Raw genomic sequence first — 1,153,433 nt, forward strand, 5'->3', positions numbered from 1 at the left:
TGCCCTGGGGTTGAAGGGTTCTGAGGCATTCTTCCTCCAGGTGTTGGGTGGTGAGGTTGTGTCAGTGGAGGAGGCCCAGAACCTGCATGTCCTCAGCAGAGTGGGAGAGGGAGTTGAAATGTTGGGCCACAGGGCAGTGGGGTTGATTGGTGCGGGTGTTCCGGAGATGTTCCCTGAAGCGCTCTGCAAGAAGGCGTCCAGTCTCCTCAATGTAAAGGAGATCGCATCGAGAGCAACAGATACAATAAATGACATTGGTGGATGTGCAGGTAATGCTTTGATGGGTGTGGAAGGCTCATTTGGGGCTTTGGATGGAGGTGGGTGGGGGGGGGGGAGGTGTGGGCACAGGTTTTGCAATTCCTGCGGTGGCAAGGGAAGGTACTGGGAGGGGAGGGTGGGTTGTTGGGGGAGCGTGGACCTGACCAGGTAGTCACAGAGGGAATGGTCTTTGTGGAAAGTGGATAGGGGTGGGGATGGAAATATATCCCTGGTGGTGAGGTCTGTTTAAAGGTGGCAGAAATGTTGGCGGATGATGCGATATATGCGGAGGGTGGTGAGGTGGAAGGTGAAGACCGGGGGGTTCTGTCCTTGTTACAGTTGGAAGAATCTGTTTCCATGCTGTATGACTCTCTGACTCTAGCAAACCTGATTAGGCAGGCAATCGGGAGTCAATTCAAAAGGGGTTTAACTTAAAAGGTCATTTTTTTGAGGTTGTTATTGTCATGTGTAAGTCCTTGGTAGAAAGTTAAAAACCACTTAACACCAGATTATAGTCCAACAGGGTTTCTTTGGAAGCACTAGCTTTCGCAGCGCTGCTCCTTTATCAGGTGGTTCGGGAGTATGAGATTGTAAGACACAGAATTTATAGCAGAGGTTTACAGTGTGATGTAAATTAAATATTCTATTGAAAAAGACCCAGATTGTTTGTTAAGTCTCTCATCTTTTAGAATGACCATTTTGGTTCCAGTTCTTTCACATGTAAACTCCAGAACTTTTTTAAACTTAGATTCTCAAGTGAACTTTAACAATAAGTGCCACGTTGACCCAGATAATGCATTGAAGGTGTGAGGTGACCTGTGTGAGACTGTCTGTGCCCCAATGTTCAGACTGATTCTAACCTAAAAAAGGGATTTACAGAATCTTACATGGATTCATGGAGTTTTTGAGCAAAATAAAATGTAAATCTGCAAATACAAATTCACCCCACAAACTTATATATTTGTGTGTGCATGTAGGTGTGTGTGCAGGTGGGGTATGAGTGTCTATGAGAGTGTACGTGTATGTGTGTGAGTGCGAGTATAAAGGGGTATAAGTTTGTGAGAGGGTGTGTGTGTGTGCATGGGAGTGTATGTGTGAGCGTATGAGAGAGAGGTTGTGTATGAGAGAGGGTCTGTTTGAATGTATGGGTCTGTAGGAGTGTCTGTGTATGTGTGTGTGTGTAGTGGGGTCACCTGTAGTGTGACATGAACCCAAGGTCCTGGTTGAGGCCATCCCCATGGGTATCGAAATTGGCTGTCAGCCTCTGCTCAGCCACTTTGCGTTGTTGCCTGTCCTGAAGTCCGCCTTGGAGGATGGTCACCCGAAGGTCTGAGGTCGAATATCCCGGACTACTGATGTGTTCTGCGATGGGAGGGAATGCTCCTGTCTCTTGATTGTTGTGCTGTGTCCATTGATCCATTGCCATAGCCTCTGCTTGTCACGTGATATGCACTTCGAAATACTCAAGGATGCCCTCATAAGACCAGGGTACAATGCTGAACTCATCGACCGCCAGTTCCGACGTCCCACAGAGAGAGACTGTCATGACCTCCTCCGGAGACAGATATGAGCTGTAACAGACAGGGTCCCCTCCGCTGTCCAGTACTTCCCAGGAGCCGGGAAACTACGCCATGTTCTTCGCAGCCTGTAACACATTATCAATGAGGATGAGCACCTCGCCAAGACCTTCCCCATGCCTCCACCTCTCACCTTTAAATAACCATCAAACCTCAAACAGATCATTGTTCGCAGCAAACTGCCTGGCTTTCCGGACAATACCATATAACTTTGTCACAGTAGACGCTGCAAAACCTGTCAGAATGTCAACACAGATACCACCATTACACATGGGGACACCTCCCACCATATGCATGGCAGGTACTCATGTGACTCAGCCAACATTGTCTATCTCATACGCTGCAGGCAAGGATGCCCTGAGGCATGGTACATTGGCAAGACCGAGCAGAGGCTACGGCAAAAGATGAATGGACACGGCACAATAATCAACAGACAGGAGTATTCCCTCCCAGTCGGAGAACACTTCAGTGGTCTGGTACATTCGACCTCGGACCTTCAGATGACTATCCTCCAAGGCAGACGGCGGGATAGGCAACAACACAAAGTGGCCAAGCAGAGGTTGATAACCAAGTTCGGTACCCATGGGGATGGCCTCAACTGGGACCTTGTGTTCATGTCACACTACAGGTGACCCCACTACACACACACATGCGCACAAACAGACAAACAGAGGCACACAGACACACAGACACACACACCTACAGACACACACACATATACTCACACACTCCTACAGACCCACACACTCACACAGACCCTCTCTCATACACAAGGTCTCTCTCATACCCTCACATGTACACACCCATACTTTCACACACACCCTCTCACAGACTTATATCTCTTTACACTCACACTCACACACATACACATACACAGTCTCTCACAGACACTCATATACTCCCCCCTCCCGCATGCATGCACACACACACACGTTTGTGGGGTGAATTTGTACTTGCAGAATTATATTTTGTTTTGCTCAAAAGCTGCATTTATCCATGTAAGATTCTGTAAATCCCTTTCTTAGATTAGACTCAGTCTGAACATTGGGGCCTCACACAGCGGCACCGCACACCTTCAATGCATTATCAGGGCCAACATGGCACCTATTGTTAAAGTTCATTATTAGTAGATTAGATTACTTACAGTGTGGAAACAGGCCCTTCGGCCCAAAAAGTCCACACCGACCCTCTGAAGAGCAATCCACCAGACCCATTCCCCTACATTTACCCCTTCACCTAACACTATGGGCAATTTAGCATGGCCAATTCACTTGAGAATGTAACTTTAAAAAAGTTCTGGAATTTACATATAAAAGAACTGAAACTAAAATGGTAACTCTAAAAGATGAGAGACTTAACAAAAAATCCAGGTCTTTTTCAATATATAATTTCAGTTACATCACAGTAAACCTTTGCTATAAATTCTGTGTCTTACGATCTTATACTCCACAACCAACCAATGAAGGAGCAGTGCTCCAAAAGCTAGTACTTCCAAATAAACCGGTTGGACTATAACCTGGTGTTGGGCAATTTTGAACTTTGTACATGCCAGTCCAACACCAGCACCTTCAAACCATGACTTTGCTATAAAGCTATCTTTTTTTTTAACCTATATGCGCGGCAGTCAGAAACAACAACCTAACTATTCTAATCCCATTTTCTAGCGCTTCCCACATAGCCTTGTATGATTGGGCATCACAATTGTACATCGAAATACATTGTGAATGTTAAAAGGACTTCTGCCTGTATCACCCTTACAGGCAATCAGTTTCATATTTTCACCACCCGCTGGGTGATAAACATAGAACATAGAGCAATACAGCGCAGAACAGGCCCTTCGGCTCTCGATGTTGCGCCGACCTGTGAACTATTCTCAGCTCATCCCCCTACACTATCCCAAAATCATCCAAGTGCTTATCTAAGGATTGTTTAAATCTCCCTAATGTGACTGAGTTGACATTAGCAGGTAGGGCATTCCCTGCCCTTACCACTCTCTGCGTAAAGAACCTGCCTCTGACATCTGTCTTAAATCTATCACCCCTCAATTTGTAGTTATGCCCCCTCGTACACGTCATCATCCTAGGAAAAGACTTTCACTGTTTACCCTCTCTAATCCTCTGATCATCTTGTATGTCTCTATCAAATCCCCTCTTCATCTTCTTCTCTCCAATGAGAACAGGTTCAAGTCTCTCAGCCTTTCCTCATAAGACCTTCCCTCCAGACCAGGCAACATCTTGGTAAATCTCCTCTGCACCTTTTCCAATGCTTCCACATCCTTCCCGAAACTGTACTCAATATTCCAAGTGTGGTCGCACCAGCGTTTTGTATAGTTATGCCAGTGTTTTGTATAGTTGCACCAGCATTCCATCCCTTACATCTCTTCTAAATGTTCAGACCCATATGTTCAATCGATGCCCCCTGGATATTGAGTCCCCCACCAAGGGGAAAGTTTCTTCCTGTTGAACCTATCTCTGCACCTCATAATCTTATACATCTTAATCATGGACCTTCTCAATCCCCTCTGCTCCAAGGAAAATAACTTCAGTCTTTCCAATCTCTCTTCATAACTGAAACTCTTCAGTACAGGCAATATCCAGGTATATCTTCTTTGCACCCTCTCCAGTATGATCACATCCCTGCTTTAATGTGGATTCCAGAATTGCACAGTGTACTCTAGCTGTGGCCTAATCAACATTTTATATAGTTCAGCATCCCTCATGCTCTTAAGCTCGACTCCTTGACTAATAAAAGTAGGTGTACCATATGTTTTCTTAACCACTTTATTCACCTGTCCTGATGCCTTAAGGGACCAGAATACATGTGTACCAAGTTCCCTTTGATACTCAGTGCTTTGCAGGCACATGTCTAAGGAAATTGGTTAAACAATCATGGTGGCTCAATGGATGGCACTGCTGCCTCACAGCACCAGGGACCTGGGTTCAATTCCTGCCTCCAGTGTGACTGTCTGTTTGGAGTTTGCATATTGTCCTTTGTGTCTGTATTGGTTTCCTCCCACAGTCCAAAGATGTGCAGGTTAGGTGAATTAGCAATGCTAAATTGCCCATAGTTTCAAGAATGTGTAGGTTAGATGCATTAGTCAGGGGCAATGTACAGTAATAGGATATGAAAATGGGTTTGGGTGGGTTACTCTTTGGAGGTTCAGTATGGACTTGTTGCACCAAGTGGCCTGTTTCCACACAACAGGGATTCTCTGATAAGCAGAAGTTGCCTGAGGAATTTTCTTTGCACAGTGAGTTGTCATCAGGAACATATAGCCTGAAAAGACAATTCAGTAACAGCTTTCAGAAAGGTTTTAGAAGCAAACTTGGAGGGGTAAATGTGGCTGGCTATAAGGGAAGAGTGGCAGGGTGGAATAAATTGTTCTGTTTCTAGGTGACAGAGTGTGTTTTTGTGAAAGGCAAGATGGATCTGAACAAACTGGCCTGTAGGATTTCAGGGTCATTTAAGCTCAAGAGTCTCTGACACATAGGACTGTAGAAGATTGGAACAAGCCATTCAGCCCATTAAGCCTGTCCTATCTTTCAATCAGATGATGTCTGATCTGTGGCCTGACTCCATATTCCTATCTTTGGTCCAACATAATTGTTTTATTGAGAATACAGTCACACCGAGAGCAAAACACTGGAAAGAAAGAGTGTCAATGAGGAGGATTCTGCTGACAGGGAATTAAAAGAGGTTGAGAGTAGAGGTCCTGCAGTCAGTTGTCTTGGCCAACAGGTACAATGTACAAGATAGCTAAAAGACAAAGAGAAAGACTGTCGGGAGGAAGCCACATGTAGAGTAAGACATCATTGCTCAGAGGATGGGTGCAGGTTGGGTAGTGACAGTAGACAGTACACTATAGGGGAATAGATAACATCCTCTGAAGTAAAGAATGAGAATCCCAATGAGTGTATCTCTAAATGAATACTCTATGCATTGTGTCTTAGCTTGTTAAATTGATAACAAAGGAATAGATAGAGTAAAAGATTTTAAATTTAAGTGGATGGCTAATGTGAGGAAATTCTATTAAACATGGGATAAGATGTCTGTGAAGCGAAGTATTACAGTGTCTGCAATGATGCAAGGATGTTGGGGGCAATCAAGCATTCAGAGGAAATTGATGGACTTGGAATTACTGAGACATTACTGGCGAGGTAACCATTAAAGAGATAGATGGCAGAGAAGTATAGGCTGAAAGAGAATGTGAAGAGGTTGTGCGAGAAGTCAGAAGAGAAATAATGAAGGTAAAGAGGAACTATTACCAAGAATATAAAACAAAATAGAGAAATATTTTATAGGACATAGATAAGAAAATAAGCTTTTGGTGGGATTAGAATCATTAAGGGACAGACAGGACAATACCATACGTAACAATGATTCATTTCAGCATTTATTAAGAAGTTACAACAGACAGATAAGACATTAATTGATGAGATGAGCAATGAGATAAAGGTGATTAAAATAGAAAAGTCCACATATTAACAAGGTAAACAAAGGAAAAGAAATTAAACTCAGATGTTTACCTATGTATCGCATCCATGCATTTGAAAATAATCTGAGGATCATTGAGCAGATATATTTCTACACATTTTTAATAATCCATTATAAAAAGATTTAGTTTCTGAGGGCTGGTGGATAGCAAATATTATTCCTATATTTAAGAAGGGAGCTGAAAATGCATAGTGGAGAATGTCACTCCACCAGTAATCGAGATTTCCTAACGTCCTGAGGACATGAGTTCCAGTCCCACAATGGCACATGGTGAAATCTGAATTCATTGAAATTTTGAAAGTAAATGTTGGCTCAATGGTGGCAATGTGACCACAATAATTGTTATTTTAAAAATCCACGTTTATATATGTCCTTTAGGGATCCGAATCTTACCTGTGCAGCTGAAGTGTGACAGAAGAGCCAATGTTCTTAAGCCAAGTGACAATGTTCTTAACTATCATCTGAAATGGCCCATCAAGGCACTGAATTCGAGAGCAAAAAAGGATGGGTAATAAATGCTTGTCCAGTCATTGAGGCCCACATCCATGAATTAATAAAAAACATTTATAGATCGGCTGATCCAGCATCGGTGTTTGAAAAATCATGGAATCCATACTAGAGGAGAAAATAGAAGAACATCTATAATAGAGAAAAAAGATAATAAGTAAATTGCTTGGACTTTAAAAGTAAACTTTTTCACTTTTTGGGGGAAGTGACAGACAACACAATGATAATATAATTTAACTTGGATAAAGTGTCCATAAAACTAATAGAGTCAGAGGACAAGGGACTAAATAAATTGTTTATTGGTTTTGAGACAGAAAACAGAGAATGGAAATAAAGGGTGAGTTATTCAGAGTGGCAGGAGGTAGGAAATGGTGCTCCACAAGGGTCAATGTTGGGCCACTGCTGTTTACAACTTACATTAACCATGTGGACTTTGGAATCAAACTATGCAATTTCCATTTAGAAATGTCGGCAAATTTGGGGGGGGGAAGTCAATGCTGAGCAGAACTGCAACAAGTAACAGGAAGATATTAATGAACTTGCAGAACATACAAATTTGACAAATAAATTTATATATGGAAAAATGTGATGTCCTACCTTTTGCTGGGAAGGAAGTGGATGTCACGTCACTTGGAAGCATAGGTAACGTTGAGAACAAATGGCATTTGGACAAATATACCAATTAATAAAAGTTGTGTCATGATTAGAAAGGCCATAAGAAAGCAATCAAAGCTCTGGGTTGTGATGATAAAGTTGACAGTTAGGAAAGTTATACTGAACCTGCTTTAAACCTTGCTTCAAGTACATGCACCTCTGATCACCATTTCATTGAAGGGGTACCGAGGCATACTCAAGAAGATTTACTTGGACAATACCAAAGATGTGCAGATTTGGCCTTGCTAAATTGGCTATATTGTCCAGGGATATGCAGGGTAGGTGAATTAGCTTTGGGAAATGCAGGATTACAGAGTCGGAATGCTGGTCGGGGAGTCGGTGTGGATTCAATGGGTTGAGTGGCCTTTTTCCACACTGTAGGGATATTAAGATTCTACAAAAAGCAACAGATGATTTTAATATGAAACTCTAGATGAGAAAAGATAGGAGAAAGTTCAACTGGCGCATAAACTGGCTTGCTCAAATTACCTATTTAGTCATGCATCTCCTGTGATTTCTTTCCTTGTTATCTTGATTGCACTTGCTCACTTCAAATCCATTGAGACCATTCTAGAATCCACAACTTCTCAAGACAATCATCAATGGCCTAAAAATTTGGACTCGTCAGTAATGCCCACAGTGTGCAAAGAAAATTTTTTTAAATTACCTTATGATTCTGTAATAAGGATGCAGCGAAAGAAAAGCAGAGACTGGAGAAAGCAGCACAGCTCTGAAAGGCTATGACTGAGGATATGTTCCTCTGATGGCTGCCTACCAGATTAATTCGATGTTCTTTTCCTGTTTTTTAACTAAAGTATCATAACACTACTTCAATCATAATTAAAAATGATGCAGGTGTAAGGTTTAAGCTATGACGTTATGCAGAATGAGAGAATATGTTTATTGCGATAGAAATCTGTACTTCCCACTTGTGTGACATTCGTCTAGCCCTGTAATCCTTCTATTGTACACCAGAGTGAGGTATTGTTAGAAGAAATCGCTGCACAGACTTTCTGAAAAGAAGCTGCTTGTGATTTCTTTGACCATCTTGCAGTGCCAGACTGTCATGATTGTGTGCCAGGAGTTGCCTGCTTTTTTATTCTATTGAGAAATTCACTTGCTTTGTGTAGAGGAGGGTTTCCCTGTCACTGAGCCAGAGACACATTTCCAAAGGACTGACAGGGATTTGAACCATCTGCTTGTTCCTGTGCTTTTGCAGACACCGCATCGTTGGTGAAAAATATCCCAATAATGGCATCAAGTCTGCATTTTCTGAATGTCTCCACAATATTCCCTTTTAGACGTCACAAGTTTTTTGCAACAATATCCGGGATGGTTTTCCCTGCAAATTATACAGTAACCTTGCTGAACAGTAATTAGATCTTATCGCTTTTTATCATCAAGTACATTTATAGTAATGATTGTTTCAGAAGATAGAGACAAACAAAAAGGTCGGGAGAATAAACATACCTATAGACATAAAGAACCAAAATGCAGACACTGCAGCTGTGTAGCCTCAAGTCTTGAGCTGGTAATTCCAAATTCCACTTGAGAGATGTGAACATGTCCTCAGATGCTACAGAGGGAATGCTACTCTATCAGAGCCACCATCTTTTAACTTAAATGATAAGGGAAGGCTCCACCTGCTCTCTGCGCTGAGTATAATAAAGAATGGGAGTAGGAGTAGGCCTTTCGTGCAGGCTCCAATGAATTTTGACATCAGCTCCGTATTTCAGTATATTCTTTGATTCTCTTATTGACTGGAAAAGTCTATCAATTTCCACCTTGAATATAGTTATTGACTGTGCGCCACAACAGTTTAGGGAAATAATTCCAAATATTCATAATCATCTGAGTGAGGAAATTTATTCTAATTTCAACTCTAATCACCAATCCATTGACCATAGTCTATGCTATTCATTTAAAATTCCCCAGATGGTGACTGGAAGAATGGTGTTTGGGGATAGTCTCTCAGCACTTAACTTGTCAAGCCCTCTAACATCTTTATATGTTTCACTGAAGTTGTCTCTTTTAAACACTCAACTCCCTCTGAAAATAGTTGTTCAAGCCAACAGTTCTGAAAGAGTGAATGCCAATCTCTGTCAGGCCTACTGATGTAATGATAACCGATTGAGGAATGCCATGATAACAATGATTGACAAGCCTCACAGCATCAAGACCAGAATTCACAGTTAACAAGCCCCCAGGCTAAAGGTCTACCAATCTTACAATCCAAAGAGAACATGCTCTGGAAGAATTATGAAAGCCACCAATGTTATGGACCAGGCCAGACCTGCTCAAAACATTTTAAGGTAGATCAGACCCTAACATTTTATAATTTTTAGGCAGATATAAAGTGGATATTCCAGGAGTAATACAACTGGTCAATTCACTCAGATTTAAGCAAAACAGAATTTAGGTGGCGCAATTGCTCAGTGGTTAGCACTACTGCCTCATAGTACCAGGGACCTGGGTTCAACCCTAGCCTTTGGAGATTCTGTGTGGAGTTTGCACATTCTACATGGGTTTCCTCTGGCACATGGGTTTCCTCTGGGTGCTCTGGTTTACACCACAGTCCAAAGATATACAGGTTGGGTGAATTGGTCATGTTAAATTGTCCATAGTGTTCTGGGATGTGTAAGATAGGTGTACTAGTTATGGGAAGTGTAGAGTAAGAGGTTTGGTGGGGGTGGGGGTCGATGTTGACTTTTTGGGCCAATGGCCTGTTTCCACACCGTGGGGATTCTATGATTCTGTGTGTGGCCTGTTTCCACACTATTGGGATTCTACGATTCCGTGTGTGGCCTGTTCACACGCTGTGGGGATTCTATGATTCCGTGTGTGGCCTGTTTCCACGCTGTGGGGATTCTATGATTCCGTGTGTGGCTTGTTTCCACACCATGGGGATTCTATGATTCTGTGTGTGGCCTGTTTCCACACTATTGGGATTCTACGATTCCGTGTGTCGCCTGTTCACACGCTGTGGGGATTCTATGATTCCATGTGTGGCCTGTTTCCACGCTGTGAGGATTCTATGATTCCATGTGTGGCTTGTTTCCACACTGTGGGGATTCTATGATTCCATTTGTGGCCTGTTTCAATACTGTGGGGATTATATGATTCCGTGTGTGGCCTGTTTCCACGCTATGAGGATTCTATGATTCCGTGTGCGGCCTGTTTCCACGCTGTGAGGATTCTATGATTCCGTGTGTGGCTTGTTTCCACACTGTGGGGATTCTATGATTCCGTGTGTGGCCTGTTTCCACACTGTGGGGATTCTATGATTCCATGGCTACGGATGAAACACAAACAAAAGAAAACAGAATTTAGAATAGTTTAACTTACTTGATATTCTAACCAAATTGAAATCGCAGCTTAAAGAAGCTGTTCGAATTCCTGCAACAGCTCAAAAACACTCCCCTTGGAAAAACAAAACTTCAAACATGGGTTCTTACAGGCAAGAGAGATTTCAGAGAGAAGTTCAGGCAAGAAACATCTGTTAAACCATGGAACCTTTTTTTCACTGTAGCTGCATCTCTGCTACCAGCAGTTTTCTGATTCCCTGCTAAAACTAAACCAAACTAGAATAAACCTGAACTGGAAGAACTGTCCACTCTCCTTTCGTTGTGCAACTGTATTTAAAAAAAAGAATGACCTCTTCTGATTGTTGATGTAAGCACTGTAAATTCAGCACCACTGAATTTACAACCCCTCTTAAAAAAAAACAAGGATAATAAAACCATGTTAAAGGGATAGCATCATCACACAGGCCACCTGAATTTGTGAAATCAGAAACTTGGGGAGAAGTGGGAGTGTTCACTGTTATGATATACATGAATGTGTAAATATTAACTACGGGAAAACAGCTTGAGTGGTGGAGGGTGGATGGTATTCTATTTTACTCACTCATGGGTTCGCAGGTTGGCCAGCATTTATTATTCATCTGTAATTGTCCTTGAGAAAGTGTTTTCTTGAACTGCTTAGTCGACTGCTGTAGGTTGATCCACAATGTCCTTAGGGAGGGAATGCCAGGGGTTTGACCCAGCAAGAGTGAAGGACATATTTCCAAGTCAGGATGGTGGGAATTTGCAGGTGATAGTGTTCCCATGAATCTGCTGCATTTATCCTTCCACATTGAAGTGGTTGTGGGTTTGGAAAGTACTGTTTCTGGATCCTTGGTGAACCTATACAGTTCACCTTGGAGATGGCACACACTGCTGTTATTAACTGTTGGTGGTGGAGGGAGTGAATGCTTTTAAATACAGTGCTAATCAAGAGGATTGCTTTGTTCTGAAAGGTGTCAAGCTTCTTGAGTGTTGTTGGAGCTGTGCCCATGCAGGCAGATAAAGAGTATTCCATCACATTTCTTATTTGTAAATGATGGACAGACTTTAGAGAGTGCAGAGTTGAAGAAGTGAAGGGCTTGGAGGCCTTGCCATGGTGGATGGACGTGTACAGGGACTGGCTGTCCATGGTGAAGATGAGGCATTGGGGTCCAGGGAACCAAATATTGTGGAGGAGATGGAGGGTGTGAGTGTGCCCTGAATGCATTCGGGGAGTTCCTGGATCGAGAGGGAACAGGACTGTGTCAATATATGAGGAAATACATTCAATGGGGCAGGAGCAGTTGGAGAAAATAGATCGACCTGAGTAGTCAGTTTCATGGATTTTGGGTAAGAGGTAGAACTGGATGGTGTGGGGTTCGGAACCATGAGGTTTAGAGGCTGTGGATGGGAGATTCCCTCAGGTGATGAGGGTGTGGATGGTCTGGGAGATGATAGTTTGGTGATGGGAGGTGAGTTTGTTGTTGAGGGGTCAGTAGGAGGTGGTGTCCATGAGTTGGCGACTGGCTTCAGTGGTGTAGAGGTCAGTGCGCCACACTACCACTGCACCCCTCTCATCTGCTGGTTTGATGGTGAGGTTGGGGTTGGAGCAGAGGGAGTGGAGGGCTGTTCGTTGTGAGGGTGAGAGGTTGGACTGTGTGAGAGGAGTGGACAGGTTGAGGTGGTCAATGTTACAGTGGCAGTTGGAGATGAAGAGATTGAGGGTAGGTAACAGGGGTGTTCAAGTGGATGGAGTGTGCTTGAGGTGAGAGAAGGGGTCCTCGAGGGTGGGTAGGAATCGTGACAGAAAAAGTAAATATGAAGGTGGATGCGGCTGAAGAAAAGTTCGATGTCACAATGTGTATGGAATTCATTGATACAGGAGTGTCTTGGGATGAAGGTGAGACCTTTACTGAGGACTGATCATTAATGCTCAGTGAGGGGGAGGTCTGGGGAGATGGTAAGTACATGGCAGGGCTGGGGACTGGACCTAGTCTGGAGATGAGAGTGGGGACACTGTCTCTGAAGAGGGGGTGGTCATGTGGTGATGTCAGTGGTGATGTCACTGGAGGAAGTGATGCAAACAGCAGTATTCGGGGTGGAGAAGCAGTGATCTCGGTGACATCAGCAGGAGCAGGATGTCATTCTGGGGGTCACTCGCAGAGGAGGTGTCTTCGATGACATTCTCAGCAGAGATTGTAAGACATCAAGGTTAACTGTGCTTCGGTGAATGATGTCAGCGGGGACAGAAGTGGCATGTTCAGCAGCAACCGCAGGAGTGGTGGTGGCGTCTAAGACAGCAGAAGCAGAAGTGGTGCTTTTGGTTGCACGTGCAGGTCAGCATAATCCACGGCGGTGATCGTGGACACGGTGTTCCTGATGGTGATCGTGGAGACAGTGTTCCTGGTGGTGATCGTGGAGACGGTGTTCCTGGTGGTGATCGCGGAGACAGTGTTCCTGGCAGTGATCGCAGAGACGGTGTTCCTGCTGGTGATCATGGAGGTGGTGTTCCTGGCGGTGATTGTGGAGATGGTGTTCCTGGCGGTGATTTTGGAGACAGTGTTCCTGGCGGTGATCGCGGAGACTGTGTTCCTGGCGGTGATTTTGGAGACAGTGTTCCTGGCGGTGATCGCAGAGATGGTGTTCCTGGTGGTGATCATGGATGCGGTGTTCCTGGCGGTGATTGTGGAGACGGTGTTCCTGGCGGTGATTTTGGAGACAGTGTTCCTGGCGGTGATCGCGGAGACGGTGTTCCTGGCAGTGATCGCAGAGACAGTGTTCCTGGCGGTGATCGCAGAGATTGTGTTCCTGGTGGTGATCACAGAGACGGTGTTCCTGGTGGTGATCACAGAGACGGTGTTCCTGGCGGTGACCGTGGAGACGGTGTTCCTGGTGGTGATCATGGAGATGGTGTTCCTGGCGGTGATCATGGAGACAGTGTTCCTGGTGGTGATCATGGACACGGTGTTCCTGGCGGTGATCATGGAGACGGTGTTCCTTGCGGTAATCGTGGACACAGTGTTTTTGGCGGTCATTGTAGAGACTGTGTTCCTGGTGGTGATCGCAGAGACTTTGTTCCTGGTGGTGATCGTGGAGACAATGTTCCTGGTTGTGATCGTGGAGACAGTGTTCCTGGCGGTGACCATGGAGACAGTGTTCCTGGCGGTTATCGTGGAGACAGTGTTCCTGGTGGTGATCACAGAGACAGTGTTCCTGGTGGTGATCGCGGAGACAGTGTTCCTGGTGGTGATCGCGGAGACAGTGTTCCTGGTGGTGATCACAGAGACTATGTTCCTGGTGGTGATCGCGGAGACAGTGTTCCTGACGGTGACCATGGAGACAGTGTTCCTGGTTGTGAACGTGGAGACAGTGTTCTTGGCGGTGAGCACAGAGACTGTGTTCCTGGTGGTGATCACAGAGACTGTGTTCCTGGCGGTGATCGCGGAGACGGTGTTCCTGGCGGTGATCGCAGAGACAGTGTTCCTGGTGGTGATCACAGAGACTGTGTTCCTGGTGGTGATCACAGAGACGGTGTTCCTGGCGGTGACCGTGGAGACGGTGTTCCTGGTGGTGATCGTGGAGATGGTGTTCCTGGCGGTGATCATGGAGACAGTGTTCCTGGTGGTGATCATGGACACGGTGTTCCTGGTGGTGATCATGGAGACGGTGTTCCTTGCGGTAATCGTGGACACGGTGTTTTTGGCGGTCATTGCAGAGACTGTGTTCCTGGTGGTGATCGCAGAGACTTTGTTCCTGGTGGTGATCGTGGAGACAATGTTCCTGGTTGTGATCGTGGAGACAGTGTTCCTGGCGGTGACCATGGAGACAGTGTTCCTGGCGGTTATCGTGGAGACAGTGTTCCTGGTGGTGATCACAGAGACAGTGTTCCTGGTGGTGATCGCGGAGACAGTGTTCCTGGTGGTGATCACAGAGACTATGTTCCTGGTGGTGATCGCGGAGACAGTGTTCCTGACGGTGACCATGGAGACAGTGTTCCTGGTTGTGACCGTGGAGACAGTGTTCTTGGCAGTGAGCACAGAGACTGTGTTCCTGGTGGTGATCACAGAGACTGTGTTCCTGGTGGTGATCGCGGAGACGGTGTTCCTGGCGGTGATCACGGAGACAGTGTTCCTGGTGGTGATCATGGAGACTGTGTTCCTGGCGATGATCGTTGAGACAGTGTTCCTGGCGGTGATCGTAGAGGCAGTGTTCCTGGCGGTGATCATCGAGACAGTGTTCCTGGCGGTGATCGTAGAGGCGGTGTTCCTGGCAGTGATCGTGGAGACGGTGTTCCTGGCCGTGATCTTAGAGGCGGTGTTCCTGGTGATGATCGCAGAGACGGTGTTCTGTCGGTGATTGTGGAGACAGTGTCCCTGGCGGTGATCATGGAGGCGGTGTTCCTGGTGGTGATCGTGGAGACAGTGTTCCTGGTGGTGACCGTGGAGACAGTGTTCCTGGCGGTGATCATGGAGGCAGTGTTCCTGGCAGTGATCGCAGAGACAATGTTCCTGGCGGTGATCGCAGAGACCGTGTTCCTGGCGGTGATCATGGAGAGAGTGTTCTGGCAGTGATCGTGGAGATGGTGTTCCTGGTGGTAATCGTGGAGAGAGTGTTCTGGCGGTGATCATGGAGACGGTGTTCCTGGTGGTGATCGTGGAGACAGTGGTCCTGGCGGTGATCGTGGAGACGGTGTTCCTGGCAGTGATCACAGAGACAGTGTTCCTGGTGGTGATTGTGGGGATGTTGTTCCTGGTGGTGATCGTGGAGGTGGTGTTCCTGGTGGTGATCGTGGAGACGGTATTCCTGGTGGTGATCGTGGAGACGGTATTCCTGGTGGTGATCGTGAAAACGGTGTTCGTGGAGGTGCTTGTGGAAACAGTGTTCCTGGTGGTGATCGTGGAAACAGTGTTCCTGGTGGTGATCGCGGAAACAGTGTTCCTGGTGGTGATCGCGGAAACAGTGTTCCTGGTGGTGATCGTGGAGGCGGTATTCCTGGTGGTGATCGTGGAGACAGTGCTCCTGGCAGTGATCGTGGAGGCGATATTCCTGGCAGTGATCGTGGAGACATGGCTCCTGGTGATGACTGTGGAGACGTCATTCTTAGCGGTGATTGCAGTGGCGGTGTTCCTGGCAGTGATCATGGTGACGGTGTTCTTGGTGGTGATTGTGGAGACAGTGTTCCTGGCGGTGATCATGGAGACAGCGTTCCTGGTGGTCAATGCGGAGACAGTTTTCCTGGCGGTGATCGTGGGGTCTCTAATAAATAGTGTAAATAATTGAGCCCCTGACAAAAATTCCTCATGGGCAGCACTGATCGAATCCTGCCAATTTTGAGTACCTACCCATTATCCTTACTGTCTGTCACCGGCTCTCAATTTCCCAGCCATGTCTGTAATTTACCCTCAATGCTATGGGCTTCTCCCTTAGTTAACAGTCTCTTATGTGGGACTTCACCAAATGCCTTCTGTAAGTCCAATAAACATAGAACATAGAACAATACAGCACAGAACAGGCCCTTCGGCCCATGATGTTGTGCTGAACATTTGTCCTAGCTTAAGCACCCATCCATGCACCTATCCAATTGCCGCTTAAAGGTCGCCAATGATTCTGACTCTACCACTCCCACAGGCAGTGCATTCCATGCCCCCACCACTCTCTGGGTAAAGAACCTACCCCTGACATCCCCCCTATACCTTCCACCCTTCACCTTAAATTTATGTCCCCTTGTAAGACTCTGTTGTACCCGGAAAAAAAGTCTCTGACTGTCTACTCTATCTATTGCCCTGATCATCTTATAAACCTCTGTCAAGTCACCCCTCATCCTTTGCCGTTCCAATGAGAAAAGGCCTAGCACTCTCAACCTATCCTCATATGACCTATTCTCCATTCCAGGCAACATCCTGGTAAATCTCCTCTGCACCCTCTCCAAAGCTTCCACATCTTTCCTAAAATGAGGCGACCAGAACTGCACACAGTACTCCAAATGTGGCCTAACCAAGGTCCTGTACAGCTGCAACATCACTTCACGACTCTTGAATTCAATCCCTCTGCTAATGAACGCTAATACACCATCGGCCTTCTTACAAGCTCTATCCACCTGAGTGGCAACTTTCAAAGATCTATGAACATAGACCCCAAGATCCCTCTGTTCCTCCACCTTACTAAGAACCCTACCGTTAACCCTGTATTCCGCATTCTTATTTGTCCTTCCAAAATGGACAACCTCACACTTGACAGAGTTGAACTCCATCTGCCACTCCTCAGCCCAGCTCTGCATCATATCAAAGTCCCTTTGCAGCCGACAACAGCCCTCCTCACTATCCACAACTCCACCAATCTTCGTATCATCTGCAAATTTACTGACCCACCCTTCGACTCCCTCTTCCAAGTCATTAACAAAAATTACAAACAGCAGAGGACCCAGAACTGATCCCTGTGAACTCCACTTGTAACTGGGCTCCAGCCTGAATATTTACCATCTACCACTGCTCTCTGACTTTGACCGGTTAGCCAGTTTTCTATCCAACTGGCCAAATTTCCCTCTATCCCATGCCTCCTGACTTTCCGCATAAGCCTACCATGGGGAACCTTATCAAATGCCTTACTAAAATCCATGTACACTACATCCACTGCTCTACCCTCATCCACATGCTTGGCCACCTCCTCAAGGAATTCAATAAGACTTGTAAGGCAAGACCTACCCCTCACAAATCCGTGCTGGCTGTCCCTAATCAAGCAGTGTCTTTCCACATACTCGTAAATCCTATCCCTCAGTACCCTTTCCATTACTTTGCCTACCACCGAAGTAAGACTAACTGGCCTGTCATTCCCAGGGTTATCCCTATTCCCTTTTTTGAACAGGGGCACAACATTCGCCACTCTCCAGTCCCCTGGTACCACCCCCGTTGACAGTGAAGACGAAAAGATCATTGCCAACGGTTCTGCAATTTCCTCTCTTGCTTCCCACATAATCCTAGTATATATCCCGTCAGGCCCGGGGGACTTGTCTGTGCTCAAGTTTTTCAAAATGCCCAACACATCTTCCTTCCTAACAACTATCTCCTCTAGCTTACTAGTCCATTTCATACTCTCCTCTTCAACAATACGGTCCCTCTCATTTATAAATACGGTCCCTCTCACTTGTAAAAACAACATCCATAGACATTCCCCTGGCCATTACTTTAGTCACCACTTCATAAAATTCAGTGAAGATAACCAGGCATGATCAACCTGCCATGTAACCATGTTGACTGTCCTTAATTGTCTGGATATGTTCAAGGTGTTCAATTATCCCATTTTTGAATATAGACTCCAAGAATTTCCCCACCACAGATGTTAGGCTGGTCAGTACTCCGGGTACCTCTTCCCTTCAAGGAAAGAGACATGTCAGGAATAGGAATGGCTCAGACATCCCTCAAAAGTCTACACATGAGACACTGCTGACTACTGAGTCCTCCACCTCCACATTGACTGTCTTGCACCAACACATAGGTGGCATGGTGGCACAATGTATAATACTGTTGCCTCACAATGCTAGGGTTCTGGGCCTGACTACACCCTATGGGCAATTGTCTGTGTGGAGTTTGCACATTTTCCCCATGGGTTTCCTCTGGGTGCTCTGGTTTCCTCCAACAGTCAAAATGTGCAGGTTATGTGGATTGGCCAAACTAAATTGCTATATCCACATATGCTCAGGCTTAGCGAGATTTATTGGATGACAGGGATAACAGGGTGGGGTGGATCTGGTTGGGATACTCTTCAGAGGGTCAGTGTGGACTTAATGGGCCAAATGGCCTGCTTCCACACTGTGGGAATTCTATGACATTTAACTTGGATATGGATTTGATAAGATAGGAAGCTGAATATTTGTGAAGTGAAGCAAGGTGATTAACAAGCAATAGGCCCCTTTAATTTGCAACTTGCCTCACCACCCCATAAAAGCCTTTCAAAAAAGAAGACAAAAAGACACTATTTTTAAAGGATTGTTTTTGTTTCGCAGCAGGAAGAGCAGGAGCGATGACCGGAGGCTGCCAGGTAGGTAAATGACTGCTTCAAAAACTTATCTCAAGAATAGGCTGAGCACATGCTGAGCAGGAGCAGACTTGGGACTGCTGAGTAAGTGAAGTAATATATTTGGGTGGGTGTGTTAACAGAAACACTGCTGAGGTAGTGTCTCCCACCCATCCTCCTCCTCTAACCACTAAAAGGAGTTTGGTGCGCCAAATTGGCAAGGTAACTAGTTTTTTTGTCTTTTTTAAATTTTTCAATAGTCTCTTTGGGAATTTAGAAAAGTGGGGATGGCGGTTTGAGCAGTTGAATGTTCCTCTTGCAGAATGTGGGAGGTAAGGGTCACCACTAGTGCCCCTACTGACTTCATCTGCGGGAAGTGCACCCAACTCTAGCTCCTCGAAAACCGCATTAGGGAACTGGACCTGGAGCTGGATGAACTTCAGATCATTTGGGAGGTGGAGGGGTTATTGAGAGAAGTTACAGGGAGGTAGTCACACCTCAGGTGCAAGAAAGAGGCAGATGGGTTACAGTCAGGGGACGGAAATGGAACCAGCAGACAGTGCAGGGATCCCCTCTGGCCATTCCCCTTAACAACAACTATAGTATTTTGGATGCTGTTATGGGAATGACTTACCAGGTGTAAACCATGGGGTACAGATCTCTGGTACGGAGTTTGTCCCTGTTGCTCAGAAGGGAAGGGGGAGAGGAGCAAAGCATTAATCAGTGGGGACTCCAGAGCGAGGGCAACAGATAGGAGGTTCTGTGGGAATGAGAGAGACTCACGGCTCATGTGTTGCCTCCCAGGTGTCAGGGATCGTGATGTCTCGGATCATATTTCTAGGATCCTGGAGGGGGGAAGGGAGCAGCCCAAAATCATGGTCCGCACAGACACTAACAGCATAGATAGGAAAAGGGATGGGGACTTAAGGCAGAAATTCAGGGAGCTAGGGTGGAAGCTTAGATCTAGAACAAACAGAGCTGTTATCTCTGGTTTGTTGCCCATGCCACATGCTAGTGAAGTGAGGAATAGGGAGAGAGAGAGGAGTTGAATACGTGGCTACTGGGATGGTGCGGGTGGGAGGGTTTGGGATACCTGGATAATTGGGGCTCATTCTGGAGTAGGTGGGACCTCTACAAACAGGATGGTCGACACCTGAACCAGAAGGGTACCAATATCCTGGGGGGGATATTTACTAATGCTCTTCTGGAGGGTTTAAACTAATTCATCAGGGGAAGGGAACCAAAATTGTAGTTCCAGTGTCCAGGAGGTTGAGAGTAGTGAGGTTAAAAATGAGGTTTCCAGGTCGCAAGAGTTCATTGGCAAGCAGAGAAGTGGTTTGAAGAGTGTCTACTTCAACACCAGCAGCATCCGGAATAAGGTGGGTGAACTTGCAGCATGGGTTTGTACCTGGGACTTTGATGTTGTGGCCATTTCAGAGAAATGGATAGTGCAGGGACAGGAATGGTTGTTGCAGGTTCTGGGATTTAGATGTTTTCAGTAAGAACAGAGAAGGTGGTAAAAGAAGGAAAGGTGTGGCATTGTTAGTCAAGGACAGTATTACAGTAGCAGAAAGGACATTTGAGGACTGGTCTACTGAGGTAGTATGGGCTGAGAAACAGGAAAGGAGAGATCACCCTATTGGGAGTTTTCTTTAGGCTTCTGAATAGTTCCAGAGATGTAGAGGAAAGGATAGCAAAGATAATTCTGGGTAGGAGTGAGAGTAACAGGGTAGTTGTTATGGGGGACTTTAACTTCCCAAATATTGACTGGAAGTACTTTAGATGGGTCAGTTTTTGTCCAGTGTGTGCAGGAGAGTTTCCTGACGCAGTATGTAGACAGGCCAACAAGGGGCGAGGCCACATTGGATTTGGTACTGGGGAATGAACCCAGCCAGACGTTAGATTTGGAGGTAGGTGAGCACTTTGGTGATAGTGACCACAATTCAGTTATGTTTACTTTTGTGATGGAAAGGGATAGGTATATACTGCAGGGCAGGAGTTATAGCTGGGGGAAAGACAATTGTGATGCGATTAGGCAAGATTTAGGATGCAAAGGATGGGAAGGAAACTGCAGGGGATGGGCACAATCAAAATGTGGAGCTTATTCAAGGAACATCTACTGCATGTCCTTGATAAGAATGTGCCTGTCAGGCAGGGAGGCAGTTGTTGAGTGAGGGAGTCGTGGTTTACTAAAGAAGTTAAATTACATCAAGAGGAAGAAGAAGGCTTATGTTAGAATGAGATGTGATAGCTCAGTTAGGGCACTTGAAAGTTACAAATTAGCCAGGAAGGACCTAAAGACAGAGCTAAGAAGAGCCAGGAGGGGACATGAGAAGTCATTGACAAATACGATCAAGAAAAACCCTAAACCTTTCTATAGATATATCAGGAATAAAAGAATGACTAGAGTAAGATTAGGGCCAATCAAGGACAGTAGTGGGAATTATGCATGGAATCCGAGGAAATAAAGGAATGGCTAAATGAATATTTTTCATCAGTATTCACACTGTGTGGGAGAATTGTTTGATTTGTGACAGCCATTTTGTCACATACTAAAAGCCTGGAAACCATTTTGAAACTCATCTTAGTGCCTGCTTGCTAAAAGCCTCTTTCCCATACCCAGCTGAGACGGTTAGCCTTGCAGCTGTGCTGATACCTGATAAACAAATTATTTCCTTGCATGGGGCTATTCTTCTCTTTGCAAGGACCTATTGCATACTAATACATGCTTATCAGTTACTAACTGACACTGTCCAGACATTACATGACTGAAGCTAATGACTGGGCAAGGTGCCGAGCTTGCTCATTATCCTGCCGACTATGCCAACTATTGGGGATGGAAGAAAACTATGCAGTGGGTGACTTGCTTGTAGCAGTTCAACTTAGAAGTGAAGCGCCACACACAAGCCTTGAGTATTGACAGGTTTATTCGTGAGCTCGGGGAGAGTGACTTGTGGGGGAAAAGACAATGTTAATGAGGAGAATACTGAGATACAGGCTACTAGACTAGATGGGATTGAGGTTCACAAGGAGGAGCTGTTAGCAATTCTGGAAAGTGTGAAAATTGCTAAATCTGCTGGGCTGGATGTGATTTATCCTAGGATTCTCTGGGAGGCCAGGGAGGAGATTGCAGAGCCTTTGGCTTTGATCTTTATGCCATCATTGTCTACAGGAATAGTGCCAGAAGACTGCAGGATAGCAAATGTTGTCCCCTTGTTCAAGAAGAGGAGTGGAGACAACCCTGGTAATTATAGGCCAGTGAGCCTTACTTCGGTTGTGGGTAAAGTGTTGGAAAAGGTTATAAGAGATAGGATTTATAATCATCTAGAAAAGAGTAAGTTAATTAGAGATCATCAACACGGTTTTGTGAAGGATAGGTCATGCCTCACAAATCTTCTTGGGTTCTTTGAGAAGGTGTCCAAACAGATGGATGAGAGTAAAGCGGTTGATGTGATATATATGTATTTCAGTAAAGTTCCTCTATACAACATTTAAACAATGGGTATATGGATAGGGAGGGTTTCAAGGGATATGGGCCAAATGCTGGCAAATGGGACTAGAATAATTTTGGTTATCTGGTCACATGGACAAGTTGTACTGAAGGGTCTGTTTCTCTGCTGTACATCTCTATGACAATTTAGCCCAAGGTGCTGAGGCTTCCTGTAAGAGTAGAGAATGTTTTCCTGAAGAAGGGCATATGCCCAAAACGTCGATTCTCCTGCTCCTTGGATGCTGCCTGACCTGCTGCGCTTTTCCAGCAAAACATTTTCAGCTCTGATCTCCAGCATCTGCAGTCCTCACTTTCTTCCTGTAAGAATACTCCCATAATACTGTTTGAGCAGGTACTTAGAACAGAAGGGCTCTCACTCTTCTTGGGGACTTCATAGCCTAGTAACTTCATCAAAGGACTATTAATCCAGAGACCCATGTAATATTCTAGGGACCTATGTTCAAATCCTGCTATGGCAGATAGTAGAATTTGAATTCAACAAAAATCTGGGATTAAGAGTCTAATGATGACCACAAATTCATTGGCAGGAAAAACCCATCTGGTTCAATAATACACTTTAGGGTAGGAAACTGGTTTGGCCTACCTGTGACTTCAGACCCATGTCCAGGTGTATTGATTCTTAATTGCCCTCGGGGCAATAAATGTGGCCTAGTCACTCATACCCTCACTCTGTGAATTAACTTTTATAAAAAAATGACTCTGAAGGCATGCCCAAAGACTCCCTCCTCTGACCCCTTTAAAGTATTTAATGGACTCTGGCAACTTTGAGGCACCATATGTTTATTATCTAATCCATGTTCCCTCACCCACATGTCTTCAATTTTCTTTCCTTTCCATTCACTCTGGTCAAGACAAATTGGATATAACGCGTTTGACGAATTGTGGACAATGTTTGGATAATGTGAACTTTTTACTGAATGGGTTCAATGATCCTCTACATTGCAATTTTCTAACGTGGTTTTCCATAAAGTGATTTTCCATAGCACGAGGGTGCAGAGGAATGTGACCATCACGGTATAGCAGAACGCTCTGGAACACCATCTCGACTCGAAGAGAAAATTCATAAATTTAACGAGAAGTTTGCTTGTTTTCTCTCACTCAAATTCTCTGTGTTCTGAATTGCAAAAAGAAAATTGAATCCTAGGCCCCTTTGCATTAACTTTCTATTTGCTCTTTGGTCCTAATCGTTTTAACTCTAAACTCACTTTCACAACACTCTCCCATCTATTTTAATCTTAAAGGGATATTGTGTAACAAGAAAATGAACATTTCCCAAAGCATATGGGTCATCAAAACCATCCATATTACCTATAATTTACAAATGACTGCAGTGGCATTGCCTATTCTGTACCAGATTACCAGGCCACCCTCAATCCCATCAATTCTGCACACAGGAAATACCTTGTCCCTGAATATTGATAAAATGTATTCATGTAACCATCCAGATGTCTCTTAAAGTTTGCCAATGTGCCTGCTTCCCCCACCTCTATTTCAAGAGGCTCTGAAACATGTTCCCATACATTAGATTAAATTACTTACAGTGTAGAAACAGGCCCTTCGGCCCAACAAGTCCACACCGACCCTCCGAAGAGCAATCCACCCAGACCCATTCCCCTACACCTAACACTATGGACAATTTAGCATGGCCAATTCACCTAACCTGCACATCTTTGGATTGTGGGAGGAAACCAGAGCACCCGGAGGAAACCCATGCAGACACGGGGAGAATGTGCAAACTCCAAACAGACAGTCGCCTGAGGTGGGAATTGAACCTGGGTCTCTGATGCTGTGAGGCAGCAGTGCTAACTACTCAGCCACTGCCTCCAACCACCACCATTGATGAGGAGATCCAATATCAGTTGCACCTGTTCAACTTTCTACAAATGATTGCAGCAAGTATGTGACAACAAAGATCTCTGCAAGCCAAAAGTAGTAGCGAATACAACAGTTGGTGTCATACAATTTGGCGAGATCAAGACATAAGAGCACTGGAAAATTTCCATCAACAATATATTTTCCACACCCTCTGATTCAATGGAAGGGCTAATGAACAAACATGATTGTCCTTCTTGAACTCAGACATATATTTAGGTCAAACTCCTGCAAAACCAAGTCTGATGGAATGGACTGGGTGGCTGAAATGTATCTCTCCTATCAGTTCCTGTTTTCTCAAATCTGAACAGACAATATACCAGGAGGACAAAGGAAAGGCTACAATGACAGTCCAAAGCATTCCTTGAAGCTCAGCAATATTGACATTAATTACTGAAAGGAACTTGCAATCAATTGTTCAGAATTGTCAATCAACCTGTCCATCAAGATGCTTTGAGTTCCAACATCTTAATGATGAGGTAGAGCAGAAGCACGAATGGAATCCAGTTCTCCAGCTCACACTGCCACGTTCTGCTCCTTTGGCCCAAGATCTGTGGGTCAACAATCAAACATGGCAGAAACTCACAACCCCAAGGAAATGCGATTCTTGAATCGAGTAAAAGCTGACAACAATTGTTGGAGTTGACCATGGGTGAAGAAAGCTGTTTCCAAAGCCAGAATCATGCCTTCATGCTCATGGCAACCAGATACATTAATGAAGTCTCATAGAAATCTTGGAGGGAAAGGGAAAATTTGTTATTTCGTAAAGTTTAGAAGGGAAAGTCTAATCCCACCATATTTAAAGCCTTTTTAAGTGATTGCCATTATGTTATACATAGAAGTACACTGAAATTATAAGTTCAACAAACTAACAGACAAACATAAAGGAATTCAAACAAATGGCTGTAGATAGAGAGAAAGCCCCCATCCCATCATCAGGAGCATTGAAGGACAGATAGTATAAACATAAAGAACCAAATGAAGCACAATGAAGGGTATGAACAGATAACTTTGTGAAAGTTCACAAGAAAACAGATAGCATTGTAAGAGGGCAATTCTACCTGGACCAGTTGCAAAAGAAGGTTAATTGTGAGAGATTGAGGCAGGATGGGAGGATAGAGATGATGCAAGCCATAACTAACCTCTCGAAACACTTCATAATTCTGGAGGTTAGAACTACCGGGTAGTAGTCATTCAGGCATGCTGCATAAGTCATTTCTTTAGTATCTTTTTCTCTCATCAGCAAATCTAGCTTAACTCTTAAATGCATTTATATGATTCATCTTAACTACTTCTTCTGGTAACATCTTCATATTCCCTCCACATCCTTATTAGAGATGTTTCCTCTGAGGTCCTGAAGTCTAATGTGAATAAAAAGAAGGAAGTGGGAGGAGGAGTTGAAATGACTGGCAACTGGAAGGTGATGTTGATTGGAGCGTAGAGAGTGCAGATGTTCTACGAACTGGTCCCCGAGTCTGCGCTTGGTCTCTCCAACATCCTCCCACTCCCCTGGTAACATGTCCATCTTGAGCCTCATCCACTATCAAAATAAGGCCACACACAAACCTGAGGAACCATACCTTATATTCCGGCTCGGGAGCTTACAGCCCAATGGCCTCAACATAGATTTCACCAGCTTCAAAATCTTCCCGCCTTCAACCTCATTCCACGTCCAGCCCTCTTTCTCCTCTTAACCTCCCTTACCTGAGCTAACCTGTCCAATTTCCTTCTCACCTATCTCTTCCTCCCTTCCCACTGACTAATCACAACAACTCCTTACTTGCATTCACCTATCACATCCCACCTACCTTTCCCCCAGCCCCACACCCCCTCTTTGTTTATTTCTGAGCTCCCTTCCCCCTCCACAGTCGTGATGAAGGATTCCTCTGGTTCGTATGTGGCCTCATTTTGACAGTGGAGGAGGCCCAAGATGGACATGTTACCAGGGGAGAGGGAGGAGGAGACAAAATGACTGGCAACTGGAAGGTGATGTTGATTGGAGCGTACCGACTGCAGATGCTCTACGAACCAGTCCCCGAGTCTGCACTTGGTCTCTCCAGCATCAAGGAGATCATATCAGGAGCAGCAGATGCATTAGAACAGATTAGAAGAAGTGCAGGTGATCTCTGCCAGATTTGGAATGATTGTTTGGAGCTGAGGAAAGAGGTGAGGGAGAGGTGTAGGGGCAGGTGTTGCAGATCCTGTGCTTTCAGAGAAAGAGGCCAGGCATGGAGGAGAGGTCAGTGGGGAGTGTGAAAATGAAGAGGAGGTCATGGAGTGAACAGTCCCTATGAAAAGCAAATGGGGTGGGGAAGGAAATATCTTTTTGGTGGTGGGGTATAACTGCAGATGGCAAGAATGGCAGAGGATGATGCATTGGATTTGGAGATGGGTGGGGTGGTATGTGAAGACCGGGGGAATCTTTATTGTGGTTGCAGGGAGGGGATTTGAGGGCAGAAGTGTGGGAAATCGGGGAGATGAGTTTGAGAGCATTATTGATCATGGGAGAGGGGAAATTACAGTCCTTGGGATGTCCTGGAGTGGAATCGACATCCTGGGAGTAGATACAATGGGAGTAGATGCGATGGGAGTAGATGCAATGGGAAGTGGGAGTATACGATCGCATTTTTGCAGGAGGCCAGGTGAGAGGAGGTGTAGTCAAGGTAGCTGTGGGAGTCAGTGAGCTTGAAATGGATGTCGGTGCTAAGTCAGTTACCAGAGATGGAGATGGAAAGGCCCAGAAAGGGGAGGGAGATGTCAGAGATGGTCCACGTGAATTTGAGATCGGGATGGAAAGTGTGGGTGAAGTTAATGAACTATATGAGCTCCTTGTGGGAGCACAAGGCAGCACCAATATAGTCATCAATGTAGTGGAGTAAAAGTTAAGGGATGGTGCCAGAAATTGGCAGTGCTGCTCTTGACCGAGTATGAAGTTAGAGTGGCTGATGGGTCAAGTGCCAAGGAGCTAGAGGGGTAGGATACCAGAGCATGAGGTTAGAAGGGGCCCAAATAAGTGATGGCATGCTTAGTTTAGATTAGGAGGGAGGGAGATACTGAGTTTCAGAGAGTTGTTAGGTGCTGGAAAGTGCAATGGGTGTTAGGTTCTAGTAGGAGGGCCTGTTTTAGGTCTGGTAGTGGTGTTGTAAAGGATTGTGTTTGATGGTGTTGGGAGTTGGGTTGGGATCGGGATCCGAAGCGGTAGGGCAGAAGTATCTGGTCCAAAACAGAGACCTGGCAGTGGAACATAGTCCATATCCCAGGGAGGAAGAAGGTGGTGATAGTTCTGGAGTGGGCAAAGTGGGGATAGGTTTTGATGGCAGGGGAAGGGTGGGGGTGTCATGTCTGAAGCTCGGGATCAAATCCAGTGGCAGAACAGAAAGAGTTTTGTCGGGCACTTGGGGGAGGGATGTTGCAGGATCAGGGTCTCAGTTGTATTGGTGTCTGGGGCAGGTATAGTATGAGGTAAGTATGAATTTAATTACCGGTTACTCAGGTTAAACCTAACTTTTCTTAGTAATACTTATATATTTTCAACAGAACCTTCTGAATTCTTCAGTTTAAAAGGACACTTTTGATGGATTCCAGGTGTAGAGGAATTTCTCAAGGGAATCATTAATTTCCCAGGAAAATCCATCAAAGTTTGTTACAGTGGAAATTCTGCTGGGTACCCTGTGCTCTTAGCTCCACCTCTTCAAAGAATTCAATCAGACAAGTCAAATAAGGATTTCCCTTTTGAAATCTGTATTGACTATTTGTTACTGGATTTTCAATTCTCTCCTCTATTCCATTATATTACCCTACACCAGTGGTAGGCTAGCTGATCCAGAGCTCCTTAGACATGGTGACATAGGGGTGTAACACTGCACTAGGTATTCCTGAGGTCAAGATTCAATTTAATTAATAAACTGGGAATATAAAACTCATCTGGACAGCACACAACCAGACTATTACTGTAGGAAACCAACAGCTAGACCAGGGGAGTTTAAACATGCTGTGGAAGGATTCCATTTAAATGGAAACATAAGAGATTTTTACTTATTTTACTGTAGATCAGATGTGCCCTTCTCAGCCCTCCCTCCTCCAAGTGCATTCCCTTTGGGCTCTAGGACATACTATCCAATGGCAGATTACATGGAATGCCCTGCCAGTAGCAGTGGTGGACTCTCCCTCTTTATGGGCATTTAAACGGGCATTGGATAGGCATATGGAGGATAGTGGGCTAGTGTAGGTTAGGTGGGCTTCTATGTTCTATGTTCTATGTACATCAGTTTTTCACTGTCCTGACACTAAGTTCATTGGAGTGTAATCCACATTCTAAAGCTATAGTTTCAGCAATTTAGTTAACTAAAATAAGTGTTGGATAATTCCAGACTGTGTTCGATTTAAAGAACTATCAGTTCAGCTCAATAAGATATGGTATTAATGAATATAAGTGAACTAGTTACACACTTTGGTTTTGTTTGAAGTGTTTGGCTTGCTTTTCCTTTTGCACATTGCTCCGAGTTTATCAAAAATATTGCTGCAACTTTTACAGGATCAGCCATGAGGGTCCATTTGAAGAAAAATAAAAAACTAATTTATGCCACAAAGAAGTATTCTAAGAATGGATCTGGACATCAAACTCCCAGATTATAAGACTTCTCTCTTAATGAGAAGGAAACGTTTATAAGGACTGAGGGGACAAAAATGTAGAAGGATTATCAGCAAGTTTGCAGATGTAATGATAATTGTTGGGGCAGTAAATATCGAGGAGGATAGCCTTAAGAGCAACGAAAAAGGTTACCTCAGATTACACGGGATCTTGATCAGATGGGCCAGTGGGCTGAGGAGAGGCAGATGAAATTGAATTTAAATAAATGTGAGGTCTGCATTTTGAAAAGGCAACTCAGGGCAGGACTTCACTTAATGGTAAGGTCCTGGGGAGTGTTGCTGACCAAAGAGACCTTGACGTGTAGGTTCATAGCTCCTTGAAAGTGGAATCCCAGGAAGTAAATTTCCTCTGAATCCTTTCCAAAGCTTCCACATCCTTCCTATAATGTGGCGACCAGACTGCACACAATACTTGAAGTGCGGCTGCACCGGAGTTTTGTACAGCTGCAGCATGATCTCATCGTTCTGAAATTCGATCCCTCTACCAATAAAAGCTAACACCTTTTTAACAGCCCTACCAACCTGGGTGGCAACTTCGAGGGATCTATGTACATGGACACTGACATCTCTCTGTTCATCTACACTGCCAAGACTCTGACCATTTGCCCAGTACTCTGCATTCCTTTTACTCCTTCCAAAGTGAATCAGCTCACACTTTTCTGCATTAAATTCCATTTGCCACCTCTCAGCCCAGCTCTGCAGTTTATCTGTGTCTCTCTGTAACCTACAACATTCTTCAGCACTATCTACAACTGTACCGACCTCCATGCTGTCTGCACATTTACTAACCCATCCTTCTACACCCTCATCTAATTCATTTATAAAAATGACAAACAGCAGTGGACCCAAAATAGATCATTGTAGCACATCATTAGTAGCTGAGCTCCAGAAAGAACATTTCCCATCAACCACCACCCGCTGTCTTCTTTCAGCTCGCCAATTTCTGATCAAAACTGCTAAATCACCCTTAGTTCCATGCCTCCATATTTTGTGCAGTAGCCTACTGTGAGGAACCTTATCAAATGCCTTACTGAAATCCATATACACCACATCAACCGCTTTACCCTCATCCACCTATTTGGTCACCTTACAAGGTTTGTGAGGCATGACCTACCCTTCACAAAACCATGCTGACTATCTCTAATCAACATATTCCTATCGAAATGATTAGAAATCCTATCTGTTGTGACCTTTTGCAAAACTTTACCCACATCTGAAGTAAGGCTCACTGGTCTATAATTACCAGGATTGTCTCTACTCCCCTTCTTGAACAAGGGAACATTTGCTCTACTCCAATCTTCTGGTACTATTCCTGTAGATAATAACAACATAAAGATAAAAGCCAAAGGCTCAGCAATCTCCTCCCTGGCTTTCCAGAGAATCCTAGGATAAATCTAATCTGGCCCAGGGGACTTATCTATTTTCACACTTCCCAGAATTGCTAACACCTCCTCCTTGTGAACCTCAATCCCATTTAGCCCATTCCTGAAGAAGGGCTTATACCCGAAACATCGATTCTCCTGTTCCTTGGATGCTGCCTGATCTGCTGCGCTTTTCCAGCAACACATTTTCAGCTCAATCCCATTTAGTCTAGTCGCCTGTATCTCAGTATTCTCCTTGACAACATTGTCTTTTTCCAATGTGAATACTGACGAAAAACATTCTTTTAGCATTGCCCCCATCTCCTCTGACTCCACGCACAACTTCCCATTACTGTCCTTGAATGGTCCTAATCTACTCTAGTCATTCTTTTATTTCTTATATACCTACAGAAAGCTTTAGGGATTTCCCTGATCCTATCCACCAAGAACATCTCATGTCCCCTCCTCACTCATCTTCGCTCTCTCTCTTTAGGTCTAGTAGAGACAGAAACCCTCATAGCACTTATGAAATATTCAGATGTGCGCTTGTGATGCCAAGGACCATGTGCTAGAAAATGAGACGAGAACAATTAGGTGGTTGTTTTTGACTAGTGCAGACCTGCAGGGTTGAAGGGACTATTTCTGTGCTGTCAATCTCTTTGGCTCCAAAGCCAAAAAAATGATCCAGGTACAGTGTAAAAGGCTGGTCTTCATACTGATTGCCAATTTTACTGCTGTCCACACAGCAACTCTATGTCAGAGGTTTAATGAGCTCAACAGCAAACCAAGCAAGAATCAAAGTTCACATCAATACATTCTGATATATTTAATGTTGACTGGCACATTGGCTTTCACCCAATTGAAGGAGAAGCAACAACATATTTTATACCCTCTTCATTCACCAACAAGTAAGTACCTTTCCACTCACATCCTATCTCACACCACACCAGTAAGCAAACACAAAATGAGAAATTTCTAGAAAACCTCAGCAGGTCTGGAGTGTCTGTGCAGAAAAAGAAGAATTAACATCTCAGGTCCAGTGACCCTTCTTCAGAACAGAAAGCAGAATATTTTCAATGTACTTCCATGTGATAGTAAAATTGATGAAAAAATATGGCTCTCGAAGGGGAATCAAGAATTATAATCTAAAAATTAAGATTGAGTTACAAAGGATTAGGGAAACTTAAATGCACTTCTATAAACAACAGTTGATGCTAGATTAATTGTTAATGCCGAACATGAGATGAATGTTCAACAAAGGGATGAAAGGTTATGGGAGTTATAAGATTTTGAGTCACAGATCAGTCATGAACACGTTGAATGATGAAACAGGCTTGAGGGTTTGTTTATTTGCATCTGAATTGTATTACATTATTGAGGCAAACACAAAACATTCACAAAGTCTGTTTCGAAAAGGAAAAGTTCTTTCATAATCAACAATGGAGAAGGGAGAGAGTCTGAGGAATATCACTCAACTGCCAACCTGGCCCGAGTGAGGAAGAATACCTGCAAATAGGAAATAATAGGAAATCTGGACAGCCACGGTGTGGATTACCTTCCCACAGCTCCAGCAGCTCACAGCACATTTTGACAATAACTTAATGAACCTTTCTATCATTCTGTGCACTTGAAGTTTTCTGGATACTGTTGCTATGTGCAATTCATTACAGTAAAGCAAAAAACAGTTAGTAACTCCAGAATAATTGACTGCAGCAACCTTTCCCCCATGTGAAGTCTCAAGTCACGATGTAGCCTTTGGCTTAAAGGCTAGAATTGCTGCTATCAAGATTGCGTATATGGTAGAGTGAAGAATTAAATCTTTTCCACTTTACATAGTGACTGAAATATCAGCAAGTGTCTCTCATAGAACATACAACAACAACATAGAACAATCAGCCGTCTATGTTGTGCAGACCTTTTATCCTAGTCTAAAAACAAATTAATTGACATACCCTTCATTCTACTATCAACCATGTGCCTATCCAGGAGTCACTTTAATGTCCCTAATGCATCTGACTCTCCAACCACCTACCACTCTCTGTGTAAAGAACCTACCTCTGACATCTCCATGAAACCTTCCTCCAATCACCTTAAAATTATGCCCCCTTATGATAGCCATTTCTGCCCTGGGAAAAAGTCTCAGGCTATCCACTCTATCTGTGCCTCTCAACATCTTTCACCTATCGAACCACGTTGAGGGCATTCAACCCTCCAGCCTGTTCATCATCTAATTAGCTCATCGCTGATTTGTAGCTGAGCTTTCTTTATCCAACTTGCTACATATCCCTCAGTACATTTGCATAGGAACATATCAATTGGAAGAGACTATTCGACCCGTCAAGCCACTTCACCATTTGTTTCTAATCTGTAACTTAGCATTACGTATCTGTCTGTACCATATATCCTATCTCTTAGTGCTTTCGGTTAACAATAGTATACCAATCTCAGATATAAAGTTAACATCCCAGAAGGATAAGCCAACAAAACTTGAAAATGACAAATATTGGTTTGTCCTCAAAGTGGAGTTTCAGTATGACCATTTTCAAGTATTATTGTCTTTCTTTACTGGCTTTTCCTTCCGATTTTGCAAACTATTATTTATGGAAGTCAATTCAAAATCACTGTCATCCTTTGGGTGCAAATTATTTCCTAACTTCACTTCTGGAAGGTTTGCTTCTTAGTTATAAACTTGCACCTAATGCTAGACACCAAATGTAGATATTTTATCTCCAACTGGCCTTAAACCACTGCAAACATTGTTCAAATTGTGAATACAATATTAATTTATGGAATCTATCTTTATAATTTATCCTTGGAGTCCAGGTATTATTGGAATAAATGTGGGCTGTGCTCCCTCAAAGGGTACAGAGGCTTCCCAGGTCCTGAGACCCAGGACTGAACACTATACCCCCAGTAAAGTTGAAGCAGAGCTTTCTACAGTTAAAGTATGTCTTCTACCATTTGTACTGCTAAACGCCATACAGAAAGGCCCACATTCAATTCATCTTTATGGTTATGTTGTGTGTCTCTTCATGATATGTTATTGAATTTTGTTCCATGTCCCCCAAATCAGTTTGGACTTCAAATATTTTTGGCTGCATCATTTAGAAAGCCCCTTGTTCTATCCTTCATAGGTTCAAGTGAATGAAATAGAAATCCATTTAGCAGTTTCACCTGTTCAGTTAAATGACCAATATCCCTTTGTAAGTTTATGTCTCCATCTCCACTGCTTAAATGCTGTGTTTCCTTATATCATCAGCAAATGTGGTTGTATGACTTACTATTTCATTAGCTAAAGCATTGTCAACACAAATCTTTGTTGGGGACCAATAGTCACATCCTGTCACTTGGAATATTTGTCAATTGTAGAATTGACCTCACACATTTTTCCACCTACTTCAGCATAATTTGCTAATTAATCTTTAGTATTTTCTATCCCTGCACCCTATAAGTCTGCAAGTAGTTGGGGCCCAAGGACCGACCCCTGTAGCACCTGACTGGTTACATCTTGCTAACGCAGATATCCCAACTCACTGCTCTCTGTTGGTTAGCCAACCTCTGTCCAAGCTAATAAATTACCCATTACTCCATGTGATCTTAACTTGTGTATTAACCTTTTGTGTGGCTCCTTATCTAATGCCTTCTGGAAGTCCAAATGTACAACATCCACAGGACACCCATTATACACATTGCTTGTTACATCTTTGAAGAATTCTAACAAATTTGTCAAACATGATTTACCCTTCATAAAACCTCATTCTGATTCTGATGGATTGTGTTTTGACTTTCCAAATGTCTAGTTATTACTTTCTCAAAAAATAATTCTCACAATTTCCCAACATCCCATGTTAAATTAGCTGGTCAAGAATTTCCTATTTTCTGCCTCCCTCCCTTTGTGAATATTAGCCTTTCTCAAATTCACTGGAATCTTTCCCATGTCCAAACAATTTTGGACAATTATAGCCAATGGACTCACTATCTCAACTGCCCATTCCTTTCTTTTTTTCTCTTCCACTCCTTGATTCCAAAGCTGAGGTGGACAGAACCAGCTCAGCAGTGGAACCCTTTGGCTCTTGATGTTTGATCAGGTGACCCCAGGGGGTCTTGTGTCTGGATGGCACTGATATGTTGAGGGTCTTCTTGTCTGAAGACAATGAACCTTCCTTCGTTTTAACTTCCAATGGTCAGATGTGGGCAGGCAGACAGGGAAGTGATGGGTGTCGCACTCACCTCAGGAGTGTCTTGAGAGGAGAATTCTGTGGCTGTATGTTGTTCCACCTCCTTACATCACTCTGTCTCCACATGAGGAACCTGGATTGCATGCCAAGTTCCTTTATCCTTGTTACATTGTTGTTGCATGACTGAAGAGTCAAAGCAGGGCAATGGAGTGCATGAGTTTATGTCTCTCCAGCAGATCTGACGGTGATTAACTTGGCTCTCCATGGCAGTTGCCAAACTGTCATGGAGGCAGCCAGAAGGCTACATGCTTGAATCAGATTGAACCTCATAGGATAGCTGCATTCCTGCAGTGAGAAGAAGAATGTATTATAGAGTAGCTGAAAAGACTGCCCTGGCTGGAATGGTAATCATGGACGAGACCACCAGAGTTTGGTGCTGTGGTCTCCTCTGCTGGTTCTCCAGGAAGAAACACCTATTGTCCGCACCACTCCCTCCCATGGTCGCTGCCAGATCCCTGTTAGAGAATGGCTGGCCGAAAGAAGACAGCGAGTGGTAATAGATGGAAAGAATTCCACCTAAAGGTTGGTGACCAGTAGTAACCCGCCAGGGTCTGTTCTTGGGCCTCTGCTCTTTGTAGTTTTTATAAATGACTTGGATGAAGATGTGGGAGGGTGGGTTAGTAATTTTGCCAATGACATAAAGGTCCATGGTGTTGTAGATAATGTTGAGGGCTGTTGCAGGCTACAACAAGACATTGACAGGATGCAGAGCTGGGCTGAGAATTGGCAGCTGGGGGTCAACCTGGATAAATGTGGAGTGATTCATTCCGGAAAGTCAAATTTGAATGCAGAATACAAGGTTAAAGACAGAAGTGAAGGAACAGTAGGATCTTGGGATCCATGTCCATTGATCCCTCAAAGTTGCCACCCAAGTTGATAGGGCTGTTAAGAAGACATATGGTGTTTTGGCTTTCATTAACAGGGTGATTGAGTTCAAGAGTTGTGAGGTTTGCTACAGCTCTATAAAACCCTGGTTAGATCACACTTGGAATATTGTGTCCAGTTCTGGTCATCTCATTATAAGGATGTAGATACTTTTGAGAGGGTACAGAGGAGATTTACCTGGATGCTGCTGCCTGGATTGGAGGGTTTGTCTTATGAAGAGAGGTTGAGGGAGCTCTGGCTTTTCACACCGGAGAGAAGAAGAAAGAGGTGTCACTTGATAGAGGTGTACAAGGTAATGAGAGGCAGAGAGAGAGGAGATAGCCAGAGACATTTCCCCAGGGCAGGAAGGGCTGTCATGAGAGGTTGTAATTTTAAGGTGATTGTAGGAAGGTGTAGGGTAGATGCAGAGAGTGGTGGGTGCATGGAATGCACTGCATCAGTGGTAGTAGAGTCAAAGACATTAGTGACATTTAAGTGACTGCTGGACAAGCACATGGATGGCAATAAATTGAGGGGTTTGTAGGTTAGGTTGATCTTAGATAAAGAAAAATGCTTGACGCAACATTGTGTGCTGAAGGGCCTGTACTGTGCTGTACTGTTCTATGTTCTATGTATGGTAAAATAGGGCAAAGTCAGCATGCTTTCATCAAGCAGAGATCACACTTGGCAAATCTGCTAAAATTCTTTGAGCAAGTTGAGACTAAGGAGAGTCAATGGATGTTATTGACCTGGACTTCAAGAAGGCCTTTGATAAGGTGCTGCATAGGAAGCTACTGACTTAGATAAGGGCCCATGGTGTTACAAGCAAGATACTAAATTGGATAGAAGATTGGCTGTCTGGCAGAAAGCAGACAGTGGGGATAAAGGTTCATTCTTGGGGTGGCAGCCGGTGATAAATGGTACTCCAGCAATGCATGACGATGTTGCTCCTTTAAAAAGGTTAGGTTGTCTTGGTTTTATTTCCAGAGAGGTCTCAAAAGACACAGATTCTGAAAAGTCTAAGTTTGAAGGGGTTTAGGGGCAGTTTGATTATAGCTAAGAGATACAGTCTCAGGCTTTCAAGTTTTTAGAAAAAAATACTTGCACAATAAAAGGGGAGTGGCCAGTTCTCCCATCTCAGCTTTCCTCTGGTTTAATTTTTGTTTTGACAGTCTGACTGTTCACTGAAAGCAGTCAGGCAGTTTGAAGCTTCTGAACCCAAAGTAGCAGGTCCATGCTGGTCCTCCCTCTCTGACAGCTCTCCTGTAAAATCCTGGGTTCAATTTCACCTTTTTGTGCCAAGGGGTGTTTACGGGATTGTTGCAAATATTGGGAACAGTATCATTAAGTTGGGATTATATATTGGGTTTTCGGATCGGTTAAATTATTCTGTGTTTTGTTCTCCTTTGTTTGTGCTTCATTCGGTCATCTTGTAAATAAATTGTTTTGTTTAAAACTAAGTGATTTGACCAGCTGCATCCCTTCTGGAATATCCATGTTACACCTACTTAAAACAACTAGCAAATTTAGGATATGGGCTACTTTCTTGGAATGTTTTGAAGGGGTCCTGCCTAGTTCATAACAGTTGGGACCAGAACTTTTCACTTGATACATTACAAGCTAGGTGAAGGAACTGAGGGCATTCTGGCTGGGTTTGCAGATGATACCAAGATAGGTACAGGGTCAGGTAGCACTGAGGAGGTGGGGAGGCTCCAGAAGAATTTGGACAGGTCAGGAGAGTGGGCGAAGAAGTGGCAGATGGAGTACGACACGGGAAAGAGTGAGGTCATGTACTTTGGTAGGAAGGATAGAGACTATTTTCTAACTGGAGAGAAAATTCAGAGTTCTGAAGTGCAAGGTAACTTGAGAGTTCTAGTTCAAGATTCTCTCAAGGAAAATTTGCAGGTTGAGTCAGTAGTTGAGAAGGCAAATGCAATGGTGGTGTTTATTTTGAGAGGACTTTAATATAAATGCAGAGATGTACTTCTGAGGCTCTACAAGGCTCTGGTCAGACCACATTTGGAGTATTGTGTGCAGTTTTGGGCCCCATATCTCAGGAAGGATGTACTGACCCGGGAGCGTGTTCAGATGAGGTTCATGAGGATGGTCCCAGGAATGAAAAGTTTACCATATGAGGAACGTCTGAGGAATCTGGGCCGATACTTGATGGAGGTTAGAAGGATGAGAGATGATCAGATTGAAACTTACAGAATATTGGATGACCTGGACAGAGTAAATGTTGGGAAGATGTTTCCATTGGTAGGAGAGACTTCGACCCAAGAGTACAGCCTTAGACTAAAGGTAAGACATTTTAGAATGGAGATAAGGAGAAACTTTTTCAGCCAGACAGTGGTGAATTGATAGAATTCATTGCCACAGAAAGCTGTGGAGGCCAGGTCATTGGGTATACTTAAGAATGAAATAGATAGGTTCTTGAGTATGAAGGGGATCAAGGGTTACTGGGAGGAAGTTGGAGAATGGTGTTGAGAAATTTATCAGCCATTATTGAACAGCCTAATGTCTGCTCCTATTGTCTTGTGGTTTTCTGGTCTTTGTGGGCGGCATGGTGGCACAGTGGTTAGCACTGCTGCCTCACAGCGCCAGAGACCCGGGTTCAATTCCCGCCTCAGGCGACTCTCTGTGTGGAGTTTGCACAATCTCCCTGTGTCTGCATGGGTTTCCTCCGGGTGCTCTGGTTTCCTCCCACACTCCAAAGATGTGCAGGTCAGGTGAATTGGCCATGCTAAATTGCCCGTAGTGTTAGGTAAGGGGTAAATGTAGGGGTATGGGTGGGTTGCGCTTCGGCAGGGCGGTGTGGACTTGTTGGGCCGAAGGGCCTGTTTCCACACTGTAAGTAATCTAATCTAATGACAAAAAGATCAAAAGTAAAACAAGGACAAACTTTCCTATGTAGTGACTATTTCAGATATGAAATGTACTTCCTGAAAAATGTGATGGAAGCAGGGTGTTAACAAGGAATTAGATTATTGTTTGACTAAAAAAGATTTGCAGGGCTACAATGAAAATACAAGACACAGGAACTGGCATTGACACAATGAGTCAAATGGTCTCGTAAGGTAAGCATTCCATGAATTAATGTTAAGTATAACCTTCACAAATCTGACACATGCTTAGTTACCAAAGTCTTGTTTCCATGGGTTAGTTTTTATTGTTAAAGAACTTAAATATAATAAAACAGTTGGTAAAATATGAAAAAATAAAAATCATGCACTTTCCTCAAAGGAAGTTGCCTGTGATCTTATATTTGCTACTTTGTTGTGGTCAGAAGAATATTTTCTGGGGTGAGCACTAACTAGATTTGTCAAGCAGCTCAGTCACTGTGAAATACCAGCATTAGCCAATTAACTGGGGATTGGCATTTGTCGGTGTTAGTTGGAGCAGTGAAAAGTTGCATTTTAATTTTAGAATTGCCATCAAAGTTTCAGTATTTAAGATTGGTCATAGTGTCCCACTGAGATGTCAGTTTAAGCCTATCAACTTATTTGTGGGTGACTTGTAGCATTATTGTCTGAAATGCAGAAAGCTGTTTTCTGTTTGTTTAACCATTCGTGATTGAGGTTCCTTCATCTATATTGAGTAACCAGGGTGAGAGCCACATTGTTTGTGTAGCAGCATTGAACCAAAAATGGAATCTCTTGCTCACAGCATCAGCTCCCTTCTTTCAAAACTTCTAAACCCACCAGTGGTGCAAACTCTACTATTGTGTTCATTTGGGCTTTTGCCCTGCAATAAACTTGACTGAATGCTGCTATTACAAAATGATATCTTCACAAATCATCTAATTCTGGGTTATTTTAACACAGATATTTCAGATCATTGGTGAGTGCCATCTTCCCTACAAGCATTTATTTATGCATGTGGATAGGCTTATGTAACTGGGAACTACAAAAGAACTGTCTGGATCTTTCCAAAAAATGATCTTCTCTTTAATAATTTTGATCTTCTTTTGAGATAGGAAATTTTGAGACGTTATGGGAAAGTTAGGTGCTGAAAATCCACATTAACCCCAGATTGCCTCCAATAGCCTCATTAAGTCCAAAGGATTGGGTATTGGACGGAACAAAAGGATGACAACACCTTAATTTCTACAGTTCTTGTGTATTAAATACTTCAGTTCAGGAGAAAGAGTTCTTCTGGGAAAATATAGAGTTATGCAGCACAGAAACAGACCCTTAAGTCGAACTCATCCTTGCCGATCAGGCATCCCAAACTGATCTCGACCCATTTGCCTGTTGGATATGATTTGATTCTATCCTGATTTCAACATCTGAAAATTTTAATATTTGTGTTGATCCCTCTAAGCCTGTTGTAATACACTGTACAATTATATCAACTGGATTATGGATGTTTGGCTGAGGTTTGAGGTGATAGCTACAGAAATAACATTGAACAAAAATAAATTGTTGCTTTGTTGCTGTAATTAGTTTTAGTATTGAGATGTTTTTTTCTAATAAAGCTTCATTATATCTCCCATATCTCCTTGGTTTAGATTCTCTGATTGGAATTTTGTCAAATATACACTGGGTTTCATGGAAACATAGAAACTAGGTACTTGACGAGGCTATTCAGCCCTATCATTCAATACAAGCTTGGCTAATGCCTCTCAGATTTCTATATACTTCTATCAGATTGCCTCTCAACCTCCAACACACTAGCAAAAATGTTCCAAGTTTGTCGAACCACTCCAATCCAGGCAACATCCTGGTAAACCACTTCTGCATCTTCTCCAAAGTCTCCACATTCTTCCCATAGTGCAGTGACCAGAATCTTACACAGGGCTCCAAATGTGGCCTGACTAAAGTCTTATACAGTTGTAAATGACTTGCTAACTTTTATACCCAGTGCCTCAACCAAATGAAGGCAAGCATGCTGCATTTGTGTTACTAGTTCTAGGGAGCTATGGACTTCGATGCCAAGTATGTCAATGCTCCTAAGGGCCCTGCCATTTACTGTTTACTTTCCACTTGTATTTGACCTCCCAAAATGTATTACCTCACATTTGTCCAAATTAAAATTGATCTGCCATTTCTCCACCCATCTTTACAATAGAACTGCATCCTGCTGTATTCTTTAATACCGTTCCTCACTATGCAAACTCCACCAATTTTTATTTCAGCTACAAATTTACTAATCAGACCACCTTTTTAAAATCTAAATCAGTTATACATTTTACAAACAAGAAAAGTTGCAGCACTGATCCTTATGGAACACCACTGATCGCAGAGTTCCAGTTAGTAAAACAAATCACTGTTTTCTATGGCCAAGCCAATTAACTTGTCAACTCATCATGGATTCTATGCAATTTGATCTTCTCGACTAGTGTACCATGAGAGATATTGCCAAATGGTTTTTTAAAGTGTATGTAGGCAACATCCACTGCCTTACCTTCATCAGTCACCTTAATCACTTCGTCAAAAGAACTCAATTAAATTTGTGAAACAAGCCTGTTCCTGCATAAAGCCATGCTGTCCATCCATACTAAGATCATTCTTCTCCAAATGCAAGTAAATTCTGTCCCTAAGAAACTTCTCCAATAATCTCCAAATATGTGAGACTCACCATTCGAGAATTTCCTGAATTATCCCTTTTGTTTTTCTTGAACAAAGGAACAACATTGTCTATTCTTCAGTCTTCTGGGACCTCACTTGTAGCTAAACAGGATACAGAGATATCTCTCAAGACTCACACAATTTTCTCTTTTGCCTTATATCCTAGAATAGATTTCATTAGGTCCAGGCAATTTATCTGCTTTAATGTTTTTCAAGATACCCAACCCCTCCTTCTTAATATCGACTTGCCTTAGAATATCAACAAACAGCTTCTCTAAACCTGCTGTCATCCATGTCTTTTTCTTTGGTAAATATCAATGCAAAATACTCACTAAGGACCTCACCCCCTTCCTCAGTCTCTCCTTTATCCTTGAGTGGACCTATCTTTTCCTTCATTACCCTTTTGTTCCGAATACATAAGATGTTTCATGGCATCATCTATTCCTCCTAATTTATTTTTAAGTTGTTTTCTGCGTTCCTTCATACTCATCAAGGGCTTTGTTTTATTTTTGCTTCCTGAACCTTATAGAAGCTTCTTTCTTTCTTTCTAACTAAACTTCACATCTCTTGTCAACTTATGTTCCCAAATTTTGCCATCCTTGTCTTTTATCCTCACAAGAACTCTAGTCAACTGGTTTTTAAAAGACTCACACAGGTCACACATGAATTCACCTTCAAACAGCTACCCTTGATATATTCTTTCCAGTTCCTACCTAATACTGCTGAAATTAACCTTCCCTCAGTTTAGAACTTGCACCTAAGGGCCAATTTAATCTTTTTCCATAACTACCTTAAAACTTAAAGAATTATGAACACTGTTCCCAAAATGCTCCCACATTGAAAATTTGATCACCTTGCCAGGCACATTCCACAATTCAAGGTTTAATATGACTGCTTCCCTAGATGGGCTGTCCACACATTGTTTCAAGAATCCCTCTTGGATGTGCTTAACAAATTCTGTCCCGACTGAACCCCTGGCATAAGGAAGTCCTAGTCAACTTTGGAGAAACTAAACTCAGTCACTACAACAATCCTATGTTCTGGATCACCATGTGAAAAACTCAGCAGTCCTTTGCACTGGTGGGAGGTTGACTGGAAATTTAAATATAGCTGCCTGCTCCTTTTAACTGGCATCATTACAAATAATTTGACACAATTTCTCATCTTGGCGAGAGTGCCATGGCCATTCTGTACATCATCAGCTTGCAGCGCTTGTCTCAGGCAGATCCGAGCAACAAAAAACATTGAACATGGTACCCATATGGACAATAAGTGGGACTACCTAACCACCAGGCACAGCCATCAAAAAGTCTGCCAACAACTCATCTGAAAGGAGACCCTTTTGTGAATTCCAGCCTTGGGTGGCTGTCTATGTGGAGTTTACACATTCTATCTGCATCTGCACGGGTTTCCTTTGGGTGTTCTGGTTTCCTCCCACAATCTAAGGATGTGTGGGTTTGATGAATTAGATTACATTACAGTGTGGAAACAGGCCCTTCAGCCCAACAAGTCCACACTGACCCGCCGAAGCGGTTCTTGTCAACATGACTCCACCTCTGCTGTACATGCTGTGTTGCAGATTTGCACCTCCTACTGATCATAGAATCCCTACAGTGTGGAAGCAGGCCCTTCAGCCCAACAAGGCCACACCAACCTCCAAAAAGTAATCCATCCAGACCCTTCCCCTGCCCAATATTTACCCCTGACTAATACAACTAACCTACACATCCCTGAAAACTTTGGGCAATTTAGCATGGCCAATTCGTAGGCGGCACAGTGGCACAGTGGTTAGCACTGCTGCCTCACAGCGCCAGAGACCCGGGTTCAATACCCGCCTCAGGCGACTGACTGTGTGGAGTTTGCACGTTCTCCCCGTGTCTGCGTGGGTTTCCTCCGGGTGCTCCGGTTTCCTCCCACAGTCCAAAGATGTGCAGGTCAGGTGAATTGGCCATGCTAAATTGCCCGTAGTGTTAGGTAAGGGGTAAATGTAGGGGTATGGGTGGGTTGCGCTTCGGCGGGTCAGTGTGGACTTGTTGGGCTGAAGGGCCTGTTTCCACACTGTAATGTAATCTAATTCATCAAACCCACACATCCTTAGATTGTGGGAGGAAACCAGAACACCCAAAGGAAACCCGTGCAGATGCAGATAGAATGTGTAAACTCCACATAGACAGCCACCCAAGGCTGGAATTGAACCTGGGTCCCTGGCAATGTGAGGCAACAGTGCTAAACACTGAGCCACCCTCCCTCTATGTGCATCTATTAGTGTCCATGTCCTTCTGCAACTTTCCTGTCTGCTCATTGCTGAGCTGTCCCACAGGTCTATGGCTAGTACTCTGCCAATACAGATATTGTCACATTACCTCTTTTATGAGTTCCAATCCAAGCCTGACATGTTTGAGAAAGCCTGCAGAGAAAAAAGTAAACATTCAACCAAATGCCACAGAGTGAATTCTTTCCCACTCACAAGTACACTTGTAGGAGTTGTAAGAACAGAATATTCATTGCAGTATTTTCATGAGATTAATTCAGTCATCCAATCCCAGTGTCTACAAAGTTTGTTTTCATTGAAGCCTGGGAAAGGCAGGTTAATAATTTGTGTAAATATTGCCCTAATTGAGTGATGGATATTTTAAGTGGCCTCTATTGTGCATTTTATGTGCAAGCAGCTTGATACACTGCAATGAAACAGCATCTGCTTGAACCAGCATTTTTAATACACTTCCAATTTCTCTGACTTGATACACTACCTACAATCAAGCCATGCACTCCATTACATTGAAGCATAGTCTATGAATTGTTTATCACTCAACAGATTCTGCTCGATCTGTTGGGTGTCTCCAACTCAACTTGAGATGTATGTTGTTGTAAAAACAATTAGATTAGATTAGATTTCACAGTGTGGAAACAGGCTCTTCAGCCCAACCAGTCCACACCGACTCTCCAAAGAGACCCCCGTGACTAATGCACCTAACACTATGGGCAATTTAACATGGCCAACTCACCTGACCTGCACATCTTGGGAGGAAACCAGAACAAGCCCACTCAGACAGGATGAGAATGTGCAAACTCCACACACTACAATAGGCTTATGATTACTTTGTAACCACAGTTAGGAGGCAATCTCAATAAGTGGTGTAAAGTTCCGAAGGGGCATAACAGGTTTGAACTTGAGAGACTATTTCTGCTGATTGGTGAATCTAAAACATAGTTTTAGATTCAGGATAAAGGAGCCTATCTGATGGAGAGAAATGTTTTCATTCGAAGGATTGTAAGTCTTACAAATCCTTTACTCTAATGGGTTGCAGACGCGCTATCATTGAACATATTTTAAGGCTTGGGTAATTCAATCTCTTTGGTGTCTCAGGGAATCAAGGGATATGAGGAGTACATGGGAAAACGGAGCTGAAGCTCAAGGTTAGCCACCATCGTATTGAATGGTAGAGCAGGTTTGAAGGGTCAGGTTGTTTATATTTGCTCTTATATTTTGGGTTCATATTCAATTCCCCATCTCTGGGGCAATTCCTGCAGATCTTCATGCTACTGTTACCCAATCAGCAAGGCTGCACTTTAGTTGTTTCCTGAACTATTTCCAATTCTCCATTCTTTGAAGTACTGTTTCTATATCCCCCGCATTGCCAAAGTTCCTAACCATCACAAAGAATTCTGACCATCCCAGTCTGACACCTGAGAAACCTAAGGAATCAATCATTCTGAAGTTGCTTTAGCTCAAGCCCAGCTTTATTTACAATGTTAGCTTTTTTCCTTTCTGTTGTTTAATCTCACCTCTAAGCACTGGTTTTTAATCATTTTTCAGAGGTGGCATCACTGGCAAAGCGATTATTTATTGCCCATCTCCTGTACAGTCTTTTTTAGAAAGTGGTACATCAGAATGTAGTTAAGAATAAACACTTTGATATGATGCTGGAATATCAGATAAGCCCACACTGTATCCATCTTTTCCATTATACCTGATTGAGCCATGGTAATGTCTTCATGACGGTATTCATGGGCAAGTTCACCCCATACATCCCACGAGCACTGTGCTCCCCAAATCTGGTGATTCAAAATCCAAAATTAGCCCAATGAAGCCTTTGAATGGCTCCAAAACCTGCTTAAGAGGCATTTCATTGGTGGCATATTCCAGAAACCACCCACTGGCACCCATCCGTACATCTTGTCAAGTCTCCTGCCTAGGAGGATAGGACTAAACTAGTTGGGTTTTTATGATAGTTCGACAACTGTTACTGGTGATACCAGCATTTATTTTTGGCTTCATAAACCTAAATTCATATTACATGGCGATGGTAGGATTTGAGCTTCTACTATTTGACTAATGTCTAAAAATATCGAACTATATAAGAATGATACCAAAACAAAAAGCTGAAGAAGTTGGTCCTGTTTTCCTTCCAAGGAAATGCCATGGAGGTCCCTATGGAAGTGTTTGATCGGGAGAGGAAATGGGGTGCATTTGTAATTTCTACTGGAGGTGAGAACAGGCATTTCGATGTACTTTAAAATTCAGGTTCCCAGAGGATCCTGATCCTTACACTTTTAAATCATGTTACACTTTTCACTGGGCAGATTCCAGTGGGCGGTTCCAGGAAGGTGCCACCAATGAAGTGTCCTTAAGCAGGTTTTGGAGCCATTAGAAGGCCTCACAGGCCCAATTTTGGATTTTTAATCACTGAGTTTGGGAACCGTTGTGCTCCTGAGATGTGTAGGGGTGAACATCCCAATGAATACAGTCATCAGCACTTCATCACAGGCAACATTTAAAAGATGGACAGTCACACTTAGCTGCTAAACCAATGGCCCGAATTACAATGGCTGGTGCTTTAAGGCTTGCATTTCTCACAAAATAATGGAGGAGATGGTGGTGGCTGGCAGGTGCGGCAGTATCAGGCTTGGACTTGACCAGGAACCACATCGATAGGTTCCACATGGTAAGCTGCTGTGGAAGGTTAGATCGCATGGAATTGAGGGGGAGCTGGCCAATTGGATACACAATTAGCTTGTCGAAGGACAAGGGCAACAGATTCATAGGAACACCATCACCTTCAGGTTGCCCTCCAAGCCACTCACCATCCTGACTTGGAAGTATATTGTCGTTCCTTCACTGTTTCTGGATAAAAATCATGGAATTCCCTCCCTAATGGCATGTGGGATCAATGCACAGCAGAGCATAGAGTCATAGGGCACAGAAACGGTCCCTTTGATTCAACCAAACATAATCCTAAACTAAACTGGTCCTACCTGCCTGCCCGTGACCCGTGTCCCTCGAAACCCTTCCTATCCATGTGCTTATCTAAGTGTCTTCAAAATGTTGTAACTGTGCCCGCATCCATCACTTCCTCAGGAAATTCATTTCACATGTGAACCACCCTCTGCAAAAAATTGCCCCCATGTCCTTTTTAAATCTTTCTCATCTCACCTTAAAAATGTACCCCCTAGTCTTGAATTCCCCCTATCCATTAACCCTATCCATACCCCTCATGATTTTATAACCTCTGTAAGTTCACTTCTTAACCTCTTATGCTCCAGTGGAAAACAGTCTATTAAGCTTTTCTTTATAACCCAAAACTTCCATACTCAGCAACATCCTGGTAGACCTCTTCTGAACCCTCTCCAGCTTGGACACAGTACTCCAGAAGAGGCCTCACCGATGTCCTGTGCAACCTCAACATGACTTCCAAAGGACTGAGAATGGAGGCATGAGTGCTAAACACCTTTTAACCACCTTGTCCATATGTGATGCAAACTTCAAAGGATTATGTCCCTGAACCCCTAGGTCCCTCTATTCTGCAATACTATCCAAGGCCCTCCCATTAATTGCATGAACCCTACCCATTTGATCAAGATCCTTTTGTAATCATAGAAAACGTTTTTCACTGTCTGCTATGTCACAAATTTTCGTGTTGGCCTCAAACTTACTAAACGTGTCTTCTATATTCTCCTCCAAATCATTTATATAAATGACAACAAAGCAGGACCCAGAACTAATCCCTGTGACACACCTCCAATCCAAAAACCTTCTACTAACATTCTCTGCCTCCTGCTGTTAAACCAATTATGTATCCAATTGGCAAGCTCACACTAAATCTCATGTGACCTAACTTTACTGATTAGTTTATTATACTGAACCTTGTCAAAGGCTTTACTGAAGTCCAAGTGACCACCACCCTGCTCTGCTCTGCCCTTATCAATCTTTTTGGTAAGATCAAAAACTCAATTAGGTTCTTGAGACATGATTTTCCTCTCACAAAATCATGCTAACTATCCAGTATCAATGTTTGCATCTCGAAATGTTAATAAATCCTATCTTTTAGAATCACCTCCAAAAGGCAACTCACCACCACCTTCTGAAGGGTAACTTGGAACAGCAATAAATGCTGGCCAGTCAGCGACGCCATAGCTAAACACATCAAATGAGAGTGCAGATTTCCTTCAATGAAAGACATTCGACAGCTAGATGGATTTTTCCCAACAATCAACAACAATTTCTCAATCATCACTTGACACTTAATTCCAGATATATTATTGAATTAAAATTCCAATATCTGTCATGGGGAGATTCAAACCTGGGCCTCAAGAAGGTCACCTGAATTTCTGGATTAATAGCGCAATGCTAATACTACTAGAAAATCGCCTGACTTAATTTGAACATGCAATTTTCTGACCTAGAGGCAGACTCACAACCATTGCATCTCTGCGCCTCTTGATGTCAGAGTGAAAGAGCAATTGAAGAAACATCTCAAGATTGTATCTCTTGAGTAAGCTGTGGCTGCAGAGACAACCACATACAGTGAAAGACTTGACCATGCATCAATACATAAGATTCTGGAACAGTCTACACTAACATTTTGTCTTCAAGACCAGAACTTTGGCTAATATGTTCCTTTATTCAAAAAGCCACACTCTGCAGAGAAGTGGTTTTTCTCTTTTTTCTTGAAGAATGAATGCTGTTTTGGAGATGTTTAGGTGGATTAGCATTCACTGTGTTTCTATATTTCTGACTGTGTATGTTCACCACATTCACTGTATAAGTTTTCTTTTGATAATAAACCAATCATTGTATTTATTAAGAATTATGAATGTTGTTTAAAATCTAATATGGATAAAGAATGTAATTGGTCATCTTGGTAACTCACAAAAATGTTTTTATATGATATCACCCATGGAATACTGAGACAGGAAAAATGGTGCACTCCGCCAGTCTCAGTCATTTGAGGATTGAAAGTCCTATCCTTACTGTATTACCCTTGTTGCATACACCTCTAATGTCCTGATGTGCACTGCAATTTACATTATTACTGCTGCTTGATAGCCAATAAACAATTCTGATAAAATTTTCCTGCCCCTTGCTGTTTCTAAGTTCTAGCCAAACAGTGTCTACACCTTGAGTTTTAAAACTAAGATCATATCTCATTATATTAGCAATGTGCTCATGAATTAATAGAGCTAGCTTTTCCCAGCTTTCAGTCATTTCTGAATATGTCCTTGGATATGTTGGCTTGGGGTTTTTTTTACAGAGGATTTCTATGTAATGGCTACATTATGGAGACACATTTCTATTTGAGTTGACTATTCATTGTCATTTTGTAACATGAATAGTCATATTGTAACATTGTGAATCTTGTCGCACAGAGCCCGTAATTCAATATATTTTAATTATTTTTAGAAACTCTGTCCCAATCTGCTGGCACACTCTGAAATGTTCAGTTGCTGTCTTTTCTGACCATACTCTGATCTTCATTAGCTTTATTACCAACTTGATACAGTAGACCATAGTTTTTTTGATTACTCCATCTTCCTCTATGTGATCCCATCCACTCTCTACTTAGCTTAAAGGCACAGACATTGGAGAATCCAATTCCTAATCTTCCACTCTCCATCATGGATCATGGAGGCCTATGCTGTGTCCCTAGTGACTGTGGTGATGCTTCCCTGCTGCCTCTGTCATTCTACTGCCCAACTTTGTTTTCCATATACAACAAATGGAAGTCTGGCTGAGTGAATACAAGGCCAAGACTCTGCACAGTGGATGGAAGAATCCTGTTGGAATCACAACTTAAACACAAAGCATCAACCTACACATGTCTATGAGAGCCTTCGCTTACAGCAGGGCACTACCATCTTCTAATGTTCATTTATATACCAGGATGGGTCTGGCATTACCCTGCTCCTAAGTTGAAGCAACATGCTGCACAGAATGGCTACAAACTGACCTCCACACAGTTGCCCTGCAATTGACAAATGCTTTCGGTGATGGATATTGAAATCTCCCAACAAGAGTATATTTTTCACCCTTGCCACTCTCAATGCATCCTCCAAGTGTTGTTCAACAATCATTAGTTGAGAGAGGAAGTTATGTGGTAATCAGCAGGAGGTTTCCTTGCTCATGAGACTTCATGGGGTCTGGAATCAATGTTGGGGATTCCCAGGGCAACTCTCTCCAAAATGTATCCCTCTATGCTGCGACTTCTGTTGGGTCTGTCCTACTAATGGGACAGGACATATCCAGGGATAGTGATGGTGGTGACTGGGAAATTGTCTGTCAGATATGATTCCATGAGTATGACAATGTCGGCCAATGCTTGACTCGTCTATGAGACAGCTCTCCCAATTTTGGCTCTGGCCTCCAGATGTGAGTCAGGACGCTTCGCAGAGCTGTTAATGCTACTTTCTTTTCTGGTGCCTCGGTTGATTCTGGGTGATCCATCCAGTTTTATTTCTTAGTTAACACTTTCTAGTGATTGATACAACTGAGTGACGTGCTCGGCCATTTCAGAGGGCAGTTGACAGTCAACCAATTTTCTGTGGTCGGAGTCACATGCAGGTGAGACTAGGTGAGGATGGCAGATTTCGTTCACTGCAAGACATTGGGTGAGAGCTTTCAGTATGGTAAGGAGGAGGGCATATTGAAAAAAAAGGCTGGTGTGGCATTGAGTTTGTGTCAGTGGGAGTTACCAGGCACTATCTGAATGCACCTGATAAAAGCAGCAATCAATGATTTAGCCGGTTTCTGTTTCCAATTCCATCTAACCACATTTTCTGATAAACTTCAATTGCCCGACCTAATATTTCAGCATTAAAGATTTTAAGCAGAATTCTGCTTTTACTGTTTTACAGTAGGCCTTCCACATTATTTCTCTCCTCAGCCTGAGCCCTCAGTGGTTCCCAATGTACTCCTTTGAATGCCCTGATGTGGTGCTTCCCTAAATGCCTGGTCCATGGGAAAAAGCAATGATTGTGGCTCAGTCAATACCTCATAAGAAGTTCCTAATTAGCAAGGAGCAAATGGGTAAGCTGGCACATGAAACACCTCACATGTAATTCCTGAGGACCGAGCTAGGTAGGCCGAGATGTTGCTCCAGTTTATTCAGGGTTTGCAGGAAATTGAAAAGGACATGTGTATTGTGTAATCCAACTATAGAAACAGGACCATGATACTGTTGTAAGGTATTGTGGAGAAGGGGAATTTCAGCGAGATCCGGATGCTTTCAAAACTCCCATAGAAATATAATGTTTCTGGTATTGACATCGAAAGGGTTACTGGGGTAGACTGCATTAATGTTTGAAAGTCCAAAATAGGAGCAAAAATAGACCATTCTTGCCCTCAAACCTGCACCACTGATCAATAGGGTTATGACTGATCTATTTGTATTTCAAATTCCACATTCCCATCTATCCTGAGTAACTTTTTATTCTACTGTCTAACAAGAATTCATCTAACGCATCTTAAAATCAGCACCCCTTTTGAATTGCCAATCCACCACTGATGGTGCACACTCTGTCTCTGGTCAGATGCGTCATCCTGGCTCCTCATTGTCTTATTTATTCTAATTAGCCAATGAAAATTGCACATATTGTTATCTTGCAATAAGCTACATTTTGATGTTATAACAAGAGCTTCTCTCATTAAGACTCAATAGTGGTTCATCATCTAACACAATAAAACAAATTGGCCCTCAGACCCAGCAGAGAATTTGTTGGCAGCACTGTACCCCAACCATGAACTGATAATGGTTGGTTCTGATACAAGTAACATTTGCAGCCCACAAGTACCAGGCAATGATCATTTCAACAATAAAGTATGTAGCCATTCTCACTGATATTTAATGGCACTGAGTCCTGCATTGTTAACATCCGGGGGATTACCATTGACCAGAAACAACGCCGAAACATCCATATAAGTACTGTGGTGATAAGAATAGGTCAGAGGCTAGGAAACCTGCAGCAGGTAACTCACCTCCTGACTCTCCCAAGCTTGTCTACCATCTACAAAGCCAAAGTCAGGAGTGTGATGGATAATATTTGCCAGTTGTTTGGATGAGTACAGCTCCAACAACAGTCAAGAGGCTTGACACCATCCTGGACAAAGCAGCCTGCTTAACTGTCACTGAATTCATAAATATCCACTTCCTCCACCTCCCAATGCTCAGTAACAGCAGTGTATACTATCTGCACTGCAGAAATTCAACATGGCTCCTTATACAGCCTCTTCCAAACCCAAAACCATTAATATCTAGAAGAACAAGGCAACAGATATTTGGAAACACCTCCATTTGCAAGTTCCCCTCCAAACCATTCACCATCCTGACTTGGAAATATATCACTGTTTCTTCAGGTCTAAGATTCTATAACTCTATGACTCCAGTATCACTGGTTAAACTCTTGGAACCACCTCCTTAATGGTATTGTTTGCCTACCAACAGCACATGGTCTGCAGCAGCTAATGAAGGCAGCTCACGAACACCTTCTGAAGGGCAACTAGGGATGAAAAGTAACTGCTGGCCCAGCCAGTATCTCCTCATCTCATAAATAAAACAAATTCAGATAACATGCTAATGAAGTGTACTGAGGGAAGAAAGTAGGTCATTTTCAAATTAGATTGTTAGCAGATCTAAGTAAGTAGGTGGACCACATAAGAAGAGAAGGCACTGAGCATGAACATAATCAGCATTAGCCACAGGATCTGCCGAAAGTGCAGAAAGAAAATACCAAGCTAAACACTGCCTCAGATCTCTCATATCCTGTCCATTGCCCTGCAGGCTCCCACATTTCCCTCAGCACCATCAATCCTTTCCATCCCTTCTCACTGTGTGTGAAAGTCTAACAGAAGCCTATGCCATATCTCTTTTCTGTTTAGTCCAAAATCCACTCCTCTCTTAACAATGATTTCTCCTTCTTAGACTCGCTGCTGCTCATTCAAGTCAAAGGACATATTGTGGTAATCTGGTTCATCTATGTCAAAGGTTGTACATTTGTCCAGGGAACACATTAACCCATTGCAGCTTTTCAGGTCAAGATGGTACACTTACAGGAGAGAGACTACCCGCTCAGGGTAATGTCCAAATACACGACAAAGATCAATTCCCTGGAGGAGACTGCCATTCTCACCAAACAAAGATGCATGGGCCTCAACACAGCAGCTGGTGAGGCTTGAGGCCTAGCAGAGTAGGGAATGTTGGAATCATCCCTTTCTCTTCACTTCCTCCTTGAACTTTTCATTCACACTCTACTTACACTATGATCATGATCACCTGATTGTGCACTTCACTGCATTCATCCACTGGCACTTGTGCTTTCTTTTTGATCTTAACCCCTGCCCCTCTCCCCTTTAATCAGACATCAGAAGACTTGGATTCACATGCCAGACAGTTGATAACAAAGGCATTAAGACATTAGACTGTTAGACTCCAACCCTGTCAATTACTGGCCAGAGAAATTCAACATGTTGAGCTTCAATTGATTGGGAGGGGTCACTGAATATGAGAGAGAGTGAGAGAGGTGGAAGTGCCAGGGGAAGGCCATCGGAATGTCTAATTAGTAACTGGCTCACTCCTAGCTCAGCTGAACAGGACAGAGATGCAAATGTCAGAGGCCACCAATCAGCCACAAAATTGATTACAGTGTTCCCACAATTGCTGAAAATATTGGACTGCCTGGCATATGTTCGAGAGGATTATATCATTGATAATCCACTGGAGTCAGACTATCACAAATGGCATCAAAATTTAGCATTCAACTACACAAAGTGTCACCACATTGGAATTAAAGTTGAATGTCCACTTACTGGAGATAAATCAGTAATGACATCGAGAATATAGAACTGTACACAGGAATGAATCCTTTGGCACACAATGTTATGCTGAGCATGATGCCAAAGTAAACTAATCCCTTCTACCTGCCCTTGGTCCATATACCTCCATTCCTTGCACTCATGTGCTTATCTAAAAGTCCCTTAAATGCCCCAAATGTAAATCCCTCCACCACCACCCTAGTAATACATTTCAGACTCCTAACACTCTCTGTAAAAAAATCAGCCCCTCACAACTCCTTTAAACTTTCCCCCCTCTCCTTAAATGCATGCCCCTAGTATTAGACATTTTAGCTCTGAGAAAAATATTCTGACCATTAAGCCTATCTATGTATCTCGTAATTTTATAGACTTCTATCAAGTCTCCCCTCAGGCTATATGCTCCAGAGAAAACAACTCAAGTTTTTCCAGCCTCTCCTTATCGCTCATATCCTCTAATCCAGGCAGCGTCTTGGTAAACCCCTTCAAAACTGTCTCTAAAGCTTCCATATCCTTTCTGTACTGTTGTGACCAGAGTTGAATGCAATGCTCTAAGTGTGACCTAACCAAAGTCTTACAAAACTGCAACATAACATCTTGATCTTATATTCAATTCTATGACTAATAAAGGCAAGTATGCCATATGCCTTCTTTACCACCCTATCTACTTGCATAGCCACTTTCAGGGAGCTTTGGACTTGAACCCCAAGATTCATCAATACTGTTCAGGGTCCTGCCATTATCACCCAGGCCTTGAAGTCTTGGGTCTCGATCAATATATCTCTGATGGAAAGGCTGGGAAGTGCTGAACTATAGCTTGATACTAAATCATACAAAGGAATCAGACATCTTGCCTTAATGATGTTATGGCTGTGGTTGAGCAACTCCCTGAACCAATGCTGCCATCACGCGACAAAACAGCTGGGCCTGACTATGGTGAGCTATTGAAATTTGAGCCTGTCTCTCTCAGGTGTAAGTACCTAATGGTCATCAATTACATGCATCTGATCAGTTGTTGAATGAGTCACAATAAACACCCTCTTCACATATTGCAGCATCTCAGAACAAGCAAAAGCGCACTTCAGAGAATTTAGTGACAGTCCCAACGGATAATGACTATACCTTTATATAAGCCTCTTAAAATCTCAATGCTGTTGGAATATTTATGTACAGAAGATATTTCTGCAGTGATGGGGTAATTTTCAATGTGTGTATTTGGGGAGACATCTGTTGTGGGATCAATGGGGCATGGGGAGCATGGAGGAAGAATTGGGGAAGATATTGGACATGTCAGTGAAGGAGAGCAGGGAAAAAATTAACTGGATCTCTCTTCCAAGAGCTTTTGCTGACTTGGAGCGTTTGCAGACCATGATTTGATATTTCCCACTTCTTCACTGTTCTCCCTATTATCAGTGTCATCTCCTTCATCACTCTGAAAGACCTTGTGATCCCAGTGAATGACAGTATTATAGAACACACATCAATGCACAGTGAAAGCTAGGATCACTTTGCATGGTCCGTTTTGCTGGAATCCATACTGACCCATACTACATTTTCATGTCTTCTGGACTAAAAGGACCTGCTCAATGAGAAAGATGCTACAATAGGATCAGAAGTAGGTTACTAAGTGTTTCAAGCCTGTTTCACCACTCAATCAGATTGTCACTCGTCTGCACCCTGACTGGTGGAATGGTCTGGCACTTGACATGATAATCTCAACCAATACAGGACCTGAACCCAAGCTGTTTGCATCACTCTGCAACACAAATTCATCATTCTGTACCAACCAAACACCTTGATCTTAAATAATAGAATTACATAGCCAGAAGAGATCCTTTGGTCCATTGAGTCTGCACCAACAAAGCTACTTTCCCACTTTCCAGCATTTTGCCCATAGCCTTAGAACATAGAACATAGAAAAATACAGCGCAGTACAGGCCCTTTGGCCCTCGATGTTGCGCCGACCGAAGCCTACCTAACCTACACTAGCCCAATAACCTCCATATGCTTGTCCAATGCCCGCTTAAATGACCATAAAGAGGGAGAGTCCACCACTGCTGTTGGCAGGGCATTCCATGAACTCACAACCCACTGAGTAAAAAAATCTACCCCTAACATCTGTCCTATACCTACCACCCCTTAATTTAAAGCTGTGTCCCCTAGTAACAGCTAACTCCATACGTGGAAAAAGGTTCTCACTGTCAACCCTACCTAAATCCCTAATCATCTTGTACACCTCTATCAAATCTCCCCTAAACCTTCTTTTCTCCAATGAGAAAAGTCCCAAGTGCCTCAGCCTTTCCTCATACGATCTTCCTACCATGCCAGGCAACATCCTGGTAAACCTCCTCTGCACTTGTTCCAATGCCTCCACATCCTTCCTATAGTATGGCGACCAAAACTGCACACAATACTCCAGATGAGGCCGCACCAGAGTCTTATACAACTGCAACATGACCTCAGGACTCCGGAACTCAATTCCTCTACCAATAAAGCCCAGTACACCATATGCCTTCTTCACAGCATTATGTATTATGACATTTCAAGTGCTCATTTTTAAAGGTTGTGAGGTTTCTCACTTCAACTACCTTCCCAAGCAGTGCACATCAGACTCCCACCATCATTGGGTGAAAACCATTTTCCTCTAAGCTTTCCACCTTTCATCTTAAAATTATGCCCCTTCCAACAAAGGGAACAGCTGTTTTCTGTCCATCCTGGCTCTGCCCCTCATGATCTTATACACCTCTATTGGGTAACCCCTCAACATTCTCTACTTCAATAAGAACAACCCATGCTGATGCAGCCTCTCATCTTTACTGAAATACTCCATCCTCAGTAAATCTCCTCTGCATCCCCTCCAGAGCAATCACATTCTTCCTAATAGTGAGGTGACCAGAATTGCACACTGTACTCCAATTGTGGTCCAACAAAAGTTCTCTAAAGCTCCTGTATAACCTCCTTGTTCTTACAATCCATGTCACAACTGATAAAGGCAACTGTGCCTTCTTAGATGCCCTATTAAATTATCCTTCCACTTACAAGGATCTGTGGATAAATGTTTCAATCAAGTCACCCCTTACTCTTTTAAACTCCAACAAATGCAAACCTAGCCTGTCCAAAATTTCCTCACATTTCTTCATACCAACACCTTCCAAATATTAATTTGGTAAACCTTATTTGAACTAATTCCAATGCATTTATATCTTTCCTTAAGGAAGGTGATCAATACTATACACAGTAATCCAGATGCAGTCTCTCCAGCGTCCTGTATAAATGAAGCATAACCTCCTTACTTTTGTATTCAATTCCCCTTGCAATAACCAATTACACTCCATTAGGTTTCCCAATTACATGCCATACATGTAATTAAATGTTAATCTTCTTGATTCATCCTCAAAGACACCCAGATCCATCTGCCCTCAGAGCTCTGCATTCTTGTTTATTTATTGTTCCTACCAAAATGGACAATTTTGCATTCTCCCACATTAAACCTCCATTGTCAATTTTTTGACTATTCACCTAACTTATCTATATCCTTATATAACTTCCTTGCAACTTACACAACTTAATTATTGCAAATCTAGAAACCCAACCAGTTCTTTCATCCGAAGTTTTAAGATTAGATTCCCTACAGTGTGGAAACAGGCCCTTCAGCTCAACAATGCACACCGACCCTCCGAAGAGTAACCCACCCAGACCCATTTCCCTCTGACCTATGCACCTAACACTATGGGCATAGCCAATTCACCTGACCTGCACATCTTTGGACTGTGGGAGGAAACCCATGCAGACACAATATGCAAACTCCATACAGATAGTTGCCTGAAGCTGGAATTGAACCTTGGAACCTGAGGCGTCAGTGCTAACCACTGAGCCACCATAGGCCCCAGCAGTGATTATCATGCTCTCTGCATGATGATGATGATGTTGTATCTGTGACAACATTGCTGTTCTCTATTAGGGATTGTCTCAATAGTCCAGTTTCATAAGATCTCCTCGTGGGTCTGCTCCTGGGCCTGGCCAAACTGGCCATAAATATGTCCAGGCAGCGGGCCGTGGAGGGGGTCGTTAGGGCCGACTTCCTGCCCCTCTTCCGCGGTTACATTGAAGCCCAGGTGTCTCTGGAAAAGGAGCACGTGGTGTCCACCAACACCCTGGAGTTGTTCAGGGAGAGGTGGGTGCCGCGGGGAGTGGAGTGCATTATATTCCCCTCCAACTCTATTTTGATTTAATCCCTGCCCTCCCCTTCACTGTTTGATCACACAGCATTGCCCTTTGATGTGAAGGGTATGGCTTGTCACTGGCCACTCGGGTGTTTCCTTTCTTCCTGGTGGTGGAAATTTGAATCAAGATTCGTGCACATTGCGTCTTTCACTGTGTCTCAAAAGAAAATAGTCCAGTTTCAATCTTCAAGATCCCGACTGGAGATAGGGTCCAGGATGGAACTTCAGGCTACAAGCCAGTCAAAACCTTATAATCTGTTCACAGAATTTTTACTTTTCAAAATTAAAATCAAAAACAAAATTCCATCTGGGTTTCGAATTCACTTTACCAAATAAATTAAAATCCATTGCAATATAAATCTCACCTCTTCTCAAATTATTTATCAAGGTTTGATTGGCAGATCTCTTGGATAAAATCATGAATATTTGACAGTGATTTTCCTGTTAACTTTGGTTGATTTCTGTTTGTTGTGGTTTAAAGATTAGTTTTAATTGCCGGGTGAGGCATCACTGTAATATACCTGCCTCTAAGAATATTAGCTAATTCTCTCTAAACAAAAGCTTCCTGACGGCTGCCTAACTGAAGAAAAGGAAAGTCATTCTGGAAAAGTAGCTCCATTTAACCATTTACACCAGTCACCTGGGTGGGATTTTTAAGTATTGTCCCTTTGGATGACTTACAACTGGAAAATGAGCGTTAGCCTGGATGCTCTCTATTTCATACAATGATGTCAGTGATTTTTCTGCCAAAGGATGTAGATGGAACATCCCTTTCTTTCTTAAAGATTGCTGACATCTTAAAGCACAATGGTGCTATACTGTACCACTTTGAATAATCCTACAGCAAACATCAGAGACCTTTCTCGGGCCAGTCCGTGTTCATATTTGTGCATTGGTATGACCAATCTGTCACATTGCCCACAGCAGGGAGATTGAGACCTTGTTGGCCCACCCCTATGATGTTGACTGTTTACGTTATGTGGATATGTGTGTGCGTATGTGAGAGGGACAAAGAGCGAGGAATATATAATACCGACTCGTTTGCCCAAGTTTGAATTTAAAGGAAATGTTTTTCTTCACTGCGATGTCAATAGTAATTTTGAATTTAAAAGGATGCAGCTCTGAAACCTCTCTCCTGCTCTCTCAATGTTCGCCAATGCAAACTGTAGGAAGGGGATATTTGCCCGTGGAACAGCTGAGCCCGGAGCTTTCCCCCATGGGGTTGAGGCAGAGCCGGGGCCAGATGACCCGCAGAGCCGCGGATCTCCCTCTGGGCACCGGGCATTTGCTGCAGACTCTCACCGCCAGATGGTGGTGTTCACTAGTCCCCTCCGTCAGCATCAGGTTCGGATTCTCTTTGTCCCCTTGCTCTCGCTCGCCTCGCAGGAATCCTCCACGAAGCTGTCAGCACCGATCTTATCATGGTCGATAATTTCTATCCAAGTCCCTTCGATACCTGGCCCATCACGTGTCGATCCAGCCAAACACCACTGGATCCCACAGCCAAGAACTGGGAAAGGCACAGGGTGGAGGAAGAGGAGAGAGAGGAAATGAAAAGGAATAGCTAGAGGAAGAAATGAAGAATAAAGGATGTGAGCAGAAGGGGGGGGGGGGTTGTGAGAGAGGGAGATGAAGAGGGGAAGGATGAAGGGAACTGGGCAGAGTGAGAAGTCAGAGCGGCAAAAATAAGGAGAAAAAGGGGCAGATGAAGTGTTGTTGGAGAAAGGAGAGGAAGGGGCGGGGTGGGGTATTTGGAGAAATGGAGGGATGTTTGGGAGATAGGGTGGGGGTATCTCGAGAGGAGACGGGCATTGGGCAGGGAGTGGTGGGGAAGGATATTTGGGGATGAGATGTGGGAGGGTATTCCGGGACAGAAGATGGGGAAACAATTGGGGAGGAAGAGATTGGACTATTTGAGTGTAGGAGATGTTTGGAGTGGAAGATGACGGGGGCATTCGGGAGTAGAGACGGAGAATGCGTTTGGGAAAGGGATGGAGAGTTGTTTGCGGGTTGGGATTCGGGAATCTCCTCTTGACAGTTTCTTCAGTGAGATGAGTTTGAAATGATTATTGTTTTGTTTGGAAGCTGAAGCCAAACCTAAAACGATTTCCCACATTTTCCGAGTTTGAGACTGCAATCTCCTCTAACTATTTAAATGCCGGACGAGCTTCTCCAGCCTTCCCTCAGTCACAGGGATCCGGTGAGCTCTCCCAGCAGAGGCTGGCGGGGAAGTAATCCCGACTACCTGACTCCGAGATCACCGCCTTCAGTGCAGTAACCCCCCACCCACCCCGCACCAGCCCCAGCCCCCAGCCCCCAGCCCATTCCTGGCCAGGAGAGACTCCGGGCTCCCAGCGCACAGAGCCGGCTGATTGACACCTCCGGCCAGGACTACTCTGTCGGAGGGGGGGAATAGACTAAAATTTTGCAATAAAATCTTCAACTGTTGCTTTTCGTTTGTCTGTTTAAATATATAAACCTATAGTACTAGTGATACGGCATGTTTGTTGTTCTTGGTTGGGGGTGGTATTTCGTGGAAATTTGAAGTTGTGTTGATTGTGGACCCTGAGACACCCCCACCCCTTTCATATGGCTGAGTCTGGCTGCTGCCTCTGTCTCCGGGATGGTTCACGCAGCTCCAGCGCCTGCACCTCTCTGTTCACAGCTCCCAACATGGGCATCTGCTGGATATTGTGGATATTGCCTGCTGTTTCTGCCCTGGAAGGTACTGTCCCGGCCGGGGAGGGGGTGGGGGCTGTTGTTTATTTGTGGAGTGAAACTTTGTGTATTTCGCTGTGTGCTGACGGTGGAGTTTGTGCGTTAGCATCATGCATGAGAATGATGGAGGCGACCCGTTTGCTGCCACTTCAGGCACAGCTTGCATTTTTCGGAGAAAGCACTTCGTCTCTTCTTCTCAAAAACAGCCTCTTGAGAGTGTATTTCAGCTATAAAGTTGTGTTGTTGAGGTATACCTATTATGTGAACTGATTAATTGTGTGTCTCCTCTGAGTGAAGTATTTACAACGATTGAGTTTAACTCGTGGTATTAGAAAGCTGGACGGTTATCTCGCCAGAGGTATCTACATCTTGATTTGCGGTGAGGTGGCTTGGCGCTCATTCTGTAGTTCTCATCATCATTTAACTCACTGGGTTAGCGTGGATCCCTGTCAGTCACTCGAGTCCCATGGCAATACATCACCGAGAGGATTAGGAGAGAAGTTGAGTGAATAACTTGAGTGAAGAGAGAGTGAATGAGGAATTGGAGAAAGAGCGAGGAATTGGAGGATAAAAGGAATTGGAGTGAGGGAGTGAATAAAGAATTGCTGAGAGAGCAGAATTGGAGAGAGAGTGAGTGGGGAATTGGAAAAAGAGGATTTGAGGGGGAGAGAAGCTGGAGACAGTGAATGAAGAATTGAAGATTGAGAAAAATTGGAGAGAGATGGGGATTTGGGAAGAAGGAATGAGGAGTTGGAGAGAGTAAGTGAGGAATTGGAAAAAGAGTGAATGAGGAACTTGATTGATCAAGAATTGGTTAGAGGTACTTGGGGAATTGGAGAAAGATTGGGAGGAACGTAAGAGAAGTGAAAAATTGGAGGGAAACTGAGTGGGGTTTTGGAGAATATAGCTCAAGGAACTGGAGGGAGACTGAGAGGAGTTGGAGACAGATTTTGTGAAGGGTAAAGAAGTAAACAGAAGGTCAGTCATGATGGGATTGAATGGCAGAGCTGGCTCAAAGTGTTACATTTCTTACTGACAGGCCAGAGATGCTGGATTCCTCAAAGACCCCAGCTGACATCTGCCATGGCATTATTCATGTGATTTGACTCTGTCTGTTCCTCCTGTGTCTGCTCTGCTCATTATGCTGTCAAAGTCAAAGGTTGGGAAGGCAGTGGAGTGGGTTGAGTTTGGGAACTGATAATTGGAGTAAAGGGACCAAGCACTTTGAGGCAAACAGCTGGATGGTATGATATCAGCTAGCTTTTGCCAAAACAAGGAATAGTAGCTGATATTTTATATTGAACATTAATTTATTCTTTGTGACAAAGATGCACTGGTTTCTCTCTGTTTCCTCCATCTAGCTGTAATTTACTCAACACTATCATTGTGTCTCTGTATTCCTCGAATAGCTTCTTCTTCTTCATGCACTTACCAAGCAGCTGCTTCAATGATTCAATGCTCTCTGCTTCAACCACCCAATAGACAGTGAGTTTTACATTCTTACCAGTCTGTGTGTGGGTAATTTCTCCTGAGTTTGACATTTGATCTATTAACATCTATCTCACAATTCTTCTCAGTGTCCCACACATGCTGTGTTGGTCAGTAGATGAGTTGAGCTTGGTAGTGCCGCACAAAGATTGGTACAAGGGTTTGCAGCTTTCAGTTCCACTCCTAGGTTCTGGTTAGTAACATGTAGATGTTTAAAATGTTTTTTATCCTTTTTCCATTTTAGGTTTTTACAGAAATTGTGTTTACACCTTTGTTAAATCAAACATGTTGTGGGTCTATTAGCTATGTTCCAGGATTAGTATCTCATTAACCTGGAATGTATTCCAGAGAATGTGAGTTGAAATTTCACCATGGCAGTTTGTGAATTTTAATAATTAAATTTAAAATAAAAATGTCCCTAAGAGTAAAAACCCAACTAGCTTATCACCTTGTGGAGACATTGCCATTTTGGAATTTACTCCTGCTTCCCCCCCACCCCGGCTGCACCATTTTCCTATTCCACCTCCCCTAATCTCACATGAATTACAATGCAGCGCTACATTAATGTCTTGTCTGTTAAGAGCTCTCTGATATGATCAAATACCTGTATCAAACCACAGCACAAACAATTGAGAGCTAACTGAACAATGGGTGTCCTTTCACAAAGAGTGCTGTAGCTGTTTGAGAAGACACCCGTTATTGTAAAATGTGCAGTTATGTAAAGAGCAACAAATGTTCTTGGATTAAAAGTGAACAAAAAATAAAAACATAGTACAAGATTGCAGTTCTAAATGCCCAATCTCAAACACGGCCCCTGAGAACCCAAGGTTTTGTATTATAAGGAACTACCTGGCCAACTCAATGCCTGACAGCTAACTTCATTATCACTGAGGCACACAAGACCAGGAAAGATCCCAAAGTGAGTCCTGGTGTGTGATGAGCTAATTGATCTCAATTGATTGCCGGACAGCGAGATTAAAGATGTCCTTGCTTCTAAATCAGTCACCTCTCTGGGGATCTCAAAAATTTAAAGGTAGTTACAATTAAAATGAATAAGGAATTTCAGAGAAACATCTTTACTCAGAGAGAGTTGAGCTTGTGGAAATATTGTCACATGAAGTGGCTGTGAGCCAAGTAGCACTCGATGCACTTAAATCGAACCTACATAAGTACATGAGGTGGAATGAATTGGAAGAGGATATTTAAATGATAAGATGAGGAGTGATGAAGGAAACTTGAATGAGCATAAGCACCCGTGTAGAGCAGTGGGTCTGAATAATTTGTTCCACTGATGTAAAGTTCTCTATTGAATTGCAAATGTTAAAAAAAGGATGCCAAGATAAACCACATAACTATAGGTCAGTCAGCGTGACCTTGATGGCAAGAAGCCTTTTAGAAATTATAATCCAGGATAAAATTAAAACTCACTTGCACAAGTGCGGATTAAGCAAGGTCAGCCAGCACAAATTGCTGAAAGCCAATCATATTCAACCGATTTGATTGCAAATTTTGATGAGGGCAGTGTGATGTATAAGGACTTCTGAAAGTGTTCAAACTATAGTGAGCAAATTGCAGCCCATTGTCTAGAAGGAACATTAGCACTAAATTGGCTGAGTGACAGAAAACAGACAGTGGTGGTGAACAGTTGCTTCTCAGTCTGGACGATTACATTGGGTGCCGGTGCTATACTGGGTCATTGATTATCATAGCATAAATTAAAACCTAGACTTGAATGTACAGAGAACAAATTTAAAACTTTGTAGATGACACAGAACTTTCAAGCTTGATGAACTGTGAGAGTGATCATATTAAACTTGAAAAGGACATAGACAGGCTGATGGAATGGGCAGACATGAAGCAGGTGAAATTTCATGCAGAAAAGAGTGAAATGATAAAGTTTACAGGAAGGATGAGGAGAGGTAATTTAACATAAAGGGTAAAATTCTGTAGAAGAATAATTGCAGAGGGACCTGGGGATCTTGAAACGCAAAGCATTAAAGGTGGCAAGACAGCTTGAGAAAGTATTTAAAGAGTCATGTGGAATTCTGATTTGGTATCAGTTGATGCATTGTATCAGATTTTGGGCACTGTAAAATCAGAGATCACTCATTTATGGTAATTTACAGAGAAAGCAAAGGAAACAACAGGAAATACAGTACTTTGTAATGCCATGAGTCATGAGTAGTCAGGGTCTGTGCACTGGCTATGATTACACTGGAGACAGATTCAGCTCTCCTGTAACCTCAAGTGATAAAGAAAAGGGACGAAGGCAAAGTTGAATTGATGTAATGGAGAACCAGTGCAGGCACAGTGGGCTGAATGGCCTCTGTTTTGTAAGCTTCTACAATTCTATGAAATCTATTTATTCAGAGAGTCATTATATCCAAGAGGGTTTATGTTGTAAGTCCAGAAGTTACATCTGGTATGGATTTCCATTGTAACTTCATGGAACTCTGCTATTGTGCTTTCAATGCACAGGTTTCAAAGTGATGCCCACTCCAGTTGTGATGTTTAGTACTCTGGAGACCTGCTCGTAAAACTTGTAATTTCACTGGCTGCGGAAAGTGACAGCAGTCAGATTCAGTGGTTTGTACAGACAGCGAGTCAAGATGGTTTTCTCTACACTAGTCCTGAAGTATATTTCCTGCTTTATGCAGTCATTGGCTACCATCGCATTTTGTTCCCGATTCAATTATATCAGGGATTAGAGACAGCTGCAGACATTTACACTGAGCTGACACAAACTCAAAAAGAAATTATAACTTGAATATGTGTGAGAAAATTGAACGTTTTGAAGAGAAGTGACAATGCAGATTGACAGATAAGTGAGGCATCAAAATGAGCTGGGTTTCATTGAATACTGAGCCTTTAGAAAATGGAAACAATGGAGGTAGCAATGCTTACACAGGGTAGGAATGGAAAATGCGAATAGCAATTAGGTTTGGAATTTGGAGCGAATTATTGGAATTGTTGCTCATCTGAAAATTTGAGGGACAGAATTACATCTTTGTTTTTTGTTATTTTAAATATTCTTCCGTTTGCTGATTTCTTTATTATCTTTTACATGATATTCTACATTGATGCATGTACCATTCCACAAGGGTTTCACTGTCATTGCTAATATCGGTCTGCTCCCGATGCCCTTCGCTCCTTTTGTTTCTCTTTGCTCCACCCGACAAATTCCCTTTCAAAGTACAAAGATGTCTGTTGCAGCAAAGTGGCTGGGTTGTAAATTGCAATTGACAAATTAACTAAAGGGATAGAAAAATACAGCAATTGCACTTGCCCATGAAAAAGGTATAGGTTTATGTTATTCAGCATGTGATCCTGAAAGGTAGGCTATCATGCCATCTTGCGATGTAAATCAATATGAATTGTTACATATCTTTTTATGGCATGATTAGTTTTTAAAATTCCAACAATGTCAGTGTTATCTGTGAGGCATTCTTGAACATTTGAAGTGCGGACTGTAAACTGCCTACAGCTGATGGTTAATCCGAGCCTTACTTAATCTGGCCCTTCCATACTTTTATTGAAATACAAATCAGGACGCAGGTCAGTAAGCAAATAGACAATGTCGACAATGCAAATCAAGAAAAGATTCTATGATCATAGAATCTCATCGTGCATATATAAAACTAAAAAAGGACAACAAGATAAACAAAATGGGAATTATTTTTCCAATGTAGGAATAGATTCCATGGAAGACGGAGTAATTAAACATGTTAAACATCCATGCAGTTTTGTCATGAATGGGATGGATGGTAAGTATTAGTGTCGTATGAGATCATAAGACATAGAAGCAGAATTCAGTGCATTGAGTCTGCTCCAACATTCAATCATGATAGACAGGCAGGAGGCTGGAAGAACACAGCAAGTCAGACAGCACCCGGAGGTGGAGAAGTCAATGTTCAGGTGTTGTCTGGCTTGCTGTGTTCTTACAGCCTCTTGCTTGTCTACCTTGGATTCCAGTATCTGTAGTTTTTCTTGTCTCGAACCAACATTCAGGCATTGCCAATATGTTTCTCAACCCTATTCATCTGCCTTTTCCATAACCTTTGATCCCCTTTCTAATCAAGGGCCTATCTATTTCTGTCTTAAATACACATAATGATTTAGTATCCACAGCCCTCTGATGGCAATGTGTTGTATGGATTCACCACCCTCTGGTTGAAGAAATTCCTCCTCATCTCAGTTCCAAAGGGTCATCTCTTCACTCTGAGGCTGTGTCCTCAGATCCTAGTCTCTCCTATGAGTGGAAATCTCTGTATTCAGTCTATTCAGGCCTCTCAGCATTTTGTGAGTTTCAATGAGATCCCCCTCATCCTTTGAAACTTCATGGAGTACAGGCCCAGAGTCCTCAACTGCTCCTCGTATGATAGGCCTTTCATTTGCATTCCTGTAAATTTAATCTGGAGATTCTCCAAGTCCAGCAGATCCTTCCTTAGATATGGGGCTCTCAATATTCCAAATGTGCTCTGACCAGAGACTTATACAGCCTCAGCAGTACATCTCTGCTCTTGTATTCCCATCCCTTTGAAGTTAATGCACACGTTGCATTTGCCATCCTGTATCTGGTCATTAGAGCATGAGCATCTGCATATGTAAAGTGGAACTCAAAAGATTAATCAGGATTTGTAAATGACTGCATAAAGTCCTCTGCTCTTCTTTGAAATAGATCCATGGTATATTTATAGGACTTCAGTGTCTTGCTATTCTGAAAGACAGCTCATCCAACAGCGTAATACTCCTTCAGTATTGCATTGGAATGATTGCCTTGATTTTTGGACTGAACCAACAATCTCTGGGTTCGTAGGCAAGTGTGCTCTGGACTGGGTCACTTCTGAGAAGTTCTTGACATTCCTTGTCCTGAACTTGTGATGGGACCCTGAACCTCTTGTGCCCACGGGAAAAGCATATTCATTCATTGCAAAGAAGGCTAAGGCACCATAGTTTGAATGGTTGCATTGTACAGGGCAACCACAATTATCTGAACGTCAATTATCCAAATTTCGGATTATCCGAAGACGATCTCAAGGTAAACTCAAGGGATTCTTGGGTAAACTGTGTTATTCGAATATTTGATTATCCGACCGAAACACTGTCTACCCATGTCTTTCGGATAATCAAGGTTACCCTGCATACAAAAGTCAAATTGATTTTCTTCTTGTGACTCACTCTGTATTGAGCTCACCCTGCTGTTTCACTCCCCTGCTAGTCTCACTTTGATTTGCACACTGCCTTTCACGCCTTGTTAATTTGCTAGCTATCGTACCCTGTTATTCACCCTGCTAGCCACTGTTTGGTATTCAATCCTTGCTCAACACACTGTGCCGTTCATGTGTAATTGAAACCTCGTTATTCACACCCTGCTATTCAGGCCCTGCTAGCCACAGCTGAAAATGTGTTGCTGGAAAAGCGCAGCAGGTCAGGCAGCATCCAAGGAGCAGGAGAATCGACGTTTCGGGCATGAGCCTTTCTTCAGGAATGAGGAAAGTGTGCCAAGCGGGCTAAGATAAAAAGTAGGGAGGAGGGAAACTGGAGAAATCTGAGTTCATCCCTTGTGGTTGGAGGGTTCCTAGACGGAAGATGAGGCGCTCTTCCTCCAACATCGTGTTGCAATGGTCTGGCGATGGAGGAGTCCAAGGACCTGCATGTACTTGGTGGATTGGGAGGGGGAGTTGAAGTGTTGAGCCTCGGGGTGGTTGGGTTGGTTGGTCCGGGTGTCCCAGAGGTGTTCTCTGAAACCTTCCGCAAGTAGGCGGCCTGTCTCCCCAAAATAGAGGAGGCCACATCGGGTGCAGCGGATGCAGTAAATGGTGTGTGTTGAGATGCAGATGAATATCTGGTGGATATGGAAGGATCCCTTGGGGCCTTGGAGGGAAGTAAGGGGGGAGGTGTGGGTGCAAGTTTTGCATTTCTTGCGGTTGCAGGGGAAGGTGCCGGGAGTGGAGGTTGGGTTGGTGGAGGTTGTGGACTTGACGAGGGTGTCATGGAGGGAGTGGTCTTTTTGGAACACTGATAGGGGAGAGGAGGGAAATATATCCCTGGTGGTGGGGTCCGTTTGGAGGTGGCGGAAATGACGACGGATGATATGATGTATATGGAGGTTGGTGGGGTGGTAGGTGAGGACCAGTGAGGTTCTGTCCTGGTGGCGATTAGAGGGGCGGGGCTCAAGGGGGGAGGAGCGGGAAGTGGAGGATGGCCTCCAGATGGCCTCCTTCTTCAAAGACCGCAATCTCCCCCCAGATATGAAGGACCAGTTCCAATACCGAACAACCCAGATGGCCTCCTTCTTCAAAGACCGCAATTTCCCCCCAGACGTGACTCCATCGCATCTCCTCCACTTCCCGCTCCTCTGCCCTTGAACCCTGCCCCCCCCAATCGCCACCAGGACAGAACCCCACTGGTCCTCACCTACCACCCCACTAACCTCCATATACATTGTATCATCCGTCGTCATTTCTGCCACCTCCAAACGGACCCCACTACCAGGGATATATATCCCTCCCCTCCCCTATCAGCGTTCCGAAAAGACCACTCCCTCCATGACTCCCTCGTCAGGTCCACACCCCCCACCAACCCAACCTCCACTCCCAGCACCTTCCCCTGCAACTGCAAGAAATGAAAAACTTCCCTCCAAGGCCCCAAGGGACCCTTCCATATCCACCACAAATTCACCTGCACCTCAACACACAAACTTTACTGCATCCATTGCACCCGATGTGGCCTCCTCTATATTGGGGAGACATGCCGCCTACTTGCGGAACGTTTCAGAGAACACCTCTGGGACACCCAGACCAACAAACCCAACCACCCTGAGGCTCAACACTTCAACTCCCCCTCCCAATCCACCAGGGACATGCAGGTCCTTGGACTCCTCCATTGCCAGACTATAGCAACACGATGGCTGGAGGAAGAGCGCCTCATCTTCCGCCTGGGAACCCTCCAACCACAAGGGATGAACTCAGATTTCTCCAGTTTCCCTCCTGCCTACCTTTTATCTTAGCCTGCTTGGCACACTTTCCTCATTCCTGAAGAAGGGCTCATGCCCGAAACATCGATTCTCCTGCTCCTTGGATGCTGCCTGACCTGCTGCGCTTTTCCAGCAACACATTTTCAGCTCTGATCTCCAGCATCTGCTGGCCTCACTTTCTCCCTGCTAGTCACACCCTGATACTCCCTCCCTGCTGTTCCTGCCCTGCTATCCACACTGCACATACCTTAATATTCACGATACTATCAACCTATTCACACCCTGTCATTTATTCCCTGCTTTTAACATTCACCCTGCTAATCCCTCCCTGATATCCACTGTCTGCTAATCCCTCCCCTATTCACAGTCTGCTCTTACAACCTACTATTCACACCCATCTAATCTTACTGCTGTACATCATTTGCTATTGGTGTCCTGCTCATCACATTCTGCTATTCTCTCCCTTTTCAAAGTCTGCACATTACTCTGCTTTTTATTTCCTGTCATTCATGCTCTCTTATTCAACCTAATAATTGACTCACTGTTATTTACTCCTTGCTATTGAACACAGATAATCAAGCCCTTATATTTGCAACTCATCTTTCATATCCTGCTCACATCTTGCTAGTCACACCCTGCTTCTCATCCTGTTATTCAAACGCTAGTATTTGCACTGTTATATTCCCACTCTGTGGATGTCCAGTATTCACACACTCCTAATCATACAGCTATTTGCTCCCTCCTATTCACTCCCTGCTTTATTCCCTTTTCATTCTCAACCTGATAGTCATATACTGTATAGCTATTCACAACAACTACCCTCCATGTAATTCAAACCATGATATCTATCCCTGCTATCACATCCCACTATTCTCTTCCTGCTATTTACATCCTGACATTGACCCTATATTATTCACACTCTGCTATTCCTATTATTCACAAGCTACGAGTCTACCCCTGCTTTTCACAGCCTGTTCTTACCCCTTCACCCTTTTACAGTATACAGTGGCTAATCAACCTATTATGCACACTTTGCCATTCACACCTTTTTATTCACAGCATGTTATTCACTTCCTGTTATTCTCCCTGCAGTTCACTCCTTGCTATTCACACTCAGCTTTTCACACCCTGTTACTCACTTGCTCCTTTGAACACTGCAACTTTTGTCCTGTTGTTCAAATGCTGATATTCACCCTGTTCTTCACAACACTGTTGACATCCTGTTTATCACTCTGCTAATCACACACTGGTGTTCAACCTTGCCACTCATCCTGATAATTAGTTGCTGCTGTTAATCATGGCTGTTAACACCACTGTTCACATCCTTCGAATCACAGTGCCAGTCACACCTTCCGATTCAAACCTTGCTATTCACAAGCTGATATTCTCCCCCTGCTGTTCACACCCTATTATTCACTCCTTGCTGATCACTGTTATTTATGTTATGCTATTTGTTCCTGATATCACACCTTGCTCTGCACACCCACCCCTTTGCCGCACTCTACATATCCTGCTATTTAAACCCTGCTATTCACACTTAGCTAATCACTCTATTATTCACATTCTGTTATTCACACTCTGCTATTCTCACCTGTAATTCACATACTGCTATTCATTCTGCTATTTATATCCTGCTGTCCTGACAGTTGCACCCCACCATTCACTCTCTTCTAATCATCCTGTTATTCACTCTCTGCTATTTGTGTCCTGCTGCATGTTCTCTGATTTCATGCTTACCTCATTAAAATTATTTTACACGCCCTGCTATTCACTCCCAACATTTAACCTGCTCTTCCCACTCAGCTAATGCTGTTCATATTCTGCTGTTCCCACCCTGTTTTCTGTGTATTGCTATTTGTTGTCTTCGAATCATCCTGCTATTCACTCTTTGCTATACATGTTCTGCAATTTGTGCTCTGATTTTACCCCTTGCTATGTACACACTCTCCTTCACCCCACTGTACATACCCTACTAAATCCACCTGCTGTTCTCACTGCTGTACACTCCTTGCTATCCTCTTACTTTTAATCATCCTGGTATGCACATACTCTTCATTATCCACAGTCTTACCTTTGTTCCCTGCGAATCTGCTGTTCACTCCCTGCTATTCACTCCCTGTAAGCCTTGTGCTGCTATTCATACCATGCTATTCAGTCCCTGCTATACACTCTCTGCTATTCACGTCCTATTTATTGTATGTTGCTATTCACTCCATGCCACTCTCTCCATGTTTATTGTGTTTTGCGATTCCCACCATGTTACTCATGCCCAACTATTCTCTCTCTGCTTTCCACTCCCTGCTCATCAGCTGTTTTTATGTATGCCATGCCACTGATCTTCTTCTGTTTGCATCCTGCTATTCCTAGCCGGCTGTACACTCCGGCTTTTTGCATCCTGCTATCCTCTCCCTTTGCTTCACATCCTACTACTCATTCCTGCATACTGCTGTTCACACCCGACTATTCACTCCCTGTTTCTTGTGTTGTTAATCACACCATGCTAATCACTCCTTGCTATTCATGCCCAGCCGATCATAATCTTAAAGTATTCATGCCCTGCCATTCTCCCTCTTCTAATCACATCTTGCTCAGCATGCACTGCTGTTTGCCTCATGCTCTCCGCCTCCTGCTCTTCGCCCAGCATCCCCCCCCCCCCGCCCCGGTCTTCACCCCTCCGGTCTTTGCCCCCCCCCCGGTCTTTGCTCCCCCGGTCTTTGCCCTCCCTAGTCTTTGCCCCCTGGTCTTCGCCCCCTCATCTTCGCCCCCTGGTCTTAATATTTTGTTCTTTATGCCCTGCTCTTCACCCCCGTCATTCATTCTTTACTGTCCATTCTTGACTTTGCTGTCTGATTGAGGAGACTGTCACAGCTATACTTAGAGTGGACATTTTGAGGGCTCATAGGAATAAGAAAGGTACAGTTGCTATGATGGGTTTTCTTTATACCTCCTAACAGCCGGGGGGAGATGTTGTAGGAGATATGTAGGCAGATCATGGAAAGATATAAAAACAACAGCATTGTTGAAATGGGTGGTTTTAACTCCCAAAACATTGACTGGGACTCCCTCGCTGTCAGGGTGATTGGATGAGGCAGAATTTAGGTGCATCCAGGAGGGCTTCTTAAAACAATATGCAGATATTCCAACTAAGGAAGGAGCCATACAAGACCTTGACATGACAAGACATGACCCTGGCCAGATGATCAAAAGTTTCAGTGGGGGACCATTTTGGAAACTTGGTAAGTTTTAAGGTAGTTATAGATAAGGTTAAGATTTCTTCTCAGGAGAAAATGCTAAATTGGCAGAAAACTAATTACAATAGTATTAGGCAGGATCTGGGGAAAGTAGATAGGGAGTAGCTGTTTGAAGGTAAATCCACATCTGATCTGTGGGAGATTTTAAAAGTCAGTTGGTCGTAGTTCAAGGCCACCATGTTCCTGTGAGGATGAAAAATAAGAATGGCAAGATTCAGGAACCCTGGATGACAAGAGAAACTGAAAGTTTAGTTAAAAAGGAAAAGGAAGCATACACAAAGTTTTGAAAATTGAAATCTGACAAGGCCTTTGAGGAATATAAAGATTGCAGGAAAGAACCTAAACCAGGAATAAAGTTTAGAAGGGGCCATGAAATGTCCTCGGCATGTAAGATTGAGGAGAATTCTAAAGACCTTTATTCACGGGAGCAAGAAGGTAACTAGGGAAAGGGTATGTCCGCTCAAGGACATGGGACAGAACTGGTGTTTCGAACCAGAGAAAGTGGGTGAGGTCCTTGATGCTTACTTTGAATTGATATTCACTGAGGAGAAGGAGATGAAGATAGTAAGATTAGAGAGGGGTATGTTGACATTCGAGGGCATGTTGATATTAAGAAAGAGGTGTTGGGTGACTTGACAAACATGACAATAGATAAGTCCCCAGAGCCTGATGGGATCTGTTCCAGGACGCTGAAGGTGACAAGGAAGGATATTGGTGGGGCTTTCACAGAGATCTTTATCCTCACTTTAGCTCCAGGTGAGATCCCAGAAGACTGGAGAATGGTCAATGTAGTTGACATTGAATGGTCAATGTACTTTCTTTGTTTAAAAAGGGCAACAGGGATAATCCAGAAAATTATAGACTGACGACCCATATGTCAACGTTAGAAAAATGATTGGAGATGTTTATCAAGAGGACTTACTCACACTTGAAAAGAATGGACTTAATTGGGATTGTCAACATGGGGGGGAGGTCTTGTTTTACAAATTTGAGTTTTTTTGAGGAAGTGACAAAGGTGATTGAGGTGAGGACTGTGGATGTAATCTGCATAGACTTTGTGAGGATTTGTCAAGGTGCCTTATGGTAGGCTGGTCTAGAAAACTAAGGCCCATGTGATCCGGGGTGAGTTGGTAAATTGGATATAAAATTGGCTTGGTCATAGAAGACAGATGCAAGTTGTGGAGGGGTATTTTCCTGACTGGAAGTCTACTAATGGTATTCCATAAGATCAGTTATTTGTCATGGATATAAATGATTTGGATGAAAATATAGGTGGTCTGATTAGTAAGCTTGCAGGTGACACAACAGTTGCTGGAGTTTTGGATGGTGAGGAAGGTTATCAAAAGATGCAACAGGATCTAGATCAGTTTCAGAGAAAAGGCAGATGAAATCTAATCTGGATAAAGTGTGAGGTGATGAGGTGCAAATCCTTAGCTCCCTGAAAGTGGCAACGCAAGTTGATAAGGTGGTAAAGAAGGCGTACTGTTGCCTTCATCTGTCAGAACATTGAGTATAAAAGTTGGCAAGTCATGTTGCAGCTGTATAAGATTTTAGTTACGCCACATTTGGAATATTGTGTGCACGAGGAAGGATGTGGAAGCTTTGGAGAAGGTGAAAAAGAGGATGTTGCCTGGATTGGAGTGTGATAGCTACCAGCAGAGATTGGACAAACTTGATTGTTTCTGTTGGAGTGTTGAAGGCTGAGGGATGACCTGAGAGAAGCATATAAAATTCTGAAAGGCATGGATAGGGTGGATGGTTGGAGTCTTTTACTCAGGGTGGAAATATCAAATACCCGGGGGCATAGGGTTAAGATGAAAGGGGTAAAGTTTAAAAGAGATATGCAAGGCAAGATTTTCATACAGCGGGTGGTAGGTGCCCAAAACACACTGCCAGGGGAGGTGGCAGAAGCAGGTATGATCATTATGTTTAAGATGCATTTAGATAGACACATAAAAAGGCAGGGGATGCTAACCATGTGCAGGCAGAGGAGATTCGTTTTGTTTGAAATCATGGTTGGCAAAAGGGCTGTTCCTGTGCTGTACTGTTCTCTATTCATTACCCATCCTGTTATATAAACTCTGCCAGGCAAAAGTGAGGACTGCAGATGCTGGAAACCAGAGTTTAAATCAGAGTGGTGCTGGAAAAGCACAGCAGTTCAGGCAACATCTGAGGAGCAGGAAAATCGATGTTTTGGGCAAAAGCCCTTCATCAAGATTAGAGGCAGGAAGCCTCCAGGGTGGAGAGATAAACGGGGGGAGGTGGTGGGGGGTGGGGTTGGGGAGAAGGTAGCAAAGAGTACAATGGGTGAATGGGGTTGGGGATGGAAGGGGAGCTTCCAGCTCAGCACTGTCCTCATGACCTGCCAATCTCCTTTCCCATGTATCCGCTCCACCCTCCTCTCTGACCTATCACCTCTATCCCCACCCCCATTCACCTATTGTACTCTTTGCTACCTTCTCCCCAGCCCCACCCCCCTCTCATTTATCTCTCCACCCTGGAGGCTCCCTGCCTGTATTCCCGATGAAGGGCTTTTGACCAAAACGTCGATTTTCCTGCTCCTCAGATGCTGCCTGATCTGCTGTGCTTTTCCAGCACTACTCTGATATAAACTCTGCCATTCACGCCCTGCTCTTCACATCCTGCGGTTCACTCCCTTCTATTTATTCCCTGCTATTCACAGTCTGCTGCTATTCATTCTTGCAGCATCCACCTGTATATTCCTGTTATTCATGCCCTCCTCGTTACTCCCTGCTCCTCACCCCCTGCTTTTCACATGCTGCTGTTTCCTTCCTTCTATTCACACTCTGTTTTTCATTTCCTGCTATTCAATCCCTTCTATTTACTCCCTCCTATTCCCATGTTGCTAATTCCACCCTGCTCTTCACTCCCTGTTGTCACATCCTGCTATTCACAGTTTACTAGCCACACTGCCGTTTCCATGCAGCCGTTCCACATCCCCCCCCACGGACAATTTATTCATTCTTTGTTCTTCACACACTGCAATTCACTTCCTATATTTCATGCCTTGCTGTTCACTCCCTGGTATTCGTGCCCTGCTATTCTCCCTGCTGCATGCTACTCACCGCTTGCTACTTGCCCCCTGCTATTTAGATGGAATGCCAGCCAGTTTCAGTCCTAATGTCTACATCATCGTTCATACTGCAATGTTGGAATGTTTGTGGAATATTCAGTCTTCCCTTTTGGTATTTCTGCTGTTTGGAACAAAGTTTAGACACAATGGAACTACATGTCTGTTTAAACAGAGACACAGATACAACGAAAAGAAGAACTATGAATGCTGGAAGTAGTTCTGAAGAAGGATCACAGGAGTCGAAACATTAATTCTGCTTTCTGTCCACTGATGCTGCCCAGACCTGCTGAGTTTCTACAGCAATTTCTGTCTTTGACCCAGAATATATAGTGACTTGCCAAGCATGATTTATTTTTATGTTCCATGCAGCATTCTCCGCAACTGAGAGAGGATCCAGGGAGGTTTTACAAAATGATGTTCAAAATCATGAAGATTTTTGGTGGAGTTTTAAGGTAGAAAGTTTTCCCCATGGTAGTTGCATCTTGGTGAGGCAATGGCCTTGTGGTAGTATAACTGGACTGTTAATCCAAAAACCCAGGGAATGTTCTAGGGAGCCAGGTTTGAATCCCATCATAGGTAAAAACAAGGACTGCAGATGCTGGAAACCAGAGTCTAGATTAGAGTGGTGCTGGAAAAGCACAGCAGGTCAGGCAGCATCTGACCAGCTCCTCGGATGCTGCCTGACCTGCTGTGCTTTTCCAGCACCACTCTAATCTAGACTCTTGAATCCCATCATGGCAGATGGTGGAATTTGAACTCAATAACAATCTGGAATTAAGAGTCTAATGCTGACCACATGTCAATTGTCAGGAAAAAAAGACATTTGGTTGACTAATGTCTTTTCAGGGAGGAAACTATCATCCTTGGCTTGTCTGGTCCACATATGACTCTAGATTCACAGCAAAATGGTTGACTCTTCACTGCCCTCTGGGTGGAAAATAAACAATGGCTGAGTTGGCAATGCTCTCATTCTGTGAATGTGTAGACATGAGCAGGCCCGAAAGATGTTTCACTCAGATAATTCTTATGATTCTCTTACTGAGGTATTTGTATCATCGATATCCACAGGTGAGGTGCTGGAAGACTGGGTGGTGGCTAATGGGGTGCCACTATTTAAGAAAGCTGGTGGGAAAAGGCAGAGAATTATAGACTGGTGAGCCTTATGTCAGTGTTGTTCGAGGTAAGTTGTTGGAGGCGATTCTGAGAGACAGGATTGACATATATTTGGAAAGGCAGTGACAGGTTAGGGATAGTCAACAAGGCTTTGTGCATGGGAAATCATGTCTCACGAACATGATTCAGTTTTGAAAAAGTGACAAAGAAGATTGATGAAAGCAGAGCAGTAGACATTTCTATTTGCACTTCAGTAAGGTGTTTGACAAGATTCCATGTGGTAGACTGGTTAGCAAGGTTGGATCACATGGGGTGCAGGGAGAGCTAGCCATTTGTTTACAAAATTGGCTTGGTAGTAGGAGACAGAGAGTTGTGGTGGATGGTTGTTTTTTGGACTGAAGGCCTGTGACCGATGGTGTGCTGCAAGGATTGGTGGTGGGTTGACTGCTTTCTATCATTTATATAAATGATCTGAATGTGAATACAGGAGGAATAGTTAGTAAGTTTGCAGATTGCACCAAAATTGGTGGTGTAGTAGAAGTGAAGAAAGTTATCTCAGAGTACAATGGGAATTGAACAAATGTTAAATCTGTGGACAGCGAAGAAGGTTTCCTCAGATTACATGGGCTCTTGATCAGATGGGCCACTGGGCTGAGGTGTGGCAGATCGAGTTTAATTTAGATAAATGCGAGGTGCTGCATTTTGGAAAAACAAATCTTAGCAGGTAAGGTCCTAGGGAGTGTTGCTGAACAAACAGACCTTGGTGTGCAGGTTCATAATTCCTTGAAAGTGGAGTCACAGGTAGATAGGATAGTGAAGAAGGCATTTGGTATGCTTTCCTTTATTGGTCAGAACATTGAGTATAGGAGTTGGGAGGTCATGATGTGGCTGTACAGGACATTAGTTTTGGAATATTGCGTGCAATTCTAGAAACTTGAAAAGCTTCAGAAATAATTTATAAGGATGTTGCCGGGGTTGGAGAATTTGAGCTATGGGGAGAGGTTGAATAGGCTGGGGCTGTTTTCCCTGGAGTATCGGAGTCTGAGGGGTGCAATTATGAAGGTTTATAAAATCACGAGGGGCTTAGATATGGTAAATAGACTAGGTCATTTCCTTGGGATGGGGGAATCCAGAACTAGAGGGCACAGGTTTATCGTGAGAGGGGAAAGATATAAAAGAGACCTAAGGGACAACTTTTTCGCGCAGAGGGTGCATAGAATGAGCTGCCAGAGGAAGTGGTGGAGGCTAGTACAATTAAAGCATTTAAAAGGCACCTAGATTGGTAAATGAATAGGAAGGGTTTCGAGGGATATGGGCCAAGTGCTGGCAAGTGGGTTAGGATATCTGATCGGCGTGGGCAAGTTGGACCAAGAGGTCAGTTTCTGTGGGGTGCATCTCTATGACTCTATGATCTTTCTTTCTCTGCACCTTCTCTATGGTGTAACACTATATTCTGAACTCTGTTCTGCTATCCTGATGTACTTTGTATGGTACGATCTGCCTGTCACACATACAACAACTTTTCACTGTATTTCAGTACATATAACAACAATAAATCAGTCAGTCAATTAACTAGATGGGCCGATGGGCCGAGAAGCAGCAGGTGGAGTTTTACTTAGGTCAGGGGTGGGGAACCTTTTTAAATTGGAAAGCCACATTTTATTTAACCAAGATCCTATTCGGTCACGTGCTGAGAATTTAACATATACAGCTAAATGTCATATTTGTGTTAACATATTTACTAATTTTAATTAAAGCCTGCTATTATTTGAGGACTTTAAAGAAACTAAAAAAATTGGTGAAGACATTTATTTGTTTGGTAAAATTGACAAAGAACTAATAATAACTGAAAAACTTAGGCAACACACCATTTAATGATTTTTTGTGATAGCGTATTGTGAGATAGGAATTGGATATTTGGTTCCAACATTGTTGACTGTAGCTTTAATTGGCCCTCCAGGTGAATGTCTGTCAGGCTTGTGGTGGCAGCACGGTGGCACAGTGGTTAGCACTGCTGCCTCGCAGCGTCAGAGACCTGGGTTCAATTCCTGCCTCAGGCGACTGACTGTGTGGAGTTTGCACATTCTCCCCGTGTCTGCGTGGGTTTCCTCTGGGTGCTCCGGTTTCCTCCCACAGTCCAAAGATGTGCAGGTCAGGTGAATTGGCCATGCTAAATTGTCCTTAGTGTTAGATAAGGGGTAAATGTAGGGGTATGGGTGGCTTGTGCTTCGGCGGGTCGGTGTGGACTTGTTGGGCTGAAGGGCCTGTTTCCACACTGTAAAGTAATCTAATCTAATCAAAAGGTGGTATGTTCAAATCATGTCAGGTTCACTGCAGCTCAATTTCTGGGCTCTCCTTTGATAGCTCAGCTGGTAGAGTGGAAGACTGTAGTGTACTGCCTGCCGGATTTCCCTGGGGCAGGCTACTTTGATGTGACCTTCAGAAGCGTGAAGCAGTGCGAACAGCTCCTGAAGGTCTTCAAGGAGAAGGAAGGGGAGCCGCTGTTTTCCATCTTGTCAGCGACCCCATTGTGTGTGCTTCCTGCACAGAGGAATCAGGTTGTTACAATCCATATGTACAACCCCTATGTTCCAGCGGCTGATGTCCTGACCTTCCTGGGAAGGTACGTCCAAGTTGAGGGAGAAGCCACTGATGTGATCGACCCCTTTGGGATCTGGACCAGTAAGTGGCAGGTCAGGGTAACTCTGAGGGCCGATGATAGTGGGAACATCCTCCACCCACCCTCGAGCTTCGCAATTGGAGGGAGCAGAGGCTACCTGACATATGCAGGGCAGCCGAAAGTGTGCCGAACCTGCGGGAAGTCGGGACACGTGGCGGCGGATTGCAAATTGACCATCTGCAGGAACTGCAAACAGGAGGGTCACTTGACTAAGGACTGTCAGGAAGAAAAGAGCTGCAACCTATACAGAGAGGCGGGCCACATGTATAAGACCTGCCCAAGACGGGGGGGCCCCACTTAACGCACAGATGGCTGGAGGTGGCAATGTGAGCCGTGGACCCCCAAAGACCAGTAAGGTCCACCCAGACAGCAGGGAAACGGAGTCTGGTGACACCCAGAAAGAAGAACAGGCTGGAGTGGAGGAGGCGGCAGCCAGGGGGGAGACACAGCAGCTGATCCTAGCTCTAGCCGAGCAGATGGAAGAAATGGAGGAGGAGGTAATCAAGCAGGCAGAGGAGTGGATACCTGTTAAAAACAGGAAGAGGAAATCTTGCCAGGCCCCCAAAGCCTCCCAGCAAAAGAGGAAAAGACAGCTGCACGAGGGAGGGACGGCCAGCTCTTCGGAGGGGGAAGATAGTCACAAAGAAGGCCATCACCACCAGAAGAAGAGACAGAGCGCCGTCGGTAAAGAGGAGGGCATTTCCTCCCAACCAGGAAATGACGGACCCCCCGAAATCCACCCTCCACCCAGTGAGAACCAGAGGGTACCCACTGCCCCACAACTACAGGCAACCGAGAGCTGTGATCCTCTGACAGTCCCATTGTCAGACACAGAACTGGACAGGGAGGACCCTTGCCTTGGCTCAATGACACCAGAGCGGGCAAATGACCCCAGTGAGGAGCTGGATAGCTACCTCAGCCCAGCGAAGGCCCAGCAGTTCGTGCTTACCTTGGGGATGTAGACAGCCACCCCAGAGACAGGACAGTCAAATGGACAATGGTAACCCCATAAACTGGGGGTTAAAGAAGTTTCATCTGCTTTCATATAACAGGGGACCCACTCAGTAGGTGGGTTCCGCTGAAGCCACAGCCAAATACCAAGAGACTGGATAGTTAATAAAGGTAACTGTTAATAGGATAACTGTGAATTCGATTAATTTAATTTGTTCTTTGTAATGTTAAGACATGCAATGTATATAACTATGAACGACATGGAAAATTGTACAAGTACCAGAGATTTATTTACATGAATAAAGTATATTTTGAAATAAAAAAAAAGACTGTAGTGTGTCGCAAGTCTGTCATCCTTAGGTTGCTGTTTCAATTCCATCTTGCAGGAGTTTGAGCAGCGTGGTGGCTCAGTGATTAGCACTGCTGCCTCACAGCACCAGGGTCCCGGGTTCAATTCCAGCCTTGGGCTATATGAAGGTTGCACGTTCTCCCCCTGTCTGTGTGGATTTCCACCCACAGTCCAAAGATGTGCAGGCCAAATGAATTGGCCATGCTAAATTACCAATAGTATTAGGTGCATTAGTCAGAGGGAGGTGGGACTGGGTGGGTTGTTGTTTGGAGGGTTGGGCTGAAGGGCCTGTTTCCACACTGTAGGTAATCTAATCTTCAAAGTTTGTGAGAAGATTTGTAGCTCGGGTGCTCGTTGTTGTGGTTCTGTTCGCCGAGCTGGGAATTTGTGTTGCAGACGTTTCGTCCCCTGTCTAGGTGACATCCTCAGTGCTTGGGAGCCTCCTGTGAAGCGCTTCTGTGATCTTTCCTCCGGCATTTATAGTAGATTTTGTAATTAATCTATTCAAAACCTGAGATCTCGCGCGCTTTAATTTATGTCACATATGAAAATAGTAATTCACAACATTAGGTTCAAAACAAAACAGCGTTTGACAAACACGTTTGCGTAGATGTGGGTATTCAATGACCCTTTTCCATATTTCAATGGGACCAAATAGAGACTTCAGAATATTACCTTCTGAGAGCACAATCAATTCCATCTGTAAGTCATCAGGTACTTTGGAGGCATCAGCGAGGTTTGGTTGAAAAGTTAGTTTCAGTATGAGATCATGTTTCTCAAAATCTGCAAACCTTTCATTGTATTCTTCAATCAGGCAGTCTAGAACAGCTGTGTATTCTTTCACGTCACATTTCCTTAATGATTTGTTTGTATCCTGTTCATTAATTACCTTTGCCAGTTCAGGAAAATGTTCAGCTGAAAGTTCCAATTGGGTAAGGAGAGTTTTGAAAAAGGTCAGCTTTTTCCAAAATGGAGTGTACATAGATTTAGTTTTGCCTTTAAGATAATATTCAGATCATTTTGCTTTGACGTTATATCACACAAAAATGCAGCATTCCTGCAGAAATCCTCTTTTGACAATTCACATGGTTCATTCAGCTTTTCATAAAATCTGATGATTTGTTCTCACAAAAATAAAAGTTTTGCAAATATTTGTCCTCGTGACAACCAGCGTACTTTAGAATGATATGGCAGATCAACACAATGTTTCATCATCAAGTTGAAACATGTTGCCAAGTTGGCCGTGATGCATTTGCTTGACTGTAGTTCACAATACCCATATCTGTCTTTAATGTGTCACTTGAAACAGTAGATTTGGCACAGAGATTCTGTTGATGCAAAAGACAATTCAAAAGTATCTGGATCTGGCAATTCTTTTAGTAGTAACGTAACAGTTTCCTCTTGTGGAAGGTGCACCGTCTATGCATATACTTATTGAGTTACATAAGTTCAGATTAGATTACTTACAGTGTGGAAACAGGCCCTTCGGCCCAACCAGTCCACACCAACCCGCTGAAGCGCAACCCACCCATTCCCCTATATTTACCCCTTTACCTAACACTACGGGCAATTCAGCATGGCCAATTCACCTGACCTGCGCATCTTTGGACTGTGGGAGGAAACCGGAGCACCCGGAGGAAACCCACGCAGGCACGGGGAGAATGTGCAAACTCCACACAGTCGGTTGCCTGAGTCAGGAATTGAACCTGGGTCTCTGGCGCTGTGAGGCAGCAGTGCTAACCACTGTGCCACCGTGCCGCCCATCAGTTTTGCTTCATGGCATTTTTTTTTGAAGGTAGTGAAGATGTCAATTCTACTTGTCCTTGCCGTAAGATTATCCAAAGCCACTAATTCCTCATGACAAAGAAAATCCACAGTTATAACACAAGTGAAAAAAAACCCACCTGCACTGAGTCAGTAATATTCATCCAAGGCAATTGAATAATAAATGTCTTCACTTTGGCATATTGCATGAAGTTGTTCTGTTACAACGAGTGCTAATTCATATCGCTGAACAGTTATGGTGCCTCTTGAAAGACGTGGTTGTCTTACTTATTCACTTTATCTGAATCTAAACATTCTACACCTTCAACAGTGCATCATTTCGAATTTCCACATTAGTAAATGGCTTACCTCTCCTTCCAAGTATATATGCCACTTTATAAGTTGCTTCAGTGATATCAGTCCCTTGACCTGACACCATTTTAAATACTTGTGCTGGTCATGTTGCGGCTGTACAGGACATTGGTTCAGCCACTTTTGGACTCCTGCGTTCAGTTTTGGTCTCCCAGCTATAGGAATGATGTTGTTAAACTTGAAAGTGTGCAGAAAAGATTTACAAGAATGTTGCTGGGGTTGGAGGGTTTAAGCTATGGGGAGAGGCTGAACAGGTTGGGGCTGGTTTTCCTGAAGTGCCAGAGGCTGAGGGGTGACCTTATAGAGGTTTTTAAAATTATGAGGAGCATGGATAGTGTAAATAGACAAGTCCTTTTCCCTGGGTAGGGAAGCCCAAAACTCGAGGGTATAGGTTTAAGGTGAGAGGGGAAAGATTTAAAAGGAGCACCTTTTTCATGCAGAGGTTTGTGCAGATATGGAATGAGCTGCCAGAGGAAGTCGTGGAGGTTGGTACAATTACAACATTGAAAAGGCATCTGGATGGGTATATGAACAGAGGGACATGGGTCAAATGCAGGCAAATAGGACTCAATTAATCTAAGAAATCTGGTCAGCATGGACCAGTAGGACCAAAGTATTTCTGTGCAGCACAACTCTATGCTGTTATTTTTATACACAGCTTAAAAGGGTGGTGAAAATACATTCAGCCTTAATATGCAAAAGTGAAGTGGATAAATACTTGAAGGAAAATGTTTTCAGGGCTATGGGGAAAGAACAGGAGAGGAGCATAAATTGGATAATTCTTTCCGGGAGTGACTCAAGCTTGATGGGCTGCATGGCTTTTTTCTGTTCTGTGTAATTCGGTAATCCTGCATCTTCCACAAGCTCATAATTTTGTGGATAACACCATGGCTTGTGTTTCCCCAGTGCAATCACTGAATCAGTCAAACCTTGAAGATACCATGCAAACTCAGTCAATTGCTAATTATCAAGCAAAAGATTAATTGAAAGGAAGGCTGTGTTAGCGAGTTTTGAGAAGATTTGTGTATTTACATGTGTCACACTTATTTATCCATATCAGTACTTTTATGACAGGGCAAAGTGACAGCTTTGATAAAGCGATTGCAAATGGTTGTAAACACATATTAAACATAAACATAACTAGCATTCAATACCTCTGAGGATTTCATCCCTCTGGTTGTATAAAATTCAGTTCTGTATATTTGCTGTTTTGAAAATCCAATGTTCTGCTTCTGTTCAGGGTTTTTTTCATTTTAAACATATTTTTATTCTATTTATTTCTTAAGAACAGTTCTGTTTGACAAACCAGACATGTAGTGTCTTTAATGCACCTTCCTCCACCATTCTTGACCAAAGTGAATGATAAACTGGTAGCAAATCTCCACCAGCACCACCCTGAACATGTATAGGCACAAATGTGGAGTACTGTGTCTTTTTCCATCTCACTAAGTATAATTGTCAATTTCTCTGTGTGGGAAATCATTGACACTCAGCGATATACCATTACTAAGTGGTGCTCAGCTTGTACTGCATGTCACCCAACCTGCACATTGTCTGAACCCGTTGTGGCTGTAGTCCAGTCAAGAAGTCTAGCCAACTTTCAAAGTCAGAAATATTTATGGAAGAAATAAACTAACCACAAGTGGAGTGGCCAGGTTAAGCAGACTGAATCTATCCAACTAAATGCTGAAGCCCAAATTTCTATGTGGTTTACATTCATGATGAGTATTCGTTAAGCTGAAATCCTATTATTTATAATATCCTTCCAGAAGTGACAGTTCAGCTGGCAGCCCTTGCAAATACTTGGAACGAACAATGAGTTGCACCAGTGCAATATTTGATGAAATTGAGGTCGGTCGACTCATTCTATAATTTGACACAGTGCCTTTACTGACAGCATTGGCAATCACATGGCATCTAATGAAGTGCAGTGTTTGTATTTCTGTTGAAGAGATTTCTTTGGTTCCTTCACATTAAATCCTCAGTTACGGTAACAGAATTTGTATTCTTATCGATATTATTAGTCAGCTAAACGTTGTACGAATAGTCAAGCAAATTGAGGTCGACATTAAAATTATTATATAAAATGAGTCATTCATATTCAATGCCTTGTGGCTGAACACTTTAACTCCTCCTCCCACTCCGTCAAGAACGTGCAGGGCCTGGGCCTCCTCCATCACCACACCTTAACCACCCGAAGCCTGGAGGAAGAACGCCTCATCTTCTGTGTTGGTTATTAGCTTTCTCCTGTGAAACCTGCTACCTACGAGATGTACTGCAGGTCACCAAGGCTTGAACCACCCAAAAAGCCAAAGACAGTCAGATATTTGGGAGCACCACTTGCAAGTTCCATCGAAGCCACTTGCCACCTCGACTTGGACTTTATCATTATTCTTTCACTGTTTCCAGTCAAATTGGTGGAACACCTTCGAGAACAAAACTACGGGTGTTCTTACGCCAAGTAGACTGCAACAGTTCAAGAAAGTGACTCACCCAACCTTCCCTACAGTAATTAGGGACTGGCAATAAAAAAATAGGCCCAGTGTTGTTCTCAGCCTGTGAACAAATCATATTTAAAATCATCTGTAAAACAATCTATTGCTGACATTGTGCACTAACCAGAAGAAGAGGACACCAGATGATTAGCTAGAAACAGGAGCAGACAGAAACAGATGAATGATGTCAAAACCTTTGGCACAAAGCCATTTTCATACCTATCTGTACAAACATAATTATGATATGCATTTTGCGGACAGCAACTGTTCTACTTACTTCACACCATCGTATTTATCAGTTTTACTGTATTGATTTTCTGTCCTGTTAATACAATCAGGCTTTGCCAAACAGTCTTTAGCTTTCAGTATTGCTGCTGAGGTTTCACCTCATCGAGAGACCAAAACAAGTGCTGTTATCTGTCTCAGTGAAGGTAAATGGGAAAGCTGAAACAGAACTATGGAACCTATCATATTACCTGTACTATATCCAATTGTACATTCAGAAGCAAGAACAAAACATTGCCTGATAAACTTTTCAAATCCCATCCATTAGATGAATGTCAGAATACATTTTAACCCAGTTATGAACATAGAACAATACAGCACAGAACAGGCCCTTCGGCCCACGATGTTGTGCTGAACACTTGTCCTAGCTTAAGCACCTATCCATGTACCTATCCAATTGCCACTTAAGAGTCACCAATGATGCTGACTCTGTCACTCCCACAGGCAGCGCATTCCATGCCCCTACCACTCTCTGGGTAAAGAACCTACCCCTGACATCCCTCCTGTACCTTCCACCCTTCATCTTAAATTTATGTCTCCTTGTAACACTCTGTTGTACCCAGGGAAAAAGTCTCTGACTGTCTACTCTATCTATTGCCCTGATCTTCTTATAAACCTCTATCAAGTCACCCCTCATCCTTCGCCATTCCAATGAGAAAAGGCCGAGAACTCTCAACCTATCCTCGTACGACCTATTCTCCATTCCAGGCAACATCCTGGTAAATCTCCTCTGCAACCTCTCCAAAGCTTCCACATCTTTCCTAAAATGAGGCGACCAGAACTGCACACAGTACTCCAAATGTGGCCTAACCAAGGTCCTGTACAGCTGCAACATCACCTCACAACTCTTGAATTCAATCCTTCTGCTAATGAACGCTAATACACCATAGGCCTTCTTACAAGCTGTATCCACCTGAGTGGCAACTTTCAAAGATCTATGAACATAGACCTCAAGATCCCTCTGCTCCTCCACCTTACTAAGAACCCTACCGTTAACCCTGTATTCCGCATTCTTATTTGTCCTTCCAAAATGGACAACCTCACACTTGACAGAGTTGAACTCCATCTGCCACTCCTCAGCCCAGCTCTGCATCATATCTAAGTCCCTTTACAGCCGACAACAGCCCTCCTCACTATCCACAAAACCACCAATCTTCGTATCGTCTGCAAATTTACTGACCCACCCTTCGACTCCATCTTCCAAGTCATTAATAAAAATTACAAACAGCAGAGGACCCAGAACTGATCCCTGCGGAACTCCACTTGTAACTGGGCTCCAGGCTGAATATTTACCATCTACCACCACTCTCTGACTTCGACCGGTTAGCCAGTTCTCTATCCAACTGGCCAAACTTCCCACTATCCCATGCCTCCTGACTTTCCACATAAGCCTACCATGGGGAACCTTATCAAATGCCTTACTAAAATCCATGTACACTACATCGACTGCTCTGCCCTCATCCACATGCTTGGTCACCTCCTCAAAGAATTCAATAAGACTTGTAAGGCAAGACCTACCCCTCTCAAATCCGTGCTGGCTGTCCCTAATCAAGCAGTGTCTTTCCACATACTCATAAATCCTATCCCTCAGTACCCTTTCCATTACTTTGCCTACCACCGAAGTAAGACTAATTGGCCTGTAATTTCCGTGGTTATCCCTATTCCCTTTTTTGAACAGGGCACAACATTCGCCACTCTCCAGTCCCCTGGCACCTCCCCCATTGACAGTGAAGACGAAAAGATCATTGCCAACGGTTCTGCATTTTCCTCTCTTGCTTCCCACATAATCCTAGGATATATCCCATCAGGCTTGGGGGACTTGTCTAACCTCAAGTTTTTCAAAATGCCCAACACATCTTCCTTCCTAACAAGTATCTCTTCTAGCTTACCAGTCCATTTCATACTCTCCTCTTCAACAATACGGTCCCTCTCATTTGTAAATACTGAAGAAAAGTACTCATTCAAGACCTCTCCTATCTCTTCCGACTCAATACACAGTCTCCCACTACTGTCCTTGATCGGACCTACCCTCGTTCTCGTCATTCTCATGTTTCTCACATACGCATAAAAGGCCTTGTGGTTATCCTTGATCCTACCCGCCAAAAGATTTTTCATGCCCTCTCTTAGCTCTCCTAATCCCTTTCTTCAGCTCCCTCCTGGCGATCCTGTATCCCTCCAATGCTCTGTCTGAGCCTTGTTTCCTCAACCTTATGTAAGCCTCCTTCTTCCTCCTTACAAGACATTCAACCTCCCTCGTCAACCAAGGTTCCCTCACACGACCATCTCTTTCCTGCCTGACAGGTACATACATATCAAGGACACATCATATCTGTTCCTTGAAAAAGTTCCACATTTCAACGACATCCTTCCCTGACAGCCTATGCTCCCAATTTATGCTCCTCAGATCCTGTCTTGCAGCATCGTATTTACCCTTCCCCCAATTGTAAAACCTGCCCTGTTGCACACACCTATCTCTCTCCATAACCAAGGTGAAAGTCACAGAATTGTGATCACCATCACCAAAATGCTCACCCACTAACAAGCCCATCACTTGTCCTGGTTTGTTACCAAGTACCAAATCCAATATGGCCTCCCCTCTGGTCGGACAATCTACATACTGAGTTAGAAAAGCTTCCTGGACACACTGCATAAACACCGCCACGTCCAATCTGCTTGATCTAAAGAGCTTCCAATCAATATTTGGGAAGTTGAAATTGCCCATGACTACTACCCTGTGGCTTCTGCACCTTTCCAAAATCTGTTTCCCAATCTGTTTCTCCACATCTCTGCTGCTATTGGGGGGCCTATAGTAAACACCCAACAAGGTGACTGCTCCTTTCCTATTTCTGACTTCAGCCCATACTATCTCCAAAGGCAGATCCCCCTCGAACTGTCTTTCTGCAGCCGTTATACCATTTCTAATTAGCAATGCCACCCCCCCTCCTTTTTTACCACCCTCCCTAATCTTACTGAAACATCTGTACCCAGGAACCTCCAACAACCATTCCTGTCCCTCTTCTATCCACGTTTCCGAGATGACCACAACATCGTAGTCCCAGGTACCGATCCACGCCTTAAGTTCACCCACCTTATTTCTGATACTCCTTGCGTTGAAGTATACGCACTTGAGCCCATCTCTGTGTCCGCAAGTATTCCCTGTCAGTGCTACCTTCTCCACAGCTTCCCTACATTCTTGGACATCAAGAAAAACAGCTAACCTACATGCTGGACTACAAGTTCGGATCCCATCCCCCTGCCAAATTAGTTTAAATCCCCCCGAAGAGTGCTAGCAAACCTACCTCCCAGGATATTCGTGTCCTTCTGGTTCAGGTGCAACCCGTTCTGCAGGGGTTCCCCACCTTCCCCAGAGCGCAGTCCAATTGTCCGAATACCTGAAGCCCTCCCTCTTACACCATCCTTGCAGCCATGTGTCCAACTGCACTCTCTCCCTATTCCTTGCCTCACTGTCACGTGGCACCAGCAACAACCCAGAGATGATGACTCTGTCCGTCCTAGCTTTTAGCTTCCAGCCTAACTCCCTGAGCTCCTGAATGACCTCCCCACCCCTCTTCCTACCTGCTAATGTGCACCACGGCTTCTGGCTGCACACCCTCCCCATTAAGGATTCTGAAGACACGGTCCGAGACGTCTCGGACCCTGGCACCTGGGAGGCAACAAACCATCCGAGAATCTCGCCCATGTCCACAGAACCACCTGTCTGTCCCTCTAATGTGATCATCCTATAACTAGCGTTCTCTACCTCTCCCCCTTTCCCTTCTGGGACTCAGAGCCGGACCTCGTGCCAGAGACCCGGTCACTGCAGCTTACCCCTGATGGGCCGTCCCCCCCAACAGTATCCAAAGCAGTATACTTATTGTTGAGGGGAACAACCACAGGGGATCCCTGCACTGCCTGCTTCCTCCCCTTCCCACCTCTAACTGTTACCCAGCTACCTCTGTTCTCTGGTGTAACTATGTCCCTGTAGCTTCTATCAATCACCCTCTCAGCCTCTCGAATAATCCTCAGTTCATCCAACTCCAGCTCCAGTTCCCTAACGCTGTCTGTGAGGAGCTGGAGCTGGCTGCACTTCCTGCAGGTGAAGTCGGCAGGAGTATCGGTGGTCACTCCTACCTGAAACATCCTGCAGGTGGAACAGCCATAACTCTACACTTAGTCTCCAAAACAAGAACTCTAAGTAGCTTACCTGTTCAGCCAACTGAGTCCTTGTTTTTTTAGGTTAAAGGAGGATGGAGGGTGGGAGACACTACACGTGTAGTGTCTCGGGTTCCTCTTCCACTCAAACTTCTTACCTTCCCAGAAGCCTCTGTTGACGACTTCTGGCTATTGAGGGAGTGCAGCGTAGGTTCACGAGGTCAATTCCTGGAATGGCAGGATTGCCTTACACGGAAAGACTGAAGCGACTGGGCTTGTATACCCTTGAGTTTAGAAGACTGAGAGGGGATCTGATTGAAACGTATAGGCTTATGAAAGGACTGGACACTCTGGCAGGAGGGAACATATTTCCGTTGATGGGGGAGTGCCGAACCAGAGGACACAACTTAAAAATACGGGGTAGACCATTTAGGACAGAGATGAGGAGAAACTACTTCACCCAGAGAGTGGTGGCTGTGTGGAATGCTCTGCCCCAGAGGGCAGTGGAGGCCCAGTCTCTGGATTCTTTTAAGAAAAAATTGGATAGAGCTCTTAAAGATAGTGGAGTCAAGGGGTATGGAGATAAGGCTGGAACAGGATACTAATTAGGAATGATCAGCCATGATCATATTGAATGGCGGTGCAGGCTCGAAGGGCAGAATGGCCTACTCCTGCATCTATTGTCTATTGTCTATTGTCTATTGACTTCTGGGTTCCTGCTCCGAGTTGAAAAAAAAACACAGACTGCGAAAAGAAAAACGTTAATTTAAACTGGTCTCCGCTTACCTTCCGGCTCCCCTCTCTGTGTGCCCGCTGTAGCACTCAAATGATGTGCAAATCATTTCAGATCACGGAGTGTTCACATTGGATTCATATTTCTTGAGAATGAAAACAATTCCGTTAACCACTTTGATTCACGAGTAAAATCTGGGTTTAGTCCCAACGTAGCGTTTTCTTACAGGAATCCCGTACCGGATTCTACAGCAGACACCATTTAGACGCTTCAGATAACAACTGCTAAGAGGCAGAATGGAGGTCACATCTGCCTTGACATCAGGGCTACAGTCCCCTCAAGGCACAAATAGACAGAAGAGAAAGAGAAACAGTAACTGTGGGGGAAAATTGCAACTCGTGCCTCAGCATGTAACTAAGTCGAAGTGACAACACTTAATGATGCTAACACATTCCTTTCATGAGTGCTTGTTAACGTCTGTCTGATGATGGACTAGATTCATTCTGTTGATCAATGAAAAGATGAATCATTTAAAAGTAGCAGCATTTCTTCACTTGGAAATGTAAGGATTGCGAATATTACCTGATCAGTGCAGCAATCTATCACATGATTAAAAATAAGTGCTCAAACTGAGTGTTCAAATAAAATTACCAATAAAGTACTGGGTTAGTAGCACAAACTTGCTAGGAAATGTCCTGAGATGGTCAGCAAGGAAAATCGCGAAGGCAAGAAATTACAAGCTGAAACACACCATCGTTGTCATCTTGGCTGCCATTGTGCCAATTATCTGAAGGAATAAACCCATCTCTACTATAATGTTTGAAATGTTTCTTATTTAAAAGTTAAACTGCTTACCATCAATGTGTTGCTTGAAAAGCACAGCCAGTCGGGCAGCATCCAAAGAGCAGGAAAGTCAACATTTTGGGCAAAAGCCCTTCATTAGGAATGAGGCTTGTGGGTTAAGGGGGCTGGGTCTGGGGATTGTAGCTTGGAAGGCGATAGGTAGATGTAGATGAGGGATGATGGTGATAGGTCGGAGAGGCGGGTTGAGCAGATAGGGAAGGAAGATGGACAGGTCATGAGGGTGGTGCCAAGTTGGAAGGGTAGATCTGGGATAAGGTGAGGGGAGGGGAGATGAGGAAACTGGTGAAATCAACATTGATTCTGTGTGGTTGGAGAGTCCCAAGGCAGAAGATGAGGCATTCTTCCTCCAGGCGTTGGTGACTTGCACTTGGCGGCGGAGGATGCCCAGGAATTACATGTCCTTGACAGAGTGGGACGGGCTATTGAAGTGGTCAGTTCTTGTGTGTGTCCTGGAGGCGTTCCGCAAGTTGAAGTCCTGTCTCCCCTATGTGGAGGCCACATCAAGAGGAACGGACACAGTAGATGAGGTGTGTGGAGGTGCAGGAAAATCCCTGCCGGATGTGGAAGGATCCTTTGGGGCCTTGAATGGGGATGAGGGGGGAAGTGTGCACGTAGGTTTTACACTTCTAGTGGTGGTAAGGGAAGGTGCTGGAAGTGGAAGGTGTGTTGGTGGGAGGACATGGACCTAACGAGGGACTCACGGAGGAAATGGTCTCTGCGGAATGCTGATAGGAGTGGGGAGGGAAATATATCTCTGGTGGTGGGGTCTGACTGTAGGTGGTGGAAATGACGGAGGATGATGCAATGTATGCAGAGGTTGGTGAGGTGAAAGCTGAGGAGCGGGGGGGGGGGGGGGTTGTTACCATCTTGTGGTTGGAGGAATGGGGTTCAAGGGCGGAGTTGGAAGTAGAGGAGATGCACTGGAAGGCATTGTTGACCATGTGGGAGGGGAAATTGTGGTCCTTTAAGTAGAGGCCATCTGGGATGTTCTGGAGTTGAATTGCTCCTCCTGGGAGCAGATGTACAAGATGATTAGGGGGTTAGATAGGGTTGACAGTGAGAACCTTTTTCCACGTATGGAGTCAGCTATTACAAGGGGGCATAGCTTTAAATTAAGGGGGGGTAGATATAGGACTGATGTTAGGGGTAGGTTCTTCACTCAGCGAGTCGTAAGTTCATGGAATGCCCTGCCAGTAGCAGTGGTGGACTCTCCCTCTTTATGGGTATTTAAGCGGGCATTGGATAGGTATATGGAGGATAGTGGGTTAGTGTAGGTTAGGTGGGCTTTGATCGGCGCAACATCGAGGGCTGAAGGGCCTGTACTGCGCTGTATTCTTCTATGATCTATGTGCCAGAGGCGGAGGAATTAGGAATAAGGGATAGTGATTTTACAGGAAGGGGGTGTGGGAGTCAGTGGGTTTGAAGTCGATATCTGTGTTGAGTCGGTTGCCGAAATGGAAGTGGAGATGGAGAGGTCCAGGAAATGGAGGGGGGTATCCGAGATGGTCCAGGTGAATTTGAGGTCAGAGTAGAAGGTGTTGGTGAAGTTGATGAACTGTTCAACTTCCTTGTGGGAGCACGAGATGGGTGCGGATACAGTCATCAATGTAGCAGAGGAAAAGGTGGGGAGTGTTGCCAGTGTAACTACGGAAGGTGGACTGTTTCACCTACCTGACGAAGAGGCAGGCATAGCTGGGATGCATGCGGGTTCCCATGGTTACCCTTTTGGTCTGGAGGAAGTGTGAAGATTAGAAGGAGAAGTTGTTGAGAGTGAGGACCAGTTCAGTCAATCAAGTGTGGAGGGGTATTGGTTGGGTCAGTGGGAGAGGAAGAAATGGAGGGCTTGGAGGCCTTTGTCACAGTGGATGGATGTCAGTGGTGAAGATGAGCCATTGGTGGACGGGGAACCGAATGTCATGGAGAAGGTGGAGGGTATGGGTGGTGTCCTGAATGTTTGTGAGGAGTTCATGGACCAAGGAGGGATAGGACTTTGTCAAAATATGAGAAGATAAGTTCGGTGGGGTCGGGGCAGGTGGAGACGATGGGTTGGCCGGGGCAGTCAGGTTTATGAATTTTGAGTAAGAGGTGGAACCGGGCAGTGTGGGGTTCCCAGACTATGGAACAGACAGAAGTTGGAATCTGGGGGTGGGAGATCCCCTCAGGTGATGAGGTTGTGTACAGTTTGGGAGATGATGGTTTGGTCATGGGGGATGAGGTTGTGGTCAGGGGGGCACTAGGAGGAGGTGTCCGTGAGTTGACATCTGGCTTCAGCAATGTAGAGGTCAATGCACCAAACTACCACTGTGCCCCCTCTTGTCCGCTGGTTCGATGGTGAGGTTGGGGTTGGGGCAGAGGGTATGGAGGATTGCACGTTGCAGGATGAAAAGTTTGTGTGGATGAGAGAGGTGGACATGTTGAGACAGTCAATGTCACGGTAGCAGTTGGAGATGAAGAGGTCGAAGGCGGGTAACAGACCAACACAGGGTGTCCAGGTGAATGGAGTATGTTGGAGGGGTCCTCAGAGTTCTGATTGAAAAAGGAAGCATGGAGGTGGAGGCGGTAGAAGAAAAATTTGATGACGCGATGTGTGTTGAATTCGTTGATCCGAGAGCGTAGTGGAATGAAAGTGAGATCTTTGCTGAGGACTGAGTTCATCCTCAGTGAGGGGGAGTCTGGAAGGACGGTAGAAGCATGGCAGGACTGGGGGCTAGGACCTGGTGTAGGGCTGGAGCTGGGAGTGGGGGCGGAAACTGCCTCGAGTCAGTGTGGTCATCGTATCATGAGTGATATCACCAAGGAAGTGATGCACACTGTGGGGGCAACGGGGCAGAAGCAGTATATTCATTGGCATCCAAAGAACAAAGAACAAAGAAAATTTAGAGCCCAGTAACAGGTCTTTTGGCCCTTCAAGCCTGAGCCGACCCAAATCTACTGTCTAAACCTGTCGCTCAATTCCTAAGCATTTGTAACTCTCTGCTCCCTACCTACTCATGCATCTGTCCGGACGCATCTTATATAAATCTACTGTGCCTGCCTCTACCACCTCTACTGGCAAAGCGTTCCAGATGCCCACCACCCTCTGTGTGAAGTACTTGCCGCGTGTATCCCCCTTAAACTTTTCACCTCTCACCTTGAAAGCGTGACCTCTTGTTACTGAATCCTTCACCCTGGGAAAAAGCTTGTCTATATCCACCCTGTCTATACCCTTCATGATTTTGACAATGTCAATCAGGTCCCCCTCAATCTCCTTTTTTCTACTCAACCTCTCTTCATAGCACCTTCCATAGCAACATCCTTGTAAACCTTCTCTGCACCCTCTCCAAAGCGTCCACATCCTTTTGGTAATGTGGCGACCAGAACTGTACACAGTATTCTAAATGCAGCCGAACCATTGTCTTGTACAATTTTTAACATGACCTGCCAGCTCTTATACCCAATAACCAGTCCGATGAAGGCAAGCATACTATATGCCTTCTTGACCACTCTATCCACCTGTGCAGCAATTTTCAGGGTACAATTGGGTGGCACGGTGGCACAGTGGTTAGCACTGCTGTCTCGCAGCGCCAGAGACACGGGTTCAATTCCCACCTCAGGCGTCTGACTGTGTGGAGTTTGCACGTTTTCCCCGTGTCTGCGTGGGTTTCCTCCGGGTGCTCCGGTTTCCTCCCACAGTCCAAAGATGTGCAGGTCAGGTGAATTGGCCATGCTAAATTGCCCATAGTGTTAGGTAAGGGGTAGGTGTAGATGTAGATGTAGGGGTATGGGTGGGTTACGCTTCGGCGGGGCGGTGAGGACTTGTTGGGCGGAAGGGCCTGTTTCCACACTGTAAGTAATCTAATCTAATCTAAAAAAAAATGGACCTGCCAGATCTCTCTGCCTATCAACTTTTCCCAAGGCTCTTCCGTTTATTGTATAATTCACTCTAGAATTAGTCTTGCCTAAATGCATTACCTCAAAATTTTTTGGATTAAAATCTATCTGTCACTTTTCGGCCCAACTCTCCAGACTGTCTGTATCCTCCTGTATTCTTTGACAGTCCCTTATGCTTTCTGCTATTCCACCAATCTTTGTGTTATCTGCAAACTTGCTGATCAGACCAACAGTGCCTTCTTCCAGATCATTTCTGTATATCACAAACAACAGTGGCCCCAACACTGACCCCTGTAGAACACCATTGGTTACCTTTCTCCATTTCGAGAAACTCCCTTCAACTGCAATTCTCTGTTTCCTTTTGTTCAACCAGTTCTTTATACACCTAGCTAGAACACCCTGCACACCATGTGGCTTCACTTTCTCCAATAGTCTACCATGGAGAACCTTATCAAACACCTTACTAAAGTCTATATATATGACATCAACAGCCCTTCCTTCATCTATCGACTTCGTCACTTCCTCAAAGAACTCTATTAAGGTGGTAAGGCACGATCTCCCCTGCACAAAACCATGTTGCCTATCTCTGATAAGCCCATTCTTTTCTAAATATAAATAGATCCTATCCTTCAGTACACTCTCTAGCAACTTTCCCACTACCAACGTCAGGCTCATTGGTCTGTAGTTACCTGGAATATCCCTATTACCCTTCTTGTAAAGGGGGACATCATGAGCAACCTTCCAGTCCTCCGGTATTTAAGGATGCCACAAAGATATCTGTCAGGCCCCCCAGCTATTTCCTCTTTCACCTCCCTCAGCAACCTGGGATAGATCCCATCCGGTCCTGGGAATTTGTCCACCTTAATAATCTCTAGCCTAACCAACACATCTTCCCTACATATGTCAACATAATCCAGACTAATTAAACATCTATCTCTAATCTCCTTTCCTCAATGAACACTGATTCAGAATCTCATCCATTCTCTCAGGTTCGGCAAACAGCCTTCCTTCACTATCCTTTAGTGGACCAATCCTTTCTCTAGTTACCTGCTTGCTTCTTATGTAAGAATAAAATGTTTTGGATTCTCCTCAATTCTACTCGCGAAACCTACTTCATGACCCTTTTTAGCCGCTTGATTCCTCGTTTAAGGCTTGTCCTACTCTTCCAATATTCTTCCAGGGCCCGTTCTGTTCTTAGCTGCCTTGACCTTATTACACTTCCCTTTTCCTCTTGGCTAGTCGTACAATTTCTCCTGTCATCCACAGTTCAGGAATCTTCCTATCCTTTGCCTTCAACGGGAAATGCCTATCCTGCACTATCTTTAATCTATCTTTGAAAGCCTCCCACATATCAATGTGGACTTCTCTTCAAATAGCTGTATCCAATCCACATTTCCGAGTTCTTGCCTAATTATGATATAATTGGCCTTGGCCCAGTCTAGTACTCTTCTCTTAGGACCACTCTATTCTTTATCTATGAGTGTTCTAAAACTTACAGAATTGTCACTGTTCCCAAAGAAATCCCCCACTGTAACATCCACCAACTGTCCTGGCTTGTTCCCCAGTACCAGGTCCAATATGGCCCCTTCCCTCAACGAACTCTAGAAAACTCTCCTGGACGCTTCTTACAAATTCTACCCCATCCAGACCTCTGATGCTGAGTGTATCCCAGTCAATGTTGGGAAAATTAAAATCACCATGACCCTACTGCCTTGATATCATTTCATAATCTGTTTACCTATTTGTTCATCTACCTCACGCTTACTGTTGGGAGGTCTGTAATACAGCCCCAACAATGTAACTGCACCCTTCTTATTTCTCAGCTCCACCCAGAATGCCTCACTACCCAAGACCTCCATAGTGTCCTCCTTTAGCACAGCCGTGATATCATCTCTGACCAACAATGCAACTCCACACCCCCCCCCCCCCCCCCACCTTTTACTTCCCTCCCTGTCCTGTCTGAAGCATCTATATCCTGGAACATTTAGTTGCCAATCATCATGCCCTTCCTTCAACCAAGTCTCTGTGATTGCAATAACGTCATACTCCCAGGCACCAATCCAAGCCCTAAGTCCATCTGCCTTACTCACTATACTCCTTGCATTAAAGTAGATGCATTTCAGACCACCAGTTCTTTTGCGCTCACCTGCTCTCTGCCCACTCTTCCCTTTGTTAATGCTATCTTCATAATTCTTACAGTCTCCAGTCTCCACCTCACTGCCTACTTGTTTTCTCTTCTGGTTCCCAGTCCCCTGGCACATTAGTTTAAAACCTCCCCAACAGCAGTAGCAAAAACTCCCCCAAGGACATTGGTTCTGGTCTGGTTCAGATGGAGACCGTCCATTTTGTAATACTCCCACCTTCCCCAGAGCCGGTCTCAATGACCAACAAATCTGAACCCCTCCCTCTTACACCATCCCTCAAGCCACGTGTTCATCCTGCCTATTTTTTTCATTTCTACCCTGGCTAGCAGGTGGCACTGGTAGTAATCCCGAGATCACTACCTTTGAGGTCCTCCTCTTTAACTTCTCTCCTAGCTCCCTGAATTCTTATCTGAAAATGTGTTGCTGAAAAAGTGCAGCAGGTCAGGCAGCATCCAAGGAGCAGCAGAATTGACGTTTCGAGCATGAGTACTTTTCCAGCAACACATTTTCAGCTCTGACCTCCAGCATCTGCAGTCCTCACTTTCTCCCTGAATTCTTATGTCAGGACCTCATCTCATTTCCTACTTATATCGTTGGTGCCTAAATGCACCAAGACAACTGGCTGTTCACCCTCCCCTTTTAGAATCCTCTGCAGCTGATCGGTGACATCCCTGACCCGAGCACCTGGGAGGCAACATACCATCCAGGAGTCCCATTTTCAGCCATAGAACCGCCTACCTACTCCCCTCACAGTAGAATCCCCTCTGACTATAGCCCAACATGTTTTTTTCCCGCCCTTCTGAACAGCAGTGCCCACCACAGTGCCATGATCTTGACAACTGCTGCCCTCCCCTGGTGAACCATCTCCCCCAACAGTATCCAAAACAGTATAGCTGTTTTGGAGGGGGATGAGCTCAGGGGACACCTGCACTGCCTTCCTACTCTTTTTCTGCCATTTGGTCACCCATTCACTGTCTCCCTCAGCAATTCTAACCTGCGGTGTGACCAGTTCACTAAACGTGCTATCCACAACCTCCTCAGTGTCGCGGATGCTCCACAGTGAGTCCATCCACAGCTGCAGAGCTGTCACGTGATCAAACAAGAGCTGCAGCTGGACACACTTCTTGCAAGTGTAAGAGTCAGAAATGTCAGACACATTCCTAAGCTCCCACGTCAAGCAAGAGGCACATGCCACGGGTCTGAGGTCCCCTGCCATTGCAAGCTTAGCTTCATATGAACTAACTAAAACCAAACAATGCACTTAAATATATAAAAAAGAAAGATAAAGAAAATAAAGCCTTACCTTATAGAGTCTTTTTCTTCTGGTTAGAGGAGGGGGGCATGAGGGAGTGTAGAACATAGAAAAATACAGCGCAGTACAGGCCCTTCGGCCCTCGATGTTGCGCCAACCGAAGCCTACCTAACCTACACTAGCCCAATAACCTCCATATGCTTGTCCAATGCCCGCTTAAATGACCATAAAGAGGGAGAGTCCACCACTGCTACTGGCAGGGCATTCCATGAACTCACAACCCGCTGAGTAAAAACTCTACCCCTAACATCTGTCCTATACCTACCACCCCTTAATTTAAAGCTGTGTCCCCTAGTAACAGCTGGCTCCATATGCGGAAAAAGGTTCTCACTGTCAACCCTACTTAAACCCCTAATCATCTTGTACACCTCTATCAAATCTCCCCTAAACCTCCTTTTCTCCTTTTCTCCTCAGCCTTTCCTCATACGATCTTCCTACCATACCAGGCAACATCCTGGTAAACCTCCTCTGCACTCGTTCCAATGCCTCCACATGTAGTATCTCGGGTTTAGCCTCTGCCCAAATATAAATTAAGCTCTTACCTTCCTGGCAGCTCTCGCTTCACCTCACCTTCTCTCCTCGCCGCTTTGTCAAAATGGAGGCCCAACCCCCGAGATAAATTCCTTTTTAATAGGGAAAACGTACACTTCCCAACAGCCCTCGCTTCAACTCACCTTCTGTCCTCGATGCTTTGTCAAAATGGATCCATGGCAGCAGAAGTCACGTTGTGTATGATGTTCGCGGTGTCTTTGGCAGCAGCCGCATGTTTGTCAGCGGTGTTGCAGTGAGTGATGTTGGTTGGGGACGGAAGTGGCTAAGGTGGCAGCAACTGTGGGGGTGGAAGTGACGGTCTGGTAGTTTTGGCAGTGATTTCAGCAGCGGTGGACCTGTATCATTCATATATCTGTCCAGAAACATCTTAAATGATGCTGTCATGCTCATGTCTACCACCTCCGCTGGCAACGCGTTCCAGGCACCCAACACCCTCTGCATGAAGAACTTTCCATGTATATCTACCTTAAATTTTTCCCCTCTCATCTTGACAAGTAACCCCGAGTAATTGAGTCCCTCACTCTGGGGAAAAAAGTTTCTTGTTATCCACCCTGTCTATACATCTCATGATTTTGTAGACCTCAGTCAGGCCACCCCCCCCCCCCCCCCCCCCCCGTCTTTCCAATGAAAAGAATCCTAATCTACTCAACCTCTCCTCATTGCTAGCACTGTTCATACCAGGCAGCATCCCAATGAGCCTCCTCTGCGCTCTCCAAAATCCTCTCCCAAAGGCATTTTCCTCATACGTGAGGAATAAGAGAATGATCAGGGAGAAGGTAGGGTTAATCAGGGATAGCGGAGGGAACTTGTGCGTGGAGTCTGAGCAGATAGGGGAAGCCCTAAATGAGTTTTTTGCTTCTGTTTTAATCAAGGAAAGGGAATTTGTTGTGAATGAAAACTTTGAGGATCTGGGATACAGTCTTGACCAGATCAAGATTGATGAAGTTGATGTGCTGGAAATTTTGGAAAACATTAAGATTGATAAATGCCCAGGGGCAGACCAGATTTATCCTGGGCTGCTCCGGGAAGTGAGAAAGGAGATTGCAATGCCGCTGGCGAGAATATTTGCCTCCTCACTCTCCACGGGAGTCGTACCGGAAGATTGGAAGGAGGCGAATGTTGTTCCTCTTTTCAAGAAGTGTAATAGGGAAATCCCTGGCAATTACAGACTGGTGAGTCTTACGTCTGTGGTCAGCAAAGTTTTGGAAAGAATTCTGAGGGATAGGATTTATGACTATTTGGCAAAGCATAGTGTGATTAAAGGCAGTCAGCATGGCTTTGTGAGGGGTAGGCTATGCCTCACAAATCTTATTGAGTTCCTTGAGGAGGTGACAAGACAGGTTGATGAAGATCGAGCAGTGGATGTGGTGTATATGGATTTCAGCAAGGCATTTGATAAGGTTCCCCATGGTAGGCTCATTCATTAAGTCAGGAAGTATAGGATACCGGGAGATTTGGCTATCTGGATTCAGTATTGACTGGCTGACAGAAAGCAGAGAGTGGTTGTAGATGGAAAGTATTCTGCCTGGAGGACAGTGTTGAGTTGTGTCCCGCAGGGCTCTGTTCTTGGGCCTCTGCTCTTTGTAGTTTTTATAAATGACTTGGATGAGGAGGTTGAGGGTTGGGTTAGCAAATTTGCAGATGTCACAAAGGTTGGAGGTATCGTTGATAGTATAGAGAGCTATTGCAGGCTGCAGCTCGACATATACAGGATACAGAGCTGGGCTGAGAAATGGCAGATGGAGTTCAACCTGGATAATTGCGAAGTGATGCATTTTGGAAGGTCGAACTTGAATACTGAATACAGGATTAAAGACAGGATTCTTGGCAGAGTGGAGGAACAGAGGGATCTGAGTGTGCAAGTACATAGATCCCTCAAAGTTGCTACCCAAGTGGATAGGGTTGTTAAGAAAGCAAATGGTGTTTTGGCTTTCATTAACAGGGGGATTGAGTTTAAGAGCCGCGAGGTTTTGCTACAGTTCTACAAGTCCCTGGTGAGACCATACTTGGAATATTGTGTCCAGTTCTGGTTGCCCTACTACAGGAAAGATACAGAGGCTTTGGAGAGGGTGTAAAGAAGGTTTACTAGGATGCTGCCTGGACTGGAGGGCTTGCCTTATGAAGAAAGGTTGAATAAGCTCGGACCTTTCTCCCTGAAGAGAAGGAGAATGAGAGGAGACCTGATCGAGATATACAAGATAATGAGTGGAATAGATAGAGTCAATAGCCAGAGACTTTTCCCCAGGGCAGGATTGACTGGTACGAGGGGTCATAGTTTGAAGATATTAGGAGGAAGGTATAAAGGAGAATGTTCTTTACGCAGAGAGTTGTGAATGCATGGAATGCATTGCCACCTGAGGTGGTGGAGGCAGAGTTATTAGGGACATTTAAACAACTGCTGGACATGCACATGGATAGCAGTGAGTTGAGGGGTGTGTAGGTTAAATTATTATATTTGATATTAGGATTAAATATTGGCACAACATTGTTGGCCAAAGGGCCTGTTCTGTGCTGTACTTTTCTATGTCTTATGATTTTAAAAAAGCCAAGAAAAAAAGCACTAAGAGGAAGAAAAAGGGGAGAAAAAGAAGAAAAGAAGAAGAAGAATAGGAGGAGCGGATGAGTGCCGGCTGGAAAGATGAATGCAATATTGAGAGTAGCCAGTTATGAGTCTTGATGGAGATAAATACAATGATAAAGTTAGAATGAGTGTGCGTTGAAGTGTGAGGATTACGGTATTTACCCTCATTGAATGCAGAAGATATTTGTCCAGACAATGGACCTTGCATTGACCCAGCTGCCTACTTTAGATCAGGCTGGCACTAGTTGACGTAATAAGCATGACATTTAACTATGGCCCCCAGGGCATGATCATTGGAAGGTTCTGGCACCAATGAGAATTTTGTTCCTGCTGAATACGAGAAAGTGTGAGAGAGGGGAACATGGAGGCATGAAGCCTTCTTAATGAGCTGAAAAGCACAAAACTACAATGGATAACTCACCAGAGCTCATAGAGAAACACTTCATGAGACTCTCCAAAACTGGCATTGAGCCAATTTGGTAAAATGTTGTCCATTGTTTTACACAATCATTTTCTTTCAATTTCAATTCTGTTCTTTCTCCCCTTGCCTTGTCTCTTCTAACCTACATCAATGGCTCTCCCAGCATCCTTCATCATGGATGGCACAGCAGTTCAGGGGTTAGCACTGCTGTGTCACAGCACCAGGGACCCAGGTTTGAATCCAGCCTTGGGTGGCTGTATGTGTGGAGTTTGCATGTTCTCCCTGTGTCTATGTGGATTTCCACTGCATGCTCTGCTTTCATCCTACAATCCAAAGATGTGCAGGTTAGGTGACTTGCCCAGCGTTCAGGGATGTGTAGGTTAGGTACCCCTATTAATTAGGGGTAAGTATAAGGTAGGGCTATGGGTGGGTTACTCTTCAGAGGGTTGGTGTGGACTTGTTGGGATGAAGGACCTGTTTCCACACTGTAGGGATTCTATGGAACAAAGTATTCACATACTGATTATTGTGGTGACCAGAACTGTATGCAGTATTCCAAATGTGGCCGAATCAAATTCCTATACAACTGTGACATGACCTGCCAAATCTTGTACTCAATGCCCTGTCCATTGAAGGAATGCATGCAGATGATGTCTTGACCACTCTGTTGACCTGCATTTCCACCTTCAATGTACAATGGACCTAGGTCTCTCTGTACATCAATCTTCTTCATTTACCATGAGGTTTGCTCTTGAATTGGATCTTCCAAAATGCATCACCTTGCATTTGCCCGGATTGAACTCTATCTGTCATTTCTCTGCCCAACTCTCCAATTTATCTGCAGTATATTCTGCTGCATTCTCTGATCATCCCCTTCATTATCTGCTACTCCACCAATCTTAGTTTCATCTGCAAACTTGCTAATCAGACCACCTATACCTTCCTCCTGATCATTAATGTATATCACAAACAACAGTGGTCCCATCATGGATTCCTGTGGGACACCACTGGTCACAGGTCTCCATTTTGAGAAAAGTGTTTTGAGAAGAGGATGTGACACTCTTTACTGCACCCAACCCCGCAGCCACTTTGAGGGCAGTGTATTGTGGCACAGACTGTATGGCTATACATATTTATGGCATATATCTCACAGGTAGTGCCCTTCCCACTACTACCCAAGTGATATCTTGGTGCTTGTCAGAAAGTTCTGGTAATAAAAGGCAGGAACTGAATGAAATCAGTATTAAGAAGGAAATGGTGTTGTGGAAATTGATGGGATTCTCCTGTTCCTTGGATGCTGCCTGACCTGCTGCGCTTTTCCAGCAACACATTTTCAGTATTGCATAATAACAATCAGGCACAACTGACATCAGATAATAAGACTATGAGAAGAATATAGGTATTCATTCGAAACATCATGCCTTTTCCTCAGTCTATATGACATCATCAGATTTGATGAAGCTGTGATTGCAGCTCCAACGCCAACCCTTTCAGAATCATTTCAAGTCACAAAATGATACATGTTCCATCAATCCTGAAAAAGTCAGAGTAGAAGACTACAGCAAAGCAGATGTTACCAAGATTAACAGCAGTGAAAGTTTTTTTTAAAAAAGAGATTATAAAGATAATTCGACAAAAGAAGAGTCACATAAGACTCACATTAACTTCCAGACCTGCTGCATTTTACAAGCATTTTCTGTTTATAACTCAGACCTCTGGCATCCATAGTACTTTGCTTTTATTACAAAAACACAGAATAGATTAATATCATTATAAATAGAAACAACTTTTAGGAGCTTGGATAAATATATAGGTTGGGAACATACTAAAAGACGACTGAGTCATTGGGATCATAAAAATAATGGAAAAGGATATAAAGGTTAAGACTGGAATAAGAGAAACTAAGAACAGATATGATGAAAACATTTTAAATAAGGTAGAGAGACAGTAAAGGACATTTCAAGTTCTATTACTTCAGAATTAGTGGGAGAATAGAAAACTGCATTTAAAATAGTTTCAGATGAAGAAAAATAGAGTGTCACAGATAAGGGCTTTTTTTCTGAGCATGAGGAATGATATCACACAGGGTTCAGGTATGAGGCCATTTCTGTTCACTGTGTGCGTTAATGATGTGGATAGCACACCAGAGGGAGTGTTGCTGAAATTTGTATTGATACAAAAATATGAGGTATAGTTAATCTTCCGAAGACCAAAGCATACTGAAAAGAGATATTGATAGGGCAGAGAAAAAGTTGTAAGGGAAATTCTTCAGCATGAAGTGTGATGTGACCCATGTTGATATTATGAGTTGACTTAAGGCAGCGGAAATGAGGTGGGTTTTGCAGAAAGATTTCACAAAATATTAAAGATAGACTGTCAGGTTGTTAAAAATAAATAACTCATGAAATTTTAGAATTTGTCATGTGTATAGAATATAAAAGCTATGACAAAAAACATGAAAAGCCAATTGAAAATAACATGAAAAAGACAAGCCTTAAGCCTTTGTGCCTCAATACATACAACATTCACAATAAAGTGGGTGAATTAATTATACAACTAAACGAACACAGGTATAATATAGCCAGCATTACAGAGGGATGGTTGCAGGGTAACCAGGGATGAGTCTAGGGTTCTGAATTTAAATAGCCGAAACTGTGATGATGAGATGCAAGTTAGCTATGATGATTTGGCGAACATTACCTAAAGAGTATGTGGGTGAACTGCAACAATTGTCGATTCCTGAGAAATTCCAGGTCTGGCAGAATCTGTGAAGAGAAATCAGAGTTAATATTTCAAATCCGGTGACCCTTCTGAGGAAACTGAAATGTTAATTCTGATTTCTCTTCACTGATGCTGCCAGACCTGCTGAGCTTTTCCAGCAACTTCTGGTTTTGTTTCTGATTTACAGCATCTGCAGTTCTTTCAATTTTTAATTGTTCATTCCTGTCTGACACTAATGAAAAATGGGGAAGGTGGTCAGACCATGGCTTATAAGGGAAATTAGAGATTGTATGAGATCCAAAGAAAAAGCATACAAATTGGTCACAATAAACAATAGGCCTCAGGAGTAGCAGCAGTTTAAGCTTACAGAGAACATAAAAAACTGACTGTAAAAGGTTTCTATAGGTATATTAATAGAAAAAAAAACATGAAGACAAATGTAGGTCCCTTACAGTTAGAAACATGGGAATTTATATTGGGGAACAAAGAATTGGCTAACTAAATGAAATATATACTTTGGTTCTGTGTTCACAAAGGAGGACACAAAGAACATACCAGCAATGATGGGGAACATAGGGTCTAATAAAAGGCAGGAACTGAATGAAATCAGTATTAAGAAGGAAATGGCGTTGAGGAAATTGATGGGATTGAAGATAGATAAATCTCCAGTCCCTAGTAATTTACATGTTGAGTATTTAAGAAAGTGGCTCCACAAACAGTTGATGCGTTGGTGGTTATCTTCAATAATTCGATGGACTCTGGAACAGTTCCTACAGATTGGAGGGTAACCAAGCTAACCCCTCTTAAAAATGGAGGTTGGAAGAAAACCAGGAATTATAAACCAGTCAGTGTGATGTTGGAAGTGGTCAAAGTGCTAGAGCCCATTGTAAAACATTTAATAGGCTAACTAAATGAAATATATACTTTGGTTCTGTGTTCACAAAGGAGGACACAAAGAACATACCAGAAATGATGGGGAACATAGGGTCTAGTAAAAGGCTGATGCCCGAAACGTCGATTCTCCTGCTCTTTGGATGCTGCCTGACCTGCTGCGCTTTTCCAGCAGCACATTTTCAGCTCTGATCTCCAGCATCTGCAGTCCTCACTTTCTCCTGTTATAATGCAATAAACCACATTGTGTTTAAGGCAGGAGCCTCAAATTAAGACTCACTCACGGTTGATCCTTTATCGCTCAAAACTGAGGAGGTACTGCAATTCACTCAAGAAAAGGGCATGGTGGCATCAAACGACCCAAGTATAATCAGATTGAAATTGGGTTTGGGTGCACCGCGCAATGCAGTAACAATGGCAAGAATTCCAGGAAACCCCAAAGAACTTCCCATTTTCCATTTCAAGAATTACTCTTACATCCAGTTGGTGGCTACAGCAGCTGAACAGTCAAATAGCCTGCAGAAAAGCTCATGGAAAGATCAACAAAGGACAAACAGCATTAAACACTAAAACCTTTTACTTCAGATCTGGTAAGCACAAAAGCAAATGTGAGCTGGAAGCTAACACACCTGGCAGTCACAGATCCTATTGGCAAGAAAGGATCTGTAGGAGCCATTGCAATTAGAAGTGCAACTGGGAAGCAAACAGGCATTTAAAAAATCTGTTAGTAAAGCTAAAAACATTAGTCTAGATGGGGGGGGGGGGATTTTAAATTAATAACACAGAATGGGTAAGAATTCAGGAAATTATAAATGATTACAAGAAGCTGATAATGAATGTTGCCACTACAATGGGCAGATAGCATGGGGCAAGACAGTAGAAGGGAAATCAAGGGCCAAAAAGTAATTTAAACCAAGGTCACAATGTTAGTAACATCATGAAGCCAGAATTAAGGCAACAGAAGGTAACATAAAAGCCTAAATACAGAGAGTCTAACAAAAGAAGATGGTAAGGAAATAATTGAAGCTGCGTTAAGGAAGTGAGAGCCATAATTCAAACTGTGATCAGGGTGGGGAGAATTTATGAAGGGTCCAAGAGCCAGGCTATATTTAGGAAAAGGACCGGCATTACTTAATAGTTTGTGAAAGGGCTGTATCATCCAACAAAGTGGGACCACTCCATTTTGCCTACATTAAATTGCACAAATGCAGGAAAATTCTCAAAAATTGCAACTGCTACATTGCAGAACTTAAAAACCTTAAAGACAAAGAAAATAATGGAGCAAGTTTCTGTTAGTGTCCAAACCATACAGTTAAGTCATTCTGTCCTATTTAAACAGTTCATTTCCTAGTTTACGTGCTTCAGTCTGTTCTTTTCACTTTGCTTCTACTGTCTGCATCTCACTCCACTCACAATCTCATTTTACCATCCCCTCACTTCATCGTTCCTCACTCCACCATCCCCTTAATCCACCATCCCCTTAATGCACCATACCCTTAATCCACCGTTCCCTCACTGTATCGTCCCTCACTACACCGTCCCCTCACTCCACCATCTCTTCACTCCACCGACCCTCACTCCACCGTCACCTCACTGCACCATCCCTCACTCCACCGTCTCCTCACTCCACGGACCCTCACTCGACCATTCCTCACTCCACCGTCCCCTCACTCCACCGTCCCCTCACTGCATCGTCTCCTCACTCCACCATCCCTCACTCCACCGTCCCCTCACTGCATCGTCCCCTCACTGCATCGTCCCCTCACTCCACCGTCCCCTCACTCCACCGTCCCCTCACTGCATCGTCCCCTCACTCCACCGTCCCCGCACTCCACAATCCCCTCACTCCACCGTCCCCTCACTCCACCATCCCCTCACTCCACCATCCTCTCACTGCATCGTCCCCTCACTCCACCGTCCCCTCGATCCATCGTCCCCTCGATCCACCATCCCCTCACTCCACTATCCTCTCGATCAACCGTCCCCTCAACCCACTGTCTGTCACTCCATCCTCAACCTTACTTCACACTCAACATCACATCGCTATCACTTCACAGTCTCCTCTCTTCACTCACCCCTCACTCCATTGTCATCTCAATGCATTCTCCCCTTTCTGCATCTTGCACTCACTCCATTTTGTCCTTATTTCATTCCCATCTCAGTCTCCCCAATGTCACTTCTATGCCGTTCTCTCGTCACAACTGCTAGTTCACATAATCACAATGATTGTAGTGCAGAATGAGGCAATTGAGCAGATTGTGCTAGTGTCATTTTTCTGCTGGAGTGATTTACTAAATGCCATGATCGTTTTCTCCTCAAAATCCTGCACATTTGCCCTACTCAAATAATTGTCTAACTCTCTTTTGAATACCTCAATTGAACCTGCTGCCACCAGACTTTTATGCACAGCTTCCTTCCCACCTATCTGTTCCACCCTCCTGTCTGACCTTTCACCTTCATCCCCACCTCCATTCAACTGTCGCACTCTTAGCTACCTTCCCCCAGCCCCACCCCCTCCCATTTATCTCTCCACCCCTGAGGCTCCCAGCCTCATTCCTGATGAAGGGCTTTTGCCAGGAATACCGATTTTCCTGATCCCTGGATGCTACCTGACCTGCTGTGCTTTTCCAGCACCACACTTTTGACTCTAATCTCTAGCATCTGCAGTACTCACTTTCGTCTACTATAATCCAGATCCCAACCACTCACTGTTTAAAGACTTGGCTTTTTTCATCAATTATTTCTGCACTCTTTTCAATCCTTCCACCAATGAGAACAGTTTCTTCCTTTCTACTCTGTTCAGACTCCTTTGTGATTCTGAAAACGAGTGTCAAATTTCCTCTCAGCTTTCTCGTCTCTAAGATAAAACACCATGTAACTAAGGTTCCTCGTCCCTGAAACCCTTCACTCTGCTCTACCATTCAAAAAAAATCTTGGCTAATCAAATTGTGACCTCAAATCCAGATTCTCACTGCCCTCTTAACCTTTCACCTTATTGCTTAGCGAGAACCTCACAACCTTTGTTTCAAAATGTTCAAGGACTTCACTTACACAAATTTTCTCGGAAGAAAGTTCCAAGTCACCTCTTATTTGCTTAAGCTTTAGCAGATATAATCTTAACCTACTCAACTTTGCCTCAACAGACAACCCTGTAATCCTTGGCATTAATATAGCCTTTTAGTTATTAGTGCACTAATTATTCTATCCAATTTCTTAGTGATTTGATGCACCTGCATAATAACTTTTTGCAATTCAAGCACGAGGACAACTCTGCACCTCGGATCTCTGCAATCTCTTATTTAGAGAATGTTTTATTCTTCCTGCCAAAATGAATAATTATGCATTTTCCCACATTATACTCCATACTCAGTTAAGTTTACTTTGGCGATGGAAAGGGATAGCTATATACCACAGGGCAAGAGTTATAGCTGGGGGAAAGGCAATTATGATGCAGTTAGGCAAGATTTAGGATGGGGAAGCAAACTGCAGGGAATGGGCACGAGTGAAAATGTGGAGCAAATTCAAGGAACAGTTATTACGTGTCCTTGATAAGTATGTGCCTGTCAGGCAGGGAAGAAGTGGTTGAGCGAAGGAGCCATGGTTTACTAAAGAAGTTGAATCTCTTGTCAAAAGAAAGAAGAAGGCTTATGTTAGGATGAGACATGAAGGCTCAGCTAGGGCACTTGAATTTTACAAATTAGCCAGGAAGGAACAAAAGAGAGAACTAAGAAGAGCCAGGAGGGGACATGAGAAGTCATTGGCAGGTAGGATCAAGGAAAACCCTGAAGCTTTCTATAGATATATCAGGAATAAAAGAATGGTTAGAGCAAGATAGGGCCTCTCAGGGACAGTAGTGGGAAGTTTTGCATGGAGTCCGAAGAGATAGGAGAGGCGCTAAATGAATAATATTCATCAGTATTCACACAGGATAAAGACAGAGTTGTTAAGGAGAATACTGCGTTACAGGCTATTAGACTAGACTGGATTGATGTTCATAAGGAAGGCGGTGTTAGCAATTCTAGAAAGTATGAAAATAGATAAGTCCCCTGGCCTGGATGTGATATATCCTAGGATTCTCTGGGAAGCCAGGGACGAGATTGCAGAGCCTTTGCCTTTGATCTTTATGTCATCATTGTCTATAGGAATAGTACCAGAAGACTGGACAATAGCAAATATTGTTCCCTTATTCAAGAGGCAGAGTAGAGACAACCCTGGTAATTATAGATCAGTGAACCTTACTTAGTTTGTGGGTAAAGTTTTGGAAAAGGGTATAATCATCTAGAGAGGAATTATTTGATTAGCGATAGGCAACATGGTTTTGTGAAGAGTAGGTCATGCTCACAAACCTTATTGGGTTCTTTGAGAAGGTGACCAAACAGATAGATGAGGGTAAAGTGGTTGATGTGGTGTATATGGATTTCAGTAAGGTACTTGATGAGATTCCCCACATTGGGCCATTGCAGAAAATACAGAGATATGGGATTGCGGGTGTTTTAGCAGTTTGGATCAGAAATTGGCTACCTGAAAGAAGACCGAGGGTGGTGGTTGATGGGAAATGTTCATGCTGGAGTTCAGTTACTAGTGGTGTACTCTAAAGATCAATTTTGGGACTACTGCTCTTTGTCATCTTTATAAATGACCTGGATGAGGGCATAGAAGGATGGGTTAGTAAATATGCGGATGCTACTAAGGTTGGTGGAGTTGTAGACAGTGTGGAAGGATGGTGCATTTTACAGAGGGACATAGATAAGCTGCAGAACTGGGCTGAGAGGTGGCAAATAGAGCTTAATACATCCCTGAAAGTTGCCACCCAGGTTGATAGGGTTGTTAAGAGGGCATATGGTTTTTATTGGTAAAGGGATTGAGTTTCAGAGTTACAACTGTACAAAACTCTGGTGTGGCCGCACTTGGAGTATTGTGTACAGTTCTGGTCACTGCATTATAGGAAGGATGTGGAAGCTTTGGAAAGGGTGCAATTAGAATGTTACCTGATATGGAGGGAAGGTCTTATGAAGAAAGGCTGAGCGACTTGAAGCTGTTTTCATTCGAGAGAAGAAGAGTAAGAGGTGACTTAATAGAGACATCCAAGATGATCAGAGGGTGGACAGTGAAAGCCTTTATCCTCAGATGGTGATGGCTAGCACAAGGGGATATAGCTCTCAATGGAGGGGTGATAGGTATAGGATGGATATCAGAGATAGTTTCTTTACTCAGAGAGTAGTAGGGGCGTGGAATGCCCTGCCTGAAACAGTAGTAGACCTGCCAACTTTAAGGGCATTTAAATGATCATTAGATAATTATATGGATGAAAATGGAATGGTGTTGGTTAGATGCGTTTCAGATTGGTTTCACAGCTCAGCGCAACATTGAGGGCCAAAGGGCCTGTATTGCGCTGTAATGTTCTATTTGTCAGATCTTTGGTCATTCATCTAAACTATCAACATAATTTTGGTGTCGGTGTTATTAAGGAGGGTGTTAAGGATTTTGTTCCTTGACCGTACCTGGATCAAAGTGCAGGAATTTCCTCCGTGATAGCATTGTGGGTCTACCTGCAGTACATGAATTTCAACAATTCAAGAAGACAGTTCAGTACCATCTTTTCAAGGCTGACTAAGGCTAGGTAAAAACACTGATCAAGCCAGCAATGCCCAGAACCTGATTAGGCCAAGAGTAAGTGTGTCTTGTGTGAAAAATAGAAACAGATAACCAGTGTACAATATAGCTCATCAATACTTGTTCTTAAGTTTGAGTTCTTATTTGCATTTTTGAAGGTATAATTTGTAAGATACCTTGAAGTGCAGCAAGTTTATTTGTGTGGTGAGGTAGTGCTGAAAAAAAATCTGTCCAGATGCTGAGAGACAAACTGTCTCCAAAATAGAAGTAAAAATTAAAATGTAGAAAGTGCTTGGTCCACAATATTTTGTACTCTAGATAGGTGAGCTTTTTGAGAGACCCCAGTTATTGGTATTAGTGGGTGAGTATTTGACACATCACCCTCTGTCTGGTTTAAAGTGGAGCCATTAACTGATTGAATTCAATGCCAGCTCGGTCAATAGTAATTTCAAGAGTCAACTGTGGATGAAATAAGCTTATTTCCCAGATTTGTCATTAAAAGCTACTTTTAGATCAATATCATCTTGGTCTTTGGAACATGTGTGGGGAAGGAGTTCAAGGACTGCTGATACTTATAAATATTAATCCCTAGCACTGGCACGACTGCCAATGGGCATTAAGGCATAACCCTGAATCCGAAGTTTTGTTTATTCATTCACACGATGAGGGTGTCACTGGCCATACCAACATTTATGGCTTATCCCTAACTGTCGAGAGGGCAGTTAACAGTCAGCCACATTGCTATGGATCTAGAGTCATCTGTTGGCCAGACCAGGTAAGGACAGCAGTTTCTTTCCCGAAAGGACATCAGTAAATGTGAAGCTTTAAGCATATTTTCTGGGCTAACACTTCAGTGAGCCTCTGCATTATCTAGTGACATGTTAAAATGGAGCTCCATTAACCCCATTTAGGGTTGTAAAACATATCTTTTGCTGTTGAAATGTGTGCAGGGCTGTCTGCTTACGTCTGTCTTTCAACAAATAGATGTTCTGGTCATTTGTTGCTACTTGAGGGATCTTGCAGTGTGGAGTGAAGCTGAATCATCTGAAAGCTGTATTTCTCTAGAAAACAGGGGCTTCACTTCAAAAGTACACCTTTGGCTGTGAAACACAGTGGAACTCTAATGCTATAAAAGATATCAGTTAGCTATAAGTTCAGTTCTGATATTGGCCTGTTGCTTTGAGAATCAGATTTGTACCTGATAAGGTCAGGAGCACCAATGTCTTGTGTGCAGATTGGAAAGAGATAATAGTGTGGGGTACTGTGTAGGTTTCATCGGTCACCAGTTCCGACATGCCACAGTGAGAAACTGTAATGACCTGCTCAGGAGACAATGCAGGATGCAACCAATAGGGTACCCTTCATTGTCCAGTACTTTGTGGGAGCAGAGAAACTACACCATATTCTTCACAGCCTGCAACTCATTAATGATGAGGATGGGCACTTCGCCAAGACCTTCTGTACGCCTCCAATTCTCGCCTTTAAACAACCATGACATCTTAAATAGACCATTGTTCGGAGGAAACTGTACGGCCTTCAGGACAATATTGACCACAACACCATACAACCCAATCACGGCAAACACTGCAATACGTGTCAGAGTGTCGAAACGGATACCACCATTACACATGGGGATACCACCCACCATATACTCGGCCAGTGTTGTCTATCTCATACACTGCAGGCAAGGATGCCCCGAGGCATGGTACATTAGCGAGACCAAGCAGACGCTACGACAACGGATGAATGGACACCGTGCAACAATCACCTGACAGGGATGTTCCCACCCAGTGAGGGAACACTTCAGTGGTCAGGGACATTCAGCCTCGGATCTTCAGGTGACTGTCCTTCAAGGCAGACTTCAGGAAATGCAACAACACAGTGTGGCTGAGCAGAAGCTGATAACCACGTTTGGTATCCATGAGGATGGCTTCAACTGGGATGTTGGGTTCATGTCACAGTACAGGCGACCCACCGTACTGCATGCATAGACACACACACACACATTCAATACTCACACACGCTCTCTCTCATACTCACACGCATACACCCCACAGTCACACCCACACATACACCCTCTCACAGGTTTATACTGCACCACAATCACACACACAACCTACCAAGCACGCCCACTCGCAACACACACTCACATGCATGCACTCACTCTCTTATGCACACACACAAATATAAATCTATGGGGTGAATTTGCATTTGCAGAGTTGTATTTGTCAATACATTCTATTTTGCTCAAAAAACACACAGTCTGCAGGCAGTCAATCCATATAACATTATATAAATTCCCATTATGGAAATGGAACCAGTCTGACTCAAGACTGGGATACAGGCAGACTCGAACCTCATACCTTTAATGCATTGGCTGAGCTGAGATGACACTTTCTAAAAATAAAATCTTAAGTTATCTCAATTTGCAGGTGCTAGTGTTGGACTAGGATGGACAAGGTTAACAATCACACAACACCAGGTTATAGTCCAACAGGTTTAATTGGAAGTACTAGCTTTCGGAGCGCTGCTCCTTCATCAGGTGGTTGTGGAACAGAATCCTGAAGGAGCAGCATTACGAAGGCTAGTGCTCCCAAATCAACCTGTTGGACTATAACCTGGTGTTGTGTGATTTTTAACTTGTTATCTCGAGAACGTGACTTAAAAGAAGTTCTGGGATTTACATATTAATGAACCAAAATCTGCAAAGCATTCTAAAAGATGAAAGACTTAACAATAAACTAGGTTTGTTCAATATATTGTTTCAGTTGCATGACACTGTAATGTTTTGCTAAAGATTCTGTGTCCTATGATCGTGCTCCACAGCTACCTGATGAAGGAGCAGCGCTCCGAAAGCTAGTACTTCCAAATAAACCTGTTGGACCTGATGTTATGTGGTTTCTAACTTTGAGAATTGGTTGAGTTTCTAGCTTGAAAGGTTTTAGTGCTGTAATCTTAATAATGGGAAGGCAGTTTATGTAAAATCAAAACGTTCTCAGTGCCACATTGCATATTCTGAGTGTGCAGGTATTGATTACACGTCAATCAGCCAGACTGACAGCCCATGATACAATGTGCAAGGGGAGTTTCTCAAAAGAACTTTAAATAAGGGGAGGGCTTTATACCCTGGGGGCACAAAGCCTTCCAAGGTTAGGCAGCATCTGGAAGAGAAGCAGTTAACGTATCAGCACAATGAGCTTCCTTCCGAACAGTGTGATCCTCAGCCAACGAAGATGGCTTCCTTCTTCACCGTGCCTGTACTGCTATATTAATACCCAAATTTGATCATTTGTATCTATTTTTAATGGTTTCAGTTTCCCCAGGCATAGAAGTTTCCAATCTCATTTCAGTCTTAGTTTTCTTAAACATTGGAAATATCAGTTTCTTTTTCAATTTCCTTTTTCAATTAGGATTTTGTCTCAAAAAATATAAGCTTTGAAACCTCAAACTCACAATAGTGTTATTCAAAGTCTGTCGACTATCTACAAAATACAAGTAAAGGAAGTGTTGAAACACTCTTTGGATAGAGTGCAGTTCCCAAACCACTGAATGATGCTAGGAATGTGTTATTTGAAATAATAATTTACAAAATCATTGACTGGACATGTATGTGTATCATGGACTTATTGGAAAGAATACTTTGCAAAGCGGAGATGCAACTGGGAAAATATTGTAGTTGTAACAAAAAAGGCTGCTTCATTGGAGTCATTGGGCAGAACTTTCCATGCTTGACCAGGGATTTTAGAAGGTGGGGGAACTTAACTGAATGGGAATTGATGACAGTTTAAAGTTTGCATGTTAAGTTCTCAGAACCTTTCAGGTAGATTGGCTTTCTGACCTTCATAGGCAGGAACTTATTTTGCATTCCTTCACACCTGAGACTGCTGTAGTTTAATTCATGGGTCCAGTCATTTGAACCAAAAGGGAAATATGTGTATTCACAAACTGACTCTAAACATGAGGCATGAATCTAGCAGTAACCGTGCAGTGCCACTAGTGTTACATTGGTAGCTGCAATTAAGTAACAGACTGTGATTGTGCTAGTTGGAGTCAAACCTTAACTCCAGCACATCTCCGCAGGAGTTCCTCAGACTAGATATTTTTTAATCAACCTGTTCAGAGATGTTAATGCACATATCTGGTGCAGATTAGTGGGCGGCATGGTGGCGCAGTGGTTAGCACTGCTGCCTCACAGCGCCAGAGACCCGGGTTCAATTCCCGCCTCAGGCGACTGACTGTGTGGAGTTTGCACATTCTCCCCGTGTCTGCGTGGGTTTCCTCCGGGTGCTCCTCCCACAGTCCAAAAAATGTGCAGGTCAGGTGAATTGGCCATGCTAAATTGCCCGTAGTAAATGTAGGGGTATGGGTGGGTTGCGCTTCGGCGGGGCGGTGTGGACTTGTTGGGCCAATCTAATCTAATTAGACATGAACCTGGAGTCTGGTTGAAAGGTAAGGAAATTAGCACTGCACCACCAAGCCATGCTCAAGTTTCTCAGGTTAGTGTCCTCAGCCCAACTATCCTCAGTCATGATTTGGACAGTGTTGGACTGGGGTGTACAAAGTTAAAAATCACACAACAGCAGGTTAGGGGCGGCACGGTGGCACAGTGATTAGCACTGCTGCCTCACAGCACCAAAGACCTGGGTTCATTTCCCGCCTCAGGCAACTATCTGTGTGGAGTTTGCACATTCTCCCCGTGTCTGCGTGGGTTTCCTCTCACAGGACCAAAAATGTGCAGGTTAGGTGAATTGGCCATGCTAACTTGCCCATAGTGTTAGGTGTAGGGGAATGGGGTGGGTTGCTCTTCGGAGAGTCAGTGTGGATTTGTTGGGCCGAAGGGCCTGTTTCCACACTGTAAGTAATCTAACCTTATAGTCCAACAAGTTTAATTGGTTGTGAACCACCTGATGAAGGAGCAGCGCTCCAAAAGCTAGTGCTTCCCATTAAACCTGTTGGACTATAACCTGGTGTGTGATTTTTAACTATCTTCAGTCAATTCAACAATGACATTTCCTCCATCATAAGGTCAGAAGTGGGGCTGTTTGCTCATGATTACTAAAAGCACAGCATTATTCATGGCTCCTCCAAATGCTGAAACAGTGCATACCCAAATACAGCAAGACCTAGGCAATATCCAGTTGTAAGCTGACAAGTACCAAGTGCCATATATTGACCATCTCCAACAAGAGAGAATCTTACCATCATCCCCTGACATTCAGTGGTATTACCAATGCTAACCCCTCACTATAAATATTCTCAGGTGTTACCACAGACTGGAAACTGAAGTGGACTAGCCATTCAAATGCAGAGGCTAAGAATCCTGCAGGGAGTAACTCAATTCCTAACTCGCTAAACCTGTTCATCATCTACTCATCAGGAATGTGATGGATTATATCCTACTTTTCTGAATGAGTGCACCTAGCTCCGACAACACTCCAGAAGCATAACGTCATCCAGGACAAAGCAGACCGAACATCCAGGAACGTGCACTCCCCCTACCACTGAGGATAGAGTGTGTACTATCTACAAAGATGCACTGGGTCCTTAGGTAGCACCTCCAAGTCCGACAACCACTTTCATCAAATAGGTAAAGGGCACCAGATACCTGGAACACAACCACTTGCAAATTACCCTCCAAGCCACTCGCTTTCCTGACTTGGAAATATATATTACTGCTCCGTCACTGTCGCTAGTGAAAATTCGTGGAATTCCCTGTTTAAGGGCATTGCGGGTGCATCTACACTAGATAGACCACAGAGGTTCTGGAGACATCTCAGCACCACTTTCTTAAGGGCCACTAGGGATGGGCAATAAACGCTGGGCTAGCCGGTAACACTCGCATCCTATGAGTGAATAAAAAGAATGAGGCACCAGATGGAAATGGATGGTACAATGTACAATGGCCCCTTACCATATTCACTCATACTAAGAGGAACATGAGGCATTGAGTAGACAATAGTATATACCCCAGCAGAGAACAGCAGATCATTCAGCATCTTGTGGCACTGGAGCCAGGTAACCATGCAGCAAACCATGAGGAACACAAGTAGTAAATTGGCTTTTATAGCAAGGGGTTTTGAGTATAAGATTAAGAAAATCTTACTGCATTATAACTTCTAAGATAACAGCTGGAGTGCTGGGCATGGTTTGGCTCTGTGCACCTTAGTTGAGAGTGTGGTGCTGGAAAAGCACATCAGGTCAGGCAGCATCCGAGGGGCAAGAGAATCAACGTTTCAGGCATAAGCCCTTCATCAGGAATGACTCTCTATACGTTAGGAAAGGATATCTGTTTGAATGTCAATCATGATTTGTTTGATGTGGATGAAGGGATTGATTTATAAGATGTGATTATGTGTAATGTGTGTATCGATTGGGAGCTGATGTGGTTGCTGATTTTAGGATTCTGAAATGAGTTTTTAATATCAACTACATCTAACTGGTTCACTTTGTCCCGGAAGGGGGGATGTGATTTGCACTTATTGTGATGTAAATATTGCAGGTAGATTGAGGTTAACCTTCCTGTTGGGAACTAATTGGATCCGATGCAATGCTGGTTTTATACACATCTGCTTCATGTTCTTGTGTTGAAATCAGCAGTTGGGAATTTCACATGGGACAATAAACTGGAATTTGACTCAAACAAGGCGATTTCCATCCAGTATGTGAGGTTAAAGTTCTTTTATTCACTAAGAATTTATGCAAAAAAGACTTCCAAGCAATAAAGCACAATTGTTGTTAATTCATTCGAATGCAAATTAGATTGTTTCCTTTCAGAAAATATTGGCCCAGGATTCACTAGGAAAATGATAACAGTGGATGCATTAAATTAATTGTCAATGTGTCAAAAATAGCAACTGTGGTGAGGAAGTGATACATTGAGTTGCAAAATTCCACAAATTGTTGGGTGATTCATGAAAAGAGCAACTCACTTTCATTCTCATCCAGAATTTGAAGGAACTGTTACATTATTGTTGTAAATGCTAATTCAACTTGCTGTAAAGTTAACAGTTTAAGGAGCCTTTTTTATAGTCGTAGAGATGGACAGCACGGAAACAGACCCTTCGGTCCAACTCTTTCAATGAAATCATTTAAATTCTTGTTTTGCTACTTTACCTTGATGGTCCAGGAAGGTAGGAAAGTAGCAATTTATTCCAGAATGTTTAAAAATCTGCATTTTTAAAATTTTTCTTTGCTGCTTTATTTTCTCCCTTTTAAAATTTGACCTGTTTTTCCTTCTGACTTCTCTTTTCGCACCTGATTTGAGTACAGTGTAGTTTATTTAACTGTATTTCTCTCTCTGTTGTTCCTTTATGTTCTTTCTCAATCTATGAGTTGAGGAGATGAGCTAGGTTGGAGTCATCACCAAGATATCTGTTGTCCTCACCATGTCATTATCAGTTTGTACATCTCCAGTGCGAAACAGGTTTGAGTTAAAGGGGAAGGGGAAGGAAATCAAATCAAGACTCATGAAAGATTCATGAGAATGATGCAAAAATGAGGGACTTCAGTGAAGAGGCTATATTAAAGAAGTTGGAGCTGATTTCCTTGGAGAAGGGATGGTTGGCAAGGGTTTTGAAAGAGCTGGTCAGAATCATGAGGGGTTTGAAAGAAATGCTAGAGAAAAAATGTTTGCATAGGTAGGCATGTCAAGAACTCTAAAGACACAAATTTAAAGAAACAAAGGGGACATGAGGAAAGCTTTTTAGTGCAGCGAATGGTTAGGATCTGGAATGTACTACCCTACAGTGGGTCAAGGTGGGCTCACTCATGGCTGTCGGAAGGGTTATTGGATGAGGACCAGAAGGGAAAAGTTTACTGTTTTACAGAAAAAAGCTGAAGGCATGGGAAATCTGCATGGCTCTTCCAGAGATCTGTCATACGATCAATAGACTTCATAGCCTCTTTCTGTGCATGTATATACAGGTTGTTCTGCTACAACGCATGCTTCGTTAATGCAAATTCACTATAACATAATGATGAATTGGGGATACTTTAAAGCACAAACTTTTAAAGTGTGCATTGGTCATAATGTGATTGCAGCCCCATTAGTTCAAATGGTGCTGCTATAAAACAATTGTCTTAGAACACTGGTTACAGGAGAATGGAACTACTATGTTATAGCAGAACCAACTTTATTCAATGAGATGCCCCAATGCAGGACATCCTGAATTACTATACCAGATCACAGTATATGAATCACTTTCAGCATGACATGCAGTGAGTGGAAAAATAGGTATCCAAAAGTCTCCAGTTTCCGTCATTTTGTGTCTGGTGCTGTTGATAATCTAATTGATAAGTTGTAGTGATTCATCAATAGCTCCGAGTATTATAGCATTATGCAGCTGACAAGATAGTAAAGTACTGGGAAGGTTGTAGTTTTAGGATAAGGGATGGCAGATTTAAAACAGAGATGAAGAGGAATTGTTTCTCTTAAAAGGTTGTGAATTTGCGGAATGTGCTACCCCAGAGTGTGGTGGATGCTGGGACACTAAATAAATTTAAAAAGATATAAATATTTTTAATTAGTAAGGGGTTAAAATGTTATGGGGACCGGGCAGGAAAGTGGAGTTGAGGCCAAGATAAGGTCAGCAATGGTGGAGCAGGCTTGAGGGGCAGAATTGCCTACTCCTGCTGCTAGTTCCTACACTCTTATATAAAAGATAAACTAGATAGATCCTTGTCTGATTTCTTCAAAAATTCTGATGCTCCTATGATTAGGATTCTTTTGATGATTACTTAAGTTTGTGATATTTTTGGTCTCAAATTTTGCTATCAGAAAGTTCTGTAATATACTTGACTGAACCAATGCGCAGCTTGGCATGGATAACAGTAAATATTGTGGAATGTGTACTTTGTGTTTATTGATTTAAGAGCTGTGTTGCTTTATGAGTTGGATATGCTGTTCATGAATCCTGGCCCACAAAACCCTTACCAATACAGAAAATCAGCACGTTCTTCATTTTCCAAACTGTTGCTGATGATAATTGAGAAACAATATAATGAAATGACGTATCTTTTATGCTAAAGCTCATATTGTCATTTCAGAGCTCTAGAGATATGATAGAGGCACCAAGGGATTAACCATCTTTTTAGGCACCTGGTTAGCTGGCAGATGGAAAGACATTTTTAGGTAGCTTATCTTGAATACTGAGTTGCCTTATGCTCGAGGTATAAGGTAGATGATAAATGCGCTAATCAGACCTTCAAATTTATCATGACTAGTTATGCAAGTTAATCTGACAAAACTGAACCTCAGCAAACATCTTTTGAGTGGTTGTGGTTGTTGAAAGCTTGCAGTAATGACCAGAAAGAGAGGATTACCAGGAGTTTGTAGAATCTTGCAGATTCGATACAGTTTTAGTTATTGTAACTGGCATGTTCTACTTTAGAAAACAGATCATTTAATAGGAGATATTAATATCCCAAACATATAAAACCAAAAAAAAGCACTAATATAGTACTTTTAATCTAAAATGGAATATCCTAAGGTGCTTCACGGGAGAGATCAGTTTCACTGAGCCAAATAAAGAACTATTGAGACAGGTCTCCAAAACTTTAATTTGAGAGAGGTAGACTCAAGGACGAAAGAGAGGTGGAGAGGTTTGGGAAAGAAATTTTAGATATTAGTTTGTGGGTGGCTAAAAACATGGAAACCTAAGTGGAACCATGGTGATCAAGGGATGCTGAAGAGGGAAGAATAGAAAGACAGCAGAAATATCAGAGGGTGTTAGAGCTGGAAGAGGTTACAGAGATAAGAAGCAAGTCCAGTGAGCAGCATGAATGCTCTGACGAAAATTTAAAACTTGTGTTGTTCCCTGGCTGAGAACCACTGTAGGTCAGAGAGCATTGCTGAGCGACTATGGGTAAATGGGACTTGCTGTGGGTTCGGTCATGGCTGGAAGAGATATGGATGAGCTAAAGATCAGCTCGGAATAATTGCGTCCAGAGTCCACAAAGACATGGAAAAGTGTTTAAGCAGCAAGTGGATTGATGTAGAGCAATCTAAATGATAGAAGAGACATTGGTTTGAAACAAAACCTCAGGGTCAAATAGGAACCAAGGCTGCAAACAGCTTCTGGCAGTTGCCAAGTTGGCTGATGAATCTCTCCTTTAGTGAGGTCCCGCATTTAGCATTGTGATCCAGATGGAGCTCTGAACTCCTCGGTCAGCAGTCACCAAGCTGCCCACTCCCTAATGAGTTCTCAGCACATACACAACTCAATCCCATCACATTTGAGACATACTCTCTCTCTCTCTGTCTCTCTCTGTCTCTGGCACACTCACTCACACACTCTACGCACACAGATACACTATATACACACCACGCATACAGCTACCCTACACACCCCACGAAGACAAACATACTACACACCCCACGCACACAGACACATTACACGCTCCACTCACACAGACACACTACACGCCCCATGCACACAGACACACTACACGCCCCACGCACAGACACACTACACACACCACACCACACAGACATACGAAATCCCAAATACACCACCACACACCCCACATCCCAAACCCAAACACACCACACACCGCACAAAAACAGCACACAGACACACACACACACCACAGATATTCTCACACACCATGCAAGCACAAACCACGCACACGCACCCTGCACCACACAGACACGTGAACACCAGTCAGACATACGCACATCATGCATACCATAGACACACACACACACACACACACACACCATGTGGACACACGCACACCGTATGGACACACGCACACTGTATGGATACATGTACACCGTATGGATACAAGCCCACCGTACACATATATGTACATTGTATGGACATACAAATCACACATACACACACACACACACACCACACGGACACATGCACACGCTACCGATACATGCACACAGTACAGATGCATGCACACCACACGGATACACACACACCAAACATACCTCAAGGCACAAGTACACCATAAGGACACATGTACGAGCACACGTGCACATAAGAACATACGGACACATGGACACATACACCCACACACACCATGCAGAGACACGTACACTAGGCACATCGTACAGACACACGCACACAGCACACACACACCGCACACCATATACTGCGCACACCAGACACCACACACACCACAGGTGACCTGTTAAACAGGGATAGTTTGCACCTGAACTGGAGCAGAAGCAATGTCTTGGCCAGGTTTGCTAGTGCTGCAAGGGAGGGTTTAAACTAAATTGGAACGGGTTTGGGATCCTCAACAGCAGAGAGACAACTACAAGGTCGAAAGGAGAGATAGTAATCAGAAATAGTAAAGTGAAGAGACAGGTCTGGCTGGAATAAAAGGCAGCAAGGAATGCCTTTTGGATAAAATTGCATATTTCAATGCAAGAGGGCTGACAAGTAGGGCTGATGGAATCAGAGCGTGGATAGGTTCATGAGACTGGGATATCAATAGCCATTACAGAAATGGACAGGACTGGCAGCTTAATGTGCCAAGGAGCAGGTGCTTTAGGTGGGACAGAGATGGTGGAAAGAGGGGAGGGGGAGTTGCATTTTTGATTAAGGTGAGTATCACAGCAGTACTCAGAGATGAAATAACTGAAGGATCATCCAGTGAGGCTTTGTGAGTGGAGCTAAGAAATAAGAAGGGATGGTGAAATTATTGGGGTTGTACTGTAGGCCCAGAAATAGTCAATGGAAAGTAGTGGAGCAAATACACAGGGAGACTGATTGACATGCATGAGCAATGGGGTTGTCATAGTAGGGTATTTAATTTTCCTAAAATTGATTGGGACTGCCATAGGGTGAAGGGCTTAGATGGTGTGGAATTGCATTCAGGAAAGTTTCCTCAATCAGTCCATAGAGGGTCTTACTTGGGAAGGAGCAAAACCCAAACTACTCTTGGGAGTATGGGGCAGGACAGGTGATGGAGGTGACAGCACTTTGGGACCAGTGACCATAGTTCTATTAATTTTAAAATAGTTATGGAGACGGACAAAACTGATCCAGAGGTTCAAGTTCTAAATTGGGAGAAGGTGAATTTGGAAGGAATTAGATAGGAGTTTGTAGGGGTTCATTGGAGTGGTTTGGAGGCAAAGGGATCTCTGGCAAATGGGAGGCCTTTAAAAGTGAGTTCAAGGTCTATATATTCCTGTGAGGATGAAGGGCAACATTGGCAGGAATAGGGAACCCTGGATGACAAGAGATATTGATGCTTTGACGAGAAAAAAGAAGGAGGCATGGTTCAGGAACAGGCAGCTGGGATCAAAGGAATCCCTGGAGTATGTAGGGGATTACAGGAGTTTACTGAAGAAGGAAATCACGAGGGTGAAAATGGAGCATGAGATATCCTTGACTGAGAAGATTACAGTGAATCCAAAGAGGTTCTTTAAGTATTTTAAAAGAAAAATAATAACCAGAGAGACAATAGGATCCCTCAAGAACCAACAGTGGATATGTATGTGTAGAACCGCAGGAGATGGACCAGGTCATCAATGCATTTACCATGGAGAAAGCCATGAAGACTTGGAAAATTAATGGTGATATCTTGGGGACAGCCCATATCACTGTAGAGGACACTGCAAGAGGCTGGAGAAGGAATCGTGGGGGCCCTGTCTGAGATTTTTACATCATGGTTAGCCACGGGTGAGGTCCTGGAAGGCTGGAGGGTAGTGAATGTTGTGCCCTTATTTTAGAAGGGCTGCAAAGAAAAACCTGGGAACTTTTGGGCGGCACAGTGGCACAGTGGTTAGCACTGCTGCCTCACAGCGCCAGAGACCTGGGTTCAATCCCCGACTCAGGCGACTGACTGTGTGGAGTTTGCACGTTCTCCCCGTGTCTGCGTGGGTTTCCTCCAGATGCTCCGGTTTCCTCCCACAGTCCAAAAATGTGCAGGTTAGGTGAATTGGCCATGCTAAATTGCCCGTAGTGTTAGGTGTAGGGGAATGGGTCTGGGTGGGTGCGCTTCAGCGGGTTGGTGTGGACTTGTTGGGCCGAAGGGCCTGTTTCCACACTGTAAATAATCTAATCTAAAAAAAACTATAGACCCAGTAAACCTAACATCTGTGATAGATAAGATACTTGAGCAGATTCTGAGGGATATACATGCATTTGAAAAGTCAGGGTTTGATTAGGAATAGTCAGCATGGCTTTGTGAGTGGGAGATCATACCTTACAAATTTGTTAGAGTTCTTTGATGAAGTGAGCAGGAAGGTTGATGAGGGCAGGGCAGAGGACGCAGCCTATATGGATTTCAGTAAGGCCTTTGATAAGGTTCCACATGATAGGCTGCTCTGGGAAGTTAGATTACATGAAATCCAGAGGGAGCTGGCAAATTGGATACACAATTAGCTTGATGGTAGGAATCAGAGGGTAATAGTGGAAGGATGCTTGACGGACTGGAGGCCAGTGACTAGTGGAGTGCCTCGGGGTTCAGTCTTGGGCCCATTACTGTTTGTTATCTATATCAATGATTTGGATGAGAAAGTACAAAGCATGATTAGTAAATTTGCAGATGACACTAAAATCATGGATAGTGAGGAAAGTTATCAGAAATTGCAGCAGGACATTGATCAGCTGAGGAAGTGGGCCGAGAAATAGCTCATAGATTTTAATACAGGTAAGTGTGAGGTCTTGTATTTTGGAAAGGTCGGAGTATCATGGTGAATGGTAGGGCCTTAAGGAGTGTTGTGGAATAGAAGGACCTTGGGGTGCAGGCTCACGGTTCTCTGAAAGTGGAGTCACAGGTAGACAGGACAGTGAAGAAGGCTTCTGGCACATTGGCCTTCATCAGTCAGAGCACTGAGTGTAGAAGTTGGGAGGTTATGTTGCAGTTGTACAGGATGTTGGTGAGGCTGCACTTGGAGTATTGTGTCCAGTATGGGTAACCTTGCTCTAAGAAGGATGTTATTAAACTGGAAAGAGTACAGAAAAAAAATTACAAGGATGTTGCCAGGACTCAATGGTGTGAGTTATAGGGAGAGATTGGACAAGCCAGAACTTTTTTTCTTTAGAACATAGGAGATTGTGGGGAGGGGGGAATGGGGGCGAAGGGATCATATAGAAGTGTATAATATCATGAGAGACATGGAGAGGGTGAATATCCTCAATCTTTTCCCAAGGTTGGGGTATTGAGGACGAGAGGGCATCAGTTTAATGTTGGAGAAGGCAAGAATAAAAGGGAACCTGAGGGGCAACCTATTTTGCACAGAGGGTCGTACACATATGGAATGAGCTGCCAGTGGAAATGTTTGGCTACATTAACAATATTTAAAAGGCTTTTGAACAACTGCATGGATAGGAAAGATTTAGAAGGGTATGAGCTAAGTGGAGGGAAATGGGGTTAGAGTGGATGGACATTTTGGTCGGCATGAACCAGTTTGGGCTGAAGGGCCTGTCTCTGTGCTGTAGGACTCTATGGCTCTGACACATGCACACACATCAGACATGCACCCAAACCACACACAACAAACATGCAACACACATAAACACAACAGACATGCACCCCAGATATACCACACACGCAGACCACATGCCACATGCAGGCCATACATGCATGCTGCACGTGCACACCTCACACATGAGATAGCTTTGGCAAATAGAATTAAGGAGAATCCAAAGGGTTTTTACAAAGATATTAAGGACAAAAGGGGAACTAGGGAGAGAATAGGGCCCCTCAAAGATCAGCAAGGCAGCCTTTGTGTGGAGCCTCAGAAAATGGGGGAGATACTAAATGAATATTTTTCATCAGTATTTACTGTGGAAAAGGATATGGAAGATATAGACTGTAGGGAAGTAGATGGTGACATCTTGCAAAGTGTCCTGATTACAGAGGAGGAAGTGCTGGATGTCTTGAAATGGTAAAAGGTGGATAAATCCCCAGGCCCTGATCAGGTGTACCCGAGAACTCTGTGGGAAGCTAGAGAGGTGATTGCTGGGCCTCTTGCTGAGATATTTGCATCATCAATAGTCACAGGTGAGGTGCCGGAAGACTAGAGGTTGGCAAATGTGGTGCCACTGTTTAAGAAGGGCGGTAAAGACAAGCCAGCGAACTATAGACCGGTGAGCCTGACCTCGGTGGTGGGCAAGTTGTTGGAGAGAATCCTGAGGGACAGGATGCACATGAAGGAAAGGCAAGGACTGATTCGGGATAGTCAACATGGCTTTGTACGTGGGAAATCATGTCTCACAAACTTGATTGAGTTTTTTGAAGTAACAAAGAAAATTGATGAGGACAGAGCAATAGATGTGATCTATATGGACTTCTGTAAGGCGTTCGACAAAGTTTGCCATGGGAGACTGATTAGCAAGGTTAGATCTCATGGAATACAGGGAGAACTAGCCATTTGGATACAGAACTGGCTCAAAGGTAGAAGACAGAGTGTGGTGGTGGAGGGTTGTTTTTCAGACTGGAGGCCTGTGACCAGTGGAGTGACACAAGGATCGATGCTGGGCCCTCTACTTTTTGTCATTTACATAAATGATTTGGATGTGAACATTTGGATGCGAAATGATTTGGATGGGAGGTCGTGTTGTGGCTGTACAGGACATTGGTTCGGCCACTGTTGGAATATTGCGTGCAATTCTGGTCTCCTTCTATAGGAAAGATATTGTGAAACTTGAAAGGGTTCAGAAAAGATTTACAAGGATGTTGCCAGGGTTAGTGGATCTAAGCTACAGGGAGAGGCTGAACATGCTGTGGCTGTTTTCCCTGGAGCGTCGGAGGCTGTGGGGTGACCTTATGGAGGTTTACAAAATTATGAGGGGCATGGATAGGATAAATAGACAAAGTCCTTTTCCTGGCGTAGGGGAGTCCAGAACTAGAGGGCATAGGTTTAGGGTGAGAGGGCACAGATATAAAAGAGACCTAAGGGGCAACATTTTTACGCAGAGGGTGGTACGTGTATTGAATGAGCTGCCAGAGGATGTGGAGGAGGCTGGTACAATTGCAACATTTAAGAGGCATTTGGATGGGTATATGAATAGGAAGGGTTTGGAGGGATATGGGCCGGGTGCTGGTAGGTGGGACTAGATTGAGTTGGGATATCTGGTCAGCATGGACGGGTTGGACCGAAGGGTCTGCTTCCATGCTGCACATCTCTATGACTCTATGACTTCCAAGTACTCCACAACCTCATCCTTAATAATGGACTCTAAAAATGTCACCACTGACTTCATTCAGGCGTTCGACAAGGTTCCCCATGGGAGATTCGTTAGAAAGGTTAGATTGCATGGAAAACAGGGAGAACTAGCCATTTAGATACAGAACTGGCTCAAAAGGTAAGAAGACAGAGGGTGGTGGTGGAGGGTTGCTTTTCAGACTGGAGGCATTTGACTAGTGGTGTGCCACAAGGATCAGTGCTGGGTCCATTACTTTTCATCATTTACATAAATCAGTTGGATATGAGTGTAAGAGGTAAGAACCCAGAGGGTGGTATGCATATGGAATGAGATGCCTAAGGAAGTGTGGAGGGTAGTACAATTGCAACATTTAAAAGGTATTTGGATGGGTGTATGAATAGGAAGGTTTTGGGGAGATATGGGCCAGGTGCTGGCAGGTGGGACTAGATTGGATTGGGATATCTGGTCGGCATGGACGGGTTGGACCGAAGGGTCTGTTTCCATGCTGTACATTTCTATGACTCTATGACATTGCACACACCTCACATACTGTGCACAACTCACACACAGCACACACCACACACACTGCGCGCAACACACACACTGTGCACATCAGAAGAACATCAATTCCACAACCCACCACACATGCACGCACATCACATATACCTAGATACCACACATGCACACTACACACAAACATACTGCATACACACATTTGCACAGCACACAAGCACACCACGCACCCTCAGACTGCACACTAGACAGGCCACGCACCTACATACACACAATTCACCTACACACACGCAACATGTACCTGAATACACACAGAACATGTCACTACACTCACATACACACACCATGCACCTACACACCCCACACATGCTCACTCCACACCACCCTACACACACTCTCGCCATATACTACATTAACCACACACTACACTAAACAGACTGCACACATACCTCCACAGACAACACACCCAACAAGCACACTACACGTACACACTACGTATACACGCCACACATACTACACACAAACTATATGCACACTACACACACGCATATAGCACACGAGTGCACACAGTGCTCATGTGCACACAGCACACACAGACCACGCGCACATAGACCATACACATACACACCCCACACAGATGCTCATCCCACACACGCTCACCACACGCCACATTACACATACACGCACCACACTACACACACTATACACACCTGTACACTTTGCACTGATAGCACACTATACATACACACTACCTGATCATAAACAACACACAAACTACACATACACACTACACATACACAGCACACACCAAACACAGACTACATTAAAACTCACTGAACACACTACACACACCCATTCACACCCTCACAGACAACACACACACTACACGTATACACTACACATGCACATTACACGTGCTACTCACACACTGCACAGGCAACACAGAAACCACACATATGCACCACACTTATATACCACATTACACACGTATACAGTATGTGTACACACCTCACACAGTACACACACATCACGCACCCCACACACTCATGCACCATGCCTACACACCACATGCACACCACATGTCATGCGTGCATCACACACCACACATACACATGCGTCATGCACGTGCACATATGATACACACCATGCACACCCACACCGCACATTCATTCTTGCAAAGACACTACATGTACATACCGCGCATTCATGCACCAGCTCCCACACACTACACACCCCACACACACTGCACACATCATACAATACGTGCGCACACACTACACATACATGCATATACCATGTGCACTCCACCCACACATCATACCATACATACCACACATGCACACATGATCACCACACATGCCACATGAACACACCACAAGCACCACACAAACACAAACTCACTGCGCACCACATACATTGTGCACACCCACATTGCGCACTAATACACTGCATGTGCACCCCACACATGCACACAAAAGTACTACACGTGCACACACCACATGGACGCCACACACACTACACACGCACATGCCACACACTGCACACAAACCACATGCACACCACACACCACGCGTACACCACAACATACATACCACACACACATGGGCGGCACGGTAGCACAGTGGTTAGCACTGCTGCCTCACAGCGCTAGAGACCCGGATTCAATTCCCGCCTCAGGCGACTCTCTGTGTGGAGTTTGCACGTTCTCCCCGTGTCTGCGTGGGTTTCCTCCGGGTGCTCCGGTTTCCTCCCACACTCCAAAAATGTGCAGGTTAGGTGAATTGGCCATGCTAAATTGCCCGTAGTGTTAGATGAAGGGGTAAATGTAGGGGAATGGGTCTGGGTGGGTTACGCTTTGGCGGGTCGGTGTGGACTTGTTGGGCCGAAGGACCTGTTTCCACACTGTAAGTAATCTAATCTTGGTAACACTGAGTTGTTGACAGTGTGGAGGGCTGTTGGAGGTTGCAAGTTGATAGGATGATGAGCTGGGCTGATAATTGGCAGATGGTGTTCAATATGGAAAAGTGTGAGGTGGTTTACTTTGGAAGGTCGAACTTGAATGCAGAATACGGGGATAAAGACAGGAATCTTGGTGGTGTGAAGGAACAGAGGGATCTTGTGGTCCATGTTCATGTCCATAGATCCATCAAAGTTGCCATCTAAGTCGATAGGGATGTTAAGAAGGCGCATGGTGTGTTGGCTTTCATTAGCAGGGGGATTGTGTTTAAGAGCTGTGAGGTTATCCTGGTTAGACCACACTTGGAATATTGTGTTCAGTCTGGACATCTCATTAGGAAGGAATTGGAAGCTTTAAAGAAGGTTCAGATGAGATATCCCAGGATGCTGCCTGGACTGGAGGGCATGTCTTATGAAGAAGGGTTAGATTAGATTCCCTACAGTGTGGAAACAGGCCCTTTGGCCCAACAAGTCCACACCGACCCTCTGAAGAGCAACCCACCCAGACCCATTCCCCTACATTTACCCCTGACTAATGCACCTAACACTATGGGCAATTGTAGCATGGCCAATTCACCTAATCTTCACATCTTTGGACTGTGGGAGGAAACCAGAGCACCCGGAGGAAACCCACGCAGACACGGGGAGAATGTGCAAACTCCACACAGACAGTTGCCCGAGGTGAGAATCGAACCTGGGTCCCTGATGCTGTGAGGCAGCAGTGCTAACCACTGAGCCGCCGTGTCACCCAGGTTGAGGGAGCCAGGGCATTTTTCATTGTAGCGAAGGATGATAAAGGTGGACAAGATGTTGAGAGGTGTAGATAGAGTGGATGGCCAGAGACTTTTTCCCATGGTGGAACTGTCTATCACGAGGGGGCATAATCTTAAGGTGATTGGAGAAAGCTTGTGGGGAGCTTTCAGAGGTGGGTGCATGGTAGTAGAGTCAGATATATTAGGGACATTTAAACAACTCTCTGATAGGCACATGGAAGGTAGTAAAATGAAGCGTATGTAAGTTTGTCTGATTTTAAAGTAGGATAAAAGGTTAGCATAAGATCGAGGGCCGAAGGGCCTGTACTGTACTGTTCTATGTTCTGTGTACATGCACTGCACACGTACACTGAACATGCACTGCACACCACACCCACTTGCACGCTCACCACTCGCACATGCACCACATGTTCCATACACTACACACCACACGCACCCCACATGTATACACACCACATGCACACATTGTATGCACACCACACTCAGACCATCCACACAGGCCACCCTCCCGGACCACCCATACAGACATAGCACATGCACACTACACACACAGTGCACATGTACCACACACAGACCACCCTCACAGACCACCTATACACCACACATGCACACACCACACATGTACACATGCTACACACAAACCACGTACACACCACACCATATATACTGCACATATATGTACACCACGCACACACTGGACATAAAGACACTACAAACAGCACAAACAGACACCACACATGCACACCACATGCCCATTCATGCAAAGACATTACACACACGCAAATCATGCATACACACCAGAAACAGATTGTGCATGCCACACACACGCACACACCATGTACCCCACCACATACACTACACACCACACACATCCGACACATCGCAAACACCACACACCCCTGATACACCACTCACCTCCCACACAACACACACCTCCCACTCACCCCACACCCCGCACATGCTCACCCTACACACAAAACGTGCACACCATGAACACACATACACACCACACAGACACCACTCACACACACCTGCCCCTCACACTCGCCCCACGCATGCACCCCATCCATGCACCACAGACCATACATACCGCACATACATACACATCAACCACGCACCACACACACACATCAAAAACACACATTAAACACATGCATCGCACATGCACACCACACACCCTCACACAAACACACTGCACATACACAAACACACCACAAACATGCAACATGCAAGTAACACCCAAATGCCACACATGTAGCACATACACACATTCACCACATACACACTCCACACCCCCCACACACAGCACAGACACAATCATACAAATACACCACACATACACACACTACACATACACGTGCACACTACATGCACGTACTACACTCCTCACACAGTTTCTCCAGCAACACAAGCTCTAACCTGATCATTTAACCAAAGATAATACTTTTTATCAAAATTTGAAGTTGTTAAAAAGAAAAGGATGTTCACTTGAACAGTTCTTTGCAGCTTTTGATCACAGTGAATAGAAAAAATTGCATTTCCAAAACCTCACAATGTGAGGAAGTTCCAAAGCATTTCACAGGAATAAAGCAGATTCACGGAGGTGATTGCTGTGAAGTCATTATGTGGAATGACAGGCCAGTTATCAGTGTGATAGTGCAGTGTCCTAGCCTTTCTCTCAGGCTTTGCAGAAATTGAATTAGTTTGAGTTACAGCATTAAATGCCAGAAACTTCTGCCTGAACTCAGTCAGAGTTCCAAGCTTGAACCATTCTGAAGGTGATAGAACAATTCCTTAATGGATATGTCAGTGGGTGAGTGAAGGTCTCAGGGGCTGAATAGAAATTGCAAAAGGACAAGGTCAGTGGACAGGCACTAGAATTGTCAGATTCGAGAATTAGATTAATGTCGAATCAGAAAGGAGCTGGAAAGAGACGGGTGACACTGATACAGCCATGGCTCCCTGAGAGGGAGCAGGCTCAGGGTCAGGGTCAGGTGCAGTACTGGGAAATGAAACAGAAGGTGCTCTGGAGAAAAGAGCTGTCAACCATGGTGGGTGTCTGAAGGCACTTGTTAGTTACCTGCGGTTAGATTCATTTTTACATGTTCAGAAAAAACTTAAAGTATCTCTCATCACATCCTTTCACTGATTTGGATTAGAATTTGATAATCTCGAGGGTAAGCAAGCTCTCTGCTTTACACAAGAGAAGTCATCTTCCATCTGCTGTACTCCTTCTGCCTCTCTCAGGCTGCAGCCAATTTTGAGACAGCTACCACCCAGATAAGGCACTTCACATGACGTTCTTTACTTCACTGGCTCTGGGAATCCTGGTGGCACTATGCCTGATCTTCACCTATTTACAGGGGTAGGTGAAAACGCAGCTAGTGAGAAGTTCCAGAACATCTGAACAGGGAATCTACTGTGAAGAGGATAAAGCCTGTGCTTTTCAACTCTGTGTGCGGCTGTGCTGCTGTGTGTGCTGTTGTGTGTGCTGTGTGTGTCTGCTCTGTGTGTGTGTGTGTTGTGTATGTGTGTTGCTGTGTGGCTGTACTGTGCTGTGTGTGGCTGTGCTGTGTGTGCTGTTGTGTGTGTGTGTGTGTGGCTGTGCTGTGTGTGTGGCTGTGCTGTGTGTGTGTGTCTGCTCTGCATGTGTGTGTGAGTGCTGTGCCTGTGTGCTGCTGTGTTGCTGTACTGTGCTGCTGTGTGTGTGTCTGTGTGAGTGCTGTGCATGTGTGTGCTGCTGTGTGTGTGTGGCTGTGCTGCTGTGTGTGTGCGCTGTGTAACTATGTGACTGTGCTGTTGTGCGTATGTGCTGCTGTATGTGTGTGTGCTGTGTGGCTGTGCATTGTGTGTGTGTCCTGTGTGGCTATGTGGCTGTGCTACTGTGTGTGTGTGTGCGCGCGCGCTATGTGGCTGTGCTGCTCTGTGCGTGTGTGTTTGTGTGTGTGCGCACGCTGTTTGGGTGTGCTGTGTGTGTGTGGCTGTGCTGCATGTGTGTGTGGTTGTGCTGCATGTGTCTGTGGCTGTGCTGTGTGTGTGTGCGCTATGCTGCGTGTGTGTGTGCGCTGTGCTGCGTGTGTGTGTGTGGCTGTGCTGCGTGTGTGTGTGCGCTGTGCTGTGTGTGTGTGGCTGTGCTGCGTGTGTGTGTCTGTGCTGTGTGTGTGTGGCTGTGCTGCGTGTGTGTGTGTGTGGCTATGCTGCATGTGTGTGTGGCTGTGCTGCGTGTGTGTGTGGCTGTGCTGCGTGTGTGTGCTGTGCTGCGTGTGTGTGCACTGTGCTGTGTGTGTGTGTGCTGTGCTGCGTGTGTGTGTCTGTGCTGTGTGTGTGTGTGGCTGTGCTGCGTGTGTGTGTGTGGCTGTGCTGCGTGTGTGTGTGGCTGTGCTGCGTGTGTGTGTGGCTGTGCTGCGCGTGTGTGTGCTGTGCTGTGTGTGTGCTGTGCTGCGTGTATGTGTGCTGTACTGTGTGTGTGTGCTGTGCTGCATGTGTGTGTGCGCTGTGTGGCTGTGCTGCTCTGTGCGTGTGTGTGCGCACGCTGTGTGGCTGTGCTGTGTGTGTGTGTCTGTGCTGCGTGTGTGTGTGCTGTGCTGCGTGTGTGTGTACGCTTGTGTGGCTGTGCTGCTCTGTGCGCGCGTGTGTGTGTGCGCACGCACACTGTGTGGCTGTGCTGCGTGTGTGTGTGGTTGTGCTGCGTGTGTGTGTGGCTGTGCTGCGTGTGTGTGTGTGTGTGTGTGTCCCAGCACCAGTCCAGCTGACTAAATGAATAGATGGGTATGAGTTTGCCTTATTCATAACCCTCATATGCTTACTCAGTAACAATTAAAATCAAAAGTGAAGAGGGCACTCAGCAGATTGACTGCAGACTAGGGTGACTGTGTGAAGTTTACACCTTTTTCTTGTGTATGGATTCTATCCGGGTGCTCAGGTTTCTTCCCACAGTCCAAAGGTATGCAGGCTAGGTGGGTTGGCCTTGGGAAATGCAGGGTTACAGGGATAGGGAAGGGGGTTGTTCTGGGTGAGGTGTACCTTGGAGGGGCGGTGTGGATATGAGGGGCCAAATGGCCAGTTTATACACTGTAGGGATTATTTGTAAAAGAAAATACCTCCATCTTGTCTTACCTAATCATTATTACAATTGTCCAAACTTTCCTTTCAGCTTTTACTTGCCTGTTTGATGCTCAGTAACTGTAAAGTTAAAAGTGGATTTTTTTTTTGTTATTTTTGAGTGTCAACATTATTGAGACTTCAAGTCAATTAACATCCAAGAACCTGCAGTAAAATCTCTGCCCACATTTTGATAGTCGTGACAAATTGTGCAAAAGCAGTTGAGGCAATCCATAATCATCTTAAAAAAATGCTAAAAGGACGGAAAAGGTTGAAGCTTTTTGTCTAACAATTGTCAGGATTAAAACCCAAGAAACGGTTTTCGAGAAAAGGCAAACCCATTTCTGCCAGCAGCAGAAGAGAGATTTGGGCCCTGCATGGTGATGCAGCAAGAACAGTTCATTGTCAGGCCAGGTAGGTGGACTCTGGTCAGGGTGTTCCCATGATAAGGCAGCAGAGATTGGCAGTCTCCAGGAGTTTTTGTTTTCTCCATGAGAAAGGTGCAATGGGAGTACAGGTCGCTTTGCAATAACCCGACTGTTGTGTTCCTTTGCAACTTGGTGCTATAGAAAATCATGTGATGGAAAACCACTATAGAAAATTGCACTGTAGGAGATCGCTAATAGAAAATCACTATATCTATTCAGTAGAAAGTTTGTGTTATCCAAACAATGTCTGCAATTTATCAATTGCGTTATAACCAATTTGTGCTGATGAAGCACGCAAAACGACCTATTATCATTGCTTTTGCCTATGTGTAACAGGTTCCCATGTATCCCATTATATGTATCTGACAGCATGTGCAGGTGCATCACACTGCGAGCCTGATTGGATCTTTACTTGGATTCCTGCTTGGTATTTAGTACAATGGTGGATCTATTGTTCTGAGGTTTGCAAGTGCGGACTTATGAACACAATCAGCCAACTTCCCACTGCAAATAGTCAAAGGGATGTGTCGATTAAGGATATAAGAATGTAAGAATTAGGAGGAGACCATTCAGCCCCTCAAATCTGTCCTGTCGTTTCACAAGAACATGGCTAATCTGCTGCAGACCTCAATGTCTTTTGTGCCAGCTAGCCCCTCATAGCCCTCGACTTGACAATGTTTCAGAAGTCTATCTACCTTCTCATCGATTTCTGTGAGTGATCTCACCTGCGCAGTTGCTTGAGGGCTGTTGAGGTTGTGTCATAGAGATGTACAGTACGGAAACAGACCCTGTGGTCCATGCTGACCAGATATCCTAAATTAATCTAGTCTCATTTGCCAGCACTTGGCCCATATCCCTCTCAAGCAGTCTTATTCATGTACCCATCCAGATGCTTTTGAACTGTTGCAATTGTAGCAGCCTCCACCACTTCCTCTGGAAGTTCATTCCATATGCGCAGCACCCTCTGTGTGAAAAAGTTGCCCCTTAGGTCCCTTTTATATCTTTTCCCTCTCACCCTTTGTTAAAGACTTCCCCAACCCAGGGAAAAGACCTTGACTATTTAACCTATCCATGCCCCTCATGATTTTATAAACCTCTAAAAAGTCGCCCCTCAGTCTCTGACCCTCATAAAGTATATCTAAGTGTAAGTTTAATCAGTGAGGAAATCAAGGGTTATAGGGCAAAGGCAGGAAAATGGAGCTGAGGATTATCAGATCAGCCATGATCTCAGCGGTGGAGTAGCAGATTCGATGGGCCAAATGGCCTATATCTGCTCTTACATTTTATGGTTTTAATAATGAACTCTAGCAATTTTTCCAATGATAGACGTTAGGTAAACTGGTCTATACTTTCCTGCTGTCTATCTCTCTCACTTCTTAAATAGGGCCAACATATTGGCAGTTTTCTAATCTGCTGGAATCCAATGAGTTTAGGAATATTTTGACTGATGCTTCCACGATCTCTGCAACCATTACTCATTACATTACTCATCAGTCGAATCGGTCAAATCTTGTTTTGGTTTTGTGACAGCATCCTGTTAGTAGAGAAATCTAGTCAGAGTAGGAGAATGAGGCAGCTAGCTTAACCTGTTCTTCAGATGTTTCAGACACATTCCTCTTCCAGGGTAATCTGAGGTGTAGTGGGCACCATTCAGTGCCAAAAAATAATTTGCTGAAAATGTGTTGCTGGAAAAGCGCAGCAGGTCAGGCAGCATCCAAGGAGCAGGAGAATCGATGTTTCGGGCATAAGCCCTTCTTCAGGCAAAACTTAATTTGCTCTATCTCCCAACGTTAACTGATCTGGATCCTCCTCAAAGCTGTAGACTTCTTCCTTGGGTCATACCCTATCTGTTGATGAAGTTTCATTGGTATTTATCAATTTTTTCAAGACCTATTTTATATCTGCAAACAGACTTACAAACTGAAGTGTGTTTATTTCGATGCAAAGAGTATTCGAGGTAGGCAGATGAGTGCAGAGCCTGGATCAGTACATGGGACTATGATATGGTGGCCATTATAGAGACTTGACTAAGAGAGGGACAGGACTGGCTGCAACGCATTCCAGAGTTTGGTTGTTTTCGATGAGGTAGACAGGAAGGTAAAACTGGTGGAGGAGTTGCATTACTAATCTGGGAGACTGTCACATTTGCACTCAGAGAGAACTTAGTGGAGGGCTTATCCACTGAGGAAATATGGGTAGAGCTCAAAAGTAAGATGGGTCCAATCACTCTGATGGGATTATACTACAGGCACCCCCAACAGACACCAAGACATTGAGAAACAAATGTGGAGGCAGATTATAGAAAGATGCAATAAAAAGAGTTGTCATAGTAGATGACTTTAACTTCCCCAATATTGACTGGGACTGTCTTAAAGCAAGAGGCTTAGATGGGGCAGAATTTGTGAAGTGCATCCCAAGAGGATTTCTTGAAGCAGTATGGGGATAGATAAATGAGAGGAGATGCCCTACTGAACCTTTTATTGGCTAATGAGTCTGCCCAGGTGACTGACCTTTCAGTGGGAAAGCATTTTGGAAACAGTGACTACTGAACATAGAATATTACAGCCATTCGGCCTTCGATGTTGTGCTGACCTGTGGAACCAATCTGAAGCCTATCTATCCTACACTATCCTATAGGCATTTTCATCCATATGCCTATCCAATGACCATTTAAATGCCCTTAGAGTTGGCATGTCTACTACTGTTGCAAGCAGGGCATTCCTTGCCCTGACTACTCTCTGAGTAAAGAAACTACCTCTGACATCCGTCCTATATCTATCAGCCCTCAATTTAAAGCTATGTCCCCTCATACCAGCCATCACAATCAGAGGAAAAAGGCTCTCACTGTCCACCCTATCTGACCCTCTGATTATCTTATGTGTCTCATTTAAGTCACCTCTCAACCCTCTCTCTAATGAAAACAGCCTCAAGCCCCTCAGCCTTTCCTCGGAAGACCTTCCCTCCATACCAGGCAACACCCTAGTAAATCTCCTCTGAACCCTTTCTAAAGATTCCACATCCTTCCTATAATGTGGTGACCAGAACTGTACGCAATACTCCAAATGCGGCCGCACCAGAGGTTTGCACAGCAGCAGCATGACCGCGTGGCTCCCTCTACCAATCAAAGCTAAGACACCATATGCCTTCTTAACAACCCTATCAACCTGGGTGGCAACTTTCAAGGATCTGTGTACCTGGACACCGAGATCTCTCTGCTCACCTACACTACCAAGAATCTTACCATTAGCCCAGTACTCTTTATTCCTGTTGCTCATTCCAAAGTGAATCACCTCACACTTTTCCGTATTAAACTCCATTTGCCAGTTCTCAGCTCACCTCTGCAGCTTATCTGTGTCCCTCTGTAACATGCAACATCCTTCAGCACTATCCACAACTCCACCGACCTTAATGTCATCCGCAACCCATCCTTCTCCACCCTTATCCAGGTTGTTTATAAAAATGACAAACAGTAGTGGACCCAAAACAGATCCTTGCGGTATCCCCACTAGTAATTGAACTCCAGTATGAACATTTCTCATCAACCACCGCCCTCTTTCTTCTTTCAGCTAGCCAATATTTCATCCAAACTGCTAAATCACCCTCAATCCCATTCCTCCGTATTTTCTGCAATAGCCAACCGCGGGAACTCTTATCAAATGCCTTACTGAAATCCATATACAGCACATCAACTGCTTTATCCTCATCCACCTGTTTGGTCACCATCTCAAAGAACTCAAGAAGGTTTGTGAGGAATGACCGACCCTTCACAAAAGTGTGTTAACTATCACTAATTAACTTACTCCTCTCTAGGTGATTATAAATCTTATCTCTTATAACCTTTTCCAAAACCAAAGTAAGACTCACTAGTCTATAATTACTAGGGTTGGCTCTACTCCCCTTCTTGAACGAGGAACAACATTTGCTATCCCCTGTCTTCTGCCACTATTCCTGTAGACATTGATGACATAAAAATCAAAGCCAAAGGCTCTGCAATCTCCTCTCTGGCTTCCCAGAGAATCCTAGGATAAATCCCAATCCCGCCCTGGATAATTTTCACACTTTCCAGATTTGCTAATATCTCCTCCTTGTGAACCTCAATCCTGTATAGTCTAGTCGCCTGTATCTCAGTATTCTCCTGTGCTTTTCCAAAGTGAGTACTGATGAAAAATATTCGTTTTGCATTTCCCCTATCTCCTCTGACTCCACGCACAACTTCTCTCTACTGTCCTTGATTGGCCTTAATCTTTCTCTCATCATTCTTTTATTCCTGATGTACCTGAAGAAAGCTTTAGGGCTTTCGATCTGATCTCCCAATGACTTCTCATGTCCCTTCCTGGCTCTTGTCAGTTCTCTCTTTAGGTCTTGCCTCACTAACTTCTAACTCTCGAGCACCTCAACTGAGCCTTCATGTCTCATCCTAACATTAGCCTTCTTCTTCCTTTTGACAAGAGATTCGACTTCTTTAGTAAACCACGGCTCTCTCACTTGACCATTTCCTCCCTGCCTGACAGGTGCATCCTTATCAAGGACATGCAGTAGATGTGCCTTGAATAAGCTCCACATTTGAATTTCCCATCCCCTGCAGTTTCCTTTCTCATTCTATGGATCCTAAATCTTGCTTAACTGCATCATAATTACCTTTCCTCCAGCAATAACTCTTGCCCTGCAGTATATACCTATCCCTTTCCATCGCTAAAGTAAACATAACCGAATTATGGTCACTATCACCAAAGTGCTCACTTACCTCCAAATGTAAAACACCTGGCCGGGGTCATTACCCAGTGCCAAATCCAATGTGGCCTTGCCTGTTGGCCTGTCTACATACTGTGTCAGGAATCTCTCCTGTACACATTGGACAAAAACTGACCCACTTAAAGTACTCGAACTATAGTATTTCCAGTCAATATTTCGAAAGTTAAGACCCCATAACAACTGCCCTGTTACTAAAACTCTTATCCAGAAACGTCTTTGCAATCCTTTCCTCTACATCTCTGGAATTATTTGAAGGCCTGTAGAAAACTCCAACAGGGTGACCCCTCCTTTCCTGTTTCTAACCTCAGCCCCTATGACCTCAGTAGACAAGTCCTCAAACATCCTTTCTGCCACTGTAATACCGTCCTTGACTAACAATGCCAACCCTCTCCCTTTTTTACCATCTTCTCTGTTCTTACTCAAACACCTAAATTCCAGAACCTGCAATAACCATTCCTGTCCTTACATTATCCATTTCTCCGAAATGGCCACAACATTGAACTCCCAGGTACCACACCATGCTGCATGTTCACCCACCTTATTCTGGATGCTCCCGGCATTGAAACAGACACACTTCAAACCACCTTCCTACTTGGCCCGTGCATTCTTGCGACCTTGAAACCTTATTTCTGACCTCACTATTCTTAACCTCCTGGACACTGGAGCTAAAATTTAGGTTCCCATCCTCCCTGTTGAATTAGTTTAAACCCTCCCACAGAGCATTTGCAAATTTCCCCCCAGGATATCGGTACCCTCTGGTTCAGGTGAAGACCATCCTATTTGTAGAAGTCTCACCTACCCCAGAATGAGGCCCAATTACCCAGGAATCCAAAACACTCCCTCCTGCAACATACCTATAGCCACGTGTTCAACTCCTCTTTCTCCCTATTCCTTGCCTTTCTAGCACGTGGCACGGGCAACAAACCAGAGATAACAACTGTTAGTTCTAGCACTAAGCTTCCACCCTAGCTCCCTGAATTTCTGCCTTAAATTCCCATCCCTCTTCCTACCTATGTTGTTTGTGCCTATGTGGACCACAACTTGGGGTTCCTCCACTTCCCCCTCAAGGATCCCGAAAACACAACCTGAGACATCACAAAGCTGGAAACTGGGAGGAAACACACCAACCGTGAGTCTCTCTCGAACTCACAGAACCTTCTATCTGTCCCCATAACTATAGAGTCCCTAGTGTTCTGCTCCTCCCCCCCCTTCCCTTCTGAGCAACAGGGACAGACTCTGTATCAGAGACCTGTACCCCATGGCTTACCCCTGGTAAGTCATTCCCACTCCAACAGCATCCATAATAATATACTTGTTATGGAGGGTAACAGCCACATGGGATCCCTGCACTGTCTGCCGGTTCCCTTTCCATCCCCTGACTGTAACCCATCTGCCTTTTTCTTGTACCTGAGTAGCTCCCTGTAACTCCTGTCAACAACCCCCTCCGCCTGCCGAACAATCCGAACTTCATCCAGCTCCAGCTCCAGTTCCCTAACGTGGTTTTCGAGGAGCTGGAGTTGGGTGCACTTCCCGTGGATGAAGTCAACAGGGACTCTAGTGGTGACCCTTACCGCCCACATTCTGCAAGAGGAACAGTCAACTGATCACAATTCCTTAAGTTTTAAGAAAGCTATGAATAAGTATAAGTCAGTCCCTTGCCGAAATGTACTAAACTGGGGAAGGACAAATTATGTCAGTATTAGGCAGGGGCTGCGGAGTATTAATTGGGAGGAGCTGTTATCGGGCAAGTCCACATTTGATGTGTGGGAGTTGTTTAAAGACCTGCTGATGAGAGTTCAGGACCAGCAGTTTCCAATGAGAATAAGGACAAGGATGGCAAGGTAAAGGACACTTGGATAATGAGGGAGGTTGTGAATTTAGTTAAAAGGAAGAGGATCTATGTAAGATTTAGAAAGCTAAAATCGGTTAGGACCCGTGGGGAATATAAAGAAAGCAGGAAAGAACTCAAGAGGAAATTAGGAGAGGAAGAAGGGGCCATGAAATTACCTTGGCAAGTCGCTTTAATGAGAATCCCAAGGCACTCTGCACATACATTAAAAACAAAGGAATAACTAGGGAGAAGGTAGGACCACTCAAGGATAAACGAGGGAACTTGTGCTTGGAGGCAGAAGTGGGCGAGATCCTAAATGAGAACTTTGTATCAGTATTCACCCAGCAGAAGAATATAGAGATTACTGAGATATATGTGGAGCATGCTAATATGCTCGGGCATTTTGAGATCATGAAAGCAGTGGTGTTGGTGTCTTAAAGAGCATTAAGATGGATAAGTCTCCAGGGCCCAATGGTATTTACCTCAGGGTGTTTGGAGAGAGGCAAGAGAGGAGATTGCTGGGGCCTTGACAAAGATCTTTGTCTTCTCATCCTGGAGAGGTCCTAGAGGACTGGCAAATAGTTAATGTTGTTCCTCTGTTCAAAAAGGGAAATAGGGATAATGAAGGAAACTGTAGATCAGTGAGTCTCAACAGTGGTTGGAAAGCTATTGGAGATAATTCTTAGGGATCGGATTTATGTGCATTTGGAAGAGCATGGCCAAATAAGGGACAGTCAGCATGGTTCTGTGCAAATCAGGTCGTATCAACTTGATTGAATTTTTTGAGGAGGTGATGAAGGTGATTGTTGAGGGCGGAAGAGTGGATGTTTTCTTCGTGGATTTTAGTAAGGCTTTTGACAAAGTCCCCCATGGTAGGCTTATTCAGAAGATTAAGAAGTGTGGGATCCACAGTGATTTGGCTGCTTGCATTCAGAATTAGCTCACCCATAAAAGGCAGAGGGTAGGGGTGCAAGGGTATTTTTCTGGCGGTCTATGAATAGTGGTGTTTTGCAGGAATCTGTACTGGGACCTGTGCTGTTTGTGATTTATATAAATGGATGAAAATGTAGATGGGTGGGTTAGTAAGTTTGCAGACGATACAAAGATCGGTGGAGTTGTGGATAGTATAGAAGGTTGTCAAATGAAACGGTGGGATAGTGATCAGTTGCAGATATGGATGGAGAAATGGCAGATGGGGTTTAATCCAGGTAAGTGTAAGATGCTGCGCTTTGGGAATTTAAGGAAAATTATATAGTTAATGGCAGGACCCTGAACATCATTGGTGTGCTAAGGGATCTTGGGGGTTCAAGTTCAAGTTCATAGCTCCCTGAAAGTGGCCATGTAAGTACCTAGATTAGATTAGATTAGATTACTTACAGTGTGGAAACAGGCCCTTCGGCCCAACAAGTCCACACCGACCTTCCGAAGAGCAACCCACCCAGACCCATTCCCCTACATTTACCCCTTCGTCTAACACTATGGGCAATTTAGCATGGCCAATTCACCTAAACTGCACATTTTTGGTCTGTGGGAGGAAACCGGAGCACCCGGAGGAAACCCATTCAGACACGGGGAGAATGTGCAAACTCCACATAGACAATTGCCCGAGGCGAGAATTGAACCCGGGTCCCTGGCGCTATGAGGCAGCAGTGCTAACCACTGTGGGTGATAAAGAAGGCGTATGGCATGCTTGCCTTTATTGAACAGGGAATTGAGTGCAAGAGTCAGGATGCCATATTGCAGCTTTGTCTGCAAAGTTAGGCCACATCTAGAGTATTGCGTTCAGTTCTGTTCACCACATTACAGCAAAGATGTGGAGGCTTTGGAGAGGGTGCAGAAGAGGTTTACCAGGATGCTGCCTGTATGAACTGTAAGGAGAGGCTAGAAAAACAGCCCAGGTTGTTTTCTCTGGAGCAGTAGAGGCTGAGGGGTGTCTTGGTATTTTTATTAAATAGGATTGATGGTCAGAATCTTTTTCCCAGAGTTGAAATGTTTAATATGAAGAGGTGAGAGGGGAAATGTTCAAAGGAGATGTGAAGTGCAAGTTTACACAGAGAGTGGTAGGAGTCTGAAGTGTATTACTGGGATGGTGGTGGAGGGATTTACAATTGGGCCGTTCAAGGAAGTTTTAGATAAGCACATGTAAATGCAAAGATTGGAGGGATATGGGTCAAGGGCAGACAGAAGGAATTTAGTTTAAATTGGCATCATGTTCAGCACAACATGGTGGGTTGAAGGGCCTGTTCCTGTGCTGTACTGTTTAGTTCTATATTCTAAATTTTAACTCCACTCACCATCACTGTTGATTCATTTACGGGATGAGGGCGTGGCTGGCTCAGTCTGCATTTATTGCCCATCCCTAATTGCCCAGATGGCAGCTAAGAGTCACCCACATTGCTGTGAGACTGGAGCCACATATCGGCTAGACCAGGTAAGAATGGCCTTCCCTGAAAGACATTAGTGAACTCGATAGGTTTTTCTGACAATTGACAAAGGATTCAATAGTCATCATTAGACTCTTAATTCTACCATCTGCTGTGCAGGAATCATATCCAGGACCCCAGGGCATTCCCTGGTCCCTGGATTAACAGTTCAGCAATAATGCGACTGGGCCATCACCTCCCCACCTGATGAAGGAACTGCGCTCCGAAAGCTTGTGATTTCAAATAAACTTGTTGGACTATTACGTGGTGTCATGTAATTTCTGACTTTGTCCACCCCAGTGCAACACTGGTACCACCAAATTCTCACTTGCAGTGGTCATACTAATTGTGTCTAAATGTAAAAGTTGCCCCAGCACAATGAGAGGGAATGTAATTGCCTACATGATTTGACAGTGTAACACTTAGTTTTAGAAATGACATGGTTTTGTTTACTCTGTGTTTGTAGATTGGAAGATTCTCCCAGAAAATTGCACAGATATGTTAATAATCATTTTCCCAGTGGGAGTGAGCAGAGGTTATCTAATACACCCAAACTGAGTAACCAATACTAAGGTCCAGATGGGCTAGGTATAGTGTATCATGAAGATCAGTGCTGTCATTGGAAAGCTCATTAATGGGGCAGCTTTAATTGCCATTATTCATTGAATGTACAAAAAAAATCCTTTATTATTCTCATGCCTCAGGCACAGACAGTGAGTAATGACCAAAGTATAAGGTTATTTGTGTTCTGATGTGAAAGCTATAAGGAGCTTCCTCAATCAGATCTGTCAAGGGGGAATTCTGGCAGCAATAACCCGGAATCACATTCTGCCACCGACAAAATCAAAAGCAGTCATTCAATCTACCTGCCCAATGAAAGACTTCCTGAATAGAAACAGCTTTCAAATTCATCACATGGCCAAGGCTTGAACTTGGTGACAGAGGTCTGATGGAGGTCAGACAGATTCTGTCTCCATTGTTCAATACTTGTGACCTAACCGTCAATCACTGAGATTATAATTTGAGCTATAAGGAGAGGCTGAATAGGCTGGGGCTGTTTTTCTTGGAGTGTCGGAGGCTGAGGAGTGACCTTATAGAGGTTTATAAAATCATGAGGGGCATGGATAGGGTAAAGAGACAAGGTGTTTTCTCTGTAGTGGGGGAGTGCAAAACGAGAGGACATAGGTTTAGGGTGAGAGGGGAAGATATAAAAGGGGCCTAAAGAGCATCTTTTTCATGCATAAGATGGTGCATGTATGGAATGGTTAGCACTCCTGCCTCACAGTGTCAAGGACCTGGGTTCAATTCCAGCCTCTGGTGACTGTGTGGAGTTTGCACATTCTCCCTGTGTCTGCGTAGATTTCCCCGGACTGGTCCAGTTTCCTCCCACAATCCAAAGATGAATTAGGTGAATTGGCTCTATAGTGTTCATGGATGTGTAAGTTAGATGCATTAGTCAGGGGTAAATGTAGGGGAATAGATCTGGGTGGGGTACTCTTCGAAGTTTGGTGTGGACTTGCTGGGCTGAAGGGCCTGTTTCTACACTGAAGAGATTCTAATTTTAGCCGAATTCACCCATCAGGAAACTGATGTGATCCAGTGCAACACGTGTTTTACAAACCTGCCTAATCTTACATTCTACTTCTTTACAGGAAGTTTTCACACAATTTCAAAAGCTAAAAAGTGCATCGAAACTCATGTATCCAACTAAAATTAATATTGGAGTCTTTTTTTAAAATGTTAGAGCCAGATTCTAATCAATGCAAGAAGGTTGGTTTTAGTTGGATTTAAATTAGCACCAGGTGCACGAGTAGGTGGGGAGCAGAGGGATACAGATGCTTAGGAATTGACCGAGAGGTTTAGATAGTACATTCAGATCGGCTCAGGCTTGGAGGGCCGAAGGGCCTGTTCCTGGGTTTCTTTGTTCTTTGAGAATGAGAAAGAGTGTGTGTGAGAAACTCATTGTTGTTATAAATTTAATGTTCAGCAAACTTCAGGTTCTTAACAAACTGGAGGAGAGAGAGGATATGAAATGATCTAGGGCCAGGGAGTGAGGGAGAGACTGGGGTCAGATTGTGAATAAGACTGGGGTCAGGGAGAGTGAGACTACAAACCTAGGGAGAGAGATTGCAGCCCCAGTGAGAGGAAGAGAGATTGCGATCCCAGTGAGAGGGAGAGATATTGCAATCCCAGTGAGAGAGAGAGAGATTATGATCCCAGTGAGAGAGGGAGAGAGATTGTGATCCCCATGAGAGAGGGAGAGAGATTGTGATCCCCGTGAGAGAAGGAGAGAGATTGCGATCCCAGGGAGAGAGGGAGAGAGATTGTGATCCCCGTGAGAGAAGGAGAGAGATTGTGATCTCTGTGAGAGAGGGAGAGAGATTGCAATCCCAGTGAGAGGGAAACATGGATCACGTTGAGTGAATCTCCTCTGCACCCTCTCCAAAGCATCCACATCCTTTTGGTAATGTGATGACCAGAACTGTACACAGTATTCCAGGTGTGTCTGAACCAAAGTCCTATACAAGTGAGAGACTGCAATTAAAGCAAGAGAGTGTCTGAGATCACAGTGAAAAAGAGAGAGACTGAGATCAGAGCGAGAGAGAGATACTGGGATCACAGGGAGAGAGAGAGAGAGAGAGAGAGACCGAGGTCACAGTGAGAGAGAGAGACCGAGGTCACAGTGAGAGAAAGACTGAGATCCCGGTTAGAGAGAGAGAGAGAGAGAGAGAAAGAGGCCGACACCATGGACAGACACCGACATCAGACAGAAAGAGACTGAGATCATAAGACCATAAGACATAGGAGTGGAAGTAAGGCCATTCAGCCCATCGAGTCCACTCTGCCATTCAATCATGGATGATGGGCATTTCAACTCCACTTACCCACATTCTCCCCATAGCCCTTAGTTCCTTGTGACATCAAGAATTTATCAATCTCTGCCTTGAAGACATTTAGCATCCTGGCCTCCACTGCACTCTGCGGCAATGAATTCCACTCTCAACCAACGCCTCCGCTATTTCCTCAGCCACCTCCCTCAGAACTCTAGGATGTAGCCCATCGGGGCCAGGAGATTTATCAATTTTAAGACCTTTTAGCTTTTCCAGCACTTCCTCTTTTGTAATGGCAACCATACTCAATTCAGCCCCCTGAATCCCTTTAATTGTTGGGATATTACTCATGTCTTCCACTGTGAAGACTGATGCAAAGTACTTATTAAGTTCTCCTGCTATTTCCTTATCTCCCATCACTAGGCGTCCAGCATCAGTTTGAAGTGGCCCAATGTCTACTTTCGCCTGTCGTTTGTTTCTTATGTATTGAAAGAAACTTTTACTATCATTTCTAATATTACTGGCTAGCCTACCTTCATATTTGATCCTCTCCTTCCATATTACTCTCTTTGTTATCCTCTGTTTGTTTTTGTAGCCTTCCCAATCTTCTGATTTCCCAGTGCTCTTGGCCATTTTATAGGATCTCTCTTTTTCTTTAATGCATTTCCTGACTTACTTTGTCAGCCATGGTTTTCTAATCCCTCCCCGGGGTAATCTTTCTTTTCTTGGGGATGAACCTCTGTACAGTGTCCTCAATTATTCCCACAAACTCCTTCCATTTTTGCTCTACTGTCTTCCCCGCTAGGCTCTGCTTCCAGTTTATTTTTGTCAGTTCCTCTCTCATGCCCTCATAATTACCTTTATTTAACTGTAACACCATTACATCCGATTTTGCCTTCTCTCTTTCAAACTGCAGACTGAACTCTACCATATTATGATCGCTGCTTCCTAAGTGTTCCCTTACTTTAAGAGAGAGGAAGAGGGAGAAAGAGAGGGAGAGGCAGAGATATTGAGAGACCGAGATCACGGTTGGAGAGAGAAAGAGAGAGAGAGAGAGAGAGAGAGAGAGGCCACGATCATGGATCAACACCAAGATCAGACAGAGAGAGACCGAGATCAGAGAGACAGAGACAGACAGAGAGATAGAGAACCGAGGAGTTGTAGATAGTGAGGAAGGATATGGCAGGTTACAGCGGGATATAGAGAAGCTGCAGAGCTGGGCAGAAAGGTGGCAAATGGAGTTCAATGTAGCTAAGTGTGAAGTGATTCACTTTGGTAAGAGTAATAAAAAGATGGATTACTGGGCTAATGGTAGACTACTTGGTAGTGTGGAAGAGCAGAGGGATCTTGGTGTCCATGTACACAGATCTCTGAAAGTTGCCACCCAGGTAAATAGTGCAGTGAAGAAGGCATATGGCGTACTGGCTTTTATTGGTAGAGGAATTGAGTTCCGGAGTCCTGAGGTCATGCTGCAGTTGTATAAGACTCTGGTGCGGCCGCATCTGGAATATTGTGTGCAGTTTTGGTCGCCATACTATAGGAAGGATGTGGAGGCACTGGAACGGGTGCAGAGGAAGTTTACCAGGATGTTGCCTGGTATGGTAGGAAAATCCTATGAGGAAAGGCTGAGGCACTTGGGGTTGTTTTCATTGGAGAAAAGAAGGTTTAGGGGTGATTTGATAGAGGTGTACAAGATGATTAGGGGGTTAGATAGGGTTGACAGTGAGAACCTTTTTCCACGTATGGAGTCAGCTATTACAAGGGGGCATAGCTTTAAATTAAGGGGGGGTAGATATAGGACTGAGGTTAGGGGTAGGTTCTTCACTCAGCGAGTCGTAAGTTCATGGAATGCCCTGCCAGTAGCAGTAGTGGACTCTCCCTCTTTATGGGTATTTAAGCGGGCATTGGATAGGTATATGGAGGATAGTGGGTTAGTGTAGGTTAGGTGGGCTTTGATCGGCGCAACATCGAGGGCTGAAGGGCCTGTACTGCGCTGTATTCTTCTATGTTCTATGTTCTATCACAGAGATGTAGAGAGACTGAGATCACAGAGAGAGAGAAAGACTGAGATCACTGGGAGAGAGAGAGAAAGAAAGAGCAAACAGAGAACAAAAAAAATTACAGCACATGAACAGGCCCTTTAGCCCTCCAAGCCTGCGCTGATAAAGATGCTGTATCTAAACCTGTCAGCTATGTTCTAAGGATCTGTATCCTTTTGCTCCCTGCCCATTCACATATCTATCTGGATACATCTTAACTGATGCTATTGTGCCCGCTCCACCACCTCCGCTCGCAAGGCATCCCAGGTACCCACCACCCTCTATGTAAAGAACTTTCCACGCATATCTCCCTTAAACTTTTCTCCTCTCACCTTGAACTCATGACCCCTAGTGTTTCAGTCCCCCACTCTAGGAAAAAAGTTTCTTGCTATCCACCCTGTCTGTACCTCTCATGATTTTGTAGACCTCAATCAGGTTCCTGTCAACCTCCACCATTCTAATGAAAATAATCCTCATCTACTCAACCTCTCTTCATAGCTAGTGCCATCCATACCAGGCAACATCCTGGTGAACCTTCTCTACACCCTCTCCAAAGCATCCATATTCTTTTGGTAATGTGACGACCAGAACTATACACAGTATTCCAAAGTATGGCCAAACAAAGTCATATGCAACTGTAACATGACCTGCCATCTCCTGTATTCAATACCCCATCCAATGAAGGAAAGCATGCCGTATGCCGCCTTGACCACTCCATTGACCTGCATTGCCACTTTCAGGGAACAATGGGTCTGAACACCCAGATCTCTCTGAACATCAATTTTCCCTAGGGCTTTTTCATTCATCGTATGGTTTGCTCTTGAATTGGATCTTCCAAAATTCATTGCATCGTATTTGCCTGGATTGAACTCCATCTGTCATTTCTCTGCCCAACTCTCCAATCTACCTATATTCTCCTGTTGCCCAGTCAGATCTCTGTCCATCTAGCTAGTACACCCTGGACCCCATGTGACTTCACTTACTCCATCAGCCTACTGTAGGGAGCCTTATCAAATGCCTTACTGGTCTATGTGTATGACATCTACATTCCTTCCCTCATCAATCAACTGTCACCTCTTCGAAGAATTAAGTTGGTAAGACATTACCTTCCCTGCACAAAACCATGCTGCCTATCACTGATAAGCCCATTTTCTCCCAAATGGGAATAGATCCTATCCCTCAGTATCTTCTCTAGCAGCTTCCCACCACTGATCTATCAGCACGTTCTATCATTACCTGGATTATCCCTGCTACCCTTCTTAAACAAGGGGACAACATTAGCAATTCTCCAGTCCTCTGCGAACTCACCTGAGTTCAAGGATGCTGCAAAGGTATATATTAAGACCCCAGCTATTCCCTGTCTCGCGGGGATTATAGAGAGAGAACGGGATCACAGTCAGAGAGAGACTGAGATCACAATGAGAGAGCAACTGAGATCATAGACAGAGACTGAGGTCAGAGAGAGTCACTGACATCACAGGAGAGAGTGACTAACATCACAATGAGAGAGAGAGAGGCTGAGGTAACAGCGAGAGAGAGTGACTGAGATCTATACGTTTATTTATCTATTAATCTATTTATATTTGGAAAAGAATGGGCTTATCAGTGATAGGCAACATGGTTTTGTGCAGGGGACATCGTGCCTTACCAACTTTAATAGAGTTCTTTGAGGAAGTGACCAAGTTGATAGGTGAAGGAAGGGCTGATGATGTCATATACATGGACTTTAGCAAGGCGTTTGATAAGGTTCCTCATGGTAGACTAATGGAGAAAGTGAAGTCACATGGTGTGCAGTGTGTTCTAGCTAGATGGATGAAGAACTGGTTGAGAACAGGAGACAGAGAGTAGTAGTTGAAGGGAGTTTCTTGAAACGGAGAAAGGTGGTGACCAGTGGTGTTCCACAGGGGTCAGTGTTGGGGCCACTGTCATTTATTATACACATAAACGATCTGGAAGAGGGCACTGTTGGTATGATCAGTAAGTTTGCAGATGATATGAAGATTGGTGGAGTAGCAGAAAACATAGAGGACTGTCAGTGAATACAGGAGGATATAGATAGACTGGAGAGTTGGGCGGAGAAGTGGCAGATGGAGTTGAATCCAGGCAAATGTCAGGTGATGCATTTTGGGAAGTCTAATTTTAGAGTGAATTATACAATAAATGGTAGAGCCTTGAGAAAAGTTGATGAGGAGAGAGATCTGGGCATTCAGGTCCATTGTACCCTGAAGGTTGCTACATAGGTGGATAGAGTGGTCAAGAAGGCATATAGTATGCTTGCCTCATCGGACGGGGTATTGAGTATAAGAGCTGGCAAGTCATGTTAACGTTGTACAAGACGTTGGTTCGGGTGCATTTAGAATACCGTGTACAGTTCTGGTTGCCACATTACCAAAAGGATGTGGACGCTTTGGAGAGGGTGCAGAGAAGGTTTACGAGGATGTTGCCTGGTATGGAAGGTGCTAGCTATGAAGAAAGGTTAAGTAGGTTAGGTTTGTTTTCATTAGAAAAAAAGAGATTGTGGGGGGACTTGAGTGAGGTCTACACAATCTTGAAGGGTATAGACAGGGTAGGTAGAGATAAGTTTTTTCTCAGGGTGAATGATTCAATAATGAAAGGTCACACTGTCAAGTTGAGAGGTGAAAAGTTTAAGGGGGATACATGCAGCAAGTACTTTACACAGAGGGTGGTGGGTGTCTGGAATGTGTAGCCAGCAGAGGTGGTAGAGGCAGGCATGGTAGATTCAAGATACATCTGGACAGATACATGGGTGGGTGGGGTACGAGGGATACAGATGCTTAGGAATTAGACGACAAGTTTAGATAGTACATTAGGATCGGCTCAGGCTTTGTGGGCCGAAGGGCCTGTTCGTGGGCTGTAAATTTTCTTTGTTCTTTGTTCTTTTCTTAGAGACTGAAATCATGGTGTGAGAGAGACAGAGAGAGAAAGAGAGAGACACGGAGATCACAGAGAGAGAGAGAGAGAGAGAGAGAGATAGACGAAGATCACAGAGAGAGGGGGAGAGATTGAGATCAGAGTGAGGGAAAGCGACTGACGTCACAGTGAGAGAGAGAGACTGAGATCACAGTGAGAGTGAAACTGAGATCACTGAGAGAGAGACTGAGATCACAGAGAGAGAGAGACTGTGATTACAGAGAGAGAGAGAGAGATCAGAGAGAGAGAGACTGAGATGACAGAGAGCAAGAGAGAGAGTGAGATCACAGAGAGAGAGAGAGAGAGAGAGAGACTGCGATTACAGAGAGAGAGAGACTGAGATCACAGAGAGAGACTGAGATAACAGAGAGCAAACGAGAGTGAGATCACAGAGAGAGAGCAAGAGACAGACAGACTGAGATCACAGTGAGAGAGGGAAGGAAAGAGACTGAGATCACAGTAAGTGAGTATGACTGAGACCTCAGCATGTGTGTGTGTGTGTGTGTGTGAGAGAGAGAGAGAGAGAGAGAGAGAGAGAGAGAGACTGAGATCACGGTGAGTGAGAGAGAAACAGACAGCCTGAGATCACAGTGAGAGAGAGAGAGAGACTGAGATCACAGTAAGTGTGTATGAATGAGACCTCAGTGAGAGAGAGAGAGACAGTCTGAGATCGCGGTGAGAGAGAGAGAGACTGTCTGAGATTGCAGTGAGAGAGGGAGATGGTCTGAAATCACAGTGAGGGAGGGAGATGGTCTGAGATCGCAGTGAGGGAGGGAGACGGTCTGAGATCGCAGTGAGAGAGGGAGATGACCTGAGATTGCAGTGAGAGAGGGAATTGGTCTGAGATCGCAGTGAGAGAGGGAGATGGCCTGAGATCGCAGTGAGAGAGGGAATTGGTCTGAGATCGCAGTGAGGGAGGGAGACGGTCTGAGATCGCAGTGAGAGAGGGAGATGACCTGAGATTGCAGTGAGAGAGGGAATTGGTCTGAGATCGCAGTGAGAGAGGGAAATGGTCTGAGATTGCAGTGAGGGAGGGAGACGGTCTGAGATCGCAGTGAGGGAGGGAGACGGTCTGAGATCACAGTGCGAGAGGGAGACGGTCTGAGATCGCAGTGAGAGAGGGAAATGGTCTGAGATCGCAGTGAGGGAGGGAGACGGTCTGAGATCGCAGTGAGAGAGGGAGACGGTCTGAGATCACAGTGCGAGAGGGAGACGGTCTGAGATCGCAGTGAGAGAGGGAATTGGTCTGAGATCGCAGTGAGGGAGGGAGACGGTCTGAGATCGCAGTGAGAGAGGGAGATGACCTGAGATTGCAGTGAGAGAGGAAATTGGTCTGAGATCGCAGTGAGAGAGGGAAATGGTCTGAGATTGCAGTGAGAGAGGGAGATGACCTGAGATTGCAGTGAGAGAGGGAATTGGTCTGAGATCGCAGTGAGAGAGGGAAATGGTCTGAGATTGCAGTGAGGGAGGGAGACGGTCTGAGATCGCAGTGAGGGAGGGAGACGGTCTGAGATCACAGTTGGGAAATGGGAAGCCTTCAAAAATGAGATAACGAGAATCCAGAGACAGTATATTCCTGTCAGGGTGAGAGGAAAGGCTGGTAGTTATAGACAATGCTGGATGACTAAAGAAATTGAAGTTTTTGTTCAGAAGGAGAAGAAAGCATGTGTCAGGTATAGACAGCAGAGATTGAGTGAATGCTTAGAAAAGTAGAAAGGCAGTAGGAGTATACTTATAAGGGAAATCAGCGCCTGAGACCCGGGTTCAATTCCCGCCTCAGGCGACTGACTGTGTGGAGTTTGCACGTTCTCCCCGTGTCTGCGTGGGTTTCCTCCGGGTGCTCCGGTTTCCTCCCACAGTCCAAAGATGTGCAGGTCAGGTGAATTGGCCATGCTAAATTGCCCGTAGTGTTAGGTAAGGGGTAGATGTAGATGTAGGGGTAGGGGTATGGGTGGGTTACGCTTCGGCGGGGCGGTGTGGACTTGTTGGGCCGAAGGGCCTGTTTCCACACTGTAAGTAATCTAATCTAATCTAATCTAATCTAATCTAATCTAACAGTAAGTGTGTATGAATGAGACCTCAGTGAGAGAGAGAGAGAGAGAGAGAGAAAGAAAGAGAGAGAGAGACAGTCTGAGATTGCAGTGAGAGAGAGAGACCGTCTAAGATTGCAGTGAGAGGGAGATGGTCTGAGATCGCAGTGAGAGAGGGAGACGGTCTGAGATCGCAGTGAGGGAGGGAGACAGTTTGAGATCGCACTGAGGGAGGGAGACAGTGTGAGATCGCACGGATAGAGAGAGACAGTCTGAGATCGCAGTGAGGGAGGGATATGGTCTGAGATCACAGTGAGGGACGGAAACGGTCTGAGATTACAGTGAGGGAGGGAGACGGTCTGAGATTGCAGTGAGGAAGGGAGACGGTCTGAGATCACAGTGAGGGAGGGAGACGGTCTGAGATCACAGTGAGGGAGGGAGACGTTCTGAGATTGCAGTGAGAGAGGGAGACGGTCTGAGATCACAGTGAGGGAGGGAGACGTTCTGAGATCGCAGTGAGAGAGGGAGACGGTCTGAGATCACAGTGAGGGAGGGAGACGGTCTGAGATCGCAGTGAGAGAGGGAGACGGTCTGAGATCACAGTGAGTGAAGCAGGGAAAGAGACTGAGATCACGATGGAGGGGAGAGAGAGAGTGACTGAGATCACAGTTTGAGAAAGAGTGAGAAAGAGACTGAAATTACAGTGAGTGAGAGAGAAATTGAGATCATAGTGTGAGAGAGACTGATATTACAGTGTGAGAAAGGGAGTGAGAAAGACTGAAATTACAGTGAGTGAGAGAGAAATTGAGATCAGTGAGAAAGAGACTGCGATCACAGAGAGAGAGAGAGACTGAGATTACCGTGGAAAGAGACAGATTGCAGTGAGAGAGGGAGACTGTGATCACAGTGAGTGAGTGAGAGAGAAACAGAGTGAGTTTGCAGTGAGGGAGAGAGACAGAGTGAATTCGCAGTGAGAGAGGGTTTTCCCATGCAGGAATCCAAATAGGAATGTGGGGAGCTCACACTCAACATTGAAAAGTTAAAATTGGTGGGTGGTTAACACAGCCTGGAAGCTTTACCTGGTTTTAGAGACAAAAAAAAACTGCAGAAGCTGGAATCCAAAGTATGACAGGCAGGAGGCTGGAAGAACACAGCAAGCCAGGCAGCATCAGGAGGTGGAGAAGTTGACGTTTCGGGTACAGGCCTTTTTCAGGACTGGGCGTGAGTGTAGGGGTGGCTGCAGATAAAGGGGGTGGTGAGGGCAGGGTGGTGAAGTGGGGATGGGTGAAGACAGGTAGAGGGTCTGACCTGGTTTGTCAATGGGAGGAATGATTCCAGTTGTTGGCAGGGAGGACTCAACATTAAGTTCTCCAATTTCAAATAGCCTCCTTTCCCACCCCCTGACTCCTTTCCCAGCCCCTCCCCCTCCCTTCTCCTTGTCCCTGCCACCAACCAGCTTGTACGTACGTCAATTGTGATTCTTTGTTTGGACTATAAGTGAGAAGGGGATGTGCCATTCTTTGCTTCAGTGGATGATCCATTTTGACCTCCTGAGCTACCCAGCATCATGAATGCCAATCTTCAGCCAATTCAATTTATTCCACATGCTATTAAGAAATGACTAAACATACCGGATAGTGCAATAGGCTTTGTGCCCTGACAGTGTTCCAGTAACCGTACTGAGGATTTGTGCCCCAGAACTTGCCACACCCCTAGCCAAGCTGTTTGAGAATAGCTGCCACCATAGCATCTATCCGACGATGGGGAAAATTGACCAGGTATGTCCTGTGCTCAGACACCAGGACAAATTCAATTCAACCAATTACTGCCCTATCTGTATATGCTCAATCATCATAAAGTGACAGAAGATGTCATTGACAGTGCTATCAAGTACCTCTACAGGGAGGCAATGACCTGGTGGTATTATTGCTAGAGTAGTAATCCTAATGTTCTGGTGTCCCACCACACCAGATGATAGAATTTCATTTCAATAAATAATACTTGGACTTAAGAATCTATGGGATGTGAGGGAATGTAGGGCAAGAGAGGAAGAGGAGTGGCATTTTTGATAAGGGATAACATTATGGCTGTCATTAGGGAGGATATTCAGGGAATACATCCAGGGAAGTTATTTGGGTGGAACTGAGAAATAAGAAAGGGATTGTATTATAGACCCCTTAATCTTCACAGGGAAGTTGAGAAACAAATTTGTAAGGAGAACTCGGTTATCTTTAAGAATAATAGGGTGGTATGGTGGGGGATTTTAACTTTCCAAACATAGATTGGGACTGCCATAGTATTGAGAGTTCAGTTGGAGTGGAATTTGTTAAGTGTGTACAAGAAAACTTTCTGATTCAGTATGTGTGTGTACCTACTAGAGAAGGTGCAAAATTTGTTCAGCCCGTGGGAAATAAAGCAGGGAAAGTGACTGAGGTGTCAGTGGAGGAGCACTTGGCAGCCTGCGACTATTAGTTTTAAAATAGTGTTGGAAAAGGGTAGACAGGATCGAAATGTTCAGTTATAAATTGGAGGAAGGACAATTTTGATGGTATTAGGCAAGAACTTTCTAAAGGTGATTGGGAGCAGATGTTTGGAGGTAAAGGGGTGTTGGGAAATGGGAAGCCTTCAAAAATGAGATAACGAGAATCCAGAGACAGTATATTCCTGTCAGGGTGAGAGGAAAGACTGGTAGGTATAGACAATGCTGGATGACTAAAGAAATTGAAGTTTTTGTTCAGAAGGAGAAGAAAGCATGTGTCAGGTATAGACAGCAGAGATTGAGTGAATGCTTAGAAAAGTAGAAAGGCAGTAGGAGTATACTTATAAGGGAAATCAGGATACCTCGAATATCCAAATACCAATTATCCAAAAATCGGATTATGCGAAGGAGATCTCGAAGTCCCGATAGAAACATTACATCAAAGACGTGTTTCCAACACTGATTGCGTCTTTTGTTTACAGTGATTAAATAGGCAGCATCTTGAAATGACTGATCTCCCACGCTTTCTCTCTCCTCACACTTTCCCTGGAATTCTACATGGAGTGTACCCTAACCCCCCCTTTCACAGATAATCTAACCAACATTGTCCTGTACAGGGCAGAGGTGGAACCTGTCAAAACGCTGCAGTAAGAAGTTGTGCATTTGGCTGTGTGCAAGAGTGCTATTTGGAGACTTATCCCACAAAAACAGCAGCAGCAGTCTTATTGTTAGTATCCAATCCAGCTGCCCTGGAGAGGGGCGGGGGCACTGCAGGACGGGGTTGGGGGGCAGAGGGCAGTACTCAACGGGGTAGGGGGGCAGGGGCAGTGTTGGACAGGGTTGGGGGCAGGGGCGGTGTTGGACGGGATTGGGGGGCAGGGGCAGTGTTGGACGGGGTGGGGGGGCGGGGAGTGGTGTTGGACGGGGTTAGGGGCAGGGGGCGGTGTTGGGGGTTTTGGGAGTGGGGGGGGGTTGCGAGGCCTCACGTGATGTGTGCTTCTGCAGTCTCCTGAATAGGGAGCAGACTTAAAAACTCTGAGCCCCAGAGGAAAGGCATTTAATCGATTAACCGAATAATCGATTGTCCGAGTGAAATAGGGCCTCCCCATTACATTCTGATAATCGAGGTTCCCCTGTAATGAAGAATAATTAAGAAGTGGCTCACCTGTTTTTATATTTATGTCTTTTGAACACTTTCTATACTGTCGTTGAGCAATCCCAAGTGTCAAAGACGTTTATTGAAATGAATTATTTGCCTGTTTGAGTCGAGTATTGCCTTAGCTCCGATTGTTGGAAAGAATTGCCTGTCTTCCTTGCATTTCCAAATTACTGTCAGAACATTCAGTTTCCACTTTCTTATTTAAGACATTTAGTTTGTAACTTTTGCTATATCTGGATGATAATTTATATGTGTTAGAATAAAGCTTTTAAAATATAGAAAGTAATGGTTTAACTGTCGACTGTGGGAGTATTTGTTTGAGAAACTGGTAAAAACAACTCTGATGTAAAAGTAACTCAAACAACCTGGGTTTCATTATAATTTGACAATGGCATGTGTCTTGTGTTGCAAGGTCAAAGTTGATGGTTAAAAAACCTGAACAGTGACTGATTGATCCTTAAGCTTGGGGCAGCCTGGTTGCTCAGTGGTTAGCACTGCTGCCTCACAGCACCAAGGTCCCAGGTTCAGCCTTGGGTGACTGTGTGGATTTTGCACATTCCCCCTGTGTCTGCGAGGGTTTCAAACATGCGTAGGTCAGGTGAATTGGCCATGCCAAGTTGCCCATAGTGTTCGTTGCATTAGTCAGAGCGAAATGGGTCTGGGTGGGTTACTCTTCGGAGGGTCGGTGTGGACTTGTTGGGCCGAAGGGCCTGTTTCCATATTGTAGGGCATCAGATCTAATAGAGTTCAGGAGTCTGGAGAGTAGGTAGTCACATCCATAGATATATAAACAATTGCTGTGGGTTACAGGATCAAAAAGTTGCTTTGAAGGTAAAATCATTCATTTGTATTTCTCTTTGAATCATGTGGAACATGCCATATTGCCACAGACATTTGTGCTTCAGAGTAGAGCCTTGGTTAAATCATAAATCAGTGTCAAATCCAAACTGATCCTCTAGAGACCAGCCCACTCAGGCCCACACCCTCCACCCTATTCCTGTAACCCTGCATTTCCCATTGCTAATCCACCTAGCCTGCACATCCCTGGATACTATGGGCAATTTAGCATGGCCAATCTACCTAATAAAATATTTTTAATGTTTGTGTGTACTTGCTGACAGAAGAAGACAGTTCAGTTTGGATTTCATGACAGGAAAAGAATTGGAAGATTGGGTCTAACTTGCAGCTAGTGGAATAAATCATAAGTGGTCCTAATAGAGCCTTCTGGCATAGAACAGTCAATTTAAATAGTTAATTTACAGAGAGCCACACTGAAGCTGTGAGAACATCCTGAGGAAAAGCAAAGTTATGTACTTCTTTAGCTGTGAACTAAGGACTAAAGCATAATTTCTCCATTGACGTTCTATGGGTTCTGGAATACAAATGCATGAGATGTAAAAGATATTGAGGCAATTGGATTAAATGCAGTTCCAAGATACTTGTGAAGTCTGCCATTGTATTTTTCAATATGCATTAATTCCATGAATGTGGAAGTTCTGGATATAATTTAAATACCCTTAGATCAACATTATACTTGAAAACAGTGAGGTCGACTTCAGGATGACATGGTTTGGTGGGATGGGCCGACAGATGCAGATGCGACCATTTGTCCATCAAATTAACATGGAAGTAGTTTTGGCAGGAAGAATGATGATAAAATGATACCATTTTAAAACAGTGGTGGAACAGCTGAGATCCTGTTGGGAAATCATATGGGAATCCTTGACTGTGTTCAAAAAGGAATGGAGTACAAAAGCAAAGACATTTCTCAAAATTTTTATCAAATTCTGTTCGATCCTCAATTGAAATCTTGTGTTCACACAGGGCAGCATGACTTTTGCAGAGACAAAATGTGTGGCACTGGAAAAACACATTCGGTCAGGCAGCATCCAAGGAGCAGGAGAGTTGACTTTTTGAGCATAAGCCCTTCATCATGAATGTGTAGGCAGGCCCAAGGGGGCTGAAATATAATTGGGAGGGGGTCTGTGCTGTGGGGAAGGTAGCTGGGAATGCGATAGGTAGGTGAAGGTGGGAGATGATGTGCTGGGTTGGAGTGGCAGGAGGAATGGATAGGTATGGACAGTTCAAGAGGGTGGTGCTGAGTTGGAGGGGAAATGAGGAAACTGGTGAAGTCATTAGACTATCTGGTCGGCATGGATAAGTTGGACTGAAGGGTCTGTTTCCGTGCTGTAGTCCTCTATGACTCTATGATATTGATTCCCTGTGATTGGTGGGCCCCAAGGCAGAAATGAGGCATTCTTCCTCCAGTCGTTGGGTGAGTAGGATTTGGTGGTGGAGGAGGCCCAGGACTTGCATATCTTTGGTGGAATGGGAGGGGGAGTTGAAGTGGTCGGCCACTGTGGTGGGGTTGTTTAGTGCATTAGTTCCGGAGATGTTCTTGAGAACTTTTGACTCTGATCTCCAGCATCTGCAGTTTTCACTTTTTCATAGCTTTTACAGAGAGTTGTGTTAGTGTAGAATATATTGCCTGAAATGGTGGTGGAAATGGATCCTATAATAGGTTTGAAATAGAATTAGATGTATATTTGAAGGTTAATGGGACTAACTGGATACGAAAGAGCTAGTGGAGGTCCGATAGGCTGAGCAAACTAGTTGTTACGCTTCACTGAAAAGTTAACTTCAACCTGAGAGACAATGATCTTTTCATTCTTTCCCTCCACAAATGAAATGGCCAAAAGATGTTTAGAGTTATTTAAAGGGACATAGTTGAAAAATGAATCTGCAGTTGTGCTGACTAATAGCCGAGTTCACCTGATGCCCTATTACCTTAAAATTGTGGTGTACCTAACAACCTGCTCCTCTCATTGATGACTGATGAGCAACAGAAAATAAGGCATTGGAAGGAATTGTAAAAACGTTAAGAAAGCAAAGGACATTTTTCTGTGTGGGTGGAAAATCTCAATGCTGTAAGGTGGGCCTTTTGGATGTAAATAAATCTTGACTATTGTCAGCACTTGGTAAAACTGGGTTTTGGGCTAAGCATTGAATTTCTACTGGATCTCACGCCCCACATACGTTTATAGAGAAATCTTTCTGCACACTATAAGAACAGACGAGCATGGTGGCTCAGTGCACCAGGGTCCCAGGTTCGATTCCAACCTTGGGTGACTGTCTGTGTGGAGTTTGCGTATTCTCCCCGTGTCTGTGTGGGTTTCCTCTGGGTGCTCCGGTTTCCTCCCACAGTCCAAAGATGTGCAGGTCAGGTGAATTAGCCATGCTAAATTGCCTGTAGTGTTAGGTGCATTAGTCAGAGGGAAATGGGTCTGGGTGGGTTACTTTTCGGAGGGTCCATGTGGACTTGTTGGTCTGAAGGGCCTGTTTCCACACTGTAGGGAATCTAATCTAATCTAATATACTATCAAATCTAGTTATGTGATTCTAATCAAGAGTTTGTACAATTGCCCATTAACTAAAGCACAGATTTAGAATTATTCAGAGAAACATTTGAAACTCTCAGAATTCCTGCTAACTCTCATCATATCAAAGGTTAGTATACTCTTGGACAAGCAGCTCTGAAAAGCTCAAGGAAGGAATGTCAATTGTAATTTCTTTTGTCCAAAACTAGTGGAAAATCCTTTTACATACTTTGAAACTTTTAATCTATAATTCTTCCAGTTTCTGTTTCTCATTTCTTTCCACAAGTCTAGAGAAGTTCTCCCGAAAGTAGGATCACTGTCTCTAATCAATTCACCAACAAGACATGTGCTTTTGATTAGATTTTCAGAGAGGCAGAGAGGTTTTACCCACCATCATCCCTACACCGCACTTCAACTGCCAAAAATATCCTCCAGAAACTGACCGAGCTGACAATAAATCAGAACTATGTGAACCTTGTCTTATCAATAAGCAGCATTCTGCTCATCCATTATGGAATTAACTAATGGTCTCCACATATCCCAGCCAAATATTGAGCAACATATTTCCATTAATTTTTGTTGTGCAGTTATTTATTGTCATCCTTTCTGTTTTAATGGCTTCAAAGAGTGTTCTCCAGTTTCAGTGAGCAGGAAGTTAGTCTGCACAGCAGCTCAGGAAAATGATCGCCTTCGTTGTGCAGAACTTGAATCTTGCTGAAGAGAGAGAGAGAGAGAGAGAGAGAGGGATGTGGTGCCAAAGCTTTTCATCAGGACAACTGCAAGGTGCCAAATGTCAACCAGTTGCAACAATTACAAGAGAAAAGGCTGATAAGCGGTTGACAACTCTGGTTGTGGCATTGCCATGGGAATGCACTAGAATCACAGAATTTTAACAGAACAGGAGGAGACTATTCGGCCCATCATTCTTACACTGATTTTATTACCTCATGCCTTTTCCCATATCCCTGAACACTATTTCTATCCAAGTAAGCATCCAATGAATGCTGTCTTGAATGTGTGAATTTAACCTGTGTCCACCACTTTTCAGGCAGAGCATTACATCCCTAACTATTCACTGAGTGAATAAGTTTTTTGTCACATCACTCTTGCCTCATTTGCATGTCACTTTAAATCTTTGCCCTCTGTCTGTTCTTTTATGAGTGGGACAGGTTTGTATTTATTTGTGCTCTACCTAGCCCACTCATGATTTTGAAAACCTGTATCAAGTCTTCTGTCAGCGTTCTTCTCTCCAAGAGAGAACAGTCCAACTTCACTCTAACTTCATAACTGGAGTTTTTCATTCCTGGAATCATTCTTGTAAATCACGTCTGCACTCTTTCCAATGCAATCACATCATTCCAATAATGTGGCTCTGAGAACAATACACATATTCCAGCTGAGCTATAAGAAGTGTCTTGCATAAATTCAACGTCACATCCTTGTTCTTGTACTCTGTACCCGTATTAATGAAACCTTAGACCGTCGTATGCTTTATTAACTGCTTTCTCCACCTTTCCTGCCACCTTCGATGGTCTATGCATTTATACACCCAGTTCCTTCTCCATGTACACCCCTTTTAGGATCATACTGCCTATTTTCTATTGTCTTTCAATGCCTTCGACCAAATTATATGATGTATACTTCTTTGCTTTGAACCTCACTTGTCACCTATCTGCCCACTCCACAAATCTGTCAATGTCCTTTTAGAAACAAAAACAGAGGTTGCAAGAAAAGCTCAGCAGATCTGGCAGCACCTGTGAGGAGAAATTAGAGTTCTGAGGAAGTGTCACTGGACCCAAAATGTTAACTGTGATTTCTCTTCATGGATGCTGTCAGACCTTCTGTTTCTCCTTCCAAATCTGACAGAAATTTACCAGTACTTTCACACACATCATCTACTGCATCTGATGCACCTATGTGGTCTCTTGTACATTGGGGAGATAGGACGCCAACTTGTGGACCATTTCCGAGAGCATCTCTAGGATACCCGCACCAACCAACTCCACCTGAAGTGGCTGAACACTTCAACTTCCCTCCCACTTTGCCAAGGACATGCAGGGCCTGGGCCTTCTCCATCGCCGAACCCTAATCACCTGATGCCTGGAAGAAGAATGCCTTATCTTCTACCTTGGGACCCTCCAACCCCATGGGATCAATGTTGATTTCACCAGTTTCCCCATTTTCCTTCCCCCCACCTTATCCCAGATCCAACCCTCCAACTCAGCACTGCCCTCTTGAATGGTTCTACCTGTCCATCTTCCTTCCCACCTATCTGCTCCACCCTCCTCTCCAACCTATCACCTTCACCCCCACCTCCATCTACCTATCCCATTTCCAGTTACCTGAACCCCCTACCCCGTCCCCTCCCTTTTATCTTTCAGTCCCCTTGGCCCCCAGATCTCATTCCTGATGAAGGGCTTATGCTCAAAATGTCGATTCACCTGCTCCCTGGATGCTGCCTAACCTGCTGTGCTTTTCCAGCAACACACTCTTCGACTCTGATCTCCAACATCTGTAGTCCTCAGTTTCTGTGGAGTTCTACACAGTCCTCTTCACACTTTACAATTCTTCTAAGTTTAGCATCACCTGCAAACTTTGAAATTGTTTCCTGCACACTAAGATTTAAATTATTAATATATATCAGGAAAAGCAAGGGTCCCAAGCCAACCCTCAGGACCCTCCACTACAAACTTTGTTCCTGCCCAAAACTATCCATTGACCATTATTCTTTCCTATCACTCAGCCAATTTTGTATCTATCTTGCTATGTCCCTTTTATACTGTGACGTAAACTTTCCGCACAAGTCCCAAGTGTGGCACTGTATTAAATGCCGTTTGGAAATCCACGTATATCACATCAGTAACATTTTCTGCTTTGGCTGTTTTTGTTACCTCATCAAAATTTTTCAGTAAATTAGTTAATCACAATTTCCCCTTTAGAAATCCGTACTGATTCTTCATAATCAACACTCTTTTGTCATGTAACTACTAATTTCAAACCAAGTAATTGTTTTCGAAGTTTTACCACCACTATGTTAAACTGCCTGGTCAGTAATTGCTGGGATTGTCATAGAGTCCCGACTGTGCAGAAAGAGGCCATTTGACATATTGAGTCTGCACTGACCTCACTGATGAGCATTCCATCCTGACCCAGCCCCCACAGTATCCCATAATTTTGCATTTTAGCAAGGCCAATCCACTTAACTTGCACATTCCTAGTCATTTGGAATGATTTAGCACTGCCAATCCAGCTAACCTTCATGCCTTTGGAGTTTGGGAGGAAATCAGAGCACCTGGAGGAAGCCTATGCTGACACAGGGAGAACGTGCAACTCCACACAGACAATTGCCCAAATTTGGAATTAAATCTTGGTTTCTGGTGCTGCAAGGTGGCAGTGCTAACCATTTAACCCAAGCCCCCCTAGTTATCCCTACAAACATTGATGAACAAAGGCATAATTAGATTAGATTACTTACAGTGTGGAAACAGGCCCTTTGGCCCAACAAGTCGACACCGACCCGCCGAAGCTCAACCCACCCACACCCATTCCCCTACATTTATCCCTTCGCCTAACGCTACGAGCAATTTAGCATGGCCAATTCACCTAACCTGCACATCTTTGGACTGTGGGAGGAAACCCACGCAGACATGGGGGAGAATGTGCAAACACAGTCAGTCACCTGAGGCAGGAATTGAACCTGGGTCTCTGGTGCTGTGAGGCAGCAGTGCTAAATACTGTGTCACCATGCCGCCCATGTTTGCAATTCTCCAACCTTCTGGCACTGAGTCTTGGGAAGACTGCAAGATTATAGCCAGTGTCTTGTCAAATTTAAGTTACAACAATATGTCCAAGACTTCTTCCTTATTAATTTTGGATCCATTTAGTGACAGAGATTCCACCTCTGTCAGTATGGCCTGGGGAGCAAGTTCTTTTTTGAAAAATAAATGTAAAATTTTAATTTAACACTTCAGCCATGCCCCCTGTTTCCAACTCTAAATCCCCTTTTTGATTCTGATTGGATCTACTCCTCCTTTTAACCATTCTCTTACTGTTTATTTGCCTGCAGAAGATTTGAAACTTCCCTTATGTTGCTACTCTTTTCGTGTAATTCCTCTTTAATTCTCTTAAATGCTTCATCACTTCCTCCCTAAACCCTTTGCTATTCCTGTTGATTCTCAATTGTATTTTCTGTCTGACTGCTGTCATAAACACACATTTTCTTTCTGATGTTAAATTGTACCTCCTTTCTCATCGAAATTCTAGATATGTTTGTCCTACCTTTTGTATTGGAGGGAATATACCTCCACTGTATCCGAACCATCTACCCTTTGAAGCGAACCTATTGTACAATAAATCTTCTTCCTGTCAAATTCTTATGCCAATCCATCCTACTGAGTGCTGCTGTTGCCACATTAATGACAGCTCTCTGCCAATTGATTTTTCTTACTCTGGATTGCTGCATGTCATTATCTAACACCATCCTGAGTCTCATGATAAAATGATCACCGTCTCCTAAATTTTCTACCACTCATACTTGATCCGACTTTATTTCCAATGACAATTATTATGCATCTTTCTTTGTTGGATTGGACTCATACTACTGTAGAAAATACTCCAGAACACAATCTAGGAGCAATTGTCCATATCTGTCCCTCACATGAACAAATTCACAGTCGATATTTGGGTAATCAAAGTTTTCCATTGCAGTTACTCTAAAATTTCACCAGGGAACAGTTCAAGGCCTTTGTATCTCTGAGAAAGGAACATACTGTTGGCCCTTTTAATCTTGCATTCATCAGGACAAAATTGTAAGGATATCCAATCTTAAAGGTAGTCATGATTTGGAAATGCTGGTGTTGGACTGGGGTGGACAAAGTTAAAAATCACAACACCAAGGTTATAGTCCAACAGATTTATTTGGAAGCACTAGCTTTTGGAGCACTGCTCCTTCATCAGGTGGAGGAGTAGCACTTTGAAAGCTAGTGCTTCCAAATAAACCTGTTGGACTATAACCTGGTGTTTGATTTTTAACTTTGTAAAATCTTAAGGGAAACAACAAATTATAGAGCATGAGAAGAGAATGCTGATTGGCTGGCAGGTGGACTCTAATTGATAAAGGTATTGTCAGGCTTTTGTTTAATTTCAAATCGGATAAAAGTATTTGTTCAGTTCAAAAAGAGACCACATGTCTGTTTTCAAAACAGAAATGAGCATAAATGAGCCCAACTGACAATCTTAAAATGGTCATTAGTCTAATTCTTAGTACATTGGGCATTTACCAAGTCTTGTCAAATTGCAGAAACACAAATAATGTTTGTCACTCTGTTTTAAGTGTTGCAAGTATAGGCTGGTTGAGTACAGTCAGTACTATGTCTGTTACAAACAGCCAAAGTGATGTCTTATTTTGTTCAATCCATCAGTCAATGGGATGGAAGGTCAAGAAACCTAATATCACCTAGGTACTGAAATTCAAATTGCATTACCCATTTTTTTGTGATAGAAGTTTTGTTTGACTTGGTGGAAGCATCTGGTTCATGGAGAATCCCCCTTGTCATGGTGTTGTGTAGCAGCAGCATAAAACGGCTCGCTTCACCTGTTGTTCAAATGTTTGAAGTACATCTGATTACCTAAGAAAGGTAGGAACAAAGAACAAAGAAAATTTACAGCCCAGGAACAGGCCCTTCGGCCCTCCAAACCTGAGCCGATCCAAGTCTACTGTCTAAATCTGTCGGTCAACTCCTAAGCATCTGAATCCCTCTGCTCCCCACCTACTCATGCATCTGCTCGTACGCATCTGAAATGAATCTACTGTGCCTGACTCTATCACCTCTGCTGGCAACGTGATCCAGATGCCCACCGCCCTCTGTGTGAAGTACTTGCCGTGTGTATCCCCCTTAGACTTTCCACCTCTCATCTTGAAAGTGTGACCTCTCGTTATGGAATCCTTCAGCCTGGGAAAAAGCTTGTCTCTATTCACCCTGTCTATACCCTTCATGACTTTGTAAACCTCAATCAGGTCCCCCTCAATCTCCTTTTTTCTAAAGAAAATAAACCTAACCTACTCAACCTCTCTCCATAGCTCGCACCTTCTATACCAGGCAACATCCTCGTAAACCTTCTCTGCACCCTCTCCAAAGCGTCCACATCCTTTTGGTAATGTGGTGACCAGAACTGTACACAGTATTCCAAATGTGGCCGAACCAACGTCCTGAACAATGTTAACATGACTTGCCAGCTCTTATACTCAACACCCTGTCCAGTGAAGGCAAGCATACCATATGCCTTCTTGACCACTCTATCCACCTGTGCAGCAACCTTCAGGGTATAATGGACCTGCACTCCCAGATCTCTCTGCCCATCAACTGCTCCCAGGGCTCTTCCGTTCATTGTATAATGCGCTCTAGAAATAGTCTTGCCTAAACGCATCGCCTCACATTCGTCTGGATTGAAATCCATCTGCCACATTTCTGCCCAACTCTCCATCTATTTGTATTCTCCTGTATTCCTTGACAGTCCCCTATGATTTCTGCTACTCCACCGATCTTTGTGTGATTTGCAAACTTGCTGATCATACCAACAGTGCCCTCTTCCAGATCATTTATGTACATCACAAACAACAGTGGCCCCAGCACTGATCCTGCGGAACACCACTGGTCACCTTCCTCCATTTCGAGAAACTCCCTTCAACTACTACTCTCTGTCCTCTGTTGCTCAACCAGTTCTTTATCCACCTAGCTAGAACACCCTGCACACCATGTAACTTTACTTTCTCCATTAATCTACCATGGGGAACCTTATCAAATGCCTTACTGAAGACCATGTATATGACATCAACAGCCCTTTCTTCATCTATCAACTTGGTCACTTCCTCAAAGAACTCTATTAAGTTGGTAAGGCACAATCTCCCCCACTCCCCCTCCCCCCCCATAAAACCTTGTTGCCTATCACTGATAAGTCAATTCTTTTCTAAATATAAATCGATCCTATCCCTCAGTACCCTCTCCAGCAATTTTCCCACCACCGACATCAGGCTCACTGGTCTGTAGTTACCCGGGATATCCCTACTACCCTTCTTGTACAGGGAGACATCATGAGCAACCTTCCAGTCCTCTGGCACCTCATCTGTATTTAAGGATGCCACAAAGATATCTGTCAGGCCCTAGCTATTTCCTCTCTCGCCTCCCTCAGCAACCTGGGATAGATCCCATCTGGTCCTGGGGACTTGTCCACCTTAATAACCTCTAACCTACACAACACATCTTCTCTACTTATGCCAAAGTGATCCAGACTAATCAAACGTCAATCTCTATTCTCAAGAGTCATCATGTTCCTCTCCTCAGCGAACACTGATGCAAAGTAATCATTCAGAATCTCACCCATTCTTTCAGGTTCGACACACAGCCTTCCTTCATTATCCTTTAGTGGACCAATCCTTTCTTGAGTTACCCACTTGCTTCTTATATAAGAATAAAATGCTTTGGGATTCTCCTTAATTCTGCTAGCTAAAGCTATTTCATGACCCCTTTTAGCCCACTTGATTCCTTGTTTAAGACTTGTCCTACTCCTCTGATATTCTTCCAGGGCCCGTTCTGTTCTCAGCTGCCTAGACCTAATGTACGCTTCCCTTTTCCTCTTGGCTAGTCGAACAATTTCTCCTGTCATCCACGGTTTACGAATCTTGCCCTTCCTATCTTTTGCCTTCAACGGGACATCCCTATTCTACACTATCTTTAACCTATCTTTGAAAGCCTCCACATCTCAAATGTGGACTTCTCTTCAAATAGCTGTGTCCAATCCACATTTCTGAGCTCCTGCCTAATTTTGATATAATTGGCCTTGGTCCAGTTTAGTACTCTTCCCTTAGGACCACTCTCATCTTTATCTACGAGTATTCTAAAACTTACAGAATTGTGGTCACTGTTCCCAAAGAAATCCCCTACCACAACTTCTACCACCTGTCCTGGCTCGTTCCCCAGTACCAGGTCCAATATGGCCCCTTCCCTCGTCTGACTATTGACATACTGCTCTAGAAAACTCTCCTGGACACTTTTTACAAATTCTACCCCATCCAGACCTCTGATGCTAAGTGTATCCCAGTCAATGTTGGGAAAATAAAATCTCCCATCACTACTACCCTATTGTTTCTACATCTTTCCATAATCTGTTTACCTATTTGTTCTTCTACCTCACGCTTACTGTTGGGAGGTCTGTAATACAGCCCCAACAATGTAACTGCACCCTTCTTATTTCTCAGCTCCACCCAGGATGCCTCACTACCCAAGACCTCCATAGTGTCCTCCTTTAGCACAGCCGTGATATCATCTCTGACCAGCAATGCAACTCCAACACCCCCCCCCCCGCCCACCTTTTACTTCCCTCCCTATCCTGTCTGTATCCTGGAACATTTAGTTGCCAATCATCATGCCCTTCCTTCAACCAAGTCTCTGTGATTGCAATAACGTCATACTCCCAGGCACCAATCCAAGCCCTAAGTCCATCTGCCTTACTCACTATACTCCTTGCATTAAAGTAGATGCATTTCAGACCACCAGTTCTTTTGCGCTCACCTGCTCTCTGCCCACTCTTCCCTTTGTTAATGTTATCTTCATAATTCTTACAATCTCCAGTCTCCACCTCACTGCCTACTTGTTTTCTCTTCTGGTTCCCAGTCCCCTGGCACATTAGTTTAAAACCTCCCCAACAGCAGTAGCAAAAACTCCCCCAAGGACATTGGTTCTGGTCTGGTTCAGATGTAGACTGTCCATTTTGTAATAGTCCCACCTTCCCCAGAACCGGTCCCAATGTCTAACAAATCTGAACCCCTCCCTCCTACATCATCCCTCAAGCCACGTGTTCATCCTGCCTATTTTTTCATTTCTATGCTGGCTAGCACGTGGCACTGGTAGTAATCCCGAGATCACTATCTTTGAGGTCCTCCTCTTTAACTTCTCTCCTAGCTCCCTGTGTTCTTCTTTCAGGACCTCATCTCGTTTTCTACTTACATCGCTGGTGCCTGTATGCACCAGGACAACTGGCTGTTCACCCTCCCCTTTTAGAATGCTCTGCAGCTGATTGGTGACATCCCTGACCCGAGCACCTGGGAGGCAACATACCATCCAGGAGTCCCATTTTCAGCCACAGAACCGTCTATCTACTCCCCTCACAGTAGAATCCCCTCTGACTATGGCCCTACAAGTCTTTTTCTCGCCCTTCTGAACAGCAGTGCCCACCACAGTGCCATGACCTTGACAACTGCTGCCCTCCCCTGGTGAACCATCTCTCCCAACAGTATCCAAAATGGTATAGCTGTTATGGAGGGGAATGACCGCAGGGGACACCTACTCTTTTTCTGTCTTTTAGTCACCCATTCACTGTCTCCCTCAGCAATTCTAACCTGCGGTGTGACCAGTTCACTAAACGTGCTATCCACGACCTCTTCAGCGTCGCGGATGCTCCACAGTGAGTCCATCCGTCGCTCCAGAGCTGTCTTGTGGTCAAACAAGAGCTGCAGCTGGACACACTTCTTGCAGGTGTAAGAGTCAGGGATGTCAGACATGGGTCTGAGGTCCCCTGCTATTGTAAGCTTAGCTTTATATGAACTAACTAAAATCAAATAAAAATATGAATAACAGGTAAAGGAGGTCATTTCACCCTGCTAATATGCAGTTTATTGCACAAGTGGTATTTTCCATTTAACAGTTTACGAAGATGATCAGCCAGCCTCAGAATTGAACAACTTCATTGATGATTGTCAGTGTTAGTGTAATGCCAGGTAAAGAGGCCAGACATTTCTGTGATTTGGCTTTGGTTGTTTATGATAGAGTAAAGACTGTACTCACCCAGCTTATGCTTCCAAAACACCCCCAAAAAAACCTCTTATTGATGTCACTCTACATGAGCAGCCACTTGAAGATGATTAGTGTCACTTAAAGCATTTTCCCTCAGTGGAAATGGCATATATTGATGTGCAGCGGCCCACGCTTTGCCGTCAGTGCTATGCCCTTGTATTTTTAAATGAATTGGGAGCTCAGGGAGGCTGTAGTTGTTCTTTCTTTTGTAATATGAATTGTTGTGATCATTTTAAATTTGGCGTTCTTGCATTTGTCCTGGATAGTGCAAGAGGAAAAGCTTCAGCATTTCTCTGTCGAGGAGCCCCTTTGTAGTTGTTGCACCTCAGTGGCTCAGGAGCTGAGGAGTGGATGCCATCCTGCTATTTATTTCCATGTTATAGAATCAGAGAGGTGGACAGTGCAGAAAAAGACCTTACATACTGCTCTGGTCAAACACAACCACCAAACTGTTCTAATGCCATTTTCCAGCACTTGGCCCCATAGCCTTGTATGCCTTGGCATTGCTAGTGTACATCTAAATACTAGTTAAATGTTATGAGGGTTTCTGCCTCTACCATGCAGTGCATTTCAGATTCCTACCACCGTCTGGCTGAAAATGCTTTTCACCACCTTTCTCTAAACCTCTGGTCCCTTGCCTTAAATCTATAGACCCTGGTCATTAGTCCCTGCATCAAGAGAAACATTTCTTCCTGTCTACCTTGACTATGCCTCTCATAATTTTTAACATCTCACTCATGTGCCCCCTCATTCTTTCCAGCCGCAAGTTTAAAACAAAACAGTCTGTCCAATCTCTCTTCAGAACTAATATTATTCAGCCCAGGCAGCACCCTGGTAAATCTCCTCTGCACTCTCTCCAGTGCAGTTACATTTATTGTATAATGTGCATTCCAGAAATACTCTAAACCAACTTTATATACAGTTCTGGCATAACTTCCACACTCTTAAATTCTGTGCCTCAAATAATAACGACAAGTTTCCCATATGCCTTCTTAACCATTTATCGACCTGTCCCATTACTTTAAGGGAGTGGTATACATACACACTAAAGTCATTTTAATCCTTGGTGCTTTCCAGTGTCCCAGCATTCTGGATTGAATTGTATTTGTCACTGATTAGCCCAGCTGACCAGTCCATCTATACCGTCTTGTAACCTAAGATTATCCTCCTCACTATTTATCACTCCCCAATTTTCTTCTCATTTATGAAAATACTGTGAATCCTCCTGTATTCAAGTCTAAATCATTTAGAGAAAGCACAAACAGCAAGGGCCATTGATTTCTTCCAGGCTATGGTTATGGAAGATATAGACTGTAGGGAAATAGATGGTGACATCTTACAAAATGTCCAGATTACAGAGGAGGAAGTGCTGGATGTCTTGAAATAGTTAAATGTGGAGAAATGCCCAGGACCTGGTCAGGTGTAACCGAGAACTCTGTGGGAAGCTAGCGAAGTGATTGCTGGGCCTCTTGCTGAGATATTTGTATCATCGATAGCCACAGGTGAGGTGCCGGAAGACTGGAGGTTTGCAAACGTGATGTCACTGTTTAAGAAGGGTGGTAAAGACAAGGAACTATAGGCCGGTGAGCCTGACCTCAGTGGTGGGCAAGTTGTTGGAGGGAATCCTGAGGGACAAGATGTGCATGTATTTAGAAAGGCAAGGACTGATTTGGGATAGTCAACATGGCTTTGTGCGTGGGAAATCATGTCTCACAAACTTGATTGAGTTTTTTGAAGAAGTAACAAAGAAAATTGATGAGGGCGGAGCAGTAGATGTGATCTTTATGGATTTCAGTAAGGCGTTCGACAAGGTTCCCCATGGGAGACTGACTAGCAAGGTTAGATCTCATGGAATACAGGGAGAACTAGCCATTTGGATACAGAACTGGCTCAAAGGTAGAAGACAGAGGATGGTGGTGGAAGGTTGTTTTTCAGACTGGAGGCCTGTGACCCGGAGAGTGCCACCCTTATAGAGGGTGCTGGGTCCTCTACTTTTTGTCATTTACATAAATGATTTGGATGCGAGTGTAAGAGGTACAGTTAGTAAGTTTGCAGATGACACCAAAATTGGAGGTGTAGTGGACAGCAAAGAGGGTTACCTCAGATTACAACAGGATCTTGACCAGATGGACCAATGGGCTGAGAAGTAGCAGATGGAGTTTAACTCCGATAAATGCGAGGTGCTGCATTTTGGGAAAGCCAATCTTAGCAGGACATATACACTTAATGGTAAGGTCCTAGGAAGTGTTGCTGAACAAAGAGACCTTGGAGTGCAGGTCCATAGCTCCTTGAAAGTGGAGTTACAGGTAGATAGGATAGTGAAGAAGGCGTTTGGTATGCTTTCCTTTATTGGCCAGAGTATTGAGTACAAGAATTGGGAGGTCATATTGCTGCTGTATAGGACATTTGTTAGGCCACTGTTGGAATATTGCATGCAATTCTGGTCTCCTTCCTATCAGAAAGATGTTGTGAAATTTGAAAGTGTTCAGAATAGATTTACAAGGATGTTGCCAGGGTTGGAGGATTTGAGCTATAGGAAGATGCTGAACAGGCTGGGGCTGTTTTCCCTGGAGTGTTGGAGGCTGAGGGGTGACCTTATAGAGGTTTACAAAATTATGGGGAACATGGATAGGATAAATAGACAAAGTCTTTTCCCTAGGGTTGGGGAGTCCTGAACTAGAGGGCATAGGTTTAGGGTGAGAGGGGAAAGATATAAAAGAGACAGAAGGGGAAACCTTTTCACACAGAGGGTGGTACGTGTATGGAATGAGCTGCCAGAGGATATAGTGGAGGCTGGTATAATTGCAAAATTTAAGAGGCATGTGGATGGGTATATGAATAGGAAGGATTTGGAGGGATATGGGCCAGGTGCTGGCAGGTGGGACTAGATTGGGTTGGGATATCTGGTCAGCATGGACAGATTGGACCGAAGGGTCTGTTTCCATGCTGTACATCTCTATGACTCTATGACTCCCTTCTTGAATAATGTTATAACATTGGCTGTCTTCCAGTGACACAAACGTGCTTTCCGTCTCTCACCCCCCACCCCACACGCACACACACACAAATCTATGGGGTGAATTTGTATTTACAGATACATTCAGTTTTGTTCAAAAAGCACACAATCTGTAGGTAGTCAGTTCATGTGACATTTTATAAACTCCTACTGTGGAAATAAAACAGTCTGACCCAAGGTTGTCTGAGCTGAGATGTCAAATTTATTTTCTACTGATAACACCTTAAGTTACCTTGGAGCTGTGACTTAAAAGAAATTCTGGGATTTACATATTAATCAATCAAAATCTGCACCCCAATTTTAAGTGATTGAAGATTTAACAACAATCTAGGTTTGTTCAGTACATTGCATCAGTTGCATGTCACTTTGATCTTTTACTATAAATTCTGTGTCCTATGATCCTGCCCCACTAGCTACCTGACGAAGGAGCAGCGCTCCGAAAGCTTATAGTTCCAAATAAACCTGTTGGACTGTAACCTGGTCTTGTGTGATTTTCAGTTTTGTCCACCCCAGTCCATCATCAGCTCCTCCACATCATCACTTCTCCCGTGGCCAGGGAGGAAGAAAGTTCTTACCAATCATCCTATTTCCTCCCTTGCCTTACTCAACAATGTGCAGTATTTAGTTTGCTGGTGGATTATTCAGGGCAGGTTCCACTGCTCGTCGGTATTAAAGAAAGGACCGGTGAGTGTTCCTGGCCACCATGAGTGTTCACCAGATTCTGCTGAAACCATGCGCCTGTCTGTGAATTTTGAATGAGATTATGAATAAACTGCATCATTAACAGTGCTTCACATTGTTAGACGTGGGTGTGGAAACAGTCTGAATGAAAGTAAATGGGAGCAAGCGAGGATACAGTTGGGTGATATTTGGTTGCTTTCCACCAAAGGGCTCAGCTCAAATTTGAAGTTTATCAAGATTTCACAACAGTCCTGACAAATAGTAATGGATGCTGTATCCTTCAATGTCTCTGTGGAGGATGCAGGCCTCTGCAGTAGCTACAGACCCAGTGAGATACTTACACTGACACCTAAAAGCAAGTCCCACAGTATCTAATGCCAGTCAGACATTGGTATGGCCCCACTGGCAGGCCTGGGTCCGGAATTGCAACTATGGAAATAGCTGCAACTATGGGAATTGCAGCTATGGAGAGTTGCTGGGTAATCTGATGCCGCACCTTGGAGGAGGCCATGTTTGCTGCTGGAAAGAGGAACAGAGTGAAATGGTAGCAATTTATTGGGGTGGGGTGGGGCATATCTGGGGCTATGGATTACTGAGAGAAGTGGATAGAGGAAGATCAAAGCAGACATTTGATCAGGCACTGATTGACTTTGATCAAGGGACTCTTCCCCAGCCAACTCCCAAAGGGAGGCGCTGGCCACAAAGTTTGACTTGTCATACTGCCCGATTCCAGCTCCTTAATTGGTCATTTATGGATGGCAGTCAGTAGTGACACAGGGAGCTTGACCATGCACCTTCTCACTAGAACCTCATTTTGGTGTGTGCCTGAAGACAGTGGGGCTGGGAACACCAGCACTTTACCTCCAAACCCAGCATTTCTGGGAGCAGATGATTCCGCCCAGTATTTTAACAGATGCTGAGAAGAGAGCTTTGCAGATATCTATCCTTTATCGATATTATCCATATTATACTATTTATATTATTTACCTATCCTTTCTTTATATTATCACTATATTAAGTAAGAGAACTTGAAGCTTTGAATGACCTCCATGTTGGAGACCAAGCTCCAACATTCTATAGTGCACTCCATGAGCACTAGCCACACATATCTCACGGCCACTAACATTGGCATTCAACCTCTAAGAACCCAACATCACTGATTCAACTTACACCTTGCCTGAGCACTGCAGTGTTGCACATTGAGCTGTACTGACAGCAAGGACACTATGCACATGTATCTCACTAATTCTACTTACCCGTGAGAGACCATTTAGCTGGACTTATTTCATCCATTTTCACAACAGAGTCAATGCTAAACCTTGTCTGATCAGAAGTGAACCCAGTACTAGAGTTGACCTGGCCAGTGCTGGAGCTGGGTTGACCAGAGCTGGAACTGATCTAAATGTTGGCCCACTGGTAGTCCAAGCAGACTCAGACTAGGGTGTTCTTCAAGAAGAGAAGCATGCAATGAGATTTTAAATCCTGAGAGATCTGGACAGAGTTGATCAGGAGAAACTGTTCCCATTGGTGGAATAATTGAAAACCAGATGACACAGATTTAAGATAGAACATAGAACATAGAACAATACAACACAGAACAGGCCATTCAGCCCACGATGTTGTGCCAAACATTTGTCCTAGCTTAAGCACCTATCCATGTACCTATCCAATTGCCGCAGAAAGGTCACCAATGATTCCGACTCTGCCACTCCCACAGGCAGCGCATTCCGTGCCCCCACCACTCTCTGGGTAAAGAACCTACCCCTGACATCCCCCCTATACCTTCCATCCTTCACCTTAAATTTATGTCCCCTTGTCAAAAATTTATGTCCCCTTGTCAAGATCAAAAATAAGACCCAAAGGTGATATGAGGGAAAAGCATTTTTATGCAATGAGTGGTTTGAATCTGGAATGTGCTGCCTTAAGAAGTGTTGAAGGCAGATTCAAACTTGGCTTTTAAAAGATTATTGAATGCTTAGCTGAAGATTAAAAAGAAATGCAGGAATCTGGGAAGAGGACAGTGGAGTGGCATATGTGAATTATTCCTGCAGAAAGCTGACATGGACTGGATAGACCAAATGGACTCCTTGTGTACTGTATAACCAATCTGTGATCTATCACAAGAGCTGATCAAGATGGACTGACATAACTAAATGTACACCTTGGGTATCATCCCCTCAGCATTTTACTCAACTGTTTATGAAAATCGCTTTCACAGCTTCATGTGTAGATTAACTAATATAAATGGAAGGTCTTTATATTCAGTATTCTTGGTATACTTTGTGCTAAACCCAGATTAATCTGTCAGTAGAACTGGGTTTCTGTGAGCCCCTGCTTTTGACAGACCTCCTTCTGTGAGCTTATCCTGCTGAATGCAGTATCACTGAGGGATAAACATTTCTTTATATTTTCTAAACCTAAAAGTAATCCGTAGCATGATTTGTAATAGAAATACCAAGCAATCCAGTAAAGAAAGCATAAATAGTGAGCTTAGGTTGTCAGTTGCTGTCCTGTATATTTTTCAATGTGCTGGTTCTTGCAGAAAGAAACATAAATAGTGCAGTTGGAGCAGGAGGATGCTTCTAAATTTACAATTAAAATGAACCTCTCTGTTCTCATTCCCAATTCTCTTGATGTACTGTGAGATTTCTTGGTGTTTTCGTCAATGCTGCTTTCCCAGCTGATGAGGTTCTGTTGTGAGCAAACTGTTAGCAGGTGCAAGAGAGCCCACAACGATACTTACTAATTCCACTCCCTGCTTAGTTGAGACTGTGAATCACTTTTGCCAATCCTACAGGCAGCTGAATGTGTGCATTTGTGCTAACTAACTGAATAACTGGAAGGGTAAGAATTTGAACTGGTTGGCACTTGTTCCAATCACTAGCATATTCATGCCAACATGGATTTCAACAATGATGAGATTTACGTTACATTTCTAAGTCAGATGCTAACACAATCAAACCAAGGCTGTCCACTCTGGACAGTATGTGTTCTCAGCTCCCTTTGATGATCGCTTGTTAATCTTCATAAAATAAATGTGGTGCTGAGAGGTGACGCACATGGAGTCATTTCTGGAATACTTGTCCTTGCATGTGGAGCCTTTACTGACATGGTGATGTCAGGATTCTCAGCCTTTTGTCACTGTTCCTGGAGTTACCCTGAAAACACTGTGGAATGCATGCTGGTCACGCATGCTTGTTTTTTGAAACCAGTGACGTTTCTCAAAAAATTAGAGGTAAAGCACAGAAGTCATGGTAAAAACAGAAACACTCAGTGAATTGTTCACAACAGGAGGTTTCACATTGATTTCAGCTCAGACAACAGTGCAGCTGGAATATGGGTCAGTCTCCGATTGTTAATCTGCTGCATCCTTCCTAACATCACTGTTTCAATGGATCCTAGTCACTTTCAGATTGAACTCCAAAGTATATTTGATGGCAGGATTTTGAATTTGTTCTGAGGAACTGCACAGCAGCTATTGAACCACATTTCACTGCAGGATCTGTCAATGTTAGGTTCAGGAATCACCTGTGTTAGAGAAATAATCATTAATAGCCTGTGAAGATTAACGGTGTCTGTACACCAAGCAATAAGGTTGACGTCATTTATTTCAGATATGGTGAATTTGAAGTTCATTAAGGACTTTATATTTAAATATAAAAGTCTATTGTGTTTTGTGTTGTTACTTCTCAGCAAGATGTTATCTTTGTAGCTACTCGACTCCTCAGTTTCCTTCTTTCAGTCCCAATACATAGCTTGCTGATCAGCTGATGGTTCAAAGAATTATTTTTTCTCTCTGTATAATTCATTCAAAGTAACTGAGCACACAGCACTCTTTAAACATGAAGTTAATTAAACATAAGAAGAAAAATACTTTTATTTTGATCATTTGGGTTTTGAATACAAGACTTAAGGTCGTCATCAGTACTAATAGTTACATTCTTAAAAAGCCAGTTATATTAAAAACATGGCACGGTGGCTCAATGGTTAGCTCTGCTGCCTCACAGCATCAGGGACCCGAGTTGGATTCCATCCTTGGGCGACAGGCTGTGTGAAGTTTGCAAGTTCTCCCTGTGTCTCTGTGGGATACGGTGAGGTGCTTCAGTTTCCTCCCACAATCCAAAGATGTGCAGATTAAGTGGATTGGCCATACTTAATTACCCACAGATGTGTAGGTTAGGTACGTTAGCCATTGGCAATGCAGGGATAGGATGGGGAAAGGGGTAATTGGAATGGTCTTCAGAAGTTTGGTCTGCCCAGGTCTCCAGTCTATCTATATTCTGCTGTATCCTCTGACTATCACAGCTTCCCCAATCTTTCTGTCATCAGCAAACTTATTAATTAGGCTACCTACATTTTTTCTCCAAACCGTTTATGTATATTATACATAACAAAACAAAATATATAGCAATAGAGGTCCCAAGACTGATCCCTGCGGAACACTACTGGTCACAGATCTCCAATCTGAAAAACACCTTTCCACTGCTACTCTGTGTTCTGTGCCTAAGCCAGATATGTATCCATCATACCAGCTTGTCACCAATTCCATATGACTTTATCTTTTGTATTAGCAAGTCCTTGTCAGAGGCCATGCTAAAGTCCATATAGATGACATCTATCACCCTGCCATCATAAATCATCTTTGTCACTTCCTAATAAAACTCAATCAAGTTTGTGTGACACAACCTTCCCTGTACAAAGCCACACTGCCTATTGCTAATAAATCCATATTTTATAAATGTGAGTAAATCCTATTAAGAACAAAGAACATTTAAGCACAGGAACAGGCCCTTTGGTTCTCCAAACCTGCACCGATCCATATCATCTGTCTAAATCTGCCATCTATTTTCGAAGGATGTGTATCCCTCTGCTCCCTGCCCACTTATGTATCTCATACATCTTAAATTATGCCATCATGCGTGCCCCTACCACCTCCACTGGCAACGCATTCCGGGCACCCACCCTCTGTGTAAAGAACTTTCCATGTATATCTCCCGTAACCATTTTCGTTCTCACTTTGAACTCATGACCTTGAGTAATTGAGTCCTCCACTCTGGGGAAGAAGTTTCCTGCTATCCGCCCTGTCCACACCTCTCATGATTTTGTAGGCCTCAATCAGGTCCCCCTCAACTGCCTTCTTTCTAATGAAAATAATCCTAATCTACTCAATCTCTCCTCATAGATAGCATCCTCCAGACCAGGCAACATCCTGGTGAACTTCTTCTGCATTCTCTCCAAAGCATCCACATCCTTTAGATAATGTGGCAACCAGGACTGTACGCAGTATTCCAAATGTGGCCGATCCAAAGTTTATACAGTTGTGACATGACCTGCCATCTCTTGTACTCAATACTCCGTCCAATGAAGGAAAGCATGTCGTATGCCTTCTTGATCAGTCTACTGACCTGCATGGCCACCTTCAGGGAACAATGGACCTGAACACCAGATCTCTTTGTACATCACTTTTCCCCAGGACTTTCCTATTTACTGTATAGTTCATGCTGGAATTGCATCTTAAAAAATGCATCACCTCACATTTGTCTGGCTTGAACTTCATCTGCTATTTCTCTGCCCAACTCTCCAATCTATCTATATTCTGCTGTATTCTCTGACAGTCCCCTTTACTATCCTTTCCTCCACCAATCTTAATGTCATCTGCAAACTTGCTAATGAGGCAACCTACACCTTCCTCCAGATCCTTTATGTAGATCACAAACAACAGTGGTCCTAGCACGGATCTTGTGGGACACCACTGGTCACAGGTCTCCATTTTAAGGAACTCCCTTCCACTACTACTCTCTGTCTCTTGTTGCCCAACCAGTTCTCTATCCATCTAGCTAGAACAGCCTGGACCCAATGTCACTTCACCTTCTTCATCAGCCTACCACGGGGAACCTTATCAAATGCCTTACTGGTCTATGTATATGACATCTACATCCCTTCTCTCATCAATCAATTTTGTCACCTCTTCAAAGAATTCTATTAGGATTGAAAGACATGACCTTCCCAGCACAAAACCATGCTGCTTATCACTGATAAGCTCAATTTCTTCCCAATGGGTATGTATGCTATCCCTTAGTATCTTCTCCAGTAGCTTCCCTACCACTGATGTCAGGCTCACAGGTCTGTAATTACCTCAATTATCCTGCTAACCTTCTTAAACAAGGGGACAACATTAGCAATTTTCCAGTCCTCTGGGACCTCCCCCATTTTCAAGGATGCTGCAAAGGTATCTGTTAAAGCCCCAGCTATTTCCTCTGTCATTTCCCTCCATAACCTGGGATAGATCCCATCTGGTCCTGGGGACTTGTCCACCTTAATGCCTTTTATAACTTCCTCCCTCCTTATGCCGACTTGACCGAGAATAATCAAAGGTCTATCCCTAACTTCAACATCCGTCATGTCTCTCTCCTCGGTGAATGCCGATGCAAAATACTCTTTAAGAATCTCACCCGTTTTCTCTGACTCCACGCATAGCTTTCCTGCTTTGTCCTTGAGTGGACCAATTAGCCTCTTGCTCCTTATACATGAATAAAAGGGTTTGGGGTTTTCCTTAACCCTGCTCGCTAAGGATATTTCATGACCTCCTTGAGCCCTCTTAATTCCCAATTTCAGATTGGTTCTACATTCCCGATATTCTTCCAAAGCTTCGTCTGATTTCACTTGCTTAGACCTTATGTGCGCATCCTTTTTCCTCTTCACTAATCTCACAATTTCACCTGTCATCCATAGTTCCCTAATCTTGTCATTTCTAACCCTCATTTTCACAAGGAACATATCTCTCCTGAACTCTAATCAACCTCTCTTTAAACGCCTCCCACATTTTGGGCGGCACGGTGGCACAGTGGTTAGCACTGCTGCCTCACAGCGCCAGAGACCCGGGTTCAATTCCCGCCTCAGGCGACTGACTGTGTGGAGTTTGCACGTTCTCCCCGTGTCTGCGTGGGTTTCCTCCGGGTGCTCCGGTTTCCTCCCACAGTCCAAAGATGTGCTGGTCAGGTGAATTGGCCATGCTAAATTGCCCGTAGTGTTAGGTAAGGGGTAGATGTAGATGTAGATGTAGGGGTATGGGTGGGTTACGCTTCGGCGGGGCGGTGTGGAATTGTTGGGCCGAAGGGCCTGTTTCCATACTGTAAGTAATCTAATCTAACTTTGAATATTGAATGTGGATTTCCCTTCAAACAGCTGCTCCCAATCCGCATTCCCCAATTCCTGCTGAATTTTGTTATTGTTGGCCTTCCCCCAGTTTAGCACTCTTCCTTTAGGGCCACTCTCGTTTTTGTCCATGAGTATCCTAAAACTTATGGAATTGTGATCACTATTCTCAAAGTAATCCCCCACTGAAACTTCATCAGGCTCATTTCCTAACACCGGGTCCAGTCTGGCCCCTTCATGAGTTGGACTATTTACATACTGCTCTAGAGAACCCTCCTGGATGCTCATTACAAATTCTGCTCCGTCTAATTCTCTAACACGAAGTGAATCCCAGTCAATGTTGGGAAAATTAAAATCTCCTATTACCACCACCCTGTTGCTCCTACATCTTTCTATGATCTCTCTACATATTTGTACCTCTATCTCACATTCACTGTTGGGAGGCCTGTAGTACAACCCCAACATTGTTACCGTATCCTTCCTATTACTGAGCTCTGCCCATATTGCCTCACTGCTCAAGTTGTCCATAGGCCCTCATTCAGCACAGCTGTGATATCCTCTTTGACCAGTAATGTAACTCCTCCACCCCTTTTACCTCCCTCTCTGTCCCGCCTGAAGCATCAATATCCTGGGGTATTTAATATTCTGAAGCATCTTCTCCAATAATTTCCTACTATTGATGTAAGGCTATTTGGACTGTCATTTCCCAGATTATTCCTGTTGCCCTTCTTTAACAAAAGAATGACATTGGCTGTTCTGCAGTCATCTGTGATTAAAGAAAATACAAATTTTCTTTTTCCAAGGCCCCTCCAGATATCTCACCTGCCTCCCTCAGCAGGCACAAAGAACCATTTTTTTCTGAGGATGTGAGCCTTTGCAATTCTCTATCTCAGAGCTCTATGAAGGCTCAGTCTTTAAGTATGTTTAAGGTAGATTTTGGTGGTTTACAGGATTTTGGGAGTGGGTGAGTAAAAGGAGTTGAAGTGTTTGATCAGTAATGATTGTATTGAATAGTGGCGATGCTCAATGGGCTGAATGGCCTATTCATGTTCCTATGCTGATATTTTCAATTGAACTTCATAATTCAGCATTTCTTCTACATCCATTTGACTGATGGCACATTAAACCCAGCACAGTTACTTGTCTAAAATAGGAGCATTAGCCATTTGTTTAGAGTACTACTTCGAAAACTCATACAGTGATTGAGATTTCTTGGGCCTTCCATTTCCTTGCAGCAAGAGTTTCTCTTCCAATTTCCTCCAAGTTAGCCAGGAATGAGCAATTTACTCTTCAAACACCCATGTCATAGACTGAGTAAAGGGAAAGAACTGAGCTGTGTCTCATGTCTTGCAACAGATCAGGCTCCCAACTCAATAATTGAGAAAGGAAGGGAATAAAAATGGAAATAGAGAGAACAAAATAAAATCATCTGATTAGGCCCTTAGTCTAACTGGGCTACTGTCTATTATTCAGTAGGTTTTGCAGAACTGACATGCAGACTATCTACCAGTTAAGAACTGTAGCTTGAAAATGCAGACAAGCTCAGGTGTCAATTGAATCTTTGCCATGTTTAGTCTGTAGCAAACTGGAGGCGATTGTAGTCTGAGATGGCTTTTGTCAATGCGTGTCATATTCGTGAACAGGGAAATACCCATATTCACTTTCCACCCAATCATGCAGCTAACTCTTATGGATGTGTCGTGCCATTTTCAGTCACTGGTGCAATACTATATCTCACAAGCTCGGCCTTGGTGCTGACAGGTTCCATTTCTTGTTGTTTCAAAGCACTGTTTCTCCAAGGGAAAGATGCCAAATGCAATGACAAGGATATACGCATGGAGAAGGTGTTATGAAATATGCTTTCAGGCATCTTCAAACTCCTCTGGCTTTGAGGGTGTGAGGTTATTATGGAATGTGTTTACTTTTACCATGGAAACAAGATTTACTTCTTTTGATATTTCAAACAGGGATTAAAATATCAACCGAGTGCATCCAGCCAATTAGATGTCTGATGGTGTACTATGAGAATGACCTCTACTTACCACAGGATCTGATGTCTCAATGATTGGAAACTTGCTTAGGGTGTTAGTCTGGGCTTGCCACAAAGCCAGATTTTACTTTTAAACTCTAAAACCGTTCCAGAAATTAAAGCACAAGATGTCTGTTAATATTTCAGTCCAGTGGTTAGGGAAAGGTTAGATAAGTCCTTAAAGTGAGATGATTAGGTGGCATGGTAGCTCAGTGGTTAGCACTACTGTCTCATAGCACCAGGGACACAGGTTCAACTCCAGCCTCAGGTAACTGTCTGTGTAGAGTTTTCACATTCTCCCTGTGTCTGTGTGGGTGTCCCTGAGTGTTCTGGTCTCCTCCCACAGTCCAAAGATGTGCAGATTAGGTGAATTGGCCTTGCTAAATTGCCTATAGTGCACAGGGATGTGTAGGTTAGGTGCTTTTGTCAGGGATAAATATAGGGTGGGGAATGGGTCTGGGTGGGTTAATCTTCAGATGGTTGGTGTGGACTTGTTGGGCTGATGGGCCCGTTTCCACACTGTAAGGATTCTGTGATTAGGTATTCAAAGCAGAGCAGGAAACTTCTTTATGTCCTAAACAATATTCACAACATCCACAACCACCTGATGAAGGAGCACCGCTCCGAAAGCTAGTGTGCTTCCAAATAAACCTGTTGGACTATAACCTGGTATTATGTGATTTTTAACTTTGTCCATCCCAGTCTAGCACCTCCAAGACACGAACAATATTAATAATTTAACCGTTCAGACAATATTGTTAAAGTCAGATTATTTGGTCATTTACAACACTGCTGTTTGTGTGACCTTGCACTTAGAAACATGTGAACAGGAGGCTCATCAGCCCCTTCAAACCTGTTCCATCTTTCGCCAAGATCAAGGCAGATCTGTGCCCTGACACTGTAAGGCCCCCTGTGCTCTGTCATTTACTATATTTGAATAACAATAATCTATCAGTTTCCAATATAAAATTCACAATTGATAGAATTTTTTTGATGAAAGGTGAAAATTAACTTATTAAAGAGAGTTCCAAAACTCTGTGACTCATCTTGTGTGAACTTCTTTCCTAATTTTACTCTTGAAAGGTCTGGCTCTACTATGTAAGCTATCTCCCTAGGTCCTAGGTCACCTAACCAGCTGAAAGCAGCTCTCTAACTACTCCATCTGTTCTTGTGATATCATGCAAACTGATCAAATGATCCCTTTACCTTTTAGATGTTGGAGAATACAAGCTGAGTTTATGTAATCTTTCCTCTTCATTTAACAAGTGGAGTTAAGTATTGTTCTGGTAAAGTATTTCTACACTCCCTTGAAGACCAATCTATGCGTTTTTGGGTGGAGGTGCTAAGAACCTGCTCACAGTAACTCCAAGGTTTTGTATGACTGAAGCATGCCTTCCATGTTCCTGTATTCTGGGTTTTCTGTTGTAATAACGAAATATCACAACAGAGAAGTAGACTATTCAGCCCTTTGAGCCTGCGACAGGTTGATTAAGGGACTCTCAAATGTTCACTGCCCTGCACTTCTCTAGATCTATCTAAATTTAGACAGGGTCATTTGACATTATGTCAGGCCAAATCAGTAGCTGATGTTATGTTTGATTGATGACGGGGTAGCATTCCAAGGGAAACTCTGAAAATGAATCAAGTTGTTATTCTTGTATCTGATGCACTCTGCAGATACCTTACTGGACAACGATTGACAGTGTCTCAATTAGAGTAGTGCTGGAAAAGCACAGCAGGTCAGGCAGCATCCGTGGAGCAGGAGCTGCCTGACCTGCTGTGCTTTTGCAGCACTACTCTAATCTTGACTTTGATCTCCAGCATCTGTAGTCCTCACTTTTGCCTAAGGATTGGCAATGGGCTTCCTACTTGTCAGTGGAAAAAGATCTCCATTAGAATAAAAACCAAAAGAACTGTGGATGCTGGAAATCTCAAACAAAAACAGAAATTGCTGGAAAAAATTATCTGGTCTGGCAAAATCTGTGGAAAGAAGTTAGAGTTAGCATTTTGGGTGTCTTTTCTTCACAAGCAATGGTAGCTAAGATAAGGATGGTTTTTAGGAAGGTGATAGGGTAAGGAGAGGAGGAGTAAACAATAGGTGGAACTAGAGATCAAAGAGAGAGAAGAACAGTTGAACAGACAGTGGAGTGAACAAAGACCAGCCTTGGAGAATGAATAGCTGCTAATTGAGACTATCAGAAGCTGACAATAGGTTGGTGATGACAAGGTCTGGTTTGAAGGGTGGTAAAAAGCATGGGGGAAGGTGCTCAAGCCCAAAAATTGACCTCAATATTAAGTCGAGAAGGCTGCAGAGTTTCCAAATTGAAAATGAGTTGTTCTTCCAGCTTGTGCTGAGCTTCGCTGGAGCACTGCAGCGTGCCTGGGACAGAGATGTTTGACAAGGAACAGGGTGGTGTGTTGAAGAGGCATGCAACTTCATCAGGAGATGCGCATGTTGTGAGACATAGCCATGCCTCGTTGTGAATTTACTCAGACTGCTTGCAGGTGTTTGTGGGTTTTGTGATGTATCTATAGAGACCAGTTTCTTGGGCTGAACCACTTTGAGCAGTGCTGGGGAACAGAATGTAATTTATGGCCTGCAGTTACAGGACAGTTGTAATCTAATGCCAGTGAGATAATATGAAGAAAGGTTATTGAGATGTCAGAACTTATTTCGTACTTTGTGCACAATATTATTCACATTGAGTGTTCAGACATAATTAAATATAGAGGCCTTGCCTTTTATCCAGCACTCGCTCGAACCCTGGCCTGAATTTTTCTGGCCTGGATTTGAACGGAGGGCCAGGAAAAGGTCAATGCATTCTTACCTTCAGCAATGAGGAAGGCTGGGTATGGGGTCAGGAGATGGAGCTGGGACCATTTTACACATGGTGACAGAATCATTCCAGTGTCAACCTTACAGACCTCACACTCTATGTGTGCAGCCGACCAGCTCTCTGGAAACAGCCTCCTAACAACAGGTCAAAACTCCTGGTCCAGTGAAGATGCTGCCAAGAATAAAGGCTGTGTCTGTAACTAAAAGTGTTTCAATGGAGGGGTCTCCCTTCCATACGTTCCAATGGACTCTTCACTCTAGCTTTTGCCTTGGAGATCATGAGTATATACCTGCTGATATGCCCCCCCCCACCCCCATATTTTACCTACCTCAGAAGCACCTTGTGTGTTTGCTGGTCAGATTTTGCTGTGGGTCCTCTTATCAGATATGCTGCTTGTGTGGCCTGCCTGTTATTCTTGGCTGAAGGGAGCTTCCAGACTATTTTATCCTGGCCACTTTGGGGTACTCTAACAGGAATCGAAGCAAATATCGGGATACAACCTAACCAATAAAATCTAACTCTTTGTGTCACTAAATGGCATGAATGGTCATTCATAACATATTCACTCATTATGAAACCTAACTCAAAGAACAGTGGTAACAGTTGCCCTACATTATCACAGCTTGATACCCTAATATCCAAACTATTGACCCAGACTTCAGAGGAGCAGTGCACTGTACGACCTAGGCTGTTTGTTAGACTTGTTTACTCATTTAACTTTTCAAATATTTTACCCAAAATGTTGCTGGAAGTGTGAGTGGGCAATGATGTAGTGAGTCAAGATTAGAGTGGTGCTGAAAAAGCACAGCAGGTCAGGCAGCATCCGAGGAGCAGGAAAAATCGATGTTTCAGGCAAAAGCCCTTCATCAGAAATCATAATGTAGTGAGGGCAACAGGATAATCAGGAATCTTGATGGACAACAATGTCAAAAGGTAATTAATGAGATGAAAGGACTGAATAATAAACAGAGAAAAGACTGAGAATGAGAGGAGTAATTTCATTGACCAATCAGATACAGAAAGATAAACAAAATGGATTATGAGAGATTAAAAAGAGACAGAAAGGAGGAGTCAGAAGAAAAGTTCTAACTTGGAAGTGACATTTAAAAAAAACTTGATGAATCAATGAATGACTATAGGAGAGACAGTCCACACACAATGGTTCACTTTTTGTCTTAGAGATGTCCAGATGGAGCTTATCTGATTTACCATTCAATATAAACATCTGTTTACATTACTAGTAAAGATAAAGTAATAAAGATTGTCCTGAATATAAGAATGATGGAATAAATTAGGAAATTAAGAGAGATACAATAAAAGATTGTATAAAATTTGTGTAACAAGATGAATGAGAATGATTGGATGTGGATCTATGTGTCATGTACCTTTTAATTGAGACCCATTCTTGAAAAAGTGATTCATCGCTTCTAAAGATGGAGATGTGTAAAGATTACGTTACTTTTGGAACTGTTAATGAAAAAACTTGGTGCAAATATTTTTGGAATATAAATTAGACCGGTAGAATCAGGGAAGATGTAATCAAATGTCCACAGTTGCGACGACTTTGGAAATATGGGCTTGATTTTCAGCACTAAATCTCACTGAGAAATTATAAAGCTCATCTGGGAGTTGAGATCTGGTGCACCTGACCATGACAGTATTATTTGGATTGAGCATCCCACATTCCTTGTGAATATAAAGTTGTGGCTTCACACTGATGATGGTCTATCACTATGCTAAATGGGATAGACTTCAAACAGATCTATCAGCTCAAGACTGGGCATCCATGAGGCACTGTGGGTCATGAGCAGCTTAGAATTGTGTTCAACCACAATTGATAACCCATGGCTCAGCACATTTCCCATGGGCACAGAATGTCCTCTGAGTGGGGGACTTAAGTAACTATCACAAAGAGTGGCTCGGCAGCAGCACATTAGCTGGTTGAATCCCAAAGGACATTGTGGCTAAACTGAGAGTGCAACAGCTGATGAGGTAAACAACATGAAGATAAAACCAACTTAATCTCATTCTTGTCAGTTCATCTGATGGCCATGCATCTGTCCCTGACATTATTCGTAAGAATGACAACAGCACAGTCTTTGTGCATAGCCTCCATGGTGTTGTAGGACATTGTCTCTATGCTAAATGGGATAAGCTTCAAACAGATGTAGGAACTCAAGATTGGACATGCATGAGCCATTAGTAGCAGTGGAGTTATTCTCCAACACACAATCTGCGACCTGATGGCCCAGCTCTACTCTTCACATCAAGCCAGGGAACTAGCTTTGCTCAATGAAGAGTGCAGGAGGTCATGCCAGGATCAGCAGCACTTAAACCAAAAAAACAAACTGTCAACCTAATTAATCTATAACGCAGTCAATAAATCAAATCAAATGTCCACACTCCTGCAAGATCAGCCGTGAAGACAATTGAAAAACTAACAGATGGAGGAGGCTCCACTATCCTCAATGATGCTGAAACCTAACATATGAAGGCAAAAAGATAAGGTTGAAACATTCTCAACATCTTCTGCCAGAAGTGCTAGCAGATGATCTATCTCTGTTTCAGAGAATCCTTTCTGGGATACATGGTCTTCAGCAACACTGTGCTGTATTAAGAAATGGCTCAACACAGTGGATGCAGCAAAGGCTCTGGGCCATGACAACCTCCTGGTTGCCAAATACCAAAATAATTTGCACCACTTGCCAAACTATTCCAGTATAGCTACAACACTGGCATCTATTGACAATGTCGAACATTGCAAGTATGCACTGTTTCCAAAAAAGGATAGACCCCCATCTGGCTGATTACCTACCCTGTTAGCCCATTCTCAATTCTGATTGGAAGATGTGATATTATTCTTTTCTGAATGATTTTAATGTAAGTGAACTGTCCTCTAGGATAGTTCAGAATGCCTCAAACCACTGTGCTATTGGTCTGAAATCATATCGCATTTCTTCACTGAAAACCAGTACTGAACGAAGTAGATTTTTACAACAATCACAGGGTTTCATCGTTACTGTTAACAATATCAGTTTCTTATTATTGGCTAACAGTCTCTTAGAGAGGGACATCATCAGATGCCTTCAGGAAGCTCCAACAACATTCATAATTAATCCTCTGTTCACTGCTTTAGTCACCGCTTCAAAAGTGAAGTTCATCAGACAGTATGGGCAGTTGTAAATCTGTGATTTGTTGGTTACCCAACCTTAATTATAAACTCCAGTAATATAGATACAGCAGGTGCCGACTAACTGCTGTATAATTTCCTGGTTTCCCTCTCATACCAATATAATAACAGAGGGATATAAATATAATTGAAATACCTTTACAACATTCTAATTAAGGCATTTGCAATGTTCTTATCTATGCACTAACTTATAAATTCTGGAATAAAAACCATTTATTTTGAAGGACTTTTCCCAATTAACAGTATCGTTGTCTTCATTACTGTTCCTTTGAATGACAGATTCACTGAATTATTATGGTACAGAAGGACGATATTCAATCCATCATTGCTTATGTTAATTTCACTGATTCCTTGTCTTGATTGAATTTCAGCCTTAGTGGGATGCTTCAAATGTTGATCTTTTCTATTGTAAATACCAGCATAAAGTAACTGTTCAGCATGTTGGCCTTTTCTTTAATAATGTTGAACATATCACCCAGAGCAGTTTTGATAGAGGCGACATTGCTCATGACCATCTTTTTTCGGACGATAATTGGAAAATATTTGAGTTAATGTTGATATCCCCTGCAGCTTTTCTTTTTTGCACTCGTACAATCTGTTTTGCCATCACTACTGAAAAAGGCACCTCCCTCAGTGCAACACTAAAGCATCACATTAGATACTGTGCTCAAGTGTCTGACTGGGACTAAGCCTCCTGCTTTAATGACAATATAATGATTGCAGGTTACTGTGGCTGGGCCAATTGTTCTTTGATAAGAATCTCTGGCAATCTGGATTAGTAATGTCACTGAAGGATAATCAGCACTGAGCAAGCTACCCCATAATGAGGAATCAACACTGACACACTAGCAGTGCAGAAACCAAATGGAGAAAGCCAGAGAGAGGGACACTGGATTGTGGTATCAATAGAGCACAGAAACAGGGCTTTTGGCCCAACTCATCCATACCGACCACATACTCCAAATAAATCTATGCATTTGCCAGCATTTGGCCCATAATCCCTTTCAACCCTTCCTGTTCATATACCAATCCAGATGTCTTTTAAATGTTGTAATTGTACTATCCTTCACCACTTCTTCTGGTACCCATTCCATGCATGCACCACCTCTGCATGAAAAAGTTGCCCCAAGGTCTCTTTTTATATCTTGCCCCTCTCACCCTAAACCTATGCCGTCTAGTTCTGGACTCCCCCACCCCCAGGGAAAAGACCTTGTCTATTTATCCTTTCCATGCCCTTCATGATTTTATAAACCTCTATAAGATCACCCCTCAGCCTCTGATGTTTCAGGAAAAATAGCCCCACCTTATTCAGCCTTTCCCTTTCGATCAAACTCTCCAACCCTGGCAACATCCTTGTAAATCTTTTCTGAACACTTTTAAGTTTCACAACATCCTTCCTATAGCAGGGAGACCAGAATTGCACACAATTCCAACAGTGGCCCAATTAATGTCCTGTACAGTTGCAACATGACCTCCCAATTCCTGTACTCATTGCACTGATCAATTGGCAAGCGCCAATTGATCAAACATCAAACATCAAACAGCGCCATCACTGTACTATCTACTTGCATCTTAAGTTTCAAGGAACTATAAACCTGCACTCCAAGGTTTCTTTGTTCTGCAACACTGCCCAGGATCTCACTGTTAAGTGTATAAGTCCTGACCTAATTTGCCTTTCCAAATGCATCACCTCACATTTATCTAGATTAAATTCCATCTACCACTCCCATTGACTTATCTTTGACTTATCTGATCAAGATCTTGTTGTACTCTGAGGTAACCTTCTTCACTGTCCACTACACCTCCAATTTTGGTGTCATCTGCAAATGTACTAACCATACCTCCTATGTTCACATCCAAATTATTTATGTAAATGATGAAAAGCAGTAGACTCGGCACTGATCCTTGTATCAAATCAATGGTCACAGGCCTCCAGTCTGAAAAACAAACCTCCACCACCACCCTCTATCTTCTACCTTTGAGCCAGTTCTTTATCCAAATGGCTTGTTCTCCCTGTATTCTGTGTGATATAACCTTGCTAACCAGTCTCTCATGGGGAACATTGTTCAACACCTTACTGAAATCTATATAGACCATGTCCACCACTCTGCCCTCATCAGTCCTCTTCGTTACTTCTTCAAAAAACTCAACCAAATTTGTGAGACATGATTTCCCACACACAAGCCACATTGACTATCGCTAATCAGTCCTTGCCTTTAGAGACAGTTTCAGTTCCATCTTTGAGTTCTACTGAATCATAGAATATATGCACACAACGTATTTAGCAGTTTTATTTCTCTAGTAGTAAATGCACAGAGAGCTGGTTGTTCACTGGTCTGGCTGGCATCCAAGTATGATACAGCTTGAAACTGTGCAGGAACCAAAATCCATCATTCAAAACTGCATCCTAAATTTAATCTGCGAAGAGAAATCAGACATAACATTTCGGTTTCAGTGACCCTTCTTTAGAACTGTTCAGAAATGTCAACTCTGATTTCTGTCCACAGATGCTGCCAGACCTGCTGAGGACCAAGGATTGGATCGCTCCTTGATTCCGTTAGGTTCTTTGTTGTGATTTGTTGAGAAATGGTGCAATACGTATGGAATTTAAAGTGCCAATTATGTTTCATATATATTGAGTTCTTGTGTTTTTTTTGCTCGTTTATAAGTTGTGCTCTTGGAGGGAGTGGATTCTTATGGGTATGTTGCCAGTCAAGTGGGCTGCTTTGTCCTGGATGGTGTCAAGCTTCTTGAATGTTGTTGGAACTGCACCCATCCAGGCATGTGGGGAGTATTCAATTGCATCCCTGGCTTGCGCCTTGTCAATGATGGACAAGCTTGGGGATTAGGAGGTGAGGTATTCACTGCTGTATTCCTAGCCTCAGACCTACTCTAGTAGTCATTGTATTTATGTGGTGAGACCAGTTGAGTTTCTGCTCAATGGTAACCACATGGATGCTGATAATGGGAGTTGATGACCGTGTGGTATTATTCTGGGTACCTGGGTTTGAATCCCGTCACAGCTGGTGGTTGTTTTTGAATTCAATAGTAATATAAAGTTGAGAATCTAAATATAACCATTGTCAAGTGCCAGGAAAACCCAATCTGGTTCACTAATGTCCTTAAGGGGCGGATATATGTATCCTTATCTGGTCTGGCCTACATGTGACTCCTGGTCCACAGCAATGTGGTTGACTCTTAACTGCCCTCTGGGCAATTAAGGAACAGCAATAAATGCTGGCCAGGCCAGTGATACCCCCATCCTCTGGCTGAATAAAAAATAAAAATCAATGATAGTAACAACATTGAATGTAAAAGGCCGGTGATTAGATTGTTTTGTCTGTTTTTGGAGATGGTCATTGTCTGGAATTTGTGTGACCCAAATGTTGCTTGCTCTTTGTCAGCCTAAGTTTCGATATTGTCCATATCTTGCTGCATTTGAACATGGATGGCTTCAGTGTCTGAGGAGTCGTGAATGGTACAGCCATCGGTGAACATCCTCACTTATGATGGATGGAAGCTCATTGAGAAAGCAACTGAAGATGATTGGGTTTAGGATACTATGTTAAAGAATGTCTGTAGAGATGTGCTTCAGCTGAGATGACTGACCTCCAGTAAGCACAACCATCTTTTTTATGTGCCAGGTATGACTCCAACTAATGGAGTTTCTCCCTGTATACCCATTGTTTGTAGTTCTGGCGGGGTTCCTTGATGCCAGTCTCAGTTGAAATCAAGGACCATCACTCTCACCTTACTTCTGGAATTCAGTCTGTGCTTGAACCAAGAATGTAATGATTTCAGAAGCTGAGTGGCCTTGTTGGGATCTAAACTCCCCATTTGTGAGCAGGTTATTGCTGAGCAGATGCTGCTTGATAGCACTGTTGATGACCCCTTCCATCACTTTACTGTAATCAAGAGCAGACTGATGGGGCAGAGGTTGGCCAGCTAGGATTTGGCCTGCCTTTTATGTACAGGACACACCTGGGCCAATTTCCATGTTATCAGTTAGATGCAAGTGCCGTTACTGGACTGGAAGAGCTTGGCAAGGGAAGTAGTCTTCAAGACTACTGTTGGAATGTTGGCAAGGCCCATAGCCTTTGCAGCATCTAGTGCCTCCAACACTTCCTTGATATCATATAAAGTGAATCAAATGGGCTGAAGATCGGTATCTGTGATGCTGGGGACTACTGGAGGAGGCTGAGATGGATCATCCACTTGGGACTTCTGGCTGAATTGTTGCGAATGTTTTAGCCTTTTTTTTTGCACTTATCTGTGGGTTCTTCCATCATTGAGGGTAGGGATATTTGTGGAGCCTTCTCCTCCAATGAGTTGTTTAATTACTTACCACCATTTACACCTTCTTGTGGCAGGCTTGCAGAGCTTAGACCTGATCCATTGGTTGTGGGATCACTTAGCTCTGTCTATCACTGCTGCTTATGCTGTTTGGCATGCAAGTAGCCATGTTTGATGCTGCTCATGTCAAACCCTCCAGTACTGCCCATTGAATCAGGGTTGATCACCTGGCTCCCCAGGACCTTACTCAAGATTGTGCTGGAGTACAATTCTGCTGCTGTTGATGGCCCACAGCATCACATTGAACCCCAGTCTTGAGTTGCTAAATCTGTTTGAAGTCTGTCCAATTTAGCACTTGACAGTGTCACACAATACAATGCAGGGTATTCTCAATGTGAAGGCCAGACTTTATCTTTACAATGATGGAGAGGTTGTCACTTTTACTGAGACTAAAATGGTCAGATGCATTTGTAGCCTGCAGATTGGGAAAGCGGGTGGAAAGGGCTGCATCTTTGCTTTGACTTCCTCCATTGTAAATATATCTTACAGTCACACGTATGTCCTTTCCTTACCAGATCCACCTCTCACCTGAAGGCTCATGAGAAAGAAAGATAAAACTAGAAGAGGAAAGCAGCAAAAAGCAGAGTTCGGAAGAGATGCACAGTAGAGAGAAGGAAGTATTACATGAATAGTGGAGATAACAAAGAGACTAACATTATAACAAAGAGAAAAGATGGAGAAGAGCAAGCCTTGTTTCAGTCATAATTATTCTCTGAGTCAGATGCTTTAGATTCATGCCACGTCTCCGAGATCGAGGCGAATGATCCAGGCTGACACTCCCAGAGCAGTGTTCAGAGTGAGCTCTGCTGTCAAAATACTCATTAAACCACCATCCCATTTTCCCTCTTTGATGAACATAAAATACCTCATGGCTCTGTTCAAAAGAAAGTGAAATTATCTGCAGTGTGTTGCCAAATATTCATTCTTCAACTAATCCTGTTAAAAATTATTTCAAGTGATGTGTTCATCAATGACTAGGCCAGCATTTCTTACCCGTTGCCTTGAGAAGATAGAGGTGCACTGCCTTCTGAGCCGTTGCAGTTATAGAATAGTTTATTTGGTAGGAGAAAGTGAGGACTGCAGATGCTGGAGATCAGAGCTGAAAATGTGTTGCTAGAAAAGCGCAGCAGGGCAGGCAGCATCCAAGGAGCAGGAGAATCGATGTCTCGGGCATGAGCCCTTCCTGAAGAAGGGCTCATGCCCAAAACGTCGATTCTCCTGCTTCTTAGTTTATTTGGTAGTAATGCTCACGTGCTTTGTGGTAACTTGTTGCATGTAAATTGCCTGTTATACTTCAAAAGTATTTTCTTGGCTCTCCAGTGCAGTACTGAGGGAATGTTGCACTGTCAGAAACAGTTTTTTTAAAATGAGATGTTACCTGAAGCTTCTTCTTCCCTCTTAGGTGAGTGTAAAACATCTCATACCACCGTTTCAAAGACCAGGGGAGTTATTCCTGGTGTCCAGACAGATATTTACTCCTGAATGTATGTCACAAAAGCCGATAATTATCCATTGTTGTTTTTGGGTGTTTGCTGCATTTGTAATGGTTACCTGTCTCCAACATGACAACTGTGACTAACTTTAGATATACTGACTATCATGACATGTGAGATAACATTATAACAAAGAAAAAAGCTGGAGAAGAGAGAGCCTTGGCTCAGTCATAATTATGACCTATGAAGGCATATTTGAAACCATCTGGGCCTCTCTGGACCAATGTCAAATGGATAAACTTCCCTTCACTCACAGAAACTCTATTTATGTTTATTTGTGATGACAATGTCATTGGAAACTGCAACGACTGCATGTGTGTGAATGAATAGTGAGAGCAGTGCACCCTGGTGTACCATGTGGTACACCAATGTGGTAGAATGCATGGATGAATCACCAATAATGGAAGGACAAACAACAAAGCCTGCAGCTCCACTGGTATTCCAGCCAAGGCCTTCAAAGCTGCTGGGATTCTGCTTACATAAGGGAAGATGACCTAGTTGTATTATCATCTTACTATTAATGCAGAAACTCAACTAATTTTCTGGGGACCTGGGTTCAAACCCTGCCACATTAATTCAATGAAAACAATCTACTGATGACCATGAAACCATTGCCAATAGTTAGAAAAACCCACCTGGCTCACTAATGTCCTTCAGGCAAGGACATCTGCTATCCCCACCTGGTCTGGCCTGCTTGTGATCCAAAGCAATGTGGTTGATTCTCAACAGACCTCTGAAATGGCTTAGTAAACCACTTGGTTTAAGGGCAGGTGGGATGGGCAGTAAATGCTGGCCAGCCAACATTGTCCACGATTAAATTTTAAAAGTGATTTTGTGCTTTTATGCATTGTTTGTTATTCCGATGTAGCACAAACACTGATTAAATTATTTATTTTTGGTGATAGACTGCAAGATATTACCCATAAATATGTCAATAAATATTTGTTAAGAATTTTTAAAAATAATTATAATGTAAAATGCTGCTTGATTGTGTTGGTTCACTTTAGATTTTGCAATTGGCTGGATATGAATAATTTGAGCAGTGACTCGAAATGAAAAAAGACTTCTTAAAAGAATGCAAATTTTTGCATTCGAAGCAGAAAAGTCTGCTGTAAATTGTCAGTGCCACATCCATTAGAATTGAACCATTTTCCTCCTTTGAACTAACACTTTTCAGATCCAGTTTTTAAACTTTCTGAAATGTGCAGTCAGACTGTTCTGAGGAGTTATATCAGCCTCAAAAATATAACTCAGTTTCTTTCTCCACATATACTGCAAGTTCTGCTGTGTGTTTCACCACCATTCTCTGTTTGTTTCGCATATCTCATTGTGTTTAAATGTCCAGTCTTTCATCTTGTTCTTCTGTGCAATCATCTCACTCAATGAAAATGTATTTTTTCTCATGTAATGTCTCAAGAACAGGGAATTGGAATCATTTGTTGTAGAATCTTATATGTATCCTCTACTATTTTTGCTTGAAATGCTACCATTTTCTAAGGGTTTCTGTCGCTTCACCACACACACACAAAGTCACCATAGCCCCAGAGGACCATCAAGTTGCTCATTCATTAAAGAGAGACAACTAGTGGTTGTTTAACCTGAGTGTCACCATGCCTCAAGTGAGGGGAGAACTGGACAATAACCGTTCTTCATGGTAACCCCAGCTGGAGCAGAAATTGAATCCACACTGTTGACATCACTTTACATTGCAAACCAGCTATCCAGCCAACAGGGCTACCCAATCCCCACATAGATACATGTGCACACGTACACAGATAAACAGGCACAGCTGTCCTCAGACACACACACACACACACACATACACATATAAGTTTGTGGAGTGAATTTGTACTTGCAGAGTTACATTATAGTTTGCTCAAAAACTGCATGAATCCATGTAAGATTCTGTAAATTCATTTTTTAGATTAGAATCAGTCTAAATATTATGGCACAGGTAGCAGCACACAGGGGGCTAACACCTTCAATACCTTATCTGGGCTGACAGACAGCAATTGTTAAAGTTCACTTGAGAATGTAACTTCTTAAAAAATGCTTTGTAAGTTACTTATGAAAGAAGTCGTTCGAACGGATAAGAGACTTAACAAACAATCAAGGTATTTTTCATTGTATAATTTCAGTTACATCACACTGTAAACTTTTGCTATAAATTCTGTGTCTTACAATCATGTACTCCACAACCACCTGATGAAGGAGCAGTGCTCTGAAAGTTAGTGCTTCCAATTAAACCTGTTGGACCTAGTATTGTGAGATTTTTAACAATGTGCTGTAAGGTTTTCTTTCACCACACCTCCTTGTCAGCGATTTAAGACTTACCAATTTTATGCTTCATGGTGAGGGCAACTGCTGAAGGGATTAGTCTGCTGCTCAGTTAAATTGAATCTTTCCAAGGTTTGTGCTTGGGTACTGAGCCTGAAACATCTCAGCAGACTCACAGCTATACCAGAATGATTGTATAATCAGAGATCGATAGCTGCTTTGGTGAAAAGAATTAAAACAAAACCTTCAGGAACACATTTAATCCTTGAGTATCCAAACCTTTCAGAATTCAGATCCCTGAAATTTCAGTTGCAAGGTTAAAACATTGTGAAAAGCTCATATCTTTAAAGAAAATAATTCTGTTCAACATGTTGATAGTTTTCTCTGTTTGTGTGGTGTTGGAATGCTCATTAGGGTTTGTTTGCACAGCCTCAGTTCTGGCAGCCATGAGGCATGGTGCAGTTACTTGGATTTGAGGTGAGCTTATTTGAGGTGAACTGTATTTTTCCCCAGAAAGTGACAGATTCATAGAGTCATAGGGTCAAGACGCATAGAAAGAGGGTCTTCAACCCAATATATCTATGCCAACAAACAGAAAAACCAGACTAAGCCAATCTCCTTACCTGAACTTGCTCCATGGTCTACTATGCCCTGGTGCTTCATAAATGTTGCGAGAGTACCTGCCTTTATGACCCCTTCAGACAGCTCATTCCATATTTCGTCCACCCTCTTGGTGAAAGCAATTTCCTCAGATGCCCCTAACCTATTTACTCTTCACCTTAAACTTATGCCGTCTGATGTTAGACATGTCTGCCACAGGCCACAAGATTCTCCCAATCCACCCTGCCTGTATCTTTTATAATTTTACCTCAATCAGCTTCCACTTCAGCTTCCTCTGCTCCAGGGCATACAAACCCAACCTATCCAGTCTCTCCTCACTAATGAGATTTTCCATCTGAGGCAACATCCTGGTTAATCCTCTCTACATTCTCTCCAGCACAATTTCATCTTTCTGATAATTTGGCCGAGAATTGCATGCAGTATTCCATCTGCAGCATAACCAAAGTTGCAACAAGTATTTCTTACTCCTATATATTCTCCGCTTTGGCTAATAAGGGCGAACATCCTGTATGCTTTTCTCGCCATCCTTTCTACATTTATGTCACCTTCAGGATATATGGACTTGTACACAAAGATCCCTTTGTTCCTCAGTAGTTTCCTTGGAACCTACCATTCATTTTGTATATCTCTCCCGTATTGGACCTCCAAAAATACACCACCATCACACTTATCAAGATTAAATTTGATCTGCCATTGCTCTGCCTTGTTTCTCAGCTGATCAGTATCAGACTGTAGCCTGAGACCATTCTCCTCATTAGCCACAACAGTGACATCTGCGGACTTACTAATTTTACCTTATGCAATCACATCCAAGTTGTTAATGTAAATAATGAACAGCAAGTGTCCCAGCAGTGATCCCTGTGACATAACAATAGTCACAGGATTCCAATCACAAAAATGTCATGGATTCATCTGGAAACTCACTGGCATTATACATTAGAGCCAAGTTAAATGGGCATAGAAGCCAAAATGCAGCTTAATGAGGGAGCAGGATTTCTTCGATGACTAGTATGGTTGAGTTTTCACAAGGGAGTGGGATAAAAATAGGAGACGTGTAGATACAATAAACTGGTGGTATGTATGTATGGACTTTCCAAGGCATTTGGTAAAATAACAGATACTAGACTTGTCAGCAAAAATAAATACACATGGGGTTAAAGGACAGCTTGGATGCAAAACTGGCAGAGAGACTGGCTGAAGAGAAGAGTGGTGTAAAGATGACTTTCAGACCACAATATAATTTCCTGCAACATCCTTCGAGTTCGATCGTCAAATCAAGGCCTTTTGTTAAATCATCTGGACTTGGGTCAGAAATATAGTAAGCAATGAGGAGGATAATAACAAACTTCAGGTGAGTGGGCAGAGTGGAGAAATTGGAAGATATGCTTCAGATGGAGAAGTGAAGTTAACTGTTTTGGTGGGGAATGAGCAGAATTAGAAGGTAGTTTGAGTGAGGACTTGGGTCTAATGCCTTTCAAAATCATTTAAACAGTTAGATGTAGAAATTTAAAGAAAGACAACTTGATAAAGTTGTTTATAAAGCATCTTGGAACCTTGGCAAACTCGATGTGAATTTTCACTCCTGGGTTAAGAGTGCGTAGCTGGTGCAATGCTTGGCTCCACAATGTCTATTTGCAGGGTTAGGAGTGCATGGATTTTTATTCCAAGGGGAGCAATAGGAATTATGGTCAGTGATCCTGAACATAGAACAGAGACTGTTGGGGGCAGAGATTACAGAAGATGGAAGTTGCTGGGCTGGGAGATTACTGAGTGAGTTGGCTACTGCGTGAGGTGGATGTCATGTGAAAAGATTACTAGGGAGAACACGGAACAGTTAAGACAGAAGCAGTCCCTTTGGCTCACTGTGTTTGCACGAACCATGATACTATTCTAACTTAATCCCATCTGCCTGCATATGGTCTGGATTCCTTGCCTGTCTGTGTATCTGTCTAAATGCCTCTTAAACGTTGCTATCATATCCGCTTCTATCACCTCACCTGGTAACATGTTCCAGGCACCTACCACCCTCCATGTAAAAACTCGTCTTGCACTTCTCCTTTAAATTTTTCTCTTCTCACCTTAATTTGCCCTCTATAATTGACATTTCCACCCTGGGAAAAAGTGTTAAATGCTGGACAGACTCAATAACAGTGCATATATTGATACTGGAAAATGCTAATGGCTGTGTGTATAATAATTACTGGACAGAGTTAGTTGCTGGGCAGTTAGTGACGGTGTACGTAATATTAACTGGACAGACATAACGCCAGTGTATACAATAAATACTGGACAGAGTTAATGCAGTGTGTATTATTGAAACTGAATGGCGTTAATAGCAGTGAATATAATAGATACCAAACAGCAATATTGGTATGGATTAACTCTGAACAGAGTTAATGACAGGATGTATAATAGTGGACAGAGATATAACAGGGTGTATAATAGATGCTGACTAGAGTGGCAGTGTGTATAACAGATACTGGACAGAGTTAGATACTGGGCAGAGTTAATAGCACTGTGTATAATGGATACTGGGCAGAGTTAGATACTGGACAGAGTTAATAGCACTGTGTATAATGGAGACTGGGCAGAGTTAATAGCATTGTGCACAAGAGATACTGAACAGAGATAATGAAGTGGTGTGTAATAGGTACTGTACAGAGATGCTGACAGGGTTACTGGATAAGGTTGATACAGTGTCTGTAATCAGTATTGAACAGAGTTAATGGCAGTGTAAATAATAGATGCTAGAACAGTGTTAATGGTAGTTCCTTTAATAGATTCTGGCCAGAATTCATGGCATTGTATTTAACAGATACTAGACAGAGTTAATGGAAGACAATATAGCGGGCAGACATAATGACAGGGTATCTCATAAACACTGGTCAGAGTTAACGACTGTGTGTACAAGACATACTGGACATAATTAATCATAGAATTCTTACAGTGTGAAAGCAGGCCATTCAGCCCATTGAGTTTACACTGACTGTCTGAAGAGCACCCCACCCAGAACCACTCTTTCCCTGTCACCCTGCATTTCCCATGGCTAATCCATCTAGCTTGTACTTCCCAGGACAATATGGGCAATTTAGCATGGCCACTCGACATACACTGCACATCTTTGGACTGGAGGAAACCAGAGCACCCGGAGAAAACCTATACCAGCATGATGAAAATATTTAGACTCCATACAGATAATTACCCCAGGGTGAATTGAATCTGGGTCCCTGGCACTGTGAGGCAGCAGTGCTAACCACTGTGCATCACTGGAAATGTAAAATATATACTGTTAAAAATTACGCAGCATTAGGTTATAGTCCAACAGGTTTATTTGGAAGTACAAACTTTTGGAGCATTGCTTCTTCATCAGGGTCATATAAAGAGTTTTGGCAAGGGTATTGTAGATCCTGGATGGCAATAATGGCATGTAGGTGTATCATAGATCCCGGATAGCAATAATAGCACGTGTGTAGTAAATGCTCGATAGAGTTAATAACAAATTAACTCCAGTACAGTAGATACTGGACCACAATAATGATATGGTCCCTAAAAATTACTGAGTTAATGGTAGGATGTTTAATAGATACTACACAGAATTAATGGCAGTGAACATCATCAATACTGGACTGTTAATCGTAGGGTGTATAATAGCTGGATAGAATTAATGGCAGTGTGATTAATAGACATTAAACACATTCAAAGGCAAGGTATCTAATAGATAGAGGATATAGTTAATGGCAGTGTGTATAATAAATATTGGGCAGAGATAATGGCTGTGTTTATAACTTACTGGAAAGAGTTAATGGCAGGGTGTTTAATGGACACTGGGCAAAGGTAATAGAAGCATGTACAATATATACTGGACTGTGACAATGATATGGTCTATAGTAAATGCTGGTTAGAATTAATGGCAAGATGTATGGACAGCGCTAATGGCAGTGTGTATAATCAATACTGGATTGTCTTAATGGCATTATGTTGAATAGATGCTGAACATTGTTAATGGCAGACTGTAATAATTAATACTGGACAGAGTTCATTTTGCTGAATAGATACTGGATAGAGTGAATGGCAGGATGTGCCATAGATTGTGAACAGAGATAATGGCAAGGTGTCCAATAAATACAGAACAGAGCTAATGGCAATGTGTCTAATAGTGCTGTACAGAGTGAGTGGCAGTATGTCTAGCAGAGACTGAACGCACTTGATGGTAGTGTGTGTTATAGATTGTGGACAGACTTAATGGCTGGATGTATTATAGACAGTGCGCAGAGACATGGCAGGGTGTAGAATTGATGCTGTACAGAATTAATGGCAGAATCTATAACAGAGACTGGACATATGTAATGGCAGTCTCTATACACATGGACAGAGTTGCTACAGTGTCTATTGTAGACTTTGGACAAAGTAAATGGCAGTATGTATAATTAGTACTCATCTGTGTGAATAGCAGGGTGTACAATGAATGGTGGATAGAGTTAATGGCAGTGTATATAATAGATACTGGACAGAGTTAATGGCGGGATGTAAACGAAATGCTGGACAGAGTTAATAGCAGTGTGTCTAATAGATACTTGATAGAGTTAATTGCTGTGTTGAAAGGTACTTGACAATGTTAATGGCAGGATGTGTCATAGATAGTAGATAGAGATGTTGGCAGTGTGTATAACTGATGCTGGACAGTGGTAGTAGTAGTCTGCATAATAGACGCTGGACAGAATTTGTGCGGTGTGTATTGTAAACACTGCACAGAATTAGTGGCAGTATGTATAATCAATACTAGAGAGCGTTAATGAAAGAGTGTATAGTAGATACCAGCCAGAATTAATAGTGGTGTGTAAAATTTACATGGGACAGAATAAATAGCAGGTAAATAGCAGACACAAGACAGTGTTAGTGGCAGAATGTATAATAGATAACGGACAGCGTGAATGATATTATGTATAATAATTACCAGATAGAGTTGATGCAGGATGCATAATAGATGGTGGCCAGAGAAAATTGAAGTGTGTGTAATTGATGCTGAACAGGGTGAGTGGCAGCATGTAGAGTAGACTTTGGACAGAATTAATGACAGTTTGTGTAATAGATGCTGGAAAGAGTTAATAGCAGAGTGTATAGTATAGACTTGACCACAATAATGGTATGGACTATAATAGATACTGGTCAGAGTTAATGGCGATGTGTGAAATATACACACTCTGCTATTAATTCTGTCCTGTGTTATGGAGATGGGACCACAATAGTGATGCGGTCTATAATAGATACTGATCAGAGTTAACGGTGGGATATGCAATATACACTGGAAAGAGTTAATAGTGGGGTGTCTAATAAAATCTGGATAGAGTTAATGACTGTGTGTATAATAGATATTGGACAGCAATAATGAGATAGTGCCTAATAGATAGTGGACAGGGATAATGACAGGATTCATAAGAGATGATGCCCAGAGATAATGGAAGTATGTATGATCAATGCTGCACAGAATAAATTATAGTTTGAATAGTAAAGACTGGACAGAAATAGTGGCAATGTATGTAATAGATACTGGACAGAGTTAATGGCAGGCTGAATAATACATAGTGGAGCGATACATGCACACAACATGGATGCTGGGGAGAAATAAGCACTACTGCTGTTTAGCAGTAATGTGGCGGTAAACAAAAAAACGTAGAGAGAGATATTGGCAGGGTCTATAATTGATGCTGGGCAGTGATAATTACATGGTCTACGATAGATACTGGTTAGAATTAATGGAAGGATGTAAAATAGATAATGGACAGACATAATGGCAGTGTCTATAATTGCTGCTGGACAGAGTAGTGGCTGTGAGTATAATAAATATTGAACAGAATTAATGGTAGTGTGTTTAATCAATACTGAACTGTGTTAATGGCAGTGTGTTGAATAGATGCTGAACAGAGTTAATGGCAGGCTGCAATAACTGATACTGGACAAAGTTCATGGTATTTTGTTGAACAGATATTGGATAGATTGAATGGCATGTACCATATATCATGGACAAAGATAATGGCAGGGTGTTCAGTAAACACTGGACAGAGTTAGTGATTGTGTGTATAATAGATAATGGCTGTTTCCACAGTAAATGCTGCACATAATCAGTGGCAGTGTGTCTATCTATTTTAGATGGAATTAATGGCAGAACGAATAATAAATCCTAGCTTTAATGACATTACGCATCAAACATCGTGACAGAGATAAAGGTAGTGTGTATAATCAAAATTGAACATTTTTAACAGCAGTGTCTATAATAGATTAATTGGCTGTGTGGTGTGAAATAGATACTGGATAGGGTTAACCGCAGTGTGTATAATCAGTACTGGACAGAGGTATTGACAATGTATATCGTAGAGTCAAAGGTAATGTATCTAATAACTACTGGATGGAGTTAATGGCAGCATCTATAACAGATACTGGATGGAGTTAATGACGTGTACAATAGACACTGGACAGAGTTAAAGGTAATGTATAGAGTAGATATTACACAGAGTCAATGGCAATGTGTCTGATAGAAAATTGGCTTGATGGTAAGCAACGCTTAGCTCAAACAGTCAAAGCATTGAGTACAGATGTTGAGATGTTATGTTACAGCTTTACAAGACATTGGTAAAGTTACATCTGACGTACTGCATACAATTTTGGTTACCCTGCTATAGGAAAGATGCTATTAAACTGGAAAGGGTGCAAAAAAGATTTAAAATGATGTTACCGAGGCTGGAAGGAGAGGCTGGATAGGCTGGGACTTCCCTGGAGTGTAGGAGCTGAGGAGTGACCTTAAAGAGGTTTATAAAATCATGAGGGGCTTAGATAAGGTGAATAGCTGAGGTCTGCTTCCCAGAGAAGAGAGCATAGATTTATGGTGAGAAGGGAAAGATTTATAATGGATCTGAGGGGAACCTTTTTATGCAGAGTATGCTGCGTTTATGGAATGAGCTGCCAGAGGAAATGGTAGAAGCACCTACAATTACAACATTTGAAAGACATTTGGATAGTTACATTGATAAGAAAGGCTTAGAGGTATATGGGCCGAACACAAGCAAATGAAACTAGTTCAATTTAGGAAACCTGGTTAGCATGGATAAGTTGGGCCAAAAGGCCTGTTTATATGCTCTATGACTCAATGATTCCAGTTACTGGAAAAGATTAATAACAGGGTGTCGAATAGATGGTGGCCAGAGATAATGGAAATGTGTATGATCGATCCAGTACAGTTTGTATCATAAACACTGGACAGAAATAATAGCAATGTGTATAATCAATACTGGACTGGGTTAATAGCAGCATGTATAATCAATACTGGACTGGGTTAATAGCAGCATGTATAATCAATACTGGACTGGGTTAATAGCAGCATGTATAATCAATACTGGACAGAGTTAATAGCAGCATGTATAATCAATACTGGACTGGGTTAATAGCAGCATGTATAATCAATACTGGACTGGGTTAATAGCAGCATGTATAATCAATACTGGACAGAGTTCATGCCATTGTGTTTAATACATACTGAATAATGTTCATGGCAGAGGGTCTCATAGACAATGCACCTAGAAATTGGCAAGGTGTCTAATAAATGGTGGATAAATATAATGGCGAGGTGTACAATAGCTATTGGACTGAGTCAATGGATACGCTTCTAGTAGATGCTTGACAAGGAGTGTTAATGGCAAACTGGACAGCAAAAAGAACATGGTGTTTAATGGATACTGGACTGAGTTGACTGTGGGATGCAGTAGGGTGTAATATTAGGTGGCCAGAGATAATGGAAGTTCTGTTATAACGCGGTAGTTCTGGTCTTGTGCGATCCTATGTTATAAGAAAATCATGTAATTACAGCACCATTTAAACAAATGGGGCCAGAATCATGTTATAACCAATACATGTTGTAATAGTTTAGGGTTTAGAAACAGTGACCCTAATTTGTCAATCGCATTATAGTGAATTCACATGAACAAAATGTGCATAAAAGCAGCACGACCTGTAATTGATCCCGGACAGAGTGAATGGCAGTGGACAGATACTGGAAAGTTTAATAGCCATTTGTGTACACAATACTAAACAGAGTTAATGGCAATATTATAATACAGGACATTCTGCTTTAATGCACATTTCGTCAGCGCAAATTGGCTATAATGTGATTGACAAATTGTGAATGTTGTTTGGATAATGCAAACTTTTTGCTGAATGTGTATAGTGATTTTCTATTAGCAATCTTTTACAGTGCGATGTTCTATAGCGTGAGGTTGCAGGGAAAGACAACTGAGATGTTATAGCAGAACAACCTGTAGATGATGGTAAAGGTTCATCTACTAGTGGTTACTAGCGGTGTTCCACAAGAATCTGTTTTGGGACCATTGAACATAGAACAATACAGCACAGAACAGGCCCTTCGGCCCACGATGTTGTGCCGAACTTCTAACCTAGATTAAGCACCCATCCATGTACCTATCCAAATGCCGCTTAAAGGTCGATTGCTGTTTATCATTTTTATAAATGACCTGGAGGAGGGGCTAGAAGGTTGGGTGAGCAAGTTTGCGGATGATATGAAAGTCAGTGGAGTTGTTGACAGTGAGGAAGGATGTGGCAAGTTACAGTGGGATATAGATAAGCTGCAGAGCTGGGCAGAAAGGTGGCAACTGGAGTTCAATGTAGGTAAGTGTGAGGTGATTCACTTTGGTAATAGTAACAAAAAGATTGGGTACTGGGCTAATGGTCGGATACTTGGTAGTGTGGATGAGCAGAGGGATCTTGGTGTCCATGTACACAGATCTCTGAAAGTTGCCACCCAGGTAAATAGTGCAGTGAAGAAGGCGTATGGCGTACTGACTTTCATTGGTAGAGGAATTGAGTTCCGGAGTCCTGAGATCATGTTGCAGTTGTATAAGACTCTGGTGCGGCCGCATCTGGAGTACTGTGTGCAGTTTTGGTCGCCATACTATAGGAAGGATGTGGAGGCACTGGAACGGGTGCAGAGGAGGTTTACCAGGATGTTGCCTGGTATGGTAGGAAGATCGTATGAGGAAAGGCTGAGGCACTTGGGGCTGTTTTCATTGGAGAAAAGAAGGTTTATGGGTGACTTGATAGAGATGTACAAGATGATTAGGGGATTTAGATAGGGTTGACCATGAGAACCTTTTTCCGTGAATGGAGTCAGCTATTACAAGGGGGCATAGCTTTAAATTAAGGGGTGGTAGGTATAGGACAGATGTTAGGGGTAGATTCTTTACTCAGCGAGTCGTGAGTTCATGGAATGCCCTGCCAGTAGCAGTGGTGGACTCTCCCTCTTTATGGGCATTTAAATGGGCATTGGATAGGCATATGGAGGATAGTGGGCTAGTGTAGGTTAGGTGGGCTTGGATCGGCGCAACATCGAGGGCCAAAGGGCCTGTACTGCGCTGTATTTTCTATGTTCTATGTTCTATATGGGACAGAATTAATGGAAGTATGGATAATAGATACTAGATAGAATTAGTGACATCATATGAATTGAGAGTGTGGTGCTGGAAAAGCACAGAAGGTCAGGCAGCATCCGAGGAACAGGGGAGTCAAAATTTTGGGGTAGGAGCTCTTCCTCAGGACACTTGCCCGAAACGTCGCTTCTCCTGCTCCTCGGATGCTGCCTGACGTGCTGCGCTTTTCCAGCTCCACATTCTCGACTCTCATCCCCAGCATCTGCAAACCTCATTTTCTCTGACATGATATGAATGACAAGCTGCATAATAGATACAGGAATTTTTGTAAATGACAGTGTTTTACAGTTATAAAGTGTGTTTATGTGATGTAACTCTAGGTGTTGTACAGGATCTTCATGGCAGGGTGTATAATGAAAACCGTACTACTGTGTGCAATGAATACTGTACAATGTATTAATGTCATGGCATATGATAAATACTTAGTGTGGGAATGACAATGATCATACCAGAATTTGTAGTGACTTAATGCCAAAGTGTCCAATAGATACTGTACAAAGTGTTAATGTCAGCATGTATAATAGATGTACTGTATGTTAATATGATGTAGACAAATGCTATTGTATGGGGTTTTAGTAGCAGTGTTTTCAGTAGATATTCCAGAGGGTGACTTTGAGGCCATGTGTCATTTGATACTATACAGAGTGTTAATTATAGGGTGTAGAATAGACAATGTACAAAGTCAATAACAGTGCATAATGGCAATGTGCAATAGATATTGTGCAGAGTATAATGTTTACGATAGACATTGCACAGGTTGTTAATGACAATATGTATAACAGATATTGTTCAGATTGCTAGAAACAAGATGTGTGAGGCAGTTTGTTAATTGTGTTTGTAATAGATACTATTCACTTAAATGACAGTGTAAGGTACTGTAATGGTGCAAATGGCAGAGTATGTAAAACATATTCTGTTAATAACAGGAAATATAACATATTTCACAGGGTGTTAGGAAGTGTTTATAATAGATGTTGCACTGGGTAATAATGACTTTGTGTTTGATAGATACTGTGAAAAGTGTGAATGACTGCCTGTATTATAAGTATTACACAAGGTATATAATGTCAGTGCGCACTTTAGATATTGTACAACGTTCATTGTGTAAATTAGGTAGGGTACAGGGAGAATAATAGATATGTCCAGGATATGAATTACAAGGTTACAACAGATATTCCAAAGGGGTTTGAATTGGTCTACATGACTGTCATATTATGCTTAGTTTGTGGTTGATGTGAGTTAATATATCAATAGTCTGTGTGGAGTTTGCACATTCTCCCCTTGTCTGCGTGGGTTTCCTCCAGGTGCTTCGGTTTCCTCCCACATTCCAAAGATGTGCAGGTCGGGTGAATTGGCCATGCTAAATTGCCCGTAGTGTTAGGTGCACTAGTCAGAAGGAAATGGGACTGGGTGGGTTGCTCTTTGGAGGGTTGGTGTTATTGCTCTTTCCACACTGTTGGGAATCTAATCTAATCAATAGTTTTATTGGGCCCTGCTGATATTTGTGAAAGGTAAGGAGGGTCTTATCAAGAATCTCGATAGTAATCCTGGTTTCTGTTAGTTCAGGATGTATTCAGGATGATACAATATGATCTCAGTCCTTTGCAGTGCTGTTAATGTAAGAGATAGACTGACTTGTCAGAGGAAAATGCATCTGGGTCTCCTCATCTCTCTGCTAAAATGACAGAGAGGATTATCAAATGTCATTCTTTTAAGTATTTCTTTGCAGTTCTGTCTCTTGAATTGATCTAGGTTTGCTGTTTGATTTAGTTCACGCTGAAACTGGGAGTAGAGGTGACTTGTCAAGTCCTGATTGCTCCAGTGGGAATTCTCTGAGAGAAGCATTGCTGAAGATGATTGGGATTTTATTAATTTGACCAAGCTAGGTTTGTTACTCTGATAATCTGACACACAGTTTCTACCAGAATATTGGTGTGTTACATTATTCAGTGCTGTCTCTCTATCTCTTTCTGAGGCTCCTGTAGAAACTACCATTTTTCGAGGGAGCATGGGGAAGAATAGCTTCCAGAAATGGTCTGTCTCAAAGTGTCTACATTGGCATCCTTTTCTTCATTCTCTTCACTGACTCTTCCATTTCTCTTCTCACAATGAAAAATTGCTAATGCCATAATGTATAACTGAAATGCAAGGGACCAGTTAACTGGGGTATGCATGTATAGATAATCCCTCACCTACCAAAGGAGGGCAGTAAATGGGGACATGTCCAATGTTCACTGAGATTATTTGTATGCTTTCCAACAAAGTAACAACACACGTCTTCCACCTTAGAATCAAGTTTCTTAAAAATAAAAATCTCAATTTGAGGAGAGCAACTTTTGTGACAATGAGACTTGGAAATTGCACTGTCAATTTGAGAATCACAGGGGTTAACTGCTAAAAGATTTCAGCTATAGGCATTGCTGACGACTGGTATTATTAACATTGGCTGTGCCTTCATATTTGTGCCAAATGCAGAGAAAAATCTCAGAAGGAAGGATTCAATCCAATGGGACATCAGCTGTCTTCAATTGGTCTCGGTTTCCTTGAACTTTATTGAGTTCCTGCAGGTGTATGAAGTAATACTGTGCTCCATCCTACAACGGCTGTTTAGTGAAGCAACAGCTTGGGCATTTGTCTTCTGTTGAAACATTTGAAATGTGACAGGTTTCCTCTGAATGTAAACAACAGGTTGAGTTAACTACGTATTTTGTTGCACTTTTCAATTTCAGGAAATATTTAAGCTTTGAAAAGAAGAGGCAGACAAAAATTCACCATTCAATTACATGTGTACAGCACTTACACCTGCTGGAGAATTATGAAGTGTGTTATGACAGAATTATAAATTTGTCACCTTTGGAGGATCACAAGATTTTTGTGAATTTTTAAAATTCACTTGTGAGACATGTCTGTGACATTTATTCCCTGTCCCTAGTTGTCCTTGAGAAGGTGGTGGCCATTTGGCTTGCTGAACCATTGTAGTCGCTGTGCTGTAAGTAGATCCATAATGCCATGAGGGAGATGTACAGAATTTTGACCAAGTGACACTGAAAAAAAAGTTATGTACTTTCAAGTCGGGATAGTAAGTGCCTTGGAGAAGAACACGTGGTGTTTCCATTTATCTGTTACCCTTGTCTTTCTAATTGGAAATGGTTGAGGGTTTGGAAGGCCCTGTCTCAGATGCTTTAACGAATGTCTGCAGAGGTGTGTTAGTTATTTTACTTTGTCAGTTTCCAAATTCGGAATAGCAACTTGGTGGTCACATTGGAAATTGCAGCAACAGCTGGAGTGGAATGAAAATTCCTCTGGATCGATGGTGTCAACTGTGACAGTGACTTTTCATCTATCCCCAAAGGATAGGGAGTCTCTGGATCCAATAATTTCCATTGGGTGACTATCTCAATGAAAATGCTGGGCTCTGCACTTAGGCAATGTCTGCTCTGGCATTGGGAAGATCCCAGAGGTTTCCCAACCCCTTTCCCATTGGATACTTTTTTGGCCTCCCACTTCTACCAGGCAGGTGGCCGCTGTCACTTTGATCCTGTATCCAACAGGATCTCCCAATTTTGAGCAGAAAATGTTTGCCCGAGTGAAGTTCTAATGAAATACCTGGAAGATTTTCAGGAATCTGGAACTATTAAGCCTAGGAACTATTAAGGGAGCCAAAGCTACCCGACACATTGTCTAGCAAGCAATTCCAGGATTCTGCACTGCCCACCCAGTGCCACTTGTTTTATAAGCAGAAATAGAGTAGAGTAGCTTTTTATTTGTCATTTCTACCATATACAACTGATACAGTGAAAAAGAGACAGCATTCCTCCAGGACCGTGGATTATACATGGACAGCACAAACTACACAATCATTTGCTGAGAGGTGCGAGGGAGGAATGATGGACTTCTGGGAAGGTTTTTAAGTGGGTGAGAAGATGGGAAATAAAAAAGCGCTAGTGGTAGGGGACTCAATAGTCAGACGGATTGACAGGAGATTTTGTTGTCTGGAACGGGACTCCCGGAAGGTATGTTGCCTCCCTGGTGCCAGGGTCCAGGGTTTACAGGATTCTGAAGGGGGAGGTGAGCAGCCAGAAATTGTGGTACATAATGGCACCAATGATATAGCCAGGAAAGGGATTGAGGATCTGAAAAGTGACTACAGAGAGTTAGGTTGGAAGCTGAAGAGCAGGACGAGTAGAGTAGTGATCTCCGGTTTGCTACTGGTGCCACGAGATAGTGAGATGAGGAACAGTCAGTGAATGCAGCTTAACACGTGGCTGCGAGGCTGGTGCAGGAGGGAGGGCTTCAGATACCTAGACCATTGGGATACATTCTGGGGAAGGTGGGACCTGTACATGAAGGACAGGTTGCACCTGAACTGGAGGGGCACAAATGTCCTGGGTGGGAGATTTGCTCATGTGATTAGGGAGGGTTTAAACTAGTTTGGCAGGGGGGTGGGAATCAGAGCCACATGTCTGAGAGGGGGGTAGTTGCAGACGTGACAGTGACAGGATATATTGAATCTAAAAGGAAGGTTTCTCACGCGATGAAACAAAGGGATCGGTTAACGTGTGTATGCTTTAATGCAAGGAGTGTCCGAAATAAGAGTAAGGAACTTAGAGCATGGATCAGCACTTGGGACTACGATGTTGTGGCCATAATGGAGATGTGGGTTTCACTGGGGCAGGAATGGTTGCTTGATGTTCCAGGGTTTCGAACAGGGAGGATGGAAAAAGAGGAGCGGGTGCAGCATTGCTAATCAGAGAATGCATCACAGCTACAGAAACGAAGGTTGTTGAGGAAGGTTTGTCTACTGAGTCAGTTTGGGTGGAAGTTAAGAACAGCAAAGGAACAGCCACCGCAATGTGGGTTTTCTACAGACCCCTAATAGCAGTAGAGAGATTGAAGGTCTCATAGGCGGGCAGATTCTGGAAAAATGCAAAAGTAGCAGGGTTGTTATGGGTGATTTCAACTTTCCCAATATCGACTGGAACCTCCTAAGTGTAGATGGTTTGGATGGAGCCAATTTTGTCATGTGTGTTCAGGAGGGTTTCCTTACTCAGTATGTGGACAGGCCAACGAGGGGAGAGGCCATTTTGGGTTTGGTGATCACAACTACCTCACATTTAGCATAGCCTGGGAGAGGGAAAAGAGCAGTTACCAAGGGATGATATTTAATTGGGGAAAATGAAATTATGACACTATCAGACAGGAGTTGGGAAGTATCGACTGGGAGCAATTGTTCCACAGAAAGGGCACAACAGACATGTGGAGACTAGTTAAGGAGCAGTTGTTGCGAGTGATGCACAAATTTGTTCCTCTGAGACAGGTAAGAAGGGGTAGGATTAACGAAATTGGATGACGAGAACAGAGGAACTTCTCGTCAAAAGGAAGCAGGCAGCTTATGTAAGGTGGAGGAAGCAAGGATCTAGCACAGCTTTAGAGGAGTACAGGCTTGCTAGAAAGGAGCTCAGCGTAGGGCAACGTTTTCATGCAGAGGGTGGTACGTGTATTGAATGAGCTGCCAGAGGATGTGGTGGAGGCTGGTACAATTGCAACATTTAAGAGGCATTTGGATGGGTATATGAATAGGAAGGATGTGGGCGGGTGCTGGCAGGTGGGACTAGATTGGGTTGGGATATCTGGTTGGCGTGGACGGGTTGGACCGAAGGGTCTATTTCCATGCTGTACATCTCTATGACTCTATGACAGTGTTGAGTGGGGTCCTGCAGGGCTCTGTAGTTGGGCCTCTGCTCTTTGGAGTTTTTATAAATGACTTGGATGAGGAGGTTGAGGGGTGAGTTAGTAAATTTGCAGATGACACAAAGGTTGGAGGTGTCGTCAATACTGCAGGCTGCAGCTCGACATAAGACAGGATACAGAGCTGGGCTGAGAAATAGCAGATGGAGTTCAACCGAGATAAATGCAAAGTGATGCATTTTGGAAGGTCGAACTTGAATGCTGAATATAGGATGAAAGACAGGATTCTTGGCAATGTGGAGGAACAGAGGGATCTGGGTGTTCAAGTACATATATCCCTCAAAGTTGCCACCCAAGTGGATAGGGTTATTAAGAAAGCATATGGTATTTTGGCTTTCGTCAACAGGGGGTTAGAGTCTAAGAGCCGTGAGGTTTTGCTGCAACTCTACAAGTCCCTGGTGAGGCCACACATGGAATATTGTGTCCAGTTCTGGTCGCCCTACTATAGGAAAGATATAGAGGCTTTGGAGAGGGTGTAAAGAAGGTTTTCCAGGATGCTGCCTGGACTGGAGGGCTTGCCTTATGAAGAAAGGTTGAATAGGCTTGGACTTTTCTCTCTGGAGAGAAGGAGGAAGAGAGGAGACCTGATTGAAGCATACAAGATAATGAGAGAAATAAGTAGAGTCAATGGCCAAAGACTTTTCCCCAGGGCAGGATTGACTAGTACGAGGAGTCAGAGTTTGAAGATATTAGGAGGAAGGTACAAAGGAGACGTCAGAGGTAGGTTTTTTACGCAGAGAGTTGTGAATGCATGGAATGCTTTACCAGTGGTGGTGGAAGCAGAGTCATTGGGGACATTTTCGCGACTGCTGGACATGCACATGGATAGCAGTGGGTTGAGAGGTGCATAGGCTGGTACTATATGTTACATTAGGATTAAATATTGGCACAACATCGTGGGCCACAGGGCCTGTTCTGTGCTGTACTTTTCTATGTTCTATGTTTTATCGTACACAATCGTAAAGTACATAAAAAGTACAATGCACATAAATTACAGTGTAACAGAAGAATGATGAAAATAGACATTCTTCTAGTGGTAATACGAAAGAATTCTAGATGGGAAAGAGTCTGATCATACAGTGTTAAGGAGCCTGATGGCTTGGAGGAAGAAACTGTTGCACAGTCTGGCTGTGAGTGACCGAATGCTCTGGTATCTTCTACCAGATGGCAGTAGGGAGAAGAGTTTGAGTGAGGGGTGTATGGGGTCTTCCACAATACTCTTGGCCTTTCAGATGCAACGTGTGGTGTAAATGTCAGTAATGGAGGGAAGAGAGATCCCGATGATCCTCTCAGCTGTCCTCACCATCTGTTGGAGGGTCTTATGATCTGAAACCGTACAATTCCTGAACCAGGCAGTGATGCAGCAGTTCAGGGCACTCTCAATGAGCCCTCAGTAGAATGTGGTGAGGATGTGGGGTGGGAGGTGGGCTTTCCTCAGCCTGTGCAGAAAGTAGAGACACTGCTGGACTTTCTTGGCTGTGGAGCTGGTGTTGACAGTCCTGGTGAGATTTTCCATCAGGTGTACGCCAAGAAATTTGGCACTCTTCGCAATCTCCACAGGGGAGCCATCAATGTCCAGTGGAGACTGGTCCCTCTGTGTCCTCCTGAAGTCAATAACCATCTCTTTGGTCTTGTCCACATTCAGAGACGGTTGTTGCCTCTGGACCAGTCCGTTTAACTGCTGCACCTCCTCCATGTATGCTGTCAAAAGCAGAGGCAGATATCAGAAGGCTGGAAAGTGAAGAAATTATCAAACCAGTTCAGTTTGCAAAATGGTCAGCATCGGTCATCCCGATTGTGATGCCAATGGATCAGTTTGCCTTTGTGGGGATACTAAACAAATGGATAAATGCCCAATCCTTCACTTACAGGCAAAACTGGGGGGGCAGGTTGCTGTCTTTCATAAAGCTGGACATGTGCCACAGTTACTTGCAATTGCGCTTAGATGAGGATTCCAGAAGTATGCTACACTTAATACCCATAAGGTTTTGTACCAATTCATGGACTGCCATGTCGGGGTATCGTCAGCCTGTGCAATTTTTCGGTGGATGATGGAAATAATTTTATAAGATCTACCTAGGTATTTATTGAAATTATTTATTAATAACAGGGAAGACCAATAAGTAACACTCAGAGAACTTGGGCATTATCTTTGGATGTTTCTCCCAGGCAGGCTTAGAAAGGAAAATGTATGTTCCAGTCAACCTTCTTTGCTTACAGAATCGATAGGACGGTGTTACACCCATTGGAAGGTAAAATCAGGACGATCAAAGGTGCCCTGGCTCTCACATCTGTACTCACTTAGGCCTTTCTTTGGGCTAGTAAATTATAACAAAACATTCAGACATAACCTGGCCTTCATCTGGAAAGTTTGTATTAGCTCTTAAAAAAGGACCAGCCTTGGAAGTTGTCGTGTAGTTTGCCATAGCTTTCAGAGAAGTAAAGAAGGAGCTAGCACCTCCTCAGGTGTTGACACACTTTGATCCAAAGTGAGATCTGGTACTGATGTGCAAGGCTTCCCTGTAAGACATTGGGATGTTTCAGCTCATAAGAGGCTCAGTGGAGAGGAATACCTAATAGCTTATACATCTAGGACTTCGGCTAATGCAGAGCATGAATATACCCAGATAGACAAAGAAGGTTTGACAGTCATATTTGAATTAGATGCATACATAGCCGCGTTGGTGGCGACTGCCTGGAGTACGAACAAGGTCAAAAATTACCATCACCAGCTCCCCTTGATTTAGAATCATAGAGTCATAGAGATGTACAGCATGGAAACAGACCCTTTGGTCCAACCCGTCCATACCGACCAGATATCCCAATCCAATCTAGTCCCATCTGCCAGCACTTGGCCCATATCCCTCCAAACCCTTCCTATTCATATACCCATCCAAATGCCTCTTAAATGTTGCAATTGCGTAAGCCTCTACCGCATCCTCTGGCAGCACATTCCATACACGTACCACCCTCTGTGTGAAAAAGTTGCCCCTTAGGTCTCTTTTATACCTTTCCCCTCTCACACTAAACCTATGCCCTCTAGTTCTGGACTACCCGACCCCAGGAAAAGAGTTTGCCTATTTATCCGATCCATGCCCCCCATAATTTTGTAAACCTCTATAAGGTCACCCCTCAGCCTTTGATGCTTCGGGGAAAACAGCCCCAGCCTGTTCAGCCTCTCCCTGTAGCTCAGATCCTCCAACCCTGGCAACATCCTTGTAGATCTTTTCTGAACCCTTTCAAGTTTCACAACATCTTTCCAATAGGAAGGAGACCAGAATTGCATGCAATATTCCAACAGTGGCCTCACCAATGTCCTGTACAGCCGCAACATGACCTTCCAACTCCTGTACTCAATACTCTGACCAATAAAAGAAAGCATACCAAACGCCTTCTTCACTATCCTATCTACCAGTGACTCAACTTTCAAGAAGCTATGAATCTGCACTCCAAGGTCTCTTTGTTCAGCAACACTCCCTAGGACCTTATCATTAAATGTATAAGTCCTGTTAAGATTTGCTTTCCCAAAATGCAGCACCTTGTATTTATCTGAATTAAACTCCATCTGCCACTTCTCAGCCCATTGGTCCATCTGGTCAAGATCCTGTTGTAATCTGAGGTAACCTTCTTCACTGCCCACTACACCTCAAAGCTTGGTGTCATCTGCAAATTTACTAACTGTACCTCTTATACTCACATCCAAATCATTTATGTACCTGACAAAAAGTAGTGGACCCAGCACCGATCCTTGTGGCACTCCACTAGTCACAGGCCTTCAGTCTGAAAAACAACCACCACCTTCTACCATCTACCTTTGAGCCAGTTCTGTATCCAAATGGCTAGTTCTCCCTGTATTCCATGAGATCTAATCTTGCTAAATCAGTCTCCCATGGGGAACCTTGTTGAATGCCTTACTGAAATCCATATAGATCACATCTACTGCTCTGCCCTCATCAATTTTCTTTGTTACTTCATCAAAAAAACTCAATCAAGGTTGTGAGACATGATTTCCCACGCACAAAGCCATGTTGACTATCCCGAATCAGTCCTTGCCTTTCCAAATACATGTACATCCTGTCCCTCAGGATTTCCTCCAACAATTTGCCCACCATCGAGGTTAGGCTCACCGGTCTATAGTTCCCTGGCTTGTCCTGACCACCCTTCTTCAACAGTGGCACTACGTTTGCCAACCTCCAGCTTTCTGGCACCTCACCTGTGACTATCGATTATACAAATATCTCAGCAAGAGGCCCAGCAATCACCTCTCTAGCTTCCCATAGAGTTCTAGGGTACACTGATCAGGTCCTGGGGATTTATCCACTTTATGCGTTTCAAGACATCAAGCACTTCATCCTCTGTAATATTGACATTTTGCAAGGTGTCACCATCTATTTCCTTACATTCTATATCTTCCATATCCTTTTCCCAGTAAATACTGATGCAAAATACTCATTTAGTATCTCCCCCATTTTCTGCAGTTCCCCACAAAGGCCGTCTTGCTGATCTTTGAGGGGCCCTATTCTCTACTTGTTACCTTTTTGTCCTTAATGTATTTGTAAAATCCCTTTGGATTCTCTTAGTGCTACTTGCCAAAGCTATCTCATGTCCCCTTTATGTCGTTCTGATTTCCCTCTTAAGTATACTTCTTTATTCTCTTCTAAGGATTCATTCGATCTGTCCTGTCTATACCTTACGTATGCTTCCTTCTTTTTCTTAACCAAACCCTCAATTTCTTTAGTCATCTTGCATTCCCTATACCTATCAGCCTTTCCTTTCACCCTAACAGGAAGATACTTTCTCTGGATTCTCATTATCTCACTTTTGAATGCTTCCCATTTTCCAGCCGTCCCTTTACCTGTGAACATCTGCCCCCAATCAGCTTTTGAAAGTTCTTGCCGAATGCCGTCAAAATTGGCCTTTCTCCAATTCAGAACTTCAACTTTTAGATCTGGTCTATCCTTTTCCATCACTATTTTAAATCCAATGGAATTATGGTCGCTGGCCCCAAAGTGATGTCCCACTGACACCTCAGTCACTTGCCCTGCCTTATTTCCCAAGAGCAGGTAATGTTTTGCACCTTCTGATCCACAAACTGAATCAGAAAATTTTCTTGTACACACTTAACAAATTCCTCTCCATCTAAACCCTTAACACTATGGCAGTCTCAGTTAAAATCCCCTACCATAACCACCCTATTATTCTTACAGATAGCTGAGATCTCCTTACAAATTTCCCTCTGACTATTAGGGGGTCAATAATATAATCCCAATAAGGTGATCATCCCTTTCTTATTTCTCAGTTCCACCCAAATAACTTCCCTGGGTGTATTTTCAGGAATATCCTCCGTCAGCATATTTGTGGGAATGCTGAATAAATTCTGGACTCAGTTACATGTCAACTATGCATGTCCTTTCGTGGGCTCAATGTTCTTCATCATCAAATTGAATGGACATGCAGAGAGTTCATTTGTCAAACATGCGGACAATAAAAAAAATTGTGTGCATCTTTTGGAAAACATGAACTGCCAGAAGTGTTGGTCACAGATAATGGGCCATTGGTTACCAACAAGGAGTTTGAGTATTTCCTAAAGTTGAATGGTATTTGACATACGAGAGCAGCTCATACCATTCACCATCCAATTGTCTGGTAGATAGAGCAATCCAAAATTTGAAGGCAGGCTTAAAGAAATGGCCTACAGCTTTGCTACAAACTGAAATGCACCAATTCCTATTTGATTATAGGACCAACCATTATGCAACTATAGGGATAGCTCCAGCAGAGTTGCTAATGGGAAGAAGACTCCACACCAGGTTAAATCTGATCTTCCCAGATTTGTGTGGGGAGGTGAAATGGCATCAGGAACGCCAATGGCATGCACAAGACTCTGCTAAGTGAGAGAAAGTGTACTTCAGGGAATGAAGTTTAGTGTAGGAATTACAAGAATGGCCCTGCATAGGTAAGAGGCGTGGTCCATGCGAGGTCGAGCCCAGTGACACATAAAGTTCAGGTAGGTATGACAGTCCTGAAAAAGCACGTGGAGCTGAAAAATTGCAAACAGTGTGGGACCAAATCATGCCTGGCTCCTTGACAGCCTTTTTGATTGTTCTGGAAACTGTTGGTTCTCCCTCCCCATCAAGTGTTGAAGATATTTCGGAATCTGAGATGGACGCAGCGAATGTTGCCTTTGTCGACACCTTTGCCACCTGAAGAATGGAATGAATATCTTCCAAGATGTTCCAGGTGCAAGAGGTGAGCTACTGTGTGTCACACACCACCCGTATCAGAGGCAGAGTTAGAGGAACCTGACCCAGTGCTAAAGTGCCACTGGAAGAGCTGTGAGAAAAAGAAATGGCCTTTGTCCTAAGACTCAGAGGGGGAAGGTTATAGTGACTGTAATGAGGTCAGCCAGGTGGACCTCCACAGAATATGAGTTCCTCAATTGGGGTTATTTATCTAGTCCAAATCAGGGAAACCTGGCTGTCAGGAACAGGAGTGTACACTCTGAGAGTTGAAACTGAGGGAGCTGGATTCTAGAATCATGGAATCCCTACAACACAGAAGCAGGCCATTCAGTTCATTGAATCCACACTGACCCTGTGAAGAGTATCGCACACAACCTGCCTTCTTAAACAGGGGTGTTACGTTAGCCATTCTCTATGTCTCAGGAACCATCCCTGACTCCAGTGATTCCTAAAAGATCACAAACAATGTCTTTACAATCTCCTTAGCTATCTCCTTCAGAACTCTGGTATATAATCCACTTCGTCCCCGTGATTTATCCACCTTCAGACCTTTCAGCTTCCCCAGCACCTTCTCCTTAATGATGGACACCACACTCACTTGTGCTCCCTGACTGTCTTGAAGTTCTGGTTTGCTGCTGGTGTCTTCTATTATGAAAACTGACACAAAGTACCTGTTCAGTTCCTCTACCATTTTCTTCTTCACCATTACAATTTCTGCAGCCTTATTTTCCAGTGGTCCAATGTTCACTCTTGCAATTCTCTTACCTTTTAAATATCAAATAAAATTCTTCGACTCTTCTTGTATATTACTCACTAGCTTAGACTCCCAGTCATAGAGTCATCAGCACAGAAACAGACTCTTTAGTCCAACCATTCCATGCTGAGCTAAACTACTTCCACCTGTCTGTTCCTGGCCTATATCCCTCCAAATGTTTCCTGTCCATGAACTTATACAAATGCCTTTTAAACATTAGAATTGTACCCACATTCACCACTTTGTCAGGAAATTCATTCCACATGCGAACCACGCACTGTAAATAATTTGCCTCTTTGTTTTAAATCTCTCTCCTCTCACCTTAAAAATGTGCCTAATAGTCTTGAAATACCTCATCCTAGGCAAAAGACAGCTACCATTAACTCTATCTATACCCTTCATTATTTTATAAACTTCTATAAGGTCACCTCTCAGTCTCCTATACGCCAATGAAAAAAGTCCCAGCCTATCAAGCCTTTCTTCTTAACTCAAACATTCCATACCTGGCAACATCCTGGTAAATCTCTTCTCAACCCTCCCAGCTTAATAATATCCTTTCTATAACTGGATGACCAGAACTAGACACAGTACTCCAGAAGAACGCTCACCAATGTCCTATACAATCACAACATGACTTCCCAACTCCTGTACTCAAAGGACTAGCACTGAAGGCAACCATGCCAACTGCCTTTTAAATCACCCTGTCTATATGTGACGCAAACTTCAATGAATTATGTACTTAAGTTATATTTCATCTTCTCCCCCATTATTGCTTTTCAGTTAACCTCTGCTCGTTTTTAAAAGCTTCCCAATAATCTTCACGACATTGTAAGCATTTTCTTTTTCTTTTATATTGTCCCCGACTTCCCTTGTCAGCCATGATTGTCTCATCCTGCTCTTCATGTGTTTGTTTGTCTTTGGAATGATTTTCTGTTGTGCCTCCTGATTTACCTCAGAAATTCCTGTCATTGTTACTCCATTGTCATCCTTGCTCAGCTCCCCTTCCAATCAACTCTGGCCAGTTCCTTCCTCAGGCCTTTTTAGTTATCATTACTGAATGTCATCCAGTTAAATTAGATTCCATCTCTCTCTCAAACTGTAGGGTGAATTCTATCATATTATGATCACTGTCCCCTCGGGATTCCTTTGCCTTAAGCTCCTTAATTGAGTTTGCCTCATTAAACATTACCAAATCTAGAACTGCCTGTTCCCTAGTGGGCTCTATCACAAGCTGCTCCAAAAAAAAACCATCTGGTAGACATTCCACAAATTCCTTTTCTTGGCATTCACTGCCAATTTGATTTTCCCAGTCCACCTGCTTGTTGGAGTCCTCCTGATTATTGTAATTGCAACTTTCTACATGTCTTTTCTATCTCTTGATTTATGGTCTCCACATCCTGACTACTGCTTAGAGACCTATATTTAACTGCCATCAGGGTCTTTATCCTTTGTAATTCCTCAAATTCAATCTAACAGATTCTATGCCTTCCACCTCCATATCATTACATGTTATCGATTTCATTTTATTTCTTGCAAACAAGGTACCCCTCTCCCTCTGCCCATCTGCCTGCCCCTTTGATAGCGCACACATCTTCAGATTGTAAAGTGTGGTGCTGTAAAAGCACAGCAGGTCAGGGAGTATCTGAGGAGCAGGAGAGTTGATGTTTGAGGCATTAGTCCTTCATCAGGAATGTGGAGGGAGAAGGGGGCTGACAGATAAATAGGAGGTGGGGCTGGGAGGAAAGTAGCTGGAAGACAATAGGTGGGGGGGGGGTGGGATAATAGTGATAGATCGGTGGGGAGGGTGGCTTGGTTCTAAGCCCTGATCACCTTACAGCCAGAGTCTTTGTGTTACCCACAAGATTGTACCTGCCAATTTCAGTCTGCATTACAACCTCTTGTATACTGTGTGTGTTTAAGTACAACACCCTTAGTCCTGCATTGACTGCCTCCCATTCCTCATCATTGTCTATTGTGCCTGAAGTTAGATTGCTGACCCTTTCCATAGTCTCTGACCTATTACTTGCTCTGAAAAATTCAATTAACTCTGGTGATCTCTCCCCCATTTAGCTTTATCCATAGTTTCTGTGCAACTGGAATCCACTTCCCTCACCTACTATATATTTTGTTTGAGGCGCTATCCACAGCTCACGTTATGCGATTCTGGTGCTACATGGAGCCCATCCCATTGGAACAGCTCCCTCCTTCCCCAATACTACAGCCAATGTCCCATGAGTTCAAACCTGTTTGTCCCAAAGAATCCTCAAGCAATGCATTTATCTCTTTAATCTTGTCAACCTTGTGCAAATTTACTTGTGGCTCAGATAGTAAGAGGTTTTGGTTCTGGTTTTAATTTTGCCCCAGGCTGCTCAGATTCCCTCAACAGAACCTCCTTCCGCCTATATCATTGGTACCTACAGAGATCATGACAACTAGAACTTTCCTCTTCCACTCCTCTGCATCCCAGATGAAATATCCTGATCCCAGACACCACTCTTCATCCTGGCCATAGCCAACAATGTCTAGTCTCCTAACTATATTATCCCCAATTACAAATATGTTTCTGTTTTCTTCCCTGTACCATGGTGCCAAGATCAGTTTGTTAATTCTCCCTGTAGTCACTGTTCCTTCGGCACTACCTTCGAGGTCACTCTCCCTCACACCCTCCTGTCCCTGACCACTGACTGACTTCCAGGGGTGTGACTACCTCCTAAAACACAACATCCAGGTAACTCTCCCCTCCATGATGTGTCACAGCATTTGAAACTCAGACTCCAGCTCATCAGCTCTGAACCAGAATTCCTCAAGGAACCAATGCTTGCTCACATCATTCTCAATTTGATTTTTAAAAATTTTCTGCTTTTTTTTAGTTTGTAACCTGTAAATATCTTTTCTCTATTTATCTTCAGTCTGTAGATAGCTTACAATTGATAGTCAAATTCATTGCGATCATTAACCAATAAACTTATGGTTTTTCTGTGATAAAATGCAGAACGCAAGTCTGGTGCATTCAGGTATAAGTGAACTTTTAACTACATGATAAGTAATAATTTCTGTTAAACAGCCTCTTTAGCCCTAAAAGTTTAATTTCGTGAATGTGGAGTTTCATTCCTTCAGAACGTTGTCACATTGGACTAAGTTTTTGTCATTTCTCCCATTCCATCTTTCTTTCCAAGTCTTTACCTTGCAGTCTCTGCATGATGTCAATCTAATCTAACTTCCTTGGTTGAGCTCTGCATTTCTCAGTGAGGGTATTTCAGTTTAGTTGTTTGAAGAGTAATACTGTTCCTTGACAACTGATAGAAAGAATCCCTGGCTTCCTTCCAATTGATTGATTCATTCATTGATTTACTGTTGTCACATGTACCAGGATACAGTGAAAAGTGTTGTTTTGGGTGCTATGCAAACAGATTGAACTATACAAAAGTGCATCAGGGTGGCAGAACAGAGTGCAGGATACAGTGTTACAGCCACAGAGAAGGTGCAGAGAGAGAGAGAGAGAGAGAGAGATAGAGTAGAATTTACATTTGAAAGGTCCATTCAAAAGTCTGATAACAAAGGGGAAGAACCTGTTCTTGAATCTGTTTGCATTTGTACTCAAACTTTTATATCTTCTGCTCAATGGAAGATGGTAGAAGAGAATATAACCAGTGTTGCTTTCTGAAGGCAGTGGAAAAGTATAGATGGAGTTAGTTGTACTGGATCAGGTGCCTGATGACAAAATAGCTCCATTAAAATCCCACAATCAGCTCATTCCTTCACTTCTGACGCTAATGTGTAAGGCACTGATCATTTACCTGGCGATGGCATTTTAAGAGGCATCATGACAGATACATGAGTAGCTAATGCCCTCCTGGCTGAGATCAGCTTTCACCATTTAACAAAGGACAAAAAATTTCCCAAACACCATTTTCACATCATGCATGAGGCTTTGCAATTCTATTAAAATCATGCCAAATTTGAAAGTTCATAAGGAAAATGGAAAATTTTTGGAAGAAGTAGAACATTCTCAGAATGAATGATATATGAATAAGCAGGGAATAAAAGGACATGGACTACATAGAGGCACGGGGCGGCACGGTGGCACAGTGGTTAGCACTGCTGCCTCACAGCACCAGAGACCCGGGTTCAATTCCCGCCTCAGGCGACTGACTGTGTGGAGTTTGCACATTCTCCCCGTGTCTGCGTGGGTTTCCTCCGGGTGCTCCGGTTTCCTCCCACAGTCCAAAGATGTGCAGGTCAGGTGAATTGGCTATCCTAAATTGCCCGTAGTGTAGGTAAGGGGTAGATGTAGGGGTATGGGTGGGTTGCGCTTCGGCGGGGTGGTGTGGACTTGTTGGGCCGAAGGGCCTGTTTCCACACTGTAAGTAATCTAATCTAAAAAAACCTGTTTAGGTATCATGTGTCGGTGCAGTTTGTGGGCTGAGGAACCTATTCCTGTGCTGCACTGTTCTTTGTTCTTTGGTTTTGTCCTGAGTGAGAATGCTTTGAGTTTTATTGAACATAAATCACAGAAACACAGAAATCAACTGACCCAGAAATTCTATCTAGGCTTTTATATTTCATTTGCTGGTGCAGGGTTTGCAGTGCAGTTTGCATGACACAATGAACTACTTGGGAAACATGGGTGCAGAGGCAAAGGGGTAAAAACAATGACTGCAGATGCTGGAAACCAGAGTCTCGATTAGAGTGGTGCTGGAAAAGCACAGCAGTTCAGGCAGCATCCGTGGAGCAGTAAAATCGATGTTTCGGGCAAAAGCCCTTCATCAGGAATACAGCTTTTGAGAAGAGGAAAACTTCTTCAAGGCAGGCATCCTTGCAAGAGGACTCGCAGTAAGGTTAAGATCAACTAGGTAAAAATAATGACTGCATTCCTGATGAAGGGCTTTTGCCCAAAATGTCGATTTTACTGCTCCTCGGATGCTGCCTGAACTGTTGTGCTTTTCCAGCACCACTCTAATCTAGACCCATGGGTGCAGAGGCAGCCTAGTTAGAGGGCTTGTCTCAGTTCTGTGACACTTTGATTCAGAAAGTAAGGAGTCATGGGATATAGGGAAATCTGGGTACAGAATTGGCTCACCCACAGAAGACAGAGGGTGGTGGTAGATGGAAAGTATTCAGCCTAGAGCACAGTAACTAATGTTCTGCAGGATCGGATCTGGGGCATCTGCTCTTTGTGATTTTTATAAATGACTTGGATGAGGAAGTGGAAGGATGTGTTAGTAAGTTTGCTAATGACACAAAAGATTAGTGGAGTTGTGGATAATGTGGAGGGCTGTTGTCTGTTGGAATGGGACATTGGCAGGTTGTAGAGCTGGGCTGATAAGTGGCAGATGGAATTCAACCTGGAAAAATGTGAAGTGATTCACTTTGGAAGGTCAAACTTGAATGCAGATTGCAGAGTTAAAGGCAAAATGCTTGGCAGTATGGAGAGACAGACGGATCTTGGGGTCCATATCATAGATTCCTCAAAGTTGTCACCCAAGTTGATAGGGTTGTTGAGAAGACGTGTGGTGTGTTGGTTTTCATTAGCAGGGGGATTGCGTTTAAGAGCCATCCAAGTAACTCTCCCCTCCCTGATGAGTCACAGTGTTTGAAACTCAGACTCCAGCTCATCAGCTCTGAACCAGAAATCGTCGAGAACCAATGCTTGCAGCTCTATAAAGCCCTAGTTAGACCACACTTGGAATATTGTGTTCAGTTCTGGTTGCCCCATTATAGGTATGATGTAGAAGCTTTCGAGAGGGTGCAGAGGAGATTTAGCAGGATGCTGCCTGGACTGGAGGGTATGTCTTATAAAGAAAGGTTGAGGGAGCTAGGGCTTTTCATGTTGGAGCGAAGAAGGAGGAGAGGTGACTTGTTAGATGTCTACAAGATGTTCAGAGGAATAGATGGAATGGATAGTCAGAGATGTTTTCCCAGGATGGAAATGGCTATCACAAAGGGGCATAATTTTAAGGTGATTGGAGGGAGGTTTTGGGAAATGTCAGAGGTAGGTTCTTTACATAGAGAGGAGAAAGTGAGGACTGCAGGTGCTGGAGATCAGAGTCGACAGTGTGGTGCTGGAAAAGCACAGCAGCTCAGGCAGCATCAGAGGAGGAGAATCGACTTTTCAGGCAAAAGCCGTTCATCAGGAGTGAGGCTTGTGAACCGAAGGGGTGGAGAGATAAATGGGAGGGGTGTGGGGCTGGGGGGAAGGTAGTTGAGAGTGTGATAGGTGAATAGAGGTGGGTGTAATGGTGATAGGCTGGAGAGGAGGGTGGAGCAGATAGGTGAGAAGGAAGATGGACAGGTAGGACAGGTCATGAGGACAATGCTGAGCTAGAATGTTGGATCTGGGATAAGGTGGGTGGAGGGGAAATGAGGAAACAGATGAAATCCACATTGATGCTGTGTGGTTGGACAGTCCAAAGGCAGAAGGTCAGGCGTTGTTCTTCCAGGTAAAAACAATGACTGCAGATGCTGAAAATCAAATACTGGATTAGTGGTGCTGGAAGAGCACAGCAGTTCAGGCAGCATCCAACGAGCAGCGAAATCAACGTTTCGGGCAAAAGCCCTGATGAAGGGCTTTTGCCCGAAACGTTGATTTCGCTGCTCGTTGGATGCTGCCTGAACTGCTGTGCTCTTCCAGCACCACTAATCCAGTAGTTGTTCTTCCAGGTGTCGTGTGGTTGGGGTTTGGTGATGGAGGAGCCCGAGGACCTGCACATCCTTGGCGGAGTGGGATGGGGAGTTGAAGTGTTCTGGTACGGGCGGTGGGGTTGATTGGTGCAGGTGAGCCAGAGATGTTCTACAAGTAGGCATCCTGTCTCTCCAGTGTAGAGGAGACTGCATCGGGAGCAACAGATACAGTAAATGACATGTGTGACAGTGCACGTAAAACCTTATTGGATGTGAAAGGTGTGGGGGGAGATGTGGGTGCAGATTTTGCAATTCCTGCAGTGGCAGGGGAAGGTGCTGGGAGGGAAGGTGGGTTGGCGGGGGACATGGATCTGACAAGGGAGTCACGGAGAGAATGGTCTATACGGAAAGCGGGTAGGGGTGGGAGGGAAATATAGATGTAGTCCAGCTAGCTGTGGGAGTCGGTGAGTTTGTAGAAGATGTCTGTGTTGACTCGGTCACTGTTGATGGAGATGGAGAGATCCAGGAAGGGAAGGGCAGTGTCTGAGATGGTCCAGATGAATTTAAGGTCGGGGTGGAATGTGCTGGTGAAGTTAATTAGATTTGAACTGTTCAACCTCTTTGCGGGAGCACGAATATGCACCGATACAGTCATCAATGTAGTGGAGGAAAAGGTGGGGAATGGTGCCGGTGTAACTGTGGAAGATGGACTTTCCCACGTAACCGACAGAGAGATGGGCATATGGCTACCCTTTTCGTCTGGATGAAGTGGGAGGATTCAAGGAGAAATTATTGAGGGGGAAGATATAAAAGAGACCTAAGGGGCAACTTTTTCATGCAGCGGGTGGGACGTGTATGGAATGAGCTGCCAGAGGATGTGGTAGAGGCTGGTACAATTACAACATTTAAGAGGCATTTGGAAGGGTGTATGAATAGAAAGGGTTTGGAGGGATATGGGCGGGTGCTGGCAGGTGGGACTAGATTGGGTTGGGATATCTGGTCGGCATGGACGGGTTGGACCGAAGGGTCTGTTTCCATGCTGTACATCTCTATGAATCTATGACTCTATATAGCCCACGAAAAGACCCATCAGCCCACGATGTTGTACCGATGTTGATGCCAAATTAAACTAATCCCTTCTGCCTGTCCATCATCCATATCCCTCCAATCCTTTCGTATTCATGTGCTTATCGAAAGGTCCCTTAAACACCCCAATTGTAAATGCCTCCACCACCACCCCAGCAGCACATTCCAGACTCTTACCACTCTCTGGATAAAAAACTTGCCCCTCACCTCTCCTTTGAACTTTCTCCCTCTCACCTTAAATGCATGCTCCCTAGTTTTAGATATTTCAATTCTGGCAAAAGGTACAGACTGTCAACCCTATCAATGCATCTTAATTTTATATACTTCTATCAAGTCTCCTCTCAGCCTGCATAGGTCCAGAGAAAACAACCCAAGATTTTCTAGCCTGTCGCTATAGCTCATACCTTCTAATCCAGGCAGCATCCTGGTAAACCTTTCTGTATCCTCTTCAAAGCCTCCACATCCTTCCTGTAATGTGATGACCAGAATTAAACATAATACTCTAAGTGTGGCTGAACCAAGGTCTTATAAAGCTGCAACATCTTGACTCTTGTAGTCAGTTCCCTGACCAATAAAGGCAACCATGCCATACACCTTCTTTACTACCCTATCTACTTCCTTGGCCACTTTCAGAGAACTATGGAGTTTAACCCCAAGATCCCTCTGTACAACAATATTTTTCAGGTTCCTGCCAGTAATTGTAAACTTTTCCTTAACATTTGATGTCACAAAGTGCAGCACCTCACACTTCTCTGGATTACACTCCATCTGCCATTTTTCCACCCATATCTGCAACTGATCTATATCATTTGAAAACTTTCTACACGAACCACTGATCTTTGCATTATCGGCAAACTTACTAACCCACCTATCTACGTTTTCATCCATGTCATTTATACATATCACAAACAGCAGACGTCCCAGATCAGATCTCTGCAGGACATCACTAATCACGGACCTCCAGCCAGCAAAACACCCTTCCACCTTTACTTTCTGCCTTCTGTTGGCAAGCCAATTCTGAATCCACGTGGTCAAGTCACCGTGGATCCCATAAACCTTAATCTTCAGGATGAAACTACCATGAGGGATCTTGTCAAAAGCCTTCCTAAAATCCACATAGACAACATCCACTGCCCCACCCTCATCAATCACCTTCATCACCTCCTTGAAAAATTCAATCAAGTTGGTAAGACAAGACCTGCCCTGCACATATCCATGCTGATTGTCCCTAATTAGATTGTGGTTTTCCAAATGCGTGTAAATCCTATTCCTAAGAATTCTCTTCAATAACTTCCCAATTACTGATGCGAGTCTCACCAATCTGTAGTTTCCTGGATTGTCCCTATTTTCCTCCTTGTATAGAGGAACAACATTCGCCTCTCTCCAGTACTCCGGGACCTCTCTCTTGACTGGAGAGGATACAAAGGTCTTGGTCAAGGTTGCAACAATCGCCTCTCTTGCCTCTCTCAGTAACCTGAGGTAGATATCATTGGTGCCATGGGGACTTAATACTCTTCCAAAGATAAAACACCACTTCTTTCTTGATCTCAAAATGCTTTCGGATATTAACATGCTTCGCACAAGTTGTATTATTCTCCAAATCCTTTTCCTGGGTGAATATATAAAAAGCATCGTTTTATTGATACTGAGAAAAAAAGCACTCTTGCATGTGAAAGAAACCTTGTGATATTTGTAACCCTATAAGGTTATGTTGGCAAACCAGAAACCACAACAAAGGCACAAGTTGCTTTCCAACTTCTTGAAATTATCATTCATTCATTTCTACAAATTTAGCTGAAATTCATTGAAACTCAGTGAAGCATTGCCCATGGCCACAGTTGTACAAATAGACTGCAGTCTGACAGGGAAAGAACATGTGCTTATATCAATCTATGTCAGAAAGCACATGGTTTGACATTTTTCAAGTGTCAAAAATTGGCTTTTTAAATCAATTAAAGCAGAGTAGAAAAAGATAGTAGCAGAAGCTGACACATCATTTGATACATGATTTCACTGCATTAAGATGTTTTCTTTGAAAAGGCACTGCAATGCAATGTAAACAAATGCAAGAGGTTGATCAGTCTGAAGTTCAACTCACCTGTAAAAGATAATCCATTAGATGAATTATTAACACATCTACATTATAATAGAGCACTTAATAATGAAGTTGAAGATGTGAAGAAACTAAGCACATTACTGTTAAAATGTTCCACTGCTTCAGGAGGCTTTCCGTTTGCTTCAGGAGGCTTTCTGTTTTCCTCATCAGCTTCCAAACTTGGCACGACTTTGATGGATTTGCAAAATCTCATCCACTAGACAGAAATGGCGCTTGGGATCTTTTTGATTCCTTGTGAAATGGTGAAAGCTGACCTCAGCAGGGAGTTCATTAAAAATCAAACAACACCAGGTTTGATTTTTAACTTTGTCTCCCCCAGTCCAACACTGGCTCCTCCACATCTCAGCAGGGAGGGCATGAGTTATTCCTGGTCCATTAATAGGCCAGAGGAAAATTTCTTTCAAGTAAATCCTTGAGTGTGGCCATTTATGGACTGAAAGGCATCTCCAAACTTTGACAAAAATTCAGCCCCGGCATAGACTAATGATCTACATCATTTTTAAATAACTTTGTGATATTGGCAAAGTTATAACTCTTAGTAAATGCTGAAATGTGATTTGAATTAACCGTACATTCCCAGTTCACTTTCTGTTGAGTCTTGAAATGCACAAATACAGACACTGCTTGGCTCGAGTGGAAGTGAAAGATTGTAGCTGCGATTTTGACCTTTTTCATTTAGCTTTCATGCAGGATGCCACCAACATTGACATCTGCATTCAATCCAGCATTAATAGAGGAGGCATTTTGAAGAACATGCAATTAAATATTTTATTTAAACAAAAACTGCAGTATGAGATTTAACCATTTGGCAGTTTAGACCCTATGGCTATACAGGCCCACAATGAAACTATTGTCTCTATAAATTATTCCATAGCATTTAGACTGATTTTTCAGCTTTAATTCAATGCTTATGTAAACTCAGAGATTTAATTGAACATTTGAAACTGGTAGAACCGTGCTAATGAACACGAAAAGCCCTGTCATTCTGTTCTGTTCCTTCTATCCTTTTGTTTCATTCCTTTCTGTATTCTGCTTCTATACTGTCATAGACCTGATCCAGACTGAAAAAAAAATTGGACTGGATTCTATTTTCAAGCAACACTTTGAATTTTATCAACCTTGCATTATAAAGCCTGATGATTGTAAAAAAATGAAGTGAAATCAACAGTAGTGTTTCCTGCAGAGATTTCCACCTTTAAAGTGAAATGCAGAAAATAGAATCCAACTTTAATTAAGCAGAAAATCCCTGACACTTAGCAGAATAATTGAACTGACAAACCTGGCCCTGAGATGTTCAAGCACACTGACATAGAGTCGGATTGCATTGTAGCTTATTTTGATTATGAAACCTCATGCAACATTTTAAAAGAAAATGTTTTTTTAATATCTTAACCATCTAGTATCCTTAGCTTAGGTTTAAAATGTTGCATTGATGTGCCAAAGGTTAGTAATCTGGCCCTATATGCACTGTTCTTTAATGTAACTATGGTAAATCCATAAGAGCTTAATATCGGATTTCTTCTACAAATTACAAACTATGATGAGTCAACCATGAAATGGCTGGTTCACTCGCAGAGTGTTAAATAATATTTTTTAAGACTTTGATCGCAGTTGACAGTTTGCCCGTCAGTTGTTTAGAGTCTGTCATTTGATGCTGTGAAACTCAGCCATTACCTTCAGGATGATTCATGCTTAGTCCACAATCTGAAATGTTACCGTACAGGACAGTGAACTGGTCACTGGGAAATACGGTGATATGATAATGTCACTGAATTGGCCATTCAGAAGCCCAGGTTAGTATTTTAGATCATGGGTTCAACCCCACTATACAGCAGCTTGTGGAATTTAAATTAAATTAATAAAGCAATGGAAAATAAAACAATGGTGACCATGACACTATCATCAATTTTTGTAAATACCCATCTGGTTCACGAATGTTTTTAAGAAAAAGAAATTTGCCTTCTTTACCTGATCTGGCCTGCATGTGACTTCAGACTCTCAGCAATGTAGTTGATTCTGAACAGCCCTCTGAAATCACCAAGCAAATCATTCAGCTCAAGCACAGTTTGAGATGGGCAATAAATGGTGATCTTGCCAGTGATGCTCACTTTCAAAAGTAAAATAAAATTACACAGACTACTTTATTTAGAATTGCTGAGCCTAGACGGGGAGAAACCAATAGCTCTGGACAGTGATTGAGAATCTTCATTGCTGTGCAGCTGAAGAACAGCCATTTAGTTGAGCTGTTGTTGAGCTGACCACGGCTGGTATTTCTGATTCCCAGGAAGTACCGTTTGGACAGAAGGGCCTGTTTTAAAGATTGCTGATCCTCCATAAGATGAAGTAGTGAAATACCCATTTTAGGTCAGGCTTTAGTTTATATACCTCTTTCCATATTAAATAATGTTTAATACATCTCTCTCTTGATAGGATTCAGCATTTTTGTGCTGTTTGTTGTGTTAATTAACCAACATTGTATCCAATTAGCAGATGATCAGAAATTCAAACTAAGATGACAATAAGCATCATATCAAACATAAACTTGCTTTCTGGAATCACATCTTCATTGATTCAGACTGGTTGTATTCTGTAGTTAATGTTTTCCATCAATGAAGGCTCATTGGTCAGAGTTGTAATCCTATTAATGCAGGCTGGGAGTCAAATATAAAGAAAATCCACCAAATGAAAGACAAGCAAATCCGTAGTTCCGGTCTGTGAATCCACTGAATATTATGCTTCATTTCTGACACACACAGTCTCTGGATTTTATGTACAGGTAGTTCTTCTGGAATGCAAAGGTTGTGTTCTTGTGCAACCCCATGTTATAGAAGAATTGTGCTTTAGAAGCAGCATTTAAAGTGTTGGGATATAATCATTATTACAGCCAACATATGTTTTAAAAGTTGGTGCTTTATAAACAGTGTCCCCAATTTGTCAATCACATTATAGCAAATTTGCGGTAATGAAACCGTGTTATAGCAGAATGATCTGTACATCAATACCCACGGAGAATGGCCTTCTGCTTGTGTGAAACCATAGATGTTTCAAATTGGTTTGATCCAAAGACAGATTCTAATAATGTGTTTATGTACAGGTAGCATTTCCTATCCCATGCAAACGAGGAAATGTGAACCAAAGATATTTGTTGCCATGCACAACTAACAGGGTATAGTTCTTCTCTAAACAAAAAAAAGTTGTTGGAAAAGCTCAACTGGTCTGGCAGCATCTGTGAAAAGAAATCAGAATTAACACTTCAGGTCTGGTGACCCTGCCTCAAAAGCATCTTTTAATTTGTGCACTGACAGGTCACAAGCCTCATTTATGATTGATAAGCAGAGACTCTAAAGGGGGTATGTTTAACGCTAGAAGATTACGTTTTGTTAAACAATAGAAGCTCACTGGAAAAGATTAATCAATTCTGAAAAGATGCACTTTGCGTTTGTGTTTCTGCTGATATATTTGCTTAATGTTCTCTCTTACTGGGTGTTTAATGTCAAATTACCCCCTCAGTGAGAAAAGTAAATTTCCACTCATTTGGTATCATTAAGCAAATCTCTCCATTCCTGAAGATATCAATTGTTTGCAAAGAATTAGAGCGGTGGAGTGACCTCAGGGTCAACTGTAGCTGTAGAGATGATTAGGACTTTGTCATAAGGAACACATTCTCCCAATTTATTTTCAACACTTTGTTAGGAGGTTCCATGAACGATAAAAGGTTGTCTGTAAAAGACTCCAGGAGCAAATGGAGGGTTAGTGGGATTGGCAGATACAAATTAATATGGAACAATGAGAGTGGTTATATCATGGGAGGGAGGAAAGAGGAACAGGAGGCTTCATTTGATGGCAGGCACTGGAGGGTCAGTGAATGGGAAAGCTTGGGGTCTTTCAGTCCCTGAACGTATTCATTCTACAGCGATTGTGGGGTTGGAATTTGTATCAGGAGTGGGTTTTATATCAGATTCACCTGGTAGAAACCTGACAGATGTTGATGCTTTTTGCGTGTTTTACACCAACTTAAAGTGCAGTGAAATCAAGCAAGATTGATGCTCGCACACCCCAGCAAATTCCCACTCGCCAAGAATCTTTTGTAAAACATTTGACCACTTCCACAGCAAACACTGAAGGCTGATTTTTCAGAAAGAAACTCCAAGTATAAAATTATGTGAGGCATGGACAGTCAGGATATTTTTCCTTGGGTGGAAATGCAAATACTAGGAGGCATAGGTTTAAGGTGAGAGGGAAAAGTGCGAGGAAAATCTTTTGACACATTGTGATAGGTGCCTGGAACATGCTGCCAAGGGAAGCTGTAGAAACAGATACATCAACAATGTTTTAAGAGGCATTAGACAGACAGATTAACAGGCAAGGAATAAAGGGATATGGACCATGTGCAGGCAGATGGGATTAGTTTAGAATGGCAACAATGGTTGGTTCAAAAATGGTGGGCCGAATTGCCTGTTCCTGTGCTTACTATTCTATGTTGTAAAGGGAGGTTGAGGGGTGATCAGAAATAGATACTTAAAATTATTACATGTTTTGATAGAATACGGTGAGACTGCTTTTCCTTGTGGGGAACTGCACATCTCGAGGTCATCAATAAAAAATAGTTATGAAGAAATCAATAAGGAATTCAAATGGAACTTCTTCACATACAGTACAATATTTGGATTTCCAGCAGGCATTTGATAAAGTACCACACATTAGACTGTTTAATAAAAGCTCATGTGTTGGGTGTTAAAAAATTGGCTAACTAACAGAAGACAGAGAATTGGGATTATGGGAAGGCATTTTCAGGATGGCAACCTGTAACTAGTGGAGTGTCACAAAGATTAATGCTGGGGCCACAAGTCGTTCAATACATGCTAATGAGCTGTGCTTTAGCCAAGTTTGCAGATGACACAATAATAGATGGGAAAGCAAATGGTAAGGCCAAAGTATCTACAGAGGAATACAGACAGATTAAGTGAGTGAGCAAAAGCTTGGCAAACCACCACTTCCACCCCCACCAACGCCACTCACCTGCATTCTGCTGACACGGCCCCCACAGACCCCACTGTCACTATACCCACACCCCAGAACCCCGAGGGCAACATTACCCCTGCTCATGCCTCCACCCCCATTCCCCCCACCATCACACCCACTCCAGGTACTGGCTCCGACCCCACTCCCAGCTCCACACCCACACCAGATCCCAGCTCCCGGCCCTGCCGAGTTTTCACCATCCCTCCAGACCTCCCACTCACTGAGGACGAACGATCAGTCCTCAGCAAAGGACTCACCTTCATCCCCCCCCCCCCCCCCCCCCCCCCCACCCGCTCATGCATTAATGAATTTAATACACGACGTGACATCGAACAATTCTTCCGTCGCCTCCGCCTCCGAGCTTACTTTCACAATCAGGACTCCCGCCCACCTTCCGAGGACCCCTTCGCCCACTTCGAACACACTGCATCCACCTGGACACCCCGCGCTGGCCTATTACCTGCCCTCGACCTCTTCATTTCCAACTGCCGCCGGGACATTAACCGCCTCAACCTGTCGTCCCCCCTCCCCCATTCCAACCTCTCACCCTCACAACGCGCAGCGCTCCAATCCCTCTGCTCCAATCCCAACCTCACCATCAAGCCAGCGGATAAAGGGGGCGCAGTGGTAGTCTGGCGCACTGACCTCTACACCGCTGAAGCCAAACGGCAACTCGAGGACACCTCTTCCTACTGCTCCCTCGACCATGACCCCACCCCCATCACCAAACCATCATCTCCCAGACCATACAGAACCTCATCACCTCAGGAGATCTCCCACCCACAGCTTCCAACCTCATAGTCCGGGAACCCCGCACTGCCCGGTTCTACCTCCTTCCCAAGATCCACAAGCCTGACCACCCTGGCCGACCCATTGTCTCAGCATGCTCCTGCCCCACTGAACTCATCTCTACCTACCTTGACACTGTCCTATCCCCCCTAGTCCAGGAACTCCCCACATACGTTCGAGACACCACCCACGCCCTCCTCTTCCTCCAAGACTTCCGTTTCCCTGGCCCCCAACGCTTTATCTTTACCATGGATATCCAATCCCTCTACACCTCCATTCGCCATGACCAGGGCCTCCAAGCCCTCCGTTTTTTCCTCTCCAGACGTCCCCAACAGTACCCTTCCACTGACACTCTCATTCATTTGGCCGAACTGGTCCTCACCCTTAACAATTTCTCCTTTGAATCCTCCCACTTCCTCCAGACCAAAGGCGTAGCCATGGGCACACGTATGGGCCCCAGCTATGCCTGTCTCTTTGTTGGCTATGTAGAACAGTTGATCTTCCGTAATTACACCGGCACCACTCCCCACCTCTTCCTCCGCTACATTGATGACTGCATTGGCGCCACCTCGTGCTCCCGCGAGGAGGTTGAGCAATTCATCAACTTCACCAACACATTCCACCCTGACCTTAAATTTACCTGGACTATCTCTGACACCTCGCTCCCCTTCCTGGACCTCTCCATCTCCATTAATGACGACCGACTTGACACTGACATTTTTTACAAACCCACTGACTCCCATAGCTACCTGGATTACACCTCTTCCCACCCTATCTCTTGCAAAAATGCCATCCCGTATTCCCAATTTCTCCGCCTCCACCGTATCTGCTCCCAAGAGGACCAGTTCCACCATAGGACACACCAGATGGCCTCCTTCTTTAGAGACCGCAATTTCCCTTCCCACATGGTTAAAGATGCCCTCCAACGCATCTCGTCCACATCCCGCACCTCCGCCCTCAGACCCCACCCCTCCAACCGTAACAAGGACAGAACGCCCCTGGTGCTCACCTTCCACCCGACAAACCTTCGCATCAACCAAATCATCCGCCGACATTTCCGCCACCTCCAAAAAGACCCCACCACCAGGGATATATTTCCCTCCCCACCCCTTTCCGCCTTCCGCAAAGACCGTTCCCTCCGTGACTACCTGGTCAGGTCCACACCCCCCTACGACCCACCCTCCCATTCTGGCACTTTCCCCTGCCACCGCAGGAACTGTAAAACCTGTGCCCACACCTCCTCCCTCACCTCTATCCAAGGCCCTAAAGGAGCCTTCCACATCCATCAAAGTTTCACCTGCACATCCACCAATATCATTTATTGTATCCGTTGCTCCCGATGTGGTCTCCTCTACATTGGGGGGACTGGGCGCCTCCTAGCAGAGCGCTTTAGGGAACATCTCCGAGACACCCGTACCAATCAACCAAACCGCCCCGTGGCCCAACATTTCAACTCCCCCTCCCACTCTGCCGAGGACATGGAGGTCCTGGGCCTCCTTCACCGCCGCTCCCTCACCACCAGACGCCTGGAGGAAGAACGCCTCATCTTCCGCCTCGGAACACTTCAACCCCAGGGCATCAATGTGGACTTCAACAGCTTCCTCATTTCCCCTTCCCCCAACTCATCCTAGTTTCAAACTTCCAGCTCAGTTACTGTCTCCTTGACTTGTCCGACCTGCCTATCTTCTTTTCCACCTATCCACTCCACCCTCTCCTCCTTGACCTATCACCTTCATCTCCTCCCCCACTCACCCATTGTACTCTATGCTACTCTCTCCCCACCCCCACCCTCCTCTAGCTTATCTCTCCATGCTTCAGGCTCACTGCCTTTATTCCTGATGAAGGGCTTTTGCCCGAAACGTTGATTTCGCTGCTCGTTGGATGCTGCCTGAACTGCTGTGCTCTTCCAGCACCACTAATCCAGTATTTGATTTTCAGCATCTGCAGTCATTGTTTTTACCAAATGGATTATCATGCAGACAGTGAGATTATGCAATTTGGAGGAAGCATAGAGGAGTTGAATGGTATTTAAATGGCAACAGACTACAGATGGCTACAGAGCAGAGGGATTTGGGAGTCCTTCTGCATAAATCACAAAAAGTTAGCATTCAAGTTCAACAGATATGATGTTTAATGGTTTATCTCAGGGATGAAGGGACTGTCTTATGAGGAGAGGTTGAAGAGGTTGAGCCTGTCCTCGGAATATAGACAATTGAGAAGTGACATTATCGAAACATTCAACATTCTCAGAAGACTTGACAAAATAGATGCAGTAAGGTTGTTTCTCCTTGTGGGAGGTTGTGATCTCAGAGCAGGAGATTGCCCATTTAAGACAAAGATGAGGAGGAATTTCTTCTCTGAGAATTCTTTACTGGAAAGGGCTGTTGAGGCTGACTCATTAAGTATATTCAAGGCTGAGTTCGCAGATTTTTAATTGGTGAAGGAATCAAGGGAATAGGCAGAAAAATTCAGTTCAAGATGATCAGATCAAACATTATCTCATTAAAGGTAGAGCTGACTCGATGGGTTGAGTGACATACTTCTGTTCACATGTCTCCTGTTATGTGGAAAGTGGTGAAAATGTAGAAATCACTACCAGTTGAAACAAATAATACAGATGCATTTAAGGTGATTCTGACCAGGTAGGTGAAGGAGATGAAAATAGAGCATCGTGTTTATGGATTTAGGAGATGTAAGTGGTAAGATTAGATTACTTACAGTGTGGAAACAGGCCCTTCGGCCCAACAAGTCCACACCGCCCCGCCGAAGCGCAACCCACCCATACCCCTACATCTACCCCTTACCTAACACTACGGGCAATTTAGCATGGCCAATTCACCTGACCTGTACATCTTTGGACTGTGGGAGGAAACCCATGTAGACACGGGGAGAATGTGCAAACTCCACACAGAGAGTCGCCTGAGGCGGGAATTGAACCTGGGTCTCTGGCGTTGTGAGGCAGCAGTGCTAACTGCTGTGCCACTGTGCTGCCCACAAACCAATTTAGCTGTTAGTTAACCCATTTAGTCTATGCTACCTCTCTGTGGAGCAATGCCATTTGTTCTTTTCAACTATTTTATCCCCCTTTTGTCTTTCTCTAGCACCATAATATCTTCCCTAACCAGTACTGCCCCCACCTCCCTTGTTTCCATCCCTGTATATTGAGAATGCTTTGTAGTACATTGTTGGGCAATGTTTCCATTCCTGAAGAAGGGCTCATGCCCGAAACGTCGATTCTCCTGCTCCTTGGATGCTGCCTGACCTGCTGCGCTTTTCCAGCAACACATTTTCAGCTCTGATCTCCAGCATCTGCAGTCCTCACTTTCTCCTATGTTTCCATTAGTATGGCTACGTCATATTCTCCACGGCTGCATGTGTTTGTATTCACCAATCTCACTTCACAGAATTGATGCATTAATACAAACTGTCAATGTAATCTCACAATTCTCCTTAGTCTGCTCCAGTCTAATATGGTCAACATCCCTGTATAGTACTACCAAATACCCTTGCTTCTTTATGCATTTTGTTTGTCTTTACGACTTCAATTTAAATTGAAATTTAAAAGAATGAGAAGTGATATAATTGATATATCAGTGGGCGCTTGACAGGGTCACTGCTTGAAGAATGTTTCCCCTTGTGAGAATATCTCGAACTTGGTGTACAATTTAGAACTAGGGATCTCCCATTTCAGACTGAGACAAGAGGAATTAATTCTCTCATGAGGGTGGCTAGCCTTTGGAATATCCATCCATAGTAAGCAGAGGAAGCTAGCCCATTGAATATGTGCAAGACTGAGTAGATTTTAAATCATCAAGTGAGTCAGTGATATGAGGCAGTAAAAATCATGGAAATAAGACAATTATCTTAATCATGATTTTACTGACTAGAAGTTCAGGCTCAGTGGACCGAATGGCTGACATCTCCTGTTTCTTATGATCTTGTGATCTATGTAGAACATAGAATATAGAACATAGAACAATACAGCACAGAACAGGCCCTTCGGCCCACGATGTTGTGCCAAACTTCTAACCTAGATTAAGCACCCATCCATGTACCTATCCAAATGCCGCTTAAAGGTCGCCAATGATTCTGACTCTACCACTCCCACGGGCAGCGCATTCCATGCCCCCACCACTCTCTGGGTAAAGAACCCACCCCTGACATCTCCCCTATATCTTCCACCCTTCACCTTAAATTTATGTCCCCTTGTAACACTCTATTGTACCCGGGGAAAAAGTTTCTGACTGTCTACTCTATCTATTCCTCTGATTATCTTATAAACCTCTATCAAGTCACCCCTCATCCTTCGCCGTTCCAACGAGAAAAGGCCGAGAACTCTAAACCTATCCTCGTACGACCTACTCTCCATTCCAGGCAACATCCTGGTAAATCTTCTCTGCACCCTCTCCAAAGCTTCCACATCTTTCCTAAAGTGAGGCGACCAGAACTGCACACAGTACTCCAACTGTGACCTAACCAAACTCCTGTACAGCTGCAACATCACTTCACGACTCTTGAATTCAATCCCTCTGCTAATGAACGATAATACTCCATAGGCCTTCTTACAAACTCTATCCACCTGAGTGGCAACCTTCAAAGATCTATGTACATCGACCCCAAGATCCCTCTGTTCCTCCACCTGACTAAGAACCCTACCATTAACCCTGTATTCCGCATTCTTATTTGTTCTTCCAAAATGGACAACCTCATACTTGGCAGGGTTGAACTCCATCTGCCACTCCTCAGCCCAGCTCTGCATCATATCTAAGTCCCTCTGCAGCAGACAACAGCCCTCCTCACTGTCCACAACTCCACCTATCTTCGTATCATCTGCAAATTTACTGACCCACCCTTCGACTCCCTCATCTAAGTCATTAATAAAAATTACAAACAGCAGAGGACCCAGAACTGATCCCTGCGGAACTCCACTTGTAACTGGGCTCCAGGCTGAATATTTACCATCTACCACCACTCTCTGCCTTCGACCGGTTAGCCAGTTTTCTATCCAATTGGCCAAATTTCCCTCTATCCCATGCCTCCTGACTTTCCGCATAAGCCTACCATGGGGAACCTTACCAAATGCCTTACTAAAATCCATGTACACTACATCCACTGCTCTACCCTCATCCACATGTTTGGTCACCTCCTCGAAGAATTCAATAAGACTTGTAAGGCAAGACCTACCCTTCACAAATCCGTGCTGGCTGTCCCTAATCAAGCAGTGTCTTTCCAGATACTCGTAAATCCTATCCCTCAGTACCCTTTCCATTACTTTGCCTACCACAGAAGTAAGACTAACTGGCCTGTAATTCCTGGGGTTATCCCTATTCCCATTTTTGAACAGGGGCACAACATTCGCTACTCTCCAGTCCCCTGGTACCACCCCCGTTGCCAGTGAAGACGAGAAGATCATTGCCAACGGTACTGCAATTTCCTCTCTTGCTTCCCACATAATCCTAGGATATATCCCGTCAGGCCCGGGGGAATTGTCTATCCTCAAGTTGTTCAAAATGTCCAAAACATCTTCCTTCCTAACAGGTATCTCTTCTAGCTTAACAGTCCGTTTCACACTCTCCTCTTCAACAATACGGTCCCTCTCGTTCATAAATACTAAAGAGAAGTACTCATTCAAGACCTCTCCTATCTCTTCCGACTCAATACACAGTCTCCCACTCCTGTCCTTGATCGGACCTACCCTCGTTCTCGTCATTCTCAGGTTTCTCACATACGCATAAAATGCCTTGGGGTTATCCTTGATCCTATCCGCCAAGGATTTTTCATGCCCTCTCTTAGCTCTCCTAATCCCTTTCTTCAGGTCCCTTCTGGCTATCCTGTATCCCTCCACTGCTCTGTCTGAACCTTGTTTCCTCAACCTTATGTAAGCCTCCTTCTTCCTCTTTACTAGACATTCAACCTCCCTCGTCAACCAAGGCTCCCTCACACGACCATTTCTTTCCTGCCTGATCGGTACATACATATCACGACATACGTCATATCTGCTCTTTGAAAAAGTTCCACATTTCCACCACATCCCTCCCTGACAGCCTATGCTCCTAACGTATGCTCCTCAAATCCTGTCTTACAGCATCGTAATTTCCCTTCCCCCAATTGTAAAATCTACCTTGTTGTGCGCACCTATCTCTCTCCATAACCAAGGTGAAAGTCACAGAATTGTGGTCACCATCACCAAAATGTTCACCCACTAACAAGCCCACCACTTGTCCCGGTTCATTACCGAGTACCAAATCCAATATGGCCTCCCCTCTGGTTGGACAATCTACATACTGCGTTAGAAAAGCTTCCTGGACACACTGCACAAACACCGCCCCATCCAATCTACTTGATCTAAAGAGCTTCCAATCAATATTTGGGAAGTTGAAGTCGCCCATGACTACGACCCTGTGGCTTCTGCACCTTTTCAAAATCTGTTTCCCAATCTGTTTCTCCACATCTCTGCTGCTATTGGGGGGCCTATAGTAAACACCCAACAAGGTGACTGCACCTTTCCTATTTCTGACTTCAGCCAATACTACCTCCAGAGGCAGATCCCCCTCAAACTTCCTTTCTGCAGCCGTTATACCATTTCTAATTAGCAATGCCACCCCCCCTCCTTTTTTACCACCCTCCCTAATCTTACTGAAACATCTGTAACCAGGAACCTCCAACAGCCATTCCTGACCCTCATCCATCCATGTTTCCGTGATGGCCACAACATCGTAGTCCCAGGTACCGATCCACGCCTTAAGTTCACCCACCTTATTTCTGATACTCCTTGCGTTTAAATATACGTACTTGAGCCCATCTCTGTGTCCGCAAGTAGTCCCTGTCAGTGCTACCTTCTCCACAGCCTCCCTACAGTCTTGGGCATCCTGAAACACAGCTAGCTTACTTGCTGGACTACAAGTCCGGATCCCATCCCCCTGCCAAATTAGTTTAAACCCCCCCTGAAGAGTGCTAGCAAACCTACCCCCCAGGATATTGGTGCCCTTCTGGTTCAGGTGCAACCCGTCCTGTTTGTACAGGTCCCACCTTCCCCAGAATGCAGTCCAATTGTCCAAATATCTGAAGCCCTCCCTCCTACACCATCCTTGCAGCCACGTGTTCAACTGCACTCTCTCCCTATTCTTTGCCTCACTGTCACGTGGCACCGGCAACAACCCAGAGATGACGACTCTGTCTGTCCTAGCTTTTAGCTTCCAGCCTAACTCCTTGAGCTCTTGAATGACCTCCCCATTCCTCTTCCTACCTATGTCGTTGGTGCCAATGTGTACCACGACTTCTGGCTGCACACCCTCCCCCTTAAGGATTCTGAAGACACGGTCCGAGACGTCTCGGACCCTAGCACCCGGGAGGCAACAAACCATCCGAGAGTCTCGCCCATGTCCACAGAACCGCCTGTCCGTCCCTCTAACTAGAGAGTCCCCTATAACTAGCGCTCTCCTCCTCTCCCCCTTTCCCATCTGAGTCTCAGAGCCAGACCTCACACCCCAGACCCCTTCACTGCAGCTTACTCCTGCAAGGCTGTCCCCCCCCAACAGTTTCCAAAGCTGTATACTTATTTTTTAGGGGAACGACCACAGGGGAACCCTGCACTGCCTGCTTCTTCCCCTTCCCACCTCTAACTGTTACCCAGCTACCTCTGTTCTCCGGCGTAACTATGTCCCTGTAGCTTCTATCAATCACCCTCTCAGCCTCTCGAATAATCCTCAGTTCATCCAACTCCAGTTTGGTACTAATATTCCTGCCAATTTTGTTTAAATTCTTCTGAACTACATGCATAGACCTCATTGCAAAGACACTGGTTCTGGTCCGTTTGAGGCCCAACTCATGCCTTTTGAATAAGTGTCTCTTCCCCTGGATGTGGTCTGTCTTACCCACCACCGGTGTTCGGCTTACTGGTCTGTCGTTTCCAACTTTTCGTTTGCAGCCTTTATTCAATAATGGCACAATTTTACTATCCTCCAGTCTTCTGGCACCTTGCCCTAGAAATATCTCTGCTTGGGTCCCTGCAATTTGTTTCTTAGCTTCCCACAATGTCCTGGGATACACCTGACCAGGTTCCGGGCCCTACTTCTGCAGTCCCTTGCCCATTGGTGACATGGTCTGGACTCCACTCCTCAAAGGTGTTAGCATCTCAGGTGCTGAAAACTGGCTTGAGAGTTTTGCATATTAAAACAGTGATTGCACTTCCAAATTAATTCATCTTTTTTGTGACAAATCATTCATTGGCTGTAATAAACTTTGGGATATACTGTGATTGAGGCCAGTGTTGTTAATGCCAGTGTTTTCAGTTTGCTGATCTATCATTACCCCATTGACCACAGGAATTTCACACCATGTTGATCACTGAGCCATGGACTAAATGCTCACTTATTACTCCCACCTATTACATACCTAGAAGTTTATTACCCAAAAAATAAAATTGAGTAAACCAAATTTTTTACAGATAACATAATTTAGAGATTCAAAATGCACAGCAAAACTACAGTCCTATTTATCTCAACTCCAACATCCATTATCGTACTCACATGAGAGAGCATGCCCTTTGCTAGCCCACACAAGGGTTAACTTCACTGTGGCTTCAAGTCCTGGTCATCAGAATCTGATATCCTTTTCTTTGATTCATTCTTTCACTGCGTTTTGATTTTCTCAGCTTCACATTACCCCTTCAGTGTTTCAGCCAAACATTCCTGCTGTTGAAGTTTTAAAATAAACTCATTACTCTGAGGAATTCTAAGCTAACTTTTCTCTTTCTCAGCAGCAATTTTTTGCACATCCAGCTTCAGCTAAGGACCCAGCAGAACTGCCCAAATGAAAAGGAAATCTTATTTTTCTCTCTCGCTATGGATGTTTGCCCTACGCCCCAAAATATTCCAAAAGCTTAATCTGCTACTCTTTGCTTTGTTTGCTTATAAATTCTGTCGATGTAAACAGATTCCTATTAGCCTCTAAAACTATCTCTCTCAGACTGTTTGTTGTAAATGATATCACATGGCCACAGAAATACATACAAGTTAGTCATTAAAGTACATACCAAGTGATTAACAAGTTGAAGGAAGAATATTACTGACATGGAGGGAGATATAAAAATAGCTAACTGTCACTCACTGTAATGATCAATCTAACTCGCTGCTTCAATTCTGCTGTTTGTTTCAAGGTTCTCACACAACTTGCTGAGCATGTTCGTTAGGCAGACTGACATCCACAGGGAGAGATGTGATCCGTCAATGGTAGACAAGCAGGAGACTCTAATGTAATTGGTTAATTGCTGGCTGTTTCTATTGTTCTGTTCAGTGAGAAATAGTCTCAAAATGTTCCTCACTTAATTTAGAAACTTTTATACTGTTGAAGGTTCTCCGTCAGTATATGTTGTTATTCAGTATATCAAAGACATGGATGGCCTCGCCTCTTGAAGTGAAGTAACTCTTTTCCTTCTTGTATCATTTAAAACTGGCATTCAATCAGAGATAATTACTTAAATACTTTAGGAAACACCCCTGTTTAGATAAGTGAATAATTTGGATAACTCATTAACATTAATCTCAATGACTTATTTTGTTAAATAAACTAATTTTGCCTGGAATTGATGTGCACTATGATGAGCTAATTATACACATTGGGCATCGTGGGAGGCATTCTGCTCCATATCATTTATCACAATTTTAACCTAAAAGTTAAGAGCTTGCTTTCCAGCTTGTATTGTATCATCCTTTGGGGAAATGTGCTATCATATTGAAACCTGTGTCATCTTTTAGCAAACCATTTTCCCTTGTTGGGAGTAATGTTCTGCAAAATGCTGTGACAAGGTAAGGCATTGTCATGCCACCAGTGGGTTATGATTATGCTGCAGCATTGACAGGGTGATTTGTGGCTCACAGCGATGATGTTTTCAGTGCAGTCTTTCAAGGTTGAAGACAGCAGTTTGGAACTAATCCTTGCATCTGCGAAGTGTCTGTCTAAGCTTTTTATTGAAGAGGATTTATATCTAATGTGACGAGAACTGTGAGGCCAGGCTGTATGTCAAGGCTGAGTTGTCACATCACCAAATGTTTAGTACAAAAAATAGCTGAGCAACTATTATTATATATATCGTACAGCATTGGATGTTGATCTGCCCATCAGGATTGTCAGACATGGCTAGTTTATCTCACCCTTCCATTGGTTACCATTGTGTAGGGAGGATATGATTGTACTGGAAGAGATACAGTGGAAATTCACTGGCGAGTTGCCTGGGATGAAGCATTTTAGCTTTGAAGAGAGGTGGATAAACTTGGATGTTTTCTTTGGAACAGAGTAGGGGGACCTGTTAGAGGTACATAAGATTATAGAACATAGAACATAGAACAATACAGCACAGAACAGGCCCTTCGGCCCACGATGTTGTGCCGAACTTCTATCCTAGATTAAGCACCCATCCATGTACCTATCCAAATGCCGCTTAAAGGTCGCCAATGAATCTGACTCTACCACTCCCACGGGCAGCGCATTCCATGCCCCCACCACTCTCTGGGTGAAGAACCCACCCCTGACATCTCCCCTATACCTTCCACCCTTCACCTTAAATTTATGTCCCCTTGTAACACTCTGTTGTACCCGGGGAAAAAGTTTCTGACTGTCTACTCTATCTATTCCTCTGATCATCTTATAAACCTCTATCAAGTCACCCCTCATCCTTCGCCGTTCCAACGAGAAAAGGCCGAGAACTCTCAACCTATCCTCGTACGACCTACTCTCCATTCCAGGCAACATCCTGGTAAATCTTCTCTGCACCCTCTCCAAAGCTTCCACATCTTTCCTAAAGTGAGGCGACCAGAACTGCACACAGTACTCCAACTGTGGCCTAACCAAAGTCCTGTACAGCTGCAACATCACTTCACGACTCTTGAATTCAATCCCTCTGCTAATGAACGATAATACTCCATAGGCCTTCTTACAAACTCTATCCACCTGAGTGGCAACCTTCAAAGATCTATGTACATAGACCCCAAGATCCCTCTGTTCCTCCACCTGACCAAGAACCCTACCATTAACCCTGTATTCCGCATTCTTATTTGTTCTTCCAAAATGGACAACCTCACACTTGGCAGGGTTGAACTCCATCTGCCACTCCTCAGCCCAGCTCTGCATCATATCTAAGTCCCTCTGCAGCCAACAACAGCCCTCCTCACTGTCCACAACTCCACCTATCTTCGTATCATCTGCAAATTTACTGACCCACCCTTCGACTCCCTCATCTAAGTCATTAATAAAAATTACAAACAGCAGAGGACCCAGAACTGATCCCTGCGGAACTCCACTTGTAACTGGACTCCATGCTGAATATTTACCATCTACTACCACTCTCTGACTTCGACCGGTTAGCCAGTTTTCTATCCAATTGGCCAAATTTCCCTCTATCCCATGCCTCCTGACTTTCCGCATAAGCCTTCCATGGGGAACCTTATCAAATGCCTTACTAAAATCCATGTACACTACATCCACTGCTCTACCCTCATCCACATGCTTGGTCACCTCCTCGAAGAATTCAATAAGACTTGTAAGGCAAGACCTACCCTTCACAAATCCGTGCTGGCTGTCCCTAATCAAGCAGTGCCGTTCCAGATACTCGTAAATCCTATCCCTCAGTACCCTGGGCACCATGGGCAGGATGGAGAGAAAACAGCAGTTCTCCTTTGTTCATCTTAAAGTGAAAGGCTTAGTAGGGAAATGTTCCTTCACCCAGGTGATGGTGAGGGTCTAGAAGGCATTGCCTAAGAGAGTCGTTGAGGCAACCTTTAAAAATGTAGTTGGATGAGCAGTTGAAGTGTCATAACATTCAAGACTATGACCTTGATGCAGGGAAGTGAGGCTAATGTGATAATGGTGTACTTTTTTATCCAAACTTGAGGGCCAAAGGGCTGTACTGTTTAATTCTATGATTCTATGATAAATTTGACTCCTGTTGCTATTCTCAGCTATCATTTCTGATCCCAACAGCATTGGCTTCTTTTGACACGTGCAGAAGTGCTAAATGTCAAATCATCACACTTGATGTGAGTTTGCCTCAAGCAGTATATTTTTACCTAATACAGAAATGGTTATGTTATCCCTCATAACATGTTAAACTGGATGTTGACATTGTGATATTGAAGAATCTTAACATTTATGCCAGAACTATTATGTAAAAACTTTACATTCCCATCTGGGAGAGCATCAAGCTATTAATTAATGAGGAATACTTTTTCGCAGTAGGTTGTCATGCTTCAGGTGGTCTGAGGCCAGATGGAGTGTGAAATCTTTTGTCAGCTCATATGCCATGCAGACATCTCTTAAAGGCATACTGACATGAGACAGAACACACCAGCAACAATTGCTAGACAGAACTACTGATTGATTGACATGTCAACTCTGATTGGACATTAATTGTATTGCTATAGAGAAAGAAAAGTGAAACTGTAGACTTCCCAGCCTCTTAGGAAATTCAGAATAATCCTTTATTTTTATGAAAAAGTTTAGGAATGTTACTTCCAGCAAGTGTAACATTCAGAGTTAACATTGACAGCAGGCAAGAACTCTCTGGGAAAATTAAATGGGTGACCTTAACTTGGTATTCCATGGAAAGAGAAATCTTGTTTGGAGACACAGATGCTATTACATGGATCAAAAGATAAAACTTGAATTGCCAAACACTCCTCACATGGAATTGTATTGGTGGTAAGACTTCATTTATGAACTCCAAACAGGAAACCTTCTACCAAACTATATCCAAAACAGAACTACAGTTGTTTTAGTCTCAGCCTTGTAAGTTCAGCAACAACACAGACTCATGACCACTGAAGCATTGCATGCACGCTTACAAAAAGTTAAATAAAATACAAACCTATATTGCACCTTTCATGATCTTAAATTATTTTATATAGAGATACCTTTAGAAAGCATTATTGTTGTAATTTAGGAAACAGTTTGAACTGTTGAGCCCTTTTAAATGCCAACACATTTTCTTAGAACCTTATCTTACCAAGTTGTGCAATTGCTATAAAATGCATTAAATCAGCTTAACTGAAGATTATCGACCTGTGTTTATGGATTAATCTTGAAATAATCACTGAGGTAAAATAAGAAATGGTTTGAAAGCCAATGTACAGCTGTTAGGAAAGGGAAAATAGGAAAGAGTCTGGAGTGAGATTACAAACTGTGGATTGAGTGGCCTTTAATTGATGGGATTCTAGCTGCTTCATGCTAAGTATGGGTTCACCAATAGAACTCACTGCTCCTTTGAGAAGGTCATAGATTTAATGCAAGCCCCATTCCATAGACGTGGGACAGAATCAATTACCTTAAGTTTTATTCTGCTATTGAGACCAAAATCTGGGTCCTGATCTGAGCTTTGTCTTTGATCACACAATGTTGTGATCTTCCAGGAAGTGGCGTATCAAGATACTGTCAAGTTCAGGGCTGGGGAAGGAGGCTGACCTTTCCTCCAAGAGAGGTGGGTGCTGCTGAGAAGACTGTATCTTCCATTCCTTGCTCAAACCATTGCCTCTAGCTGAGTACATCCTCAAATATTACAGTCATAAATGGATCCTTTATCAGAGAGCTACTGTAGACTTTTCCTGTGTATTCAACTGTCCTAGAAGCACTGAGGTTCGCAGCAGAGAAAGAAGCCATTCACTTTTGTGTACTACATCCATAACTCCACCTTTTAATACGGGCTGTACCCTATCCAACGTCTCACTCACATAGATGTGTCCATCCAACAGCTTACCCTCTGACCCAAAAAAGGATTTGATCTCAAGTACCATTGACTGTGCATCATTCTACGAGTAAAACTTTCAGTCGAAGACCATCTTTGCTATGCTGCCCCATATATAACTTTGAGGAGAAATGAAAAATGGCATCCCATATTCCCAATTCCTTCATCTCCGCCGCATCTGCTCCCAGGAGGACCAGTTCAAATACCGTACAACCCAGATGGCCTCCTTCTTCAAAGACCGCAATTTCCCCCCAGACGTGATCGACGATGCCCTCCTCCGCATCTCCTCCACTTCCCGCTCCTCTGCCCTTGAGCCCCGCCCCTCCAACTGCCACCAGGACAGAACCCCACTGGTCCTCACCTACCACCCCACCAACCTCAATATACAGTGTATCATCCGCTGTCATTTCTGCCACCTCCAAACAGACCCCGCCACCAGGGATATATTTCCCTCCCCTCCCCTATCAGCATTCTGAAAAGACCATTCCCTCTGTGACTCCCTCGTCAGGTCCACACCCCCCACCAACCCAACCTCCACTCCCGGCACCTTCCCCTGCAACTGCAAGAAATACAAAACTTGCGCCCACACCTCCCCCCTCACTTCCCTCCAAGGCCCCAAGGGATCCTTTCATATCCACCACAAATTCACATACACCTCCACACACATCATTTATTGCATCCGCTGCACCCGATGTGGCCGCCTCTGTATTGGGGAGACAGGCCGCCTAATTGCGGAACGTTTCAGAGAACACCTCTGGGACACCCGGACCAACCAACCAACCCAACCACCCCGTGGCTCAACACTTCAACTCCCCCTCCCACTCCACCAAGGACATGCAGGTCCTTGGACTCCTCCATCGCCAGACAATAGCAACATGACGATTGGAGGAAGAATGCCTTATCTTCCGCCTAGGAACCCTCCAACCACAAGGGATGAACTCAGACTTCTCCAGTTTCCTCATTTCCCCTCCCCCCCACCTTGTCTCAGTTCCAACCCTCGAACTCAGCACCACCTTCCTAACCTGCAATCTTCTTCCTGACCTCTCCTCCCCCACCCCACTCCGGCCTATCACCCTCACCTTGACCTCCTTCCACCTATTGCATTTCCAACGCCCTCCCCCAAGTCCCTCCTCCCTACCTTTTATCTTAGCCTGCTGGACACACTTTCCTCATTCCTGAAGAAGGGCTCATGCCCGAAACGTCGATTCTCCTGCTCCTTGGATGCTGCCTGACCTGCTGCGCTTTTCCAGCAACACATTTTCAGCCCCATATATAGCTGCCTTGTCAACTTTCATGTAGAGAAGACTGGGTTAATAGAATTCAATTGTACCTTGTCCATGCCCCAAGTGTTTCATAGGAATATTGGAACTGGAGTTGGTCATCATGCCCCCTCAGGGTGTCCTTAACTCAGATAGCCACTGCTTAAATAGTGTCCCATTTAGTTAGTTGGCGTCTCAGTGTATTCCAACATTGCTGATATGAAGCAGCAATTTTAACCCAACTGACAGTGCCAGAGGCTGCAATCTAACCTGATTTGAAGCTTGTCTGCCAACCCATTACTGTATAAGCCAGGATGGTCATCAGGGTTTGGTCCACACAGAATAACAATACAATTATCAGCCTGGCTTGAGCCTGAAATATGCAGTGGAGTAGTGAAATTATTTGTCCCTTTTCAATGTCTGCTGGAACTGACCACTTTTTCAACAGCTTTTTTTGCATTCAAGATGACTCTATCAATGTTAAAGTAATTGAAAACAAGCTTTCTTTCAAATGGAGCCATTTAGGTGTATGCACTCCATCCAATTTCTTAGCCAATCACTCTGTCCTTCCGAATCTTTGTTCCATTGAGCGTTAAGGATTGACCCTGTGATAACTTGTTCTTGATTTGATCGTTAAGGACTGAGTATTTCAGGTAATCACATCAACTCCAAGAACTCTATCCCTGTGTGATGGGAGAGGGAGCAAAGTGGGAGCACTGAGGTTTGCCATGAGCATGACCGGCTTTGACAGCTTTGTTAAATTTATTTCATGGATTGAGCAGGGAGGTAAGCAGGAAACTGGGAGAATTCCCTGGTTATGCACTTGCAAAATGATTAGTTGATGAGAACTTGATCAACTGGGATCTGTTCTCTTCCCAAATACTAAGAGCAGAATCTTACTGGGATCTGAGCAGTGTGGGCTCTGGTGAGATTTGCAGTAGAATTAGTTGAGAATTCCCGTGAGGCCCATTTTGATGTTGGTCCAGCTTTAAGTTTTTTCCCAAGCAGTGAGGTGAGTTTCTCACTCAGCAGCAGTGATACGCCAGTTAAGAGGAATTATTGCCTGTTAACTGCCTTATTGTTATATATATTAACGCTCCTTAACACTCAACGGAACAAAGAGATGGAAGGACAGAGTGATTGGCTAAGAAATTGGATGGAGTGCATACACCAACATGGCTCCATTTGAAAGAAAGCTTGTTTTCAATTACTTTAATATATATAACTATATATATATATATATTAACTGCAACTCAGTTTGGCACCGTCAGCTTGCCACTGACTAGAAAAGCCTTTATGTTGGACACTGGGCAGCAACATCTTGGCACACTGTATGGGCACTGACTGCACATATTTCATGGGTACTGCTGGCCACACACACCTCTCATCTATGCACATTGACATCTAACATCCAGCCCCTATGAACTCACTTCAGTGCTGCACCGTTAACTCTCATTGTAATGCTTCAGCAGGACCAGGCTGCATCTCCAACTCTTCACTCACTGTCATAGGCACTCATTCTAGACCGAGTAGGTGCTCACAGCATCCCAGTCTTACAATGCAATTTGTGTTCTCAGCCAGAGGTACCAGTCTCTTTTTGCTTATGTCATGGAATGGTTTGAGTCATACCTGGCATGTCAGAGGATAGTCGGAATTGTTGGAGGTCAATCATCTCAGCTCCAAACGTCTCTGCAGAGATTCCGCGGAATAGTGTCCTAGGCCAACCATCTTCAGATGCTTCATCAATAATCTTCCCCCCATAAGGTCAGAATTGGGGATGTTTACTGACAATTGTACAATGTTCAGCACCATCCACAACTCCTGAGATACTGAAGCAGTCTATGTTCAAAAACAACGAGGTCTGGACAATATCCACTCTTCAGCTGACAAGTGGCAAGTAACATTTATGCCACAGAAATGCCAGACAATGACCATCCACAATAAGAGGCAGTCTGACCACCACCCCTTGGCATTCAATAATATTACCATCAATGAATCCCCCAGTAACACATACTGGGAGTTACCATTGACTAGAAACTCTTACGGACTTGCCATTATAGATATAGTGACTACAAGAGTAGGTTAGGGGCTAAGAATATTGCAGCAAGTAATTCACCTCCTGATTCCCCAAAGTCTATCCATTATCTGGAAGGTTTGCTTGTGCTACAAGGGAGGGTTTAAACTAGATTGGCAGGGAGTTGGGATCCTCAACAGCAGTGTAAGGCTAGAAGGAAATACAGTAATCAGAAATAGTAAAGTGAAGAGACAGATCGGGCTGTAAAACAACAGGGACAAGGAATGCCTGTTGGATTAAATTGCATCTATTTCAATAGAAGAGAGCTGATAGGTAAGGCTGATGAACTCAGGGTGTGGATATTATAGCCATTACAGAAACATGGCTAAGGGAGGGACTAGCAGCTTAATGTGCCAGGGTACAGGTGCTTTAGGTGGGACAGAGGAGGTGGAAGGAGGGGAGGGGGAGTTACATTTTTGAATAAGGCGAGTATCACAGCAGTAACCAGAGATGAAAAAACTGTGGGATCATCTGGTGAGGCTTTGTGGGTGGAACAAAGAAATAGGAAGGGGATGGTGACGTTATTGGGGTTGTACTATAGGACCCCAAATAGTCTACGGGAATTAGTGGAACAAATATGCAAGGAGACTGGGGGAGACTTGAAGGAGCAAAAGGGTTGGCATAGTAGGGCATTTTAATTCTCCTAACATAGACTGGGAATGCCATAGTGTTAAGGTCTTAGATGGGGGTCAAACTTGCTCAGTGCATTCAGGAAAGTTTCCTCAAGCAGCACATCAAGGATCCTACTTGGGAAGGGGCAAAACTCGACCTACTCTTGGGAAATAGGACAGGACAGGTGATGGAGGTGACAGTGGGGGAGCACTTTGGGACCAATGACCATAGTTCTGTTAATTTTAAAATAATTATGGAAAGGGACAAAACTGGTCCATGGGTTCAAGTTCTAAATTGGAACAAGGTGAGTTTTGATGGAATTAGACAGGAGCTTGCAGGGATTGATTGGAGTAGTTTGTTTATAGGCAAAGGAACCTCCAGCAAGTGGGAGGCCTTTGAAAGTGAGGGTGAGGGTGAAAGGCAAGGTTGGCAGGAAGAGGGAACACTGGATGACTGGGGATATTGAAGCTTTGACCAGACAAAAAGGAGGAGGCATGGCTCAGGTACAGGCAGATGGGACAAAGGGAATCCCTAGAGATATATAGGGGATACAGGAATTTACTGAAGAAGGAAATCAGGAGGGTGAAAAAGGGGCATGAGAACATTGACTGAGAGGATTAGGATGAATCCAAAGTGGTTCTTTAAATATATTAAAGAAAAAAGAATAACAAGAGAGTAAGACTCCTCAAGGACCAAGTAGACAAGTATTTGTGGAACTGCAGGAGATAGGCGAGGTCTTCAGTGAATATTTCTCCTCGTGTTTACTGTGAAGAAAGACATGAAGACTTGGGAACTTGGGGAAGTTAGTGATGACATCTTGGGGACAGTCCATATCACAGTAGAGCAGGTATGAAGTTGGATAAATCTCCTGGTCCTGACTAGATATATCAAAGAATGCTGCAAGAGGCTTGAGAAGAAATTGTGGGGGCCCTGGCTAATATATTTGCATCATTGTTAGCCACGGGTGAAGTCCCAGAAGGCCGGAGGGTAATGAATGTTGTGCCCATCTTAAAGAAGGGCTGCAAAGAAAAACCTGGGAACCATAGATCAGTAAGGTTAAAATCTTTGGTGGGTAAGCTACTTCAGAAGATTCTGAGATAAGATATCCATGCATTTGGAAAGTCAGGGTTTGATTAGGAATAGTCAGCATGGCTTTGTGCATGGGAGATCATATCTCACAAATTTATTAGAGTTCTTTGATAAAGTGACCAGGAAGGTTGATGTAGTTTATATGAAGTTAAGTACGGCCTTCAATAAAGTTCCACATAGGAGGCTGTTTGAGAAGGTTAGATTGCATGAAATCCAGGGAGAGCTGGCAAATTGGATACACAGTTGGTTTGATGGTAGGAAGCAGGTAATAGTGGAAGAATGCTTGTCAAACTGGAGGCCTGTGACCAGTGGAGTGCCTCAAGGGCCGGCGCAGGGCCTGTTATTGTTTGTTATCGATATCAATGATTTTGATGAGAATGTACAAGAAATGATTAGTAAGTTTGCAGATGACACTAAAATGGGTGGTATCATGAACAATGAAGAAAATTATCAGAAATTGCAGCAAAACCTTGATCAGCTGGTGAAGTGGGCCAAGAAATGGCAAATGCAATTTAATATAGATAAGTGTGCGGTCTTGCATCTAGGAAAGTCAAATCAAGGTAGGAGTTTCATGGTGAATGGGAGGACCTTAAGGAGTGTAGTGGAACAGAGGAAACTTAGAGTTCAGTGCTCGGTTCTCCGAAGATAGAGTTACAGGTAGGCAGGGCGGTGAAGAAGACTTTTGGCACACTGGCCTTCAACAGTCAGGGCTTTGAGTATAGAAGTTGGGAAGTTATGTTGCAGTTGTACAGGACATTGATGAGGCTGCACTTGGAGCACTGTGTTCAATTTTGGTCACCTTGTTGGAGGAAGGATGTTATTAAACTGGAAAGCCTACAGAAGAAATTTACAAGGATGTTGCCAGCACTCAACAATCTGAATTACAGGGAGAGGTTGGACAAGCTAGTAGTTTTTTCTTTAGAGTGTAGGAGACTGAGGGGGAATCTTATAGAAGAGTATTAGATCACGAGAGGCATGGATAGGGTGAATACACTCTGTCTTTTTCCCAAGGTTGGGGAATCAAGCACCAGAAAGCATCAGTTTCAGGTTAGAGGGGAAAGGATAAAAGGGAACCTAAGGAGCCCAATTTTACACAAAGGGTGGTACGTATGTGAAGTGAGCTGCCAGTGGAAATGGTTGAGGCAGGTACATTAACAACATGTAATTGGCATTTGGACAAATACATGGATAGGGAATGTTTAGAAGGATATAGGCCAAGTGCAGAGAAATGGCTGGACATTTTGGTTGGATTGGATCAGTTTGGGCTGATGGGCCTGTCTCTGTGCTGTCGGACTCTATGACTGTATCACAAGGTGTAAGTCAGGAATGTGATGGAATACTCCCCACTTACCTGATTGAATGCAGATCCAAAAACACTCAAGCTTGATACCATCCAGGAGAAGTAGCTCACTTGTTTGGCACCAGATTTCACTCAAGAAATTCACCAAAGAAATTCACTCATCGCCTTCCAAACCTACAACGTCTTCCATTTAGAACGACAAACCGCCACCACCTCTAAATTCCCCCCTCCAAGCTGTTCACCATCCTGACTTGGGCATATCTCACCAATCCTTCAGTGTTGCTGGATCAAAATCTTAGAATTTCCTCCTTAAGGACAGTGTTGGTCTATCTACTGCATGGGTACTGCAGCAGTTCAAGAAGGCAGCTCACCACCAACTGCTCAAGGACAACTAGATACAGGCAATAAACAATAGCCAGTCATAACACCCATGTCCCAGGAGTGAATTTTAAAAGTGCTGCTTGGTTGGGGCACAAAGTAAAGAAAGTTGGTATGGTTGTCAGCAGACCCCAATCAAGTCAAGAGGGATAGCCTTTGGGCTCCTGGTACAATCAGTCAAGGACAGCCTTCATTACTCGTCCAGGGACTTGGACACCAAGTGTCAGCCATTCAGGACAGTCAGATTTAGGATGCTGTCCACATAAGGTTTGAAGAGGCCGATGTAAGTCAGCACACCTCGTGCCATAACTCTTTCTACCCATTTAAGGGTTGTTTTGCACCTGGACTGTGTGTGAGGTGGTATTACGGGTGATAAAAGTGGGTGGCACAGCTATTACTCTGGTGCAGTAGGAAAGGTGTCTTGAGTAAATGAGTAGGCAGTGCAGAGGGCATTCAGGGATTAGTACTCACAGGGGTTGGGCACTGCACTGGGCAAGATGATAACTTCAATCCAGGCCTGGGTATGGCCTCCAATACTAATCCTGAGAGAACAGGAAGTCCCACATCGTTACCAACCATCCAGCAGGATATCCAGGTCTGCAGACAGTTCTAAAATGACAATTCTTGGCTAGGCATAACAGCTTTTTAAAGAGTATAGTAAGTGGATCAGAGATGTGTCAATGTTAATAGATGTTGATATATATTGGATGCCAATGTTCATAGATTCACAGAATTCCTACAGTGTGGAAACAGGCCATTCAGCCCAATACATCCGCACTGACTCTGTGAAGAGCATCACATGGAGACACCCATTTCCCCCCCCCAAACTCTATCTCTGTCACCCTGCATTTCTTATGGCTAATTTAGCCACCCTATACATCCCTGGACACTATTGGCAAATTAGCATGGCCAGTCCACCAAACCTGCACATCTTTAGACAGTGGGAGGAATCTGGAGGATCTGGAGGAAACCGATGCAGACACAGGGAGAATGTGCAAACTCCACAGACAGTCACCTGAGGGCGGAATGGAACCCGGGTTCCTGGAGCTATGAGGCAACAATGCTAACTATTCAACCACCGTGCCACCCCACATGTCTTTTTATGGGAAATGTGTGGCCAGTGCCCATGCAGTGGGCTTTGAGAAGTTGGCGTGCAGTGTCCAACAGGAAGACTTATGCATCCAGTGGCAATCTGGGGTTGTCAGGGAAGTCAGTCTTTTGGTGGGCATTCACTGAGAGGCAATCTGTTCTGGGAAAGACATGTGGTAAGATAGCGATAGAATCAGGGGAAACAATATAGGGTTAGGGGAAATGGTTAAAGAGGTGCATTTGCTAAGGCTCAGCCTTCTTGTGAGAATTGCTCCAAAATACTCAACATAATTGGCCAAAAGGCATCAAATTCATCCCCAAGTTTCTCCTGCCCAGAGACACACACAACCTTCATTCTGATAACTGTCCCTCATTGTTTTTGACAGTAGGGTATTGCTGTGTTAGCAAAACATATTTGATGTGTGAGCTGAAGTGATATCTAACTGACACGAATAACCTGAGATCATTCTTTCCAGTCATATTTGTACATCTGTTTTTGTTAAGACTGGTATGTGTCTGATGAAATTCTTTCTGCTGCAAACTGTAGACATTTTGTAGCATCATCTCACACCCCATGGATAATGTTTCACCCATTTAGTGTGATGTACACATATCAGATTAACATTAAAGATAATAATCAAATTGGCCAAACCTGTTATTGGTTAAGATAGATATCGTAAGGACATTAGATTGAGTTTTAACTGGGATCAGGTTCTGCTGGGAGACAATCTAAGGCTATGGTGATTTAACTGTGGCAGCAACTTTAACAGTTGCTGGTTCAGTCCCCTTTTGTAATAGGCAGTAGCTGCTGTTGACTCCCTTCGTATGACTTAAGAATGGGAGCCAGCATAGTGTAAGGATATTATCCAAGTTACGTTTGTTTCTATTCAATCAGAGGATGTAAGCCAAAAGAGAAAATGCTGGAAAATCTCAGCAGGTCTGGCAGCATCTGTAAGGAGAGAAAAGAGCTGACGTTTCGAGTCTAACTGACCCTTTGTCAAAGCTACAAAAAGGGGAGATATAGGGAGGTATTTATACTAGGCTGAGAGAAGGTGAGCCATGGCTCCAGAAGCAAAGGTAGCAATAGGGGGGTGTAAATGCTGTTGGCTTGGTCTTAACTTTTTACTCATCTGCAGTTGCTCTTGAGAATGTGGTGGAGAGTTGCATTCTTTAAGCACTACAGTCTAGTTGGTTGCCCATAATGTTTTTAGGAGAGAATTTGAGGATTTTGACTAAGCAACACAGAAAGAATGGTAATATGTTTCCAAGTCAGCATGGTGATTGGCTTGGAGGGGCACTTGCAGGGGGGGGTGTTGTTCCCATGTAACTGCTGCCTTTGTCTTTCTAAGTAGAAGTGATTGAGAATTTGGAAGGTTCTGTCTAAAGACGGTATGTGAATTTCTGCTGCTACTGACTTGAATTGAATTAGCTTTATTGTCTTGTGCTCAGATAAATACAGTGAAAAATTTACAAATCACCAGTAACGGCACCATCTTCGGTACATGAGCGACAATGGTGGAGGGAGTGAATTTTTGAAAAAGTGGTGCCAAACAGGCTGCTTTGGCCTGATTGGTGTTCAGCTTCTTCACTGCTGTTGGAGCTGCACTCATCCAAGCAAATGGGACATATTCCATCACATTAAACTGGGGAGTTAGGAGGTGAGTTACTTACTATAAGATTCAAAGCTGCTGACCTACTCTTGCATCCACTGTATTTATATCGCAAGTTCAATTCAATTTCTGGTAAATGGTAACCCTGAGGATGTTGATAGTAGGACATTGTGATGAAAATGACATAGAATGTCAAGGGGCAATAATTAGATTATCTCTTGTTGGTGAATTCATATGGTGTGAATGTTTTGTGCCACCTGTCAGCCTGGTGTTGCTGTATTTGGGCATGGATTGTTTCAATATCTGAGGAGTTACGAATGGTACTGAACATTGCACAATAAACGGCAAACAGCTCATATCTGAACTTTTAGATTAGATTACTTACAGTGTGGAAACAGGCCCTTCGGCCCAACAAGTCCACACCGCCCCGCCGAAGCGCAACCCCCCCATACCCCTACATCTACCCCTTACCTAACACTACGGGCAATTTAGCATGGCCAATTCACCTGACCTGCACATCTTTGTACTGTGGGAGGAAACCGGAGCACCCGGAGGAAACCCACACAAACACGGGGAGAATGTGCAAATTCCTGAGGCAGGAATTGAACCCGGGTCTCTGGCGCTCTGAGGCAGCAGTGCTAACCACTGTGCCACCGTGCCGCCCACTACCACCGTGCCGCCCATTGATAGAATGTTTTTGATGAAGCAATTAAATATTTAGTGCCTCCAGCATTGCTCATTATCATGTGGAGTGAATAAAATTGATTAAAGACTTGACATCAGTGATGCTTGGGGACCTTAGGGGAGGCTGAGATGGACCTTCCACTTGGCACTTCTGGTTGAAGATTACTACGAATACTTATCTTTATAGTCTTGTGCTGGGCTCCCCTATCACTGAGGATGGGGATGTTTATGGAGCCTCCTCTTCCAGTAAGTTATTTTATTGTCCGCTGCAACTTGTGGCTGGATGTAGCAGGACTGCAGATTTAGATCTGCTCCTGCTGCCTGTTAAAATTACTTAGCTCTTTCCATCACTTGTTGCTTATGCTGTTTGGTACACAATGAGTCTTGGGTTTTGTAGCTTCACCAGGTTTACACCTCATTTTTAGATATGCTTGCTGATAATCCTCGTGTGCCCTCCTGCACACACCATTGAACTAACATTGACCCCTTGGCTTGATGGTTGAGTGAGGGTTATGCTGGACCATGAGGTTGCAGATTGTGTTGGAGTACAGTTCTGTTACTGTTAATGGCTCAAAGCACCTCATGGATGCCCAGTCGTGAGTTATTAGATCTGTTCAAAGTCCATTTTATTTATCATGTTCATAATGCCACTCAGCACAATAAAGAGTATTCTCAATGTGAAGGAAGAACTTGTCTCCCCAGTACTGTGCTGTATTCTTGCTGTCATGGGCAGATGCATCTGCATCAAGTGGATGGTGATGATGAGTTCAAGTTAGTTTTACCCTGACGTTGGTTCTTTAATCAACTGCTAAAGACCCAGTCTAGCACCAATGTTCTTTGGAACTCGACTAGCTCAATAACTGGTGCTGCTGTTGAGCCATTCTTGGTGATAGACATTGAAGACCCCCACCTCAAAGCACATTCTGTGCCATTGCCATCATCAGTGCTTCTTCAAGTGTTGTTCAACATGGAGAAGTATTCATTCATTAAGCTGTGGCAGGATAGTACATGGTAATAGTAGGAGTATTGCTTGCCCATGTTTGACCTGATGCCATATGACTCATTGTGTCCAGAGTTAATGTTGAGGATTCCCAGGACAGCTCCCTCCCGACTGTATACCACTGTGCTGCCACTTTTGTTGGGTCTGTTCTGCCAGTGAGACAGGGATGGTGATGATGTTGTTATGATTCTGTGAGGATGACTATGTCAAGCTTGACCAGTCTGTGAGTCAGCCCTCCCACCAAACCCCAGATGTTACTAAGGAGGATTTTGCATGATTGGCAGGGCTGTGTTTGCCACTACTGTTCCTGGTGCCTTAGTCAATACCAGATGGCTTGCCGAGTTTCATTCCTTTTTTTCCTTTCTAGCGATTGTCACAAACAAGAGACTTACAAGGACATTTCAGAGGGCAGTTGAGAGTCAACGACATTGCTGTGAGAGAGGGATGTACTTAGGTAGGTTAGTGCTGATGGGCTGAATGTTGGTATCTGGAAGTATTCTGTGGTTAAATGACTCATAATTCTGAAGAGAAATTGCACAAGGTTTTGGATGAATCAGCGAGTGAAAGAAAAGAAGAAATGGCTGAGTGTAAATTGTGAGAAAACAGAATGTTTCATAAGGTCCAAAAGAACATCATGTAGAATGTAAGATCACAGTGAAGAATGTAAAGATCAAATGGGTAAACAAATTTTGTTGCCTAGGAAGTATGTTAACATTGGACAGAAAGTGCAGCCAAGACGGTCTGGAAGAGATTTTGAAATGAAAGAGAATTGATAAATGAAAGGGATCATTTAAAAATTGACAGAGATTATGAAAAATGTCTAATTAACCATGAAAAAAGCTAAGAATCCTGGTATGCTCTAACATAATTTTCCATGAAAGTGAATTAGATCATCAGTGAAGCAGTGCATAGAAGAATTGAGGCTGTCGAACTCTCATTTTTGTTGTGAATAAGACAATTCAAATTAACTGTGAAAAGAATATGAGACACAAGTACTTTGCTGACTAAGATCAGGAAGAGACAGCTGGAATTGTTTGGGTATTTAATAAAAATTCATGATTGAAAGAGTCTGACGCTGGTGGGAACTATCGATGTTTAAAAAAAATGAAGAAACATAAAGAAAGACAAGATAAAGATATACAAGATAAAGATCCTTGAAAACTACATGATTGTCCACCAGGAAAGATGATCCATTCCTCTGGTGCAAACTTAAATGGACATCCATGGTCATTAATGTCCTCCTACCTGAAGAGCCAGAGTGCAAATTATCTGAGGTAACAGTGGCTGAAGGACCTGAACTTAAGGGAATTTATATTTGCCAGGATTTGGTGTTGGAGAGACTGTTAGGTCTGAAGGTTGATAAGTCTCCGGGACCTGATGGCCTGCATCCCAGGGTACTGAAGGAGGTGGCTCGGGAAATCGTGGATGCGCTGGTGATTATTTTCCAGAGTTCAATAGAATCGGGGTCGGCTCCTGAGGATTGGAGGGCGGCTAATGTTGTGCCACTTTTTAAGAAGGGTGGGCGGGAGAAAGCAGGAAATTATAGACCGGTTAGTCTGACCTCAGTGGTGGGAAAGATGCTGGAGTCTATTATAAAGGATGAAATTACGGCACATCTGGATAATAGTAACAGGATAGGACAGAGTCAGCATGGATTTATGAAGGGGAAATCATGCTTGACTAATCTTCTTGAATTTTTTGAGGATGTAACTCTGAAGATGGACGAGGAAGATCCAGTGGATGTAGTGTACCTGGACTTTCAGAAAGCTTTTGATAAAGTCCCACACAAGAGGTTAGTGAGTAAAATTAGGGCGCACGGTATTGGGGGCAAAGTACTAGATTGGATAGAGAATTGGTTGGCTGATAGGAAACAAAGGGTAGTGATTAACGGCTCCATTTCGGAATGGCAGGCAGTGACCAGTGGGGTACCGCAGGGATCCGTGCTGGGTCCGCAGCTTTTTACAATATATGTTAATGATATAGAAGATGGTATCAGCAATAACATTAGCAAATTTGCTGATGATACAAAGCTGGGTGGTAGGGTGAAATGTGATGAGGATGTTAGGAGATTACAGGGTGACCTGGACAAGTTAGGTGAGTGGGCAGATGCATGGCAGATGCAGTTTAATGTGGATAAATCTCTGGTTATCCACTTTGGTGGCAAGAACAGGAAGGCAGATTACTACCTCAATGGTATCAAATTAGGTAAAGGGGCTGTTCAGAGAGATCTGGGTGTTCTTGTCCACCAGTCAATGAAGGCAAGCATGCAGGTAGAGCAGGTCGTGAAGAAGGCTAATAGCTTGCTGGCCCTCATAACAAGAGGAATTGAGTATAGAAGCAAAGAGGTGCTTCTGCAGCTCTACAGGGCCCTGGTGAGACCACACCTGGAGTACTGTGTACAGTTCTGGTCTCCAAATTTGAGGAAAGACATTCTGGCTATTGAGGGAGTGCAGCGTAGGTTCACGAGGTCAATTCCTGGAATGGTAGGATTGCCTTACACGGAAAGACTGAAGCGACTGGGCTTGTATACCCTTGAGTTTAGAAGACTGAGAGGGGATCTGATTGAAACGTATTGGATTATGAAAGGATTGGACACTCTGGCAGTAGGAAACATGTTTCCGCTGATGGGGGAGTGCCGAACCAGAGGACACAACTTAAAAATACGGGGTAGACCATTTAGGACAGAGATGAGGAGAAACCTCTTCACCCAGAGAGTGGTGGCTGTGTGGCATGCTCTGCCCCAGAGGGCAGTGGAGGCCCAGTCTCTGGATTCATTTAAGAAAGAATTGGATAGAGCTCTTAAAGATAGTGGAGTCAAGGGTTATGGAGATAAGGCTGGAACAGGATACTGATTGGGAATGATCAGCCATGATCATATTGAATGGCGGTGCAGGCTCGAAGGGCTGAATGGCCTACTCCTGCATCTATTGTCTATTGTCTATTGTCTATAATAATACTAAAAAATTGAAATAAAATCCATTTAAAGGTAGTGTGTAAAGTCATTGTCAATTGGTGTGAATTGAATGATCATGAAATGCTTGTTAAATTAAAGTCAGGGCATGTCAAGTCAGGAACTCGTCAAACTTGCTGTTAAACAAAATGCAGAGTGAGGTTATGGGCAGTTATTCAACTTTCTGGGAAATGGTCTTCTCGAAGGTTCAGTGCTGGGGCTACAGTTGTTCACTGTTGGGACCATCTGGAGAATCAGAAGCATGCCATCATCTTTTGTGGATCTCACCATATTGGGGATTTTAGTTAATACTAAGGGAGAGAAGCAATTACAAGGTTATAGTAATAACCATGCAGAATGGCCTGTAAATAATGCATTCATATCAATATTGATGCATGTGAGTTGGTAAATTTTGTTAGGAAGTATCTAAAGGGGATAGAGGTACAATGGGACCCAGGGTAATAATTGTGCAAGTTATTTCCAGGTAGTAATGCAGATTAACAAAATGATAAGTGCAAACAAAATATGGTTTAATTCCTATAGGAACAGATTTCAAAATCAGAAAAGCTATTTCAAATTTATATGAAACCTTGGCGAGAACACCCAAAATATTCTACATGGTTCTGGTGTTCATATTACTGAAATGATTAGATAAAATGCAAGTAAGGTGTAGTGGGATGGTACCAGAATTGAGAATGTAGACAATTAGTGGAGTGAAGAGGCAGAAGATCTTTTATCTGGAAAATTTACTGAGAGATTGCGTCATTGTGGAAAATCCATTTTTGCAGAGTTTCATTGGGGATGTTTACTATTATGGAGAGCCCAAAGCTCGAGATATTCAATATAAGTTCGAGATATATAAACCTAATGAAGGAATCAAGTGAGGCTTCCTTTCACAGAAAATGGTTAAAATGCGGAATATAATTGATGTGGAAACATGAGTTGAAGCAGAAAATTTTGGAATTACTCAGTTGGTAGCAGAGGCACAGAATGTACTCTGGAACTGCATTGCCCATTATCCTGGGTGGCTCCAGTAGTGATTGAGCTAGCTGAGTCCAAAAGGCAGATTGGGTCTGTGACAGGTAGTGAGAGAGCCAATGAGAGGGAAGAAACCTCCTTCATCCAATCCTCACCAATCACGATTACATCTACCCAAAGCAGAATGACAGGAGTGAGCGCCACACAGTCTCCTTGGAACCAAAATCTCATCTCCACCATTCAGCGATGCACATTCTTTATCATCCGACTTTATGCCCTGTTCCAATTTTTCCCCATACCCTTTAATCCCCTTAGCTCTAAAACTATGTAAACTCTTTAAAAATATTTAATGCTTTGGTCTCAACTGTTTTCTGTTGCAGCACTTTCCACAAGCATCTGTGGTGACTGGGAGGGGCAGAGAAAACAGGACAGGACCTGTGAAAGGGGATTGGAGAGAGGGAGGAGTTTTGTGAATGTTGGGGGCAAGGAAGAGGTGGAGTGGGCCTTTCATCCCTTCCTCCACCCCGACATCCTCAGTGCTGAATCCTGTTTCAATATTGCGCTGCTTCTCTGCACATGTACAATGCAGCCTTTGTGAATGATGTCATCAAAAGTTGAACTAGAGTACTTGTGCAGTTTCTTGCAGGTTCAGGTATCAGCAGGCACTGCCACATATGATCAAGCTTTTCAGGCAGAGTAATATACATAAATTATCTGGAAGAGGGCATTGTTGGTATGATCAGCAAGTTTGCAGATGGCGAGAAGTTTGGTGGAGTAGCAGAAAGCATAGGGCACTGTCAGAGAATACAAGAGAATATAGATAGATTGGAGAGTTAGGCAGAGAAGTGGCAGATGGAGTTCAATCCAGGCAAATGTGAGGTGGTGCATTTTGGCAAGTCTAATTCTAGAGCGAATTATACAGTAAACTAAAGAGCCTTGGGAAAAGTTGATGAGCAGAGAGACCTGGGATTTCAAGTCCATTCTTTCCTGAAGGTTGCTGCACAGGTGATAGAGTATTCAAGAAAACATATAGTATGCTTGCCATCATCAGACAGGTTATTGAGTATAAGAGCTGGAAGGTCATGTTGGAATTGTACAAGAGTTTGGTTCGGCTGCATTTAGAATGCTGTGTACAGTTCTGGTTGCCACATTACCAAAAGGATGTGGACGCTTTGGAGAGAGTGCAGAGAAGGTTTACGAGGATGTTGTGTGGTATGGAAGGTGTGAGCTATGAAGAGAGGTTGAGTAGGTTAGGATTGTTTTTATTAGAAAAAAGGAGATTGGGGGGGACCTGATTGAGGTCTACAAAATCATGAAAGGTATAGACTGGATAGGTGGGGATAAGCTTTTTCCCAGGGTGAAGGATTCATTAACAAGAGGTCACACATTCAAGGTGAGAGGTGAAAAGTTTAAGGGGGATACATGCGACAAGTACTTTACACAGAGAGGTAGGTGCCTGGAACGCGTTGCCAGCAGAGGTGGTAGAGGCAGGCACGGGAGATTCATTTAAGATGAGTCTGGACAGATGCTTGAGTAGGCGGGGAGCAGAGGGATACAGATGCTTGGGAATTGGGTGGCAGGTTTAGACAGTAGATTTGGATCAGCTCAGGCTTGGAGGGCTGAAGGGTCTGTTCGTTGGCTGTAAATTTTCTTTGCTCTTTGTTTTTTTTTGTATGACCACTGTGCCACAAGAGCCCTGTTGCAGCATCGTTTCTCATTGTTGTGAGATTCTCACTAGGCAGTGATGTGTTCCCATTTGGTGCTCATTATTGCTTATTAACCATATTATTAACAGTCCAAGTCACTACAGGTTTCGATCTTACCAACCTCAACATTCAAACTATCCATCGAAGGAACTCAGCATAGAAACCCAGAGCGGTTCAACTTGCAGCTTGCTCTTTGTTGGATGTTGAGCATCAGCATCTTGGATACACGTGATAGTCACTGGCCACATGCAGCTTACATCCATGTGCAATGACATCCAACATGTGCCATCCTCAATGGACCCCCATGATACATCTTCGATCCACTGACAGTGCACTTCTGCACTTCACTGCTGCATCTTGGGCTGCACCAGCGACTGTCTTCGTAATGGAAGGACACTGTGTGCTCAGGGGCATGCACCCGGACTGAACCAGGCTGAGGTTTCTGGGCTCTTCACTCACTGTCAGAAAGATCACTCACTCTGAGCTGGTTGATCACAGCATCCCTGCCTTGCCTTTTTGCATGTCTTCTCCTCAGCCAGAGATATCAGGTTTACATTACTGCTGTGATGCCATGCTGTTTAGCACAGACACAAAGCCAGGGAGATTGCCACAGTTGTCCACAAGCTTCAGTCTGTCAAGGGGCATAGCCTTCATTCAGGAGATCCCAGACGTTGAGTCAGGGCAGCATTTAATACTAATCCAGCTCCTGCTTCAGATGGTCAGTCAGGAGCCTCTGCTTATGAGGAGTGAGGAGATGAATGGCAGCCTGTACATCACCCATCTTGACTGTTTTGTGCCCTACTCTGGGCTGTTTTATTCCTGGAACAAGAGAGAAGCAGGTGTTAGGCATGATGAGAGCCATAGCTAATACAGTTACTATAGATAGGAAGGCGTCTTAAGTGAATGAGGAGGCTGCACAGAAAACATAGAATGAATTACGCATGAATTACAGTTAAAAGCAATGCAATAAATTATAATCAAACAGAATGTATTGGGCAATCAAATGCAGTAATAAAGAATTGTAATCAAATACACTGCATTATTGTTAAATATACAGCAAGAATCAATTAAATAGTGAGATTAATTGCAATTCATTGCAAAGATATTTAATCGAATATGTTGAAGTATAATTAGATATAGTGAATGAATAAAAGTTAAAGTACATTACAACAAATTATCAAACACAGTGTAATTTTGTTTTAAACAATTAATACAATTTCGTACCAAGTTGGGAAAGAATTGAAGCATATTAATTTATAACTTTGGAAAATAAATTTAATTAATATTAGAAGAAAAACTGTTATGTAAAGGAAAAGGAGCAATTGACTAGATCATTGAAAAAGCAGACAAAATTGATTGACTGAATATCTCCTTCTTTTCTCCATTTTTCTGTGATACATTTATTGTGGGTGGCACGGTGGCACAGTGGTTAGCACTGCTGCCTCACAGTGCCAGAGACCCGGGTTCAATTCCTGCCTCAGGCGACTGACTGTGTGGAGTTTGCACGTTCTCCCCGTGTCTGCGTGGGTTTCCTCCGGGTGCTCCGGTTTCCTCCCACAGTCCCAAAGATGTGCAGGTCAGGTGAATTGGCCATTGCTAAATTACCCGTAGTGTTAGGTAAGGGGTAGGGGTAGGGGTAGGGGTATGGGTGGGTTACGCTTCGGCGGGGCGGTGTGGACTTGTTGGGCCGAAGGGCCTGTTTCCACACTGTAAGTAATCTAATCTAATCATTAACATGAGCCAAACAAACTGACTTCATAGAATCCTGACAGTGTGCAAGCAGGCCATTCGGTCCACTGAGTCCACACTGACCCTTGAAAAGCGTCCCACCCAGCCCTTTCTCTATCCCAGTAACCCTATATTTCTCATGGCTAATCCACCTAGCCTGCACATCCCTGGGTACTATGGACAATTTAACATGGCAAATTCACCTCATCTGCACATCTTTGGACTATGGGAGGAAACCTGAGCACCTGGAGGAAACCCATACAGACATGAGGAAAATGTGCAAACTCCACACAGTCCCCCGAGGCTGGAATCAAATCGGGGTCCCTGGTGCTATGAGGCAGCAGTGCGACTCACTGAGCCATTGTACCACCCTTCTTCCTCAGGTAGAAATTTGGTTCATCAGTGATTTTTCTAACTATTTAAATAAACATCCTGCAAAACTCTCATTCTCTTCCCGAACATGAATGGAGCAGTTTCTAGGATCTGTACTTTATTTCCCATTCTCTAAAGTCATTGGTTGAAACCCAACCAGTGCTTGGACTAACAATCCATTCCTGGGCGACAGCTAAATCTGAGCAGTTCCAAAATCTGACACAAACACGGATAGTTGTTTCTGATACTTGTGTAGAAGATGCATTTGTATGTTTCCATAGTCATGTGACCCTTCTGCAACTTGTTTTCTTTTTAGAATATGTAGGCATTCAGACGCATTATATGAAAGGTGACGTCAGAAATAGCCAGCTGAAATTGGATGAAGTTTTAGAGCTCTCAGAGAGGTAGCTATAATTAGAAGCAGTCAAGAAGATTCATCAATATTGAATGACTAGGTACGTCAGAAGAGCTGTGAATTTTTCAGTCCCCAAAGTTGTGGAAATGAAAGGAAATATGACTCAGAACTCCAATTTTTTTCCACTCTGGGTGGTGAAACTATGAGGTAGCAACAGAACTGAACAAGAAACATGAATACAACAATAACAAGTTTACGATCAGTGCTAGAGAAAGAGTGCTGTATGACCTGTATTGCAGCTTGGATCTTACAGAGAGGCAGCAAAGGCAAACTGCAAAATTGTTGAATGCCTTGAAAACACATTTTGAAGACTATTATATTGTGGTCAAATCAGAGTTTAGGGCAGATGGAGAATATTGACCAATATATGATGCCATTGATAATCTACAAAACACGTGATTTTGAATATTTGAAAGGTGGTCTCATCAGAAAGAAGATTCTCTTAGACATAAATAATCCCACCATTATCTGCTGCAAAATGAGAAACTTACACATGAGAAAGCTACTGACATGTCCAGAAGTTCTGAATCTCCCAATCATCGGCTAGAGAATATCAATGGGAGAACACTTATGTTGTACTGAGAGATATTCATTGTTAAGCAAGGAAAACATATTGGAAATAAGAGAAGAACTATTTGCAGGAGGGGCTGCAGAAAGACTCAGGCTAGAGGATAAGTTGTAACTATTATGTAGGATGTCAAACAAAATAAAAGAAAGCATTCCCATCATCGGAAAAGCACTGCTCTAAATGCACCCCGCTGAAACACTCTCCATGCAAGTGTTTAACAAGGAAGAAGCAAAACAAGCCGATAACAATGGCTATGGGAAATTCTTCACATAGATTCACACAGCATGGAAAAGGTCCTTTGGCTTGTCGGATCTCCACCAACATGACTACCCCTAAGTGTACTAATCCCAATTTCCTGCATTTGTCCTAATCTGTGAATATTATAATGTTTGAAGTATTCCTCCAAATATTTTTTAATGTTTGTCAGATTTCCATCCTCCACTAGCTTCCCAGGCAGCACATTCCAGATTCCCAACACCTACTGAGTAAAAATGTTTTTTCCCAAATGCCCCCTGGATCTCCTGCCCCTTATCTTAAACTATACCCTCTCGTCATTGATCCCTTAATCAAGGGGAACAGTTGCTCCCTATTAATCCTATCCATGCCCCTCGTAATCTTATACACCGCAATCAAGTTCCCCCTTAGTCTTCTCTGTTCCAAAGAAAAGAATCCAAATCCATCTACTCTCTCCTTATAGCTCTATTTCAACATCCTGATGAACCTCCTCTGTATCCCTCTAGTGCAATCACATGCTTCCTATAGTGAGGTGACCAGAACTGTACTCAATTGCCCCAACTGTGCTCCAATTGTGGCCTGACCAATGGAACTCCAAAATTACCTCCTTGCAGTTATATCCCATGCCATGAGTGATGAAAGCAAGTATCGCATTAACCTTCTTAACCATCCGACTGTTGTGCTCTGCTCACTTCAGGGATCTGTCAATAATTACCCTAAGATCCATCCGTTCCACTATGCTACCCAGTGTCCTGCCATTCATTAAGTACTCCCTCATCTTGGTTCTTCTGCATTTATCAGGGTTAATTATTACCTGCTACTGGTCTGCCCATCTGACCAACCCATCTATATCTTCCTGTAACCTACAATTATCTCCTTCGCTATTAACCATTCTACTGAACTTGGAGTTGTCTGCAAATTTGATTAACATTCCCCTCACATTTTCATCCATATTATTTACAGAAAAAACAAACAATAAGGGTCCCAGTACTCACCCTTGTGGTACACCACTGGACACTGGCCTCTAGTCACTCAAACAGCTTTCTTCCAGTAACCTTTGGGTCCTGATGGTAAGCTGCTTTCTGATCCATCTCATCAGATTTCCCTCAATTCCATGTGCTTTAACCTTCTCAATCAAACTCTCATGTGGGACCATGTCAAAAGCTTTGCTAAAATTCATATAAACTACACAAACCGAATTTCCCTCATCCACAGACTTGATCATATTTTCACAGAATTCTAACAAATCTGTGAGATGTGACCTCCCTCTGACAAAGCCATGCTGGCTATCCTTAATTAACCTATGCCTTTCCAAGTGGTATTAATTCGCTCCTTCAGAACTTTCTCCAATAGTTTCCTTGCCACTGGTGTGAGACTCATGGGTTTGTAATTCCCTGGTTCATCCCTTTTAAAATGTGGAACCATATTAGCCAGTCTCCAGTCCTCTGGCACTTCTCCTATGGCCAACAAGGCATTAAAAAATCGTAGGAGAAAGTGAGGACTGCAGATGCTGGAGATCAGAGCTGAAAATGTGTTGCTGGAAAAGTGCAGCAGGTCAGGCAGCATCCAAGGAACAGGAGAATCGACGTTTCGGGCATAATCCCTTCTTCAGGAATGAGGAAAGTGTGTCCAGCAGGCTAAGATAAAAGGTAGGGAGGAGGGACTTGGGGGAGGGGCGTTGGAAATGTAATAGATGGAAGGAGGTCAAGGTGAGGGTGATAGGCCGGAGTGGGGTGGGGGCGGAGAGGTCAGGAAGGAGATTGCCGGTTAGGAAGGCGGTGCTGAGTTCGAGGGATTTGACTGAGACAAGGTGGGGGGAGGGGAAATGAGGAAACTGGAGAAATCTGAGTTCATCCCTTGTGGTTGGAGGGTTCCTAGGCAGAAGATGAGGCGCTCTTCCTCCAGCCATCGTGTTGCTATGGTCTGGCGATGGAGGAGTCGAAGGACCTGCATGTCCTTGGTGGAGTGGGAGGGGGAGTTGAAGTGTTGAGCTACGGGGTGGTTGGGTTGGTTGGTCCGGGTGTCCCAGAGGTGTTCTCTGAAACGTTCCGCAAGTAAGCGGCCTGTCTCCCCAATATAGAGGAAGCCACATTGGGTGCAGTGGATGCAATAGATGATGTGTGTGGAGGTGCAGGTGAATTTGTGGCGGATATGGAAGTATCCCTTGGGGCCTTGGAGGGAAGTAAGGGGGGAGGTGTGGGCGCAAGTTTTGCATTTCTTGCGGTTGCAGGGGAAGGTGCCGGGAGTGGAGGTTGGGTTGGTTGGGGGTGTGAACCTGATGAGGGGGGTCACGGAGGGAGTGGTCTTTTCGGAATGCTGATAGGGGAGGGGAGGGAAATATATCCCTGGTGGTGGGTCTGTTTGGAGGTGGCGGAAATGACGGCGGATGATAGGCTGTACATGGAGGTTGGCGGGGTGGTAGGTGAGTACCAGTGGGGTTGTGTCCTGGTGGCGGTTGGAGGGGCGGGGCTCAAGGGCAGAGGGGCGGGAAGTGGAAGAGATGCGGTGGAGGGCATCGTCGACCATGTCTGGGGGGAAATTGCGGTCCTTGAAGAAGGAGGCCATCTGGGTTGTACGGTTTTGGAACTGGTCCTCCTGGGAATAGATGCGGCAGAGATGAAGGAATTGGGAAAAAGGGATGGCGTTTTTACAGGGGGCAGGGTGGGAAGAGGTGTAGTCTAGGTAGCTGTGGGAGTCGGTCGGTTTATAGTAAATGTCGGTGTTGATTCGGTCGCTCGAGATAGAAATGGAAAGGTCTAGGAAGGGGAGGGAGGAGTCTGAGATGGTCCAGGTAAATTTGAGGTCGGGGTGGAAGGTGTTGATAAAGTGGATGAACTGTTCAACCTCCTCGTGGGAGCACGAGGCAGCGCCGATACAGTCATCGATGTAGCGGAGGAAAAGGTGGGGGGTGGTGCCAGTGTAGCTGCGGAAGATGGATTGTTCCACATATCCTACGAAGAGGCAGGCATATGGCTACTCTTTTGGTTTGGAGGAAGTGGGAGGATTGGAAAGAGAAGTTGTTCAGGGTGAGGACCAGTTCAGTCAGTCGAAGGAGGGTGTCAGTGGAAGGGTACTGGTTGGTACGGTGGGAAAGGAAGAAGCGGAGGGCTTTGAGTCCTTCGTGATGGGGGATGGAGGTGTACAGGGACTGGATGTCCATGGTGCAGATAAGGCGTTGGGGGCCGGGGAAGTGAAAATCATGGAGGAGGTGGAGGGCATGGGTGGTGTCCCGAACGTAGGTGGGGAGTTCTTGGACTAAGGGGGACAGGACCGTGTCGAGTTATGCAGAAATGAGTTCGGTGGGGCAGGAGCAGGCTGAGACAATGGGTCGGCCGGGGTAGTCAGGTTTGTGGATTTTGGGCAGGAGGTAGAAACGGGCGGTACGGGCTTGTGGGACTATGAGGTTGGAGGCGATGGATGAGAGATCCCCTGAGGTGATGAGGTTATGGGTGGTCTGGGAGACGATGGTTTGGTGGTGGGATGTGGGGTCATGGTCAAGGGGGGCAGTAGGAGAAGGTGTCCGCGAGCTGGCGTTTAGCCTCAGCGGTGTAAAGGTCGGTGCGCCAAACTACTACCGCGCCTCCCTTGTCTGCCGGTTTGATAGTGAGGTTGGGGTTGGAACAGAGGGAGTGGAGGGCTGCACGTTCCGAGGGTGAGAGGTTGGAGTGGGTGAGAGGGTGGAGAAGTTGAGGCGGTTAATGTCGCGGCGGCAGTTGGCTATGAAGAGATGGAGGGCGGGTAAGAGGCCAGCACGGCGTGTCCAGGTGGATGGGGTGTGTAGGAGGTGGGAGAAGAGGTCATCAGAGGGTGGGCGAGAGTCTTGGTTGAAGAAGTATCAGAGCCCCTGAGATTCCCAGCCTCACATCCCACAGCAACCTGTGCTGTAATTTATCCAGGCCAGAGCATTTGTCTGTTTTCAAGCTCTACAAAGCCTCCAATACCTCCCCAATTCCTGTCAAACTGTGTGAGTTCCTCACAGTCCCTTTTCCTGAATTCCATACCTTTTTCAGAATATCCTTCCAATATCCTGTCGCTTTCCTCACAGGTTGCCCTCTTGATTCCTAACAGGCCCTGTTCTTTCCCTGGTTAACCTTTACCTTTAATCTCTTTATAAAATAATTTCGGGTTCTCCCAAATTCTGGTTGCAAGCCCTTTCTCGTGTCCCCTTTTTACTCTTCTAATTGGTTTATTAAGTTCCATCCTGCACTTCCTGTATTCACCTCGGGCCACAGCTGAGTTGTTCTGTTTGGACTTGCTAAACACTGTGCTCTTCTTTATCCAGTCCTGAATTGTTCTAAACATTCAGGGTTCTCTGAACTTCTTGCTCCTACATTTCCCTCTCAAGGGTACATGTTGAACCTGTAGCTCTCCAGCTCCTTTTTGATTGCCCCTTATTGCTCCAGTGTAGTCTTACCTGCATGGAGCTGTCCCAAGAGAAAGTGAGCAGTTGGTTCCGTCGGTAGGTGCTGAGGAAGGCGATGTGGCTGTAGTAGCAGGTCTGCTTCAGGACGTGGCTGAAGAGCTTCAGGGCAGAGGAAACAACCTGGGGGGGTGCAGTGAGAGAGAAACTGACTGAGATCCTTGTGAAGGGAGGAGGAGAACTTCTTCAAGGTAGGCATCCTTGGAAGAGGCTTCACAGTGAGGTTAAAATCAACTCGGAGAAAGTGAGGAGTGCAAGTGAGAACGTGAGTCTAATGTGACCAGATCCTGCTTTATTCTAATAAAACCTGTCTTCTCCCAATCCAAAGCTGTCTTTTGCAGGCCATCCTTTTGTTGTCCAATACAAATTTTAACTGTACCATGTTATGGTTGCTACCGCTAAACTGTTCCCCCATTGCCATATCAAACATTTATCCATCCAGAACAAGATCCAGTTCTGCTCTGACCTTGTTGGGCCTTCTATGCATTGATACAAAAAAAGACTCCTGGATACATTTCAAGAAATCCACCTGTCTCAATCCTTAACACTATGACTATCCTAATTTATGTTTGGGAAGTTAAAATCCCCTCGTATATTTACCTGATTATTACTCTTACACACCTCTGTGAACATATTAGCTGCTCTATTTCCCACTGACTCTTTGGGGACCTGTAACACCCAGTAAAATGGCCGTCCCCTTCACTTACCTAAGTTCTGCCCAAAACGCCTCATTTGAGGACCTTCCAAGACATCATCTCTCCTTAATTGCAGTAATTGATTCCTTAATTAATAGTGCTATACCACGACTCCCTTTTACACCCTTTTCTGTCTCACCTAATGGTCCTTCTACCACCTTCCACCCTTTCACCAACTATGTTCTGTGATTGCAACAATACACTGTTGGTATGATCAGAAGTTTGCAGATGACACGAAGATTGGTGGAGTAGCAGAAAGCATAAGGGACTGTCAAAGAATACAGAAATATATAGGTAGATTGGAGAGTTGGGCGGAAAAGTGGCAGATGGAGTTCAACCCAGGCAAATGTGAGGTGATGCATTTTGGAAAGTCTAATTCTAGAGCGAATTATACAGTAAACAGCAGAGCCTTGGGAAAGGTTGATGAGCAGAGAGACCTGGGAGTTCAGGTCCATTGTACCCTGAAGGTTGTTGCACAGGTGGATAGAGTCATCAAGAAGGCAAATGGTATGCTTGCCTTCATCAGACGTGGTATTGAGTATAAGAGCTGGCAGGTCACATTAAAATTGTACACGATGTTGGTTCAGCCACATTTAGAATACTGTGTACATTTCTGATTGCCACATTACCAAGGGGATGTGGTCGCTTTGGAGAAGGTGCAGACAAGGTTTACGAGGATGTTGCGTGGTATGGAAGGTGCTAGCTATGGAGAGATGCTGAATAGGTTATGTTTGTTCTCATTAGAAAAAAGGAGATTGAGAGGGGACCTGATTGAGGTCTACAAAATCATGAAGGGTATAGACAGGGTGGATAGCGATAAGCTTTTTCCCAGGGTGAAGGATTCAATAACAAGAGGTCACACTTTCAAGGTGAGAGGTTTGAGGGGGATACACACTGAAAGTACTTTGCATGAGTGTGGTAGATGCCTGGAATGCGTTGCCAGCAAAGGTGGTAGAGGCAGGCACGGTAGATACATTTAAGATGTGTCTGGAGAGATGCATGAGTAGGTGGGGAGCAGAGGGATACAGATCCTTAGGAATTGGGCGATAGGTTTAGAGAGTAGATTTGGATCGGCTCAGGCTTGGAGGGCTGAAGGGCCTGCTCTTGGGTTGTAAATTTTCTTTGTTCTTTGTTCTATCATATTTCCATACTTCCATGCCATTAGCTCATCAGTCTTAACTATTACACTGCTAACATTAAAGACCGTCTAGCCTTGCCATACTGTCTTGACAGTCAACACAGCTAAACTCTCTGTGACTTGTTTCCTTCACGGTAGCATGACTGTTTCATCAATATTTTGTGTTCCCTCCCCCTGCCAGACTCGTTTAAACTCCTCCCAACAAACCAACCTGCAAGATGTTGGTCCCAATGTGGTACAGATGTAGACTGTCTCCTTTGTACATGTCTCACCTTCCACAGAACTAGTCCCAATGATTCAGGAATCTAAAATCCTCCGTCTTGGACCTTCTCTTAGCCACACATTTATCTCTCCTATTTTCATATTTCTAAACTCGCTAGTACATAGTGTTGGGAGTTATCCAGAGATTATAAACATTGAGGTCCTGCTTTTTAATCTACAGCCTAGCTACTGGAATTCTTCGTGCAAGAGCTCATTCCTCACTTTGCCCATATCATAGCCATCAGCATGTACCACAATCTCTAGCTCATCACCCTCGCTTATCAGGATGCAGCTGTTCAGTGGCATTTCTGACCGCCGACCAGGAAGGCAACCCGCCATTCTGGCTTACAACTTCCGCCACAGAAACACCCATCTGCACCGCTGACCAAATAACCCCCTATCACTATTCCTCTTCCTTTCTTCTTTCTTCCCTCCCCCTACAATCAAGCTGCTTCTGGTGCCAGCAGCTTGGCTCTGACTGCATTCCTCTGAAATACCAGGACCCTCATCACCTTTTAAAATGGAATATCACAGAGTGAGTGGGACCCAGAAGATTCTTGCACTTACCTGCCTGTTCTTCCTGGACCTGCTTGTGGTCACCCATTCCCTTCCTTCCTCTAGCCCTCGATTTGCGGTGTGATCACCTGTCTCCAAACATGCTCTCCACAGAACTCCCAGCTTCGCTTATGCACCACAGTGTCTCCAACTGCTGTTCAGGCTCCGAGACCCAGAACTCCAGCTTCTGCAGCTGGGAGCATTTCCTGCATATGGTCAGCTACGATGCTGGCTGTGTCCAGGACTCCCCACATATAACAAAGTGTACACTCCACTCATCTGGCCTCTCCTGACATCTCTTAAATTTACAATTAATGCTTCCTAGTTAGACTAGAATTATTGGTCTAATTTTGTTAAACTTTCTACTCTTAATCTGTAGAATAAGAAAGGGTTAACCACTGATTGTCAGGTGCCCAGGACTCTCCAATCCATAGCCTTTCTGACTGCTAAGTCATGACTTACAGGAGCAACACTGAAGAATCTTGCAGTGTTTCTGCTTTATCCGTATAATGCTAGATTTTAGATTTACTCCCCACTTCCTGGCTGCTGTTGTGGGATTTCCTGACTACTGCTCTAGGAAGGGGTGGGGGATATCCACTGATATCATTTATTGTATCCGTTGCTGCTGATGCAGTCTCCTCTACATTGGGGAGACTGGGCGCCTCCCAGCAGAATGCTTTAGGGAACATCTCCGGGATACCCGCACCAATCAACCACACCGCCCTGTGGCCCAACATTTCAACTCCCCCTCCCACTCTGCTGAGGACATGGAGGTCCTGGGTCTCCTTCACCGCCGCTCCCTCACCACCAGACGCCTGGAGGAAGAACGCCTCATCTTCCACCTTGGAACACTTCAACCCCAAGGCATCAATGTGGACTTCAACAGTTTCCTCATTTCCCCTTCCACCACCTCACCCGCAGTTCCAAACTTCCAGCTCAGCACTGTCCCCATGACCTGTCCTACCTGCCTAACTTCTTTTCCACCTATCCACTCCCCCCTTCCCCCCCCCCTCACCGATCTAACATCTTCATCCCCTCCCCCACTCAACTATTGTACTCTATGCTACTTTCTCCCCACCCCCACCCTCCTCTCATTTATCTCTCCACCCTTCAGGCGCTCTGCCTGTACTCCTGATGAAGGGCTTTTGCCCGAAACATCGATTTTACTGCTCCTCGGATACTGCCTGAACTGCTGTGCTTTTCCAGCACCACTGTAATCTAGACTCTGTTTTCCAGCATCTGCAGTCATTGTTTTTACCGCATGGGCGATAGTAATGCCTTGCACCCACAGCATGTGCCAGTTGCCTTCATTGCAAACATACTGCAGGTTCATTCAACCAAATGGTTGTGTCAGAAAGTGAGTGAAGAATAGAGGTGGCTCCATTGTAGACCCTGGTGTCGACAGTCAAGGGCTTTGCCATGGTCACTTGTCAACATGGGAACCTCACTGTCAGGAGATCCCTCTTACTGCAGTCCAGGGAATAGGCAGTTATCAGGCCTTTAGAGTCAGTCCCTGTAGTCAGAGGAATTGTGTGTGGTGATTTGAGAAGCTACAAAAGCAGAGATTGGGGTCTGATGAGCCACATCCAGGTGTTGCTTGCCGTCCCCTTTCTGTCAATAAAACCTTATGTTTTGGAATTGTCAAATAGCTGGCCTGTATTTGGTGTTCCCTGGATAATGACAACATGCAGGTCTACAGTGGGCAATGCGTACAGACTGGCAATGATTTCAAGGGTGTTCAGACAGGATGGAGGTTTGGGAAATCAATGTGTGGTACGAGGAAAGGCATGTTGTATCATGGAGCTGAAATCAGATTTTATGCTATGGATGAAGTACCTGTGCACAGGAGGACAAAATTAACAAACAGTTTTTGTCCTGGAATTATAATTTTCATTATTGTCCATGTTTACTTGGTAAGGTATAACAGCAAACAATTGCATAGGCAAACATATGACAAGGTGGGTGTTTAGAAAAATGCATTATTTTTTACAAGATGATGGGAGGCATTGATAGAGTGGATAGCCAGAGACTTTTTCCCAGGGCAGAAATGGCTATCATGAGGGGGGCATAATTTTAAGATGATTAGAGGAAGGTTCAGGGGAGATGTTCTTTACACAGAGAGTGGGGGTGCGCAGAATGCACTGCCAGCAGTGGTAGTAGAGTTTGATACATTAGGGACATTTAAGTGACTCTTGGATAGGCACATGGATGGTAGAATATGTAGATTAGTTGATCTTCGAGTTGGATAAAAGTTTGGCAAAACTTCAAGGGCTGAAGGCCCTGCACTGTGCTGCATTGTTCTATGTTCTCTGTTCTACATTATACACTTGTGGCTCACCAGAGTCATGTGAGTGCTGCTGTAATTTGCATCTGCTCAAGAAGGAGTAGCTATTAAAACACATTTTCTTAAACAATTCCTTTCCATTTCTTGAAAATGAACCTTTATTATCACTGTTATGTAACTCTTCTGGGAATAATCCACGTCTGTGTTAAATTTGTGTTTACTCATGTTAACAGTTAGAATTGATTCAGATCAATATCTGACTTGCACTTGCCCTGTGTTTGAGATTAAAAAGCTTTGTCTATGGTTGATTGTAGTCTTCACCCACATCAATGGTAATCCCTCTCTGAGCAATTGTAATCTTGTCCTAAGTAATTGTAATCTTGACCAGAATGGTTGTCATCCTGGCCTTGAATGAGTGTAATCCCAACCTGATCAATTGTAATCTTGTACTGAACGATCGTAATACTGGCCCTGGTCAATTGTAATCCTGCCCTGACTGATTGTAATCTCACCCTGACCATTGCAATCCACATTTGACCATTTGTAATCCTGACTGATCGTATTCTTGGAGAAAGTGAGGACCGCAGATGCTGGAGATTAGTCACAAAGCTCCTCGGATATTGCCTGAATGGCTGCGCCTTTCCAGCGTCACACTTTTTGACTCTGGTCGTAGTCTTGCCCTGATTGACTGTAATCACAGGAGAAAGTGAGAACTGCTGATATTGGAGAGTCAGAGTCAAAAAGTGCAGCTCTGGAAAAGCACAGCAGGTCAGGCAGTCTCCTTCATCACAGTTTATGCCTGAAACATTGACTCTCCTGCTCCTCGGATGCTACCTGACCTGCTGTGCGTTTCCAGTGCCACACTTTTCCTCTGATTATAATCCCAGCCCTGACTGATTGATTGTACTCCAGGTTTATTTTAAACAGGTTGTGATCATTAGCATGTTTTTTCCAGTCTCCTGTGGATTTCTCAGGCTCCTCACATTGTTAGTTTTATTAAAGTCTGAAATATTATTCGGCATTTCGCATTGCTCCCTTTGAAGCACAAGTTTGAATGTAATCACATTATGATGGCTGTTAGGTAAATGTTTATTCATGCACTGTTTCCTAAGTCTCATGCCTCATTACGAACTCTGAGATGGGCTGCTCTGTAGTCAGCTCTGGGACGTGGGCTGTGGTACTCCTATTTTTAGATAGTGTTTGGAGGCTGCCTTGTTATGTGGCGTCTAATTAGGAGCTGATAAACAGAGCATTGGTGACTTTCTCATCATATACAAGCCTCAACACTGGCATCCCTTGCCAGAAGCTGCTGACCCATAAGAGGCCAATAGCTTCAGAGACCTAAAGACTGCCAGCTAAGGCTTACTCCTCAGGGGGCTGAGCAGCAAGCTGGAAGTGTAAATCATCTTGTTGCAGAGTGGGTTTTAATGGGAAAAGGAAGTCAGGGCTATTGACAATGCCTTTCAGAGGGCACCATTTTGCAGCCTTCCCCCGCCCCAACCATGCAATCAGTTTCCCTCTGGTTGGGGCAAATAGAGGTAGCCCTGGAGTCCCAACAGAGCAGTTGCCCTCGTTTACCAATGGGGAAGCTGACCACCTCTCTCTCCTATCAGGAAGGCAAATGATTGTGGAGATGGTGAGTTGAGGCCCTTAAGTGGCTATTAAATCACCATGGGGAGAAAGTGAGGACTGCAGATGCTGGAGATCAGAGCTGAAAATGTGTTGCTGGAAAAGCGCAGCAGGTCAGGCAGCATCCAAGGAACAGGAGAATCGATGTTTCGGGCATCAGCCCTTCTTCAGGAATGAGGAAAGTGTGTCCAGCAGGCTAAGATAAAAGGTAGGGAGGAGGGACTTGGGGTAGGGGCGTTGTTTATGCGATTGGTGGAGGCAGGTCAAGGTAAGGGTGATAGGCCAGAGTGGGGTGGGGGCGGAGAGGTCAGGAAGAAGATTGCAGATTAGGAAGGCAGTGCTGAGTTCGAGGGATTTGACTGAGAGAAGGTGGGGGGAGGGGAAATGAGGAAACTGGAGAAATCTGAGTTTTTCCCTTGTGGTTGGAGGGTTCCCAGGCGGAAGATGAGGTGCTCTTCCTCCAACCGTCATCATGGCCTGAATGTAACGCAGGTTAGGAAAGTCCCCATTGGACCTTCCTATCCAGATCTTAACAAGTGAGGGGATGAAAAGCAGTGTGTTTCTGTCCGGGGTCAATGATTACTTACCAGTTTTGCCACCTCAAGGGATGGGAACAAATTTTCAATACTATTATTAAAAAAAGTGCTGGACACAACCAAAAGCTGTTCTTGATTTGAAATGTGTGATTCTGCTTTTTTCAATTAAATGGAAGTTATTAAAACCAATCTGCCTTTGCTGTGTTTTTTACTGCATTTTGAATTAAGTAATAGACCAATTATAATTCTATTGAACAGGCTCATAATCTTTCTTTCTATTCCTGTTCCCTTTCCATTTCACTCCATGATCCTCCGACCATTGTCATCGCCACCTCATCCTCAAACCCCATTCCACCCTCACCTCCAAAACCCCTCTCCACCTCACCCCACACCACCTCACCCCTAAAGTCCCTCTTCACCTCACCTCCATACCCCACACTCCACCTCCCTGTCTCCAAACTCCATCCAAGCCACCCCCCCACCACCTTACTATGAATCCTGTCCACTTCATTTTCCATAATCCTTTCTGCTCTTCACCCGACACTCCATCCACCTCACCCTAACTCCTCTCCACTTCAGCCCCACACCCCTTTCTCCACCAATCCGTCTCTGCCTCAAGTTCTAAATCTCCCTCTATTGCGAATTCTGCTTCTGAGAGTTGTCTTGGGGCATTTTTCTGCTTGAAAGGTTTGGTTTAAAAACTAGTCATTAGTAATTTGACTGATAGCAATCCCATTTGGGATGTACTTTCAGTGTATTAATTCAAAAATTCCTTTCAAATACCACTAACAGGGAAAAAAGGACTTGGGTTAGTGCTGCAGGTAATTATTCTGATGGATGGTGATGTATTTGTTTCTATAAGCTGTAAATCACCAGGCTGTGTCTCCACACTGAGCCCATGTCTGACAGGACCCTGAGGAGATAGTCACTCACGTGGTGTCTGCCAGCGCTCAGTTTCATGTTCAGTAACATCTACATTGTACAGCAAATTTGGCTTTACTGTTTCTGAGACTATTTGAACTGTTTGATGGAATTACTACAACACAGCAATCAGTCCTGCGATTTGACCCTTTGACAGAACCCCTCAGCCCTTAGCAATAGGATAACTGTATCCTAATTTTAGTCCTTATTTTGTATTTATTGTAGGAAACTTGTTGTAATGCTTCAACCTCTGCAAAAAAAAAATCCATTGATCAGCCATTTAAATTGTGTTAAAAATTATGTCTGCAGAGTTTAATATTTGTTTTTCGGGAACATGGTAAAAAGAAAGCTATTTGCAAACACACCTGATTTACATTCATTTTGGGTAACAGGTACATGACATGATACAGACTCTTTTTGCTCAAGTTTGTTTTGTGAGTCTAAGTTTATTTGGAGCAGTAAAGTTGCTGCTCATTTACGACATTTTAAATGGCAGATCAATGTGTTATTTCTGAATGAAACCTTTTAGAAACACAGTCAGAAGTTAGCTTTCATTCCAGGAACACTGAGTTATTGTTTTTTGCAGTGCTAAAGCACGACTGCCAGGTTGTGCTGGCAGCACTGGTATTAGAGTGTGCAGAAGCTGTCACTTCCACATTGCCCTCTGCCCTCTTATACACAGTAGGGAAAAGCTCAGTGGTCAGTGCAGAGACCTGGAAGCATGATTAAAGCAAGTGCTGCTGAATGTTGACAGCACACTGCAATTAAAGACTGCGTGGTCCATTTTCTCCTGAATAAAGTGCTTACTAAGAAACTATTACTGGAGAGAGACTATGTGTACATCAATGTGTTTGCACTGTGCCTGACAGATGTTTGTAACATCTGGCTCTCATCAGTCACCATTTGCAATGGGCAGTATGATAATAGCAATTTATATCAGGTCATGCTGTCAAATCCTGCCATTTTAAAGCAAGGTGAATAAGATTTATAAATATATCTCCTGCTCTCAACATCTGCAGAATTTGAGGTGGTTAAAGATGGTGTTGTATTACTGGCACTAAATTAGTAATCCAAAACCCAGGTGTTCTGAGAAGCAGATTTCAAAATAATCTGGGATTAAAAATCTAAATGTGACATTTGTGAATTGTTGTAAAAAGTACACCTGGTTTATTCATGAACTTTAGGAAAGGAAATCTGACATCCTGACTGGGTCTGGGTTACTGATGTGCAACAATGGGATTGGTTCTTCACCGACTTCAGAATTGACCTTACAGAGCAACACAAAATAAAAACGAAAAACAATTGAGGATGCTGTAAATCAGAAACAAAAACAGAAAGTGCTGGAAGAGCACAGCAGGTCTGAAAGCACCTGTGGAGAGAAATCAGAGTTAATGTTTTGGGATGAGTGAACTTTGGGAACTTTCACAGACTTCCACAGGCTCACCATCCTCCTTTTCTCCTCACCTCCATCCAAATTGGCTTACCTTATATCCTGAGACTGTGGCCCTTGTTCTCGGCCCTCTGGCCAGGGGAAACTTTGTCTCCACACACAATCTGTCCGGCTCTGTCTGTTGCCTCCTAGGTGAAAGGGTTCAGGGCATATTAGAATGGCTGGATACACTTCTGGAAAGAGAGGGTAAACAGCCAATGGTAGTGGTTCTTGTGAGAACCAACAACATAGGCAGGCATAGCATGGTGCTCTTGTAGGATCAGTTACAGGGGTTAGGGAGTAGGTTGAAAAGCAAGACCTCCAGGGCAGTCATTTGAAATAGTACCTGTGCTATGAGCTTCACAACTGAAGCATAGGAGATCAGGGAAGTAAATGTGTGGCTTGAGGGGTGATGTTGAAGGGAGGGGTTTAGACTTTTGGGACTGGCATCACTTTTGGGAACTGAGATAGCTGTTCAGAAGAGATGAGCTTCACCTGAGCCGGTAGTGGCTCAGTGGTTAGCACTGTTGTCTCACAGCACCAGGGACCTGGGTTCGATTCCAGCCTTGGGTAACTGTCTGCGTGGAGTTTGCACATTCTCCCCGTGTCTGCGTGGGTTTCCTCACACAATCCAAAGATGTGCAGGTCAGGTGAATTGGCCTGGCTAAGTTGTCCATCGTGTTAGGTGCATTAGTCAGGGGTAAATATAGGGTAGGGGAATGGGCCTGGGTGGGTTACTCTCCGGAGGGTTGATATGGACTTGTTGGACCAAAGGGCCTGTTTCCATATTGTAGGGAATCTAATCTCATCTAATCAAAATGGAACTAATCTCCTGGCTGAGTGAGTAAATAGTATAGTAGAGGTGGGTTGACTAATATGCCCAGTTTTGAAAGTATCAGTGAAGAGAACAGAGAGAATTTAGAAAACGGGGAAAAGAAAGTGAGAGAAGGCTTAAATATTGGCAGTAAACAAAGGAATGGCCGTCATCCAGTTGGCAAGAAAGAGATAAGGGCAGGGTTAAATTGCGTGTATGTAAATGCAAGCAGTATAGTGAACAAAATTGGGGAAGCTGGAAGCAGAAATTGCACTGGGGGACTTGACATAGTAGCATTGACAGAAATGTAGCTGTACCCAGAATATGAGTGGATACTTAACATTTCAGATTAAGAGGTTTTTAGTAGAAACAGGCTGGGTAAAAAGGGAGAAGGTCAAAAGCTAGTATCATAGACCCTGAATGAGATGCAGTTCCTGACTGGAATCTGTCTGGTTGGAGTTAAGAAACAGGAAGTGAGCACTGACCTTGTTGAGTATCTGTTCTAGATTTCCAAATATTGGGAAGTAGAAGAGAGCATCTGCAGGCAAATTATGGAAACCTGCAGGACAAATAAGGTGTGACAGTTGGTGATTTCAGTTAACCTAGGCAAGGCTGGCAAAAAAAGATGAATTTGGGGCACAGAAGGAGAAAAAAATCCAGCAATGCCTGCGGGAGAACTTCCTGGAACAGCGCATTTTCAGTTCTACCAGGAAGGAAGCCGTGCTGAATCTGGTCCGAGGAAATGAAGCAGGGCAGAATGTCAAAGTGACGCACCACTTGGGAAATAGTGATCACAATATAACAAGGTTCAATATTAAGTTGGAAAAGGATAAAAGTTAGTCTAGGATTAAGATATTAAAAGTTTAAAAATTGTACTAGAGCAGGTTGGTTAGAAATACATTTTGGCTGATAAAAACAATGAATAGAAATTTGGAGACTTTCGAAAGAGAGGTGTAAGCTAGGTAGATGTCTATAGGAAATAAATACAGGTCATCCAACGTTAAAGTACCCTGGATGACTGAGCATATTGATAAGAAAATAAGACAGTAAAAAAGAGACAGATAATGCATACCAGAATAATAATAGTAACAGAATTGTGGAAGAGTATTTCAAATGTAGGAGAAAGGCTATGGCTGGAATAAGAAAGGGTAAGAGGAAGCATAAAGAAAGGAAGGCAGGCTGAATTAAAACAAAATGTAAAACTTTTTTTAACACATTAATAGTGAAAGATTAATAAAGGGTATAGTGGGCCTAAAAGAAACAAGCTGGGTAATCTGTTCACTGAAGCAAAGGGCATGGCTTTCATCGTTATCAAACTAAAAAATGGTGACCATGGCCTAGATGTTTGAGCAACTGAGCAGTATAGCCATTGATAAAGAAGAGGTGCTAAAAAGGCTGGCAGCACTCCAGGTAGAGAAATTGCCAGGCTTGTATGAGCTGCATCCTAGATTGGTGAGAGAGGTAAGGGAGCAAATTATGGAGCCATGGTAAAGACTTTTGATAGGCCTCTCTGAATAAAAGATTAGCCCCGGGAGCTGGAGGATTGCTAGTATGTTTCAGAAAGGCACAAAGAATAACACCAGAAATTACAAACCTGTCAGTTTGATATCAATAGTGGGAAAACTTATGGCTGTCATAATACAGGATAAATATACACTTAGAGAAAAAATATTAGTTAATACCAGACAGTCAACATGGTTTTGGCAGGTAATGGGGCAAAATCTCTGAATTTGCAGATGATACTAAGCTCGGGAGAATAGTGAATTGTGAGGATGATGTGGAGTGACTGGAACAGAAGGACCTCTGGGGTTAAGTGCATAATTCTCTGAAGGTAGACAGGTTAAAATAGCCTTGGCTTTATAAATAGAGGCATAGAGTATGAAAGGAAGGAAGTGATGCTACACCTCTACAGTCATTAGTTGGACCATATTTGGGCCACCTTATTTGAGGAAGGATGTTAAAGCCCTGGAGAGAGTTCAAAGGAGATTTAATGGAACGATACCAGGACTTTGGATACAGGGAAGGATTTGAGAAATTGGGCTTATCATCCTTGGAGCAGATTAAGAAGTGACCTTATTGGGGCATTCAAAATTATGAATAATTTTGACAGGGGAAAGAAGGATATTCTGTTTCCATCACTGGTGTGTTAGTAACTCAGGATCATAATTTCAAGGGGACCAAAAGAATTGCAGATTCTGGAAAGCAGAAACAGAAACAGAAAATGCTCGAAAATCTCAGCTGGTCTGGCAGTGCCTATGGAGAGAAATCAGAGATAATATTTTGGGTAAGGTGATCCTTCCCCAGTTCTGAGGGATGGTCACTGGATTGGAACATTAAATCTCATTTCTAGCCACAAATGGTGCTGAGATTTTCCAGCTGTTTCTATGTTTGTGTCATAACTCCAAGATTGTCAGCAAAAGCACAGATAGTGAAATATGGAGAAATTTTGTTACTCAGAGGGTTGTTAGGATTTGGAATGTACTGCCTAGGAGAGTGGTGCAGTTAGATTCACGAGGAGCCTTCAAAAGAGAGCTGGATATATATTTGAACGTGATGAGTTTAAAGGACTACAGAGATTTGGCTAGAGAATGGGACTAGCTGGGTAGCCCTTTCGGGAGCTGATAGCTACACGATGGGCTGAATGACCTCCTTTTGTACTGTAAGATTCTATGATTCTATCTCATTCTTCTAAACTCAAGTAATTACAGGTTCATTTGATCCAATCGCTCCCTGTATATCAAACCTGCCAATCCAGGAATCAGTGTGATGAACCTTTGCTGCCCTCTCTCCTTCTTAGGTAAGGAGACTAAAACTGCACAAAGTACTCCAGTTATGGTCTCACCAAGGCCCTGTATAATTGCAGCAAGCTCTACTTGCAAAACCTGTACAGTACTCAAACCTCAACAGTAATGTAATAAGCCTAATTACTGCTTTTAAACATACTGGAAATATTTGTTGAATCATGGAGTAAAACAATAGCAGGAGGTTTAGTGAAAAAAAAACAAATTCAAGATTTCTGCCTGTATCTTGCCAAACTGAGTCTGAAAAACAACAAGCAGCAGGAAGGACCATGGTTGCAAGACTGGCTGTGACTGCCAGTCACTGGGCACCAAGCTGCGTCAGCATTCGATCTATTCCACATGATCATATATATGTAAATAAACCCAAAAGGTTTTCCTCCCTTGCTGAAGTATTAGTTCAGTTATGGATAGAACACTTTAGGAAGAATGGCATTGGCGAGGCTGGAGACCACAGCCTAGAACATGCCAGAACTTTAGTTTTGTGGAGAAACGGCAATTGTTCTTTTTAAAGCAGCAACGGTTAAGATGGGACTGAACAGCAGAGTTCAGAATTCTGAATGGTTTCAGTGGAGTGAATAAGGAGAAATGGTTTCCAGTGGGAGTGGCAGGAGAATCATTGACCACAGGCACACAGATAGAAACTAAAATAACCATTGGGAGCGGGGGAAGAATAATTTTACATTGGAAGTTGATGTGATCTTGGAATACATTGAAAGGGTTGGGGAAGCAGGTTCAATGGTGACTTACAAAATGGAATTGTTAAATGCTGGATGATGACCTGTGGGCAAGGAGCAGGGACTGGGATTGTTTTTAATGAGCCAGCACACATACAATGGACCTAATGACTGTACTGTGATTCAATGAATCTTTCCATTGTCTGTTAAAAAAAACAGGACTTTTTTGTGACTGTTGAACAATGTCAAAAGGCTGCATTGCTGGGATTGAGGGCAGTAGCTGAGGAAAGCACAAACTAGGTTTCAGACAAACATAGGAAATTGGAGAAGGAGTTAACCAATGGCTGCTCAAACACATTTCATTGTTTAAGACAATTTTTAAAAATTCCTTCATGGGTTAAGGGCATCAGTGGCTTGGCCAGCATTTATGCCCATCCCTTAGTACCCTGGAGAAGGTGGGAATGAGGTCCTTTTTGAATGACTGAAGTCTATGGAATGTAGAGTAATAGAATCATTCAGCAAAAAAGCAGGTCCTTTAGCCTACCATGTCTGTACTGACATAAAAATAAACTAATCCCATTTTCCTCAAGGTGAACACAGCCTGGCATTTTAAGTGCTTGTCCAGATGTTTTTTAAATGTTGGTTCTGCAGTTCTGTTAGGGAGGGATTTTGATTCGGTTACAGTGAGGTAACGGTGAAATATTTCCACGTCAGGAGGGTGAATGGCATTTACAACTGCTGGTGTTTCTGCTTCTGTTTGAGGTATGAGGGCAGGTTGGTTGGTTGGGGGTCAGTGGATTTGATAGGTCAGATAGGTACCTTTACTGCAGATTATATCTGGAATGGTTTGGGCCCAGGGACAATCCTTTTTTTTTAATAAACAGACATGCAACAGGAAGGCTTCTGAAGGCTCAGTTTGAACAGTCTGTCATCATTATATTCTGGTGAATGGCCACTGAATTAGTAAATCATGTCCAGCATATCCAGGATTATTGATAAAGAAATGTAAAATGTTGAAATATTGCATCTTTTCTCTCTTTGGCCTCAGCACAGCTGTTCATGTTAGCTGAACACATTAGTCACTCGTGGTGTGTCAAAACGGGCTAAACTGGCAGGTGTGTTGGGTTAGGGTGGGAGTGTCTGCTTGTCACATTTTTGTCTGTGTAAAATCAAATGGTAGGCATGGTAAAAAGATAAGGATCTCTTCTTTGTTGATATAACCTTTCCCCAGGTCATTCATTCCTGTTCCATTGGTATGCTCTCCCCTGCCCAGTGACACGAACAGACTGCCAATGTTCTTCCGATGTTGCTTTGTATGAAGATCATTCTTAATGAATGACCATTGACTGTCATTGTTCTCAAATCGAGCCCCCTGTATCCCACTGTATTACTGAAATAACAATGGCATTCACAGACATCACATTTGGTAATAAAATTAATTGTGCCTTTATCTGAAAGAGAGTATATTAGTAGATGTGCAAGAATAAACTTTTTAAAAAACACCAGACAGTGATTTTCACCAAGTGTTTTAGGCAGTGAGGAATCTCTGAGGTGCCTAGCTGAAACAGCAGAGTGTAAGCAGTGTTCAAGAGCTGTGATTGTCTGGCGGAGGGGTAGATGTGATAGACTATCTTGGATAGCCTTGCATGTGTGTCCTGTAAATATTTATCTTAACTGACATATTTAAGTCTTTATTCCATTGTTGAGCTCAATTCTCATGCAAAACTCTGAATTTGCTTCTGTTGTTAAATAAAATTGCATTGACCACTTTAAGATTCCTGTTTGGAGCTATTGACATGGTGATATAATGCAAATTAAGAGCAAACAGTGTTTGTAATTGATATTGGATATCCCATTGTTGTTCACTTACTTAATACAAAATCAGTAAACTCTAACTGTCCAGCTTTGCAAAGGTCTCAAGGGGATACTGATAAGCTGGAGTCGGTTTTACACCATTGAGCTGTGGTGACAGTAATTTCTGTGTCCACTGTACACTGTGCAATGTACCTGCTCCATTCTTTAGCATGAATAGCTCACATCTGACCTGTGGGTAGTGACAATGAGAGCACTAATGCCAACTATTTATTTGAGATGAGTGATGGATTCTGACACTGCTGGTGGCTTTTTCTCACCATACTTCACTCTGCGTGTAAAAATGGTCATGACCAGCCTCTTTGCTAAATGAGGTAAAAACAATGACTGCAGATGCTGAAAACCAAATACTGGATTAGTGGTGCTGGAAGAGCACAGCAGTTCAGGCAGCATCCAATGAGCAGCGAAATCGACGTTTCGGGCAAAAGCCCTTCATCAGGAATAAAGGCAGTGAGCCTGAAGCGTGAAGAGATAAACTAGAGGAGGGTGGGGGTGGGGAGAAAGTAGCATAGAGTACAATGGGTGAGTGGGGGAGGAGATGAAGGTGATAGGTCAAGGAGGAGAGGGTGGAGTGGATAGGTGGAAAAGAAGATAGGCAGGTCATTGCTAAATGAGGTCACATATACTGAGAGTTACCAGAGACCCTGGTCCTGTGAGGCAGTAGTGCTAACCACTGAGCCACCATGCCGCACGGAGGAGTAAGATGTTTTTCACCATTTTCTCCTACTTTCTTGAGTATATACTTTTCACAAAATATAGAGAAAGTGAGGACTGCCAATGCTGGAGATTAGAGTCAAGAGTGTGGTGCTGCTGTGCTTTTCCAGCACCACATTCTTGACAGTTTTCATAAAATGTGTCAAGTGATATATGTGAGCAACCTTATAAAAGTGGCTCAGTCATTAATATGTGACACAACGGGATTTGGTATTCACTTGAAGTGTTTATTTTTCATTAATATGCATTGCTACAGCATTTTGAATCAATTTGAAACATTGGTGCAAAGGCAAACACTGATAATGGTTCACAGTTTAGTCTCTAGAAGGATTACTCATTTTGTGGATGAATGAAGGAAATATTCCCAAACTGTGAGAAGGAATATTGTGAAGAAAATATTCCAGAATTGTGTGAAAAAGCTATTCTGGGAATAGTTCACATCTTTTTTAACATCTGAATTACTCAGGACAGCCACCCTGGATTGTTCACTTCAAAAAAAAGTTGTAAACAATATTCTTCATAACAAATGTTTATGCATTATTTTGAGAATTAGAAAATAAAAATAAATCTTACAGCATATATAATATTTTGTATCATAGGGTGGTGTATCATTAATATTCTAAGTAAACATCAATTTCAAACTCATTTAAATGTTCAACTCATAAGTATTCATTTGAAAATGTTTTAAACAAATCAATGTTTAGTACTGGGATCAGTTCCAAAGTCAGCAGCTACAACATTCACATTTATTTTATTTCTTCAGCTGGTATATTTACAAGTACTTAGGTTTGGAACTTAGTACTTAGGTTTGGAACTTAGTACTTAGGTTTGGAGCTTAGTACTTAGGTTTGGAACCTTTTCTCTATTGGTTAGAGTACATCCATAGATGAATGTAAGCTGACACTGGTATTGCTGTGCTCCAGTCGAGCACTAAAACACATCACAGAAATGGAAAGCAGAGTGATCAACAATGATCAGGATGTCTTGTGGCTCCTGTCAGAGCATTGAAGTGGATCAATAAAGTATCGCACACACCGTAAACATTACCCAGAAGCTGAATGGCTTGATATCAACTTCTTAAGCTCACATCCACATAATAAGCACACGGTAAATTTAGTCCATTCCAAGGTTCAATCATTACTCAAAATGATGCAACATTTTATAGATTTCCACCATCTATTGCCATAAGAAATTGGAGTAGGAGGAGATCATTCCGCCCCTTGAGTCTGCACTGCCACTGACTGCAATCGTGGCTGATTCGGTAGGATAACGGTTGGTCCTGGTTCAAAAGATCGTAGTTTCCCTTTGGAACTTTAGGTGTACCCCATTAGTGTGTCTAGTGCAAGCAGTAAAAACAAAAGAGCAAGGCATACCAAAGGACCCTCAAAACTATTGAACTACTCACAATTATTTTTACTGAATTGAAGTTTTGGCTCAACCCTGCCTTCCATTCTATCTCCATTTTCATTCCTCATATTAATGTGGAAAATATATTGATCTCAATCTTAAAAATGCTCAAATGCCGAACACCCACAATACTTCTGATTCAAAGGTTCAAAAGATTCAGAATTCTCTTGTATCAAGGTTACGGTGGGAGATGAGGGAGGAAATAACAGGAATTCAAAGACAAATGTTTAATTCCTCTCTGGCTACATGACAGGTGCCAGAGGAATTAAGGACATCAAATGTGGTTCCACTTTTCAAGAAGGGTTGTAGAAAGGGAACTACAGACCAGTAAGTCTCGCGTCAATGGTCAGGGAATTATTGGAGAAAGTTCTGAAGGATGGAATTAATCTCCATTTACAGAGACATGGTTTGATCAGGAATAGTCACCATAGCTTTGTCAGAAGGAAGTCATGCCTAGTAAATTTGATAGAACTTTTCAAGGAGGTAACTGGATGTGTACATGAGGGTTGATGTACTTCATATGGATCTCAGCAAATCCTTTAACACTTTAGCTATGAGGAGAGGCTTGATAAGTTTGGGTTGTTTCTCGAGAAAGTTGAGGGAGTTCCTGATAGAGGTGTATGAGATTATGAGAGGCGTGGACAGAGTGAATAGAAGCAGCCAGCCTTCTTAGTTGAAGGCTCAATAACAAGGCCACATAATTTTAAGGTGAAAGGCAGTACATTTAGAAGGGGTTTCAGAAAAAATCTTTTCACCCATGGGATGATGAAAATCTGGAATACACTGCCTGGAAGAATAGTTGAGGTGAAAACCTTTCAACTTTTAAAAAGTGCTTGAATGAGTATTTGATATATCATAACATACAAGGCAATGACCTGAAGGGCCTCTTCTGTATTGTATGATTCTCTAAGAGTATTCAGTTCTCAAATGTAGGAATAAGAGCAAGTAATTTCATTTCAAACCTTAAATGAAATCATGATTAATCAGTGACTGAAGCTGAAAATGTGTTGCTGGAAAAGCGCAGCAGGTCAGGCAGCATCCAAGGAACAGGAGAATCGACGTTTCGGGCATAAGCCCTTCTTCAGGAATCTATTTGAGAACGTGGCTGAAGAGCTTCTGAGCAGAGGAGATGACCCGGGGTGTGCAGTGAGAGAGGGACTCACAGAAATCCTTGTAGAGGGAGGAAGAGAGCTTCTTCAAGGAAGGCATCCTTGTAAGAGGATTCACAGTAGGTTAAACTCTTCGAGGAGAAAGTGAGGACTGCAGATGCTGGAGATCAGAGCTGAAAATGTGTTGCTGGAAAAGCGCAGCAGATCAGGCAGCATCCAAGGAACAGGAGAATTGACGCTTCAGGCATAAGCCCAATTCTCCTGTTCCTTGGATGCTGCCTGACCTGCTGCGCTTTTCCAGCAACGCATTTTCAGCCCTAATCAGTGACTGAATTCAACATATCACCTTTGCCTCCTATCCATCAATACTTTTGGAATAAAAACACAAAGGGTAATTTAAATTCAACAATTGATCGACTATCAATTACAGTTCATGGCAAAGTGATTCAAATTTCATACAAGAACACAATGGGTACATGATTAGACCATGGCGTCGGTCTCAACATTCAATGCAATCTTCAGTCTCAGGTCTAATTTCCTGCTCACACCTCATGTCCCTTTTTCCCTGGGAGATCAACATTTTGTCCATCTCAGCTTCAACTATATTCAACATTTGAACAACCCAGAGTATAGAATTGCAAAGATTTATAAACTCACAAAACTGGAAGGCTGTTTCCAACCGGGGTTCTGCAGAGCTCAGTTCATTTGCTCTTCCTGATGATGATTTGGTCTTAAATGTAAGGGGTATGATCAGGAAGTCACAGATGGCAAACAACCCTCAATATTGTCTTGTCATTTTTGTATCATTTTGTTTTTTAATCCACCTGTTCAGGAATGTCATTACATACCTGTGGAGCAGGTGGGACTGGAACCCAAGCCTCTGGCATAAGGTGAGGGGCATTACCACTGTGCCACATAACGCCACTCTTTTTCATTTTGTAGCTTTTTTCTAATCAACCTGTTCAGAAATGTTATGACACACTTCGGGAGCAAGTGGAACTTGTTGGCCCAGAGTTAAGGACATTACAAGAGCCTATTTTTCATGTTCTATAAAAATGTTCTTGATTATTGCTGACATTAGCTGTTGATTTTTGAAGCTAATTGAGAACAGATGGTCTGGATTAGAAACAAGCACTGTGAGTATTAAACAGACAAATTAGTTGAAAGATCTTGAAGTGGAGTTCAGTGTTCAGACAAAGCATTCAGTGGTGTGATTCCAGCTGTCACAATACTGCATTCACAAATTGTGTGACAGTGACAGAGTGACACCAGCAACTGAATTACTTTCAACCAGTTGGTCATGCAATGTCTACTGTAATTTAGTACAAAATTCTTTTCAGAATTTGAATGATACCACTCAAGTAAAATACACAAGTAAAGTCCACTATTCCAATCGTCCAGTTTGTGATTTATTTGAACTGGAGAACGTCAGCTTTTTCTATTGAAAAGCACTGCACAGCCTGACAACTGTAACATGGTCCACACAGTTCAGCAACAGTAACACTACACTGCTTGGCAAGTGTAACACAGTCAGTGATAGCCAGCAACATTAGCACAGTCTACACTGCCTGGAAAGTGTAACACAGTCTATGATAGCCACCAATTATAACATATTCTGTGTTGACTAGCAACTATAACACAGTCTATACTGCCTTGTGCTTACCTAGCCACTGTGAAATCTTACTAATGACCAAGGTCAGGCTAATCAGGTAATAATGTCCTGTCTTCTGTCTCCCTCCCTACTTCAGGAGTGTTATGGTCGCCATTTTCCAGTCCTCTGGGACTTCCTGACACCAGTGATCCCTGAAAGATCACTGCCAATGCTTCGACAATCTCCTCAGCTATCTTCTTCAGAATTCTGGGGGGGGCGTTGCCAATTTGGTGCGGCTGATTTATCCACCTGCAAACCTTTCAGCTTTTCCTTGACTATCTTTAAGTTCTGGTATGCTAATAGCATCTTCCGCCATGAAGACTGATGCTATTTTTTTGTCCCCCATTACTACTTCTCCAACAAAAAACATAAATTACTGGAAAAACGTAGCAGGTCTGACAGCATCTGTGGATAAACATTTGAGTTAATGTTTCAGGTCCAATGACTCTTCTTTAGAACTACTTTTCCAACCTCATTTTCCAATGGTCCAATGTCTGCTCTTGTCTCCTTCTTAACTTTTACATGTATAAAAAACCTCTTGCCATCTTTAATTTGCTAGCCAGCTTATCCTCAGGGTGGCTCAGTGGTTAGCACTGCTGCCTCACAGTGCTAGGGACTCAGGTTCAATCCCAAGCTTGGGTGACTATGTGGAGTTTACATGTTCTCCTCATGTCTCAGTGGGTTTCCTCTGGGTGCTCTGGTTTCCTCCCACAGTTCAAAGCAAGTTAGGTGGATTGGCTATGGGAAATGCAGTGCTACAGGGATGGGATAGATCTGGGTAGGATGCTCTTCAGAGGGTTAATATGTGTTCAGTTGGCTGAATGGCCTGCTTTCACATTATAGAGATTCTATGATTCTAATATACAGACCATGAACCTCACCAGCAGATCTATGACAAACTATGTCTGAGTGAAAACTATATTAACAAACAAGGCTGTGTCATTTCATTAATCATCTTCTAATGACCTCGCTGCACTAGTATTATTTGAGGAAGGATTGGAGGTTGTTTAGAAAAGATTGATTAGGTTGTTACCTGGAATTAGTGTGTAGTCTTATGAGGACAGATGGGTTTGTTTCTTTTGAGCTTAGATATCTGGGAGGTGTCTTGATTGAAGTTTTTAGGATCTTTAATGGTCTTGACAAGGTGGATGTAGTGAGGATGTTAGTCTTTGGGTGACACCAGAAAAAAAGAGTACTATTTGAAAATTAGGGGTCACCCTTTTAGAACAGAGATGAGGAGAATTTTATTTCTCTTAGTGATTTCTGGAACTTTAGGATTCTCTGCCTCAGATAGTGATAGAAGAGGGGTCATTAAATCTTTTTAAGGTCAGATAGATCCCTTTGCGGTAGGGGGATCACAGGCTATTCTTCTTGGTAGATGAGGATTGTGAAATTTAAAACACAAACAAACCACCACGATCTTGTTGAATTGCAGAGCAGACATAAGGAGCAGATGGTTTATTCCTGCTCCTACTTTGCATGTTTGAAAGTTCATATGTTCAGTACTGCTTTGCACCTCTAGCGCATTACCCACAGGGGTGAATAACACTAATGAAATAGGAAGGAAATGTTCAACCAATGCTGCCTCTAATCCAAAACCAAAATTGCTCCAACCTTTGTCAGTGTGTAAATGACACAGAAATGAAGCCCCAGTCATTGTCAACTTCTCTTCTGAAGAAAATGAAAAAAATGTTTTGCTGAATGTATGGAAAACGAAAGCCCTCTTTCATTCAATCAATGTGAGACCCTGGAAAATCTGGACCATATCCCATACCCTGGGAGCTTCCTCTCAATGAAAGCAAATGTACTCATAAAGTTCATCATTTTCTTTAATTTGTCAGCTCAAACTTTGGCCACCTGAGGAAGGAGCATTTGGAGAACAGTGTGTCAAACCTGAAAATAAGGCGATCATTTATCAGGCAGTAGTATTCCACTGGACAATTTACAGCAGGTACCTCAAAGCATTGAGATTAGATGAGATTAGATTCCCTACAGTATGGAAACAGGCCTTCGGCCCAACAAGTCCATACCGACCCTCCGAAGACCAACCCACCCAGACCCCATTTCCCTCTGACTACTGCACCTAACACTATGGGCAATTTAACATGACCAATTCACCTGATGTGCCACCAACAGTAACATCATCCAAATATATTGGATTGCAGAAAAGATGGCCGAATCCCACAAAAGGAGGTCTCCTGGATGAGGTATGTCGGTCATCTGCCTGACAGCAGGCTCACAAAGCAGCTATTCGACTTAGTTGCAGCAGGAAACTTCCAAGTGAAGAATGGAAATGCTTTCGAGATGTCCTCAAAGCACCCCGAAGCAATTGAACATCCTCACTGATCCATGGGCTGAGCCTGAGCAAATTGCCAAAGATATTAAATTCACAATGCATTGATTTCTGTACTTTATGTACTCATGAGCATCTGGTAAATCAATTAATTATTTAAGGGTCTATGTATGTAACAAGATAATTTTCCTTTATTCACTCGCCAGCATTTATTGCCTGTCCCGAGGTGGTGGTGAGCTGCCTTCTTGACCCCCAGTGCTCTGTCGAAGGATCTTGGGTGATTTTTTTTGTATTGCATCTTGTAAATAGTATACACACATCTCCTTCTGAGTGTTTTTGGCAGAGTGAGTTGATGCTTGTGGATATCGTGCCAATGAAGTGTTCAAGCTTCTTGAGTGTTGTTGGAGCTTCACTCATCCAGGCTAGTGAGGAGTATTCCATCACACTCCTGACTTATGCTTTGTAGATGCTAGACAGGCTTTGGGGAGTCAGGAGGTGATTTACTCATCACAGTATTCCAAGCTTCTGATCTGCTCTTGCAGCCACTGTGTTCACATGGCAAGTCTGGTTGAGTTTCTGCTTCATGCTAATCCCAAGGCTATTGATTGTGAGGAATCAATGATTGGGCACTGGTTAGATTGGTTCTTACTGGAGATGACCGTTGCCTGGCATATCTATGATCAGAATGTTCCTTGCCACTTAGAACATAGAACATTACAGCGCAGTCCAGGCCCTTCAGCCCTCGATGTTGCACCGACATGTGGAACCAATCTGAAGCCAATCTAAGCCTACACTCTTCTATTTTCATCCACATGCCTCTCCAATGACCATTTAAATGCCCTGAAAGTTGGAGAGTCCGTTACTGTTGCAGGCAGTGCATTCCACGCGCCTATTACTCTCTGAGTAAAGAAACTACCTTTGACATCTCTCCTGTATCTATCATCCCTCAATTTAAAGCTATGTATCCTCATGCTAGCCATTACCATCTGAGGAAAGATGCTCTCACTCTCCATCCTATCCAATCCTCTGATTATTTTATATGTCTCTATTAAGTCACCTCTCAACCTTCTTCTCTCTAACAAAAACAGCCTCAAGTCCCTCAGCCTTTCCTCATAAGACCTTCCCTCCATACCAGGCAACATCCTGGTAAGTCTCCTCTGAATCTTTTCCAAAGCCTCCACATCCTCTCTATAATGCGGTGACCAGAACTGTACACAATACTCCAAATACGGTCGAACCAGAGTTTTGTACAGCTGCAACATGAACTCATGGCTCTGAAACTCAGTCCCTCTGCCAATAAAAATTAACATATCGTACACCTTCTTAACAACCTTATCAACCTGGGTGGCAACTAACAAAATGAGATGCCACTTACTCTAGTCATTCTTTTATTCCTGATATACCTTGAAAGTTTTAGGGCTTTCCTTGATCCTATCTGCAACGACTACTCACTTCCCATCCTACTGTTCTCAGCTCTCTCTCTCTCGATCGTTGCTGGCTAACTTGTAACTCTGAAGTGCCCGAAATGACCAGTCACATCTCACCCTATAATAAGCCTTCTTCCTCTTGACAAGAAATTCAACTTCTTTTAGCACACCACGGTCCCCTCACTTGACCACTTCCTCCCTACCTGACAAGTTCATATTTATTAAGGACATGCAGTAGATGTTCCTTGAATAAGTTCGACATTTCAATTATGCCCAATCCCTGCAGTTTCCTTCCCCATCCTATGCATCCTAAATCTTGCCTAATTGCATCATAATTGCCTTTCCCCCAGCTATAACTCCTGCCTGCGGTATATATCTATCTGCTTGCATTGTGAAAGCGAACATAACTGAATTGTAGTCACTATCACCAAAGTGCTCACCTACCTCCAAATCTAACACAAGGCCGGGTTCATTACCCAGTACCAAATCTAATGTGGCCTTACCCTTTGTTGGCCTGTCGACATACTGTGTCAGGAAACTGTCCTGCACACACTGGACAAAAACGGACCCATCTAAAGTACTCAAATTACAGTATAACCAATCAATATTTGGAAAGTTAAAGCCCCCATAACAACTACCCTGTTACTCTCACTCCTATCCAGAATTATTTTTGCTATTCTTTTCAGTAGATGAGTCCTCAAATGTCGTTTTTGCCACCGTAATACTGTCCTTGACTAACAATAACATACCTCCCCGTCTTTTACCATCTTTTCTGTTCTTACTGAAATATCTAAATCCTGGAACTTGCAATAACCATTCCTGTTCTATCCATGTCTCCAAAATGGTCACACCATCGAAGTCCCAGGTACCAACTTATGCTGCAAGTTCACCCACCTTATTCTGAATGCTCCTGGCATTGAAGTAGACACACTTCAAACTACCTTCCTGCTTGTCAGTGAACTCTGGTGACCTTGAAACCATATTTCTGACCTGACTACTCTCAACCTCCTGGACACTGGAGCTACAATTTAGGTTCCCATCCCCCTACTGAATTAGTTTAAACCCTCCCGAAGAGCATTAGCAAATCTCCGCCCCAGAGTATCGGTATCCCTCTGGTTCAGGTGCACACCTTCCTGTTGTACAGGTCCCACCTACCCCAGAATGAGCCCCAATTATTCAGGTATCTGAAACCCTCCCTCTTGTACCACATGTAGCTACATGTTCAATTCCTCTCTCTCCCTATTACTTGCCTTGATAGGACATGGTATAGGAAACAAACCAGAGGTAACAACTCTGTTGTTCTAGCACTAAGCTTCCACCCTACCTCCCTGAATTTCTGCCTCAAATCCCCATCCCTTTTCCTACTTATGTCATTAGTACCAATGCGAACCATGACTTGGAGCTGATACCCCTCTTCCTCAAGGATTCTGAAAGCACAATTCGAAACATCGTGAACCCTGGCACCTGGGAGGCAACACACCAACTGTGAGTGTCTCTTGTTCCCACAGAATCTCCGATCTGTCCCCCTAACTATGGAGTCCCCAATGACTACAGCTCTGCTCCTCTTCCCCCTTCCCTTCTGATCAGCAGGGACAGACTCTGTGCCAGAGACCTGTACCCCATGGCTTATCCCTAGTAAGTCGATCCCTCGCAACAGTATCCAAAACGGTATACTTGTTATTGAGGGGAATGGCCACAGCGTTTCCCTGCACTGTCTGCCGGTTCCCTTTCCATCCCCTGACTGTAACCCATCTAACCTTTCTACTACCTGAGGTGTGGCTCCCCTCCCCCCCGCCGTGTAATTCCTCTCAATAACCCCGTCAGCCTCCCGAATGATCCAAAGTTCCTCCAGCTCCAGCTCCAGTTCCCTAATGTGGTTTTTGAGGAGCTGGAGTTGGGTGCACATTTTGCAGATGAAGTCAGCAGTTACACTCGTGGTGACCCTTACCTCCCACATTCTGCAAGAGGAACACTCAACTGCCCTCACCGCCATCCCCAGTGTTCTAAATTCCCAAAGAGACTATTGAAGAATAGAGAAAAAAAACACTAGTTACCTTACAAATCTGGTGCACGGACCTCTTTTTTTGGTTAGAGGAGAAGGATGGATGGGAGACACTACCCTAGGAAGTGTTTTGATTAATGCAACCATCCAACTGTATTACTTCACTTACTCAGCAGTCCCATGTCGGCTTCTGGTCATCACATGCTCCACTTATTCACAAGGTAAGGTTTTGAAACAAACCCCCAGTTTGTTGCTTCCGCTCTTCCTGCTGCTAAACAAAATCTGGACAACTTGAACTAAGCTTTCTATTTTATTACTGAGTGGATGTTCAGATAAGTGGGGTATGGATGCTAGGGCAGTTGCTTGCTCCTCCTGCAGAATGTGGCAGGTGAGAGACATGACACACGTCTCCGCTGGCTGCATCTGCGGGAAGTGCACCCAACTCCAGCTCCTTGGAAACCGTGTTAGGGAATTGGAGCTGGAGCTGGATGAACTATGGATCATTTGGTAGGCTGAGGGGGTAATTGAGAGGAGTTACCGGGAGTTGGTCACTCCTGAAGCTCAGGATAAGGATAGATGGGTTACAGTCAGGGGGAGGAAAGGGGACAGACAGACAGACAGTGCAGAGATCCCCTGTGGACATTCCCCTCAGCAATAAGTATATCGTTTTCGATACTGCTGGGGGGGATGACCTACCAGAGGAAAGCCATAGTGGTCAGTTCTCTGGCACTGAGCCTGACACTGCGGCAAAGAAGGGAAGGGGGCAGAATAGAAAAGTACTCATGGTAGAGGACTTGATTGTTAGGGGAATTTGACAGGAGATTTTGTGGTCAGGATCGGGATTCCCGGAAGGTTTGTTGCCTCCCTGGTGCCAGGGTCCGGGACATCTTCGATCGGGTGTATAAGGTTCTAAAAGGTGAGGGCGAACAGCTAGAAATCTTGTTACATATTGGCACTAATGATATAGCCAGGAAAAGGATCGAAGATATAAAAAGTGATTTCAAGGAGTTAGGATGGAAGCTGCAAAGCAGGACGAAAAGAGTAGTGTTCTCGGATTTACTACCGGTGCCACGAGATAGCGAGGCGAGAAACAGGGAGCGGGCGCAGCTGGTGTAGGAGGGAGGGCTTCAGATATGTCGATAATTGGGATGCCTTCTGGGGAAGGTGGGACCTGTACAAGAAGGACGGGTTGCACCTAAATTGGAAGGGGACCAATATCCTGGGTGGAAGGTTTGCTCGACTAGTTCGAGAGGGTTTAAAATAGTATGGCAGGGGGGTGGGAACCTGAGTTGTATACCGGAGATGAGAGTTGATGCAGATGAGGCAATAGCAAGAGGTAGACCAGCTAGTGGGAAGGATTTTCCTGGCAAGGAACCAAGGTATCAGTTAAATTGTGTTTGCTTTAACGCAAGGAGTATCAGGAATAAAAGTGACGAACTTAGAGCATGGATCAGTACCTGGTGCTATGATGTTGTGGCCATAACAGAGACATGGGTTTCTCAGGGGCAGGAATGGTTGCTGGATGTTCCAGGGTTTAGAGCATTTAAAAAGAATAGGGAGGGGGGAAAAGAGGAGGGGGTGTAGCACTGCTAATCAGAGAGGGTATCACAGCTACAGAAGTTACCATTGTTGAGGAGGGTCTGCCTACCGAGTCAGTATGGGTGGAAATTAGGAACAGTAAGGGAGCAGTTATCCTTCCTTTTTGCTGCATTCCCAGTCTGTCTCAAGTTTAAATCCACCTGCACATATGCTATCCTGCTGCTTATCTTTCCATTTAACTCCATACTCCCTGTCGCTTTCACTTTCCCTTCCCCCCAACTCAGAACTGAAAGGTTTGCAGCAAAAAAACCTGCAACATTATTATACAGAGTTTAAATGTTTGAAGAGATTTTAAGACAAGAGAAGTAAAACCAAATGATTGAATGGAAGAGTACAAGCTTTAAAACAATCAACATTTATCTTCTACAGACTCTTTAATCTCTGAGGAAAATAGAGCAAACAACATTGAGATACAACAGATTTCTAACAGCCCTAAGTAAAGAGAATAAGTAATCACATTAAGAAGAAATCCTAGGATTATGTGGGAAGCAAGAGAGGAAATTGCAGTACCGTTGGCAATGATCTTCTCGTCTTCACTGTCAACCAGGGGACTGGAGAGTAGCGAATGTTGTGCCCCTGTTCAAAAAAGGGACCCTTCCCTTCAAAAAACTTCCCTTTTAGTGAAGAAGTTGGAAATGTGAGTAGTTGATGATCTGAATACACGCTTTCTCTGCTTCATAATTCTATGTTTCATGAAACTCTTTGAACTAAAGGGAAACTTGCTAATCATCTGTCAAATAAGTGATAATGGTCTAGTTATCAGTCATTCATCAGAGTTTGACTAAATCAGTGACTATTTTGAAAAACATAATTTGATTAATGATAGTCAGCATGGCTTTGTGAGGGGCAGTTCCTGCCTCACAAACCTTATTGAGTTCTTTGACGACGTGATGAGACAAGTTGAAAAAGGTCGAGCAGTGGACGTGGTGTATATGGATTTCAGTAAGGCATTTGATAAGATTCCCCTCAGTAGGCTCATTCAGAAAGTTAGGAGGTATGGGATACAGGGAAATTTGGCTGTCTGGATACAGAATTGGCTGTCCAAATGAAAACAGCAAGACTTAATGGATGGAAAATATTCCACATTGAGGTCAGTGACAAGTGGTGTTCCACAGCGATCTGTTCTTGGGCCTCTGCTCTTTGTAGTTTTTATAAATGGCTTGGATGAAGAAGTGGAAGGGTAGGTTAGTAAGTTTGCCAATGACACAAAGGTGATGTAGATAGTGTGAAGGGCTGTTGCAAACTGCAACATGACATGGACGGGGTGTAGATAAGAAGTGCTAAGTAGTGGCAGATGGAGTTCAACCTGAAGTGATTCATTTTGGAAGATTGAACTTGAATACTGAATACAGGGTTAAAGTCTGGATTCTTGGCAATGTAGAGGAAGAGTGGGATATTGGGTTCTATGTACATAGATCCATCAGCTTGCCACCCAAGTTGATAGGGTTGTTAAAAAGGCATATGGTATTTTGTCTTTCATTAACAGAGGGATTGAGTTTAAGAGCCGCAAGGTTTTGCTGCAGCTCTATAAAACCCTGGTTTGACCACACTTGAAATATTATGTCCAGTTCTGGTCGTCTCATTATAGGAAGGAGGTACATGATTTAGAGAGGAGATTTACTACGATGCTGCCTGGATTGGAGGGCTTGTCAGAGGTTGAGTGAGCTCGGGCTTTTCACACTGGAGAGGAGGAGAAGTGACTTGATAGAGGTGTACAAGGTAATGAGAGTCATAGATAGAATAGATAGTCAGAGACTTTTCCCCAGGGCAGAAATGGCTGTACGAGGGGTCATAATTTTAAGGTGATTGGAGGAAGGTTTAGGGGAGATGTCAGAGGTAGGTTCTTTCCTCAGAGTGCGGTGGGTGCGTGGATTGTACTGCCAGCAGTGGTAGTAGAGTCAGGTACATTAGGTACATTTAAGTGACTGATGGACAAGCACATGGAAGGCAGTAAATTGAGGGGTGTGGAGGTTAGGTTGATCTTAGATTAAGATAAATGGATGTAGGTTTGGTCGCTGAGCTGGAAAGTTCATTTTGTAGCAAACCTACATCCAGAACCTAAACCTAAGCTACAAATCTTATCAAAACTCTTTACGATAAAATACTTGGCATAACATCATGGGCCGAAGTACCTGCACTGTGCTGTACTGTTCTATGTTCTACGATGCCCAGTTTGGCTTCCGCCAAGGCCACTCAGTTCCTGACCTTGTCACACACTTGATTCACAAACTGAGAAGCAGCTGAATTACGAGGTGAAGGTGACAGCCCAGTCCCACACCAAAACCACTTCAGTGACATCATCCAACTCCACCCTAGTCTCAGCTCCTTTGCTGAATCTCTCAAGCATTCCTGTGTTACCTCTAGACTTAATTATCCAAATATTCTCCTGGCCAGCCTCCCAAGTTCAATCTCCCTGTAATCTCAAGAATATCTAAAACTCTGCTACCCAAGTACTCATTTGTACCAAAACTTGTTCATCCACCAAAAGGCTATTATCTATAAACAACATTTTAAAATTTGCAACATTGATTTACTTCCTGGCTGTGATTATCTCCATCTCTCCGCATTACACAACCTTTGAGACCTCGACAAATCATTTCATTTTAGCCTCCAACAATGCATTAATTCATTCCTTCACCTATGTGGCTACTTCAACAGTTGCCAAGGCAACATGGTCTGGAATTCCCATCCTCAACCTCTCAGGTCTGCTTTCCTCCTTTAAGATATTCCTGAAAACCTGCTTATTTGACAATACTTTTGGTCACTTAACCAAATATCTCCATCTGTGGCCTTATGTCAAAAATTCTCAATGATATTTTTGTGAAATTATAAACATGATAAAAATCCAAACAATTGTTGATTTGGACAGATATCTTCAACACTACTTTCTGGAGTCTGTAATTGTGAAGGAGCAAAGATGACCTTTAGTCAACCAATACAGGACATTGGTTAGACCACTTTTGGAATATTGTATGCAATTCTAGTCTCCCTCCTATCGAAAAGATGTTGTGAAACATGATCGATTTCAGAAAAGATTCGCAAGGATGTCACAAGGGTTGGAGGATTTGAGCTACAGGGAGAGGAGGAATAGGCTGGGGCTGTTTTCCCTGGAGCGTGAGAGCCTGGGGGGGTGACCTTATAGAGGTTTATAAAATCATGAGGGGCATGGAAAGGGTAAATAGATAAAATATCTTCCCTGGAGTAGGGGAGTCCAGAACTAGAGGGCATAGGTTTAGGGTGAGAGGGGAAAGATATAAAAGGGGCCTAAGGGTCAAAGTTTTCAAGCGTTTGTGGTACGTGTATGGAATGAGCTGCCAGGGGAAGTGGTACAATTGCAACATTTAAAAGGCATCTGGATGGGTATATGAATAGGAAGGGTTTAGAGGGATGTGGGCCAAGTGCTGGCAAATGGGACTAGATGAGGTTAGAATATCTGCTCGGCATGGATGGGTTGGACCAAAGGGTCTGTTTCCGTGGTGTACATCTCTATGATTCTCTGACTCTTACGATAATCTGGTGGAAATCAATGTAAACTAAGGCTAACCGTCGTGACAGGTGTCAGCTATAATGGCATGTGGTAAATTGTTCGTTTGGGAGACAGTGAAGAAAGGACTGGTTAAAGGACACCCCCGCTCTGCACACCCCAGGGCAGAATTGAAAAGTTCTAGAACTTGGAGAACATCCGGATAATAGTAATCATAATATACTTAATGTATTTTAAAATAACATTAGAAAAAAGTATAATTAGAATTGAGATTGAAATGTGGTTGTTGTAACTTGCGCAGATTGGATAGGGCAAAGAACCTCCTTTTGTGCTGTACCATTCTGTCTCTGATGAAAATGGAGTTATTAGTTTGGAGAAGAGCTAACTTCAAGGGGTGAGAGTAGAATTTGTGAACATAAAATGTCCAACAATATTGGCAAACCACGATGTCGAACAGCAATGCCTGTTATTAAAAGCAGTATTGAAGAAAAGAACAAACACCAGTGAGTAAAGAGATAAGGAACAACTGAGTATTAGGAAAGAGGCAAACATTCAATACATAAATAGGAAGGCAGAGTCAGAAATATGAAGAGATCTGAAGAGAACTAAAAGAAACCAGGAAAGCAAAGAGGAATTCAAACATTAAACTTTCAAGAGATTATCAATATAGTAAAATGTTTTACAGATTCATTGATAAATCTATGACATGAATAGGATTATTAAGCGATGGACAGAATAATACCACAGAACGCAATAGTAAATTGGCAGAATTGTTAAATATTTGATAATTATTGAATAACAAAATAATGTGATATTCTATTATATGTAATAGAATTATTTATAAATATTTGCTTTGCTAGTTACCAGGAAGAGAGAACAGGTGGATGTGACATTGAAAAATGATCTAGGCATTGGGGATATATTGAACAATCTGAAAGAAGTTGAAGCATCTGATCTCAATGGATTGAATCTCCAAAGTCTAAAAGAATGTAGGAAATGGAAGGTGAAGGCATTTCTCTTCATATTTAATAATTCATTAGAAAAATGGCCTCATGTCACAAAACTTTCAAATGTTGCTTGACCAACCTTTACTGAATTTTGGAGCAAGTGACAGAGAGGATAGACATTGATAATAGCAAAGGCATGTAATTTATATAGATTTTCAAATGGCCTTCAGTAAAATGCCTCATAATAGATGATAGAATAAGGTCTGAGAATGTAGAGAAAGAGACAAATGGCTGAATGGATTGCAAGTCAGGAAGGTAGAGTAATAAAGAGTGAAATACTTAGAGTCCACACACAGAAGATTAGGCGAAAGGTGTGAGCAATGCCATTTTAAAAAAAAACAGCCGCACAGGAGGATTTGTTGATACAGAATTTAATGTAGAATTAAAAAGTAGATACTAATTGAAAATTATTGTTCAGATTAGTGGAGTGATCATCCGTTTTTCATCTCTTCGGTTACCCTGACAAGATGTGCTTTAAAGAGGTGTTTTATTCCTTGAATGCTATGACTCAAAAACAAACACATGACACAAAACTTTCTCTGTTTAAAAGAAATATCTGTTTCTTAACACCTGAACATATTTGCAACAGCACCCAATCACAATGTACATGCAGCAAGTTATTTGTGTATTTCATGATTAAAGCTTTTGGTTCATTGAAACTTGGAGCTTTCTGATGACAAATTCCCCATTGCTTACTACTTGCAATAGCTGCTTTCTGGCTTTGCTCCTGGCCCTGATTGTGTAAATCTGTAAGTGAAAGACCAGCCACATTTCCCTCCTTGTTAGTGAATTCTTAGTAGGGTTCTCCTTTGCTGGGTAAGGCATCTTCTCTCCAAGGTCTCCACGCCTCCAAGACTGACTAATGTCAGGCTGCTCTCAAAAGTACCTGAATAAAGCACTCCGTATTACAAACTACTTTCTGTCAGGTCACTATAGCATTGGTTTTCTAATTATCCATATAAATGATTCCCGATGGCATTAGAATTGATGCACAATACAATTTGAATCCCAGCCATTTGCAAGTCCGGAATGGTTTCTTCTGACATGCAATCTATGGAATTTCATTATGCAGACATATGCTTTGGGGTGATTGTGTATGAGTTTTTGCAGGCATTTGAATAATAGCAGCTGTTAAATCCACAGGAGAGCTCTGATGCACTCTTACTGTGGAAGCTGATGCCAGGGCACATCTTCAGGTCATACGGACAAAAGAAATAGGAGCAGGGATTGGCTACTTGGCCCATTGAGCCTGCTCCGGCTTTCAATAAGATCATGGCTGATCCTTTCGTAAACTCATCTCCACTTACCATAACCCTTAATTCCTTCATTGTTCAAAAATCTACCTTTGTCTTAAAAATATTCAATGAGGTAGCTTCAGCTCCTTTGTTTGGCAAGAATTCTACAGGTTCTTGGGTATTTGGGTGAAGAAGTTCCTCATCAACTTAGACTTATATCTGCTCCTCCTTATTTTGAGGCTGTGCCCCCTAGTTCTAGTTTTACCTACCAGTGTAAGAATAGGAGAGAAGTAGAGGTTTGTGCATGGCCTGAAAAACATTTCAACATCTTGACTGCATTCTGAACCACAAAAAAATAGTGTTTGAAATTCCTCCAGAGCTTGAGTTTACAGGTCTGTCATAGATATTGGGACCATAATGTTATTTTCTGGATGTGACTACTTTCGGGAAGAGGCTGTTTTCGCTAGAGAGAAGAAGGTTGAGAGGTGACTTAATTGAGACATATAAGATAATCAGAGGGTTCAATGGGGTGGACAGTGAGAGCCTTTTTCTTCGGATGGTGATGGCTAGCATGAGGGGACATAGCTTTAAATTGAGGGGTGTTAGATATGGGACAGATGGCCGAGATAGTTTCTTTACTCAGAGAGTTGTAGGGGCATGGAATGCACTGCCTGCAACAGTAGTAGACTCGCTAACTTTAAGGGCATTTCGATGATCATTGGATAAACATATGGAAGGTTGGTACAACAATGAAGGCCGAAGGGCCTGTACTGCGCTGTAATGTTCCATGTTCTATGTTCTATCAGTTCCAAGTCCACCATGATAACTTGAGAAATTGAATTCAATATTTAAAAATATGGAAGTAATAAACAGACACCAGTAGAAGTGATCTTGAATAGTTGGGCCGGTATAAAAATCTAAGTGTTCCAACAGTGTTTTTAGGAAGGGCCCTCACCCACTATACACCCCCTTCCCCCCTCCCCCCTTACTTAAATCAGCCTACTCCAATTCCACAATGATATGCGTAATTTCAAGTTACTTACCACCACTTGTCAGTGCATTAAGCAATGGCAATAAATATGGCTTTGCCAGAGACACCCACCTATCTGTTAATATTTCAGTTCACTACTGTGAAATAATAGGTCGGGTAATTTACTGCATGAGTATTCAACAAGCCAGATGTTGGGCCAATTTGTATTAGCAGTGAAATTGAAATTGATCACATCACGGAGTCCACTTGTGATCAGGTGACAGGGATCTGTGTTTGCACTAATTGTTTTCTCTGATTTCCTGAGTTCATTAATTGTTCTGTCATTTAGAGTGGAAAGAGACACACTACAGGAAAATGCAAGAAAAGAAATTTTGCTTCTAAGAAATATATCAAATAATTTATTTCTAAACAATGTGAATGCAGCTTTGCAGTGTAAATTGTAATGAAATAGCAATGTGACAATTGTGTCAATTTTATCCTTACCATCTTTCCTTTTGACCTGTTTTGATGCATTGCCATGGGCAGTGAAAACCATCTGTACATAGTAAGATGCGAATGGAACACAATTTAGTTCAGTGGCAACAATTTTTGTATTACTCTGACATTGTAGTCCTGTGGTGATACTCTAAAGACCAGATAACAAGAATCACTTTTATAGACAAGGCCTCTTTGTCAGCTGTACTTACACAAGAGCAAGCAGATTGTTTATACTATATTCAGATACTGAAAATGCTGAAGAGATTTGGCTGTATGCACAATCCCAATGATACAAAAATCTAATCATCCTCTGCCATTTCCAATACTTCCAGTGTAATGCCACCACAAACACAATTGTTCTTCTCTCCTAGCACTGAATAGGTGTTGTTCCTATTTGTGACACGTCCGTCTACTCTTCAATTACCCCCAACAACCTGTTATAGTGATGATGATAAAGCTTGAGCACCTTAAGTAGAACGCTGCCACCAACCCTGCTTTGTAGTCAAGGTGCTTTGGAGAAGTTTGTGGAGAAGGGTGAACCATTTATAGGTCTAATTAGTAAAAAAAAGCTGTTATGTTAGGTAACAAAAGAATAGGGTAGTCAAGAAGGCATACAGGACATTTGCCTTTATCAGCCAAGACATGGATTATAGGAGCAGAGAGATTATATTGGAGTTTTGATTAGGCCACAGCTGAAGTACATATATGGTTCTGGTCAGCAGACTAGAGGAAGGAAATAATTGCACTGGAGAGAGTACAAAGGAAATTCACTAAAATTTTGCCTTTGATGGAGCATTTTCGCTTTGAAGAGAGGCTGGATAAGCTTGGGTTGTTTTCTTTGGAGCAGAGAAGATTGCAAGAGGATGTGGTTGAGGTGTATAAGATCATGAGGGGTATGGACAGGGTGAATTGAAAATAGCTGTTCTTCTTAGTTGAAGGGTCAGGAAGAACGGGGCATCACTGAAAGCAGGATGCTTCGAGGAGATTTGACCCAGACGGTGATGGCTGTCTGGAATGCACTGTGTGAGAGAGTACTTGAAGCAGGAAACCTCCCAACTTTCAAAAGGTACTTAGATGAGCACTTGAAGCATCATAGCACATAAGGCTTTGAGCTGGAAAATGGGACTAATATATACTTAGTGTAGCTTTGTTGGTAGAGATTTGATGGGCAGAAGAGTCTCCTCTGTATGTATGGTTCTATAATGTTCATTACATCTTAGTACTATATACATGTTGCCGAACATTAGTGGTCACAGGAGTAGAAGACATGACTGTTTTCAACGACAACTGCCCATGACTCTGCAACATGGATGTCTGTGTCATATATCAAAACAGTAGAGCTTTGATTAACCCTTGAGAAAATGTTGCCTTGCACAATGCATTCCATTCATTTCCCACCTTTCATGCAAGCATTGGAGATGTAACACTTTTCTTTTAGCTCCAGCCCTCTCACCATCCAAGGTCCCAAGTATTGCTTCCAAGTAAAACAATGATGTACTTCCCCATTTTGGGGAACACTTTTGCTTGGATGCAAGCATGACCCTGAGGTTTTGGTCATCTGTCATTTTGACTGTCCACCTTAATCTCACACTGACATCCCTAGCCTGAGCCTCTTGTCCTGTCTCAATGAGTGTCTATTTAATCTTGAGGAGCAGCACCTTGTCTTTCAATTAGATACTTCACACCCTTCTGTACTCAACATTTCAATTTCAGACAATAATCTCTGTGCCTTTTTTTTAACCCCTTCACCTTTGTGGCTTTAGTTTTACTTCGTTTTTTTTCACTTCTAGCTTTCGGTGTACCACCTTTCCATTCCCACTCCTTCTGCATTCATATTTTGTTTCTTTACTCAGCCATTTCCTCCTCCTTTTGGCCTTGCTTCTCTTGTCTTTAAATAAAAGAGATATTACTCTTTTTCTCACCTACCCTCTTTAATTGCTTAAAATCTGCTTCATTCAAATGTAACCAACAAATGGTCATTGACCTACACATTTTGCTGTATAGATGCTGCCTGATTTTCTTTTCTTTGTTACAAAAAGTACACATTACTGCAATTTGGTCAATCTATAAAGTATGTTATCAGTAAGAATGTTATGTCCTCACTAATGTGATTGAGATCTTGTATGAACAAGATCATAAAATGTAAAAGCAGAAATTGGTCATTTGGTCCATCAAGACTACTATACCATGCCATCATTTGATAACCTACTACAGTTTCCTGCCTGTAACCATAACCCATGATTCCTTTATTGAAAATCTCTCTCTCTCAATCTTAAATATATTTAATAACCCTCAACAGCCCTCTGCAGTTGAATTGACTACCTTCTGAGAAGAGATCCGTCCTCATCTCTGTCTTAAATATGCAACCATTTTCTCTGAGGTTATGCCATCTGCTCCCAGACCTTGCCATAAGGTGTTAAATCCCCAAAAATCTTTATGTTTCAAGAAGATCTTCTTAACTGGCACAGTGGTTAGCACTGCTGCCTCACAGCGCCGGAGACCCGGGTTCAATTCCCGCCTCAGGTGACTGACTGTGTGGAGTTTGCACGTTCTCCCCGTGTCTGCATAGGTTTCCTCCCACAGTCACAAAGATGTGCAAGTCAGGTGAATTGGCCATGCTAAATTGCCCGTAGTGTTAGGTGAGGGATAAATGTAGGGGTATGGGTGGGTTCCGCTTCGGCGGGTTGGTGTGGACTTGTTGGTCTGAGGGGCCTGTTTCCACACTGTAATCTAATCTAATTGTGGGCGGCACGGTGGCACAGTGGTTAGCACTGCTGCCTCACAGCGCCAGAGACCCGGGTTCAATTCCCGCCTCAGGCGACTCTCTGTGTGGAGTTTGCACATTCTCCCCGTGTCTGCGTGGGTTTCCTCCGGGTGCTCCGTGCTAAATTGCCCGTAGTGTTAGGTAAGGGGTAGATGTAGGGGTATGGGTGGGTTGCGCTTCGTCGGGACGGTGTGGACTTGTTGGGCCGAAGGGCCTGTTTCCACACTGTAAGTAATCTAATCTAATCTAAAGATTGCCTCTCATTCTTCTAAACTCCAGTGAGAACAGGCCCAACCTACTCAACCTCTCCTCATAACAATATCTCTCCATATCCAAGATCAACCCCATGAGCCTTCTCTGGACAATGCCAGTATATCATTCATTAGACAAGGAACCCTAAACCTTTTGCTATATTCCAGCTGTGTTCTGACTAGTGTCTTGCATAGTTTTAGTAAAACTTGCCTATTTTTTACTGCATTCCCTTTGAAATAAAGGCTAACATTGCATTTGTCTCCTCAATTACATGCTGAACTTGAACGGCTCTCCTTTATCAATCCTGTTTATTATGTCCTCAAAGAAATCTAATAAATTTGTCAAGCATGATTATTGTTTTATGAAGCAATGATTATTCTGCTTGATTATATCATGTATTCCCATATGTTCTGTTATTACATTCTTGAGAATAGACTTTAACATTGTCCCAATAACAGACATTAAACTAACTGACATATAGTTATCATGTTTTGTCTCCTTCCTTTTTTAAATAAAAATGCTAGATTGACAGTTTTACAGTCCTGTAACTATTTCCTTTAATACCCAAGTATAAAATTCATCCGGTCCAGGAGGCAAATGGGTTTGTAGTCCAAATAGTTTCCCAACAGTTTTTCTGTCATAATAGTTATGCGTTATTTTCTTTTCACCTTTTCCTCTTAATTTTTCAGCATTTTTGGAGGGCTGATCGTGTCTACTATCCCAAAGACTGGGTCAGCTCCTCGGCCTTTCCTGGTTCCTCATTTGACAAAGCAGATGATTACATGCAACTACTGAAATTTTAGTTTTTTTGAGGGAACACAAGTGTCTCCTTCCCAAAGGAGTGTGGACTAGAAATTTACCTTGGAGAATGGGTTCAAGGATTTGTTTCTGTTTAGACTTTCATGGAGAATGAGTGTAGATAGTAAGGTCACCATTTGTTGCTGTCTCCAATTGCCCTAAAACAGAGTGGCTTTATGCACCCTTTCAGAGGTCATTTGAGAGCCAATGACATTGCTGTGGATTTGGATTCCTGTGTAGGCCAGAGCAGATTTGCTTCCCTAAAGGACATTAACAATACAATTTGGTTCTTGGAGGTTGAGGGGTGAATTTATAGAAGTTTATAAAATCACGAGGAGCTTAGATAAGGTGAATAGCAAAGGTTTTTTCCCTGCTAAGGTTGGGGAAATTAAGACCAGGAAGCATATTTTTAAAGTGGGAGGAGTAAGATTTAAAAAGGACACGAAGGACAATTTTTTTACACAGAGGATGGTTAGCGTGTGGAATGAACTGCCAGAGGCAGTGATGGATGCAGGTACAGTTACAACATTTAAAAGACATTTGAATAAGTACATGGACAGGAAAGGTTTGGAGCCATATGGGCCAAATGCAGGCAAACTTTGGTTTGGAAATATGGTCAGTGTGGGCTAGTTAGACTGAAGGGTCTGTTCCCACACTGTATGATTCTGCAATTAGTGATAGTCTCATGGCCACCATCACTGAGAGTAGACTCAGAGTCACACGGCACCAAAACAGGGCCCCTGACACACCAGTTTTTTGATGACCAACAAACACCAAGCTATTCTAATCCCATTTACCCACACTTGGTCCATACCTTAAAATGCCTTGGATTTTAAGTACTTGTCCACATGCTGCTTAAATGTTGCAAGGGTACCTGCTTCTATTACCTTCTCAAACACCCTCTGGGTAAAAAAATGTTTCCTCAGATCACCTCTAATCCACTTACTCCTCACCTTCAACTTATATCTTCTGGTCTTAGATAGGTCTGCCATGGGGAAGAGATTCTGATGATCTACCTTGTCTCTGCCCCTTATAATTTTGTGGACCTTAACCAGATCCCCTTTTCTGCTCCAGGGAAACAAAGCCAGCCTATCCAGTCTCTCCTCATAACTGAGACTTTGCATCCAGGCAACAACTGGTGAATCTCATCTGCATTGTCCTCAGTACAATCACATCCTTACAATAGTGTGGCACCTGAACTATATACAGTATAACATCTGTGGCCTAACCAATATTTTATAAAGTTATAACAAGACTTCCTTCCATATTTTCTGCCCTGGCTAATGAAAGCAAGAATCCTTTTTGCCATCTACACCACCCTATCTACCTGTACTGACACCTTCTGTGATTTATGGACTTGTAAACCATGGTCCCTTTGTTCTTCAGTACTCCCAAGGGACCTACCATTCATTGTATATCTCCTTCCCTTATTAAATCTCCCAAAATGCACCATTCACACTTAACAGAATTAAATTCCTTCTGTCCAATTTACCAATTGATTAATATCAGACTGTAGCCTGAGACCATTTCCTTACTATCAACAAAGCCACCAATTTTTGTCATCTGCAAACTTGCTAATTATATTTTCTCTATTCACGTCAATTCTTCAATGTCCATAACAAAATGCAAAGGTCCCTGAGGTACAAATCCTGTCACAGGCCTACAATCACAAAAACAGCCCTCCACCATCACCCTTTCCCTCCTATTTGTGAGCCAGTTTTGGATTCAGTTTGCCAACTTGTTTTGGATCCCATGGGCTCTTACCTTTTGGACCAGCTTTCCATCTGGGACCTTGTCAAAGACCTTACAGAGGTCCATATAAACCACATCAATTGTACTACCCTCATTGATATATTTAGTCACCTTTTCAAAACAATTCAATTAAATTAGACAGGATCTGCCTGCAACAAGACCTGATCAATCCCTGCCTTTCCAAGTGTTGATTAATCCCAACCCTTAGAATTTTTTCCAATACTTGCCCTACCACTGACATCAGACTAACTGGTCTATAATTCCCTGGCCTATCCCTGCTGCCGTTATTGAACACAGCAACCACATTAACTATCCTCCAATCATCTGGCATTTCACCTGCAGCGAGCAAAGTATTAAGTATCTCCACCAGGAGCTCAGCAGTGTCCTCCTTTGCCTCCCATTGGGATACAACTCATCAGGCCTTGGGGGTTTATGTACCTTTATACCTACTAAAACATATAATATCTTTTCCTTATTAATCTTAACATGCTTGAGAACCTCGCCATGCCAACTGAAGCTTTATGGTCCCAAATGTACTAATTGAATCTGAATTCCACCAGTTGGCACCTATAATAAACAGCTGGTGATCTTTCATTTCACTGGGAGATGATGTGTAGGCCGGGGGCAGCCAGTCCTGTTAGCACCATTTTCTGCCACCATCCAAGACAAATTTCTGACCCTGTTCATCCATTTCAGGTTAATTTTGAATCAATCCTGAATGCTGTACCTGAGCCAAGGAGAGTTTGTTGAAGAGAAAGTATGGAATGAGTACTAAAGTGGGGATGAATCAAAATACTTGTACACCTGACTAATTGTAATGGCCAGATTTCATTCTGATAAATCCTCTCTAGCTCCCACCATTCAAAGTCATGGCATTGCAAGTGCTTTGCAGTAGGAATCCAGGAATAAGAGACTGCAGTTGTCATAAGGGGCATGAATTTAGGAAGTTTTGCTAAACTATACAGGAGGTTCCGTACTTGGCTTACTGTGCACCATTTTGGTCTCCTTACTGAAGTAGAAATATACTGCACTGGAAACAGTTCAGAAAAGATTAACTCGATTGGTTCTGAGAAGATGAAGAGGTTGTCTAATGAAAAAAAGTTAAACAGCTTGGACTTATCCTCAGTAAAGTTAGATAACATTCCCTACAATATAGAAACATGTCCTTTGGCCCAACAAGTCCACAGTGATCCTCAGAAGAGTAACCCATCCAGACCCATTCCCCTACCTTTTATTTACCCCTGACTAATGCATCTATCACTATTGGCAATTTAGCATGACCAGTTCACCGGACCTGTACAGGAAACTGGAGCACCCGGAGCAAACCCCACAGATATGGGGAGAATGTGCAAACTCCAGATAGACAGTTGCCCGAGGGGGAAGTTGGACCTGGATCCCTGGCTCTGTGAGGCAGCAGTGTTAACCACTGAGAGAAGGTTTAGAAGAATGGGAGGTGATCTTTTTGAAACATGTGAAGTTTTGACAGATTAGTTGCTGAGAAAATGTTGAGGTAATCTAGAATAAGGAGCATATTTTAAAAGTAAGGGTCTTCATTTTAATAAGGAGAAATCTTTCCTTGCAGTGGAGATTGGGTAATTTGTTCATTGGATCTGGGTGTTGCTAGAAAGGCCAGCATTTATTGAACATCTCTAATTGCCCAGAAACCCATTAAGAGCCAATCACATTGCTGTGGGTTTACAGTCACATGTTGGTCAGACCAGGTAAGGATGACAGATTTCCTTCCCTAAAAAGGTATAAGTGATGCAGACAGCTTTTTAACTGAAATGGTTAAATAGTTACCATTAAACTACTTTTTACTGAATTTGACCATTCTGTGATGGGGCGATTTGAACCGATGTTTCCAGAGTATCAGTCTAGAGAATGAGAGCCTAGTGACATTACTACTGCACCACAGTTTCTCCGACGTGAGGCTGTTCAATAAAATCAGCCATGATCATAAAGGGACAGACTTGACATGCTCAATGTTCTGCTCCTGCTCCTACTTCTCATATACTTACAAAGTCCATCCTGAGCCTGGGAACTCAACCACAATGAATTCTGAAAGATCTAACAGTTTTTTAAACGTATTCGTCGGGTCTGTTCTGGTCCAATATTTCCCTCACCAGCAGGTGTGGTCGGAGTGTAACAGGGTCTTATACTCTCACTCACCTCACTTATTTCTCTGATTCTCCTCCTCCCCCACGTCTCTCTTCTCATTCCACCAACAAATGTGTTGGTAACCATTTGGTTCAAACATTGACAAAAGAGCAGAATTCCAGAAGTGAGGTGAGAGTTAGAGCCCTTGATAGTAAGCTGCATTCAACCGAGTGTGGCATCAAGGAACACTGGTAAATTGGAATCAATGGGTATCGGGGGCAAACTCTTCAGTGGTTGGAGTCATACCTGACACATAGGAAGATGGTCATGGTGTTGGATGTGAATCATCTCGGCTCCATGACGTCATTGCAAGATTCCCTCAGGGGAGTGTCCGAAGCCCAAACATCTTCAGCTGCTTCATTAATGACCTTGCCTCCATTAGAAGGTCAGAACTGGGAATGTTTGCCGATGATTGCACAATGTTCAGCACCATTCACATCTCCTTAGATACGTGTTGAAATGCAACAAGATGTGGACAATATCCAAATGGCACGTAACATTTTCACTACAAATATGCCAGGTAAGAGACGATCCAACCACTGCCCTTTGCTATCACTGAATCCTGGGAGTTATCATTGACCAGAAACTCAACTGGAGTCACCACAAAATCACAGTGGCTACATTAGCAGGTCAGAGGCTAGGAAGACTGTGGCAAGTAATGCAACTTCTGACTTCCAAAAGCCTGTCCACCATCTACAAGGCAGAAGTCAGGACGGTGATAGAATACTCCATAGTTGCCTGGATGAATACAGCCATAACAACACTCAAGAAGCTTGACACCAATAAGGACAATCAGCGCACTTGATTGCCATTTCATCCACAAGCACCCAGACCTCCAACACTGATGCTTAGTAGCGACAATGTGTACCATTTACAAGATGCACTGCAGACACACCTTCCAAACTCAGCACTTCCATGTATAAGGACAGGGGCAGCAGATATATGGTAACTCCACCACCTGCAAGTTCCCTGCCAAGCCACTCACCATCCTGATTTGGAAACATGTTGCTGATCCTTCACTATTTCTGGGTCAAAATACTGGAATTCCCTCCCTAATGGCATTGAGGGTCAACCCACAGCAGGTAGACTGCAACAGTAAGAACATAAAACATGACAGCGCAGTACAGGTCTTTAGCCCTTGATGTTGTGCCGACCTGTGAAACCAGTCTGAAGCCCGTCTAACCTACACTATTCCATTTTCATACATATGTTTATCCAATGACCATTTAGATGCCTTTAATGTCTACCACTGTTGCAGGCAGGGCATTCCACGCTCCTACTACTCTCTGAGTAAAGAAACTACTTCTGATATCTGTACTATATCTATCTACCCTCATGCTAGCCATCACCATCCGAGGAAAAAGGCTCTCACTGTTCACCGTGTCTAACCCTCTGATTGTCTTCTGTGTCTTAATTAAGTCACCTCTCAACCTTCTATCTAACGAAGACAGCCTCAAGTCCCTCAGCCTTTCCTCATAAGACCTTCCCTCCATACCAGACAAATCCTAGTAAATCTCCTCCGAACCCTCTCCAAAGCTTCCACTTCCTTCCTATAATGCGGTGACCAGAACTGTACGCAATACTACAAGTGCGGCCACACCAGAGTTTTTTACAGCCGCAATATGACCTCATGGCTCCGAAACTCGATCCCTGTACCAATAAAAACTAGAACAAGAAGGCAGCTCATCATCACCTTCTCAATGTTAACTAGGGCATGGCAATAAATGCTGACAAGCCAGCTATACCCACATCCCACAAAAAATTTTTTTTTATACATCAGAGGGGACAATCATAAGGTAAATAATCAAAGGTTAGGGAAATATATTCACGCTGATTAGCTGGAATGCACAGCTTGAAAGGATGGTACAAGCAGAATCAATATCTTTCCAAAGTGAAATGGTTACATTTGTAAAAAGTTATCAGTTGCAGGACTATGGAGAAAGAACAGAGAGTGGGAATAAATAGGTCACACTTTCAAAGACCTGACAAAGCTACAATGGGTTCAACAGCCGCCTGTGTGTTTTCTGTTCTCTGAATGTAAGTGCTGGCCTACAGCAGTTTCTGTTGCTTATGCTACTGAGCCCTCAGATCTGGTTTGTGTTTTGACTCCTGCTGAGGGCACCAGGAGACTTGCAAAGATAATAATTCAGTGAGCGATTGCAAAGTAATTAAGTCATCTTATGCTTTCCTTTCTATTGTGAGAATAGATGCAAGATAAATTCTGGTTTGTAAGTGGAGGCAGACTATGAGAAGGTCAATGTGCCATGTGCTCAAGTCAGAGTTTTGATTGAACAAGAAGACCGTTTTTATTTTGTGGAACCTCAAAACATTGAAAGGTCCCAAAATAATCCAAGGTCAAGACCTTTACATTACCATTTCATGCTTCAGTGTATTTGTAAATAGGCATATTATGTCAGACCAAGCTGTTCATTTCAGTAAGAGATTATTGCTATTTTATTGTCTGCTCTCATCTCTGTTACTGTGGGTAAGTGATGCTGTGTGTTTTATCAGAGAAGAACATGCAGGTGTTTGTATATGTAAAATCTGTTTGTACTCATCGGTTTGCTCTTTAATCCACAGGTTTAAACAGAATGAATTTGTTTAAATACAAGTTTTAATTCATCAGGATTTCATGGATATTAGTAATGCCAGTATAATAAACTGCACTGGTAGCACAATTATTGAACTGGCACTCCACACACTAACATAGAATATAGAAAATTACAGCGCAGTACAGGCCTTTCGCCTGTCAATGTTGTGCTGACCTGTGAAACCAGTCTGGAGCCCGTCTAACCTACACTATTCGATTTTCATTCATATGTTTATCCAATGACTATTTGAATGCCCTTAAAGTTGGCGTGTCTACTACTGTTGCAGGCAGGGTGTTCCACACCCCATTACTCTGTGAGTAAAGAAACTACCTCTGCCATCTGTCCTATATCTATCACCCCCTCAGTTGAAAAATATGTCCCTTCATGCTAGCCATCACCATCCGAGGAAAAAGGCTCTCACTGTCCACTCTGTCTAACCCTCTGATTATCTTATACGCCTCAATTAAGCCACTTCTCAACTTTCTTCCCTTTAATGGAAACAGCCTCAAGTCTCTCAGCCTTTCTTCATAAGACCTTCCCTCCATATAAGGCAACATCCTGGTAAATCTCCTCTGCACCCTTTCCAAAACTTCCATGTCCTTCCTATAATGTGGTGACCAGAACTGTACACAATACTCTAAGTGCAGCCGTACCAGAGTTTTGTACATGACCTCGTGGCTCTGAAACTCAGTCCCTCTATCAATAAAAGCTAACACACCGTACACCTTCTTAGTAACCTTATCAACCTGCGTGACAACTAAAAAATGAGTTGCCACAGAAATGCCCATTGCCATTCTGACAATAGCTTATTCCCAGCTACACCATTCCTCAGTCCTTCAACACATCCATCAATTAGATGTTACGGTAACAGAGTGTTTCCCTTTGATCCTGGCTCAACTCCGTGCCTCCATTGGAGTTGGCACTACAGAAGCAAGAATCCCCATTCCATAACGTATACTTTAACCTTTTCAACTAAGGTCTTAGGAGAGCCCTTATCCAAAGCCATCTGAAAATCCAAACATACCACATCCACTGGCTCTCCCTTATCTATTGTATCAGTTACATCCTTAAAAATACTCCAGAAATTTTTTGAAGAATGATTTTCCTTTAAAAACCCATGCTAGCGTTGTCCAATCCCACTCATTCTTTACAAATATTCTGTTATCACTTGTTTTGTAATAAACAAGCACTTCCCCCACCACTGATGTTAGGCTAACTGGTCTGCAACTGTCTATTACTTCTTTTCCTCCATTTCTAAATATTGGAGTTACATTCACCACCCTCCCATTTGTAGGAACTGCTGTAAATGTCTATGAGGCTATGAAAAATTATATATTACAGGAGAAGCATGGCTAGGATGTGGTTCAAGCAGTTGGTACGCATAAGGAGCAGAATGTAAGGTGAGGAATAGGGCAAGAAGAGGATTGAAGATAATCAAAGGTAACAGATGGAAACAAAGAAAACAAAGCCAGGAAGGATTTGCAGCTGTATATAGGATAATATTTTCAAAAAACTTTCAATCAGGACATTCAAAATGAGTAGATGGGATAATTAAAACCAGGTTAATTTTTCAGGGTTGTGCAGGATAAGTATCTGGTAGCCATAGTGAATTAGTACTTGGTGCCAGTTTGCACAGCAAAGCAGGAGGATACAATACTAGTAACTGAGAGAAGTCAAGAGATTATTGATAGGGAGATCTTTGCAGTCAGGAGTTTAATTGGAAAAACTATGATGGACCAATTTGCAAGTGATCTAAATAATGGCCCTCATCACTTCTGCCTTAGGGAACTAAAAATAAACTTGAGCAAAGTGGAATTCATTAATTCTGATCTTTCAAAGCTTGCTAGCTTCTAAGAGAGAATCAGAATTAAAAGGAGGCAGATGTCAAAAAATGAACATTTCAAATATATACCAGGCAGTGAGTTTAATGTGGGAAGCTACTGGTTTTCATTATGAGTTAGTAGATATTCAGAAAAATATAAATTTGTTCTAGTGAAACAGCATGGCTAATGTAGTACACCTGGAAAAGGTGAGAGGTTGCATATTTCTCTGTTGTATTCCTGTAAACAGTACAATATTACATGACACTTTGTGAGGTTAAGTAAGTTAAAAGTCATGATGGCAAAATTAAAGGTTACAATGGCACCAGTATGTAGAAGTAGTAAAAAAGCAGCAATGTTTATAAAGTTGGATTGGATTAAGGAAGAAAGTAAAACCATTTCAGACAGAAGCAGAATAACAAGGACTAGGATAAATACAAAGACAGGTTTAGAATTCTGTATGCAAATGAACAAAATATAGTGAGTATAATCACCAACAGCTGTGTGGGAATACGACATAGTGGCAATAATGAAAATGTGTTTTTTTTTAAATGGTGATGATTGTGGGCCTATTGTTCAATGGTGCAAAGTGTTCAGGAAGGAAAAAGGAGCATTGACGGCGGGGTCACAATACTGATTTGGGGATGATTCAGAGATGCCGGTGTTGGACTGGGGTGTACAAAGTTAAAAATCACACAACACCAGGTTATAGTCCAACAGGAAGCACACTAGCTTTCGGAGCGACGCTCCTTCATTAGGTGATTTGGGGAGATGTCCTTGAGAGGGCAGGAACAGAATTCCTTTAATTAAAATTGAGAAGCCGGCAAGGTATGATCACACTACTGGCGTATTTAATACACCTCCATAAATCAAAAGAGAGAGCGTGAGATTGAGAAGAAAATTTTCAGGAAATTAGAGAGATGTGCAAGAATGATTGAATGGTGATGTTGTGGGTCTTCGATAATGAGAATCAAGAGCAAGGAGGTGGAGAAATTTTTATGAATGACAAACTATTATCAAGGAAAAATATCAATGGGCTCTAGGTGTTATATCAAGTATGATCATCAAACATTAAGAAAGGTTCTTTCGGGGTGCACAGGAAATTTATCAGAACAGTTCCAGTGACTGCGGCGGTTTTAGCTACCACGTGAGATGGGGAAAGCTCAGGGGTTATCCTCCATGGAATAAGGGAGATCGAGGCCAATTTGATGGAGGTGTACAAGCTTTGATAAAGTAGAGAAAGTAGACTTCTCATTTGTTGATGAGACAAGGTGTAGGGGACAAAGATTCATAATTTTGGGAAAAGGCACAGGGATAAATATGAGGGATATTGCAAGCGAACTCTAATAGCCCGGAACTTGCTGTTTTTGAGGGTTGTGGAAAGGGTGAATAGTTTCAAAAAGAAATTGAACAGCTACTTGAGAGAAATAAACCTGCAGGGAATTAGGGATATGCCAGGGGATGAGGCTCATTGGAGTAGCCTACAGAGAACGAGCATGAACGTGATAGGCTGAATGGTCTCCTTCTATGCTATTATAATTTAATGTCAATATTATCATCACACCACTATTCAGAAACTCAAAATAAAATTGCAGTTCATAACAAAAAAAAATTAAATGTCCTCAGGTACACAAATGAGATACAGCATCGATCGTAGTAGAATTGACACTACTTTTGAGAAGGTCTTTCCCAAATACCAAAGTATTTTACTGCACTAAATAACTGATTACATCTAGAGAAATAAAAGTAAAAATGTAACAGGTGACCTTTCTGAAACAGAAATGATGTTTTCTGCCCACAGATTCTGCCAGACCAAATGAGCATTTCCAGCATCTTTGGACTTTATTTCAAATTTTCAGCTTCCACAGTTTTGTATTTCTGATTAAGTGTACTAATGTGCTAGACTTTGCCATACATTAAAATGTCTGTCCGATTGTGATATTCTTTTTCAAATTTTTTTTTGGAAGAGATGAAAGAAACTTAATGGCAGTGGGAGTTCGGAATGCAATTTTTTTGAATAATCTGGTATGATTAAAAGGGGGCAGCCTCTTCTTATGTTTAGTCACAAGAGATCACAGTCCAATCTGTTTGAAGTTTTCTTTCAGATTTTAGGTGTTAGAATCTGATGGAATATGTCTCTAGACAGTCACTTAATTTATATCTGCAGTCTTTTGTCAGTAGAGTATCAGCTCTCGACTAAAAAGCACATTTTGAAATTGATGTCTAAGAGTTCTTGTAGTATTTGAGGGTTCTGACCTGTCATTGTAACAATGGACAAAATTGGAAGTTGATGATTATGTCAAGAACAGAAACTTTTCACAGAATTCCTACAGTGTGGAAGCAGGCCATTCAGTCTGTTGAGTCCACACTGACCCTCTGAAAAGCATTCCACCCTGACCTATTCCCCTACCCTATGGCTAATTCACCTAGCCTACACATCGCTGATCACTATGGACAATTTAGCATGACCAATCCACCTAATCTGCATATCTTTGGATTGTGGTAGGAAACCAGAGCATCCAGAAGAACCCACACAGACACAGGGAGAATGTTCAAACTCCATACAGTCACCTGAAATTAGGATCAAACCTGGGCTCCTGGCACTGTGAGGCAGCTGTGCTAACCATTGAGCCACTGTGCCACCCATGTTTTGATAAAACATTTTCTTCAAAACCCATGTGCATGGTTTATGCAGCAACAAAAACTAACTACAAATCAAAAGGCAGAGAAAAAAAAAGGTCTTTGCATAATAGTCTGAGTTTATTCAATGGGAATGCATTTGTTGGAAGTATGTATGTGCTGCTTGCAATTTCTTGATAATTTTTCAGGGGCGAATGCTGGGTGGATGGGGTTATGGAGAATTGGATTCAAAGAGGTGCATCTATAATGTTAGTGAGGAATGATGTAATGAAGTGTACTTGAGAAGGCAAACTGAGTTGATGGTGTATTATACAAAGCAGGATTTAGGTGAATGTTGTACTATCCTCATATTTTCTGTCCTTGTTAGTTCATGAAGCTGCTTTATGCACTGGCTCCAGGAATATGCCACTACATTCTACTACTGATTGCCTCAGTATCCTCCAAGTTTGACTTGTTTTTTGCAACAGCAGCATTCTCTCTTCAGTTACCGGTGAGGAATTTCCCTCCCTGTTCTTCATAGCCCCAACAATGCACTCAAGTAATGTCATGAAGTGGAGCACAGATTTTAGATAGCTGAACAATTTCAGTTCTCTGACAGCCTCAACTTGCATGGTTAGATTGTCCTTTTCAATATTGAAGTTGAAATTACACTGTGTGAGTGTTTATCATGGCCAGCGCACTGATTAGATGGAAAATCAAAAGAGAAAATAATAACAAAGTGGTGAGCTTGAAAGCCACTGACAAAAGTATTTAATATATTTCTTTGTTCCTCATGCACTATTGGGTCTTCACTGTCCCAATGCATTAAAACCCAGCCCTTTATTTGAGCAATATCAATTTCACTTGTTATTACTTTGTTATTCTAAGAAAATATTTTTATTAATCAAGCTTTATTCCCATTTTATAAGCTTTCTTCCCCTACTCTAAAGATGTGTAGGTTACATGGATTGGCCATACTAAATTGCCGATAATGTCCAGGGATGTGCATGCTGGGTGAGTTAGCAATGGGAATCATAGAATTATAGAATTCCTACAGTATGGAAACAGGCCATTATTAACACCAACCCTCTGAAGAGTATCTGAAGAGTAACCCACCCAGACCCATTACCCTACCCTTTTACTCTACATTTCCCCTTATTAATGCATCTAACCTACACATCCATGAACATTATGGCAATTTATCATGGCCAATTCACCTAACCTGCACATCTTTGGACTGTTGGACGAAACCTGAGCACACGGAGGAAACCCATGCCTAAATGCGGGGCAGTTGGTCTGGGTATGATACTCTTCAGAGGGTTGGTATGGACTCAATGGGCCTAATGACCTGTTTCCACACTGTAGGGCGTCTGATACAATTTAGTGCTGAATTACCTACTCATCACCTTAATTTGAATCTTGAGATTCATGGAAATGTGGTGGAGACAGGTTCAATTGAGTTATTCTAAGGTTAAACATTTGGCTAAAAATAATGTGCAAGGTTATGGTGGGAAAAGCAGGAGCTTGGTACTGGGTAATGGTGCTGACTTAAAAAGCCAGTGGACCAAGTGGCTTTCTTCTTTATTGTAACAATGCTGTACTTCTGTTAGGAAGTTTCCAAAGCCTACCAAGCTTTGGCCAATTTAAATGACTCTCTGATCAATTCTATTAGTTGGTAACAGCAAAATGACTTCAAGTTTTATGGCTCGTATTTCTATTATCTGCAGTACATATTAGATTCCCTAAATACTTAAGACCATGGCAGTTATCTATTGTAGGGTTCTTGTGATGCAATGGTAGTGTCCTTACCTCCGGGATATGACTACTGTGCCAGAATGGCTGGGTTCAAATCCCACCTACTCCAGAGGAGCGTGTCATAAACATGTCTAGATTAGTTTGATTAAAATATTTAGAGCTACCATCGAGTATAGTACCAGCTATTGCTCAGGAAAATGTTACACGGTGACATCTTGTCCTAAATTCTCCCATAAGATAGGTACCCTTTCTGCATCTACCCTGTCAAGTCTGTCAGGATCTTATATGCCTCAATCAAGTCACCTCTTACTCTTCCAGCAGATAAAAGCACAGCCTGTCCAACCTGTCCTCACAAGGCAGCCCATCCATTCCAGGTATTCATCTAGTAAACCACTTCTGAGATTCTACCAGTGTATTACATCCTTCTTTAAAAAAGACAACAGTAATGTGTGCAGTAATCAAGATACAATCTCACTGGTGTCCTGTTAACTGAAGCATAACTTACCTACTTTTCTATTCATTGCATCTCACAATAAACTATAACATTCTATTGATTTTTGTCATTACTTGTTGTGCCTGCCTACTCAGATGTTTTGCGATTCATACACTAGGTCACCCTATGAATCTCAAGAGTGCTGCAGTCTCTCAGCATTTAGATAAAATGCTTCTGTTTTTATTCTTCCTGCCAAAATGGACAATCTCACATTTTCCCATCTTATATTCCATTTGCCAAATCTTTTCCCAAAGACTTAATTTATTTACATCTCAGTGCAGCATCCTTATGTTCTCTTTATAACCTAATCTCCCATCTACTTTTGTGTCAGCAGCAAATTTGGTAATCATAATTTAGGTCTCCTCTTCCAAGCTCTCTATATATAGTAAATAACTGAGGTGCCAGCACTGAACCCTGTGGCACACCCATTATCACACCCTGGCAACATGAAAAGAATTCCATTTATGTCTTATATCTGCTTCCTGTCAGCCAGCCAATATTTTATCCATGCCAGTGTGCTAGCACCTATGTCTCAATCTTTCATTTTGTGCAATAACCTTTAATGTGCTACTTCTTCCAACACCTTCTGTACAACACATCCACTGGTTCCAAGTTATCCGTTTATCATGTTTCAGTCAAGTTTCAATCATGATTACTTATCATGTGATATCTCCTCAAAGAACACCAATAAACTCATCAGTCATGATTTCACTTTCACAAAGTGGTGTTGACTCTGTTTGGTTACCTTGAATTTATCTATGTGCCCTGTTACAACACCTTTAAGAATATGTTCTAACATTTTCCTTGTGACAGTTGTTAAGCTAACTGACTGGTGGTTTTTGGCTTTCTGCCTCCCTGAATTGAATTGAATTTATTGTCACGTGTACTGAGGCACAGGGAAAAGCTTTGTCTTGTGAGCAGTACAGGCAGATCACATTGCTAAGTCAGTCAATAATAGGCAAACAGTGGCAAAAACAAAAGCACAGGTACACTGTACAGGTGAATGTTAAGAGTTTGTGAGTCCATTCAGTATTCTAACAGTATGGTAGAAACTGTTACGAAACCGGCTGGTGTGTGTGTTCAGACGTCTGTACCTTCTCCCTCATGGAGAGGTTGTAGAAAAACATAGCCAGGGTGGGATGGATCTTGAGAATGCTGGCGGCCTTTCCTTGACAGTGGGCCTGGTAGATGGATTCTATAGATGGGAGGTTGGCCTTTGTGATTGTCTGGGCTGAGTTCACCATTCTCTGTAACCATTTCCAATCTTGAATGGTACAGTTGCCATACCAGGTAATGATACATCCAGACAGAATGCTCTCATTGGTGCACCTATAACAATTGGCAAGGGTATTCTCCGTCATGCCAAATTTCCTCAGCTGCCTGAGGAAGAAGAGAAGTTGTTGGGCCTTTGTAACCAGTGTGCCCACATGAAGAGTCCAAGAAAGCTTGTTGTGGATGACCACTCCCAGGAGCTTGACACTCTCAACTCATTCCACCGCTGTGCTGTTAATGTGTAGGGGAGCATGCGTAACATCCCGCCAAAAGTCAATAATGAGTTTTGCTGGCATTGAGAGTTAGGTTGTTCTCAGTGCACCATTTTTCCAGGTCTTCCACCTCCCATCTGCAGTCTATTTCATCTCCACCTCAGATTCAACTGACTATGGTGTGTCCCTTTTTGAATAAAGAAGTTACATTGGCTATCTTCCAATCCACCTTCCCTGAATCAAGTGAGTTTTGGAAGATGATAATCAATGCATCAACTGTCTCACGAGCGACGACCTTTAAGATCTGAGGATGAAGTCCATTTCGGACTATGCTTGTCAACCAGCTCACAGCTCCAACCATTTACCGAGTATCACTTCTCTGGAAATTGTGATTTCACTGAATTCCTCCTTTCTTCCAGTCTCTTATTTATATCTTCTCCAGTCTCATTTTCTATCGGATTCTGTTCTTATTACATTTTTGATCAATCTTAGCTGTTTTGAATGTTACGTTCAATCTCCTTACTTCCCACCTGTCTTTATAGAATTATATGTTTTCTTTAGATTTGATACTATCTTTAACCTTTTTAGTTAACTGTGAATGGTGAATCCAACCCTTGTAATTTTACTTATTCGTTGGGATATATATATTCTATGTATTTTGAAATATTCCCTCAAATGTTTGTGTTGCATCTTGACTGACCTATACATTGCCAGTTCAGCTTTCATACCCTTGCAACTGCCCTTAAATAAATTGTTTTTAAAAATAGTCTCAGACCCACTCCTCTCTTTCTCCCAAACTGATTGTAAAATTCAATCATATCATGCTCAGTGCTACCTTGAGACATCTTCACTAAGAAGTCATTAATTGATCCCATCTCATTTCATAATAGTGGGTCTAGCATACCCTACTCATTCAGCCTAGGGTAGTGTTATTTCATACTACTGAGGGTAGTGGTATTGCATACTGCCCTTCCTGTAGACATATTTTGGATGCTCTTTTTTTTAAGTACGAGTTTCTTGCTTTGCTTCTTTCTTTTCACTGACTCTTTCCATTATGTCCATCATTGACAAAACCTGAGTCAGAAATGTGATACTCTTCACTTGCCTGGATGAGTACAGTTCCAACAACATTCAAAAAACACAATTCAGAACAAAGTAGCCCACTTGTTTGGTACTCCGCCTTTACTATTCTCCCCCATCATCACTGGTGCACAGTACCAGCAGTGAGTAGCATCTACAAGGTGCACTGCGACAATTTACCACCTTAGAAGCCACTTTCCATACCCACAATACCTAGAAGGACAAATGCAGCAGATACATGGCAAACCACCACCTGTTAATCAAGTATTCTGGGTAATCGAAGGTGGAGGATGGGAAAAATTTGTAAGAGCTGCTCCTTTTTGAGGTATTTTAGGTGTTGGACATGATTTCCTTGAATTCCAGGAGCAGCAATTACTGTTTTATAAGCTGTTGTATTGTTTTGGAACTTTGGGGGGGAAAAAGGTCAAAACAATGGCACTTTAAAAAAGGAGGAAGACAGATAAGGACAGGGACCACATGGTCAGAGAAAGAAACATGTACTCCTGTCTGACACAGCTGTGAATTTGCACAGCTACTGCCTTTGCTGTTTGAGTTCAAACATCTCTGGACATCGGAGTGCGTCTAGGAAAAGTTAACAAACAGTGAAATTTACAGCTAACCTTGGATGAACCTATGTGGGAGAGCCCACAGCACAGGATCAGATAAGTGCACAGCTTTTGAAGGTAACCTTGCTGTAAATGGAGAACAGTGAGTAGAGTGGGTTCTTTCTTGATGAGATCTGTCTATTGATTCAGTTTAAAAAAATATAAATCATAGTACTAAGTTAGCCTGGAGCAGTTTTTTTTTAGAACAATGAGACGTTGCTATTTTCTGTGTCGGTAGATTGTGAAGGAGCAAAGATGACCTTTAGTAGAGTGATGTGCTCTTTCTGTTGGAAGTGGGAGCTTAGGGAGAGTTTCCATGTCAGATGAATGTCAGTTATAGGAAGAGAGAAAAGCCGCATAAAGTCAGGTCAATGAATTACCGCCAGCAAAGGCCGGAGACGGAGACAGGTGGTGCAGGAGTCTCCTGTGGCTATTCCCATTTCAAACAAGTATGGTGTTTTGGAAAATGTAAGAGGTTCTAATGTAACGAAGGGTACGTTGGGTTCAAGTAACTGATTGTGATAGGGGACTTTCTAGTCAGAGGCACAGACAAACATTTCTGCTGCTGACAGCGAAAAATCAGAATGGTGTGTTGCCTCCCTCATGTCAGGATCAAGGATATCTCGGAGAGAATTCAGAATATTCTCAAAGGGGAGTGGGACCAGTAGGAGGTTGTTGTACACATTGGAACTAATGATATAGGAAGGGAAAAGGATGAGATTCTGAAGGGAGAATATAGACAGTTAGGCAGGAACTTGAAAAGAAGATCCTTGAGGGTAGTAATATCTGAATTACTCCTGGTGCTACGAACAAGTGAGGGTAGGAAAAGGAGGATAGAGCAGATGAATGGCTGAGGAGCTGGTGCAGGAGAGAAGGGTTCAAGTTTTTGGATCATTGGGATCTCTTCTGGGAAAGACGTGACCTGTACAAGAAGGAAGGATTGCACCTGAATTGGAAGGGGGATTTGCTAGAGTTGTTTGGGAGGATTTAATCCAGTAAGGTGGGGGGTGGGAACCAGGGAAATATATCTGAAACTGGTACGGTTGGGAAAAGGAGCAAGTCAAACAGTCAGGGTAGGCAAAGATAGCAGAGAACAAGGTACAACTGATAAATTAAACTGCACTTATTTCAATGCAAGACGCCTAACAGAATAGGCAGATGGACACTGGGCATGGTTGGAAACATGAGTTTGGGATATCATGGCAATTACAGAGACATGGCTTAGGGACAGACAGTACTAGCAGCTTAATGTTCCAGTACACAGATGCTATAGGAATGATAGAAAGGGAGGCAAGAGAGGAGGGGGAGTAGCGTTTTTGATAATGGATAGCATTATGGCTGTACTTAGAGAGGATATTCCTGGGAATATATCCAGGGAAGTTATTTAGGTGGAACTGAGAAATAACAAAGGGATTAACAATTGAGAAATAACAAATAACCTTATTGGGATTTTATTATAGACCCCCTAATAAGTCAGCAGGAAATTGAGAAACAAATTTGTAAGGAGATCTCAGTTATTTGAAAGAATAATAAGGTGGTTATGGTAGGGGATTTTAACTTTCCAAACAAAGACTGGAAATGCCATAGTGTTAAGGGTTTAGATGAAGAGGAATTTATTAAGGTTGTGCAAGAAAATTTTCTGATTAAATGTACATACTAGAGAAAGTGCAAAAATTGATCTCCTCTTGGGAAATAAGGCAGGGCAGATGACTGAGGTGTCGGTGGGGAAAGATTTTGGGGCCAGCAACCATAATTGTATTAGTTTTAAAATACTGATGGAAAAGGATAGACCAGATCTAAAAGTTGAAGTTCTAAATTGGAGGAAGGACAATTTTGACGGTATGAGGCAAGAACTTTCAAAAGTTCACTGGGGGCAGATGTTTGCGGGTAGAGAGGCGGCTAGAAAATGGGGAGCCTTCAGAAATGAGATAACGAGTGTCCAGAGAGTGTATATTCCTGTTAGGATGATAGGCAAGGCTGATAGGTGTAGGGAATGCTGGATGACTAGAGAAATTGAGATTTTCATTAAGAAAAAGAAGGAATCACATGTCAGGTATAGACCGCAGAGATTGAGTGAATCCTTAGAAGAGTAGAAAGGCAGTAGGAGTAATCAGGAGGGCGAAAAGGGGACATGAGATAGCTTTGACGAATTGGGTTAAGGAGAATCCAAAGGGATTTTATAAATATATTCAAGAAAAAATGGTAACTAGGGAGAGAAGAGGGCACCGCAAAGAACAACAAGGTAGCCTATGTGTGGAACTACAGGAGGTGGGGGAGGTAGTAAATGAGGGTTTTGCATCAGTCTTTCCTGTGGTGAAGGACATGAAAGATGTAGAATATATGAGGAAATAGATGGTGACATCTTGAAAAAATGTCCTTATTACAGAGGAGGTGGTGCTGGATGTCTTAAAACGCATAAAAGGAGATATATAATCCCAGGACCTGATCAGGTGTACCCGAGAACTCTGTGAGCAGCTGGAGAAGTGATTGCTGGGCCCCTTGCTGAGATATTTGCGTCATTGATAGTCACAGATGAGGTGCCAGAAGACTGGAGGTTGACTAATATGGCACCACTATTTAAGAAATGTGGTAAGGACAAGCCAGGGAACTATAGATTGGTGAGCCTGACATCGGTGGTGGGCAAGGTGTTTGAGGGAATCCCGAGGGACAGGATTTGCATGCATTTGGAAAGGCAAGGACTGATTAGGGATAGTCAACATGGCTTTGAACATGGGAAATCGTCTCACGAATTTGATTTTTTTTCTTGAAATAACAAAGCGGATTGATGAGGGTAGAGCAGTGGATATGATTTATATGGAATTCAGTAAAGCATTCAACAAGGTTCCCCATGATAGACTGGTTAGAAAGGTTAGATCTCATGAAATATAGGGAGAACTGGCCATTTGGACACAGTGTACCTGTTGTTTTTCAGACTGGAGGCCTGTGATCAGTGGTGTGCCACAAGGGTCAGTGCTGGGTCCACTACTTTTCATCATTTGTATGAATGATTTGGATGTGAGGTATAGTTAGTAAGTTTGCAGATGACACCAAAATTGAAGGTGTAGTGGACAGTGAAGAAGGTTACCTCCGATTATAATGGGATCTTGGTCAGTTGGGCCAATGGGCTGAGGAGTGGCAGATGGGGTTTAATTTAGATAAAATGTGTGGTGCTGCATTTTGGAAAGGTAAATCAAAGCAACACTGACACACTTAGTGGTAATGTCCTCAGGTATATTGCTGAACAAAGAGAACTTGGAGTGCAAGTTCACAGTTCCTGGCAAATGAAGTCTCAAGTAGATAGGATAGTGAATAAGACATTTGGTATGCTTTCCTTTTTTGGACGGAGCAGTGAGTATTGGAGTAGGGAGGTCATGTTGCGGCTGTACAACACATTCGTTAGGCCACTTTTGAAATATTGTGTGAATATCTAGTCTCCCTCCTATGGGAAGGATGTTGTGAAACTTGAAAGGGTTCAGAAAGGATTTACAAGAATGTTGCCAGAATTGGAGAATTTGAGCTACAGGGCGAGGCAGAATAGGCTGGGGGCTGTTTTCCCTGGAGCGTCGGAGGCCAAGGGACGACCTTATTGAGGTTTATAAAATCATGAGCGGCATGGGTAGGGTAAATAAACAAGGTCATTTCCCTGGGGTGGGGAAGTCCAGAGCTAGAGGGCATAGGTTTAGAGTAGAGGGGAGAGATAAGAAAGACCGAAGGGGCAACTTTTTTGTGCAGAGGGTGGTGCTTGTATGGACTGAGCTGCCAGAGGAAGTGGTGGAGACTGGTACAATTACAACATTTAAAAGGCAACTGGATGGGTGTATGAATAGGAATGGTTTAGAGGGATATATGTCAAATGTGGCACGGTGGCTCAGTGATTAGCAGGAAAATTGACATTCCGGGCAAAGCCCTTCATCAGGACGGTATTCCTGATGAAGGGCTTTTGCCTGAAATGTCGATTTTCCTGCTCCTTGGATGCTGTCTGAACTGCTGTGCTTTTTCAGCACCACTCTAATCCAGAATCTGGTTTTCAGCATACCCAGTGGTTAGCACTACTGCCTCACAGCACCAGGGTCCCAGTTTCGATTCCAGCCTTGGGTGACTGTCTGTGTGGAGTTTGCACATTCTCCCAGTGTCTGCGTGGGTTTCCTCTGGGTGCTCCGGTTTCCTCCCACAGTCCAAAGATGTCCAGGTCAGGTGAATTGGCCATGCTAAATTGCCCATAGTGTGAGGTGCATTAGTCAGAGGGAAATGGGTCTGGGTGGGTTACTTTTCGGAGGATCGGTGTGGACTTGTTGGGCTGAAGAGCCTGTTTCCACACTGTAGGGAATCTAATATACTATCAAATCTAGTTACGTGATTCTAATCAAGAGTTTGTACAATTGCCCATCAACTAAAGCACAGATTTAGAATTATTCAGAGATACATTTGAAACTCTCAGAATTCCTGCTAACTCTCATCATATCAAAGGTTAATATCTTGGACAAGCAGCTAAGATGCAATAGGTTGGCCAAGCGAATGAACCTGATTCTCTGAAAAGCTCAAGGAAAGAATGTCAATTGTAATTTCTTTTGTCCAAAACTAGTGGAAAATCCTTTAACATACTTGGGTGACTGTGTGGAGTTTGCACATTGTCCCTGTGTTTGTGTGGGTTTCCTCCCACAGTCCAAAGATGTGCAGGCCAGGTGAATTGGCCATGCTAAATTGTCCATCGTGTTAGGTGCATTAGTCAGAGGGGAAATGGGTCTGGGTGAGTTACTCTTCGGAGGGTCGGTGTGGACTGATTGGGCCGAAGGTCCTGTTTCCACAATGTAGGGAGTCTAATCTAAAAAAAGGCATCTGGATGGGTATATGAATAGGAAGGGTTTAGAGGAACGTGGGCGAAGTGCTGGCAGGTAGGACTAGATTAGGTTGGGATATCTAGTCAACATGAACGGGTTGGACCGAAGGGTCTATTTCCATTCTGGCTATTGAGGGAGTGCAGCGTAGGTTCACGAGGTCAATTCCTGGAATGGCAGGATTGCCTTACACGGAAAGACTGAAGCGACTGGGCTTGTATACCCTTGAGTTTAGAAGACTGAGAGGGGATCTGATTGAAACGTATAGGCTTATGAAAGGACTGGACACTCTGGCAGGAGGGAACATATTTCTGTTGATGGGGGAGTGCCGAACCAGAGGACACAACTTAAAAATACGGGGTAGACCATTTAGGACCGAGATGAGGAGAAACTACTTCACCCAGAGAGTGGTGGCTGTGTGGAATGCTCTGCCCCAGAGGGCAGTGGAGGCCCAGTCTCTGGATTCTTTTAAGAAAGAATTGGATAGAGCTCTTAAAGATAGTGGAGTCAAGGGGTATGGAGATAAGGCTGGAACAGGATACTGATTAGGAATGATCAGCCATGATCATATTGAATGGCGGTGCAGGCTCGAAGGGCAGAATGGCCTACTCCTGCATCTATTGTCTATTATCTATTGTCCATGTTGTTCATCTTTCTAAGTTCAGCTTCAAGTCACGTTCCATCCTGACTTGGAAATGTATCACCCATTCTTCACTGCTACTGTGTAAACATTCGGAAGTTCCCTTCCTAACAGTATTGTGGTTGTCCCTACACTCTATGAACTGCAATGGTAAAAAAGAAAAAATGGTTCATTACCATCTTCTCCAGGATAGTTCGGGATGGATGCTGGCTTAGCCAGAGATGCCTAGTATTTCCCGATGATCTCTTTATATCGAGTTGTTTCTTGTATTCTCAAGCTGGCATTTGTCATACATATTTTTCTGCTTTTTTAAAAATCTCAATTTTATTTCATTTTCAAAGAACGCAGACTGTGATTACCCTACCTTTCCAACTCATCTCCTATGTTACAGTTATGTGTCAGTTTACCAGGGGCAGATCTGTTCTCTCCCCCACTAAATACACCCTACTCCAATTTGCTATTTTTACCTGCAATTGCTTCTTGTCCTTCTCCATTGTTATTTGAAACATTTTGATTATATGACACTGGTCCTTGTGTCTTCTCCTACCAAGACCTGTTTCACTAATTCCATCTCATTCTTCCAAAGCAGACTTAGGAATGCCTTCTTCCTCATCAAGCTTACAGACTGAGTAATTTACTTAGGGTCTTCACCCCACTTTACCCTTTACACTATGTATGTTCCAGCGTATATTTGGTTAAAAATCACTCCTCACTATCACTGCTCTGTAGATTTTGCAATTCTCTACAAATCCTGACAAATTTGCTCCTCTCTATCAGAGCCTTGAATCACCAACTTTATGGGTAAAGTATTCCCCTATCGCATTAAGTGCTTGTCAAGAAATTTCCAGCAACAAACCAGGTCCTGTTAAGAACCAGGACTTTGTGATAGCTACTGCACATACAAAGGTCACAGACTGAGAAAAGGAATTGTATTCAGACTGTTGAATTTAAATTTATGCCTTTCTGCTGATTGGAGTGACCAACTGCTTGTTAAAGAAATATTGCAGGAACGGTCCAGAAAATAAATTGTATTTATTTATGCATTTTAAGGCAATTAGAATCCTATTGGTTCGGAACACAAGCACAGTGAGGATACAGCTGCTCCAATCCGACAGAGGAATGTACTGTGCTTGAAACAGATTTAAGTATAACCTTTAAACTGTGTATGTTCAGCTTATACTCTCAAACCTGTGGCATTTATTTACCTTCCAGCTACAATTGTAAACATCAATGAACCTGACTTTGTGGAACAAGCTGACCTACAAAGACTCTGACAGTGGAAAGCCCCAAAGCAGCACACAGTGAACTCACAGAGTGCTCATCTTTCTCAAGCTTAATGAGTTGGCAACCCAGAACATAGGAGACAGCCAAACTTCAGTTTCACTCGATATCTTCTGGATACCAGAATTTCATTTGATACATTTTTCTTTTGGGTTCCAACAACTGCTAATGATTGATTGACTATATTCTTCTTATTTGTGTACAAGTGTACAACTCAATGGCCATGAGTTAGGCAGGACTAGCTATGTTTGAGATTATAGTCGGCGTGGACTGATTCAACCAAAGGGTCTGTTCCATGCATCACTCTTATTCAGTGATGGAGGGAGACAGTGTTTTCAAACAGCAGTAACCGATCAATAATCTGATGTCCAGTTTAGGTTTCACCTGACCTCATTACAGCCTGGATCCAAACATGGATCTGAATTCCAGAGGTGAGGTGTGTGAGCGTGCAATTGACACCAAAGCAGCACTCATTGAGTGTGACATCAAGGACCCCTAGCAAAACCAGAATCAATGGGAATAAGAGGGAAAGCTCTCCGCTAGCTGGAATCATACTGATCACACAGAGAGATATATATGAATGTAGAGGCAAAGTTTCTCAGCCTCAGCACATCTCTGCATGTGTTCTTCAGGGTAGTGTGATCTAAAATTTAAAAATGCCTTCTAAGAAACCTCTAATTAATTTTGTAAAGGTGCTGTTGTCGTGTGAAGGTGCTGTGCAAAGACACCTTGGGATTGCTTTCCTATTAAGATCTTAGTATTAGATTTACCATACAAATGGTTTGCATTTCCAGATAATTAAAGCCAAAAAGGTGACAAAATTCAGATCATTTTTAGAAAGTTACCTTGTAATAAAAACGGTTTCTGTACAGCTAATGTCCCAGTGCCTGTCATTTATGTTTTCAATACGACATTGCAATTTGAATATGGGTCAGTGACTACAGCAGTCAAATGAAGTTCCCTGATTTTAGCAATGGCTGTTTCAAAGAACATGTCCAGTCAAAGAGACAGACTGTGAGGGAAGTTTGGGACCTTAAAAAGGGACCAGGATGGAAAAAGCAGGGTGTGTAAGAAAGCATGGAAATGGGAGAGTCACTCAATAGACAAACAAGTTCTGAAAAAGGGACCTGTTTGTCCCCCCACCACTTCATCTCCCTTGCCCAGCAACTTGTCTGCTAGGTTTTACCAGAGAGGTCAGACACTTGGTGCTGCCCCTCTTTGCAACAGGAGATGGCTAGGTGTCTGGAGACATGTTAAAGTCTCAATGGCAGTTGGTTGAATTTCAATTCCTGATTCAGCCATAGATTCGAAACCTAGACTCCATAATGGTGACTATTTTTGAATTTTGTAAGTACCCATCTGGTTTAGAGAAGCTTACTTGGTCTGGCCTACATTTGACTCCAGACCCACGATGAGGTGGTCAACTCTTAATTTCCCCTCTGAAATTCTGTTAAATCATTCAATTCCAGGCATTCAGGGATTAGCAACATATGCTGGCCTAGGCAGCAATACTGACATCCTATGAAAAAATAAAGAAGCATTGTTTTCCAGAATTATACAGCTTCACATGTAGAGCAGAATGTAACCATGATGTGCTGTTCCCAATGGCAAAACAAGTCTGTTTTTGACAAGCCCATTAATATTTAGTGTATTGCTTATGCAATTACTCAATGAGGGATGATTTTCATTGGATTTCACCAATGTAGCTGACAATGCTGAATCTACCTGTGACTTGTTTAAAAAAAAACACAAGTTATCAAACAAGGAAGTTCTGATTGTGATAGAGAATCAGAGAGGTGACTCACCTCCTGATTGACAATAAGTGGACAAGGAGGCAGATATTTCTTTGTTGCAGAAGGAACCACGTTGTGTTTTTGCATTTACTCTTTACTGAACGTTTGTGTTGCTATCTTGTTGTTTTCTAAGACACTGAGCTCAGAGGCTTAGCTAGCCCTTCCTGCTAGGTTGTAAAGCAGTTTGAGATCACAGTCAGTGGGCATAATTAAAGTTAAAAAAAATAGGAACAGGAGTAGACCATTCAACAATTCGAGCAGGCTTTGCTATTCAATAGGGTCATATTCCACATGTCCACTTTTCTGCCCTGCAAGGACCAGTCAACACCCTGAGATGGACATACTGATAACCCTGTTTAGATCGCTCATTTTCTTAACTTGAGATGCCAGTTGCAACAACCGTCATTTACCCTAACCACACTCAGGACACCCAATCTTGTCCACTTCTCTCTAACCCAGTCAACATCCCTTCCACCTTTACCACTGCCTCATGCCTGCCTGTCCCCAAGCCCCTGCATGTTGCTATTCTCCTGTCTCCTACCTTGTTCCACTGAGTCTCCAAAGGAAAACTACTGACTTCAAACACCACTACACAAAATTAACTGTTCACACAACCTTCAAACACATGAATAGGTGCCACAACATTCTCAAGTGCTGTCACTTTACCTTGAAGTTAGGACAACTTCTGAGTATTCATATCATTCAAGAATTAACTCCACCAAGTCACCTTTTATTCACGTGTGCATAGAATATAACACTGACCCAGTTAGCTCAGAGCTGACTTCTGGAGCAGAGAGAGTTCCTGACACCTATTTTATTAAACAATTACAAAAGAGTTTACAGAAAAGCCATTAACATTTACAACTGTATACAACAGCAATTTTACAAGGGAGAGGAGCAGCAAGCCAGGCCCCAAACCCTACCAACTCTACCCAAACCAGTTTACAGGGATTGAGGACAAACCTCAAATCCCAGTTTCAAATATGAAAAGACAACAATGACATTTGTACATGAGACAATCCTGTTATATAGGAAAGTACAGGCAATACAGACCCAGCAAGTCCCCGTCCCTCCCACCTTCTGGCCACTCTAAGGCAGCCCACTCCTACGCACCTTCTCGTGCTGAGTCCACCCATGCCCCTTCCAGTGCTCGGTCTGCCCTGACACCTTTCGCCCACCTCTAGGGTTGTTGTTTCACTGGCTGGTTACAGCCAGTGTTTTACTTTATCCTTTTCTCAAAAGTAAAGAACATTGTTAATTTTGTGGTAGGGCTTAGCCCTTGGACTCTAGTTTCTGTTTTTTGTATGTGTCTTTACTGTTTTTGGTGTTTGGATTGAGCCCTTGTGGAAGACATTTTACCAGAGGAGCTGTTCCTGTGGAGAGGCCTAGCCCTGGGACTGGGCCTCTGTGTGTTGGGAGGTGAGCACTTGCTGTATCTTGGAGTTTGGAAGAAGACCTTTCCTTCAGGAGTGGACCAAACCCCTGTGAGTTAACTGCACCTGTACTATGTTCCTGTGTGTGGGCCTGGTTTTCCAAGGCTGGGCCAGGACTCCAGAGACTGAACACCTGTATGCTGTGCATTTGCTGCCTTCAGGCATTTGGTACCTGTCCACAGTGACAGCACTGAGGACAGCTACCTGCCTTCTGGCTCTGTCTGCCCCTACATACCATTGGGCTCTCACCCACCCCAATGCGCCATCCAGCCAGCGGGCTACCCTGACAGCCTCTGGCCATCTATCTCTAAGAAAGCTTGTCCCCTTCCCCAGGGACAACAGCATGCAGGGTAGCCCACAAGCCTTCCAGATCTCAGCATGCCCCATGTGCCTTCTGGCTCTCAGCTGCTCTGACACCTTCTGATCACCTCCAGGACAGCCGATTCCAATCACCTTCCTGGAACGACAACACTCAGAACAGCCTACCCACCATCTGGCTCTCAGGGCAACTGAGATCAGGGTGGCCTACCCACCATCTGACTTTTGGGAGGGTCTACCAACCTTCAGGCTCACAGGATGGCCTACCCACCCTCTGGCTCTCAGGGTGACAGCTTTCAGGACGACCCATGAGGCTCCCAGCTCACAATAAGACCTACCAGATCCAGGGACACGAGTGCAGGTGATAGACCCAACAAACACCACAATATAGTTAATTACTGAAAAAAAAGGAGTCCTTTCTGGTGCAGAGTCAAAATATAGAGTCTTCAAAATATAGAGTCCATTCCCAGGAATGGAGTCCACTCCTGTTTATGAGGTGCATTGTCCAAAATGGAGTCCACTGCTAAAAAACAGGGTCCCCAGCAAGCAGAGTCTCTCCTGAAGGCAGCAAATGCACAGCATACAGGTGTTCAGTCTCTGGAGTCCTGGCCCAGCCTTGGAAAACCAGGCCCACACACAGGAACATAGTACAGGTGCAGTTAACTCACAGGGGTTTGGTCCACTCCTGAAGGAAAGGTCTTCTCCCAAACTCCAGGACACAGCAAGTGCTCACCTCCCAGCACGCACACAGGTGTTCAATCTTCAGGAGGCCCAGTCCCAGGGCTAGGCCTCCCCACAGGAACAGTTCCTCTGGTAAAATGTATGTCTTCCACAAGGACTCAGTTCAACCACCAATAAAAAGTGAAGATACATACAAAAAAAAGAGTCCAAGGACTAAGCCCTACCACAAAATTAACATTGTCCTTTTCTCAGAGTGAAAAGAGAAAAGAGCCAGCCAGTGAAACAACAATCTCCTAATGAGAACTGAGTTACACCTGAAACACATTAACTGCATCAGGAGTTTAACAATCAGTCCTCACGAAAAGGAATGCCAGTTAACAAACTAGCTAAATAATTCAGCAGAATCAGGTCCCCTTTTTTCCCTCCAAGAAAAGGGGAAGCAGAAACTAACTGTAACACCAGTCAGTCCCCTAAACTGAGGAGACACTGAATCTCCTGTTCATATCACTCAGCCAGGACTTTCCTGATTGGACCAGGTTAACAACCCCAATCAGGGAACTCATATTCTATGAGGATGACCTGGCTGACCTCGTTCCAATCACTACAATACAGTCCTGTTCACAGACACACATACACAATCACTCCCACACATGTGCATGCCCACTTACGGACTCTTTGGGCTGAACCTTATTTCTTCTTCTTGCCAAGTGTTCATTTTATTGAGTTCCATGAAGGGTTTCCCTCCACAAGGCCTAGCAAGATCTCCTGCTTTATGTTAACAAACTTATCTCTTTAACACCATACCCCATAGCTATTCTTTTGCCTGAAACCTGCCCTATCATACTACTCACTGTTACTTGAAAAACACACCACTCAGTGATAGTGTTCCCTCGAATTCTCTTTCTAGCTGCAAGGGCCTCCCAGGTCTGTGCATGGCAGTATGCGCCAACATTGATCACATGTCAATGCTTATGTTCCCCATTACGTTTTTGCAAGGGGGTAAAGGGGACCTTCTGCCTCTATACCCTCTCCCCTCCTCTCCTAGCGATGTGATGGGTTCTATAGTGCCGAGTGTCTTCATTGTAGATGTCTCCTCTCTGGCCACATCTACTGAATTATTCAGGTCAGTGGCATAGGAACTGTGAAGTATCTGTCCACCCCAAAATCATGAACTGTCAGGTGGTTGTGTTTCTGTATTTTTAATGGCAGACTGTACTAGGAAAAGGACTGTTGTAAAAAGCAAAGACTGTTGAAGGGATTGCTGTACTGACATGCTCCTTACATGGCTGTTTGTGCAAGCACTGGGGCAAGACGAGTTACTGATGAGGTGGAGCCAGAACCTTATGTACAAATAGAGATTTGGTTGGCAACTAATAGCTAATGTGTCAGTGGACCAGCCACCAGTAATAATGATTTGATTGGCTGCCAGGTAGCTAAACAGTTTGGGGTTGTGAATGTTTAAGCAGAAGCAATTGGTTTCTGGGAGGACGGAGCTAGTAAAAAGCATATCAGGCCTGAGAAAAGCCAATTTGTTTCTCCTCATTGGTTACTGTAAATTGTGACTTGTGATTAAGAAGAGACCTTTTTAAGTAGTAACTATGTGCCTACTGCAAACAAGTGAAAGAGTCTGAACAAGGAAGATCGAGAAACAGTCGACAGGGACCATTGAACTGCTTTCCTAGTTTTTCCTTTCATTCAGAACACCGATTTCTTTGTGTCTGTCTGTATGTGTGTGTAAAGGGGGAGTTTTAAATGGAGGTTACAGTGTTAACTAGTAGAGTTAGATGTTGATGGTTCATTATTGTTTATCTGCAGTTAGAATCCACTTATTTGTCATAATTTGGAACAACATGGGTAAGCTGGGATCTTGCAATTTTTAAGAGTCTTTAACTTTTGTGACATATCCTGGAATGGCAGCATTTGATTTCCATTGTATTATCCCAGTGAGGGATTATGGTCAATATTTAGAAGCAAATTGGAGGTTACTGAGACAAGGCATGTACTTCAAGGTATCTAAAACATATATGTAAAGTTACTGAGCAAGGCTAGAACACTTAGTGAGTATTTTGTATCAGTGTTTACTAAAGTTGAAGATATAGCATTGGAAGGGGTGGAAATAGTGGACGAATAGCTGTGGTTAAAACTGAAAAACAATGTATTGGAAAGACTGACTGCTTCAAAAGGAGATCCAACAAGAATTTGTAGAAGACAGATCATGCCTGACTAATCTAGTTGAATGAGTCAAATAATATGTAGCTCTGAAAAAAGCAGCAGACCAGGCCGCATCTTAGGAGCAAGAAACATCAACTGTCTTGCTCCTCAGATGCTGCCTGATCTGCTGTGCTTTTTTTAGTACCACACAATATCAACTCTGACTTCTCCAGCATCTGCAGCCCTCACTATCTCCTAACCTAATTGAATGTTTTCTTGAAGTGACAGAGAAACGTGGTGAATGGCATCAAAATGGATTTTTAAAAAAGGTGCTCGATAAAATACAATTATAGCTGGTTAACAGAATGAGTCTCATGGAATAAGTGGGCCAGGACCAATTTGATTAAAAAATTGGCTCAAGAACAGAAAATCACCATGATAAATAGTTTTCTTTTAGACTGGAGAGTTGTGGAGTGAGTGGTGACCACAAGAGTCAGTGCTGAAACCAAAGCTTTCTTTTTGATTATATAAAGGAGTTACATTTGAAAAATGTTTGATGATTTGCACTGAAGATGATACCAATAATCTGCAATACACACAGATCGGATTGCAAGATGGGCAGATGGAGTTTAATACAGAGAAGTAATAAGTTCGGTGGAAGGGATGGAAGAGGCAATATTGAGTTAATCCGGCTTTAAACTGTATAACGGGACAAAGTTGACTTGGACTTCAAATACAAAGTCCAAATAATTGCAGGATATATTGAGACACAATGTTCGCAAAACATATGGGATCTCAAGTATTATAAAGAGTCGGTGGGAACAAAAGCAGGGAGGCTACACTGATCTTTTATAAAGCTCTGGTTAGACACAACCAAGTATTGCATCCAGTTCAAGTAACTGTGTTTTCAGAAGGGTATAAGGAGCCTTGAAAAGTTGCAGAAGTGACTTGGCAGCATGGCTCCAGGGATGAAGGATCTTAGTGACAAGGTTTGGTTGGAGAAGCTGGACTTGTTCTCTTTGGATCGAAAGAGGCTCAGGAGAGATTTAAGTGAGGTTTTGATACAATAGACAAAAAACCTTTAGATTGTGAGACAAGTATTAGTGGACAGAGACTTTAGACACATGATGCTTGGAAATGTGAGGAAGACACTTCTTGTGCGGTGATTGGTAATGTCCTGGCAGCTGGTGGAAGCAAAGATGTGAATGATTTTGAAATGAAATTAGTTTTGACACTTGAAGATGTGGGGATAGAGCCCCGGGAATGGGATTGACTGGATTACTCTGCAGATAACAAGCATGAAGTCAGTGGGCTGAATGGCCTCCTCTTGTACCTCAATAACTCGAGACCTTTCAATTTTCAGCTGCCCTTTGAATTTCACACAGGGAACTAGTGAGCAACTTGTCACAAGGACTTAAGTAATGCCCATGTGGTAAAGTCCCAGGAACTCAATTGTAGGTCAGCACATAGGATTCCAGCTACGCAATTACACAAATCAGGGCCAGCTACGCAATTACACAAATCAGGGCCATGGTCTTAGTTCAGAAGTATCTCCAGCATTTGCTCTTAAACGTGGAATCTTGTGATTAATGGACTGCAGCAGTTCATTAACACCACTCACCATCAGGCAATAAGTTCTGGCCCAGCAGCGATACCCCTATCCTGTGAAAGAAGAGATCAAAAAATGTTGTCAATTTGAACTTTTTTTATGAAAGAACATCTTCCATAAATGTGAAACTTGATAATATGGCTGTCTGTTATTTGCATGTTCATCTTCTGTAAAAGAAAACATTTAAATATATTTGACCTAAGATGGAGTCAAGTTAGATGTGATACTGCTTTCAAGACAGGAAGTGTAATTTTATGAGGAAAGAAATTAATGTAGTGATCAGACTGGGTATTTATTTCATGAACATGTAACCCAGATGCTTGTACAGATTTAAAGGTATGATAAGCACTGTCAAAGATATGTGGAACTGTGAATCCTGCATGAAAATAACAGAGTAGAAGAGTCCAAAATAATCTCCTGAAAGACCCCAAAATGGAACACCTATCATTGGTAAAGAGTATAAACCCTAAGTTCTGTACAGACAAGTTTAAATCCTTTGGGGATGCTTTCGGACTAAATATTCATGGGGCAAAAATATTCCTATTTTTGTTTGACGAATGGGGGCGAATGTGTTTCATAGAGACTAACCCACTACCTCTACTGCTGAGCAAAAGTACACAGTCATCCACCAATCAGCTTATGTGCTTATAGAGGGGCATCAGTGGGTTTCTTAGTGGCCAGGACACTAAAAACTGCTGGTTTTTCAGACAAAGTCTGCTTATGAAACCTACACTTTGGGAGGTTCAGCAGAAAGTAAATAAGTATTCTTTACTTTTTTTGAGAAGACGGGAGGCGTCAGGGTGGGTAAGACAAAGGCAGGGAGATGTCTCTCAGAGACCATATACTTGCCCACCATCCATGCCTCCAGTTGCCCCCAGCTTGAGGCAATTGTAAGCCCCATCCTTTCCCACCCACAACCCAGCATACAGGTTGCCATCAAGGATCTCGGAGAGGTATCTGAATTAACTCCTGTGATGCCTGTTTCCCATTACCAAATCACCCTTTATTTACATGAGAACAGAGCTAGATGCTGGTCCAGCTCCCTCAGAGCCAGCTGTCAGTGTCAGAATGTCTGACATGCCTCTTTTTATCTGTCAGCTATGGCTCTCTAAATGGAATAGATTAATAGCTTCAATCAGAGAAATCATATTCCATGAGGTCCTCCTGGCTGACCTTGTCACAATCACCACAGTATTTGACCTCTGGGCCAGAAGGTCACGTCCCACATGCTCCAGAGGTGAGTCATTACTTGTATGAATAGGCTGATTGTTGCCGTGATTTCAGATCAGCTTGGGGGACTGAATACTCTTGTTCCTATTTCTTATGCTCTCTGGTTTCCTAGTCAGGAAGCTGGTCACCTCTCTCACCTGTCAGGAACGCTGGTGACTGGGGAGGTTGGACATTGAGAACCTTAAGTGGCAATTAATTAACCAATTAATTAGTGGTATATTGACTTTCTTGTCCAGAACTTAATGAGTATAACAGTGAGGAGAGGGTGATTTTTTTTCCCCAGGGCTAAACCTTCCATTATTTCCCATTCTTGCCCTTTCTGGGAGAGAGATGGTGGTTTGTGTCCATGGAGAAATATAAATTAGGTGACACTCAGTGAAATCTCTAACAGACATGGATTTCCATCCATGAAAGTTGTAATCGCTACATATTAGCCAGCTGAAATAGCTCAGTTGGGTGAGTGTTAGATTAAAAATCTAAAGGTCCCTGTTTCAATTCTGAGTTTCGGCAAAAAGAATATTCCCTGACCACTCCAACCTTTAATATGGACGACATAGTGGTTCAGTGGTTAGCACTGATGCCTCACAGCTCCAGGGGCCCAGGTTCAATTCCAGCCTCAGGTGGCTGTCTGGGTGCACTTTGCACATTGTCCCTGTGTCTGTGTGGGTTTCCCCTGGGTGTTCCAGTTTCCTTCCAGCTTGGGTGAATTGGACATACTAAATTGCCCATAGGGATGTATAAGTTAGGTGGGGTATGGGAATGGGTCTGGTGAATTGCTGTTTCGAGAGTCGGTGTTGATGTGTTGGGCTAAATGGCCTGTTTCCACACTGGAGGGACGTAGGTATTTGAGCAGAGTTGCAGACATAATGACATTCTGAATCCTAACCTATCATGATTCAAGTCAACCAGATGGACATTTTTCCACAATTCTAAGGATTTACAATTTGTTATATAAGCTTCTGAAGACCTGATATTCTCATAAAATAAGTATTATATCTTTCCCTTACAATGCCTCCTATGCATATGCTGCTGTTATTGATGTCACAGTCATTGTTGGTGTATCTCTTGACATTGCCTGGTGATATGTAATATCTTTATCATTGGAAGAAATCGTTGTTGGCACAATGTAAGAGAACTTTACCTTGTAATAATAATTCACCAATCCTGATTGGGATAGTCAATGTGCTAATGTCTCCACATGCTGTTTGGATGCTCAGAGAATATTAGAATTGTGGAACCCATCTGAACTGTGACTGTTCGTTTAAAAATTAAAATTAGGAAATCGTAAAAACTAGGCTAGAAAGCTCTTCATCTGCTGCGGGTGTCTCCCGAGTCCTACCTCTTAGCTACATCCAGATAACACAATTACTGGTAATCAGTTGTCAATCACTGTTAAACCTCAATATAATTACTTTTGAAAGAACCGCAGAGGGTCATCAATTGATTAAGGGATTATATTTGGCAGACTGCATCCGCTCTTGTGTATTGAAAAATAATGGTGATTTTAGTAATTTTTGAAATTCATTTTTACTTATAATTGCAGAACAGATATCTTGGGATAAAATATTTTTTTCCATTTGTGCATTCAATGAATTAGTATCAAGGACTGTTTGATCAGGTTATTGATTTGCTATGCTATCTTAACAAATCCAAACCTAAGTTTAGTCAAACATCTCAATTTCTGACACCCCCAAACCCTATATATTCACAAAGGCCAAAGTAAATTTCCTCAATGTTGTGCTTACTAGCAACAATTTGTCATATTCTAATAAAGAAATTTGAAAAAGGAAACATGTTTTCAATGCTTTTTAATTGCTCACATCAGGACAGCTGTAAGAACACCAAAGGGAACAGCAATTTATACTGCAAGGCAAGATGGTGTTTGTTTTCCCTCAAAACTCCTGCCATAGAGCAGTTATGTTCATATGGTTGTGCGGGTCCATGATACAGTGAAAAACATGAAGTGAAAATAACTTTATTAACATTCCATCACCAGAAAAAACACCCTTGCAAGAAGAGGGTGTTGATTGGTTGAGTTGTATCATGACATAGTCGTTCCCCAAGTTTAGTAGTTAAATTCCCTGTTGCATTCTCTGTAGCAATGACACAACCAACCAGAGTCCACATTTTAATCAATGAGCATTCTCTTCTCATGCTTTTCTCATTGTTATTCCCTTTGAGTTTTTGTATTTCTGTGAATCTATTCCAATCAGTTCAAGACAAAAAAACTCCAAGAGCACCTCTATTTTTACCACCAATACTCAAGCACCAATTTGGGCAATCATTATTGCATCTTTAATGGATTTTGTTTGATTGTTAGATCATGAATGGGACTGTTTCCTGGTGGTAGGTTTTATTCAGTTCCATTCACAATTGTGCAAGAAATAACTAGCCCTTTGGAGATCACAGCTGAACCTGAATATCATGCAGGTCTGTACTAACAAATGGCATTCATTTAAGTGCTGAGTAATGACTACCTCCATCTACCTCCTCCCCACTGACCAGGACGTTGGTGAGTCCAGTACATTGGCTACAAGAATAAAATCAGACTTGAATTTGTGAAGCGTAGCTCACCTTCAAGGTCTTCATCAGTTATTCAAATAAGCTCATGAATGTCACGAAATGTTTACCATTTTTCTGAAATAAAAACACAAAACATTGGAAATTCTAAACAGGTCTAGCAGCACCTGTAGAAAGAGAAAGATAATATTTTGAGTCCAGAATGACTTCTGAATTTCTGTGTCATGAAGAGGTGTCATACTGGACTTCAAACATTAACACTCCTCCCTGCACAGATACTGTCAGGCCTGCTGAGTTTCTCCAGCATTCTATGTGTTTGTTTCAGATTTCCAGCATTCACAATATTTTTCCTTTTTGTGTGTTAATATTGTTGCTTTTAGATATGCTTAGGGTATAAAAAGATGGAAAGAATTATCTTGAGATAATGTTTTTCCACATTTCACAAATTGTCATGCTGAGCCAGTAAACCAAATGAATATGCAGTGCATGTATGATTCCACATGAGTTACTTTGTTGCTGCAAGCTATTTCAGCATCACATCACAACATAACATGGATAGAACTGACAGCAGAATAGTTCATGTGAAATAATGTGTGTGCTAAAAGCATGACATTAAAGCTGTGTGCATGGGTCTGCCCTAAAAGTGATGATATTTAAAATACCCATTTATTTTTAATGGGAATGATTTGCTTGTAGAGTTAAAGCTGAAGCTGTTGCATTTCTGTTTTTGGAACATAAGAATCACTCAGAGAAAATAGATTGAGTCCACTTAGTTCGCATTCTACCAATTTGGTAATATAAAACAAGGATGAGGGAGTTACGACCAAACAGAGACATCTAACAGTCTATAGCAGGCTAACACAATGATCAGAAACAAAAAACAGAAGGTGCTGGAAAATCTCAGCAGGTCAAGCAGCATCTCTGAAGAGAAATCAGAGTTAACATTTCAGGTCTGGTGACACTTCCTCAGAACTGAGGAACTCAGAGCAGTGATCAGAAAGCTCAGTTTGGGTGAGTATTCAAAATTCACAACTCCTAAATACTCTCCACTTATCACATAAGCTCCTCACATGAGTGACAAACTGTGAAGGTGATCTCTTCTAAATCCATGTCACACACCAGTAGGCTCATTTGCAGGCCATGTTGGGCTCCTTTCCCACTATATTGCCAATCTCCTTCCCCCACCTTCCAATTCAGTGGAAAAAACCAGCCCAATTCTGCAGATACATTTGAATTTATTACTTCTTAAAGTTCAGGCTTTGTGCTCAGTTTTCTAGTGTTCTGAACAGATTGGAATGATCAACATTATCCCATTTCTTCAGTCTCCAAAATAATAGTGTCATATTACCTCTCAGCCTTCTCTAGCAATAAAAGCATTACTTAATTTACAGAATCAATCCGCACAATCCAATATTTCTGTGGCTTAAATTTTTCAGGTTCTCTTCAATGTTGTTTCACTAGCAGTGGGAAATATTTCTTATCAGAATAACATTGAAGACAATTGTGCTCACTGCTTTGTCTCCACAATGGGTGAAGCAGATCCAGGAAAGCTTTACAACTAAACTGAAAATTCGGAAAGTGGCTGTTAACATTTTGTGGCTAGTTTGTGATCTGCCACAAAATGTGTTTAATGGTGTGAGATTACTGTATATCTGTGTGGATATGAAGTAAACTCACCAATAGAAAGTAAAGCCCTGCACATTTCAATCTAAGAATCCTTCTCACAAGTGTAAAATGTAGTTAGCCTCGGTACGACTGCATATTATGTAAGTATAAGGTCTCATTTACTCAAGCCAAAATTGTTGTTGGAAATTTGGAAAAACTAACAAGTTACTTCTCTTTCTTTTTCACTCTCTGAAATTCAATCATTGAACCTTTTTAGATTTTCTAAACTGACCCAGATCTGATATTTCGTCATTGTGAAGTTACTGATTCACACTTTCAGTAATTTGCTGTGCAAAATGATAGTCTGAACATGAAAATCCAAGTATAAGTAACACCATTAGATGTAAACTCAGAGCAGATTATGTATCATTATCCTTCTATTGTACTGCAATGCCCAGCAATGCACACAGGATTCAATGTTTATAAAGTGGCAGGATTACCTAATTATTTCAGGTCAATGTTGATCTTTGCTTTACTCACTGCCACCAAATATTGTTAGTGATATTTCAATTATTTGTCAATTTGGGCCCCTAGATCTCTTCATTTTCCAGCCACATTTTAAGTATTAATCTCTTCCTGAATTGTTTATCTCCATCTCAAAACTATTTGCAAAACCTGTTCACCTTTGGGGTCTTTTAGTTTTTTTTAAAAAACTACACATTTAACCATTGTATTGCATGTGATTAAGAACCCTTGTGGTACAATGGTGGTGTCCGCATCTGTAAGCCAGGAGGCCTGGGTTCAAATTCCAACTGCTGCAGAGGTATATAATGAGCCACTGAACAGATTGATTAGGACAAAAGTGACAAACATAAATGAAAAATTACATCAGCCTCGAAAAATTGATTTGTAAAGGATAGGTCACTATCTTACATAGTAGGCTAGAAAAATAGGGCTGTATATTACGCCAGGGACTAATAATTAATGTGAATGTTTCACAAGGGGAGACACATTTCACAGCACCACCCGAAAATGAGTGTAACAGAACCGATCTGAACTGAGCCTTGCCTTTCTTGAAGTGGGATCATTCAAACATCTGGGCTGTTCAGTTAGCATTCTTGGTCAGTGAGCATTCTTGGTCATGCCAGTCCATTGCTTTTGGAAAGGTGCTGCTGAACCACCACTTTTAATTTACTGAGAGATATTGCTTGAGTATGTGAATGCATGAAACAGAGCCAGATGAATTTCAAAAGAGTAAGGTCATTCAGTTTATGACCAAAAATGAAAAAAAGTCTGTTATTTAAAGAGTGGAATCAGTGGAATCATATAGGAACACTGGGAATTCAACAAGATTTAGAAGACCATGTTCGTTAATCTCTCCATGTGCAAAATAAAGTCAAACTTCATGGAATGTTAGTCTGCAGAAACCTAGAATAGACAGCAGAAACAAAAACAGAAACTGCTGGGAAGGCTCAACATATCTGGCAGCATCTGGGGAGAGAAATCAAGAGTTAACGGTTCCAGTTCAATAAACCTGACTCAGCACTGAGTTCAGATGCTGCCAGACTTGTTGGACCTTTCCAGTAATATCTGTTTTTGTTCCTGATTTCCAGCATCTGCAGTTCGTTTGGTTTTTATTCGGAAGTTTGAGCTGCTCTGCCATTCAATAGGTTCATGGCTAATCATCCGACTCAGTACCTGGTTCCTGCTTTCTCCCCATCTACTTGTTTCCTTTCACTCCAAGAACAAAAACTAATGGGTGGCACGGTGGCTCGGTGGTTAGCATTGCTGCCTCACAGCATCAGGGACCGAGGTTCGATCCTGGCCTTGGGCAACTGTCTGTGTGGAGTTTGCACATTCTCCCCGTGTCTGTGTGGGTTTCCTCCGGTTTCCTCCCACAGTCCAAAGATGTGCAGGCCAGGCAAATTAGCCATTCTAAATTTCTAATCTAATTAAAATGTTCAATATTTTGGCATCAACTGCCTTCTGTAGGAGAGAATTCCACAGGCTTATTGGGGAAGAAATTCCTCTTCATTTCTGTCCTCAATGATCTACCCTATATTTCTTGAAATTTCTTGACATGTATCCAGGAAGGTTTATTTTGTATCAATATGTAGAAAGCTCAATAAGGGATGGCACAGTGGTTCTAGGGAAAGAATCCGGACATGTGTTCAATGTATCAGTGAGGATATACTTTAGTGATAGCGAACACGACGTTGTATGGTTACAATTTGTTCTGGACAAGGAAAAAGATGGTCTGCAAAAGATAGCTTTGGATTGGGGGAAAATAAATTTTATTAAATTAAGGCAAGATCTGGCCGCAGTAGACCTTAAGGTAAGTCATGTGGGATTGGGTTTAAATAATGACCAAAATCAATGAGTGGCACAAATAGCAACCACACTATCACAAGTTTAAGGTGTGATCGGATCCCGAAATCCAGTTCTTACAATAGCTTTTTTTTACATAGTTCTTACATATATTAAAATTCTATCACTGTGCTGTGATATTGATTTATCTATTGTACACAAAGGTTTGGGTGACTTCTGTCCTGGGGAAACAGAAGATGGTTTGAACGTTTGTTAAATGATGTCTGCTACTCCTGATAGGATTAAGAGTGTCTGTCTGGTCTACTGGCAGAATTCTTTTATCCTTGAAGTTAGTAAATGTAGGATATGTGGAACAGTCCATCTTCCGCAGCTACACTGGCACCACCCCCCACCTTTTCCTCCACTACATCGATGACTGTATCAGCGCTGCCTCGTGCTCCCACGAGGAGGTTGAACAGTTCATCCATTTTACCAACACCTTCCACCCCGACCTCAAATTCACCTGGACCGTCTCAGACTCCTCCCTCCCCATCCTAGACCTTTCCATTTCTATCTCGGGCGACCGAATCAACACGGACTATAAACCGACCAACTTCCACAGCTACCTAGACTACACCTCCTCCTACCCTGCCCCCTGTAAAAACGCCATCCCATATTCCCAATTCCTTCGTCTCCGCCGCATCTGCTCTCAGGAGGACCAGTTCCAATACTGAACAACCCAGATGGCCTCCTTCTTCAAAGACCGTAATTTCCCCCAAGACGTGATCGACGATGCCCTCCACCACATCTCCTCCACTTCCCACTCCTCCGCCCTTGAGCCCCGCCCCTCCAATCGCCACCAGGATAGAACCCCACTGGTCCTCACCTACCACCCCACCAACCTCCATATACATTGTATCATCCGCCGTCATTTCCGCCACCTCCAAATGGACCCCGCCACCAAGGATATATTTCCCTCCCCTCCCCTATCAGCATTCCAAAAAGACCACTCCCTCCGTGACTTTCTCATCAGGTCCACACCCCCCACCAATCCAACCTCCACTCCCCGCACCTTCCCCTGCAACCGCAAGAAATGCAAAACGTTCGCCCACACCTCACCCCTTACTTCCCTCCAAGGCCCCAAGGGATCCTTCTATATCCACCACAAATTCACCTGCACCTCCACACACATAATTTACTGCATCCGCTGCACTCGATGTGGCCTCCTCTATATTGGGGAGACAGGCCGCCTACTTGCAGAACGTTTCAGAGAACACCTCTGGGACACCCGGACCAACCAACCCAACCACCCCGTGGCTCAACACTTCAACTCCCCCTCCCACTCCACCAAGGACATGCAGGTCCTTGGACTCCTCCATCGCCAGACCATAGCAACATGACGGTTGGAGGAAGAGCGCCTCATCTTCTGCCTAGGAACCCTCCAACCACAAGGGATGAACTCAGATTTCTCCAGTTTCCTCATTTCCCTCCCCCCACCTTGTCTCAGTCAAATCCCTCGAACTTAGCACCACCTTCCTAACCGGCAATCTTCTTCCTGACCTCTCCGCCCCCACCCCCACTCCGGCCTATCACCCTCACCTTGACCTCCTTCCACCTATCACATTTCCAACGCCCCTCCCCCAAGTCCCTCCTCCCTACCTTTTATCTTAGCCTACTGGACACACTTTCCTCATTCCTGAAGAATGGCTCATGCCTGAAATGTCGATTCTCCTGCTCCTTGGATGCTGCCTGACCTGCTGTGCTTTTCCAGCAACACATTTTCAGCAGTTTATAAATGTTAGTAAAGTCCTAGGCCTGCATGTTGTAAAGAAGTTAGAAATTATACCTGTACTTAATAACAGAATAAAGGATATTAAATTGATTAACACAGCTAGGTCATGAGGTTTCTTTACTGTTTACTTCATTCTTCCATGCATGCAATTTCACCGAGCGCTGTTTTGAAAGGAAAGGAAACAGCGGCCCTGTTTAATGTATTTACGAGTTGGGGAAACTAGTCAATGTCTAATCTGTACGGTCCTGAGAGATGGTTGGTAAGGGCTGATTAATATAATCTTTCCATAGTTTTGGGTGGGTCGTGGACACACAGTGTCAGGAGGGTATTGGTTTGAATACATTACTATATTGACATTTATTCAGGAGTAGCGTTTGATGTTGAAAGTGACCTAAACACTGCTTGTACGAGAGCAGATAAGGAATGAAGGTGTGAAAAAGCAGTGATGGGTTGAAAGGGGTGTTTTACTTTAGTCAACCTTGTATTAGTAAAATATACTACAAAAACGTGGTTTTATAAATGAATGAATGGGAATGTGGTATTAATTAATACAGCAAACCTATAACACAATATCTAGTGTCCAGCGGAGGACCGAGTTGGCATTCAAAAAGGAGCTGGGGAGAGATACAGGTCCGACATGTACACGTTAGAGGGAAATGTTGGAGCAATAAGTTCAGAGAACTCTGGAAGTTCAGGACAACTCAGGATTTTAGCAAGTCCAAAGGCTGCCACCTGAGAGAAATACAGAAAGTACAAGAGGGAACTTTTTTAGATTCCTTTAGAAGCAGAATGAGTATTAGATTCCCTCAGTGTGGAACCAGGCCCTTCGGCCCAACAAGTCCACACCGACCCTCCGAAGAGTAACCCACCCGGTCCCATTTCCCTCTGATTAATGCATCTAACACTATGGGCCATTTTGGCATGGCCAATTCACCTGACCTACACATCTTTGGGAGGAAACCAAAGGAAACCCACACAGACACGGGGAGAATGTGCAAACTCCACACAGACAGTCACCCAAGGTTGGAATTGAACCTGGGTCCCTGGTACTGTAAGGCAGCAGTGCTAACCACTGAGCCACCGTGCCGCTTAAGAATGCAATTAGAAGAGCACAAAGGGGACATGAAAAAGGACTTGCAAACAGGATTAGGAAGAATCCTAAAATAATCTATAAATTCATGAAAGAGAAGAGGTTAACCAGGGGAAGAGTAAGGCCCATTAGGGAACAAGGCGGCAATCTGTGTGTGAAGCTGCAGGAGATTGAACAATGAACAGCACGGCATAGTATAGGCCCTTCAGTCCTCAATGTTGTGCCGACCTTTTATCCTAATCTAAAATCAACCTAACCTACATACCCTTCATTTTACTAACATCCATGTGCCTATCCAAGAGTTGCGTAAATGTCCCAAATGTCTCTGACTCTACTCCCACTGCTGGCAGTGCATTCCACACACCCACCGCCCTCTGTGTAAAGAACCTACCTCCGACATCTCCCCAAACCTTCCTCCAATCACCTTAACCCTCACAATAGCCATTTCCATCCTGGAAAAAAAGTCTCTGGCTATCCACTCTATCTATGCCTCTCAATATTTTGTACAACACTCTCAAGTCTCCGCTCATCCTTCTTCACTCCAATGAGAAAAGCCCTAGCTCCTCATCCTTTCTTCATCAGACATGCCCTCCAGTCCAGGCAACATCCTGGTAAATCTCCTCTGCACCCTCTCCAGAGTTTCCACATCGTTCCTCTCATGAGGTGACCGGAACTGAACACAATATTCCGAGTGTGGTTGAACTAGGGCTTTATAGAGCTGCAGCGTAACCTCATGGCTTTTAAACTTAATCCCCCGATAATGAAAGCCAACACACCATATGCTTTCTTCACGACTCTATCAACTTGGGTGGCAACCTTGAGGGATCAATGGACATTAATACCAAGATCCCTCTGTTCCTCCACACTGTCTAGAATCCTGTCTTTAACACTGTTTTCTGCATTCAAATTCAACCTTCCAAAATGAATCACTTCACAGTTTTCCAGGTTGAACTCCATCTGCCATTTCTCAGTCCAGCTCTGCATCCTGTCAATGTCCCATTGAAACCTATAACAGGTCTCCACACTATCCACAACTCCACCAACCTTCATGTCATCAAACGTACTAACTCACCCGTCCACTATCTCTTCCAAGTCATTTATAAAAATCACAAAGAGTAGAGGTCCCAGAAGAGATCCCTGCAGAACATCACTGGTCACCAAGTTCCAGGCTGAATACTTTCCATCAACTGCCATCCTCTGTCATCTATGGGCCAGTCAATTCTGTATCCAGACAGTCAAACTCCCCTGTATCCCATGCCTTCTTAATTTCTGAATGAGCCTACCATGGGGAATGTTATCAAACCCCTTGCTAAAATCTATGTACACCTTCATGTGCTACCTTCATCAATGTGTTTTACATCCTCAAAGAATTCAATAAGACTTGTGGGGCATGACCTGCCCCTCACCAAGCCATGTTGACTATCTCTAATCAAACTATGCTTTTCCAAATAATCATAAAACCTCTCTCTAAAAATCCTCTCCAAAAGTTTGCCCACCATAGACGTAAGACTGACTGGTCTGTAATTCTCAGGGTATCCCTATTTACTTTCTTAAACAAGGGAATAATCTTTGCCACCCTCCAATCATCTAGTAGTATTCCAGTGAACAGTGAGGCTGTAAAGATCATCACCAAAGGCACAGCAATCTCTTTCCTCACTAATAACCTAGGGTGTATCCCATCTGGCCCAGGGAACTTACCAATCCTCATGTTTTTTAGAATTTCCAGCACATGCTCTTTTTTAACATCAAGCTGTTTCAGCATATCAGCCTGTTTCATGCTGTCCTCATAAATAACAGGGTCCCTCTCAATAGTGAATATTGAAGCAAAGTATTTATTGAGGACATCACCTATCTCCTCCAACTCCAGGCACAAGTTCCCTCCGCTATCCCTGATCAGTCCTACCCTCACTCTGGCCATCCTCTTGTTCCTTATATAGATATAGAACACCTTGGGGCTTTTCTTAATTCTACCTGCCAAACCTTTTACATGTCCCCTTCTAACTCTTTTAAGTCTATTTTCCAGTTCCTTCCTGGCTATCTTATAACCGTCTAGACCCTGTCTGCTCCTTGCCTTCTCAACCTTAAGTAAATTTCCTTCTTCCTCTTGACTAGAGTTCCACATCCCTTGTTACCCAAGGTTCCTTCACCCTACCATCCCTTCCTTGCCTCAGCGGGACAAATCTACCCAGCACTATCAGCAACTGCTCCCTAAACAACCTCCACATTTCTCCCGTGCATTTCCCTGAGAACATCTGTTCCAAATTAATCCTCCACAGTTCCTGTCTAATAGCTTTGCAATTCCCCTCCCCCAATGAAATACTTTCCCACACTGTCTGCTTCTATCCCTCTCCATGATTGTAGTAGAGGTCAGAGAGTTGTGATCACTATCACCGAAATGCTTTCCCACCGAGAAATCTGACACCTGACCTGGTTTGTTGCCAAACACCAAATCTAATATGGCCTCCCCTCTAGTCGGCCTATCCACATTTTGCACCAAGAATCCTTCCTGGACATACCTGACAAAGTCTGCTGCATCCAGTATATTTGCACTAGGCAGGTTCCAATCAATATTAGGGAAGTTAAAGTCACCCATGATGACAACTGTGTTACTTCTGCATCTTTCCAAAATCTGCCTCCCAACCTGCTCCTCTGTGTCTGTGTTGCTAATGGGTGGCCTGTAGAAAACTCCCATAAAGTGACTGCTCTTTTCCAGTTTCTGAATTACACCCATACTGACTCTGTCGACAAATGCTCCTCGATGACCTCCCTTTTAGCAGTTGTCATACTATCCCTGATCAGCAATGCCACTCCCCACCTCTGTTACCTCCTTCCCTATTCCTTTTGAAATATCTAAAGTCCAGAATATCCAACAACCATTCCTGCCCCTGTGATATCCAAGTCTCCACAAAGGCCACAACATCATAGCTACAAGTACTGATCCATACTCTAAGTTTATCACTGTTATTCTTGACACGTTTACATTACAATAGACTCACTTCAACCCATCACACTGACTGCACCTTTGCCCTGTCAGCTGTCGATGCTTCCTCACAGACTTCCTACATGCTATATCTGCCTGTTCACCAGCTACTGCATCCTCTGGTCCGTAGCTCCAGTTCCCAGCTCCAAGCCAAACTGGTTTAAACCCTCCTGAAGAGCTCTAACAGACCTCCTGCCCAGGATATTGGTACCCCTCCAGTTCAGGTGCAACCCGTCTTCCTTTATAAGGTCCCACTTTCCCCAGAAGGTATCCCAATGATCCAAGTATCTGAAGCCCTCCTCCTGTACCAGCCCTGCAGCCATGTATTCAGCTCTGTTCCTAGTTTTCACGAGCCCATGGCACCGGTAGCAATCCTAAGACTTAAGGGCAGCATGGTGGCACAGTGGTTAGCACTGCTGCCTCACAGCATCAGAGACCCAGGTTCAATTCCCACCTCAAGCAGCTGTCTGTGTGGAGTTTGCACATTCTCCCTGTGTCTGCGTGGGTTTCCCCTGGGTGTTCTGGTTTCCTTAGTCCAAAAATGTGCAGGTTAGGTGAATTGGCCATGCTAAATTGCCTGTAGTGTTAGGTGAAGGGGTAAATATAGGGGAATGGGTCTGGGTGGGTTGCTCTTCGGAGGGTTGGTGTGGACTTGTTGGTCTGAAGGGCCTGTTTCCACACTGTAAGTAATCTAATCTAATTATTACTACTCTGTTCGTCCTGCCTTTTAGATTCCAACCTAACTGCCTATATTCACCTTGCAGGTCCTCAGCCCTTTTCCTATCTATGTTATTGGTACTGATGTGTACTTTCACTTCTAGCTGCTCACTCTCCTCCTTAAGAATCCTGTACACGTGATCTGAGACATCCCTGAGCCTGGCACGGGAGGCAGCATACCATCTGGGAGTCTCGTTAGTGACCACAGGATCTCTTAGCTGTTCCTCTAACCATTGAATCTGCTATCACTATTGTTCTCGTATTCGCCCCACTTTCCTTCTGAGCCACAGAGCTAGGCTGAGTGCCAAAGACCTGCTACAGAGGATGTTACCTGGGATGGGGAAATTGAGCTGTAATAAGGGACTAGACAGGCTTGGATTAGAATCATAGAATCGCTAGAATCTATGATTTCCTTGGAGCAGAGAAGACTGATGGGGGTCATGATTGAGGTGTACAAGATTATGAGGAGCATGGACGGCATGGATGGAGAGCAGCTGTTCCCCTTGGTTGAGGGGGTCAATGACAAGAGATCATAGTTTTAGGGTAAGGGGCAGGAGATCCAGAGGGGATTTGGAAAACACATTTTTACTCAGCAGGTATTGGGAATCTGGAATGCACTGCCTGATCAGGTAGTGGAGGATGGAAATCTTACAAACTTTAAAAAAATATTTGGAAGAGTACTTCAAAATACAGAATATTCAGGTTTATGGGGCAAATGCAGGAAACTGGGTTTAGCACACTTTTAGCAACAGTTATATTAATGCAGACTCGATGGGTCAAAGGTGACCCCTGGTTCTAGACTCCCTGATCATTGCAAACATTTTACTATGACTATACAAATGTTTGGTTTGACCATAAGTATTAGCACTGCACATCTCTGATCAACACACTATAGAAACAAAATATTGACCCTGAAAGAATCACAGCGTGCATTCACCAGAACGTGATTTGGGCTTTGAGGATAAAATTATGAGGAAAGATTCTACAAATTGGACATATATTCATACAATAGACAAGCTAAAGGGGTGGTTGGTTTAAGGATTTTAGAACTTTGGAATAATTGATCAGATAGAGAGCGAGAAACCTGTTTTACTGATGGGTACAAAATAAGACTAGATTACTTATAGTGTGGAAACAGGCCCTTCGGCCCAACAAGTCCACACCGACCCAGACCCATTCACCCCACACTATGGGCAATTTAGCATGGCCATTTTACCAAGCCTGCACATTTTTGGACTGTGGGAGGAAACTAGAGTGAACCCACACAGACACAGGGAGAATGTGCAAACTCCACGCAGTCAGTTGCCTGTGGTGGGAATTGAACCTGGGTCTCTGGTGGTGTAAGGCAGCAGTGCTAACCACTGTGCCACCATGAGTCATAGAGTTATACAGCTCGGAAACAGACCCTTCAGTCTAACTTGTCATGCTGACCAGATATCCTAAATTAATCTAGTTCCATTTGCCAGCACTTGGCCCGTATCCGTCTAAACCCTTCCTATTCACGTACCCATCCAGATACCTTTTAAATATTGTAATTGTTGCAACCTGACCACTTCCTTTGACAGCTCATTCCAGACATGCACTACCCTCTGCATGAAAACATTGCCCCTTAGGTCTCCTTTATATTTTGTCTCTCTTACTTTAAATCTATGCTGTCTAGTTTTGGATACCCCTACCCTAGGAAATAAGACCTTCACTATTGGTGTACAAGATGATTAGGGGTTTAGATAGGGTTGACCATGAGAGCCTTTTTTCACATATGGAGTCAGCTATTACGAGGGGGCATAGCTTTAAATTAAGGGGTGGTAGGTATAGGACAGATGTTAGAGGTAGATTCTTTACTCAGCGAGTCGTGAGTTCAAGGAATGCCCTGCCAGTAGCAGTGGTGGACTCTCCCTCTTTATGGGCATTTAAACGGGCATTGGATAGGCATATGGAGGATAGTGGGCTAGTGTAGATTAGGTGGGCTTGGATCGGCGCAACATCGAGGGCCAAAGGGCCTGTACTCCGCTGTATTGTTCTATATTCTATTCCCCCTATCGAGCCCTCGTGATTTTATAAACTTTATAAGTCCATTCCTGACTCCAATGCAAAGTAAATAGTCCCAGCCTATTCAGCTTCTCCCTACAGCTCAAACCCTCTGATCCCAGCAACATTCTTGTAAATCTTTTCTGCACCTTTCAAGGATTCTGGGTAATCCAAGATGGAGGTTTAGGAAAACTTTTGGCTGTAACAGGCTTCTTCTATTTTGAGGTAATTTAGGTGTTGGTAGTGATTCCCTCAAATTCCAGGTGCATTTTTTTTTACTTTTGGAGAAAAAAAAGACAAAACTGCACTTTTAAAAGTGAGAGGGACATACAAAGACATGGTGAAGTCAGTGCAGGAGAGAGAGTGAAAGAAAGAAACCCATGCTACTAACTGACACAGCAGTGAACCTGCACAGTTACTGCCTTTGCTGTTGGAATTCATATGTTGCTGGACATTGGAGTGCATCCGTGAAAGTTAACAAACAGTGAAATTCACAACTGATCTTGGAGGAACCTGTTTGGGAGAGGTCACAGCACAGAAACAGATAAGTGAATATTTTTATGTGTGGCCTACAAAAAATCTGTAGTAGTGAGTTGAGTCACTTTTTTCTTGATTATATGTTTTATTGAGATATGTCTCTTAATTAAACTTGAAAATATAAGCCAAACATAATAAGTTAGCTTGGAGCAGCGTTTTGTAGTGGAATAAGACAGTGCTATTTTCTGAGTATGCAGACTGGAAGAAGCAGAAATGGTCTTTAGTATAGTGATATGCTCTTCTTGTTGGATGTGGGAGTTTAGGGACAGTTTATGTTTTACTGAGGATTATATCGGCAATAAATGCCATTGGTTGTGAATCCTATCAGATTGAATGGATTAATTGGAGAGACAGTTAGAGGCAATGAGGAATTTACAAGAGCAAGGAAATGTGATGGATGGCAGTTATGGGAAGGAAAAAAAATAGGCAGGTAGTGCAGGAGTCTTCTGTGGCTGTCCCCATTTCAAACAAAAATGCTGTTTTGGAAAATGTAAGGAGTGATGGATTCTCAGGGGAATGTAGCATGAACAGCCAAGTTTCTGGTATTGAGTCTGGCTGTAATGCAATGAGGGGTACATCAGGTTCCAAGAGTTCAGTTGTGTTCGGGGACTCTCTAGTCTGAGGCACAGACAGATGTTACTGTGGCCAGCAGCGAAAATCAGAATGGTGCGTTGCCTCCCTAGTGTCAGGATCAAGGATGTCTCAAAGAGGGTGCAGAATGTTCTCAAGGGGGAGAGGGACCAGCAGGTCATTGTGCACATTGGAACCAATGACATTGGAAGGCAAAAAGGTGAGATTCTGAAAGGAGAATCTTGAGAGTTAGGCAAGAATCTAAAAAGGAGCTCCTCAAGAGTAGTAACATCTGGATTACTCCTGATGCTGCGTGCTCGTGAGGGTAAGAATAGAAGGATAGAGCAGATGAATGCTGAGGAGTTGGTGTATGGGAGAAGGGTCCACGTTTTTGGATCTTTGGAATCTCTTCTGGGGTAGAAGTGACCGATACAAGAAAGACGGATTGCACCTGAATTGGAAGGGGACTAAAATACTTGCAGGGAGATTTGCTGGAGCTGTTCATGAGGATTTAAAGTATTAAGGTGACTGGAGTGGCACCCAAGGAGATAGTGAGGAAAGAGATCAATCTGAGACTGGTACAGTTGAGAACAGAAGTGAGTTAGGCAGTAGGAGCATACTTAAGAGGGAAATCAGGAGGGCAAAAAGGGAACATGAGATAGCTTTGGAAAATAAAGTTGAAGAGAATCCAAAGGGTTTTTACAAATATATTAAGGACAAAAGTGTAACTAGGGAGAGAATAAGGCCCCTCAAAGATCAGCAAGACAGCCTTTGTGTGGAGCCGCAGAAGATGGGGGAGATACTAAACGAGCATCTTGCATCAGTGTTTATTGTGGAAAAGGACATGGAAGGTATAGACTGTAGGGAAATAGATGGTGATATCTTGAAAACTGTCCATATTACAGAGGACGAAGTGCTGGATATCTTGAAATGTATAAAAGTGGATAAATCCCCAGGACATGATCAGGTGTACCCTATAACTCTGTGAGAATCTAGGGAAGTGATTGCCATGCCCCATGCTGAAATATTTGTATAATCGATAATCACAGGTGAGGTGCCAGAAGACTGGAGGTTGGCTAATGTGGTGCCACTGTTGAAGAAAGGTGGTAACAACAAGTTGGGGAACTATAGACCAGTGAGCTTGATGTCAGTGGTGGGCAAGTTGTTGGAGGGAATCCTGAGGGACAGGATGTATGTTTATTTTGGAAAGGCAAGAACTGATTAGGGACAGTCAACATGGCTTTGTGAGTGGGAAATCATGTTTCACAAACTTGATTAAGTTTTTTGAAGAAATAACAGAGGATTGATGAGGGCAGAGCAGTGGATATGATCTACGTGGACTTCAGTAAGGTGTTCAACAAGATTCCTCGTGGTAGACTGGTTAACAAGGTTAGATCTCCCAGAATACAGGGAGAACTAGTCATTTGGATACAGTACTGGCTCAAAGGTAGAAGACAGAGGGTGGTGGTGGAGGGTTGTTTTCTTCAGACTTGAGGCCTGTGGCCAGTGGAGTGCCACAAGGATCGGTGCTTTTCATTATTTATATAAATGGTTTGGATGTGAGCATGCAGGGTACAGTTAGTAAGTTTGCAGATGACACCAAAATTGGAGGTGTAGTGGACAGCAAAGAAGGTTACCTCAGATTACAACAGGATCTCGATCAGATCTGCCAATAGGCTGAGATGTGGCAGATGGAGTTTCATTTAGATAAATGTGTGGTGCTGCATTTTGTGAAAGCAAATTTTGGCAGGACTTATACATTTAATAGTAAGGTCCTGTAGAGTGTTGCTGAACAAAGAGACCTTGGAGTAAAGGTTCATAGCTTCTTGAAAGTGAAGTTGCAGGTAGATAGAATAGTGAAGAAGGTGTTTGGTATGCTTTCCTTTGTTGATCAGAGAATTGAGAACAGGAGTTGGGAGGTCATGTTGCAGCTGTACAAGATATTGGTTAGGCCACTTTTGGAATATTGTGTGTAAATCTGGTCTCCTTCATGTCAGAAGGATATTGTGAAATTTGAAAGTGTTGAGAAAATATTTACAAGGATATTGCCAGGGTTGGAGGATTTGAGCTACAGGGAGAGGTTGAATAGGCTGTAGTGTTGGAGACTGAGGGGTGACTTTATAGAAGTTTGTAAAATCATGAGGGACATGGATAGGATAAATAGACAAAGTCTTTTCCCTGGTGTGGGGAAGTCCAGAACTAGAGGGCATAGGTTTAGGCTGAAAGGGGAAAGATAAAGAAGACACCTGAGGGGCAATTTTTTCATGCAGAGCATGGTATGTGTATGGAATGAGCTGCCAGAGGAAGTTGTAGAAGCTAGTACAATTGCAACATTTAAAAGGCTTCTGTAAGGGTATATGAATAGGAAGGGTTTGGAGGGATATGGGCCAGGTGCTGGCAGGTGGGACTAGATTGGTTTGGGATAGCTGGTAGGCATGGATGAGTTGGACTGAAGGGTCTGTTTCTGTGCTGTATATCTCTGTGACTCTATGACTACTTATAATAAAATCTTTCCTGTAGCAGAGAGACCAGAAGTGAATGCAGTATTCCAAAAGTTGCTAACCCAACCTTTACAGTGCAACATGACATCCCAACTCCTATACTCAATGCAGCGACCAACAAAGGCCATTGTATCAAATGTCTTCATCACAACTCTGTCTACCTTCAGGTGGGGAATGAGCCAGGACAGGTGGTAGAAGTTGCAGTGGGGGATTTCTTTGGGAACAGTGACCACAATTCTGTAAGTTTTATAATACTCGTAGATAAAGGAGAGAGTGGTCCTAAGGGAAGAGTGCTAAATTGAGCCAAGGCCAATTATGTCAAAATTAGGCAGGAGCTGGGAAATGTGGATTGGACACAGTTATTTGAAGAGAAGTCCACATTTGAGATTTGGGAGGCTTTCAAAGACAGGTTAAAGATAGTGTAGGATAGGTATGTCCTGTTGAAGGCAAAGAATAGGAAGGGATTCGTAAACCATGGATGACAGGAGAAATTGTTCGACTAGCCAAGAGGAAAAGGGAAGCGTACATTAGGTCTAGGCAGCTGAGAACAGAACGGGCCCTGGAAGAATATCAAGAGTAGGACAAGTCTTAAACAAGGAATCAAGCGGGCTAAAAGGGGTCATGAAATAGCTTTAGCTAGCAGAATTAAGGAGATTCCCAAAGCATTTTATTCTTATATATAAAGCAAGCAGGTAACTAGAGAAAGGATTGGTCCACTAAAGGATAATGAAGGAAGGCTGTGTGCCGAACCTGAGAGAATGGGTGAGATTCTGAATGATTACTTTGCATCAGTGTTCACTGAGGAGAGGAACATGATGAATCTTAAGATTAGAGATAGAAGTTTGATTAGTCTGGAACACGTTGACATAAGTAGGGAAGATGTGTTGGATATGCTAGAGGTTATTAAGGTGGACAAATCCCCAGGCCCAGATGGGATCTAGCACAAGTTGCTGAGGGAGGCAAGAGGGGAAAAGCTGGGGCCCTTTGTGGCATCCTTAAATACAGGTGAGGTGCCAGAGGACTGGAAAGTTGCTCATGTTGTCCCCCTGCACAAGGGGGGTAGTAGGGAAATTCCGGGTAACTACAGACCAGTGAGCCTGACATCGGTGATGGGGAAGTTGCTGGAGAGGGTACTAGGAGAGAGGATCTATTTATATTTGGAAAGGGATGAGCTTATCGGTGATGGGCAACATGGTTTTGTGTGGGGAAGATTGTACCTTACCAACTTGAGTTCTTTGAGGAAGTGACCAAGTTGTTAGATGAATGGAGGGCTGTTGATGCCATGTACATGGACTTTAGTAAGGCGTTTGATAAGGTTCCCCATTGTAGACTAATGGAGAAAGTGAAGTCACATGGTGTGCAGGGTGTTCTAGCTAGGTGGATAAAGAACTGGTTGAGCAACAGGATACAGAGAATAGTAGTTGAAGGGAGTTTCTCGAAATGAGAAAGGTGACCAGTGGTGTTCCACAGGGGTCAGTGTTGGGGACACTGTTGTTTGTAATATACATAAATGATCTGGAAGAGGGCAATGTTGGTCTGATCAGCAAGTTTGCAGATGACACAAAGATTGGTGGAGTGGCAGAAAGCATAAGGGACTGTCAGAGACTACAGGAGGACATAGATAGACTGGAGAGTTGGGCAGAAAAGTGGCAGATGGCTTTCAATCCAGACAAATGTGAGGTGATACATTTAGGCAAGTCTAATTCTAGAGCGAATTATACAATGAATGGAAGCGACTTGGGAAAACTTGATGGGCAGAGAGATCTGGGAGTGCAGGTCCATTGTATCCTGAATGTTACTGCACAGGTGGATAGAGTGGCCAAGAACGCATAATGTATGCTTGCCTTCATCGGATGGGGTATTGAGTATAAGAGCTGGCAAGTCATGTTAAAATTGTACAAGAGATTGGTTTGGCCGCATTTATAATACTGTGTACAGTTCTGGGCGCCACATTACCAAAAGGATGTGGATGCTTTGGAGAGGGTGCAGAGAAGGTTTACAAGGATGTTGCCTGGTATGGAAGGTGCTAGCTATGAAGAGGGGTTGAGTAAAAGGGTGTAGACAGGGTGGATAGAGACAAGCTTTTTCCCAGGGTGAAGGGTTCAATAACAAGAGGTCATGCTTTCAAAGTGAGAGGTGGAAAGTTTAAGGGGGATACACGCGGTAAGTACTTCACACAGAGGGTGGTGGGCGTTTGGAACGCGTTGCCAGCAGAGGTAGTAGAGGCAGGCACGGTAGATTCATTTAAGATGTTTCTGGACAGATGCATGAGTAGGTAGGGAGCAGAGGGATACAGTTCCTTAGGAACTGACCAACAGATTTAGACAGTACATTTGGATCAGCTCAGGCTTGGAGGGCTGAAGAGCCTGTTCCTGGGCTGTAAATTTTCTTCGTTCTTTCTTCTTTGTTCTACTATGAACCTTCATTCCAAGGTCTCTTTGTTTGGCAACACTCGGCAGAATCCTATCATTAAGTCTATAAGTTCTGCTCTGCTTGGCCTTACCAAAATGTAAAACCTCACATTTATCTGAAGTAAACTTCATCTACCACTGAGTGGGAGTAAAGGTTTAATGCCCCAGGCAAACCTGGCAAGTTTACTGGAAGGTGTCCTGGCATGGCAATGCTCCTGGTTGAATATCAATGGTATCATATGAAGCTCTTTGAATTGCAGACCTTGATCACACTAGGATGAAATGAGGCCGTAATCCACCCAGTAACTTCCCACTTGATCAAAGAGTCCCCCTTGCCTCCAATCTGCCTCTGTGTTTAGGGCTGAGATTTATATGTCTCTGATTCAACTTATGGGGTGTCATAGATTCATACTGCATAGAAATAGACCCTTTGGCCCACAATATCTATATTGGTTAACAAACGCCAAACCATATGAATCCCATTTACTTGGTCCTTAGCTTATTATACCAAGGCATTTAAGTGCTCATCCAGATGCTTCCTAAATGTTGTAAGAGCACTTGACTCCACCAACCTCTCAGACAGTACATTCCATATTACTACCATCCTCTGAGTGAGAAAATGATTCCTCAGATCTCCTCTAATCCACTTAGTTCTCACCTTAAACTAATGCCCCCTGGTCTTAGAGATGCCTGCCATGGGGAGAGATTCTCGTGGTCCACGCTATCTATGTCTCTCATAATTTTGTATATGTCAAGCAGATTCTCCTCAGCATCCGCTGCTCCAAGGAAAACAAACCTAATCTATCCAATCTCTCATCAGAACTGAAATCTTCCATCCCAGACAACATCCTGGTTAGTGCTCTTTGCACCCTCTCCAGTGTAATCACATCCTTCTGATTGTGTGGTGATCAGAACTGCACAGTATTCCTTCTGTGGCCTAACCATTGCTCCATAAAATTGCAACTAGACTTCTATGCTTCTTTATCCCATGCCCCAGTTAATAAAGTCAAGCATCCCATATGGCTTCTTCACCATCTTTTCATTGGTACTGACACCTTCAGCAATCTATAAACATGTACACTAGGGTCCCTTTATTCCTCAGTTCTCCCAAGGGTTCATCGTGTATATATTTTCCTTATTACATCTCCAAAATTCACTACATCACATTTATCAGGATTAAATTCCACCCGCCATTGCCCTGCCCAATTTACAAGCTAATCTATATTAGACTGTGGCCTGAGACGATCCTCCTCACGATCAACAACATCATCAATTTTGTGTCATCTACAAACTTACTAATTATTCCTTCTACATTCACATTCAAGATCCAAGTCATTAATGTACATATCAAAAAGTAAGATTACCAGCACTAGACCCTGTGTTATACCACTGGTCACAGGCTTTCAATCACAAAAGCAACCTTCCACCATCAACCTTTGCCTCCTGTTTGAAACTACTTTTGGATCTAGTTTACCAAATTGCCTTGGATTCCATGCACTCTTAGCTTTTGGACCAGCTTTACACATGGCACTTTGTCAAAAATTTTACTGAGTCCTTGTTAACCACATCAACTGCATCACCCTCATAATATATTGAATCATGTTTTCACAAACTCAATTGAATTGGTCAGGCAGGATATCTCCTCAACAAACTTATGCTGACTATCCCTGATCAATCCCTGCCTTTCAAAGTATTGATTAATCCTATTGCTCGGAATATTATCCAATTATTTCCCTTCCATTAATATCAGAGTAACCCATCTATAATTACTTGCCGTATCCTTGCTGTTCTTCTTGATCAAAAAAACACACATTAAGTACCCTCAAGAGAAAAAAGTTATGAGAGACAGTGAATCTTGTACTGTACAATGGGTTACTAGTTAGCAAGTTGTGGGTGACTGAAGTGTTGGTGAGCAGATCATGGGTGGATAGGTTTTCACTTGGTAAGTTATTAATAATGTGAGCAACTTATGATGACCAAGTTATTTAACAGCAATGATATGTTCTGGATGAGTAGCCTATGGTGAGCCAGTAACTGATGAACGGGTTCTTGATGCTAGCACCCCATTGAGAAGATTCAGCTCAAGAAGCAGCCTAAAGAGGCAACCAGCCCCTTTCTAGCCTCATCTGGTCTGTTGCCCGTCATGTATCTGCACTCCCACTTCATACCCCCAAACTACCAGTCACACACTGTCCTATTCTCACCCTTCCTATCCCTGGTATCACTGATATCTAGGTATTATTACTCCTACACTAGTATCACCTGTTCTGCTGTGATCACCCCTCTCTGGCTCCTGCTATTATTCTGCCACTGCTATCACCACTCGTCCCTACCTAGCCCTGACATTCTGGTACATAAACACAACCCTCTCCACAATACCACCTCTACCCCTCCCACTCCGTACCTTACCCATCAACTAAAGCATGTTCTATCACAGCTTGTAACATTCATCTTTGATCTGCTACATTACAAATTGACTTGCAGTAGTCTGTCACTGTGATTTCTGAGCTGTTACTGCACTTCCAAATGGGCGTAATAGTTGGTCAGAAGTTAGGTGATAGAACTAAAATGCTTTTACATTTCACTCATTTTTAAGCAGACTGTCTTCCCAAAAAATAAATTGTACAAAATATCTTGGATGGAGATTATTCTGGGAATGTTATCTACCATCTTTGTGAAGGCTGAGTTCAGAATTGAGGAATATTGCAGTAAATACCAAACATGGGTTGTTTACATGCCCTCACACTTCGAGTGACAGTGTTTAATGTATTTAACATATTGTATGACACTTTATTGGACTACTGTGAAAGGCAGACACCATTAGGGCTGATCTCATGGAAATATCTTTCCATATAACATCACTGAGAAATTTTACCAGAACAGATTTTATACCTAGTCTTCTGCCCAGTGAAGGACAAATAGTTCATCATCTCTTGCTGAAAATTTAGATAGAAATGAGATTTTCCCTGATTCCTGACTCACCTTTATCACCTTTATGTGAAATATCAAAGAACTTCACAAAATTGTCAAACAGTGTCAAAGCAGGATGATGATGTCCAGATTTGAGTGTGTGGAATAGGAGGTGTTGTGAACTGTCTCAGTGAGAGTGAGGGAGCGGTTTCAATGATAAAGGAAGGTTGGGGATGTCCTTTGTGTAAATTGGACAGTTTAGTGCTGTATTTCAAAGTTACGATTGACTTGAAGGAAATTTGTTGTTGTAAATCAGATGGTCATGTGGTGAAGGAAAGAACTGAACAAGAATTCAGATATTCTCGAATCAACTTGTTCAGAGATGCAGGTGGGATTTGAACTTAGACCTTCCAGAATGCATCATTTATCAGGATTACATTCCATTTCCCAATTTACCAGCTGATCAATATCAGATTACAGCCTGAGATCATCCCCCTCACTATCAACACCATCAATTTTCATGTCATCTGCAAACATACTAATTATACCTTCTGCATTCACGTTCAAGTCGTTAATGTAAATAACAAACAGTAGTATACCACTGTTCACAGGCTTCCAATTACAAAGAAAAGGCTACCATCACGCCTTGCCTTCTACTTATAAGCCATTTTTGGATCCAATTTGCTTGGATCCTATATGGGCATTACCAGACCAGATCTTTCTGAAAATGTGGGATGCTGTGAATCAGCTGTCTGAGGAAGTGGGCCCTGTGTTACCCAATATGCTTCTGTGGACAAGGGAACAAGCGATCCATGCAACACTAATAATAACATCCCTATCCCCCAACAAGAGCAGGTAGGTACTCTGAATTGGGCGGCACGGTGGCACAGTGGTTAGCACTGCTGCCTCATAGCGCCAGAGACCCAGGTTCAATTCCCGCCTCAGGCGACTGTGTGGAGTTTGCACGTTCTCTCCGTGTCTGCGTGGATTTCCTCCGGGTGCTCCGGTTTCCTCCCACAGTCCAAAGATGTGCAGGTCAGGTGAATTGGCCATGCTAAATTGCCTGTAGTGTTAGGTAAGGGGTAAATGTAGGGGTATGGGTGGGTTGTGCTTTGGCGGGTCGGTGTGGACTTGTTGGGCCGAAGGGCCTGTTTGTAATGTAATCTAATCTAATCTAAAAAAAAATGAATTAGCCAGCAATCCCAAAGGAAGGACACAATGTGATTATAGGCTGATTTCTTGAACTGAAGAAGTGCACTTTCTTGTTGGTTGTGTTATATAGATATGATATTGTGAACATCTGCAATAAGGGATGTGATATCTCAGAACTGTGTGATATGGGGTATGATGTCGAAAACACTGTAGAATGTAATATAGAAAACACTGTGGTATGTGATATTGGTGAATACCAAGGTGCGGAGTGTGATATTGTGGGAGCTGTGGCATGGGTTGTGATATATAGAACACTGGTATGGAGTGTGGTACTGTGAACACAGGTGTAGAATGTGCTATTGTGAGAACTGTGATGTGATATTGTCAGCACTGTAGTGTGTTGTGTGATATCATGAGTGCTGGTTTGGGATATGTTGTAGGGATTTAATCTGTCTGAGATGGACTTGTAATGAGATAAGGATGCCGTGGTAACTATGTCAGTGTGAAACTGAAGTGGACAATGAGTCTTTAGTTGAATGGGAACTTCACAATTAATAGGAATCTTAATTGAACTACCATTAAACTTCTGAATTTTAGATTCAATTCATTGTTTAAATTGGTTGTGATTTAGTTCAGGATTTAACATGGGAATTGGATTCTCAATGGCATCTGCCAGAAATTTGAAATTATGGTGTCATTTACTGCTTTTGTAAATTAACATTTAAAAAGAATTGATGTCAATGTTTTTCAATGATTCACTCTTGGCAATGTTGTATTTTCTTTCCTGTAGTTGTAAAATACAGAATGTAAAGTGTGATAAATGCAGTGTTTACTGTCTTCTCGTTTCTCTTTCTTAGCCTAAGCCAACATATTCCTGAAATTGACCACTGACAGGTTTGACTAAATAGTGAAATGAGTGGTTGAATCTGATAGGGGTGTGTGCAATGGGGACTATGAGGGCAATGTGTGGCACAATCAGATAATATCTGAGGCGAAGCTCAACTTGACATCAAGATCACCTTGCTCCATCTTTTATGGTTTTCTTGAGCAGCATGTGGAGATTCTCACCAGGCAGCGGCAAGTTGCCAATTGATGGTGATTATTGCTGCTAAATACCTTGTTAATGCCCTAATTTGCCTCATTAATATTCAGGCTCCCATCTTGCCAATCTCTCCAAATAAACTGGTCATGAGGAAAACTCAACAAGGAAACCAGCGTGTACTTGGTAGATTCAGTTTGCTGCTTCTTCTGAACAACCTGAGTTGTACATAGAGCAAACACATCTCGACATGGTCCAGGGGCACCAGCCAAATGAGCTCCTCAATGGACATTGGCATCCAGAACCCGCTGATCATGGCCATCCTGGAACTTCTGTTATTCAGAAAGCATTGTATGCCAATAGCTAATATTGAAAGGCTGTAGCAGGCAGACTGCACACAGGTTAAAGAATTCAACATGTAGACCAGATAGGGCTGCATTTCAGGGATGCTGTCTTAGCATTTGTTTACGTAACTCCTATTTGCGTGCTGACAATATCTCTGCCTTGCCTTGTCGTGCCAATTAATGCAAAAACACAACCTGGTAGCTTACCTTGCTGCTAAACAATCCTCAGAGGGCATGCATTGTGCTCTATGGCAGTGTGCTTTGCCAATTATGAACTATGTGCCAGCAGCTTACATGGCAAACACACAGCATGCACAGTAAACATGCAGCCCATGTCTCAAAGTCTAAGAGTGTAGTCCTCACTGAAGACCGTGGAGGGACTTTCCAAGTACACTGAGCCAAGGGCAGTATCTCTATCATTCCAGTAATTGTCCACAGTCAGGCTGGGGTGTTCCTAACCTGAGGGTCCATGCCTCTTCTTTCCAAACCACAGTCTGTCTTTTAGCTCTGTAATGGCACATCTCGGAATAGGGCTAACACAGTCAGAGAGATTTATAGGCAAGCAGCCCAGGGTTTAGGAGTGTCTTGCATAGGTCTGCCCAGCCATGTTGGTCAAGAGATGGGCACTGTCAGTTTGTTGGATCCATCCATAGATATTTTAACGTGAAGCTGGGGTGTGGAATGGGGGTGTAGTGAGATGGGGGGAGGGGTAGTTGACAATGGGAAGAATGACCATAACTCAGCGGAAAATCACTCGGTTTGTAGGCTCTGGTGAAAGGTATAGTACAGTTGTCAAGGGGGAGGCAGAAGAATTTATAAAGGGATGCACGTTGCTAGGAATGGTATAAAATTGACTCTGCCCACCATTTTCCAGTTATAGTTAGCATCTACTGAATGGCAAATAATGGCCTGAATGCAGCTCATGGTGATCACCATCAGCAATGGGCTCCATCTGGTCACCAGATAATTTCTGAGACCCTCTATGTTCCCTTGCACAACACCATCATCTCCCATGGAGACCTATCACAATAACTTCACCTCTACCTCCTTGTTCCTCGAGCCCTAATATTACACTTTGTAGTGCCCACACTCCCCCATCAATGCCACTGTAATGGTTGCTGCACTTCCCATACGTATCATGACCTTCAATACTGTTCCACATTCCTCCCAAAATCTTGCCTCTCCCCTCCACCTTATTTGTCCCTAACGTAAAACATGCTTCTCCTTTCCATCCCAGCCTTGACTGCCACGCCCTGTTTTGCCAATAGCCTCCCTTTGCCCTTACAGCTCCTCCCCTCTCCCTTCCTGAACATCAGTGCAGACCTCCCCAGGACTGGATATACCCCAGAACTCTGACTGATTTTGAACAGGTCCTAAATCCCAGACTTTTGCATTTATAGCTCCCCAGCTGACAGTACACAGTTTGCATTAAAAACAGTATTAATGTTTTGAGTGCAGTGACGTTCTTCATAACAGGTTCTGAAACATTAACACTGTTTTCTCTTCACAGATGCTGCCAGACCTGCTGCGTTTCTCTAGCAGTTTCTGAATTCAGACATACCCACTGACTGTTAGTAACTCAAAAGGATAACTGACCATAGTCAAGCCCCTGGACTGTGAATATGACTGATAGTACCAGAACCCCCTGACCAATGCAGACCCCTTGATTAGATTGAGGACTAGCTCCCATCTAGTTTCTGACATAAGGAATGTGTCTGCCATGCAGGCAGCTGCCACACGCTGTAGATGTTCGAATGGCATCTTGGTGTGCCACACAGCAATATGTTCCCCTTAAACGCTCAGCCAGACCCCTATTGACAAGTAACCTGTCTGTGCATGTCAGTCGGACAGGACTGAGAACCTTGGCTCTGGTTGAAATGCCAATTGCTAATAGGCAAGGCAAGGCAAAGCAGGAATGCTGCGAGAGTGCAGATAGATGCTAAGAGAGCAAGTCATCAGCCCCAAGATGGAGCCTGGCCCACACGGGGAGCTGGAAGCCTGTCTTCATATAAATTGTCCTTGTAATGTTAGAGGTTGGTGCATCCTGCAGTGTAGGCATGTTACTAAGTACCCTGCAAGTGAATCAGAGATGTCCCATGAGTATCTTGAGGGGCTGGAAATTATTGAATGCTAATGTCCATTGAAGTGGGGTGATTGTAGGTGGTGCCCATAAATTGTGCCCTGAGATGTTGTTGCAGAAGAACATGGAGAAGAACGTGGAGGACCTTCACAGCCACCAATAGGCTTAAGAGACAAAAAAAAAACTGCAGATGCTGGAATCCAAAGTAGACAGATAGGAGGCTGGAAGAACACAGCAAATCAGATAGCATCAGAAGGTGGAGAAGTTGACGTTTTTGGTGTAGCCCTTCTTCAGGTATCTGCTCTGACTTCCATTTCGACAATTTGCAGCATCTAGTTTGCTCACTGAGGCTGGTAGGATACAAAGCTGCATATTAATGAGGAGAGATGTGCAGTCAGTGAGGTCATTAACAATGATGGCTGCCTAATGAGAATCTCATCTCGGCACCTAGAATTTATCGCATTGAGTTGTTCCTGAGAATGAGATAGGCCTCACTGGACTTCTGGCACATTTCTTGTCACAGCCCATATTAATCAGACCTACAAAAAATCTACAGCATGGAAAAAATGCCCTTCAGTCATTTTGTCCATGATGATCATCAAGCACCTATCTCCCTTAATCTCATTTCCCAGCACTTGTCCTATTTGTTGTGGTGCATTAATTATTCATCTAAATTCTTCCTTAAATCCCCTCTAAACTTTCTGTTCCTTACCTTAAATCAATGTACTCTAGTAATTGATCCCTATATTCAGGGAAACATTTATTCCTATTGTTTCTGTCTGTGCCACTTATAATTTTGTAGGCCTCGATTGGTTCTCCTCAGCATTTTCTACTCTGATGAAAACAATCCCAACCTATCTAGTTTCTCTTCACAGATGAATTGCTCCATTCCAGGCAACATGCTGGTGAATGTGCGGCGAAAAGTGTGGGTCTGTAAAAGCACAGCAGTTCAGGCAGCATTTGGGGAGCAGGAGAATCGATATTTCGAGCATAAGCTCTCCATCCCTTATGCTCAAAATGACAATTCTCCTGCTCCACGGATACTGTCTGACCTGCTGTGGTTTTCCAGAGACACAATTTTGAGTCTGATCTCCAGCATCTGCCGTCCTCACTTTCTCCCAATCTGCTTGTGAATCTCCTGTACGCCCTCTCTGGTGCAATTACATCATTATCATGTGGCAACCAGAACTATAGCCTGACCAATGTCTGGGCAAGACTTCAGGATCTCAATTTAATGTTCAATTCAAAAGTCAGCATCTCTAATAAAAGTAGAATTCCTTTGGAGCAGCATTAGAACTGTTTTCTTTTATGACAAATAATTTTGTCTCAGTCACTGAAGTAGCACTGACAATTGCAGATCAAATGATTTTCTAGGGTTTTGCAGCAGGAAATAAGTGATAAGGAGCAATGGTTATTTGCTAAAGGGACTGATAAAGCCAATTTCATTCTCCTGCTGAACACATTGACAGAAAGATTGCCTCTACTCCTGCAATTTCTGTTGGAATAATTTAACCAACTCACCTGGGTCTATTTACACTCAAAATTATTGACATTTGTAACCTGGGCTGGCACCAGTGGTGAGACAGAGTTTCCATTGGAATGTTTGCCTTCACATTAATTAATATGCATAATTAAACACAATGTCTACAGCTTGCACTCTGTACTTACTTACTCCAGAGTGTCTAGTGGAATGGCTAATTAACATATAGCAATGAAAGCAGAAAATACATCTGATTTCTAACGCAGAAACGAGCAGAAATTTTTCCACAACATGAAGTCTCCTTTCACTGGTTTGTTTTGTGAGATCCATAGGCATTTCAGCCCTTTCACTTTCAATTTCAACATTTTCCCTTCTTTTCCTGCAAACCATATTTAACAAGTGATGAGGTGGATTTGTAGATGATGTAAGTCACTTTAAGGCATGCCACACAAATCTGTTAGCTTCATTGCTTGTGAGACTTGTAAAAATTGTTCATGAAGATGTAGAGAGTACAGCAGAATACCCAGAGAGCTGATAAATATAGCTTAATGAGGAGAATTAATTCATTGGTGGTAAAGTGCTTTGGGGCATCCTATGGTTGTGAAGGTACTATATATAGGAAAGATGTGAATGCATTGGAGGAAGTGCAGAAGCAGGTTACAAGAATGGTCCAGGGATAAGGAACCTCAGTTATGAAGGTCAGTTGAAGAAGTTGGTACTGTTCTCCTTGGAGAGAGAACAATGAAGAGGAGAGTGGAAAAAAAAGTTCCTTATTGAATAAAAAGAAAGACAATTGATTTAAAGTAATGTGTAAATGAAGCAAGGGTGATGTGAAAAAAAACTTTCACATAGGAAATAGTTAGAATATGGAATATCTGGAAATATGGTAGAGGCAGGTTCAACTGAGGCTTTAAAGGGGACATTGGATGATTATGTGGATAGAAATAGTACAGATGGGTCTGGGGAAAAAGCAGGACATTGGCAGTAGGAAACGGGTGATGGGTGAAATGTACCCCGGAACAATTTTGTGATTCTGTAATAATGAAAGCAAAGAAGATGAGTGTGAAAGCTTTCCACTTATTAGAGTCATGGCACAAAGGAAGATGGTTGTTGGAGGTTAATAATCTCAGCTCCAGGTCATCTCTGAAGAAGTTCCTCAGGGTAGTGTCCTAGACTCAACCATTTTCAGCTGCTACATCAGTGACCGTCACAAGGTTGGAAGTGAAGACATTTGTTGATGAGTGCACAATGTTTGTCACCATTCATGACTCCTCAGGTACTGTATGCAACAAAACCTGGACAACATCCAGGTTTGGACTAATAAATGACAAGTAACATTTGTACCACACAACTGTTAGACAATGACCGTTTTCATCCAACAAGAGAGAATCTAACCATCACCCTTTGATGCTTATATGACCACTACCGAATCCTCCACTGGCAACATTTTTGGGGTTATCATAAACTGGAATTGTTAAGGTATATTCCTTTAAATTGGAAAAGTGGTAGCTGCTCAGAATGCAGTCTCCCCTACAATGGGGAGATGCAATGCAGCCTAAGTGACGTGCTTTATCAAACACCTACATTTGGTCTCAGGCCTACAGCAGTGACCTAGTGAAGCTCAACACGGGCTGGAAGAATAGTATCTCATCTGCTTGGGGACTATCTTCTTCCATGTCTCCTACCTAACCCCCAAATCTTAGGTCCTGTCATGAAATAGGTTGCTTTCATCACAATCAATGAATTTCCAACTGTTTATAGTCCTTATTATCAACTAACTAGCTTCTCATCTTCCCTGGTTTATGATCAATCTTTTTTTCCTGTGCGTCATTGGGATCTGTCTCCACGTATAAACACACTCCTTTTCCCCCTACCCCCATCATCAGCACAATGCCATGTTTTCCCAGCTGCTATCAGTACTGGAGAAGGGTCCCTGGACTGGAAACATTACCTGTCTTTTCTTTCCACAGATGCTGCCAGACTTGTTGGGTTTCTCAAACAATTTCTGTGTTTCTTTGTGCAGCATCTGCAGTTTTTTTGTCTCATTAAAATGAAACAAACTAATCCAGATCTCCCTAGAAGACGGGCGGCACGGTGGCACAGTGGTTAGCACTGCTGCCTCACAGCGCCAGAGACCTGGGTTCAATTCCCGCCTCAGGCAACTGACTGTGTGGAGTTTGCACATTCTCCTCATGTCTGCGTGGGTTTCCTCCGGGTGCTCCGGTTTCCTCCCACACTCCAAAGATGTGCAGGTCAGGTGAATTGGCCATGCTAAATTGCCCGTAGTGTTAGGTGAAGAGGTAAATGTAGGGGAATGGGTATGGGTGGGTTGCGCTTCGGCGGGTCGGTGTGGACTTGTTGGGCCGAAGGGCCTGTTTCCACACTGTAAGTAATCTAATCTAAACAAAAGAGCTAGAAATTAAGATGAAGAAGAAAAAGCGTACTTATGACAAGTATCAGGTAGAAAATAAAATTGAGAATCAACAAAAATATCAAAGATTCAGAAGGGAAGTGAGAAAGAAAATTAGAGAAGCAAAGAGAAATAATGAGAAAAGAGTATAACGTTATCGTGAAGAAGCGTCTCAAAGTCTTTTTTATAAATAGTAAGACTTTTACTGCTATGTGCAGGAGAGTTAATTAGGGACAAGCAAGAAGACTTATACCTGGTAGCAGGAGGCATGGCTGAGGTGGTAGATGAATACTTGGCACTGGTCTTTACCAAAAAAGAGTGATGCTACCCAGGCCGTGGTGATAGGGGAGGGAACTCAGTCAGTAGAAGGGTCCTGGATGGTATGTTGCCTCCTGGGTGCAAGGGCCAGGGATGTCTTGGATCAGGTCAAAGGAGGAGGGTGAGCAGCAAGAAAATGTGGTCCACATTGGAACCAAAGACATTGGTAGGGAAAGGGATGAGGACTTGAAAAGAGAACATAGGGAGTTAGATTGGAAGCTAGAAGGATTGCTACCAGTGCCATATGCTAGTAAGGCAAGGAATAGAGAGCAAGTGCGGATGAACAGTGAGGATGCAAAGATCATCGTCAAAGTTGATGGCTGCAGGGCTGATGTAGAAGGGAAGGTTTCAGATATGTGGATCAGTGGGATACCTTCTGGGGAAAGTGGAACCTGAACTGGAGGGGCACCAATATGCTAAGCAGGAGGCTTGCTAGAACTCTTCGGGGGGGTTCAAACTAGGCTGGCGGGGGGTGGGAACCAGAGCTACAGATCAGAGGATGGAATAGGTAGTGAACAGCCAGATATAGCGTGCAGAGGGATCAGCACTTGATAGGGCAAAGATACAGTCAGTGTGATGGGTTGACGTGTGTCTATTTGAGCGCTAAAAATGTCAGGGATAAGGGTGATGAACTTAGAGCACGGATGCTACTTGGAGCTACTTGGAGCTATGATCTTGTGGCCATTATAGAGACTTGGCTATCACTGGGGCAGGAATGTTGTTGGATATCTGGGGTTTAGATGTTTTATTAGGAATAGTGAGGGGAGGTAAAGGAAGTGGGGGGCTGGTATTGATAATCAGGGATAGTATCACAGCTGCAGAAAGGTAGGTTGTCAAGGAGAGTTTGACTACTGAGACAGTATGGTTGGAAGTCAGAACAGAAAAGGAGCAGTCACTATATTGGGAATTTTCTGGGCGGCACGGTGGCATAGTGGTTAGCACTGCTGCCTCACAGTGCCTGAGACGCGGGTTCAATTCCCACCTCGAGCGACTGACTGTGTGGAGTTTGCACATTCTCCCAGTGTCTGCGCGGGTTTCCTCCGGGTGCTCCGGTTTCCTCCCACAGTCCAAAGATGTGCAGGTCAGGTGAATTGGCCATGCTAAATTGCCCGTAGTGTTAGGTAAGGGGTAAATGTAGGGGCATGGGTGGGTTGCGCTTCGGCGGGTCGGTGTGGACTTGTTTGCCCGAAGGGCCTATTTCCACGCTGTAATGTAATCTAATCTAACCCCCCCCCCCAATAGCAACAGAGAGATGGAGGAGCAGATTGGGAAACAGATTTTGGAAAGGTGCAGAAGTAAGAGGGTTGTTGTCATGGGTGACTTCAACTTTCTTAACATTGATGGAACGTCCTTAGTGCAAATAGTTTGAATGAAGCAGTTTTTGTCAGGTGTGTCCAGAAAGGGTTCCTGACTCCATATGTAGATAGTCTGACAAAAGTGGAGGCCATATTGGATTTGGTGCTTGGCAACAAACCAGGTCAGGTGTCAGATCTCTTGGTGGGAGACCATTTTGGTGATAGTGATCACAACTCCCTGACCTTTAGTATAGTCATGGAGAGGGATAGGAACAGATGGTATGGGGAAAGTAAGGAGGATTATAATCTTATCAGGCAGGAGCTGGGCATCTAAATTAGGAATAGTTGTTCTCAGGGAAATGCACGACAGAAATGTGGAGGTTGTTTAGCGAACACTTGTTGATAGTGCTGGCCAGGTTTGTCCCACTGAGGCAAGGAAGGGATGGTAGGGTGAAGGAATCCTGGCTGGAAAGGGATATGGAACATCTAGGCAAGAGGAAGAAGGAAGCTTACTTCAGGTGGAGGAGGCAAGGATCAGGCAGGTCTTCAGAAGGTTACAAGGTAGCCAGGAAGGAACTGAAGAATAGACTTGGGAGAGATAGAAGTGAGAATGAAAAAGCTTTTGCAGGTAGGATTGAGGAAAATACTAAGGCATTCTACATTTATGTGAGGAACAAGAGGAAGGCGAGACTGAGGGTAGGACCGATCAGGGATAGTGCTGGGAACTTATGCCTGTAGTCAGAGGAAGTAGTGGGTGGTCCTTAATGAATTCTTTGCTTCAGTATTCACGAGTGAGAGGGACCTTGTCATTTCTGAGGACAGCGTGAAACAGACTGATATGCTTGAACATTTTGATGTCAAGGAGGAGGATGTGATGAAATTTTGAAAATCATGAAGATAGATAAAACCCCTGGGCCAGACAAGGTATACCCAAGGTTACTACAGAAGTAAGGGAAGTGATTGCTGCGGCTTTGGTAATGATCTTCACATCCTCCCTCTCCACTGGAGTAGTGCCAGATGACTGGAGGGTGGCAAATGTTATTCCTGTGTTCAAGAAAGGGAATAGGGATAATCAATAGACAATAGACAATAGGTACAGGAGAAGGCCATTCAGCCCTTCGAGCCTGCACCGCCATTCAATATGATCATGGCTGATCATTCCTAATCAGTATCCTCTTCCTGCCTTATCTCCATAACCCTTGATTCCACTATCTTTGAGAGCTCTATCCAAATCTTTCTTAAATGAATCCAGAGACTGGGCCTCCACTGCCCTCTGGGGCAGAGCATTCCACACAGCCACCACTCTCTGGGTGAAGAGGTTTCTCCTCATCTCTGTCCTAAATGGTCTACCCCGTATTTTTAAGCTGTGTCCTCTGGTTCGGCACTCACCCATCAGCGGAAACATGTTTTCTGCTGCCAGAGTGTCCAATCCTTTCATAATCCTATATGTCTCAATCAGATCCCCTCTCAGTCTTCTAAACTCAAGGGTATACAAGCCCAGTCACTTCAGTCTTTCAGTGTAAGTTAATCCTGCCATTCCAGGAATTGACCTCGTGAACCTATGCTGCACTCCTTCAATAGGCAGAATGTCTTTCCTCAAATTTGGAGACCAGAACTGCACACAGTACTTCAGGTGTGGTCTCACCAGGGCCCTGTACAGCTGCAGAAGCACCTCTTTGCTTCTATACTCAATTCCTCTTGTTATGAAGGCCAGCATGCTATTAGCCTTCTTCACTACGTGCTGTACCTGCAGGCTTGCCTTCATTGACTGGTGTACAAGAGCACCCAGATCTCTCTGTACTGCCCCTTTACCTAAATTGATTCCATTGAGGTAGTAATCTGCCTTCCTGTTCTTGCCACCAAAGTGGATAACCAGACATTTATCCACATTAAATTGCATCTGCCATGCATCTGCACATTCACCCAACTTGTCCAGGTCACCCTGTAATCTCCTAACATCCTCATCACATTTCACCCTGCCACCCAGCTTTGTATCATCAGCAAATTTGCTAATGTTATTGCTGATACCATCTTCTATATCATTAACATATATTGTAAAAAGCTGCAGTCCCAGCACAGATCCCTGCGGTACCCCACTCTTCACTGCCTGCCATTCCGAAATGGAGCCGTTTATCACTACCCTTTGTTTCCTATCAGCCAACCAATTTTCAATCCAATCTAGTACTTTGCCCCAATACCATGCGCCCTAATTTTACTCACTAACTTCCTGTGTGGGACTTTGTCAAAAGCTTTCTGAAAGTCCAGGTACACTACATCTACTGGATCTCCCTCGTCCATCTTCAGAGTTACATATTCAAAAATTTCCAGAAGATTAGTCAAGCATGATTTCCCCTTCATAAATCCATGCTGACTCTGACCTATCCTGTTACTATTATCCAGATGTGCCGTAATTTCATCCTTTATAATAGACTCCAGCATCTTTCCCACCACTGAGGTCAGACTAACTGGTCTATAATTTCCTGCTTTCTCTCTCCCACCTTTCTTAAAAAGTGGTATAACATTAGCCACGCTCCAATCCTCAGGAACCGACCCCAAATGTATCGAACCCTGGAAAATAATCACCAACGCATCCACAATTTCCCGAGCCACTTCCTTCAGTACCCTGGGATGTAGACCATCAGGCCCCGGAGACTTATCAACCTTCAGACCTTCAACCTTCAGTCTCTCCAACACCAAATCCTGGCAAATATAAATTCCCGTAAATTCAGGTCCTTCAGCCACTGTTACCTGGGAATTACAGACCAGTCAGTCACATGTCTGTGGTAGGGAAAGTATTGGAGAGGGTTCTGAGAGCCATGAGTTATGATTATTCGGAAAACCATAGTTTCATTAGTGATAGTCAGCATGACTTTGTTAGGGGCATGTCGAGCCACACAAACCTTATTGAATTCTTTGATGATGTGACCAAACACAGTTATGAAGGCAGAGCAGTGGATGTGATGTACATGGATTTTAATAAAGCATTTTGTAAATTTCCCCATTGTAAGCTCATTCAGAAAGTAAAGAGGTATGGGATTCAAGGAAATCTGGCTGTCTGGATACAGAATTGTCTGGCCCATAGAAGACAAAGGGTGGTGGTTGATGGAAAGTATTTAGCCTGGAGCGTGGTGACAAGTGGTATTCTGCGGGGATTTATTCTGGGACCTCTGCTCTTTGTGATTTTTATAAAGGACTTGGATGAAGAAATGGAAGAGTCTGTTTATAAGTTTGCCGATGACACGAAGTTTGGTGGAGTGCTAGATAGTGTGGAGGGCTGTTGTTGGTTGCAATGGGATATTGACAAAACCGGGCTGAGAAGTGGCAGATGGAGTTCAGCCTGGAAAAGTGTGAAGTGACTCAGTTTGGAAGGTGGAATTTTAATGCACTATAAAGGGTTAAAGGCAGGTTCTTGGCAATGTGGAGGAACAGGGGAATTTGGGGTCCATGTCCATAGATCCCTCGAAGCTTCCACCCAAGTTGATAGGTTTGTTCAGAAGGGGTATGGTGTGTTGGCTTTCATTAGCAGGAGGATTAAGTGTAAGAGCTGTGAGGTTATGCTGCAGATCTGTAGAGTCCTGGTTAGACCACACATGGAATATTATGTTCAGTTCTGGTCACGTAATTGTCGGAAGTTATGTTGTAACTTTAGAGATGGTGCAGAGAAGATTTAGCAGGATGCTGCCTGGACTGGAGGACATGTCTTATGTGCAAAGGTTGAGGGAGCAAGGGCTTTTCTCATTGAAGTGAAGGAAGTTGAGAGTGACTTGATAGACGTGTACAAAATGATGAGAGACACAAATAGTCAGAGACTTTTTCCTAGAGTGGAAATGGCAATCACAAAGGGGCATCAATTTAAGGTGATTGGAGGAAAGTTTAGGGGAGATGTCAGAGATAGGTTCTTTCGTCAGAGAGTGGTGGGTGCATGGAATGCACTGCCAGCAGTGGCAGTAGAGTCATGTACCTTAGGGACATTTAAGCAACTCTTGGAAAGGCACATGGAAGATTGTACAATGAAGGGTATGTAGGTTAGTCTGATCTTAAAGTAGGATAAAAGGCCGGCACAACATTGAGGGGTGAAGGGCCTGTAATGTGCTGTACTGTTCTGTATTCTTAAGCATTCCAAAATATATAGTGTTAGATAGAGTGGTGATACTTGAAGTTGACAAGGCACTGGGACCAGATGAGACGCATCCAATAATTTTGAAAAAGGTGAGAGTGTAAACTGCCAGGCACTGGTCACAATTTTTCAATCTTCCCAAGACTTGGGGTAGATGCCAGAAAGCTAGAGAATTAATTAATTATCTTCTAGACACCTCTTTCTGAAGATTATACCATGGATGTTAATTTAGATAAATGTGAGGTACTGCGTTTTGGAAAGACAAATCAGGGCAGAATTTATACAAGTCTTGGGGAGATTGAAAAATTGTGACCAGTGCCTGGCAGTTTACACTCTCACCTTTCTCAAAGTTCTTGAATGCATCTCATCTGGTCCCAGTGCCTTGACAACTTCAAGAATCACCACTGTATACAACACTATATATTTTGAATGTTTAAGAATACAGAACAGGTAAGGTTCTGGGGATGTTGCTGAACAAAGAGACCTTGGAGCTCAGGTTCATAATTCCTTGAAATTGGAGTTGCAGGTAGACAAGATAAAGAAAGCATTTGGTATGCTTGCCTTTATTAGTTAGTGCATTGAATATTGGGGTTGGGAGGTCATGTAGAGGACATTGGTTTGGCCACTTTTGGAATACTGTGTTTACTCCTGGTCTCCCTGCTATAGGAAAGATGTTGTGAAACTTGAAAGGGTTCAAAAAGGATTTACAAAGATGCTGCCACGTTTGGAGATTTTGGGCTATAAGGAGAGCCTGAATAGGCTGGGGATGTTTTCCCTGGAGCATTGAAGGCTGAAAGCTGACTTTACAGAGGTTTATAAAATGATGAGGGCATAAGTGGGTGAATCGGCAAGGTCTTTTCTGCAGGGTAGGGGAGTCCAAAACTGGAGGGCATAGGTTTAAAGTGAGAGGGTCAAGATATAAAAGGGACTTAAGGGGCAATTTTTTTCGGGCAGAGGGTGGTGCAGATATGGAATGAGCTGCCAGAGGAAGTGATGGAGGCTGGGACAATTACAGCATTTAACAGGCATCTGGATGTGTATATGAATAGGAAGGGTTTTGAGGGATATGGACCAAATGCTGGCAAATGGGACGAGATCAATTTACAATATCTGGTCGGTATGGACAAGTTTGACTGAAGGGTCTGTTTCCATGCTATACATCTCTACGACTCTATGACTCAAACATTACATCCTTATTCAGAAAAGTTAAAAATCACACAACACCAGGTTATAGTCCAACAGGTTTAATTGGAAGCACAGTAACTTTCGGAGCACCGCTGGTTCCACAACCACCTGATGAAAGAGCGTCGCTCCGAAAGCTAGTGTCCTACCAATTCAACCTGTTGGACTATAACCTGGTGTTGTGTGATTTTTAACTTTGTACACCCCAGTCCAACACCGGCATCTCCAAATCTTGTTCAGAAAATGTTGTTAGGATAATCCCATCAATTACAGACCAGTCTGTTTAACTTTTGTGGTGGTGAAGTTTCTCGAAACAAAAACAGAAATTGCTGTGGAGACCTAGCATGTTTGGCATTATCTGTGGAAGAAAGTCTGGAGCTGGAAAAGCACAGCAGATCAGGCAGCATCTGAGGAGTAGAAGAGTCGACGTTTTGGGCACAAGCCCTTCATTAGGAGCTGCTGTGCTTTTCCAGCACCACACTCTTGACTCTGATCTCCAGAATTTCTCCTCTGTGGAAAGAAAGTGGAGTTAATGTTTTGAGTCGAATAACTCTTCTTCAGAACTGATAGTAGTTAGGAAAATGTTGTATTTTAGCTGATGGCATAGAGTGTGGATGGTGGAGGGACAGTGTGTGTACAGGTTGGGATCATGGAGAGGAATGAATGCCAGGAGATTGATGCCAGAGGGAAAGAGAGAGAATGAAAATTAGGCAAACAAAGGCCTAAAACAAAGGCAAACAAACTTCAACACGCCATCATGTTCCCTGGTCAACATGCCTGTCTAGGAGTGTTGCAGTGCTCCAGCGAGACTCAGCTCAAGCTGGAAGAATAGCATCTCACTTTCCGCTTGGGGGCCCTACAGCCTCTGGACTCAATATGAAGTTCAATATTTTGAACACTCCTTCCATGTCAAATAACTACCCCACACTCCAGGCCATGTCACGATATGGGCTGTTTGATAATGGAGACAATGTTGTGGTTCTGTTCGCCGAGCTGGGAATTTGTGTTGTAGACATTTCGTCCCCTGTCTAGGTGACATCCTCAGTGCTTGGGAGCCTCCTGTGAAGCGCTTCTGTGATCTTTCCTCTGGCATTTATAGTGGTTTGTCTCTGCCGCTTCCGGTTGTCAGTTCCAGCTGTCCGTTGCAGTGGTCGGTATATTGGGTCCAGGTCGATGTGCTTATTGATTGAATCTGTGGATGAGTGCCATGCCTCTAGGAATTCCCTGGCTGTTCTCTGTTTGGCTTGTCCTATGATAGTAGTGTTGTCCCAGTTGAATTCATGTTGCTTGTCATCTGCGTGTGTGGCTACTAAGGATAGCTGGTTGTGTTGTTTCATGGCTAGTTGGTGTTCATGGATGCGGATCGTTAGCTGTCTTCCTGTTTGTCCTATGTAGTGTTTTGTGCAGTCCTTGCATGGGATTTTGTACACTACATTGGTTTTGCTCATGCTGGGTATCGGGTCCTTCGTTCTGGTGAGTTGTTGTCTGAGAGTGGCTGTTGGTTTGTGTGCTGTGATTAGTCCTAGTGGTCGCAGTAGTCTGGCTGTCAGTTCGGAAATGCTCTTGATGTATGGTAGTGTGGATAGTCCTTTGGGTTATGGCATGTCCTCGTTCCATTGTCTTTCCCTTAGACATCTGTTGATGAAATTGCGAGGGTATCCGTTTTTGGCGAATACATTGTATAGCTGTTCGTCTTCCTCTTTTTGCAGTTCTGGTGTACTGCAGTGTGTTGTGTCCCTTTTGAACAGTGTCTTGATGCAATTTCTTTTGTGTGTGTTGGGGTGGTTGCGTTTGTAGACCATAATTCGGTGAAATGGAGACAATAATTAGGTGAAAATGTATTGGTTGTGCTGAAAGTAGCCAATACCATGACAGGGCACGGAGCGTGGGAAGATGGAAATTGATGTTCAGGTCCTGATATTATTGAACTCTCATTATCCCGTGGCAATTTCCCATGCACTCTAGAAGGTCTAATATTTGCCCTTTACCTCCTCCTTCCTCAGTATCTCAGACTCCATATACCTTTCACACAAATCAGCGATTTACCTCCACTTTGTCAATCTAATCTACTGGTATTCGCTGCTCAAAATGTGGTATCCTCTACATTTGGGAAATGAAACACAGATTGGGCAACTGTTTTGCAGAATACCTACATTTATTGGCTGCAAAAATGCCCCGAGGTTTCCAGTTGCCTGCCACTTCAATACGTCTTCATGTTCCCTGGTCAACATGCCTGTCTAGGAGTGTTGCAGTGCTCCAGCGAGACTCAGCTCAAGCTGGAAGAATAGCATCTCACTTTCCACTTGGGGGCCCTGCAGCCTCTGGACTCAACATGAAGCTCAGTAATTTGAACATTCCTTCCATGTCCAGTTACACTCCAGGCCCTGTCACGATATGAGCTGCTTTCAGCACAGGCAACTAATTTTGACCTACTCCTTATCTCCATTCTCAGCTTTTCTTCTTCCCTTGTTTATTATAAACCATCCCTTTCTCTGGGTTCTGAGGAAGGGTCACCAGACCCAAAATATTAACTCTGATTTCTCTTCAAAGTTGCTGCCAGACCTGCTGAGCTTTTCCAGCAAATTCATTTTTATCTTTCTTGACCTAACTTGAAAAATATATCTGATTCACATGTGACTCCAGGCCTACCCATTGGTGTTTACTATTTTGACCAGTCTGCTAAGTGGGATCTTGTCAAGTGCCTTACTAAAATTCATGCAGAAAACATCTACTGCGCTGCCCTCATCAATTCTCCTTGTCACTTCCTCAAAAAATTCAAACAAATTTGTAAGCCATGACCATCTCTTCACAAATCTATGCTGTCCATCCCTAACTAGTGCATGCCTTTGTTAACGATAGTTTATCCAATGTCTCGGGATGGATTCTAACAATTTGCCCATCACTGAAGTAAGAATAACAGGCATACAATTGTTTGACATTTTCTTTGTACCCTTTTTACACAACTAACTATGTTTGCATTCTTCCAATCCTTTGGCACTTTACATGTGTCGAGTGAAGATTGGAAAATAATCCTCAGAGGATCTGCTATTTCCTCCCTGACCTCCTTCGCCATCCTAGGGAACAACCCATCTGGCCCTGGTGACTTATCCATTTTCAAGGATTCTAACGCTTCGAACACATCCTTTCTCATTATGATTATTTTGTCCAATATGTCACACCGCTCCTCTTGAACTACTATGTTCACATCATTCCTTTTCTTTGTGAATGCAGAGACAAAAAAATATTAAAATCTTTCTTTAACCTGTGCATCTTCACACAAGTTCTCTTCTCTGATAGGTCTCCCTTTTCCTTAACTATCCTTTTTCTCTTTCTATATTAGTAAAACATTTTTGGGTTTTCCTTCATCTTGGTTGCTAAAATGTTTCAAGACCTTTCTTTAATCTCCTTATTTTTACTTGATCTTTGTACTTTCTATTATCCTCTAGGCTATCAGCAGTATTGATTTTTTGTGATTATCATATACTTTCATTTTCTATTTAATTCCCCCCTCCCCCCTGTATTTTTGTAGACAAACATGGGGGTCTAGATTTGGCAAAACCATTTTTATTTTTGGACAGGACATGTTGGTTTGGGCCCTGAGGATCTCACTTTTTGGTGCTCCATTGGTTTACCACTGATTTATCCTTCAGCTGCCCCCGTTCAGTCTACCTCAGCTCAATCACTTCTCTGTTTTCTAAAATTTGTCTTCCCTCAGTTAAAACCTTTTTACTGCCAATTTATCTTGGTTCTTTTCCATAATAATACTAAATCTAACACTAAATTGTGGTCATTATCCCAATATGGTCACTCACTGTCACTTTACATACTTGCCTATCTTCATTTTCCAAAACAAAATCCAGAATTGTATCTCCTCTTTTTCAGCTTGTCACATATTCTTAAAGCAAACCTTTGGAGATTGAACATGAATTTTGACCATCAATGCCCCCTATACTTTTTGAAACCCAGTTGATATTGAGATTGTTAAAGTGTCCAATGATTATTGCCTTCTTATTACATTCAGAAAGTTGTTTATCACTTCTCACAATTGTAGTTGATTCTTCAAACCAATACTGCTACTCTCCTCCCTCCTTTTTTGTCACTCACTCTACCCTGCCTGAAAACTCTATATCCAGGGATATTGAGCTGTCTCTTCCACCTCTCCTTTAGCCAAGTTTCCTTTATAGCAATCACATCACCATTTCTCTACCTGCACCCTCAATTCACTTCTCTTGTTTGTAATAACCCCATTAAATTCCTTTCTGGATATATTTTAATCCTTGTTTCGTTAATCTTTGAATGCTGTCTACATCACTAACTAATGTTTAGCATAGATTACTTACAGTGTGGAAACAGGCCCTTCGGCCCAACAAGTCCACACTGACCCTCCAAAGAGCAACCCGCCCGGACCCATTCCTCTACCTTTACCCCTTCACCTAACACTATGGGCAGTTTAGCATGGCCAACTTACCTAACCTGCACATTTTTGGACTGTGGGAGGAAACCGGAGCACCCGGAGGAAACCCATGCAGACACGGGGAGAATGTGCAAATTCCACCCAGACAGTTGCCTGAGGCGGGAATTGAACCCGGGTCTCTGGTGCTGTGAGGCAACAGTGCTAACCACTGTGCCACCATGCCACCAATTTCCTGATCTAAATCTGACTCATTTAAGTCTACATTTCAGTTCACTTGCCTGAGGTATGGTGACCATCAGGTTAAACTCACCACCAGTCGTCTCTCTGTAATGAGAACGAACAGTCTTATACCCCCCTGGGATTATGGTGACTTTATCTTTATCTATGTTAGTTTTAAAATAGTGATGGAAAAGGATAGACCAGATCTAAAAGTTGAAGTTCTAAGTTGGAGAAAGGCCAATTTTGACGGTATTTTGCAAGAACTTTGAAAGTCTGATTGTGGGCAATGTTCGCAAGTAAAGGGACAGTTGGAAAATGGGAAGCCTTCAGAAATGAGATAACGAGAGTCCAGAGAAAGTATATTCCTGTTCGGGTGAAAGGAAAGGCTGGTAGGTATAGGAAATGCGCGATGTCTAAAGAAATTGAGGGGTTGGTTAAGAAAAACAAGGAAGGTATAGACAGGATAGATCGAATGAATCTTTAGAAGAGTATAAAAGCTGTAGGAGTTTAATTAAGAGGGAAATCAGGAGGGCAAAAAGGGGACATGAGATAGCTTTGGAAAATAGTGTTGAAGAGAATCCAAAGGGTTTTTAAAAATACATTAAGGACAAAAGGGTCACAAGGGAGAGAATAAGGCCCCTCAAAGATCAGCAAGGCGGACTTTTTGTGGAGCCGCAGGAGATGAGGGAGATACTAAATGAATATTTTGCATCAGTATTTACTGAAGAAAATGACACAGAAGATAAAGAATGTAGGGAAATAGGTGGTGATATCTTGCAAAATGTCCATATTACAGAGGAGGAAGTGCTGGATGTCTTGAAACACTTAAAAGTGGATAAATCCCCAGGACCTGATCAGGTGTACCCTAGAACTCTGTAGGATGTGGTTGCTGGGCCTCTTACTGAAACATTTGTATCATCGATAGTCACAGGTGAGGTGCCGGAAGACTGGAGGTTGGCTAACGTGGTGGCTCTGTTTAAGAAAGGTGGTAACGACAAGTCAGGGAACTATAGACCAGTGAGCCTGACATCGGTGGTGGGCAAGTTTTTTTTTAGATTACTTAGATTAAATTAGATTACTTACAGTGTGGAAACAGGCCCTTCGGCCCAACAAGCCCACACCGGCCCTCTGAAGAGCAACCCACCCAGACCCATTCCCCAAAATCTAACACTACGGGCAATTTAGCATGGCCAATTCACCTAACCTGCACATTTTTGGACTGTGGGAGGAAACCGGAGCACCCTGAGGAAACCCACGCAGACAATGGGAGAATGTGCAAATTCCACACAGCGTTGTTGGAGGGAATCCTGAGGGACAGGATGTACATGTATTTTGGAAAGGCAAGGACATGGCTTTGTGTATGGGAAGTCATGTCTCACAAACTTGATTGAGTTTTTTGAAGAAGTAACAAAGAGGATTGATGAGGGCAGAGCAGCGGATGTGATCCATATGGACTTCAGTAAGGCATTCGACATGGTTAGCAAGGTTAGATCTCATGGAATACAGGGAGAACTAGCCATTTGGATATGGAAATTGCTCAAAGGTAGAAGCCAGAGGATGGTGGTGGAGGGTTGTTTTTCAGACTGGCGGCCTGTGACCAGTGGAGTGCGACAAGGATCGGTGCTGGGTCCACAACTTTTCGTCATTTATATAAATTATTTGGATGTGAACATAAGAGGTACAGTTAGTACGTTTGCAGATGACACCAAAATTGGAGGTGTAGTGGACAGCAAAGAAGGTCACTTCAGATTACAACGGGATCTTGAACAGATGGCCAATGGGTCGAGTGCTGCATTTTGGGAAAGCAAATCTTAGCAGGACTTATACACTTAATGATAGGGTCCTAGGGAGTTTTGCTGAACAAAGAGACCTTGGAGTGCAGGTTCATAGCTCCTTGAAATTGGAGTCGCTGGTAGATAGGATAGTGAAGAAGGCATTTAGTATGCTTTCCTTTATTGGTCAGGTATTGAGTACAGGAGTTGGGAGGTCATGTTGCGGCTGTACAGGACATTGATTAGGCCACTGTTGGAATATTGCGTGCAATTCTGGTCTTCTTTGTACTGGAATGATGTTGTGAAACTTGAAAGGGTTTACAAGGATGTTGCCAGGGTTGGAGGATATGAGCTATAGGGAGAGGCACAACAGACTGGGGCTGTTTTCTCTGGAGGATCGGAGGCTGAAGGATGACCTTACAGAGATTTAAAAAATCATGAGGGGCATGGATAGGATAAATAGACAAAGTCTTTTCCCTGGGGTGGGGGAGTCCAGAACTAGAGGGCATAGGTTTAGGGTGAGAGGGGAAAGATATAAAAGAGACCTAAGGGGCAACTTTTTCACGCAGAGAGTGGCACATGTATGGAATGAGCTGCCAGAGGAAGTGATGGAGGCTCGTACATTTGCAACATTTAAAAGGCATTTGGATGGGTGTGTGAAAAGGAAGGGTTTGGAGGGATATGGGCTGGGTGCTGGCAGGTGGGACTAGATTGGGTTGAGATGTCTAGTCGGCATGGACGAGTTGGACCAAAGGGTCTGTTTCTGTCCTGAACATCTCTATGACTCTATGTTACTTCTGTTGTAAGCAACGCTTACAAAAAAGCCATGCCTTTAGTGGAACAAAAAAGTATATGTTTAGAAAAATATCAATTTATAATAGCCTTTCATTACTACTATGGCTCACCAAATATGCTTTCCACAAAATGAATCATTTTATTGTGTTGTAACTACCTGTGTTTCAACAGGCCAAGAAATGCTGATGTGAATGCATTCTGCCGAATGATTAGATCATCATGACACACATCGATTATTTATAAACACATTACATAACATCAGCTCCTTCAATGAAGCGCCAATCTATTCCAGCAATTAGCATTTTGTACAACACCTAATGTATCTCATTATTGGTATAATTATAGTTCTGTAACAGACTGCACATTACAGGGTGTTGTTTACTGCAGCCGAGACAGAGATTAATAACTATTTTGCTAAATTTCTGGTTTGTTATTTCCTTCATGTCAAGTTATAAGTACACAGAATTTACGATAGCATCAGCTCACAGGCCTGTTGACACGCAAACATGCAGGCTCCCTGAGTGGAACAATTTGTGCTGAGGTGTATTTCCCCTTGTTCACTGTTATATGATTCATGTGGTCATAGAGGTGTTTGTGATCTTCATGGATATAAACTGAGTTGTATAGATTTAGTTAGCTGTAAGTCTGCACAATTGCCAAAGCTGCAAAGGTAAACGTTCCTCGGGCACTGCTCCCTATGTGTTGTCTAATGGTTTGAGTAAATGCATTTCAGATATATTTAGTTCAGGGCTACATTTGCTCTTGGACCTCTTCTATTGATCCTGAAGCAAGTGACAGGCTTCCCAGTCCCCACAAACAAGGTAAACAACCATTCAGATTTCACAACACACTCACATTTTGCAATCAGCCTTACAATACCTAAGCTTCAATTATAACTTATTGGAGCTGGGCAAGAAACCAAACAAGGCATTCTATAGAATAATATTAAACAATGACCTGCTGAACCTGAAAGAGAGATTGTGGCCTTTGCATTTCCTGGATTTTAAGAGATCTGCTGAAATGAGCACTATTATTACAATTTACAGAAATCACTCAGATCATGTGGTAGCTAAATTTACTAATGACATAAAAATAGACATGACAGTAAGTGGTGAAGAGTATATAAGGAGACTACAAACAGATGTGGATGGATGAAGTGAGTGAGCAAAGATCTGGAGTAAAATGTGGGCAAGTGTGAAATTGTCCAATTTGGCAGGAAGAATAAGAACATACGAACATACGAACATAAAAAAATCAGACCAGGAGTGGGCTATCTGGGCTTACTAGGTCATTCAACAAGATCATAGCTGATCTTTTTGTGGGCTCAACTCCACTTACCCGCTTGCTGACCATAACCACAAATTCCTTTACTGTTTAAAGATCTATGTTTGCCTTAAAAACATTCACCGAGGTAGATTGCCTGTACCTGTGTTTTGGTTTTTTTGCCACTGTTTACTCATTATTTACTTGTCTATGCTGTTTAACTATGTGATTGCCTGTATTGCTCACAAGACAAAGCTTTTCACTGTGCCTCGGTACACATGACAATAAATTCAATTCAATTCAATTCAATTCTCAATTGCTTCACTGGGCAAGGAATTCTACAGTTTCCATCCTTTGGGAGAAGAGGTTCCTCCTCAACTCAGTCCTAAACTGCTCTCCCTTATTTTGAGGCTATGCCTCTGAGTTCTAGTTTCACCCACCAGTGGAAACAATCTCCCTGCTTCTATCTTATCCATTCCCTTCATAATTTTATTATGTTTCTATAAGATCTCCTACCCCATTTTTCCAAATTCCAATAAGTATATTCCCAGTCGACTCAATCTCTCCTCGTAAGCAAACTATGGAATCAGACGAAAGTGGGGACTGCGGATGCTGGAGACCAGAGTGGAAAAGTGTGGTGCTAGAAAACCACAGCAGTTCAGGAAGCATCCGAGGAGCAGGAGATTCGACGTTTTAGGCATAAGCTGTTCATCAGGAATGATGCTTCCTGATCCGAAACATTGATTTTCCTGCTCCTCAGATGCAAGCTGACCTACTGTGCTTTTCCAGCTCCACATCTTTTAAAACTATGGAATCAACCTAGTGAACCTCCTCTGTACCCCTTCTAGTGCCAGTATGTCATTTCTCAAGTAAGGAGACCAAAACTGCACACAGTACTCCAGGTATGACTTCACCAGCACCCTATACAGCTGCAGTATAACCTCCCTGTTTATAAAGTCCATCTCTCTGGTGGTGGAGGGTTGCTTTTCAGACTGGAGGCCTGTGACGAGTGGTGTGCCACAAGGATTGGTGCTGGGTCCACTACTTTTTGTCATTTACATAAATGATTTGGATGTGAACATAGCATGTAAAGTTGGTAAGTTTGGAGTTGACACTAAAATTGGAGGTGTAGTGGGCAGCGAAGAAGGTTATCTCAGAGTACAGCAGGGTCTTTATCAAATGGGCCAATGGGTTGACGAGTGGCAGATGGAGTTTAATTTAGATAAATTTGAGGTGCTGCATTTTGGAAAAGCAAATCAGAGCAGGGTTTATACACTTAATGGTAAGGTCCTGGAGAATGTTGGTGAAAAGAGACCTTGGAGTACAGGGTTATTGTTCCTTGAAAGTGGAGTCACAGGTGGATAGGATAATGAAGAAGGCATTTGGTATGCTTTCCTTTATTGGTCAGACCATTGAGTACAGGAGTTGGGAGGTCATTTTACAGCTGTATAGGCCACTTTTGAAATATTGTATGCAATTCTGGTCTCCCTCCTATTGGAAGGGTGTTGTGAAACTTGAAATGGTTTAGAAAAGGGTATACAAGGATGTTGCCAGGGTTGGAGGCTTTGAGCTATAGGGAGAGGCTGAATAGGCTGGAATGGATTTCCTTGGAGTATTGGAGGCTGTGGGGTGACTTTAAAGAGGTTTACAATTCATGAGATGCATGGATATAGTAAGTAGACAAAATCTTTTTCCTGGGGGTCGGGGAGTCCAGAACTAGAGGGCATATGTTTAGGGTGAGAGAGAAAGATATAAAAGGGACCTAAGGGGCAACTTTTTACACAGAGGGTGGTGCATGTATGGAATGAGCTGCCAGAGGAAGTAGTGGAGGTTGGTACAATTACAACATTTAAAAGGCATCTGGATGGATATATGAACAGGAATGGTTTAGAGGGATATTGGTAATGTGCTGGCAAATAGGACTAGATTAGGTTAGGATATCTGGTCAGCATGGAAAAGGTAGATTGAAGGGGCTGTTTCCGTGTTGTATATCTCTATGATTTTGAGACTAACAATATTCCATTTGCCTTCTTAATTGTCTGCTGCTCCTGCAAACCAACATTTTATGATTCATGCACAAGATAACCCAGGCTCCTCTGCACAGTAGCATGCTGCAATTTTTCACCATTTAAACAATAGTACATTTTGCTGTTATTAGTACCAAAATGGATGACCTCAAATTTACTAACATTATACTCCATCTGCCAGACCCTTGCCCACTCACTTAACCGATCTACATCCCTCTGTAAACTTCGCTCTGCTGCTCATTTTAGTGTCATGTGCAAACTTTAACACACTACACTTGGTCCCCAACACCAAATTGTAAACAATAGTGATCCTAACATTGATCCCTAATCAGAAAAATATCCATCTATCCCCATTTTTGCTTTCTGTTAGTTAACCAATTCTCTATCCGTGCTAATACATAACCCGTAATGCCATGCATCTTTACCTTATGCAGTCGCCTTTTGTGCAGCACTTTGCAGATTGCCTTCTGCAAATCTGAATACACTGCATCCACTGCTTCCCCATTGTCCACTGCACCTGTAATGTTGTCAAAAAATTTGCGTAAATTAGTTAAGTTCCAGTTGATTCATACAAAGTAAACATTTCCTCTAAATGGTGAGAGGTTGCAGAGGAACTTGGGTGTTCTTGTGCATGAACCACCAAAGGTATAGCAAGTAATCAGGAAAGCTAATAGAATGTTATGTTTTGCTGTGGAGGGCTTAAAATGCAAGAGAATGGAATTTATGCTTCAACTGTACAGAGCACTGGTAAGACAGTATCTGGAGTCCTGTGTTCAGAAGGATGTTACTTCATTGGAAGCAGTTATAGAGTCATAGAGATGTATGACACAGAAATGTTCAGTCCAACTCGTCCATGCCGACCAGATATCCTCAATATGTCTAGTCCCATTTGCCAGCAATTGGCCCATATCCCTCTAAACCCTTCCTATTCATATACTAATCCAGATGCCTTTTAAAGTTTGTAATTGTACCAGCCTCCACCACTTCCTCTGGCAGCTCATTCTATACACGCACAAAAAAAATTGCCCCTTTTATATCTTTCCCCTCCCACCTTAAACCTGTGCCCTCTAGTTTTGGACTCGCCTACCCTGAGAGAAAGACCTTGGCTAACCATGCCTCTCATGATTTTATAAACCTCGATGTGGTCACCCTTCAGCTCTGGATTAACGGTCCCCCAACGATAATACCACTAAGCAATTGCCTCCCCTACAGTGTCCGGTGTAAGCCAATGCTATTTGACCCCTCTGGTTTTATTTTGATTACACCTTTCTTCTTTCTGTTTTGTGTAAGTGAGTAGCTATTTCAAAGAGCAGATTAGCCTGAGACACATATTTGTGGATCTGGAATCACATGTAGGCCAGTCCAGGGAAGCATGGAATGGCATGGCACATTTCCTTCCCTAAAGGCCATTACTGAACGAGGTGGGTTTATAAAGCAATCTGGCTATCTCATGAGAACTATTACTTTTTTTCAACTGTTTGTTGTGATTTTAACACTTGTCTCTGGATCATTTGACCAGGTCACTGGTTTACTTGTTAGGGACCATACCCAATATACAGTAATACCACACCATATCCCCACCATACCACAGGCAAAAGCTAACGCATTGATTAGGGTAGCCATCCATTGGAGATCATTGAATTGTTCTTGCTGACAGATGGTGTAATTGGTTCTCTAATGCATAACTGAGTGATCATATCATTTTAAAATAATTTTTCAAACACACTTATGATCTGCATGATTATTCGAGGTGCCTTCACTTCAGTCTATTGAACAAGCGTATATTTTAAAAGGGAAACTTGGTTCTCGGGGTGAAGTAAGCACTGAAATCATCTCCCTGTCTTCAGTGCTGTTTTCTTTGCTGTCTTTCAATCATGTGAAAACCTTACCCACAAAATTTCATGAGTCAGACAGAACATCTGCTACAAACCTTGCACAGTACCTTAACCTTCTCAGAGCAATCACAGGAAACATTTCTGGATGAATATCATTTCCAAGTTACGGACTTGGTGAATGGTTTCTGCTCCATTCTCTATTTCTTTGTTTACACTATTTCCATATCCTTTCTACATTTTCTCTGGAATTGTTGATGTGGATCAGCAATGGTGTATTCATGCTCAAAATAGAAGCATGTGTTTTCAAAAACACACTTGACTGCGTAATTCAGACTGAGACTCAGCCAACTGCAGTACAAAGGGAGCATAATGCTTTGCAAGGAGCCATCTTTCAAATGAGATATAAAACCAAAACCCTGTGTTCTGTTTTAGGTGGACATAACAGACCCCACAGCCAGTATTTGAAGAAGACCATGAGAAATCCCCCAATGTTCAAGTTAATACTTGTTCTTCAGTCACTCAAATTCATTATCTTATTACCATGTACATATTTCTACATGACAAAGTGAATATATTTTAAACTGACATGTTAGCTGCTGTTTTAATTTTTCCTGCTTTGAGAGGTTGAGAACAAAATATTGGGGAGACTTCTGATTCAAATATCTTTCAAACCAGGTTACAGTCACAGAACTCACATTGGTGGGTATATGTCAGGGGAGTTGTTGAGTGTGAAGATATGTCTTGTGAAAGATCATTAATCCCACGTAAGGATGTAAAAAGTTGACCATGAAGGAAGCATTTTTGTGACCAGCATTTTGCTGCAATTTAATAATTGACCAACCAATCATGGTCAAATGTCTCCAAGGAGGTCATATTTTAGAGACTATGCAGTATATAAGAGTCCAGTAAATATTCACCGTCACCGAGTTCGGTCACCGAGGGGAGGTTCAACAGGTTTAGTTTGGTCCTAACATTCTTGGAGAAAGTGAGGACTGTAGATGCTAGAGATCAAAGTTGAATTGTGTGGTGCTGGAAAAGCACAGCAGGTCAGGCAGCATCCAGGCACAACCCTCACTCCTGATGAAGGGCTAATACCCAAAACATCAATTCCCCTGCTCTTCGGATGCTGCCTGACCTGCCGTGGTAACGTTCTCGGGCAGGGGACTGCACTAATGTAGACAGAATATCTGGCACTGTTCGACGAACTTAAAAATCACACATCAGGTTATAGTTCAGCAGGTTTATTTGGAAGTACAACTTTCAAAGCGCTGCTCCTTCGTCACTAGATACATCTTTCGGCAATGGGCTGAACTTGAAGATGTAGCTTTGATTTAGCAGAGGAATAGGCTGGTAACTACTTTTGTCAACTGGCTGCCAGCTTCTGATTGTCATTTCAGTCATCACAGAGAAGCGAGGTAGTTGTACCTCTTCTTTAAGGGCAGTGTTAGAGAAACCATTTGTGAATTGTAAAGCATTCGATAAGTGTAAGCAAACTGTTCTGAATATGATTTTTTGAGATTTATGTTGCAAAATAAACTTGTCTGCTGGTCAGATTCTCACTTGACTACAACAAATGTCCTTATTGCTACTGAAGATGAGATTCCAGAACTGCATTTTCCACTCTGCCAGCATACCCACTCCAGTGGCTTCAGTTTTTTCTGGATCTCTCTATATTTACCTTGATACATGGCCTATGTCTGACTGCAATTCTAGAGAACCTGTACTCTGCTTATGGGATTGGCCAGATATATAGCCACAAGAGCATGTAAAGAATCTGAAAACCGAAACAACTGATGTCAGTGCTGGGATAAGTGACACAGCCATTCAGGCTACTGTGGCCATATGTAATCTATTAAGTACCCGGAGAGAATAATTCTTGCTCAAACAAACACTGCTGATTGAAAGAATTTGTATCACTGTATAACATCATGATATTGTGAATATAAATTTCTTGATTTGGACAGCTGCCCAAAATCCAGCTTCCAGAATGGCAAACTATGAACTCATTACACTTGGTGCTATTTTCACTTGTAACATTCACAGATCACAGTGGTTTCGGGCCTTTGACCCACTGCCCAGTGATTATATGGTTGAATACTATTCTTCAGATATCACGAGAGAAATGAATTCACCTAACAAAATAAAAGAACTACAGCTGCTGGAAATCTGAAATAAAACCTGATATTGCTGGAGAAACTCAGCAGATCATTGCAAGAAGAGTTACTGGACCCAAAATGTTGGCTATGTTTTCTTTCCACAGACATGCCAGACCTGCTGAGTTTATCCAGAAATTTCTGTTTTTGTTTTGAATTAAGTCATCACTTGGATACATTGAGTTTTGTTAGTTTATCTCCGTGTTTAATATACTGTACTAAGTATTGTCTGATATTTACTATCATCTCAATGTCTGGTGTTCAAATGTATCAAGTCACAATAGAAATAAATGGTTAAAAGGACAAGACTTTCAAAGGGACATGACTGGATAAGATCTTTCAAAATGCCTTAAATTCAGTTTTGTTATTCACTCATGGGACATGGATGTCACTGTCTAGGCCAGCATTTATTCCCATCTTGTGTTGGTGAGCTGCCTTTGTACACTTAATAATATATTATAAATTTATTATTCATTCTTCCATTTACTGGTGACTGTGAGTGTGAGTGTGAGTGGGGAGAAACTTTAACTCCTGAAATAAGGCCAGTTTGAGTCAGGGAGTTTACTGAGTTCAAAATCGGAATCCAGATCCTGACTTGCCTTCCACCTAACCACTTTTGGTTTGAAAGGGAACCTGTCAGCTTTAGGAAACATTTTAGGACTCATTTTTATTGCTATTCTGAACTCAGATTAGGGGAACATTGTCAGATTAAGGAGGTAATCTTTCTTTCCACTAACTAGGGGATGTCCTAGTGGTATTATCTAGATTATTAATCTGGAGACCCAGATAATGTTCTGGGGACCCAGGTTGAAATCACGCCACGGCAGATGGTGGAATTTGACTTCAATTAAAAAAAACGTCTGGCATTAAGAATCTACTGATGTTAATGAAATCATTGTCAATTGTTGGAAAAACCTATCTGTTTCACTAATGTCCTTCAGGGAAGGAACTATGCCATCCTTATCTGGTCTGCCCTACATGTGACTCCAGATCCACAGCAATGTGGTTGATTCTCAGTTGCCCTCTGAAATGGCCGAACAAACCGTTCAGTTGTACCATTGTTACAAAATCTCAAAGAAATAAAACCGGATAGATCACCAGGCATTGACCTAGGTACCAGAAAATTCAATGGCAGAAACAGCCTGGTCGACCCTGCAAAGTCCTCCTCAATAGCATTGGGGGAGGGTTCCAAAATTGGGAGAGCTGTCAAACAGACTAGACAAGCAACAGCCTGTCACAGTCATGGAGTCAATATCTTACAGACAACGTCCCAGACATCTCCATCCCTGGATTTGTGCTGTCTCACTGGCAGGACAGACCAGCAGGAGGGATGGCACAGTGGGATACAGTCAGGACGGTATTCTGTAGGAGTTCTCAATGTTGACTTCAGATCCCATGAAGTGTCATGACTTCAGGTTAAACATGGGCAAGGAAACCTCCTGTTGATTACCATGTACTGTCCTCCCTTGGCTGATGAATCGGTACTCCTCCATGTTGAACAACACTTACCAGAATGACTGAGGATGGCAAGGGCACCAAATGTACTCTGTGTGGGGGATTTCAAGGTCATCCACCAAGAATGAGTCGGCAGCAGTACTGCTCGTTGTGAGGGAATCGACAAGTGGGAAAATCAGGTTTGGCCTCATTCTTACCAATCTGCCAGCTGCAGTCCATGACAGTGCCAATAAGAGTGACCTCATTGTGGAGGTGAAGTCCTGCCTTCATATTGAGAATAACCTGCATTGTGCTGGCTCTGTGCCAAATGGGGTAGACTTTGAATAGATCTAGCAATAGGTCTGCGTGGGTTTCCTCCGGGTGCTCCGGTTTCCTCCCACAGTCCAAAGATGTGCAGGTCAGGTGAATTGGCCATGCTAAATTGCCCGTAGTGTTAGGTAAGGGGTAGATGTAGATGTAGATGTAGATGTAGGGGTATGGGTGGGTTACGCTGCGGCGGGGCGGTGTGGACTTGTTGGGCCGAAGGGCCTGTTTCCACACTGTAAGTAATCTAATCTAATCAAGATTGGGTATCCATGAGTACTGCGGGGCATTAATAGCAGGAGAATTGTACTCCAGCATAATCTGCAACCTCATGGCCTGGCAAACCCCCATTCAATCATTACCCTCAACCCTGGTTCAATGGAACATGCAGAAGGGCATGGCAGAAGCAGCACCAGGCAGACCTAAAAATCATGTGTGAACCTGTTAAAGGCATCAAGCAAAATTACTTACTTACCAAACAGCATGAGCAGCAAGTGATAGGCAGAGTTAAGCAATCCCACAATGAAGAAGATCAGATCTAAGCTCTGCAGTCCTTCCACATCCAATTGTGAATGGTGGTGGACCATTAAACAACTCACAGGAGGAGGAGTCTCCACAAATATCTCCATCCTCAATGATAGAGGAGCCGAGCATATCAGTGCAAAAGATAAGGCTGAAACTTTCGCAGCAATCTTCTGCCAGTAGTGCTGAGTGAATAATCCATCTCAGCATCTGCCAGTGGTTCCCAACATGACAGATACAAGCCATCAGCCAATTCAATATCATGAAACAGCTGGAGACACTGGATACTGCAAAGGCTATGGGCCCTGACAAAGTACCAGCAATAGTACTGAAGACCTGTGCTCCAGAACTTGCTGCTCCCCTAGGCAAGCTTTTCCAGCACAGTTACAACACTGGCATTTACCTGACAATGCGGAAAATTTCCCAAGTATGCCCCGTGCATAAAAAGCAGGACAAATCGGGAAGGTGTTATCAATAGTGCAATCAGCAGATCCTGCTCAGCAACAACCTGCTCAGTGATGCCCTGCTTGGGTTCCACCAGGACTACTCAGCTCCTGACTTCATTGCAGCCTTGGTTCAAATATGGACAAAAGAGCTGAATTCCAGAGATGAGGTGAGAGTGACAGCATAGAGAGAGTCATAGAGTCCTGCAGCACAGAGACAAGTCCTTTGGTCCAGACTGGTCCATGCCAACCAAAATGTCCATCAATACTAACCCCATTTTCCTGCACTTGGCCCGTATACTGCCAAACCTTTCCTATCCATGTATTTGTCCAAATGCCTTTTAAATGTTGCTAATGTACATGCCTCAACCACTTCCTCTAGCAGCTTATTCCATATGTATACCACGCTCTTTTATTCTTTTTCCCTCTTATCTTTGATTCCCCAACCCTCTCATGATTTTATCAGATCTCCTCTTAGTTTTCTACACGCTAATGAAAAAAGTCTTAGTTTGTCCAACTCAGACATTTGAAACATGGCAATATCCTTGTAAATTTCTTCTGTGCTCTTTGCAGTTTAATAACATCCTTCCGCTAGCAAGGTGACTAAAACTGAACACAGTGCTCCAAATGTGGCCTCACCAACGTCCTGTACAACTGCAACATAACTTCCCAACTTCTATACTCAGTACACTGACTGTTGAAGGCCAGTGTGCCAACAATCTTCTTCACTGTCCTGTCTGCCTGTGACTCTACTTTCAAAGAACTGTGCACCTGAAGTCTAAGGTCCCTCCATTCCACTACACTCCTTAAGACCCTACCATTCGCCATGAAACTCCTACCTTGATTTGACTTTCCCAAATGCAAGATGTTACACTTACCTTTATTGAACTCCATTTGCCATTCCTCAGCCCACTTCCCCAGCTGATCGAGGCCCTCCTGCAATTTCTGATAAGCCATTGACTTCAAGGTTGCATTTGACCAAGTGTGGCATCAAGGAGCCCGAGCAAAATTGGAATTAATGGGTACCAGAGGCAAACTCTCTTGTGGTTAGAGTCATACCTGGCACATAGGAAGATGGTCGTGGTTGTTGGAGGTCAGTCATCTCAGCTCTAGGAATCTCTGCAGGAGTTCCTCAAGTCGTGTCCTAGGCCCAACCATCTTCAGCTGCTTCATCAATGACCTTCCCTCTATTGAAAGCCCGAAGTGGGGATGTTTGCTGATGATAGCATTATATTCAGCACCAATTGCCGCTCTTCAGAAACATGGAGCAGTCCGTATCCAAATGCAACAAGATCTGGTCAATTTTTAGGCTTGGGCTGACAAATGCCAAGTAACATTCATACCACACAAATGCTAGGCTATGACCATCATCAATAAGAGACAATCTAGCCATCACCTCTTGACATTCACTCAATCCTCCACTATCAACATCCTGGGAGTTATCATTGATCAGATACTCAACTGGACTCGCCACATAAACACAGTGTCTACAAGAGTAGGTCAGAGGTTAGGAATACTACAGTGAGTAACTCACCTCCTGACTCGCCAAAGCCAGTCCATTGTCTACAAGGTACAAGTCAGGAATGTGATGGAATATTCCCCACTTGCCTGGATGGGTGCTGCTCCAACAACACTCAAGAAGCTTGACACCATCCAGGACAAAGCAGCCTGCTTGATTGGCTCTGTATCCACAAGCATCCACTTCCTCCACCACGAACGCTCAGTAGCAGCAATGTGTGTTATCTACAAGGTGTACTGCAGAAATTCACCAAACAACCTCAGACAACACCTTCCAAACCCACAACAGGTTCCATTTGGAAGGACAAGGGCAGCAGATTTATGGGAACACCAACTACCACCTTCAAGTTCCCCTCCAAGCACTCATCATCCTGATTTGGAAATGTATCCCCATTCCTTCACTGTCACTGGGTCAAACTCCTAAAGTTCCCTCCCTACTGGCATTGCTAGTCAACCCACAACAGGTGGACTGCAGCGGTTCTAGAAGGCAGCTCACCACCACCTTCTCAAGGGCAACCAGGGATAGGCTACCAATGCTGGCCAGCCAGTGATGCCCATGTCCCACAAAATGAATAAATTAAAAAAAAACTTCTGCAAGGATGTACCTGCCCAGACATCCCCCACAATCCCACTCCTAATCTCTCTGGCCCTACAACCTTGTCCCCTTTTTTGCCAAGGTGTGTTTATGGGGATTGTTGCAGGAATTTGGAACATCATCATTAAGTTGAGATAATCTGTTGGGCTTTCAGATAGAATAGATTATTTGGTATTCTGTTGTCTTTTGTTTGCGTTTTATTCCGTAATCTTGTAAATGAATTGTGTTTCGTTTAAAACTACGTGGTTTGACCAGCTGTATCTCTCCTGGAATATCCACGTTACACCTGCTTAAAACAACTCGCAAAGTTAGAGGCTGGGCTACTTTCTTGAAATATTTTTGAGGGGTCTGGCCTGGTCCATAACACAGACAAGAGATTAAATGGACAAACAATTAAATAGACTTTAAACTATAACATGGCAAAACATAGTGTGAGTATTACATTGTAATCGCCGGGATGTTTAGAAAAAAAAAGTCTTGCTGGGTGAGATAAGAGATTAACTAATATATGTAACTGATGAGGTATTAAGGAAAGTATCACATTGCACTATATGAGAGATTAGGGACAATGTTATAGTTTAGTTTGGGGAGAGTACTGTAGTTGATAGTTGAGAGATTAGGTAGATGCAAAATTGAGAGTTTTGTGATGTAATAGATGAAAGATTAGGGATGGTATCACACTGTAAATGAGCGATTGGAGAGAGAATTACATTGTAATTGATCAGATATTATGGGAATATTACAAGAAAATGTGTGATATTAGGGCTAGTATTACACTGCAATACTGATTATTGAATGTTATATATGAGAGATTAGGGAGAGTCCATGGTGATCATTACTGGCCCTGGCCATTAATGTAATGCAACAGATAACACATGTGACTAAAGATCAAGAGATTGTAGTTTCGACTCCTACCTGGCATGAGTGCAATTGGGAGTGCATAGTGGCTCAGCGGTTAGCACGGCTGCCACACAGAGCCACAGACCTGGGTTTGACTCCACCCTGTGTGGAGTTTGGACATTCTCGTGTCAACATGGGTTTTTTCTGGGTGCTCTGGTTTACACCCACAATCCACAGATACGCAGGCCATGTTAAATTAGATTAGATTAGATTACTTAGTGTGGAAACAGGCCCTTCCGCCCAACAAGTCCACACCGATCCGCCGAAGCGCAACCCACCCAGACCCATTCCCCTGCATTCACCCCTTCACCTAACACTACAGGCAATTTAGCATGGCCAATTCACCTAACCTGCACATTTTTAGACTGTGGGAGGAAACTGGTGCACCTGGAGGAAACTCCACAGTCAGTCGTCTGAGGCGGGAATTGAACCCGGGTCTCTGGCGCTGTGAGGCAGCAGTGCTAACCACTGTGCCACCCAAATGAACAGTCAACTTGAAACAACAGACAGGGCCAGACCCCCTCCCTGTCATTCAACCAAATGAATGCATTGTAAGGGTAACCGAATCAATCTTTGCACAAAGCTCAAGTTTCAAAAGGAAAATCGAATGAAAGCAGTACCTTGTTGATTCACTGAGATTTTGTCCTTCTAATTCAGTCCTTGTTTGGTCAACACTGTCAGCCATTAGAAGTGGACTACAGCTTGGTGCTTATGGTGAAATATGTTAGAAAAAGCTAGTAATTAAATTAAATTGTCCATAGTGTTCAAGAATGTGTGGGTGAGGTGGGTTAGCCATGGCAAATACAGCGTTACAGGGATAGGACACTGTGGGGGAGTGGGGTCTGGGGGGTGGTGGGGTGGGTCTAGGTGGGATGCTCTTCAGAAGGTCAGTGTGGACTTGATGGGCTGAGTGGCCTGCTGCTACACTGTAGGGATTGTATGAATGTATGAGCAATTGTGGACATTATAACACTGCAATAGCTAAGAGGTCAGGGACAGTATTTCTGTAACAGCTGAGAGATTATGAAAAATATTATACTGTAATTTGAGAGATTAGGGAGAATACCTCACTTTAATAAATGATTTATTATTGTTACATGTAACAAGTTACAGTGAAGAGTATTGTTTTGTATACCAGAGAAATACTGAGAGATTATGCCAAATAGTACAGTAATTTGTGAGAGATTAGGGAGTGAAATAGGTGAGAGGTTAGGGTGAGTATCTCACTAATAGATGAGAGATTATGATGAATATTGCACTGTAGTAGGCATAAGATTAGGGGGAAGTAGTTGAAAAGGGAACGTTTGCTGGTTTGCTGAGAGTGATGGAAGCTGCAGCCAAGCTCCCAACAAGTCTTCGTTGACACTGATTAAATAAAATATAACATTCCAAGTCTGTCATAAGTATAATTTTTATCACTGTGAATGCTGCAAGACTGTATACAAAAGCCAGCTGCCCAGTTACTCAAGTTAAGTGGGTTTCCTCTTTTTGCACAGAAACCCTGATGGATTCGACAACAGCAACAGCAGAGTTGGGTTGGACAGCACACCCTCCTTCTGGAGTGAGTATCCTCTTCATATTACAGTTTTGTTTGGAAAGCAAGAACGTAGTGATTTTGAAGAGCTGTATTTAGCATCAGGAGTAATAAAAACAAAAAACGCTGGAGAAGCTCAACAGGTTTGGCAGCATTTTGGAGAGGTTTCCAAAGAGGAGTCCGATCAGACAGCAAATATGAACTCTTGTTTCTTCTGCCACAGATACTACTTTATTTCATATCTCCAGCATCCACTGTGATTTGCTTTTATTTCAAAATTGTGGAACTGATTATAGGTTACAGTAAAGAGGGCTGTATAATAAGCTGAAAAGAATAGATAGTGGGAAAAAAAAATTCAGACCATGTTAGCAAGGGCTGATATGATATTCAGCTTCTTAAAATTTGGTGATGCACAATCTCCAGATGTTCACAAATGTCCTCATTCTGGATCTCCCCATGGTACAGGAGGGTGGAGGTAAGCAGTGCAGGTGGTAGCTAAGAGCTTCTGTAAAATAATGAGTGAGAATAGGGGAAGGGTGGAGAGAATGTAAAGGGAGAGATAGTTGAGGGACGAGAAGGAATGGCAGGGATTGTTGACCGTGATAAAATTGACCTGTCAGCTATAGTTCAGTTTTGCCAGCCCTTTCACTCTGTGCTTCACTTTCAGAAATTTTTGGAGAGCCATCAAAAATATATTATGTATCCTTACAGATACTTACAGCTGAGACCTTCTCATCGAGTTGGTGATGCTGTTTGCACACTGCTTTTGAAGCTTACTTATGTTGTAATTGCAATTATGCCGGGACTAAAATGTTTACTTTGCACGGAACCTTTTGTCTGTAATTATTCACATTGTAGGTTAACGGGAAAAGATGCTTTCCTTACAGAATAGGAATACTGCTGATGTTGTAAATCTGAAATAAAAACAGAAAATGGTGGAAATATTTGGCAGATCAGGCAATGCCTATGGAGAGAGAAACGATGTTTCAAGTGAATGACCATTCATCGGGTACTTTTCTTGTTGACCATCTCTCTCCATATAATTATCCCCGTTCCTTGTGATCACAAAATAAGTTTGCCTGTTCTTTCAGAGGTGTTTGGAACAGGCCATTTCCCATATTCAGTGCTTTGGGGTCAGTGTCTTTAGCTCAGGATCAAAGTGTCACAAAGTGCAGTCAGGATGAAAACTGCCCAATCCTGTTAATTAGGATTTCTGGTTGCCACTGTCAGTGCTGATTAAAGTGTGTCTTCTTTATTTAGGATTAACACCTTGATGGCTGTCTATTATATTTTCATCTGATGTAAGTCAATGTTCATTAAAATGACTGTCTAGAAATTCAAACGTCTCTACTCAGGTCACTCAAAGGTCTCATTTTATTACAACTTTTAAACAAGGTGGGTTTTGATGAACATGTCCACACAACTCCAAATTCCTGATGTCACACAACAGCCTGATCATTGACGTTAGAACAGATCGATTATAATATCGCAGACGAATGACTCACTTTGTGTGTTTATTGCTTTCTAAGAATATTTAAAGGGACTGCACATGAAAAGGAATTGCCCGTGACTTGAAGGAAATGATTACTGGATACTTTGAAACTTATGTACTCTGGCTCACACTTTGATTTGAATTCTGGGTGTGGAGGGGTGTTGCACACCAGTCACTGCTTTAGAAATTAGCCTTGGGCTATTTAAAATTCTAGACCTCATTTAATCCGTCAACTAAAATCCTGCATGTTCAGTCCAATGTTGAACAGTATTGTTTCTCTGGGACACATCAGAAATGTCAAACATTACCTGTTGGGCCACTTCTGGCTCTGACTAGCCTCTCTGTACTCATCTGGTGAAAAAAAACAGCTGGATTACGAGGAGGTGGTCCAAGACCCAAAGGTGATCCAGGACCACATGAAAAAGTAACTGGACAATTTTAATCTGGACACAAGTTTAATGTGGGAAGGTACACAGAATTAAATGTTGAGGGAACATGGAAACATAGAACATTACAACGTAGTAATGAGCCCTTCAGCTCTCAATGTTGTGCCGACCTGTGAAACAAATCTGAAGCATATCTATCCTACACTATTCCATTTTCATCTATTTGTTTATCCAATTACCATTTTAATGCCCTTAAAGTTAGCAGGTTTAATACTGTTGCAGGCAGTGTGTTCGACAGCTCTACTACTCTCTGAGTAAAGAAACTACCTCTGACATCTGTCCTCTATCTATCGCCCCTCAATCTAAAGCTTTATCTCCTCATGCTTGCCATCACCATCCAAGGAAAAAGACTGTCACTTTCCACCCTACCTAACCCTTTGATAATCTTATGATATTTTCAAGTTTGAAGCAGAATTCAAACTATGGACCTTAATGACAAGGGCTGTCAGCAGTTATAACTTTCAAACATGCCTACATGATCTGCAAATCATCCCATTGGCTCCTGTGAATGGTTGTTCTGATGTAGATGTAACTATACTCAGTTTTCAATGAGGAGTTTGGGAATGTTCATGAATCTCTTCAATAAAGAGATGTTCTGATGGAAAAAGGAGACATTTTCAGACACAGTTCTGAAGTAGGTAGAATTTGAATCTCTGGCCTAGAGGTAGGAACATTACCATTATGTCACAAGAACCTTTAAAATGTGTCTGCTGCATTCAGTTGGTACCATACTTTTCTATTTGACTCAAAACTTCCATGTGCTAGGCATGCTGTGACACACATCTGGGATAGCTGGCACTCAAACATGGGATCTTCTGGCCCAGAGTTAGGAACACTACACTGCACCATTAGTTGCCCCTTTTCATCAATGTGTAATGCTGTTCTTTAGTTATATTTAATGACTCAGTAATACAAACCCAAGAAACTGCAAATACCCAACAGTCAGTCAACGTCAGTGAAGTGAATGGCCATTACCAAAAACAGAAGTTGCTGGAAAAACTCAGTAGGTCTGGCAGCACCTTTGAAGAGAAATCAGAATTAACGTTTTAGGTGTGGTGACCTTTCCTCAGAGCTTTCTTTGCTTCTGTGGAAAGTTCACAGGACCTGAAACATTAACCTTGATTTCTCCTCATAGATACTGCCAGACCTGCTGAACTTTTCCAGCAACTTCTGTTTTTGTTTCTGATTAGCAGCACTGCCAGTTCTTTCAGTTTTTATTAGAGAGAATGGCCATGTTGTGAATGCAGGTATGTCATCAGAATGGTTTTTATGAAAGTATGGTTTCTGAAATACTATCTTATCCCTTTTCCCCACAGTTCCACTCTGACCTGCCAGCTGCTTCCAACATTTTCTAGTTTTGATTTGGATCATGTGAAATATTCTGTTTGCTTTAAGCAACTTCCTCAGTAACAAATCCTCCCAACCACTTCCTCTAATAATTCCAATATCACTTTAAAAATGTTCCACATTAAAAAATCACTGGTATATTCTTTTGATTAATGCCTGAATGTTGAGCCTCAGGGAGAACTGAAATGTGGACAGCCAATCATTCTTCATGAATCAAATAAATAAATAACTGTCTGCTACAGACTCCTTAAAGTCTCCACTTAATTTAAAGTTCCTTACCAATTACTGTGCTTTGCCAAACTTTTACAGACAGATAACAGCAATCTGCTCTGACATGTGCAGTTCTGTGAAATGGAACTCAGATTAAAAAGCTCAGAGCAGCAGGGGGATGTGTGGCTTGAGAAATGATTTCCCACAGCCCCCAACAGCCTTAATTAAATCAGAATGGATTTTGGAACTGCAAGCACTTACTGCATTTTCATTAACTAATCCATATCTATGGTTAACATTAACCTATATTTAATATTTGCTGCTGCTTAAATATTATTGAATTGTTGATAATACGATTGCATCTGCATGATAACTTACTGGTTACATCAGCTTTCATCATGTCCATCTTGTATAGTAGGGAACCTACTATATAAGGAATGTGCAACCTTGAATATACATGACCACAGATTGGAGGCTAAGTCATCAGAACTAGTAATATCCTCAGGAGCTTAAATAGACAGGAACTGAGAAGAGGTCACCTGCTATCTTCCATCTAATTCTTGGGTTGTTCTGCCTGTACTCTGTCTCCCAACAAACACACAACATGAAGCAAGAGAAGTTCAAACACAAAAGAGACTGTGGTGGAAAAAGCCACAGCCATCATAGCTAACATATTAAGGTTCCTGACATAAATTAACACCCAGATTCCAGATTCTTTAGCTATTAACACTGGAAACCAGTGTTGCATCTTATAAAGCTGAACATACAGGATAATTACATGCCTGTGATTAATAATTAGCACTCATTACTCTAAACTGATTAACAAGGCAATCTAAAGTGAGATACGGATTTTAAAAAAAAACTCCGCAGGGTGAAAAAAAGAATCTCACAATTTTGAGAAGACCTGTCTAGCTGATCTCCCATGATGTTGCATTTGGGGAATTGAAAGCAAACATAGTTTATTAAGAAGAGTTTAGATATGATATGTAGATACAATTCAGAATTATCAGTTCGAAGTCTTATATTCTGTTCTTGTTTTTATGTAACGTTTCATTTTTATGTTATTAAATAAACTTAAATAGCAAACCAAGGGATATAGAGATGTAGAAGTGATTGGTGTTAAGGAGATTTTATGCAGAGTAAGTTTACACGACAATAGGAGAAGTGGAACAAAATGAAGATCAAGCTATCTGTCAAAGAGCGGGCAGAGACTTGGTGACTTTCTCTTGTATTATCAGTTGTTTGGACTGAATTTTTATATCGATCCAGAGTTAGCTTCCAGTCTGGCAATGTCATAATTTTAAAATTCTCATGCATGTTTTATTATCTCTGTCTTCCAAACTTCTAAAACCTTCTCCAATCCTACTATCCTCTGAGATCTTTTTGATGTGCAGTTTTGGCTATTTGTCATCTGCACTTCACTCGGCCCTCTGTGATCATGGCTTGAAACACCAGGATGTAAGCTCTGGAATTGCCTTCATACACTTCGCACATCACAAGGAAATCCAGCAGGAATCTCCCATCACTGGGAATACCAGCATGAACTTTCTTTTACTGGGGATCCCAGCAGAAAATTCCCATCACTGGGAAGCCCAGCCAGAATCTCTCATCGTTGCAAATCCCAACAGGAATTTCCTATCATAAGGAAATCCAGTAGGAAATTCCCATCTCTGGGAATCCAAGCAGGACTGAACCCATCACTACAATCCCAACAGTAATTCCCCATCACTTAGAATCCCATCAGGAAACTGCCATCACTTGGAATTCCAGCAGAAATCTCCCATCACTAAACATTCCAGCAGGAAGCTCCTATTACTGTCAATTCCATCACTGTGCATTCCAGAAGGAATGTCCCATTACTGGGAAGCAAAGCAGGAAAGTCCCATCACTTGTAATCACAAATGTAAATTTTCATCACTAGGAATCCCAACAGGAAAGTCCCATCACTGGGAATTGCAGCAGGAATCTCCCTTAACTGGGAATATTAACAAGAAATTCCCATAAAAGGAATCCAAGCAGGAAATTTCTATCACTGGGAATTCCAGCAGAAATTTCCCACCACTGGGAATCCCAGAAGGAGTCTTCCATCATTTAGAATCCCAGCAGGAAAGCTAATGACAGAGTTATATTTACACATTCTCAGACATATTTGAGAATCTCCAAATCCAAACAACTGAAGTGTTTGGGAACTCTTCCCTGGGTCTTCCCTCAATCGTTTCTGATCCATTTCCAGGTGAAGAAGACAGCTCCATGCAAGGACTGCCCTCTGACCCTGAGGTATTTTGTAGTGGAACCTATTAGTGAACCAGATGGGTTTTTCCTAACAATTGACAATGGATTCACAGTCATCATTGGACTCTTAATTCTAGACTTTTCTTGAATTCAAATTTCACCATCTGCCATGGTGGGATTCAAACCTGAGACTCTAGAATATTACATGGGTCTCTGGAGTAACAGTTCAATGATAATACCATTAAATCATTGCCTCTGCTTGTCCTGAGAATGTTCACTAGTCTGATACCAGGTATGGAGGGACTGTCTTATGGCAGGTTGATTAGGCTGAGCCTGTACTCATTGACATATAGAAGAAAGAGAGATGACTTCATTGAAACATATAAGTGTCTTATCAAGGTAGATGTGGAAAGGCTGTTTTCCCGTGTAAGACAGTCCAGGACCAGTGGGGCATCATGTCAGAGTAAAAGTCATGATAGACAGGGGAACGTAGAACCACTATCACATTTTTGGATAAGTCAAATGAAGTGAAATGACAATTAATTTAGACTCCTTATCAGGGAAGAAAAAAAAGGATGAGAAAAGAAAATGTTGCAGTAAACCTCACTTTTATTTTTCAGACAGATGAGAAGGGGTAAGATTAAGAAACCTTAGATGACGAGAACAGAGGAGCTTCTTGTCAAAAGGAAGAAGGCATCTTACATAAGGTGGACGAAGCAAGGGTCTTGCACAGCTTTAGAGGATTACACGCTTACTAGAAAGGAGCTCAGAAATGGACTGAGGAGAGCCAGGAGGGGGCACGATAAAGGCTTGACAAGAAGGATTAGGGAGAACCCAAAGGCATTTTAATCACACGTGAGGAATAAGAGAATGATCAGGGAGAAGGTAGGGTCGATCAGGGATAGCGGAGGGAACTTGTGCGTGGAGTCTGAGCAGATAGGGGAAGCTCTAAATGAGTTTTTTGCTTTGGTTTTCACCAAGGAAAAGGACCTTGTGAATGAGAACTTTGAGGATCTGGGATACAGTCTTGACCAGATCAAGATTGATGAAGTTGATGTGCTGGAAATTTTGGAAAACATTAAGATTGGTAAGTTCCCAGGGCCAGACCAGATTTATCCTAGGCTGCTCCGGGAAGTGAGAAAGTGATTGTGTTGGTGTGTGGGAACGTTGGGGAGTGACAGTGTGTGACTGTGCAGGCGAGTGTGTGTGATGTTGGAACAGTGTACGGGGGAGTGAGCATGATGTAGGGAGAGTGTGAGGGTGACAGTGCATGACTGTGCTTGAGTGTACTGAGGATTGAACGTGTAGTGAGGGAGCGAGTTCGACCGTGGAGAAGCATGCAGTGGAATGAGGGTGACAATGTGAGAGTGTGTGAGGCAGTGAGCATGACGGTGCGGGAGTGTATGGTGGAGTGAGTGCGATGGTGTGGGATTTTGCGATGGAGTGAGTGTAACAGTATGTGAGTATGCAGGCCAGTAAGTGTGATGGTGGAGTATGTGCAGGGGAGTAAGCTTGATGCTCTGGATGTGTTTGGGGCAATGTGGGGGTGAGAATAACAGTGTGGGGGAGCGTGTTAGAGTGATCATGCCATTGCCTATGTTATGGCACTTGAACAGTTAACCGATCTCGCCTCCCTTTCCCTATATTCAGAACACAGATAATCTAAAATATTCACTCACTATCAAAATTGCCCCAAAGTTTCCTTAGCAGACTTTACAAATGGCAGATATCTGACGCCAGGTTTATACATAAGTATTAATTAACAATTCATTATTAATACTATAACTTTAATACAGCAAAGATAGACAGACACAGTTAATGGACAAATCAGAATAAAAATAGAAGAGATGTAACCTGACCAGTTGGCTTAAGAAGTTTCCAGATGCCGAAGAATCACAGATACATGAGATTGCAACTTGCTTTATTTCTGAAGACCCCAGTCAATGTAAATAGCTTCCAAACACCACTGGGCAAACTGTCCAATTCAACCTCAGAGAGATACCAGCGAGTGGGTTAACTCTGCAGGGAGGAAACAGATTTTCTAGTGGAGATCAAAAACAATGACTCTGGCCTTCTCAGTGTTAAGTTGGAGAAAATTTCTTGCCACTATTGCAGCTATCAGACAAACTGATAATAATAGTAGGTGAGGTAGAGTTTGATGCCATCAGTGTGAATGTGAATCCTGAGGCTGTCATTGTCTTAACTCTGTGATGTACGCTCTACAGTCAAAGCTGTGGACATACAGTCTAACCCAGTCTATAACCGGCTGATTTCCCTAATCCATGCATTAATCAATTCAGGTAATTAATTAAGTGAACAAAGCTTGGCCACTTTAATTGTGAATTGACTTCTCACATTGCAAATAACCTTTCAAAACCGGAATAATCTAACAAATTAGTTTGACAGTGAAGTGAAGAGTGAACAGCTGGCTGGGATAATCTGTCACAATGCGAGAGCATGTTGAGTTAAATGTGGTCAGACCAGAAGATGCTCAAACACTGTCAGCACAGTTCTGAAAAGCAAAATCTGTCTCTCTTATTGCTAATTGGAAATATCATATGACTTGCAAGGTGAAGTTTGATTGACTTCCTAATTGAAATGTTTTGAGCTCAATGAATCAGTGATCAAACTCTGTCACCATCTGCATTGGCTTTCAATTTGTTCAACGCAGTAAAATTGGGGTATTAATGACTATTAATTGGGGTATTAATAACATAATTAATGTTAATTATGGCCCATTTCCCCGATTTCTAGCATTACATTACTGAATTGTTGATCCCCTTGCTCCACCACAAACCATTATAGCTTCCTATCCCAGTTACCAAACAAATCAGGCTCACATGGGGGATCCATGATCTTCTGACAGATGACACTGAGATTCAATGACCTTCTAATGTGCAGTAGAGGGAACCTGGAACCCTCTAACAGGCAAAACCGGGAGTCTACGATAATCTGACAGGCAACAGTAGCGGCCCAGAACTCTTGCACGGGCAGCACTAGGTATCCAGGACCCGCTGACAGACAGCACTGGGAGTCCACAACCCTCTGCCAGGCAGCATTCGGTGTCCGAAATCCTTTGAGAAACAGCACTGGGTGTGCACAACCCTATACCAGACAGGACTGGGTATCTGAGATCCTTTGAAAGGCAGTACTGGGAGTCCATCACCCTCTGCCAAGCAGCACTGACACATGGCCGACCGCTCTTGATGGTCCTGTTTCTTCCCAACCTTTTTTTTATTGATCTGTCTGCAAAGTATTTTGCCAGTTTTTTTCATACCCTTTATAACATAATTTCATAATTCCACTTTTTCTTTTTGACTTATCTCCTAATCTCTTTGGATTTTGTCTCTGTTCATATACTCTCTATTGTCTTTGTATTTAATATTTGCCAGTTCCCTGATCCTTAATTGTTCCTTTGTGACTTTGTTCATTTGTGGAGTTACTAATGTTTAGTTTGGTTTGTTTAATTCCTTTTACTGGATTACATTATTGAGTCCTCTGTCCTGCACTCTTTTAAATACCTTGTGTATCCCTTAAGTATTTTGTAACTTTCAATGAGATGACCCCTTATTCTTTGAAATGCTAGAGAATATTGGAACAAGTCTGGTGCTCCTTTGTTGCACTTCCTCTGTGGCAATACTATATTCACTGAGATAAGGAGACAAAATAGCACACAGTGCTTCTGGTGCAGTCCAACCAAGCTCCTATATAACTGAAGCAAAACTTCACTATACCTGTACTCAAACCCGCTCTTAATAAAGACTAACATTCCATTAGCCTTGCTGCACCTTGCTTTGAATGATTTATTGGTCCTTTTGGACATTCAGACTTTCCAACTGTTTCCAGATTAAAAATACTTTGTACAGTTGTTTCTCTGACCAAAGTGAATTTCCTCCCATTTTACACAGTATATTTATTTACCGCATTCTTGCCCATACACTAAGCTTGTCCAAATCCTCCTGAAGCCATTTTACAACATCCTCACAACACACATTCCCACTTACCTTTGCATCATTCACAAATTTGGAAATATTACCTTTGGTCTCCAACTCCAAGTTGTAAATATATATTCTGAATAGTCATAGTGCAAGTGCTGATCCTTGCAGTATTGTATTAGCCACGATCTGCCAATGTGAGAATGACCCATTCAAAGTCATAGCGTCATTCCAACAGGATGGAAACAGGCCCTTTGATCCAATTTGCCCATGCCACCCAGTTTTCACTATTGAAACTAGACCCATTTGCCGATATATAGTCCATATCCCACCATACTGATCCTATTCACATACCTGTCTAAATGTTTCTTGAAAGACAAAATTATGATCATTTCCACCACTACCTCTGGCAACTGGTTCAAGACACTCACCACCACTTTGTATGAAACAAAATTACCCCACTCAACCCTTCTATATCTCTCCCCTCTCACCCTCAATCTATGCCCTCTAATTTTAGACTTCTCTATCATTTGGAAAAACTGTCAGCTATCTACCTTATCTATGCCCCTCATGATTTTATAGACCTCTATAAGGTCGCCTTCAGTCTCCTACACTCCAGGGAAAAAAATCCCAGCCTATTCAACCTCTCATTATAGTTCAAAACTTCCAGTCCAGATAGCATCCTGGTAAGTCTTTTCAGCACTCTTTCTGGTTTAATAAAAGCAGGTCAGTGGTAGGGTGATCAGAAACGCACACAGTACTCCAAATGTGACCTCAGCAATGTCTTGTAACACTGTAACAAGATGTCACAACTCCTACACTCAATCCTTTGACTGATGAAAGCAAGCGTTCTGAAAGCCTTCTTCACCACCTTGTCTACCTGTGACTCCGTTTTCAAGGAGCGATGAACTTGCACCCCTAGATCTCTTTGTTCTATAACAGTCCTCAAGACCTTACCATTGACCGTGTAAGTCTTGCCCTGATTTGCTTTACCAAAATGCAACACCTTGCATTTATTTAAATTAAACTCTATATTGACTGTTTTCTGCCTGTTAGCCAATCATTAATCCATGCCAGTACATTACCTCTGATCCAATGTGCTTTTTTTTACTAACCAGCCTTTTTTTATCAAAAGCTTTCTAAAAATCTAAATATACTACACCCATGGGCTCTCCTTTCTTAATCATGTTAATAACATCTTCAACAAATTCCAGCAACACTATGGATTCTGGGTAATCCAAGATGGAGGACAGGAAAATATTTCTGGCTGTAACAGCTGCACCTATTGAGGTATTTTAGGTGTTGGAGGTGATTTCCTCAAATTCCAGGAGCATAATTACTATTTTATATGCTGTTGCATTGTTTTGGAACTTTGGAAAAAAAAGTCAAAACAACAGCAGTTTTAAAAGGGACAAGAACAGACAAAGAAGCACATGGTGAGGTCAGTGCAGGAGTGAGAGAGAAAGAAACTGACACAGCAGTGAACCGGCACAGATACTGCCTTTGCTGTTGGAATTCATGTGTTGCTGGACATTGGAGTGCATCTGGGAAAATTAACAAACAGTGAAATTCACAACTGATCTTGGAGGAAATGTTTGGGTGAGGTTCACAGCACAGAAGCAGATAAATGTATTGTTTTTAAGTGTGACCTACAGAAAGTCTGCAGTAGTGAGTAGAGTTGGTTCTTTCTTGAGTATATGTTTCTTGAGATATGTCTCTTGATTAAACTTAAAATATAAGCCATAACGATTAATTTAACCTGGGGCAGTGTTTTGTAGAGGAATAAGATGGCGTTATTTTCTGAGTCTGTAAATTGTGAAGGAGCAAAAATGACCTCTGGTAGAGTGATATGTGCTTCTTGTCAGATGTGGGAGTTTAAAGAGAGTTTAAGGGTTACTGCAGATTATATCTGCAATAAATGAGTTGGTTGCAAATCTTATCAGATCGAATGGATCGGTGGGAGAGACAGTTAGAAACAATGAGGATTTTGCAATAGCAACAGTGTGTGATGGATGACAGTTATAGGAAGGGGGTGAAAGTCTCAGATACAGTTACATAGATGGGATAACTCCAGGAACGGTAAGAAAGGTAGGCAGCTAGTGTAGGAACCTTTTGTGGCTATCCCCATTTCAAACAAGTATGCTGTTTTGGAAAATGTAGGGGTGATGGATTCTCAGGGGAACGTAGCACGCACAGCCAAGTTTCTGGTATTGAGCCTGGCTGTAATGCAATGAGGGGTACTTTGGGTCCCAAGAGATCAATAGTGTTAGGGGACTCTCCAGTCTGAGGTACAGACAGACATTTCTGTGGCCAGCAGTGAAAAATCAGAATGGTGTGTTGCTTTCCTGGTGCCAGGATCAAAGATGTCTCAGAGAGGGTACAGAATGTTCTCAAGGGAGAGAGAGGCCAGCAAGAGGTCATTGTCCACATTGGAACCAATGACATAGGAAGGTTGAATTTCTGAAGGGAGTTAGGCAGGAATTTAAAAAGGAGGTCCTCGAGAGTAGTAATATCTGGATTACTCCCATTGCTATGAGCTAGTGAGGGCAGGAATAGGAGGATAGAGCAGATGAATGCATGGCTGAGGAGCTGGTGTTTGGGAGAAGGATTCACATTTTTGGATCATTGGAATCTCTTTTGGTGTAGAAGTGACCTGCACAAGAAGGACAGATTGCACCTAAATTGAAAGGGGACTAATATACTGGCAGGGAAATTTGGTAGAACTGCTAAGAAGGATTTAAACTAGTATGGTGGGGGTGAGGTGGGGGGGGAGGGTACCCAGGGAGATAGTGAGGGAAGAGATAAATCTGAGACTGGTACGGTTGAGAACAGACATGAGTCAAACAGTCAGGGCAGGCAGGGACAAGGTAGGACTAATAAATGAAACTGCATTTATTTCAATGCAAGGGGCCTAACAGGGAAGGCAGATGAACTTGGGGCTTGGTTAGGAACATTGGACTGGGATATCATAACAATTACAGAGAAATGGCTCAGGGATGGGCAGGACTGGCAGCTTAATGTTCCAGGATACAAATGTTACAGGAAGGATAGAAGGGGAGGCAAAAGAGGAGGGGGAGTGGCGATTTTGATAAGTAATAGCATTACATCTGTACTGAGGGAGGATATTCCTGGAAATACATCCAGGGAAGTTATTTGGGTGGAATGAGAAATAAGAAAGGGATGATCACCTTATTGGGATTGTATTATAGACCCCCCAATAGTCAGAGGGAAATTGAGAAACAAACTTGTGAGGAGATCTCAGCTATCTGTAAGAATAATAGGGTGGTTATGGTCAGGGATTTTAACTTTCCAAACGTAGACTGGGACTGCCGTAGTGTTAAGGGTTTAGATGGAAAGGAATTTGTTAAGTGTGTACAAGAAAATTTTCTGATTCAATATGTGGAAGTACCTCCGAGAGAAGGTGGAAAACTTGACCTACTCTTGGGAAATAAGGCAGGGCAGGTGAGGTGTCAGTGGGGGAGCACTTTGGGGCCAGCGACCATAATTCCATTAGATTTAAAATAGTGATGGAAGAGGATGGACCAGATCTAAAAGTTGAAGTTCTAAATTGGAGAAAGGTCAATTTTGACGGCATTAGGCAAGAACTTTCAAAAGCTGATTGGGGGCAGATGTTTGCAGGTAAAGGGACGGCTGGAAAATGGGAAGCCTTCAGGAATGAGATAACGAGAATCCAGAGAAAGTATATTCCTGTTAGGGTGAAAGGAAAGGCTGGTAGGTATAGGGAATGCTGGATGACTAAAGAAACTGAGGGTTTGGTTAAGAAAAAGAAGGAAACGTATGGCATATGTAAGGTATAGACAGGATGGATCAAGCGAATCCTTAGAAGAGTATAAAGGCAGTAGGAGTATACTTAAGAGGGAAATCAGGAGGGCAAAAAGGGGACATGAAATATCTTTGGCAAATAGAATTAAGGAGAATCCAAAGGGCTTTTACATATGTTAGCAGCACGGTGGCACAGTGGTTAGCACTGCTGCCTCACAGCGCTAGAGACCTGGGTTCAATTCCCGCCTCAGGCAAATGTCTGTGTGGACTTGGCATATACTCCCCATGTCTGCTCCGGTTTCCTCCCACAATCCACAAATATGCAGGTTGGGTGAATTGGCCACAGTGTTAGGTGAAGGGGTAAATGTAGAGGTCTGGGTGGGTTGCTCTTTGGAGGGTCAGTGTGGACTTTTTGTGCCGAACGGCCTGTTTCCACACTGTAAGTAATCTAATCAAATACATTAAGGACAAAAGGGTAACTATGGAGAGAATAGGGCCCCTCAAAGATCAGCAAGGCGGTCTTTGTGTGGAGTCGCAGAAAATGGGGGAGATACTAAGCTAGTATTTTGCAGCAGTATTTACTGTGGAAAAGGATATGGAAGATATAGAAAGTAGGGAAATAGATGGTGACACCTTGCAAAATGTCCATATTACAGAGGAGGAAGTGCTGGGTGTCTTCAAATGCATAAATCCCCAGGACCTGATCAGGTGTACCCGAGAACTCTGTGGGAAGCTAGAGAAGTGATTGCTGGGCCTCTTGCTGAGATATTTGTGTCATCGATAGTCACAGGTGAGGTGCTAGAAGACTGGAGGTTGGCTAATGTGGTGCCACTCTTTAAGAAGGGTAGTAAGGACAAGCCAGGGAATTATAGACCAGTGAGCCTGACATTGTTGGTGGGTACATTGTTGGAGGGAATCCTGAGGGACAGGATGTACATGTATTTGGAAAGACAAGGACTGATTAGGGATAGTCAACATGGCTTTGTGCGTGGGAAATCATGTCTCACAAACCTTATTGAGTTTTTTAAAGAAGCAACAAAGAGGATTGATGAGGACAGAGCGGTAGATGTGATCTATATTGACTTCAGTAAGGCATTCGACAAGGTTCCCCATGGGAGATTGGTGAGCAAGGTTAGATCTCACGGAATGCAGGGCGAGAGCGGCGGGAGCTGGGTGTAAGTTCAGGCGGAGCGCAAAGCCGGTCGAGAAGGTAAGCGATTGCTATTAGAGTGGGTGTGTTCTAAACCCCAGGTCCTACAAGGTAGGGTCTCCCTCCCTCCCTCCTCCTCTAACCTAAATTAAGAGTCCACAGACTTGCCACAAGAAGAGGGTCTAAGGAAGTTTGGATCGAAGAGTGAGGCTTCAGCTCAGGAGTCTTTGACAAGGAGGTCGAGTGAAGTGATTACACCACAGTTGAATAGGGTGAAGACATGACTGCCCAGCTGATTCAGTGCGCTACGTGCTTGATGTGGGAGGTCAACGACTCTGGTGTGTCTGGCTCGTATATGTGTGGAAAGTGTGTGCACGTTCAGCTATTGACCGAGCATATTGCAGCGCTGATGAAAGAACTCGAGGACCATAGGCTCATCCGAGAGACGAGATCTTTCTGGACAAGACCTTCAGCGAGGTTATTACACCAATCATGCCAGAAGAGACCAGACGATGAGGAAGGCAGAGAGGAGACAGGTGCAAGAGACCCCGGGAGAAGTACCTGTCAGGAACAAGTTGAAGCTTTTGGAAACAGGGAAGACTGATGACACTGCCAGTTCACAAGGCGGCCAGGTCTGTTAATCAAAAGTTGGCGCAGAGGCAGAGCGGAAGAGTCAGACATCGCACAGAGCCGTGGTAATAGGGGACTCCATCGTGAGAGGAACTGACCGGGGTTTTTGTGGCAGCAGACGGGATTTAAGGATGGTGTGTTGCCTTCCTGGTGCCAGGGTGAAAGACATCGCGGACAGAGTGCAGGAAATCCTCAAGAACGAGGGTGAAGAGCCAGAGGTGGTGGTACATGTCGGCACAATTGATGTCGGGAAGAAGAGGAGGAATATACTACAGCGGGATTTCGGAGAACTAGGAAGAAGGCTGAAAAGCAGGACGTCCAAGGTGGTTATCTCCGGTTTGCTTCCAGTTCCTCAGGCTGGTGTGGCCAGAAACAGGGAGATAATGGACTTGAACGTGTGGTTGGGGAACTGGTGCAGGAAGCAAGGATTTAAGTTCTTGGATCACTGGGATATACTTTGTGGCAAGCAAAAATTCTACAAGAGAGATGGTTTGCACCTTAATAGGTTAGGGGCCAGCATTCTGGCAGGCAGGTTTTTTACTGCAACACAGCTCCATTTAAACTAAGTAGCGGGGGTGGGGGAGGGGACAAACTGGATGTTTAAAAAGGAAATTGAAGGGAAACTTACAACAAGAGAAGTCAAGAAAGACAACTGTATCAATGAGGCAGAAAACTTGGAAAGGGATCATGCTGTAAGATTGAGTGAAATAGGGGTTGATGGGAAGGGTGAGGGCAGTAACCAATTAAAAATACTGTAAATGAATGCACAAAGCATTAGACATAAGATGGATGAGCTTGAGGCTCTTTTGGAAATTGGCAGGCACGATATTGTGGGGATAACTGAGACGTGGCTTCAAGTGGACAGGGCCTGGGAAATGAATATTCAAGGCTAAACATGCTATCGTAAGGACAGACTAACGGGCAGAGGGGGTGGGTGGCCTTGTTGGTAAGGGAGGATATTCAGTCCCTTGCGCGGGGGGACCTAGAATCAAGGGATGTAGAGTCAGTGTGGATAGAGCTGCGAAATACTAAGGGTAAAAAGACCCTCTTGGGAGTCATCTACAGGCCCCCAAACATTAGTCTGGATGTCAGATGTAAGTTGAATCAGGAGCTGAAATTGGCCTGTCGCAAAGATGTTACTACAGTTGTTATGGGGGATTTTAACATGCAGGTAGACTGGGAGAATCAGGATGGTAATGGACCTCAAGAAAGAGACTTTGTGGAGTGCCTCAGAGATGGATTCTTAGAGCAGCTGGTGCTGGAGCCTACCAGGGAGAAGGCAATTCTGGATCTGGTATTGTGTAACAAACCAGAATTGGTCAGAGACCTCGAAGTGAAGGAGCCATTGGGAAGTAGTGATCATAATACATTAAGCTTCAATCTGCAATTTGAGAGGGAGAGGGTACAGTTGGACGTGACAGTACTTCTGTTGAATAAAGGGAACTATGGAGCTGTGAGGGAGGAGCTGGCCAAAGTTCAATGACCGTGGAGGAACAATGGTGGATATTTCTTTGTATAATGCAGAAGTTGCAGGATCAGTTCATTCCTAAAAGGAAGAAAGATCCCAGGAGGAGGCATGGGCAGCCATGGCTGACGAGGGAAGTTAAGAAACATATAAAGTTAAAAGAGAAAAAGTATAACATAGCAAAGATAAGTGGGAAAACTGAGGACTGGGAAGCTTTTAAAGAGCAACAGAGGATTACTAAGAAGGAAATACGCAGAGGAAAAATGAGGTACGAAGGTAAACTGGCCAATGATATAAAAGAAGATAGTAAAAGCTTTTTTAGGTATGTGCAAGGCAAAAAAATGGTTAGGACTAAAATTGGGCCGTTGAAGACAGAAACAGGGGAATATATTACGGGGAACAAAGAAATGGCAGAAGAATTAAATGGGTACTTCAGATCTGTGTTCACTGGGGAAGACACAAGCAATCTCCCTGAGGTAACAGTGGCTGAAGGACCTGAACTTACGGGAATTTATATTTGCCAGGATTTGGTGTTGGAGAGACTGAAGGTTGAAGGTCTGAAGGTTGATAAGTCTCCGGGGCCTGATGGTCTACATCCCAGGGTACTGAAGGAGGTGGCTCGGGAAATTGTGGATGCGTTGGTGATTATTTTCCAGGGTTCGATACATTTGGGGTCGGTTCCTGAGGATTGGAGCGTGGCTAATGTTATACCACTTTTTAAGAAAGGTGGGAGAGAGAAAGCAGGAAATTATAGACCAGTTAGTCTGACCTCAGTGGTGGGAAAGATGCTGGAGTCTATTATAAAGGATGAAATTACGGCACATCTGGATAGTAGTAACAGGATAGGTCAGAGTCAGCATGGATTTATGAAGGGGAAATCATGCTTGACTAATCTTCTGGAAATTTTTGAATATGTAACTCTGAAGATGGACGAGGGAGATCCAGTAGATGTAGTGTACCTGGACTTTCAGAAAGCTTTTGATAAAGTCCCACACGGGAGGTTAGTGAGTAAAATTAGGGCGCATGGTATTGGGGGCAAAGTACTAGATTGGATTGAAAATTGGTTGGCTGATAGGAAACAAAGGGTAGTGATAAATGGCTCCATTTCGGAATGGCAGGCAGTGACCAGTGGGGTACCGCAGGGATCCGTGCTGGGACTGCAGCTTTTTACAATATATGTTAATGATATAGAAGATGGTATCAGCAATAACATTAGCAAATTTGCTGATGATACAAAGCTAGGTGGCAAGGTGAAATGTGATGAGGATGTTAGGAGATTACAGGGTGACCTGGATAAGTTAGATGAGTGGGCAGATGCATGGCAGATGCAGTTTAATGTGGATAAATGTCTGGTTATCCACTTTGGTGGCAAGAACAAGAAGGCAGATTACTACCTCAATGGAATCAATTTAGGTAAAGGGGCAGTACAGAGAGATCTGGGTGTTCTTGTACACCAGTCAATGAAGGCAAGCATGCAAGTACAGCAGGTAGTGAAGAAGGCTAATAGCTTGCTGGCCTTCATCACAAGAGGAATTGAGTATAGAAGCAAAGAGGTGCTTCTGCAGCTGTACAGGGCCCTGGTGAGACCACTCCTGGAGTACGGTGTGCAGTTCTGGTCTCCAAATTTGAGGAAAGACACTCTGGCTATTGAGGGAGTGCAGCGTAGGTTCACGAGGTCAATTCCTGGAATGGCGGGATTACCTTACACTGAAAGACTGAAGCGACTGGGGTTGTATACCCTTGAGTTTAGAAGACTGAGAGGGGATCTGATTGAGACATATAAGATTATGAAAGGATTGGACACTCTGGCAGCAGTTGGTGATTATTTTTCCGCTGGTTATAGACCAGTTAGTCTGACCTCAGTCCGCATGTTTCCACTGATGGGTGAGTGCCAAACCAGAGGACACAGCTTAAAAATACGGGGTAGACCATTTAGGACAGAGATGAGGAGAAACTTCTTCACCCAGAGATTGGTAGCTGTGTGGAATGCTCTGCCCCAGAGAGTAGTGGAGGCCCAGTCTCTGGATTCATTTAAGAAAGGGTTGGATAGAGCTCTCAAAGATAGTGGAATCAAGGGTTATGGAGATAAAGCAGGTAGAGGATACTGATTAGGAATGATCAGCCATGATCATATTGAATGGCGGTGCAGGCTCGAAGGGCTGAATGGCCTTCTCCTGCACCTATTGTCTATTGTCTATTGTCTAACTAGCCATTGGGATACAGAACTGGCTCAAAGGTAGAAGACAGAGGGTGGTGGTGGAGGGCTGTTTTTTAGACTGGAGGTCTGTGATCAGTGAAGTTCCACAAGGCTCAGTGCTGGTCCTCTACTTTTTGTCATTTATATAAGTGATTTGGTTCCGGGCATAAGAGGTATAGTTAGTAGGTTTGCAGATGACACCAAAATTTGAGGGGTCATGGACAGCGAATAAGGTTACCTCAGATTACAACAGGATCTTGATCAGATGGGCCAATGAGCCGAGAAGTGGCAGATGGAGTTTATTTCAGATAAATGCGAGTCCTGCATTTTGGAAAAGCAAATCTTAGCAGGACTTATACACTTAATGGTAAGGTCCTAGAGAGTGTTGCTGAACAAAGAGACCTTGAAGTGCAAGTTCATAGCTCCTTGAAAGTAGAGTTACAGGTAGATAGGATAGTGAAGAAGGCGTTTGATATGCTTTCTTTTATTGGTCGGAGTATTGAGTACAGGAGCTGGGATGTCATGTTGCGGCTGTACAGGACATTGGTTAGGCCACTGTTGAAATACTGCATGCAATTCTGGACTCCTTCCTATCGGAAAGATGTTGTGAAAATTGAAAAGGTTCAGAAAAGACTTACAAGGATGTTGCCAGGATTGGAGGATCTGAGCTACAGGGAGAGGCTGAGCAGGCTGGGGCTGTTTTCCCTGGAGTGTCGAAGGCTGAGGGGTGACATTATAGAGGTTTCCAAAATTATGAGGGGCATGTATAGGATAAATAGACAAAGTCTTTTTCCTGGGAAGGGGAGTCCAGAACTAGGGGGCATAGGTTTAGGGTGAGAGGGCAAAGATATAAAAGGGACCAAAGGGGCAACTTTTTCATGCAGAGGTTGGTACGTGTAGGGGATGAGCTGCCAGAGGAAATGGTGGTACAATTTCTAGTAACTATAGGCCGGTGAGCCTCACTTCTGTTGTGGGCAAAGTCTTAGAGAGAATTGTAAGGGATAGGATTTATGAACATCTGGATAGGAATAATGTGATCAAGGATAGTCAGCATGGTTTTGTGAAGGGCAGATCGTGCCTCACAAACCTTATTGAATTCTTTGAGAAGGTGACTAAGGAGGTGGACGAGGGTAAAGTGGTAGATGTGGTGTATATGGATTTTAGTAAGGCATTTGATAAGGTTCCCCATGGTAGGCTACTGCAAAAAATACAGAGGTATGGCATTGAGGGTGAGTTGGAGGTTTGGATTAGGAATTGGCTGGCTGGAAGAAGACAGAGGGTAGTAGTTGATGGTAAAGGTTCATCTTGGAGTGCAGTTACTAGCGGTGTTCCGCAAGGATCTGTTTTGGGACCATTGCTGTTTGTCATTTTTATAAATGACCTGGAGGAGGGGCTAGAAGGTTGTGTAAGCAAGTTTGCGGATGATACAAAAGTTGGTGAATTTGTTGATAGTGAGGAAGGATGTGTCAGGTTACAGCGGGATATAGATAAACTGCAGAGCTGGGCAGAAAGGTGGCAAATGGAGTTCAATGTGGGTAAGTGTGAGGTGATTCACTTTGGTATGAGTAACAAAAAGATGGGGTACTGGGCTAATGGTCGGATACTTGGTAGTGTGGATGAGCAGAGGGATCTTGGTGTCCATGTACACAGGTCTCTGAAAGTTGCCACCCAGGTAAATAGTGCCGTGAAGAAGGCATATGGCATACTGGCTTTTATTGGTAGAGGAATTGAGTTCCGGAGTCCTGAGATCATGTTGCAGTTGTATAAGACTCTGGTGCGGCAGCATCTGGAGTATTGTGTGCAGTTTTGGTCACCATACTATAGGAAGGATGTGGAGGCACTGGAACGGGTACAGAAGAGATTTACCAGGATGTTGCCTGGTATGGTAGGAAGGTCGTATGAGGAAAGGCTGAGGCACTTGGGGCTGTTTTCATTGGAGAAAAGAAGGTTTAGGGGTGACTTGATAGAGGTGTACAAGTGATTAGGGATTTAGATATGGAGTCAGCTATTACGAGGGGACGTAGCTTTAAATTAAGGGGTGGTAGGTGTAGGACAGATGTTAGGGGTAGATTCTTTACTCAGCAAGTCGTGAGTTCATGGAATGCCCTGCCAGTAGCAGTGGTGGACTCTCCCTCTTTATGGGCATTTAAACGGGCATTGGATAGGCATATGGAGGATGGTGGGCTAGTGTAGGTTAGGTGGGCTTGGATCGGCGCAACATCGAGGGCCAAAGGGCCTGTACTGTGCTGTATTTTTCTATGTTCTATGTTCTATGTTCTAATTGTAACAGTTAAAAGGCATTTGGATGGGTATATGATTAAGAAGGGTTTGGAGAGATATGGGCTGCGTGCTGGCAGGTGGGAAGAGATTGTGTTGGGATATCTGGTCGGCATGAACAGGTTGGACTGAAGGGTCTGTTTCCATACTGCACATCTCTATGACTCTATTTCTCTGAGTTAATCAAATGTGATTTGCCATTCTGTCTGTGACCAATCAAGTAATTATGAACTAAGTGTCCACTTATTCAATCCTTTATAATAGTTTCTAGTTTTTCCTCATCACTGATGTAAAGCTCACTAATCTGCAATGCCCTGGTTTCTCTCTTGCTCCCTTCTTAAATAGTAGGGTGGCATTTGCTGCCTTCGAATCCACAGGTATTGTTTCAGAATCTATAGTACTTTAGGAATAATCGTCAAATCATTGACTATTTCTACAGCTACTTGCTTCAACATTCTGGGATGTATAATCTAAGGTCCTGGATATTGGTCACCTCTCAGCCCCATACTCATTTACATTAGATTCCCGACAGTGTGGAAACAGGCTCTTCAGCCCAACCAGTCCACACCGACCCTCCGAAGAGTAACCCACCCAGACCCATTTCACTCTAACCAATGTACCTAACACTATGGGCAATTTACCATGGCTAATTCACCTGACCTGCACATTTTTGGAATGTGGGAGGAAACCAGAGCACACCCACACAGACACAGGAAGAATGTGTAAACTCCACTCAGACAGTCACCCGAGGCCAGAATCGAACCTGGGACCCTGGTGCTGTGAGGCAGCAGTGCTAACCACTGAACCACCATGCTTGCCTGTTCTTATGGTGTGTAGAAAGATTTCTCTATAAACATATGTAGGGCATGAGATCCAGTAGAAATACTAATTTCCTTCAAGTCCTCATTCTTTATGGCCACTTGAATCTTTAATTCTGGGAGATCTCTTGTGTCTTCGTCAATGAAAACAAAGTAATTATTTAGCTTCTCCATTTCTCTCCTCCCCATTGTAAATTATCCTAATTGTCTATCATGGACCCACTTTCGTTTTATTCACATATTTCCATTTTATATACTTAAAGAAGCATTTACAATCCAGTTTTTAGTTTTTTTTTGCTTGATTGCATTTATATTGTAAAACCTTTTTCTTTGGTTTCTCAGTTTCTTGGTCCTCGCTTCTTATTCTTTAAAGCTCCCTATCCTCAGAATTTTTGCTACTTCTGGCAACTTCCCAGGCCTTCTATAGAACATATAACAGAGAACATTACAGCACAGTGCAGGCCCTTGGGCCCTCGATGTTGTGCTGACATATGGGACCAATCTGAAGCCCATCTCTCTTACACTATTCCATTTCCATCCATACGCCTATCCAATGACCATGCAAATGCCCTTAAAGTTGGCGAGTCTATTACTGTTGCAGGCAGTGCGTTCCACAACCCTACTACTACTACCACTACTACTACTACTACTACTACTGGGCGGCACGGTGGCACAGTGGTTAGCACTGCTGCCTCACAGCGCCAGAGACCCGGGTTCAATTCCCACCTCAGGCGACTGACTGTGTGGAGTTTGCACGTTCTCCCCGTGTCTGCGTGGGTTTCCTCCGGGTGCTCCGGTTTCCTCCCACAGTCCAAAGATGTGCAGGTCAGGTGAATTGGCCATGCTAAATTGCCCGTAGTGTTAGGTAAGGGGTAGATATAGATGTAGGGGTATGAGTGGGTTACGCTTCGGCGGGGCGGTGTGGACTTGTTGGGCCGAAGGGCCTGTTTCCACACTGTAAGTAATCTAATCTAATCTACTCCGAGTAAAGAAACTACCTCTGACATCTGTCCTATATCAGTCACCCCTTAATTTAAAGTTATGTCCCTTTGTGCTAGCTATCGCCATCTAAGGAAAAAGGCTCTCACTGCCCAACCTATCTAACCCTCTGATTATCTTATACGTCTCAATGCTGCAGCATGACCTCATGTTTCCGAAATGCAATCCCCTTACCAATGAAAGCTAACATACCGTATGCTTCTAACAACTCTGTCAAACTGGGTAGCAACTTTCAAGGATCTATGTACCTGGACACTGAGATCTCTCTGCTCATCTACACTATCAGGAATCTTACCATTAGCCCAGTCCTCTGCATTTCTGTTACTCTTTTCAAAACGAATCACCTCATACCTTTCCGCATTAAACTCCATTTGCCATCTCTCAGCCCAACTCTGCAGCTTATCTATGTTCCTCTGTAACCTACAACATCCTTTATCATTATCCACAACTCTACCAACCTTAGTGTCATCTGCAAATTTACTGACCTATCCTTCTGTGCCCTCTTCCAGGTCATTTATAAAAATGACAAACAACAGTGCACCCAAAACAGTTCCTTGCAGTACACCACTAGTAACTGAACTCCAGGATGAATATTTCCCACCAACCACCACCCTCTGTTTTTTTTTCAGCTAGCCAATTTCTGATCCAAACCGTTAATCACCTTCAATCCCATGCCTCCGTATTTTGTGCAATAACCTACTGTGGGAATTCTTATCAAATGCCTAACATATACACCACATCAACCGCTTTACCCTCATCTACCTGTTTGGTCACCTTCTCAAAGAACTCAATAAGGTTTATGAGGCACGACCTACCCTTCACAAAACGGAATTGACTATCCCTAATCAACTTATTCCTTTCTAGATGATTAAAGATCCTATCTCTTATAAGCCTTTCCAACAGTTTACTCACAACCAAAGTCTATAATTTCTGGGGTTATCTTTACGTCCCTCCTTAAACATTTGCTATCCTCCAGTCTTCTGGCACTATTCCTGTAGACGATGACATAATGATCAAAGCCAAAGGCTCTGCAATCTCTTCCCTGGCTTCCTAGAGAATCCTAGGATAAATCCCATCCGGCCAGGGGACTTATCTATTTCCATGCTTTCCAGAATTGCTGACACCTACTCAGTGTGAACCTCAATCCCATTTAGTCTCATAATCTGTATCTCAGTATTCTCCTTGACCACAGTGTCTTTTTCTAGTGTAAACACTAACGAAAAGTATTCATTTAGCACTTGTCCTATCTCCTCTGACACCACACACAACCTCTCACTAAAATCCTTGATTGGCCCTAATCTTTCTCTAGTTGTTCTTTTATTCCTGATGCACCTTTAGAAAGCCTTAGGGTTTTCCTTGATCTGCCAGCAACTTATTATGTCCCCTCCTGGCTCTTCTTCGCTTTCTGTTTAGGTCTTTCCTGGATAACTTGGAACTCTTAAGTGCCCTAACTGAGCCTTTGCATCTCATCCTCATAACAGCCTTCTTCTTCCTCTTGACAAGAGATTCACTTCCTTAGTAAACCACTGCTCCCGCACTCGAGCACTTCCTCCCTGTCTGACAGTACATACTTATCATGGACCCGCAGTAGCTGGTCCTTGAATAAGCTCCATATTTCAATTCTCTTTTAATCTTAAACTCAAAACAGAAAATTGTGGTTGCTGGAAATCTAAAAACAAAAATCTAAATCAGAAACAGAAAGAGCTGCAGGTCAGGCAGTATTGTGGAAAGAAAGCATACTTCAGGCCCAGTGAAGAGCTGCTTCAGAATTAAATGCATACTTTGGCGCTGTCTTCACAGGTGACATCCCAAAAATGTTCGGGAGCATGGTCTAGTAAGAGGGAGAAACTGAAGGAAATTGGTATTAGTTGGGAAATTGAGGGAAAAGGGCCACCAAATTACCAGAACCCAATAATCTACATCCCAGAGTACATAAAGAAGTGACCGGAGAAATACTACATGCATTGGTGGTCATCTTTCATGACAATAGACTCAGGAACAGCTCCTGTAGATTGCAGAATAAATGACAAAAAGGGGGGAATGTAATGGAAAATTAACATTTATTGTGAAATCTATAAAAGCATGGTTGAAACAAAGAAGTAAGGGCCTGACTTTGCAAAGCATTGCAGACAGAAAAAATGTTAAGTTAAAACTGACAGTAGGGAATTACAAAGACAGTAAACTATTATATCAACACTCAAGGAATGAGAAAAACAACTCCATATGTGGAAAGGAACTCGAATGTTCCAGGCTCCTGGCCTTGAGATGTTGATAAGGAGAAGAGAAGTATAGTATAAAGGGAATATGTGAAAGCCGTCAGGCGCCCCTTACATGAGACGTCTTGCCAATGTATTGGGTCAACTCTGCAGAGTCCAAAAATCAACTTTTTCTTTGCTCTTACTAGCATTTGAGTCGAGTCGATTTAATTTCCATGGCACTAATGTGATTCCACCATTTAAGAAAGGAGGTAGAGAGAAAACATGGAATTATAGGTTGCTTTCGCCTGACATCGGTATTGAGGAAAATGCTAGAGTTATAGTTTGTTATAAAATATTGAATAGCAGAACATTTGGAAAAGTACGGCAGGATCACACAGAGTCAGCACAGATCACACAGAATTGACAAAAAGGAAACCATGCTTGACAAACCTACTGAAATACTTTGAGGATGTAACTATCAGAGTTGAGAGGGGGCGCCAGTGTATGTGGTTCTTTTGGACTTTCAGAAGGCTTTCAAATCAATTATTAGCCCGAAGATCTGAATGACCTACTTCTATTCTAGTTTCAATGTTTCTATTAGCCTGCTAAATGACATACTTTGAACAGATCCAGGAACTCAAAACTGGGCATCCATAAGATATTGTAGCAGCAGAATTGTACTCCAACATAATCTGCAACCTCATGGCCTGGGCCATATCTCCCACTCTACCTTTCCCATCAATCAGTTCTGGTTCAATGAAGAGTTCAGGCAGCACAGGCAAACCTGAAAATGGGATGCCAGACAAAACAGGACCATGGGTATGCCATTCAGCATTAGCAACAAGTAATAGACAGAACTAACCAATTCTACAACCAACAGAATAGATCTAAGCTCTGCAGTCCTGCCATAGCCATCACCTTCTTGAGCACAGGTTGGGTCAAATAATAACAATAATTGGTCCAGCTAGCAATGCCCACATCCCACAAATGAATTTAAAAAAAAATCTGTTTTAAGTGTGGCTCAAGCTTGCCCTGAGATGTTGGTGCCCATCGTCCAACATGAAGCAAGCTACAGGCTAACTTCACCAGATAACTGCTCTGATCTCTGTGACCAGTTTTCTCGATGTACAGCTTCTTTGGTCCATTTGATAAGATGGAAGGCTGAATAGTGAGGAGGCCAACACACCATTTCCTTGTGGGTAATTCACCTCACTGCTCAACAAAATTGTAAAGGAAGTTATGACAGCACCTAATTTCAGTATTAGCTCATTAATGTATGAGTATGATTTTCATTTTCGGATGATTTGTAGAATGATATACAAAGATCACGAGTTCAATTTTCAGATGAATCTTCATTAACTGTCAGTAGGGCTGCTGTGTGCAGTGATAGTATCAATATCTCTGGGCCAGTAGCGCTAGGTTCAAGTCCCACCTGCTTTAGTGCAGTGTAATAACATCTCTGGACAGGTAGATAAGGAAATATCTAAAAGTTGCGGTGAGATGTCAAGATGGGCCTCGCTGGACTTTGCGGCAATTTTACCACATGTCTCACCATACCTCATGTCATTCATTCATTCCCAATAAGGTTCTGGGCACTGTAATCAAAAGAATCCATACCCCCCCAAATATTTGCATGTTCAATTGAGGTATGTTTGTAAAGAGTTCTTTTGCAACAGAAGTTAGAAGCCATTAAACTTGAAAAGTAACAATTTGAGAAGAGGACAAAGTTTTCAGAGTAGTGTTAGACATTATATCCCCTCAAAACTCTGCAGTCAGTAAAATGATGACTGCTTCAATCTTGGCCTCAAATCCATTTTTCAGCCTGACTGGTGTCCATCTCAGTCTTGAATTCAAGTTCAATTACCTAACCCCCACTAGTCTCTGCAGCAATTCCTCTTCATTTCTGCATTAAATTTAACATTGCAATATAACAATCAAAGATACCTATTGCTCCATCCACTGTCCATATTTTAGAAAATCAGATCATAACCCCTTCTCTTTGCTTACAAACAGAAATTGAATTCAGTACAGAAACTAGTGCAGTGTTGGTCTGAGGCAATGGGAAGGATTCTACAGGACTGCTTCAAGCCAGTTGATTGCTCCATATTCAAGGATTCAGTAGCCAACCTAAACAAGTATGCCACTGCCATTACAGATTTCATTAGTAAGCATGTAGAAGACTGCATGCTGAAGAAGTTGGTGGGAATATTTTCAGACATCTTTAGCTTCTCTTTACAACATGTGAAGTCTCCACCTGCTTCAAGAAGAACATCATCATTCTATTGGCAAAGAAAAGTCATGCAGCGTGCCTCAATGATTACCACCCGGTGGCTCTGGCCTCCATAATTATGATGTGTTTCAAGAGGTTAGTCATGGCATGTATCAACTCTAACTTACCAAACTGCCTTGATCCTTTGCAATTTTCCAACTGGTGCAACAGGTCCACAGCAGATGCCAATCTCACTGACTCTTCCCTGGAACATCTAGATAACAAGGATACCTATATCACTTTCTTCAGGAAGTGGAGTGGAGAGCATGCCCTGTCTCCTTCAGTGCTGAGGTGGTGATGGTCTGACATGGTATGGCAACTGCTCTTTCGAAGACCTCAAGAAGCTACATAGAGTCATGAAGATAGCCCAGTCCATCACACAAACCGTTCATTGATTCCATCTATACTTCCTGCTGTATTGTAAAAGGAACCAACATAGTTAAAGACCCCTCCCAGACTGATTATACTCTCTTCTATCCTCTGATGTCAAGTGGAAGATGTAAAAGTTTGAATACTCATAAGAGCAGATTCAGTTTCTTCCCAGTTGTTCTCAGATTTTTGAATGGACCTCTCAAATGTTAATTCTGATCTCTCTTTCTCTGCTTATGTATCACTGTATTCTTCATTCTGTTCTGCTACATTGATGTACTTTGCATGGTATGATCTACCTGTACAGCACACAAAACAACACTTTTCACTCTAACTCAGTGCATAAAACAGCACAGCACCGTACAGGCCCTTTGGCTCTTAATGTTGCACCAATCTTTCATCCCAGTCTACCACCAGACTAACCTACATAGCCTTCATTGTACCATCTTCCATGTGCCTATCCAAGAGTCGCTTAAATGTCTCGAATGTACCTGACTCTACTACCACTGCTAGCAATGCATTCCACACACCCACCACTCTCTGACTAAATAACCTACCTCTGACATCTCCCCTAAACCTTCCTCCAATCACCTTAAAATTATGCCCCTTTGTGACAGCCATTTCTGCCCTGGGAAAAGTCTCTGGCTATCCACTCTATCATTTAGTACACCTCTATCAAGTCACTTCTCATTTTTCTTCGCTCCAATGAGAAAAGTCCTAACTCCCTTAACCTTTCTTCACAAGACATGCCCTTCAGTCCAGGCAGCATCCTGGTAAATCTCCTCTATACCATCTCTAAATCTTCTACATCCTTGCCATAATGAGTCAACCAGAACTGAACACAATACTCCAGTTGTGGTCTAATCAGCGCTGTACAGAGCTGAAGCATATCCTCGAGCTCTTACATTCAGTCCCCCTGCTAATGAAAGACAACACACCATATGCCTTCTTAACAACCCGATGAACTTGGGTGGCAACTTTGAGGGATCTATGGACATGACCCCAAGATCCCTCTGTTTTTCCACACTAACAAGAATCCTGCCTTTAGCACTGTATTTTGTATTCAAATTCGACATTCCAAAATGAATCATTTCACACTTTTCCACGTTGAACTCCATCTGCCACTTACGAGCCCAGTTTTGCATCCTGTCAACATCCCAGTACAACCTACAACAGCCTTCCACACTATCCACAACTCCACCAACCTTCGTGTCTTCGGCAAACTTACTAACCCACCCTTTCACTTTCTCATCCAAATAATTTTGAAAAATCGTAAAGAGTAGAGGTCTCAGAAGTGATCCCAATGGAACACCATGTGTAACAACAAATCAATCAATCAATGAGGGTGGCACAGTGGCTCAGTGGTTAGTACTGCTGTCTCACTGTCCCAGAGGCCCAGGTTCGATTCCAGCCTCGGGCAACTGTCTTTGTGGAGATTGCCTGTTCTCCCTGTGTCTGGGTGTTCCGGTTTCCTCCCATAGTTCAAAGATGTGCAGGTTAGATGAATTGGCCATGCTAAATTACCCGTAGTGTTCAGGGCTGACTGGGATGGGGCATTAGTCAGGAGTAGATGTAGAGCAATTGGGTAGCAGAATGGGTCTGGGTGTGATACTGTTTGGAGGCTTGGTGTGGATTTCTTGGACCAAATGGCCTGTTTCCACACTGTAGGGATTCTATCACTGAGATTGTGGAATATGATCTTTCACGCATGTATGTATTTTTTTCATAATACTTTTCACATCTCAGTTTACCTGCTATATATATAAAATGCTTCAAACACAAATAAAAGTAGCCATTAAACTCTGTTGATGAGGCATCACTTGTCAGCCTTTTTGACAAATATTTCATGTGTAGTCTGTGGATTGTTGGCAAAAATATTATGAGGCAAAGTGAACGGTCACCTTTTCACAAAAATGCACAGTACAAAATCATGTTCATTACCATTTTTGATCAGTGATTTTATGAAGATTTGTGCTAGATTATTAATCAAATATAGAGAAAATCTGTTCCATGATATAAATGAGAACTGACAAAAATTTGCTTTTGGTATTGACATGACCCACACAACACATCACAACCAAGTGAGAACTTTACAAAGATTCACATTGCTCTTACCCCTGAATTTACAACGCGTCGTGTTAAGTTGGGAGTGACTGGTTGGATGTGATCACATGGGGAAATACACATCACTGTCCATGTTGAATACAAGTGAGCAGTTCTGACAATATCATAGACCAAGGTTCATGGTCACTAATATAATTGTGCAGTTGTGTGAAGGTCATTTCAAGGTGTTTTGTTATTTGTTAGTCTATATGCCTTAAGGTCAGCCTGGACAGTGTGTTCTATTGGAAGGCTGGGCACACTACCATCAGCACAGATTTTTTCTGTTGGTGTTTCTGTTTGTTTGGATGGCTGAGTATACCTGGGAACCCTTGAGGGATAGTGTTCACATGTGGAATGATGTGTGTGAAGATTTGCAGGATAGTGGAGCATTCTGGAAGTTGGGCTACACTCAGTTGCTACTTATTTAAATGTGGAGGATTTCCTTCCAGCTGAATTGGGGGTGTAAACTTACAGAATTTATCTTTCTTTCTCAGCCAATTGAATAGTGCAACACCTAGGCTGCATGGAGTGGCAGAGCAAAGATCAGGAATTGACTATTGGGACTTGTAGATAATAATTCAGAAAATGTTGGGAATATGCTAATGATTATTAGTTTGCAAAGATCCACCAATTTGTGGTAAGTGAGTTGTATAATGAGTTTTAATTCTGCAGAAATTGCTGGACGGTCTGCTGTGCACTCCCATTTGCCGTGACTAAACTGAAAAGGTTGTTGTAAGCCTCCCTATTAACATTAATTGCCTATTATTAAATTGTTGGATTTGCCCTGTTAACACAAATGAATCTCATCACAGCCACTTAGACTTAATTTGTGTTATAACAATACTTATAATGATATTCTGAAATGTTGCTCAGCTTTGCAAACCCAGAAACAAAGATGGGAAGTTGTGGAGTCTCATTCCTGTAGATTGTAAATTGTTTCTTGATGTTGTTTTCCATTTTATACACTCATGGATGTGGGTGTCACTGTCAAAGCTGGTATTTTGTTACCCTTGAACTGTGTGTCTTGCTTGATCATTGCAAAGGCAGTTCAGGGTCAGCCACAACGCGATGGGCCTGGAGTCACTTGGAGTCCAGATCAGATAATGATGGCAGGTTGCCTTCTTTGAAGGACGTAGTGAAATAGATGGGTTTTTACAAATAATGGATTCATAGCAACGATTACTGAGACTGTTTTTTTTATTTCTATAAACATTAATTGATTTTGAATTCCAACAATTTCTATGGTGGAATATGAACCCACCCATGAATCCAGAACATTAATCTGGGCCTCTGGATTATTAGTGAAAAAGTGTGACGCTGGAAAAGCAGAGCAGGTCAGGCAGCATTCCAAGGAGCAGGAGAGTCAACATTTTGGGCCTGCGCCCTTCATCAGGAATGTGGGGAGGGAGGAGGAGACCTTCTCAAGGTGTGCATCTTTGGAAGAGGCTTTGCAATAAGGTAATAACGACCAAGAGAAAGTGAGGACTTCAGATGCTGGAGATCTGATTCAAAAAGTGAGGCACTAGAAAAGCTTTTGATCTCTGATCTCCAGCATCTGCAGTCCTCACTTTCTCCTCTGGATTATTAGTCTAGTGACATTACCACAAAGTCACCAATGTCCTTTGGTGTACTTATTTGCCAAGCTGGTGGAGAGAAAAGATTGTTCAGGAACTCAGGATGCGAGGCAGGTTGTGATGAGTAATAGACAGTTATCTTCAAGCTGATGAGGGGAGTGATGTGGGCTATTGTAGGTCCTCAGGTTTCTCTGGGTGGATTGGCTTAACAGTTAATGGCCGACAGATAGTAGATTGGAGCCTAGTTTCTAGTAGGTTGCTTGGGGTGATATCTGGCTGTCTAGTGTGGCCTCAGAGGGAGGAGAAGCCTGAGATGAGAAGCCCTAGAAACTGACAATAAAAGTCAGAAACAGCCACATAAAAGGACAATAAATGTCAATAAAAATACCTTGAAGACTCTGTGTATCAATATGAGGAGCATTTGTAATAATGTGGATGAATTAACAGTACAGATAGTTATTAATGGATATAATGTCATTGGGATCATTGAGATCTGTTTCCAGGGTGTCCAAGGATGGGAATTCAACATCTAGGGGTATTAAATTTTCAGGAAATATAGATAGGAAGGAAAGCGATGTGGGATAGCGATGCTAGTTAAGAAGGAGATTAACAGCAAAAAGGAGATTAACTTGGTCAATGTGAAATCTGTGTGAGTGGAGCTGTAGAATACCAAAGTGAAAAAAACCATTTGTGGGAGTTGTGTACAGACCACCAAACAGTAGTTGTGAGGTTAGGTATAGCATCAAACAAGAAATTAGAGTTGTGTGTAGTCAGGGAACAGCAGTTATTATGGATGACTTCCATTTGCATGTTGATTGAACCAAACAGACTGATAGCAATGTGATGGAGGAGGATTTCCTGGAATGTATGAAGGATAGTTTCTTTGCCCAATATATTGAGGAACCGACTTGATGGGATTAAAACCAGATAAGTCCACAGGGCTTATTTCTCTGCATCCTAGAGTGCTCAAGGAAGTGGCCCTAGAAATAGCGGATACGTTGGTGATCATTCGCGAACATTCTATAGATGCTGGAAGAGTTCCAATGGGCTGGAGGGTAGCTAATCTAAGTCCACTTTTTAAAAAAAGGAGGGAAAGAGAAAACTGGGAATTATAGGTGAGTTAGCCTGACATTGAGGGTGGGGAAAATGCTGGAGTAATTTATTAAGGATGAAATAACTGAGCATTTTGAAAGTAGTGGCAGGATGACTTCAAATCAGCTTGGATTGACTAAAGAGAAATCATGCTTGACAAATAGAGTCATAGAGTCACAGAGATGTACAGCATGGAAACAGACCCTTTGATCAAACTTGTCCATGCCGACTAGATATCCCAACCCAATATAGTCTCACCTGCCAGCACCTGGTCCATATCCCTCCAAACCCTTCCAATTCACATACCCATCAATTGCCTTTTAAAGTTGTAATTATATTAGCCTCCACCACTTCCTCTGGCAGTTCATTCCATACACATACCACCCTCTGCATGAAAAAGTTGCCCCTTAAGCCTCTTTTATATCTTTCCCCTCTCACCCTAAACCTATGCCCTCTAGTTCTGGACTCACCCACCCCAGGGAAATGACTTTGTCTATTTATCCTATCCATGCCCGTCATGATTTTATAAACCTTTATAAGGTCACCCCTCAGCCTCCGACACTCCAGGGAAAAAAGCAGCAACCTATTCAATCTCGCCCTTTGGCTCGAATCTTCCAACCCTTGCAACATCCTTGTAAATCTTTTCTGAACCCTTTCAAGTTTCACAACATTTTTCCGATAGGAAGGAGACCAGAATTACATGCAATATTCCAACAGTGGCCTAACCAAAGTCCTGTGCAGCCACAACATTACCTCCCAACTCCTGTACTCAATACTTTGACCAATAAAGGGAAGCATACCAAATGTCTTCTTCACTATCCTATCTACCTGTGAATCCACTTTCAAGGAGCTAAGAACTTGCACTCCAAGGTCTCTTTGTTCAGCAACACCATTAGGACTTTACCATTGAGTGTATAAATCCTGCTAAGATTTGCTTTCCCAAAATGCAGCACCTCACATTTATCTAAATTAAGCTCCATCTGCCACTTCTCAGCCCATTGGCCCATCTGGTCAAGATCCCTTTATAATCTGAGGTAACTTTCTTCACTGTCCACTATATCTCCAATTTTGGTGTTATCTACAAACTTACTATCTATACCACTTATGCTCACATCCAAATCATTAATATAAATAATGAAAAGTAGTCGATCCTGTGGTACTCCACCGATCACAGGCCTCCAGTCTGAAAAACAACCCTCCATCACCACCCTCTGTCTTCTGCCTTTGGGCCAGTTCTGTATTCCGTGAGATCTAACCTTGCTAACCAGTCTCTCATGGGGAACCTTGTCAAATGCTTTACTGAAGTCCATATAGATCACATCTACCGCTCTGCCCTCATCAATCCTCTTTGTTACTTCTTCAAAAAGCTTAAATTTGTGAGACATGATTTCCCACGGACAAAGCCATGTTGACTATCCCTAATCAGTCCTTGCCTTTCCAAATACATGTACATTTATGGGCAGCATGGTGGCACAGTAGTTAGTATTGCTGCCTCACAGCGCCAGAGACCTGGGTTCAATTCCTGCCTCAGGCAGGAGTCACTGTGTGGAGTTTTGCACATTCTCCCTGTGTCTGCATGGGTTTCCTCCAGGTGCTCCGGTTTCCTCCCACAGTCCAAAAATGTGCAGTTTAGGTGAATTGGCCATGCTGAATTGCCCGTAGTGTTAGGTGAAGGGATAATTGTAGGGGAATGGGTCTGGGTGGGTTGCGCTTCGGCGGGTTGGTGTGGACTTGTTGGGCCAAAGGGCCTGTTTCCACACTATAAGTAAGTAATCTAATCTAATCGTGTTCCTCAGGATGCCCTCCCAACAACTTGCCCACCACCGATGTCAGGCTCACTGGTCTATAGATCTCTGGCTTGTCGTTACCATCTTTCTTAAACAGTGGCACCACGTTTGCCAAACTCCAGTCTTCTGGCACCTCACCTGTGACTATCGATAATACAAATATCTCAGCAAGAGGCCCTGCTTCCCACAGAGTTCTCAGGTACACCTGATCAGGTCCTGGGGATTTATCCACTTTTGTGCATTTCAAGACATCCAACACTTGCTCCTCTGTAATATGGACATTTTTCAAGATGTCACTATCTATTTCCCTACATTCTGTATCTTCCACGTCCTTCTCCCCAGTAAACACTGATGCAAAATACTTGTTTAGTATCTCCCCTATCTCCTGCAGCTTCACACAAAGGTCGCCTTGCTGATCTTTGAGGGGCCTCATTCTCTCCCTAGTTATCCTTTTGTCCTTAATATATTTGTAAAAACCCTATGGATTCTCCTTTACTCTGTTTGCCAAAGCTATCTCATGTCCCGTTTTTGCCCTCCTGATTTCTCCCTTAAGTATACTCCTACTGCCTTTATACTCTTCTAAGGATTCACTCGATCTATCCTGTCTATATCTGACATATGCTTCCTTCTTTTTCTTAACCAAACTCTCAATTTCTTTAGTCATCCAGCATTTCTTATACCTACTAGCCTTTCCTTTCACCCTGACAGGAATATACTTTCTCAGGACACTCGTTATCTCATTTCTGAAGGCTTCCCATTTTCCAGCCGTCCCTTTACCTGTGAACATCTGTCCACAATCAGCTTTTGAAAGTTCTTGTCTAATACTGTCAAAATTGGCCTTCCTCTAATTTAGAACTTCAACTTTTAGATCTGATCTATCCTTTTCCATCACTATTTTAAAATTAATAGAACTATGGTCGCTGGCCCCAAAGTGCTCCCCTACCTATACCTCAGTCACCTGCCCAAATTCCTCTCCATCTAAACTCTTAACACCATGGCAATCCCAGTCTATGTTTGGAAAGTTAAAATCCTGTACCATAACCACTCTATTATTCTTACAGATAACTGAGATTTCCTTACAAATTTGTTTCTCAATTTCTCACTGACAGTTAGGGGATCTATAATTCAATCCCTTTAAGGTGATCATCCCTTTCTTATTTCTCAGTTCAATCCAAATAACTTCCCTGGATGTATTTCTGAGAATATCCTCCCTCAATACAGCTGTAATGCCGACCCTTATCAAAAATGCCACTCCCCCTCCTCTCTTGTCACCCTTTTCCGTCCTTCCTGTAGCATTTGTATCCTGGAACATTAAGCTGCCAGTCCTGTCCATCCCTGAGCCATGTTTCGGTAATTGCTATGGTATCCCAGTCCCTTCTGGATTTTTTGAGAATGAGACTAGTAGTGTGGACAAGGGTGAATCAGTAGATGTTTCAGAAGGTTTTTGACAAGGTCGCACATACGACATTACTCATCAAAATTGAAGCTTATGGTATTGGAGGTAACATGGATAGGCAACTGGTGGGTGGCCAGGAAGCAGAGAGGTGGAACAGACAGATGTTTTCGGAGTGGCAGGCAGTGAGGAATGTGGTGCTGCAGAGCTCAGTGCTGGGACTCCTTGGACAGCTGTTCGCAATATATATTAATGCTATGAATGAAGGAATTAAATGCAATGTCTCCAAATTTGGTGATGGCACTAAGCTGAGTAGCAGTATGTGCTGTGAAGAAGATGCTAAGAGGTGGCAGGGTGACTTGGATGGCCTGGCTGAGTGGGCAAATATTTGGCAAATGCAATGTAATGTGAGGTTATCCACTTTGGTTGCAAAAACATAAGGCAGATTATGATCTGAATGGTGGCAGTTTAGGAAAAGGTGAGGTGCAATGAGACCTAGGTGTCGTAATGCAACAGTCACTGAAGGTTGGTATGCAGGTGCAGCAGGTGGTGAGGAAAGCTAATGGCATCCTGGCCTCCATAGCGAGTGGATTTGAGTATCAGAAGAGTGATGTCTTGCTGCAGTTATTCAGGGCCTTAGTGAGGCCATACCTTGAGTATTGTATGCAGTTTTGGTCTCCTAGTCTGAGGAAGGACATTCTTGCTACTGAGGGAGTCCAGTGAAGGTTCATGGCAGGACTGACATATGAAGAAAGATTGGATCGACTGGAATTTAGAAAATTAAGATGAGGATCGCAGAGAAACTTTGAAAATCCTGATGGGATCGGACAGGCTAGATGTGGGAAGAATGTTCCTGATGTTGTGTAAGTCTAGGACTAGGGGTAACAGTCTAAAAATAAGGGGTAAACCATTCAGGACTAAGATGACAAAGAGTTTCCTCACTCAGAGAGTTGTGAGCCTATGAAATTCTCTACCACAGCTGTTGGGGTCAGTTTGTTCGATATATTCAAAAAGAAGCTGGATGTGGCTCTTGTAGGTAAAGGGATCAAGGGATAGGAAGTGGGATACTGAGATTGCATGATCAGCCATGATCATACTGAATGGTGGTGCAGGCTTGAAGGGAAAGGAAGGAAGAACAAATGTTAATTGTACCAAGAATGTTGTGTCCAGGTAATTTAGAGCAGAAGTGGGGGGGGTTATTGCATGACATTAAATTGTTGGCATGGACGTTTTATTGGGGAATTTTGTGCTGAAGTGAGGTTATTTGAGACAAGCTTGCAGGTTGAGGGCTGAGATGATTAACAATGCCGGAAAAAAGAAAAGGGTAAAGAGATGAATCAGTATCAAGCTACTGGTCCCACAGCCTCAGAGAACCATTACGAAAGAATGAATCTTATGATCTTTGAGACCAGTAAGAAGGCCTCAGATTCTGAGAGTCCAGTAAAAGCAGGGAGCTCTCAGAGCGGAGGAGTGGCATTCCCTTTAACACATAAAATAGAACATAGAATCCATACAGTTGTGAAACAGGCCATTTGGCCCAACAAGTCCACACCGACCCTCTGAAGAGTATCCCACCCAAACCCATTCTCCCTTCCTATTACTTTATATTTCCCCTACTAATGCACCTAACCTACATATCCCTGAACACTATGGGAAATTTAGCATGATCAATCCACCTAACCTGCACATCTTTGGACCATGGGAGAAAACTGGAGCACCTGGAGGAAATCCACACAGACATGGGAAGAATATGCAAACTCCACACAGACTTGGATTCCCGAGGCTGGAATCGAACTTGGATCCCTGGCGCTGTGAGGCAGCAGTACTGACCACTGAGTTAGCATGCTCTCCTCATGTAGGGGAGTGTCTAGAAGCAGGAGCTGATGTCACAAGTAAAGAAAGAGGCTTAGAGTCTGGAATGGACAACAGTGAGTGGTTCTTTCTTAGAGCACATAGCTGGGGCTGAGGAAGACTCTGCAATGACTGAGTCAAAGCACTAGGTGTCCTATAGGTGCGGGGGAGAGAGAGAATCTAGGGGAGTGTTGGAGTATGTTAAGGATCTGTGAAATACAAGTAGCTGAAAGGTGGAAGAGATACTGGGAGGGAATTTGCTGGCAGGGAGAGAAGCATGAGTTTGGGAAACATCAATAGCCTGCAAACAGTTCCGATGGGGGCAAACCAAAATAACCAAACTTATTGAACAGCTCCCAAATGAAAGATTTAGCAACAACAAGGTTTCGCTTTGCAATTTTTACTTCAATACAACTTAATATTAACACAGATTGAACATGCGTTAACAGGCAAATGATATGTTAAAAGAAAGGTAGCTAACTTTGCAGATTGGGACAAATGAATATATGTCTTGTTCAACCACAAACACATATCAAGCCCACAGATGTGTGGCACTCTGTGCAGTTGAACATACATGAGCTTGTATTTGATATATAAAACCTCTCACTTTTCCACTCCATCACTTCTGCCCTCGATACATGTTTGCTAGCAGCCATAATCCATCCAAGGGCCCTGGAGACAGTCATCACCCAACTGGCACACTGCAGTATCGAATGGTTATAGCCAGGTTGGGGAAGACTCTGTAAGGGCAGTTGAGGCAAAGGTTATGTTCACAAGTTAGTTGAGTACATGACAGTCTTAATGATACAGATTCCTCAGAAACTCATTTATTCATAAACTTCTACACCCTTTCCAAGTACAGTAATATTCATCTGATAGTGTGGCAAATAGTGTGGCACATTGTATTCCATTTGTAGCCTAACTAATGCCCTCCAAAGTTATAACATGATTTCCATGCTCCTATATTCTGCACCTGGCAAATGAAGGCAAGAATCCTGTATGCCTTTTTCACCACCCTGTCTACCTGTGCTACCTTTAGGGATCTATGGGCTTGTACATTAAGATCCCTTTGTTTGTCAGTACTCTCTAGTGACCTACCCTTCATTGTGTAAATCCATCCCTTATTAACCCTCCCAAAATACAACATCTCACATTTATCAGGATTAATTTCCCTCTGCCTTGCTTTGCCCAGCTGATCAATATCAGACAATAGCTTGACACTATCTTTTCACTGTCAACAATACCACCAGTTTTCGTCATCTGCAAACGTACTAATTATACCTTCCACTCTCCTTATACTTTAAGTCATTAAGCCAAATCTTTAATGTGCAAAACAAAAAGCAAAAGTCCCTGTGGTACACCATTCGTCACAGACTTTCAAATACAAATTCCAATCCTGCCACCATTAGTCTTTTCCCCCTATTTGCAAACTAATTTTTGGATCCACTTGCCACCTGACCTGCTGTGCTTTTCCAGTGCCACACGTTTGGACTTTGGATCCGGTTTGTACAACTTACCTTGGACCCCATGGCTCTTACCTTTTGGACCAGCCTTCCGAGTGGGACCTTGTCAATGCCTGAAGTCTGTGTAAATCACATCAACCTCACTACCCTCATCAATATGTTTAGTGACCTTGTCAAAATACTCAATTAAATTAGTAGACTTCTAATATGCCAGACAACATGCAGGAAGGATGTCTTCCTTGGTTAAGGCAGTTAATAACCAGTGTCAGGAAATAGTGCAGACCATTTTGGACTGAGAGGAAAAATTCCTTCCCACAAACGCTAGTGAACCTGTGGAATTCACAGATGGTTACAGAGGCCAAGTCACTGAATATATTTGAAAGAGATGGACAATTTTTTTAGATTTTTAAAGGCGTCAACAGGTATAGGGAAAAAGCAAGGATGTCATTGGATCAGCCATGTTGAATGGCAAAGCAAGCTTGAAGAACTGAGTAGCCTGCTCCTGCTCCCATTTTATTATCAAGGCTTACTTGGAGAAAAGGAGAAAGTGAGGACTGCAGATGCTGGAGATCAGAGCTGAAAATGTGTTGCTGGAAAAGCGCAGCAGGTCAGGCAGCATCCAAGGAGCAGGAGAATCGACGTTTCGGGCATGAGCCCTTCTTCAGGGAGAAAATGGGAGAATGGGGTTAAGAACCTTATCAGCCATCATTGAATGGTGGAATGGGGTTGAATGGCTAAATTTCTGCTCCTATGTCTTATGGTTTAATAGTTCCTGTTTCTAAGTGTGCTTCAATGGTGAAGGACTTCAATTCTTTGGAGATTCAGCTGTTACAAAGGTGTAGGCATTTACTATACCTTTAAGAGAGTTGAAAAGCTAGCAAGGACTGACTGAAAACAGAGTGTCCTGAACAAGGTAAAAATGTCGAAACAAATAGCTGGAGTTGTGTTTCTATGGACCAAAAACAAATTCAAATTCAGCCAAATCACTTAAATAATGCCCCAAAATACCAAAATCCAATCGAATTTGTAATATAATGTTTATGATAACATAAAAGCCAATTAAATGATCCAATTTTGGGGGGTTTAAAACCAGTCATTTTCATTGGTTAGGAGGAAAACTATGAAGCACGAACAAGTATAGACTGCTAGATGAATAGTGTTGAGAGTGTGGTGCTAGAAAAGCACACCAGGTCAGGCAGCATCTAAGGAGCAGGAGAATTGACGTTTTGGGCGTAAGCCCTTCATCAGGAATGAGCTTTTTGAAGGGTACATGTGAAGCAGAATACTGAAGATGACAGAAGAAAATCAACAGATAAAGATACAAAGAGAAGGTTCAACAGCGGGCTGGTTTTGAAAGTTGAATTTGTTTTTGTAAATCTTAATTGGGGCTTTTTATCAGACCAGTAGTGTCGAGTGGGAGGTAAAGGATAGTTTGAAGAGAAAGGAGTTATAAATAGCTGTTGTTTTAATGTTCTCTGTTGGACTTAAATGATAAAATTGTTATTTTTTACTTTAAGTAGTGACTTCTGGGATAGTTCTTTGCCTCTCAAAATTTAACAGTTTACAGCAGGAGGAAAGCTTCTCTGTGGGTCTGGTTTAAATTTGCACAGGGATTTACACTTTGTCGTCACACAGATGAAGCTGGTATTGATCTCCGTGGAGCACAGAAGTTAAGGGGTGATTTAGTAGAGGTGTTCAAAATTGCTAAGAACTTAGAATAAATAAGGAGAAACTGTTTCAGGAGGCGAGAGAGTCAGTAACTAAGGTCATACTTTTTTTAATGTAAATGTATCAATCATACACAAATACGAAAATATACAGGTAGAGTTATCTGGGAAGCTTTGTTTCATGAAGATGATTTCTCCCCAGCTGCTTGTCAACTACCTGCCAGTCATGGGACACATCCTGTTGATGGCTTTTAATGATTGACAGAAATTTAAGACATGACTCCTCAAGCGTACAGACAAATTATGAAGAAAATTGCTTAAAGAAGCAGCGGGTCAATGAAGAGTTCTTTTTTCACACATTGTCGGATATTATCATCTCAAAGGATTGTAAAAGCAGATAACCATGTTGATTAAGAAGGGAATCGAGGGTTTGGGGAATGTGGATGTGAGAAGTGTCGGATCAACTATGATCCTATTTAATGGTGTAAAAGCTACATGGGGCTGAATGACCTCCCATTCTTACTTCTTTCAAACTTAATAGAAAAGTCTAAATGGAAATCAATACCTATTTGAGGAAATGTTTGTGGTAGATGGGAAAAGAGAACAGAACTGGACAACTATTTTTTACAGAGCTGACACCAGTATATAGGCCAAATAGTCTTCTGATGTGTAGTTTATTTAAAATGTAGCTCCTTGAACTTGTCACATTATGGCTGACTTCCATGTAAATTCTGTTTAGTCTTTGCTCCAAGTCCAGTTTCTGCACCATGTGGGTACCTCAGGATACTTTATTTGGTCTGAGGGCCTTTTGTGCAGGAAATATCAGCTGCTTGAATTCAGGACTTCCATGCTTGAGAGAAAGCTGAAATCTCTGCATCAGGGAGAATGAGTTTCCTGTATCATATGTTCCAGGAGTTAGTCATTCCAGAAGCAGTAAGAATTTAAGACCATAAGACCATAAGACATAGGAGTGGAAGTAAGGCCATTCGGCCCATCGAGTCCACTCTGCCATTCAATCATGGCTGATGGGCACTTCAACTCCACTGACCCGCATTCTCCCCGTAGCCCTTAATTCCTTGTGACATCAAGAATTTATCAATCTCTGCCTTGAAGACATTTAGCGTCCCGGCCTCCACTGCACTCTGCAGCAATGAATTCCACAGGCCCACCACTCTCTGGCTGAAGAAATGTCTCCGCATTTCTGTTCTGAATTTACCCCCTCTAATTCTAAGGCTGTGTCCATGGGTCCTAGTCTCCTCACCTAACGGAAACAATTTCCTAGCGTCCACCCTTTCTAAGCCATGTATTATCTTGTACGTCTCTATTAAGTCTCCCCTTAATCTTCTAAACTCCAATGAATACAATCCCAGGATCCTCAGCCGTTCCTCATATGTTAGACCTACCATTCCAGGGATCATCCATGTGAACCTCCGCTGGACACGTTCCAGTGCCAGTATGTCCTTCCTGAGGTGTGGGGACCAAAACTGGATGCAGTACTCCAAATGGGGCCTAACCAGAGCTTTATAAAGTCTCAGTAGCACATCGCTGCTTTTATATTCCAACCCTCTTGAGATAAATGACAACATCGCATTCGCTTTCTTAATCACAGACTCAACCTGCATGTTGAACTTCAGAGAATCCTCGACTAGCACTCCCAGATCCCTTTGTACTTTGGCTTTACGAATTTTCTCACCGTTTAGAAAGTAGTCTGTGCTTTTATTCTTTTTGCCAAAGTGCAAGACCTCGCATTTGTTCACGTTGAATTCCATCAGCCATTTCCTGGACCACTCTCCCAAACTGTCTAGATCCTTCTGCAGCCTCCCCACTTCCTCAGTACTACCTGCCTGTCCACCTAACTTCATATCATCTGCAAACTTTGCTAGAATTTCCCCAGTCCCTTCATCCAGATCATTAATATATAACGTGAACAGCTGCGGCCCCAACACTGAACCCTATGGGACACCGCTCGTCACCGGCTGCTATTCCGAAAAAGAAAATTTTATCCCAACTCTCTGCCTTCTGTCAGAAAGCCAATCCTCAATCCATCCCAGTAGCTCACATCGAACACCATGGACCCTCACCTTGCTCAGCAGCCTCCCGTGCGGCACCTTATCAAAGGCCTTTTGGAAGTCTAGGTAGACCACATCCACTGGGTTTTCCCTGGTCTAACCTACTTGTCACCTCTTCAAAGAATACCAACAGGTTTGTCAGGCATGACCCCCCCTTACTAAATCCATGTTGACTTGTTCTAATCAGACTCTGCTCTTCTAGGAATTTAGAAACCTCATCCTTAATGATGGATTCTAGAATTTTACCAACAACCGAGGTTAGGCTAATTGGCCTATAATTTTCCATCTTTTGTCTTGATCCTTTCTTGAACAGGGGGTTACAACAGCGATCTTGCAATCATCTGGGACTTTCCGTGACTCCAGTGACTCTTGAAATATCTCAACCAATGCCTCCGCGATTTCCTCAGCCACCTCTCTCAGAACTCTAGGATGTATCCCATCGGGGCCAGGAGATTTATCAATTTTAAGACTTTTTAGCTTTTCTAGCACTATCTCTTTTGTAATGACAACCATACTCGACTCAGCCCCCGACTCCCTTTAATTGTTGGGATATTACTCATGTCTTCCACTGTGAAAACTGACGCAAAGTACTTGTTAAGTTCTCCTGCTATTTCCTTATCTCCCATCACTAGGCTTCCAGCATCAGTTTGAAGTGGCCCAATCTCTACTTTTGTCTGTCGTTTGTTTCTTATGTATTGAAAGAAACTTTTACTATCATTTCTAATATTACTGGCTAGCCTACCTTCATATTTGATCCTCTCCTTTCTTATTACTCTCTTTGTTATCCTCTGTTTGTTTTTGTAGCCTTCCCAATCTTCTGATTTCCCACTGCTCTTGGCCACTTTATAGGATCTCTCTTTTCGGATAGTAATTTAGTAATTTAGAATATTAATGCCCATCCAGAAAGGGTAGGATGAAACAGAAGGTGCAGGTGTCTTTGAGGTTAGTGAACACTCTAACAGCTACTCAGTTTTGAAGGAGTATCAGAAATAAGGTGGGTGAACTTAAGGCATGGATCGGTACCTGGAACTACGATGTTGTGGCCATCACGGAAACGTGGATAGAAGAGGGACAGGAATGGCTGTTGGAGGTTCCTGGTTACAGATGTTTCAGTAAGATTAGGGAGGGTGGTAAAAAAGGAGGGGGGTGGCATTGCTAATTAGAAATGGTATAACGGCTGCAGAAAGGAAGTTTGAGGGGGATCTGCCTCTGGAGGTAGTATGGGCTGAAGTCAGAAATAGGAAAGGTGCAGTCACCTTGTTGGGTGTTTACTATAGGCCCCCCCAATAGCAGCAGAGATGTGGAGAAACAGATTGGGAAACAGATTTTGGAAAGGTGCAGAAGCCACAGGGTCGTAGTCATGGGCGACTTCAACTTCCCAAATATTGATTGGAAGCTCTTTAGATCAAGTAGATTGGATGGGGCGGTGTTTGTGCAGTGTGTCCAGGAAGCTTTTCTAACTCAGTATGTAGATTGTCCAACCAGAGGGGAGGCCATATTGGATTTGGTACTCGGTAATGAACCGGGACAAGTGATGGGCTTGTTAGTGGGTGAACATTTTGGTGATGGTGACCACAATTCTGTGACTTTCACCTTGGTTATGGAGAGAGATAGGTGCGCACAACAAGGTAGATTTTACAATTGGGGGAAGGGAAATTACGATGCTGTAAGACAGGATTTGAGGAGCATACGTTGGGAGCATAGGCTGTCAGGGAAGGATGTGGTGGAAATGTGGAACTTTTTCAAAGAGCAGATACGACGTGTCCATGATATGTATGTACCTATCAGGCAGGAAAGAAATGGTCGTGTGAGGGAGCCTTGGTTGACGAGGGAGGTTGAATGTCTAGTAAAGAGGAAGAAGGAGGCTTACATAAGGTTGAGGAAACAGGGTTCAGACAGAGCAGTGGAGGGATACAGGATAGCCAGAAGGGACCTGAAGAAAGGGATTAGGAGAGCTAAGAGAGGGCATGAAAAATCCTTGGTGGATAGGATCAAGGATAACCCCAAGGCATTTTATGCGTATGTGAGAAACCTGAGAATGACGAGAACGAGGGTAGGTCCGATCAAGGACAGTAGTGGGAGACTGTGTATTGAGTCGGAAGAGATAGGAGAGGTCTTGAACAAGTACTTCTCTTCAGTATTTACGAACGAGAGGGACCGTATTGTTGAAGAGGAGAGTGTGAAATGGACTGTTAAGCTAGAAGAGATACCTGTTAGGAAGGAAGATGTGTTGGACATTTTGAACAACTTGAGGATAGACAAGTCCCCCGGGCCTGACGGGATATATCCTAGGATTATGTGGGAAGCAAGAGAGGAAATTGCAGTACCGTTGGCAATGATCTTCTCGTCTTCACTGGCAACGGGGGTGGTACCAGGGGACTGGAGAGTAGCAAATGTTGTGCCCCTGTTCAAAAAAGGGAATAGGGATAACCCCGGGAATTACAGGCCAGTTAGTCTTACTTCTGTGGTAGGCAAAGTAATGGAAAGGGTACTGAGGGATAGGATTTACGAGTATCTGGAAAGACACTGCTTGATTAGGGACAGCCAGCACGGATTTGTGAAGGGTAGGTCTTGCCTTACAAGTCTTATTGAATTCTTCGAGGAGGTGACCAAGCATGTGGATGAGGGTAGAGCAGTGGATGTAGTGTACATGGATTTTCGTAAGGCATTTGATAAGGTTCCCCATGGTAGGCTTATGCGGAAAGTCAGGAGGCATGGGATAGAGGGAAATTTGGCCAATTGGATAGAAAACTGGCTAACCGGTCGAAGGCAGAGAGTGGTGGTAGATGGTAAATATTCAGCCTGGAGCCCAGTTACAAGTGGAGTTCCGCAGGGATCAGTTCTGGGTCCTCTGCTGTTTGTAATTTTTATTAATGACTTAGATGAGGGAGTCGAAGGGTGGGTCAGTAAATTTGCAGATGATACGAAGATAGGTGGAGTTGTGGACAGTGAGGAGGGCTGTTGTCTGCTGCAGAGGGACTTAGATATGATGCAGAGCTGGGCTGAGGAGTGGCAGATGGAGTTCAACCCTGCCAAGTATGAGGTTGTCCATTTTGGAAGAACAAATAAGAATGCGGAATACAGGGTTAATGGTAGGGTTCTTAGTCAGGTGGAGGAACAGAGGGATCTTGGGGTCGATGTACATAGATCTTTGAAGGTTGCCACTCAGGTGGATAGAGTTTGTAAGAAGGCCTATGGAGTATTATCGTTCATTAGCAGAGGGATTGAATTCAAGAGTCGTGAAGTGATGTTGCAGCTGTACAGGACTTTGGTTAGGCCACAGTTGGAGTACTGTGTGCAGTTCTGGTCGCCTCACTTTAGGAAAGATGTGGAAGCTTTGGAGAGGGTGCAGAGAAGATTTACCAGGATGTTGCCTGGAATGGAGAGTAGGTCGTACGAGGATAGGTTGAGAGTTCTCGGCCTTTTCTCGTTGGAACGGCGAAGGATGAGGGGTGACTTGATAGAGGTTTATAAGATAATCAGAGGAATAGATAGAGTAGACAGTCAGAAACTTTTTCCCCGGGTACAATAGAGTGTTACAAGGGGACATAAATTTAAGGTGAAGGGTGGAAGATATAGGGGAGATGTCAGGGGTGGGTTCTTTACCCAGAGAGTGGTGGGGGCATGGAATGCGCTGCCCGTGGGAGTGGTAGAGTCAGAATCATTGGCGACCTTTAAGCGGCATTTGGATAGGTACATGGATGGGTGCTTAATCTAGGTTAGAAGTTTGGCACAACATCGTGGGCCGAAGGGCCTGTTCTGTGCTGTAATGTTCTATGTTCTATGTTCTATGTTCTATGAAGATTTCTGAGGGGGGGGGTGGGGGGCAGCTGTTGACTGCACCTCAAAGGATTAGATTACATTAGATTAGATTAGATTACTTAGATTAGATTAGATTACTTACAGTGTGGAAACAGGCCCTTCGGCCCAATAAGTCCACACCGACCCGCCGAAGCGCAACCCACCCATACCCCTACATCTACCCCTTACCTACACTACGGGCAATTTTTAGGATGGCCAATTCACCTGACCTGCACATCTTTGGACTGTGGGAGGAAACCGGAGCACCCGGAGGAAACCCACGCAGACACGGGGAGAACGTGCAAACTCCACACAGTCAGTCGCCTGAGGCGGGAAAGGAGTGCAGTATAGAGCAATGGAGAAGGATCTGAACAGAAGGGAAAACAAACATAGGGCAGAATCTGAGTAATGTGGGCTGTAGTGAGATTTCTGACAGAATTGGATGAGAATTAGCCCAAGTCAACTTCGGGAGCATCTTGCTCCATGTTTTATGTTGTTTGGCAAGCAGCGAGTCCAATTTCTCGCCAGACAGTGACAAGTTGCTAATTAAGGGGAGTTATTGCTTGTTAAACACCTTGCTAATGGCCCAGCTCACCTCATTAATATGCAGATGTGCTGAACAATGATGCTCATTGCCTCACACACATACGTGTCTGCTGCTCATATTCCTCCCTGTTTGTGTGCATAAAGTCACTGATTGCTGACACAACGGGATCCTTTTCTGCCTGGGGCTGTGCAGTTCCTGAACTTTGATCGTCTTCCCAGTGCCAGTAACCTAGAATGACTGTTCTTTGGTCAGCTGCAGAGCTGTCACTGTGAGGTCCTCATCTCTTTATGCTCCAAAACTTTCTAAGCCTAGCATTACCAACAAAGTGTCAGTACGTGATTTGGTTGGGTGGGCAGTGAGGATATGTGCAGGAGACTAGCATACTAAACATAACATAACATTAATAATAGGTGCAGGAGTAGGCCATCTGGCCTTTTGAGCCTGCTCCACCATTCAATACGAACATAGCTGATCTTTTCATGCACTCAGCTCCACTCACCTGCCCACTCACCGTAGCCCTCATTTCCTTTATTATTCAAAAATCAATGTATCTTTGCCTTAAAAACATTCAATGAGGTAGCCTCAACCGTTTCACTGGGTAGAGAATTCCACAAATTCACAATCATTTATGTGAAGAAGGTCTTCCTCAACTCAGTCCTAAATCTGCTACCTATTATTTTGAGGCTACGCCCTCTAGTTGTAGTTTCACCTGCCATGCAACAACCTCCCGGTTTCTACCTTATATTTTCACTTCATAAATTTATATGTTTCTATAAGATTCCCCCTCATTCTTCTAAATTCCAAAGAGTATTGTCCCAGTCTGCTCCATCTGTTCTCATAAGCCTACCCTCTCAACTCCGAAATCAACCTACTGAACTTCTTCGGCACACTTCAAATGCCCATACATCCTTTCTCAAGTAAAAACACCACAACTTCAGGTGTGGCCTCACCAGCATTCTCTACAGCTGCAGCATAGCTTCCCCCTTTTTAAACTCCATCCCTCGAGCAACGAGGGACAATATTACATTTGCCTTCTTATTTACCTGCTGCATCTGCAAAGCAACTTTTTATGATTCATGTACAAGGATACTCAGGTCCCTATGCAAAGCAGCATACTGTAATTTTTCACCATATAAATAATAGTTCATTTTGTTGTTTTTCATACCAGACTGGATAACCTCACATTTACCAACATTGTACTCCATCTGCCAAACTCTTGTCCACTCACATAACCCAACTATATTGCTCTACAGACTTTCAGTGACCTCTGCACACTTTGCTCTACCCCTCATTTTAGTGTCATCAGCAAACTTGGACACACTGTACTTGGTCCCAAACTTGAAATCATCGATGTAAATTGTAAACAATTACATTCCCCACTGATCCTGAGGCACACCACTAGCCGCTGATTGCCAACCAGAAAATCACCCAATTCCATTCATAGAGTCATAGAGATGTATAGCACAGAAACAGACCCTTCATGGCAACCTGTCCATGCCAACCAGATATCCTAAATTAATCTAGCCCCATTTGCCAGCACTTGGACCATATCCCTTTCAACCCTTCCCATTCAGATACCCATCCAGATGCCTTTTAAATGTTGCAATTGTACCAGTCTTCACCACTTCCTCTGGCAGCTCATTTCATACATGCACCACCCTTTGCAAGAAAAGGTTTCCCTTTTGGTTCCTTTTAAATCTTTCCCCCTCACCCTAAATCTATGTCCTCCAGTTCTGGACTCTCCCATCCCAGAGAAAATACCTTGTCTATTTACCCTATCCATGCCCCTCATGACTTTGTAAACTTCTTTGTGGTCACCCCTCAGCCTCTGATGCTCCAGGTAAAACACCCCCAGCCTATTCAGCCTCTCCCTATAATTCAAACCCTTCAACCCTGGCAACATCCTTGTAAATCTTTTCTGAACCCTTTCAAGTTTCATAACCTTCTTCCTGTAAGAGGAACAGCGGAATTGCACGCAATATTCTAAATGTGCCTTAAACAATGTCCTGTACAACCACAACATGACCTCCCAACTCCTACCCTCAATTCTCTGTCCAGTAAAGGAAAGCATACTAAACACCTTCATCACTACCCTAGCTACCTGAGAGTCCACTTTCAAGGAACTATGAACCTGCATTCCAAGATCTCTGTGTTCAGCAACACTCCCCAGGAAATTAACATTATGCAGAAAAGTCCTGCCCAGATTTGCCTTTCCAAAATGCAGCACCTCACATTTACCTAATTAAACCAATGGGACTTTAAAAAGGAGGAAAAGAATAAAGGCAGGGACCACATGGTCAGTGAGGAAAAGAGACTGTTATGTGCATTAGTCAAAGGGAAATGGTTCTGGTGGGTTTCTCTTTGGAAGGTCGGTGTGGCAGAAAGGCTTGTTTCCATACTGTAGGGAATCTAATCTAACTCAGAAACTCCCTTAGGTTCCCACCCCCCCCCCCACCTCTCCCACCCCCCCCCCCGCCAAAGTAGTTTAAAATCCACACAACTGTACGAGCAAAATCACCCATAAGAATATTGGTCCCATCATTGTTTGGGTGAAGACCATTCTTCTTGAATAGGTCCACCTTCCCAGAAACGGTCTCAGTTATTCAGAAATCTAAAGCACTCCGTCCTACTCCACTCCTTCAGCCAAGTATTGAACTGCTAAATCTGCCAATTCCTAGCCTCCCTACCACTTGTCAAAGGTAGTAATTTCAATCTGGCTGCTAACTTTCTAAATTCATACTTCAGGACTTAATTCCTCTTCCTACTTATGTCATTGGAACAACAGCGTATCATGACTAACGTGAACTAGTTCCCTCCTCCACCGCTCCACTCCCTCCCCCGCCCCGCTTTCTCCCGCCCCGCCAACCAAATTCCCTACAGCCACTCAATAACCTGAAGGACCCTTGCACAGGGAAGCATTACACTATCCCATTGTCACTAGAGCAGCTGCAGAAGTGCCTCTCTGTTCCCCTATCACTACAGTCCTAACCATCTTTTATCTCTCAGTTCTGTACAGCTGAAGGACCTAATGTGCTGAGGGTTTTGCTTTGGCTGCAATTCCCTGAGGCATTATCACCGTCTCAAGAACACAAAGTACCAGTTGGCTATTAGGATGGACCTGGGGGGACTCCTGCACTACTTGCCTCGCCTTATGCTTGCATGCGATGGTCACCTATTCCCTATTATGCAATGACAGCAATCATAGAAAGTGATAGCAATGATAGAAAAGGCAATGGTCCCAACACAGAAGCCCAGGAAGCACCACTTTCAAATCATCTCCAGTCTGAGAAGTACCTATCTACACTTACCCTCTGTTTCCTATCTTTCAACCAGCTTGTCATGCATGCTGCCAAGGACCCATCAATCCCAAATGTTTGTAATTTCCTAACCAACCTGCTATGTGGCACCTTATCAAATACTTTCTGAAAGTCCAAATCACAACATCCACAGCACTACTCTCATCCACTGCCTGTGAACACTCATCAAAAACTAATTCAATTTGTCAGACGTGACCTGCCCTTGACAAAGCCATGTTGACTGTCTCGTATAAACTTATCACATATTATTACTTCCATCAGTTTTCCCACTATTGACATCAAGATGATAGGTATGGATATTTGTTGGATATTCCTGAATGTGTGGAGCTGCTGACTAATTCAAGATTGTCAGTCTGACCTGCAGTATGGCACATTTGTGTATACTGGAAGCTACGTATGTTAAAATACAGGTCCTTGTCCTTTACGGGCAGAAAGAGTAATATACACACACTGTACTTTCAACTCAACAACTCTGTATGTGTGACGATGCTGCATTTGTCCCTTGCCTTATCCGACTAAAGTTTCATTAAAATGTTTATGATCTTTAGCAGTATCCTTGAAAATATTATTTTCCCTTTCCATTGGAGTTTAATCAATGAAATCTTTATAAACTGTCATTACAAATGCTAAACTCTTTGCTGAGTCAGCGATCATAATTGGTTATTTTGCTCTTTACATCATTCTTCTTGCTCATGATGGTTGTTACAAATTAGATGGACAGGAAGAACTGGACCAAAAATTTATTTAGGAACATGCTCTTATTTTCAGAGACACCCATTGCAGAATACTTGGAAATGCATTGTAAAATGGAGCTGAGTCAGCATGGCTTCATCAAAGGGAGATCAAGCCTGACAAATCTATTACAATTCTTTGAGGGGGTAATGAGCAAATTAAACAAAGGGAGAGTCAGTATAGCAAACTACTTGGATTTTCAAAAGGTCTTTGACAAAATGCAGCATAAGAGGCCACTAAATAAGATAAGAGCAAAGTATTGGTATGCATGGGTAAATAATCCTTTTCAGGATTTTCAGGACTAGTGTTGCTCTGCAGGGGTCAATGTTCGGATCGCAACTATACGCGCTATACATTAACAATCTGAACAAAGTAACTAAGGGCATTATTGTTAATTTTGCAGTTGATACAAAGTTAGCTGGAGGTGAAGATAGTGCTGAAGAAGCAAGGGGGCTGCAGAAGGACTTGGGAAAAGGAACATATGGAATACAATGTGGGAAATTATAAGGTTATGGGGAAAGGCTTTGCAAACCTAAAGCACAAAGGGAGTTGCAAGTCCTAATTCGGGATTCTCGAAAAATTAGTTGCACATTCAGTTGGCAGTTAGGAAAGCAAATGTAATGTTAGCACTTATTTTGAGAGGGTTAGAATACAAGTGCAGGAATGTACTGCTGAGGCTGTATAAGGTTCTGGTCAGACTGCATTTAGAATATTGTGAGCCCCATATCTAGGGAAGAATGTTCTGCTTTGGAATGGCTCCAGAGGAACTTCACAAAATGATCTTGGGAGTAAAGGGCTTGTCATATAGAGTCATAGAGATGTACAGCATGGAAACAGACCCTTTGGTCCAACCCGTCCATGCTGACCAGATATCCCAACACAATCTAGTCCCACCTGCCAGCATCCGGCCCATATCCCTCCAAATCCTTCCTATTCATATACCCATCCAAATGCCTCTTAAATGTTGCAATTGTGCCAGCCTCCACCACTTCCTCTGGCAGCTCATTCCATACACGTACCACCCTCTGCGTGAAAGCGTTGCCCCTTAGGTCTCTTTTTTATCTTGCCCCTCTCATCCTAAACCTATGCCCTCTAGTTCTGGACTCCCCCACCCCAGGAAAAGACTTTGTCTATTTATCCTATCCATGCCCCTCATAATTTTGTAAACCTCTATAAGGTCACCCCTCAGCCTCCGACGCTCCAGGGAAAACAGCCCCAAGCCTGTTCAGCCTCTCCCTATAGCTCAAATCCTCCAACCCTGGCAACATCCTTGTAAATCTTTTCTGAACCCTTTCAAGTTTCACAACATCTTTCCAATAGGAAGGAGACCAGAATTGCATGCAATATTCCAACAGTGGCCTAACCAATATCCTTTACACAGACTTTGGATCTTTAGTCGATGCAGTTTTGAAGGATGAGTGGATCATCTCATTGAAATTTCCACAATACTGAGAGGCATGTATAGAGTGGGCATGGATAAGATGTTTCCACTAGTAGGAGAGACTAGGAGGTGAGGACACAGCCTCAGATTGAAAGGACAACCTTTTAGAACTGAGAAGAGGAGGTATTTCTTCAGCTGGTGGATGGGGGATCTGTCGAATTCATTGCCCAGGCAGAGATAGATTTATTCTTGATTAATAATGGAATCAAAGATTACAGAAGAAAGTAGAAGAACAGAATTGAGAAATATATCATCCATAATCAAATGGCAGAGCAAACCTGATGGCATGAATGGTCCAATTCTGCTCCTTTGTCTTATTGCCATATGTTTTATAATGTATTCGAGCAGTTGAAATGTCCCCTGGTTGCAGAATCTTTAAGGCAGTCAACGTTGCATGCTCCCTTTCCAGGGACCTTGGCAGTGGTAGAAGAGAAGCGGGGAATGGGGTTTTACAATGTCCTCCACATCCCATTGCGCGTGACCCACAACTTGACATAATGCTCCTGCTTCAGTGTATAACAACGTGTTGAAAGCTCTGCTGAGACAGCTGAACATGATCACTTCAACACAGTTAACAATGGGAAAATCTCATCACTTTGTAACTGGGCTCATTTGGTAAAGGAGGTTGCTATCCCAAGAGAACAAACTGCATGAAAAACATTTCACAATTGTGTGGCTGCAGTCTGATCAACACAAGAGTCTTTTGTTGTGAAATAATCATTGGATTACATTGCACTACTGTTACCAGTGTCGGTGATTCTCACTCATTTACCCTTTCTGTTACAGTGGGAGGAAGTCAGTGGATACGATGAGTCTATGAACACAATAAGGACGTACCAAGTCTGCAATGTGTTTGAAGCCAGTCAGAACAATTGGTTGCGCACCAAATATATCAAGCGAAAAGGGGCTAAGCGTATTCATGTGGAAATGAAGTTTTCTGTACGGGATTGTAGCAGCATTCCCAATGTTCCTGGCTCTTGTAAAGAGACATTCAATCTCTATTATTATGAATCTAATACAGATTCAGCAACCAAGATAACTCCATACTGGATGGAAAATCCCTGGATAAAAGTTGATACGATTGCAGCAGATGAAAGTTTTTCCCAGGTGGATCTGGGAGGGAGGGTGATGAAAATCAACACGGAGGTCCGTAGTTTTGGACCAGTGTCAAAGAATGGCTTTTACTTGGCGTTTCAGGATTATGGAGGATGCATGTCCCTGATTGCAGTCAGGGTCTTCTACCGAATGTGCCCACTGGTGATCAAAAATGGGGCAATTTTCCAGAAGACCCTATCGGGAGCAGAAAGCACATCCCTGGTAGTGGCCCGTGGGACCTGTATTCCGAATGCTGAGGAAGTGGATGTGCCCATCAAATTGTACTGTAATGGAGACGGCGAGTGGATGGTCCCAATTGGCCGCTGCATGTGTAAAGCTGGCTACGAGTCTGTGGAGAATGGCACTGTGTGCCAAGGTAAGAGTGTGTTCACTTATTCATCCATCAAATACTCAGTGAGAAGCCTTATTAGTCACATAAGAAGATCAGAAGGGTTTTGACCCTGATTCCAGTTCACCAGTTGCAATTTTCTGATGTTTGGAGATTGCTGCTTTACCTGAGGGTTTAAGTTAAAAATACAAATGGCAATTCAAACAGTATGATGCCAATATGAAGTACTCTGATTGTTCCAAAGAAAACAGTACAGCCCAGGGAGACAATAATACTTCTTGTATCCATCATGGAACTTGACATTTTGGAATATGTCTTGCTGACTTTTCCTCAGTAAATTTTTCAATGATTGCTGTTTCCTGTCCAAATCTATGCCCATACCACTTGGCTATTACTCTCATGGTTTCTTTCCCCCCATCATTAAGGTTTGATCTGAATGTTGACACTTCCAGGCTCAGTCATGATTGCTTTTTAAAGTGTTCTGAAATGCATGAAACACCAATGACAGAGCAAACTTTTGATTTGCAGTAGTCTAAGAGGAGGTTTAAACTCCTAATTTACGTGATTATTATCTGTTAATATTTACTTGGATTGCAAACTATAAGAAGGAACATAAGTGCTGTTTTGACTTTCAATCAACAGTTCCAAAAAAGCCACAAGAAATGTTTGGTCTTTTAGAAAACTTTTTTTTTGTTTTGTTGATACATTTGTGAAGTGTTGGGTTTGATCAGCTGATCGAAATGTTTTTAATTTGATTACCGTGTGCGCCTGTTTTCTACTCCGTGATAATTAATGCTGGTATTGGACCTTACAAAGGCAGCCAAATTTTGAAAGAATTTTAGTTATATTTGAGATCACTGAATTTGTATAATTGTATTGTTACAGGAGCTGAACATAAACAAGATATTACATTGTTTTGTTCAATTCATGACAACAATAGTTTCCTGGTATGTAAGAAGGTTATTCACTCACAGCATCGGAATACTAACCTGTAAATACTAAACCTGAACCTCAGCTTTGCATTTTACTGTACAATGTATTGCATTCCAAATTATTGCAGTGATGAGCAAGTAATGAGTTACTGGTGCCATGCCAATAGCATCATGGTGCTCTTGTTAGCTGTTGTACTAAAGTGTGTTACGTAATGCATTGGGCGGCACGGTGGCACAGTGGTTAGCACTGCTGCCTCACAGCGCCAGAGACCTGGGTTCAATTCCCGCCTCAGGCAACTGACTGTGTGGAGTTTGCACATTCTCCCCGTGTCTGCGTGGGTTTCCTCCGGGTGCTCCGGTTTCCTCCCACAGTCCAAAGATGTGCAGGTCAGGTGAATTGGCCATGCTAAATTGCCTGTAGTGTTAGGTAAGGGGTAGATGTAGGGGTATGGGTGGGTTGCGCTTCGGCGGGGCGGTGTGGACTTGTTGGGCCGAAGGGCCTGTTTCCACACTGTAAGTAATCTAATCTATACCCCTCCCTGTGCTGTTGACTCCACATACAACTTGGTGAGATGCATCAGGTTCCAGAGATTATTTTACAGATGCCTATTTTTGCGGTGCAGTCAGAGTCTGGGTTTTGGAGCACTGCTCCTTCAACAAGTGGTTCATCAACAACCTGATGAGGAGCAGTGCTCTGAAAGCTAGTGCTTCCAATTAAACCTGTTGGACCTTAACCTGGTGTTGTGTGATTTTTAACCTTGTACACCCCAGTCCAACACCGGCATCTCCAAATCATGTCCAGAGATATGCAGACTAGGTGGACGATGGGTGTCAGTAAATTATAAGGATAGGGTAGGGGTGGGGGTGGACTTGATGGGCCAAATGGCTTGCTTCCACAATGTAGGGATTCAATGATTCTATGATTCTGCGGGCTTTCTGGGACTATCCCTTTTTCGTTCTCTCTCGGTGAATTGATTGATAGGATATGATATACAAATGGCTCAGATATCACAGTTCATCTCACTGACAATTCCCAGAAGGACATTAACTGGCTGGTTTGCGTTAACCACTTTGTAGTCCTGAGTCTGCCCCTGCCTCAACTCATCTGCTGCTGAAGCCCTCAGCTGTGCCTTTTTTAACTGTTGCTTTTGAATATTCCGATGTACTTCTGGTCAGTCTCCCACTTTCTATGCTAAACCTCAAGTCATTCAGATACTACCCTCTGCGTGAACAAGTTTCCCCTTCGGTTCCTTTTATATCTTTCCCCTCTCACCCTAAACCTTTGCGCTCTGGTTCTGGACTCCCTCTTCTCAGGGAAAATACTTTGTCTATTTACCCTATCCATACCCCTCATAATTTTAAGGTCACCCCTCAGCCTCCAGGGAAAACAGCACCAGCCTATAGCTCAAATCTCTCAATAGCTCAAATCCTCCAACCCTGGCAACATCCTTGTAAATCTTTTCTGAACCCTTTCAAGTTTTACAACATCCTTCCAATAGGAAGGAGACCAGAATTGCACGCAATATTCCAACAGTGACTGAACCAATGCCCTGTACAACTGCAACATGATCCCCCAACTCCTGTACTCAATACTCTGACCAATAAAGGAAAGCATACCAAACGCCTTCTTCACTATCCTGTCTACCTGTGACTGTACTTTCAAGGAGCTATGAATCTGCACTCCAAGGTCTCTTTGTTCAGCAACATTCCCTAGGACCTTACCATTAAGTGTATACGTCCTGCTAAGATTTGCTTTTCCGAAATGCAGCACCTCGTATTTATCTAAATTAAACTCCATCTGCCACTCCTCAGCCCATTGGCCTATTTAATCAAGATCCCGTTGTAATCTGAGGTAACCTTCTTTGCTGTCCACTACACCTCCAATTTTGGTGTCATCTGCAAACTTACTAACTGTACCTCTTATGCTCACATCCAAATTATTTACGTAAATGACAAAAGGTATTGGAACCAGTACCAATCCTTGTGGCACTCCACTGGCCACAGGACTCCAGTCATTAAAAGACATTTTTAAATTAAACGAGCTTCTTTGCACTGGTGAAAGTTAGTCTGGGTATTAACATCTTTACTTACTGTGAGCACCTTTTTGTTGAAGCTGTTATCAGATCACGTGGATAGACCTGGGTATGTTTTTGAGTCCGACAACATGAAGGAACTGAATCATCACAAAGACAGTTCAGGCAATGACTGTCAAGCTCTTGCTTCAATTTAGCTGTTAGTCACAGTACCATTGTTTAAATTGATAAACAACTGGAAAGATGAAGGCAGATGTTAAAAACAAATCACAATCTTCACAGTGAGTCAGTTTTTAAAAGACAGCTGGAGACTTGCTCTTTACTTGTGGATTAGAGCAACAAGGAGAATTCAGAATCAGGAGCAGCCATATCTTGCTCATTCTACAAAAAACATTGTAATCTTCATCTTACCCCAAGCAAACAAAACTTCACACCTTAAAATAAGTTACTGCTAAAAGCATTGTGACACAGAAACCAAACCACGGAAATCATCTTTCCTTCCCAACCTGTCTCAGTTCTTTCTGAAGCAGATAGGTCAACTTAAGTTTGTCTTTAAGAATCAAAAGAATGTTCAACCCAACATTTCCTCTAAACACAAACTAACAGCAGTATATATCGGATTATTCTTCTCTAATTTACAATAATGTTGTAGAAAATATTTTAACAGCTCACAAGCTAAAAGTAGCAATGATGCTGACTGATGCTGGGTGTTGACAGTGTGGAGCCTCCTCTGTATTGGACAATCAGATAGAGCCTGGCAATGTATTTGGGCAGATTTCCAATAGAATTTCCGGAATTAGAAGTAAATCAGGAAAGATGGTAGAATGAATCTTTGGCGTTTTGGTGTTTTGGTGTTCATTTGACGTTTTTGCAGCATTTTTTGCCATGACATCTAGCAAGTTGTTTTGCTGTATCTTACCATCATTTACTTACCACATCCCAATGGTGTCACTCATAACCTATAACAGTCCAAATTTACCACACACTGTTCCCAGATGAATTGGCCATTCAACAGATATCCCAGAAACAACTGTATTCAGTTCATCAAAGGCGTCTTTAAAAGCCTGAACAAGCAGTGCCAGCCCAGAGCTGCCTTGCACAATTCCTCACATTTGAATTGAATTGAACTAAATTAGTTTTATTGTCACATGTACTTAAATGAATACAGTGAAAAGTTTATACATTGCCACTTACAGCACCATCTTAGCTACAGCTCCTTCAATTACAAGATCTCAGAAAATAGAGAAATAAGAAGTATGGCATTGCAGAAATAAAAGTCCTATACCAGACCACGCTGGCACCTAGCGTCCAGCCTGCACTGGGCCGAGGCTCCAGACCATGCAGGGCTTCAACTGGAGGATCATGATTGGGGAGACCACTCTGAAATCGCCTTGAGATCAGGAGACCATGCTGAGGCAATGTCAGGCCAGCACATACTGCCAGAAGTAAGCCATGCCACACTGGGGGAGGGGGGGGGGGCACCCTACCAGGCCGAGAGGTCACCACAGGAGGCTGCTATGCCAGGTCGAGATGACTCCTCGTCATGTCTGTGCTGAGGCTGGGAGTCGACCAGAAGCCATGAATTGGTGGTGGCCAAGAGTCTGTGGAAATTGTCTAGGAAATTACAGGCTGACGAATCTGACATCTGTGGTGGGGGAGCTCTTAGACAAGATACTGAGGGACAAGATGTATGCACATTTGGAAGAAAATGTACTTGTTAGTGACAGGCAGTAGGTTTTGTACGGGGAATGTCATGTCTCACCAACCTGACTGATTATCTTTGTCACCTCTTCAAAAAAATTCAATGAGGATGTAGTTTATATAGATTTTGTGAAGGCATTTAACAAAGCCCCATATGGCAGGTTGGTACAAAAACTAAAATCACATGAAACTAAGGTGAGCTGCCGAGATGGATACAAAACTGACTTGGTCACAGAAGACACAAGGTAGCGGTGGAAGAGTATTTTTCAGAATTGAAACCTATAACTAGTGGTGTTCATAGGGACCTGTTATTTGTAGTACACATAAATGAACTGGAGGAAAATGTGGGTGGTCTGATTAGTAAGTTTGCAGATGACTCAAAGATCGGTGGAGTTGCTGATAGTGCTGACAATTGTGAAAGAGTGCAACAGGATTTAGATAGATTGATGACTTGGGCACAGAAATGGAAGATAGAGTTTAATCCAGACAAATGTAAGATGATGCATTTTGGAGGATCAAATTTAGGCGTGAATTATACTGTAAGTGGCAGAACCCTTTAGAACATTAATATACAGACGGACCATGCAGTTCCCTCCAAATGGCAACACAGATGGCCAAGGTGATTAAGTTGGCATATGGCATGCTTGTCCACCAGCCAGGGCATGGAGTACAAGGGTTGGAAAATCATGTTGCAGCTGTATAAAACTTTTGTTAGACCACATTTGGAGTATAATGTGCATTTTTGGTCGTCACACTACCAGAAGAAATAGAAACTTTGGATTAAGTGCAGAGAAGATTTGCTAGGGTGTTGCGTGGTCTTGAGGGCATTGGCTATGAGGAAAGGTTCAAAAGACTAAAATTGTTTTTAGATTAGATTACCTACAGTGTGGAAACAGGCCCTTCAGCCCAACAAGTCCACACCGACCCTCCAAAGAGCATCCCACCCCACTCTGACTAATGCAACTAACAATTATGGACAATTTAGCATGGCCAATTCACCTGACCTGCACATCTTTGGAATGTGGGAGGAAACTGGAGTACCCAGAGGAAACCGGAGTACCCAGAGGAAACCCACGCAGACACGGGGAGAATGTGCAAACTCCACACAGACAGTCGCCCAAGGCTGGAATTGAACCTGGGACCCTGGTGCTGTGAGGCAGCAGTGCTAACCACTGAGCCACCATGCTGCCCACTTTCTCTGGAAAGACAGTGGTTGAGAGGAGACCTGATCGAGGTCTACAAAATTATGAGAGTCATAGATAGTTTGGATAGTCAGAAGCTTTTTCCCAGAGTTGAAGTTTCAATTACAAGAGGGCACAGGTTCAAGGTGAAAGGGAGAAAGTTTAAGGGTGATGTGCAAGGAAAGCTTTTCACACAGAGTGGTAAGATCCTAGAACGCACTGCCAGAGAGATGGTGGAAGCAGGCACATTGGTGACATTTAAGAGGCATGTGGCTGGTTGCATACATAGGGTGGGGGAAATAGAGGGATATGGACCAAGTAAGGACAGAAGGTTTTCTTAGTTTAGTTAGGATATGATGATCATTAGCAGGCCGATTGTGTTAAGAGCCACAAAGTTATGCTGCAGCTCTGTAAAGCCCTGGTCAGACCACACTTGGAGTGTTCAGTGCTGGTCGTCTCATTATAGGCAGGATGTAGAAGTTTTAGAGTGGGTGCAGAGGAGATTTACCAGGATGCTGCATGGACTGGAGAGCATGTCTTATGAAGAAAGGTTGAAAGAGCAAAGACCTTTCTCATAGGAGTGAAGACGGGTGAGAGGTGACTTGATAGAGGTGTACAAGATGATAAGAGGCATTGATAGAGTGGATAGCCAAAATTTCTTTCCCAGGGCAGAAATGCCTATCATGAGGGGGCATAATTTTAAGGTGATTGGAGGATAGTTTAGGGGAGATGTCAGAGGTCGGTTCTTTACACAGAGTGTGGTGGATGCATAGAATGCACTGCCAGCTGTGGCCGTAGCGTCAGATACATTAGGGATATTTAAGCGACTCTTGGATAGGTGCATGGATGAGAGTAAAATGAAGGGTAGTTTGATCTTAGGGAAGGATAAAAGGTCAGCACAATATCAAGGGCTGAAGGGCTTGTGCTGTGGTTCTGGAATTGGAAGTCAGTGCCTCAATTGGTGCATGATTGTCAATCGCTATACACAGAACTTGCAGCTTACAGGGAACATTGGTCCCAGCACTGATCCTTGGAGAACGCCACTAGCATCATACGGTCTAAAAATGCAACCAGGACTCATTGTTTTCAGTCCTAAAGTCACACTCAGCTGACCCTCCTTTTCCATTAGCCTCCAGTTTCTTAACTGGACTTTTATGTGTTACTTTCTGAAGGACTTTCTGAAAAACCAAAACATTAACATTCACCATAAAACCATCTTCAACCTTCTGTATTACTTCATCATAAAATTTGATGAGATTAATCAAGCATGATCTATCTTATACAAATCCATGCTGGGTCACCTTCATTCATTTAATTCTGTCCTCTTGTTTTCTTCCAACTGTTTATTTTCTAAAACTTCATCCAGTGCAGGTGTTATAATAATCTGCAGTTAATTCAACTCCTCTTCTCCCCTTTCCTGAACAAGACTATCACATTTACCATTCTCGAATCCTTCAATGTATTTTGAGAAGGTTAGCAATTATGGTCATCCATAAGTAACCTAGGTGCCAAGGTGATGAACTGGATGGCTTCTTCATTCTAAGGAATCCAATTTTCCCTCCATCCATTCTGTAAGCAAGAGCCTATGTCATCTCTGCTTCTATCAACAATTTGTCAGCATCCTTTCCCTCTGTAAACAACAGTACAGTATAATGTTCTCATTCAACTTTCTAACATTTACCCCCAAGCAGATATCTTTGTTCCTTAGGGACTCCATGCTACCTCCTTCAATCTGCTTTCTATTTACACGCTGATGGGTACACTATCATTTTTTGGCTCCCTTTTATGTTAACTGCCATTCTATTCTCATATTCCGTATTTGTCAGTCTTATTTTCCTCTTAGTTCCATTCTGGACTTAATGTATTTGAGCTGGCCCTTGCTTAAAGAATTTGCCTGACAAAAAATCATGCACCTTATTTTATTTACTCTTCCATCATATTTACTAACTCCTTCATCATCTAAAGTCCCGAGCTTTGGTTCCCTTACTTTAGCCTGTTGTAGAATATACGAAGCCTCTATCTGAAATTTCTTTTCTTCAAAGATCATGAGTTGTTCTATTACAGATTTTCCTGCCAGTTTTTGGTTCTATTCAACCATGGCTGGATTCCATGTAAACACAGAAAACAGGAGCAAACCTTGGCCCACCCTGTCATTCAATATGATGGGAGCTAGCCCTGGATCACAATGCCATATGCCATCCTGTTCCCACATCTCGACAACATATTCAGTGATTTGTTTGTCCCAGCCTTCTGTGGTAGAGAATTCCACAGACGTATCACCCTCCAGTTGAAGAAATATCTCCTCATCTTTATCTGAAATGGCGCAGCCCATAGACTGAGACCATGTCCTCTTGTTCTATACACTCTGACCAGACAAACATCTTTACATCCAGCCTGATCAGTGCTGTTAGAACTTTGTACATTTCAATTAGATCTCCTATCATTTTTCTAAACCCCAGTGAACACTGGCCCCATCAACCAAATTTGTCCTCATATAACAAACTTGACATCCCAAGAATCAACCTGGTAAACCTTTGCTGCATGTGTAGCAAGCATGTCTTTTTTTCAGTCATAGAGTCCTACAGCACAGAGACAGGCCCTTTGGCCCAAACTGATTGATGTCAACCAAAATGTCCATCCACGCTAACCCCATTTCCCTGCACTTGGCCCATATCCTCGTAAACCTTTTCTATCCATGTATTTGTCCAAATGCATTTTAAATGTTGTTAATGTACCAGCCTCAAACACTTCCACTGGCAGTTCATTCCATAGGTGTGTTACCCTCTGTGTAAAAATGTTGTCCCTCAGGTTCCCTTTTATTCTTTCCCCTCAAACGTTAAACTGATGCCCTCCAGTCCTTGATTCCCCAACTCTGGCAAAAAGACTGAGTGCATTCACCCTAACCATGCCTCTCAAGATCTTATACACTTCAATATGATCCCCCCCTCAGTCTCCTCTGCTTTAAAGAAAAATCTACTAGCTTGTCCAACCTCTCCCTATAACTCAGACAGTTGAATCCTGGTCGCATCCTTGTAAATTTCTTCTGCACTCTTTCCAGTTTAATAACATCCTTCCTGTAACAAGGTGACCAAAACTGAACTCAATATTCCAAGTGCAGCCTCACCAATGTCCTGTACAACTGCAACGTAACCTCCCAACTTCGATGCTCAATGCCCTGACTGATAAAGGCCAGTGTGCCAGAAGTCTTCTTCACTGCCCTGACTACCTGTAACTCCACTTTCAGAGAACCATGCACCTGAACTCCAAGGTTCCTCTGTTCCATTACGTTCCTTTAGCCCTACTATTCACCATGAAACTCCTACCTTGATTTGACTTTCCAACCTCTCATGCATAGCTACATTAAACTCCATTTGCTTTTCTCAGCCTACTTCCCCAGCTGATCAAAATCCTGCTGCAATTTCTGATAGCCTACCTCACTGTCCACGAGATCACCTATATTAATGTCATCTGCAAATTTACTGAAGGAGACCAAAAGAGTACTTATCAAGGTGGTCTTATCAAGGCCTGATACAGCTGCAGTAAGATTTCCTTGCTCCTGTACTCGAACCCCTTTGCAATATATGATTTGCTTTCTTAATGACATGCTGTTCCTGCATATTTGCTTTCAGTGACTGGTGTACAGGGACACCCAGATTTGTTTGTACAACAACATTACACACCTATCATTGTTTAAATAATGCTCAACTGAAGTGGATAACTTTACATTTAGCAGTGTTGTACCGCAACTACCATATATTTGCTCACTCACTCAACTTGTCTGTGACATGTCTGCATGGCTAAAGAATTCATGCAGGGGGCAGGAATTCAGATTCTTAGATTATTGGGATCCTCTGTGGGGCAGAAGTGACCTGCTTAAGAGGGAACTGGAGTGGGCAGATTTACTAGTGGTACAAGGGAGGGTTTAAACTAAATTGGTGGGTGTGGGATTCTTAACAGCAGGGAAGGAAGTGCAAGGCTGGAAGGGGATACAGTAATCAGAAATAGGAAGTTGAAGAGACAGGTCAGGCTGGAACACGACAGGAATAAGGGAGGTCTGTTGGAGTAAACTGCATCTATTTCAATGCAGAAGGACTGACAGATAAGGTCGATGAATTCTGGGCCTGGATAGGTATGTGGGATTGGGATATTATCACCATTACAGAAAAATGGCTCAGGAAGGGACAGGACTAGCAGCTTAATGTGGCAGGGTACAGGTGCTTTATGTGGGTCAGAAATGGAGGAAAGAGGGAAGGGTGTGTTGCATTTCTTGATTAAGGCTAGTATCACAGCAGTAATCAGAGATTAAACAACTGAGGGATCATCCAGTGAGACTTTGTGGGTGAAGCTAAGAAATAAGACAGGGATGGTGACGTAACTGAGATTTACTATAGGCCCCCAAATAGTCGATGGGAATTAGAAGAACAAATATGCAGGGAGATTAGAAGAGTGGCAAGAGCAATAGGGTGTTCAAAGTTTGTGAGAAGATTTGTAGCTCGGGTGCTCGTTGTTGTGGTTCTGTTCGCCGAGCTGGGAATTTGTGTTGCAGACGTTTCGTCCCCTGTCTAGGTGACATCCTCAGTGCTTGGGAGCCTTCTGTGAAGCGCTTCTGTGATGTTTCCTCCGGCATTTATAGTGGCATGAATACTAGTGGGGCAGGATCATAGGACACAGAATTTATGGTAAGAGATCAAAGTGTCATACAACTGATCGATGTATTGAACAAATGTAGATTCACTTAGAATGGGTTGCAGTTTTCTATTAATTAATATGTAATTCCCAGAACTTTTTTCAAGTCACATTCCCAAGATAAATTAAGGTTTTATAAAAAATAAGATGAAGTTTCATCTCAGACAATGCATTAAAGGTATGAGGTATGTCTGTATTCCAACTGTGAGTCAGATTAGTTCTATTTGCAAAGTAGGAATTTATAAAATGCCACGTTGACTGACTGCCCTCAGATGGTGTGTTTTTTGAACAAAATAGAATGTATCTGCAAATACAAATCTGCAAATGCAAATTTATCCCATAGACTCATGTATGTGTATGGGAGAGAGGGTGTGTTGTGTATGAATGTGGGAGAGAGGGACAGACTGTGTGAGAGTGTGTTTGTGTGCATGCTTGATAGAATGTGTGCACGATTGTGACGGAGTATATGCTTGTGAGAGGGTTTTGAGTAGATTTGTGTGTATAAGTGAGTGTGTGTGTCTGAGAAAGAGCATGTGTATGAGAGAGGATCTGCGTAAGTGTGTGAGTGTGATCGAGTGTGCATGTGCATGTGCTTGTTTGTGAGTGTAGTGAGGTAACCTAAAGTGTGACATGAACCCAAGATCCTGGTTGAGGCCACCTTCATGGATACCGAACTTGGCTATCAGCCTCTGCTCAGCCGCTCTGCGTTGTTGCGAGTCCTGAAGCCTGTCTTGGAGAACGCTCACCTGAAGATCTGATGCCGAATGTCCTTGACCACTGACATGTTCCCCCACTGAGAGGGAACATTCATGTCTGGCAATTGTTGCGCGGTGTCCATTTATCCGTTAGCGTGGCATCTACTTGGTCTCACCAACATACCATGCCTCGGGGCACTCTTGCCTGCAGGTAATGGATGCTACCACTGTACATGGGCTCACCACCCACCACATGCATGACAGGTACACATGTGACTCAGCCAACATTGTCTATCTCATACTCTGCAGGCAAGGATGAACACCCCACTAGCCAAAAGAACAGCAGAGCAAAATAACTGCAGAATCTTTGAGAAATAATTAATGATGCGCACAACAGACTCTGTAAATACAACCGGGAAATTTTGCACCAAAAATCTTTGCTCACTTATGTAACAGATCATGAATGAACAGACACAGTACAATAAGCCATAGATGTTGGACACCAACAAACACAGAAAATGAAAAAACTAACCATGCAAAAAAAAACTAGACAAACTTACACAAAGTAACAACACTGACAACACAGAAACTTATCTGACCGAACCTTAACAGACACTGAAAAAGCTATAAGTGGATTACGTAAGAGGATTAAATTTACAACTGCCAGGATGCGGACAAGAAAGATTTCTTAGCGGCATTGGAAACAACACTAAAAGACAACCAACTCACAGGAGAAACTCAGCAAACTATCAGACAGATAGTCGCAACAAAATTAAGCAGAAAAAAGGAAGGAAACACACTCAATACACAACAAAGGAAAGCACTGGAAAGCTTAAAAAAAGATAAAAACATTGTTATCCTACCTGCAGACAAAGGACAGTCATTCTAAATTGAAGAGACTACATTGAGAAAGCGAATGCACTACTTCCAGATACCAACACTTATGAACAAGTGGCAATAGACCCGACCCCACAACTAGAGATCCAAATCACACCCCTACTCAAAAACCTTCAGAAATCTGGAGAAATAAATAAGGCCGACTTCTAAAAAATGAAAACAGATGGATCCAACACACCATGCTTCTACGGATTACTCAAAATTCACAAACCAGGAGCCCTCAGACCCATAGTCTCACTACCTGGAACAGCAACTTACAGATTGGTCAAGGAGCTACACCAAGGTCTAAAACACTTAGTAGAAGACTCATGCCACTTCATCCACTCCACCCAAGAATTCCTGAAGACGATTAAAGACACTAAGATCGAAGAGGATGAAATAATGGTCTGCTTTGATGTAACAGCCCTGTTTACAACAATCAACGTTAACCTGGCCAAGCAAATACTGACTACACAATTAGAAGACCCAAAGGCATACACACCAAACACCACTAACTTCATCAGCAATGACAGTATTGTCAAGCTAGTGGACCTATGCCTTACTACACACCTCACCTTCAACAACAAAACCTCCAGACAAACCAATGGAACACCCATGGGATCTCCAAGATTAGGGTTCTTAGCGGAGGCAGTAATGCAGAGACCCGAACAAACAGCTCTGCCAACCATCCAACCCAAACTTTGGATCCGCTACATGGATGACACCTTTGTCATCACTAAATGAAACAAATTAAAGAAAACCTTCAAGACCATCGATAATACCGTTACTGGCATAAAATTCACAAAAGAGGAGGAAAACAACATCAACTGCCATTCCTGGATGTCGTAGTAGAGCGAACAGCCAATGGGGAACTTCAAACTAACGTCTACAGGAGAATAACACATACAGACCAAATGTTGAACTACAAAAGAAATCATCCCAACATCCACAAACAAAGCTGCATCAGAACATTATTTCAACACACTGCAGAACAGAGGAGAAGCAGAGCAGAGGAAAATCACCTATACCGTGTATTCAAAAAGAATGGGTACCCAATGAACACAGTCCGTTGATTACTCAGCAACAAACCCAAACAAGCAGACAAAACACATCCAGAAACCCTAGCCCCACTCTCCCCTACATCAAAGACATCTTGGAAATGACTGCCAGACTACACAGATCCCTTGGCATCATGGTAGCCCACAATCCCACCAACACTCTAATACAGCAGCTAATGAACTTGAATGACCCTATACAGACAAGTAAAACTAATGTCATTTACAAAATACCGTACAAGAACTGTAACAAACATTACATTGGACAAACAGGCAGAAAACTAGCCACCAGGATACATGAACATCAACTCACCACAAAACAACATGACCCTCTCTCACTAGTATCCTTACATACAGTTAAGGAAGGACACCACTTTGCCTGGGACAACACATCCATCCTAGGACAAGCCAAACAGAGACACGCACGAGAATTCCTAAAAGCATGACATTCAAACCGGAATTCTATCAACAAACACATCGAGTTAGACCCCATCTACCACCCCCTGAGAAAAACAACAAGAAATGACATCACCGCTGGAAATGATATCACCAACCCAAGCATATAAATAGAAAGCAGGAATTGTCAACAGTGCCTCACCAGGAGGCCCACTGAAGATGTTACCTAGTAAGGTGACAAAACATCTGGAAATGAACCTTCCAGCTCAGCGAGCAAACCTACATCCAGAACATGTAAATAACGAGTGAATTGGTGATAGGATCAGCCGCTGAGCAGTTATTTCATTAATCCAATATTAATGATACGATGATCACTCTTACCCAACTGTTCATCCACACACTCTTAATTCATTGGGCTCCCTCTTTCACAGGCACCATATCCAGAATTGCTTCTTTAAGCATTGAATTGAGAACATACTGGTCTCTTGAACACACTTCAGAAACATCCTGTCTCCCTTACCCTGGGTGCAAGGCCTGGTACAGTTGGTTGCACACACTATCCTCATTCTGTAGACCTTGCACATCTTTGTGATTTGATTTGATTTATTATAGTCACATGTACCTAGGGATAGTGAAAAGCTTTGTTTTGCAAATGTATTACAACGTCAAAAGAATGCATGGTCAGTTTAAGACAGAAGGTGCTTTTCTAAGTTTAAAGTATGGCAAATGCTGCCAGTATACAGAACAACTGGGATACAGGCTGTTCCAAAATAGTTATATGTAACAATTGGCTGGTAAGTGGATAACTGAGTTTTGGTTGCTGTTTTGACAAGTCCAATTTGACCAATTGATTTAAACCAAACATTCAGCCCTTCAAAGTCAATCAAATTTAAAACCTGATGATACTGAAAGCCTGAAGCCAATCATATTATAAGAATTTCAGGTGGAATCAGAGGTATAAATGAGGGCATTTTGATAATTGATCAGAGCAACTCCATTGAACACAAAAGCAGATTTCATCTGAAAGGGCTCGCAAAACAAAATCTCTCTGAAAGCACAATCTATCAAAGGTACCTTTTCCAGTAAAATCAGTAAAAAGAAAGAAGATGGAGAAGACAGCAGAATCTCAAGGACAGAGAAGATTCAGAAGAATGGAAGGAAGCAGGTGGAAGTGAGCAACAGGGTGATGATGATGGGAGATTTTAAATTTCCCAACATTGATTGGAATTCACTTTGTGTGAGAGTTTTAGATGGAGCAGAATTTGTAAGGAGCATCCAGGAGGGTTTAATAGAGCAATATGTAAATAGTCCGACTCAGGAAGGGGCCATACTGGACTGGTGTTGGGGAATCAGCCCGGATAGGTGGTTGAAGTTTCAGCTGGGGATTACTTGGGGAATAGTGATCAAAATTCTGTAAGTTTTAGAATACTCATGGACAAAGATGAGAGTGGTCCTGAAGGAAGAGTGCTACATTAGGGAAGGCCAACTATAGCAAAATTTGGTAGGAGCTGAGGAATGTGGATTGGGAGCAGCTATTTGAGGGTAAATCCACATTTGATCTGTGGGAGACCTTTAAAGCGAGGTTGATTAGAATGCAAGACAGACATGTCCCTGTGAAAATGAGGGATAAAAATTGCAAGATTAGGGAACCATGGATGACAAGTGAAATTGTGAGACTAGCTAAGAGGTAAAAGAAAGCATACATAAGGTCCTGGCAACTGAAAATAGACAAAGCTTTGGAAGAATATTGGGAAAGTGGGACCAATCTGAAATGAGGAATTAAGAGGGCCAAAAGGCGTCATGAAATATCTTGAGCAAACAGGGTTAAGGAAAATCACAGCCTTTTATTTGTACATGAGGAGTAAGAGGTCAAGTAGAGAAAGAGTTTGCCCACTCAAGGACAAAGGAGGGAAGTTATGTGTGGACTCAGAGAAAACTGGTAAGTTTCTTAATGAGTACTTTGCATCGGTATTCCTTGAGGAGAGGTTAGGGATGTTGAGGTTAGGGATAGATGTTTGATTACTACTGTAGGTCAAGTCAGCATAATAAAGGAGGAAGTATTAAGAATTCCAAAAAGCATTAAGGTGGACAAGTCCCCAGGTCCGAATGCAATCTATCCCAGATTATGGAGGGAAGTGGGAGAGGAAATAGCTGTGGCCTTTGCAACACCCTGGAACATGGGTGAGGTCCCGGAGGACTGGAAAATTGCTAATGATGCCCCTTTGTTTAAGAAGGGTAGCAAGGACAATCCAGGTAATTATAGACCGGTGAGCCTGACATCAGTGATAAGGAAGATGCTGGAGAAGATGCTGAGACATAGGGTCTAGATTAAATTAGATTCCCTACAGTGTGGAAACAGGCCCTTTGGCCCAACCAGTCCACACAGACCCTCCAAAGAGTAACCCACCCAGACCCCATTTCCCTCTGACTAATGCACCTAACACTAGGGCAATTTAGCATGGCCAATTCACCTGACCTGCACATCTTTGGATTGTGGGAGGAAACCTAAGCACCAGGAGGAAACCCATGCAGACACAGGGAGAATGTGCAAACTCCACACAGACAGTCTCCAGAGGCTGGAATTGAACCTGGGACCCTGGTGCTGTGAGGCAGTACTGCTAACTACAGAACCACCGTGCCATCCATTTGGAAAAAAATTGGCTTATCAGTGACAGGCAGCATGGTTTTGTGTAGGGAAGGTCATGTCTTACCAACTTAATAGAAGTCTTTGAGGAAGTGACAAAGTTGATTGAGGGAAGGGCTGTAGATGTCATATACATGGACTATAGTGAAGCATTTGACAAGATTCCCCATGGTAGGCTGATGAAGAAAGTGAGATTGCATGGGGTCCAGGGTGTATGAGCTAGATGGATAAATAACTGGCTGGGCCACAGGAGCCAGAGTGTAGTTGTGGTGTTCCACAGGGATACGTGCTGGGACCACTGTTTGTGATACACATAAATGATCTGGAAGAAAGTATAGGTCATCCGATAAGCAAGTTTGCAAATGACATTAATATTGGCAGAGTTGCAGATAGTGAAGGGGACTGTCAAAGAATACAGCAGAACATAGATAGATTGGAGAGTTGGGCAGAGAAATGGCAGTCGGAGTTCAATCTGCGAAAATGTGAAGTGATGCATTTTGAAAGATCCAATTCAAGAGCAAACTATACAGTGAATGGAAAAACTCTATACAGTGTGGAAAATAGATGTACAGAGAAATCTGGATGTTCAGGTCCATTGGATCCTGAAGGTGGCATAACAGGTCAGCAGAGTGGTCAAGAAGACATATGGCATGCATTCCTTCATCAGACAGGGTATTGAGAACAAGAGTTGACAGGTCATGTTATAGTTGTATAGGACTTTGGTTCAGCCACATTTGGGATACTGCGTACAGTTCTAGTCGTCACATTACCAAAAGGATGTGGATGCTTTGGAGAGGGTGCAGAGGAAATTCACCAGGATGTTGCCTGGTATGGACAGCGCAAGCAATGAAGAGAGATTGAGTAGATTAGAGTTATTTTCATTAGAAAGATGAAGGTTAAGGAGGCACCTGATTGAGATCTACAACATCATGAGAGGTATAGACAGGGTGGATAGTAAGCAGCTATTTCCCAGAGTAGGGTACTCAGTTACTAGGGGTCATGACTTCAAGGTGAGAGGGGAAAGGTTTCAGGGAGATATTCATGGAAAGTTCTTTACGCAGAGGGTGGTGCGTGCCTGGAACGCGTTGCCAGCAGAGCTGGTGGAGGTGGGCATGATAGCGTCATTTAAGATACATGAATGGGCAGGGAGCAGAGGGATACAGATCCTTTGAAAATAGGTGACAGGTTTAGATAGAGGATCTGGATTGGCACAGGCTTGGAGGGCAGAAGGGCCTGTTCCTGTGCTGCAATTTTCTTTGTTCTTTGAAGACAGCACAAGAGACTGTATGGAGAGATTAAGTTAACTTAATGTTTAATAATTGTCTTATCGAGCAGCATTTTCATAGAGTTGGTGTCAGATAGTAATTCATCAACAAAAAAGGGGGCTCAGATTTCTTAATAGTTTTTGTTTAGTTTTCACTCTCAGGTATAGAAAAATAAATGTTTTTATCTTTAAACAGAGGAAATCAGGAGTTTTCTTTCACTCACTGACATCTTTAGCAGATTACGAGGCGAGGCGAGCTTTTCTGGGTGTTTTAGTTTTAGTTAGCAGAGGGGTTCAATCTCCATGTCGCAACAACAGTACAGTCAGATCATATCAAACAAGGACATACAGATCATAAAATGCTTAAACAGAGCAAGATGCACAGTTACACTGCACAGCAAGTACGCAAAGCAAGATCAATATTATCCTGATCAACATTATTTGAAGTTAGAGAGTCCACTCAGCAGTCTAATAACAGCCGGGAAGAAGTTAGTCTTGAACCTGTTGGTGCATGTGATCAAGCTTCTGTATCTTCTGCCTGGTGGAAGCGGTTGTACGAGAGCACTATTGGGATGGGAGGGGTCGTTGGTGATGTTGGCAATCTTTCCATGGGAGTTTGGCTTCATTGATGTTCAGGGTTATGCAGGCAAGCCAGCACGTGGGCGGCACGGTGGCACAGTGGTAAGCACTGCTGCCTCACAGGGCCAGAGACCAGGGTTCAATTCCCACCTCAGGCAACTGTCTGTGTGGAGTTTGCACATTCTCCCCGTGTCTGCGTGGATTTCCTCCGGGTGCTCTGGTTAAAAATGTGCAGGTCAGTGAATTGGCCATGCTAAATTGCCCATAGTGTTAGGTGTAGGGTTGCTCTTCAGAGGATTGGTGTTGGGTTGTTAGGCTGGAGGGCCTGTTTCCACACTGTAAGTAATCTAATCAAAAACCTTCTCTAGCTTCTTCTGCTCCTGGGCAGAGGAGCTGCCGTACCAGACCATTATGCACCCAGATATAGTATGCTTTCTATGGTGTACCTGTAAAAGTTGACGAGGGCTCTTCTGGACACGCCAGATTTTCTAAGATGCCTGAGGGAGAAGAGACATGGTTGTGCCTCTTGACTGTCGCATCCACGTGGGAAGTCCAGGAGAAGTCGGTTTCCATCACTCTGAGCAACTTGAGGCTCTCAACTCTCTCCACCTCAGCCCCATTGAAGATGGGGGTGTGTCCTCTCCCTTTCTTCCTGAAGTCAATGATCAGTTCTTTTATTTTGCCAATATTGAGAGAGAGAGGTTATTATCCTTACACCATGACACTGAGATGGAAGGTAGTAATATGGAGTAGGAGAGATCTTTGATTATATTGGCTGCTTTCCTGAGGCAGTGGCAAATGGAGACTAGTTTGTGTTATGGACTGGGATGTGCCACAACTCTCTATTGCAGTATTGGGCAGTGCAGTTGCCATACCATGCTGTGATGCATGTGGATATGATGCTTTCCGTGGTGCACCAATAAAAATTAATAATAGTCATTGTGGATATTACTGAGATCGAGAGTTCCAAGTGAGAGGGGAAAAGTTTAGGGGAAAGTCCTTCAGGCAGAGGCTGGTGGGGGCCTGGAATATGTTGCCAGTGAAGGTGGTAGGGGCGGGAACAATAGCATCATTTAAGATGTATCTAGACAGATACATGAATTGACAGGGAGCAGAAGGATACAGCTCCTTAGAAAATAGGTGACAGATTTAGATAGGAGATAAGTATCGGAGCAGGCTTGGAGGCCCAAAGGGCCTGTTCCTGTGCTGTAATGCTCTTTGTTTTTTGTCTTTGTTATATATCAAATTTCCTTAATTTTCTGAGGAAGTAGCCACGTTGGTATGCTTCCTTGATTGTAGCATCGCCATAGATGGACCAGGCCAGTTTGTTGGTGATATTTACTCTTAAGAACGTGAAGCTGTTGACCATCTGTACCTTAACACCATTGTTACAGACAGGGGCATGTCATCAACTCCGCTTCCTGCAGTCAATGACCAGCTCCTCCATTTTGTTGACATTGTGGAAGAGATTGTTACCTTTACACTATGCCACTCATAGGCACCTATCTGCTACTACAGGTTCAATACTGATCCCAAACCATGACTCCTGACGTCCTTGCTGACTGCCCCGCAGAGTATCACTGTGACTGCCCTTCTTCTCTGAGGGTGATTATCTAGAGATGTTTCTCCCTTAGTCACTTCCTCCTGTGCACTTGTGCTGAGCTCCTCAATGAGTGTCACTGACTTAAACACAATACATCCATCCAGTGACGCTCACGTACTTTCTCCATGCAACTGAGCTAGACTGTTTATGATGCTGTCCCCTCAAAGATATTTTCTTCCCCTAGTAGCTGAAATGTTCCTCAGCTTGCTGGGCTAAGGTACTCCTCAGAAGTATGGAGATCCTCAAAGTACATCAATGATGGCACATTCCATGGCCCCAGTGCTCAGTGTTCATCCCAAGCCAATTCCTCCATTTGCATTCCTCTCCCCCATCCCCTGTCCTCTCAAACCAAGACTGTTTCCCCCAAACACAATCACCAAAACCCCATTAACATTCTCTTGCGTGAAGCTGGTGCACACAGAACCAGTTGACGGATCAGAAGCAGGTAGTGGAAATAAATAGCTCTTCATCCAGCTGTCTGACTATAGGTGTTTCACAGGGATGCAATTAATTTCAGTAAGTTAAAGGTTAAATGTTCAATCATATTCTAAAAGGAATCAGATGTACAATAGAACTGTGTTATCACCAAGGTAGAGCTGGCTTTGTGAAATACAGCAGACAACGCCCATGAAACACTACAGGAAAAGAAATCTAATATGAGGTACATGGATGTTGATTTGTTAAACTGTAAAATTCATGCTGTGGCCTATAGAAAACTTCAAGGGGTTTTGTAAGCCACTAAATTGAGCTCTAAGCTTCATGATATTCCTTTCCATACAAAGGAAATAAACAATAGTCCTCTTTTTCTGAGGTCTCCTTATCATTTTTCAAGTTAACAAGTGCTTTGGTCCCAACTAATCATGATACATGTAAATAACGTGGATGAGGGAACCAAATGCAATATTTTCAAGTTTATTGACAACGTTAAACTTGATGGAACTAATGAGTTGAGGAAATGGTGGCACATTGGCTCAGTGGTTAACAATGCTGCCTCACAGCGCCATGGACTGTGGTTCAATTCCAGCCTTGGGTGACTGTGCAAACTCCATACAGACAATCTCACTGTGTCTGCGTTGGCTTCCTCCAGGAACTCTCCATAGTCCAAATCTTACAGGTTAGCCAAATTGGCCATGCTAAATTTCCCATAGTGTTCAGGGATATGTAGGTTAGGTACATTAATCAGGGGCAAATGTCAGATAATAGGCTATGGGAATGGTTCTAGGTGGGATATTCTTTGACTGGTCGGTGTGAACTTGTTGGACCAAATGGCCTGTTTCCATATTGTAGGGATTCTGTGATGATTTTCTGATGGAGATGCAGAGCGCCTTCAGGGTGATCTAGACAAGCCAAGTGTGTGGACAAACAAATGGCAAATGTGGTACAACATGGATAAATGTGAAAGTATACATTGTAGTGAGAAAAACAGAAAGGCAGAGTATTATTTCAAAGGTAGATTAGATTGGGAAATATGGATATACAAAGGGATCTGGTATATGTATGCCAGTCAATGAAAGTACACAGACAGATACAGCAATCAATTAGGAAGGTTAATGGTGTACTGGCCTTAATTGAAAGACTGTTTGAGTTCTGAACTAGGGAAGCCTTCCTGCAGTTCTACAGGGCATTGATAAAACTGCGAGGAGAAAGTGAGGACTGCAGATGCTGGAGATCAGAGCTGAAAATGTGTTGCTGGAAAAGCGCAGCAGGTCAGGCAGCATCCAAGGAACAGGAGAATCGACGTTTCGGGCATCAGCCCTTCTTCAGGAATTCCTGAAGAAGGGCTGATGCCTGAAACATCGATTCTCCTGTTCCTTGGATGCTGCCTGACCTGCTGCGCTTTTCCAGCAACACATTGATAAAACTGCACCTGGAGTATTGAATGCAGGTTTGATCTTCTTACCCATAAATATTTTTTAATCAATCTGTTTAGAGATACTAGGGAAAGAGTAGGGTTTATTAAATACCAAGGAGGCAATCTGTGTATGAAGCTGGAGGACATTGGTAGAATGTTAAAAAGACATTGCAGGCTTTACTTAGAAGAAGAAGCATGCAAGTACAGAATTTGAGAAGATAGAATGTAAAGTTCACGAGCAGATTGATATAAGAAAGAAGGAGCTATTGGAGATTTTGACAAATTTAAAAATGGACACATTCCCAGGTCCAGATGATTTATAGCCCAGACTGCCCTGAGAAATGAGGGAGGAAATTATAGGGGCTCTGACCCTAATTTTGAAATCATCTCTGGCCACAGGGGAGATGCCAGAGGACTAGAAGACAACTAATGTGTTTCCACGTCAGAAGAAGGGTGGGAGAGAGAGACTTACTGGTCTATAATTCCCTGATCGAACACTAGTGATGGACAAAATAGTGAAGGAGAAAATTAATCTCTATTTATAGAGGCAAGGTTTGATCAGGATAGTCAGCATGGCTTTATCAGAGAGGGGCTAACAAATCTGAATTTTTTGAGGAATGTTTGGATGAGGATAGTTTACATGGATTTCAGCAAGGCTTCTGGCAAGGTCCCATGTGGGGAAACTGATCAAGAAGCTAAAAGCATGTGCTATTCAGGTTAACTTGGTAAGTTGGGTCCAAAGTTGGCTGAGTGACAGGAGGCAGAGGGTGGTGGTGGAAGCCTGTTTGTGTGACGAGAGCACACTGCACAGTGGTGTTCCACGGGGATCAATGCTGGATCTCTTTATGAGATACTCATAAATGATGTAGATGAGAACATGGGAGGGATGATGAGTAAATCTGCAGCTGACACATATTGGCCAAATGGTTGAGATTGAGAAAGAAGATGTTAGCTTACAGGATAAGCAAGTTGGTCAGATTGACACATCAGTGGCAGGTGATTTAACCCAGACAAATGTGAGATGATGCATTTTGGAAGAAAGAACAAAATAAGGTAAAACACTGGGAGACTCAGAGAAACTGAGGGAGTTTGGAATGCTTGTCCACAAATCTCTGAAGCCATCAGGATATGTTAATAGGGTAGTTAAGAAAGCAATCGGAACACTTGCCTTTGTCAGTCGTCGCATAGAATGTAAGAGCAGGAAGTCATGTTGGAACTGTACAGAATTTTGGTTAGACCACAGATGAGGTACCATGTACAGATCTAGTCACCACACCGTAGGAAGTATGTTATTGCACTGGAGGAAATTACAAAGAAGATTAATGAGGATGAAGCATTTCAGTGATGGAGAGCCTGGTTACATGTGGGTTGTTTTCTTTGGAGGATAAAAAATTGAGACATAATCTGATGGAGGTGTATAAGGTATGATGGACATCACCAGGGTGAATAGAAAGCAGCTATGTCTGTAGTCAAAGGATCAATAACAAGGAGACATAATTTTACAGTGAAAGTTTTAGAGGGAATTTGAGGAAATGTTTCTTTTAACACAGAATGTGGCTAGTGAGGGTCTGGACTGCACTGCCTGGGAAGGTGGTTGAGCCTGGAAACCTCTCAACTTTTTAAAAAAGTATTTGGATGAGCACTTGAAGTGTCACAACATTGGCCCTAGTGCAGGAAAGTAGGACTAGTTAAGGTCGTGGCATACTTCTGTTGGTACAGACTAAACAAGCCAAAGGGCCTCTTCTAAACTACATGATTCCAAGACCTCTGGAGCAGGAGTTTGAATGCAGTGAAGGGCCACTGATGGTGAGGATGTTGTATGAGGAGAGATTGGTTTGATTGATCTATATTCAGTAGAGTTCAGAAGGACAAGCAAGGATTTTATTGAAATGTGTAAAATCCCAACAGGGCTGGACAGACGAGATTGTTTTCCTGTGATTGGGGAGACGAGAACCAAAAGTCACAGACTCAAGATGCAGAGTAGGCCATTTAAACTGAGATAAGGAAACATTTCTTCACCCAAATGGTGGTTGTAAGTTTGATAAAATTTGAGATATTAAAGGCATCGAGGGGAATTGGGGTGGCACAGTGGCTCAGTGGTTAGCATTGCTGCGTCACAGCGCCAGGGACCCAGGTTCAGTTCTAGCCTCGAGCGACTGTGTCTGTGTGGAATTTACACATTCTCTCTGTGTCTGCGTGGATTTCTGTTGGGTGCTCCGTTTTCCTCACACAGTTCAGAGATGTGCAGGTCAGGTGAATTGACCATGCTAAATTGCCTATGGTGTTAGGTGCATTAGTCAGTGGGAAATGGGTCTAGGTGGGTTACTCTGCGGAGGGTAAGTGTGGACTTGTTGGGCTGAAGGGCCTGTTTCCACACTGTATGGAATCTAATTGAATGGAGAGAAAACAAGAGTATAGCATTGTCGAGACCATATTGAGTGGCGGAGTAGGCTTAAAGGGCAGAATGGTCTACTCCAGCTCTCCTGCCTTGCTGTGACATAGCATTGGAATGTGTCTCTGTGGTTATTTGTTCTTTAATTTTAGGTTGTGTATGTTCTGTATTCAATGGTAGTGAAGAGTTGGCAAGTGTTGATACAGTATGACACCGACAAAGGACAACATTCAGAAGTCTGAATTGCAAAGTGACTTGGGAGCTCTTGTCCAGAATTCTCTCAAGGTAAACTTGCAGGTTGAGTCAGTAGTTAGGAAGGCAAATGCAATGATGGCATTTATTTTGAAAAGACTTGAGTATAAAAGCAGGATGTACTTCTGAGGCTCTCTACGGCTCCGGTCAGGCCAAATTTGGAGTATTGTATGCAGTTTTGGGCCCTATATCTCAAGAAGGATGTACTGAGCGTGTTCAGAGGAGATTTGTTAGAATGGTCCCATATGAGGAATGTTTGAGGAATCTGGGACTATACTCGATAGAGTTTAGAAGGATGAGGGGGAATCTAACTGAAACTTACAGAATACAGAATGTCCTGGACAGAATGGATGTTGAGAAGCTATTTCCCTTGTTAGGAGAGACTAGGATCCGAGGACACAGCCTTAGAGTAAAGTGAAGGCATTTTAGAACAGAGATAAAGGAAACTTCTTCAGCCAGTGAGTGATGAATGTGTGGAATTCATTGCCACAGAAGGCTGTGAAGGCCAGCTCATTGAGTGTATTTAAAACTGAGATCAATAGGTTCTTGATTGGCAAGAGGATCAAGGGTTAAGGGGAGAAAATAAGAGAATGGGGTTGAGAAACTTACCAGCCATGATTGAATGGTGGAGCAGATATGATAGGCTGAATGGCCTATTTTCTGCCATTATGTCTTACAGGAGGCCAGGGTACTCTAAAGGGGCACACATTTTTTGGGATGAGGTGAGGGCAGACTTGCCCTCTTGTGTCAAAGGTGATGTAACAAGCAGTAGATTGACAGCTGATTAAAGGGAACAGCCCTTCAGCAGGGTTGCTGTGCTCACTTGTAGTGCTGTGCTGTTACCTACTGTACTTACTCATGGTAGAATTCAGCCACTTCGTTGGAATAGTAGAATCCCTCAGTATGAATCAGGCCATTTGGCTCATTGAGTCCACACCCACCCTCCAATGAGCAACCCACTCAGACCCACTCCTAGTTACCCTGTCCCTGTAACCCTGCATTTCCCATGGCTAATCCACCCAACCTTCATATCCAAAGACACTGGAGGAAATTTAGCTTAGCCAGTCCACCTAACCTGCACATCTTTGGACTGTGGGAGGAAACCGGAGCACCCAGAAGACATCCATACAGACATGAGGAGAATATGCAAACTCCTCACAGACAGTCACTGGAGGGTGGAATCAAAGCCAGGTCCCTGGCACTGAGACAGCCATGCTCGTCTGAGTCACTGTGCTGCCACTTACAGGGGAGGAAGAGGTGGATAGATTCTTGTAGGCAAGGGAGTCAAACATTGCCAGGTGTAGATGGAAATGTGGATTTCAAGCACAACAAATCAGTTATAATCTTATTAAATGTGGTAGTGTGTTCAAAGGGCCAAATGTTTGACATGTTCATACAAAGCAGCGTGGTCAGGCAGATTATCAATGCTCGAGGAGCAGGAGAATCAACGTTGCGGGCATAAGCCCTTCAGTTTTCCTGATGAAGTGCTTCTGCCCAAAACATTGATTCTTCTGCTCCTTGGATGTTACCTGACCTGTTGTGCTTTCCCAGCAACACCCTCTCGACTCTAATCTCCAGCATCTGCAATCCTCACTTTCTCCTAGATTATCAGTGCTGGGTTTTCTGACAGCAATCACAATGTCAAAGGAAGATGTAATGACTTATGAGCTTACTGAGGGTCTCTACAACTGGACCAACTTCCTCAGGAGCATCAAGCCCCTCACAGTTTGCAGTCCATTCAGCACTGTGAGTGGCGGTGCTCCCTTACTGAAGCTGTGGATTTCCTGCAGATCAAAGATGGAGTCAGAGGTAGGTATTTTATTAGTCTTCGGACAGACTTTTTCTGGTGGCTGCTGGAACAGAGGGTATAATGCTTAGTTCCAGCCTGTCTCCACCACTGCTCTGATGAAAATCACAATGACCTGCACTGCTGGGACAGATCCCAATGTTGGGATATTCCCCGAATCCTGTTTCCCATGTGAAACACAAGTCCAGTCTCATGCTAGCCAAAACAAGGAGGTTACACTGACCATTTCTAAATCACCACCCAATATTCAGTCAGTATGTTCTTTCCAGTTCAGGAACAAACCATGGAAACAGGACAGATGAGATATACGGCATGGTACAAAGGCTAAAATATTTGTCATTTCGAGAGACTGAAAAAGTTGAAAGTTTGTCTATTACCAAGCAAGATTTAGAGGCATTTAATTAATAAATGGTTTTGGTAAGACAGATAAGGATGTGCTGTTTCCACAGGTTATGCTCTGAACCAGTGCCAATTCTGAGCTGCTTAATAGTGTTACAGCTATGTCCGTGAAGTGGGATGCCTCTATAAATTTAAGCCACAATCAGTGCCCCCATAAGGATTCAGTCTACCTTAGGATCTCTGGCTGCTGGATGTCTGTGCTATCCTCTGGAGGCTTTTCCACCCAGCTGGACCACCCCTGCTCTGAGCCTGTTGCTTCTCCACCTATTCTTATCTCGCAGTAACCCGACTTCACTCAGTGTATCCTATTTCTAATGTACAGAATATTGATTACTGATCTCTCATACATGGTTTCCATTCTGTAAGTTCTGATCGTATGATGTCAGAGTCACAACATCATTTACATCAACAGAAATTGCGCGAGAAAATCAGCAAGTCTGGCAGCCTCGATGGGGAAAAAACAGAGTTAAGGTCTTAGGTCCGTGACTCTTCTTCAGACCTGTTGAATTTCTCCAGCAATTTCTGTTTTGTTTCAGATCTCCAACATCTGTAGTTCTTTATTTTATCATATATATTATCATCGTTAACTTGTTCATTTCCTGCAACATTACAGGCAGGAAGGTTGATTACCAGAGGATTCAGATAAACAAATGCAACTAAACTGGGGCTGAGATCAGGAACCAGTGTTTCACTTCGCGAGTTGTTGCATTGTGGAATGAACTACTGAAACAGCATTGAAAAAGATGAAGGAAATTCAGTTTGTAAAGGAAATTAATGCAGGGCTATCAGGAAAGCACAGGGGAGGTGAATCAAATTGGGTAGCTTTTAAAAAGCTAGCACAGGCGTGAGGGGTCAAATGGCATCCACATGTCTTAAATGATTATGTGACTAAGCTGGATGATGTGTGATTCCTGCTGGCTGTGATGTACAGCTCACCAGCGACACACACTGTTTATAGTTTAAACAGGAGCTCGCAACGATAGCAGATAAGTGGATATGAGTGACATTCCGTGTGTAAGATCACAGCTGTCAACAGCAAGCCTGAGAGATGGGACCTCTGACACCAGACTCGATTGAATCATTGAGGTTAATACTTAGGCTTCTTTCATTTGGACAGAATTTGATGTCTGGTAATTACAGTGAAGCCAATGATAATGAAGTCTAAATCCATTTCATATTTCTGTCAGTAGAAGTCACTGAATTATTCTCATGTTTGTTTCCTTTTTATTAATGTCAGTTTTCCAGCAAAAAGAGATGAGAAATCACAAAGAGAATAAAAGAGGCGTCTGATATGGACAGCACAATGACTCATTGGTTAGCTCTGCTGCCTCAGAGATTCCACCTTAGGGTGACTGTCTGTGTCAAGTTTGCACATTCTCACTGTCTGCGTGGCTTAACTTTGAATGTTTTGGTTTCATCCCACAGTCCAAAGGTGTGGGGTTAGGTGGAACAGCCAAGCTAAATTGCCCAAAGTACCCCAGGATGTGCAGGTTAGGTGTATTAGGTGGATGCAGGGTTGCAGGGATGGGATGGGTCTGGGTGGGATTGAACGTTCGGTGTGGATACAATACGCTGAAAGGCTTGCTTCCACACTACAGAGATTCTGTGGTCTGATGGCCTTTTCCTGCTCAGAGTCAATGGCTCATCAATAAAGTTTGGTTTGTTTCATTCAGGATTAAATAGGAAGGCAGTCAAAAAAGTTGGTTTATGGAAGAGAGATATAAGTGTTGTAAAGTCCAGCTTAATGTGCCCTCTTAACTCTGCTGATCCCCTCTTAATGGCCATTCTGCTTTAATACCTTTGAGAATTGAATATAGTTAACTTTGTCTGAAGTGGGCACTTGCAGAGTCGCAGCTTGTAATGAGCTTTATCTTCCACTTATATTGTGAGTATTACTGAAGTGATGCAGTTGGGAATATGTTGGCTCTGTCCATTTAACTATTGGTTACGATAACAAACAGGGAAATGGAGCAAGGGATCCAATGTACAGGAGAATTTAAAGATCGCTCAGAATTTAGTCCTTTTCAAATCGACAGCAGATTAGAAAGTATATTTGCTTAAAATCATGTGATACAGACAGTCCACAGAAAACTGATTCTGGAGATAATGTTTGCTTTGCTTTATCTCCAGGGCTATTGATTTTTTTTAAATCTTGTCAGCAATAGGAAATGTAACTTGTTTTGACTCTATCACTCATTTTGTGATAAACTCTTTTAACCCTCTTATGGAATGTTTGCAATTAAATCAGCACCTCTGGGGATAGAGTTTTGGTTTTGGGTTCAGTCAACAATTCAAGTGCAAACTGGGCTCAAAACTTCATGAATTTTGAAAAGGGAATTATCTCAAGTTTCCACTCAGAAAATTTGCTGATACGCAAATAGATTATCAGCACAATTGGGCAACTATAAAGGCCTGCTATTGGATGCTGATACTCACCTGGAGATGAGCTTACACTGGGTCTGTGAGCAGCTTTTGTGGAGGGACTGTCCTGGAGGACAATGTTTTCAAACAAGTGCAGGTGACCGCAAGATTTTCATTTGTATATTCAATGCAATTTGTGGTTAAAAATCCATGCTCTCTTGCATTAGTTTTGCAGGTTTGGGGTGAATTACACGAGTAAAATTTTGCAACTAAAAAAAATCTCCACGCTTTAATGTCCAAAGATGTGCAGGTTAGAGGTGGGTATTCTTATCAACTGTAAATATTTTTGGGGAAATTTAGTTCTTCAAGACACACTTCCCTGTTTGTGGTTATATCTCTACCCAGCCCAGTAGTGACCTTAGCAGCAAATCCCATCACTTGTACAATTTGCTGCCAATAAGCATGATTGAACTAATCAAACATTTCATTTCATATATCATGTTATTTTCAATCGTAAATGTTAAGGACATTCTTATTTTGTTATGACTGAAATCACAGAACTCAGCTTATTGGTTCTGATATAGTGTCATGATAACAAAATAAGATTGGAGGAAAGGGAGGTTCCAGCCAGAATTTCATTGTTCTTTGTGACCCAGACTGCACTGTTGAATCAATAACAGTCACAATCCATAAGAACATGGAGACTTTACCATCTGGTCATACTATTTATGTCACTGGTTTAACTTGCCCAAGCACAGTACCTGCAGTGCTCAGCACCCATTCTGTTCCTTTGGGAAGCACATGTTCATGTTGGAACTGGGGTGTCATCACCATCTTCTCAGGCCCATAGTGAGTAACACACGCTTTCTGTCTTGTACACAGACACATTGGCTTCAATATTAACAACTCCAGCGCTAATCTGAAAAAGTCAGAATAAAACTATAAAATCCAACATAAACTAACCTTTTTTTTATATGGTTCTCCATAGTTGGGGAGAGTTGGTCATGAACATTGTGAAATCAAACTGCTGTGATGTATGATGCGATTTCCATTTGGAATTACAACTGCTCTGACATGTAACATTTTTCCGGGTGAATAAACATCAAGAATCTTGTTATAGTGAAGGTTCAGTGTTCAGTGACCCTTTCTCAATTCTCTATGGGTTATGACTTGATGAGAATACTTTGTGTGAGAGATTTATTTGAAGGTGTTCATATGGCAAAGCACACATTGAGTTGTACCTTTGATTGGACTGAGAATGCGAAAGAGAGTAATGATCACAGAAAATGTGTGACCTGAACGGATATGGCAAACAATCCTATATTGTAAATTTAACTACTGATTTTATTTCTCCATTGTAGTTTGCCTTAAACCCCTTTCCCCATTTCTACATTCTACACCTCACTCGATAAGTGTGAGAGATGATGGATTTTTTTGTAAGATCAAGGTTATGCAATCGGCTGCCATACTTTCCTTTTCATCAATTCATAGGCATCCTTGCCAAAAGTCTTCCCTCCTATATCCCTGAACTCCTATCTTTCTATAGGATTATACAGTACAGGACAGGCCCATCTGCACTAACAAAATAAAGCACATTAGTACCACTTTCCAGCACTTAACTCATAGCCTTGAATGTTGTGACAGTTCAAGTGCTCACCCACATACATTTTGAAGGTTGTGAGGTTGTTTTGCCTTATTCCATTGGATGAATGGCTGGTTTATGATGCAAAGTAACATCAACAACGTGGGTTCATTTCCTGCACCAGCTGAGGCTCCCTGAAGGACTCTCTTTCTCAACTTCTCCCCTTGTCTGTGACTGTTAACCCGCTAGCTAAACCACCACTAGTCATCTGCCTTTAACCAGACAGCAGTGCTCTGATGCGGTAAGACTGTGGCAACTTCATCAACTTTACCCTCCAGACTCCCACTATCTCTGGATGAAAAACATTTTCCTCAAATCCCCTAAAGACTTCCTGCCTTTCACATTGAAATTATGCTCCCCTGTATTGACCCTCAGTGACGGGGAACAGCTGCTTCCTATCCATCCTGTTCATACCTCTGATAACCTTATGCACCTCTGTCAGGTTCCCTCTCTGCCTTCTTTGCTCCACAGAAAATAGCTCAAAGTTCTCCAGCCTCTGTTCATAGCTAAAGTGCTCCATCCCAGTGGATAAAACTCCTTCGCACCTACTCCACTGCAGTCATATTCCTACTACATTGTGGTGACCAGAACTGAACACCATACTCCAGCTGTGACTACACCAAAATTGTAGGCAAAAGTAAGGACGGCAGATACTGGAGATCAGAATCAGGAGTATAGTACTGGAAAAGCACAGCAGGTCAGGGCAGCATCCGAGGAGCTAGAGAAACGACGTTTCGTGCAAAAGCCCTTCATTCAGGATCTTCGGACAGTCATCCCAAAATCCTTTTGTTCCACTAATCTTCTGAGTGGCCTGCAGTTCATGGAGTACTTTCGTCTCTTGTTATTTCTTCCAAAGTGCATCTCCTCACACATATCTGTGTTAAATCCCATCTGCCACTTGTCACAATGCTGGTCCTTTTGCAAGTTTACTGTGCCCTTGAGTTTTTTTCAGAGAGCTTTTAACAAACAATGTTCCATCGTGTCTGAAGTTTGAATAGTTCATTGAGGCCTTTTTGTTTAGCCCTAACAAATAGTGCTTCAAGCCCAAAGCTTTCAAGACTTTTTTAAAAAAATGGTATAGTCAAGGGAGCATGGCTAGCTCTCTAGCTGTGCAATTCTATTCATGGGATTCTATGAAAATTCTTACATTGTGAAAACAGGACCTGTGGCCCAACAAATCCACACCGACCCTCAGAAGAGTAAACCACCCAAACCCATTTCCCATTACTCCACATTTATCCCTGACCTACACACCAAACTTACACATCCCTGAATGCTGTGGTCAATTTAGCATGTCCAGATTAGAATGGTGCTGGAAAAGCACAGCAAGTGAGACAGCATCCAAGGAGCAGGAAAATTGGCATTTCGGGCAAAAGCCCTTCATCAGGAATGAGGCAGGGATCCTCCAGGATGGAGAGATAAATGGGAGGAGGTTGAAGCTGGGGACAAGGTTACCAAGAGTACAATAGGTGTGGATGGTGGTGGGGATGAAGGTGATAGGTCGGAGAGGAGGGTGGAGCGGATAGGTGGGAAGGAAGATTAGCAGGTAGGACAGGTCATGAGGATGGTGCTAAGCTGGCCGGTTGAAACTGGGGTAAGGTGGGGGGGAGGGGAAATTAGGAAACTGGTGAAGTTCACATTGATGCCCTGACGTTGAAGTGTTCCGAGGTTGAATTTGAGGCGTTCTTCTTCCAGACGTTGGGTGGTGAGGGAGTAGTGGTAGAGGAGGGCCAGGACCTGCGTGTCCTTGGCAGAATGGGAGGGGGAGTTTAAATGTTCGGCCACAGGGCGGTGGGGCTCATTGGGGTCAGTGTCTCAGAGATGTTCCCTAAAGCGCTCCGCGTGAAGGCGTCCAGTACATGGCCGATTCACCTGACCTGCACATCTTTGGACTGTGGGAGGAAACCAGAGCACCTGGAGGAAACCCACGCAGACACAGGGCGAATGTGCAAACTCCACACAGACAGTTGCCTGAGGCTGGAACCAAACCCTGGTCCCTGGTGCTGTAAGGCAGCAGTGCTACCCATTAGTTTAGGGGTTGGTTGAGTCAGAGTCACAACTGGAAGGTCTTTCGCTTTCCTTCTGCCCTTCTGACTTCATAACCTATAAGCTGTTTGTGTCATTTTTACTTTTTCTGTGAAGGAATGTGTTTATTGGGAGTGTTGCAAGTATTTTGGGAACAGCATGATTAGGTCAGGTTTTTGGGATAGGATAAGTTATCCTGTATTTTATTTTTTGTTGTGTTTTATTCCATAATTTTGTAAATAAATTATGTTTGTTTAAAACTTGGTGGTTGAATCAGCTGATTCGCTCTGGGAATATCTGCTATACACTTAGCTAAAACAAATAGCAAAGTTACAGTCTGGGCTACCTGTTTAAAAATGCTTTGAGGAGTTGTGCCTGGTCCATAACATACTGATCAACCCATCTGAACAATCCTTTAGCCCAAAACCTTCAATGTTACTGTTAATCTTTGTGTCATAGAACATAGAACATAGAAGAATACAGCGCAGTACAGGCCCTTCAGCCCTCGATGTTGCGCCGATCAAAGCCCACCTAACCTACACTAACCCACTATCCTCCATATACCTATCCAATGCCCGCTTAAATACCCATAAAGAGGGAGAGTCCACTACTGCTACTGGCAGGGCATTCCATGAACTTACGACTCGCTGAGTGAAGAACCTACCCCTAACATCAGTCCTATATCTACCCCCCCTTAATTTAAAGCTATGCCCCCTTGTAATAGCTGACTCCATACGTGGAAAAAGGTTCTCACTGTCAACCCTATCTAACCCCCTAATCATCTTGTACACCTCTATCAAATCACCCCTAAACCTTCTTTTCTCCAATGAAAACAACCCCAAGTGCCTCAGCCTTTCCTCATAGGATTTTCCTACCATACCAGGCAACATCCTGGTAAACTTCCTCTGCACCCGTTCCAGTGCCTCCACATCCTTCCTATAGTATGGCGACCAAAACTGCACACAATATTCCAGATGCGGCCGCACCAGAGTCTTATACAACTGCAGCATGACCTCAGGACTCCGGAACTCAATTCCTCTACCAATAAAAGCCAGTACGCCATATGCCTTCTTCACTGCACTATTTACCTGGGTGGCAACTTTCAGAGATCTGTGTACATGGACACCAAGATCCCTCTGCTCGTCCACACTACCAAGTAGTCTACCATTAGCCCAGTAATCCATCTTTTTATTACTCTTACCAAAGTGAATCACTTCACACTTAGCTACATTGAACTCCATTTGCCACCTTTCTGCCCAGCTCTGCAGCTTCTCTATATCCCGCTGTAACCTGCCACATCCTTCCTCACTGTCTACAACTCCTCCGACTTTCGTATCATCCGCAACCTTGCTCACCCAACCTTCTAACCCTTCCTCCAGGTCATTTATAAAAATGACAAACAGCAATGGTCCCAAAACAGATCCTTGCGGAACACCGCTAGTGACGGCACTCCAAGATGAACCTTTGCCATCAACTACTACCCTCTGTCTTCTTCCAGAGAGCCAATTCCTAATCCAAACCTCCAACTCACCCTCAATGCCATATCTCTGTATTTTCTGCAGTAGCCTACCATGGGGGACCTTATCAAACGCCTTACTAAAATCCATATATACCACATCTACCGCTTTCCCCTCATCTACCTCCTTAGTCACCTTCTCAAAGAATTCAATAAGGTTTGTGAGGCACGACCTGCCCTTCACAAAACCATGCTGACTATCCTTGATCACATCATTCTTATCCAGATGTGCATAAATCCTATCCCTTACAATTCTCTCTAAGACTTTGCCCACAACAGAAGTGAGACTCACTGGCCTATAGTTACCAGGATTATCCCTACTCCCCTTCTTGAACAAGGGAACCACGTTTGCTAGCCTCCAGTCCTCTGGCACTACTCCTGTCGACAAAGAGGACACAAAAATCAAGGCCAATGGCTCTGCAATCTCCTCCCTTGCTTCCCAGAGAATCCTAGGATAAATGCCATCAGGCCCAGGGGACTTATCTATTTTCACCCTTTCCAGAATTTCCAACACCTCTTCTCTACATATCTCAAAGCCATCCATTCTACTTATTCGTGCCTCAGTATTCATATCGACAACAATGTCCTGTTCCTGAGTGAATACTGACGAAAAGTATTCATTCAGCGCTTCCCCAATCTCTTCAGCCTCCACACGCAACTTCCCATTACTATCCTTGATTGGACCTATTCCTTCCCTAGTCATTCTTTTATTCCTAACATACCTATAGAAAGCCTTAGGGTTTTCCCTAATCCTACCAACTAAGGACCTTTCATGTCCCCTCCTTGCTGCTCTTAGCTCTCTCTTCAGGTCCTTCCGGGCTACCTTATAACTCTCAATTGCCCCTATTGAACCTTCACGCCTCATCTTTACAAAGGCCGCCCTCTTCCATTTAACAAGGGATTCCAACTCCTTATTAAACCACGGCTCCCTCACACGACCCGTTCCTCCATGCCTGATAGGTACGTACTTATCAAGGACACTCAATAGTTGCTCCTTGAACAAGTTCCACATATCAATTATGCTCTTGCCTTGGAATCTACTTTTCCAATCCACACATCCTAAGTCATGCCTCAACGCATCATAATTTCCCTGCCCCCAGCTATAACTCTTGCCCTGTAGTACACACTTATCCCTCTCCATCACTAGAGTAAAAATCACCGAATTGTGGTCACTGTCCCCAAAGTGCTCACCTACCTCTAGTTCTAATACCTGGCCTGGTTCGTTACCCAGAACCAAATCCAGTATGGCCTCACCTCTTGTTGGCTTATCTACATATTGTGTCAGGAAACTCTCCTGCACACATTGCACAAACACTGACCCATCTAACGAACTTGAGCTATAGCTTTCCCAATCAATATCAGGAAAGTTAAAGTCTCCCATAACAATCACCCTATTACTGTCACTCTTCTCCTGAATCATCTTCGCAATCCTTTCTTCAATGATTCTAGGACTATTAGGAGGCCTGTAAAAGACTCCTAACAGGGTGACCTCTACTCTCCTATTCCTAACCTCAACCCAAACTACCTCAGATGGCAAATCTTCGTCCATCTTCCTTTCCACCGCTGTAATACTATCTTTGACAAGCAAAGCCACACCCCCCCCTTTTTTGCCCCCACCTCTGACCCTACTAAAACATTTAAACCCTGGAACCTGCAACAGCCAATCCTGTCCCTAATCTAGCCATGTCTCCGTAATAGCCACAACATCGAAGTCCCAGGTACCAACCCACGCTGCGAGTTCACCTACCTTATTTCGTATACTTCTGGCATTAAAGTATACACACTTCAAACCACTCTTCTGTTTACAGGCACCCTCCTTTAAGATTGATGCCATATTCCTAACCTCCCTACACTCCAGGACCAGCACCCTAAAGCTACAGTCTGGGTTCCCATGCCCCTGCAGAGTTAGTTTAAACCCCCCCCAAGAGCACTAGCAAACCTCCCCCCAAGGATACTGGTGCCCCTCAGGTTCAGGTGCAGACCATCCTGTTTATAGAGGTCCCACCTTCCCCAGAAAGAACCCCAGTTATCCAAGTACCGAAATCCCTCCCTCCTGCACCATCCCTGTAGCCACGCATTTAACTCTTCTCTCTCCCTATTCCTCGACTCTCTGTCACGTGGCACGGGTAACAAACCAGAGACAACAACTCTGTTCGTTCTAACTCTGAGCTTCCAACCTAGCTCCCTAAAAGCCTGTCTAACATCCTCAGCACTCCTCCTACCTATGTCATTGGTGCCAATATGGACCACGACTTCAGGCTGCTCCCCCTCCCCCTTAAGGACCCGGAAAACACGATCAGAGACATCACGTACCCTTGCACCTGGGAGGCAACATACCAAACGTGAGTCTCTCTCGTTCCCACAAAACCGCCTATCTGTGCCCCGAACTATCGAGTCCCCAATTATTATTGCTCTGCTCTTCTCCACCCTTCCCTTCTGAGTAGCGGGGACAGGCTCCGTGCCAGAGGCCTGAGCCCCGTTACTTACCCCTGGTAAGTCGTCCCCCCCACAAGTATCCAAAACGGTATACTTGTTCTTGAGGGGAACGACCACAGGGGGTCCCTGCACTGGCTGCTTCCTCCCAGTCCCCCATCTATCTGCCATCTTTGGAGTTACTACTTCCCTATAGCTCCGATCTATGACCCCCTCTGCCTCCCGAATGATCCGAAGTTCATCCAACTCCAGCTCCAGTTCCCTAACACGGTCTTGGAGGAGCTGGAGATGGGTGCACTTCCTGCAAGTGTAATCAGCAGGGACGTCCATGGCATCCCTCACCTCATACATGTTGCAGGAGGAACATTGCACTGCCTTCACTGCCATCCCTCTAAAGCTAACCTTTATTTTAAACAAAAAACTGGGTCTAAAGAATATAACAAGCAAAATTCGGCACTTACCTCCTTACCACAACGGATCTTATTATTAGGTTAGAGGAGGAGGGCGGGTGGGAGGCACTACCTCCGTAGTGCCTCGGGTTCTTCAGCTGCGCGCTTTTAAAGGGGAAACAAACCTACCCAGGTAAGCTTACGCTCTACCTGCTTCCGGGTCTCGGCTGCCTCTCTGGTCGTCGTCACTTCCCCCTGCTGCTCCCGCTCTTTCTGTGAAGAGAGTGAAAAAAAACACCGCTGCCCGCTACCGGTAAGTACTTTTAAAACAAACAGTCTTACCTTAGCTGCTGCTCGCAATCAAAAAAGGGTGTCATTCACGAACTTACTTAACATTCCCCCCACCACCCCAACCATTTTCTAGATATCATTTAAATATATCACAAGCAATTATGGACCCCCTTGACCTCCACCTTCTACCACCTCCACCCTCTTTCTATCACTTAGCCAATTTTAGATTGAGCTTGCCATCCATTACTGATTGTTGAAAAACCCATCTGGTTCACTCGTGTCTTTTCAGGGAAGGAAATCTGCCATCCTTGCCTGGTCTGGCCTTCATGTCACTCCAGAACCACATCAATGTAGTTGACTCTCAACTGCCATCTGGACAGTTAAGGATGGGCTATATACGTTGGCTTGACCAGCAGTGTCAGATTTATGACAGCACATAACCGACAGCCACACTGAGACAACTCACCAGAACAAAAAACCCAATACCCATCATGTGCAAGATAAACATGGTGTACAAGATTCCATGCAGGGACTGCACAAAACACTATATAGGGCAAACAACTAGCGATCTGCATTCAGGAACATCAACTATCCACTAAGCTCTACAACCAGCAATCCTTAGTGTCTATACACACAGATGACATGGACCACAAATTCAATTGCAACAACACAACAAATAATAGGACAAGTCAAAGAGGACAGCCAGAGATTTCCTAAAAGCTTGGCACTTATCCAAGCTCCATCAATAAATGCATTGACCTGGACACAATACACAACCACTGCAACAAACAACCAGAAATGGCAAATGGAAGCAGCGGAAATGAAACCAAATACATTCCAACCGACACAGTACAGCAGCACCTCATAGGAGGCTCCACAGCACTGAGGATGTCACCTAGAAAGTGGACGAAACATCTACAAACTAAATTCCCAGCTCGGCTAATGCACTACAATAACTGCAGCCAGCACCCGTGCTACAAATCTTTACACAAACCTAGACCAGTGTCCAGAACCCATGAATGAATTTTAAAAAGTTATCCTGGAACCAATGTGCTTTTTCATTCTTTATCAGTCCCCCAAGTGGAAGCTGTTCAAAGTCCATATAAACTATAATTGGACTACCCTCATCTACACACCTAGTCATCCCCTCATAAAATTCAGCCAAGTTTGTCAGTTGTGACCTCCCTGGCAGAAAGCCAAGATGACTACCCCGATCAAACCTTGCCTCTCCATTACGAAGCCGGATGTGGTTATTAGAGGTCAGGAATCTCAGCTTTAGGACATCTTTGCAGGAGTTTCTCAGGGTAATGTCCTACACCTAGTCACCTTCAGCTGCTTCATCACCTTTCCTCCACCTTCACCTTTCCTCCATTATAAAGTCAGAAGTGAGGATGTTTGCTGATGATTGCACAATGTCCAGCACAATTCACAACTCTTCAGGTATTGAAATAGCCCTTGTTCAAATCCAACAAGATCTGGACAATATCCAGGCTTGTGTGTCCAAATGGCAAGTAACATTCATGCCCCACAAATGCCAGGCAATGATTGTCACCTAAAAGAGACTATCTAATCAATACCCATTGATGTTCAGTAGTGTTACCATCACTGAAGTTATAAGAACAGGTGAGACGTTAGGAAGAGTACAGCGGCAAGTAACTCACCTGCTAGCTCCCAGTGCTTGTCCATCATCCACAGGGCACAAGTCAGGAGTGTGATGGAATACTCCCCACTTGCCTGAATGAGTGCAGTTCCACTAACACTAAGGAAGCAATATGTATTACCTCCTGCAGATATTTACCAAAGATCCTTACATCTTCCAAATCCACAACCACTTCCACCTCGAAGAATAAAGGCAGCAGCTACTTGAGAACACCACCATCTTCAAGGTTCCCTCCAAGCCACTCAACATCCTGACTTGGAAACATATCACCATTTCTTCACTCTCATTGAGTCAAAATTCTGGAATTTCACCCTTATGTGCATAGTGCATCTGACTACAACACATGAACTGCAGCAGTTCAGGAAGGCAACTCACCACCATAAATATTGGCCAGCAACAATACCCATATCCCACAAGTGAATAAAAACAAGTGGTAATCGGTTCTTCCCTTCAGAAGTTTCTGCAATTGTTTCCCGAGGATCCAAACTTTGTAATTCCATGGCTTAACTCTACAATCCTTTTTGAAAGGTGGAATCATATTTGCTGTCAAAGAACAAAGAAAATTTACAGCCCAGGAACAGACCTTTTGGCCCTTCAAGCTCGAGCTGATCCAAATCTATTGTCTAAACCTGTCAGTCAATTCCTAAGCTTTTTTTGTTTCGATTCCCTACAGTGTGGAAACAGGCCCTTCGGCCCAACCTGTCCACACCGACCCTCCGAAGAGTAACCCACCCAGATCTATTTCCCTTTGACTAATTCACCTAACACTATGGGCAATTTAGCGTAGCCAATTCACCTGACCTGCACATCTTTGGACTGTGGGAGGAAACCGGAGCACCCGGAGGAAACCCATGCAGACACAGGGAGAACGTGCGAACTCCACACAGTCGCCCGAAGCTGGGATCGAACCTGGGACTCTGGTGCTATGAGGCAGTAGTGCTAACCACTGAGCCACCGTGCCGCCCCACCTACTCATGCATCTGTCCAGACGCATCTTCAATGAATTTACCATGCCTGCCTCTACCACCTTTGCTGGCAACACGTTCCAAACCTTCTGTGTGAAATACGTGCCCCGTGCATCCCCCTTAAACTTTCCACCTCTCACCTTGAAAGCATGGCCTCTCATTATTGAATCCCTCACCCTGGGAAAAAGCTTGTCTCTATCCACCCTGTCGATACCCTTCATGATTTTGTAAACCTCAATCAGGCCCCCCCCGCAATCTCTTTTTTTCTAGTGAAAATAAACCTAACCTACTCAACCTCTCTTCATAGATAGCACCTTGCATACCAGGCAACATCCTCATAAACCTTCTTTGCACCCTCTCCAAAGTGTCCACATTCTTTTGGTAATGTGTTAAAAACTTAAAAGAGCCTTTGGGTTGTGGATGTGTTTGCCTCAGTTTAATGCGGTGTTTCACTTGGAGCTGGTGTACTTGGTCACCACCTTTGTGCCCTCCGACACGGCATGCTCGGCCAGCTCCCCGAGCAGCACCAGCCCGACGGCAGTCTGGATCTCCCAGGAGCTGATGGTGCTGCACTTGTTGTAATAGAAGCCTCTCCCGCGATCCACTCGAAAATATCATTGACGAACGAGTACATGATGCTCATGGCCTTGGAGGAGATGCCGGTATTGGGGTGAATCTGTTTGATCACTTTGTAGATATAGATGGAGTAACGTTCCTTCCTGGACCACCTCCTCTTCTTTGCCCCCTTCGCTGGCGCCCTCTTCACCGCTTTCTTGCGTCCTTCTTGGCAACTTGACCCTTCTTTTCCTCAGGCATAGCACTGCTCACTCTCAGACACAGAATGAGCTGTCCTTCAGTTCTCTGGCACCCTGTGGCCAGAGGGAAATAAAAACTTTGATCACCCCTCTTGTCATTTCTTTCCTCATCTCCCACATCATTTGAGATACAACTCATCCAGACCTGGAAATTTGTCCAATTTTAAGTCTGCCTAAACCTCCAATACCTCCTCGCTTCCAAGTCAAAGAGCTCAAGAACCTCATAGTTTCTCTTTCTAAATTGTTTAGTTTTATTCTTATTGTCCAAAGTATCCCCACTCGTGTCTTCTCTTGTCCCCTTGATCCTACTTCCACTAAATTACTGACCAGCTAACTTCCCATCCTAGTACTTACATTAGCAAGAACTATTAACTCAATCCTTAAGTAAACACATCCTTAAGTATATGTAAGAAACACACCTTCTCCCATTTGACACACTCTTAGATCACCATTGTTCATTCCCCATTATCCGTTGACTAGAAATTGAACTGGACCAACCACATAACATTCAAGACTCTGGGTCTAGTGCTGGAAATTGGGACTAGGATAAATTTTGTGTATTTTGCGTTTGTAGATTCGATGGGGCACAGGACTTCTTCTTTACTTTGTGATTCTATATATACTGTGGATTCAAAAGCAGGTCTAATTTGGAATATCTCCTGACTCCCAAAGCTTTTTCACATGTCTACAAGTACAAATCATGAGTCTGATATAATATTCTTCTTCAATGAGTGCACCCCCTACAACACTCTAGAAGCCATAGGCCATTTAGGACAAAGTAGCCCACCTAATTGACACCTTCAGCATTCACTCGTTACACCACGACATTGTATGCTATTTGCAAGATGCACTGCAATAACTCACCAAGTATCTTTCATAGGCACCTTCAAAACCCGTGACCCCAAGAGCGACAAGGACAGCAGATTGTTGTAGAACAGGCCAGACCCCCTCAAAATATTTGAAGAAGGTACCCTAGATCCTTCCTTTCTCTTATTTTAAAGGCAGATGTGAAGTGGGTGTTCCAGGTGAGATGCAACTTGTCAAACCACTCAGCTTCAAGCAAAACAGAATTTATTTGAACATACCGTTGAAACACAAACAAAAGAATTTAACTACTGGAAAACTTAACCCACCTGATACCTGCAACTTAACTAATCAACTGTTCCAATACAGTAACGTCCCATTAGCACACCCCTTGGCAAAAAGATAAATTCAAACAGAGATTCTTACAAGCAGGAGGGAACAACAACCAGAGAGATTTCAAAGAATGTGGGTGGCACGGTGGCACAGTGGTTAGCACTGCTGCCTCACAGCGCCAGAGACCCGGGTTCAATTCCCGTCTCAGGCGACTGACTGTGTGGAGTTTGCACATTCTCCCCGTGTCTGCATGGGTTTCCTCCGGGTGCTCCGGTTTCCTCCCACAGTCCAAAGATGTGCAGGCCAGGTGAATTGGCCATGCTAAATTGCCCATAGTGTTAGGTAAGGGGTCGATGTAGATGTAGGGGTATGGGTGGGTTACGCTTCGGCGGGGCGAATCCTTTAAAAGAGGAATCCTTTAAAAAGTTTGCAATACTTCCAGACTCCAACATCTTGTGACTGCTGCAGCTAAATAAAAAGCCCTGAACGAAGAGAAATGGCACTCTCCTTCCATTGTTTAGCTGTCACACCCTAGACTCTTCGATACCTGTGCCTTTACAACCACTTTAAAAAAAAACAAGGACAAAATAACCTTTTTAAAGTGGCAGCATCGTCACAATACCATCACCTTCGAATTCCCCTCCAAGCCATAGATTCATCTGACTGTAAACATTCCTTCAGCATACAGGGCAAAATCCTTTAATACTTTCCTAACAGCTCTGTGGGTGTCACAACACCACATGGGCTGTAGCATAAAACCATAAAATAAAGGAGCAGAAATAAGTCATTCAGCCCATCGAGACTGTGCTAAAATCAATCATTTTTTGGCTATGTTTCAAAACACCAGTCGCCTGGGTTCTTCCCAAAACTCTTGGTCCCCTTACTAATCAAGAATTTATCGCTCTGTATCTTAAACTAACTCAATGACTTAGCCTCCATGGCCCTCCGCGGCAATGAGTTCCACAGCTTCACCATCCTCTGGCTGAAGAAACTTATCTTCATCTCAGTTCTATGGGGGTATCCTTTCACTTTGAGGCTGTGCTTCTGGGGCCTACCTTACTAGTGGAATCTTCTCCACATCCAACTTATCCAGGCCTTTCAGTATTCTGTAAGTTTCAATCAGATCCCCCCTCATCCTTCTAATTGCCAAATACAGACCCAGAGTCCTCAACTGCTCCTCCTATTATGAGCTCTTCATCTCCAGGATCATTCTTGTGAACATCCTCTGGACCTCCTCCAAGGCCAGCAGATCCTTAGGTACAGTATTCCAAATGTGGTCTGACAAGAGCCTCACCAGTCCATCCCTCTCTTGTATGTTTGCCCCCTCAAAATGAATGCTAACATTGTTTTTGTTTTCCTAACTGCCAACTGAACCTGCATATTAACCTTAAGAGAATCCTGAACCAGGAGTCTCAAGTTCCTTTGTGCTTCTGTTTTCTGAAGTTTTTCCCCATTTTGAAAATAGCCCATGCCTCTATTCTTCCTGCCAAAGTGCACATATCACACTTTCAATCATTCTCCTCACCTATCTAAGTCCTACTACAGTCTTCCAGCTTCCTTAACACTGCCTGTTCCTCCACCTTTGCTTTGTCTCATCGGAAGACAGAGCAACAATGTCCTCAGTTCCTTTGTCCAGATCATTAATGTATAATGTGATAGTTGTGGCCCTGCAGAATTTCATAGTCACCGACTGTCATCCTAAAAAATGTCCCCTTTATCCCTACCATTCTGCCTTCTGCCAGTCAGCGCATCATTTATCCGTGCCAATACCTTGCTCTTAACACAATGTTATTTAGCAGCCTCCTATGCAGCACCTTGTCAAAGACCTTCTCAAAATCCAACTAGATCACGCTCATATGTCTAATTTGCTTGGTACCTGCTCAAAGAATTTGTCAGTCCTGCAGTTCAAGAAGGCAGCTCACTAGTACTTTTACAAGGTCAATTAGGGATGGGCAATAAATGCTGGTCCAGCAACATTCTGGATTAGTGGTGCTGGAAGAGCACAGCAGTTCATGCAGCAGCAAGGGCTTTTGCCCGAAATGTCGATTTTACTACTCCTTGGATGCTGCCTGAATTGCTGTGCCCTTCCAGCACCAGTAATCCGGGATCTGGTTTCCAGCATCTGCAGTCATTGTTTTTACCTGGTCCAGCAACATCCACATCTAACGAGCAAATTATATATTACATAAAATTATATCTTGAATAGAACTTTGTGCGTACTACATATCAAGAAAATGAATTACCCACAGAAGAGCTATACTGTAGAAAATGAAGGATTTATTGTCTTACAGTCCTAGATTACTGACTGTCAAAATATAAGACTGCCTCAGATTGTTAAACTGATTATTAAACTGATGTATTCTCTTTGGAAACAGCATTGTTTCCTCAGCAAGCAGATGATGTGTGTGCTGAAGTTTTGTGTGAGCACTGTATAAATAAGTTAACCATTTTGCTGTGAATGTTAGAATCACGCATCATCAGAAATATTAATCTCTGGCAGTAAAAATTGAGAAGGCTTGTTTATGTAGAAGTGGAGACAGCAGCGACTGGGAGATTTTATTTGATTTAAATGTTCCAAGCATAGTTTTGTAACAAGGAGGAATTTGACATATTTAGGACTTAGGGTGGTGATTTTGCTGAATAATAGACATGACTTGTGGCATGATTTTGTGTAAAGCCATATTGATTCCAGACACAGGAGCGACAAATGCTTTGTGAGTTCATAAAAAGCAGAGCAGAAGCAGATGACAGCAGGAGATTAATAGAAATCTTGATAGTGATTGTTGTAGCCTTTTTCTATGGAAATTTCTTGCTGTTTTCCAACACGACACCTGTGAATAATTTTCTGAGGGATTTCTGGTTAATACATAATTGGACAACTATGAGAATTGACTGACAGGGTGAGATTAGCTTAAATCCCAAGATGGTTGAAAACAAAGGATACACAGCAATTCTGTTTTAAATGATATCAGGGCCCAGGAGATGTAAGAAGAAATTGAGGAAATTAAACATTAACAAATAGTTACAAAGCACCTTAATTATTAAAATGTGCAGAATAGTTGAAAGGCTTTAATGTTTAAATTGAGCATGTTTCTTTCAATGGAGAAAGAACAAAAAAACGCACAAGAAGCAGACAGCTAATCAGCTGAAGAAGAGTCTTTGCAGATTACTATTGCATCTTGGTATCAATTCACAATGAGTTTGAGCATTATAAATAATCAGATATAAGAAAGGGGTCAGGTCCAGTGACCAAGTTCTAGGAGTAGTTCTGATTGTGTCATTAAGCCACAGACTTATTGTTGCAACCCGGGGCGGGGGGGGGGGGGGGGGGGAATTTGTGGGAGAAAATTTGTTCAGGTGCTCTCCTCATAACCCCAGAGAGACACTTTGCTATGAACTTCCTCTTGTTATTTGAGTGACTTGAAGTAACAATTGTGTGAAGGATATCTGAGCTGCACAGCAAACCACCATGTAAACCTGGGAGAGGAGCAGATTCATAGACTCATAGAGTTATACAACTTGGAAGCAGACCCTTCGGTCCAACTCGTCCAAGCCAACCAGATGTCCTAAATAAATCTAGTCCCATTTGCCACATCGGGACTAGTGACCATAATACCATCAGTTTTAAGATACTCATGGAGAGGGATAACAGTAGTCCTTGGGTGAAGGTGTTAAATTGGGGGAAGGCGAACTACAAAAATATTAAGCAGGACCTGGAGGATGTTGAATGGAGGTGGCTGTTTAAGAATAAGTCCACACTGGACATGTGGAAGTATTTCAAACGGCAATTGATAAGAGTTCAGGAGTGGCACATTCATGTGAGAATGAAGATATAGCATTATTGCAGCAATTCTAGCAATAGAAAAGTGTGCCTGTATTTACTTATGATTCATGGCTGCGTTCAACAATTAGATCCATCATTCCATAAGTAAACCCTTTATTTATTATAGAATCAAATTATTCATGTGTCTGGCTCTGTATGCATCATTTTTACTGACTCCACTCGTATACCATAGTGTAATTTACAAACCAGTACAAAAAACTCCTCTTATGAATTAGCACTTCACCATTGCTCACTGTGCAGTTAGTCCCAGAATCCATTACCAGGCCTAGCTGAAATAATTGCAATCTATTGAATAAAAGTAATTAATTATTTGTGTATTGCTCATAATTCAAAAACCCTGGGGTTTTACAGCTGTTGAAAATAAAAGCTTCATATCAACATTGTCTCAGGGAGCGCTTGAGCACAGTGCAATTTCATTCCCGATTTATCCTACACTCTAACTATCTATGTCACACTGTTTCAATTAGACCATCATTTCATTTCATATTTTAAACAGTAATTGTAAGAACCAATGGCAACAGCCAAATTTATAAACCAGTGATGACTTTTGACAAATATAATTCTGACAATTGTGGTCCACAGATCATTTCTCTATTTCCATTACACTGATTTCAAGTTGAAATTCAAACGGATTCAGCCTGCAGCAAGTAGCAGAGCCCTCAATTTTAATAGCAAGAGACCTAAGTGAGTTATCTGTGTGCTTCATAGGCATGATCCTGGTCAACCATACACTGGAATCTGCAGGCTGGTAGTAGGAGATATCTGTTGCCCCACACCCATCCTTACCTCCATCCCTCTCCTTCGGTCTATCTTTCATTTGGTTAAATGCTCAGTTGAAGCAACAATACTGAGGATTTTGAATCTCACACTGAATTGATTTTGAATATAAACCTTGCTGTACGTTTGCTTGACAAGAATATTAGCTTAGAACACAATTTACAGGCCAATTCTAAATGAAAGTTAGTACTTGCTAAAGTAGTAGAAATAATTACTGGCCTAGGCATAGTCAATTGTAGTGGTTCTGAAGTCACATGTAAGTCAGACCAAGTAAGGGTCCTTTTCATAACAAACAGTGATTGTCATTAAAATTGGCTTTCTTTTCCAAATTTTTATTGGATTCAAATTGTGCTATCTACCCAGTTGGAAATTAGTCTGAGTTTCTGAATTAGTAGATAAGAACAAGGGCTGCAGATGCTGGAAACCAGAGTCTAGATTAGAGTGGTGCTGGAAAAGCACAGCAGGTCAGGCAGCATCCAAGCAGCAGGAAAATTGACGTTTCAAGGGCTTTTGCCCGAAACGTCAATTTTCCTGCTCCTCGGATGCTGCCTGACCTGCTGTGCTTTTCCAGCACCACTCTAATCCCTTTCTGAATTAGTAGTCCAGTAACATTACCACTATGCCACCACTTCCTTGAACTGAGCCACCATGAGAACCAGACCCATCTTCACCTCATGACGACTTCTCACAACATAGCGACAGCTTTCATTAAACTCTTCATTTGCGGATTTAATCATAAAGCTTCATTGTTTACGCCTTTCCGGTGCGTATGCTCAAGGTGGACGGAAAGACATACTGAATCTTGCCTTCACCTTCAGATTGTATAGCGTGTGCAGAAGTCTATTGTTTGTGGAGATTGCATCATAATTCTTAGATTGGAATATGAGATGACAGATTTCAAATCAAAATACCAGAGGTGCTGAGAATCTGAAATAAAAACAGAACATGCTTGAAATGCTCAAAAGGTCAGACAGCATTTGTAGAGAAAGAAACAGTTCACATTTCAATGGTCTTTCAGTAGAACTGGGATAAATGAGAAAGACCAAGCATATTAAGCAAATGGTGGAAGAGGTAGTCTGGAGAAATGAAAAAACGGAAATCTAAGATAGGGTGAAGAGGATTAAATAACAAACTGCTAATGGGACAAATAAAAAAACATCCATTCATTTTCCATAGCACTTTCCCATGCTATTGTAGAAGATTTGACAAGTGTGCTTTTCCCTCCTCACCTCACTGTCCAAGATCCCAAGCACATCTTTTAAATGAAACAGTCATTTATGTGGACTTTCCGAATTTAGTAAATTGTATTTCTGTCCACAATGCAGTGAGCTGGAGTGACAACACGCTACTGGAGGACATCTCAATTCAGTCTATCAATGTAACTCTGAGTTTCGAGTATTTTAGTTCTCCCACTCAGCTCTCAAATTTTACATTCACTCTCACTCTACTATGTACAATATCACATCGTTTTTGCAGTGTTGCTGTGAATCTCAGCATAAATGTGAGTCACTACACCTCATTCTTCATTGAGACACTTGCTAGCCTGCTGAGATAAACAGTGAATTGCACAATTTCATTCTGTAACCTTTTTTTTTATCCTTTGCATGTTTCTGACTGATTCCTGTTTATTTTCAGATTTCAGCTGTTCACTATGGTGCTGTTTGCTCCTCTGGTTACATATTTTGTTTCTCTATTTGTCCCGTTCTCACTTTGTTTGAGCTTGCCCCACTGACCTTTATCCAATCTTACTGCTATCACAGAGTTTTTCTTTTGTTCTTTTTCCACACTTCCTGATACCACTTGCTTGAGACATCTGATCTTTCTAATTTCTCCCAGTTCAGATGCAAGTCATCAAGCTGAAATGTGAACTCACTTCTCTCCACACATGCTGCCGACCTGCTGAGTTTCTTTGGCAGATTTTATCTCACCATACTGTATATTTTTCAATCAACTTATTCAAACATGTTCTGACAGACCTGTGAAACAGCTAAGACTTGAACCCAGACCTTAGCTCAGAGGGAGCGACACTATTACAGCTCCACAATACTCCATTACTATTCACTTATAAACCAAAAAAATTAGTTAGCTCATTAATCGTACTACTATTGCCAAATATATCAAAGCATTAAACCCAATTCAATGCCTGAATCTCATCAATGGGCCTGGCCACTTTTAATAGTCCTCTACATTTTGAAAGCCGGGTTTCTAAATTGTATTTACAATTATAGTTTGGAAATGGCTTTATTTCCTTTATCACACTTCACCAAGAATTGCAAAGGTTAACGTTCAAGCATAATTTGCATGTTTAATGTGCTTTTGATTAGATTAGATTACTTACAGTGTGGAAACAGGCCCTTCAGCCCAACTAGTCCACACCGACCCTCCGAAGAGCAATCCGCCCAGACCCATTCCTCTACATTTACCCCTTCACCTAACACTATGGGTAATTTAGCATGGCCAATTCACCTAACCTGCACATTTTTGGGCTGTGGGAGGAAACCGGAGAACCCGGAGGAAACCCATGCAGACACGGGGAGAATGTGCAGACCCCACACAGACGGTCCCTGAGGCGGGAATTGGACCCTGGTCTCTGGCGCTGTGAGGCAGCAGTGCTAACCACTGTGCCACCGTGCCGCCCTTTTCTTGCTGTCTGTCTGGTAATTTGCTACATTCTGCCCTCCAGATCCTGACTACTGAACCTTTTGCTGCTGTGTTTTGTTCACAATATTGTGCAGCACATCTATGAGAAGGTGGCCATAAAGTATTATGTTCAAGTGACATACTAAAAAGCTGTCAATAGCAATCTGGACTGTACGAGTTGGGAAACTGTACGAGCACCCACTTGAGAAATACCACACAATCAGATCTCCTGGGTTAATGATATTTAATGGTAAAAGTTGTTAACTGCCTCCCAAGTGACCTTTACTGTTTGCACAACACCAGGTTATAGTCCAACAGGTTGCATTGGAAGCACGAGCTTTTAGAGCGCTGCTCCTTCATCAGGTGGTTGTGGAGTACACGATTGTGAGACAAAAAATTTATAGCAAAAGTCTACAATGTGATATAACTGAAATTATACATTGAAAAATACCTTGATAGTTTGTTAAGTTTCTCATCTGTTAAGATGACCATGTTAGTTTCACTTCTTTCAGATGTAAATCGCAATTTTTTTTTAAAAAGTTACATTCTCAAGTGAAATTTAACAATTGATGTCAGTCAGCCCAGATAATGTATTGAAGGTGTTAGCCCCCTGTGTGCTGCTGTCTGTGCCATAATGTTTAGACTATTGGACAGGGTTGGTGGGCAGGGGCAGTGTTGGACGGGGTTGGGGGGCGGGAGCGGTGTTGGACGGGGTTGGGGTGCAGGGGGCAGTGTTGGACGGGATTGGGGGGCAGGGAGCAGTGTTGGACGGGGTTGGGGGATGGAGGGCGGTGTTGGACGCGGTTGGAGGGCGAGGGGATGGTGTTGGACGGGGTTGGAGGGCGGGGGGGCGGTGTTTGACGAGGTTGGGGGCAGGGAGCGGTGTTGGACGGAGTTGGGAGCCGCGGAGCAGTTTTGGACGGGGTTGGGGGGCGGGGAGTGGTGTTGGATGGGGTTGTGGGCAGGAGCTGTGTTGGATGGGGTTGGGGGGCGGGGGACGGTTTTGGACAGGTTTGGGGGCGGGGAACGTTGTTGGACGGGGTTAGGGGGTGGGTGCGGTGTTGGACGGGGTTTGGGTGGTGTTGGACGGGGTTGGTGGGCGTGGGAGCGGTGTTTGACGAGGTTGGGGGCAGGGAGCGGTGTTGTACGGAGTTGGGAGCCGCGGAGCAGTTTTGGACGGGGTTGGGGGGCGGGGAGCGGTGTTGGATGGGGTTGTGGGCAGGAACTGTGTTGGATGGGGTTGGGGGGCGGGGGACGGTTTTGGACAGGTTTGGGGGCGGGGAACGTTGTTGGACGGGGTTAGGGGGCGGGGTGCAGTGTTGGACGGGGTTGGATGGCAGTTTTGGACGGGGATGGGGGGCAGGTAGCGGTGTTGGACGGGGTTGGGGGGCGGTGTTGGATGGGGTTGGAGAGCGGGGAGCACTGTTGGACAGGGTGGGGGCGGGAGCAGTGTTGGAGGGGTTGGGGGGCAGGAGCGGTGTTGGATGGGGTTGAGGGTGGGGATCGGTGTTGGACGGGGCTGGGTGCGGGTGCGGTGTTGGTTGGGGTTGGGGGCGGGTGCGGTGTTGAAAGGGGTTGTAGTGGTGTTAGACGAAGTTGGGGGGCGGGGAGCGGTGGAGTGGTTTTGGACGGGGTTGGGGGCAGAGGACGGTGTTGGACAGGGTTGGGGGCAGGAGCGGTGTTGGACAGGGTTGGGGGGCGGGGGGCGGTTTTGGACTGGGTTGGGACGGGGAGAAGTGTTAGATGGGGTTTGGGGGGGGGGAGTAGTGTTGGACGGGGTTGGGGGCGGTGAGCAGTGTTGAACAAGGTTAGGGGCGGGGGGGCGGTGTTGGACAGGGTTGGGGGGCGGGGAGTGTTGTTGGATGGAGTTGGGGGAGCAGGGAGCAGTGTTGGACAGGGTTGGGGTGTGGGGAGCAGCGTTGGATGGGGTTGGGGTGCGGGGAGGGTGTTGGACGAGTTTGGGGGCGGGGAGCGGTGTTGGACGGGGTTGGGGGCGGGGAGCGGTGTTGGACGGGGTTGGGGGCAGGAGCGATGTTGGACGAGGTTGGGGGCAGGGGGCCGTGTTGGGCGAGGTTGGGGCGAGGGGCCGTGTTGGTCGGGTTTGGAGGCGGGGGGCGGTTTTGGACGGGGTTGGGGCGCGTGGAGCGGTGTTGGACGTGGTTGTGGCCGGAGAGCGGTGTTGGACGGGGTTGGGGGATGGGGGCAATGTTGGATGGGGTTGGTGGGTAGGGAGCGATGTTGGATGGGGTTGAGGGGCGGGGGTGGTTTTGGACGGGGTTCGCGGACAGGGAGCGGTGTTGGACGGGTTTGGGGGGAGGGGAGTGGTGTTGGACGGGGTAGGGGGCGGGGAGCGGTGTTGGACAAGGTTAGGGGTGGGGTTGTGGGCAGGAGCAGTGTTGGACAAGGTTGGGAGCGGTGTTGGATGAGGTTGGGGGCGGGGGCGCGGTGTTGAACGGGGTTGAAGGGCGGGGGGGCGGTGTTGGACCGGGTTGGAGGGCGGGGGGCAGTGTTGGTCAGGGTTGGGGTGCGGGGGCGGTGATAGACGGGGTTGGAGGGCGTGGAGTGGTGTTGGACAGGGTTGCAGGCGCAGGGAGCGGTGTTGGACGGTGTTGGGGCCTGGGGGCGGTGTTGGACAGGGTGGGGGGTGGGAGCAGTGTTGGATAGGGTAGGGGGGGCAGGAGCAGTGTTGGATGGGGTTGAGGGCGGGGGGCAGTGTTGGACAGAGCTGGGGGCAGGTGCGGTGTTGGATAGGGTAGGGGGGCGGGAGCAGTGTTGGACAGGGTTGGGGGCAGTGGGCGGTGTTGGACGGGGTTGGGGGCAGGAGCGGTGTTGGACGGGGTTGGTGGCGGGGAGCGGTTTTGGACAGGGTTGTGGGGTGGGGGCGGTGTTGGATGGGTTTGGGGTGCAGGGGGCGGTGTTGGACAGGGTTGGGGGGCAGGGAGCGGTGTTGGACGGGGTTGGGGGACGGAGGGCGGTGTTGGATGGGATTGGAGGGTGGGGGGTTGGTGTTGGACCGCGTTGGAGGGCGGGGGGCAGTGTTGGTTGGGGTTGGGGTGCGGGGGCGGTGTTAGATGGAGTTGGAGGGCATGGGGTGGTGTTGGACGGGGTTGCGGGTGCGGGGAGCGGTGTTGGACGGGTTTGCGGGCGGTGTTGTATGGGGTTGGGGCCTGGGGGCGGTGTTGGACGGGGTTGGGGAGCAGGGAGCGGTGTTGGACAGGGTAGGGGGGGGCGGGAGCTGTGTTGGACAGGGTTGGGAGCAGGGGGGCGGTGTTGGACGGGGTTGGGGTGGGAGCAGTGTTGGACGGGGCTGGGGGCGGTGGGCGGTGTTGGACGGGGTTTGGGGGCAGGAGCGGTGTTGGATGGGGTTGGAGGGCGTGGGGTGGTGTTGGACGGGGTTGGGGGGCGTGGAGCGGTGTTGGACGGGGTTGCGGGCGCGGGGAGCGGTGTTGGACGGGGTTGGGGGCTGGGGGCTGTGTTGGACGGGGTTGGGGAGCGGGGAGCGGTGTTGGACAGGGTGGGGGGCGGGAGCAGTGTTGGACGGGGTTGGGGGGCGGGTAGTGGTGTTGGACGGGGTTCGGTGGGGAGCGGTGTTGGATAGGGTTGGGAGCGGGGGGGCGGTGTTGGACGAGGTTGGGGGCAGGAGCGGTGTTGGACGGGGTTGGGGGCACGGAGCAGTGTTGGACGTGGTTGGGGGGCGGTGTTGGACGGGGTTGGTGGCGGGGTGCGGTGTTGGACGGGGTTGGTGGCGGGGTGCGGTGTTGGACGTGGTTGGAGGGCGGGGAGCGGTGTTGGATGGGGTTGGGGGCGGGAAGTGGTGTTGGAGGGGTTGGGGGGCGGTTTTGGACGGGGTTGGGGCGGGGAGCAGCGTTGGATGGGGTTGGGGGCAGGAGCGGTGTTGGACGGGGTTGGAGGGCAGGGAGCGGTGTTGGACGGGTTTGGGGACAGGGGAGAGGTGTTCCACGGGTTGGGGGGCAGGCGAGGGGAGATGTTGGACGGGGTTGGGTGCCGGGGGAGGTGTTGCGGGTGGGGTCTCCCACACTGTGTGCTGATCCTGAACAGGGAGCAGACTTTAAAAACTCCGAGCCCCAGAGGAAAGACATTTAATCAATGAACCGAATCATTGATTATCCGAACGAATTAGTGCCCGCCCATCTCGTTCGAATAATCGAGGTTCCCCTGTAATTGTTTGAACATGAAGGCACAGACAGCAGCCCACAGGGGTACATCTTCAATACAGTATCTGCGCTGATAGACATCGATTGTTAAAGTTCACTTCAGAATATAACTTTTAAAAAACGTTTTGCAATTTACATATTAAAGAAGTGAAACTAACATGGTCATTCTAACAGATAACAGACTTAACAAACCATCAAGGTATTTTTCAATATATAATTTCAGTTATATCACATTGTAAACTTTTGCTATAAATTCTGTGTCTTACAATCGTGTACTCCACAACCACCTGATGAAGGAGCGTCACTCTGAAAGCTAGTGCTTCCAATTAAACCTGTTGGACGATAACCTGGTGTTGTGTGATTTTTAACTTCGTATGTAAATATGGGTTGCAGGTTGTAGCACTTTCTTCATTATTTGAAAGGAGCTACTTGCTGAATTATTGGCTGCATTTCAATCCCAAGCTCCTGATCATTAGACACCAAGTGCAGTGGAGGCAGGGTCATGTGCAGATTGCAAGGTCTGCTGATGTGCCTGCACCAGGGCCTTGCCAAGGTAACCTTAACCAGGTTCAGGTAATGGCCCTTGGAGGAAGTGGTAGGACCTGACCATATCTTGCTTCAATTGCTGTGTCCATGCCCAGGTATCCCTGAAGAGAGACTCCTTGGTGTCCATTGCTATGATTTAGGTTTTCCATTACCAGTGAATACTGCAGGTTTTGCAGTTTATCAGCTCCCCCTCAATCAACAGTTTAATCTTGTATGTTTCATTTGAGAATTTACTACACTTTGAGGGACTGCCATTTCGTTAATTGAATTATATTCAGTAGTGTGCTGACAGGGTCTTGTGGTGGAGTAGTAGTCTTCCTACTTCTGGGTTAGAAAGCTTGAATTCAAGTCTCACTAGCTCCAGAGGTGTGTCGTAGTATCTCAGAACAGATTGATTGATTTAAAAATATATTTACAGGTGCTGAAATGTTTTTGTGTGTATAATTTGTATGTTTCCACTGCTAACTCATTCAAACCTCCATGTTTAACACTTTAAAGAGGCAGACCATTTTGAGGTGGATTTTAAATTTTTATTCTCTGAATGACTTTTAGTCAAGATAATGTAAAATGAATACTTAGTTTAATCTTGATGCATTGCCCCAATCCAACCACTTTTAGTCCCTCTCCTATCTTTTCAAACCTTTAAACACTTTGCGTATGTCAGCCTGCCAAGCTGAATTAGTCCAATAATTAAAGTTTCACATTTTCTAGTTTTGTATTTTCTCATGGCAGGCAGCCTCAAACATACCATCTTGAACATCTCAATCTTTATCCAGACTTTGTATCCTTGTTCAACTGAATTTTTATTGAGGTTTTACAGAGCTTTAGAGTCAACAATTGGCTATTGTGTTCTGTGTTGTAATGAAACATAGCTTTTGAATTAGTTCTTTTTAGAGGTGTAACAATCTATAGTTTCTTTTAAAATATGAGCCCGTATCCTCAAACCACTCTGCCATTCCAGAGTATTGACTTCCATTCCATTCATAGTACTACCAGCATTTATTTTGCTGCACTGAGGTTGAAGGGGGTCACCAATTCTTTCTTGACCCACTTCTGTACAGGTCACAACAAATTTTAAGTGTAACTAGATTGGAAATATAGCTAATTAGATTGGTCTCAGACTATAACAGTAACAATTCAGCCAGGTTTATCTTGACATCAAATATTAATGGGTTTATAACAAATAAAACTCACTCAAACAAATGTTCAAAATTCTTAACAAGAAAGGGTTGACACTCTGCAAAAGTAAATCTATCTTACAGACAACCATCCCAAACACTACATCAGACCAATAATGGTAAGAAAGAATGTCTGGTTGAGCACCCCACGGAACACACAAGCAGTAAATGCAATCAAGACAGATCCAACAAACACCCCCAAGACATTAAAGATACTATGGGTCTGCGAATCACATAAAAATGTCACAAGGGATTATGACTCTTTGCTTTTGATGACCTGGTCTTCAAACATCCTTCAAAAACATTCGATCATGAACTATCTCAATAACTATTCACACTCCTGTGATCCACCTTCCTTCCCTGGGATTACAGCCCCCTGGATATTTGAAAATTGATCTTCAGTACTTACACATAGCACAACTCTAGCTTTTCACAGATAGCGAGATTCACTAAGCCAATACTGCTCCTGGAACTGTCTCCTAAGATCAAAATTGGCTCACCTGTACAAAGCAAATACTGTTTGTAGGCTTTTAACCCCACTTTCTACTTACGGAGCTCCTAATTGTGCACCAGCTTCTTTTAAGCCCTTCACTACTCCTAGGACCTCTGACTTCTTATTTTATGACTTCCATGACCCCTTCCAATGCAGACCCTATGTAGTCTAGTTACCCAACATGAAGGCTATTTTTGAACCCATCTCAGCTCCTGGGACTTCCCTGAGCCTTCCGTCCACAGAGCTGTTCAAGTGCTATTGGATCTCCTTGAGCTCTAATTACACAAAAACATGTACAGTCAGTTCAGCTGTAATTCGTCTTTCATTAATGCACATTAGCTCCAATGCGATTGGGTGAATAGAGAATGCTGTTTCTAAAACGCAATTACATCATCAACACTTTTAGTGTATTTGTCTTGTGTGATTTTTGTGTAGTGCAGGTTCACACAGGAATGCAACTATTGTGTTCTGGAAGAAATGACTGTATTTGGTTGTTGTTATCAGCACAGCTAACAACAGGCCTGTTGAACATAGAGTCTGCTTCTCTCTCTCTCTTACTTCAACTTTGAAGCTGTGACTGGCGTTCAGGTATTCCTGAACCTCACTGAGTGACCTATTGAAATCCTTGCAATAAGTCCCATCCCTATTGTCAAGCAGAGTTAATTGCAAGTCATGTTTTGGAACAGTCAAATGCCACAAACCCATTGTTCCTAAAATTTTACAATTTTCTCAGAATTTTCTTTACAATACAAATTGCATACAACAAAAAGAAACAAGAATTCACCACAGTATCAAAATGCATCATCTCACACTGACATGGAATTTTATTTGCCATTTTTCAGCCAGTTTTGGATTCTCTCCTTTTCCTCTCTTTTCCTTTCCACCCACCTCCTTTTCTTCCCTTTTTTTAAACAGTATGCTTGAGAATAATTCACATTTCTCATAATATTTAAACAATGCAAGAGCACAAATGTAATATTCTGCTACTTTGTCATTTAATACTCTCCAATAGTTCTATTCTTTTATGCACCTTATTCATCTATTACAATAGTGTCTAATCACCTGCCAATTTGATTGAACTCCATAATCATTCTAGTGAACCTCCCAGTGAGTCCATTGGTCTCAATCCCTTTTGAGTATGTGTCATCTCTTCTCGGACTAGTGCCAATGCCCCAAGAATCTGAAGCCCTGCCTCCTGCACAATGCCTCAAGCTCCTCCCTCGCTTGTTAACTCCACTTCATTAGCATGTAGCACTGGAAGTATGATCCGTTTTTTTTTAAATGCTTCTCTTGGTGCTTCTAAGAATCTAATTGTACAACATTTAATGCTTGTCATGTTCCACAACCTCTGGCTCATTCCTTCAGAATATTCTCTGTGAACACCTTTATCTTGACATCAAGGAAGTGATACACCATATGTTGCCCAAGTTAACTTTCGGTGGATTATCTACTTTCCTCCTATTTGCCTTTACTGCAGTGGTTTGGTGTAGCTAAGTGACTTATAGCCTTTTCAGAGCCACATGCAGGTTAGTTGAATAAGGCAAGCAGACTCCCTTCCTTAAAATGACGGAAGAGAACCAGATAGTTTTTTTTTAAATTAATTCATGGGATGTGCAAATCACTGGCTAGTCCAGCTTTATTGTCTATCCCTAATTGCTCAGAGGGCAGTTAAAAGTCAACCCCATTGCTGTGGACCTGCAGTACAACAGATTCACATCCATAATTAGACGGTTAATTTCAAACCTTTCATTGAATTCAAACTACACCATTCACTATGGTGCTCTGATAATACCACTTTGCTGTCACCTCTCCTTTTATGACAATCATATCATGGTGGCATTACTGAGAACTACTTTTTAATTCTATACCTTAATTATCAGAATTGAAATTCTATCAGTTGTTGTGGAGAGATTTGAACTCTTGTCCCAGAGAATTATTATGGGCCTCTGGATTACTAGCCCAGTGTCTTTCCCATTACAGCTCTGCATCTGCTTCAATATCCTGAAGTTCTCATACAGCATAGTAATTGCAGCAACAGGTTTTAGCAACCAATACCCTTTGACCCTTGAAAGGTCAGGCTGTGGAGGGTCAACTTGCCCCTAATAAGAAGACCCTTGGCATTTCTGGACTATTGAACTAAAAAATGCTCCTAAGACTGCCTCACCAAACCTCCAGGTTGGCATGGTGGCTCACTGTTTAGCACTGCTGCCTCACATCAACAGGGACCCAAGTTTGATTCCAGCCTTGGGTGACTGTGTGCAGTTTGCATGTTCTCCCCATGTCTGCATGGTTTTCCTCTGGGTGCTTCACTTTTCTGCCACAGATATACAAGTTGGGTGGATTGGCACTGCCAAATTGCCCTGTAGTGTCCAGGGATGTGCAGGCTAGGTAGGTTAGCCATGGTAGATGCAGGGTTATGGAGATAGAGTGGAGGTCTGGGTGTGATGTCGGACTTGACAGGTCTCATTCTGCACTGTTGAGGTTTTCTGATTTTATACCTAAACTAACTAATTTCTGTTCTGTAATTAACAATCCTTGGTTAACCTATTAGTTTTAATTAAAGCCCCTGGACCTGCTTTGTATGAATCCTCTTATGACTTTAGTTGCTTATTGTACTCACCCCAAATTAGAATTTTAAATATCACAACACTTTGAACAAAATTTAGAGACAGTTAAATTTGAATTATCACTAATTAATCACTGCTAACATTCTTGTATCATCACACTTTGTAACAAATACAGAGAATGCCATCTAGCCACATCTGTGGAGCGAGAAGCAGAGTTAATGTTTCAGGTCTGGTCTGACTGAGTTCTGAAGAAGAGTCATGCTTGCATTTGAAACATTAATACTGATACAGGAAGATACAACCAAGACTGGGCCTTGCATAGACTAATGATTAATCACATGAATGCTGAAAAACAGACTTTTATAACTTGTGAATTATTTTACTGAACAGTGCCACCCATGTGCCCTCAAGAGTTTTTCCTCCTCCTTTCCCTCCTACTGCAATTGATGAGCTTTCCAGTTCCAGAGATAGTGGAGAGCCTGCTCAGCAGTGGAGATGGTTGGCTCTGGAGGTTTGCTGAGGCAGTCTTAGGAGCATTTTTGTTGGATAGTCCAGAAGTGCCATCTTACTAAAAGTAAGCTGACCTTCCCTAGCATGAACTTCCAAGGGTTGAGGGGAGCAGGCAGAGTGCTGGTGGAAGGCCCAGCCATCTCTGCAGTGTCCTGTGCATTATTCCAACTGTGCTGGGTGCCTTCTGAGAGGGTTCTTTCTGCTTGCAAGGGGGCACCTGGTTTGGGCTAAAGGTTCTCTGCCCCACTGTCACCATTCCTTTGTTCATAGATACAGATGGATTGCATGATTCACTGTACTTTTGGGTAATCTGGGCCATTGTGTCTTATTTGCCTGTCTGCTGCTCCACCTGCCTCTGCATTTGGACAAAATCCATCACGGCCAAGACCACAGGGTCCTGTCCTGTTAGGGATTGAGCAGGTGCTGGTGGTTCTTTGAGTGCTGACAATGTTGCTATTCTAAATCAATCGCATCTGCTTCCTGCCATCTGTATTCCTCCATTCCCTGCCTGTTCATGTGCCTGCTGAGGTGAAGGCGGTATTTTAAAACAAGAATGAGAATTCTAAAATTGATCTATAGTTTTACAAATGCCCAGCATGGCCTAGCAGGCAGAAAGCTAATTGGGAACATGGCTTGATGAGAATGAAGTCAGTGGCAGCAAAGTTACCCATGAACTCAGACTTACAGCAAGTAGAAACCTTCCAGGCAATTCCAAAGAGTGTGTATAGTGGACATCAATCCTCATCCCGAGATGAGCACATTTTCTACGCCATCATGAAGACAGAGTATTTCTGTCTCCAATGTTGGCCTAAATTAGTCCTTGCTGTTAAATTCAAGTCTTTGCTATTTTGAGGGGGTTGCAGAATTTGTAATAATGCAGCTCATATACTCACATTACAAAGCAAGAAAAATTGTCTTTCCAAAAAAGGCAGTTTACAAATTTGAAAAGATTAGTCTTTTTGTGAGTTGACAGACCAGATCGGGAGATAAGTAAGATTATTGTAATTTATATATGCTTGAAGTCTTGTCAGTGCATGCCACATATGTATAGTCAAGAGTATACACAATGGAAATCTCATTTCAACTCAAATAACTGTCAGTGGAGTCAGTTTTTAATATCAATTAATTGCATTGGGCCTCACTGTCACTGACTGTTTCTTATTCACTCAGTAAGTATGACACTGGAGACAATTTTGTTCCTGTTAAAAGCATCCAGTCAAAACAATAATCTGATTTTTATGTTTCCAGCACATCTTCAAAACATTTTTCTTTTAATTTTTGCAACCTCAGCATTTTAAGTGCCCAATTGAAAACAGACGAATAGATCCCTCAGGACTGTTTCTATGGTCAGCAAAGGTGTAGAAAACTTATTGCCACATTGTAATTACAGGCAGAGAAACAAATCAGAACCTGAACACCTCAGGATCGTGTAAACTTCGGTCCACACTGTAACTTTGTGTGTAGTAATAGACAGTGACTTGAGATTGGTGACCAATGTAATGCTAATCTAAAGGGTATTTGACTTGAGGGGACCAGTGACTGAATGAAGCCCTGCACGATTCTGTTCAGGTCCCAGCAGGCCAACGTGGAGGAAGTGGTAGAGCCCAAAAATGAGGTAAGCTTATTTTGGAAGTTAAATAAAGAAATCTGAAATAAATACAGAAGGTGATATAGTCACATAGGACTATATGTTAAGTTTTTCAGTCTCCACATATGCTCCCATACCCACCGATTGCAGCACTTTGTCTGTATTCTAGAGTGAGCTTCCCAGAGATGGTACTGCCTGAATTACATTCCTTTTATGTGAAGACAAAGTTATGTCAGCTTCAAAAGCCCCAACTGGTCCAAACAAGCCAACTCTTCCAAACTCCTCCCATGATCTGGAATGTGCCACACCCTCAATCATATGTTCCACATTGTTCCATGTTCTCCTATTGGTGCCAAAATTTTATCTACTATCCAACACATTCCAGATTTCCACACCCTTTGACATGTCCTGTAGCTTTTCATGTCGATATGACTCGGATTCCTGATGAAGGGCTTTTGCCCGAAACGTCGATTTCGAAGTTCCTTGAATGCTGCCTGAACTGCTGTGTTCTTCCAGCACCACTAATCCAGAATCTGGTTTCCAGCGTCTGCAGTCATTGTTTTTACCCCAGAGATGACGTGCCTGCAAGTAGGAAGAACACTTAATTAGGCAGGATGGTGGTGGTCCAGAATACTAGAATCTTGCCAGCCTCCCATTTATAGCAGAACTATGTTTGGACAGTAAGTTCAATTTACCACTCAACAGCCAGTTCCTGCCTGATGTGCAATCACATCAGCCCCAGGTAGGACAAGAATGAGTCGACTAATACTCTACCTCACTTCCTGGCTGGCAATCCAATGTGAGCAGTCTGCCAGTTGGTAAATGAAGGTAGACAAGCAGGAGGCTGGAAGAACACAGCAAGCCAGGCAGCATCAGGAGGTGGAGAAGTTAACATTTTTGGTGTAACCCCTCTTCTTCAGGACAGGGGTGGATGTATGGAGAGCTGCAGATAAAGGAAGGCAGTGGGGGGAGGGTTTTGAGTGGGAAGAGGGGTGATGTGGTGAGATAGGGATAGATGAACACAGGTAGAGAATACATCTGGTTGGTAGCTAGAAGGAAAGGTTGGTCAGAGGAATGTAAGGGAGCGGGGCAGAGCTGAAAGGAGAGTCAGGGGATGGGAACTGAGGTTGTTTAAAATTTGAGAACTCAATGTCGAGTCTTTCGGGCTGTGGGATGCCCAAGTGGAAGATGAGGTGTTGTTCCTCCAATTTGCGATCTGATTTGCTGTGGCACTGGAGGAAGCCGAGGATAGTCATGTTGGAAAGGAAGTGGGAAGCGGAGTTAAATGGGTTGTGCCTGGGAGGTCAGGTCTGCCCCTTAAGAGGCCTGGCTGAGATGCTTGATGAATCATGCCTTAAGTTTATGGTTGGTCTCACTGATGTAGAGAAGACCACATCAGGAGCACTGGACACACTAATATAAGTTGGAGCAGAGGCAGGCGAACCTCTCTCATCTGGAAGGACAGTTTGGGGCCCTGGCTGGAGGTAAGGGGGCTGGTATGCTGGCAGGTATTGCATCTTTTACAATTGCAGGAAAAGGTACTGGGGGTTTTGAGAGGGGGGGTGCGCGGTTGGTGGGGACAGTGGCACGAACCAAGGACTGTCTTTGCGAAAGGCAGAGAGGGGTGGGGAGGGGAAGATGTTCTTGGTAGTGGGGTCTAATTGGAGTTGACGGAAGTGTTTAAGGATGATAGGTTGGATGTGAAGACCGGTGGGGTGGTAGGTGAGGACAAGGGGAACTTTGCGTTTGGAAGGGAGGGCTTAGAGCAGTGGAGCGGGGAATGGAATAAGTGTGGTGGAGGGCATGGTTAGTGTCGTTCTTGTAGCGCCTGGACCAAGATAGAGAGGATGGAGTTGAGATATGAAGAAATAAGTACTGTGGGGCAGGAGGACATGGAGACGATGGGTCAGTGGAGGCAGTTGGGCTTGTGGGTCTTGGGGAGCAGGTAGAACCAGACTGTGTGGGGCTGGGGGACAATGAGATTGGAGGCGGTGAAAGGGGTATCACCAGAGGCAATGAGATCACAGACAGTGCGAGTGAGTTTGACCTAATGGACCGTGGTGGGGTTGTGGTCAAGGGGGAGTTAGGACATGGTGTCAGAGAGCTGGTATTCAACCGCTGCGACATTGAGGTCCATCCTCCAGTCTACCAGCACCCCACCTTTGTCAGCAGGTTTGATGGTGAAATGGGGGTTGGTGTGGAGAGAGTGGAGCACTGCACGTTTGGACGGGGTGAGGTTGGAGGGGTAAGGTGGGGGTGGAGAAATCCAGGTGGTTGATGTCATGTTGGCAGTCTAGGGCTAGGGCAGGTATGAGACCAGTAGGGGGTGTCGAAGTGGAAGAGGAAGTTTGGAGGCAGAAGGGTTCCTCTGAGGTTGGTTGGGAGATTTTGTCAAAGAAATAAGCATGGAGGCAGAGGAAGAAGAGCTCCATGCCGTGGTGGGTACAGACTTCATTGAAGGTGGGGTTGGAGGGGCATGAACATGAGCCCTTTACTGAGGACAGACCATTCGGCCTTAGAGAGTTCAAGTTCAAGGTCCCAACAACCAACCAGGTCGAACCCTCCACCTATCCATACCTGACCACCCTGCCTCTCTCCCCAGCCACAATCCTCCCCCACTCCCCTTTATCTGCAGTTGCCCTTACACCCATCCCATCCTGAGGAAGAGTTTCACACAAAACATTGACTTCTCAATCTCCTGATGCTGCCTGGCTTGCTCTGTTCTTCCAGTATCCTGCTTATGCACCTTTGATTCCAGCATCTGCAGTTTTTTTGTCTCTTACTAGGTTGGTAGATGAAGAGCGAACATCACTCAATCTGTGCACAGTTGAGAACAGGGCATCAGCAGGCTCTGCTCCTCATCACTCATTGCCCCTAATTCAGAAGCACTTCCCCTTCTCTCTCTCTCTGAGACTCTCGCATCAATCCGTCTCCCCACCGCGAGAGACTCATTTCCCCAATAAAACTTGCTTGTTTAACAATTGCTATTCCAACAGGAGGCAACCTTTGACTGGTCAACTCTTGCTGGTTGGGACCTCCTGAATAATGGTCCTAATTTGGTTGGAAAGCCACTTAGATGTAAGATGTGATTAGAAGTATTGCTGATGGTTTCATCATCTCCCCTTGCCACATGCTGTCGCTATGAGTTATCAAATACATCCATCCTTGTAATTGGCTCCTGATGCCAATTGAAAATGGGAAAGAAAAATTACCCAACTGGATGATACTTGCTTCAGTCAAACAACCTTTTCCCCCCTTCAATATTTTCATATCTGTCACATGGAATAGTTCAAAGAAAATGCCAAAAAATGTGCAAGTTTTCCTAATGTTCTGATAATTTTGTTCCAGGGTTGCGTAGCATTGTCCTGGAGAATTTTTTTTACTTCCTGAAGACTCTAGGCTGATCCTGAAGGGTTGGCAACCCTAATAGGCACCTGATTGCAAGAAAAATCCAGGGAATTTTAGAATCAAACAGGTGTCAAAAGCAGGAAGATTTTGTCCACTAACAATGACCACAATGAACAAAACAAGTGATACCATGAAGAAATAGGTAGAGGTCCAGCGGAATAACGCTGACAAGATTATTCCTGGAGTTAAGTGGGTGTTCACAATCCAGCAGTAATATTTACACTTTCACCACTCTTAGAGATTAAATGTAACCTGGGCACAATGCCTAACAGGATGAAGTAGAGCAAATACTGGGAAGACTCAATGCACTTCAAGTCTTGCTGTTGATTCCAATTGCAACTTTTACATCAGTGCAAAGTGGCAGGTTTTACACCAGCATTTGATTGAGACAGGCAAATAAATCACTCAACACTATTTCCAGCATTAAAGAGTTTATTGTTTTACACCAATGGGGAGAAAACTTCTGGGCACTTCAGGGGCTTCTGCACTGAGAAGAGAACGAAGCAAAACATACTTTATTTATACTGGCTATCATATTATTAATTGATTATATACACGTCCAATTAGGTTTATCATGGACAGTTTTCAGATTGTTCGGTGACCAAATTATGTCTCTGTCTCCCCCCCCAATCACTTATCCTTATGCCTTCAAAATGCATCTTATTCTATCACATTTCAAGCGCTGGGTGCTACACCAGTTACTCAGCAGTCTCCTGTGAATAGTCTAACTACCTTAGAATGAGTTTTTTTCTGGAACGTACTTAAATTCCTTAATATCTATATCTTTAAAACTGTATAGGGTTTTAGCGGATGTAGATCCATGCCTTCCTTTCTATCCGATGCTGCATATCAAACTTTGCAATGTCCGAATAGTTGGTTTCTCTAAGAGCATTTCTCAAAGATATACCTTTTCAAACTATCTCAGTGCAAACTGCAGTTGCATTTTCATCTCTTTCAGCAAGATTCTATAGTCAGTGTTTCACACTACCCTTAGTGTACGTGTGTGTGTGTGTGTGTGTTCGGAATTTGTTACCTTGGTTATACTCTTTTGATGTAGTCTACCATTATGACAACTTATAACTTTAAATATCAGAAGCCTTTGTTTCATCTAAAAACCTTCCTCAGCCATTTTATGTCAATTGAGAATTACTGTCAGCCATTTTGTGCTGTTTCAGCCATGGCAGCCCTTACATCAGGCCTTACTGCTGATTCCAAAAGCACTTTAAAATCAGTGTGGAGTGGCAGGATTTACAACAGCATTCAACTGAGGCAGGCAAGGGCAGTGCACTGGTAATTTAGCATGGTTATGGAAAGCCAGTACTGCTATGAAGTTGATCAACTACACAGAGATGGCACATTAGAACAGATTGGATTAAATTGCTAATTATTAATTCTAATAGATTGAAATGTTGAGTGCATTTAACTTGTTTATAAATGTTACAAAGCCTTGCACAGTTTTAATGAGGCCCCAATGAATTGTGCATATTTTACACAATGTGATTAATCTAAAATGTATTTCAGTTTTTCATATTAATAGTATTTGTAACATCATGATTTCCAACAGTATATGTCCTTGTGGTGTCCTTGCACTAATATAATTACTGAAGCATCTGTAAATATGTGTATGGCCACATCTTGCAGCGTAATTACCTCAGAAAGGCGAATGGGTCTGCTTCCTAAGCTATGCTGAGGAATATGTCAGCATCATTTATTACAATTATATTAGTGAAGGACAACTGAAGGGTATAGCCAAGTCTAGACATTCCTTTCTTGGAATCATTACAGATATGGGCGATTGTGATGATGAACAAAGTCTCATCTATTTGTGCAAATAGACAACAGATGACATTAACATTGAGTACCAACTTCTTGTACAACCCAATACAATGTTCAATGTTGTTTCAGTGTTTTGAATGGTCTAGTTATGTGAAGATTTTAAATATTTCTGGGATATCAAATGATTTTCTCTATTTTAAAAAATGTTTGCTGATAATGAGTGTAAAACGAGATCTAAAGGTTTTAGTTATTTGGTGTTCCTCAGCCCAGGGCCATTTCCAGCCATGTAGCATTGGATCACCAGTATGTCCTGTGATTCAGGTAATCTGGCACAAACCCATGTAACTGTTCTAGACATAGCTCTAAGGATTAATCGGATCAAAGGATATGAGGAGAAAGTAGAAAAGGGATATTGAGCTAGATGATCAGCTGTGATCATATTGAATGGTGGAGCAGGCTTGAAGGGCTAAATGGCCTATTTCTATCTTCTTTGTTTCTAATCTCATTGTTTTCTATTCCTTTGATTCTGGGTAATCCAAGATGGAGGACGGGAAAAATTTCTGGTTGTAAGAGCTGCTCCTTTTTTTGAGGTATTTTAGGTGCTAGAGGTGATTTCCTCGAATACCAGGAGCAGCAATTACTGTTTTATATGCTGTTGCATTGTTTTGGAACTTTGGGAAAAAAAAAGTCAAAACAGCAGCAGTTATGGGAAAATTAACAAACAGTGAAATTCACAACTAATCTTGGAGGAGTTGTTGGGCGAAGTTCACAGCACAGAGTCAGATAAGTTAATTGTTGTTTTAAATCTGTCCAAGAGAAAGGCTGCAGTTGTGAGTATAGTGGATTCTTTCTTCATTATATGTTTTTAGAGATAAATCTCTTGATTAAACTTCAAATACAAGCCATGGCTATTAATTTAACCTGGGGCAGTGTTTGGAGAGGAGTAAGACGGTGTTATTTTCTGGGTCTGTAGATTGTGAAGGAGCAAAAATGGCCTTTGCAGTGATATGTACTTCTTGTCAGATGTGGGAGTTTAAAGAGAATTTAAGGGATATTGCGGATTATACCTGCCATAAATGCTGTTGGATGCGAATCTTATCAGGTTGAGTGGATCGGTTGGAGAGACAGATAGAAGCAATGAGGAATTTGCAACAGCAACAGTATGTGATGGATGGCAGTTATAGGAAGGGGGGGAAAGTCTCAGATACAGTCAAATAGACGGGTTAACTCCAGGAAGCGTGAGAGAGGTCGGCACCTAGGGCAGAAGTCTTTTGTGGATATACCCATTTCAAACAGGTATGCTGTTTTGGAAATGTAGGGGGTGATGGATTCTCAAGGAAACGTAGCACAAACAGCCAAGTTTCTGGTATTGAGACTGGCTTTAATGCAACGAGGGGTACGTCGGTTTCCGAGAGATCAATTGGGTTAGGGGATTCTGTAGTCAGAGGTACAGACAGACGTTTCTGTGGCCAGCAGAGAAAAAGCAGAATGGTGTGTTGTTTCCCTGGTGCCAGGATCAAGGATGTCTCAGAGAGGGTGCAAAATGTTCTCATGAGGGAGAGGGGCCAGTAGAAGGCCATTGTTCACATTGGAACCAACGACATTGGAAGGGAAAAGGTTGAGATTCTGAAGGGAGATTACAGAGAGTTAGGCAGAAATTTAAAAAGGAGGTCCTGAAGGGTAGTAATATCTAGATTACCTCCAGTGCTACGAGCTAGTGAGGGCAGGAATAGGAGGATAGAGTAGATGAATGCATGGCTGAGGAGCTGGTGTATGGGAGAAGGATTCACATTTTTGGATCATTGGAATCTCTTTTGGGGTAGAAGTGACCTGTACAAGAAGGACGGATTGCACCCAAATTGGAAGGGAACTAATATACTGGCAGGGAAATTTGCTAGATCTGCTTGGGAGGATTTAAACTAGCATGGTGTGGGGGGTGGGACTCAGGGAGATAGTGAGGAAAGAGATCGGTCTGAGACTGGTACAGCTGAGAACAGAAGTGAGTCAGTCAGGGCAGGCAGGGACAAGGTAGGACTAATAAATGAAACTGCATTTATTTCAATGCAAGGGGCCTAACAGGGAAGGCAGATGAACTCAGGGCATGGCTGGGAACATGGGACTGGGATATCATAGCAATTAAGGAAACATGGCTCAGGGATGAGCAGGACTGGCAGCTTAATGTTCCAGGATACAAATGCTACAGGAAGGATAGAAAGGGAGGCAAGAGAGGAGGGGGAGTAGCATTTTTGATAAGGGATAGCATTACAGCTGTGCTGAGGGAGGATATTCCCGGAAATACATCCAGGGAAGTTATTTGGAACTGAGAAATAAGAAAGGGATGATCACATTATTGGGATTGTATTATAGACCCCCCCAATAGTCAGAGGGAAATTGAGAAACAAACTTGTAAGGAAATCTCAGCTATCTGTAAGAATAATAGGGTAGTTATGGTAGGGGATTTTAACTTTCCAAACATCGACTGGGACTGCCAGAGTGTTAAAGGTTTAGATGGAGAGGAATTTGTTAAGTGTGTACAAGACAATTTTCTTATTCAGTATGTGGATGTATCTACTAGAGAAGGTGCAAAACCTGACCTACTCTTGGGAAATAAGGCGGGGCAGGTGACTGAGGTGTCAGTGGGGAAGCACTTCGGGGCCAGCGACCATAATTCTATTCATTTTAAAATAATGATGGAAAAGCATAGACCAGGTCTAAAAGTTGAAGTTCTAAATTGGAGAAAGGCCAATTTTGACAGTATTAGGCAAGAACTTTCAAAGCTGATTGGAGGCAGATGTTCACAGGTAAAGGGACGGCTGGAAAATGGGAAGCCTTCAGAAATGAGATAACAAGAATCCAGAGAAAGTATATTCCTGTCAGGGTGAAAGGAAAGGCTGGTAGGTATAGGGAATGCTGGATGACTAAAGAAATTGAGGGTTTGGTTAAGAAAAAGAAGGAAGCGTATGTCAGATATAGACAGGATAGATCGAGTGAATCCTTAGAAGAGTATAAAGAAAGTAGGAGTATACTTAAGAGGGAAATCAGGAGGGCAAAATGGGGACATGAGATAGCTTTGGAAAATAGAATTAAGGAGAATCCAAACAGTTTTTACAAATATATTAAGGACAAAAGGGTAACTAGGGAGAGAATAGGGGCCCTCAAAGATCAGCAAGGAGGCCTTTGTGTGGAGCCTCGGAAAATGGGGGAAGATACTAAATGAATATTTTGCATCAGTATTTACTGTGGAAAAGGATATGAAAGATATAGACTGTAGGGAAATAGATGGTGACATCTTGCAAAATGTCCAGATTACAGAGGAGGAAGTGCTGGATGTCTTGAAACGGTTAAAGGTGGATAAATCCCCAGGACCTGATCAGGTGTACCCGAGAACTCTGTGGGAAGCTAGAGAAGTGATTGCTGGGTCTCTTGCTGAGATATTTGTATCATCAATAGTCACAGGTGGGGTGCTGGAAGACTGGAGGTTGGCAAACATGGTGCCACTGTTTAAGAAGGGCGGTAAAGACATGCCAGGGAACTATAGACCAGTGAGCCTGACCTTGGTGGTGGGCAAGTGGTTGGAGGGAATCCTGAGGGACAGGATGTACATGTATTTGGAAAGGCAAGGACTGATTCGGGATAGTCAACATGGCTATGTGCGTGGGAACTCATGTCTCACAAACTTGAGTTTTTTGAAGTAGTAACAAAGAAGATTGATCAGGGCAGAGGATCTATATGGACTTCAGTAAGGCGTTCGACAAAGTTTGCCATGGGAGACTGATTAGCAAGGTTAGATCTCATGGAACACAGGGAGAACTAGCCATTTGGATACAGAACAGACTCAAAGGTAGAAGACAGGGAGTGGTGGTGGGAGGGTTGTTTTTCAGACTGGAGGCCTGTGACCAGCGGAGTGCCACAAGGATCAGTGCTGGGCACTCTATTTGTCATTTACATAAATGATTTGGATGCGAGCATAAGAGGTACAGTTAGTAAGTTTGCAGATGACACCAAAATTGGAGGTGTAGTGGACAGCGAAGAGGGTTACCTCAGATTACAACAGGATCTGGACCAGATGGCCAATGGGCTGAGAAGTGGCAGATGGAGTTTAATTCAGATAAATGCGAGGTGCTGCATTTTGGGAAAGCAAATCTTAGCAGGACTTATACACTTAATGGTAAGGTCCTAGGGAGTGTTGCTGAACAAAGAGACGTTGGAGTGCAGATTCATTGCTCCTTGAAAGTGGAGTCGCAGGTAGATAGAATAGTGAAGAAGGCGTCTGGTATGCTTTCCTTTATTGGTCAGAGTATTGAGTCCAGGAGTTGGGAAGTCATGTTGCGGCTGTACAGGACATTGGTTAGACATTGCGTGCAATTCTGGTATCCTTCCTATCGGAAAGATGTTTGTGAAACTTGAAAGGGTTCAGAAAAGATGTTGCCAGGGTTGGAGGATCCGAGCTACAGGGAGAGGCTGAACAGGCTGGGGCTGTTTTCCCTGGAGCGTCGGGGGCTGGGGGGTGACCTTACAGAGGTTTGCGGAATTATGAGGGGCGTGGATATGATGGGTGGACAGGGTCTTTCCCTGGGATGTGGGAGTCCAGAACTAGAGGGCGTGGGTTTGGGGTGAGAGGGGAGGGATATAGAGGAGACCTAGGGGGTGGCATTTTCACGCGGAGGGTGGTGTGTGTGTGGAGTGGGCTGCCGAGGGATGTGGTGGAGGCTGGTACAATTGCAACGTTTGGGAGGCATTTGGATGGGTATGTGAGTGGGAGGGGTTTGGAGGGATGTGGGCCAGGTGCTGGCAGGTGGAACTAGATTGGGTTGGGATATCTGGTTGGCATGGACAGGTTGGACCGAAGGGTCATAGAAATGTACAGCATGAAAACAGACCCTATGAGATGTGGATGTCATTGGCCAGACCAGAGTTCTTTTTTAACCTATCCCTAATTGTATGGAAGTGTGCCGCCTTCTTAAATTGCTGTAATCCTTTTAGTGCTGACCCCTTAACAGTTCAGATACTTTTACTCAGGAACAGAGCTTCCTTTAAAAAAGGCAGCAGTACAGAAGTCCAAACCAAGTTCAACCCTTAATTTTATTCACCCTATTCCCAAATCCCTTTAACCTATTTCCTTAATTTAGCTACCTGCAATGTGGTATTGAATGTCCCTCAACCACCAAACTTGTAGAATAGAATAGAATCCCTACAGTCTGGAAACAGGTTCTTCAGCCCAACAAGTCCACACCAACCCTCTGAAGAGTAACCCACCCAGACCCATTCCCCTACCCTATTGCTGTCTCTTTACCCCTATCTAATGCACCTAACCTACACATCTCTGAACACATTGGGTAATTTAGCATTGTCAATTCACCTAACTCATACATCTTCAGACTGTGGGAGGATACCCACACAGACACAAGGAGAATGTGCAAACTCGACACAGACGGTCACCCGAGGCTGGAATTGAACCCGGGTACCTGGCAGCAGTGCTAACCATTGAGCCATCTTGGGGCAACATAGCAAGCTTCACAGCTGCATATGAAAAGGTTTTTTTCTGGCTTCTCCTCTAACACATATACCTGTTTACCACAAAACCCAGTGAAAAACCTCTCAACAAATCTACCTGTGTAGAATGTTTCTGTTGCAAATGTTCCGGCCAGAGCAAACAAATTATTAATCCAGTTTTATATTCTCTCCCTCGGAGGTGATGCCATTCTTGAATGATAGAAAGTGGACCATTTTGCCTCTTATACCTTTTTGATAGATCTGTTCAAAAAGGTGCCATTACTCTGTCATGCTAGATATTTTTCCTTCAAGTATCTACTTAGTTTTTATTTGGAAGACACAATTGAACCTGTGTCCAGTAGTGCATTCCAGCTATTCGCTGATTAAAGAAATGTGTTCAAGATAAATTGGATTCATTTCCAAGCAGCTTCAATCTGTGTTTTCAGACTACTGACATTTCTACCACTGGAAAAAGTGAAAACTTCTATCACATGTCCTCTTAAATGTCTGCATTTAGAGGAGGACAACCCCTCCTTCAATCAATCTCTCCAAATATCTCTCTGACAAATCTCTTCTGCACCTCCTCCAGTGCCAGTACATCCTTTGTCAAGTAAGGAGACCAAAACAGTACACAGTACTGTAGGGGATCTCACCAGCACCCTGTACATAGTGAAGTTATTTCCAGAGTTGAGAGAATTGGCTTATAAGGAGAGATGGAGTAGACTGGTACTGCACTCATTGGGAATTAGAGGAACAAGGGGGAAATCTTATAGAAACATACAAAATTATGAAGGGAGTAGATAAGATAGAAACAGGTAGGTTGTTTCCACTGGTGGTTGAAATTAGAACTAGAGGGCAGAGCCTCAAAATAAGGAGGAAGCTGATTTAGGACTGAGTTGAGGAGGAACTTCTTCACCCAAAGGATTGTGAATGTGTGGAATTCCCTGCCCAGTGGAACAGTTGAGGCTACCTCGTTGGCTGTTTTTAAGGCAAAGATCTTTGAACAGTAAAGAAATTCAGAATTATGGTGAGTGGGCGGGTAAGTGGAGCTACATCCACGAACCATGATCTTATTGAATGGGCCAAATGACCTACTCCTACTTCTTACGTTCTTACATTATTCTCACTTTTTTACTTGATGCTTTTATCAATAAGGTAAGAAGCCCTCACACAGTTTCAACAGCCTCCTGAACTCATCCTATTGTCTACAGAAATGTGCATATGTACACTACCCACCTCCCCAAACTCCTCAACTCTCTCTTTCTGCACCCCTTTAACCAAGTATCATAAGTTCATTGTGGCTCTTGTTATTCTCACCAAAGTCCATAATTTCACATTTTTTTGCACTGAGTTTTATCTACCATGAGTCAGTTTACTTTCCACTCTTGTCTTCCTGAAGTCTTATACTGTATTCCTTGTTTATTACCATATCGCTATTTTCCATATGCAAGCTGTCATACCATGCCCTGTAGAAAGAGGGAGCAATTGTTTCACCTCTTAACCCTGTTTTGTCATTCAATGTGATCATGGCTGATGTGTGACCTAACTCCCCTTTTCCTGATTTCTATTAATAGAATATGTTACAGATATCTATCAAGTATAGATATAAAGTTAACAATTGATCGTGCGTCTGTTGTCATTTTTAGGTTATTAACTTCACCCTCAAACATCTGGCTTTACAAAGCAGAAAAAAAAGTGAAGTTATGTTAAACTTTTATAAAATTGTCATTCTATCTTAGCTAGAACATTAGGAAGGATTGAAGACATTGAGCGGCACAGTGGTTAGTACTGCTGCCTCATAGCACCAGAGACCTGGGTTCAATTCCCACTTCAGGCAACTGTCTGTGTGGAGTTTGAACATTCTCCGTGTCTGCGTGGGTTTCCTCCCACAGTCCAAAAATGTGCAGGTTAGGTGAATTGGCCAGGCTAAATTGCCTGTAGTGTTAGGTGTAGTGGAATGGGTCTGAGTGGGTTGCTCTTTGGAGGGTCGGTGTGAGCTTGTTGGGCCGAAGGTCCTGTTTTCACACAGAGTAATATAATCAAATTGGGAGAGTGCAGAAAAGATTCACAGACTAGTTCCAGGGATTAAGACGTCTTTTCTCATACAGTGTGGAGGGGGCAGTATTTGTGCAGTAATTAGGGTGTGAAGTGCTATGGGAGAAAGGATGTTGATAGTGCTGATTAAGTGTTTGGAATTTGAGAATGACAGAGCAATGGTGTCAACATCCTTCCTCCACCAGCATGCCCCCTCCATACTTCATGTCAGCTTTAATGAAGAGTCATCTAGACCCAAAATGTTAGGTTGCTGTTTCTTCAGAGTCTAGATTAGAATGCTGCTGGAAAAGCACAGCAGGTTAGGCAGCGTCCAAGGAGCAGGAAAATCGACATTTCAGGCAAAAGCCCTTCATCAAGAACCTTTTGCCTGAAATGTCAATTTTCCTGCTTTCTGATGAAGGGCTTTTGCCCAAAACATCGATTTTCCTGCTCCTCGGATGCTGCCTGACCTGCTGTGCTTTTCTAGCACCACTCTAATCTAGACTCTGATTTCCAGCATCTTCGCTTTTGCCTTTCTCCACAGCTGCTGCCTGACGTGGTGACTTCCAGCATTTTTTTGTTTTCAGTACAAGGATTACATTGAACATAGAACATAGAAAAATACAGCGCAGTACAGGCCCTTTGGCCCTCGATGTTGCGCCGATCCAAGCCCACCTAACCTACACTAGCCCACTATCCTCCATATGCCTATCCAATGCCAGTTTAAATGCCCATAAAGAGGGAGAGTCCACCACTGCTACTGGCAGGGCATTCCATGAACTCACGACTCGCTGAGTAAAGAATCTACCCTTAACATCTGTCCTATACCTACCACCCCTTAATTTAAAGCTATGCCCCCTCGTAATAGCTGACTCCATACGTGGAAAAATGTTCTCATGGTCAACCCTATCTTAATCACTGCTTTTTTCCAATAGGATTTTAACACATTGACCCAACCTAGTAATTTTTAATGGTTAGTGTGTGTTCCTGAATGTATTTGAATAAAGAAATTCTCTTCACCATTGAGCAGCTGATTGTTGTAAAACCTAACTGGTTCATGAATTTCCTTGAGAGAAGGAAATCTGCTGCCCCAACCCAACTTCACTAACATGTGAGTCCAGGTCCACAGCTATGTGTTTGACTCTTGGTCGCCCTACACCTGTGAATTAGGACTAGCTACTCAGTCAGATTAGAAATGGGCAACAAATGATGTCAATGCTGGGAAAGTTCGCTTTCCAATTTAAAAAAAAACTTCCCAGTCTTTTTATATCTTCTTTGACTTGCCTTCTTTTACACAGTTGTCTTTCAAAAGAATATGTAGACATTACATTAAAATAAAATTGTTTCAGAATATTTTCTATAGCAAGAATAATTTTCTGACCACAATAATACTTTAAGTGATCATGGTCAGTACTGACCCACTGGTGGTAAGAACTGCCACCTCGGAGACTATGAGGAGCCTTTCATTTTAATTTTAAAGGTCCAGTGAGAAAACAGTTTCTCAAATGTCATGATCAACACATCTTTCTGATAACATCCTTCAATGAATGTGTGTTGCAGCTTTTCAATGTTCATGTCTCATTCCTGGGAAAACTGGCTGGACTGCAGGATTCAATTTGAGAAGAAACATATTTTGGTAGTTTTGCCTGTTATGAAGGATTGGGCTGATATTAAATCATTTTCTGAAGTGATGCTGCCACATGCATGCAATCCAAAATTCACTCGATTTGAAGTCCGATGGGAGGTAGTGAAGAATAAATATTAATGTTATCTGTATTTCACAGAATATTTAACTGAATTCAGTCATTTAAACTTCGTATTCTTATAGTTTCATGTGTTCAGGCGCTGTTAAACATTTAGTAAAATGCAGGCTTAGCTCTGATTAGAGTGTGACATGATATTTTTCATTTTGATAAATATTTCTAGGGCCTAAGTACCATTAATACCAACTCTTTCTACCAGCTCCAACAGTGCCTCTGGGTTTGAATGAACATCAAACACACACATTGGTGGGAGACAGGCAAACAGCTATCTTTTGGACTGCCTGTTACCAAACCTGATAACCTGCAGGAAAACCTAAATCACAGAGTCAGTCTTAACAGTGGACTAAATCCTGCACAGAACTCATATAGAATGTATTCGAAACCCTAGTGGTCTTCCAATTCAATCTCTTGAACCTCACTGATGAAAATCAAACCAAACACTTACTCTCTATATCCGCAACTGTACTCACCTCCCACCATTGCCTCTGCTCTAACATGCTCACCATTCCCTGCAATATCATTCAACCTCTTGTCCTCACCCACTCCTACACCTGAAATTATTAATCCAAATGTCCATCTATACTGCCTGTTAACACGCTCAGAACATCCCATCATCTGCAACTGTAATAATTGTGGCATCAATTTCTGTTCCTGTAGGATCTGCTTCTCCCTAATTTCATAAGGAAAACGGTGATGTAGGTGTGCTAGTGTTGGCCTGGGGTGGACAAAGTCAGAACTCATATGACACCAGGTTACAGTTAATAGAACATTGAGCAGTCCAGTACAGTGTCGGCCCTTTGGTCCTCGATGTTGTGCCGATCTTTATTCCTACTCTAAGATCAATCTAACCACATACCCTTCATTTTACTGTCATCCACGTGTCTATCCAAGAATCACTTAAATGTCGATAATAATAGGAGATTCAATGGTTAGAGGAACAGACAGGAGATCCCATGGTCGCCAATGAGACTCCTAGATGGTGTGTTGCCTCCTAGGTGCCAGGGTCAGGGATGTCTGGGATTGAGTCGACAGGATTCTTAAGGGGGAGGGAGAGCAGCCAGAAGTGGTGGGTGGTACACATTGGTACCAGTGACATAGCCAGGAAAAGGGATGAGGATGTGAAAAGAGAATATAGGGAGTGAGGTTAGAAGCTAGGAGGCAGGATGAGTGGAGTAGTAATCTCAGGATTGTTACCGGTGCCATGTGCTAGTGAGGCTAGGAACAGAGAGCGAGTGCAGATGAACACATGGCTGCAGGGTTGGTGAAGGGCGGGGTGGGTGGGAGGGCTTCAGGTATGTGGATCATTGGGATACTTTTTGGAAAGGTGAGACCTGTACAAGGACGGGTTGCACTGAACTGGAGAGGCACCAATATCTTGGCCAGGAGATTTGCTAGAGCTCTTAGGGAGGGTTTAAACTACTTTGGTATGGAACTGGGAAACAGAGAATGGGGTAGCTGATGAACAGGCAGATACAGCATGCAGCGAGTCTGTGAGGAGAGATAAACGGTTCATAGGACAACATTGCAGCCAGTCAGTGTGATGGGTTGAAGTGTGTCTATTTTAATGCAAGAAGCAACAGGAATAAGGGTGAAGAACTTACAGCATGGATCAGTACTTGGAACTATGATGTTGTGGCCATACATAAACTTGGATATCACAGTGGCAGAAATAGTTGTTGGATGTTCCAGGATTTAGTGGTTTCAAAAGGAACAGAGAAGGTAAAACAAGTGGAGGAGTGGCATTGCTAATCAGGGTTAGTATCAAAGCTGCAGAGAGGGAGGTCATTGAGGAGGGTTTGTCCACTGATTCAGTACGGGTGGAAGTCAGAAACAAGAAAGGAAAGGTCTTGCGAGTTTTCTACAGAACCCCAAAGAGCAACAAATGTGGGTTTCACAGGGGAGGGAATGGTTGCTTGATGTTCCAGGGTTTAGAACATTTAAAAAGAATAGGGAGAGTGGAAAAAAAGGAGGGGGTGTAGCATTGCCAATCAGAGAGTGCATCACAGCTACAGAAATGAAGGTTGTTGAGGAAGGTTTGTCTACTGAGTCAGAATGGGTGGAAGTTAGGAACAGCAAGGGAACAGCCACCACATAGGGGGTCTGTAGAAAACTCCCAAATAGCAGTAAAGAGATTGAAGAACTCATAGGTAGGCAGATTCTGGAAAAATGCAGATGGAGCAGGGTTGTTGTTATGGGTGACTTCAACTTTCCCAATATCAATTGAAAACTCCCAAGGGCAGATGGATTGGATGGAGCAGTTTTTGTCAGGTGTGTTCAAGAGGGTTTCCTTACTCAGTATGTAGACAGACCAACAAAGGGTGAGGCTATTTTGGATTTGGTGCTCAGCAATGAGCCAGGACAGGTGTCAGATCCTGCGGTGGGAGAACACTTTGGTGACAGTGATCACAACTGCCTCACATTTAGCATAGCCTTGGAGAGGGAAAAAGGGCAGTTACCGAGGCAAGATATTTAATTGGGGAAAAGGAAATTATGACACTATCAGACAGGAGTTGGGAAGTACAGACTGGGCTGAAAATGTGTTGCTGGAAAATTGCAGCAGGTCAGGCAGCATCCAAGGAACAGGAGAATCGACATTTTGGGCATAAGCCCTTCTTCAGGAATGAGGAAAGTGTGCCAAGCAGGCTAAGATAAAAGGTAGGGAGGAGGGACTTGGGGGAGGGGCATTGGAAATGCGATAGGTGGAAGAAGGTTAAGGTGAGGGTGATAAGGTGAGGGTGATAGGCCGGAATGGGGATGGGGGCGGAGAGGTCAGGAAGAAGATTGCAGGTTAGGAAGGTGGTGCTGAGTTTGAGGGCTGGGACTGAGACAAGGTTGGGGGGGGGGGGGGGGGGGGGGAGAGGAGGAGAAGAGGGGAAATGAGGAAACTGGAGAAATCTGAGTTCATCCCTTGTGGTTGGAGGGTTCCTAGGCGGAAGATGAGGCGCTCTTCCTCCAGCCGTCGTGTTGCTATGGTCTGGCGATGGAGGAGTCCAAGGACCTGCATGTCCTTGGTGGAGTGGGAGGGGGAGTTGAAGTGTTGAGCCATGGGGTGGTTGGGTTGGTTGAACCCCAGAGGGGTTCTATGAAACATTCCGCAAGTAGGCGGCCTGTCTCCCCAATGTAGAGGAGGCCACATCGGGTGCAGCGAGTTGGAGGGAAGTAAGGGGGGGGGGGGGGGGGGTGGAAAAGGTGTGGGCGCAAGTTTTGCATTTCTTGCGGTTGCAGGGGAAGGTGCTGGGAGTGGAGGTTGGGTTGGTGGGGGGTGTGGACTTGACCCCCAGCATCTGCAGTCCTCACTTTCTCCAAGTACAGACTGGGAGCAATTGTTCCACAGAAAGGGCACAGCAGACATGGGGAGATTATTTAAGGAGCAGATGTTGCGAGTGATGCACAAATTTGTTCCTCTGAGCCAGGTAAGAAGGGGTAAGAATAAGGAAACGTGGATGACGAGAATAGAGGAACTTCTCGTCAAAAGAAAGCAGGCAGCTTATGTAAGGTGGAGGAAGCAAGGATCTAGCACAGCTTTAGAGGATTATAGGCTTGGTAGAAAGGAGCTCAGAAATGGTCTGAGGAGAGCTAGGAGGGGGCACGAAAAAGGCTTGGCAAGAAGGATTAGGGAGAACCCAAAGGCATTTTCCTCATACATAAGGAATAAGAGAATGATCAGGGAGAAGGTAGGGCCGATCAGGGATAGTGGAAGGTACTTGTACTTGGAGTCTGAGCAGATAGGGAAAGCCCTAAATGAGTTATTTGCTTCAGTTTTCACTAAGGAACGGAACCTTGTTGTAAATGAAAACTTTGAGGAATTGGGATACAGGTTTGACCATCCACAGATTCAATCAATAAGCACATCGACCTGGATCCAATATACCGACCACTGCAGCGGACAGCTGGAACTGATAACCGGAAGCGGCAGATTCAAACCACTACAAATGCCAGAGGAAAGATCACAGAAGCGCTTCACAGGAGGCTCCCACGCACTGAGGATGTCACCTGACAGGGGACGAAATGTCTGCAACACAAATTCCCAGCTCGGCGAACAGAACCACAACAACGAGCACCCGAGCTACAAATCTTCTCACAAACTTTGAATTTGATAGGGTTCCCCATGGTAGGCTCATTCAAAGTCAGAAAGTATGCGATACAGGGAGATTTGGCTATCTGGATTCAGAATTGGCTGGCTGACAGAAGGCAGAGAGTGATTGTAGATGGAAAGTATTCTGCCTGGAGGTCAGTGTCGAGTGGAGTCCTGCAGGGTTTTGTTCTTGGACCTCTGCTCTTTGTAGTTTTTATAAATGACTTGGATGAGGAGGTGGAGTTGTGGGTTAGTAAATTTGCTGATTTCACAAAGGTTGGATTATATAGTTGATAGTATTGAGGGCTATTGCAGGCTGCAGCGTGACATAGACAGGATGCAGAGCTCGGCTGAGAAATGGCAGATGGAGTTCAACCTGGATAAATGCGAAGTGATGCATTTTGGAAGGTTGAGCACAAATGCTGAATATAGGATGAAAGGCAGGATTCTTGGCAGTCTGGAGGAACCGTGGGATCTGAGTGTGCAAGTACATAAATCCCTCAAAATTGCCACCCAAGTGGATAGGGTTGTTAAGAAAACATGTGGTGTTTTGGCTTTCATTAACAGGGTGATCAAGTTTAAGAGCTGCGGAGTTTTGCTACAGCACTATAAGTCCCTGGTAAGATCACACTTGGAATATTGTGTCCAGTTCTGGTTGCCCTACTATAGGAAAGATACAGAGGCTTTGGAGAGGGTGCAAAGATGGTTTACTAGGATGCTGCCTGGACTGGAGGGCTTGCCTTATGAAGAAACGTTAAATAAGCTCGGACTTTTCTCCCTGAAGAGAAGGAGAATGAGAGGAGACCTGATCAAAGTATACAAAATAATGAGACGAATAGATAGAGTCAATAGCCAGAGACTTTTCCCCAGGGCAGGTTTGACTGGTACAAGGGGTCATGGTTTTAAGATATTAGGAGAAAGGTATAGAGGAGAAGTCAGAGGAAGGTTCTTTACGCAGAGCTGTGAATGCATGGAATGCATTGCCAGCTGAGGTGGTGGAAGCAGAGTCATTGGGGACATTTAAGCAACTGCTGGACATGCACATGGATAACAATGAGATGAGGGGTGTGTAGGTTAAGTTACTATATTTTACATTAGGATTAAACCTCGGCACAACTTCATGGGGCTAAGGACCTGTTCTGTGCTGCAGTTTTCTATGTTCTAAGATACAGAGGAGCAGATTGAGAGGCAGATTTTGGAAAGGGGTAGAAGTAACAGAGTTGTTGTCATGGGTGACTTTAACTTCCCTAATATTGATTTGAATCTACTTCATTCAGATAGTTTAGATGGAGCAGTTTTTGTCAGTTGTGTCCAGGAAGGATTCCTGACTTCATACATAGATAGGCTGACTAGGGGGGAGGCCATACCGGATTTGGTGCTTGGCATTGAACCAGGCCAGGTGTCAGATCTTTTCGTGGGGACAGCATTTTGTTGATAGTGATCACAACTTCCTGACCTCTACTATAATCATGGAGAGGGAAAGAAGCAGAGTGAATTTAATTGTGGCAGAGGGAATCATAATGCCATTAGGCAGGAACTGGGACACATAAATTGGGAACAGATGTTCTCAGGGAAACGCGCAACAAAAATGTGGAGAGTGTTTAGGGAGCACTTGCTGACAGTGCTAGATAGATTTGTCCCACTGAGGCAAGGAAGGGATAGTAATGTGAAGGAATCGTGGCTGGCAAGGAATGTGGAACATCTAATCAAGAGGAAGAAGGAAACTTACTTAAGGTAGAGGAGGCAAGATTCAAACAGAGCTCTATAGGGTTGCAAGATAGCCAGGAAGGAACTGAAGAATGGACTTAGTAGAGCTAGAACGGAGCATGAAAATGCTTTAGCAGGTAGGATTAAGGAAAACGCTAAGGCATTCTACATATGAGAGGAACAAGAAGGTGAGACTGAGGGTAGGGCTGATCAGGGATAGTGGAGGGAACTTGTGCCTGGAGTCAGAGGAATTTAGGGGAGGTCCTTAATGAATAGTTTGCTTCAGTATTCACTACTAAGAGAGAGCTTGTTGTTTGAAAGGACAGCGTAAAACAGGCTGATATGCACAAACAGGTTGATGAGGATAGATATGTCCCATGGGCCAAGGTTGCTACAGGAAGCGAGGGAAGAGATTGCTGTGCTTTGGCAATGATCTTTGTGTCCTCACTGTCACTGGAGTAGTGCCAGATGATTGGAGGGTGGCAAACGTTATTCCCTTGGTCAAGAAAGGGATTAGGGATAATCCTGGGAATTACAGACCAGTCAGTTTTACTTCAGTGGTGGACAAATTATTGGAGAGGATTTGGAGAGATAGGATTTATGATTACTTAGAAAACCATGGTTTGATTAGAAATAGTCAGCATGGCTTTGAGAGTGGCTGGTCATACCTCACAAGACTTATTGAATTATTTGAGGATGTGACAAAACGCTTTGTTGAAGATAGAGCAGTGGATGTGCTGCACATGGATTTTAGTAAGATGTTTTATAAGGTTCCCTATGGTTAGCTCATGCAGAAAGTAAGGAGGCATAGGATATAGGGAAATTTGGCTGTCTGGATACAGAATTGGCTGGCCATAGAAGACAGAGGGTGTAACAAATGGAAAATATTCAGCCTGGAGTTTGGTGACCAGTGGTGTTCTGCAGGGATCTGCTCTGGGACCTCACTGCTTTGTGATTTTTATCAATGACTTGGATGAGGACTTAGAAGCATGAGTTAGTAAGTCTGGTGATGACATGAAGGTTGATGGAGTGGTGGATAGTGGCTGTTGTAGGTTGCAACGGGGACATTGACAGGATGCAGAACTGGACTGAAAAGTGGCATGCATGAGGGACAAAGGGACAATTTTGTATGAATATGACAACAATAGAAGAGTGTTAACTATATATTTTAATCTGTCTTTACTTGGGAGAAGGAGGGTACATATACAGAATTTGGGAAGATGGAATGTGAAGTTCTTGAACAGATCGCTAAAGCAGCGAGGTAGTCATAGAGCCACAGATCTGGAAAGCCTAGAAACAGACCCTTTAGTCCAACTTGTCCATGCCAACCAGATATCCTAAATATGACCTCCCAACTTCTATACTCAAGGTACTGACCAAAAAAGGCAAGCATGCCAATGCGTTTTTCACTTTCCTATCTACCTGCAACTCCATTTCCAAGGAAATATGAAGCTGCACTCCAAGGTCTCCTTGTTGAGCAACGCTGCCCAGGACCTTAGCATTAAGTGGATAAGCCCTGCCCTGACTGGCCTTTCCAAAATGCAGCAACTCACATTTATCTAAATTGAACTCCCTCTGCCATTCTTCAGCCTATTGGCTCATCTGGTCAAGATTTCATTGTACTCTGCGGTAACCTTCTTCGCTGTTCACCACACCACTAATTTTGGTGTCATCTGCAAACTTACTAACTGTACCTTATATGTTCACATCCAAATCATTGGTATTGGAGGATTCGGCAGATTTAAGAGTGGACAAATTCCCAGGTCCAGCTGAATATCCCAGGCTATTGTGGGAGCCAAGGGGAGGAAATTACAGGGGCAGTGACCCAAATTTTTAAATCAGATAACTGAACGAGAACTAGCGAGTTTCCATTTTACAAGAAGGCTGGGGAGAAGGGAGCTTTAGAGTCGTGAGTCTAGCATTAGTGTCAGGGAAACTATTGGAGAAAATAGAAAATGGAGAAAATAAAAAAAATTGAACTCCATTTAGAGAGGGGATGTTTGTTTGGAGATAGTCAGCATAGCTTTGTCAGAGGGAGATTGTATGTGAAAAATCTGACAGAATATTTTGAGGAGGTGATTGGGGCACGGCTGTTGACGTAGCTTATATAGATTTCACATTGTAAAATGATAAAGAAGGTATAAGGTCATGGGTAACATGGCAAATTGGATCCAAAATTAGTTTAGTGATGGGAGACAGAGGGCTGTGGTAGAAGACTGGTTGTGTGAGTGGTGCCCAGTGTTTAGTGGCATACCAGAAGCACCTATGCTGTTATTGTTGTGATATACATAAATGATGTAGTTGAGAATGTGGGAGGGATGATAAGCAAGTTTGCTGATGACACAAAGATTGGCCAAGGTGGTTAACAGTATGAAGAAAAGTACAGGTAACAGGAGGATATAACTGAATTGGTCAGATGGGCAGATCAGTGGCAGATGGAATTTAATGATGATAAATGTGAGGTGATGCATTTTGGAAGAATGGAGAAGACGAAGGAGCACTCAATGAATGGTAAGACAGTAGGAAGCTCAGAGGAATAGAGGGATCTTGGGGTGCTTGTCCATTGACCCTTGAAGTAGCAAGACAGTTTAATAGGGTAATTAAGAAGACAGGTTTCGCCTTTATCAGTTATACTGTAGGTTGTAAGAGAAGGGAGACCATTTTGGAGCTGTACAAAACTTTGGTTAGGCCACAAGTGGAGTGTCAGAATCCCTACAGTGTGGAAACAGGCCATTGGATCCATCAAGTCCACACCAAGCTTCCAAAGAGAGTCCCACCCACACCCACACCCCTACCCTATCCCTGTAACTCAGTATGGCTAATCCACCTAGGCTGCACATTCCTGGATGCAATGGGCAATTTCACACAGCCAATCAACCTAAACTTTCACATCTTTGGACTGTGGAAGGAAACCAGAGCACCCAGAGGAAACCCATGCACGCATGGGGAAACTGTGCAAACTCCACACAGACAGTTGCCCAAGGATGGAATCGAACCTGGATCCCTGGTGCTGTAAGGCAGCAGTGCTAACACTGTGCCAACGTGCTGGCCCAATGTAGAGTGGAGTACTTTGTCAGCACACTATAGGAGGGATGTGATTGCACTGGAGAGGGCACAGAAGAGGTACACTGGGATATTGCTGAGATGGAGCATTTCAGCTATGCAGAGAGGCTGGATAAGCTTGCGTTGTTATCTTTGGAGCAGAGGGTGTATAGAGGTGATAACAGTATATCAGATTATGATGGGGCATGGACAGGGTGAAGAAGAAACAGTGGACAGTAACATGGGGGCATAATTTTAGAGTGAAAGGCAGGAAGTTTAAAGAGAATTTAAAGAAAAACTTTCTCATCCAGAGGGTGGTGAGAGTCAGGAATTTTCTACTTGGAAGGTTACTTGAGGCAGAAAACTGCAACTTTTAAAAATTACTTGAATTAGTACCAGAAACATCATAACATTCAAGGCTATGGTGAAGGTGCAAAAAAGTTGGACTAATGTAGGTAGTATATGTTTTTGATTGTGCAGACTCAATGCACTGAATGGCCTCTCTGTATGATTCTAGAAGGTCATGTCTGATCAAATTGATGGGTTTTTCACAGAGGTCTGTAAAGGCAGTGCCTTTGATGTCGTCTCCTTGGATTTCAGCAAGGTTTTTGATAGTGACTTACATGAGAGACTGATAGCAAAAGGTAAGAATCCATGGAACCCAAAGAACTTTGGCAAATTGAATCACAATTAGCTGAATGGCAGGAAGCAGAGAATGATGTGAAGCGTGTTTTTCCAATTGGAGGCCTATGTCCAGTGAAGTCCCACAAGGGTCAGTGTTGGGCCCTGGCTGTTTGTAGTTTATATAAATGATTTAGATTTGAATGTAGGAGGTTTGATCAGTGATACAAAAATTGGTGGAGTGATAAGTGGGGAGAATAGCCTTAGTTTACAGGGGATGTAGATGGGCTGGTCAGATTGAACTCCATTTGCCATTGATAAGTCAATCCTGATAAACGTGAGGTGATGCACTTGGGCAGGACAAGCAAAGCAAAGAAGAATACTAAGGCCCTGGGAAGCACTAAGCAACAGCGGGTCCTTGGTGTGCATGTTTAAACTGGTTCCTTAAGGATCTAGTCAGGTAGATAATGCAGTTAAGAAGGGATATTTGCCTTTATTAGCTAAAGTATAAGTTAAAAGCAGGAGGTTATGCCAGAGCTGAATAAAATGTTGGTTAGGCCACAGTGAGTGTATTTGTGTAGTTCTGGAAACCACATTGTAGGAGGGATATGATAACAGTAGGGAGGGTACAGAGGTGGTTTCCCAGGATGTTGCCTGGAGTAGAAAGTTTGAGTTACTAAGGGAGATTGGATAGACTGGGCTTGTTTTCCCTAGAGCAGAAGAGGTGGAGAGGACGTGAATGTGGTGCATAAAGTTCTAAGGGCTATAGATAAGGCTGACATTGGATGGAGGGGTCAATAATGAGAGCCATAGATTTAAGGTAAGGGGCAGAAGGTTTAGAGAGGATCTGAGGAAAGGCTTTTTCACCCAGAGGATGGTGGTAATTTGGAACTCACTGAGGGAGGCATGTTGGCTCAGTGGTTAGCACTGCTGCCTTACAGCGCCAGGGACCCAGGTTCGATTCCTGCTTCAAGTGACTGTGTGATGTTTGCACATTCTCCCTGTGTCTGAGTGGGTTTCCTCCGGGCACTCCAGTTTCCTCCTACAGTCCAAAGATGTGGAGGTCAGGTGAATTGGTCATGCTAAGTTGCTCAGTATTAGGTACATTAGTCAGGGGTAAATATTAGGGGAGGGGAATGGGGCTGGGTGGGCTACTCTTCAGAGGGTCGGTGTGGACTTGTTGGGCCGAAGGGCCTGTTTCCATACTTTTGGGAATCTAATCTAATGTAATCTAGTCTGTGAAGGTGGGAGCGGCTGAAAACTGTCATAAGAGGTGTTTTGAAGTACATTTCTTATGCCAAGGCATACAAGGTTATGGCTGAAAATGTGTTGCTGGAAAAGTGCAGCAGGTCAGGCAGCAGCCAAGGAACAGGAGAATCGACATTTCAGGCATAAGCCCTTCTTCAGGAATGAGGAAAGTGTGTCCAGCAGGCTAAGATAAAAGGTAGGGAGGAGGGACTTGGGGGAGGGGCGTTGGAAATGCGATAGTTGGGAGGTGATAGGCCAGAGTGGGTGGGGGCGGAGAGCTCAGGAAGAAGATTACAGGTTAGGTTTGAGGGATTTGACTGAGCATTTCCAACACCCCTCCCCCAAGTCCCTCCTCCCTACCTTTTATCTTAGCCTGCTGGACACACTTTCCTCATTCCTGAAGAAGGGCTTATGCCTGAAATGTCGATTCTCCTGTTCCTTGGCTGCTGCCTGACCTGCTGCGCTTTTCCAGCAACACATTTTCAGCTCTGATTTCCAGCATCTGCAGTCCTCACTTTCTCTTTCATACAAGGTTATGGGCCAAATACTGGAAAATAGGTGGTTGCTTTTCACTGGCATGGATGTGCCAAAGGGGCTTTTTGTGTGCTGCAAAGCACCATATCTTTATAACACTTAATTTTATAGACTTATGTTATTGATTCCAAATATGGACAGCCTGTCCAATATGTTCGATATTTCAATTTTAAACACATCACGTTTCTGAATTGCTTTCTGTTTTGACTTGACCTGAGCAGCATTTTCTTCCTTGGAAATGACAAAGTATCCTTGTCTCCACATGTAAATTCTCCTCCCCATCCCCATTTGATCTGTACTTATCCCACTTCTTTATTATTTATATGCCTATAGGAGATTTCTTTGGATTCCCTTTTAAGTTTGCTCCTCACATTCCCTTCCTTCTTCCATCACCATCTATTTCAGTTTTCCAAGGACTGGATCTTTGTGTTCCAAAGTCTGATATTGTCAACTGTGACTGGAAATGTGTCCAGAAAATTTAAAACTATTACGAACTTTTCCACTGGCAGTACCACTAGTGGTGTATTTGCTGGTATGAGACAACACAATGTATCCGCATTTGCTACATGGCCTCCCAAATGGTATTCCAACTTATAATTATATGCTCTTAGTCTTAAATCCCATCTCTGAATTCAGCCTGAAGCAATAGGTGCCACTGCTTTGTCAACTAAATAGGCCTAGTGGGTTTTGTGGTAATTATAATTGCAGATTTCAGACCGTAAAGGGGATTGGTGGAACAGCTTAACACAAAACATGTCTGCCAAACCTTTCTTCTCCATCAGGGCTTATTTATGCTCTGCATTAGCCAAAATCCTGGATGTATACGCTATTGGGCATTCCTCTCCATTGGGCCGCCTATGAGCTAATACCACCACAACAGTGTGAGGATGCATCGCATGTCAATACAAGATCTCACTTAGGATCATAGTGTACCAACAATTTACATGATCGATGTTTCTTCATTTCTCTGAAAGCTTGGCTATGTGACTATTCCAAGGCTGACCGTTTGTGAGAGGAGTTGATTCAAAAGGATGTATGAACTTTTCATTTTTCCAAATCTACCATGGTGGGATTTTGAATCTTTGACCTTAGGCCATTAGCCTGAGCTGATGGATTACTATCCAGCGACATGACCAATGTGCCACCACCTCCTGCAATTTTTTCCCAGGCCATGGAAAGACCTAAACTCCAGTACATACAGTGGAAACTGGGGCACCCTTGATCACCTTGACTTTATGTTCTTACAGGTGTCACCCAGTCTTGTTGATGCTGTATCACAAGTAGGTTACTTGGAGTGCCTGGAATACACATTCCTCCTTTCTAAAGGTGTACACCGCCTTGGGAGAAACATCTAAGGATTGTGTGTAAGTTCTCTCAGTGCTCCTTCTTGGCCTTCCTGGTTAATAGCAGTTTTCAGCGACATTGTTTTATAAGGCTGACCCTTTCTTCATCATCTGAAAAGTTAGACCGGTTGTCAATGCCCCAGATGGCAGTCCCTTGGATTGGTACAAACCCTAATTAGTATTAATTGTAGCATACTTCTAGGTATCCTCATCTAACCACAATTGCAAGTACACGTGTCTCTTGTCCAGTTTCGTGAAGGTAGCCCCCCCCCCCCCCCCCCGCTTTGCATATAAATCCTCTTTGTGAAGATATTGGGTAATTATCCAGCGGTGAAAAGCAGTTTACTGTTTGTTTAAAATCCCCACGAAAATGAACTGACCCCACTGGGCTTCCCAATCGGTAAGACCGGTGCTGGCCATTTGGTGAACTGCACTGATTTAATGATTCCTTTGTTTTCTAGCCTTCTGGACAGCACAATGATTTAGTGGTTAGCATTTCTGCCTTGCAGCACCAGGGACCCAAGTTTAATTCCACCACAGGGTGACTGTTTATGTGGAGATTGCGCATTTGCCTTGTATCTCTGTGGGTTTCCTCCAGGTACTCCAATGTCCTCCCACAGTCCAGGTTAGGTGGATTGGCTGTGCTAAATTTCCCAGTATCTTGGCAGGTGCAGTCTATGTAGATTAGCCATTAGAAATGCAGGGTTACAGGGATAGGCTATAGGGACTGGGGGATCAATGGATGGACTCCATCCACACTTTAGGGATTCTATGGTTTTTTAAAAAATGTAAACATCTGCAAGGCAAATGGCCCTGGGTGGGCCTTGCAGAGTCATGGAATTGATTTCTGATCAATGTTGGGCTGCTTTAATAGTCCGTAGACCTTCATGAAAATCTTCTAAGCATTGTTAATTAGGATTTCAATTAGGCAGCCATTTTCTAATCAAAAAATATTAAGCCAAGTAAGTGAATCCTTAACAACAATTCCACCCCATCAAGCTTGGGCCTGAACCTTTTACTACAAATCAGTGGTAACTGAACCAACTGCTTCTCATAAGAGACCGAAGCTGAAGTTGTAGCCTCAGTCTGTAAAGGTTCCCAGTCTAGCCGAGGTCTTGTGCAAACTTAAGATTTTGAGTCCAGAGTAAATATTGTTAAAGACTGGTCCTGCAATTGCTCATACAGCAGCACTGTTATTGACCTCCCTTAAAACTAGGTGACCATTTAACCAGACATTTGTTTTGAATAGTTCTGATTGGGTTGTTGCAATTTAACTGTTCCAAACTAGATGTAGTTGGACTTTCTGGGCGGTGCATTCTCCTAGATACTGACTTAGGAGTTCGCTTACTCAGTTCGGGTCTAATGGGACTTCTTAGCTGTCTCAAGTCCACATACCAGCAGCAACAACAATGGCTTGTCAGCCTGGAGTTTGAGAAAATTTTCACCATTTGGCCAAGGCATGGATTTGTTTTGATATGAGCTGACCTAGGGTCCCTGTTCAGGGAATGTCCTGAGTGAGGCGGTGTAATTTCCTTCCCTCAGTTGATGTTCCCCAAGCTCAGTCAGGCTGGTAGGGTGTCCACTTCCACCTGAATACCCAGCAATTCATACACTCCACCTGTTTAACTGGATTTATCATAGGCAAGTTCAAGCGTCCAGTTAAACTCCAGTTTGAAGTCCAGTTGGGCTTCAGCTAAGTAGGTGCTTTTGCATAGTTCCATCATTAACAACATATCAAATGATTTATCAGCATCTCATTAAGGGTTAACACATTGACTTAATAGAGTCAAAAATCTCAATAGGGATTCCCATGGATCTCAATTTGAGGAGTAAAACCAGTGGCATCTCAGAATTAGAGAAGGCTTGGGGTCATAATATTCCTTAACCAAATCCATCAACTCTTGAAAGGTCTTAGTATCGCGTGCCTCAGGGAAAGTGAGGCTCCTAATGACCAAAGGCTGTGGGTCCACAAGCTGTCAGGAGAATTATGCATTGCTTTCACCTGCCCCATTGTCACTTGTATGGGAAAAAAGAAGTTTCACTGTACTGGCTCCAGTCTTTGACAGTAGGATCAAGTGAGTCAAACCTCCTAAATAACTGCAAGATGCCACAAGTCCTTATCCCAACTCAAACGACTTGTGAATGTATTTCTTCAGGAGTGCTTTTTTTGCCACTGTAATAATGCCAAAAAGGCCACTAAGTTACCATGCTTTATTTACACGTAGAGAGTCCTCGACACTGATCCAACTCTCCTAGAGTCAGTTCTAAGAGTGTGTGGGGATATCTGACACCCCTTTCTTCTCTGGGAGAAAATGAGGACTGCAGATGCTGGAGAGTCAGAGTCAAAAACTGTGGCAGTGGAAAAGCACAGCAGGTCAGACAACATCTGAGGAGCGGGAGAGTCGAAGTTTAAGGCACAATTCTGATGAAAGGCTTATGTCTGAAATGCCGATTCATCGGCTCCTCGTATACTGCCTGACCTGCTGTGCTTTTCCAATGCCATACTTTAACCCCTTTCTCCTGTCAGCCAGCACTCCCTGATTAACAGCCCCAATTAGGGAATGAAGTCCACCTGCTGACCTTGTTACCATCGCTATGGATATGACAGCAAGTTTAAGAGGCATTTAGACAGACATGGATAGGCAAGGAATAGACCTTATGGAGGCTGATGAGATTAATTTATAACAGGATTATGGTCAGACATGGTGAGCTAAAAGACCTGTTGTGCGTTTTACTTTTCTGCGTTCCATGACACTAATTTTACATTCTACATTCACGTCCAGGTTGCTAATATACAGAAGAAATAACAAAGGGTCCCAGCTCCAATTCCTGTGGGACGTCACTAGTCACAGGCTTCTAGTCACCAAAAACCTCCATGATCAGCTTTTGCCTCCTGTTTTCAAGCCAATTTTGGATTCAGTTTGTCAACTTGCCTTGGATCCCATGGGCTGTTACCTGTGGATCCACCTTCCATGTGGTGCCTTGTCAAGGCCTTACTAAAGTCTACTTTAACCACATCAACTGCACTAACCCTCAATATATTTAGTCATCTTTTGAAAACAACTGAGTTAAATTAGGTAGGACATTCCTCCAACAAATTCTTTGACCACCCATGATCAATCACTTTCTTTTTAAGTGTTAATTCATCCTGAGAATCACAATTTTTTCTAAACATTTCCCTATCACTGATGTCAGGCTAACTGCGATGTAATTCCTGGCTTGTCCAAGCTTCCCTTTTTAGCAAAGGAGCCACTTTAGCTATCCTCCAGTTTTCTGGCACTTCAGCTGTGGCCAGAAAAGTACTTAATAATACCAATATTAAATTGGAAATATTTTCACCATAGCTCCAGCAGTTTCCTCCCTTGCCTCAAGACAATCTGGGATAGATTCCATGCATCTTTATGCCTGATAAAAGATATTGTACCTTATTCTTATTCATTGTAAAATGCTCTTGTACCTCATTGTCGCAATTGAAATCTCCAGCTTCAATTGCTTTCTACTTTGAGTACAGATGAAAAATATTCATTTTAGATCTCACCCACATTCTCAGGCTCCACTCATAGAGTGTCCCTTTGGTCTCTGATTGGTCCCACCCTTTCCCTCTCCTCTTCATATACTTAAAGTGCCTTGGGAAGCTTTTCCTTAATCCTGTCTGCCAAAGGCATTTTGTGGCCCCTCTTTGCCTTCTTAATTTCTTTTTAAACATCCCTCTATATTCCCAATATTCCTAAAGGGCCTCCCATGTTTTTAATATTTAGTACCCTGCAGACAACACAGGAATCCCCTGTGGCCATTCCCCTCAATAATAAATATACTGTTTTGGATACAGTTGTTTGCTTCTTTTTCTTCATCAAACCCTCAATATCCATTAAATGTCCAAAGTTTCCTGGACTTGCTGCCCTTGTTGTTCACTCAGATGAACATGCTAGCCCTAAGCTCTCATTATACTACTTTTTAAAGACTCCCACTTTACAAGTATAGACTTACCTGTAAGGTAACTGTTCTCAGTATGTTTGCCAGATCATGTTGATTGACATTGAAATAAGGCTTCCTCCAATTTAAGTACTTAACTTCTTCACAAGCCTTATGCTTTTCCATAATGACTTTGAAATTTGAGTCACAATCCCCAAAATGTTGCCACCTGACACTTGCCTGGCTTCATTCCCTTTTATTAGATCAAGTACTGTCTCATCTCTATTACAACTATCTACGCAATTCCAACAAGTACCAAAGTCTCTGAGGAGGAGAGTTATTCCTAGCTGGATAGGTATCCCCTGTAAGAGAGAGACCATTGTCACCGATCTAACAATATAGCTGCAGTTACAGCTTCAGCAGGTTTGGGTACTTCTCAACTGAGAACTGATTGATGCATTTCTTCATTTCATTTCGACCAGCTGGCCAGGCTGTTTGATTACACTTCTTGAGTGGGACAAGGCAAGGTTGCTGAGAAAAAAAAGACTTCTGCAGGTGTGATTCTGACTAAGGGTTTGACAGCTAATATCTTTATTCAAATAATAGTATTGGTTAGTGGATGAGTGAGAAGGACAAATGATTTCTGTTCATGCAGTTAAACAGTATGAAATCTGACACAACAAGCAATTAGCAGTAATATGCACAGCTGGGCAGACAAAATGAGCACAAGGGATTGGCAATTCAATACTTAACTTCAGTCACTAGATGCAAAATTACAATTATCTGTCACTGGAGATAACATGGACATTATTGTCGGATTTGTAAATGCAAACTTAATTTGTAGAAACATTAAGAGAACAATTTGAATCTGCAAATTACCATGTTCTTTTCCCTGGGAACTGAGACATTTAAGAAGGCGATTTCATTCTAGGACTTATTCACTTCACCAGGCTGGTAAGAAATAATTGTTTGCTGTTAAATTCTGAAAGTTGTAAAAGAACTAGGAAGTCTAATTAGACAATGTATTTTGGAAACTTGCAATATGTAACTTAAAAGACTCATGAAAGCCTTGGCTTGTGACTAGCCAAAATGGAGAACATTTATTTCAGAGAATTCAGAGATTTTTGTCAGGGGCACAGGGAGACAAAGTTGAAACACTGGAGAGAGCAAACAAGACATTTAAGCATTGCACTTATCCAAACCATCAAGCTCTGCCTGTCTTGTATGTCTGCAGACTGGACTAATGATCCATATTAGAACCCAAGAACTGGAGTGGTATTAATGACATATGATGTGGAGGAGCTGGTGTTGGACTGGGGTGCACAAACTCAAAGATCACAGCACCAGGTTATAGTCCAATAGGAATAGCTTTCGAGCCCTGCTCATTCCTGCTTAACTAGGACCAATGTTCTTGAAGAGAGATTGACTACAGGTCATTGTGAAGAGGGAGGATGAACAGCCAGCAGTTGTGGTATAAATCAGAGCCAACAACATGAGGAAAATAATAAATGAGGTCCTGCAACATGAATTTAGAGGCTTTAATAGCAGATGAAAGAAGAGGAGGACTACAGTTGTAATGTCTAGATTACTTGCATATAGGAATAGGAAGATAGGTCAAATGAATATGGGGATGGTTTAGGAGGGAAGGCTTCAGATCTATTGATCATTGGGACAGTTTCTGGGAATAAGTGGAATCTGTGTAAGCTGGATAGGTTGCACCTGAACTGCAATGGGCGAACAATCCTTGCCGAGAGTTTTGCTCATACTGTTGGAGCTATAAACAGGTTTGTGTAATTTCTGAGGAAAGATAAACCAGAATTGGAGGCAATGCAGAGATGGTTCACTGAGTTGATGCCAGATATTAAGGGACTGTCTTATGAGGAGAGGTTGGGTATGTTGGGCCTTTACTTGTTGGAGTTTAGAAGAATGAGAGCTGACCTTATTGGAACTGGAGTTCTTAGGGGACTTAACAGAGTAGATTGTTATGGACCAGGCCAGACCCCCCCCCCCCCCCCAAAAGTATTTCAAACAGGTAGTCTAGACCATAACTTTTCCTTATCTTAAAGGCAGATGTGAACTGGGTGTTCCAGGTGTGATACACCTGGTCAAGCCCCACTCAGCTTTAAGTAAAACAATTTATTTAAACACTACAGTTGAAACATGACCAAAGAAAAGAGGGATTTAGAATAACTTAACAGTTGGAAAACCTAACTAACCCAATACAGTAACTATTACTAATTAAGTATTCCAATACAATAACATCCCATAAACACACCTCTTGGCAAAAAGGTCAATTCAAACAGATTCTCACAGGCAGGAGGAAACAATATCCAGAGAGAGAGATTTCAGAGAAAGTCAGAAGAACCCTTTACTGAAGCTTGCAACACTTCTGGATTCTCACGTCTTGTGACTGCTACAGCGAAGAGAAACTAGAAAAAAGCCTGACCTGGGAGAACTGGCCACTCCCCTTCCATTATTAAACTGTTCGGCTCCCTAGACTGTTTGGAAACTCTGCATTTTCAACCTCTCTTGAAGGACAAGGACAAAATAATATTTTTTAAAGTGACAGCATCATCATAAGATGGAGAGAGGTTGTTTCCCCTTCTGGAAGAGTCAGGATTAGAGGGCATAATCTCAGAGTAAGGGTCAAATATTTAAGACAGAAATGGGGAGAATTTTTTTCTCTCAGAGGATAGTGAACCTGTGGTGCTTTACTGCAAGGGTTGTCAAGGCTAGATTGTTAAATATGTTGAAGGCTGAGTTAGGCGTATTTTTAATCAGTAAGGAAATCAAGGGTTATTAGGAAAACATACAAATGTGGGATTGCAGATGATCAGATCAGCCATGATCATAGTGAATGACAGAAGAGACCCAATAGGCTACATGGCATCCTTCTGCTCCTATGTCATACAGTTTTTGAATTTCTCCAAGATGTAATCAGATGTCTAAGAAATACAGCAAATGCAAAACAAAAATGAAGAGAATTTTAAAACGGACCAAATCACAGTCAGGGAATAGACGAATTGTTTGGAAAATTATTTGAATATCCTGTTGGGAATTAGAATGGTTCAGTGATGGAAGCATTATTTGCATGAAAATAAGGATAAAAAGAGACTCTTAAAAAAATTGAAAATTTTCACTGACATTGTGAGCAAGGAGTGGCAGGGAGTGGAGGGGCGGCACAGTAGCTCAGTGGTTAGCACTGTTGCCTCGTAGCACCAAGGACTCCAATTTGATTCCAGCCTCAGGCGACGGTGTGGAGTTTGCACGTTTCCCCGTGCCTGCGTGGGTTTCCATCAAAGATGTGCAGCTTGGGTGAATTGGCCATGCTAAATTTCCCAGAGTGTTCAGGGATGTGTAGGCTAGGTGCATTAGTCAGGTGTATATGTAGAGCAGTAGGGGATTGTGTGGGATACTCTTCAGAAGGTCAGTGTGGACACGTTGGGCCAAATGGCCTGTTTCCACACTGTAGAGATTTGAAGATATGGGGTGGGGCATTATGAAATGGAGGCACAAAACTAGGTGAGTGAAAATAGAACTAAGAGTCCAGTAACCTGAGAAAGGATAACAGCCACGAGCACACCAGCATTCAAAACCCTGAGACCAGGAGGCTGTCAAATTGACATATGCTGCAAGTGGCGTGAATTTCAAGATAGGACACAAGGGTAAAAAAAGTCAGTTACAGATTTGTTGGTTTACTCCATCCTTTAAATTTCTAGGACTTAATTTTTGCTGCGACTGTCCTGATTCAAAGGGACAGTAACAACCTGAAAGTGGTTTAGAGAACCCTGTGGTCCCATTGATGTGACTTACATTTTGTAAGGGTCTCTCAACTTCAGGCAGTAAGAAAATTGCTTGACAAAACAGGATTAATGTCTGAATTTTTTGCTGGAATAGGGGCACGATAAGCCCACTGAGCGGTTGCTAAGATTTTGCCATACACTTTGTGTCTCAGCATATTTTACAGGTGTAGGATGACAGCCCTGCATTTCAAATAAGATAGCTTGCATAATAGCCAGATATTCATAGATTCCCTACAGTGTGAAAGCAGGCCACCCAGACTCAGCCCACACCATCCTATCCTTGCAATCCTGCATTTCTCATGACTAATCATTTTGGATTACCTGGGGGGGGGGGGGGGATGACCTACCAGAGGAAAGCCATAGTGGTCAGTTGTCTGGCACTGAGCCTGACACTGTGGCCCAGAAGGGAAGGGGGCAGAATAGAAAAGTGCTAGTGGTAGGAGACTCGATTGTTAGGAAAATTGACAGGAGATTTTGTGGTCAGGATCGGGATTTCCGGAAGGTTTGTTGCCTCCCTGGTGCCAGGGTCCAGGACGTCTCCGAACGGGTGTATAAGATTCTGAAAGGGGAGGGAGAATAGCCAGAAATCGTATTACATATTGGCACCAATGATTTAGCCAGGAAGAGGATCGAGGATATAAAAAGTGATTTCAGGGAGTTAGGGTTGAAGCTGCAGAGCAGGACGAACAGAGTAGTGTTCTCGGGTTTACTACCGGTGCCACGAGATAGCGAGGTGAGGAACAAGGAGTGGGCACAGCTTAACACGTGGCTGCACAGCTGGTGTAGGAGGGAGGGCTTCAGATATGTCGATAATTGGGATGCCTTCTGGGGAAGGTGGGACCTGTACAAGAAGGACGGGTTGCATCTGAACTGGAAGGGGACAAATGTCCTGGGTGGGAGGTTTGCTCGAGTAGTTCGAGAGGGTTTAAACTAGTTATGGCAGGGGGGTGGGAACCTGAGCTGTATACCGGAGATGAGAGATGATGCAGATGAGGCAATAGCAAGAGGTAGTGCAACCAATGGGAAGGAATTTCCTGATAGAGAACCAAGGGATTGGTTAAAGTGTGTTTGCTTAAATGCAAGGAGTATCAGGAATAAAAGTGATGAGCTTAGAGCATGGATCAGTACCTGGTGCTATGATGTTGTGGCCATAACAGAGATGTGGGTTTCTCAGGGGTTGCTGGATGTTCCAGGGTTTAGAACATTTAAAAAGAATAGGGAGGGGGGTGGGGGAAGAGGAGGAGGTGTAGCACTGCTAATCAGAGAGGGTATCACAACTACATAAGTTACCATTGTCGAGGAGGATCTGCCTACTGAGTCAGTATGAGTGGAAACTAGGAACAGTAAGGGAGCAGTCACCTCATTAGGGGTTTACTACAGGCCCCCAATTAGCAGCAGGGAGATTGAAGAAAGCATAGGTCGGCAGATTTTGGAAAAGTGTGAATGTAGTAGAGTTGTTGTAATGGGTGACTTTAACTTTCCCAATATTCATTGGAACCTCCTTCGAGCAGGTGGTTTGGAAGGAGCTGTTTTTGGAAGGTGTGTTCAGGAGGGTTTCCTAACTCAGTACATTGACAGGCTGATGAGGGGAGAGGCCATTTTGGATTTGGTGCTCGGCAATGAGCCGGGGCAGCTGTCAGATCTTGCGGTGGGAGAGCATTTTGGTGATAGTGACCACAACTGCCTCATATTCTACATAGCTATGGAGAAGGAGAGAAGCAGACACAATGGGAGGATATTTAATTGGGTAAAAGGAAACTATGATACTATCAGACGTGAGTTGGGAAGCATGGACTGGGAGCAATTGTTCCATGGAAAGGGCTCTATAGAGATGTGGGGACTGTTTAAGGAACAGTTGTTACGAGTGATGCACAAATGTGTTCCTCTGAGACAGGCAAGAAAGGGTAAGCTAAAGGAACCTTGGATGATGAGAGCAGAGGAGCGTCTCGTCAAAAGAAAGAAGGCAGCTTATGTAAGGTGGAGGAAGCGAGGGTCTTGCTCAGCTCTAGAGGATTATAGGCAGGTGAGGAAGGAGCTCGTAAATGGTCTGAGGAGAGCCAGGAGGGGGCATGAAAAAGGCTTGGCAGGAAGGATTAGGGAGAACACAAAGGCATTTTACACGTATGTGAGGAATAAGAGAATGATCAAAGAAAGAGTCGGACCGATATAGAGTAGGGAAAGCCCTAAATGAGTTTTTTGCCTATGTCTTTACAAAAGAAAAGGACCTTGTAGTGAATGAAACCATTGATAGCAGGTCAGCATGCTGGAACAGATAGAGATTGAGGAAGCTTATGTGTTAAAAATTCTGACAAACATTGACAAGTCACCAGGGCCAGACCAGATTTGTCCTCGGCTGCTTCGGGAAGTGAGAAATGTGATTGCTTGCAAAGATCTTTGCATCCTCGCTCTCCACTGGAGTCGTACCTGAGGACTGGAGGGAGGCAAATGTAATTCCTCTCTTCAAGAAAGAAAATAGGGAAATCCCCAGCAATTACAGACCAGTCAGTCTTACGTCTGTCATCTGCAAGGTGTTAGAAAGGATTCTGAGGAAAAGGATTTATGACCATGGCTGGAAGAGCATGGCTTGATTAAAGGCAGTCAGCTATGAGGCTTTGTGCGGGGGAAGTTATGCCTCACAAATCTTATTGAGTTCTTTGAGGATGTTACTACACAAGTTGATGAGGGTCGAGCGGTGGATATGGTGTATATGGACTTCAGTAAGGCATTTGATAAGGTTCCCCATGGTAGGTTCCTTCAGAAGGTCAGGAGGAATGGGATACAGGGAAATTTAGCTGTCTGTATACAGAATTGGCTGGTCGACAGAAGACAGCGAGTGGTAGTGGAAGGGAAATATTCTGCCTGGAAGTCAGTGGTGAGTGGTGTTCCACAGGGGTCTGTTCTTGGGCCTCTATTCTTTGTAATTTTTATTAATGACTTGGATGAGGAGATTGAAGGATGGCTTAGCAAGTTTGCAGACAACACAAAGGTTGGAGGTGTCGTTGACAGTATAGAGGACTGTTGTAGGCTGCAGCGTGACATTGACAGGATGCAGAGATGGGCTGAGAGGTGGCAGATGGAGTTCAACCTGGATACATGCAAAGTGATGCATTTTGGAAGGTCGAACTTGAAAGTTGAGTACAGGATTAAAGACGGGATTCTTGGCAGTGTGGAGGAACAGAGGGATCTTGGTGTGCAGGTACATAGATCCCTTAAAATTGCCACCCAAGTGGACAGGGTTGTTTAGAAAGCATGTGGTGTTTTGGCTTTCATTAACAGGGGGATTGAGTTTAAGAGTCATGAGGTCTTGTTGCAGCTCTATAAAACTTTGATTAGACCGCACTTGGAATTCTGTGTCCAGTTCTGGTCGCCCTATTATAGGAAAGACGTGGATGCTTTGGAGAGGGTTCAGAGAAGGTTTATCAGGATGCTGCCTGGAATGGAGGGCTTATCTTACAAAGAGAGGTTGACTGAGCTCAGACTTTTTTCTTTGGAAAAAAGAAGGAAGAGAGGGGACCTAATTGAGGTGTACAAGATAATGAGAGGCATAGATAGAGTTGATAGCCAGAAACTTTTTCCCAGGGCAGAAATTTGTTAACACAAGGGGTCATAGTTTTAAGTTGTTTGGCGGAAATTTTTGAGGGGATGTCAGAAGCGTGTTCTTTACACAGAGAGTTGTGAGACCATGGAATGAGTTGCCAGCAGCAGTTGTGGAAGCGAGGTCATTGGGGATATTTAAGAGACTGCTGGACATGCATATGGTCACAGAAATTTGAGGGATCGTACCTTATATGAGGATCAATGGTCGGCATAACATCGTGGGCTGAAGGGCCTGTTCTCTGCTGTACTGTTCTATGTTAATCCACCTAGCCTGTACATCCCTGGATACTATGGGCAGTTTAGCTTGAACCAACTTACCTGCACATCTTTGGACTGTGGGAGGAAACAGCAGCACAGAGGAAATACACGCAGACAAGGAGAAAGTGTGCAAACTCCACACAGACAGCCACAGAGGCTAGAATCAAACCCAGGGTCCCCAGCGCTGTGAGGCAGCAGTACAGTGCCACCTAGCTGCCCCAATTATATTATGATGAATTCATAAATTGCATAACTATTTTACAGTGGGAGACAATGGAGTAGGTTCCTATCCATCCAAATTTTCATATGCATAGTAGAAGATAAAACAAAAACAATACTTTTACAACATATGTCCTACTGTAAAAATAGTTCTAATAAGAAACATATATAAAATCTGCTACATTTAACCTTATAATAAAAGAATGCAGAAGAATGTGATGATCATGACAAGATATGTGAAGAAGCAAGGACACAGTCTCAGAATAAAGAGGCAGGCCATTTCGGACTGTGGAGTAAAGTTTCTTCACCCCGATGGTGGTGAATCTTTGGAATTCTCCACCAGAGGGCTGTGTAAGCTCAATTATAATAATGTTGAAGATTGATATTAATGGATTTCTAAATACAGGTGATATCAGCGTTGTGGTATAGGTTGGAATATAGCAGAGGCTAATGATCAGCCATGATCTACAATGGGTGGCACAGTTAGTACTGCTGCCTCACAGCACCAGGAACCTGGATTGGACTATGTGGAGTTTGCACATTCTCCCTATGTCTGTGTGGGTTTCCGCAGGATGCTCTGGCTTCCTCGAACAGTCACAAAGACGTACAGGTTAGGTGGGTTCAGGCATATGCGGGTGGGGTGAGATTGTCTTTGGAGGATCAGTGTAGATTCAGTGGACTGAATGGCCTCTTTCTGCATGTAGGGACTCTATCATTCCTGCAACAACAATGAAGACCCATGTGCAAGGATGCAACATGACAGGTAATGCACGTGCACTTTCTGGTCCAGGAAATACCATACACCACAAATGCCATTTTGCAGTGTTTTCTTGTACGTCAGTTTGGGCATTTTTCACTCTGAAACTGTCTCCAAATTTTCATCCATTTCTTTCAGAAACTGTGGAGAAGCAAGTCTGCAGTGGGTGATATAGTGCATATTTTGCATGATTCGGTGATTATTTTTAATCTGAGGATTCTAAATGATCGACCTTACTATAAAAACAGAGATTAAAAACATTTGAATTATTTGGGAAATGTAGAGCTACAAATAGTTTTGCATAATATTGAGAATTTATAATTAGACAGAGGATGCCCTCTTGTGAGGATGAACAGGACAATTTCATCAAAAGTTAAAAATCAGACTACGATGACTTGTAGAGGTGTACAGCATGGAAACAGGCCCTTCGTCCCAACCCATCCATGCCTAGGTTTTCCTAAACTGAACTAGACCGCTTTGCCTGTGCTTAGCCCATATTCCTCTAAATCTTTCCTATCCATGCACCTGTCCAAATGGCTTTTAAATGTTGTAATTTTACCTGCCTCGACTACTTCTTCTGGCAGCTCATTACATGTATGCGCTATCCTTTGTGTGAAAAAGTTGCCTCTTAAGTCCCTTTTCAATCTTTTCCCTCTCACCTTAAACCTAGATCCCCTACCCTGGGGAAACAACCATGTCTATTCATCTTATCCATATCCCTCATGATTTTATAAACCTCGATAAGGTTCGTCTGTCTCCTATGCTCCAAGAGGTGACAGCCTTTTCTTTTAACTGAAACATTCCAGTCTCAGTAACAGCCTTGTAAATCATTTTGCAACCTCACCAGTTTAATAATATCCTACCTGTAGGAGGGTGACTGGAATTTTACACAGTATTCCAAATGTGGCCTTACAAATGTCTTGTACAACTTTAATATGACATTCCAGCTCCTGCATTCAGTGCTCTGACTGGTGAAGATCTGCATGCCAAATGCCTTCTTCTCCATTCAGTGACACCACTTTCAAGGAACAATGGATCTGCACCCCTTGGTCTAAGTTCGAGAACATTCCTCAGAACCCGACCATTAACAGTATAACTCCTGCCCTGATTTGTCTTATCAAAATGCAACACATTGAATTTATCTGAATTAAATTCCATCCACCATTCCTTCGCCCACTGGCCCAGTTGATCAACACCCCGTTGTATCCTTAGATTAACTTCTTCATTGTCCAGTATACAATGAATTTTGGTGTCATTCACAAACTTACTAACCATGCCTCCTACATTCTCATCCAAATAATTCCTATAAATGACGAGCAACAATGGATCTTGGCACACCGCTGTACATAAGCCTCCAGTCTGAAAAACAAAACCCCGCCTCCATTCTCTGAGTTCTCTGATGAAGTGACCAGGAAGGTTGATGAGGGTAGGGCAGTGGATGTAGTCTATATGGATTTCAGTAAGGCCTTTGATAAGGTTCCACATGTTGGGCTGATCTGGAAGGTTAGATTGCATGGTATTCGGGGGAGCTGCCAAATGAGACACACAATTGACTTGATGGTAGGAAGTAGAGGGTAATAGTGGAAGGATGTTTGTTGGACTGGAGATCTGTGACTTGTGATGTACTTCAAGGGTTAACACTGGGCCCATTGCTATTTGTTTTGATTAGAGTAGTGCTGCAATAGCACAGCAGGTCAGGCAGCATCCGACGAGCAGGAAAATCAACGTTTCGGGCAAAACTCCTTCATCAGGAATAAGCTGATGAATCATTCCTGATGAAGGGCTTTTGCCTGAAACGTCGATTTTCCTGCTCGTCGGATGCTGCCTGACCTGCTGTGCTTTTCCAGCATCACTCTAATCTGGACTCTGATCACAAGCATCTGCAGTCCCACTTTGGCCATTGGTGTTTGTTATCTATTTCATTGATTTGGATAATAATGTACAAGGCATGATTGCGGATGACACTAAAATAAGCAGTATCGTGCACAGTGGGGAAAGTGTTAGAAATGGCAACAGGACTGCGAATCCCCAACAGAAATTGATCAGCTGGGGAAGTGGACCAAGAAATGGCAAATTAAGTTTAATATAGATAAGCATGAGGTCTTGCATTTGGAAAGTCAAATGAAGGTAGGAGTTTCATGATGAATGATAGGGCCTTAAGGAGTGTAGTGGAACAAATGGGACTTTGGAGTTCAGGTGCATGGTTCTCTGAAAGTGGAGTCACAGGTCGACAGGGCACTGATGGCCTTCATCAGACAGGGCATTAGTATAGAAGTTGGGAAGTCATGTTGCAGTTATACAGGACAGTGGTGAAGTTGCACTTGGAGTATTGTGTTCAGTTTTGGTCACTGCAGAAGAAATTTACTAACATGTTACCAGGACTCGAGGGTCTGAGTTATAGGAAGAGGTTGTGCAAGTTGGAGGGAATCCTGAGGGACAGAATGTACACGTATTTGGAAAGGCAAGGACTGACTAGGGATAGTCAACATGGCTTTGTGCGTGGGAAATCATGTCTCTCAAACTTGATTGAGTTTTTTGAAGAAGTAACAAAGAGGGCGGAGCAGTAGTTGTGATCTATATGGACTTCAGTAAGGCGTTCAACAAGGTTCCCCATGGGAGACTGATTAGCAAGGTTAGATCTCATGGAATACAGGGAGAACTAGCCATTTGGATATAGAACTGGCTCAAAGGTAGAAGACAGAGGGTGGTGGTGGAGGGTTGTCTTTTCAGACTGGAGGCCTGTGACCAGTTGAGTGCCACAAGGATCAGTGCTGGGTTCTCTACTTTTTGTCATTTACATAAATGATTTGGATGCGAGCATAAGAGGTACAGTTAGTAAGTTTGCAGATGACGCCAAATTTGGAGGTAAAGTGGACAGCGAAGAGGGTTACCTCAGATTACAACAGGATTGGGACCAGATGGGGCCAATAAGATGGAGTTTAATTCAGATAAATGCAAGGTGCTGCATTTTGGGAATCTTAGTAGGACTTATACACTTAATGGTAGGTCCTAGGGAGTGTTGCTGAACAAAGAGACCTTGGAGTGCAAGTTCATAGCTCCTTGAAAGTGGAGTTGCAGGTAGATAGGATAGTGAAGAAGGCGTTTGGTATGCTTTCTTTTATTGGTCAGAGTATTGAGTACAGGAGTTGGGAGGTCATGTTGCAGCTGTACAGGACATTAGTTAGGCCACTGTTGGAATATTGCGTGCAATTCTGGTCTCCTTCCTATTGGAAAGATGTTGTGAAACTTGAAAGGGTTCAGAAAAGATTTACAAGAATGTTGCCAGTGTTGGAGGATTTTTTTTAGATTAGGTTAGATTATTTACAGTGTGGAAACAGGCCCTTCGGCCCAACAAGTCCACACCGCCCCGCCGAAGCGCAACCCACCCATACCCCTACATCTACCCCTTACCTAACACTACGGGCAATTTAGCATGGCCAATTCACCTGACCTGCACATCTTTGGATTGTGGGAGGAAACCGGAGCACCCGGAGGAAACCCACGCAGACACGGGGAGAACGTGCAAACTCCACACAGTCAGTCGCCTGAGGAGGGAATTGAACCCGGGTCTCTGGCGCTGTGAGGCAGCAGTGCTAACCACTGTGCCACCGTGCCGCCCACAATTTGAGCTATCGGGAGAGGCTGAACAGGCTGGGGCTGTTTTCCCTGAAGCGTCGGGGGCTGAGGGGTGACCTTACAAAATTGTGAGGGGCATGGATAGGGTAAATCGGCAAAATCTTTTCCCTGGGGTCAGGGAGTCCAGAACTAGAGGGCATAGGTTTAGGGTGAGAGGGGAAAGATATAAAGGAGACCTAAGGGGCAAAGTTTTCACATAGAGGGTGGTACGAGTATGGAATGAGCTGCCAGAGGAAGTGGTGGAGGCTGGTACAATTGCAACATTTAAGAGGCATTTGGATGGGTATATGAATAGGAAGGGTTTGGAGGGATATGGGCCAGGTGCTGGCAGGTGGGACTAGATTGGGTTGGGATATCTGGTCGGCATGGACGGGGGTTGGACAAAATGGTCTGTTTCCATGCTGTACATCTCTATGACTCTAAGCTAGGACATTTTTAGAGGAAAGGAGACTGAGGAGGGGTCCTACAGAAGGGTATTAGATTATGAGAGACATGAATAGGGTTTTCCCCGGTTTGGGGAATTGAGGACTAGAAGGCATCAGTTTAAGATTAGAGGGGAAGGAATAAAAGGGGCAACATTTTTACACAGAGGTTGGTACACATATAGAATGAGCTGCCAGCAGAAGTGGTTGAGGCAGGTACATTAACAACATTTAAAAAGGCATTTGGACAAGTACATGGATAGGAAATATTTAGAAGGATATGAGCATAGTGCAAGGAAATAGGGTTAGCATGGATAGGCATTTTAGTCAGCATGGATCAGATTGGGCCAAAGGGTCTATCTTTGTGTTGTAGAACTCTATGATTCTATGACCCTCTGACTCTGTCATTTACCATCAAGCCAATTTTGTATCCAATTGGTTAGTTGTCTCTGGGTACCATGTTATCTAACCTTACTAAACAGTTCACCATGTGTAACTTTGTCAAAGGCCTTGCCAAGGTTCACATAGACAACACCTATCACTCTGCCCTCTATCTTTGTGGTCAACCTGATCAAAAAAACTCAATCAAATTGATGGGAGCCAATTCAAGGGATACTTATGATAAGGGAGATGAAATGGGGAAAATGGAGGAGGAGGAGAAGAGAAATAACCAGGTTAAGAGTTTCAGGTTAGAGTAGAATATGCTGGAAACGAGAGGGTTAAGGAAAGTGAAAGCAAGCAAAGGGAGTAAAAAAGTGAAGGGTAAGGAGAGAAGATGAAGGTGGATAATGCAGAAAGAGAGAAAAGTGTTCATAGTAGATAGGAAAGGAAGCATAGTAAGAGAGAGATTGATTGTGTAAAGGATAAGCAAAATGACAATGAAGCAAAATTAGTTTCAAAGGACAATGGGAATAAAAAGGCATACAAAAGAAGAGGAGGTAAAATATTGTTCAACTTAATAGTTGGGTCTAACATTGTTTCCCATGTGTATTCCATGTTAAAACCAACAGGAAGTGGGTTGGAATGGGCAGGACGCAGTTAGAGGGCACACGGTGAAGGTATAGGGTTAGAGGGCCCAGTATGAGGCGGCAAAATTAGAGGGTGTGGGTCAAGGGAAAGAGGGTAGTGTTTTGAGGGGGATAGGTTAAGAAGGGTGTGAAGGGGGAGAAAGATTAGGAGGCAGAGTTTGAGCAGCCAGGATTCCAGGGCACGAAGTAGGGGGGCAGGGTTAGAGGAAGGGTCAGAGGAACCAGGGTTATGCAATAGTTTACATAGGTTCAAGGGCAAGGTGTGAGGGCAGTGTATGGAGAGACAAGTTATGAGGAAAAGCGGCAAGGTAGAATAGACAGTGCATGCCATATACTGGTGAGGTATTGATTTAAATATAAGAATTTGAGCCCCACATTTTGAAAATATTGACTGGTTCTGTCATTTTTAATCCTTTGCCGCTGGCCTGATTGTTTTTGTAATCTTGCTTGCTCCTGACTTATTTTAGCTCACAGCACCACCCACTGGCATACCTGATACTGCAAGTAAATGACCTCTTCTTTTTAGAGATCAGATTCTGCGGCAACTTGATAAGGTAGATGCTGAGAGGGAATGTATTCCTCTCACAGGGAATTGAGAACTAAGGAAGAGGATTCCAGTTTGAGATGGAAATGAGGAAAACTTTTATTTGAGGATTTTTTGTCTTTTGAATCCTGTTCCCCAAAGAGCAATATATTCAGGGTCGAGTGAGATAGATCTTTAGTCAACAAGGACTAGTTGGGAAAGCAGAATTAAGACCACAAGCATATTCAAAGCTGGTCATATTGAATGGTGAAGCAAGCTGAAAGGGCTAAGTGGCCCAAACCTGCTCCTATTGGTATTGAAATGAGTGTCGGTGTTATGGTGAGATAATGAACAAACAAAAGGGAATGTCCTTTTGTCCTTCATGCATAGCGTCAGAAAGAGTTAATACTGAGCAATGTATTAAGCACCATCTAATACAATGATCTCACACAGACTTAAGATTCACTTGTCCACAAGAATATTAGTAGGACTTACCACGGTACAGTCCTGTGGAGAAAAAGCTAATCTTCCCACAGAGTGCTCTCCGTTGCGTTGTGGGGCACTACCAATGTGTTAACCAAAATAGATTCAGAACAAAATTGTGTAGCCATGAGGCACTGTGGGCTTTTAGCAGCAGGATTGTGTCCACCTATAATCTGCATGCTCATAGAATGAAGAGTACAGGAGGGCATGCCAGGGGCAGCATCAAGCACACTATACACAGAACTACATGTGTGCCAAACAGGTGATAAAAAGCAGCTTGTTACAGACAAATCACAGTAATCTTACAACCAACTTTGCATGTGAGAATTCGGAAGTCCTGTACATCCAGTCACGAAAGTTAGTGGACAATGTAACGACTAATGAGAGGAACAAACTCTAATTTATCATGCCTTTATCCTCTGTCATCGCTTTGATATTCCTGACAGTAGATACTCCAAAACTTGCCATACCCCTAGCCAATTTGTTCCAGTGCAGCCACCCAAATGGTATCTAATTGATAGGGCAGAAAATTACCTAGTTATGCCCTGTACACAAAATGCAGGATGAAGGCAATCTGACCAATTACTGCCCTTTCAGTTTATTTTCATTAATCAATAAAACAATGTAAAGAGTCATCCACAGTGCCATCATGTGGTCAGTGGCCTTTGTCAGTGGTCACAAGCTGTCAATTTTGCACTTCTTCAGTCATAAAGGGTGGAAGCTTACCAGGCTCTGAATGGCAATATTGAGATTGATACATGTTCAGGTATTAGAGGCATCAAGATATGTGGAGATCAACTATGATCATATTGAATGGCAGAGCAGGCTCAAAGGGCCGAATGGCCTGTTCTTGCTCCTAGTTTCTATGTCTCTGAGGGTGTTTGAATTGTTTGAGATGTTCATTTTGCCAATAAGATCATTTTGCACAAGTGGTAGGGTGAGATTCTCACCAGGGAATAGCAGGTTCTCAGTTGATGCTCTTTGTTTCTTGTTAAGTAGCTTGAAAAAGTTGCCCCTTAGGTAACTTTCAAATCTTTCCCCTCTCATCTTAAACCTATGTCCTCAGGTTTTGGACTCCCCTACCCTGGGGAAAACCCTATACATGCTCTTCATGGTTTTATAAACTTCTATAAGGTCACGCCTCAGCCTTCGGTACTTCAGGGAAAATAGTCCCAGCCTATTCTGCCTCTCCCTGTAGCTCAAACTCTCCAACCCTGACACCATCCTTATAAATCTTTTCTGAACCCTTTCAAGTTTAACATCATCATTCCTATAGCAGGGAGATGAGAAATGAATGCAGTATTGTAAAAGTGCCTAAGACCGATGCCTGTGCAGCCGCAGTATGACCTCCCAACTCCTGTACTCAATGCACTGACCAATAACAGCAGGAGTACCAAATGCCTTCTTCACTGTATGTAAGTTTGTTTGCAGAGCTGGAAGGTTCATTTTTTGAGACAGTTTGTCACCACACTTGGTAACATCAGCAGTGAGCCTCCGGTGATGCACTGGTGGTCTGGCCCACTTTTTATTTATGTGTTTAGGTTTCTTTGGGGTAGTGATGTCATTTCATGTGGTGATATCATTTCCTGTTCTTTTTCTCAGGGGGGTGGTAAATGGGATCTGAGTCAATGTGTATGTTGATAGAGTTCTGGTTGGAATGCCATGCTTCTAGGAATTCTCACACGTGTCTCTGTTTGGCTTGTCCTAAAATAGATGTGCTGTCCCAGTCAAAGTGGTATCTTTCTTCACCTGTATGTAAAGATACCAGTCAGAGTGGGTCATGTCTTTTTGTGGGTGGTTGATGTTCACGTACCCTAGTTTTCTGCCTGTTTGTCCAATGTAGTATTTGTTACAGTTCTTGTGAGATATCTTGTAAATGGCATTAGTTTTGCTTGTTGTCTGCATAGAGTCTTTCAAGTTCATTAGCTGCTGTTTTAGTGTGTTGGTGGGTTTGTGGACTCCATGATATCAAGAGGTCTGAGTAGTCTGGTAGTCATTTCTGAGATGTCCTTTGATGTAGGGAGAGTGGCTAGGGTTTTTGGATGTGTTTTGTCTGCTTCTGTGGTTTTGTTGCTGAGAAATTGGCGAACTGTGTTCTATGGATACCCGTTCTTTTTTAATACACTGTATAGGTGATTTTCCTCTGCTCTTTGTAGTTCCTCTGTGTTGCAGTGTGTGATGGTTCATTGAAATAATGTTCTAATGCAGCTCTGTTTTTGGATGTTGGGATGATTGCTTCTGTAGTTCAGTGTTTGGTCTGTATGTGTTGTTTTTCCTGTAGATGCTGGTTTGAAGTTCCCCATTGGCTGTTCGCTGTACTGTGACATCTAAGAATGGCAATTTGTTGTCTTCCTCCTCTTTAGTGAATTTTATGCCAGTAAGCATATTATTGATGGTCTTGAAGGTTTCCTCTAATTTGTTTCGTTTAGTGATGACAAAGGTGTCATCCACGTAGCGGACCTAAAGTTTGGGTTGGATGCTTGGCAGAGCTGTTTGTTCGAGTCTCTGCAATACTGCCTCTGCTAAGAACCATGATATCGGAGATCCCATGGGTGTTTTGTTGGTTTGTCTGTAGGTTTTGTTTTTGAAGGTGAAGTGGGTGGTAAGGCATAGGTCCCCTAGCTTGATGATACTGTCCTTGTTGATGAAGTTGGTGGTGTTTGGTGTATGTGTCTTTGGGTCTTCTAATAGCATTGTCAGTGTTTCCTTGGCCAGGTTAATGTTGATGGATATGAATAGGGCTGTTACGTCAAAGGACATCACCAACCCAAGGAAACCTAAACACTTAAATAAAAAGCAGGCCATACCACCAGAGCTTCACCAGAGGCTCATTGATGATGTTACCTAGTATGGTGATGAAACATCTGAAAACAAACCTTCCAGCTCAGCAAGCAAAGTTACATGCAGAACCTCAACCTGAGCTACAAATTTTCTCAAAACTCGCCTTCTTCACTATCATGTCTATCTGTGACTCCACTTACAAGGAACCAGGAACCATTAAGTGTATGATGTTTCTTAAATGCTTTGAGAATTCCCATCGCTACCATCCCATTAGGCAGTGAGTCCTCTAAACATGTAGCGTAGAACAGCACAGCATAGGAACAGGCACAATTCTGCACCAACCATGAAGCCACTCTAATATAATTCAATCTGTTCACTGCAAGGTCCATCTATTCCCTGCCTGTTCTTGTGGCTGTCTAAATGCCTCTTAATTATTACTATGATATCTGCTTCTGCCCCACCTCCTCTGGCATCTGAGGAGCAGGAGAGTCAATGTTTTGGGCAAAATCCCTTCATCAGGAATGAGGATAGCATTTTTACAAGCGGCAGGGTGGAAGGAGGTGTAATCCAGCTAGCTGTGAGAGTCAGTGGGTTTATAGAAGATGTCAGTGTTGAGTCAGTCACCGTTGATGGAGATGGTTTGTTTAGCACCTTCATTCCTGAAGAAGATCTTTTGCCCAAAACATTGACTCTGCTGCTCCTTGGATGCTGCCTGACCTGTGCTTTTCCAGCACCACCCTCTCGGCTCCACGTTACTAACCTGGTATCAGGAGTACAGATGGCTGCAGGCACAGTTTCAAAAGGAAGGGTCTGATCCAGTTGTTGTCCCCATCAAAGTAGACAATACAGGTAGACCTATAAATTATAATTTAAAAAAGAGAACTGTGGATGCTGCAATCTGGAACAAAAAACAAATTTCTAGAGAAACTCAGCAGGTCTGGTGGCATCTATGGAGAGAAAGCAGAGTTAATGTTTCGAGCCCAGTTCTGAAGAAATATTAACTCTCTTAAACTCTCTGCAGAGGCTGTCAGAGCTGTCGAGTTTCTCCAGTCTTATGAATTTGAATAATCATAATAATAATAGAAGGAATAATAATTTGAAAGCAGAGTCTAAAAGGTAATATCTGAACCAAGATTCAGCAATTGACATGGGACCAACCAGATTAGACAAAGAAATACGTGGCTCAATATTGATGTGAAAAGAGGGACACTTTCATAGAACTGGGGGAACGGTCACTGGACCGTAAACGTTAATTCTGATTTCTCTCCAAAGATGCTGCCAGATCTTTTCCAGCAACTGCAGTTTTTGTTTCTGATTTCCAGCATCCACAGTTCTTTTGGTTTTTGTTGAGCACTTTCATAGGGGACTGACTCCAGTACTCAAAAGACTAAGCAGTTCAACTAGATGGGCTCCATTTCAATCAGGCTGAAACCGGTGGTCGAGGGAATTGTCTAAATAGGGCTGTTGCCAGGGCTTTAAAATCAAAAGGGCTGGGTTAGGTTCAATTGAAGGCAGACTTAGAAATATCAAGAGAAACTTTAAACTGTATAGAGTGGTTTTAGTAATTTGAGCAAACCAGTAAACTTGGACAAGAAAGTTTAGAGAGTTTAGTCGTAATGCTGTGAATGCAACAACAAATATATGCAAATAATAGGATGTGCAGGCTAGGTGGTAGCAAGATATGTCTGGGTCAGATGCTCTTCAGAGGGTCAGTGTGAACTTGATGGACTGATTGGCTTGCTTTCCCTCTGTGGTGCTAACAGTGGGTAGACTGCTGCCTCACAATGCCAGGGACCTAGGCTCAATTCCAGCCTCAGGTGACTGACTGTGTGGAGTTTTCACATTCTCCCCATGTATGCATGGGTTTGTTCCAGGTGCTATGGTTTCCTCCCACAGTCCAAAGGTATTCAGGTTGGATGGATTAGCCATGCTAAGTTGCCCATAGCATCCAGGGATGTGCAGGTTAGGTGAAAGGTTGTTGGGATAGGTTAGGGGGTTTGGTCTGGATGAGATACAACTTGGAGAGCTGGTTTTAACTTGTTGGGCCAAATGACCTGTTTCCACATTGGAGGGATTCTAGGCTCCTATAAAAATTAAAGCATTTTTACCTGAATGATCGAAGCATTTGCAATAAAATGGATGAATGAATGGCACAGTTGAGATAAATAGTTTACATCTAAATATCATTTAGGAAATAAGGCTACACGGAATAGTTTGTAGAATAAGTATTCCAGGGTACAGTACATACATTTTAAAAAGACAGAATGAAAAAAGAATATTATCTACCATGAAACTATTACCAATGATTGAATACCCCATCTATTTCACTAATGTCCTTCAGGGAAGGAAATCTGAAATCTGCCAGCCTTATCTGGTCTGGCCTACATGTGACTCCAAACTACAGCAATCTGGCTGACTCTACACTGCCTTCTGGGCAATTTGGAGTGTGAAATAAATTCTGTTCTGGCCAGTAACATCCATGTCTCTTGGATGAATTTTAAAAATCAGATTGATAAGTTAACAGGCCTACTCCTGCTCCTACATTAAATTTTCTATCAAACTTGCTTCATTGAAAACACCTCGTTCCTTTCTGAAATTGAATATCAGAACATTTTATAAGTATTTGAGTAGAATGTTGTGTTTAAATAATGTCTTTCAACCATGATTGACAGCTACAATGGACTTGGTGATATGTGTACACTGCAAACAGAAATGAGACATGTATTCAAAACAAATGTTCAAGGGTACGCATCCACTTCAAAGCCTATTAAGAGCCCAAGGACAATGCTTTCCTTTGGAAAATATTGCCCACTCTTGTCTTTGTTTAATTACTATGAAGAATAACTTTTTGAAGTTTCTTTCAGGGTCCACACAAAAACAATCATTTGCTAGGTGCTATTCCCATTAGTAATGTGATATACTAGTGAGATACAGAATGCATCTTCCCTCTCTTGCAGCCTCATGGTAAGATAAAACCACATTACTAACCCTTTGCAATTTCAAACACGTCACCTGCACATCAGAGCTCTTCAATCTTTTAATGTTGAGGGAATATGATTTCACATTATATTCTATTTATCAGATATTTGATCATTTAATTTTATTTTAGTGTAGGTACCCCCGTGGCGCTGTTGGGGAGGGAGTTATGGGGCTTTGTTCCTTGACTGTCACTGGGTCAAGCCCAAAAATTTCCTCCTTAATGGCATTGAGGGTTCTACCATGGACTGCAACCATTCATGAACAGCTCACCACCACCTTCTCAAGGGTAACTAAGGACAGACAGTGAATGCTGACCAGCCAGCAATGACCCTATACCATTGATGAATAAAAGTAAGATTTTTAAAAATAATGTTAATATTTTCCTTACCTCAGCAATCTCCAAATATTATTTCATAGTAAAATGAGACCAAGAATTTTATAACTTACTCTTGGATAAATAAGACTTTCAATATATTGTTAATTTGGACATTAAACATCATTTGCTTTTCGTAAAGTTATCAAATACGGAACAGGAATGCTAGTCTGGGTACTGTAAGTGACTGAATATGGACTGCTCAGATCAATACACGAAGCAACAATAGACCATAAACTAGTATGGGCATATGCGAGGAGGTGACCATCACTATTACTGTTTAGCATTGCATTATCTACTCTTGACTATAGCTGGTTTGATCACTCGATTTAAAAAAACCAAAACAACAGGATGGCATGAAATGGGTAAATTAGCCATCTCTTAAGACCTACCATAGTAATTATTAGCCTTGTATTTAATTGAGAAAAGCGTGAACAATGTCAAGAATTTTACACTCAGAGTACAACTTTCCTTTGAAGAGAGAAAGGTCGTGGTCACCCTATGGAGTCACAGGAAGTGGAAGAGATCCTTAATGAGTACTTTGTATTGATATTCACTAAGGAGAAGGACATGACTGATGTTGAGGTCAGGGATGAGTAAATGAATACCTAGAGAATGTCAATATATTGAAGGAGGAAGTTTTGAGTATTCTAAATTGCATGAATGCAGTCAAGTTTCCAGAGCCAGATGGGATCTATCCCAGGTTACTGCGAGAGTCTAGGGAAGGAATAGCTGGTACATTAGCAGATACTTCACATTCTCTTTGAGCACAGGTGAGGCACCAGAGGACTGAAGATCAACCAGTGTTGTTCCTTATTTAAGAAAGGAAGCAGGGATAATCCAGGAAATTACAGGCTGGCCAGCCTGATGTCTCTAATTGGCAAGCTCTTGGAGAAGAGGGACAAGATATATGCACATTTGGAAGAAAATAGACTAGTTAGTGACATGCAGCATAATTTTGTATGGGGAAGGTCGTGTCTCACCAACCTGATTGAATTTTTTGAAGTGATGACCAGGGTAATTGATGCTGGAAGGGTTGTAGATGTTGTTTACTTAGACTTTAGGGGTCAGTGTGGGAGTTCCTATTGTTTGTGTTTATATTGTGTAAATTTATGACTTAAATTTAGTAGGGTTGATCACTGGTGGTGCAAAACTTGTTGGGATGTAAAACAGCCAGTGGGATAGTCTTGGACAACAAGAGACTATTGATGGGTCGGTCAGATAAACTGATCAGTCGCAAATGGAATTCAATCCGAATATACGTAAGGTGATTCACTTGGTCAGGACAAACAGGCAAGGAATACATGATGAATGGTAAGACCCTGGGAAGCACTAAGAATCAGCGGGACTTTGGTGTGCATGTACACACGTCCCTTAAGGTATCATTTGTTAAGAAGACTTTATTAGTCAAGGCTAGAGTTTAGAGTAGGGGAGTCATGCTGGAACAATATAAAATGTTGGTTATGCCACAGTCTATTGTGTAGTTCTGGAATCCATATTAAAGAAAGGATGTGATAGAATTGGAGAGAGTGCAGAGGAGATTTACCAGGATATTGTCTGGACAAGAGAGTTCCAGTTAAAGGTTATACAGACTGGGGTTGTGTTCCTTAGAGAAGAGGAGATTAAAAGGAGACATGATTGAGATATATAAAAATCATGAAAGGTAGATAAGAAGAAATTTTTCCCCTTGCTGGAGGGATGTCTGGGGGCAAAGATTTAAGGTAAAGGGCAGGGATTTAGAAAGGATGTGATGAAAAATCTTTTTTATGCAGAGGGTGTTGGGAATCTGGAACCCATTCCCTCTAAGGGTGGTAGAAACAGAAACCCTCATAACATTTAAGTAATATTCAGATGTGCACTTATGATGTCAAGGCATAGAAGGCTATGGACTAAGTACAGTGCTGGAAAATGATAATAGAATAAGTAGATAGTTGATTTTTGACCAGCACAGGTGCATTGGATCATAGGAGCTTTTTTCTGTAAACTTCTAAGACCCTCTGTTGAGCTTGAATCCTGGGGTTTATGTCTCACCTGCTTCAGCGGTCTGTCACAATGTCTCTGAATAGGTCGTTTTAAAACTATAATTTTTCTGAACCTTTAAAGGGAACTGCATTTCTAACACTGACCAAGACAAGTTCATCGGTTAACTGAAATTCAACAATTCAATAATGAGGGTAAAACAGTAAAGTGAGAAGTAGATATCCTATTTTAAATACAAACTGGAATATAAGAAGGTCATTTGCATTTATGCTAATTGATAGTGAACTGCTAAACATTTTACATGTTAAATCAGGTAAGTTGAGTCTGATTGGTCAGGACACTGACTCAGAAATGAAGCAGCAATTAGCTGAATGGATACATTCTCCATGGCAATACCTCCACCAATCAAAGTGCATTTGATAACCAATCACCATGGAGGATCGTAGACTTAAAGGAGAGGTAGATAGTGCTTGAAGAGAGAGCTATCAAAATCAACTAGCTTAGGGCTAAAAGGTTGAGTCTTGTGGACTAAATTAATTTGAAGAGGATACAAAGTGCAGGCAGAAAGTGAGGACTTGATATCAGAGTTAAGAGTGTGTTGCTGGAAAAGCACAGCAAGTCAGACAGCATCCGAGGAGCAGAAGAATCAACGTTTCAGGCATAAGCCATTCCTGATGAAGGGCTTATGCCCGAAATGTCAATTCTACTGCTCCTCTGATGCTGCCTGACATGCTGTGCTTTTCCAGCAACACACTCTCAACCAAGGATACAAAGTGCAGATTGAGGTAAATTAGAGAAACGTATATGTCCAAGCTTGGAGGGGGTGGAGGAATGGTTGTGTTGGAGTAATGGAGCAATTTAGAGGAAGTTTGTCCAGGTGGACTAAGGAAATAGAGGGATTGTCTCAGGTACGATGATATAGAAATCAATGAACTTCTCACACTTGTTAGTGGTGAGGGTGGAGAACTCCGTAAAGGAGGTATGTGGCCTGCAGTAGAAAGAAGATGCTGAAGCTTATTTTTACAATATTAGATAATCTGGAATAGTGGGGAGGTTTGGTAGTGGAGACCAGGATCTGATCATGTTGTATATTGTCCAGCCAGATCTGATTGTGAATGGGGATTAAAAAGCTGTTGTGGCTTTGTAATAGCTAGCTTGAAAAGACAGTGCTTGCATGTGAACAATTTAGATCGCCATATTTGCATTTAATTCAAATGATTTATCAAACATGAATTGCAGTGAAGCTACATTAGGAATTTGAGTCAAAGCATACTTTTCAGTGACATTTGGAAAATCAAATCAACTACACAGGCAAAACATTTAAAACAGACATGCATTCCTCAGATAAACAAAATTATTGCATTAAAATGCAATTATTTGATTTTCATTCAGATTATAAATTGATTGTTTAGTTCTTAATTGTACACAAATTGATTTGCAGGTGTTCCTCATTCTAATGCATCTGACATCTTTATGTTGAATTTTGTTTCATTGTAACTATTCAAAGCCACAATTGTTTCAGTTCCTATCGTTAGCCTTTTATGGCCATCATAGAGATGCAATACAATAGAACTACAGCGTAAGACTCACCATTTATATCCACACTTCCCACTCGCTCACACTCTGAACTCTGGACTTGTGTTCCTCTTTGTATTTATAGGTTGTCCATCTGGATCATTTAAACCAAACCAAGGGGATGAACCCTGTTTGAGCTGCCCAATCAACAGCAGGACCACATCTGAAGGTGCCACAAACTGTGTTTGTCGGAATAAATACTATCGGGCAGACACCGACCCATTAGATATGCCATGCACAAGTAAGTTCACCTTCAACACGGTTCTTGCGGTCTTGACAGGTTGCAGGTAAGGACAGACATGGTGCTCCAGGTATGGTCACTTGGGCAGGACAAACAAGGCAAAGTAATACATGATGCCCAGTAGAAGCCTGAAATGTACCAAGTGTTAGACAGACCTTGGTGTGCATGTATACCAACACTTGAGGTATTCTGACAGGTAGATACAGTGGTTAATAAGTGGTACTGCATATTTGCCTTTGTTAGTCAATGGCATGGATTTTAAGCAGGGAGGTTATGCTGCAAGTCGAGAGTGTGGTGCTGGAAAAGCACAGCAGGTCAGGCAGCATTCCTTCATCAGGAATGGCTTATGCCCGAAATGCCGATTCTCCTCCTCCTTGGATGCTGCCTGACCTGCTGTGCTTTTCCAGCACCACACTCTCAACTCAGAGCCCCAGCATCTGCAGTCCTCACTTTCTCGTAGGTTTTGCTGCAACTCTACATCATGTTGGTTGGGCCACAGCTGGAGAAACATGTATAACTCTGGAATTATAGGAAAGATGTGATAGCACTGGAGAGGGTGAAAGGGAGTTTTACCAGGCTGTTTCCTGGGCCAGAGTTTCAGTTTTGAAGCGAGATTGGATAAACTGGGATTGTTTTAGCTAGAACAGAAGACACTGAGAGAGGACATGATTGACATGTATAAAATTGAGGTTCATGAACTGGTTAGACATGAAGAAAGGTTTCCCCTTGATAGAAGGATCAACAAAAAGGGACATATCTTTAAGGTAAGGGCAAATGTTTAACAGAAGATGTGAGGAAAATTCCTTCCCACCAACTGGTGTGAATCTAGAACTCACTGCCTGAAAGGATGGTAAAAGCAGAAATCCTCATAACATTTATAAGGGTGAGTGCAGAACTGGAGACCAGAGGTTTAAGGTGAGATGGGAAAGATTTAAAATGGATTTAAAGGGCAACATTTTCATGCAGAAGGTGACGCATGTATAGAATGAGCTGCCAGAGGAAGTGGTGGTGGCTGGTACAATTGCAACATTTAAAAGGGTATAGGAAGGTATATGAATAAGAAAGGTTCAGAAGGATATGGGCCAAGTGCTGGCAAATGGGACTAGACTAATTTGGGATATCTGGTCACCATGGGCGAGTTGGGCCAAAGGGTCTGTTTCTGTGCTGTGCTTCTCTATGATTCTGACTCTATGCTAGAAAATGAGTTTAGTATGGTTAGGTAGTTGTTTTTACCACAAACATGATGGGCAGAAGAGTTTGTTTTTGTGCTGTTGACTTGTATAACTCTCTAGAAGGACAAATTCAGCACTATTTTTCTGGAATCTGCAACAACAACAACTCACATTTATACTTGTAACATCATAAAATACCCAAGCTCCTCAGTTTTGTTTTTAGTAATTGTTTTCTTCCTCTTTTTTTTCCCCCTTGAGCATCTTTTGGATAACACATTAAACCATCTGCATACAAATGGATTGGAAAATATCCAGTGGCTTTATTTTGAATACGAGGAGGGTCATGCTCAATGCACTGGTCAAGATTTATCCCTAAAACCAAATAACTTAGAGGTCAATATCATATAGCTGTTTCTGGGAGCTTTATGGTTTAGTTGGTGAGTCTACCGAGTCTCTCAATCATTACAGAGTGATAACCTTTCAAAAGTACTTCGTTATCTGTATCCCACATTCAGTTATGCACAGGTTGTCAATGATTCAAAATTAATTCCTGTCTTTTCTTGCTTTTAAGTACGTATTGTTCAGTAGAACTGAAATAGTCTTTACACATATAAAGAAGCACTTGCATTGAAAATGCATCACTTACATTGCTGCTGCACCCAGTTTGCTGCTGAGACTGCCTCTCCTTCTGAGACCAACTTTCCATTTCTCTTCATTTGCCTGTCTGTCTCTTGATTTAATCGAAGTGTTCAAAATCAACAAAGGAGAAATTGCGATAATTAATGGGAGGATCAAGAACCCCAGTAGAGGATATTGACTAAATTGACTACAGGTAGAAGAAGGAATGACAAAATGAGATTTTGTTTTTTTCTTTTTTGGACAGTGAGTGGTTAGGATCTGAAATTTCACTGCCTAGAATGAGGATTGGTAGTTAAATCATTTTTTTTTTACAAGAGAATTGTATCATTATCTGAGGGGGAAATATTTGCAGCCACACAAAAGGCACAAGAGCAGGATCATGTGAATGGTTCTTCGAGAGAGCCAGCACTGTACAAAGGATTAAATGGCCTCCATCTCTGCTGTAACCATTTGTGGTTTTTATGTCTGCTCCTGCCCACAACTCGGTAGAATCCAGAAGATACACGAAGTGAGATTTTCGTTTCATACACCCATCCTAGCTTTGCTTTCAAAGTATTCTGCTGTCAGTTTTCCAGGAAATGTTAGACCTCTGAGTTTCTCAATAGTGGTTGGGGAACTATTGAAGAGAATTCTTAGGGATAGGATTTATACGCATTTGGAAAAGAATGGCTTAACTAGGGACAGTCAGCATGGCTTTGTGTCGGACAGGTCATATCTTACTAATTGATTGTTGTCACCTGGAAAAATTCAAAAGTCATCGATGAGGTTAGAGCAGTAGATGTTGTCTACATGGGTTTTACTAAGGCTTTCGTTAAGGTCTCTCATGGTAGCTTCATACAGAAGATTAAGATGCATAGGATCTATGGTAACATGGCCATGTGGATTCAGAATTGACTTGCCCATAGAAAGCAGAGGATGGTGGTGGAAAGGTGATTTTCTGGCAGGAAATCCATGATTAATGATGTTTGACTGGGATCCATATTGAGACTTCCGCTGTTTGTGATCTATATTAAATGGATGAAAAGGTAAATGGGTGAGTTTGTAAGTTTGCAGACAACACAAAGATCGGATTTGTAGATAGTGTAGAGGGTTGTCAAAGGACACAGTGGGATATAGATCAGTTACAGATATGGGTGGGGAAATGGCAGATGATTGATCCGGGCAAGTGTGAAGTGCTGCACTTGAGAAGTTAAAATGTTATGGAAAAGTGTACAGTTAATGACAGGACCCTAAACATCACTGATGTACAGAGGGATGCTGGGGTTCAAATCCACAGCTCCCTAAAGGTGGCTATGCAAATAGATAGGGTGATAAAGAAGGCATATGGCATGCTTACCTTTATTATCTGCGTGGCACAGTGGCTCAGTGGTTAGCACTGCTGCCTCACAGCACCAGGGACCTGGACTCGATTCCAGCCTCGGGCAACTGTCTGTGTAGAGTTTGCATATTCTCCCCATGTCTGCGTGGGTTTCTTCTGAGTGATCCAGTTTCCTCCCAAAGTCTGAAGATGTGCAGTTTAGGTGACTTGGCCATGCTAAATTGCCCATAGTGTTAAGGGTTGTGTCGGTTAGGTACATTAGTCAGGGGTAAATGTAGAATAATAGCTTAGGGGAATGGGTGTGGGTGGTTTATTCTTTGGAGTGTAGGTGTGGATTTGTTGGGCCAAATGACCTAGGGAGTGTTGTTGAACAAAGAGTGCAGGTTCATAGCTCCTTTAAAGTGGAATCACAGGTAGATAGGATAGTGAAAAAGACGTTTGGTATGCTTTCCGTTATTGGTCAGAGTATTGAGTACAGGAGTTAGGAGGTCATGTTGCGGCTGTACAGGACATTGATTAGGCCATTGTTGGAATATTGTGTGCAATTCTGGTCTCCTTCCTATCAGAAAGATGTTGTGAAACTTGAAAGGGTTCAGAAAAGATTTACAAGGCTGTTACCAGGGTTGGAGGATCTGAGCTACAGGGAGAGGCTGAACAGGCTGGTGCTGTTTTCCCTGGAGCGTCGGGGGCTGGGGGGGTGACCTTACAGAGGTTTGCGGAATTAATGGGCATGGATATGATGGGTGGACAGGGTCTTTCCCTGGGATGTGGGAGTCCAGAAATAGAGGGCGTGGGTTTGGGGTGAGAGGGGAGGGATATAGAGGAGACCTAGGGGGCAGCTTTTTCACACGGAGGGTAGTGTGTGTGTGTGTGTGGAGTGGGCTGCCGAGGGATGTGGTGGAGGCTGGTACAATTGCAACGTTTGGGAGGCATTTGGATGGACATGTGAGTGGGAGGGGTTTGGAGGGATGTGGGCCAGGTGCTGGCAGGTGGGACTAGCTTGCGTTGGGATGTCTGGTCGGCATGGACGGGTTGGACCGAAGGGTCTGTTTCCATGCTTTGCATCTCTATGACTCTATGACCTGTTTTCACACTGTAAGGATTCTCTGTTATGAATCTATGATTAGTCGGGGAATTGAGTACAAGAATCAGGCTGTCATGTTGCAGCTTTATAAGACTTTATTTCAGCCACACTTAGAGTATTGCATTCAATTCTGGTCACCACATTACAGGAAGAATGTGAAGGCTTTGGAGAAGGTGCAGAAGAGATTTACCAGGATGCTGTTTAGGTTAGAGGGAATGAGCTATAAGGAGAGGCTAGAAAAACTCATTGTTTTCTCTGGGACAGCAGAGGCTGAGGGCAAACGTAGAGTTATAGAGCCATACTGCATAAACACAAACCCTTCAGTCCAACCAGTCCATGCTGAACATAATCCCAAAATAAACTAGTCCTACCTGTCTGGTCCTGGCCTATTTCCCTCCAAACCTTTCCTATTCACATATTTATCAAAACATGTAGTTGTACCCACATCCATTACTTTCTCAAGAAGTGGTGGATGCAAGTACAATAACAATGTTTAAAAGAAATTTTAATAAGTATTCATTCCACATGCAAAGCTTCCTCTATAAAAAAAATGACTCTGTCTTTCATAAATCTCTCTCCTCTTCTCTTAATGTGCCCCCTAGTCTTGAAATTCCCCATCCTAGGGAAAAGAAAACTACCACTAACTCTATCAATACCTTTCATTGTTTTGTAAACTTTAATCAGATCGCCTCTCAATGTCCTAAGTTGATAGAAGTCTATAAAATTGAGATGCATAGACAAGAGTTGAAAAAGAGTTTTTTTTTTGCAGCGTTGAAGTGACCAATACCGGGAGACATGCATTTAAGGTGAGAGGGGAAAAGTTCAAAGAAGATGTGAGGGGCAAGTTGTTTTATAGTGGTAAGGAATCTGGAAAGTGGTGCCAAGGTGATGGTGGAGGCAGATAGAGTAGAGGACCTTTTATGTAAGCACAGAATCTGCAAAGAATGCAGGGATACAGACCAAGGGCAGGCAGATGGATTAGTTTAATTTGGCCTCATGTTTGGCACAACATAGTGGGCTGAGGGACCATTTCTATTCTATACAGTTCAATTTTCTACATCTTTGGCATTTTCCACATAACTGATCTTTGGTGAACAGTCCTGTAAGTCTCTAGTTTTTCTCTTCCACTTTTTGAAACACTTTTTGAAAGCCTATAAAACTTGGAAGATGACCAGCAATGCACCCAGTGTTTCCAAACCTACTTTCTTGCCTAATGTGGATTACTAGGCCCTGTTAATTTGTTAGCCTTTGCCCGATTGATTTCTTGAGCACCCTTTCATTACAAATGCTGATTTTCTTCAATCCCTGTCTCACACTAGACCACTGGTTTCCAAGCGTTTCTGGGAAGTTATTGGCCTTCATTTGTGAAGACAGAACCAAAATGTGTGTTCCAGTCTTCTGCCATTTATTTATTCACTATTATAATTGCCCCCATTTCTGATTAGTGGAAGTTCAGTCTCAATATATTCCCCACTGAGGTGTCAGTGGGGGAGCACTTTGGGGCCAGCAACCATAATACCATTAGTTTTAAAATAGTGATGGAGAAGGAGAAATCAGATCCAACAGTTGAAATTCTAAATTGGAGGAAGGCTAATTTTGACAGTATTAGGCAAGAAATTTCAAAAGCTGATTGGGTGCAGATGTTCACAGGTAAAGGGATGGCTGGAAAATGGGAAGCCTTTAGCAATGAGATAATGAGTCCAGAGACAGTATATTCCTGTCAGGGTGAAAGGAAAGGCTGGTAGGTATAGGGAATGCTGGATGACGAGAGAAATGGAGGGTTTGGTTAAGAAAAAGAAGGAAGCATATGTCAGATATAGACAGGATAGATCAAGTGAATCCTTAGAAGAGTATAAAGGCAGTAGTACACTTAAGAGGGAAATTGGAGGGGGGGGGAGCAAAAAGGGGACATGAGATAGCTTTGGCAAATAGGGTTAAGGAAAGTCCAAAGGGTTTTTACAAATATATTAAGGACAAAAGGATATCTAGAGAGAGAATAGGGCCCCTCACACATCAGCAAAGCGGCCTTTATGTGGAGCCACATGAGATGGGGAGATGCTAAACAAGTATTTTACATCAGTGTTTACTGTGGAAAAGGACACAGAAGATATAGACTGTAGGGAAATAGACATTGACATCTTGAAAAATGTCCATTACAGAGGAGCTGGATGTCTTGAAACGCATAAAGGTGGATCAATCCCCAGGACCTGGTCAGATGTACCCTAACACTCTGTGGGAAGCTAGGGAAGTGATTGCTGGGCACTTTGCTGAGATATTTGTATCATTAATAGTCACAGGTGAGGTGCCTGAAGACTGGAAGTTGGCTAACGTGGTACCCTGGGAAAAGACTTTGTCTATTTATCCTATCCATATCTTCATGATTTTATAAACCTCAATAGAGTCACCCTCAGCTTTCGATGCTCCAGGAAAACAGCCCCAGTCTATTCAGCCTCTCCCTTTAGCACAAATCCTCCAACTCTGGCAACATCCTTAGAAGTCTTTTCTGAACCCTTTCAAGTTTCATAACATCCTTCCTTACATAAGTGAATATGTCCTGCTAAGATTCTCTTGCTCCTCAGATGCTGTCTAACCTGCTGTGCTTTTCCAGCTCCATACTTTTTGATTCTAAAGAAAACAAGCCAAGCCTATCTTGTCTCTGCTTCTAGCTCAATTTCTCCATCCCAGGCAGCATCCTATTGAGCCTCTTCTAGTGTAGTGAGGTGACCAGAACTGTACACAGTCCTCCAGCTGTTGCATAAACAATGCTCTGTACAATTCCATTTACCTCTTTTCCCTTGTACTCTATGGCACAACTAATGAAAGCAAACGTCCCATATCCCTTAACTATCTGATTCACGTGATCTCCAGACTTCAAGGATCTGTGACGAATTACCGACTGTTCCTCTAAGCTATTAAATATTCTCTCCTCTTATTTTTTCTTCCAAAGTGCATCACCTTGCACTTTTCAGGGTTAAATAGTTTGCTTTATTTAGATTCGGGACCCTAGTTTCTGATTCGGCTTTTTCACACTTCATTTTAATGAACAATTCTATAATTTTACGGTCATTCTTCCACAACAGATCCAACACATCAAAGTTATTAGTTAATTCTTTTTTCATTGCACAATACCCAGTCTAGGATCGCCTGCTCTTTAGTTGATTCTTAAACATGTTATTTTTTTTTAAAAACCATTACATTATAGACTCCAGAAAATTCTTCTCTGCATATTATTGTTGGTTTTGTTTGTCCACTCTTTACATAGCTTAAAATTTCCCATGATCACAGCCATACCCCTATTGTACATTTCTCTAATCTCCTTGTTAATTCCCCCTTTGCTCACACCTGTACTACTGTTGGGGACAGATCCTACCAACACACTTCATCCCTTGGTTGATTTCTGATTTACTGACCCAATTTCTTTCTTCACTGTCACTTATTTCCTCCCTTACTAACAGGGCTATTCAATCTGTCTTTTCATGGTTTTAGCTTACTTAGGCTTTATTTGTGAGTGTAGTTTTTGTTTGTGCATTGTCTTTTCCTGTCACTCTTGTTACCTTACCTGTCTCATTAAACTACTTTATCCTTTCTTTTTATCTTCCTTTATCTTTACTCACAAAAATCCTCTTCTAGAACGTATAACAGTACGTTTGGCTCATGATGTTGTGCCGAGCATTTATCTTAATTTAAGATTAACCTACACACCCCTCAATTTACTGCCATCCATCTGCTTGTCCAGCAGTCGCTTAAATGTCACTAATGTCTCTGACTCAACTACCATCGCTAGCAGTACATTCCAAGCATCCACCAATCTCTGGGTAAAGAACCTACCTCTGACATCTTCCCTACACCTTCCTCCAATCACCTTAAAATTATGACTCTTCATGACAGCCATTTCTGCCCTGGGGAAAGGTCTCTGACAATCTACTCTATCTATGCCTCTCATTGCTTTGTTCACCTCTATCAAGTCACTCCTCCTCCTCCTCCTCCTCCTCCTCCTCCTCCTCCTCCTCCCCCCCCCCCCTCATTGTGAAAAGCACTATTTCATTCAACCTCTCCTCTGAAGACATGCCTTCCAATCCAGGCAGCATCTTGATAAATCTCCTCTGCACCCTCTCTAAAGCATCTACATCTTTGCGATAATGAGGCGACCAGAACTGGAAATTCTAAGGATGGTCTAACCATCGTTTTATAAAGAGGCAGCAAAACCTCACAGCTCTTTAACTCAGTCTCCCTGTTCATGAAAGCCAAAACACCATAAGTCATTTCAACAACCCTATCACCCTAAGAATGACACGGTGGCTTAGTGGTTGGCATTGCTACCTCACAGTGCCAGAGACCCACGTACAATTCCAACCTTGGGCTACTATCTGTGTGGTGTTTGAAGATGCTCTCTGTGTCTGCATGGATTTCCTCTGGGTGCTTCAGTTTCCTCCCACAATCCAAAGATGTGTAGGTTAGGTGAATTGGCCATGTTAAAATGCCCACAGTGGTCAGGAATGTGTAGGTTAGGTGCATTAGTCAGGGGTAAATGTAGAGTAATGGGGAATGGGTCTGGGTTATTATTCTTCGGAGAGTCTGTGTGGACTTGTTGGGCCTAATGGTATGTTTCCATACTGTAGGGATTCTATGGAACTTGTGTGGAAACTTTGAGGGATCTATGTACATGGACCCCGAGATCCCGCTGTTCCTCCACACTGACAAGAATCCTGTCTTTAACCCTGTCTTCAGCAATCAAATTTGACCTTCCAAATGAATCACTTCACATTTATCCAGCTTGAACTCCATCTGCCCAGCTCTGCATCCTGTCAATATCTTGTTGTAGCCTGCAACAGCCCTCGACACTATATACAACACCACCAACCTTTGTGTCATTGGCAAACTTACTAACCCACTCTTCCCCTTCTTCATCCAAGTCATTTATAAAAACTACAAAGAGCAGAGGTCCAAGAACAGATCCCTGCTGAACGCCACTGGTCACCGACCTCCAGGCGGAATACTTTCCATCCACTACCACTTGCTGTCTTCTTTCAGACAGCCAGTTCTATACCCAGACAGCCAAATTTCCCTGTATCCCTTCCTTCCTAACTTTCTGAATGACCCTACCATGGGGAATCTTATTGAACGCCTTACTGAAATCCATATACACCACATCCACTGCATGACCTTCATTAACCTGTCTCGTCGCATCCTCAAGCAACTCAATAAGGCTGTTGAGGCATGACCTGCCCCTCACAAAGTCATGCTGACTATCTTTAATCAAACTATATTTTTCCAAATAGTCAAAAATCCTATTTCTCAGAATCCTTTTCCAGTACATCGCTTACCACAGGCATTAGACTGACTGGTCTGTAATTCACATGGATTTCCTTATTCCCTTTCTTGAACAGAGGAATAACATTTGCCTCCCTCCAATCATTTGGTCCTAATCCTGTGGAGAGTGAGGATGCAAAGATCATTGCCAGAGGCACAGCAATCTCATTTCTTACTTCCTGTAGTAATCTTGGATATATCTGGTCAATAGACAATATGTGCAGGAGTAGGCCATTCTGCCCTTCGAGCCTGCACCACCATTCATTATGATCATGGCTGATCATCCTCAATCACAATCCTGTTCCTGCCTTATTTCCATAACCCTTGATTCCACTATCCTTGAGAGCTCTATCCAAATCTTTCTTAAACGAATCCAGAGACTGGGCCTCCACTGCCCTCTGGGGCAGAGCATTCCACACACCCACCACTCTCTGGGTGAAGAAGTTTCTCCTCATCTCTGTCCTTATTTCTAAGCTGTGTCCTCTGGTTCGGGACTCACCCGTCAGCGGAAACATGTTTCCTGCCTCCAGAGTGTCCAATCCTTTAGTAATCTTATACGTCTCAATCAGATCCTCTCTCAGTCTTCTAAACTCAAGGGTATACAAGTCCAGTTGCTCCAATCTTTCAACATAAGATAGTCCTGCCATTCCAGGAATTGACCTCGTGAACCTACACTGCACTCCCTCAATAGCTCCCTCAATGTCTTTCCTCAAATGTGGAAACCAGAACTGCACACAATATTCCAGGTGCGGTCTCACCAGGGCCCTGTACAGCTGCAGGAGAACCTCTTTGCTTCTATACTCACACCCTCTTGTTATGAAGGCCAGCATGCTATCAGCTTTCTTCACTACCTGCTGTACCTGCATGCTTGCCTTCATTATCTGGTGTATAAGAACACCCAGATCTCTTTGTATTGCCCCTTTACCTAACTTGACTCCATTTCGGTAGTAATCTGCCTTCCTGTTCCTGCCACCAAAGTTGATAACCATACATTTATCCACATTAAACTGCATCTGCCATGCATCTGTCCACTCACCTAATCTGTCCAGGTCACCCTGTAATCTCCTAACATCCTCCTCACATTTCACCCTGCCACCCAGCTTTGCATCATCAGCAAATTTGCTATCTTTGTATATTGTAAAAAGCTGCGGTCCCAGCACTGATCCCTGCGGTACCCCACTGGTCACCGCCTGCCAATCCGAAAGGGAGCCGTTTATCACTACTCTTTGTTTCCTGTCAGCCAACCTATTTTCAATCCAAGACAGTACTTTTCCCCCAATAACATGCGCCCTAATTTTGCTCACCAACCTCCTATGTGGGACTTTATCAAAGGCTTTCTGAAAGTCCAGGTACACTATATCTACTGGATCCCCCTTGTCCATTTTCAGAGTTACATCCTCAAAAAATTCCTGGTCTGGCCCTGGGGTCATCCGTCCCAGAATATTTAGCACATCCACTTTCTTAATGTCAATCTGTTGAAGCCCATTAACCTGGTCCACATATTCGCAGGATCAACAAGGTCCCTTTCTCTTGTAAATACTGAAGCAAAAAACTCATTTCAGGCTTTCCCTACCTCTTCAGACTCCAGGCACAAGTGCCCTCCAGCCCTGCCCTCTCTCTGATCATTCTCTTATTCCTCACATAAGTGTAGGCCACCTTTTGGGATTTCCATAATCCTTTGTACTAAGGCTTTGTCATGCCTCTCTTTGCTCTCCACAGTCCATTTTTAAGTTATTTCCTAGCTACCCTATAATCCTCTAAAGCTGTGCCAGTTCCTTACTTCCTCAACCTTAAGTAAGCTTCCTTCTTCCTCTTGACAAGAAGCTCCTCTGATCTTGTCATCTAAGGCTCCTTCACCTTAGCATTCCTTGCCTGTCTCAGTGGGACAAAATTATCCAGCACTCGCAGCAAGTGCTCCTTTAAACAGCCTCCATATTTCTATTGTGCATTTTCCATAGAACAATTGTACACAGTTTATACTCCACAACTCCTGTCTAATAGCGGTATAACTCCCCCTCCCACAATTAAATACCTCCCCATACAGTCTGTTCCTATCCCTCTCCATGGCTATGGTAAAGGTGAAGCAGTTGTGGTCCCTGTCACAGAAATGATCTCCTACCGAGAGATCTGATACCTGGCCTGGCCTGTTGCCAAGCACCAAATCCAATAACCTGACCTTCAGACACCTGACAAAATCGGCTCCATCCAGACCATCTGTATTAAGGAGGTTCCAATCAATATTGGAGAAGTTGAAGTCACCCGTAACAAAAACTCTGTTACATCTGCACCTTTCCATGATCTACTGTCCAATCTGTTCTTCCATCTCTCTGCTGCCCTTGGGAAGTTTATAGAAAATACCCAATAAAGTAACTGCTCCTTTCCTGTTGCTGACTTCCACCCATACTGACTCAGTGGACAAACCCTCCTCAACACCTCCTTTTCTGCAGCTGTGATTGACTGTCTAATTAACAATGTTACTACCCTTCTTCTCTTACCCCCACCCCCAGTTATTTTTAAAAGATCAAAACCTTGAAACATCCAGCTAACATTCCTTCATGTACTGGTCCCACCTTCCCCGGAAGATAACCAAATGATCCACATATCTGAAGCCCTCTCTCCAGCACCAGCCCTGTAGCCATGTGTTTCGCTGCACTCTCTCCCTGAGATTACTACTCTGCTTGTCTTGCTGTTTAGCTTCCAACCTAACTCCCTGAAATCCCTTTTTAGATCCTCATCCTTTTCTTGGCTGTGTCATCGGTGCCAATGTATACCAAGACTTCTGGCTGCTCACGCTACCCCTTCAGAATCTTGTAGACTTGATCAGAGACATCCCAGGCCCTGGCACCTGGGAGGCAACATACCTTCCGGGAGTCCATTCGCAACCACAAAATTTCCTGTCTGTTCCTCTAACTATTGAGTCTCCTACCACTGGCGCTTTTCTATTCACCCCCTTCCCTTCTGATCAACAGAGCCAGGCTCAGTGCCACAGACCTGACCACTATGGCTTTCTCCTGCTAGGTCGCCCCCTGCGAACAGTATCCAAAACTCTCCCATTATTTACTTTAAATCCACCTATTTGTGGAACATTTTCCTTTATTTAATTATGCAGGATGTGATAGGACTGCAGAGCTTCAGTATGATCTGTTGATTATGCATCACTTGACTCTATCTATAGCATACTGTTGATTGGCATTCTTATCAGTTTGACACTACTTTTGAGGAATGCTTTCTTCTTCTCTTGGAATGCACTCTTCATTGAACCAGGATTGATCCTCTATCTTGATGGTCATGGTAATGTGGGGATATGCCATACTGTGCGATTGCAGATTGTGTTTGAGTACATTTCTGCTGCTAATGATGATCTACAGTGACTCACAGATACCCAGTTTTGAGTTACTAGAGTGTCTGAAAGTATCCTGCTTAGCTTGGTGGTAGAATCACACATGAAAGGTAGCAACCGCATTGTGATTATTCCTGTCAGTATTACTGTTGATGGATGCGGTAATAGTTTGGGGAGGATAGTTTCAAATAGGTGTTTTCCTCTTGAGTTACATTCAAGAAAGTGCAAGGTCACTGGGGAAGCTCTAAACACTGTGGAGCACCTACCTGTCATGCAAAACTAGATATCACAGGATTACTGTTTTTATACAGTACAGAAGAAGGCCTTTCAGCCCATTGTGCCTGCACTGGCTGAGTCATTGAACTAAGTTACTCCCCGAATCACCTGCATATTCTTTATTTTTCAGATAAAAATCCAGTTCTCTTGACAGCCTTGAGGTAACCTGCCTCCACCATATTGTCAGGCCATGCATTCCAGACCCAAACCATTCGCCGAGATGTTTCTCTTCCTTCCTCCATAGCTACTTTTTTTTGCAGGTTGACTTAAATCTTCTCAATTCTTTCACCAATGGAAGTTGCTCCCTATCGATTCTGTCCAGACCACTGCTAATTTTGAATACTTCTATAAAATCTCCTACAAGCATTAAACTAATTACAGCTGACTGATAGTACAGAACAGGAAGATCCACGATTGACTTGATTTTCAGTCCAGGAGCTTCAAGACAGATGCTGTGGAAAAGAATCCCACTAAATACTGACTGGATCAATCTTACAAAAGCGTTGACCACCTGTGCAGAGGTGGTCAATTCATGTTACAAGAGAAAATCAATTGTCCACTGAAGCTGCTGAGTGATAGCTCCTCCTCCTCCTTCAATGACAAGGTCCGGTATGACAGATAACGCTAAAACCCTTCGACTGGGGCCAAACAGGGATGTGTTCTGGTGCTGAAGCTCTTTGGCATATTCTTCTCACTGTCATTGATACATGCCATCTAGAGGGTGTCTCAATGCATACCAGAACTGATGGAAGCTGTCTAGACTTACTCACCGTGTTCCAAGAGAAAATCCTCATCAGACAGCTTTTCGGTGCTGATGATGCTGCACTGAGGAAAAGCTGTTACAGAGTTTGACCTAAAGAATTATATTGCTGTTGCTCTCTCCATAAGTGCTGCCTTTTCCATTGAATTTCTATTTTGCATTCCATGCTCCTCACTATTTTGCTTTTATGAAATAGAGGAAACAGATCAGTGAATTACACACCACCTCACTCCACTGACTTCCTCCACAGCAAGCTTTGCACAAATGGCATGGAGCTCCAGCATCACATCAACCGATTCTTAATATAGAATTAATTTTTGTGGTGCAGGACAGTGTGAGACAGCAAACTGCCGAAGATGGAAGGACTGAAAAGTCACATTCAATCAGGCAGTTGTAGTTGAGTCCAGTCCACTTGTTAATGTTTGTTTGGAAAATTAGTGGGACCCAGGTTAAGATACAAAGTTGGATTGATCCCATTTTTTATCTCAACCCAATGTAGAGACAACCAACATTACTTGTTGAAAACACAGATTAGAGGTTAATTGTACACAAAACTGTCATAAGAACATAGAAAAATAAAGCAGGAGTTCCAATCAAGTCTGCTCTACTGTTCAATAAGATCAAAGCTAACTCTAATTTTCTGCCAGCCCTGTAGTCATTGACTCCCTGAGAGATCACAAATGCAGCACTGAATACATTCAGTGACCTAGCCTGCTTCTGATGTACAGAATTCTAAAAACGTATGACACAGGGGAGAAGAAATTCCTCATCTCTTACTCGGGATCCCTTTCAATCTGTTCTATGCAGTTTTAGACAGCCACATGAGATGAAGCATTCTCTCAGCAGCAAACCTATTAAGTGCACCTCAGAATCTTATTTGTTTCAATCAGGTTATCTCACTAGCCTAAACTGCACTGGGCAATCTGCTCAAACTTTCCACTTAAGGTGGCCCCTTCATCACAAATCAACCATCTCTGAACAACATCTAATGCAAGTATATCCGCTTTAGGTTGGGAGACCAAAGCTATTCACAGTACCACTGTGGTGGTCTGAGCAATATCCTCAACGGTTAAGTCCTCAATGATTTTCCATGTTACAGTGGACAAGATTTCACAAAAAGTGCAGCTTTGTTTGTGTGATCAGGATGATGTATTGACCACGACCAAAGAGGAAGAGAATCTTCACGCCATGGATGAAATGCTAAAGAGACTGAATGATCCCAATGTGAAGTTGGAAAGGTATAGGCCAGATGTACTGTATCTTATCCTGAAAATCATTTAGAGAGGACTACAATGTAGAAAGAATACATAGAAGCTACGGTCCATTATCTAAACCCAAAGATGTCAGAGGTTAAATTGGGTGGCACAGTGCCTCAGTGCCTCAGGCGGCTGTCTGTGTGGAGTTTGCACATTCTCCCCGTGTCTGCGTGGATTTCTTCCGGGTGCTCTGGTTTCCACCCACAGTCCAAAGATGTGCAGGTCAAGTGAATTGGCCATGCTAAATTACCCATAGTGCGATGTGCATTAGTCAGAGGGAAATGGGTCTGGGTGGGTTACTCTCTGGAAGGTCAGTGTGAACTGGTCGGGGGCCGAAGGGCCTGTTTCCACACTGTAGGGAATCTAATCTAATCTAAATCCTGATATGGCCTTAAGCGGCACGGTGGCTCAGTGGTTAGCACAGCTGCCTCACTTAGATAAAGGGGCAGTACAAAGAGATCTGGGTGTTCTTGTCCACCAGTCAATGAAGGCAAGCATGCAGATACAGCAGGTAGTGAAGAAAGCTAATAGCATGCTGGCCTTCATAACAAGAGGGTTTGAGTATAGAAGCAAAGAGGTTCTTCTGCAGCTATACAGGGCCCTGGTGAGACCGCACCTGGAGTACTGTGTGCAGTTCTCTACTCCACATTTGAGGAAAGACATATTGGCTATTGAGGGAGTGCAGCATAGGTTCACAAAGTCAATTCCTGGAATGGCGGGACTATCTTATGTTTAAAGACTGGAGTGACTGGGCTTGTATACCCTTGAGTTTAGAAGACTGAGAGAGGATCTGATTGAGACGTATAAGATTATTAAAGAATTGGACACTCTGGAGGCAGGAAATATGTTTCTGCTGATGGGTGAGTCCTGAACCAGAGGACACAACTTAAAAATAAGGGGTAGGCCATTTAGGACAGAGATGAGGAGAAACTTCTTCGCCCAGAGAGTGGTGGGTGTGTGGAATGCTCTTCCCCAGAAGGCAGTGGAGGCCCAGTCTCTGGATTCGTTTCAGAAAGAGTTGGATGGAGCTCTCAAGGATAGTGGAATCAAGGGTTATGGAAATAAGGCAGGAACAGGATACTGATTGAGGATGATCAGTCATGATCATAATGAATGCTGGTGCAGGCTCGAAGGGCAGAATGGCCTACTCCTGCACATATTGTCTATTGTCTCACAGCACCAGGGACCCGGGTTCAATTCCCGCCTCGGGCAACTGTCTGTGTGGAGTTTGCACATTCTCCCTGTGTCTGCATAGGTTTCCTCCAGGTACTCCGGTTTCCTCCCACAGTCCAAAGATGTGCAGGTTAGGTGGATTGGCCGTGCTAAATCTCCCATAGTGCATTAGTCAGGGCTGAGTGTAGGGGAATGGGTTTGGGTAGGTTGGTCTTTGGAAGGTCGGTGTGGACTTGTTGGGCCGAAGGGCCTGTTTACGCACTGTAGGGAATCTAATCATAAGACATAGGATCAGAAATTAGGCCATTTGGCCCTCATGTCTGCTCTGCCATTTAATTGTCACTGATAGATTTTTCAACCCATTTTACTGCTTTCTCTGATCCCCTTGGCAATCAAGAACTTAGCTATCTCTGTTTTAAATATACTCAATGGTCTGGCCTCCACAGCCTTCTGTGCTAATGAATTCTACAAATTCACTATTCTAGCTAAAGAAGTTTCTCTTTTATCTCCATTCTAAAGGATGTGCCCTCGGTCCTTCATCTGGAATTGTCTGAAATGGCAGAGAATGATCCTTTTGAATGTGGAGTCTGATGGGATGAAAAGTGAGGTCAAGGAGAAGCTGAATCACTCTGTTGTGAGTGTTGGGAAGGGGAAAGGGCGAAAGCACAGGTGATAGGTCAGATGTGGTTGAGGGCTCTGTCAACTCCAGTGGGTGGTAAGTGGTCATGACATTCTACCAACATGTCCTCTTGCCCTACTCGTCCCCCTGCTTCCTTCCCGAATATCCCCCCCACCCCCCATCCCAGTGAGAATGTCTTCCGTTCTAGTCTGGCAGTCAGACACACCATTGTTCTGCCATTTTAACATTACAATCACTTAATCGGAATTATCAACATCTTTTCTCCTCCAGCACCCTACACTCACTCCCTCCACATGTCCTGCTCCCCCCTCAAACTATAACATAAATGCTGTCCCTTCCACTCTTCACTTCAGCTCTGATGAATTCATCTGCACTCAAAATGTTAGCTTGCTCTCTTTGCATAGATGCTGTCTGACCCAATGTGATCTCTGTATCTGTACAGTACAGATTCCAGCATCTGCAGTAATTTGTTCCAAGGAATTATTCGTTGATTTGAATCACAAAACAAATGTGCCACAAAGCTTCAAGTGCATCCTCTGGCAACTGACTGTGTGGAGTTTGCACATTCTCCCCATCTCTGAGTGTTCCGGTCAAATGGCCCTCAGTTTCGGATGAGCCAAATGGCCTCTTTTCACGCTATGTTTCTAAACAAAGCATGACAGCAGAGTGTTATAACACAGGGACAGCAAGCAACATCAAATAAGCCTCACTTTTGCTGGATTTGCAACACAGTGAAATTAAAATATTCAGTAACCCTCATAATTACTGAACTGTTCCTAACTCACCTTTAACAATAACAAATCTTGGGCACCAAGTTTATAATTTAGTAAGTGAGCAATAAGTGAGCAGTTTATTCTTAATATTCTCACATTAGCAGGATAAAGTTAAGCAATAGATAGTCTAATTAATATCTATCATTTAACCCTATTTCTTTTTGAGTAAAGCCACTCCTACCAGCACCACCAAAACAACTCTCTGTTCAGACAGATAGAGACAGTTACAGCATAAATTAGAAAGAAGATAGAAGACTTGCATTTCCCTAGTTCAGTTAAAGTGATGGGTGTTGAGCCGTCATACATTCTTTGAATCATGAGATATTCACAAGCACATATTGTGTTTACGGAGCAAAGCAAGTCCCTTCAAAATGTATCGAGAAGATAGTCTAAACGGTAATGTTTTCTTATTGTAAAGGTAAGTGTAAGATGCTGTGCTTTAGATGCAAAAAATTGGTCAAACAACCTTGGCAAAAGGTAAATTCAGAATGTTCCACATGCAACTCCAGCAGCCAGGAGGAAAGCATCAAGAGAAGTCTGAAAGGGTAGAAGGGAGAGATGTGCTGCAGCAACAGACCCGGAAACAACTGCTACGAAAAAGCTAAAAAACTAAGGTTTTTGGTTTTGTGAGAGCTTTAACACACCCGTTCAGGCTCTTTCTATTGCTCCAACCTTTTAAAAGAAAATTTCCAAGGTCTCTCAAGATGTTTACTTCGAGTTTTCAATTGATGTCTCAGTGCTTCTGTCTTAAAACCTTTCTTTTAAAACAAAAGAACAAAGTAGACCTCCTCAAGCCATAGTATCATCACTATCGCCCCTTAAAAATGAGCTATCAATATTCAAAGATGGCTTTATTTTTAAAAACCTTCAATCTTACACTATTTGTAAACAGTGTCAGTAGACTCCCAAACATATTAGCATCAGACAGTACAAAAGTCTTTGCGCAACCAAAAATATATTACTATCTTTACTATGCCTACTTGCCTATTGTAGGCCCATGGCCTTGAATGTTATGACACTTCAATTGCTCATCCAAGTACTTTTTTAAGGTTGTGAGATTTCCTTCCTCAACTACCCTCCCAGGCAGTGATTCCAGACCCCACCAGCTTTGTGAAAATGTTTTTCCTAAAATGCCCTCTAAACCTCCTGCCTTTCACTTTGAAATTATGCCCCCTTGTTATTGACTACTTCAACTAAGGGGAATTGAAGCTGCTTTCTATTTACTCTGTCCATGTTCCTTATAATCTTATACATCTCTATCAAGTCCCCCTTTGACTTTCTATGCTCCAAAAAAAGCAACTTGAGTTTATCCAGCTTCTCTTCAGAGCTGAAATGCTGTATCCCAGGTAACATCCCTGGTGAGTCTTCTTTGTACCGCCTCTAGTGCAATCACATCCTTTCTATGGAGTGATTACCAGAATGCACACAGTATTCCAGCTGTGGCCTAACCAAGGTCTACACTACTGCAATATGACCTCCCTTGCTCTTATAATCTATGCCACGACTGATAAGGGAAAGTGTCCCAACTGCCTTTCTTGACTACCCTATTCATTTGTGCTGTTTCCTTCAGAGATCTTCAGACAACACCCTAATATTCTTCCGTTCCTGGTGCCTTACCATTCATTGAGTACTCCCCTCATCTTGTTCCTTCTTCCAAAGTGAATACCTCACATTTATCAGAGTTAGATTCCACCTGATTTTCCCATCTGATCAATCCTCCTATAAACCAAGGCCTTCTTCCTCACTGCCAACCACTTAGTTAATCCTTGTGTAGTCCACAACACTACTTATCATACCTCTCTCATTCTTACCTATATTATTTATGAATAACACAAACAGTAAGGGGCCCAGTACTGATCCTTGTGGTACACCACTGCAGCCCGGCTCCAGTCTGTCAAACTATCTGCTGTCTTCCATTTTGGATCCACTTTGCTACGTTGGATCCCACAAGCTTTTACCTTTATCTTATGTGAGACCTTGTCAAACACTAAAGACTTTGCTGTTAACTTTTTTTATAATAAATTAGGGTTCTATTCTCAGAACATTCAACAATTTTTAACTGCTTATAAAAGCTAGAGAGGGTAAAACACAGAGCAGCCAATCCCGAAGCCTCCAAAACAACACTGCACTGGCCAGAACCACTTCTCCCTTTTTTCCCTTCTTAATCAATGTTATTTGCGTTGGCTGGTAAGCACCAGTCCTTCCTCAATTGGCCAACTCAATGTACAAACAGCTGCCTACCCTGAGCATAGCAGCACTCAATACCAATCCCTTTACAATGTTCTTTAGATTGGTAAATAAGTGGTAAATCTTCCAGGCCATTTTCCAAAAGCAAACATCTGTGTTGTTTTCTTCCCTTTGAAAAACAGTTGTTCAAAGTCAAACTAACCCCAACATCAACTCTCAGTTCAACCAACAAGAAGAAGAAAAAGAAAAGAAAATAATGATATTCTCAACAAGAGACTGACAGGGTATTTTGAATGGTTTTAATGCATTATGTTGCTTTGTCCAATCAAAAGCGTGTTGTAAAAATGGACAACATTTATGCAGTAGTGGTTAGTGTTGCCTTTGTAGGACAAACCTTATGAGGAATCACTGCATTATAAATATATCTACATTACAATACATCATCTAATAATGACATTTTAGCTGTCAGAATATTTTATTTATAATTCAAAATGTTTCCGAGTCCTAACAGCCTACCTTTAATAATTTTCCAAGGACGTTTTTTTCTGAAATGGCTTTCAAAACCCACATGTATACATGAAAATTACATGCTGGAAAAAATACAATTTTCCTGTGGTCCTCCCCAAATGGGGAAAAGGGATGTGTGTAGTTTTTTTCAAGCTGCAGTATAATAGGTAGTTAGAAAGACAAGGAAAAATTATTTCTCCAGTAAAAGAACAACTAGTAACCTGCTTTTGCATCTCCTCTGCACTTGATTTTAATCGACAGAGGCTGATGGGGGAAGAGCTCAAAGGAATTTTGACTGTGCCATTCTCTCAATGCTGAAGCCTTGAGGATGACAATTGGCATTTTATTTCTTGAATCAGTACCCTCTGCAACATATTTTAGTTTGCAGAGTTCCTTGCTCAGCTCTCTAGCTTTGGAATTACATTATTTCCTCATACACCAAGTCTTAATACAATTGTCAGTTGTGGAAAATACTGGAGTCTGTTCTGAAGGAAGTGATAACAGCATATTTGCAAAACATAAATACGGTTTGGCGAAGCCAACATGGGTTTATGAAAGACAATTCATGCTTAATGAATCTACTGGAATTTATTTGAGTATATAACTATAGGCCAGTGAGTCTCACTTCTGTTGTGGGCAAAATCTTAGAGAGAATTGTAAGGGATAGGATTTATGCACATCTGGATAAGAATAATGTGATCAAGGATAGTCAGCATGGTTTTATGAAGGGCAGGTCGTGCCTCACAAACCTTATTAAATTCTTTGAGAAGGTGACTAAGGAGGTAGATGAGGGGAAAGCGGTAGATGTGGTATATATGGATTTTAGTAAGGCGTTTGATAAGGTCCCCCATGGTAGGCTACTGCAGAAAATACAGAGATATGGCATTGAGGGTGAGTTGGAGGTTTGGATTAGGAATTGGCTGGCTGGAAGAAGACAGAGGGTAGTAGTTGATGGCAAAGGCTCATCTTGGAGTGCCGTCACTGGCGGAGTTCCGCAAGAATCTGTTTTGGGACCAGTGCTGTTTGTCATTTTTATAAATGACCTGGAGGAAGGGTTAGAAGGTTGGGTGAGCAAGTTTGCGGATGATACGAAAGTCAGAGGAGTTGTAGACAGTGAGGAAGGATGTGGCAGGTTACAGCGGGATATAGAGAAGCTGCAGAGCTGGGCAGAAAGGTGGCAAATGGAGTTCAATGTAGCTAACTGTGAGGTGATTCACTTTGGTAAGAGTAACAAAAAGATGGGGTACTGGGCTAATGGTCGGATACTTGGTAGTGTGGAAGAGCAGAGGGATCTTGGTGTCCATGTACACAGATCTCTGAAAGTTGCCACCCAGGTAAATAGTGCTGTGAAGAAGGCATATGGCGTACTGGCTTTTATTGGTAGAGGAATTGAGTTCCGGAGTCCTGAGGTCATGCTGCAGTTGTATAAGACTCTGGTGCGGCCGCATCTGGAATATTGTGTGCAGTTTTGGTCGCCATACTATAGGAAGGATGTGGAGGCACTGGAACGGGTGCAGAGGAAGTTTACCAGGATGTTGCCTGGTATGGTAGGAAGATCCTATGAGGAAAGGCTGAGGAACTTGGGGTTGTTTTCATTGGAGAAAAGAAGGTTTAGGGGTGACTTGATAGAGGTGTACAAGATGATTAGGGGGTTAGATAGGGTTGACAGTGAGAACCTTTTTCCACGTATGGAGTCAGCTATTACAAGGGGGCAAAGCTTTAAATTAAGGGGGGGTAGATATAGGACTGATGTTAGGGGTAGGTTCTTCACTCAGCGAGTCGTAAGTTCATGGAATGCCCTGCCAGTAGCAGTGGTGGACTCTCCCTCTTCATGGGTATTTAAGCGGGCATTGGATAGGTATATGGAGGATAGTGGGCTAGTGTAGGTTAGGTGGGCTTTGATCGGCGCAACATCGAGGGCCGAAGGGCCTGTACTGCGCTGTATTCTTCTATCTTCTATGTTCTATAAGTAGCAGAATAGATAACTGAGAGCCAGTGAATATTATTTGAATTGAAGGCTTTTGATACAATCTCTCATAAGAGTTATTGCGCAAAGTTGAAGCATATGGGTAGGAATAATTGTTAGCTTGGATTGAGAATTGGTTGAGAGACGGGAAAAAGAGTGAGAGGAAATGGATCTTTTTTAAGTGGCAGGCAGTGACTAGTGAGATGCCACAAGCATCAATGCTTGGGCCTCAGCTATTCCTACCATATACAACTGACCTGGATAAGGGAACCAAATGCAACATTTTCAAATTTGTGAATGACACAAAACTGGGCAGGGATGACAGTTGTAAAGAGACTTTAAAGTTGAGTAAGTGGGCAAACACATGGCAGATACAGTTCAATATAGCTAAATATGAAGCTACAGACTTGGGTGTGAAAAACAGAAAGACTGTTATTTAAATGGTGATTATATTGGGAGTTGTGAATGTACAAAGGGATCTAGGTGTCCTGTACACCAAAGTAGACAGGCAAATATAGCGAGCAGTTAGGAGGCCGATGGCATATTGACCTACATTAGGAGTGGGTTTGAGAGCAGAAGTAGGGACATCTTACTGCAGTTATACAGGGCTTTGTTGAGAGCACATCTGGAGTATTGTGTACAGGTTTGGTCCTCCTACCTAAGAGAGAATATACATGTCTTAGAGGGAGGGAATTCACTACACTGATACCAGGGATGGCAGGACAGTCTTGAGTTATTTAGGTCTACAACAATAGAAAGGGTCCTTCAGCTCATCAAGTCTGCTGTAGTCAAAAACAAACACTGACCTATTCTCATCCCATTTTCCAGCATCTGGTCTTATATGTTTTGGCACTGCAGTTGCACACCTAAAAACTTCTTAAATGTTGAGGGTTTGTGCCTCTACCATCCTTACAAGCAATGAGTAGCAGAAGTTCATCACCGTCTAGGTGAAAAAAAATCCCCTCATCCCCTCTAAATCTCCTGCCTCTTACCATAAAAGGGACAAGAGATTGGTTTAACTATTCACTAGAGTTAAGAAGGATGAGAGAGGTCTGATTGAAACATTTAAAATTCCAACAGGGCTGGAGAGACTGACATGCAAGGGTTATGTTTTCCTGGTTGGAGAGTCTAGAACAAAGGATAGTCTGGATATTTAAGAATGAGATGAGGAAAAATTTCTTCACTCGAAGGATAGTGAATCTGAAGGCCAAGTCACTGAATATATTAAACAAAAGATTAAATGAAACATTGGTTAAATCATAGATGGAATGCTGTATGTAGTTTCTGCTCTCTGTCAGAAGGATGTAATTGGACAGGAGAGGATTAGAGAGGAGATTCACCAGGATGTTGCCTGGGATGGAGAGTTTCAGTTACAATGAGAGACTTAATAGGCTGAATTTGTTCTCCTTGGAGCAGAGGAGGCTGATGGGGTCTGATTGACGTATAGAAAATTGAAATGTATAGAGTAAATCACGAGGATCTCTTCCCCATGGCAGAAGTATCTAACACTGGTGGGCACAAGTTTAGGTGAGGAGCAAGCGGTTTCAATGAGATCTGAGAAAAACTAAATCACTGATTGGTAGAAATATAGAACGTGCTGCCTGAAAGTGTGTTGGGGACAGGCAGTCTTGTAACATTTACTCTTCCATCTGAATGAGTACATAAAATGCCAGGGCATAGTAATCCATGGACCATATGCAAATAAATGGAATTAGTGTAGTTTGGTATTTATAGTTTGGCATAGACATGGTGGGCCAAAGGTCCAATTTCTGTGCCGAATAACTCCATGACATATTAATTTTTTTAAGTATTCAAGACATCAAGGAATATGGGAAGAAAATGGGAATATGGCATTTAAATAGAGGCTATGATCATATTGAATTCTGGAGTAGACTCGAAGGGCCAAATGGCCCATATCCTGTTCCCAGTGTCTATGTCTATAATTCTGTCTTCATCACAGACGCCACCCACCCAACTATTGTTTGTAACTTGGGTGCTTTCACACTATAATGTCAGTGCTCTCACCATCCAGAGTCAAGAGGCAACTGGAAATATTTTGGAGAACCATAGAGCATAAAAACAAGCCCTTTGGACTACCATTTCTATGCTGATCAACAACACCAAACTGCCCAAATCCCATTTATCTGTACTTAGTCCATTGCCTACTATGGCATGGCTTTTTAAGTATTCATCCACCACCCTCTGGATGAGAAAAGTCTGATATAAACATAGTGAAAGGATTCTCTGCCACTTCAATGTTTTTAAACCAATAGACAGATCACTTTACAGTCTCCATGCTTTACTCTAAACAAAGGTGCTGCATCAACCAGAAATTGCAATTCTAACAGGTTGAAGCTCATGTTAAGTAATTTGCTGAGACATTTTTCTCATTAACTTTCATAGTCAACTCCTTGTAAAATTTTCAGTATTGGTTATAAATTGTCATCTTATTAGTTCTAATGCTTTTAACTTTTTTTTTAACCAAGCGACACCCTCAGCCCCATTGGGAGTTATCTCCAGTGTGAATGAAACAGCCCTGAACTTGGAATGGTCTGCTCCTCATGAGACAGGTGGCCGGGAGGATGTGGTTTACAATGTGATCTGTAAAAGTTGCAATGCAGGCCGCAGCACCTGCACTCGATGTGGAGACAATGTGCAGTTTGTGCCACGTCAGTTGGGTTTGACTGAGCCTCACGTTTACATCAGCGATCTGCTTGCCCACACACAGTATACCTTCGAGATCCAGGCTGTGAATGGAGTGTCAGATCAGAGTCCTCATCCACCTCAATTTGCAGCTGTCAATATTACCACCAATCAAGCTGGTAGGAAATGCATATTTTTGATTTGTGTGCAAGAGTGTGATGAAGATGTCTGGCAATGTAACTTATTGTATGATGAAACAAAATAATTATAAAGACCACTGATATTTCTGGTCCTGATTTGCAGCTTCCTGAAACTCTTGAACAATTTTTAGTCTGCACTGCTGTTGATTCAATTTGTTTTAGTGACCCCATCAATCTTCTGATGCAGCTGTTGTCCGTCTGTGATATCGTTCTCAAATCCACTGCTTTGTTGTTTATTGAGCAGTTGGGGCTGTCCTTCTGTATCGTGAACGAACAGTAAATCCCTGAATTACAATGATGGCATTGGTGATTAGGAAAATACACTGTTGCCTCAATAGACACTTTCCACTGATATGTTCTCTTCTGAAATTCTTTCAGAATGCCAAATTGTTTCAAGATAGCTCATCCATTTATTGTTTTTGTGTTTTCTTTAGAAGTATGAGTCATCCTGCATCTGTCACAATTTATGTAATGCATCGTTGCACCAGGTGATGTAATTATAAAGGAGGCTGAGTTTCAAGGCATTGACATAACAGCAATTTGGTAGCATAGAGCTTGAGTATTGAAAAGAAATTATATTTTGAGGGAGCTTTTCATCTTACATCCATCAGGACGATTTGAAGGATATCAATTTGAAAGGCAAAGCCAACATTTACCATGTGAGTGTGTTGATTGGTTGACAATAGGTGTTACTATTGCGACTGCACCCATTAATGCTGACAGACAGTTAATTTCCAAGCTATATCTAAATTTTAAAATGAGCAGATTGACTTAAATTTACCAGCAAATGATTATTACCTAATTTATTGAGTTAAAAGAGGTACAATGTGTGTACGTTTCCATTTTGCCTGCCCTGCACCCATATATCATGTCAATGTGGAATGATACATTGATATTCAGTACCAGTGCACCACACGTCATGCCTGACTGCCAGTCCAAAATTGGTTGTCAATGTAATTCTGCACATTCCACAACTGCAATCACAAACACACTGAAATGGCTAAAAATTACCATCTATAGTTGAAAACAGAAAATGGCAATTGACTTTAGGCTGTTGTTCAGACCAGTTATAATGATAAATGGTGATATACACTTCAGCGGTCACATGCTTTGCCAAACCTGCTGAACCTTGTCATGTTTAAACTTGTTCAAAAACTCACTGTTGACTGAAATTACTTGTAAATGTATAACATTTAAAACAGACAAGAGGGTCAATTTTTTTCACAGAGGGTGGTGCGTGTATGGAAGTGATAGAAGCAGGTAAAATTCCAACATTTAAAAGACATTTAGACAGCTGAAGGAACAGGAAAGGTTTAGAGGGATATAGATCAAACACAAGCAAATAGAAGTAGTCAAGTTTGGGATACCTGGTCAGCATGGACGAGTTGAATCGAAGAGTCTTTTTCTGTGCTGCATGTTTTTTTTAATAGATTAGATTCCCTACAGTGTGGAAACAGGCCCTTCAGCCCAACCAGTCCACACCGACCCTCCGAAGGGTAACCCACCCAGACTCATTTCCATCTGACCAATGCACCTAACACTACGGGCAATTCAGTATGGCAAATTCACCTGACCTGCCCATCTTTGTGACTGTGGGAGGAAACCAGAGCACCCGGAGGATACCCATGCAGACACTGGGAGAATGTGCAAACTCCACACAGACAGTCACCCGAGGTTGGAAATCGAACCTGGGACCCTGGTGCTGTGAGGCAGCAGCGCTTACCACTGAGCCACATGACTCTGTAGCTACAGTGAGGATCAATAAAGACTTGTCACATTCCAATTAAAATTGGGCTGCACTATTCCTATGTGAGATTCTGATGATAGTTATTTGGATTGCTTTGTACATTTCTGATCAATTAGTCACAAGTATACCATTACCCTGACAGACGACAAAGTCAAATAACAAAGGTGATTTTAGATGTTTGACAATTCATTGACAATCACTCCTAATGCATATAATTGTACATCTCGGAAATTCTGTGTCAGTGGTCATGGGTTCTCTAGGTCATTGCTGATGAATCCAATCTCTAGGTCCTCATCTCTGAACATGCATTTGGCAAGTGTTTCCGCGACGCAGAAGTGATCCTTCGGAATTGAGATTTTTGGCATTCTTTTCTCCAATTCATTTTCTATATTTCCTCTGGCCAATAGATGTCCTTAAATTATTGTGTCCTTTCAAATGGAATTTTGATCCACATTAGTTTCTTCTGAATGTGAGTCTCCTATGCATTGACATCTGAGAAGCATTTCTTGAGCGAAGTCTTCAGGGAGTTTCTGAAATGCTTCCTTTCTTCTCCTCTCATCTGAATGCCTTCCTTAAGTTGAGTGAAGATGATTTACTTCAGTGGTTGGAGATCTGCTATTCTAACCACATAGCTGGCCCAGCGGAGTTGGTTTTGGATGGTCATGGTCTCAATGCTGACGCTATAAACCACCAAGGGTGCTGATGTTAGTACACTGTCCTCCCAGCTGATGATGAGACTCCATCTCAAACTAGTGTTCATGGTACTTATCAAGTGTCTAGAGATGGCATCTATATGTAGTCCATGTTTCAGAGCCAAATGGACAAGTTGAAATGATGACTAGTTATACACAATGATCTCTGTATCGGCATGGATGTCATGATTTTTAAAAAACTCTCATCTTTAGGCGGAAGTCGCGGATTGGATGCAATGTTGTATCTCCTCGTAGATGTCAGCCTTAGATGGAGAGGCAGTTTCCCCAGTAAGAGAAATATTCCATGCCTGGGAGGAATTCACCATTATTCTTAATGAACGAGCGACCAGAAAAGTACCTTGGATGGGTTAGTAAAGGACTTGTCTTCTTGAGTTTGAGGCTAAGACTGATTCTGTGATATGCTTCTGCGAAGGCATTTAATAAGGTTCCCCATGGTAAGCTCATTCATAAAGTCAGGAAATGTGGGATACAGGAAGATTTGGCTATCTGAATTCAGAATTGGTTGGCTGACAGAAGGCAGAAAGTGATTGTAGATGGCAAGTACTCTGCCTGGAGGACAGTGATGAGTGGGGTCCCACAGGGCTCTGTTCTTGGGCCTCTGCTCTTTGTAGTTTTTATAAATGACTTGGATGAGGAGGTTGAGGGGTAGGTTAGTAAATTTGCAGATGACACAAAGGTTGGAGGTGTCGTTGATTGTATAGAGGGCTACTGCAGGCTGCAGCATGACACAGACAGGATGCAGAGCTGGGCTGAGAAATGGCACATGAAGTTCAATCTGGATAAATGCGAAGTGATGCATTTTGGAAGGTCAAACCCAAATGCTGAATATAGGATTAAAGACAGGATTATTGACATAGATCCCTCAAAGTTGCCACCCAAGTGTTTAGGGTTATTAAGAAAGCATGTGGTGTTTTGGCTTTCATTAACAGGGGTATCAAGTTTAAGAGCTGCGGCAGCTCTTCAAGTCCCTGGTAAGACCACACTTGGAATATTGTGTCTGGTTCTGGTCACCCTACTATAGGAAAGATACAGAGGCTTTGGAGAGGGTTTAAAGAAGGTTTACCAGGATGCCGCCTGGACTGGAGGGCTTGCCTTATGAAGAAAGGTTGAATAAGCTCGGATTTTTCTCTCTGGGGAGAAGGAGGAAGAGAGGAGACCTGATCGAGGTACACAAGATAATGAGTGGAATAGATAGAGTCAATAGCCAGAGACTTTTCCCCAGGGCAGGACTGACTAGTACGAGGGGTCATAGTTTTAAGATATTAGGAGAAAGGTGTAGAGGAGGTGTCAGAGGAAGGTTCTTTACACAGAGAGTTGTGAATGCATGGAATGCATTGCCAGCGATAATGGTGCAGGCAAAGTCATTAGGGACCTTTAAGCAACTGCTGGACATGCACATGGATAACAGTGAGTTGAGGGGTGTGTAGGTTAAGTTACTATATTTTACATTAGGATGAAACCTTGGCACAGCATCATGGGCCTAAGGGCCTGTTCTGTGCTGTACTTTTCTATGTTCTATATTCTATCAAGGCATTAGCAAGCTCTGAAGACTGTCTTCTGAGAGTGCAGAGATTGTCAGTCATAAAGTGAAGTTTCACAAGTGAGATTGGTGTAGTTTTCTTCTTGTATTTAAATCAGTTACACCACCTACCAGGTCCAAACCAAGACTAATCTTCCAGTATTCAAGCTGAATGGGATAGGTACATGCCACAGGGCAAGATTTATAGATGGGGGAAGGGCAATTATAATGCAGTTAGGCAAGACTTAGGAGACATAGAATGGGGCAGCAAAATATAGGGGATGGGGACAATCGAAATGTGGAGCTGGTTTAAAGAACAGCTATTGCGTGCCTTTGATAGGTCAGGCATGGAAAAACTGAAAAGGTAAGGGAACCATGGTTTAACAAAGAAATTCTATCTCTTGTTAAGCGAAAGAGGGAGGCTTATGTGACGTTGAGACGAGATGGTTCAGATGTGGCGATGGAGAGTTACAGATTAGCTAGGAAGGCTTTAAAGAGAGAGTTAAGAAGAGCAAGGAGGGGACATGAGCAGTCTTTAGCAGGTAGAATGAAGGAGAACCCTAAAGCTTTCTATAGATATGTGAGAAATAAAAGGATGACTTGGGTAGGAATAGGGCCAGTCAAAGACAGAAGTGGGAAGTTGTGTGTGGACCCTGTGGAGATCGGAGAGGTGCTAAACAAACATTTCTCATCTGTTTTCATTCATGAAAAGGAGAATTTTGTAGAGGAGAAGACTGAGATGTGGACTATTAGACTTGAAAGGATTGAGGTTAGTAAGGAGGAGGTGATATCAATTCTAGAAGGAGTGAAAGTAGACAAGTCCCCTGGGCTGGATGGGATTTTTCTGAGAATTCTCTGGGAAGCTAGGAAAGTGATGGCCAAGCCTTTGGCTTTGATATTTGAGTCATCATTGTCTACAGGTTTAGTACCAGAGGACTGGAGGGTTGCAAATGTTGTGCCCTTATTCAAGAAGGGCAGTAGAGATAACCCAGGTATTTATAGACCAGTGAGCCTTACATCTGTTGTAGTAAAAGTTTTGGAAAGGATTATAAAAAATAGGATTTATAATTATCTAGCAAGCAATAATTTGATTGGAAATAGTCAACATGGATTTGTCAAGGGCAGGTCATGTCTCACAAACCTCATTGAGTTTTTTGAGAAGGTGACCAAGCATGTGGATGAGGGTAGGGAAGTTGATGTGGTGTACATGGACTTCAGTAAAGCCTTTGATAAGGTTCCACACGGTAAGCTATTGGAGAAAATGAAGAGGGATTGAAGGTGATTTAGCAGTTTGGATTAGAAACTGACTTTCTGTAAGAAGGCGACGAGTGGTGGTTGATGGAAAATATTCAGCCTGGAGACCAGGTGTGCCACAAGGATCTGTTTTTATAAACAACTTGGACGCAGGCAAAAGTGGATGGGTTAGTAATTATGCGATGACACTAAAGTCGGTGGAGTGATTGTCAGTGTGGAAGAATGTTGCAGGTTGCAGGGAAACTCAGATAAACTGCAGAACTGGGCTGAAAGATGGCAAATAGAGTTCAATGCAAATAAATGTGAGGTGATTCACTATGGGAAGAATGACAGGAAGGCAGAATACTGGGTCAATGGAAAGATTCTTGCTAGTGGATGTGCAGAGGGATCTTTGTGTCCATGTACATAAATCCCTGAAAGTTGCCACCCAGGTTGATAGTGCTGTTAAGAAGGCACAGTGTGTTAGGTTTTATTGGTCGAGAGATTGAGTTCTGGAGCCGTAATGTCATGCTGCAACTGTACAAAATGCTAGTGTGGCCTCACTTGGAGTCTTGTGTACAGGTCTGGTCGCCCCATCACATGAAGGATGTGGAAGCATTGGAAAAGATGCAGAGGAGATTTACCAGGATGTTTCCTGGTCTGAAGCAAAGGTTTTATGAGGAAAGGCTGAGGGAGCTGGGTGTGTTCTCATTGGAGAGAAGGCGGCTAAGAGACGATTTAATAGAGACATACAAGATGATCAGAGGATTAGATGGGGTGGGCAGCGAGAGTCATTATCCTAGGATGATGATGTCTGCTTGTACAAGGGGGCATAGCTGCAAATTGAGGGGCGATAGATTTAAGACAGATGTTAGAGGCAGGTTCCTCACTCAGAAATGCCCTGCCTGCCAATATAGTTAACTCAGCCACATTAGGGGCATTTAAACAGCCCTTGGGTAAGCATATGGATTATGATAGGATCGTGTAGGGTGATGGGCTTGGATTAGTTCACTGGTCGATGCTACATCGAGGGCCGAAGCGCCTGTTCTGCACTGTATTGTTTTATGTTCGATGAAAGAATCATCTGTCAGAAGAAGATACAGTGATTTTGTTTGGCTGAGAAATGAACTTGAAAGAGCAAGCAAGGTTGTGGTGCTATCATTACCTGGAAAAGTACTATTTCATCAGCTTCCGTTTAGTGGGGAATGATAGAATATTCGACAGTAGTTTTTCAGAAGAAAGTTGAGGTTGAAAAGTTTTCCGTCCCTTTAAAGATAATGTCCACAACACTGGGAAGCTTATTCTTGACAAACTAAAGAATCAATATTTTTCTTCATTCATTCATGAGACGAGGCTGTTGCTGGCCAAGCAGCATTCATTGCCCATCTCTGATTACCCAGAGGGAAGTTAACAGTCAACCTCATTGCTATGGGTCTGGAGTCACATGTAGGCCAGACCAGGTAAGGATGGCATTTTCCTTACCTAAAGGACATTAGTGAGCCAAATGAGGTTCTCCTGATAATCAATTCATGGGTTCCACATATTTATGGCAGTATTCAAACCATGGTCCCTAAAGCTTTATTTGAGTCTCTTGTATAACAGTCCAACTATCGCCTCCAGGTGTGTACCCTATCTTAGCCCTAATCCCTAATCTTACCAATATCCATGTCCTTCTCGGTGAATACTAATGTAAAATACTCACTAAGCCCCTCATTCCTTCCTTGGGCACCACATGTAAATTCCCTCCTTTGTCATTGCATGAACCTGCCTTTTTCCTCACTACTCCCTTAATCCTAAAATGTGTATAAAATGCCTTGTGCTTCCGCTTCCGCTTAATCCTATTTGCCAAGGACATTTTATGGCCCCTTTTGGCCCTGTTTGTTTAAGTTCTTTCCTGATGCCTTTATATTCCTCAAGGGCTTTGTCTGATTTCAGTTTCCTAAACTTTACAAATGCTTCCATTTTCTTTTTGTCGAAACTTTCAATGTCTTTTGTCATCCAGGGTTCCTAACTATTATCCAGGTGCCCCAGGTCCCTCCCCCAATCTAAAGATGTGGTTAATCAGTGGTTAGCACTGCTGCCTCACAACACCTGGCTTTGATTCCACCCTCTGGTGACTGTCTGTCTGCAGTTTGCACATTCTCCCCTTGTCTGTATGGGTTTTCTCCAGTGATTTGATTTCCTCCCACAGTCTAAAGGTGTGCAAGTAAGGTAGGTTAACCATGGGGAATACTGAGTTACAGGGATAGCGTAGGAGGGTTACAGGGATAGGGTAAAGAGGTGGGTCTGGGTGAGATGCTGTTTGGAGGGTCAGTGTGGACTTGATGTGCCAAATGGCCTGTTTCCACACTGTTGGGATTCTACGATTCTAAATCTTGCCATCCTTAACTTTCATCCTCACAGGAGCATGCTGATCCTTAACATTGATCAACTGGCCTTTAAAAGACTCCCACACATCAGACTTGGATTTATCCTCAAACAACTGCTGCCAAAAGCCTTTTCCCAATTTAGCACTTTCACCTGAAGACCATTCTTATCCTTACCCATAACTGTTTTAAATTTTATGGAATTTAATAGCCAGGTTCATTCCTTAAAAAAAGGTCTAGTACGGCTTCTTTCCTATTTAGAATATGTACATGTTGTTGCAAGAATCCATCCTGAATGCACCTGGCAGATTCTACCCCATCTAAGCCCTCCTGGCATTAAGGGAATCCCAGTCAATGATAGAGTTAAAAGCACTGATTACAACAATCCTGTTACTTTTCTATCTTTCCATGATCTGCCTTGTTGTGGAAATTAAATCAACTTGACTCAATAATTAGCAAGAGCAAAGCAAGGATCTTTATTAAAAATCTTGCAAGATTGACTCATTACACTAAGCCTGAATGCAATGAGTATCGAAAAATTACAGACACCTGCCTTATAGCGTTCCTTATCACACTCTCAAGGGCAGAGACTGGGGAAACTCAAGTTGTTATCCTCTCATCCCCTGGTCCTAGACATAACAGTTATTCAGCTTTCGCTGAGTTGGATGATCGCAAGGTGGAATTGAATGCTTACAGACTTCAAACAGAGATAAGCTAACTGCAAACCTTAATCAAAGCATCATTTACAAAGCTCAGCACAGCATTAATTTAAACAAAGCATTCTCTTTAAATTTCACAGTAAATGGATAATTAATTTCACAGTAAATGGATAATTTTCCATTACAGGGAGAAAGTGAGGACTGCAGATGCTGGAGACCAGAGTTGAAAAGTGTGGTGCTGGAAAAACACAGCAGGCCAGGCAGCATCGAAGGACGAGCACCTCATTTTCCTCCAAGGAACCCTCCAACCACATGGGATGAATGTAGATTTCTCCAGCTTCCTCATTTCCCCTCCCCCCACCTTATCTCAATCCCAACCCCCGGATTCAGCACCACCCTCCTGACCTGCCATCATCTTCCCGACCTCTCCGCCACCACCTCCTCTCCGGCCTATCACCCTCACCCTCACCTCCTTCCACCTATCGTATTCCCAGCACCCCTCCCCCAAATCCCTCCCCTCTACCTTTTATCTCAGCTGGCTTGGCACACCAGCCTCATTCCTGAGGAAGGGCTTATGCCCGAAACATCGATTCTCCAGCTCCTTGGGATGCTGCCTGGCCTGCTGTGTTTTTCCAGTTTTTCCACACTTTTCAACAATTTTCCATTACAGCCTATATAAGTGTTCCTCTATCTCGAGCTGGCTATTGAGGCCTAAATCGTAACCACTTCATGACAATTTCTCCTTTCTTATGTTAAAAATTCTACCCATATGACTTAACTAGATGAGCCGTCCAAGATGTCCTCTTTTAGTACAGCTGTGACGTTCTCCTTAATACATAATTTAACTACATCACCCCTTTACATCCCTCTCTATCATGCCTGAAACATCTAAACCTTGGAACATTGAGCTGCCCAGTCCTGTCCTCCTTTCAGTCAGTTTTGGTAATGGCTACAACATTGTAGTCCCATGTACTAGTCCATCACCTCAGCTCATCTGCCTTACTTGTTCTACTCCTTGCATCAAAATAAATACGCTTCAGACAATCAGTCCCACCATGGTCAGTAACCTCTCCCCCTCTTTTTTGTTCCCTTTTAACTTATTAGATTTTACCTTGACCTTCTCCTCAATCATTCCCCATGCTGATCTACATCTGTTTCCCATCCTCCTACCGTACCCGTTTAAATTCTCCTCGTGGCATTAGCATACCATAAGGTGGTTAAAAGGCATTGAAGTATTCATTTGGCCATGATCATATTGAATGTTGGGCAGTCTTTAAGGCTGAATGTGGAGAGTATAGTGCTGGAAAAGCACAGCAGGTTAGGCAGCATCCGAGGAGCAGGAGAGTCGACGGTTTGGGCAAAAACCCTTCATCAGGGCATTTGCCCGAAATGTTGACTCTCCTGTTCCTTGGATGCTGCCTGACCTGCTGTGCTTTTCCAGCACCACACACCAGCATCTGCATCCTCACTTTCGCCTTGAAGGCTGAATGACCTAGTCCTGTTCTATTCTGTTGACTGCACCTCCAGCAGATGATAGCACCAGGGAGATGAAGTGCTGTGAGGCTACAATGGCAAGTTACATTGACTTTATCAGTTGGTTGATCATTGTGAAGCCTACATCATGCTCACAGTGGCCTTGTGTGTGCCCTCTTTGCGCTGGTATAAGATGTAATAACCTCATGAATACAGCTTGTGTTAGCTAATTAGGTCTCTATTAGAACAGCAATATTAACATCAAGTTTATAGAGCTCACCATCAATCAGAGCCATCTTGTGTGCATTTCTTGTGGCATGTGCGCTGTTGTTCAATCTTGGGCACCATAGAAATGTATATTGTTGTTGTAGGTTTTCTGGGATTTCCAGAAAGGAATGGAGAAGGCTTCATTTTGAAATTGGTGAACTATTACAGAGAGCTATGTGTAAGCCATTGCAAACAGAACAAATAACATGACACCTTTGCACCTTCTCCATGAAGAGAAATAATCAGCTGAAAATTCAGTGTTTATTTATGCATTATGTCTGCCTGAGAACAGATGAATGAAAGTCCGTAAATGGTGAACAGCAGTGTTGCCACTAGCAGATCAAGGAAAAATGGCCTGTTTAATACAGAAAGTATGTTGCTCAAGATCCATAAGTGAATATAAAAGATCTTAAGGATGACTCCAGAAAGCTTACTTGAGTTTAATTTTCTTTCTTATCAGATCTGAGAGTCTTTGATTTCTTGCATATTTTAAGAGCATTTCCAACCTCAATCACTTATTCAGCTGGAATAATTTCTCACTTAAATCCTCATTAACTACATTGTGAATTATCCTTTTGATGTTGGCTAGTCTGGCAGAAACTCTTCATACTATTGAGAAGTGTCATAGATGCTTGAATATTCAGCGTAATAGAAAAAACTTACTTGTTGGAGAGGCACATCATCATAAATAAATTCGCACAATGGAAAAGCTCATTAAATGCCTCCTTATGAATTTTTGTTCAGTTGGCTTTCTTAAACAAAATGACCCAATTTATGAACAATCCTGACATTTTGATGAGGCCCTGGAAACTGACTAATGAGGCTTAAAGCAGCAGAGAAGGTACAAAGATTGTGACTGGCACTGCTGAATACAGTGAATGCTTTTGCTTAGCACGTTGGCTTGGCATAAGGTTGCAGAATTAAGCCATTCAGCCCATCAAGTCTATTCTACCATTCTATCATGGTTGACCATTTTCTCAACTCTGTGCTCCTACCTTCTCCATGTCAGGATTTTATTCACCATAATCTATAGGGGAACTTTATGAGAAAATTGTGAAGGTGAGGCTCTAATTCCACTTAGAAATGGCAGTTCCAAAACTTGTGTTTCCAAATAAACCTGATGCACTATAACCTGGTGTTGTATGATTGCTAACATTGTCCACTTGGAGAGGCATAGGTTGATCAGAAATAGTCAGTATGTCTTTGTCAGAGGGATACCATGCCTAACAAATTTGTTCGAATTTTTTGAAGAGGTGATCAAGCATGTAGATGAGGGTAGTGCAGTTGATGTAGTTTATATGGATTTTAGCAAAGCCCTTGACAATGTCCCACAAAGGAGAGTTAGCAAGAAGGTAATGCTCATGGGATACAGTGTAGTTTGATAAAGTGAATTCAAAATTGGCTTAGTTGTAGGAGATGGACGATGATGTCAGAAGGCTGCTTTACTGCCTGCAAATGAGAGTCCAGTGTCAGACTACATGGATCTGTACTCGGTTCCCTATTAATCATCATTTATATACATGATGTAGATAACTATGGGCAAGGTTGGATTAGTAGTTTTGCAGCTGACACAAGGATTGGTCAGGTGATTAACAGTGAGGTTGAGTGTCTTGGGCAACAAGGATACATAAACGTTATAGTTAAATGGACAGATAGTGGCAGATGGAATGCAACCCTGAAAAATGTGAGATGATACATTTTGAAAGGAGTAATTTGACAAGAAAGTATTCAGTGAACAGCATGACATTAGGAAATTCTCGAGAACAAAGGGACCTTGACATGTTGGTCCAGAGATGTCTGAATGTGGCAAGGCATGTTTGTATGGTGGTAAAAAGGCATATGTATTTCTCAATCAATTATAAAAGATACAAAAGCAGGGAAGTCATGATAGAGTTGTGTAGAACTTTGGGACCATAGCTCAAGTACAGTATTGTCCGTTACAGGAAGGATGTGATTGCACTGGAGTGGGTGCAGAGGAGATTCACCACGATGCTGCCTGGGATGGAAAACTTCAGTTATGAGCAAAAGTTGGGTCGGTTTGGGTTGTTTTCTTTGGAGCAGAGAAACCTAAGGGGCAATCTAATTGAGGTGTACAACAGTATGAGGGGCATGGCTAGACTGGATAAGGAGCAGCTATTCCCCTTAGGTGAAGGTCAGTCCTGAGGAGAGACAGGTTCAAGGGGAGGAGCAGGAGTTTTAGGGGACTGTGAGGAAAACCTTTTCACTCAGCGATTGGTGACAGTTTAAAATGCGCTGCCTGTGAGGATGGATAGGGCAAGTTGCCCCACGCTTAAAAAAGTACCTGGACGAGCACTTGGCATGTTAGAACATTCAAGGCAATGAGTCTAGTGCTGGTATATGGGATTTGGTTGAAGGTCAGGAGTTTCTCATGTGTCGATGCAGACTCAACGGCCCTGTACAATTCTATAATTCTATGAATCACAGCCTCATTTGCACTTAGCTGAAGGATAGTTGGGGAATTACTGATCTTGTGCACACTTGTTATGCATTCTTGAACATGAATGATAAATTAGGATTAAAACCCATTAAAGCAGTCATCAAGCTCCAAGACTCAGCCAAGTCTCTGGAAATACATACTGCATGGGCATCACTTAAAACATAAGGAATGTTCCATGCGATGTATGGAAAAGGCTACTGATGCAAATAACATCAGAGTCACACACAAAAATGGTACACGGGGAATTATCCAAACACCCTCTGTCGTATAAAAGAATGCATACCCTAACATTTTTAAAGTGACATGTAGCGTTACTAAAGAAATAGCTGAAAAAGCTCAGCAGATCTGACAGTATCTGTGCAGAGAATCAAATTTAATGTTTCAGGTCAGATCAGTTCTGAGGAAGGGTCACTTGACCCAAAATGTTAACTCTGATTTCTCGCTACAAATGATCCCAGACCTCCTGAGCTTTTCCAGCAATTTCTGTTTTTGTTGTTAAGAAAAAGTCCTTTTTGCTGTCAGTATATGACTGATGTACTTGATTCAACCACGATCACACCCTCTGGGAATGTCACTATCACAATGTCATCTGCCTTAAACTTTTCTGGAGCAGTAGGTGTGCCAAATGTTTTTGGAAACAAACTGTACCTCCAAAACAAAGTCCAGATGTAGTCTATAAAACTTCTGCTTTCATTCAGCTTCACTTGCCAGTATCCATATTTTGCATAGAGCGAGAGATAAAGTTTTATAGCACAGAGACAGGACTGTTTACCTGATCATGTTCATATTGGTCATCAAGCATCTATCTACCATAATCCTATTTTCCAGCTCTTGGCATGTAGCTTTGTTTGCTATGGCATTTCAAGTGCTCATCTAAACAATTCTTAAATGTCTCAAGAGCCCTTTAAGGCAATGAGTTCCAGATGCCCGCTACCCTTTGGGTGAAACAGATTTTCTTTAATTGCACAGGGGGTATGGAATGAGCTTCCAGCAGAAGTGGTGAAGGTTGGTACAATGACAACATTTTAAAAGGCATCTGAATGGGTGTATGAATAGGAATGGTTTAGAGGGATGTATGTCAAATGCTGATAAATGGGGCTAGATTAATTTAGGATCTCTGGTCAGCATGGATGAGTTGGATGGAAGGGTCTATTTCTAGGCTTCACAGCTCTATGACTCTAATTGTCTTGATGAGTATGTGACGAAATGCTTTTTTCAGCAATACTAAAATACTGTATCATTGCTACTCTTGAATATCAATGAGGACAGGCATTTTTCTGACAATTAGAGGAGGTTCTGTGTGTAGTAGGGCCATAGGATGTACTCGATGGGGCTTTAGTGTCCCTCCACCAAGAGTTATCCTCAGTTAGCTGGGTGGCTGATTCGTGATGCCAACAGCATAGATTCAGTTCCCATAATGGCTGAGATTATCCTGAAGGTCCTGTCTTCTCAACCTCACCCCTCATCTGAGCCATGATAGCCCACAGGTTAAACTCACAGCCAATCATTTCTGTGGGAGAGCAGCCCTAGGATCAACTGGGACAGTGGTGACTTACCTTTACGGCCATGAAGGACAAATGCAACAGATACCTGGGAACACCCACGACCTGTAAGTTCCTCTCCAAGCGAGTCACTATCCTGACTTGAGAATACATTGTTGTTCTTTCAGTGACGCTGGATTAAAACAACCTTAATGGCTTTGTGATAAGTATGTCTCAGTGGATAGCGCATCATAGAGTTTTAGAGCTGTACAGCCTGGAAACAGACCCTTCCATCCAACCTGTCCATGTTAACCAGATATCCCAGATCAATCTAGTCCCATTTGCCAGCACATGGTCCATATCCCTCCAAACCCTTCCTTTTCATATACCCATCCAAATGCCTTTTTAAATGTTGTAATTGTACCAGCCCCGACCACTTCCTCTAGCAGCTCATTCTAGACATGCACCACCCTCTGTGTGAAAAAGTTGCCCCTTAGGTCCCTTTTAAATCTTTCCTCTCTCACTTTAAACCTATGCCCTCTAGCTTTGGTCTCCACCACCCTGGGGATAAGACCTTGTCTACTCACCCTATCTATGCCCTTCATGATTTTATAAACTTCTATAAGATCACCTCTCAGCCTCCGACTTTCTAGGGAAATTAGCCCCAGCCTATTCAACCTCCTCTTATAGCTCAAACTCTCCAACCCTGGCAACATCCTTGTAAATGGTTTTTGAACCCTTTCAAGTTTGTGGATGACTAGTGCCTTTTTCAACCAGACTGATTTTGAATATTTAGAGATGGGATTTAAAGTTCTCTGACTGTTTCAACATATTTCCAACTAACCTGCTGGACCTGCACTTGATCTCTACTTCACATTCATGTGAGCTTAGTGAATGTTTGGAATATTGAAGGTTCAGTACGTAATGATGGTGAAACTTGCAGTTACACAGCATAGAAACAGACCTTCGGACCAATTCGTCAATACCAAAAAGGTTTCCCAAACTAAGCTAGTCCCATTTGCCCTCATTTGGTCCACATTCCTCGAAACCTTTCCTATTCACATATCTTTTAAATGTCTGGATGTCTTTTAAATATTTTAACTGCATCCGCATCTACCACTTCATCTGGCAGCTCGTTTCATACATGCAGCACCCTCTGTGTGAAAACGTTTCCCCAAAGATCCCTTTTAAATCTTTACCCTTTCACTTTTAAAACTATGACCCCTACCCTTGGGCAAAGAACTTTCCTATTCACTTGACCTATGCTCCTCATGATTTTATAAATCTTTATAAAGACACTTCTCAACCTCCTATGCTTCAGGGAAAAAGACCTCAGCCTATACAGTCTGACCTTATTATGCAAACCTTCCAGTCCCAGCTATATCCTCATAAGTCTTTTTTGCACACTTACAAATTTAATAATGTTCTTCTGATAGCAAGATGACCAGAATTGTACACAGTACTCCAAAAGTTGCCTCAACAATGTCCTGTACAGCTACAACATCATAATGTATCATCAGTACTCTAAGCAGTGAAGACAAGCATGCTAAGCACCTTCACCACCCTGTCTACTTGTGATGCCACTTTCAAGGAACTATGTACCTGCACCCCTCAGTCTCTTTGTGCCACAACACTTCCCAGGGCTCTACCATTAACTGTGTAAGTCTGCCCTGGTTTGTCTTACCAAAATGTCACCCCTCGCATTTATCTAAATTAAATGCCATGTGCCACTCCTTGGCCTATTGGCCCAGCTGATCAAGATCCATTGTAAATTTAGATAACCATCCTCACATCCACTTTACAACCAATTTCGGTGTCATCTGCAAACTTACATACCATTCTTCCTATATTCACACCCAAATCATTTATAGAAATTACAAACAACTGTGCACCCAGCACTGATCCCTGTAGAACACCGCCTGTCACACGCCTCCAGTCCAAAAACAAACCTCTACCACCACACCCTGACTCCTATCATCAAACCAATTTGTGTTCAATTGGCTGGCTGTCCCTGAATCCCATGTGATCTAATCTTACTAACCAGTTTCCCATGCAGAACCTTGTCAAAAACCTTGCTAAGGTCCATGTAGACAACGTCTACCACTCTCCCCTCATCAATCTTGGTCACATCCTCAAAAAATCTCATGCTAAGTTTGTGAGACACAATTTGAATTGCACAAAGTCATGCTGATTGTCCCTCATCAGTCCTTGCTTCACCAAACGCAAGTAAATGCTGTCTCTCAGAATTCTCTCCAACAACGTACCCACCAATGACATCAGACTAACCAGCGTATAGTTCCTGGACTTTTTCTTGCAGCCTTTCTTAATTAAAGACACAACATTAGCCACCCTCCAGTCTTCTGGTACCTCATGTGGCTGTAAATTATCTCTGCTAGTGACCCTGCAATTTCATCCTTTGCTTCCCACAATGTCCTGGAATACACTTGATCAGGTCCTGGGGATTTAACTACCTCTATGTAGCACCTCCTCTTCTGTAATGTGAACTGTTTTCAAGACATTACTATTTATTTCCCAAGTTCCCTAGCTTCCATATCTTTCTCCACAGTAAATATCAGTGCAAAATATTTGTTTAGAATCTTACCCATCTCCTGTGGTTCCACACTCTTTAATCTTTGAATTCACTGTGGTCCCATGTGAAAAATTCTATTGGCCTCTCATTTACAGTGACACATAGAAATTCAAACTCTTCTCTCAATTATTCCTACCCCTGTAGGATGCTATGTTGAAGTTGTCACGTATGGCAATTTTCTAGAAATCACGAGGAGGTTGAACAGTTCATACAATTTACTAACACCTTCCACCCTGACCTCAAATTTACCTGGACCGTCTCAGACTCCTCCCTCCATTTCCTAGACCTCTCCATTTTTATCTCAGGCGACCGACTCAACACGGACATTTACTATAAACCAACCGACTCCCACAGCTGCCTAGATTACACCTCTTCCCACCCTGCCCCCTGTAAAAACGCCACCCCATATTCCCAATTCTTTCGCCTGTGCCGCATCTGCTCCCAGGAGGGCTAATTCCAATACCAAACAACCCAGATGGCCTTCTTCTTCAAAGACCGTAATTTCCCCTCAGACGTGGTTGACAATGCTCTCCACCGCATCTCCTCCACTTCCCGCTCCTCCGCCCTTGAACCCCGCCCCTCCAATCGCCACCAGGACAGAACCCCACTGATCCTCACCTACCACCCCACCAACCTCCAGATACATCGTATCATCCTTCGTCATTTCTGCCACCTCCAAACAGACCCCACCACCAAGGATATATTTCCCTCCCCTCCCCTATCAGCATTCCAAAAAGACCACTCCCTTCGTGACTCCCTCGTCAGGTCCACACCCCCCACCAAACCAACCTCCACTCCCGGCTCCTTCCCCTGCAACCGCAAGAAATGCAAAACTTGCGCCCACACCTCCCCCCTCACTTCCCTCCAAGGCCCCAAGGGATCCTTCCATATCCATCACAAATTCACCTGCACCTCCACACACATCATTTACTGCATCCGCTGCACCCGATGTGGTCTCCTGTACATTGGGGAGACAGGCTGCCTACTTGCGGAACGTTTCAGAGAACACCTCTGGGACACCCGCACCAACCAACCCAACCACCTCATGGTGGTTGGCCTCCATGCAGGTCCTTGGCCTCCTCCATCACCAGAACATGGGAACACGACACCTGGAGGAAGAGCGCCTCATCTTCCGCCTAGGAATCCTCCAACCACAAAGGATGAATGCAGATTTCTCCACCTTCCTCATTTCCCCTCCCCCCACCTTATCTCAGTCCCAACCCTCGGACTCAGCACCACCTTCTTGACATGCAATTTTCTTCCCGACCTCTCCACCCCCACCTCCTCTCCGGCCTATCACCCTCACCTTAACCTCCTTCCACCTATCGCATTCCCAACGCCCCTCTCCCAAGTCCCTTCTCCCTACCTTTTATCTTAGCCTGCTTGACACACTTTCCTCATTCCTGAAGAAGGGCTTGTGCCCGAAATGTCGATTCTCCTGCTCCTTGGATGCTGCCTGACCTGCTGCGCTTTTCCAGCAACACATTTTGCATCATTAAACTAATGTCAACTTCTCCTTAATTTCACTGCATATACTCTTCGCCCCAAGATGGTTATTGCTTGCACATGAAATGAAACATTTTATTGGCGTACTAAGTAGTAACCACTGCATTCTAGTCTGGAAATTTTAATTTTTTTTTAATATCAAATTCTTCCATTATGATATGACTTCTGTAATATTTTAATACATGGATATTTGGTGCATCTTACTTATTAGTTTGCTGACTGTGTGAATACTTCAGTATGTTTAGTTGCTTACCATGCTTGATAACAGCTGTGACTGGATTTCTGGATTTCCTTGTGCTGGATTCAGACTGACCTCAGGAAAGGGGAAACCCATGACAGAGAACTCTGCATCTTTGTCGCTAGCTTTCTGCAAGATCTGCTGTAAACACCTCTGTGCCACTAACTGCCAAACCTAAAGCAAAATAATTTTCAGTTGAGTCCATGTCATCTTTATCACTGAATAAAATCTGTTGTGCAATCCCAGATCAGTGTACGGATTCCATTGTTTGTCCTGTAAAATAATATTCGGTCAATGCAATAGTTCAAAAAGGTGGGTGATTACGACTTTTCAAGATGCGATTAGACATATGCAACAAATGACATCACTAACCCACGAAAACATGAAAATAGGAATGATATTGATTAAGGCCTAATATTATCAACCAATGTTTTGATGTAAAATATGACTTCCCTTTATCTGATTCCTTTTATGTGCAATGAAATGTTACTTCTAGAAAAGAATAAAGACCATCATAGGGCGGCACAGTGGCTCAGTGGTTAGCACTACTGCCTCCCAGCGCCACGGTCCCAGGTTCGATTCCAGCCTTGGCTGGAGCCTTGGCTTGAGCCACTGTGCCGTTTGTGTGGAGTTTGCACATTCTCCCCGTGTCTGTGTGGGTTTCCTCCGGGTGCACCAGTTTCCTCCCACAGCCCAAAGATGTGCAGGTCAGGTGAATTGGCCATGCTAAATTGCCCATAGGTTAAGTGCATTAGTCAGAGGGAAATGGGTCTAGGTGGGTTACTTTTCAAAGGGCCGTGTGGCCTTTTTGGGCCGAAGGGCCTGTTTCCACACCGTAGAGAATCTAATCTAATCAACTAGTTGTAACTATGAAAGAAACTCTGGAAAAAAAAGCCTCACATTTGGAGAGAATCTGTGGAGAGAAAATTAGTATATTGACATTTTGTCATTGAAAATTACTTCCTCAGAGTTTTGTTTTTATTTCAGATTCCCAGTATCTGCATTATTTTTTATTACATTTTCCCTGTGACTAACTTATGGCTGAAATGAAAATTGTGAAAAATTGACAGCAACTACATTTCCAAGAACGTAGTGCAAAGAATTCCTCAAATTTCCATTACTAAAACAATTGAGCTGTCATGGATGCTTGTGTACAGAGAAAATACTAGTTAATAACAATGCTATTAAAAGCAAATTAGAACCATTCAATTTAATTGAATCTCACTTTGGAGACGGGCTCCAAGAATGTGTGCACCATAAAAATGAGTTCCATTGTTAAAGTGCTATTTTAACTGCCATCCATTTTTGTGAGCAAATGATTGCATAACTTTGTGTGTCTGTGTGTGTACGTGTCGATATATGACAGTGTGTGTGTGCCAGCCTGCAAGAGAATGTGTGCATGATTAAGTGTGTAAGAATGTGTGTGTATATATGTCTATTGCTGTGTGTTCAGGTGTGATCAGGATGGTTCAGTCTTTAGGTTGTTTAATCAGCTCTCTACTTTCTGTTACAGCTCCATCTACAGTGTCATTTATACACCAAGTGAGTCGTACAGTGAACAGTGTTACACTATCCTGGTCTCAGCCTGACCAGCCCAATGGAGTGATCCTGGACTATGAACTCCAGTATTATGAAAAGGTATGCATTCTAGAATTGACACAGAAAGTTGAAATGAAAATTCTTCAGAGAGTTGAATTTAAACTATATGTCAATTGTGCTCAGTTGATCACGTCTCCTCTCTGAGTTAGAAAGTGGTGCAATCAAGACCCACTCCAGTACACTCCAGTAAACAATTATTTCTATGTATTTCTTTTTCATTCATTCTGCCAAAATGGGGCAGTTTCACGGGTTCCCATATCATGTTCTAATTTTCAGATATTTGGCCACTTTCTTAAACTATCTATATCCCTTTGTAACAGGCCTACATCCCCTTCAAAGTTAACTTTGCAACCTATCAGTGTTGGTAAAAACAATGACTGCAGATTAGATTAGATTAGATTACTTAGATTACTTACAGTGTGGAAACAGGCCCTTCGGCCCAACAAGTCCACACCGCCCCGCCAAAGCGTAACCCACCCATACCCCTACATCTACATCTACATCTACCCCTTACCTCACACTACGGACAATTTAGCATGGCCAATTCACCTGACCTGCACATCTTTGGAGTGTGGGAGGAAACCGGAGCACCCGGAGGAAACCCACGCAGACACGGGGAGAACGTGCAAACTCCACACAGTCAGTCGCCTGAGGCGGGAATTGAACCCGGGTCTCAGGCGCTGTGAGGCAGCAGTGCTAACCACTGTGCCACCGTGGTTTCAGATGCTGAAAACCAAATACTGGATTAGTGCTGGGGCGTGTGCCATCACCAAATGTGGCAACCATACCTTAGGTCCTTTCATCTGATTCGTTTGTCAAACATGTAAAAGGTTGAGGCCCCAGCACTAATCCTTATGGCAAACCATTTGCTATGTTCTGCCAACTACAAAATTCACATTTATGCCTAATCTCTGCTTCCTATTCACTGGCCAATCTTCAATCCATGTCAATGTATTAACCCTTACACTGGGAGCTTTTATTTTGGTCTGACATCTCATTAAATGCCTTCTGAAAATCAAGGCGCAATATATCCACGAGTTCCCTTTTATCCTTTTGCGTATGTTGCTTAATCTCAGAACTCCAGTAGATCAGTTAAACATGAGTTCCCTTCACAAAAATGGCAAATTAACTTGGCTGTAATTTTCTGCTTTCTGCCTCCCTCCCTTTTTAAATAAAGGAATTATGTATGTTATTTTCCAATCTCATGGAATTTTCGTTGGAACTACAGAATTTTAGGAAATTAGAACCAGCTCATCAACTATCTCATTAGCCACTGCTTTTAAGACCCTCGGATGAATTCCATGGGGACCTGGGGCCTATTAGCTTGCTGCTCTGGTAATTTGCTCATTCCCACTTTCCCCACAATTGTAGTTTTCATGGGTTCCTTCCTCCCTTCCACATGATAATTTACAGATACTTATCGGATGTTGCTTGTATCCTCAATAGCAAACACTGACATAAAATACCTGTCCAGTTCATTGTCCATCTGTTAATTTGTCACTATTGATTCCCCTATAGACTCACTTTCTATAAGACCACTTTCCCTTTTTAACATTTTCCCTTGTTAATATTTTCCCTTTTTAAATATCTATACAAATTCTTAAAATAGATTTTCATTTTTAGTTAGATTTCTCTCATATTTTATTTTTCCCCTTCCTGTTAACCTTTCACTCAAATCTGCTCATTTTAAATTCTATCAAATATTCTGACCCACTACTTATATTTATGCAATTATATGCATTTTCTTTAAGTTTGATGCCATCTTTATGTCACGATGGAAGTTGGATCCTCTTGGGATCCTCCTGTCTTTCTGTTGGACTGAATCTATTCTGTATTCTGAAATATCACTTTAAATGCCTACCATTAAATCTCTATTCGGCAAAAGTGAGGACCACAGATACTGGAGATTAGAGTTGAGAGTGTGGTGCTGAAAAAGCACAGCAGGTCAGGCAGCATCCGAGGAGCAGGAAAATTGACATTTCGGAAAAAGCCCTTCATCAGGAATTTTCTCCTGATGAAGGCCTTTTGCCCAAAACATTGATTTTCCTGTTCCTTGGATACTGCCTGACCACCTGTGCTTTTCCGGCACCACACTCATTATATTTCTATTCATCTATCCTGTAATATAATTTGAAATTCATTTTAGCTATGTTCTGTTTTTGTGTCGTCATAATGGTTCTCATTTAAATTTAAAATACTAGCCTTGGACTATTCCTCTCTCCATTAAATTGAGTGTAAAATTCAGTCATGTTACGACTTCTTGCTTTTATAATTTCTGATCACCACCCAAGCTCTTTCTACATTCTGGTTTCTTAAGCTTAAGTCATTCCTTCTCTTATGCTAACACCATCATTAATTAATAGAACAATCCCTTTGCCTTTTCTTTGGTTCCTGCCCTTCTGTACATTTAAATATTCAGGTCCTGTGTCATCCAGTAGCCATTCCTCAGAATCAACTAATAAATTGCACTAATTTATTTTCATTGTCAATAGCAATTAGCTTTAATTTTTCATTTTTATATTCTATGTAGTAAGGAATGGGTGACATTGCTAGTTACTCTGAGATTCACTTGGCAGCCTGGAGTTATGGAGCTAAGAAGTCTTGAATATTGTTTCATTTTATGCATTTTAACAAGGTTTTGCAATATTAATTTCAAGATTTGTGCAGTTAACAGTTCAGCCACATTACAAAGTTATACTGAGTCCTAGCAATAGGAGTCTAATAATAACTTTAATGTAGTCTACTTGGACTACAGCAAGGCTTTTGACAAAGTTCAAAATGGGAGACTGATAGCAAAGGTAAGAGCTCATTGAGTGCAAGTCCATAGTCTGTCAGTGTAAGAGTAAGGGGCTTATATTCAAAGAGGATTGGATTTTTATTGTATACATCAATTAGATCTGTGTTCTGCTAAAATTACATTCTCAATACTAAATTGTTAACTTCTATTTGTTTTGTAAACTTAGTGTTCAAGTTATTTATAAGGTCTGGTTTGTAACAATTGAGCAAGTTTGATTGTCATTGAATGTTTTAAATTCACTGTGCTGGAAATGCAGAGTTTGTGAGGCTGATTTAGTTTGGCTTGCTATCCCCTGTGTCATAACATTTCACCCACACCAATCTTTAAGCTATGCATTCAGTTTCCTTAGATGTAATTCTGAGGGTTAAAGAAATCAAAGTATATGGAGAGAAAGCAGGTACAGAGTTTTGAGTTTGACACCAATCATAAATGGTAGAGGAGACACAGAGTCTACTGCTCATTTTTTCTATGTTTCTAATTTAGTTTCTTTTCTACCCATATTCTTGTGATTCAAATTAAGAATCCAGCACCTTTCAGATGAGTTTTGTTGTTAATTTGGTGCTACCTTCTCATACTGACTATGCAAAATCTCATTGTTTGATGTCCTTTGTCATTAATAACTACATGGGTCATGATGACAGAATCTTCCCCTTTCCATTGCAAGTTCCTATCTAGCACTGAACAGATGTCCTGAAACCTGACACTAGGTAGGCAACATAGCCTTCCTGACTCTCTCACTTTGTTGCAGAGAAGTGTCTATCCCCCGGCTATATTACCCACTACCACTATTACAATCCGCCTTGCCCTCCCCCCATCTTCATACCTCTCTCGCTGTCCTGTCCTAACCAAATCAAAAGAGCTTATTTGTGACCACCATTTGGAAAAAAAGTCTAGATACCTTTCCCATTTCCTGACGCATCACAGTATCTGCACTTTGTCCTTCAGTTTATAGATATTAACTCGAAATTCTTGAACCACAAATGTTTAGCAGAGACCTATTTTACCTGGTGCCCAGGATTATCCAAATCCTGCAGTTGAAACACATCGTCTGCTCTGTTAACTTTACTGTATTTTAATTAATTTGTTTTATTCGTTAATTTGAAATTAATTAATCCTACTATTCCCAATAATAATTTTTTGAAATAGACTGTGAGGCAGTGTGACCTTAGAGACCCAATCTGCATTGCAGGATCTTCGGAGGCTTTTTATTTTAACTCCAATGCATTATTTTTAAAATACAGTAGAAATAAGGATAGGATCATGAGAATCCTCATAAATGTTTTATTACCAAGTGCCAAACTGAGAAGTACTTGTTTCCTTGTCTTGTGTGTGTAGGATCAAAGTGAGCACAATTCTTCAACTGTGAAGAGCCAGACAAACACAGCCACCATCCGCAGCCTCCGCGCTGGCACCATCTATGTTTTCCAAGTGCGAGCACGGACAGTGGCCGGTTTTGGCCAATACAGTGGGAAGATGTATTTTCAGACAATGACAGAAGGTAAATAGGCACGCACAAAATGAAAAAAGATACCAAGTGGATTCTATTCATGAATTCAAAACCAAGTTACCTTGAAACAAATATTTTCTAAATGTTTAGTTTTCGATGCCATCACTGCACATAATCCTGGCATCGTCATTCTATATGGCTTCAATGCATTTTTTTCTTTTACGTGCAACAATATCCAGTTAGGGACAGCCGTGCTCTGTTTTTGATCATGATGTATTTGGAGCGATTGTTAAGAATTATATTAACTTGATTGTCTTGATTGTGAGCAATATTTTTCATATTTAACATTATAGGAATGTCGGTCACAGAGTATCACCATCACAAGGAATTTGGATTCTGAATTTTCAGTCACTTGTCATCTGGAGAACAGATTGGGAAATTCAGAACTGAATATTGAAGAAGATTCATGTTGGATTGAAATGTTAATTCCATTCCTTTCTCCACAGATGATGCCAGACCTGCTGAGTTTCTACAGCATTTTCACTTTTTATTTTTTTTATGGACACTGTCAGCCATCTGGGTAATTCACACATCCTTCTGTTTAAGGATGGGACATCAGCAAACAACTATAGCACACCAGCAGATTTGTCTTTTTGTTTAAGCATGGACAAAAGAACCATCATTAGTTGAATGTGAAATGGATTCCATTGATTTTTCATTCTATTATGGCAGCTCCTTGTCCAAACTTTATAGAATGATTGTGTGTAATCAAAAGGAGGTCTTTAAACTACAGAAGCTGCTTGCAGACTTGGTTCTGTTAAAAAGACCACTACAATCAGCCAAGGTAATGAATAGTAATATTTTTGAAAGTGAAAGAAGGACTTTACAAAATAGATCAAAGAGAATTTTGTTTTATATTTTCTGTCTGGGTAATCCAAGATGGAGGACAGGAAAAATTTCTGACTGTAACAAGTTACTCCTTTTTTTAAGGTATTTTAGGTGTCGGAGGTGGTTTCCTTGAATTCCAGGAACTGTAATTACTGTTTTATATGTTATTGCATTGTTTTGGAATTTTGGATAAAGGAAAGTCAAAACAGCAGCACTTTTAAAAGGGAGAGGGGCAGACAAAGGCAACACAGGGTCAGGTCAGTGCAGGACAGAGAGAGCGAGAAAGAAACCTACACTGCTAACTGATATAGTAGTGAACCTGCGCAATTACTGCCTTTGCTGTTTGAATTCACGTATCGCTGGACATCGGAGTGCATCTAGGAAAATTAACAAACAGGAAGATTCACAACTGATCTTGGAGGAACCTGTTTGGGTGAGGGCACAGCACAGAGACAGATAAGTCTTAAGTGTGGCCTTGGGAGTCTGCAGTCGTGAATAGAGTGAGTTCTTTCTAGATTATATGTTTTATTGACATCTTAGCGAGTTTTGAGAAGACTTGTAGCTCAGCTCTGGATGTAGGTTTGCTTGCTGAACTGGAAGGTTAGTTTTCAGACGTTTCACCACCATACTAGGTAACGTCTTAAGTGAGCTTCAGATGAAGCACTGGTGGTGTAGCCTGCTTTCTATTTATGTGTTTGGGTTTCCTTGGGTTGATGATGTCATTTCCTGTGGTAACATCACTTCCTATGGTGATGTCATTTCCTGTTCTTTTTCTCAGGGGGTGGTAAATAGCATCCAAGTCAATATGTTTGTTGGTAGAGTTCCGGTTGGAATGCCATGCTTCTAGGAATTCTCATGTGTATCTCTGTGTGGATTGTCCTAGGGTGGATGTGTTGTCCCAGTCGAAGTGTTATTGTTCCTCATCCATGTGTAAGGATACTAGTGAGTCATGTCTTTTTGTGGCTGGTTGATGTTCATGTATCCTGGTGGCTAGTTTTCTGCCTGTTTGTCCAATGTAGTATTTGTTACAGTTCTTGCAAGGTATTTTGTAGATGACATTAGTTTTGCTTGTTGTTTGTATAGAGTATTTCAAACATGGAGATCCCATGGTGTTCCATTGGTTTGTCTGTAAGTTTTGTTGTTGAAGGTGAAGTGGGTGTAATGTATAGGTCCACTAGCTTGATGATAATGTCCTTACTGATGAAGTTGGTGGTGTTTGGGTCTTCTAATAATGCAGTCAGTATTTCCTTGGCCAGGTTGATCTTGGTGGATGTGAATAGGGCTGTTACATCAAAGGAGACTATTATTTCATCCTCATCTGTCTTGGTGTCTTTGATGACTTTAGGAATTCTTGGATGGAGTCTTCTAGTTACTGTTTTAGTCTTTGTGTACATCCTTGGCCAATCTGTAAGTTGGTGTTCCAGGTAGTGAGACTATGAGGGGGGCTCCTGCTTTGTGAATTTTGGATAATCTGTAGACTCGTGGTGTGTTGAATCCATCTGGTGTCATTTTTGGGAAGTCGATCTTATTTATTTCTCAAGATTTCTGAAAGTTGGGATGTGATTCAGTTCTCTAGTTGTGGGTTGGGTCTATGTGAGTTGGTAAGTGTTGGTATCTACAAGTAGTGCGTTCACTTTCTCAGTGTAGTCTCTTTTGCCTGCAGGTAGGATAAGAATGTTTTTATCTTTTTTTAGGCTTTCCAGTGCTTTCCTTTCTTGTGTATTGAGTGTGTTTTCTTCCTTTTTCCTGCTTAATGTTGGTACAACTGCCTGTCTAATGGTTTGCTGGGTTTCTTCTGTGAGTTGCTTGTCTTTCAGTGTTGTTTCTAATGCTGCTAAGGAATCTTTCTTGTCTGCATCCTGGAAGTTGTAATTTAATCCTCTTACTAAGACTGCTTTTTCAGTGTCTGTTAAGGGTCGGACAGACAAGTTTTTTTTATTTATGCTTCTGTGTTTTTACTTTGCGTAAGTATGTCTAGTTTTTCTGCAGATTTAGTTTTTTGATTTTCTGTGTTTGTCGCTGTCTAATATCTATGGCTTGTTGCACTGTGTCTGTCCATTCATGGTCTGTTGCATGAGCGAGTAAAGATTTTTGGCGCCAAAGTTGTATTTACAGAGTCTGTTGTGAGCATCATTAATCATTTCTCGAAGCATTCTGTGGCAGTTTTGCTCTGCTATTCCTTTGGCTAGTGGGGTGTTCAGAGGAGATTTGTATTTAAAACATTTAGGTAGCATCAGTTTCCTTAGGTATTCGTGCAGGAAGTACAGCTCTTCCCGGGTGGCGCTCTATCGGATGGAATTGGTTTCCCATTTTCAGGCATATTGCGCCCATAGATGTTAGCGAGTTTTGAGAAGATTTGTAGCTCAGGTTCTGGTTCTGGATGTAGGTTTGCTCGCTGAGCTGGAAGGTTCATTTATTGAGATATGTCTCCTTATTAAACTTGATACATATGGCTTATATTTTTAAGTTTAAGTTAGTCTGGAGCAGTGTTTTGTAGAGGAGTAAGATGGGGCTATGTTCGGGGTCTGCTGATTGGAAGAAGCAAAAATGGCCCTTAGTAGAGTGATACTTGTCAGATGTGGGAGTTTAGAGAGAACTTACATGTTACTGAGGATTGTATCTGCAATATATTCCATTGTTTACGAATCCTATCGGGTCGAATGGAACGGTTGGAGCAACAGTTAAGAGGAAATGAGGAATTTGCAACAGCAAGGGGGTGTGTTGGATAGCACTTACAGGAAGGGAGAAATGTCACAGTTATAGTCACATAGATGGGTTAACTCCAGGAAGGGAAAGAGAGATAGGCATATAGTGCAGGAGTCTCCTGTGGCTATCCCCATTTCAAGCAAGTATGTTGTTTTGGAAAATGTAGGGGGTGATGGATTCTCAGGGGAATGTAGCACAAACAGCCAAGTTTCTGGTATCGAGACTGGCTCTAATGTAAATGAGGGGTATGTCGGGTTCCAAGAGATCAACTTTATAAGGGAAATGATTAGTTGGGCACAGACAGAGGTTTCTGTGGCCAGCAGTGGAAATTCAGAATAATGTGTTGTTTCCCTGGTGACAGGATCAAGGATGACTCAGAGGGTGCAGAATGTTCTCAAGGTGGAGACAACCCAGCAGAAGGTCATTATCCACATTGGAACGAATGATATAGGAAGGGAAAAGGTTGAGATAGTGAAGGGAGCATACAGAGGGTTAAGCAGGAATTTAAAAAGAGGTTCTCACGATTAGTAATATCTCGATTATTCCCAGTGCTGCGAACTAGTGAGGATAGGAATAGGAGGATAGAGCAGATGAATGCATGGCTGAGGAGCTGGTGTATGGAAGAAGGGTTCAAATTTTTGGATCATTGGAATCTCTTCTGTCGTAGAAGTGACCTGTACAAGAAAGATGGATTGTATTTGAAATGGAAGGGGACTAATATTTTGGCAGGGAGATTTGCTAAAGCTGCTCGGGAGGATTTAAACTAGGAAGGTGAGGGGGGCGGGGAGGGGGGGGGAGGAGGTGTGGGGAGGTGGGACCCATGGAAATAGTGAGGAAAGAGATCAATCTGAGACTGGTACAGTTGATAAAAAAGTGAGCCAAACAGAGCAGGCAGGGACAAAGCAGAGAACAAGGTAGGAATGATAAATTAAACTGCATTTATTTCAGTGCAAGACGCTTAACAGGGAACTCAGTGCATGGTTAGGAACATGGCACTGGGATATCATAGCAATTACAGAAACATGGCTCAGGGATGGGGAGGACTGGCAGCTTAATGTTCCAGGATACAAATACTACAGGAAGGACAGAAAGAGAGAGAAGAGAGGAGGGGGGGGGAGTGGTGTTTTTGATAAGGGATAGCTGTACTGAGGGAGGATATTCCCAGAAATTCATCCAGGGAAGTAATTTTAGTGGAACAGAGAAATAAGAAAGGGGTGATCACCTTTATTGAGATTGTTTCTCAATTTCCCTCTGACTATTAGGGGGGTCTATAAAACAGAGTTGTAAGTAGATCTCAATTATCTGTTAGAGTAATAGGGTGGTCATGGTAGGGGATTTTAACTTTCCAAACATAGACTGGGACTGTCATAGTATTAAGGGTTTAGATGGAGAGGAATTTGTTAAGCACGTTGAAGAAAATTTTCTGATTCAGTATGTGGATGTACCTACTAGAGAAGGTGCAAAACTTGACCTATTCTTGGGAAATAAGGCAGGGCAGGTGACTGAGGTGTCAGTGGGGGAGCATTTTGGGGCCAGCGACCATAATTCTATTAGTTTTAAGACAGTGATGGAAAAAGATAGACCAGATCTAAAAGTTCAAGTTCTAAATTGGAAAAAGGCACATTTTGAAGGTATTAGGCAAGAACTTTCAAAAGCTGATTGGGGCAGATATTTGCAGGTAAAGGGATGGCTGGAAAATGGGAAGCCTTCAGAAATGGGCTCATGAGAGAGAAGAGACAGTATATTCCAGTCAGGGTGAAAGGAAAGGATAATAGGTATAGGGAATACTGGATGACGGGAGAACTTGTGGGTTTGGTTAAGAAAAAGCAGGAAGCATATGTCAGGTATAGACAGAGTAGATCAAGTGAATCCTTGGGAATAGACCTGGTCTATTCATCCTATCTATACCCATCATGTTTTTATAAACCTCTTTTAAGACATGGTGGCACAGTGATTAGCACTGCTGCCTCACAGTGCCAGAGACCAGGGTTCAATTCCCGCCTCAAGCAATTGACTGACTGTGTGGAGTTTGCACATTCCCCCTGTGTCTGCGTGGCTTTTCTCCGGTTGCTCCGGTTTCCTCCCACCGTCCAAAAATGTGCAGGTCAGGTGAATTAGCCATGCTAAATTGCCCGTAGTGTTAGGTAAAGGGGTGAATGTAGGGGAATGGGTCTGGGTGGACTTGTTGGGCCGAAGGGCCTGTTTCCACACTGTAAGTAATCTAATCTAGTCTAATCTAAAAAATAAGTCACCCCTCAGCCTCCATTTATTTTATTATATATTTTATCTCTCCACTGAATCTCCTCACTTGCACTGTTACATCCTTTGAGCTCCAACACATCACAAACGACATTAGGTTGGGTTTTAAACTCAGTACGCAGCTAATTTAACCATCCTATCAAGCTTCGTAACTGCTTGGATCCTCCTTTGGACGTAACATCATCTTCATGAGGATCTGACCTGATTTGTTGGTATATGCTTAATGTTTCCTGGATGTAGTTATTGAGTCAAGGTTGCTACCAATCTAGTATTCTAATGCCATGTCATCACATTCCAGGCACTTTTCTGTCTGTATGAAAAATCCACCTTTCATATTTCCTTTAAACTTACCTTCTTTTATTTAAACCTTTGTCTCCTAGTAATTGGTGTTTCTGCCTTGCGAAAAAGACTCCAGATATCCGTTCTATTCATGCTTCTCATAACCTTATAAACTCCTTGATCACTCCTCAGCCTTTGACATTCAAGGTAAAACAAACCAAGTTTATTTAATCTCTCATCATAGCAAGAGATTAGGCAAGTTCCTGGTGAACCATTTCTGTATCCTGTCCCAAGTCAACCTGTGTGGTGACCAGAACTGTACAGAATACTCCAAATGTGCTGAACTAAAGTTCTACATAGCTGCAATATGACTTGCCAATATTTCTAGTCTGTGCCCCGCCTGATGAAGGCAAGCATGCCAAATGCCTTCTTGATCACTATCTCCTTGTGTTGCCACTTTCAGGGAACTGTGGATCTATATACCTCGATCCCTCTGTATGTCAATGCTACTCATGGTTCATCCATTTGTGGTATACTTTCCTCCTGCATTATACCTCCCAAAATGGCATTATACCCAGCATTTTCCAGATTAAACTCCACTGCCATTTCTCTACTCAAGTCTCAAACCTCTCTATATCCTGGTGTGTCGTCTGGCAATCCTCCTCTCTATCTGCAGCTTCCCCAATTTTTGTGTCATTCACAAACTTACTCATCAGGCCACCTATATTCTCCTTCAAATCATCTAATATATATATTTGGGGTCCCAGCACTGATCCATGCAGAACACCACTGGTCACATATTTCCAATGTGAAAAACACTGTTCTGCCACTACTCTCTGTCTTCTCTGACTAAGCCAGTTGTGTATCCATTTTACCAGCTCATTGTGGATCCCATGTGACCACATCTTTTCTAACAGCCTGCCATGAGGAACCTTGTCAAAAATACTTGTTAAAATCCATATCGAAAACTTCCCTGCCCTCATCAATCATTTGATGCTCAAAAAGCTTCAGCTTCTTCTTTATATTGATGTTTCCTACTATCTCAACGTACTGCTCCCAAGACTTACCATCCACTATGTCCTCCTCTTTTGTGACTACCAATGTAAGGTATTCGTTAAGGATCTCTTATCCATTTAATGTAGCTCTGCGCATAAAATCCCTCGTGTCATTGGCTGGTCTGACCCTTTCTCCAGCTTTCCTATTGCTGCTTATATATGTGTAGAATACCTTGAGATTTTCCTTCATCCTATTTTCCAAAGACATTTCATGGCTGCTTTTAGACCTTCTGATTCCTTATTTCAGTTCTTTCCTGCTTTCCTTACATTTTCAAGGGCTCTGCCTGTGTTCAGTTTCCTAAATCTTACTTTTTCAACTTCATACCGGACTTCCTGAAGACCTATTGTAGGACCTCATCTTTCTTTCTGCCACAACCAATATTGCGGCTCACTGTCCCCCTTCAGAATATCCTGTGCTTGCTCAGAGATGTCCTTAACCTTGGCACTAGGAAGACAATACAATATCCTGAAAACTCACTCGCAGCCACAGAAATATTTATCTGTGTCATGGTTCCTCATTTATACAGTCCCCGATCACTACTACCTACCTACCTACTCTTCGATACTCCCTGTTGGACAACAGTACCAATCTGTCTGGTGCTGCTGCTTTCCTCTGAGAATCCATCACCCTCAACAGTATTCACAATGGTATACCTGCTTGAGAGGGGAATGGCCATAGGGGACTGCCGGTCCATCTTACTCATTTTCCTTGTGGTCACCCAAGTCGTCTTGGACTGTGTAATCCTTACTGGTGGTGCGACCAGCTCGTTAAATATGCTATCCTTGACTGCTGCACTGATACTCCAGAGTGAGTCCATCTGCAGCACCAACTATGCCATACAACAAATCAGGAGCTGCAGCTGAACACACTTCCTGCATACATACTCACCATAGACACAGGAAGTGTCCCTGATTTTCCACATATTACAGAAGAGCACTCTCCTTCCATTTTCAACCTTATCAACTACAGATAACAATACGAGCTGATTACATTAGCCTTAACGACATGTCAACAAAATCACTTCTGTCACTCCCATGCTCTTTCCTAGCAGGCTGCAACTACAAAACAAAAGTACATTAACTCTCTCCAGGCACTACTCACTCAAACTGCAACCTGGATTCCTGAGCAGCCAAGCTTAAATCCATGATCCTCTTCTCAGTTGTGGTGACTGAGCTGACTTCGCTCAGAATCGTCCTCAGTCACTCAAGTAAGGACATCAAAGGTTACGGGGAGAAGGTAGAAGAATGAGATTGAGAAACATATATTAACCATGATCAAATGGTGGTGCAGACATTATGGGTCAAATGGCTTAATTCTGTTCTTATACACGTGGTCTTATTATATTCAAAGCTGTTTTGAGATCAGCAACCTATAATCATTCTGGAAATCCTGGTTGGTGAGCAATAAAGAGCACCTCCAACCTCTCGAGGCTGCAGACCATCTCTTCAGTAAACTAACTGCCTGTTCAATCACAAATTGTGTCACTGAACCATACAATACAGAAGCTCCCTTTGCCCCATCAAATCTGTGCTGATCTATCTACACTAAACCCACGTTCCAGCCCTTGGTCCATACCTTTGAATGTTATGACATTTCAAATGCTCATCAGAATACTTTTTAAAGGTTGCGAGGTTTCCTGCATCTACTACCTTCCCAGTCAGTGCATTCCAGACTCCCATTTCTCCAGCTCACACTTACTGGGATTAAATTCCATCTGTCACCGATTTGCCCATCTGACCAATCACTGTAATCTAAAACCTTCTTCTTCACTGTCATCATCTAGCCAAGCATTGTGTCATCTGCGAACCCACTTCTCACCCACTACACAGTCTGGTTGTAGTTGACTGTTTGAATGTTTGTCAGGTTTCTGACAGGACATAAGCCCAGTTTGAAACTGGGTGCCTCTTGCTTTGTAGCAGCCATCTCTGACGTCTGATTGAAGTCTGAAATGGAACATAGACTGCCACAGAATCATAGATTCCCTGCCATGCAGAAAGAGGCCATTCAGCCTATCGAGTCCACATTCCCCCTCCAAAGAGCTTCCCACCCTAGCCCTGACCCTATCCCTATGACCCCACATTTACTATGGTGGCTAATCCACCTAACCTGCACTTCTTTGGACTTTGAGAGCAACCAGAGCACCTGGAGGAATCCCATGCAGACCTGGGGAGAACATGCAAACTTCAGACAGAACATACAAACTCTAACAAAGGCTGGAATCAAGTTTGGATCCCTGGTGCCATGAGGCTGCAATGCTAAATATTAAGCCAGCACGCCACCCATAAACACAAGGCAGAGGGCACAAGCTTGATGGTAGCTTCCTGACAATTTGACCCATATCTACATAAAGATATGTTTTCACACCAGATGAACACTGAAATCCTGTGACTAACAGATACTTTGAACTGCTCTAGGGGTATTGTCGATGTGGTTCAAAAGCTGAGCATCCATTTGTTCATTGCAGACAAATTTGAATTAATTGCTGGCCCTTGCAAAAAAAAATTCATCAATCACCTGTTTTAAGCATTTGTGGATCATTGACTGGGTGACCCAGGATATATCTGTAGCAGAACTTTGAAGGATGAGAGATTAAAATCATTGAGAATAATTTTGATGATATGGTAACCTATGGTCACCAAATGCATCAGATAGATAAGCCCCCAGGGCCAGATCAGACACATCCAAGGTTACTACAGGAAGCAAGGAACGAGATTGCTGTGCCTCTGGTGATGATCATTGCACTCTCACTCACCACAGGAGTAGAACCAGATGATTGCAGAGAGGCTAATGTTATTCCTCTGTTCAAGAAAGGAAATAGGGAAATCCCTGGGAATTACAGACCAGTCAGTCTTATGCCTATGGTAGCAAGGTACTGGAAAGGATTCTGAGAGACAGGATTTATGACTATTTGGAAAAATATAGTTTGATTCAAGAGAGTCAGCAAGGCTTTGTGAAGGGCAGGTCATGTGTCCCAAGCCTTATTGACTTCTTTGAGGATGTGACAAGACAAGTTAATGAAGATCGAGCAGTGGATGTGGTGTATATGAATATCAGTAAGGCATTTGATAAGGCTCCCCATGGTAGGCTCATTCAGAAAGTTAGGAAGTAGTGGATACAGGGAAATTTGGCTGTCTGGATACAGAATTAGTTGGCCGAAAGAAGACGGCAAGTGGTAGTGGATGGAAAATATTCTGCCTGGAGATTGGTGACCAGTGGTATCCTGCAAGCCCTCTGCTCTTTGTAGTTTTTTTAAAATGACTTGGATGAAGAAATGGAAGGGTAGGTTGGTAAGTTTGCCGATGACACAAAGGTCAGTAGTGTTGTAGACCATGTTGAGGGCTATTGCAGGCTACAACAAGACATTGACAGGATGCAGAGCTGGGCTGGGAAGTGGTAGATGAAGTTCAACGAAAGTAAATGCGAAGTGTTTCATTTTGGAAGGTCAAATTTGAGTGCTGAATACAGAATTAGAAACAGGATTCTTGTCAGTGTGGAGGAACAGTGGGATCTTGGCATCTGTCAAAGTTGCCATCCAAGTTTGATAGGGTTGTTAAGATGGTGTATAGTATTAAGGCCTTCAGAGGAATTGATTTTAGGAGTTGCGAGAGTTTACTGCAGCTCTATACAACCCTGGTTTGACCATACTTAGAAAATTGTGTCCAGTTCTGGTGTCCTCATGGGGCTCAGTGGTTAGCACTGCTGCCTTACAGCGCCAGGGAGCCGGGTTTGATTCCAGCCTCGGGCGACTGTCTGTGCGGAGTTTGCACATTCTCCCCGTGTCTGCATGGGTTTCCTCTGGGTGCTCTGGTTTCGTCCCGCGGTTGAAAGATGTGCATGTTAGGTCAATTGGCTATGCTAAATTGCCCATAGTGTTCAGGGATGTGGAGGTTAGGTGAATTATTCAGAGGTAAGTATAGGATAGTAGGGTCGGGAAATGGGTCTGGGTGGGTCACTCTTCAGAGGGTCAGTGTGGACTGGTTGGGCTGAAGGGCCAGTTTCCACACTGTAGGGATTCTTTTCTATGATCATTATAGGAAGGATGTAGATGCTTTTGAGAGGGTGCAGAGGAGATTTACCAGGATGCTGCCTGGATTGGAGGGCATGTTTTATGAAGAGAGAAGGAGGAAGAGAGGTGACTTGATAGAGGTATACAAGGTAATGAGGGGTATAGATAGAGTAGAGAGACAGTGACTTTTCGCCAGGGCAGAAGTGTCTGTCACAAAGATTCATAAGTTTAAGATAATTGGAGGAAGGTATAGGGGAGATGTTAAAGGTAGGTTCTTTACACAGAGAGTGCTGGGTGCATAGTGTCAGAGACATTAGGGACATTAAAATGACTGCTGGACAAGCACATGTCCGCCAGTAAATTGAGGGGTGTGTAGGTTGGGTTGATCTTAGATTAAGATAAAAGCTCACCACAAGGTGCCTGCACTGTTCTATGTTCCATGTTCTATTCAGGCTGGAGCTGACTGTAACCATCTGATGCAGTAACCTGAGCCATCTGATGGACTGTTGTTTGGATCTGTTCGGGAAGCTGAGTCTCTTCTGTGACACCCTGTGTCATGAATAATGCTACTTTTCTCTCCAGTTTCTCTTGCTATTGCACCTATTATTGCTGCCTGGCTATAGATATCTGAACAGCACGTTGCCCCAGGTCCTTTTGCTCTTCCATTTGGTTTCTATACAAGGTTTAAACTAAGGCAGCCATGCATGTGGTGTAATCAAAGTGTAAAAATAACACTGAGCAAATGTGGAGATACAGCCATGAATACTGCATATATATTGCAATAACCCTGAGGTTTGAATATGACCATAAGACCATAATAAGACCATAAGACATAGGAGTGGAAGTAAGGCCATTTAGCCCATCGAGTCCACTCCGCCATTCAATCATGGCTGATGCGCATTTCAGCTCCACTTACCAGCATTCTCCCCGTAGCCCTTAATTCCTCTAGACAACAAGAACCTATCAATCTCGGCCTTGAAGACATTTAGCGTCCCGGCTTCCACTGCACTCCGTGGCAATGAATTCCACAGGCCCACCACTCTCTGGCTGAAGAAATGTCTCCGCATTTCTGTTCTGAAATGACCCCCTCTAATTCTAAGGCTGTGTCCACGGGTCCTAGTCTCCTCGCCTAACAGAAACAATTTTCTAGCATCCACCTTTTCAAAGCCATGTATTATTTTGTACGTCTCTATTAGATCTCCCCCTAATCTTCTAAACTCCAACGAATACAATCCCAGTATCCTCAGCCGTTCCTCATATGCTAGACCTGTCATTCCAGGGATCATCCGTGTGAATCTCCGCTGGACACGTTCCAGTGCCAGTATGTCCTTCCTGAGGTGTGGGGACCAAAACTGGACACAGTACTCCAAATGGGGCCTAACCAGAGCTTTATAAAGTCTTAGTAGTACATCTCTGCTTTTATATTCCAACCCTCTTGAGATAAGAGACAACATTGCATTCACATTTGCTGCCTCAATTGCTTAAATTTCCCTCTATTTCTAAAAACCAGAGAATGTAATATTAAATGCGAAAATGTTTCCATATTGTTGTTCCACGTAGCTCTGGTTTCCTCCCACAGTCCAAAGATGTGGAAGTTAAATGATTTGGCCATGCTAAATTTCACTATAATATGTGGGGTAATGTCGATAGAGCCAGGAGCTAGTCGGGTGGGATGTTATTTGGAGGGTTGGTGCAATCGGCTGAATAACCTCTTTTTCAGCACAATAGGAATTCTTTGATTTACCAAAGTTTTGATGTAGGGCCTAACCGGCGTGTAATTCACTTCTTATCCTTCTTTTGCTTGTTTTATATCACACAACTGCACCCATATTCTTACGGGCTAAAACTCTTCTTCACAGACCTACATAGATTTTTGAGCATTTTATGTTCTTATTTCAGATTTCTAGCATCCACAGATCATTTTGTGTTGGATGTGAAATAGATGATCTTGCCAATTATTTCTAATTTTCTTTTTTATTCATTCATGGCATGTGGATGTCACTGGTTAGACCAGTATTTATTGTCCATCCCTCATTTAAGAGTCCGTGATATTGTTGTGGGTCTGGAGGATATGTAGGCCAGACAGGGTAAAGACAGCAGTTTCCTTCCTTTAAAGAGCATTAGTGAACTAGATAGATTTTACTGACAATCAGCAATGGTTTCACATTCGTCAACAGACACTTGAGTCCAGATACTTATTGAATTCAAGTTCTACCATATGCTATGGGGAGGATTTGAGCCCTAGTCCCAGGACATTACCTGTGTCAATAGTCATATGATAGTGTCACAATATTAATATAATAATATAGTAATATCATGTTGCGTACAAATGGTCTGCTATACCTCAGCACACTTCAGATATAACCATCAATTGACTGAATGTGAACAACTTTGAGAAATCCTAAAGTTACAAAATATAATATATAAATGAGAGTTTTTTCTCTGTAAAGTAATGGCATCATTCGCATTATTCCCACAATACTAATGAAAGATGAATAAATGTTAGGAGCCAGAGAAGTTATAGAGGTTTATAAAATCATGAGCATGGATAGAGTAAATAGACAAGGAGTTCCTCTGGGATGGGGGAGTCTAGAACTAGAGGGCATAGGTTAAGGGTGAGAGGGAAAAGATTTAAAATGACTTCAGGAGCAACTTTTTCACATAGAGGGTGGAACGTGTATGGAATGAGCTGCCTGAGGAAGTGGCTGAGGCTGGTACAATACAACATTTAAAAGACATCTGGATGGGTATATGAATAGGAAGGGTTTAGAGGATAAGGGCCAAGTGCTGGAAAATGGGACTAGATTAATTTTGGATATCAGGTTGGACCAAAGGGTCTGTTTCTGTGCTGTACATCTCTATGATTATAACTCTATAAGTTGCGCTAGGGATGTGTAAGGGAAAAAGGGAAGAAGCTGTAGTCATTCTGGTCTAAACCTGCCATTGATGTTCAACTTTTTTTTTTGTAGCTGAATACCAGAGTAGTCTGCAAGAAAAGCTTCCTCTCATCATTGGATCAGCAGCTGCTGGGCTAGTCTTCATAATTGCTGTTGTAGTCATATTGATCGTTTGCAACAGGTAACTCAATTCTTTCACAAACTTCCAAACATTTATGATAGTTTTTTTTTGATGTGTGATCTCTTGTGCAGCTTATTTCTGTAGATGAGTTTCCTTAAAAACAGTGTTTTTAATCAACTTGTTTGAATATGATAGGACACATTCGCATTAAGGTTAGGACATAAACCCAGATTTTGGGCCCAGAGGACATTACAATAGTGCCAGCAGATCCCAATCTATAAAAATCCTTCAATGAAAAGATCTTTTGAAATGTAGCAATGTTGCTACTGAGTGTTACGGGCAAGTTCTCAGCAGTATGCTAATGATTAAATAGTAGTTGCTTAGTTAAGAACTGGTTACATTTCCCGTCTGGATCTCTGTATAGACCAATGAGACTTTGCAATATTTGCCTTCCTCAATGGGTCTGCAATGCTGTACAATCCTGAATTAGTGCAGCCATAGTGCTGCACCTTGTCATACAGAGAATCCATTTTGGTTCAGTCAGTCTCAAATCCCTGATGCTGGCACAAAGAAAACTGAAGGAATTTGAATCTGTCTCTACATGTAGCATTGCTCCATGTTCACTACTCATTTTACATGTAGATAATAGAATTATTGTGTACATATTAATAATTAATGTGTGTCGTTGAGGGTGAAGTGGCATTATTTTGTTTTATCTATTCCACCAGAGTTAACCAACATAGGGGTAAAGGTTAGCAAAATTGAATGGTGGAATGAGTTTAATGGCCTTTAACAAATCTCAATTTTCACATTCTTAGCCCAAGCATTAAAAAAAAATACAGAGCAGAAATAAGCATTAAAACACAACTTTTTCTTTTATTACTGTTTAAAAGTCCTGAATCCTGTTTTTGATCCCCTGAAATTCATATCCTTAAGACTACTGGACCTAACTTTTTCATTTCTACCAACACTAACTTCTACAGGTCACTTATCTTCTGCCCAGACTCCCAGCTCCAAGATCAAGGTTTCCAGTTCCAACAAGGGTCAAGCTTCCGGCTCGAAGGTCCATCCTTCCAAGCTGCCAGGTCTAAGCTCCCAACTCCTAGCTCTTTGTTTTCCACTGTTTCTCCCTTGTCATTGCTACCAATTAAGCATTTTAATTTGTTTACCAGTGGATAATCCCCGTAAATATAACCATTAACCTTCAATCTTTAACAAACATGTCAGGTGCCACATCTAGTTTGCTCCCTCACCTTTCCTTCCCTACCTCTATCCAACATTGTAATTTTTGCTCTGTTTTGACAGTTGTTGATCCAGTATCAATGTACCAGTACATCTTATACTCCTAGAATCTTTTAAGAATAGTCTTTGAATACTTACAATAGTTTAACAATACCATAATGTGTGAAGAATAACTTTAAAAGTCAGTTTGAGGTTTTAGCAGTACTCTAGGCTTTTGGTGTGACAAAAGCAGGTTATATGAACATAGAAATTCCACTGGCTATCCAATGAATTCAAGTCAGGAGGCTCAAGCGGAGGAGTTTACCATTGAAGTTTAGAATATCATCAAATTGAAAGAAACAAAACGTAGCAAGTGGCAAAGATTAGTGGTGAAAACAGAAGATTGGGAATATTTTAAAAACCCAACAAAGGATGACCAAAAAAATACAGAGAGAGAAAGTAAATTTTCAGAGTGGACTCATAAGTAATATCAAGATGGACTGCAAGAGTTTTTTTTAGAAATATAAATAAAAGGAGGAGAAGCCAAAAATAATTCTAGTGGGCAGCATGGTTAACACGGTAAAAACAATGACTGCAGATGCTGAAAACCAAATACTGGATTAGTGGTGCTGGAAGAGCACAGCAGTTCAGGCAGCAATCAACGAGCAGCGAAATCGACGTTTCGGGCAAAAGCCCTTCATCAGGAATAAAAGCCTTTTATTCCTGATGAAGGGCTTTTGCCCGAAATGTCGATTTCGCTGCTCGTTGGATGCTGCCTGAACTGCTGTGCTCTTCCAGCACCACTAATCCAGCATGGTTAACACTGCTGCCTCACAGCATCTGAGAACCACATTCAATTTCAGCCTCGGGTGATTGTCCATATGGAATTTACATATTTTCCCTGAATCTGCATGGGTTTCCTCCCAGTATCCTCCCATGGTCCAAAGATGTACAGGTTAGGTAGATTGGCCATGCTAAATTGCTCATAGTATCCAGAGATGTGAAAGTTAGGTGGATTAGTGTTACAAAGTTAATGTGTAAAAATGGTAAAATTGTAAAATGGCGGAAAGCATTGCATCCCTTTAAGATATGTTCTTTTCAGTGCTTAGCAATTTAAAAATGCATGTCTGAACAACAGTTAAAAGTGCATATGCAGTATTTTTACCCAGACAACAGTTTAAATTCAGCCAACTAATTTAAAAAGACACTTGGAGATGAAGGACCAATTGAATTTAAAACTGATTAGTAGTTTTGACACCGAGAAGCCTGGCAAATCATAAGAATTTAATGTGTCATGGGGAATATATAAAACCAGGATTTTTGAAAATCGGCCATCTGAAGAGGGAGCCAAACTTAAGCTGCAACGTAAGCAAGTCTCTCATCTAAGAGACAAACTTGTCTTTCACACAAATTTATTAAGCTCTCTAAAAAGACCCAGAGTATCTCCAGCTCAAAATTCTCACAGAGAAATCATCGGAAGAAAGGTGAGATCAGCAGAAGAAAGGTTGGAAATAAAGCAGAGAAGACCTAGACTGCGAACTTGGAGAGAATAATGTTTGACTTAACACTTTCTTATTAATTGGGTTTATACAAGTAGGACTTGTGTTGTTTGAGCAACATTCATTCCAGTAGAATTTAGGTCAGTTAGGAATTGATTAGTATTTCAGGCAAAATTGTCCAGTTTGATATAAATTCTGTTAAATTATTTACTGTTAGAGTAGAATAAATAAATTGTTACTTGTTAATTGTAGAGTGAGTGAAAGAATTTTGTTTCATTTAACTACTCCTTTATAATAGAATGGGGGGTTGAGAAGTAGGTTATACCCCTTGTCACATTTCTTTCTCAAATTATGAGGCAAGTCAATCACCTCTGGATGTTTCAGTTTTAATTATCAGAGGAGTGCTAACCTCATCTCCGTAACAATTGGCCGTGGGAAATGCAGGGTCACAGAGGTAGGGTAGAGTATGGGTCTGGTCAGATGCTCTTTACAGTGTTGGTGTGGACTTGTTGGGCTCAATGCTCTGTTTCCACACTCTTGGGATTCTAGAACTTCCTAGAATTTGAGACTGAGACAGAAAATAATAATAGAGCAACAGAAAATTGCACAGGAATTGAATATATATGTTACATCAGTCTTCGTGTTGAAAGACACGAATAGTATTTCCAAAGATACTAAATAATCAAGGGAAAAAGGAGGGACAGTGAATAAATACAATAATTAGCAGTAGAAAAAAGTACTAGGGAAACTAAGAGGGGACAGAAATGCTGAAGTCTCCAGAACCTAATGGAGTGCATCTTGGGCTATTAAAGCAAGTACTTATAGAGATAATGGATGCACTGGTAATAATCGTCTAAGAATCTTTAGATTCTAGAGAAAGTGCAGAATTATTGGAAAACTGCTAAGGTAAAACCTTATTTTAAAAAGAGAAAACCTCAAAATATACCTCTTAATACATCCATATACTTCTTAGCTTAATGTCAACTATTGGGAACATTTTGGCGTATATTATAGATGATAGCAGAGCATTTAGAAAAGTATATAATAGAATCAAGCAGAGTCAACATAGGATCATACTGAACAAATTTATTAGCATCTCTAGAGACATGGTTCTAAACAGTCTATAGGGTCAGAAAGATCTGGAGCTCTTGCGCCAAGCTTTGAGATAACATGATGTGATGGGAGAATGGTGAGCATAGCATATAGGAACTTGACTATAAATAGAGATATTTAAATACAAAAGTAAGAAAGTTAAACCTTTATAGAGTTCTTATTAAGCCACAATGTGTGCGCACTGCATCCAGTTTTGGTCATGACGTTGTAAGAAGGATATGTGAGGCTATGAGGACATTCTCATCAAGGTATCAATATTTGGATAGTTATGTTCTGTGTTACACTCTGTGCATGCCTTTTGATACAACTGTTTTAGTTTTTTTTACTTTCTGTTGTAATGCTATTGATTTCTCTGAACTAAAAATATCCACTTTTTCCTCCACCTTTTCTTGTTTTTGCTCAACCATTTGATCAAACATGGTGTCTGATAATTGTACTTCAACTTCCTTATCTTTATTCTTTTGAAGTCAAGAACAATCCCAGGATATACTTCCTGTAGTACCTCAGTTGTCTGATTTTCCACTGGCCTTTCAGACATTACTCCCACCTGTTTTTCAAGTACGTCATTGCCAAGGAGTAACTGTATACCTGGAACTGAAAATTCCTCTATTATTCCTACCACCACTTCACTACTTTTCAGCAGACTCTCCAACTTTATATATTGGAAGACTGCTCTTCTGACCATCTTTTCTCACAATACTTCTTCTGAATTACATATCTCCTCCTCTCTCAAAATCAAAGATTGACATGCTCCTGTATCTCTTAAAGTTTTAATTTCATTACCTGCTCCTCCTGCCATATACAAGTAAACTTTACCCTCGCAAGGAAATTCTTTAAGGCGATGTGACAGTTTCTTCACAACTAACCCTGACAAGGTTGTATGTTCAGATGCAGCTTTTTAGATTCTCCCGTGCTTTACTTTAACGCTTCAACAAAATTCGTTGGTTTATCCTGTTTTCCCCCATCCGTCTTCCCAGTGTTTTTCTAAACCAACAATACTACGACTTCATGCAGTCTACTTCTGTATTGTGTGGCCATAGTCTTACCAGACCGTAGGGGCTCATTGGATAGAAGTGACTGGTTAAAACCTGAGGTCTACCAGACCTCAGGTGAGGGAAGAGGTTGAGAAGGAGGGTCCTTCATGGTAACCTCAAACCAGTGATGGGAATTGAACCCACGCTATTAGCATCATACTGCTCTGCAAAACCAACAATCCAGCCAACTGAGCTAAACCAAATTCCACAGTCTGTTTTATTGTAGTGAAAACATATGAGCTTTTTTACTTCTCTTTTTCCCTTCATGGTTTCTTTTTTATCCTGTGGTAAACTATCTTCAACAAAATCTCCCTTTCCCATATCATCTGATGATTTTTGTTTTCTCCAATTTCTATCACTCTCAGACTGAGATTAATAAAGGAAGCCAAACTTGATTTATAGACCAACTCAAAATAATCAGCCATTTCCTCTACTCATCTTGTATTTTTAACTCTCTGCTCTTTCACATGAGTTCTCAATACTTCAGGAAGTGGATTTCCAAAATATTTGTCTCTCTAAGCGTGTTTTATGTTTGATCTATTTTCAATGCCATTATCCATTTATCAAAATTACTTTGTTTGATCCTTTCAAACTCAATGTATTTTTGACCAGGGTCACTTCTTAAATTCTTAAAACATTGCCTGTCGGCTTCTGTGGTTAGCCCATATGCGCTAAAGATGGCATTTTTGACCTCATACTCCCCAGATACCTCCTCTAATAATGACACAAATGCCTCATAAACTATGTTTGGATCAACAATACCCACATAATCACCATCCATTTCATTTGTTTGGCCACTTTCTCTGCATCCTTATTGAACTTGGGTAAAGCTGGACATATTTAAACATATCCCCACTGCGCCTTTGGCTATGATGTGTTTGCCTGTCATCACTGTCCTCCTCACTAAGCCTACCTTCTACCTTTGCCTCCACCTTTTTAAGTCGACTTTCTTCTCTCACCACCAAATTCTGAAATTCAAATTCTCTTTATTTCTGATTTTCATCTCTCTCATCTAAAATAGCTGTGCCTCGGGTATGTTTGTTTCTAAGTTGGTATGTAATTGGCAATGTTTAAAGTTTTCACTATACTGTTTGAGTATATGTAACAATAAAGGCTATTCTCTTCTTCTGTTGTTTCTTCTCACTCTATCTGCTTTTCCTCTCCTTTCAATTGTAGTTCAAACTGTTTCATTTCCTTCTCCCTTTCTTTTTCCTCTAATTCAAGCTACTTATTTGCAATTAAAGTTTAGCCATTTCTAAAGATTCTGATGGTGTTTCCAGCAATCATAAATATCGAGCTATTGCTGCAATTGTTTCCCCTTTTCGCATGGACAAAAGCAACCCCAACTCCAGCAGGTCTGCCAATTCCAAAAGCTTTGCCTTGCTCACTTTCTGTAAAACTCTTGCAGTGACTTCTTCAAGCTCAACAAATACAACAAAAGTAAGAAGAATTTACAATAACTTAATCCATTGGAAAACTTAACAGAAGAATAGATACAGTAACTATTATGAATTAACTGTTCCAATTTAGTAGCATCCCATAAACACAACCCTTGGCAATAAAGCAATTTCAGAAAATTGATTTGTCTCACAAGTAACCCAACAACACAGAGAACCCCCAGCTTACAGCTGTAACCAACGAAGGGGAAAGATAGCTTCTATTTCTTCAAAACTCCAGCAGCTTAAAAAAAACTTAGAAATCCTGGTCTGTGAGAGCTCGCCACACCCATTCAGGCTGCTTCTATTCTTCCAATTTTTAAAATAGCCTCCCAAGCTGTTTCGAAGTAGACAGCTCACTACCTCTGTCTCAAAACCTTTCTTTAAGAGGTCATTTTGTCTTTTATTTAATCCATGACAGTTGAGATGGCATAGACTCAATGGGCTGAATGGCCTCCTTAAATGCCAGAAATGACGGTTTAATTGCATAGAACCATCAAAAGGGGTCAGACAAATATTTGGATAAATTACAGGAAAGGCGGAAAAGAAAGGGCAGTGGAATTTAATGGATTGAGCTACAAAAGAGTCATTGCATGGACGATTGGCTGAATCGCCTCCCACAGTGAAGTCATAAGCATGATGAATTTAATAATAAAGGAGGAAATTGAAAGAAATTTGACAAAGAGAGGTTGCAAGATAAAAGTAGCGGAGTGCATTGCATTCAAGCCATTGCATATAAGTAGCCAAAACAAGGGGAATTCATCTAATTAATAGCCAAAAGAAAATCTTCATGTTCCCCATGTTTCAAAATCATGTGTAAAGTGTTAAAACAAATCCAGGTGGAATGTCAAAAAGAAGCTGGCTTAGTACAGCAGGGTCATGGACCACAATCATTCAATCCTGACTGAATGAAAGAAAGTGCTGGATGACTGGCGGTTGTTATTGGCCTGAATCATCTGAGCCTTGGCAGAAGTGAGCACGTATTGAGCACACTCAAAATTCTCCGAATTTGATGCTGCTGCGTATTTCATCAATGCCAGCTGTCACAGTAATATAGAGAATTGTGTCCATCAGAAACTGTCAGAACAGTGTAATGTGTTATGGTTCTAACTCTGAGCTAAAGTTGACAGTTCTGACATAGTTATCTGTGTAGAATCATACAGTACAGAAGAAGGCCATTTGACCCAACATGCCTGTACCAGCTCCAGAGAGAGCTACACAACTCACAAAAGTGTTACTCAGGAAATATTAGACAGAAAGGTCCTAGTCTCATTCCTGGGTAGCTGCAGAACTGGCCAGCTAATCAATCACACTGAACCACCCCTGACTCCCCTTGACCCACCTTACCAACCACTCTGCTGCCATCTGCCATCTTGTGGTGTCAAGGTGGCTCAGTGGTCAGCACTGCTGCCTCATAACGCCAGGGACCTGGGTTCATTTCCTGCCTCAGGTTCTAGATTAGAGTGGTGCTGGAAGAGCACAGCAGTTCAGGCAGCATCCGAGGAGCAGGAAAATCGACATTTTGGACAAAAGCCCTTCATCAGGAATAGAGGCAGAGTGCCTGCAGGGTGGAGAGATAAATGAGAGGAGGGTGGGGCTGGGGTGAAAGTAGCATAGAGTACAATAGGAGAATGGAGGAGGGGATAAAAGTGATAGGTCAGAGAGGAGGGTGAAGTGGATAGGTGGAAAGGAAGATAGGCAGGTAGGACAAGTCATGGAGACAGTGCTGAGCTGGAAGTTTGGAACTGGGGTGAGGTGGGGGAAGGGGAAATGAAGAAACTGGTGAAGTTCACATTGATGCCCTGGGGTTGAAGTGTTCCGAGGCGGAAGATGAGGCGTTCTTCCTCCAGGTGTCGGCTGGTGAGGGAGCGGCGGTGAAGGAGGCCCAGGACCTCCATGTCTCGCCTCCAGTAACTGTCCGTATAGAGTTTGCACATTCACCCGCCTCTGCACAGTGCTCCGGTTTCCTCCTCCAGTCCAAATATGTGCAAACTAGGTGGATTGACCATGCTAAATTGTGCATAGTGTCCAGGGATGTGCATAATGGATTAGCCATGGGGAATGCAGGGTTCTTGGAACAGTGTAGGGGTGGATCTGGGTGGGATGCTCTTCAGGGATCGGTGTATTTCCGAAGGGCTGAATGGCCTGTTTCCACTCTGTAGGGATTCTATGAAGCTACCAACCCAGTCATCTGACAGCCCACTCACCTGTCACCCTGCTTAGCAGCCTTACCTCTCTTTGCTGCTGACTCAGCTACCCACCCATTCACTCACTCATACATTTATGATAACACTGACAAACGCTGGGACCTTTAATCACTGACCAGAAGACAGCAGCTGGGACCACGAAATGGGTTTGTGGCTACTGTCCAAATTGTGTTTGCTGCTCTATACAAAGGATTCTGCAGTGAGTGAGCTCTTCTGCTAATCGAGCCTCAATCTTTTTTCAATGTATTCAGGTAAGTGGGTAATTTTCTGTCTGATCAACTTTGGGCACAGTCCTCTGGCACACATTGGAAGATTTAAAAGAATTCCTTGCTGAGGAAACAGAGAAGATCAATCCAGCAGCATAGGAGATGTTGTATAAATGAAAGTTCAGGGCACATTTGCCAAAATGCAAAACGAGGCATATGAGAAGAAGCCAGCTCAGAATGAAGGGCAGAGCAGTGGTTTCAATTCTAAATGGACTCAATGGTAGGAAGCAAAGTTTGGTGATGAAAGTATATTTTACAAACTGCAAAGTGGTTTGCAGTGATTTTGCCTGAAGTTAGCTTTCATTTTCATTCACCTCTTCAGTTTCAATAATGAACTCAGCTTGAGTTACAGCATCAGAGAACTGTTACAGTGCAAAACACAACCATTCTTTTGCAGTCATCTTCCCTGCATCCGTTGTGTTACGTAATGACAATCTCCTGCCTTTTCTCATATCCCTGAGCACCATTTGTGTCCAAATAGTCATCCAATGCCCTATTGAATGCTTCAAATGAACTTGCATCCAACACATTTCTGTTATGATTGGAATGAGGTCAGTCAGATGACCTCATAGAGTATGAGTTCCCTGATTATGGGTGTTAACTAGTCCAATTAGGGAGCCGTGGCTGACATAAATAGGAATGTTGGTGGTTCTGCTTGCTGTAGGAGGTGGCTCTGAGCTAGCTGTGTCAGTGTCATGTACTATGCATGTGTAAGTAAAGTGTGGTGCTGGAAAAGCACAGCCAGTCAGGTAGCATCTGAGGAGCAGGAGAGTTGACATTTCGAGCATAAGCTTTTCCTGACAAAGAGCTTATGCTCAAAATGTTGACTCTCTTGCTCCTCAGATGCTGCGTGACCTGCTGTGCTTTTCCAGAACCACACTTTTTGACTCTGATCTCCAATTCTGCTGTCCTCACTTTCTCCAATGTGTAAGTAAAGCGTGACATGCTGACAAGGTACCAGCTTTCGTCGAGTTGTTTCAGTTTCTAGGCAATGCATTCCATACCTTAACTACTAACTACTACAGCACATTTGCTTCATTTGCTCATCATTTGCCCTTGTGTCCTTTTATTTTTTTAAAAGCAGTAACAGCTTCGCTTTATCTACTTTATCCAGTTGAGGCTTTTGAAAACCTCTATTAAAATTTCTCTTAGGCTTTCTTCCCTCCAAGGAGAACAATTCCAGCTTCTTCAATCTATCCTTATAACTGAGGTTTCTCAATCCTGGGACCATTTTTGTAATTTGTATCTGTACTCTCTCCAAAACATTCATGTTTTCCCTATAATTTGGTGCCCACAACTGTGCACAATACTAGACCAGCTGAGGTCTAACGGCTGTCTTGCACATATTCAACATCACCTCCCTGTTCATGTATTCCATGACCCACTTAATAAAGCCAAGGACATTGTAAGCTTTATGAAATACGGTCTCCAGCTGTTCTGCCTCTTTCAATGATCTCTACATATTTTAGAGTCATAGAGATGTACAGACCCGTCCATGCCGACCAGATATCCCAACCTAATCTAGTTCCACCTGCCAGCACCCAGTCCACATCTCTCCAAACCCTTCCTATTCATATATCCATCTAAATGCCTTTTAAATGTTGCAACTGTACCAGCCTCCATCACTTCCTCTGGCAGCTTATTCCATATACACCATCCCCTGTGTGAAAAAGTTTCCCTTTAGGTCTCTTTTATACCTTTCCCCTCTCACCCTAAACCTATGCCCTCTAGTTCTGGACTCCCCGACCCCAGAGAAAAGACTTTGTCTATTTATCCTATCCATGCCCCTCATAACTATGCAAAACGCGAGTGCGGCCACACTTGGAATATTGTGTACAGTTCTGGTCGCCCCATTACAGGGAGGATGTGGAAGCATTGGAAAAGGTGCAGAGGAGATTTAGCAGGATGTTGCCTGGTCTGGAGGGAAGATCTTATGAGGAAAGGCTGAGAGACTTGGGTCTGCTCTCATTGGAAAGAAGAAGGCTAAGGGGGATTTGATAGAGACATACAAGATGATCAGAGGATTAGATCGGGTAGACAGAGAAAGACGTTTTCCTAGGATGATGACGTCAGCTTGCATGAGAGGGCATAACTACAAATTGAGGGGTGATAGATTTAAGACAGATGTCAGAGGCAGGTTCTTTACGCAGAGAGTGGTAAGGGCATGGAATGCCCTACCTTCTAATGTAGTCAACTCAGCCACATTAGGGAGATTTAAACAATCCTTAGATAACATGGATGATTTTGGGATAGTGTAGGGGGACGAGCTGAGAATAGTTCACAGGTCGGCGCAACATTGAGGACTGAAGAGCCTGTTCTGTGCTACCTTGTTCTATGTTCTATGTAATTTTGTAAACCTCTATAAGGTCACCCCACTGCCTCTGCTCCAGGAAAAAAAGTCCCAGCCTGTTCAGCCTCTCCCTACACTCAAATCCTCCAACCCTGGCAACATGCTTGTAAATCTTTTCTGAACCCTTTCAAGTTTCACAACATCTTTCCGATAGGAAGGAGACCAGAATTGCACGCAATATTCCAACAGTGGCCTAACCAATGTCCTGTACAACTGCAACATGACCTCCAAACTCCTGTACTCAATACTCTGACTGATTACTCTGACCAATAAAAGAAACCATACCAAATGCCTTCTTCACTATTCAATCTATCTGTGAATCCACTTTCAAGGAGCTATGAACCTGCACTCCAAGGTATCTTTGGTCAGCAACACTCCCTAGGACCTTACCATTAAGTGTATAAGTCCTGCTAAGATTTGCTTTCCGAAAATGCATCACCTCGCATTTATCTGAATTAAACTCCATCTGCCACTTCTCAGCCCATTGGCCCATCTGGTCAAGATCCTGTTGTAATCTGAGGTAACCCTCTTCGCTGTCTACTACACCTTCAATTTTGGTGTCATCTGCAAATTTACTAATTGTACCTCTTATGTTCAGATCCAAATCATTTATGTAAATGACAAAAAGGTAGAGGACCCAGCATCAATCCTTGTGGCACTCTATTGGTCCCAAGTCTCCAGTCTGAAAAGCAACCCTCCACCACCATCCCCTGTCTTCTACCTTTGAGCCAGTTCTGTATCCAAATGGCTAGTTCTCCCTGTATTCCATGAGATCTAACCTTCCGAATCAGTGTCCCATGGGGAACCTTGTCCAACGCCTTACTGAAGTCCCTATAGATCACATCTACCGCTCTACCCTCGTCAATCCTCTTTGTTACTTCTTCAAAAAACTCAATCATGTTTGTGAGACCTGATTTCCCACGCGCAAAACCATTTTGACTATCCCTAATCAGTCCTTGCCTTTCCAAATACATGTAAATCCAATCCCTCAGTATTCCCTCCAACACCTTGTCCACCACCGGCATCAGGCTCACTGGTCTATAGTTCTCTGGCTTGTCCTTACCACCCTTCTTAAACAGTGGCACCACGTTAATCAACCTCCAGTCTTCTAGCACCTCACCTGTGACTATCGATGATACAAATATCTCAGCAAGAGGCCCAGCAATCGCTTCTCTAGCTTCCCACAGAGTTCTGGGGTACACCTGATCAGGTCCTGGGGATTTATCTACCTTTATATGTTTCAAGACATCCAGCACTTTCTCCTCTGTAATAGGGTCATTTTGCAAAGTGTCACCATCTATTTCCCGACATTGTATATCTTCCATGTCCCTCTACCCAGTAAACACTGATACAAAATACTCGTTTAGTATTTCCCCCATTTTCTGCACTGCTTCTACATCCCCTTTTATAATTATACTCCATATTTTGTATTGCCTTTCAAAGTTCTTCCAACCAAAGTGCATTATGTCACACTTCTCTGCACTGAACTTCATCTGCCACCTACCCCCACCAAGTTGTCAATATTCTTTTGGAGTTCTGCACTCTCCTCCTCAATTTACAATTCATTCAAGTTTAATGATGTCTAAAAATTTTAAAGTTATCCCTTGCTGACCCAGATTCAGATCATCAGTATATTACAGGAAAACCAAGGTCCCAATAACAACTTTTGGGGAACTGCACAACAAACTTTCTTCCTGCAGAAAAATAATCATTGACCATTAATCTCTGTTTCCTATCACTCAAACAACTTTCATGCTTCATGTTATAAAATTTACAAATGATACAAAGTGTAGTTACATGAAAGACAGCGTTCAGGATAGTTATAGGTTTTAGGATTGTCACGACTCACTGGGCAGTGTGCTCTAAATTAACCCCCGCTATTCCCAGAGCTGTCACTTATTGTAATAGGCTTAAAATCAGTCCACAAAGTGTCCCAAATTACCTGATTTTTCTGACTAGCTTGATAGAAATCAGGACCTGGTTTCTGCATGTAGCAAAGGTTACTATTTATTACAAGTAATTAAACATTAACTCCAGGTAAACATTTAAAAACCATTGTCATATGACACTACAAATTAAAACTCTAATATTCTTATTGTTGTTGGAAGGCAAAAGGCCTTTGTCATCAATAGCTGGTCACTATTTTGTAGCCCTATTAACTTTTTATTGCCACTCTTTTGCATTTATACACAATCCCTCAGCTCCTGTTCATCCGCAACCATTTCAGTTGTTGCTTGTTCAAACAGCTATTTACGATGCTTGCTTTGAGTGTCAGTTTAATTGCTTTTCAAAACATGCAAACCTTCTTTCAAAACATTTGTTTTAGAACAGGGTTTTTTTCATTTCGGTCAATAATTTTAAAAAACACAAAATAAAATGACAGTCCTAACAATGAGGGAAAGTGTGATATGATATACTTTATCAAATAATTAATATCGATTATCCAATAATGGCGCAATTTTTAAATGTGAGGATGAGCACAGAGATCATGATGTTCACCTTTATATCCTTATTATTGACAGTCCAAATTGACAAGTGGTTAATAAGACTGTTTACATTGATAAACCGAGGAGTGTAATATAAAAGCAAAAGAACAACTGAAACACAGTCGGTGTATTGCACTATTCTTCAGGAATTATATAAAGAGCTTCGAAACATCCTGATAAAACTCTGGATTTTATCAGGGATGAGGGACTTCAGTTCAGATCAAAGGGTGGAAAATTTAAGCTTGTTCTTTTAGCAGAGAAGGTTGAGAGATGCCCTCATGGGGGTTTTGGGATGTTGAGAGATTTTGATACTGAATAGATTGAGAAAAAGCAAATGAATAATAAGCAGATGTCATAGATATAAAATCATTGACAAGATTGAGAGGAGAGATAAGACTTTTTCTTCAAACTGAAATGGTGTAAGAAGTTGAGTCCATAAATAATTTTAGGAGGGAATTGCACAGGTACTGGAGAATAAAAAAAACATAGAAGATAAAAAAAAAATCTCATGAACAAAAAGTAGGGATACGGGACATTAAAAGGCTGCTCTTTCCAGCACAAGCGCAATAGCTTGAATAGATTCCTGATGTGAGGTTCTGCATTTCTTTGGTAGTATGAAACAAATATGTAGATTGTAATTTACTGATCAAACATCAGCTGTTATCTTGTAAACATTGACAGCAGTTCTAACTTGATTCACTTTCAGGAGACGAGGTTTTGAGCGGGCAGATTTGGAATACACAGATAAACTACAACATTACACGAGTGGCCATGGTAAGTTCAAAAATCTCAACATATTTTGTCTTCATAAACTCAAAAAATAGGATTGAGGAGGAAGTTGCAACACATTCCTTGGAACACTCCAACATACAGTCAGGTCCTGCAGAGGGCAATTGTTCACATGAAACGTGTGAAATTCCGAGCTTTGATTGTGACCAGGATCTTCCCATTTTCATTGAAAACTCTGAGATCAGGAATGGTAACTTGATTCATACAAATCCACCTTCTGAATGCAAAAAGATACTCAAGATGCTGCTGCTTCCAATTGACAACATAACACAAATACTGTTGACACATCCACTGTTGACACTGCTGTGTATTTAACCAATGTCATCTAATTTTCCAAAACACAATTTTAAGTATATATTTCATGCAGTTTGAATATTCTTGGCAAAGTCATTATTTCTGGCCCACTCTAAACTGCCCTTGAGGTGGTTACACTCATTCACCATCTTAAGCTATTCAAGTCCACCCAGCCTACATACAGTGGTACAGTGGCTCAGTGGTTAGCACAGCTGCCTCACAGCGCCAGTGACCCAGGTTGGATTCCAGCCTCGGGCAACTGTCTGTGTAGATTTGCACATTCTCCCCATGTCTGCATGGGTTCCTTCGAGTGCTCCAGTTTCCTCCCACAATTCAAAGATGTGCAAGTTAGGTGAATTGGTCATGCTAAATTGTTGGGGGATGTGTAGGTTAGGTGCATTAGTCAGGGGTAAATATAAGGTAGGGGAATCAGTTTGGGTGGGTTACTGTTCAAAGGACCAATGTGGACTTGTTGGGCTAAAGGTCCTGTTTCCACACTGTAGGGATTCTATGATCCTATGCATTTACAGAAGGAAGCATGTTCCAGGATCTTGACTCAGTAACAGTGAGAAAGTTATGATATATTTCTAAGGTGCCATATTATTTAGAGGGGCATTCACATGTGGTTGTATCTGACAACTGAGATCATGATTTGGAGGTGCCAGTGTTGGACTGGGATGGACAAAGTTAAAAATCACACAACACCAGGTTATAGTCCATCAGGTTTACTTTGAAGCACTAGCTTTTGGAGCGTCACTCCTGTGGCTGACAACCACCTGATGAAGAAGCAGCGCTTCCAAAGCTAGTGCTTCAAAGTAAACCTGTTGGAAGACAGTTGAGGTGGTGGAGTTGCAGTTTTGGAAGGTGCAGGTGAAAGAAACTTCCGAGTCGCTTTGTGCTTTCTGCTGATAACATACACTACTGCCACAGAAAAGCAATGGTGAAGTTAGGGGAGGGAGTGAGTGTGGGTGTGGGGGAGGCCAATTTGGGGTTTTGGGGACTGCAATGAATATATACAAAAGACAATGAAAAATAAAACCAGTTGCGATCCCACTGCCTTCCCATTCCCCCCAGAAACAACTCCCAGGCCTATTGAACCCCCTGTTTTGTTAATGAAAGGCTAATTAAGGTGTTTGTTCAACCTCAGGACAAAGAAAGTAAGAGAATACATGATGAATACTGGGAAGTACCAAAGATCAGAAGGATCTTAGTGTGCATTTCCAGTAATCCTTTAAGTTGGCAAGTAGATAAAGTTGTTAAGAAAATGGACTACTTGCTTTTATTAGCTGAAGCATAGAGTTTAAGAGTAGGGAAAGTAAAATGAAGCTGTATAAAACTGGTTAGGCAGCAACTAGAGTATTGTGTGCAGTTCTGAAAACCACCTTAGATGAGTGGTGTGATTGCACTGGAGAGGGTACAGAGGAGACTTACCAGGATGTTATTGTGAGGAGCATGGATAGTGGAGATAGGAGGGATCAATGACCAGAGATCATAGGTTGAAGGGAAGGGGCAGATGGTTTAGAAAGGATATGAGGAACCTTTTTTTTAACCCCAAGGGTGGTGACAATATGGAACACACTGCCTGTAACAGAATATGGGATGGAAACTCTCATTACATTTAGTACTGCATTTAGATCTGCTGGTGCACGTGGCCATCAAGGGTGGCTTGATTGTCAGTGCTTCCCAGGGTTCTACCGTCATCCCATATTCCCTTGCATTGTTTGTTATGCTGAATTGCATCATATCGCACTTGACTGGATTGAGTTGCCTTTTGCACTATTCAGTCCATCTGACCAGGCAATCTATGTCCATCTATATCCTCCTAAATCTAAAAATATCTTCCTCATTGTTTACCGCCGTACCAATTTTTGTATTATCCATGAACTTGCTTATCTAACTTATTTATTTGCTTAACTAACCTTTCTAAATTCAAATACAATGGACCAGACCAGTTCCCCTCAAAATAATTTAAGAAATAGCCTAGATCTAAATTATTTTTAAGGTAGATGTTAAGTGATGTGTTCCAGATGCAATGCCACTAGTCAAACTGCTCGACATTAAGCAAAATACAATTACTTATGCAGAGGAACCTAGATTATCCGAACGAGATGGCTGCGCACTATACCATTTGGATAATTGATTATTCGGTTAATTGATTCAATGCCTTTCCTCTGAGGCTGGGAGTTTTCTGCTAAGTCCGGTCCCTGTTCAGGAGATTAAGCAGCAGCACACTGTGCACGAGCACCCCCAACCCTGGCCAACACCGCTCCACTCTGCTGCCCCACCCCCAACCTGTCCAACACCGCCCTCAGCCCCCTATCCAATACCGCCCCATCCCCATCCAACACTGCTCCCCTGCTCTCCCCCCAAACCCATCCAACACCACCCCCTTTCTTCCCCAAACCTGTCCAACACCACCCCCATGCCCGCCCGCACCCCCCCCCCCCACCCCCCCAGCTGAACTTGCTTACCTGGGGGGTATACACAGACACACACACACACACAAATATTACTCAACTTTTTGACAGGTTCCAAATTTGCTTTGTACAGGACAATGTTGGAGAGATTATCTAGGGAATGGAGGTTTAGGGTACACCCCTGTGTAGAACTCCAGGGAAAGTGTGTGGGGAGAGAGCGAGGGCAAGCAGTTGGTCATTTGGAGACGGTGCCTGGGCTCCCATCAGCCCAGGACTGTTCTCAGCAGCATTTCAGTAAGCCGAGTTCACTTTTAATCAGTGTAAGCATAGGACTCGATCAGTGTTGGAAACACGTCTTTGATATAATGTTTCTAGCAGGACCTCGAGATCTCCTTCAGATCTAATGTTTGGATTAATCATCTTTGGATAATCGAGGTTCCCCTCTACACAGTTAAATTATAAGCATTCAGAATAACAACTCTATTGGAAAACATAACAGAATAATAGGTGCAGCAACTGTTACTAATTAACTGTTCCAATATAGTAACATACATAAACACACTTGGGTAAAAAGGGAAATTCAGATTTTGTCTTGTATGCAATCTACCATCCAAGGAAGAGAAGCCCCAGCTTTTGGCTGGAATCGAGAGAGGAAAGAAGTAACTGCTTCTACTTCAAGTCCACAACAGCAGCTGCTGAAAGCTAAACCTAAAGGCAAAAAAAAAGACTAGAAACCCTGGCCTTTGAGAGCTGGCCACACTCGCCCAGCCTGCTTCTATTTGTTCCAACTTTAAAAATAAACTCCCAAGGCATCACAAAGTATTTACATAGAACATTACAGTGCAGTACAGGCCCTTCGGCCCTCGATGTTGCACCAACCTGTCATACCAATCTGAAGCCCATCTAACCTAAACTATTCCATGTACGTCAATATGCTTGTCCAATGATGACTTAAATGTACTTAAAGTTGGCGAATCTACTACCATTGCAGGCAAAGCATTCCATACCCTTACTATTCTCTGAGTTAGGAAACTACTTCTGACATCTGTCCTATATCTATCACCCCTCAATTTAAAGCTATGCCCCCTCGTGCTCGCCGTCACCATACTTGGAAAAAGGCTCTCCCTGTCCACCCTGTCTAACCCTCTGATTATCTTATATGTCTCTATTAAGTCACCTCTCAACCTTCTTCTCTCCAACAAAAACAGCCTCAAGTCCCTCAGTCTTTCCTTGTAAGACCTTCCCTCCATACCAGGCAACATCCTAGTAAATCTCCTCTGCACCCTTTCTAAAGCTTCCACGTCCTTCCTATAATGCGGTGACCAGAACTGTACACAATACTCCAAATGCGGCCACACCAGAGTTTTTGCATAACCTCATGGTTCCATAACTCGATCCCTCTATTAATAAAAGCTAAAACACTGCATGCCTTCTTAACAACCCTGTCAACCTGGGTGGCAACTTTCAAGGATCTGTGTACCTGGACACTGAGATCCCTCTGCTCATCTACACTACCAAGAATCTTACCATTAACCCAGTACTTTGCATTCCGGTTACTCCGACCAAAGTGAATCACCTCACACTTGTCCGCATTAAACTCAATTTGCCACCTCTCAGCCCAGCTCTGCAGCTTATCCATGTCTCTCTGTAACCTACAACATCCTTCGTCACTATCCACAACTCTACCGACCTTAGTGTCATCTGCAAATTGACTGACCCATCCTTCTACGCCCTCATCCAGGTCGTTTATAAAAAAGACAAACAGCAGTGGACCCAACACCGACCCTTGCGGTACACCACTAGTAACTGGACTCCAGGATGAACATTTCCCATCAACCACCACCCTCTGTCTTCTTTCAGGAAGCCAATTACTGATCCAAACTGCTATATCTCCCACAATCCCATTCCTCTGCATTTTGTGCAATAGCCTACTGTGGGGAACCTTATCAAAAGCCTTACTGAAATCCATATACACCACATCAACCGGTTTACTTTCATCTACCTGTTTGGTCGCCTTCTCAAAGAACTCAATAAGGTTTGTGACCTACCCTTCACAAAACCGTGCTGACTATCCCTAATCAAATTATTCTTTTCTAGATGATTATAAATCCTTTCTCTTATAACCTTTTCCAACACTTCACCAACAACTGGTCTATAATTGCCAGGGTTGTCTCTACTCCCCTTCTTGTACAGGGGAACCACATTTGCTATCCTCCAATATTCTAGCACTATTCCTGTAGACAATGACGATTTAAAGATCAATGCCAAAGGCTCGGCAATCTCCTCCCTGGCTTCCCAGAGGATCCTAGGATAAATTCCATCCGGACCAGGGGACTTATCTATTTTCACACTCTGCAGGATTTCTAATACCCCTTCCTTGTGAACCTCAATCCCACCGAGTCTAGTAGCATGTATCTTAGTATTCTCCTTGACAACATTGTCATTACCTAGAGTGAAAATACTGTCGAAAAATATTCATTTAGTGCTTTCCCTATCTCCTCTGACTCCACACACAACTTCCCACTACTATCCTTGATTGGCCCTAATCTTACTCTCATCATTCTTTTATTCCTTAAATACCTATAGAAAGCCTTAGGGTTTACCCTGATCCTATCTGCCAACAACTTCTCACATCTCCTGCTGGCTTTTTTGAGCTCTCTCTTTAGGTCTTCACTGGCTATCTTGGAACCCTCAAGCTCCCTAACTGAGCCTTCACATCTCATCCTAACATAAGCCTTCTTCTTCCTCTTAACCAGAGATTTCACTTCCTTCGTAAACCACGGCTCCCGCACTCTACAGCTTCCTCCCTGCCTGACAGATACATACTTATCTAGGACACTCAGGAGCTTTTCCTTGAATAAGCTCCACATTTTTAATATGCCCATCCCCTGCAGTTTCCTTCCCCATCCTATGCTTCCTAAATCTTGCCTAATCTCATCGTAATTGCCTTTCCCCCATCTGTAACTCTTGCCCGGTGGTATACTCCTATCTCTTTCTATCACTAAAGTAAACATAACAGAACACCAAAGTGTTCACCTACTTCCAACTCTAACACCTGACCGGGCTCAGTACCCAGTACCAAATCTAATGTGGCTTCGCCCCTTGTTGGCCTGTCTACATACTGTGTCAGGAAGCCCTCCTGCACACACTGGACAAAAACTGACCCAGCTATAGTACTCGTACTATAGTGTTCCCAGTCAATATTTAGAAAGTTGAAGTCCCCCATGACAACTACCCTGGCTCTCTCACTCCTATCCAGAATCATCTTTGCTATCCTTTCCTCTACATCTTTGATTTACTGGAACTTCTCTTCAAAACAAAACAGGATAAAATAACTTCTTAAAGCCACAGCATCATTACACAAGTGGACATCATAAGGACGCAGGCTTCCCATTACAAACAAAAATCCTCAATCATCCCCTCTGCTTCTTGCCACTCAGCTAATTCTAGATCCAATTTGCCAAATTTCCATGAATCCCATGGCTTTTGCAACTTTTGCAATTTGTTTTCCATGCAGAACCTTATCAAAGGCCTTGCTGAGTCCATGCATATGACATCAAAAAGCATTGCCCTCATCTGCACACCCGGTCATGTCTTTGAAAACTTCAATCAGATTGATCAGACATGACCTCCCTTTAAAACCATGCTGACATAAGCACAAAGATCATAGAATAGTACAGTACAGTCCTTCGACCCTCATTGTTGTGCTGGCCTTCTATACTATCTAACATAAAACTAACCTACATAGCTTTCATAGTACTAACTACCATGTGCCTATCCAAGAGTCACTTAAATGTCCCTTATGTGTCTGACTCTACTACCACTGCTAGCAGTGCATGCCACACACCCACCACTCTCTGAGTAAAGAACCTTCCTCTGATATCTCCCCCTAATCCTTCAACCAATTACCTTTAAATTATGCCCTCTCGTGATAGCCATTTCTGTCATGGGAAAAAGTCTTTGGCTATCCATTCTATCTCTGCCTCTCAACATCTTGTTCACCTCTATCGGGTCACCTCTCATCCTGTTTTGCTCCAATGAGAAAAGCCTTAGCTCCCTCAACCTTTCTTCATGAGACATGCCCTCCAGTACAGGCAGCATCCTGGCAAATCTCCTCTGCATCGTCTCTAAAGCTTCCACATCTTTCCTAGAATGAGGTGACCAGAACTGAACACAATATTCCAAGTGTGGTCTACCCAGGGCTCTATGGATCTGCAGCATAACCTTGTGGCTCTTAAACTCAATCCCCCTGCTAATGAAAGCCAATACACCATTCCCCTTCTTCACATCCCTATCAACCTGGGTGGCAACTTTCAGGGATCAATGGACATGAACTCCAAGATCGCTCTGTTTCTCCACACTGCCAAGAATCCTGCCTTTAACTCTGTATTCTGCACTCAAATTCAAGCTTCCAAAGTGAATGACTTTACAGTTTTCCAGGTTGAACTCCATCTGCTATTCATCAACCCAACTCTGCATCCTGTTGATGTCCTGTTACAACTTAGAACTTACAACAGCCTTCCACACTATCCACAACTCCACCAATTTTAGTGTCACTGGCAAACTTACTAACCCACCTTTCCACTTCCTCATCCAAGTCATTTATAAAAATCACAAAGAGCAGAGATCCCAGACTGAACCCTGTGGAACACCCCTGGTCACCGAGCTGCAGGTTGAATACTTTCCATCTATTATCACCCCTCTGTCTTCTATGATACAGCCAATTCTGCTTCCAGTTAGATAGGTTTCCTTTTATCACATGCCTGCTTACTTTCTCAATGAGCCTACAATGGGGAACCTCACCAAATGCCTTGTTAAATTCCATGTACACCACATCTGCTACACCACCTTCATCAACATGTTTGTAAGATCCTTAAAGAATTTAATAACATTTGTTAGGCATGACCTGCTCCTCACCAAGCCATGCTGACTGTCTCTAGTCAAACTATTGTTTTCTAAGTAATCATAAATCCTGTCTCTCAGAACTCTCTCCGATATTATGCACAACACCGACATGAAAGTGACGGGTCTGTAATTCCCAAGATTGTCCCTATTCGCTTTCTTGAGCAAGGGAATAACATTTGCCACCCTCCAATCATCTGGCACTACTCCAGTGGATAATGAGCACGTAAAGATCATCACCAAAGGTGCAGCAATCTCTTCTCTCACTTCTTGTAATAACCTTGGTCATATCCTGTGTGGTCCAGAGGATTTATCTATTCTTATATTTTTCAACATTTTTAGCACATCCTCCTTCCTAACATCAACCTGTTCCAGCATATCAGTATGTTTCATGCTGTAGTCAGGAAGTCCCTCTGAAACAAAATATTCATTACGGACCTCCCCTAGTTCCTCCGACTCCAGGCGCAAATTCTCTCCACTATCCCTGATTGGCCTTACCCTCAATCTGGCCATTCTTTTGTTCCTCACATAGGTGTAGAATGCCTTAGAGATTTCCTTATTCCTACCCACTAAAGCTTTTTTATATCCCTTTCTCACTCTCCTAAATAGATTATTCAGCTCCTTCCTGACTACTTTGTAACCCTTTAGAGATCTGTCTGATCCTTGCCACCTCGACTTTAATTAATCTTCCTTCTTCCTCTTGACTAGATGTTCTACATCCTTTGTCAGCCAAGGTTCTTCCAACACCCCCCATCCCTTCCTTGTCTCAGTGGGACAAACCTGTCCAACACCAGCAGCCAATGCTTCCTCACGATCTCCATATTTCCACTGTGCGTTTCCCTGAGAACATTTGTTCCTAATCCAGGCACCCCAGTTCCTATCTAATAACATTGTAATTCGCCCTCCCCCAAATAAATTCCATACAGTCTGCTTCTATCCCTTTCCATGAGTGTAGTAAAAGTCAGGGAGTTGTGATCACTATCACCAAAATGCTCTCCCACTGAGGGATCTGATGCCTGGCACGGTTTGTTGCCAAGCACCAAACCAATATGGCCTCCCCTCTAATCGGCCTATTCTACATATTGCATCAGGAACCCTTCCTCGACACACCCGACAAAAACTGCTCCATCCAAACTCTTTGAACTAAGGACGTTCCAATCAATATTAGGGAAGTTAAAATCACCCATGACAACAATGCTGTTACTTCTGCACCTTTCTAAAATCTGCCTCCCAGTCTGCTGCTTCATGCCACGTTGCTATTGAGGGGCCTCTTGAAAATTCCTGATAAAGTGACTGCTCCTTTGCTGTTTCTGAGTTCCACCCATACTGACTCAGTGGACAAACCCTCTCAACAACCTCCCTTTCAGTAGCTGTGATACTATCCCTGATTTAGCAATGTCACTTTTACCCCCATCACCTTATTCCTTTTGAAACAGCTAAACCCTCAAACATCTAACAACCATTCATGCCCCTGTGATAACCAAGTCACCATAATGGCCACAACATCATCCAAGTACTGATCCATGCTCTGAGTTTGTCACCCTTATTTCTGATACTTCTTGCATTTAAATAGATACACTTCAACCCGTCAGATTGACTGAAACTTTGCCCTATCAAGTGTCAATCGCTCTTCACAGACTCGCTGCACGCTGTATCTGACTGTTCACTACCTACTCCATCATCAGAGTTACTGTTAAGCCTGCCAGATCATTCAGAAAGCCATCTCTGTCTCTGCTAATTTCTTTAATTATGTCATAGCCCTTTCCCTCATTTCTGTAACTGCATCAACCCTCTCACTCATGAACACTGGTATAAAGCTTTAATAGGTCCTACTCTTTCCCCATTATCCTTTTACCCTTATTGTACTTGTAAAATAGCTTCAGATTTTCCTTTATTTTTGCTTATCAGTATCCTTTCATACCCATTTTTGCTCTCCTAATTTCCTTTGTAAGCTCCCCCTTGCACATTCTATGCTTCTCTGTGGCATCTGCTGTTTGAGCCCTCTGTATCGGCCATAAGCCTCCTTTCTCTCTTTCCCATATCCCAAGGTTTCTGGGACCCACCACATGTATTAATCCCGCCCTTGCTCTTTATTGGAACGTGTTGATGTTTTACTGACTCCATTTCCTTATTGAATGTGACCCACTGCTCTGAAACCAATTTGCCCAAGAATATCTGCTTCTAGTGCACTCTGGCCAAATTAAACCTGATCTTATTAAAATGGGCCTTCCTTGCCTGAGACCTTTGACTTCAGGCCATACTAGTCTTTTTCAATAAAAACCTTGAATCTAAGAGTTATGATCTCTGTCTAAAAAGTACCCCTCATCCCTCCCCACCCCACTGATGTTCTAAACACTTGGCCAGTTTCATTATGTAAAATTAATCCAGGACACTGAAATAATTTCAGAGAGGCTAGGATCCCATCACAAACTCACCCTTTATTTACTGTGGAAAGTCCTTTATACTGGTCCAGCTCTCTCAGAGCCAGCTGTCAGATTGCACAGGGTGTCTGACACTCCTGTCCTTATCTGTCAGCCAGGGCTCCCTGATGAGCCAGATTAATGCCCCAATTGGGAACTTTTATCGTATGAGGTCCACCTAATTGCCCTCATTACAATCCCTATAGACAGTCCCCTCTTTGGTAGGACCTTCTCCATAATGGACAGTTCATCAGTTACCTAGTTTTGGCTGTCAACTATTTGTAAGCAATTTTCAAATACTTTAAGTTTGTTTGAGAGAATGTTTACCAAATTAGAGGAATAGGAGATTGGGAGAGGGGAAATATAGGCTTGCAAAGTAAAAGGATACAACAGCAATATAGGGCAAGTATTTGGAATAATGATATTCAGAGTTGGACAGGAGTGTACAAATATAGAAAAATTACAATAATTAGGGTACAAGGGGGAAAGTAGTAAAATGGCATAATTAATAGTTCTTTACTGTTGTTGTGGTTCTGTTTGCCGAGCTGGGAATTTGTGTTGCAGACGTTTCATCCCCTGTCTAGGTGACATCCTCAGTGCTTGGGAGCCTCCTGTGAAGCACTTCTGTGATCTTTCCTCCGGCATTTGTAGTGGTTTGAATCTGCCGCTTCCGGTTGTCAGTTCCAGCTGTTCGCTGCAGTGGCCAGGTCGATGTGCTTATTGATTGAATCTGTGGATGAGTGCCATGCCTCTAGGAATTCCCTGGCTGTTCTCAGTTTGGCTTGTCCTATAATAGTAGTGTTGTCCCAGTCGAATTCATGTTGCTTGTCATCTGCGTGTGTGGCTACTAAGGATAGCTGTTTGTGTCGTTTTGTGGCTAGTTGGTGTTCATGGATACGGATCGTTAGCTGTCTTCCTGTTTGTACTATGTAGCGTTTTGTGCAGTCCTTGCATGGGATTTTGTACACTACATTGGTTTTGCTCATGCTGGGTATTGGGTCCTTCGTTCTGGTGAGTTGTTGTCTGAGTGTGGCTGTTGGTTTGTGTGCTGTTATGAGTCCTAGTGGTCGCAGTAGTCTGGCTGTCAGTTCAGAAATGCTCTTGATGTATGGTAGTGTGGCTAGTCCTTTGGGTTGTGGCATGTCCTCATTCCGTTGTCTTTCCCTTAGGCATCTGTTGATGAAATTGCGCGGGTATCCGTTTTTGGCGAATACATTGCAGTTCCGGTGTGCTGCAGTGTGTTGTGGCCCTTTTGAATAGTGTCTTGATGCAACTTCTTTTGTGTGTGTTGGGGTGGTTGCTTTCGTAGTTTAGGACTTGGTCTGTGTGTGTGGCTTTCCTGTATACCTTTGTGGTGAATTCTCCGTTTGGTGTTCTCTGTACCATCACGTCTAGGAATGGGAGTTGGTTGTCCTTTTCTTCCTCTCTAGTGAATCGGATTCCTGTGAGTGTGGCGTTGATGATCCGGTGTGTGTTCTCTATTTCTGTGTTTTTAATGATTACAAAGGTATCATCCACATATCTGACCCAGAGTTTGGGTTGAATTTGCGGTAAGACTGTTTGTTCTAATCTTTGCATTACCGCTTCTGCTATGAGTTCAGAGATGGGTGAGCCCATGGGTGTGCCGTTGATTTGTTCATATATTTGGTTGTTGAATGTGAAGTGTGTTGTGAGGCACAGGTCCAGTAGTTTGAGTATGCCATCTTTGTTGATAGGTTTAATGTCCTGTTGTCTGTTCTGTATATCCAGCAGGTTGGCTATTGTTTCTCTGGCTAGGGTTTTGTCGATTGAGGTGAACAGTGGCGTTACATTGAATGAGACCATGGTTTCTTCCTTGTCTATGTGTATATTTCTGATGATGTCCATGAAATGACATGACCAGCTATCCTTCGTAGCCACACACGCAGATGACAAGCAACATGAATTCGACTGGGACAACACCACTATTATAGGACAAGCCAAACAGAGAACAGCCAGGGAATTCCTAGAGGCATGGACTCATCCACAGATTCAATCAATAAGCACATCGAATTGGACCCAATATACCGACCACTGCAACGGACAGCTGGAACTGACAACCGGAAGCGGCAGATTCAAACCACTACAAATGCCGGAGGATAGATCAAAGAAGCGTTTCACAGGAGGCTCCCAAGCACTGAGGATGTCACCTAGACAGGGGACGAAACGTCTGCAACACAAATTCCCAGCTCGGCGAACAGAACCACAACAACGAGCACCTGAGCTACAAATCTTCTCACAAACTTTGAGTTCTTTACTGTAATGCACAAAGTATTGAAAATAAAATAAATGAAATAACCTGCAATATAGAGGCTATTGGATACATTCTTACAACCATTGCAGAGATATGGTTACAAACAGATGACCAGCTGGAACTAAGTATGCAGGGATATATGACTTGTGAAAAGAGAAGGCAGAATGAAAAGGGAATGGGGAAATTTGACAGTTCAGGATGGAATACATACATAGCAAGAAATAGTCTGATACAAAAGATACGGAATCCAGAATTCCAGAAGTAAGAAATAACAGGCGGATGAAGACACTGGTAGGAGTAATCTAAAGGCTGCCGAACAGCAGTTGTCCTGAGGGACAGATTGATAAATCAGGAGGTAATGAGGGCACATAAAAGTAGTATCTTAAACATGGGTGACTTTCATGTTCAAATAGATTGAGATAGATTTGCAGTGGTAGAATTCATAAAGAACGGGTTGTGATTCAACCAGAGATCAGGCTGTTTTTAATCCTTTGATTGATTAGATTCGATTCCCTACAGTGTGGAAATAGGCCCTTCGGCCCAAACAGTCCACACTGACCCTCCGAAGAGTAACCCATCCAGACCCATTTCCCTCTGATTAATGCACCTAACACTATGGGCAATTTACGATGGCCAATTCACCTGGCCTACACATCTTTGGACTGTGGGAGGAAACCAGAGTACCCGGAGGAAACCCACGCAGTGAAAGTGCAAACTCCACATAGGCAGTCACCCAAGACTGGAATCGAACCTAGGACCTTGGTGCTGTGAGGCAGCAGTGCTAACCACTGAGCCACCATGCCATCCCAATCTGGTAATGTATAATGAGGCAGATTTACTAAATGATCTCAGAATAGAAGATCCATTAGAAAACAGTGACCATGAGGTAGTTGGAGAGAGAAACTTAAGTCAGAAGCAACTGTTCCAAACTGAAATGAGTATAATTATAAAGAAATAGAGGTTGAGCTGCCTGGAGTAGGTTAGGGAAGCAGTTTAGAAGCAAAGACAGTTTAGAAGTTGAATAGTTTCTGGCTCAAAGATATATCTAGTAGAAAAGCATTGTTTTAGGAATGGGATAAGTCAACCATGGTTAACCAGGAAAGTTAAGGCTGGCATCATATTGGTCCACATGGTTCACCATGGAGGATTTCCATTTCCCAGAAGTAGTACAGTAAAATCCCAACATGTCATCTTCAAGGGTGTTTGGCTATTTACATTAAGCAAACATTTGACATAGCCAAGTAGACCCCTTTATAACATGATTTTTCTGCAATTTTTTTAAAATCCAAAATAAAAACACAATAAAGCTGTAAGGGTGTGAATTGTTTTTAATTCAATTTATTCACATCTGACTATTATTTGAAACTTGTAAGCTGCATCTAAAAATGCCAGGAATTAGCAGTAGGAAAATCTTTCTGCACAGCATGCTATCTTTGGAGAAGTATAACACAATCCACCATGATATCTAAGGCCATTGTGGCTGCATCTGGAGAAACAGCCAGGTGGCATTCTCTTCAGGATCACCACCCTCCTCAGGTTCCTTGATTGAAGAATGTGTGGCATTTATGATTGCCTAATCTGTTAGTTCTGGTGTTGAGTGTCCACCTTGGTGTCAGTTTCCATGGTTGCCTGGACTGGAATTTCATGCTGGCCCCCTGCAGACAAGAGAAGGGAGCCTTGACATCCCAATGTTTGGATTTTCTCTGCCCCACCTCATTTTCAGTGTCTTACACAGTTGTAGCCTGTTTGAAAACTGTGGCAGAAACAGTTGACAAGTGTATCTACCTGCACCATCTTCCACAAATTCAACATGAACATGTCTCAACAAAACTTAAGTTGTACTCCTACTTCTTAACAGTAGCTGCCAAACTGAGAGATCAACTGTCATTAGTTCTTATTCATCCCTGACCCATTGCCTGGAGCTTGGCTGTGGTGTTTAGATGACAAGCAGATCAGTTTGACACTTTTGAGCCAATGGTGTCAGGGTGCATGGTACATTTCTCCCAGGATCAGCCACTCTTCAGGTTTTGCATAACATTTCACAGGGCGATCTCAATGTCAGATGATCCAGTGCCCCACGATTTTGCACTCTTATGAAGTATAACACTAGTCTGAATGGTCAGTATGGTCTTCTGACAAGAAATTGCAAGTTAGGCCAATCCAGAGTAACCAGGTCAGAATGCCAGCTTATCACAGGCCCTAATTTACTCTTTATTTACTGTTGGATTTACTAACAGTCGGCGGCAATGTCTGACAATGGCAACATAACTAGATCTTACATCATCTGAGTTTGACAGATTGCAATTAGACTGAACTGTTCAGCCTACTGAGCATGGGGAACCCATTCACAGGACATCTCAAATATAGATTCAAGGGCATTCTGAAGACCAACTACAGAGCTTGCAAACTGGATTCCAAACCATGGGGGGAAATATAACCTTGGACAGTTCAAGTGTCAACAAGGAATCAATATTTGAGGAGGACAGAGTCAAGGATCTATGAACAAGTGAGTGCATCACAAAGCCAATGGTTCTACAAATCCCTTCAACACTGACTTCATATGGAATATTTTATAATCATTTATGCAAGTAGAAATTTGTTCTAATGTCATTCTTGAGACATCAATTTGGACTGATCTTTTATTTTTCGTATGCTGACCGCTCATCTGTCAAGGCAACAGGAGAAACCATCATTATCTGCTTTTCTTCAGTGACACAGACAATCTTCATCTGCAAACTCTGAAATTCTTGGGACACAAGTCTCCTGATTTGAAGGGGTTGTACTACAAGCAGACTCCTTCCATTTCCCAAAATTCTACAACTCAGGAGTCATTATTTCAAACCTATAGGCTGATTTATTTTGTTGTTTCTGTTGACAGTACTCTGCTCCCACACTTATTAGTTAAAGTAAGCCAAATTGAGCAGTCTTTTTGCTGATTGTTGAAGCATTTGCAGGTATACCAAATTTTACTTAACATAGGGTAAATCATATTTAATTAATTAATTGGAGTCCTTTGAAGAAGTAACTTGTGAATATAGAGTCGTAGAGACATACAGCACAGAAACAGACACTTCAATGCAACTTGTCCATGCCGACCAGGTTTTCTAAATAGAACTGGTCCCATTTGCTTGCATTTGGCCCATATCCCTCCAAACCTTTCTTAACTCTGTAACCATTCCAATGCCTTTCAACTGCTGTACCATACTTGCCTCTCCAACTTCCTCTGGCAGCTCGTTCCATATGTGCACCACCCTCTGTTTGAAAATGTTGCCCCTCAGGTTCTTTTTAAATCTCTCCCATCTGATCTTAAACATACGCTGTCCAGTTTTGGAGTCCCCTACCCTGGAGAAAGACCTTGGCTCTTCACCTATCCATGCCCTGCATGATTTATAAACCACTCAGCCTCAACACTCCATGGAAAAAAAAGTGCCAGCCTATCTGGCCTCTCTGTCTAACTGAAACCCTCCAGTCTCAATAACATCATTATAGGCCTTTTTCCTACTATTTACAGTTCAGTAGTATCCTTCCTAAAGCTGGGCAGCCAGAATTGTTTGCAATACTCCAAATGTGGCCTTACATGTCTTATACATCCATAACATGATGACCCACCTTCTGTACTCAGTGCTTTGACTGGTGAAGACAGACATGCCAAATGCCTTCTTCACCACTCACCTGTGACACCTCTTTCAACAAATTTTATACCTGCAGTCTTTGCTTTGTCTTACCAAATTGCAATACCTCGCATTTATCTAAAGTAAACTCCATCTGCCATTTTTCAGACCATTGTCTGCTACGCCAACAATTTTGATGTTATCCACAAACTTATTAAGATTCCGATATTCTCATCCAAATCTTTTATATGTCACCTCCATCCAAGGACCCAAAGGAGCCTTCCACATCCATCAAAGTTTTACCAGCAGATCCACCAATATCATTTATTGTATCCGTTGCTCCCGATGAGGTTTCCTCTGCACTGGGGAGACTGGACGCCTCCTAGCAGAGCGCTTTAGGGAACATCTCCAAGACACCCGCACCAATGAACCCCACTGCCCTGTGGCCCAACATTTCAACTCCCCCTCCCACTCTGCCAAGGACATGCAGGTCCTGGGCCTCCTCCGCCGTTTCCTCACCACCCGACGCCTCAAGGAAGAACGTCTCATCTTCTGCCTCGGAACACTTCAACCCCATGGTATCAATGTGGATTTCACCAGTTTCCTCATTTTCCCTTCCCCCACCTCACCCCAGCTCCAACCTTCCAGCTCAGCACTGCCCTCATGACCAGTCCTATCTGCCAATCTTCCTTCCCACCTATTCACTCCACCCTCCTCTCTGACCTATCACCTTCATCCCCACCCCCATTCACCTATTGTACTCTATGCTACTTTCTCTCCACCCTCCCACCCTACCTCTCATTTATCTCTCCACTCAGCAGACACCCTGCCTCTATTCCTGATGAAGGGCTTTTGCCGGAAACGTCGATTATCCTGCTCCTCGGATGTTGCCTGAACTGCTGTGCTTTTCCAGCACCACTCTAATCTAACCTCTGGTTTCCAGCATCTGCAGCCCTTGTTTTTACCAAATATTTTATATAACTGACAAATCACAGTGGACCCAGCACTGATCCTTGCAACATACCGCTGGTCACTGGCTTCCATTCTGAACAAAAGCCCTCTACCACCACAGTCTGTCTCTTCCCATCAAGCTAATTGTTTTATTCAAATGACTAGCTCTACCTGGATTCCATGTTATCTAACCTTACTAACAAGGTTACCATGCAGAACCTTAATAGATATCCTTGTAGACAACATCTACTCATCTGCCTTCATCTATCCTCTTGGTCATCTCTTCAAAATAACTCAATCAAGTTTGTAATTGGTCCTTGCCTCTCCAAATGCATGTAACTCCTAGCTCTCAGAATCCCTTCTGATGACTTACCCACCAATGATGTCAGGATCACTGGTCCATAATTCCTTGGCTTTTCCTTGCAGCATTTCTTAAATACTGACACAACATTAGCCACTCTCCAGTCTTCTGGCACCTCACCTATAACTGTCCATATACAAGTATCTTTGCCAGGAGCCATGCAATTTCTTCCCTAGCTTCCCACAATGTCCTGGTGAGATACACTTGCTCAGGTCACTTAATCAAATTTATCTACCTTTATGCACTTAAGACCTCCAGCACCTCCTCTTCTGTGATGTGGATTCTTTTCAAAACATCAGTATTTATTTCCTGAGTTCTCCAACATCCACGTCTTTCTCTAGCAAATAATGAAGCAAAACATTCATTTAAGATCTCACCCATCTCCTGTGATTCCAAACATGGATGACCTCATTGATCTTTAAGGAGTCCTATCCTCTCTCTAGTTACTCTTTTGCCCTTTGTATGCCTGTAGAATTTCTTTGGTTTCTCCTTAACCTTATCTGCCAAAGCTATCTCATGTCTCCTTTTTGCCCTTCTGATTTCCCTCTTTAAGTGTAATCCTACACCCACTATACTCCACAAGGGATTCACTTGACCCCAGCTGACATAATTAAAGATCAAACAACACCATGCTATAGTCCAGCAGGTTTATTTGAAAGCACTAGCTTTCAGAGTGCTGCTCCTTCACCAGGACAGCTCTGTGATGAAGGAGCAGCGCTTCAAAAGCTACTGCTTCCAACTAAACCTGTTGGCCTATAATCTGTGAGTTTTAATTTTGTCCACTTCAGTCCAACACAGCTCCTCCACATCATGGACACACGCTGCCAAAACTACTTCTCACTTAAGTGGAATTGATGGGTCAAATAGTCTCATAATACATCTGTATCTGTCTGCCCATCTCACCAATCCATATCATTCTGAAGTCTGCCTATTTTTGAGTATAATTTTGATGTAAAAGTGAGTAAATTATATGCTAAATTCCCACTTTCAGAGAAATAATACATATTAAAATATATATGATTGGCATCGCAGGTTACTCAGAACTGCATTTAGATTAGATTAGATTAGATTACAGTGTGGAAACAGGCCCTTCGGCCCAACAAGTCCACACCAACCCACCGAAGCGCAACTCACCCAGACCCATTCCCCCACATTTACCCCTTCACCTAACACTACGGCCAATTTAGCATGGCCAATTTACCTAACCTGCACATTTTTGGATTGTGGGAGGAAACCGGAGCACCCGGAGGAAAACCACACAGACACGGGAAGAATGTGCAAACTCCACACAGAGAGTCGCCTGAGGTGGGAATTGAACCCGGGTCTCTGGCGCTATGAGGCAGTGATTGGAATAAGATGAATAGAAAGGGTTTGGAGGGATATAGGTCAGGTGCTGGCAGGTGGGACTAGATTGGGTTGGGATATTTGGTCGGCATGGACAGGTTAGACCGAAGGGTCTGTTTCTGTGCTGTACATCTCTTTGACTCTATTATATTCCTGGTCTCTCCCGAATCATTTGTTCTCTAGAAATCTTTATGAATATTCAGTGCCCTGGCTTTCATGGCCTTATGTGGGATAGAATTCCTCAGGCTCACTAGTGTCTCAGTGCAAACATTTATTGTCCTGTCAATGCAGAGTGGTCTGCCTTTATGTAATACTGTGTTCCCTCGTTTACGTTGTCCCAGGGGGCATGTCAGCCCTGTTTCTAATCTGTCTCGCCCAGTCAGGGCTTTATATATTTCAGTGAGCCCTGCACTCATTTTGCTCAACATCATGGAATGCAGTCCCAATCGACCCAAACCCTACTCACACAAAAAGCCTATCATGCTAAAGTTGTGTCATCCTTTGCCGCACTCTCTCGGTGTCAGGTTTGTTCTTTATTCAGTAAAGAACTGCTCACAATACTGCACAATGTTCAAGATGAGCTTTCAACAAGGTCCTGCACAGCTGAAATGTGAAAACCTTCTTCCTGTACTCCAATCCCCCTGAAATAAATTCAATAACTCATTTATCTCCCTAACTGCTTTCTGCTCCGGCAATATTGCTTTCAATGACGGGTGTACTAGGAGATCCAGATGGATCTTGTTGACAATGAGATCCTTGAGTGGGGTCATTAACCTGGGCCATTCATGAATCCCTTTCTGATCAATATAACAGTGATTGAGAATCTCCTCAGTAGAGGGATTGACCCTGAGTTGGCTGGCTATAGCGAATGTACTACACACCTGCAAATAAAGAACAAATAACAATACTTCGGCCCTCCGAGCCTGTGCTGACACATTTTGCCCTTCCATACTAAAACCATGTTTACTTGCAGGATCTGTTCTATTCCCTTCCTATTCATGTATTTGTTGAGGTGTTTCTTGAATGCTACTATTGTGTCTGCTTCCACCATATCCTCTGGCAACACATTCCAGGCACTCACCACACTTTGCATGAAAACCTTGTCTTGCATATCACTTTTAAATATATCCCCCACACCTTGAGCATGTATCCCGAGTAATTGACCTGTCCACCCTGGTTAAAAAGCCTCATATACTCCAATCTATCCATGCCATTTATAATCTTATAAACTTCTATCAGGTTACCCCTTAACCTGCATTCCAATGAAAACCTTTCTATCCAACCTTCCTTCATAGCTAAAATCCCCCATATCAAGCAACATCCTGTCAATCTTTTCTGTACCCTTTCCAAAGCACCCGCACCTAAAGCTGCAGCATAACTTGTCCATCTTTATACTCAAAAGTATATAGACATTTTCATTCTCAGCTTGCTGTCACATTTTCAGTGTAGCTCTTTCTAAATTAACTATTCAAGTTGACTGTTATGTGCTACAAGACTGTTCGGACTATTTTGATGTATTCCACTAGCTTGAAGTTAGACCCAATCTTCCTGTCATGAAATCCAAACTGAACAGTCTTCCTCTTTTTATATTGTATTTAGATTTCCAGAAGACATTTGATAAGGTTCCATATCAAAGGGTATTGCAGAAAATAAAAGCTGATGATGTAAGGCGAACATTGACATAGGTTGAAGATTGGCTTGCTCACGGGAAATGGGGAATAACTAGGTCTTTTTCAACTTGACAGAGTGTCATGAGTAGTATTCCACAGGAGCTGGTCCTGGAGCCTCAACTCTTTACCGTTTATATAAGTATTTTAGATGAAGGATTGAAGGTACAGTAGCTAAATTTGTTGATGATACAAAGATAGGTAGGAAAGCAAGTTGTGAAGAGGGCATAAGGAGCCTACAAAGGGCTATAGATAGGTTATGTGAGTGGGCAAAGGTCTGGGAAATGAGAGCATTATCGCAAAATGTGAAGTTATTCCACTTATGCAGAAAGAATTTTTAAAAACCATCTAAATGGTGAGAGGTTGCACGCAGAGGGATCAGATATCCAAGTGCATGAATCAGTGAAGGGCAATTCACAGGTGCAGCAAGTCATCAGGAAAGTGAAGAGAATGCTTCTTTCTGGGGGAGCAGAATGCAAGAGTCAGGTGGTTATGCTTTGGAGTTCCAGGGCAGTGATTAGACTGCACCTGGATTACAAGTGTGCAATCCTGATCATAATACAATTATGTTAATATATTCAAAACAATTCAAAGAAGGTTTATTGGACTAATATCTTGAATGCGTGTTTTGCTTAATGAGCAAGGAATGGACAGGCTCGGCTTGTATCCTGTGGAGTTTAGAAGAGTGACATAATTGAAAACATTTCAGATCCTGAGGACACTTGAATCTAGACTTAGAGCTCAGTTTAAAAATAAATAACTCCCGCATTTAAAGCAGAGGGTTGAGAAAGGCAATGGATCTTTAAGTCAGAAGTATACATATTTTTGATTACCAAGATGTTGAATGATTATCAAGTGTACATATAGGAATTAGAGTTGTGGTTGAAATCAGGTCAGCCATCATCATATTGAATGACGGAGCAGCCTCTGCTTGTTCTTTGTTTGAAAAGCAAAGATCATTTCCAAAGTAGGTCCAAATACCTACATGAAAATATGGTGTAATGTTATGGACCAGACCAAAGCCCCTCAAAATACTTCAGGGCAATGCATAGACGCTAACTTTTTATTTTATTTTAATTTAAGTGCAAGACATTGTGTTCCCAATGTGATTTGATTGGTCCACTACTGTTCTTTAAACAAAATACACTTTATTACTGCAACGCAGGTAAAATACAAACAAAAATAGATTGGCATAACTTTAACTCTGTAGAAATACTGAATAAAGTAACATATTATCTAACTACTGAATTGTTCTAGTATAGCATCATCCCTAAACACACCCTTGGCAAGGAAAATTCAGCAAAACAGATTTTCTTTGCTTACTTTTTCTTCTCCAGTCCAGGAGAAAGGAACAGTGAAAGAAATAATCTAGCAGCAAAGAGAGAGCTTTTTGCTGCAGCACAGACAGAGCTGTATCTAACAGCTTCAACAACCAACTCCAAAACCCCAAGTGAAAGCAAAACTAAAACTCTTCACCTATTTGACCCTGACTTCACCCACCCATGCTTCTTTTGTCTTACTTTAAAAAAACACACACTGAGGGAGCTCTAAGCTGTTTACCAATCGCCAGCGTGGTGTCAGCACCTTTTCAAGAAAAACAGGACAAAACATCTCTTAAAAGCAGTATTGTCAAATTACTGGTTATTGAGATCTGACTCATAAAAGGGAGCTAAATATCCCTGGATACAAATTTTTCAGCAAACTTAGAGAAGGAAAGAAAAGAAGGTAATAATGTTGATCAAAGGAAATGCTTTTTCATTGGCTGTCCGTGTATTTTGAGGAGGACATCTCCAAAGAGTTCCAGGTCTGTATGGGACTGAATCTATAGCTATTGAGCAGATCTTTGATCACATGGAGCAGGATCTCCCATGAGGTATTGGAATTAAGAGTGCAAGATTTAGAATTGAGAATGATTGCAGCATAGAGGGAGACTATTCAGCCCATCAAGTCTCCATCATGCCTTTTTCCATCTCCCTAAAAACATTTGCTCTTCAAATAGTGTCCAGAAAACCCTGGACAGCTTGTACTATTCTCTCATGCAGCACATGCCAGATCCTAATAAGTTGTTACATAAAAAGTATGTTTTGTTGTGCCAGCCATTTTACATCAGTCTCCTCTGATGTTTTGGCTTTCATTAACAGGGGTATTGAGTTTAAGAGTCGTGAGATCGTGTTGCAGCTCTATAAAACTTTGGTTAGACCGCACTTGGAATACTGCGTCCAGTTCTGGTCGCCCTATTATAGGAAAGATGTGGATGCTTTGGAGAGGGTTCAGAGGAGGTTTACCAGGATGTAGCCTGGACTGGAGGGCTTATCTTATGAGGAGAGGTTGACTGAGCTCGGAATTTTTTCATTGGAGAAAAGGAGGAGAAGAGGGGACCTAAATGAAGTATACAAGATAATGAGAGGCAGAGATAGAGTCGATAGCCAGAGAATATTTCCCAGGGCAGAAATGACTAACACGAGGGGTCATAGTTTTAAGCTGGTTGGAGGAAAGTATAGAGGGGATGTCAGAGGCGGGTTCTTTACACAGAGAGTTGTGAGAGCATGGAATGCGTTGCCAGCAGCAGTTTTTGGAGGCAGGGTCATTGGGGACATTTAAGAGACTCCTGGACATGCATATGGTCACAGAAATTCCCGCCTCAGGCGACTGACTGTGTGGAGTTTGCACATTCTCCCTGTGTCTGCGTGGGTTTCCTCCAGGTGCTCCAGTTTCTTCCCACAGTCCAAAGATGTGCAGGTCAGGTGAATTGGCCATGCTAAATTGCCCGTAGTGTTAGGTAAGGGGTAGATGTAGGGGTATGGGTGGGTTGCGCTTCGGCGGGGCGGTGTGGACTTGTTGGGCCGAAGGGCCTGTTACCACACTGTAAGTAATCTAATCTCATCTAATGTAATCTAATCTAATCTAAAATTTGAGTGTGCATACATGAGGATCAGTGGTCGGCACAACCTCGTGGGCTGAAGGGCCTGTTCTGTGCTGTACTGTTCTATGTTCTATGTTCTAACTCATTAATGTTTGCTTCTCCTTGCTGTTTTTAAGCTCCACCAGATTCTGTGGCGAGGTTAATGGCAGATTCAGATGAGATGTTTGGTGAGGCATATAGTGGGCAGCACGGTGGCACAGTGGTTAGCACTGCTGCCTCACAGCGCCAGAAACCCGGATTCAATTCCCGCCTCAGGCGACTGACTGTGTGGAGTTTGCACATTCTCCCCGTGTCTGCGTGGGTTTCCTCCGGGTGCTCCGGTTTCCTCCCACAGTCCAAAGATGTGCAAGTCAGGAGAATTGGCCATGCTAAAATTGCTCGTAGTGTTAGGTAAGGGGTAAATGTAGGGGTATGGGTGGGTTGCGCTTCGGCGGGGCGGTGTGGACTTGTTGGGCCGAAGGGCCTGTTTCCACACTGTAAGTAATCTAATCTAATCAACATTGGTATTATCTCACCACATCTTACCCGTTCTTCTCAAGAGTTATTGTGACATTATCACCAGATCTTCCGTTGTGCTGGTGGAGTAAAGAAGGACAATCCTCTTTCAGCAATGTTGCCTATTCCCCAAGAGAGCTAAGACTGCTCTGACCTAGGTGGTAACCTTACAGCAAACTAGTGCTATGATCACATCTGGATTAGTGTGTACAGATGTAATCTCCTCACTGAGGAAAGGATATTGGAATTAACTCAACGATTTATTTCTGCAACGAAGGTGTTAATCATAGAATCTCTGCAGCGTGGAAGCAGGCCATTTGACCCATCGACAACACACTGATCCTCCGAAGACCATCCCATCCAATCCCTACCACTACCCCACCCAATCTTTATAACCTGGCACTTTCCATGACTGATGTGCCTAGCCACCACATCCCCGGACGTTATGGATAATTTAGCATGACCAATCCACCGAACCTGCGCATCTTGGGACTATGGGAGCAAAGTGGAGACTGTAATTGAACACGAATCTCTGGTGCTGTGAAGCAGCAGTGCGAACCACTGAGCTACCCAGTGTGGGCAACACAACTTGTCTGCATATTTCAGCCCTTGAAAAGTGACATTTGAGCAGGGAGATTCCATAATTCCCCAGACCTGACATTGAGATCCTGAGCGGCTTGAAGAGGAGCAGGATATGCAAGCCATCAAGACTATAATGTAGGAACATCAGGAGGACATTCAGCCCATCGAGACTATAATGTGGAACACCAGGAGAACTTTCAGCCCAGCGAGTGTGTAAAGCAGGAACACAATGAGTCCAATCTGCCTCTCATGCCTCTTACACAGCAATTGGAGCAGATCTTTTACAGCCTTGTGCCTGTTACACAGGAATTGTGAAAGGGAACGTAGTGGTTATAGAAAGGCAATAACTTCAAATAACCAGCTTCACTAGGGAATGAAAAGTAGTGAGAAATCTATTGGAATTAAAGGCAAATTGTTAGAATCCGTTATGAAGGAATTAATAACACGAGATTTTCAAAGTCAATCCACAATCCAGCATTCAACATAGTTAAAGATAAATCATGTTTTAATGATTTGACTATCTTTCTTTAAAAAAGTGACAAACAAGGTGGATAATGGGGATCATATAGATGTATTATATCTGGATTTCCAGACAGTAGTGCGTAATGTGTCTCACAAAAGATTAGTATGCAAGACAAGACCACATGGGGAAAAGAAAGATTTATTTGCTAAGAGAGACGATTGGCTAAGTAATAAAAAGCTACGATATGGAGACACAGGTTTTGGACAGGGTTGGACAAAGTCACAGAAATTTGAGGGTGCATACATGAGGATCAATGGTCGGCACAACATCGTGGGCTGAAGGGCCATGTTCTGTGCTGCACTGTTCTATGTTCTAAAGTAGCCCAGACCTAAATTTTCTTATTTTAAAGGCAGATGTAAATGGATATTCCTGGAATGATACAATTGGTCAAGTCACTGGCTTTAAGCAAAATAGAATTTATTTGCACACTACAGTTGAAATATGAACAAAAGAAAACAGAATTTAGAATAACTGCCAAGGCGTTTAACAAGGTTCCCATGGGACACTGTTTAACAAGGTTAGATCTCATGGAATACAGGGGAAACTAGTCATTTGGATACAGAACTGGCTCAAAGGTAGAAGATAGAGAGTGGTGGTGGAGGGTTATTTTTCAGACTGGAGGCCTGTGGCCAGTGGAGTGCCACAAGGATCGGTGCTGGGTCCACTACTTTTTGTTATTTATTTAAATGATTTGGATGGGAGCATAAGAGGTATAGTTAGTAAGTTTGCAGCTGACACCAAAATTGGAGGTGTAGTGGACCATGAAGATGGTTACCTCAGATTACATTGGTATCTTGATCAGATGGGCCAACAGGCTGAGTGGCAGATGAAGCTTAATTTAAATAAATATGAGGTGCTGTGTTTTGGGAAAGCAAATCAGAGCAGGACTTATACGCTTAATGGGTAAGGTGCTGGGGAATGTCAAACAAAGAGACCTTGGGGTGCAGGTTCATAGTTCCTTGAAAGTGGAGTTGCAGGTAGATAGGATATTGAAGAAGGCGTTTGGTATGCTTTCCTTTATTGGTCAAGAGTATTGAGTATAAGAATTAGGAGGTCATGTTGCAGCTGTACAGGACATTGTTTAGGCCAATTTTTGGAATTCCCTCCCTACTGGTCAACTCACAGCAAGTGCACTGCAGCCATTCAAGAAGGTAAATTAACCACCAGCTTCTCAAGGGGAAACAGGGATGGGCTATCAATCCTGGCCAGCCAGCGACGTCCAAGTCCTATAAATGATTTTTTAAAAAAATTCTGATCTCCTTCTTTTGAAGGATGTTATGAAAGTTGAAAGGGTTCAGAAAAGATTACAAGCATGTTGCAAGGGTTAGAGGATTTGAGCTATAAGGAAAGGCTGAATAGGCCGGGGCTGTTATCCCTGTAGCGTTGGAAACTGAGGACTGACCGGATGAGAGAGACAAGATATAAAAGGGACCTAAGGGGCAACTTTTTCACACAGAGGGTGGTGCGTGTATGGAATGAGCTGCCAGAGAAAGTAGTGGAGGCTGGTGCAATTAGAGCATTTCAAAGGCATCTGGGTGGGTATATGAAAAGGAGGGATTTAGAGGGATATGGGCGAAATAGAACATAGAACAATACAGCACAGAACAGGCCCTTCGGCCCACGATGTTGTGCCGAACTTCTATCCTAGATTAAGCACCCATCCATGTACCTATCTAAATGCCGCTTAAAGGTCGCCAATGAATCTGACTCTACCACTCCCACGGGCAGCGCATTCCATGCCCCCACCACTCTCTGGGTGAAGAACCCACCCCTGACATCTCCCCTATACCTTCCACCCTTCACCTTAAATTTATGTCCCCTTGTAACACTCTGTTGTACCCGGGGAAAAAGTTTCTGACTGTCTACTCTATCTATTCCTCTGATCATCTTATAAACCTCTATCAAGTCACCCCTCATCCTTCGCCGTTCCAACGAGAAAAGGCCGAGAACTCTCAACCTATCCTCGTACGACCTACTCTCCATTCCAGGCAACATCCTGGTAAATCTTCTCTGCACCCTCTCCAAAGCTTCCACATCTTTCCTAAAGTGAGGCGACCAGAACTGCACACAGTACTCCAAATGTGGCCTAACCAAAGTCCTGTACAGCTGCAACATCACCTCACGACTCTTGAATTCAATCCCTCTGCTAATGAACGATAATACTCCATAGGCCTTCTTACAAACTCTATCCACCTGAGTGGCAACCTTCAAAGATCTATGTACATAGACCCCAAGATCCCTCTGTTCCTCCACCTGACCAAGAACCCTACCATTAACCCTGTATTCCGCATTCTTATTTGTTCTTCCAAAATGGACAACTTCACACTTGGCAGGGTTGAACTCCATCTGCCACTCCTCAGCCCAGCTCTGCATCATATCTAAGTCCCTCTGCAGCCGACAACAGCCCTCCTCACTGTCCACAACTCCAGCTATCTTTGTATCATCTGCGAATTTACTGACCCACCCTTCGACTCCCTCATCTAAGTCATTAATAAAAATTACAAACAGCAGAGGACCCAGAACTGATCCCTGCGGAACTCCACTTGTAACTGGACTCCATGCTGAATATTTACCATCTACTACCACTCTCTGACTTCGACCGGTTAGCCAGTTTTCTATCCAATTGGCCAAATTTCCCTCTATCCCATGCCTCCTGACTTTCCGCATAAGCCTACCATGGGGAACCTTATCAAATGCCTTACTAAAATCCATGTACACTACATCCACTGCTCTACCCTCATCCACATGCTTGGTCACCTCCTCGAAGAATTCAATAAGACTTGTAAGGCAAGACCTACCCTTCACAAATCCGTGCTGGCTGTCCCTAATCAAGCAGTGCCGTTCCAGATACTCGTAAATCCTATCCCTCAGTACCCTTTCCATTACTTTGCCTACCACAGAAGTAAGACTAACTGGCCTGTAATTCCCGGGGTTATCCCTATTCCCTTTTTTGAACAGGGGCACAACATTCGCTACTCTCCAGTCCCCTGGTACCACCCCCGTTGCCAGTGAAGACGAGAAGATCATTGCCAACGGTACTGCAATTTCCTCTCTTGCTTCCCACATAATCCTAGGATATATCCCGTCAGGCCCGGGGGACTTGTCTATCCTCAAGTTGTTCAAAATGTCCAACACATCTTCCTTCCTAACAGATATCTCTTCTAGCTTATCAGTCCGTTTCACACTCTCCTCTTCAACAATACAGTCCCTCTCGTTCGTAAATACTGAAGAGAAGTACTTGTTCAAGACCTCTCCTATCTCTTCCGACTCAATACACAGTCTCCCACCACTGTCCTTGATCGGACCTACCCTCGTTCTTGTCATTCTCAGGTTTCTCACATACGCATAGAATGCCTTGGGGTTATCCTTGATCCTATCCGCCAGGGATTTTTCATGCCCTCTCTTAGCTCTCCTAATCCCTTTCTTCAGGTCCCTTCTGGCTATCCTGTATCCCTCCACTGCTCTGTCTGAACCTTGTTTCCTCAACCTTATGTAAGCCTCCTTCTTCCTCTTTACTAGACATTCAACCTCCCTCGTCAACCAAGGCTCCCTCACACGACCATTTCTTTCCTGCCTGATCGGTACATACATATCAAGGACACGTCGTATCTGCTCCTTGAAAAAGTCCCACATTTCCACCACATCCTTCCCTGACAGCCTATGCTCCCAACGTATGCTCCTCAAATCCTGTCTTACAGCATCGTAATTTCCCTTCCCCCAATTGTAGAAACTTCCTTGTTGTGCGCACCTATCTCTCTCCATAACCAAGGTGAAAGTCACAGAATTGTGGTCGCCATCACCAAAATGTTCACCCACTAACAAGCCCACCACTTGTCCCGGTTCGTTACCGAGTACCAAATCCAATATGGCCTCCCCTCTGGTTGGACAATCATACTGCGTTAGAAAAGCTTCCTGGACACACTGCACAAACACCGCCCCATCCAATCTACTTGATCTAAAGAGCTTCCAATCAATATTTGGGAAGTTGAAGTCTCCCATGACTACGACCCTGTGGCTTCTGCACCTTTCCAAAATCTGTTTCCCAATCTGTTTCTCCACATCTCTGGCAAACAGGACTGGATGAGTTGAACCAAAGGGTCTGTTTCCGTGCTGTATATCTCTATGACTCTATGACTCCACTACTCCATTTGGAAACCCAACCAACTCTAAATCGCAACTTAACGAAGGAGCTGTTCCAATACCCACAACATTCCCTTGGCAAATGGTAAATTCAAACTCAGGTTATTATAAACAGGAGAGATTGCAGAGAGGAGAGTCAGGCAAGAAACATTTGTTGAAGCATGGAACCTGTTTTATCATTATAGCTGCTTCTCTAAGTTGCCAGTTTCTGAATGCTTGCTAAACTAACCAAACTAGAAAGCACCTGAACTGGGAAAACTGGCCAATCCCCTTAGTGTTTAAAGTAGCTATTTCCAGACGTGTCAGCATCTCTGTTTTTTTAAAAGAGTGGTCATAGAAGCAAAGTACACAATAACCTTGTTAAAGGGGCAGCATCATCACACTGACCTCTCAATTTGGAGGGATACATTGCAAAGGCAAGTATAAGCTCAGAGAAAAGTGTCGCAGGCTCATTGGGCAAATAGCCATTCGGGTTCCAATTTTCATAAAATACTGTGTATACTGGAGATCAGAAACAAAACAGAAAATACAGCTCCAACAATGATGTGTGGCACTATCACCATGTTAAATGGGATAGTAATTGAACAAATACTTCAATTCAAGGTTGGGTATTCATGCATTGGTGACCATTAGCAGCAGCAGAATTGTACTCCAACACAATCTACAGCCTCATGCTTTGGCAATTTCTCCCATTCTACCATTGCCATCAAACCACTGGATTAAACTTGGTTGAATGAAGACTACACAAGTGCACGCCTAGAGTAAAACCAGGCAGACCAGGAATGAGATATCAACCTGGTGAAGCCAATAAACATGATGACTTGATAGCAAAACAGCATAAGCAACAAGTGATTGACAGAGCTAAGCAATTTCACAACACACAAATCAGATCTAAGCTCTGTAGTCCGGACACATCTTGTTGTGAATTGTGGTGGACAAGTAAACAACTCACTGAAGGAGGATGATCTACATATATCCAGCCAAAGACTGATCATTTGCAACAATCTTCAGCCAGAAATGCCTAGTGGCTGACCTCCAGAGATCCCCAGAGCCACAGGTGCCAGTTCTCAGCCAATTTCATTCACTCCACATGATATCACGAGAAAGCAGGAGGTACTGAATACGACAAAGGCTTTGATTTTGTTTTGTTTCATTAATTATTGTTACATATACCCAGGTACAGTGAATGTTTTTGTTTTACATGCAATACAGGCAGGTCATACCATACAAAATGAATTAGGGTAATAGAACAGAGCAAAGAATATAATGTTATGGCCTCAGAGAAGGTGCACAAAGAGAAAAATGAACATTAAATTTTAAACTTGAGCAGTTAATTCAGAAATCTAATAACAACAGGAAAGTAGTTATTCTTGAATCTGTTGATATGTGTATAAGCTATTGTATCCTTTGCCGAACTGAAGAAGTTAGAAGACGTTATCATTGCAGTGGGAGGAATGTTTGATTATATTGGCTGCCTTCCCAATGCATCAAGAAGTATGCATGGAGTCAATGGATGGAAGGTTGGCTTGTATGATGGGCTGGTCGTGTTCATAACTCTCTGTAGATTTTTGTGATCCTGGACAGACTAGTTGCCATACTAAGCTGTGATGTACCTGGATAGAATGATTTCTATGTTGCCTCTATAAAAACTGGTAAGAGTCTTTATGGATATGCAGAATTTCCTTAGCCTCCTAAGGAGATAAAGGCATCATGGTGCTTTCTTGACCATTGCATCAATATGGGTGGACCAGGACAGATTGTTGGCGATCATCACTTTCAAGAACTTGATACTGTGGATCATTCATTCATCCTCCACCACCATTGATGTAGACAAGAGCGTGCCCTCCACCTTCCGTCCTGAAGTCAATGACCAGCTCTTTCCTTTTACTGATGTTGAGGGAAAGATTATTATCTTTGTACCATGCCACCAAGCACTTTCCTGTATTCTGTCTCGTCATTGTTTGGGATCAGGCCTACAACAGTGGTGCATCAGCTAACTTGTAGATAGAATTTGGACAGGATTTGGAATTCCTGATGAAGGGCTTTTGCCCGAAATGTCAATTTTCCTGCTCCTCGGATGCTGACTGAACTGCTGTGCTTTTCCAGCACCACTCTTCTCCAGAATCTCAATTATCAGTAGTCATTGGAAGGTATCATCAACAGGGCCATCAAGCAGCAGTCAAAAGTGTTGTGCTGGAAAAGCACAGCAGGTCAGGCAGCATCTGCGGAGCAGGAGAATCGACATTTCAGGTATAAACCCCTTCATCAGAAATTCTTAGTTTCGGGGTTCTTCCAGGGTCCCTCAGCTCCTGACTTCATCACAGTCTTAGTGAAAAAACATGGGCAAGTAGGCTGAATTCCTGAGGTGAAGTGAGACAGACAGCCTTTAGCATCAAAACAGCATTTGATAGAGTGTGTCATCGAGGAGCTCTAGCTTATCTGGAGTCAGTTACAATCAGGGGTGAAACTCTCCACTGGATGAAATCATTTGTGGCAGAAAGGAAGGTGGTTTTGCTTGTTGGAGCTCAATATTCTCACCTTAGAATGTTTCTCCAGGAGTCTTCAGTGTCATGTGTTTGGCCCGACTATCTTCAGCTGCTTCATCAATGCCCTGCACTTCATCATCAAGTCAGCACTGGGGACATTCCTGCTGATTGCACAATATTCAGCATCATTAGTGATTCCTCAGATACTGAAACAGTCCATGTCCAAATGTAGCAATACCTGCACAATATGCAGGCATGGTCTCCAAAGTTGCAAGTAATATTTGATTCACACATATGCCAGGCAATGACCATCTCCAAAAAGAGAAAATCTAACCATTGTTCCTTGGCACTCAATTGCATTACCATCACTGAATTCCCATTATCAACATCTTGGAGTTTACCTGAAAAATGAAATATTCTAGCCATATAAATATAGTGACTATAAAAACAGGTTTAGAGGTGAGTAACTCATCTCCTGACTCCCCAAAAGTCCACCCCTGAAAAAGTGTAAGTCAGGAGTGTGTTGGAATATTCCACACTTGCTTAAATGAGTTTAGCTCCAACAGCAGTCAAAGCTTGAAACCATTAAGGACAATGTGTCCAGGTTGATTTCATCACATTCACAAACATACACTCGATCTCTGTCCAGTAGCAGCAATGTTTACCATCTATAAGATGCACTGCAGAAATTTACCAAAACTATTCAGCAACACTTTCCAAATCTATGGCCACATCCATTTAAAAGGACTAAGACAGCAGATACATGGAAATTCCATGTCTTGCAAGTTTTCCTCCAACTTCTTACCATCCAGACTTGGAAGTGAATTGCTATTCTTTCTGTGTCAGGTAAAATCCTTGAACTCATTTCCTAATGGCATTGTGGATCTACCTTCTTCAGGGCAAGTTGGGATAGGCAATAAATATTGGCCATGCCAGCTGCTGTATTGAAAACTTCTGCAAAAACTTCTAGCAATGTCCTTAGCTAACCTGTTCTGGTTCTGTAAAAACACTGGCAATTTCCTAACATTGTGGAAACATGCCTAGGTATGTCCCATTTACAAAGAGCAGAACAAATCCAATTCTGCCAATCATCTCTCAGTTAGCTGAGGCAAACTTTCTACCTACAATTAATGAACAAAAATTTAATGTTTGAAAATGAAAATGAATGGAAATTTTCCTTTATGTTCGCAGAAGATTATCTCAGAGATGTAAGTGATTGTTAAAGATGGAGATCATATGGGAACATGACTGCCATTCAACCTAAATATCCAAGCATTATGGAACTTCTTATAGATTCTCATCCAGGTGCCTATTCCCTCAGCAACAATGGTGCACTTCTACTTTCTAATGGAGATCCTGAAACATTTCACCTGCAGAAAGGCTGCCACGCTACTCAGTTCCTGTGCTCACCCTTCGAAACAATAATTAGAAATAAATCCATGCATCCTATATATTCTCAAAGGAATCTGTTGAAGATTTTTGCCTCAACATAAAGAATATCCCAGGGACCAAATGGAGGTTGATTAAATGAGTGTAACGCATTAAATATTAATACATTAGCCTACATCATGTACAATCTCTCACTTAGCTCTGAGTAATCCTTGAGATGTATTCACCAACAACACATTCCATTCTGTGTCCACGGAAACAATAAACATCTGCAAGATGGACATCCATGAAACCTCTCACTCTGATCCTGGCAGTGTTGACAGCACAGAATCCCCAGAGATACCTTCCTTCAAACCCTTTTCACAGTCTGTTGGATGCGAGAAACACTGAAACAATTCCATAGTACTTCCCAATCCACATTCCCTTTCTTCCTACCTTTACCCCTCCATTTTTCCAACTGTATAACATGCATGTGACACAGTCTTTGTTATATTGTCAGAGACATGCTTTGTGCATTGAAAATTGGTTAACATTCAGAAGATAAAAGTCATGATTAATGCATTTTTTTCAGTTTTGAAAGACATAACCAATGGAGTGTCACAAGGATCTGTCCTTGGGCCTTAATTATTTACAATCCATTTTTATGATTTCTCGGAGGAGATGTGATGGATGGTGTAAGGTATCCAGATTTGCTGATAATATAGAAGATGGCAAATTGTGATAAGGATCTAAGGAATCGGCATGGGGATATAGGTTGAGTGAAAGGATGGTGTAGTGCTGGAAAAACACAGTGTCAGGCAGCATCCAAGGAGCAGGAGAGTTGATGTTTCGAGCATAAGCTCTTCATTCGGAATGAGCCTCATTCCTGGTGAGCGTATGCTTGAAACACCAACTCTCCTGCTCCTTGGATGCTGCCTGACCTGCTATGCTTTTCCAGCACCACACTTTTCAACTGTGATCTCTGGCATCTGCAGTCCTCACTTTCTTCTGAGTGAATGGACAACAAATTAGCAAATTGATATAGGAAAACATGAGGTCATGCACTTTGGTTAGAAGAATCTAAGGTGAACTATTATTTATTTAAATGGAGGGTGACTCCAATGCAGTGCTGTATGAAGAGATCTATGTGTTCTTATACATGAAAAACAAAAATTGGCATTCAGTTGTAGGAAGTAGTTAAGAAGGCACATGGAAATTTGGGTTTTGTTGATAAGAAGTAGGACTTTAAAATATGGAAGTCTTGTTACAAATGTACATAGAACAGTACAACACAGTATAGGCCCTTCAGCCCTTGGTATTGAGCCGGCTAATCCTACACTAAGATCAAACTAACCTACATACCCTTCATTGTATTATCATCCATGTGCCTATCCAAGAGTCACTTAAATGCCCCTAATGTACCTGACTCTACCACCATCACTGACAGTGCATTCCACACACCCACTGCTCTCTGTGTAAAGAACCTACCTCTGACATGTCCCCTAAACCTTCCTCCAATCACCTTAAAATTATGCCCCCTTGTGATAGCCATTTCTGCCCTGGAGAAAAGTGGCTGACTCTTCACTCTCATCATCTTGGACACCTCTACCATGTCACCTCTCCTCCTCCTTCACTCCAGTGAGAAAAAACCTTAGCTCCCTCAATGGTTGTTCATAAGACATGCCTTCCGATCCAGGCAGCATCCTGACAAATCTTCTCTGCACCCTTCCAAATGCTTCCACATCTTTCCTTTAATGAGGAGACCAGAACTGAAGACAATATTCCAAGTGTCTAACCAGGGCTCTATACAGCTGCAGCATAACCTCACACTCATGCTCTTAAACTCAACCCCCACTAATGAAAACCAACATATCCCATATGCCTTTTGAGGGATCAAATCCTGCCTTTAACCCTGTATTCAAATTTAACCTTCAAAAAATGAATCACTTAACACTTTTCCAGGTTGAACTTCATCTGCCATTTATCAGCTGAGCTCTGCATCCTGTCTGTGTCCTGGTGCAACTTACAACAGTGGTGCAACTATCCACCACTCCACCAACCTTTGTGTCATCGGCAAACTTATTAACCCACCCTCCACTTCCTCATCCAAGTCATTTATAAAAAAAAATCACAAAGAGTAGAGGTCCCAGAACAGATCCCCGCAGAACACCACTAGTCACCAAGCTCCAGGCTAAATACAGTCCATCTACTACCACCCCCTGTCTTCTACAGGACACTCAATTCTATATACAGACAGCCAAATTTCCCAGTATCCCATTCCTCCTTATTTTCTGGATGAGCTTATCATGAAGAACCTTATGAAAGGCTTTGCTGAAACCTATGTACATCACATCCATTGCTCTACCTTCATCAATGTGTTTTGTCACATTCTCAAAGAATTCAATAAGGCTTGTGAGGTATGACCTACCCTTCACAAAGTCATGCTGTCTATCTGTAATCAAACAATGGTTTTCCAAGTAATCAAAAACCTATCTCTCAAATCCTCTCTGATACTTTGCCCACCACAGATGTAAGACTGACTGGTCTGTAGTTCCCAGGATTGTCCCTATTGCCTTTCTTGAACAAGGGAATAACATTTGCAATCCTCCAATCATCTGGCACTACAGTGGACAGTGAGGACGCCAAGATCATCACCAAAGGCACAGCAATCTCTTCCCTCGCTTCCTAAAGCAATGTTGTTTATATCCCATCTGGCATAGGGGACTTATCTATTCTTATGTTTTTCAAACTTTTCAGCACATCATCCTTCTTACAATGACCTGTTCTCACATGCTTTCCTCACAATCATCAATGTCCCTTTCAGTACTGAATACTGAAGCAAAGTATTCATTAAGGACCTCCCCCACCTCTTCCAACTCCAGATGCAAGTTCCTTCTACTACCCTCACTCTACCATCTTCTTGTTCCTCACATAAGTGTAGAATGTCTTAATCCTATCCACTAAAGCTTTTTCATGCCTCCTTCTGGCTCTCCGAAATCCATTTTTCAGTTCCTTCCTGGCTACCTTTGTAACCCTCTAGAATTCTGTCTGACCCTTGCCTCCTCAACCTTAACTGAAAATGTGTTGCTGGAGGTCAAGCAGCATCCAAGGAGCGGGAGAATCGGCGTTTTGGGCATGAGCCATTCTTCAGGAATGAGGAAAGTGTGCCAAGCAAGCTAAAATAAAAGGTAGGGAGGAGGGACTTGGAGGAGGGGCATTGGAGATGCGATAGGTGGAAGGAGGTTAAGGTGACGGTGATAAGGTGAGGGTGATAGGCCGGAGTGGGGGTGGGGGCGGAGAGGTCAGGAAGAAGATTGCAGGTGAGGAAGGTGGTACTGAGTTCGAAGGTTGGGACTGAGACAAGGTGGGGGGAGGGGAAATGAGGAAACTGGAGAAATCTGAGTTCATCCCTTGTTGGAGGGTTCCTAGGCAGAAGATGAGGCGCTCTTCCTCCAGGTGTCGTGTTGCTATGGTCTGGCAATGGAGGAGTCCAGGGACCTGAATGTCCTTGGTGGAGTGGGAGGGGGAGTTGAAGTGTTGAGCCACGGGGTGGTTGGGTTGGTTGGTCCGGGTGTCCCAGAGGTGTTCACTGAAACGTTCCGCAAGTAGGTGGCCTGTCTCCCCAATATAGAGGATGTCACATCTGGTGCAGCGGATGCAGTAAATGATGTGTGTGGAGGTGCAGGTGAATTTGTGGTGGATATGGAAGGATCCCTTGGGGCCTTGGAGGGAAGTAATAGGGGAGGTGTGGGCGCAAGTTTTGCATTTCTTGCGGTTGCAGGGGAAGATGCCAGGAGTGGAGGTTAGGTTGGTGGGGGGTGTGGACCTGACGAGGGAGTCACGGAGGGAGTGGTCTTTTCGGAATGCTGAAGGGGAGTGGAGGGAAATATATCCCTGGTGGTGGGGTCCGTTTGGAGGTGGCGGATGATACGCTGTATATCGAGGTTGGTGGGGTGGCAGGTGAGGATCAGTGGGGTTCTGTCCTGGTGGCGATTGGTGGGGCGGGGCTCAAGGGCGAGGAGCGGGAAGTGGAGGAGATGCGATGGAGTCACGTCTGGAGGGAAATTGCGGCCTTTGAAGAAGGAGGCCATCTGAGTTGTTCGGTATTGGAACTGGTCCTCCTGGGAGCAGATGCGGTGGAGACGAAGGAATTGGGAGTATGGGATGGTGTTTTACACGGGGCGTAGGTAGCTGTGGGAGTTTGTCAGTTTATAATGAATGTCCATGTTGGTTTGGTCGCCCGAGATAGAAATAGAGAGTTCTAGGAAGGGGAGGGAGGAGTCTGAGACGGGCTAGGTAAATTTGAGGTCGGGGTGGATCCTCAACCTTAAGTAAGCTTCCTGCTTCCTCTTGACTAGATGTTCTAATTCCTTGTCACCCAAAAATTCTTCACCCTACCATCCCTTCCTTACCTCAGTGGGACAAACCTATCCAGCACTATCAACAAGTACTCCATGCACATTTCCCTGAGTTCATCCGTTCCTAATTTCGGTGTTTAAGTTCCTGCCTAATAGCATAGCAAATCCCCCTCCCCCCAATTAAATACTTTCCCATACCATCTGCTCCTATCCCTCTCCATGACTATAGTAAAGATCAGGGAGTTGTGGTCACTATCACTGAAATGCTCTCCCCCTGAGAGATCTGACACTTAGCCCCTGTTTCGTTGCCAAACACCATATCCAAAATGGTCTCCCGTCTAGTAGGAGGGATTTATTAGGCTTATGCCTGGGGTGAAGGGTTGACTTGTCAAGAATAGCTGAACAGTGTTATTCTGGAAGAATCAAGGTTGATCTTGTTGAAACATACAAGATTCTGAGAGAGTTTGATAGGATAGATGTTGAGAAGATATTTCCACTCATGGGGAAATCTTGAATTAGAGGAGACAGTTACATAGTAAAGGGACACTCATTTAAAACTGAGATGTAAAAAATATACTTTGTTGACTGATTGATTTCTTCTTGGCATATATACCGAGATACAGTGAAAAGTGGTGTTTTGCATGCTATACAGGCAGATCGTAACATACAAAGTGCATCAGGGTAGCAGAACAGAGTGCAGAATACAGTGTTACAGATGCAGAGAAAGAGAGATCAGAAGTAATATTTGAGGGGTCCTTTTGAAAGTCTGTTAACAGTGGGGAAGAAGCGTTTGTGTATTCAAACTTTCATATCTTATGCCTGACGGAAGAGAGTGGAAGAGAGCATAACCGGGATAAGAGGATCTTTGATTATATTGGTTTCTTTCCCGAGGTAGCGGGAAGTCTAGATGGAGTCAATGGCTGAAAGTCTGGTTTGAGTGATGGACTATGCTGTGTTTTTGATTGTCCATCATTTCTTGCAGTCTTGAGCAGAGCAGTTGCCATACCATGCTATGATGCATCCAGATGGAATGCTTTCTATGATGCATCTATAAAAATTGGTAAGAGTCCTTGTGGGCATGCTGAATTTCCTTAGCCTCTTGAGGAAGTAGAGACATTATTGTGCTCTTGCAGAAGCTAGTGAATATAGAAAAGCTCTCCACGTTCCTGATGAAGGGCTTATGTCGCCTCTCCTGCTCCTCAGATGCTGCCTGACCTGCTGTGCTTTGCAATGCCACCTTTCAACTCTAAATCATGTGATGGTCGTTAATCTTTGCAAGAGTTGTGGAGGCTAGATCACTGCAAGTTATTAAGGATCAAGTAGAGAGATTATTGAAATGCCAGGACTGTGATGAACACAGAAAAAAGCTTGTTTGCTTTCTGAACTGCAAAACTGTAAAGACCACTGATCCAACTCCATTGCAATTTGTTTCTTTATATACCCTTTGCTTCTTAACCGTTTATCCCTAACGCACCCTAAGGAGCCACATAGTCATTTCTTGGAACCTAATGATACCATATTCAAGGAAACCAGTTAACTGTGTTTCACAGCATTCCCCAGTTCACTCTGGTCTCAAAGGAGACATAGCTCAAAAACAAACGGCAGGCTTTTCCCAAAGCACAAAGCCTTAGCCTTTTGCAAAGATTAACGACCATCACATGATTTAGAGTTGAAAGGTGGCATTGCAAAGCACAGCAGGTCAGGCAGCATCTGAGGAGCAGGAGAGGCAACATGTTGGGCATAAGCCCTTCATCAGGAACGTGGAGAGCAGGGTAAGCGGGCTGAGAGAGAAATAGAAGGATGGGGGAGGTTAGCTGGGAAGGCGATAGGTAGATATAGGTGGGGGTGTGATTGCAATAGGTCGGTGGAGAGGAGAGTGGAGCGGATATGTGGGAAGGTAGATGGACAGGGAGGATAGGTCAAGAGGGGAGTGTCGAGTTGGAGGGTTGGATTTGGGATGACATGGAAGGAAGGGAGATTGGGAAACTGCTGAAGTCAATGTTGATACCATGTGGTTGAAGGGTCTCAAGGTGGAAGATGAAATGTTTTTCATCTTGTCGTTGGCTGGCTTGGATTTGGCAGTGGAGGAGAGTTTGGACTTGATGCAGTGCAATTTCCCTACTTTTTTTACCGAGTAAATCTATTTATATCACTTAGAGTCATAGAGATGTACAGCATGGAAACAGACCCTTCAGTCCAACCTGTCCATGCCGACCAGATATCCCAACCCAATCTAGCCCCACCTGCCAGCACCCAGCCCATATCCCTCCAAACCCTTCGTATTCATATACCAATTCAAATGCCTCTTAAATGTTGCAATTGTACCAGCCTCCACCACATCCTCTGGCAGCTCATTCCATACATGTACCACCCTCTGCGTGAAAAAGTTGCCCCTTAGGTCTCCTTTATATCTTTCCCCTCTCACCCTAAACCTATGCCCTCTAGTTCTGGACTCCCCCACCCCAGGGAAAAAACTTTACCTATTTACCCTATCCATGCCCCTCATAATTTTGTAAACCTGAGCCCCTGACGCTCCAGGGAAAACAGCCCCAGCCTGTTCAGCCTCTCCCTGTAGCTCAGATCCTCCAACCCTGGCAACATCCTTGTAAATCTTTTCTGAACCCTTTCAAGTTTCACAACATCTTTCCGATAGGAAGGAGACCAGATTGCACGCAATATTCCAACAATTGCCTAATCAATGTCCTGGACAGCTGCAACATGACCTCCCAACTCCTGTACTCAATACACTGACCAATAAAGGAAAGCATACCAAACACCTTGTTCACTATCCTACCTACCTGCGACTCCAATTTCAAGGAGCTATGAACCTGCACTCCAAGGTCTCTTTGTTCAGCAACACTCCCTAGGACCTTACCATTAAATGTATAAGTCCTGCTAAGATTTGCTTTCCCAAAATGCAGCACCTTGTATTTATCTGAATTAAACTTGAGGTTGTGTTTTTGAACTATTCTAAATATGCACTCCAAATTTTAAAATCAGGGTAATATTTCCTCAGGTCTTATCACCTTACTAACTTAGAAATATGACCTGACTGATTACATTGGGATTTAATACTTTTTTCTATAGATTTCTTCATCCGATTGTTGTGATTTTAATATGCAGCAAATTTTCAATTATCCTAAAGTTCCTGGCATGTGTAAAAGCCTATTATTCACTTCAGAATATTCATATAGGTCAATATTCTTTTCGCAGTGACACCTGGTATGAAGATCTATATTGATCCATTCACTTATGAAGATCCCAATGAGGCTGTGAGGGAATTTGCCAAAGAGATTGACATATCCACTGTGAAGATTGAACAGGTCATTGGTGCAGGTATGTCTGTTCATGCAGTTACTTTGTGTTTCTGAAATAAAATAATAATAATGTTTCCTGTATTTAGTCAGATTACTATAACCTAAATTGCAGACATAACCCAGTTTTGAAACAGAAAATATTGAAGGCAATCAGCAGTATCTGGAGAGCAAAATATGATGTTAAGGTTTCTGGTTATGACTTTTTATCAGACCTGTAAAATATTAGATTTTTATTAGCTTTTAAACAAGGGCTAATCAAGGACAAGTACATTGAGCCTCAAAAGGTAGGTGCACAAGCTTTCAGGGCACTGCCCTTTTGTCAGGTGAAGTGAGAAGAGCACCCAGAGAGATCAAAATATCATAGAAAAGCTATGAGTGGAGTGTCAACAGGCCAAAGTTCAAAAGTGTCAGACAGTGAGTAAAGTGTCAACAGCTGAATAACAAGTGAAGGGATGACCTGTAATCTGATTAATTGAGGCAGAGAGATAGTTACAAAGAATTAAAAATAAGGTGGTGCTGATGGCAAACATGTAATTACATGTTTGGGATAAGAAGGAGAATTAGGAGAAAGTGAGGACTGCAGATGCTGGAGATCAGAGCTGAAAAATGTGTTGCTGGAAACGCGCAGCAGGTCAGGCATTCCTGAAGAAGGGCTTATGCCCGAAACATCGATTTTCCTGCTCCTTTGATGCTGCCTGACCTGCTGCGCTTTTCCAGCAACACATTTTTAAGATAAGAGTCGCATGCCAAGGGTCTAACCAAACTAACAAGTAATCCAAGACTGAACAAACTAATTAAGGTAGAGAGATCATAATAAGTTATCAAGGTCATGGCATCAAAACAGGACAGTAAGGAAGATTTTACAGAACTGTATATTGAGGTCACATGTAGCACAATATGAACCCAAGATCATGTTTGAGGCTATCTTCATGGGTACAGAACCTGGCTATCAGTTTCTGCTTAGTGACTCTGTATTGTGTATCTCGAAGGCTGCCTTGGAAGATACTTATCTGAAGATCAGAGGCTGAATGTCCTTGACGGTTGAAGTGTCCCCTGACTGAGCGGTGATCAAGTTATCCATGTACCCCAATGACCCATGTACCCCAACGTAGAACTGAAGGACAGCCTATTTGGTACTATTATTCAAGAAAGGAGCAAGAGATAAACCAGGAAACTATAGGTTGGTTTTACCCAGGGAGGTCCTGTCTGACCAACATGATTGAATTTTTTGAAGAGGTGACCAGGTATGTAAATTAGGGCAATGCTTTTCTTGTAATCTAGTAGGATTTCAGCAAGGCTTTTGATAAGGTCATATGGGTGACTGATGGCAAAGATAAGAGCCTGTGAAATCCAAGGAAACTTGGCATATTGGTTGAGTGGTAGGAAAAAGTGAGGACTGCGTATGCTGGAGATCAGAGTCAAGAATGTGGTGCTAGAAAAGCACAGCAGGTGAAGAGCAGGAGAGTTGACATTTCGGCCATAAGCCCTTCATTAGGAATGAGGCTTGTGGGCCAGAGGGGCTAAGAGATAAATGGAAAGCAGAGATGATAGTTGAGGGCTATTTTTTCCAATACGATGCCTGTATCCAGTGGAGTCCCACAGGGGTCAGTGTTGGGTCCCATGTTGATTGTAGTTTAAATACATAATTTAGACTTGAATGCAACAGGGTTGATCAGTAAGTTCACAAACAATACAAAAATTGCTGGGGTGATAAATGGTGAAAGGAATAGCCGAGACAACAAGAGGATATAGATGTGCTGGTCAGATGCAAAATCAGACATTGTTAGAAAAACTCAGCAGGTCAGGCAGCATCTGTGGAAAGAAAGCAAAGTTAACATTTTGGGTCCAATGATCATTCTTCAGAACTGATAGCAGCCAGGAAAAGATTGCTATAAATGGTAAAGAAGGGAATGGGGAGGGTAAGAAATGTCTGGTAGATGAAGATGGAGCCCGGAGATAGAGAGAAACAGCTGGGCATACAAAGGAATGGGTAAAGGTCAGCCTGGGAGAATGAATAGCTGCTAATGGGGATCATTAATGGCTGACGATGGGTTGGAAGAGACAACAGCCCATGTGATGGCAAGGCCTGACGTATGAGGGTTTGCATAAGGACATGAGAGAAGGTACCTATGCTCTGAAATTATTGAACTCGATATTGAGTACAGAAGACTACAGGATTCCCAAGTGGAAAATGAAGTACTGTTCTTCCAGCTAGTGCTGAGCTTAGCTAGAGCTCTGTAGCAAACCCAAGATAGAGACGTTGATTAGGGAACATGGCAGTGTATCGAGATGACAACCGGAAGCTCAGGGTCATTTTGCAGATAGAGCATAGGTTTCTACAGCGTGGTCGGCCAGTCTGCACGTTGTCTCCGCATTGTAAAGGAGACCACATTGTGAGCATCAAATACAGTAGATTAGATTGAGTAAGTGCAGGTAAATTGCTGCTTCACCTGGAAAGTGTGCCTCAGACCTTGGATAGGGGATCGCTTGATTTAGCTGTTGCTGCTGCTCCAGAACACAAGATAGGACAGAGTGTTTGGATCTAACTTCAAGCACATCAGATAAAGGGGTGACAATGAAAAGAGGGAGGATAAATACTGGACTGAAGGTCTTGTATCTGACTGCACACAATATTTGAAATAAGGTAAATGAGCTTGTGGTGCAGATTGATATTGGCAGTTATGACGTGGTAGGCGTCATGGAGACGTGGCTACAAGGAGATAAGGAGCTAAATATCAAGAATATACATCCTATCGAAGAGAGGTCGGCCGGGGGTGTGGGGTTACCTTATTAGTAAGAAATGGAATTTAATCAATAACAAGAAACCACATAGGATCAGATGATGCGGAATCTGTGTAAGTAGAGTTGAAGAACCATAAAGGCACAATAAACCATCATGGGAGTTAGGTACAGGCCTAGAAGCAATAATCAGGATATGCGGCACAAGATACACTTGGAGATAGAAAAGGCAAGGTTACAGGGAACATGGGGGATTTCAATTTGCAGATGGACTGGGAAAATCAGGTTGGTAGTGGATTGCAAGAAAACAAATTAGTGGAATGTCTACAGATAGCTTTTTGGAGCAGCTTGTAGTGGAGCCCAGTAGGAAACAGACAGTTCTGGATTTAGTGATGAGTAATGAGGCAGACTTGATGAGAGAGATGAAGGTGTAGGAACCCTTAGGAGTCAGTGACCATAACATGATTGAATTTACTCTGCAATTTGAGAGGGAGAAGGTGGAATCAGATATAACCATATTATAGTTTAATAAAGGTAACTGCAGAGGCATGAGGGAGGAACTGGCTAGAATTGACTGGGAGAGGAGCCTAGTAGGAAAGACCACGGAACAGCAATGGCAAGGGTTTCTGGGATTAATTCAGGAGACACAACGAAAATTCATCCCTAGGAAAAGAAGCACACTAAAGAGAGGATGAGACATCCATGGCTGACAAGGGAAGTCAGGGATAGCATAAAATCAACAGAGAAAAGCATATAATATGGAGAAGGGCAGGGGGAAGCCAGAGGATTGGAAAGCCTACAAAGACCACCAAGAACAACTCAAAAAAAGGAGGGAGAAGATTAAATATGGAGGTAAGCTAACCAGTGACATCAAAGAAGATTGGAAGAGTTTCTTTAGATAAAGGCTAAAGGAGAGGCAAAAGTGGACGTTGGGCTACTGAAAGATAATGCTGGAATGGGGAACAAAGAGATGATGGAAGAACTGAACAAGTACTTTCTGTCAGTCTTCACGGTGGAATATATGATTAACATCCTACAGCTTCAGGGTACAGAGGTAGGTATGGCGGCCATCGCCAAGGAGAAAGTACTAGAAAAACTAAAAGGTCTGAACGTGGATAAGTCGGCTGAACTAGATGGTTCACACCCCAGAGTTCTGAAAGAGATAACTAAAGAGATAGTGGAGGCACTAATGTTGATCTTTCAGAAATCACTGGAGTCAGGGAGGGTCTCAGAGGACTGGAAATTAACTAATGTGAACCCCTTACTTAAGACGAGAGTGAGGCAAAAGATGGGAAATTACAGGCCAATTAGCCTGACCTTGGTCGTTGGTAAGATTTTGAAGTCAGTTGTGAAGGATGAGATTTCTGAATACTTGGAAGTGCATGGCAAAATAGGACAAAGTGAGCATGGTTTCATCAATGGGAGGTCATGCCTGACAGATCTGCTAGAATTATTTGATGAGGTGATGAGCAGGTTAGACTACTTGGGCTTCCAGAAGGCCTTTGACAAGGTGCCACAGAGGAGGCTGCTGAGTAAGATAAGAGCTCATGGTGTTAGAAGCAAGGTACTAACATGGATGGAAGATTGGCTGTCTGGCAGAAAGCAGAGAGTTGGGATAAAGGGTCCTTTTCAGGATGGCAGCCAGTGATGAATGGAATTCTGCAAGGATCATTGTTGGGACCACAACTTTTCATTTTATACATTAATGATCAAGATGAAGGAACTGGCAGCATTTTGGCTAAATTTGCAGATAATACAAAGGTAGGTGGAGGGACAGGTAGTATTGAGAGGGCAGGGAGTCTGCAGAAGGACTTAAGCAGGTTAGGAAAGTGGGCAAAGAAGTGTCAGATGGCATGCAATATGGGAAAGTGTGAGGTCATACTCTTTGGTATAGACTATTTTCTAAATGGGGAGAAAATTCAGAAATATGACGTGCAAAGGGACTTGGGAGTCCTGGTACAGTATTCTCTTAAGGTTTATTTGTGGGTTGAGTTGGTAGTTAGGAAGGCAAATGCAATACTGGCATTTAGTTTGAGAGGACTAGAATATACTTCTAGTCCTCTGAGGCTTTAAAAGACTCTGGTCAGACCACATTTAGAACATTGTGAGCAATCTTGGTCCCCATATTATATCTCTGGAAGGATGTACTGGTCCTGGAGTGGATCCAGAGGAGGTTCACAAGAATGATCCCAGAAATTATAGGCTTAACATATGAGGAACGTTTGAAGACTCTGGGTCTGCACTTAATGGAGTTTACAAGGATTGGGGGTGATGGGGGGGTGGGATCTAATTGAAGCTTACAGAACACTGAAAGGCCTGAATAGAGTAGACATTGGGAAGGTGTTTCCATTAGCAGGAGAGTCTGGGACCCGAGGGCACAGCCTTAGAGTAAGAGAAGACCGTTTAGAACGGAGATGAGGAGAAACATCTTTAGCCAGAGAGTGGTGAATCTATGGAATTCATTGCTACAGAAGGCTGTGGAGGCCAAGTCATTGAGTATATCTAAGACAGAGATAGCTAGGTTCTTGATTATTAAGGTGATCAAAGCTTACAGGGAGAAGGTGGATAATGGGGTTGAGAAACCTATTAGCAATGATTCAATGGTGGAGCAGACTCGACAGGCTGAATGGCCTAATTTCTGCTTCTATGTCTAATGGTCTTAGGATCTTTCCCCTGAGATGCTCCCCCACCCCCCTGTAATATATAAAATGGTCTCCATGTTTACAAGAGGAATGGCCAGAGGGGACTTCTGCTTTGCATATCCACACTTTCCCATCTTCCTGGTGGTCACCCAACTCTTCTTTGCCTCTGTAGCCCTTATTGGTGGTGCGGCTAGCTTGTTAAATATGCTATCCTTGACATTTTCAGCCTTACAGATGATCTAGTATGAATCCATTTGCAGCTCCAGGCACTGAATGCAACAAATAAAGAACTGCAATTGAAAATGCTTCCTATTTATAAATCTCCTTTGCACCCTCACCAAAGCCTTCACATCCTTCACATACTGGTGTGGTGACCAGTGTGATGCAGCATACTCCAACTGAGGCCAAACCAAGATTTGCAGAGGCAGAGCATGACTTGCCAAATTTTATACTGAATGCCCCGACTGATGAATGCAAACATTCTGATGTGCCTTCTTTTCTACCTTATCCTCTTATGTGACTTCTTTTCTACCTTATCCTCTTACGTGACTCTTTCAGGGAGCTATGGATTTGCGGCTAAGATGTCTCTGTACATTAATGCTCCTAGGGGTCTTGCTGTTTACTTTATATTTTTCTGTTGCATTAGACTTCCCAAAATCTTACACTTGTCTGGCTTAAATGACATCTACAATTTCTCTGTCCAACTTTCCAATTGATTCATATCCTACTGTATCCTTTAACAACCTTCCTATGAATGCACAACTCTACAAATTTTCATGCCTGCAAACCTACTAAACAGACCACCAACAGTTTCATCTAAATCATTTATTTACATTACAAACATCAGAGGCCCTAGCACTGATCCTTGTGGAACAACACTCAGCACAGACCACCAGTCAGAAAAACACCCCTCCAGAACTGAAAACAACAAATGCTAGAGATCACAGCAGGTCAGACACCACCCATGAAGAAAGAGCAAGCTAATGGTTTGAATCTAGATGACTCTTCATCAGTGCTGAAGTGAAGTGTGGAGGGGACAGCATTTATGCTATAGTTTGCAGGGTTGGTGGGGGAGCGAGATTTGAGGTAGTGGATGTAGGGTGCTGGTGGATAGTTCAGATTAAGTGCTTGAATTGTGAAAATGGCAGAACAATAGTGTATCTCCCGCCAGACTCGAAAGGACCGACAGTTCCTCTAGGATGGGGGAGGGGAGAGACGACATGATAACAAGCTAAAAGAAAGGGAAGAAATGGTTCACAATTTGAAGGTGTTGAACTCAACATTAAGTCCAGAAAGCTGTATAGTGCCTAGTCTGGAGATGAGATGTTGTTTGCGCTGGGATTCACTGGGGAACTGTGGCATGCCAAGGACAGAAATGTGAGCATATCAGCAGGATGCTGTGTAAAAATGAACCGGCTATAGGAGATCAGGGTCATACTTGCACAAAGACAAGAGGAGTCTGCCTTTGGTTTCTCCAATATGGAGTATGCCATGTTGGGCGCAGGAAATGCAATATACAAAATTGGAGGAGGTACAGATGAAATGCTGCTTCACCTGGAAAGACTGTTTAGGCCCTTGGATGGTGTGCAGGGAGGAGATGAAGGAGCAAGTGTTGAATCTTCTGCAGTTACATGGGAAGGTGCTGTGGGAAGGGGTGTGGTGTTGGTGATTGTAGAATGGACTAGGGTGTCCCAGAGGGAATGACCCATGCAAAATGTAGACGGGACGTGAAGGGAAGATGTGTTTGGTCATAGCATTCTGCTGCAGTTGTCTGGAATGGTGGAGAATGATCCTTTGAATGTGGAGGCTGGTAGGATGGAAAGTGAGTAACTGGGGAATCTGATCTCACTGTTGTGAGTAATGGGAAGGGGCAAAGGTAGAGACACGGGTAATGGGTCAGATGCAGTTGAGGGCCCTGTCAACCACAGTGGGTGGGAAATCATGCTCATGGAAGCAGCAGGCCATGTCAGCAGTACTGTTTTGGAAAGTGGCATCATCCAAATGGATACAACGGAGGCAAAGGAACTGGGAGAATAGATCGAGTTGTTACAGGCTGTGGGATGTAGTGAAGGTATCTATGGGTGTCAGTGGATTTGTACTGAATGGCAATGAACAATTTATTCTCTGAAATGGAGACAAAAACGTCAAGGAAAGGAAAGGAAGGGAAGTGTTGGAAATGGAAGATGTGAAGTTATAGAGGGGTTGAAATTTGGAGGAAAAAAGAAAGAAGTTTTCAAAGTCTTGGCAGGAGCATGAGGCAGCACTGAAGCAGTCATCGATGCACCAAGGAAAGACTTGTGGGAGAGGACCAGTCTAAGACTGGAACAAGCATTGTTCCACATACCCATAAGGAACATCTCTGGTTTGATTAGCCATGGGAAGTGCACAGTTACCAGGATAAGGTTGGGTGGGGAGGGAGGAGGTGTTGGTTGGATAGGATGCTTTATCAAGGGCCAGTGTGGACTTGAGGGCTGAATGACCTGCTTCGACACTGTAGGGAATCTGTGATTCTAAGTTGTTTCCATCGAAAGGGAATTAGTGAATATGCAATAATTACAGTGAACACTGAAAATTCAGGAGCAATTTCTTTGCACAGAGAATGGTTAGAATGTGGAATTTATTTTTTCGTGAAATAATTGAAGTCAAATAATACAGAAGGTTTTAAGGGGAATCTAGATAAATGCCCAAGAGAAACTGTATTCAAAGTACCAGGTGATAAATTTATATCAATTGGAGCAGTGCATAAACGTATGTGAAACATCAACACAAAACTATTGTGGTCTGTCAATGCTTTGCAACACCTTGTCTTATTAGATAACTACAATATCAAGATAGAAAGTGAATGATCAGTTCAGTCATATTACTGATTCAAGACAGGTAATTGATGTGAAAATTAGCTAAGGATGAATCTAGTGAGGATCATTATTTTTAAGTCTAAAGTTTGGTGCTTGGAAATGTTCATTGTTATATTTCTGGCAAGGAAGCAGACCCAATCGGTAAGAAGTTATGACGTTAATCATTTTGATTTTCTTGTCAGGAGAATTTGGAGAGGTTTGCAGTGGGCATCTCAAGTTACCTGGGAAAAGGGAGATTTTTGTGGCCATCAAGACCTTAAAATCTGGTTATACAGAGAAACAGAGACGGGACTTCCTGAGTGAAGCAAGCATCATGGGACAGTTTGATCATCCCAATGTCATCCATCTAGAAGGAGTTGTCACCAAAAGCAACCCCGTGATGATTATTACAGAATTCATGGAGAATGGATCATTGGACTCCTTCCTCAGGGTAATATGTTTAAAGATATTTTATTTTGGGAAATCATGCCAACTTAACATTTACTGAATAAAATTTGATAACATTTGGGATCTTTGTCAGGTCTTGCAGTATCCAGAAGAGAATAGAATAGGTTATGTATGGCACATTATCTTATTATGCTGTCCATATTTGTGTTTCATAAATGTCCAAAGGTTTCTATTTTAAACGAGGATTATCAGAAATTGTTTGGAGTTAGGAAAGGGAATTTCACCATTAGTCCTTATATTAAATCATTAAGACCATTCTAAAATTATCTGTACGGTCATATTTTTCATAACATACCTGACCCTTAAATCTAATTTATTAATTTACATATACTTACATTAAGTGAAATTCCTTAACCTATCAGTTGTGTAGGCTGTTGCTTTGCTATGAGATACTTTTAACGTATTGCTTTCCATCCCTTATTTCTCTTCATTGTTACTAAATCTAATCTCTTATAAGCCATTTCTGACATGCTGATCCCATTCTGAAATCATTACACAAATTCCTTCTGGTCACTGTAGTATCTGTGTTACTACTTCTCCATGAATTGCCATGAATCTCCGGTGTCCATTAAAAATGTGTTAACCATTTGTTGCTATATTTAATCAAAATGCTTTTAGGTGACCATGATGGGAGATGTGAATTTAGTAATTTTAATTTTTTTCATCTTATTTCCAAAGCAGAAGTGACTTTCCAGGAAGATAATGAGTGATCTTTTTTCCACTGGAATTATCTGGAAAGCACATTCCATCATCAATATCCATCTATTGTTTAGCAAATGTTCATTAAAAAAAGAGAAATAGCTTTAAAAAAAACTAAGAATCTCAGTTATAGGGAGGGGTTGGACAAGTGAGGACTTTTTTTCTTGAGAGTATAGGAGGTCTTTTGCAACAGCAGCGTGAGTGGTGAGACCGAGGACCGAGGGCTGTTGGTAAGGTAAGTATCCCATTTAATTACTTACCTTGTGGAATCAGCAGCAGGGAAAGCGAGGAGCTGAGTGGGACCAGTCAAATTGCGCTCTGGGAAGGTGAGGCATTGATATATTTGGGCAGTGGCTAAACCTGAGACACTACTTATGCAGTGTCTCACACCCGCCCTCTCCTCTAACAAAAAAAGCTCTGTGGTGGGTTAATAAGATAAGACTTTTCTTTTTGTTTTTTATCGTGTGCTGGTAAGAAGTGTGATTGCTAACAACAAAAAGATATTATAGTTGGACTAAGCTAAGCTTAAGAGTAAAAATGGAGGGAGATCCCACACCTGTTTTATGCTCCTCATATTCAATGTGGGACGTCAGAGACGCGGCTGATGTCCTTGGCTCCTTCATGTGCAGGAAGTGTGTCCAACTGCAGCTCTTGCTAGACCACATGGTCAAGTCAGCATAAGGAGGGAGGAAGTTTTGTGTATTCTAAAAGGCATTAAAGTGGACAAGTCCCCAGATCCAAATGGGGTCTATCCCAGGTTACTCAGGGAAGCAAGAGAGGAAATAGCTGGGGCCTTAGCAAATATCTTTGCAGCATCCTTGAACAGGATGAGGTGAGGTCCCAGAGGTTTGAAGAATTGCTAATGTGTCCCCTAGTTTAAGAAGTGTAGCAGGGATAATCCAGGTAATTATGGACCAGTGAGCCTGATGTCAGTGGTAAGGAAGCTACTGGAGAAGATACTGAGGGATAGGATCTATTCCCATTTGGAAGAAAATGGAATTATCAGTGATAGGCAGCATGGTTTTGTGCGGGGAAGGTCATGTATTACCAGCTTAATGGAATTCTTTGAGGAAGTGACAAAGTTGATTGATCAGGGAAGGGCTGTAGATCTCATATACATGGACTTCAGGCATTTGATAAGACTCCCCATGGTAGGCTGATGGAGAAAGTAAAGTCGCATGAGGTCCAGGGTGTAATAGCTAGATGATAGAGAAATAGCTAGGCAACAGGAGACAAATTGTAGTGGAAGGGAGTTTCTCAAAATGGAGGACAGTGACCAATGGTGTTCCACAGGAATCCGTGCTGGGACCACTGTTGTTTATGATATACATAAATGATCTGGAGGAAGGTCTAGGTGGTCTGATTAGCAAGTTTGTAGATTATAAACAGATTGGTGGAGTAGCAGGTAGCGAAGGGGACTGGCAGAGAATGCAGCAGCATATGAACAGATTACCATTGACCAGAATCTGAACTGAACACTTCATATAAATTGTGATGATGCTGCTACTTTAACAAGGTTGTGATGGCCTTCGTTTTTTTTTCAACAGATCAGCAGGTTCTGAAATGTCTGGGTCAATCTATTTGTGAAAGCCTTTAAGTTTAAAAAAAATGTTTATAAAATGTATAAAGTGGCCAGTTCTCCCAGCTCAGCTTTTCTCTGGTTTGGTTTGGGTTTTTAACAATCTAGCTGTTCAGAGCAAGCAGTCAGTTTGTTTTGAGGCTTTTAGTCAAAGAAACAGCTGTATGGAAGAAGTGTTCCATGTTGAATCTCCCTTGACATCTCTCCTGCAAGACCCTGTGTTGACTTCACCATTTTTGCCAAGGGGTTTTTATGCAGATTGTGACAGGAATTTGGAACAGCATCATTAAGTTGGGATAATCCGTTGGTTTATCAGATAGGTTAAGTTGTTTTATATTTGTTTGTGTTTCATTCAGTAGTCTTGCAAATAAATTCTGTTTTATTAAAACTAAGTGGTTGGGCCAGCTGCATCCCTCCTGGAATATTCACATCACACCTGCTTAAAACAACTGGCAAATTATGGTCTGCGTGAATTTCTTTAAAATGTTTTGAGGGGATCTGGCCTGGTCCATAACAAAATAAAGTGGTTTCAAAAGTAGGATCGAGGCGAGGGATTATACTGTGAATAACTTCATAGAATGATAGAATCCCTATCGTGTGGAAACAGGCCCTTCAGTCCAACAAGTCCACACCGACCCTCCAAACAATAACCCACTATCCTATTATCCTATATTTGCCCCTAACTAATGTACCTAGCATGGCCAATTCACCTGACTTGCACACCTTTGGACTGTGGGAGGAAACTGGAGCACCCAGAGGAAACCCACGCAGACATGGGGAGAATGTCCAAACTCCACACTGATAATCGCCCGAGGCTGAAATCAAACCCAGGGCCCTGATGCTGTGAGCCAGCAGTGCTAACCACTGAGCCACTGTGCCACCCCAAACTGCCAACTGTTTCCCCAATGCCTACCACCTACAAGTACACATTATAAATATAATAGAATACTCTCTGCTTGCATGAATGGGCGCTGCAACACTCAAGCAACTTGTGCCATCCAACCAGTCTGCTTGATTAACAGCTCAATACCTTCAACATTCATTCTTTTGCCACTAACTAACAGTGGGAGTAGTGTGTACCATCTGTAAAATGTGCTGCAGTAACTCACCAAAGCTCTTTTGATAACACCTTCTAAATCTGTGAGCATTACTACCTAGAAAAACACAGGCACACAACCACACTTAGGTTCCTCTCCAAGTCAAACAGTCATAGAGTAATCCAGCATGGAAACTGGCCTTTCAGCCCAAACCCTTCCATGCTGACCATGGTGCCCACTCAGCTATTTATAATTGCCAACGTTTGGTCCATATCCCTCTGAACCCTTCCTATCCAAAAGGTTTTTAAATGTTACTATTGTACCTGCCTCAACAACTTTCTCTGGAAGTCTGTTCCATATATGCACCACACTCTGCATGGTGAAGTTGCCCCTCAGGTGCTTCTTAAATCATTCCCCTCTCACCTTAAACCGATGTCCTCTAGTTCTCAATATCCCCTGGGAAAAAGACTATATGCATTCATCCGATTTATGCCGCTCATGATTTTATACACCTCAATAAAGTCACCCCTCATTCTCCTACATTCCAAGGAATGAAGTCCTATCCTGGCCAATCTCTCCCGAAAACTCAGGCCTACTAGTCCTGGCAACATCCTCGTAAATCTTCTTTGCACTCTTTCCAGTTTAACTATGTCTTTCCTATAACAGGTTGACCAAATCTGTTCACAATTCTCCAAGTGCAGTCTCGCCAACAACTTATACAACTGTAACATAATGTTCCAACTCCTATACTCAGTGCCTCAATCAATGAAGGTCAGCAGGCTAAATGCCTTAGAACATAGAACATAGAACAATACAGCACAGAACAGGCCCTTCGGCCCACGATGTTGTGCCGAACTTCTATCCTAGATTAAGCACCCATCCATGTACCTAACCAAATGCCGCTTAAAGGTCGCCAATGATTCTGACTCTAACACTCCCACGGGCAGCGCATTCCATGCCCCCACCACTCTCTGGGTAAAGAACCCACCCCTGACATCTCCCCTATACCTTCCACCCTTCACCTTAAATTTATGTCCCCTTGTAACACTCTGTTGTACCCGGGGAAAAAGTTTCTGACTGTCTACTCTATCTATTCCTCTGATCATCTTATAAACCTCTATCAAGTCACCCCTCATCCTTCGCCGTTCCAACGAGAAAAGGCCAAGAACTCTCAACCTATCCTCGTACGACCTATTCTCCATTCCAGGCAACATCCTGGTAAATCTTCTCTGAACCCTCTCCAAAGCTTCCACATCTTTCCTAAAGTGAGGCGACTAGAACTGCACACAGTACTCCAAATGTGGCCTAACCAAAGTCCTGTACAGCTGCAACATCACTTCACGACTCTTGAATTCAATCCCTCTGCTAATGAACGATAATACACCATAGGCCTTCTTACAAACTCTATCTACCTGAGTGGCAACTTTCAAAGATCTATGTACATAGACCCCAAGATCCCTCTGTTCCTCCACCTGACTAAGAACCCTACCATTACCCTGCCGCCTTCACCACCCTGTCTACCTGTGACACTGCTTTCAACAAACTAAGTACTTGTACATACAGCAGGCTGATTTGTAACTATATCTCTGATCCATCATTATCTGTGGGTCAAAATTCAAGAAGTCCCTTTTCAACAGTACTGTATTGTGTATCTGCTCCCCAAGAGCTGCAGTAATTAAGATGGCAACAGAGCAGGACACTTCAGCCAGATCTCGTCCGCTCTGTCCATTTCTTTCTCTTTGTGTTTCTTTTCTTCTGTTTTCACCTGGCCTTAGTGAAGACCTAGCAAGGCATCCTCCTGGCACGGCATGGCATGGAGTGGGAATCTTTTAGCAGCCCGTGGTGGTCTCTCTGTGGCCAGTGGTCTCTCGACCTAGAATGGGTGTCTTATTTCTTTAGTTTCCACTTATTCAATGAAGATCTGTAATGCTTAACTTTTTAACTTTGTTTCTTTGACTTCTTAGTACCTGAGTTGTTTGTTGCTAGGTACCTTTGTACCTATGATCGTGCCGTGTGTTTTACACATTTTACACTTTTCCCTGTACTCCTGTACTTGAATACACTTGACAATAAAATCTAAATCTAATTCAAGAAGACATCAACTTTTCCAGAGCAATTCGCGATAGGGAATAAGTACTCAAATCCCTTGTATGAACAAGCAAAAGTGACAGCTGTTTGACCCCAGTGAGTTTCTGCACTGTTGTAGATAATACCATTCTACAAGTAATCCTGCACTCGTTCAGAATGTTCCATCCTTTTTCTCATGTTCACATGCATAAGACTGTTGGTGTCACTATTGCTTCATGCTGTACTTCACCATATCATTCTCATATCACATCATTCGATGATTTGGTACAATCTAGGGGTTGTCAATGTTCAAAAGGTGATTTTTGGAGGGATTTGAATGGACTGCAATTGCACTCAAACTGCATTTCTTGGATATACAATTCTACATGTATATTTTCCACATCAGTCCTTTACTGCTTGATATTATCTTTAGCTAAACAATAAAGCAGTAATTGATTGAAATATTCAAATATAATAAGGTCCTCTTAACTGCCATTAAGAGTACAAAGCTAATATTTAATGTTTCCCTTCCATGCGCCCACTGAGTGTATTTTAAAGAAGGTCTGGTCCTTGCTGAATCTCCTGTCCCAGTATTGGGTTTCATAACTTCTCCCAACTATCAGTGTTGGAAAACAATATCGTTAATTCATTAAGACAAGAAAAATACTTGCATTGATTCTTTTCAAAGTGTTCTTTTTACATCTTGAAACAAAGTCATGTAAAATTACCCACTTTTGCTCCATAGCATAAGTAATTGAAGTTCACCTGGATTTAAAATACTTAAACAATTTCTGGATTGTCATTTATTTCATTCTAAGAGAAAAGCGGAAAAATAAATACAAACAGAAATCAGGATCAGTCAACATGTGTAATGAAAATAAAATATTAAAGTTTTCTAGTATAACGTTTTTTTTATCTGGTTATTATCCCAGTGTCATTTGTGAAAGCTTACTGTGTGGAGACTGGCTGCTATGTTTTCTAGTACACATGACATGGACACATTTCAAAAGTAAAAGCTTTTGAGCCATTTGTGCTTTGTGAGAATATTATAAAAATCTATGTCTTTTTCTTCACAGCAAAATGATGGACAATTTACAGTTATCCAACTTGTTGGCATGCTTCGTGGAATTGCTGCTGGGATGAAATATTTGGCAGACATGAGCTATGTGCACAGAGATCTGGCTGCTCGTAATATTCTCGTCAACAGCAACCTTGTATGTAAGGTTTCCGATTTTGGACTGTCCAGGTTCCTAGAGGATGATACATCAGATCCAACATACACAAGTGCTTTGGTAAAACAAATTATTAAATTAACCATTTTGTTGAGTGATATTCCAAAACTTCCATTTACTTTTTTATGTCAAGGAACACATGTAAATTAAGTTAGTATCTAGAAGCAAAGAATTACAAGGAGGAGGCCATTTAGTCCTTCTACACTAGGGTTGGATTCGACACCATTTTTGCTCCAGGATGATGTGAGCAGGATTATTTCAGGCTCCAGTAGAAGCCAGAACATGTGGAAGGGTACTGCCTGCACACATGACTTTGTCGGAGAGGCGAATGCTAGGAAATGATTAAATCAGAGAGTCTGGACAGAGTAGTTGGGCACGCTGCTTCTCGATCCACCTTCCTCGGTTACTTTCACTTGTTTGCAGGAGGCACAGGTACTGATTCCCAGTTGGAAAGGTATTTGACTTATAAGTTAAAAATCACAGCTTACAGCAACAGGAAAGGGAAAATAAACTGTCTGTCTTGAGACTTGAGATGCTTTTACTGCCTTATCCAGAGGTCCAGTAGTTTCCACTAGAATATTGATTCAGGCTGTTCAGCTGCCTGGGAGACAATCTTTATTGTTGTTAGCAGGCAGAAAGCCTTTATCAGTAATAACTGGTCATAGAGTTGTTATAGAGTCATGGAACTGTACAGATCTTTCAGTCTAACTCATCCATGCTGACCAGAAATCCTAAATTAATCTAGTCCCATTTTCCAGCATTTGGCCCCAATCCCTCTAAACCCTTCCTATTTGTGAACCCATCCAGACACCTCTTAAATGTTATAATTGTACCAACCTCCACCACTTCCTCTGACAGCTCTGCATGAAAACGTTGCCCCTCAGGTCCATTGTAAAATTTTCCCCTCTCGTTTTAAACCCATACCCTCCAGTATTTGACTCCCCTACCCTATCTATTACCCTCATGATTTAATAAACTTCTATAACTTCAGCCTTTGACGTTCTAGAGAAAAAACCCCAGCCTATTCAGCCTCTCCCTATAGCTCAAACCCTCCAACCATGACAACATTCTTATAATTTTTTTCTGAATCATTTCAAGTTTCTTCTTATAGCAGGGAGACCAGAATTGAATGAAGTATTCCAGAAATGGCCTAATCAATGACCTGTACGTCCACAACATGTCCTCACAACTCCTAAACTCAATGCACTGACCAATTAAGGAAAGCATACCAAAAACGCCTTCTTCACTATCCTGTCTACTTGTGACTCTACTTTCAAGGAACAATGAACCTGCACTCCACCTGCACAATTCCCCAGGACATTAACATGAAATGTATAAGTCCTGCCTTTCAAAAATACACCATTGGTCCAGTTCATTTGCAAACCAGGCTTCCATGAGTGCTTGAAGCAACTTAAGGGTTATGATGAGCAGTGGGTAAGTGGAACTGAGTCCATGAAAAGATCAGCTACGATTTCCTTGAATGGTGGAGCAGGCTCCTATTTCTTATGTTCTTATGTTCAATGTGTAAACAGAACTTACAATGAGTGTCAGATTACTTGCTTTTGATAAATATAGCGATCCTTAAACATTTCTTGGCTTTTCAAACAGTTGTTTTCCCATTTCAATCCACAACTAAAATACAGAAATCTAAAATGGTATGGTCCTTACATATTGTATTACCTTTGAAATAAAAAGCCCTAACATCAAATTTGCTTTCCCTATTATATGCTGAACTTGGATGCTCGCCTTTTATGACTTATGTACGAGGATCCTCCAATCCCTCTCTGCTGCTGCTTTCCACAGTCTTTCCCTATTTAAGTAACATCTACCTTTTCTGTTCTTCCTGCCAAAGTGTGTAACCTCACATTTGCCCATATTATATTCCATCTGCTAAATTTCTGCACGCTCACTTAATCTGACTGTATCACTCTATGTCATCCTAATTACTTAGAATCATAGAATCACAGAATTATATAATCACTGTGGAAACAGGCCATTCAGTCCAATAAGTCCACACTTGACCCTCTGTAAAGTATACCACCCAGACCCATTCCCATACCCTATCACTCTACATTTCCCATAACGAATGCACTTAACTTACACATCACTGAATGCTATGGGCAATTTTGCATGGCCAGTTTACCAAACCTGCACATCTTTGGACTGCGGGAGGAAACCAGAGCACATGGAGGAAACTCAAGCAGACACGGGGAGAACGTACAAACTCCAAACAGACAGTTGCCTGAGGCTGGAATCGATTTTGTGTTTTCCACAAATTTGGCAATAGTGTATTGTCAAAGTCATTATAATATACTGTATGCAATTGTTGCATTAGCACTGATTAGATTAGATTAGATTACTTACAGTGTGGAAACAGGCCCTTCGGCCCAACAAGTCCACACCGCCCCACCGAAGCGCAACCCATACCCCTACATTTACCCCTTACCTAACACTACGGCAATTTAATTTGGCCAATTCACCTAACCTGCATATTTTTGGACTGTGGGAGGAAACCAGAGCACCCGGAGGAAACCCATGCAGACATGGGGAGAACGTGCAAACTCCTCACAGTCAGTCGATTCCATCCTGAGGCAGGAATTGAACCCGGGTCTCTAGCGCTTTGAGGCAGAAGTGCTAACCACTGTGCCACTGTGCCGCCCAATCTCTGTGGTACTACAGTAGTTACAGGTTGCAATCCTGAAATCCTCCTTTTGTCCAAACTTTCCATCTTCTATCCTTATACTATACCTAACACTATGGACTCTTGTCTTATTGAATAGCCTCATCTGCAGTATTTTATTTAATGCCTTTCAGAAATCCGAATATTTTATATCTACTGGTTTCACTTTTTTTAACCCTAACTGTCACCTTCTCAAAGTATAATTAATTTTTCAGGCATGATTTCCCCTTTATGAAGCCATACCTACTCAATGTGATCATATTATGTATTTCCAAATGTTCTACTATTAAATCCTTTATAACATACTCTAACATTTTTCCGATAATAATCATCAAGCTGACTAGCCCACAGTTAGCTTTTTTTTTGTCTCCTTCCCTTTTTGAATAAAGATGTTACTTTGGCAGTTTTCTGGGACTTTTCTAGAATATAAGAATTCTTGGTTGATTACTCCATGAATATGTACTGGCTCTCTAGCTATTTCCTTTAAAATCCTAGGATGCAACCCATCAGGTTAAGGGAACACATCAGCCTTTCGCCCAATTAGTTTCTCAAATATTTTTTTGTAAATGATGGTTGTGTTTATTTTTTCTTTCCCACCACCACCCCTCCCAACCCTCATTGCTTAATTTTTTTTTTGCAAAGCTGTTAGCAATGGAATTAGCTCTAGCATTTCCTTGTTCTCATTATCATTTCCCCAGCTTCATTCTCTGAGGGACCTATGTTCATTTTGGCCTTTGTCTTCTGTTTTACATGTTGAAAGAAACAGTTAACTTCCTTTTTTTCTTTATTTACTTAAATTACTAGCTAGATTGCCTTCACAGTTTATTTTTCCCTTATTTGTTACTTTTTTGGCCAATTTTTGTCAACTTTTAATACGGTGGCACAGTGGTTAGCACTGCTGCCTCACAGCGCCAGAGACCTGGGTTCAATTCCCGACTCAGGCGACTGACTGTGTGGAGTTTGCACATTCTCCCTGTGTCTGCGTGGGTTTCCTCCCACAGTCCAAAGATGTGCAGGTTAGGTGAGTTGGTCATGCTAAATTGCCCATAGTGTCAGGTAAAGGGGTAAATGTTGGGGAATGGGTCGGTGTGGACTTGTTGGGCCGAAGGGCCTGTTTCCACACTATAAGTAATCTAATCTAATCTTGCCAATGTTTTGAGTTACCACAAAGATTTGCTGTATATACCAAGAGTACATCAAGTAGATTGTTTATTAGACAAAGAGACAAAAACTGCATGTATGGCCTCATCAGAGGTTTTACATCTGCAGCAAGACATCCTCGCTTCTGTATTCAAATGCCCTTCCAATTGAAGCCAAAGTATTAAATGTTTCCCTAATTACTTGCAGCACCTCCATCCTTGCTTTCTGTGCCTGGTGTACAGGATACACTTTGGATGTTACAATTTCCCAATCTGTTACCAAATGCAGAATAAGTATTCACCAGAAATCCCACACTCACTCCGAGAATAGGATATGCAATCTTTCCGCTATAGTCTCCAACATATGTTAACTTTTAAAAAAGGTTTTCCAGTTGACACTCAATGGGGCCCTGAGATCCAAAGATGTAAGGATTTCAAAGACTCCTTGAAATCAGGTAAAGTTTTGGTCTCGACTACTTACTGTGATAGCAAAATCGACAGGCTCGAGGTGAAAATATTTCTCCTCACCTCACCTCAATCTTAAATGGCTTCCCCCTTATCCTTAGGCCCTGACCTCTGGTTCAGGATTCCCCTGCCATCAGGAATTTTCTTCCTTCATCTTCCCTGTATAGTCCTGTTAGAATTTTTCAGGTTTCTATGACACTTGCCCCCTTAATTTTTTCTGAAATCCAGCAAATATAATCCTAACTGATCCAATCTCTCCTCATGTGTGAGTCCTGCCATCCCGAGAATCAGTCTGGTAAATTTTCGCTGCACTCCATCTTTAGGAAAAACATCCTTCCTCATACTGTGGTCTCACCAAGGCCCTGTATAATTGCAGCAAGACATCCCTACCCCTGTATTCCGTACTTGAATTCTCTGATAATGAAGGCTAAACTTCATTTGCCTTCTTTACTGCCTATTGCACTTGCATGCTTTCCTTCAGACTGCTGTGCGAGGATACCCATGTCTCATTACATACTCCTCCCGCTCAATTTATAGCAATTTAGATGATAATCTGCCTTCCTTTTTTTGTTATCAAAGTGGATAACCTCAGATTTATCCACATAATACTGCATCTGCCCACTCACTCAGTTTGTTCAAATTGCACTGAAGTATGTCGGCATCCTCCTCACGACTCACTTTCTTACTCAACTTTGTGTCACCCGCAAAGCTGAAAATGTTACATTTAGTTTCCTCATCAAAATTGTAAATGTATAATGTGAATATCTAGGGTCATGGCATTGATCGTTGTAGTACTCCACTAGTCACTGCCTGTAATTCAGGGAAAGACACATTTATTCCTTCTCTTTGTCTCTAGTGCCAACTAGTACAGGATACAGGAATAAGGATGTCTTGTTGCAATTGTCCAGGGCCTTGGTGAGTCCAAGGTGTGGAGGATCTTCTTGCTAATGTACATTTGTCTTCACCAAACGTTTTCTCTTCACATTCATATGGAATATTTTAGTCAGTTTTTATTTTCCTGCAAGCCAACTCTCATGCTCTATTTTTTTTCATTCTTCTCCCTTGTCATCCTTTGCTGAATGCTAAATTGCTCCCACTCCTCAGGTCTTTTTTCTCCTTCTGGTCAGTTTGTATGCCTCTTCCCAAGATCTAATACTATGACTAATGTCCCTAGTAAGCCATCGTTTGGCTACCTTTCCCATTTTACTGCTGTACCAATGAACAATTGTTGTAGTTCACCCATGCACTTTTTGAATGTTTGCCATTGCCTTTCTTTCTGTCATCTCTTTAAGGAAATTTCCCTAGTCTATCACTGTAATTTCCTCAATTTTGATTTGGGACTCAAGTCCCAGAATCAACTACGTCATTCTCCCCCTTGACGATGAATTCAGTCATATTACAGTTGCTCATCTCCAAGGGGCCCGATGAAGGGCTCTGGCCCGAAATGTTGATTTTCAGCTCTTTGGATGTTGTCTGACCTGCTGTGCTTTTCCAGCATCACACTCTCAACTTAGAGGGATATGGACCAAGCACTGGCAAATGGGACTAGATTTATTTCGGATATCTGGTTGGCATGGACAAGTTGAACCAAAGGGTCCGTTTCTGTGCTGTACTTCTTTATGACTCTATGACTGTATATGCAGGTTAAAGTCACCCATAATTACAGATATACTTTACTGCATGCATTTCTCATTTACTGTTTAATACCATTTCCAACATTAACTCTACAGTTTGGGAATCCATACACAACTAATTATTTTTACTCCTTGGTATTTCTTTGCTCTATCCATATAGATTTTGCATTGTTGGAGCTAATATCTTTCCTTGCTATTGTGTTAATAACCTCTTATACCAGCAATGCAACTTCACCAACTTTTTCTTTTTCTTTGTCTTTACTAAATAATGAAGATCCCTGGATGCGTAATTTCAATCCATGGTGACAGCAGTTCCCATCCATGATGGCACGAGAGCCAAATCTCTATAATCCTGACTATACCATGTCTGTTTTCATCTGTTTTTGCATTTAATTCAACCAATTTTTTGCTAATGCTCCATGCCTTAAGGCTTTTGTTTTAACATTACCAATACAATTCTCATTGTTTTTCACAGCATCCTTGTTTGAGCTTGGCCCTTGATTTTTCTGTCTATCACTTTCCTTGTTCACTTTTCTGTTTTTTTGTTATTGTTCTTGATATCTCTCTCTCTCTCTCTGACTTCTTGCGTAGGTCCCACCCACCTACTGACTTAGTTTAAACCTTCCAATCACTCTCACAAATACTCCCCCTAGGATATAAGTCCTGGTCCTGCCCAGGTGTAACTTGTCCAGTTTGCACTAGTCCTATCTCCCCCAGAACAAGTCCCAATTCCTTCTCCTTCACACTATTTCCTTAGCCATTTATTTATCTGCTATATCCTCCAATTTATATTCGAACAAGCACGTGGCACGAGTCATAATCCTGCGATCACTACCTTTGAGGTTCTTTTCAAATTACTTTCAAACTCTCAATATCCTACTTTAAGGACCTTATCCTTTATTTTACCTGTGCACAGCAACCATTTGGTGTTCATCCTTGCCCTCCAGAAAATCCTGTAGCTGCTCTGAGACATCCTTGACCCTAACACAGGGACAAAAGGTGTGGTGCTGGAAAAGCACAGCAGGTCAGGCAGCAAACAAGGAGCAGGAGAGTCAATGTTTCAGGCATAAACCCTTCATTCCTGATGATGCTCCTCGGATGCTGCCTGACCTGCTGTGCTTTTCCAGCACCACACGTTTTGACTCTGATCTCCAGCATCTGTAATCCTCACTTTCTCCTAGCATCAGGGAGGCAATATACCTTCCTGGAGTTTTGTTTGCAGTCACAGAAACATCTGCATATTCCCCTTACAGTTGAATCCCCTGTAATCATTACATTCTCAAACTTTTGACTCCTCCCTTATGCTGTAGAGAATGCTGTGGTGCGGTCAATTTGGCTGTTCCTGCTTTATTGCCCTCAATAGTTTCCAAAGCATCCTATCTGTTTTGCAGGAGAATAGCCACAAGAAGGTCCTGCATTTCCTGTCTGATCCTCTTGTTTTGCCTGGTGGTCACCCATTCCCTTCCTGCTGGTGAAGTCTTACTCTGTGGTATGACCACCTCCCAATACAGGGGAACCTTGATTATCCAAACGACACAAGCAAGGAGTATTTTGTTCGGATAATCGAATAGGGACCTTGCGATCATATTCAGATAATCCAAAACTCGGATAATCGACATTCCTCTGTACATGCTTAGTCATAGTTATAGTGTCATCAAGGTCAACAGCATGGAAACAGGCCCTTCAGCCCAGTTTGCCCAAGCCCTCCAGTTTTCGCAATTAAACTCAACCCATTTGTCTGCTTTTGATCCATATTCCTCTGTACCTATCCCATCTATGTACCTGTCTTGATGTTTCTTAAACAACAAAATTGTACTCACATCCACCACTGCCTCTGGCAACCTGGTCTAGAAACTCACCATCCACTATGTGAAAAACATTCCCCTCCAGACTGTTGTGTTTCTGTCCCCTCTCACCTTAAAACTCTGTCCTCAAGTTCTAGAATTCCCTATCATGGGAAAAAGATGTTGGTTAATCTACCTGATCTATGCCTCTGATGATTTTATAGACCGAGATAAAGTCAATCCTCAGTCTGCTCTGTTCCAGGGAAAAAAGTCCCAGCCTATCCAACCTCTCTTAGTAACTCAAATCTTCCAGTCCAGTATCCGAGTAACTCTTTCTAGTTTAATGATGTTTTGTCCACACTCAGACAACCAGAACTGCATACATCACACGAAATGTGGTCTCACCGCCGATTTGTACAGCATGTCCCTTAGCCATGTTTTTTTAACTCTAATATTCCACTCACATGTACCCATCCATGCCCCACATTTATTTGCCTTATCTGTCAGGCCTCTTACATTGAAAAACCACAGTATAACTGCCCCACCCCCGTCAGACTAGTTTAAACCCTCCCAAGTGGCTCTAGCAAATCTCCCCACCAGGACTTTCATCCCCATCCAGTTCAGGGGCCTCTTATAAAGGTCATCTCCACCTTAGAAAAGATCCCAGTGATCCAAGAATCTTAATCCCTGCCACCTGCACTAGCACTCAAGCCACACATTCATCCACAAAATCCTTCTCTCAGGAACAGATGGCACTGAAGTACTAGAACATAGAACAATACAGCACAGAACAGGCCCTTCAGCCCACGATGTTGTGCAGAACATTTGTCCTAGCTTAAGCACCTATCCATGTACCTATCCAATTGCCGCTTAAAGGTCACCAATGATTCTAACTCTGCCACTCCCACAGGCAGCGCACTCCATGCCCCCACCACTCTCTGGGTAAAGAACCTACCCCTGACATCCCCCCTATACCTTCCACCCTTCACCTTAAATTTATGTCCCCTTGTAACATTCTGTTGTACCCAGGGAAAAAGTTTCTGACTGTATACTCTATCTATTCCCCTGATCATCTTATAAATCCCTATCAAGTCACCCCTCATCCTTCTCCGTTCCAATGAGAAAAGGCCTAGCACTCTCAACCTATCCTCGTACGGCCTATTCTCCATTCCAGGCAACATCCTGGTAAATCTCCTCTGCACCCTCTCCAAAGCTTCCACATCTTTCCTAAAATGAGGCGACCAGGACTGCACACAGTACTCCAAATGTGGCCTAACCAAGGTCCTGTACAGCTGCAACATCACTTCACAACTCTTGAATTCAATCCCTCTGCTAATGAACGCGAATACACCATAGGCCTTCTTACAAGCTCTATCCACCTGAATGGCAACTTTCAAAGATCTATGAACATAGACCCCAAGATCCCTCTGCTCCTCCGCCTTACTAAGAACCCTACCATTAACCCTGTATTCCGCATTCTTATTTGTCCTTCCAAAATGGACAACCTCACACTCGACAGGGTTGAACTCCATCTGCCACTCCTCAGCCCAGCTCTGCATCATTTCCATGTCCCTTTGCAGCCAACAACAGCCCTCCTCACTATCCACAACTCCACCAATCTTCGTGTCGTCTGCGAATTTACTGACCCACCCTTCAACTCCCTCTTCCAAGTCATTAATAAAAATTACAAACAGCAGAGGACCCAGAACTGACCCCTGCAGAACTCCACTTGTAACTGGGCTCCAGGCTGAATATTTACCATCTACCACCACTCTCTGACTTTGACCGGTTCGCCAGTTCTCTATCCAACTGGCCAAACTTCCCACTATCCCATGCCTCCTGACTTTCCGCATAAGCCTACCATGGGGAACCTTATCAAATGCCTTACTAAAATCCATGTACACTATATCCACTGCTCTACCCTCATCCACATGCTTGGTCACCTCCTCAAAGAATTCAATAAGACTTGTAAGGCAAGACCTACCCCTCACAAATCCATGCTGGCTGTCCCTAATCAAGCAGTGTCTTTCCAAATACTCATAAATCCTATCCCTCAGTACCCTTTCCATTACTTTGCCTACCACCGAAGTAAGACTAACTGGCCTGTAAGTCCCGGGGTTATCCCTATTCCCTTTTTTGAACAGGGGCACAACATTCACCACTCTCCAATCCCCTGGCACTACCCCCATTGATAGTGAAGACGAAAAGATAATTGCCAACGGTTCTGCAATTTCCTCTCTTGCTTCCCACATAATCCTAGGATATATCCCGTCAGGCCCGGGGGACTTGTCTAACCTCAAGTTTTTCAAAATGCCCAACACATCTTCCTTCCTAACAAGTATCTCCTCTAGCTTACCAGTCCGTTTCATACTCTCCTCTTCAACAATACGGTCCCGCTCATTTGTAAATACTGAAGAAAAGTACTCATTCAAGACCTTTCCTATCTCTTCCGACTCAGTACACAGTCTCCCACTACTGTCCTTGATCGGACCTACCCTCGTTCTCGTCATTCTCATGTTTCTCACATACGCATAAAAGGCCTTGGGGTTATCCTTGATCCTACCCACCAAAGATTTCTCATGCCCTCTCTTAGCTCTCCTCATCCCTTTCTTCAGCTCCCTCCTGGCTATCCTGTATCCCTCCAATGCTCTGTCTGAACCTTGTTTCCTCAACCTTATGTAAGCCTCTTTCTTCCTCCTTGCAAGACATTCAACCTCCCTCGTCAACCAAAGTTCCCTCACACGACCATCTCTTTCCTGCCTGACAGGTACAAGGACATGTCGTACCTGTTCCTTGAAAAAGTTCCACATTTCAACGACATCCTTCCCTGACAGCCTATGCTCCCAATTTATGCTCCTCAGATCCTGTCTTGCAGCATCGTATTTACCCTTCCCCCAATTGTAAAACCTGCCCTGTTGCACGCACCTATCTCTCTCCATAACCAACGTGAAATTACTACTCCAGAAATTACTACCCTTAAGTTCCTAACCTTCTGCCTAACTCCCTATGATCACTCATCAGGACCTCATTCCTTTTCAGACATATGTACAACCCTTAGGAATTTCACGCAACTGCCCAGACTGTAACTTTAGGGTGCAGGACCTGGAGTGTAGGGAGGGTAGGAATATGGTATCAATCTTAAAGGATCGTGCCTGTAAACAGAAGGGTGGCTTGAAGTGTGTATACTTTAATGCCAGAAGTATACGAAATAAGGTAGGTGAACTCGCAGCGTGGGTTGGTACCTGGGACTTCGATGTTGTGGCTATTACGGAGACATGGCTAGATCAGGGACAGGATTGGCTGTTGCAGGTTCCAGGGTTTAAATGTTTTAGTAGGGTCAGAGGTGGGGGTAAAAGAGGGGGGGGTGTGGCTTTGCTTGTCAAAGATAGTATTACAGCGGTGGAAAGGAAGATGGATGAAGATTTGCCATCTGAGGTAGTTTGGGTTGAGGTTAGGAATAGGAGAGGTGAGGTCACCCTGTTAGGAGTCTTTTACAGGCCTCCTAATAGTCCTAGAATCGTTGAAGAAAGGATTGCGAAGATGATTCAGGAGAAGAGTGACAGTAATAGGGTGATTGTTATGGGAGACTTTAACTTTCCTGATATTGATTGGGAAAGCTATAGCTCAAGTTCGTTAGATGGGTCAGTGTTTGTGCAATGTGTGCAGGAGAGTTTCCTGACACAATATGTAGATAAGCCAACAAGAGGTGAGGCCATACTGGATTTGGTTCTGGGTAACGAACCAGGCCAGGTATTAGAACTAGAGGTAGGTGAGCACTTTGGGGACAGTGACCACAATTCGGTGATTTTTACTCTAGTGATGGAGAGGGATAAGTGTGTACTACAGGGCAAGAGTTATAGCTGGGGGCAGGGAAATTATGATGCGTTGAGGCATGACTTAGGATGTGTGGATTGGAAAAGTAGATTCCAAGGCAAGAGCGTAATTGATATGTGGAACTTGTTCAAGGAGCAACTATTGAGTGTCCTTGATAAGTACGTACCTATCAGGCAGGGAGGAAAGGGTCGTGTGAAGGAGCCGTGGTTTAATAAGGAGTTGGAATCCCTTGTTAAATGGAAGAGGGCGGCCTTTGTAAAGATGAGGCGTGAAGGTTCAATAGGGGCGATTGAGAGTTATAAGGTAGCCCGGAAGGACCTGAAGAGAGAGCTAAGAGCAGCAAGGAGGGGACATGAAAGGTCCTTAGTTGGTAGGATTAGGGAAAACCCTAAGGCTTTCTATAGGTATGTTAGGAATAAAAGAATGACTAGGGAAGGAATAGGTCCAATCAAGGATAGTAATGGGAAGTTGCGTGTGGAGGCTGAAGAGATTGGGGAGGCGCTGAATGAATACTTTTCGTCAGTATTCACTCAGGAACAGGACATTGTTGTCGATATGAATACTGAGGCACGAATAAGTAGAATGGATGGCTTTGAGATATGTAGAGAAGAGGTGTTGGAAATTCTGGCAAGGGTGAAAATAGATAAGTCCCCTGGGCCTGATTGCATTTATCCTAGGATTCTCTGGGAAGCAAGGGAGGAGATTGCAGAGCCATTGGCCTTGATTTTTGTGTCCTCTTTGTCTACAGGAGTAGTGCCAGAGGACTGGAGGCTAGCAAACGTGGTTCCCTTGTTCAAGAAGGGGAGTAGGGATAATCCTAGTAACTATAGGCCAGTGAGTCTCACTTCTGTTGTGGGCAAAGTCTTAGAGAGAATTATAAGGGATAGGATTTATGCACATCTGGATAAGAATGATGTGATCAAGGATAGTCAGCATGGTTTTGTGAAGGGCAGGTCGTGCCTCACAAACCTTATTGAATTCTTTGAGAAGGTGACGAAGGAGGTAGATGAGGGGAAAGCGGTAGATGTAGTATATATGGATTTTAGTAAGGCGTTTGATAAGGTCCCCCATGGTAGGCTACTGCAGAAAATACAGAGATATGGCATTGAGGGTGAGTTGGAGGTTTGGATTAGGAATTGGCTCTCTGGAAGAAGACAGAGGGTAGTAGTTGATGGCAAAGATTCATCTTGGAGTGCCGTCACTAGTGGTGTTCCGCAAGGATCTGTTTTGGGACCATTGCTGTTTGTCATTTTTATAAATGACCTGGAGGAAGGGTTAGAAGGTTGGGTGAGCAAGTTTGCGGATGATACGAAAGTCGGAGGAGTTGTAGACAGTGAGGAAGGATATGGCAGGTTACAGCGGGATATAGAGAAGCTGCAGAGCTGGGCAGAAAGGTGGCAAATGGAGTTCAATGTAGCTAAGTGTGAAGTGATTCACTTTGGTAAGAGTAATAAAAAGATGGATTACTGGGCTAATGGTAGACTACTTGGTAGTGTGGAAGAGCAGAGGGATCTTGGTGTCCATGTACACAGATCTCTGAAAGTTGCCACCCAGGTAAATAGTGCAGTGAAGAAGGCATATGGCGTACTGGCTTTTATTGGTAGAGGAATTGAGTTCCGGAGTCCTGAGGTCATGCTGCAGTTGTATAAGACTCTGGTGCGGCCGCTTCTGGAATATTGTGTGCAGTTTTGGTCGCCATACTATAGGAAGGATGTGGAGGCACTGGAACGGGTGCAGAGGAAGTTTACCAGGATGTTGCCTGGTATGGTAGGAAGATCCTATGAGGAAAGGCTGAGGCACTTGGGGTTGTTTTCTTTGGAGAAAAGAAGGTTTAGGGGTGATTTGATAGAGGTGTACAAGATGATTAGGGGGTTAGATAGGGTTGACAGTGAGAACCTTTTTCCGCGTATGGAGTCAGCTATTACAAGGGGGCATAGCTTTAAATTAAGGGGGGGTAGATATAGGACTGATGTTAGGGGTAGGTTCTTCACTCAGCGAGTCGTAAGATCATGGAATGCCCTGCCAGTAGCAGTAGTGGACTCTCCCTCTTTATGGGTATTTAAGCGGGCATTGGATAGGTATATGGAGGATAGTGGGTTAGTGTAGGTTAGGTGGGCTTTGATCGGTGCAACATCGAGGGCCGAAGGGCCTGTACTGCGCTGTATTGTTCTATGTTCTATGTTCTATATTATTGACCCTGACATCAAGAAGGCAACACGCCATCCTGGAGTCTTGATTGCAGCCACATAAACGTCTGTCTGCACCACTGACTAGCAAGTCCCATGCTACTAACTCTCGCTTGGACTTTGCCCAATCCTGGTCTCCAGCAGAGCCAGTTGTGGTGCCACAGACCTGGCCGGTGCTGTTGTATTTTCCTGATTCCTGTTAGAGAGGGAGCAGCCACAGAAGAATCCTGCACTATCTGCCTGCCTCTCCTGGTGGTCATCCATCTATGTGACTGAACCTGTGCCCCTTGTCTGCTCCTCAACATGTCCAACTGCCTCTCCAACTGAACTGTGAGGAACTGCAGCCAGTCACACTTCGTGGAGACATAGTTGTCAGGGATACTAGACTGCCCTCTGATCTCCCATATCTGGCAGGAGAAGTATACCACTGCTCTAATTACCATCTCTCACTCTTTACAGTAAGACAAAGAATAAGATCTTACCTTGCCCTTACCTCTTGCTGATCACCCTCCTCACTGAAGCCTGGTATTCCCAAAGCCCTCACCTAAACCTCCCGTAGCACTCCAATCACAAAGCAGCTTTTTCTCAAAATCGCCACGCCAAAAATGGCTGTGCTGCTATAGCTTGCATCCCTTTTATTCATTCCTGGGTGGTCACTGGTGACTGAACCAACTCCTCCCAGAATCCTCCTCAGTCGCTTCTAAGCAGAATCCTTTGTTCTTTTCCAGCAGATCCATGACACTGTCTATTTTGTCCCCAGCTACACAGTCTCCCTAGCTACAAGTCCAGCTACAAAACCTGGGCTTCCAGGAGCTGGAGACACTTCCTGCACTGGCCCCAGTCACTGGAACTGTAGTCAACATGCCATGGTTTTGAGCTCTTCTAGCATGACTTAGCTGTTTAAATTAAACCTTTTGAAACATGCTTAATTACTGTAGGCACCTTATTCCCTGGTCCACATTACAACAGATATTGTCCTTGCAAACTTTAAATACAAAAAAAGTAAAAAGCATGCCTTGCCCTCTGAATTCCCACTCTGCTCCAAAACTTCTAAAGCTCTTACTCCGGCTGGGTCTCATTTAGGATGCCTTCTGTCCCAACTGCTCGTGCCGAGCTTTCTGATCGTGAGCTTCCAACATTCCCTTTCTTAACTAGAGTTGAGGTGAGCTGAAAATACTCATACTAGTTAAGATCCAAAAGTAATCAACACCTATTCTGACTTCAGGTGACTGATTGTGAATTATCACTTAGCGAAGTAAGCTACCAAAGTTTTTTTTTAAACGAGACTGATGATGTTTCTCAAGTTCAAAGACCACCTGCAATTAATAGAATTTCTAATAAAAACAGTTTCCACAGGGTCCAAAAATAATCAATTTGTTATTGAATAGAGAAAATTTATTTTCTTTCTGTACATTTTTAAAGTCTTAAAAGCATATGTAAGTGCTTCAGATACATTTACTGCCTGAAGTAAAGAATATTGTTGTGCAAGCAATATAACTGTAAGATATGTTCGGAACATAGGAACAATTGGAGGTCATTCAATACATTTATCAATCACTTGAAAGCCTTGTATCCACCACCATTGGTCATCAAATATCTATCTGTCTCTACTTTAAACATACTCAAGACTAAGCTTCCATAGTTTTCTATTATAGCTGATTCCAATAAGTTCATAACACAGAGTAAAAACAAATCTGCTCACATCAGGAAAAAAGTGGCAGTCCCTTATTAGGCACACTGATTCTAAACACTCAAATCCTGGGTAATATCCAACTTGTGTCTATCCTGTCCTTTTAAATACTTTGAACATTTCAATAAGATCACCTCTCATTCTCTGCAACTCTGGATAATACAGGTCCAATTAAATGAATTTCTCTTCATAGATCAGTCCCAACATTCCACAAATAACCCTGGTGAAGTTTTGTTGAACTCCCTCTTTAGCACTAATAAGTTTGCTGTACAGTACTCCAGGAGCAATCTAACCAATGTCCTATACAATTGAAGCAATATGTCACTTCTTGCACTCAAATACTCTTGAAATAAAAGCTAATATTCCATCAACCAGTCTAACAGCATGATGCACCTGCATGTTAGACTATAGTGAGTGAATGACCTTTGTATATCTACACTTTCCAACCTCTTACCATCTGTCTGTCCCATCAAAATGGATAACCTCACGTTTTTCCAGTTTATTCTTGCCATTCATTAAGACTATCCAAATCTTCCTCAATCCATGTACATCTCCTTGATAACACACATTCCCACTTAGCTTTGTATCATCTGTAAGTTTTGAAAATTTGAAAAATTACATTTCGTCCCATGTCCAAATCATTGATTAGATGTTGTGTTCACCTGGGGCCCAAATACTGAACTTTTTGCTACAATTTGCGAACATGAAAATGACTCATTTATTCTTAATCTCTGTTTTCCTAATAGCTATTCGTGAATTCACGCCCATATATTAACTCCTATTCCATGAGCTTTAATTTTTCTAACCAGCCTCCTCGGAGCACTTTGTTAAAGTTTTGTGAAATTCCAAGTGTACTTTATTTATCTTAGCTTTGCTACTGACATGCTCAACAATCATAAACAAGCTTAGTAAACATGATTTCCCAGTTACAAATCCATGCCAACTATACCCAATCAAATTTTACCATCTTTTATCCCATCCCTGATGTAAGAAACATATAAATAGTATACAAATCTTTAAATTTCATCTTTTGCTTGCAGGGAGGGAAAATTCCAATACGGTGGACAGCACCAGAGGCCATTCAGTACCGGAAGTTCACATCAGCCAGTGATGTCTGGAGTTATGGCATAGTCATGTGGGAAGTGATGTCATATGGGGAGAGACCTTACTGGGACATGACCAATCAAGATGTATGTTATTTTCTCTCTACTACTGTATTTGATGTTCTTTGGCATGTTTTAATATATTTGTCTCCGAATGATATTATTTAGTTGAAAATGGACAACATATAAGACTATAAAAACAGAAGATTACACTGTCTGTTGAGCCTGTTGAACCAGTCATGATTGATCTTTGGTTTAAAATCCATTTTCTTGCTCACTCCACATACCTCTTTATTCACTGACAGACCAAAAATCAATTTCTCCTGATCTTATATTTATTATATGATACAACATCCACAGATCTCTGGGATAGAATACTTCATATATCACAACCCTCTAAGATTTTTCCTCCCTGTCAGTCCTAAATGACTGCCTCCTTATCCTAAGGCTGATCCTATGTTTTGGAGTCCCCAGCCTGAGAGCACGCTTTTGAATAACTAAATCTTTGTTATTACAGCAACGCATAACGCAGTTATTGGCTCTGGTAGCACATTCAGTATGTTTTATTCCGAGTATGAAGTTACAAAAAAAAAAATCACCACTTAAATTTACTTACAATCTTCGATAGTCATGGTACAAGTTCCCTCCAATAGAGTACATGGCCCTGATGTGGCAAAGTTTACGTCGTCTCCCATAACATAATTGCAGTTGGTGTGGGTATGTATACCAAGCTGGGAATTTAGTTTGCGGACATTTCGTCCCTTTTCTAGGTGATACCCTCAGTGCTGTGAAGCCTCCTGTGAGGTGCCGCTGTACTCTGTCAGGTGGAACTTATTTGGTTTCATTCCCACTGCTTCCGGTTACTGGTTCCGGTTGTTTTTTGCAGTGGTCAGTGCATTGGGTTTAGGTCAGTGTGTTTATTGACGGAGTCCATGGGTGAGTGCCATGCTTCTAAAGATTCTCTGGCTGTCCTCTGTTTGGCTTGTCCTATTTTTATTGTGTTGTCCCAGAAGAATTTGTGGTCCTTGTCATCTGTGTGTACAGCTACTAGGAACAGCTGACCATGGCATTTAGTGGCGAGTTGATGTTCATGAATGCAGATTGCTAGTTGTCTGCCTATTTGCCCTATGTAGTATTTCATGCAGTCCTTGCTTGGAATCCTGTGCACCATGTTTGTCCTGCACACGATGGGTTTTGGGTCTTTTGTTCTGGTGAGTTGTTGTCTGAGCATGTGTTGTGCTGTCATGAATCCATGTGGTCAGAGAAGTCTGGCTGTCAGTTCTGAGCCTTTTTAGACAGAAGGTAAGTGGTAACTGTATTGGGTTGTGGCATGTCCTCATCATGCTGATTGTCTGCCAGGCATTTGTGGATGAAATTGCAGAGATCTTGGCAAAGACTTTGTAGAGGTATTCTTCTTCCTCCCTTCGCAGATCAGGAATGCTGCAGTGTGACATAGCCCTTTTGAACAGGGTTCTCATGCAGCCTGTCTTGTGTGTGATTGGCTGGTTGCTGGTATAATTCAGGATCTGGTCCATGTGTGTGGCTTTTCTGTACACTTTTGTTCTGCATTCTGTGTTCTTTCTATGATCACATCTAGGAATAGGAGTTGATTATTCATTTCTTCCTCTCTTGTAAATTTGGTTCATGTGAGTAAGGTGTTGATATTCCAGTGTGTGCTCGCAATCTCTGTTTTTTAATTATTACAAAAGTGTCTACCACAAAAGCTGATCCAAAGTTTGAATCAGATTTGTGGAAGAGTTGTTCTAGTCTTTGCATCACTGCTTCTCTTATGTGCAAGGAGATGGGTGAGCCCATTGCTGTCCCATTGATTTATTCAAAATTAGGCTGCTGAATATGAAGTGTGTCGTCAAGCATAGGTCCTGTAGATTGAGTCTGCAGTCCTTGTTGATTGGTTCCCTATCATGTCATCTGTTCTGTTTGTCTAGGATCTGGATTAGTGGTGCTGGAAGAGCACAGCAGTTCAGGCAGCATCCGAGGAGCAGTAAAATCGACATTTCGGGCAAAAGCCCTTCATCAGGAATACAGGCATCTGAGTAAAGAACCTGCCTTTGACATCTGTCTTAAATCTATCACCCTCAATTTGTAGTTATGCCCCCTCTGACAAGCTAACGAGCTAGGATGATGATCCTAGGAAAAAGACTTTCACTGTCTACCCAATCTAATCCTCTGGTCATTTTGTATGTCTCCATCAAATCCCCTCTTAGCTTTCTTCTTTTCAATGAGAACAGACCCAAGTCTCTCAGTCTTTTCTCATAAGATCTTCCATCCAAACAAGGCAACATCCTGCTAAATCTCCTCTGCACCTTTTCCAATGCTTCCACATCCTTCCTGAAATATGGGGACCAGAACTGTACACAATATTCCAAGTGTGGTCGCACCAGCATTTTGTATAGTTGCAGCATGATATTGCGGCTCCGGAACTCAATCCCTCTACCAATGAAACCTAATACATGGTATGCCTTCTTAACAGCACTATCAACCTGCGTGGCAACTTTCAGGGATCTACGTACATGGACTTCAAGATCCCTCTGTACATCCACACTACTAAGAATCTTTCCATTGACCCAGTACTCTGCCTTCCTGTTATTCTTCCCAAAGTGCATCACTTCACATTTGGCTGCATTGAACTCCATTTGCCACCTCTCAGCTCAATTCTGCAGTTTATCCAAGTCTCCCTGCAACCTGCAACATTCTTCCAAACTGTCCACTATTACATTGACTTTAGTGTCGTCTGCAAATTTACTAATCCACCCACCTATGCCTGCATCTAAGTCATTTATAAAAATGACAAACAGCAGTGGTCCCAAAACAGATCCTTGTGGCACACCACCAGTAACCGGACTCCAGGCTGAATATTTTCCATCAACCACCACTCGCTGCCTTCTTTCAGAAAGCCAGTTTCTAATCCAAACTGCTAAATCACCCTCAATCCCATGCCTCTGCACTTTCTCCAACAGCCTACCAAGTGGAACCTTATCAAAGGCTTTACTGAAGTCCATATATACCACGTCAACTGCCCTACCCTCATCCACATGCTTGGTCATCTTCTCAAAAAACTCAATGAGGTTTGTAAGACACGACCTGCCCTTGACAAAACCATGTTGACTAACTGAAATCAAATTGTTGCTTGCAAGATGATTATAAATCTTACCTCTTATAATCCTTTCTACAACCTTTCCTAGAACAGAAGTAAGGCTCATTGATCTATAATTACCTGGGTCATCTCTATTACCCTTCTTGAACAATGGCACAACATTTGCAATCCTCCCGTTCTCTGGTACTAAACCTGTAGACAATGACGACTCAAATATCAAAGCCAAAGGCTCTGCTATCTCCTCTCTAGCTTCCCAGAGAATCCTTAGATAAATCCCATCCAGCCCAGGGGACTTGTCTACTTTCACTCCTTCTAGAATTGATAACACCTGTTCATAACTAACCTTGATCCTTTCTAGTCTAATATCTCATACCTCATTTTTCTCCTCTACAATATTCTCCTTTTCCTGAGTGAAAACCAATGAGAAATGTTCGTTTAGCACCTCTCTGATCTCCACAGGGTCCACACTCAACTTCTCACTTCTGTCTTTGATTGGCCCTATTCCTACCCTCGTCATCCTTTTATTCCTCACATTCCTATAGAAAGCTGTAGGGTTCTCCTTTATCTATTTACAAAAGACTGCTTATGTCCTATCTTTGCTCTTTTTAACTGTCTCTTTAAATCCTTCCTAGCTGATCTGTAACTCTCCATCACTTCATCTGTACCATCTTGCCTCATCAACACATAAGTTTCCTTCTTCTGCTTAACAAGAAATGCAATTTCTGTAGTAAACCACAGTTCCCTTACCTTATCATTTCCTCTCTGCCTCACAGGGACATACCTATCAATGACACACAATCTCTGTTCCTTAAACCAGCTCCATATTTCCATTGTCTGCATCCCCTGCATTTTGCTACCCCATTCTATGCATCCTAAATCTTGCCTATTCGCATTAAAATTGCCCTTGCCCCAATGATAACTCTTGACCTGTGGCATGTACCTATCCCTTTCCATCACTAAACTAAACATAACTGAATTATAGTCACTCTCTCCAAAGTGCTCACCTACAACTAAATCAAACACCTGGTCTGGTTCATTACCAACCACCAGATCCAGTGTGGCCTCCCCTCTTGTCGGCCCTTCGACATACTATGTCAGGAAACCCTCTTGTACACATTGGACAAAAACTGATCTATCCGATGTACTAGAGTTACAGCATTTCCAATCAATGTTGGTGAAGTTAAAATCCCCATAATGACAACCCTGTTCCTTTCACTCCTACACAGAATCATTTTTCCAATCCTCTCCTTCACCTCCGTGGAACTCTGCGGAGGCCTATAAAAAACTCCAAGCAGTGTGACCTCTCATCTGTTTCTAACCTCAACCCACACTACCTCAATAGACGAGTCCTCGTGAAAAGTTCTTTCAGCCACTGTTATACTATCCTTGACTAACAAGGCCTCACCTCCCCCTCTTTTACCGTCTTGCCTGTTCTTAATGAAAGATCTAAACCCTGGAACCTGCAACATCCATTCCTCACCCTGCTCTATCTGTGTCTCTGAAATGGCCATAACATTGAAATCCAGGTACCTATCCATGCTGCAAGCTCACCTACCTTATTTCGGATACTTCTGGCATTGAAGTAGACACACTTCAGTTTACTGTGTGCCAGCACATTCCTGTGACTCTGAAATCCTGTCCCTGTCCTCCCTACTCTCATCCTCCTGTGCACTGCAATGACACCTCAAGTTCCCATCCCCCTGCTGAGCTAGTTTAAACCCACCCGAATAGCACCAGCAAATTTCCTGTTTGTACAGGTCCCACCTTCCCCAGAATGAGCCCCAATTATCCAAGTACCTGAAACCCTCCCTCCTGCACCATCCTTGCAGCCACGTGTTCAGCTGATATCTCTCCCAATTCCTTGCCTCGCTATCACGTGGCACGGATAACAAACCAGAGATAACAACTCTGTTTGTTCTCGCTCTCAGCTTCCACCCTAGCTCCCTGAAGTTGTTCGTTACATCCCTGTCCCTCTTTCTACCTATATCGTTGGTACCTCCATGGACCATGACTTGTGACTGGTCACCCTCTCCCTTCAGGACCCCAAAGATACGATCTGAGACATCATGTACCCTGGCACCTGGAAGGCAACACACCAACTGTGAGTCTCGTTCATTCCCAACAAACCTTCTATCTGAGCCTCTAACTATTGAGTCCCCAATGACTAACACTCTCCTCCTTTCCCTCCTTCCCTTCTGTGCAACAGGGACAGGCTCTGTGCCAGACACCTGGGCCTCACTGCATACCCCTGGTAAGTCGTCCCACCTCAACAGTATCCAAAACAGTATACATGTTTTTCATGGCAAATTGGCAAAGTCAATGTTGATGCCATGTGAGTTTAGGGTCCTGACTGGAGGATGAGGTGTTCTTCCTCCAATTGGTGGGTGGCTTTGATTTGGTTGTAGAGGAGCCCCAGGATTTACATGTCCTTGGGAGAATGGGAGGGGGAGTTGAAGTAGTTGGCCACAGGGTGATGGGGTTGATTGGTGTGTGCCGAACAGAGATGTTTCCTCAACCACTCTGCGAGTTGACACTCAGACCTAACGAGGGAGTAATGGCGGGAATGGTCTCTTGGAAGGCAGATGGAGGTGGGGAGGGAAATATATTTTTGGTAATGGAGTCTGACTGTAGGCGCAAAAATGGCAGAGGATAATGCACAGTATCTGGAGATTTCTGGGGTAGAATGTGAGGATCGGGGTGGGAATTTGATCCTTGCTGGTGTGGGAATGGTGTGTTCAAGGGCAAAGGTGTGGGAAGTGAAGGAGATGTGATGGAGGGCATTGTTGATCACATGGGAGGGAAAGTTGTGGTGTTTGAAGTAGGAGGATGTCTGGGTTTTCCTGGAGTAGAATTGATCCTCTTGGGAGCAGGTATCGCCGAGGTAGAGGAATTGGAAGTAAGGGATCATGTTTTTACAGGTTGGGGATGGGGGGTGCTGGTGGTGGTGGGTGGAAGGAGGTGTAGCTAAGGTAGCTGTGGGAGTTGTTGGGTTTGAAATATTGAGTATTGAATCAGTATTGAGTTAGTCACCAGAGACAAGACTGAGAGGCCCAGAAAGGGGAGGGTAGTGTCAGAGATGATCCATGTGAACTTGAGGTCAGGTGGAAGTGTTGGTGAACTTGATGAACACGATCCCTTACTCCCAATTCCTCTGCCCCCACCATACTGCTCACAGGAGGAGCAATCCACTCCAGGACATCCCAGATGTCACCCTAGTTCGAGGATTGCGACTGTCCCTCCCACGTGATCAACAGTACCCTGCACATCCTGCACCTCTGTCTTCGTACCCCACCACAAACCGCAACAATGATAGAACACCCCCTCCCCAGTCCTCACATTCCAGCCCATGAATCTCCAGATACAGTGCATTATTCTCCACTATTTTTGCCACCTACAATCAGACCCCACCACATGAAGTATATTTCCCTCCCCACCCCTATATACATTCCGCAGAGACCATTCCCTCTATGACTCCCTCGTTAGGTCCCTGCTCCCCACCAACCCACCCTCCACTCCTGGCACCTTCCCTTGTCACCACACGAGGTGTAAAACTTGTACCCACACCTCCCCCCTCACCTTCATCCAAGGCCCTAAAGGATTATTTCAAATCCAGCAGGGATACTCCTGCACATCCACCACTTCAATTACTGCATCAGTTGCTCTCGATGTGGTCTCCTCTATGTCGGGGAGACCGAGCGCCAACTTGCAGAGCAGTTCACAGAACACCTCTGATACACACACCAACCAACCCCACCATCCTGCGGCTAACCATGTCAACTCCCCCTCCCACTCCCTTAAGGCCATGAGGCTAGCTCCTGGGCTGCCACCCCCAAATCAAAGCCACCCGCCAATTGGAGGAAGAATGTCTCATCTTCCACATCAGGACCCTACAATCACACGCATCAACATTGGCTTTACCAGTTTCTAAATCTCCCCACCTCCCACCTCACCCCAGATCCAATCCTCCAACTTTGCAACGCCCTCTTGATCCAACCTACCTGTCCATCTTCCTTCCCACCAATCCACTCTACCCTGCCACTGACCTATCACATCACTTCCTACCTGCATCTACTTATCGCCATCCCAACTCTCATACCCCCATCCCCACCCCCTTACCACTCCACTTTCCTGATGAAGGGTTTATGCCCAAAATGTTGATTCTCCTTTACCTCAGATGCTGTGCTTTTTCCAGTACCACGCCTTTCAGGTCTGGAGTACAATCCCAATAAGGTGATCATCCCCTTTCTTATTTTTCAGTTCCACCCAAATAACTTCCGTGTGCATATTCCCACGAATATCCTCCCTCATTTCAGCTGTAATGTCATCCCTTATCAAAAACACCATTCCCCTCCTCTCTGGCCCCCCACAAACCACCCCCCTCCCCCCCCCCCACTTTCCTATCCTTCCTATCACATCTATATCCTGGAACATTAAGCTGTCCATCCAGTCCATCCCTGAGCCACGTTTCTGTAATCACTATAATAGCTCAGTCTCATTGTCAATGTTTCCAGAGTTTGTTAGTCTTACCTGTTAGGCCCCTTGCATTGAAAGAGTTGAATTTATCAGTCATACCTCATCCTCTGCTTCATTCCTGCCTGCCCTTACAGTTTGACTCGCTGCTTTTCCCAACTGTACCAGTCTCAGACATATCTCTTTTTTCAATGTCTCCCTGGGTTCAACCCCACACCCTTATTAGTTTAAATCCTCCCGAGGAGCTTGAGTAAATCTCCCCACCAGCACATTAGTCTCCTTCTAATTCAGGTGCAATCCATCCTTCGCATACAGGTTACTTCTACCCTAATAGAGATTCCAATGATCCAAATTGTGAATCCTTCTCCCCTTCAGAAGCTCCTCAGCCACACAGTCATCTACTCTATCCTTCTATTCCTACCCTCACTAACTCATGGCATTAATAGTAATCTAAATATTTCTAACCTCAAGGACCTATTTTTAAAATTCCTGCCAACTTCCTATGTTTTCTCCTCAGAACCTCATCCTTTTCTCTTCTTGTGTCCTCAGTTCCAATGTTTACAACAACCTCCTGCTGCTCCCATTCCCCATTGAGAATATTCTCACCCTCTCCAGGATATCCTTGATTCGACACCAAGGAGGCAACACATTATTTTGTTGGGTCAGCCACAGAAATGTTTGTCTGTGCCTTTGACGAGAGAATCCCCTATCATAATCGATCACTTGGAACCTGACATAACCCTTTTACAGTAAAGCCAGTCTCAGTACCAGAACCCTGGCTATCCATACTACATTCCCCTGAGATTACATCACCTACATTTTCCAAAACAGCATATTTGTTTGAGATGGGGATACATAAAGGAGACTGCTGCACTACCTGCCTCCCTCCTCTACATTTCCTGGAAGTAACCCATCTACCTGACTGTATTTGTGGTTTTTATCCTTTCATGCATCGCACCTGTAGATTTTTCATTGTCTCTAACTGCCACTGCAAGTGATCCTTGCAATTGTAGAATTCATAAACAAACATATTTCCTGCAGACATAATCATTAGTATCATGATCCTTAATTTTCCACATCCAACAGGAAGAGCACATCACTTTACAAAAGGCCATTTTCGAACTTTAACAATCTACAAACTTAGAAAAATAGCCCAGTCTTAGTGCTCTAAAACATTGCTCCAGGCTACCTTAGTACCTATGTTTTATATTTTTAAAGTTTGATCAAGATACATATCTCAGTAAAAAAAAACATATAATTAAAAAAGAACCCATTCTAGACACTAATGTAGATTTGCATAAAAAACCAGTAAGGACATTCTTTAGGTTAGCCACTTGTTGCCCAGGTTTCTCCAGGATTAGCTGTGAATTTCACTGTTTGTTTATTTTTCTTATTTTTCTTTCTCCAATGTCCAGAGATATTTGAAATCAAACAGCAGAGGCAGTCAGCGATGTAGGTTCACTGCTGGGTCAGACAGCTGTGCAGGTTTCTTTCTCATTTGATTCACTTCCCACATGTTTTATCTCTCTTCCTCCTTTTAAAGTGTCGTTGTTTGATCTCCTTTATTTCCCCCCAATATTCCAAAACAAAGAAAAAGCTGAAAATGTTCCTAGAATTTGGCAAAATTAGCTCCAACACAAAAATACTTCAAAAAAGGAGCAGTTCTTACAGCCATAATTTTTTCCCATCCTCCATCTTGGATTATCCAGAACCTTAAGAACAAACAGAGAAAGTACAGCACAGAAACAGGTCCTTCAGCCCACTGAGCATGTACTGGCATATGACACCTTTCTAAACTAAAAACTTTTTTGCCTCAACACAGTCTGTATCCCTCTCTTCTCTGCCTATTCATGTCAATAAAGATGCCTCTTGAGTATTGCTATTGCATCTGCTGCTACATCTCTGGTGGCAATGTCTTCCAGGTACTTGCCACCATTTATGTAAAGAAAGCTTGCCTATCACATCTCCTTTTAGTTTGCACCCTTTTACCTTAAGCTGATGCCTCTTATTAATTGCCATTTCTACCCTGGAAAGAGTCCCTGATGAACCATACTATCCATAATTCTCATAATTTGTAAAATTCTATCAGGTTGCCCCTTAGCCTCTGACGTCCAAGTGAAATCAAACCAAATGTGTCCAAAGTCTCGTCATAGCTAATAACCTCCAAACTGGACAACATCCTGGTAAACCTTTTCTGTACCCTGTCCAAAGCTTCCACAACCTTTTGGTAGTTTGGCAACCAGAACTGTACATAATATTCCAAATGTGGCCTAACTAAAGGTCTATATAGCTGTAGCACAACTTGCCAAGTTTTAAACTCTATGCCCCAACCAATGAAGGCAAGCATACCATATGCCTTCTTGACCACCTTATCCACTTGTATTGCCATTTTCAGGGCACTGTAGACTTAGATATCTCCGTACATTAATGCTCCTAAGGGTTCTGCCATTTACTGTATACTTACCCTGTGCATTAGTCCTTCCAAAATGCATTACCTTGCATTTGTCCACATTCAATTCCATCTGTCAATTCTCAGCCCATGTCTGCAGCTGTATATGTTGTGCAATGTCCTCTGAAAATCCTTCTCACTATCTGCGACTCCCCCACATTTGTGTCATTCTCAAACCACCTAATTCTCCTCCAAATCATTTCTATAGATTACAGAGAAATTTGTTAGAGTTCTTTGATGAAGTGACGAGGAAGGTTGATGAGTGCAGAGCAGTAGACGTGGTCTATATAGATTACAGTAAGGCCTTTGATGAGGTTCCACATGGTGGGCTGCTCTGGAAGATCACAAAGAATTCAGAGGGAGCTTGCAAATTGGATACACAATTGGCTTGATGGTAGGAAGCAGAGAGTAATAGTGGAAGGATGCTTGTTGGACTGGAGGCCGGTGACTAGTGGAGTGCTATCGAGGGTCGGTGCTGGGCCTTTTTCTGTTTATTATCTGTATCAATGATTTGGGTCAGAATGTACAAGGCATTATTAGTAAGTTTGCAGATGACACAAAAATAGGTGGCATCGTGGACAGGGAGGAGGATTTATCAGAAATTGCACCAGGACTTCAATCAGATGGGGAAGTGGGCTGACAAATGGCAAATGGAGTTTAGTATAGATAAGTGTGAGGTCTTGTATTTTGAAAGCCAAATCAGAGCAGAAGTTTCATGCTGAATGGTAGGCCCTTAAGGAGTGTAATGGAACAGAGGGACCTTGGAGTTCAGGTACACAGTTCTCTGAAAGTGGAGTCACAGGTAGACAGGACAGTGAAAAATGCTTCTGGCACACTGGCCTTTATGTCAGGGCATTGACTATATAAGTTGGGAAGTTACATTGCAGTTGTACAGGACATTGGTGAGGCTGCACTTGGAGTTTTGTATTGCTATAGGAAGAATGTTACTAAACTGGAAAGAGCGCAGAAGAAATTTACAAGGATGTTGCCAGAACTTAATGGTCTGCATTACTGGGAAAGGTTAAACAAGTTAGGACATTTTTCTTCAGAATGTCGGAGACTGAGGGGGGATGTTACAGAAGTGTATAAGTTAATGAGAGGCATGGATAGGGTGATCGCACTCAGTCTTTTTCCCAGAGTTGGAAAATCAAAGACTAGAGGGGATTAGTTTAAGGTTAGAGGGTAAAGAATAAAAGGGAACCTGAAAGGCACCATTTTTAAACAAAGGGTGATATGCATATGGAATGAGCTGCCAGTGGATGCGATTAAGGTGGGTATATTAACAACATTTAAAAGGCATTTGGATAAATACATGTTAAGGAAATGTTGAGAAGGATATGGACCAAGTGCAGGGAAATGACGTGAGCGTAGATGGACATTTTGGTCAAGTTTAGGGCAAAGGGCCTGTTTCCGTGCTGTAGGAAGCTATGACTCGATAGCAGGGTTCCCAGAACTGATCCCTGCGGAACACCAACAGTTATAGATCTCCACTCAGAAAACACCCTTTGACTGCTATTCTCTGTCTTCCATGACTCTGTCTTCCATTCGGGAGCCTTATTTTTAACCATAGAACCGCCAATCTAATCCTCTTACAATTGAATCGCTATGACGATAAACCTTCCACTCTTATTCCTGCCCTTCTGTAAAGCATAGCCAGCCATGGAACCATGAACTTGGCTACTGCTACCTTCCCCTGGTGAGCCATCTGTCCCAACAGTATCCAGGACTGTATACCTGTTTTGGAGGGAGATGACCACAAGGGACACCTGCACTGCCTTCTCCCTTTCTGCCTCAGCAATCCTAATTGTGGGCGGCACAGTGGTTAGCACTGCTGCCTCACAGCGCCAGAGACCCAGGTTCAATTCCCGCCTCCGGCAACTGACTGTGTGGAGTTTGCACATTCTCCCCATGTCTGCGTGGGTTTCCTCCGGGTGCTCCGGTTTCCTCCCACAGCCCAAAAATGTGCAGGTTAGGTGAATTTAGCATGCTAAATTGCCCGTAGTGTTAGGTGCAGGGGTAAATGTAGGGGAATGGGTCTGGGTGGGTGCGCTTCGGCGGGTCGGTGTGGACTTGTTGGGCTGAAGGGCATGTTTCCACACTGTAAGTAATCTAATCTAATCTGTGATGTGAGCAATTCGCGAAATATGCTATCCAAGATCTCCTCAGCATCACAGATGCTCCAAAGTGAGTCAATCCGCACCTCCACAGCTGTCATGCAGTCTGGACACACTTCTTGCATGTGAAGGAGCCAGGGACATCAGTTCTGTCCCTTAGCTCCTGCGTTGAGCAGGAAGTGTATACTCCATAAGGAATGTAAAATTTACAGAATGATGGTCACTCTTCCCAAAATGCCTCCTTGCTGAAACTGTGATCACCTGGCTGGGTTTGTTTCCCCAATACCAGGGGGATGGACCCTTCCCTTGTGGGACTATTTACAGATTGCTTCAACAAAACCTCCTGAACGTTTCTCTCCTGCCCTAAGCAAGCCCCTGGCACCAAGGGAGTCCCACTCAATGTAGTAGTGGAACCAGAAGTATCATGCTTCGAGTGATCTGAGGTAAAATGGAGTAGGAAACATTAATATTTCAGGTTACATACTCAGATGCAGTAATGATAGAAGTAATGTAAAGTCACCATAGTCTTAGCAGATCATAGCCTTTTCTCTACATTAGATGTAGACGACTCGTGGTGTTTTAGCTTGAGGATCACAATGCCTTCGATGAGGGGCGAGGGGGGATCTTCATGATAACCTCAGTCTGTACAGGAATAGTGATAGTATTATACTGACCATGAGACAAAAGACAATACGTCTTGGACTCTCTGGGACATTCTCTCATTTTTGAGCTTTTTCCATGTTCTTTTCAAAATGCCACCCCTGCTTGTTTCCTTCCTTTCCTATCTTTCCTGAACAGTTCCAGTCCATAAACATTTAATACTCAGTGATGTCCTTCTTTGAACCAGGTCTTTGTTATCATCACAGCATCATATTGCAAAGTGGCTATTTGCACTTACAACTCACTAATCTAATGTGCCACAATTGATATATTCATCTATGTTCACAGTCACCTAAACATAGACTTTATTACTTTCTCCTTTACATTATGCCTATCCCAGAATACATTATTATTCCTACTATGGTGGTATCCATCTCTCTAGTGTTACCACCTGGTACTTGCATCACGTTAATTTGAACTCTCCCTGATAGCAATTAACAAATTCTCTCACAAAGAAGTTGCTCTCAGCTCTGCTTAAATGCAAGCACCCCAGTCTGTACAAGTCTGCCCCAGAGCTGGACTCAATGTCCAAAGAATCTAAGGCACTCTCTCCTGCACCAACTTTCTAAACACAAGTTCATCTGCTTTATTTTCTTGTTTAAGTGCTCACTTGAGTGTGATACTTGACTAATCCAGAGATTATAGAACATAGTACAATACAGCACAGAACAGGCCCTTCGGCCCTCGATGTTGTGCCAACCTGTGAACTATTCTCTGCTCATTCCCCTAAACTATCCCATCATCATTCATATACTTATCCAAAGATTGTTTAATTCTCCATTATAACTTGCATATCCTGTTTACTAATTCCCTATCGGTCCCTAAAATCTGCCTACAGGACCACATTCCTCCTTCTGTCTGTGCCAATAATACACAAGTGGACAATTGCTCGCTGTTAACTCTTGCCCTTTAGAGTATCCTGTAGCTACTCAGTGTCATTACATGTAAGCCTTATATGCCTCCTTTTTCTTTTCGAGTAAACTCACAAATTCTCTTGTGAGCTGAGGTTTAACTCGTGTCCTGTATAGACTCAACATTATCTCGTTGCTCTTGTATGTTATGCACCTGTTAATGAAGTCCAGAATACTGTCCACTCTATCAACTGTTTTGCCATCTTAGTCATCTATGCTCATGTACTGTCAGGTACTCTCTGTCCCTGTACCACCTTAAGATTGAACTGTTTTATTTGTCACAATCGAGAGTAGGGTACTGGAAAAGCACAGCAGGTCAGGCAGCATCCGAAGAGCAGGAGAATTGACATTTTGGGCAAGAGCCCTTCATCAGGAATGGGGCTTGTGAGCCGAAGGGGTAGAGAGATAAATGGGGCTGAAGGGAAGGTAGCTGAGAGTGCAATAGGTAGACGGAGGTGGGGGTAATGGCGATAGGTCGAAGACGAGGGTGGAGCTGAGAGGTGAAAAGGAAGATTAACACGTAGTACAGGTCATGAGGGTAGTACCGAGTTGAAAGGTTGGAACCCATCCTCCCCTCCCAGCATCTTCACCTGCCACCTCAGGAATTGCAACATCTGTGCCCACACCTGCCCCCCACCTCACCACCATCCAAGGCCCCAAAGGAGCCTTCCACATCCATCAAAGATTTACCTGCACTGTCATGCATGTCATTCACCATATTGTTGCTCCAGATGCAGACTCCTCTACATTGGGGAGACAGGACGCCGACCTACAGAGCGCTTTAGAGAACATCTCTGGGACACCCGCACCAACCAACCCCAGCACCCTGTGACCGAACACTTCAACTCCCCCTGCCCCCACTCCGCCAAGGACATGCAGGTCCTGGGCTCCTCCATCACCTCTTCCCCCACCTTATCCCAGTTCCAGTCTTCCAACTCTGCTCTGCCCTCATTACCCATCCTACCTGTCCATCCTCCTTCCCATATATCCGCTCCAACCTCCTCTCCGACCATCATCATTACCCCACCTCCGTCTACCTATCACACGCTCACCTACCTTCCCCTCAACCCCACCCCCTCCCATTTATCTGTCCACCCCCTTAACTCACAAGCCCCACTCCCAATATAGAACATAGAACATAGAAGAATACAGCGCAGTACAGGCCCTTCGGCCCTCGATGTTGCGCCGATCAAAGCCCACCTAACCTACACTAACCCACTATCCTCCATATACCTATCCAATGCCCGCTTAAATACCCATAAAGAGGGAGAGTCCACCACTGCTACTGGCAGGGCATTCCATGAACTTACGACTCACTGAGTGAAGAACCTACCCCTAACATCAGTCCTATATCTACCCCCCTTAATTTAAAGCTATGCCCCCTTGTAATAGCTGACTCCATACGTGGAAAAAGGTTCTCACTGTCAACCCTATCTAACCCCCTAATCATCTTGTACACCTCTATCAAGTCACCCCTAAACCTTCTTTTCTCCAATGAAAACAACCCCAAGTGCCTCAGCCTTTCCTCATAGGATCTTCCTACCATACCAGGCAACATTCTGGTAAACTTCCCCTGCACCCCAATGAAGGACTCTTGCCCGAAACATCGATTCTCCTGCTCCTCGGATGCTGCCTGACCTGCTGTGCTTTTCCAGTACCCCATTCTCGACTCTGATCTCCAGCATCTGCAGTCCTCACTTTCTCCTGTTTTATTTGTCAGTCTATGCTGCCTGTTAAATTCAAGTTACAGTGGTGCTCATACCATATATTTCAATTGGTCATGGTTACATTTTTTTGCTATCAGATAATTGTGTCTGTCTAGCGAATTACAATAATTTCTTCAGAGTGTTTTCATAGCAATATAAATGCTTAAATATTAATGCCATCAGTTTACAGGATCACCTCCCTTGTAACAGCAAAATATGATTTATCTTATCAGGTGATCAACGCTATTGAACAAGATTATCGTCTGCCTCCACCCATGGACTGCCCAACAGCTCTCCACCAATTAATGCTTGATTGCTGGCAGAAGGATCGCAACAATCGGCCCAAATTTGGGCAGACTGTGAATACCTTGGATAAATTGATCAGAAATCCAAATAGTCTAAAAGCTGTGACTCCACTGACTTCAGGGTGAGAATCTATTGAGTCTTTTTCCATAACAATTCTCATGTAACTTTCTGTCCATCCTTTGGGCCTTATAGGTCCTGTATTATTCTATGCAGACATTTTGCATCTGCAACTGAATGTCACAATGTTCACCAAATGACTGTCATAACTGAAGTGGTCAGTGATCAGTTAAACTCTGGAAAAGGGTGTAAATGTGGAAGTTTTAGGGAAGGCATACACATTAGTGTGATTCATGAACCTGCACCATGTGAACATTTAGTACAATAATTTACATTGCTGTTATAGGCTGTGTCATTTAATGTTCCTGTTGGTTGAAACTGTTGTATTGAATTGTCAGATTAATTAGCTCAGAGCTTTGTGAATTTCTGTCCATTACTCTGTTCCATATTGCAGTTGTGGTCATTCATTGTGTTCTGTCCCCAGGGTAACCCTTCCATTACTGGACAGAACAGTTCCTGATTTTTCCAGCTTCAACACAGTTGCCGAGTGGTTGGAGGCCATTAAGATGGGTCAATATAAAGATAACTTTTCTAATGAAGGCTTCACGTCGTTTGACCATGTGTCTCAAATGACATCAGAGTAAGTTTATTCGGTAATATGATTCCATTCAATTCCTAGAACTCCCCAATGTAAGTACCGAGTTCTGTTTAGTTCACAAAAGCTACAGTTTATTATTTCTTCATTTGTGCTATGGCTTAATGTTAGCATTTAATACTTTTTTTTACCAAAACCATATTTCAAGACTGAGAAGTGGTCAGGACATCTTAAGACAGGCCCCTGGATGTAGTTAGGAACCAGACTGTTTAAGGAGGGGATGTGAAGTAAAATGGAGATTATGAGAACATGAGGAGATTTCATTGATTTTTATAAGCACATTCAAAGTAGATTACTTCCTGTGCCACGCACCATTGAAGACAGAGATAGAAAGATAGGTCAGATGAACATATGGCTAAAGGAATGCTTTAGGAGGGAAGGCAGTAGATTTTTAGATTATGAGGACAATATGTGGATTTGGTGGGACCTGTACAACTGGACAGGGTGCCTCTGAACTGGAATGGATCCAATATCCTTGCTGGGAGGTTTGCCTGGACTGTCGGGGAGGTTTGAACTAATTTAGCAAGAGGTTGGGCACAGTGTAGATGCAGGGAGCAAGGTTCAATCAGATAGAGAAGGACAGTCCAGCACATGGATAAGGCACATGAGAAGACTAGAAAGCTAAATTGTATCTATTTTAATGTAAGGAGCCTAACTGGTACTGTGGTTGAACTTTGAACATTGATCAGCATGTGGGGATATGCTATTGTTACAATCACTGAGATGTTCGTAATGATAGTAACAAAGTCAGCCAGGTGGATCTCATAAAATATGAGTTCCCTGATTGGGGATTAGATTAGATTAGATTAGATTACTTACAGTGTGGAAACAGGCCCTTCGGCCCAACAAGTCCACACCGCCCCGCCGAAGCGTAACCCACCCATACCCCTACATCTACATCTACATCTACCCCTTACCTAACACTACGGGCAATTTTAGCATGGCCAATTCACCTTGCCTGCACATCTTTGGAGTGTGGGAGGAAACCGGAGCACCCGGAGGAAACCCACGCAGACACGGGGAGAACGTGCAAACTCCACACAGTCAGTCGCCTGAGGCGGGAATTGAACCCGGATCTCTGGCGCTGTGAGGCAGCAGTGCTAACCACTGTGCCACCGTGCCGCCCACGGTGTTAATCTGGTCCAATCAGGAAGTCCTGGCTGACAGATAAGAATATCCTGTTCACTCTGAGAGCTGGCTCTGAGGGATCTGGATCAGTGTCAAGGACTATCCATGTATAAATAAAGGGCGAGTTGGTGATGGGATTCTTGCCTCTGTGGAGTTATTTCAGTGACAATGAGAGTAGGATTAATGATGTACCCTTGCAACCATGCAAAAGCACCTATTAGCTGAACCCCAACTGGACTTCAAACAGGCACTATAACTGGCTTTTATCACTGAAAAATGCAATAAGTGGAGCATAAGAGTTGCAGGATATTCTGAAGGAAGTGGACCCCCTTGCCATTCTGACTGAACTTGGGGAACACCATTTGAGTATAAGCAATTGCACAGCCTTACTCAGGACATATACTGAACAGAGGGACTTTAGGTCAGACCATGGCAAAACACCAAAACAAAGCCCAACCTTCAGTTGAAGTTAAACTTTTCTTCAGGATCCAGGCCAGGGAGCTATTGTAATTACTGCTGGTATAGAACATAGAACTGTATAGCATAGTACAGGTCCATCAGCCCTCAATGTAGTGCTGACATTTTACGCCACTCTAAGATCAAACTAATCTACATACCCTTCATTTTACTATCATCCATGTGTCAATCCAAGAGTCGCTTAAATGTCCCTAATGTCTCTGACACTACTACCACTGCTGGCAGTGCATTCCATGCACCCACCACTCTCTGTGTAAAGAACCTACCTCTGATATCTCCCCTAAACCTTCCTCTAATCACCTTAAGATTACATCCTTGTGGGTGGTGGGTGGTGATAGATCAGAGTGGATAGTTGGGAAAGAAGGTGCACAGGTGGGACAGTTCAAGAGGGTGGCATGGTGGCTCAGTGGTTAGCACTGTTGCCTCACAGTGCCAGGGACCTGGGTTTGATTCCCGCTTCAGGCGACTGTGTGGAGTTTGCATGCTCTCCCCGTGTATGTGTAGGAGGTGTTCCAGTTTCCTCCCACAGTTCAAAGACGTGCTGGTCAGGTAAATTGGCCATGCTAAATTGCTCATAGTGTTCGGTGCATTAGTCAGAGGGGAATGGGTCTGGGTTGATTACTCTTCGGAGGGTCAATGTGGACTTGTTGGGCCAAAGGGCCTGTTTGCACACTGTAGGGAATCTAATTTAATATCCATTTCCACCCTTGGAAAAAGTCTCTGGCTATGCACTCGTGCTATGCCTCACCTCATTTTGTACACCTCCTTCTCATCCTTCTTCGCTCCAGTGAGAAAAGCCCCACCTCCTTCAATCTTTCTTCATAAACATGCCCTCCAGTCCAGGCAGCATCCTGGTAAATCTCCTCTGCACCCTCTCTAAAGCTTCCACATCTTTCCTATAATAAGGCAACCAGAACTGAACACAATACTCCAAGTGTGGTCTAACCAAGGTTTTATAGAACTGCAGCAAAACCTCATGGCTCTTAAACTCAATCCCCCTGCTAATGAAAGCCAACCCACCATATACTGCCTTAGCATCGGAAAGGGAGCTGAGAGATTAATAGGAGGGGTTGTGGAGCTGTGAGAAAGGAAGCTTGGAAGGCAATAGGTAGATGCAGTGGGTGGTGGTGATAGGTCAGAGTAGATAGTTGGGAAAGCTGAGAGATTGATAGGAGGGAGCGTGGGTTGGGTGGAAGGAAGGTTGGAAGGCAAAAAGTAGATGCAGCTGGGTGGTGGTGATAGATCAGAATGGAAGTTGGGAAGGAAGATGCAAAGGTGGCACAGTTCAAGAGGGCGGTGCCGGGTTGGAGGATTGGGTCTGTGATGAGGTGGAGATATAGGAGATGAGGAAAATGGTGAAATCAACATTGATGCCGTGTGGTTAGAGAGTCTTAAGGGGGAAGATGAGGCGTTCTTCCTCCAGGCATCAGGTGGCTAGGATTTGGCAGTGGATGAGGCACAGGACTTGCATGTCTTTGTCGGAGTGGGAGGGTGAATTGAGGTGGTCAGCTACAGGGTATTGGGTTATTTGATGCGTGTGGTCCACAAATGTTTTCTGAAACATTCTGCAAGTTGACGTCCTGCCTCCCCTATATAGAGGAGACCACATCAAGAGCAACGGACACAGAAGATGAGATGTTTGGATGTGCTGGAAAATGTCTGCCAGATGTGGAAGGATGCTTTTGGAACCTTGGATGAAAGTGAGGGGGGTGGTATGGACACGGGTTTTCCACTTCTTGCGGTGGCAAGGGAAGGTGTCGGGAATGGACGGTCGGTTCGTGTTGGGGCATGGACCTAACGAGGGAGTTGCAGAGGGAATGACTTTTGTGGAGCCACCCCTATTGGGCTTTATTGAGTGTTTTCCATGAAAATGCTCCTATTCATCTCAACGACTATACTAAAGGTGAGGGAGTTGTGATTACTGTCACTAAAATGCTCTCCTACCAAGTGATCTGACACCTGACTTGGTTCGTTGCCAAGCACCAAATCCCTTTAGTCGAATTATCTGCATATTGTATCTGGAATTGTTCCTGGATACACTTGACAAAATCTGCTCCATCCAAACTATTTGCACTAAGGAGGTTACATTCAATATTAGGGAAGTTGAATTCACCCAAGACAACAACCAAAATCCTTTCCAAAATCTGCCTGCCAATCTGCTCCTCTGTGTCCCTGTTGTTATTGGAAAATATCCAATAAAGCGACTGCTGCTTTCTTGTTTCTGACTTCCACCCATACTGACTCAGTAGACGACCCTTCCTTGATGACCTCCCTTTCTGCAGCTGTGATACTATCCCTGATTAGCAATGCCACTTCCCGACTGCCGGAACATCCAACAACCATTCCTGTGCTTGTGATATCCAAGTCTTCATAATGACCACAGTAGTTCCAACTACTGATCCATGCTCTCAGTTTATCATCATTATTCCTGACACTTCTTGCATTAAAATAGACACACTTCAACCTATCACAGTGACTGCAACTTTGCCCTTATCAACTGACTATCCTTCCTCACAGACTCTCTGCGCGCCGTATCACCAGCTAGTCAATCCTCTGATCCACAGATCCAGTCCCATGCCCCTGCCAATTTAGTTTAAACCCTCCTGAAGAGTTCTAATAAACCTCCCACCCAGGATATTGACACCCCTCCAGTTCAGGTGCAACCCATCCTCCTTGTACAGGTCCCACCTTCCCCAGAAGATATGCCAATAATCCACATATCTGAAGCCCTCCCTCCTATACCAGTTCTGCAGCCATGTGTTCATCCGCACTCGCTGGCTGTTCCTAGCCTCATTAGTTTGTGGCAACGGTAGCAATCCTGAGATTACTACTCTGCTCATCCTGCCTTTTTGCTTCCAATCTAACTCCCTATATTCACTTTTTATATTCTCATCCCTTTTCCTGGCTATGTCACTGGTACCAATGTGTACCACGACTTCTGGCTGCTCTCCCTCTCCCTTAAGAATCCTGTCGACTTGATCCGAGACGTCCCTGACGCTGGCATCCGGGAGGCAACATACCATCTGGGAGTCTTGTTCGTGACCACAGAATCTCCTGTCTGTTCGTCTAATTATTGAATCTCTTATCATTATTGCTGTCCTATTCTCTGCCCCCCCCCCCCCCCCCTCTTCTGATCCACTAAGCCAGGCTCAGTGCCAGAGACTTGGCCATCATGGCTTTTCCCTAGTAGGTCACCACCTCCCCTTCCCCACCCAAATAATATCCAAACTGGCATACCTATTAATGAGCGGAACAACCACATTAACTCCCTGCACTGTCTGCCTATTCCCTTTCCCTCTCCTGACAGTCACCCATCTACCTTTATCCAGTAACTTAGGTGTGACTACCTCCCTATAACTCCTCTCTATAATCCCCTCAGCCTCATGACTAATCCAAAGTTCATCTAGCTCCAACTTCAGTTCTCTAACATGGTCTGTGAGGAGCTGGAGTTGGGTGCACTACTCGTAGGTGAGCTCAGCAGGGACTCTAGTGTTGATCCTCCCGTATCCTGCAAGAGGAGCATGCAGCTCTCCTAGGTTCAATGCGTACTCAGGACTACAAAATAGTGCCATCAGACCTAACTTGAGTAAGAGAGCTCATAGGCTGGTGTCAAGGAGAGTGCAAACCCTGAAAAGTCCACCTACATCTGGTTTAGAACAGTTAAATTGCTCAGCAGCATCCAAATCAGCCATTCAAAATAAACGGCTGGTTAAGTGGTCACCTGGCTATGTTAGAGGTTGATTCAGTGATCACAAAACCAGACTTTAGTGAATTTCACTCTGGACTGCAATCCTTAAGTTTGCACTAAACTGGGAACTTATACCTGGCAACCCTTATAGATTATGATCATAGTAAAAAGTTCAGGCCCAAAGTCAATGTGGTAAAATTGGTTGAGAAAGACGCACCTAGATTGTCTCAACATTTTTAGATTAGAAAATGGCTGACTGATTGAAGTCCGAACTAAATACCCAGAGGTTTTGCAGGAAGGTCTATGGACTATCAAGGGAGCACAGGGCCCATTGTACATTGACCAGAAAGCAATTAGAATAGGGTATCCTTTATGGTCAAGTGTCCTGCAGTACAGGATTACAGTGAAAAATTTTACAATAGCTGTCCCTAATGGCGCCATCTTAGAGACAGATACTTATGTACAAATCTTAGATACAAAACAGGAATAAAAGGAAAAGTAGTAGTATTACTTACAGTATCTAAAAATAAGTTCAAAGTAAGATAGTTATAACATAGTCAAAGGATTGTCATTATAGCCTAGTAAAGAATTTCAGATCGGTATTATATTGCAGCAGCTCAGCGGGCACATGGTCTGACCGTCCCCACCAGGCCCCAGTCCAACAACATTTCTGCTCCATTCCAAGTCTCCAGTCCACTCCGCACCACCTACACTAAAGTAAGTAGCACTGCTCCAGAACTCACTTTTTGTCTTGCAGATCTGCAGGACCCATTTCTTCTGCACTACTCCAGGGCTTGATACTCTCACGTTGCTCTGGTACTTGTTTCCCCTTGCTGCTCTGTGACACGTTTCCCTCGCACTGCCCTATGACACGTTCCCCCTCATGCTGCTCTGAGACTTGCTTCCCCACGCGCTACTCTGGGACTCCTTTCCCCATGCTCTGCTCAGGGACTGCTTCCCTGAATGCTGCTACAGGATTGCTAAAAAGATAGATAGAAAGAAAAAGAACAGGAGAAGCAAAGGTGCTCCAGGTAGAGCATCCTATCTGCTGCCATCTTACCAGCTGATACAGCCATAGAGTCAGGCAGCATGGAAACAGGCCCTTTGGTCCAGCTAGTCCGTGCTGAACAAGCTAATCTGGTCCCAAATGGCCTATATGCCTCCAAACCTTTCAACATTGTAAATACACCTGTATTCATCACTTCCTTAGGAAGTTCATTCCAGATGTGACCCACTCTCTCTGTAAAAAAATTCCTTCATATGTCTTTTTTAAATCTCTCTCCTGTCACCTTAAAAAAAGTGCCCCAAGTCTTGAAATTCCCCAACTTTGGAAAAAAAACAACTACCATTAACTCTGTCTGTACCTCTCATTATTTTCAAAACTTCATTCAGGTCGTCTCTCAACCTCCTACACTCCAGTGAAAAATATCCCAGACTATCCAGACTTTTTAGTCAAACCTTCCAAAGCTGGCAACATTCTGGTAAATAGCTTCTGAATCCTCTCCAGCTTGATAATATCCTTCCTAGGTGACCATATCTGGATACAATATTCCAGAAGAGACCTCACCAATGTCCTGTACAACCTCAACATAACATCCCAACTCCAATACTCAAAGGACTGCACAATGAAGGCAAGCATGCCAAAATCCTTTTTAACCACTCTGTCTATATATGTGGTGTAAACTTTAAAAAATTATGTATCTGCACCTCTTGGTCCCTCTGTTCTATAACATTACCCAATGCCCTACCATTAATTGTATAATCCCTATCTTTCATTGTTATACCAAAATGCAGTACCTCACATTTATCCAGATTGAACTAGATCTGCCATTTTTCAGCTTAGTGACCCATTTGATGAAGATCCCTTTGTAGTCTTAGGTAACCATCTTCACTACCTACTGTGCCACCAATTTTGGTGCCATCCTCAAACTTACTAGCCATGCCTTCTATATTCACATCCAAATATTTTATATAAATGACAAACAAAGGAGGACCCAGAACTAATCCCTGTCGAATACCGCTGGTCACAGTCTTCCAGTCCGAAAAGCAATTCTCCTCCTCTCTGTCCCCTGCCATTAAGCCAATTATGTATCCAGTTGGCAACCACACTTTTGCCTGAAATGTCAATTCTCCTTGGATGCTGCCTGAGCGACTGTGCTTTTCCAGTGCCACACTTTCCGACACTGAAGCTGACGTTGACTCCCATGTGACCTAACTTTGCTAATTAGTCTACCATGCGGAACCTTGTCAAAGGCTTTACTTAAAATTCAAGTAAACAGCATCCTACTGTTTTGCCATCATCGACCTTTCTGATAAGTTCCTCAAAAAACTCAATCAAGTTTGTGAGACATGATTTTCCTCTCACAAAACCATGCCGATTATCCCTAATCAGTTTTTGCCTCTCTAAATGTCCATAAGTCCTATCTTTTATAATCACCTCTAACAATTTTGTCCACAACTAAAGCCAGACTCTTAGGTCTATAGTTCCCCGTTTTCTCCTTACAAAGTTTTTTAAGCAAAGGTACAACTTTAGCCACCCTTCAGTCATCAGGTACCTCACCCGTAACTATAGATAATGCAAATATTTCTGCAAGGGGTCTTGTAATTTCCTCCCTTACTTCTCACAATATTCTGGGATACTTTAGATCAGGTCCCAGAGATTTTTCCACCTTTATATTCTCTAAGGCCTCCTGAACTTCCTCTTGTGTAACATGAACTGTCTATTTCTCTGCATTTTCAATTTCTTTCTCCAGAGTAAAAACTGATGCAAAATATTAATTTAGTATCTCTTGCATCTCCTGGGCTTCAACATAAAGACAACAACCTTGATCACTATGAGAGCCTGTTTTCTCTCTCTAATTACCTCTTGCTCTTATTGTATTTGTAGAATCTGTTTGGATTATCCTTAACCTTATCTGCCAATGCTATCTCATAGCCCGTCCTTTCCTTCCTGATTTCTCTTTTAAGAATATCCCTAAACTCTTCATATTGATTAAGAAATTCAATTGAACCAAGTTGCCTGAATGTAAAATAAGATTCTCTTCTATTCTTGACTAAAACATCAACACCTTTAATCATCCATCGTCCCTTCATCTTATCAGCCATACCCTTCACTGTAACAGGAAAAAAAACCCTCTGAACTCTCATCATCACAATGTGGAGCACCTCCCACTTGCCAGATATCCTTTCACCTGTGAATAGTCTAATCCAATCAACTTTTGAAACTTCTTGTCTCATTCCATTAAAATTTGTCTTACTCCAATTAACTTTTATGGAGGTGTATCCTTTTCTGTAACCATTTTGAAACTAATAGTATTATGATCACTAGGCCTAAAGTGTTCCCTCACTTTTACTTCAGTCACTTGCCCTGACTTATTGCCCAAAAGAACATCTAGTTTTGCTCTTTCTCCAGAAGAAGCATCCACACATTGATAAAGAAGATTTTCTTGAGCACATTTGATAAATTCCTCACTATCCAAACCTTTAACGTATGGTAGCTCCAGTCAATGTTTGGGAAATTAAAATTCCCCATTATTACAACTTTATTATGCTGACATATTTATGAGATCTACTAGGAGAAAGTGAGGACTGCAGATGCTGGAGACCAGAGTTGAAAAATGTGATGCTGGAAAAACACAGCAGGCCAGGCAGTATCCGAGGAGCAGGAGAATCGATGTTTCGGGCATAAGCCCTTCTTCCTGAAGAAGGGCTTATGCCCGAAACATCGATTCTCCTGCTCCTCGGATGCTGCCTGGTCTTCTGTATTTTTCCAGCATCACACTTTTCAACACATATTGATGAGATCTCCCTACATATCTGTTTTTCAATTTATCTCTTACGATTCGGGGGCCTATCGTACAATCCCATCATTTTCTTTGTTATTTGTAATTTCTACTCATTTTTCAGAAGTATCTTCTCTAGTTACAGCAATAACATATTGTAAAAAAAAATCCACAATTCTGCAAAACCCGCCCAGTACCACTTGCCTTACAGGCAATAATAGACGTAGAAATTGGGAGACTGGAAGGCGAAGGAATCATCAAACAGCAGCGGTCATACGGATTGTGATGGCTGTCAGGTTGGTTTGGCCTTTGTGGGAACTTTAAACAATCTGTAAACTGCTCCCTGTAGCTGGATAAATACACCGCCTTGCAATCAGAAATTATTTTCAAAGCTAGCAGGGAGGCTGTCTTTCACAAAGCTGGACATGAGACATGTACTTGCAATAGCAATTAGATGAGGATTCCCTGAAGCATGCTACAATTAACACTCACAAGGGTTTAGATTAGATTCCCTACAGTGTGGGAACAGGCCCTTTGACCCTACAAGTCCACACCGACCCTCCGAGGAGTAACCCACCCAGTCCCATTTCCCTCTGACTTCTGCACTGCAGGCAATTTAGTTAGCATGGCCATTTCACCTGACCTGCACATCTTTGGACTGTGGGAGGAAACCCACGCAGACACAGGGAGTATGTGCAAACTCCACACAGTCACCCAAGGCTGGATTCGAACCTGGGACCCTGGTTTTGTGAGGCAGCAGTGCTAACCACTAAGCCACTGTGCCACCCATACTATCTCCAATCATTTCACTTCCCTGCTTCCTGCCCAATTTGTACTCCAGGCAGCCCATGCTTGTTTAACGAAGGTGCTTTTTGAGAAAGTTAATCAGGCATTTTTACATAAGTCAAGCTAAAGAAACGCTGGCTCGTCCGGGATGTCAGTTTGCACCAAGATTTGGGATATTGTCAGCCTGAGTAATTTTTCAGCAAACGATGGAGAGCATTTTAAAAGTCTACCTGAAGTCGATGTGCTACTAACAGGAAAGACCAATAATGACGTACTTAGAGAACTTAGACATAGCGTTTAGATCTTCCTCCTCGGGGGGCACATGCCGTAGAAGATAAAAATGTGTGTTTCTGACAGCCCAAGGGATCTGCTTGAGCTATAGAGTTAACAAAACCAGTTTTCACCCATGAAGGATAATGTGAGTCTGATTAAAGGTGTCCCGGCTCCTTGTCTGTACTAGAGCTTAGGTTCTTCCTTAAGGCTGTTCAATTACTGGGGAAAATTTGTCCATAACCTGGCCTCCATCCCAGCACCTTCACATCAACTCTTAAAAAAAGGGTCAGCCTAGAGAAATGATTGGCCCACTCAAGGACAAAGGAGGAAAGTAATGCACGGAGTCAGAAAAAAACCGGTGAGATTCTTAACGAGTACTTTACATCGGTATTCACTGAGGAGACGGATATGATGGATGTTGAGGTTAGATATAGATGTTTGATAACGGTAGTTCAAGTCGACAGAAGGAGGGAGAAAGTATTGGGTGTTCTAAAAGACACTAAGGTAGACAAGTCCCCAAGTTCAGGTGGGATCTATCCCAGGTTACTCAGGGAAGTGAGAGAAGAAATAGCTGGGGCCTTAACAGATATCTTTACAGCATCCTTGAACACGGGTGAGGTCCCAGAGGACTGGAGAATTGCTAATGTTGTCCCCTTGTTTAAGAACAGTAGCAGGGATGATCCAAGTAATTATAGACCAGAGAGCCTGACGTCAGTGTTCGGGAAGCTGCTGGAGAAGATACTGAGGGATAGGATCTATTCCCATTTGAAAGAAAATGGGCTTATCAGTAATGGGAAGCATGGTTTTGTGCGAGAATGGTCATGTCTTACAAACGTAATAGAATTCTTTGAGGAGGTGACAAAGTTGATTGATGGGAGGACTGTAGATGACATATACATGGACTTCAGTAAGGCGTTTGAAAAGGTTCCCCATGGTAGACTGATGGAGAAGGTGAAGTCACATGGGGTCCAGGGTGTTCTAGATAGATGGGTAGAGAACTGGCTGGGTAACAGGAGACAGAGTAGTAGTGAAAGGAAGTTTCTCAAAATGGAGACCTGTGGCCAGTGGTCTTCCACAGGGATCCATGCTGGGACCACTGTTGTTTGTGATATACATAAATGATTTGGAGGAAGCTATCAGTTGCTTGATTAGCAAATTTGCAGATGATACCAAAATTAGTGGAGTGACAGATAGTGAAGGGGATTGTCAGAGAATACAGCAGAATATAGATAGATTGGAAAGATGAACAGAGAAATGGCAGATGGAGTTCAATCTGGGCAAATTCAAGGTGATGCATTTTGGAAGATCCAATGCATGAACGAACTACACAGTAAATGGAAAAGTTCTGGGGAAAATTGACATACAGAGAGATCTGGGTGTTCAGGTCCATTGTTCCCTGAAGGTGGCAAATCAGGTCAGTAAAGTGGTCAAGAAGGCATACACCATGCATTCCTTCATTGAACTGGGTATTGAGTACAAGAGTTGGCAGGTCCTGTTACAGTTACATATGACTTTGGTTAGGCCACATTTGGACTACTGCGTACAGTTCTAGTCGCCACATTAGCAAAAGGATGTGGACACTTTGGAAAGGGTAAAAACAATGATTGCAGATGCTGGAAACCAGATTCTGGATTAGTGGTGCTGGAAGAGCACAGCAGTTCAGGCAGCATCCAAGGAGCAGTGAAATCGGTGTTTCGGGCAAAAGCTCTTCATAAGGAATAAAGGCAGTTAGCCTGAAGCGTGGAGAGATAAGCTAGAGGAGGGTGGGGGTGGGGAGAAAGTAGCATAGAGTACAATGGGTGACTGGGGGAGGGGATGAAGGTGATAGGTCAGGGAGGAGAGGGTGGAGTGGATAGGTGGAAAAGGAGATAGGAAGGTTCAAAAAGTCCGGACAAGTCATGGGGACAGTGCTGAGCTGGAAGTTTGGAACTAGGGTGAGGTGGGGGAAGGGGAAATGAGGAAACTGTTGAAGTCCGCATTGATGCCCTGGGGTTGAAGTGTTCCAAGGCGGAAGATGAAGCGTTCTTCCTCCAGGTGTCTGGTGGTGAGGGAGCGGCGGTGAAGGAGGCCCAGGACCTCCATGTCCTCGGCAGAGTGGGAGGGGAGTTGAAATGTTGGGCCACAGGGCGGTGTGGTTGATTGGTGCGAGTGTCCCGGAGATGATCCCTAAAGTGCTCTGCTAGGAGGCGCCCAGTCTCCCCAATGATGAGGAGAATGCATCAGGAGCACGGATACAATAAATGATATCAGTGGATGTGCAAGTAAAACTTTGATGGATGTGGAAGGCTCCTTCAGGCCCTTGGATAGAGGTGAGGGAGGAGGTGTGGGCGCAGGCTTTACAGTTCCTGTGGTGGCAGAGGAAAGTGCCAGGATTGGAGAGTGGGTTGTAGTGGGGTGTGGACCTGACCAGGTAGTCATGGAGGGAACGGTCTTTGTGGAAGGTGGAAAGGGGTGGGGAGGGAAATATATCCCTCGTGGTGGGATCTTTTTGGAGGCGGAAATGTCGGCGGATGATTTGGTTTATGCAAAAGTTGGTAGGGTGGAAGGTGAGCACCAGGGGCGTTCTGTCCTTGTTACGGTTGGAGGAGTGGGGTCTGAGGGCGGAGGTGCGGGATGTAGATGAGATGCGTTGGAGGGCATCTTTAACCACGTAGGAAGGGAAATTGCGCTCTCTAAAGAAGGAGGCCATCTGGTGTGTTCTGTGGTGGAACTGGTCCTCCTGGGAGCAGATCCGGCGGAGGCAGAGGAATTGGGAATACGGGATGGCATTTTTGCAAGAGGTAGGTTGGGAAGAGGTGTAATCCAGGTAGCTGTGGGAGTTGGGTTTATAAAAAATGTCAGTGTCAAGTCGGTCGTCATTATTGGAGATGGGGAGGGAGGTGTCAGAGATGGTCCAGCTAAATTTAAGGTGGAATGTGTTGGTGAAGTTGATGAATTGCTCAACCTCCTCGCGGGAGCATGAGGTGGCGCCAATGCAGTCATCAATGTAGCGGAGGAAGAGGTGGGGAGTGATGCCGGTGTAATTACGGAAGATCAACTGTTCTACGTAGCCAACAAAGAGACAGGCATAGCTGGGGCCCATACGTGTGCCCATGGCTACCCCTTTGGTCTGGAGGAAGTGGGAGGATTCAAAAGAGAAATTGTTAAGGGTGAGGACCAGTTTGGCCAAACGGATGAGAGTGTCGGTGGAAGGGTACTGTTGGGGATGTCTGGAGAGGAAAAAATGGAGGGCTTGGAGGCCCTGGTCATGGTGGATGGAGGTGTAGAGGGATTGGATATCCATGGTGAAGATGAGACATTGGGGGCCAGGGAAACAGAAGTCTTGGAGGAGGTGGAGGGCGTGGGTGGTGTCTCGAATGTATGGGGAGTTCCTGGACTAGCGGGATAGGACAGTGTCGAGGTAGGTAGAGATGAGTTCAGTGGGGCAGGAGCATGCTGAGACAATGGGTCGGCCAGGGTGGTCAGGCTTGTGGATCTTGAGAAGGAGGTAGAACCAGGCAGTGAGGGGTTCCTGGACTGAGGTTGGAAGCTGTGGGTGGGAGATCTCCTGAGGTGATGAGGTTTTGTATGGTCTGGGAGATGATGGTTTGGTGATGGGGGGTGGGATCATGGTCAAGGGGCCAGTAGGAAGAGGTGTCCTCGAGTTGGCGTTTGGCTTCAGCGGTGTTGAGGTCAGTGCGCCAGACTACCACTGCGCCCCCTTTATCCGCTGGCTTGATGGTGAGGTTTGGATTGGAGGGCTGCGCGTTGTGAAGGTGAGTGGTTGGAGTGGGGGAGGGGGGTAGACAGGTTGAGACAGTTGGAAATGCAGAGGTCGAGGGTGGGTAATAGGCCAGCGCGGGGTGTCCAGGTGGATGCAGTGTGTTGGAGGTGGGCGGGAGTCCTGATTGTGAAAGTAAGCTCTGAGGCGGAGGCGACTGAAGAATTGTTCGACGTCACGGCGTATATTAAATTCATTGATGCGTGGACGGAGGGGGATGATGGTGAGTCCTTTGCTGAGGACTGATCGTTCGTTCTCAGTGAGGGGGAGGTCTAGGGGATAGTGAAAACTCGGCAGGGCTGGGAGCTGGGATCTGGTGTGGGTGTAGAGCTGGGTGTGGGGGCGGAACCTGTAACTGGAGTGGGTGTGATGGTGGGGGAATGGGGCTGGAGGGTGCAGAGGAGATTCACCAGGATGTTGTCTGGTATGTTGGGCGCTAGCCATGAAGAGATGTTGAGTCAATTAAGTTTTTTTTATTAGAAAGAAAGGGTTTGAGGGGGACCTGATTGAGGTCTACAAAATTATGAGGGGTATAGACAGGGTAGATAGCAAGAAGCTTTTTCCCAGAGTTGGGGGACTCAATTACGAGGTAGCACAAGTTCAAGGTGAGATAGAAAGATTTAGGGAAGTTATGCGTGGAAAGTTCCTTATGCAGAGGGTGGTGGGTGCCTGGAATGTGTTGCCAGCAGAGGTGGTAGAGGCAGGAACAATAGCATCATCTATCTAGACAGATACATGAATGGGCAGAAAGCAAAGGGACACAGACCTTTGGAAAATAGGTGGCAGGTTTAGATAGAGGATCTGGATTGGCTCAGGCTTGGAGGGCCGAAGAGCCTGTTCCTGTGCTGAAATTTTCTTTGTTCTTTGGAAAACTCTCCACATGTAAATAAAGGTGTCTTGGTAACAGGATACTGGCTTCTTTGGAGTTATTTCAACATTGTTGAAGGAAGGGCAGAACTGAAAGCTCAACATTCCAGGGTATAGAATTTCTAGTATGATGCAGGTGTGATACACGAATGCTGGGGTCATTGCATTATTAATAAAGGAGACCATCATTGCAGTAATTAGGGAGATGTCTTAAAAGGCTCTTCAAATGAGGTCATCTGGGTCGAGCTTAGAAATACACTGCTGGGATTATATTGCAGGCCTCCTACCGGTCAGAGGGTGATAGAAGAGCAGAGAGGTTGGCAAATCACAGAAAGGTGTGAGAGGAATTGGATTACAATGGCAGAAGATTTCAACTTTGCAAACATATCTGGGAATGATTTAATGCGAAAGGATTAGACAGAATGGAATTTTCAAAGTGCTTCCAGGGAAGCTTTTTGTGCCAGTGTGTAGTCCTCAAGAAGGCTTATGCCTGAAATGTTGACTCTCTTGCTCCTTGGGTGCTGTCTGACCTGCTGTGCTTTTTCCAGTGCCACATTTTTCAACTGTGACTCTCCAGCATTTGCACTCCTCACTTTCTTCCAGTATGTAGTCAGTTCTACTAGAGTTAGGTCAGTATTAATCCAAATCCTAGCAACCAGTCATTTGGCTGAACTTTCAGTGGGTGAACATTTTGGGAATTATAGAAAGGGATAAAGATACTGCAGAAGTTCCATGTTTAAATTGGGCAAATTTCAATATCATTAGAGGAAAGGGTATGGAATAAAGATGGTTATGATGAGAGTTCATTGCTTTTTATAAGCACATAATGCCTTCAAAACTGGTTTCTTCCAATGTCATGCACTATGAAAACAGGGATAGGAAATAGGTCCGATGAAGATGTGGCTAACGGGAGCCATAGAATCTGGCATTGGGAGCAACTACTTTCAAGTAAGTTTTCATTTGGAAAGTGAGAGCCTCTAAGAAGTAGTCTAGTGAATGTTCAGGGGCAGTATTCCTCTCAGTAGAGGGGAAGGACAGCATTCCAGGGAACACTGGGTGTCAAGGGATATCAAGTATATGACAATGACAAAGAAAGAAGCCTTTGTCAGGTACAGTGCATCCAAGAACAGGAGTATAGAGAAATCAGGAAAGCTAAGAAGGACCACAAAATATCTTTGGCATATGGACTTAAGGAAAGCCCTAATAAGTGTATTAGAAACATGAGTGTGGCCCGGAAAAGAGTGGGGCCTATTCGAGATCTGTATGTGGAGCCAGGGGTTAGAGGCGAGGTGTTAAATGAATGTTTATTATCTGTACTCACAAAGGAGAAAGACATTGTATCTACACCTTTCAGTTGGGATGGTGAGGTTCTAGAGCATTTAATAAGAAGGAGGTATTAGATGTTTTAAATGGGTGTGAAGGTGTATAAATCTCAAGGGCATGGTGAGTTATATTCCGGACTACTATGGGAGGCAAGGAAGGAGATTGCTGAATTAGCTTTATTGTAGCATATTGAAATGAGTACAGTGAAAAGTTTACAAGTCGCCACTTACAGTGCCATCTAATCTACAAGACACAGTGATACAGACTCTTCAGTGACTGTTCTTAAGAAAAAAAGTTAGAAAAATAAAGAAGTAAAAAGTCCAGCATTACAGATTATAGGAATAAGTTAGAAAATAGAAAAATTAAGAGTTCAGAACAACAGTCCCTCAAAATCTGTGCACACTGGCAGGTAACCTTGAGTCTGTACCAGGCCTTGACTTTAGACCACAACAGGCTTCACCTCAAGGCCAGAAGACTGCTCTGGAATCATCTCAATGCCAGAAGTCCATGCTGTGACCACACCAGGCCAAAAGACTGCCAGGCCAGGACAGGGATGAACATGCAAAGCCAAGGGACTACCACATCAGGCTGAAAGGGAGCCTTGTCAGGTCAGCCCTGAGGTTGAGTGTTTAAGTTCACACTGAGGCCAGGAGTTCAGGATGTCACCGAGAATAAAGAAGAAAAACAAAAAGAAAACAGAGAGACAAAAAAGGGAAAGAAACAAAGTTAAAAATCATACAACACCAGGTTATAGTCCAACAGGTTTAATTGGAAGCACTAGCTTTCGGAGTGCTGCTCCTTCATCAGGCATCTCCATATCGGGAAAGAAACAGGCAGAGTGGGCCCAGCTAAAACGTCCTGCTCCGCTGCCATCTTGCATGCATGGGGTCCTGCATCTCTGTTCAGATGACTGGAGGATAGCTAATGTGGTTCCTTTGTTCAAGAAGAGCAGGAGGGATAGGTCAGGTGGTTACAAACCAGTTGGTCTGATATCAGTGAAATCATTGGAAAAATTTCTGACGGATAGGATTAATTAATACATGGAAAAACAGACATTGATCAGGGATGGTCAGCACAAAACTCAGTAGGATATCATGTCTGACTAATTTAATTCAGATTTTTTGAAAAGGTGACTATTAATTGGATAGTGCAGTTTATATAGTTTGCATGGACTTCAATAAGGTCTTTCACAAGGCCTGCATCGAAGGCTGGTCCAAAATATCAGAGCCCATGGGATCCAAGGTAAATCGATAAACTGGATCCAAAATTGATTTGCAAATAGGAGGAAAATGGTGAGAGTGGAGGACGTTTTTTGTGATTGGAAGCCTATGACCAGCCACATACCCCAGGAATCGGTACTGGGACCCTTGCTGTGTCTTATTTACATTAGCAACTTGTATGTGAATTTAAAAGTTATAATTAGTAAACTTGCAGGTGACATGAAAATAAGTGATGCTGTTGATAGTGAAGAGGAGACCTCAGAATACAGTCTGATACTAATCAACAATAATGGATGGAGGGTTTGAGTTCTAAAGGAGGCTGGATAAGCTGGGACTCTTTTCACTGGAATGTAGGATGTTAAGAGGTGACCTTAATGAGGTTTATAAAAGAATGAGGGGTGTAGAGAAGGTGAATGGTAGTTGTCTTTTCCCTAGGATGGGAGATTTCAAGACTAGGGGGCATACTTTTAAGGTAAGACAAGAAAGATTCAAAAAAGACGTGAGCCAGTTTTTTTTTACACAGAGAGTGGTTTGTGTGTGGAATTACCTTTCAGAGGAAATGATGGATGCGGATGTTTAAAAGGCACTTAGATAAGTATATGAATAAGAAATGCTTGGAGCGATATGGGCCAAATGCAGGCAGGTGCGGCTAGTTTCATTTGGGATGATGGTCGGCATGGGCTGGTTAGACCGAAGAGTCTGTTTCTGTACTGTACAACTCAATGATAAATTGGTTAGAGCAATGGCAGATGGAATTCAATCCTGATAAATGTGAGGTGATGCATTTTGGGAGGGCTAACAAGGGAGGGATTTACACAGTAACGTTTTTAAACATTTAATTTGCCTTACACATCTCCTTTCCTATTATTTGAATTTCCACCCGGGAAATAAAAACTCTTGAGTACCCACCCTATCCATGCATCTCAGAATTTTACATACTTCTAACAGGTCATCCCTCAAACTTCACCATAATAACAAAAACATTCAAAGTTTGACCAACGTCTCCTGAAAGGTAATATACTCCAAACATCCAGGTAAACCTCTTTTACACCCTCTCCCGAGTGTCCACATCCTTGTTATAGTGTGGTAATCAGAATTGCACGCAATAATCCAAATGTGGTCTAACTAAAGTTTTATACAGCTGCAACATGAGTTTCCAACTTTTATTCTCAATGAAGGGGGGAGGGGGGTGGTTGGCGGGGGATGGAGGTGGGAGAAGGTTTTGAGTGAGACAGGGGCAGGTTGATGAGGTAGGGTTAGGTGAACACGGGTAGAGGGGACAACCTGATTGGTCGATAGGAGGAATGAATTGGTTGGTAGCTGGAAGAAAGGGTCTACCAGAGAAATGGAAGGGAGGGGGAAGAGCAGTGAAGGGAGTCAGGGGTTACGAAGGAGGTTCTTTGAATTTGGAGAACTCAATGTTGAGTCCTCAGGATTGTATGCTGCCCAGGTGGAAAATGAGTCATTGTTCCTCCAATTTGCAGTCTCATTCGCTGTGGCAGTGGAGGAAGCCAAGGATGGTGATGTCTCCTTCTCCTTCCTATCAGAAAGATGTTGTGAAACTTGAAAGGGTTCAGAAAAGATTTACAAGGATATTGCTAGGGTTGGAGGATTTGAGCTAAAGGGAGAGGCTGAACAGGCAGGGGCTGTTTTCCCTGGAGCGTAAGAGGCTGAGGGGTGACCTTATAGAGGTTTACAAAATTATGAGGGGCATGGATAGGATAAATAGACAAAGTCTTTTCCTGGGTTGGGGGAGTCCAGAACTAGAGGGCCTAGGTTTAGGGTGAGAGGGGAAAGATATAAAAGGGACCTAAGGGGCAACTTTTGCATGCAGAGGGTGGTGTGTGTATGGAATGAGCTGCCAGAGGAAGTGGTGGAGGCTGGTACAATTGCAACATTTAAAAGACATTTGGATGGGTATATGAATAGGAAGGGTTTAGAGGGATATGGACCGGTTGCTGGCAGGTGGGACTAGATTGGATTGGGATATCTGATCGGCATGGACGTGTTGGACCGAAGGATCTGTTTCCATGCTGTACATCTCTATGACTCTATGATTCTATGTCGGAAAAAGAGTGGGAAGGGGAATTAAAATTCAGGGTTCAGATTTACTAGGAAGTTGCCTGGTATGGAGGGAAGGCCGTATGAGGAGAAGCTGAGGGACTTGAAGCTGTTTTCGTTAGAGAGAAGGAGGTTGAGAAGTGACCTAATTGAAACATATAAGATAATCAGAGGGTTCGATAAGGTGGACAGTGAGAGCCTTTTTCTTTGGATAGTGATGGCTAGCACAAGGGGACATAGCTTTAAATTGAGGGGTGATAGATAGAGGACAGATGTCACAGGTAGTTTCTTTACTCAGAGTAGTGTGGGCCCTGCCTGCAACAGTAGGCAGGGCCAACTTGCCAACTTTAAGGGCATTTAAATGGTCATTGGATAAACATATGGATGAAAGTGGGATATTGTAGGTTAGATAGGCTTCAGATTGGTACCACAGGTCAGTGCAATATCAAGGGCCAAAGGGTCTGTACTGCACTGCAACGCAAGGTACTGGGCTAATGGTAGGATTCTTGGGAGTGCAGATGAGCAGAGAGATCTTGGTGTCCATGTGCACAGATCCCTGAAAGTTGCCACCCAGATTGACAGGGTTGTTAAGAAGACATACAGTGTTTTGTCCTTTATTAATACAGGAGGTTATGCTGCAGCTGTACAAAGCTCTGGTATGGTCGCACTTGGAGTATTGTGTACAGTTCTAGTCACTGCGTTATAAGAAGGATATGGAAGCTTTGGAAAGGGTGCAGAGGAGATTTACTAGGATGTTGCCTGGTATGGAGGGAAGGTCTTACGAGGAAAGGCTGAGGGACTTGAGGCTATTCTCATTAGAGAGAAGAAGGTTGAGAGGTGACTTAATAGAGACATAAAAGATAATCAGAGGGTTAGATAGGGTGGACAGGGAGAGCCTTTTTCCAAGTTTGGAGATGGCAAACACGTGGGGACACAACTTTAAAGTGAGGGGAGATAGGTATAAGACAGATGTCAGAGGTAGTTTCTTTACATCACACTGTAAATTCTTGCTATAAATTCTGTGTTAGGATTGAGCCCTCCATTATCACCTGATGAAGGAGCGTCGCTCTGAAAGCTAGTGTGCTTCCAATTAAACCTGTTGGACTATAACCTGGTGTAGTGTGATTTTTAACTTTGTACACATCCAACACCGGCATCTCCAAATCAGAACTAGGAGAGGACATCTTGATGGATTCGTCCAAAGAGGCTATCTAGGTAGAATTTAAGAATAAGAAAGATGGACTAACTATGACGGGATTATACTATTAGCCTTATAATAGGCAGTGGGAAATGGAGGAACAAATATGCAAACATATCATGGAAAGATATAAAAAACAAGATTGTTCCCCAACATTGACTGGGTCTCCCTTTGTGGCAGGGGCCTATATGGTCAGAATTTGTTAGTTGCACCCAGGAGAGTTTCTTCAAACAAGTAGGGATTGTTCAAGTAGGGAAGCAGCCATGCCAGACCTCGAATTAGGGAATGAACCTGGCCAAGTGATTGAAGCTTCACTGGGGGGATATTTTGAGAACAGCAATCATAATTCTGTAAGTTTTAAGATTTGTTATGGATTAGGATAAGACTGGTCCTTGGATGAAAATGCTAAAGTTGGTGTAAGGTTAATTAGGACAGTATAGGGCAGTTACTGGAGAACTTAATTGGATGCATGTGTTTGAGGGTAAATCCACATCTGACATGTGGAAGTCTTTTAAAGGCCAGAAGAGAAGCATGTTCCTGTGAGGATGATAGGTAAAGCTGGCAAGCTTCAAGAGCCTTGGATGGCAGGAGACAATGAAAGTTGTGTCAAAAAGATAAATTAGAAAACAAGGCCCTTGAAGAGTATAAGGATAGCAGTAAATGACTTAAACAAGAAATTAGGAAGTCGAGAAAGGGCCATCAAATTAGTTCTTGGCAAGTTGGGTTAAGGAAAAACCAAAGGCATTTTATATGTATATTAGGAGCAAGAGGGTAACTAGGGAAAGGCTAGGTTCACACAAGGTAAAAACAATGACTGCAGATGCTGGAAACCAGATTTTGGATTAGTGGTGCTGGAAGAGCACAGCAGTTCAGGCAGCATCCGAGAAGCAGCAAAATTGATGTTTCGGGCAAAAGCCCTTCATCAGGAATAAAGGCAGAGAGCCTGAAGCGTGGAGAGATAAGCTAGAGGAAGGTGGGGGTGGGGAGAAAGTAGCAGAGAGTACAATAGGTGAGTGGGGGAGGGGATGAAGGTGATAGGTCAGGGAGGAGGGTGGAGTGGATAGGTGGAAAAGAAGATAGGCAGGTAGGACAAGACATGGAGACAGTGCTGAACTGGAAGTTTGGAACTAGGGTGAGGTAGGGGAAGGGGAAATGAGGAAACTGTTGAAGTCCACATTGATACCCTGGGGTTTAAGTGTTCCGAGGCGGAAGATGAGACGTTCTTCCTCCAGGCGTCTGGTGGTGAGGGAGCGGTGGTGAAGGAGGCCCAGGACCTCCATGTCCTCAGCAGAGTGGGAGGGGGAGTTGAAATATTAGGCTACAGGGCGATGTGGTTAATTGGTGCGGATGTCCCAGAGATGTTCCCTAAAGCGCTCTGCTAGGAGGCGTCCAGTCTCCCCAATGTAGAGGAGACCGCATCGGGAGCAAGGGATGTAATAAATGATATTAGTGGATGTGCAGGTAAAACTTTGATGGATAGGGCCTTGGATGGAGGTGAGGGAGGAGGTCTGGGCGCAGGTTTTGCAGTTCCTGCAGTGGCAGGGGAAGGTGTCAGGATGGAAGGGTGGGTTGTAGGGGTGCGTGGACCTGAACAGGTAGTCACAGAGGGAACGGTCTTTGCAGAAGGCGGAAAGGGGCGGGGAGGGAAATATATTCCTGGTGGTGGGGTCTTTTTGGAGGTGGCAGAAATGTCGGCAGATGATTTGGTTTATGCGAAGGTTGATAGGTTGGAAGGTGAGCACCAAGGGCGTTCTGTCCTTGTTAGGTTGGAGGGGTGGGGTCTGAGGGCGGAGATGCGGGATGTGGACGAGATGCGTTGGAGGGCATCTTTAACCACGTGGGAAGGGAAATTGCGGTCTCTAAAGGAGGAGGCCATCTGGTGTGTTCTGTGGTGGAACTGGTCCTCCTGGGAGCAGATACGGCAGAGGCGGAGGAATTGTGAATATGGGGTGGCATTTTTGCAAAAGGTAGGGTGGGAAGAGGTGTAATCCAGGTAGCTGTGGGAGTCGGTGGGTTTGTAAAAAATGTCAGTGTCAAGACGGTTATCGTTAATGGAGATGGAGAGGTCCAGGAAGGTTCACACAAGGACAAAGCTGGGACTATAAGAGTTGAGCCAGTGGAAATGGGTGAAGGCCTTCATGATTTCTTCGCATCAGCATTTGCAATGGAGAAGGTACATGGATAATGGCACAATTAGAGAAAGGTCTGTTGAAATTCTGGGGCATGTTGATATTAAGAGGGAGGTGATGTTGGGGTCTTGAAAACCAATATGGTAGAAAAGTCCCCGGAACCTGATGGGATCTATCCCAGGATACTAAAGAGGGCAAGGAAAGAGATTGTTGAGCCCTTGAGAGAGATCTTTGCATCTCCTGCAATCACAGTAAAGTTCACAAAGACTTGAGAAGAGTTAATGTTGTTCCTTTGGTGAGCCTTGTATCAGTGGTAGGCAAATTATTCAAGAAGGAGAAAGTGAGGATTGCAGATGTTGGAGATCAGAGCTGAAAATGTGGTGCTGGAAAAGCACAGCAGGTCAGGCAGCATCCACGGAGCAGGAGAGTCGACGTTTCGGGCATGAGCCATTCTTCAGGAATGAGGAAAGTGTGTCCAGCAGGCTAAGATAAAAGGTAGGGAGGAGGGACTTGGGGGAGGGGTGTTGGAAATGCGATAGGTGGAAGGAGATTAAGGTGAGGGTAATAGGCCGGAGTGGGGGTGGGGGCGGAGAGGTCAGGAAGAAGATTGCAGGTTAGGAAGGTGGTACTGAGTTCGAGGGTTGGGACTGAGACAAGGTGGGGGGAGGGGAAATGAGGAAACTGGAGAAATCTGAGTTCATCCCTTGTGGTTGGAGGGTTCCTGGGCGGAAGATGAGGCACTCTTCCTCCAGCCGTCATGTTGCAATGGTCTGGCAATGGAGGAGTCCAAAAACCTGCATGTCCTTGATGGAGTGGGAGGGGGAGTTGAAGTGTTGAGCCACAGGGTGGTTGGATTGGTTGGTGCGGGTGTCCCAGAGGTGTTCTCTGAAGCGTTCCGCAAGTCGGCAGCCTGTCTCCCCAATATAGAGGAGGCCATATCGGGTGCAGCGGATGCAGTAAATGATGTGTGTGGAGGTGCAGGTAAATTTGTAGCGGATATGGAAGGATCCCTTGGGGCCTTGGAGGGAAGTAAGGGGGGAGGTGTGGGTGCAAGTTTTGCATTTCTTGCGGTTGCAGGGGAAGGTGTCGGGAGTGGAGGTTGGGTTGGTGGGGGGTGTGGACCTGACGAGGGAGTCACGGAGGGAGTGGTCTTTTCGGAAAGCTGATAGGGGAGGGGAGGGAAATATATCCCTGGTGGTGGGATCCGTTTGGAGGTGACAGAAATGATGACGGATGATACGATGTATATGGGGGTCGGTGGGGTGGTAGGTGAAGACCAGTGGGGTTCTGTCCTGGTGGCGATTGGAGGGGCGGGTCTCAAGGGAGGAGGAGCGGGAAGTGGAGGAGATGCGGTGGAGAGTATCGTCAATCACGTCTGGGGGTAAATTGCAGTCTTTGAAGAAGGAGGCCATCTGGGTTGTTCGGTATTGGAACTGGTCCTCCTGGGAGGCGGCGGAGACGAAGGAATTGGGAATATTGAATGATGTTTTTACAGGGGGCAGGATGGGAGCAGGTGTAGTCTAAGTAGCTGTGGGAGTCGGTCGGTTTATAGTAAATGTCCGTGTTGATTCGGTCGCCCGAGATAGAAATGGAGAGGTCTAGGAAGGGGAGGGAGGAGTCTGAGACGGTCCAGGTGAATTTGAGGTCGGGATGGAAGGTGTTGGTAAAGTGGATGAACTGTTAAACCTCCTTGTGGGAGCATGAGCCAGCGCCGATACAGTCATCGATGTAGCGGAGGAAAAGGGACTGTTCCACATATCCTATGAAGAGGCAGGCATAGCTGGGGCCCATGTGGGTGCCCATGGCTACTCCTTTGGTTTGGAGGAAGTGGGAGGATTGGAAAGAGAAGTTGTTCAGGGTGAGGACCAGTTCAGTCAGTCGAAGGAGGGTGTCAGTGAAAGGGTACTGGTTGGTACGGCAGGAAAGGAAGAAGCGGAGGGCTTTGAGTCTTTTGTGATGGGGAATGGAGATGTACGGGGAATGGAGGTGTACAGGGACTAGATGTCCATGGTGGAGATAAAGCGTTGGGACCGGGGAAACGAAAATCACAGAGGAGGTGGAGGGCGTGGGTGGTGTCCCAAACATTGGTGGGGAGTTCTTGGACTAAGGGGGACAGGACCGTGTCGAGGTATGCAGAGATGAGTTCGGTGGGGCAGGAGCAGGCTGAGACAATGTGTCGGCCGGGGCAGTCAAGTTTGTGGATTTTGGGCAGGAGGTAGAAACGGGCGGTGCGGGGTTGCGGGACTGTGAGGTTGGAGGCGGTGGATGGGAGGTTGGTGGGGGGACTCTCTCTGCTACCTAGACTACACCTCCTCCCACCCTGCCCCCCGTAAAAACGCCATCCCATATTCCCAATCCCTTCGTCTCCACCGCATCTGCTCCCAGGAGGACCAGTTCCAATACCGAACAACCCAGATGGCCTCCTTCTTCAAAGACCGCAATTTCCCCCCCAGACGTGATCGACGATGCTCTCCACCGCATCTCCTCCACTTCCCGCTCCTCCACCCTTGAGCCCCGCCCCTCCAATCGCCACCACGACAGAACCCCACTGGTCTTCACCTACCACCCCACCAACCTCCATATACACCATATTATCCGTCGTCATTTCCGCAACCTCCAAACGGACCCCACCACCAGGGATATATTTCCCTTCCCTCCCCTCCCCTATCAGCATTTCGAAAAGACCACTCCCTCCGTGACTCCCTTGTCAGGTCCACACCCCCCACCAACCCAACCTCCACTCCCAGCACCTTCCGCGCAACCGCAAGAAATGCAAAACTTGCGCCCACACCCCCCCTCTTACTTCTCTCCAAGGCCCCAAGGGATCCTTCCATATCCGCCACAAATTCACCTGCACCTCCACACACATCATTTACTGCATCCACTGCACCCGATATGGCCTCCTCTATATTGGGGAGACAGGCCGCCGACTTGCGGAACATTTCAGAGAACACCTCTGGGACACCCGCACCAACCAACCCAACCACCTCGTGGCTCAACACTTCAACTCCCCCTCCCACTCCACCAAGGACATGCAGGTCCTTGGACTCCTCCATTGCCAGACCATAGCAACACAATGGCTGGAGGATGAGTGCCTCATCTTCCGCCCAGGAACCCTCCAACCACAAGGGATGAACTCAGATTTCTGCAGTTTCCTCATTTCTCCTCCCCCCACCTTGTCTCAGTCCCAACCCTCGATCTCAGCACCATTTACCTAACCTGCAATCTTCTTCCTGACCTCTCCGCCCCCACCCCCACTCCGGCCTATCACCCTCACCTTAACCTCCTTCCACCTATCACATTTCCAACGCCCCTCCCCCAAGTCCCTCCTCCCTACCTTTTATCTTAGCCTGCTGGACACACTTTCCTCATTCCTGAAGAAAGGTTCATGCCCGAAACTTCGATTCTCCTGCTCCTTGGATGCTGCCTGACCTGCTGCGCTTTTCCAGCAACACATTTTGAGCAAATTATTGAAGAAGATACATAAGGACAGGATTTACTGGCATTTGTAGAAGAATGGACTTGTTCGGGATAGTCAGCATGGGATTTTGCAGAGCTAGTTGTAAATTCTGTTCGTGGTCTTCTATCACTTTTCAAATGTTGGGAAGATCTTTCTGATCCCCTTTATATAAGTCCAAATAATTAACTCCGCGCACTCCCTCATTACTAATTACTACTAGAATCTTCACAGCTTATTTAATTGTTTCTTCAATTGCTTGGTCAAAAAATCATAGCTGCAACTTTTGTTCATGGTGGGGGATTTAGTCTCCATTCTTTTTTGCTGTTCTTTTCACTTTATATTTAATGGTGTGCTCTCTTGTGCTTTCAACACAGTTTTTGTGTCCCTTCCTATTTCACTTGAATCTTGTTTTTTGATACTGCACTGTTCCTGAACGCAGCCTGTTCTGTTATTTGAATTAATTTGCTTTTTTTTTGTTCAGCACGGGAATTAATCCCCAATGGCCATTCAATTTGGAACAGCTTTTAGATAGAACAGACTTGAATCAGCTGACTACTTGCATGAAGATTAGCTTAGATTACTTACAGTGTGGAAACAGGCCCTTCGGCCCAACAAGTCCACACCGCCCCGCCGAAGCACAACCCACCCATACCACTACATCTACCCCTTACCTAACACTACGGGCAATTTAGCATGGCCAATTCACCTGACCTGCACATCTTTGGAATGTGGGAGGAAACCGGAGCACCCGGAGGAAACTCACGCAGACACGGGGAGAATGTGCAAACTCCACACAGAGAGTCGCCTGAGGCAGGAATTGAACCCGGGTCTCTGGCGCTGTGAGGCAGCAGTGCTAAGCTGGCAAACATATGCTTACATTTTGAAAAGAAATGTTATTTTTTTCCATGTTCCATGTTGTGGGACTCCCTAAATTACTATTATATTTTGCATGCTGCTGCTCCCATTCGCCTTCAGGATTGACAATTATAGAACCACAAAAACATTCCAGCATCAAAAGAGACAGCACCTGGAGTATTGTGTACAGTTTTGGTACCCTTTGGAGGCAGAAGGAGGTTCACTAGATTGATCCCAGAGAGTCTGTCTTATGAAGAGAGATTGAAGAGTTTAGGCCTATAAGCTTTGGATTTTAGAAGAATGAGGGAAGATCAAATTAATATATTCAAGATAATAAAGGTGTGGCTAAGATAGACATGGAGCTTCATCTTGTGGGGCATTCTAGGATGAGAGGTCTTATAATAGGGAGCAGCAAATTTAAAACAGAGTTGAGGAGAAGCTACCTCTCCCATAGGGTTGTGAATTTGGAATCTTCTATCCCAAAGTGTGGTGGATGTTGGGACAGTGAGTAAATTTGAGGAGGAGTTAGGCAGACTTTTAATTGGTAATGGGTTGAAGGGATATGGGAAGAAGATAGGAAAATGGGGAAAAGGAGCATATCAGCCATGACTAAATGGTGGAGCAGATTCAATGGGCCCAATGGCCTAATTCTGCTCCTCTGTCTTTTGAGACTATTCAGCCCACTGTGCCTGTAAAGAATAAAGTAGTGTTCATTCAAAATTATTTTCCAGCACCTGGTCTGTAGACTTAGACGTCATAAAACTTTGATACAAATCCAGGTTCTTATAAAGTGACTTGATCTTGGTTCTTTTGGTTATGTATTTTTCAAGAAAGAAATTCACACCTGAGAGCCATGCAATAATATTCTAATGTAAATATAACAAAAATGAGGTACATAGATTTTGTTTCATTTCAAGATCTCTGCTTGGTTTATGAATAGTGTACGCTCCAGACAAAGCCTGATCCATGGGTAAAACAGAGCGGAGTGTGATCTCGTGATTATATCCAAATAGTTGACTAATTTGCTTGTTGGGCTTTTAAAAGGGCATCAATCCAAAGTGATGTCAAAATATTGTTGGTGAATTACTATTTTGCATCTTATATCTTGTTATTTCAAATCGGGTATTTCAAACCGGACTTTACAAATAACAGATCTCAGACACAACTTAACTTAAACAAAAAAATAACTTTTTTTAAAATAATGTAACTTTGGCAGAACACAAATGGACAAAAAGAAATCTGATAAATATTAAAATCTTCTTTGGATATGATCCCTCACTTGCACCCTGACAGACAACTAGACACAGTTAAACAATAAAATTAAAGAATGGTAATCTATCAGTTTGATAATATTTTCAACAGGAAATTCCAGGCCCTCATGAAATTCTTGGATAATGGGTTGTATTACAGGCTTGAATCTGAAGTCCCCAATCATTACCAACAGCTTCCACAGACTCTGGCTCATTTCCTCATTAACTTTTACTTCCTTTTTACCGACTGGGGTTTATTTCTTACAACTTCCAATAGTTTGATAACTTGAGAATAACTAGATAGATCTTCACATTCCAGCAGCTTCTAAAGCAAAACTGCATCCTGACCAAAAACCAGTCAAAGCCAGTTCACTGTTTTATATTTCTTTATCAATATTCTCTGTTTGCTGGCCAGCACCTTGCTTGACTAATTTGGCATCAAACTAGTCCCTGAACATAACCATATCTCAATGTGGAATTGACTGCAGTGTCCTTAGAGTGGTAATTAGCCTATTTCCAGGCCTGTTCCCAACATTAAACATCAATCTTTTGTTCCCTACTCTATTTTTAAAAAAGATGCATCTATTGGAAGTTCAAAGTTCAGTTCTCAACTGCAACTCAGTTCGAACCCAAAAATGAAACTAAAGGAAGAAAAATACCCATGGTCTCAACAATATAATACAAAACATTGTCACTGTGAGTTGGTGTGTAGGATGCCATTCAAGGGGATAGCTTTATCCAGTATGATATCAAAATTCTTGAGTGATTTTGAAACTGCACTTATCCTGCCAAGTGGAATGTGTGTCATCAAACAGCTAATGAGCTTTGGGGAACCAGGTGGTGAGTTCTTTCTCAAGAAAATTGCTAACCTCTGATCTCATTCCTATAGTATTTATATAGACCAGACCAAATCCCCTCAAAATAAATTAAGAAGATAGCCTAAACACCAACATTTTCTTAATTTTTAAAGGCAAGTGTAAGGGTTGTGTTCTGAATACAATTTGATTTGTCAAACTACCAAGCTTGAAGCAAGTCACACTTTTATTTACATCATAATTAAAATACAAATAGAAGAAAAAAGAAATGGAATAATATTGGAAAACGTAGCAATGTAATCGGTTATTTAGCTACTATACAGCAACAGCTCCAATGTGGTAACATTCCATAAACACAAAGGCAAATTCAGTAAAATAGATTGTCTCACATGCAAGTCTGGCAGCAGGAAGAGCATTTAGCTGTAACAGAGAGAATTAACAGTTTCCACATCCAGCTTCAAGACCCCAGCAACTGCTAAAATCTAAAACTAAAATCCTGGTTCTACAGGAGCTTGATCCTACCCTTTCACTCTATATTGTTCAGGGTCAGAGCAGACAGCCTGCCTCCAAGTTTACAACATTTGCTTTCAAAAGGAGCATGACAGAATAAAGGCACAAATTGTAACAGATAAAATTAAGTTTCTGGTCAAAGTTGGCCTTCAGGATGTTAATAGTGGGGTATTCAGAGATTCAATTCAAGGGAGAATGCTAGATTCTCTCATTGAAGGTGATCATTGCCGAGCGTTTTTATGGCATGCATGTTACTTTCCACTTAGGAGCATAAATCTAAATTGTACCCAGGTCTTGCATTGTATTGGTAATGCCTGCTTCTATATTTCTGGAGTTGCAAATGGTACTAAACATTATAGAGATTATGCAGAGGGTCTTACGGCTTGCACCTTTTCTACCTTCATATGTTATTAGACTGAACATTTAACTGAACAGTATTAAAGTCTCAAAGTTTTTTAATGACAAGATCTCAAAAGTGAGGGTGAATGGATCATGCAAACAGTCAAGAAACAAAATAAATCACTGAATGCAAAGCAACAATGGATATCTTATACTTTCCATACCTTATGTTGTGCATTTTTCTCTCCCCTAGGGATATCCTTCGGGTTGGTGTTACCTTGGCAGGACATCAAAAGAAAATTTTGAACAGTATTCAGATGATGCAAGCACAGATGAATCAAATTCAGTCAGTGGAAGTCTGATAGCAACTATAGTCTGCTTGACTATATCCATACTATGGTTCTGAATGAGCTTAATTCAGGAAGCAATGACTAAATACAACTGGGATCTTCACCATACAAAGTCCTTCTGAGAACTTAATGAAGATTAGAATAGCTCCTGAAGAAATGAGAATGATCTTTGATATGAGAAAGCCCTTCAAAAGGGTTCAATGAACAAGAGTGCAACTATACCAGGAGCCACATAATTAACTCAGAATAATCTAAATCAACAGATTCCTTCCGTCATTATAGTCACTCAAAGATCTTTAATTGTCTTTTCCACCAACAAACATACAACAGAAAAATACATGACATTGACGTACAATTTTGGACTGCATAGTTCAGAATACTTAAACTGCCATAAATCTGCAAAAGTAAGACTTCAGGAACTTGGGAAAGTAAACATTTTGAGGCTCGATCCTTCCTTTTAAGAGAAATGTCTTTCTAAGGAGAAATAAAAGCTCCTCATACTGAACTTACAACAAGAAAGAAAGGATTGACAAGTCTACTTTTAGAGGAATAGCACTTGTAAAATGGTCCTCTTTCTCTGACAGTGACTGTTCAATGGAAATTGTAAGGATGGCAGCTCTTCCTACTTGTCAATACTGCAGTGATGTCACTATTCTAACCATGTCATAGAGTATCTTTTCTCACTAATACTGTGATTTGCTACTGGAGTTTAGAAAAAGATGCTACATTGAATTTACTCTCACAAAAAGTCAAAAATATTCACCAATTCTTTTACATTTTGAGATTTCTTTGTCGTGTACAGCAAGTATTTATTGATTGGGAGTTTAAAGCATGACTTCCCACCTCCTCTCTCATGTCTCCACTGAAAATCCTATTTGACTTTATAAGTAGTTAGAACTTAAAATGGTTAAAGGCTCTGCTATAGTTTGGATAAGCATCAGCAGGTAACATTGCTTCTGGTTGTCTGATCCATATGGTATACTTATTTAAGAGTGCCTTTACTCCAAAAGCTTTGGAAACAATCTAAGCTGCAATGTCATCCAATGAATATCAATTTTGTTACAAAACCATCTAATCCCAGAGCTTCATTGAAAAAAGGATAAAGAGCATAATCACAAATTATTACACAAAATATTCCTTCTAAATCATTTTGTTAAATAAGTAACGTCAGTGCCAAAAGGAATGCAGAGATGGTATTTAGGAAACATTTTGCCTCTGTCTGACCAGACAAGATGGCAGGAGTCTTCATCCATCTCTCAGTGAACTCAGTTTTACCATCTCCCGGCAAGAAGTGAAGGAACATAGGGGCAGACCAAAGCATGTGCGAAGAGAGAGAGGGATTTATTTAGTGTTAATGTAATTCTGGAAATTCCCTCAGATAAATCCAAATGATTTCCTCTCTAAATTTGTAATATTTACTTAGTATATTCTAAGATTATCTGATTTTAAACAAAAACTCATAGGCTCACAACCTTCATAATTACACAAACCTCATTAATCTTCCAAATTAGTATAATATAGTACTAGCGTGGCTCTAAAGTGTATTTAATAGAAAAGTATCTGCAAAAGCACAAAGCATTATACACAAAGTTTGCTAACAGTTTGCAGACTGGTAAATGATGAAATGAAAGTGAGAATTTAGTGCAGAGTGACTGAAAAAGGAGCTTGGGGATTGGTTGGTGATTAAAGAGGGCTGAGACTTTCCTGCAGGACGCATTCCAGAAAGTGCTTACTCTTCGCCAGTGAAGAGTTCAGAGGGGCACTGGGTAAAGAAAGGTACAATCAGTGCAGGAATCCTCTGGAATTGTAAAGCCAGGATTCAGTGCTGAATACCAGTGAGATTGACAAAATCTCAAGGAATGAAACATATAATAAGAACTATGAAGCAAATCACTTTAAAGAGGGCACAACAAATGTCATGAGTCAGGTGTAAAATCTACAACCACAAGCCCTTGATGTTATATATCTCTGTTATCAGGTAAAAGTACATCACCAAGACAGTACTTGGAGGGGATGAAGGAGGAATTCCTGTGTATATATCAAACACAGAGAAAGGCAAAATGGTTGATGTTCTTCATGCAGAGCTTCAGGAGCTGAGATAAAAATCAAAGAGCAAAGTCTCAAACATAAATATCTCAGAACTTTTCCTAACACCAAGCATGAGTCTTCAATATTGGCTAATATCTAGCAATATGCAAGACAATGGTTTTAAACTGACTTGAGAGGGTGGGTGCTCATTAAAAATGAAAGATGAGAGACGAAACCAGCAACATAGATGACAAGAAGAGTCAACTGCCAGTAGATTAAATAATAGTCCAGATATAGGAGCCATAGGGTAGAAATACCATGTGGTATCAGACGTACAGAAATGTAAGTAACATCAGTATGTTCAGATCAGGCATTAGGTGCTAAGATATAAGGGTCATACCTGCCTCAAAGAAGTGTGATTGTGAACTTATCATTGCTGACCTCAAATTGTTTAGGAAATGATTAAAAGGATTGTGATTGGTGAGAGTGATGATTAAAAAAATCATTTTACTGCTGGAACACGTTCATGTAAACCAAATTCCATTTGGTTACAGTTAAGGGGCAGTATCATGTAACCTGTCACGTTACTGAATCTATACTATGTGTCTATAAAGAGTCAGATAATAGCAGAACAAATTTATAAACTCAATACACATCAGATAAACCATTTACCCTCCACCCCCATTACTTCATATGGCTTATAAAATCTCCAATACTTGCTCCAAATATCCAATAATCCATGTAGATCTCACAAACCCTCAACATTGCACAATAGTTCCCCAGTGACTTCCCAAATACTTCTCAAAGCCCCAGGCTTCACAAGGATTCCATACACTTGCAGAACTCTTATCATTTGTATTGCAGAATCTCCAAATTTTTCTTCATATCTAGCATATAGATTGTGTTGGGCATGGAATTGAATACTTATTTTTTTTAACCCAATAGAATATTCAATTCTTCATATAGATCCCATATTCCATTATAATGACTCAAACATAAATCTCTCTGCATACCTTTATAATTCTTTCATATTGACACATACCAACTCTGTTAATTTGTTCATCTTCCCTTTCATAAACCAGATAATCTTATGCTGAATTTAGCTGAGATTTGGTAAGGGTGCAGTGGTGAGGAATGAGATGTAAATTACAAGGGGCAACAGTAAATATTTGAGTATAATCAAAAAATCAGATCCAAAGCAAACCAAAGTATTAGAGCACTCCAATCTTAGATGGACTCAGATCACATTAAATAGAAATACAATATGTATATTTATACTCAGAAAAATAGAACCATAATGGGATACTAAACTAAAAATATGTCTGATGAGAGGAATGCATTGTGTATTGGAAAGCAAAACTGTTCTTGAAGGGAAAGGGTTAGAGTTGAGAATCAAAAAAACATTCCATTAGTGTTTACTGTTGACCTCCAAATTGTGAATGACAGAAGGAAAAAGGTTGCAGGGAAAATACTGACATGAATAAGAACATAAGAAGTGGGATAGGAGTAGATCATTTGGTGCTTGCTTGTTGATTTGATTGTGACTTCAACAACATTTTTCCTGTCTATTCTCCATAATTCTGATGAAATTCATCTAATTCAGTCTTGAACATACCCACTGCTCAATTCCAAAGACTAATGATCCTCTCTCAGTAAAAATTGCCTCCTCTCAATGGGCGTCCTTTCCCCTTATTACAGAACTTCTAGTTTCCCATAAAATGGGAAACATCCTCTCAGCACCTATCCTGTCAAGCCCCTTCAAAATTTTACATTTCCAGTTAAAGCTTACGCTTCAAAATTCAGAAGATACCTGTTAACCCTTTTCTCTTAACCAATACATAACCACAGGAATCAACCTAATAGATCTTTGTGATCCACTTCCAAGGTAAGCATAAACAGCTTCAATAAAGAAACCTAAACTGCACAAAACTACATTGTTTCACTAGTGCTCTGGGCAGTTGTAACAAGTCTCTGCTACTTTAATATTCCATTACCCTGGCAATGAATTGGCCAATATTCTATTTGCCTTCCTAGTTTGCCTTGATGCTAATTTTTTGTAGTCAATGTACAACAGCACCCAAATTTCTCTTTGCTGCAGCATTTTGAAGTCTGGATCCATCAATAATAATAATAAATTACTGTTTTCTGTTCTTCCAAATTACACAATTATACATTTTTCCACATTATACCAAATCAGTGAATACGTTTCCACACTTTGCATTCCTTTCTCAATTTGTTTTCAGACCAGATTTGGCTCCAATAACCCCTCATCAAACACTTTTACAGTTTGTAAAACTTTCACCGTTTGCCAACATAAAAATGTCCTGTTAGTTAGCCAATTACCTATCATGCATAATCCTCAATGTGCCATATTGAATGACTGGAAATACAACTACACAATTGTTGGTTCACTTTTATGAATCCTGTTATTTGTTACATCTTGAAAGGACACTAATAAATTTGTCAAACATAATTTTCTATTCACAGAATCATGTTGACTCTATTGTATTCTGTTTTTCTAAATGTCCAACTACTCACTCCTTATTAATGGATTCCAGTATTTTCCCAAAGACAAATATTAAATTAACTGACTGATAATTTCCTGTCTCTCTCTCTCTCTCTCTCTCTCTTTCTCTTTCTCTCTCTCTGTCTCATTTTTTGAACTGGACCACTGACTTCCAACTGGGAACTTTCCATAATCCAGTGAAATTTAGATGATTTACAAAAAATGCAGCAACTTCTTCTCAGACTCAGTGATCCAAGTCATCAAGACCAAGGGACTTGTCAGCCTTTTGGCTCATTCATTAATGCAGTGCACAGATAACGTTCTCCCTCCCAGTGTTGTTTGTTATGATCCCAGCTGATGTCAGATCCCAGATTGAAACCTGACTTAATAGAACATGTGTTTTATGTTTTATTATTTGTTTAAAAAATTACATTGTTTCACTAGTGTTCTGGGCAGGGCCTACATAAATTATTGTATTTTATTTACAGCATAAATCAATTAATGCAATTTTGTCAGGTTGGTGTGACATCCCAGTGTCTGGTCTGCAATTTGCCTCCGCTACAGGGGCAGAGCTGGCACGTGGTGCTGGAGGAAAGGGTCTGGAGCTGGAGGGATGCCCGTAGTCTGGGAAACGGGCTGAAGGAGAGCCCAGGGTCTGAGCCAAGGGATGGAGGAGAACCCGGGGTCTGGAGTTGGAGGGAAGGCCAGGGTCTGAGGCCTGGAGGAAAGGCTGGGGACTGGGCCTGGAGGAGAGGCTGGGATTGGCCTGGAAGAGAGCTTGGGGCCTGGGCCTGGGGCTGGAGGAGAGGATATAAGTATCATGTTATGGTTATGGCTAGGGCCGAGACCGAGGCTTGGGCTGGGGTTGGAGGTTGGGGCTAGGAGCCGGAACCTGTGCCCCCTTCTCTCAATCAGTGCCACACTCTGACCCTGGGCTCTGCGCGGGCAGGCAGAATGAGCAGACATTGGGGTGTGGTGCTGCCTGGAACCCGGGCACGTTGTAAAAACATTTCTCCTCCCTATGAATGGACTTCATTTTCTCCATTCCCTATAGGAGAAGGTGAGGACTGCAGATGTTGGAGATCAGGGTCGAGAGTATGGTGCTGGAAAAGCACAGCAGGTCAGGCAGCATTCTCCTACTCCTCGGATGCTGCCTGACTTGCTGTGCTTTTCCAGCACCACACACTCAACCCATTCCTTATATGCAATCCTTCGTTTACTCCCTGTCTTCCCATACAGGATCCCCATCCACATATCACATTCCTTATATACCCCCAGCTTTCCTGTATCCACATCCCCTTCCCTTACATACCTCCATCCCTTTCACATCCCCAATTCTCTTGTGTCCACATTCCATTCCCTCATGTACCCTCATCTCTAATGCATCCCCAATCATCCAGTATCTACATACCCTTCCCTCATATACCACCATCCATCACTCATATGTCCCCACCCTTACTTATCCCCCCCCTAGAAAGGGAAAACTCTGATTTCAAACCTCTGCTGCCTTGCAGTTATACCCTTTCATTGAAAAAGCTATGGGAGTAAACCCTGAGGACAAATCCCGAGCTGGAATCCCTAAGGCAGTCCAACGTTGTCTTCAACCCCATTCTGGCAACTCCTGTGACGAACACTGGTACCAAGCTGCATTGGCCCTTGCCCTCCCCTTGGACTACATTGGTGGCATGAAGAGAGGAGACCTGCTCCATGGGCAACTGCCAGTCTTCCATCCAACCTTGTCCAGGCCTGCACCCTGGAAAGGACGCTCCAGCATCGCCTCATTATGACGATACAACATGGAAAGCAGCAGTTTACTGGTTAGAACCTTCACTTGATTGGCATAGAGCAAAACACCAGTGGTTGCTATCAATGGATGGAGAGGCCATCATGCCTCACTGGACAGCTACTGCCAGTCTCAAGCTGGGAAGCCTCCAGCTAATTACATGCTGTCCTGCCACAGTCTGCCCCCTCCACTGGGTGCGTGGGACTTAGGGATGCAAGTAGCCCGAAAATCGGTCTTAAACATTGCGTCAAGCACAACAAGAAGACAAAGAAAGAAGCCAGCATTCAGGATGCTGGAATATATGAACCATGACTACCAGTATATCAAGTGATCTTCGGGAGATCAGTGACACTCGAGACAGCAGTGATTAATAATAAACTGCTGAGACTACATCACAACGCTCCAAGAGACACACTTTGTAGAATCAGGAACCCTATGTGAGAGAGACTATGCTTTTTTCTAGCAAGGGAAGGGCTCAGACGAGTCCAGAGAGCATGGTGTCAGTTTTGCTGTGAAGACCTCGCTGCTGAAGATGGTAGAGCCTAGTGAGAACGGAATGGAGCGGAATTTCTCACTTTGACTCCACACATCCAAAGGGCCTGACAACCTTGTCAGCATCTATGCCCCAACCCTCTACTCTACACAAGACGCATAAGATGAGTTCTAGAACCAGCTCTCAATGTCAATACCGGTGATTGCAAGTCAGGAACAGTTGCTGTTACTTGGTGATGTCAATGCATGAGTGAGTGCCGACACCATGGACTGGGATTGGCAGTATGAATGACAAAGGGCAACAACTGCTCGAGCTTTGCACACTCCACTTCCAGACCAAGGCTCAGCACAAGGTGTCTTGGCAACATCCCTGCTCTATACACTGGCACCAAATAGACCTGATAATTACCAGATGCTGCCACCTGAGAAACATGCTCATGACTCACTCCTTTCAGAGTGCTAACTGCGACATGGATCGCTCTCTGGTTTGTTGCAAGAACATACTTCAGCCAAAGAAGATGCACTAAGTCTAGCCTCCAGGCAAATAGCGCATTGATGCCAGGAAGACCCAACACTCAGACAAAGCGGCAGAGTTCATCAAATCACTGGCAGATGTGCTCCTTATCGACACACCAGAAGGAGATGCTCAGCAGAGATGGGACTCTGTCAGGGACACTATCCACAGCACTGCACTCAAGGCCTTCGGGAAGAAACAGGGCAAGATACAGGACTGGTTTGAAGTAAGCTCACCACTGTCATCAAGGCAGAACGTGTTACTCTACTAGAGCACAAACACCACCCCAGCCAGGTAACATTGCAAGTGTTCCAGACAGCAAGAGGTAAACAGAAAACAGCCAGATGCTGTACAAATGCTTACTGGCTACAACTATGTTAAAGCATTCAGTCAGCATTTGACACAGGCAACATCCATGGAGTGTATGAAAGGATCAAGAAAGCCATCAGTCCAACCAAGAACAAGACAGCCCCACTGAAAACAGGCATGAAAAAGGCAAGCAGATGGAGAGATGGGTGGAGCATTACTCCGAACTCTACCCTAAAGAAAACAGCATCTCAGATAGTGCAGTAGACACCATGGACTGCCTGCCTTTCATGGAGGAACTGGATGCATTGCTGACTGCTGAAAAGCTGAGTAAAGCAATCAGCAGCCTGCCGACTGGGAAGGTACCAGGATTGGATGGCATTACACCAGCAAATGCACAAAGGGCATCCTGCTAAACTACTTGCACAAACTGCTTCACCAGTGGGTGGATAGAGGGAGCAGTACCATGGGACGTGAGAGACTGCAACATTGTCACCCTACATAAGAACCAAGGGGACAATAGTGACTGTAACATCTACAGGGGAATCTCTTTGCTGAGCATCATTGGGAAGGTCTTTGCCTGTGTGGTTCTGAATAGAATGCAGAAAATCACCAAAGGGTATATCCCGAGTCTCAGAGTGACCTCAAGTCAGAGCGCCCCACCATCGACATAATCTTCTCCCTTTGACAGCTTCAAGAGAAATGGAGAGAGTACAGACTCTATATCAGCTTCATTGACCACACAGAGGCCTTCAAACTTGTGAGCAGAGACGGCCTGTTCAAAATCCTCGCCAGGATTGGTTTTCCCCCGAGGCTCCTCAGGATAGTTCAGTCATTCCACACAGACATTAAGGGTGTTGTTCATTTGACGGCTTTTCCTCGGAGCCTTCAACACTCAAGCGGTGTGAAGCAGAGCTGTGTGCTTGCCCTCACCATCTTTTTTACCTTTGGAGCATCAACCAATGGTTCTGTCTTCACACCAGATCGGACAGGAGACTATTCAGTTTATCCTGGCTGTGGGCAAAAACCAAGGTTTGTGAGGTACTCATCAGGGACGTGTTGGTTGCAGATGACACAGCACTGGCAACACACTCGGAAGAGCAACTGTAACGCCTCATAGACAGCTTCTCAAGAGCGTGCCAGGACTTCTACTTGACCATCAGCCTTAAGAAGACCAATGGTGTTGGGTCAAGGAGTTGAGCACCCCACTGCCATTCCCATCATCAAATGCATGCTGGAGGTAGTCCACAAGTTCACATACCTTCGCTCCACCATCATGCACAGCCTCTCCCTGGACTCTGAGATCAACAGATGGATTGGACAAGCAGCCTCAACATTCGTCAGGCTGACAAAGAGAGTCTGGGAGAACAGAAAGCTGATAAAGCATACCAAGGTTGCTGTCTACAGGGCCTGTGTCCTCGGCACACTTCTTTATGACAGGGAGGCCTGGAACCTCTACTTCAGACAAGAGCGGCGCCTCAACTCCTTCCACTTTGCAGCCTGTGATGCATCTTGGACATCAGGTAGACCCAGTCACCAACAATGAGGTCCTGGCCTGTGCCCAGATACTCAGCCTCTTCACCCTGCTCCAATAATGCTGGCTGGGCCACGTACACTGCATGTCATTCGGGATGATCCCAAAAGACCTGCTGTCCAGGGAACTGGCCTTTGGCAAGAAAGCACATCTTCGTTTGAAAGATGTCTGCAAAAGAGACACGAAATCACTGAACATGGATGTTGAGAGGTGGGAGGACATTGCTCTCACTGGACGCTGGAAATACACAGAAGTCTAAAAAGAAAGGAGAAGCTGAGGATTGTTGCCTGAAGATAAGTGCACCCTCCGAGAAAACAGCACCAAGGCAATACCAGAGGACAGCATCTTCATGTGCAGTCACTGCAGCTGACATTGCCATTCCCGTGTGGGCCTCAACAGTCACAACAGACACTGCTCTACCAATAAAGATTGAGAGCCAGGTGCAGATCCAGGGTCTCGCAAGGCAAATGAATGCCACCATTTGTTTACCATATCCGTAAGAGACTGTTAATGTACTTTTAACAAATGAATATAAAACAGAGAAAAAGAACTATTTCCACAGTACAAGAGTTAGGTGAAATGATTTTATAACTAATATCAAAGAGACAAATTCAATTATTTTTATTTCAACCTGAACACTCAAAGAGTAATCTAGAAAAAGGGTCAACTGCCTCCACATTCCTTTTTTTTTTGGCTACCCTGTCTCCATTTTGTTTTAAATCAACTTGTTCAGAAATGTCCTGACACACCTGAAACAGGTGAGACTTGGCTCAGAGATGGGGCCACTAGCACTGTGCCAGAAGAGCCCAGCTCTCTCCAACATTTTTCTAAACCCAGTGGAGTGGTAACATGCACAACTGAACAACTTTATCAGTGACAAAATCACTGTGACCTTTTTTTTTGCAATTTAAACGATTAAATATTTACAAACAAAGCCTATTGTAGGCAATGCAAGTTGTCAAAAGTGAGGGGGAGGTAAAGAAAGAAGGAAGAGGCTAAATCAAAATAGAGTTGAAGGGGGAAAGAAGGCATTGTTCTTAAATTCTGTTGTAGATGCAACTAAAGTCAGATAAGTAAGTTAGAACTGCAATATTACCATTTCCACTCCAGTGTATATTAAAATCTGTGTGGATATCTCTAAAGTGCATATCTGGGTGAGATCAGTAGGTTTAAACACCAACATCATCGTTTCAGCAAACTTCTGCAAAATGCTGGCGTGTTCTTAAAATGTATGCTAAATGGATATCTCATTGAGATAAGCAAATTTGCACATCAGCAACACAGTGGCTCAGTGGTTAACACTCCTGCCTCACAGCGCCATGGACCCAGGTTTGACTCCAGCCTCGGGCAACAGTCTGTGTGGAGTTTGCACTTTCTCCCTGTGTCTGCGTCGGTTTCCTCCAGGTGCCCCAGTTTCCTCCCACAATCCAAAGGTGTGCAGGTCAGGTGAATTGGCCATGATAAACTGTCTGTAGTGTTCAGGGATGTGTAGGGTAGGTGCATTAGTCAGGGGGAATGTAAAGTAATAGGGCAGGGGCAGGGGAATGGGTCTGGGTGGGATACTGTTCAGAGGGTTAGTGTCGGCCAAATGGCCTAATTCCACATTGTAGGGATTCTTTGAGAACCTCCAATTCAAATGTCTTAAAATCTCTTGTACATGTAATTAAACTGCATAACTTACTGAAACAAGCAACTTGGCACACTAAAATCTTCATTTTCATTAAACTTCTTAAAATCTGTTGTAGATGCTACTGTGTGTGCACATCTCATTGAGATAAGCAGCTTTGCACATCAAAGTATCCAATTTTATCAAAGTTCTTAAAATCTCTTGTTGATACTATTAAAGTACATATGTCACTGATCTTTGCACATCAAAATCTCCATTTCTAGCAATATTCTTAAAATCCTTTCTGGATGCTACTAAAATGCATAAGGTAGACAGGCAGGAAGCTGGAAGAACACAGCAAGCCAGGTAGCATCAGGAGGTGAAGAAGTCAATGTTTTAGGCGTAGCCCTTCTTCAGAACTGGGGGTGGCTGTAAGGGGAGATAAAAGGGGTAGCAGGGGCAGGGTGGTGAAGTGGGGATAGGTGAAGACAGGTGGAGGATACGATCTGATTGGTCGATAGGAGGAATGAATCCAGTTGGTAGCTAGAAGGAAGGATCGATCAGAGGAATGGAAGGGAGGAGCATTCTTCCCATTGACAGACCAGGTTGTATCCTCCACCTGTGTTCACCTATCCACACTTCACCCTCACCCCCTTTATCTGCAGCTACCCTTGCACCCACGCCCCAGTCCTGAAGAAGGGTTACACCCAAAACGTTGACTTCTCCACCTCCTGATGCTGCCTGGTTTGCTGTGTTCCTCCAGCCTCCTGCTTGGATTCCAGCATCTGCAGTTTTTTTTTGTCTCTAACTAAAATGACTCATTGAGACAAGCAAAATCTTCATTTCTAGCTAACATCTAAAAATCTGTTGTTGATGCTACCAAGTGCATATTTCATTAAGAAAAGCAAAATGTGCAACAAAATCTCAATTTCTAGCAATGTTCTTAAAATCTGTTGCATATGCTTTAAAATGCATAACTCAGTGAGATAAGCAACTTGGCACATCAAAATCTCCATTCTCTCCAATTCTATCAAAATTCTTAAAATCTGTTGTTGATGCCACCAAGTCCATATTTCAAGTCCATATATGAAGTGCATATATCTCACTGATATAGGCAACAATGCACATCAAAACTGTGATTTCAGAATGGAATATTTTCCACGTGCACTCAAATGAGTGCAATGATAAGTTTGTAATGTTGCCTCTCAGCGCCATCTTACGTACAGGTTATGAATACTTTAAACATTGTTACAAAATTGCAATTGTAAAAGAAAAGACTAGCATGGGAATACAGAGTTTTAAAAGTCCAAAATAAGAATAAAAAGTATCTTTAAAGTACTCAAGTTATAGGTTTTTTTTCTTTGAATCTGTGCCCACTGGCTTCACACATTAAAATCCATAATTCTATCAACCTTCTTAAATTTCTTCTAGATGTTACCAAAGTGCATAACTCACTGAGGCAAGCAACATGGCACACCAAAATCTCAATTTCCAGCAAACTTCTTAAAATCTGTGTAGATCTGTGCACATCTCAGAGAGAGTAACAGCTTTGCACATCAAAATCTCCAATTCTATCACATTCTTAAAATCTCCTTGTAGTGCATATATGACTGATATGAGCTACACTACACATCAAAATCTCGATTTCCAGCAACGTTATGGATACTACAAAAAATGTATAACTCAGTGAGACAAGCAACTTGGCACATCAAAATCTCCATTTCAAGATACTTGTTGCAACCCTGTAAAAGCTATTGAAGTACATATCTCAGTGAGCTAAGCAACTTGGCTCATTCAAATCTCCACATCTCGCAAACTTCTAAAATCTGTTCTTGATGCTATCAAATGCATATCTCATATGCAATTTATCTCAGTGAGATATGCATTTGATAGCATCAAGAACAGATTTTAGAAGTTTGCGAGATGTGGAGATTTGAATGAGCCAAGTTGCTTAGCTCACTGAGATAAATTGCTTTGCATATCAAGTCCATTTGCATCAAAGACCTTAATATTTATTCCAGATGTCAATAGAGTGCAAATCTGGGTGAGATCAGGAGTTTTGATCACCAAACTCATCACTTCCAGTAAACACACTGGTATGTTCTTAAGATGTGTTGTAGATGGTACTAAAGTGCATATCTCAATGAGCTAAGCAAATTGCCTCTTTAGAATCTCCATTTCTAGCAAAGTTCTTAAAACTTATTCTGGCTGCTGCCAAATGCATATCTCAGGGAGACAATCAACTTGGCACACCAACAGCCTTTGCCATAAAACCTCTTAAAACCTGAGACACTATAATGCTTTTTCTCAATGAGAGAAGAACCTTGGGACAATAAAATCTCCATTTCTAGCAAATGTTTTAAATTGGATAGGTTTGCTTTAGGGTTACTGATAAGGTTAGGATTAGGACTGGTTTAGGGTTAGGGCTAGGATTAGGGTTAGGATTAGATTTTGAGCAAGGGCTATCTTTAGGGTTAGGTTTAGAGTTATTGTTATTTTATTTAATATTCCACCACCAGGAAAACACCCACATGGCCAGGGTGCCAGTGCCAAGCAAAACCCAGTAGAGTCATTGCTTACCTGAAAGAAATGGTGAAGGGGGTCATATCAAAATAGAATTGGAGGGTGCGATCAAGCACTCCACCACACTAAAGGCATCATTGTCATAAATGACTCCACTGGCTGTTGCCTGGGCCTGTTTATAGCCAGCAGACCCAAGGGATCATCCGGCCTACTCAGTCCACTTCACACCAGGTGTCTGGAGATCAGGGGCATGGGGCTGAAGTGCAACCAAAAACAGAGCAGGAAGTCCTTCGGGTAAACAAAGGGAAACAATTAGGTACCCAGTCCATGAACTCCACTGTGCCATAAAACAAAATGTTGGGCTGGGAGTCCATGAATGACTGTAATTTGAACTTAAAGGGGACTGCTGTATCCGAAACCCTCCACCCCACTTGCCCAGTATTCCACTGGGGGATCTCCACCACCCAGCGGTAAACAGGCACCCAAAGGCATGATGATATGACAAGAGGTAGATAATGTGTAGCTGTAGTCGGTATAGGGCCCACCGTTTAACTTCCCTAAAGGCCTTATAACATATATTTTATAACATATATTTCAGAGGCACCTTAGGTTGTGGGTTACAAGCACTCCGGGAAAGTACAGATGCTGGGCTAATCTGAAATTCCATCTGGACAGGGGTACAGGCAGACAGGATTCCACTACACATCTAAGAATCCTCCAACTGGTACATAATGTTGGCTCTAAGCACCTCTATTTTAAGGCATTGGATGGCAATGACCATGAGCCCTCTGTCTATATGGCCTATGTGCTATTTCCTCCGGCAGGCCCCCACTACCCAGCATGCCCCCAACTCTGGTCACACCTGTGGCCATGGCCCTTCCATCCGCCAACCACCAACACTCGTGATTGTGGAGGTAAGGATTCCTGAGCAACGGATCTCTGACAATTGCAGCTACTCCTGACTGTGGGTGTGCCCATCATGAGTCTACCAAATCTCAGACAGTGGTCTGGTCCTGGTAAAAGACAAACAGCATCCTGAGGTTGACCTGCAACCTCTCACAGACAATGAACAGGAGCTGTGTGTCATAACTGAGGTTGTGCACCTGGTGGGAAAAATACGTCGCTGGGGTGCTCCACCTAGGAGGAGGCTCCAATGTAAAAGTATCGCTGCAAGGTCTGAAAGTGAAAACTAGCCACCTAGTTACACAACAGTTACTGACAGTACTCCTCAGGAGACTCAGAAACTGTGCTGTGACCCAGTGCAGCTTTTTGTCCCAGAAGAAGTGAACCAATGTTCTATGGATATCAGCGACAAAAGAAAGGATCAAGGTTAGTTACAAACAGGTGTTATCTAGAAAGAGTGTAAGTAGACAGGTCCCCTGGGCCAGATGGGATTTATCTAAGGATTCTCTGGGAAGCTAGGGAGGAGATAGCAGAGCCTTTGGCTTTGATATTTGAGGCGTCATTGTCTACAGGTTTAGTACCAGAGGACTGGAGGATTGTAAATGCTGTGCCCTTGTTCAAGAAGGGCAGTAGAGATGACCCAGGTAATTATAGACCAGTGAGCCTTACTTCTATTGTAGGAAAGGTTGTGGAAAGGATGATAAGGGATAAGGTTTATAATCATCTAGCAAGCAACAATTTGATTTCAGACAGTCAACATGGTTTCATCAAGGGCAGGTCGTGTCTCAGAAACCTCATTGAGTTTTTTGAGAAGGTGACTAAGCATTTAGATTAGGGTAGGGCAGTTGACATGGACATGGACTTCAGTAAAGCCTTTGATAAGGTTCCACATGGTAGGCTGTTGCAGAAATTGCAGAGGCATGGAACTGAGGGTGATTTAGCAGTTTGGATTAGAAACTGGCTTTTTGAAAGAAGGCAGTGAGTGGTGGTTGATGGAAAATATTCAGCCTGGTGTCTGGTTACTAGTGGTGTGCCACAAGGAGCTGTTTTGGGACCACTGCCATTTATGATTTTTATAAATGACTTAGACACAGGCATAGGTGGATGGATTAGTAAATTTGCAGATGGCACGAAAGTTGGTTGGGTAGTGGACAGTGTGGAAGAATGTTGCAGGTTGCAGGGAGACTTGGATAAACTGCAGAATTGAGCTGAGAGGTGGCAAGTGGAATTTAATGCAGCTAAATGTGAGGTGATGCACTTTGGGAAGAATAACAGGAAGGCAGAGTACTGGGTCAATGGAAAGATTCGGGGTAGTGTGGATGTGCAGAGTGATCTTGGAGTCCATGTACATAGATCCCTGAAAGTTGCCACCCAGGTGGATAGTGCTGTTAAGAAAACACACAGTGCGTTAGGTTTCATTGGCAGAGGGATTGAGTTCCGGAGCTGCAGTATCATGCTGCAACTATACAAAACGCTGGTGTGACCACACTTGGAATATTGTGTACAGTTCTGGTTGCCATATTTCGGGAAGGAAGTGGAAGCATTGGAAAAGGTGCGGAGGAGATTTACCAGGATGTTGCCTGGTCTGGAGGGAAGGTCTTATGATGAAAGGCTGAGAGACATAGGTCTGTTCTCATTGGCAAGAAGAAGGCTAAGAGGGGATTTGATAGAGGCATACAAGAAGGTCAGAGGATTAGATAGAGTAGACAGTGAAAGTCTTTTTCCTAGGATGTTGACATCAGCTTGTATGAGAGGGTATAACTACAAATTGAGGGGTGATAGATTTAAGACAGATGTCAGAGGCAGGTTCTTTACGCAGAGAATGCCCTACCTGCTAATGTAGTCAACTCAGCCACATTAGGGAGATTTAAACAATCCTTAGATAAGCACACTGATGACGTTAGAATACTGTAGAGTGACAAGCTGAGAATAGTTCACAGGTTGGCGCAACATCGAGGGCCAAAGGGCCTGTTCTGCGCTGTATTGTTCTATGTTCTATGTTCTAAAAGCAGGAAAAGGGACCAATGAGACCAGCTAGTACCACGACAACATACTTTTTACCACAATTTCTGTCACAATTCTATTTGATGATATTCAGTTTTATTTAAGCTGTGTCTCTTTTTGTGTGTCTTCTGTCGCATCACTATCCTTCATTTCTCTTTGATGGGAAATGTCCTTCCATTTTTTATAATTTTTTATTCAAATACCACAGTCAAATTTGCACCTTGATCCCCGGAACATTTGCTGAGTTTTTGGATTAATAGTGTGATCTTAACACCTCTCCCTCTTCCTGCAGGGCCCCAGTGAAAACACCAGCTGTGTAACTAATTTTATTTAATATTCCATCCTCAGGAAAAACACCCATGTGGCCAGGGAACCAGTGCCAAACAGAACCCGGTAGGGGCAATGAAAGAAAAAGTGAAGCGGAGGGTAGGGGTCAAATTAAATTCGAACTGGAGGGAGAGATAAAGAATCATCTTTTAAGAGGTTTGATGGACCTAAGGATTATAATGTGTCAATGTGCTTATCTCACCAATTTATGCACTTTGGTATGATCTGCCTCAAATTTTAAGTGGTTTGATGGACTGAGAGATTTTGATCTTCCAGTATGCTCATCTCACTGAGATATGCACTTTAGTATGATCTATATCAGAGTTTAAGAAGTTTCATCCATTTAAGGATTTTGATGTGTCAATGTGCATATTTCTCTTGGATATATACTTTTGTGGAACTGCATCAGATTTTAAGAGGTTGATGGACTTAGTGATGCCATGGTGAACACCTCTCCCTGAAGACATTGAGAGCATTGGTGGACACTGCATACCCAGACTCAAACAAAAACGCAGAAGAGGGGCAGGCAGTTGACAGAAATGACCCCCTCCATGGGCCGCTGCCTGGCCAGGTCCAGGAGCAGACCCATGAGGAGGTCCTCCAACCTGCCCACAACTGTCCACACTAAGTGCCCGAAGATTAGGAGCATGGGGCTGAAGTGCAACCGAACACAGAATAGAAGGTCCTTCAGGAGAGTGCAAACACCTTCAACATGTGGTCCACAGATTCCAGAGCACAACAAAACAAATAGTTAGGCTGGGAGTCTGTTGGGCGGGGTGGCACAGTGGCTCAGTGGTTAGCACTGCTGCCTCACAGCACCAGGGACCCGGGTTCAATTCCTGCCTCGGGCAGCTGTTTGTGTGGAGTTTGCATATTTTCCCCGTGTCTGCGTGGGTTTCCTCCGGGTGCTCCGGTTTCCTCCCACAGTCCAAAGATGTGCAGGTTAGGTGAATTGGCCATGCTCAATTACCTGTAGTGTTAGGTGCATTAGTCAGGGGTAAACATAGGGGAATGGATCTGCATGGGTTGCTCTTCAGAGGGGCGGTGTGGACTTGTTGGGCCAAAGGGCCTGTTTCCACACTGAAGGGAATCTAATCTAATGTAAAACCACCGCAATCTGTAGTTATAGGAAACTGCTGCATGCAACACTCTCTACCAAATTCCCCAAGGGAAAGAGGGAGCAGTTGCTCCACAGGGGATTTCAACTGGTGGTAAATGGACACACTAGTCTGTGCAGTGGATGAAAGAAAAGAGATGTATGGTGTGCAGCAGCAGTATAGGGCCCACCGTTTAACTTCCCTCGAGTAGATGCAACATATCTTTGCGAGGCATCTCAGGTTATGGGACACAGGTGCCTGGGGAAAGTATGGGATCCTGGGGCCAATGTGAAATTCAGCCCAGTACGTGCAGATGGAATTTGACCACATATCTAAACATCCTCCAACTGGTGCATGAAGTTGGGACTGAGCACTGCCATCTTAAGGTGTTTGATGACAGTGGTCAGGAGCTGGATGTCTACCACTGCCCTGCCTGCTAATTCCTGCAGCAGCAATGAGCACATCCTCTACACTTTTCACACCCGCAGCCACAGACCTCCCTTCCACCAGCCATGCAAACCTGCAATTATGGAAATGCGATTTCCTGAGAAACGGCTCTCTGAGAATAGCCATTAATCTTGGTGATGGGTGGGGCTGGTTTGCGTCAATCATTTTCCAGACAGTCACCAGATCCTTGTAAAAGATAGGGAGCATTCTAAGGATGACCTGCAAACCCTCATGATCAATGAACAGGAGCTGCATTGCGTAATTGAGGTTACACACCTGGTAGAAAACATACATTGCCAGGTTGCACCATATAAGAGGAAGCCCAGTGTAAAGGTATCACTGCAAGATCTGAAGGCTGAAAATCGCCGCCTGGGTGTGGACACACACCAGCCACTATGATTCTATGATTCTATGACTCCTCAATGCAACTCCTCAGAATCTCTGCTGTGAACCAGTGCATCTTTTTGTCCCAGAAGAAGTGAACCAACATTCTCTGGAAGTCAATGACAAAACGAGGAGGAAGGACCAAAGGGACCAGTAGTATCACAACAACTTGCTGGTTATTACATTTTACCACAATTTGCTGTCACAAATTTATTTGATGATGCACAGTTTTAGTAATCATGATTCGGACAATCACCTGATGAAGGAGCGTCGCTCCGAAAGCTAGTGTGCTTTCAATTAAACCTGTTGGACTATAACCTGGTGTTGTGTGATTTTTAACTCAGTTTTAGTAAGCTTCTGTCCCTTTCTCCCCCTCCCCCACCCCCACACTACTGCCATATAGCGGTGATGTGTATTTTCACCCAGCAGCACCTAGGTTTTGTGTGGTGTTCAGGGACTCAGTGAAAATACTAGTTGTACAGTCTCCTCCTACAGTGTGTTGTTGAATTGTCCAACCCCATTCACGACTGACTGTAGCAGGACAACAGAGCTTAGATCAATCCATTGGTTGTGGGGTCACTTAGTCCTGAAAAACACTTGCTGGTTATGCTGTTAGGCATGCATGTTGTTCTGTTTGATGGCTTCACCAGGTTCATACCTCATTATCAGGTATGCCTGGTAGAGCTCCTGGCATGCCCTCCTGCACTCGCCATTCAATCAGGATTGATCCCCTGGCTTGATGGTAGTAGTTGAGTGGGGGACATACCAGGCCATGAGGTTACAGATTGTGATGGAATACAATTCTGCTGCTGTTGATGGCCCACAATGCCTCATGGGTGTCCAGTCTTGAGCGGTTAGATCTTTTGAACTATTTCCTCCTGATTGTATACCACTGTGCAGTCACGTCTACTGGGTCTGTCCTTTCAATGAGACAGGTCATATCCTGTCCAAAGATGGTGATGTAAGGTATGATTCCATGATTGTGACTATGTCAGGTTGTTGGTTGACTAGTCTGTGAGACAGCTCTTCCAATTTTGGCACTAGCCCCCAGGTATTTGAGAGGAGGACTTTGCAGAGTTGACAGGGCTGTTTCTGCTGTTGTCCTTTCTGGTGCCTCGGTTGATGCCAGATGATATGTCCAGTTTCATTTCTTTGAGAATTTGTAGTGACTGGTACAACTGAGTGGCTTGCTCAGCCATTTCAGAGGGCAACTGAGAGTCAACCACATTATTGTCTGGAGTCACATGAAGGCCAGAACAGGTGAGGACGGCAGATTTCCTTCCTTGAAGGACATTAGTGAACTGCTGTTCTCTGTAAGAAAGACAAGGACTGCTGTTGCCTATAATAAAATCTTTACAGTGTGAAAACAGGCTCTTCAGCCCAATAAGTCAACACCAAAGAGTAACCCACCCAGACCTATTCCCCTATCCTATATTTACGCCTGACCAACACATCCCTGAACACTGTGGGAAATTTAGCATGGCCAATTCACCTAACCTACACATCTTTTGATTGTGGAAAGAAACCCATGCAGACAGTCACCTGAAGCAGGAATCAAACCCAGGTCCCTGGCCCTGTGCGGCAGTAGTGCTAACCACTGAGCCACCGTGCGGACTGCTATTCGGATAAAGCAAACAGAGATTGCTTTTCTCTGTGACAAAGACAGGAAGTGACATTCTCTATTATAAAGACAGGGACTGCTGTTCACTATACTAAAGACAAGGACTGCAGTTTCCTGTCATAACAACAGGGACTGCTGGAGACTGTAATAAACACAGGGACAGATGTTCTCTACAATAATGTCAGAGACTGCTGATCTGTACAAATATAGACAGGAAATGCTGTTCTCTACAATAAAAAGAGACACTGCTGCTCACTGTAAAATACACAGGTGCTACTATTCTCTGTAATAATGACAGGAACTGCTGTTTTTTTGATTAGATTACTCACAGTGTGGAAACAGGCCCTTCAGCCCAACAAGTCCACACTGACCCTCTGAACAGCAACCCATTCCCCTACACCTAACACTACAGGCAATTTAGTATGGCCAATTCACCTCACCTGCACATTTTGGGACTGTGGGAGGAAATCCACACAGACACAGGGAGAAAATCCACACAGACACAGGGAGAATATGCAAACTCCACACAAACTGTTGCCTGAGGCAGGAATTGAACCTGGGTCTCTGGCACTATGAAGCAGCAGTGCTAACCACTGTACCACCCTGCCATCTCTATGACAAAAACACGTCAGCTATTCCACACAATAAAGATAGGAAATGTCATTCTCTATAACAGTTTCAAGGACTTCTGTTCTCTGCAATATATATAGGAACAGTTGTTCACTCTAAAAAAGATAGAAACTGCTGTCTCCTGTCATAATAACAGGGACTGCTAGACACTCTAATAAACACAGGGACAGCAGTTCTCTACAATAAAGGCAGACACTGCTGTTCTCGCCAATAAAGCCAGGGACTGCTGTTCCCTGCCATAAAGAGAAGCCAGATTTGGAGATGCCAGTGTTGGACTGGAGTGTACAGTTAAAAATCACACAACGCCAGGTTATAATCCAATGGATTATTTGGAAGCACTAGCTTTCAGAGCGCTGCTAATTGATAGAGAACCACAACCGATGTTAACACCGGTCTTCATGGCCTACTGTGCATGCACGGTGTCAGCACTGGTGTTCATGCCGTACTGCGCATGCTCTAATGTCAGCTGCAGCCTTTGTGCCGTACTGCGCATGCCCTGGTGTCAGCCCAAGCCTCCCTGTCGTTCTGCGCATGCATGATGTTAGCACTGGTCTTCGTGCCATACTGCACATGCGTGATGTCAGCAATGGTCATCGTGCCCTACTGCACATGTGTGATGTCAGCACCAGTCTTTGTGCTGTACTGCGCATGTGCGATGTCAGCACCAGTCTTTGTGCTGTACTGCGCATGTGCGATGTCAGCACCAGTCTTTGTGCTGTACTGCGCATGTGCGATGTCAGCACCAGTCTTTGTGCTGTACTGCGCATGTGCGATGTCAGCACCAGTCTTTGTGCTGTACTGCGCATGTGCGATGTCAGCACCAGTCTTTGTGCTGTACTGCGCATGTGCGATGTCAGCACCAGTCTTTGTGCTGTACTGCGCATGTGCGATGTCAGCACCAGTCTTTGTGCTGTACTGCGCATGTGCGATGTCAGCACCAGTCTTTGTGCTGTACTGCGCATGTGCGATGTCAGCACCAGTCTTTGTGCTGTACTGCACATGTGTGATGTCAGCACTGGTCATCATGCTGTACTGCACATGTGCGATGTCAGCACCAGTCTTTGTGCTGTACTGCACATGTGTGATGTCAGCACCAGTCTTCATGCTGTACTGCACATGTGTGATGTCAGCACCAGTCTTTGTGCTGTACTGCGCATGTGTGATGTCAGCACTGGTCTTCATGTTGTACTGCACATGTGTGATGTCAGCACTGGTCTTCATGTTGTACTGCACATGTGTGATGTCAGCACTGGTCTTCATGTTGTACTGCGCATGCGTGATGTCAGCAGCGGATTCCGTGTCATACTGCACATGTGCGATGTCAGCACCGGTCTTTGCACCGTACTGTGCATGAGCAATGTCAGCACCAGCCTTCATGCTGTACTGTATATGCATGATGTCAGCACCAGTCTTCATGCCTTATTGTGCATGCTCTGATGTCATCGCCGGTCTTCATGTCGCAATGCGCATGCATGATATCATCACTAGACTTCGTGCCGTACTGCGCATGCGTGATGTCAGCACCAGTCAACATGCCGTATTGCACACATGCGCGATGTCAGCGCCAGTCTTTGTGCAATACTGTACATGTGCGATGTCAGCACCGGAGTTCGTGTCGTACTGCGCATGTCCTGGTGTCAACACCGGTCTTTGTGCCCTACCGTGCATATGCTAATGTCTGCACTGGTCTTCATGCTATACTGCGCGTGCACGATGTCAGCAATGGTCTTCGTGTCATACTGCGCATGGGCAATGTCAGCATCGATTTTTGTACCGTACTACGCATGCTCTGATGTCAGCACCAGTTTTCGTGTCATACTGCGCATGCGCGATGTCAGCACCGGTCTTGCACAATGGTATTCATGTCGTACTGCCCATGCATGATGCCAGCACCGGTCTTCATACCTTACTGCACATGTGTGATCCCAGCACCAGTCTTTGTGTCGTACTGCCCATGCTCTGATGTTAGTACTGGTCTTCGTGCCGTACTGTGCATGCGTGATGTTAGTAACAGTCTTCATGTCGTGCTGTACATGTGCGATGTCAGCTGCCAACAGAGCACCTTCCTGTGAGAAATGCCATACAGATAGCAGCTTTCTTACATTTTTTAAGTGAACGCTGTTAAATTTACTTTTGTTTCATTCCTAAATATGATTTCATTCAGCATATGCTATACTTTGCATTAAACCTTTCAGTGATTTCTGAGCAATCGTGAGTAATAATTTTTCCTGCTCTGCCCTTAATCCCACTTTTCCCATAGGCCCCATTGTTTCTAATAAGTGATTTTCTTTAAACGAGATTTTGTTTCAATGCAACTACAGCAATATCGGATAACGAACTGTATGCACAGTTGTACTGTTCTACTCTTCAATACACACAGGTTCTGCTGCTCTTGATAATAAATTGTGGGTGGCACAGTGGCACAGTGGTTAGCACTGCTGCCTCACAGCACCAGAGACCCGGGTTCAATTCCCACCTCAGGCGACTGACTGTGTGGAGTTTGTACATTCTCCCCGTATCTGCGTGGGTTTCTGCCGGGTGCTCTGGTTTCCTCACATAGTCCAAAAATGTGCAGTTTAGGCGAAACCGGACGGGCCAGCTGGCATCATCCTTGGAACCAGAAAAGACAACAGCAACAACACAACAATCCTCCTTACCAACATCTGGGGGCTAGTGCTGCATTCGGGAGAGCTGTCTCACAGACTGGTCAATAAACAGCTTGACATAGTCATTCTAACGGAATCATACCTTACAGATAACACCCCAGACACCACCATTACCATCTCTGGATATGTCCTGTCCCAGCAGAAGTGGTGATACAGTCGGGAGGGAGTTGCCCCAGGAGTCCTTGACATTGACTCTGGACCTCACGAAGTCTCATGTCTTCAGGTAAAACATGGGCAAGGCAACCTTTTACTGGTTACCATGTACTGTCCTCCCTTGGCTGATGAATCTGTACTCCTCCATGTTGAACAACACTTACAGGAAGCACTGAAGGTGGCAAGGGCGCAACATTTACTCTGGGTGGGGGATTTCAATGTCCACCACCAAGAGTGGCTCAATAGCAGCATTACTGTATATAAGGTTCTAAAAGTGGAGGGCGAACAGCCAGAAATCGTGTTACATTATTGGCACTAATGATATAGCCAAGAAAAGGATCGAGGATATAAAAAGTGATTTCAGGGAGTTAGGATGGAAGCTGCAAAGCAGGACGAAAAGAGTAGTGTTCTCGGGTTTACTACCGGTGCCACAAGATAGCGAGGTGAGGAACAGGGAGCGGGCACAGCTTAACACGTGGCTGCGCAGCTGGTGTAGGAGGGAGGGCTTCAGATATTAGATTAGATTAGATTACTTACAGTGTGGAAACAGGCCCTTCGGCCCAACAAGTCCACACCGCCCCGCCGAAGCGCAACCCACCCATACCCCTACATCTACCCCTTACCTAACACTACGGGCAATTTAGCATGGCCAATTCACCTAACCTGCACATCTTTTGGACTGTGGGAGGAAACTGGAGCACCCGGAGGAAACCCACGCAGACACGGGGAGAATGTGCAAACTCCACACAGTCAGTTGCCCGAGGCAGGAATTGAACCCGGGTCTCTGGCGCTGTGAGGCAGCAGTGTCGATAATTGGGATGCCTTCTGGGAAAGATGGGACCTGTACATGAAGGACGGGTTGCACCTAAATTGGAAGGGGACCAATGTCCTGGTGGAAGGTTTGCTCGAGTAGTTCGAGAGGATTTAAACTAGTTATGGCAGGGGGGTGGGAACCTGAGCTGTATACCGGAGGTGAGAGTTGATGCAGATGAGGCAATAGCAAGAGGTAGACCAGCTAGTGGGAAGGACTTTCCTGGCAAGGAACCAAGGGATCAGTTAAAGTGTGTTTGCTTTAACGCAAAGAGTATCAGGAATAAAAGTGACGAACTTAGAGCATGGATCAGTACCTGGCGCTATGATGTTGTGGCCATAACAGAGACATGGGCTTCTCAGGGGCAGGAATGGTTGCTGGATGTTCCAGGGTTTAGAACATTTAAAAAGAATAGGGAGGGGGGTAAAAAGAGAAGGGAGTGTAGCACTACTAATCAGAGAGGGTATCACAGCTACAGAAGCTTCCATTGTCGAGGAAGATCTGCCTACCGAGTCAGTATGGGTGGAAATTAGGAACAGTAAGGGAGCAGTCACCTCGTCAGGGGTTTACTACAGACCCCCCAATAGCAGCAGGGAGATGGAAGAAAGCATAGGTCGGCAGATTTTGGAAAAGTGTGGGCGTAGTAGGGTTGTTGTAATGGGTGACTTTAACTTTCCCAATATTGATTGGAATCTCCTTCAAGCAGAAGATTTGAATGGAGCTATTTTTGTAAGGTGTGTTCAGGAGGGTTTCCTAACTCAGTACATTGACAGGCCAATGAGGGGAGAGGCCATTCTAGACTTAGTGCTCGGAAACAAGCCGGGGCAGGGATCAGATCTTGTGGTGGGAGAGCATTTTGGTGATAGTGACCACAACTGCCTCACATTCTACATAGCTATGGGGAAGGAGAGGATTAGGAAAAATGAGAGGATATTTAATTGGGGAAGAGGAAACTATGATGCGATTAAACATGAGTTAGGAAGCATAATTGGGAGCAATTGTTCCATGGTAAAGGGCACTATAGACATGTGGAGACTGTTTAAGGAACTGTTGTTGCGAGTAATGAATAAATATGTCCCTCTGAGACAGGCAAGAAGGGGTAAGATAAAGGAACCTTGGATGACGAGAGTGGTGGAGCGTCTCGTCAAAAGGAAGAAGGTAGCTTACATAAGGTGGAGGAAGATAGGGTCAAGCTCAGCTCTACAGAATTACAGGCAGGCGAGGAAGGAGCTCAAAAATGGTCTGAGGAGAGCCAGGAGGGAGCACAAGAAAGACTGGGCAGAACGGATTAGGGAGAACACAAAGGCATTTTACACTTATGTGAGGAATAAGAGAATGGTCAAAGAAAGAGCAGTGCCAATCAGGGATAGCATAGGGAATTTGTGTGTTGAGTCTGAGGTAGGGGAAGCCCTAAATGAGTTTTTTGCTTCTGTATTTACGAAAGAAACGAACTTTGTAGTGAATGAAACCTTTGAAGAGCAGGTGTGCATGCTGGAATGGATAGAGATAGAGAAGGCTGATGTACTGAAAATTTTGTCAAACATTAAGATTGACAAGTCACCAGGCCCAGACCAGATTTGTCCTCGGCTGCTTTGGGAAACAAGAAATGCAATTGCTTTGCCATTTGTGAAGATCTTTGCATCCTCGCTCTCCACTGGAGTTGTACCTGAGGACTGGAGGGAGGCAAATGTAATTCCTCTCTTCAAGAGAGGAAATAGGGAAATCCCCGGCAATTACAGACCAGTAAGTCTCATCTGTCGTCTGCAAGGTGTTAGAAAGAATTATGAGGGATAGGATTTATGACCATCTGGAAGATCATGGCTTGATTAAATGCAGTCAACACGACTTTGTGAGGGGCAGGTCATGCCTCACAAATCTTATCGAGTTCTTTGAGGATGTGACTAGAAAGGTTGATGAGGGCCGATCTGTGGATGTGGTGTATATGGACTTCAGCAAGGCATTTGATAATGTTCCCCATGGTAGGCTCATTCAGAAGGTCAGGAGGAATGGGATACAGGAGAACTTAGCTGTCTGGATACAGAATTGGCTGGCCAACAGAAGACAGCGAGTGGTGGTAGAAGGAAAATATTCTGCCTGAAAGTCTGTGGTGAGTGGTGTTCTACAGGGCTCCGTCCTTGGGCCTCTACTCTTTGTAATTTTTATTAACGACTTGGATGAGGGGATTGAAGGATGGGTCAGCAAGTTTGCAGACAACACAAAGGTTGGAGGTGTCGTTGATAGCATAGAGGACTGTTGTAGGCTGCAGCAGGACATTGACAGGATGCAGAGATGGGCTGAGAGGTGGCAGATGGAGTTCAACCTGGATAAATGCGAGGTGATGCATTTTGGAAGGTCGAACTTGAAAGTTGACTACAGGAAAAAAGAGGGCAGTGTGGAGGAACAGAGGGATCTTGGTGTGCAGGTACATAGATTCCTTAACAGGGCTGTTAAGAAAGCATGTGGTGTTTTGGCTTTCATTAACAGGGGGATTGAGTTTAAGAGTCGTGAGAGCTTGTTGCAGCTCTATAAAACTTTGATTAGACCGCACTTGGAATACTGCGTCCAGTTCTGGTCGCCCTATTATAGGAAAGATGTGGATGCTTTGGAGAGGGTTCAGAGGAAGTTTACCAGGATGCTGCCTGGACTGGAGGGCTTATCTTATGAAGAGAGGTTGACTGAGCTCGGACATTTTTCATTGGAGAAAAGGAGGAGGAGAGGGGACCTAATTGAGGTATACAAGATAATGAGGGGCATAGATAGAGTCGATAGCCAGAGACTATTTCCCAGGGCAGAAATGTCTAACACGAGGTGTAATAGTTTTAAGCTGGTTGGAGGAAAGTATAGAGGGGATATCAGAGGTGGGTTCTTTACACAGAGAGTTGTGAGAGCATGGAATACGTTGCCAGCAGTAGTTGTGGAAGCAAGGTCATTGGGGACATTTAAGAGACTGCTGGACATGCATATGGTCACAGAAATTTGAGGGTGCATACATGAGGATCAATGGTCAGCACAACAGTGTGGGATGAAGGGCCTGTTCTGTGCTGTACTGTTCTATGTTCTATGTTCTATGTACTGATCAAGCGGTTGGGTCCTAAAAGATATAACTGCTAGACTGGGTCTGGGGCAGGTGGTGAGGGAACAAGCAAGAGGGAAAAACATACTTGACATCATCCTTACTAATCTGCTGCCTGCAGAAACATCTGTCCATGACAGTATTGGTAAAAGTGACCATTGAACTGTCCTTGTGGAGATGAAGTGGAGACACATTGAGAATTAGCTTCATCGTATTGTGTGGCACTATCACCGTGCTAAATGGGACAGATTTTGAACAGATCTAGTATCTCAAGACTGGGCATCCATGAGATGCTGTGGACAATTAATAGCAGCAGAATTGTGCTCCAGCACAATCTGTAACCTCATGACCTGGCATATCCCCCACTCAACCATTACCATCAAGCCAGGTGATCAACCCTAGTTCAATGCAGAGTGCAGGAGGGTATGCCGAAAAATGAGGTGCCAACCTGGTGAAGCTACCAAACAGGACTACTTGGTGCTAAACCGCACAAACAGCAATTGATAAACAGAGCTAAGCGATCCCACAATCAATGGATCAGAACTAAGCTCTGCAGTCCTTCCACATCCAGTTGTCAGCAGTGGTGGACCATTAAACAACTCACTGGGGGAGGAGGCTCCACAAATATCCCCATCCTCAACGAAGGAGGAGACCAGCACATCAGTGCAAAACACAAGGCTGATGCATTCGCAACAATCTTCACTCAGAAGTGCTGAGTGGATGATCCAGCTCTGTCCACAGCATCACAGAAACCAGTCTCCTGCCAATTCGATTCACTTCATGTGGTATCAAGACACAACTGGAGGCACTGAATATTGTAAAGACACTGGGCCCTGATAACATTCCGGCAATAGTAGTGAAGACATGTGTTCCAGAACTTGCCGCTCCCCTAGCCAAGCTCTTCCAGCTCAATTACAGCACTGGCATCTTGCCGACCATGTGGAAATTTGCCAGACATATCTTGTACGCAAAAAGCAGGACATATCCAACCCGGCCAATTACCGCTGAATCAGCTTACTCTCCATCATCAGTAAAGTGATAGAAGGTGCCATCACAGTGCTATCAAGCAGCACCTGCTCAGCAATAACCTGCTCAGTGACACACAGTTTAGTTTTCGCCAGGGTCATTCAGCTCCTGACCTCATTACAACGTTGGTTCAAACATGGACAAAAGAGCTGAATTTCAGAGGTGAGGTGAGAATGACAGCCCTTGACGTCAAGGCCGCGTTTGACTTCAAGGAGCCCTGGCAAAACTGGAATCGGGAGCAAACATTCCACTGGTTAGAGTCATCCCTCGCACACAGGAAAATGGTTGTGGTTGTGGAGGATCAGTCATCTCAGCTGCAGGGAATCTCTGCAGGAGTCTCTCAGGGTGGTGTCCTAGGCCCAACCATCTTCAGCTGCTTCATCAATGACCTTCCCTCTGTCATAAGGTTAGAAGTGAGGATGTTCGCCGATAATTGCACAGTATTCAGCTCCATTGGCGACTCCTCAGATACTGAAGCAGTCCGTGCTCAAATGCAACAAGATCTGGACAATATCCAGGCTTGGGCCATCAAGTGGCAAGTAACATTCACATGACACAAATGCCAGAAAATGACCACCACCAATAAGAGATAGTCTAACCACCACCCCTTGACATTCAAGGTTATTACCACCATTGAATCCCCCCAATGTCTACATCCTTGCGATTACCACTGACCAGAAATTCACTGAACTCACCACATAAACACGGTGACTACAAGAACAGGTCAGAGACTAGGGATACTGCAATAAGTAACTCACTTCCTGACACCCCAAAGTCTATCCACCACCTACAAGGCACAAGTCAGGAGTGTGATGGAATACTCCCCACTTGCCTGAATGGGTGCAGCTCCAACATCACTCAAGAAGTTTAACGCCAGCCAGGACAAAGCAACCTGTTTGATTGGCATGACATCTACAAATATTCAATCCTCCACTACCGCTGCTCAGTAGCAGCAATGTGTACTATCTACATGACGTACTGCAGAAATTCACCAAAGATCCTTGGAGAGCACATTCCAAACCCACGACCACTTCCACCTCGAAGGACAAGGGCAGCAAGTACTTGGGAACTCCACCAAGATCCCCTCCAAACCACTCACCCTCCTGACTTGGAAATATACTGCCGTTCCTTCACAGTCGTTGAGTCAAAGTCCTGGAATTCCCTTCCTACCAGCATTGTCGGTCAACCCAAAGCAAGTGGGCTGCAGCAATTCACAAAGGTAGCTCACCCCCACCTTCTCAAGGGCAAATAGAGATGGGCTATCAATGCTGGCCAGCCAGCAACACCTAAATCCCACAAATCAATAAAAAAAATGATAAGGAGTACAGTTTTCTAGATGATGGCTAGCATGAGGGGACATAGTTTTAAATTGAGGGCTGTCAGAGGTAGTTTCTTCACTTAGAGAGTAATAAGGATGCGGAACGCTCTGCCTGAAACAGTAGTAGACTTGCCAACTTTAAGGGCATTTAAATGGTCATTGGATAAACATACGATAATGGGATAGTATACGTTAGATGGGCTTCAGACTGGGTTGACAGGTCAGCACAACATCGAGGGCCGGAACTGCTGATTAGATTCCCTATAGTGTGGAAACAGGCCCTTCGGCCCAACCAGTCTCAACCCTCTGAAGAGTAACCCACCCCTCTGACTAATGCACTTAACACCATGGGCAATTTAGATTGGCCACTTCAGCTGGCCTGCACATCTTTGGACTGTGGGAGGAAACCAGAGCACACAGAGGAAACCCACGCAGTCACTGAGAGAATGTGCAAACTCCACACAGACCCAAGGCTGGAATCAAACCTGGGACCCTAGTGCTGTGAGACAGCAGCGCTAACCACTGAGCCACCCACATTCTATGTTCGATGTTCTAAAGACAGGGACTGCTGTTCTTTGTAATAAAGACACAGACATGTGTTCTTTGTAACAACAAAATGGACTGTTTTTCTTGATAATAAAGACAGGAAGTACTATTCTCTATAATAAGGACAGGGACTGCTATTCATTGGAATCAGTACAGGGATTGCAGTTCTCTACAATAAAGTCAGAGATTGTTGCTTTCAAGAATAAGGAGAGTCTGCTCTTCTCTGCAAGGAAGTCAGGCAGGAGGCTGGAAGGACACAGCAAGCTAGGCAGCATCAGGAGGTGAAGATGTCAACATTTCAGCTGTAACTCTTCTTCAGGACTGGGGGTGGGTGCGAGGTAAGCTGCAGATAAAGGATGTTGCAGAGGCACGGTGGTGAAGTGGGGATAGGTGGAGACAGGTAGAGGGTATGACCTGGGTCAGTGGGAGGAATGAATCTGGTTGGTAGCAAGGAGCAGTGCAATGGAGGGGGAGGGGCTGGGAAGAGAGACAGGGGGTGGGGAGGGAGGTTATTTGAAATTGGGGAAGTCAATTTTGAGTTGTCTGGGCTGTAGGGTTCCCCAACGGAAGATGAGGCGTTGTTCCTCCAATTTGCGCTGTGGTTTATTTTGGCAATGCAGGAGGCCAAGGATGGTCATGTCGAAGAGGCAGTGGTTGAGGGAATTGAAATGGGCAGTGACTGGGAGATCCGGTCAGCCTCTGCAGGCCTGCCTGCGATGCTCAGTGAACCATTCCCTAAGTTTACCTTCGGTCCCCCCCATGTAGGGAAGACCACATCAGGAGCACCTGATGCAGTAAACTAGGTTGGAGGGGAGGCAGGTGTCTCACCTGGAAAAACTGTTTGGGGGCCTGGATGGAGGTGAGTTGGGTGGTGTTGGGTTTTGCATCTTTTCCAATTGCAGGGGAAGGTACCTGGTGGTTCGGTGAGTTGGTGGGGAGAATGGCGCAGACCAAGGACTGTCAAAGGAAACAGTCCTTGAGGAAGGTAGGGGGGGTGGGGAGGGGAAGATGTTGGTGTTGGCAGGTGATGGATGATGCATTGAATGCAGAAAGTCGTGAGGTGGTAGGTGAGGACAAGGGGGAATGGGGAGTTATTGAGTTGAGAGGGAGGGGTTTAGAGCAGTGGAATAGGGATTGGAGGTGGTGCAGCAGAAGTCTGTGTGGATGATGGAGGGAGGATAAGCATGTTGTTCAAAATAGGTGGATGTCTGGGATGCTCACGAGTGGAATGTCTCCTCGTCTAAACAGATGCAACTGTGGAAATGGGAAGGAGTTCTTGCAGGATACTGGGTGGGAGGAGATGTAGTCCAAACATGGGAGTCTGTAGGTTTGTAGAAAACTCTTTGAAGAAGGGTTACACCTGAAATGTCGACTTCTCCACCTCCTGATGCTGCTTGGCTTGCTGTGTTCTTCCAGCCTCCTGCCTGTCTATTCTGGATTCTGGCATCTGCAGCTTTTTTGTCTCCAATCAATTTTGTTCTCTACAAGAAAGACAGGGACTGCAGTTCTCTATAATAACAATAGAGTATGTTATTCTCAATAACAATGGCAAGGAATTCTGTTTTCTCTAACAAAGACAGGGACTGCTGTTCTCCGTCATAACAACAGGGTCTGCTGCTCACTGTGACAAACACAGGGACTGCTGTTCTGTGGGAAGAAGCTGGTGCACCCGGAGGAAACCCACACAGACACAAGGAGAATGTACAAACTCCACACAGTCACCTGAGGCAGGAATAGAAGCTGGGGCTGTAAGGCAGCAGTGTTAATCACTGATCCACCGTGCCGCCCCCCACAAGCCACAGTGCTGCCACCACCCCCTTTCCCATGTTCTCTCTATTATGGATAGGCACTGCTGTTCTCCATATTATTCCCAGGCTTCTTTTTTTTTCAATTCCTTAACTACATTTCCATGACATACATATGACTATAATCTAAATTCATATTAACTTCTTCCCACATACATATAACAGTTAACAGATACCAATCTCATCTATACTTTATCAGGGACTTCTGTTCTCCACAGTATACACAGTGAATGCTGTTCTTTGTAATATATACAGGAAATGCTGTTGTGCACAACATGCACACGATCTGCTCTTCTCTGCACTATATAAATGGACTGCAGTAGTCGGTAACATAGGCAGGGACTGTATTTCTCTGTCATAAAGAAAGGGACCATGCTTCTCTAAAACATTCCCAATTCTCTCTTCAACACAGAGAAATCTTTATGCACAATGTACTGTTATGACACAGGGTAAACCCTTCTGTTAATTTAAATCAGACGCACAGAAAAGCTCATTTCGTCCCATAATCTGTTAAAGTATGAGTGGCAAAGAGCCACCCAAATTCTACTATTTAAAGAAAAAAAACAATTTATTCTTTAACTCTAAGGAAAAAAGAGAACATTAAGAAACAACTACCAACGCTGTAAGCTCCTTTGTTTGATTGATTTATCTATCTTCCATGCTATAACAATATATTGATCTGATAAAAACCCCTTATTAAGATTTTCAAAAAAAATCAAATTTCAAAACCAGTCAAGCTTGGTATCTTCCTGTCTTCTTATCTTCAGCCGTTTGCTTCACAGATTTCATTTAGAAAGTTACCTTTTAGAGAGAGGGTCAACAGGCAGTATGGTGTTCGTTGCCACTCTGGCTAACTGTTCAAAATGCTCAATTTTTATACCACGAAACATTCGATCTTCTCATTGATTTACTGTCGTCAAAACAGTAAAATTCAAATGTGATTGGAATTTAGTAACTTGGGGCATAATTTAAACTGATTGGCCAAATTCGAATTTGTTGTGTAACATAGCAACTCAGCTCCAGCTATTTGTTTCACAGCCAAATGTTACATTTTTAATTTTTTTCAGCACACTCTGTGCTTGTTAAGTCCTTGCCAGCTTTCACTTCTATTAAAGGTACAATACACACCAATAACTTCATAACATCTCCTCCCACTTAAGAAAAAATGAACCATTGTAATTAATGATGGCTTCTTTTTTTCAATTCCTTAACTACATTACCATGACATACATATGACTTTAATCTAAGTTCATATTCACTTCTTCCCACACAGATATAACATTGAATAGATACCAATCTTATTTATACTTTATCAGTTAAATCCATGATAATGCAACTGCTATCATGTTCTTACAACCTGTAACATGTACAATTTGTAAATTAAAAGTCTGTAACATAAGACTCCAACAAAATAGTCTTATATTCTTGTCGTTAAAATGTTCCAAGAACGTAAGAGGATTGTGATCCATGTACACAACCGTATCTGACACATTGTTTGTGACATAAACATTAAAATGTTGTAAGGCCAGGGCCAAACTGAATAATTCTTTGTCGATAGTAGAATATTTTCTCTGGTGGGTGTTGAGTTTCTTTGAAAAGTAACCAACTGGCAGTTCAATTCCATCATCATCTTCCTGGAGCAGTCCAGCTCCAACTCCTACGCCACTAGCGTCGATGGTAACATTGAAAGTTTTCAAAAGGTTTGGTGTAGCTAAAACTGTTGTTGTGGTTAACTTTGCTTTTAAATTGTCAAATGTCTCCTGGAATTGGTCTGTCCACTGAAAGTTTGTGTTCTTCTTCAGCAAATTTGTTAACAGTGCTAATACACTGCTGAAGTTTAGAACAAACTTCCGATAGTTTCCCTGGCCACCAAAGCCTCATCTTCACCATGGATATCCAATCCTTCTACACCTCCATCCACCATGACCGGGGCCTCCAAGCCCTCTATTTTTTCCTCTCCAGACGTCCCCAACAGTACCCTTCCACCGACACTCTCATTCGTTTGGCAGAACTGGTCCTCACCCTTAACAATTTCTCTTTTGAATCCTCCCACTTCCTCCAGACCAAAGGGGTAGCCATGGGCACACGTATGGGCCCCAGCTATGCCTGTCTCTTTGTTGGCTACATAGAGCAGTTGATCTTCCGTAATTACACCGGCACCACTCCCCACCTCTTCCTCCACTACATTGATGACTGCATTGGCGCCACGTCGTGCTCCCGCGAGGAGGTTGAGCAATTCATCAACTTCACCAACACATTCCACCCTGACCTTAAATTTACCTGGACCAACTCTGACACCTCCCTCCCCTTCCTGGACCTCTCCATCTCTATTAATGACGACCGAATTGACACTGACATTTTTTATAAACCCACCGACTCCCACAGCTACCTGGATTACACCTCTTCCCATCCTACCTCTTGCAAAAAATGCCATCCCGTATTCCCAATTCCTCCGCCTCCGCCGGATCTGCTCGCAGGAGGACCAGTTCCACCACAGAACACACCAGATGGCCTCCTTCTTTAGAGACCGCAATTTCCCTTCCCACGTGGTTAAAGATGCCCTCCAACGCATCTCATCTACATCCCGCACCTCCGCCCTCAGACCCCACCCCTCCAACCGTAACAAGGACAGAACGCCCCTGGTGCTCACCTTCCACCCTACCAACCTTCGCATAAACCAAATCATCCGCCGACATTTCCACCACCTCCAAACAGACCCCATTACCAGGGATATATTTCCCTCCCCACCCCTTTCTGCCTTCCGCAAAGACCGTTCCCTCCGCGACTACCTGGTCAGGTCCACGCCCCCAAACAACACACTCTCCAATCCTGGCACTTTCCCCTGCAGGAACTGTAAAACCTGCGCCCTAAAGGAGTCTTCCACATCCATCAAAGTTTTACTTGCACATCCTCTAATATCATTTATTGTATCTGTTGCTCCCGATGCGGTCTCCTCTACTTTGGGGAGACTGGGCGCCTCCTAGCAGAGCGCTTTAGGGAACATCTCCGGGACACCCGCACCAATCAATCACACCGCCCCGTGGCCCAACATTTCAACTCCCCCTCCCACTCTGCCGAAGACATGGAGGTCCTGGGCCTCCTTCACCGTCGCTCCCTCACCACCAGACGTCTGGAGGAAGAACGCCTCATCTTCCGCCTCGGAACACTTCAACCCCAGGGCATCAATGTGGACTTCAACAGTTTCCTCATTTCCCCTTCCCCCACCTCACCCTAGTTCTAAACTTCCAGCTCAGTAACTGTCCCCATAACTTGTCCCGACTTGTCCTACTTGCCTAACTTCTTTTCCACCTATCCACTCCATCCTCTCCTCCTTGACCTATCACCTTCATCCCCTCCCCCACTCACCCATTGTACTCTATGCTACTTTCTCCCCACCCCCATCCTCCTCTAGCTTATCTCTCCACGCTTCAGGCTCACTGATGAAGGGCTTTTGCCCGAAATGTCGATTTCGAAGCTACTTGGATGCTGCCTGAACTGCTGTGCTCTTCCAGCACCACTAATCCAGATTCCGATAGTATCTGCTTAGCCCCAAAAATCAAAGCACCTCTTTCTTGGTGGGTGGTCATGGAAATTCCTTGATGGCCTTCACCTTTGCATTGTGTGGGGTCAACCTTCCATGACCGATATTATGTCCCAAGCACATCTGCTTTCACAAAATCAGTTTTGTTTAACTTTATTATCAGTTTTGTTTCTCTTAATCAAAGCCAATTGCACCATGTGGTCTTCACAGGACTCACTAAGGATCACTGCATCATCCAAAAAGACTGCACAGTTTGTTAACCCTGTCACATCTCTGTTCATGAGTCTTTGGAATTCACCAGGTGCATTCTTCATTCCAAAAGGCATCACTTAGAATTGAATTGATCATTTGGGGTTAGAAACACAGAAATTTATTTCACCAACTCTGACAAAGGTACCTGCCAATAACCATGCAGTAAGTCCATCTTTGTAAAGTTGGCTTGTCCAACTTTCTCGATACAGTCTCCAATCTCAGTGTTGGGTATGAGTCTGATTTCGTTATGGCATTGACATTCTGATAATCCAAGAAAGTCATTGACTCCTGTCAGGTTTGGGAACTAAGATGATCGGCAGACTCCACTCACTCTGGCTCAGTTTAATGATATCCTCATGGAGCACGGTCTCCACTTCATTCTCGACCTGTCTGGCTTTGAAAGGATTAAACCAATGGGGTATTGTTTTATTAGGACAGCATTCCCTTTGTCTACCTCATGCACAAAAGCATTATTTCTCCCCATCTTATTCATACATAAGTCCTCATAGTACTGTAACAAACCTTTCAACTGCATTCTTTGCTCCTGAGACAGATAGTTTACTAACCTATCCCACTCCTCAAAGACTTCATGATGTTTAAACAGTTTTTGAGGCACATCAAATTTCACAACATCTGGATTACTGCTGGGAAGTAACTAACACCATTTTTCTACTTCTTTCCCTCTTCTATTTCTCGGGAGGAGACCTACACAATCAATTAGAACCCACGTGAAAGGGTCTTTGAACGTGAGAATTGGTGACAAGGATGCTGATTTTAATCCTGCCTGTGACTTACCTACCATTTGGCAAAAGTTAACCACATCCCTGAGCATTCCAGGCCGATAGAAATGTTTTTCTACCTTAGCCTGAGTCTTCTGTATACCTAGGTAACCTCCTACAGGTAGTTTCATGTGCTACCCATAACAGTTCCTGTCCGTATGCAACCAGCAACACAATCTGGTGCACTTTGGCCCATTTCTCCTCTGCACTAACCTTCTGTGGTCTCCATTTTTGTCTGAAGATTCTATCTTTCAGATAATAACCCTCAGGAAATTCTTTTATTGTCTCATCTTTCTGTTGCAAATCCCTTTGCCTTTCAGGATTAAAAACTTCTGTCTGACCTTGTGCCAGTTCAGGTTTTTCCTGCACCATTATGTCAAACAGAGGGTTTGCTAACTGAACCTCAACTCCTTCACCTTTCTCTTTAGTTTTTGCTTTGTGTTGTGACTTATGATAGTGGGAACTTGTTACCACACAGTCCGGGAAATTACCAGGATATTTTTCTTTTAACGCCTCAGTTTCTTGGTTTTCCTTGGGCTTCTCCACAACAAGGGATGTTACTCCCACCTTGGACCTTGCTAAATCACGGGGCGGCATAGTGGCTCAGTGGTTAGCACTGTTGCCTCACAGTGCCAGAGACCCAGGTTTGATTCCAGCCTCGACCAACTGTCTATGTGGAGTTTGCACATTGTCCCTGTGTCTGCGTAGGTTTCCTCCCACACTCCAAAGATGTGCAGGTAGTGTTCAGGGATGTGTTGGTTAGGTGCATTAGTCAGGAGTAAATGTAGAGTAATAGGGTAAGGGAATAGATCTGGATGGCATACTCTTTAGAGGGTCGGTGTGGACTGAAGGGCCTGTTTCCACACTGTAGGGATTCTATGATTTGAAGTATTCCCAAGAACAAACTGGAGTCCTGGAACTGACACTGTCAATCACTCCCACTGTTAATTTCCCAGTCTTGAGTTAGCACTCCAACCTGATCTTACATATGGGAATGCAAAAGTTCTGTCCATCTATCTCACAAATTACCACTCTCTCGAGTAACAGGTCAGAAAGAGTGAAAATTTGTCATCTCTTACTATTAGATCCTGTATCTCTCAAAATTATAACTTATAGAGTCATAGAGTTAAAGAGATGTACAGCATGGAAACAGATTCTTCTTTCCAACTCGTCCATGCCGACCAGATATCTCAACCCAATCTAGTTCCACTTGCCAGCACTCGGCCCATATCCCTCCAAACTCTTCCTATTCATATACCCATCCAGATGCATTTCAATTGTTGCAGTTGTACTAGCCTTCACCACTTCCTCTGGCAGCTCATTCTGTACATGTACCACCCTCTACATGAAAAGTTGCCCCTTAGGTCTTTTTTATATCTTTCCCCTTTCACCCTTAACATATGCCTTCCAGTTCTGGACTCTGTCACCCCAAGGAAGAGACTATTTATCCGATCCATGCCCCTCATGATTTTGTCAACCTCTATAAGGCTACCCCTCAGCCTTCAATGCTCCAGGGGAAACAATCCCAGCTTATTCAACCTTTCCTTATAGCTCAAATTCTCCAACCCTGGCAACATCCTTGTAAATCTTCGAGGAGAAAGTGAGGACTGCAGATGCTGGAGATCAGAGCTGAAAATGTGTGGCTGGAAAAGTGCAGCAGGTCAGGCAGCATCCAAGGAGCAGGAGAATCGATATTTCAGGCATAAGCCTTTCTTCAGGAATGAGGAAAGTGTGTCCAGCAGGCTAAGATAAAAGGTAGGGAGGAGGGACTTGGGGGAGGGGCGTTGGAAATGTGATAGGTAGAAGTGTGTCAAGGTGAGGCTGATAGGCTGGAGTGGGGTGGGGGCGGAGAGGTCAGGAAGAAAATTGCAGGTTAGGAAGGTGGTGCTGAGTTCGAGGGACGAAACGTCAATTCTCCTGTTCCTTGGATGCTGCCTGACCTGCTGCGCTTTTCCAGCAACACATTTTCAGCCAACATCCTTGTAAATCTTTTCTGAACCCTTTGAAGTTTCACAACATAGGAAGGAGACCAGAATTGCATGCAACATTCCAAAAGAGGCCTAACCAATGTCCTGTACAGCTGCAACATGACCTCCTAACTCCTGTACTCAATACTCTGACCAATAAAGGAAAGCATACCAAACGCCTTCTTCACTATCGTATCTACCCGCGACTCCACTTTCAATGAGCTATGAACTTGCCCTCCAGGGTCTCTTTGTACAGCAACACTCCCTAGGACCTCCTTGACTTTTATTGGGGTTTTCTTTACTACTTTCACTGATGGCACTGGCTTAGACTCTTTTACCACATCTTTTCTCACAGTGCCTTTCATCAACGGCCAGCACTGTGATGTTATGAGACCCACTTCTGGCAGTGAAAACACCTTTCCCAGTGCCCTTCTGAAACCACTGGCACTATAATTTTATGTGTCCCACTCCATTACAGTGAAAACATCTGAGGCCTTTCACCTCATTCCCACCCTGTTGAGCTTCTTTTTTACCCTGTGGTAAACGATCAGCAGTGTGCTCTACTCTTTGTTTTGTAGTGAAGGATCTCCCCTTCTCCCAATTTCTATCCCTCACAGGATGAAAATCCTGCCAGAAGCTAACTTTCGCCTTATGCATCAATGCATATTCATCTGCCATCTCTGCCACTCTTCACACATCTTGAACTTTCTGTTCATTCACATGAATAATTATCATCTCTGGAAGTGAGTTTTCAAACTCCTTCAGCAGAGCAATCTCTCTTAGAGCCTCATAGGTCTTAGCTATGTTTAAGGCTCAACATAAAACGCAAACATAAGGCTGACTTGGTTCCTTCTTTATGTTTCTGAACCGCTGTCTGTACGCTTCTAGTACCAATTCATAAGCACTCAAAATTGCCTTTTTGACATCTACATAATCTCTTGATCCCTCCCCTGACAGTGCTGCAAATACCTTACAAACACTATCTACTAGCTTAGCCTCAAATAACATTACCCACATGTTCTCTGGCCACTCTATCTGCTTAGCCAATTTTTCACATGAAATAGGGAAGGCTTTGACATCTTTCTCATCAAAACATGGCAATGCTTGTATACATCACTACCTTCTCTCTTCATCTCCATCCTGTTAACTTGACTTTCCTGACTAATTCACTGTGTCTGAAGTTCAAATTCTCTTGTCCTTTCTCTTGCTCTTTCTTCTCTCTCTTTTCTCCGTGAAGAACCTTCTGTGATTTTTGAGATTTGTAGCTCAGATAGTGGTTCAGGTTGTAAGTTTGCTTGCTGAGTTGGTAGATTTGTTCTCAAATGTTTCGCCACCGGAGGCTCACTGATGTTACCTCGCATGATGGTGAAACATCTTAAAACAAATCTACCAGCTCAGCAAGCAAACTTATAACCTGAAGAATCTTTTCTCACTTTCTTTTTTCTCTCTCACACACCCTCTCTTCTCCCCTCTCACTTCCCCTCTCTCCTCCTGTCTCTCCTCCCCTCTCTCTCTTCACCTCTCTCTCTGACCTCTCTCTCTCTCTGCCCTCTCTCTGTCCCCTCTCTGCCCTGTCTTTCTCTGCCCTGTCTCTCTCTCTCTCTCTCTCTCACTGCCCCCCCCCCCTTTCTCTATCCTCTCTCTGCCCTCTCTCTTTGGACTTAGCTAAGAACTTTCTCTCCCTTTGTTTATCTTCTAACTCCATTTGCCTCACTGCAATTTAAGTTTTTCTAATTCTACTGCATGAGTATGTCTCTCTGACATACTTAAGTCCTTGGCCAACTCCATTACAATTTCAGCTTTCTTTTTGTCCCTGGTTGAAGCCGATTCTAAAAGTGTGTCTTTCCTCTGACTTTCTTGGCAAATTTGGGAAGCATTTTCAAACCCTAGAACCTCTTTAACAATCTTAAGAACAACCACAAGTAACTGAAATTAAATAATTTTTTTCACTTATGTTTTATCTAAAGATCCAGGACATTAATCCGCAAGTGTTTAAATCTGATGGGACTTTTTCTATCTCAAATCTGTCCAAATCTCAGACTGGATCTGCCTAAACTTGTTGAAATCTATCCAAATCTCAGACCCGAGTCCCCAAACTGTTAATTAAGCACCCAGAAAAGTGCACCTTGCCTCGTAATCTGTTAAAGTATGAGTGACAGAGAACTCACAAATTTCACTATTTAAAGAAATTAAAACCAAATTATTTTTTAATTCTAAAAGTGAACATTAAACAACTATTCACATCTCTAAGCCCTCTTTTCTCTTAACTGCTTATTATCTGCCTACAACTCTATAACAATATACTGTTCAAATAAGAATTTTATTAAACTTACATCAACTTAATTTCAGCACCACACAGCCACTGTCATCTTCTGTGACTTCACTCTTCTGGCTACTGAATTCCCTGGCTACCTTCTTTCTTTTTATCATGAGTGTGTTTCATATGAAAGGGTACCTTTGATAGAGAGTGTTTCTTAATTTCTTGGAGAGCAAGATGACAGTTTTCCATGCGTTTCTGTCTTGATGGCAGTTGCTGTCTCTCCAATTTTCAAAATGGCCACATTTTTATATCCCCAACATCGGATCATCTCAATGAACCACAAGTAACCAAAATTAAAGGTACAGTACACTCCTTCAACTTCATTACAGTAGAAAGCTATCAATCTCAGTCTTCAACATACTCAGTGACGGAATCTCCACAACCTCTGAGGACATCGAAATTAAAGATTCCAGCCCACTCTAAGTCCCCATGTGGCAGTCTATTACTTGGAATGTATCTCTGCCCTGTACCTGGTAACGTTCATAACATATCGTCTGCCACTGTATTTGGTGTTTTTAACTGTATTGCTCCACATGTAACTGGGACCGTGTAGTTGGCTAGTACTCTGTGTTGTGCCCGCAGCAATTTCAGCTTGAATCCGAGTCCCAGCAGTGGATGTTCAGTGCATTTCTATTCCTTATGACACATACTACAGAAATGCGGCAAAATATCAAAAGTTTTCTACATTAAAATATTCTCTGAAGTGATTATTTTGTTCTTCAAACCCCTACACTCTCACATGTCTGCGTTTGATATTCAAATTCATTTCTTCTGAGAGATTTTTCTCCCTCACACAATCACAAACCCTCCTCATGTCCTTCCTGCCAATTCCCTGAGGCACTGCACAATTTAACACTTACTCTCACATTGACACTGTTCAGTCTGTGCTGCTGCGGTCACTGTTGCTGGGTGAACGTGCCCCAGTCTCACCATCAGGATCTTCAAACCAGTGGATCCATTTAGATGCCACGGTGTGAAATCAAACCTCATGTCTCAGCTTTTACTGGCGTGGGCCAGGGATTATTGGAGCGTCATGCTCAGGTAAAGGACACAAGGCAATATTGAGCAAAAGAGACTTTATTGGAAAACACCAGTTTCTGTGGTTTTCTGCATCATTAATTTCACTTGTTCATTTGGATCTCGTGTGCAGTTCTGCAATTCACATTTTAACGGGATGTGACAGCGCTAGAAACGATGCAGAAGAGATTTCTCAGGATATTGTCTGGGCCAAAGAGTTTCAGTTATGAAGAGTGGTTGGGCAGACTGGAGTTATTTTCCTGAGAGCAGAGGAGACATGACTGAGATGTACAAAATAACGAGGAATATGGATAGGGGAGACTGAAAGAAACGTTTACCCTTGATGAAGGGATAGATCACTAGGGGCCGTAGATTTAAGGTAAGAAGTAGAAAGGTTTGAGTGGATGTGTGGAAAAATGTTTTTTAGTCTGCGGGTGATTGGAATCTGGAGCCAAGAGTGTGGTGCTGGAAAAGCACAGCTGGTCAGGCAGCATCAGAGGAGCAGGAAAATCGACATTTCGGCAAAAGCTCTTCAGTCTGATGGCTTCATTCCTGATGAAAGGCTTTTGCTCGAAACGTTGATTTTCCTGCCTGGATGCTGCCTGATCTGCTATGCTTTCCCAGCACCACACTCTTGATTCTAATCTCCAGTATCTGCAGTCCTCACTTTCACCTGGTTGGAATCTGGAACCCACTGTCTGTCAGGGCTATAGAGGTAGATACCCTGATAACTTTAAGAAGTATTCAGATATGAATTTGTGATGCTAAGGCACACAGGGCTATGGGCCAAGTGGTGGAAGATGGAATTAGGACAGTTAAGCAGTTATCTCTGACTAGGACACACATAAGGCATAAGACTTGGTCATGTACTGGTTAGTATCCCTGCCTGTCATGCAGGAGACTGGGGATTCAATTCCCTGCTGGGGAGGGGGCTGTACAGCAACAGGGACCAGCCTTGGGTGACCGTGTGGAGTTTGCACGTTCTCCCGGTGTCTGCGTGGGAGTGCTCCAGATTCTTCCCACAGTATAACCATGTGCAGTTTCGGTGAATTGACGATTGGAATTGCCCCTGTCGTGTGCATGGCTGTGCAGGCCAGGTGATTCAGCCATGGTAAATGCAGATTTATGGGATGGGGGAGTGGGAAACTCTTCAGAGTTTAGGTGTGGGCTGAATGGTAGTACTGTAGGATTTCTATGATCTCTGACTCTATGCATTTTTGTCGCATAAAGGCATTTTAAATTGCCAGCTCCAAAATATGTGGCTCATTAATATCTGTTCAGAAGAGAGGTGGTCCCGATACTGACTCCTTGGAACAGCACTGTGCACTCCCTTCCAGTCTGGAAAACAGTTCTTCACAGAAAATTTTACCTCCCTGCTGTCACGGGGCTTTTCATTCCAGGCTTCAACTCTTCACAGAATTCCTCTCAATGACATTTCACAAATTTCCTTTGGAATGTTAATGCAGACATGAGCCACACAGCACCAGCTCCCATTCCCATTTCTAAAGGTCACGCTGCTAATTACATACACCTCTCAAACAAAAGTGAAATTAGCGTCGGTGCACTTCACATAGCGAAGACAAAACTGCAGCAATAAACAACAGGCATGTTGTTAATGCATGTTTTTGTCATTGATAATCTGTTTCCTTAGTGTGAGGTCTCCTGATATCTGTGATAGAAATATAGACATTGGAGCAGGAAGAGACCAGTCGGCCCATCCAGCTTGTTCCACTATTCAATTTGATCATGGAGATCATCCAATTCAGTATCCTGTTTCACTTTCACCTCACCTTTTTGTGCCTTGAGCCCTAAAAACCACATCTAACTCCTTATATATATAAAAAAATCGAGTTTTAGTCTCAACCGTTTTGTGTAGCACAGACTCACCTCTCTCTGGGTGAAAATATTCCCCTCACCTTCGTCCTAAGTGATTTAGGCTTATCAGTGATAGTCAACATGGTTTTGTGCAGGGGAGATCGTACCTTACCAACATAATAGAGTTCTTTGAGGAAGTGACCAAGTTGATAGATGAAGGAAGGGCTGTTGATGTCATTTACATGGACTTTTGTAAGGCGTTTGATAAGGTTCCCCATGGTAAATAGAGAAAGTGAAGTCACATAGTGTACAGGGTGTTCCAGCTAGGTGGATAAAGAACTGGTTGAGCAACAGAAACAGAGAGTAGTAGTTGAAGGGAGTTTATTGAAATGGAGAAAGGTGCCCAGTGGTGTTCCACAAGGATCAGTGCTGGGGCCACTGTTGTTTGTGATATACATAAATGACCTGGAAGAGGGCACTGTTGGTCTGATCAGCAAGTTTGCAGATGACACGAAGATTGGTGGAGTAGCAGAACGCATAAGGGACTGTCAAAGAATACAGGAGAATTCAGATAGACTGGAGACTTGGGCAGAAATTTGGTAGATGGCGTTCAATCCAGACAAATGTGAGTTGATGCATTTAGGCAAGTCTAATTCTAGAGTGAATTATACAATGAACGTTAGAGCCTTGGGAAAAGTTGATGAGCAGAGAGATCTGGGAGTGCTGGTCCATTGTTAAATGAAGGTTGCTGCACAGGTGGATAGAGTGGTCAAGAAGGCATATGGTATGCTTGCCTTCATTGGACAGGGCGTTGAGTATAAGAGCTGGCAGGTCATGTTAACATTGAACAAGACATTGGTTAGAATACTGTGTACAGTTCTGTTTGCCACATTACCAAAAGGATGTGGACGCTTTGGAGAGGGTGCAGAGAAGGTTTATGAGGATGTTGCCTGGCATGGTGCTAGCTATGAAAAGAGGTTGAGTAGGTTAGGTTTGCTTTCATTAGAAAAAAGGTTGAGGGGGGACATGATTGAGGTTTACAAAATCATGAAGGGTATTGACAGGGTAGACAGAGATAAGCTTTTTCCCAGGGTGAAGGATTCAATGTCACGACATGTCACGCTTTCAAGGTGACAGGTGAAAAGTTTAAGGGGGATACATGCAGCAATACTTTACACAGAGGGTGATGGGTGTCTGGATTGCATTGCCAGCAGAGGTGGTAGAGGCAGGCAAGGTCGATCCATTTAAGATGCGTCTGGACAGATGCATGAGTAGGTGGGGAGCAGAGGGATACAAATGCTTAGGAGTTGGGCGACAGGTTTAGACAGTAGATTTGGATCGGTTCAGGCTTGGAGGCCTGTAAATTTTCTTTGTTCTTTGAGTGAACTACAGGTGCCTGTCGTTGTTGCAATCCTCTGTTTATGTAAATTGTGATGATGATTGCACTGAGGATGACCTGTGGAACAGATCTGATTTCCCTTCAGAGACTGAGAGGCCATGATGGCGCAGATGGGATCTTGGTTGTGTTATAGATAGTGTCGAGGGCTGTTGCAGGCAACAAGACATTGACAGGATGCAGAGCTGGACTAAGAAATAGCAGATGGAGTTCAACCTGATGATTCATTTTGAAATGTGAAATTTGAGTGCTGAATACGGGTTAGACAGCATTTTTAGCAGTGTGGAGGAACTGATCATAGAATGCCTACAGTGTGGAAACAGGCCATTTGGCTCAACAAGTCCACACTGACCCTCTGATGAGTAACCTACCCAAATACATTCTCCTACCCTATTATTCTACAATTACCCCTAACTAATGCAGCTAAGGTACATATCCTTGAACACTATGGGCAATTTAGCATAGCTAATTCACTTAACCTGCATATCTTTGGAATGTGGAAAGAAACCAGAGCACATGGAGTAAACCCATGCAGACATGGGGAAAACGTGCAAACTCCACATACACAGTCGCCAAAGGGTGGAATTGAAACTGGGTCCCTCCCCCTGTGAGGCAACAGTACTAACCACTGAGCCACCAATCTTGGGGTCCATGTACATAGATCCCTCAAAGTTGCCACCCAAGTTGTTATGAAGGCGTATGGTATGTTGGCTTTTATTAACAGGGGATTGAGATGAACAGGTGCGAGGCTTTGCTGCAGCTCTATAAAATCCTAGTTCAACCACACTTGGAATATTGTATCCAGTTCTGATCGCCTCATTATAGGAAGGCTGCAAATGCTTCAGAGAGAGAGTACCATGATGCTGCCTGGATTGGAGGGCTTGTCTTATGAAGAGAGGTTGAGTGAGCTAAGGTTTGCATATTGGCAAAAAGCAAGAGCGGGTGACTTGATAGAGGAGTACAAGGTAATGAGAGGCATAAAGAGAGTAGATACCCAGAGACTTTCTTCAGGGCAGAAATGGCTGTCATGAATCATAATTTTAAGGTGATTGAGGACGGTCTGGGGAATTGTCAGAGGAAGGTTCCTTACGTAGCGAGTGGTGGGTGCTTGGAATGCACTGCCAGCACTGGTAGTAGAGTCAGGGATATTAGGGACATTTAAGTGAGTGATGGACAAGCATATGGATGGCAGTAAATTGAGGGGTGTGTAGGTTGATCTTAGATTAAGATAAATGCTCGGCACAACATCGTGGGCCAAAGGGTCTGTACTGTGCTGTACTGTTCCTTTTTATTGATGTAACCATAAAATATTTCAGTTGTTTCTTTTTCTTTGATAATTTAAATTTCACAATCAAACTTCCACTATGAAGAACATGCACGACAATGAGAATTGTCAGCAAGGATTGATCAGTAATGATGATTAAATTTCACAATTTGACTGTAATCAGGGTTCTGTTGAAAGTTCTTGAATGGAAGTCAGATTGCTCATTAAAAAATTAACATTAAAGGTGTGAAAATCAGTGTTATATCCAAAATATTAATGTCCAGGAACTGAGAGAGGATTGTTAATATATTCAGAAACAAACCCAATATTGTCAAGACTATCAAGTGTGCATTTGGTAAAAGCACAATCCAAACTCTGCAGTCATTTGTGAACTTGCTGGTGTCTCAACAGGCTGGGTAACCAAGGGAATCCCTTCCCACACACAGTGCAAGTGAACGGCCTCTCCCCAGTGTGAATCCGCTGGTGTGCTTTGAGATTGCATGAAAGTTTGAATTTCTTTCCACAGGATGAGCAGCTGAATGGTCTCTCATGACTGTGAATTCGCTGATGTATCAGACAGTGGGATGACTGAGTGAATGCTTTCCCACAGATGGAACACTTGAACGGTCTCTCCCCAGTGTGAACTCGCTGGTGTGCAGTCAGTTCAGATGAAAAGCTGAAGCTTTTTCCACAGTGGATGCAGCTGAATGGCTTCTCTTTCGTATGAATTCGCTGATGTACTGTCAGTTTGGCTGACTGAGTAAACCCCTTCCCACACTCCGAGCAGGTGAATGGCCTCTCCTCACTGTGAACCTGTTGGTGCTTTAGCAGGTGGGAGGATGCAGTGAATCCCTTCCCACATTCGGAGCAGGTGAATGGCCTGTCCCCAGTGTGAATTCGCTGGTGATTCAGCAAGTGAGAAGAAACATTAAATCCCTTTCCACATACACAGCAAGTGAAAGGTCTCTCCCCAGTGTGAACCCGCCGGTGTACAGTGAGGTGGTATGACTGCCTGAACCTCTTTCCACAGTCCGTGCAGCAGAAGGGCCGGTGGTCAGTGTGAATTCGCTGATGCAATGTCAGGATGGCTGACTGTGCAAATCCTTTCCCACACAAGGAACAGATAAATGGCTTCTCCCCAGTGTGACTGCGTTGATGGGTTTCTAGCAAGTAATGAGATTCAAATCTCTTGCCACATTCCTCACATTTCCATGGTTTTTCTCCAGTGTGACTCCAACGGTGGTATTCCAGCCGGGATGGGTAACTGAAGCCCATTCCACAATCATCACATTTCCATGGTTTTTCCATTGCGGTGGTGTCCTTGTGTTACTCCAGATTGGACAATCTCAGAACATGTGTGCTTTCTCCTCAGAATAAAGTAGTGAAGTTTGTTTTAAGTTGTGTAACTGGGTACAGCTTTTACCAAGGAGAGTACACTGGAACACTCCCACTCAGGTAATTCTGTGTCTCAGTGTTTTTAAAATCACAATAGTGCTTGAAACTTTTTCTAAAAGGCAGAACAGACAAATATTTCTTCTTTCACAATCAAAGGCTGGTGATATTCAGATCTTGATGAATCAAGTACCTCCTTCAGTTCTTGCTGTAGTGTTTGGTTTGAGATTTCAGCCCATGAATCCTCCTGTTCCACCACTCTGCAAAAGGAGTTTACAAATGCCATTACTGTCAATACAGAACAGAAATTCAAAACAGAAAATTCTAGCTTGACTAAATTAAGTTAATTAATTCAATATTTTCCTCTCTTGTTCGCCAAAGTTGTAAATTCCAGTTTTCACTGAATTTTCTGAAGAGGTGACGAAGGGATCAGACAGGGGAATGTCTGTGGATGTTGTTTACATGGACTTTCCTTAAGTTATCTGATAAAGTCACACATAACATACTGTAAACTAAGGTAGAACCTTAAGAAATTGCAGGCAAATGACTGACTCAGCTGGGAAATTAGTTGATTGACAGACAACAAAAAATAGTGATAATGGATAGGTACTCAAATTGGCAGGATGTGACTCTGTGTCCCACAAGGATCTGTACAAGGGCCTCAATTATTCACATCATTTAGATATTTAGATACCATCAATGCTCATTGCTCGATTAGGTGACTGGGGCAAAACCATGCAGATGAATTTTAATGTAAGCAAGGGTGACATTATCTATTTTGGACTGAACAGTATAGATCAGGATATTCTCTGGATGGTATGAAGTCCAAAGAGATTTGGGGATTCAGGTACATAGATCTTTTAAGATGCCACAAACAGGCACAGAAAATGATCAAGAAAGTTAACAGAATGCTGGCCCTAATATCCAGAACACTGGTGTACAAGAATTCAGAACTTTTGTTGCAGTTATACAAAACCTTAGATCCCTGAGAATACTGTGAGCTGAACTGGGCACCAGAGCATGGGAAGGATGTACTGGCCTTAGAGTGAGCACAACATATGTTTAAAAGAATGATACATGTATTTCAGAAGTTAAGTTCTTAAAAAAAGACTGTACAAAGTAGGCTTATTTTCTTCAAATTTGGAAGGTTAAGGTGTGATTTGATTATAGTTTTCAAGGTATTAATAGCAAAATACTGAGCAGATAAAGATAAATTATTTCCACTAATTGGATATTCTGGAACTAGCTAGCATAGTTTGAGAAATAGTGTCAGATCATTCAGGAGAGATGTGAAGAACTTCTATGCTGAAAGGCGGCATTTGTTTGGCACTCTTCCAAAAACAATAGTAACTGCCAGATCAAATGTTCATTTTAAATTAGATAAATTATCTTTATTACTTAAAAATATTAACCAACATGGGCCAAAGGTCAGAATATGGAAACTGGCCACAGATCAGCATTGAAATTCTAAACAGGCTGACTGTTCCCTCTGAAAGACTGAATCCTAACCCCATCTCCTCCCTCTCCCACTCCCAGCTTTCTCTCTGCCTGTGTCCAGTCTCTGTAGACTGACAATCTATGGGTCAAATATTGTGGTCACGTGGAGAAAGTGAGGACTGCAGATGCTGGAGATCAGAGCTGAAAATGTGTAGCTGGAAAAGCGCAGCAGGTCAGGCAGCATCCGAGGAGCAGGAGCCCTTCCTCAGGAATGATGCTGTCTGACCTGCTGTGCTTTTCCAGCAACACACTCCAACAGACCCTGCTGGAACAAAATGGCGGCCATGAACCAGGACATATGTTCAGGAGAAATCAATGGCGGACCTGCTGGTTTTTCTTCGCTGTTTGTAGTGTACAGTGAATGTTTATGAATCCTCCACAACATCTTGTTAGTAATACTTCCCTCCGCCTGGCCGCCGCCGCCGCCACCGCCACTTACCGGCCGCCGAGAGACAAACTGGCAGGTTCCCGTCATCATTATCGGCGTTGCACATGCTCAGAATACCGTGCCACACTGCGCAGCCGCATTGTGTTCCGTCCAGATAGGACATTCCCTACCACGGGGCATTCTGGGTATATCTACTGCCATTGTTCGCTGTGTTCGATTATATTTATGCAGTGTGATTTGGAGATATCCGTGTTGGACTGGCGTGTACAAAGTTAAAAATCACCACCTGATGAAGGAGCGGTGCTCCGAAAACTAGTGTGCTTCCAATTAAACCTGTTGCACTATAACCTGGTGTTGTGTGATTTTTAACTTTATTCACTGTAGTTCTCGTTGATTTAGCTCAGCTTCTGGAAGTTGCTCCGCGCATGCTCTGCACTGGTGGGCAGTCTCCAAGTGGAGCTTAAGCACTTCTGTGTTTTGCAGTTCGTCAACTGTTTTCACCTATTCGTGATATGGAGGTGGCGGTGTTGGACTAGGACGGGCAAAGGTAAAAATCACGCGATACCAGGTTATAGTCCAACAGGTTCATTTGAAAATATAAGATTTCGTCAGGTAACAAGTAAGACAGGATAAGTAGGACACAGAATTTATAAGAAAAAGATCAGTGTCATACAACTGATGCGATGAATTATACAAACCTAGATGGCTGCTAAGTCTGTAATCACTTAGAATAATGATGCAGGTTTCGGTTGATTAATATTTAAATCCCAGAATTTATTGCCCTAGTTGTATGACACTTTGATCTTCTAATAAATTCTGTGTCCTAATTATCCTGCCCACTTAGCTACCTGTCAAAGGAGCAGCGTTCGGAAAGCTTGTATTTTCAAATAAACCTGTTGTTCTATAACTTGGTATCGCGTGATTTTTGTTTAACATCGCCTATTGAGTTATTTTGGGATCTGAGATAACTCTGAGCTAACAATTATCTTTTAATAGAGAAAAAAATACATCTATTAATATCTTTGAAAACTTTGCACAACAGTGAATATTATCAACTTCTATTCCTTAACAGTCTCTTGCAAATTGAATATATTAGTAGTTGATTATTTCAAAATGTTTTTATTAATTAGTTCTGCTTCTGTCATTGTTTTTCATAAGTCAAATTCAGCATTTGCTTTCTGATGTCCTGAACTTCTGCTGACAGGTCTTGTTAGCATGTGGGAATTGATTGTCATAGAAATTTGCAGTAAGAGGAGTGAGTGAGCAGAAGTTTCTGTAACTGATTGCAGAGTTTGAGGTCTGGAATCTGAGTTGACTTGGCAAGTGAGCCACAGTAAATCACTGTTATAGAATTTATCCTAGAATTTAAATTTTATATGTTACAACATTGAAGGTGTGCACTGTACTTTTAAGAGAAAGTGAATGCTGTTCTGAACTGAGAGCTTACAAGCAACTACCATATGACCAGATGGCAGTCCCAGCATGTAATGGAAAATTGAAAATATTTAATATTTGAGTGTGAAATGGATACCTGAGTTGGTTGCTGTTTTAACAACAATTTGAATTTAACCAATCAGTTTAAATTATGCCCCAGGAAACTAAAATCCAATTTAGTTTGAATTTATTGTTTTGCCAATATCGAAAGAATGAGATGATCTGACTTTGGGACTAAAGAATTGTAGGCATTTTGAAAATTGGCAGTTGCTCTGTCTCCATCGAGAGAGACCCAAGAGATTAGGAAACCCTTTCTATCAAAGGTACCTTTTCATATGAAACATATTTGCAGTAAAAAGAAAGAAGATAACCTGGGAGGTCTTCAGCCAGAAGAAGAAAGACACCAAGGTTGACAGCTGTTCTGTGGTTTGAAATTAAGTGGATGTAATGAGTGGATTTTATTAATTTTAATAACTATTGGGGGGCGGCACGGTGGCACAATGGTTAGCACTGCTGCCTCACAGCGCCAGAGACCCGTGTTCAATTCCTGCCTCAGGTAACTGACTGTGTGGAGTTTGCACATTCTCCCCGTGTCTGCGTGGGTTTCCTCCGGGTGCTCCGGTTTCCTCCCACAGTCCAAAAATGTGCAGGTTAGGTAAATTGGCCATGCTGAATTGCCCGTAGTGTTAGGTAAGGGGTAAATGTAGGGGAATGGGTGTGGGTGGGTGCGCTTCGGCGGGTCGGTGTGGACCTGTTGGGCCGAAGGGCCTGTTTCCACGCTGTAGGTAATCTAATCTAGAATGGCATATTGCTATAGAGTTGGAGGCAGATAATAAACAGTTAAGAGAAAGGGAGCTTAGAGTTGGGAATGGTTGTTGTTTATGGTCACTTTTAAAGTTAAACAACATATTGATATTATTTTCTCTAAATAGTGGAATTTGTGAGTTCTCTGTCACTCATATTTTAACAGATCATGAGGTGAGGTGAGCTTTTCTGCATGTTTGGTTTTGTTAATAGAAGGGTTCACCACCGTCTCGTAACAAGTGTCCTTTTCCCAATCAACAGTTTAAAGTGTGTCACTTTATTGGAATTCTGAGCAGTAAATGGGTTTTTGGAAAAATAAGCTGGAGTTTCCCTTGGACAGGAGGAGAACAAGAAGCCAATCAGAACAACAGACTGAATTTAACTCCACCATTCAGAAAGATCATGGCTGATCTCATTGTGCACTTAGCTCCACTTTCCTGCCCTCCAAAACCTTTCACTCCCATGTATGTCAGAAATATTGTACAATTCTGATTACTTGAACAGATAGGTAGCTGCAATATGTGGCAAAATACAAGTCTCCTCATTATATAAGCAGAATTTTTTTTAAAAAAGCTGTATTTCACTCAGCATTATGCATTAAAATCCATAGTTATATGTTGTCAGGTTCCATTCCTTGAATTCTGAAGCATTTGCAAAGTGTTTATGAATTTTATGAAGTAGGAGATTGAGCTGAATCCACATCTATTTCTTCTGCATCTTGTTTATTGAATGGAGTTTTCCCCCTTAATTAAATTGCAGCATTGATTCCTTTATTTGTACAAACTTGTGAAAGTAATACAAGAAAACTTCATTCAGGCAGCAAAGAGAGTACGTGGAGTGGGAATGTACAGCACTGGGGACCAGCCTCAGAAATAAATATTCCATTTAAACTAAACTTGTCTGTTCTAAATTTTTAATCTTGTCCAACAATTTAAAACTTCTTTCACAGGGGATTGGGGAACATTTCTAAATGAGCTAATCAAGCCAATCCTCACTTCAAGATCTGAGGATTTCTCAGTTTATCAGGACTTGCATATCATCTAATTTTCTATGTGGGAAGAGAAATGACCAGTAAAGCACTAAGATATAAACAACAAGACTAAGTGTCACTGAACTGACTTAGAAATCTTAGAATACCTACAGTGTAGAATCAGGCCCTTTGGCCCAGCAAGTCCACACTGACCCTCCAAACAGTCTCCCAACCAAACCCATTACTTTTTATTTACCTCTGACTAATGTACCTAACCTACACATCCCTGAACACTACTGGCAATTTAGCATAGCCAATTTACCTAACCTGCACATCTTTGGGTGTGGGAGGAAAACAGAGCACCCAGAGGAAAGTATCGCAGACACAGGGAGAATGTGCAAACTCCACTCAGACAGTCGCCCAAGGCTAGAATAAAATCTGGGTCCCTGGTGCTGTGATGCAGCAATGCTAACCACTGAGCCACCATGGAAAGAACTTTATCTAGTTACATAACCTGAACGACAGTATTCCAGTAAGTGAACCCAGACATGTGATCTGTGTGTAGACAAGGTTTGAACCTGAAGAAACACATGACACCTACAGCATGGAGAAACAGTGGAATTGTGAGGAATGTGGGAAGGGATTCAATTAACCATTCCAACTGGAGATTGCCCAATGCAGTTACACTGGGGATAAGCTGTTCATCTGCCCCAAGTGTGGGGAGTGATGCACATCATCATCAATATTACATATCCACCAGAGGACTCACATCAGGGAGAAGCTGTTAACCTGCTCTGTGTGTGGAAAGAGGTTTAAATTTTTGTCCCAGCTACTCATGCACCAGCTGGGTCGCAATGATGAGAGGCTGTTTATTTGCTCTGATTGCGAGAAGAGCTTTAAAATAAACGAGGATCTGGTCAAACACCAGTTCTTCCACTCTGAGAGTTGCTCTCACTGTGGGGAGGGTATTTTGACACTCTCAGATCCTCATAAAGCACCATCAGGTTCACACTGGGAAGAGGCTGTTCACCTGCTTCAGGTGTAGGAAGGAATTTACCCAATTATCTCACCTCAATTCACACCAACTTGTTCACATTGAAGTCAGACCTTTCAAATGTTCAGAATGTGAGAAGGCCTTTAAAACTACAGGTGATCTGTTGCGGCATCAGTGAATTCCTGCTGAGGAGAGGCTATTCACCTGCTGCATGCATTGGAAGGGTTTTCTCTGTCCGACATAACTTTGCACCAGTGAGTTGCTTTAATAAAATACATTTCCAATATTCTGGCTTTAAAACAACAAGGGGTCTGCTCATGTACTAGTGCATTCACTCTGAGCAGAGGCCGTTCACTTCCTCCCCGTGAGTGAAGGGATTCACTCATTCATACCACCTCCTCACACACCAGCAAGTTCACAGTGGGGGAGAGGTTGTTTACATGTTCCTTGTGTGGGAAAGGATTCATTTGTCAATCTCAACTCAATTCACACCAAGATGTTCACATGGATAACATGGATAACAGACATTTGAACATTCTGAATGTCAGAAGACCTTTAAAAGCACAGGCTATCTGCTGAGACACTAGCGAAGTCACACTGGGGAGAGGGTGTTCATTTGCTCCATGTGTAGGAAGCAGTTCACTTAGTCATGCCACTTCCAGACACATCAATGAGTTCACAAGTGACTGGAGGGGATGGATTGTGTTGCTGTTAATTACAACTGAGTTCATTCTGACAGTTATAGTTTTGTTTCTATTGATGTTGTTAAAACTATAACTGAACTGGAATTTAATTAGTCTACCAGATCAAAATATACTAATGTAATTGGAGCCAATGTGTCAAGTCTTTAATTTCTCCAAAACACAATGAGAGTAAATGATGTCCTGTTGGTAGCTGCTGCATATTTAGGCCTCTTTTCCTTTCTAACTCTAGATTCTTTCTGTTCTCCAACTTCAGTTACTCCTATGGATAAGTCCCAACTCCCATATCTTCAGAGTGTCTCCCTTAATCTTGTTATCTTGCAAAGGTTTTGCTAATGCTCCTGGAACCACTAAAAGCAAAACCCACAGTCTATCTGCCGATAAGATGTAGTGTGTGTCCAACAGCAAACATCAAATAAATAGGTTTTGTATTTAACACAGAGTGGAATCTTTCCAGCCTGTGCATGATGTGGGCAATGATGGGTCACTTGGGAAAAAATGGTGAGATCCCAAAAATGGGATTCTCAATGTCAAGGAAGGAAAAGTCAAATTTTCCACCTAAGGTTTAAAAAGAATCTTTGTGGTAAGTAACCATCCTCTTGGCATTCACCTACACCTCATTATTATCTAGTCTCCCCTGATTTATTTGTGGTTTGGTGTTCTACTATGTGGCAGAGAGAAACTTGGTGCTGAAAATGTCCAACATGGAAGTCTGAGCAGGTACTTGGCCAAGCCAGCCTGCTTCTCCAGGCTTCTAACTCGGCAGCATCCCCCAATATTTCTGGTTTCATGCTCCATAGGCAGTGCATTTCTGCATCTTTCATCCTCTGAGGTTGACATTCGAAATGCACTAGTCTCCCATCATCTCATGGCACATCCCAAATTCATTTAGAATCCTGTTAACCATTTCAATTTGGAGCATGCTGAAAAAGCCGAGGAAGAATATTGTGGAAGCTCAGAACTGATTGGGCCGACAGAGATTGAAAAAAATAAAAAGAAATGAAGGTTTGGGGATCACCTCAATTAAAAGGCTGATCTGTGACTCAAACTGTAATTGAGAAACAGCTTCTACCGCACCTTGAGTGGGCAGAGTCAGTGGTTTTTCCTGTCTGAGGACAGGCAAGACTGGTGAGTGATGTGACATCCTTCAGGGGTAAAATTGCACTAATCAGACACTTTGAGAGCATGTTAAAGATATCTGTAAATATAGGATATGTGAAACCCATGTAGTGACCAACAGTGTGCGATTCAAATCCTGGTGACACGCAATCTTAGGAGAAAGTGAGGACTGCAGATTCTGGAGATCAGAGTCGAGAGTGTGGTGCTGGAAAAGCACAGCAGGTCAGGCAGTACACAAGGAGGAGGAGTATTGACATTTTGGGCTTAAGCCCTTCATCAGAAATGAGGCTTGTGGGTCAGGGAGGCTGAGAGATAAATGGGAGGGGAATGGGACTGGCGGGGGGAAGGTGGCTGGGAAAGTGAGAGGAAGATGAAGGTGGGGGTGAAAGTGATAGGTCGGAGAGGAGGGTAGAGTGGTAGGTGGGAAGGAAGGTGGGCAGGTCAACAGGGAAGTGCCGACTTGGAGGCTAGGGCCTGGAAAAAGGTAGGAGGAGGGGAAATGAGGAAACTGGTGAAATCCATATTGATCCCGTGTGGTTGCAGGGCCCCAAGGTGGAAGATCAGGAGGACTTCCTCCAGGTGATGGGTGGTTAGGATTGGAAATGGAGGAGGCCAGAACCTGCATGTCCTTGGTGGAGTGGGAGGGGGAGTTAAAGTGTTCAGCCACAGGGCGGTTGGGTTGGTTGGTGCAGGTGTCCCAGAGAAGTGATCCGCAAGTTGGCATCCCGTCTCCCCAGTGTACAGGAGACCACATCGGGTGTAACGGATACAGTAGATGGCATGTGTGGAAGTACAGGTAAATTTCAGTCATGTGGAATGATCCTTTGAGGCCTTGAATGGAGATAATGGGGGGTTTATGGGCGCACTTCTTGTGGTGGCAGGAGAAGGTGCTGGGAGTAGGGTTTAGGCTGGTGTGGGGGCTTGCATCTGACATGGGAGTTGCAGGGGGAATGGTCTCTCTGAATCGCAGATGGGGTGGGGAGGGAAATATATCTCTAATGGTGGGATCTGTTTGTAGGTGGTGTAAGTGGCAGATAATGATGCAATGTTTCTGGAGGTTGGTGAGGACCAGGGGATTCTGTTCTTGTAGGATTCAAGGGCAGAGGTGCAGGAAGTAGAGGAGATGCACTGGAAGGCATTGTTGACCTCGTGGATGGGGAAATTGTGGTATTTGTAAAAGAAGAACATCTGGGATGTTCTACGGTGCAATTGATCCTCCTGGGGGCAGAGGTGAAGGAATTGGGAATAAGGGATGGCATTTTTACAGGAAGCAGGGTGGGAGGAGGTGTAGTCCAGGTTGCTGTGGGAGTTAGTGAGTTTGTAGCAAATGTCCATGCTTTGTCAGTTGCCAGAGATGGAGAGGTCCAGGAGGGGGATGGAGGTGCCTGAGATGGTCCAGGTGAATTTGAGGTCGGGGTAGAAGGTGTTTGTGGAGTTGATGAACTGTTCAATCTCCTCATGGGAGCATGAGGTAATGCTGATACAGCCATCAATGTAGCAGAGGAAACACACAAGATTCCAAGAGGGGCTTAACAGCTTGTATGTGTAAAGGTTGTTTCCCCTTCTGGGACTCTCCTAGACCAGAGAGCAAAATCTCAGAATTACAATCACATATTTAAAACAGAGATATGGAGGGGTTTCCTCTCTCTAAGGGTTGTGAATCTGTGCATTTCTTCACCACAGTGAGTTGTTGAGACTGGCTCATTAAGTATATAAAAGGATACTGTAGGAAGATTTTTCATGAGTAAGGGACACAAGGGTTATGGGGAAAGGCAGGAGAGTGGATTTGAGAATTATTACATCACCCACAGTCGAATTGAAGAGACCATAACTCAAAGCCTGAAAGTATATTTCACTGGAGTGGGTCACAAAATAATAGAGTGACTAAAATGAATAAAATGATGGGAAGTTCCAGCAGTGATAGAGGTGATACTGAAGCAGACATCTGAGGACAAATGCGGCTTTTTCTTTGTCAATGAAATTCACTGCTTTTCAAATTGGGGACTGTTGAAGTAAAGAGCTTATGCCCAGTTACTCATATATGAGGAATAAGAGAATGATCAGGGAGAACGGAGGGAACTTGTGCGTGGAGTCTGAGCAGATAGGGGAAGCCCTAACTGAGCGTTCTTGCTTTGGTTTTCACAAAGAAAAGGGACTTTGTTGTGAATGAGAACTTTGAGGAGCTGGGATACAGGCTTGACCAGATCAAGATTAATGAAGTTGATGTGCTGGAAAGTTTGGAAAACATTAAGATTGATAAGTCCCTAGGCCAGACCAGATTTATCCTCGGCTGCTCCGGGAAGTGAGAAAGGAGGTTGCTAAGCCACTGGCAAAGATCTTTTTCTCCTCACTCTCCACGGGAGTCGTACAGGAGGATTGGAAGGAGGCGAATGTTGTTCCTCTCTTCAGGAAGGGTAATAGGGAAATCCCTGGCAATTACAGACCAGTCAGTCTTACGTGTGTGATCAACAAAGTTTTGGAAAGAATTCTGAGGGATAGGATTTATGATTATTTGGGAAAGCATAGTGTGATTAAAGGCAGTCAGCATGGCTTTGTGAGGGGCAGGTCATGCCTCACAAATCTTATTGAGTTCTTTGAGGAGGTGACAAGACAGGTCAATGAAGGTCGAGCAGTGGATGTGGTGTATATGGACTTCAGCAAGGTATTTGATAAGGTTCTCCATGGTAGGCTCATTCATAAAGTCAGGAAGTATGAGGTACAGGGAGATTTGGCAATCTGGATTCAGAATTGGTTGGCTGACATTTCACCAGTGTGTTAACAATTTGGAGGACAGTTTGACTCCCTTCCCAATAAGGAACAAGTGAGCAGTCTCTCCCCAGATAGAATATGGTGGTGTATCAGCAGGTGAGTTGACTGAGGGAATGTTTCTCCCGAGTGTGAATTTGCTGGTGTCTCTGCAGGTGGGATGACTGTGTAAATTCATTCCCACAATCGGAGCAGGTGAATGGTTTCTCTTAAGCGTGAATTCGCTGATGTTTGAGTAGTTTTGATGAGCAAATGAATCCTTTTCCACATTCAGAACTGGTAAGTGGTCTCTCTCCAGTGTGAATTCACTGGTGCATCTGCAGGCTGGATGACTGAGTGAATCCTTTCCCACAAAAAGAGCAGGTGAACGGTCTCTCCCCAGTGTGACTGCGCTGGTGTATCTGCAAGTTGGATGACTGAGTGAACCCCATTCCACACACAGAATGTCTATCCCCAGTGTGAACTTGCTGGTGTATCTGCAGGCTGGATGACTAAATCAATCCATTTTCACACAGAGAGCAGGTAAATGGTCTCTCCCCAGTGTGACTGTATTGGTGAATTTCCAACTGGGATGGTGAAAGAAATCCCTTCCCATAATTCCCACATTGCCACAGTTTCTATCCAGTGTGACTGTGCAGGTGTTTGGACATTTCAGATGAATCTTCACAGATGCTTCCACACACAGATGATATGTGTTTATCCCTGGTGTAACAGTGCTTTTCCCTTCAAAGTTCAAAATCTTGAGATAATTAGGATATTACAAACAAAATGACTGTGTGATATGGATGTGGTTTCGTTTGAAATCTCTCACTGCAAAAAGCATCACAGCTTATGAAATTGAGAGAAATTAGTTTTGTCATTTGTGGAGATGACACTTGGGGAAATTACTGGATGATCATTAAAACTGAACTGATTCATAAATGTCTTTCAGGGAAGGGAACAGTGTTTGCACAAAACTACAGAAATAGATAGAGGTGGGAGAGGCAGGCGTGGAGGAGAGGTGTTTTATAGATCTACAATTCAATCCTGTTCCTGTTTTCTCCCCATATCTTTCAGTTGCTCCAAAGGGCTATGAACACCTCATGGTTCCTGGACAATGGAGTTTCAGGTAGACCAGTTGCTGAAGACGGGTTTTGACATGCTAACCTTTGTTAGTCAGTGCATTGATCAATAAAGGGCTGGATTCTACTCTTCATGTGGATTTTGCAGGCTTTCCCTGTGTCTGCGTGAGTTTCCTTCAGATGTTCTGGTTTCCTCTCTCACTCCAAAGATGTGCCAGCAGTGTAGATCAGCCTGGTGAATGTACTCTATGTAGATGCAAGGATATGGTGGGATGTTCTCCAGATGGTTGGTGTGAACTCATGGGCCAAACAACCTGCTCCAATACGGTAGGGATTCCATGATTGAGTGTCAGAGTCAGGAGGTCACATTGCAGTTGTACAGGACATTGGTGAAGCCAATTTTAGAATCCCACATTCAATTTTCATCTCCCTAATTTTGGAAAGATATTATCAGGGTAGGACTTATAGTAAATTCCTGGGAACTACTGCTGAACAATGAGACCTAGGAATGCAGGTTCATAACTTCTTGAAAGTGGAGTCACAGGGCGGCACGGTGGCACAGTGGTTAGCACTGTTGCCTCACAGCACCAGAGACCTGGGTTCAATTCCCACCTCAGGCGACTGACTGTGTGGAGTTTGCACGTTCTCCCAGTGTCTGCGTGGGTTTCCTCCGGGTGCTCCGGTTTCCTCCCACAGTCCAAAGATGTGCAGGTCAGGTGAATTGGCCATGCTAAATTGCCCGTAGTGTTAGGTAAGGGGTAGATGTAGGGGTATGGGTGGGTTGCGCTTCGGCAGGTGCGGTGTGGACTTGTTGGGCCGAAGGGCCTGTTTCCACACTGTAAGTAATCTAATGCAGTAAACAGGATAGTGAAGACTGTGTTTGACACGCTAGCTATTACTGGTCAGTCTCAGTGAGTGTAGGAGTTGGGATGTAATGTTGCCAGGGCTGGAGAGTTTGAACAATTGTTCAAGGCTGAGGCTATTTTCCCTGGAGCAATGGAGTCTGAGGGGTGACCTTATAGAATATTATAAAGTATTGAGGGACATAACTGTATAGTCAAGGATTTTTTTCCCCAGAGTAGGGGAATCCAAAACTAAACAGCATTGGTTTAATGTGAGGGGGGAAAGATTTAAAAGGGACATCAGGGGCAACGTTTTTTATGCAGAGGGTGATGCACGAGCTGGTTTGCATGGACATGTTGGACTGAAGGGTCTGTTTCCATGCTGTACATCTTTACGACTATGTGTTGTTAAACTTGAAAGATTTCATAGGAACACAGAAACTTAGAAAATAAGTTCTGGAGTATGCCACTGGCCTTTTGAGTCTGCACCACCATTCATTATGATCATAGCTGATCATGCAATCTCAGTATCCCATTCCTGCTTTCTTTCCATGATCCTTAACCCCTTTAGCCGCAAGGGCCACATCCAGCTGCCTCTTGAATATATCTAATGCACTGACACCAGCAGCTTCCTGTGGTAGAAAATTCTACAAGTTCCCAACTCTGAGCGAAGACATTCTTCCTCATCTCAGTCCTGAATGGCTTATCACTTATTCTTAAACTGTGACCCCTGTTTCTGGACCTCTCCAACAGTGGGTGCATTCTTCCTGCACCTAACCTGTCCAGTCCCATCAGGATTTTACATGTGTCGTTGAGATTCTTCCCCATACTTCTAAATTCCAGTGAATACAAGCCCAGTTGATGTAATCTTTCCTCGTATGTCATTCTTGCCATCCCTGGAATCAGTCTGGTGAAACTTCACCGGACTCCCTCAATAGCAAGAATTTCATTCGTTAGACTAAGAGGTCAAAACTGCATATAATACTCAAGGTGTTGCCTCACCAAAGTCCTGCATAACTGCAGCAAGGCATACCTACCATGATACTCAAATTGTCTCGCAATGAGGGAGAGCATCCCATTAGCTTTCTTTACTGCCTGCTTTAATTGCATGCCAACCTTCAGCGACTGTTCCACCACGACACTCAGGTCTCGTTGCACCTCACCTTTTCCTTAACTGCCTCCATTCGGATCATAATCTGCCTTTGTGTTTCAGAAAAGATCTACAAGGTTATTGCTAGGATTGGAGAGTTTGAGCTCAAGGGAGAGGCTGAATAAGCTGGGGCTTTTTTCCTGGAGAATTGGAAGCTGAAAATGGACTACAGTAAATAGGTGCATGATGACCAGCATGGATTTGTTGGAGATACTGTGTTCAACAATTTGACATCAGAGACTCTGACCCCATGTGACTCTCTTTTAGGAAGCAGACAAGCACTGAGGAATGTAAATAGTGAGAGGATTCAAGTAGAGGAGCAGGGGTATCTTTCTACAAGTGCTTTGGTGAGATCATACCTAGAGTACTGTGTGCACTTTTGTTCCTCTTTCCAAAGGAAGGATGCCCTGGCCATTGAGAGAGTGTATGAAGAGAGACTTGATCCGCATTTAATCCACCTTTCTTTTGTCTCTCTGAGTTGCTGACCGCTTCACTAATATTCCACCTCACATTTCCTGATCTGAATCTGACCCACCTAAGCCTACAGTTTGGTTGCCATCCCCCTGCTGCACTAGTTTAAAGCCTCATCATCGGAATTGGAAGAAGGCCCCAAGAGGAGATTTGTTCCAGCTCTGCTCAGGGGCAACCAGTCAGGCTTGTACAGGTCCCACCTAACCCACAAACAGTCCCAATGCCTGAAGAATCTAAACTCTTCTATGGTACACCATTTCTTTAGCCTCATGCTCATCCCATCTACCCTCTTATTCCTGCTCTCACCTGTTGGCACTGGAAGTAAATCCAACATTATTACATTTGAGGGCTTGCATTTTAATGTACTTCTGTTCTTTCTATATATAGCTTTCAGGCCCTCATCCTTTTGTTTAGCTATTTTGTTGGTACCTACGTATTCCATGACCACTGGCTATTTACCCTTCAGGTTCAGACTGTCCTGCAGCTGCTCCGTGATATCACAAATCCTGGCACCAGTGTGGTAAGATACCATCCAGGATTCATGTCTGCAGCAACAGAAGTGCCTGTGTGTACCTCTGAAAATTGAATCCCCTGTCACACACTTTTTCTTCCCCTTCTGTGCAGCAGAGCTATCTGTGGTGTCATGAACCTGGCTGTTGCTGATTTTCCCTGAGAGGCCATTCCATACCCTCACCCCAACAGCATCCAAAGTGGTATATCTGTTTGAGAAGGGAATGATTACTGGGGACTCCTGAATGTCCTTCCTGAGCCTTTTACTTTGTCTGATGATCACTCATTCTTTTTCTGCCTGTGTAATTCTCCCCTGTGGTATGACCAACTCACTAAATGTGCTGTCTGTAACATTCTCAGTATCACAATGCTCCACAGTGAGTTCACACACAGCTTCAGCACTGCAAAGCAGTTACCCAGCAACTGCAGATGGTCACATTTCCTTCACACATAGCTATCAGGAACACTGGAAGCACCCCTTCTTTCCCACATTCTACAAGAGGAGCACACCATGGGTCTGAGGCCTCCTGATATGACGTTTCTCTACATTCAGCTCATTACTCTCGTTAAAAGAATTTAATGAGTTCTTTGCTTCAAATATTCCTATTCTTTCCTTAGGTGATATATTAAACTTCAAAACTGTAAAAAAAAAGCTCCACAGGAATCACTTACAAATTGGCTGATCCAACTGGGACCATGTGATTTTCTGAACAGCCCGAATTGAGACTGAGCACTACAGTTTTTTCAGTTTAATCTTCTATCTGTCTCACCTGACACTCTGTTTTCACCCAACTCCAAAGCAATCTCACTGAACCAAGCAGTACTCACAGTGTAGCCTTGTCATTTTCATTGCTCACGCATACACTGACCTCAGCCTCAATAAGAGCTCAGTGAACAGCATCACATCTTTCAACTCAGACTCTCCAGGGACTTAGCAGTTTCTGGATTAACAGAGAGTTGTCAGGATCAGGAACATTCCATCTGAAAAAATGCTGAAATTCAAGTCCATGGGAATTTTAAAGGGAAGTTTGCAGGTTTTTGAGAATAGGGAATTCATAGGTTAAAATTATGAAATGACTAGTAAAGGAGAACAAAGAAATGGTGGAGGAACTGAACATCTACTTTGCATGAGTTGTCAAAGTGGAAGACACCAACAGCATAACAGAACTTCAAGAGAGAAATGGGGCAGACGTGAATGCACTGGCCATCACTAAGTGCTGGCGAAGTTGAAACATCTGAAGGTGGATAAATCACTAAGATTGCCCCCTTGAGTACTGAAGGAGATAGCGGAGGAGATTATAGAGGCGTTAGTGGTGATCTTTCAGGAATGCTTGGAGTCAGGGAGGGTCCCAGATGACTGGAAAATGGTTAATGCCACACCACTGTTTAAGAAAGGAAGGAGGCAGAGGCAGGAAACTATCAGCTGGGTAGCCTGACCTCATTTGATGGTAATATTTTAGAATCCATTATTAAGAATGAGACTGCAGAGTACTTGGAAATGCTTGGTAAAATTGTGCAGAGTCAGCACAGCTTTGTCAAGGGGAGGTCATGCTTGACAAATCTGTTAGATTTCTTTGAGGAAGTAACAAGCAAATTAGACAAGGATGTGATCTATTTGGATTTTCAGAGTGCCTTTGACAAGTTACTGCACAGCAGGTTGCTAAATAAGAGAAGAGCATGGTGATAGTGACAAGGTAGATGATTGGCTGATTGGCAGGAGGCAGAGAGTCAGTTTAAATGGGTCTTTTACAGGATGGCAGCTGGTATCTTGATGACTTTTGCAGGGGTCAGTGCTGGGACCACAACAACTCATGTTATGCATTAATGAGCTGGCCAAAGGAACTGAGGGCATTGTTGCCATGTTTGCAGATCACACAAAGGTAGGTGGAGGGACAAGTATTGTTGAGGAAGTAGCGAGGCTGCAGAAGGAATTGGTCAGGCTAGGAGAGTGGACAAAGAAGTGGCAGATGAAATACAATGCGGCAAAGTGAGAGGTTATGGACTTTGGGAGGAAGAATAGGACATAGACTATGTTCTAAACAAGGAAAGACTTCAGAAATCTGAAGCGCAGGTTAACATGTAGATTCAATTGGCAGTTTGGAAGGCAAATACCAGTTTAACATTTATTTCAGTACAATAATAGAAGAGTGGAAATGTACTGAGGTTGAGCATTTGGAATATTGTGAGCAATTTTGGGCCCTGTATCTAAGGAAGGATGTGTTAGCCTTGGAGGGGTCGAGGGTAAGTTCACAAGAATGATCCCAGGATAAAGGGCTTGGCATAAAAACAGCAGTTGAGGACCCTGGGTCAGTATTCAATATATAGGAAGGACAGAAAGGGAGGCAAAAGAGGAGTAGGAGGAGTGTTGTTTTTGATGAAGGAAAACTGCTGTAACTAGAGAAAATATTTCTAAAAAATCATCCAGTGAAAATATACATGTTGAAATTAGAAATAAGAAAGTAATGATCACCTTGTTGGGACTGTACCATCGACCCTCCACTAGTCAGAGGGAAATTGTGGAACAAATATGTAAAGAAATCTCAGATATATGCAAGAATAATAAGGTAGTAATAGTAGGTGAATTTGATTTGCAAAACATTGACTGAGGCTAGCACGGTGTTAAAGGTTTGATGGTGTATAATTTATTGTATATGTTCAGGAAGACTTCTTAATCAATCTGTAAATGTTCCTACCAGAGAAGGAGCAAAACTTGACCTTCTGTTGGGTAATAAGGCAGGCAAGTGACTGAAGTGATAGGAGGGGAACACTTTGGGTCTAATGATCATCATTCTAGTTTAAAACTGAATGATGAAAACAGATGAGTCTTCCATAAAAGTTAAGGTTTTTAATTGGAGTAAGGCAAATTTTAATGGCATGAGACAAGAACTTTCAAAAGTTGATTGGAGTAGCTCTTCATGGTTAAATGGATGTCTGATAAGTGGGAGACTTTCAAAAGTATGGTAACAAGAATTCAGAGCCAATATTCTCCACTATGTTCCAGTTTGAGTGAAAAGTAAGGCTGCTATGATTAGAGAACAATGATTAGAGAATAAAAACATTAAGGTTCCAGTCTAGAATGAAAAAGAACTACATATTAGATATAGACAATTGGGTTCAAATGAATTTCTTGAACAGTATGAAGAGTGTAAGGGCCTTCTTAAGAGGGAGTTCAGGAAGGCAAAGAGGGGATAATGAGATAACCTAACCTGCCAAAACTAAGGTTAATCCAAAGACATTTCACAAGTACATACAGAGCAACAAGAGAGATCGTCTTTGTGTTGAAACTCAGGAAATGGGAGAGATATTAAATGCGTCAGTTTTTACTGTGGAGAAAGCTAGCCCAAATGTTCACTTTTCATGTATGAAGCTGGACAGTTCCTGTCACCAAACAATTTGACCAAGGTGATGCTTCGAGCAGTTGGATTGTCTTTCTACTCTGTACACCTTCATGCTACACTTAATCTTTTTGTTACCGGGACTGGAGGGTTTGAGGTTAGTCTGGGACCTTTTTCACTGGAGCATATGAGGTTGAGGGTGACTTTATAGAGGTTTGTAAAATCATGAGGAATAAAGGCAAGGTGAATAGCAAAAGTCTCCTCCCTTGGCTAGGAGAGTCCAAAACTAAAGGGTATACTTTTAAGATAAGAAGAGAAAGATTTAAAATGGAACCTTTTCGCACAGAGGGTGATTTGTATGTGGAACAAACTACCAGTGGAAGTGGTAGATGCAGGTAAACTTACAACACCTAAAAGACATTTGGACAGGTACATGAATTGAAAAGGTTTAGAGAGATATGGACCAAATGCAAGCAAGTGGGACTAGTTCAGTTTGGCAAACCTGGTTGGCATGGATGAGTTGGGCTAAAGGAGGCCAGAGAGTTCGGGCAAATAAATTTGGATTAGATTACTTACAGTGCGAAAACAGGCCCTTCGGCCTAACAAGTCCACACCAACCCTCCGAAGAGCAACCCACCCAGACCCATTCCCTACATTTACCCTTGCACCTAACACTATGGGCAATTTAGCATAGCCAAATCACCAACCTGCACATATTTGGACTGTGGGAGGAAACCCACACAGACAGTTGCGGCGTGGCAGGAATTGAACCTAGGTCTCTGGCGCCGTGAGGTAGCAGTGTTAACCACTGTGCCACCGTGCTGCCCATAAATATTGATGTTTTGAAAATAGTGCACATTACAGGAGAGGACGTGCTGGAGTTCTTAGAAAATATAAAAGTGGATAAATGTCCAATACCTGATCTAGTGTATCCTAGGACACTACAGGAAGTAAGGGAAGAAATTGTGGGGCTCCTTGCAGAAATATTTATATCATCTATAAATATGGGTGAGATACTGGATGACTGGAGACTGGCTAATATTGTGCCTTTGTTTAAGAAGGGATAGAGGGAGTAGCCTGGGAGTAGCCTGGCAAGTGGCTGGAGATTATTCTGAAAGATAGAATTTGGAGAGATTAGGAATGGTCAGCATGGTTTTGTGCAAGGGAAATCTTGTGTTACAAATTTCATTGAATTTTTTGATAAAGTAACCAAGAAGATTGATGAGGCCAGAACAGTGGACATTGTTTACTTGGACTTTAGTAAAGCTTTTGACAAGGTTCTGCATAGTAGACTAATTAGCAAAGTTAGATCACATATGATTCAGGGTGATCTTGCCAATTGGATGCAAAATTCATTTAACAGCAGGAAACAGGGTGTGCTAGTGGAGGACTGATGGCCTTTGACCAGTGGTGTTCTGCAGGGATTAGTGTTGGGTCCACTTTTGTTCATCATTTTTATAAATGATTTAGATGAGAATAGAGAAGCCATGGTTAGTAAGTTTGTGGATGACACCAACATTGGTGGTACAGTGAACAGTGAAGGTTGCCTAGGATTACAAAGAGATCTTGATTGAGTCTATAGGCTGAGGAGAGGCAGATGGAGTTTAATTTGGGTAAATGTGAGGTACTGCATTTGGTAAAACAAGCAAGGGGGTCAGGACTTATACAATTAAACGTAGGGCCTTGGGTAGTGCTGTGGAACAGAGAGACTTGGGGGTTCAATTAACTAATTCTTCAAAGTTTGCATCACATGTAGACAAGGTGGTCAAGAAGACTTTTAGTATGCTTACCTACATTGCTCAGACCTTTTACATACAGGAACTGGGACATCACGTTAAGGTTGTACAGAATGATGGTGAGGTCTGTTCTTGAGCACAGTGTCCAATCCTAGTTGGCCTATTATAGGAATGATCTTATTAAGCTGGAGAGGATTCAGAAGAGATTTACTGGGATATTGCTGAGAATGGAAAGATTGAATTTTGGAGAGACAATAGATAAGTTGGGACTTCTTTCACAGGGGCATAGGAGGTGAGGCTGATTTTGACCTTATAGAGGTTTATAAAGTCCTGAGGAGTATAGGTAAGGTGAATGGCAGGTTTTCTTTCCCTCAGGTCAGGATTTCAAGATTAGAGGCATATTTTTAATCAAATTGAATTTGTTTTATTGCCATATGTACTTACAAGAGCACAGTGAAAAGTTTACAAGTAACCGCCTACGACACCATCTTAGTGACAAAGGTACAACAGTACCCAGGGCCCCATCATTAATGGTTTAAGTTTTGCCCTTGAGGGGGCAGTGAATAAGGTGAATGGTAGGTGTCCTTTCACTCAAGTGAGGGATTTTAAGATGGGGGGGGCATTTTTTTAAGGTGAGAGGAGAAAGATTTAAAAAATAAGGGGCAATTTTTTTAAACACCAAGTAGTTTGTGTATAGAATGAACTTCCAGAGGAAGTCGTGGATGTGTGTACAGTTACAACGTTTAAAAGACATTTGTATAAATACATGAATAAGAAATGTTTGGAAGAGATAAGAATCAAGTGTTGGCAGGTGCAACTACAGATTCTATGTGATTTGAAACGTACAGACCCAGAGGACTGGATCGATGAATATGGAGAAGATATTTCAACTAGTAGGACAGACTAGAATCTGAGGGCATAGCCTCGGTGTGAAGGGATGACCCTTTAGAATGGAGATGAGGAGAAATTTCCTCACCCAGAGGGTGGTGATTCTTTGAAACTCAAACGTTGTAATGTTTAAAAAAAAAGTTGCCCCTATTTCTTTTTTATATCTTTCTCCTCTTAAAGAAATGCCCCCAAGTCTTGAAATCCCTTGCCAAAGTGAAAAGACAACTGCCATTCAACTTATCCAGACCTCCCTCAAGGGCAGGACTTAAACAATTAATGATCGGGCCCTAGGTATTATTGTACCTTTGTACCAAAGATAGTGTCATAAGTGGTGCCTTGTAAATGTTTCACTGTATTCTGTAAGTACATATGACAATAAAACTAATTCAATTTGATTAAAAATATTCCCCTAGTCTTTAAATCCCTGCCTGAGGGAAAGGAAACCTGCCATTCACTTTACCTATACCCTTCAGGGTTTTATTAACCTCGAAGGTCAAGGTCAGCAGGAGCAGTGAGAGCAAGGACCAGAGGGCAGTTGGGAAGATAAATTACTCCTTTAAAAACATACCTCATGAGATCAGCAGCCTCCATTTTTTGCTGCAGCAGTGGGAGCATAGAGAGCAAGAACCAGGGGCTGCCAGGAAAGTAAATTAATCCTTTAAAAACATATCACATGAATAAGCAGACTGCACGCTGAGCAGGAGCTGCTATGGGACTGCTGAGTAAATGTAACGTATTTGGGCGGTTGCTTTACCTGAAACACTACTTAGGTCCTTCTCTAACCAATAAAAAGGGTTCTGTGCACCGATTCAGTAAGGTTACTAGTTTTGTTTTCAATAGTCCCTTTGGAAATTCTAAGCTGTGGGAATGGATTTTAGGACAGTTGCAAGTTCCTCCTGCATGATGTGGGAGGTAATGGTCCCCACTGACTTCTTCTGTTGTGGGGGGGAGAGGGAGGTGGGGACGAAGTGCACCCAACTCCAGCTCCTCCAAAACCATGTTGGGAACTGGAGCTGGAGCTGGTTGGACTTCAGATCATTCAGGAAGCAGAGGGGGTAATAGAGAGGGGTTACAGGGAGGTAGTCTCACCTCAGGTACAGGGAAAAGGCTTACAGTCAGGGAACTGAAAGGGAACAGGAAAACAGTGCAGGGATCCACTGTGGCCTCTAAATACACAGTTGTGAATACTGTTGTGGGTGGGGGGAGGTGGGCAACCTACCGGGGGAGACCATAGTGGCCAGGTCTCTGGCACTGAGACTGTCTCTGTTGAGCAGAAATGAAGAGGGGAGAATAGAAAAGTGCTAGTGGTAGGAGACTCAATAGTTAGAAGAATGGACAGGAGATTCTGTGGTTGCGCACGGGAATCCCGGAAGGTATGTTGTCTCCCAGGTTCCAGGGTCCGGGTTGTCTCTGATTGAGTCTACAAGATTCTGAAGGGGGAGGTGAACAGCCAGAAGTTGTGGTGCACATTGGCACCAATGACATAGCTAGGAAAAGGGATGAAGATCTAAAAAGTGATTTCAGAGAGTTAGGTTGGAAGCTAAAAAGCAGGACAAGCAGAGTAGTAATCGCAGTATTGCTACTGGTCCGACATTCTAGTGAGGTGAGAAACAGGGAGCGAGTGCAGCTAGACACATGGCTCCAGGGTCATGGTGAAGGAGCGGCATTCTGAAAGCTAGTGCTTCCAAATAAAACTGTTGGACAACAATCTGGTGTTGTGTGATTATTAACTTTGTCCACCCCAGTCCAACACCGGCACATCCAAGTCATGAGTCAGGCAAGGAATGTTAAGGTGAAGGAGCCTTGGATGACAAGAGAAGAGCAGCTTCTCGTCAAGCTTCTCTACAGACCCCCTAATAGCAATAGAGAGATTGAAGAACTCATAGGCTGGCAGATTTTGGAAAAACGCAGATGTAGCAGGGTCATTGTTATGGATGACTTCAACTTTCCCAATATTGACTGGAACCTCCTTAGTGCAGATGGAGCCATTTTTGTAGATGTGTTCAGGAGGGTTTCCTTACTCAGTATGTAGGCAGGGCAACAAGGGGAGAGGCCATTTTGGATTTGGTGCTTGGTAGTGAGCTAAAAGAGGTGTCAGATCTTGCAGTGGGAGAACATTTTGGTGACAGTGATCACAACTGCCTCACATTTAGCATAGCCTTGAAGAGGGAAAGAAGCAGTTACCAAGGGAAGATATTTAATTGGGGAAAAGGAAATTATGACATTATCAGACAGGAGTTGGGAAGTACAGACTGGGAGCAATTGTTCCCACAGAAAAGGCACAGCAGACATGTGGAGGTTGTTTAACAAGCAGTTGTTGCGAGTGATGCATGAATTTGTTCCTCTGAGACGGATAAGAAGGGATAAGGTTAAGGAGCCTTGGACAAAGAGAACAGAGGAGCTTCTCGTCAAAAGGTAGAAGACAGCTTGCATAAGATGGAGGAAGCAAGGATCTAGCACAGCTTTAGAGGATTACAGGCTTGCTAGAAAGGAGCTCAGAAATGGACTGAGGAGAGCCAGGAGGGGGCACGAAAAAGGCTTGGCAAGAAGGATTAGGGAGAACCCAAAGGCATTTTCCTCATACGTGAGGAATAAGAGAATGATCAGGGAGAAGGAATGGTTAAGGATAGCATGGGGAACTTGCAAATCTGAGCAGATAGAGGAAGCCCTAAATGAGTTTTTTACTTCAGTTTTCACTAAGGAAAGGGACCTTGTTGTGAATGAGACCTTTGAGGATCTGGGATACAGTCTTGACCAGATGAAGTTGATGTGCGGGAAATGTTGGCAAACATTAAGATTGATAAGTCCCCAGGGCCAGACCAGATTTATCCTAGGCTGCTCCGGGAAGTGAGAAAGGAGGTTGCTAAGCCGCTGACGAAGATCTGAGGGGAAACCGGGGAACTGTGCACGTGCTCCAAGTGACCGAGGTGCTTTCCAGTCTGTGATAGAGTTGGTTTGTGATTCCAGAGTCTGGTTCCTGTGTCTGTCGAAGTCCCGGTCCCATTTAATCTCCATTATTTCATCACTGGGCCTGAAGGGAACAACATCTGCAAGATGTTGGAGGATTATGATGTGAGACAGTCTCCATCTCTTCCCCCACCCCCCTCCCCCCATTTCTCTTCCCCTCTCTTTCTCTCTCCTGTCTCTCTCTCTCTCTCTCCCCTTTCTCTCTCTCCTCTCTCTCTCTCTCCTCTCTCTCTCTCTCTCCCCCCCTCTCTCTCCCCTCTCTCTCTCCTCTCTCTCTCTCCCCTCTCTCTCTGTCTCCCCCTCACTCTCTCCCCTCTCTCTCTCCCCCCTCTCTCTCCCTTCTCTCTCCCCCCCTCTCTACCCCCTCCCCCTCTGTCTCTCCCCCACTCTCTCTCCCCCACTCTCACTCCCCCCTCTCCCCTCTCTCTCCCTCCCTCTCTCTCTCCCCTCTCTCCCCCTCTCTCTTCCCCCCACTTTTTCTCCCCCTCTCTCTCCCCTTCTATCTCTTCCTCTCTCTCTCTCTCCCCTCTCTCTCCTCTCTCTCTCTCCCCCTCTCTCTCTCCCCCCTCTCTCTCCCCTTCTATCTCTTCCTCTCTCTCCCCCACTCTCTCTCCTCTCTCTCTCCCTCTCTCCCCCTCTCTCTCTCCCCTTCTCTCTCTCTCTCTCCCCCTCTCTGTCTCTCTCTCCCCCCTCTCTCTCTCCCCCCTCTCTCCCCCTTCTCTCTCTACCCCCTCTCTCTTCCTTTTCTCTCCCCCTCTCTCTCTCCTCTCTCTCTCCCCCTCTCTCCCCTCTCTCTCTCTCCCCTCTCTCTCTCCCCACTCTCTCCTCTCTCTCTCCCCCTCTCTGTCTCTCTCTCCCCCCTCTCTCTCCCCCCTTCTCCCCCTCTCTCTCCCCCCCTCCCCCTCTCTCTCCCCCTCTCTCTCTCCCCCCTCTCCCCCTCTCTCTCCCTCCCTCCCCCTCTCTCTCCCCCTCTCTCTCTCCCCTCTCTCTCCCCCTTCTCTCTCTCCCCCCTCTCTCTTCCTTTTCTCTCCCCCTCTCTCTCTCCTCTCTCTCTCCCCTCTCTCTCCCACCTCTCTCTCTCCTTCTCTCTCCCCCTCTGTCTCTCTCTCTTTCTCCCCTCTCACTCCTCTCTCTCTCTCTCTCCCCCTCTGTCTCTCTCTCTCTTTCTCCCCTCTCTCTCTCTCTCCCCTTCTCTCTCTCTCTCCCCCTCTCTGTCTCTCTCTCCCCCCTCTCTCTCCCCCCCTCTCCCCCTCTCTCTCCCCCCCTCCCCCTCTCTCTCCCCCTCTCTCTCCCCTCTCTCTCCGCCTTCTCTCTCTCCCCCCTCTCTCTTCCTTTTCTCTCCCCCTCTCTCTCTCCTCTCTCTCTCCCCTCTCTCTCCCCCCTCTCTCTCTCCTTCTCTCTCCCCCTCTGTCTCTCTCTCTTTCTCCCCTCTCTCTCCTCTCTCTCTCTCTCTCCCCCGTCTGTCTCTCCTCTCTCTCTCTCTCTCTCTCTCCCCCCTCTCCACGGAAGTTGTACTGGAGGATTGGAAGGAGGCAAAGATTGTTCCTCTTTTCAAGAAGGGAAATAGGGAAATCCGTGGCAATTACGGACCAGTCAGTCTTACATCTGTGGTCAGCAAGGATTTGGGAAGAATTCTGAGGGTTAGGATTTATGACTATTTGGCAATGCATAGTGTGATTAAAGGCAGTCAGCATGGCTTTGTGAGTGACAGGTCTACCTCACAAATCTTAATGAGTTCTCTGAGGAGGTGAGGAGGTGATGTCAATGAAGTTCAAGCAGTGGATGTGGTTTATATGGACTTTAACAAGGCTTTTGATAAGGTTCTCCATGGTAGGCTCATTCATAAAGTCAGGAGGAATGGGATACAGGGAGATTTGGCTACCTGGATTCAGCATTGGTTGGCTAACAGAAGGCAGAGAGTGGTTGTAGTTGGGAAGTATTCTGCCTGGAGACCAGTGGTGAGTGGTGTCCAGCAGGGCTCTGTTCTTGGGCCTCTTCTCTTTGTAGATTTTATAAATGACTTGGATGAGGAGAAAATGAGGTCTGCAGATGCTGAAGATCAGAGTCAAGAGAGTGTTGCTGGAAAAGCACAGCTGGTCAGGCAGCATCTGAGGAGCAGGAGAATCGACATTTTGGGCAAAAGCCCTTCATCAGGAATGAGTGACATAGTGTCTCACCAAGTTGATTGTGTTTTTGAGCAGGTGGCCAAGAGAGAGATGAAGGCAGAGATAGACATTGTCTGCACTGACTTTAGCAAGGCCTTCGACAAAGTTTTGCAAGGTAGACTGGTTAATAAGGTTAGATCACGCAGGATCAGGGAGAGCTTGCAAACTGGATTCAAAATTAGCTTGACGGTAAGAGACAGAGAGTAGAGGTAGAGTTTTGTTATTTCTGACTGGAGCCTGTAACCTCACACCAGAGCGATTAGTGCTGGGCCCACTGCTTGGGTGACACTAAAATTAGTGGTATACTGAACAATAAAGTAGAATATACAAGTGTAACATGGGATCTTGACATGCTGGGCCTATGGGCTGAGGAATAGCAGATGGAGTTTAAATTGGATAAATATGAGGTATTGCAGTTTGGTAAGACAAACCCATGTAATCAAGGGCAGGACTTAACAGTTAATGGAAGGTGTTAAAAAGCGTGACACTGGAATGAGGCACAGGTTGGAATTTCCTGCTGAGATTTGGTTTGTTTCAATGCAATGACCCTGAGTTAAATATTTTACACAGTTCCTTTAAATGTTTTCCACTGTCCATTTCCAACTATGCATTTCAGTCTGTTTACCCTGTTTATCTTGGTCAATTCTCTCAAATTCGTGTAATTGGCTTTATTTCTGTTTCGGATTGTTGCTTATCCTTTGTGTGGTCACTTTAAAACTTCACAATCCCTTTGAATTTAGGTTTATCACAATTGCCCAAGGGATCTCTCAGTGTGACACTAATCATTCACTCAGCTTCTTCACACATCGGTCAATTTAAGATAGTTACGTCCCTAGCTCGTTGCTGAACGTACTATTCAAAGAAACACTGACAAAAACGAAAACTGACAGTTGGGGCAGCACGGTGGCTCAGTGGTTAGTCCTGCTGCCTCACAGCACCAGGGTCCCAGGTGTGATTCCAGCCTCGGGTGACTCTGTGTGGAGTTTGCACGTTCTCTCTGTGTCTGCATGGGTTTCCTCCGGGTACTCCAGTTTCCTCCCACAGTCCAAAGATGTGCAGGTCAGGTGAATTGGCCATGCTAAATTGCCCACAGTGTTAGGTGCGTTAGCCAGAGGGAAATGGGACTGGGTGGTTTACTCTTTGGAGGGTCAATATGGACTAGTTGCGCCGAAGGGCCTGTTTCCACACTGTAGCGAATCTAATCTAATTTTAAAAAATTCTCCAAACTCCTCTTCAAGTATCACTCTTGCCAGTGTGATTGTCCCAGGTTATATGAAAATTGAAGTTCTCCCAAAATTATCACAGTGCCTTTGTTATCAATTTCAATGAATTCCTGTTTCATGCAATGATCAGCAATGAAATGCTGATTGTATTTCATAATCTGGGGCTCAATGTTTTCTCTGTAATGCCTTTGTTATGCATGATTGCCATGGTTACCTATTCTGCTTTTCCATCCTGCCTGAGTGTCCATTGAATATTTATGTTCCATGTTTTGTTTATCTTATAATCACATGTCTGGTGATTAAATCTTATTTATCTCTGAGTCACAAGTCCATCCATTTCATTGCAGCTACTTTGTCCATTCAAAAAAGAACATTATGATTTACCTTTTCACCACTATTTCCTGTCACAAACCTATTTGCTGATATACAAATTTAATTAAACTCTATCCCTTCCTGTTTCTTTCTGCTTGTCTTCATCTACATCACCATGTTGTTCTGAAGCTTCACCTTTTCTCTTTGGATTTGGAAAGCTCCTTTCACCTGAACCCTGTCCCTGCCTCCTCTCTGTCAGTTTAAAGCCCTGTCCATAATTCTACTCATGTGATTGGCCAGGACACTGGTCCCAGCATGGTTCCAGTACTTTTTATTCACTCATGGGATGTGGGTGTCTCTGACTGGCCAGCATTTATTGCTCACCCCTAGCTCCCCTTGAATTGAATGGATTGCTAGGCCATTTGAGAGGGCAGTTGAACATCAATCAAATTGCTCTTGTCTGGAGCCATATGTAGGCTAGGCCAGGTGTGCAGAACAGATTCCCTACCCTAAAGAATATTAAGCAGTCAAATGAGTATTTCTGACATCAGCATTCGTTTCTAGATTAATAGTCTTGTGAGAATAACACTAGGGCATCATCTATCCCGCTTATAGCTCACTTATTCCTGAGTACTGATACCAATGCATCAGGAATCAAAACCCCTTCTTCCTGACCATTGTTTGATCCTGACACCTTCCTGAACTCTGGTAATATCACCCAGTGTCTCTCAATGTGGTATCTGTCACTGTGGATCTAATTGCTGCCTCTGACTGCATCGTTTGCAGCTACTGTGAGATCTTGAGCCAACAGAATTAACCACTCCAGAGAGATGAGGCAGCACAGGCCAGGGTTGGAGACTGGGACATTTTAGGTCTCTAAGTGACTCATTGCCAGTCTACACGTGTTACCTCATTGTATCAATCTAATTTCTGAGTCTGTCTATTTTTCTGTCTCCTGTAGTTTCTGACTCAGTAGAATGCCCAACTCCTGTCTCTTCCATCACCTCATTGAAGACAGTTGGTCAGCGAGAGAGACAAAAGGCAGGGAGATCTGGAGCCTTCAATAAATCCTGCAGCAAGGTAAGATCACTGACAGTGAGCAGAGCAGCGAGCAATTTGACGGCTCAAAACATCGACCCACAAGACATGACATGGATGCAATGCTAAAGGGTAAACACAGTGTAGAGGTCCCAGGCTCAATCAACACCCCCTTGTGAGAGGACTACTGTTAGCTCTGTTGTATTGAGCATTGCTGTCTTAATGAGGATCAGTATAGCAGAGATCAAAGCAGCCCTCTTTCAAGAGGGGATACTGAAGACTGGGATCTTTCAGTTTAAGCAGTCAGATGGGTATTTCTGACATCAGCATTAGTTTCTAGATTACTACTCTAGTGAGAATAACACTCGGGCATCATCTATCCTGCTTATAGCTCACTCATTCCTGAGTACTGATACCAATGCATCATGAATCAAAACACCTTCTTTCTTTATATTACTAACTTCATCCAATTATGAAAACTGTTCCATCTCTCTAACCTTCCCCAGTACTTGAATCCTTCCTTATCTGTATTCACCTGCAGCGTCCACAGCCCTCCCTATTGCTGAAACCTCCTCCTGTCTCTCTAATCATAGAGTCATAGAACGTAGAACATAGAACAGTACAGCACAGAACAGGCCCTTCAGCCCACAGTGTTGTGCTGACCATTGATCCTCATGTATGCACCCTCAAATTTCTGTGACCATATGCATGTCCAGGAGTCTCTTAAATGTCCCCAATGACCCTGCCTCCACAACTGCTGCTGGCAACGCATTCCATGCTCTCACTACCCTCTGTGTAAAGAACCTGCCTCTGACATCCCCTCTCTACTTTCCTCCAACCAGCTTAAAACTATAAAACTATGTCATAGAGATATACAACCCAGAAACAGACCCTTCGGATGAACTTGTCCATACTGACCAGGTATCCCAACCTAATCTAGTCCTATTTGCCAGCACTTGGCCCATATCCTTCTAAATCCTTCCTATTCATATACCCATCCAGATGCCTTTTAAATGTTGCAATTGTACCAGCCTCCACCACTTCCTCTGGCAGCTTATTCCATACATGCACCGCTTTCTGTGTGAAAAAGTTGCCCCGAAGTCCCTTTCATATCTTTCCCCTCTCCCCCTAAACCTATCCTCTCTAAGTTCTGGACTCCCCCACCCCAGGGAAAAGACTTTGTCAATTTATCCTATCCATGCTCCTCATGATTTTATAAACCTCTATGAGGTCACCCCTCATCCTTTGACGCTCCAGGGAAAACAGTCCCAGTCTATTCAACCCCTCCCTATAGCTAAAATACTCCAACCCTGGCAACATCCTTGTAAATCTTTTCTGAACCATTTCAAGTTTCATAACATCCTTCCAATAGGAAAGAGACCAGAATTGCACGCAATATTCCAAAAGCGTCTGAAAATACATCCTGTACAGCCGCAGCATAACCTCCCAATTCCTATACTCAATGCTCTGACCAATAAAGCAAAGCATTCCAAATGCCTTCTTCACTATCCTATTTACCTGCGACTCTACATTCAAGGACCTATGAACCTGCACTCCAAGTTCTCTTTGTTCAGCAATACTCCCTAGGATCTTATCATTAAGGTGTAGAAGTCCTGCTAAGATTGGCTTTCCCAAAATGCAGCACCTCACATTTATCTAAATTAAACTCCATCTGCCACTCCTCAGCCCATTGGCCCATCTGATTAAGATCCTGTTGTAAACTGAGGTAACTTTCTTCACTATGCACTACACCTCCAACTTTGGTATCATCTGCAAACTTAGTTACTATACCTTCTATGTCTACATCCAAATCATTTATATAAATGATGAAAAGTAGTGGACCCAGCACCGATTCTTGTGGCACTCCACTGGTCACAGGCTTCCAGTCTCATTTACAACCCTCCACCACCACCCTCTGTCTTCTGCCTTTGAGCCAGTTCTGTCTCCAAATAGCTAGTTCTCCCTATATTCCATGCAATCTAATCTTGCTAACCAGTCTCCCATGGGAAACCTTGTAGAATGCCTTACTAAAGTCCATATAGATCACGTCAACCACTCTGCCCTCATCAATCCTCTTTGTTACTTCTTCAAAAAAACTCAATCAAGTTTGTCAGACATGATTTCCCAGCACAAAGCCATGTTGACTATCCCTAATCAGTCCTTGCCTTTCCAAAATCCTGTCCCTCAGAATTCCCTCCAACAACTTGCCCACCACCAACATCAGGCTCACTGGTCTGTAGTTTCCTGGCTTGTCCTTACCACCCTTCTTAAACAGTGGCACCATGTTAACCAACCTCCAGTCTTCCGGCACCTCACCTATGACTATCAATGATCCAAATATCTCAGCAAGAGGCCAGCAATCACTTCTCCAGCTTCCCACAGAGTACTAGGGTACGCCTGACCAGGTTCTGGGGATTTATCCTCCTTTGTGTTTCAAGACATCCAACACTTTCTCCTCTAATATGGACATTTTTCAAAATGTCGCCATCTACTTCCCTACATTCTATATCTTCCATGTCCTTCTCCACAGTTAACACTGATGCAAAACACTTGTTTAGTATCTCCCCCATCTCCTGCTTCTCCAGACAAAGACTACCTTGCTGATCTTTGAGGGGGCCTATTCACACCCTAGTTACCCTTTTGTCCTTAATATATTTATAAAAGCCCTTTGGATTCTTCTTAACCCTATTTGCCAAAGCTATCTCATGTCCCCTTTTTGCCCTCCTGATTTCCCTCTTAATATGCTCCTACTGCCTTTATACTCTAAGGATTCACTCAATTTCTTCTGTCTATACCTGACACTATCGATGTAACCTCCTCCCATTTCTATACCACACCCTGACTGTATCCTCCTCCTGTTCCTATAACCCTCATGAACTTTGTGATCTCATTCAATCTCTAGAATGTTCTGTATCATGGTATCTTCCTCCAGTCCTATCAACTGTCCCTCTCTTTTGAACCTTGCCTGGACTCCTACTAATCTTAGTCACTATCAACTCACCCCATCCCTACAGCACTGACTATCGCTGTGGCCTCTTCCCAACCCTACAGCCCTCCCTCTGTCTGTAATCTCCTCCAGTCTGAAAAACAACCCTCCAGAAGTGTAACTACATCTTATCCACAGAACACTCCCTATCTCTGTCAGTTTCTTCAATCCTAATCAGTGTTACCTTCTCCAGTAGAGCGACCTTCTCCCAGTCTATTTAAATATCTACAGCAGTCACTATCCCTGTAAGCCCATCCTACTAATACAACCTTCCCTGCCTATGTATTCGCCTGCAGTCCAGAAATCCCTCCCAATCTGTGTAACCTTGTCTAATCCCTACAACCTTCCTTATCTGTGAAACATTCACCAGTCTCTTCAGCCGTCCTTTTCTATGTAATTTGTTCTAGACCTGAGAAACCTCCCTATCTTGGTAAATATCCTTCATGTCTCTAAACTCGTTTTCAAAATAACCAGCCCCATCACCATAAATTCACTATTGCACTTTCCTTGTTGGGGATGAAATGAATTATGCAATGGGTGACTCACTCATACTGGTCCAATTTAGGGGAACAATAATTCATGCCACACAAACTTTGATGTATTGACTGTTTATTTGTGAGCTCACAGGGAGAGACAAGTCAACTTAACGGTCACAAGTCACTCCAATGAGATACAGAGAGTTCCGTGATTATTCAAAGTTTGTGAGAAGATTTGTAGCTTGGGTGCTCGTTGTTGTGGTTCTGTTCGCCGAGCTGGGAATTTGTTTTGCAGACATTTCGTCTCCTGTCTAGGTGACACCCTCAGTGCTTGGGAGCCTCCTGTGAAGCGCTTCTGTGATCTTTCCTCCGGCATTTATAGTGGTTTGAATCTGCCACTTCCGGTAGTCAGTTCCAGCTGTCCGCTGCAGTGGTCGGTAGATTAGGTCCAGGTCAATGTGCTTATTGATTGAATCTGTGGATGAGTGTCATGCCTCTAGGAATTCCCTGGCTGTTCTCTGTTTAGCTTGTCCTATAATAGTAGTGTTGTTCCAGTGGAATTCATGTTGCTTGTCATCTGCGTGTGTGGCTACTAAGGATAGCTGGTCGTGTTGTTTCATGGCTAGTTGGTGTTCATGGATGCGGATCGTTAGCTGTCTTCCTGTTTGTCCTATGCAGTGTTTTGTGCAGTCCTTGCATGGGATTTTGTACACTACATTGGTTTTGCTCATGTTGGGTATTGGGTCCTTCATTCTGGTGAGTTGTTGTCTGGGAGTGGCTGTTGGTTTGTGTGCTGTTATGAGTCCTAGTGGTCGCAGTAGTTTGGCTGTCAGTTCGGAAATGCTCTTGATGTATGGTAGTGTGGCTAGTCCTTTGGGTTGCATGATTATATAAGTTACAATAATTTAACAATTAGCAAACTGTTAATTGCAGTATAATGAGCAGGTTAGGCACTTTGGCCAGTCACTAGCCTCAGTCACTTCGTGTCTGGACAGTGTTGGTTAGGTGCTGATAAGCAAGTGTTAGTATACAAAAGGTTCTTGTAAAAGAAGAGTATTCCTATGCTGGGAACAGATTCATTTATCAGGCATTAGTACACCTACAAGGCCAACCACCTCACTGAGCCTGGAAAAGTACGAGCTTAGCAAACAGACACTAATATGAGAATCAAAAATGGTTTCCAGGCTTTTAATATGTGATAGAATTGCTGCTTTGGATTGAACAAATCTCCCACAATTCCTTTCTTTTTTTCTTTTCACCAAGTCAGGGGGGCAATTCAGAGGAACCGGCAAAAGGAGGGACATAGCCAGATCTGGGGGAGGGGGGGGGGTGGTTGTTGGGTGGTGGGGGTTTAGAGTCATCCAGGTAACTGTTAGGATCACGGTCACCAAGATTGAGAGAGTAGGAGTCAATGAAATCATCCACTGGTGGGGGAGCGTCAGAAACAGGAAGCCGTACAAGCTGGGAAGAAACAGGGGTATTTGGCATCAGTAGGGAGCCAAAATGGGTGCAGCATTGTTTCAGAAAAATAATGATAAGGGAGAGCAAAATAACATTGAGAGCCACAAGGCCCTGGAGGAGTGCAGAAGTTCAAGAGCCAAGCAAACTACCCATCTGAGTCCAAAGATCCCAACGGGAGGTAATGTCATGGAGGGAGGAGGCCACCTTGTGAATATGGGTGGCAATGCTCGTAATGTTCTCATTGGAGTCAGGTAGGTAGGTACAGCAGTCAGAGCTGAAAAGGGCACAAGTGCCTCCTTTCTCAGCCAAGTAGTAGTCAAGGACCATGCGATTTTGGAGAGCAATGGTCCAGACAGCGACTGTCTTTGCATTGAGCAGGTCAAAGGCTGAAAATGTGGCATTGGCAATCTCTTCCAGAATGGTTGCAATACAGCAAACCTCAACCTCAAGCTGGAGGATGACATGTGGGGGGAAAGATAGTTAAAGGTGCTGAAAGGTAGTGAGGGCTGCCTTAGTACAAGGCTTCGAAATCTTGAAAGGTGAAATGTGGGAACGGTAAAGGAAAGGGACGACATAACCTGAAAAACAACTGCCAGTCCAGGAGGCAGGCAGCCAGGGGTAGGCCTTTTGGCCACAAATGAATTTAAGTACCATTGAAGGCCAACAAATGATTGCATTGGGTTCCAGTCTAAAAGATGGTAGAAGAGGAATAAATGGCAGTCTTGTTGGCAACACTGAGATTAAGTATGCTTCCATCCACAGCGGACAGGTAAGCAGATGAAGAAAGGAGGATGTAGTGAAGGCACTTACTGAAATCAGCTTGCCATCCTGAAGGATGTTTGCTTTTAATGCAAATACTTCCTCAGGGTGTAGTTGTGGTTGTGACATTGGTTCGGAACAGAGATGGGGGTGTGCATGATAGATGGTAACGAGACTGGAACCAGCCTTCAAACGTGTCCATGCTATACCCCACTGATTGCCAGCAGAGGCTGGAGTAGGGCACCCACCATCTTAAGGAAACTAAGGGGATGCGAAAAGTTGGAACAGAAGCAGAAAGACCCTGATGCAACCACCATTCAGCTGTGTCAGGTTCATTAAAATGTATGGATCTCAGGGGGATCCCTCCTTTGGGGTAGATGGGAATATGGGCACAAACCCCATAGCTAGAGCAGTTGACCTTCTGTGCATAAAGGTATGTCATGTAAAGGGAAGTGTTGAAATGTAATTCCCTTTTGTTAGAGGCCATTAGGCTGTCCACAGGGCCCCAGTGAAAGAAAGAGTGCAGTAAAAGGCAGAACAATCAGGCTGAGCCATACACAGATGAAGGCTGAAGATGTGTCTCTGGTGGGGTCTTCTGGTGTTCCTCCAGGGTAGTGCTATTTTGCATTGCATCACCTGCATTTATGCTGCTTCCCCTTGACTTTGACTGCTGAATGGCTGACCAGCAGGACTAGGAATGGGCCTTTCCACCTGGGCTCCAATTTGCCCTGTTCCTAATTCTTAGGCTTTGCGTACCTGTGAATGTAAACTTCGAAGAGTTTTGGTTAACAGATGCAAATATTTCCCACTTGTCCAATGCTATAGTGGTAGCTGTATCAGTCATTGGGATAGTTTTGATTCATCTACTAAATACATCTACTATTATTAGACAATATTCATAGAAATGTGCGTGAGGTGATTGTATGAAAGCAAGTTGCAGACAAGTAAAAAGGCCCACCAGGCAAAGCAGTGGTTAACAACTGCAGGCATCCCTCTTCCAGCATGCACCTTGTTTGTATACACATTAAACACGCTTCAGCTCTTTTCCACACTGTGTTCTGAGAATCTGGGTGCCACCAAGTTTGTAATAGAGTATTAACCATTCATTTCTTGCCCAAGTGCATAAAAATATGCACATAATCAACTAAAATAGGCAGCAGCAAAGTTCACCCATACTTTGATTTGAGTATCGAGGGAGTACCCTGTTTGAGGCCATCGTTTGTGTTCTTCAGCAGGGGGCTTCCCCTGTGATTTCAGTACCATACCCAGGCCTGGCATACCTGTCCCCATTATTGTCTCTATCCGGGTTTTGCTGGGGACCCAATGGGACCAGAAGTTTGGGGTATAGGCTGCCTGCTTGGCAGCAGCATCTTATCTACTCATTTCTTTGGAGACTATCAGTTGCTTCAGCATGAGCCGAACATCTTGATAACTACCGGATTGATTTTGGACAATCAGCATTACTATTAGGCTGCCCCATAGAGGTCAAAAACCCTCTTATGTTCCCACAAGGCTCCATAACTGTGGGTCACACCAAGAGCACAATGAAGAGTCAGTGTAAATTAGCAGATTTTCCTTTTGCTAGAATGCAAGCATATCGATCCCTGTGTTTGATCCAAGGATAACATGAAGGACACATTATTTCCACAGTTAAAGCAAGGGTCAGTCATTTGTCCCTGGGGGTTTTGCAGTCTTGTTCCCAGTCCCAAAGGTGTAGTACTGGGGCCTGGCTGTCCCCACTTCCAGAGTCCCCTCAGGAAAGGGTTGGTTAGCAGTGGTCGCTGGGTGGGGATCCGAGGTAGGTTCAGCCCCCAGTGGGTATCTTGGTCCCAATCAACCCTGTCAGGGCTGGCACATGACATTTGGGATTACGAAGGCGCTGGACATAATCAGTTTTACCTATAACTTGCATCGTGGTTCAGTCTGGTACTGGCCATCCCAATAGAAAACAGCCGCTTACCCCATTTGCAACTGGAAATTCCTGGACTAGTTCATATTGTTTGTTCGGATCATGTCAGTGACACCATGAGGAAAACATTGCAAAAGCATTGAGTTAAACAAAGGTGAATCCGCTTCTCGATTTTTTTTTCAATTGAGGGCTGTATACCACTTCCTTCAGACAGATGGCCACTTATTTCAGTCTTATAACGTAAGCCATCCATATTCTGGCTACTCCCAGAATTTTGTTGCATTTATATCTGTATCATCCTTTGGACATCTTGAGCAAATTGGGCCGGTTTCTTCTTGCAGTCTGGGGCATGCTTACTTAACATTACTGCTTCCCAGGGTGGCTCCTGATTTAGGATGGCTCAGGCCGCTCATCTCCTATTGGCTATGAAGACTGGATGCTTCATTTTCAAAAGAGGGAAAGGTTTTTAAAAAGGGGGGGGGTGCGCTGGAGACAATCAGGAAATGTTCAGGGCTCAGCGGGTATCCAGGAATTAAATCCCCATCCTCATCCCTATCAGTGTCGTCCCTATCCTCAAATATGGTCAGTGTGTTAGGCATAGGCTTGGGATTCGGAGTAGAATCTAAGTTCTTTATTTTACAGTGTTGTTACTTCAACCCTTTTTGGATATTTCTCAGCCTTAGTGGTCTGACACTGTTTCTCATGTTCCCTTTGTTTTTTTCATCTACCCATTTACAGTCAGCTATGAACATCTCCCAGCTTTTGGGAGTTCCATCTCCTGTGCATACCTCTATTCCCCCAATCACATGCAAAATTCCTTCAACTGGTCAGTAAGGTATCTTTCCATTTTTAATAAGCAATGAATTAATACAGCCATGCTTCAAATTAACCATGAGGCAATGAGACAGGTCACTGACTACGTATAAAGGAATAAAACCTGTCAATTAACTCGGATTTTGTGATTCAGGCCTATTACAATTGGTTATAAAAAATTATAACTGAAGTAATTATATATAATTACTAAAGGTGGAAACTGAACAAGTGACTAAGACATTTTAATATTCATCTACATGAACTGGAAATTCATTTATTCAAAATTTAACATTTAACATGTAAAATGTACAGTTTCCAACTCTGAAATCCATTATAATGGTCCCTAATTTAAATCCCAGATTAGGTTACTTAAGTGGTTCTGACCAGTCATTGCTCATTTACAAAGCTATAAAATGACTGCAGCAGCATTGAGAGGTTTTGTCTACTCACATGGTAACAAAATACTTCTAATGCACAGATAATGGTTGAATCCAAAGACACAGATTTGAACAATTTTGTTACATGATTTATCATAACAATGTTGAACTGAAACTGGTCAGTGACGGAGGGAAAATGATATAGGATAAAGCTATGACTGACTCTCCACAATACCAAATGAGATGCAGCAGTGTTTTTTTTAGATCAGATTACTTACAAATTGGAAACAGGCCCTTCGGCCCAACTGACCCTCCGAAGAGCTATTCACCCATACCTCTACACCTAACACTACGGGCAATTTAGTATGGCCAATTCACCTAACCTGCATATTTTTGGGCTGTGGGAGGAAACTGGAGCATCCGAAACCCACGCAGACACTGGGAGAATGTGCAAACTCCACACAAACAGTTGCCTGAGGCAGGAATTGAACCCAGGTCTCTGGCACTGTGAGGCAGCAGTGCTAACCACGCCATCCACAGTTAAAATGGAGTGGAAACAAACTAATCTGAAATTTAAAAAAATTAAATCTGCTAGTATCATTTTCTGAAAACAATACTGTCATAGAGTCATAGAGATGTACAGCGTGGAAATAGACCCTTTGGTCCAATGCGTCCATGCTGACCAGATATCCCAACCCAATCTCAGTACCACCTGCCAGCACTCAGCCCTTATCCCTCCAAACCCTTCCTATTCATATACCCATCCAAATATCTTTTAAATGTTGCAATTGTACCAGCCTCCACCACTTCTTCTGGCTGCTCATTCCATATATGTACCACCCTCTCTGTGAAAAAGTTGCCCCTTAGGTCTCGTTTATATCTTTCCCCTCTCACCCTAAACCTATGCCCTCTCGTTCTGGGCTCCAGGGAAAAGACTTTGCCTATTTATCCTATCCATGCCCCTCATGATTTTGTAAACCTCTATAAGGTCACCCCTCAACCTCCGACGGTCCAGGGAAAACAGCCCCAGCCTGTTCAGCCTCTCCCTATAGCACAAATCCTCAAACATCTGACAACATCTTGTAAATCTTTTCTGAACTCTTTCAAGTTTCACAACAGCTTTCCGATAGGAAGACCAGAATTGCATGCAATATTCCAACAGTGGCCTAACCAATGTCCTGTATAGCCGCAACATGACCTCCCAACTTCTGTACTCAATACTCTGACCAATAAAAGAAAGCATACCAAACGCCTTCTTTGCTATCCTATCTTTTGTGACTCCACTTTCATTGAGCTATGAGCCTGCACTCCAAGGTCTCTTTGTTCAGCAACACTCCCTAGGACCTTACCATTAAGTCCTGCTAAGATTTGCTTTTCCAAAATGCAGCACCTCGCAGTTATCTAAATTAAACTCCATCTGCCATTTCTCAGCCCATTGGCACATCTGGTCAAGATCCTGTTGTAATCTCAAAGGAATTAGAAAACACTCTGTTACAAAGGAACTTTTTCACGTGAATCATACTCACAGTAAAAAGAAAGAAGATGATCCAGGGAGATTCTCAGCCAGAAGAGTAAAGTCACAGAAGAAGACAGCGACTGTGTGTTCTTAAAATTAATAAGTGCCCTATTGGAACAGTATATTGTTAAGATTAGAGTGGTGCTGGAAAAGCACTGCAGGCCCTTTATCAGAACTTTTGCCCGAAACGTTGCTTTTTCCTGCTCCTCGGATGCTGCCTGACCTGCTGTGCTTTCCAAGCACCACTCTAATCTTGAGTTTAATCTCCAGCATCTGCAGTGCCCACTTCTGCCTGGAACAATATATTGTTATAGAGTTGGAGGCAGGTAGTAATGCAGTTAAGGGAAAGGGGGGGGGGGGGTGCTCAGAGTTGTGAAAAGTTGCTGTTTAATGTTCATTTTTAAAGTTAAAAAATTGTTATTTTCTTTAAATAGTGGAATCTGGGAGTTCTTTGACACCTATATTTTAACATTATGAGGCAAGATATATTTCTGGGTGGTTGCTTTAATTAACAGGGGTGTTCACCTCCGTGTCGTAAACTCTTTCAGTTCCTCCTTCCCTCCCTGTGAGTGTAGTCTCCTTGAGTCATTAGAAGCCTTTGTCTTTTACTTCTTCCAAAAATGATGATAATATTTATTTTTATAACCAACACTAACTCCTACAATCCTCCCTGTCACAGTAACCCCTTCCACCCCTACATACCTTAGTTGTTTGTCATCTCCTCCAGTCTCTTCAACTCTGCATACCTCCATAACCTTCTCCAGGTTGTACTACTCTCCCTATCCCTTTTACCTCAATTAGACTTGAACTGTCCCTAACTCTGTAGCCTCCTCCCGTCACTCCATCCTCCCTATCTCTGTAAATTTCTCCAGTCACTCCAAACCTCTATATCTCTGTAAATTCCTCCAGCCACTCCAACCCTCTCTATCTCTGTAGCCTCCTCCAGTCACTCTGCCCTCCTTATCTCTGTAAATTCCTCCAGTCATGACAGTCTCCGTATGGGGGCACAGCAGGAACAAGGTACTGAGTTAGATGATGAGTGGTGATCATTTGATTAGTTGGGCAGGCCCATGGGGCAGGATGGCCTAAACCTGCCTCTCTTTCCTATGTTTGTATGTAACACGCCCTGTCTCTATAACCTCCTCCAGTCCCTACTGTCCTCCCTTTCTCTGTAACCTACAGAACGTCCTATCACTGGAACTTTCTCAAGCCACAGAATACTCCCCATCTCTCAAAACTCCTCCAGTAGCTACAACCCTCCCAATCTGTTTCCTCCTCCAGCCTGATAATCCTCCCTATTTTTGTGACTTCCTCAGCTGCTAGGACCCTGTCTTTCTCTGTAACATCACATCCTTCAGCATCCTCCAATCCCTACAGTCTTGTCAAACCCACTGATACCTCTTCTGAAACTACAACCTTCTCTATCTCTGTTACTTTCTCTTGTTCCTACAGACCTCCTTATCTGCATGATCCTCTGTAGTTCATCAGCCCTTCCTGTGTCTCCAATCTCCACCAGCCTCTGTAGCCCTCCTTATATCTGTAAACACCTCCAGTTTTCCAAAACTCTCCACCTCTACACACTCTTCCAACTCCGACATCACTCATCCAGCTCATAGGTTATTCACCATCTCTGTAATATTCATCTGTCATTACAGTTCTCATCCTCCATTTCCAGACCTCCCAATCTTCCTGATCTGTGTAAGGTTATTGATCCCTTGCAGCAGTTTTATACCTGCAGCAGCCTCTCAATGTATCCTGTCCCTGTAACCTCCCCAAGTATTACTGCTCACTATCTTTGTAATATCTTCCAGCATCTCCAACCCTCTCGATTTCTATAACCTGCACCAAAACAGCGCTCCACATCTATGTGTAAATGATTGGAATGCTGCAAACCTGCCTTCACAGCCCTCACTAACTCTCTGAACTTCTTCAAGCCCTACAATCCTCAGTATCTGTGGCTCCTCCAATCCCTACAATTCTCCCTGACTCTGTAAACTGATCAAACCTCTTCAAACCTCCCTCCCTACTGCCCTACTTGCATAATCTCCAGTCCCTACCACCCTCTCTGTCTCTGTAACACCTGCAGCTCAAACTACCACCCCTATCTGTGTAATCTTAAGTCCCTACAACCCTCCCTATCTCTATCTCCTTCAGTACTAATGACTCTGCACATCTACTTGACCTCTTTAGCTCCTACAACACATATGATCTCAAACCACCTTCAGTGACCTCAAATCTCCCCCACAATGTAACATCCTCCAGCCTCTACAACCCTCCATATCTCTGTAAGCTACTCCTGTACCCAAATTTCTTCTTGCCTCTGACTCTAGATTCTCATGCAAGGGGAATCATCTTCCATGCACCGACGAGGCAAAAACTCTGAAAAATCTTTGATGTATCAGTAAAATTGCCTCATTGTTCTTAATTCTAATGAGTTCAAGTTCAATCTTTTCTACATCTTCTCAAGAACCTTTCTGCATCCTCAGGATCAATCTGGTGAATCTCCTCCAACACAAGAATCTCCTCCAACTGCCTCCAACACAAGAACATTATCCCCCTCGATAGGGAACTGAACCTGTGTGGGTGGATCCGTGTCTTCTATAGTTTTTGCCAGACTTCCCTATTTTTATTTTCTATTCCTTTGAAATAAGTGGCAGCATTCCATTTGCCTTCTTTATGATCTGCTGAATGTGTTTGTAACCTTTCTGAGATTTATACATAAGAACTCCCAAGTTATTCTGTGGTGCAGCTTTCTGCAGTCGATCAAGCGGTGACAGTAACCATCAAGAGAGTGCTGGAATGTATGATAAATGATATGCCAGAAATGATAATTGTATGCTTAGAAACTAATGGAATAAGCATAGTCCGTAAGAGATATGAGTAGAATTCGGCCATTCAGTATATCAAGTCTTCTGCAGCATTCAATTGTGGCTGATATATTTCTCAAACCCATTCTCTTGCCTTTTCCCCATAACCCTTGAGCCCCTTGCTCATCAAGAACCTATTTATCTCTGTCTTCAATTCACTCAATAAGTTGGCTTCCACAGCCCTCTGTGGCAATGAGTTCCACAGATTCCCCACCCTCTGGCTGAAGAAATTCCTCCTCACCTCAGTTCTAAAGTTTAGCTCCTTCACTCTGAGGCTGTGCCCTTAGGTCTTAGTCTCCCCTACTAGTGGACATATCTTCTCCATATCCACTCTATCCAGGACCCCCTGTATTCTGTCAATTTGAATGAAATCCCTCATCATCTTTCTAAACTTCGAATATAGACCCAGAGACATCAACTGGACTTCATCCCTGGGATTTTTCTTCTAAATCTCCTCTGTACTCCTTCCAAGGTCAGCACATCCTTCCTTAGGTACGGGGGCCAAAACTGCTCACACTATTCCAAACGTGGTCTGACCAGAGCCTTATAGAGCGTCAGCAATACATTTTTCCTCTTGTATTCTAGCCCTCTTGAAATGAATCCTAACCTTGCTTTTGATTTCTTGACTCAAATTGAACTTCCATGATAACCTGAAGAGAATCCTGAACTCGGACTCCGAAGTCTGTGCTTCAGATCTTTTCCCATTTAGAAAATAGTCTGCACCTCTATTCTTCCTATCAAAGTGCATAACCTCACACTTTCCAACATTGTGTTCCATCTGCCACTTCATTGCCCACTCTCCTAGCCTGTCTTTCTGCAGTCTTCCCATTTCCTTAAAGCTACTTGTGCCCCAATCTCTCTTTGCTGATGATACAAACTTTGGTGACTGTCTGTGTGGAGTTTACACATTCTCCCTGTGTCTGCATGGGTTTCCTCCGGGTGCTCCAGTTTCCTCCCACAATCTGAAGATGTGCAGGTCAGGTGAATTGGCCATGCTAAATTGCCCACAGTGTTAGGTGCATTAGTCAAAAGGAAATGGGTCTGGGTGGGTTACTCTTCAGAGGGTCGGTGTGGACTGGTTGGGCAAAAGGACCTGTTTCCACACCGTAGGGAATCTAATCATCAAACTGAGCAACAAAACCCATAGTTCTTTTATCCAGGCTGTTCACATATACTGTGTACATAGTGGTCCCAATACTGACCCCTGCAGAACTCCACTCTTCACCAGCTGCCATCCTGAAAAAGACCCCTTTATACTCACTCTCTGTCTTCTGCCAATCAGCCAATCCTCTTTCCATGACAAGCATGTTGTTATGAAAATGAAATTTCATTTGACAAACTCTGCTGGATTTGTTTTCTTTCTGCTTGTAAATTGCAGAATAGATAAAAGGGGAAGAATTGTTTATTTGGATTTTCATAAATCTTTCAACAAGGTCCCACTGATAGGGTGAACAGCAAACGTGGAGCATGTGGGATTGGAGAATTCTTCAACAGACGGAAAACTATGTGGTAATAAATAGATGTGTGTTTGGGCCACAACTATTCACACTTTTTACTGATAAATTTGATGCGTAAAGTATCTAATGTTTCCATGTTTGTTGACACAAAACCGGATAGGAATGTTGGTTTTATAGAGGAAGCAAAGGGGGTGTGAACAGTCTGTGAGTTTCTCTTTCTTTAAATGCATTGATGGGATGTGGCCATCACTGAGGCCATAATTTCTTTCTTATCCGTAATTGCTTGGAGAAGGTGGTGGTGAGCTGCCTTCCTTCTAAAATCTCATCAAGTCCTGACAGTGCTCCCTTTCTCTGTATCTCTTCCTGCACTGAGGGCTCTTGAACACTTGCACTTCGACAATGCTGCCTGAAGCTTTACTCCCTCAAGTCACTGCAAGTCTCTAAACTTTTTAGCAACCTTGAGTCTCCAGTACTGACAACACCCCCTATCTGTCTTTTCACATTTTGTTCAAGTCTTCATATCTCTGTAACAATGTCACTAAAAACCCATCAGCATAAAAGGTTCTAGCTTGTGTACCCAGCACCAACAGGCAACCATCACCTTCCTTTGCTGCCTTTGGTGCTTGCAACTCTCCTCGTAACCTCCAGTAACCTCCTTCAAGCCGTGCAGTTCTCCCTACCTCTCCAGCTAATCTGTGCCATCCCCTACAGCTCGCTCAATCACTATAATGCCCTCTGTCCTCTTTAATCCGCTACCTGTTTTCAACCTTCTGACAGGCACAACAGTGACCCTGTGAGGGAACAGTGCGGAATAGGACCATGATGAAACTTAGCTGAGGCCTAAGGCCTACCGTTACTTAGGAGTTGCAAAGGCAGAGAACTCATGAATGAGCAGCCCAGAGCGGGAGAATATAAGTCAGGAGTGAGGCTTGGGTCTACAGGTACTTAGAGTTGGAGAAGCAGCATAGCAGGAGGCTCTAAATTGGTACCGAGTCACAGAGGATGTGAAACTGTGAAGGACCAGGAGCTTGAGGCCAATTCACACCTGAGAATTATAGAGGCAACAAAGTGGGAGGATATAAATCAACCCTGAGCATCGAGGCCTAGTCCTACCTGTGAGTCACAAAGACAGTGATCCTCGGAGGGAGCAGAGTGGAGTGGGATCTGGAGGATTACCCATACCAGGAAGTCACAGATATACCTTCCTGCTGCTGGGACCCCCCTGCACTGAACTTGAAAGAAATGCAAGGGGCATCACAGAAATAGTGTAAGTTAATTTACTGACAATAAACTGTTATTAGTGACTTCTGTAAATTGCAACAAATTAACATAGTGAGTTTTTTCTCTGAATGAATGGATGAACTCAGACTTACCTGGAATAAGTGAAAGTCTGAGCCAATATAATAATTTAATTTCAGTAACTCTCAGACAGATATGGGAATGCACCTTAAACCTATTTCCCTGATGATAACTTTATGTACAGTAACTAATTACGTAAGACTAAGTATGTTCCAGTTTAAGACATGGTAACGCAGGTTGGTCAAGTAGAAACCATACTCTGTAATATTGGAAAGATATATTTGATGTCTAAATTCCAGAGGTGAGGTGAGAGTGACAGCTCTTGATATCAAGGCTACATTCAACTGAGTTTGGCATCAAGGAGCCCTAGCAAAACTGGAATCAATGGGTATCGGGGGCAAACTTTCCGGTGTTTGTAGTCATATCTGATACATAGGAAGATGGTCGTGATTGTTGGAGGTCAGTCATGTCAGCTCCAGAAAATCTCTGCAGGAGTTCCTCATGGTAGTGTCCCAGGCCCAACCATCTTCAGCTGCTGGATGTAAATTTGCTCGCTGAGCTGGAAGGTTCATTTTCAGACGTTTCATCACCATACTAGCTAACATCATCAGTGAACCTCCAGTCATGCACTGGTGGTATCAGCCACTTTTTATTTATGTGTTTAGGTTGCCTTGGGTGGTGATGTCATTTCCTGTTCTTTTTTTCGGGGGTGGTAAATGGGATTCAAGTCAATGTGTTTGTTGGTAGAGTTCTGGTTGGAGTGCCATGCTTCTAGGAACTCTCACACGTGTCTCTGTTTGGTTTGTCCTAGGATGGATGTGTTGTCCCAGTCGAAGTGGTGTTCTTCCTCATCTCTATATAAGGTTACTCGTGAGAATGGGTCATGTCTTTTTGTGGCTAGCTGATGTTCATGTACTCTGGTGGCTAGTTTTCTGCCTGTTTGTCCAATGTAGTGTTTGTTACAGTTCTTGCAAGGTATTTTGTAAATGAGATTAGTTTTGCTTGTTGTCTGTGTCGAGTCTTTCAAGTTCATTAGCTGCTGTTTTCGTGTGTTAGTGGATTTGTGGGCTACCATGATGCTCAGGGGTCTGAGTAGTCTGTCATCATTTCCGAGATATCTTTGATGTAGGGGAGACTGGCTAGAGATTCTGGATGTGTTTTGTCTGCTTGTTTGGGTTTGTTGCTGAGAAATCGGTGGACTGTGTTCATTGGGTACCCGTTCTTTTCGAAAACACTATATAGGTGATTTTCCTCTGCTCTTCATAGTTCCTTCAGCTGCTTCATGAATGAGTTTCCCTCCATCCTCAGGTCAGAAGTGGGGATGTTCACCAATAATTGCACAATGTTCAGCATCGTTCGCAACTCCTCTGGTACTGAAGCAGTCCATGTCCAAATGCAACAAGATCTGGACAATATCCAGGCTTGCACTGACCCAGTGGCAAGTAACTAACATTCATGCCACACAAATACCAGGCTATACCCATCACCAATAATAGACTATCTAATCAGGCCCTTGGCATTCAATGATGCTACCATTACTGAATCCCCCACTATTAACATCCTGGGAGTTACCATTGACCAAAAACTCAATTAGACTCACCACACTCAACACAGTGGCTACAAGAGCAGGTCAGAGGCTAGGAATATTGCAACATGTCACTGAACTCCTGATTCCAGAAAGCCTGTTCACCATCTACAAGGCACAAGTCTGGATGTGATTAAATACTCCCCATTTGCCTGGATTAGTGCAGTCCCAACAACACTCAAGAAGTTTGACACCATCCAGGACAAAGAAACCTGCTTGATTGAGAGTCAGAAAGTGTGGTGCTGGAAAAGCACAGCCGGTCAGGCAGCATCCAGAGGAGTGACAGTGAGGACCAAGGGCCTGCTGGGAAGATAAAATAAAATTCTATAAACTTATCTCGTGAATAGGCGAGTGCATGCTGAGCAGGAGCAGACGTGGGACTGCTGAGTAAGTGAAGGAATATATTTGGGTGGTTACATTATCTGAAACATGACTGAGGTAGTGCCTCCCAGCCATCCTCCTCCTTTACCAAAAAAATAGTTTGGTGTGCCAGATTAGTAAGGTAACCAGTTGTTTTTTAAGATTCTTTATTTTTCTATAGTCTCATTGGGAATTTAGAGGAGTGTGGATGGAGGTGAGGGCAGTTGAATGTTCCTCCTGCAGAATGTTGTAGCTAAGGGCCACCACTAGTGTCCCTGCTGACTTCACCTGGAGGAAATGCACCCAATTCCAGCTCCTTTAAAACCCCGTTAAAGAATTGGAGCTGGAGCTGGATGAACTTTGGATCATTTGGGAGGCAAAGGGCCTCATTGAGAAGAGTTACAGGGAGGTAGTCACCCCTCAGGTACAAGAAAAAGGCAGATGGGTTACAGTCAGGGGATGGAAAGGGAACCGGCAGGCAGTGCAGGGATCCCCTGTGGCCAGGGGTAAGCCATTGGGTACAGGTCTCTAGCACAGAGTCTGTCCTTGTTGCTCAGAAGGGAAGGGGGAAGAGGAGCAGAGCATTAGTCATTGGGACTCCATAGTTAGGGGGACAGATAGGAGGTTCTGTGAGAACAAGAGAGACTCATGGTTGGTGTGTTGCCTCCCAGGAGCCATGTTTTCATGATATCTTCGATCTTGTTTTCAGGATCTTTGAGGGGGAGCAGCCTCAGGTCCACAGAGGTTGGATAATGGATGGGAATATAAGGCAAAAATTAAGGGGGCTAGGGTGGAAGTTTAGTGCTAGAACAAAGAGAGTTGATATCTCTGGTTTGTTGCCCGTGCCACATGCTAGGTGAGGAATAGGGGGAGAGAGAGGATTAGATTACTTACAGTGTGGAAACAGGCCCTTTGGCCCAACAAGTCCACACTGACCCTCTGAAGAGCAACCCTCCTCCCCCCGACTAATGCACCTAACACTGTGGGCATCTTAGCATGGCTAATTCACCTGGCCTGCACATCTTTGGACTGTGGGAGGAAACCGGAGCACCCGGAGGAAACCTACGTAGACACGGGGAGAATGTGCAAACTCCACACAGACAGTCACCCGGAATCGAACCTGGGACCCTGGTGCTATGAGGCAGCAGCGCTTTCCACTGAGCCACCGTGCTGCCCATAAAGTTGGACATGTGGCTACATGGATGCTGCAGGAGGGAGGTTTTCAGATACCTGGATGATTGGGGCTCATTCTGGGGTAGGTGGGACCTCTACAAACAAGGTTGTCTACACCTGAACCAGAGGGGTACCAATATCCTGGGGGAGACATTTGCTAATGCTCTTCGCGAAGGTTTAAAGTAATTCAGCAGGGGGATGGGAGCCTTAATTGTAGTTCCAGTGTCCAAGAGGTCATAATTATGGTTTTAAGGTCGCAAGAGTTCACCGGCAAGCAGGAAGTTAGTTTGAAGTGTGTCTACTTCAACGCTAGGAACATCTGAAATAAACTTGCAGCATGGATTGGTACCTGGGACCTCAGTGTTGTGGCCATAGACAGAGCAGGGACAGGAATGGTTGTTGCAGAATCTGAGATTTAGATGTTTCAGTAAGATCAGAGAAGATGGTTAAAAAAAGGGTAGGTGTGGCATTGTTCATCAAGGACAGTATGAATGTGGCAGAAAGGATGTTTGAGAACTCATCCACTGAGGCAGTATCAGCTAAGGTTTGAAACAGAAAATGAGAGGTTACCCTTTTGGAGGTTTTCAATAGGCCTCTGCATAGTTCTAGAGATGTAGAGGAAAGGATAGCAAAGATAATGCTGGATAAGAGCGAGAGTAACAGGGTAGTTGTTAGGGGTCATTTACTTTCCAAATATTGACTGGAAATACTGTAGTTCAAGTACTTTAGATGGGTCAGTTTTTGTTCAATGTGAGCAGGAGGGTTTTCTGAAACAGTATGTAGACAGGTCAACAAGGGGTGAAGCCATATTGGATTTAGTACTGGGAAATGAACACGGGCAGGTGTTACGTTTGGAGGTAAGTGAGCACTTTGGTGATAGTGACCACAATTTGGTTATGTTTACTTTAGTGATGGAAAAGGATATACATATACTGCAGGGCAAGAGTTATTGCTGGGGCAAAGGCAATTTTGATGTGATTAGGCAAGATTTAGGATGCATTGGATGGGGAAGGAAACAGGAGAGAATGGGCCTAATTGAAATGTGATTCTTATTCAAGGAACAGCCACTGCTTACCCTTGATAAGTATGTACCTGTAAGGCAGGGGGAAAGTGGTTGAGTGAGGGAGTGGCAGTTTACTAAAGAAGTTGAATCTCCTGTTAAGAGGAAGAAGAAGGCTTATGTTCGGATGAGATGTGAAGGCACTTGAGAGTGTCAAGTTAGCCAGGAAAGACCTAAAGAGAGAGCTAAGAAGAGTCAGAAGGGGTCATGAGAAGTCGTTGGCACATAAGATCAAGTAAAACCCTAAAGCTTTCTATAGGTATGTCAGGAATAAAAGAATTACTAGAGTAAGATTAGACCCAATCAAGGACAATAGTGGGAAGTTGTGCATGGAGTCTGAGGAGATAGGAGAAGCGCTAAATGAATATTTATCAACAGTATTCACACTGGGAAAACAAATGTTGTCGAGGAGAATACTGAGATACAGGCTACTAGGCGAGCCAGAATTGAGGTTCACAAGGAGGAGTGTTAGCACTCCTGGAAAGTGTGAAAATAGTTAAGTCTCATGGGCCAAATGGGATTTATCCTAGGATTCTCTGGGAACACAGAGAGGAGACCACAGAGCCTTTGCTTTTGATCTTCATGTCGTCATTGCCTACAGGAATAGTGCCAGAAGACTGGAAGATAGCAAATGTTGTTCCCTTGTTCAACGAGGGGAGTAGAGACAACCCTGGTAATTATAGACCAGTGAGGCTTACTTCAGTTGTGGGTAAAGTGTTGGAAAAGGTTATAAGAGATAGGATTCATAATCAGCGAGAAAGGAATAAGTTGATTCAGGAATTGAGTTCCTTGAGATGGTGACCACACAGGTGGATGAGGGTAAAGCCGTTGATGTGGTATCTCTGGATTTCAGTCAGGTGTTTGGTAAGGTTCCCCATGGTAAACTATTGCAGAAAATACAGATGCATGGGATTGAGGGTGATTTGGCAGTTTGCATCAGAAATTGATGAGCTGAAAGAAGACAGTGGGTGGTGGTTGATGGGAAATGTTCATCCTGGAGTTCAGTTACTAGTAGTGTAGCACAAGGATCTGTTTTGGATCCACTGCTGTTTGTCATTTTTATAAATTACCAGGATGAGGGTGTAGAAGGATGGGTTAGTAAATTTGTGGATGATATTCAGGTCGATGGAGTTGTGGATATTGCCGAAGGATGTTGCAGGTTGAAGGATGTTGAAGGACGTAGAGCTGCAGAGCTTGGCTGAGAGGTGGCAAATGGAGTTTAATGTGGAAAGTCTGAGGTGATACACTTTGGAAGGAGTAACAAGAATGCAGAGTACAGAGCAAATGGTAAGATTCTTAGTAGTGTAGATGAGCAGAGAGATCTCAGTGTCCATTACATAGATCCCTGAAAATTACCACCCAGGTTGGTAGGGTTGTTAAGAAGGCATACGGTATGTTAGCTTTTCTAGTAGAGGGATTGAGTTTCGGAGCCATGAGGTCATGCTGTCGCTGTACATAAACTCTGGTGCGGTCGCATTTGGAGTATTGCATACAGTTCTGATCACTGCATTTTAGGAAGAATGTGGAAGCTTTGGAAAGGGTTCAGAGGAGATTTACTAGGATGTTACCTGGTATAGAGAGAAGGTCTTACGAGGAAAAGCTGAGGGACTGTAGGCTGTTTTTGTTCGAGAGAAGAAGGTTGAGAAGTGAGTTAATTGAGACAGAAAGATAATCAGAGAGTTAGTTAGGGTGGACAGTGAGAGCATTTTTCCTCAAATAGTGATGGCTAGCACAAGGGGACATAGGTTTACATTGAGGGTTGATTGATATAGGACAGATGTCAGAGGTAGTTTCGTAACTCCGAGAGTAGACGGGACATAGAACAGCCTGACTGCAACTGTAGTAGACTTGCCGACTTTGAAGACATTTAAATGGTCATTGGATAGACATATGGATGAAAATGAAATAGTGTCGGCTCGATGGCCTTCAGATTGATTTCACAGGTCGGCACAACATCGAGGTCCAAAGGGCCTGTACTGTGTCCTAACGTTCTATGTTCGTAAGTGCTATTGTTCAATTATCTCTAATTCCTTTTATTGTTCCTGTAGTAAGATATATTTGCTGCATAGAAACTGAGAGATAAGATATTGCTTTGTTTGTTGAATATTTCTGTCATCAGCTATCTTGTTTCAACCAGCTTGGGCCAAAACTGACAATTCAGACTAACTTCAAAAACCTTCTGAGAAAGCTTAATTTTCAACGAAGTTTCTAGCCATTCCTCCTCACTCCCTTTATCATCCTCACATTTTCTGTTTAATCATTCTTAGATTGAATTAAAGCATTTATACTGGTATTTGAAGAGGACTAAATGCAGTGTTCATGCTGGCATGTTATCAGTTTGACAGACACTCCAGTTTTCAAACTGCTCCAATTTCTAGTTACAATTAAATATCTTCTTTGCATTGCTCTCCAGATATTTGCCTCAGAATTTCTACTGTCTTACTGTCACATTCTTAATGTTGTGTTAGTTTATTGGTGCATGGTGCAGAATTTCAAACCCTTTTTCCTATCTGGATTGTATGTCAAAGTAGATTTGTTTTCATAAGTTAAAGTGTGCACTATGCAGGATGATTTTGTTTTATTGTGCAAGTTTCTGTAAAGATATAAGGGAAAATGTGAGATTTGAGATTGGGCAGGGTATGTAACTGCTGTACAGTTATCATCTAGACTATACAGTGAATATCAATGCATGGTTCACTACCCTATTAGCATATTACACGTACATGCTTTGGCAGTATGGTTTTCTAAGCTTTATTCGGATATGAATGTCATTAGCAAGATCACAATATTAACAGTTACTGTTGATTCCTAGTTGCCATTGTCTGTGATAATACGATACCGCCTTAATATACTATAGTGTATTTGCTGAAAATACTTTCCCAAATGCAATTCCATGGTAAATTCCAACATAGTGAATGAACAAGCATAATTTTGACTGTTTTGTTTTTAAATGTCAGAAACTGAAATTTTGCATTCCATTTTTAAGTAGTTTGATGCAACAACTTAGACAGGTCTAACTCCTTGATTTGTAAACTTAGATGGGGTTCTGAAATGGTTCCCAAATGAATATTTTGTAGACTTAGCATTAATATTAGTTTTGTGCTAAACTATTCTTTAGGGGATAAAATGTAATTTCACTTGCAAACATCATTTAGGGAGGAACTTCAAAATTCGCAGCCCTTAGCACTTTGAAGGAAAATCAAATTCAGACAGACAAAACACAAACGGTGAAGAAGGTAAATCATCCCTTTATGTTCAGTATCAGGAATGAAACACTTAAACTTTAAGCTTTGCAACTAAGCCTGATTCACCTTTCCATAATGCTGTAGCTTTGTTCTAATTATGCTGATAAACAGTCCTCTTTACAACTGTAATAAAGACCTCAACATTGCTCTAGTTAAGTCATTTAATGCGTTTAGTTAAATGTTTGAAGCTATAACCATGCTCCTGGTTGCATATGTATATGTTGCTCTATGGACAGAATATTTCTACATTTAAGATAAGTGAATTTGTGGGCCTGAACGGTATGCAAATAATTCCCATAATCTGGTAAATAAACACAACATCTTGGCTCAAACATTGTAATATTGCTGATGTTCACAAAGGCAGAGATTGAGGTTCACAGTTGGTCATTCTTGTTAGGGTAGGGAAGAAAGGTCAAACCCAGGTTTTTAATAACTCAGTATGGTACACAATTTCTCTTGAGGTTGAAAACAATTTACCTCTCCACATGTGGAGCATACTGAATAGAGTTTTTTTGGAACTGCCTATTGTATCAGCCATGGTCATAAAACATCCATCTGTTCTCATCGCATTTTCTACCACTTAGTCCATAACCTTCCTGGCATATTTAATCAACATATTCTGACACATGTTGATACTTGTCTGGCAGAAGTAGAACTCAAACGCAGACTTCCTGGCTCAGTGTGGGGCACTACCAGGGCACTACAAGATGCTTTATTGATGTTTTAATCAATTTGTTCAGACATGCTTATGACACCCTACTGAAGCAGGCAAAATCTGAAAAGGGATCCCATGCTTGAAAGGTAGGAATATATCTACAAATGACACAAGAGTGCTACCCCGAACCTTACCCGAACCCGGGAGCTTTGTATGCAGGAGTCCACCTGAATAGGTTTTCAATGTCTGGAGGGTTCCTGTCTCCCCCATGCTTTCAGGCAGTGAGTTCCATATACCCACAAACTCCTGGGTGAAAGGTTTTTATTCAAATCCCCTCTAAACATCCCGCTCCTTGTATTGAACTCTCACCCCTGATTATTAACAAGGAAGGGAAAAAAGCTTTCCATGCACCTTAGAACTCTCTGCACCTTAACCAGATTTACCTTCAACCTTCTTTGATCCATTGAAGACAGCCATAGTCCCTTTTCACAACTGAAATTTTCCTGCCCAGACAATATTCTAGGCAAAAGGAATATCTTGTGCAGCCTCCCGTGTGCAATTACATGCTTGCTATCATGTGGTGACAAGAACTGTGCATAGTGCTCCAGTTGTAGCTGAAGTAATGTTATTTATAATTCAGTCATTACCTCCCCGCACTTATATTCAGTGCCTTGACTAATAATGGCAAGTATCCAACATGCTGCTTTAACTACCTTACCCACTGGTATTCCTGCCTTCAAAAATATATCTACATGCATGCCAAGCTCTTCTGATCCTCTGTATTTCCCAAAACTCACATTCAACATACATTGTCCTGACTTATTAGTCCTCCCAAAGTGCTTCACCTCACATTTTTCAGGATTGAATTCAATTTGCCTCTGTTCACGACTTCTAAACAGCCCATGTGTGTAATCCTTGAGACTAAAGATTTTTGCTGTTTACTGTACCTCCAATTTTTGTGTCATCTGTGAAAATGCTGTTCATGCTTGAGGCTTTCGTGTCTTGATCACTAAGGTGCACAACAACAGGGGAGTACCACTGCATCCTGTGGTGTGTGGTCGGATGAAAACATTCAGTTGTGAAATGCCCTTCAAAGATCACCCTTACTTTCTGCCACAAAGCCAATTTTGGATCCAATTTGCCAACTGCAGCAGATGTCTGAGGTTCTTAGCTTCTTAACCAGCCTGCCTTCTGAGAACACTGAATTCATCCTTGGGGTGAGAGAGTTGTCCGATGAAGAGATATTGAGTAGAACTATATTCTTGATTTTTGAAGAATGAGAGCTAATCTTAATGAGACAACGATTTGAAGATGTGGAGAGGTAAATTGTTTTCATCCTCAAGAGAAATTGTGTAATATTAAGAAAATGTCCAATCTCCAAATGACAAAGTTACCAAATATTGAGGTTACTTGACTCTTCACAAATCAGGGATCAAACTCTTAAATCGCCTGACCTTTATAGACCTAACTTTGTATTCCACTGTATAACTGTGTATAATACTTAACTCTGATCATTTCATTCTAAATAGATTTAGTTGCATGACAAAGGGAATAAATAAAGCATGAGTGGTATAACTAGAAAATGTGACAATACATTCAAAATGGATTTAAACAAATTCACTTCTCTTTTTATAGGGTGTAATTCCGGGAATTGTGCCATACTTCGGAACTTTCGTAACATATTTAGTAATGTTGGTTTGGCATTCCCTAACTATTGTTTCATAAGTCCGTTTTACAGATTTTGGATTCCTTATTTGCTCAAGAGCACTATTATTACAGTTTTATTGCAAGCTGCCTGTAGATGAGAATTGAAGCAATAAGAAAGAATAATGAGATGGATTAACGACATGGATGAGAATAATTTGACACTTTGTGCTTTTAATCAAACAATTTGGAAATAAAAGAACATGCAAATCACTTTGCAGTTGACTGAATGTGGATTTAATTTTTTGCATCATCAAAAGGTTGGAGAAATTGCACATTTTTTTAATGCTGTACTGATAAATATTGTACCAGGATGTCACTGCCTGTTACACAGTTGAACAGCTCAGAACGATGTCAGCTTGATGTTGATTTATTTGACTGGAGCAAAGGACTCTCTATAATGTGTAAAATGTGACCTGGCAGTCTGATAGATCATTTGTCATTGACTTTTCATGATATATTAAAATGGTGCCAAGTTTACAGAGCTTGATCTTATTTCTGATCTTATAAATTTCACAAACCTGCAGTATCATTTGACATTTGTACATATTGAATTTTATTTCTTGTTTGTCTCTTACAGAAGGATGTGATCAACTTTGACAGGAGACAAAAAGTTAGTATGGATGATTGCACTGTTCAAAATGTTTAGAACTGCACGAAACAGGGAAAGCATGCCTTTCAATATTGTTATGAACTTTTTGCTTGTTCAGGAATAGGGGAATCTACAACTGCATCTTAAATGTTGATGGTCACTAATAAATCCAATGAAAAATTCAGGAGAAGCTAAAGAACCTGCTGCTACCAGGAGTAGTTGAGAAGATTAACATAGATGTATTTGAGACAAAGTTAGATGTCAGAAAGGCAAATTAATCTGAAGCAAGATAGGGAAAGTGTAGACACCAGCACAAAACAGTTCAGCCAAATGGCCCGCTTGTGTGCTGCTAATTTGATGTAGTTTACCTATCAGCAGTCGTGGTTGAAAAATGTGTTGCTGGAAAAGTGCAGCAGGTCAGGCAGCAGCCAAGGAGCAGGAGAATCGACATTTCGGGCATAAGCCCTTCTTCAGGAATGAGGAGGGTGTGCCAAGCAGGCTAAGATAAAAGGTAGGGAAGAGGGACTACAATTATCCATACTAACTTTTTGTCTCCTGTCAAAGTTGATCAAATCATATCAGCAGTCATGACCAGGTACAGAATATACCAGATTTTATATGAATGAAGATGTTGTTAAATTGGTCTAGCTATCTCACTTTTAAAGGCCTCCCACTTGCCAGACATCCCTTTACCTGCAAACAAACTACTCCAATGAACCTCTGCAAGCTCCTGTCAAATTCCATCAAAATTCGCCTTGCCCCAATTTAGAACTTGAACCAGTGGACCAGTTTTGTATCTTTCCATACTTATTTTAACAATAATAGAACTGTGGTCACTGGTCCCAAATTGCTTCCCCTCTGTCATCTCCGTCACCTGTCCTATCCTATTTCCCAAGAGTAGGTCAAGTTTTGCCCCTTCCCAAGTTGGACGCATGAGGAAACTTTCCTGGAAGCACTTAACAAATTCTACCCCATCTAAGTCTTTAACACTCTGTCAGTCACAGTCTGTTAGGAAAATTAAAACCCTCTCCTATGGCACACCTATTGCTCATGCATGTCCCCCAGTCTCCTTGTATATTTACTCCTCTAATTCCTGTTGACTATTTCGGGGACTATAGTACAACCCCAATAACATCACCATCCCCTTCTTATTTCTTAGCTCCACCACAAAGCCTCACTGGATGATCCTTCAGTTATTTCATCTCTGATTACTGCTGTGATTCTCACCTTAATCAAAAATGAATCTCCCTCTCCCCTCCTTCCACCACCTGTGTCCCACCCTCAAGCACCTGTACTCTGGTACAATTGAACAATACAGCACAGAACAGGCCCTTCGGCTCGCAATGTTTTGCCGAACATTTGTCCTAGCAAATTATTAAGCTGCCAGTCCTGTCTCTCCCTTAGCTATGTTTCTATAATGGCTATAATATCCCAGTTCCATGTATCTATCAGCGCCCTGAGTACATCAGCCTTACCTGTCAGCCCTCTTGCATTGAAATAGATGCAATTTAATCGAACAGGCATTCCTTGCTCCCTATCATATTTCAGCCTGACCTGCCTCTTCAATTTACTCTTTCTGATTACTATATCCCCTTCCAGCCTCGCACTTGTCTCCCTGCTGTTGAGGATCCCATCCCCCTGCCAATCTAGTTTAAACTTTCTCTTGCAGCATTAGCAAACTTGGCCACCAAGATATTTGTCCCCCTCTAGTTCAGGTGAACCTGTTCCTGTTGAACAGATAACCTCTGCCCGACAAAGATCTCAGTGAGCTAAAAATCTGAATCCCTGTCCACTGAACCAATCCTTTTGCCACACATTCATCTGCCATATCCTCCTGTTCGTAACCTCACAAACACATGGCACTGGAAATAATCGGGAGATTATCACCAACGAGGTCCTGGTTTTTAACATTTTTTCCAAGCCCGCTATTGTCACTCTGCAGTACCTCATCCCTATTTGTACCTGTGTCATTTGTGCCAACATGTACAATTACTTCTGGCAGCTTCCCCCCCCCCGTCCCCCCCCGTCCCCCCCCTACACCTCCCCCCCCACCTCCTTTGAGAACGTTCTGCAGCAGCTCTGAGACATCCTGGATGTTGGCACCTGGGAGGCAAACACCATCCAGCTTTCCCGTTTGTGGCTACTCCCCCTAACTGTTAAGTCTCCTATCACTAAGGTCCTGTTTAGATTTCCCTCTTCTGCTATGCCCAGAGCCAGTCATAACTTCACCAACCTGGCTTTCACCTAAATGGTCATTCCTACAACATTATCCAAAATGATATACTGGTTTTCGAGGGGAATGGCCACAGGGGATTCTTGCGATTTCTGCCTTCTCCCTTTGCCTTTCCTGGTGTCACCCAGCTACTCACTGCCTGCACCTGAGGTATGACCACCTCACTAAAATTCTTATCTATGAAGCATTCAGCAACTCGTATGATCCTGAGTGCATCCAACAGCAGCTCCCTAACCCAGTTTTCCAGGAGGTGGAGTTGGGTACACTTCCCACACATGTAGTCATCATGAATAATGGAAGTTTCCCTGAGCTCCCACATCCTCCAGGAGGAGCATGTGACTGCCCTAACTTCCACATTAAATGCTGTAAAAATAAAATGGCAATTTAAAGATGTGAGCTGAACGTACCAATCCCTTTTGCTGAGCCGCTGCTCTTCGGCACCTCTCAACCCAAAACATTATTCTTACCATTCCATTTCATTTTTGGTTAGAGGAGGAGAGATGGAGGGAAACACTACAATGGGGTAGTGTTTAGGCCTTAAACTTTCTTTCTATTTCAAAAATATACATTATTCATAAAATTATTTGGATCTCTATACAATTGGTCATGCCATTCTTGTGCACACATTACATTGCTTTACCTACAGACATGGAAATTTATTTTTTTCCTATATACAAGTCTGTATATTTACTATCCAGTTCTTTTGTTGAGGCGTCAGCAGAGCCCAAATGACTGCGTGGGCCCCTGTTCTTCTTCGGCAGGCAGATGTTACACGGTGGTCTTTCCCCACCGTGCCTTGGCGGCAGCTGCTCCAAGCTTCAGTGCGTCCCTCAACACGTAATCCTGGACCTTGGAATGTGCCAGTCTGCAACACTCATTCAGGTCAACTCCTTCAGCTGGAAGATCAACAGGTTTCGGACCACCCAAAGAGCGTCTTTCACCGGGTTGATGATCCTCCAGGCACAGTTGATGTTCATCTCGGTGTGCGTCCCGGGGAACAGGCCATAGAGCGTGGCGTCCCGCGTCACGGAGCTGCTCGGGATGAACCTCGACAAACACCACTGCATTCCTCTCCAGACGTCTTCTGCGTAGGCACATTCCAGAAGGAGGTGTGTGACAGTCTCGACCCTCCACAGTCGCTTCGAGGGCAGTGTGTGGTGCGGGAGAGAGTCCGGACGTACATAAAGGATCTCACAGGCAGAGCCCTTCTCACCACCAGCCAAGCCATGTCTTGGTGCTTGTTGGAAAGTTCTGGAGATGAGACATTCTGCCAAATGACTTTGACAGTCTGCTCAGGGAACTGCTCGATAGGATCCGCCCTCTCCTTTTCCCGAAGGGTCTCAAGGACACTACGCGCTGACCACTTCCTGATGGACTTGTGGTCAAAGGTGTTTTTCTTCATAAACTTCTCCACGAAGGACAGGTGATACGGAACGGTCCAACGACTTGGAGCGTTCCGCGGCAGCGAAGCCAGGCCCATCCTTCGCAACACCAGGGCCAGGTAGAACCTCAGTATGTAGTGACACTTGGTGTTTGCGTACCGGGGATCCACGCACAGCTTGATGCAGCCACACACAAAGGTGGCCATGAGGGTGAGGGTGGCATTGGGTGTGTTCTTTTCCCCATTGCACAGATCTTTATACATAGAGTCCCTTCGGACCCGTACCATCTTTGATCTCCATATAAAATGGTAGATGGCCAGGCTGACTGCAGCAGCACAGGTTCTGGGAATAGGCCAGACCTGTGCCACGTATAACCGCAATGACGGTGCCTCACACCTGATGACCAGGTTTTTTCCTGCGATGGAGAGTGACTGTAGCTTCCATCAGCCCAGTTTCTGCCTCACTTTGCTGATACACTCCTCCCAAGACTTGGTGCACGCCCCAGCCCCCTCGAACCAAATACCCAGCACCTTCAGGTGATTAGTCCTGATGGTGAAGGGGATCGAGGATTGGTCTGCCCAGCTCCCGAAGAGCATGGCCTCGCTCTTGCCTCAGTTCACTTGGCCCCCAAGGCCTGTTCGAACTGGTCACACATGCACATGAGTCTGTGCACGGACAGCGGATCCAAGCAGAAAACAGCAACTTCATCCATGTACAGGGAAGCCTTAACCTGCAGGCCCCCGCTGCCAGGAATAGTCACCCCTCTCAGGCTCGCATCCTTCCTGATGGATTCGGCAAATGTCCTTGGAGGGTGTCTTGCTGAGCTCATCCTTCTGGTAATGCTGATGGCGCCGATGCAGTCTTAAGTGTAAAAGGTGAGCAAAGTTGTAAAATGGGGGAAAGCATTGCATGATCCCTTTAAAAGATGGTGGTTTTTTTGGTGCTTTAGGGATTTTAAAATGAATGCTTGTGAGCAGTAGCTAAAAAGTTTGCAGGTACTGAAAGCACCTGAATTGAAAGATTTGTATCAAGAGGATGTACAGTTAGTAGCCAAGCAGTGAGTTTTCTTTTAACAAAGACAACAGTATTTTGAATTTAGCCAATCAATTTAAATCAGGCACGTAGATTCCAAAAACCTATTAAATTTAAATCTGATGATTTGATGACATAGGAAAGAAACAAAAAATGTGATCATGGGTATGAAAGAAGGTGACAGTTGGACAAAAACCCCAGGGTTAATTTTCATTCACCAGAGCTATGAGCCCTCAGCTCGAGAGAAAGAAATTGGCTTTCAAGCTCATCTCTGTATTAGAGAAAGCACCATCTGAAATCCTGACAGAAGGACAATGAAGGATGCATTCCTGACAGAAGAATCAGAGGAAATAATTTTATTGACAGAAGAACGATGGAGGAGGCACAGAACATTCTGGAAAAAAACATAATCTAACTATTGTTTTGAGAAACTAAATTCTATTTGTTATATTAGTGGGATTTAAATTTATTGGAACATTAGGATCTTGTTTTATCCAGGAATAGTTAGTAGATAGAGGAGATGTATTTGATTTGTTTATTGTTAAGTTAATTATTCACTGTTAGAGTTAGACGAATAAAGTGTTACTTGCTGATTTTAAAATGAATGGCACAGATTTATTTGATTTAAACATGATAAATTGCTGAAAAGCAGGTTACACCACATTTCATACTCATTTTGCAGATTAAGGAATGAAATGCTCCTCTTTGGGTGTTTCGGTTTTAATTCTAGGAGGGACGGGGTCAAGATTCACTTTATAAAAAGAGCGACGGGGAAAGAAGGTGTAGGAGAGAGGGAAGAGAAAGAAAGAGAGGAAGTGAAAGAGAGAGACCAGGTAGAGAAAGACAGAGAGAGTGTGGGAGAGAGTGAGGAGAGAGTGGAGCAGACAGGGAGAGACAAACAGGGTGAGTGAGAGTGGTAGGAGAGAGGGAATGGGGGAGTGAGAAAATGGGGAAGGCAGGAGGTGAGAGACAGCAGGAGAGAGAGAGAAGAGAGAGCAAAAGAAGGGCAGAGAAAGATAGCAAGAGAAATAGAGAGAGAGACAGAATGAAATAGAGGGAGAGAATGAGAGAGGGGGACCAAGACGCTCTTTGAGGGGATGATGAGACAGGTCAAAGAAGGTCGAGCAGTGGATGTGGTGTACTTGGACTTCAGCAAGGCATTTGATAAGGCTCCCCATGGTAGGGTCATTCATAAAGTCAGGAGATATGGGATACAGGGGGATAAGGCTGTCTGGATTCAGAATTGGCTGGCTGACAGAAGGCAGGGATGGAAATGAAATGGTTGTAGGTGGAAAATATTCTGCCTAGAGGTCAGTGTTGAGTGGTGTCCCACAGGGCTCTGTTCTTGGGCCTCTGCTCTTTGTAGTTTTTATAAATGACTTGGATGAGGAGATTGAGGGCTAGGTTAGTAAATTTGCAGATGACACAGAGGTTGTAGGTGCCGTTGATAGTATCCAGGGCTATTACATGCTGCAGCGTGACATAGATAGGATGCAGAGATGGGTTCAGAAAAGGCAGATGGAGTTCAACGTGGATAAATGAGAAGTGATGCATTTTGGAAGGTTGAACTTGAATGCTGATTATAGGATTAAAGACAGGATTCTTGGCAGTGTCGAGAAATAGAGGGATCTTGGTGTTCAAGTACATAAACCCCTCAAAGTTGCCACCCAAGTCGATAGAGTTGTTAAGAAAGCGTATGGTGTTTCGGCTTTCATTAACGGGGGATCAAGTTTAAGCGCTGTGAGGTTTTGCTGCAGCTCTACAAGACCCTAATGAGACCACACTTGGAATATTATGTCTAGTTCTGTTCGCCCTATTATAGGAAAGATACAAAGGCTTTGGAGAAGATGCAAAGAAGGTTTACCAGGATGCTGCCTGGACTGGAGGGCTTGTCTTACGAAGAGACGTTCTGGAGAGAAGGAGGATGAGAGGTGACATGATCGAGGTATACAAGATAATGAGAGGCATGGATAGAATCAATAGCCAGAGACTTTTCCCCAGGGCAGGATTAACTGGCATGAGGGATCATAGTTTGAAGATATTAGGAGGAAGGTATAGAGAAGACATCAGAGGTAGGTTCTTTACGCAGAGAGTTGTGAATGCATGGAATGTGATACCAGCTGTGGTGGTGGAAGCAGAGTCATTGGGGACATTTAAGCAACTGCTGGACATGCACATGGATTGCTGTGAGTTGCGTAGGTTAGGTTATTTTATTTTAGATTAGGAACAATCATCAGCACAACATCATGGGCCAATGGGCCTGTTCTGTGCTGTACTTTTCTATGTTCTAAGAAGGAGACAATGAGGGGGAAAAGAGTGAGGGAGAGAAAGACAGAGTGAAAAAGAGATGTAGGAGAGAGAGAGAAGGCAGAAGAGAGGGAGAGAAAGGCGGGAGGGTGAGTAGGATGGAAAGAGAGAGAGAAAGCGGGGAGAGAGATGTGAGAGAGAGAGAGAGAGAGAGGGAGGGAGGGAGGGAGGGAGGGAGAGAGAGAGAGAGAGAGAGAGGAAAGAAATGGAGAGAAAGTCTGAGAGAAAGAGGCAGAGAGAGGGGGGCAGTGAGAGTGGGAAAAGAGAGAGAAAGTGCAGTGAGAGAGGGAGGAGTGTGTGAGAGGAGGTGAGATGGAGGGAGAGAAAGAGGGAGAGAAAGAAATTGAGAGAGCAAGAGAAGATAGCAATAGAGACGAGAGAGGAGAAAGAGAGTGGAGAGAGTGGGGGTGGGGGAGACAGGCAGAGAGAGATGTGGGAGAGAGAGAGTAAGGGGGGGAGAGAGAAAATGGGCGAAGGAGGGGGTGGGGAGACAGAGATAAAGAGAGATAGTAAGAGAGAGAGAGGCAGGAGAAGAGAAGGAGAGAGGGGGCGAGAGAGAGAGTACGGCAGAGAAGGAAACAGTGGGGGATGTAAAGCGAGAGAGGGAGGAAAAACAATATGGGGATGGTGAGCAAGAGAGGGAGGAGCGAGCAAGACAGATAAAGAGCGAAGTAAAGGGAGAGAAAGAGAGGGAAAGAGCTGCAGACAAAGAAAATGGGAGAGAGACAGAGACAGGGTGAGGGGAAGGGAGAGGCAGGGTGAGAGAGAGTGAGATGTGAGAGAGAAAATTGAGAGGAGAAGGAAGAGAGAGACAGTAGAAGAGGGAGAAGGCGGGGAGAGAGGAGTGGTTGAGTGAGACAGAGGTGAGTGAGAACGGGGGTGTGAGCGAGAGAGAGAGAGAAAGGAGGGGGCACGATATGGGGTAGGGTGAGGGGGAATTGAGCAATGAGGTGTGAGAAAGAGGGGAAAGGGAGAGAGAATGAATGAAGAGGAGAGGGAAATTGGGAGACAGAGTGCAAGAGGTGGCAAGGGGGCAAGAGTAAGAGAGAATGAGGAGAATAAGAGACAGAGAGAGATGGAGAGTTAGAGAGGGAGGGAGATGGATGGGGTTGGGGAGAATTGCAGGGATTAGAGTAGAGAGATGAGTTCTGCCTTGGCCAACTCGGAGTGAGTGAACCAGAGGTGAAAGAAAGGGCAGAGTGACTTTAACTCAACTCCTAATCTCAGTCCTGGTTGCCTCCGCTTCCCTGAGGACCAGGATTTGGGGCTGTGTCTGTCTCTCTCCAGCTCAGCTTCTTGAACATAAAGGCAAACAACAACATAGTTTACTCTGTTGCTTGAAAACTTTTAATAAATATGTTTATAGTTTTCAAATTGAAGTTATAGATACTATCAGTGCAATGGTGCCTTTTCTCACTGGCCCGAGTTGGGAGAAACAATGAAATGTGTGATTATAGCCCCCTGAGCGATAAAGTTGGACAAACCACCATGAACCTCAGTCTATTACATGGTGACAGGCTGCTTCATTGCTGAAACATTGAACTGAAATGAGAAAATCCTGGATGGATTGATTAATGAGTGAATCTAATTAATTGATGAATTTCGGTAAAGGGATATTTCAGCACATTCTTCAGCTGCCATCTGAACTTAGTCTGGGTCACAGCATAAATCGCGGTGTTTGTGCAGCAACTGAGGAGCTGCAGCATGAAACCCATTTCCTGCACAAACCAATCTAGAGACACAGGGTAAGACATAATCCAGTTCATCCGGTTCCATATAGAATATACCATTAACATTGACCATAACAGGATGAAATTAGTCGAGATCACAAACAGTAAAATGATGGATTTTTTTCGATTTTGCATTTCTGTATCACACTGACCGTCCCCATTGGCATGAGCCCGGAGTCTCCTGCGGGCTCTGCTGGTCACTAAAATGTGTCTGACAGTGAAAACATTGAGCAGCAGAATCAGCAGAAATGGGAGAGCTGGGGTTATAATGTGATGGAGGAACTCGACAGTGACCCAGATAGGAGATAATTGAACATCGTTTGTTACAAAACAAAACCAGGGAAAGTTCCCCAGCTCATACCGAGGAGAGACCATAAAATACCAGAAAATGTTCTTTAAACAGCTCAGCACAATCACTGTTCCCAGAACCACAGCTGCTGTTTTCTCACTGCAATATTTATTTTTCAGCTTCTGGCAACAAATGGCCACAAACCGATCAAAGGTGAAAATGACGGTGAACCAAACAGAAGAGTCAGTGGCTGCATAAAGCAGGACAGCGTGGATATTACACACGGGGATATTATACAGGAAATAAAACTGTTCCCGATAAACAATGGGAATGTGTCTCAATATCAGATCGAGGATAATGACCAGTAGATCCGCCACTGCCATGGCCCCCAGGTAACGTCTGACACATGGAGACAATCCACAATCTTTGTAAAGCAGGACATAGATCGTCACTATGTTAACTATGAGGAAGGAAAACAAACAAATTATACATCAGCATGCAGGCAAAGTTTTATTGACGACATGGGGAGATTTTCAAATGTGTCAATTGATTTCTTGATGTAATTGAAGCTGAAATAACAAATGGTAAATTCTGAATTACTTACAAAAATGCGATGTAAAACACAAGTATTCCCTCCTTTAACACACAGACACGCATCCAAAAGAACAGATGGTTTCTAGAACATTCCCACACACTTGATTACTCAAGAGCAGACAGATCTCTTCTTTACAGTTCCTAATAGGGAAGGTGAAAATATTGCTGTCCTGAATGATTCCCTTCTAGTTCCTTGAAGACAAGTGGAGGTTGGAAATTTCTGACCTTTAGTCTAAGTTGTGGTTGATCCTCTGTCATGAAGAACTGCGAATGTAGAGAAAAGTATTCACCACTTTAATTGCCTGAAAGGAGTTTGGTGGACAGCATTTCGGTGGTAATGATCAAACTCCCTGAACTTTACTATAGCCATGAAGAGCAGATGTAAAGGGAAGCTTTTAATTGGAGGAGGGGAAATTACAGTTCTATTAGGGAAGAACTGTGCCACATAAATTGGGAACAGATGTTCTCAGGGAGATGAGCAACAGAAGTGTGAAAGTTGTTTGGGAAGCACTTCCTGATAGTGCTAGATAGGTTTGTCCCACTGAGGCAAGGAAGGGATGGCAGGATGAAGAAATCTTGTTAGACAAGGGATGTAGAACGTCTCATCAAGAAGAAGAAAGAAGCTTACTTAAGGACAAGAAGGCAAGAATCAGACAGGGCTCTAGAGGGATGCAAGGTAGCAAGGAAGGAACTGAAGGATAAATTTAGGAGAGCTAGAAAGGGGTATGAAAAAGCTTTAGCGGGTAGGATGAAGGAAAACCCTAAGGCATTCTACTCTCACATGAGGAACAAGAGGAGGGACAAAGTGAGGATAGGGCCGATCTTCACTCTGGAGGGAAATTGTACCTGGAATCAGAGGAGGTAGGGGAGGTCCTTAATGAATACTTTGCTTCAGTATTCACTACTGACAGGGACCTTGTTGTGTCTGAGGACAGCATGAAACATGCTGAGATGCTCAAACACTTTGATGTTAAGAAGGAGGATGTGCTGACATTTTAAAAAAGCATAAGGATAGACTGGAAATACTATAGTTTGAATACTTTAAATGGGCCAGTTTTTGACCGATGTGTGCAGAATGGCTTCCTGACACAGTATGTAGACAAGCCAACAAGGAGCGAGGCCACGTTGGATTTGGTACCTGGTAATGAACCGGGCCACGTGTTAGATTTGGAAGTAGGTGAGCACTTAGGTGATAGTGACCACAATTTGGTTATGTTTACTTCAGTGATTAAAAAAGGATAGGCATATGCTGCAGGGCAAGAGTTATAACTGGGACAAAGGCACTTATGATGCAATTAAGTGCATCATGGATAGGATGGGGAAGGAAATTGCAGGGGATGGGCACAATTGAAATGTTGAGTTTATTCAAGAAACAGCTGCTGTGCGTTGAGAGTGTGGTCCTGGAAAAGCACAGCAGGTCAGGCAGCATCGGAGGAGCAGGAGAATCAACATTTTGGTCATAAGCTCTTCATCAATAATGAGGTTTGTGAGCCATGCAGTGCTAACAGATAAATTGAAGGAGGGGAGCTGGGGGAAAGATAGCTGAACGTTCGATAAGCAGATGAAGGTGGTGGAGAACGGTTAGGTTGGAGAGGAGGGTGGAGCGAATAGTTGGGAAAGGCTTTGGACTCGGATGGTGCCGAGTTGGAGGCTTGGGAGTGGGATAATGTAGGAGGAGGGGAAATGAGGAAACTGGTGAAATCCACATTGATCCCGTGTGGTTGCAGGGTCTCAAGGCAGTCTTCCTCCAGATGCAGGTGGTTAGGGTATGGAGACGGAGGAGGCCCAGGACCTGCATGTCCTTGGTGGAATGGGAGGGGGAGTTGAAGTGTTCAGTCATGGGGTGATGGGGTCGGTTGGTACAGGTGTCCCAGAGATGTTCTCTGAAATGATCCACAGGTTGGCATCCTGTCTGCCCAGTGTAGAGGAGACCACACCGGGTGCAACAGATACAGTAGATGACATTGGTGGAGGTACAGGTAAATTTCTGTTGGATGTGGAAGGATCCTTTGGGGCCTTGGACGGAGGTGAGGGGGGAGGTGTGGGTGCAGGTTTTGCACTCCCTATGGTGACAGGGGAGGGGCTGGGAGTGGGGTGAGGGCTGGTGAGTACGTGGACCTGACAAAGGAGTTGAGGAGGGAAAAGTCTCTCTGGAATACTGATAGGGGTGGGGAGGGAAATATATCACTGGTGGTGGAATCTGTTTGTAGGTGGCAGAAGAGGCGGAGGATGATGCAATATATCTGGGGGGTGGAAGATGAGGACCGGGGGGGGGGCTCTGTCCCTGTTGCATTAAGTGGGGTGGGGTTCAAGGATGTAGATTCAGGAAGTGAAGGAGATGCACTGCAGGGCCATATAGTTTGACCACATGGGAGGGGAAATTATGGTATTTGAAGAAGGAGACCATCTGAGATTTTCTAAGGTGGAATTGTTCATCTTGGGAATAGGTGCAGCAGAGCTGGAGGAATTGGGAATGTGTCAACTTCTCTATCTCCTGATGCTGCCTGGCCTGCTGTGTTCTTCCAGCCTCCTGTCCGTACAAACCTGCTAGGATGGCAGTTTCCTGCCCTAAAGCACATTAGTGAACCATTTTTTTTTTTCCCGACAATCGACAATGGTTATCATTCGACTTTGCTGTCTGAAATTTTATTGAATTCAAATTCCAACATCTGCCATAGCAGGATTTCAACTCAAGCTCCCAGAGCATGACCTGGGTCTTTGGATGAATAGCCTAGCAATAATACTATTCAGTTATCACCGTAAATCCAGATGTGATATCTGCTCAGTATGGAGCACTGTGCAGACCACATCAGTGTATTGATCTGTAAACCCAGACAAGATATCTGTCCAGCATGGGAATCAGTGCAGACCATCTCAGTGCATTGATCTATAAACCCGGATTAAGTATATGCAGACAAAAATCACATTAATCTAAATACCCAGAACAGATAATCTGTCCAACATGGGAAGTGTTATACAGCTGAGGTTGACCACCCTCTGAGAACTGAAACTGAAACACCCAAAGGAGAGCACCTCCTTCGATAATCTAGAAAAAGAGTGTGAAAAGTAGTGTAACCTGCTTCTCAGCAACGTCTTGTAGTTAAATAAAATTAATATTTGATATGAACTTTAAGATCACTAATTAGCAATTCATTTATCTAATTGTAACAGTGAACAAAGTAACTAACCTGTTAATAAACTGAACAAACCCTTCTTACCACTAACTATTACTGAATAAAACAAGATTCTAATGGTATGTTGTGCAAACAAATGCAATTTTCACATATATATTGTTACAAAGTTGTAGGTGTGTACTGTACCTTTGAGAGAGAGTGAAAGCTAGAAAAGCACATAATATACTGAACAATTAAAAAATGTAACATTTGGCTGTGAAACAAATAGCTGAGCAGAGTTTCTATGTTATGCAACAAATTAGATTTTGGCCAGTGTAAATTATGCCCCAAGATACAAAAAAACCCAATCGAATTTGAATTTTACTGTTTTGACGACATCAATCCAATGAGATGATCCAATGTTTTGGGGTATAAAAATCAGGCATTTTGAGTAGTTAACCACAGAGATAAAAAGCACCATATTGCCCACAGACCCCTTTCTAAAATGTATCTTTTCACATGAAATCTATGAAGACCAAGGAAAAGACAACACAGGAAAATCTAAAGAGGAAGATATAAAGGGAAGACCAGCAGCTGGCCGGTTTTGAAATTTGATTTCTTTTTTGTAAATCTTAATTGGATAAATGCCTAATCAGTATATTGCTGTAAAGTGGGAAGTAGATAAATCAATCAGACAAAGGAGGCTTATTGTGTAGATAGTTATTGTTTAATGATTGCTTTTCTTGGAGTTACAAAATAAATTGCTTTTTTTCCATAAATAATGGAGTTTGGGTAGTTTTTTGTCCCTCATATACTTACAGATTACAAGGTGAGGTGAGCTTTTCTGTGTGTCAGGGTGAAATGAGCAGAAGGGTTTACCTCATGTCACAACAGTCTGGGAGCTCAGGTCTGTGATTTGGATGAGTTTAGACAGTTGCAGTGCAAGATTGAGACAGATTTGAATAGATTTGGGTTAGAAAAAAGGCCCAGCAGATTTAAACACTTGCCAGTTGGTGTCCAAGAACTTTAAATAAACATAGGTGAGACAATGTGTTTAATTTTGGTTACTTGTGGTTGCTTAAATTAAAAGTAATAGAAATGGCTGTTCAAGTTGTTGAAGAGGTTCTGGGGTTTGAAAGTGATCCCCAAATTTGCTAAGAAAGTTGAGAAGGAAAGAAGAAGATCTTACTTTTAGAATTAGCAAATAGGTTAGAATTGGCTTTAACCAGGGACAAAAGTAAAGCTGAAATTGTAAGGGAATTACTCAACAGATAAGTGCAGCAGAGTTAGAAAAAGTTAAATTACAATTGAGGAAAATGGAGTTAGAAGATAAACAAAGAGAGAGAGAAAGGAAAAGGGAGAGAGGAGGTTCTTAGCTGAGCACAGAGAGAGAGAGAGAGAGAGAGAGAGAATTTGAGTTTGAGAAGTTGTGACTTAGTCAGTAAAGTCAAGTTAACAGGATAGAGATTAAAAGAGAAGGTAGTGATATATACAGATATGTCAAAACTCTGCCACATTTTGATGAAAAATATGTTGATACCTCCTTTATTTCATTTGAAAAATTGGCTAGGCAGATAGAGTGATCCAAGGACTTGTGGGTAATGCTAGTTCAGACTAATCATTGCAGGTGGAACTAGTGAGGTATTTGCTGTGCTGTCAGGTGAGGGGTTAAGAGATTTTGAAGAGGTCAAACAGGCTGTTTTGAGTGCTTATGAATTGATACCAGAAGCATATAGACAGTGGTTCAGAAACATAAAGAAGGAACCAAGTCAGACTTTAGATAAGTTCAAAAGAATTGTTGGGCCGAAGGGCCTGTTAAAAAACTATAGGGAATCTAATTAAACATTATCATTTTGATAGATGGGTACGGGCCTTCAGTACAGACAAGACCTATGAGGCTCTAAGAGAGATTATTCTGCTGGAAGAGTTTAAAAATTCACTTCCAGACATGATGACAATTCCCACGGATGAACAGAAAGTTTAGGAAGTGAGAAAGGCACCACAGTTGGCAGATGAATGCATATTGGTTGCATAAGACAAGCTTTGGTCAAGAATTTCATCCTGTGAGGGATAGAAGTTGGGAGAAGGGGAGATTCTATGCATTGAGGCAAAGAGTAGGGAACACTGATAAGTGTTTACTGCAAGTTAAAAAGTAAGGGTGGAAAGGAGATGAAAGGCCTCAGGTATTTCCATTGTGGTAAAGAGGGACACGCAAAGTGACAATGCTGGTTGTTAAAGAAAGGCACTATGGGAAAAGATGTGGTAAAAGAAGCTAAGCCAGTGGCACTAGTGCAAGTAGTAGAGGAAACCCCCAAAAAAGTCGAGGAGTTGCAGGAGTGTACAGTACTGAGTTAGTGCCTGATCTAATTAAACGATTTGCCTTTGTGGGTAAAGTGTACTCAGAAAGAACAGAGGAAGAAAGGCAAGCAGTTATAATGTTGAGAGGTACAGGATCTAACCAGTCTTTAATAGTAAGAGATGAATGTATTTGCACTCTTTCTGACCTGTTACCTAAGAGAGTGGTAATTTGTGGGATAATTGAACAGAAATTTAGTGTTCCCCTATGTAAGATCAGGTTGGAGTGCCAACTCAAGACTGGGGAAATAACAGTGGGAATGATTGACAGTGTCAGTTTGAGGAATCCAGTTTGTTCTTGGGAATGATGTAGCAGGGTCCAAGGAGGGAGTGACACCCCTTATTGTGGAGAATCCAAAGGAAGACCAAGAAACTAAGAAAAATACCCTGGCATTTTCCCAGACGGTGTAGTAACAAATCCCACTATCATAAGTCACAGCTTGAAGCAAAAACTAAAGAGAGAGATGAAGCGTTGAGGTTCAGTTCGATGACACCCTGTTTAAAGTAGATGCAAGAAAAACCTAAACAAGCACAGGTCAGGCAGAAGTGTTCAGTCCTGAAAGGCGAATAGACTTGCAACAGAAAGATGAGACAATGAAAAATATATATGTTGATGCATACTCAGAAAAGTAGGCAGAGAATATTCCTGAGGGTTATTATCTGAAAGATAGAATCCTAAAATGAAAATGGAGACCACGGCAGGTTAGTGCAGAGGAGAAATAAGCCGAAGTGCATCAGATTGTGTTGCTGTTAGCATACAGACAGGAAGTGTTATGGGTAGTATAGGAACTACCTGTCAGAGGTCACCTAGGTGTACAGAAGACTCAGCCTAAGATACAAAAACATGGTTATTGGCCTGGAATGCACAGGGATATGGTTAACTTTTGCCATATGTGTCATACATGTTAAATGGTAGGTAAGCCCCAGGCAGTCATAAAACCAGCACATTTGTCACCAACTCCCAAATTCAAAGAACCTTTCACGTGGGTTATAATTGATTGTGCAGGTCCCCTCCCAAGAACTAAAAATGGGAACCAGTCCTTGCTAACCATAATGGACGCATCTACCAGATTTCCAGAGACAATTCCTTCTCAGAGCTTTAAGGAAAAAGGGTGGGAGAGAAGTTAGTAGCTTTCTTCAAGAGGTATGGCCTACCCAGAGAGATTCAATCAGACCAAGGGTATAATTTCACTGCTAGCCTCTTTAAAGAAGTCATGGATATCTTAGGCATACAGCACTTTAGGTCAAGTGTGTATCATCCTGAATCCCAGGGAGCTTCAGAAAGGTGACATCAGATCCTGAAGACCATGTTGAGAGCATACTGTCAGGATTACTCTAATAATGTTTTCAAGGAACAGATACGACATGTCCTTGATATGTATGTACCTGTCAGGCAGGAAAGAGATGGCCGTGTGAGGGAACCTTGGTTGATGAGGGAGGTTGAATGTCTTGTAAAGAGGAAGAAGAAGGCTTACACAAGGTTGAGGAAACAAGGTTCAGACAGAGCATTGGAGGGATACAGGATAGCCAGGAGGGAGCTGAAGAAAGGGATTAGGAGAGCTAAGAGAGGGCATGAAAAATCTTTGGCGGATAGGATCAAGGATAACCCCAAGGCATTTTATGCGTCTGTGAGAAACATGAGAATGACGAGAATGAGGGTAGGTCCGATCAAGGACAGTAGTGGGAGACTGTGTATTGAGTCGGAAGAGATAGGAGAGGTCTTGAATGAGTACTTTTCTTCAGTATTTACAAACGAGAGGGACCGTATTGTTGAAGAGGAGAGTGTGAAATGGACTGGTAAGCTAGAAGAGATAGTTGTTAGGAAGGAAGATGTGTTGGACATTTTGAACAACCTGAGGATAGACAAGTCCCCCGGGCCTGACGGGATATATCCTAGGATTATATGGAAAGTAAGAGAGGAAATTGCAGAACCGTTAGCAATGATCTTTTCATCTTCACTGTCAACGGGAATGGTACCAGGGGACTGGAGAGTGATGAATGTTGTGCCCCTGTTCAAAAAAGGGAATAGGGATAACCCTGGGAATTACAGGCCAGTTAGTCTTACTTCGGTGGTAGGCAAAGTAATGGGGCATATGATTTATGAGTATCTGGAAAGACACTGCTTGTTTAGGGACAGCCAGGGGTACGTCTTGCCTTACAAGTCTTATTGAATTCTTTGAGGAGGTGACCAAGCATGTGGATGAGTGTAGAGCAGTGGATGTAGTGTACGTGGATTTTAGTAAGGCATTTGATAAGGTTCCCCATGGTCGGCTTATGCGGAAAGTCAGGAGGCATGGGATAGTGGGAGGTTTGGCCAGTTGGATAGAGAACTGGCTAACCAGTTGAAGTCAGACAGTGGTAGGAGATGGTAAACATTCAGCCTGGAGCCCAGTTACAAGTGGAGTTCCGCAGGGGTCAGTTCTGGGTCCTCTGCTGTTTGTAATTTTTATTAATGACTTGGAAGAGGGAGTCGAAGAGTGGGTCAGTAAATTTGCAGACGATACAAAGATTGGTGGAGTTGTGGATAGTGAGGAGGGCTGTTGTCGGCTGCAAAGTGACTTAGATATGATGCAGAGCTGGGCTGAGGAGTGGCAGATGGAGTTCAACCCTGTCAAGTGTGAGGTTGTCCATTTTGGAAGGACAAATAAGAACGCGGAATACAGGGTTAACGGTAGGGTTCTTAGTGAGGTGGAGGAGCAGAGGGATCTTGGGGTCTATGTTCATAGATCTTTGAAAGTTGCCACTCAGGTGGATAGAGCTTGTAAGAAGGCCTATGGTGTATTATCGTTCATTAGCAGAGGGATTGAATTCAAGAGTCGTGAAGTGATGTTGCAGCTGTACAGGACCTTGGTTAGACCACATTTGGAGTACTGTGTGCAGTTCTGGTCGCCTCACTTTAGGAAAGATGTGGAAGCAGAGAAGATTTACCAGGATGTTGCCTGGAATGGAGAATAGGTCGTACGAGGATAGGTTGAGAGTGCTAGGCCTTTTCTCATTGGAACGGTGAAGGATGAGGGGTGACTTGATAGAGGTTTGTAAGATGATCAGAGGAATAGATAGAGTCGACACTCAGAAACTTTTTCCCTGGGTACAACAGAGTGTTACAAGGGGACATAAATTTAAGGTGAATTGTGGAAGGTATGGGGGGATGTCAGGGGTAGGTTGTTTACCCAGAGAGTGGTGGGGACATGGAATGCGCTGCCTGTGGGAGTGGCAGAGTCAGAATCATTGGTGACCTTTAAGCAGCAATTGGATAGGTACATGGATGGGTGCTTAAGCTAGGACAAATGTTCGGCACAGCATCGTGGGCTGAAGGGCCTGTTCTGTGCTGTGTTGTTCTATGTTCTATCTATGTTCTATGTTCTATGATTGGGATAAAGGTATCCCATTTGTATTATTTGTCATTTGAGATGCCCCAAACAAATCTATTCAGTTTACTCCTTTGAGTTTTTGTTTGGACATGAACTGAGCGTCCCTTTGAAATTAATTAAACAGAAATTGACAGGACCAAAGTCAGAGGTCTCACACTTGGATTATGTATCAGAGGTGAGGGAGAGATTAAATCGAGTAGGTGAGTCAGCTAAACAGCACCTAAAGAAGGCACAGCATAGAATGAAGCAGGTGACAGATAAAAATTCTGACATTCGGACATTTTCCCATTGGGATGACATATTACTATTATTAGTATTATTAATTAGTCCTGTTACCAGGTTATTATTACCCTTCAAAGACAGGTTTTGTGGTCCCGATCATATTGAGAAAAAATTGAGTCAGGTGAACTATCTGGTAAAAATGCTAGACAGGAAAAAACTGTTGTTGGTATGTTATGTGAATGTATTGAAACCTTATTAAGTAGAAAAGGAACTTGAGAAACAGGTGTTAGTTACTGCCCTGCAGAATAAGGAATCAAATCCAGATGTTGTGGAGTTTGATGTGCCTCATTATACATTAAACAATGAGATTAGATTAGATTACTTACAGTGTGGAAACAGGCCCTTCGGCCCAACAAGTCCACACCGCCCCGCCGAAGCGTAACCCACCCATACCCCTACATCTACATCTACCCCTTACCTAACACTACGGACAATTTAGCATAGCCAATTCACCTGACCTGCACATCTTTGGACTGTGGGAGGAAACCGGAGCACCCGGAGGAAACCCACGCAGACACGGGGAGAACGTGCAAACTCCACACAGTCAGTCGCCTGAGGCGGGAATTGAACCCTTTCGGAGTGGGATAGGTTAGTAAAACAATCTGTCTCAGGATGAGGACATATGCAGGAATAAGATGGGGAGGACTGATGTTATTTTGAATGAGGTAGATAGAGGGAATGCTGTTTCAATAAAACAACACCCCTATCTGCTTTGAACGACTGCGAAAAGCAAAATTGGTAATAAATTTTATCAAAACCAAATTCGTGAAAGCAGAGGTAAAGTTCTTGGGACATAAATTTGGTCATTGAAGATTGACTCCAAGAAATGTAAAGACAAAGGCCATTGAGGAACTTCCATGACCAACCTCAAATAAAGAGGTGCTTCGATTTTTGGGACTAAGCAAATTCTTTCAGAAGTTTGTTTTAAACATCAGCAGTGTAGTGGCATCGTTAACAAAGTTGCTGAAGAAGAACACAAAATTTCAGTGGACAGAACAATGCCAGGAGGTATTTGAAAATTTAAAAGCAAGATTAACCACCGCACCAAACCTTCAAAGTTGCAAATGACACTAACGATATTGGAGTTGGAGCTGTATTGCTGGAGGAAGATGAAGATGGAATTGATCTGCCAGTTGGCTATTTTTCAAAGAAACTCAACACCCACCAAAAAAAACTCTACCATCAAAAAAGAACTATTGAGTTTGGTGCTGGCCTTACATCATGTTTTTGAAATTTGACTTTTGTTGTAAATGTTTATGTCACGAACAATGTATCGGAGATGGTTGTATACTTGGATCACAATCCTCTAACATTCTTGGAATGCTTTGAAAACAAGAATATGAGATTGTTTCATTAGATTCTAATGTTACAGACTTTCAATTTACTTTCAATACATGTTGCAGGTCAAAGAATATCATAGCATATGTGTTATTGTAGATTTAACTGATAAAGTATAGTCAAGATTGAGTAGATACCAATGTTAAATATATATGTGGAAAAAGTTTAACATGAACTTTGATTATGAACTATGTATGTCATGATAATGTGGTTAAGAAATAGAGAAAAAAATGAAGCCATCTTTTCACTATGATGGTTCGTATTTTCTTAAAGGGGAATGTGTTTTGAAGATGTAGACATGTATTGTATCTTTAAGAGAGAGTGAAAGCTGGCACAGATCGAGAAAAGCACAGAATGTGCTGAAAAACTCAATGATGTAACATTTGGCTCTGAAACAAATGGCTGAGCTGAGTTGCCATGTTACAGAACAAATTGAACTTTGGCTAATTGATTTAAATGATGCCCCAAGATGATAAAACTCAATCAAATTTGAATTTTAATGTTTTTTTGACATCAAACCAATGAGACAATCCAATGAGATGTTTTGGGTTATAGAAATCAAGTAGTTTGAACAGTTAGCCATTGAGACAAAGAGTGCCTTACTGCTCACAGACCCTCTCTCTGGAAGTATCTTTTCACATGAAATCTGTGCAGCAGTAGACCGAAGAAAAGATGACCCAGGAAAATCTACAGAAGAAAATATAAAGGGAAGACCGACAGCTGGTCGGTTTTGAAATTTGATTTTTTTTTGGTAAATCTTAATCAGTGTTTTATCGGATCAGTATATTATTGTAGAGTGGGAGGTAGTTAAAATGTTCAGACAAAGGAGGCTTACAGCGTAGATAGTTAAAAATCACACAACACAAGATTATAGTCCAACAGGTTTAATTGGAAGCACAAATATAGTTGTTGTTTAATGTTCTCATTTCTTGTAGTTAAAGCATAAATTGCTGATTTTTTTCTTTAAATATTGGAATATGGGTAGTTCTTTGTCACTCATACTTTCACAGATTATGAAGCGAAGTGAGCTTTTTTGTTTGTCTGGTTTAAATTAGAAGAAGGGTTTACCCTGTATTGTAACAGTTTGGGAGCTCAGGTCTTTGATTTGTACAGGTTTAGCCCAAATCGTAACAATATATAAAAAAATAATTTAGTCTGTTGAACTTTGCAACCAGGTTACATCCTCCAGAACATTCTGTGCCTTCACCTTCAATTCTTCAGTCAAGAAATTAATTAGGTGTGTGACAGTACTGTGGTAAATAGATGGTGCTTTCTCTAACAATTGTTATCTCTAGCAGATGGCGTTTTGCTCTGCTGATTTTCCACCTGACCCCTTTTTGTATACACTTGATGATACATCAATATTTTTACAATAGGATTGGTCTTAGGTTGTCAAAACTATCAGATTCAAATTTAATAAGTTTTTCCATCAAAGTGCCTGGTTCAAATTGATTGGCTAAATTCAAAAATCTTGTCTTGGGAAAAATGTTGCTTGGTCTGCTAACTGTATGGAATAAGGATCCAAATGTTTTTAATTTGTGTGCTCTCTGTCGTTGAAAACTTTCAAGCTGTTGTTCACAGACATCCCTAAGCACCAAAACAAAAGTCTTTTAAGGGTACCACACAATTCTTTTCCCCGCCCCCCAGCATCTTATAAACACCAATTTTGCAACATTTTCCCCTGTTAAGAAAAAAAATCTATCAATATGAAAAGATGGCTTTGTTTCTTTTTTTTCTGAAATCTTAACACGATTACATTACTTGGTTCATAGTTCATTAGTCTATACTTGCACATTTATATTAATTCTATTTACATATAACATTGGACGTTATTGTTTCTACCTGAAATAAATAGTTTTCTTTTAAACCAGCAATAAAGCATTTGCAATTACATTTTCACAAACTGTGCCACGTACAATCTGTAAATTAAATGCTTGTAACATGAGATGCCAATTAAATAAACCGGTGTTCTTGTCTTCAAATCTTTCCAGGTGAAAATGAGGACTGCAGATGCTGGAGATTAGAGTTAAGTGTGTGGTGCTGGAGAAGCATAGCAAGTCAGCCAGCATCTGAGGAGCAGGAGAATCGACGTTTTGGGCAAAAGCCCTCGATCGGAAATGGGGCTGTGAGTTGAAGGGGTGGAGAGATGAATGGAAAGGGGTGAGTCAGGGGGGAAGGTAGCTGAGAATACGATAGGCAGATAGGGATGGAGAATGCAATCCGTAGATCTCTCCACCCTCTCAGCTCACAGCGCCGTTCCTGATGAAGGGCTTTTGCCCAAAATATTGATTCTCCTGCTCCTTGGATGCTGCCTGAACTGCTGTGCTTTTCCAGTACCACACTCTCGAATTTAAATCTTTCCAGCTAAGTCAAAGATTTGTGATCGGTATACACAACCAGCACTGTTGCATTTTTGGCAACGTAGACATTAAATTTGTATCAGGTCATTAACAAACTCAATGACTCTTTTTCAGTGGTTTAATAAGATTTCTGGTGGATATTAAGGATTGTTTTGAAAAATGATTTATTGGTCTTTCAATTCCACACTCCTCTTCCTGTCACAACACAGCTCCAGCATCTGCATCACTTGTGTTGATGGCGACTTTGAAGAGTTTCAGAAAATCTGTTGTGCCTAAAACCGATGCGGTTGTTAACACTGCTTTTAAATTCTCAAATGCCATCTTGCATTATTCTGTCCAACGTGACCTTGTGTTCATTTTTAATAAATCCATCAACAATGCCACTATGCTACTGAAGTTCGGGATAAATTTCATGTAGAGTACCCTTCAGCCTTCGTCTTCATGTTCCTCAGTGTCATGTGTCTCTATGTAATGTTGTGTCCTAAGAATATCACTTCTGTCTTTGCAAATTCATTTTTTGCCAGGTTTAGTGCAACTTTGACTGCCATAGTTTTTTAAGGACCTCTGCCAAATGCACCATGTGATCTCTCCATGAATGGCTAAAGATCACTGAGTCATCTATGTAGCCAGCACAATCAGTCAATCCTACAATAATTAAAAGTACTTACCGGTAGCGGGCAGCGGTGTTTTTTTTTCACTCTCTTCACAGAAAGAGCGGGAGCAGCAGGGGGAAGTGACGACGACCAGAGAGGCAGCCTAGACCCGGAAGCAGGTAGTGCGTAAGCTTACCTGGGTAGGTTTGTTTCCCCTTTAAAAGCACGCAGCTGAAGAACCCAAGGCACTACGGAGGTAGTGCCTCCCACCCGCCCTCCTCCTCTAACCTAATAATAAGATCCGTTGTGGTAAGGAGGTAAGTGCCGAATTTTGCTTGTTGTATTCTTTAGACCCAGTTTTTTGTTTAAAATAAAGGTTAGCTTTAGAGGGATGGCAGTGAAGGCAGTGCAATGTTCCTCCTGCAACATGTATGAGGTGAGGGATGCCATGGACGTCCCTGCTGATTACACTTGCAGGAAGTGCACCCATCTCCAGCTCCTCCAAGACCGTGTTAGGGAACTGGAGCTGGAGTTGGATGAACTTCGGATCATTCGGGAGGCAGAGGGGGTCATAGATCGGAGCTATAGGGAAGTAGTAACTCCAAAGATGGCAGATAGATGGGTGACAGTGAGGGGGACTGGGAGGAAGCAGCCAGTGCAGGGACCCCCTGTGGTCGTTCCCCTCAAGAACAAGTATACCGTTTTGGATACTTGTGGGGGGGACGACTTACCAGGGGTAAGTAACGGGGCTCAGGCCTCTGGCACGGAGCCTGTCCCCGCTACTCAGAAGGGAAGGGTGGAGAAGAGCAGAGCAATAATAATTGGGGACTCGATAGTTCGGGGCACAGATAGGCGGTTTTGTGGGAACGAGAGAGACTCACGTTTGGTATGTTGCCTCCCAGGTGCAAGGGTACGTGATGTCTCTGATCGTGTTTTCCGGGTCCTTAAGGGGGAGGGGGAGCAGGCTGAAGTCGTGGTCCATATTGGCACCAATGACAGAGGTAGGAGTGCTGAGGATGTTAGACAGGCTTTTAGGGAGCTAGGTTGGAAGCTCAGAGTTAGAACGAACAGAGTTGTTGTCTCTGGTTTGTTACCCGTGCCACGTGATAGAGAGTCGAGGAATAGGAAGAGAGAAGAGTTAAATGCGTGGCTACAGGGATGGTGCAGGAGGGAGGGATTTCGGTACTTGGATAACTGGGGTTCTTTCTGGGGAAGGTGGGACCTCTATAAACAGGATGGTCTGCACCTGAACCTGAGGGGCACCAGTATCCTTGGGGGGAGGTTTGCTAGTGCTCTTGGGGGGGGTTTAAACTAACTCTGCAGGGGCATGGGAACCCAGACTGTAGCTTTAGGGTGCAGGACCTGGAGTGTAGGGAGGTTAGGAATATGGCATCAATCTTAAAGGAGGGTGCCTGTAAACAGAAGAGTGGCTTGAAGTGTGTGTACTTTAATGCCAGAAGTATACGAAATAAGGTAGGTGAACTCGCAGCGTGGGTTGGTACCTGGGACTTCGATGTTGTGGCTATTACGGAGACATGGCTAGATCAGGGACAGGATTGGCTGTTGCAGGTTCCAGGGTTTAAATGTTTTAGTAGGGTCAGAGGTGGGGGCAAAAGAGGGGGGGGTGTGGCTTTGCTTGTCAAAGATAGTATTACAGCGGTGGAAAGGAAGATGGACGAAGATTTGCCATCTGAGGTAGTTTGGGTGGAGGTTAGGAATAGGAGAGGTGAGGTCACCCTGTTAGGAGTCTTTCACAGGCCTCCTAATAGTCCAAGAATCGTTGAAGAAAGGATTGTGAAGATGATTCAGGAGAAGAGCGACAGTAATAGGGTGATTGTTATGGGAGACTTTAACTTTCCTGATATTGATTGGGAAAGCTATAGCTCAAGTTCGTTAGATGGGTCAGTGTTTGTGCAATGTGTGCAGGAGAGTTTCCTGACACAATATGTAGATAAGCCTACAAGAGGTGAGGCCATACTGGATTTGGTTCTGGGTAACGAACCAGGCCAGGTATTAGAACTAGAGGTAGGTGAGCACTTTGGGGACAGTGACCACAATTCGGTGATTTTTACACTCGTGATGGAGAGGGATAAGTGTGTACTACAGGGCAAGAGTTATAGCTGGGGGCAGGGAAAGTATGATGCGTTGAGGCATGACTTAGGATGTGTGGATTGGAAAAGTAGATTCCAAGGCAAGAGCGTAATTGATATGTGGAACTTGTTCAAGGAGCAACTATTGAGTGTCCTTGATAAGTACGTACCTATCAGGCAGGGAGGAAAGGGTCGTGTGAGGGAGCCGTGGTTTAATAAGGAGTTGGAATCCCTTGTTAAACGGAAGAGGGCGGCCTTTGTAAAGATGAGGCGTGAAGGTTCAATAGGGGCAATTGAGAGTTATAAGGTAGCCCGGAAGGACCTGAAGAGAGAGCTAAGAGCAGCAAGGAGGGGACATGAAAGGTCCTTAGTTGGTAGGATTAGGGAAAACCCTAAGGCTTTCTATAGGTATGTTAGGAATAAAAGAATGACTAGGGAAGGAATAGGTCCAATCAAGGATAGTAGTGGGAAGTTGCGTGTGGAGGCTGAAGAGATTGGGGAGGCGCTGAATGAATACTTTTCGTCAGTATTCACTCAGGAACAGGACATTGTTGTCGATATAAATACTGAGGCACGAATAAGTAGAATGGATGGCTTTGAGATATGTAGAGAAGAGGTGTTGGAAATTCTGGCAAGGGTGAAAATAGATAAGTCCCCTGGGCCTGATGGTATTTATCCTAGGATTCTCTGGGAAGCAAGGGAGGAGATTGCAGAGCCATTGGCCTTGATTTTTGTGTCCTCTTTGTCGACAGGAGTAATGCCAGAGGACTGGAGGCTAGCAAACGTGGTTCCCTTGTTCAAGAAGGGGAGTAGGGATAATCCTAGTAACTATAGGCCAGTGAGTCTCACTTCTGTTGTGGGCAAAGTCTTAGAGAGAATTGTAAGGGATAGGATTTATGCACATCTGGATAAGAATGATGTGATCAAGGATAGTCAGCATGGTTTTGTGAAGGGCAGGTCGTGCCTCACAAACCTTATTGAATTCTTTGAGAAGGTGACTAAGGAGGTAGATGAGGGGAAAGCGGTAGATGTGGTATATATGGATTTTAGTAAGGCGTTTGATAAGGTCCCCCATGGTAGGCTACTGCAGAAAATACGGAGATATGGCATTGAAGGTGAGTTGGAGGTTTGGATTAGGAATTGGCTCTCTGGAAGAAGACAGAGGGTAGTAGTTGATGGCAAAGGTTCATCTTGGAGTGCCGTCACTAGCGGTGTTCCGCAAGGATCTGTTTTGGGACCATTGCTGTTTGTCATTTTTATAAATGACCTGGAGGAAGGGTTAGAAGGTTGGGTGAGCAAGTTTGCGGATGATACGAAAGTCGGAGGAGTTGTAGACAGTGAGGAAGGACATGGCAGGTTACAGCGGGATATAGAGAAGCTGCAGAGCTGGGCAGAAAGGTGGCAAATGGAGTTCAATGTAGCTAAGTGTGAGGTGATTCACTTTGGTAAGAGAAATAAAAAGATGGATTACTGGGCTAATGGTAGACTACTTGGTAGTGTGGAAGAGCAGAGGGATCTTGGTGTCCATGTACACAGATCTCTGAAAGTTGCCACCCAGGTAAATAGTGCAGTGAAGAAGGCATATGGCGTACTGGCTTTTATTGGTAGAGGAATTGAGTTCCGGAGTCCTGAGGTCATGCTGCAGTTGTATAAGACTCTGGTGCGGCCGCATCTGGAATATTGTGTGCAGTTTTGGTCGCCATACTATAGGAAGGATGTGGAGGCACTGGAACGGGTGCAGAGGAAGTTTACCAGGCTGTTGCCTGGTATGGTAGGAAAATCCTATGAGGAAAGGCTGAGGCACTTGGGGTTGTTTTCATTGGAGAAAAGAAGGTTTAGGGGTGATTTGATAGAGGTGTACAAGATGATTAGGGGGTTAGATCGGGTTGACAGTGAGAACCTTTTTCCACGTATGGAGTCAGCTATTACAAGGGGGCATAGCTTTAAATTAAGGGGGGGTAGATATAGGACAGATGTTAGGGGTAGGTTCTTCACTCAGCGAGTCGTAAGTTCATGGAATGCCCTGGATAGGTATATGGAGGATAGTGGGTTAGTGTAGGTTAGGTGGGCTTTGATCGGCGCAACATCGAGGGCCGAAGGGCCTGTACTGCGCTGTATTCTTCTATGTTCTATGTTCTATGTTCTATGTAACTACGCTGTTTATCAGCCTTTGAAAAGTGGCTGTGTGTGATTTTCATTCCAAGGTGCATTATTTTAAACTAATATCGTCTGTTCGGGGTTACAAATGCAGAAACTTGTTTTGCTCTCCCTGACAAAGGTACATGACATTAACCGTGAAGTTAGTCCAACTTTGTGATGTAAATGGCTTGTCCTACATTTTTCATATATTCCTCCAGCCTTGGAATTGGTCTGAGTCAGATTTGGATACAGTGTTGACCTACTGATCATCTATGCAGAATCATTGAGTGCCAAGAGGTTTGGGACACAACACAATCAGTGAACTCCACTTGCTTTGACTAGGCTTTATTATGTCTCCTTGTAGCATCGCTTTCAATTCCTTCTGAACCTGCATTGCTTTGAGAGGATGAAGACAGTAAGGATATTGTTTTATCTGAACAGCATTCTGTATGTCAACCTCATGAACTATGGCATTCATCCTCCCCATTCTATTTGTAAATAAGTTCTAACCGTTCCTTCAGAACTTCCTCATTATTTAATATATTCTGAGGCACATCAAAATCCAAATTTTCTGGATTTGATTCCTCACTCTGCTTGGCAGTAACGAATGTCACAAAGTCGAAAGCAAGTCTGTTCACTTTAATATAGAGAGTATTTTCTGAATATTAAAGTGAACGTAAAGTGTAGGTTCAGCTGCCTGAATGGAAAGGCTGGAAGAGGGGCTGTTCCAAAATAGATACATGGAACAATTGGCAGTTAAATGGATGCCTGGATTGTTACTGTTTTGACAACAATACAAATTTAATGAATGAGGTTAAATTATGCTCAGGATACTAAATGGCAATTGAGTTTGAATTTATTGTTTTGACGACATCATAGAAATGACAGGGAACGATCTTGGGGGATATAATAAATGGATCAGAGCAACGGCCACTGAAGAGGAGAGCAACTGCAACCAATCAGCTGAACAATTTCCATCGATGTGGAGAGTTAACTGCTCGTCTAAAACCTTGCTCTCAAAGAAAGTAGAAGACATTCTCTATCAAAGGTACCTTTTCCTGTAAAACATACTCACAGTAAAAAGAAAGGAGAATATCCAGGGGGATCAGCAGATGGAAGTTTAAAGACAATGGAGAAGACAGAGAATGTGTAGGCTTGAGATTAATTTAATGTGATGTTTAATTAGTGTTTTATTAGAACAGCATGTTGTTATGATACGGGGTAAACCCTCCTGCTAAATGTAAAACTAGCAACACAGAAAATATTTATCCCATGCAGTAATCTGTGAAAATATGAGTGACCAAGAAGTATTTAAAGTAAAAATTAACAACTTTATTTCTTAAAGTATAACAGAGAATAATTAACTAACAACTGTTTACCATTCCTTACTCTAACCTATCTGTTAACTTGCCTTCTGTAATACTAGTCCAATAAAACTCCCAATTAAGATTTACAAAGCCACACTTACTTCAAAACCAGGCAGCTTTCATTCTTCAATTCTTGTGTCTTTTCTTTTTCTTCAGAATTTCTGTGTCCCAGGTTACTGATCAAAGAAGTACTTTTAATACACATTTTTTTTAAGAAGCTTGGTACACATTAGGCTTGGCAGTTCTCCTCTCAACTGTTCAATTATTCCCAGAGCATCAGATTATATCCTTGGCTTTTAAGGTTGTCAACATACTCAATTCAAACGTGATTGAAAATTGGTATTTTTGTCAGGGTATACTTTAAACTGATTGGCCAGATTCAAATTTATCTTTGTCTCCAGGCAACAAACTACTCAAGTTGTTCAATGCAGTGTTACATACCTTGTTGCCTTATTGAGAACACCTCGTGCTGGGTCTGGCAGTTCAGCTGCTTTTAATTCTCTTAAAGGTAAACCCACATCTTCATAACAATATTGATGGGATTGCGTTCAGTTAGGGGAAAGAATGTTCAGTTTTTTAATAGTTTTGCTTAGTGTTCTGTTAGGAAAATAAGTTGTTATTTTTTTTCTTTGAATAGTGGAAATTAGGAGTTCTATTTTACTCCCTCATACTTCTAACAGATTACGAATCTAGGCAACCTTTTCTTTGGTTTTAATTAACAGAGATGTTTGACCTCCATTTCATAACAGTAATACCTATTTCTCTGGTTCCCTTTCACTGTAAATAATAATTTTTAAGCATCTTCAAATGACATACCTGATCATTTTTTTTTTCCTATCTGACATCTTTACCAGATAATGCATCTGACTTAATTTCAATATCTGATCAGGATTACCAACCCTTGTTTTGAAGGGATTTCCTACCATTAGTAACAGCACCAATGCTTTATTCCCCATGGACAAACATTCAAATTTTAGATTTCTTATCGACTTCCTGTATCATTAGGCGTTGTGCCACCTTCAAATGTTTTCTAGCTAATTCACCCACTCTGCTTAAACTTTGTCTCACCTCAAATCCAAAATCTAACTGTGGATCTCTGAGTACAAAGGTATTAACTTTTCTTTAATTGATTCTATAGGTCCTCTTATTACATGTCTGAATATCAATTCAAATGAAGTAAACAGGTTTGATTCATTTAGAGCATCCCTAATATTAAATAATCTAAATGGGATGCCTTTATCCCAATCATTTGGGGAATTCTGGCAATATTCCCTCAAAATGGTATTTCGGGTCTCTTGGGAGAAAGTGAGGACTGCAGATGCTGGAGATCAGAGCTGAAAAATGTGTTGCTGGAAAAGGGATTCCTGAAGAAGGGCTTATACCTGAAACATCGATTCTCCTGCTCCTTGGATGCTGCCTGACCTGCTGCGCTTTTCCAGCAACACATTTTTCAGCTCATTTTGGGTCTTTTGTCACTTTTCCAATGCTCGCTGGGATTCAGCATGATATACATTTCATTTAAAGTGATTGATGCCTAAAGTATCCATGACCTCCTTGAATAATTTGGCAGTAAATCTGGGCTCTTGGTCAGACTGAATCTCCCTGGGTAGTCCATAATGGGGAAAGAAAGCAAGCAACTCCTCTACAATCTTTGTTGCCTTAACATTCCATAATAGAATTGCCTCCAGAAAGCTCGTGGACACATTCATTGTGGTGAGTAAATACCGATTCCCATTTTTGGTTTCAGGGAGGGGACCTACACAATCAATCAAAACCCGTGTAAACGGTTCAAATGGTTCTTTAAAAGCAGGAATTGGCATCAAAATCCCAAGCTTTCCTACCATCTGACATGTATGACAGGTATGGCAATATTTAACCACATCTTTATGTAATCCAGGCCAATAAAAATATTTCTGTATCTTAGCCTGAGTCTTTCTCACTCCTAAATGTTCTCCTTGAGATAAATTGTGTGCTATCCCCAATATTTCCTGCCTATATGCTACCAGCAACACAATCTGGTGAACTTCCACCTATTTCTCATCTGGACTAACTTTCCAAAGTATCTCAAGATATCTCAAGATATCATCCTTAAATTTATAGCATTCTGGAGTACATTTGGATCCCCTTTCCCAAGGTTTATGATATAAATGTTTTAGCATCTCATCATTTTGTTGTACCAACATTAATCCTTCACAACTGAACACCTCTGCCTCATCTTTTACTGGTTTAAGATTTACCTCTGCCACCTCATTAAACAAAGTATCAGCCAATGCAATGTCAATTTCTTCATCTTTCTCTTTTGTTTTTCCTTCTTGTTTAACTTATGGTTGTTGGATTTTGTCACCACACAGTCTGGAAATATTTCATGGCATTTTTCTTTAAACTCTTCAGTTTCCTCTTCTTCCTTTGGCTTTTCAAAAACAATGGGCATCAATCTCACCTACTTTACCGTTTTCCAAGGTCAAACTGTATTCCTGGAACAACCAATCTTTCCATGGCTCCCACTGTCACTTCCCCAGTCTTAATTGGACTTTCCAGCCTCATCTTACACAAGGGAACACTCCTCCTCTCTCCATTTATTCCACTGATTACCATTCACTTGCACAATAATTCAGAAGAAGTGCAAATATTTTCATCTCTTACTATTCAAGGCAGACTGGCTGCAGAATCTCTCAATAATTTAACTTTTTTTTTACCTTCCTCCTTGTTCTACTTCAGTAAATATTACTCATGCTATTGAAGCTTTTGAAAGGTCAGGCACTATCTTATTACCCAGCCCGTGACTAGGCTGTGCACTCTCCTGCCGCTCTTGACTTCTCTTAAGCTTTCATTCATTGCCTTAATTAATCTCATTAGTTCAACCTCCTTGACCACATCCTTTTTCCCAATTATTCTACCGGCACTTTGACTTTGTGTGTCCCGCGTTATTGCTGTGATAACACCAGGGCTCTTTCCCATCTTTTCCACCCTCTTGGATTTCTTTATTCACATGTGGTAAACAGTTCCCAGTGTGACCTTGTTTTTGATTTTATCACAGGATCACCTTTTTTCCAATTGCTATCCCTCATGGAATGGCAATGCTGTTGGAAGCGAGGTTTTGATGGATCTGTCTTCAGCCACAATCTTTGCAGCTTTTCTTGCAGTTTCAACTTTCTGTTCCTCAACACGAGTTCTTATCACTTCTGGAAGTGATTTTTTTTTTTATTCCTCTAGTAGAATAATACCTCTAAGAGCCTCATATGTCTTTTCTATCTTTAATGCTCTCATCCATCTATCAAAGTTATTCTGTTTAATTCTTTCAAAGTCTGACCTGGTTCCCTTCTTACATTTCGGAACCATTATCTGAATGCTGCTGGTTCTAATTTGTAGGCACTCAAAACAGCTATTTTTTCACTTCTTCATATCATCCTTACACCTCCTCTGATAGCACTGCAAACACCTCAGTAGCCCTGCCTACCAACTTGGTCTGAATTAACATTACCCACACAGTCTCTAACCAGTTCAATTCTTTATCCAATTTCTTGAAAGAAATGGAAAAAGCTTCTATATCCTTTTCTGCACCCCACTCCATGGCATCTCTCTCATTCAATGCCAGCCTGATTTACCTACTGAAAGTACTCGCCATCACCCGAATACCCCTGGATATTCCATGAGCCCTGGCACGGGTGCCAACTTTAAAAGGCCAAAGAGAACACGGTTGATCTTTCTCAGGTTGGAGCTGCCATGCACAGTTCACCCTGAGCATGGCAGATCAGGGGCAATTACACCATGATTTGTCAACGGGGCAGGAAGATCCTGGTTCATGGGCCAGTACAGAGGAGAACCATTCTCTTCCCAGAGGAGGCCACACCGCCAGACCTACCGAGCATGGTCTAAGCTCACCACTCAGCTCAGAGCAGTATCTACAGTTACCTTTCCCATCTCTGCCAAGATAAGTATTATTATATCCTCGAAAACCTTACCTTGTGAATCGGTGGAGCATGTTGAGCAGGAACTTACCTTGTGCATGTTGAGCAGGAACGGAAGTGGGGCTGTTGAGTAAGTGAGGTTGCTTTACTTGCAACACTACATCGGTAAAAACAATGACTTGCAGATGCTGGAAACCAGATTCTGGATTAGTGGGGCTGGAAGAACACAGCAGTTCAGGCAGCATCCAAGTAGCTTCGAAATCAATGTTTCAGGCAAAAGCCCTTCATCAGGAGGTTGAGAAATTCATCAACTTCACCAGCCACCTCATGCTCCCGCGAGGAGGTTGAGCAATTCATCAACTTCACCAAAGCCACCTCGTGCTCCCGCGAGGAGGTTGAGCAATTCATCAACTTCACCAACGCTACCTCGTGCTCCCGCGAGGAGGTTGAACAATTGATCAACTTCACCAACACATTCCACCCTGACCTTAAATTTACCTGGACCATCTCTGACACCTCCCTCCCCTTCCTGGACCTCTCCATCTCCATTAATGACGACCGACTTGACACTGACATTTTTTACAAACCCACCGACTCCCACAGCTACCTGGATTACACCTCTTCCCACCCTACCTCTTACAAAAATGCCATCCCATGTTCCCAATTCCTCCGCCTCCGCCGGATCTGCTCCCAGGAGGACCCGTTCCACCACAGAACACACCAGATGGCCTCCTTCTTTAGAGACTGCAATTTCCCTTCCCACTTGGGTAAAGATGCCCTCCAATGCATCTCGTCTACATCCCGCACCTCCGCCCTCAGACCCCACCCCTCCAAACGTAACAAGGACAGAACGCCCCTGGTGCTCACCTTCCACCCTACCAAGATTCGCATAAACCAAATCATCCGCTGACATTTCCGCCACCTCCAAACAGACCCCACCACCAGGGATATATTTCCCTCCCCACCCCTTTCCGCCTTCCGCAAAGACCATTCCCTCCGTGACTACCTGGTCAGGTCCATGCCCCCCTACAACCCACCCTCCAATCCTGGCACTTTCCCCTGCCACCGCAGGAACTGTAAAACCTGCGCCCACACCTCCTCCCTCACCTCTATCCAAGGCCCTAAAGGAGCCTTCCACCTCCATCAAAGTTTTACTTACTACATAGGTAGTGTCTCCCACCCATCCTCCAACTCTAACCAAAAGAAAAGTTTCTGTGGGCCGATTTGGTAAGGTTATTGGTTTTGTTTATTGTTTCTTTGGGAATTTAGAAAAGTGGAAATGGATGTTTTGGTCAGTTGAATGCTTCTCTTCTAGAATGTGGGTGTAAGGGTCACCACTCATGTCCCTGCTAACTTCATCTGTGGGAAATGCATCCAACTCCAGTTCCTCGAGAACCATGTTAGGGAACTGGAGCTGGAGCTGGATACACATCGGAACATTCGGGAGGCTGAGGGGGTAATCGAGAGGAGTTACAGGGAGATAGTCACACCTCAGGTACAGGAAAACGGCAGATGGGTTACAGCCAGGAGATGGAACTGGAACAGGCAAACAGGGATCCCCTGTGACAAGTGCAGTGCACTCCAGGCCCCAACACCCTCTGGGTGAAAAACAATCCACAAATCCTGTCTGAACCTCACAGCCTTCACTCTAAAAGTTTGCTCCCTTGTTCTTGAAACTTTAATTCAAAGAAACAGCTAATTTCTATTCACCTTGTCCATGTCCCTTGTAATCTTACATACCTGGAGATATGATGTGGATGAGCTGGTGTTGGACTGGGCTGGACAAAATTAAAAATCACACAACATCAGGTTATAGACCAACAGGTTTGTTTGGAGGCACTAGGTTTCGAAACACTACTCCTTTATCAGTAGTTGTGAAGCAGGGCCATAGAACACAGAATTTATAGCAAATCATTACAGTGTCATGCAAATAAAATGATACATTTAACAAATCTTGACTGTTGTTAAGTATTTCATCTTTTAGAATGGATTACAAGTTATGGTTCATTAAGATGTGAATCCCAGAATTTCTTTTAAGTTGCATCCTCGAGATAAGTTTAGGTTTTAGAAAAAAAAGATGACATCTCAGCTCAGACAATGCCTTAAAGGTATAAGGTCAGAGTCTGTCTGGTATCCGAACCTTGATTCAGACTGGTTCTATTTCCAAAGAGAAATTAACAAAATATTATATGGATTGACTGTTTGCATTGACTGCCTACAGGTTGTGTATTTTTTTGAGCAAAAGAGAATGCTTCTTAAATATAATTCTGCAGATACAAATTGACCACATAGCCATATATGTGTGTGCACATGCAGAAGAGAGAGAGAGAAAGAGAGAGAGTGCACATGAGAGAGTGTGTGTGTGTGCAAGCTTGGTAAAGTGTGTGTGAGTGTGATGGGGTATAAGCTTTTGAGAGGGTGCGTGGTTGGGAGTGAGTGTGGGGTGTGTATGTGTGTGTGTGTGTGTGTGTGTGTGTATGAGAGAGAACATGTGAATGACAGAGAATCTGCATGAGTGTGTGAGTATGTAAGAGTGTGTGTGTGAGAGTGTATAGTGTAGTGGGGTCAACTGTAGTATGATATGAATTAAGGGGTGGCACGGTGGCACAGTGGTTGGCACTGCTGCCTCACAGCGCCAGAGACCCGGGTTCAATTCCAGCCTCGGGCGACTGACTGTGTGGAGATTGCACATTCTCCCCGTGTCTGCGTGGGTTTCCTCCAGGTGCTCTGGTTTCCTCCCACAGTCCAAAGATGTGCAGGTCAGGTGAATTGGCCATGCTAAATTGCCTGTAGTGTTAGGTAAGGAGTAAATGTAGGGGTAGGGGCATGGATGGGTTGCGCTTCGGCGGGTCGGTGTGGACTTGTTGGGCCGAAGGGCCTGCTTCCACACTGTAATCTAATCTAATCTAAACATTTGGGTCACTCTATCATTTTTCCAATTGTTACAACCTCCACTATTATGAAACTCTGGAAAACTTCCATTTCTCCGTTTGTCATAAAGTCATAGAGTTTTACAGCATGGAACAGGCCCTTTGGTCCAAAGTTATCCGTGTGGACTAAAATGTCCATCCTTGCTAACCCCATTTCCCTGCACTTTGCCTATATCCTTCTAAACCTTTCATATCTATGTACTTGTCCAAATGCCTTTTAAATGTTGTTAATGTACTCAACCACTTTCACTGGCAGCTCATTCCAGCTCTGCATTAAAAAAAAGTTGCCCCTCAGGTTTCCTTTTATTCTTTCCCCTCTCATCCTAAACTGAAGCCCCCTAGTCCCTGATTCCCCAACCCAGTATAAAAGACTGAGTACATTAAGGCTATCCATGTCTCTCGTGATCTTGTACACTTCAACAGGATCCCCCCACAGTCTCCTATGCTGTCAAGAAAAAAAGTCCTAATTTGTCCAGACTCTCCCTATAACTCAGATTGTTGAGCCCGAGCAATATCTTTGTAAATTTTTCTGCACGTTTTCCAGTTGAATGATATCCTTCCTATGGCAAGGTGACCAAAACTGACCACAATACTCCAAATGCAGCCTCACTGACATTCTACACAACTGCAACATAATTTCCCAAAGTCCTGACTGATGAAGGCCAGTGTGCCAAAAGCCTTCTACACTGCCCTGTCTACCTATGACTCCATTTTCAGAGAACTGTGCACTGAACTCTAAGTTTCCTCTGTTCTGCTACATTCCTCAAGGCCCTACCATTCATCATGGAACTCCTACCTTGATTTGACATTACAAAATTCAAGACCTCACACTTATCTATATTAAACTCCATTTGCCATTTATGAGTCTCCTTCCCCATCTGATTAAGATTCTCCTGCAATTTCTGAGAACCTTCTTCACTGTCCACAGCACTGCCTATTTTAGTGTCACCTGCAAACTTGCTAATCATGCCTTGTACATTCTCATCTAAAGCACTGATACAGATAACAAACAGTAATGGGCTCATACCGAACCACAAGGTAGTCCACTATCACAGGCCTCCAGTCTAACAACCTCCTTCCGCTTTTACTCTCTGCTTCCTATCAAGACAATTGTGAATCCAATTTGCCAGCTCCGGCTGCATTCAATTTCCAGAGTAACTACATTGAAACACATCCAAGGCCTCACTGAAATCCATATAGATTACATCTTTCACCCTGTCCTCATCAACCTTCCTGGTCACTTCATCAAAGAACTTGAACAAATTTGTGAGGCATGATCACCCACTCACAAAGCCATGCTCACTATTCCTAATCAAACCCTATGTTTCCAAATGCATGTATACCTTATCTCTCAGAATCTTCTCAAGTTGTTAGGTTTACTGGTCTATAGTTCCCAAGTTTTTCTTTGCAGCCCTTCTTGAATAAGGACACAGCATTCATAGCCTCCTGTTTCCTGGGACCTCACCCTGTGGCCAACAATGATGCAAAAATATTGAATCATAAAATCCCTAGAGTGTGGAAACAGGCCCTTCGGCCCAACAAGTTCACACCAACCCTTCAAAGAGTAACCCACCCATATCCATTCCCCTGCCCTATTATCCTATCGATACCGCAGACTAATGCACCTAACCCGCACATCCCTGAACACTGTGGGCAATTTAGCATGGTCAATTCACCTAACCTGCACATCTATGGACTGGAGGAAACCGGAGCACTCAGAGGGAACCAAAGCAGACATGGGGAGAATGTGCAAACTCCACACAGAACATCACTCAAGAATGGAATCAAGCCTGGGTTCCTGGCGCTGTGAGGCAGCAGTGCTAAATACTGAGCCACCATGAAGTTCAAGGGTCCCTGCAATTTCTTCTCTAGCCTCTTGAAGCATTCTTGGGTATACCAGATCAGGACAGGAAATTTATCCACCGGCATACATTCTAATACATCCAACACCTTCTGTACTGTGAACAGGATGGTCCCCAAGATATGATCACTAACATCCCCAAGTAAACACAGAGCAGAATTATTCATTGTCTTAAGATATGTGTGTCTGTGCATGTGTCAGTGCATGTGTGTCTCTGAACCTCACATTTTTTTCTAGAAAATAACCCAATCCAAGATTAATATCATTGGTCATATGATAAACTGGTTACATTTAAAGTTTGTTGTAACCAGTGAGGGGTATGGTTAGAAAAGAAAATAGTCACCCTCCAACATTGGTCAAAATATGGATGAGAATTTATGAAAGGGCCGTTCCATGTTCTCCATGGAGGTCAGAATCTGGTAGAAATAGTTAATTGTTTTAGAATGAAGGTGTTGTGGCTGTTATCAAGACAGTGGATAACATGACATTCAGTACAGGATCATACACTAACTGCACATTAATGCGGTGAGAGTTTATTCAAAGCCTTGACCTCTCTCTATCTCAATCAATGTGGGGAATGGGGGTTAGGTTGGGGAAATGCCCTTAGAAGCACTTAAACTATCCAGAATCACGTAGCCCAAATAAGAAGAAAAAAGCATCTGTTTAGAACATAATGAATGATTGTCCATCACCTCAAGTTTCAATGCAATCACCTCTTATTCTCTCACAGCACTACAGATTACTCTTCACTTATCCTCATGGTCCCATCATCTCAGGGATTAGTCTGGTGAAACTCCTCTACACTGTTTCTGTTGCAAGATCATTCCTCTTAAAGGGGAGAAAATTTGTCCACAATACGCCTGAACCCTGCCTGAACAAGACTCAGGGTTGATGACAATCATTCTTTTTCCTCACTTAGTTGTCTCTGTTTCTTTCTTGTGGTGTTAAAAGCCAACCTTTCTGTATTCATTGCGACTGAAGTGGAATTTAAAAGTGGAATTTCTTACATCTATCTCTTTAGGCATCAATTAAGCCAGCACCAGAGCTATCGATGGAGATGAACATCAGTGTCAGAGAGAAATTCAATGGGAGAGAATGCACCTGAAGTAGGGAATGGCCACCTACCTGAATAGAAATTATTTATTGGAATATGGGAAACAGGCAGGGGAAAGGAGCCAACTTTACTTTTTCAGATTCCCTACAGTGTGGAAACAGGCCTTTCGGCCCAACAAGTCCACACCGACCCTCCAAAGAGTAACTCCCCCTCCCCTCCCCACCTGATTAATGCACCTAACAACTATGCGCAATTTAGCATAGCCAATTCACCAGCAGTGCTAACCACTGAGCCACCCGTGTTCTTCTTTCATTGATGTGTGCAGCCCTAGTCAGGTCAGTATGTTATGCTGTCTTGAACGGAGTGGCTAGCTCAGTGTTCCACAGAATAATAAAGAGTGAAACACATTGCTGTGGGTTTGCAGTCACATGGAGAGCTGACTGGGGAAAGATGACACATTGCCTTCTCTAAAGAACGTGAGACAACAGATTGGCTCTTTTGTAACAAATTATGGTAGTTTCATTAAAATTCTACAAATTTCCTTCATGAGATACCAAAAGATTCTGTGCATCTAGATTATGAGTCAATGACTGAAGCACCAAACACTGTCTTCCCATCTCTCAGATTCTGTGGAAAGGACAAGTTAACATCTCAAATGCAATTATTTTGTCATGGACACATGGTTGGAAGCGACTGAAAACAATGACACAAATGATGGTTTATTCAGAAGTTGCACTGAGACTGAGGAGGAGACTGGGATATTATGATGGTGGTACTGGACAGGATTGGTGCCGGAGTGGATATGAAGACACAAATCTGTGCATGACGAAAAGGATCATGGAATTTGAGAATGCTCTGGTTCCTTCTCGCATATATGTGAGTAATTTGTAAATAGTAATTTGGTGGTTAGAATTTGTAAGGAATGGAATTTTTGATCAAAACTGAAAACATTGACTTCTACCTTTCCAAAACTAAATAGCACAACCAGCAATTCAGTTTAACCTGGTTTTAAACACAGATAGAATGACTTACCAGGAACACCAACTATAGCGAGGATGGGATAGTAACCACCTTGAATAATCCAAAGAATATCCAGCATCCGCGATGCTAATGATATCCACGGCTGCGAAAGATAGTAAAGACCCCAGGATAAAGTCCTGTCCATTGTTGTAGTGTTTCAATTCGATGTTCTCAGATTCTGATCTTTCCTCCCCCTTTCTCTGCAGCTGCTGATTCCTGCTAGTGCTGTAGGTGATGCTTCTGCTCATACTATAGGATAACACATTTAAATGATTCCCCTTATTCATTGAAGAGAGAAATCCTCTGGGGACACATTTGGGATCCACTAAGACAGTCATTAATCATAGTCGCATGAACAAATAGCTCCAATTACCCTGTTTCAATTCAGTACTATTTTATTGAAATTAAAAACAATGTTTGAAATATACACATTCTGGATGGGATATGTGAGGGTGACTTAGGGAAGGAATGTTGGAGATAGTAGATTGATTGTGTGTAATTATGGCAGTAATGCCAGAGGATTGTCAGAACAGATAAGAGAATGAGGAGGCACAGTGGCTCAGTGGTTAGCACTGCTGCCTCACAGCACCAGGGTCCCAGGGGCGATTCCAGCCTTGGGCAACTCTCTGTGTGGAGTTTGCACATTCTCCCGTGTCTGCGTGGGTTTCCTCTGGGTGCTCTGGTTTCCTCCCACAGTCCAAAGATGTACAGGTCAGGTGAATTGACCATGCTAAATTGCCCATAATGTTAGGTGCATTAGTCAGATGGAAATGGATCTAAGTGAGTTACACCTTGGAGGTTGGTGTGGACTGGTTGGGCCGGAGGGCCTGTTTCCACACTGTAGAGAATCTAATCTAATCGAATGATCAGGGAGAAGGTAGGGCCAATCAGGGATAGCGGAGGGAACTTGTGCATGGAGTCTGAGCAAATAGGGGAAGCCCTAGATAAGACTTTTGCTTTGGTTTTCACCCAGATAAGGGAACTTGTTGTAAATGAAAACTTAGAGGAGTTGGGCTAGTCTTGACCAGATCAAGATTGATGAAGATGATGCGCTAGAAATTTTGGCAAACATTAAGATTGATAAGTCCCCAGGGCCAGACCAGATTTATTCTAGGCTGCTCCGGGAAGCGAGAAAGGAGGTTGCCAAGCCACGGGCGAGGATATTTGCCTCCTCACTCTCCATGGGAGTCATACTAGAGGATTGGAAGGCGGCAAATGTTGTTCCACTTTTCGAGAAGTGTAACAGGGAAATCCCTGGCACTTTCTGTGGTCAGCAAAGTTTTGGAAAGAATTCTGAGGGATAGAATTTATGACTATTTGGCAAAGCACAGTGTGATTGAAGGTAGTCTGCCTGGCTTTGTGAGGGGCAGGTCATACCTCACAACTTTTATTGAGTTCTTTGAGGAGGGGTCAAGACAGGTTGATGACAGTCGAGCAGTGGATGTGGCTTATATGAATTTCAGCAAGCCATTTGATAAGGTTTCCCATGGTAGGCTTATTCATAAAATCAGGAATTTGAGATATAGGAAGATTTGCCTATCTGAATTCAGAATTGGCTGGCTGACAGAAGGCAGAGAGTGGTTGTCGATGGAAAGTATTCTGCCTGGAGGAGGGTGTTGAGTGGGCTCTCGCAGGGCTCTGTTCTTGGACCTCTGCTCTTTGTAGTTTTTATAAATGACTTGGATGAGGAGGTTGAGGGGTGGGTTAGTAAATTTGCAGATGACACAAAGGTTGGAGGTATCGTTGATAGTATAGAGGGCTACTGCAGGCTGCAGCTTGACACAGACAGGATACAGAGCTGGGCTGAGAAATGGCAGATGGAGTTCAACCTGGATAAATGCGAAGTGATGCATTTTGGAAGGTCGAACCCGAATGTTGAATATAGGATTAAAAACAGGATTCTTGGCAGAGTGGAGGAACAGAGGGATCTGGGTGTGCAAGTAAACAGATCCCTCAAAGTTGCCACCCAAGTGGATAGGGTTGTTAAGAAAGCATATGGTGTTTTGGCTTTCATTAACAGGGGGATTGAGTTTAAGAGCCACGAGGTTTTGCTACAGTTCTACAAGTTCCTGATGAGACCACACGTAGAACATTGCATCCAGTTCTGGTAGCCCTACTATAGGAAAGATGTGGAGGCTTTGGAGAGGGTGCAAAAAAGGTTTACCAGGATGTGGCCTGGACTGGAGGGCTTGCCTTATGAAGAAAGTTTGAATAAGCTCGGACTTTTCTCTCTGGATAGAAGGAGGAAGAGAGGAGACTTGATCGAGTATACAAAATAATGAGATGAATAGATAGAGTCAACAGCCAGAGACTTTTCCCCAGGGCAGGATTGACTTGTACGAGAAGTCATAGTTTGAAGATATTAGGTGGAAGGTAGAAAGGAGACATCAGAGGTCGTTTTTTTATGCAGAGAGTTGTGAATGCATGGAATGCGTTGCCAGCTGTGGTGGTGGAAGCAAAGTCATTGGGGACATTTAAGCAACTGCTGGACATGCACATGGATAACAGTGAGTGAGGGGTGTGTAGGTTAAGTTACTATATTTTACACTAGGATTAAGTCTCGGCACAACATTGTGGCCTAAGAGCCTGTTCTGTGCTGTACTTTTCTATGTTCTAACATAAACATGCTTGTCTGTTCATCAATGGAAACATGCATTGTGTCAGTGCAATGTTCGTAAAATATTGAAAGAATTTTTATAGTCTACAATCTTTGAAGAAAATATGCCGAAGATGACATTAGTTTATGATAGAAGAATAGCATGAATATGTTAACTGAGAATTGCACCTGACAATCGTAATTTGGACTGTCTTTCCAGGATCAGAGAGGACAGGTGAGAGTCATGCTGCTGGTGTCATTGATGTCAATGAACTATGGTGAAGTATCATTTACTGGACTTCAATTAATGTGTGATTATGACATTGGGGAAGAGACAGAAAACAGAGATCATTGGGGGACATGGTTGTTCAGATTGGGGGGGCAGGACAATAATATCCCCCAGTCATCAGTACTGTAAGGTTATTCTTTATAACTCACATGAACATCAAATTCAAGGATACCTCCACAATGAGGAATGAGGAGAGACAATTTGAATGGAATGTGTTTATTCAATAGAAAATGTAGAGATACAATGACTTTCTGTACATACTAAAATATGGAAAGTTTCTAAAAATGTCCATTTTCTATCTGTCCCTATCTATTTCCCTCATCCTGTCTCCTGATCTATCTAACTTCACCCTCATCTAACATCCCTTCATCTCTCACTCAATCTGTCACTCACCTTTCTCTTCTCTCTCAGTTTATCTCCTTCACTTTCTCTCTGTTTATCTCTCTTTCTGTCAGGCTACCTCCACCCACTCTCTCTTTCTCCAAATTTTACAGGTGGTGAACTCATGGACATACAATTGGCGGAATGGCCTCTAGCTGTGCTGTAATAAATCTGGGGTTCTCTGACCCACAATAAAAACCTTAACCGCCTGGAGAGGCAAACTGGTCCAGTGAAGGACACAGTGCACAATCATCAATTTATCTTCCAGTTCTTCTCTGATGTGCAGGTGCCACGAAATGTCTGTAAAAAAAAAAGATAAATTGAATGAAATTCAAGCAGTCACCGGAGAATATTTCAGTCAGGATATAATGAAGAAGAGGATTCCAGAATAATACAAAAACTGTGAGGAAAACACAGCAGCACAAGAAATGGCACCAGAGTAGAACATGTAGTTCCAAGTTGTTCAAGTTCAACATCTCAATGGGATAAGTTGTCTGATTTAAATATGAACAGGAAAGCAGTGTTTCTGATCCTAAACATAATGTAGGAAAAGATTCAGCATCTTCATTTTAAACATTCCTGTTACTAGAAAGGTCGTCAAAGTTTATTGTTGCTGAGTGCTGTGATAAATTGCACCTATGATTTTGAATTCAATGGCAATTGCATCACAGGATCGATCCTTTGAAAATGCCAGACTCAAAATGACAATCATCGTAGTGAGACTGTTCTCCTGGCAAATGAGACTCACTATTGGCAGCTTATTTTCAGCACGTTAGTGGATGACAATGAATCTTCCCATTCTCTGTACTCTCGGGGTTATCATTGACCAGAATGTGATGTTGAATCAACATAAAAACACAGGGGCTACAAGATCAGGTCAGCAATTTTACAATGAATAATAGATCATTTGACCATAATGATGAGATATAGGAGCAGATATTGGCCATTTGATCAACAGAGTCAGCTTCATCTTTCAATCATGACTGATATATTTCTAATCCCCATTCTCCTGCTTTTGCCCTGTAACTCATAACGTCCTCGCTCATCAAGGTCCTTTTTATCTCTGTATTAAACAATGTAGCCTCCACAACCTTCTGTAGCAAAAATATTCCACAGATTCAGCACCCGTTGGCTGAAGACATTCCTCCTCATCCCAGTTTACTTTGATTACTTTCAGTGTGGAAACAGGCCCTTTGGCCCAACAAGTCAACACCGACCCTCTGAAGAGCAATCTACCCAGACCCATTCCCCTACATTTACCCAACACTACAGGCAATTTAGCATGGCCAATTCACCTGACCTGCACATCTTTGGACTGTGGGAAGCAACTGGAGCACCTAGAGGAAACCCACGCAGACACGGGAGAATGTGCAAACTCCACACAGTTGCATGAGGCTTGAATTGAACCTGGGACCCTGGTGCTGTGAGGCAGCAATGCTAACCACTGTACCACCTTGCCCCCCTATTTCTAAAAGGTGATCACTTCACTCTGAAACTGTGCCCTTCCGTCATAGTTTCTCTGACTGTCTCTCTGACTAATTGAAACATGTTTTACGCATTTGCTGTTTCTAGGTTTCTCAGTATTCTCTCAGTTTCAATCAAACTACTCCCTTTCTGATCCTTGGAATTCAATTAGGTACAGACCCAGAGTTGAGCCACCACCCCAGGATTATTCTGTCCCCCCTCCATCACCACCACATTCTTTCCTAAACATATTGCCTAAACTGCACACAATATTCCAAATGCAGTCTGACCAGAACATTAAAGAGCCTCAGCAGTACGTCTCTGCTCTTGTATTCTAGCTCTTTTGAAATTAATGTTGACATTACATTTGCTTTCCTAACTGCCATCTGACTGCCTAACTGCCCACACAGCCATAAAAGAGGACCGAGGACTCCAAAATTGCTTTGTGCCTAAGATTTTATAAAGCCTTTTCGAATACAGTGTATGCCTCTATTCCATCTACCAAAATCCATAATCTCACACATTTCCACATTGTGTTCTATCTGCCAGTTGTTTGCCCACTATCTTAGCTTGTTCAAGTCTTTCTGCAGCTTCCCAGATTCCTCAATATCACCTGGCTGACCAGCTATCATTGTATCATGTGCAAACTTCGCAAAAATGCCCTCAGGTTCTTTGTACAGATGGTTCATGTACATGACACCTCCTGACTACCTACCAACTGTTCACCATTTACAAGGCACAACACTCAAGTTGTTTGATACCATTCAGGTTCAAGCAAAAGCTTGACTGGAATCACAAAATATTCCAGACTGCAAAATATTCACTCCTTGAACCAGACTATTGATGACATTCTGTCTCGTCACAAACTATGCAGTGCTCACACTAACCAATAATGCCCTGGGGGTGGAGGGGGGGAGAGGGGGTGGGGACGTGAATGTCAATAATGAATGACTGTGTGACTGTCACTTAATGGGGGCTGACAATGGCCCTGATAGTTTTGAATGTACCTGTGCTGCTGCAGATGTCGGATCGGACCTCCAAGGAAAGTGACGAGCCCGGAAGGAGTCCCTGGCCAAATTCTCAGATCCTGCACTGACCAACTGATGGAGGTATTCACTGTCATCTTCAATGTTTCCCTCCTCCAAGCCAAAGTCTCCAACTGCTTCAAGGAGACCACCATCATCCTAGTACCTGAGAAAGCAAACGCAATGTGCCTTAATGATGACAGCCCAGTGACTCTGGCCTAATTATCATGAAGGCTGGTCATGGCTCACATCAACTCCAGTCTCCCAGCCTGGTTTGATCCCCTACAATATGCCTACAATATAACAGGTCCACAGCGGATGCCATTTCCCTGGCTCTGCGCTCATACTTGGAACATCTGGATAACAAGGACATCTACAATAGACTTCAGCTCATTGACTATAGCTCTGCCTTCAACACCGTTCTACCCTCCAGACTGATCTCAAATATCCCTGATCTTGGTTTCGGCTCTGCTCCTCTGCAAACGGATCCTCAGCTTTCTGACCCACATACTGCAATCAGTGAAAGTAGGTAACTGCTGCAGATGCACCATTGAAAGCATGTTGTCCGGGTGAATAATGGGTGAAGTATGACAACTGCTCTGCCTAGAACCATAAGAAACTACAGAATGTAGTGTGCACAGGCCAGACCATCACAGAAGCCCACCTTCCATCGATGGACCCCATTTACATGGCTCGTTGATGCAGAAAAGGCTGTCAATATCATCAATGTCCCATCACATGCCGGTAATGATCTCCTCCAACCTCTTCCATGAAGCAGAAGGTACAGAAGCTTGAACGCATGCATCAGCAGGTTCAGGAACAGCTTCTTCCTGGCCATTATGAGACTGATGAATGGATTCTTTAACCACAAATCATGCTGATCTTGTGGAGAAAGACATGGAAGCTAGGGATGTTGGGGGAATAAAAGTTGATATCGAGAAAAGGGTCCGCATTACAAAAGAGAAAATTCTCAATGTCTTAATATGCATTAAGGTGGATAATTCCTTTTGACTTTATCAAATGTACCCCAGGACATTGTGGAAAGCTGGGAGAAATTGCAAGTATGCGCGCAGAGATATTTAAATCATCAACAGCCTCGGGTGTGGTTCTGGTAGACTGGAGAGTCGCTAATGGTGTCCCTTTATTTAAGAAAGGCCATAAGGAAATGTCAGAGATCTATAGACCAGTGAATCTGACGTTAGTGGTGGGTATGTTGTTGGAGGGGATTCTGTGACACATCATTGACAATCATTTGAAGAGGCAAGGACTGATCAGGAATAGGCAACGTGGTTTTGTGTGTGGTAAATCATATCTAACAAATGTAGTTGAGTTTTTTTGAGGATGGGACCAAGAGAATTGCCAAGCATAGAGCAGTAGACATTGTCTGTATGAGCTTCAGCAAGGCCTTCAACAAGGTTCTGCATGACAGACTGGTTAGCAAGATTAGGTCACTTGAGATCCAGGAAATCTAGCCAATTGAATATAAAATTGCTTGACATTACAAGACAGCGTGGCAGTAGAGGTTTATTTTCAGACTGTAAGCCTATGTCATATGGTGTTCTACAGTGCTGAGTCCTCTATTATATGTCATTTATATAAATGATTTGAATGAGAATATAGGAGACATTGTAAGTGATTTTGCAGACGACACCAAAATTGGCTGTATCGTGGACAGTTATCTAAGAGTACAATGGGATATTGGTCATCTGGGCCAATGGACTGAGGAGTGGCAGATGAAGTCTATTAGATTCCCTCCAGTATGGAAACAGGCCCTTCAGCCCAGCAAGTCCACACTGACCCTGTGAAGAGTAATCCAACCAGACACATTCCCATACCCCGACCCAATGTTTACTCCTGACTAATGCTCCTAGCACTAAGGGCAATTTCGCATGACCAATTCACCTGCCCTGCACAGCTTTGGACTATGGGAGGAAATTGGAGCACTCAGAGGAAACCCACGCAGATACTGGTAGAATATGCAAACTCCACACAGAGAGTCGGCAAGGCTGGAATCAAACCTGGGACCCTGGTGCTGTGAGGCAGCAGTGCTAACCACTGAGCCACTGTGCCGCCATGTAACTGATTTTCAACTACCTTGTGAAATGGTCTAGCAAGCCACTCAATTAATGGCAGCTAGGGGTGGGCAATAAATACCGGCCAGCCAGAGACATCCACAACCCATGAGTGAGTAAAAAAAAACTGGAAATGTGCTAGGGCCAGTGTCCTGGTCAATCATGTTGGTAGGTGTTGGTAGGCTTTAAACTGACAGAGGATGCAGAGACAGGGTTCAGGTGAAAGAAGATTTCCAAATCAAAAGAGAAAAGGTGAAGCATTGGAACAGCATGTGATTGAATACAAGTAGAAAAGAACCAGAAGTGAGTGTTTAGAACATACAACACAACAGTGCAGTAAGGCCCTTGGCCTGTGAAACCAATCTGAAGTCTATTTAATCTACACTATTCCATTTTCATCCATATGTTTCTCCAATGACCTTAAAATTGGCAATGCTGAAAATGTGTTGCTGGAAAAGAGCAGCAGGTCAGGCAGCATCCAAGGAGCAGGAGAATCCTGGTTCACTCATGTCCTTTAGAAAAGGATATACATTCCTTGATCAGTCTGTGCTATTTGTGTCTCTGGAGGAACACAAATGTCATTGACTCTAAACTGTCCTCTAGAATGTTTAAGCAAACCACTTAATTCAGAATAATTCAGAATAGACAGCAAAAAATGATCTTTCCAGTCTTGCCCACACATCATGAAATGTTACCAAAAAGAAACATGAGTCCCTTTCCTCTGTCTCTACAAGTTTTCCTGAAAATCCCTTCCATTGTGGTATGTATCAATTACCACATTTAAACTGAATTCCTTTCCCTCTGTTTCTCTCCCTGACTGGGGAGATTACTTCCACAGGTATCCCTGGTGTTGGTGTTAATGATGCTGAACTTCAGAAAATGGTCAGAGTTACACTGTGAACCATTTCCATGGGGAGATCCTGTTCAATTTTTTCAGGTTGCTGAGAGTAATTGAACATCTGACAGTGTTTCTTTTGAAGGGGAAATGAATGGAAGAGACCAAAGATAGGGAAGGGGAATGTCCTGATGAAAAATAAGTGGGCATTATGTGTAATTGTGGAATGTAACACACATGCCTCATTGGGAAATTGGAGGAGGTGTTGTGGATTCTTTCCGAGAGTTTGCTGCTGCATATCTTCAGTGAGAATCTGCAACATTACTGACAAACTGAACAAAGACTTCAGAGCAGGAAGAGCTGTGTAAAGAAGGAGGGGGATGATGTTGGGGTAGGCAGTTTGGGCTCACCTGACAAATCCTGAGTTTTCCAGGAACAGTTTCCTAACAAATTGATAAAGCAGGAGTACAAAGTGATGGAAGCCTCATTCAAAGAAGAGGCAGTGTCACAACTGTGTCATCTCTTTCAACAAAACATGGAGCGTCACACCAGGGTGAGGACTGCACTCACAATAGAGGTAAAGATCACAGTTTTATTGAATTTCTCTGATCTGCAACTTCTCAAGCAGGAGTGGATGTGATTTCCATTATCTCCTAGGATGCTGGCCATTGATGTATCCATTAGGTAATGGAATTAAGCTACATCAGGTGAAGGGAGGACATTGTTTTTGTCTTCAGGGACAGGAGAAAGAAAATCTTAAAGAAATACTGGTGAACTGAGTAACTTATATTGAGCTAAATATGTCCATTGGCTATGGGTGTCATTCCTGGGGTTAGCGTTTATTATTTATTCCAAGTTGCCTGGAAAATGTGGTAGTCAGTTGATTTGTTGGTCTGCGACAGTCTAGTCTAATGTAGCTAGAACCAGAATACCATTCAGGAGGGAGTTGCAGGATTTTGACCCAGCAATCTTGAATGAATGATGATATATTTCCAAGTCAGAATGGCAAGTAGCTTGGAGGGGAAGTTGCAAATGATAATGTTCCCATGTAACTGCTGCACTTGTCTTTCTGGACGGTGAATGAACCTTGCTGATTTTCTATCATGGATATTACAAGTTCCATAGTAAATAATTACAAGGAATTGCATACGGTTAATATTGACGAAAAGGAGATTGTGCAGCAAGCAATTATGCAGAAATATACATAGAGACGTGGAGTTGAATGTTGAGTTTTAGAAAAGGTAATGATGGGTTAGGTGAGTCGACTAGGATCAAATGAAAAGTTGGGCAAATGTGATATTGTTGATTAGCAGAATGAATTTTTAAAAAAAGACCTATATAATTAAAACAATGAGAGTTGACAAGATTATGGGATTTAGTGAGATCTAGGTCTCCTCATGCATGGATTGCAAAATATATTTATGCAGATACAGAAAAGAGGAACGATCACAGATTTTTTTCAGTTATTGTGAGCAACATTGAATGGATGCCAATTAATTCAGTTGGCTAGATGGCTAGTTTGTGAAGCAGCATGGTACAAATGGCATGAGTTCAATTCCTACACGAGCTGAACAAATTAACAGTTGAATTGATTAAAACATCGAATTCCCTAATAGACAGAGAGGCAGCAAGGGAGTATTTTTGCAATAATGACCTATTACTACTGGGTTGCCCCAGAGATCTGTGCTGGGTGGCAATTATTTACAACAAAATGACTTGGGTGATAGAAGATAATGAATGACCTCCAATGTCTGTGAGTGACACAAACAGAGTGGGGGGCAAATAGTGAGTATGATGCAAAGAGTTTATTATGGTATACAATAGATGACGTGTGTGTGCATCTGTATTATAGCATTGGAAAGTTTGAGTTGATGCATGTTTCCAGGAAAGATAGAACAGCTGAATATGATTTACAGGAGAAAAGGTTCTGGAAAGCCACAGCCAAGAGAAATTTCAGGTCCTCGATCTTGACCATCAAAATGTTAGCATCCAATTCAGCAGGTTATAGGGAATGCAAATGCACTGTTGGCAATTATTTCAATGATGTTGGCACAAAGCTAACCACGTACATGTTTCTATTCAGTCGGTACCTGCATTAATAGGTTCTGGTCTCCTCATCTAAAGAAATATGGATTGGAGATAAGAGATGCACTGGAGGCAGGTGAGAGAAGCTTCACAAAATGAACCCTGGAACATGAGGTATTTTCTTATGAAGTGAGATTCAGCAGTTTAGTCATGCACTCTTTGCAGTTTGGGAAAATAGGAGGAGATTGTTATGAAAATAATGTGAGACTCTTAGTTGGCTTGACAGGTTATTTGCAAACAAGATTGATTCCATTTACGGGAGAGTGTGAGACCAGAGGGCATTGCCTCAAACTAAGGGATCAGGTATTGATGTTGGAGATAAGGTGAATTTCTTCTCTCAGAGTGTTGAGAATAACATGCCTGTTGAAAATTTGTCACTAAATATATTCAAGATATATTCCTCATAACAGGAATCAAGGGCTATGGAGATAAGGCAAGAAGATGGATTTGAGTATCATCATATCGGCCATTATGTTAATGATTGGTGTAGTCGATTCGATGTGCTGAATAGTCCAGTTCAATTGCTGATCTAATAAACATTCTGTAGGATCCTGACAGGGTAGATGTGGATAGAATACATGTTCTTACGTATGAATCCAGACCCAGGGTTCACTGATTAACAGTTAAGGATCACCATTGAAAACATCAATTATCTTTTCTCTTTGTGGGTGATGAGAATTCTCTTCCTGAAAATGTGGTCGAGGCAGAGACCCTGAATATCTTCTTAAGGCACAGGTAGACAAATTCCAGGTTGGCAAGGGGATGGACAGATTTCTCGACCGGACAGAAAGGCCGATTCAAGGTTACAATCAAGTCAGCGTGATCTAATTAAATCAGGGGAAGGCAAGTGGGGTTGAATGGAATAGTCCCAGCCCTGATGGCTGTCTTTGTATGTTCAGCAATAGAGTGTTGTAAACTCATATAAAACTCATCTCTGAACTCAAAAGGTAGGCAATAATTTTCAAAGTTGTAGGTGGATCGACAAACAAGCCAAATTATAATTTTTACATGCACATTATGGAGTTTGACAGAAATTTATAAATTCCCTTCTCAATCCTCAGCCCACCCATGGAAACAATATGAGCTTGTCAACTTTCCTCATAAGACAACCCGGACATCTGAGGTATCAATTGAGTAATCATCCTCTGGACCACCTCAAAGGTATTTACACAGTTACAAAAACCTACTGACCAATTTTGTACATCGAATTCAAGATGTAGACTCACAAATGTCCTGTATAACTGTAGGGCAGCAACCTCACTGTAATGTTCAACTTCCCCCACATGCATAGAAAAAGTGAGGGAGCTTTGCGCTCTAAATTACTCAGATTGTGCCAGTGTTTTGGTGGTAAATGTGGTAGAAGTTAAAACATTGAGTCTATTATGCAAGGCCTTGTCGAAAGCCTGACGAATATCTATGTGAACAACATTCACTGCTCTACCCTCATTGATAACCTCCGTCACTTCCTCAAAAAATTCAAACAATTCAATAAGACATGAATTGTCAAAGCAATGCTGCCTATTCCTAATTAGGCCATGCTTTTCTAAATGTGTGTAAATCTATCCCTTAGAATTCTCTCCCATAGCTTCACAAACACTGATGTGAGAGCTACCTGGATTATTCCTATTTCCCTTCTTGAATAGGGAAACATCATTAGCCGCTCACCATTCCTCTGGGACATTTCCAGAGGCTAATGAGGATATAAAGACCATGGTTAAGTCTCCAGCATTCTCCTCTCTTGACATTCTCAACAACCTGTGATAGATACTAACAGGCCCGGGGTCTTATCCAACTTAATGCTCCTCAAGAGCCCCAAAGCCATATTTCTTGATCACAAAATGCTCGAGCATATTAGCATGCTCCACAATGATCTTACTACCCTCCCAGTATCCTTCTCCTGGGTGAATCCTGACACAAACTACTCATTTAGGATCTCTCCCACATCCTCTGTCTCCAAACACAAGATTTTTATTTTATCCTCGAGTGGTCCTAACTTCTCCCTAGTTATCCTCTTGTTTTTAATGCCTGTATGGAATTCCTTGAAATTCCCTCTAACACGACTGGACAAGGTCATTCCATAGCCCCTTCTTACTCTCCTAATTCCCAGCTTGATTTCTTTCCTGCTTTCTTTGCAATCTTCACAGGCTCTGTTTGACTTTAGCTTCCTAAATGTTACAGATATTTCTTTGTCCTTGTTGAACTCACAACCTCTCTTGTAATCCAAGGTTCGGAAACATAACCATCAAATGAAGCTGGGCTTTAAGAGAGCAATGGGGGAGAGTGAGGGAGATCACAATTAAGGATGAGTGAATTCAACCCTACCCAATCCAAGAATTGTTTCTCAGTCTGTATTTAACTGCATATGACAGCCCTAAGAGATCTTGATCAATTGATCAATTGATCAATGAGTTAAGGAGTGGCCGATAGAGTTTAATTTGGGTAAACGTGAAATATTGTACTTATGTAATACAAACAATGAGAATGGATGTGTCAAGCTTTCGCAGAACCAGGATATTTAGTATTTAGTTTTCACCAATTGTAGCTGGGTTCGCAGCAGGGTTGGATGCTGCAGTACATGTTGCCTGGCTTCTACTCTCTCTGAGTTTTCTCCTCCCGAGCTGCTGCAGTTGCATGTGAGAGAATCTGTTTTCTGAATTTACCTTTTTGGCCAGGGTGTGTTTGTGGGATGTTACTATATAGAGTTCAATGCAGCTAAATGTGAGGTGATGCACTTTGGGAAGAATAACAGGAAGGCAGAGTATTGGGTCAATGGAAAGATTCTTGGTCGTGTGGATGTGCCGAGGGATCTTGGAATACATGTGCATAAATTTCTGAAAGTTGCCACCCAGGTGGATAGTGCTGCGAAGAAGGCATATGGTGTGTTAGGTTTCATTGGTAGAGGGATTGAGTTCCGGAACCGCAATATCATGCTGCAACTATACAAAACGCTGGTGCAGCCACACTTGGAATATTGTGTACAGTTATGGTCGCCCCATTACAGGGAGGATGAGAAAGCATTGGAAAAGGTGCAGAGGAGATTTACCAGAATGTTGCCTGGTCTGGAGGGAAGGTCTTATGAGGAAAGACTGAGAGACTTGGGTCTGTTCTCATTGGAAAGAAGAAGGCTAAGGGGGGATTTAATATAGACATACAAGGTGATCAGAGGATTAGATCGGGTAGACAGTGAAAGACTTTTTCTTGGGATGATTACGTCAACTTGTACGAGGGGGCATTACTACAAATTGAGGGGTGATAGATTTAAGACAGATGTCAAAGGAAAGTTCTTTATGCAGAGAGTGGTAATACCTGCTAATGTAGTCAACTCAGTCACATTAGGGAGATTTAAACAATCCTCAGATAAGCACATGGATGATTTTGCGATAGTGTAGGTGGACGAGCTGAGAATAGTTCACAGGTTGGTGCAACATCGAGGGCTGAAGGGCCTGTTCTGCGCTGTATTGTTCTATGTTCTATATCGAAATGGTTACTGTTTAGTAGTAAAGTAATCTATTGTTCTCTTAAGTGTTCCAATTGAGTTCAGTTATTCCATGTTCCTCTTTTATTTGTTGTTCTCTTGTTCATTCAAACCACAGTGTTTGAATAAATTGTTTTTGGGTGTTTTGAGTAGCTTGATCAATGAGAGCCCAGAGTTCCTTCTCAACATATTTTCAGGGGGTCTGATGTAATCCATAATACTCTGCAACAGGATCTCTCTTGTTGTGGGAGAGGTGGTCAGTGAAAAAGGGATCAAAGCCTCTTTCACTGTTGTGCGTAAAGTAGTGTGATGTCACCCTCTGCTCAGCCCGCCAATGGCATTGAATCACTACAGAGTAGAAGCAGACCATGAGTCCATCAAGTCCACACTGCTCCTCCAAAGAGCATCCCACCAAGACCAACATCCTTTCCATATATTGCCCAAAATCCACTCGGTCTGCATGGTGGGATGAAACCAGAGCACTGGATAAAAAAACCTGTGTGGACACAGAAGAATAAGCAACCTCTGCACACTCACCTGAGAATGGAATCGAACTCAGGGCCATGGCATGGTACAGCAATAGTGCTGGACTGAACCACCACAACACCATTCTTTTGGGAAGGCATCAAAAACTGTGAATCTGTCACATTCCAAGGCTCTTTAATTCTTCAAAGAATGTCCTTGGAAACAAAGATCAGTATGACTGACCCCTTACAAAGTTATCCCTGAGATATTACAGAAGAAGATGAACCACCTCTGTCATTTGAGTCTGCTTCAAGAATTTAGAATCCTTTCTCACTTAACACCTGCCAGCCTGCACCAGAAAAAAAATTGCAAGTTTTGGGAAGTGTAACTAAATTATCTCCTCTCCTCACAGGATGGTTCGCTCAGAGGGGTCTGACTACAATTGCAGTTGAAATACTGTTTAATTTGCACACTCTGTGTCAGGGATACTGCCCAAAGACAAATCATTTCTACATTGCAGAGGGATCAAGGACATTTCTCTGCATGAGCATCAGTGCAATGGCAATCCTCTCCATACCAACCATGTGCTGATGGTGCTGTGACCTGGCTCCCTCCCTCTCTGATTGAAACCTGATTTGTTTCATACTCAGCCATTGTCAATGCAGTGACATGGGGAAGCTGGCAGAGAGTGGAATTCCATCATTTTCAACACTACAGAGACTGCCAGGCATGCCTCACACAAAGATACACACGACACAACTGTAGACAGTTGCACACAGTAATCCAGACAGACGGATGCAAACATACGAATACACACAAAAATACACTCACAGATACAATGACACAAGACAAACATGGGAGTTATTTGATGCTTCCCCCTCTCTCTCTCTCTACAGTGAATTCTCACTTTTTCACTCATTCTGTCTGGTGTGTGTCTGTATTTCTGTTGCTCCATTTGCAACGTATTATTTCTTCCCTGGCTCTCTGGGTGTGTTTCTATATTTCTATGCTCTGGGGGTAGTACATCAGTAATTTTTCTGTTCAGACTTGTGATTGTGTCAGTATTTATGCTGCTCTGTGTTGATTATGACTTTATTATGAACCTAGTGCTTGTAGATGGCACCAAATCTGGAAGAATTGTAAAGTGTGTGGAGGACAGAATGGAAGACCAACAGGACAGCGAAGAGTTGGTGTAGTGTTCAGGTACCTGGCAAATGAGGATCAATTCAAAGCCCTGTGATTTGATGCACTTTGGTAGGAAACACATTCAAAGACAACATAAAACAGGCTATACAGTTATATGGGGTGCAGAAGCAAAGGGTCCGAGAGTGGATGTGAACACAGATTATTGAAGATATAAGGACAAGTGGGTAGAGCATGAAATACCCCAGATTAGGGATATTTCAGTATCTGTTTAAAGGAGAAGGGGTAGGAGGGAGCCTCCATGCTCCCTTCTTGGGAGGTGGTGGAGATGATGTGTTGTGAGCTCACCCTCCTATCCACTGAGACTGTGGAGGTTCCATTTGTCCCAGCTTGGCACAAAAGAGAGATGGCATCAGGGCCATAGCTTCTAAGTTGTGCCAGGTGGAAATGGAACTGACAGTGAAAATTGCCCTTCACTGAACATTGCTCCTTACTCTGTTGGTGGGACGTGGATTTCAGCATCTCCACGTGAGCCGTCCTGGTCCTCTCTGGCTTGTGCCAAGGTCCTCTGTACATGGCACGGTGAGGGAGGGCATGGCCTGAGGGAATGTGGTGGTGAGGGAATTGATATCAGACACTACACCATGCAGCTTGGCCCTTTCTGTCTTATTACAGGCTGTTTCTCCTGGAATGGGAGAAAGGGAGGTAGGGAATGATGGTAGGAGTGCAGGACCCTGTTGTTAGCGTTGGTGCAGTTGGGCAGAAATTGAAGTGTCCAGAGTGAATCAGCCAACAACGTTGAACATATGTGGTGGTATTGGTATGAGGGGTTTAGGGATGGCGAGAGACAGGTAAAGTGCTGAATGGAATAGGTAGAGTGGAAGAGCATGGACATTTTATGGAGGGTAGGTGCTATGATAGATATACACTGAGTGCGAGGGAGCACAGAAAATACAGTGGCATGTATTCTGGGGAAGCGGGGAAGGCTCCTGATGCTTGTCCTCTTCTGGACAGTTCTTCAGACTGAAGATGCTGCACTGAGCTCAGACCATTCTTGGTGGGTCAGGTGGTGGGACCACCTTTGGGAAGAGATTCCTGATGAAGAGCTTATGCTCAAAATGTCGATTCTCCTGTTCCTCTGATGCTGCCTCACTGGCTGTATTTTTCCAGCACCACACTCTTCGATCTCTGGGAAGAGAATGGTTCTCCTCTGTACTAGCCCATCCACCAGGACATCCGTGACCAGTCACCAAATGATGTTGCAATTGCCCCTTATCTGCCATGCTCGGGGTAAACTGTGCAGATCAGCTCCGAACTGAAAATGCTCAAGTATGAGCCCATTGGCCTTTCAAAGATGGCACCTGCACCAGGGATCGCAGAATATTCAGGGTATCCGGGAGATGGTGAGTATCTCCAGCCATAATGGGGAGGAGAATCGGACTCGCATTGAATAAGAGGGACACCATGGAGTGGGGTAGGTCGTTAATGAGATGAGTTCGATAAGAAACCAACAAACTCGTTTGGAGCCGTACAAACAATTCATCTGTCACTCTCAGTGAAAATGACACTAACACAAATTATTGTTAGATTCAGCTCAATTAGTCGAAGACTCTGCTGACCCCACTTCCAGTTACAAAGCTCAGAGCAAATGCTCATCCTAAACTCTCCATTGTCTGAATTCACATCAACATCCTATTCATCGATGATTCCTTGAAATACTGGCCTATGTTGCAGGATGCATTAGAAATGTCTTCACTTCAGCATTCTGGAAGATCATTCCATGTCACTCTCTTTCAATCAAAGAGCAAAGAACAATAAAAATTACAGCACAGGAATAGGTCCTTCAGCCCTCCAAGTCTGCGCTGATCCAAATCCCCGATCTAAACCTGTCACCTATTTTCCAAGTGTCTTTTTGCTCCCTGCCCATTCATGTATCTGTCTAGATACTTCTTAAATGACACTATCATGCCTACCCCTGCCGCCTCCGCTAGTAACACATTCCAGGCACCCACCACCCTTTGTGTAAAGAAATTTCCACACATATCTCCCCTAAACATTTCCTCTTTCAGTTTGGACGCTTGGTCACTAGTAATTGAATCCCCACTTTGGGAAAAAGCTTCTTGCTATCACCCTCTCCCTTGTCTATTTTTCAAACTTCTCCCATTTTTTCGTATTGAAGCTGATCCTCCAACATCTCTCTCTGGGAGTAATTTTCACAGTACCCCTTGTCATGGGACAATGGAGATATGGAGCTGTAAATGGATGGGAGCCGCACATCCTGTCACTTAGAGTATATGCTACAACTTTCCCCATGTTGGGCAATGACCTAACATAGTGTTACAGAGCAATGTACTGGGGTGGCGTACACAGCTCTACATGCTGGGAGGATAACTGCTCAGATTTAAAGATCAATTCCCTGGTGTTCCCTGCAGAATTCTGCATGTTGGACAGTTATCTCTCCTGGGTTTATAGATTAATGCACTGCTATGATATGTACAGGTCACACGATGACAGATACCTATTCTGGGTTTATAGAATGATGCTGCGGTGAATGACGAACTTGACCTGTTGACATATGAATTTTTGGATTCTAGTATCAATGTTGGGGAATTCCAGGGTAACGTCTTTCCTGACAATGTATGCTACAGTGCCACCAATTCTGGTGGGTCTTCCTTCTGGTAGGACAGGATGTACCCAGGGATGGTGAATGTGCTTCAGGAAATGACACCCATCAGGTCTGACTCTGTGAGCATGATGGTGTCAGACTGTTTCCTGGTCAGTCAAAATGAGGAATAAAGGTGACAATGGAACAGGGAATAATGGCTTAAAAAGCTGAATGAAAGGCATTGTATCTGAATGTGTGTTGTATTCTCAAAAAAGACTGAGGAATTCAATGTATACTTTGAGGTAAAAGGATATGATTTATTGGGATTACAGAGACATGGCTACAGGGTGACTGATATTGGGAACTGAATATCGAGAACATTGTACAGTTGTGTGTGTTACACAAAAAAATAAAAAGGAAGGCGGGGAGATCTCAGGCTAAGATATTACATCGATATGATTGTAAAAGAAGAACGTACATCAAGTAATTAAGATATTGTTTAAATCTTATTGTTTGTGTGTGAAGTGCCAGTCAAGTCAAATCTGGGAAAGATTTCTACCTTGAGACTGAGTGGATTCCACCAAACTTAATGGACACAAGGGCCTTGTGATGTGGATCTTTATGACTCTAACACATTCTATAACTGACATTCCCCGGAACATTCTACATCCAAATTTCTCTGGAATGTTCTATCAATGACATTATTTGTGAATGGTCAGACAGCAGTTAATTGAACAAAATAAAAGATCCCAAGGGAAGATATCCCATTCCAGGGAGAAGGACACACTGTTTTGAAGTCCCCTCGGGCAGTTTAAGGGGTGATGACATTTTCCCTGCATTTGCATTTCTCTACAATCTAAACCAAAAGTCAGGAATTTCCAACTTCCATTTGTCTTCAAGGAAAGGATCCTTCAGGATGGCAACATTTTCACCCTCCATACTAGGAACTGTAAAGAAATTACCTGTGTCTGCTCTTGAGTGATCGAAAGTGTGGGAATGTTCTAGAAACCATCTGTCTTTATGGATGTGTGTCTGTTTGCTTGTGGAGGGAGTCTTTTACGTCACTTATTTTTCAAGTAATTCAGAGCTTACCATTTGTTATCCCAGCTCCATTATTTCAAGATTCGGAGATGCTGGTGTTGGACTGGGGTGTACAAAGTTAAAAATCACACAACACCAGGTTATAGTCCAACAGGTTTAATTGGAAGCACACTAGCTTATGGAGCGACGCTCCTTCATCAAGTGATTATGGAGGGCTCGATCGTAACACAGAATTTATAGCAAAAATTTGCAGTGTGATGTAACTGAAATTATACATTGAAGAATTGATTGACTGTTAAGCCTTTCATCTGTTAGAATACAGTGATAGTTTCATTTCTTTCATGTGTAAATCACAAAGCCCTTTTTTTTAAGTTGCATTCTCGGGTTAGCTATTAACAATGGTGATAGCTAGACAATATATTGAAGGTGTTAGCCTCCTGTGTTCTCTGTCTATGACCTGATGTTTAGATTGATTCCAATCTAAAAAATGAGATAACAGAGTTTTACATAAATTCATGCAGTTTTTGAGCTCAGAGTTCTACATGAATGTATGTAGTTTTTGAGCAAAGTGCAATGTCACTCTGCAAGTACAAAAACCCTCACAAGAACATGGTACAATGCTCAACTCATCGACCACCAGCAAGAAACTGTAATGACCTCCTCAAGAGACAGACACGGGCTGCAACTGTTGTTCAGTACTTCCCAGGGGCTGAAAAATTACGCCATGTTCTTCGTGACCTGCAACACATTATCAATGAGGATGAGCACCTCACCAACACCTTCCCCACACCTCCACTACTTGCCTTCAAACAACCGCCAAATGTCAAACAGATCATTGTTCGGAGCAAGCTGACCGGCTCTCAGGATAACTCCATACAACCCTGTCACAGTGGACGCTGCAAGACGTGTCAGATTGTGGACATAGATACCACCATTACCCGTGGGAACACCTCCCACCTTGTACATGGCAGGTACTCATGTGACTTAGCCAACTTTGTCTATCTTATATGTTGCAGGCAAGGATGCCTGGAGGCATGGTACATTGGGGAAACCGAGCAAAGGCTACGACAACGGATGAATGGGCACCGCACAACAATCAACAGACAGGAGGGTTCTCTCCCAGTTGGGAAACACTTCATTGGTCCAGGACATTCAGCCTCGGACCTTCGGACCTTCGGACCTTCCTCCAAGGTGGACTTCGGGACAGGCAGCAGAGGAAAGTGGCCGAGCAGAGGCTGATAGCTAAGTTCGGTACCCAGAGGAAGGGCCTCAACCGGGACCTTGGGTTCATGTCACATTACAGGTGATCACCATTGCACTACACACACACACACACACACACACACACACACACACACACACACACACACATACATTCTCACACTCAAAACCCCCATCCCAGACAGACACACACACAGAGACTGCCAAAGACCCACATGCACACATATATTTTGTGTGGTGAATTTTTTTGTACTTGCAGAGTTACATTGCACTTTGCTCAAAAACTACATACAGTCATGTAGAACTCTGAGCTCAAAAACTGCATGAATTTATGTAAAACTCTGTTATCTCATTTTTTCGACTGGAATCAATCTAAACATCAGGTCATAGACAGAGAACACAGGAGGCTAACACCTTCAATATATTGTCTAGCTATCACCATTGTTAACAGCTAACCCGAGAATGCAACTTTAAAAAAAAAATGTTTTGTGATTTACACAAGAAAGAAGTGAAACTATCACTGTATTCTAACAGATGAAAGGCTTAACACACAATGAATTTTTCAATGTATAATTTCAGTTACATCACACTGCAAATTTTTGCTATAAATTCTGTGTTACGATCGAGCCCTCCATAATCACCTGATGAAGGAGCGTCACTCCGAAAGCTAGTGTGCTTCCAATTAAACCTGTTGGACTATAACCTGGTGTTGTGTGATTTTTAACCATTATTTCAATAAATCTCTAAAAACAATGACACATTTGAAAATCTCACTCTGTTCTCAATCAAACTGGTTACTTTTCCTCCAGACTGATGTATAATTTGTTTGTTTTCCTTCCTCACAGTTAACGTAGTGACGATTTTTATCTTCCTTTATAAAGATTGCGGATTGTCACCATGTGTCAGACATTACCTGGTGGCCATGGCATTTGCAGATCTGCAGGTCATTATCCTCGATCTGATATTGAGGCACATTCCCATTGTTTACCCGGAACAGTTTCATTTCCTGAAGTCCATCCCCGTGTGTAATATCCACGCTGTCCTGCTTTATGCAGCCACTGACTGTTCTGTTTGGTTCACCGTTACTTTCACCTTTGATCGGTTTGTGGCCATTTGTTGCCAGAAGCTGAAAAGTAAATATTGCAGTGAGAAAACAGCTGCTATCGTTTTGGGGACAGTGACTGTGCTGAGCTGTTCGAAGAACATTTTCTAGTATTTTATGCTCACATCTCAGTATTGGTTGGGGAACGACCCCTGGTTTTGTATGGGAAAAAACAACACCTGGGTCACAATCGAGTTTCTCCATTACATTCTCACCCCGGGTCTCCCATTTCTCCTGATTCTGCTGCTCAATGTTTTCACCATCAGACACATTTTAGTGACCAACAAAGTCCACAGGAGTTTCTGGACTCACACTAATGGAGGTGGTCAGTGTGACACAGAAATATAATACAGAAAAAAAATCCATCATTTTACTGTTTGTGATCTCGATCAATTTCATTCTGTTGTGGTCAACGTTAATGGTATATTCTATATGGTACAGAATGCATGTCTTGGTATATCGCTTTGTGAAACTGGATTGGTTTGCGCGGGAATTAGGTTTCATGCTGCAGCTCCTCAGTTGTTGTACAAACACGCGATTTATGTTATGACCCAGACTATGTTCAGACAGCATCTGAAGAATGTGCTGAAATATCCCTTTACCCAAATTCATCAATAAATCAAATTCACTCATTAATCACTCCATCCATGATTTTCTAATTTCAATTCAATGTTCAGCAATGAAGCAGCCTAATGCTTTGGTAGCAGAGTAAGGGTAGTACTGGTTATAGAGTCATAGAGATGTACAGCACGGAAACAGATCCTTTGGTCCAACTCTTCTTTGCCAAAAAGATTTCCCAACCCAAGCTAGTCCTAGCTGCCAGCACCCAGCCCATATCCCTGTAAACCCTTCCTATTCATATACCCATCGAAATGCCCTTTAAATATTGCAACTGTACCAGCCTCCACCATTTCCTCTGACAGCCCATTCCACATACGCACCACACTCTGTATGAAAATGTTGCCCCTGAGGCCTCTTTTATATCGTTCCCCTCTCACTCTAAACCCTTTAGTTCTGGAGTCCCCCATCCAAGGGAAACGATCTTGTCTATTTACTCTATCCTTGCCCCCCTCATGATTTTATAAACCTCTATAAGATCACCCCTCAACCTCCGATGCTACAGGGAAAACAGCCCGAGCCTATTCCCTGTCTCCCTGTCTTCATATCTCTCTGTCCCCGCTCTCTCTGCCTGTCTCTTTGTGTCCTGCTCTATCCGTCTCTATCTCTCTCTCTGGTTATACTCTGGTTGCTTGCTCTGTCTGTCTCCCACTTTCTCTCTCTCTTCCTCTGTCCCTCCTTGTTTAGAAAGCAGACTCACCCTGCTGGAATGGCATCAATTCACTGGTGAGAGCAGACTCATCCCAATGTGAGTTTATCACTCAACCCAGGGACAGCAGACTGACCCCATTGTGAGCTTATCACTCACCCCAGGGACAGCAGACTGACCCCATTGTGAGCTTATCACTCATGCCAGGGATGTTTCACTAATCACAGGGACAGCATACTGACTGCACTATGTTTGTGTCACTAACCCCAGACCGATCGTACTGTGTACATCACTGAGCCCACTGTGTCTCAATTACGGACACTGAGCAGAGCAGACTGACACCACTGTGGGTGTATATTACTGACACCGGGGAGAGCAGACTGAAACCAGTGGGTGTATCACTGACTGTTGCAAGAGCAGACTGACCGCAAAATGTCTGTATCATTGAGCCTGGAGTGAGCAGACCGACCATACTCTGGGTGTATCACTGACTCTGGGAGAGTAGACTGACCCCACTCTGTGTGTATATCACTGACACCGGGGAGAGCAGACTGACCCCACTGTGTATATCACTGACACCGGGGAGAGCAGACTGACCCCACTCTGTGTGTATATCACTGACACCAGGGAGAGCAGACTGACCCCACTGTGTATATCACTGACTCTGGGGAGACAGACTGACCCCGCTGTGTATATCACTGACACCGGGGAGAGCAGACTGACCCCACTGTGTATATCACTGACTCTGGGGAGACAGACTGACCCCACTGTGTGTATATCACTGACACCAGGGAGAGCAGACTGACAGCACTGTGTATATCACTGACTCCGGGGAAGTAGACTGACCCCACTGTGTGATTTGATTGAAATGTAAAATATTCTGAATGACAGGGGCTTGATAGGGCAGATGCTGAGACATTACTTCTGAGGTTCTAAGAGTGCAAAATACAATGACAGAATCTCAGCATAATGGGTAGCTTATTTGGGACTGGGATAATGTGAAAGCACTTCCCTCAAAGAGTCTTGGAGTATTTTGTATTTGCCATCCATGAGGATTGTGGATGCACTGTCACTGAAAACAGCAAAAGATTCACAGAGATGTGGAAGAGTTTAGGACTGGAGCAGGTTACAGTAATAGGGAGGTTGTAATAGAACGTGGGGCTTACATATATACAGAGGGGTGTAAGGGCTGGATGGCATTTCAAAGATAGAGAATGCAGTTGGGGCTGGAAGAGTTTAAAACGATAGAGGTGGGTAGAAGGGGTTGTAGAGATTTATAGCGATAGGGAGGTTCGCAGGTGCTGGAGTTTATTCCAGAGATTTGAAGGAACGTACATGCTGGAAGTGATGTTGCTATTCGAGATTATGGAGCAAAGGAAAGGTGTGGGGGCTAGAGGAGGTTACAGAGATAGTAAAGTGTGTCAAGGCTGAAAAATTGGGTTGGCATTTGGTGCCAGTGGAGTTACAGAGAGAGAAGGGTTGCAGATGCTGCAGGAGGTCCCTGCAACAATGCTGGGATATATGGGGTGGTGATGACTGAGATAGGGAGGATCTAGTTGGTGGAGGGATTAACAGAGATGGGGGGGTGGTGGATGTTGGTGCAGGACATTGACACAAAAATTGGTGTGAAGGTGATTTCAGAGAAGGATAGAGGGATGTAGATGCTTGAGAAGGTAATGAGGAGAAGTAGGAGAATGGGCGTGAGAAATACATAGACCATGATTGGATGACAAAGCAGACTCGATGGGCCAAATGGCCTCTTATGGCACCTGTATCTGATGATCTATGGTCTAAGGAACAGATTACAGAAAAAAGGAGGGGTATAAGGAATGAAGCAGACCACAGTGATAAGGAGGTGTGAAGGCACTGACAGAGAGGTGTACACTCAAGAGGCAGTTACAGACAAGGAGGGTTGTTGGTGGAGTTCTTTTTAATTCACTCAATGGACAAGTGAATTTTGGATGATTATCTTTTATTGCCTGCCTGTGGTTGCCCTTGAGCTAATGGCGATAGATAATGGCAGAGGGACTGGAAGAAATAGCAAAGTTCGGGAGGGGTGTCGATACTACAGGAGGTCATGAAAATAGCAAGGGTTGTTGACGCTAGAGAGATTGCAGAAATGGACAGGTTTCTATTTGCACGGGTAGCTTAGAAAGATATGGAGGTGGTGTATGGGATGGTTGGAGTTACAGAGATGGGAGTGATGTCATTATCTTGAAGAAGCTCTCCTCCTCCCTCTATAATCCTCGGATGCTGCCTGGCCTGCTGTGTTTTTCCAGCACTGCATTTTTCGACTATAGAATGGTGAGACATACAATGACGTTGTTGCCATGAAAATGATTGTGAGAATACAACTCATGATATTTGTACAAGGGAAAAAATAGTTGGATATTTTCCATGTTTTTGCATGTAATAATAATTTGATCTCATGTGCAGTAGCAAGACTCATTCTTTCAAAATCCCTTATTATGAGTTATACACACTTTATTATATTGAACTCAAAAAATTGAACTGATTCAACAGGTGGTTTGTGCTTATTGGACAATCAAAACGTCTGTATTGTCAATAGAATTCCACCAACTGGCATAATCTGCTCAATGATATTCAGTTAGTGTTCTGCCAGGATCACTCAGCTCCTGACCTTACTACAAGCTTGCTACAAAAGCACAGATGGTGGTCAGAAGAAATGTGAGAGTAATTACTCTTCACATCAAAATACCCTTTTACAGAGTGTGACACTGAGATCCTGAGTAAAGTTGGAATTAATTGGACTCTGGGGAAAACTCTCTGCAGATTTGAATAATCACTGGCAAGAGAGGTTGTTCTTAGTGTCAACAATTTGAACTCCAGAATATCACTGTGGGCATTCCTCAGAGAAAGAGCATCTGAGAGCTAATTATCTTTAGAACATTCAATAAACTTCCCTCCATCATAAGATCAGACATGAGAAGTTTCCCTGAAAATATGACTGTCCAGATATTGATTTGGAGGAGCCGGTGTTGGCCAGGGGTGGACAAAGTTAATAGTCACACAACATCGAGCTATAGTCCAACAGGTATATTTGGAAGCACTAACTTTCAAAGTGCCACTTCTTCACCAGGTGGTTGTGGAGCAGGACCATAAGACAGAGAGTTTATAGCAAAAGGTTACAGTGTCATGCGGCGGAAATACTCGAAACAAACTTAGATTAAATCTTTCATCTTTTTACAATGGTTTTGCTAGTTTGGGTTCTGTAATATGTAAATTCCAGAACTCCTTTTAAGTTACATTGTCAAGATAACTTCAGGTTTTCTCATAAAATGTGTCATCTGAGCTCAGACAATGCATTAAGTGTGTAAGGTTAAAGTCCCAATCTTGAGTCAGATTGGTTCTATTTCTAAAGTAGGATTTACAGAATTTTACATGGATTGATCTGCACTTTTGAGCAAAGTAAAACATAATTGTGCAAATATAGATTTATCCCATAAACATATACATGGGGGTGTGTGGGGGAGAGACAGAGTATGTGTATGTGAGTGTGTGCGTGTGGGTGTGTGCATGTGAGAGAGTGTATGTTATGTGTATAAGCTTGGTAAAGTCTGTGCGTGAGTGCGATGGGGTATAAGCCTGGAGAGGGTGCATACGTGGGTGTGAGTGCGGAGAGTGTATGTGTGTGCGTATGAGAGAGAGCTTGTGTATGAGAGGGGGTCTGTGTTAGTGTGTAAGTATGTAGGAGTGTGTATCTGTGCTTGTACGGGTAGTGTATGATGCAGTGGGGTCACGTGTAGTGTGACATGAACCCAGGGTCCCTGTTGACACCATCCTTATGGTTACCAAAGTTGGCTATCAGGTTCTGGCTATGTCAATGGCATCTTGAAAACCATTTTACAGGGGACCCCCAACTTCTCTCGCGACACGACAGACTTCCTCCAGAAATGCAGCACCCACGGACCTGTCATAGTGAGAATATTTCTTGTCACAACGAATACATCAGCACTCTACACCAGCAATCCTTACGGAGGCGACATCGGGGTGCACCATCCTAGAACTCATTCACTTCATCATCGACCACAACATTTTCACCTTTGACAACCAGTTCTTCATTCAGACACAGGGAACAACCATGGGGACCAAATCTTCACCCCAATATGCCAGCATTTTCATGCACAGGTTTGAATGAGACTTCTTTTCTGCACCAGCCTTGCAACCAACAGTATACACCAGATATATCAACGACATTTTCTTCCTCTGGACCCATGGCGAGGAGTCACTGAAACAGCTGCACAGTGATATCAACGAGTTTCATTCCACCATCAGACTTACCATGGACTACTCTTTAGTATCTGTCTCATTCTGGGATGCATGCATCCCCATCAAGGACAGGCACCTCAACACTTCACTCTAATGCAAACTCATGGATATCCCCACGATGCGAAACTTCTCGAGCTTCCACCTGAAACATATTAAAACAGCCATCCCCTACGGACAAGCCCTATGTATACAGGGGATCTATTAACATGAGGAAGGACATGACAGACACCTGAAGTGAGAATGTATTCTAATCCGGTCAAGAATTGACACCTTTGTGTTGTTATCTGCAGGGAGTCATTTCAGAATGATGTCTGGACATAGTCACAGAATAGGTGCATAAATTTAGAACTGAACCAGCTCCAGTGCATTTGGCATGAATTGCCACTCAAATCCATTCTGGAAATGAGTCCCATAATGCAATTAGGAAGATCCCAGGCTCTGTTTCCCTCTGCAGCTGTTCTCATCTATCCTAGAACTGATCTCCCAAGTCTGATCAGGAAGATCACAGACTCTGTCCCTGTTTAGGCAAAGAAAACACCCCTGAGGAAGTCCTGCAGAGACATTCTGAAACTGAAAAAATGACTTCCAAAACCTGCAATCAGAGAAAATTCAAATCAATGGAGAGTTTCCCTCAATTCCCAAATGACCATGATAAGTATGGACAAGAATAAGATGTTCTATTCCTCAAGTATGCTCCTATATTCAAATACAACAAAACCTGGACAATACACAAACTTACACTGACAACTGGCAAGTAATATTGCACCACACAAAGGCCTGGCATTGACCATCACCAATAAGGTTCAATCTAACCACTGTATTCCAGGGATCTTGCCAGGGTCCTTTGCAGTACCTAGTGTCGCAACCCATTTCTCAATGTCACATGGAATGAATGGAATTTGCTGAATGACCTCTGCAGGACCCTAAGATGGACCATCCCCATAGCAATTGTGGCTGAAGATTGTTGGAAATATTTAATCTTATTGTTTGCATTAATGGATTGCTTTTCCAATCAATAAGAATGGAGATATTTGTGGGATCTGTTTTTAGTTGTCCTCCACCGATCATGGCTGGATGTTGTAAAATTGCTTAGCACCCTGCCTTTCTGCTGCTGTTTAAGTCTGATCCCTGATACAAGGTCATGATGTCCCCACACATCAACTGAACTTGTGCTTCTTGCTATTTGTTATCTTGTGTGATGAATGTGCCCTTTTTAGGGGCTGAGTAAGTATGTGCAACACATCCTATTTAACATGCATGTTACCAGTACTTTGCATTGATGGTGGGGGACTTTGTTTGTGGATGTGATATCTATTAAGATGCTGAAAATGTGTTGCTGGAAAAGCGCAGCAGGTCAGGCGAGGAGCAGGGACAATCGACTTTTCGGACATAAGCCCTTCTTCAGGAAGATGGCTGTTTATCTATTAATATGGCTGTTTGGAATGATGTCAAGCTTCTTGAGTGTTGATGGAGCTACGTCCATCCAGGTGCTCCATCACACACCTGACTTGCAGATGGAGGACAGGGTTTAGGGCATCAAGAGATGATCTATTTGCTGCAGGATACTTTGATCTGCGTCTGAAACCACTGTACTTATTTGATGAGTCCAACTCAGTTTTTGGTTAATGGTAATGAGTGTTCTCAGTGGCAATGTCATTGAATGTCAAGGATCCAGAGTCTCTCTCATTGGCGATGACTATTGATTGCACTTCTATGGCACAAATGTCACTTGTCATTTGTTAGCCCAAGCCTGGCTAGCTTCTATGTCTTCATGCATTTGGACCTAGACTGATTTCTGAATTGAGGAGTTAAGAATTGTAGTCCACTCATGATCGCACATCACATCGGACGTAATGCAGGAGGAAGCTTGCAGACTGTGCTTTTCACGAGTCCCTGCTGCCTTTGTCCATCCAGGTGGGTTTGGAATGTGCTGTATAATAAGCCTTGGTGAAGTTTTGCAGTGTATTTTGTTGATGGTAAACAATGGTGGAGAGGATGTATGTATGCGATGGAATAGCATTCAAGTGGGCTATTTTGTCCTTGATTAGTTCAGTAGTGTATTCCCACGCACTCTTGACTTCCAGCTTGCAGCTGGTGGACAGACGTTTGAGACCAAGGAGTTGAGTTACCCACTGTTCAGTTCCTGGCATCTGACTTGCTCTTGAACTTATATGGCTGTCCAATGCAGTTTCTGGCCAATGGTAATTCCTATAGAAAGCTGATAAACATCTTGATGGGGACGTAGTCATGGTCATTCCTTTGAATATTGAGGGGGTGGCTTGATTCTTGAATATCATATTTGCCTGGCATTTGTGTATGCTGACTTGAATTTGTCTCTTGTCAGACCAAGTTTGGATAAATTCCAAGTTTTGTTACATTTGAATCTGTTTCAGTATCTGAGGAGTCATTAAATCAATGAACTTTCACATATCTGACCTTATGGTGGAGGGACAATTATTGAAGCATCTGAAGATGCTTGAGCCTCGGACACACTCCCTCGTGAGGAATGACTGCAGAGATGTCCTGGATTTTGAATTACTGACACTAAAAAATTGCACTTTTTTGCTCCTGTTTACTCCAATCAGCAGAGTGTTTTCCCCAGATTCTGATTAACTATCATTTTACTTAGACTCCTATTGTCACACTCTGTCAAATGGAGACTTGATGCTAATGAATAATTACTCTTACTAAGTTCTGGAGATAGTTGTTTTGAACTAAACGTGTAATGAGGTCAGGACTGAGTCACCCTGATGGGATACTAACTGAATGTCAACTGTGCAGGTTAGTTTAGATTAGATTACTTACAGTGTGGAAACAGGCCCTTTGGCCCAACAAGTCCATACCGACCCGCCGAAGTCCAACCCACCCATTCCCCTACATTTACCCCTTTTACCTAACACTATGGGCAGTTTAGTATGGCCAATTCACCTGACCTGCACACTTTTGGACTGTGGGAGGAAACCGGAGCACCTGGAGGAAACCCACGCAGACACGGGGAGAATGTGCAAACTCCACACAGTCAGCCACCTGAGTCGGGAATTGAACCCGGGTCTCTAGCGCTGTGAGGCAGCAGTGCTAACCACTGTGCCACCCACATTTACATGGGTCAGTGACTGCCTGTGAGGAAATTGCCCTATTATGTGAATGTGATAAATATTAAGATGGCTGTTTTGTAATGCGTAGTGTCAAGCTTCTTGAGTGTTGATGAAACTGTACACATCCGGATAAGTGGAAAGTGTTCCATCACACACCTGACTTGTAGATGGAGGACAGGATTCAGGGTATTGGGAGATGATCTATTTACCTTTGTTCTGCATCAGAAACCATTATATTTATTTGGTGAATCCAGCTCAGTTTTTAATGGTAACAGCTGAGTTGTTGTTAGTGGGTGATTTTGTGTTGACATGGTCGACACAGTGGCACAGTGGTTGGCACTGCTGCCTCACTGTGCCAGAGACCCGGGTTCAATTCCCGCCTCAGGCAACTGTCTGTGTGGAGTTTGCACATTCTCACCACGTCTCTCCGGGTTCTCCGGTTTCCTCCCAAAGTCCAAAAATGTGCCGGTTATGTGAATTAGCCATGCTAAATTGCCCGTGGTGTTAGGTGTAGGGGAATGGGTCTGGATGGGTTGCTCTTCGGAGGGTTGGTGTTGGGCCGAAGGGCCTGTTTCCACACTGTAAGTAATCTAATCTAATCTATTCTAAAAAAGTCAAGGAGCCAGAGTCACTCTCATTAACGATGACTATTTATCGCATTTCTGTAGTGCAAATGTTACTTGTCAGTTGTCAGCCCAAGCCTAACTGGCTTCCAAGTCTTGGTGCATTTGGACCTGGACTGGTTCCTAAATTGAGGAGTTGTTGGTAGATAGCAGTGTTCTTGTTGTAATGAAATAGCTTGGCTAGGAATGGGTCAATTTCTAGAGTTAGATATTGTGAGGTTCTGCAGCCATGACAATTTTTACTGTCTCCACCATTTGTTGGTGTCTTGTTGAGTAAATCAAATTGTCTGAAAGTTTGCACCTGTGGTGCTGGGGCCCACTGCAGGAGGCTGAAATGAATCATCTGCTTGGCCCTTCTGGCTGAAGATTGTTGCAAATGATTCAGCTTTATTTTTGCCCTGAGGTGCTGCACTCCCCATAACAGGGGTTCAGTTGTTGGAGACCAGCCTCCTCAACCAGTGTTTCATTGTATTGGAATGTGGCAGGATTGCAAAGCTTAGATCTTAACAATTGGTTGTGAGCTCAGCAATGTCCATCATTTGCTGCTGACACTCTTTGACATGCAGGCTGTCTCTGCTTTCTACCTGAAAAGAATAAAAGCTTCTCCAGGTTGTCCTCTCATATGTCAGGACTGACTAATGCTGTTCCCAACATGTCTTTCTGCACTTTTCATTGAACCAGGGTGGATCTCTGGTTTGATGGGAACTGAAGAATGGGAGATATGCCAGGCTGTGAAGTTGCAAACTGCATGAGTTGTACATGATATGATTTTTCTGCTGATGATTGCCTGTTGTGCTTTATAGACGCCTCATCGTTAGTTGCTAGATTGGTGTGATCAGTGCACAGATTGCTACATAAGATGGTGGAGGATGTGCAAAATGTGATGATGGCCTTTCTTTCCCACCAGAACTGTCCACTGGCCACTCATATTAACTGGCAAGGTCCATGTGTAGCAGGCAGATTGGAGACAATGCGGTCAATTATATGTTTGCCTTTTATTGATTCTCTCATAACCTGCCACAGAGCAGTATAGCAGCTATGCTCAGCATTGTATTGACTTCATACCAAGGAGCAGTCACCTCTGCCTGTCTCTGTTCTGTCAGTGGACAGGATTCACCGGAGTGGGTGGTGATGTTTCCTGGGACATTGGCTGTAAAGCAGAATTCTGTGAGGAGGACAATGTCTGACTGTTACTTGATCAGTCTGTGAGAAATATATCGCAGGTCCATTCTTTATTCTGTACAATGTAATTTTACTTTATTTCTTACATATTTTCAAATAAACCACACATTGTTTTTCAGTTGAAAACAATTGAAGTGAGCAATAATTAAATTACCAGAGTGCACATGTACTGATCACACAATTCAGGAACTGTAGTAAACAGCTGATTCATGTTCAGATCAGTGAACATACCATCTTGCAATCTGCAAATCCTTTGAAAATTACATTTAAAAACCTGAATTCAGATACAGTGTAATTAGCTCTCACCATGACCTCCAAAACATCTCCTAAATCCGTTCAGAGTGCTTCCAAACTAGACCAGGACTGTTAATTGGACAATACCTCACAACAGACCAGTTAGAGACATTCCTAAACAGCAAGGAAGTGCATGGGGCAAACTGGCCAATAGTCTAGCACAGGGCTCAGTATGTGTTCCAATCTGGTTCAACATTTATAAACATGACCTGCCAACAAGCATACTTCGCAAGTTTATCACTGGTGATGATTTTTGTTGTGCCACCTAAGCACCTTGGATCCAATCTTGAATAAAGGTTTCATAAAGGCGATGGACTCCTGCAGCACATGGCATTCCTCATAAACCATATCCAGTGTATGTCAGATCCACAACATCAGTATCCAAAAAGAATTGTGCAACTACACTGATGGCCAGCATGATCCCAGCTCAACATCCTTGTGTGTGACTCAAGATCGAAATATCGATGGAAATGTTTTCAACATTTTTCTAACCTTTAAGAGCAAAATCTCTTTACTATAGTTCCGACATCTTTGGACAATACCCACTTTTTGATTATCCAAGAAGTACAAATCCACCCATTTATTCAGTTCAATTTTGTGACAATATGATGAGAACAGTGCACAAACCACAATAAGTGACTTTGAAATGATGAATTGCATTATCAAAGCCAAAATCAAATTATTATTAAGTGCAAGGACTTTGAAAATGTACAATTAATTTTCCCTTGTAGTAATGTTGTGTACAAGTATTCACACATAATCATTTTTATGGCAAAAATATTATTGCGCGCCGAAACATTCTCCAGTCAGGTCCGAGTACATTTTCAATTAGATTGCTTACAGTGTGGAAACAGGCCCTGCAGCCCAACAAGTCCACACCGACCCACCAAAGCGCCTCACCCATTCCCCGACATTTACTCCTTCACCTAACACTACAGGCAATTTAGCATGGCCAATTCACCTAACCTGTATACTTTTGGGCTGTGGGAGGAAACCCGCACAGACAAGGGGAGAATGTGCAAACTCCACACAGTTGCTGAGGTGGGAATTGAACTTGAGTCTCTGGCGCTGTCAGGCAGCAGTGCTAACCACTGTGCCATCATGCCACTTGTGTCGCTGTTTCTGTATATCTCATAGCTCAGTAATGTTGACACCTGTAGTATGTCAATGTCTACGTGATGCTCGGTATGTAGGTCATGCCTCTGAAAGACTGAAAGATTGTTTCAGGTAGCATATCTGTGGATGGCATGGTGGCACAATGGTTAGCACTGCTGCCTCACAGTGCCAGAGACCTTGGTTCAATTCCCACCTCAGGCAACTGTCTGTATGGAGTTTGCACATTATCTGTATCTGGGTGCTCCGGCTTCCTCCCACAGTCCAAAAATGTGTAGGTTAGGTGAGTTGGCCAATCTAAATTGCCCGTAGTGTTGGGTAAATGTATGGGATTGGGTCTGGGTGGGTTGCTCTTCGGAGGGTCGGTGTGGACTTGTTGGGGTGAATGTCCTGCTTCCACACTGTAAGTAATCAAATCTAATCCCTTCAGCTGTTCACAACAAGCAAGGTACTGACTGAGTCAAGAGTGTGATGCTGGAAAGGTGGAGCAGGACAATCAATGTTTTGGACATAAGCCCTACATGAGGAATGCCCAAAACATCAATTCTTCTGCTCCTCGGATGCTGCCTGACCGGCTATGCTTTTCCAGCACCACACTTTCAACTCTGATCTCCAGCATCTGCGGTCCTCACTTTCTTCAAGGTACAGCCTGCACTCACAAAACCCAAAACTCAGTGTCCAGCATTGGCCATGTTTGGACAATATGTTTCATTCGAATTTATTCCTGGAATGTGTTTGAGTCAGTACTGATTGCCCATCCCTTGTTGCCTTTCAGGAAGGTGGGAGTGAGCTGCCACATTGAACCTCTGCAGTCCATGTGCTGGAGGTAGATTTACAATGTCACTGGGGAGGAACTTGAAACAGTGACACTGAATGAACAGCAATATATTTCCAAATCAGGATGGTGGGTGGTTTACAACAGAACTTGAACATGGTGGTTGTCCCAAGTATCTGCTGCCCTTGTCCTTCTTGATGATTGTGGTTTCAGAGGTACTTTATAAGAAGCCTTGGTAAATTTCTGCAGAGCATCCTGGAGATGGCAGGCATTGCTGCTATTGAGTGCTGCCAGGGCATGAGAGGTGAAGCTGCACTTATAGAGGTAAAGAAGGTGTATTTTGTTAAAAATCACACAACACCAAGTTATAGTCCAACAAATTTATTTGGAAGCACTAGCTTTCAGAGCGCTGCTTCTTCATCAGATGGTTGTAGAGTATATAAGATCAGAGGACACAAAATTTAGAACAAAAGATGACATTTTCGTGCAGCTAAAATGATTAAAGTCTTTCATCTTTTATAATGGGTTTGCTTGTTTCAATTCTTCAACATGTAAATCCCAGAACTACTTTTAAGTCACCTACTCAAGAAAACTTCAGCTTTTCTAACCAAAGGTGCCATCTTAGCTCAAACATTGCATTAAAGATGTGAGGTTAAAGTCTGTCTCTATCCCAATCTTGAGTCAGACTGGTTCTATTTCTAAAGAGGAATTTATAGTATATCACATGAATTGACTGTACGTTATGCATTTTTTGAACAAAATAGAACTTATCTGCAAATATAATTCTGTAGATACAATTTCACCCCATAAACATATATGTGTGTGTGTGCAGGTGAGACAGAGTGAGTGTGTGCATGTGAGTGTGTACATGTGGGTTGTGAATGGATGTGAGTGAGTGTGTGTTTATGTGTGTATCAGCTTGGTATACTTTGTTTGTGATGGGGTATAAGCCTGGGAAAGGGTACATACGTGGGTGTGAGTGTGGGGGGGAGGGGGAGGCTGAATGTGTGTGTATATGAGAGAGAGATTGTGTATGAAAGAGGGTCTGTGTGAGGGTGTGAGTATGGAAGAGGGCGTGTGTGTGCGTGTGTGTGCGTGTGTGAGAGAGAGAGAGAGTGAAAGAGAATGTATAGTGTAGTAGGATCATCGGAATTGTGACGTGAATGCAAGATCCCGGTTGAGACCATTCTCATGGGTACCAAACTTAGCTGCCAGCCTCTGCTCAGCCACTTTGTGTTGCTACCTGTCCCGAAGTCCACCTTGGAAGATGGCCACCCGAAGGTCTGAGGCTGAATGTCTCTATCGGTTCAAGTGTTCCCCGACTGGGAGGCAACACCCCTGCCTGGTGATCATTGTGCTGCGTCTATTCATCCATTGTCGTAGCATCTGCTCATACTGTTCCTCAGGGCATCCTTGCCTGCAACATATGAGATGGACAATGCAGGCTGAGTCACATGAGTACCTGTCGCGTACATGGTGGTGGTGTCCCAATGTGTAATGGTGGTATCCGCGCCAACACTCTGACACCTCTTGCAATGGTTGCCATGACAGGGTTGTACAGCGTTGTGGTTGATGTTGTCCTGAAGCTGGGCAATTTCCTGTGAACAATGATCTGTTTAAGGTTTGCTGGTTGTTTAAAGGCAAGAAGTGAAGGCCTATGAAGGGCTTGGTGTGATACTCAAGCTTATCAATAATGTGTGCTGGCTGCAGACAATATGCCATTGTTATGTGGCTCCCGGGAAGTACTGGACAGCAAAGGAAATCTGATCGATTGTAACCCGTGTCTCTCTCCTAAGGAGATCATTGCAGCTTCTCGCTGTGGTACATCAGAACTGGTGGTCGATTTGTTGAGCATCGTACCACAGAATGTGGGAGGTAAGGGTCACCACTAGTGTCCCTGCTGACTACATCTGCCGGAAGTGCACCCAACCCCAGCTCCTCGAAAACTGCATTAGGGAACTGGACCTGCAGCTGGATGAACTTTGGATCATTTGGGAGGCAGAGGGGGTTATGATTAGATTAGATTACTTACAGTGTGGAAACAGGCCCTTCGGCCCAACAAGTCCACACCGACCCTCCGAAGAGCAACCCACCCAGACCTATTCCCTGACATTTACCCCTTCACCTAACACTACGGGCAATTTAGCATGGCCAATTCACCTAACCTGCACATCTTTGGACTGTGGGAGGAAACCGGAGCACCCGGAGGAAACCCACGCAGACACGGGGAGAATGTGCAAACTCCACACAGTCAGTCGCCTGAGGCGGGAATTGAACCCAGGTCCCTGGTGCTGTGAGGCAGCAGTGCTAACCACTGTGCCACCGTGCCGTTATTGAGAGGTGTTATAGGGAGGTAGTCACTCCTCAGGTACAGAAAAAAGGCAGATGGCTTACAGTCAGGGGACGGAAAGGGAACCGGCAGGCAGTGCAGGGATCCCCTGTGGCCATTCCCCTTAACATTAAGTATACCATTTTGGATACTGTTGGGGGGGATTTACCAGGGGAAAGCAGTGTGGTACAGGGCTCTGGCACAGGGTCTGTCCCTGCTGCTCAGAAGGGAAGGGGGAAGAGTCATTGTGGACTCCATAGTTAGGGGGACAGATAAGAGGTTCTGTGGGAACAAGAGAGACTGACGGTTGGTGTGTTGCCTCCCAGGTGCCAGGGTTCATGATATCTCTGATCATGTTTTTGGGATCCTTAAGGAGGAGGGAGAGCAGCCTGAAGTCATGGTCCACATAGGCACCAACGACATAGGAAGGAAGAGAGATGGGGATTTAAGGCAGAAATTCAGGGAGTCAGGATGGAAGCTTAGAGCTAGGATGAACAGAGTTGTTGTCTGGTTTGTTGCCCATGACACGTGCTATTAAGGCAAGGAATAGGGAGAGAGAGGAGTTGAACATGTGGCTACAGGGATGGTGCAGGAGGGAACGTTTTGGATTCTTAGATAATTGGGGCTCTTTCTGGGGTAGGTGGGACCTCTACAAGCAGGATGGTCTTCATCTGAACCAGAAGGGTGCCAATATTCTGGGAGAGAAATTCACTAAGGCTATTGGGGTGGGTTTAAACTAATCCAGCAGGGGATGGGAACCAAAATTGTAGTTTGAGTATAGAAAAGGTTGTGAGTAGCGAGGTCCGAAATCAAGTTTCAGGGACGCAAGAGTGCACCAGCAAGCAAGAAGTTGGCTTGAAGTGTGTTTACTTCAGCACCAGGAGCACCCAGAATAAGGTGGGTGAACTTGTAGCATGGGTTGGTAACTGGGACTTTGATACTTCGATGTTGTGCCCATTTCGGAGACATGGATAGAGCAGGGACAGGAATAGTTGTTGCAGGTTCCAGGATTTAGATGTTTCAGTGAGAACAGCGAAGATGGTAAAAGAGGGGGAGGTGTGGCATTGTTGGTCAAGGACAGAATTACAGTTGCAGAAAGGATGTTTGCGGACTGGTCAACTGAGGTAGTATGGGCTGAGTTAGAAACAGGAAAGGAGACGTCACTCTGTTGGGAGTTTTCCATCGGCCTCTGAATAGTTCCAGAGATGATTCTCGATAGAAGTGAGACAGACAGGGTAGTTGACATGGGGACTTCAACTTTTCAAATATTGACTGGGAACACTATAGTACGAGCACTATAGCTGGGTCAGTTTTTGTCCAGTGTGTGCAGAAGGGCTTCCTGACACAGTATGTAGACAGGCCAACAAGGGGAGAAGCCACATTCGATTTGGTACTTGGTACTGAGCCCGGTCAGGTGTTAGAGTTGGAAGTAGGTGAACACTTTAGTGATAGCAATCACAATTCTGTTATGTTTACTTTAATGATAGAAAGTGATTGGTGTATACCACTGGGCAAGAGTTACAGCTGGGGGAAAGGCAATTATGATGTGATTAAGCAAGATTTATGAAGCATAGGATGGGGAAGGAAACTGCAGGGGATGGGCACATTAGAAATGTGGAGGTTATTCAAGGAAAAGCTCCTGTGCGTCCTAGATAAGTATGTATCTGTCAGGCAGGAAGGAAGCTGTAGAGCGCAGGAGCGGTGGTTTACAAAGGAAGTGGAATCTTCGGTCAAGAGGAAGAAGAAGGCTTATGTTAGGATGAGATGTGAAGGCTCAGTTAGGGCACTTGAGGATTACAAGGTAGCCAAGAAAGACCTAAAGAGAGAGCTCAGAAGAGCCAGGAGGAGACATGAGAAGTTGTTGGCGGATAGGATCAGGGCAAACCCTAAGGCTTTCTATAGGTATTTAAGGAATAAAAGAATGACAAGAGTAAGATTAGGGCCAATTAAGGATAGTAGTGGGAAGTTGTGTGTGGTGTCAGAGGAGATAGGGGAAGCACTAAGTGAATATTTTTTGACAGTATTCACTCGAGAAAATGACAATGTTCTCGAGGAGAATACTCAGATACAGGCTACTAGACTAGTTGGAATTGAGGTTCATAAGGAAGAGGTATCAGAAATCCTGCAAAGTGTGAAAATAGATTAGTCCCCTGGGCCAGATGGAATTTTTCTGAGGAGCCTCTGGGAGGCTAGGGAAGAGATTACTGAGCCTTTGGCATTGATCTTTAAATCATCATTGTCTACAGGAATAGTGCCAGAAGACTGGAGGATAGCAAATGTGGTTCCCTTGATCAAGAAGGGGATTAGAGACAATCCTGGCAATTATAGACCAGTGAGCCTTACTTCAGTTGTTGGTAAAGTGTTGGAAAAGGTTATAAGAGATAGGGTTTATAATCATCGAGAAAAGAATAACTTGATTAGGGATAGTCAGCACAGTTTTGTGAAGGGTAGGTCATGCCTCACAAACCTTATTGAGTTGTTTGAGAAGGTGACCAAACAGGTAGATGAGAGTAAACCGGTTGATGTGGTGTATATGGATTTCAGCAAGGCGTTCAATAAGGTTCCCCACAGTAGGTTATTGTACAAAATGCAGAGGAATGGGATTGTGGGAGATATAGCAGTTTGGATCAGTATTTGGCTTGCTGAAAGAAGACAGAGGGTGGTGGTTGATGGGAAATGCTCATCCTGCAGTCCAGTTACTGTGGTGTACCACACGGGTCGGTGTTCGTCATTTTTATAAACAACCTGGATAAGGGCATAGAAGGATGGGTCAGTAAATTTGCAGACGACACTATGGTCGGTGGAGTTGTGGATAGTGACGAAGGATGTTGTAGATTACAGAGAGACATAGATAAGCTGCAGAGCTGGGCTGAGAGGTGGCAAATGGAGTTTAATGGGGACAAATGTGAGGTGATTCTCTTTGGTCAGAGTAACTGGAATTCAAAGTACTGGGCTAATGGTAAGATTCTTGGTCGTGTAGATGAGCAGAGAAATCTCGGTGTCCAGGCAGACAGATCCTTGAAAGTTGCCACCCAGGTTGACAAGGTTGTTAAGAAGGCATACAGTGTTTTAGCTTTTATTAACAGAGGGATCGAGTTCTGGAACCATGAGGTTACGCGACAACTGTACAAAACTCTGGTGCGTTCGCACTTGGAATATTGTGTACAGTTCTGGTCACTGCATTATAAGAAGGATGTGGAAACTTTGGAAAGGGTGCAGAGGAGATTTACTAGGTTGCATGGTATGGAGGGAAGGTCTTATGAGGAAAGGCTGAGGGACTTGAGGCTGTTTTCATTGGAGAGAAGAAGGTTGAGAGGTGACTTAATAGAGACATATAAGATAATCAGAGGGTTAGATAGGGTGGACAGGGAGAGCTTTTTTCCAAGAATGGTCACGGGGAGCATGAGGGGGCAAAACTTTAAATTGAGGGATGATAGATAGAGGACAGATGTCAGAGGTAGTTTCCTTACTCAGAGAGTAGTCAGGATATGGAATGCTTTGCCTGCAATGGTAGTAGATTCACCAACTTTAAGTACATTTAAGTCGTCGTTGGAAAAGCATATGGACATACATGGAATAGTGTAGGTTAGATGGGCTTCAGATTGGTGTGACAAGTCAGCACAACATCGAGGGCCGAAGGGCTTGTACTGCACTGTAATGTTCTATGTTCTATGTTCTATGTACCCTGTTATTAGGAGGGCATCTTTGAGCAACTTCAGGGATCTGCACATTCCTCATCGTCTGAACAGATCCCGTGTATTCATAGGGCTTGTCTGTAGGGAATGGCTGTTCTAATATGGTGAGGGTGGAAGCTGGAGAAGTTTAACATCATGAGGTTATCCATGGGTTTGCAGTAGATTAGATTCCTTACAGTGTGGAAACAGACCCTTCCCCCCAACAAGTCCACACTGATCCTCCATAGAGTAATCCACCCAGACACATTTCCCTCCGACTAATGCACCTAACACTGGCATGGCCAATTCACCTGACCTGCACATCTTTGGACTCTCGGAGGAAACCGGGGCATCCGGAGGAAATCCATGCAGACGTGGGGAGAATGTGCAAACTCCGCGTGCTGAGGTGCCCATCCTTGATGGAGATGCATGTGTTCAAGAATGATACAGATACTAAAGAGTAGTCCATGTTAAGTCTGAATGTGGGATTGTTGGTATCACTGTATAGTTGTTTCAGTGACTCCTGTCCAAGGGTTCAGAGGAAGAAAATGTTGTCAATATATCTGGAGTGTAGTGTTGGTTGGAAGTCCTGTGCAGAAAAGAAGTCTTGTTCGAACCTCTGCATGAAAATGTGAGCATATTGGGGTACAAATTTGGTCACTATGGCTGTTCTGTATGTCTGGATGAAGAACTGGTTGACAAAGGTGCAAATGCTGTAACTGAGGATGATGCAGATGAGTTGTAGGACAGTGCTCGGAGATTGGCAGTTGCTGGTGTTGCATACTGAGGCTGTTGTCGCAATGCCGTCATCATTGATGGAGGATGCTAATGTAGAGAGCTGAAACGTCCATTGTGACAAGGAACGTTCCTGGTTTGACTGGTTCGCGGTTGCTGAGTTTCTGCAACACTCTGTAATGCAAGTATGTCACCTCTCAGCCCATATTTTGCAGGTCTTGTTGCATTTGGATAAGGCTACAGTATCTGAGTCATCTCTCATGGTGTTGAACATTGTGCAATCATTGGTGAGCATCCCCAATTATGACTCTTTTTTTCAAGATTAGATTCCCCACAGTATGAAAACAGGCCATTTGGTCCAACAAGTCCATACCGACCCTCTGAAGAGTAACCCACCTTGACCCATTTCCCTCTGACTAATGCACTTTACACTATAGGCAATTTAGTATGGTCAATTCACCAGGCCTGCGAATGTTTGGACTGTGGGAAGACACCGGGGCACATGGAGGAAACCCGCACAGACTCGGGGAGAATGTGAAACCTCCACACTTTTGCCCAAGGCTGGAATTGAATCTGGGTTCCTGGCACTGTGAGGCAGCAGTGCTAACCACTGAGCCCCCATGCCACCACTTTGTGGTAAAATGAAGCTGCTGAAGACTGTGGGACCTTGGACAGAGAGCGCTGTTGTGGCACACTGATAGAGTCTCCTTCGAAGCTAGGAAGCTTGCTTCAAGTCCAATCTGCTGCAGGTGTGTAATAACATCTCAAAACAGACTGATTGTAAAATATCCACTCTCAGGAGCTGAGTGAGGACGTGTATAGCTCAGCTGGGCGACAGTTTGTGATGCAGATTAATGCAGACAGTGTGGATTCAATTCCTGCAAGTACTGGGGTGAATATAAAGGACGTCTTCTCAACTTCCCTCTTTGCTTGAGGTGTGCTGATTGTCCAGTTAAATTGCCACCAGTTGTCTCTGTCTAAGGAGAGAGCAACCTGATCATCCTGCAAAACTATAGTGTCTTACTTTTCCATTTCTAATCTACATCCTTCCTCAGAAACATCTCCCCTGTTGCAAAGCTGTCCTGGAGCTGAGATGGCTGCTCTCAATCAACCTCAACTATCTTTCTTTTAATCAGGTATGACTTCAACCAGTGCAGAGGTTTCCCTGATTCTCGTTTACTCCAGTTTTGTTCCTTGATGCCACACTTGGTCAAATGCATCTATGACGATAAGTGCAGTCACTCACGCTTTACCTCTAGAATTCAGCTTTTCTTCGTGTTGTCTGGATTAAAACCAAACTTTCAATGAGGTCAGGGTACGAGTGGTCCTGGCAGGGTCCAAACTGAGCTACAGTGAGCAGGTTGTTGATGAGAAAGTGCTGTTTGATGGTACTGTAGATGACATATTTCATTAGTTTATTAATGATAGAGATTAGACACATGAGGCAGTAAATAGTTGGCTGATTTTCTGTGTATGTGTACAGTTTGCATCCAGTTTGCATCCACATTGTCAAGAAAATACCAGTGTTGTAGCCCAGCAGGAATAGCTGGAGTGGAATGTTATCAGGGCCCACAGCCTTTTCATTATCCAGTCCCTCCAGCTGTTTGTTGATGTCACACAAAATGAATCGAATTGGCTGAAGACTGCCATCTGTGATACCCGAGAGCTTTGGAGAAGACTGAAAGAGATCACCCCAGCAATACTTCTGTCTGAACACTGTTGTGAGTGTTTCCGCCTTATCTTTTCGACTGTTGTGCTCCTACTGTTGTTCTCCTACTCATCCATCATTGAAGAAGGTGATATTTGTGGAGCTCCCTCCTCTAGTCAGTCCTTTGATTATCCATCACTGTTCACATCTGGATGTGACAAGGATCACAGAGTTAAGCCTGATCCTTTAGTTGTGGGCTCCTTTAGATCTGTTTGTCACTTGCTGCATCCACTACTTGATGGGTAAGTGGTCCTGTTTGGTAACTTCATCTCAGTTTTAGGTGCTGCTCTTGGCCTGCCCTCCTGTATTCTTCATTGAACAAGGATTTCTCCCCTGGCTTGGTAGTCATACTAAAGTGGAGGATATAATGACATAGAATATAACATCCCAATTCGGCAATTTGGCCTATTGAGTCCACACTCCTTCTAACAGTGGAATCCCCTCCGATATCTACAATCCTCCTATCACTGACATCTCCACCAGTATCTAAACCTCTACAATCACTGTAGCCTCCTCCAACACCTACATGTCTCCTGAGCTCTACAATATCTCTCGTATCCACACCCCACATCACTATAATTCCCTCTGGCATCTACACCTCTCCTATCACCGTAACCTCCATAACACCCTCCAGTTCCTATATATCACCGTATTTCAGACATCTCCTACAGTGCCTACACTGTTCACTACCTCAGTCATTACCTCCAGCCAATACTCATCCCTGTCTGAGTAAACTGTCCTGTCCCTACATCACTCCCATCTCTGTAACTCCAACCATCCCATACACCACCTCCATATCTTTCTAAGCTACCCGTGCAAATAGAAACCTATCCATTTCTGCAATCTCTCTAGCCTCAACAACCCTTGCTATTTTCATGACCTCCTGTAGTATCGACACCCCTCCCGAACATTGCTACTTCTTCCAGTCCCTCTGCCATTGTCTATTGCCATTACCTCAAGGGCAACTACGGGCGGGCAATAAAAGGTAATCAGCCAAAATTCACATGTCCATTGAGTGAATTAAAAAAGACTCCATCTCACCTCTCCTTGTCTGCAACTGCCTTTTGCATGTACACCTCTCTATCTGTGCTTCCACACCTCCTTATCACTGTAGCCTGCTTCATTCCTTGTACCCCTCCTTTTTTCTGGAATCTGTTCCTTAGACCATAGATGGTCAGGTACAGGTGCCATAAGAGGCCATTTGGCCCATCGAGTCTGCTTTGTCATCCAATCATGGTCTATGTATTTCTCACACCCATTCTCCGACTTCTCCTCATTACATTCTCAAGAATGTAAACCCCTCTATCTTTCTCAAGAATCACCTCCACACCAATCTTTGTGTCAATGTCCAGCACCAACACCTCCCGCTCCATCTCTGTTAATCCCTCCACCAACTATATCCTCCCTATCTCAGTCATCACCACCCCCTATATCCCACCACTATCGCAGTAACCGCCTGCAGCATCGGCAACCCTTCTCTCTCTCTAACTCCACCAGCACCAAATGCCAACCAAACCTTTCAACCTTGACACACTTTACTATGTCTGTTAAAAATCACACAACAACCCCCAGGTTATAGTCCAACAGGTTTAATTGGAAGCACACTAGATTTCGGAGCGACGCTCCTTCATCAGGTGATTGTGTGAAGGAGCGTCGCTCCAAAAGCTAGTGTGCTTCCAATTAAACCTGTTGGACTATAAACTGGTGTTGTGTGATTTTTAACATTGTACACCCCTGTCCAACACTGGCATCTCCGAATCATGACTACTATCTCTGTAAACTCCTCCAGTCCCTACATCTCTCCTTTGTTCCATAATCTCAAATAGCAACATCACCTCCAGCATGTACGTCCCTTCAAATCACTGGAAAAAACTCCAGCACCTGTGACCCTCCCTATCACTATAAACCTCTCCAACCCCTTCTACCCTTCCCTATCTTTTTAAATTCTTCCAGCCCCAACTGCATTCTCACTGAAATGCCATCCAGCCCTTACACCCCTCTGTATATATGTCAGCCCCACGTTCTATTACAACCTCCCTCTATCTGTAACATCCTCCTGCACCTACACCTCCCTATTACTGTAACCTGCTCCAGTCCTAAACTCTTCCACAACTCTGTGAATCTTTTGCTGTATTCAGTGACAGTGCATCCACAATCCTCATGGATGGCAAATACTAAATACTCCAAGACTCTTTGAGGGAAGTGCTTTCACATTATCTCAGTCCCAAATAAGCTACCCATTATGCTGAGATTCTGTCATTATATTTTGCACTCTTAGAACCTCAGAAGTAATGACTCAGCATCTGCCCTATCAAGCCCCTGTCATTCAGAATCTTTTACATTTCAATCTAATCATTTATCCATTTCCTGAAACTCAAAAACACAGACCACTATATTTTCAGAACCTCAGCAAAGTGAAACTCTGATACCAAACAGTGAAAAGTTAATTTATGATTCATTCATAAATTTAAGACATTGCTGGCTAAGCCTTTATTGCCTGTACACAGATGTTCTGAACAGGGTGATACACCACTTCCTACTTGACCTGCTGCAGACAATTTGCTGCCGGTAAACCCACAATAATGTTAGGGAATGAAGCCAGGATTTTCATCAAGCGACAGTCACGGAACAGAGATATATTTCCAAGTCAGAATGGTCATTGGCTTTATGTGTAACTTGCAGGTGATGGTGTTCCCATGGACCTGCTGCCTTTGACATTCCAGATGGTCATGTCCTGGATGGTGCTGTCAAATAAACTGAGATAAATTTCTGAATGTATCTTTTAGCTGGCATACACTGCTTCTTTTGAGAGTTGAGGGTGGATGCAATGAATGTTGTAAATGTGGTGGCAATCAAACTGGCCTGCAGATGTACCCTTTGTTGTGCATGGAGAGTATAACTGTTCCATACATAGTCTTAGCATTTTTTTTGACAAAATAAATTTATTCCATTATCACAAGTTACTTCATGTAATTTAATTAACTTTCTGTTGAAATAGATAATTAATAGTTAATTGTAATTGGCTGCGTGGTCGACGTGTCATTGCAGCATGAAACATTGGAACGTTGGAATAGGACAAGGTCATTGGGCCCCTTGAGCCTGTTCTGTAATTTAAGGACATTATGGCTTATTTGTTGCCTTACTCTGTACACCTGCCTTTGGCCCACATCCGTGACTATCTTTGCTTAACAATAATGTATGTATCTCTGACATGAAGGCATAAACAAAGAACTGAACAATACCAACTAAAACAGGAGACAAGATGCATGCAGAGTTGATAACCTAAAGTTGACCAACTCAATGTGGACTCCAGAAGGCCGTCAAGTGCCAATTTGAATTACGAGGTTTTGTACTTAAGTCATTGCTTTTCGTTTTGTTGAGACTACTCACTCAGAGGAGATTGTTCTACATCAGTGACAGTTTTACTGCTTTTCAAACAAAGAAACAAAAGATGGAGATTGCATCCCTGATGAGTCAGGAAGGGTATGGATGAAAAGCAGGATATTGGATGGAGGTAATGATGTTCATTTGAAGAGCCAGTGAAGGAGAATAGGCCACTTGGGTACAAACAATCCTATCATTATTAATGTTCTTGTATGCATCAATTATTAGTGAGTGTCAGATTGAATAGATTCACTAATGTCCTTCAGGGAAAGAACCTGCCAGCTTCACTTGGTCTGGCTTACATGAGACTCCAGACTCACAACAAGGGCTCAATTGCCCTTTGAAATGACCTAGCAAACTATTCAGTTGTAACAATCACTACAAAGTCTCAAAGAAATGATTAGATTAATTACGTTGTGGAAATAGGCCCTTCGGTCCAACAAGTCCAACCAACCCTCAGAAGAGCAACCTACCCAGACCCATTCTGTAACACTACAGGCTATTTAGCATGGCCAATTCACCTAACCTGCACATTTTTGGACTGTGGGAGGAAACCGGAGCACCCGGAGGAAACCCACACAGACACAGGGAGAATGTGCAAACTCCACACAGACAGGAATTGACCCGGGTCTCTGGCGCTGTGAGGCAGCAGTGCTAACCACTGTGCCACCATGCCGCCCAAATGAAACCAAGTGGTTTACCTGGAAAAGGAAATGGAGGAAACAACCTTTTAGACTCTGCAAAGTTCTCCTCACTAACATCTGGGGGCCAGTGCCAAACTTGGGAGACCTGTCTCACAAACTAATTAAGCAAAAATATGATATTTTGTGCAAGTTATGATTCCATGGTATGTCAATGTCCCAGACACCACTATCACTAACCCTTTATATGTCCTGTCTCACTGGCAGGACAGACCTAACAGAGGTGGTGGTACAGTGGTAGGGAGAGTGCTCTGGGAGTCTTCAACATTGACCCCATGAAGTCTAGTGGAGCCAGGTTAAACAGCAGAATGGAAACCTCATGCTGATTACGACATAACATCTCTCTTCAGTGTCAGTGATCTCCTCATATTGGTTCAGTCGGTGATACCCAAACAGAAGGTTGAGTCTGTTCTCACCAGTGTCAGTGATACAGAAACAGTGGAGTCAGTCAGTTCTCCCCGTGGTCAGAGATACAGACACAGTGGGGTCAGTGCTACAGACACAGTGGGGTCAGTCCCTCCCCGGGGTCAGTGATACAGACACAGTGGGGTCAGTCTGCTCTCCCCGGGGTCAGTGATACAGAAACAGTGGGGTCAGTCTATTCTCCCCGGGCTCAGTGATAGAGTCACAGTGGGGTCAGTGCTACAGGCACAGTGGGGTCAGTCCCTGCCCGGGATCAGTGATACAGACACAGTGAGGTCAGTCTGCTCTCCTCGGGGTCAGTGATACAGAGACAGTGGGGTCAGTCTGCTCTCCCCAGGGTCAGTGATACAGACACACTGGGGTCAGTCTGCTCTCCCCGGGGTCAGTAATACAGACACAGTGGGGTCAGTCTGCTCTCCCCGGGGTCAGTAATACAGACACAGTGGGGTCAGTCTCTCCCAGGGTCAGTACTACAGACACAGTGGGGTCAGTCCCTCCTCGGGGTCAGTGATACAGACACAGTGGGGTCAGTCTGCTCTCGCCGGGGTCAGTGATACAGACACAGTGGGGTCAGTCTGCTCTCGCTGGGGTCAGTGATACAGACACAGTGGGGTCAGTCCCTCCTCGGGGTCAGTGATACAGACACAGTGGGGTCAGTCTGCTCTCCCCGGGGTCAGTGATACAGGCACAGTGGGGTCAGTCTGCTCTCCCCGGGGTCAGTGATACAGGCACAGTGGGGTCAGTCTGCTCTCCCAGGGTCAGTACTACAGACACAGTGGGGTCAGTCCCTCCCCGGGATCAGTGATACAGACACACTGGGGTCAGTCTGCTCTCCCCGGGGTCAGTAATACAGACACAGTGGGGTCAGTCTGCTCTCCCTGGGGTCAGTAATGCAGACACAATGGGGTCAGTCCCTCCTCAGGGTCAGTGATACAGACACAGTGGGGTCAGTCTGCTCTCCCCGGGGTCAGTGATACAGACACAGTGGGGTCAGTCCCTTGTCGGGGTCAGTGATACAGACACACGTGGGGTCAGTCTGCTCTCCCAGGGTCAGTACTACAGACACAGTGGGGTCAGTGATACAGACACAGTGGGGTCAGTCTGCTCTCCTCGGGGTCAGTACTACAGACACAGTGGGGTCAGTGATACAGACACAGTGGGGTCAGTCTGCTCTCCTCGGGGTCAGTGATACAGGCACAGTGTGGTCAGTCTGCTCTCCCCAGGGTCAGTAATACAGACACAGTGGGGTCAGTCTGCTCTCCCCAGGGTCAGTGATACAGACACAGTGGGGTCAGTCTGCTCTCCCCAGGGTCAGTGATACAGACACAGTGGGGTCAGTCTGCTCTCCCATGGTCAGTGATACAGACACAGTGGGGTAAGCCTGTTCTACCCGGGGTCCGTGATACAGGCACAATGGGATCAGTCTGCTCTGTCCGCCATCAGTGATTATGGACATATGGGGTGAGACTGTTCTCCCTGGGCTTAGTGATGTACACACTGTGTGGAGTCAGACTGCTATCCCCGGGGTCAGTGATATAAAGTGGGGTCCATCAGCTCTCCCTGGGATCAGTGATACAGACACAGTGAGGTCATTCTGCTTTTCTTGGGGTCGGTGATACAGACACAATGGGATCTTTCTGCTCTTCCAACGATCAGTGATGCTGATACAGTGGGGTCAGGCTGCTCTCCCTCTGCCATCGTGACAAGCACAGTGTGTTCAGTCAGATCAACTCGAGTGCAATAACATACACGGAGGGATCGGTCTCTCCTCCTTGGGGTCAGCGATACAGACAATGTTGTGTCAGTCTGCTCGCACCAAGGACAGTGATACAGGTACCTTGGGGTCAATCTACCCGCCCATGGGTCATTGATACCCACAGTCGGGTCAGTCTGCTCCCCCTGGGAAACAGTGAGGTCTGCAAATGCTGGAGATCAGAGTAGAGAGTGCGTTGCTGAAATGTACAGCAGATCAGGCAGCATCCAAGCAGCAGGAAAATCAACAATATCTGATGAAGGGCTCTGGCTCAAAACTTCGATTTTGCTCTGCTCCTCCTGGAGTCAGTGATACAGAAATATTGGGATTAGTCAGCTCTCTCTGTGTCACTAAAACAGGCACAGTGGGGTCAGTCTCTTGCCCCAAGGGCAACAATACACACAGAGTAGGCTCAGTTAACAGTCCTCAGGGACATTGATGCATACACAGTGGCATCTGTGTGCTCTGGCTGGGGCCAATGATACACATATCATGGGGTCAGTCTTTCTATCTGGGGCCTATGATGCACTCACATTGCTGTCGATATGCTCTCCCTGGTGTCAGTGATATACACACAGTGGGGTCAGTCTGTCTCCCCAGAGTCAGTGATACACACAGTGGGGTCAGTCTGCTCTCCCCGGTGTCAGTGATATACACAGTGGGGTCAGTCTGCTCTCCCCGGTGTCAGTGATACACACAATGGGGTCAGTCTGCTGTCCCTGGGGTGAGTGATAAGCTCACATTGGGGTGAGTCTGCTCTCACCAGTGAATTGATGCCATTCCAGCAGGGTGAGTCTGCTTTCCAAATAAAGAGGGACAGAGAAAGAATCGGGGACAGAGGAAGAGAGAGAGAAAGTGGGAGACAGACAGAGCGAGCAACCAGAGTATAACCAGAGAGAGAGAGCGAACGAGCAAGAGAGAGAGAGAGAGAGAGAGAGAGAGAGGCTCGGGCTGTTTTCCCTGTGGCATCGGAGGCTGAGGGGTGACCTTATAGAGGTTTATAAAATCATGAGGGGCATGCATAGAGTAAATAGACATGGTCTTTCCCCCAAGGTTGGAGGACTCCAGAACTAAAGGGCATAGGTTTAGAGTGAGAGGGGAATGATATAAAAGAGGCCTCAGGGGCAACATTTTCATACAGAGTGTGGTGCGTATGTGGAATGGGCTGTCAGAGGAAATGGTGGAGGCTGGTACAGTCGCAATATTTAAAGGGCATTTCGATGGGTATATGAATAGGAAGGGTTTACAGGGATGTGGACCGGGTGCTGGCAGCTAGGACTAGATTGGGTTGGGATATCTGGTTGGCAATAGAAAGGTTGGACCAAAGGGTTTGTTTCCGTGCTGTACATCTCTATGAATCTATAACCAACACTACCCTTACTCTGCTACCAAAGCATTAGGCTGCTTCATTGCTGAAACATTGAATTGAAATTAGAAAATCATGGATGGAGTGATTAATGAGTGAATTTGATTTATTGATGAATTTGGGTAAAGGGATATTTCAACACATTCTTCAGGTGTTGTCTGAACATAGTCTGGGTCATAGCATAAATCGCGGTGTTTGTACAACAACTGAGGAGCTGCAGCATGAAACCTAATTCCCGCGCAAACCAATCCAGTTTCACAAAGCGAAAAACCAAAGCATGTATTCTGTACCATATAGAATATATCATTAACGTTGACCACAACAGAATGAAATTGATCGAGATCACAAACAGTAAAGTGATGGATTTTTTTCGGTTTTGTATTTCTGTGTCACACTGACCATCTCCATTAGTGTGAGCCCAGAGATTCCTGCGGACTTTGTTGGTCACTAAAATGTGTCTGATGGTGAAAACATTGAGCAGCAGAATCAGGAGAAATGGGAGACCCGGGGTTAGAATGTAATGGAGAAACTCGATTGTGACCCAGGTGTTAAAGAATAGGGTGTTGTTTTTTCCCTCACAAAACCAGGGGTCGTTCCCCAACCAATACTGAGATGTGAGCATAAAATACCAGAAAATGTTCTTTGAACAGCTCAGCACAGTCACTGTCCCCAAAACGATAGCAGCCGTTTTCTCACTGCAATAGTTACTTTTCAGCTTCTGGCAACAAATGGCCACAAACCGATCAAAGGTGAAAGTGACGGTGAACCAAACAGAACAGTCAGTGGCTGCATAAAGCAGGACAGCGTGGATATTGCACAGGGGAATGGACTTCAGGAAATAAAACTGTTCCCGATAAACAATGGGAATGTGCCTCAATATCAGATCGAGGATAATGACCTGCAGATCAGCAACTGCCATGGCCACCAGGTAATGTCTGACACATGGTGACAATCCGCAATCTTTATAAAGGAAGATAAAAATCGTCACTACGTTAACTGTGAGGAAGGAAAACAAACAAATTATACATCAGTCTGGAGGAAAAGTAAACAGTTTGATTGAGAACAGAGTGAGATTTTCAAATGTGTCATTGTATTCAGAGATTTATTGAAATAAAGCTGGAATAACAAATGGTAAGATCTGAATTACTTGAAAAAAAGGGACGTAAAATACAAGAAAGTCTCCCTCCCCAAGTAAACAGACACACATCCATAAGGACAGATGGTTTCTAGAACATTCCCACACGTTCGATTACTCAAGAGCAGACACAGGTAATTTCTTTACAGTTCCTAATATGGAGGATGAAAATGTTGCCACCCTGAAGGATTCTTTCCTTGAAGAAAAATGGAGGATGGAAATTTCTGACTTTTGGTCTAAATTGTGTTCAGTGCTCTGACGTAGAGAAATGCAAATGCAGGGAAAATGTCATCACCCCTTTAACTGCCCCAGGGACTTCAAAACAGTGTGTCCTTCTCCCTGGAATGGGATATCTTCCCTTGGAATGTTTTCTTTTGTTCAATAAACTGCTGTCTGAACATTCACAAATAATGTCAGTGATAGAACGTTCCAGAGAATTTTGGATGTAGAATGTCCCGGGGAATGTCGGTTATAGAATGTGTTAGAGTCGTAAAGATCCACATCACAAGGCCCTTGTGTCCATTAAGTTTGGTGGAATCCACTCAGTCTCAAGGTAGAAATCTTTCCCAGATTTGACTTGACTGGCACTTCACACACAAACAATAAGATTTAAACAATATCTTAATTACTTGATGTACGTTCTTCTTTTACAATTATATTGATGTGATATCTTAATCTCAGATCTCCCCACCTTCCTTTTTTTTGTGTAACACACACAACTGTACAATGTTCTCGATATTCAGTTCCCAATATCAGTCACCCTGTAGCCATGTCTCTGTAATCTCATTAAATCATATACATTTACCTCAAAGTATACATTGAATTCCTGTCTTTTTTGAGAATACAACACACATTCAGATACAATGCCTTTCATTCAGCTTTGTAAGCCATTATTCCCTGCTCCATTGTCACCTTTATTCCTCATTTTGACTGACCAGGAAACAGTCTGACACCATCATGCTCACAGAGTCAGACCTGATGGGTGTCGTTTCCTGAAGCACATTCACCATCCCTGGGTACATCCTGTCCTACCAGCAGGAAGACTCACCAGAATTGGTAGCACTGTAGCATACATTGTCAGGAAAGACGTTACCCTGCAATTCCCCAACATTGACACTAGGATCCAAAAATTCATATGTCAACAGGTCAAGTTGGCCATTCACCGCAGCATCATTCTATAAAACCAGAATAGGTATCTGTCATCTCGTGACCTGTACATATCATAGCAGTGCCTTAATCTATAAACCCAGGAAAGATAACTGTCCAACAATCAGAGTTCTGCAGCGAACACCAGGGAATTGACCTTTAAATCTGAGCAGTTATCCTCCCAGCATGTAGAGCTGTGTACGCCACCCCAGTACATTGCTCTGTAACACTATGTTAGGTCATTGCCCAACATGGGGAAAGATGCAGCATATACTCGAAGTGACAGGATGTGTGGCTCCCATCCATTTACAGCTCCATATCTCCATTGTCCCATGACAAGGGGTACTGTGAAAATTACTCCCAGAGAGAGATGTTGGAGGATCAGCTTCAATATGAATAAATGGGAGAAGTTTGAAAAATAGACAAGAAAAATGATAGCAAGAAGCTTTTTCCCAAAGTGTGGACTCAATTACGAGTGATCAAGCGTCCAAATGAAAGAGGAAATGTTTAGGGGAGATATGTGCGAAAAGTTCTTTACACAAAGGGTGGTGGGTGCCTGGAATGTGTTACTAGCGGAGGTGGCAGGGGTAGGCATGATAGTGTCATTTAAGAAGTATCTAGACAGATACATGAATGGGCAGGGAGCAAATAGTCCCTTGGAAAATAGGTGACAGGTTTAGATAGGGGATCTGGATCAGCGCAGACTTGGAGGGCTGAAGAACCTGTTCCTGTGCTGTAATTTTCATTGTTCTTTGTTCTTTGATTGAAAGACAGTGACATGGAATGATCTGTTCACAGGCTTCAGAATGCTGAAGTGAAGACATTTCCATTGCATCCTGCAACATAGGCGTCATGATTTGGAGATGCCGGTGTTGGACTGGGGTGTACAAAGTTAAAAATCATACAACACCAGGTTATAGTCAAACAGGTTTAATTGGAAGCTTACTAGCTTTTGGAGCGACGCTCCTTCATCAGGTGATAGTGGAGGGCTCGATCGTAACACAGAAATAATAGCAAAAATTTACAGTGTGAAACTATCACTGTATTCTAACAGATGAAAGGCTTAAAAGATAAACAATTTTTCAATGTATAATTTCAGTTACATCACACTGTAAATTTTTGCTATAAATTCTGTGTTACGTTCGAGCCCTCCACTATCACCTGATGAAGGAGCGTCACTCCGAAAGCGAGTGTGCTTCCAATTAAAGCATTTGGACTATAACCTGGTGTTGTGTGATTTTTAACCTTGCAACATAGGCCAGTATCACCAGGAATCATCGGTGAATAGGATGTTGATGTGAATTCAGACAATGGAGAGTTTAGGATGAGCATTTGCTCTGAGCTTTGTAACTGGAAGTGGGGTCAGCAGAGTCTTCGACTAATTGAGCTGAATCTAACAATAATTTGTGTTAGTGTCATTTTCACTGAGTGTGACAGATGAATTGTTTGCATGGCTTCAAACGAGTTTGTTGGTTTCTTATCGAACTCATCTCATTAACGACCTACCCCACTCCATGGTGTCCCTCTTATTCAATGCGAGCCCGATTCTCCTCCCCATTATGGCTGGAGATACTCACCATCTCCCGGATACCCTGAATATTCTGCGATCCGTGGTGCAGGTGCCATCTTTGAAAGGCCAATGGGCTCATAGTTGAGCATTTTCAGTTCGGAGCTGATCTGCACAGTTTACCCCGAGCATGGCAGATAAGGGGCAATTGCAACATCATTTGGTGACTGGTCACGGATGTCCTGGTGGATGGGCTAGTACAGAGGAGAACCATTCTCTTCCCAGAGATCGAAGAGTGTGGTGCTGGAAAAATACAGCCATGAGGTAGCATCAGAGGAACAGGAGAATTGACATTTTGAACATAAGCTCTTCATCAGGAATCTCTTCCCAAAGGTGGTCACAACACCTGACCCACCAAGAATGGTACGAGCTCAGTGCAGCATCTTCAGTCTGAAGAACTGTCCAGAAGAGGACAAGCATCAGGAGCCTTCCTCGCTTTCCCAGAATACATGCCACTGTATTTTCTGTGCTCCCTCGCACTCAGTGTATATCTATTATAGCACCTACCCTCCATAAAAGGTCCATGCTCTTCCACTCTCCATATTCCATTCAGCACTTTCCCTGTCTCTCACCATCCCTAAACCCCCCATACCAATACCACCACATATATTCAACACTATTGGCTGATTCACTCTGAACAATTCAATTTCTGCCCACCTGCACCAACGCTAACAACAGGGTCATGAACTCCTACCATCACTCCCTACCTCCCTTTCTCCCATTCCAGGAGAAACAGCCTGTAATAAGACAGAAAGGGCCAAGCTGCATGGTGTAGTGTCTGATATCCATTCCCTCACCACCACATTCCCTCATGCCATGCCCTCCCTCACCATGCCATGTACAGAGGACCCTGGCACAAGCCAGAGAGGACCAGGACGGCTCACGTGGAGATGCTGAAATCCACGTCCCACCAACAGAGTAAGGAGCAATGTTCAGTGAAGGGCAATTTTCACTGTCAGTTCCATTTCCACCTGGCACAACTTAGAAGCTATGGCCCTGATGCCATCTCTCTTTTGTGCCAAGCTGGTACAAATGGAACCTCCACAGTCTCAGTGGATAGGAGGGTGAGCTCACAACACATCATCTCCACCACCTCCCAAGAAGGGAGCATGGAGGCTCCCTCCTACCCCTTCTCCTTTAAACAGATCAGATACTGAAATATCCCTAATCTGGGGTATTTCATACTCTACCCACTTGTCCTGACATCTTCAATAATCTGTGTTCACATCCACTCTAGGACCCTTTGCTTCTGCACCCCATATAACTGTATAGCCTGTTTTATGTTGTCTTTGAATGTGCTTCCTACTAAAGTGCATCAAATCACAGGGCTTTGAATTGATCCTCATTTGCCAGGTACCTGAACACTACACCAACTCTTCGCTGTCCTGTTGGTCTTCCATTCTGTCCTCCACACACTTTACAATTCTTCCAGATTTGGTGCCATCTACAAGCACTAGGTTCATAATAAAGTCATAATCAACACAGAGCAGCATAAATACTGACATAATCACAAGCCAGAACAGGAAAATTACTGATATACTACCCCAGAGCATAGAAATATAGAAACACACCCAGAGAGCCAGGGAAGAAATAATACGTTGCAAATGGAGCAACAGAAATACCGACACACACCAGACAGAATGAGTGAAAAAGTGAGAATTCACTGTAGAGAGAGAGAGAGAGGGAAGCATCAAAGAACTCCCATGTTTGTCTTGTGTCATTGTATCTGTGAGTGTATTTTTGTGTGTATTCGTATGTTTGCATCCGTCTGTCTGGATTACTGTGTGCAACTGTCTACAGTTGTGTCGTGTGTATCTTTGTGTGAGGCATGCCTGGCAGTCTCTGTAGTGTTGAAAATGATGGAATTCCACTCTCTGCCAGCTTCCCCATGTCACTGCATTGACAATGGCTGAGTATGAAACAAATCAGGTTTCAATCAGAGAGGGACGGTACCAGGTCACAGCACCATCAGCACATGGTTGGTATGGACAGGATTGTCGTTGCACTGATGCTCATGCAGAGAAATGTCCTTGATCCCTCTGCAATGTGGAAATGATTTGTCTTTGGGCAGTATCCCTGACGCAGAGTGTGCAAATTAAACAGTATTTCAATTGCAATTGTAGTCAGACCCCTCTGAGCGAACCATCCTGTGAGGAGAGGAGATAATTTAGTTACACTTCCCAAAACTTGCAATTTTTTTCTGATGCAGGCTGGCAGGTGTTAAGTGAGAAAGGATTCTAAATTCTTGAAGCAGACTCAAATGAGTCTTCATTGTGGTTCATCTTCTTCTGTAATATCTCAGGGATAACTTTGTAAGGGGTCAGTCATACTGATCTTTGTTTCCAAGGATATTCTTTGAAGAATTAAAGAGCCTTGGAATGTGACAGATTCACAGTTTTTGATGCCTTCCCAGTACAGGTTCAGTACAGCACCAATGCTGTACCAAGCCATGGCGTTGAATGCGATTCCTTTCTCAGGTGACTGTCTTGTGCAGAGGTTGCTTATTCTTTTGTGTCCACATATGTTTTTTCTCAGGGCTCTGGTTTCGTCCCACCGTACAAGAATGTACAGACCGAGTGGCCTTTGGCCAATATATGGAAAGGGTGTTGGTCTTGGTGGGATGCTCTTTGGAGGAGCAGTGTGGACTTGATGGACTTATGGTCAGCTTCTACTCTGTAGTGTCATTGGCGGGCTGAGCAGAGGGTGACATCATGTCACTTTAAGCACAACAGTGAAAGAGGCTTTGATCCCTATTTCAATGACCACCTCTCCCACAATAAGAGAGATCCTGTTGCAGAGTGTTATGGATTACTTCAGACCCCCTTAAAATACATTGAGAAGGAACTCTGGACTTTCATTGATCAAACTACTCAAAACTACCAAAAGCAATTTATTCAGACACTGTAGTTTGAATGAACAAGTGAACAACAAATAAAAGAGGAACATGGACTAACTGAACTCGATCGGAAAACTTAACAGGACAATAGATTGTTTTCCTACTGAACAGTGACCATTCCGAGATAGTAACATTCCACAAACACACCCTGGACAAAAAGGTACATTCAGAAAACAGATTCTCTCACATGCAACTGCAGCAGCTCGGGAGGAGAAAACTCAGAGAGAGTAGAAGCCAGGCAACATGTACTGCAGCTTCTGGATTAGTGGTGCTGGAAGAGCACAGCAGTTCAGGCAGCATCCAAGTAGCTTCGAAATCGACGTTTCAGGCGAGGGCTTTTGCCCAAAACATCGATTTCGAAGCTACTTGGATGCTGCCTGAACTGATGTGCTCTTCCAGCACCACTAATCCAGAATCTGGTTTCCAGCATCTGCAGTCATTGTTTTTACCGAACATGTACTGCAGCATCCAACCCTGCTGCGAACCCAGCTACAATTGGTGAAAACTAAATACGAAAAATCCTGGTTCTGAGAAAGCTTGACACATCCATTCAGGCTGCTTCTATTGTTCCAACTTTTAAAAATACCATGACCTCAGAAGCTCTGCACTCTCCTGGTAGTCTGCTCAGTACCCCTGCCTTAAAATCTTTCTTTAAAAAAAGCACATAATAACCTCTAAACGACAAAGTATCATCACAACAGAAACATACACAAACACACATGCAGACATCCATACCTACACAACACATGCTGACACACAAACACAATAGTGTCTTTAAGATAGCGTTAGATCTGCTTTTGATTCATAAGGGAATCAATGTTATGGGGAGAAGTGAGGAAAATGGGGTTGAGAGACATCTCAGTCATGATCGAACAGCAGAGCAGACTCAATGGACTGAACGACCTGATTCTGCTCCAATTACTTATGATCTTATGATATCTGGAAATGTCTTCACGAGAGTGCAGTGCAGGCTGAGTTTGACAGATATTTGATTGAAAAGGCATCAATGGTAACTGATTGGAGGCTGAATAGTTTATGTCTGTTCACAATTTTTTTCTTACCTTGAGCCTCAAAAGAGGTAGTGACATGTTGTGAGGTTCGCACATTTTAAAAATAAACACCTTACCATTTAAAACTGAGATAAGGATGTTCCTTTCTCCTTTGGGTTGTGCTTTCTGTTATCATCTCATCTTCAGGGAACAGTAAAGATTAAGTTTTTGAAGGTTTTCAAGGCTGAATACAACAAATGTTTGATCGGCAATGGAGTCAGTGTTTATTGGGAACAGACAGGAAAGGGGTGTTCAGTCACAAGCAGTTCAACCATGGGCATTCTGAATGGTGCAGCAAGCCTGAGGGGCCAAAAGGCCACATGATACTCCTAGCCCCCACACTGTTCTCTGAATCCACCCTATGAGGCTGTTACAGAGTGAGAAAAAGACCACATTCAGCCAGTCAGGCAATGAAATAGCAGGAGACGATTCTGCCCCTCTAAGGAACTAGACATGAGCAGGTTGACATGATTCAGACCTTTAAGCACAATACACAGCTCAGGACGAGGCCATTCACAGTGCCTAAGGTGCTGCACCAGAACAGGGGAGTCCTGAATACAACTGGAAGTAGTGAGTAGAGATTAATATTGATTTTCAGGTTGGAAAGCTCCAACTATGGAGTGTCTCAGGGATCAGTCAATATCAGTGGATAACCCAATGGATTGGAGCTCAATTAGTTCTTACATCAAGATAGAAGATCAAGTTGTCAAGTGGAAGTAGAGAGATTGCAATGGGACATAGACAGAGGAGGGTAGTGAGCAAACCTTCAGCAGAAATAGTTTAATGTGGTTTATGGGAAGTTTGTGTTTTGGCGGAATATTTAAAACAAAGTAACTATTGAAATGGTGAGAGGTTACTGAACTCAATGAGACAGGTGGCTCTGTGTGTACTGTCATATGAATAATGTCATCAGTCTGCAGCTGCAGTAAATTACTAGAAAGGTAAATGGAATGATGCTGTGGAGGGTTTCGGGTTTAATCGGAGGAATGTTTTACTGTTGCTGAGACAACATTTGGCGCACTGAGTGTGGTTTTCATTCCCTAACTTAAAATTAATTATTCATTTGCTTTCGAAGCTTTCATAGAGGCTTCACTATATTATTCCTGGGATAAAGGCCTTGTGTTATGATGGATTAACAGTTTAGGCCTCAGAGTGAGAGATATTGCTATTGTACTGAACAGATCTCAGGCAAATACCTGAGAGATGCTTCCTCTTGTATGTGAGATCAAAACCAGGGAATCGCTTTTAAGAATAAATATTCACTTTAACAGAGATGTTGTGAAGTCATTACCTTTTTTTTCAAAAGTAAAATAGTCATAGTCATGGAATCATACAGTCAAACAGTGACCCTTTGGTCCAAATAGTCAATGTTCCCAAACTATACTCCTCCCATCTGCCTGTTTTTAACCTATATCATTTCAGATCTCTCCTATGCATGAAGGTATCGAAGAATCTTTTAAATGTTGTAAAAGCCCGCATCTACCTCTTCCTCTGGCAGGTCATTCCACTCTCGAACCACTTATGCAACAAACATTGCCCCTCATGTCTGTTTCAAATATTCGTCCTATCAACGTAACAATATGCTCACCAGTTTTGAACTCCCCCACCTTAGGGAAAAGGCACCAACTATTCAACACATCTACACCTGTCATGATATTATAAACTGACATAAATTCACCCCTCAACTGTCAACGCGGCAATGAAAAAGGTCTTAGCCTATCCAGCATCTCCTTATAAGTCAAACCCTCCATTCCTGGCAATGTCCTGGTAAATCATTTCTGAACCCTCTCCCCTTAATAATATCCTTTCTGTAACAGGACGGACAGAATTGGACAGAGCATTCCAGGTGAAACCTCACCAACGTCCTGAACAACCGCAACATGATGCCTGAACTCCTCTCGTCAAAGGTCTGAGCAATAAAGGTCCCTGTCTAATGTGATGAAAATTTCAAAGAATTGCGTACCTGAACACCCAGGTTACTCTGTTTGAAACACTGCCCAATTATTTGTATGTCTTCTCATTGTTTGTATTGCATAAATACAATATTTCATGTTTACCCAAATTAAACTCCATCTGCCACTCCTTAACTCATTGACCCAATTGATCAAGATCTCTCAGGGCTGTCATATGCGGTTAAATGCAGACTGAGAAACAATTCTTGGAAAGCCTAGATTGGGTAGGGTAGAATTCACTCATCCTTAATTGTGATCTCCCTCACTCTCCCCCATTGTTCTCTTAAAGCCCAGCTTCATTTGATGGTTATGTTTCCGAACTTTGGATTACAAGAGAGGTTGTGAGTTCAACAAGGACAAAGAAATATCTGTAACATCTGTTACATTTAGGAAGCTAAAGTCAGACAGAGCCTGTGAAGAATTTAAAAAAAAGCAGGAAAGAAATCAAGCTGGGAATTAGGAGAGTAAGAAGGGGCCATGGAATGACCTTGTCCAGTCGTGTTAGAGGGAATTTCAAGGAATTCCATACAGGCATTAAAAACAAGAGGATAACTAGGGAGAAGTTAGGACCACTCGAGGATAAAGTAAAATCTTGTGTTTGGAGACAGAGGATGTGGGTGAGATCCTAAATGAGTAGTTTGTGTCAGGATTCACCCAGGAGAAGGATACTGGGAGGGTAGTAAGATCATTGTGGAGCATGCTAATATGCTCGAGCATTTTGTGATCAAGAAATGTGGCTTTGGGGCTCTTAAGTTGGATAAGACCCCGGGCCTGTAAGTATTTATCACAGGTTATTGAGAATGTCAAGAGAGGAGAATGCTGGAGCCTTAACCATGGTCTTTATATCCTCATTAGCCTCTGGAAATGTCCCAAAGGAATGGTGAGCAGCTAATGATGATTCCCTATTCAAGAAGGGAAATAGGAATAATCCAGGTAGGCCTCACATCAGTGTTTGTGAAGCTATGGGAGAGAATTCTTAGGGATAGATTTATGCACATTTGGAAAAGCACATTGCCTAATGAGGAATAGTCAGCATTGCTTTGTCCAGGGTAGGTCATGTCTTATTAACTTGATTGAAGTTTTTGAGGATGTGACGAAGGTGGTCAATGAGGGTAGAGCAGTGAATGTTGTTCACATAGATTTTAGTCAGGCTTTCGACAAGGCCTTGCATAGCAGACTCAATGTTATAACTTCGACCAGATTTACCACCAAAACACCAGCACAGTCTGAGTAATTTAGAGCACACACCTCCCTCTCTTTTTCTCTGCATGTGGGGGAAGTTGAACATTACAGTGAGGTTGCTGCCCTACAGTTATACAGGACATTTGTGAGTCTACATCTTGAATTCGATGTACAGAATTGGTCAGTAGGTTTTTGTAACTGTTTAATTACCTTTGAGGTGGTCCAGAGGATGATTACTCAATTGATACCTTAGATGTCCGGGTTGTCTTATGAGGAAAGTTGACAAGCTCATCTTGTTTCCATGGGTGGGCTGAGGATTGAGAAGGGAATTTATAAATTCCTGTCAAACTCCATAATGTGTATGGGAGAAAGTGAGGACTGCAGATGCTGGAGATCAGAGCTGAGAAATGTGTTGCTGGAAAAGCGCAGCAGGTCAGGCAGCATCCAAGGAGCAGGAGGATCAACGTTTCGGGCATAAGCCCATCTTCAGGAATGAAGAAGGGCTTATGCCCGAAACGTCGATTCTTCTCCATAATGTGTGTGTAAAAATGATAATTTAGCTTGTTTGTTGATCCATCTACAACTTTGAAAATTATTGCCTACCTTTTCAGCTTTATACACTCGATTGCTGAACATACAAACACAGCCATCCGGGCTGGGACTATGCCATTCAACCCCACATGCTTTCCCCTGATTTAATTAGATCACGGCTGACTTAATTGTAACCTTGAATCAGCATTCCTGCTCAGTCTAGAAATCTGTCCACCCCCTTGATGACCTAGAATCTGTCGACCTGTGCCTTAAGAAGATATTCAGGGTCTCTGCCTCGACCACATTTTCAGGAAGAGAATTCTCATCACCCACAAAGAGAAAAGCTAATTGATGTTTTCAATGGTGATCCTTAACTGTTAATCAGTGAACCCTGGGTCTGGATTCATACATAAGAACATGTATTCTATCCACATCTACCCTGTCAGGATCCGACAGGATGTTTATTAGACCAGCAGTTGAAATGGACTATTCAGCACATCGAACCTACTACACCAATCATTAACATAATGGCCAATATGACAATACTCAAAACCAACTTCTTGCTTTATCTCCTTAGCCCTTGATTCCCATTATGATTAAAAACCTGCCTACGATGCATCTTGACTGTATTTAGTGACAGATTTGCAACAGGCATGTTATTCTCAACACTCTGAGAGAAAAAATTCACCTCATCTCCAACATCAATACCTGATCCCTTAGTTTGAGGCAATGCCCTCTGGTCTCACACTCTCCCGTAAATGGAATCAATCTTGTTTGCAAATAACCTGTCAAGCCAACTAAGAGTCTCACATGCTTTCATAACAATCTCCTCCTATTTTCTCAAACTCCAAAGAGTGCATGACTAAACTGCTGAACCTCACTTCATAAGAAAATACCTCATGTTCCAGGGTTCATTTTGTGAAGCTTCTCTCACCTGCCTCCAGTGCATCTCTTATCTCCAATCCATATTTCTTTAGATGAGGAGACCAGAACCTATTAATGCAGGTACTGACTGCATAGAAACATGTACGTGGTTAGCTTTGTGCCAACATCATTGAAATAATTGCCAACAGTGCATTTGCATTCCCTATAACCTGCTGAATTGGATGCTAACATTTTGATGGTCAAGATCGAGGACCTGAAATTTCTCTTGGCTGTGGCTTTCCAGAACCTTTTCTCCTGTAAATCATATTCAGCTGTTCTATCTTTCCTGGAAACATGCATCAACTCAAACTTTCCAATGCTATAATACAGATGCACACACACGTCATCTATTGTATACCATAATATACTCTTTACATCATACTCACTGTTTGCCCTCCCACTCTGTTTGTGTTACTCACAGACATTGGAGGTCATTCATTACCTTCTATCACCCAAGTCATTTTGTTGTAAATAATTGCCGCCCAGCACAGATCCCTGGGGCAACCCAGTAGTTATAGGTCATTATTGCAGAAATACTCCCTTGCTGCCTCTCTGTCTATTAGGGAATCTGCTCTGCTGATATGTTTTAATCAATTCAACTGTTAATTTGTTCAGCTCGTGTAGGGATTGAACTCATGCCATTTGTACCATGCTGCTTCACAAACTAGCCATCTAGCCAACTGAATTAATTGGAATCCATTCAGTGTTGCTCACAATAACTGAAAATAATCTGTGATCGTTCCTCCTTACTGTACCCGCATAAATATATTTTGCAATCCATGCATGAGGACAACTAGATCTCACTAAATCTTATAATCTTGTCAACTCTCATCATTTTGATTATATAGATTTTTTTAAAAATTCATTCTGCTAATCAACAATTTCATATTTGCCCAACTTTTCATTTGTCACATCCTCGTCAACTCACCTAACCCATCATTACCTTTTCTAAAACTCAACATTCAACTCCACGTCTCTATGTATATTTCTGCATAATTGCTTGCTGCACAATCTCCTTTTCGTCAATATTAACCGCATGCAATTCCTTGTAATTATTTACTATGGAACTTGTAATATCCACGATAGAAAATCATCAAGGTTCCTTCAACTTCTAAACCTACACATCCGTCCAGAGAGACAAGTGCAGCAGTTACATGGGAACATTATCACTTGCAACTTCCCCTCCAAGCTATTTGCCATTCTGACTTGGAAATGTATCATCATTCGTTCAAGATTGCTGGGTTACATTCCACAATTACGCATAATGCCCACTTCTTTTTCATCAGAACATTCCCCTTCCCTGTCTTTGCTCTCTTCCATTCATTTCCCCTTCAAAAGAAACACAGTCTGATGTTCAATTACTCTCAGCAACCTGAAAAAATTGAACAGGATCTCCCCATGGAAATGGTTCACAGTGTAACTCTGACCATTTTCTGAAGTTCAGCATCATTAACACCAACACCAGGGATACCTGTGGAAGTAATCTCCCCAGTCAGGGAGAGAAACAGAGGGAAAGGAATTCAGTTTAAATGTGGTAATTGATACATCCCGCAATGGAAGGGGTTTTCAGGAAAACTTGGAGAGACAGAGGAAAGGGACTCATGTTTCTTTTGGTAACATTTCATGATGTGTGGGCAAGACTGGAAAGATCATTTTTTGCTGTCTATTCTGAATTATTCTGAATTGAGTGGTTTGCTTAAACATTCTAGAGGACAGTTTAGAGCCAATGACATTTGTGTTCCTCCAGAGACACAAATAGCACAGACTGAGCAGGAATGTATATCCTTTTCTAAAGGACATGAGTGAACCAGAGTTAGTAAAGTCAATTCACTGAAGTCTAATCGCAGTAATGGCGACCACGGATATGATGTAAATTACAGCAATTACAAGGACTTGGGGAAAAGTTGCACCCATCTCCCCACAGTATGAGCCTGGGGCTCTGGGTTACTAGCACAGTAACAATACTAGAATCCCACTTTCTCCCCAGGAATCAATACCTGGAAGCAGAAAAGCAGGAAACATTTTTGATTGAGTTGCTCACAATTAGAATTGTGGGTGGAAGAAAATTGTAACAGGCAAATCTGGATAGAAGGAGGAGAAAGTGAGGACTGCAGATGCTGGAGATCAGAGCTGAAAATGTGTGGCTGGAAAAGCGCAGCAGGTCAGGCAGCATCCAAGGAGCAGGAAAATTGACGTTTCTGGCATGAGCCCTTCTTCAGGATGCCTTCCTTGAAGAAGCTCTCTTCCTCTCTCCTGAAGAAGGGCTCATGCCCGAAATGTCGATTCTCCTGCTCCTTGGATGCTGCCTGACCTGCTGCGCTTTTCCAGCAACACATTTTCAAATCTGGATAGAACAACAGTACTGTACAGATGATAATCTATTCAGCAGCTGGAGTCAGACTGATGTGGAGACTAGGAAGTGGCAATGTACAGTTTTTTGCGTAGGGAGATTATGGAGACAGAAATCAGTTCAGGGCAAGGTCACTTCTGGGGGTTATGAACAGTTTGGTTCCATCTCAGATGGTTTTAGTTTTAATGTTGATTGGTAAGAGATACAGCTTAGGAATGGAAATTATGAGAGTTGCTTCAATCCTTTCAGAATGTAAATAACCAGGACAGTAATTCAGTACAACATGGTTCATATAGTTGATAGCCAGATAGAGAGACTTACCAGGAACACCAATGATAGCGAGGATGGGATAGTAACCCGCTTGAATCACCCAAAGTACAGACAAGATCCGAAATAATAAGGAAGGCCAATCCTGAGAAAGATAGTAAAGACCCCCAGATAAACTCCTGTCCATTGCCATAACATTCCAGTCTAATGTTCTCAGACTCTGTCCCATTGTTGTAACATTCCAGTCTAATGTTCTCAGATTCTGTTCCATTGTTGTAACATTCCAGTCTAATGTTCTCAGATTCTGTTCCATTGTTGTAACATTCCGGTCTAATGCTCTCTGATTTTGATCTCTCTTCTCCCTCTCTTTGGAGCTGCTGATCCCTGTCAGTGTGGGAGGTGATGCACACACTGATACTACGGGCAAACTCATTGAAATGAGTCCCTTATTAATGTAAGAGAGAAACTCTCCAGTGACAATGTTAGAATCCATGGAGACTGATATCAATTACAGTCATTGAGCGAACAGCTCAAGTTAACTCCTTTCAATCCAACACCTTTCTATCATAATGAAGCATAATATTTATCCACTCTGGATAGAAAATATGGCAGAGAGATTTGCTAGAGCTGCTTGGGAGGATTTAAACGAGTAAGGTGGGACCCAGGGAGATAGTGAGGAAAGAGATCAATTTGATACTGGTACATTTGAGAAAAGAAGTGAGTCAAACAGTCAGGGCAGTCAGGGACAAAGCAGAGAACAAGGTAGGACTGATAAATTAAACTGCATTTATTTCAATGCAAGAGGCCTAACAGGGAAGGCAGATGAACTCAGGGCATGGTTAAGAACATGGGACTGGAATGTCATAGCAATTACAGAAACGTGGCTCAGCTCCTTGGATGCTGCCTGAACTGCTGTGCTCTTCCAGCACCACTAATCCAGAATCAGGGATGGACAAGACGGGCAACTTAATGTTCCAGGATACAAACGCTACAGGAAGGACAGAAAGGGAGGCAGGAGGGGAGGCAAAGTGGCATTTTTGATAAGGGATAACATTATGGTTGCACTAAGGGAGGAGATTCCCAGGAATACAACCAGAGAAGTTATTAAGGTTGAACTGAGAAATAAGAAAGGGATGATCACCCCTTATTGAGATTGTATTATAGACCCCTTAATAGTCAGTGGGGAAATGAGAAACTAATTTGTAAGGAGATCTCAGTTATCTGTTTACCTACTCTTGGGAAATAAGGCAGGGCAGATTAGTGGGGGAGAACTTTGGGGCCAGCGATCATAATTCTATTAGATTTAAAATAATGATGGAAAAGGATAGACCAGATCGAAAAGTTGAAGTTCTAAATCGGAGCAAGGACAATTTTGACAGTATTAGGTAAGAACTTTCAAAAACTGATTGGGGGCAGATGTTCACAGGTAAAACGATGGCTGGAAAATGGGAAGCCTTCAGAAATGAGATAATGAGAGTGTAGAGACAATATATTCCTGTTAGGGTGAAAGGAAAGGCTGGTAGATATAGGGAATGTTGGATAACTAAAGAAATTGAGGGTTTGGTTAAGAAAAAGAAGGAAACATATGTCAGGTATAGACAGAATAGGTCGAGTGAATCGTTAGAAGAGTATAAAAGCAGTAGGAGGATACTTAAGAGGGAAATCAGAAAGGCAAAAAGGGAACATAAGATAGCTTTGGCAAATAGAGTTAAGGAGATTCCGAAGGGTTTTTACAAATATATTAAGGACAAAAGGATAACTAGGGAGAGAATAGGACCCTTCAAACGTCAGCAAGGCGTTTCTGTGGAGCTGCAGGAGATGGGGGAGGTACTAAATGAATATTTTGCATCAATGTTTACTGTGGAAAAGGATATGGAAGTTATATAATGTGAGGAAATAGATGGTGACATCTAGAAAATTGTCCATATTACAGAGGAGGAAGTGCTGGATGTCTTGAAATGCATACAATGGATAAAACCCCAGGGCCTAATCAGGTGTACCCTCAAACTCTGTGGGAAGATGGGAAGTGATTGCTGGGCTCCTTGCTGAGAAATTTGTATCATCAATAATCACAGATAAGGTGCCGGAAGACAGGAGGTTGGCTTCTCTGCTGCCACTATTTAAGAAAGATGGTAAGGACAAGCAAGGGAGCTATCGTACAGTGGCCCTGACGTTGGTGGTGGGCACGTTGTTGGAGAGAATCCTAAGGGACACGATTTACAGGTATTTGGAAGGCAAGGACTGATTAGGGATGGTCAACATATCTAACAATCTGATTGAGGTTTTGAAGAAGTAACAAAGGATTGATGAGAACAGAGAGGTGGGCGTGATCTATATGGACTTCAGTAAGATGTTCGACAAAGTTCCCCATGGGAGACTGGTTAGCAAGGTTAGATCTCATAGAAAACAGGGAGAACTAGCCATTTGGATACAGATCTGGCTCAAAGGTAGACGGTGGTGGAGGGTTGTTTTTCAGACTGGAGGCCTGTGACCAGTGGAGTGCCACAAGGATCGGCGCTGGGCCCACTACTTTTCGCATTTATATAAATGCTTTGAATGTGAGCACAACAGGTTTGCAGATTACACCAAAATTGGAGGCACAGTTGACAGCAAAGAATACCTCAGATTACTAAGGGATCTTGATCAGAAGGACCAATGGGATGAGGAGTGACAGATGGAGTGAAATTTAGACAAATGCGAGGTGCTGCTTTTTGGGAAAGCAATCTTAGCAGTACTTAGACACTTAATGGTAGGTCTTTGGAGTGTTGCTGAACAAAGAGACCTTGGAGTACAGTTTCATACCTTCTTAAAAGTAGAGTTGCAGGTAGGTAGGATAGTGAAGAAGGCATTTGGCGTGCTTTCTTTTATTGGTCAGATTATTTGAGTACAGGAGTTGGGAGGTCATGTTGCGACCGTACAGGATATTGGTTGGGCCACTTTCGGAATATTGCTTGCAGTTCTGGTCTCCTTCCTATTGGAAGGTTGTTGTGAAACTTGAAAGGGTTCACAAAAGATTTACAAGGGTTAGAGACCTTGAGCTCTCTGGAGTGGTTGAAAAGGTTGGGGCTGTTTTCCCTGGAGCATCAGAGGCTGAAGGGTGATCTTACAGAGCTTTATAAAACCATGAGGAGCATGGATAGAATAAACAGGCAAAGCCTTTTCCCTGGGGCGGGGGGAAAGTTCTGAACTAGAGGGCATAGGTTTAACGTGAGAGGGGCAAGATTTAAAACCGGTGCAAGGGGCAAACTTTTTTCACGCAGAGGGTGGCATGCGTACGGAATAGGCTGCCAGAGGAAGTGCTGAAGGCAAGTACAATTGCAACATTTAAGTTGCGTCTGGATGGGTATATGAATAGGAAGAGTTTAGAGGGATATGGGCCGGGTGCTGGCAGGTGGGACTAGATTGGGTTGGATATCTGGTTGGCATGGATGAGTTGGACTGAAGGGTCTGTTTCTGTGTTGTACATCATATGACTCTATGACTCTTTTGCAGTCACTGAAGGAAGCATTTATGGAAATAGAAGAGGGAATGACCAGAATCATTCAATGTCCATCAATATGAGAGATGCAACAGAGGATGGAGAGTTGTATCCAAATCTTTCAGAAAAGATGATATAATATGGAAATTAAATCTTTTATATTTTTAATTTTTGAGAGGTGACTGAATTTAAGATAATCAGATGGTTAGATAGGGTAGGCAGTGAGAACCTTTTTACTTGGATGGTGATGGCTAGCATGAAGGGATATAGAACATAGAAAAGTACAGCATAGAATGGGCAGCACAGTGGCACAGTGGTTAGCACTGCTGCCTTACAGAACCAGAGACCTGGGTTCATTTCCCGCCTCAGGCAACTGTCTGTGTGGAGTTTGCACATTCACCCTGTGTCTGTGTGGATTTCCTCCGGGTGCTCCGGTTTCCTCCACAGTCCAAAAATGTTCAGGCCAGGTGAACTGGCCATGCTAAATTGCCCGTAGTGTTAGGTGAAGGGGTAAATGTAGGGGAATGGATCTGGATGGGTTGCACTTTGGCGGGTCGGTGTGGACTCGTTGGGCCGAAGGGCCTGCTTCCACACTGTATCTAACCTAAAAGGCCTTTTGGCCCACGATGTTGTGCCGAGGTTTAATCCTAATGTAAAATATAATAACTTAACCTACGCACCCCTCAACTCACTGCTATCCATGCGCATGTCCAGCAGTCGCTTAAAGGTTCCTAATGATTCTGCTTCCACCACCACCGCTGGCAACGCATTCCTTGCATTCACAACTCTCTGCATAAATAACCTACCTCTGATGTCCTCTTTATGCCTTCCTCCTAATACCTTAAAACGATGACTCCTCATACCAATCAATCCTGCCCTGGGGTAAAGTCTCTGGCTATTGACTTGATCTATTCCACTCATTATCTTGTGTACCTCGATCAGGTCACCTCTCTTCCTCCTTCTCTCCAGAGAGAAAAGTCTGAGCTTATTCAACCTCTCTTCATAAGGCAAGCCCTCCAGTCCAGGCAGCATCCTGGTAAACCTTCTTTGTACCCTCTCCAAAGCCTCTGTATGTTTCCAAGAGTAGGGCAACCAGAACTGGACACAATATTCCAAGTGTGGCCTCACCAGAGACTTGTAGAGCTGCATGAAAACCTCGCGGCTCTTAAACTCGATGCCCCTGTTAATGAAAGCCAATACACCATATGCTTTCTGAACAAACTTATCCACTTGGGTGGCACCTTTGAGGGATATATGTACCAAGATCCATCTGTTCCTCCACACTGCCAAGAGTTCTGTCTTTAATCCTATATTCAGCACTCAAGTTGACCTTCCAAAATGCATCACTTCGCATTTCTCCAGGTTGAACTCCATCTGCCATTTCTCAGCTGAGCTCTGCATCCTGTCTGTGTCACGCTGCAGCCTGCAGTAGCCCTCTATACTATTGACGACACCTCCAACCTTTGTGCAATGTGCAAATTTACTAAACCACCCATCAACCTCCTTATCCAAGACATTTATCAAAACTACAAAGAGCAGAGGCCCAAGAACACAGCCCAGTGGGATCCCACTCAACACTGACCTCCAGGTAGAATACTTTCCAGCTACAGCCACTCTCTGCCTTCTGTCAGCCAGCCAATTCTAAATCTTGAAAAGAGGAACAACATTCACCTCTTTCCAATCCTCCGGTATGACTCCTGTGGAGAGTGAGGAGGCAAATATCCTTTCGAGCGCCTCAGCAACCTCCTTTCTCACTTCCCAGAGCAGCTTAGGATAAATCTGGTCTGGCCCTGGGGACTTATCAATCTTAATGTTTTCCAAAATTTCCAGGACATCAACTTCATCAATCTTGATCTGGTCAAGACTGTATCCCAGCTCCTCAAACTTTCATTTATAAAACGTTCCCTTTCCTTGGTGAAAACAGAAGCAAAACATTCATTTGGAGCTTCCCCTATCTGCTCAGACTCCACGCACAAGTTCCCTCCGCTATCCCTGATCAGCCCTACCTTCTCCCTGATCATTCTCTTATTCCTCACGTTGAGGAAAATGCCTTTGGGTTCTCCCTAATCCTTCTTGCCAAGCCTTTTTCGTGCACCCTCCTGGCTCTCCTCAGACCATTTCTGAGCTCCTTTCTTGCAAGCCTGTAATCCTCTTAAGCTGTGCTCGATCCTTGCTTCCTCCACCTTACGCAAGCTGTCTTCTACCTTTTGATGAGAAGTTCCTTTGTTCTTGTCATCCAAGGTTTCTTAATCTTACCCCTTCTTACCTGTCTTAGAGGAACAAATTTGTGCATCACTTGCAACAACTGTTCCTTAAATAGTCTCCCCATGTCTGCTGTGCCCTTTCTGTGGAATAATTGCTCACAGTCTGTACTTCCCAACACCTGTCTGATTGTGTCATAATTTCCTTTTCCCCAATTAGATATCTTCCCTCGGTAAGTGCTCCTTTCACTCTCCAAGGTTATGCTAAATGTGCGGCAGTTGTGATCACTTTTCCCGAAATGCTCTCCCACCGCGAGATCTGACACCTGTCCTGGCTCGTTGCTGAGCACCAAATCCAAAATGAATATAGTTTTAAATTTAGGGGACAGATGTCGTAGGTAGTTTCTTTACTCAGAGAGTAGGAGGGGCATGGAATGCAATGCCTGTAATAGACTCGCCAATTTTAAGGGCAGTTAAATGGTCATTGGAGAAACATATGGATGAAAATGGAATCGTGTTGGTTAAATGGACTTCAGATTGGTTTCACAGGCCAAGGGCCTTACTGCACTGTAATGTTATATATTCTAAACACTGTCTTTTCTACTTGTCTTCAATCACATGCTGTTCCAATGCTTCACCTTTTCTCTTTCGATTTGGAAATCTTCTTTCACCTGAACCCTGTCTCTGCATCCTCTGCAGTTAAAAGCCTTGTATACACACCTACCAACATGATTGGCCAGGACACTGGTCCGAGCATATTTCCAGTTTTTTTTAACTCACTCATGGGGTGTGGATATCTCTGGCTGGCCGGTATTTATTGCCCACCCCTAGCTGACATTAATTTGAATGGTTTGCTAGACCATTTCACAAGGTAGTTGAAAATCAGCTACATAGCCCTGGGTCTGGAGTGACATCTTGACCAGACCAGGTAAGCATAACAGATTTCCTTCCCTGAAGTATATCAGGTACTCAGATGGGTATTTCTCACATCGGCATTAGTTTCTGGATTAATAGTCTCGTGAGAATAACACTCGGCCGCCACCTGTCCCATTCTAGCTCAGTGCACCATGAATCAAAAACCTTCTTCCTGACTTTTGTTTGATCCTGATATCTCCCTGGACTCTCGTGATATCACTCAGTATCTCTCCATGTGGTATCTGTCACTGTTGTGTGTCGAATTGCTGCCTCTGATTGCACCTTTTGCAGCTACTGTGAGATCTTGAGTAAGCAGAATTCTCCCTTTCAGAGAGATGAGGCAGCACAGGCCAGGGATGGGGACTGGGATATTCCAGATCACTGTGATACTCAGTGCCATTCTCCATGTGAAACACTCACTGCATCAGCCTAATTTCACAGTCTATCTATTTCTGTCTTTTGCAGGCACTCAGAAAGTTCCTGACTCAGCAGAATTCCCTATTCCTGTCTCATCCATCACTTCATTGAAGATGGATGCTTAGGCAGAGACAAAGGCAGGAAGATCTGGAGGTTTCAATTCATCCTGCAACGAGGTAACAGTGAGCAGAGCAGAGAGCAATTCAAGTGCTTGAGATACTGGGCCACAAGACATGACATAGACACAGTGCTAAAGGGTGAGCATATAACACAAAGGTCCCAAGCTCAATACCAGCTTCTTGTGAGAGGATTCCTTTCAGCTCTGTTGTACTGAGCCTTCCTCAGACAGTATAGGAAGTTCACAGTTATCAATCCAGGCCTGTGCTGCCTTAATGACGATAGGTACAACAGAGAGGAAAGCAGGCTTCTCTCAAGAATGTTGTACTGAAGCCTGGGATCTTTCTGTTTTGTATTCCCTCTCCAACACTGCATATATAGTCATGTGACAGAGTCAAACATCAAGTAAATAAACACTTCAATTGAACTCAACTGTGTCAGTGTCTTGAGTCCTTCTAACTTCCAGAACAGTTCCTAACTTTGTAACCTCCTCCCCTCCTGATAATTCCTCTGTAGTTTTGAAATGCTGTCTGTCCTGCCTACCTCTGTGAATTGCTCCAGTCTTGATAACAAGCTGCAATTTCCAGTCACTACAATAATCTCTATATGTATCACTATATCCTGCAGTCCACTCTGTCTCTGTAAGATCTTCTAGCCTCGACTAAATTCCCCATTTGTGCAACTTCCTCCAGCCCCAAAATACATGATATCACTGTAACCTTCTCCCATGCTATAGTACCTCATGACCTCTGTAACCATCCACCATTCCTACTGACTGCCCTATCTGCCTAAACTCTTTCAGTCCCTATAGTCTTTCCTGCCTGTGTAAACATCCACAATCCCTACAATCCTTTCTTTTTATAGCATTCTGAAGCTATTTCATGCCTGCAAACTCATCCAGTTCTGCAATCTCCTCTGTCATTGTAAACTACATTAATACAGTTCTAATTCTACCTCCTCCAATCACTTCTAGACTTCCTAACTCACTAACCTCCTGAAGCCACTAAAACATCCATGTCTTTGTAATATCCTCTTGATTACTGTATCCGATTTCAGTCCCGACATCTGTCTTTATCTGTAACCTCTTTCAGTCCGCAGAACTATTGTTCAAAAGGGCCACAACACACTGCAGCACACCGGAACTGCAATGTATTCGCCAAAAACAGATACCCCCGCAATTTCATCAACAGATGCCTAAGGGAAAGACAACAGAAATGAAGACATGCCACAACCCAAAGGACTAGCCACGTTACCATACATCAAGAACATTTCTGAACTGACAGCCAGACTACTACGACCACTAGGACTCATAACGGCATACAACCCAATAGCCACTCTCAGACAACTCACCAGGACAAAGGACCCGATACCCAGCATGAGCAAAACCAATGTAGTGTACGAAATCCCATGCAAGGACTGCACAAAACACTACATAGGACAAACAGGAAGACAGCTAACGATCCGTATCCATGAACACCAACTAGCCACGAAACGACACGACCAGCTATCCTTAGTAGCCACACACACAGACGACAAGCAACATGAGTTCGACTGGAACAACACTACTATTATAGGACAAGCCAAACGGAGAACAGCCAGGGAATTCCTAGAGGCATGGCACTCATCCACAGATTCTATCAACGAACACATCGACCTGGACCCAATATACCGGCCACTGCAGCGGACAGCTGGAACTGACAACTGGAAGCAGCAGAGACCACTATAAATGCCGGAGGAAACATCACAGAATCGCTTCACAGGACGCTCCCAAGCACTGACGATGTCACCTAGACAGGGGACGAAACGTCTGCAACACAAATTCCCAGCTCGGCGAACAGAACCACAACAACGAGCACCCGAGCTACAAATCTTCTCACAAACTTTGAACTATTGCTAACTGTCAGAGAAATGTCCTTCCTCCAATAAAGCACACATGCAGACCTTGTGGAATTGATGTGTTTATTTATTTCACGATATCATGGGAAGAGGTCAATGACCGCTCAGCTCGGAATGACCACTCAGCACTGATAAGTCATAACTGCTTGGCTCAACTACAGGCATACAGTTTATAAAGGATTACAAATGGCTGATTGTTGATTACAGAACAATATTGGTCTAACTACGAAAGGTATTAAAAGGCTATCAATACTACTGGTAGAGAGGACTGCAGATGCTGGAGATCAGAGTCGAGAGTGTGGTGCTGGAAAAGCGCAGCAGGTCATCAGGATTCCTGATGAAGGGCTTATGCCCAAAACGTCGCTTCTCCTGCTCCTCGGATGTTGCCTGACCTGCTGTGCTTTACCAGCACCACACTCTCAACTAACAACACTACTTGTCTCACAACATTGATTAATTGAACAATGGTAACAGGAGGCTGACAACATGTCTAGTCTGAGAACATTGATTAGTTGAACAACTGAAACCGATTGAGAAGCAATCTGTTCAAAGTTGCAAGTGTTGAGTGACGATCAATATGAAATAGTTTGATGACATCTTGCCTGCAGAAGTATTGATTAGCTGGAGCTCCCATGGGGAGAGAAAGTGACCCCTGCTTCAGCAGTTTAGCCAGTATATATCCACTAAGCAGGGAAAATGGCTTCCACATGCAAAATGGTTTCCCTCTTCCACAATTCTTTATTTGTCTTTTCACCATTATAAGAGCAGGTTAGGAGCTTTAGCAAAAGAGGGAATGTAGTCCGAGCCAGGGGGTTGTCTGGTGGGGGAGGCTCAGAATCAGAAAGGTAGGCCTCAGAATTAGAGTGATCAGACTCAATGAGTTCTGGGTCCAGAGGTTCTGCATTGTCACAGAGGCTTTCAGTGAAGAGAATTTTTGTCAATGGATAGTCAGTGCTACAGGAGGCAGCAGTAGTGAATACAAGTGTGCACAAAACTGCTTAATGAACATAATAAGGACCGCAAGAAGAACAAAAATAACAGCAAGGACAATAACCCCTTGTAGCAGGGCACAGCAGGACCCAGGCTAGGAGCACATCCAACTCCACAAACCCCACTGGGATCCTGGTTTATTGAGCGCAGAGGCTGCTTGTCAAATGTGTTGGGCAAGGTTGGTAGTGTTCTCACTGTGTTCGGGGATATAGGCACAGCATTCAGAGCCGATGAGGGTGCATGTGCCCATTTTTCAGCATATTGCAGGGGTCTCCCAGAGGAGTAATGAAACCTCTCTGCCCAGAGGGGACCAAAATCATGGACAACCCCAAAGGCATATCTGGAGTCTGTATAAATATTGGCCGATTTACTGCTGGCGAGGATGCAGGCCCCAGTGAGGGCAAACAGCTGTTTCCACCTTGGAGAGAAAGAATTCTTTTCAAACAATTTTATCATAGCATAGTCCCCAGGCTGGAAAGGATGCAATGGCTCACTTTTAGGTGAGGGAATGGCCTCCTTTACAAAGTTGTGAGTAATCATTTTGCTGAATGCTTGGAATTAGTCCAGCAGGGCCTCCTATGTCAAGAGTAATAGTACATCCTCAGGGAGGTTTTGGGGGGGTCTGGCCCCCGTAGGCATTGGTCTGAGGACCTCAAAAGGAGTCAGTCCCGAGGTTTGGTTGACCTGGCTAGATAAGGTGTATAGCGTCAAAGGCAAGGCATCTGGCTACGACAGGCCGACTTCCTGGGTAATTTTAATCAGGGTGGCGTTAAGTGTGCCATTCATCTGTTCCACCATACTTGAGGACTGGGGCTGATGGGGGATGTGGTACTTCCATGTCATACCCAGTGTCAGGAGTATGGTGCTGGAAAAGCACAGCAGGTCAGGCAGCCTTTGAGGAGCAGGAGAATCAACATTTCAGGCATAAGTCCTTCATCAGGAATGAGGCTTAAGCCTGAAACATCAATTCTCCTGCTCCTTAGATGTTAACTGACCTGCTGTGCTTTTCCAGCACCTCACTCTCGACTCTGATCTCCAGCATCTGCAGTCCTCACTTTCTCCTATGTAATACCCAGTGCCTTGCTAACACCAGCTGTGATTGTTGAGGTGAAGTGGGTCCCTTTATCAGTGTTAATGCCACCCAGAATCCCAAATCTGAAGATAACATCTCTCATTAGGCATTTAACCACGGTCCGAGCAACATCCGTTTCTGTGGTGATGGTTAGAGAACATGTCTAGGATTACCAGGATGTATTTGAAACCCTGTTTCGCTGGCATGTGAGCAAAATCAATTTGTAGCTGAGTGAGGGTCTGGCTAGGATCGGCAAATGGTCATATCTGGTCATACTGTTATTGTTTTGCAGGCATATTAAACAGTTTGAGACTAGCACTTGGGCAGCAGCTGCAAAACCCAGTGCATACCAGTTTTGGTGTACAATGTTTATCATTCCCCTCTTCCCTGCATGGCCAACTCCATGGGCAGCCGGCACCAGGACATGTAAGTGGAGCCTGGAACATCCATCAGGGTGCTCGAGCAGTCCTAGAGTCAGGTCCCCTCAGCGCCAAAGTGGGCCAAGTTGTCCTTCTGGGCCTGGGGAGCTGCATTCTGTGCCATCCGCACTCCCTCTGATGAGATCAGATGCTTCTGAAGTTTCTCATTGTCTGGGGAGCCTGTAATACACATGTAATAGGAGTCAACGCTGTCTGTCAAGCAACTCAGTCAGCGCAAGCGTTTATGTGGATGACAGGATCATTGGCAGTGGTATTGGCAGCGTGTTTTACAATGGCTGTAGCAGAGGATAGAAGAATAGCCCACAACAGATTGTGAATGAGCCGGGCATGCTGTCGGGGTCTCCCAGAGGAGTAATAAGACCTCTCTGCCCCGAAGGGACCAAAATCATGGACGACTCCAAAGGCATATCTGGAGTCTGTATAAATATTGTCTGATTTGCTGCTGGTGAGGATGCAGGCCCCAGTGAGGGCAAACAGCTCGGCACGGTGGCACGGTGGCACAGTGGTTAGCACTGCTGCCTCGCAGCGCCGGAGACCCGGGTTCAATTCCCGCCTCAGGCGACTGACTGTGTGGAGTTTGCACGTTCTCCCCGTGTCTGCGTGGGTTTCCTCCGGGTGCTCCGGTTTCCTCCCACAGTCCAAAGATGTGCAGGTCAGGTGAATTGGCCATGCTAAATTGCCCGTAGTGTTAGGTAAGGGGTAGATGTAGGGGTATGGGTGGGTTACGCTTCGGCGGGGCGGTGTGGACTTGTTGGGCCGAAGGGCCTGTTTCCACACTGTAAGTAATCTAATCTAATCTAAACCTGCGCGGAAGCCTTTTCGGCAGTACAGCAGATTTGAGTGCTTGAGAAGGGGAACAGATTACATAACCCACGAACACCTGATAACCTGAGGGCCTATAAGAGGATCCATTGTTGAAGAGGATCGGGTCAGGGTTGTCTCATGGTGTTTCAGAGAGATCGGGGCATGGGTTACAACCTGCTGAATTAAATCCAAACAACCAGGGGTTTCTGTCTGGGGATGCTGAATGACAGGTAGAAAGGTGGTGGGGTTTAAAGCAGGGGTGCATTGAAGGAAAAGATTGGAACAAGATAGTAATATGACCTCATAAACTGTTCTCCTAGACGCTGGAAAAATTGAATTGCTGCTGAATTAAGCAGCAGGACAACCAAATGTGGAACGAAAACAGTGCATGGATAACGCAGCACAATGTGGAGGAGGGGAGCGTTTCTACTGTTACAGCAGTGGCTGCCACAGCTCATCAGACAGTGGGTCATGAGCATCCAGTGGACTAACTGTTGGGCTCTTCGAATATCCTTGGGGAAGCCGGGTGCATGTGTATTGGTGACCACCATAAGTAAAGGCGAAAAGGTAATGACTCTCGGGACAATTTGATGGTGAAAAAAGCTGAACAGAGGTCAATTACAGAAAAGCAAGTGGCAGAAGCAGGGAGACTAGTAAGAATGATGTACGTTTGGTACTACCGGCAAGCAGGGGACAGCAATAGCATTCACGGCCCTTATGTCTTGAACGAAACACCACCTTCCTGTTTTTCCTGGTTTCAGGATTGGAAGTATAGTGGTATTATAGGGGCTGGCGGTAGGTACCTAAATGCCTTGCTATCCAAGTGTGGAAGCATGGTCATGGCAGCCTGCAACCCAGAATAGTGGGAATCAGGGATTTCTAAGGGACAGCAAAGGATAGAGACATTCAATTTACAAAGGGTTTGACAGCCCAGGAGGACCAACTGACAGGATGAGGAAATTATAGCCGTGTATGGGACTGTGACTGGTCCAACATTAAAGGACACTGGATTAGAAAGTGGTTCTAACATGAGTACTCTGGAGCCACCTACAGAGCAGACAGTATCAGAACTGAGGGGAAGGTCTGCTGAAGGGAGGTGCAGATGATTGTGTGTCCCAGAGTCCACCAAAATCGAAATGAGACGACCTTCCACCTCCACCCCCATCACAGGGTTTTCAGACAGGGAGTGAGAGAAGCTTGTCACGGTGCCCTTCAACACTTCCCTCTCGCAGCAGCCTGAGGAATTTAGGGCACGGGGAAATGGGTTGTCTACAGTCCAGGTGGCTAGCTGAGGCTGACTCTGTGGAGGAATATAATTTCACTGGGAAAACGAAGATGGAAGCCCTCAATGATCGCTGAGGGGCGATTATCCAACAATCTCTTTCCCAGGGACCCAGTTTGCCTCATGCCCTACATCTATCCCCACTTTTGTTTCAATACCGCTGCGCCTAGCCATGGTTTTTCCCCTGATTCCATGGCTGCATGGGCTGATGGTATGTCTCTTCCTCACTCTTACACTCAAACAATCCCTGTCAGTCTAAATTGTTGAGAACAGCCTCACTCAGCTGTTTGTCAGTTTAGGTTGTGGGACTTGTTAGACGTGAGCAGGTCAGTGCAGCATATAATTCACAACGGTCTGTACTGCTAACTTATCATTGTCTAACAAATGGATGTCCGTTGTGTACTCCCAAACATCTTTGAGGCAGACAATGAAATTGGGGATAGGCTCATTTGCTTTTTGCAGGTAAGGGGTAACTTCTCCAAAGTCAGCCTGTTGCCTTGCAGCTGCCGTGTCAGAAATTTGTAGTAGCTCATTGAGATACGGTATCAGGCACTTTAGCAGCGGAGGAGCATCCTAGAGGATCCCTCAGACCTCAGCATGAGGCCAGGGCTTGTTCAGAGACATGGTGCTTACCATAATGCAGATGTGCTGGTTTTCGGGCCTCTGGGACTTCAAAGCTGCAGCCGCATTGTGAGTAAGTCTGGTGTTGGAAGTGGGAACAGTTCCTGCTTGATCTGGGTGTCCTGTTCCTGGAGTGTTCCCTACAACTGATGCCTCGGAAATCCCTTGATCTGAGGTGGGGGGTTGTGGGGGGAGGGGGGGGGTGGGGGGGCTGATGCTGGAAGGCGTGTAATGCAGTGCCCTCGCTTACAAGCAGGTCTGTCTCCGGAGTTGGGAAAGGACCCTGAGGATATTGAGGGACATACGACGGTGGGGCAGTGTGTAGGGAATTGGAAGATGCAGGGGTATCTGAACGCTGACAGCAACCTTTCTTTTTAGGGAGCTGGTGCCCTTTTGCGACCTCCTTGAACATTTCCAGACATTGAAGTGTGAAGTCAGTGTCCCACGAGAGGTCATCATACCCGCCCTCAATATGCATTCTCCAGTACTCAATTGTCTCCAGTTTAAAGGAACCCCGATAAGGCCAATTTCTGTGGGACCATCCATATAAATCGGAGGGAAAGGGAATGACATATCCGCTGTCACCCGTTTTCCTCCATACCGTGTCAGCCAGTGACCCTGGTGTTACCAGAGGATCTTCTACCTGGTTCTTGCAGTGTATATATTTACCGTGGTATTTCTGTGCCTTTTGCGAGAGGGTCAGTGAACATGGACGGCCCATCTAAGTGGTACGAGGTAGATTCATCTCCGGGGACAGTCCTTCTTCCAAGGGATTCAAGTTCCGCAAACCTATTTCTCTGTGAATGGTTGTACGGGAAACAAGGAACAGACAATGGCACAAACGGACACTGACTACACATTTCAATGAACAGATAGGACAAACAAACAAGACCAACACAGGAGCCCTGGATAATTTACTAAGATTTCGCTATTTTGAATTTGAATTACTGCTCGGCAACGGTCTTTTCCGGGTCCTGTCTTACCTTGGCATCTCTCCCCAACTTAGGGTCAGCCTGTTGGCTTAGGGTGGGATCATGCAGTCAGCCGAATTTTCGGAAAAAAGTTCAGAGAAAAAAATTTAGAAGCTTAGAGGGATGATCTTTCCAATCTTCCATCATGCCTTAGCATCTGTCCCCAACTTAAGATCAGCCAGTTGGCTCAGATTGGGATCACACAATTAGCTGAACTTAAAGAAAAGGTTCTCTCTGGAGCCCCTGGTAAGCAAGGGGCCCTGCTGACTAACACCAAACCAGGAGAAACTAGAAAAGCATCGAGTGTTTAAAAGCAGTCAGCATGACTTTGTGAGGGGCAGGTGGTGCCTCACAAATCTTACTGAGTTCTTTGATGAGGTGACGAAGGTCGAGCAGTGGATGTGGTGTATATGGACTTCAGCAAGGTACTTGATCAGGTTCCCCATGGTAGGTTCATTCATAAAGTCAGGAAGTATGGGGTTCATGGAGATTTGGCTGTCTGGATTCAGAATTGGTTGGCTGACAGAAGGCAGAGAGTGGTTATAGATGGAAAATATTCCACCTGGAAGGCAGTGGTGAGTGAGGTCCCACAACACTCTGTTCTTGGGCCTCTGCTCTTTGTAGCTTTTATAAATGACTTTGATGAGGAGTTTGAGGGGTGGGTTGGTAAATTTGCCGATGCCACAAAGGTCGGAGGTGCTGCCGAGAGTATTGAGAGCTACTGCAGGCTACAGCATGACATAGTTAGGATGCAGAGTGGGCTGAGAATTGGCAGATGGAGCTCAACCTGGATAAATGCGAAGTGATGCATTATGGAAGGTTGAACTTGAATGCTGAATATAGGATTAAAGACACGTTTCTTGGCAGTATGGAGGAACAGAGGGATCTTGGTGTTCAAGTACATAGATCCTTCAAACTTGCCACCCAAGTGGATAGGGTTGTTAAGAAAGCATATGGTATTTTGGCTTTCATTAACAGGGGGATCACGTTTAAGAGCAGTGAGGTTTTGCTACAGCTCTACAAGTCCCGGGTGAGACCACACTTGGAGATAGGGCATACACATGTTCTGAGAAAGCTCCAGTGATAGGAGGCTGTGTAGGTTACACAGGTCAGGTGAATAGTAGGGACTGAAGGAGATTATGGAGACACGGAGTGTTATCTAGGAACACAGGAAGGAGACCAGGTACAGGCCATTGAGCCCCATGAGATGTGCTGGAGGGCATCATCGACCACATGGGAGGGCAAATTGCAGTCTTTAAAGAAGGAGGCCATCTGGGATGTTCTGTGGTGGAATTAGTCATCGTGGGAACAGACGTGGTGGAGGTGGAGGAATTGGGAATATTATTTCAGAGGCAGGGTGGGAGGAGATGTAGTCCAGGCAGCTGTAAGAGTTAGTGGGTTTATAGTAGATGTCTATATTGAGTCGGTCACTGGAAATAGGGATAGACAGATCCAGGAAAGAGAGGGAGGTGTCTGAGATGATCCAGGTGAACGTAAGTTCAAGGTGGAATGTGTTAGTGAAGTCGATGAACTGTTCGACCTCCTCTTTGGAGCATGAGTTTGCACCGATACAGTCATCAATGTAGCCAAGGAAAAGGTGGGGAATGGTGTCGGTGTAGTTGTGGAAGATGGACTGCTTTACATACCCAAGAAGAGGCAAGCATGACTGGGGCCCATGCAGATGCCCGTGGTTACCCTTTTGGTCTGAATGAAGTCGGAGGATTCAAAGTAGAAATTATTGAGGGTGAGGACCAGTTCAGCCAAATGAATGAGAGTATCAGTGGAAGGGCACTGGTTGGTTCGGCATAAGAGGAAGAAACAGAGGGCTTGGAGGCCTTCATCATGGTGACTAGATGTGTCTAGGGACTGAATGTGAGGCAATGAAGTAGGGGAAACAAAAGTCTTGGAGGAGGTGGAGGGTGTGGGTGGTGTCCTGAATGTAGATGGGGAGATCCTGGACCGAGGGTCATAAGACAGTATCAAGGTATGCAGAGGAGAGTTTGATGGGGCAGGAGCAGGTGAAGGCAATGGGTCAGCCGGGGCAGTTAGGTTTGTGAATTTTGGATAAAAGGTGGGACCAGGCAGTGCAGGGTTCCCAGACTATGAGGTTGAAGTCTGGGGATGGGAGATCCCCTCAGGTGATGAGGTTGTGTACAGTCTGGGAGGTGATGGTTTGTTGATAAGGGATGAGTTTGTGGTCAGGGAGACACTAGGAGGAGGTGTCTGTGAGTTGGCATCTGACTTCAGCGGTGCAGAGGTCAGTGCACCAAACTACCATCGCGCCTCCCTTGTCCACTGGTTTGATGGTGAGGTTGGGATTGGAATGGAGGGAGTTGAGGGCTGTGTGTTGCAAGGGTGAGAGGTTGGAGTGGATGAGGGGGATGGACAGGTTGAGGCAGTCAATGTCCCGGCGCAGTTAGAAGTAAAGAGATCAAGGACTGGTACCAGGCCAGCACAGGATGTCCTGGTGGATGGTGGTTGTTGGAAGCAGGAGAAGGAGTTCTCAGAGGTGGGCAGGAGTCCTGGTGATGAAGGTAAGCCCAGAGACGGAAGCAGTGAAGGAAGTGTTTGATGTTGCAACATGTGTCAAACTCATTGATCTGGGAGCACAGGGATGAAGCCTTTGCTGAAGACTGATAATTTGTCCTCAGTGAGGGGTCTGGGAGGAATGGTGAAACTACGGTAGGGCTGGGATCTGATTCCTGGCGTAGGGTTGGAGCTGGGAATGGGGGTGAAGACCGTAACTGGAGTGCGTGCAGTGGTATGATCGAGGGTGACATCACCAACAGAAGCAGGCTCACCCTGGATGTTGTGGGCAGAAGTGGTGCCTGGGGGATCCACGTTGGGGGGAGGGGGGGGGTGGAAGTGACATCACCAGTGTTGTGGTGAGTGATGTCGGTGGGGCGGAAGTGGTTGTGACAGTGTGTACGGGGGCGGAGATGGAACCCATGACGTATGCAATGTCTTTAGTTGTGTTCAGGTGAGTGACATCAGTGGGGCAGAAGTGGATGCGGCAATGGTGGCACGAATTGGGGGCAGAAGGGATGTGTCAGTTAGACCTTGTATTGATTTCCTACAGTGTCCCTACCATTGTATACTCCTCCATTTCCTACACCTGTTTCTGTGACCTTGTCCCATATACTGACACCTCTTCCAACATTGAAACCTTCTGTCTCTCTGTTACCTTCTCCTGCTCCTGCACACCTCCCTTTCTGTATGATCCTCTGTAATTCTTCAACCCACCCTATTTCAGGATTCTCCACCAGCCTCCATAGACCTCATCTCAAATGTGAATCCCTCCAATCCCCACAACATCCTCTGTCTCTATACACTCCTCCAATCCCTGTATCACTTCCCATCTGTCAGACCTACTCCAGCCCCTGCAGAGTGTACAGTCCACACTCTCTCTAATCCTGCTCAGGCCCGACATACAAACAATAAACCTCTCCAGCCACATAGCTCTGTTTATCCCTCCACTCCTTGCAGACCTCTCGTTCTTTGTAAACCAGCACCTCAAAAACTCTCTCTCAGTGAAACCCTTAAAAATATTTCTCTCTCTGTGAATTGCTCCAACCCCTCCAGACCTCCCCATCTCTGTAAACTTCTACAGGTCCTACATCCCTCCCTACCTGTGTAATTTCTCTCAATCTTGAAAATACTCTCTCAATGTGGAGCCTTGCAATCTTCACTGTTTGTGTAATCCTCTCAGCTCCCATCTGTAGAATATATTCTAATGCCTGTGATTCTTCCAATTCACTTCCAAGTAAGACTCACTATCTATGAAACATCCTCACCTCACTATCACCCACCATAATATAAGTTCCTTCAGTCTCTACATCAATCTACTTATCTCCGTAATCATCTCAGCTCTTTTAACCCTAACAATGTCAACTTCACACTCCCCTGCAATCCTCTCCATCTTCGTGACCTCCTCCAATTTGTGCAATGCTCTCTATCTGTGTAAGTGTCGCCAGCCCCGATCACTGTTCCTGTCTGGACACTGTGCCAGATTCTCCAGCCTTCCCATCGATATAACCTTCAGAACCAAAGCCATCCGATATCGGTAAATGACTTTAGTCAATACAGCCCTCCATATCTTTGTTAGTTCCTCCAGTCTCTATAACCCTATTTATTTCTGTATACTGCATCATTCTGTAAAATGTGGCCTATCTGTGTAAACCCTTGCCACCATTCTACAAACATCCTACAAACTGCTCCAGCTGTCCCAACCTCCCCACCTCCATGAATGCCTGCAGCCTCGACAGGCATCCGAATCTTTGTAACCTCGTTGTAGCTCTATTAGATTAGATTAGATTACTTACAGTGTGGAAACAGGCCCTTCGGCCCAACAAGTCCACACCACCCCGCCAAAGCGCAACCCACCCATACCCCTACATCTACCCCTTACCTAACTCAACGGGCAATTTAGCATGGCCAATTCACCTGACCTGCATGTCTTTGGACTGTGGGAGGAAACCGGAGCACCCGGAGGAAACCCACACAGACACGGGGAGAACGTGCATGATTCTACTTACTCTATGATTCTACTTACCTGTGAAACCATCTCCAGTCCCTACAGCCCTCCCAGTCTGGGTAGCCTGATCCAGATCAGACACCTTTTGCTGTCTCTGTAATGTCCTCTGCTTTCAAAAATCCTTCCTATTTGTGTAACCTCCTTCACACCTCATACCCTCCAGCTTCCTGAAACCTCTATCTACTATTACAATCCTCCATCTGAAACCAAGAGGTGACAGGATTAATCAGGAAAGTGGTGAAATGTATGATAAATGATCGACTAGGAATGATAACTACACACTTAGAAATCAATAGAATAAACATAATCCGTAAGACCAATACAGCAGTAGAATCAGTCCATTTGGTCCATGAGTCTGCTCTATCATTCAATTATGTCTGATATGTTTCACAATCCCATTCTCTTGCTTTCTCCCTATGACACTTGTTCCTCTTACTCATCAAGAATTCATCTCTATTTGTCTTCAATTCACTCAATGACTTGGTCTCCATAGCCCTCTGCAGCAATGAGTTCCACCGATTCACCACCAGCTGGTTGAATAAATTCCTCCACGTCTCCATTCTAAAAGGACAACCCTTCGCTCTGAGGCTGTCCTCATGGGCCCTAGTCTCTCCTATTCCACTCTTCTTCAATTCCACTCTATCCAGACCTCTCGGTATTCTGTATGTTTGATTGAGATCCTGTCTCATACTTCAAAAGTACATTGACTATAGACACAGAGTCCTTAACTGCTCCTCATATGACAAGTACCTCAACTTGACCATCTTTCTTGCAAACCTTCTCTGTATCCCCTTCAACACATCTTTCCTTATGTGCGGGGCCCAAAACAGCCCTCAGTATTCCAAATGTGGTCTGACCAAAGCCTTTTAGAGCATCAGCAGTACATTGTTGCTCTTGTGTGCTACCATCTTGAAATGAATGTTAACATTTCTTTACCTTCTTGACTCCAATTGACCTTCCATGTCAATCTGAAGAGAATTCTGAATTAGAATTCTGAAATCCCTTTGTGCTTCACATCTTTCCCCATTTAGAAAATAGTTTGCCCCTTCGCTCTTCCTACATAATCTCACAACTTCCCACATTGTATTCCAACTGCTATTTCTTTGCCCACTCTCCTAGCCTGCCTTTCTGCAGCCTTCCCTATTTCTCAACTCTACCTATCCCGGCACCTCGTTCAAGATGATACCAAATTAGCAACATTGTTCTTTGTTCCTTCATCCAGACTGTTCAGGTATAACATGTACAGTCGTCCCAATACTGTCCCCTGTGGAGCACCACTCATCGTCAGTTGGATGGAGGAAGCAAAGGGGACTTGAACCGTCCATGAGCTTCTCTTTCTTTAAATTCATTGATAGGATGTGGTTATCACTGGCTAAGCCATCATTTAATTCCCATCTGTAATTGCCTGGAGAAGGTAGTGCTGAGCTGCCTTCCTGACCCACTGCAATCCTTTGGTTGCATGGGCAGACACAGTGTTGGGGATGGAATGTGGCTTGGAGAGGACCTTGGAAATACTGGTCTTTGCATGCACCTGTAGCTCCTGACATTCCAGGTTATAGTTGTTCCTGGTTTGTGAAGTGGTGTTGAAAGACCCTTCCTAAGTGCCCTCAGTTCTGCTTGTAGATTATTAATTCATTCATGGAACATAAACATTGATGGCTGGGTCAGCATTTGTTGTCAATCTTGAGTTGTCCATGAGAAGGTGGTGGTGAGTTGCCTTCTGCTTAAGGGTACACAGATAACAACAGTTCAAATGGCTGGTGCAGTCTCTCATGTCTGCAACTGCGTACAGGCACTGCAATTCACCCTTTACATGTGACATCCTCCACTACCTAAAATTGATATATTTCCTCAGAATGTCTCACCTCCACCAAACTTTTCAGTGCTTTTGATCTAGCAAATCTCTCCAGTTTTGATTAAAATTCTTATTACCAATTGAATTAACTCCACAAAGGTTGATATCTTGTCACCAAGTCACTATTTATCTGTGTGTAGTACATGACACTGACCCAGCAAGCACAGAGTTGGCTTGTAAAGTGAACAGAACCCTTGAGACTCCTAATTGTATCTGTCAGCCAGGAGTTCCTCACTGAACCAGGTTTACAGCCCCAGTCAAAGAATTCATACTCCATATGGTTTATGTCACTGATTTTGTTCCAGTCACTACATCTGTGTGCCTTGAAGTCCAGGGACATCCAACCACTTTGAATAGGTGTCCACAATGATTAAAAGCCTAGACCCCATGAAACGACTGGCACAGTCGAGGTGTAACTGAGTCCAGGCTCTTCCTGGCCAGTCTCAGAAATGTGGTGCAGCTGCTGGTGGCAAGTTTTGTCCTTGTTGGCACTCTGGGTATTGCCCCACCAACATGGCAATGTCCCCTTCCAATCCTGGCCACCAGACATAACTTCTCACCAACACCTTCATTTTGGAAACCACAGGATGACCCTAGTGGATTTCGGTCAGTATCTGACAATGACCTTTGCTTGGGGCAAACATTCTTGCTCCCTGTGTTACTATGCTGTCCTCAATGGTGATCTGGTCTCACCAGGATCATACCAGTTTCAATCCTGGATGTCATGACCCTTTTGTTTCTATTGCCACCAGCTGTTGAAGGTTTGCCAGGACATGGCCTTTTTGTATCCACCGTCTGATATTGTCGGAAGGGTGTCCAGAACGTTTGAAACCTGAACAGATTTGTCCAGTTATGGCACCCACCATGGTTTATTCGCCATTGGGAGGTGACTTCAGGCAACCGCATTTACCACTTGGCTACCCAGATGGTGTTCCAACCTGTAAAATTGTATGCACTCAGAATAAGGGCTCACCACTGAGTGGTTAGGCCACTGTCGGAATATTGCGTGCAATTCTGGTCTCCTTCCTATCAGAAAAATGTTGTGAAACTTGAAATGGTTCAGAAAAGATTTACAAGGATGTTGCCAGGGTTGGAGGATTTGAGCAATAATGAGAGGTTGAATAGACTCGGACTGTTTTCCCTAGAGGGATAACCTTATAGAGGTTTATAAAGTCATGAGGGGCATGGATCGGATAAATAGACAAAGTCTTTTCCCTGGGGTCAGGGAGTCCAGAACTAGCGGGCATTGAATTAGAGTGAGAAGGGAAAGATATAAAAGAGACCTAAGGGGCAACTTTTTCACTCAGGGGATGGTACATGTATGGAATGAGTTGCCAGAGGACGTGGTGGAGGCTACAGCATTTAGAGCAGTTACAGCATTTAAAAGGCATCTGGATGAGTATATAACTAGGAAGGGTTTGGAGAGATATGGGCTGTGTGCTGGCAGGTGGGACTAGATTGTGTTGCGATATAGAACATAGAACATATAACAATACAGCACAGAACAGGCCCTTCGGCCCACGATGTTGTGCCGAACTTCTATCCTAGATTAAGCACCCATCCATGTACCTACCCAAATGTCGCTTAAAGGTCGCCAATGATTCTGACTCTACCACTCCCACGGGCAGGGCATTCCATGCCCCCACCACTCTCTGGGTAAAGAACCAGTAGATCAAGTAGATTGGATGGGGCGGTGTTTGTGCAGTGTGTCCAGGAAGCTTTTCTAACGCAGTATGTAGATTGTCCAACCAGAGGGGAGGCCATATTGGATTTGGTACTCGGTAATGAACCGGGACAAGTGGTGGGCTTGTTAGTGGGTGAACATTTTGGTGATGGTGACCACAATTCTGTGACTTTCACCTTGGTTATGGAGAGAGATAGGTGTGCACAACAAGGTAGTTTTTACAATTGGGGGAAGGGAAATTACGATGCTGTAAGACAGGTTTTGAGGAGCATACGTTGGGAGCATATGCTGTCAGGGAAGGATGTGGTGGAAATGTGGAACTTTTTCAAGGAGCAGATATGATGTGTCCTTGATATGTATGTACCTATCAGGCAGGAAAGAAATGGTCGTGTGAGGGAGCCTTGGTTGACGAGGGAGGTTGAATGTCTAGTAAAGAGGTAGAAGGAGGCTTACATAAGGTTGAGGAAACAGGGTTCAGACAGAGCAGTGGAGGGATACAGGATAGCCAGAAGGGACCTGTAGAAAGGGATTAGGAGAGCTAAGAGAGGGCATGAAAAATCCTTGGCGGATAGGATCAAGGATAACCCCAAGGCATTTTATGCGCATGTGAGAAACCTGAGAATGACGAGAACGAGGGTAGGTCCAATCAAGGACAGTAGTGGGAGACTGTGTATTGAGTCGGAAGAGATAGGAGAGGTCTTGAACAAGTACCTCTCTTCAGTATTTACGAACGAGAGGGACAGTATTGTTGAAGAGGAGAGTGTGAAACGGACTGGTAAGCTAGAAGAGATACTTGTTAGGAAGGAAGATGTGTTGGACATTTTGAACAACTTGAGGATAGACAAGTCCCCCGGGCCTGACGGGATATATCCTAGGATTATGTGGGAAGCAAGAGAGGAAATTGCAGTACCGTTGGCAATGATCTTCTCGTCTTCACTGTCAACGGGGGTGGTACCAGGGGACTGGAGAGTAGCGAATGTTGTGCCCCTGTTCAAAAAAGGGAATAGGGATAACCCTGGGAATTACAAGCCAGTTAGTCTTACTTCTGTGGTAGGCAAAGTAATGGAAAGGGTACTGAGGGATAGGATTTATGAGTATCTGGAAAGACACTGCTTGATTAGGGACAGCCAGCACGGATTTGTGAAGGGTAGGTCTTGCCTTACAAGTCTTATTGAATTCTTCGAGGAGGTGACCAAGCATGTGGATGAGGGTAGAGCAGTGGATGTAGTGTACATGGATTTTAGTAAGGCATTTGATAAGGTTCCCCGTGGTAGGCTTATGCAGAAAGTCAGGAGGCATGGGATAGAGGGAAATTTGGCCAATTGGATAGAAAACTGGCTAACCGGTCGAAGGCAGAGAGTGGTGGTAGATGGTAAATATTCAGCCTGGAGCCCAGTTACAAGTGGAGTTCCACAGGGTTCAGTTCTGGGTCCTCTGCTGTTTGTAATTTTTATTAATGACTAACCAAAGTCCTTGTATAGGTGTTCCTCTTCCTCTTTTTGTAGTTCTGGTGTGCTGCAGTGTGTTGTGGCCCTTTTGAATAGTGTCTTGATGCAACTTTGTTTGTGTGTGTTGGGGTGGTTGCTTTCATAGTTTAGGACTTGGTCTGTGTATGTGGCTTTCCTGTAAACCTTTGTGGTGAATTCTCCGTTCAGTGTTCTTTGTACCATCACGTCTAGGAATGGGAGTTGGTTGTCCTTTTCTGCCTCTCTAGTGAATTGGATTCCTGTGAGTGTGGCGTTGATGATCCGGTGTGTGTTCTCTATTTCTGTGTTTTTAATTATTACAAAGGAAACCTGAAAACAACAACACCCCCAGATTCTATGGACTACCCAAAGTGCACAAACCAGACATCCCACTCAGACCCATAGTATCACTACCAGAGATACCATCACACAAACTGGCCAAAGAACTACAGCAGAAACTGAAACACCTGATCAGCGGATCCAGACAATCTATACAATCAACACAGGAATTCTTGGACATCATCAGAAATATACACATAGACAAGGAAGAAACTATGGTCTCATTTGATGTAACAGCACTGTTCATCTCTATCAACAAAACCCGAGCCAGAGAAACAATAGCCAACCTGCTGGACAGACATAACAGACAACAAGACGTTGAACCTATCAACAAAGACGGCATACTTAAACTACTGGACTTGTGCCTCACAACACACTTCACATTCAACAACCAGATATACGAACAAATCAACGGAACACCCATGGGCTCACCCATCTCTGGACTCATAGCAGAAGCAGTAATACAAAAGTTAGAACGAACAGTTTTACGGCAAATTCAACCCAAACTCTGGGTCAGATATGTTGATGACACCTTTGTAATAATTAAAAACACAGAAATAGAGAGCACACACTGGATCATCAACGCCACACTCACAGGAATCTGATTCACTAGAGAAGAAGAGAAGGACAACCAACTCCCATTCCTAGACGTGATGGTACAGAGAACACCGAACGGAGAATTCACCACAAAGGTTTACAGGAAAGCCACACACACCGACCAAGTCCTAAACTACGAAAGCAACAACCCAACACACACAAACGAAGCTGCATCAAGACACTATTCAAAAGGGCCACAACACACTGCAGCACACCAGAACTGCAAAAAGAGGAAGAGGAACACCTATACAAGGTATTTGCCAAAAACGGATACCCTCACAATTTCATCAACAGATGCCTAAGAGAAAAACAATGGAATGAGGACATGCCGCAACCCAAAGGACTAGCCACACTACCATACATCAGGAGCATTTCAGAACTGACAACCAGAATACTGCGACCACTAGGACTAATCACAGCACACAAACCAACAGCCACTCTCAGACAACAACTCACCAGAACGAAGGACCCGATACCCAACATGAGCAAAACCAATGTAGTGTACAAAATCCCATGCAAGGACTGCACAAAACACTGCATAGGACAAACAGGAAGACAGCTAACGATCCGTATCCATGAACACCAACTAGCCACGAAACGACATGACCAGCTATCCTTAGTGGCCACACTCGCAGAAGACAAGCAACATGAATTCGACTGGGACAACACTACCATTATAGGGCAAGCCAATCAAAGAACAGCCAGGGAATTCCTAGAGGCATGGCACTCATCCACAAACTCTATCAACAAACACATCAACCTGGACCCAATATACCGGCCACTACAGTGGACAGCTCGAACTGACAACCGGAAGCGGCAGAGACAGGCCACTATAAATGCCAGAGGGAACATCACAGAAGCACTTCACAGGAGGCTCCCAAGCACTGAGGATGTCACCTAGACAGGGGACGAAACGTTTGCAAGACAAATTCCCAGCTCGGCGAACAGAACCACAACAACGAGCACCCGAGCTACAAATCTTCTCCCAAACTTTGAACTTAATAAGTACTTTGCGTCAGTCTTCACAGTTGAAGACATGAGTAATATCCCAACAATTAAAGGGAGTCGGGGGCTGAGTTGAGTATGGTTGCCATTACAAAAGAGAAAGTGCTAGAAAAGCTAAAAGGTCTTAAAATTGATAAATCTCCTGGCCCCGACAGGCTACATCCAAGAGTTCTGAGGGAGGTGACTGAGGAAATAGCAGAGGCATTGGTTGAGATCTTTCAAAAGCCACTGGAGTCAGGGAAAGTCCCGAATGACTGGAAGATCGCTGTTGTAACCCCCTTGTTCAAGAAAAGATCAAGACAAAGATGGAAAATTATAGGCCAATTAGCCTAACCTCAGTTGTTGGTAAAATTCCAGAATCCATCATTAAGGATGAGGTTTATAAATTCCTGGAAAAGCAGGGTCTGATTAGAAAAAGTCAACATGGATTTAGTAAGGGAAGGTCGTACCGGACAAATCTGTTAGACTTCTTCGAAGAGGTGACAAGTAGGTTAGACCAGGGAAACCCAGTGGATGTGGTCTATCTCGGCTTCCAAAAGGCCTTTGATAAGGTGCCACACGGGAGGCTGCCGAGTAAGGTGAGGGCCCATGGCATAGATTGAGGATTGGCTGTCTGACAGAAGGCAGAGAGTTTGGATAAAAGGTTCTTTTTCGGAATGGCAGCCGGTGACAAGCGGTGTACCGCAGGGTTCAGTGTTGGGGCCGCAGCTGTTCACGTTATATATTAATGATCTGGATGAAGGGACTGGGGGCATTCTAGTGAAGTTTGCTGATGATAAGAAGTTAGGTGGACAGGCAGGTAGTACTGAGGAAGTGGGAGGCTGCAAAAGGATCTAGACAGTTTGGGAGAGTGGTCCAGGAAATGGCTGATGAAATTCAATGTGAGCGAATGCGAGATCTTACACTTTGAAAAAAAGAATACAAGCATGGACTACTTTCTAAATGGTATGAAAATTCATAAAGCCAAAGTACAAAGGGATCTGGGAGTGCTAGTCGAGGATTCTCTAAAGGTAAACATGCAGATTGAATCCGTGATTAAGAAAGCGAATGCAATGCTGTCATTTATCTCAAGAGGGTTGGAATATAAAAGCAGCGATGTGCTACTGAGCCTTTATAAAGCTCTGGTTAGACCCCATTTGGAGTACTGTGTCCAGTTTTGGGCCCCACACCTCAGGAGGGACATACTGGCACTGCAGCATGTCCAGCGGAGATTCACACGGATCATCCCTGGAATGGTAGGTCTAACATACAAGGAACGGCTGAGGATCCTGGGATTGTATTCATTGGAGTTTAGAAGGTTAAGGGGAGATCTAATAGAAACTTACAAGATAATACATGGCTTGGAAAGGGTGGACGCTAGGAAATTGTTTCCATTAGGCGAGGAGACTAGGACCCGTGGGCACAGCCTTAGAATTAGAGGGAGTCAATTCAGAACAGAAATGTGGAGACATTTCTTCAGCCAGAGAGTGGTGGGCCTGTGGAATTCATTGCTGCGGAGTGCAGTGGAGGCCGAGATTGATAAATTCTTGGTGTCACAAGGAATTAAGGGCTACGGGGAGAATGCGGGTAAGTGGAGTTTGAAATGCCCATCAGCCATGATTAAATGGCGGAGTGGACTCGATGGGCCGAAAGGCCTTACTTCCACTCCTATGTCTTATGGTCTTATGGAAACAGCTCAAACAGAATCACATCAATTCAAAGTGGAACAGTCCAGCAGTGCTTCACAGGAGGCAACACAGCACTGGTGATGTTTCCTCGAAAGGCAAGAAAACGTCTGCCAACAAACCTACCGGCTCGGCGAACAGACCAATACCAAATCCATATTAACTTACTGCCATTAAGTCTCGTAAGGTTCTGTTGCTGTCCCAAATCTGCATATCGACAACAATTACCATCTCTCATCAGGCAAGATCCTGAAGAAAACTACAACTGTTTGACTGAGACTTGGCTTTGCATCAGGGTTTTGCTGCATGCCTACCTAGAGTTACTTTCAGGATATTTCCTCAGTAGGGTTATGCATTGTCTGTACTCAAGTAGTGTTCCCCAAGCTCAGGCAAACTAGCAAGGGCATCCATAAGCACCACTTGTCACATTTTCCAATGATAAAGCCAGTTGTAATGCTGTTTTGAAGTCCAACTGAGCTTCAGCCAGTAAGTATTTTTGCAGTCACGTCATTAATCCCACATACATGATCTCTAAGCATCTTATTAAGGGTGAACCCAAATTCACATGCATCTGCCAATTGTCATAACCTAGTCACAAACCCTGGCACTGAGTGGCTCTGGCAGAAACCAAACTAGGCTTTGCTGAACAGGTTTTTGTTAAGCAGGTGCTGTTTGGTAACACTGTTATCATTACTTCACTGATAAGAGTTGATTTATGACGTGGTAACCTGAAGGTATACCTGGATAACTTTCCACATTGTTTGGTAGATGGCAGTGCTGTGGCTGTAGTGGAACTGCTTGGCAAGATGTATGGCAATCTCTGGAGCACAGGTCTTCAGTATTATTATCCGAATATTGTCAGGGCCCACACTTCGCAGCCTCCATTTCTTGATATGATGAACAGTGAATTGAATTGCCTGAAAACTGGTATCTGCGATACTGAGGACCACTGAAAGAGGTTGTGCTGGATCATTCATTTGGCCCATCTGGCTGAAGATTGCTACAAATGCTTCAGAGTTTGCACTTGTGCTGGGGGCTCCTAATACTGAAGACAGGATATTTGCAGAGCCTCCAGTAAGTTGTTTAATTATCGATCACCATTAATGACTGGATGTGGCAGGACTGCAGATCAGATCTGTCACTTATGGACTTGCTTAGTTCTATCATTTGATGCTAATATGATGACAAATATGATGACTACCTGGCACACAAGTAGTCCTGTTCAATATATGTAACAGCCCATCTTCCGCAGTTGCACTGGCAACGTTCTCCACCTTTTCCCCCACTTCATCGATGACTATTGGTGTGACCTCATCCTCCCACTAGGAGGTTGAACAGCTCATCAACTTCATGAACACCTTCAAACCTGACTTTAAATTAACCTGGACCATCTAAGATATCTTCCACCTGTACTTGGATCTCTCCATCTCCGTCTCTACAACAGACTCAACAGGGACATCTACTTCAAATCCACTGAGTCTCATAGCCACCTGGACTACACATCATCTAATACCAATGCTCCCTGTAAAAATGCTATCCCTTTCTCCCAGTTCCACCACCTCCTGTATATGTTTTCAGGAGGAGAAATTCCACTCCAGGTTATCCCAGATGGCCTTCTATTTCAAGATTCGCAATTGACCCTCCCACATGATCAGCAATGCTCTCCTCCACTTCGCACACCTCTGCCCTTGAACCCCACTTCTCCAACCACAATAAGGATAGAACACATTTGGTCCTCACCTTCCATTCCACTAATCTTCGGATCCAGTGCATTAGCCTCTATCATTTCCGTCCCCTACAATCAGACCTCACTACCAGAGATATGTTTCCCTCCCCAGCCCTACCTGCATTCTACAGAGACCATTCCTTCTGAAACTCGTTTGTTAGATCCTTTGTTTCCACCATATCCTTTGTTGTCCTTGAGAAGATGGAGGTGACCTTGACACAGTGATACTAAAGGAACAGCCATATATTTCAAAATCAGGATGGTAGTTGGCTTGGAAAGGAGTTCAAACATGGTGGCATTCCCATATATTTAGTGCCATTGTCATTCTTGACAGTTGTGGTTTTAAAGGGACTTTGTAACAAGCCTTGGTAAATTTCTACAGAGCACCTTGCAGATAACAAACATTTCTGCTACTGAGTGTCAATGGTGAGGGATGAAGCTGAATGTATACTGATTCAGGCAATTATGGAGTGTCTTATCGCAAGCACATTCAACAGGCTTTGGGAAATCATGAGATAAGTTATTGCGGCATGACTCTGACTCTATGGCTGTTGTGATTGGACCCTATAAGGTCTCACTCATTCCAGTGCCTTGACTATTCCACAGATTTCAACAATTTGTTCTCCATTAAGTTATGTTCAATTCTGCTTTTAAATTGCCCATCTGTCCCTCTGTATCTTTCCCTGTCATTATCTCCAGCTGCGACATCCAACTCTATTTCAGTTACTCACTTTATCTCCAGAATCATTATTATCTACGACAGCCATATGTATCACTATCAATTCCTGCAGCATCGACACTCCAACCTATCTCTCTAATCTCCTCCCAGCTGCTACACACTTTACTGTCTGCCTAACCTCCCACTGCCCATTCATCCCATCTTAACTCTTTAACTTTCTCCAGACCCTCACCACTCGTTGAAGACAAACTCTGTGCATATTCTGTGGGTGGACACGGCTTCAGCAAATTATTTGGCCTGTTGAGACACAAGTCACATGAGGGATGAGCTGGGGTTGGAAGGGAGGAATTCAGTGACTACTCTGATACTGGAAATTCACCAAGGAGGCCATGAGGATGTTTGGGAGAGTGATGAAGGATTCAAATCTTTGCCTGAGCAAGAGAACAGTCAGTACAGTCACACTGGGGATGCACATGCTCCAGATGTGGGAAAGAATTTATTCGCTCTTCCCACCTGACGACCAATCAATGTGTTCACACAGGGGAGTGACTGTTTAAATGCTCATACTGCATGAATCCTATGAATGTTCTGGGGAACTGTTGTCCAATCAACATGCTCATTGAGGAGAGACCATTCAGATGGGAATGGGTTCAAGACATTGTCTGAATTCTCTTCACCAGAGAATTCATGCACTGAGGAGAGACATTTAAAATGCTCAGATTGCAGGAAGTGCTTTGGGAGTTCTACATGATAATCCATCAATGTTTTTACACTAAAGAGAGCCCTTTCAGATGCTTTCAGTGTGGGACTGGGTTCAAGCAATCATCCTATCTCACAGTGCACAGCGAATTCATTCTGGGAAGAGGCCATTCACCTGCACTGAATGTGTGAAGGGATTCACTTGAAAAACCTTCCTGTTTGGTCACCAGTGAGTTCAAACATAACTACAGGAGATGAGCTTGCTGTTAATCATGGAAGGGACTGAAGCATGTTCATTCGTTCAGAAACAGTTTTTTGAGTTGTTAAAATTCTGGATAAAAATAAAATAAATTAGTTTTGTAATTCAACACAGTGTGGCAAATCTTTTTAATATCTCTCTGAACCAAGTTTAATTTGAAGGTTTGTCCCTCTCCTTTGCTTTCTCGATCCTCACCTTCAACAACAAATGTGAGGATCTGATGGAGCTTCTTTCTCACTGAGATTGACACAGTCTGGCTGTCTCTGCTGCTTCCCTCCCCCCCCCTCTGCGACATTGGGCAAAATGGGGCAACACAGTGGCTCAGTGGTTCGCACTGATGCCTCACTGCGCCAGGGCATCAGGTTTGATTCCACCCTTGGGCCACTGTCTGCGTAGAGTTAGCATGTTCTCCCTCTGTCTGTGTGGGCTTCTGCTGGCTGCTGCTGTTTTCTACCACTGTTCAAAGATGTGTCAGTTAGCAGAGTTGGCCATGCTAAACTGTCAATAGTGTCAGGGGATGTAGAAGCTAGGTGGACTCATCATAATAAATGTAGGGTTCCTGAATAGAGTAGGAGCATGTTTCTGGGTGGGATGCTGATTTTGGAAGGAGCAACAGGAATAAAGAATACTGGGCTAATGGTAAGATTCTTGTTAGTATAGATGAACAGAGAGATCTCGGTGTCCGTGTGCATGAATCCCTGAACGTTACCACCCAGGTTGATGGGGTTGTTAAGAAGGCATGTGATATGTCAGCATTTGTTGGTAGAGGGATTGGGTTTCAGAGGGATTGGTATCATGCTGCAGTTGTACAAAACTCTGGTGCGACCTCACTTGGGGTTTTGCACACTGTTCTAGTCACCCCATTATAGTAAGGTTGTGGAAGCTTTGGAAAGGGGACATTTACTAGGATTTCAGAGGAGATTTACTAGGATGTTGTCTGGTATGGAGAGAAGGTCTTATGAGGAAAGGCTGAGGGAGTTGAGGCTGTTTTTGTTAGCGAGAAGAAGGTTGAGAGGTGATTTAATGGGACATATAAGATAACCAAAGCATTAGTTAAGGTGGGCAGTGAGAGCCTTTTTCCTCAGCTTGTGATGAAGATCTTGACCCACAGGAGGGGCCTATCGGTTCTGCGATCGGTCAAATAAACGCTAGCAGCTCGGTCTGGTTCAGCAAGATTTATTATGACGCTGGGTATAGGTTATCCAGTAACACAGGGGTTAAGCACCTCTGTGTACTCTGGAAAAGCAGCGTGAATTAGCTTAAAACCCAGGCAACTTTTATAGGTCTCTTAACAAACAGAACAGCCTTAATTGCAAAATTAATCCAATAAAATGAAATAAAATGACAAACAGACATAATATTAAGCCAATGATATTTCCTGGGAACTGACTTGTTTTGCACGTCTTTATCTCTGGGATACCTGGTTTCCAAGGTTAGTTTAGAATACTTTAATAATGTTGTATCTTACTTAGTTAATTCATACTATGAAGAGTTTGCTAATCTCTTTCAATTAGTTCAGGAATGCAGTTTTCAGCAGAGTTAGATGCCATTATAAACAGGATTGTGCTCCCAGAAGCCATTTTGTTGTGTTACTTCATGCTACTTGCATTAAGAAGCCATTTAGTAGTTAGTAAAAGCATGCATAAAATGGTTGCTCCTGACAACAGCCTAAATACAGAGAGTAGTATTCAGAGAGTAGTAGGGGCATGGAACGGCCCACCTAGAACAGTAGTAGACTCGCCAAATTTAAGAGCATTTAAATGGTCATTGGATAGGTATATGGATGAAAATGGAATAGTGTATGTTGGATGAGTGTCAGCTTGGTTCCACAGTAGGCACAAAATCAAGGGCCAAAGGGCCTGTACTGTGCTGTAAAGGTCTCTGTTCTATGTTCTATGCTGTGGAGATGGTCATTGCTCTCTCATGGGCTGCTTCCACACTGTCGCGATTTTATGAAACTGCCTCTACAGTTCCTCTCTGTTTAAACCTTGGACTCACATCTTTTTCAAGCTGCTGTCTAATCCCCTGGTTTGCCCTATCATATAACATCACATCCATGAGACTTAGCTCATCTTCCCTTTACTCTATTCCCACTGAACTGTTGACCTCTCAAGTTCCCTACATTCGTTGATATTGTTAATGATTTGCTCTTATCCTGTACACCCATAGAATCCACAAAATCGCCCATCATGGTAAAAGAAAACAACCTTTCACCACACCATCTGAGCAGAATACCACTCAATCTTCCACCTCTCTTTCCACTCCAAAGATCTTGAACTTGATGCCCCCCTTGTGTTAGTTTTCACATAGATAATGACAACACCCAACTCCACCTCACCACCATACTACTGCATTCCCCCACTGTTGCTAAAATATCAGATTACCTTTCCCACAACCAGTGTTGTGGGAGAGGAAATATCCTTGAATTAAAATTCAGGAAGATCAAAGCCATTGTCATGAGTAATCACTACAAATTGTGATCCGGATCTTGAAACTGCGACTGAACCACATGGTTCACAATCTTAATCTCATATTTAACCACAAGATGAGCTTCTAACCACATATAACATTAATGGCAGCCGCAGATTTTTTTTAATGCCCATAATGCTATTCACTGCCACCTGACCCTCACTCATCCATTGGTGAAACTCTTATCCATACCTTTATTACCTTAAAACTTGACAAATGCATTGCATTCCTGACCATCCTGAATGTGTGAGATCATTCAATACTCTGCTTCCCATTGTGTTTTCACATATTACATTCTGCTCACCCATGGCTCTGTGCTTCAGGATTGACAATGGTACTGTTGGAGAAACTCAGCAGGTCCAGTAGCATTTATGGAGTGAGAAACAAAGTAAAAGTCTCCAGTCTGATATGGCTCTTGTTTGTTTTCAGAAGTTTCTGACTTGGTTTGTTTTCAAAATCCCACCTTTTGACAAGTTGATAATTTATGCTCCCATTCTGTTCAGAGTTACTTACACTTCTTCCTAAATTTGAGAATCTGTGCCATTCTCTTTTGAAGAAAACAACTGAATTTGCTTCCAGTCATGAATTCAAAATTATAATACCTTGCCAAATTTCAAATGAAATGTTTTGTTTTGAGCGGGTTTAGATTTTTAGAAGGTGTTCAAAAGGTGTCAGTTGAGAAGTTATAACTCAAACTTGCACTTCCAATCTGTAACTTTGATTAGATTTGTAGTGTTTGCTCCAGAAGAAGGTATTAGAGAAAAATACTGAGTTTCTTTTTAAACTTTTCCCTGGTTAATTGGTAATAAATTTGCTCTTTCTTTGAATCAAGACAATCTTGAGAACAACTAACCAAAACAAATTTTAATCAGAAAGAGGTGCAACCTCGGGGAATTGAAACTGTAATTGTTGTTGCAACACATGGAGCCAGGTGAACGCAGAGGTGAACACACTTCTCACTGTAATTACTTCTGAACTCTCCGCAATAGGATGGCAGTCTGAGGGAATCTTTTCTGAGACAGGGAGTAGATGAATGGTCCCTCCCCAATGAAGTTGCATAAAATTCTTCCCCACATTCCCACAATTTATCCAAGGTGAGTTTTCTTGTGTCTCTCCAGCTGTGATGATGGGCTAAACCCTCACCCTCACACAAAACATGTATACAGCCTCTTCCCACTGTAATCACTAGAATAGTTTTTCAGGTTGTGTAACTGATTAATGATCTTTGTCCAGCCAGGCACTGAAACACTCACTGGAGGATGGGTGCCCTTCCAGGCTTTTCCAGATGGAACAGAGAAGCATTTCTCCTAGATTTAAAAGTTAATGGGTCTCACATCATTCATTGGGAAATGCTAGAGTCCATTATGAAGACTGTGATAACTGGACATTTGCACAGTAACAACAAGATTACACAAAGTCAACATGAATTTATGAATTAACCATGCTTGACAAACCTATTGGAAGTTTTTGAGCACATAATATGTATAGGAGAACCAGTGGATGGGGGAATTTAGATTTTCAGATTACTTTTGAGAAAGTCATGTTGTGGCTGTACAGGACATTGTATTGGCCAATTTTGGAATATTGTGTGCAACTCTGGTCTCCCTACTACAGGAAGGATGTTGTGAAACTTGAAAGGGTTCAGAAAAAAATTTAAAAGAATGTAGCCAGGGTTTGAGGGTTTGAGCTGTAGGGAGAGACTGAATAGGCTGGTGCTGATTTCCCTGTTGCGTCGGAGGCAGAGGGGTGACATTATACAGGTTTATAAAATCACGAGGGTCATAGATAGGGTAAGTAAACAAGGACTTTTCCCTGGCATGGGGGAATCCAGAACTAGAGAGCACAGATTTAAGGTGAGAGGGGGAAAGATTTAAAAGGGACCTAAGGAGCAATTTTTGCATGTTGATAGTGGTGCATATATGGAATGAGCTGCCAGAGGAACTGTTAGAGGCTGGCACAAGTACAACATTGAAGTGGCATCTGGATGGGTATTATAATAGGAAGCATGTAGAAAGATATGGGCCAAATGCTGGCAAATGGTTAGTTTAAGATATCTGGTCAGCACAGTTGAGTTGGATGGAAGGGTCTGTTTTCTCTTGTTCACATCACAGAATGAATCAGAGCCATAGTCATACAGCATGGTAACAGAACATTCAGACCAACTTGTCCACGCCAACCAGATCTCCAAAACTAATCTAGTCCTGTTTTCCTTCATCTGGTCCACATCCCTCTCAGTCTTTTCAATCCATGTGCACATCCAGATGCCTTTTCAGTGGTTTGATAACTTCTACCACTTCGCTCGCACAATGTCCCATATATGTACCACCATCTGCATGAAAAAAGTTGTCCTTCAGGTTGTATTTAAATCATTCCCCTTTTACCTTAAACCTATGCTCCCAAATTTTGGATTCCCCAACTCTGGAAAAAAGACCTTGGCCATGCCCCTTACTATTTTCCAAACTTCTGTATAGTCATCCAGGGTAAAAGGCCCCAGCCTATTCACCCTCTCCCTACAGGCCAAGCTCTCCAGTCATGGCAAAACCCCTGTGAATATCTTCTCTACCCTTTCATGTTAAACAACATCTTTCCTATAGCAGGACAACCAGAATTGTCTACAGTATTCCAAAAGTAGCCTCATCAATATCATGTACAGCCACAACATGATGCCTCAGCTCCTATACTGAATGCATTAATCAATGAAGGCAAACATGTTGTGGTATTGACAAACGTGCTAAATGTCTTCTTCACCAACTTGTCTATTTGAGATTCTACATTCAAGCATCTATGCGCCTGCATTCCTTTGTCTCTTTGTTTGGTAAACCTTTACAGGGCCCTACCATTAAGTGTGTATGTCCAGTCCTGGTTTGCCTTATCAAAATCTAATGCCTCACATTTTTCTAAATTAAACTCCATCTGCCACTCCTCGGCCCTTTGACCCATCTGATCATGGACCCATTGTACTTCAAGATAACCTTCTTCACTGTCTATTATTTTGATGTCACTTGTAAATTTACTAACCTTTCCTCCTTTATTCATATCCAAATCACTTATATAAATGTTGACAAGCTGTGGACCCAGCAGCAAGCTACTTGTATTACCATTATTAAACTGCTTCATTAAAGGTTCTGAAATTGTGGCGATCATGTTAATACAATTGTGTATCTGTTTTCGAAGTGAACAGAGTGTAATTTTGCATCTTACATTCACACTGGTTACAAATTAACTACCTGCACAGGAATGCTTAAACACTAGTGAGTGCCCAAGTAATTGCAGGGGTTACATGTTGTGGTATTGACATCTATCTTCAAATCATGTTTTCTAGAGTTGTTTCTGATGATTTTTGCACACAAGTGTGGCTAGCAATTTGGGATAAGAACTACACAAATCAGTTTTCTATGAACAAGTCTTTATTGTTTCTGTCAGGGCAGGGACATTTCTTTTGAAGGTCTCTCCATCTGCCCTATCGCCTCCAAAAGTGTGATGATCTCACGGAGTTATTTTGTGACTAAAAATGAAACAATCAGTCCAACTTCCACAAGCAGTTGGGAGAAGGCACATTCAGAATGATAGGAGAAAGTGAGGACTGCAGATGCTGGACATCAGAGTTAAGAGTGTGATGCTGGCAAAGCACAGCAGGTCGGGCAGCATCCGAAGAGCAGGAGAATTGACGTTACGGCTAAAAGCCCTTCATCAGGAATGAGGCTTGTGGTTGGAGGGGCTGGGAGATAAATGGAAAGGGAAGGGGCTGAGGGGGGGGGGGGGGGCGAGGAGGTATCTGAGTGTGCAATAGGTAGATGATGGTTGGGGAGATGATAAATAGGAGGGGGGATGAAGTGTATAGATGGGAAAGATGGTGAACAAGTCAAGAAGGTGGTGCCAAGTTGGAGGCTTGGGACTGGGATAAGGTGGGGAGGGGAAACTGGTGAAATCCATATTAATCCCATGTGGTTGCAGGGTCCTCCAGGCGTCAGGTGGTTTGGGTTTGGTGATGGAGGAGGCCCAGGACCTGCATATCCTTGGCAGTGTGGGAGGGGGGAGTTGAAATGTGCAGCCACAGGCAATAGGTTTTGTTGGTGCGGGTGTACCAGAGATGTTCTGTGAAATGATCCACAAGTTGGCGTCCTATCGCCCCTGTGCAGAGGAGTCCACATCAGGTTGCAACAGATACAGTAGATGACATTTGGGGAGGGAGATCTCTGAGATTGTTCAGGTGAATTTGAGGTTGGGGTGAAAGGTGTTGGTGAAGTTTATGAACTGTTCAACCTCCTCTTGGGAGCATGAGGTGGTGCTGATACAGTCAGTGATGTAGCAGAAGAAAAGGAGGGAGATGATGCTGATGTAGCTATGGAAGATGGACTGCTCCATGTACCCAACAAAGGGGCAGGCACAGCTGGGGCCCATGCAGGTGCCCATGGCTACACCTTTGGTTTAGAGGAAGTGGGAGGATTGGAAGGAGAAGTTGTTAAGGGTGATGACCAGTTCAGCCAGGCAGAAGAGGGTGTCAGTGGAAGGGTAATAGTTGAGGCGGTGTTACGACACAGGGTAACCCCCCACTAATTTAAACCAGCAATACAGAAAAGATTTACCCTGTGCTGTAATCTGTGAAAATTTGAGAGGGAAAGAACTATTCCAAAAGTTGCTATTTAAAGTAAAAATTAACAACTTTATTTTTTTTTAAAGTCTAACAGAGAATAATTAACTAACTAGATTATCTTTTATTTTCCCTTCTACAATACTGATCTGAAAAACCCCCTGATTAAGATTTACAGAAAAATTCAAATTTCAAAACCAATCAGCTGTCGAATCTTGTCTCTGTATCTTCCTCCGTAGAATTGCTCTCCAGGTCAATGTCAATGTTTTTTTCCTGTGAAACACCTTCTCCAGACAGGTACCACTCAGAGAGATATTACCAACAGCCTACATCTGTTGGTCTTTTGGCAATTCACCCTCAAGTGTTTGACTTTTTTCCACTTTTATACCTCAAAACATTGGATCGTTTCATTGGTTTTAATATTGGCAAAATACCAAATTTAAACTTGATTGGAATTTGGTATCTTGGAGCATAATTTGAGCTGATTGGTCAAATTTGAATTTGTTTTTGTCTCATAGCAGCCAAGCCAATGCGAGCTGTTCTGACCAAGCATTGCATTGTTACTTAGTTCTGTGCCTCTCTGTGTCCTTGCTAGCTTTCAACTCCCTTAAAGGTACAACACCCCTTACACCTTCATAATACCTCCCCACTTAAGAAAAAAATGAACCATCATAGTGAAAAGGTGGCTTTTTTTTCCTATTCTTTAAACACTTTACCCTAACATATGTTTAATCGTATGTTTAAACGTATGTTTAATCTAAGTTTGCCTTAACTTCTTCCTGTGTGTGTGTACATATAAGATAAAGACAAATCTCATCTAAACTTTATCAGTTAAATCTACACACCTGCAATTACATTCTTACAACCCCCAACATGTACGATTTTTAAATTAAAAGTCTGTTACATAAGACTCCAATGAAATCGTCTCATATTCTTGTCTTTAAAGCATTCTAAGAATGTAAGAGGATTGTGATCCATGTACACAATTGTCTCTGACACATTGTTCATGACGGACACATTAACATGTTGTAAGGCCAGTACCAAAATTAATAGTCCTTTTTCGATCGTGGAGTATTTTCTCAGTTGAATGTTGAGTTTCTTCGAAAAGTAATGAACTGGCAGTTAAATCCCATCCTCATCTTCCTGTTGCAGAACAGCTCCAACTCCAATGTTACTAGCATTGATAGCAACTTTAAAAGATTTTTGAAAAGTTTGGTGTGGCTAAAAATGGTTTGGTGGTGAATATTGCTTTCAAATGGTCGAATGCCTCCTGGCATGGTTCTGTCCACTGAAACTTTATGCTCTTCTTCAGCAAAACGATTAACGGTGCCACTACACTGCTGAAGTTTGGAACAAACTTTCGATAGAATCCACTGAGTCCTAAGAATCAAAACACCTCTTTCTTCGAGATTGGTCATGCAAATTCCTCGATGACCTTCGTCTTTGCATTCCATGGGGTCAACCTTCCTTGACTGATGTTATATCTCAGGAATGTCAGCTCTACTTTTGCAAGTTCAGTTTTGCTCAAGTTTGTTGCCAGTTTTGCTTTTTGCAGTAATTCAAAGAGCTCTGACAACTGTACCATGTGATCTTTCCAGGACTTACTAAAGATCACTACATCATCTAACTAGACTGCAGAGTTTGTTGTCCCAGCCACAACTGTTCATGAGTCTTTGGAATGTGACAGGTGTATTCTTCATTCCAAAGGGCATCACTTTGAATGGATATTGCCCTTTTGTGGTTTTTTTTTTGCCAGCTCTGATAAAGGTACCTGTCAGTAACCACGCAGTAAGTCCAAATCGATGATGTAACTGGCTTGTCCGACATTCTTGATACAGCCCTCCAATCTAGAAATAGAATATGAGTCCAATTTTGTAACGGTATTGACCCTCCGATAATCCATGCAGAAACATTGAGTCCCATCCAGTTTGGGAACTAAGACGATCAGTGAACTCCATTTGCTTTGGCCCGGTTCGATGATGCCCTCATCAAGCAATGCCTCCTCCTCCATCTGGACCTGTCTATCTTTGAAAGGATTAAGCCGATAGGGGTGTCATTTTTATTGGAACAGTAATCCCTGTGTACGTTTCATGTATTACACCTCCCCATCTGATTCTTACATATGTTCTTATACTGCAGTAACAAATCTTTCAACTGCATTCTAAGCTCCTGAGATAGATAGTTTACTAACCTATCCCACTCCTCAATAACTTTGTCATTTTTTAATCTATTTTGAGGCATATCAAAATCCACATCATCTGGATTTGATTCCTCACTCTGCAGGGCAGTAACTAACACCGGTTTCCCCAGTTCTTTCTCTCTAGCATAATACAGTTTCAACATGTTCACATGACAAACCTGACACCTTTTTTTTCTATCTGGCATCTTTACTAGATAGTTCACCTCACTCAACTTTTTCTCAATTTGATAGTGACCACTAAACCTGGTGTTGTAAGGATCTCCTGTCACTGGTAACAGTACTAACATACATCCCCTTGGGAAAAGGTCCGAAGCTCAGAACTTTTATCTGCCACCTGCTTCATTCTATGCTGTGCCCTCTTTAGGTGCTGTTTAGCTAACTCACCTACTCAATTTAGTCTCTCCCTCAACTCCGATGCATAATCTAAGTTTGCGATCTCTGACTTAGGTCCTGTCAACTTTTCTTTAATTAATTTCAAAGATCCTCTTACTTCATGTCCGAATATTAACTCAAAAGGTGTGAACTGGGTAGATTTGTTTGGGGCATCTCTAATAGCAAATAATATGAATGGGATACCTTTATTCCAACATAGGAGGTATAGTTGGTAGGTTTGCAGATGACACCAAAATTGGAGGTGTAGTGGACAGCGAAGAAGGTTACCTCCGATTACAATGGGCTGTTGATCAAATGGGACTGAGGAGTGGCAGATGGAGTGAAATGTATATAAATACGAGATGCTGCATTTTGGGGAAGCAAACCTTAGCAGGACTTAAACACTTAATGGTCAGGTCCTCGGGAGATTTGCTGAACAAAAAGACGTTGGAGTGCAGGCTCACAGCTCCTTGAAAGTAGAGTCGCAGGTAGATAGGATTGTGAAGAAGGCGCTTGGTACTTTTCCTTTATTGGCCACAGTATTGAGTACAAGAGTTGGGAGGTCATGTTGCAGCTGTCCAGGATATTGATTGGGCCACTTTTGGAATATTGTGTGCAATTCTGGTCCTCTTCCTATTGGAAGGATGTTGTGAAACTTGAAAGGGTTCAGAAAAGATTTACAAGGATGTTGCCAAGGTTGGAGGATTTGAGCTATGGGGAGAGGTTGAATAGGCTGGGACTCTTTTCCCTGGACAATGGAGGCTAAGGGTGACCTTATATAGGTTTATAAAATCATGAAGGGCATGGATATCGACAAAGTCTTTTCCCTGTGGTCGGGAAGTCCAGAAATAGAGGGCATTGGTTCAGGGTGAGGGGTGATAAATATAAAAGGGACCTAAGGGGCAACTTTTTCATGCAGAAGCTGATGTATTTATGAAATGAGCTGCCAGAGGAAGTGGTGGAGACTGGTACAATCGCAACATTTAAAGGCATCTGGATGGATATATGAATAGGAAGGGTTTGGAGGGATACGGGCCTAATGCTGGCAAGTGGGACTAGATTAGGTTAGGGTTTCTGGTTTAGCATGGACCGAAGGGTCTGTTTCCGTGCTGTACATCTCTATGACTCTATGACTCAATCCTTCAGGTAATCCTTGACAGTATGCTCTCAACATGGTCTTCAAGTCTGATGTCACCTTTCTATAGCTCCCTGGGATTCAGAGTGATATGCACTTAATTTAAAGTGCTGTATACCTAAACTATCCATCACCTCCTTAAACAGCCTAGCAGTAAAATTAGACCTATGGTCCGACTGAATATCTCTGGGTAGCCCATACCATGTGAAGAAAGCTACTAACTCCTCTACCACCCTTTTTCCCTTAATACTCTGTAATGGAATTGTCTCTGCAAATCTGGAAAACACATCCATTTGGTTAACAAGTCCTTGTTACCACTCTTAATTTTTGGGAGGGGACCTACACAATCAATCATAACCCGCGTGAAAGGTTCTTCAAATGAGGGAACGAGCAACAAAGGTTTTATTACCGCATGTGGCTTACCTACCACTTGGCATGTATGACACATAACAGCAAAAGTTAGCCACATCCTTGCACATTCCAGGCCAATAAAAATGTTTTTGAACCTTATTCTGAGTCTTTCATACACCTATGAGACCCCTTACAGGTAGTTCTTGTGTTACCTGTAACTCTTACATAGGGGAGCGCTATATGCTACTGGCAACACAATCTGGTGCACTTCGGCCCATTTCTCATCTGCACTAACCTGCCGTCTTAGAATCCTAAGATGGGGAAATGGAGATCCTATCTTTCAGACAAAAACCCTCAAGAATATTCTCCGCCTGCCTTTTGGAGTACGCATCCACATATATACCTTTTATCATGTTAGCTTTCTGTTGCAAGTCCCTTAGCCTTTCAGGACTAAACACTTCTGACTGACCCTGGTTCAGGTTTTCTCTCCACCATAATGTCAAACAGGGTGTCCACTAACCGAATCTCAACTCCTTCATCTTTCTGATTAGTTTCTGCTTTGTGCTGAGACTTATGATAGTGGGATCTTGTTGCTGCACAGTCTGGGAAAATACTGGGATACTTTTCTTTTAACTCCCCAATTTCTTAGATTTCCTTGGGCTTCTCCACAACAATGGGTGACATTCTCACCTGGCATCCTGCTAAATCATTCCCAAGAACAAACTGAATTCCTGGAACTGACACTATGTCAATCACTCCCACTGTTACTTCCCCAGTCTTTGAGTTGGCACTCCAACCTGATCTTACATAGGGGAGCGCTAATTTTTTTTGTCCATCTATCTCACAAATTACCACACTCTCGTGTAACAGATCAGAAAGAGTGCGAATTCACTCATCGCTTACAATTACAGACTGATTAAATCCTTTGTCCCTAAAAATTACAACTTTTTGCCTTTCTCCCCAGTTCTTTCTGAGTAAACATTACCCACAGAGGCAAATTCTTTACAGAGATCAGTTACTAACTCCATACTTCTATATTTGAGCCAGGTCTGTATCCAAATGATTAGTTTTTCCTGTATCCTATTGGATCTAATTATGCTAACCAGTATGTCATGACGAACATTGTGGAATGCCTTATTGAAGTCCACGTATATCAAATCCATTGCTCTGCCCTCACCAATCCTCTTTTTTATTTCTTCACACAGCTCAATCAAGTTACTCAGACATAATTTACTATGACTATCCCCAATCAGTCCTTGCCTTTCAAAACACATATAAATCCTATCCCACAGGATTCCCTCCAACAACTTGCCCACTACCTATGACAGGCTTACTGGTCTATAATTCCCTGGCTGTTCCTTACCACCTTTCTTAAATAGTGGTAGCTTCCAGTATTCTGGCACCATTCCTATTGGTTATCGAATGATACAAAATTCACAGCTCGGGGCCCAGCAATCACTTCCCTAGCTTCCCAGAGTTCCAGGGTATACCTGATAAGGTCCCAGTGATTTATTCAACTTTATGAGCCCAGCCATTCCTCCTCTGTAATGTGGAAATTTTTCAAGATGACATTACTTATTTCTCTATGTTTACTGTCGTCCATATTCTTCTGCATAGAAAACACTGATGCAAAATACTCGTTTAGTATCTCACCCATCTCTTGCAGTTCCACACTTAGGTGGCTTTGCTGATGTTTAAGGGGCCCTATTTTCTCCCTGGTGACCCTTTTGTCTGTTGTGTGTTTACAAATCCCTTTGGATTCACCTATACCTTATTAACCAAAGCGATCTTATGTCCCCTTTTTGCCCTTCTGATTTCCCTCTTAGGTGTGCTCCTACTGCCGTCACACTCATTGAAGTATTCATCCATCTCTACTGTTTATACCTGACATATTCTCCCTTCCTTTTCTTGATGAAAACCTCAATTTCTCTAGTCATCAAGCAATCCCTTTAACCAGCCTTGCCCTTCACCCGAACTTGAGCATGTAGTCTCTGGACTTCCGTTATCTCATTCTTGAAGGTTTCCTTTTGTCAAGCCATCCCTTTAATCTGCACACATCCCCCCCCCTCATCAACTTTGAAAGTTCTTGCCTCATGCCATAAAAAATGGCCATCCCTCAATTTAGAAATTTTACTTTTAGATCAGTTTCTCAAATGTGATACCCATTTCATAAATCTATGTTGACTTTGTTTATGCCCAATTTCAGTCCCAGTAATTTCTTAAAGCATTTTATTTACTATTTTCATTCTGTTCCCTTTCCTCAGCAGACTTAGGTTTCCTAATACTGCTGGGATCTTTTTTTTGGTCGAGTGTTTTCTTCTGTGAAGACAGAGCTGAGGTTGTTGCTTCAAAGTTTTGCTAGTTCCTGGTTTCCAATCTCTGGTTTTAGCCTGTGAGGAAGCTGCAGTTGTTTCCTCTAAACTTTCACATTGGCATAGTTTTAGAAATATTGCATTTCACTCTGACAACATTTGTGAATATGCTCTTCATATACCCAGCAAATTGTGTCTGAAGCTGCTCAAAGATTAACCTTCCACAACCATACAATTACAGAAGCATCAATTCTGTACTGTCAGAAATACAGTACGATCTGCATTAGTCCTACTTTCCCACACAGGGCCATAGCTGTGAATGTAATGGCGTTTCAAGTGCTCGACAAAGTGCTGTTTTATGGTTGTGAGTTTACCCACCATGACTACCCTCTCAGGAAGTATATTCCAGACCCCCAACACCCATCCTCAAATCCTTTCTAAATCACAAACCCTGCAATTTAAAACAGTGCTCCTTTTCTTGTGGCCTTTTGACTGAAACAATAGCTGTTAACTATCCACCCTGTCCATGCCTCTAGTAATCTCATACTTCTGAATCACATCCTGCTCTGCTTTCTCTGTTCCAAAGTAAACAACGTGAGATTACCCAGCCTCCCTTCATCGCTGATATCCTCCATCCCAGGGAACATTCTGGTAAATCACATCTGCACCCCCTCCAGCGCAATCACATCCTTCTTGTAATGTCGTATCCAGAACTGCACATAGTATTCTGTAATTTTTCAAATTTTACTGCGAGAACCTCTCATTCTTTGGACGTGTAGACAACACAGGCCAGGTTTCCTCATCTGACAACCTTGCCAACTGAGGGATTAATCTGGAGAATGTCATTTGTATTGCTTGTGTGATCAGCGTAATATTTCATGGATTGGGAGACCAAAAGTGTGCACAATATTCCAAATAGAGTCTCACCAACTGCTACAGAGTAGCTTTATTTGTATATTCCAATTCCCTTTAAATGAAGGTAAACCTAACTTTTACCATCCATTTTCATATGTTCCTCCTGATAAGGTTCACTTCAATTTTGCCTGTGCAAATTTTAGAGAACAGCAGTCCCTGTGTATACTATAGTGAAGAGCAGTCCCTGTGCATGTTATAGAGAACAGTAGTGCTGCTGTATATTAGATTCCCTACAGTGTGGAAACAGGCCCTTTGGCCCAACAAGTCCAGACTGACCATCCGAAGAGTAACCCACCCAGACTTATTCCCCGGTTCCCTAACACTATGGGCAATTTAGCTGGCCAATCCACCCGACCAGCACATCTTTGGACTGTGGGAGGAAACCGGAGCACCTGGAGGAAACCCAAACAGACACAGGGTGACTGTCTGTGTGGAGTTTGCACAGTCACCCAAGGCTGGAATCGAACCTGGGTCCCTGGTGCTGTGAGGTGGCGGTGCTAACCACTGAGCCACCGCGCTCAGAAGTCAGTGTCAATATTATGGATACTAAGAGTCTCTTTGTATATTATAGACAACAGTAGTCCCTGTCTATATTATAGAGAACAGCAGTTCCTGTGAATATTATAGAGATCAGCAATCCCTGTCTACAAAACTTCAGGAGTTCAGTGTTCTTCACTTTTGTTTGGTGGTCATTGGAGTGGGAGGAGCGACAGCAAGGACCAGAGGCCCGACGGGAAGGTACATTTTAAAAGGTATAAAGGTTTATTTTGTGTCGAGGTGGAGCGCTCACTGAGCAGGAGTAGACATGGAACTGCTGAGTAATGGAGGCTTTATATTTGGGTGGTTGCTTTACCCCAAACACTACTTCGGTTGTGTCTCCTACCTGCCTTCCTCCTCCTCAAACCAAAACAAAAGGTTTCTGTGCGCCAATTGGTAAGGTGACTGTTTTTTTAAATCAGTTTTTCAGTAGTCTCATTGGGAATTTAGAATAATGGGAATGGAGGTTAGGGCAGTTGAATGTTCCTCCTGCAGAATGTGGGAGGTAAGGGTCACCATAAGTGTCCCTGCTGACTGCATCTGTGGCAACTCTAGCTCCTCAAAAACCACATTAGGGAACTGGAGCTGGAGCTGTATGAACTTTGGATCATTCAGGAGGCGGAGGGAGTTATTGAAGGAGTTACATTCAGGTAAAAGAAGAAGGTAGACGGGTTACCATGAGGGGATGGAAAAGGAACCGGCAGGCAGTGCACAGATCCCCTGTGGCCATTTCCCTCAACAACAAGTACACCATTTTGGATACTGTTCGGAGGGACAACTTATCAGAGGTTGGGGAACAACTTCCCTATTGCTCAAAAGGGAAGGAGGAAGAAGAGCAGAGTATTAGTCATTGGGACTTCATAGTCAGGGGGACAGATAGGAGGTTCTGTGAAAATGAGAGAGACTCACGGTTGGTGTGTTGCCTTCCAGGAGCCATGACTCATGATGTCTATGATCGTATTTTCAGGATCCTTGAGGGGGAGGAGTAACAGCCCAAGTCATGGGCCACATAGGCAGCAATGACATAGGTAAGAAGAGAGAAGGAGATTTCAAGCAGAAATTCAGGGAGCGAGGGTGGAAACTTAGAGCGAGGACAAACAAAGTTGTTTTTTCTGGTTTGTTGTCCGTGCCACATGCTAGTGAAGCAAGGAATAAGGAGTTAGAGGATTTGAATACGTGGCTACAGGGATGGTACAGGAGGGAGAGTTTTGGATTCCTGGATAACTGGGCTTCTTTCTGGGGTAGTTGGGACCTCTACAAACAGGATGGTCTTCACCGGAACCAGAGGGGTATCGATATCCTGGGGACAGGAATTTGCTAATGTTCTTCGGGTGGGTTTAAACCAATTCAGCAGGGGGATAGGAACCAAAATTGTAGTTCGAGTGTATGCGAGGATGAGAGTAGTAAAGTCAGAACTAAGATTTCAAAATCACAAGAAGGCACCAGCACGCAAAAAGTTGGTTTGAAGTGTCTACTTCAAAGCTAGGAGCATCTGGTATAAGATGGGGAAATTGCACATGGGTTAGAACCTGGGATTTCGATGTTGTGGCCATTTCAGTGGCATGGGTAAAATGGACAGGAATGTATATGGCAGGTTCTGAGATTTAGATGTTTCAGTAAGAACAGAGAAATTGGTAAAAGAGGGGGTGGTGTGGCATTGTTCATCAAGGACAGTATTACGGACGTTTGAGGACTAAGGTAGTATGGGCTGATATTAGAAACAGGAAAGGAGAGGTTACCTTGTTGAGAATTTTCTACAGGCCTCCAAATAGTTCCAGAGATATAGAGGACAGGATAGCAAAGATGATCCTTGATAGGAGCAAGAGAGACAGAGTAGCTGTTAGGGGTCTTAAACTTTCTAAATATTAATAAGGAATACCATAGTTCAGGTACATTGGATGGGTCAGTTTTTGTCCAGTGTGTTTCCTGACACAGTATGTAGACAACAAGGGGCATGGCCATATTAGGTTTGGTACTAGGTAATGAACCCATCTTGATTAGATTTGGAGGTAGATGAGCACTTTGGTGATAGTGACAACAATTCAGTTATGTTTACTTTAGTGATGAAAACGGATAGGAAAATACTGCAAGGCAAAAGTGATCGCTGGGGGAAAGACAATTACGATGTGATTAGGCAAGATTTAGGATGCATAGGATGGAGAAGGAAACTGCAGGGAATGAGCACAATTGAAATGTGGAGCTTATTCAAGGACCAGTTACTGTGGATCCTGGATAAATATGTATCGGTCAGGGAGGGAAGATGTTGTCAAGCGCGGGAGCCGTGGTTTACTAAGGAAGTTAAATCTCTCTTCAAGAGGAAGAAGAAGGCTTAAGTTAGGATCAGATGTGATAGCTCAGTTAGGGCTCTTGAGAGGTACCGGTTAGCCAACAAAGACCTAAAGAGAGAGCTAAGATGAGCCAGAAGGAGAAATGAGAAGTCATTTGGTGGAAAAGATCTTTTCCACCAATGACTTCTCATTTCTCCTAAGGTTTTCTGTTGTTACATCAGGAATAAAAGAATGGTTAGAGTAAGATTATGGCCAATCAAAGGACAGTAGTGGGAAGTTATGTGTGGAGTTGAAGGAGATAGAAGAAGTGCTAAATGAATAGTTTTCATCAGTATTCACATTAGAAAAAAGACAATGTGGTTGAGGAGAATACTGAGATACAGGCTACTAGACCAAATTGAATTAAGGTGCATGAGGCGGAGGTGTTAAAATAGATAAGTCCCCTGGACTGGATGGGATTTATTCGAGGATGCTCTGGGAAGCTAGGGAGGAGATTGCTGAGTCTTTGGGTTTGATTTTTATGTCATCATTGTCTACAGGAATAGTGCCAGAAGACTAGAGGACAGCAAATGCTGTTGCCTTGTTCAAGAAGGGGAGTTGTCCTATTAAAATTATAGACCAGCGAGCCTTACTTTAGTTGTGGAAAAAGCATTGGAAAGGGTCATAAGAGATAAGATTTATAATCATACAGAGAGGAATAAGTTGATTGGGGACAGTCAACATGGCTTTATTTGAAGGGTAGGTCATGCCTCTCACACCTTATTGAGGTCTTTGAGAAGGTGACCAAACAAGTAGATGAGGGTAAAGCAATTGATGTGGTGTATATGGATCTCAGTAAGGTATTTGATAAGGTTCCCCATGGCAAGCTATCGCACAAAATATGGAGGGTGATTTACCGGTTTGGATCAGAAATTGGCTAGTTGAAAGAAGACAAGAGGTTGATGGGAAATGTTCATCCTGGACTTCAGTTACTAATAGTGTACCGCAAGAATCAGTTTTGGGTCAACTCTCGTTTGCCATTTTTGTAAACGACGTGAAGGATCGGTTGTAAATTTTCAGATGAAACTAAGGTCAGTAGAGTTGTGGATAGTGACGAAGGTTTTTGTAGGTTACGGAGAAACATAGATAAAGCTGTAGAGCTGGGCTAAGTGGTGGCAAATGGAGTTTAATGCAGAAAAGTGTGAGGTGATTCACTTTGGAAGGAATAACAGGAATGCAAAGTACTGGGCTAATGGTAAGATCCTTGGTGGTGTAGATGAGCAGAGAGATATCCATGTCCAGCTGCATTGATCCTTGAAAGTTGCCACCCAGGTTGATAGGTTGTTAAGAAGACAAACAGTATGTTAGCTTTTATTTGTGGAGGGATTGAGTTTTGGAACCATGAGATCATGCTGCAACTGTATGATACTCTGGTGCAGCTGCATTTAGAGTATTGTGTACAGTTCTGGTCACTACATTATAGGGAGGATGTGGAAGTTTTGGACAAAGTGCAGAGGAGATTTACTAGAATGTTGCCTGGTATGGAGGGAAGGTCTTACGAGGAAAAGCTGAGGGACATGAGGCTGTTTTTATTAGAGATACGGAGGTTGAGAGACAAGTTAATTGAAACATATAAGATATTCAGAGGGTTAGATAGATTGGACAATGAGAGCCTTCTTTCTTGGATGGCGATGGGTAGTATGAGGAGACATAGCTTTAAATTGATGGGGGATAGATATAGGACAGATGTCAGAAGTAGCTTCTTTACTCAGAGAGTAATAGGGGCATGGAATGCACTGCCTTAAATAATTTGGAGATGCCGGTGTTGGACTGGGGTGTACAAAGTTAAAAATCACACAACACCAGGTTATAGTCTAACAGGTTTAATTGGAAGCACACTAGCTTTCGGAGCGACGCTCCTTCATCAGGTGATAATGGAGGGCTCGATCGTAACACAGAATCTATAGCAAAAGTTTACAGTGTGATGGAACTGAAATTATAATTAGGGAATAAAAAATAAGGAACTAATAATGGAACATTTGAAATGTTAAATCATGAATCATCAGAGTCAATATGGTTTCATGAAGGATAAATTGTGTCTGAAGTATTTGCCTAAGTTCTTTCAGAATGTGACAAGCAAGGTGGATAATGGGTTCCTATAGCTGGGCTTCCAGAAAACAATGCATAATGTGCCGCATAAAAGATTAATAGACAAGATAAGGTCACATAGGGTTAAGAGTAATTTATTTGTTTGGATAGAACATTGGCTAACCAACAAAATGCAGAGAAATGGAATAAATGGGTCATTTCCTAATTGGCAAAATTCAAGTTGTGGGATGGCAGAGTGTGGTCCTCAGGTTCCTAATATGTACAATTTATATCATTACTTGGTTGAGGAGGTAGAAAATACCAGAGCCAAATTTTCAAATAGTACTAAGATAGTTGGGAAAATATGATGCAATGGAGATGTAAAGAAATTTACAAATGGATTTTGATAGGTTTGGTGAAAGGACCAAGATTTGGCACATTATATTTAACATGAATCAATATAAGGGGTTATTTGTTTTGGTCACAGGAATACAAATGCAACATATGATTTAAACATCAAGAAACTTCAGTGTACTTTGGTGCAGAAGGATAGAGCTGTCCTCATGTATATCACATAAAACTCATGAGCAAGGTATGTGCAACTTCAGTGTTATTCCTGGAAGAATTTTGTAGAAAAGTAGAGAAGTGTTGCTGAAACTATGTAAGGCACTAATGCAAATGCAACTGGACTACTGTGTATAGTTTTAGTGCCTTGACTGGAAGAGGTATTAGATTAGATTAGATTAGATTACTTACAGTGTGGAAACAGGCCCTTCGGCCCAACAAGTCCACACCGCCCCGCCGAAGCGTAACCCACCCATACCTCTACATCTACCCCTTAACTAACACTAGGTGCAATTTATCATGGCCAATTCACCTGACCTGCACATCTTTGGACTGTGGGAGGAAACCGGAGCACCCGGAGGAAACCCACGCAGACACGGGGAGAACGTGCAAACTCCACACAGTCAGTCGCCTGAGGCGGGAAATGAACCCGGGTCTCTGGCGCTGTGAGGCAGCAGTGCTAACCACTGTGCCACCGTGCCGCCCACTAATGTATGTAGTTGCACTAGAGGCAGTTCAGAAGAGGTTCACTGGATTAATTCCAGACATGAAGAGATTGTTTTATGATGTGAGATTGAACAATTCAGGCCTATATTTTCTGGAGTTTAGAAGAATCAGATCTCATTGAGGTATGTAAGGAGCTAAAGGTGATTGACAATGTAGAAGTGGAGTGGATATTTCCTCATGTGGGGCAATCTACAACAAGACATCACAGTTTAAGGATAAGGTGGAGCAGATTTAAAAAAAGGTAAGGAGAACTTCCTTCTCTCAAAGGGGTGTGAATCTGTATAATTCCAGTGGATGCTGGGACAACGAGTTAATGACAGGTTATGGAGATCAGACAGGAAAGTGGATCTGAGGCTGAGATGACATCATCCATGAACGCATTAAATGACAGAGTTGGCTCAAGGGGCTGAATTGCTGACTGATGCTCCACATTCTTATTCAGCCCTTCGTATGCACTGCACTGGAATGGAGGAGGACCGGCTATCAAACAGGAAGCAGACACACTGGATAAATCAGTCTAGATCAATTTGACAGAATATTACTAGTGGAGTCACACAGTGAGCGGTGTGGGTCCTCGACCATTTACAATCTCTGTCAATGATTTGGAGGAGTGGGAGAATTGCATTGACACTAAGTTTAGCGATAACACTAAGGTAAGCAGGAAATTAAACTGAGAAGGCAGAGTCTGAACAGGTCAAGTCAATGGAATATAATATGATACAAAATATGCCATTTATTTTCAGGAGGAATTGAAGGCAGTATGTGACTGACATGGAGAGAAATTAAAGGACAGAGTGGTACAATGTGTACCAGAGGTTTTACTCTGACCTGATCAGTCATCGGACGTATTGCTCCTACTCCTTGAAGGTCCGCTTCCGGATGTTCCCAGTGGCCCCATTGCCCTCAATACACACCAGATATTTTGATGAGGTTGGTTGGCGGTGGGGTGTGATGAGGGAGAAGGTGTTTTGAGATGTGTATTAAGGGGATGGCCTATAACTGAAAGGCTGTCCTTTCTTTCTACGTGGACACCCAAAGATGATCGGAATAGTTGACTGTTTCTGAATGAAGAGGCTATGTTTGCTGCCAGGACAGTGGGTATTCACCAACATGATATACTGTGCATGGTCACACTGCGACATTCATGGAGTGAGAGTTCCTTCAAGTCCTCTACATCTCCCCATTGACAAGGGGATCCTGTACAGCCAAGTACATCTAGGAGAAAGTGAGGACGCAGATGCTGGAGACCAGAGTTGAAAAATGTGGTGCTGGAAAAACACAGCAGGCCTGGCAGCAGCCGAGGAGCAGGAGAATCGACGTTTCGGGCATAAGCCCTTCTTCCGCACCACATTTTTCAGCCAAGTACATCATCAGGAATCCCTCGATACTAGGAAAACAAAGATATGCCTGGCAGCTCCCTTCTGAGGGAGAAAACATTGTATTTACCTCACCCACCATATATATCGACCATCAGTGGATGGTGACATTGATGTCAACATACTGGGAGATGATGGATGTGTTATCCACTCCTGCCTGGAAATTTCCAGATCAGAAAAGGTGAATGAAACTCTGATCCTAACAGCCACTGGCAGCACCGTCCTTCTGTGAAGTTGCAGGTCGTGTTGAAGGAGGTGACATTGCTCTGTGACCAGCTCTTTATTCAGTCAGGATCTCCTCACATTATGTTCCTGGGTTAAGTGTAGCTTGGGAAACTGTTCTTGGAAAACCCAGCTAGGATACAGCAGATCCCTTCCCCATACACTCACTCATTCTATGATTTCAGAGCTTCCCCTCCTTGCAGCCTTTGTTCCATTTGTTGTTCATGTTGTAGACCCAGATGCTGTAACTATAGTCCCCATGCTTCATCCAGATTTGAGTCACCAAATCCGCAGAACTCCTTGAACGTCTGACGCAGTTCACAGCACAACCTCCAGCACCCACAACAACCACAATGTTCAGACTTGTATTTTAAACTCTTGAAGCACCAAAAAAACAACACCATCTCTTAATGAGACGTCACTATGCGTTCTCTCATTTTACAGTTTTACCATTTTTACATACCACCTTCATGACAATATACATTACATGGAGTATAAACATGAAAACATTCACTACTACCTTCTACTTCTGTTAGTTTACTCCTGCCACAGAACTCCTTTATCTTTCTTCATTAAAGGTATGACAATGCATCAACAATTACATTTTCTCATCCTGCCATGAATATATGTTTCATTTGAATGGCTGCAATAATAAGCTCCATCTAAATAGTCTGGAAGTTTTCTCTTTATATTTCTCCAAAATCTTTAATGGATTATGATCATTATATACAAAAGTCTCAGACACATTACTTGCAATATGAATGAGGAACTGTTAGAACTCCAACACCAGCTCAATCATGCTTGTGTTGATGAGTATTCAATTTTCTGGAAAAATAACCAATAGGTCTTTCTAACTTCTCATCATCTTCATATAAGAGTACAACACGACTCTCACACCACTCACTTCGTTAGCCACATTGAACAACTTTGCATAATTAAGTATGAATAACACCTGGTTTTAGCACCATTACTATAGAAGAGTTCCAGTCACTGCAACTCACTTAGATTCCATTGTCTTTGAGCATGTGTTTAAATTCTTTTTAAACCTGCACCAGCTTTTAAGTCTGTAAGGATGTTGCTTAATGCCATTTCCTGGATCTACCTCATGCATTATTAGATTAGTACTTTCCAGCTTACTCCCACATATTTCCCCAAGTGATAGTAATAACTCTTACATGTCATTTTGATTTTTCTCTGGAAGGTAACTCACTAATTGATCCTAATTTTTGAGAACTTCCTCATTGTCCAACTTAATTTGAAAAATGCCCACTTCAGAATCATCTGAACTTGGTTCTTAACTCTAAGTTGTAACCAGGAACATATTCTTGTTTTGCATTCCTTCTTTATCAAAATCTGATTTACGTAACATTCTCAAGAGAGATTGCTTTGTATCTGGCATTCTTTGCAAATATTTCACCTCATTCAATCTCCTTCTGAGATGATTAGGGGCATTAAACTTTGCTTTCAAAGGTTCCCCTTTTACTCAAAGTAGCATTTACACATTATCTCCATGAGAAAAATTGTGAATTTTTCATTTCTTGTTGGCTTCATATTTTTCATCTTTCTGTTGTATTTTCGCTCAAATGCAAATATCCACTTTGTCTTGCACTGTTCTTGCTGTATCTCAACAATTTGATCAAACATAGTGTCTGATAATTATACTTCAACTTCCTTTTCTTTATTCGTTAATTTCTTCTCTTGCTTCAACCTGTGACTTTTCAACACAGTCAGGAAAACTCCCAGAATGTACTTCCTGTAATGCCTCAGTTGCCTGATTTTCCATTTGCTTTTCAAACACAGTAAGCAGCAGTCCCAACAGTGATCCAGCTATATCATTACAAAGGACAAACTGCATCCCTGGAGCTGACAGCTTCTCCAATACTCCTGCTACCACTCTCCACTTTTACCAGATACTCCAACCTCACTTTACATAATAGAGCACTTCTCATGTAACTAATGTTCGAAATGACATATTTCCTCATCTCGCAACATCAAAGAGTGGCATACTTCTGTGTCTCTTAAAATTGTGATTTCTTTCCCTGCTCCTACTGGCAGACGCCAGGAAATCTTATCTACACAAGTAAATGGTTTAAAAAAATCTGACACTTTCTTCTCAACCAGTCTCTGAGCAGGTTGTACATTCTGGTGCAGCTTTTTTATCTTCCACTGTGCTTTCCTTTACCACTCCAAAAAAAAAACTGGCTTATCCTGTTTTTCTACATCAGCATTCCCAGACCTTTTTCTAAAGAAACAAAACTTTAACTTTATGTATTTTACTGAAGTAAAAATAAATGTTTTTTTTACTTTTCTTTCCCCTTCATGGGTTTGCTTTTTACCCTATAGTAAACTATCTTTATTATCTTCAATGAGATCTACTTTTCCTTTACCATCTGAGGAATTCTCTTTTCTCCAATTTCTATTCCTCATAGATTGAAATTGATGTTAGAAGGCAAACTTTTATTAATGAACCAATTCATAATCATCTGTCTTTTCAGCTGCTAATCTTGCCATTTTAACTTTCTGCTCTTCTACATTAGTTCTCACCACCTCAGGCAGTAATTTGTGAATTCTGGAAATAGTGAGAACTGCAGATGCTGGAGAGTCAGAGTGGAAAAAGTGTGGAGTTGGAAAAAGCACAGCAGAATAAGCAGCATCAGAGGAGAAGGGAAGTTGGTGTTTCAGGTTGGAACCTTTCATTCGGAAAGGGCGCAGGGAAAGGGGGCAGCAAAATAAATGGAGTGGGGGGGTCCAAGGGAAAGGTGGGTGGGATAGCGAAAGGTGGATGCAGGTAGAATGAGGCTGTGATTGGTCACTGAGAAGGGTAGAGTTGACAGGGTGGGAAGGAAGATAGACAGATGGGGTGAAGTTAAGGGGTCGGGGTGGAGAGGGAGGGCTGGAGCTGGGTTGAGGTGGGGAGATTTGGAAGCTAGTGAGTTCTATGTTAAGGCCATATGGTTATAAGCTTCTGAGGTGGAAAATGAGGAGTTCCTCCTTCAGTTTGTGTTTTGTGTTGAAGGTGGCCCAGGATGGACATGTCATTGGGCGAGTGGGAGGGGAAGTTGAAGTGAATGGCAATCAGAAAATGGGATTAATTGGAGCATACATAAAGGTTCTTTGACCTATTTCCTGAGCTTGCGCTCAGTCTCTCCGATGTAGAGGAAGCCACATCGGGAGCAATGGATGCAATACATCAGTTTAAAGGAAATGCATGCAAATCTCTCCTGGATTTGGAATGATTCTTTGGGGCCTTAGATGGAGGTGAGGGGGAGGTGTTGAGGCAGGTTTTGTACCTCCTGTGACCACAGAAGTTTTTGCAAATGGGTGGGTGGGAGGAAGTGCCAGGTATGGAGGAGGGGATGGTGGAGAGTGAGGTGTGGTGGGAACGGTCCCAGTGAAAAAGGGATAGAGATAGGGAGATCAATATCATTTTGGTAGTGGAGTCTAAAGTGGCGGAGGGTGATAAGTTGGATTTCGAGATTAGTGTGGTGGAATGTGAGGGCTAGGGGAACTCTGTCTTTGTTGTCGTTGCAAGGATTTGTTTACGTGCAGAGGTGTCGGAAATATCGGACAGGCGATTGAAGGCGTTGTTGATCACAGGGGAGGGAAAATTGAGGTCCTTAAAGTAAGAGGGCATCTGGGATGCTTGGGAGTGGAATTGCTCATCCTGGGGGAGATACAGTGGAGGTAGAGGATTTGGAAGTTTGAGACCACATTTTTGCAAGTTTGCAGGTGGGAGGAAGTGTAATCAATGAAGCTGTGGGAGTCGGTGGGTTTGAAATAGAGTGGGTACTGAGTCAATTGCCAGAGATGGTGATGGAGAGGTCTGGAAAGTGGAGGTAGGTGTCAGAAATGGTCTAGGTGGAATTGGGGTCAGGGTGAAAGGTATGGGTGAAGTGGATGAACTGTTCAAGCTCCTCTGGGGTGCACGAAGCGGTTCTGATACAGCCATCAATGTAGCTGAGGAAAAGATGGCGGTTGGCGCTGATGTGGTTGCGGAAGAGGGATTGTTCTACATATCCAACGAAGAGACAGGCATAGCTTGGACCCATGCGGGTACCCATGGCCATCCCTTTGGTTTATAGGAATTCAGAGGATTGAAAGGAAAAGTTGTTAAGGGTGGGGATCAGTTCCATGGGGCGAATGAGAGTGTCTGTGGAGGGGGAACTGGTTGTGTTTGTGTGATAGGAAAAGACGGAAGGTCTTGAGGCCATCCTCATGTCATTTACAGTTGGAAAGAGACTTGTTGTCTATGGTAAAGATAAGAGGCTGAGGAACTGAAAGTCACGGAGAAAGTCGATAGCATGGGTTGTGTCCCAGACATAGGTGGGGAGTTGCTGAACTGAAGGCAACATGATGAAGTCGAGATAAAAGGAGATGAGTTGAGAGGTGTAGGAGCAGGCAGAGGTTATTGGTCAAATGGGATAGGTTTATGAATTTTAGGGAGAGGATACAATTGTGTGGTGCAGTGTTGGAAAACTATGAGGTTGGAGGTTGTGGATGAGAGATCTTCTGAAGTGATGAGATTGTAAATAGTCTTGGAGATTACGGTTTGGTGATGAGAGGGCAGGTTGAGATCAAGGGGTTAGTAGGAGGATGTGTCTGTGAGTTGGTGTGTGGCTTTGGTGAATTAGAATTCAGTGCAACAAACTACAACTGCCTCTCTTGTCAGCTGGTTTGGTAGAGTGGTTGGGGTTGGAGTGAAGGAAGTAGAAGGCTGTGCATTTGGATGGGGAGGGGTTGGAGTCAGTGAGAGGGGTGGAGACATTCAGGTGGTTGATGCCATGATGGCAGTTTGACATGAAGAGGTCAAGGGAGTGTAAGAGGCCAGGACGGGGTGTCCAGGAGAATGGAGTTAGTTGGAGGCGGGAGAAGGAGTCTTCAGAGAGTGGGTAAGATCCATGGTTGAAGAAATAGGCACGGAGGCAGGGGTGGAAAAAGTGTTTGACATCAAGACGTGTGCGAAATTCAATGATATGTGGTTGTAGTGGAATGAAGGTGAGTCCTTTGCTGAGAACTGACCATTCATCCTCGGAGAGGAATGGAGGGTCTGGAGGGATGGTAAATATCCAGCAGGGCTTAGTGTTGATTTGAAGTTGGCAGTGGGGGTGAAGACTGTCTCTGGAGTGAATGTGTGTGGGAACAGTCAATTGGTGGTGACATCAATGGTCACCTGATTGGCAGCATCAGCAGAAGTGATGTTGGTCACATCACAGAAGTGACATTGTTAGCAATGGTCACAGAAGCAGTATTGTTGGCGGGGACAATAGCAGAGGCAGTGTGCTTGGTAACAGTCACGGAGGTGGTGTCAACTGCAGAAGCAATCTGGATAGCAACTTCCGCAGAGTCTGAACTTCTCTAAAATAATTGTCTCTCTGAGAGCGCAGTGGGTTGAACTATTTTATTGCCCTTTCACCGATCAAAATTAATTTGTTTGATGCTTTTAAACTCAATGTATGTTTGACCAGTGTCCCACCTTAGATTCCTGAAACATTGTCTGTCGGTTTCTGGTACAGGCTCATATGCATTTAAGATGGATTCCTTCACCACCTCATACTCCCCAGATTCCTCCTCCTGATAGTGATAGAAATACCTCACTGGCTCGGCCTACTAGCTTTGTTTGGATCAATAAAATCCCCATGGTCAGCAGCCACTTCATTTGTTTACCTAGTTCTCAACTGACCTGATACATCCTTCTTGTCCAATTTAGACAATGTTCGGATATATTTAAACATGTTCCCACCAGGCCTTTGACTACGATGACTCACTATCCTCCTGGCTTCTGTCCTCACCTCTCTGCTTTTAAGTCGACTGTCCTGCTTAATCACCAACTTCTGAAGTTCAACTCTCTCTCTTTCTGCTTCTCTTCTGGTAGGGCCTTCTTCTCCTTTTCTTTTCATTCTGCCAGAGGACAATTCTATCCTTTTTGCTATCTTCAGCTTTTAACCCTAATTGAAACTGTTCCAGTTCCTTTTCACTTGCAAGCCACTTCATCTGCAATTGAATTCTAACCATTTCCAAAGATTCAGGTTTCCAGCAAATTTAAAAGTTGAGCCATTTCAGTCAAAGGAACTCCAACTCCAGCTTGTCTGCCAATTCAAAACTGGTTTGCTTTTGTAAACCTTTACCTTTTGTAAACCCCAAAGTTATTTTTTCTACCCCCAGAAAACTCTTCGTGACTGAAAGAGCCATTGCTTCACAAAGCACTGTTTAATCCGAGTGAGTTCAATACCTGGAGAAAAAGACACAAAAACCTACTGCTCATAGAACATAGAATATAGAACGTTACGACGCAGAACAGGCCCTTCAGCCCTCGATGTTGCCCCTAATCTGTTATGGACCAGGCCAGACGCCCCAAAATATTTTAAGAATTTGCCCTCACTTTTCTTATTTTAGAAACAGATGTGAAGTTGATGCAACTGGTCAAACCACTTGGCTTTAAGCAAAACAGAATTTATTTAAAACCTTACAGTTGAGGCACATACAAAAGAAAATGGAATTTAAAATAACTTAACTATTGTAAAATGTAACCGATCCAATACAGTCCTTGTTATTAAATAACTGTTCCAACACTTGGCAAAAAACACACCACTTGGCAAAAAGGTAAATTCAAATACAGATTCTTACGAGTGGGATTCCACTCCAGAAAGGAACAAGAGAGATTTCAGAGAATGCACATTAGGAATTATTTACTGAAGCTTGAAACCCTTCTGGAATTCAAATACCTTGTGGCTGCTATAGCTAAAAGCAACAAGAAAGTCTGAATTAGGAGAACAGTCCTTTCCCTGCCATTGTTAAACTGTTTGAACAAAAACAAAGTCTCTAAAACCGAGACACAACAACACCTCTGCCTTCAAAATCTCTCTTCAAAAACCACAGAGCAAAGCAATCTTTTCAAGGGCGGCACAGTGGTTAGCATTGCTGCCTCACAGAACCAGAGACCCAGGTTCAATTCCTGCCTCAGGAAACTCTCTGTGTGGAGTTTGTACATTCCCCCCTGTCTGAGCGGGTTTGCTCCAGTTTCCTCCCACTGTCCAAAAATGTGCAGCTTAGGTGAATTGGCCAAGCTAAATTGACCATAGTGTTAGGTGTAGGGGAATGGGTCTGGGTGGGTTGCACTTCGGAGGGTCGGTGTGAACTTGTTGGGCCAAAGGGCCTGTTTCCACACTGTAAGTAATCTAAAGTGACAGCATTGTCACTTTTGTGACAGGAACTGTTTGGGAATTGTGAATATCTGGGGACAGAGAGCGACTGATGATGGATTACGATTGGTTTTTGAGAACCCATCACAGGAAGGGCACAATTGTATTGGAGAGAGGACAGAGGAGGTTTACAGGGATATTGCCCCAACTGGAAATGATGAGAAAAGGTAGGTACAGAGGAGAATGAAGAGAGATTTCATGTGACGGATTTCAACAATGTTTTAATTTCATAAATATGCATTATTCAGAGAAAATAAATCCTTGGTACATGGACAGTTAATAAACCCACTCAGATCTATATGCTTTTTACTTACAGATGACAAATTAAGGCTTTGATGTCCATTATACTCTATATTTACAGACAACCTCTTGGCCGATAGCTGAGGTGAAAGCAGGGCCCAATTACTGAATGGGTCCCCTTATTCTTCAGTAGATGGACTTTATGCAGTGGTCTTTCCCCACTGCACCAAGCTTTAGTGTGTTCCTCAGCATAAGGTCCTTGGAATGTGCCAGTTTACAACACTCGGTCGGGGTTAACGCCTTCAACTGGAAGACCAGCAAGTTTTGGGCAGACTAAAGAGTGTCCTTCACTGAGTTGATGTTCTCCAGGCACAGTTAGAACATAGAACAGTATAGCACAGAACAGGCACTTCAGCCCACGATGTTGTGCCGATCATTGATCCTAATGTACGAACCCTCAAATTTCTGTGACCATATGGATGTCCAGCACTCTCTTAAATATCCCCAATGACCTCGATTCCACAATTGCTGCTGGCAACGCATTCCATGCACTCACAACTCTCTGCATAAAGAACCAACCTCTGGCATCCCCTCTATACTTTCCGCCAAACAGCTTAAAACTGTGACCCCTCGTGTTAACAATTTCTGCCCTGGGATAAAGTGTCTGGCTATCAACTCTATCTATGCCTCTCATTATCTTGTACACCTCAATTAGGTCCCCTCTCTTCCTTCTTTTTCCAAGAAAAAAGTCCGAGCTCAGTCAACCTCTCTTCGTAATATAAGCCCTCCATTCCAGGCAGCATCCTGGTAAGCCTCCTCTGAACCCTCTCCAAAGCATCCACATCTTTCCTATAATAGGGCGACCAGAACTGGACATAGTATTCCAACTGCGTCTAACCAAAGTTTTATAGAGCTGCAACAAGATCTCACGGCTCTTCAACTCAATCCCCCTGTTAATGAAAGCCAAAACACAATGCTTTCTTAATTACCCTGTCCACTTGGGAGGCAATTTTAAGGGATCTATGTACCTGCACACCAAGATCCCGCTGTTCCTCCACACTGCCAAGGATCCTGTCTTTAATCCTTTCAAGTTCGAACTTCCAAAATGCATCACTTCGCATTTATCCAGGTTGAACTCCATCTGCCACCTCTCAGCCCATCTCTGCATCCTGTCAATGTCACGCTGCAGCCTAGAACAGGCCTCTATACTGTCAACAACACCTCCAAACTTTGTGTCGCCTGCAAACTTGCTAACTCATCCTTCAATTTCCTCATCCAAGTCATTTATAAAAATTACAAAGAGTAGAGGCCCAAGAACAGAGCCCTGTGGAACACCACTTACCACTGACTTCCAGGCAGAATACTTGCCTTCCACTACCACTAGCTGTCTTCTTTCGACCAGCCAATTCTGTATCCAGACAGCTAAATTTCCCTATATCCCATTCCTCCTGACCTTCTGAACGAGCCTACCATGGGGAACCTTATCAAATGCCTTGCTGAAGTCCATATACACCACATCCAACGCTCGACCCTCATCAACTTGTCTAGTAACATTCTCAAAGAACTCAATAAGATTTGTGAGGCATGGCCTGTCCCTCACAAAGCCATGCTGACTGCATTTAATCAAGCCATGCTCTTCCAGCCATGGTCATAAATCCTATTCCTCAGAATCTTTTCTAACACCTTGCAGACGACAAACGTGAGGCTGACTGGTCTGTAATTGCTGGGGATTTCCCTATTTCCTTTCTTGAAGAGAGGAATTACATTTGCCTCCCTCCAGTCCTCAGGTATGACTCTAGTGGAGAGTGAGGATGCAAAGATCTTCGCAAGCGGCAAAGCAATCCATTTCTCGCTTCCCAAAGCAGCCAAGGACAAATCTGATCTGGCCCTGGCGACTTAATGTCAATTTTAATGTTTGTCAAAATTTTCAGCACATCAGTTTCCTCAATCTCTATCCATTCCAGCATGCTTACCTGCACCTCAATGGTTTCATTCACTACAAGGTCCTTTTCTTTAATAAAGACAGAAGCAAAAACCTCATTTAGGGCTTCCCCTACCTCCTCAGACTCTATACACAAGTTCCCTATGCTATCCCTGATCGGCCCTACTCTTTCTTTGATCATTCTCTTATTCCTCACATACGTGTAAATGCCTTTGGATTCTCCCTAATCCTTCCTGCCAAGCCTTTTTCGTGTCCCCTTATGGCTCTCCTCAGACCATTTTTGAGCTCCCTCCTCACCTGCCTGTAATCCTCTAGAGCTGAGCAAGACCCTTGCTTCCTCCACCTTACGTAAGCTGCCTTCTTTCTTTTAACGAGAAGCTCCACCCGCTCTTGTCATCCAAGGTTCCTTTATCTTACCCCTTCTTGCCTTTATCTTACCCCTTCTTCCCCCATATTTCTGCATCACTCGCAACAACTGTTCCTTAACCAGTCTCCACATCTCTATAGAGCCCTTTCCATGGAACAATTGCTCCCAGTCCATGCTTCCCAACCCACGTCTGATAGCATCGTATTTTCCTTTTTCCCAATTAAATATCCTCCCATTGTGTCTGCTTCTCTCCTTCTCCATAGCTATGTAGAATGTGAGGCAGTTGTGGTCACTATCACCAAAATGCTCTCCCACCGCAAGATCTGACACATGCCCTGGCTGATTACTGAGCACCAAATCCAAAATGGCCTCTCCCCTCGTCGGCCTGTCGACATACTGAGTTAGGAAACCCTCCTGAACACACCTTACAAAAACAGCTCCTTCCAAACCACCTGCTCGAAGGAGGTTCCAATCAATATTGGAGAAGTTAAAGTCGCCCATTACAATGACTCTACTACATTCACACTTTTCCAAAATCTGCCGACCTATGCTTTCTTCAATCTCCCTGCTGCTAATTGGGGGCCTGTAGTAAACCCCTAATGAGGTGACTGCTCCCTTACTGTTCCTAATTTCCACCCATACTGACTCAGTAGGCAGACCCTCCTCAACAATGGTAACTTCTGTAGCTGTGATACCCTCTCTGATTAGCAGTGCTACACCCCCTCCTCTTTATCCCCCCTCCCTATTCTTTTTAAATGTTCTAAACCCTGGAACATCCAGCAACCATTCCTGCCCCTGAGAAACCCACATCTCTGTTATGGCCACAACATCATAGCACCAGGTACTGATCCATGCTCTAAGCTCATCACTTTTATTCTTGATACTCCTTGCATTAAAGCAAACACAATTTAACCGATACTTTGGTTCTTTCCCAGGAAATTACTTCCCACTGGCTGCGCTACTTCTTGCAATTGCCTCATCTCCATCAACTCACACCACTGATATATAGCTGAGGTTCCCATCCCCCTGCCATACTAGATTAAACCCTCCTGAATCACTCGAACAAACCTTCCACCCAGGACATTGGTCCCCTTCCAATTTAGGTGCAACCCGTCCTTCATGTACAGGTCCCACCTTCCCCAGAAGGCATCCCAATTATCGACATATCTGAAGCCCTCCCTCCTACACCAGCTGCGCAGCCACGTGTTAAGCTGTGCCCGCTCCCTGTTCCTCGCCTCGCTATCTTGTGGCACCGGTAGTAAACCCGAGAACACTACTCTGTTCGTCCTGCTCTGCAGCTTCCATCCTAACTCCCTGAAATCACTTTTTATATCCTCGATCCTTTTCTTGGCTATATCATTGGTGCCAATATGTAACATGATTTCTGGCTGTTCACCCTCCCCTTTTAGAATCTTTTGCACCCAATCGGAGACATCCTGGACTCTGGCACCAGGGAGGCAACAAACCTTCCGGGAATCCCGATCCTGACCATAAAATCTCCTGTCAATTCTCCTAACTATTGAGTCTCCTACCACTAGCGCTTTTCTATTCTGCCTCCTTCCCTTCTGGGCCACAGTGTCAGGCTCAGTGCCAGAGAACTGACCACTATGGCTTTCCTCTGGTAGGTCATCCCCCCAGCAGTATCCAAAACGATATACTTATTGCTGAGGGGAATGTCCACAGGGGATCTCTGCACTGTCTGTCTGTCCCCTTTCCTCCCCCTGACAGTAACCCATCTATCTTTATCCTGAGCTTCAGGAGTGACCAACTCCCGGTAACTTCTCTCAATTTCCCCCTCAGCCTCCCGAATGATCCGTAGTTCATCCAGCTCCAGCTCCAATTCCCTAACACGGTTTCCAAGGAGCTGGAGTTGGGTGCACTTCCCGCAGATGCACCCAGCGGAGATGTGTGTCATGTCTTCCACCTGCCACATTCTGCAGGAGGAGCAAGCAACTGCCCTAGCATCCATACCCCACTTATCTGAACACCCACACAACATTAAAAGAAAGCTTATTTCAATTGCTATAAAATCAAGCAATAAACTTATATTCAATAAAGGAAGTTCAGAAATGAATCGTGCCTCGGGTTTAGCCTCCTTACTAATATATATGGTCACTTACTTTCCATCCCAGCAGCCCCTCTGGTCCGCGTCACTTCCAACGCTGCTCCCGCTACCGGTGGGTAATTTTAAAAATCTCCCTTACCTTAGCTGTAGCCTTCCTGGTTCGCTTTACCTCCGCTGCTGCTCCCACTCAAAAAGTTGATGTTCATTTTGGTGTGTGTCCCGGGTAACAGACCATAGAGCATGGCGTCCCACTTCACAGAGCTGCTTGGGACAAACCTTGACAAACCCCACTGTATTCCTCTCCAACTTACTTTGCATAGGCACATTCCAGCAGGAGGTGTGTGACAGTCTCGTCCCCTTCATAGCCACTTCGGATATAGCATGTGGTGGCACAGAGAGTCCCAGCAAGCAGAAAGGATCTCATAGGCAAAGCTCTTCTTACCACCAGCCAAGTGATGTCTTGGTGCTTGTTTGAAAGTTGTAGTGATGAGGCATTCTGTCGGATGACGGAGTTATAATATTGAGAAGGGTTCAGGTGGAGGAGGTAAAATGTAATGTTTGGGTCTTAAGCACTCCTTAATACCAGGCCCACACAAATACGCTCTTCAGTGCACTGATTCCAGGCTCTAATGTATGTACCAAAATGATGTATGCGTAAAACCGCAGGAGATGAGGGAGGTTCTCAATGAATGTTTCTCCTCTGTGTTTACCAAGAAAGGCATGAGAACATGGGAAAGCTAGTGGTATATCTTGGGAAGAGTCCATATCACAATAGGAGAGGTGTTGGATGTATTAGAATGTATGAAAGTGGACAAAACCCCTGGTCCTGACCAGATATGTGCAAGAACACTGCAAGAGGCTAGAGAAGAAATTGAGGGAATCCTGGCTGATATTTTTGTATCATTAAAAATGGGTGAGATCCCGAAGCTTGGAGGATGCGAATGTTAGAACATAGAACATAAAACGTTACAGGGCAGTACAGGGCCATCAGCACTCGAAGTTGCATCGACCTGTGAAACCAATCTGTGGCACGGTGGCTCATAGAACATAGAACATAGAACATTACAGCGCAGTACAGGCCCTTCGGCCCTCGATGTTGCGCCGTTCAAAGCACCCCTAACCTACACTAAGCCACTATCATGCATATACCTATCCAATGCCCGCTTAAATACCCATAAAGAGGGAGAGTCCACTACTGCTACTGGCAGGGCATTCCATGAACTTACAACTCGCTGAGTGAAGAACCTACCCCTAACATCAGTCCTATATCTACCCCCCCTTAATTTAAAGCTATGCCCCCTTGTAATAGCTGACTCCATACGTGGAAAAAGGTTCTCACTGTCAACCCGATCTAACCCCCTAATCATCTTGTACACCTCTATCAAATCACCCCTAAACCTTCTTTTCTCCAATGAAAACAACCCCAAGTGCCTCAGCCTTTCCTCATAGGATTTTCCTACCATACCAGGCAACATCCTGGTAAACTTCCTCTGCACCCGTTCCAGTGCCTCCACATCCTTCCTATAGTATGGCGACCAAAACTGCACACAATATTCCAGATGCGGCCGCACCAGAGTCTTATACAACTGCAGCATGACCTCAGGACTCCGGAACTCAATTCCTCTACCAATAAAAGCCAGTACGCCATATGCCTTCTTCACTGCACTATTTACCTGGGTGGCAACTTTCAGAGATCTGTGTACATGGACACCAAGATCCCTCTGCTCTTCCACACTACCAAGTAGTCTACCATTAGCCCAGTAATCCATCTTTTTATTACTCTTACCAAAGTGAATCACTACACACTTAGCTACATTGAACTCCATTTGCCACCTTTCTGCCCAGCTCTGCAGCTTCTCTATATCCCGCTGTAACCTGCCATATCCTTCCTCACTGTCTACAACTCCTCCGACTTTCGTATCATCCGCAAACTTGCTCACCCAACCTTCTAACCCTTCCTCCAGGTCATTTATAAAAATGACAAACAGCAATGGTCCCAAAACAGATCCTTGCGGAACACCGCTAGTGACGGCACTCCAAGATGAACCTTTGCCATCAACTACTACCCTCTGTCTTCTTCCAGAGAGCCAATTCCTAATCCAAACCTCCAACTCACCTTCAATGCCATATCTCTGTATTTTCTGCAGTAGCCTACCATGGGAGACCTTATCAAACGCCTTACTAAAATCCATATATACCACATCTACCGCTTTACCCTCATCTACCTCCTTAGTCACCTTCTCAAAGAATTCAATAAGGTTTGTGAGGCACGACCTGCCCTTCACAAAACCATGCTGACTATCCTTGATCACATCACTCTTATCCAGATGTGCATAAATCCTATCCCTTACAATTCTCTCTAAGACTTTGCCCACAACAGAAGTGAGACTCACTGGCCTATAGTTACTAGGATTATCCCTACTCCCCTTCTTGAACAAGGGAACCACGTTTGCTAGCCTCCAGTCCTCTGGCACTACTCCTGTCGACAAAGAGGACACAAAAATCAAGGCCAATGGCTCTGCAATCTCCTCCCTTGCTTCCCAGAGAATCCTAGGATAAATACCATCAGGCCCAGGGGACTTATCTATTTTCACCCTTGCCAGAATTTCCAACACCTCTTCTCTACATATCTCAAAGCCATCCATTCTACTTATTCGTGCCTCAGTATTTATATTGACAACAATGTCCTGTTCCTGAGTGAATACTGACGAAAAGTATTCATTCAGCGCCTCCCCAATCTCTTCAGCCTCCACACGCAACTTCCCATTACTATCCTTGATTGGACCTATTCCTTCCCTAGTCATTCTTTTATTCCTAACATACCTATAGAAAGCCTTAGGGTTTTCCCTAATCCTACCAAATAAGGACCTTTCATGTCCCCTCCTTGCTGCTCTTAGCTCTCTCTTCAGGTCCTTCCGGGCTACCTTATAACTCTCAATTGCCCCTATTGAACCTTCACGCCTCATCTTTACAAAGGCCGCCCTCTTCCGTTTAACAAGGGATTCCAACTCCTTATTAAACCACGGCTCCCTCACACGACCCTTTCCTCCCTGCCTGATAGGTACGTACTTATCAAGGACACTCAATAGTTGCTCCTTGAACAAGTTCCACATATCAATTACGCTCTTGCCTTGGAATCTACTTTTCCAATCCACACATCCTAAGTCATGCCTCAACGCATCATAATTTCCCTGCCCCCAGCTATAACTCTTGCCCTGTAGTACACACTTATCCCTCTCCATCACGAGAGTAAAAATCACCGAATTGTGGTCACTGTCCCCAAAGTGCTCACCTACCTCTAGTTCTAATACCTGGCCTGGTTCATTACCCAGAACCAAATCCAGTATGGCCTCACCTCTTGTAGGCTTATCTACATATTGTGTCAGGAAACTCTCCTGCACACATTGCACAAACACTGACCCATCTAACGAACTTGAGCTATAGCTTTCCCAATCAATATCAGGAAAGTTAAAGTCTCCCATAACAATCACCCTATTACTGTCGCTCTTCTCCTGAATCATCTTCACAATCCTTTCTTCAACGATTCTTGGACTATTAGGAGGCCTGTAAAAGACTCCTAACAGGGTGACCTCACCTCTCCTATTCCTAACCTCCACCCAAACTACCTCAGATGGCAAATCTTCGTCCATCTTCCTTTCCACCGCTGTAATACTATCTTGGACAAGCAAAGCCACACCCCCCCCTCTTTTGCCCCCACCTCTGACCCTACTAAAACATTTAAACCCTGGAACCTGCAACAGCCAATCCTGTCCCTGATCTAGCCATGTCTCCGTAATAGCCACAACATCGAAGTCCCAGGTACCAACCCACGCTGCGAGTTCACCTACCTTATTTCGTATACTTCTGGCATTAAAGTACACACACTTCAAGCCACTCTTCTGTTTACAGGCACCCTCCTTTAAGATTGATGCCATATTCCTAACCTCCCTACACTCCAGGTCCTGCACCCTAAAGCTACAGTCTGGGTTCCCATGCCCCTGCAGAGTTAGTTTAAACCCCCCCCCAAGAGCACTAGCAAACCTCCCCCCAAGGATACTGGTGCCCCTCAGGTTCAGGTGCAGACCATCCTGTTTATAGAGGTCCCACCTTCCCCAGAAAGAACCCCAGTTATCCAAGTACCGAAATCCCTCCCTCCTGCACCATCCCTGTAGCCACGCATTTAACTCTTCTCTCTCCCTATTCCTCGACTCTCTATCACGTGGCACGGGTAACAAACCAGAGACAACAACTCTGTTCGTTCTAACTCTGAGCTTCCAACCTAGCTCCCTAAAAGCCTGTCTAACATCCTCAGCACTCCTCCTACCTATGTCATTGGTGCCAATATGGACCACGACTTCAGGCTGCTCCCCCTCCCCCTTAAGGACCCGGAAAACACGATCAGAGACATCACGTACCCTTGCACCTGGGAGGCAACATACCAAACGTGAGTCTCTCTCGTTCCCACAAAACCGCCTATCTGTGCCCCGAACTATCGAGTCCCCAATTATTATTGCTCTGCTCTTCTCCACCCTTCCCTTCTGAGTAGCGGGGACAGGCTCCGTGCCAGAGGCCTGAGCCCCGTTACTTACCCCTGGTAAGTCGTCCCCCCCACAAGTATCCAAAACGGTATACTCTGCTCTTCTCCACCCTTCCCTTCTGAGTAGCGGGGACAGGCTCCGTGCCAGAGGCCTGAGCCCCGTTACTTACCCCTGGTAAGTCGTCCCCCCCACAAGTATCCAAAACGGTATACTTGTTCTTGAGGGGAACGACCACAGGGGGTCCCTGCACTGGCTGCTTCCTCCCAGTCCCCCTCACTGTCACCCATCTATCTGCCATCTTTGGAGTTACTACTTCCCTATAGCTCCGATCTATGACCCCCTCTGCCTCCCGAATGATCCGAAGTTCATCCAACTCCAGCTCCAGTTCCCTAACACGGTCTTGGAGGAGCTGGAGATGGGTGCACTTCCTGCAAGTGTAATCAGCAGGGACGTCCATGGCATCCCTCACCTCATACATGTTGCAGGAGGAACATTGCACTGCCTTCACTGCCATCCCTCTAAGGCTAACCTTTATTTTAAACAAAAAACTGGGTCTAAAGAATACAACAAGCAAAATTCGGCACTTACCTCCTTACCACAACGGATCTTATTATTAGGTTAGAGGAGGAGGGCGGGTGGGAGGCACTATCTCCGTAGTGCCTCGGGTTCTTCAGCTGCGCGCTTTTAAAGGGGAAACAAACCTACCCAGGTAAGCTTACGCACTACCTGCTTCCGGGTCTAGGCTGCCTCTCTGGTCGTCGTCACTTCCCCCTGCTGCTCCCGCTCTTTCTGTGAAGAGAGTGAAAAAAAAACACCGCTGCCCGCTACCGGTAAGTACTTTTAAAACAAACAGTCTTACCTTAGCTGCTGCTCGCACTCAAAAAAATGGTCAGTGGTTAGCATTGCTGCCTCACAGCACCAGGGTCCCAGGTTTGATTTCAGCCTCGGGAGACTGTGTGTAGAATTTGCACATTCTCCCTGTATCTGTGTGGGTTTCCTCTGGGTGCTCTGGTTTCCTCCCACAGTCCAAAGATGTGCCGGTCAGGTGAATTGGCCATGCTAAATTGCCATAATGTTAGGTGCATCATTCAGAGGGAAATGGTGGGTTACTCTTCAGTGGATCGGTGTGGACTTGTTGGGGTGAAGGGCCTGTTTCCACACTGTAGGGAATCTAATCTTAAATTTGGCAAGTCTACTACTGTTGCAGACATTACGTTCAATGCCCTTACTACTCTCTGAGTAAGGAAACTACCTCTGACACTTGTCCTATATCTATCACCCCTCAACTTAAACCAATGCCCCGTCATGCTAGTCATCACCATCTGAGAAAAAAGGCTCTCACTGTCCACCCTATTGAACCCTCTGATTATCTTGTATGTCTCAATTATGTCACCTCTCAACCTTCTTCTCAGAATCCTCTCCAATGATTTGCCCACCACCAAAGTAAGACTGACCTTTCTGTAATTCCCAGGATTATCCCTATTCCCTTTCAAGAGACAACCCTCATAATTATAGACTAATGGGCCTTACTTCGGTTGTGAGTAATGTGTTGGAAAAGGTTATAAGAGACAGGATTTATAACCATCTTGACACCAATAAGTTGATTAGAGATAGTCAAAATGGTTTTGTGAAAGGTAGGTCGGGCCTCACAAAATTTTTTGAGTTCTTTCAGATGATGACCAAATAATTGGGATGATGGGAAAGTGGTTGATGTTGTGTATATGAATTTCAGTAAGGCATTTGATAAGGTTCCCTGCGGTAGTTTATTGCATGGGATTGAGGGTGATTTAACAATTTGGATCAGAAGTTGACGAGCTGAAAAAAGACAGAGGGTGGTGGTTGATGGGAAATGTTCATTCTGGAGCTCAGTTACTAGTGCTGTTCGTCATTTTTATAAATGACCTAGATGAGGACATAGAAAGATGCATTAGTAAATTTGCAGATGACACTGGTCAGTGGAGTTGTGGATAGTGCTGAAGGATATTGCAGGTTACAGCAGAACATACATAAACTGCAGAGCTGGGCTGAGGGTTTGCAAATGGAGGTTACTGTGGAAAAGTGTGAGGTGATTCACTTTGGAAGAAGAAACAGGAATAAAGACTATTGGGCTAATAGTAAGATGCTTGGTAGAGTAGATGAGGAGAGCGATCTCAGTGTCCATGTACATAGATCCCTGAAAGTTGCCACCCCGGTTGATCAGGTTGTTAAGAAGGTATACGGTGTGTTAGCTTTTATTGGTGGAGGGATTGAGTTTCAGAGCCACAAGATCATAAGCTGTACAAAACACTGGTGCGGCCGTACTTAGAGTATTGCATACAGTTTTGGTCACTGCATTATAGGAAGGTTGTGGAAGTTTTGAAATGGTTCAGTTGAGATTTATGAGGAAGTTACCTGGTATGAAGGGAAGGTCTTATGAGGAAAGGCTGAGGGACTTAAGGCTGTGTTTTTTAGAGAGAGGAAGGTTGAGAGATGAATTAATTGAGACATACAAGATAATCAGAGGGTTATTAAGGGTAGACAGTGAGAGCCTTTTTCCTTGGATGGTGTTGGCTAGCACGAGGGGACATACCTTTAAATTGAGGGATAGTAGACATAGGATAGATGTCAGAGGTAGGTTATTTACTCATTAGTTGGGGCGTGGAACACACTGCCTGCAACAATAGTAGACTCGCCAATTTAAAGGCATTTAAATGGTCATTGGATAAACATATGGATGACAATGAAATAGTATCAGATAGATGGGCTTCAGATTTGTTCCACAAGTCAGTGCAACATCGAGGGCTGAAGGGCTTTTACTGAACTATAAGGTCCTATGTTCTATGTTTATCACCCTTATTCCTGAAGCTTCTTTCATTAAAATAGACACACTTCAACCTATCACACTGACTTCAACTTTGTCTTATCAACTGTCTATCCTTCCCTATAGACACACTGCACGCTGTATCTGCCTGTTCACCAGCTAATCCATCCTCTGATCTGTAGCTCCAGTTCCCATCCCCCCTGCCAAACTAGTTTAAACCCTCCTGAAAAGCTTTAACAAACCTCCTGCCCAGGATATTGGTGCCCTTCCAGTTTATGTGCAACCCATCCTCCTTTATCAGGTCCCACCTTATCCAGAAGGTATCCCAATGATCCATATATCTCAAGTCTTCCCTCCCCTACCAGCCCTGCAGCCGCGGGTTCAGCTGCACTTGCTCTCTGTTCCTAGCCTCACTAGCCCGTGGTAGTAATCCTGAGATTACTACTCTGCTCTTTCTGCCTTTTAGCTTCCAACTAACTCCCTAAATTCACTTTTCAAGTCCTCATCCCTTTGTCTAACTATGTCATTAGTACAGATGTGTACCATGGCTTCTGGCTGCTCACCTACCCCCACTTAAGAATCCTGTAAGCTTGACCCAAGACATCCCTGACCCTGGCACTCAGGAGGCAACACACCATCTGAAAGCATTGTTCACAACCGCAGAATCTCCTGTCTACTCCTGTAACCATTGAACCTCCTATCACTATTGATCTCCTATTCTCCCACTTCCCTTCTGAGCCACAGAGCCAGGCTCAGTACCAGAGACCTTCTGCTGAGGACTTTCTCCTTGTAGGTCATCCACCCCAACTGTTTACTTATAATTGAGTGGAACTGTCTGTCTATTCCCTTTCCCTCTCCTGACGGTCACCCAGCTACCTTTATCCTATAATTTCCTATAGCTCCTCTCTCTCACCCCCTCAGGCTCCCAAATGATCTGAAGTTTGTCCAGCTCCAGCTCCAGTTCCCTAATGCGGTCTGTGAGGTGCTAGAGTTGGGTACACTTCTCACAGGTGAAGTCAGCAGGGACACCAGTGGTGACCCTTACCTCCCACATCCTGCAAGAGGAACATGCAACTGCCCCAGCTTCCATCCCCATTACTCTAAATTACCAAAAGCAATGTTAAAAAGCCTTACCTTACTAACCCTCCACACAGAGTATTTTGTTATGGTTCGAGGATGAGGACGGTTGGGAGAAATACACGTTAGTATTTCAGGTTTAGCCACTGCCCGACTAGTTCACTTACCCAGTAGTCCCCTTGTCCACTTCCACTCCTGTTCAGTCTTCACTCTGCTGATTCACAAGGTATGCACTTTACATTCAAGCGTACCTTCCCAGCTGCCCTTGGCTCTCACTCTCTCAACTCCTGTTGCTGTTTGATGAGGTAAAGCATTGTATATTCAAACTTCAGATGAAGTTTCGCAGCTTAAAATGTGGCAGCACAAAATCGGCATGAGGTCTGTAATGTTGAGAAGTCATTGCCTCTTCCTGTATCCTCGATGACAATCATGCAACTCAAGACAGTGACTGGAGACTGCTGCAGTGACTGTTGCAGTGATATATCTGCAACACCAAGAGTTAGGTGGATAGTACATACAGAAAGGGTATCATACTGAAGTCATAACAGCCTAGAAAGGAATCAATGACCAATCAATCCAAGAGAAAAAGGTCAGACAATGTTTTTACCTTTTCCACATACTGTATAGTTCACTCTTCAATTGGATCTTCCAAAATGTATCACGTCACATTTGCCTGGATTTAACTCCACCTGCCATTTCTCTGCTCAATTCTCCAATCTATCTATAGTCTGCTGTATTCTCTCATAGTCCCCTTCACTATCTGCTACTCTACCAAACTTAGTGTCATCTGCAAACTTGCTACTAAGACCACCTATACCATTTATGTATATCACAAACAACAGTGGTCCCAGCACAGCTCCCTGTGGAACACCACTGGTCACAGGTCTCCATTTTGAGAATCTCCCTTTCCTACTCTCTGCTGCCTGTTACCCAGCCAGTTCTTTGTCCATTTAGCTAGTACACCCAGACCCCATGCCACTTTACCTTCTCCATCAGCCTACAATGGGGAACTTTATCAAACACCTTACTGAAGTCCATGTATATGGCACCTATAGCCCTCCCCTCATCAATCAACTATGTCACTTCCTCAAAGAATTCTATCAAGTAGGTAAGATATGACCTTCCCTGCATGAAACCATGTTGCCTGTTACTGTAAGCCCATTTTCTTCCAAATGGAAATTGATCCTATCCCTCACTATCTTCTCTGGCAGCTTCACCAGTCAGGTTCACCAGTCTATATTACCGGGATTATTCATGCTACCCTTCTTAAACAAGGGGACAACATTAGCAATTTTCCAGCCCACCGGAACCTCACCCATGTTCAAGGATGCTGCAAAGGTACCCCCGTTGAGGCCCAAGTTATTTCTTTTCTTGCTTCTCTCAGTAACTTGGGATAGATCCCATCCAGACCTGAGGCCATTTAGAGTACCCAACACTTCCTCCCTCCTTATGCCAACTGACCGAGAGTAATCAAACATCTATCCCTCACCTCAACATCCATCATGTCCCTCTTCTCGGTGAATACTGTTGCAAAGTACTCATTAAGAATCTCACCTATTTTCTCTGACTCCACTCATAAATTTTCTCCTTTGTCCTTGAGTGGGACAACGCTTTCTCTAGTTACTCTCTTGCTCCTTATATATAAATAAAAGGATTTGTGATTTTCCTTAACCCTGTTTGCATAACCCTATTTCATGATTCCTTTGAGCCCTCTTAATTCCTCATTTCAGATTGGTCCTACATTCCCGATATTCTTCCAAAGCTTCATCTGTCTTCAGTTTCCTAGACCTTATGTTCGCTTCCTTTTTCCTTTAGCTCATCTCACAATTCCACCTGTCATCCATGGTTCCCTAATCTTGCCTTTATTATCCCTCATTTTCACAGGAACATGTTTCTCCTGCACTCTAATTGACCTCTCTTTAAAAACCTCCCACATATCAAATGTGGATTCACCTTCAAACAGCTGCTCCCAATCGACACTTCCCAGCTCCTGCTGAATTTTGGTATAGTTGGCCTTCCCGCAGTGTAGCACTCTTCCTTTTGGAACATTCTTGTCTTTGTCCATGAGTATTCTAAAACTTACAGAATTTTGATCACTATCCCCTATGTAATCCCCTACCAAAACTTCAGACACCGGGCTGGGCTCATTCCCCATCACCAATTGGATTATTCCCGAATTGGATTATTTACATACTGCTCCAGAAAACCCTCCTGGATGCTCATTACAAATTCTACTCCACCTAGATGTCTAACACTAAGTGAATCCCAGTCAAAGTTGGGAAAGTTAAAATCTCTTATCACCATGACTCTGTTGCGTCTACATCTTTCCATGAGCTGTTTACATATTTTTGCCTCTATCTCATGTTAATATTCAGACATGAAGTGAGAGGGCCTTTGAGATTAATTAAAGAGAAATTGACAGGACCGAAGTCGGAGATCTCACGCTTGGATTGTATATTGGACAGACTAAATTTGGTTCGTGAGTTAGCTAAACAGCACCTCAAGAGGGCACAGCATAGGATGAAGCAGGTGGCCAATAGAAACCGTGAAATTCAGATGTTTTCTAGTGAGGATGATGTATTAGCATTGTTACCAGTCTCCCCTACAGACTTAATACTTTCAAAGCCACACAGGTATGTAAGGAATTGGATGCGATGGTCAACAAAGATATCATTGAACCAAGTCAGAGTGAGTGGAGATCGCTGATCGTGTTAGTTCCCAAACCTGACAGAACTCAATTATTTTGTGGTGGACTCTTGGAAGGTCAATGCCATAACAAAATCGGACTCATACCCAATACCAGGCTTGTTTGGCTGTTTGGAGAAAGTTGGCCAAATTGTGTGGATATTTTCAGGTACCTTTATCAGAAAAAGCAAAAGAGGTTTCTGTGTTGGTGACCCAAAATGGGCTCTATCAATTCAAAGTAATGCCTTTTCGAATGAAGAACATACCAGCCACATTCAAAAGACTCATGAACAGAGTTGTGGCTGGGTTAGCAAACTGTGCAATTTATCTGATGATGTACTGATCTTTAGTGAGTCATGGAAAGATCACATGGTACAGTTGGCAGACCTCTTTGAATAATTAAGACAAGAAAAACTGGTAATAAACCTAAAGAAAGCAGAATTCGTGAAGGCAGAAGTGATGTTCTTGGAAAATAACATTGGTCATGGAAGGTTGATGCCAAGGAACGCAAAGGTGAAGGCCAATGAGGAATTTCCACAACCAGCATCAAAGAAAGACGTGCTTTGATTGTAGGGACTAAGCAGATTCTACCAGATGTTTGATTCAAACTTCAGCAGCATATTGGCACCATTAACAGATTTGCTGAAGAAGAACACAAAATTTTGGTAGATAAGACAATGCCAGGAGGCATTTGACAATTTAAAAGCTGCGGCAGTTTTGGCTATACTTAATTTTTTTGAAATCCTTCAAAGTTGCAATCAATGCTAGTGATATAGGAGTTGGAGTTGCATTGCTACAGGAAAATGAAGATGGAATTGAACGACCAATTTACTTTTCAAGAAAACTCCACGCCCACCAGAGAAAATACTCTACCATCGAAAAGGCATTACTGAGTTTGGTACTGGCCTTACAGCATTTTAATGTTTATGTGGTGAACAATGTGTCGGAGACAGTTGTGTACACTGATCACAATTCGCTTACATTCTTGGAATGATTTAAAGACAAGAATATGAGATGATTTCATTGGAATCTTATATTACAGACTTTTAATTTAAAATTGTACATGTTGTGGTTGTATAAATGTGATAGCAGATACATTGGCACAGATTTAAAGGTTAAAGCATAGATAAGATTGAACAGATTCCAATGTTGTGTGTGTATATGTGTGTGTGTGTGTGTGTGTGCAGAAGATAATATGAATATAGATTAATGTCCTATGTATTTCATTGTCAATGGAATAAGAATTAGGAAAAAAATAATGAAGCCATTTTTTCATTATGATGGTTCATTTTTTTCTCAAGGGTGGAGATTGAAGTTGAAGGTGTGTATTATACCTGTGAGAGAAAGTGAATACTGTTTTGCACTGAGAGCTTACCTTTGATATGACTAACTAGCAGTCTCAGGGTATATCAGAAAATTGAAAATATGTAATAGTTGGCTGTCAAATACCTGAGTTGGTTTCTATTTTGACAACAATTTGAAACTTACTACTTAATTTAAACTATGCCACAAGATAATAAAACCCAATTGAGATTGAATTTATCGTTTTGTCAACATCGAAACAATGAGACGTTCTACTGTTGAGGGTATAAAAAAAGCAAGCATTTTGATAGTCAGACAGAGTAACTGCCAATGAGAGAGGAAATATCATTGAGAGAGACTGCCATTCAAAAACATTTTCTATTAAAGGTATCTTTTTCATATGAAACATCTTCGCAATAAAAGAAAGAAGACAATCCAGGGAAATCTTCAGCACAGACACCACAGATAACAGCCACTGTATGGTTTTGAAATTAAGTTGATGTAATTTTAATAAGTGTGTTTATTGGAACAGTACATTGTTATGGAGTTGGAGGCAGAAAATAAGCATTTAAGAGAAAGGGGTTAGAGTTGTAAATATTTGTTATTTAATGTTCACTTTCAGAGTTGAAGAATGAATTGATATTATTTTCTTTAAATAGTGGAATTTGGGAGTTCTCTGTCACTCATACTTTAACAGATCACGAGGTGAGGTGAGCTTTTCTGGGTGTTTGGTTTAATTAACAGAGGGGTTCACCTCCATGTCATAACAATGCCGAGGCTGGCATGTGATGAGTTGCCAGCATTGGTGGGTGTAGAGTACATGCAGCTTTGGTCTGTGCAGCATCCCCCAAGATGTCGGTGCTCAAGATTGAAGACTGTGGGAGTGAGGGGTGTGATGACTTTCATGTCAAGTTCACAGTGCTGTTTTCCCGCAGTGGGAGGGATGATATGAAGCTGCAAATTGATGAGGAGAGATCTACATTAATGTGGCTGTAGATAGACAATAATCACTTAATCTTGGCACGACCTTGCTGAAATGTTGTCTTAAAAGCATACAGAAAAGGATCAAGCCCTTCGGCCCACCAAGTCTGCACCAACACATGATGCCTTTCTAAAGTAAAAATACACCTTTTTTTGCCTCTACACGGTCTGTATCACTCTATTCCTTACCTACCCCTCTAATCTATCAAGATGCCTCTTAAACGTTACTATTGTCTCTTCTTCTACCATCTCCTCTGTTGGCACATTCCAGTCACTTACACCTTCTGAGTTTTGTAAAAAAAACTTGCCTTTCATTTGTCCTCTAAATGTTTCCAACTTTTTGTCTTAAATTTATAGAACATAGAACATAGAGCAATACAGCACAGAACAGGCCCTTCGGCCCACGATGTTGTGCCGAACTTCTATCCTAGATTAAGCACCCATCCATGTACCTATCCAAATGCCGCTTAAAGGTCGCCAATGATTCTGACTCTACCACTCCCACGGGCAGTGCATTCCATGCCCCCACCACTCTCTGGGTAAAGAACCCACCCCTGACATCTCCCCTATACCTTCCACCCTTCACCTTAAATTTATGTCCACTTGTAACACTCTGTTGTACCCAGGGAAAAAGTTTCTGACTGTCTACTCTATCTATTCCCCTGATCATCTTATAAACCTCTATCAAGTCACCCCTCATCCTTCGCCGTTCCAACGAGAAAAGGCTGAGAACTCTCAACCTATCCTCGTACGACCTATTCTCCATTCCAGGCAACATCCTGGTAAATCTTCTCTGCACCCTCTCCAAACCTTCCACATCTTTCCTAAAGTGAGGCGACCAGAACAGCACACAGTACTCCAAATGTGGCCTAACCAAAGTCCTGTACAGCTGCAACATCACTTCACGACTCTTGAATTCAATCCCTCTGCTAATGAACGATAATACACCATAGGCCTTCTTACAAACTCTATCCACCTGAGTGGCAACTTTCAAAGATCTATGTACAGAGACCCCAAGATCCCTCTGTTCCTCCACCTGACTAAGAACCCTACCATTAACCCTGTATTCCGCATTCTGATTTGTTCTTCCAAAATGGAAAACCTCACACTTGGCAGGGTTGAACTCCATCTGCCACTCCTCAGCCCAGCTCTGCATCATATCTAAGTCCCTTTGCAAACGACAAATGCCCTCCTCACTGTCCACAACTCCACCTATCTTCGTATCATCTGCACATTTACTGACCCACCCTTCGACTCCCTCATCCAAGTCATTATGCCCCTGAGTAATTGATATTTCTACCCTGGGAAAAAGGCACCGATTATTCAATATTTCTAAGCTTCTCTCATAACTTTGTAAACTGCTACCAGGCAGCCACTAAGCCTCTGATATTCAAGCAAAAAAAAACACCCAAGTTTGCCCAATCTCACCTCTCAGCTAATAGCCTCCAAACCAGGCTACATCTTGATCCACCTTTTCCATTCCCTCTCTAACACCTCTACATTCTTTGGCTGGTATGGCAACTCGTCTTGTACACAATGTTTCAAATATTTACAAACTAAATGTCTGTACAATGTAACATTATTTGTTCATTTTTGTACTCTATGCCTCAATTGATTCAACAAGCAAGCAACTCCTTCTTTGAACATGTTATCCACTTGTGTTGCCACTTCCAAGGAAATGTAGACGTGTATGCGTAGATTTCTTCGGATGTTGATGTTACTGGAAATTCTTCCCTTTACTATTTATCTCTCTCCTGCATTAGAGCTTTCAAAGTACATGCCCCATCTCACAATTGTCCAGATTAAATTGCATCTGCCTTTTCTCCATCTGAGTCTCCACACGACCAACAACCTGCTGTATCTTCTGGCAATCATCTTTACTATCTGCAGCTCCCACAATCTTGGAGTTGTGTGGAAAATTGCTGATCAGGCTGCCTATGTTCTCCTCCAGATCATTTATATATTTAACAAACACCAGCAGGTGCAGCATTGATCTCTGTGGCACACCACTGGTCACAGATCTCCAGTCAGAAATCCCCCCTTCCACCGCTAGTCTGTCTTCTATGACCAAGCCAGTTCTATATCCATCTTACCAGTTCACTGAAGATCCCATTTGACTTCACCTTAAGTATCAGCCTTTCATGGGGGAACCATATCAAATGCATTGCAAAGGTCCATGTGGGCAACATTCTGCCCCATCCTCTCAACAATCATCTATGCCACTTCTTCAAAATATTGAATCACGTTTGTGAGACTCGAACTCTCCCACACAGAGGTATGCTGCCTCTCATTTATAAGCCCAGAGTTTTCCAAAACTGAGCAAATCCTATCCCAAAGGATTATCTCCAAAGTTTCCCTAACATTAATATAATTTATTGCATTACCCTCATTGCCCTTCTGAAACAAAGGAACAAAGTTAGCAATTCTCCAGTTTCTGGTACCTATTCTGTGATGAAGTAGGATACAAATCTTTTGTACACGCCCCAGTAATTTACTCCCTTGCATTTTGAGATTGATCGCACCAGACCCTGGGGGCTTTTATATCTTATTGCTTTTCAAAACACTCAGCACCTTTCCTTTTCTTTTCATTGAACTCCTTTCTGTATACACCATGTCATTTTCTTTTATGGATATGATTGCAAAGTATTCGTTAAAGACTTCACTCACTTCCTCCAACTCCACACATAAATTCCTTCCTTTCTCCTTTAGTGGACCTGCTCTTTCCCTAGCTATTCTCTTGCTTCTTTTCTATGTATAAAATGGCTTGTCAGTGTTCTTCATCCTGTTTGCCAAACATATTGTATGGTGCTTGTCACTCCTCTGGAATCATTGTTTACATTTTTCTTGCTTCCTTTATTTTTTTGGTGGCGTCTGTCTGGCTTCAATTTCCAAAACCTTACATACGTCTCCTTTTCCTTTTTGACTAAACCCACAAGTTCTATTGCTCTCCCTGATTCTGGAATCTTGCCATCCTTATCATACCATATCGATGCACAGATTTCATTTTCCTAAATGAAGTTATGTGCTCCCAGTATTGAGAAGGGTCTCATGGCCTTCTCAGACTATCCTCCCAGTTGCATCACTGTAGCCTACATAGTTGAGGCCCCATTAAGTTTGAATCAAATTTGAGAACCTTTCACAAATCTTCCACATCTACTCATGGTTTCTATTGTTTGTCTTTTCTGTTCCTTTCTTTACTTGCTTTCTTCCTTTATTTTGAAAAATAATTCCAAAACTCATCTTGATGTATCTTTCTAGCATCATTTCATACACTGTTGGCATGGATGTAGGTTTGCAAATCTACACCCAGATTCTCAATCTGAGCTACAAATCATCTCAAAACTTGCCAACTGTTGGCATTTTAATTTCCTTTTGAATATCACCCCTTAGCGCAACGTTCCCCCCCCCCCACCACCCCCTCATTTCTCAGTCCTGCCAGCTTTCTGGAGTATTAAGTTCCCACTGTCTGATAATTCTGATCCTTTTTACTTTGTGAGAGCCCATTTTCTTCGAACCATTTTAATCTCCCCTCAGTATACCTGCTAATGCTCTGATTCCAATATATCTTCTCATTGTTGTTTCCAGTTCACTTCAACAACATCTCTTCTCAGGATATTAAAATTAGACTTGTGCAAACATAAACTCCAACTCTTGGCCAATCTTTGTCCTTTCCTACAATTATGTTAGAATAATCTGAATTATTATCAGTATTCCTGAAATGCTGCCTTTTTTCTCCAGGTGGTCATGGTAATGGGTGTGGAAGGTACTGTCTCAGGAGTGCTATGGGTGGTGGTGGTGGAGGATTGAATGATTGTGGATGGGGACCAATCAAGTGGGCTGCTTGGTCTTTGATCATGTCAAGCTGTTTGAGTTCCTTGGAGCTGCACTCATTCAGAGAAGTGGAGACACACACTTGAGCACTGGAGGCGGTGGTAAGCTTTGATGAGACAGTAGAAAAGTTACTAGCTGCAAGATTCCTAACTTTCGATCTGCTGTCCTAACCCGAGCAGTTATACGATCTTGGATAAACTCAGAATGACAATGCCAAGAGATTCAGCAAAAGTCAAACGGATGTCAAATGGCAATGACAAAATCATCCATGATGGTCATTGTCTGGCACAAATGTTACTTGTCATTTGCCAGCCTAAGCCTGCATATTGTCCAGATCATTCCAGGGCATGGAATGCTTCAGTATCTGAGGAACCACATGTACTATGGAATTTTGTACAGTCTTTAGCAAACATTCCCACTCCTGGACTTATCGTGGGGGAAGGTCATTGATGAAATAACTGAGGATGGCTGGGTCTAGAACACAACTTTCAGAACTCCACCTGATTTTCCTATATCTGAGAAAACTGACTTACAACAGCCACAACCATCTTCCTCTATGTCAGGTGACACACCACCCAGCAAAAGAATTTTCCTCAATTCCCTTAAGACCAGAAAAAAGAAACAGGAGAATGCCATTTGGATGCTCAGGTCTGCTCTGCCATTTAGTAGGATTATCTCTGATCTGATTTTTCTCACGTCCGCTTTCTAAATTATCCTTGATTCTACTACAGAGCAAGAATCCATCTACCTCAGCCTTCAATAAACACAATGAGTCTGCCCACACAGATCTCAGTGTGGGCAGATCCAAAAACTGTCTACTCTTAGAGATGAAATTCCTCCCCATCTCAGCCTGAAATTAGCATTGCTTTATTCAGTGACTATGCCCCCTGGTCCTAGACTCTCCTATAAGGGGAAACATCTTCTCAGCATTTACTCTGTTCAGCCCCTTAAGAATCTTATATTTCTGTGTTTCATATAGAAGAACCCTAATTCCCTTTGTATTCCAGGTTTTTGTAGCTTTCTCCATTCAAATAATGTTCTGCAATTTGGTTCTCCCTTCTAAAATGAACAATATCTCATTATAGTCCCAATTATACTCCCAATATCTCCCAATTATACTCCATTGAGTCCAGTTTTGCTAGTGGTCTTTGATGCTGCATTAGATCAGAAGTAACCATGGAATTTAGGGTAATTTCTCACACAGTGCTACATGTATCCAATTCTTTTTCCATGTTTAAACCAAGGCTAAAATGATGTCAGGATCTGAGCCATCACTTGACCATTGCTGAGCAAGTGTTGTCTGATTGCACTAATGATGTCCCCCTCCTTCATTTTACCAATGTTCGAGAGAGGTCCGATGGGTTTGTGATTGTCTGATTTAGATTCATACAGCTGTTTATGCACAGGACTTAGCTGGACAATTTTCCAATTTCTCAAATACTTGCCTATAATGTAACTATTTTGGAACAGCTTGACTAAGGGTGCAGAACATTTGGAGACACTAATTCAGTTATGTTGCTGGACTTGTGCAATAGGTCCGTATCCAGTGCCGCCACTTGTTTTTCAATATCAAGTGGAGTGAATCCGTTTTTCTGAGGGACCTTTGGAGTATATTAAATGGGCCAACCCTTCGACACTTCTGGATTAAGATTGTTGAATGTTGATTGAACTGTATACATCAGGCAATTGGAGAGAATTCCATAACACAGGGTCTGTACTCTCCTATACTGTGCTATGTTCTATATGCCTGATTTGTAGATGGCAGACAGGCTTCAGGGAAATCAGCAGATGAGCTATTTATGATGGGGATATTTGGTCTTTGAACCATCACATTTAAATCGTGAGTCCAGTACAATTTCTGGGCAATGGTAACCCAAGATGTTGTCAGTGGACGATTCAGTGATTACAATTTTGTTGAATGTCAAGAGGTCAGATTCTCACTCATTGGAGATGGCTATTACTGGAACACTTCTGGTACAGTTATTACTTGTCAGTCCAAGTCTGGCTCTTGTCCAAGTCTTATTGCATTTTAACCTGGACTGATTTTGTGGTCTGAGGAGTTGAGAAATGTGAAATAATCAGCAAACGTCATCACATCCGATCATTTGAAGGACAGACCTTGCAGATGAGTGGGTTTTCCATGTACCTGCTGACATTGTCCATTCAGATGGTCTTGAGTTTGGAATTTGCTGTCTAATATGCCTTGGTGCAGTTTATCTTGTAGATGGTACACATTGCTACCGCTAAACTTCGATGGTAAAGGGAATGGATGTTTATGGAATTGACAGTAATCAAGTGGACTGATCTTGTTATGGGATTATTTCTGAGACGTAATCCAGCACACACTTGACATCCACCTTACAGATGATGGGCAGTCTTCGGAGAGTAAGGAGGTGAGTTACTCACTGCAGAACTCCTAGCCTCTGACCTGTTGTTGAAGACAGTTATTTATATGGCTAGCCCAGTCCATTTTCTGATCAATGGTAGTACCCAGGATACTGATAAACACCATGTTGGGGATTCAGTGATGGTAATGCTATTGGCTTCTGAAGAAGGCTGGTTTGATTCTCTATTGTTTCAGTTGCCTTGCAATTGTTTGGAGTGAATGTTACTTGCCACCTGTCTGCCCAAGCTGGATATTTTCCAGGTCTTGTTGCATTTGAAATTGATATTCTTTAGTGACTGGGGATTTGTATAATCAATGACCATTCCCACATCTGACCTTAAGATGGAAAGTAGGCCATTGAAGCATTGAAAGATTAGGCTGAGCTGCAGAAGTTTTTTCCTGAGGAATCCCTGCAGAGTTGTCATTAAATTCCAATTAACGTCACTAACAGCAACAACCTTTTTTAATAGTGATAACTCCAACCAGCAGAGATTTCCCCCAGATTCTGATTAAATATAATTTCACTCGGACTCCTTTGTCACATTCTGTCAAATGTTGCAACGATGTGGTCATTACTCTTCCACCCTTTTGAAGCTTGCAATGAAGTCAGGAGCTCAGTGATCCTGATGGGAAATTACCTGAACATGATTGAGCAGATCATTGCTGATTAATCACATTATTGCTGAAACCTTCCTTCACATTTTAATTGTAGACTGTGCATCAGTGGGTTAGTAACTGGCTGCAATGAAAGTGTCCTGCATTTTACGTATAGGACATACTTGGGCATTAACCAATTTGTTGGTAGATGTCAGTGCTCTTGATGTACTGGAATAGCTTGGCGAGGGATGCCACAATTTCTGGAGCTAAATGTTGTGACGGTCCCAGCCACTATTTCCAGTGATTTCTTCATGTCATGTTGAGTGAATCAAATTGCCTGAAGATTGGCATCTCTAAAGCTGGAGACCACTAGAAGAGTTTGAAATGCATTATCAATTTGTCATAATCTTGCTGAAGATTATGACAGATGTTTCAGCTTTACTTTTGCCCTGATGTGTTCGGCTCAACATAACTGATGATTCAGCTGTTGGAGAACAGCCTCCTCCTCCAATGGGACTGCATCAATGTCCACCAAAATGTCCAAATAAATGTGGCAGGACTGCAGAGTTAGATCTGAACCATTGATTGTAGTTGGTATAGTCCACTTGCTACTTATGTTGCTTGGCGTGCAGGTCTTCCTGTTTTTCAACTGAAGGCAATAAGAGATTCTGTAGGTTATCACTTCATATCTCCTGCATGTCCTGCTGTGCCCATCATTGAACAGTGCATATCCCTGCCATGATGGCTACTGTCGAGTGGGAGGCATGGTAGCTCAGTGGTTAGCACTGCTGCCTCACAGCAACAGGATCCTGCATTTGGATCCTCCCTTGGGAGACTGCCTGTGTGGAGTTTGTCCATTCTCCCAAGTCTGCTTGGGTTTCCTGTGGATGTTCTGGTTTTCTCCCACAATCTAAAAATATGCAGATTAGGTGTATTGGCCACAGTGTCCAGGGATATTCAGGCTGGGTGAGTTAGCCATGGAATATGTGGGGTTACAGAGATGAAGTATGGGGTGGGTCTGGATGGAATCCTTTTCAAAAGGTTAGTATGGGTCTGATGGGCCAAATGCCCTGCTTCCACACTGTGCAGATTCTATTCTATATTCATAGGCCGGACCATGAGATTGCAGATTGTCCAAGTAATGTCGAGTGTGATTCTTCTGCTGTCTAATGGTAAATTGCAAGATCTGGCAGCCCTGGTAACCCTGCCCCTTCTGCTTCCAGTGGCCCATAAGCAGGTGGTGCTGTGGACCCTCTCTTGGTGATGAGTAATGAAAAGTACCACCCACTCAGAGGGTGATACCAGAGAGACCCACTCTCTGGTCTTTCCACCTGCTGTGTTCAATTAGAGAAGCCTTAATTCAGGTGATATGTACATTGTAATCAGCAGCAGATGCCATGATACATCAAGAGATCCAGCACTATATTGATTGTATATCAATGAGTTGCCACCTCTGCCTGGTTCTACCCTGTCAGTGGGACAGGACCTATGTAAGATGTATTTGTGTCAGTGATCACCACAGGTGGAGTTTCTGAAGATTTCATGGTGGCTAATGTTTTGCCATTATTTAAGAAAGGCTGCCGGGGAATGTTTGGGAAGTACAGACCAGTGAGCCTAACATTTGAAGTGGGTAAGTTGTAAGAGGGGATTCTGAGAGGTGGTATCTATAGGCATTTGGAGATGCAAGGACTCATTTGGAGTAGTCAACATTGTTTTGTGCTTTGGAAATCATATCTCATGTATGTTGAGTATTTTGAAGGGATGAGAACAGAGCGGTCGAAGTTGTCTCTGTGGACTTTAGTGAGGACTTTGACAAGGTTCAGCATAGTATGTTGTTGGGTGTGGTTAAGTCTTAAGTTTAAGTCTCATGGGATACAGCCAATTTGATACAAAATTGGCTTGGCGATAGAAGACAGAAGCTGGTAGTAGATGTGTGTTTTTTCGGACTGGAGGCCTGTGACCAGCTACATACACAGGGATCATTGCAGAGTCCACTATTGTGTGTCAACTTAAATGATTTGAATGGGAATTTGGGAGGTATGGTTCATAAGTTTGCAGATGACAGCAAGATTGTTGATAATAATGGACAGTGAAAGTGATTTTCCGAGAGTGCAGTGAGATCATGATCGACTGGGACAGTGGACTGAGGAATGGCAGATAGAGTTTTATTTAGATAAATGCAAAGTGTTGCATTTTGGTAAAGCAGACCAGGATTAGACTCACACATTCAACTACAGGGCCCTGGGAAGTGTTATAGAACAAAAAAGGCCTAGTGGTACAGGTTCATCGCTCCTTGAAAATTGAGTCACAGGAAGATAGGACGGTGAAGAAGGATTTCGGCATGCTAGCTTTCATTGATCAGAGCACTGAGTATAGGAATGGTACATATTTTTGCAGCTGTACAAGACGTTGGTGAGGCCATATTTGGAGTACTATATGCAACTCTGGTTGCCCTCCTATAGAAAGTATATTATTAAACTAGAAAGTGTGCAGAAAAGCTTTGCTAGGATGCCGCATGGATTGGAAGATTTGAGTTACAAGGAGTGGTTGGATAGGCTGGGACATTTTTGCTTGTAGCATAGGACATTGAGGGGTGACATGATAGAGGTCTATAAAATCATGAGAGGCATAGCTAAGGTAGATTGCCCAGCGGAAGAAAGTTGAAAACTAGAGGGCATAGGTTTAAGGTGAAGGGGAGAAACACAAAAGGATCCAGAGGATGGAGTGTCTGGAAGGGGTTGCCAGAAGTAGAGGTGGAAGCAAATAAAATTGCATCATTTAAGAATCATTTAGACAGGTACATAGATAGGATAGGTATGGAGGAATATGGACCAAGCACAATCAAATGAGACTTGTTTAATTGTGAAAATTGGGCAGCATGGGCAAGTTATTCTGTGAGCATGATGTGCCAGACAATGCCATCGCCACAGAGTCAAAGTTATGCATGTCTACTGCCATTCAGACCAACTTGCTACATTACGGATAATGTCTCATTGTTGCTTGATTAGTCTGTGAGAAATATATAACTTGACAGTTTTATATTTTCTACAAGAAAGAGTTAACATCCCCTTATTTCTTAGAGACTTAAAATAAACCAGGTATCACTGTTTTTCAGTAAAGATAATTGAAGTGAACAGTAACTAAATTATTGCAGTACACACCTAATAATTATGTCATATAATGACTATAGTAGACAGCCAATTCATGTTCATATCAGTGAACACACCATCTTGCAGTCAGAAAATCTCTTGAAATTTACTTTGAAAAAGGCTGAATTAAGACTCAGTGCTACTGGGCCTCAACATGACTTCCAAAACATTGGCCGTCTGCTAAATCTGTCCAGAGAGGTTCCGTACTTGATCTGGACAGATTTCATACAACCCCTCATAACAGACCAGTTAGAGACATCCCTGGAAAACAAGGAATTGCATGGATTGGCCAATGGACTCACACAGGGCTCAGTGCTGGTTCAAATGCGGTTTAACATTCATACAAATGACCTGCTAAAAAAAAGGTCTCACAAGGTCATCTGTGCTGATGATTTTGGTCTGTCACCTAAGGTCTGTAATTCTGCACCCTGGAGCAGATCCTGAAGGAAGGTGTTATAAGAGTGATGGATGTCCTGCACCACATAACATCTTACACTGGATCCCTTCGAAACCATATCCAGTGTATGTCAGCTCCACAATATCAGTATCCAAATGCAACATTGATGGCCAGCACCATCCCAGCCCAAAATCCATGTCTGTGATTCCAGATACAAATTTCTTTGTAAATGTTTTCAACATTTTTCTAAACATTAACAGTAAAGTCTCATCATTGAAGGTCCTTAATCCTTTGATCATACTCACTTTTTGATTGTCCATACAGCACAAATCCAGCTATTTGTTTTGTTCAAAGTTGTAATGAGCATATAATGAAATCACAATGAGGGATTTTGAAACAATGACTTTAGTTATTACCTCCATGATCAAATTATTATCAAGTGAAAGGACTTTGACAATGTACAATTATTTTCCCTTGTCCAAACATTGTGTACTAATATATGTGTTCATCTTATTCATATACTGTTTTCCCTAAGTTTATCATAAGATGTATGCATTGGGTATGCATCCTATCAATTCTCCTCAAAGCTTTATATGGTTCAATAAGATCACCTGTCATTCTCAGGCCTAACCAACTAAACGTTGACAATCAAGCCCTTCATCCCAGGAATAATTGAAGATAAATATCTCTGTACAGCTTCTAAAGCAACTGAATCAGTTAATGAGATAAAACTGCACAAAATACATCTGACGTGATCTCATAAATGCACTTTACTCTGCAGTAAAACACGGCTGTGTTTATATTCAATACCCTTCACAGAAAAAAAGCTTTCCATTTATCTTCCAAATCACTTCCTGCATCTGCATTATAATTGTTTTTTAGTGATTCATGTACCAGATCAGACAAATCTCTCTGTATTGCTGAATTCTGAAATCTCTCTTCACTTCAATAGATTATTGATTTTTTTTAAGTCAAGCGTGTGGTGCTAGAAAAGGACAGCAGGTCAGGCAACATCAAAGGAGCAGGAGGATCGACGTTTCAGGGCAGAGCCCTTCATCATTTCCTGATAAAAGGCTCCTGCCCGATATGTCGATCCTCCTGCTCCTCGCGTGCTGCCTGATCTGCTGTCCTTTTCCAGCACCACCCTCTCAACTCTGATCTCCAGCATCTGCAGACCTCACCTACACTTAGTTGATTTTTAAAAATCCTACCTGCCATAATAGACAACTTCCCATAACCTCTGTTATCGTATTGTTTCTAACAAGTTTTTGTTCACTCACCTCCCTTGCCTTTTTCCCTTTGGAGACTCTTTAACTTCACTTGACAACTTATTGAATGACCATCTCGGTGTATTAGTTAATTGAGCTCCAATAAATTCAGTGGCCTCATCCAAACTATTGAGATAGATTTGTAATTAGTTGAAGATCTTACACTGATCTCTGAGCTGTTCAATTCATAAATTGACACATTTATCCAAACATTATATTTCCTTCTGGCTGTGTGGGGAATCCCTGTTCTTGCTTTTGCAATTTTAAAGGCCTCATTCGGTGCTGTGTAACATGTTCAAAGGATTGAACAATATAATCCTGTTCCTGCTTAACATATCAGAAGTAATCGATGTTATTTCTGAAGGTCATGATCCTCGGTGGTTGGAAAGCCTATTCTTTGGCCACAAAAGCAATCTCGAAGAAGACGAGTTAAGAGCCTCTGGACAAGTTGGCCTCTGGACCCCTCAAGCCTGCTGTAGTATTCAGTGGGATCATGAGTGTGGCTGAATACACTTTTCTTGCCTGTTCAAAATAAACATGGACTCCTTTGTCCATCAACGAACTATGAAGATCAAACTTGAATATTTTCAACAACAAACACCACCCTGCTCCTTGGGAATAAGGTAGCTACAGACAGCATAATCCAAATGAGAAAAGAATATGCTTATGTAAATCTTAAAAGGGAGATGCTTTATTTAAAAGTGTGTTCCTTCTCACTAATGTAGAAGCTGTGTGATACAAGGGCAAATATAGGAACAGATGCAGATCATTCAGCTGTCCCACATAACCCTTGGCTCACCATTCAAACAAGAATCAAAAGCCTCCATTGCTTCTTGGATAGAAAAAGTTTGTCTGACTGGAGAATGTCATCAAAATAGCCATCTTCCTGCACTACTCCAATATTCTGATATTTTTAAAATCAATGGCATATCCAGATTCTTACTCCCCTTTAATGAATTGGATTCTGTTTGCTAAAAAAAGTCCAACTGAATGACATTTGATCATATTTTGTTCTGGTGCACCTAGAGGCATCAAGATCTCCAGCTCAAAAACAGGCCCTTCAGCACATTGCATCTAAGGTCTGACTAGAATTCGCCAGGTACAACTTTATATTCACATCTTCAATTTGTTTTTTTTTACTTACAAATATATGCATTCCAAGCGACAACACATTTCTCCAGGTTTTAGCGTCATTGAGTCGTAGCGATGTACAGCACAGTAACAGAACCTTCAGTCCAACTCGTCCATGTTGATCAGATACCCTAACCTTATGTAGACCTATTTGTCAACATTGACCCATATCCGTCTAAACCCTTCCTGTTCGTAAACCCATCCAGATGCCTTTTTAATACTGTAATTGTACCAACCTCCAGCACTTCCCTCTGGCAGCTCATTCCATACACCACCACCCTCTGCATGAAAAAGTTGCCCCAATGTCCATTTTATATTTTTCCCCTCTCACCCTAAACCAAAGCCCTCAAGATCTGGACTCTCCCACCCAAGGGAGACCTTGTCTGTTTGTCCTGTCCATGCTTCTCATGATTGTATAAACCTCTGCAAGGTCACCCCTCAGTTTCCAATGCTCCAGATAAAAATGTATTCACAAAATTACACAATGAAAAACATTCTCAGATGAACAAAAGGCCTCTCAAAATCCTTTTCATCTCTGTACCAAACCAGTCTGATTGGACACCAGCCTGGTTTATTACCCCTCTGAAAAAATCAGGGACAGAGTATACTTGAGCCAAGGACCAGCTTTTAGAGGCAAAAGGATTAGCTTTGTGACAGTACTCTCTAGTCAGAGGTCTTTCAGTTGCCAAAAGTTTACTAGGGGTGGATGCGGTGACTTTGGAAGGTTTGCAAAACCTGTAGGAATTAGCAGAGAAGCTGTAATTGGAGCTACCTGCATCTATGAGGGAAGGGGAAATAATTACAGCAGCAGCTCAGCATTTAAACTAGCTGGAGAAACCATCAGAATCTATAGAGATGGTAAGAATTCAACTGCAAATGAAGCAGCTTGAGTTAGAGGCAAGGGCAGCAGAAACGAAACAGTTTGAGTTATGATTAAAAGCAGAAGAGAGGGAAAAAGAGAGAGCAGCAGAATAGAAAGAAAAAGAGGAATACCAGATGAGAGGAGTAAAAAGAGAGAGCTTTTGAACTTAAAAAACTGACACTTAAAAAGAAAGTCAGCTTCAGAGGCTTGAGTTAAAGGCTGAGGGTAGGCTTAGTGAGGTAGAGAGTGAGGATGAGCAAGCCCCTGGGAGTCAGAAGCCTCATGAAAAACTGTATAAGTATGTTCAAGCATTGCTGAATTTGATGAGAAGAATGTGGAAGCCTTTTTCATCTCATTTGAAAAGGTCGCTGAACAAATGCAATAGCCAGTGGCAATGTGGATTTTGTTGATCCAAACAAAACTTGTAGGTTGGGCTGGTGAGTTATTTGCATCACTATCAGATGGGGATTAGGAGGAAGTGAAAAAAGCCATTTTAAGTGTATATGAGCTTGTACCAGAAGCCTATAGACAACGAATTTAAGGGGGGCGTTGGGGGGGGACCTGGTCAAACTATATTGAGTTTGAAGCGATTAAACAGAGTAATTTTAGTTGACGGAGAAGTGCTTAAAAAATCAAGCAAACCTATGCTGCCCTTCTGTAATTATTTTGGAGGAATTCAAAAATTCACTGCCTGAAGTAGTGTGAACTCATGTGGAAGAGCAGAGAGTGAAAACAGCAAGGTTAGCAGCTGAAGGGGCTGATGGTTATGAGCTCATCCATAAAACACGGTTTGGCTTCCAGAGTCAGTTTTAGTCCATGAGGGATAGATACTGGAGCAAAGAGGAATCCTCACATGGAAAGGGAAAGGTTAATCTCAGTGAAGATTGTAAGGAAAACTTACCACAGGCTAAATAAAAAAACCCTTGACGGGGACAAGGAAGTTAAAAAAACTCCAGTGTTTTCATTGTAATAAAGTGGGCCACACGAAATCACAGTGTTGGTGGGCTCGGAGAAAGCCAGATGTAGGAAAAACCAGACCAGTCTGGAAGCTTTGTTCGACTGGTAATAAAAAGCACAATGGAACTTAGACAATTGCCTCAGAGTGTACAAGATATTCAGAGGTTAATTAAGGATGAAGTGCCAGTTCTGCTTAAAAAATATACATGCAAGGGTAAAGTTTATTCACATAGGCCAAGAGCAGTAGATATGGAGATTACAACATTAAGGGAAACAGGATCTTCTCAGTCGGTAATGCTGAAGGATGAGGAGATATGTATTCCTGAGGGATTGATACCAGGAAAAGTACTGATAACAGGAATTCAAGGTGAGACAAAAATTGCTCAATTATGGAAAGTGAGGCCAGAGAGTCCTGAGAACAGTGGAGAACTTAAGACCATAATAAATAGGAGTGGAAGTAAGGCCATTCGGTCCATCGGTCAACTCCACCATTTAATCATGGCTGTTGAGCATTTCAACGCCACTTACCTGCATTCTCCTCATATCCCTTAATTCCTTGCGAGATTATGAATTTATTAATCTTTGTCTTGAAGACATTTAACATCCGGGTCTCCACTGCACTCCATGGCAATGAGTTCCACAGGCCCACCACTCTTTGGCTGAAGAAATGTCTCCTCATTTCCATTCTAAATTGACCCACAGGTCCTAGAATCCCCGCCTGACAGAAACAAATTCCCAGCTCCACCCTTTCTAAGCCATGCATTATCTTGTATTTTCTATTAGATCTCACCTCAAAGATGTGCAGGTTAGGTGAATTGGCCATGCTAAATTGCCCATAGAGTTAGCTGCATTAGTCAGGGGTAAATATGGGGAATGGGTCTTGGTGGGTTACTCTTCGGAGGGTCAATGTGTACGAATTGGGCCTGTTTCCACACTGTAGGGAATCTAATCTAATCTAATCTCAATCTTCTAAACCATAATGAATACAATCCCAGGATCCTCAGCCGTTAATCATATGTGAGGCCTACCATTTCAGGGATCATCCGTGTGAATCTGTGCTGGACATGCTCCAGTGCCAGTATGTCCTTTCTCCCGAGGTGTGGGGCCCAAAACTAGACAGAGTGTTCTAAATGGGGCCTAACCAAAGCTTTATAAAGTCTCAGTACCACATCACTGGTTTTACATTCCAACCCTCTTGAGATAAATTACAACATTACATTTGCTTTGTAAACCATGGACTCAACCTGCAAGTCAACCGTTAGGGAATCCTGGACTTGCACACAGAGATCCTTTTGTACTTTGGCTTTATGAATTTTCTCACCATTTAGACAATAATCCATGCCTGAGTTCTTTTTTCTACAGTGCAAGACCTTGTATTTGCTCGCATTGAAATTCATCAGCCATTTTTTTGGGCCACTCTCCCAAACTGTCTAAATCTTTTTGTAGCCTCCCCAACACCTCAGTACTACCTGCCTGTCCACCGAACTTCATATCATTGGCAAACTTCACCAGAATGCCCCCAGTCCCTTCATCCAGATGATTAATATAAATGCGGCCCCAACACTGAACCCTGTGGGACACCACTTATCACTAGCTGCCATTATGAAAAAGAACCTTTTATCCCAACTCTCTGTCTTCTGTCACACAGCCAATCCTCAATCCACACCAGTAACTCACCTCGAACACCTTGGGCCTTTACCTTACTCAGCAGCCTCCTGTGAGGCCCCTTATCAAATGCCTTTTGGAAGTCTAGGTAGATGGTCTAATCTACTTGTTACCTGTTCAAAGAATTCTAACAGGTTTGTCAGGCACGACCGCTCCTTACTAATTCCATGCTGACTTGTTCTAATCTGACCCAGCACTTCCAGGAATTTAGAAATTTTATCCTTAACGATGGATTCTAGAACTTTAGCTACAACCAAGGTTAGGCTAATAGGTCTATAATTTTCCATCTTTTGTCTTGATCCTTTCTTGAACAAGGGGGTGACAACAGCGATTTTCCAATCATCTGGGACTTTCCCTGCCTCCAGTGATTTTTGAAAGATTACAACCAGTGCCTCCCCTATTTCTTCAGTCACCTCCCTCAGAGCACTAGGATGTAGTCCAGGCCAGGAAATTTATCAATTTTTAGACCTTTTAGCTTTTCAAGTAATTTCTCTTTTGTAATGGCTACCATACTCAACTCTGCACCTTGACTCTTCTTAATTGTTGGGATATTACTCATGTCTTCCACTGTGAAGGCTGACACAAAGTATTTTTTAAGTTCTTCAATTATTTCCTTATCTCCCATCACTAGCCTTCCAGCATCAATTTGGAGCGGGCCAATGCCTAATTTTGTCTCTCATTTGTTTCTTATGTATTGAAAGAAGCTTTTACTATCATTTCTAATATTACTGGATACCAGAAATGTACCTGAATCTCCCAAGGCAAGTTTATATATTTAAAAGTCACATTCCTGTCATGACGATGGTCTTCGCAGTCGCTCCTCTCACTCCAATTACCGCCAAAAAAGTAGTGAGAGAAGTAATGGACAAACTCTCAGCTCCAGGAATATAATTTGTCCTTACAAATGATGAAGCTGATTCACCGGTAGGCATGCTGCCTACTCTAGTTGAAAAGCCAGTGGATATGCAGACAACTGAGGACGTGGAGGATGTTTATGCAGGAATTTTCCCTGATTGTGTGATCACAAGATCACAGAGGCACAAGCTGATGCAAAAGGCACAAATAAGGAAGCTGACATAGTGTTATCCGAGACTTTGTTTGATCAGATAATTGGCACAGAGAAGATGCAAATAGATAAACATGCAAATATCTTCAGCTCTGCTAAGCTGCTCAAATTATAGCAGAAAGATGAGAACTTCAAACACTTATATCAAAGAGCATTTGCAGAGAAGGAGACTGAAAGCATCTCTGTGTGTTATTACTTAACAAGTGATGTCTTAATAAGGAAATGGAGACCATCACACGGTCTAGCAGATGAGAAGTAGGCAGAAATGGGTGGCACGGTGGCACAGTGGTTAGCACTGCTGCCTCACTGCGCCAGAGACCCGGGTTCATTTCCCACCTCAGGCGACTGATTGTGTGGAGTTTGCACATTCTCCCCGTGTCTGCGTGGGTTTCCTCTCACAGTCCAACTATGTGCAAGTGAGGTGAATTGGCCATGCTTAATTGCCCGTAATGTTAGGGGAATGGGTCTGGGTGGGTTGCGCTTTGTTGGGTCGAAGGGCCTGTTTCCATAAAGTAAGTAATATTCAACAATTTTTTTTGCCAGTACGGTGTAGAAAGGAGGTACTGTGAGTGGCACATGAATGACCACTTGGAGGTCATTTAGGGGTGAGGAAAGCAGAGGCTAAAATGCAAAGACATTTTTACCAGCCTGGTCTACACAAAGCTCTAGTTGAATTTTGCCAGATATAGAGTCATATAGATGTATAGCATGGAAACAGAACCTTTGGTCCAACCTGTCCACACCGACCAGACATCCCAACCCAATCTAGTCCCACTTGTCAGCACCTAGCCCATATCCCTCCAAACCATTCCTATTCATATACTCATCCAAATGCCTTTAAAAGGTTGCAATTCTACCAGCCCCCACCACATCCTCTGGCAGTTCATTCCATACACGTACCACCCTCTGCGTGAAGAAGTTGCCCCTTAGGTCTCTTTTATACCTTTCCCCCTCACCCTAAACCTATACCCTCTAGTTCTGGACTCCCCGACCGCAGGGAAAAGACTTTGTCTATTTATCCTATCCATGCCCCTCGTAATTTTGTAAACCTCTATAAGGTCACCCCTCAGCTTCTGACGCTCCAGGGAACAAAAAGCCCCAGTCTGTTTATCATCTCCCTATAGCTCAAATCCTCCAACCCTGGCAACATCCTGGTAAATCTTTTCTGAACCCTTTCAAATTTCACAACATCTTTCCGATAGGAAGGAGACCATGCAACAGTGGCCTAAGCAATGTCCTGGCATACATGCCAGCTCATCAGAAAACCACTAGCAGTGATAAAACCTGCACCTTTAATACCTATTCTAGCATTTGAGGAACTTTTCACAAGAGTCTTGATTGATTGCATAGGTCCCCTACCTCAAACAAAAAGTGGGAATAAGTATTTATTAACAACAATGGATGTGTCGACCTGATTTCCAAAGGCAATCCCATTACACAACATCACAGCAAAAAGGGTTGTTGAAGAATTACTTAATTTTTTACAAGATACAGACTACCAATAAAGATCCAGTCAGATCAAGGATCAAACTTCACATCCAATCTATTCAAGGAGATTATGGATAACTTGGGAATAATGCAATCCAAATCTACTGTGTACCATCTGGAATCGCAGGGTGCACTAGACAGATGGCATCAAACACTAAAGACCATGTTGGCGGCTAATGGTCAGGGTTATCCAGACGATTGAGTTGAGGGAATTCCATTTCTACTTTTTGCGATCAGAGATGCACTGAATAATTGATCATATTCAGTCCATTTGAATTAATTTCGCGGCATAGAGTAACAGGACGGTTAAAACTGATTAAGGAGAAATTAATAAGTCAGAATTCAGAGACCACCCATTTGGTTTGTCTGTCCAATTTGAGACAACGATTAAATAGAGCTGGAGAGTTGGCTAGACAGCATTTAGAAGTATCACAGCATGTAATGAAATAAGAAGCGGATAAGAAATCACAAATTCACAATTTTGCAATTGGGGATATGGTATTGGTTTTATTTACAGTAACAGGTGAGCCTTGAAAAGCAAGGTTTAGTAGAAGAAATTGAGTGAGGTGACCTACTCCAGACAGGAAGTAAGTATCTCACAGAGTGTACCATATGAATGTGCTCAAAAGGTGTTTTGAAATGGAAGGAAAGCAAGAGGAGAAGGTGTTAATAATTACAGCACAGAAGGAAGAACCAAGCTCAGAGGATTCTGATTTGGCCATTCCTCAAATCAAATTGAACAATGAGGAAGTTGTCAAAAATTGGGATAAATTATTGAGTTACCATCCACCATGCAATTGATTTGAAATAAAAGAGTTATTACTGTCACATGGAGAGATATGCAGAAATAAACTGGGAAGTACTAACCTAATTGTGCATGATTTAGTGCATGAATTGTGCATGAATTTGTGCATGAATTGTGTTCTGATTAAGCAACAACCTCTTATGTTGGCACATGTTCAGAAGGTAATAGAGCACATGCTCCAAGATGACATAATGTAAGTGAGTTACAGTGACTGGATCTCACCCATAGTCAAAGTGACAAAGCCAGATAGTACCCAACGGTTATGTGTGGTCTATTGCAATGTCAACGCCATTACAAAAACTGATGCATATCCAATTCCATGATTGGAAGATTGTGCTGAAAATGTGAACAAGCAACTTACATTTCTAAGCTGGACTTGCTCAGAGGATACTGGCAAGTTCCTCTCTCAGAGAAAGCAAAGGCGATTTTGTCTTTCATAATGTCAAATCGACGATATCAGTTCAACATCATGCCTTTTGGTATGAAAATCGCTCCAGCCACATATCAAAGACTGACTAATAATGTTTGATTGACATCAAGGTAGTAAAACTAGCTCAATGTGAATTTGCCAAAGCCCAAGTCACCTTCCTGGGCCATGTTATTGGGCGTGGTCAAATGGCCCCATGAAATGCCAAACTGAAAGTATTTGGGGAATTTCCCACACCTTCGATGAAATACCCAGCACTATGCTTCCTGGGATTGAATGAATTTTACTGAAAGTTTGTGCCAAACTTTACCAGTGTGGTATTTGACAGTCTAAAAATGAACTTAACCTCTGCCCCAATATTAGCCACACCAGATTACACAAGGTGGCTATTGATTCCAGTGATGCGGGTGTCAGTGCAGTGCAGCTGCAGGAAGATGACGAAGGGATAGAAAGACCCATCAGGTATTTTTCCACGAAGTTGAACATTCATCAACAGGAATATTCAATGGTGGAGAAAGAGACTTTAAGCTTAGTGTTGACATAACAGCACTTCAGTATTTACGTTACTAGCAATCTGAGACAATCATATACACTGATCATACCCCACTGATATTTGTGGAAAGGTTTAAGTCCAAAATTAAGCAGCATAGTAGCACAGTGGTTAGCACTGCTGCCTCACAGCACCAGGGTCCCAGGTTCAATTCCAGCCTCAGGCAACTGTCTGTGTGGAGTTTGCACATTCGATCCGTGTCTGCGTGGGTTTCCTCTGGGTGCTCTGGTTTCCTCCAGCAATCCAAAGATGTGCAGGTCAGGTGAATTGGCCATGCTAAGTTGCCCATACTATTAGGTGTATTAGTCAGAGGTAAATGGGTCTGAGTGGATTACTCTTCAAAGGGTCAGTGTGGATTGGTTGGGCTGAAGGGCCTGTTTCCACACTGTAGGGAATCTAATCTAATCTAATCTAATCTGTTTGGATGGAGCTTGTTGTTGCAGCCAATCAGTTTAACAATTGTGCATGGGGCAGGTTGCGAATACGTGATTGCCGATACTTTATTGAGACTCAAATGAGATGCAGAGGCATTCCGTGGTGGGTGTATTGTGGCCTGAATTTGCATGTGGCTGTGCATGTTTGCATGTTTATACTTAGTATTGTGTATATTTGTGTTTTGACTACTAACCAGGTTTTGAAGGGTTAAAACGTAGCCATCCTTTGGTATTGATGATATTACAAAGCTAAGTCATTTTTTTTTGAAAGCTGTTCTGTGGCTCAAGGATATTCTGTCCTTGATTTTTTTCAGAGGGGTAGTAAACCAGGCCGGGCTTCGATCAGAATAGTTTGGTTCAGAGATGAAAAGGATTTTGAGAGGCCTTTTGTTCATATGTAAACAGATGAGACTTCAGGCCACTGTGGCCATATTTTAGAAGTGACCTGTAGAATAAAAGAGGAGTGGTCAGCTCCCTAGCTGAGCAGTTTAGTTCAGTCCAGAACTGGTTCAACTGGGAGCTGTGTGGAAACTCTCTCTTCTGCCTTTTACTTCAACCTGTAAGCATCTGATCCTTTTTTGTTCTGTGTTTGACAGGGGGTTTTCTTTTGTGTATGGTTGTGCCTATTCAGAACATCATACTTAAGTCTAGTTTGGATAGACTGAGTTCTGTAGGGGTTCTTTTTTCTGTTCTTCATGATTCATTGTATAATTTTGCGAATACATTTTTTTGTCTGTTTTAAGCCTGGAAGTCAACCTCACTAACTTATTCCGGGTAATTTTCACTGAACACTTACCAAAGCAAATTGCAAAGTTGTGGTCTGGGCTGCCTGCTTAAGAATGTTTTGAGTGGTCTGGCCTCATCCATAACAGTACTCTATCACAATTGATTGCTTGGAACCCAACATAACCCTCATTGCATTAGAGCTTTTCTCCATACCAGAAACTTGGCTATTCGTGCTACATTCCCCTGAGAGTCCATCACTCCCTACATTTTCCAAAACAGCATACTTGTTTAAAATGGGGATAGCCACAGAAGACTACCTGCCTACCTCTCCTACCTTTCCTGGAGTTAACCCATCTACCTGACTGTATCTGCAACTTTTCTCCCTTCCGATAACTGTCATCCATCACACCCCCTTGCCTTTGTAAATGTCTAATTGCCTCTAACTGCCACACCAATCATCTGTTGCCTCAAACTGTGATCCAATAGGATTCACAACCAAACACACTTACAGCCGACACTATCATCAATAACATGAAAACTCTCCCTAAACTCTCACATCTGACAGGAAGAACATATGACTATTAAAGGCGAAATGTGCTCCTTCACAATCGACAGACCCAAAACGTAGCACCATTGTTTGCTCTAATAGCCAGTGCTCCAGGCTAACTTAGAACTAATGATTTATATTTTTAAAATGTAACCTGAAATTTTCCGAAGTAATTTGACGATGATGCATCTCTCATATTGATTGAGGATAGAAACTTTACGGACATTCCCTCTACTATGTCCACCAATGCTTGGGTCATTGATCACAGTGCCTTCTATTCAGATTGGGTAAATATTATGCTTCTGTGTGTTAGAAAAGGTGGAAGATTGAAAGGAGTTAAGTGGAACTGTTTAGTCAGTGACTGTAATTAATGTCAGTCTCCATGGATTCTAACTATGTCACTGAAGATTTTCTGACTTCTATTAATAAAGGGATTCCTTTTAATGAGTTATCCCATAACATCAGTGGGAGAATCACCTTGGACACTAACAGTGATCAGCATCTCCAGAGGAGGGTGAGGAGAGATCCGAACCTGAGAATAATATAATAATAATTATATTAATTGATTAGAATCTGAAAGCAATAGATTGGAATGTTATAACAGTGGATCAAAATTTGATGACATAAGACTCGAATGTTACAACAATGGACAGAAGTTTATCCTTGGGTCTTTACTGGCTTTCTCAAGATTGGCCAAGATTAGAATTGCGGGTTCAAGCAGTACTTTGGGTGATTCAAGCTGGTTACTATCCCATCCTCTCTATCATTGGTGTTCCTGGTAAGTCTCTCTATCTGACTATTAACTATATAAATCACATTGCACTGAATTGCCATCCTAGCTAGTGAAATTCTGACAGGATTCAAGCCACTATCATAATTTTCATTCTTAATTTGTTTTTGTCAACCAACATTAAAAAGTCAATATCTGAGGCTGAAACAAACGATTCACAACATCCCAGGACTGACCTTGCCCTGAACTGATTTCTGTCTCCATATTCTCCCCAACATGGGCATTATACATTGCCAACTCAAAAATATCCTTCATCTTCACCTCAGTCTGACTCCAGCTGCTGAATCGACCATTATCTGTCCTCTTGTTTTATTCAGGTTTGCATATTCAACTTCTCTTTCGCCGATAATTCAAAGTGTAAATAATTCAACTGGAAACGTTTGCTGCTCTGATGCCTACAATATTTCATGGGAGATGTGTCAGTTGTGGTAGTGTTGCTGTGGTGTAATCCTGAGCCACAGATCATACTGAGGGAACATAAGCGCAAATCCACCCCATCCCTTTGCAGCTGCTGCAATTTAGGACAAATGTGTGGTCGCCATGACTACAAGTAGATTTCAGTGAATTGACTTCACTAATCCTGATACATTCATGTCTGTGTGAAAATATTGTCTATGATATTCCTTGCTCAGTCTGTGATATTTGCAATTTTGGATAAACTTTAAACTTTCCCCGAGAATTGCTGAACTAACAATTCAGAATAGACAACAAAATCAGGTTTTACCAGTGTTGCCCATGTAGAACATAGAACACAGAACATAGAACATTACAGCACAGTACAGGTCCTTCAGCCCTTGATGTTGCACTGCCCTGTGGAATCAATCTGAAGCCCATCTAAACTACACTATTCCATTCTCGTCCATATGCCTATCTAATGACCATTTAAATTTCCTCAAAGTTGATGAGTCTACAATTGTTTCAAGCAGTGCATTGCATGCACTCATGACTGTCTGAGTGAAAAAAACCTCCTCTGACATCTTCATATCTATCACCCCTCAATTTATAGCGATGACCCCTCGTGCTAGCCATAACCATCCAAGGAAAAAGGCTGTAATTTCCACCCTATCGCATCCTCTGATTATCTTATACGACTCAATTAAGTCATCTCTCAATCTTCTTCTCTTTGACGAAAACAGTCTCAAGACCCACAGCCTTTCCTAGTAAGACCTTCCCTCCATACCAGGCAGCAACCTAATAAATATCCTCTGAACACTTCCCAAAGCTTATACATCCTTCCTATAATGCGGCGACCAGAACTGTGCAAAATACTCCAAGTGTGGTTGCACCACAGTTTTTTACAGCTGCAGCATGACCTCATGGTTCTGAAACTCAGTCCCTCTACTAATAAAGCGAACACACTGTATACTTTCTTAACAACCCGCTCAACCTGAGTGGCAACTTTCAAGGATTTATGTAACTGGACACCGAGATCTCTCTGCTCATCTATACTGCCAAGAATCTTACCATTAGCCCAGTACTCTGCATTTCTGTTACTCCTTCCAAAGTGAATCACCTCACACTTTTCTGTGTTGAAAAACAATTCCCAACTCTCAGCCCAGCTCTGCAGCTTAAAGGAGACTGCATTGTGAGCAGCCATGACAGTAGACTGGACTGAAAGCGTACAAGTGAAAGCTGTTTCATCTGGAAGGTATGTTTGGGGCCTTGGATAGTGAGAGCAGAGAGGTGAATAGAGGTGAAAGGTGTTGCAGTTTCTACAAATGAGCAGTGAGATACCATGGGGTTGGGGAAGTGTTTGGAGTAATGAAGGGTGTCACAGAGAGAACAATCCCTGCGAAATGTTGTCAGTGGGATGGAGAGAAGACATGTTTGATTGTGCTTTCCTACTGCAGCTGATGGGAATGGTGGGGGATGACTCTTTGAAATTGGTGACTAGTGCAGTGGAAAGTGAGGACAAGGGGATCGTGTTTATTGTTCTGTAAAGGAGGGGAAGAAAAAGGCAGAAGTGCGGGAGATGGGTCAAACACATCTGAAGGCCCTGTCCACCAAAGTTGGTTCAATTTTTGGTTTGAGAGAAAAGGAAGTCGAGTTAAAGCTTTCCCACTAGACGTGGCATCATCGCGAAGAAATTACAAAGCTGAATCTGCTGCTCCTGTACGTGAAATAATTATCCCTTGATCCCTTATAAACCTTTACCATCTCATTTCAAAATTATGCTCTCAAGTTTTGAACTCTCCCACCCTTTGCTACTCACCTTATCTTTGCCCCTAATGATTTTATGAATTTGTATTTTGAAATTCTATAAACTCAACCTCTTTCACACCATCTGATAATAAATTTAAGACAAGTACTTAAAAGTAAGCAATACAAATTTAAAACCGACAGGTAAACGTCACTCAGTCCAAAACTTTATACTGTTATTTTCTTTTCTCTATGTTACAGGACACAGGTAATGTTAAACTCTTACCCTTGACAATAAGAAATCAACCACCTGAATTCCTTTGCCTCAAAGTAAGTTGACAAGAAATGTGATGCTGTGTCAACCTGAGGAACCAATCTGAAGTCCATCTATCCGACATTGTTCCATTTTCATCCATATGCTTATCCAATGACCATTTAAATGCTCTTAAAGTTGGCTACTGTTGCAGGCAGGGTATTCCTTGCTACTCTCTTGTGTGGCTGCACCAGAGTTTTGTACAGCTACAATATAACTTCATGATTCCAAAATTAAATCCTTCTGCCAATAAAAACTAACACACCACATGCCTTCTTAACAACCCTACCAACCTGGGTGGTGTTATGAAGATGTGGGTGTACTGTACCTTTAAGAGAGTTAAATACTAGCAGAACTACCTGTCATCACCAAGTGTTCTGAATAAGATACAATGTAACATGTAGTCCTACTACTGGGGTAGCTGGTTGCCTGGAGATAAAAACAGATTTGATTTCGGCCAATCAGTTTAAATTATACCCTAAAAAAAACCAAATACCAATCAAGTTTGAATTTAGTATATTGACAATCTTAAAAGCCAATGACATAATCCGATGCTTTAGGCATGTAAGACATTGGGAAAATTGAACAATTGGGAGGAGAATCGCAAAGCCAATAGCACTTTCAGACTGCCCAGAGAATAGCTCTCTTGAAGGTACCATTATCAATCATTAACCTGTGAAGCAGAAATCTCTGAGAAAAAGAAGATTCGACGCTAATCAGGGGGGTTTTACCTGACTAGTATTGTAGAAGAGGAAGGTAAAGGATAGATTAGTTGAAGGAATTGAAAATAGTTGTCAGTTAATTTGTTGTCAGTAAATCTGTTACACTTTAAGAAATAAAGTTGTTATTGTAGTTTAGTTGGAGTTTAATAGTATTCTTGGCCTCTTGAATTTTTACAGATTACTGCATGGGATATATCTTTTTTGCACTGCTGGTTTAACGTAAGCAGGAGGGTATACCTTATGTCATAACAGTTTGGGGGCTTATCTGGGATTTGAACATTTTGGGGGTGTTTGTCTGCGATTTGAACAGTTTGGCTCTTGGATTTGTGATTTGAACTGGTTTAGACTGATTTCAGTAGATTTGGGGGGATGAAACATCCCAGCAGCTTTAAACACCTGCAGATTAGTGTCCTAGATCATTAAATAAAACACAGATGAAGGGATTTGTTTATTTTCGGTGACTTTTTTTAGATTCGATTAGATTCCTTACAGTGTGTAAACAGACCATTCGGCCCAACCCGTCCATACTGACCCTCCAAAGAGTAACCCACCCAGACCCCATTTCCCTCTGACTAATGCACCTAGCACTATGGGCAATTTAGCATGGCCAATTCACTTGACTTGAACATCATTGGACTGTGGGAGGAAACTCACGCAGATACAGGGAGAATGTGTAAACTCCACACAGACAGTCACCCAAGGCTAGAATCGAACCGGGGAACCTTGGTGCTGTATGGCAGCAGTGCCATCCACTGTGCTACCATGCCACCCATATTTGTGGTAGATTAAATTAAAAATGAGACAAGTGGCTCTTAAAATTGCTAAAGAGGTTCTGGGATTTGAAGATGATTCTCAAATTTGCCAAGAACATTTGGAAGGAAAGAAAAAGTCTATACTTTTAGATATAGCAATAAGTTAGATATGGGTTTAACCAAGGACAAAAGTAAAGTTGAAATTGACGGGGATTTACTCAAACCCTTAGGTGTATCAGAGAACCAGACAAGTGCAGCACAGGTAGAAAAACTTTAATTACAATTGAGGAAAATGGAGTTAGAAGATAAGAGAGAGGAAGAGGGAAAGAGAAATTGAGAGGAGGAGACAAGAGAGAGGGAAAGAGAAAGAGAAAGGGGGAAGGGATAGAGAGAAAGAAAAAGAGAGGAAAAGAGAGAGAGGAAAAAGAGAGAGAGAGAGAGAAAATGTTCTTAACTGAGCAAAGAGAGAGAGAAGAAAGAGACAAAAAGAGAGAGACTTGAGAAGTTGCAACTTAGCAGTTATTTTAACAGGATGGAGAATAAAAGAGATGATGGTTATATATACAAATACATCAAAACTCTGCTACATTTTGGTGAGAAAGATGTTGAAGCCTTCTTTATTTCATTTAAAAAGTTGGCTAGGCAGAGTGGTCTGAGGTAATGCTAGTTCACACTAAACTGGTAGGCAGAGCTAGTGAGGTATTTGCTGTGCTGCCAGAGGAGGAGTCAAGAGATTTTGAAGAGGTTAAACAGGCTATTTAAGTGCTTACGAATTGGTACCAGAAGCCTATAGACAGCAGTTCAGAAACATAAAGAAGGAATCAGGTCAGACTTATGTTGAGCTAGATAAAATTAAACAGTCATTCTTACAGATGTGTGTGTGCTTTGAAAATAGATAGGATCTTTGAGGCTTAAAGAGAGATTATTCTGTTGGAGGAGTTTAAAAACTCACTTCCAGAGATGGTAAGTATTCAGGTGGAGGAACAGAAAGTTCAGGAAGTGAGAAGGGCAGCAGAATTAGCAGATGAGTACATGTTGATGCATAGGAAAAGCTTCCGGCCATTATTTCATCCTGTGAGGGAAGGAAGTTGGGAGAAGGGAGATCCTGCACTACTAAACCAAGAGTGGAGAACACTGGTAAGATTTTACCACAAATTAAAGAGGCCCGAGGACAGGAGGTGAAAGGCCTCAGTTGTTTTCGCTGTAATGGAGTGGGACACAGAAAAATACACTGCTGGTGGTTTCAGAAGGGTACTGCGAAAAGGAGTTTTCATTGCCAGAAGATGGGGCACGTAAAGTCACAGGGCTGGTCATTAAAGAAAGGCATTGTGGAAAATGATGTGGAAGAAGAAGCTCAGCTAGTGGCATTAGTGAAGGTAGTAGAGAAGACCCCAGGAAGAGCCAAGGAGCTGCAGGAGAGTGCACAGCCCAGGCAGGGGCTGGGTTTGGAGTTGGTACCTGATCGCTACGAAGAATTTGGCTCTGTGGGTAAAGTTTACTCAGGAAGAACAGGGGAGAAGGACAAAAAGTTATAGTTTTGAGAGACACAGTGAGTGTTGTAAGTTGTGGGATAGATGGAGAGAAATTTAGCATTCACCTATGTAAGATCAGGTTGGAGTGCTAACTCAAGACTGGGAAAGTAACAGTGGGAGTGATTGACAGAGTGTCAGTTCCAGGATTTCAGTTTGTTCTTGGGAATGATTTGGCAGGGTCCAAGGTTGGAGTGACACTCCTTGTTGTGGATAAGCCCAAGGAAGACCAAGAAACTGAGAAGTTAAAACATCCTGGTATTTTCCCAGACTGTGTGGTAACCAAATCCCACTATCATAAGTCACAACATGAAGCAAAAAGTAAAGGGAAAGATGAAGGAGGTGAGGTTCACTTAATAGATACCCTGTTTGATGTAATGGTGCAGGAAAAACCTGAACGGGCAGAGGGTCAGACAGAAGTGTTTAGTCCTGAAAGGCTAAGAGACTTGCAACAGCAGGCCAAGATGATAAAAGTTCTATACCCTGTATGCAGATCTGAAAAGGAGTGGAGAATATTCCAGAGGTTTATTATTTGAAAGATAGAATCCTAAAATGGGATTGGAGACCACAGCAGGTTAGTGCAGAGGAGAAATGGGCTGAAGTGCACCAGATTGTGTTGCCGATAACATACAGACAGGATTAGATTAGATTCCCTACAGTGTGGAAAGAGACCATTCATCCCAACGGACCCTCTGAAGAGTAACCCACCCAGACCCATTTCCCTCTGAGTAATGAACCTAATACTATGGGCAATTTAACATGGCCAATTCACCTAACATGCACATCTTTGGACTGTGGGAGTAAACCGGAGCACCCGGAGGAATCCCACACAGATTTGGGGAGAATAGGCAAACTCCACACAGACAGTCACCCACAGCTGGAATTGAACCTGCAGTGAGGCAGCAGTGCTAACCACTGAGCCACCGTGCCACCCTGAGCTACCTATGAACTACCTACTATGAGCACATGAACTACCGATAGGAGGTCAACTAGGGGTACAAAAGACTCAGGCTAAGCTACAAAAGCATTTTCATTGGCCGGGAATTCATGAGGATGTCATTAACTTTCGCTGTACATTGTGGTTCTGTTCGCTGAGCTGGGAATTTGTATTGCAGACGTTTCGTCCCCTGTCTAGGTGACATCCTCAGCACTAAGGATGTCAGCTAGACAGGGGACGAAACGTCTGTAACACAAATTCCCAGCTCAGCGAACAGAACCACAACAACGAGCACCCAGGCTACCAATCTTCTCCCAAACTTTTCACTGTATGTGTCATGCATGCCAAATGGTAGGAAAGCCACGGCTGGTAATAAAACCAGCACTTTTGTTGCCAATTCCCGCATTTAAAGAACCTTTTATGTGGGTTATAATTGATTGTGTAGGTCCCTCTGAAATGGATAATGGATGTGTCTACCAGATTTCCAGAGGTAATTCCATTATGGAGTACCAAGACAAAAACGGTAATAGAGGAGTTAGTAGCTTTCTTCATATGGTATGGGTTATCCAGACAGACTCAGTCAAACCAAGGATCAAACTTTACCTCTAGGTAGTTTAAGGACATTATGGATAGCTTATATATGCAGCAACTTAAATCTCGTGCGTATCATCCTGAATTGCAGGGAGCTTTAGAGAGGTGGCATCAGAAGTTGAAGACCAGATTAAGAGCATACTGTCAGAATTAACTAAATGATTGGGATAAAGGCATCCCATTCATATTGTTTGCCATTAGAGAGGCCCCAAATGAATCTTCGCAGTTCACTCTCTCCAAGTTAATATTCAGTCATGAATTGAGAGTCCATTTGAAATTAATTAAAGAAAAATTGACAGGACCAAAGTTGGATATCTCACACTGAGATTATGTATCAGAGATGAGGGAGAGACTAACTCAGGTAGGTGAGTTAGGTAAACAGCACCTAAAGACTGCACAGTGTAGAATGAAACAGGTGGCAGAGAAAAGCTCTGAGACGCAGACATTTTCCCAACCGGATGAAATGTTAGTACTGTTACCAGTGATAGGAGATCTCTTCAAATCCAGGTTTAGTGGTCCCTTTCAAATTGAGAAGAAATTGAGTCAGTTGAACTATCTAGTAAAGATGCTAGATTTTTAAAAAGGTATCGGGTATATCAGGTGAACATGTTGAAGCCGTATTGTACCGAAGAGAAAGAACTGGAGAAACAGGTGTTAGTTACTGTCCCGCACAGTGAGGAATCAAATCCAAATGATGTGGATTTTGATGTGCCTCAAAATTGATTAAAAAATAAAAAAAATGTCCTTTACAAATGGGATAGGTTAGTAAGCAATCTGTCACAGGAGCCAAGAACCTAGCCGAATATTTTGTTGCTGCAGTATAAGAACATACGTAAGAATCAATTGGGGAGGACTAATGTGATTATACATGAAGTAGACATAGCAAATACTGTTCCAATAAAACAACACCCCTGTCAATTTAATCCTTTCAAAGCCAGACTGGTCCAGATGGAGGTGGACGCCATGCTCGATGAGGACATCATTGAACCAAGCCAGAATGAGTGGAGATCGCTGATCATCTTAGTCCCCAAACTGGACAGGACTCAATGATTCTATCTGGATTATTGGAAGGTCAATTCTGTAACAAAATTGGGCTCATATCCAATTCCTAGATTGGAAGCATGTTTCGAGAAAGTTGGACAGGCCAGTTACGAAGATGGACTTCATGTGTGGTTACTGGCAGGTACCTTTATCAGTGAAAGAAATGTCTGCATTTTGATGCCAAATGGCTATATTAGTTGAAAGTTTGGAATGAAGAACACATCCGTCACATACCAAAGACTTATGAACAGAATTGTGGCTGGGTTAACAAACAATGCAGTCTATTTGGACAATGCATTGATGTTTAGTAAGTCCTGGAAAGATCACATGGTGCAGTTGGCAGAGTTCTTTGAATGACTACAAGAAGCAAAACCGGTAATAAACTTAAATAAAACTGAATTCGTGAAAGCAGAGGTGACGTTCTTGGGACATAACATAGGTTATGAAAGGTTGACACCATGGAACACAAAGACAAAGGCCATTAAGGAATTTCCACGACCAAACTCGAAGAAAGTGGTGCTTTGATTCTTAGGACTCAGCGGATTCTATCTGACGTTTGTTCCAAACTCCAGCAGCGTAGTGGCACCGTTGATCGATTTGCTGAAGAAGAGCACAAGGTTTCGGTGGACAGAACCATGCCAGGAGGCATTTGACCATTTGAAAGCAATATACACCAAACTTTTCAAAACCTTTTAAAGTCGCCATTGATGCTCGTGATATTGGAGTTGGAGCTGTACTCCTACAGGAAGATGAGGATGGCATTGAACTGCCAGTTGGTTACTTTTCAAAGAGGATCAACATTCATCAGAGGAAATACTCCATAATCAAAAGAAGAACTATTTAGTTTGTTACTGGCCTTACAACATTTTAATGAGTATGTCATGAAAAATGTGTACACAGATCACAATCCACTTACACTCTTAGAACACTTTAAAGACAAGAATATGAGACTCCTTCATTGCAGTCACTTATTACAGACTTTTAATTTAAAAATCCTACATGTTGCTGGTTGGAAGAATGTAATTGCAGATGCATTATTGTGGATTTAACTGATAAAGTTTAGATGAAACTTGTCCTTATTTAGTGTTTTTATTTATATATATATAGAGAGAGAGAGTTATATGGGAAGATGTTAAGGTGAACTTTGATTAAAGTTATCTGTATGTTAGGGTAATGTAGAGAATAGAGAAAAACAAAACATTGTTTCTTTATGATGGCTCACTTTTTTTTAAGTGTCCTTTTTTTACTAAAAGCTTACTAAATCCTTGGTTTAAGGATACTCTGGCCTTGATTTTTTCAGAGAGGTTATAAACCAGGCTGGGCTCCAATCAGTCTGCTTTGGTACAGCGATGAAAAGAATTTTGAGAGGCCTTTTTGATTATATGTAAACAGATGAAATTTCAGGCCAAAGGGGTCATGTTTTAGAAGTGACCTATATAATGAAAGGGGAGTGGTCAGCTCACTAGCTGAGCAGTTTAGTTCAGTCCAGAACTGGTGAGGAGTTCAACAATGAGCTGTGTGGAAAATCACTCACTCTCTCTCTCTCTCTCTCCTTCCCTCCCTCTCTCTCTTTCTGCCATTCAGCTTCAACCTGTAAGCATGTGTTCCATTTATACTGGCTTTTAAAGGGAGCTTGCTTATTGGGCCTGTTGTGTATATTCGGAACAGCATAGTTAAGTTAGTTTGGATAGACTGATTTCTGTAGGGGTTCTGTATTCTGTTCCTTGTGTTTCATTGTATAATTTTGTGAATAGAATTTTGTCTCTTTTAAATTTAGTAGTCAACCTAGCTAAGTTAGTCTGGGTCAATTTCACTGTACACTTAACAAAACAAATTGCAAAGTTATGGTCTAGGGTGCCTGCCTAAGAATGTTTTGAGTGGTCTGGCCTAGTCCATAACAGATTGGAGGTTTGTTGTGGGATTTTAAACAGCAAGTGGTAGGTGGTAGTATCTTTATTTTAGGTAATTTTTTGGTTGGGTAGACAAAGCTTTGGAGAGTAATGGCTCTTTCAGTCACCAAATGTTTTCTGGATGTGGATGTGGTGACTTTGAAAGGTTTGCAAAAGGTGGATAAAGCCAAGCTGCAGGAATTAACAGAGAAGCTGGAATTCAAGCTGCCTGCATCTGTGAGCAAAGGAAAGGTAATTACAGCAGTAGCTCAGCATTTAAACCTGCTGGAGAAACCATCAGAGTCTGTAGAAATGGCAAGAATTCAATTGCAAATGAAGCAGCTTGAGTTAGAGGCGAGAGATAAGGTAAGGGGAGCAGAAATGAAACAGTTTGAGTTACAATTAAAACAGAAGGGAGGGAAAAAGAGCAGCAGAACAGAGATAAAAAGAAAAAATTAGCAGGATAGAGGGAAAAGGAGAGCAGAGAAACAATAGGAGAGAACTTTTGAACTTCAAAAACTGGTACTTAAAAAGGAAAGTCAGCTTCAGAGGCTGGAGATAGAGGCTGAGGGTAGGCTTAGTGAGGTAGAGAGTGAGGATGAGCAAGCCCCTGGTAGTCAGCAGCCTCATGAGAAACTGTTTAAGGATGTTCAAACATTGCCTGAATTTTATGAGAAGGATGTGGAAGCCTTTTTCCATCTCATTTGAAAAGGTCGCTAAACAAATGCAATGGCCAGTGGCAATGTGGATTTTGCTAATCCAAATGAAAGTTGTAGGCAGGGCTGGTGAGGTATTCGTATCATATTTTAGGAGGTTTCTGGGGAGTATGAGGAGGTGAATAAAGCCATTTTATGTGCATATGAGCTTGCACTAGAAGCCTATAGACAACGAGTTTAAGTGGGGGGATCCTGGTGCAAACTATATTGAGTTTGAAAGGATTAAACAGAGTAATTTTAATTGATGGAGAAGAGCTTAAAAAATCAAGCAAACCTATGCTGCCCTTGTGTAATTATTTTGGAGGAATTCAAAAATTCACTGCCTGAAGTAGTGTGAACTCATGTGGAAGAGCAGAGAGTTAAAACAGCGAGGTTAGCAGCTGAAGGGGCTGATGGTTATGAGCTCATCCATAAAACACGGTTTGGCTTCCAGAATCAGTTTTAGTCCATGAGGGATAGATACTGGAGCAAAGAGGAATCCTCACAAGGAAAGGGAAAGGTAAATCTCAGTGAAGATCATAAGGAAAACTTACCACAGGCTAAATAAAAAACCCTTGAGGGGGACAAGGAAGTTAAAAAAAGCTCCAGTGTTTTCATTGTAATAAAGTGGGCCACACGAAATCACAGTGTTGGTGGGCTCGGAGAAAGCCAGATGTAGGAAAACCCAGATCAGCCTGGAAGCTTTGTTCGACTGGAAATAAAAAGCACAATGGAACTTAGACAATTGCCTCAGAGTGTACAAGATATTCAGAGGTTAATTAAGGATGAAGTGCCAGTTCTGCTTAAAAAATATACATGCAAGGGTAAAGTTTATTCACATAGGCCAAGAGCAGCAGATATGGAGATTACAACATTAAGGGAAACAGGATCTTCTCAGTCAGTAATGCTGAAGGATGAGGAGATATGTACTCCTGAGGGATTGATACCAGGAAAAGTACTGATAACAGGAATTCAAGGTGAGACAAAAATTACTCAATTATGGAAAGTGAGGCCAGAGAGTCCTGAGAACAGTGGAGAATTTAAGACCATAATAAATAGGAGTGGAAGTAAGGCCATTCGGTCCATCGGTCAACTCCACTATTTAATCATGGCTGTTGGGCATTTCAACGCCACTTACCTTAATTCCTTGCGAGATTATGAATTTATTAATCTTTGCCTTGAAGACATTTAACATCCTGGCCTCCACTGCACTCCATGGCAATGAGTTCACAGGCCCACCACTCTCTGGCTGAAGAAATGTCTCCTCATTTCCATTCTAAATTGACCCACAGGTCCTAGAATCTCCGCCTGACAGAAACAAATTCCCAGCATCCACCCTTTCTAAGCCATGCATTATCTTGTATTTTCTATTAGATCTCCCCTCAATGATGTGCAGTTAGGTGAATTGGCCATGCTAAATTGCCCATAAAGTCAGGGGTAAGTTTGGGAAATGGGTCTGGGTGGGTTACTCTTCGGAGGGTCAATGTGGACGAGTTGGGCCAAAGGACCTGTTTCCACACTGTGGGGAATCTAATCTAATCTAATCTCAATCTTCTAAACTCTAATGAATATAATCCCAGGATCTTCAGCCATTAATCATATGTGAGGCCTACCATTTCAGGGATCATCCATGTGAATATGTGCTGGACATGCTCCATGCCAGTATGTCCTTCCTGAGGTGTGGGGCCCAAAACTGGACACAGTGTTCTAAATGGAGCCTAACCAGAGCTTCCTTACATCTCAGTACCACATCACTGGTTTTACATTCCAACCCTCTTGAGATAAATTACAACATTATATTTGCTTTGTAAACCATGGACTCAACCTGCAAGTCAACCTTTAGGGAATCCTGGACTAGCACACAGAGATCCTTTTGTACTTTGGCTTTATGAATTTTCTCACCATTTAGACAATAGTCCATATCTGTGTTCTTTTTTCTACAGTGCAAGAACTTGCATTTGCTCACATTGAAATTCATCAGCCATTTTTTGGGCCACTCTCCTAAAATGTCTAAAACTGTTTGTAGCCTCCGCAATGCCTCAATACTACCTGCCTGTCCACCGAACTTCATATCATTGGCAAACTTCACCAGAATGCCCCCAGTCCCTTCGTCCAGATGATTAATATATAAAGTGAATAGCTGAGGCCCCAACACTGAACCCAGCGGGATACCACTTGTCACTAGCTGCCATTCCAAAAAAGAACCTTTTATCTGAACTCTCTGTCCTCTGTCACACAGCCAATCCTCAATCCATACCAGTAGCTCACTTCGAACACCTTAGGCCCCTCACCTTATTCAGCAGCCTCCTGTGAGGCCCCTTATCAAAGGCCTTTTGGAAGTCTAGGTAGATGAAATCTACTGGGTTTCCCTGGTCTAATCTACTTGTTACCTGTTCAAAGAATTCTAGCAGGTTTGTCAGGCACGACCGCTCCTTACTAATTCCATGCTGACTTGTTCTAATCTGACCCAGCACTTCCAGGAATTTAGAAATTTTATCCTTAACGATGGATTCTAGAACTTTAGCTACAACCAAGGTTAGGCTAATAGGTCTATAATTTTCCATCTTTTGTCTTGATCCTTTCTTGAACAAGGGGGTTACAACAGAGATTTTTCAATCATCTGGGACTTTCCCTGACTCCAGTGATTTTTGAAAGATTACAACCAGTGCCTCCCCTATTTCTTCAGTCACCTCCCTCAGAGCACTAGGATGTAGTCCAGGCCAGGAAATTTATCAATTTTTAGACCTTTTAGCTTTTCAAATACCTTCTCTTTTGTAATGGCTACCATACTCAACTCTGCACCTTGACTCTCCTTAATTGTTGGGATATTACTCATGTCTTCCACTGTGAAGATTGACACAAAGTATTTTTCAACTATTTCCTTGTCTCCCATCACTAGCCTTCCAGCATCAATTTGAAGTGGACCAATGCCTACTTTTGTCTCTCATTTGTTTCTTATGTATTGAAAGAAGCTTTTACTATCATTTCTAATATTACTGGATACCAGAAATGTACCTGAATCTCCCAAGGCAAGTTTATATATTTAAAAGTCACATTCCTGTCATGACGATGGTCTTCGCAGTCGGTCCTCCCACTTCAACTACAATGGACAAACTCTCAGCTCCAGGAATATAATTTGTCCTTGCAAATGATGAAGCTGATTCACCGGTAGGCATGCTGCCTACTCTAGTTGAAAAGCCAGTGGATATGCAGACAACTGAAGACATGGAGGATGCTTATGCAGGAATTTTCCCTGATTGTGTGATCACAAGATCACAGAGGCACAAGCTGATGCAAAAGGCACAAATAAGGAAGCTGACATAGTGTTATCCGAGACTTTGTTTGATCAGATAATTGGCACAGAGAAGATGCAAATAGGTAAACATGCAAATATCTTCAGCTCTGCTAAGCTGATCAAATTATAGCAGAAAGATGAGAACTTCAAACACTTATATCAAAGAGCATTTGCAGATAAGGAGACTGAAAGCATCCCTGTGTGCTATTACTTAACAAGTGATGTCTTAATAAGGAAATGGAGACCATCACACAGTCAAGCAGATGAAAAATGGTAGTTATTCATCAAATTGTTTTGCCAGTATAGTAGAGAAAGGAGGTACTATGAGTGGCACATGAACGACCACTTGAAGGTCATTTAGGGGTGAGGAAAACAGAGGCTAAAATGCAAAGAAGTTTTATTGGCCTGGACTACACAAAGCTTTAGTTGAATTTTGCCAAATATAGAGTCAGAGAGTCATATAGATGTATAACATGGAAACAGAATCTTCGGTTCAAGCTGTCCATGCCGACCAGATATACTAAACCAATCTAGTCCCACCTGCCAGCACCCAGCCCATATCCGTCCAAGCCCTTCCTATTCATATACTCATCCAAATGCCTGAAAAGGTTACAATTGTACCAGACTCCACCACTTCTTCCTCTGGCACCTCATTCCATACACGTACCACCTCTCCGTGAAATAATTGCCCCTTTTCTATCTTTCCTCTCTCACCCTAAACCTATGCCCTCTAGTTCTGGACTCCCCCACCCCAGGAAAATACTTTGTCTATTTATCCTATCCATGCCCCTCAATAAGGTCACCCCTCAGCATCTGACAATCCAGGGGAAAAAAAAAGCCCTAGTCTTTATACCTTACTTATAATTCTTTTCTGAACCCTTTCAAGTTTCACAACAACTTTCTGATAGGAAGGCGACCAGAATTGTATGCAATATTCCAACAGTGGCCTAAGCAATGTCCTGGCATACATGCCAGCTCATCAGAAGACCAATAGCAGTAATAAAACCTGCACCTTTAATACCTATTCCAGCATTTGAGGAACTTTTCACAAGAGTCTTTATTGATTGCATAGGTCCCCTACCTCAAACAAAAAGTGGGAATAAGTATTTATTAACAACAATGGATGTGTCGACCTGATTTCCAAAGGCAATCCCATTACACAACATCACAGCAAAAAGGGTTGTTGAAGAATTACTTAATTTTTTACAAGATACAGACTACCAATAAAGATCCAGTCAGATCAAGGATCAAACTTCACATCCAATCTATTCAAGGAGATTATGGATAACTTGGGAATAATGCAATCCAAATCTACTGTGTACCATCTGGAATCGCAGGGTGCACTAGACAGATGGCATCAAACACTAAAGACCATGTTGGCGGCTAATGTTCAGGGTTATCCAGACGATTGAGTTGAGGGAATTCCATTTCTACTTTTTGCGATCAGAGATGCACTGAATAATTGATCATATTCAGTCCATTTGAATTAATTTCGCGGCATAGAGTAACAGGACGGTTAAAATTGATTAAGGAGAAATTAATAAGTCAGAATTCAGAGACCACCCATTTGGTTTGTCTGTCCAATTTGAGACAACGATTAAATAGAGCTGGAGAGTTGGCTAGACAGCATTTAGAAGTATCACAGCATGTAATGAAATAAGAAGCGGATAAGAAATCACAAATTCACAATTTTGCAATTGGGGATATGGTATTGGTTTTATTTACAGTAACAGGTGAGCCTTGAAAAGCAAGGTTTAGTAGAAGAAATTGAGTGAGGTGACCTACTCCAGACAGGAAGTAAGTATCTCACAGAGTGTACCATATGAATGTGCTCAAAAGGTGTTTTGAAATGGAAGGAAAGCAAGAGGAGAAGGTGTTAATAATTACAGCACAGAAGGAAGAACCAAGCTCAGAGGATTCTGATTTGGCCATTCCTCAAATCAAATTGAACAATGAGGAAGTTGTCAAAAATTGGGATAAATTATTGAGTTACCATCCACCATGCAATTGATTTGAAATGAAAGAGTTATTACTGTCACATGGAGAGATATGCAGAAATAAACTGATTAAGCAACAACGTCTAGGCATTATCCTCTTATTTTGACACACGTTCAGAAGGCAATAGAGCACATGCTCCAAGATGACATAATGTAAGTGAGTTACAGTGACTGGATCTCACCCATAGTCAAAGTGACAAAGCCAGATGAGACCCAAAATTCCCCAAAACTTTGGGGAATTTGGGGAATTTCCTACACCTTCGATGAAATACCCAACACAATGCTTCCTGGAATTGAATGGATTTTACTGAAAGTTTGTGCCAAACTTTACCAGTGTGGCATTTGACACCCTAAATTAGCCACACCAGATTACACAAGCCTTTCAAGGTGGCTATCGATTTCAGTGATGTGGGTGTCAGTGCAGTGCAGTTGCAGGAGGATGACGAAGGGATAGAAAGACCCATCAGGTATTTTTCCATGAAGTTGAACATTCCTCAACAGGAATATTCAACGGTGGAGAAAGAGACTTTAAGCTTGGTGTTGACATAACAGCATTTCAGTGTGTTTACATTACCAGCAATCTGAGATAATCATATACACTGATCATAAACCATTGACATTTGTGGAAAAGTTTAAGGATAAAAATGGGCAGCATAGTGGCATAGTGGTTAGCACTGCTGCCTCACAGCACCAGGGTCCCAGGTTCAATTTCAGCCTCAGGCAGCTGTCTGTGTGGAGTTTGCACATTCTGCCCATGTCTGCATGGGTTTCCTCCAACAATCACAAAGATGTGCAGGCCAGGTGAATTGGCCATGCTAAATTGCCCATACTATTAGGTGTATTAGTCAGAGGAAAATGGGTCTGAGTGGATTACTCTTCAGAGGGTCAGTGTGGATTGGTTGGGCTGAAAGGCCTGTTTCCACAATGTAGGGAATCTCATCTAATCTAATCTAATCTGTTTGGATGGAGCTTGTTGTTGCAGCCAATCAGTTTGACAATTGTGCATGGGGCAGGTTGCGAAAACGTGATTGCCGATACTTTATTGAGACTCAAATGAGATGCGGAGGCATTCTGTGGTGGGTGTACTGTGGGCTGAATTTGCATGTGGTTGTGCATGTTTGCATGTTTATACTTAGTATTGTGTATATTTGTGTTTTGACTACTAACCAGGTTTTGAAGGGTTAAAATTAAGCTATCTTTTGGTATTGATGATTCCTTTTTTAATAGGGAGAGATATCACAAAGCTAAGTCCTTTTTTTTTGAAAGCTGTTCTGTGGCTCAAGGATATTCTGTCCTTGATTTTTTTCAGAGGGGTAATAAACCAGGCCGGGCTTCGATCAGAATAGTTTGGTTCAGAGATGAAAAGGATTTTGAGAGGCCTTTTGTTCATATGTAAACAGATGAGACTTCAGGTCACTGTGGCCATATTTTAGAAGTGACCTGTAGAATAAAAGAGGAGTGGTCAGCTCCCTAGCTGAGCAATTTAGTTCAGTCCAGAACTGGTTCAACTGGGAGCCGTGTTGAAACTCTCTCTTCTGCCTTCTAACTTCAACCTGTAAGCATCTGATCCTTTTTTGTTCTGTGTTTTAAACAGGGTTTGCTTGTTGGGATGGTTGTGCATATTCAGAACAGCATACTTAAGTCTAGTTTGGATAGACTGAATTCTGTAGGGGTTCTTTATTCTGTTCTTCATGATTCATTGTGTAATTTTGTGAATACATTTTTTTGTCTGTTTTAAACCTGGAAGTCAACCTCACTAACTTATTCCGGGTAATTTTCACTGAACACTTACCAAAGCAAATTGCAAAGTTGTGGTCTGGGCTGCCTGCTTAAGAATGTTTTGAGTGGTCTGGCCTCATCCATAACAGTACTCTATCACAATTGATTGCTTGGAACCCAACATAACCCTCATTGCATTAGAGCTTTTCTCCATACCAGAAACTTGGCTATTCGTGCTGCATTCCCCTGAGAGTCCATCACTTCCTACATTTTCCAAAACAGCATACATGTTTGAAATGGGGATAGCCACAGAAGACACCTGCACTACCTGCCTACCTCTCCTACCTTTCCTGGAGTTAACCCATCCACCTGACTGTATCTGCAACTTTTCTCCCTTCCGATAACTGTCATCCATCACACCCCCTTGCCTTTGTAAATGTCTAATTGCATCTAACTGCCACACCAATCACCCGTTGCCTCAAACTGTGATCCAATAGGATTCACAACCAAACACACTTACAGCCGACACTATCATCAATAACATGAAAACTCTCCCTAAACTCCCACATCTGACAGGAAGAATATATGACTATTAAAGGCGATCTTTGCTCCTTCACAATCGACAGACCCAGAAAGTAGCACCATTGTTTGCTCTAATAGCCAGTGCTCCAGGCTGACTTAGAACTAATGATTTATATTTTTAAAAATGTAACCTGAAATTTTCCAAAGTAATTTGACGATGATGCATCTCTCATATTGATTGAGGATAGAATCTTTACAGACATTCCCTCTGCTATTTCCACCAAGGCTTGGGTCATTGATCACAGTGCCTTCTATTCAGCTTGGGTAAATATCATGCTTCTGTGTGTTAGAAAAGGTGTAAGATTGAAAGGAGTTAAGTGGAACTGTTTAGTCAGTGACTGTAATTAATGTCAGTCTCCATGGATTCTAACTATGTCACTGAAGATTTTCTGACTTTTATTAATAAAGGGATTCCTTTTAATGAGTTATCCCATAACATCAGTGGGAGAATCACCTTGGACACGAACAGTGATCAGCATCTCCAGAGGAGGGAGAGGAGAGATCAGAACCTGAGAATAATAGACTGGAGCATTCTATTAATTGATTAGAATCTGAAAGCAATAGATTGGAATGTTATAACAGTGGATCAAAATTTGTTGACATAAGACTCAAATGTTACAACAATGGACAGAAGTTTATCCTTGGGTCTTTACTGGCTTTCTCAAGATTGGCCAAGATTAGAATTGCGGGTTCGAGCAGTACTTTGGGTGATTCAAGCTGGTTACTATCCCATCCTCTCTATCATTGGCGTTCCTGGTAAGTCTCTCTATCTGACTATTAACTATATAAATCACGTTGCACTGAACTACCATCCTAGCTAGTGAAATTCTGACAGGATTCAAGCAACTATCATAATTTTCATTCTTAATTTGTTTTTGTCAACCAACATTAAAAAGTCAATATCTGAGGCTGAAACAAACGATTCACAACTCCCAGGACTGACCTTGCCCTGAACTGATTTCTGTCTCCATATTCTCCCCAACATGGGCATTATACATTGCCAACTCGACTATATCCTTCATCTTCACCTCAGTCTGACTCCAGCTGCTGAATCGACCATCATCTGTACTCTTGTTTTATTCAGGTTTGCATATTCAACTTTTCTTTCGCCGATAATTCAAACTGTAAATAATTCAACTGGAAACGTTTGCTGCTCTGATGCCTACAATATTTCATGGAAGATGTGTCAGTTGTGGTAGTGTTGCTGTGGTGTAATCCTGAGCCACAGATCATACTGAGGGAACATGAGCACAAATCCACCCCATCCCTTTGCAGCTGCTGCAATTTAGGACAAATGTGTGGTCGCCATTACTACAAGTAGATTTCAGTGAATTGACTTCACTAATCCTGATACATTCATGTCTGTGTGCGAAAATACTGTCTATTGTATTCCTTGCTCAGTCTGTGATATTTGTAATTTTGGATAAACTTTAAACTTTCCTCTAGAATTGCTGAACAAGCCACATAACAATTCAGAATAGTCAACAAAATCAGGTTTTACCAGTGTTGCCCATGTAGAACATAGAACACAGAACATAGAACATTGCAGCACAGTACAGGTCCTTCAGCCCTTGATGTTGCACTGCCCTGTGGAACCAATCTGAAGCCCATCTGAACTACACTATTCCATTCTCGTCCATATGCCTATCTAATGACCATTTAAATATCCTCAAAGTTGATGAGTCTACAATTGTTTCAAGCAGTGCATTGCATGCACTCATGACTGTCTGAGTGAAAAAAACCTCCTCTGACATCTGTCATATCTATCACCCCTCAATTTATAGCGATGTCCCCTCGTGCTAGCCATAACCATCCAAGGAAAAAGGCTCTAATTTCCACCCTATCTCATCCTCTGATTATCTTATATGTCTCAATTAAGTCATCTCTCAATCTTCTTCTCTTTGACGAAAACAGTCTCAAGACCCTCAGCCTTTCCTAGTAAGACCTTCCCTCCATACCAGGCAGCAACCTAATAAATATCCTCTGAACACTTCCCAAAGCTTATACATCGTTCCTATAATGTGGTGACCAGAACTGTGTACATTACTCCAAGTGTGGTTGCACCACAGTTTTGTATAGCTGCAGCATGACCTCATGGTTCCGAAACTCAGTCCCTCTACTAATAAAGCGAACACACTGTATGCTTTCTTAACAACCCACTCAACCTGAGTGGCAACTTTCATGGATTTATGTACCTGGACACCGAGATCTCTCTGCTCATCTACACTACCAAGAATCTTACCATTAGCCCAGTACTCTGCATTTCTGTTACTCCTTCCAAAGTGAATCACCTCACACTTTTCTGCGTTGAAAAACATTTACCACCTCTCAGCCCAGCTCTGCAGCTTAAAGGGGAATGCATTGTGAGCAGCCATGAGAGTAGACTGGACTGAAAGAGGAGAAAGTGAGGACTGCAGATGCTGGAGATCAGAGCTGAAAATGTGTTGCTGGAAAAGCGCAGCAGGTCAGGCAGCATCCAAGGAACAGGAGAATCGACGTTTCAGGCATAAGCCTTCCTGAAGAAGGGCTTATGCCTGAAATGTCGATTCTCCTGCTCCTTGGATGCTGCCTGACCTGCTGCGCTTTTCCAGCAACACATTTTCAGCTCTGGACTGAAAGAGTACAAGTGAAAGCTGTTTCACCAGGAAGGTATGTTTGGGGCCTTGGATATTGAGAGCAGAGAGGTGAATACGCAAGTGTTGCAGCTTCTACAAATGAGCAGTGAGATACCATGGGGTAATGGGCAAGCGTTTGGAGTAATGAAGGGTGTCACAGAGAGAATGATCCCTGTGAAATTCTGACAGTGGACTGATGGGAAGACATAGGTAAAAACAATGACTACAGATGCTGGAAACCAGGTTCTGGATTAGTGGTGCTGGAAGAGCACAGCAGTTCAGGCAGCATCCAAGGTGCAGTAAAATCGACGTTTCGGGCAAAAACCCTTCATCAGGAATACAGGCAGAGAGCCTGAAGGGTGGAGAGATAAGTGAGAGGAGCGTGGGGGTGGGGAGAAAGTAGTAAAGAGTACAATAGGTGAGTGGGGGAGGGGATGAAGGTGATAGGTCGGGGGGGGAGGGTGGAGTGGAAAGGTGGAAAAGAAGATAGGCAGGTATGTTTCAGGACATGGTTAAAAAGCTTCAGGGCAGAGGAAATGACCTGGGAGTTGCCGTGGGAGAGGGACTCCCTGAGATTCATGTTTGATTGTGCTTTCCTACTGCAGCTGATGGGAATGGTGGGATGACTCTTTGAAATTGGTGACTAGTGCAGTGGAAAGTGAGGACAAGGGGATCATGTTTATTGTTCTGTAAAGGATGGAAAGAACAAAGGCAGAAGTGCGGGAGTTGGGTTAGACACATCTGAAGGCCCTGTCCACCAAAGTTGGGTCAACTTTTTGCTTGAGAGAAAAGGAAGTCGAGTTAAAGGCTTCCCACTAACATGACATCATTGAGCAGAAATTACAAAGCTGAATCTGCTGCTCCTGTACGTGAAATAATTATCCCTTGATCCCTTATAAATCTTTACTATCTCATTTTAAAATTATGCCTTCACGTTTTGAACTCTCCCACCCTTTGCTACTCACCTCATCTTTGCCCCTCGTGATTTTATAAATTTCTATTTTGAAATTCTATAAACTCAACCTCTTTCACACCATCTGATAATAAATTTAAGACAAGTATTTAAAAGTAAGCAATACAAATTTAAAACCGACAGGTAAACGTCACTCAGTCCAAAACTTTATACTGTTATTTCCTTTTCTCTATGTTACAGTACACAGGTAATGTTAAACTCTTACCCTTGACAATAAGAAATCAACCACCTGAATTCCTTTGCCTCAAAGTAAGTTGACAAGAAATGTGATGCTGTATCAACCTGAGGAACCAATCTGAAGTCCATCTATCTGACATTGTTCCATTTTCATCCATATGCTTATCCAATGACCATTTAAATGCTCTTAAAGTTGGCTACTGTTGCAGGCAGGGCATTCCTTGCTACTCTCTTGTGTGGCTGCACCAGAGTTTTGTACAGCTGCAACATAATTTCATGGCTCCAAAATTAAATCCTTCTGCCAATAAAAACTAACACACCACATGCCTTCTTAACAACCCTACCAACCTGGGTGGTGTAATGAAGATGTGGGTGTACTGTACCTTTAAGAGAGTTAAATACTAGCAGAACTACCTGTCATCACCAAGTGTTCTGAATAACATGTAGTCCTACTACTGGGGTAGCTGGTTGCCTGGAGATGAAAACAGATTTGAATTAGGCCAATCAGATTAAATTATACCCCGAAAAATACCAAATTCCAATCAAGTTTGAAGTTAATATTCTGATAATCGTAAAAGCCAATGACATAATCCGATGCTTTGGGCGTGTTGGACATTGGGAAAATTGAACAATTGGGAGGAGAACCGCAAATCCAATGGTATTTTCACACTGCCCAGAGAATAGCTCTCTTAAAGGTACCATTATCAATCATTAACCTGTGAAGCAGAAATCCCTGAGGAAAAGAAGATTTGATGCTAATCAAGGGATTTTTACCTGACTAAAATTGTAGAAGAGGAAGGTAAAGGATAGGTTAGAGGAAGGAATTGAAAATAGTTGTCACTTAATTATTCTCTGTTATATTTTAAGAAATAAAGTTGTTATTGTAGTTTAACTAGTTCTTGGCCGTTTGAATTTTTACAGATTACTGCACGGGATATATCTTTTTTGCACTGCTGATTTAACATAAGCAGGAGGGTATACCTTATGTCGTAACAGTTTGGGGGCTCATCTGGGATTTGAACATTTTGGGGGTGTTTGTCTGCGATTTGAACAGTTTGGCTCTTGGATTTGTGATTTGAACTGGTTTAGACTGATTTCAGTAGATTTGGGGGGGATGAAACATCCCAGCAGTTTTAAACACCTGCAGGGTAGTGTCCTAGATCATGAAATAAAACACAGAGGAGGTGATTTGTTTAATTTTGGAAACTTTTTTTAGATTGGATTCCCTATAGTGTGTATTCAGACTATTCGGTCCAATCCATCCACGCTGACCCTCTGAAGAATAATCCAGCCAGACCCCATTTCCCCCTGTCTAAAGCACCTAGCACTATGGGCAATTTAAGCATGGCCAATTCACCTGACTGGCACATCATTGAACTGTGGGAGGAAACTCAAACAGACACAGGGGAGAATGTGCAAATTCCACACAGTCAGTCACCCAAGGCTAGAAGCGAAACTGGGATCCTGGTGCTGTAAGGCAGCAGTGCTTTAGGGAAGTAGTAACTCCAAAGATTGCAGACAGATGGGTGACAGTGAGGGAGACTGGGAGGAAGCAGCCAGTGCATGGACCCCCTGTGGCCGTTCCCCTCAAGAACAAGTATACCGTTTTGGATACTTGTGAGGGGGACGACTTACCAGGGGTAAGCAATGGGGTTCAGGCCTCTGGCATGGAGCCTGTCCCCGTTGCTCAGAAGGGAAGGGTGGAGAAGAGCAGAGCAATAGTTATTGGGGACTCGATAGTTCGGGGCACAGATAGGCGGTTTTGTGGGGGCGGGAGAGACTCACGTTTGGTATGTTGCCTCCCAGGTGCAAGGGTACGTGACGTCTCTGATCGTGTTTTCTGGGTCCTTAAGGGGGAGGGGGAGCAGCCCGAAGTCGTGCTCCACCTTGGCACCAACGACATAGGTAGGAAGAGGGATGAGGATGTTAGGCAGGCTTTCAGGGAGCTAGGTTGGAAGCTCAGAGTTAGAACAAACAGAGTTGTTGTCCCTGGTTTGTTACCCGTGCCACGTGATAGAGAGTCGAGGAATAGGGAGAGAGAATAGTTAAATGCATGGCTACAGGGATGGTGCAGGAGGGCTACAGGGATGGTGCAGGAGGGAGGGATTCAGGTATCTGGATAACTGGGGTTCTTTCTGGGGAAGGTGGGACCTCTATAGACAGGATGGTCTACAACAGAACCTGAGGGGCACCAGTATCCTTGGGGGTAGGTTTGCTAGTGCTCTTTGGGGGGGTTTAAACTAACTCTGCAGGGGCATGGGAACCTAGACTGTGGCTTTAGGGTGCAGGACCTGGAGTGTAGGGAGGTTAGGAACATGGCATCAATCTCGAAGAAGGGTGCCTGTAAACAGGAAAGTGGCTTAAAGTGTGTATACTTCAATGCGAGAAGTGTACGAAATAAGGTAGGTGAACTTGCAGCGTGGGTTGGTACCTGGGACTTCGATGTTGTGGCTATTACGGAGATATGGGTAGATCAGGGACAGGATTGGCTGTTGCAGGTTCCAGGGTTTAAATGTTTTAGTTGGGTCAGAGGTGGGGGTAAAAGAGGGGGAGGTGTGGCATTGCTTGTCAAAGATATTATTACAGCGGTGGAAAGGACAATGGATGAAGACTTGCCATCTGAGGTAGTTTGGGCTGAGGTTAGGAATAGGAAAGGTGAAGTCACCCTGTTAGGAGTTTTCTACAGGCCTCCTAATCGTCCTAGAGATGTAGAAGAAAGGATTGCGAGGATGATTCAGGAGAAGAGTGAAAGTAATAGGGTGGTTGTTATGGGGGACTTTAACGTTCCAGATATTGACTGGGAAAGCTATAGCTCGCGTACGTTAGATGGGTCGGTGTTTGTCCAATTTGTGCAGGAGGGTTTCCTGACACAATATGTAGACAGGCCAACAAGAGGTGAGGCCATACTGGATTTGGTTCTGGGTAATGAACCAGACCAGGTGTTAGAATTGGACGTAGGTGAGCACTTTGGGGACAGTGACCACAATTCGGTGACTTTTACTCTAGTGATGGAGAGGGATAAGTGTGCACTGCAGGGCAAGAGTTATAGCTGAGGGAAGGGAAATTATGATGCGGTGAGGCACGACTTAGGATCCGTGGCTTGGAAAAGTAGGCTTCAAGGGAAGGGCGCAATTGATATGTGGAGCTAGTTCAAGGAGCAACTATTGAGTGTCCTTGATAAGTATGTACCTGTCAGGCAGGGAGGAAAGGGTCATGTGAGGGAGCTGTGGTTTAATAAGAAATTGGAATCCCTTGTTAAAGGGAAGAGGGCGGCCTATGTAAAGGTGAGGCGTGAAGGTTCAATTGGGGTGATCGAGAGTTATAAGGTAGCCAGGGAGAATCTGAAGAGAGAGCTAAGAGCAGCAAGGAGGGGACATGAAAAGTCCTTAGTTGGTAGGATTAGAGAAAACCCAAAGGCTTTCTATAGGTATGTCAGGAATAAAAGAATGACCAAGGTAGGAATAGGTCCAGTCAAGGATAGGAGTGGGAAATTGCGTGTGGAGGCCGAAGAGATTGGGGAGACACTGAATTTCGTCAGTATTCACTCAGGAACAGGACATTGTTGCCGATGTGAATATTGAGTCACAATTAATTAGAATGGATGGCTTTGAAGTATGTAGGGAAGAGGTGTTGGAAATTCTGGAAAGGGTGAAAATAGATAAGTCCCCTGGGCCTGATGGCATTTATCCTAGGATTCTCTGGGAAGCAAGGGAGGAGATTGCAGAGCCATTGGCCTTGTTTTTTATCTTCTCATTGTCTACAGGAATAGTGCCAGAGGACTGGAGGATAGCAAATGTGGTTCCCTTGTTCAAGAAGGGGAGTAGGGATAACCCTGGTAACTATAGGCTGGTGAGTCTCACTTCTGTTGTCAGCAAAGTCTTAGAGAGAATTGTAAGGGATAGGATTTATGAACATCTGGATAGGAACAATGTGATCAAGGAAAGTCAGCATGGTTTTGTGAAGGGCAGGTCGTGTCTCACAAACCTTACTGAATTCTTTGAGAAGGTGACTAAGGAGGTAGACGAGGGTAAAGCAGTAGATGTGGTGTATATGGATTTTAGTAAGGTGTTTGATAAGGTTCCCCATGGTAGGCTGCTGCAAAAAATACGGAGGTATGGCATTGAGGGTGCGTTGGAGTTTTGGATTAGGAATTGGCTGGCTGGAAGAAGACAGAGGGTAGTAGTTGATGGTAAAGGTTCATCTTGGTGTGCAGTTACTAGCGGGGTTCCACAAGGATCTGTTTTGGGACCATTGCTGTTTGTCATTTTTATAAATGACCTGGAGGAGGGGCTAGAAGGTTGGGTGAGCAAGTTTGCGGATGATACGAAAGTCGGTGGAGTTGTTGACACTGAGGAAGGATGTGGCAGGTTACAGCGGGATATAGAGAAGCTGCAGAGCTGGGCAGAAAGGTGGCAAATGGAGTTCAATGTAGGTAAGTGTGAAGTGATTCACTTTGGTAAGTGTAACAAGAAGATGGGGTACTGGGCTAATGGTCAGATACTTGGTAGTGTGGATGAGTCCATGTACACAGATCTCTGAAAGTTGCCACCCAGGTGAATAGTGCGGTGAAGAAGGCATATGGTGTACTGGCTTTTATTGGTAGAGGAATTGAGTTCTGGAATCCTGAGGTCATGTTGCAGTTGTATAAGACTCTGGTGCGGCCGCATCTGGAGTATTGTGTGCAGTTTTGGTCGCCATGCTATAGGAAGGATGTGGAGGCACTGGAACGGGTACAGAGGAGGTTTACCAGGATGTTGCCTGGTATGGTAGGAAGATCGTATGAGGAAAGGCTGAGGCACTTGGGGCTGTTTTCATTGGAGAAAAGAAGGTTTAGGGGTGAGTTGATAGAGGTGTACAAGATGATTAGGGGTTTAGATAGGGTTGACCATGAGAACATTTTTCCACGTATGGAGTCAGCTATTACGAGGGAGCATAGCTTTAAATTAAGGGGTGGTAGATATAGGACAGATGTTAGGGGTAGATTCTTTACTCAGTGAGTTGTGAATTCATGGAATGCCCTGCCAGTAGCAGTGGTGGACTCTCCCTCTTTATGGGCATTTAAACGGGCATTGGATAGGCAAATGGAGGATAGTGGGCTAGTGTAGGTTAGGTGGGCTTGGATCGGCGCAACATCGAGGGCCAAAGGGCCTGTAGTGCGCTGTATTTTTCTATGTTCTATGTTCTATACTAACCACTGTGCTACCATGCTACATATTTGTTGTTGATTAAATTAAAAGTGAGAGAAATGGCTCTTAAAATTGCAAAAGAAGTTCTGGGATTTGAAGACGATTCTCAAATTTGCCAAGAAAGTTTAGAAGGAAAGAAAAAGTCTATACTTTTAGAATTAGCAATAAGTTAGATATGGATTTAACTGAGGACAAAAATAAAGCTGAAATTGACGGGGATTTACTCAAACCCTTAGGTGTATCAGAGAACCAGACAAGTGCAGCACAGGTAGAAAAACTTTAATTACAATTGAGGAAAATGGAGTTAGAAGATAAGAGAGAGGGAGAGGGAAAGACAAATTGGGATGAGGAGGAAAGAGAGAGGGAAAGAGAAAGAGAGAGAGGGGAAGCGAGAGAGAGAGAAAGAAAAAGAGAGAGGAAAAAGAGAGAGAGAGAGAAAAGGTTCGTAGCTTAACAAAGAGAGCGCGAAGAAAGAGATAGACAAAAAGAGAGAGAATGTGGACTTGAGAAGTTGCACCTTCATCAGCAGTCATTTTAACAGGATGGAGAATAAAAGCGAAGGTAGTGATATATACAAATACATGAAATCTCTGCTACATTTTGGTGAGAAAGATGTTGAAGCCTTCTTTATTTCATTTAAAAAATTGGCTAGGCAGATGAAAACTCCACACAGTCACCCAAGGCTGGAATTGAACCTGGGTCCCTGGCACAGTGAAGCAGCAGTGCTAACCACAGAGCCACCACGCCACCCTGTGCTACCTTTGAACTACCTACTATGAGCACATGAACTACCGATAGGAGGTCAACTAGGGGTACAAAAGACTCAGGCTAAACTACAAAAGCATTTTCATTGGGCGGGAATTCATGAGGATGTCATTAACTTTTTGCTGTATGTGTCATGCATGCCAAATGGTAGGAAAGCCACAGCTGGTAATAAAACCAGCACCTTTGTTGCCAATTCCCGCATTTAAGAACCTTTTATGTGGGTTGTCATTGATTGTGTAGGTCCCTCTGAAATGGATAATGGATGTGTCTACCAGATTTCCAGAGGTAATTCCATTATGGAGTACCAAGACAAAAATGGTAATAGAGGAGTTAGTAGCTTTCTTCATATGGTATGGGTTATCCAGACAGACTCAGTCAAACCAAGGATCAAACTTTACCTCTAGGTAGTTTAAGGACATTATGGATAGCTTATATATGCAGCAACTTAAATCTCGTGCGGATCATCCTGAATTGCAGGAAGCTTTAGAGAGGTGGCATCAGAAGTTGAAGACCATATCAAGAGCATACTGTCAGAATTAACTAAATGATTGGGATAAAGGCATCCCATTCATATTGTTTGCCATTAGAGAGGCCCCAAATGAATCTTCGCAGTTCACTCTCTCCGAGTTAATATTCAGTCATGAATTGAGAGTCCCTTTGAAATTAATTAAAGATAAATTGACAGGAGCAAAGTTGACTATCTGATTATGTATCAGAGATGAGGGAGAGACTAACTCAAGTAGGTGAGTTAGGTAAACAGCACCTAAAGACTGCACAGTGTAGAATGAAACAGGTGGCAGAGAAAAGCTCTGAGACTCAGATATTTTCCTGACGGGATGAAATGTTAGTACTGTTACCAGTGATAGGAGATCTCTTCAAATCCAGGTTTAGTGGTCCCTTTAAAATTAAAAAGAAATTGAGTCAGTTGAACTATCTAGTACAGATGCCAGATTTTAAAAAAAGGTATCGGGTATATCAGGTGAACATGTTGAAATTGTATCGTATCAGAGAGAAAGAACTGGAGAAACAGGTGTTAGTTACTGTCCCGCAGAGTGAGGAATCAAATCCAAATGATGTGGATTTTGATGTGCCTCAAAATAGATTAAAACATTTTTAAAAGTCCTTTACAAGTATAAGAACATATGTAAGAATCAATTGGGGAGGACTAATGTGATTATACATGAAGTAGACATAGCAAATACTGTTCCAATAAAAAAACACACTATCGGCTTAATCCTTTCAAAGCCAGACTGGTCCAGATGGAGGTGGAGGCCATGCTCAATGAGGACATCATTGTACCAAGCCAGAGCGAGTGGAGTTTGCTGATCATCTTAGTTCCCAAACTGGGGCAGGACTCAACGATTCTGTTTGGATTACTGGAAGGTCAATGCTGTAACAAAATTGGGCTCATATCCAATTCCTAGTTTGGAAGAATGTTTTGAGAAAGTTGGACAAGCCAGTTACATCACGAAGATGGACTTAATGTGTGGTTACTGGCAGGTACCTTTATCAGCAGAACAAATGTCTGTGTTTTAACACCAAATGGCTATATCAGTTGAAAGTGATGCTTTTTGGAATGAAGAACACACTCGTCAAATTCCAAAGACTTATGAACAGAATTGTGGCTGGGTTAACAAACAATGCAGTCTGTTTGGACAATGCATTGATGTTTAGTAAGTCCTGGTTCAGTTGGCAGAGTTCTCTGAATGACTACAAGAAGCAAAACCGGTAATAAACTTAAATAAAACTGAATTCGTGAAAGCAGAGGTGACGTTCTTGGGACATAACATAGGTTATGAAAGGTTGACACCATGGAACACAAAGACAAAGGCCATTAAGGAATTTCCACGACCAAACTCGAAGAAAGAGGTGCTTTGATTCTTAGGACTCAGCGGATTCTATCTGACGTTTGTTCCAAACTCCAGCAGCATAGTGGCACCGTTGATCGATTTGCTGAAGAAGAGCACAAGGTTTCGGTGGACAGAACCATGCCAGGAGGCATTTGACCATTTGAAAGCAATATTAACCACCAAACCACTTTTAGCTACACCAAACTTTTCAAAACCTTTTAAAGTCGCCATTGATGCTCGTGATATTGGAGTTGGAGCTGTACTCCTACAGGAAGATGAGGATGAGGTTGAGCTGCCAGTTGGTTACTTTTCAAAGAGGATCAACATCCACAAGAGAAAATACTTCATGATCAAAAAAAAAGCTATTTAGTTTGTTACTGGCCTTACAACATTTTAATGAGTATGCCATGAACAATGTGTCAGAGACACATTACTTCATTGCAGTCTCATATTACAGACTTTTAACTTAAAAATCCTACATGTTGCTGGTTGGAAGAATGTAATCGCAGATGCATTATTGTGGATTTAACTGATAAAACGTATGGAGTCAGTTATTACGGGGCATAGCTTTAAATTAAGGGGTGGTAGGTACAGGACAGATGTTAGGGGTAGATTCTTTACTCGGCAAGTCATGAGTTCATGGAATGCCCTGCCAGTAGCAGTGGTGGACTCTCCCTCTTTATGAGCATTTAAACGGGCATTGGATAGGCATATGGAGGATAGTGGGCTAATGTAGGCTAGGCGGGCTTGGATCGGCGCAACATCGAGGGCCAAAGAGCCTGTACTGTGCTGTATTTTTCTATGTTCGATGTTTTATGTAAAATATAGACGAGACTTGTCCTTATTTAGTGTTTTATACATATGTATAGAGTTATATGGGAAGATGTTAAGGTGAACGTTGATTAAAGTTATCTGTATGTTAGGGTAGTGCAGAGAATAGAGAAAAACAAAACATTGTTTCGTTATGATGGCTCACTTTTTGTTAAGTGTCACAAAGCTAGTCCTTTTTTTCTAAAAGCTGTTCCTTGGCTCGAGGATACTCTGGCCTTGAATTTTTTCAGAGGGGTTATAAACCAGGCTGGGCTCCAATCAGTCTGGTTTCGTACAGCAATGAAAATAATTTTGAGAGGCCTTTTTGATTATATGTAAACAGATGAAATTTCAGGCCAAAGGGGTCATGTTTTAGAAGTGACCTATATAATGAAAGGGGAGTGGTCAGCTCACTAGCTGAGCAGTTTGGTTCAGTCCAGAACTGGTGAGGAGTTCAACAATGAGCTGTGTAGAAACTCTCTCTCTCTCTCTCTCTTTCTCTCTCTCCCTCCTTCCCTTCCTCTCTCTCTTTCTGCCATTCAGCTTCAACCTGTAAGCATGTGTTCCATTTACTGGATTAGTGGTGCTGGAAGAGCACAGCAGTTCAGGCAGCGTCCAACGAGCAGCGAAATCGATGTTTCGGGCAAAAGCCCTTCATCAGGCTTTTAAAGGGAGCTTGCTTATTGGGCCTGTTGTGTATATTCGGAACAGCATAGTTAAGTTAGTTTGGATAGACTGATTTCTGTAGGGGTTCTGTATTCTGTTCCTTGTGTTTCATTGTATAATTTTGTGAATAGAATTTTGTCTCTTTTAAAAATAGTAGTCAACCTAGCTAACTTAGTCTGGGTAAATTTCACTGTACACTTAACAAAACAAATTGCAAAGTTATGGTCTAGGGTACCTGCTAAAGAATGTTTTGAGTGGTCTGGCCTACTCTATAACAAATTGGAGGCTTGTTGTGGGATTTTAAACAGCAAGTCATAGTATTTTTTTTAAGATTAGATTACTTACACTGTGGGAACACGCCCTTCAGCCCAACAAGTCCACGCTGACCCACAACCCACCCAGACCCATTCCCCTAACACTACGGGCAATTTAGCATGGCCAATTCACCTAGCCTGCACATTTTTGGACTATGGGAGGAAACCGGAGCACCCAGAGAAAACCCATGCAGACACGGGGAGAATGTGCAAACTCCACACAGTCAGTCACCTGAGGCAGGAGTAGAACCCAGGTCTTTGGCACTGTGAGGCAGCAGTGCTAACCACTGTGCCACAATGCTGCCCCTTTATTTTAGGTATCTTTATTTTAGGTAATTTTTTGGTTTAGTAGATAAAGCTTGGGATACAAAGCTCTTTCAGTTGCCAAATGTTTTCTGGATGTGGATGTGGTGACTTTGAAAGGTTTGCAAAAGGTGGATAAAGCCAAGCTGCAGGAATTAGCAGAGAAGCTGGAATTCAAGCTGCCTGCATCTGTGAGAAAAGGAAAGGTAATTACAGCAGCAGCTCAGCATTTAAACCTGCTGGAGAAACCATCAGAATCTGTAGAAATGGCAAGAATTCAATTGCAAATGTAGCAGCTTGAGTTAGAGGTGAGAGATAAGGTAAGGGGAGCAGAAATGAAACAGTTTGAGTTACAATTAAAACAGAAGAGAGGGAAAAAGAGAGAGCAGCAGAACAGAGATAAAAAGAAAAAAATAGCAGGATAGAGGGAAAAGGAGAGAGCAGCAGAAGAGAGGGAAAAAGAGAGAACTTTTGACCTTCAAAAACTGACACTTAAAGAGGAAAGTCAGCTTCAGAGGCTGGAGATAGAGGCTGGGGGTAGGCTTCGTGAGGTAGAGAGTGAGGATGAGCAAGCCCCTGGTAGTCAGCAGCCTCATGAGAAACTGTTTAAGGATGTTCAAACATTGCCTGAATTTTATGAGAAGGATGTGGAAGCCTTTTTTCACCTCATTTGAAAAGGTCGCTAAACAAATGCAGTGGCCAGTGGCAATGTGGGATTTGCTGATCCAAACAAAACTTGTAGGTAGGTCTGGGAATAGGAGGAGGTGAATAAAGCCATTTTAAGTGCATATAAGCTTGTACCATAAGCCTATAGACAAGTTTCAGGAATCTAAGGAGGGACACTGGTCAAACTATTTTTGAGTTTAAAGGATCAGAGTAATTTTCATAGATGGATAAGAGATTTAAAAATTGAGAAAACCTGTGATGCAATTAAAGAGATAATTATTTTGAAGAAATTCAAAAATTCACTGCCTGAAGTAGTGTGAACTCATGTGAACGAGCGGAGAGTTAAAACGGCAAGGTTAGCAGCTGAAGGGGCTGATGGTTATGAGCTCAGCCATAAAGCTCCGTTTGGCTTCCAGAGTCAGTTTCAGTCCATGAGGAATAGAAATTGGGGCAAAGAGAAATCCTCACGTGGAAAGGGAAACATAGATTTCAGTGAAGATCATAAGGATAATTTACCACAGATTTGAAAAGAAAAACTTGAGGGGTAGAAAGAAGTCAGAAAACTCCGGTGTTTTCATTGTAATAAGGTGGGCCACACAAAATCACAGTATTGGTGGGCTTGGAGAAAGCTAGATGTAGGAAAACCAGACAAGCTTGGAAGTTTTGTTGGACTAGGAACAAAAAGCACAAAAGAAGTTAGACAACTACCTCAGAGTGTACAAGATGATTAGAGGTTGATCCAGGATGAAGTGCCAGATCTGCTGTAAAATATACATGCAAGGGTAAAGTTTGTTGTGGTTCTGTTCGCCGAGCTGGGAATTTGTGTTGCAGACGTTTCGTTCCCTGTCTAGGTGACATCCTCAGTGCTTGGGAGCTTCCTGTGAAGTGCTTCTGTGATCTTTCCTTCACAGGAAGCGCTTCACAGGAGGCTCCCAAGCACTGAGGATGTCACCTAGACAGGGAACGAAATGTCTGCAACACAAATTCCCAGCTCAGCAAACAGAACCACAACAAACTAGCACCCGAGCTACAAATTTTTTCACAAACTTTGAAGGGTAAAGTTTATTTACATCGGGCAGGAGCAGGAGGTAAGGAAGTTACAATATTAAGGGATACAGTATCCTCTCAGTCAGCAGTGCTGAAGGATGAGGAGATATGTAATCCTGAGGGGCTATTGCCAGAAAAGATACTGGTAACAGGAATTCACAGTGAGACAAAAAGTGCTCAATTATGTGAAGTGAGACTAGAGAGTCCAGAGAGGAGTGGAGAATTTGTGGTAGGAGTACTGGACAAACTCTTAGCTCCAGGAATATAATTTGTCCTTACAAATGATGTAGTTGATTCACCAGTAGACGTGCTGCTACTGTAGTTGAAAAGCCAGTGGAGACACAGCCAACTGAAGACATGGACAATGTTTATGCAGGAAGTTTCATTGATTGTGTAATCACAAGATCACAGAGGCACAAGCTGATACAGGAGGGATCAAAGGCACAAATAAGAAAGCTGACAAGTGTTATCCAAGACTTGTTTCATCAGATAAGTGGCACAGAGAAGGAGCAAATACGTAAAATGCAATTGTCTTCAGCTCTGCTAAGCTGATTGAAATGCAGCAGAAAGATGAGAACTTAACGCAATTATATCAAAGGCCACTTGCAAAGAAGGAGAGTGAATGCAAACATATGTGTTATTACTTAACAAATGATGTCTTCATGAGGAAATGGAGACCTTCACACATTCAAGCAGATGAGCAATAGGCAGAGATTCATCAAATTGTTTTGCCAGTAGGGTAAAGGAAGGAGGTGCTGTGAGTGGCGCATGAGCTACTACATGGAGGTCATTTAGGGGTGAGGAAAACACAGCCTGAAATACAAAGACATTTTTACTGGACTGGACTACACAAAAGGTGTTCTTGAATTTTGCCAGACATGTCATACATGTCAGCCAATCAGAAAACCACAGGCAGTAATAAAACCTGTGCCTTTAATACCCATTCCAGCATTTGAGGAACTTCTCACAAGAGTCTTGATTGGTTGTGTAGGTCCCCTACCTCAAACAAAAAGTGGGAATAAGCATTTATTAACAATAATGGATGTGTCAACTAGATGTCCAGAGGCAATCCCATTAAGCAACATCACAGCAAAAAGGGTTGTTGAAGAATTACTGAAATGTTTTACTCGATACAGACTGCCAATGGAGATCCAGTCAGATCAAGGATCAACATTTGTATCTAAACCATTCAAGGAGATTATGGATAACTTGGGAATAAAGCAATTCAAATCTACTGTGTACCATCTGGAATCGCAGGGAGCGCTAGACAGATGGCATCAAACACTAAAGACCATGTTGAGGGTTTATGGTCAGGAATATCCTGATGATTGGGATAAGGAAGATCCATTTGTGATCAGAGATGCACCAAATGAATCGACCAAATTCAGTCAATTTGAATTAAGTTTTGGGCATGTAGTAAGAGGACCATTAAAATTGAATAAGTAGAAATTAATAAGTCAGAATTCTGAGAGCACCCATTTTGACTGCGTGTCACATTTTAGAGAATGATTAAATAGAGCTGGAATGTTGGATAGACAGTATTTAAATGTGTAACAGCATACAATGAAACAAGATGCAGATACAAAATCACAAATTCATAATTTTGCAATTGGGGATAAGATCTTGGTGTTACTTCCAGTAACAGGTAAATCTTGAAAAGCAATTTTTAGTGGACCTTATCAAATTGAAAGGAAATTGAGTGAGGTGAACTACTTGATAAGGACTCCAGACAGGTAGAAATCTCACAGAGTGTGTCATGTGAATATATTCAAAAGGTATTTTGATAGGGAAGGAAATTAAGAGATGGTGTTAATAATTACAGCATAGAAGAAAGAACCAAGTTCAGAGGATTCTGAATTGGACATTCCTCAAATCAAATTGGACAATGAGGAAGTTGTCAAAAATTGGGATAAATTATTGAGTTACCTTCCACAAGAAATTCAAAATGACCTGAAAGAGTTATTACTATCACATGGGGAGATGCCCATAAATAAACTGGGAAGTACTAATCTAATTGGGCATGATGTAGAGATAGGAGATGCTGTTTTGATTAAGCAACATCCTTCTAGGCATAACCCTCGAATGTTGGCACAGGTTCAGAAGGAGATAGAGCGTATGCTCCAAAATGGCATAATCAAAGTGAGTTACAGTGACTGGAGCTCACCTATACTCATGATGCCAAAGCCAGATGTTACCCAATGGTTATGTGTGGACTATTGCAATTTCAACGCCATTACATAGACTGATGCATATCCAATTCCATGGTTGGAGGACTGTGTCGACAAAGTGGAACAAGCAACTTCCATTTCTAAGTTGGACTTGCTCAGAGGTTACTGGCAAGTTCCTCTGTCAGAGAGAGCGAAGGCAACTGGACTATATCAGTGCAAAGTCATGCCATTTGATATGAAAAATTCTCCAGCCACATTTTAGAGTGTGACTAATAAGGTCATTGCCGGATGACCTGGTGGGTTTTAGTCACATTTACAGCATTTATCGGAATTGTTCAATCGACTTCAGAAGGCAGGCTTGGTGGTAAACTTAGCTAAATGTGAATATGCCGAAACCCAAGTCACCTTCCTGGACCATGTTATTGGACATGGCCAAATGGACCCACAGGATTCAAAAACGAAAGTAGTCGGGGCATTTCCCACAGCGTCAACAAAGAAGCAGTAGTACTGATCCTGGGAATGAATGGATTTTACTGAAAGTTTGTGCCAAAATTTAGCAGTGTGGCTGCTCCACTCACTGAATTGTTAAAAAAAGGGCAAGAAGTTTCAGTGAACAGCAGACTGTCAAAAGGCATTTGAAAGCCTAAAATCTGTGTTAACCATTGCCCCAGTATTAGCCACACCAGATTACATGAAGCCTTTCAAGGTGGCTATCAATGCGTGTTGGTGCAGTGCTCCTACAGGAAGATGACAAAGGGATAGAAAGACCCATCAGGTATTTTTCCAAGAGGTTGAATGTTCGTCAACAGAAATATTCAACAGTGGAGAAAGAGACTTTAAGCTCGGTGTTGGCCTTACAACATTTTCATGTTTATATTACCAGCAATGCCTCTGAGACAATCATTTACGCTGATCAAAACCCATTGACATTTGTGGCAAAATTTAAGAACAAAAATGCCAGACTGTTTAGGTGGAGCTTGGTGTTGCAGCAATTCAATTTGACAATTGTGCATGTGGCAAATCACGAAAAAGTAATAGCCGATGCGTTATCGAGGGGGGCTCAAATGAGATACGAAGGTGTTCGGTGGCGGGTGTACCGCAGCCTGAATTTGCATGTGGTTGTGCATGTTTGCGTGTTTATAGTTAGAATAGTGTATATGTGTGTTGAAACTACTAACTGAGTTTTGAACGATTAAAACTGAAGCCATCTTTTGGTACTGAGGGTTCATTTTCTTAAGGGGGAAGACATCATAAAGCTAGACCCTTTTTTTATCTAAAAGCTGTTCCTTGGCTCATGGAAATGCTACTCTTAATTTTTTATCAGAGGAGTAATAAACTATGCTGGGCTCCGATCAGTCTGGTTTGGTACAGAGATGAAAAGGATTTTGAGAGGCCTTTTTGTTTATATGTAAACAGCTGAGACTTCAGGCCAAAGTGGTCATGTTTTAGAAATGAAATGTATAATGGAAAATGAGTGGTCAATTCTATCGCTGAGCAGTTTAGTTCAGTTGTGACCTGGTTGGGAGTTCAACAGTGAGCTGTGTGGAAACTTTCTCTTTCTGCTTTTCAACTTCAACCTGCAAGCATGTGTTCCATTTATACTGGTTTTTAAAGGGAGTTTGCTTATTAGGACTGTTGTGCATATTCAGAACAGCATACTTAAGTCTAGTTTTGATAGACTGAGTTCTGGAAGGGTTCTTTATTCTGTCCTTCGTGTTTCATTGTGTAATTTTGTGAATAATTTTTTATCTGTTTTAAAATCTGGTAGTCAACTTAGCTAACTTACTCCAGGTAATTTTAACTGTATACTTAAAATAAACAAATTGCAAAGTTATGGTCTGGGCTGCCTGCTTATGAATGTTTTGAGTGCTCTGGCTTAGGGGGAGGTGTTATGAAGATGTGGGTATACTGTACCTTTAACAGAGTGAAAAGCTAGCAGAACTACCTGACAGCACCAAGTGGTCTGAATAAGATACAATGTAGTATGTGGTCCAGCGACTGGGGGAGCTGGTTGCCAAGCGACAAAAACAGATTTGAATTAAGCCAATCAGTTTAAATTACACCCTGAAAAATACCAAACTCCAAAACAAATGTGAATTTAGTATACTGGCAATCTTAAAAGCCAATGACACAATCCGATGTTTTGGGGTATAAGACTGGGGAAAATTGAACAGTTGGGTGGAGAACTGGCAAGCCAATGACATCTGTAGATTGCCCAGAGAATAGCTCTCTGAAAGGTACCTTCATCAAACAGTAAACTGTAAAGCAAAAATCACCAAAAAGAAGAAAAGAAAACTTGATGTCTGGCTGGTTTTTTGACAAGTTGCATTTTGGTAAATCTTAATCGGGGGGTTTATTGGACTGGTATTATAGAAGAGGAAGGTAAAAGATAAGTTTGAGCAAGGAGTTGTAAACAGTTGCTAGTTAATTATTATCTATTATACTTGAAGAAGTAAAGTGTTACTTTTACTTTAACCAGTTCTTGGCCTCTCAAATTTTCACAGATTACCGCATGGGATAATTCTTTTCTGTGATGCTGGTTTAAATTAAGCAAGAGGTTTTAACCCTATGTCATAACTGTATCATCTTTCAGGGATCAATGTGCATAAACACCAAGATCTCACTGCTCATCTACACTACGAAGAATCTTATCATTAGCCCAGAACTCTATATTCTTGTTGCTCCTTCCAAAGTGAATCACCTCATACTTTTCCATATTTAAATCCATTTGCTACCTCTCAGCCCAATTCTACAACTTATCTATGTCCCTCTATAACCTGCAATATCCTTCAGCACTATTGACAACTCCACAGACCTTACTGCCATCCGCAAATTTACTAATCCATTTTTCTACGCTCTCATCCAGGTCATTTATAAAAATGACAAACAGCAGTGGCCCCAAAACAGATCCTTGCAGTACCACTAGTAAATGAACTTCATTATGAACATTTATGATCAACCACCATCCTCTATCTTCTTTCAGTCAGCCAACTTCTGATGCAAACCATTAAATCACCCTCAATCCTATGTCTCCATATTTTGTGCAACAGCCCACTGTGGGGAACCTTACTGAAAGCCATATACACCACATCAATCACTTTACCCTCATCCAACTGTTTGATGACCTTCTCAAAGATCTCAATAGGTTTCTGAGGCATTACCTACCCATCACAAAACTGTATTGACTATCCCTAATCAACTTATTCCTTTCTAGATGATTATAAATCCTATCTCTTATAACCTTTTCCAATACTTTACCCATTACCAAAATAAGGACCACTGGTCAAAAATTACCAGGGTTGTCTCTACTCTCCTTCTTGATCAAGGGGACAACATTTGCTCCATCTAGTCTAATAGCCTGTATCTCAATATTCTCCTTAACAACGTTGCCTTTTTCCTGTGTGAATACTGATGAAAACTATTCAGTTAGCATCTCACCTTTCTCCTTGGACTTCACACACAACTTCCCACTACTGACATTTGATTTGGCCTAATCTTACTCTAGTTGTTATTTTATTCCTGATTTACCTATAGAAAGCGTTTTCCTTGATCCTATCTGCCAATGACTTCTCATGCCCCCTCCTAGCTCGTCTTGGCTAACTTGATACTCTCAAGTGCCCCACCTGAGCTGTCACATCTCATCCCAACTACAGCCTTCTTCTTCCTCTTAGCAAGAAACTCAACTTCTAGAGTAAAACCATGGCTCCTTCGCTCAACAACTTCCTCCCTGCCTGATGGGTACATACTTATCAAGGACAGGCAGTAGCTGTTCCTTGAATAAGTTCCACATTTCAATTGCGTCCATCCCTTGCAGTTGCCTTCCCCATCCTATGCATCCTAAATCTTGCCCAATTGCATCATAATTGCCTTTCCCCCAGCTATAACTCCTGCCCTGTGGTATATACCAATCCTTTTCCATCGCTAAAGTAAACATAACTGAATTATGATCACTATCATCAAAGTGCTCACCTCCCTCCAAATCTAACACCTAGCCAAGTTCATTGCCCAGTATCAAATCCAATGTGGCATTGCCCGTTGTTGGCCTGTCTACATACTGTGTCACCAAACCCTCCTGCACACTTTGGACAAAAACTGACCCATCTAAATTACTCAAGCTATAGCATTTCCAGTCAATATTTGGAAAGTTAAAGTCCCCCATAACAACTACCTTGTTACTCTCACTCCTGTCCAGAATCATCTTTGCTATCCTTTCCTCTACATCTTTGGAACTATTCAGACGCCTATAGAAAACTCATAGCAGGGTGACCTCTCCTTTCCTGTTTCTAACCTCAGCCCATACTACCTCAATGGATGAGTCCTCAAACGCCCTTTCTGCCACTGTCCTTAATACTGTCCTGGACGAACAATGTCACACCTCCTCTTCTTTTATTGCTTTCCTGTTACTGAAATGTCTAAACCTCAGAATCTGCATCAACCGTTCCTGTCTCCACAATGGCCACAACAACAAAGACTTAAGTACCAACCCATGCTGCTCGTTCACCCATCTTATTCTGGATGCTCCTGGTTTTGAAGTCAACAGACTTCAACTCACCTTCCTGCTTGCTGCTGCACTCTTGCAATATTGAAAACTTATTTCTGACCTCATTACTCTCAATCTCCTGGACACTGGAATGAAGAGCATTAACAAATATCCCCCGCTTTGATATTGGTACCTTACTCGTTCAAGAGTAGACAATCCTGTTTTTTTAGGGTCCCACCTAACCCAGAATGAGCCTTATTTATCCAGGTATCCAAAACCCTCTTTCCTGCATCATCCCTGTAGCCACATGTTCAACTCCTTTCTCTCTCCCTGTTGTTCACCTTGCTATTATGTGTCATGGGCAACAAACCAGGGATAACAACTCTGTTTGTTCTACCTCTAAGCCTCTATCCTAGCTTCCTGAATTTCTGCCTTAAATTCCCAACCCTTTTCCAACCTATGTTGGTTGTGCCCATCTGGACCACAACTTTGGGCTGCTCCGCCTCCCGCTTAAGCATCCCAAAGACACAATCCGAGACATCACAAACCCTAGCATCTAGGAGGAAACCATGGGGAACAGACAGACTCTTTGCTAGACACCTGTGTCCCACGGCTGATTGCTGGTAAGTCATACCCCAACAGTATCCAAAATAGTATACTTGTTATTGAACTGTTTCCTGAACTGTCTCTAACAAAATGAACATGATTTTTGATAAACAGATAAGACTGAAGGTAAACAAGTCAGCATCAATTGATGCACGGTTTTAACATAAGTAGTTGCAGAGTGACTGACAACATTGTTTGTAATAATCCATAGTTCTATGGATTGTTGAGTGTTCCAGCAAATCTGGAGAATGTTTAATGTGGCACTGATCTTCAAGAAAGGAGCAAGACAGAAAGCAAGAACCTATAGGTTATGTAGCTTAAGAATTATTGCTGGTGATCCACTAGTTCCATTATCAAGAAAGGGATTGCAGAACATTTAGAAATGCTTCATGCAATCAGAGTCAACATGGTTTTGTGGAAGGGAAATTATGTTTTTCCCTGTAAAATATTGCAAAATTTTGTGGGAGTTCCCTAAGAAACTAAAAATCAGACTTGATAAAAGTGGAAGTGGTAGACAGTGTATTTGGCTTTTCAGAGGTTTTCTATAAAGTGTCACAAAATAAAGATGCTGGTGCAAGACAGGAGCTCACAATGTGAAGTTTAACATATCAGCATGGAATGAGGATTGGTTGACAGACAGAAGACTGAGCGTCAGGATTGATGGGTTTTTATCAGATTAAAAAAGATTTATCTACTGGAGTACCATTAATATCAGGTCTATGGCATCAGTTATTTGGTATGGCTTGAGGGCAGGGACTGAGTGCAATATATATCTCAGTTTGTGGATGATGTAAACATATGACCGAAGGCAAGTTGTGATAAGCATTTAAGGAATGTCAAAGGGCGTAGAAAAACAATTAGTGAATGGGCAAATAATTGGCAGTGGAGTTTATTGTAATAAAAATGCATGAGATCATACACTTTGGCTCTGAGGACCAAATGGCAGGCTTTTGCTTAACGGAGAGGACTGCAAAAAAAAAGGTTTTGAGGTGCTCCTCTATATGAAATACAAAGTTAACATGATGGTGCAGCAAGTAACTGGGCTGATTCATGGGATGACAATGTTAGCTTCTCAAGAGCAACTCAAGTGGCAATGTGTTCATTCATTGACACAATGATGGGGTGAATTGTAACATCTTGACAATGTGGAAGCAGGCCACGAGGCCCATTCTGACACTCCAAGCAGCATTACACCCCCTCCCTGATTCTTGTGACCCTGCATTTCCCATGGCTAACCTACCTTACCTGCACATCTTTGGACTGTTGAAGGAAACCAGTGCACCTGTTATGAAGTTGAAAGCATGTACTAAACTTTTAAGAGATATTAAATGCTGTTTCAGTCTCAGAGTGTACTGGAAAATTGAAACTGAAAACATTTAGCTGTGAAACAGATACCTAAGTTTTGGTTGCTGTTTTGGCAACAATTCAAGTTTAGCCAATCAATTTAAATTATGCCCAAGGATACTAAAAGCCAACTGATATTGAATTTATTGTTTGGCCAACGTTGAACTAATGAGATGATCTAATGTTAGGGGCATAAATAGGCAGACATTTTTGAAGTTAGACAGAGAGTAACTGTCATCTGGAGAGAAACTTCTTTTCAACAACACTCTCGATCAAAAAGTAATTTTTTAAATATGAAACATCTTCACTGTAAAAAGAAAGAAAAGGATCCAGAGACATCTTCAGCCGGAAGAAGGGAGAAACCAATGATGACAGCCACTGTGTGTTTTTGAAATTAAGTTGATGCAATTTTAAGACATGTTTAATGGAAGAGTATATTGTTATAGAGTTGGAAGTAGATAACAAACAATTAAGAGAAAGGAGCTTCGAGTTGTAAAACGTTGTTGTTTACTGTTCACTTTTAGATTTAATGAATAAATTGACCTCTTTTTCTTTAAATAGTGGCATTTTGGAGTTCTTTGTCATTCATACTTTAACAGATTACAAGGTGAGGTGAGCTTTTCTGGGTGTTTGCATTAACTCGCAGAAGGGTTCATCGCCATGTTGTAACATTCCACAGACACGGGCAGTATGTGCAAACTCTACACAGACAGTCGAACATGGGTTGCAGATGCCGTAAGACAGCAGTGCTCAGTAATGAGCCACCATGCCACCCCTAGCAAATAACTAGGTCGATTCATTAGGCTAATGTCTGATATGAAAGGGCTGGCTTTGCAAGAACAACTATTACTGATATTGTTGAAGCAAACAAGATGCAGAGGTGGCTTGACAAGGTAAATGGTGAGAAGATGTTTCCACTCCTGGATGGAGTCTGGAACTAGGGGCATAGATGTAGAACAAAGGGAGTTGATTTAAAACTGTGATACAAGGAAATTTCTTCTCTCTGACAGTCGTGAATGCCTGGAATTTCTTAACCCAAAGAGTTGCTGAAAGTATTTACAGATGAGGTGGATGGATTTTTTACATATTGGTGAGTTGAGGGATGGAAGGAGTTAACATGAAAGTGCAGTTGAACCCTGGAGCAGATCAGCCATGATCCTTTTGAATGAAAGGGCAGGTTTCAGAGGCAGAATAACTTACTTCTCTTCCTATTTCTCATATTCTTGTGTTCTCTTATTGAAATGTAATAGTTTATTTTCCACAAAGTCGTGTTGTACAATGTGATAGTCTGGAGGACCAGAGGATTTATTTGAGCTAATCCTGGGTGGGGTATGGGGGCTGTATTCACAGTGAATCTGAGTCTGCAGCATGACCCACATCTGGAGTAGAATTTGCAAAGATGGAAAGCCTGGAAAGAGGGATTGTTGCAAGGTGTGTGTGTGTGTGTTTTGAAGGACTGAGTGGAACATCAGGAGGTAGGACTGATGAATATGAGTGGTTCATTTGACTTTTTGACTAGTCCACCAGTACATGAGATCATGACTCATCTTAGTGTAGTCCCAGCTGCACTTTTCTGTTAATAATCCATTACCCCATTCATTTGTCTGTCCGGAACCAAACTAAGTCACCCTTAAAATAATTTGAAGATGCAGCCACCATAAACTTCTGGGAAAGAGAATTCCCACTTGAATGAATTCCCAATTTGGAATTTCTCCTCATCCCTGTTCTGGTTTAGATAGGGTTTAGATAGGGTTGACCGTGAGAACCTTTTTCCACGTATGGAGTCAGCTATTACAAGGGGGCATAGCTTTAAATTAAGGGGTGCTCGGTATAGGACAGATGTTAGGGGTAGGTTCTTTACTCAGCAAGTCGTGAGTTCATGGAATGCCCTGCCAGTAGCAGTGGTGGACTCTCCCTCTTTATGGGCATTTAAGCGGGCCTTGGATAGGCATATGGAGGATAGTGGCTAGTGTAGGTTAGTTGGGCTTGGATCGGCGCAACATCGAGGGCCAAAGGGCCTGTACTGCGCTGTATTCTTCTATGTTCTATGTTCTATGACCGAGGATGAAGGGGTCACTGTTTCCTTTTCTAGTCCCATTCCTCTACTGGTCACAACAAATTAAAAATCTAACAAGGTTTGTGATTTAACCAATGATCTAACTCTCATACTAGGACAGGTTCAGCGATAGGAACAAGTCAGGCAGATTCCTTTAGTCAGCCACAAATAACTGGATTATTCCCAAAACAAGCTTCCTCAACAAAGGTGAATGACAACGCGTTTAGAGAATACAGCACCCATTGAGTCTCCACCTGACCCACACTCCTCAAGATCTTGTTTGATTCAATAAGATCACCTCGCATTCCAAGGGTAATCTGTTAAACCTTCGTAATATAAGCTCTTCACTACCGTAATTAATGTGATGAAACATCTCTGAACTGCTTCGAGTGGAATTATCTCATTTCTCAGATAAGCAGACAAAAAAGATTGCTCACAGTCCTCCAGATATGTTCTCATGAACTGAGTATAGCTGTCGCAGTACGCCCTTCCTACCCAGTTGATTGAAGTTTTAGCTGACAGGTATAATCTTTGTCTGTTTCTATCTTTCAAAAAGTCATCTTCAATTTATTACAGAGATGAGGAGATTTTTTTTTCCTTTCCTCAGAGTGTTGTGAGATTTTGGAACTCTCTTCCCAGACAGCATTGGAAGAAGAGACATTGAATATTTTCAAGGCACAGACAGATAGATCCAGGAATAACAACAGACTCAACGATAATCGGGAGTGGGCAGGAAAGTCCATTGTGGGGGTAAATGTAACACTCGTATGAAATGAAACTGCAGATTGCCAGAAATACAATGGGAAAATAAATGATAATGCAGAGAAAATTTTAAAATGCTAACAGTAATTGAATAAAGTCAAGATAGTTCCAGAGAATTATGGGCCTGCTCTGAGGGTGACCACACCTCGGGAGAGGGGCGAGGATGAGGAAGCAGACCCACATGGTAACCTCTGTCAGTGTGGAAATTGAACCTTCATTGTTGGTCTCTCTCTGCATCAGAACAGCCGTCCAGCTAACTGAGTGGGAGACAATGAAACAACTATAGACAGAAATAATCAAAGACAAAGGACAAAAGAAATTTTGGTAACAATAAGGAAGCTACATTCACGTAATGCTTACATAAACAGTTGAAGCCAAAAAAAACCTAATGAAGGAGCGTCGCTCCGAAAGCTAGTGTGCTTCCAATTAAACCTGTTGGACTATAACCTGGTGTTGTGTGATTTTTAACAATAGTTAGATGTTGTCTTTGGCTGAATACAATAAGATGAGACAAGTGAAAAAACTAGAATTACTAACTGTGATCGGATAGAGTTAACCATAAAATAAGTGCATATTTTTGATTCGTCTAGGTAAATATGCTTAGGATTACATAAAAGTGTAAAGCTGAAGGAATATGTTGTTTAACAAATCCATCCTCATGACAAATTGCTTCTGAACACATACTTGAAACAAACAGTTGTAAAAAGCATCCGAGTGTAGTCTGGCCATTGGCAGGAAACCAGGAGGTGGAATCAGATAGCTATGATTGTATCGAATGGTGAAACAGATATTCAGGGCTAAATGATCTCATAACTTTAACTGTGTGTGATTGTCTTTGTGTATTGCAGGAATATGTCCTTCCCCTTACAACTGGTGGACTAACATTTTCTAAAATCTGAAAATTGTTCAGAACATTATCTGGTCCATTCTGTAAATGACATGATCCAGAAAATACTAGAAGTGGCATTCTCGAGAACAATCCACAACTGAGATTCTCTGTAACATTTTATAACTGACTTATTACAGAGATGAAAAGAGTTATTTCATTTTCTCAGAGTGTTGTGAGTCTTTAGAACTCTCTTTGCCCAGAAAGTAGAATTATTGAGTATTTTTGAGGTACAGACAAATAAATAGATCCACGAATGACAGAATGAATCGCCAAGAGGGAAGGAATGTAGAGGTCAGGACACAATCAGATCAGTCATAATCAAGTTAAATGATCCCAAGATATTGAAGGGCTGAATGGCTAACTGGTGTACATTAATGTTTCAGAGTATCATCAGGCAGTTACATTTTCCCTGCATTAACATTTCTTCAATACAGAGAATCGACTGAAATTTAGATCAAAAGACAGAAATTTCCAAAATCTGTATGTCTTCAAGGATCTGGAGAGAATCTTTCAGGATGGCAATGTTTTCACACGGTAAAGAAGTGACCTCTGTCTGCTATCGAGTGATTGATGCATGGGAATGTTCTAGAATCCATCCGTTCTTATGAATGTGTGTCTGTTTGGGGAGGGAGGGTTTCTTGTGTTTTATATTCCATTTTTGTAATTCAGAACTTGCAAATTGTTAATTTAGCTCCAATTATTCCAGTAAATCTCTGAACACAATGACTCATCTAAAAATCTCACTAGGTCATCAACACAACTTGTAATGTTGTCTCCAGGCTGTTGTATAATTTGTTTGACTTCTTTCCCCACAGTTAACGTAGTGACGATCTATGTCCTGCTTTATAAAGATTGTGGATTGTCTCCATGTGTCAGTCGTTACCTGGGGGCCATGGCAGTGGCAGATCTACTGGTCGTCATCCTTGACCTGATAATGCGACACATTCCAATTCTTTATTATGAACAGTTTAACTTCCTGAAGTCCATTCCCCTGTGCAATATCCACGCTGTGCTGCTTTATGCAGCCACTGACTGTTCTGTCTGGTTCACCGTCACTTTCACCTTTGATCGATTTGTGGCCATTTGTTGCCAGAAGCTGAAAAGTAAATACTGCAGTGAGAAAACGGCAGCTGTGGTTCTAGGAGCAGTGACTGTGCTGAGCTGTTTAAAGAACATTTTCTGGTATTTTATGCTCACGGCTCAGTATTGGCTGCAGAACCTCCCCTGGTTTTGTGCTGTAACAATCAATGTTTATTATTCTCGTGTCTGGGTCACAGTTGAGTTCCTCCATCACATTATAACCCCAGCTCTCCCATTTCTTCTAATTCTGCTGCTTAATGTTTTCACTGTCAGACATATTTTAGTGACCAGCAGAGCCCGCAGGAGACTCCGGGCTCACACCAATAGGGGCACTCAGTGTGATACAGAAATGCAAAATCGAAAAATATCCATCATTTTACTGTTTGTGATCTCGGGCAATTTCATCCTGTTATGGTCAACTTTAATGTTGTTTTCTATATGGTACCGGATGTCTAATATTGGGTATGTCTCGATGCATCTAGATTGGTTTGTAGAGGAATTGGGCTTCATGCTGCAGCTCCTCAGTTGTTGCACAAACACCGCGATTTATGCTGTGACTCAGACTAAATTCAGAGGGCAGCTGAAGAATGTGCTGAAATATCCCTTTACCCAAATCCATCAATCAGTCAAATTCACTCATTAGTCTATCCATTTAGGGTTTTCTCATTATAATTCAATCTTTCAGCAATGAAGCAGCCTGTCACTATGGTAACAGACTGAGGGCAGTACTGGATTTCATGTCTTATCCCACAGGGAGTTACATGGACACATTTCAATGTTTCTCTCAACTCAAGGGCCTGTAAGAAAAGGTACCATTCCACTGACTCTATCCACAACCTGAATTTGTAAATCATAAAAATATTCATAAATACATGTGATGAACCTGTTCCTTTGACAAGGTTAGACTGTCCTTGGCTTTTTCCAGAGAGGTTTGGAACAACCTAAGGTTCCACCAAGTCTGAAGTTTAAATGGTTCACTGGGGCCATTTTGTTTATATTTAACAGATCATGCTTCAGGCAAAAAGCTTTCAAGTCTTTCAAAAAAATAACTGGTATAATCAAGGGGGCGTGGCCAGCTCTTTATGTAATTCTGTAATGGCAACACAGTGGTTCAGAGGTTCGCACTGCAGCCTCACAGCAGCAGGGACCCGTGTTCGATTCCAGCCTCGAGCTGTGTGGAGTTTGCACATTCTCCCCGTGTCTGCGTGGGTTTCCTCCGGGTGCTCCGGTTACCTCCCACAGCCCAAAGATGTGCAGGTCAGGTGAATTGACCATGCTAAATTGCCCATAGTGTTAGGTGCATTAGTCAGAGGGAAATGAGTCTGGGTGGGTTACTCTTCAAAGGGGCAGTTTGGACTTGTTGGGCCAAAGGGCCTGTTTCCACACTGTAGGGAATCTAATCTAATCTAATCTTTAGCTGCACAGGTCAGTTCAGTTCAGGGGTTAGTTGAGTCAGTCACAGTTGAAACTGGAAACTCTCTCCCTCTTTCTGTGCTCTGACTTTGTAACCTGTAAGCTGTTTGTGTTATTTTTGCTATTCCTGCTAAGGCATGTGTTTATTAGGGCAGTTGCATGTATTTTTGCAACAGCATCATTAAGTCAGGATGGTCTGTCAGGTTCTGGATAAGTTATCCAGTATTCTGTTTTCTGTTCTTTGTGATTCATTCTGTAATTTTGGAATTAAATTCTATTTCTTTAAAACTTGGCATTTGGACCTGCTGATTCACCCCAGGAATGTCCACTATACACTTTGCTATTTGTTTTAGCTAAGTTATGGTCTGGGCTAGAAAAATGTTTTAAGGAGTTGGGCCTGGTCCATAATATACTCACCAAACAGCAGAGCTAACTATATTTTACTTGTCTTTGTGTTATAGAAGCTGAACTGGAGAGAGTTAGACTCTTCCCCCAAGTCCTGTCCTCAGGGCAGAGAAGGAGATTGGGATGAATTGGGTTAAAGCACTCTATCCTTGCTTTCAAATCTGAGTTTTCCACTCTGACCTGTCTTTGATAGAATTCATCCAATCCCTTGATCTCTCTCTCTCTCTCTCTCTCTCTCCATTTCTCCCATCAACTCTCATAATGTCCTCCTCTCTCCCTCCTCCGGTTAATTTCTCTCCCTTTTTCATTGTCCATCCCTCCAACATTCTCCTTGATTCTCTCTCCCTCTTGCACACCGTCTACCTCCCAGTCACGCTGTCTCTCACCCCGTTACTTTTGTTGCAGGGAAAATAGATTGCAAATAGGTTCACAGTTCTCCCTTTTTCTGACTCCTTCTCTTTCCCTGTTTCCCCACACTCCCTGTCATCCACTCTCCCTTTCTGTTCCCCTTTTCTCCTTGTTTGATTCCCCCTCTCTCTTTCTGCCCTCCTCTCTGTATTACTGTCACCTCTCTCTGTCTCTTCATCACCATTTATGTTCCCCCCTCTCTTTTTCTCCCTGTGCCTTCTCTCTCTCACTATCCCTGCACTCCCCCAGTCTATCCCTGTCTCGAGCTCACTCTCACCATATCCCTCCCTCTCCCTCTTGCTCCCTTCCTCTCTCCCCTGTCTCTGCCTCTCCCTCTGTCTGTGATCCCTCTCTCTCCCTGCCCCAATTTCTCTCCCAGTCAACAGTCCTCCTCTCCCTATTCCCTCCCCTTCTGTCTCTCTCTGTCTCTCTTTCTCTCGGTCTCTCTTTCTCCCAGTGTCACCCTCTCTCCCCCTCTCTCTTTCCCTGTCTCCACTCACTCTGTCTGTCCCTCCTCTCTATCTCCATTTTTCCACTCTCTCCCTGCTATCCCTCGCTTCTCTCTCCATTATCCCCACCTCTCTCTTTCATCCTGTCCCAGTCTTCCTCTCTCTGCCTGTGCACCCCAGTCTCACCCTCCCTCTGTCTCTCCCTTCTCCCTCTATCCCTGCTCCCTCCTTTTTTTTGTCACCCCATCCTTATTTCTCTCCCTGTCACCCTCTCTCTCTCTTCGTTCCTCTCTCCCTCCCAGTGACCCCTTTCTCCCTGTCCCTTCCTCGCTCTCCCTGTCCCACTGCTCTCTCCCTGCTCCTCTCTCGATCTCTCTCTCTATCTCCCTGTGCCCCATCTCTCTCCCTGTCACCTCTTGCTCCCTGTGTCACCCATCTCCCGCTCTCCCACATCCTAAATCCTTGTCTCCCTGTTGCATTTCGTCTCTCTCTCTCTCTCTTCCTGCTGCCACTCTCTCTTTGTCTATCCCTGATCCCTACCCACTCTCGTCCTCCCTCCATCTCCCTCTGTATCTTGCTCTCTATCCCCCTCTCTTTCTTCCTGCATCTCTCTCCCTCTGACTGAATGTCCCCAGCTCACTCCCTTTGAACCTTTCTGTGCCACTCTATTCCCTTCTGCCCCTTTGTCCCTCTCACTATCTCTCCCTGTTTCTCTCTCTCTCTCTCTCTCTCTCTCTCTCTGTCTCTCTCTCTCTCTCTCTCTCTCTCTGTCTCTGACACTCTCTCCTTATTCCTTTCCCACCCTTTATCTCTCTCCCTCCCTGTTATCTCAGGGTGGACAGGGAAATGGAATCAGAAGTGGGCAAGGAGTTGCCCCCACTATTCTCTCCCTTCCCCCCTTTCTCACTCTCTCTCCCAATACATCTCACTCTTTCTCGCTTCCCCTTTCTGCCTCTGTCCCTCCCTTTGTCTCACTCTCTCCCTGACCCCTTCGTTCTCTTCCTTTCTCTCTCTCTATCACCCTGTATGCACCCCACTCTCTCAGTTCCCCCTAACTCTCTCTCTCCCTGTTCACCCCCTCTCTCTTGTTTTGTCCATCCTTCTATCCCTCTCCCCTCTGCGCGCTGTTCACCCCTCTCCCTCTGTCACTCCCCTCTCTCTGTCATGCCCTCTCTGCTCCCACTCACTCCCCCATCCACCCCTCTCCATCTCCCACTCTCCATGTCCATCCCTCTCCCTCTATCTCTCTCCCTGTCCACACCATCCCTCTATCACTGTTCATCTCTCTCTCTGTCACTCTCACTGCCACCTCTCACGCTGTGTCACTCTCACTGATTCTCTTTCTCTCTGCCCATCTATTTCTGTACCTCTGTCTCTCTCTTTAACCTTTCTCTCTCTCTGCTGCTTACTCTTCATTTCCCTGTCCCTCTTTGTCTTTCTCCCTGTTTCTGAGTACCTCTGTCTCTCTGTGTCTCTGTCCCTCTGTCTCTCTGTTCCCCCATTCACTCTTTGTTCCCCACTCTCACTCTCTGATTCCCCCTCCCTACCTCTGTCCCTCACTCCCTCTGACATCCTCATTCACTCTCTACACCTCTTTATCTCCATACACCTCCCATTCTATGTCCCTTTCTCTCTGTCACCAACTTTATCTCAGCCCCTGTCTCTGTCTGTCACCTTTCTCTCTGTCCCTTTCTGTTTCACACTCTCTCTCTCTGTCTTCTGCTCTCTATCTGTCCCTGCTATCTCCCTCTTTCCCACTCCCTCTCTCTGCCCTGCCCTTTATGTTCCCTCACTCCCTCGATCCTTCTTTCTATCACCTGTGCTCTGTCCCTCTCGCTGTCTCTCTGTCAATATCCCTCACACTCTCTCTCTCCCTCTCTCTGTCCCTGTCTGTCTCTCTCTCTCCCTTGCTGTCTTAGTCTGAAACTCTCTCTCCTTCTGTCCCCCTCTCTGTCTATCTGGCTCTCTCCCTATATCACATCCCCCCTCTCTCTATTACCCCGCCCCTCTCTCTCTCTCTCTTAATGTCGCTCTTGGTCTCACTTTCCTTCTCTCTGTTCATCAATCTCTCCCACAGTCCATCTTTATCTCCCCCTCACTCACTTCATCTGTCTGTCTCTCTCTCTCTCTCCTTGTCCTTCTCTCACTGTTCCTCACTCTGTATCAGCCCCGTCTGTTCCCTTTTCTTCATGCTCCCTCTCACTCTGTCTCTCTCTTCCTGATGCTCTCAATATTTTTCTTTCTCTCTCTGCACCGCTCTCTGTATCTGTCTCTCTCTGTTAGCCTCTCTCTCTCTCTCTCTCTCGGTCCTCCATCCCTTCTTCACTCTCTCTGTCCCTCTGCTTCTCTGTTCTTTTCTTTCTTTGTCCCTCTCTTTCTCTGTCCACCTCTCTGTGTCCCTCTTTTGCTGTCCCTTTCTTTCTCTATCCGTCTCTCTCCCTCTCCCACTCTCTCTAACCATCTCTCTCCCTCTTAGTGTTACTCTCTCTTTCTCATATACTCTCTTTATTTTTCTCTCTCTCTCTCTCTCTCCGGATGTTTCTCCGTTCTCTGTCCTCACCTCCTCCCTCCCCCCTCCCCATCCCTGTCCCTCACTCTCCCTGTCTCTTACTATCCTTCTCTTTCTGTCACACTCTCTCTCTGACCTTCTCTCTATTTGTCATCACTCTGTGCTTCTCCTTCTCACTCTGTTCTTCTTGCTCTGTGTGTCCCTATCTCTCTCCCTTTCCCTCTATCTCTGACCCTGTGTCACTCTCTCTATTCCTCTCACCGTCCATCTCCCTCGATCTCTCTTTCTCTCTGTTCCACCCTCCGTCTTTCGCTCTGACCCCCACCCAGTGATCCATGCTCTCCCTCACTGTTCCTTGCTCTTTTTCTCTGTCACTCCCTCTGTTTGTCTTTCTCAGTCCAACTATCTTCCGCTCGATCCAACCTCTCTTTGTTTACCTCTTTCTCTCTCTGTTCTCCTGTCACATTCCCTGTCCCTCTCTCTCTGTATCTCTCCTTCTGTCCCACTGACCCTCTCTCTCACTCTCCTTCTAACAATTTCTCTCCCGCTCTCTCACTGACTCTCTCTCACTTTCTCTCTTTCTTTCACACACACACAGTCCCTCTCTCCTTCTCCTTAACATCCCTCTTTCTCTCACACACATACACACTGCCCTGCTCTCTCCCTCTTGCTATTCCCCTGTCTGTCTGTCTCTATCCCTGTCCCTCTCCTTCTCTCACTGTGCCTCTTTCTCTATCAGTGCAATCTTCTCTCTCACTGCCCCTCCCACCCCCTCTCACATGAATACTCTCCTCCCACTTTCTCTCACCATACCCCTCTCTCTCTTTGTCACCCATTCTCTGTCTCATTGTTGCTCTCTAAAACACTCAGCCTACTTTCCGTCTCTTTCGCTGGAAAAGAGAAAATGCTGGAAAATCTCAGCAGGTCTGGCAGCATCTGTAAGGAGAGAAAAGAGCTGACGTTTTGAGTCTAACTGACCCTTTGTCAAAGCTAAAAAAAAAAGGAGAAATAGGGAGGTATTTATACTAGGCTGAGAGAAGGTGAGTCATGGCTCTAGAAGTAAAAATAGCACTAAAGAGGTGATAATGACAGTGCATAGAGAGATTATAGGGAGATGAGGAGCTGTGAATGACCAAGGCTATGTGACAAAATATATGGGGGATGGGGGGAATGGGTGAAGCACAGACAAAATGGAAAACAGGAGAGAAGGGTAGCAAAGGGGGAAGAGGAGAGGGAAAAGGTCAGAAGAGAGTGGGGAGCGAGAGAAAGAGAGACAATCAAGAAATATGAGGTACAGAACAGTGAAAAAAAAATTTAAAAACGTAAATGAAATAAAATTACAGAGCAGAATGAAAACAGAGGGGTCGAGATGGGATAATCATCTGAAGTTGTTGAATTCAATGTTGAGACTGGCAGGCTGTAACATGCCTAGTCGGAAGATGAGATGCTGTTCCTCCAGTTTGCATTGAGCTTCACTGGAACATTGCAGCAAAGGAAATGGAAGTAATACCCTATGTGTTGCGGACATGTTTGCTTGGGACACCTTTCCACCTTCATCAACATTAACAGTCTTTCCGACCATTTTCACCTCCCTTTCTACATATCTGTCTCTCATTCCACGATAGGGGTAGATAGACTTAAAATGCCTCTTAACATGCCTGACTTAAAAAGTAAGTCCTTTTTTAATGGCTGACTCTGAGTACTGAAGTGCTAACTCACTGTTATCAGAGGCTGCTCTTCACTTGCTGTGCTGGGTCTGCCTGATGAACGTTATATTCCATCAGCTTCCTAGAAGGTTTGAGTTAAAAGTAGATGCTGGATATTTGATTACATTTTTCCACGAGAGCATCGGAAGTTGAGAAGTGACCTTACAGAGGTTTATAATTCCATGAAGAGCATAGATAAAGTGAATGGCAGATGTCTTTTCAGTAGGGTGGAAGGATTTCAAGGAGAGGGACCATATTTCTTGGGCAATGTTTTGGAACAAAGAATGGTTTATGTGTGAAGTGAATGTGAAGAGGAAGTGGTGGACAGGGACAGTTACAAAAATAAAAGGCATTGAAATTATCACCAACAATCTGTCCTGGTCCAACCATGTCAACAGTATCTATACCCTTCATAACTTTGCAAGCCTCAACTTCTGATGCTCCGGTGAAAAACATAATAGCCTAACCAGCCTCTCCTTGTAACTCAAACTTTCTAGAACAGTGGTCAAGAAAACACATCTCTACTTCCTAGGAGACTGAGGAGATTTGGTATGTTCTCAAGGACTCTTATCAGTTTTTATCGATGCACCATAGAAAACATTCTATCAGGGTGTCTCACAGTGCAGTTTGGAAGCTGGTGTTCCCAACACCAGAAGAAACTGCAGAGAGTTGTGAACGTAGCCCAGTCTATCATGCAAACCAGCCTTCCATCCATTGACTGTCTGTAGTTTCTGCTGTCTTGGGAAAGCAACCAACATTATCAAAGACCCCTTCCAACCTGCTTGTACTCTCTTCCACTTTCCTCCATCAGGAAGAAGATATAAAAGTCTGTATGCATTTACAAATAGTTTCAAGAACAGCTTCCCTTCTAGATTAGATTTCTGAATGGACCTCTCAATTTTTAAATTTAATGTTGATTTCACTCTCTCTGCACCTCCTCTGCAGCCAGATCATTGCAATCTTTATTTTGTTCTATTACTCTAATGGGTATGATGTGTCCATACTGCTAATAAGACAAAAACTTTCACTGTACATTGTTACATGTGAAAATGATAAATCAAATCAAATCAAAGACATTTAGATAAGCACGTAAATAGGATATGATTGGACATTTATGGACCAAATGCAGGCAATTGGGATGAATTTGGCATGGGTTGGTTGGAGCAAGAGTCTGTTTCCATGCTGTTTGACTCGATGACTCTATTACCCTTGAGTTAACTGAGGACTCTGAAACCCATGACAATTTCTTTATCTTCATGCCATGCTAAACGGCAGGACAAGACAGAATTAATATTAGACTGGGCTGCCTGGCTGAGCTGGCAAAAAAACACAGGGGAAGCTAAGACAGGGATGCTGTCTAATTAACCATATAGCCTCAGAGGAGTGAGTGCTATGACAATGAGTAAAGATCCCAGAGATTCAGCCTGGTCCAGCCCATGATCTGGTTGTGTGCTGCTGAGCACCCAGTGCTGACACTGCAGTGTTACAGTGACAATTGCTGGTGTAACCCATGGTGCAGCAATGAAGTGCAAAAATGTTCCGTAATTGGATTGAAGGTACGTCATGAAGGTTCTTAGAGGCTGATGCATATTGGATACTGACTTCCATGGATGAGGGGTGCATGTAAATTGGCTTGAGATGTTAATGCCCAGTGACCAACATGGACACCATGGAGCAAGCAGCAAGCATTCGGTACCCACTCTGGTTTTTGTATCGTATTTTCTCAATGTTTGCCTTGCTTGGCGAGTTTGGCAAGATAGGAAGCTGAATATTAATTAGATGAGTTGTGCTATTAATAATGTACCTGCATTTCATAAACAATAAGCCATTTAAATGGCAAGTCACTGCTATTTTGTCAGAAACTGAACATAGAACATAGAACAATAGAACAATACAGCACAGAACAGGCCCTTCGGCCCATGATGTTGTGCCGAACTTCTCTCCTAGATTAAGCACCCATCCATGTACCTATCCAAATGCCGCTTAAAGGTCGCCAATGATTCTGACTCTACCACTCCTACCATTCCATGCCCCCACCACTCTCTGGGTAAAGAACCCACCCCTGACATCTCCCCTATACCTTCCACCCTTCACCTTAAATTTATGTCCCCTTGTAACACTCTGTTGTACCCAGGGAAAAAGTTTCTGACTGTCTACTCTATCTATTCCTCTGATCATCTTATAAACCTCTATCAAGTCACCCCTCATCCTTCGCCGTTCCAACGAGAAAAGGCTGAGAACTCTCAACCTATCCTCGTACGACCTATTCTCCATTCCAGGCAACATCCTGGTAAATCTTCTCTGCACCCTCTCCAAAGCTTCCACATCTTTCCTAAAGTGAGGCGACCAGAACAGCACACAGTACTCCAAATGTGGCCTAACCAAAGTCCTGTACAGCTGCAACATCACTTCACAACTCTTGAATTCAACCCCTCTGCTAATGAACGATAATACACCATAGGCCTTCTTACAAACTCTATCCACCTGAGTGGCAACTTTCAAAGATCTATGTACATAGACCCCAAGATCCCTCTGTTCCTCCACCTGACTAAGAACCCTACCATTAACCCTGTATTCTGCATTCTTATTTGCTCTTCCAAAATGGACAACCTCACACTTGACAGGGTTGAACTCCATCTGCCACTCCTCAGCCCAGCTCTGCATCATATCTAAGTCCCTTTGCAAATGACAAATGCCCTCCTCACTGTCCACAACTCCACCTATCTTCGTATCATCTGCGAATTTACTGACCCACCCTTCGACTCCCTCATCCAAGTCATTAATAAAAATTACAAACAGCAGTGGACCCAGAACTGATCCTTGCGGAACTCCACTTGTAACTGGACTCCAGGCTGAATATTTACCATCTACCACCACTCTCTGACTTCGACCAGTTAGCCAGTTTTCTATCCAATTGGTCAAATTTCCCTCTATCCCATGCCTCCTGACTTTCCGAATAAGCCTACCATGGGGAACCTTATCAAATGCCTTACTAAAATCCATGTACACTACATCCACTGCTCTACCCTCATCCACATGCTTAGTCACGTCCTCGAAGAATTCAATAAGACTTGTAAGGCAAGACCTACCCTTCACAAATCCGTGCTGGCTGTCCCTAATCAAGCAGTGCCTTTCCAGATACTCATAAATCCTATCCCTCAGTACCCTTTCCATTACTTTACCTACCAGAGAAGTAAGACCAACTGGCCTGTAATTCCCGGGGTTATCCCTATTCCCTTTTTTGAACAGGGGCACGACATTCGCTACTCTCCAGTCCCCTGGTACCACCCCCGTTGACAAGGAAGACGAGAAGATCATTGCCAACGGTACTGCAATTTCGTCTCTTGCTTCCCACATAATCCTAGGATATATCCCATCAGGCCCGGGGGGACTTGTCTATCCTCAAGTTGTTCAAAATGTCCAACACATCTTCCTTCCTAACAAAATGTCCAACACATCTTCCTTCCTTCTAGCTTACCAGTCCGTTTCACACTCTCCTCTTCAACAATACGGTCCCTCTCGTTCGTAAATACTGAAGAGAAGTACTTGTTCAAGACCTCTCCTATCTCTTCCGACTCAATACACAATCTCCCACTACTGTCCTTGATCGGACCTACCCTCGTTCTCGTCATTCTCATGTTTCTCACTTACGCATAAAAGGCCTTGGGGTTATCCTTGATCCTATCCGCCAAGGATTTTTCATGCCCTCTCTTAGCTCTCCTAATCCCTTTCTTCAGGTCCCTTCTGGCTATCCTGTATCCCTCCACTGCTCTGTCTGAACCCTGTTTCCTCAACCTTATGGAAGCCTCCTTCTTCCTCTTTAGTAGACATTCAACCTCCCTCGTCAACCAAGGCTCCCTCACACGAACATTTCTTTCCTGCCTGATAGGTACATACATATCAAGGACACGTCGTATCTGCTCATTGAAAAAGTTCCACATTTCCACCACATCCTTCCCTGACAGCCTATGCTCCCAACTTATGCTCCTCAAATCTTGTCTTACAGCATCGTAATTGCTGGTCCTGGTCCTGCTATTTGTCAAAAGCATAGCCCACATCATTCAGATTCTGATGAGTTCTGCCCCTTGTGTTGATGTAGATATTTCTCTGAAAATAACTCTGAAGACTACAGAAAATAAATTATTTTCCAGTGGAATGACTGTTAAATCGATGGAGTTAAAAGCTATACTACAATAGCCTTACATTACAAATATCAATGTGATGATGAACATTTATTACTGCACACTCTCTGTCACACTCAATCCCTCAGAATCTCTCTCATTCACACAGTCACTCCGTCACAGTCTCACTCACTCCCTGACAGTCAGACTCCCTCCCTCACACTCACTTCCTCACAGCCTCACTCAGTCTGTCACTGTCACACTCATTCCTTCCAGTCTCGCTCACCCCCTCAAACTCACTCCCTGGCTTTCATGCTCCCTCTCATTACCTTACAGTCAAATTCACTCGCTTACAGTCTCACTCATTCCCTCACAGTCTCACTCACTCCATCACTGTCACATACACTCACTGACATTCATGGCCTCACTGGCACACTCACTCCCTCACAAATGCACTCACTTACTCTCTCTCCCTCACATTCACACCCTCAGTCTTACTCCCTCACTATCACATTCATTCCTCTACTGTCACACTCACTCTGTCGTATTCCCTCCCTCAGTCTTACACCCACCCCCTCACAGTCCCATTCACCCCCTCACAGTCCCATTCACCCCCTCACAGCCACATTCAGCCACTCAGTCCCTCACTTCCTCACATTCTCATTCACTTCTTCACTGTCACACTCACTCCCTCACAGTCGCATTCACTACCTCACACTCACCCCTACATTCACTCCCTGATTCACACTCACTGCTTCACTGTCACACTCACTCATTCACAGTCAGAGTCACCCCTGAGAATCACACTCATTCTCTCACTCTCATACAGTCACGCCCTCACTTCCCACTCACTCAGCCACTGTCAACTCACTCCCTGACTCTTGCACTCACTCCCTCAGTCTCTCTCACTACCTCACACTCATGCCTTCACTGTCACACTCACTCCCTCACAATCGCACTCACTCCCTCAGTCTGACCCCCTCACAATCATGCCCTCACCCTCATGACCTCAATGTCTCACAAACCGCCCCACTATGACACTCACTCCCTCGTAATGTCTCCCGCATTGTCGCGCTCACCCCCTCACTGTAACACTTGCTCCCTTATAGTCCCTTCCACACTATCCGACCTACTCTCCCACTCTTATGCGTAATCCCTCAGAATCTCCAACTTGCTCACAGTCAATGGTTAATTCTTGACTCTCACACTAACTCTCACCTCCTCACAACCAAACTCACCCCCTCAAATCCACACTCACTCCCTCACAGTCTCATTCACTCCTTCACTGTTAAACTTACTCCTTCAGTCACACTCACTCCCGCGCAGTTCCACTCACTCACATTCACACTCACTCCATCACTGTCTCTCTCACTCCCTCACAGTCACTCTTGCTTCCTCATTCTCACTTCCTCACAGTTGCAATTACCTCCTCACACTCAGCCCCTCACATTCACCTACTAACAGTCACTTCCTCAGTCAAACTCACTGCCTCAGTCACACAGGCACTCTCACTCTCCCTCCCGCACTGTCGCATTAATTTCCACACTGTCACACTCACTCCCTCGTAGTCCTCTGGGTCATAGCGATGTACAGCATGGAAACAGACCCTTCGGTCCAACCCGTCCATGCTGACCAGATATTCCAACGCAATCTAGTCCCACCTGCCAGCACCTGGCCCATATCCCTCCAAACCCTTCCTATTCATATACCCATCCAAATGTTGTAATTGTACCAGCCTCCACCACCTCCTCTGGCAGCTCATTCCATACACGTACCACCCTCTGCGTGAAAAAGTTGCCCCTTAGGTCTCTTTTATATCTTTCCCCTCTCACCCTAAACCTATGCCCTCTAGTTCTGGACTCCCCGACCCCAGGGAAAAGACTCTGTCTATTTAACCTATCCATGTCCCTCATGATTTTGTAAACCTCAATAAGGTCACCCCTCAACTTCCGATGCTCCAGGGAACACAGCCCCAGCCTGTTCAGCCTCTCCCTACAGCTCAAATCCTCCAACCCTGGCAACATCCTTGTAAATATTTTCTGAACCCTTTCAAGTTTCACAACATCTTTCTGGTAGGAAGGAGTCCAGAATTGCACACAATATTTCAATAGTGGCCGAAATAATGTCCTGTACAGCCACAACATGACCTCCCAATTGTTGTACTCAATACTCTGACCAATAAAGGAAAGCATACCAAACGCCTTCTTCACTATCCTATCTACCTGCGACTCCACTTTCAAGGAGCTATGAACCTGCACTCCAAGGACTCTTTGTTCAGCAACACTCCCTAGGACCTTACCATTAAGTGTATAAGTCCTGCTAAGATTTGCTTTTCCAAAATGCAGCACCACACATTTAGCTGAATTAAACTCCACCTGCCACTTCTCAGCTCATTGGCCCATCTGGTCAAGATCCTGTTGTAATCTGAGGTAACCTGTTCACTGCACCTCTAATTTTGGTGTCATCTACAAAATCACTAACTGTACCTCTTATGCTCGCATCCAAATCATTTATGTAAATGACAAAAAATAGAGGACCCAGCACCGATCCTTGCAGCACTCCACTGGTCACAGGGCTCCAGTCTGAAAAACAAACTTCCACCACCCTCTGTTTTCTATCTTTGAGCCAGTTCTGTATCCAAATCGCTAGTTCTCCCTGTATTCCATGAGACCTAACTTTTCTAACGAATCTCCCATGGGAAACCTTGTCGACTGCCTTACTGAAGGCCATATAGATCACATCTACCACTCTGCCCTCATCAATCCTCTTTGTTACTTCTTCAAGTAATTCAATCAAGTTTGGGAGACATGATCTCCCATGCACAAAGCCATGTTGACTATCCCTAATCAGTCCTTACCTTTTCCAAATACATGTACATCCTGTCCCTCAGGATTCCCTCCAACAACTTGCCCACCACCGATGTCAGGCTCACTGGCCAATAGTTCCTTGGCTTGTATTTACTGCCCTTCTTAAACAGTGGCACCATGTTAGCCAACCTCCAGTCTTCCGGTACCTCAACTGTGACTATCGATGATACAAATATCTCAGCAAGAGGCCCAGCAATCACTTCTCTAGTTTCCCACAGAGATCTAGGGTACACCTGATCAGCTCCTGGGGATTTATCGACCTTTACGCTTTTCAAGACATCCAGCACTTCCTCCTCCATAATATGGACATTTAGCAAGATGCCACCATCTATTTCCCTACAGTCTATATCTTCCATGTCCTTTGCAACAGTAAATACTGATGCAAAATACGCGTTTAGTATCTCCCCAATTTTCTGCAGCTCCACACAAAGGCCACCTTGCTGATCTTTGAAGGGCCCTATTCTCTCCATAGTTACTCTTTTGTACTTAATATATTTGTAAAAACCCTTTGGATTCTCCTTAATTCTATTTGCCAAATCTATCTCATGTCCCCTTTTTGCCCTCCTAACTTCCCTCTTAAGTATACTCCTACCGCCTTTATACACTTCTCAAGTTTCACTCGATCCATCCTGACATATGCTTCCTTCTTTTTCTTAAACAAACCCTCAATTTCTTCAGTCATTCAGCATTCCCTATACCTACCAGCCTTCCCTTTCACCCTGACAGGAATTTACTTTCACTGGATTCTCGTTATCTCATTCCTGAAGGCTTCCCGTTTTTCAGCCGTCCCTTTGCCTGCAAACATCTGCCCCAATCAGCTTTTGAAAGTTCTTGCCTAATACCATTAAAATTGGCCTTTCTCCAATTTAGAACTTCAACTTTTAAATCCTTTTCCATCACTATTTTAAATCTGATAGAATTATGGTCACTGGCCCCAAAGTGCTCCCCCACTAACACCTCAGTCACCTGCCCTGCCTTATTTCCCAAGAGTAGGTCAAGTTTTGCACCTTCTCCAGTAGGTACGATCCACATACTGAATCATAAAATTTTCTTGGACACACTTAAAAAATTCCTCTCTATCTCAACCCTTAACACTATGGCAGTTCCAGTCTATGTTTGAAAAGTTAAAATCCCCTATCATAACCACCCTATTATTCTTACAGATAGCTGAGATCTCCTTACATGGTTGTTTCTCAATTTCCCTCTGACTGTTTGGGGGTCTACAATAAAATCCCAATAATGTGATCATCCCTTTCTTATTTCTCAGTTCCACCCAAATAACTTCTCTGGATGTATTTCCGGGAATATCCTCCCTCAGCACAGCTGTAATGCTATCGCTTGTCAAAAATGCCACTCCCCCTCCTCTCTTGCCTCCCTTTCTATCCTTCCTGTTGCATTTGTATCCTGGAACAGTCCTGTCCTTCCCTGAGCTATGTTTCTGTAATTGCCATGATATCCCAGTCCCATGTTCCTAACTATGCCCTGAGTTCATCTGCCTTTTCCATTAGGCCCCTTGCATTGAAATAAATGCAGTTTAATTTATTAGTCCTACCTTGTCCCTTCCTGCCCTGACTGCTTGACTCACTTCTGTTCTCTACTGTACCAGTCTCAGATTGATATCTTTCCTCATTATCTCCCTGGGTCCCACCTCCCCACCCCACCCCCCACCTTACCAGTTAAAATCCTCCTGAGCGGCTCTAGCAAATCTCCATGCAAGTATATTAGTTCCCTTCCAATTTAGGTACAATCCATTATTCTTGTACAGGTCACTTCTACCCCAAAATTGATGCCAATGATCCAAAAATGTGAATCCTTCTCCCATCCACCAGCTCCTCAGCCATGCATTCATCTGCTGTATCTTCCCATTCCTGCCCTCACTAGCTCGTAGCACTGGGAGTAATCCAGATACTCCTACTCTCGAGGACCTCTTTTTAAAATTCCTGCCTCACTCTCTGTCATCTCCCTTCAGGATCTCAACCTTTTCCCTCCCTATGTCATTGGTTCCAATGTGGGTAATGACTTCTTGCTGGCCCCTCTCCCCCTTGAGAACATTCTGCACCCTCTCTAAGAAATCCTTGATCCTGGCAGCAGGGAAGTAACACATCATTCTGATTTTTCTCTGCTAGCTACAGAAACATCTGTCTGTACCTCAGACTAGAGAATCCCCTTACACAATTGATCTCTTGGAACCCGACGTACTCCTCGTTGCATTAGAGCCAGTTTCAATACCAGAAATTTGGTTGTTCTTGCTACGTTTCCCTGTGAATTTTCCAAAACAGCATACTTATTTGAAATGGGTATAGCCACAGAAGACTCCTGCACTAAGTGCCTACCTCTCTTATCTTTCCTGGAGTTAACCCATCTATGTGACTGTATTTGAGACTTTTCCCCCTTCCTATAACTGCCATCCATCACATACAGTTGCTGTTACAAATTCCTCATTGCTTCTAACTGTTTCTCCAGCCGATCCATTCAATCTCATAAGATTTGCTCACACTGACTCCCTCATAGTCACTCCCTCACTCTCACACTAACTCTCATACAAAGTCACATTCACCCCCTCACTGTTACACTTATTCCATCAGTCACATTCACTCCCTCAGACTTCCACTCACTCTCTCCCTCACTGTCTCTCTCATTCCTTCATCATCACTCTCACTTTCTCATGCTCACTCCCTCACAGTTTCAATCACTCCGTTACACTCACCTCTCACACTCACTCCCTCACAGTAAAATTCACTCCACAAACCCTTGCTGTCTCCCTCACTCCCTCACAGACACTCACACTCTCTCATGCACACTCCCTCACAGTCATGCCCTCACTCTTGCTCACTTGCTATTGCACTACCTCCCACATTGTCACACTCAGTTGCTCGCACTCTCTTCCTCACTGTCAGAATTACTCCACCACTCTCACACACACTCCCTCAGCCTCTCTCACTCACTCATACGGAGTCCCACATAGTTACTCCCTCACTCTCCCTCACACTAAATCTCACCCCCTCAGTCATACATACTCCCTCACATTCTCCCTCAATCCCATACTCACTCCCTCCCAGTATTAGCTCATTCCCTAATAATCATACTCATCCCCTCACAATCACCCCCTCACAGTCACGCCCTCAAAGGGTCATTCGCTTCCTCACAGTCACATTCACTCCCTCACTGTCACTGTTGCTCCCCCACAGTCATGCTCACTCCCTCACAGCCTCATTTTCTCTCTCACACTTGCTCCCTCACAATCTCACTCACTGTCTCACTGTCACCATCGTTCACTCACACTCACTCCCTCACAGTCTCACTTGCACCCTCACAGGCACTCTCAGTCTTTCATTGTTACTCCCATTCCCTCATGATTTGTGGGAGGTACTCATGTGACTCAGCCACTGCAGGCAAGGATGGCCTGAGACATGGTACATTGGTGAGACCAAGAAGAGGCTATGGCAATGGATGAATGGACACCGCACAACAATGAACAGACAGGAGTGCTCCATCCCTGTTGGGGAACACTTTAGCAATCTGGGATATTTGACCTAGGACTTTCAGGTGACCATCCTCCAAGGTGGACTTCAGGACAGGCAACAATGAAAACTGTCTGAGCAAAGGCTGATAGCTAAGTTCTGTACCCATGGGGATGACTTCAACTGGGACCTTGGGTTCATGTCACACTACAGGTGACCCATTGCACTATACACACACACAGACACATAGACACACACACACACAAACACACGCACACTCCTACAGACACGCACACACTCCTTCAGGCCCATACACTCATGCAGACCCTCTCTCATATGCACACACATACACTCCCACACTCCTACACACACCCTCTCACAGACTTGTAGAGCTGCAGCAAAACTTCGCGGCTTAACAACCCTATCCACTTGGGTGGCAACTTTGAGAAATGTATTTGAGAGATCTATGTACTTCCACACCCAGATCCCTCTGTTCCTCCACACTGCCAAGAATCCTGTCTTTAATCCTATATTCAGCATTTGAGTTCGACCTTCCAAAATGCATCACTTCGCATTTATCCAGGTTAAACTCCATTTGCCATTTCTCAGCCCAGCTCTGCATCCTGTCTGTGTCACGCTGCAACCTGCAGTAGTCCTGTATACTATTGACGACACCTCCAACCTTTGTGTCATCTGCCAATTTACTAACCCATACCTCAACCTCCTCATCCAAGTCATTGTCACAACCATTCCCTCACAATCTCATTCCCTTCCTCACTGCTTCAATTACTCCCTCACTGTCACTGTCACTTCCTCACTGTCAAACACACTCCGTCACAGCTCATTCTCTCCCTCGAATGTCATACCTCACAGTCCAACTCATCCCCTACCACTCCCTCAGTAACAGTCTCACTCACTACCTCACAGTCACACTAATTCCTCAAATTCACATTCACCCCCTCACTGTCACACTCACTCCATCACTCTCACACTCACTCTCATTCCCTCAGTCACATTTAAACACCCATGGGCTCACTCATTCACTCACAGTTTCACTCGCTCCTTCATAGTCTCTCCTTTACTGCCACATTCAGTTTCTTGTCATCTCTCCCTTTCTGTCACATACACTCCCACACCATCAGGCTCTCACATTCACTCCCCCACTCTCACTCTTTCACTGTCACACTCCTTCACAGAATCTCTCACTCCCTCATACTCACTTCCTCATAGTGACTCCCTTACTTGCACACTCTCATTCCCTCACAGCCACACTCACCCCTCACAGTCACACACACTCCCTCACAATCTCACTCACTGCCTCAATGTCACATTCACCTACTCACACTCACTCCATCAAAGTATCAATTCGTCCCTCACAATCTCACTCAGTCCCTCACAGTTGCACATACACCCACATTCTCAAACTCACTCTACTCTCTCAGTCATACACAACCTCTCACAGTCTGACTCACTCCCTCAGATTTTCACTCACTCCTTCATCGTCTCTTCATCACTACCAGGCACACTGCATCACTGTCACACACACACTCACTGTAAGACTCACTCCCCCACTCTCACACTCACTGTCACTCCCTCAATCTCAATCACTCTCTCACTGTCACACTCACTCCTTCAAAGTCTTACACTCCCTCAGTCTCACTCAAATGTTCAGTCACACTCTCTCCCTCACACTGACTTCCTCACAGACTCACTCACTCCCTCACTGCCACACTCATTCCCTCATAGTCTCTTTCTCACTGTCACAAATACTGCTTCACTGTCAAACTCACTACCCCATTCTCACATGTTCACTGTCAAGCTTAAATCCTCTCAGTCTCTTTCACTCCTTCACACTCACTCCCTTGTAGTCACTTCCTCACTCTCGCACTCACTGTCACTCCCTCACAGTCACACTCACTCCCTCACAGCCTCACTCACACCCTTACAGTCACACTCTCTCCCTCACAGCTACACTCATCCCTTCACAGTCTCAGACACACACTCCTTCATAGTCTCCCTCAATCCCTCACAGTCACTCCCTGAAAGTCACAGTCGCTCCCTCACTGTCACTCTCAATCCCCCCTGTCACATTCATGCCCTCACAGACTCAATCACTTGCTCACAGTCTCACTCATTCCCTCACAAACACTCCCTCACAGTCTCAATCACACTCTCACAGTTAGTCGTAATCATTCACTGTCACTCATTCTCTCAAAGTCTTATTCACTTGCTTACACTCACTCTCTGATTCTCACACTCACACTTACTCCCTCACAGTTGCACACATCCCCTTACAGTCTCACTCAAATCCTCACTGCCTTACTCACATCTTCACAGTATCACTCACTGCCTCACTGTCACTATTGCTCCCTCACTGTCACACACATTCCCTCACACTCTCACTCCCTCCCTCACAGTTGCACTCATCTCCTTACAGTGTCACTCACTTCCTCACTTTCACATCACTCCCCCACTGTGGCACACACTCTCCCACTATCATACCCAATCCCTCAAACTCACCCCTCACTATCACACCTACTCCATCACTGTCACACTCATGCATCCCTTCACAGTCACTCCATCACTGTCACACTCACTCCCTCACAGCCACTCCCTCACAGTCACACACACTCCCCCACTGTCATTCTTACTCCACCACTGTCATGCTCACAGTTACACTCATGTATTCACACTCAACCACTCACTGTCACATTGAACCCCTTACAGTAACTCCCTCCATATCATTATCACACCCTCCTTTTCACAAAAACTCCATCACAGTTACATTCACTCCCTTACATGGGCCTATATGTCCAGGAGGTTTGTGAACTTGCAAATCCCATGTTGTTTTTTTTGATGTGGAGATGCCAGTGTTGGACTGGGATGGATATTATAGTGTCCTGCAACTGACATGATAAATTGAGCAAACCTAGATTGCTGTTATGTTTTTCATCTGATAGAATAGGTTGCAGGTTTCGGTTCATTAACATGTAAATCCCAGAACTTTTTGTAAGTCACATTCTGGAGATAACATAAGATTTTATACATTAAAAAAAAGTGACACTTCAGCTCAGACAATGCATTAAAGGTGTGAGGTTAGAGTCTGTCTGTCTGTATCTCCATCCTGAGTCAGGCTGATTCCATTTGGACTTTGATAATTTCCTGTTTCGTGATAAAACAAGTCTGACTGCAGGTCAAACTCTGAGGCACATTCTAAACAAGGCTGTACACCTGCAAGGCAGGAGCTGACTGACATGCCACCTTTTGTATATTGCTGTTGATTTGCCTCTGTGAAGTTTGGGAAGTTAGATAGACACTGCTGGAAACATACAATTATCTAATGGCAATAGCTTTCAATAGATCCTGCAATGAGCATTTTAATCAATAGAAGCTTGCAAATTCTTTCTAATAGAATTCTCCATATCCTGCTTCTCCAAAGTAAAGCTGAACATTTCTAAATTACCGCAATGTATGAAGAAAAACAGCTTTTTATTTGAATTTACCACTCTCCTGGGCTGACAGAACTCCTGAGTAAAATTGAGCTTTTCTCTGCTCCTGCACCCAGTTTAACATTTTACAATTTAGTTTATATTCTCTTCCGCAGCCTTACACCCAAATAGCACTGGTTCACATCCACTGTATTCTGTCTATAGGAGGCCAAGTGACGATAATATACAAAGTGTGATGTGTGTTTTAAGCTGCAAAACCGAGATTAAAGATTCCAAAGGTGTTAGTCAGTAAGCCATTTCAGGTTTGGTCACAGCAGCCATTTCATATTTGCACGGCATTGACATTGACTTTATAAATAGGGAAATACAAGGAAAAGTGGGGACTTGAGAAATTGTGTTTATCTGAGTGCAGCATAGATTCATGAGGATGATAGCTGGATAGCAAGGGTTCAATGGTGAGGGAGTGAAATGTCTCAGACGCAGGCTTGTATTCCTGAAGGATCAGAGGGAATGGAAACCATTGCAATAGATAGAGGGGAAGGCCTCTTGCTGCTTCTGGATCTAGGATGAAGTTTATCTGTTGAAATATCTTGCAATACTCTGAATCACTTTCAAGACTAAAATGAAAGAACAAAGCCTCACATTTCTCTAAATGTGAGGAGATAAGGCAAGAAAGGCAGAATTCCTCCCTAAAGGCCATGATTGAGTAAGATAGGTTCTTCCAACAATTGGGGAGTTGTGTTACACTCTAAATTGTTCACGAGAAATGGAAGGGAAGAGAGGATTTGAGGAAGAGAGGATTTGAGGAAGAGAGGATTTGAGGAAGACAGGTATGGGAATCATGAGGGAAGTGGAAGAGAGGGAGGTGGATTGAGAAAAGGAGATGAATTGTGCCAGGGCCAAGTCCAGGTGGGTGACCCAGAGTTGAAAGTAAGGACAGAGTGACTTATAACCAACTCCTGAACCTGGTCCCCCTCCCCTTCCCTGAGGGGCTCCACCTTCTTCAACAAAAAACAAAGAACAATATAGTTCAATTTGCTGCTTGGTATTTCATAATTAACATTTTACTTATTTACAAATTGAAGTAGAATGATGCCTTTTTTCAATGGCCCCTGAGTTGAGCGAGACATTGAAATGTGTTCCTGTAACTGTGGGGTATGGTTAGAGAACAGCTGTCGTTTTCTCACTGCAATATTTACTTTTCAGTTTCTGGCAACAAATGGCCACAAATCGATCAAAGGTGAAAGTGACAGTGAACCAGACAGAACAGTCAGTGGCTGCATAAAGCAGGACGGCGTGGATATTGCATAGGGGAATGGACTTCAGGAAATAAAACTGTTCCAGATAAACAATGGGAATGTGCCTCAATATCAAGTTGAGGATAATGACCAGTAGATCCGCCACTGTCATGGTCCCCAGGTAATGTCTGGCACATGGAGATAATCCACAATCTTTATAAAGCAGAGTTAAAAATCACACAACACCAGGTTATAGTCCAACAGGTTTAATTGGAAGCGCACTAGTTTTCGGAGCAACACTCCTTCATCAGGTGATTGTGGAGGGCTCGATCGTAACACAGAATTTTACGGTGTTGTGTGATATTTAACTTTGTACACCCCAGTCCAACACCGGCATCTCCAAATCATTTATAAAGCAGGACATAGATTAGCAGGACACTATGCTAACTGTGAGGAAGGAAAACAAACAAATTATACATCAACTTGGCAGCAAAGTTACCAGTTTGATTGACGCCTGAGTGAGATCTGCAAATGCAGCACAGTATGCAGAGATTCACTGAAATAATTGGAGCTGAAATAATAAATGGTAAGCTCTGAATTGCTTAGAGAAATCTGACATAAAACACAAGAAACACTCAATCTCCAAACACGCAGACACACTCTGGACAGATGGTTTCTAGAACATACCCACACACTCGATGACTCGAGAGCAGACACAGGTCACTTCTTTACAGTTCCTAAAATGGAGGGCGAAATCGTTACCATCCTGAAAGATTCTCTTCTAGTTCCTTGAAGACAAATGGAAGTTGGAAATTCTGTCTTGTGGTCTAAATTATGGTTGATCCTCTGTCATAAAGATATGTAGACAGAGAGAAAACATATTGATCCCTTTAACTACTTGAGGGGATTTTGAAATTGTGTCCCCTTCAAAGAACGTGATTTCTTCCCTCGGGCTCTTATCGTTTGTTCAATTAATTGATATTAAATGCTGAATGTAGAATGTTCTGGAGAACTTCGGTTTGGGATATTCTTGGGAGTGTCAGTTATAAAATATTGTGGAGAAGGTCTAGAATCTGAATGAGTCATAAAAATCCACATCACAAAGACCTTTCTGTCTGTTGCAGTTGGTGAGATCCACTCAGTCTCATGGTGAAAATCTATCCCCAAACTTGACTCACCTGGCAGTTTACATGCAGATACAATAAGATTAAGAAAATATCTTGATTTGATGTAAGATCCTCTTTTTATGATCACATTGATACCATCCCTTATTGGAATTCTCCCCCACTTCCTTTTTATTTTTGTATAACACTCTCAACTGTAAAATATTCTAGATATTCAATTCCCAATATCGGTCACCCTGCTGCCATTTCTCTCTAATGTATTGAATAATATTCATTTCCTCAATAATGCACTAAATTCTTCAAACATATTTGAGAATACACATTGAAATGGAATTCCTTTCATTCAGTTCTTTAAGCCATCATTCCCTGCTCCTTGACATCTTCTGTATTTTGACCGATCAGGAAACAGTCCAACATCATCATACTCAAGCTTCATATCAGGTGGGTAATGTTTCAGGAGCACCATCCACATTCCTGAGTATATCCTGTCCCACTGGCAGACAGACCCACCAGTGCTGATGGCACTGTGGAATACAGTCAGGAAAGGAGTTACCCTGGAATATTTGAGCGGCACAGTGGCTTAGTGGTTAACACTGCTGCTTCACAGCACCAGGGTCCCAGGTTCGATTCTAGCCTTGGGTCTGTGTGGAGTTTGCACATTCTCCCAGTGTCTGTGTGGGTTTCCTCCAGTTTCCTCCCACAGTCCAAAGATGTTAAGGTCAGGTGAATTGGCCATGCTAAATTGCCCACAGTGTTAGGGACATTAGTCAGAGGGAAATGGATCTGGGTGGGTTACTCTTCAGAAGGTTGGTGTGGACTGGTTGGTTGAAGGGCCTGTTTCCACACTGACTTGAATAGAACATAGAACATTACAGTGCAATACAGGCCCTTTGGTCCTTGACGCTGCACCGACCTGTAGAACCAATCTGAAACCCATCTTTCCTACTCTATTCCATTTTCATACATATGTCTTCTCAATGACCATTTTAATGTCCTTAAAGTTGGCGAGTCTACTACTGTTGCAGGCAGTCCATTCCATGCCTCACTACTCACTGAGTAAAGGAACTACCTCTGACATCTGTCCTTTATCTATCACTACTCAATTTAAAGCTATGTCCTCTCATGCTAGCCATCACTATGCAAGGAAAAAGGTTCTCACTGTCCATCTGATTATCTTTTATATCTCAATTATGTCACCTCTAATGAAAACAGCCTCAAGTCCCTCGGCCTTTCCTTATTAGACCTTCCCACCATACGAGGCAACATGCTAGCAAATCTCATCTGAACCCTCTCCAAAGTTTCCACATACTTCCAATAATGTGGTGACCAGAACTGTACACAATATTCCAGGTGTGGCTGCACCAGAGATTTGTACAGCAGCAAC

At 43.3% G+C, this 1,153,433-nt stretch overlaps 2 protein-coding genes across 5 annotated transcripts; one reads left to right on the forward strand and one right to left on the reverse strand.

The window, feature by feature from the left end:
- The first annotated feature begins 59,803 nt into the window (after positions 1–59,803).
- LOC140487179 (ephrin type-B receptor 2) lies at positions 59,804–778,293 on the forward strand. 3 transcript variants are annotated; one of them, XM_072586828.1, is made up of 17 exons: positions 59,804–59,919; positions 406,131–406,195; positions 459,609–460,293; positions 575,621–575,776; positions 600,664–600,999; positions 620,784–620,908; positions 625,002–625,164; positions 639,277–639,385; positions 640,309–640,410; positions 653,644–653,711; positions 694,054–694,176; positions 702,576–702,823; positions 709,299–709,514; positions 725,907–726,056; positions 741,628–741,821; positions 742,242–742,397; positions 772,587–778,293. In XM_072586828.1, the coding sequence occupies exons 1-17, from the start codon at positions 59,868–59,870 to the stop codon at positions 772,693–772,695; spliced, it is 3,057 nt and encodes a 1,018-aa protein (XP_072442929.1). In that variant the 5' UTR covers positions 59,804–59,867; the 3' UTR covers positions 772,696–778,293. The 3 variants fall into 3 exon arrangements, with proteins under 3 accessions (XP_072442929.1, XP_072442931.1, XP_072442930.1); XM_072586830.1 differs by lacking the exon at positions 640,309–640,410 and having other exon boundaries at positions 772,587–778,292; XM_072586829.1 differs by lacking the exon at positions 406,131–406,195 and having other exon boundaries at positions 59,811–59,919.
- Positions 778,294–814,750: 36,457 nt separating this feature from the next.
- LOC140487182 (uncharacterized) lies at positions 814,751–822,533 on the reverse strand. 2 transcript variants are annotated; one of them, XM_072586835.1, is made up of 2 exons: positions 822,466–822,533; positions 814,751–820,789 (listed from the first exon to the last, which is right to left on the reverse strand). In XM_072586835.1, exon 2 carries the CDS (start codon positions 820,443–820,445, stop codon positions 819,519–819,521), a length of 927 nt encoding a protein of 308 aa, XP_072442936.1. In that variant the 5' UTR covers positions 820,446–820,789; positions 822,466–822,533; the 3' UTR covers positions 814,751–819,518. The 2 variants fall into 2 exon arrangements, with proteins under 2 accessions (XP_072442936.1, XP_072442937.1); XM_072586836.1 differs by lacking the exon at positions 822,466–822,533 and adding an exon at positions 822,351–822,461.
- Positions 822,534–1,153,433: the final 330,900 nt, after the last annotated feature.

Source organism: Chiloscyllium punctatum, chromosome 16 (genome assembly GCF_047496795.1).
Source record: "Chiloscyllium punctatum isolate Juve2018m chromosome 16, sChiPun1.3, whole genome shotgun sequence".
Classification (NCBI taxonomy): domain Eukaryota; kingdom Metazoa; phylum Chordata; class Chondrichthyes; order Orectolobiformes; family Hemiscylliidae; genus Chiloscyllium; species Chiloscyllium punctatum.

Coding starts and splice junctions, on each gene's coding strand:
- LOC140487179 (XM_072586828.1), top strand. CDS start 59,868: ATGGGCATCTGCTGGATATTGTGGATATTGCCTGCTGTTTCTGCCCTG. Junction 620,909..625,001: donor AACTCCAGTATTATGAAAAG/GTATGCATTCTA, acceptor TTGTGTGTGTAG/GATCAAAGTGAGCACAATTC. Junction 625,165..639,276: donor TTTTCAGACAATGACAGAAG/GTAAATAGGCAC, acceptor TTTTTTTTGTAG/CTGAATACCAGAGTAGTCTG.
- LOC140487182 (XM_072586835.1), bottom strand. CDS start 820,445: ATGGAAAAACCATGGAAATGTGATGATTGTGGAATGGGCTTCAGTTAC.